A 1,153,433-nucleotide genomic window follows, 5' to 3' on the forward strand; every position below is an offset into this window, starting at 1 on the left:
CCCAAGCTCCTTAAAGAACTGAGTGTTTAAAATCTCTTCACTGCAGCAAGCTCAGCTGAAGCAATGCTGTTGATAAAGTCCTTGAGCAAAGGTATTTGAATTGAATTTTTATGCAAAGTGGGAGATGGACAGACAAAGACTTGAAAGGTGTTCAATATCTATCGAGTTTAGTCAGTCACGAAGTGCTATTACAAGTGCTAACATATCTAACAAAACTGATGAAAAATACCACAGAGACATCTTCTACATGCATAGTAACACAAATACATTAAATGGGTTAGTGACTAAAAATAGCATACACAGACACTCAAACGCACTGAGCATTTTTGTCTGAAATTATAAAAATGTGCCCAGAGGGGTAAAGATTTGAGTTATGTTTCAAAGCTTCCTTCATCTTCAGAAATAGTTCTTTTGCAGATTAGAAAGACGGTGAGGAAGATTTCTTTATGTAAAACAGCTGTAAGCAACCTCATTACAAATCAGGACAAGAAGTGGTAACACGTGCTACCTCAAACAAAGGTTACTAAAAGTTCATCAACTTGAAATGTTATCTCTGGTCTCGATTATCATTCTCGTGTCAGGAGCACAGAGTCAGGTAAAATCCTGACTCTACAAACCCGACTCCTGAGAAACTGCAATGGTTGCTCTGATTTTAGCTCTAGTGGGGGTTGGAGTCGGGGTCTAAAGCGAGTCAGGCCAGAATTAGTGAGGAGGCAGAGGCAGGCCAGACAAGTGTCGGGCATCTCGGTCATGAATAAGAAGCAAGGCAGGAAAGAGAGCCACTTATGAGGCAGTTACAGTTGATGGTGGCGCTGCTGTGGTTTAGAGGAGACATTGAGCAGTCAGGTGAGTGAAAACTGTAATAGTTGTCCAACCTGTTGCTGACACTTGAACAGGTGGGCTTTCCATAGGAAAAAATAGTCATTGCCTCTGCCTACCCACGTTGTAATGAATGAGCACACTAAACAACTTTAAGGATTGAGAAGAGTCACAGGACACAGTAGTCATTGATGAGGTATAGAACATGGTTAGCGTATGTAAGCACACAAATGTGTGTGAGATCATTCGAAACTGGATGCCTCACGAGCCTTTTCATTTTAAATTTTCCATGCCAGAATGTCTCATCAAGGAGAGGTTGGAGGAGGACTGGGAGGGGCTGTGCCCAGTTTCAGCAACCAAGACATCCAGACGCTGGTGGAGAAGGTAGTGGGATGGCAAGAAATATTATACCCAATTGACGGCCATAACCCACCCACAACCAAAAAGTGGTCATGGCAAGATATAGCAGCTGCTGTGAGTGCAACAGGGCACCTTAGAAGAATATGCAATGTAGAAAGAGGTTCCATGACCTGTTGCACTCCAACAAGGTGAGTTGTTTGGCACAAGCACATAGAGTTCCAAGTGACAGTTCACAGCTGAATGCTCCACCTAAGGTGGGAGACCTGATACATATATCTCTGTATGTAACATGGAGACTTATATATCCAAACCACTCCTGGAGATGCACACAGTATGGGTATGAATAAACACTGTGAGGCACTAACACATTCAAAACATTTCTCCCTGGCAGCATTATATATTAAGCTAGCATTACCTTGTGTTGTATTTACAGGCAAAGAGGACCCAAAATGCTAGAGAGATGGCCCAGACTGGGGACTGGGACCACAAGACTCCAGCGACTAGGAGTATTGAAGTGACAGCCACGGAGGTAGACAAGATACCTGCTGGCAGGCTGTCGGAGATGGAGGATCACCCGGAGCACTTGATAAAAGCAGTGGTAAAGGAACTTGGGAACTTGGTGGCAATGGTAGATCGGATGCTATTACTTCACTGAGCACAAGGGGATGTTGGCATGAGAGGCAGTGCAAGGATGGGGTTGCATGATAAGAGCAGTGTGAGCATGGTTAAAGGTAATGGCGCACATCAGAGCGAGCTTCCTCAATGAGAATGGCTAAATAATTCCTTTTGTATTTGGTGTCGATCCCAGCGCTGCTCGCTCAGAACCCAGGGCCACCTCGTCCCTCGGACATCACGAGGGGAAAGAGGTGTCCAAGGAGGCAGCGTCACGTCTTACTCGTCAGCATCCTGCCAACACAGATAACGACATATCGGAGGGATATAGAGTCAGTGGCACAGGATGAAGGGCACCACACAGGTCGCAGTAGAAGCTGTCAGAGTCAAAGACATCTGTGCACAGTCCCCTTCGGAGGAGAGAGGAAAGTCTCAATGATGCTGTAGTGGGCAGGAACGTGGAGTCTCAGGGGTCACCTTTTGTAGCACAGTATTTGGACAATCAGGTGCATGTGTGTGGACATCTGGCAGAGTTCCCCCAGGCAATGTGAGTTCATACACAGCAGATGGAGGAGTCCATTGTGGTGATGATCTCCGCATTGTCTGAGGGGCTTGAATGCATGTGCTCAAACCATGAAAGAATGGCCAATCCCATGGAGAGAGACACACAACATAACTTTGAGCAGATGCAAGCACAGCATCACTGCCTGCAAATGGTGCAAGTCCCTCTCAGTAGCCTGGATCAGTCCACTGAGAGTACGAGTGTTGACATCCACAAAATACATGAAGAGCTGCGTTCCTTTAACAGGACATGGGCACAACGGTGTTGGAATGAATGACTGCTGCACATCAGCAGCCAGCCCCACCTGAAGACCAACCTGCAGCTAGTGAGGAGGGTGAAGACACCGAGAGCATCACAGCACCCCCACCTTCTTCCAACTTCCCAGCCGCTCTGCCAGAGCCCTCATTTGTTCCACAGGCGCCAGTGGCAACAGATGCTCATACACAAATATGGATGCTGCAGTCTGAAGGAGGTACCTAACGGGTCCCTGCATGACAAGGCCAGCCACTACACTCCTCAATGCTATATAGAATGATAAGTGCGCAGCCTATCCCCACCTCTTCTAAGGCAACATGTGGGGCACTTCGTAGGAGCGTACACAAGCACAGGGTGCCGTCTTGCCTAGAGCACAAATGGATTCACCGTAGTATTACATACAGGAGAGAGACAAACTGAACTGCTTTATTCCTCCCCCCATCTGTCTATAAGCAGAGATGTTTTTGAATTATTTTTAAAGTAGGCTGTGGCATGTTTTCCCAAACCCTCAGTCTATGTGGTCCAATTTTATAGGTAACATACAGAAAATTCTCTTTGATTATTTCAGAAGGTTAATTTATTTCACATTGAAACCCAAGGGCATTGTTCACAACAATGCACACACACTCATACACACACAAATACACACATGCACGTACGCATACACAAGGGGAGGTGATGGTGTAGTGATATTGTCACTGGACTGGTAATCCAGCGATCCAAGATAATGTTCAAATCCCACCATGGTAGATGAATAAAAGCCTAATGATGACCATTAAACCATTGTCAATTGTCATAAAAACCCATTTGGTTCAATAATGTCCTTTAGGGAAGGAAATCTGCTGTCCTTACCTGGAATGACCTATGTGTGACTCTAGATCCACAATAATATGGTTGACTCTTAAAATGCCCTCTGAACAAGGGCAATAAATGCTAGTGATGGTCACATCCCGTGAATGAATAATGAAAAAAACACACACGGGGTGGGAATAGAAAAGAGGGAGCTTTTACAACTCTGGATAAAAACAGTAAAAGAAGCACAGAAATGAAAATCAATTCACTTGAAAGTCCAGAGGGTGGTTTCCTTTCTGGCAAATGAGTTCCTAGTTGGAGACAGCAACACAAAAATCCTTGAAACGAATGATGATGCAGCACGATGGGATTTCAGAGCCACTTAAAATCAAGCAGGCTTTGATGAGTTGAGATACGTGGGTGCGATTCTTTGGTCCATCCAGTGGCGGGTATCATCGCAGGCAGGATAGGAATATTTGGAGAGTGGCCGAAAGGGCCTTTTGGCCGCTCTTCAAATATTCCCGTCCCACCCATGACAACGCCTGCTGCTGGTGGCACTGGAAAATCCTGGCCACAGTGACCAGTGCTTGGTCAGCTGGGAATTCTGCTGTCAAGACTGTTTGATTAGTTGGTAATTCAGCAGACTGAGGGTTTCTCAGCTTCAAAGGAATATAGATATTTCAAAATGGTCACTCGAGTCATGTGACCTTTTTTCTCCAAAATGATTTCAGAAGGCTTGTGTATCTAGTGTCTGAGACTGGCTTTGGTTTCAGGACTGATAATGTTCCAGCCATTAGCTTATGAAAGAGTTGCCATCCATGTTGGGGTTTTTGGGTTAGGGTGTCATTGTCTGGACCCTCTGAATCCTCTAGAGCAATAAGCTTACCAAGATGCAAATGACATCCATTGTCCACTTTCGAAATGGATCTTGGCAGTTCCAAGTGCAAGATGGGTCTATTAGCACCTCTGCAGGAAGAACGAGTTTCGATCTGGGAGTCCCCAGGTTTCATGAGTATAATGTCTTTACAATTGGGCATAACATTCCGCCATGATGAGCGGAGGATCCTTTTGTTCTTGTAACTCCTGTTGGGAACTTCCAGATCAAAGGGCCAATCTTGTGGTCATGTGACTTGTAGCAGCCATCGTTGGGTTCAGCAGAAAGTCCATTTTAAAGGTAGCAATAAAGAATAAAGTCTGGTGTACACCGTTTGGATTTCTTTCATGATTTATTGACATTACAGTAGTTACGCTACCACTTTGTACATATCACTGTTACACACTTTGTAAGTACATAGCACTATAATCAAAAATGTCTCAGTCTGCTTTTGTACGCTAATAACCTGAATGAGAATGTGAACAGAATGAAAGTAGTTTTACCAGTGACACTGAAACCTGCATGTTGAGACCCATCTCACATTGATACCATCAAGAGGAAGGATGTCCGACATTGGAAGACTGTTTTCTTCTCCATTCTTTCAGATAAGCTAGTAATATACCAAAGCTCGCAGATTGAGATGACCCTTGCATCATTTCTTGCCCATCAATGATTAACTTTAAGGGAGGGTCAATGATCAGACTCAATGAGCAGATGAAGTTCATCAATTGCACTTCAAGCATAATTTCTGGGTCCAAGGCAGTCATCCACACATGATTGTTATGCAGTTAGCTCAGTGGATGTTCTGCAGCTCACGATGCTATGTATGCTCCGAGGATGAATATTTGTGCATACTCCCCACTACACTGGAAGCCTTTGTCATCCAGATGAGAGAGGCTATGGTTTGTGAGGGTGCCAAGGTTTGTGGCAGCATTGCATGTTGCATTGCGGTTGAAATGCTGAATCGCAAACTCCTGGAACTGGGCCCTGGAGCTGTATAGATAATGTGCAAGTTAATTCAAGGAGCTGATCTGCCAACAGCTGTGACCTCACCCTACACAATGTGCATTAGTTTCAGTACTGTTACCACATACAATCATATCTGAAGGTATTGGGTGTGAAGTCCTGCTTCCTACTGGCACTCTCTCCATGGTGGGCATGGTTTGAGTATGCACAGGTAGGTGTCTTTGCCACCTCCTTTACTGATAATCCAGATATGTGAAGGGTCCAGGTTAGGAAGGACTTCTCAGGTTGTGCTTGTGCAATATGTTGATACCAAGGGTTATATTGACGATGATTTCAGCCACATTTATGTCACTGACTATTTCTTTGATGTTGGCTTTCTCCCTTGTTGGAGATGGGCATTTCCCTGAGGAACTGTGGTGTCCATGTTAAAGGTTCATTATGTGGAAGCTGCTCACCAGGGACTAGCTGATGTTGATTGGGAGCTTTTAAGAGCCTAGGTAAAGCTATTATGGATTAGGAGGCTTCTGGCGATGACCCCCTCCGGCAAAGAATCAGCCATAGCTACTTGGCCAGCCCCTCAGCTGCTCTGCCATTGCTACCCTCTTCCTCCTCCTCTGTGTCAGATCCCTGAGAATGTCCAGGAGCCTCCTCGTCCTGCTCCTCCGATATTGTAACTATGTCACAGCGTCTTCTGCTTCCAGGTATTGGCCCCTCCACGGCACCATATTGTGCAGAATCCAGCACGCCACTACTGTTTGGGAGACCCTTGCAGGGGAATACTGAAGAGCTGTTCCTGAAGCACATATTGAGAATGCCAATAACCTGCTCTATTGTCTGGGTCACCACATGGCCTTTGTTATAGTTCCATTCAGGCTCAGTTTGTGGCTGTCTAAAGGGAGTTATTAGCCACTTCCTTAAGTGGTACCCCTAGTCCCCCAGAAGTCAACCACCGGCCTGTGGCCATGCTTGAGTGAGGGTGGCATTAAAGGACGTGCATGAACACCTTGCTGTGGTCACACACCACCCACACAAAAGGGACAGAGGATTTCCTGTTCACGAAGGTGTCAGGTTGATGAGTTGATGCCCTTATGGTGATGTGGGTAGCCAGACATCTGTACATATAGCCCCCTGAACCTGAGGTTCCAGATGCTGTTGGAAAATGTCACAAATGTCAGTGACCAATTCCCAGCTTAATTTTAGCTACATCTGCATTGGTTCACAGTCATATTCAGATCTGACCTACACTGTCAGTAGACCGTTACCTCAGGGTAATATGTGGCCATCCTCATCCTCCCTGGTGTGTGCAGTGCTGCCTTTATCCCCATGGCCCTAGTGCCCTGCCTGTGGCCACATGTTGGTCACATTCACTTGCCTCTATGGTACGAATGTGTGAAGGTGCCATCTCTATTATGCCTCTCCTTTGGCAAGATGCGCGCTGCTTCCATTTCTGGTGTACTCTCCTTCCTGCCAGCTGTACGCCCAAGTCACTATGGGCAAAACCTTTTGCCCTTCCAAGGCCATTGGTCCCACCCTCCGACTCCCTTGCGTGTGAGCCACACAACTACAATTGATTTTTTTTTTAACTTCAGTACCAGTTGTTGCAACTTTTTAATGCTATCCAAAAGGGGATCTGAGCTCTCCAAAAGGGTTCCCTACCTACCAAGGAACTCCAGTAAGTTTAGGCCCTCTCCTGAAAAGTGTAAATCCCACGAGTCCTGCTTCACCTTCCTTGCTGATGAAAATCACATCTGATTGAAGGCAGCTGTAGTTTTACATGTGCCACTGCCTCCATGACTACACATGTCCAAAGTACCACCCAACCCTCACCCCACCCACCCCTCCTCCTCCAAAATGGTGGGTGCAAGATTTGGGGATAGGACTGCCAAAATCAGGGCTCGGGGCTATTTTGGCTAAGCCAGAGACCCTCACCATCCAAGCAAAAATTCAAACCTCTGTTTCTTTCTCCACAGATGCCTGACCTATTAAGTATTTACAGTATTTTCTGTTTTTGTTTCAGATTTCCAGCATCTGCAGTAATTTGCTCTTGATTAAAGTTTTTGCACTTAGTTGCTTATGTCTAAGAAAAATCTCCACTCTCGTTCAAACAAACAGATTTTTGCCTTTGTATTTCACACCCAGGAAACTGTTTGATGGGCTTTTGGTGCAGAAATGGGGCTGACACTCACAGTCCAATTGATGGGAAGACTGGGGGACCTTGTCCAACTGGAAACTACTGTCCATCAGGTATTTTCACTCACAAGCACCCAGTATTTAAGCAGCTCAATTGTCTTTAAAGAATTTATAGATGAGGAATTCCAGCTCCCAGTAAGGCCACAACAATTTTAAAACAGTAGTCCACAGTTAATTCCCTTAACTTGAATTCTGGAAATAACAAACTCTTTATGAATATTGCACAAGTAGACACACCTGAATTTCTAGACTATGATCCCCAGCAACCCATATTTCTCAAATTTTAGTTCTACTCCCTGTCTGTTATTGAGGTCTTTCCCAATTCACTTCACCTCCAGCTTCAATCCTCTCTTCCCACCAAAGTCCATCCTGGTTGCATAAGTCCTGTGTTCTGCTTTGAGCAATGGTCTTGCTCCTTGCTGTTCCACGTGTTCATACACCGTTCTCTGCATCTGTGTCAGGACAATGTAGACTCCATCAGCGGCTCACATTGAAGCCCCAATGAAATGCCGCCTTCATCCCAATCTGTACAGCACATCCTGGTCTCGCACAAGTCACAAGCTCACTCTCAAGCTCTGTTCCTTCCCAGTCCCACAATCTCCTTGCTCCCTCCCAACTCTGCTCGGTCTTTGCCAGATCAAAGCTTCACAACTCTATCGCACCCTGAATGCACTCCCGCCCAGCTGATACCCTTGCTCTGGTCCCTCCTATCACTCTCACACAGGCATATTACAACAGCACCTCTCTTAAATTATCCCAGTGACAACTACCATTTTAATTGCGTGCTTTGAGTTTTGATGAGGGTAAAAGAAGCAAGTTAAGTGAACTAGTGATGTAGGACATATATGAGGCATAAAGAAAATGTGGAAAACACACAGAAGAGTGAAGAGACAGGAGACGAGATTTAGAAAGGTAAACAGTAAGAGTGACAAGTAGAGATAAAGAGGTGAGTGTGGAAATATATCAAATGGAACATAAACAAAAGTAGAAAACAGAGACAATGGGCGGAATTTTCCAGTCCTCCCCTGGCCCCTTCCATGGCAGGGGGAAGGTGGGGTGGGTGGGGAAGGTGGGGTTGGGTTGGGGTGGGGGGGTTACAATGCGGCAGGAGCTGAAAAATCAGTTTCCTGCCGGTGTAAAACGATGGTGGGATCTTGCGCTCCCAGCTGCCACAGCGGGTAGCAGTTCCAGCCAGAGGCCTGCATGAAACCCATTTGCATCCACGAATGGACGAATGCCTAACCGGAATCGCCCTCCCACCTCTTCACGATCGTCCGCGCCGCTAACAGGAAATTGCGCCAGTCCTGGACTAAAGTGGAGTGTACATGTTGGCACTCACCTGAAGGTGACCTGGGGCAGCTCATGGAGACCCAAATAGAAGATGGAGACCTCCAGCAATGGGACCCTGGAGCACCACGCGAAGCAGTGGGTGGGTGGAGCATCAACCATGTGGATCTTCTCTGCACAGCAGCTTCTGGGAGGGGGCTGTTCTTGGCAGTAATTTCTCCCAGGGTTTGGATCTTCAAGTTGCAGCTTCTTCCAGGAGGTGGATCTTCAAGCTGAAGGTAGACAACTGCAGGAGGTACTGGCGGGCAGTGATGTTCTGTGCTGGGGCAGCTGTGGAGGCCTAGAGGATTGGAGGAGGAGGTTGGAGTTGGTCGGGGAGAGAGAGAGATTTTATGGGGTTTGCGGAATGGGTGGGCTGGTATGGTGGGGGAGGGTGGGTAGGGCTGTGGTGGAATGCGGGCAGGGAGAGTTGTGCAGGTGTGAAGGAGCATCGGAGGTTGTGCAAGTGTGAGGGAGCATGGGGATGTAGAAGTGTGGAGGGGCATGGGGAGGAAGAGGGGAGAGGGGTTCAGAGGGAGGGGTCAGTGGAAGATTCCTAGGGGGAAAACTGAGTGTGCTGGTGATAGGATGGGATGGTGATGGTTAAAGGGGGCAGGGGGAGCTGTTAGGGTTGGAGGAATATGGTGCAGTGATGTCGAGTGAAGGGTTGTTGGAGGGGATGGAGATGGTGATGTGGATTCAGGGATTCGGCAGGATAAGGGGGTTGCATGTCTAACAGGGGTGGGCTGTTTGGGAAAGTAAGAGATTTGCATGGATCCTTACAGGATGGAGACGGCAAGCCAACCTCTCCATCTCCAATCAATCTATCCCACTCTATCCCACTGCTCGCTCCTCAAAGTCAGTCGGCCCCTTCCTGTCTTCTCCCTCTCTCTCTGAATATTGTTTAACTGCTGTGCAAAGAGAAAAAATGGGGTTGAGAGAAATCAAGTTTCATATAGCTTTCCCATGCTCCCAGCCTTACACTGGATTGTGTGCTATCTGACTGATGCACTGTAGGTTGTCCAGCAGGATTCTGGGTCAGCACCCTCCAGAGTGGTTAAAATTTGCAGATATATGGATAAGGCTCACAGAGGCATGCCATTAGCGATGCTTGCTGGTGCCCTGAATGCCAGAGACCCTTACCCCCACCCTCCTCCCAGACAGCATGTGAACTCTCTGTGTGGAAGGGTGAGGGACCCACAGTAGACTGCAGTGGGGCTGTGAGGCGTCACCTTATCATGGTGCCACTGAGGCCCATGTCCCCTGTACCATTCAGTGAGGTAAACGTGAGCAGTTGAGGGTTCACTTACCCTGACGAGGCAGATGAGGTCATTCATCCTCTTCCAGCACAGCAGGGCAGTCCTCCATTCATGTCTTGGGCACTGTCTGCCATGGAAGTTTCCTCCCATGCCGGGTTCATCTCCCTGCCCAGCATCCTGCTCCTATCTCCTGGACAGAGGATGTCCCTCCTGGCCTCCACTTGGTCAAGCAGGACACCCAGTGAGGTGTCACTGAGGCACCGAAGCTCCCTGTCCGCTTTGAGCCATCCCCTCCCCCAACATTGTGTAGGTTCCTGTCCAAATGCCTTTTAAATAAGGTGCCCAGATATAACGGCAGGTCATGAGCCTTCCATCCTGTCCTGCAGCGCAAAACATCAGGAAGCCTCCAACAGCAAAGTTATTTCGGCCGGGGTCGCGAGATACTGTGCAAATTCCCAGCAGCCTCTGTGGTGGACACACTCCTCGTCCCCACCCCCGGCACCACACCTCATCCTGGAAAGGAAAATTCCACCCGATGGTTATGGAGGGGGAATTCTCTCCTGCCCAGGGACAGACCGGTTGCTGTTCACGAACCATGCAGTAAGAGCTTGTGTTTCCAAACATGCACAATCTTCAGAATCTGTTGGTCCAGCCAGTAGTTCATGAAAGAGCCATTGATTTCTATTTAATGCATCTACAGGTTTAAAACGCATTTCAGAATAACAAATCTCACAAAATTGTATTCTGTACATCTGAAACACGATTTCTAGTTTGTGTACGATTTTATCCTTGGCAGGAACCCTTGCTCCAATCCCGTGCCCTGTTGGTACCTGGACAAACAACACAGGCAGTAAAACCCAAACGGGATGTCACCCGTGCCCCGGGGGATGGTATTGTAACAGGACTGGACTAAGGGCACCGTCAGGACCCTGTGCCCCTGGGTGAGTCATTATTTGGCCTGCAATGTAGCAGGATGGGTTTTTGAAACTATATTGCACTCTCCATCATATGTTGTAAACCAGTGCAGGCTGCTTATCTGCAGAGGAGGGACTGATGGCTTACACTATAAAGACCTCTGTGCTCTCAAATGATGCCTGTTTATCCAAAAGCAGTGCTGCATGTTTGGTTTGGATCTATGATAGACAGAGGGGCAAAGAAAAAACTAATTGAAAGCCGAATGGACATAACCTAAGTGGTACTAAATTTTAGGGCAGATTAAGAACTCAGGAGGAAAGATGGACATTTCACAGTGGTAGATGATACTCCAAGGTTGGGCACATTAGTGGGGCACAGGAGAGGAAGCTTTACCACATACCTAGGAGTGCTTGATATCAGTGCTGGGGTTAAATAATGATAAATGTTCTATTGATATGTTAGCCATGGCCCAGCTGGTAGCTCACTCATCCAGAAGGTTCTTGGTTCAAGTCCCCACGACATGACCATGAAAATCTAGGCTGACACTCCAGTGCAGTACTGAGGGAGTGCTGCACTGCTGTAGGTGCTAGTCTCTTGGATGAGATATTAAACCATGTCTGCCCTCTCTGGTGGACATAAAAGATCGCGTGCCACTATTTTGACCAAGAGCAGAGGATTATCCCCGGAGGCCTTCAGTCAAGATACTGGGTGGTCATGAAAAGCGCTATACCAATGTAAGTCTTTATTCATTCCTAAGGAATACACTGGGAGACAGTGATATAGCAGTAATGTCACTGGACTAGCAATCCAGAGGCCCAGGATAATGTCCTGGGGGCATAGGTTCAAACCCAGCCATGGCAGCTGGTGAAATTCAAATTCAATTACTAAATCTAGAATTGAAACCTAATCTCAGTGATGGTAACTATGGCAAAAAAAAACCTATTAGGGAAGGAAATCTGCCATCCTTACCTGGTCTAACCGACATATGACTTCAGACCCACAGCAATGTGGTTGGCTCTTAACTGCCCCCGAAATGGCCTAGAAAGCCATGCAGTTTAAGGGCAGTTCGAGATGGGCAACAAATGCTGATCTTAGCAGTGATGCATTAAAGAAAACATTTTTAAAAATTTATTTAATTAATGAAAAATTTATCCCCCCTCCGCGCTTTTTTGCTGCGAAGCTGGTCAGTGTGGAGTGTGCACTTTGCCACTTGAATGTGTGTACATCAATTCTTAAGGAAAGAAAGTAAAGCAAACTCACTAATCATGCCACTCTTCACAGAATCAACCCTTATGACTCATCCATGGAAGACTGGAACCAGCACATAGAGCGCCTCGGTTTTTAATTCATGGTGAATGAAATAACAATGGAGGAGAGGCAGAAAGCAATGCTTTTAAATGTCTGCAGGAGCAAGAAATATAATCTTACCTGTAGTCTGACAGCCCTGAATGCCCCCAGTTTTAAATCTTTTAACGAGCTGATAGGCCTCACGAAGGTACATTTTCAGCCAAAGCCATCGGTGATTATGCAAAGATTTAAGTTCAACTCCAGAGTAAGAGGCCCAGGTGAGTCAATTCAGCTTATATCACAAAATTAAAGTAGTTGACTGAGCACTGCAACTTCGGAAATACACTGAATGACATGTTGTGAGATCATTTGGTTTGGCTTGTGGCATACATGAAGATGCCATTTAGCACCATTTACTTGCAGAAGTAATTATTGATCTGAAGTGCACCATGGAAATAGCATGAGTAATGGAGAATGCTGAAAGGGACTCGCAGGCTTTGCAGAGTGTGCAACATAGTGCCATTCTGCATTTGGGGTGGGAACCTACCTCAGGCATGGCACAAAAACCAGAGAGACAGCTGCAAAGCGGGAAACGATCTCTACTGCTCGAGAAACAAAAAGGCTTACTGGAAGCATCTCACCAGTGATTCAGAAATTAATTTTTTACTGATGTGGGGATAACCATGTACTGGAAATCTTCAGATTTAAAGAGGCAAAATGCCACCACCGTCACAAAATGGGCAGGTTATAAAGCAATGCAGGGTGAAATTGAGATAGTCAAGCAGACAGCAGACCAAGATAATTGAAGTGCACAATACAACTGAACTAGAAGCTGCGGATACTGATATCTATTCCCTGTACAATGTCAAAGCAGTAAAAACTGAACCAATCACCGTCACCCTTCAAGCAAATGGGAAGCCTCTAGTCATGGAGGTTGACACAGGTGCATTGACCACAGTGGGTGGGAGACACACATTTAAAGACTGAAATGAAGGTACCCAGCCACTGAATCTGGAGCAAACCACGGCTCAACTGAAGACGTACACTGGAGAGGCAGTCCAGGTAAAAGGCATCGCCTCTGTCCCTTTACCCTACAGGCAACAGACAGCCCTGCTTCCAGTGATTATTGTAACAGGTGAAGGACCTAGTCTCTTGGGCTGCGATTGGTTAAAAGAAATTAAGTTCAACTGGTCAGAAATTTTTCAAGTTAGAACAGGAGGAATTTCTGAGCTGTTAAAAAATTACTTGAGCATAATTCATGATGAATTGGGAAAGGTAAAAGGCCCACAAGCAAAAATATATATAGATTTAGAGGCAACACCCCGTTTCTTTAAGGCCAGCCCTGTGCCTTACACCCTAAAGGAGAAGGTGGATGTAGAATTGTGCTGCTTAGAGGAGCTGGGCATCATCCAGCCAGTCCAACTTTCAGAATGGGCAGTGCCCATAGTCCCTGTGATGAAACCAAATAAAAACCATGCGCATTTGCGGAAACTACAAATTAACTGCGAACAAGGCTGCTAAATTAGATAAATACCCTATCCTGAGGATTGAAGATCTGTACACTAAGCTAGCTGGAAGAAAACCCTACACCAAACTGACATGAGCCATGCATAGCAACGGCTAGAGCTGGACAGCACATCCAGAGGGTATGTAACCATCAACACACACAAGGGCCTGTACCAATATACATGCCTACCCTTTGCTGTATCATCTGCCTGTGGGATTTTTCAAAGAACCATGGAAAGCTTATTGCAAGGACTTCCCTGAGTAGTACTGAACCTGGATGATGTCCTGATCACAAGATCAACGGAAGCCAAACTTTTGGCCAATCTAGAAGAGGTTTTAAGAAGATTTTTGGAAGCTGGTGTATGATTAAAGAAAGAGAAGTGTACTTTCCAAGCAACTAAAGTCATTTATTTGGGTCATCGAATGAATGCCCATGGGTTGCATCCAGTAGAGGAGAAAGTCAGATCAATCAAGGAAGCATCCTCTCCTGCCAATATCACTGAACTGAAGTATTTTTTGGTCATGATAAATTATTACGGTCACTTTCCTGCCAAATTTATCATCAGTGTTAGCTCCTCTACACTTATTATTGAAAAAGAACCACCAATGGTTATGGAATGCTCAGCAACAAGAAGCTTTCATAAAAGCCAAAAAACTATTACGCTCATCACGTCTACTAGTGCATTATCACCCATTAAAATAATGAATATTAACCTGTGATGCTTCTCCCTACAGTGTGGGAGTGGTGTTGTCACACAGGACGGAAGGTGGTTCTGAAAGGCCAATAGGCTATGAATCCAGAACCCTGTCTGCAGCTGAGAGCTTGAAAAACAAGGTTTATCCGTAATATTTGAAGTAAAGAAATTCCATCAATATTTACATGGTCAACATTTCACCATAGTGTCAGATCATAAGACACTAATGGGGTTATTTAGTAAAGATAAAGCAATTCCGCCAATAGCCTCTGCTAGAATTCAATGAAGAGCATTGATTTTGTTAGCATATGAGTACACCTTTATGCACCGTCCAGGTGTACATATTGCAAATGCAGAAGCCCTCAGTCATCTTCTGTTGCCAGATAGCGTTGTACAGGCTCCATTGCCATAAAAAGTTGTGCTTGTGTTGAATTTCTTGGCCTCTTCACCGGTCTGTGCAAAGCAAATACAGAATTGTACAAACAAGGATCCAGTTTTATCAAAAGCTCGAGACCAGGTGTTGAAGGATGGTCAAGTGGACCAGTCTCTGAAGAGATAAAACCATTCCATGCCCGAAAAACTGAGTTCAGTTATCAAGATGGAATTTTGTTGTGCTGGTTCCAGTCTTCCATGGATGAGTCATAAGGGTTGATTCTGTGAAGAGTGGCATGATTAGTGAGTTTGCTTTACTTTCTTTCCTTAAGAATTGATGTACACGCATTCAGGTGGCAAAGTGCAGTGTCGGAGCTATTTATCCTCGTTGCCAATTGTAATAGATTTGGTGAACCAGGCAGTCTCTTACTTGAGTCAGTTAACTTTATTTGCAGAGCTCTTGAAGAAGCTACATGAGTGAACCATGTCCAAGACTAGAAAGTTCCATCCCTAAGCTTACCTTACTTCGCAAGGAAGAGATCCACCTTTGATAGAGCTTCACAGTGGGCATTCAGGCATGTCGAAGATGAAGATGCTTGTGTGAATTTATGACTGGTAGCCAGGTATAGCCAGTGATATAGAAAAAAATGATCAAATATTGTCTGCAGTATCAGCAACAACAGAAATTTCCCATTTCAACTCCACTGCATCCGTGAGAGTGGCCTGTCAACCCAGGGTTAGACTACATTTGACTACGTAGGTCAATTTTTAGGTACCATGTTCTTATTGATCATCGATGCACATTCTAAGTAGATGAATGTGTATGAAGTTAGATCAATGACATTGAGTGTGCAGCTATTGAAAAACTGCGTCAACGCTTTAGTAAACGTGGCCTACCAGAAGTCATTGTTTTGGATAATGGTACTGTCTTCACTAGTACGGAGTTCCAGAGATTCATGAGCTTAAATGGAATTAAACATATTAAAACAGCACCGTATCATTCCTCATCCAAAGGATTAGCAGAAAGAGCATTGCAGACCTTCAAAACAGGAATGAAGAAGTTATCGAAGGAACGTTAGAAACGCAAATTTCACATTTTCTTCTCAACTGTCGCACCACTCCTCATTCAACTATGGGTTTAACACCATCTGAATTACTAATGAAACGCTGCCTTCATACAAGGTGAAGTCTGATGCTTCCAAACTTAGAGGGGAAGGTAGAGAAGAACCAGAGTAGTCAGAAAGGGAGCCATGATATTCATAACAAAGCTCAAAAATTTACCGTGGGTGAGATAGTTTTCGTGTGAAATCTTGGAAATGGACCTAGTTGAGTTCCTAGTATAATTGTCTCTGAAACTGGACCTTTGTCATACCAAGTGGAAGTGGAAGACCAGATTGTTCTAAGGAGTAGAGAGACACTCCAACAACCAGTTATTCCACCTGTGATTGATGTCAAATGCTTAATCCCTGATGTGACAGATCGACCTAGAATAGATCTACTTGATGTCTCAGTTGAATTGAATAATTTTGAGCTGCCATTGTCTAAGGATGTCCCTGATGCTGCAGTTCCTGTGGGAGAATCTCAAGTCATGGAGCTACATCTCTCTAACCGAATTAGAAAACTACCTCAGAGACTTAATCTATAATCACATGACCTATGATATACATATATGTTGTGGATCAAGATATTCTTGTAAATAAGAAACGTTTAAAAAAAAGGGGGGTAGAAATGTAGTGATTGTAGGTAAAACCTTTCCTACTGTTTTTGGGGTCACCTGATTGTACTGATGAATCAGCCCAAATGCAGGTAATCTTAGGGACAGAGCTTTCTAATGTGGTTCAAGCATGAAGCTTCTTCAAGAACTCTGTAAATAAAGTTAACTGTTTCAAGTGAGAAACCTGTCCGGTACACCAAGTTTATTACACTCACACTCTGTGATTTCTAAGCAGCTTTCTGTTTATCAGTAAACATCATTATTTTGGTTATTTTATATCCATAGTGAAATTTGTTTGCTTTAAGATCAAGTTGATAGTTTGAGTTGTTGCTAGAAAGTGCTAATTTGAATTTATAATTTTCCACAGAACTCCTTAATCATAGAGCATGTGGAGCACCCAAGACTGTGCTAACAATATCAGCAGCTAATTTATGAATTAATAACAGAGTAGAAGGTTCAGTCTCCTCTGTTCTGACATAAAAAAACCGTAAAGGTTTACAAGAAAGCAGGAAGCCACTCGATCCATTGTGACTAAAGCAATCCAACACCAATCCCATTATATACACATACTTGACATGCTTCAACATTTTTCCTTAATAGACCTAATGGTCTCTGCTTGAATCTTTCCCTGTGGGAAAGCATGCCACACTTCAAAATGCCTCCATGTAAATAAATCTCTCCTAACCTGTCTTCTCACTCTCTCAGTGGCATACCTTAAACTTTGTGATAATATCAACTGTGTGATGAGGGCAATAAAGAGGCATTTTACTGTTATTGTTTTATTGCTTTGAAACAAAGCAATGGATGAAACTAGTGCAGGAATCTTATTGAGCTTAGAAATCTGTAATAGTGGCTCTAAGTGGTGGTTCCATTGAAACAAGCTTGGAAAATGTGCTACAATTTTCCAGTAAGTCAGTTAATATCAATAGTTGGTTCTTACATTTGGGAGAGGTTAGCTTGTGTCAGGCCATTTCAGTGATGCTTTTGATATTAAACATAAGGGTGCCAGTGTGAGCTATTCCTCTTCCCTGCTTATTGTTAACAGGTATTTTTGTAACGGAGGAGCTTCTTCTCCCAGACCCACTGATGGGATTAGTGGAGGCCCGTGTAAAGCCGGCCATTTTTGCCCAGAGGGGACTGCTGACTCTATTCCCTGCAAGCCTGGAACCTACATAACAGTAACACATGCAAGTGAGTGTTTGGTCTGTCCAGCTGGCAGATATTGCATTACTGGATTGGAACCATCACAGTGCCCTTCAGGTAAGGAAGATACCACAGTTTTCTCATTTTCATGAAAAAGAGCACTAAATATAATTTACATTTATGAAAACTATCTTTAAAATCTGAATATCACTGCCATAAGTCTGGTTGATATGTCAGATCTTACCAATGCCTGTATTTGTACAATAGGTTTCTATTGTCCAGAGGGAACCAGCTACAATTGGCAACCATGCCCACCTGGAACCTACAGCCCTGAAGATGGTTTGGCACATCGCTCTGAATGCAGACCCTGTGATGGAGGAAATTACTGTGCATTTCACAATGCAGTAAAAGTCACAGGGGAATGTTGGGAGGGGTACTACTGCATGGAGGGATCTGTCTCCCCAGCACCTGAGTCCAGTCTAACGGGTAAGCTGAGAACCAGTAGACCCTCCTGTGACATTTCTCACAGTGAGGTACAGATATACTCTGTCCATTACCTTACTGTTCCCTTTCTGTCAAGGAGCATCCATGTGTGTACTTTCCTCCCTTTACAAGTTTCTTTCCTATTTCTGACACTTGTTTTTGCTTTTCTCTCTGTGTGCTGCTTTCAGCTTCTACCTCTTTATTCACATCCATGTTTTTATCCTTCTTTCTTCCCTCTTCAGCTTCTCTCTGTCTCTCTCCCTTTCAGTAATGCTCCTTTTCAGCTAGGATTTGTGAGAGTTCCTTTTTTGCATTTGAAGCTATTCACAATCAAGCCCAATTCATGTTTTACCGGATATCCATGCAGAACAGGAGTCACTGGTTGATGTTCAAGAAAGAAAATCTCGACTGACTTTATTTTGTTTTCCCAATTTAGAATCATTAAGATTGATTGTAGTGTTCCGCCCAGGGCCCTGGTTGAGATTCTCTATCTCACCACTTCATGCCTGGGACCTACTGGCACTTCAGACTGGAGGGTCTTTTTATCTAGTAAGAAATTGGGGCAGACAGGGACTGTTAGTTATTGCAAAGATACTGGGCGGAATCTTCTCTTGGCGCAAGCGTCTTGTCTGCCGGCTGAAAAGCCATCGAGAGACCCATGCTGATTCTTCTTCGGTAGGCCCAACAGATCTTGTGCCAATCAGATAATCAGATCTGGAGACACCAGCGAGCCCTCCTCCAGAATCAAGTCTCCAAGGGCGACAAGTCCCACCCATCAGGAGCTGCTGGCCAATCAGAGGCTGGCAGCTCCTGTGATCGACAGCGTCGTGAAGGAAGCCATGGTGGCTGTCGGAACAGCAGCCATCCCACCCGCCACAACCCCGGAGTCCCAGGACCCAGGGTGAAGGTAAGTAATGGAGGGTAGTGGGGGGTGTAGTTCTCAATGTAGAGGTCACTGGGAGAAGAGGGCAGGGGTGTTGGAAGCAAGAGTATGAGGGTGGTTCTCAGCAAGTAAATCCCCTGCCCAATGCCTATTCCCCCGATCAGGCACTGAGTGCCTTTGATCAAGGGGCCCTGCCCTGCCCCACCCCAACCCCCACATGACAGGCATCCCACACTCTTACCAGCAGTGACAAGAAGAGGCCCTTAAGTGGGCATTAATTGGTCACTTAAGGTTCTTAGTTGGCAGCGCGGCGGGAAGGTTAACCATGGGAGCTCTCGCCCAGAACTTAGTTCCAGACCAGGTGGGAGGGCAGTGGAATTTGGACACACCACCATCCTGCCTAACTAAAGGCCCTTTCCAGCTCCAAGCTTTGGAAGCAGCAGATTCTGCCCACTGTGTCTAACATAAAGAAACTGTATGAGAGACTGCAATAAAAAGTCATCCTGTTGTGATGGGGTGGTGTAAGTGTCAGCCCTCTTATCCTCATTACTAATTAATTTTAGTATTTATGGGGCATTATTGATTTAAAAAGTATATATTTTCCTGCTCCAATATCTAGATATTAGGGGACATATTTTGGAATTATTGTTCTTATAACTCAATGTATCATATTCCTTTTATTATCACAGGGAAAGCTGGTCCCTGTCCAGTGGGACATTATTGCCCCTTTGGGACATCTAGTCCCAGGCCGTGTCCAGTTGGAACTTTTAGCAATCGATCCAAACTAGTTTCACAGGTACAGTATTAAACAAAGACACAACTCCTAAATGTGAATTGGGCTGTACCTTTATTGGTATTAGGTAAAATAGGGCATGGAAACAGGCCATTCAGCTCAATAGGTCTGTGCTGGTGTTTATACAAGCCTCCTTCCATCTTATCTCACCCTATTAACAGATCCTACTTTCCCTTTCTCCTTTATGTACTTATCCAGCTTTCCCTTAAATAAGTCTTTGCCATTCATCTCAACTACACCATGTAGTCGCAGGTTCCACATTCTAACCACTCTCTGAGCTTTTTTTTATTCATTCATGAGATGCGGGTGTTGCTGGCTGGGCCAGCATTTATTGTCCGTCCCTAGTTGCCCTTCAGAAGGTGGTGCTGAGCTGCCTTCTTGAACCGCTGCAGCCCAGGTGGTGTATGTACACCCACAGTTCTGTTAGGGAGGGAGTTCCAGGATTCCAGCAACAGTGAAGAAATGGCGATATAGGTCCGGGTCATGATGGAGAGTGGCTTGTAGGGAAAGTTCCTGGTGGTGGTGTTCCCATGTGTCTGCTGCCCTCGTCCTTCAAGATGGTAGCAGTTGTGGGTTTGGAAGGTGCTGTCTAAGGACCTTGGTGAGTTCCTGCAGTGCATCTAATAAATGGTACACACTGCTGCCACTGTGCATCGGTGGTGGAGGGAATGAATATTTGTGGACAGGGTGTCAACAAGCAGGCTGCTTTGTCCTGGATGGTATCAAGCTTCTTAAGTTGTTGGAGCTGCACTCATCCTGGCAAGTGGGGAGTATTCCATCACACTCCTGACTTGTGACTTGTAGATGGTGAACAGGCTTTGGGGAGTCAAGAGGTATTACCACAGGATTTTGAGCTTCTGACCTGCTCTTGTAGCCATAGTATTTATATGGCTAGTCCAGTTCAGTTTCTGGTCAAGGGTAACCACCAGGATACTGACAGTGGGGGATTCAGCGATGATAAGGCTATTGAACATCAAGGGGTGATGGTTAGATTCTCTCTTGTTGGAGATGATCATTGCCTGGCACTTGTGTGGTGTGACCATCCTTGCCACTTGTCAGCCCAAGCCTGAATATTGTCCAGGTCTTGCTGCATTTGGAAATGGACTGCTTCGTATCCGAGGAATAGCAGATGGTGTGAGCATTGTGCAATCATCAGCGAACATTCCCACTTCTGACCTTATGATGGAAGGAAGGTCATTGATGAAGCAGCTGAAGATGGTTGGGCCTAGGACACTACCCTGAGGAACTTCTGCAGTGATGTCCTGGAGCTGAGATGATTGGCCTCCAACAATCACAACCATGTTCCTTTGTGTTAGGTATGACTCCAACCAGCAGAGAGATATCCCCCTGATTCCCATTGGCTCCAATTCTGCTAGGGCTCCTTGATGCTGCACTCAGTAAAATGCTGCCTTGATGTCAAGGGCAGTCACCCTCACCTCGGAGTTCAGCTCTTTTGTTTGAACCAAGGCTGTAATGAGGTCAGGAGCTGAGTGACCCTATTGGAACCTAAACTGAGCATCAGTGAGCAGGTTATTGCTAAGCAAGTGCCGCTTGGTAGCACTTTTGATGCCCCCCCCGCCCCCCGCATCACTTCGCTGATGATCAAGAGTAGACTGATGGGGTGGTAAATGGCCAGGTTGGATTTGTTCTGCTTTTTGTGTACAGGACATACCAATTTTCCACATTTCTGAGCAGATGCCAGTGTTGCAGTTCTATTGGAACAGCTTGCTGGAATACTGTCAGGGCCTTTGCAGTATCCAGTACCTTCAGCTGTTTCTTAAAGACTGACATCTGTGATAGTGGGGACCTCAGGAGGAGGCTGAGATGGATCATCCACTTGACACTTCTGACTGGAGACTGTAGCAAATGCTTCAGCTTTATCTTTTGCACTGATGTACTGGGCTCTTCCATCATTGAGGATGGGGATATTTGTGGGGCCGGTGAGATATTTAATTGACCACCACCATTCACGACTGGATATGGCAGGACTGCAGAGCGTAGCCCTGATCTGCTGGTTGTGGAATCACTTAGTTCTGTCTATCGCTTGCTCCTTCTGCTGTTTGACACGCAAATGGTCCTGTGTTCTAGCTTCACCAGGTTGATACCTCATTTTTAAGTATGCCTGGTGCTGCTCCTGGAATGTCCTCCTGCACTCTTCATTGAACCAGGATTGATTGCCTGGCTTTATGGTAATGGTAGAGTGGGGGATATGCTGGGCCATGAGGTTACAGATTGTGGTTGAGTGCAATTCTGCTGCTGCTGATGGCCCACAGCACATGGTGGATGTCCAGTCTTGAGTTGCTAGATCTGTTTGAAATCTATCCCAGTATGGTAATGCCACACAACACGATGGAGGGTGCCCTCAATGTGAAGATCGGACTTCATCTCCACAACAACTGTGCGATGGTCACTCCTACCGATACTGTTATGGACAGATGCTTCTGCGGCAGGCAGGTTGGTGAGAATGAGGTCAAGTATGTTTTCTCCCTCTTGTTGATTCCCCTACCACCTAGATCCAGTCTAGCAGCTATGTCCTATAGGACTCGGCCAGCTCGATCTGTAGTGATGCTATCCAGCCACTGTTGGGGCGAAATTCACCCAACTGGGACTAAGTCTTGTGGCGGGGACGGGGAGTGTTTCCCAATGTGGAAGCCAAAGGAAAATCCAATGGTATCTTCCAGCCCCAGCTTAATTAATTATGCACCCGGGGGTTTCACGCCCTTTTCCGTAGCGGGAAGGACTTGACAGCGCATCATATCCAGGCGCAATATTTAAAAGGCATCCACAGTGTCAAACCAAAAGCAGAGCTGTCTGCAAGGTCTTACGCCAGTCCAGCTCCAAAATTTAGTGTAGCCTCCCTGCGCGTCCTCCTGGACCATGTAGGAATGTACTCTGCCCGCCTGATGGGAGGAGGTGGCCAAGCGGGAATACCAACGCTGCATGGGCGCAGGTGGCCAACGCTATCAGTGCCCAGGGAGTGCACAGGAGGTCGGTAACACAGTGCCGGAAGAGGATGAACGTTATTTGCTCAACAGATGGTCGCATAAACCACAAAGATTCTAATATGTCAGGGTTCAAGGCCCAGTGGCAATGACATGTCCTGCCTCACAGACCCGCTTCAGCGCATCCACGCCTTGGTGGAGTGCCCACCGTGCCTCTCTTACCCTTCAGCAGACATGGAACACTGCATGGAAGGGGGATGGTGGTGGAAGGGGATGGGGGAAAAGGGGGGAAAGTGGCTTAGGTGCAGAGGAATCCAGCAATCTCTGTAAATCACCTGTCTGTCTGAGCCTTCCCCTTGCATATGGATTTGCTCAGCACTCTGGAGAGAGCTGGTCCACAACTCTTCTGCCCAATTCACACCAGTAATGAGGTGCCACAAAAGTTGGCAATCTTACGAAGGGAGGTATGATAAATGAACCAACTTTCACTGCTCCAATCCATGCAACATTCAACTCCTGTCAAATGTGCTGTTCTTTTTGAGCAGGAAGAGATCCGACACAACCAAAGACAACGTGAGAAGATGGGAGGGAAAAGCACATTTCTCAGGTCTCGCACAAAGTTCAAGGACAGGGTGTCTGAGCATGCAGGAGTGAAGCAGGACCAAGCCATTGGCAATGGGGAGCTTGGATTTGGACATTCACCTATTAAGGACTCAACCATTCAATGCAAACCTGAGGGTTGAATGTGCCTCACTTTTGGAGGCAGTTGATGTTGTCACTTGCTCTCTCCTCTCTCACAGATGCCTCCAGGAAGAGACCAAGGCATGAGGAGGAGGAGGAGGAGGTGGACTCCCTATCAGGGGTCAGCCCCAGCCCCAGCCCAGAGATGTGCCAGGAATGAGTGGAAGAGGAGAGCTCCACAGCTGTAGAGGCATCACAGCAGTCATTTTCACCCTCCACCAGCTCAGGAACACACGCCTCAGTGGGTATTAGTGCTAGTTTAGGAAGGGTCTCACAATCTGGTGGTCACCGCATGGACATGTGTCTGCAGCAGGAGGAGGCAGCTTCAGCTGAGCTGCCTGACCCTCAGAGGATTGCTGGGGAAGAGGCATCTATGAGGTCTGAGTCAGATGATGAGCCTCTGGAACCGGCCTTCCAATTCATGGTGGAGAGTCAGCAAGAGGTGGGGGAACATCATGCAGAGCTGTTGGAAGCCCTCAACAGAGTGGCATGCAAGACAGAGAAGTCCATCCACCTGCCCTATGATGAAGTGATGCCCGCATGTGCATGCATGGCAGTCTCCATGGGGAGGATGGCAGATGCCATGGAGGCACTTGTCATGCAGAATGGCCAGTTTCTGCCAGAGATGCAGCAGACTGCACTCCATCATGGTAGCCATGGGTAAATTCCTGCAGTGGCAACACGAGGGGACCTGGGCACCTCGATCTCCCTCCAGGTGCTTCTTCCCCTCAAGGAGTTAGGCTGGGGCCCTGGGTCAACCAAAGGGGTGAGGAGCGGCAGCTGGACACCCTGGGCCATCCATTCAGGAATCTCAGAACTTGTCCACTCCATCTGAATCCTATTTGCCTGTGACCCCTTCAACCTTGTCCTCCGTCACCGCAGAGGGAGTAGTTGGTCCACAGGACAGCCAGAGGAAACCAGGGCCCTCTGGCCTCGCCTCTCCAGAGGACGACCACCGAAGTTTTCAAAGGCAACAGGGCAAACAACTCCACGGGCTGTCTCCACCCCTGCTGCAGATTTCAGGGCAACACCTAGAACTGGCCGAGAAAAGTCATGAAATTTTCATCACAAGTGGTTGCACGCGTGTACACAAGATTGTCACCGATTAATCTGAAAATATTTTACTTTCACTGCATTATGTCTGCTGTTTTCTTTCAACATCGTTACATAGACTTTGTGAGGCCTCCTCCCCACCCCCTCCCCACTAGGAGTTCAGCTATACAGTCGGACCACCAGTGAATCTGGAGGGAGAAGTGCATCTGGCACCTTGTGCAAACGTTCTCCCGTGCAGAAGGAGCCTTCATCCATCAAACTCGTCTCAGTGTCCCGAGCGTTTTCACTGCTGCCTGTGAGGTTCCCTTTCATTGTCCATCTGAGCCGACCTGCATCTCCGCCTACACATTGATCCCACTCCCATGGATCACCTTGTGCCCATCCAACACGAGGCTCCTCTCAGTTTTGATTTGACCACCATGGCAGTCATGACATTCTTCATGAGATCCCCCATCTTCTCTTCCTCTCCCCCAAGTCAAACATTCCTTTCCCCATAACCGTCAGCCCCCATGGCGTAACCTTCGACTTCCCACCGTCACCTTCCTGCTTCAACCCTTCACATTCCGGAATGTCCAGATGAATGTGCACATTCCCTTCCTCCCGGAGAATTCCAACTCCATCCACATTAACTTCCTTCCCATCCCCCATCTCGTTGTGATTCCCTCGAGTCCCCACCAACAAACCATGCCGCCCCTTCTGCTGATACCGTCGAACTCTCTCCCCCCCACCCTACTGGCTCCCTCTGTCCCCTGTTGCCCAAACCATCCCATCCTACCGTGGCCACCCTCAGTTCACTCCCCAGGCGTCAGCTGTTGACTCCACTGACCCCTGCCAGTGAGCACATTCACCTGCACATTCCCCCCTTCACACTTGGGCATTCCCTCCTCAGTGCCCCCCCCCCACCCCCGCCCTTCGCCACTCATCCATGCCTGCCCATGCCAAAGTCACTGGAAGAATGCTGTAGTTCATGACGAAGTCACTGGAAGAATGCTGTAGTTCATGACGAATTCTCTGGAAGAATGCTGTAGTCCATGACAAAGTCCCAGCATGTTTTCCCACTGGCGTACGGAGAATTGGGCGTGGGGAGAGGGTGCGATTCCAGCCCAGACTTCATTTACACCCCATTAGCGGGATTCCCAATCTGCCACAGCAGGCAGCATCAGAAGGTCCCACTATCATTTCACACTGGCATTAAACTAATTTTTGGACCTCCTGCCGAATTCCCTCAAACCCCCCACTGGTGGAGACACGGGAGAATTTCGCCCTCAATGATCAACATTGAATTTCTCCACCCAGAGAAGAATGCGCCCTTGCCACCCACAGCGTTTCCTCCAAGCAGTGATCAGCATGGAGGAAAACTGATTCATCAGCTGAGGGGAGAAGATATGTGGTAATCAGCAGAGGGTTTCCTTGCCCATGTTTGACCTGAGGGCGCGAGACTTCATGAGGTCCGGAGTCGATATTGAGGACTCCAAGGACAATTCCCTCCCGACTCTATACCACTGTGCTGCCACTTCTGATGGTGGATGATGATGGCGGTGCCTGGAACATTGTAAGATATTACTCTGAGTATGACTACGTCAAGCCAATGCTTGAGCTCTCCCAAATTTGGCACAAGCCCCCAGGTGTTAGTAAGAAGGACTTTGCAGGGTGGACAGGAGAGAGTTTGCCATTGTCATTTCTGGTGCCTAAGCTGTTGCCAGGTGGTCCATCCAGTTTCATTCCTTTTAGACTTTGTAGCGGTTTCACTGAGTGGCTTGTCTGCCCATTTAAGAGTCAAACACATTACTGAGGGCCTGGAGTCACACGTAAGCCAGACCAGGTAAGGACGGCAAATTTCCTTCTCTGAAAGGCTTTAGTGAACCAGATGGGTTTTTACAACAATCGACAATGGTTTTCTGGTTATCGTTAGATTAGACTTTTAATTCCATTTTTTTTTAATTATTGGATTCAAATTCCACCGTCTGCCATGGTGGGATTCGAAACCCAGTCCCCGGAGCATTACCCTAGGTCCCTGGATTTCTAGTCCAGTGCCTCCCATGTAAAGAGGTTTCTCCTTACTGGATGTATTGGGAACCATCTTATGGATATGGCCCCTAGTTTTGGGCTCCCCCAAAAGTTGAAACCCCTTCTCTACCTCCACCCTATTGAAACCATTCATAATTTAAAATCAGGTCACCTCTCACATTTCTCTTTTCAAGAGTAAAAAGCAAACTAAATTTGAATAACAAAAATACCAGACAAAATTTAGACCTTGATAAAGGAACAATCATTGGAAACCAGTTCTGTGATGTTGATGTGAAAGTCTAAATTTGATATGGACAGGGTTTGAATTCTGAAAATATTGGATAAGTGATAAAATTCTGTATTTAAGGTGCAATTAATTTCCTCACTATACCTGGTACACCTCCTCTGTAGAACAACAATGAATGAATATCCAATTCCTTCCTTGTATGCAAAGGGTATTGAGCAACATGAGAAAGTTCCTTTCTTTTATTTTCCTCTCACTCAAAAATCTTTTTGAGTGACCTGAATTTAACCTACGTTTACACAACTTTTCTTAAATAATTTAAACAGCTAGTTGTGTGAGGAGAGATTTTAAAAAAAAACATGATTATTTTATTTTCCCCATCATGAAAATTTCATACTGAGGATGACAATTTACTGGGGAAGCACTTTTTCATTATAGGCAGGAAAATCAAAAGTATGTTGGTTGGGGTGTTTTAATATACCATATTGTCGCTTAACGTTAGTGTTCTTTTTCAGAGTGACTGCACCCCTTGTGTTTTTGGTCATTATTGTGGTTCAGAAGGTCTTGTGACACCTTCAGGTGAATGCTGGGAAGGTTTCTACTGCTTACAAGGAGCCAAGGTGCCAGAAAATCCAGTCAAGGATGACACTGGAGGCCCCTGTCCCCCAGGTAGTTACAATGCTTTGAATTTTGTCCATTAATGCCCTACTCAGAGCTCATAGAGCCAATCCCCCAAGCGCTCTGGTGTTAGGTCTTGTGGACATTCCTTTTTGCATGTTTTGGATTTGCAAGCTGTACTTGGAAATTATCAGCTCATTCCTATGTCTGGTAATGGAACCCTCAGGCCTGTATTTGTGCCATGATGGAGAGCCTCTTCATATCAGCGAAAATCCCACAAATGGCTGAAAATTCTAAGTCCTGCCCCCGAATCTGGCATTTCCCACCTTCTCAGGGACGGGACTGATTCACGGAGGTATCTGGCCATTTAACTCACCAGCTGCCTCCACTGAATTGGGATTTTGGAAGAAAGGGAGTGTGGAGTCTGGAGTGTGCAGATTAGAACAGGCAACGTCTGAACTTAGTGGATTCTTATGGATAGCAGGTTACCTCATTGAAGAGGTAAAGTACATCTTTGAACAGGATTCCAGGGCAACTTTGAGAGAGGTAAGTCTCACTTTGGGAGAGTTAAGGCACTCTTTGGGATTGTTAAAAGTGATTATGCACTTTTTACACAAACTCATTGGAACTGTCAAGCTGTAAAAGAAGTGTCCAGCTGTCCAGGAATGGCCTAACTGTCCAGGAGATGTCCAGCTGTCAAGGAGATGTCCAGCTGTCCAGGAACTCTCCAGCTGTCCAGGAGAAGTCCAGCTGTCAAATCTGTCAAAGCTATCCAGGAAGTGTCAGACCTGTCAAGTCTGTGTCAAAGCTATGCAGGAAGTATCAAAGCTGTCCAAAGGTATTAGATAAGTTAGCATGGAGGGGGTAAGGGCAAAGGGTGGTGGGAGCATGGGTTGCCATGAATTGGCTCACTAAATAATTATGGGGGTAATGGGTCTGGGTAGAGAGACATTAAATTGGCATGGGGTGAGAGGGGCCACAGGGTGTGAGTGGGAGGCATGGGTTGGCATAGGTTGGCATGGATTGGGCATTGTGAGGGTGAGGTCTGGAGGGGTTTTTTTGTTTTATTATTTTTTATTTATGAAAACACAGTGCTGGAGCACAGAGACAAGTCTTGTGTCCAGCTTGCCCCTGTGCCTGGCACCCAGTGGATTCATTGCAGGGTTGCCCACCCAGGGCCCTGTTTCAGCTCACCCACCCCCGGCAACTGACAATCCCACCTGCAGGTGACCGTTTTTAAATATCGGGTTCGTCAAGCTGGGAAGTCACCTGACTCTGTGTCCCCGATCTGGGAACAAAAATCTGGGCCTCAGCTTTCAATAAACGGTCAAGGTTTAAACACAGGGAACAGATATCCTACTTGGTTCTAAGGTAAACTTTTTATCAAATTAATAAGCACCAAGTTAAAAAAAAATCACATCATTTAAGGATTAACGTACTTGAAAAATATAAGCTTTGCCAACAGTCATTTGTTGATGTTTAATGTTTAACAAATTATTCCTACGTTTTGTCTCCTTTTGTTTATTCATGTGCCCTTATAATTTTTATTTTGTGGAGTTTTTTTTAGTGGTGATAGTGTGTTGGAAAGTTCGGCCGGTAGAATTTTCTGTTTCTTTCCCACCAATGCTATTCAGTTCCCTTCCCCTCTCTCAAAGACACTGATTGTCACTAGGGTGCAGTTCCACAGGCACCAGTCACCCTCTGGTACGTTGACCAAGCAAATATTCTTCATTTGTGAGCCTACAGCCAATGGGGTTTTCACAGCCAAGGCTGACACTGTCCTCAGTTACTGTCCAAACATGGGGACTTAGAGCCAGGGTCATAAATTAGCCAATTTGCCCCAACTCGGGCATCTGAGGCCAATTATAATGCCCCTATCACCACCCTGGCTGAGATCAGCTGTCTAAACACAATGAATCTGATCTTGCCTTAACTCTGGCTCAGCCTGACATCTGAGAAACATTAGAAGCATCTTTGTAACTGATATGCATTAAGTAGTGTGCCAGCTACATCATGCTCATGTGATGCTGGTTAGTGAGAATGTTACTGCATCCCCATATTAACCTATAGGAAGGAAGTGGGGTCCTATTAAATATGCAGATCAATTATGTCTTCAGGACCCGATCAATAATATTCACCAGAGACCTGAGTGGGTTTTTAATTTTAGACATGTGGGGTTGGTCAGTGTTGTTCCCCTGTCATTATACATGTCATAAGATAGCTCGAGCTGTGAATTGAATTAAACACACAATGGTTATTTTGATATTGGGTGATTATATCCACTGTAACACTCATTTCTTTTGGAACAAATGATCACAGCCACTGTGTATATACTTCACAGACCACAATTATTTGACCATGTGAAAAATGCTAGAGTAATTTTGTTTTTTGCCCTTACACAGTCACTGATTTTACATTGTTACTTATTGCAGGTCATTTCTGTCCAAATGGCACAGCTTTTCCACTGGGATGTCCTGCAGGAACATACAGTGCTCTCGAAGGGCAGGGTAGTTGCAGTCCATGTGTTGAAGGGTAACTTGCATTCAATTATTAATTTACTTTGTGACAAAATTCATTGTAACTGATGTATGGATTGGAACAGATTGGAAAGCTCTCTGCATTCTTAAAATTTATATTATAGTGCAGTACAGCCGTAAAAGGCCTTAAAAATTCAAAAATGCCTTAATAATTTACACCTTTATATTGTATAATTTAGAACTTGGTTACCATACATTCACTGGTCCTAGAACTGTGACACCTCGTGAATGAATGAATCCAAATAGGTGCAGGTGGCATCGCTGAAACAATACATCATCTTAATGATCACCAGTTGGGCAGTAAACCTACCATTCAGTTCAACAGAACAAAAATCCAGCAATCTGACATTTGGTGCTGCTGATATAACAATGGAGTAGTAAAGATGAAAGTTGTCCTCAATTAAGTAACTATCCTAAGAATACATGGGATAAAATATTAGTTTTATTAAAGGAAGTTACTATTTAACAATAAAATGATATGGACCCCGGACAATTTGTACAGCTTCACTGTGGAGTAAATCATTATCTTCGTTTGTGGAAGACTCCCTTGATTTTCAAAGCAAGGCAAGCACAAGTCATTAGTGCACTTTTCATCAAATGTACTTCACATGAGGCATAAAATATTATTTAAAATCTGAACAGAATATGCTGGAAATACTCAAGAGGTCAGACAGTATCTGTATAGAGAGAGAGAGAGACAGAGGCAGAGTAAAGGGGCTGGATTTTCCAGCAGGTGCAGAACTCTGACAGTAGGCTCATGTGGCCTTGCCCAGCCCACCCATGTCAGCAACCTTTCATGAGGCAGCTACTTAATTGACTACCCCTGCGCTTGCCATCCTATTAAGGCTGGCAGGCGGGCCCCAATTTTGCCAATCCAACCAGATGTTGAGCCAGCAGGCCCACCAGGAGGGTGAGAGTGAGGACACGATGACATGGAGGCTCCCTCTGCTGCCTGCACAGAATTAATAAAGAGGCCCGAAGCTGATGGGGACATTGGATTGGAGAGGACTGGGGCTTTGGCCTTTAATCCCCATCATTGGGGCACAGAGCCTCTGGCCTCAATTGAGTCAGTGGCCTCCGCACATGGTGAGGGGGAATTCTGCTCTACCATTGGTTAATTGTTGGCTCAAAATGGTCCCTGCGTGGGGCCTTAATCGCACTAAATGGCTAGCCACCTCCATGGAGCAGGCAGATTCATAGCCTGCACCTGGGAAAAGTCTCTCGGGAAAAGGGATGTTTTGAGAAACTGTCCCAGTGCAGCTCCCCCAATTTTTCCCAGTTCCCCCCCCCCCGCCCCACCCCCACCTCCTCCCCCACCACCGCCTCGAACCCCATCTCCACGGGACTGGGAAAATTCAGGCAAATGTTTCAGGCCTGTGATCATTTGTCAGAATCATTCACCATAAAAGATTATTTGCCAGCCTAACCCAAATTCTAGGCACCACCTTCTTCTGTAGCGCACGACCCACATGAGATAAAAACTGAAGAATATTTAACTAGATATATTTGGTATCGGATTCAATGGAAATTCTCTTTTGCTTTCTTACAGGCATTTCTGCCCTTCAAATGCTTCATCTTATGAAAGAAACATTTGTGTGCCTGGGCATTATTGTCCTCTAGGAACAGAATTTAAAGACAAATATCCCTGCCCCAAAGGGACATACAACAGACTGTTAGGGAGGACCAGTATTTTGGACTGTATACCGTGTGATGCAGGTAGAAAATTAAAATATTTGTGTTGGAACAGCTCACATATATCACAAGGGCAAAAATGCAATGCACAAGATAATCTGATGAGTGATGTCAACCTGCAAAACTCTCAAACTAAAAGTCTAAATGATTTTTTTTTTTGTATATTCCACCAATTCAAGATTCTTCATTATATTGTTCATTAATTGGCAACTCACACAGTTGACTTCACGTTTAACGAAACCATGTAGGCCCAACTAGATGGTGTTGCCATGGGATCCCCTTGCAAACATCTTTGTTGGGTTCCATGAGAAACATGTCTTCAATGGAATGACACCTAACTTCCTACCCCTCGCATATTCCAATCTGTGAATGATACATTTGCTATATTTAAATCGGAAGCTGTAATAATTTCCTTACGTGTCTTAATGGGATCCATCCTGCACTCAAATTCTTTTGAAGTGGAGCAATCAAATGAACTTCCTCCCCTTGACGTACTAGTTGAGAAATCTGCCAGGGGTTCTCCACCATGGTCTACCATTAGCCTACCTTCACTGGTCAGTATACGCATTGGGATTCTTGCAGTTCCACACACTGTAAGATTGGCCTTATCAGCAACCTCATAAATAGGGCCCCAGCAATGTGCTCACCATGCAAATTTGATGCTGAAATAGGGTGTATCAAAGGCATCCTATTGGATAATGGCTACCCTGATATGATCATTTTGCGCTGTATATTATGCAAACTCATAAACAGGCCTAGGACGGTCACTTTCGGCCCTGAAAAGTGCCCAGTCTACCTCAGATTACCCTGGAAGGAAAATGTATCTCAAATATTTGAGCACCAGGTGAAGCTAGCTATTTTGCGCTGCTCCTGTGCAGTAGCAACACGAATGTTATCCGCCACTAACAGGAATCTGCCACCAAGCCTAAAAGACATTCTGCCTATCATACAAATGAGTGATGTGGTATATGTGGTATATGAATTTCAGTGCCAATGTGATGCTAGGTATGTATGTCGTTTTTCCAAAGACTGGCGGATCGTATCAAATAGTATATCCCTTCCACTGTTCACAACGGGCAAGGTACAGACTGTAGTTGCTGTGCTTGCAAAACTCAAAACGCAGTGTCCAGCATTAGATGTGATTCTGCAATTGGACAACATTTGCTAGGTAATCCTCAGTGAGCTAAGAATCATGTTGACAACCAATTAAAGATTGTCAGTCAGGCTTGCAGTGTGGCGTATTTGTGTGTACTGGAAGCTACATCTATTAATACACAGGGCCCAGAAAGAACATATATACACATTATGCCTGTTTCAGCTAAACAAAATAAGTGACAGCCATTCGCTGGTTCATTCCTCAGGGCAATGCCTAGATCAATCAGAGTTAAGCTGCCTGATTTAAATTTCAAAGAATGCTTGGCAGTTAACTGTCAGTCACCATCAACTGGTGCATTCCCCATGGTAACGCTTCTATCAATCAGAGTCCACTTGCCAACCAATCAGCATTCTCTTATAAAGTATAAATTGTTGTTCCCTTTACATTTGGTATTCTTACAAATTGTCCTGATGAGAGCAAGATGAAAAGCTTTGACAAAAAATGTCTCTTTTTTCAGCAATATTCAAGTCCTGTACTACCAAATGACTATTTATTAAATAATCCTTAAAGATGGTTTAAGTTGTGGGGGGATTCATTGATATAATTTTTATTATAGTATAACAGTTAAGGTTTCTGATTCTGTCACAACACCTGGAAAAAGAAAAATCCTTGTCAAGTGAAACATCGATAATTTTTCTCACTGTTTCCCTCCTCGCCACCCACCCCATCCCCCTATATATAGTTCCTTACCACAAGCCTTAAAGACTGGGCAGAGTAATTATTCTACTTGCAGACAACCTTATCATTAGATTTAAAAAGAAATCAGATAATGGATCCGCTTCCACCCAAAATCTAGAACCATCTTCTCATAAATTGGTTAATATTGCTTACTCAAGTCAATCCTTATATATGTTGACTCTACAATTTGCACAGTACATAATTGAATATCTTCTGTTATTATTACTCATACATCGCTATCAGATCCTAGTACTCAGGCAGTGACTTCAAAATCAACATGAATATTGTGTCATTTTGATATTTTCACATTGGTTTGTGGTAGTAACCATCCTGTTATATTGGTTAGTTTACATTTATCCTTTAACTAATACCACCAAAAGAATTATCCTGTCATTTATCTTGTTGCTCTTTGAGAGATTCTGTGTGCAAATTGACTGCTGCGTTTTCCCCATTACAACAGTAACAGTATTTCAAATCATTTCATTCACAATGAAGCACTTTGGGACATATCCTGAGTTCATGATAGGTACAAAATAAATGCAAGATCTTTCTTATCTGTTTTTAACAATCAGTCCATTTTAACCTAGACTTAAACATTATCTTTAAAAATCTATTAACTTTCTAGAAAAATAGCTGATTATAACAGGATTACCACTTTCAAACCTATTCTTGTAGCATCGCTCAAGTCCTTTACAGCTTATTCCCAACTTCCAGACACCAACTTTGAATCTTCCCTCAGTGGCACTCTGGTCTCTATTATCCTTCATAAGGCTTCCAATAATCATTGCTACACTTCTGTGCAAAAACTTTTCACATTAAAGATAATTTGCATCCCCTGCTGTTAATATTTGAAACAGCTACGTACCTAAGAGTTATTATATTTTAATGATACTTTTTGTACCCATCAGGGTTCTGTGAAGTAAGAATTGCTCACTGAAAATGATGCCTGTGTGTCTGTGTGCCTGTGCGACTTTGTCAGTGTGTGTGTGTGTGTGTGTGTGTGTGTGTGTGTGTGTAGGTGGGGTGCATAAAGTGGAAGAGCCTCCAAAATTGCTGGAGATATGGGCAAACCCAATTCTTTATTTGAAATTTTGAGATTATCCCCAGCATCTTGTCAAAGTGAGATGTCCTCTCACAAAGGGCAGTTAATATTCTGTGAAATTAATATTCTTATTTCTTCCCATAGGACATTACTGTGAACGAGCAGGTCAAGAAAATGTCACAGGATTGTGTGCTGCTGGTTATTACTGCATGAGGGAAGCCACAACTCCCACACCAACTGATGGTATCTCTGGCAAAGTGTGTCCTCCAGGTTATTTCTGTGTCCGTGGAGCATCTTCTCCACAGCCATGTCCAGCTGGTTACTATAGCAATAGCACAAAGAACACCAGGGTGGAAGACTGCCTCCCTTGCCCACCAGGTATTTCTTCCTATTCCATCTCATTTCCCATTGTCTCAAATGGGTCAGTGAGTGCGAGCGTATCTTGGTGTGGCCAGCTGTCTTTGTCTATCTTGTAGCTCTCTTGTTTCCAGGAGCTCGTAATTCATTTTCTGTGGCCTTTCCTGTCATATGTTGTTAAATGTTTGATTAAAATTTATAAAATTACACAATTTTTTGCTCATTGGCAAATGCAGTGGAACACTGCAGTGTGAATAGTCAATACCTATTGGGAGTTTTGCTGTATGTTCAGCAGTATATCAGTATTATACAGCTGCTACTAGTGTACTGCTGTACAAATTAGTTGACCCTTATACTTTAGTCAGCTCTAGTAGCATTCCCGCCACTCGTCAGAAGGTTGTGGGTTCAAGACTCATTCCAGAGATTTAAGCACAAAATCTAAACCAACACACCAGTGCTGTACTAAGGGAGTGCTGCATTGTTAGAATTGACATCTTTCGGACTAGACATGAAACCAAGGCCACCTGGTCTGCGCTCTCAGTTAGATGTAAAAGATCACATGGCACTATTTGAAGAAGAGCAAGAGAGTTCTCCTGTTATCCTAACAAATACTTATTCCTCAAGTATATGATTTGGTTGTTTATTTCTGCCATTTTTCATGTCTTGCTTTGTGCAAATTGGCTGCAACGTTTTACATTACAAAATGGACTAGAATTCAAAACTACTTCATTGGTTGCGAAGCACTTTTAATGATCCAAAATTGTTAAAGGAGCTTTGTAAATGCAAGTCAGTCCTTTCCCCTTCCTCTTTTGATTGGGTCAACCCTCTGATCGGGCCTCGTGCCTAAAAATTGGGAGGAGATCAGGATGGGCTACAGGCTTGAGAGGGATTCCAGTATAACCATTTGTCAATCTTCCCTCTGACTTTTAGGTGTAAAACCCAGTCAGAGGTGCCTGTGCCTGGAGTTCCTCAGTCCCTTGGGCAATGCAAATCCAAAGAGGAAATCTTGAGTCTCTGAAGTCACTGGTACCACTAGAAGAAATCTTAAGGCAGTACCCATAATGCTAAGTCATTTTATCCTTATAGGGCAATTCCCAGCCACAATGTGCTTGCAAAGAGGAAATAGCAAAAAAAGTCATACTGTTACAATTGCAATATAATTAGGGGTGAAAACAAAGGCAACTCGAAGATATGAATTGAGGAAATATTCTTAACTATCAATGCTATTCCCTTCACAAGTCTTGAGAAATTTGTAGGATTGTAAGGCCTACCTAATGTATAGAGATCACTTTCAAGGAGATAAAAGCTCTCTAAAATTTCTCTCAAGCCCCAAATGAAAACTAGCAAAACTTCAGGTTGTCAAGCCAGCATTATGACCTACATTATTCAACCTGTCCATTTTAATTTATGTCTGATTTGCTGAGTCATTTATGTTGGCGGGGAGTGTGAGACTATGATTGAGGGTTTTGGCTGCATGCCAATGTTAAAAAGAGTTTAGACTCTAAAAAGAGTCTGGTTTGCAAAGATTTTCAGGTCCTTTTTGGAGAACACTTGATAGCCCCCTAATGGGAGTAAGCACATTGTAACAATTACATCCTGCTTCTGCCCCTTCACTGTAAATACCCTTGTACTACTTTGTTATTCCAGGAGTCTAGCAATGCAAACAGTGGTCCGGTTGTCTGAAACCAGACGTACAGTTTCTGGTCTCAGTCACTGTGGTATAAATACACACCGAGTTTCTTAACGGTGTGTTTAGTGATGGGGGGAAAGTGCAACTACCTACATTATGTGGGACCGAGTTGTGTTTGCCACCGAAGTGTCTGGTATTCTAGTTGGAAAAGAGGGTTTGCATGCCAGTTGCTTATTAGCTGACTGGTAATAGTGTGGAGTGGGGAGAGACCCGTTCATGTTTCTCAGTGGAATGGCTCTCTGCCCTGCTGCCAACTTGATTTTGAATTATCAATTCATTGGGAACAAAAAGGAAAATACTGATGTTCTGAGATGGTCCTTCTTTCTAGGCATGGTACTTAGTTAGTAGACAGACTATAGTCATAGTCTGGTATCTGTTTAACACTTGTTTATTAGTATTGCATCTAAACAGGTTACAGAGTAGGCATGTTACTCCTAGGCATGATTCCAATCTCTCATGATTGATTGACATCAGTGACACATCATCATCAAAGTCACATATTCACATACCCCATCCGTTAACCCTTTATATTACAAATGTCAGTTTTCATTTCGCAACAGACTGAATTGAACAGTTTCTCTTACTGTTTTCTTTCCTAGGATTGTCCTGTGACAGGCAAGGACTTGTTTCACCTTCCCAAGCTTGTGAAGCAGGGTTTTATTGTCCGCCTGGTCAGAACTCCAGCAGACCAGCTTCTTTCATCTGTCCTAAAGGAAACCAGTGTCCACAGGGGAGTGTAAAACCAAGACCATGTTCCCCAGGGACCTTTCAGGACCAGATTGGGCAGGTACAAAGTTCAGATTTATTGAAGTTTTGTCACTGGTTTGGATGGAAAAAGCGTAACATCAGTAGATCAAAAACATTGGCTTTGCACCAAACATCACAAAAGCAGGTTAACTGGTCATTATCACATTACTGTTTGAGGGATCTTACTGTGCACAAGTTGACTGCCACATTTCCTACATTCCAATAGTCATTAAACTTCAAATTTGACTGTTAGGCACTTTGGAACATCCTGTGATTGTGAAAGGTGGTATACAGATGCAAGTCTTTTCTCTCCTGCTAATAGTGAACACTGCCTATTTTTACATTGTAATTGTCAGATGTAATGAGCCTGCCTCCAAAGATTTCAATTTAACTCGAGCATCCAGTAACTATGTAACTTTGTTGTAAATTTATCTTCAAACTGTTAAAAACTGACTTATCTGCTTGCATTAAAGACCATTGAATATCTTTTAAAAAATATTTCATCATACCTTCAAACTTTTTCTGTCTTATCCTCACGCTGCATCATAGCTACACAGTGGCAATACTCCACCCCACCCAAGGTGCAGCCACAATCACTCATGAAAATTGTATTGCATAAGATGCTTTGAACACCTTCCTCCTGCCTGCTTTGGCCACAAGTTGAAGTCAGGCCCCCTGTTCACACTGTGCCCAATTTTCAAGTCAAGATTTCGATGAAGTGAATGGGTTTGGGTGAACCTCATTTAAAATGCTCCATTTACATATAGTGAGGTGCTGCACTGAATTTCATGATTTTGGCAAGATGAAAATCTCGGTGCAACGTTTACCTCCGTTTTGCCGCCATTGTTTGTGTTGCCAACATTTTGACCAGTCTTTTCCTTGAAGAGAGTTGCCCAGGTACTTGCCGAATGCAAAATAGACCATGATGTCAGGTGCTGTAGTATGGGGCGAGCACGCGCTCTATTTATTGGTATTTGACATTGGTCTGAAATAGTGGGTCCTTAAGGGAAAAACTGCAGCCCTTTCAGTAAAAAGGAAGGGTTATGGTTTAAAGCTGAATAATGCTCCTCTTGACCCCGCATATGATGCCAGCAATGCTCAAACTTCCACTCCTCTCCACCAGGGTCACCTCCCTCCTCTTTAACTCGTCTGCACTGGTTCAGTTGGAGTTGCCAGAATTTCAGGTCCTCTTTGCTGGTGAGTTGCTTGAATTAGGTGAGCAGCTCACCAGTAGAATGGTAATGAGGCCAAACCACACTGGCCATATTGGATGGTTGGGCCAGTGGGCAAGTTTGTCAATAGCACGGTGACACACCTTTAATTCCAAAGGAAACCACTTTCTTTTAAGCTTTTCTTTTTGTCGTCGGGAAATTTTGCACATTGTTTGACTGAAAACCTAAACCATTATTTTTCTCATTTTAGGCATCTTGTATCCCTTGTCCTGCTGGATTTTTCTGTCATTTAACACCCGACAGTGATTCTGATCTTTTACATGGAGTACAGACTCCCCTTCCATGCCCCAGGGGATACTATTGCCCAGAAGGTAATGTTCACGTTGCTTACTTTCTTGATTAAAAAGTTAACAGAATCACAGATGTCTAGCCCTTATGAAAGCAAGATAAGTCTTTCTGGGTAACAATTAAAATCTGAATTACTGTCATTGTGAAAAAGAGAAGGTTAAAAGGAAATCCGATCAAGATGTTTAAAATGATGTGGGGCTTTAATAAGGTAAATAGAAAAAGATTCTTTCCAGTGGTTGGTGAATCAGTAACAGGAGGGCATACAGTTAACCTAAAAAGAACAAACGGAGGGAATTTTGTCACACACAGGTTTGTCGGATGTGGAGTGCTCTATTAGAAACAGAGGAAGCGGCAGTATCCTTAGTAGTCTTTAAAAGCAAAACATTCAATTTCTAAAAAATATACATGGGACAAGAGTAGTCTAATGGGGCTAAGACTAAATGGCCTCCTCTGGTCAATAAAGTTCTGAGATACCCTCAGAAGCAGTAGAAAAAAACAATGGCCTCAAACTTGAACTGATCACACTTTTTTTTTACAAGCATGGTATGGGTGCCTGAGGTACTAATATAAAATAATGTTCATTTTCCTCATGTATCTTTTCCTGCTACTGAATGCTATTACCTTCAGTTCACAATCAAAAGCATGGTAAGGGTTAGGACTTGTCTGGTGAGAGGTTTCCATAGATTTGCTTATATCCTGTCAAACTGAAAACCGTGTAGAATTTCTGCATTATTGGCTGTAGTAACTTTGAAAGATCAGTAGAAGACCTTGGAAAACATGAATGGGAGATTGAGAATTGCCATGATATCCCACCTCAGTAGCTCCTCTCGTGAAGGGACTTTGCAAACAGTTGATTTCCAAGTCTTTCCTGGGGGGTGTTTCAAAGTACTCCAGCCCAAAATATTATTCCTAATTAATGAATTCTTTCACTATTATATTCAACCAGCTTGTAATGCAAGGCCTTAATCTTTTCCAAATAAATACAAATGTATCACTGGAAAAAGAGACGTGTCGAAGTTTTTCGTCTTACACTCATTAGGATGTTCGCAAGAATATCAAATATAAAAGGAGCAACAATTTATACTTCATGAGAAGAGAGTGATGATCGGTTGACATGTGGACTCTGATTGATAGAATCATCGCCTTGGAGAATGCACCAGTTAACTGATGACTGACAGTTAACTGCCAAGCTTTGTTTAAATTCAAACCAGGGCAGGTTAGCTCTGATTGGTCAAGGCATTGCCCTGGGGAATGAACCAGAACATGGCTTTGCCTCTTTTGTTCAGCTGAAACAGGTGCACATATTCTTTCTGTCTGTAAAGAACCTTGCTCTGTGTATTAATATTTGTAGCTTCTAGCACGTGTAAGTGCGTCACATTGCAAGCATGACTGCTATTCTTAAATTGGTTGTCAGCATAATTCTTAGAACACTCAGGACTGGTTAGCAAATGTTGTCCAATCGCAGAAGAACAGCTAATGTTGGACACTGTGTTCTGAGTTTTACAATCATGGGCTGATTGGATACAGTTAGTACCTTTCTTGTTGCAAACAGCCAAAGAGACATTCTGTTTGACACAATCTGCCTATCTTTGGGATGTAGACCTACATACCTAGCATCATACCTATCACATTACTCACTTATGTGATAGGCAGAACGTCTTTTTGGCTTGACAGCAGCATCCTGTTAATGGCGAACAACACTCATGTTACTAATGCATAGTAGCAGGATGAAACAGTTAACTTCACCTGTTGCTCAAATTTTTGAGATACATTACCCTTCCAGGGTAATCTTAGGTAGACTTGGCACTTTTCAGGACCGAAAGTGGTGGCCTTAGGCCCATTCATTAGTTTGCAAATGTGCCATTTATTTTGCTAAAAGTTTTATCATTTGGGTTGGAGAAACATAGCATCATGACCAACAGTTGCCAAACCACCTAACACAGGTAGAGTTCCTGCTTGCCCAATAGACAGTACATGCCCATATTTTATTGCATTAGAACTGATCTGAATGTATGTTATTAATTAGTGAATGTGCAAAATATCTTTCCCACAGTAGCAACACATCATAAAGGTTTGCCAAGGAAATTAATTGAAAAAAAGTCACTGACTCAGTTCTCTTATTTTCTATTTGAAGGTGGCAAATATTAGAGATGCAAATGTAGGATGTGTTCTGTGGTGTATAGGTGAACTTATGTTTCAAAGGATAGAAAAAAGTTTGTGGTTTCTATTGTGTTTTTATAATGGTATAATGGCACCAATCATTCACAAGAAATTGGGTAAACAGATGAACAGATATGCATGGGTATAAAGCATGAAGACACACCAGCAGCAGAGCTGTGTTTGTGTGCTCTGATCAAAATCAAAAGTGAAACAAAAACTGGATCACATGACAAACTTCCTTTCTAGTGATGTCATGCTGCAATCCCTTGAAGGCATATTGCAACAATTTTTAGGTGATGCACACACATGGGTAATACAAAACAAAAATTATTCAGCACAATTGTTAAATCAATTAGTGATCTGTGGGGCAGGGGGTTGGGGGGATGTTTTCTCTGTGTAAGGAAAACATAAACCTCATTTAGAGGAAACACGTCTGCAGTCACATTACGCAGAGGAAATCTGCCCCGCTGTAGTAAAGGCAGGTCAATATGGAATAGTCCAGGGAGAGAACCAAAAACATCAGTGCTCACAGTTAACTAAGAAATAGCATCCTATCAACAGTTGAAAATTCCAGAATAGAAACATAGAAAATAGGAGAAGGAGTAGTCCATTTAGCCCCTCGAGCCTGCTCCGCCATTCAATATGATAACGGCTAATCCTCTATCTCAACGCCATACTCCCGCGCTCTCCCCATACCCCTTGACAACTTTATTTATCTACTTATATATTTATTTATCTATTTCCTTTTTAAATATATGCAGTGACTTGGCCTCCACAGCCTTCTGTGGTAGAAAATTCCACAGGTTCACCACCCTCAGAGTGAAGAAATTTCTCCTCGTCACAGTCCTAAATGGACTACCCCATATCCTGACAATGGTACAGTTACTTGTTACTAACAACTCATCAGATCTTCTTGAATTCTAGGTACAAAGTCTGCTTCCCGTTTTCCATGTCCTGTTGGAACATATAGCAACCGAACTGGGATTTGTGCAGTCACCGACTGTCTTCCATGTCCACCTGGGATATACTGTGACAGAAGCAGTCTGACCAAGCCAACAGGAGATTGCTGGGAAGGGTAAGAAACAGCTGTTTTTAGTTTTGACTTTTTGCAGACCAGATATTTTCCCCGAAGTTTGGGAAGGAATATCTTATTGAAAGTGAAAAGCAGTGATTTATCTGCGGCTATCAAATATTCAGGCGGTTAACCTTTCTCTCTGTACCGAAATGATTAATGACTGGAAATTGCACAGACAGTTATATTTTATAATTTTGTTATTTTGTCAGAACCATATCCCTCACAACTGTTTTTTAATAGTTCCAATAGGCAGACTGTGGGGTGAACTTTATGCTGATCGGGCAGGCATTTGCCCAACCTGATCGGGCATGAAATAGCGTGAGATGAGGTTGGGTGAGCTGTTCCGATGTCATCCCATGCTCACGCGATATTTCGGTCAGCGGGCACACACAAAAGTCGGAAGCGTGCCCGTCGACATATAAGAGGCAACTAAGCCCCCTAACAGCACAATCGTCTGTCATTTTATGTAACACGTCCAACCTTATGGTTGGCAGACGGGCGAATCAGCCAGCCGGCCTTTACATTCTTCATCAAACCTCATCCAAGGGCAGGATGAGGTTTCTGTTACTAAATAAAATACAAATAGAAATCAGTGGACAGCATTTTTATAATCAGATAAAAGCAAAAAACTGCGGATGCTGGAAATCTGAAACAAAAACAAAAATAGCTGGAAAAACTCAGCAGTTCTGACAGCATCTACGGAGAGGGATACAGTTAACGTTTCGAGTTCACCAGTTCTGATGAAGAGTCATACAGACTCGAAAAGTTAACTGTGTTTCTCTCCACAGATGCTGTCAGACCTGCTGAGTTTTTCCAGCTATTTTTATTTTTATAACCAGTATGTTCAGGTGCCTGATTGTGATTCTTGGACTTTTTTTTTCCCTGATTTTAAGAAGCTTATTTCCTGGGTTTCGGGTCTTCAGTTCCCTGAGGCAGCTCCCGGCCTTCAGGGAGCTTTCTGTCAGCGCTTGCCCGCACCCGCGTTGACATCCCCCCCCCAGCCCCCACCCCGGCAGTGCTGAGTTTTTCAGTCCACGCTTCATGTTGGCTGACCATTAGTTAGCGTGAAATCGTGGTCAGCGGTCCGTTTTCCGGCTGCTCCCGGGCCCACCGATCGTGCCCGCCCGCCAAGCTGAAAATTCAGGGTGATGTTTCGTACAATCCAGAAGTTATATCTTTTCAGCAATCTACTTGCACCAAGTTATATAACCTGTATGATTAATCCTACTTGCAGTAATGTGTACGTTGGATTGAAATGTACTTTTCTGGAAAAGGTACAGAGAGAGAGTCTCTAATATATTTATTTACAAAAAAGCAGCAGGAATCCACAAAGTATTCGGTAGATACTAGAATACACAAATATAAAAATTAGGTAGTATTAGAGCTACTCTCCAGAATAAAATAAGTCTCTATATGTAAACAACAAGTTTCTGATTTGCTTCCAAAGTCCCTGTTAAACAAAGTTATTACACGTGTAGTGTTTGTTCTCTTTTTCAAGTATCTAATTCTGGTCAAGAGTATTTCACAACTCGATCAACATCATTTGGAAGTCCCAGTGTTTTCTCAGTCTCCTGTTTATCCACTCAATTGACTTGAGGCGAGGTTTTCATTCACACATAAATATATTTATTGTAAATAAAATGTGACAAGAATGAACCACCAAATAAACATTGATGCAAGTGTGAAACTCGATGATCCTTGCACAGCAGGAAGCAGGTCCCTGCACATTTTCCAATCCTACATTTTCCAAATAAATGAGTTTATTAGGTAAGAATTTTGAGAGATTCTCCTCTATCAATCAACTATTGAATACCTCTCTTTGAACTTTGTACCATACTGCTCCACTATATGGTCCTATCTTGCACCATTTGTGACCCTCCCTCAAAAAAAGGTTGGGCTTCCAGGATTGCATTCAACCTGAGCCTCCAGCACGAACCCTCTCAGAGATTGCAAGATTGGTAGCACTCAGGTTCACTTGAAACTGGCAGACATCACCTTGCTATGCTGGCAGAAATTTCAGCATCTTGGGGTTAAGGGGACCCCAGGACCCCACTGGAGACCCTAGTCAGTTCATACTTACTTATAAATGAGGGGAACTGATTTACTCTTTGGGAATCTATAGTGCTTGCCTGGCCTGGGGCACCACCCACCAATCCCATGGGACCCACTTTAATACGTCTAGAGGCCAATCTGTCCCAATCTCAGCACCAGGTGCCTTTTAGACTCTGGAAAAAAGAGCTCCCTACATTAGGAGTTTCCTCCAACTGAGATTACTGGCTCACATTCCTGACTGGGATTTTCCAACTACAGTCAGGTCCTTTTACTAAATTAAGAGAGGAATAAGTCGAACCAGTGAGTGAATTCAGCCCAATTATATTCATACATGTTTGTATGCCTACATTCAGAGATTGAAACGGAAAAGCATGATCACGTTGTTTGCTTTTACTTGCATTGGACTTGTACATATTGGACAGGATTTTGAGGGGTCTCCTGCCGGCAGGATCTCCCCTTCCCGCCGAAGTGAATAGACGTTTGAATGGCCGGACACATGCAGCGTGGCGGATCTCGCTGCTGGGTGGGCCGGAAAATTCCAGCCATTGAGCTATCGATTCATGACTTCTAGTAGTGTTTTTTAAAAGGAATTATTTTACATTTTTTTCTTAGTCATTGCTTTTGATAAAGCACATTTAATGAACGGCAGGGAACAAAATCAGCATTGACAGCAGCTTCAGAGCCACAGGAGAAAATAATTTGTTGTGATTAGGGGTTTGTGTAATGTGCTTCCCGGTAGGAGGTTTGAGATGAATCTCCTTTGACAGATCTGTTTTTTTGCACGTTGCATTTGCTTTGCTAGGATCACTTCAATCAGTGGCCGCATTTTTAAAACAAATGCAGTCAGTGATGCTGTAAGTATTCCAGTTCTCTAATGCTATATGTTTTGTTTCTTTTTCTGAATTCCAGATATTATTGCATTCAATATTCTTCATCTCCAAATCCAACTGATGAAATTACAGGTCACAAATGCCCTCGTGGCTCGTACTGTCCTAGGGGTACGAAGAGCATGTTGTCCTGTCCAGTGGGGCACTTTGGACCAGTGCAAGGTAATTAATACAACCAGAGTTATTTTCTCTTTCACAGACTCTGGAAAACAAGTGTCTTTTCTTCTTTTTTAGGTAGTGGGTCAGAAGCTGATTGTCTCCCATGTCCCCCGGGGCTATTCTGTAACACCTCTGGACTGGCGTTTCCTGCTGGGAAATGCAGTGCCGGCTACTATTGCACAGGGAAAGCAAGAAGAGCAACACCCATTGATCACGTCACAGGTAAACAGCAATACCCACTCACCATAGCTGAGCAAAGCAGAAACGCCCATTAATCACAGGTGCAATGATATGTTTTCAAACCCATCAATCAATCTCTCCACTGTGTTCACAAATCTGTGCCCCAACTCACGTATTGCACCATTTGATGTGAAGCCTGGGTGTGCTGGATATGTACCAGACATATTGGGCTGGATTTTCTCATGGGCTTTGGGACTCCAACATCGGGATCAAATGGGGCTCCCGAGCCTACATTTGCCGGGAGCCAGACCAGTGGAGCTATTTTCCCAAAGGCAGCATCCTAATTGGCTGCCAGGGGCTCCCAGTGCTGCTAGTCCAATCAGAGGACTGACAACTCTAGAGCCTCACCAAGGGTGATGGGCGCTGATGAGGTAGGTAAGAAACCTTGAGGGACCTCAAAATGGAGGCCCACCCTGAGAGGTATATATTCACACTATTGGTTCAGAAGGACCAAACATGCAGGCGACTCAGAGTGTGGGAAACCCCTTCTGGCATCTTTTGGGCCATGGTTGTGGACTTTGCTGGCGGCCCCAGTTTTGGGTGGACTGGAGCTCCTGGCTCCAATGCACAGCCCCACCCAGGCTGCTGTAGGGACACCGCTTCCATGTAGCTAGTGGTCTCACCATACAACAAGGGGCTGCTCCGGCATTGGTAAAATGCCGGTCACCTGGAAAAATTGCTCCTAACTGGAGCCTTAATTATTTAAATTAGCTGCCTGTCTCCAGTCAATATGCATCCCAGCCCGTCTTTTTGAAGCTTCCCCAGTGGCAGGATTGGATTCGTGGTAGCCGGGGGAGGGTTGCCAGAACATGGCTCACTGCTATTTACCTGGCGTAACCCCCCTACCTCTTCATGCCTCCAAGCTGGTCATCCCCAGGCCAGGAAAACAGCCTGTAGTCTTAGTCCTTAAAGCACTCGATATAATCTGATGGTTTGAGATCCAATAGCTGGATAAAAATGGAAACCACTATCTTGATATAATGGGGCTGGAAGAAACTCAGATTAAAGCATGGTCCTGATATTTATGTAGAGCCCAGCAATGCTAATTTTGTAGCGGTACTAATTATGTAGCAGCACTTGGCACCAGTGACATTAAGTGGAAAGAAGTCCCAGTTTTCAGCAGTGACTACTGTACCATCATAAATATATGGATGAAATCAACTGAAGAGCTGTTAGACTTGTGTCTCTCATGCGGCTGCTCCATGAAGAACCTGGCAAAATTATTCAGTAATATCTTGAAATCTTTGACTATATCACTGCATGGACATGCTGTTGCAGCTTTTCATCTTGTGCTCATTAGGACAGACACAAGAATGCCAAATTTCAAAGAGAACAATAATTTATACTGCATGAGAAAAGGGGCACTGATTATTCACTTGTGTAGTAGGCAGAGCGTCTTTTTGGCTTGATGGCAGCATCCTGTTAGTGGAAAATGTAACGTGGTATATGAATTTCAGTGCCAGTGTGATGCCAGGTACATAAACTGTACATCCCAATGACTGGTGGATCGTTACAAACTGCACGTCCCTTTGGCTATTCACAATAGGCAGAGTACTGACTTTACTCAACCAACCCATACTTAAAAAACTCAGAACATAATGTCTAACATTAGATCTGAGTGTGCTAAGAATTACACTAACAACCAATTTATGATTATCAGCCAGGCTCGCAATGTAGTTCTCTGCTTTCTAGAAGCTACATGTATTAATATGCAGGGACCTGTCCTCTGCAAACAAAAGGAATACATCCATTGCACCTTTTCTGAATAAACAAAAGCATGGGAGAACAATTGCCCCCTGGTACATTCATCATGGCAAAGTCTTGACCAATCGGAGCCCACTTGCTAACCAATCAGCACCCCTTTTCTCATGCAGTTTAAATTGGTGTTCCCTTCGAAATTTGGCATTCTTGTGTCTGTCCTGATGAGTGCAAGATGAAAAGCTTCAACAGCATGTCTCTTTTTCTCAGCAATACTCGACTTCATAGTCTCATCTCTTTCAAAGAAGACGAGCCCAATTTAGCCACCCTCAACTTTCCTCAATTCTTAAATCAATGAATAACTTTAAAACTCCTGTAATCCTCTTTGACATTGTGTGGCTGAACATAGTTTAAGTGGATACAAACCAGTTATCCATCCTTCATGATCTGGAGAACTGTGACGGGATTGGAGTCACTTTTCAACAATTTGCTCATTTGTAACTGTAACAATGAAACTTTTTTTTACTCTTCATTTGAAGTATGACAAAGGACCAGGAAGTAAAATATTAAAGGTAGATTTCCCTCCAAAACTGGAGCTTAGCAAGAGGGTGGAAGCCCTAATGACAAAATCAGGCACAATTCGCTCACAATTTCCAGCATTTAAATTGAATGGGTGGAAAATTGTTACCAACTCTTGCCTCTGCCCCAACAATCTCCAGCACTGAAGGGCAAAATCCTACCCCTTAATACTGCAAACAAAGTCTCCGTAATTAAAATACAAGCTATTTTTTATAGAATTATTTGTAGTGAAGATCATTTTGCTTCATTGTAACAATACCCTTAATTTCCTAATGAAAAGCAGATTTGAATAGATTAAAAAAGACAACATAAGCCGTTTCATGAATCAATTCAGCAAAGAATAACTTTTTTAAAAACTTTTTTTTGTGGTTAAGGCGACCATTGTCCAGTTGGTCATTTCTGCCCCCCTGGTAGTATTCAGCCATTGCCATGTCCTGCTGGGCAATACACAGACATCATACAGAGCTTCATATGCCATTCCTGTCCTCCTGGGCATTATTGTCCTCCAAAATCTTCCACCCCAAAGGTAAGAATCAAAGTATAATGTGCTTAAATTGTTGGGAAATTATGTATCTCCATTTAAGGGAGGAATGCATGTCTATTGTGAATGTACAATGATTAGTGTCTGTAATAGCAGAAGAAACAGCTTTCTGCATTTCTGAGGAAGATGTGAATAATATATGGATATGACATGAGGCGAATTTAAGCTATTACCCTACACTGCACTTTCACCTGGTCTTACAACATTCTTGTCAGTAATTATTTTTGTTCTCTATCTGTCTTCAGTTTTCAAACACTTTTCATCACCTGGTTAGGTCCATTTGACCCAACCGAACATCTGACTGAAAGGTCAGGCAACAATCTGCAGTAACATTTACATAGCATTGCTCCATAGTTGGCCACTGGGGAGATGTATGTTAACTGATGTCTGTTAAGAATATGAACATTTTTTGGAATGGGAAAAGGCCTTAAGCCAATAAGTCCATCATTTTTAGGAGTCCAAGCCCACTTTACCTGCCTTCTTAGATTATTTATTAATCCTTTCTCTTTGCAGAAGAACATTCAATTATGTCTTGAATCCATGCTTAATTTTTTTTCTTCAGTAGCATTTATAATTAAATTACCTTTTGGGTGAAAACATTCTGTCTGACTTTCCTACTTATTCCTAGCTTGCTAACTTTAACTTGAATACTATTGAAAAATAGATATTTTTTATCAAAGTTTTTCTCTTCCCACTTCTGCACTCTCTTCTCATACAGTTTAAATTGTTGTTCCTTTTACATTTGGTACTCTTGTAATTTGTCCTGATGAGTGCAAGATGAAAAACTTCAACAGAAAATATCCCTTTTTTCAGCAGTACAAGTTCTGTATTACCAAAGGACTATTAACTTTAACTTGTCAGCATGTCTCCCTTGAATATCAGCACCAACAATAGATCAGCTAGTCACTCAGCTCATTGCTCATTTCTATGTGAAATTTTACCTAGATAACGACTGTTAGCTTATTTGACAGTCACTGTGTGTGAAGTGTTTTGTAGAAAGGCGTTATATAAATGCAAGCAATTTTTCTCCTTGACTCCCTTAGTATTTGAATCCTTTACAATGTTAGACAATTTGCTTGCATCAATTTTATCAATTTACTTCATTATCTTGGCAAATTCAATGTTATCAGTTCCAGGTCTCCTCTTTTCCAAAGAAGACAAGCCTGCTTAACTTCTTAAAACTTTCCTCTTTTTTGTGTAAATTGCCAGAGTTTGAAGTATTTTTATTTCCAATCTTAGTTGAAGAAGTGTGAGATTACTTGCTTTAATTCATTAATTACCTCTTTACCCAAACTAGTGGTTTTCTGACATTTCTGGCAGTAGAAGTAGAAGAGGTTGAATAATATGAGGATGAATTTTGAATTTGTGCAGGAAAGTGGAGTTGAAACATATGATCAGCTATGATCATATTGAATGACAGAGCAGACTCGATGGGCCATGTAGTCTACTGCTGTTCCTAATTCTTGTGTTCTTGTATACCTAAGCAGGTGTATCAGATTTCTAAACACTAAAGATCTTTATTTCTCTGTGCCCTGATATAGATGTGTCCTGTGGGATTTTATTGTCCAGTTGGTTCAAGTGATGTACTGAAACCTTGCCCTCGCGGGACCTTTGGAGATCAGACAGGCCTGATAAACTCTTCAGATTGTAAACCTTGCTCCCCAGGTTACTATTGTGACCGACAAAATGCAACATCAGTAACAGGTACTTAAAACGAACCATTAATACCCTCCTCTTGTTGTAATGTGCCTTTAAGGGATTGTAGCATGACATCACTCAAAGGTAGCATGTCATGTGACCCAGGTTTAGTTTCAGTTTTGCTTTCAAGCAGAGCACAAGACATGCAACTCTGCTGCTGGTGTCTCCAAGCATTATACCCACGTGTATCTGTTCACATGCGCCTAGTCTCAATAAATGAACCCACAGTGTGTTTACACAATCCCTTATGAGAGGTTGGTGCCTTCTTTCATTGTTAAAACATGACACCCCTGCCCAAACCTGTGTATGTTTGGAATTAGTATGCCTTCAAAATTTAATAGTACAGAACTGGGGAGCACATTTGTTGGAAACATTCTCCTTTCCTATTCAAGAACTAGATTTAAGCATAATGGGATGAACGTCATTACATTTTGATAGTTTTTCCTTGTGTCTCTATATCTATGTTTCTTTGTCTCTTTTAATCTTTGCAAAATTAGTTTGGGGTATTTTCAAATCAGTGCCTGTTGAAATCATGTCAACTATACAACTGTACTCTCAATTTTGAATCAGCATCTGCCCTAAAATGACATTCTCCGGGGGATCAACTTGATGCTAATTCAGCAGTTGTTCCAGTTGATTTAACTCAACAAACACCATTCCTTTTAAACCAAGTAGATATTAATTGCAAGGTTAGCATATAAACAAACTGAACCACTTTATATATATCCAGAGATGCCCAGTTAGACCAACAGTCATTAGTTTTAGAGTAGAATTATGATGTATCAGGCATTATGGGATGTTAAGCTTTAAAGTATAGAACATGCCTTGGTTGTAAAGCCCTTAGCACTTCAGGAAATAGCCTTTTATTTGCACTGCTTTAATTCTGAAAAATTTGCATAATAAGGAATTGTGGAATTTGGTAAAATGTTACATTTCTCTTGCAGATCTCTGTGCTTCAGGATATTATTGTCGTTCTGGGTCTGATTCTAAGGAGCCGACAGGTGATCACAGAGGAGATGCTGGTGTATGCCATCCTGGGTACTACTGTCCACTCGGTAAGACATTCAACGGTTCGTAGGAACATAATTCCATCACTTTTCTCCACCACTTTCTCTTGTGTTTGTGGCCATACAGCAATTTTCACAAGCAAATCGAGCTCTTTATCAAGCGAAACCTGCATCTTTAATTTGTTGCTTTATACTGATTAATGTAAATAATTGATGAAATGGATGTAGTAAACTGCTATACTTTTAACTTGCTTCCATTTCTTGTTATATCAGTTTCTTTTGAACATCAACATTTGCCGGTAAAATGTTAACTGGGACTTTGGCCCATGTTTAAAATGCCATGAATGCTGCCCTGTTTCATTATCTGTGACTAAGCCCAGCTCTGGATATCCTACCAACAGTGAAGTTCAGTAACTTTTTTTAGAACAGGAGGCAGGATTATTTGATACAAAAGTGAAACACTGCGGATGCTGAAATTAAAACAAAAAAATGCTGCAAACTCTCGGCAGGTCTGGCAGCATCTTTCAGAGAAAATGGAGTTAATGTTTCAGATCGATGATGACCTTTCATCAGAAATCGTAGACCTGAAAAGTCAACTCTGTTTCTCTCTCCACAGATGCTGCTAGACCTGCTGAGTATTTCCAACATTTTCTGTTTTTATTTTGGGATTACTTGATACTAATATTTATTTTATTTGTATGAAAAGTGTGATTGAGAGTTTTTTCTGCAGGAACTGCAAATCCCATTGCATGTCCAGTGGGCACATTCAGCAATCTTCCACAGCTCCGGTCTCTGGATGAATGTCAGCCGTGTTTACAGGGTAAAGTATATTCATGATGCGTGGCTACAGCCAAATTCGTATTCTGGTAAATAACTTGCATGGTTGTTGCATCAAATTATCACACGCTATAATAAAAAATATTCACTGACAGGCCTGCAGTAAGTCAATGTCAGACTTTCCTGGTGTTATAAATGTGGCTCAGCCTTTCAGACCAGCCTTCAGAATGCTTTACATAACAGTAGCTTTTGAGGCTAACAGCATTGCATCTTTCTATATATTCATGCCACGTGTATTCAGTTTGCTGTCTCTTACTTTCTTTGTCTTGTTACGGCTTCCGTGTCAGAACACTTGGGGAGGGGGGGTGTGAGAACAATTGGGGGGGTGGGGGGCAGGGAAAAATTCTTCCAAATACAGATACATTTTGTATTGGTGCTGTCAGTGATTGAGTGCGGAGTGTTTTTTTGGGGTCAGGAGCAGCATTATGAGATGCAGAGTACAGATCCATCTATTTCACACAGCAATGCACCTTAACTCCAAACAGCTCTGTTCCTGATACCTGTCAGACTCAGGGTTCCAGTTTAATGTCCTTTAGGGGTAATTTTGTGTCACAATGAACCAATGTCTTGAAGAAACTGGGTTGATGCCACATAAACAGATTCTACATAGGACCCTTGGAGCTGGTAGTGTGAGAGCACTGTCACTGCATCATTTTCAGCCAGGTTAGAAAAGATGACAGGACAGTGCCACCACCCTGATGCCACTCATTACTCCATGAAACGTTGCATTCATCTTAATGGCTGCCTTATAGACGAGTGACAGAAAACAGCTTAATTCACATTAAGATGTTGTTTAAAAGCTAGAACTTTTATTTGAGACTACATATGGGCCACTCTGATTGGATTGAAAGTGTGTTATATATTGTATTTGTTTAGCTGACATAAACCCATCAAAGGTGAAAATGCATTTTTTTTTAATTGGGGTGAGGGGGAGTAATTTAATCTTCTGTTTCCAATTATAATAATGAGTACAGCATGATATACAGGTCGATTTTAATCTCACTTGCCCAGCAGACAGTTAAAATAAAACTACTTTCTTAGACTCACTCTGATCCTGATCCTTTCCAACTGTTTGTAATGTTAAACTGAAGAGTTTTGTGGGTGGATGAGCCCCACCCTCCAAAAGCAGCTGAGAGCTTTGTATATTTTATACAAGTCTATACAAGTTTATACAAGGTAACTAGGACCACAATGCAATTTTAACCAGGACCTAAGCGGGGAAGCCACTGTCACTGTGAGGTAAAAACAGGCTGCAGCTGGTCTGAAAACAGGAATAGGCCCATTAGTATGTGTAAAGATTTTCTATCTGGGACCTGAAGGATTCCCAACCTCGCCATTCCTTCTTGAAAGCCACTGCATGGACAACCAAAGGCCATCTCATCTTTGCCTGGTAGCAGCCATTTTGTGCCACCTTTATGGTTAGGCTGCTTCCTTGTTCAAACTGGTCTACCTTAAACAACAGGGTACACACACAAAACCTTTGTAACGTTGCAATGTCAGGTATTTATTAAGACCCCATGCTCATTGATTCTTCTATGAGTGCCCCCCATGCAGTTACACGTTAATCCAAATTTTTTTGTTTTGTCATTACATTTCATGCATATGATCAATAAATCAGCAGATACACATGCAAGCGACAGTATACTCAATAGTGGCTAATCAAAGATACCGACACACGGCTAAAATACATGTTATCCTTCTCAATCCCTTCCAGTTATTATATAACCATGGTTACATTGCCTTACTTAGCTCAGTATCATTTCTCATTAACATCAGTGATCAGGCATATTCCAGATCACTTCAGACATTACTGAGAACTTACTTTCAGACATTATATCATCCTCTTTACCTGTGAAGATGCCTGTGCCCTGCTTCTCATACATAATGGATGGCTTACAATCCTATATCCGGCAGAAAGCTGTTTTAACTCATTATACCGCTGGTCCTAATTTAATGTGAGGGCTGGTCCTACAGGCTGCCCAGGACATTGAGGTACTCGGGTAGTGTGGACTCTCATTCCCATATCCACGCCCAGAAAGAAATGAGCTGATGCAATTTAAATGTGGCCTAGTGATTGAAAACACCCCAGTGTTGCCTCTGTCAAGTGGAAATAACTTGCCGGAGTGGTTCCTGCTGAAAACAAACTCAACATTAAAATTCACCCCTTACCATTAAACGATTGGAATGCAGATTATAAATGACATGTATTTATTCTTGCAAATAGGCTATTACTGCAACCGAGTGGCCCTTACAACCCCTGTGGGGCTCTGTGAGGCTGGATTCTATTGTATGATGGGATCGAACTCATCCAGACCAGCACAGGTAAACTTGCACAAGTGATTATTTAGAAATGTGAACGTCAAAGCACAAGGATTAGGCTATTACTAAATGGAAATTTAACAAGTGATAGTGTTTAGATCTCCAATCGCACTAACAAGAGCAGTTAGATCATTAATAACATGAGTTGTACGACTATACAAAATGGAGCAGATGCCTATCCTCAAAGCAAAAGCTGCGAAACACACACCTAATATTCCAGCAGAGCTGGATTTTCATTTGCCCATGGGGGTGAGGTTGGGTGCGGGCGGGCTTTGAAAATGGCATTCCCAGATGGCATGTCCATCTTACGTCATCTCCAGAACGCCTTGCAATTTTCAACACGATGGAGAGGGGCAACCAGCAACCCGCTCATCTCCAATTAACTGCCTGTTAATCTCCCTGAGGAACTTGTTAACGGGCTAGGGAGGGATAGAAGGAATTGTTCAAGGGTTAAGTGAGTGGGCAAAGATCTGGCAAATGGAGTATAATGTGGGAAAATGTGAAATGGTCCATTTTGGCAGGAAGAATGAAAAAGAAGTATATTATCTAAATGGTGAGAGATTGCAGAGCTCTGAAATGCAGAGGAATCTGGGTGTCCTAGTGCATGAATCGCAAAAGATTAGTTTGCAAGTACAGGAAGTAAATAGGAAAGCTAATAGAATGTTATTGTTTATTGCAGGGGAATTGAATACAAAAGTAGGAAGGTTATATTCAGTTATACAGGGCATTGGTGAGACCACATCTGGAATACTTTGTACAGTATTGGTTTTATTTAAGGAAAAATGTAAACACATTGGAAACAGTTTAGAGAAGGTTTACTGGACTAATACCTGGAATAGGAGGAAAGGTTGGATAGTTATGCTTGTATCCACTGGAGTTTAGAAGAATAAGAGGCGACTTAATCGAAATATATAAAATCCTGTAGGGGTCTTGACAGGGTGGAGGTGGCGAGGATGTTTCCTTCTGTGGGAGAATCTGGAACTAGGGGTCACTGTTCAAAAATAAGAGGTTGCCCATTTAAGACGAGATGAGGAGAATTTTTTCCTCTTGAGGGTCATGAGTCTTTGGCACTCTCCTTCTGAAAAGATGGTGCAAGCAGAGTCTTTGAATATTTTAAAGACAGAAGTAGATAAATTCTTGATGAGCAAGGGGCTGACAGGTTATCCGGCATAGACGGGAATGTTGGGTTGAGGTTACAATCAGATCAGCCATGACCTTATTGAATAATGGAGCAGACTCGAGGTGCCGATTGGCCTATTCCTGTCCCTAATTCATATGTTCATATGTATGTACAGCTGAGGACAGGAAGAGTGAAAGAGCTGGGGCACATTAGTGCACAGCTGTCAGGAGAACAGTGGTATATATTGTTGCTGCTGATTTAAACTTTTAAGAAGAAAGGGAAATTCTAACTGAGGTGCTCAAGGGAGTTGCCAACACTTGAGCAGAGCAGATCAATAATTTTATGACTGACCTTTTGGACACTGGCCCTCTGCTCTCCTGTCTGTTCTTTCCTCTAAGGCGCTGGCAAGCCCAATCATGGCTGTTGTTTGCCTTGGAGATTCTTTCTCCAGAGCCAATTCCTACCTCCAATCAAACACTAATTGGGTGCTGGGCTCAACTCTAAAAATAGCATTGTGTCAGCAACATAGATGCAGCACCAAGTCGACACCCAGAAGTGATCTGGGCATCGGGTTTCCAAGCCCAGGTTGAAAATGAAACCCATAAGAGCAAAATTATTTCATTTAACCCTCAAGTCTCTTCCACCATTCAAGAAGTTTATGGCTGATCAGCTGTGGCTGAACTCCATATACTTGCCTTTTCCCCATATCCCTTAATACCTTTAATTAACAAAAATCTATCAATCTCAAATGAATTGCTATTTGCGAAAGTGAGCTCCAACTTCCATCATGTAGAATTGTTTCTTAACTTTGCTCCTGAAAGATTTGGATTTGATTTTTAGACTATGCCTCCCAGTCCTGGACTGCCACAGCCCAACCAACAGAAATAGTTTAATTTTCTCTCGACCCTATCAGCTCCCTTTACTATCTTGAAATCACCCTTCCTTAGAACCATAGAACACTACAGCACAGAAAAACAGGCCATTCGGCCCTTCTAGTCTGTGCCGAAATATTATTCCGCTATTTCCAGTGACCTGCACCCAGTCCATTACCCCCCAGACCTCTCCCATCCATGTATCTATCCAATTTATTCTTAGAACTTAAGAGTGAGCCCACATTTATCACATCAGATGGCAGCTCATTCCACACTCTCACCACTCTCTGAGTGAAGAAGTTCCCCCTAATGTTCCCCCTCAACCTTTCCACTTTCATCCTAAAGCCATGTCCTCTCGTATTTATTTCTCCTAATCTAAGTGGAAAGAGCCTACTCGCATTTACTCTGTCTATACCCCTCATAATTTTGTAAACTTCTATCAAATCTCCCCTCATCCTTCTGTGCTCCAAGGAATAAAGTCCTAACCTGTTTAATCTTTCCCTGTAACTCAACTCCTGAAGACCCGGCAACATCCTAGTAAATCTTCTCTGCACTCTCTCAATCTTACTGATATCCTTCCTGTAGTTAGGCGACCAGAACTGCACACAATACTCCAAAGTTGATGAAAGGGGGAGGAGTGGCATTACTAGTCAGGGAAAATATCACAGCTGTGCATAGACAGGACAGCCCGGAGGGCTCGTCTACAGAGGCCATATGGGTGGAGCTGAGGAATGGGAAAGGTGTGACCACACTAATAGGGTTGTATTATAGACCGCCCAATAGTCAAAGAGAATTGGAGGAGCAAATCTGTAGAGAGATAGCAGAGCGATGTAAGAAACAGAAAGTTGTGATAGTAGGAGATCTTAACTTTCCACATATTGACTGGGACTCCCATACTGTGAAAGGGCTGGATGGTTTGGAGTTTGTCAAATGTGTTCAGGAAAGTTTTCTAAATCAATATATAGAGGTACCAACGAGAGAGGATGCAATACTTGATCTCCTATTAGGGAACCAGACAGGTCAGGTGACAGAAGTATGTGTAGGCGAACATTTTGGGTCCAGTGACCACAATGTCATTAGTTTTAAGTTAACTATGGATAAGGATAAGTCTGGTCCTCGAGTTGAGATTCTAAATTGGAGAAAGGCCAATTTTATGGAAATGAGAAAGGATCTAGGAAGAGTGGATTGGGATAAGTTGTTTTCTGGCAAGGATGTGTTCAGTAAGCGGAAGGCATTCAAAGGTGAAATTTTGAGAGTGCAGAGTTTGCATGTTCCTGTCAGGATTAAAGGCAAAGTTAACAGGCATAGGGAACCTTGGTTTTCAAGGGATATTGGCGATCTGGTTAAGAAGAAGAGAGAGGTGTATAGCAGGTATAGGCAACAAGGAGCAAATGAGGTACTTGTAGAGTATAGAAAATGTAAGAAAATACTAAAGAAGGAAATCAGGAAGGCAAAAAGAAGACATGAGGTTGCTTTGGCAGATAATGTGAAGGTAAACCCGAAGGGTTTCTACAAGTATATTAAGAGTAAAAGGATAGTAAGGGACACAATTGGTCCCCTTGAAGATCAGAGTGGTCGTCTGTGTGGAGCCTCACGAGATGGGGGAGATCTTAAACAGTTTTTTTGCATCAGTATTTACTCCGGAAACTGGCATAGTGTATAAGGAAGGAAGGGAAACAAGCAATAGTGTCATGGAACATATAGAGATAAAGATATCATCTTTATCACGTCTGAAACAACGGAACCCCGGAACATTGAGCTGCCAGTCCTGCCCCTCCTGCAACCAAGTCTCACTAATAGCAATAATGTCGTAATCCAACGTGCCAATCCACCCCTAAGCTCATCTGCCTTTCCGACAATACTCCTTGCATTGAAATAGATGCACCTGAGAACATTTCTACCATGTACAAACCCTTGATTTCTGTCTAGACATGCATTCCTCACTTGACCTTTATCCTCCTCCACCTCAATATATCTGATGTAACACTCTGGTTCCCTTCCCCCTGCAAATCTAGTTTAAACCCCCCGGAGCAGCACTAGCAAACCTACCCGCAAGGATGTTAGTCCCCCTTTATTTATTAGGTTTGTTCCTTAACCTAATAAATTCCAGAGGACACAACCCTAGTTTGTGTAATCATCTCTCGTAATTTAACCCTAGTGAGTCCAGCTAACATTTTAGTAAGTCTACACTGCACTGCCTTCAAGGTCAATATTTTCTTCCTAACATGTAATGCCCAAAACTGAACATAGTATTCCAGGAGTGGTCTAATTAGTTTTTGTAGACCTAAAGCATGACTTCTACCCACTTGTATTCTAGTCCTTTAGCTATAAAGGCCAGTATTCTATGAGTCTTTCTGATTATTTCCTAAACCTGTCTATGGCATTTTATGGAACCATGTACATGAATTCCTAAGTCTCTTTGGATCTCCAAGTTTCCAATATTTTGCCATCTCTGATCTGTTCTTTTCAGACCCAATGTGAATGACATCACACTTGCCTACATTAAAATCCATGTTACCACAATTCTGCCTGATACTTAATCTATTAATATTTCTTTATAATTTTATGCCTCCATCTGAACTGCTTACAATGCTATCATGTGTCACCAGTAAACTTGGCTTTCTATCCCTTCAACTAAATTGTTAATAAATGCAGTAAATAGTCAAGGCATCAACTGGAGAGAATTTTTATATAAGAATTAATAATGAGAAAATTCAGTGATTAAAGAGCTTGGAGATGATTGATGCTGACACAGATCTTTTTAAAATCACGGTCATAATGACAGAAATAAGAGATAAAGGTAGAGAACATGACAATTGTCATGATGTAAATCAGTAATGAAAAGAATCAGCCTGGAGAAGAGACAAAGGGCAGAATTTTCCATTTGCCGGTCGGGTGGGCAGCCGAATGCCGCTGCCGAAACAGCCCGCGCCGCCATTTTCCGCGGGCAGGCGGGTTAGCGACTCCCGTGGAGAACGGGAAATAGTCACAGGGTCGGGCCGCCTCAGACAGCCGGTTCCTGTATAAAGAGTGGCCAGGCAGCCTGCTCGAGACAGTGCACCATGGCCACTCAGGGGGCGAGGGAAGGAGATCTGGTTCCAGAGGAGCATGAGCAGGAGGAGGGGGGCAGGCCGCAGGATAGGCCAGCTGGGGGCCACTGTACCCCCCCCAATTCTCTGATGCCTGCCTTGCTGTCCTCCTCCAAGAGGTATCCATCCATCGGCACCTGCTGTATGAGAGGATGGGAGGAGGAGGGCCCCCCATATCACCAGCCAGGCCTGGGAGGAGGTGGGTGATGCTGTCAGTGCCCATGATGCTGTGCAGCGCACTGGCACCCAGTGCTGAAAAAGATTCAATGATTTGCTGCGCTCTGGAAGGGTGAGTACCATGTTGGCCTTGGCCATTTGACCCAGCAGGTAGCCTTAGCCTTTGAGCACCCCCCCCCCCCCCCACACCATGTCTTGCTGTCGTTACTGCACTGGGCATTTGGTACATGCTGGGTGGGTAAATGGGTACTGCCCATGCTTACATCAGCCTTAGTGGTTGAGGAGAAGATGGGCTCTGCCTGCAGCACATGTTGGTGTTTGTGGCATTTGAACAGTCTGGGGGCAACCTGGAGCGGAGGCAGCTAGACACCTACCCAGAACTCCAACACATGTCTTATTGATGGTGATGAGATGGTGGAAGGGGAGCCTCAAGGTGTCGTGGCCAAGTGCCATCTGCTGGCCTCAGTGCCACACCTAGTTGTGCCTCCTTGTCATGGGCGCTAAGACCCGTGTGTTATTCAAAGTGATGGACGCCGAATGTGCCCAAAGTTGGGGGAGGGGGTTGGGAGCTGCCATACTATCTTCTGGGGACTGATCACCAGTAGTGTGGGCAGGAGCCGCTGGAGGCCTCAGATGGGCCACTGTGGTTGGGGTGCAGCGTGCGCCTGCAGAGTACATGAGCGATCAGCCCCAATAAATCCTCTTCTCTGTTTTGCAGGCAAAAAGTCACCACAATGCCCGGGAGTGCCAGAGGACTGGAGGTGGACACGCCCTCCTCCAGCACCTGACAACTTTTGAAGAGCTGGGGAGAAGGCAGGAGGCTGGGCCAGCAGGTGTCAGCGAGGCTGGGGTCCAGCGGGCAGGTATTTGAGGACCACAGTCCCATCCACTCTGTCTGCCCACCATCCAAAGCACTGATGGTTGCTGCAATCGTTAATGCAGCAACACTGCTCATTCACTGACTGAGACACTCTGACGTGTGGGTCATACACAAAGGTCCCTTGTCCCCTTGAGAATTCGTGTCTCCACCACCTTCCAAAGTCACCTTATTCCATTTGTAACCACTATCACCATGGCCTAACATACCATGGCATCGCTGCTGCACGGCCAAAGAATTTTTGTATCTTAGGGGTTTTGGGACCTCCACCACCCTTTCAGCCGGTGCGTCCCACATTACCCTGTCCACAGGCTCCTTAGCACCTCATCTGTGAACCTCATGACACTCAACTTAAATAAATGCCACCACGTTAGTCATCCCTGCGCCAAGGGGAAATGTTGCCTTCTGTCCACCCGTTCTATGCCCCTCATAACGGTATGAAGGTCAATAATGTGACCTGTCAATCTCCTGTGCTCCATGGCAAATGTCACAAGTGTTTGCAATGTTTCCTCATCACTCCAACTCTCCAGGCCAACATGCATCCAGGTCAGGAACCTCTGCACTCTCCCCACTCCAATGGTACATAACATGCCATGCAGCATTCCTGAGGCCATCTGACCAGCCTGTCTGCATGTGCAGTCAATGTTTGGGGCTCCTCTTGACTCTTTTTCATTCCAACAATGTTCGTCTCCTTAGGGTCTTGAAGGGTGAGCGACTTATGAGGCTGGGGGGGAAAGGAATGAACTGATCACCAGTAGTGTGGGCAGGAGCCGCTGGAGGCCTCAGATGGGCCACTGTGGTTGGGGTGCAGCGTGCGCCTGCAGAGTACATGAGCGATCAGCCCCAATAAATCCTCTTCTCTGTTTTGCAGGCAAAAAGTCACCACAGTGCCCGGGAGTGCCAGAGGACTGGAGGTGGACACGCCCTCCTCCAGCACCTGACAACTTTTGAAGAGCTGGGGAGAAGGCAGGAGGCTGGGCCAGCAGGTGTCAGCGAGGCTGGGGTCCAGCGGGCAGGTATTTGAGGACCACAGTCCCATCCACTCTGTCTGCCCACCATCCAAAGCACTGATGGTTGCTGCAATCGTTAATGCAGCAACACTGCTCATTCACTGACTGAGACACTCTGACGTGTGGGTCATACACAAAGGTCCCTTGTCCCCTTGTACGCTAGCTGATGCCCTGTCCTTGTTGTTAATTTCAGCATCACCACCAGATCGACATGCCCACAGACACCGCAGCACCCCCCCCCCCCACCCCACCCCCCCCCCACACCTGAGGCCCAACATGTGCAACTTGCGGCTCATCATTTCAGCCAGCCAGGCACCAGCGCAGACACACACACCTCGGCAGGGAAATTCACCATTGGCTAGCGTCCCGGGTCACAGTGGAGAGGGCAAATCACAATCGCTGGAGGAGATGGCAGGGACAGAGAGTGCCGATGGCGCCAGTAGCCGGAGGGCTGCAACGGACCAGGCACATGCTGAGTCTGGCAGTGATGATGGGCCTCTGGAGTTGTCACCAATGCAGCAGCTGCAGGACAAGCAGCAGGAAGCGCGTTTGCATCTGGCAGTGTTGCATGAGGATGTGCTTCAGTTGGTCTCTGTGGTGGAGGAATCCAGGCAGAGTACACGTGAAGGCATGAACCTCAGGACAGAGCTTCAGGCTTCCTCCACTGAGAGATTGGTGACTCTCATGGAGAGGGGGTTCAATCGGATGGAAATACTTCTGATTGGGTTACGCTCTGACCTGCAAGCCCTCACAGCGGTACTGGCCACAGGTGGTCATTCCCAATGTGGGAGATGTTCTGGGCACCAAGTGTTGGTGCCCATGCATCTGCGGTGAGCAAGGAGGTCCAATGTGACCTCACGTCGGCGCAGCAGCTGCCTGTCGTCATTGCGAGCTCCTCTCAGGGCGCTCCGGATGAGGGCAGCAGCTCCTCCGCCCCTCTGCCAGTTAACATTGCTTCCATTGAGGCTGCGACAACTGGGGAGGTGCCAGTTCTGGAACTGGGCGCTCCCTCCCAGGCAGGGCCAGCACAGGCTCCACAGGCCAGAGGATGCCCACTAAGGTCATCAAGGCTAACAGGACAGCAGAGTCAGCAGCTGTCTCACCAGCCACTCCCAGCGATGGGGCAGCATCTAGATGTAGCACCCGCAAACGAAAGCATAAGGCACAATAGGCACTCCACGGGTTTGTCACTGGTGATTTTGTGTTGGCCCTAGATTAGGGAAAAAATAGGTATGTACCTCAGAGCAACGTTTGTGTTTTATTTTGGACTGAATAAAGTCCACTTTTCTGACCATGGCTGAGGGTGTTTCCTTTGTGCTGCATTTATATGTTTCACAGACATCCCATGAGTGTTTGAGTGGACATTGATGTTTCTGTACTAAGCCTTTAGTTGCAGCTGATGAGGTGGGAGATGTAGCACCAAGTGCCACGTGTGGAAGCGCCAGGCAATGCTGCTCCTGCTGATCCATGTGTGTGGAGCCAGCTGAAGGTTCGTTGGATTAAAGTGTCCCGGGTGTCCCTGCCTTCTTGGTGTAGTAGCGGGTCGGCGTGCTGCCCCTCATCATCGCCCTGTGCTTCCTCACCCTCTGAGCCACTGCTGGATTCATCAGGTTGAGCCTCATCCAGTGCATCAAGGTCTTCATCGTCAACTGCATCCCCCCCTTTTCCAGCATAAGATTGTGGAGAGCGCAGCATGCAACCACTATCAGAGAGACACGATCTGGGGGGTACTGGAGTGCGCCCCCTGAGTGGTGCAGCATCGGAAGTGCATCTTGAGAAGACTGATGACTCTCTCCACCACAGCCCTTGTGGAGCCCTGGCTCCTATTGTACCGCTGCTCAGCTTCTGTTCTTGGATGGGGGAGAGGGGTCATGAGTCACCTTCTGAGAGGATAGCCCTTGTCACCCAGCAGCCACCCATCCAGCCGGGCTGGAGCACTGAAGAGCCCCGGCACCTGGGAGTGTCTGAGGATGTAGGTGTCGTGGGAGCTGCCTGGGTACCTTGCACAGACTTGTAGAATCAGCATCCTGTGATCACACACTATCTGCACGTTCATGGAGTGGAAGCCCTTCCTGTTGAAGAAGGCACCGGGCTCACCTGCTGGCGCCTTGATGGCCACATGTGTACAGTCTATAGCACCCTGGACACGGGGGAAGCCAGCAATGGCCGTGAAGCCTCTGGCTCACTGTGTCTGACTTGCCTGGTCCCAGCGGAAGTGGATGAAGGTCAATACCCGTCTGAACAGAGCATCTGTAACCTGCTTGACACAAGTGTGGACAGCTGATTGGGAGACACCACAAAGATCACCCACTGAGCTCTGGAAAGAGCCAGAGGCATAGAAGTGGAGGGCAACTGTGACCTTCAGAGCCACTGGCATGGGGTGTCCACCCACACAGTTAGGGGAGATCTCAGGCCCAATCATCTGACAGATATAGTTGACTGAATCCCTTGACAGATGGAGCCTCCTTCGGCACTGCACCTCAGACATACTGAGGTAGCTGCTTCGCCGCCTGTAAACCCTGGCAGCAGGATAGTGGCGTCTTCTGCGGCCCCTTCCACCTTGGCCCTGCACCCCTTGTGCCTGCGCCTGGTCTCCCAAAGGTGGCTCCCCTGGAGGCTGATTGTCTAGTCCTGGCCTCCTCCTTATTCTATCCCTCCCTTCCTCCTCAGAGGAGCTGCCTCCAGTGGAGAGGTCAGAACCCATATCCCCAGGCTAAATGGAGGCCTCTGGAAAGCTGCAGGCCTGAGAAAGATTCCTGTCTGCAGACTGGTTTCAAAGTACACAAAAAGCACTTGGAAATCGATGAGAACTGCTAACAACCAAACAGGCAACTTTAAAACACTTTCTGCAATTAAAACTTCGTGGGAAAAATGAACAACCCCTCTGAGTCCACATATCCTGACGTTGCATGAGTTTTCTTTAAAAATCGCCAACCCCCCTGCCCGTTGAGCCTGTGCACCAACCCGAAATTTGCACGGGCCCCTCAAAATCCTGGACAATTGGCAAGTTCAGGGCCTTAACGAGGCCTTTAGTTAATGGTGGGCGAGCGCCTCGCTGCTGAGCGCGCCTGCTGGCTGAAATATCGCGATGCCGCGCGCTGATGTTGGCACACACGACATTTTAAGCGCTGACCTATGGGCTCCGCCACCCGCACATCAGCCGGAAAATTCTGGCCAAGGTAGAAAATGAAGATGCAATGTGTTTAGTTATGCTTAAGGAAATACAGGCCTCTTTAAAATACAGGTTCATGTTGAGTCGAGTTAACCTTTCATAAATATTTACTGTGATTTTAAAAGGATGTAGTCAGTTTGTAGGCAATTTAAAAAGGTAATTTTTGTCCGCATCAGGAAGAGGGATGTAAGGTCTATGGAAAAATTATTTTTTCCATTTCAAATGCTCTGTGTCAGCATCAACCACTTTCAAACCCAGTGTACATGCTGAGGAAAGGACCCTCATCCTGCCCAGTCTACAAGTCCAATATTTTCTGTTTGTCACATCACTCGCCCTGTGGATTTTATGAATAAGTTTCTCAATTAATTTTCAATTGGTAATAATTTTGCATGTTGGCAATAGGTCCACTAGCCATTGAGATCAAGTTAGCTGAACTCAACTCACAAAGGACTCTTGCAGCCAACGAAAGAAGAATTTCACCTCATCAGCCTGAGTGAGATTCAAACCCAAAGTCCCACTGGTGAACTGTGTTGATTCAGTGCACCATCCAGTCTCCTTTAGAAGGGTTTTTTTTTAATGTCTTCTTAATTGTTTCTTAAGGCTTCCAACTAATTCAGTAAGAGGTCTTTGAAAATGAAGAACTGTATTCTGTTTGACTTACATCCAGCTAGTATGTTATAAGAATATATTTCATTTATTGGGGTTAACAAGGGATATGAGAAAACAATTTTAACAAAATCTGACAAAAGATTGAGCAAATGAACTGTTTCAAACTACAGACAGAGAATGAAGAAGATCAGTTCTGGGTACAAGAAAGATATAGGAATGAGAAGATTCAACTTATCTCACCAGCTTGTTACAGCCAAATTTTAAGTTGTAATGAGAATAAACTGAGTGTGTTTGATCTTGTAGCTTGGTGACTTGAGAACAATGTTTGGGAGGCTCCTTCAGTTAATTTTACAGAAATTACTTTTAAGAGCACCGTGAATCTGGTGTGCTGATCTTGAGACTCTATTTTCCTGTCAAGTGGGGGAGAATTGTATTCTTTGATCTCTGTAGCCATCTTTGTTGCCTACTTAATCCTCTCCTCTGTCCTTCTGTTAACTAGAATTGAACTCAGCTGGCCAAATATGAGCATTCGCATTACTGCCCTTGACTTAACCTCTTTAATAGCACTCCCAGCTTTCTGGCAGCAGTGGCAATTAATGTGTTACATTATGAAGATATTTTCAGTGATTACTGAGAATGCAGATTTTTCTTCTGCAGTGACATTTCTGTTAATGCTCTTCATTCACTGCTCTGTTTATCGTTATAGCACCTTATATACGTTGATTTTTAATCCTCCCCAACAACATCCCTCTCCACGGTGTACCTAACATTTCCATATGACTTGTTCTTAATCAACTTATGCCTTCTCTTTACAATATCCCTGCTGAAGTTAATATGTATTATTAACTTTCTTTCTGATTGAATCAGCAATAGGATTAAAGTATTGACAATGTTTACTTGCTATAATGCAATTAATGGTTTTATATATGTTTTCTCTTTGGTTAGTGTCATGACTTGACTGTAAACATGAAATTAGCATAATTTACATGTGTAAATATATTACAGATTAAATCTGTAATTCAGCAAAGACCATTTAATATGTTTAACAATTCCAGTTGCTTGTTCTATAGGTAACACATACTGGCGGTCCTTGTCCGCCAGGATATTACTGCATTGAAGGAAGCAGCAGACCACAGCCTTGTCCTGCAGGAACCCACAACCCTTCCTGGGTGCAAAAAGAATGCTTGATCTGTCCTCAAGGCCACTACTGTGAAGCTGAGACTATTAACTCTACAGTCTGTCCCTCAGGTAAAGGATCACTTTCTTAGCGTATTACCAGTTGCACAGTGACCTTGCACCTTCATGGTTGGTATCTGGTGGATTGGGTTTTAAAACCCAATAAGATATCCATATCAATCTGGAAACATAGAAAATTGCAAACAACGGGGAGGATCTTGACCTCGTGCAGTAGTAATAAAGATGAGTTACAGTGAACCAACAACTTACTCTGCCATTCACTTCCAACTTCTCTCTCACCTGTATCTCATATGTTTCTGGTTCTCTCCTCCATTCATATATTTTCTCTCCATCTCCTGAATTTCTTCTCTTCCTCCTCTATTTTATTTCTCCCACTAATTTTCTTTTTTCTCTTCCCCTTTCTCATATCTCTATTTTTACTCTTTTGTCCCATGTGTCATTCCAGCTGTGGATTCGAGCAGCCAACAGCATTGGGTCTCAGGCAAGTGAGAGTCAAGAGCGTGTGGCATTATCCCCACCTACTTTCCCACTAAAGCTCTCAATTCCAGCACCGCTGTATGTTGGGTGGGCAGAAGTTTGGACATGCTTGGGCTCAGCTGCCTTTGTGAACATTCTTTTAAAAGCTGTTTTGGGTTAAACCAAGTACTTCTAGCCCAGCTCTGACAGTAAGTTGCCTACTTGCACCCCATTAAGCCTGCCCCAAGCAAATAAATTAACAATAAATGTCAGTGGTTCACAAAAAATGTTAACAATTTGGATTAGAAATGAAAAGTACTTTGAGTTCTCATCAGATCTTTAAGTTGCAGAATAAACGTGTTCAACAGTTTTAGCAGATAATAAGCCATACTTAACCCGACCTACATCTGTCCAATCTATTTTTCTCAGAGTTCATTTGCCCTATTCATCACCAATGTCCTTCTGGTAGTCGAACACCCAAACCGTGCCCATCTGGACAGTATCAAGATGAGATTGGACAAACGCAATGCAAACCATGTCCATTAGGAAAGTAAGTTCTCAATAAATTAAATATATCATTTTTTACAGACATTCTTATATGTTTACAGTTTTCTGATAAGAGGTAAAACAAATTGATGGGTTTTAAAATGGATCTTGAATGCTGAGGTTGAGGTAGAGGGTTTTATTTCAGAGTTCCCAAGCATTGGGCCTGGGGAGTATACAAACAAGTTCAATGTCTGAGGGAGGTACAGTTAGGAGGATGATGGTGATTGTAACAGTCAAGGAGGTTACAGAAAGAGAAGGGTGAAACCATGGAGAGATTTAAACAATAGGATGGATATTTTAAATTTGAGGCATTAGTGAACCAGAAGCCATTGACCTGTGAACAGTACAAGCAGAAGGATATTGGAGGAGCTGCTTTAGGAAGTCTGGAGGATGATGGTTGGCTCAGACAACGTTGAGATGGCAAAGGCAACGAAGAGGGCATTAGTGGCAAGTGGGCTAAAGTGAAGAGAGGCAGTAATCAAGAAGCTATGGTGTACAAGTTTGGCTCAGTGTTGAAGAAGATACTGAGATTGTTGAGCTATTGAAGTTTGAGCAAAGAGCCAAGAAAGGTAATGGAAATTGAAAAAAACGTAGAGTTTTAGTGGGCGTTGGACAGAGTATTGTTAAGATGAAAAAAAGCTTGTTTATAACATTGATACATTGATTCCAGCTCAGTGGATCCCTGCTGAAGTTTTTATTAGATAAATATAAAATAATGTAGAAATATTGTATGCTATTTAATTTTTATTGTTTGATTGAAATGTGTATCTAAAAAAATCTTCAAATCTTTCAAAGTGTCTCTAGACAGGAAATCAATACAATATATCTTATTTTGTTTTGTTTCAGGTATTGTGACCCACTCCATGTAATTGAACAGAACAGTGAAAGTAAACCTGGCACAGTCCAGCCCATTGACTGTCCGGCCGGACATTACTGCATGAAAGGAATACTGTACCCATGTCCGAAGGGCACTTATAGTAATAAAACTGGCCGATACAGTGCTGAGCAGTGTGAGCCTTGTCCTAGTGGAAAATATTGTGCACTGAAAGGTATTGCTGTTTACTCCTTAATAATTATGAATGAAGTATATTGGCAGTGATATTGCCACCAAAATCCATGTGGTCAGTGGTGTAAATGCACTTTTGTGATTTAAACTAAGCTAAGTTTGTGCTGCCTTCCTAAGGCCTGAGTTTAAGGCCAGAATTCCCCCCCAACCCCCCACGGCAGATGCAGCAGGCCAAACCAAACTTCCATTCACTTTAGTGGGACCGGAAAATCCCACGCTTAAGTTTTGTATCTTTCTCAGCCAAAACAATTTGCTCGGTGCTCATCTCTAATCCTGCTGTATTCAACTTTTTCCAGGAATGAGTGCTTATTCTGGAACCTGTGACCCAGGTTGTGTGTGTTTGATGGGCGCCTCCTCTCCCTGTCCTTCAGATAACATCACTGGGTACAAGTGTCCACCTGGTCATTATTGCCCCCTAGGATCTGGCCGTGGAATTAAATGCCCAGCTGGAACATTTGGCCCTTGGGATGGTCTATATTCTGTGCTAGATTGCATTACCTGTACACCAGGATTCTACTGTGACACGGAAGGTATGTGAAAAAACATTCAAACCACGATCAACCCTGCCTGCCTCTGAGAAATTGATTGTTACCATGTATGATAACAATAGACAAAGGAATTTTCTACAGTCCCATTTTTTTGTTGAAAATGATAACTTTTAAATTGTTCTTATATTAATGCTCGGAATTTCCTGAATTACTGAACCCATAATCTTCTGATGTCGGGCGAATGTGCTCCCACTGAACCAAAGCTGAAATATAGGGCCTGGTTTTAACCTGGTGCAAGAGGATGGGTTTTGAATGAATTAAAGTCAAGCCCATTGTCATTCTTTACTCACAGACTCTTATCCGGGTGTAATTATTCTCATCATGGAAAATGAGGTTGAAATACACCCTGTATCCAACATGCAATGCTGCAGATAGTTGGAGATGTATATATCTCATCATTGATTTATGTATTCACAAGCAGTCATGACATGATATATTCAACTCGTTGTGTAGGCCAATTTCAAACTTTGCATAAAAACTGTGTAAAGCTCAAGTATGGTCCTTTGGATCATATTAACATTTTATTTCTGGGATCGCAATACCAGGACATCTCATCACTCCAGCACTCTGGGGTTCCAACTCTCATTCAATGTAGTTATTTTTGACTGATTTGTTGCTTCCTTAACCAGTTTCCTTGATCTACCAGCATAACAAACTGTTTTCATGAATCTGCTGCAGTTAATATTGTCGAAAATAGATAAATGAGTGCAGATAATTCAGTTTGTGACATAGTCAGATAATGTTCACTTGTTCAAAGCTAATGTTCAAAGAAATCCTGCTTGACCCTAAAGTTGTTACAATCCTATAATTGTAAAATAAATAATCTATGAACTTAAATACCTGTATCCAGCGTGGAAATGAAAAACGGATAATTGTACAGATTGAAAGTTGTGTAGGTTTAAAAAAAAAATTGTTTTCAATTAGTTCATGGAGCTGTACTGCAGGACTGTGCAACTTTGTTATTTTCTGTGTAATTCCTGTATAAATATGCAGTCATATTTGCGGGTGTAGAGAATTAACGCAAAAATTGTTGTAACCTTATCCCCGATCACTTCCTCAAAACGTGCTCCCCCTGCTGGCAGAATAGGATAATAGAATTTATCGGATAGTGTTTTTGAGATATTTCAGGGGCTAATGCCTATGTCATGGCTGTCTTGATCCTATAGCTGAGAGCCCTCTCTTTCTTCCCTCCCACAGGACTTGTTACTCCAACTGGACCTTGCTCCCCAGGATATTACTGCCGACTTGGTGCCACAATACCCAATCCTGTTGGAGCTGTAAAAGGTGATAAGTGTCCACCAGGCCACTTCTGTCCTTCTGGGGGCATCAGTCCCAAACCTTGTCCCCCGGGTACTTATCAACCTCTCCTTGGGATGTCTTCCAAAAACGAGTGCCTGTCTTGTACAGGAGGGAAATATTGTAAAGGTCAAGGACTGAGTGATGTGTCAGGTAAGGGTTTGTTCTGATACTTTAAGAATAAATTACAAGATTTTAATTTCATTGTGTTTCTAAATGACAGAATGTATCTGCATTTTTATTTATTGAAATGTAACATCTTTCCTATTGTAGGGCATTAGTGCAACATGACACATTCATCTGTATATCATGTGAATATTAATTCAGTAAAATGACATGGCGTTCAAGGTTTAACAAATAATTGTAAATTGATTGATGTGGTGGTGTAGCATGTTGGAAGGAAACATGATCACACTGTGATCTTCCACATGCTGTCATCTTGAAATTAGTCTGTTAAAATCTCAATACAGTGATACCCAGATTCATCCCAATGTAGGGAAAATGGATGGAATGGTCCAGGGAGACAAAGGGGAGGATTTTCCCTCGACGGGTAGACACGGCGGGCAAACCTGGGAGCGGCCGCACAACAGTCCACCCCCCGCGATCGGGCCCCGACCACGATTTCACACTGGCTGGCCAATCAACAGCCAGCCAGCATGAAACACACGCTGTTAACCTCAGCGCTGCCTGGGTGTGGGCAGGAGGACTGCGAGCGCTGAAGTGTGCAGCACGCACATGGGTGCGCTCAGCGAAAGCTGCCTGAAGGCACAGAGCTGCCTCAGGGAGCTGAAGATTTTTAACCTTGACATTAAAAAAATGAAGATTTCAAAAATAAGGAAAACATGTCCCTGCTGATGTGTCATGAGCAAGGACATATTAAAAATGAGTTTTAAAAATTTTTATTGTTTTTTTAATCACTGTTTGAAATCTCATCCCGCCCGTGAATGAGGTTTCACAAAAAATGCAAAGGCCACTTGGCCTATTCACCCTCCTGCCAACCCTAAGGGCAGGGAAAATTTCACTTTCAATTAATTGATTAAATGTCAAAATTGAAATATTACGCGAGGGGGCGAAGATGCCGGGGTTCTCGCCCGATGTCATCGCGCGTTAATTCACACTCGTGTGTATTGGGCGCGTGCCTGCACACCGAGCTAAAAATCTAAAAAGAGTCTCTTTTCTTTTAAAACTTGGGTTTGAATTAGAACCTTTCTTCACCTGAAAGACAAAAGTGTGATTATCACACAATCATCAGTGGCTGTTTTGAAGCTTTTGGAAATCACAAATTAAATAACTTCCAATAATTTTCAGTTCAGTTACCAATAAACGTAAGTACACAAGGATCAGGCACCAGCTCAGTAATCCTACAGTCAGAGGTCACCTATAAGGAGCAGAATACCTCCTCTTGTTGTGTTTCTGGAATATGTCATTGGAGTGAACGTGGATATTACATTTACAAGCACATGGAGTAATGAATTATGATTAGAAAAGTGCATTATTCTATTGCTTCTACATAGTGCCGATTTGAAAAATTTGCTACCTTCTCTCTGCCTCTGAACAAGAGGATTGCTAAACAAATTCTCGGAAAGTTGTAACAGCCTTTAGTCCATCTTGTATTCTCCTTTAAGGCAGAGTTTGCACAGGGGATTGACTTTAGTGTTAAAATCCAATCCATAGAGGGGAGTTCAGTTCAGATTGTTGCAAATAAGGCTGAGTAATAAAACACAGCATAATGTTAAAACAATTTTGTGGAGAAAGATCTTATTTTTCAATATATTTATCAACTAGACTAATCAGAAATATCAACCAAGAGGTTTGAAAGCAGAGTTAGAAGTGTCCATTTTCCAACAGAGTTTAAGAAAACAAGATGGAAGAAAAAGAAACCTTGTACAAGGCTGACCTAGTGGTGATTTTTGTGGTGATTCCATTTGTGTCATTCCAATTGAGCCAACCACACCTGATGGAAAAAAATCTTAGGATTTGTTACAGTTGAAGGAAGCCTCTCCATTTCTTCATTCTTTTGTTTCAGGAAACTGTTCTGCTGGGTTTTACTGCATTTCTGGTGCTAGCAGTGCCTCCCCTATGGATGGTATCACTGGTGGCCGCTGCCCACAGGGACATTATTGCCCAGCAGCCTCAAACCAGCCATTGGCATGTAAAAATGGTAAGTTATGCTTGATAATGTGGCTTCACAGCAGGCCAATGTCTCTTCAGGGATTATTGCAGCAGTGCAAGGAATTCTGATGCAATTCAGTGCAGTGATTCGCAAGCTGAATAGTTTTGTTCCAGTGTAATGGAGCTCAATCTTATCTCTGTCAGAAGAATTATGAAAGAGCTATAAATTTAGAATTAGGATTTGAAATATTTGTATATAAAACACAAGATTGATCTTTCAAAAGCCTGAAAACAATGTGGAATCCCTCATAAATCACGAAAGGAAGGATTGGGCAGTGCAGTAGGATAGTGCATTGACCTATAACCTTGAGGATCTAGGCTTAAATCCAGCCAGATAAGTAACTAGAGCAGTTTCTCTGTCAGCTGTATATCCCCTATGAATTTGAACAGCCCAAATCCAACACCCACTTGGCATGAGTTTGTGACTTAAACCTAGAGATGATTCAGCATTCACCATCTTATGAGGAAGACAATAAGATAACTGGTGTTAAAATCTCCAGGTAGAAATTCTTGCACTTTTTGAGGTGTGACATTGGCACAAAGCATATGAGTTTAGCAGTGTGAGGGTCTAAATTCTAACACAGCTAAATTCATAGGACTCCTTTTTAGGCAGCCCTCATGGACAAATAAAACAAGTGTTATGACCTTCAATATGGAAATTAGAAGCTTGATGACTGTTGAAGGACCTTGTTGGTAATGAGCGGTGAGATGTGAGCCTGCTCCACTCAGAAATCTTCAGGTCTCATGGTTGCCAAATCCATGTGAATTTTTAAAAGTTTTTTTTTTGGTTTTAAAACTCATTTTGTGTAGCAAGGAGGAGCAGGAGTGCTCACCTGACTCCCCAGGAGTAGCGATGGCTCGTTCCACCACTTGCATGAGGACTGCTGCTGGTGAGGCAAGCAGACCAATAGTAAAGCCTTCACCGTGGAAGCGCAAATGACACCTTAAACCCACACCAAATATGCTGATAAAGTCTGAAAACCAATTCTCAGACCTATTGATTTGGGCACAGGCTAATCAAGCAGTGTCATCAAAAAGGGGCCCTGACCAATTCCTAGGACCAAATACCTGTATGTGGAATGGGGATGGCTTTACTGAGGCTAGGGTAATGGAACATTGTTGGAAAGAGTTGACAGAGTTTTGCTCTACGTTTAACTTATTACCCAGACATGTTCTTTACTGAGTTGACGTTTCGAGTCCTCATGACCCTTCGACAGAACTTGAGTTCGAGTCCAAGAAAGAGTTGAAATATAAGCTTATATTTCAACTCTTTCTTGGACTCGAACTCAAGTTCTGTCAAAGGGTCATGAGGACTCGAAACGTCAACTCTTCTCTTCTCCGCCGATGCTGCCAGACCTGCTGAGTTTTTCCAGGTAATTCTGTTTTTGTTTTTGTTTTGGATTTCCAGCATCCGCAGTTTTTTTGTTTTTATCTCTATGTTCTTTACTGACATTGCTGAGCATTGACATCCAACATATAGAAGACTACTAATAAGCACATAAAAAAAATGTTTTCCAATATGTGTTTCAAAGTGATGGGTAAGTCAAGAATTTCATGGTGCCCATGTCCTTTATCCTTTGCGATGCTATGGGTGACCTGGCTCAACTTTTAAAACTCATAACTAATGCCCTGCTTGTTTTAGTTATTCCACCGCAGAGCTAAGTAATCTAATTAAGGAAGATATTCATCTATTCATTCCTAGGAACCTACATGCTATACAAGCAAGCTACTGCCTGTGACATCTGTCCATCGGGGCACTACTGTATTCATGGTGACACGATTCAGAAATGTCCTAAAGGTTATTACTGTCCAGCTCAAACTAGTCTCAACTGGAAGAAATGCCCCAAAGGTATATGTAACGTAACTGGATAGATTTCTTCTTTATTTATTCTTTCATGGGACCAGGGCGTCGTTGGCAAGGCTAGCATTTGTTGCCCATCCCTTATTGCCCTTGAACTGAGTGGCTTGCTAGGGCCATTTCAGAGGGCTGCTAAGAGTCAACCACACTGCTGTGGATCTGCAGTCACATGTAGGCCAGATTGGGAAAGGATGGCTGATTTCCTTCCCTAAAGGAGATTAGTGAACCAGACGGGTGTTTATGACAATTGGTGATAGATTACAAGATAATTGATAGTATTGTGAATGCCTGTTTTTTGATTTTGTGGGAGACGCATTAGCGTGACAGATCTCTCCTTTCCTTGTACATGTTAAATGGGGAAGATTACTGAGAATGAGAATAAAAAAGCTTATCTAAGTGACTGTGACATAGCAAGGAATACTGAGTTCCGTGTGTGCGTGTGTTTCAGTGTGTCAGTCCTTAATTAGATAGCTTTACCAGAAAACCTTTCCTTTCTGATTGGTGCGCACGTGTGAACTTGCCACTGGCCCTTCAGTACATAGACATAAAAGATGAACAATTCTTAGCTTTGAATAATCAGAATAGCATGCCCCTTTCAATGCTTTTCCAGGCTGCCTTATCCATTTTTGATATGATTTTAAAAGCCCTACTAACAGTTTGCCAATAAAATAATTTTATCAGTAGCAATTGTAGAAAGGAGATGAGCACTCAGGACAGAATGAAACTGATGTTGCTCAAAATAATAGTGAATATGTGTGTATTCACTCATTCTCTGGTAGTTTGCAGGCTACAGATCTAAACCTAGAACTAAGGGTTACTGTTTAAAAATAAGGGGTCACCCATTTAAAACAGAGATGAGGCGAAAGTTCTTCACTCAGAGGGTCGTGAGTCTTTGGAACTCTCTTCCTGAAAAGGTGGTGGAAGCAGAGTCTTTGAATATTTTTAAGGCAGTGGTGGATATATTCCTGGTAAGCGAGGGGGTGATAGGTTATTGGGGGTAGGTGGAATGCAGATTTCAGGTTACTATCAGATCAGCCATGTTCTTATTAAATGGCGGGGCAGGCTCGAAGGGCTGAATGGCCTACTCCTGCTCCTTGTTCGTATATATGTTTCGTATGAGGGTTACATTGGAGTCAAGTGGAGCAGAATTTCTCCTAGTAGTCCGGTGAGAAGATATGCTCAACTGAGCTCTGTTTTAGCCCACTTGGAAAAAGAGGTCATTTTATCCCTGGTCTTGTGAGATTCTCCTGTTATTACTTTTCAGGGGCAGTGCCCTATGTTCATATGATGCCAATCCTGTTCGAAATACTGATCCCAGTCAGAAATTTGCACTTTCTCTAATTACTAGAATGTCACTAAAACATGGAATTAAACATATCTAATGGAAATGGGGATAATATTTTTGTATGCATACAGGCAACATTGCAACAATTGTCAGTTACAGTAACTCAATATATTTTATTTTGTTTTTATAGGTACATATAGTTCGATTGTGGGACTGCAGGCTGTGTCTGAATGTACTCCATGTGATGCCGGTTACTTCTGCAGTGAAGCAGGAGTGGATCGGGTGACTGGACCCTGTGCACCTGGATATTACTGTGAGAGTGGAGTGGACACTCCCGCACCAGAGTCCAACAACACAGGCAAAGGAGGTGAGATTACAACTGGCACCATGAGATACTCAAGTTTCCTTTTGTCTGCACTTCCAAAGCAAATGGATGAGTCTTCATGTAAATCTGTGATTTATAAATATCAGAAGATATCAATTGTCAGTTTTGTAAGCAAACTTAAAAGTCAGAGAAAATAGGTTGTTATTCCTGCAATTGGTCATAAAAAAAGAGAAGACTGATTTTGATCCAAAACGAACTTGGACTGAATTTACCTTTTGAAATTTTGGAGGTCTTAACCTTGCAAGGTTAGCCATACAATTTGTGTTAGCTATGGCTGAATTGGTAGTGCTTTCACCTCTGAGTCAGAAGGTCATAGGTTCAAGTCCCGCTCTAGGGCTTGAGCATAAAAATCAAGGCTGATATTCCAATGCCATTCTGAGAAAGTGTTGTGCTGTTGGAGGTGCTATCTTTCAGGTGAGCTGTTAAACCGAAGCCCTGTTGGCCCCCTCACGTGGATGTAAAAGATCCCACAGCACATTTTCAAAGAGCGGAGTGCTCCGGGGTCCTAGCCAATATTTCTCCCTCAATAAACATCACAAAGTCAGATTATCTTTTTGTTGCCTGTGGGAACTTGCAGTGTGCAAATTGGCTGTCGCATTTCCTATATTACAACGGTGACTATACTTCAAAATACTTTATGGACCGTACATCCAGTAGTCATAAAAGGTACTATGTAAATGCAAACCTGTCGTCATAACTATAATTATTTCAACTCTAGTACTCCTTTATGTTGAAAACAAATGGCTTTATACTTGGGGCAAAATTTTGCCCTGTCAGGTGGGTCGGCAGGGGTGAGCGAGAGCAGTCGGGAAGCTGACCACCACTCACACTCCTGCAGTGATCACAATTTCATACCAGCAAGCCAATTAAGGCCTGCCCAGCATGAAACATGCGCTGTAGCACTCAGCGCTGCTTGTGTGGGGTGGGGGGGGACTTCAGTTGCCAGTTCACACATGCTCATAGGTGCACGCAGGAAAATCTCCCTGAGGCACAGAGCTGCCTCAGGGAGCTGAAGATATAAAAAATCAAAAATAAAGAAGGGAAAAATGTTAAAGAAAACATGTCCCCTCATGTGACTCTGTTATTAATGAAAATTCATCCAGCCCGTAGATGAGGTTTCCTAAAAAGTGCAAAGGCTGTTTGGCCTTTTTGCCTGCCTGCCAACTGTAAGTTGGACGGGCAGTGAAAAATTACATTTAACTGGCACTTTAATGACCGTAATAGGCCTGTTAATTGTCGGCGGGTGCGCTGCTGACTCCCGCGTGTGTCCACCGACCTAAATACTGCGTGAGTGGGTGATAACATCGGGACGCTCACCCGACATCATCCTGTGTCATTTTACACTCATTCGGGTCGGACGTGCGCCCACCTGGGGTAAAGATTAAGGCCTTGGAAACTTTTCGATAAGAATTGGGTTTTAATGCAGGATCTGCAAAAAGAGTCTAAATGAGTCCTACACAATTGCGACAGAGATGTTAATATAACAATTGTAATAATTATATATAGTCATTACAGGGGTGTGATCACAATTCTTTTCATATTCATCTTAGGGCCCTGTTTAGCAGGAACTTTCTGCCCATCTGGGAGCTCAAGGCCAATTGGATGTCCTGCTGGTAGCTATAGCAACAGAAGTCATCAGTCAGAGTGTGATCTTTGTAGACCTGGATTTTATTGCACACCATACTCCACCTCATTTCTCCTGACACCTTGCTGGTCAGGTAATTTCATAGTTTAATGGTTTTTAATGAGCAGCTAAGGTTATCATTACTGCTCGTCTACATGATGTTAAAATAAAAGCCTATAGCAAAATCTGTCCAAAGTAATTTGATTTTAGTGCATTTCTATAACCTGGTGCCTTTTCTACGGCTTGTTTCAGTTCATGGTGACAATGTCTGTTGACAGCATGAAAACTTTCAGTATTAGTATTAATTTGTTAACAGGTTGCAAATTTATCTGTTGACTGGATGATTTTAGGTTATTACTGCCCTAGTGGTACTATGGATCCTAACCAATACCCGTGCCCAGTTGGGACCTATAACAACAGAACAATGGCTCAGAGTGTCTTGGACTGCCTTTCTTGTCCAGGTTCGTGAAACAACTAATGTACTAAAGATAAAAATAAAAACTGCAGATGTTGGAAATCCAAAACAAAAACAGAATTACCTGGAAAAACTCAGCAGGTCTGGCAGCATCGGCGGAGAAGAAAAGAGTTGACGTTTCGAGTCCTCATGACCCTTCAGCAGAACTGGGTGAATCCAAGGAGAGGGGTGAAATATAAGCTGGTTTAAGGTGGTTGTGGTGGTGGTGGGGGGGGGTGGTTTGGGGCGGGGGAGAGAAGTGGAGGGGGGTGGTGTGGTTGTAGGGACAAGCAAGCAGTGATAGGAGCAGATAATCAAAAGATGTCACAGGCAAAAGAACACAGAGGTGTTGAAGTTGGTGATATTATCTAAACGAATGTGCTAATTAAGAATGGATGGTAGGGCACTCAAGATATAGCTCTAGTGGGGGTGGGGGGCATAAAAGATTTTAAAATAATGGAAATAGGTGGGAAAAGAAAAATCTATATAAATTATTGGAAAAAACAAAAGGAAGGGGGAATAAACAAAAAGGGGATGGGGATGGAGGAGGGAGGTCAGGATCTAAAGTTGTTGAATTCAATATTCTTGGAAAAATTTATTAATTTTGCTTCCAATCTCCACCTCTCCATCATTTTCATGTGGTCCATCTCTGACACTTCCCTTCCTTTCCTTGACCTCTCTGTCTCAATCTCTGGTGATAGACTGTCCACCAATATCCATTACAAGCCTACGGACTCCCACAGCTACCTTGACTACAGCTCCTCACACCCCGCTTCCTGTAAGGACTCCATCCCATTCTCTCAGTTCCTTCGCCTCTGTCGCATTTGTTCTGATGATGCTACCTTCAAAAACAGTTCCTCTGACATGTCCTCCTTCTTCCTTAACCGAGGTTTTCCACCTACGGTCGTTGACAGGGCCCTCAACCGTGTCCGGCCCATCTCCCGCACATCCACCCTCACGCCTTCTCCTCCCTCCCAGAAACATGATAAGGTCCCCCTTGTCCTCACTTATCACCCCACCAGCCTCCGCATTCAAAGGATCATCCTCCGCCATTTCAGCCAACTCCAGCATGATGCCACTACCAAACACATCTTCCCTTCACTCCCCCGGAGGCATTCCGTAGGGAGCGTTTCCTCCGGGACACCTTGGTCCACTCCTCCATCAACCCCTACTCCTCAACCCCCACCTATGGCACCTCCCCATGCCCTCGCAAAAGATGCAACACCTGCTCCTTCACTTCCTCTCTCCTCACCGTCCAAGGGCCCAAACACTCCTTTCAAGTGAAGCAGCATTTCACTTGCATTTCCCCCAACTTAGTCTACTGCATCCATTGCTCCCAATGCAGTCTCCTCTACATTGGAGAGACCAAACGTAAACTGGACGACCGCCTTGCAGAACACCTGCGGTCTGTCCTCAAGAGTGACCCAAACCTCCCTGTCGCTTGACATTTTAACACTCCACCCTGCTCTCTTGCCCACATGTCTGTCCTTGGCTTGCTGCATTATTCCAGTGAAGCCCAACGCAAACTGGAGGAACAGCACCTTATCTTCCGACTAGGCACTTTACAGCCTTCCAGACTGAATATGAATTCAACAACTTTAGATCCTGATCTCCCTCCTCCATCCCCACCCCCTTTCTGTTTCTTCCCCCTTCCTTTTGTTTTTATCCAATAATTTATATAGACTTTTCTTTTCCCACCTATTTCCATTATTTTAAAATCTTTTATGACCCCCCCAATCCCCACTAGAGCTATACCTTGAGTGCCCTACAATCCATTCTTAATTAGCACATTCGTTTAGAAATATATCACCAACTTCAACACCTCTGTGTTCTTTTGTTCTGTTGTCTGTGACATCTTTTGATGATCTGCTTCTATCACTGCTTGCTTGTCCCTACAACCACACCCCCCCCTCCACTTCTCTCCCCCCACCCAAACCCACCCCCCCACCACCTTAAACCAGCTTATATTTCACCCCTCTCCTTGGATTCACCCAGTTCTGCTGAAGGGTCATGAGGACTCGAAACGTCAACTCTTTTCTTCTCCGCCGATGGTGCCAGACCTGCTGAGTTTTTCCAGGTAATTCTGTTTTTGTAATGTACTAAAGAGTTTGATAGACACACAAAAGAAGGAGTTAGCCTATTTTAGGTTTGATAGGTAAATAATTCTGAGGATTTGTTTCTGCAATAAACTGATACAGTGTGTTATTGTGCCAAAAATATCTGAAATCACTTCATGCAAAATGAATCATTTTGAAGTAGGTAAAATACAGCAGCAACTTTCAACAAATGCCATGAGATGATTAATTGGGGTTGGAGGTGGGGAGGAAGTGGTAGTGGATGGTGCGGGGTTTAAGGATCTTGTACTTTTTAGTTGGGCTGGAGGAGACTTGTCTTCAGTTTTGGGTCTCTCACTGTGGGAAGGATATAAAAGCTGTGGAATCGATACAATGCACATTAACTTGGGATGTCATTCGGGATTAGTCACAGTACCGATGACAGAATTAAGAAGTTATGACATTTTTTAGTACAGCTGAGGATGTTGAGTTACCACCTCGAGGTTGTCATAATAGCGTCAGCTGACTTAGATTACGTTCATCACTCAAGTGAGTCAGTAATAATGTAGCCCAAATTTAGCATAATCACAAAAAGAACCAGAGAGGCATTCAGAAATGTTTTTAGCACAAAGGGTGATTAGAATGTTTTATTCATTGCCTAAAACATTATTGAAGAGAGTCAATAGGTGCATGCGAAGAGATTGAATAGGAGCAGACCAACTGGTCCACCTCATCATCCAGCAAGCCTGTCCACTATACAACAGGATATAGGCCCTCCCCACCCATCCAGTCTCATGTAATCTCCTAGGAGAAGTGAAAACCGAATAAGATGCCAGGCCAATTAGAGGAGATAAATCCTCCTGGACTGTTTGAGGGGACCAAATTACCCCTGTATATACCATAGAGCACCTATCTCTTGTACAATGCCATGTCTGCCCTAGCCTGAAATAGGTCCAGCTCTTACTCGAAAGGACTCGGTAAATTAGTGCTCACCACGTTCGGTCAGCAACCTATTCCATAAATCTGCTATTCTCTGAGAAAGGAAGAAGGACCAACATCCAATTAGATCTGCCCTTAACAACTTATAAGCATGTCCCCTGGTCCTCTCCAACTTAGCCAGTTGAAATAATTTGCCCACATAGACGCAATCTAATTCCTTTGTTATTTTGAATTTTGATTAAATTGCCTCTAAGTCTACACTTCCCTAGAAAACAGCTCATTAAGCCTAAGGTATGTTAAACTGAGCACCAATCTTGTGGGTTTCCTCTGCATCCTTTCCAAAGCCTCAGTAACTCCCGACATGTGATGAGATCAAAATTGAACGCAGTGTTCTAACTGGGCTGTAACCAAACTGTTGTATAAGGATAAAGTGGGATGTTTTATTTTGTGGTTAATCATCTGTTGAATACAATCGAATATCCTGTTTGCTTTGTAGTTGTGAATCTTTAGATTGTGAGGCACCATAAGGCCCAGGCCTTTATCTTATGCCATTAGCATCAATTATCTTTGTAGAGAATGTACCTATTTAGCATTAGATCTACCCATGTGTGTAACACTAGACTCTTCAAGTTAAATAATCTTTTAAAAGGGACTTGGATAATTGTGTGAGAATGAGGAATTGGGAGTGAGCAAGATGAAGGGATAAGTGTAGAAGACATATGGGAAAAGGCACCATTGCAAACCTTATGGGCCTGTTTCTATTTTGTGATACTATTTGACTTAAAGCAGTTGGTTATAAAACCAAAATGATTAATGTTATGGTTGTTGTTTTTTGGTGAATATCAGTTTGAACATTACCCATATTCTCGATGAGGCCAGAATACCAATCACTACATTTACTTTGTAATGATCAGAAGTTTGACCCAACACTGAGCTGTGAAGCTAATGTTGATTTTCATTTCTTTTGGACAGATTTTGAACCATAACCTTTAACTCCTGCTTAAATTCTGGATTTTATCATTATTAACTCCATTTTCTTTTTTAAATTCATCTTCCACAGCTGGTCAGTATTGTGACAGTAAAGGTCTAAATGCTCCTTCTGGCCCCTGCACCCCAGGGTTTTATTGTCCAGGTACTGTATGCAGCAACCAACTTCACCTTGGTGCCAACATATCGGATTATCTTGAGACCCATGCAAACAGCCTTGACCATTGCCAGAATTTTACAAGGAATGTTTGTCCTCCAGGTAGTGTCATTAATTCATGTTGATTATTACATTATATTGCATTATGAGAAAAATATAGCATTGAATATAGGTTTTGATTATATGAAAAGTAAAAAGGAAATCTCTGAGGCTCCAGATTTTATTTTATAAATGCTATTAATATTATCTTATTAAATGTTTTTCTCTTCCTTCTGCGTTGTACTATTGCAGGTATTGGGAACCTTTGTTCTTATCATGAGCCATTCATATATAAACAAAATCAGTCGCAGGCCACACACACACATAACACTCAATTTAATTTAGTTTCTTTTAGAGAGAATATAGAAACTTTCAACTCACCCGTTGATTTAATGTGCTGGCTGAATTTGAATATTATATTGTTAAGTATTATTATAGTAATTTAGCTGACGCTTTTATCTAAAACAAATTCATAATGATGATGATTAATACTGTTTTGAAGGTGCTACTGACCTTATAGGTCTATATTTTTCAAAATCTTGCTGCGGGCCAAATAAAATTGAGCAATGGGCCGCTTTCGGCCCACAGGCCGTAGATTCCCAACCCTGGACTGTTGTATGATTCTATGATTTTCAGCTGCCTACTCGGTCTTTCTGGTAGGTCTAGCACAGGAAATAATCCCGAGATTACTGTCTTAAATTTGATATCACGATAATGATATGTGATCCGATAAAGTGTCTGAATGCGGTGATTTGACCAGTAGTAAGCACAGCTACAAAGTTATATTGTTCAGCCCTCTCCAGTAACAGAAGCAATGACTTTGTACCGTAACTTAGTTTATGAGTTGCCAAAGAATTTATTCTTTTTGCCAAAACTTGTAGTATTGCATTGAAAGCTGGGGCTGGATTCCTACCACATCCCTCCTCTCTCTCTCTCTCCCCCCCCCTCGGCAACACACACACACAGTCAGGTATGTTTTTGGCATGGGGACACGCAAAATATCAGGGGTAGCTAGCCCACTACTTTCTTGCCACCCCAGAGCTGTCCCCCATAATACGGGAGGGGTATGGCCTACCATATGTAACTAAGTAATTAAGGGTCAATTGAGCTTGTTTATAAGCCAATTGACCTCACTATTACACTGCCACATCTGGTTGTGACATCTGTCACCCCATTGATTGCTAGGGTTGGCCTGGCTGGCTAGGTGGGTGTCTCCCTTCCCTCACAGCTCCATGTGCGACCCTCCTGAACCTCCGGCCGCAGAGGATGACCCCCTAGAAGAGGAACACCCTGCTGGTCTGGGGTATGTGACGTAGCTACACTTCCCTGCTAGGCTAATCCTCCAAGACCATTTGTAGGATGACATAGAGAAGTCAAGCTTGAAGACTTCAGATACATCCAAGTCAGGCATTGCACGTGGCAGTCTGCTGTTATCAGAAACAAAGATAATTGGCCTGGGCAGGCAGGACTGGCCAGCCTGTCCTTGCAAAAAAAATTTGTAAAGGACAGGAAGGAAGGGGGCTACTGTCCTCGGGGCGGGGGGCGGGGGGGGCGGGTGCAATGGGGGTGCCTTTTATGCATCGGGGGAATCTCACCAAAAATACTACTGTCCTTCCATCCTCCCCACCCGCACTGCAAAAACCACACCCCTCTTGCCCCACTGCCCCAAGGTGCCCAATCCCTCCCCACCCAATACCCCAGACTTACCTGAGTCTGGGATGCATTGGGGCATTCACCCTGGGCCTGCTCACCGATCCAGCAGCGCCCACTACTGAGCTTTGGCACTGCTGGCCATGCCAGGGCTTCAGCTGCCAGCCAATCAGATTGGCCAGCAGCTCATGAGGGTGGGACTTCCTCCCAGTGAGGGATCAAAGTCCCGTACTTTCCTTGTGGTTACCAGTTGCTGCAGGACCAACTTCTTTTTGATGTCCGGTTTCTGACTGACTTTTTAGTCAGGGGGTGGGGTGTCTATTGCCTCCATAAAGTCCAGCCACTGGTATCCATTGCATAAAATACAATTTCCATGATACAGTTATATTGTGAACACTAATGCTGATACTGAACTTTTTAAATTTAAGCACTAATTAATTGGCTTTAGATATTAAAATGTTTAAATCAGCACAATAATGGAAAGATCTCTTAATTAAAATGGAATCACTGTCAGAAAACCAGCAAAAGCCTTAGCTATGCAGATAATAGATTTGATTTTAAAGAATATAATGAACATTTCTTAAATTAGTAAACCTAGTTTATATAATGCACTGTAAATTCTTTACTAATCTGCAACCACCTGTGTAATAATTTTTTAACTATTATAGAACTGAAACTTTGACATTTTCAAAGAACTGACTGATACAGCATTTTAAAGCATTTATTTCATAAATACATCATAAGTTGGGATGAATCTAAAGGCTGTATTTTAAGTAATTGCTTTGCTAATGTTCATAAACCAGTTCTAGCTTATCATATTTCAGTCCAAAATTGAATTAAATCCCACTTTAAAGATTTCATTACAATAAATTACATGACGATATTAAATAAAACACCATGAATTCAAGGCAAAAATAAAAACATGCTCAGCCTTTATTCTTTTAAGCAAAATGAGGTAAATGTTGCACTCATCCAGTTGAAGAACATTAGCAATGGAGGACATCCTCCCTTATGATAATTGATGTCATCTTTTATTACCTGTAAGTGTTTTCGCTCTGCTCCAATAATGGAGACAAATTTCTGCTGTTTGATATTAATTGTCCTTTGAGTGTTTACAAAATAACGTTAAACAGCAAGCTGTGGGAATCTTTCCTCAATGTGCTTTAACTCAGCCTGTGAAGAACATCATTGCTTCCCATGGCACCTCCTGCATAACCTGTGTCTATGCCAGTTTCTGTTGCATTATGCATGAACACGTCCTTGTAAGTTCACAAACCAACATCCATTGGCAACTGGATCGACACCACCAAAGCTGATTTTGCATGCAACCATTACAGCTGTCAAAGAGAGCAGGATCAGAGTCTGCTGTATTTGAACTCAAACCCTAGAGGTGAAAGAGAAGGATGTAGTTGCATGATTTTGCACATTCCAATCACAGAGTCATGCGCATAAGGCATACAGATGAGAGGGTGACAGCATCCCAGTAAGTGGGATCATAAAATCATCCCTAGTGTATTAAACCATTGTATCACCCAGTCCCTTCCTTACTATTTTATTGATTCAAGAGCTACTTTCTATTTTGATTGATTAATGGACAGCCAGGTGACAAACTTCTTTCTCCCTCAGGGTTCTACTGTCCTGAAGGTTCTTCCCAGCCGGCCCCATGCGATCTTGGCCAATACTGTGAGCAGTCTGGTCTGTCAAGCCCAACTGGACCATGTGCTGCTGGGTTTCTGTGTGAGGGCAAGGCAACTGTCATCAACCCAAAACCCTGTCCTGCCGGACATTACTGCCCAGAGGGAACAAGGTATTCCAAACCCTGTCCCCCCGGAACCCTCTCAGGTGAGAGTGTTAGCTACATTAGTTTACAGTTCTGCTTTTATAAAAAGTTTTTATTATGTAGATTAAAAAGCTATAATTTTAATTTTTTTTATTATGAAGTACAAACCTATATCAAGGGAAGGACAGGGAAAGACCAGCTGAACCAGCATGGCCCTAGGCCCCTTCACCAATCAGTATATTTTCCCTGGGATTGGTTGGGGGGGGTGGCGGTGGTGGTGGGAATGCTCTTAGCCAACCATATTAGGAAGGAAAACAATCTCTGCGGAAATTCAACTTTTTAACTGCTGCTTAAAGGAATATTCTAAGCTTTCTCAAAGTAACATCTTTTAGGCTGCATTTATATCAATGTTTTCACATCAGTATGATAGATAGATCATTGCATTTACCAAACCTCATTCAGGGAACCATGTATCCCAGCCCACTCTTTAAAGACTCTTCAGTGCAAGTGGCAATCTGATTGAGTTGCTGATGCTGTCGTTTTGCTCCATAGTATTTCATGTTTCATTTATAAGGAGAAAAATAAATGATTTTGATTCTTTTAGAAGCTTTGAAAAATTTCAAATCTGTTCCAGGTGCTTGCTGATAAAATGCCAGTAGATGGCAGACTGGCAACATTTCTTTATTTCACATGTGCATTTGTTTTTTTTAAACTGGTGAATTCTCCAAATTTACAATACTCCTATCAGCATGAGTGAGAAAAACATCCTTATACAGGTATCTGAATCTCAGTTGAATTTTTTGTGAAGCCTTCGTGTAGGAAGAAACTCACTCTCACAGTCTAAGATAAAGGCAAAATATTGCGGATGCTTAAAATCTGAAACAATAACAGAAACAGAGCTCTGAAGAAGAGTTAAATGGACTTGAAATGTTAACTCTGTCTTTCTGACCCCAGCTGCTGTCAGACCTGCTGAGTTTTTCCAGCATTTTTTGGTTCACTCTCACACCACACCATCAGAGCAAGAATCCTACCTAGAACTGAAATAACTTACGAGAAACGCCAAGCTTTCTGATCAATAACTCCATATCCTTGACAGTGCAATTACTCCAAGAAGAGTTACTTGGTTCCGTTTTTCAGTAACAGATGCACACTAAGCCTGCGCAAAAACTTTTACACCAAGAATTACAATATGTAGTTATTATATAAGTAAATTATCCATCTTGTTGCCCACAATCAGGTAACGAATCTGCCCTTTTTCCTACATTTGGCAATGGAGTTGGGACAGAGAGACACACAAAAACTCATAGCTTCCTAAGGGGTGATAACTTGCAAATACATTTTGATAGTTTGAATGGGAAAGCTTGATGTAAGAATTACAGGGGTAAATATGGACATGGAAGCCTGGCCAAAAGCCATGAATTAAGGTTTATGGACAGGAAGTCTGCATCCCAATGATTTTTCATATAGATGTATAAAGTGCCTATAATAGAATATATAATTTATTATGAGGTGGAATGGATGTTTTGTGTTAATTGATTCTTTTTGTTATTTTTCTCACACAAAGTTCGTCCAGGAGGAGCTGCATTGACTGACTGCAGTCCTTGCCCATCTGGTCATTATTGTGAGGCTTATGGCCTCTCAGCTCCATCAGGTTTATGTTCTGCAGGATATTATTGCCCTGGAGGTCAGACTACATCTGAACCTTTAGATTACATATGTTTTCCAGGTCATTTCTGTCCTGAGGTCAGTATTATATTGTTTCCTGATTTTTTTTAACTTGTTGTGAAGTACTGTAAAATAACTTGGTGGAATACCATTGTAGTGTATAAATTACATGTTACTGATATGGTTTTGGCTTTTTACCCTACACTTTTTCCACTGGTCACAGCTAGACTATAGCTTCCATAAATAAGACAGAACCAGAGGCTCGATAGACACCTTTGGATTTGTGTACCTGGCTTTAATAATCAGCAACTACTTAGCATAAACCATTTAATGTAGGGATCCTCCAGACCATATTTTCCAATTACTTCCAAAGGTGTAGATAATGTGATGTCAGACCAATGTTTATGGGCTAAAACTATTGGTCAGCTTTATTTATAGAAGAAAACTATACAACCGTCAAGACAAAATAGGATAAAATGGTGCAATAAGAAAATAATGCAATGTATTAATTGTTTTATAACAGCACAATCATTCATTCTTACCAGTGGTTCTTAGTAACAGTCTTTGATGATGATTATGAAAGGAGGTTACTGTTTAAGCTGGCTTTTAAACTCTAGCATATGTTTGGTTGTGGATAGGCTAGAAATTTTGGCAAATGTTGGAGTAGAAACTGGTGTAAATTGCTGGATATGCCATGTCAGGTAATTCCAAGCCATTGTGTTACTGGAGAAAAGGGCCCTTATTTCTCCACTATTTTGAAATGGATCATAAAGATAGAATTATCCTGAATCTCATTAAAAATTTATCAAATCTCAAGTCTAATTAAAAGGAATGAATTTGGACACATGGAGAGATATTTTCTGACCATAATTTCCCAACTTATGTGCACATATTGGTTGAACCCAATTGAGGCATAGAGGTATCTTCACTCACTATTTCTGAAACCTAGCTCAGCATATAAACAGTGGAGACAGGAAACCTGGAAATTTCATTAACATAAATAAATTAGTCACCCAGTGTTGTGTGCTCATTGTCCCAGACTTAGTGCAAACTGAATAGTCATTAATAATTATGCTGTGTGAAATGATCTCCCAGGCCTTCTGGCTAAATGGAAATAGATGGAAGTTCATTTGAAGGCTCCACAAGCGTTGGTGTTAAGTGGTTTTCAGCTACTTTATTAGACTTTGGGGGTGGATCTTCGTCATGGAGTTGGGAGATTTTCCAACATTGTAATCCCGCCTTCTGCCCAACAGTACCAGACAACTCTACTTTCATGGCGGAGAGGTTGGGCTGGGCTAGTGTCGAGCCTGCTGCCTCCTCCACCAGCCCCGAAGTAGAAGTGGAGGCAGACCAATGCCAAGTTAGCCACATTAAAATGCCTGCCTCTTGCTTACTGAAACATCAGACCAGTTCTAGAGATGTATGTGAAGCCCCTAACCCTCATCCCCTGCTCCCCTAACTCTCCTCTCACACCCTCCACCCCCATAACCCCCTGCAACCCACTCAGCAAAAGGGACATTTCGCACAATTAAACCTGAATTTCACTATTGTGCATTGCAGAATAGCACATTATTCAGTGGATAATGTATTCTAATGCATCTGAAGACATCCATTTTCATAATGCCACTCATTGTCTTGACAGCTTGCCAGATGTGAGAAGTGACAACCTGACAAACATATTATTTAATGGTCACTTATCTTTTCAAAACAAAACTCTATGATCACTCACTGTATTAAAAACATATATAACTTATGATACAACATTTCCTTATGACATGTGAAGTTGGCAACATCTTTTGGACTGACCTTTCATATGGTTCCCGAATCCAAACTAGGGTTTCCCTATGGTTCATAGCACCTCTGAGCTGGTATGTAACGCACCACCTTCCAAAATATACCCCACTGCTTGGAAATTGCTGAAGTTCTGAAATGCCCACATCTGCAATGGAGCCAGCAATATTGGGACATCAGCGTGCAGACTCTCGATCTGCCCCTCAACCCACACCACTAACAATCGTCAGCGATGAGAATGGGGGCAGAAATCCCAGAATCGGATCCCGTACACCATTTTAAAATCCCGCCCGACAAAATTTGGCCCTGCAAAAATCCGGCCATTTGTGTATGTTTTACCATTCCTTAGTCTTGAGAGTACGTGAAAAAAAGCAGAGTACAACCTAAACTGAAATACCCACCAAGGTGCCACCAATCATGTTTGTAGGTGTAACCAGGCAAAGGTTATTGAGGAATTGTAGGTCAGGGTTTTCAGAGAGCCAGATGCAGAGTGGTATCAACTGCTACTTGGAGAATTGCAGCCAGTGGGACACAGCCAGTGACACTGCCGGTCGGCTGTAGCTGAAACATGCCTTAATTCTTTCAAGGATGCTGCCATACCCATCTGCAGGGATAGTGCTGTGGAGTGACAGGGAGGGCCTCCTCACAACCATGTCATGCAGCAGCTTTACTTCAGCAGCCATCATGCACTAGGGAGAGCGTGGCACTGTCAGGTGCCTGTGGATTGATGCCTACCTACTCTTAAATTTCCTTTAGTGACTGGTGCACCAGGAGGATAATCTTCCCCAATTGGTGCTATAATGGGATTCTTTGCCTTTCAATTTTATTAAATCTGCTCTCATACAGGGAAGGGAATTGATTTCGAGTTTTCTTTTCATAAGTATTTTCAATGCTTCTCGAAAATGTGGGTAAGGAGGATTAGAAAAATAAACGTAAGTATGTATTTAATAGCTGTGAGGAACATTAAAGCTACCGCACTGTAGATCTGTTCATAAAGACAAGTCCTGATTAGGCTAAAATATTACATCTCAATTCCCTCGAATAATGTTGCTTTCTGTATTCACAGGGGAGTGCCAGTCAATCCAGTTGTACACCAGGTCATTACCAGCCCAAATGGGCAAAGAAAACATGTGAGGTTTGTCCTCCAGGATCATACTGCCAAACTCTAGGTAAAAATTGAATAAAACGATGCTAATAGTGTATTTGTCATAGGGCTGATGTGATGAATGAGACTAATCTTCCCTCCCTAACAGCACTGTGGGTGTATATACACCACAGGGAATGCAGCGGTTCAAGAAGGCAGCTCAACACCACCACCTCAAGGGCAATTAGGGATGGGCAATAAATCCTGGCCCAGCCAGCAAAGCCCACATCCCTTGAATGAATTTTTTAAAAAATCACTAGCTACTCTCAGAAATGTCATTCCATTTTTTTTAAACTCCTTCTTTGTAGTTGATAATATTTTGGATTACCTGTATTCTTTTCTGTGTCCGTTTTTCCAAGGAACACTCAAACCTGCCATTTGCCCCTTGGGATCTTACTGTCCACCTGAATCTGCAAGCCAGCACTTCTGTCCTGAGGGTACCTATGGAAACCAAACTGGGTTACACAGAGCATCAGGCTGCCTGCCTTGTGATCCTGGAATGTATTGTCAGGGTTCAGGTATCCTCCAACCGCTTTGCACTTGTCAACAAATATATGGCAGAATTCATTGGGTGATCATGCATTCCTGTTGCAATGCACTAATGACCTGATACTTTGGGTGGGATTTAAACTCCCTCCACTTGGTGAATACTTGGCAGAAGGCCGCTAAAATTGCACAATTCTATTTTCTGCTCCATTGCCACCCTACAGCAGCTTTAATGCTGCTATTTTTGCCAGCAGCTGAGAAATCTGCCTCACTCATTGACATTTTTTCATCAGGTCATGCAGGATCCCAATGGCATTTTAACAGTGTACCAAACAGGGCATTCGCCCGCCTGGCAAATCTTGTAACAATTGCTTGCCAACACATACAGTCTGGACTCAGACACAGAAGTGGTTAGTTGGCTGTGGAACTGTGAACAATATAAAGTCCAAACCTTGAGGAGATGAGTTGGGGGGAGTCACCAAGTATTTATCTAGACTTTTTAAAAATTCTTCTTACAATATATGGCAGCCTTCCACCTCACAGGACAACGGTTTGATCCGTGGTGATGTGTGGCTGTACCCTTTATTCTTATTATTTTCTTACTGACTCCAAGCAGCATTGCATGTATCAAGCGAGTGAAACATGGTGAGGAGCAGTATGTCCCATTTTTGGAAACGAGGTATAAAATCCACGAGGGAGGAAAGCTGAACTGAAATAAGAAGTCAAAGCAATTTAAATTGACCCATTTCCAATTTACTATACATTCCCAGACTTATAGTTAAAGTTGAATATTGTCAGATTTTGCTGCTTGAAGACAATTTGCTTTTTATTTATTTTTACATCCTGGATTGAACATCAAGCACCTTCAGGCCAAGTTAGTAGCAACATTTGTACAGTGCACTAACAATTTGGCTTATGGTCTGAAATCTTAAGCCTAGTACCCAGATTAAACTGGACAGTATAGCAGGCTTGCATTTAGTTCCTGGTGTTGATGTTCTCTGTGATAATAGCTAATGTGAGAGGTACAGGGAGAAGAAATAGCAACAGCTAGTTCAGCATATGAAGGGACTGAAGCATTTGACCTGGTAAATAGGGCTCTGAACTTCCCTTTGTATCATTTGATATTTCACCCACTGACTGGACAAATTTTCTGCGGTATTGAGAAAGTTCTCCACTTGTCTTTGATTTACATTACCCTGCATACTAAAACTAATTGGTTGTTATCCAACAGCAGACAGATATTTAATGGTTTAAACTCAGCAATTGGTCTGCCAACTGGTGAAATGTGGAGGCCAAGTTGACCAAGTCTGACTTTGTTAGGCACTCCCAATCCCTGGACCTTAGCTCCACCCATGCTAAGTGGTCTTTGCCATCTCAAATTTTCCACAAGAAACAAAAATCTATGACAACCTGCAACTCCACTTCATTCTGCTTCTGATCTTGCTTTGCTAAGAAACTTTCAGGGTAAATTTGAACTTTTGGCTTCACATGGAGCTTTGTGTCATGAGTGCATTATTGCACATCACCCTCAATATGGCAGATGTTTAGTTTGTTTGTACCTAAAAGAATAAAACTGGAAAGGAAGGTTTTTGTTTGCCAGTTTTCTTTGTTTTTATTTAAGGGAACACAAAGCCAACCGGGCCATGCCATGCTGGGTATATGTGTCTCCTGGGTGCCGCTCTACCAACTCCAACTGATGGCATTACAGGAGCTAAATGCTTGCCAGGATTCTTCTGTACCAGTGGCAGTGTCACTGGGCATCCTTGTCCAAAAGGAACCTTCAGGTATTTTTGATCAGATGGTAGTTATTTAAGTGTAAAAAGTGTAGTTTTGTGATCAGCGCAAAATCAGAATGCCTGATAATGTTCCTCATGTATTCACTTCAAATCTCACACTGAGGGCCGATTCCCCAACTGAGTGCTCCAGGGGAAAAAATTTCCCATGTTGTGGGGGAAGTGCAGGAGCGGGCACGCCTCTGATCGGCACCCCCAATTGGGGGCATGCCGCCATTTTAAGTGGGTGGGCCAGTTAAGGCCTGCCCACCGTGACGTCCGCCAGGAAGAGCTATGCGCTCCCTGGGGGGGATTCCCTCAGCCGGGAGTGCACTTTTTCATGCATGCAGGCAAAAGAGCACACAAATCTCCCTGAGGCTAAGTGCTGCCTCAGGGAGATCAGCTCCGATTTAAAACATGCTTAAAAAATTTCCCTGCCATGCCCCCTCATGTGACACTGTCACATGAGTTGGGACATGTCCATAAGTTTAATTGAAACCTTTCTTAAAAATTTAAATACCCTCGTGAAACCTCATCCCGCCCGTGGATGAGGTTTGATGCTTTTTCCGAAGCCCGCCAGTGCTCCCGGCCTGCCTGACAACCTTAAGGTTGGACGGGCAGGTCCATTAACGACCTTAATTAGTTCTTCAATGGCCTCAATGGGCCGTTGACAGGTCGGCGGGTGCACAGCTAATTCATCTGCACCCCCGCCGACCTGAAAACACCACATCATTTCACACATCAGTGAGCCGGCCCCATCGCCACTTGCTGCTGGAAGATCCTGCCCCAGAGTCACAATAGCTAGAATCTTTCCACGCCTCTTCAACTTAGCCCCAACTTTAGAAGGATGTTTGATCGGTGTAACAACTTTTAAGAGGCTGTCAGAAATATGTCTAGCTATTGGTCAATCGGGGCTTTTCTTCTGTCAGGTAAAAGACAAATCATCAAGCATTGATGCAAATAGTAAAATGGGTAAACCATTCTACCCAGCTAGGTGTCTTCCACTTGGTGATGTTCTAGCTGTTGTTTGTAGGCAGTTGGTTTTGTATCAATGTTTTTAAAATTTCAGCATTTTAACATTTTACTCATAACATTCATCCAAAGCTCAACATAATTGATATCCTTGACATTGGTTTTGTGAACTGTCCAGAGGCAAAGTCTGATTTTTCATTCCCACAGTCCCCCCAAAAAAAGAGGATTGATGTTTTGAGATGAATTTTAATGCCTCAAAATGGGGTGTGTTTCAGTCAGATGTAAAAGTTTTTAAAATCTGAAACCTGTCTCCAACCTGCTCACTCCCCAGTTTAGAGAAGGCGGGCAAAGGTTGAGCAGATCAACCCACTATCTGGAAGCAATTTAAATATTTTGATGTGACAAGCAGACTCTGATATAACCTGCTTTGCACCTATGTTAAGCGCCTTTACAGCACTGCTTGTGGACCAGGAGCAGCAAAATTGTTTCCCCCCTCTCAACCCTCTCCCTCCACTATTCAAAGACACCCCCCTCCTCCCTTTCAGAATTGCGTATTGAACCTACCAGCTTTTGCGACCTGCTCTGGAGTCCTTCGTGCACAACTTGAAGCCAAGTTTGTCAGTTAGGCTGATTTTTGGGAGGGGAACCTGCCAAGACCAAAAAGCTGTGGAGTTAAAATTCCACAAAATGCAGGGAAACCAAAACTTCCTGGTTTCCATCAAAAATCTCACCCGCATAACCCATCCCTATTAAAATCCAAGCCTTTGACCTGTACCTCTAAAATTCATACTCCCTTATATGTATTTCCTTTGTAAATGTTTGGAATAATACCATTACTCTGGAGTTCCTGTCAACCTTTTAGAATATGCCATTTGATTTGTGCCTTTGACAGTGAGAAGCAAGGACTTTCTGAAGCTCGCCACTGTCAGACATGTACTCCTGGGCACTTCTGTGCGGAAATGGGACTTACCGCTGTCTCAGGACCATGTTGGGCAGGTAATAAATTAAATGTATTAAGTATCACCATGAGCCTTCATGATATCTGTTGGAATTCTCAGGACTGCCTATACATGACTGGTAAACTAGCTAAAAATAAAATCTTTCCGCCTACCATTTCTAATCGTTCTATTAGATTTCAACCAAACAAATAGCTCAGGAGTAATGTGGGTTTTGGTTCGATTGATACCATAAAGTACCTCAGCATTTTGCCAGAAGTTGTTATTCTATGTTTCCACTGAGTCCTGTTCATTTTGGACGTGACTGATTGCAAAAAAACTATTTCTCCCTCTTAAAGCCAAGTGCAAACCTAAGCAAGAATGGAAAATGTTCCCCAGCAGCCAATGCATTCACCCTATGAGCAGCAGTGCTCTCATAAAATGCCTCCATCTCTCTCACTCATGTACTTTTTTTAAAGTTAACCCATACCACATTTCAGTGGAGAACCCAAATGCTGAGCCTATTATCTATATAATTACATGTTTCGTTATCACTTTTGAATCATTACTTCCTTCTCTTTAGGATTTTACTGTCTTGAGGGATCTAAGACTCCCACTCCCATGGCATCTGCCTTTGGTGACATCTGTACCTCTGGCCACTTCTGCCCCAATGGTACAGCCCTCCCTGTCCCATGTCCATCTGGAACATTCCAATCCACATCAGGGGGAACAAGTGAGAAAGACTGCACACCATGTCCTTCAGGTTAGTGTGGATTGAGCAGTATTTAGTTATGACTGGTGTTTTAGCGCTTCTGGTAACATTGGAGCTGATATTTTAAGACCAGATTGTTTATTTTTAAATTTGTTTGAATTTATTCTCCACTGGGTCAAGTTGAATCATATCAATGTTTATATAAGAACTGTGATTCCTGTTTCTCAATGTACCAAAATAGCCTGAGATCCTGTATCAGGGATGTCATGTGATGAGCCTATCTGACTGTTTCTGTAGGTTTCTACTGTAAGGAACCAGGCAAGGACAGTGTCGAAGATTTTTGTGCAGCAGGATTTTACTGTTTGAAGGGAGCAAAGACTGCAACTCCTACTGATGGCCTTACAGGTGCCACACTTAATTATCATCCATTTTATTGACTTAAGTTGTATAAACAATGAATAAACGTTGGTGTCTCTTGAGCTAGTCTCACAAATAGTGAAATATAATATATACCAATATAATAATTCTTTATCAGCGTTATGCTATACTAATTTTGTCACTAGAATAAATGTCAAAGCATCAAATATGGATGTAAGGTGAGTAAATAGGATTGAGATACCAATCAGCCAGGACCTAATTTAATGGCAGAGCAGGCTCCTGTTCCTAGTTTCCTATCTCTACCCTACCTTACCTATACTTCCACTCAACCTTTGCCAACTCCAGATTCACTTTCTCCAAAAAAATTTCCCCTTGGGCTTCTGAAATCCACTCGACACAATCTGCAGTTCTGAAATCTCAACCGCTCATCTTTTCCTGAATTGACCCCCATCCTCACTGACCTCAGTTAGCATCCAAGAAGTCACCACCTTAATCCTGTCCTGAACTCAGTGCTCTTCAGCCAATCCCCCAATGTGCTTGTCAACTTCCAGTGGCATTGAGTTCCCACGCTACACTGAATTCAGAATTCTTAGCCATATTCGTCAATCTCTCCAGGTACCGACCTTTTATTTCTTCACTGGTGGGAGAACATTCAGCCATCTCATTCCTGTTCTCTAGAATTCCTTCCCTAACCCCCTCTCTCCTGGTATTTCTCTCCTGCCTCTAAAAGCCAATCTTTTTGTCCATCATTTTGGTCATTTCCCCAAACTCTTCTACACTGATCAAAGTCTGTTTTTCCTCTGTGAAGCACTTTTGGAAATTTGACATTTCAGAAAACTATATAAATATTACTTTTATATAAATGTTCTTTCAGTACATTCTGCCAAGGTGAATACTGACCTGAAAGCCTCCCTTTCAACTTCTTTTTTCAATTGAAAAGTACGTATAATAGTTTCATATGGAATCAGAATGTATTAAAATGATTGTAGCAGAAGCTGATCTATTCATTTTCACCTGTAGTATTCTTATCATATTCTTTCAGAGGGCTTTCAAACTCTGGGAAGTAGACGGAGGGGGTGTGATTTGACATTTTTTTTATATTGGAAATGCTGTAGCAACATTTAATTTTTAAAATGTGAAAAGGATGTGATATGATAGATATGAATAAACTATGTCCTCTGTTGGGGAACCCAGAATATGGGGACACAATCTTAAAGTTAGAGTTGGACCATTCAGGAGTTAAATCAGAAAGCACATTTTCACACAATGGGCAGTAAAAATCTGGAACTCCCTTTCCAAAACGCTTTGGGTGCTGGGGCTATTGGAACTTTCAAGACTGAGATTGATTGATTGATTTTCGTTAGGTCAGGGTATCGGGTGATATGAAGCAAAGGCAAGAAAATGGAGTTGAGACAGAGATCGAATCGAATTGAATGGCGGAACAGACACAAAGAGTAAAAAATTATCTGCTCCTTTTCCAACTAGTTACAGCCCATATAACAAGAACAGCTCGATAATTTGCACTCTTCCTCCTTCTTTGCTCCATTTTGTCCTAAGGAATGAATATGGAATGAAAATCTGAAATATAAAGTGCAGATGTTCAGAAAGCGTGCAGAAATGTAGCTCAATGAGTTATATGTAAGTCAGAATGGGGGCAGAATGCACAGTAAGGTAAAATAAAAAGGACAATCTTTCAGTCATGCTAAAAAGACAGTGCAATTATTAATGCTACATAATTTTTTCACCATTGAACAGTTGTTTTTCATTTTTGTGAATTCAGGTGACATTTGTCCTGTTGGTCATTATTGTCCAGTGGGTTCTGCTGCCCCCATATCATGTGAGAATGGGACGTTTGTGAACTATACAGGGGCTGAAGAATGTAATGTCTGCCCTGTAGGGCACCTGTGCACAAGTAGGTAAGATATAAAGTAATGGTTACCGGGATTATTTTGCCTCATCCAAAGATTGTTTACAGGTACTCTTTTCAAATCATGATGCTGCAACTTTCATCCGGGGAGTCACAAAGTGAAATCTTGGGCGGAATTTTACAGCAGCAGGATTTTACGTTCCCGCCAAAGTCAATGGAATCTAGAATGGCTCACTGCTTTTTAAGTTCTGCCCCCGCTGTGATAGAACTGTAAATTCCTGCCCAGAACTTAAACGAAGGAAGAAAAATAAGTATAAATGAAGAGTAAAAGATTCCAGAAAGTAAAAGGACCATTAAGAAAACATGAAAATCCGAAAGAGGCATGTGTGAGAAATAAGAAATGGGACTATAACTTGCTGTGTTATGCAAAAATAATTAGACATCAGAATACCTTATCACATTTACCAGGAGTTCAAACACACATCAACTGAGAGGCAAAAGTAAACCAGCAGATGTTTTTGACAGAAATGTACGTGCATTTATTCTTCAAAATTTACTTAAAGATCTGTTAATAGTTGAGTAAAAAGCATCACACTCAAAAAAAAGCTAAGATTTATAAATGCCTGTGAAATTTTTTTCAAAAGTACTGAATGTTGTTAACTGGTTCCCAACCCTGGATGGAGTGCCCCCATGTGAATTTAAATAGAATTTGAAATCCAAAAGAAGGTTTTAATGGCTTTTTTAGACATACCTGGCAGATTTCTGGTTGTGGATCGGGTAACATCCCGGGGTCAAATATTGATCCCGACCCCACACTGTGTCAGGAACAGTAACCTGGCATTGATTTTGACTGGATTGCCCAATTAGTGGTCAGAAGGTATGCTCGCCATCCAACTGCAAACGACAGGTGGGTTCCAATACTGGACGGCCAATCGGAGGGTACCCCCAGCGGCCACGGTGGAAGGGAGAAGGAGGGAGAGACGGCGCCTCACAATGCAGGCACTCTCTGAAGTGAAGGTAGAAATATTTAAATTTAGAAAAAGACACAGCACTCCCCGTCAGGAGGCCACCTTGTTTAGCTGCCTGTTTCATAGCTGCTATGTGGGGCCCGCCCGCCAACAAGAAAATTCCAATAGGCACAGGAGAGGAGCCTTAATTGACCCCTTAATTACCTCAGTTGGCCAGCAGCTGTTCTGTACCTGAGCCAAACTTATGCACCCACCTGCCTCAGCTCCCACCGCATCACCCTCCGAAAATCCTGCCCATCATCTTACTCTTCAGTACATCATTGCCTTTCTTTAAATTTTCAGTGCCTTATAAGAAAGTATAACGGCTTTCATTTTAGCTAGCTAGTATTTTGAAGCTACAAATTCTGTAGGTCAATTAGGTTCTAATGCTTACTGAAGATTACTGAAGGTTTGTGGGAGTAAAACTGGTCTTCAGCAATGGTGTGAAACAGACAATGCCGAATCAGCAGCAGTGCCCAATATTCATTTGCATGGAGTGTAAAATGAGCGACTGATTCACACTCTCATCACTAAAGACCAATTTCAGCATCTATCTCTTTAAGGTTAACAGTTGCTATGACGTGAATATGATATGTGCCAGGCAGGCCAAATCCATGAGGGAAATTTGGTTGCACTATCACAACAGTTTTGCCATTTGTATTTATTACGAAATGTGTGCTCTGAATTCAGAAGTAATAAGTCCACCAAGACCTTTAGAGATTTTAAAAATTAAATTAAAATATTTATTGACAAAATAAAAACAATTTCAAGCACATACGTAAGACTACAAATTACTTACTACAAAAATAACATCTAAAATTCCGGATTAACCTGATCCCCAGTTACACTTCCTTTAAGGCAATGGTCCAAAATAGATCTTATATTTAATACAAACGCAGTAAGTTAACACAATACTCTGGACAGTGGAATTCCAAATGGCTTTTCCCCAACTTAGTTTCGTTGGACTTATGTACAAATGCTTATTATAGTTATTAAGGTTATTTCACACACTCCTGTTTGGGTCTTACAAAGCCTCTGACACACAGCCTTTCATTCTCCTTTATATATGATCTTCTCTTTTTAATATGTAAATTCTATTGTCCCATAAGTCTTAAACTTTCATGTTGCCAATATGTATTGTCAGTATCCTTTGGGAAAAATAAACACATTCTTTAGCCTTGCTTATCTGTCTAGTTGTAAACAGACTAAGATCCCTTTGAAATCCAAATATTCCTTCATTTATCTAAAATGCAAATTCCCTTCATACCCTAAATGCTTAACCAGCATCCATGTTTACCCATTAGCATGTCAAGCACCGAGCTTCTTTTGATGATTTCAAACTTGCACTCTACTTGACTCCAAATGTAATTAAAACACACACAGACCCAACTGTACTTACCCCCATAAAATTACTTTACAATAAACCAGAAAAATATTATGAAAATTATTATACTTTCATCACACAGTCAACATTTCCAATCACCTTTATTCGCATCTCCTTTTCTACAGAGTGCGAGCTGAACCATGCCCTCAAGGTTCATACTGTCCAGAAGGTACTGGTACCTTCCCAAAGCCTTGTCCTGTTGGGACATTTGGAGCATTCTGGGGACTCGGGAAAAGGTCTGACTGCACTCCGTGCTTTGGTGAGAGAAATACGAAGTGGTTCTTGACTGTACTGATTTCCCTTCCATTTTCTTAATATTTTGGAGACCAAATAACAATCAATTGTAATCTTTCTCACTTGTATTTAGTACAGCTTTTAGATATTCACAAACTCAAAAATGCATGATATATTTATAAAGGAGGATTTTTGTGTGCATTTATTCACTTTATTTCTGTAGTTGTTTGTTCTATTTCAGAACTGTTGGTTAGATTATTGAATCTTCAGAGACCAAGTTAAAAAGCATTTCATGAAGTTTCAAACTATGTCAGCATGAAGATCTTGCTGACATGTGGGCCAACACTGCGGATTATGCTTCTTAACTTACAGATTTTAATCATTTCTTGAACGGGAAAGAGTTAAAATTACACGGTGAATACCATAGATTATATGGGGCAGAATTTTCTGGCTGGCAGGGCGGCCCACAGGCGGGCGGAGACCTGATCGCTGCCCGTGATTGGCTCTGTGCTGCCATTTTGCATGGGTGGACCAATTAAGCCCCGCCCAGCGTGAATCACGGTTCCCGAGGACAGCGGGAGTGGGTGGGAGGCGGCGGGACTGCAATGACCACCGGGTCCAATGGCGACCCGGGGGCCTGTCTTAAAAAGCTGCTGCAGCCTCTCAAAGGCCAGTGGAGGGGCTCCCCAGAGCGCTGCTGGTGAGCAGGCCGGGCAGGAGGGTAGGGCAGGTGGGGGCGGGAGGGGGTGCACTATGCACCTCGTTTTTCTGATGATTGCCTTGCTGCTCTCCTCGAGGAGGTGGCAGCGCAGTGGGAGGTCCTCGTACCCCAGGATGGGAGGAGGAGGCCCCCCCCCACATGACCAAATGTGCCTGGGAGGAGGTGGCAGAGGTGGTGAGCTCCTGTGACATGATGCGGTGCACCTGGATCTAGTGACGCAAGCGTTTCAATGACTTGTTGCGCTCTGGAAGGGTGAGGACAATGTTGGCATTGGTCACTTAACCCAGCAGATGGGCTCTCCACCATGGTGCCCCCACCCCCCCTCCCCCTCACCAAGTCTGAGTGCACTGACTGCGTTGAATCATTGACGGTATGTGTCCTTTGTTCAGTGGGCTGGCAGATATTGCCCACGCCGAGGTCACCCTCAGAGGGTGGTGATGAGATGTGTTCTGCCCCCGCAACATGTGGTACACCGGGACCCACATTACTGTTTTGGGGGCAGCCTGGAGGAGCTGCACCCAGGCGCAGAGCTGGAATCCCAGGACATGTCAAAGTCAGGGAGGTGACATGCCGGGAGGGGAGCTTCAAGGTGGCATGGCACCGATCGATCTGCTGTCCTCTGCGTTCCACGTGCCAGCATCTCCTTGCTATGGAAGGTTAGACCATGTGGTGCCTGCTGTGATGTGGGCAGCATTTGGCCAAGGGGGTGTGGGGGGTGTGGGGTTGGCCTAGAATCTTTGTGTGAGTGTTTGGCAGCAGCGGGGTGGGGAGACACTGGAGCCCTGCAATGTCCCACTCTGGTTAGGGTTGGCTGTCTGCAAAAAGAGTCCAGGTACAATTAGCACTAATCAATGCTCTTCTCTCCTTTTCAGGAGAAGAATGCATATGATGCCACCAAACGGGTGAGGACTAGCAGTGGCCTGGAACAGTTGGCAATTCTCAGCCTGTTCGATCAGGAGACCTTAGGTTTGGGGAGGCACCATGCGCCCAGGTCCAACAGTGTTGGTGAGGCTGGGGTACCACGGGCAGGTATGTTTGCCCAGCAGTTAGGTCACCATTGTTCTCCCAGCAGCCATGGCAGTGCTGAATGTTCAGCGATTGAAGTTTACAACATGGCTTGACTGTTGCTTATGGAAGGATAAGCGCATAATGATCCGGGGGGACAGGGATACGCATTGACATTGTCTCCACATTAACTGATCCAATGTCCTTGCTCTTCCTTTCAGCATCAGTGGAGCAGGGCCGGGAGGAAGAGCAGCAGAGACCCCCTCTCACACCTGAGGGCCCTGAAGTCTCGGATTCAACAGTGTCACACCATCTCTGTCAGGCAGGCACCAGCGCAGATACTAGTACCTCGGGAATTAGAACATCGGCTAGTGTCCCAGGGCACAGTGGTGAGGGCACTTCACAGTCGCTAGAGGAGCTGGCAGAGACAGAGAGTGCCCATGGTCGGAGGACTGCAGGGGACCAGGCACATGCTCAGTCGGTGCCTGATGATGTGCCTCTGGAGTGGTCCGCGACACAGCAAGCGCAGGAAATGCGGGAGCATCTGGGGGAGATACATGAGGCTGTGCTTGGCTTGGTGCCCATGATGGAGGAGTCTATGTGGGCTATCGCCGAAGCAATGAGCCTCATGTCCGAGCGCCATGCATCCTCCATGTAGAGAATGGTGACTCTCGTGGAGAGGCCCCTTCAGAAGACCAATCAGGGCTTCCTGGGGTTGCACTCGGACCTGCAAGCCCTCACATCGTCATTGACCTCAGCTGATTTCCCAGCTCGGTTCCCATCCATCACAGTGAGCAGGGAGGTCTGAAGTGACCTCATGTCGGTGCAGCAGCTGCCTGTCATCTCTGTGGGCTCCTTTCAGGATGCTCTGGATGAGGGCAGCAGCTCCTCCGCCCCTCTGCCGGTGACTGTTGCATCGGGTGAGGCTGCGACGACTGGGGAGGTGCAGCTGTGGAACTGGCAGCTCCCTCCCAGGCGGGGCCAGCACAGGCTCCACGGGCCAGAGGTCGACCGCCAAGGTCATCGAGGCCAATAAGACAGCAGAGTCAGCAGGCTGGCTCAGATACCACTCCCAGTGAGGGGTCAGCACCAAGACGTAGCACCTGGAAATGTAAACTTAAGGCACCTTAGGCACATCATGGGTTTCTCACTGGTGCTTTTGTGTCAGCCCACAGTGAGGTCTTTATGAGTTGGTGTGATTTTTAACACCTTTGTCATTTTGTTTTATTAAGTTCCCTTGGTTGCAATATTAAATTCAGACATATCACCATGGCTGAGGGTGCCCCTTTCCTTCTGCAGGTGGATGGTTTCCAATAATGTAATGAGTGTTTTGTGGGACATTCAGCTTTATTAACAAGTACCTTAGTTAATGTTCCTATCCAGGCAGATTTTGCACCCGGTATCAAGTATGGAACCTACAGCCGAGGCTCTGTGGTGAGCTAGCTGAAGGTTCATTGGATTAAAGCCTCCCGGGTGTCCCTGCCTCCCTGGAGTATGCCCGGGTCAGTGTCTACCCCCTCAGCTTTTCCCTGTGCGTGCTCATCCTCGGACTCACTGCTGGACTCATCGTGTGCAGCCGGAGCCACTGCGTCTACATCTTCATCGTCTACTGCATCCCCCTTTCCAGTGCAAGATTGTGGAGAGCGCAGCATGCAGCTGCTATCAGTGACACATGGTCTGGGGGCCACTGGAATGCACCCTCTGAGCGGTCCAGGCATCGGAAGCGCATCTTGAGAAGACCGATGACTCTCTCCACCACAGCCCTTGTGGTGCCGTGGCTCCTATTGTACCGCTGCTCAGCTTCTGTTCTTGGATGGTGGATTGGCGTCATGAGCCACCTTCTGAGGGGATAGCCCTTGTCACCCAGCAGCCATCCATCCAGCCGGGCTGGAGCACTGAAGAGCCCCGACACCTGGGAGTGTCTGAGGATGTAGGTGTCGTGGGAGCTGCCTGGGTACCTTGCACAGACTTGTAGAATCAGCATCCTGTGGTCACACACTATCTGCACATTCATGGAGTGGAAGCCCTTCCTGTTGACGAAGGCACCGGGCTCACCTGCTGGTGCCTTGATGGCCACATGTGTACAGTCTATAGCACCCTGGACACGGGGGAAGCCAGCAATGACTGCAAAGCCTCTGGCTCATTGTGTCTGGCTTGCCTGGTCCCAATGGTAATGGATGAAGGTCAATGCACTCCTAAACAGAGCGTCTGTAACCTGCTTGACACAAGTGTGGACAGCTGATTGGGAGACACCGCAAAGATCACCCACCAACCCCTGGAAGGAGCTGGAGGCATAGAGGTTGAGGGCAACTGTGACCTTCAGAGCCACTGGCATGGGGTGTCCACCCACACAGTTGGAGCTGATCTCAGGCCCAATCATCTGACAGATAATGTTGACTGTCTCCCTTGAGAGATGGAGCCTTCTTTGGCACTGCACCTCAGACATATTGAGGTAGCTGCTTCACCGCCTGTATACCCTGGCAGCAGGATAGTGGCATCTTCTGCGGCCCCTTCCACCTTGGACTACCTCTTGGCCCTGCACCCCTTGTGCCTCCCAAAGGTGGCTCCCCTAGAGGCTGAATTTGCACTCCTAGCCTCCTCCCCCTTCTAGCCCTCCCTTCCCCCTCAGAGGAGATGCGTCCAGTGGAGAGTTCAGCTCCCATTCCCAGGCTAAGGGAAGGCTTCCTGAAACCTGCAGGCCCAAAAAAGATTCCTCACTGCAGAGTGCTGACCTGAAGATTGTGAGTCCAGACCAAGTAGCTGGGATGTGTTTTGAAGTGTTGCAGATCATGCAGGCAAATATCAGTAACTTTGAAACATCAATATTTGACAGAGCAAACTCGCTGCTCCACTGAGCCCTCTTATCCCACCCGTGGATGAGTTTTATACAAATGTGTCCTACCCGCCTGCCCATTGCACCCGTGCGCCAACCTGAAGATTGCACGAGCGCCAAAAAAATCACTGTTGATTGGCGCCTTCAGGGCCTTAAGTGACCAGTCAATTAATGGCAGGCGCGCATCGGAGATCAACGCGCGCCCCCCCCCCCCCAACAAAATATCGCGATAGCGCGCGTTGACGTTGGGATGCTCACTCGACAGGCAGGGACCGCCCCCACACGCCAGCGGTAAAATTCTGCTCCCTAGTTTCCAGGAGGGTGCCCTGAAGAAAAGTGGTATTACCACACCCTGAATCTAGAGTATTTTGGTCCAGAGCCACATTACATCCCAGATGCAGCTTTTCAACTCCAGGTCCTTACACAGCGAGTTCCCAGTCTCAGAACACTGCTTTTTATAGAGGGAAAGAGCAAAGTTGTTTGTTTCTGCTAGCTCCAATATTAGAGCAACATCAATGGAAGCCTGGAAACAATTAATCGTCAACCATTTTTACTGTCAGATTGTGAATAGTGTCTAAATACCTAAACTTCGAGGAAACGACACATCTAAGATAGGAAATTAAAATTACTTTGTGCCATTCCCAATGTAGTTTGTTATTACGCAACAATAAAAACTCTCTTTGTTCATCCTCAGGTGGTTTCTACTGCAGTCGGCCAGGCCTCACAGAGGTTGAAGGTCCCTGTGACCCTGGTTTTTATTGTGAATCTGGAGTGAACTCACCTCGGCCTTCAATGCACCTGGGTCACACAGGGAGTGGTGGTGAATGTAGTTTAGGTGCTTATTGCCCCAGGAACTCTCCAGTGCCTATACCATGTCCACCTGGAACCTACAACTCAGAAATAGGTAGAGACCATTCTTGTGTGAAATGTGAAGCTAGGACTCTGTCTTTAAATTGTATTAATCTTGAAACACGACAATATGAATCACATCACACTAATATTCTACTTTAATAACTTGGTTGCTTGTACATTATGAATAGGTAAAATAATTTGAATTATACATATTCCTGCTTTTTCATAATTTTTAATAATTCAAGTCAGTCACTTTCTCTTACGCCTTGGAGAAATCCATGTTGTAGCATTTTGCACTTTCAATGAGTCTTCACTCCCAAGTTGAGCCTGCAACCAGAGTGTTGGACCATCGTATTCCTTCTTAAGTCTGAAATCAATGGTTCACACCAAGTTGTGTGGCCATTCAATAATGGAATGCATACTGAGGGCATCTGATTATGGATTGTAGCTGGCTACTTTAATCTGGCTTCAGCAGAGGAACTCTGCAGTGAAATCACAATGAGTCAAACTCAGATGACGCAAAATTCCCACTATGCTGAAGTCACCATTCCCACCAGCAGAATAGCAAATCCCATAGGATAATGCCCGTGATAAATTCCCAACTGGATAACTCCAGATTCACCAAACTTGTTTAAGCTTGTCATGTCACCTTGCTGCCGACAAATCGCTGCAGAGTTAGACCACACAAGAGCACAAAATCACAGAGCACTGGGCAAGCCATCGTTTGGCATTAAGATCTCCCTGAAAAACCTGAGAGTGTGACAAAACCTAGGAGGAAGTTAAACACGTTGTGATTGGAGATTGGGTTCAAACAGGCTACGACTGCACAAGACGAGGAAGACCAGGGTGAGGCCAAACAACCCAATGACGAGGCACTTTTCGATCACCTGCGGGAGGCCAGCATGGAAATTCCAGCAGAGACAACCATGGAAAGCTACACCGAGGTGGATGGTGCTGTACACAGCACGGCAGAAGCACAGATGGTGCTATACGTTCTTAACCGAGGAGGCCGATGACCCTGAACAGTCCTGCCTGCTCGCCCGAGCAGAGAAAGAGTATAGAGCTTTTCCAGAGCTAACTCCCAACCTCTTTGCTCTAGAACAAAGCTCTAGCCTTTTACAAGCCCAGGCCATTTTAAGGTGTGAACAAATTGAATGATGGCTTTTACACATTTACTGCTTCACTGTGTTTTCGTTTGGCATGTTAACCTGTTCTTTTTGAAATGGACCATGTTTGTAGGCACATCGGGTTACATAGAGATGCATTCATGTGGGAATGGGGCCTCCTTGACTATCGTGAAGCTCTGCTTAGCACAAATTCCCTGGCATTTTACTGTATTTGAAATACGGTGTGCAGTATTTATTAATGTTACTGTGAAAAATATTATTTCATTGGAGGAAATTTGAGAAGAATACTGAGAATTAACCTGTATTATGAGACTCAAGTTACAAAGGTAGGGCTGAAATGTGGGCAAGCAATGAAAATATTTTATTGACTTACGAACAAGAGAAACTAAACAGCAAATAAGCATGGAAGTTTCCTTTTCTGTGCATCAGAAGCTATTTCTGCATTCTTCTATCTAACTGCACATGCCTTTGAAAAATTTCAGGCCAGAGAGTCTGCCAGATATGCTTGGCTGGATATTTCTGTTTGGGTGGTACTTCCAACCCCTTCCCACTGAAATGCCCGTCAGGTCACTACTGTCCAGAACAAACCCGCTTTGGAGAAGAACATCCATGTCCCCCTGGGGCCTACACTAGTTCACCTGGTCAAGAAAGCTCTGCTGGCTGCTTAATTTGCCCTCCAGGTAAGTGTGAATGGTACAGTTGGGGAAGTATTCACTCTGATGCTTTTTCAGAAATGACCCCTGGGGCTGCATTTCCTGGTCGGCGAGCAGGGGTGGGGCCTGCTCACTGACGCGTAAAATGACACAGGGTTACATCAGGCGGGTGTCCCAGCACCACCCCACGTCATTTATGTTTTTAGTCGGCTGCACGCCCGCCGACCTGTCAACGGTCAGGAGCCCCCTGGAGGACTTCTGAAAAAACCTGAAACCTCATCCACAGGGTGGGATGGGGTTTCATGAGGGATTTTAAAATGTCACAATGTTTCAAAATAAAAGTTCTGAACATGTCCCAACTCATGTGACAATGTCACATATGGGAACATGGCACCGAAATGTTTTCTGCTGTTTAAAGCAATTTTCACATTTGAGCCGGTCTCTCTGAGGCAGCACTTACCTTCAGGGAGATCTGTGCACTTTATTGTGCACATACGTGAAAGAGCGCAATCCCTGCTCAGGGAATTACCCCCACCCCCCCCTCCACCGCCCGCATAGGGAGTATCTGGGTACAATGTGTGCATTTCTTTTTAAAACTCTAAATCATTCAAAACCACCCATTTTGCATTTTGTTTTAGAGTAAAGGAAATATTAAACTTGCAAGTTGCATGCAACTACCTGATAACCATAAAATTAACCCTGTTTAAAGGGTAAACAATTACCTATAAGGGCATCTAACATTAAAATTGTAAGTCATTATAAACACAGTTACTATATTTTTTGTATGATGTGTGAATCACTACAGTGCTTTCTGTGTTCAATTTATTTACTCTCATAAATAAGCTTATCAAATTCTTGTAAAATAATAAAGTTCATATTATATAAACACCTTCATATTAGTTAAAGAATGCTGTACTTCTTTATAGAATTGTGAAATACAATTTAGAACTTCAGAAGTCTTTTGACTAAGTAACGGGGCATCATTTAGTTTGTGTATTTTAACCCCTAATATAACTATAGCTAACCCTTGATGTGGGACCAGACACTAAGGGCTGAATTTTCATCCTGAGGCAGAGGCAGATTTGGAGGCAGGCATGCTGGTGCTGTGTACCATGTACCCCCAGCAGCTGGTGGCCAATTAAAGTACCAATTATGCCATGGGGATGGTGGACAGCACCCCCCCCGCCGCAGATATGGCTGGAGCCTGTAGCTGAAATGGGGCTGACAGGCCAGGGGGCCAGAGGCACATCCCGCAAAACAGCCCAGCTTGGAACTCTGGCCTGCGAGGGCCAGAACTGTGGCTGCCAGGTCATCCTGTGGAGAGACTCCCCTACCCAGCTGCTGTCACATCATATTTAGACACAGTTACTCAGCTTCAGAGGGACCTTCCAAGTTGAGGTGTCCTCTTGGTCCCCCACCTACCCAACAGCACCTGCCTATCCCAGCAGGACTGCCGGCCACCCAGAGCCTTGCATGCTCCTGGATATGAAGCTCACCTTAATTGGATAGGGCTCCCAAGCCTCTTACTTGACTTCCTCCTTTAATATATCCAACAGGGTCCCACCACAGCCACTTCCAGATTTCTGACCAGAATGCGGCCTGGCATTGGGATTGGGATCCTTGAGCTAAAATTCATACCCAAGAACCTCGGCACCCTGTGTCAGAACTGCTACCTTCCAGGTTCTGCCTGGTCAAATATGAGAAATAAGGGGGAGGAAAATCTCTTTTAATTATGTAAGTAATTGGGAAAAATATTTTTGGGGAGGAAGAAGTAAGGAAATGAATTATTTATATCTTTAGGCAAACATTAGAAATAATGGGAAGTATACAGCCAAAAATGAATATAATGTAATATATAATATAGGCTGAAATGAGGAGCTTCTAGAGAGCGAAGAGAGATAGTTACTTGCATTCATGCAACTTTCTAAAGTAACAGTTTAGTCATAATTAAGGATATCTCAGAGCTGTGCATATTTCAGTATCAGCACTACTGTGAAGGTTTGCAAGTTACATAAAATATAAAGTTTAAGATCACAAAAAATCTGGAAGTCTGAAATAAAACGGAAAATACTACAAATAGAAAAAGTTGTTTTAGCATCTCAGGTCAAGGCATTGATCAGATAAAAGGGGAAATACTGCAAGGAAAAATGAATGCATAATCAAAAGCAGCACACATCTGATACCGTTGACTATGTGGGAGTACACAACAGTGGCATTAGCAAAACATCCTCTCTCAAGTTTTATCTAATCAAAAATAGAATCAAATATTATTGAAATATGATCTGATGTTTTTTTTTTCCAACCATTGTAACTTTTTAGGCCAGTTTTGTGAGGGGAGTGGTTTGAGTATGCCCAGTGGGAACTGCTCTGAAGGCTGGTATTGTACAGGAGGTTCAATCACAAGCAAACCTCTGCCTCCAGGTATGTGGGTGCCAGAGATCACAAATTATCGTGGAATATTTACTTCTTGTTCAAAGTGAAAAGGGTTTGTAAATCTACAGATTGTTGCAAAATGAAATTTTCACAATAAGCAAGAAATACGTGTGAATTGACCCAAAATCAAATCATTGATGATTTTGGTTTTGTGCCCAGGTTCTCTTCATGACTTTAACCTGGACATCCTCATTACTTAGGTGTGTACTTTCTACAAACATAAGATTAATCTAACCCTCCTAAATTGATTATTTCCCTATAAACCTTCAGTGTCCTCCCATTCATCGGTAAAGTGATGGAAAGATTTAGCAATAGTGCATGGAGTGACATCTGCTTCCTGCTCACTGGTCTTGAATTCTACCAGGCCTTTTCTGTTCCCACCTCAACACAATCATAATCCAGATATGGCCGTAAGAGCTGAATGCTAGTTGGATAGTATTCGGCTGAGTATGATGCCAAGGAGACCTTACCAAACTAAAGTCAATGTGGGGGCAACAAGGAAAAAACCTCAGCGGTTAGAATCATATAGGCACAAAGAGAGATGGTGTGGCTATTGTTGAAAGTCAGTCACAACAGCCAGAAACACATGACAGCAGGAGTTCCTCAGAATGATCTTGGGTTTGACAATCTTCACAAGCACATTGATAATTTCCCTTAAGTTTTAAAATCAGGAGTGAGAAGTGTTCACTAGTCTTTGTTAATGCTTCCACAATGTCCAACTCCAATTAATTGTTCCTCCAATTATGAAGTAGCCCATGCCAGGTCATAGCATGACGTTACTAACATCCAGGTGTGCTGTCACATGGCAGATTACATTTATATGCAGAAAACAAATGACCATCTCAAACAAACAAAACTCAATCATCTCCCATTGAATTTCAATGGCACTGATATCATTGAATTCCCCCCAGCAACAACAACTTGGGGTGCACCATTGACCAGAAATTGAATTTATGTAGCCATGTCAACATCATCATTGCAAGAGCAGGGCTGAGGCTGGGTTTCTCCAACCTGTGGTTAAGCTCCTAATCCCAGAAAGATTCAAGCCAGGAGTGTGAGGGAATATTCCCCACTTGTTAAAAGGATGCAGCTGCAAAAATACATGAGTAGCTCAGCACTATCCATGACAAAGCAGTATGCTTAATTGGTGCCCCTGTCATTAGATTCAACTTCCATCACCCACTCCATCACTGCCACACTGCTGCAGAATGTATTTATATGTATATAAACGCTGCAGCAACTCATCAAAGTATTTCAATAACATCTCGCTTCCTTCCTACTTCTACCACCTAGGAAGAAGAAAGAAAGAACTTACATTTATGAAGCACCTTTTGTGATCTTAGCATATCCCAAAGGACAGCCAGTGGTGTACTTTTTAAAATGAAATCACCGTTTTAATATAGAAAACATGGCAGCCACTCTGTCTGACAGAAATGATCAGATCATCTGCTTTAGGTGTTTGTTGAAGGATGAGTGTTAACCAGGGAGAACTCCCCTGCTCTACTTTGAATAGTACCATTTTTTTTTTTGCATCTACCTGAAAGAGTAGATGGGATCTCAGTTTAACAGCCCATTTGAAAGACAGTGCCACACTTTTAACACTGCCGCACTCTAACAGTTCTGCACTTCCTCAGTACTGACTGAAGTGCCAACCTAGATTATGCAAAGTCTCTGGAATGGAGCTTGAATCCACGATCTTCTGATTCTGTTGCTTCAACGTTACCATTGAGCCCAGGCTGGCACCTACTGAAATCTCCATCAGCTCCGACATGCTAACGCGTAAAATAACGCGCGATGACATCAGGCATCCCGACGTCATTGTGCGTCATTTCAATATTTCGTTTGGCGGGCAAGCGCTAAAGGTGGCTGCATGCCCACCAAACTGTCAACGGCCTATTAAGGCCATTAAAAAAGCAATTAAAGTAGTTAACCACACTGCCCATCCAACCTTAATGTTGTCGGGCAGGCAAAGAGCCCAAGCGGCCTTTGCGTTTTTCAGGAAACCCCATCCATGGGCGGGATGAAGTTTCCTGAAGGTTTTATAAAATAATGAATTAAATTTTGCAAAATTCACAAACATGTCCCAGCTCATATGTCACATGATGGGACATGTTTAAATAATTTTTTACTTCGTTTATTCAAAAGTTTTATTATGAACTTAATCTCGCTGAGGCACAGAGCTGCCTCAGAGAGATTGCTGTGCTCTTTCTCCCTCCTCCCCCAGCCACGCATTACATGGACGGGCCTTAATTGGCCCAATTAAGTCCCGCCCACGTTAAATCGCGGCCACAGCCAATCGTGGGCAGCGATCAGCTCCCATTTGCCCCCACCCACTCCCACCCAACCCACCCGACGTAGGTAAGATTCAGCCCTATCCTCACTTGAATACATGTCTACATCCCTTCAACGTCATTGTACAAATATCCCGGAATTTCCAACGTAAAAGTATTGTGGGGACACTATAACTCCAAGGACCCGATCGGTTTAAGCAGAAAGCTAACCACCACAATCTCAGGGCAACTACAAAGGGGTGACAGTTATGGCTTTGCTAGCGTCATTTGCATTCTGAGGAATAAAATTTTTCATAAGAACTGAAAAGAATTTTGAAATACTTTCATAGTGTTTTTCAAAAGCCGCAGTTAAAAATTCACATTTTTGTTCTAAAATCATATCTCTTTCCAGGTGAATTTTCAAAGAGTTCCGAGTGTGCTGGTCCAGAAGATGTTTCCCCAGGAAATCGTTGTTCACCTGGGTTTTTCTGCCCAGAGGGATCATCTCTTTCTCAGACCTGTACAGCAGGATACTACTGCGATCAGTATGAGCTTGCCGAACCAACAGGTTTGATCTTCCTATGATTTGTTCCGAGGTGAAATTTCAGGGCAGACCATTTCATTACAGGTCATCTCCACACTTAGCAGTGGATGAGCATTTTACCTCAGTTAACGCTGGGAACCAGTAGAGTATTTGGTTTTCCTTTATGTTTAATAACGCTCCTTTCTCACAAACCATTCATTCACTGCTCCAAGGTAGGACATAAGCTTTCACACTTCTCCAAGTTGAGGTTTGGACCCTTGAGTTTCAGGTTAGTAAATTAGAATACAAAATTAACAGCAAATGAGAAAAGTTTGCAGGCAGAGCATCGCTAGATCACCATAGATATCACCTCATTGGTTACATAGCTGCCTAGACCATCAGGGAAATGGATGCCCATGACTCTTAGTCATTTAAGCCACTAGCACAGCAGGGTTATCGTTACATTTTAGTCAAGCTTTTCATGGGTCAAAATCCTGGAACTCCATCCATAAAAGCACTGTGGGTGTACCCATACCACATGGACTGCAGCAGTTCAAGAAGGCAGTTCACCACCACCTTCTCAAGGACAGCTAGGGATGGGCAATAAATGCTGATCCAGCCAGCGAAGCCCACATCCCATGAATGAATAAAAAATGTATCCCTCCAAGTCATGTTACTGAGGAATGTGTCTCAAGTTGAAAGACAGCATGGTAATTTTGACAAATTAAAACATAGCCAATTAAAATGTAGTCAGTCTTTTGATGGAATCTTTCTAAATTAAATTGAAATTGGGTATGTAACCCATCAAACACCTCCACCCTTGACACCTTTATATTTTTCCAGATGATCTTCCACTGCACTTTGTAATAGCCATCTCCATGGCCTCAAATTTGGATGTTCCTAGCAATTGTGCAGCTTGGCTGTCCACCGCCAGATGTAGCTTGTATAATTACTCCCTTTCGCAGCCACATGCACGCTTATCAAAGTCATCTTGGGGTGTAAGGACAACTCCAGACTCCTCTCCTCCAACACATCTCTGACCTCCCTGCAACACATGTTCCATCTCCACTTCAGATACTTAACATGAGGACTTCATTAGGCCCAACACTGAGGCCATCCACATAGGCTGGCTCTACAGAAAGAAAACATGGATTCTGTGGACCCAGGGGCCTTGTTCTATGCCATAATGACTCCATGACAGCATAGCTACTATTTCCTCTGCTGACCTATTTGTTCCCTGTCCCCTCAGCTCAGTGTTCTGTCTCCAAGAGAAAGAGAGAGAACGTGCTCAACAAACCCTCAGTCAGCCCATACACTGCACATTGTCACCCAACCCCCACTCTGCTTAACTCTCAAGGCACTCATAACTCTTCATGAAACCCCCTTGATTCCCTTTTTGCCCCACCCCCAGCTCCTTGCTAGCCAATTTCTCCATGCTCACTGATGTCACGGTGATTGTATCTTCTGCCAGACTTTCAAGCTCTCTTTAAACTGTTACTGTCACGTCCTCTCCTGACAAACCACCATCAACCTATATGTTCTCTTGGTGCAGTTGTATCTTCAAGACAGTCTCTCTTTCCAAAGCTTTGCAAAAGGTTATTGCTGAATAACAAGATCTGCCTATATGTGAAGCACTTTGTAAAAATGCAAGGTGGTATTTGAGGAACCAGAATTTAAAAATTGGATTTGGATTTTGGGTTAAAAAGCTATAGCCAATCTTTGAGGAAGTTTTGAGAATATTCTTAGAGTAGTCTCTTCCCAAATCTCTGCTGTCATTCCTATCATATTGAATGCAAGGAGGATTCCTAACACAACAATTGCCATCCAAACTATCATGATATTCCTTTATGGGGCTATTTAACTGTATTTCTATTGTTATTGGAATAACTCAGATTAATTCAAATATATAGCATATGGTGTCATTGCTCTGTTTGCCATGTTTGATGAAATGTTAAACTTGTTTATAAAGAACGGCTTACAATTTCATCACACTGAGAATCTTTACTGTCATGTGAAGTTAAATCATGATTATATTTTATGATGTTGTACATTTAGCAACAAAGTCAACGCATTTTTGATTTTTTTTTAATGACCAGTTGACTATTAAAGTTATCAAAGAGAATCTTGACAATTCACTGAGGCTGTATTTTTAGAAAACCCCTTCTGATCCAAAAGAATAAGCATTATTTGCTATTATTCATTGTATCCTAGGTCCTTGTGATGCAGGATATTATTGTCCTATTGGCAGTGCTGAGCGTGCCCCAGACCCTTTCAGGTGTATTGCTGGGCATTATTGCCCTGAGGGATCTCCATTCCCCAAGCCATGTCCCGAAGGAACATACTCCAGTACCCCCAGGAACAAGGCGCCCGAAAATTGCCTGCCTTGTACACCAGGTATAAAAACAATACTCATCTCTCGAGTTGTTTTATGTGCATTTAAAATGGATATCGTCTTCTTCAAAATGATTCACCAGCTTGCAACAATCTGTTTGTGCTAAACATACTTTATATACTTATACTCATACTTAAACATAATTTAACATTAACTCAGTTAACAATGGTTGCCGCAAGTATCTGCTGCCTCTGAAGCGAACATATTTACAGGGCTATGGAGAAAAGGTGGGAGAATGGGACTAGTTGTGTTGCTCTTGCAGGTGCTCTAGCTTGTCTTGCTCGAGCAATGACATGATAGGCTGAATGGCCTCCTTCTGTGCTGTAACCATTTTATGATTCTTTGATTCTGCTTAACATATCATTTGCTAAAGATTTTTGCTACTTGCATGAAATGGATACTGATGGTTGTCTTTTGTTAGGATTCTTCTGCGAAGGCATTGGGCTGCTTCACACGACAGGTCTCTGTTTATCTGGTTACTACTGCCCAGAAGGCCAGAGTTCTCCCACCCCAGCAAACTTTTTATGTCCTGCTGGGTCAAGGTGTCCAGCAGGAAGTCCCAGTCCCGAACCCTGTCCAAGAGGTAAAGTGCTTCTTTTAAAAACCTATTCAGTAATGTAGTAATTGTGAATTTTACAAATTTAATCTATTTTTGATTTCAATTTCTGCATTTGCTCTTCTCCCCTGAGTTATCATTACTATCCTTTCTACCCCTTTCTGCATCCTACTTTGTCTGGTCGATAGAGTTAGCTATGTCTTCAATCATGGCTTGATGGCAGACAGTGGCAGATTGTCTGTTTTCTCGCTCCCAAGATGAGGTATCCAGTGTGTGCCTTTTGGAGGTAACCAAACTCATCAATGCTAATTAATTAGATCCATGATGTCAAGCAATCTTTCCGTTTCATCAATGGAGTCATAAGGAAGATTTTCCTGATCCTATGCCCAATTGTATTGGAACATCTGGACATAGCGAATGCAGAACAATCCAATAGGGAGGAGTCCACATCTGTACAAAGGTCCACCAAAGGATGGAAAATCAAATGCATTTCCTAAAAGACAGATGCTCGTTCTGCCTGATTTTCCTCTTTGCTGCATCCAGGTGATCTAGTACAATTGGTTTAGGACTATTTGGCCCATTTTTCCTTTGCTAGCACCTACTGTGAACCAACTTTCTTTCACTTTCTTTCAGTACCCTGTCTTGAATACTTCTCCAAAATGGCTTAATTGGCTTAACTTCAAAGACGGCTGATGGAAATGCATTCAGTATGTTGAAATGCCTTTCCATGAAAATAATTCTTCTGACCCTCTCCCCACTTTAGGCTTCTAGTTTTATATCCTAAACTTAAGCCCCTTGTTACCAGCTCTCTACAAGTAAAGATAATCTTTCAGTATTTACCCTGGCCATAATTTTCCAGGCCTGTTGGCATCAGGTGTCATGGTGAGCGGGGGAGGACAATATAGTGAGATGGCCAAAAATCAGTTTCATGCCGTCGTGAAACCAGTTTGCTCCACCTATCAATGGCAGGCCGCATTTCCCGCTGCTGCACATCAGGAACCTAATTTTAATACTTTAACACCTCATTATAAGCCCTGCTCGCCACAATATGGCTAGCTGCACTTCACTCGGGACTTTGAGTTTTGTTTGCCTACCTCGCTTCGGTCAGCACTCACAGTCATCAGCGCCAGGCTTCACAGGCAGCACCACATCACTTTTTGGGGGCTCACGGGCAGGTCTCTACCTACCAGACCAGACATAAGTCAGGGGTGGCTTTTCAACAGCTGCAGGGCTCGGGCTTGCTGGGTGAAGGAGGAGAAATGACCCCAGGCAAAGGAAGAGGCTGCAGGAACAAGGCTGTACTGGGGAAGGAGAGTAACCCAGGGTGTGTGTGGGGGCACAAGTTGACCTGTGCAAGTGACCTCAAGATGGTGAGGGCTGAGGAGGCAGCCTCCAGAGGCGATCAGGCCAGATGGTGATCTGGGGATGTGTGTGAGAATGAGTGGTGATGTCCCTTGAGCTGGCAGTGAGTGAGATGCCAGTGAATGTCTGTTGGCCTTGTGAGTGGGTGAGTTTAGAGTGATGAGATGGTTGCCTTACCCTGGTGGCACGGATGAGATCATTCATCCGTTTTCTGCACAGGATGGCTGATCTCTTGTGTGCAGCATTGGCACTGACCATCTCTGCTACTGCTTCCTAAGACAGAGTGGTGAGACTGATGGGCCTCCTGCGGCCAGAGCAGGATAGAGGACATCGTGGCAGGCCTCTACAGCATCTAGAAGGTGTCCCAGGGATGTGTCACTGAATCAGGAGAGGCTGCACTCTTCTTTTGGACTCATGTCTGAGAGCAATCCTGGGCTACGAGCACTAAGAAATGCTCACGCGGCTGCAGTTTAAATATGGCACCCTGAATGAGGAAGCGGCGAGGTAATGGCGTGGTGGGCAAATCAGAGGCCGCCCACCAGCGAGAAGGCATGTTTCCTGTGGCTGCATAATTAATGAGGTGGGAAGGGGATGATACGGCTTGAAAATCCACCATTGCGGCTGGCAGATTAAATGAATTTTTTCCCGCCTGCAGTCTCACTCAGTGCAAATCAGGGACAATTCCGCCCCCTGTTTACACAGAACATGTGGTGAAGGTACTTCCGCAGTACTGTTTGGTGGGAAGTTCCAGGACTTTGATCCAGTGACAGTGGAGGAATGCCGATGTATGTCCAAGTTGGGATGCTATGTGATTTGGAGGGGATCTCGAGGTGGTGATGTTCTCCTGCGCCTGCTGCCCTTGCCTTTCTCGGTAGCAGTCGTAAGTCTCGGGTGTGCTGCCAGGATTATTTGGTCAGCTTAACTCCCAGGGTAGATATCCGAAACCGTGAGAATTAGCTGGGTTCCCTTTATCCCACATCAGCATTTTTGTTGAACAACACAACAGAGATTCTTTCTTAAGGGTTTTTTTTCCCTGGCTGGTAATACTAGCAACAATATTTGTGATCAATAGGTTTCTATCAAGCACTGAAAGGCCAGTCTGACTGCAATCCTTGTCCTGCCGGAAGCTATTGCTACACATCTGAGACGGAGAACAGGGGAGTGGAAGTCCCTCAGCGATGTCCAACCGGGCACTTCTGCCCACTGAGAACAGAATTTGCTACCCAGTACAAATGTCCTCGTGGAACTTTCAGCAACAAAGAAGGACGAACCTCAGCAGGTAACTGCTTATTTCTCTTCAGCTAACCAGTCACTCTGAAGAAATAATTGGTTGCAGAAAACTGAGGTCAGTCGAGCATCACACGCAGCCGGAAAGGCAACAAATAAATGAAGTGCTTGAATAAAGAAAGAAAAGTACATTACAATGTTACATCTGACCTAGATTAATCTTTGCCAATTTTCTCCTTTCCATTCTTGAGTTATGTTAAGCTGGAGTCAGGTTAAGTTGGATTTAGCAGAAGCTGGGTAAAGTCCATTGAGGTGATTCCCAAAGGCGTTTGGACGCGCAGCCTATGTCCATTCATCGTGACTGCATGCCTCCAGTTTCTCAGTGTGCTCCCTGTAAACACTGCTTCCCACCAGAGGTGCTGCATCTCACACTTGACACTATTATGTATGCATAGTTGTTTGCTGCTCCCTGCAGGCATTTTTAAAATTAGTCTGTCCTGTGGTCCTGAGTATTCAATCACTAAAATTAAACAAATGGGACAATCATGTGCCACATCTGTTCTTATTGCAGCCGTCTTTAACTGCACCCTCTCCTGTGTCTTGTGTGCAAAAGCACAATCTGGAATAAAAAATATTGTATTCAAAAGAATGCTTTCCTCTGATTCTAGCTGAGTGTGATCTTTGCCCACTGAGCCAGTTCTGTAACCAAGAAGGTCTGGTTGAACCCTCTGGTCCCTGTTTTCCTGGTTTTTATTGCCTCGGAGGAGCAATATACCCAAATCCAACCGATGGCATCACTGGTGATACTTGCCCCATGGGCAAATACTGTGAAGCAGGCTCCTTTGCAGGTAAGAAGCCTTCATGGTTTAGTCTTTTTTCCAAAATTTGTACAAATATACCTTAGAAATAAGCCACCGTTTTAATTTATATGTAAGTTGTGTACATAGTCTGGAAATTGTGTGTGCAACGACGAGTGAATAAATGTTCATGTTATTTTCTTCCATGAAGTAGGAAAGTGGAGATGAGCACTTTACCAAATAAATGTCTCCATATTGTGAAGCTCTTATGAGAAAGAGTGAATGAAGTTCTCCTGCCCAAAATGGTGTTGTCAAGCTGCTTAGTGTTAAAAGAAAGAGCAAGGACTTGTCAGCAGCATTTTACTGTGACAGGCAGCTAGTTGTCAGGGCTTGCTTTCCCATAAGGCATATCAACACGACTCCAAAATGGTTACACAAAGGATTAGCTCTTAACATAAGTATCTTGCCTTATGTTACTTCTATTTTAAAGGCACCAATGATGTTTACCTTTGGCAGCACATTTGATTCCTGTGTATCTCTTTTCACTTTGGTGCTCCATTCATCATTAGTCTGCACTACATGTAGAAGTGTCACTCATTTATGGGATAAGATGTAAAGACATTGAGAAGAAATGGCTACCCAGATCCATACAGTGAAATGCTAACCATATTATTCAATCTGTTTAAATATAAGATCATTATAGGATAAATATTACGAAGCCCTGATACAACACACAGTCTTAATCAAGAAAAGTGCTGCTTGGAGAATTGGGTAAATTGGGCCAGCACACCTGATTATTAGTGTTTCTGGGTTTTTCTATATTAATTCACGGGATGAGGGCTTTGCTGGCTGGGCCAGCATTTATTGCCCATCCCTTGTTGCCCTTGAGAAGGTGGTCGTGAGCTGCCTTCTTGAAACACCAGTCCATGTGGTGTACCCACAGTGCTGTTAGGAAATGAGTACCAGGATTTTGACCCAGCGACAGTGAAGGAACAGCAATATATTTCCAAGTCAGGATGCTGAGTGACTTGGAGGGGAACTTCCAGGTTGTGGTGTTCCCATCTATCTGCTGTCCTTGTCCATCTAGATGGTAGTGGTCATGGGTTTGGAAGGTGCTGTTGGAGGAACCTTGAAGAATTCCTGCAGTGTGTCTTGTGGATGTTACACATTGTTGCTGTTGCGCGTCGGTAGTGGAGGGAGCGAATAATTGTGGATGTGGTGCCAATCAAGCGAGCTGCTTTGTCCTGGATGGTGTCCAGCTTCTTGAGTGTTCTGGGAGTTGCACTCATCAAGGCAAGTGGGGAGTATTCCATCACACTCCTGACTTGTGCCTTGTAGATGGTGGACAGGCTTTGGGGAGTCAGGAGGTGAGTTACTCACAGCACAATTTCTAGCCTCTGACCTGCTTTTGTAGCCACAGTATTTATATGGCTAATCCAGTTCAGTTTCTGGTCACTGATAACCCCCTGGATGTTGATAGTGGCAATTCGACGATGGTAATGCCATAGAACATAAAGGGTCGATGGTTGGATTCTCTCTTATTGAGATGGTCATTGCCTGACACTTGCGTGGCACATATGTTACTTGCCACTTGTCAGCCCAAGCCTGGATATTGTTCAGAACTTGCTGCATTTGGACATGGGCTGCTTCAGCATCTGAGGAGTCGTGAATGGTGCTGAATATTGTACAATCATCAGTGAACATCTCCACTTCTGACCTTATGATGGAAGGAAGGTCATTGATGAAGCAGCTGAAGATGGTTGGGCTGAGGACACTACCCTGAGGAACTCCTGCGGTGATGTTCGGGAACTGAGATGATTGACCTCCTACAATCACAACCATCTTCCTTTGTACTAAGTAACCAGCAGAGTTTTCCCCATGACTCCTATTGACTCCAGTTTTGCTAGGGCTCCTTGATGCCACACTGGGTCAAATGTGGCCTTGATGTCAAGGGCAGTCACTCTCACCTCACCTGAGTTCAGCTCTTTTGTCCATGTTTGAACCAAGGCTGTAATGCGGTCAGGAGCTGAATGGCCCTGGCAAAACCCAAGTTGAGCGTCAGTGATCAAGTTATTGCTAAGCAAGTACCGCTTGATAGCACTGTTGATGGCCCCTTCCATTACTTCACTGATGATGGAGAGTAGATTGATGGGGCGGTAATTGACTGGGTTGGATTTGTCCTGCTTTTTCTGTACATAACTGGGCAATTTTCCACATAGCTGGGTAGATGCCAGTGTTGTGGCTGTACTGGAGCAGCTTGGCTAGGGGTGCATCAAGTTCTGGAGCACAAGATTTCATTACTATTGCCAGATTATTGTCAGGGCCCCTAGCCTTTGCACTAACCAATGCCTTCAGTCGTTTCTTGATATCACGTGGAGTGAATCGAATTGGCTGAAGACTGACATCTGTGATGTTGGGGACCACTGGAGGAGGCCGAGATGGATCATCCACATGGCACTTCTGGTTGATGATTGTTGCGAATGCTTCATCCTTATCTTTTGCACTGATATGTTGGGCTCCTCCACCATTGAGGATGGGGATATTTATGGAGCCTCCTACTCCAGTGAATTTTTTAATTGTCCATCACCATTCATGACTGGATGTGGCAGGACTGCAGAGCTTAGATCTGCTCTGTTGGTTGTGGGATCACTTAGCTCTGTCTATCACTTGCTGCTTATCATGTTTGGCATGCAAGTAATCCTGTGTTATAGCTTCATCAGTTTGAAATCTGATTTTTAGGTATGCCTAGTGCTGCTCCTGGCATGCCCTCCTGCACTCTTCATTGAACCAGGGTTGATCCCCTGGCTTGATGGTAATGGTAGAGTGGAAGATATGCCAGGCCATGAGGTTACAGATTGTGTTCAAGCACAATTCTGCTGCTGCTGATGGCCCACAGCACCTCATGGATGTCCAGTCTTGGGTTGCTAGATCCGTTCGAAATCTATTCCATTTAGCACGGTGGTAGTGCCACACAACACAATGGGGGCTATCCTCATTGTAAAGGCAGGACTTATCTCTACAACGTCTGTGTGGTGGTCACTCCTTCTGGTACTGTCATGGGTAGATGCATCTGCAGGAGGCAGGTTGGTGAGAATGAGGCCAAGTAGGTTTTTCCAGCTTGTTGGTTCCCTCACCACTGGAAGACCCTATCTAGGAGCTATATCATTTAGGACTTGGCCAGCTTGGTCAGTGATGCCATGAGACCTGTCATTGATGTTGAGGACTGCCAGGGTAACTCCATCCTGACTGTATACCACTGTGTCTGGAACATTATCTTTAAGCTATGATTCCATGAGGATGACTATGTCAGGCTGTTGCTTGACTAGCCTGTGAGACAGCTCTCCCAATTTCAGCACCAGCCCTCAGATGTTAGGAGGATTTTGCAGGGTTGACAGGGCATGCATCATATTCAATCACCATTCAAGATTTAGGTTGATGCCAGTTGGTCTATCCAGTTTCATTTTTTTTTTGTGACTTTGTCTAAGAGTCAACCAGATTGCTGTGGGTCTGGAGTCACATATAGGCCAAACCAGGACTTATTTCTTTCAACACCCAGATGGGCTTTTTTTACAACAATCATTGTTAGCTTTTTAATTCCAGATTTTTTTTTTATTGAATTCAAATTCCACATCTGTGGCAGGATTCGAACCTGGGTCCCCAGAGCATTACCCTGGGTGTCTGCATTACTAGTCCAGCAATAATACCCCTGCACCATTGCCTTCCCTGTTTTCCAGTCATTAAAATTTATTCCCAGAAAATTGGCAGCGCCACAGGTTAAAAATGGTCCTCCATGGTTAATTTTTTGATCCGTGCTCCCTTCAAGCAAAGTCTCGTGGTGGGAACGAAGGCTAGTAAAATTTAGCCCGATAAGTCTACAAAGGGATCTTTTAATCTGAATCTCCAATGTAATCGGTGACTTTACAATTTGTTTTATTATTTAAAAAAACAGGTGTTGATTGTCCAGTTGGTCGTTACAGCAACAAGACTGGATTAGTCTCTCCAGATGATTGTACCCTTTGTGACCCTGGGTTCTACTGTAGCCATCCTGCATTGACATCCCCTCAAGGTCCATGTGAAACTGGATATTACTGCAAACTAGGTAACGGAGCAGATGTTGTCATTTTTTTCTTTAAATGTGAACAAGGTTGGCAAGACCACATTTGCTGCCTACACCTAGTGGGCAATTGTATAACGGATTGGTTGCTGGGCAAAGTAAAACACATAGTGGAGAATTTTAACCCCCAAAATTAGATGGGTTTGGGTTGAAATGTTAAAAAATCTGATTTTTGACTCCTACCTGCCGACTTCTTCTACTTTTAACCAAAGCAGAACAGGGTGAGGGATTAGTTCGCTCCCAGGTGGTTGGTTGGCAAGTTAAATATTAAATATTACAATTTGATAAAGTCCTATATAAGGGGCTAGTGAGAAAAAATAAAGCACATAGGATTGAAGGTAATATATTGGCATGGATTGAGAATTGGTTAGCAGACAGGAAACAGAGAGTAGGAATAAATGAGTCTTTTTCGGAGGGGCAGGCAGTGACTAGTGGGCTCAGTGTTTGGGCCCCAGCTATTCCTAATACATATCAATGATTTGGATGAGGGAACCAAATGTAATATTTCCAAATTTGCTGACGATATGGAACTTGGTGGGAATATGAGTGATGAGGAGGATGTTAAAAGGCTTCAAGGTGATTTAGACAAGTGAGTGAGTGGACAAGTACATGGCAGATGCAGTATAATGTGGATAAGTGTGAAGTTATCCACTTCAGTAGGAAAACAGAATGGCAGAGTATTATTTAAATGGTGATAGATTGGGAAATGTTGATGTACAAAGGGACCTGGGTGCCCATGTACACCAATCACTGAAACATGCAGGTGCAGCAAACAGTTAAAGAAGACAAATGGCATGTTGGCCTTCATTGCAAGAGGACTTGAGTACAAGAGCAAGGATGACTTAACTGCAGGGCCTTGGGGAGACCACACCTGGAGTATTGTGTGCAGTTTTTGTCTCCTTACATAAGAAAGGATATATTTGCCATAGAGGGAGTGCAGCGAAGGCTCACCAGACTGATTTCCTGGGATGGCAAGATTGTCATATGAGGAGAGATTGGGATGACTTGGCCTGTGTTCACTGGAGTTTAGAAGACTGAGAGGGGATCTCATTGAAATGTATAAAATTCTGACAGGGATGGACAGACCGGATGCAGCTGTGATGTTTCCTCTGGCTGGGGGGTCTAGAACAAGGGGTCACAGTCTCAGGATATGGGGTAAGCCATTTAGGGCTGAGATGAGGAGAAAATTCTTCACCCAGAGGGTGGTGAACCTATAGAATTCTCTACCACAGAGGGCTGTGGAGACCAAGTTACTGAATGTATTTAAGAAGGAAATGGATAGATTTTGAGATTGTAAAGGTGTCAAGGGGTATGGGGAGAAAGCATATGGTGTTGAGATAGAGGATCAGCCAATGACCATATTGAATAGTAGAGCAGGTGTGAAGGGCCGAATGGCCTAGTCCCCCTCCTCCTATTTTCTGTGTCTCTGTAATGAGGCCGAATGCCTCATATTCAAAATTTAACCCTGACCAGCTGAGTTTTGCAAGCCTTGGGAAATCTGATGGCTGGAGGGAAGCGAGGAATGCTGGACCCGGGAGGTAAGTGCCTTTCCACTTAGCTGTTTGATCCAGTTTACCTGCTTCACCCATCCCTCACTCCCCTGTTATTGTAATATGCCTTTAAGGGACATTAGTATGTCATCACTAGCAGGGAAATTTTGTCATGTGATCCAGTCTTAGTTTCACTTTTGCTTTGAGCATACACACACACACATGCAGCTTTGATGTCTTCAAGGATAATTCCTATGGGCAGGATTTTGAGTTTGGTGCAAGAGTGGCCGGGAAAGGGACGCCACCCACAATTTGAGAAGGAGGCATCAGCCTTTACATGGGGTGTTAGTACTTATTTGGCAGCCTAGCTTAAGGAGCATTGGCTCAAGGCATCCCTGGTGTTCCTACCTCCCTGGAAGTTATGGAGGTCTGCCTCACACCCTCAACGTTCTCCTCACCGTGCCCCCCCCACTTCCCACTCACCACTGGATTCATCACCTGCAGCTCGTGCAGCTGTGTCAACATCCTTTTCCTCCAGTGGGCCCCACCTTGCCAGTGCCAGATTGTGGAGAGCGCAGCATGCAGCCACTATCAGTGACACCCGTTCTGGGGGGCAGGGTATTGTGGTGCTCTCCCTGAATTGTACAGGCATCAGAAGTGAATCTTCCAAAGACCTATGGTTCTTTCTATCACCGTCCTTGTGGAGCCATGGCTTCTGTTGTAACGCTGCTCTGCCTCTGCTCTTGGGTACCGAAGAGGCATCATAAGCCATATTTTCAAGGGGGGATAGCTCTTGTCACCCAGCAGCCATCCATCCAGTCGGGCTGGAGCACTGAAGAGCCCCAGCACCTGGGAGTGCCCCAGGATGGATGCATCATGGGAGCTGCCTGGTACCTTGCACAGGCTTGCAGAATCTGCATCCTGTGGTCACACACTATCTGCATGTTCATGGATTGGAATCCTTTCCTGTTAATGAAGGCATCCAGTGACCCGTTGGTGCTTTGATGGCCTCATGTGTACAATCAATTGCACTCTGGATGCCAGGGAACCCAGAAATCACTGCAAATCCTCTGGCTCGCTCTGCCTGGCTGGCCTCATCAGTACAGAAATGAATGAAAGTCAATACCCGCCTGAACAGAGCTTCTATCACCAGCCTGACGCAACTATGGAGAGTTGATTGGGAGACTCTGCACTGATCCCCCAGTGACTCCTGGAAAGAGCCGGATGCAAAAAGGTTGAGGACAACTGTGACCTGCAAAGCTGCTGCCACACCTCAGAGGTGACCTCAGGCCCAATCAGCTGACAGATGGAGGTCACGGTCTCCCTTGAGAGGCGGAGCCTCCTTCGGCATTGCACATCAGACATATAGAGGTAGCTGCATCACCACCTATAACCCTGACAGCAGGATAGTGGTGTTCTCTGCGGCCCCTAATGCCTTGGACTGCCAGCTGGCCCTGCACCCCTGTGTCTGCACCTCTCCTCTCACAGGTCACTCCCTTAGAAGCTTCATTGGGAGACCTGGCCTCCTCTCCCTTCTCTGCCACCAGGAGAGACCACAGTCCCCATTCCCAGGATAATCGAATGCTGTCTGATAATGGAAGGGTCCACACAGTCTGAATTCCCTGGTGTCCCTGGCACCTTGAAATGAAGCCTGGAAATGCTCCAAACTGAGATGAAGCTGCCAAATGCCAGTAAGTCACCAGCAGCAAACTATCCACCAAACTGCCCACTACTCACACTGACCCTTTTTATCCCGCCCATGGATGAGCTTTTTGAATTGGCGGCCGCCACCTGCCCGTTTTGCCCATACGACGAGCGTGAAATCGCACGGGCAAGGGAAAATCCGCATCAATTGACTTTTTAATTGCCTTAACTGGGGGTTAATTAACAGCGGGTGTGGCTCTGGCACCCACGGACTGAAATATCACGCAAGTGCACGATGATGTCGGGACGCTCGCCTGATGTCATCACGCGCTATTTTACACTCGAGCGGCCCAGCCGCACACCCACACGCCGAGTGAAAAATTCTGCCCTATGTATAACTGTTCTCTTGTGCCTGGACTTAATAAATGAACCTACAGCGTGTTTACCCAATCCCTTATGAGCGATTGGTGCCTATTATTTCATGATAATAACACAACGTCTGTGATCGGAGAACCCCTACCCTGCTGATCTCCCCCGCAACCTCTTGAGATTTTCCCCCTGAGACTCCCCTCCTCCTCCGACCAGGTACAGGCTGTTGCAGTTGGGCTCCCACTCAGAGGCCAGCCTGCTTCTCAATCTGGCTGGGAATTGGAAACGAAAAATGTTTAATCAGGTTTTGCAGCAGGACCTGAGAGGAAACCCATTCTTCCAGGTTTCCCAAACTCAAAGCAGCCCCTCTCCCTCCATCCCCCACACCCCCCTCCCAAACCCTCACCTCCCCAACCCGTGGTTTTCCCACCTTCAAGCTACTATCCAGCCAATATTGTGGAGTTATGGTTTAATCAGATCTGGGAGGAATTGCAGGTTCTCTTCTTGAAGGATAAATGACGCGATTTATTGCATTCGATAACTTGCCGTTATGAATTTTGGACTGACTATCTCTGTATTGCTAGTCCAATATTAGCACGTATCATGTTTTATTGATTTGGTCACTGGATTAATTCACTTTACAATACAAGATGTGTCCTTTCCAGGGATATTGTCAAGAATAGGATGATGCTATTGACTTTAAAAGAGTTAATTACAGCCAGAATTGGGCTTAAACACTCAGAACCAAAACAGAATTACCTGGAAAAACTCAGCAGGTCTGGCAGCATCGGCAGAGAAGAAAAGAGTTGACGTTTCGAGTCCTCATGACCCTTCAACAGAACTAGGTGAATCCAAGGAGAGGGGTGAAATATAAGCTGGTTTAAGGTGGGGGGGAGAGAAGTGGAGGGGGGGTGTGGTTGTAGGGACAAGCAAGCAGTGATAGGAGCAGATAATCAAAAGATGTCACAGACAAAAGAACAAAAGAACACAGAGGTGTTGAAGTTGGTGATATTATCTAAATGAATGTGCTAATTAAGAATGGATAGTAGGGCACTCTAGGTATAGCTATAGTGGGGGTGGGGGGGCATAAAAGATTTAAAAATAATGGGAATAAACGCAAACTGGAGGAACAGCACCTCATCTTCTGACTAGGCACTTTACAGCCTTCCGGACTGAATATTGAATTCAACAACTTTAGATCTTGAACTCCCTCCTCCATCCCCACCCCCTTTCTGTTTCTTCCCCCTTTCTTTTGTTTTTTTCCAATAATTTATATAGATTTTTCTTTTCCCACCTATTTTCATTATTTTTAAATCTTTTATGCCCCCCCACCCCCACTAGAGCTATACCTTGAGTGCCCTACCATCCATTCCTAATTAGCACATTCGTTTAGATAATATCACCAACTTCAACACCTCTGTGTTCTTTTGTTCTTTTGTCTGTGACATCTTTTGATGATCTGCTCCTATCACTGCTTGTTTGTCCCTACAACCACACCCCCCCTCCACTTCTCTCCCCTCTCCCCCGCCTCCCCCCCCCCCCGCCCCCCCCCGACCTTAAACCAGCTTATATTTCACCCCTTTCCTTGGATTCACCTAGTTCCGTCGAAAGATCATGAGGACTCGAAACGTTAACTCTTTTCTTCTCCGCCGCTGCTGCCACACCTGCTGAGTTTTTCCAGGTATTTTTGTTTTTGTTTTGGATTTCCAGCATCCACAGTTTTTTGTTTTTATCTTAAACACTCAGAGTTTGATTTGCTTTTAATCCATTTTGTTGCTTTAAATCTGTTTTGTGTATTCAGCAAATGTAAATTAGTAATTGGCACCAAGGGGAGCATATCACTGTTTGCTATTTAACATGAAAGTTTGTATATGTGTATAACTCTCTTTCTCTCTCTATCTGTACATACATCTTTCGTCACTTAGGATTTTATCATAAATTATAAATGCAGAAACCGTCTCTCCTTTTTAACATCCCACCTTTCAAATAGGTAATGTAAAATATTGGGCATAAAGTAGGAAGAAAATTATGCTGATGCTTAAATAATAGTCTCCAGTACGTCAAGATAGTCACCGGCATTTAATGATGTGTAATTCGTTCGATGGATGCTACAGTAGCCTGTAGAAAAGCTACTTAAAACATTTAAAGCTATTTTGGAATGTATTTGTGGCTGCAGCACCATGCTGAGAGCTGCAACATGCATCAAATAAATATCAATGATGCATTGTAAAATATAAATGAATAGGTTCTGGTTTATCTAACTGAGAATATCAACCCAACTGCAGCTTGCCTTTAATATGACCAGTCATTATTAATCCAGAATCTGAGAGACCGTTTGATGGCAGCAGGTTCTAGGATGCTCATCAACAACCTGACATCAACTGAGAGACTTCCGCTTGACTATTAGGCACAATGTAGCTTCTTTAGCGGAAGTGAGACAGTTGCAGGCTGATCTCTTCAATCTGGTGAGAACAATTGGAAGTATTAACAAATGTAGTGTCTAGAACCTGAACCCACACTGTACCGTTATTTTTTATTGGTGCATTATTGAGATCACTTGGTGGGAAAGCACTGGAACATATTGCATGTTTAATTATTCACTTTAGGGTTATTTGGTGATACCAAAAGTCATTAATTAATTACAAGATTACATTGCATTGTTTGATCTTCACAGGTGCTCAAACACCCAATCCAGATAATGGGATTGAAGGTGACCTTTGCCCTGCTGGTTATTACTGTGTGAGTGGAGCGATGAGGCCAGTGCCCTGTCCAGTTGGAACATACAATCCTTCAACAGGTATAAATAACTTATATACCTTAAGTCGAAATCATGTTCGACATTCCGATAAGTGAAATCTCAAAGAGTTTCCTCTGTGCACAATATTGAAAAAAAACATGTTTAGTTTCCCTTCCGCCTCCTGTTTACCATAGTGATATCATAGAAATAACTAAACTATAATTTCTCGTATTGTTGTTTTTGGTCTTGTATGTGTTGGTCGTGGATCTGGACGTACAGATAAGGCTGGAGGCAATGCTGTTAGCAAACTCAATCTCTTATTGAACATGCTCACTATTTACAAGGTAGTGTGTGCACAAGGCTCTACATAGAACTCTCTCTCTCTCTCTCTCCATGCTCTGTTATCATGTGATCTTATGTCACTAATGATGTAGAAGATATATTTACATATTTGACATTAACCCCTTATACTACATAATTAATCACCAGTGGTTTTCTCCAATTTCAAGTTACTTGTAGTTTTAGTTAAGTTCCAAACCAAGCTGATTCTGAGACCTGATAGCAACTGTTGAATTATAAACATAGAGATTTTTCCAGATGTCCATTTGGTGCCAGTGAAGAGAGGTAAATCAGGCAGATTGGGGCACATGCCTGTAAAGGAATGCACCTGATTTTCCTCCCCATTAATCAGAAGAATGGGCTGCAATCCTCCTGATTTTCCAGGCAAACAACTGGGACACCCAGGAAAATTCCCTCTATTGGATTCATCATCTTACATTGTCACACTGATTTATCCCTAACATGGGAATTTTCTTGTCCTTTTCTTAGGAACGGGTTCATTGGTTGGTTGCTTGCCATGTGATCCAGGACATTACTGTGCCAAGGTTGGCCTGACCCAACCCAGCGGCTTGTGTTTTGAAGGTTATTACTGCATCAGTCATGCCTCCCAGCCCAACCCACGTGGTAGGTATAAAAGTTTTAATGTTATAATATTTCTTTCAATTCAAAAACCCAAGGAACTTTCCAATGTTCCATCCTAGATAAATGAGACAAAGTTTACATTAATGGATCTGAGTGCTCTGGATGTGTTAGTGCTTGAACCCAAAGGTTGGGGTTTTCTATTAACATCTATGTTATTCAGAAAAGAGCAATTTATCCTAGTCAGTCAGATTGCAGTGTTTATCTCTGAAACCTTTCATTTAAATATTGAGCCTAAGCTTGTGCTCCAAGCCAAGTAATTCCAAAAACGGTATTGTGTGCCTTAACAAACTGCCCTTTGGACCTAAATCTATTTGATGATGACCTCTCCAAGGAGAACAGTTAAACATTCACTCCTTCCCCCATGAGCACACAGTGGCAGGAATGTGTACCATATACAAAATGCGCTAAAGCAACTTGCCAAGGCTCCTTCAACATCAACTCCCAAACCCGCAACATCTATCATCTAGAAAGACCAAGACAGCAGGTGCATGGGAATACCACCACCCGCAAGTTCCCCTCTTGAGTCACACACCATCCTGACTTGGAACCAAATCAACATTCCTTCACTGTGAAAATCCTGGAATTCCCTAGCACTGCGGGTGTGCCTACACTGGATGGACTACAATGATTCAAGGGGGCAGCTCACCATCCCCTTCTCAAAGTCAGTTAGGGGTGGGCAATAAATTCTGGCCTTGCCAGCGATGCTCATATCCCATGAAAGAATGTTTTAAAAATCAGCATCAGTCTGAATGCTTTAATTATATTTGTGCACACAGTGTTGTTAGATTAGGGGAATTCGACTGTTATCTGAAAAGGAAGAATGTGCAGTGTTACCGGGAGAAAGCAGGAGAATGGCACTAAGTGAACTGCTCATTCGGAGAGCCGGTGCAGACACAGTGGGTTGAATGGCCTCCTCCTGCACTGTAACAATTCTGTGATTCTGAGTAGTGTGCATCTTGTGGAAGGAGGTGCCAACAAGAAACAGACATGTGCTCACAGGATGGAGCAGTCACACACCATCTCCATTGAGGCGTGGGGATAATGCTCTGTCAGGTGATATCAAGGCGGAGGCAACACTGGCAGAACAATCCTAGTTGGCCACATGAAGTACATGCCTCAGGACAACTGACTGGGTAATCAGAATTTGGGGTAAAACGGTTACATCATAATCTTTTAGATTATTAGATCTCATAGTAGCATGATAGAACCATGCCAATTCTATTCTCCCAGATAAATAGCCCCCAATGAGATTGTACTAATTATAGTTTTGATAAACGTAGAATTGTAACTTTAATAACAATCTTATGTAAGCCTATGAGTTAGTAGCACGGGGAACCTCTAGGGAAGAGGTCTTCTTTAGTTATGGAGTTAGATGCACACATGTAGCTGCTGCTGCTGTCTTGTAAATAAAGTTCAATACTTCCACCAAGAAAAGTTGCCTGAAAAATCAACTCTGTAACAAACTGGTGACGAGGATAAATCCGATCTAGTGTTGTCTTTCGCCCAGCGACTGGTCTCAATGTATCGAAAGCCTTGCGTTCTTTCAAGCCAATGAAATCACAGGGGAGCAAATGAGGAGAGGGATTCTCCTGAGTATTTGTGGGAGCAAATCCTACAGTTTAATTCAAAGCTTGAAGGCCCTCAGTGCCCCTGATTCGAAGACGTTCAGTGAATTAGTAGACCTCATTAAGTGACATTTTCACAGAGTAGAGGCACGGGGAAGACCATTGCTACCTATGTGGTGAAATTAAAACAACTAACGGAATATCGTGGTTTCGGTGAAACCCTGAATGAAATGCTCAGGGATCGTTTGGTTTGTGGCTTGCAAGAGGAAGCTATTCAGCAAAGATTGCTGGCTGAAGTAGATTTTGATTTTAAGAAAGCGTTAGGAATCGCACTTGCGATGGAAAGCGCTGTAAGAGATTCACAAGCAATTCAAGGTGCACAAAATGGCACCGTTTCCTGCTGAAGGGTCATATGGACTCAAAACGTCAACTGTATCCCTCTCTGCAGATGCTGTCAGACCTGCTGAGTTTTTACAGGTATTTTAGTTTTTGTTCACCATTTTCCTAGTTGGGTGGGAGCGGCCAGCCGAAAGTGGTGTGAAAAGCTGGGACTCAGCCGTAAAGTGGGAAACAGCCCCCACTAACCGAAAATTTGGAGGAAACAGCTTAGCAGCAAATTCAAAAACTAATTTTTATCTATGTGAAAACAATCATACTGCTAACTATTGGCAATTTTAAAAGGTGGAGTGTTATTTTTGTCACAAAAGTGGGCATGTATTGAAACATTGTAAAGCAAGATTAAAACAGGCTTCCAGACAACAAACAAAGTCCAATGAAATATAAAGTGTGGAAGAGCCAGAAACAACCAATTCTGACATTTATTCTTTATTCAACAGAAAATTGGGAAGACAGAGCCAATTACTGTCACATTGCAAGTGAATAGTAAACCCTTAAAAATTGAAGTAGACACTGGTGCTTCTACCACTTTAAAGGAGAACACACTTACAGATATTTAAATAAAGGTGCTCAACAATTAAGTTTGGAACAAACTTCTGCCAATTGAGAAGGTACACATGCGAAGAAATCCAAGTAAAAGGTAGCACCAAAGTACCTGTTTATTATAGACACCATTGATGGTGGTAGAAAGTGAAGGACCAAGCCTTCTTGGCCGTGATTGATTGAAAGAGATTAAATTAAACTGGTCCAAAATCTTGCAGTTGCGAGCAGGAGGACTGCCAGAGCTGCTAAAAATATATGACACCGTCTTCAACAATGAACTGGGAGAAACTAAAGGCCTATAGGCCAAGATTTACGTGGACCCAGGAGCAACACTTTGCTTCTTGAAAGCAAGACTGGTGCCATACAAAGAAAGAAAAGAAAAGTACAGCACAGGAACAGGCCCTTCGGCCCTCCAAGCCTGCACCGATCATATTGCCTGTCAACTAAAACGTTTTGCACTTCTGGGGCCCGCATCCCTCTATTCCCATCCTATTCATGTATTTATCAAGCTGCCTCTTAAACCCTACTATCGTACCTGCTTCCACCACCTCCTTTGGCAGCAAATTCCAGACACTCACCACCCTCTGCGTAAAAAACTTGCCCCGCACATCTCCTCTATAGTTTTCTCCTCTCACCTTAAATCTATGTCCCCTAGTAATTGACTCTTCCACCCTGGGAAAAAGCTTCTGACTATCTACTCTGTCCATGTCACTCATAATTTTGTAAACTTCTATCAAGTCGCCCCTCAATCTCCGTCGCTCTAGTGAGAACAATCCGAGTTTCTCCAACCTCTCCTCATAGCTAATAACCTCCAGACCAGGCAGCATCCTGGTAAACCTCCTCTGCACCCTCTCCAACACCTCCATATCCTTCTGGTAATGTGGCGACCAGAATTGCACACAATATTCCAAGTGTGGCCTAACCAAAGTTCTATACAGCTGCAGCATGACTTCCCAGCTTTTATACTCAGTACCCCTGCCAATGAAGGCAAGCATGCCATATGCCTTCCTGACTACCTTATCCACCTGCGTTGCCACTTTCAGTGACCTGTGGACCTGTACACCCAGATCCCTCTGCCCGTCGATGAACTTAAGGCTTCTGCCATTTACTGTGTAACTCCTGCCTATATTAGACCTTCCAAAATGCATTACCTCGCATTTGTCTGGATTAAACTCCATCTGCCATTTCTCCGCCCAAGTCTCTAATAGATCTATATCCCATTGTATCCTTGACAATCCTCTTCACTATCTGCAACTCCTCCAACCTTGGTGTCGTCTGCAAACTTACTATTTAGCCCAGTTACATTTTCCTCCAAATCATTTACATATACTACAAACAGCAAAGGTCCCAGCACTGATCCCTGCGGAACTCCACTAGTCACAGCTCTCCATTCAGAAAAGCACCCTTCCACTGCTACCCTCTGTCTTCTATGACCAAGCCAATTCTGTATCCATCTTGCCAGCTCACCTCTGATCCTGTGTGACTTTACCTTCTGTACCAGTCTGCCATGAGGGACCTTGTCAAAGGCCTTACTGAAATCCATGTACTTAACATCCACTGCCCTTCCATCGTCAGTCATCTTTGTCACTTCCTCAAAAAACTCGATCAAGTCAGTGAGACACGACCTCCCCTTCTCAAAACCATGCTGCCTCTCACTAAAACGCCCATTTGCTTCCAAATGGTAGTAAATCCTGTCACGAAGAATCTTCTCCAATAATTTCCCTACCACTGACGTAAGACTCACTGGCCTGTAATTTCCTGGATTATCCCTGCTACCCTTCTTAAACAATGGAACAACATTGGCCATTCTCCAGTCCTCTGGGACCTCACCCGTAGCCAGTGAGGATACAAAGATTTCTGTCAAGGCCCCAGCAATCTCCTCCCTTGCATCACTCAGTACTCTGGGGTAGATCCCATCTGGCCCTGGGGAATTATCCACCTTAATATTCTTCAAGAAGTCTAACACCTCCTCTTTTTTGATCTCAACATGATCCAGGCTATCTACACACTCTTCCCTAGACAAATCGACCGCTAAGTCCTTCTCTTTAGTGAATACTGATAAGAAGTATTCATTCAGTATCTCTCCCATTTCTTCTGGCTCCACACACCTCTGTCCCTGAGTGGGCCTACCCTTTCCCTGGCTACCCTCTTGTCTTTTACATATGTATAAAAGGCCTTGGGATTTTCCTTAATCCTGGTTGCCAGTGACTTTTCATGACCCCTTTTAGCCCTCCTGACTTCTTACTTAAGTTTCTTCCTACTTTCCTTGTATTCTCCAGGGGCTTCATCTGTTCCCAGCCTTCTAGCCCTTACGAATGCTTCCCTTTTCTTTTTGACTAATCTCACAATGTCCTTCGTTATCCAAGGTTCCTGAAACTTGCCATATTTATCCTTCATCCTAGCAGGAACATACCATCCTGAATTCTTATCAACTGACGTTTGAAAGCCCCCCACATGTCAGTTGTTGATTTGCCCTCAAACATCCGCCTCCAGTCTAGATTCCTCAGTTCCTGCCTAATATTGTTATAATTAGCCTTCCCCCAATTAAGCACCTTAACCCGAGGATTCCTGTTATCCTTATCCACCAGTACCTTGAAACTTAATGAATTATGGTCACTTTTCCCGAAATGCTCCCCTACCGAAACTTTGACCACCTGGCCGGGTTCATTCCCTAATACCAGGTCCAGTATTGCCCCTTCCCTAGTTGGACCATCTACATATTGTCTCAGGAAGCCCTCCTGAATGCACCTTACAAATTCTGCACCATCTAAACCCTAGCACTAAGTGATTCCTAGTCAATATAGGGAAAGTTAAAATCACCCACCACAACACCCCTATTGCTTTTACATCTTTCCAAAATCTGCCTACATAACTGTTCCTCAATCTCCCATCGGCAGTTGGGAGGCCTATAGTAAACCCCCAACATTGTGACTGCACCCTTCCTATTCCGGAGCTCTACCCATATTGCCTCGCTGCATGAGCCCACCGAGGTGTCCTCCTGTCGTACAGCTGTGATATTCCCCTTAACCAGCAGTGCAACTCCCCCACCTCTTCTACATCCCTCTCTATCCTGCCTGAAACATCTAAATCCTGGAACGTTTATCTGCCAATCCTGTCCATCCTTCAACCAAGTCTCTGTAATAGCAATAACATCATAGTCCCAAGTACTAATCCAAGCTCTAAGCTCATCTGCCTTGCCTGTTATACTCCTCACATTGAAACAAATGCATTTCAGACCCCCAGTCCCACTGTGTTCAGTAATTTCTCCCTGCCTGCTCTTCCTCTTAGTCCTACTGGCCATATTCACTGGTTCCCAGTCATTTATTTCACCTGCTGAGCTATTCTTCTGGTTCCCATCCCCCTGCCATACTAGCTTAAACCCTCCTGAGTTACACTAACAAACCTCGCAGCCAGGATATTGGTGCCCCTCCAGTTTAGATGCAACCCGTCCTTCTTGTACAGGTCCCACCTGCCCCGGAAGAGATCCCACTGATCCAGATATCGGAAACTCTCCCTCCTACACCATCTGTTCAGCCATGTGTTCAGCTGCACTATCTTACTATTTCTAGCCTCACTGGCACCTGGCACATGAGATTACAACCCTAGAGGTCCTGTTTTTTAACTTTCCGCCTAACTCCCTGAACTCCCGCTGCAGGACCTGTCACTCTTCCTGCCTATGTCATTAGTACCAATGTGTACCACGACCTCTGACTGTTCTCCCTCCCACTTCAGAATGTTCCATACCCGATCAGAGACATCCTGGACCCTGGCACCAGGGAGGCAACATATTATCCTGGTGTCTCTTTCACGACCACAGAAGCGCCTATCTGAGCCCCTGACTATAGAGTTCCCTATGACAATTGCTCTTCTGTGCTTTGAACACCCCTGCTGAACAACAGAGACAGCCGTGGTGCCACTGCTCTGCTACTGCTATTGTTTTCCCCTGATAGGCCATCCCCCCCTACAGTATCCAGAACGGTATACCTGTTAGAGAGGGGGACAGCCACAGGGGATTTCTGCACTGACTGCCTGCCCCTTCTAGCGGTCACCCATCTAACTGTCTGTACCTTGGGTGTGACCATGTCTGTAAAACTCCTGTCAATGACGCTTTCCGCCACCTGAATGCTCCTAAGTGCATCCAACTGCTGCTGCAACGATCCATGTGGTCTGTGAGGAGCTGCAGTCGGGTACACTTCCTGCAGATGTAGCTGTCCAGGACACTTGTAGCATCACAGATTTCCCACATCCCACAGGTGAAGCACTTCACCCCAGCAATTGCCATTTCTAGAACTATTTAATAAATTAATTCAAATCTAATAACTGCTTCTTGACTCCTTATTAACTATACGTTCCCTAGGGCTAGATTTCTACTATAAATGCTAAATTCTAAAAACAGTAATCCTCTGATTCTGGTCTGGATGCCCTCTAATTATTAATTAAGTGATTAATTTATTTGGTTTAATTAGTTTAACAATGTTTTAGTTTCAAATTCAGTGGAGCTTCTCTACCAGCCAATCAGATCATAGCTTTACTGTGATACCACTTTTAATTTTTTTTTTAAAACACCCGAGGTCTGCGAATCCCTGAGGTCAGGTTTTTATACTCACCGCTCTGGAACTCCGCCCTCCAACTCTGCTCCCTGGAACTAGGCCATGAATCCCCGAGGTCAGGTTTTTATACTAACCTCTCTGGAACTCCACCCTCCGACTCTGCTCCTTGGAACTAGGATACGCCCTGAGAGGGAAGGTTGACGCTGAGTTGAACCGGCTAGAGAGGCTGGGTGTCATAAAAGCGGTTCAGCTCTGAGTGGGCAGCACCCATAGTCCCTGTCCTAAAACTGGATCAGACCATCGTGATCTATGGGGACTATAAACTAACAGTCAGCAAGTAGCCAAACTGGACAGGTACCCTATTTCCAAGACTGAAGACCTGTATGCCAAACTAGCAGGAGGGACAACGTATGCAAAGCTTGACATGAGTCACACATATCAGCAACTGGAACTGGATGATGCCTCCCGAGAATTTGTGACTATAAACGTCCACAAAGGGTTATGTCAATATACACGCCTGCCTTTTGGTGTTTCTTCGGCCTGTGCCATTTTTCAGTGGACAATGGAGAGCTTGTTACAAGTTGTGGTCTACCTGGATGATGTACTAATAACTGGATTCACGGAGACAGAACACTTGGCTAATCTAGAGGAAGCCCTGAAACGATTTTTAGAAACAGGAGCGCGCCTACAGAAGGAAAAATGCACTTTTCAGGCAAATGATGTCATTTATTTGGGCCAGCGGGTAGATGCCCAAGGGTTACACCCAGTTGAAGAGAAGGGTAAAGCAAGCAGAGAGGCACCTTGCACCTAAGAATGTCTCTGAATTTAAATCATTTTTAGGGATGGTAAATTATTATGGCCGATTCCTACCAAATTTATCAACGGTTCTAGCCCCTCTACACTCACTGCTAAAGAAAAACCAGCGTTAGTTTTGGAAGTCACCCCAAGGAGAAGCCTGAGGAAAGTAAAACAACTCTTGCAATCTTCAAATTTGTTAGTGCGCTACAACCCAACAAAGGAATTAGTTCTAACCTGCGATGTGTCTCCCTATGGAGTGGGAGCAGTACTATCTCACAACATGGACGATGGCACAGAGAGGCCAATAGGCTATGTATCCAGGACACTTACCACAGCTGACAAAGGATATTCTCAGATGAAAAAGAAGGTCTGTTGATTATTTCTGGTGTAAAGATATTCCACCAATATGTGCATGGGCGACACTTCACGATAGCATCAGACAACAAATCACTTTTGGGTTTGTTTTGTGAGGAAAGGCTATCCCTCCCATAGCTTCTGCGCAAATTCAAAGATGGGCCCTAATTTTGGCAGCATATGAATACACTTTTGTGCATAGACCAGGGATTCATATAGCCAGTGCCGATGTGTTAAGTTGCCTTCTTTTGCAAGAGAACAATGACTATGTCCCAATTTCCCAAGAGCTCATATTAGTGATGAATTTCCTGGATCCCTCACCAGGCAGCTAAGAAACTGGATGAATCGTGATCCAGTCCTGTCCCGAGTGAGAGACCAAGTGTTACATGGTTGGTCTCAGGAACCAGCCTCTGATGAATTGATCGCTCCCTCCGGGACACCCTGGTCCACTCCTCCATCACCCCCTACTCCTCAACCCCCTCCTATGGCACCACCCCATGCCCACGCAAAAGATGCAACACCTGCCCCTTCACTTCCTCTCTCCTCACCGTCCAAGGGCCCAAACACTCCTTTCAAGTGAAGCAGCATTTCACTTGCATTTCCCCCAACTTTGTCTACTGCATTCGTTGCTCCCAATGTGGTCTCCTCTACATTGGAGAGACCAAACGTAAACTGGGCGACCGCTTTGCAGAACACCTGCGGTCTGTCCGGAAGAATGACCTAAACCTCCCTGTCGCTTGCCATTTTAACACTCCACCCTGCTCTCTTGCCCACATGTCTGTCCTTGGCTTGCTGTATTGTTCCAGTGAAGCCCAACACAAACTGGAGGAACAACACCTCATCTTCCAACTAGGCACTTTACAGCCTTCCGGACTGAATATTGAATTCAACAACTTTAGGTCTTGAGCTCCTTCCTCCATCCCCACCTCCTTTCTGTTTCCCCCTTCCTTTTGTTTTTTCTTTCCAATAAATTATATAGATTTTTCTTTTCCCACCTATTTCCATTATTTTAAAATATTTTTAACTCTTTTATGCTCTCCCCACCCCCACTAGAGCTATACCTTGAGTGCCCTACCATCCATTCTTAATTAGCACATTCGTTTAGATAATATCACCAACTTTAACACCTATGTATTCTTTTGTTCTGTTGTTGGTGACATCTTTTGATAATCTGCTTCTATCACTGCTTGTTTGTCCCTACAACCACACCAACCCCCTCCACTTCTCTCTCTCTCTCTCTCTCTCTCCGCCCCCCCACACACCTTAAACCAGCTTATATTTCAACTCTTTCTTGGACTCGAACTCAAGTTCTGTCGAAGGGTCATGAGGACTCGAAACGTCAACTCTTTTCTTCTCCGCCGATGCTGCCAGACCTGCTGAGTTTTTCCAGGTAATTCTGTTTTTGTTTTGGATTTCCAGCATCCGCAGTTTTTTTGTTTTTATATCTGATGAATTGAAGCCATTCTTCAACCGAAGACATAAAATGAGCAGTCAGGATGATATTCTATCATTGTATGCACAAGTAGTAGTTCCTTCACAAGGAAGGGAGCCACTCTTAGTAGAGTTACACAGTGCCCATCTGGGAATCTCCAGAATGAAGACGATAGCATGAAGTTACCTTTGGTGGCCGGGAATGGACAGCGATTTTGAGAAGGTGGTTAAACACTGCATGCAGTGCCAACAGCTACAAAAGTTGCCGGTGGCAGCCCCATTACACCCATGGGAGTGACCTGGTAGACCCTGGATGAGATTGCACACAGATTACATTGGAACCATGTCTCTACTGATTATAGATGCTCATCCCAAGTGGTTAGTCATTTGAGGTTAAGTTGCTAACGTTAGGTGCAACTATAGAAAAACTACACCAGAGCTTTTCTATCCATTGATTGCCAGAAGTAATCATCTCAGATACCATCCATCATCTAACAGACTGGCGGAAAGAGCAGAACAAACTTTTAAGGCGGGAATGAAAAAGTCAACAGGTGAATTGTTGGAAACTAAACTTGCTCATTTCCTGTTTCACTACAGAACAGACCCCCACATGACGACAGGTGCAACACCTGCAGAATTACTGTTGAGGCGCTGTCTTCGAACAAGACTAAGCCTAATACTTCCCAATTTGGAGGGGAAGATGGAGAAAAGTCAAGGGAACCAAAAAGTGACTCATGATTTGCTTAGTTGTGAGCAACAATTCACTGTTGGAGAAGCAGCACATGTAAGGACTTTCAGTGGAGAAGCAGTACTTTCAGTTGGAGAAGCAGTACATGTAAGGACTTTCAGTGGAGAAGCAGTACTTTCAGTTGGAGAAGCAGTACATGTAAGGACTTTCAGTGGAGAAGCAGTACATGTAAGGACTTTCAGTGGAGAAGCAGTACATGTAAGGACTTTCAGTGGAGAAGCAGTACATGTAAGGACTTTCAGTGGAGAAGCAGTACATGTAAGGACTTTCAGTGGAGAAGCAGTACATGTAAGGACTTTCAGTGGAGAAGCAGTACTTTCAGTTGGAGAAGCAGTACATGTAAGGACTTTCAGTGGAGAAGCAGTACTTTCAGTGGAGAAGCAGTACATGTGAGGACTTTCAGTGGAGAAGCAGTACTTTCAGTTGGAGAAGCAGTACATGTAAGGACTTTCAGTGGAGAAGCAGTACTTTCAGTTGGAGAAGCAGTACATGTAAGGACTTTCAGTGGAGAAGCAGTACATGTAAGGACTTTCAGTGGAGAAGCAGTACATGTAAGGACTTTCAGTGGAGAAGCAGTACATGTAAGGACTTTCAGTGGAGAAGCAGTACTTTCAGTTGGAGAAGCAGTACATGTAAGGACTTTCAGTGGAGAAGCAGTACATGTAAGGACTTTCAGTGGAGAAGCAGTACTTTCAGTGGAGAAGCAGTACTTTCAGTTGGAGAAGCAGTACATGTAAGGACTTTCAGTGGAGAAGCAGTACTTTCAGTTGGAGAAGCAGTACATGTAAGGACTTTCAGTGGAGAAGCAGTACTTTCAGTGGAGAAGCAGTACATGTAAGGACTTTCAGTGGAGAAGCAGTACTTTCAGTTGGAGGAGCAGTACATGTAAGGACTTTCAGTGGAAAACCAAAGTGGTTACTTGGTAAATTAAGCTCTGTGACCGGACCATTGTCATACCATGTGGAAGTGGAGGGCCGGATCACCTATAAGCATGTGGATCATTTAAGAAGGGAGCTACCCCAACAAAATGATGTTCCACCTGTGACCATTGTTGAACCAGTGGTTCCTGTTGAAGTTGCTCAACCAAGGATAGTCAAGTTCAATGTCTCTGTCGGAGTGGACGACGCTCAACTTCCTGTGCCTAATGGGGTACCCGATGTTAATGCAGTTCCAGAGAATGTGGTTCCTGTCAAAGAATCTGAAGTTGTGGAGCTACAACATTCCACATGGATCAGGAAACCACCTGAAAGACTGAACTTGTAATTTCATGACCTGTGTAAATATTGGATTGTCATGAGATAAACATCTTTTTAAATATAATATGTACAGAAAAGTTAAAGGGGGTGGAATGTAGTAATTATAGTTTTGATAAATGTAGAACTGTAGCTTTAAGAATAATCCTATGTTGTAAGATTACATGATATGTGTAAACCTATGAGTTAGCAGCATGGGAAACCTCCAAGGGAGAATTCTTTAATCATAGAGTTAGATGTACACATGTAGCTGCTGCTACTGTCTTGTAAATAAAGTTCAATGTTTCCACCAAGAAAAGTTGCCTGAAAAATCAAGTCTATAACAGGGATAATGTACCTCTTTCTGTTTTCTTCTTTCGTAGGCTGCCCAATTCATGAATATCTTTTGTCAAGTGAGCAGAATGGGTTGCAAGAGCAGCATTTTTCTCCCCCCTGGATATCTACTTAGGAGTTGTGGCTCAGTCAATAGCTTTCCTGCCTCAGGATCAGAAGGTTTTTGGGTTCAAGTCCCACTTGAGACTTGAACACGATTATCCAAGTTGACAACACAGTACAAAATTGAGGGCGTGTTGCATTGTCAGAGGTGCTATCATTTGAATGAGATGTTAAACCGTCTGTCCTCTCACACAAAAAAATATGATTGCATTATTTCAAAAAAGACCAGGGGAATTCTCCCAGTTTCCTGGCCAATATTTGTGTGTAACCAACATCACTTTAAAATATTTCAGGTCATTATCACAGTTTTGTGTTTGGGATCTTGCTGTATGTGTGTATTAACTGTGATGTTTCCTACATTGCAACAGTAACTATACTTTGAAAGTACTTAAATGGTTGCAGATCACTTTGGGACATCCTGAGCTTCCGAAACGTGCTATATAAATGCAAGTCTTTGTTTTTTTTGGTCACTCTTGCTGAATTATCCCTAGCACCTCCCCTGATGGTGACAGTTATAAACCAATCAAAGCATGTGGAAAACTATAAAAGCACAGATATGAAGTTCTTATTTGTATTGTTAACAACTTTCTAATTTGTTTTTCAGATGGAGAAAGTGGCGATGTTTGCCCTGAGGGATTTTATTGTCAAGCAGGAGCCCATACCCCTGTCCCTTGCCCAGTTACAACATTCCTTACTCATAGTGGTGGGGCTGAGTGTGCTGTGTGTCCCGCTGGATTTTACTGCATCGCTGGCACCGGGATTAACCCATGTCCATTAGGATTCTATTGTCCAGAAAGTACGGGAGCAGCAATCCCAGCTTGCCCTGAAGGTGAGTAGATATAAGAAAATTGCTTCATGACATTGATTTAAAGTCTTTGTGATCAGTAGGACTTCAAATAAAGTGTGGAATTTAACTTGTTCACTTTTTTTAATTGATTTGTTCATGGGATGTGGGCATTTATTGCCCATCCCTAGTTGCTCTCAAGAAGGTGGTGGTGAGCTGCCTTCTTGAACCGCTGCAGTCCATGTGGTGTAGGTACAGCCACAGTGCTGTTAGGGAGAGGGTTCCAGGATTTTGACCAAGTGACAGTGAAGGAACGATGATATAGTTCCAAGTCAGGATGGTGTGTGACTCGGAGAGGAATCGGCAGGTCGTGGTGTCCCCATGCGTTTGCTGCCCTTGCCCTTCTGGGTGGTAGATGTTGCAGGTTTAGAATGTGATGTCAAATTGCCTTGGCGAGTTGCTGCAGCGCATTTCATATATTTTGTTATTCGTTCATGGGATGTGGGCATCGCTGGCTAGGCCATCCCTAATTGGTGGTGGTGAGCTGCCTTCTTGAACTGCTGCAGTCCAATTGTTGTAGGAACACCCCTCAGTGCTGTTAGGAAGGGAGTTCCAGGATTTTAATCCAACCACAGGGAAGGAACAATGATATAGTTCCAAGACAGGATGGTGTGAGGCCAAGATGGAACAATTGCTCGGCACTTCTGGCCGAAGATGTTTGCAAATGCTTCAGTCTTGTCTTTTGCACTGATGTGCTGGGTTCTCCCATCATTGAGGATGGGGATATTTGTGGATCCACCTCCTCCTGTTAATTGTTCAATTGTCCACCACCATTTACCACTCAGCTGAGGGCAGGTGATGCAGGTGGTAATCAGCAGGAGGTTCCCATGCCCATGTTTGACCTGATGCCATGACACTTCATTGGCTCCAGAGTCAGTGTTAAGGACTCCAGGGCAACTCCCTCCTGACTATATAGCACTGTGTTGCGCCTCTGGTGTGTCTGCCCAGATGACAGTATTGTCTGTAAGGTATGATTCGACGAGTCTGACTTTGTCAGACAGTTGCTTTACTAGCCTGTGAGACAGCTCTCCCAATTTTGAAACAAGCCTCCAGATGTTAGTAAGGAGGACTTTTCAGGTGCCTAAGTTGATGCCGGGTGGTCTATCTGGTTTCATTCTTTATAGACTTCATATTGGTTTGATACAACTGAGTGGCTTGCTAGGCCATTTCTGAGGGCATTTAAGAGTTAACCACACTGCTGTGGGTCTGGAGTCACATGTAGGCCAGACCAGGTAATGATGGCAGATTTCCTTCCCTGAAGGACGTTGATGAACCTGATAGCGAACAATAATTATGAAATATAATCTTAAAGTGAAAGAATGGAAATTAAACTCATTCAAAAAAAACCTTCATACATTTGGGTGTGGGTTTTCCTGCTGTCTGCCATCTTACTGAATGATGCTTTTAAATTCCCCCAACAATTTTAGCTGCTGTTGATGATGCCGAGCTTAAATCATTCTTTTCAAAGTTTGCTTGTACAGGCTGTATTGGCTTAATTCTAGTGAAGCCAATAAAGGGTAATTGTGTGGATTGGCAGATTTTCACCCAACCTGTTTTGAACATAGTATTAAGAAACAGCGTTAAAGGTAAATCATTAAACCATAGAATCAAGGGATATGAGGAAAGTGAGGGTAAGAGTTGATATTGAAGTTCACCCATGACCTTATTGAATGGTAGAGCAGTATAAATAGGCCATTTGCCCTACTCCTGCTCCTATTTCTTATGTTCTAAGACCGAATCTTGCAGAAGAAGTTTGGTTGGCTCAGTTTGTGCTGTCTCTTTGCAGGAGCTATCCATTTAGTCCCACTCCTCTGCTCTGTCTCTGTTACCTGGATTTTTTTTCCTCCTTCAAGTATTTATCCAAATCAATTTTTGAAAGCCACCAATGACAGGAATTTTGACTCCTTCAACTCTGTATTGCTTTGTTTTGAATTAAAATTCAGGAAGTATATAAGCAACCTAGAGGCATGTACTTTTTACCTCAGGCACATATGGAGGACGTCTGGGTCTAAAGGAAAAGAATGAATGCCTGCCATGTAAAGGAGGATTTTACTGCGCTCAAGATGGCCTTCCTTCACCACAGGGCGTGTGTGATCCTGGACATTATTGTATCTCAGGTAAGACAACCTGGCATTTCAATCAGTCCAGAGCCTGACAAACAGAACTGAAAGGAGAAAACCTCAAGAATAAATGTGTCTGAAATTTGTGATGGAAATTTTTTAAATAATTGAATAATTGTTGGACTTTATTAGAAACTTTACAACCTTTCAATGCAGAAAATAATAATACTGACATACTATTCCATATTTGCAATGTGAATTCTTGTTCAACATGTAAATCTTGTCCTCAACAGTGGAAAAGTAATTGAAGCAATACATTTCAATTCTTTGAATAAATCCACTTCTCTCATTAAAAATTTTCCCTGTTGAACAAATTGAATTTCTTAAATATACTAACACCAGAGCAAGTAATGTGGATGCTGAAAATCTGAAATAGAAACGAAAAGTGTTAGAAATGCTTAACTGACCTGGCAACATCTGTGGAGAGAGAAAATCCCCGCCCAAAGCCAATGGACTGTTGGCCACTCTCCAAATTTCCTGTCCCCGCCATCATCGCGGGAGGGACAGGAAAACCCGGCCTACGTTTCAGGTCTGATGAAAGGCCATTGCCCTGAAAGGTTAATTCTGTCTCACTCCCCACAGGTGCTGCCAGGGCTTGCTGAGTATTCCCGACATTTTCTGTTTTTATTTACCCGAGATTATACTGATGGCTTTTATAAATCCTGTTTTAGTGCCTTTTGAATAATTTCAGTATCGTTTTAAATTTTTTTTCCCTTCAGGACACTGTTTGCGAGAGGTCACAAACAATATTTGGCATCACAATAAAATGTTAGTAAATTTAGGTTGCTATATCTGCAAAACCGCCATACTGTACAATGCTCCTCATTCCAGAGAGATAAAAATAGTGCATTACCATCAATAATTTAAATTTATCAATTACGTATGGCGGTCACAAGGGACAAATGTTCTTAGTAATCTTTCAGAAATCATATTGATTTTTCTCTGACTAGGAAGGGAAAAGAACCTGTTATATCTCCATTTTTTTTTACTTGTTCATGGGATGTGGGTGTTGCTGGCTAGGCCAGCATTTATTGCCCATCCCTAATTGCCCTTGTTCAGAGGGCATTTAAGAGTCAACTGCATTGATGTGGGCCTGGAGTCACATGTAGGCCAGACCAGGTAAGAACGTTAGTGAACCAGGTGGGTTTTTACAACAATCGGCAATGATTTCATGGTCATTGTTAGACTTGTGATGCGCCCAATCTTCCTCTCTGCTTATGATTACTCAACCTGCCAATGCTGACACATGATTAATGTCCTCCACTTGGCCAAGATATTAGAGGTCTGAAATACCATGGGATCATATTTCAGTAGGGAGTAAAACAATGTAAAATTAGGAATGTTGTGAAGGTTTGTTGAAAGAAAATTCAAAATTTTGAGGTGGAAAAGCAGTAATATGAAAAAAAACACAAAATAAGCAAATCTGGATGCAGGATCATTCTGAAAACATTGAGAAGGATTTCGGTACTATCATATTTGCAGGAGTGAACATTCCTAATCCTGGTCCTACCCAGGACTTCTTGGGTTCCGGTGGCAAGTGCAGTGTTGGGCAACAGTGTCCCTCAGGATCAGTTCTACCACAATCATGTCCATCAGGAACCTATGCTGAAGAAGAGGGACTGGAGCACTGTAGAACCTGCCCTGCAGGTAAAATATGCCTGATTGATAACAGTTCATGGATGTTAACCAATGTAGAATTTCTGAAATAAATGGTAATGTTCATGAAAACATTTTCCTTATGGAGAGGCTGTATCTTCCTTTGTTGTCCCACTTTTTCTTTCCCTACAACTGATCCTGCTATAGCTTTGAAAGTAATGACACCTACAGCAATTTCTACATCTCTCTGTCGCACAAGTCTAATTCAAGTATTTACATTAGTTTCTAGAGCCCTTTGTGGACGGAACATTGATGTTTAATGTTATTTCCATTTTTGATGAGACTGTGCCTTCATGTTATACTGATTATTGTAACAAAAATAATCCATTAATATTTATTGCAACTTTCAGTTTTATGGTATTAAAGGAGCTTTCTATTGGTATAATGCCTAATCAGGCCATTCATCGTTTTGTTTCAAATCCTTTTAAATGCAGCTTCTCAATCTGCCATCATCATGATTTGGAGTTAAACATTTATTGCTTGAGTAGCAGTGCTTTAAATCATTGATTTTGGTGAGCAGGATTAGATACAAGAACAGATTTGGTAGGGAGCTGGTCCAACTGTCTAGTTATGCATGCAATCGTTTTAGATTTTATCACCAATTGCACAATTTAGACAAGGTAAATTCTTTAAGTAGGTGTTACAATATTCATGAAATCATAGAATGGTATCGCAGGGAAGATGGCCATTCAGCCCATCAAATGCATGTCGACCTGCATTGATTATGAATTGAAGGATAATTATAAGCTAAAAATGCAGGCTACAACTCAAAATGACAGCAGCCTCTTTTTAACAATGTTCACACTTCTTAACGTTTACCTTGTTATTTAACTGCTGTTGCAGGATATTACTGTCTGCTTGCTTCGGTGATTCCTGAGCTCTGTCTGCCGGGTTATTATTGTCCCCCTGGAACAGAGGAAGCCACTCAATATCCCTGTCCTCCAGGAACATACAATGGCCAGCCAGGTATTGTAATTATCGGCATTGTAAACACAGAGATAGCAAAGTGTTTCTCACATTTGTGAGCCTTCTGTGTGCAGTGTATGTTTTCATAGTAGGATTGGAGGATCTGGCAATATAGAAAAAGTGCATTTACTTTTAAATAATTTTTTTTATGAACTTGCTTTGAATTAATGAAGAAATTTTGATGAGTCAACTGGCCAAATGAGACAAAATGTTTTTGTATGTGCTTTTGGAGTTTTAATTTTGTACCGAGAGCACTGAGTTAACCCACAGCGCCATGAATACCACCACCTGGAAGTTCCCCTCCAAGCCGCTCACCATCCTAACTTGGAACGATGTCGCCATTCCTTCACTGTCACTGGGTTAAAATCCTGGAACTCCCTCCCTAACATCACGGTGAGTGTACCCACACCACAGGGACTGCAGCGATTCAAGAAGACACCACCTTCTCAAGGGAAATTAAGATGGGAAATAAATGCTGGCCTAGCCAGCGCTGCTCACATCCCATAAATGAATAAAAAAAACACCTCAGCACTAACCCTTGATCTTAATTTCTCTCTCTTCAGGTTGCAGAAGTCAGAGGGATTGTCTGGTCTGTCCTGCAGGACAGCACTGTAGTGCATCTGGTCTCATAGAACCTTCTGGGCTTTGTGCTGTGGGCTATTACTGCTCTGGGGGATCCACAACTGGCAAACCAACAGTGAATCATTTAACTTTTAATGCTTCCTTGAACTTCACCTCAGAGTAAGTACTGAAATCCAACTTTTAGACTCTGTGTTTAAAATACCATCTGATTTATTTTGTTTTATGTATACAGTGAGAATACAGTGGCTTGTTGGATCTAGGTTCTCCAATTTTAAGGTGCAGATAAATGCTGTTTTATATCTGGAGTAATTATACACAAACCTCTAACAGGATCTGAACTCAGCTGAATTTATCTGAACATAGACTGACCTATGGACACAATCTGAATGTTTTCTTGTAATCAGACAGAGAATTCATGGAAAGTTAGGTTCAGCTCTACTGAGACTCAACCTTATCACATACAAGCTCCATATTGTGTAAAAAGCTGATGCATGGTTGTTTTAAACGCTTTTCTTTCTTATCTCCCACTTCCATAAATCAAAGACTATTTACAATCAGAGTATCTAATTTCTATCTAGGCAGAATTCAATGATAAGTTTTGAAAGTCTGTTATTGATTTGATTTATCTGTTAACCAACATTTTCCTCTGGTATTACCTGGCAATCTTTTCAGATCAAGAAAAGAGAAAAACAACTAAAGGTAGCAGTATCTATCATATGTTTCCTTTTTTTAAAAATGCTCAATTTAATTCTGCTCCTTAGTATAACAGAAGTAATGCAGGAGAATCAGCCTTTGGATTGGTCATGTTAGTTTGAACTCTTTGTTTCTGACTGCTGAATCCTGCTTTTCCCTGTCTCTGTTACTTTAAGAACATAAGAGCATTAAAAAATCAGAGCATGAGTAGGACATATGACCCTTCGAGCTGGCTCTGCCATTCAATAAGATCATGAAAGATTTGATCTTGGACTCAACTCCACTTTCCTGCCTGCCCTCCATAATCATTGACTCTCCTGTTGTACAAGAATCTGTCTTTAAGAACATTTATTACTGGCTAGAAAAACAGAGGGGCCAGACAGATAGTCATTAGTCTGTAAGTCAGCTTTAGTCATCTAACTTTTTTATCTTAACAGTTTTAGATAGGTATAAAATTTCATAAACAGTTCATCTTGTTCATTATTTTAATGACCTTACTAGGTGCAAGTGGTGTCTGGAACAATATTATTTGATGGGTGGGCTTTGCCCAGCAGGTTATTACTGTCCAACTGGATCTGCTACTCCAGTACCATGTGATGGAGGGCAATACTGTTCAAATCCAGGACTTAACATGCCTTCAGGTATGCTAATTCTTAACATGTTACATGTAAATTACAGCAGAACCAGAAGGTGCCTGTCTAATTTCACAGCTTTTGCAACATCTGTAATTGTAAGAAAAAGTGATATATCTAAACAGAAAAGCTATCAGCTCTTCTAATATTCTTTAAGTTTCCCTTTAAGTCAAATGTAAATTAACTAGTTTTCTGTTTCTTTTTTTCTGCTTCTTCTCTATTACTTTCTTTGGTCTAGCTGTTGTAAGGAAGTTTTTTACTTTACTTAAATCACATCTTAATGTCCCCCTAGTGATTTGTGAATGAATGGCTCTCTTGCACTCTGGCTTGAGTTAACTGGTTTGTTGTAGAAAAGTTATGTTTCTGGAGTAAAGAGCAAAGGAGGGTTGTGTTACTTATGATTATTATTTTCTCCACTTGCCGCAGGTGAATGTTTTGCAGGATATTACTGCGATGCTGCCTCCACTCAGCCTGACCAACACATCTGCCCTGCTGGTTTCTACTGCCCAAATGGCACAGCCATTCCTGTGCCTTGTCTACCTGGTACCTACAGCAACAGCACTGGAAACAGAAAAGAATCAGACTGCCAGCCTTGTCTCAGCGGACAGTACTGTGATGGTAAAAGTGTCCAATGTTGCACTTAAACCGGGATCTCAGTAAAAGGTTGTGTGTAGGCATGGTTATGAGGCAGAATAATGTGAAAGAGCCATTAAAGATAAGATTACTTCAGTTGTTTGAGAAATTGTACAAATTTAAAATAAATTGGCATTGTAACCACTGTCCTTTCTAATTCCTTTAAGATTGCCGAAGGAACCATTGTTTGGGTGTATCTTGTTTGTTCCTCACATGGTACATTCCCAATTCCCACACAGCTCAGTGGAAATGTTGATTGAACACACTAGGAGGTGCTTTGCACCAATGTTAAAATCGCAGTATGAATGCACCCCAAATGATTCTGCCTAAGGGAGAAAATGTATTGATAAGCTTAGAATTTGCTTTGGCAATACTGGTGAATGAACCCTTAATGTGTTCATAATGGGGGAAGCGATGCCGTAGTGATGATGTCATTAGACTAGTGAGGCCCAAACTAATGCTCTGGGGACACAGGTTCAAACCCCACCACGGCAGCTGGTGACATTTAAATTCAATTAATAAATCCCAAGTTATAAGCTAGCTCTAGTAATGGTGACCATGAAACCATTCTCGGTTGTCATTAAAACCCATCTGGTTCACTAAGGCCCTTTAGGGAAGGAAATCTGCCTTCCTGAGCTAGTCTGGCCTACATATGACTGCAGACTCACAGCAATGTGGTGTCTCTTTACTGCCCTCTAAAATGGCCTAGCAAGTCACTCAGCTGCATCAAACTGCTACGGAGCTTGATAGGAATGAAACCGGTTGGACTGCCCAGCATCGACCTGGACATCAGAAACAAAGGGCAACCTTGCCCTTGTCGGGCAGGCTCAGCAGGGCCGGTCAGGAAGCTGACCACTGCCCGCGATCGAGGCCGGAAGGCGATTTCAGGTTGGCGGGCCAATTAAGGCCCACCCAGCAAGAAGTGCAAGCGGCAGTGCTCAGTGCTGCCTGTGCGGGAGGTGGGGGGGAGTGGGTGTGCGGGGCGAGGGCGAACTTCGCAAGCGTGTGCTTGACAACCTCCCCGAGGCACGGAGCTGCCTCAGGGAGATGAAGAACGTTAAAAAAAAAGAAATGAAAAATGTAATAAGCAATGTCCCCTCATGTGACCCTGTCACATGAGCAGGGACATGTTATTAATTAATTTTTGAATTTTCTATTTTATTTTTATTTGTTTTAGGCAACCTCACCCCGGCCATGGATGAGGTTTCCTAAAAAGTGCAAAGGCCGCTTGGCTTTTTCACCTGCCCCGCCCACCGTTAGGTTGGATCGGCAGCGAAAAATGTCACTCAACTGATACGTTAATGGGCTTAACAGACCTTTTAATTGTCGCCGACCGAAATATCGTACAACTGAGCATTGATGTCAGACGCTTGCCCGACGTCAACACGCGTCATTTTATGCTCGAGCGGGTCAGACACGCTCCCACCCACCGAGCTAAAAATTTTGCCCAAGAATGACAAACCGAGCCTTGTCGAACCTGAAAAGTTATCCTGACTAACATCTGCGGACTTGTGTCGAAATTGGGAGAGCTGACTCACAGACGAGAAAAGCAATAGCCTGACATAATCTTATTTTCCGAACCATACTTTACAAACAATGAACTGAATAATATTGGGGAGGGGGGAGGTCAGACGACTCATTGCAACTAACCCCCTCCCAACCCCCCAAGAAGCAATGTCTATGTGGAGCCAGCCCGGTCCGCAGCTATGAGGTGCTGAGGGTGGGCTTATCAAGGGCCACGTGGGGCTTCCTACCATCATTGGGAGGACATCCCACCCTGAGTTGGATTGGCCGTCAGCTCCATCAGTCCCAGCAATGCCAAGAACACATTAATGGCCACTACCAAGATTGCAAGAAGAGGAACAAGAAGGCCTATGGATCCCCGAAGTCAGTAACCCTGAAGACATGGGCAGGGAGGGGGGGTCGGCAGGTCAGGCAGCTTTTGGGGGGGTTTTGGGTTTAAGGCTGCAGGCGAGTCGGAAGAAAGGTAGGGGTTCGATGGGCCACCCCACACTGACGTGCAAAGGGGAGGCCCTGAAGATCAAACCCCATGCCCCCTTCCTTCCTGCCTTTTGATAAAGAGAGCAGGTGCGTCTCTTGCTCCAAGATTTTATGGAGAGAATTTTCTCCCTGTCAGGCGGCCAGTTGAGGGCAGCGGGCGCAGAGACGATCACCGCACACGTACAGCTATGCACCGCCATTTTACATGGACGGGCCAATTAAGACGCACACCCAGTAGTGCTCAGCACTAAAAAATATACTCAGCGCTACCTGTATGGACGGGGGAAGGGGAGAGAGTCAGGGCCTGTGCGGACAGGGTAAGGAGAGAGAGTCAGGGCCTGTGCGGACAGGGTAAGGAGAGAGAGTCAGGGCCTGTGCGGACAGGGTAAGGAGAGAGAGTCAGGACCTGTGCGGATGGGGGAAGGAGAGAGGGTCAGGGCCTGTGCGGACCGGGTAAGGAGAGAGAGTCAGGGCCTGTGCGGACAGGGTAAGGAGAGAGAGTCAGGGCCTGTGTGGGTGGAGGAAGGAGAGAGAGTCAGGGCCTGTGCGGACAGGGTAAGGAGAGAGAGTCAGGGCCTGTGCGGACAGGGTAAGGAGAGAGAGTCAGGGCCTGTGCGGACAGGGTAAGGAGAGAGAGTCAGGGCCTGTGTGGGTGGAGGAAGGAGAGAGAGTCAGGGCCTGTGCGGACAGGGTAAGGAGAGAGAGTCAGGGCCTGTGTGGGTGGAGGAAGGAGAGAGAGTCAGGGCCTGTGCGGACAGGGTAAGGAGAGAGAGTCAGGGCCTGTGCGGACAGGGTAAGGAGAGAGAGTCAGGGCCTGTGTGGGTGGAGGAAGGAGAGAGAGTCAGGGCCTGTGCGGACAGGGTAAGGAGAGAGAGTCAGGGCCTGTGTGGGTGGAGGAAGGAGAGAGAGTCAGGGCCTGTGCGGACAGGGTAAGGAGAGAGAGTCAGGGCCTGTGTGGGTGGAGGAAGGAGAGAGAGTCAGGGCCTGTGTGGGTGGAGGAAGGAGAGAGAGTCAGGGCCTGTGCGGACAGGGTAAGGAGAGAGAGTCAGGGCCTGTGCGGACAGGGTAAGGAGAGAGAGTCAGGGCCTGTGTGGGTGGAGGAAGGAGAGAGAGTCAGGGCCTGTGCAGACAGGGTAAGGAGAGAGAGTCAGGGCCTGTGTGGGTGGAGGAAGGAGAGAGAGTCAGGGCCTGTGCGGACAGGGTAAGGAGAGAGAGTCAGGGCCTGTGTGGGTGGAGGAAGGAGAGAGAGTCAGGGCCTGTGTGGGTGGAGGAAGGAGAGAGAGTCAGGGCCTGTGTGGGTGGAGGAAGGAGAGAGAGTCAGGGCCTGTGCGGACAGGGTAAGGAGAGAGAGTCAGGGCCTGTGTGGGTGGAGGAAGGAGAGAGAGTCAGGGCCTGTGTGGGTGGAGGAAGGAGAGAGAGTCAGGGCCTGTGCGGACAGGGTAAGGAGAGAGAGTCAGGGCCTGTGTGGGTGGAGGAAGGAGAGAGAGTCAGGGCCTGTGTGGGTGGAGGAAGGAGAGAGAGTCAGGGCCTGTGTGGATGGGGGAAGGAGAGAGAGTCAGGGCCTGTGTGGGTGGAGGAAGGAGAGAGAGTCAGGGCCTGTGCTCCTTCATGCATTAAGTTCAGTTTCAAAGTTTAAGTAAAGAAAGTTAAAAATGACTTACACATGTCCCCTCATGTGGCAGTGTCACATGAGCTGGGACACGTTATGAAATGTTTAAAAAATATTTATTATTTTAATAAACCCTTCAAGAAGCCTCATCCTGCCCTGGATGAGGTTTCATGAAACATGAGAAGGCCGCCTGGGGTCTTCGCCTGCCCCCCACCCCGCCCCCGCCCCCACCCCCACCAGCATTAACTTTGGGCAGGCAGTCCTGTCAAATTGGTTAAGTGGTTAATTAATGGCCTTAACAGGCCTTTGACAGGTCGGCGGGTGCGCAGCCAACTCTGGTGCACGCCCGCCAAACGAAAGATCAGAATGACACGTGGTGACATCAGGACACACGCCTGACATCACCGCGCATCGTTTTACGTGTCAGCGTGCGGGGCCTGTACTTGCACGCTGAACAAAAAATTCTGCCCTACGTGTACTACTGTTCGAGTGGCCATAAGACAATGGGAAATGCAGCCTGATAACTACCCTCCCCCTAAATGTCACTCTCCTCACAGGAACATATCTTCTTCACTTAGCATTTCCTCTCTAGTCAGCACATCTCCATTGCCACGTGACCAGGAACGCAGTGATGAGTGGGTGAAAGGTTCTTATATCTTCACACACAGCTGTGTATTAGTGCTGCAGTGCATCCCTCCATTATGGCATCAGTGCTATGTTTCTCATCATTTGCACATCTACTGGTAAGGCTATTATTTGTAATGTATGGTTTGTTTGAATAATATTTCTCTAAAATGGCATCACTTTCTTTTGCTAGGGCCCGGTAATGATGTTCCTGATGGTCCTTGCTCTGGAGGATTTTATTGCCCCCCAGGTCAAAGTTCAGCTCGCCCTGTATTGTTTGTCTGTCCACTCAGCTTCTATTGTCCTGGAGGAACTTCCACTCCGTTGTCATGCGAGGGAGGAACTTACCAAGCCAAGCAAGGCCAAGAATCATGTGACCTGTGCCCAGCTGGTTTCTTTTGTCAATTCACTAATGGTGAGGAAGTCAATATAATATTCTGCCCATTTTCTAATTTACATAACTGATTACATATATTTATATAAATTGCTTTGAAAAAGAAAATGGAGGATAGTTGTTCATCAAGGCTTGGTTTTGTTGTAATCTAAATGGCAGTGCGGTTATTTCTTTCCCATGCTCTTTGATTCATGTCCTTACAGTCATCCATGTGTCTACCTGAATCTAGCTTTATGACTTTGGAAAATGTCTCTGATTATGTATCCCCTTCACCTATACCACCACATGCATTCCTTGACTTGCTACGAGAATAGTAATGAGACACATTTAGGCAGGCAGGCATTAGGCAGGAGAATAAAAGGAAGACAGATTAGGGAGGAATCAAGTCCAATACCACCTGCTTTTAATGTTTCAACTGCTGCTCAGTGGCTGACTCTCACTGTCAGTACATGTCAACTGGTGGCATTGGCACTATGCATTTTTCATGCTTTCCAATTTGCCCATTGCATCCATTACCATGTATCCAGTCTGATTTTATACCTGCTGCAAGATCCAGTAGTAAGGGTCTGGAGTCATCTGATTGCAGTGTCTTCCTGTCGTGACTGCTGCTGTAGAGAGAAAGTTCACCAAGTAATTGATTGTACAGAGAGACTTATTCAAGGAGGATGCTGTGTCAAGCCCTTGTATTGAACTAAATCATTGGAACATATTTATAATTGTATCTTCTATGGCCTGTAATCCATGATCCTCATTCCATCAAGAAAATTAATGATAAAAACTAGAATTTTCTTCATGGTAATATGAAACCATTTGGCAAGATGAGCTCTTCAATGATCCCAGAAGGCTCATCCATTGCACTAAAAAGGAAAATTATACAGTTGATTGAATTATACAGTTAACATAGAGTATTTCAGAGCACCAAGCCATCTCTTTTCCTCCTGCTCTTAAATAACTATTATATTGCTGGATTTTCTTTGTCACATAAGGTTCAGGTGGGAAATTGCCTCAACTGTGCCCCCCAGGCTTCTTCTGTCCAGCTGGCACCTCTTTTGGCACAGAGCGTTCCTGTGCAAAGGGTACATTTGGTCCTCGGCTTGGTGCAGCTAATGAGTCAAGTTGTGTGCCCTGTTCACCAGGTAGGAAGCAATATTTAATATGACAGAAATAAAAAAATGATGAAAAGTACTGTATAAACTCTAAACCTTTGAGTTGTAATATACTTCAGGGTATACTGTAAAAAGGGTGTTGTATCCAATTTCACTGTTAGGGAGGGAGTAACCTTAAGCACAATATGTTCTTCTGAGACAACGGTAGGTAATTGCTTAAGCAACTTTTCAAAAATTAAAGATAATCTGCAGAATTTTCCCCTTGGCGATCTGGGGGAGGGGCCCGCTCACCGAGGGGTAAATGACATCGGGAGGAACCCCCAACGTCGTCGCGGCCCATTTAAATCTTCAGGAAGATGGGCGGACAGCTGATTGCGCTGTCCGCCCGCCGACCTGTCAATGGCTAATTAAGGCTATTGACAGGCTAATTAACCTTGTTAAAAACCTGCCCGTCCAAGTTTAAGGCTGGCGGGCAGGCCAGGAGCCCCAGCGGGCTCCAGATTATTCATGAAACTACATGAAACTAAGTGCGCGAAAGAGTGCACTTTGATACTTGGGGAATCCCCCCCCCCACCCCCGTACAGGAAGTGCATAGCGCTTCCTGTCGGGCAGGCTTCTGGGCAGGCCTTAATTGGTCCGCCCAGTCAAAATGGCGGCGGGCCCCGTTTCAGTGGCAGGGGTCAGCTGTCCGCCCGCCCTTCAAGGGCAAAATTCTGCCCCATAAAATTTTGGAAAACAGGGAAATCTAATGTTAACACTGCTGAGATTATATAAATGTATTGTTGTGAGCAAAATACAAAATAACATCAAGACATCTATTTATACAAAGTACAAGATTATAAAAGTTATATATTTTACTTAAAGTATTTTGCTTGACTTGGGGAAAGTCAAAACAATTATATTTTTGATTTAAATATATATATACTCTAGTTGTAGACAAACCAAATGAAAACTTCATACCAAATATGATAAATGTTTAATGTTGGACAATGTGATTTTTTTCCTTGCATAAATGCATCTTGGTTTATGTATATTTAATATCAACAACAACTTATATTTCTACAGCACCATTAGTGTAATAAAACATCATGTCACAGGGGCCATTTATATGAAAGCATTTTCTCAGAATGTAGACCATGCTGATAAAGGTGCCTTTAATGCCTGTTGTCAGTTGCCCTGAGAAAGTGTCGGTGATGGGCCAAGGGCATTTCAGAGTCAACCATATAGTGTTTGCTGGGGTAACCTAGGCAAGGCACCTTCTCTTCCCTGAAGAGCCAGTTAGCTTTCACAAGAAAACGGTAGCTTTCATTGTTATTTTTTATTAGATTAACTTAATTTGTCCTGGTGTAATTTGAAGTCACAGCTGAAGGTTGCTAGTCTAGTATCACAACCACAACAGTATTGTGGCCACGTAGTAAATAAAGTGAAGCTGATTTCAGTTCTTGACATTCTGACAACTGCTCCATTGCTGACGAGTTTTTTTTTAAAGCTCTTGTGTATCTCCCTCACAGGTATGCATTGTGCTTCCCATGGACTCTCTAGTCCTACAGGACCTTGTCATCCTGGCTACTACTGTACTGGAAGTGCCATCAGCCCAACTCCTATCCAGCATTTGGTACAATCTGCATCGACAAATTGGGATCAGATCTACTTAAAATTATAATTAAGCAGAATATTTTGGTCAATTACCTATAAATGCTGCATAAATTAATATTGCACTATAATATTTTACATTGCGCCTTCAGATCTTATATGGTTCCAGTAAGGAAATAATAACAATAGCAATATTTTACTATTTTTTAAGTTCAGAAGTTGATTTTCTTTCTTAGTTATTACTTAAGTTATAAAAAGGACTTTCTTTAGATTTTCTTTATTCAGTGACGATAGTATATGCTCAGGTATGCAGGAAGTGTAGTTTGAATTGAGCTATGGATGGCTTAGAAGATGGTTTGTGGCATGTCCAGCATAGGAACTAGGAGATGAAAAGCCATCTAACTGGCTTTCTTTCATCCTGATGGTCATATGATGCAGCAATAATGGAATTGTTGTCAAACTAATCAATCTCTGGCAATTAATCTACAATAGACCAGACATAAAGTGACAAAAGGCTGCCAGTGCTGAGGAGATGTGAGAACCATAAGTCCAAAGTCACCAGTCTTTTCAAGCTTGCTACACTTGTCATAAGTCATATCACATGTTACTCATTTACTGTATCCCAAAATATTATTTTCTGAAAGTAAACTATCTAATTTGAGCAAATCAGCACCTACTACTTTGACCATTTCTAGGGGGACAGTTCCATAGATTTAATACTCGCTCACTGAAGTAAAGACCTCGCTATTAGCTTGGGGGAGCAGTGGGCTGTTTAGAAGGTGGGAGGAATGGGTTTTCCTCAAATCCTGTTAAGTTTAACAGCAGAACCTGATTAACACTTTAGTTCCCTCCATCACTTCAATCATTCTGCTAGCTCTTTTCCGTATTCTCTCAGTAGTTTCAATATCCTTCCAACTCTGCAGTGAGCAGAATTACCCAAGGGTACTCTCAGTGCAGTTGCACCAATGATTTATAGAGTTGCAGGAGTACCCCACTACCTCAGCTTAACAGTAAATTGATAATACATCCCAGCACCTGATTTGCCTTATTCACTGCCAATAAGCAGTGTTGTGAGGGCTTCAATTTATTGTCAAACATTTTCAATACGCTTTATTTTCTTTCCTTTCGAGTAATTGTTCCTTCCTACATACTTTTTGTCTCATTTTACTTGTCTCAACTGGGAATTTTACCTGCCACCGTTCAATCCCCTCTGTAGCTAACACTGCTCCGCTTTGCCATATACCCTTTTTATTATTAGTTAGGTTTTAAGCATGTTCTGGGATTACTGCATCCTATTAAGCCATTAGAACAGGAATTTACGTGTTGGGTTTAGATACATAACCAACAGGTATGTGCTCCCATCAGTTGTATAGTCAGCACAAAAAAAGCAGCAAATAAATTATTCTGCTTCAACAATATGCAGCCTATATGTAGTTTCTGCATTAATAGGTCTCCATTAAAATATGTAAAGACAGGTAGATATTGCAGCATATGTTTCTCTGTATAGCATTCATCATGTTTTGAATTAAAGATTTTACAATGGATCTTGAATGGGTCCAATTATTGTTTTGTATATAACTTTTTTTTGAAGTAATGTTGTGGCTTGGTTTATTGAATATTAGCTGTTTGAGGCAGATGTTTACATAATGTGAGTTGCTGGATTAAATTGTATCTATTTACATTTTAAATATTCCTTGTTATAGGTTGAATTTAGTCATGCCACTTTTACTGGTAACGATATCTGCCCCATTGGTCACTACTGTCCGAAGGGAAGTGAGCATCCACTGCCTTGTCCCCTGGGATCATATTCTCATACCACAGGGCTGGCCAGTGAAGTCCAGTGTCAACGCTGTCCTCTTGGGTACTATTGCAGCCAATTAGGACTGACGAACTTGAGTCAAGCTCATCTTTGTGACCCTGGGTAAGTGTCAGCCTAGTTCAGCCCTACATTTAGGTGTGTAACGGTTAATCTGTTCTGTACTAACAAGTTCTTAAGCACCAAACTGTGATGCAGGGTATGATGTAGTCAAACCTGCAGCCACAAAACATTTTTGGCATCTGAATACCCCTATCAAACACGTCACTTTTTTCTCCCTCTTGATATAATTGGCTTATTAATTTGCATTCACTTTTAGTCGTTATTTTAATTTCAAGCAAAAGCACTTTTCAGAAAAACTTAACCACAACACCCATTATCACTGTGTAACCTACAAATTGATGGTGCCTTGGAAGACTTCAGCAGCAGTTAGATAGCCAGCAATTAGATATTGCTTTAGATGGCTTGAGCAGCAATTAGATAGGCAATAATGATACGACTGGACTGTGTCACAGTGACTGATCAATCCAATGATAAAGGAATGGGAAAAAGACTGCAGTCAGGTTAATCCGCTGCAGGATGTTGGTCCAGTTGGATGTGAGTGATTAGTGAGTCAAACAAAGCTACTCTGAAAAACTGGCTTGCATATAAAGTTACTAAAGCTAAAATGGTTTGTAGTTAATTGCTTACATGTCAAGTAATTTATTGCATGTGAAGTGCTTCAGAGAGATATAAGGCTAGAATTTTGTCTCAGTTAGTGATGCAAAACAGGTGATATCGAATAGGCTGTCTGTTCTGACTGCAGTGAAACTGAATATCCGGTGCCGTGTAATTGGTGATTTATCCAATATGGCCTGTTTTGTGCCACCAGCCGTGATGAATTTCTCGCCCTTAATCAAGTACTAAGAAAGCAGATTTGTCCATGAATCTAAAAGCTTTTCACCAGGAGAAGTCCTCTTTTTTTTAAAATATTTCTTATTCCACCGGCTCCCTGCAAGAAAGTACCATAACCTGTTTTTGTGAATAGCTTCTCCTAACAGGCCTTGATATTTTTGCATTTTATAGTATCTCTTGGAGGGAGGTCTTGTGGTGCAGTGGGTAGTCTCCCTACTTCTGGGTCAGAAGCTCCAAGTTTAAGTCCCACTTAAGGACTTGATGACGTGGCCAAAACAGGTAGATTACCAGCCTGTAAATTCTCCCAATCTGCCTGATGGCAGCAGTAAGAGTGGGAGAGTTTCCTGATCAGCCATTCTGCAGAAGGCAATAACAAACCACTGCAGTATTTTGCCAAGCATAATCATAGACTAATCCAATGGGAGTCCATTGTCACCAACTCCCTCTTAGGGGAGGAGGAGGTTGAGTTCCTCTTGCCACTGCTGGAATGTTTGTGTTCATACAGATGTCATACATGTATACACAACTGTAACTGTATCCTGAAAATGAATATTTGCTCTTTGTTTGTTCATCTGTGGATTTTTCACAGGTATGTTTGCCATGCTGGAAGTACCATGGCTCGTCCCTCAGATGGTATTCAGGGTTATGTGTGCCCCAGGGGTTTCCGCTGTCCTGCTGGTACGATCAGTCAGTTACCCTGTAAAGCTGGTACATACAATCCATCCCCTGGCGCTGGTATCTGTTTGCCCTGCCCAGCTGGTACCGTGTGTGGCAACAGCAGCACCGTGGAACCTGCTGCTTGCCCCAGGGGTAAGATTTTCTAATTAATCTCAAACAAGCTCACACCAGTCAGCTGACAAATGCTGCGTCAGCCCAAATGGAGTTTCGTTGAAAAAGTGCCAAACTTCTTGAAGGTCATCATGTTAGAGCTTACTACACCACTGTCAAGGAGCAGAGATTTTCTTAGTTGGCTTCAAACCTGTAATATTGGCATAGCTTCAAACTTGAAGCTGATTAAGATCCAATTGGTGAGCATAAAAGCTCCCTTCATTCAGAAGTGGACATCAAAACTTCCTCTACCAATGGGAGCGTGAAAATTCAACGTGGGTAGAATTCAATGGGAGGGATTTTCCGGTCCCGTCCACCACCAGGATCGTCCAGTCCCGCCGAAAGTCAATGAACTTTTGGCTGGGCCGCCAAATCTCCCGTGACGCGTCCCACCGTGACGGAGTTGGAAAATCCCAGCCAATGGTGGCAGGCGGTGCCCAATCAGACGGTCGGTATAGGCCCCGCCTGATTTTTCTTCTCTCACTGAAGCTGAATTTTACCTCCAAAGTGTGATATGTGCACTGGAATACCAGAGTGGTTTCACAGATATATACTCCTCTCTCCAGCACTAACCCCTAGACCTGCCCCCACCCACTTAACACTAGAGAAAAAAAAGGAAGGTTTTCTATTTATATAAATCCTTTCATGACCTCAAGACCTTCCAAAGCGTTTTACAGTAGATGAAATATTTTTGAAGTGTTCCATTGAAAGGTTCTGTTGAAAGGTCATAAACCTGAACTGTTAACTCTGTTTCCCGCTCCACAGATACTGCCAGACCTATGATTTTCCGGCATTTTCTGTTTGTATTTCAGATTTCCAGCGTCCGCAGTATTTTAATTTGTATTTTTGAAATGTAGACACTGTTATTATAACATAGCAGGGATAATTAATACACTCCTGAATCTCAGTGAAATATTATGGATCAATCAATCTCTCTGCCCTGGCTATTAACGGGTGGGTTTTATGAGGGGTGGGGGGAGAGGTATTGGACGGAGCTTTAAACGGGAAATTTGGAAACTGACTCTGCATGCTTTAGCTCCACACTGTACATCTTTTGGCCCTGACAGGTGCTCTGCCCAAAGGTCAGACAGACTTGCCTTCCATAACAGGCTGTAGGGCCAATTCCTAATCCCAGGGCATAGGTGAGGTCCAATTCTGAACCCCAGAGGTGATCAGATTCCTGACTCCCGATGGAGTAGTGTGAGTAGCCTGGGTGGTTGCAGGGAAGCTCTCCTCTTCCTCAACCCCAAGCATTGCTGTGAAAATGCTTACCTTCTCCCCGAAGCAGTCTCCGCCACGCTTCAGCTGCCTTGTTCTCCGAGGCTTGAGAAACCCAGCCTCCCACTATAAAACCTGCACCAACAGGTTAAATCAGAGGCTGCCAGCCTTATTAACATATTTAAATGAATCCACCTCCTGGGAGTGGTTTGGTTGCTGCCTCTTTTACCCACTTCCTTAAATCCCAGAAGCAGATGGATTGGGATCAGGGTTCAGAGTTTTAAAATTTTTATCATATAAACCTACCTGGTTTTATGCGCTAAAACTCCCTGCTCGGCTTCTCTCTTTCTCCATCTTTTCCTTCTCTCTGACTCTGTAGGATAAAATTAAACTTTAAAAATAGTATAGCTGCATCAACTATGTAGTCGATACATTTGTTTAACTTTTTCTCTGTGACCCTTGGCTTTGACAGGCTACTATTGTTTATCAAGGACAGCTTTTCCATTGCCTTGTCCAGAAGGAACATATAATACGTTGAATGGGGCCTCTTCTGCTGCTGTGTGTGTAAGCTGTCCAGCTGGGTTGTACTGCCAGGGCAAGGCAAACTCTGAACCGGATGGTAGGTATCAATGCCTGATAGAAACATATATTTACCAAGAAGTGCTGTGGTTTGTAAAGGGGCAAGAATAAAAATCAGGAGTAGTATTGGCTTGGTCCAGTGCAATAATATTAAACTTGTGAACACTTGTCACACTTTCAATTGGTTTCCTAGTCGTTTGTTGGACTCTGGTTGGGTTAATGTGCCACCTTCAGTCAATGAAGCATAAAGTCTCATCGGTCCTCATGAGCTGTGTGATCCTTCCAGTGGAGCTCAGTTTGAATATGTGCTAAAGATTTGAAGTGCTATAAATGTTTTTGTTGTAGGTCCATGTGCAGGAGGATATTACTGTCAAGGAGGTGCGAAAGGCCCCATACCACAGAGCGATCCAGCATTTCCAATGAGTGGTCTTTGTGCTGCAGGTTATTATTGTCCAATAGGCACTGAAGCACCAGTTGCATGCCCAAAGGGAACATTTAAGAATACAACTGGTGAGTGAAGAGAATTAACCTGATCATGGTTTGTTGTACAGACGTTTTCCAAAATTAGTTCCGCAGTCCTTCAGTTTGAAGACTAAACTAACCTGAGAGACTTTAAGATATCAAGTGATGTGCCTATTGGAGTAATTCTCTGACTTTCTGTTGGTGCCTTGTCAGAAATTCTATTTATGCATTGTACACAATGTTCTGACCATTTGCTCAGCAATTGGAAAGCGTCACTACATCATATGCAGCACCTGGATATTAGCTCCCAGCAGGTAAGGCTCCCTGTCAGCAACCTGACAACCCATGGTCTTTCCACTTCTCCAGAATTTGATGATTTCTCTCTTCTCCCCAACCCCACCCGTCCTTCTGACATTTTGAAAAGTGCTCAATTAGCCCCCTGGAAGAAGGAGGGCAAGAACCAAGGCGACGTTTCCATTCAGATATATTGGTTGTTGAGCGCACATTTGTGCACAATTCAATATAACCAGAGTTGTGCGAAAGAACATCGTAAGAAAATGAAAATTAATGTGACTTGTACAAATCTGTCCCAGCTGTGTAACTGTAATAGGCAATATGTCAAAGAAAATCACCACAGTACGTGTTGAGATGGATATTTTATCTTAAACCATATTAAAGGAAAACTCGTCCCAAATTTGCACAAAGTGCAGTAACAGGTGGGGAAAGGCTGTTTTAACCGTACTGTTCCATTCCCGGTGCGTCTGCCTCATTAATTATGCTTTCAGGGGGGACGTGCCAGATCTAAGGTGGGTGGGCTTGGATTTGCCTGCCATGTGGTGACCTCAGTGCTTCCTCACACCAGAGCACATGCTTTCGAACCAGGTGACAGGTGGCTCCGAAAGCAGAGAAGATGGCAGCCCCCAAATTTGCTGATGCCGCTCTGGGGCACCTGCTGGATGCAGTGGTAGGCCAGCGCAATGTCCTCTACCCCTGCTGTGGCCACAGGAGGCCCACCAGCATCGCCAATCCAGCCTGGGAGGCGATGGATGAGGTTTCGTGTTTGTTCAGAAGCCCGTCGGGGCTCCTGGACTGTCCGCCAGCCTTAAGGTTGGACGGGCAGGTCCTTTAATTGTTTTAATTATCCTGTCAATGGCCTCAATTGGCCATTGACAAGTCAGCGGGCAGACAGCTGATCTCACTGTCCCCCCCCCAATCTTCCTGAATATTTAAATGGGGCTGGATGACATCGGGGGTTCCCCAGATGTCATGCCACCTCATTTTGCACATCGGCGAGCGGGCTTTGCACATCGGCGAGCGGGCCCCACCCCCCCTGTTCGCCAACGGCAAAATTCAGCCCATTGCGAGCTATTAAAGGACCTATAATTCTTCATAAACTTAGAGTTTGGGGAAAGAGTGGGGAATGGGACAAATTGGATGCCTTTTTCAAAAAGTCAGCACAGACATGATGGGCCAAATAGCTGTCGTCTGTGTTGTAAGAAGGTAAGGAATGTTTGATGCCTTTCTAGGAGGCAGGGTGCCAACTTTGGCATTTTAAATAAGGGGCTAGCATAATAACTTCTGGTTATCATACATATTTCTCAATTAAAGACAATGACCGCTGAAAGACCCAAAAGGGTAAATTTTTTTTTAAATGTTTATTCATTCATGGGATGTGGGCATCGCTGGCTAGGCCAGCATTTATTGCCCATCCTTAATTGCCCTTGCTGTAACATCTATGTACAGAGTTTTATAATTCTGATATGCTGGTTAGGAGACAACATTAGGGGCTCAACTCTTCTTTCTGTAATGATATGAAGTCACGTTCTAGAGATATGGACAGAAATAAGAAGCTGAAAATAGCACTACTGTTTAAGATGTCACTGGACTAGAAATTTGGGATGTCATTATACAAAATGCATCCAAAATGGTGCTTAGAGACTTCCTGCAGCCACTTTTAGTATGAAACCAAGAGAGGAAAAGTACCAATAAGTGCATTGTAAATTATCCAGAAGGATATGGAGGCATTGGAGAGGGTGCAGAGGAGGTTTACCAGGATGCTGCCTGGTGGGAGGTTATTAGCTATGAAGAGACATTGGAGAAACTCAGATTGTTCTCACTAGAGCGACAGAGATTGAGGGGCGACTTGATAGAAGTTTACAAAATTATGAGTGGCATGGACAGAGTAGATAGTCAGAAGCTTTTTCCCAGGGTGGAAGAGTCAATTACTAGGGGACATAGATTTAAGGTGAGAGGAGAAAACTATAAAGGTGATGTGTGGGGCAAGTTTTTTACGCAGAGGGTAGTGAGTGTCTGGAATTCGCTGCCAGAGGAGGTGGTAGAAGCAGGTACGATAGTGGCGTTTAAGAGGCAGCTTGACAAATACATGAATAGGATGGGAATAGAGGGATGCGGGCCCCGAAATGTTTTAGTTTGACAGGCAATATGATTGGCGCAGGCGTGGAGGTCCAAAGGGCCTGTTCCTGTGCTGTACTTTTCTTTGTTTGTTCTTTGCAAATATTTCTTATAACATTGATAAATAATAGGTAGCACAATAAACTATACTTTGATCATATTCATTTCATATTTGTAGACCAATTGAAGAGAACATTTTTAACCTGGGAACATAAAGTTTCATAAAATTAAGCCCATCCTCCACTTCTATATATTAACAGACATTTCCTCAATTGTTCTGCACTTTTAAAATAAGTACATTCAGAGGATGTTCAATGTATAACTTTCTCTCTCTGGGATTGGAGTTTCAATTACCTTCTATCTGAAAAGGTTAAGAGAAAATAGGGCATCAACTGAGAAATGTGGACTGGTTTTGTTGTGCTGGTACTACACAACAATTCAAACTAACCTGATTATGTTTTGCTAATAGGAGGAGCTTCTTTGGAGTTCTGTGCACCATGTTATTCTGGCTATTACTGTGCGAATGAAGGTCTGAGCCATCCCAGTGGTCTATGCTTTGCTGGATTCTACTGTCCTGCCAATCCTAGTTCAGTCAGTCCCAATGCTTTCTCCTGCCCAAAGGTATGTGTTGGGATTTGAGTCAGCACAGATTGAAGTTGTTGCAGTTTCTGCCTGAATCTAGCAATCAGACTGATGATGGATATTAAACCCTATTGAAAATAATTGTAGTTCCTGAGTTCCATCAAGTAAAATTAATCATCAATTTCAATTTGCAGCATTATTCCTTAAACTCACTTTGCAGTGCATATGTGGACAGAGCAGTCAGATGAGAACCATGTTACATTAATCTGATTATGAATAGCTACATTGATGTATAATTCATAGCTGAAATTCTGAAGTATTTCAGAATATTTCTCCACACTTGTTATGCACTAACCTTAAGAATAGGTGGAAAAATGCAGTTTGAATTTGGTGATGCTTTAAAGTATACAATCAAAAATAATATACCTACAAGTATATTTCGTGGAATCACAGAAAATTACAGAACAGAAGGACTCCATTCGGCCCATCATGCTTGTGCTGAATCTTCATGCTTGGTCCCACATCCCCACTTTTTGCCTAGCGCAGTGCTGAGGGAGTACTGCAATGTTGGAGGTGCCATCTTTCAGATGAGACATTAAACTAAAACCCCATCTGCATACTTGGTTGGATGTAAAAGATACAAACATGCAAATTAGGATCAGGAGTGGGCCGTTCATCCCTTCGAACCTGCCCCATTTAATGAGATCATGGCTGATCATCACCTCAACTCCACCCTCCTGCCTACACCTGAAAACCTTTCACCCCCTTGCTTACCAAGAACCTGTCAACTTCTGCCATAAAATTATTCAAAGACCCTGCTTCCACCGCCTTTTGAGGAAGAGAGTTCCAAAGGCTCACAACCCTCTGAAAAAAAATTCTCCTCATCTCTATCCTAAATTGGCAACCCCTTATTTTTAAACAGTGGCCTCTAGTGCTAGATTCTCCTAGAAGAGGAACCATCCTCTCCACATAGATCCTGTCAAGACCCCTCAGGATCTTATATGTTTCAATCAAGTCGCCTCTTACTCTTCTAAACTCCAGCAGATACAAGCCGAGCCCGTCCAACCTTTCCTCATAAGACAACCTGCCCAATCCAGGTATTAGTTTAGTAAACCTTCTCTGAACTGCTTCCAATGTATTTACATGGTTCCTTAAATAAGGAGACCAATACTGTACACAGCACTCCAGATGCGGTCTCACCAATGCCCTGTATAACTGAAGCATAACCTCCCTACTTTTGTATTCAATTCCCCTCGTAATAAATGGTAACATTCTATTAGCTTTCCTAATTACTTGCTGTACCTGCGCGCTAGCCTTTTGCAATTCATGTACTAGGACACCCAGATCCCTCTGCATCCCAGAGCTCTGCAATCTCTCACCATTTAGATAATATGCTTCTTTTTATTTTTCCTACCAAAATGGAGAATTTCACAATTTCCTAGATTATACTCCACTGGTCAGGTATTTTCCCACTCACTTAAACCATCTATATCCCTTGGAAGCCTCCTCTTCAAATCTTATTATACTATCTATCTTTGTGTCATCAGCAAATTTAGCAAGCATATCTTTGGTCCAAGTCGCAAGTCGCTTATATAAATTGTAAAAGGTTGAGGTCCCAGTGCTGATCCCTGTGACACACCACTCATTACATATTGCCAACCAGAAAAGACCCATTTATGCCTACCCTCCGTTTCCTGTTAGCTAGCCAACCTTCTATCCATGCCAATATATTACCCCCTATGCCATGAGCTTTTATTTTTCGCAATAACATTTGATGTGGCACCTTAACGAATGCCTTCTGGAAATCTAAATAAAGTAAACCCCTTTATCCACAGCATACGATACTTCTACAAAGAACTGCAATAAATTGGTTAAACACGATTTCCCATTCACAAAACTATGTTGACTCTGCCTCATTACCCTGAATTTTCCCAAATACCCTGCTATAACATCTTTAATAATAGCCTCTATCATTTTCCCTATGACGGATGTTCAGCTAACTGGTCTGTAGTTTCCTGCTTTCTGTATTCCTCCCTTTTAAAATAAAGGAGTTACTTTCGCTGGTTTCCAATCTAATGGAACCTTCCCTGAATCTAGGGTGTTTTGGAAAATTAAAACCAATGCATCAATTATCTCACTGGCTACTTGTTTTAAGACCCTAGGATGAAGTCCATCAGGATCTGGAGACTTGTCAACCTGTCGTTCCAACAATTTGCTTAGTACCACTTCCCTGATGATTGTAATTTTCTCAGGTTCCTCCCAGCCTTCCATTTCCCAATTAACAGCTACAACCCATGGCATTATTTCAAAGAAGAGGAGGGGCGTTATCCCCTGTGTCCTAACCAATATTTATTCCTCAATCAACAACACAAAAAAATAGACTGTCTGGTCATTATAAAGCTGCCCTCCCTGAAACACGTGGTGGGTCAGGGATTGATTAGTCCATCCCGCTGTTCCTAAAAGAGTCAAAGGTCTGGGCACCGTACTTAGACACCACCCGAGAGCACACGTTCACTCTCTCCAGCCCAGCTGTCTCCAGGAGACCCACAGAGATGGCTGAAACCAGAAGCAGAAGACTACACCCCGTTTATGGGAGTTTGTAGTGTGCATAATTTCTGCCATGTTTTCTACTTTACAATAGTGACTACACTTCAAAAACTACTTCATTGGCTGTAAAGCACCATGAGATATCCAATGGTCATGAAAAGCACTATATAAATGCAAATCTTTCTTTTTTTAAATTCTGTAAGTTCCTCATCCTCCAGCATGTGTCCAACTCCCTTTTGAAATTATTTATGGTGTCAGCTTCCACCACCTTTTCAGGTAGACCTTTCCAAACTCTGAGAGAAAAAAAATTACCCCTCATCTCCCCTCTAGGTCGATTCCTAATGATTTTAAATTCTTGACCTTGACTTATCGACCCATTCACTGGGGGGAATAGTTATTCTCTATCTACTCTATCAAAATCTCTCACTATCTTGAAAAGCTCTGTTAGGCCACCTCTTAACCTTTTCTATTCCAAGGATAACAGTCCTAACTTTTCCAACCTCTCCTCATAACTAAAATCTGTCACCTCAGTAAACCTCCTCTGCATCCTTTCTCAAGCCTTTACATCTTTCCTGAAGTGTGGTGCCCAGAATTGTCCACAATACTCCAACTGAGATCTGGTCAGTGATTCATAAAGTTCGACATGATCTCTTTGTTTCTATATTCTATTCCGCTATTCCACTGTTAAGACCAACCACAATCCATATGCCTTTTTAACCATCATATCAGCATGGTATGTGGATACCAGGTCTCTTATCAACACTTCAAAATTCTGTCAAGTTGAACATTTTTACCGTTTGATATTTTCTGGTCTCTTTCCATTACTTTAAACCAAATGATGTTATCGTCATTGTTAGTTCGATGATCTGCTACCGTAACACATTCCACTTGCCCTACTTCATTTCCCAGAACCAGATCCAAAACTTCCTTGTTGGACTGGAGACATATTTAAGGAATTTTGTGGAAATCAGTGAAAGTTTTTCAAATATAACCCTTACAAATTTGAAATGTTTTATTTGTTGACGTAGACCAATGTGCATCATATTGAAGTTACAGCATCATTACCACAGCCAGTTCACTATAATTTAACACTGAAGTCATTTTATGGTGCCTATTTCCTTCTGCAAATGTTTATGTTGCTTTATTTATTTTGTGGTCTGTTTTATCATTGACATTGACAATGACCAATGAATGATTCTGGTTTAATGAGTTAAATTTGCAGAATGGTCAAGGTTAATTACCAGAAGACAGTATGACCAGTATATATTATGCATTTCCATACTTAGAATTGCACTCTTGGACTGGTATCCTTTTCCTATCTTGTATTTCCAAATCATGCACCTCTGTGCACCTTTGCAATCTCTGCAGAATACACAGCTGCTAAATTCTACCAAATATTGTTTGAGAGATGCTTATTGCAGTCATGCTACCGAATTGAACAATTGCTGATGAATGGTTAAGTGTGACTTTCTTTATTTTCTTTGTTCAGGGTCATTTTTGCCCTGAAGGTTCAGGATCTCCAATCCCATGCCCAGTGGGAAAATATCAACCAAGTGAGCGTTCTGATACATGTATCCCATGTCAGGCTGGGTTTTACTGTGAGGAAGCTGCGGCAGTCAAACAAATACTCTGTCCACCGCATTTTTACTGCCCGGAAGGTTAGTAATTCAATGATTTGTTGCAGGATAGATTTTTGTATCAGGTTTGCACTTCCACTGTGTATTTTGCTATGGTGCGTTTTACATTTATTATTATTAAGATAAAGTAACCCTCACTATGAATGCTGTCAGTAACTTGAAACGCACTGAGGTCATAGCCATTCTCTGTCTCCGCCATGGTTGTCAGACAATTTTTCAGTTTACATTTGGGATTCATGTTTCCATTCAATAATGAGCAGGCTCCATGTTCCAAAGCAGGTTATTAAAGTGAAACTGTGGAACATGATATCCCCAGATTGTGTCGGCATCACTTGGCAGGAAAGACAATTCCATTTTTAATATCCTGTGCTGAGGTCCTGATTCAATCTCCTTATTGCCAGCTCGCTGTAATTGTAACCCAGTTCCAAGGCAGAACAAAGTCAAAATCAGCCTTAAATAAAGAGTCAAGATTTGTTGAGTAGTTTTGTAGTAAATGCAGGCAGATTAAACTACATATTTCACAGAATTTTGGCTACGCTACTTAATTGAGTAGTTAATAGTTTTGGAGCACCGTGCTTGTAGACTGAGAGTATCACTCTTCTGAGTATGATTTAACTGAAACCATTTCAAGCAGTGCTGTAGAGTGAAGCCCATTTAATTTCACACTCACTGCAATCTAACTGTGTCTATTGTAGAACAAACTGTAAGGGCGGAATTTTCCATCTTTGAAGCTAAGTGTGGTGGCAGGCGGGTTCTGCGGCGCATTTCCCGCTGGTCGGAATGGTGGGAGATTGTGCCCAATTCCATCCTCGGAAGCTCATTAATTATGCACAGGCGAGTATCTCTCCGAATCACATGGCGGGTCAGGGACTGATTAGTCCGACCTGCTGTTGCTAAAAGAGTTGAAGGTCCAGGCACTGTAGATGCCACCTGAGCGCTCACATTCAGTCTCTCCAGCCTAGCTGTCTCCAGGAGGCCCACAGAGATGGCTCAGACCAGAAGAGGAAGACTACACCCCGCTTCTACCACAACACCATCCAGGCATTGATCAGAGCAGTAGGGCAGCATAAGGCCGTGCCTTATCCCAGCGATGGCTCCAAGAAGCATGGAAGAACATGATATCCCTGGATTGTGTTGGAAAGACAATTCCATTTTTAATATCCTGTGCCGAGGTCATGACTCAATCTCCTTATCGCCAGCTCGCTGTAATTGTGATCCAGTTCTACAGCAGAATGAAGCCAAATGCAAAATGTGACCACTGCACATGTAACACTGTCCAATGCTGGGAGAGGATTTTTTTTTATTAATTCATGGGGTGTGGGCATTGCTGTCCATGCCAGCATTTATTGCCCATCCCTAACTGCCTTCTAATCCTAAAACTTGGTACCCAGCATTGTAGGCAAAACCCCAGCTGGGGGCTAACAAGCGTCTTATACAAGTCCAACATAACTTCCTTGCTCTTGTGCTCTATGCCACTATCAATAAAGCCTAGGATACTGTATGCTTTATTAACTGGTCTCTCAATCTGTCCTGCCATCTTTAGTGACATATGTATGTAAACACGCAGGTCTCTCTGCTCCTACACCCCTTTATTTTAAATTTTCTCTCCATGTTCTTCTTACCAAGATGTATCACCTCACATTTCTTAGCATTGAACTTGGTCTGCCACCTGCATTTACATATATAAAAAAAACTATTAGAACACAGGCTTAGAGATTGCACGCCATCTGTTGCCTTCAAACCTGAACAAACAAAACTGACACCAATATCATCCAGGCTGTGTATGACCCAAAATTTCCTGCTACAACCAACATCTCAAACTGTATCCAACATATGTCCAAAGAAATAGCTGCCTAAATCTACATAACATCACAAAGAAACATGTTGATGTGCTCATGCTTCATGTGGACCTCACCCCTCCCCATCTTGAGGTTGTGTGCATGGTCGCCTTCAGAGGAGCACCCCCACCCCACAAACCTACTACCGCCCCCCACCCCCCGACCCTTCATTATATTTTCCCCAAAGACAAGCTACAGATGCCTCCCAAAATCATTACCATCCCATCTGCAGCCCAGTACAGAGCCAGACAAGCCAATGGACACGGACTGTGAAAACACCCTGCACACCAGGCTGTGCCTGATCCCAATTGAGCATGCCCTTGCCCCTCCCTGGAGTGGGGGTACAACGTATGTGCCAAGCTTCACCCTGTAGCATCGCCCACTGCACCACAGGGCCAGAATTTTCCCGTTGGCGCACGAGGTCTGCCCCCACATACCAACGTGTAAAATGACGCACGATGACATAGGGCGAAACCACCGTGCGCCATTGCGATATTTAGTGGGCGGGCGCGCGATGTTCTCCAATGCACGCCCGCCATTAATTATTCATGTGGTTAAGGCCCTTGAGGCAGCAATTGACTGAAATTTTTCGGGGCCTGTGCAATCTTCAGGTTGTCGCACGGGCGCAACAGGTAGACGGGTAGGAGACATTTGTATAAGCCTCATCCAGGGGCAGGATAAGAGGGGTGAGTGGGGTCGGGAATTTTACCTGTCTTATGTTTAATTGTGAAAGTTACTGATACTTACCTGAGTGAGCAGGAATATTTCAAAACTCATACCAGCTGCTTGGACAGGAGTAAAAGCCTTCAGGTCAAGACTCTGCAGTAAAGATCATTTTTGGGGCCTGCAGATTTCAGGAAGCCTTCCCTTATCCTGGGAACAGGAGTTGTGCTCTCCACTGGAGGCCAGGACTCCACGTTCAGCCTCCAAGGGAGCACATTTGGGAGGAGAGGCACAAACACAAGGGGCGCAGGGCCAACAGGAAGTCCAAGGTGGAAGGGGCCGCAGAAGACACCACTATCCTGCAGCCAGGGGATACAGGCGGCGAAGCAGCTACCTCAATATGTCTGAGGTGCAGTGCCAAAGGAGGCTCCATCTGTCAAGGGAGATAGTGACCTCCATCTGTCAGATGATTGGCCCTGAGATCTGCGCAAACGGTGTGGGTGGACACCCCATGCCTGTGGCGTTGAAGGTCACAGATGCCCTCAACTTCTATTCCTCCGGCCCTTTCCAGGGCTCGGTGGGCGATCTTTGTGGTTTCTCCCAATCAGCTGTCCACACTTGTTACAGACGCTCTGTTCAAACGGGCATTGACCTTCATCCACTTCCGCTGGAACGAGGTAAGCCAGACACAGTGAGCCAGAGGCTTCATGGCCATTGCTGGCTTCCCCCGTGTCCAGGGTGCTATAGACTGTACACATGTGGCCATCAAAGCGCCAGCAGGTGAGCCCGGTGCCTTTGTCAACAGGAAGGGCTTCCAGTCCATGAACGTGCAGATAGTGTGTGATCACAGGATGCTGATTCTACAAGTCTGTGCAAGGTACCCAGGCAGCTCCCACAACGCCTACATCCTCAGACACTCCCAGGTGCCGGGGCTCTTCAGTGCTCCAGCCCGGCTGGATGGATGGCTGCTGGGTGACAAGGGTTATCCCCTCAGAAGGTAGCTCATGACTCCTCTCCAACATCCAAGAACAGAGGCTGAGCAGCGGTACAATAGGAGCCATGGCACCACATCGGCCTTCTCAAGATGCGCCTCCGATGCCTGGACCATTCAGGGGGCTCACTCCAGTACCCCCCAGATCGTGTGTCACTGATAGTTGTTGCATGCTGCGCTCTCCACAGCCTGGGGCTGGAAGGGGGCGATGCTGTGGACAAGGAAGATGTAGACACAGTTGCTCTGGATACATACGATGAGTCCAGCAGTGAGTCCGAGGATGAGCACACACAGGAGAACGCTGAGGGGGTAGATGCTGACCTGGGCATACTCCAGAAAGGTAGGGACAACTGGGAGGCTTTAATCCAAAGAACCTCCAGCTAGCCCACCACAGAAGGACCTTCAACACACGCCAGGGCCGCAGGCTCCACACTTGATGCCTGAGTGCTAAATCAGCCTGGATAATAACATTATGAAGCTCAATGTCAAACAACTGATTCATAACATCATGGGTTCCTGTCTACCTGCAGAAGTAAGGAATCACCCTGAGGCTTGGCAACATGTCAAAATTTATTGAGATAACAAACATGACTTCAGAAACCAAAAAAAAGGTGTTGCACATCACACTAAATCTTTAGTGAATTACTATAAGCCAACATAAAATCACCAGTGAGAAACCCGTGGTGGGCCTAAGGTGTCTTAAATTTATGCTTATGGGTGCCAAGTCTAGGTGCTGTCCCCTCGCTGGCACTGGCATCTGAGCCAGCCTGCTCACTGCGCTGTCCTGTTGGCCTCGATGACCTTGGCGGACGTCCTCTGGCATGTGGAGCCTGTGCGGGCCCCGCCTGGTAGGAAGCGGCCAGTTCCACAGCTGGCACCTCCCCAGTCACCGCAGACTCATCGGATCCCACAGTCACAGGCAGAGGGGCGGAGGAACTGCTTTCTTCCTCTGGAGTGTCCTGAGAGGAGCCGACAGAGACGACAGGCAGCTGCTGCGCCAACATGAGGTTGTTTCAGATCTCCCTGCTCACCGTAGAAGGATTGGCACCATGCTGGGATACTTGGTGCCCAAACCATCTCCCACACTGGCACTGACCAGCTGAGGTCAATGCCGCTGTGAGGGCTTGCAGGTCCGAGCGCAACCCCAGGAGGACCTGACTGTTCTCCTGGAGGAGCCTCTCCATGAGAGTCGCCATTCTCTCCATGAAGGAAGCATGGCGCTCGGCCATGAGGCTCATTGCATCAGTGATGCTCCGCATTGAATCCTCCAGCACGGGCACCATGCCACGCATTGCCTCATGTATCTCCACCAGATCCTCCCACATATGCTGCTGCACTTTCAGTGTTTACTGCCTCACGGACAACTCCAGAGGCAAATCATCAGCCACCGACCCAGCAAGTACCTGGTCCCCAGCAGTCCTCTGACTGGTGGTGCCCTGGGCACTCTCTGTCTCTGCCCGCACCTCAAACGAGTGTGAAGTGCCCCCACCGCTGTGCCCCGGGACACTAGCCGAAGATCTAATTCCCACTGAGGTGGCAGTATCTGCGCTGGTGCCTGCCTGGCAGAGATGGTGTGACACAGGTGAGTCAATTGCCTCTGGGCTCTCAGGTGTGAGGTGGCCCCTCTGCCTCTTCCTCCCAGCCCTGCTCCAGTGATGCTGAAAGGAAGAACAAGGACATTTGATTAGCTACAGTGTAGACAATGTCAATGTGCATGCCGCTCCCCCAGATCATTATGCGCTCATCCTTCCATAATCAAGGGTCAACCCATGTTGCAAACTTCAATCACTGAGCATTCAGCAGTGCCATGGCTTTTGGGACACACATGGTGACCTGAGAGTTCGCCAAACATACCCCCTGTTGCACCCTCAGCCTCACCGCCATTGGCGGACCTGGGGAGCATGGCGCCTCTCCATATCCATGGCCTACGGCTCAAAAAGTGTCAGGATCACCAACTGGGCGTGGCCTCTGCCAGTCTGCATCCACTCTGCGGAATTGTGCACAGTCTTCTCCTGAAAAGGAGAGAAGAGCATTGATCAGTCGAGCTTGTACCTGGATTCCCATCACATCCCCGCCAACCCAGCCAGAGTGGGACATTGCAGGACTCCAATTCTCCCTTACCCCACAGCTGCTGTACACTCACACAAAGAAGCCAGGGCTGACCCCCCACCTTGCCCAAATGCTGCCTTCTTCACATGTGGCACCACAAGGTGTAACCTTGCTAAGCAAGGAGGCAGAAGTAGATGGATTGATGCCCCACCATCTGGAAGCTCCCCTCTCAGCATGTTCACACCCTGACTTTGACATGCTTCCCAGTTCCAGCACTCTGTCTAGGTGCAGACCCTTAAATTTCACCCCCATTCTATACTCTGGGTGTCAGTGTCACACATGCTGTGGGCGCAAAACCCATCCTAGCTCAACCCTCTCAGGGTGAACTAGGCACCAGCAATCTCTGCTGGCCCACCCAGCAAAGGATATATGCCATGAAGGATTCAATGCTGTTACTGTATTCAGAGTTGCTGGGGGTGGGGGGAGTGTGGGGGGGAATGGGGTGGAGGGGTTGGTTGGGGGGGGCGTGGGGGGGGGTGTTGTTGGGGGGAAAGGGTGATGGTTGCATAAAGTGACCCCAGCCAACATGGTACTCACCCTTCCCAAGCACAGGAGGTCGTTGAATATTTTTTGGCGCTGGACCCATGTGCATCGCACCTAATCATGGGATCTCACACGCTCAGCCACCTCCTCCCAGCCACATTTGTCAGGTGGGGAGGCCTCTGCCTGCTGTCCCTCGGAAGCAGGACCTCCTGCCGCACTACCACCTCCTCCAGCCAGGCACCTATCCGAGAAACGAGGGGCACACTGCCCAGGTGGCCTACCCTCTAGACTTGCATGCTGCACAGTAGCCCTCGGCTGTGTTCTTGTGCCGGCCATTCTGAGCAGCCTTGCAAAGGCTACCGGGCCTTCGTTTAAACAGGCCACCAGGTCTGTACGCACCCACTTCCGCTATCCTTGGGAGTCGAGAAATATGTTGGGTGGGCCTTAATTGGCCCAACTGCGAAAAATGGTGGCACGGACCCGATTGCAGGTGGCGATCAGGTCCATGCCCGCCCATACCCGCCCCCACTCCCACTCGGCCCGCCCGACGTGGGGAAAACTCTCCCCCAGGACTGTGTCTGCTCTCTCACTCCTGACTGTCAGCCCCAGGTTTGCCTCTACTCTCTGGGTGGAATCGTCCCAGATTTGCACTAAGTGCAGTAGCAGACATGTAAAACGAGGTTTTACCTGCTGGCCGCGATGGTGGGTTTTCATGCCATATTGCTCTTCCCATCACTCTCAACTCACACACTCACAAACCGATCACACATCCACAGGGCCCTCACTCACTGCCAGTTCAAGAGACACCACCATTCACTCTCTCGCATTCACCATCATTATCCTCATCCTGTCCATGGGACCAGTAACCCCCCCAACAATCTCTCTCTCCCCCTCCCCAATACTTATAATCTGGTCTGGCAGGCATCCTGCTTACACTTTCTCCATCTCTAGCACACAACAAGAGGGAGAGGTCGCAGACCGGTGGTGGAGTGCCTTAACTCAGTGTCCTCACAGACTTTGAAAACCGAGCCATCCAGCTGGCTGCCGAGGATCTGGACGGGTCCTGTGCTGACGGTGAGGTCAGCGATGCTCTACCAAGTGAGGATCCAGCAGTTCAACATCCATCAGATAACCATGCTGTGAGTGATGTGTCCTGTCTCACAGGCCACTGCCCTGCACCGATTATTTCTCCTCGTTTTCACAGGCACATCTGGGAAACAGCCAAAATAGTCCATGACCCAGGGCCTCCAAACAAGTCCCAAAGAAACCCGAAGAGCAATATGGAGGCACCCTCTCACACTCTCCACCAGCGCAGAGACACACACCTCAGTGAGACCTCGCTTTAGAATAACCTCGGGATCACAATCTGGTGAGCACATCGCACTGTCTGATCCACAGCAGGTGGAGGCAGGGATTTCCCAGGTTTCTGGCACTCGGAGGGCTGCTGGAGGCCAGAGCATTGCTGAGTCCGAATCACAAGATGAGCCTCTGGACTCGGTCATGTCACACTTGCTGGAGCTGCAAAGGCAAGCTGGGGAACATCAGGAAGGGATGTCCGCTGCACTCCTCAGGTTACAAGGTACGATGGAGGAGTCTGTCCACCTTCAGGCTGAAGTGATAGCGTTGGCATGCCAATGCACTGAGGTCAACACTGGTAGGATGGCTGCTGCCATGGAGACCTTGGTCCAGGACTTGGCTCCTGCACTGCTGCGCGGACTCAACTCCATCTCTGATGCCATAGTTGGCCTCCAACAGTGTGTACGCGAGAGGGTTTCCAGGCAGCTCGATCTCACTCCAGCTACCCCTGCCCATCAAGGAGTCAGCCTGGGGCCCCCGGTCAACCACAGGGAGGAGGACCAGCAGGTGCACACTCCGGGCCCTTCCATCCACGTGACCCCAAGAGTGTTCGACCTATCTGACCCCCCTTTTCCTGTGACCTCAGCAGCTCCAGTTCCACAGGCTGAGGAGGGTGCCGCTGTCACACAGCAGGACCCCAAAAGCAGGCCGGAGCCCTCCTAGTCTCAGCCCTCCAGATAGCACCTGCCAAAGTTATCACAGACAGGGGGTCACAGTCAGCAGGCTGCCTCCACCTCCACTGTGGATGACTGGGGAGCACCAAGACCTATGTCTTGTAGAGTTAGGAAAGTGAAGGAGGATTAGTTGCACAACCTGGGCATGGGTGTTAATCACTTATACACCCTGTTCACTATTGTCAATAAACTCCCAAGAATGTCTCCCTGCCTATGGCTCCTTGCTCTGATGAGCAGTGTTCTTGTCACTCAGATGTGAAACCTTTCTGCAGGTTTCTAGGCCCAGGGACTCTTCCCTGTGCTTTGTGCAGCCTTCAGATTAAAGTGATGGTCCGGCCTCACACTCCCTGGAAACATTACTGACGCCTGCACCTTGGCTGAACTTGTCATTGCTGCTGGAATGTAGTGAGCAGGCGCCACAGAGTTCCCTCATTCTCTCTGTGTAGCTCTCAGCACCTTTAAGGTGGGGCTGGCCTCTATCACTTCAGTATCTGTGACCACTGATGCTGTGCACCAGCTCCTGAAGGGCTCAGGTGCTGAAGGCGGACAAAAGATCAGATGCTTCTAAAGTTTCATGGCTGCATCTCTATGAGATGACCCTGATCACAGAGCGCAAGTGAGCTGCCCTCGGCCAGACAGGAGTTAGACATTCTCAGAGGCTATGTAAAGATTTATAGAGTTTCCTCACTGCATGTCATCATCATCATCCTGCAATCGAGTAACTATTAGGGCCTCCACTGCGTCTTCATGACAGCAGCATTATCACAGAAGGTACGTATGCTGCCATAAGCTGGACTGGAGTCAAACGTTCAAAGGTGCAATGTGAGGATCTATGGGGTCACCTCACTGCGTGTTGTCATCACCGTCCACAAAGATAGCAGCTATGAGGGCCTCCCAAGCGTGCCTGTCTCATCTAGCCAGTGCGAGGGCCTCATCACCGTCATTGTCGCCTCTGAGGACCTCCTCACCCTCATTCCTATTGCTATCCTCCTCATTTGAGGAGACCTCCAGCTCCACCATCTCCTCCTCAGCCAGCTTGTCTCCCCATTGCAGCGCCAGGTTGTAAAGGGCGCAGCAGACGATGACAATGCGTGACACCCTCTGCGGACAGTATTGCAGGGTGCAGGGCTCCACCAGACCGGTCCAGGCACCGGAGCCTCATCTTCAACATCCCGATGCTTTGCTCCACCAGGTTCGAGCTGCAGTATGAGCCTCATTATAGTGTCGCTCTGCTGCAGTCTCAGGTCACGACCGCTACAGGTAGTCCTCATCCCCAGGAGGAGTCAACCGTGCAGCCTCTGTGGACCCTGGAAGACTCCAGGATCTGCGAGTGATTGAGGATGTAGGCGTCGTGCACACTCCCTGGAAACCGTGTGCGCACCTGCAGGTTGTGTTTCTAGTGGTCGCATATCAGCTGCATATTCAGTGAACGGAACTCCTTGCAGTTGATGTAGTCCACCGTGTCTTGCATTGGAGATCTGAGCATCACGAGTGCGTTCGATTGCAGCCTGCACCTGTGGAAAACCTGAGATCTGGGCGAATCCAATCACTCTTGCATCCTGGCTGTTCTGGTCCCGGGAAAAATGCACAAAGTTGTGTGGCCCTCGCAAAGATGGCACCCGTGATCTCATGGATGCATTTGTGGGTGGAGGCTTGTGAAATTCCAGAGGTGGTCACCTGTGGAGCCCTAAAAGGAGCCACTGGCATAGAAATTGAGTGCCGCTGTCATTTTCACAGCCACTGACCGTGGATGCCCTTCATGTCCCCGTGGCACCAAATCCTGCAGAAGCTGGCAGATGTGACCGACAAGTCAACTGGACATCCGCAGTCTTCAGCGACACTGGTTCTCAGTCATCTGTAGGAATGAAAGGCAGTGTCTATGGACCCTGGGTGTCGCTAGGCGCCGGCCTGTGACATCTCGCTGTGGCTCTTGGACAGCGTGTGAGGGAGCTCCAGCTGCCTCTTCTTCCTGAGGTTGCTGCTCCTCCCTCTGTGCAGCCAGGAGCCTCAGTCGCTGCCTCCTCCATTGTCTTTGCTCTCTGTAGGCCAACAGGCACACAGCTAGTTCACCAGGTTCCATGACCCTGATGCACTCCTCCTGCAGCTTGAAAGAGGCAGTCACGTGGGTTAGCATGGGTGTACTAAGAACCTGTCCTGGTGAAGTGTGACAGCCCCTTAACGCTTCCCGGAGAGTGCTGGCCAGCACTTGGATGGCCAGAGATTAATGCACTGCACGGCTGCCCTGTTAGCTTGAACCATGGGGGAGATTTCAGCAAAGCCTTTGACAAGGTCCCACATGGGAGACTTATAAAGAAGGCAAAGGCACATGGGATACAGGGTAATTTGATAAGGTGGATTCAAAATTGGCTTGTAGGAGGCAGAGGGTGATGACAGAAGGATGCTTTAGTGACTGGAAGCCAGTGTCCAGTGGCGTACCATAGGGATCTGTGCTCGGTCCCCTATTATTTGTCATTTATATAAATGACATAGATGACTATGTGGGGGGGTAGGATTAGTAAGTTTGCGGATGACACAAAGATTGGCCGGGTGGTTAACAGTGAAGGTGAGTGTCTTGGGTTACAGGAAGATATAGACGGGACGGTCAAATGAGCAGATCAGTGGCAGATGGAATTTAATCCTGAAAAGTGTGAGGTGATACACTTTGGAAGGAGTAACTTGACGAGGAAGTATTCAATGAACAGCATGACACTAGGAAGTTCTGAGGAACAAAGGGACCTTGGCGTGTGTGTCCATAGATCTCTGAAGGCAGAGGGGCATGTTAGTGGGATGGTTAAAAAGGCATATGGGACACTTGCCTTTATCAATCGAGGCATAGATTACAAAGGTAGGGAGGTCATGTTGGAGTTGTATAGAACCTTGGTGAGGCCACAGCTGGAGCACTGTGTGCAGTTCTGGTCGCCACATCATAGGAAGGATGTGATTGCACTGGAGGGGGTGCAGAGGAGATTCACCAGGATGTGGCCTGGGATGAAACATTTGAGTTATGAAGAGAGGTTGGATAGACTTGGGTTGGAGCAGAGAAGACTGAGGGGCGACCTGATCGAGGTGTACAAGATTATGAGAGGCATGGACAGGGTGGATAGGGAGCAGCTGTTCCCCTTAGTTGAAGGGGCAGTCACAAAGGGGCATAAGTTCAAGGTGAGGGGCAGGAGGTTTAGGGGGGATGTGAAGAAAAACTTTTTTACCCAGAGTGTGGTGACGGTCTGGAATGCGCTGCCTGGGAGGGTGGTGGAGGCGTTGCCTCACATCCTTTAAAAAGTACCTGGATGAGCACTTAACACGTCATAACATTCAAGGCTATGGGCCAAGTGCTGGTAAATGGGATTAGGTAGGTTGGTCAGGTGTTTCTCATGTGTCAATGCAGACTCGATGGGCTGAAGGACCTCTTCTGCACTGTGATACTGTGAGACTGGTCCAAACCGGAATGCTGAGATTGCAAAGGGCTGTGAGCACCTCCAGCAGTGACTGCTCCATGGCCAGCTTTAGCGAGGAGATTGTACAATGTGAACAGTCATCCAGCTATTCTATGGAACACTAAATTGCTCATGAATTTGCAGTCTCTGCCAGTTAGGAGGAGCTCTGGAGCACTTGGTGGCACTTTAATGCTTCTGTGTTGCTTGAGTGGGCAAATAAGCTAGGAGCCCGACCCCAATCACATCAATGCGGCTGCGCCTGAACCGTCTCAGTTGCAGAGGAATCGTCATTTTATACAAGTTTCCCTAATGCATGGCCACTTCCCTTGCCACCCTGCCCCCCACCCTGAATGCTTGTGCGCTATATTCAGCAGCAAGGCTGCCCTTAACCCCAATTCCCCAATGCCCCTGAAGTTTGAAGCCCAACAGGTGACCTTGTCTAGTGTTGCACAACGTTACTGTATACTCACCTCATGAATTCCCCTCAAAGTGCAGCCCGCCAAGTGTATGCCTTTTATGTGCTGTTGTAAACCACGTTGGCGTGGGTGGACGATCCAGCTGCTGGGTGGGGGGAGGTGGGGGGGGGGATGATTCCAGCGGGCTGGCCTGGTAATGAAATGCTGATGTATTACAATGAGGTTCCCGACATCCGATGGTGGGAAACGTGGGTTGGTGTTGGCAGGCTGAGCAGACGATCGCAAACTGGTTTCCTGCCATAAAGCCGATCGCGCCATATTGTCTGCTCACGCCACCGATCACACCTTACACAAGGGGGCCCGGAAACTTCCTCCCTCACTCCGACTTGTTGGCTCCAGACTGAGGACTTTGACTTTCACTCGGCTCCCTATTGCCCTCATGACTGAACACTACACTGTCTCCCTTCCTACCCCCCCCCTCCACCCCCCACTTTGAGTCTTAGTGCAACTCATCCCTCTTGTGCCACACTAACACCCACACCCCTCCCCCCGTTACCTTTCCTGTTCCGGAGTCTGCTTGCATCCCCTCCTATTCAACCATGTGGTATCCCATCCACCCCTTGTATGTTAGCATTTCACTTTCCCTTTGTCGGACTCCAGCTTCCCACCAAGATAAAAGCAAAATACTGCAGATGCTGGAAATCTGAAATAAAATCTGGAAACGCTGGAAAAACTCAGCAGGTCTGGCAACCTGATCTTTGGAGAGAGAAACCGAGTTAACATTTTGAGTCTGTATGACTCTTCTTCAGGCTGAAAAAGATCCATATAGAGTCAAAACGTTCACCCTGTTTCTCTCTCCACAGATGCTGCCAGACCTGCTGAGTTTTTCCAGCATTTTCAATTTTTATCCCAGCCTCCCACTCCTCAGTCTCTCCTCTGTCTGCCATCATTCCCCCTCCCCCCTACACCCTTGTAACGCCCTGCAATCCCTTCACACCCCCCTGTGTTCCCCCTCCCCCTACCCCCTTCCAACACCTTCTTGCCACTTTGCCCCCCCCCCAGTATGTCTGTAATCCTGTCCCCACCCCAGTCATAATGCTGGTCTCTGTTTGAATGTGCAGTCCTGAATGAGCAATACTACACAGTGGTGTCCTTCAGGACTACAGAGGGCACCCATCAGGAGCAGGCCAACCCTACTACCCCAACAGTGTGGCACACCACTGGCATCGCAAGGAGACCGGCGCAGTGCTGTGGCTGTTAGACTTTGAATGTTGCACTCACCTCAAAGTCACGGGCGAAGTGAGGCCTGACCGCTGCACACCACTTTTTTTTTTCAAGCGTGATTCAGACCGGCGTGATTCCCCGCCGGCGTGACGCAAGATTGGGAGTCGCTGCATAATCCTGGGGAGAACCATACTTAAGGAGCAGTCATGTGATGGTAATGAATGCAAATGGCACTTATGTCACCAGTCAGCGGGATTCCCAAGCCATCGTTAAAGAGCAGTTGGGAGAATTGCAAACTGTTTTCATACTGGCAGGAATCTGATTTTTTGCCTCTCTCCAGATCCTCTGCTCCCACTTGCCGTGGTGGGATGGGAGAATTCCACCCTAAGAAACTACCTGGGAGTTTTAAAGTATAATTTTTTTAAAACTTTCTAATGTGCAAACCATTCTATTAGCTTTTCATTAATATTAAAAATGAACAAAACGGTACGTATTCAGAGCTCCATCTTCTCTGACTGTAGAACAGTCCTGGGCCAGCAGTATAACTCACCAAAGCAGGTACTGCAGTCAAATGGCTTGACAGAAGGAATCAAATTTAGTGCCTAGTTGCATAATATGTGCTTTGGCTCAGTGATAATGCTCTTGTGTTTGATTCAGGTAGTGGTGGATTTGAGTACCTAGCCTAAGATTGCTAGTGCATTAAAGTAATGTAAGAGTTCTTCATTGTCAGTGGTGCTGTCTTTTGGATGAGATTTTACACATCTGCCTTCTCCAGTGAATGTAAAAGATCCCTTGATATTAATTGAAGTAGACCAGGGGCAATTCTGTTGGTGTCCTGGCCAATGTTTATCCCTCAGCAATGCTTCCAAACACAGATTAACTGGTAATTACCTTACTCCTGTTGGTGGAGCTTTGCTCTGTATCAATTGACTTCAATTGCTGCACTTCAAAAGTAAGATGTTGGCTGCAAATTTGATTTTGTGATGTGCCAAATGTGACTGGTGCTATATAAATGCAAGTTCTTTATTTAAATATTAACAAAATAATTATTCATTGTTTTCATCAATCCAAACAATTTAGGAACCATTGTTCCCAGTTACCTCCTCCTAAGCTGTAATGTGATGAACAAGCTGAGAAAGGCAATTGTTTTATTTGTTGGCAGGTTGTATCTTCCTCTATATCTACTGCTTTCTTTATAAAAATTTTTTCAGGTACCCAGATTCCTTTCCGCTGTCTTAGTGGGACATTCACCCCAGGACAAACGTCAGGCTTGAAGGAGGAGAGGGAATGCTTATCATGTCCCACTGGCAGGTACTGCAGGTCAGTCAATCCAGTTTTTCTTGTTCAGACACAAGCTTATATCTGTTCTACTGCAATCTGTGCTGAAAGATAATTAAACATATCTTTAAGATGCAGGGGTCAAGTGTTTTGTGCGGTCAGTAGGTCGTATTAATATAACAGCAGTCAACACCTGTTCTTTCACTGACTCCTCCATTTCAAACCTCAAAAGCTTTCACACAAAGTGTCAACGGCAGATTCATGTCTCTAATGCATATTAATTTATAAGGGAAAGTGGAGAGTGCATCAAGGAAACTCAGTAAGGCTCTAGACAGATTGTTATCCTGGACCAGCATACAACTGATGACAGACTGGGATTCAAATAGTGATCCAATAGAGATCCAAATAGTGTCATGCGCACATTCTCTTAGGGCAAATTTTCTACCTCGGTGGGTGGGCACATGCCCGAAACACTCGAGCGTAAAATGACGCGCGTTGATGTTGAGCGGTCATCCCAACGTCAAGGCACAGTCGCATGATATTTCGGTCGGTGGGCACGCGCCAGAGTTGGCAGGGGCAGGTGAAAAGGTCAAGCAGTCTTTGCACTTATTAGGAAACCTCATCCACGGGCGGGGTGAGCTTTCCACAAGCAAATAAAAATAAAATGAACAATTTTTAAATTGAATTAATAACATGTCCCTCCTCATGTGACAGAGACACATGAGGGGACATGTTTTATAACATTTTTCATTTCTTTATTTTTTTTTAAGCTCTTCGTCTCCCTCAGGGAGATTATCAAGCGCGCTCTCACACGTATGTGTAAAGTTCATGCTCGCCTTCCTCCCCCCCCCAACCCGCAAAGGCAGCGCTGAGCACTGCCACTCGCATTTCACGCTGAGCGGGCCTTAATTGGGCTGCCAGTGTGAAATCGCCTACCGACCTCAATCACGGGCAGAGGTCAGCTTTCCAACCTCCCACTGAGCCCACCCGACAAGGGCAAAATTCTGTTCTTAGTGATTTTGTTGTAAAGTGGAAGAAAAGAGAATTCAGGTCAGTGGGCATTTGAAACAGAAAAGGCAGATGAGTAATAATTTTAGTGGGGGTCTTCACCAAGACTAAAAGATTAATCCTCTGATGAGAATGATTCTCTCAGGGCATTAACCTGTTTTTCTTTTCAGAGGCTAACTGACTTGCTCTACATTTCCTGCAGTTTCTGTTCATAGTTTAGATTTCCATTGTTTTATCTAAAACTTTATTGTAGAACTGTCCTTAAAAGAGATATCAATACATCCTCAAAGATTAATACTCCATGTTGTAGTTTTAATCTAGGTACTCTCAAAGTTATAAACTAAATATAATTACAATTACTATACAATCACATTACTAATATATTAGCTTATTCGCATTCCATAAAGAATTATATCCACTTGAGTTACATAATAAACCAAAGACTACGGGCAAAATTTTCTGCCTACCAGGCAGGCGGGCCTGACCCAACCTCCGGCGGGCGGGGAGCCAATCCCCATTGGAGAAGCGGGCCCCGCCTCCATTTTAAGTGGGCGGGCCAATTAAGGCCCGCCCAGTGTGACGTCCAGTGGGAAGCGCAGGGGGGAATTCCCCAAAAGTGAGAGTGTGCCCTTTCGCTCATGCACATGAAGGAGCACACATCGCCCTGAGGCTAAGTGCTGCCTCAGGGAGATCGCTGACATCTGCATAAACTTTAAAAATAGAAAAATAAAAAGTCCTTAACATGTCCCCCTCATGTGACAATGTCACACGAAATGGGACATGTTAATAACTTTCATTGTAGCTTTAATAAACTTTTTTAAACCCTACATGAAACCTCATCCCGTCAATGGATGAGGTCTCATGTTTTCCCTATTTGCCGCCGGGTTTCCTGGTCTGTCGCCAGCCTTAAGGTTGGACGGGCAGGTCCTTTAATTGTTTTAATTATCCTGTTAATGGCCTCAATTGGCCATCGACAGGTCAGCGGGCGGACGGCTGATCTCGCTGTGCCCCCACCTTCCTGAAGATTTAAATGGGGCGGGATGACATCGGGGGATCCCCCCCCCCCCCACCCCCCGATATAGTCCCGCGTCATTTTCACATCGGCAAGCGGGCCCCGCCCCCTTCTCACCAACGGAAATATTCAACCCTACATCACAAAATTACCATTGTGAACCCATTTGTAAATTCAACAGGATAAATGTCACTGCTGCATTGAGTGTCAGAAATTAGAAATTATCATTACAATTTTTAATTTCGAAATTTCCATAAGGTTCCTCTGTTTCAAACAGAGATCACCAGCGCATGCTGGGTAACAACATAAGAACAAAGATTACGAAAAGACATTCAATCCATTGACGCTCAACCTTGTAATATGTTAATTCTCCAGTTATAATATTGTGTTGTGCTTTGAGTAGCCCAAGGTTTTTATGTCTATTGCTTTGTATGGTAGGTTATTCTAAAGATTTATTATCTGATAGATGTTCTAATTAAATTATCGCTCAATTTCATTTCTGCCCTTTGGCCCTACCTTCTTGATGTGCCAGGAAGTAATTTTTTTTGAGCAGAGAATTACTGAACAGCAATTTTCCAGTAACCTTGCCCACAAAGATATTGACCACAATCTCAAACAATGTTCCAAACACTTGTTCCAAAAATATAACCATACAGCCTTTGTGCTTGTACATTTTGATACATTTAAATCTTGTCTCATGTATATTTAAACCTTGTGCCTCTTTGCAGTGGAGGAAAGATTCAGGGATTCTGTGCTGCTGGTTACTTCTGCTTTGCTGGCAGCTATACTTCTACCCCTCACAAAATTCTCCCCAATGCCACAAATGATGAATGTGAGTGGGGCCAGTCATGTGCTGGACTATGCCCTGCAGGTATGATTTTAAAATAACATTTAATTTATTAACAAGTCTCATTGTTGTTTCTCTGTAGTCCATATTTCCATTCAATGCTAAAAACAAGGTTTCTTCATTTCTTCATGCTACTTAGGGTCTACTTTGGAAATCTTAGCAGTTTTATTGTGAGTTCATGACATATTTCAGAATTTGTCTTTTATTTTAATGGAAAACAATTGAGAATTACCTATATTTAGATTGTTTAATGATAACAGTGAATTCCTGCCTCAAACTGATACAGTGAGGGTCACTTGTCTCAATCCCAGGCCCATTAAATCCTCATTCATATTCAGAATAGCAGGACGTATTTTCTTTAAACCCATAACCCATGGAGAGAAGGTATACTGCTTTACTGACAAGTGAATTCACTGACCAGAGAAGGAGTCAAGAAGTCCAACCATCCTTCAGATGGATCTATGGGGAAACTCGTCAGCTGTCAGTCAGTCAGCTTGATCTGGGGAAGAGCTTGACCCAGTGAGAGGAAACTCACTCATATCAAAACCAGAACTGTTCAGGACATTTTTTTCTTGTTCCCAAGGAGGGATCATTGATTAGTTAAATCGAGAAGATATTTTATGACATGACCAGAATCTTCTGTTTGGCGTGGGGGGTGGACGGCCCACACACCGATGTGTAAAATGATGCACAGTGAGGTCAGGCACGCGTCCCGATGTCACCGCGCGTTATTCCAATCTTCAGTTCGGCGGGTGCGCACCAGAGTCGTCTGCACACCTGCCGAACTGTCAAAGACCTGTTAGGGCCATTATTATCTAATTAAAGCAGTTGTCAGGGCTGCCCCTCCAACCTTAATGTTAGCGAGCAAGGGAAGAGCCCAGGCAGCGTTCGCATTTTTCATGGAACCTCATCCATGGTTTGATATGAGGTTTCATGAAGGATTTATAACTTTAATAAAAATTTTATAAAATTCATAACATGTCCCAACTCTTGTGACACTGTTACATGAGGGGACATGTCTGAATAATCTTTTTTATTCTTTTCTTTAATTTTTCGTAATCAAATTAATCTCCCTGAGTCAGCTCCGTGCCTCAGGGAGATTTCTGAGCTCTTTCACGTGAAAGAGCTCAGTCCCCGACTCCCCCCACCCCCTCCACCGCACAGGTTGTGCTGAGCGCTTCCAGATGTGCATCACGCTGGGTGGGCCTTAATTGGCCCGCCCATGTAAAATGGTGGCGCGCAGTCGATCGCGGGCAGCAATCGGCTCCGCAGCCACTCCCAAACGGCCCGCCCGACAGGGAGAAAATTCTCCCCCGTGTGTTATTCTATTCTATAACACAGGAGTATGCCACTTGAACCTGTTCCACCATTCAAAGACATCATGGCTGACCTGCTACCTGCCTTTGCCCCATATCCATATGCATTGGGGGAGCCGGCTGCCATGGAGGAGTCATGGACTCTAGTAAAATGCCGTGAGCAGCATGTAAGCCATTTTGCTGGTGCTTTCGCAGTTGTGCTGCTGAAGTTATGGTTTTTGATGGTGGTGGGGGTGGGGGGAGGGGTGCGGGGGCGGGGTGTTGGGGGGGAGCGGTGGGGGTGTTGGCGGGGATGGGGTGTGGGGTGGATGGGAGAATCCTTTCTGGAAATTCACCCTCTAGGATTTTTGCGGAAGCCTCTTGGGTGAATTGGGAATTGTGGGGCATGACAAAATCGATACGTTTCAATTCCCCTTAGAATGTGATCATCATAATTGCTCCTCCAGGTTTCTATTGTCCCGAAGGCGCTGAAGCAACCAAAGCCTGCTCTGCAAACACAGTTAGATTACTGCCCGGTGGTAGACAGCTAGAGGAATGCCAACCTTGCCCACCCGGGCACTGGTGTAAAGAAGGTACCTGTTGAATTTATTGGGCTAAAAATGACTTAACAATTATATTCAAGTGGAAATGATAGATTTTGTATGTTAAAATAATCAAATTGTTTAAGCCATTCTCTAGTACAATACCCTTTCAAATTCAATTTGAAATTCTGCTAACATTTGTAAACTTTACTAATGTTATTAATAGCCAATAATTTTATAGTATGTGTTTCAAGTCTCTTCCATGGCGTGTTATAGTAAATGTTTGCCAAAACTCAGGTGATCCTGTTCTTTATCATTGTCCTGCGGGGTATTTTTGCGATGGAGTTATCCAGGCGCCCTTTAAGTTCCCTGGTGGACCCCAGAAGTGCCCTGTCTACACGTATTCCAACGTCAGTGGAGCAGCCAGTCAGGCCGTGTGCCAGCCCTGCCCTCCAGGATACTACTGCAATGAGACAGGTACAATTCTGGTTCCTTCCCAAAAGCAGCACTATTTTCATGGAAACATCTAGCAGTACAGCAAATGAAGTTTAGCATCTGGAAAAAATTGTTTCCTGCGAAGTATAGTTAAAATGAACTTATTTTTCTATTGCTTTGACAAAAGGTCTCACATTTTTAACTTCAGAAGCAATGGAAAAAATGTAAGGACTAAAGTCTGTGAATGCTGTGAAACCCAACACCTACAGCTGTTTCTCAATGTCTCTCAGGAACCCCTGGCTAACATGCTTTGTCTCCTGGAACTGCTGGGGGTCGGGGAGAACTACTTGGGAAAAACAGTTTTAGATGTCAAATATGGGAACAGAACGCTGCACACCAGTGAACAGTGGAACTTGAGGTCTAGACTGTCCATGAATAGGGACTGTGTGTTCATTATTCATTTTTAAAAATTTCAGCTCTCAACCCATGATTTAAAGCTTTATTAGTTATTTAAAAGTTAAATATACAGACAAAATCCTTTATAACATTTAGCAGTTATGCAACATTCCAGAAGCATTTATTTCCATTCTAAGGCACTAAAACATCCACTTAAATCACCTTTAATTTTTTTACCAAAATATTTTCAGAAATATTTGACATTGTATTAATTTTTATTTATGATTTTCATTTATGATTTACCTTGATGACCTTGAGTATTTAAATAATTCTGCCTCTTATGTGGCAGTGAGAAATGATAGTGTATTGCAGTAATTACTGTGACTGTTACTAGGATTAACGACCTATGAAAATTACCTCTGCCCGTTGGGGTATTGGTGTCCTGGGAAAGGAGGTCCTGTGTTCTGTCCTGGTGGAACTATAGGAACCAAGACTGGTGCTGCCTTTCACAAAGACTGCCAACCATGCCCACCTGGTTATTACTGCCCTGATCCAAGAGAAACCAGTGAACCAAATATCAATGGAGTGTCTTGCCGAGCTGGATACCAGTGCCCTGGCGGTAAGAGTAAAATAAAATCCAAATGAAGTTCCTTGTATGCTTCTGGTGCAGGACCTCACCTCACCGAAACATTACATGTAGGAAACCCTCAGTCTTCCTTCCATTAATTTTAGTGAACAGATGTTCATGTATACAATTCTCCAATTTCTGATCCTGACTGGGAGAAGGCAAGATAAAGAATTTGCCCTACCATTTTGAAATATGAGCAAGTAGAATTCAAGGCCACGATTTGGGCACAAGATCTGCGGCCTTGTGCCAAATTCTCAATCGAACAAGGTGCAAAAAAGGAGTTTAATTCTGATATTTGCAAATGGCGAAAATCCTTTGAAACTTTGGTAACTAATGGCAACGGCTCACAAGCTCAAACAAAACACATGGGCAAATGGACTTTGATTTTACAAATCAAATTTTTAGGATCTGTATTTTCCTTTTCGAACATCACTTAAAAAGCAAGCATGCAACAAATCTGTTTTCTGCTGCTTTTATCGTGAAAACACAACTAGCTTCCATAAATTCAGTTATCTCAACTTAATATTAAATGCTTGACAAGGAACAATTTGATTGTATAGTGCCTAATTTCTTTTGGTACCTATGAAAGAAATTCTGGTACTTGCTTGTGTAATAAATCTCCTGTTCCATTTGTAGATATGCACATTGTCATGAGTGCTAGAATTTCATAAACACCATTAACTTCGTAGAGACCCAGGGAGTTCCATTAATTTTTGGATTCTGTTTAAAAAAAATCTCATCTCCTATCATCTTCTTAGTGAAGTAGCTGTCATTTGGCAGACTAGAGCACATAATTCAGGCTGACACTTAAGCGCAGTACTCTGAGATTGCCATATTCTTGGAGGTCTGTTTTTTAGATGGAGATGGTAAATCTTTTATATGTCTGTATCCCTCTCCCACAGACATAGAAGAACTAATAGCACTGTTTGAAGAAAAATAACAGACTTTTTCTCCAGTATCCTGGCCAATATTTATTCCCCGACCAATATTACCAATACTGATTTCTGGTCATTGTCGCAGTGTTGTTTGTGGGACCTTGCTGTGCACAAATTGGTGTCTGCTGTTTCCTACATTATAACAGTGACTGCATTTCAAAACTAGTTCATAGACTGTGAAGTACTTTGGGACATCTTGAAACTATAAAAGGCTCTATATGAATACTAGTTCTTTTTATTTACAGCTTAGATTTTTGAATTGTGGTTAAATCTTTGAGCAGGCGATTATAACTAGTGTGTTTCTTTGTTGCAGGCTCAGTAACTGAGACTCCGTGCAGGCCAGGTTCATACTGCAGCCCAATGACAGGGATTGCACCTATCTGCCCCGGTGGTTATTTCTGCCCACAAGGTTCCCCCACATACAACACCCCAGAGCAATTGTACGTATCAACCGGCAGCTTTATTTACAATTACATTGGACCAAATTTTCCTGTCAAAATAACAATGAGGTTAATGGTGTTCAATCTTAGTTATGCGTCAATGGTAAAGCAACTTCCGGCAATGCTCAGTTATAATTAAAAATCCAAAGGCCGCTGTAGGAATTAGTTTCACGGAAACAGTATCTTGCTGTCTGCTGCACAATTAGAATGCATTGAATGGAGTGTAGTTGCTCCATTTGCTCAGGAGCTACAAGCTAAACTCACCACAGAAAGTTAAGCCTTGCTCATTTCAATCTAAGTACCCTTTTAACAATGTGACAAATGTTAATTACTGCTAAACAATCTCTGACACGGACAATTAACTTTTATAAATGTGGAACCTCATTCCTTCAAGTTTGAATTGTTGGAGATTTTAAAACTGTCATTTTTATTCCTTTCTGCTTTTTCCTCTCCCTTAATCCCTGTATTTCTCTTTCTCTACCAGATGAATTCATTCACTCCACTTTACACTTCCACACAAAGGTCGGAATTTTATGGCCCTGTTGCGGTGGGGATGAGGCCATAAAATGCGGCGAACCATTCCAAACTCCATTGACCATGGCGGCTCTGTAAAATCCCGTTGTCATAAAATTCCGCACTTTCTCCATCCTTCTTTTAAAATGTGTTCTTGGGATATGGGCGTCTCTGGCAAGACCAGCATTTATTGCCCATCCCTAAATGCCTTTGCAAAGTGGTGGTGAGCTGCCTTCTTGAACCGCTGCAGTCCATGTGGTGTAGGGATTTGACACAACTGAGCTGCTTTCTACTCCATTTAGGAGTCAACCACATGGTCTGGCATCACACTTAGGCCAGACTGTTTAAGGATGACAGCTTTCTTCCTTTGAAGGGCATTGGTGAACCAGTTGGGCTTTTAAAACAATCAGACAGGTTGGGGAGCGCAAGGGTACCTTGGAGGCATTCAGGTCAGTAAAAAAATAGTTTCATAATCATTATTGATGAGAATAGCATTTAATTCCAGATTTATTAATTAATTGTACTTAAATTCTCCCAGCTGACTTGGTGGGATTTGAACTCATCTCCAAAGCATGAGTCGGGGCCTCTGGATTACCAGTCTATTAGCGTTACCACTGGTCTACTGTCCTGACAAATCTGATTGGTTTAGGCAACAAACAGTTTTTTCCTGTTCACTCTAGTCCCAGATACCCTGGACTGGGTTCCTCCACAGGCTACAGGAGCCTGACATCAGGACCAAATGGGAATCGCGAGTCTGCATTTGACATTAGCGAGAGCGGCATCACAATCTTCTCGAAGGCAGCCTTCTAATTGGCTGCCTTTGAGCTTGCTGTCTAATTAAGGATGGACAGTGTCCTCTCTATGCTGCCAGCCCAACCTGGAGCCCCAGCAGCCCCAGCAGGAGATGTGGGAGCTGCTGAGACAGGTCGGGGAGTGTGAGGGTACCTTGGAGGCGTTCAGATCCGTGAGAAAAATAAAATGCAGAGGGAGGAAGGCGGTAGGCTCCGCAGAGAAGAAGGGAACCCCCCCCACCACAACAACTGCTGTATGTGTGGACTTCCCTGCCCGTGGCCTCATCACTGGGGAACCATTGAGCTGGCGCCTAGTGTTGGGGTGGAGGGGGGTGTGGTGGCACGCTCTGCCCCTGACAAAATGCCAGCAAAGCTTCAAAATCACCCCAACTTGAGCCTCAACTCTGTAACTTGACATTCCACCTGTGCAGCAGGTAGCTGATTTGCTTTGCAAGTTGCCCCTGGAGAAAGTTCGGTGGCAGCATGAATGCTTCAGAGAGCTGGGCCAAATCGACTCCCCCTAAATTCCTGGTCCCCCTGTCAACATGAGGCTGGGAAACTTCAACCCTCTTTTTCCCTCACTGTAAGATTAGAAACTCACACCTTCAACAATTTACAGCCTAAAGTAGCATCAAGATTAGATAGGCAAATAAATGTCAGTAAGCAAGGTTAGCAGACAAAGAATATCCAACAGTCTCTCTATCGATATTTTTCTTAGTCTTGCTTCAGGGCTAAAATACATTCATAGAAATTAGCACAAAATTGCTTGTGCAATACAGTAAAGGCCTTCCAGTAGCTACTTTAGAGAAATGCATGTGGAATAGCATGGTGCAGAATGAAAATGAAGATTTAGTACAGTGAAATAAAAACAAAATCCTCTCAGTCCCAGGACATCACCGCAGGAGTTCCTCAGGATAGTATCCTTGGCCTAACCATCTTCAGCTGCTCATCAATGACCTTCTCTCCATCATAAGGTCAGATGTGTGGATGTTCACTGATGATGGCACAATGTTCAGTACCATTCACAACTCCTCAGATACTGAAGCAGTCCACGCCCATATGTAGCAAGACCTGAACAACATTCAGGCTTAGGCTGATAAGTGGCAAGTAACATTTGTGCCAAACAACTGCCAGGCAATGACCATCTCCAATAAGAGAGGATCCATCCATCTTGCCATGTCATTCAATGGCACTACCATCACTGAATCCGCCACTATAAACATCCTGGGGGTTACCATTGACCAGATACTGAACTGGACTAGCCATATAAATACTGTGGCTACAAGAGCAGGTCAGAGGCTAGAAATCTTGCGGCGAGTAACTCACCTCCTGACTCCCCAAAGCCTGTTCACCATCTACAAGGTACAAGTCAGGAGTGTAATGAAATACTCTCTAATTGCCTGGATGAGTGCAGCTCCAACAATGCTCAAGAAACTTGGCACCTTCCAGGACAAAGCAGCCCACTTGATTGGCATTCCATCTACCAGATTCAACATCCGGTTCCTCCACCACCGGTATACAGTGGCAACAGTGTGTACCATCTACTAGGTGCGCATTTAGAAATTCACCAAGAGTCCTTTGACCCTCCAAACCCATGACATCCAGCACCTAGAAGGACAAGGGCAGTAGATGCATGGAAACACCAACAGCTGCAAGTTCCCTTCCAAGCCACACACCATCCTGACTTGAAGCTACATCATTATTCCTTCACCGTCGCTGTGTTAAAATCCTGGAACACCCTCCCTAACAGCTCTTTGGGTTTACCTACACCACATGGGCTGCAGCAGTTCAAGAAGATGGCTCACCACCACCCTCTCAAGGGCAATTAGGAATGGACAATATAAATGCTGGCATAACCAGTGTTACCCATGTCCCAAGAAAGAATTTTTTTAAAAACTACAGACGCTGGAATTCTGAAATTAAAAGCAAAATGTGTTGGAAAAGCTCAGCAGGTCTGGCAGCGCCTGTGGAGAGAGAAACCGAGTTAACGTTCAGAATTGAATATGACTTTTCTTTGGAACTGAAGGGAGGTAGAAATGTTTAGATTTTGTACAACATTTGTACTGGATCTGATGGGTTAGCTGTATGAAGAAAGGCAACATTTCTCATTTGTGCCTTTACGTTCACCAGATGTGAATATGAAAGAAACACTCTCTCGTATTTTGGGGTGAAATATCCAGACACCTCTCTCTCAATTAATTACTTTTGGCTGTTATGTAGGCAAAGGTATTGCCCAGTTTTCACCTTTGCACACTGCTCATCTCATCAGAGATCAAAAATAATAATAAACATAAGAATATTGAACTGATATTTCAGGTACTAAAGCACCACATGCACCTGCCATTTTGATTTTCATCCATTAAGATCAAGGCAAACCCGGCCATATCTAAGAAAAGAAAGCAGGAAACTAAGCTCGTCAAAAGTTAGCGGCTGTTTGGGCTATGTGGGATTCTGCGATTAGATCCCACAAGCTGCCTTTCAAACTCTGGCTATAATGGATGTTTAGTTCTCCCACCTGATGTACAGGTGATGTGTTTGCCACAGTTACAGAGTTGGAGTGACATTTCTAATTTTATTTAGTTACACATTACTCTAATAAGAACGCCCAATTTAGGAGGATGCTTAAGAAGGGTTGCCCCTATGGTAAATTAACAACAAAATTCAACAAAAACTCTGTCAGACCCTATTTATAACTCTGACAAACCTGTGGTGAGGTAATTGCCTTCTTGTTGCAGGTGTATGTTCCCATACTTCTGTCCTGCAAATAGTTCTTCGCTGCTGCCTTGTCATGGAGGGTACATGCCTGTCAATGTGACAGGGTTAAGGGATCGTCTGGAGAAAGCTTGTCTAATCTGTGAGGCTGGAACCTATCGGAGCAGTTCTGCTGCTGAACTCTACTGTAGCCCTTGCCCAGCAGGCTTCCACTGCCCAGCGGGTAAGTCAGATCAGGGCCACTGTAGGTACTATAGCCCCTATTTTAACTCGGAGCAAATTTTGGGCAGGGGCATGGGAGAGGTCATTGGCAAACCTTACTGACTTGGCAATGCGAGGTCCACGTGATTTAACTCATCTGCAGACTCAAAATGACTGACAACTGGAAGCTGGCCGGTGAATGGGAGTGAAAGTTCAGCCAACAAGGTATCCCTCAAGGTTAGCCTGATGACAAGAAGGCGAGTTGTGGGACGATGTTGAGAGGATCATATGGTGAAGGGTGGGAGCCAGAGGCAGGAGAGGCCTAAACCTTCCTGCTGGGGCCTAGGATTCAATTCTGCTTCTCCTGGCCCTACAAGGATAGTAAAAAAAATCTTGCATCTTCAGGTACACCCCAGATCCTCTTGCCGCTATCTCACTTTTTTGGAAGGTGGGGGTGGGGGGCCATTAAACCACATCAGCTTCCCAATCAAGCCTCAAATAAAGTTGCATTCAGAGGCTGGGGATGTTAATCAGACCACAGTCTGCATTATAAAGAAGGAAAGATTATAAAGATGGTCCCTGATGCTTCAGGCAAGTGTCTTTTCTACCTGCCTGGAATAACCTGTTAAAACTGAAGGCAGATGATCAAGGCGTGCCATTGGTGAGTACTGGCTGATTTTTCACTACCCACATGCCTGATTTCTTTCCATTTTCAGGTTAACATTGCTTCTTAACACATTGAGATTTCCATACAATGTACTCTTAAAGTTGCTTATTTCAACTAATCTGATAGTTTAATTTGTTTAATCTTAAATTCCCACTTTGTTGTGTTATATTGCTTCATTCAAATTTGTAGATAATTCAACCTTTTGCATGAAAAACCTTGCGTTATCAGGAGTACGCTGTATGGTTGAGCTTATGATTTATCCCGGCTCCTTTATCTACCCTGCTTTTATTTTGTTTGGATTTTGATATCATTTCTGTGCAAAATATTGGACATTTTCTAAGAATTTTGGTTGTAGTAAAGAACTAATGTGTACCTTTCAGCGAATTCTGTGTGTAAGTGGGGATAACAGGAGTTAGTTTATTGAGTGTTCATGTTACTAAATTGAGGAGGATGTTTCCAGTAGCGGGTTATAAGGTTATTTTTTCCCTTCACCAAAATTAATTACCAAAATGTTCACCATTAATGGTTAGATTACAATTTAAAGTATGAAGTAGGCACATTATAATTTAATATAATCACAACTTTAGGAAGTAGTTCAAAATAATGACTTGTCTTTTGGATTGGAGATCTTCAATCCCTGGATTTTTGCTGACAGAGAATAAAAACAGAACATTTAGTGAGAGAGTTGTGAGGCTTTGGAATTCACTTCCAGGATTAGTGATTGAGGCAAAAACGGCATCAACAGGCGGAACTTTCCATGCCCGCTGGCGTCGGGCGTGTTTGGTGGACAATATGGCAAGAAGGCCAAAAATCGGTTTCACGATGTCATGAAACTAGTTTGTGATCATCCACTAAGCCCGTTGATGGTGGGGAACATGACCCACCATCAGACATCAGGAACCTCATTGTAATACATCAGCATATCATTATAAGGCCAGTCCACTGGAATCATCCCCCCCTCTGCTGGATCGTCCGTCCACATCAGCAGGAAAACACGCTGATGCAGAACAAGTCTCGACAAGTGAAATGTACAGAAGTCAGGATTTACTGCCAGGCTCGTGCTCATATTGCGGACATCCAAGGAGCAGAAGATGCTGGAGCCCAACAGCAATGGGACCCTGGAGGAACGTCCATGGCATGCTGGGTGGATTCTCATGGACATGGGGTGTCTGGGGAGGTTAGGAGTGGGGATCGAAGGTGTCATTGGGGAGGTGGGGAGTGGGGGAACAAAGGTGTCAGGGAGGTGAGGCGGTGGGGGGGTAAAGGTATTGAGGGAGGGAGGTTGGGAGAGCAGGAAACAAAGGTATGGAGGGTAGGAGATTGGGAGGAGCGGAAATGAAGGTGTCAAGGGGGAGGTTGGGAGGGGAAACGAAGATGTTGGGGAGGAGGTTGGGGGACTAGGGTTATGGGGGGAGGAGGGGATAACGGGGGAGAAGATGGCAACTGGGGAGGTGGGTGCAAGGGAAAGAGTTTGGGGGGGGAGGAAAGAGATTGAAGGAGGGAGTTCAGGGGGAGGAAGGGCTGCGGAGAGGGGATGGTGTCCTGGCAGAGGATGGAGCCTATGGGGCAGAAAGAGTGTGGAGAGGGGAGGGAGTAAGGATGGAGGAAGAAGTAAGGGTGGAGGAAGGAGTTGGGAAGGAGGAAGGACTGAGGGCAGGGGTAGTCCAGGAAGGATCCAGGGGGTGGTGGGGTGTGAAAGGACTAAGGGTTTGGGGGGAGCCCATGGGCGGGGTGAAGGACTGAGGGAGGGGGAGCCCGGGGGGTTGCTGGGGGAAAGGAGTTCCAGGGGGGGAAGGAGTCCGGGCGGTGGGGGTGTGGTGGGGGGATGTCCAGATGAACGTACAAGGGAGGACTCTGATGAGTCCATGACTGCCTCCTGGGGAACAAACTGAGTTGGGTGTTGTATGAGGTCATGGTGAGAATGACTGAGGGCAGAGTGAGACGGTAGGGTGGGAGGGTAAGGGTTTAACAGTATCGGTAGAAGGGATGGCAAGAGTGGTTGGAGGGAACTGGAGGCAGACACAGACCTGTGGGGATGATAAGGAGGAGGTCGGTGGGTTAATGTGGAAGGAGGTGGGATTTTCAGGAAGGAAAGGAACGTGCACGTTCACCGGGACCTGAAAGAAAGGATTGTAGCTTGTAGGTCATGGAGGGGAGGTGGAAGGTGATGCCAGGGGGCGACGACAGTGATGGGGGAAAGGAAATGGGTGACTGGAGAGGGGAAAGGATGGGGGAAGCGAAAGAAAAACTGTAGCACTACCATTGAAAGTGAAATAAGAGTCATGGTGGGCGAGATCAGGTGCTGCATGAGAGTGTTCTCAATGGGTGGGCAAAGATGCAGGTCAGCTCAGATGGTCAACTGAAAGAAAACTCCAGTGGGCAGCATTGAAAATGCTCAGGACATTGAGATGAGTCTGAGACTTGAAGGATCTGCGTGCGTGGGAGAGGCTTACACAAGGCTCCAAAGGGCCCTGCCACACACACACTTCTCCTTCCAGAATCATTCATGGGCCGGCTGGGTGCGGCTGAACTGCTAGTTGCAGGGGGAGAATGTTGTGTGAGGGCTCGCGAAGTCTGTCAATGAAGCTGAAAGACACCATTGCACATTATTCAGTGGAAATGGATATATTTCCAGATTATAAAGTGACAAAATGTGTTCACCCAAGCAGCCACTTGTGATCAGAATTTCTTAACTTTTGGACACATTAGACTTCTAGGTGCTGCCCTGACATCTGCAGCAGGGGTGGAGACAGCCTGTGCAGTGGTTGGCCCTGTTACTTCTGATGCCTTTGGCATGGGTCCTCTGGAGAGCTGAGGCCTTGAGGGCCTCAGCTTGCTTTGGCTGTCCTCCTGTGGGCCAGCTGCTTCCTTTGGGGTGACAGAGGATGAGGTGAGGGGCTCACAAGGAGGGAGAGGAGACGAGAAGACAGCCTCTGATCTTCCTGAGTGGATGACCCAAGGGGTGTCCAGCTGCCGCTCCTCCTCCTTTCGAGTGCCTGGGGGCCCTGGCCTGACTCCTTGAGGGGAAGGAGCACCTGGGAGGACGTTGAGGTGCCCCGTTTCCCCGTCGTGTTGCCACTGCAGGAACTCACCCATGGCTCCCGCTATGGAACGCAGCTATGCACGCATCTCCGCGTTCTTCTGGACCGAGATCTTCATGGCGTCCACCATCCTCCCCATGGAAACCTCCATACATGCACATGTGGGCACCACCTCATCAGAGAGCAGGCAGATGCACTCCTCTGACTCATCTGAGGGCTTCCAACAGCTCTGCGTTATGTCCCCTGCCTTCTGCTGACTCTCCTGGATGAGTTGGAAGGCCAAATCCAGAGGTTCATCACCTGACTTAGACCTCACAGATGCCTCTTCCCCAGCAGTCTTCCAAGTGCTGACGAGCTCAAGTTTATCTGCCTCCTCCTGCTGTGGACTTGTGTCTGTTCAGTGACCACCAGATTGTGAACCCAAGCCTGCTCTACATCTAGGTCTTACCAAGATGTGTGTCTCTGCGCTGGTGCAGTGTGTGGGTAAGCGCTGTGATGGGCCTTCCACGCTGCTTATTTGCAGCTTCTCAATGGAGGACGAGTCCTCCTGTCTGGAGGTAAGGACATGGATGAAGCTGAGGGATTGGCTGGCTGAGGGTATTGGTCACTTGGCAGAACTCCCTGTGAACCAGAGTAGAGATAATTAGTGCATGGTAGGAGAGAGAGCACTCACATTTAGAGAGGGGTGATGTGGTGCAGGATCCTCATGAGGGTGTTCGCTGTTGACCTCACTGTCACCGCAAGCACGGTCCACATCCCCACGATCAGCAATTCAGATGGCACACTCCTCAAAGTGAGTGAGGGGCCTAATGTGGGCCACTCCACTCCCGATCTGGGACCTCTCCCTGCTTTGTGAGCAGGCTTCTCCTGCATGAAAACAGATGGAGAGAGTGTGAGCAGGACACACGGCACTGGGTGGAATATTTGTGTGGTGAGCGGAAACATGGATGGGATGAGGCTCCAGAGGAAATGGGTCTTAGGCAGATATGAGGTTGTGTGTGAGAGTTAGTGGTGTTGTCCCTTGTGGTGTGATATCCCTGTGGCTGTGTGATGGGTTTGTGAGTGTGTGAGTTGAGAGTGATGAGAAGAGTGAGTTACCTTGGCAGAATGGAGGAGGTCATTCATCCTTTTTCAGCACTGAGTGGCTGTCCTCTTCTGCAGGGCATTGGCGCTGACCACCGGTGCCAGCACCTCCCAAGCTGGATTGGTGATGTTGCTGCCCGTCCTGAGGCCAAAGCAGGGGTAGAGGACATCACAGCGTCCAAAAGGCATCCCAGTGACACATCACTGAATCAGGCGGCTGCTGTCTTCTTGCCTTTCAGGGCCATATCTTCTTTGCAGCTGTAATGGTCTAGAAGCACAGAGGTGTGCGCACAGCTGCGCTTTAAATATGGCTCCCCACATGATGAGGTGATGGTGTGGCGGGCGAATGAGAGCCCACTGCCACTGAATGGTGTGTTTCCCGGGAATGTGTAATTGGCACAGCGGGATTGGGATGATACAGCGTGAGAAGCTGCCATTGCGGCCGGCGGGTAAAATGCCATTTTTCCTACCTGCTACCACAATTAGTGGGAATGATTACGCCCAACATTTGAGATCGTATTGGATGGGTAGTCGAAGGGAAATGAAATCAAAGCGAGTAAATCTGATTTGGACGATTTACTTGTGTGGCGGGTTAATGTAGCTAGGGGCTGGTTGGGCCAAATGGCTTGTTCCAGAGTTGTCCTGTAAAAGCCACAACCCCCAAACTAAGTACCTAGTGAATGCCTGTGTCCTGATATAATATACCTGGGGCTGGATTTTCAAAGCGAGGTCAGAAACCCAGCACCCAGATGAAATCTGGGTCCTGACCCCATGCCTCAACTGCATCGCTATTGCAGCACTATTTTAAAAATTCAAATGGTCTAATTGATCAGGAGGCAAGCTCGGTGCCCAGTTAGAGGGCAGACTGCAGTCATGCTGGTGCTGCTGCTGCCTTGCCAAAGAGAGCAGGCAACTCCTCAGAGGGCCAGCAGCATCAACAGTGATGAAAGAGGCCAGAAGGGGAAATGAAGTTACAGGACTCTCACTGGCATAAGAAGGTCTATTAAAAAAACAATTACAAGATAAAGACAAATAAACTTCATTCGGTCTCACAATGAACCCAACTACTGTGTACTAACATGCATCAAACTGCTCGGGCTCGCCAAAATAAAGTTTGAAACTTCAATTATGCACTAGACGGGCTCCTTAACAAGCGCCTTGAGGAGCTTAAGGGGCCATTAACTAGTGACAAGTGGGTTTCCTGTTCCCTCCCCACTGCTGGCCTTTTGAAAAGTGCGACCTGTCCCTCAAGCGTCAGGATCACAAGATGACCTCCGGGACTGTGAGTTTCAAATCCCAGCCACACTGGGTCCCTATCCCATGGCCCTTTGAAATTCCGGCCCTGGATTCATTAAACGTTACTGAATTTTCAACCTCTGAAACTGATAGCATAATGTATTCCTGATTTTCTTTCTTTGCTCTTTTGCTCTATTTCCTTTCGCACAGGTTCCGAAAACTACTTGTCACATCCTTGTCCAGTCGGCTACTACTGCTCCGGAATGACCAGGCTCCCAGCGCCCTGCCCTCCAGGGACTTATGGAAACACTAGCCATTCTAAGCATCAGAGCGGGTGCTACCCATGTCCTGAAAACATGTTTAACCATCTGTATGCACAGAGAGCTTGTTTTCCATGCGGAAGTACTTCATATTCAAGACTAGGTGAGCAACCAATGGGGCAATTAAAAAATAAAGACCAAAGATCCACTAATAATTAAGATAGAAGTTCAGCCATGATCACATTGAGTGGTGGAGCAGGCTCGAAGGGCTGAATGACCTACTCCTGCTCCTATTCTCTATGTTTCTTAATACAAAGGGAAGCACACATCTGATTCCCAGATTTGGTGCAAAGAGCACTTAAGAGTCATTTTTCCTAACCTTTGGCCCCAAGAAATTTTGGTCAAGTTGGAAGGTCTGGTAGATGATCCCTAACAAGCCTCTAGTCCTCAGCTCTTTCTATATTGTAGTCCTTTGATTTTATTTTAGTTTTGCTGCAGTCAGCAGTTCTCTGAGCCTGACTCTCTTGTACTTTCTACGTAAGCTGCTCTTCTTGCTCCAGCTCAAGAGTGGCCATCAAAAGTTAATAATTTGAATGTTCAGAGGACGGAGAAAAAAGAACTCCCGCTTGCTAAGCATTTTAAAGTGAGGGAAAATAGGTTTACAAAGTACCCGGGGGTGTATAAAGACTTAGTCAATAAACATGGTTGGATAACATGCTAGATTTGCTACCCAAGCTGTGTCAAAGCAAAACGTTATGAGACTGCCCCTCCAGGGAGTCTCAGTCCACTTCATTCCAGACACAATTAAGAATCTGACTCCAGATTTACACTGTCAATTCAGAATGGTGCCGAGCTTACAATGCTTCATGCAGATGCTAAACACATAATGTAAATACAGCCTTCCTGTTGTCACTGTTTTATCGGAGCGACCAATCACTGTCAGCCAGAGAGTTGTTAAATTAGGGAAAGGAAATACTTAAAAAGAATAAAAACACTTTTTCAGATGATTAAAGGGTCTGAAGTTTTGGCAATGCTTGGAAGTTATTTGTTTAATGATGCTTGTCTCCTCTAGGTTCCATGACGTGCAAATGCCGTGGTTTCAGTCGTGCTTTCCAAGAATCAGATGGATCATGTATCTGTAAGGCTGGACATGTTTATTACAATGAGGCAGATCAGAAAAGCTCAAATAGCAACAGTGACATGGACTGTTACCCAGAGGTGAGAGGACGTTCTTGAGGAGTGATTCCAGCAATTCTGAATTATGTAATTGGGAGTTTGAGTGACAATTTTGAGGCGAGTTGCCTTCTGTATGGGGAGCTTAACAGTCAACTACAGAGCCATGAATTGAAATTCTAGCATTGCCTATTAATTTAATTTTCTACTTTCACTCCGGCAGGTATTGCTACCGCATATTGTATATGTGGTTAGATTTTAGAGCTTGGCATTTCCAGTGTAGGGCATCACATGGCAAGAGTGCCTCAGGATTTCAAGCAGGGAGGCTTGATCAGTTGTAATGAGCAGAATATCACGTGCCTCAATTCCTGAAATGCACTCACATCAAAACATACAAAGCAGAAGACCACCATTCAGCTCATTGTGCCTGTGATAGATAGCTCTTTGATAGAGCTATCCAATCAGCCCCACTCCTCTGCTCTTTCCTCATAGGCCTGCCAATGTCTCCTTTTCAAGTAGTTATCCAATTCATTTCTGAAAGTTTCTATTTAATCTGCTTCCCGCTATATTTGAGGTATTGCAATCCAGATCATTCCAGATCCAGGCATTGAACAAGGATCACAGTGATCCTAACATAAAATCTACTCCATGAATTTTAAATTTTTGTTGTTTAGAAACAACTGATTACAAGCATCTATCCTTATTTTTAACCTTTAAGCTGCTTACAAGCTGTTCTCTGTCACTGTCTCTGTCAGTTTTGCATGTTGTGATGCTCAAATAAACATTAATGTTATATGATGAAGCTACTTGGATTTCAGAAACATTAATCCTTCATACTAAGCACCTAAAATATGTTTAAACATCAATAAAACCTGAGAACTTCTCCACACTGTCAGTTTTTAACTTTATTTCTAATAAATGTATTTTCTATATCCTTCCTTCCCGAAAAATAGCTTGGTCTAAAACATTATTCTTGCGCTGAACATATTCTGAACATTCATTTTTCAACAAAATTTTTCAAGCTAGAAATAAACTCCAGATACTTAATTTTCACACTGTTAGGTGGTACTTTGAAATGGAAAAATAGTTCAAAGCAACATAGGCAAACAAGAGATGATTCCAACTTCCACATGACAGCCCACGTGGACATGTAAACCTGACGAGCAATGAGATAAATAAGCTTTTCTCTCATTTTAAAGTCGTTTATTTCCAGTTTTCAGAACTTCTCAATCAATGTATCATTTGCGATCAAGACTATTGAAAGGAAACCTTATTCCATTTTAAACTCATGAGAACACCAGTCTTGATGTAATTGAGACTGTCACAGCCAGGATGCAGCAATTAATTAACGTTTGTGTAGAGATAACCACTTAACTTCTGGCCTTGATTCTTTTTCATTTCTTTCAGATTTACATATGGTGCATATTTAAGTTTTTGGCGTTTGTGTCTTGACTCCCTTTAGGTGGATCATCGTTGCAGTGTCGGCGAGGCAAGGCTGGCTTCCACAAGAGGATGCGTTCTTCCAGAGCATTATAACTGCACTCCAGCGTGTGGAAAATATGGGGGCAAGCTGGATGTGGAGCTGGGAATGTCAGTCACACAGAAATACCTTTCTAATACAGCACCTCAAGAGAATTACATTTGCAGTAAAAACGGGTGCTATCGCGTAATGTTTGCACGCGCTCATTGTCAGCCTTCTCCATTACGAATTCCTATGGCTGGGATTTTCCATGCTCACCAGCGTCGGGCATGTCCGATGGCGTGAGCAGACAATGTGGTGCAACCGGTTTCACATTGGCGTGAAAGCAGTTTGCGATTGTCCGCTCAGCCTGCTGCTGGCCGGCCACATTCTCCGCATCGCACGGCGGCAATGTCATTGTAATACATCAGCATACCATTTTAGGCCCGAATCGTTCCCCATCCCCCACTGGATCCTCCACCCGTGTTGGCAGGAAAACACAACAACACATACGTGACGTGCACCTGGTGAGCTGCACTTCGCTCGGGGCTTCAAGGATTTGTTTGCTTACCTTGCTTCAGTCAGCACTCGCAGTCATCAGCGCCAGGCTTCACAGACAGCACCACATCACTTTTAGGGGACCTAACAGGCAGGTCTCTACCTACCAGCTCAGCCGTATGTGGGTGGCTTTTCAATGGCTGCAGGTCCAGGGCTCGCTTGGGGAAGGGGGAGATGTGGCCTCAGGCAAGGGAAGAGGCTGCAGGATGAGGACTGTACTGGGGAAGGAGGGTAACCCAGGATGTGTGTGGGGCACACATTGATCTGTGCAGATGACCTCAAGATGGTGAGGGCTGAGGAGGCAGTCTCCAGAGGGGATGAGGCCAGCTGGACATATGATGTTATGTGTGTGAGAATGGGTGGTGATGTCCCTTGAGCTGGCAGTGAGTGAGATGCCAGTGAATTGTGATGGCCTTGTGAGCATGTGAGTTTAGAGTGATGAGATGGTTGCCATACCTTGGCTGCATGGATGAGATCATTCATCCTCTTTCTGCATTGGATGGCCAACCTCTTCTGTGTATCACTGGCACTGACCACCACTGCCATCACCTCTCAAGCTTGGTTGGTCATGTCACTGTCCATCCTGTGACCAAGCAGGGGTAGAGGATATCGTGGTGGGCCTCCACAGCGTCCAAAATGCGTTCCAGTGACGCTTTACTAAACCTGTGGCTGCAGTCTTTTTGCCTTTTGTGGATATCTTTCCTGCAATAGTCATGGGCTGGAAACACTGAGATGCGTGCGTGCAGCTGGACTTTAAATATGGCACCTGGCTTGATGAAGCAGCGAGGTTAAGGCGTGGTGGGTGAATGAGAGCCCGCCGGTGTGTTTCCTGGGTACGCATAACTAATGCGGCCGGTTTGGGACGATACAGTGTGAAAACCCACCATTGTGGCTGGCGGGTAAAACATCAACCGCACTTAGTGCAAATCTGGGACAATTCTGCCCTATATCCATATTCATTCTGGAAATTACAGTGTTGCTGAAAGGTACTGAGGGCTGACTGAAGGGTACAATTACAGGGTGACAGTGGCTTCATTATGAATGTGAACAGAAGAATTTATGCAAGCAATTTAAATGCAAGGACAGAATACATGACAGTAAAATGGGGATTCAAATTACATCAATCCTGGTCCATTAATACTCTGGTCTTTAATCTCACTTTACCTGAAGACTACACTTAGTCCGGATTGTCTGCGTATAATGTTGCAAGTGATTAACTAATTCCACAAGACGGTCACAGATTCATATGAAGGTCCTGCTAAATATAAACCTTATGAATAATTCTCTAGTGAACAATATAATGTGAATGGTATAAGATGAGAAGAACATAAGGAGTAGGAGCAGACCATTTGGCCCCTCAAGACAGCTCCACCATTCGTTACGATCGTGGCTGATCAGATTGTAGCCTTAGCTCCACTTCCCTGCCTGCCCCTCATAACCCTTGACTCCCTTGTTGATCAAAAATCTGCCTAACTCAGCCTTGGATATATTCAATGACCCAGCTTCCACGGCTGTCTGTGGAAGCAAATTCCAATTTAAATTTATCGACACTCTGAGGGAAGAAATTCCTTCTCATTTCCATCTTAAACGAGGGATCCCTTATTTTGAAACTGTGCCCCCAGTTCTAGATTCCCCCACGAGGGAAAACATCCTCTCAGCATCTGCCCTCTCAAGCCCCCTCAGAATCTTAAATATTTCAATAACAGTACCTCTAATTCTTCTAAACTCCTAATGAGAATAGGCCCAACATGCTCAACCTTTCCTCATAAGGACAACCCCTTCGGCCCAGGAATCAACCAAGTGAACCTTCTCCAATCCACTTCCAATGCAAGAATATCCTTCCTTAAGCAAGGAGACCTAAACTGCAGAGAATATTCTAGATGTAGTCTAACCAGTGTTCTGTACAGTTTTAGCAAGACTTGCCTAATTTTATACTCCATCTCCTTTGCAATAAAGGCCAATATTCCACTTGATTTCCTATTTACTTGCTGTACCTGCATGCTAACATTTTGATTTATGTATGAGATCCTGTAGCATTCTGCAATCTCTTAATTTCAAAATATTCTGCTTTTCTATCACTCTTGCCAAAGGATACAACCTCACATTTTCTCACATTAAACTCCATCTGCCAAAATTTTGCCCGCTAACTTAACCAATCTATATCACTTTTCAGACTCTTTGGGTGGAATCGTCCCAGATTTGCACTAAGTGTGGGAGTGGGTGGGAAAAACGACATTTTTTCCACCGGCCACTATGGTGGCTTTTCATGCCGTTTCGTCCCAAACCCGCTGCGTTAGTATTGCATTCCCAAGATACACACCATTCCAATGGTGGACGGGCTCCGATTCACTTGCCACGCTGTCACCTCACTGCTTCATCATGCCAGGCACCGCATTTAGAGTGCAGCCACACTCAGTGCTTCAGCCCAGGACTGCAGCAAAGAAGACATGGTCCAGAAAGGCAACAAGATTGCAGTTTGTGAACGCCTTATGGATGCCATAGAGGCCCCACTGTGATGCCCTCTGCCCCCGCTCTGGCTGCAGGAGGGGCAGCAACATTACTACTACAGCTTGGTAGGTGATGGTAATGATCAGTGCCAATGTCAGTGAAGAGGTTGGCCATCCAATACAGATAGAGGATGAATGATCTAATCCGTGCAGCCAGATTATTGCAACCATCTCATCACTCTAAACTCACACACTCAAGCCCATCACACATTCACTGGCATCTCACTCACTGCCAGCTCGAGGGACGTCACCACCCATTCTCACACACATACCCTCACATGTCCATCTGGCCTCATCTCCTCTGGAGACTGCCTCCTCAGCCCTCACCATCTTGAGGCCACTTGCACAGATCAACATGTGCCCCCACACACACCCTGGGATACCTTCCTTCCCCAGTATAGCTCTTGTCCTGCAGCCTCTTCCCTTGCCTGAGGCCACTTCTCCCCCTTCCCCAAGCAAGGCCTAGCCCTGCAGCCATTGAAAAGCCACCCACATACGGCTGATCTGGTAGGTAGAGCCCCCCTAAAAGTGGTGTGGTGCTGTCTGTGAAGCCTGGCGCTGATGACTGCGAGTGCTGACTGAAGCAAGGTAGGCAAACAAACCTTGAAGCCCCAAGTTAAGTGCAGCCCGCCAAGTGCACGCCTTATATATGCTGTTGTGAAACACATCAGCATATTTTCCTGCCAACGTGGGCGTATGATCCAGCAGGGGGGAACGATTCCAGTGGGCTGGCCTAATAGTGATTTGCAGATGTATTACGATGAGGCTCGCAATGGCAGGAAACACAGCCCTTCAATGGTGGGCTGAGCAGATGATCACAAACTGGTTTCACGCAGTGGTGAAACTGATCATGTCATATTGTCCACTCACGCCACCAAACATACCCGACACCAGCAGGCACGGAAAATCCCAGCCTCTCAACTTTCTTTCCTATATATTTTTGTATCATCAGCAAATTTGGCTACAATACCCTGGTACCTGCATCTAAATCGCTAGTGTAGATCGGAAATAGTTGAGGCTCCAGCATTGATCCCTGTGACACTCCACTAGTAAAAATGTTTGCCAAGTTTAAAATGACCAATTTATTCCAATTCTGTTTCCTGTTATTTAACTAATCCTCTATCCACGCTAATGTATCATCCCCAACACCACGAGCTACTATCATGTGGAATCTATCGAATGCCTTTTGGAAATTCAAACACACTACATATATTGGTTTACCTTTATCTACCCTGCTTGTTGCATTCTCAAACAACTACTAAACAAGATTTCCCTTTCATAAAACCATTTTTAATATGCCTGATTGTATTATGATTTTCTAAATTTCCTGCTACTTCCTTAATAATAGATTCTAGCATTTTCCCAATAGTATCCTGCTTTCTGTCATCTGTCGTTTTCCAATCTGCTGGGGCCTTTCCAGAATCTTGAACATTCTGAGGAGTTGGAAGATTACAAACAATGCATCCATTATCTTTGCCACTACTTATTTTAAGATTCTAGGATGTGGGCCATCAGGTTCAGATAACTTGTCAGCCTTTAATCCCATTAGGTTTCCTTGCACTTTTTCTCTAGTGATTGTGATTGTGTTAAGTTCCTCCCCTCCTTTTGCTTCTTGATTTTCTCCTATTCTTGGGATGCTTTGTGCCTTCTGCTGTGAAAACAGATGCAAAATACTTGTTTAAAGACTCTGCCATTTCTTTGTTTCCACATTATTAATTCCCCAATCTCATCCTCAAAGGGACCAACCTCCTTTTATATACTTGTAGAACCTTTTACTGTTTAACTTATATTAATGCTAGTATTCTCTCATACTCTGATTTTCCTCCTTTTTTTAAGTCATCCTTTGTTCGTTTCTAAAATTGCCCCTATCTTCTGGCCTACCACTAATCTTTGCAGTATTGTAAGCTTTTTCTTTCAATTTGATACCATTCTTAACTTCCTTAGTTATCCACAGATGGTGCATCCTTCTCATAGTCTTTCCTTCTCACTGGAATATATCCCTGTTGAGGGTTATGCATTATCTCCTTAAATGCTGATTGCAGCTTCTCCACTGTCTTACCGTTTGACCTATTTTCCCAGTCCACTTTAGTCAGCTGCATCTTCATACTCATGTGATTGCCATTAGTTGAGCTTAAGACACTGGTTTTGGACCTATATTTCTCAACCTCAAACTGAATGTGAAATTCTACCATGTTATGATCGCTCTTGCCTAGAAGATTCTTCACTATGAGGTCATTAATTAATCCTACCTCATTACACATTACCAGGTCTGATGAAGCCTGCTCCATTATTGCTTCCAGAACATATTATTCTAAGAAACTGTCCCAAAAAAACCCTATGAACTCATCCTTCAGGCTACTTTTGCCAATTTGATTCAGCAAATCACTATGAAGATTAAAATCACCCACAATTATTATGGTACCTTTCTTACAAATTCCCATTTTTTTCTTGATTTATACTCAATCCTACAACGTAGATTCTGTTTGAGGGCCTATAATCTACTCCCACCAGTGACTTCCTTCCTTTGCTATTTCTTATCTCAACCCAAAGTGATTGACATCTTGCTGTGTTATGCATTGGCAGATCCTATAGTTTGGCCTTTTCCAATGATCAAAAGTACTGGGATTGCACCATTTTTAAACATATCAGAACTCTGAGTGTGTGGATTTAAATATTTCTCCCTGTTCATTCGAACAATTTCAAACATTAAAAGAGAAACTCCCAGTAGTTGTATTTTAATCCCACACTGAGTGCACCTGGGTTGATCAGAACTCTTCAATCTGTGATAAATTCATAGCATGTAAGTGTACTCCTGCCGGAGTGGAGGGGGAGGGTTGGGGGGGAGTCTTCTGCATAGATGCTGGTGGCAGGAGCTTTGCCTGCTGGAAGGGAAAATCAGAAACTTGAGTGTTTGCATTTTTCAAATAATGATGGCAGGGGAGGTGCTCCACCTCCCCACCACCCCCACCACCCCCACCACCCCCGCCCCCCCCCCCAACCAAGTGGCTGTGTCATTCCTTACTTTGGAGGTGATGAGTGCAGTGAGGACCAGCAGATTGAGCAATTTGTCATTTTCGCCTGCATTATAACAAATCTGGATGAAGAGCAAGAAAGACTTGCATTTATCTAGTGCCTTTCATGACCTCAGGATGTAACAAGCAAATAAATACTTTTGAAGTGTAGTCACTGTTACAGTGTAGGAAACATAGTGGCAAGCTGCCATAAACAGCAGTGAAATAAATTACCTGAACATCTGCTTAGGTGTTAGTCAAGGGATAAGTGTTGGCCAAACACAGGGAAAATTCTCCAGCTCTTCTTGGAAATGCACTTAAGCTGAATTATAAGGGTATAAAGATAGAGTTGGCTAAGGTAGACTGGAAAAATATGTCAAAAGGTAAAATGGTCGAGAAGCTTTTGCTGGCATTTAAGAAGATTATTCATAACTCTCAACAAAGATATATTCCATCGAGAAAGAAGGACTCTACAAGAAGGATACTCCACCTGTGACTAACTAAGAAAGTTAAGCATGGTGTCAAATTGAAAGAAAAAGCTTACAATGCTGCAAAGATTAGAGGTAGGCCAGAAGATTGGGAAATATTTAGACACCAGCAAAGGATGACCAAAGAAATAGAGGGAAAAATTAGAGTATGAGAGAGCAAACAGTGCCTTAGTTTAACATTTCATACAAAAAATGGTACCTCCAACAGTGCAGCACTCACTCAATACTGCCTAGATTTTGTGCTCCACTCTCTGGACTAAGACAGATACCCACATGCAATTTGCAAATAGTAGCTGCTTGGGTAGGGTATTGGAGAGTGTTTAGCATCCATAAGATGCTAGTAGAGGAGAAGAGAACAGGAGAAAACTAGCAAAGAACGAAAATGACCATTTATCCTTGAACACTCTCATCCCACCCATTCACTTCCAAATTTTTTGTAACCTACGTTGAAGTGTTGGATTTATACTTTAATTGGCTCCAATGCCTGAGATTTCTCTTTTACTCCAGATGCCATTGTAATAAATATGTCTCTGCTGAAGAGCTCTGCAACAGAATCTGTATGGCTGGAATTCTGAATATCTCTGCGAGTACCCAACCTACTGGGGAGCTTGTGTTAACCATTCAGAATGGGCCAGCGGTGACCAGGGACCATAAAAATTGGGTGAGTCAGCAAGATGAAAATCTATTGTTCTCTTCCCCCTTCCTCCTAGTATCAGTTCCTCCATGTCACCATACTGCTCCTTCGGTAAGATGACAGGTAAGCAGTTTTTGAAAGACTTCAGTCACCAAATTGATGACTTCAACTAATTGACCTGTTATTGTTGTGGAAATGTACAGTAAGATCCCAGACAACAGCAGCATAAATCCAGTCGCATGCAACAGAAGATTAGATTTTTCTTTCCACCAGGCATTTAGGAATAGATTTCAGTCATGCATTCAATTAACTTATTTGTGATAAAATACCTTCCTACCTTCAAAAACAGTATAAGTCCCGTAATAATAATGATATGCAGTTTATATCTGTCCGGATTGTTTTGATTGGTCAGTTTAATGGTCAGGGCCCTGCTGCAGGGTGTCTCCCCCTAGTGGATGCAGCGAGCCATTTAAATCTTCATTCAGTTTGGTGGGACCGTAATATCCCACAGGAATCATAAAATTCTGGCCAAGGGGTGCATCTATTGGTAGATTTATATGGTGGGTGGAGCCTGGCTACACTCAGTACCCAAATCTTACAGTAAAGTTTTAAAGCATCTAATTAACCAAACTGTCAAGCCACGAAGGCAGAACAGAGTTTTGCAGAACCTGACCCAACATAAAACACTCCACGAGATGGGGAAGGAGGGAACAACATGGGAGGGAAACCAGAAGGAAAAACCAGTAAAAGTTGGAAATGAAGGGTACCAGTACAACTTCCCCAAAGTGGTCTTGAATATCTTAAATTGGAACTCCAATGTTACTGGCACCATATTACTGATATATTTAACTGGGATTTGACGATTTTTAACTGCTTTTTCCTTCTGTTGGGGTGTGGAGGTGGGAATGAGGAGGCCAGAATGGGGGGAGGGGGAAAATAGCATAGGAAGGGGGAATGCATGGGAGATATGGAATGGAGGGTGGAGATGGCAGAGGAAGGAGTGAGATTAGGTGTTGTCCCTGGGATGGGGATAAGATGAGCAGGATGAAAGGATTAGGATGGCTATAGCATGAGAAAGATTAAATGGCAAGGGATAGGGATTTAAAGAAGTCTTGCTGCAATAAAAATACTGATTGCATCGCAAATGTTTTCTGAGACTCTGCTAGTTGTATTTTTTTAAATGATTCAGTTATCATTCACTTAACTGACTGATTAGGTAACTTTTGATGTCTTTTACCTTCTTAGGTTGTTGCTGATGTGCTGGGCCCACAAGGACATATTTCATATAGTCCTAGAGTTCTGTTTATCGTATTTGAGCCTGATGGAATTTTTGGTTTGATTTTATCTGGGAAGAACGTGGTTGACACATTCCTAACAGGTCAGTGATCAAAGTGAGTCGAGCTCTGATTTGCTGCAGCAGGGACATTGGCAGCACCCGGTATTGGATGAGTGCAGTAATCAGAGAGACATGGAAAATATTAAGTTATACCACCATGGCACAGGCATGAATCTCTTAACAAGTATTTCTAACAGGCCATTTTGTATTGAGCATTTATGCAACAGGAGATACATATTAAATGATACACTGATGATATAATGAAATGTTTTCCTGCAGTTTAAAAAATTTTCACCATTTGCTGCTTGGGTGTTTAGAGTTATGGAGTTATTTACAGTATAGAAGAAGGCCATTCAACCTACCGAATCCATGCTGCCTCGCCACAGAGTAATCCAGTCAGTCCCACTCTCCTCCCTGATCTCCGTAGCCCTTCAAGTTTATTTCCTTTAAGTTCCCATCCAAGTTCCTTTGGAAGTCATTGACTGTTTCCACATCCACCACCCTCGTGGGCAGCGAGTTCCAGGTCATTATCACTCACTTCGTAAAAATGTTCTTCCTCACATTCCCCCTGTATCTCTTGCCCAAGAACTTAAATCTGTGTCTGCTAGCCCTTGTACCATCAGCTAATGGGGTGAACTTTTCCCTGTCTACCTTATCTAAGCCTGTCATTATCTTGTATACCTCTATCAAATCTCCCTTCAAGTTCTTTCTCAATCCCAGCCTTTCCAGCCTAACCTTGTAACTAAAACCACCCCCATGCCTGGAATTGTTCTGGTAAATCTCCTCTGCACCCTCTTAAGGACTTTCACACCAGCTATGAAGAGAGACTGGATAGGCCAGAGTTGTTTTTCTTAGAGCAGAGAAGGCTGACAGGGGACCTGATAGAGGTGTACAAAATTATGAGGGGCATAGATAGAGTAGGTAGGAAGAAACTTTTCCCCTTAGTGGAGGTGTCAATAACCAGGGAGCATAGATTTAGGGTAAGAGGTTTAGAGGGGGTTTGAGGAAAAAAATTTTCACCCAGAGGGTGGTTGGCATCTGGAACTCACTGCCTGAGGGGGTGGTAGAGGCAGGAACCCTCACGACATTTAAGAAGTACTTAGATGAGTTCTCGAAACACCATAGCATACAGGGCAACAGACCAAGTACTGGAAAATGAGATTAGAATAGATAGGTTATTGGTGGCTGGTATGGACACCATGGGCCAAAGGGCCTGTTTCTGTGCTGTATAACTCCATGCATCTATGACCATTTCTAAAGTGTGGTAACCAGTACTGGATGTAAAACGCTAGCAGGGACCTAACCAGAGCGTTAGAAAGGTATAAGATTTAAGGCAAGATTTTCAATCCTTTGTTTATAAGTGGGTAGCTCTGCATACATATTATACTTTTTAAAATTGCTTATGTACACATTCTCTGTCAACCGACTTCACTTTTTGTTGTTATGATTTTTGTCATGATACTTATGTCACTATTTTACATTGGAAATGGCTACGTAACCAGCTCTAATGGGAAATTCCTATCTGACAGGTCTCATTGATGCTGTAGTTGCAGGCTGAGGCCATTTGGCAAAAGTGCATGTCCAGCTGAATCCCGTCCACTGTCTGCTCCAACACACTACCAACAATCTCACAATGCAGTCATCCTCACTGGAACTTGGACTTAAAGTAGAGCAAATTAGTTTTTAAATGAATAAAATAGACCTTTTGATGCAGAAGGCTATTGAGATAGGAGTGTCTTAAGTAGGACACAAGACTTAGATTTTCAGATCAGCCCTATTTCATCATAAACTAAAATAAATGGGTTACTGCCTCAATTAAAGTAACATCATACAGAGAACCTGAGGCTGAAATTTTCCAGCACCACCACAACAACCCCCCCCCTCCAACCACAAAAACCCCCACCACCCTGGCGGTGCTGAGAAACCATTGAAATCTCCATTCACATCAGCGGAACCGGAAGATCCCGTTGGTGTGAGGGGTTGAGAAATTCCAACCTAAGCCAAAGGATCAGAAACAGAAGAACAGCCATGGTGGAGAAGGGTGATGTCATACATTACAAACTTGCTTTTCAGTTCAACCAAACCCAAGATGATGAAAGCTGTTGAGATAAGGCAATTTCAGAAAGTGTTGTTCCACCCAAATATCCATAATGGATGAATTATGACCTTTCCCAAAACTATAGTTTGTCTAGTTCACCCAACTAACTCAATAAAACAAACATTTAAGAAGACTTATAACCTTAAACAAATGAAATCTTATTATATTTTGTAGCTTTTGAGTGCATTTATAATCCTTTACCATTGTCAGGGTTCTACTATCGTAACCCCCTTGCAAGGTAAATTTATTCAGTCGAACTTGTCAAACTTAATCCTCAATGAGGAAATATTTTAAATCATTATAAGAGCTTAGTCAGCTCTACTAGCTAGATTTGGTCTTAAAAAAGTCCTCTCTACCAGGACAATTTAGACAAAACAAGATATTTCAGAATAAAAATAGGTATAGGTAGCAGAGATAACTCTTCTGACTTAACATTTGGACATAGAATTTTCCCATTGATGAATTCCAGAGAAATTAGGGTCCTGAGGTACTAAGTAAGTATACAACTTTTTGTAATGGTTACTTAATATATTATTATAAGCTTAAATCTTAGATTACATTATTAGTGATGATTGCAATATTGCAATGTGTAAAGTAAATAAAATAGACTAATCCATCTAAAATATAAATGCAAAATAAACTAACCCACTTAGAAGTAAATGCAAGATACAAATCCACCTAAAAACAAATGTAGAATATTCAAACAAATATCATACTGAATTCATACTCTCAAAGTATAAAGCACTGTTTCTGTTTTGCCTCAGCTAAGAGGAGATCTATACGATCCCTACTCTGTGTCAGCCATACAGACCTGATCTGATGTTTACCAGAGAGCCTAATTTGAAGAAAACCTTTTGCTTTAAGGATAACAGAACTATTGGTCTCTCAAGCTCTTGGGTTCTTTGCTTTAGAATTCTTGGATGTTTTTGTGTATGCAGGTGTCATCAGCATGTTGAAAATAGTCTCAAGGCCTTGTCTAGCAAATCCTCCTCAAGGTTTTCTGCTTTTCTATGTGTGTGATGTTAACTCCCTGTTATTGGCAAAAATTCAAATTTTTCATCAGCTGAGTTAAATCCTTAACACCATAATTTGGCAGGCAGCTTCACTGTATAAAGAATGAGAAATAGATGGCCATTAATTTGAGATACTTATTCATTTGCAAGGCTTTTTAATACTCAGAAGTCTGTTGAAGATTGTTCTTTCAGTTTATGATGCAGTATGAGAGGTTTGAATTGCTGCTGCACATCTGCCTCTTATTGTATAGCCAAGCCCCAATTTTAACATAACCCACCTAGCAGGAGCAGTTTCAGAGTGGAGCATAAGATCAGCGGGTTAGGTTAAAATCAGGGCTTCAGTATTAATCACTCTGATCAGCATTAATTCTCAAGTACTGTCTTCATTTTTCCCTACACAGAAACTGAATGGCCTGATATGTTTCGAAACCCACGATTCTTGGCAAAAACGGCAAGATATTTGCAAAGGACCATTTCCACTGTTATGAATGGCGAAATTTCCAAAGTTCCAAACCCCATTGTCTGTCTGAGGCCAAACGATTTAATCCTCTTCAAACTCAGCATCCATCAGAGCAGTGAGTATCAATCTCCTGTGATAAAAAGGCTTCTATTTAAAAGAACCAGACTTGATGTTATCCAACTACTGCTGCCTAATTTATCCCATTTTCTCTTCAACAACTTTTCAGCCTTGGTCAAGTCTCACCCTGGGATGATGACTTCTTCAGGTGCCATGTTTTGCAATGAAGGTGATTGTGGCTGTCCAACTTCCAAGGTCTTTTATAACAGCAGACAGCTTGCTGTTGTTCTCAAACCCTGCACCTGTTCTACTTCTTAAGCTGTGGGTGTATTTCCTCCTTTGTCTTCCTCTTGCTCTGCTGTCCTCAATTTTACCAGTCATTACCAGATGTTCTAGTTTCTATTTCCTAAGTATGTGCCCAAGGGATTGTAGTTGTCTCTTGGTGACCTTCTTGTGTTCCTACTGTAGTAGAAAGGCATTTGGTATAGCAAAGGTTAATGTGGGACTGCAGAACAGTACCACCCACAGTATGATGTAGAGAGTTACATGACATTAGACAGAAGACAGAGTTGTATGGAGAGACTTGGGTAGAAGTCAGCATGAAGTTAGCTCCGAGTCTGGGCTATACTTTGTACTTATGTATCTAGTTATGTGTTACCAGTAAACACGACTGTTCAACATTACAAACCTCTGAACCTCTACGTGTGACCTACTAACAAACCCTTATAATACCTCCTTTACACAAAACTTCCTCATTAGTTGTGTTTGTTGCCCAATTAATCCTCATCCACATCTCAGAAACCACGGGCTGAATGATACGGTCGTGAGTAGATGGCATGTTCCGCGCCCGGCAGTTGGCAGTGTTCCGACATCCAGGCCTGCCATTGGAACGCAGCCGATAATATGTTAATTGCCTCCAATTAACAGCAGGGATGGGTTATAGCCTTCATCCCGCCCAATGAGTGCTGGAGGGTGGGATGGCCAGCTCTCGGACGCTGCAGGCCGTGACCCAGAGCAAGGTCACAGCCAACACTTCAAAGGGCCCCCTGGTAGGGGAATATGTCAGGGGAATTGTACAGTTGTTACATGTTTCCATACATAGATGCCTGCGACATCAGAACGAGGGGAGAGGTGTACTAGAAGAGCCAAAACCAGCCCCTAGACTCAGTGAGGCCTCCCTTGGAGCCCTGCTGCATGCAGTTTCTGACCGACATGAGCAGATCATGCCACCCCTGACAAGAAGAGGAAGCTCAACCAGACCCCTGCTGCGTGGGAGGGGGTAGCCCAAGTGGTCAACAGTGTGGACGTAGTGAGAAGGACTTTAGACCCACTGCCACAAAATGCTCAGTGACCAAATAAGGTCAGCCAGGGTGAGTATGGCTTCAGTATGAGCAACCTTGTTCCAGCGTGCTACAGATCTTGTTAGCGAATGCAGGAGGTAAATGAGGTTTGCTGCTCCTCAAAGGTGGAATGATTGCACAAGGACACATCTGTCCTGGCCATGCCATTGTGCATTTCAAGCCACGGTCTAGTTATAGGGCGGGTGAATTGTAGGATCACAGTATGATACACGAGCAAAGGCTCCAGGCTGGTACCCACTGATCTGATAGTGGGTTGCAGGTATACCCTAGGATAGTTTGAAACTTCTGATGAATGCTCTGTGAAAATTCTCTTCAGGAGAAGCGAGCCCACAACACCCATGAGAGAGGCGGCGGCTGTGGGGATGCAGCGTCACATCCTCTCCCAGCACCCAGTGCCATCGCAGGTACTGGCAGGTCAGCAGGGAAGGTTGCGACAGAAAGAGGTCATGCGCACACAGTTGAGGGGACTTCACATTCGTATGTGCAGTTGCTGGAGAGTGTGGTGGAGCAAGCCTTGGGCAGCTAGAGCAGTGTCCGGGGTGATCCTGAGACTGAATCTGAGTCGGATGATGAGCCTCTGGAGTCATCGGTAAGGCAGCAGATGCTGGTTGTCCAGTGCAAGCTCCATGAAGATTTGGCGAATATACCAGAGAGATTGCGTGCTCTGGAACAGACTGTGGAGGTGTCCATCCAGGCTATGTGTGCTGCAGTCGCCCACTCTTTGGAATGCCAAGCTTCCTCCATGGAAAGACTGGCGACTGTCCTGTAGGAGCAAACCAAGTACATTATAGACACAATCGTCGATATGCGCTCCAACCTGTACACCATGGCCCTGGCTCTGAGGATCAGGGGCGCAAATCCAGGGGAACTGGGAGCTTGGTCGCTCACCCAAGTCCTGGAACCTCGCCAGTTGGAAGGGGGGCACCAGCCAGTCCTAGTGGTGGGGGGTGAGCAGCTGCCTCCATCTGGAAGTTCCTCTCATTGCACTTCTTATGGGGGCAGCAACCCTTCCGTCCACCAGCCATTGACACAGGCCTCAAGCATTGCCGTGGTGACTGAAGACGTGCATGCATGTCAGCAAGAGTCTCCTGGAGTGGCCAGCTACTCAAGGCCACAGCCGTACAGAGGATGCCCACTGAGGTCATCCAGGCCAAGGGAGGTGGCAGATCAGCTACCTCTCTGCAGCGCAGCCACAAGCAAGCGGGGAGCACTCCTAAACATGTTACTAAGCCACAAAGAGGGGCACATGAGTGAGCTTATCATTTACTGATGTTATTACTCCTTTGAAGTTTGCGAATAAATATACATCTCAGATTCCCTCATGCTGATGTTGTCATTATTTGCCGTGTGGCTGTGAATGGTATCTGGAGGTTGAGAGAAGCAATAAAAGGTTGGAGGGGTGCGGCAGGAGGAATCATGTTCTCATGTGGGGTGATGGACATGTGTGGATATAAGGGCGACAAGACTCTCTCATAGCACATGGGAAAAGGAGGGCCAAGATTTCCCCAAATCCTTTCTGTTCCGGTGAAAAGACGCACTATTGAAACCTTTGCCATATTAAGGCTTTCCTGGTGTCACTGCCATCATGGCCAGGACCATCAGCAGGAGCATTGCCATGATCCCTCAATCCTTCAGTGCCTTTGTCCTCAGAGGACTGGACCCCCATCTTGCGTGACTTCATCCTCCAAGGCATCTCCTCTTTGGATGTGAAAATACGGAATGCAAAGCAAACCACGACCATCAGGGACACACGTGATGGGGAGTGCTATAGTGCTCCTCCAGACCTGTGCAGGCATCAGAATCTCATTATCAGGAAACCGATGGTCTGCTCCACTATGGCCCTGGTACTGCCATGGCTCTCATTGTACCCCTTTTTCACCTCAGTTCTGGGCATCTCATAGGTGTCTTTAGCCATCTTTTTAATGGATAGTCATTGTCACCTATTAACCATCTCTCCAAAGAATCAGGGCCAGTGAAAGGTTCTGGAATCTGTGAGCTCTGAAGGATGTAGTCTTCATGACTGCTGCCCAGGTACTTGGCACACACCTGCTTGATCTGCCAATGATGGTCGCACACCAGCTGAACATTCAGTGAATGGAAACCCTTTCTGGTGATGAAGGTGCATGGCTGGTCCAGCAGGAGCCCTTATGGCAATGTGTGAGCAATCAATGGCTCCCTGCACCCTGGCAAAACCTGCAATTGCTGCAAACCCTTGGATTCTATCCATTTGATTCAAGGCATCCTGTGTGAAGGAGATGTAATCTCCCAGCCCTTCAGAACATTGCATCCGCAAAGACCTTTATGCAATGGTGTGCAGCAGGCTGTGCAATGATCTCCACAGGCTGCCTGGAATGAGTCTGTTGCGAGAAAGCTCAGTGTGACAGTGACCTTCAATGCAACAGGCATTAGTGGCCCCCAGTGCAGTTGAATGTGACCTATCCTGCAAGCATGTCACAAAGTGATGTTACCATGGCTGTTGAAAGCCTGAGTCTTCTCCTGTATTGAGTGTCGGTCAGTTGCAGGTAGCTAAATCTCTGCCTGTAGACTCTAGGGGCAGCATAAGATCATCTGCCCCTTTGCCGAGGATCTCTGGGTTCCTCCTGACCCTCGGGATGTGGCACTGCTCTGTCCCCTTCCTGCAATACCACAGCATCCTGAGCCTCCCTGTGTCCCCTGCTTCCTCTCATCCTCCTCCTCCTCCTCCTCCTAATCCTTCTCTCCAAAGAGGCCTCTGAATCAGAGGAGAGTCTCCAACTCAAACAATCGCCAAATGGTCAGTCTGCTCATACACATGAGCTCTCCCTGCAGTCACTGAAGTGTTAACTGCAAAGCTGAGGCTCTAGCCTTGGCTGCACTTATAAAAACCACCCAAACAAGCGTAGGCATGAAAAATTGGATTCCCCACATTCACCCTGAAGGCGTATTATTGCTTTCAGATTGTATTATTGTTGTTAATTGGGTGTTTAATGATCTTAATTACTTTCTCAATTGCCAATTAAATAACGCGGGCAGATTTCCGACTTTTTGCCCCACCTTATATTATTGCAAATCAACATGATGACATCGGAAAAGACACTTGAATTCATCTCACCCCACATTACACTTGGCACTGAGGGAAACAGCCCCAATCAGGGACCATATTATTAAGGCCCACATCTCTGTTGCCTTTATCTTCCATTGCCTTGCTTATTCCAACTATCACATCCATTATTCATATTGACCAGATGACTTACTCTCTGTTTAGGCTTCTCAGTTAAAATTAATTGTTCTTAACACACTTCATGATTTAGATTTTTCATGCAACTTCATTGTGTTAAAAATGCTACTGATTCAGAAAGAAGCAGTTTACCTGTACAATTTTTGAACTCAGATGCTCTGCTACCAAGATGTTGCTTCTCTCATCACCATTCCCTTTGGCCCTGCAAGACTAACTCTTCCTTCATTCAATCTCTCTTATACCGCCCCATCACAGACCTTCCTTTTGTCCTTTTCCCACTCACCCCTTATTCAAATTGGTCAAAATGATGTCTATGGCAGAATCAAGATGGCGAACCATTTAAGTATTGACATTAGTCAGCATTCATCTTTGCAGAAAGCAACATTTGGGGGTATTACTTGCCAAGAAGGCTTTAGTGGCTATGGAATTCCTAGGAAAGTATTTGTGAAATGGGTTAATACTTCTGTTTAAATAGTGGACGTAAAACTGTCAAGATAGCCATGTTGATCTTTTGTTTTGTGAACACATTTCTAGGCATGTGTTTTCCCTGAGTAACTGGTTCCCAATAACTCAATAGTCAGTTCTACACTAAGGGCAATTAGCATTTTTTCTTATTCTCTTTAACAGATCGCAGTTTGAGTCACTACCCTGTCTACCAGAAAGACCATCTTTTCAACACAAATTCGGACTGGGACTTTGGGCCCTTCAGGAATTTGGATCATTTCATTAGGGAAACGAATTTCAACATTTCCAGGTAACAACATTTCAAATCTGTGGATTCATATATTTGCCCTTGACTGGCAAATGGAGTATTAGCAGAATTTAATTTATGGTTGGTCAGCTGATGCTCTTCAGTTTTCATTCTGGTTGTTTGATTTGATCTGAATACTGCAGCTGCTTATTAATTCTAAAGTAGACAGAATCTGTGTTGTGATAATTAGACTTTTGACTAACGGGCATGTTTCAATCTGGTTGAACGTAAGGTGCATGAGCCACACATTCTGTCTTGCTCCATCACATACGTGCACATTCTCTCACACACGAACAGGCCTGAGTTTTACAGGGCACCTGTGGCCCCTGTTTACAAGCCGAAAAGTCCAAGAGCACCTCGGCTGTTTCCAGCAGCCCCAACCCCATTCTGAGGCAATCATGCAATTCGCTGCCTCCATCAGGATTCCTGTTTCTTTAAGGGATGAGATTCTGCCTCCAAGACAACCAACCATTCGGAAGGCTGGTAGTTCTTTTTTCCTAGCAGCGCCAATGGGTGTGGTGGCCACTGCTGGGACTGCACCCAACCCCAGATAAACATCCTGAATGCTGCCCCGGAACTGAAGTAAGTGGGGTCAGAGTCATTGGGGCCAGTCAGGTGGACCTTATAGGGAGAGGTAGTGGGCGTGGTTGGTAAGGGTGGGTGGAGAACAGTGATGCCAGAGGTGGCCACCTTGAGTCGCAAGGTCCCAGATTAGGAGGGCCTCCCCCTCCCCACACCACTCCCCCTAGCCCACCAAAAGGCTGCCAATGTATACCTGACAGTCTCCCCACATGGCAGAGGTAGAGCTGGGACTGGATGGCTTCACAAATGATATTTTGATTGAGGAAAGCACATTCAGAGGCCTTTGCTCATTCCTTTCCCCATCTGCAGCATCCTCATTGTGAAAGGGATGCAAAAGTCAGATTTGTTTTAATACTCTTTCCCAGCTGCCCATCCCCCACCCCTGTTTTCTCTCAAATGACACAGAATCCCCAATCATGATGACATCATCGCTTAGATGGTGACATCAGCTTGTGCATGATGTATCACCAAGTGCATGTTGCAAAGGTGTCTGGTATTGGTGGCCTCTCCAAGTGCCAGAGGCAGTAGGAAGAGGCCATTAACTGGCCCTTTATTGGCCACTTAAGGTCTTCAAATGGCCTCATGGTGGGAGTGTTGACTGCTACCTTCCCTGCCACTGGTAGATAAGTTGCTAGATAAATTGGCAGGAAGGTGACAGTCATACCAACCCTCGCCATTCCAGCCAGTTTTTCTGCACCCCCTGCCCATCTCCCAGTCTGCTCTCTGAGGCCCCAGTAAATCCCATATACTCTCTCTCCTCTCTTTCTCTCTCTCTCTTTTTCACACATACACACATGGCTGGATTTTCATTTTTGGTTTGGGAAATGCGGATTGGCATTCCTGACTTCAGAATGTTAGCCCTTACGTCCAGAATTTTGGCCTCCGAAAGTTATGTACAGATTGGAGATGGGGCTACTGCCTCCCGAGGTAGCAACTGGGCAGTTGGAAGGCCCATCTGGGACTCAACCCGGAACTGGTTGTTCGGCCCACTAGTCCTCAACCCCAAGCTGCCCCTATGCATCCTCCATGTCCACCGACCCTAGGTATAGAACTAATGAGCTATATAATAAGTTTGAAATGCTCATAAAATTTTAAAAATCAGCCATTCAAAATTCCCTTTTGAAAATATTGCTCCTGTTACTAGCTTATAAAGCTGTCAATCAAGCAAAGCCATTTATACTAACATTGAATAAAAGTTTTAATCCACTTAACATCCCCTAGGGCAGAATTATTCGCTCAGCGTGCAAGCGCGCACTTGACCTGCTCAAGCGTGAAATAGTGCGTGATGATGTTGGGCGACTTCATCGCACACTCGCGCGATATTTCGGTTGGCGGGTGTGCTGCTGACAGTCGCTTGTACTAACCAACAATTAAGAGGCCAGTTAAGGCCATTAACGTAGTAACCAAAGCTGCTTTTTCATTACCCATCCAATGTTATGGTTGGCAGGTGGGTGAATCAGCAAGGTGGCCTTTGCCTTTTTGAGGAAACCTTATCCAAGGGCAGGATGAGGTTTCTAATATTAATTTAATAGGATAAAAATGTTTGGATAGAATTTTCATCAGCCAGATGTTCAGGGGAATGTTTCTGATGTGTGGTCATTTTTTTTGGCATTTCAAAATCTTTATTCATAGCTTTTGAGTTCTTCAGCTCTCTGAGGCAGCTCTCTGCCTTCAGGGACCTTTCATTCCGCACTCCCCGGTGCCCACACTTACATCAGTGCCCACCCTCTTACCGCCCCCACCCCAGCAGCGCTGAGCATTTCAGCATGCCTTTCACGCTATCTGGCCGTTAATTGGCCAGCCAGCGTGAAATCGCAGGTGCAGCCCATTTCCTGTCTGCTCCTAGACCCGCCAACTGTGCCTGCATGCTGAACTCAAAATTCTGCCGCTAATCTTGTCCAGCTAAACAAACAGACATTGAAAGCCACTTCAAGGAAAGGTAAACTTATTACAACTTATAAAATTGTCAAAGTTAGCAGTCCCCTTTGCAGCTGTGTAAACTGTATCAACAAACCTAGGCGTCAATTTTGCCAGATAGCCTCATTATGAATGCCTGTCTGACTTCCAAGACTCACTAATGGCTTCAGCTCTGTCGGGGTTGTTTTATAGCTGGCTTTCCCCAAGGTTCATGAACTGACTTACCTGGTGTGGTTCCCACAGTCTTCATGAACTCACCAACCTCACTAAGAATAGTAACATAAGGGAAAGTTTTATTTGGAGCAGACATTTAAAAAGGAGACCCAACCTCACATTAAGTGCATTTGAGGTCACAACCAGCCATGTTTTCCAACCTGGGAAAAGGGCAGACAGCAGGAATGACCTGGTATTTTTCAATTTGCGGCCCTACACTCCTCCCATTTGGTCCTCCTGACGCAGGGTTGTTCAGCTTCGGGAGGTGTATATCTGGCCCACTTGCTCTCTCTCTCTCTCTCTCTCTCTCTCACACACATACTCTCCCACACACTCTTACAAACTCTTACCCTATCTTTATTCCTCACACAAGCTCTCTCTCTCTCCCCTACCTAAACACTATCCCTTATATCATACACCCTCCCTCTTACATTCTCCCTCGCACACTCTCCCTCACTCTCTTGTATACACTTAAAAAATGTTACATGTATGTAGTACCTTTAATGACCACAGGGCCAATGAAGTAGTAGGCATTGTTATAATGTAGAAAATAAATCAGCTAATTCACACACAGCAAGCTCCTGCAAAGAGTAATGTGATCGTGACCAAATAATGTAATTGTAATGTTGATTGAGGGATAATTATTGGCCAAGGTGCCGGGGGCTAACTCCTTGTTCTTCTTTGAAACAATGTCATGGGATCTTTTCGTTCATTTGAGAGGGCAGACAGGCCCTTAGTCTAACATCTCATTCAAAAATGCAGCAGTACAGTACTGCAATGAAGTGTCAGCCTAAATTTTTGTGTTCAAGTCCTGGAGTGGGACATGAACTCACAACCTTCTACCACTGATGTGACAGTGTTACCAACTGAGCCACAGCTGACACTTACAAGCACCCATATACAGATGTAGCAATTATCCAGATTGCTGCTCAAAATCTGGAAGAAACCAGAGAGAGAATCTACAGTGACTATAGGAACCTGCCGAGTGTTGTTGCTGTTTGTTGTTGAATGGGACAATATGTTGTACCGATTCCTTTTGTTTTAATTTAGGTTTGCTCATGCTTTCATGGAACCTGGAAAATATGTTTTTCATGATAATGCTGAACCTGATCGAGCCTTCATCGTGAGTGTCAGTAAGTTTAATACAGATTGTGACTCAGTAACTTTACTTATCCAACCGTCCTCTCCAATCCAACTGGTAAGACATGGAATTCTAAAACAGCAAAAACTCAATGTGGCGCCTGATTGGGCCCTCATTATAGGTAAATAAAGAATTTTGTTCTAGCATTATGACTGATATAAAAAGTGCATTAAAGTCTCTGATAGATGATCTCAGGCATAAATATAAGGATAAGAGTATCTGTGGCAAGGAAGAATGACACTATCTTTATGATTTTTAGTTATTTGCTGGTAAGTTTGTGAAATGAAAAAGAAACCTGGTGATAACTTGATGTGTTGACATTATCACTAGGAAATTTTTACCACAATTTCAATCCTAAAAATCCCATCTGAAATTGTTTAGTAAAAATCAGCTGTGTTCATTCACCCCACTGACCCAAATGATGCTCTGGCAGTGGAGTTCAAGTGCTCACCAGGAAAGCGAGAAATCCTCTTTACCACTAGTAGCCTTGAGTATTAGGTCAACGGTTCTCAAGCTTCTTCATCCACATACCGTTAGACAGCTTAAAAGACCCTGCAGACCACCTACTACTACCCCACCCTCTTTCACTTGCCACCACAAAACAATCTTCAGAATTAATGGGAACTAGCAGAAACTATAAATATTTTGTTGCTTTTTTGCCACTAAATGCAATAAATTTGTGCATCTTTTATTATATCTCATAAGTAAATTATTAATTTATGCCAGAAAAAAAGTATAACATTTTCATATCATAAACATACAAAGGAACATGTTTATTTAAAATATTCTAAAAAATGTTACAACATCGTCACAATAACCTTCTTCTGAGAAACTGATATTTACACCTATATCAATCAAACAAAATCAACAGTAACATAAATCTTGTGTATAAAACTATATTGCTGTTGCTTGCATTTATGCCAGCTTGTGCCGTGCACATGGGAGCTGCTCTGATCGTGTGAGGTCATGCACGTGGTGAGGAGAGGGTTCTGGTTTGTTCTCTCATATAGCCTCAGCAGTGACATTGCACATCAGTGACTTGCTTTTTGGACAAGTCCATGGACAATCTATAAAATCCTTGTGGAGCCTCAGTTGTCCATGGACCACACTTTGAGAACCACCATATTCAATGTTGTTCATTCTTATTGAGCTCCTCAAGTCCAGCAGACATCTCTCACACACCGGACATCGATCACACTTTGTCTCAGATACAAAGTAATCTATGCAAAACTAGTTTTTGACCTCAAGCTGAATTTGATTTCTTAATGAACTTGAGAAATTTACAAGCAAGCTACAAGTGTCTACATTTCCTGGCAGTACATGTGAGTACCAACTTTAAAGGGACTGGCCAGGTAGGAAGTTAACCGTTAAAACCATGCTCCAGATCATGAACAATGACACAGGATAGCTGCTGGGATTTGTGAAACCTTAGTCACACATGCACATTTTTGGGCTGAATTTGAAAAAGCGAGTCACCTGGTGGATGGCTGCTTCTGACCTTGGAAAACAAAAACTGTCATTTATACAGTTCCTTACACAACCTATCGAGAAACAGTTGGCTCTATTTGATCTCAAAATCTGTTTAGTATCAAGCTAAACTATTTAAGGCAAATAGACCTTGTGTTCTTAAAGGGACAGGGCACTGAGCCCAGGGCTACATTTAACACTGCAGTAATACATTGTGTTACATGGTATAATAATAATACACTACATCTTCTACCTTAGTGTGAGCAATGTCATGGGATATCTGCTCGGATTTTTTTAAAATATAATAACTGATGGTTCCTTCAGTTCTTCAAAATTTCTGCAATCAATTCAATAAAGCATTTATGTTTTTCCATACTAATTTGAAACTGGGAATGAGTTTGCTTGCTATTGTTTGCTTCAGGTACAATCTGTCTCCTTGCTCTGATTACTGCCCTGTTTACAGTGGCTGCTCTGTTAGTGAAGCCTATTCAGTCAGCATTAAACCCCATGCAAAAGTGGAAACCAAAATGGCGCAGTTTGGGGGAACCTTATATCCCACCTGGGTTTGTCATACTGAAGGACAGGTAAGGAAATAAATCACCTGTATTTAATATAAACAAAGAAATCTACTAGTTACCAATAATACCACATAATTCAGATATTGGAGATGAAGTCCATGAAGATCTCACACCTGTTCTTTGTAAAATGGTGCCATAGGGCTGAATTTTTAGACCTAGATGGGGATGGCACAGAGGTGGGTGGGTGGGTACAGAATATCCCCTTCCACAATGATGGCCTGGTGGCCATTTTTTTAATTTAAAGTTTAACAAGTTAGAGGGCACCTCCATTGTGGGACACTCTCTTGCTTACCCGAATAGGCAACCAGTTACTTCTTCAGTGCTGGAGGACCTCCTGTTGGTCCTCCTGCTTTGAGAGTCCAACTGCTCTTCTGAATTGTATGGCAAACCCTGATTTGGCCAATTTGAGGAAAATCACAGCCGGGGGGTGGGGGTGGGGGTGTGGGTGCATGGGGGGGGCTATTCCCCACAATACCCGGGTTTCTGACCCCCATTTGACAATGGCAGTGGCTTCCAAAGCCCACAGGGAAAATTCTGGCTCAGAGTTCCGATGCTACAAATGAAATTTTCCAACTTCTTTTGGATATTGAAAGGGTTCTCCCTACTATAACTAACTTTCAGATTTGTAAATGCCTTTGCTAAAAGATGGCGCTGTTATGCAGCATATTGTTCCAATTCATTGTGTCTTTGAGTGGCACAGTGGGACTGTTGCTTGCATCTCGCTCTCTGTTCTGCCACCAAGAGAGGCAACACCTCCTGAAAAGGGGAGGGAAAATCAACAGTTGAGTCACCATGTGTCTGGTCAGTTGCAGAAGGCATTGGCAGAGGCCTTAGAACTCTCCATCATCCAAACCATCTCATGGAGGAACCAGAAAGGAAATGACAAAAGTGAATTGCACATAGCTAGATGATGCTTTAATGTATAGTTTACAGGTGTGTTGTAGGCTGCGTGATCACATATTATTTCCTGTGACTAACGTTTTAGTTGCGGACGGTGAATAAGAATGCAATGCTTTTCCTTAGTTTGGATTTTTATGGAGCTCTTGGACATCGAGGTGCTGGAGAAGGAGCAGAAGCAGAAGACGAGTCGACCATAATAGCAGGTAATTAGACCTCTGCTCCTCCCCCGCCTCCCCCTGCTCCCTTGGTCTTGAGTCAGCACATTCTCTCTGATAAAAATACTTCCTATTCCAGACTTTGTAGAGTAATTGTTTCATTAATTTATGTGCCCTATAAATAAATCAACATTTTTCTTATTTATTTATAGAAACACTTTCATGAAAATGAAGTCCTCCCCATAACAGGGCCTAGGTTCAGCACTGGATTCAAGCTCCACCTCAGGGTTTGAGCACATTACCTAGGCTGACACTTTAGTGCAGTGCTGAGGGAATGCTGCATTGTCAGAGTGCCATAACTCGAATGACACAATAAACCAAAGATTCATCTGCCTGTTCAGGTTGTCACAAAAGAGTTTATGACACTTTTTTAAAAGAGAAGCATGGAGTCTTCTGATACCCAACGCTATTTGACCTTCAGTCAACACCTCCAAAATAGATAAATGGATCTTGGGTACAAACTGTCTACCATATTTGGCTACACTACAACAATAACTGCATTCCATTGGCTGTGAAGATTTATGGGGATCCTGAAAGACAGTTTATAAAATACATTTCTTTTCCTTATCTTCCTTCCTTGCATGCCCTAATTCATTGTTCTTATTAAATTCTTTGCCAACTTTACGAAATATCAGGATTTGAAGCCAGCCTCTCATTAGAGTGCTGTCTAGGGGTAGATGCTCATACAGAATAAAAGGAACACTGAATTATCTACTCAGATAAATATTCATTAATGTTCAAGATCATTTGCTCTTCTTTTATATACCACCAGGCAAAAGGCAAGCAGAGACCGAACTAGAGGATTTTAGTGTCCGCACCTTGTATGACAAACTGGAAGATCAGAATCTGCATCTTGCTTCTCAGCTGAATAAACACAAGAGTGATCTGCAGGCTTTTTATCTACACATCAGCCAACAGACCCAGGAGTTAAAGGTTTGAAATACAGAGGGCTATATTTCAGAGGGATCAAACTTCCAACTTGCATTTCAAAAATAGGGTGAAATACCATAAGATATTTATTTTCTAAAATGCAATCCTGCACCATAACAAAAAACAGCATTATTAAGAGTGCTCAATGTGAAGCCATTTCCTCATTACACAAATTTATAGTTAAATTATGTAGCTAATGTTGGCATCTTGGTAATGTATCCTGAAAATTGCAGCTCTCCACTGGCAGCATAGAATCTGGAATCAGCCCCATATTTCTCAAATCGGAACAAGGGTAGTTCTTTCAGTTCTCATGTCTGTTCCCATCAAATTAGACCATGGCTGATCTGCACCTCAACTCCATTTTCCCACCTTAGATCCATATTCTCATGATACACTCATCTAAGTAAAATCTTAAAGGTTTTAATTGACCCCCAGCTTTCAAAGCATTTTGGGCAGACAGTTTCAGGCTACCCTTTCTGTATAGAAGTGCTTCCTGATTTCACTCCTGAATGGCCATGATCAGCAATGTTTGATTTGAGTTTTTTTTTAGGAAATGTTGGAATGTTTAAATCCTTATGAATGCCAAAGCCAGGAAAGAAAATGGATAACGGTAGAGGAATTGGAACCTGTGAGCAGAACACAGGCTGAAGCTTCGGGTATAATGATGAGTGATAGAGTTGGCAGCAGCACCACCATTAACTTCCAAGAGAGGAGCCCAATAATACAGAGTAAGGAAGACTTCTGTTCCTCTTCCGTCCTGTGCAAAATACATTGGCCCAGATTTTCCTGGAAATTTGCACTGAAACATCAGTGCAAATGTGGCATAATGTCAACTTTCAGCATGAAAGATTGAAGGAATTCTCATGCAAGTGATTTACATTGTGCCCAAACTTCCTTGATCCTGTGTGCCAATTCTGAAAAGTTTTGTCAAAATCTGTGCAGCTGCATTGACGCAGGTTTTGAACAGTCTGTAAATTTATGCCTAAAATGTTGGGCACAGCGTGACCCAATGTCATATTCTTTGTTTTAATTTGCAGTTTTTAATTTTCTTTTTTAATTTCTCCTCACAGACCTGGGGGTTGTTTTTTTTTTCCTTTTGGGGGCTCAATTGTCTGAGTGTGCCAACTGGCCTCCCACTCCAGCACTAAAGAAGTGGCCACGATATTCTTGCCCCCTTTCTTTTGAATGTGGCAGGCGCGTTGTGGACTTCAAACAGGAGTCCTAATGCAGGTAGCCATGGCCAGGCCTCAGGAATGTCAGCTGACTGAAATGCACAAATAGATGCTGACGAGGAACACGCGGCTGAAAGGGGCCTGTGGTATTTTTGTGGAGCCTGGAGGTGAATTCTTTGTCTGGCCATTCCCAGTTTGGAACCCCAGTAAATCTGTCCGGGTCTTCGTGTCACAATCTTCGCCTCTGTGTCCCTTAAAATTGTGATCAGGGTTTTACCAACGTGATTGGGACCCCAAGTTACATGGGAACGAGGCCAATTCCTTGATTCATGCAATCGTATGGGCCAGCCAAGATTAAGCCTCTGTGAAAATTACTGTAAGCCCATCATTAGGGATAATGGAACCCATACAGCTACCAACTGCCGTTTTAGACCCTTACTGCCACGTTAATAACATATTTTCAAGTGAAAAGCAATTCCTACCATTCTTCCATTCAGCTTTTTGGTGGATTTTTATGTCATCAAAATGAGTTATATTAAAAATTGAAACGTTTCCAAGTTGCATTTCCTTGAGTAGGCTGTGTATAAGTCATGACTTGATGGTTCCAAAATTTAATTTTCAAACATATTGAGGATTTGAGAAAGGAATATCGCAAAAGTTCCACGTTTTCCTTGGGCTTTGATTGCTTACGCTGTTTTCTGTTTATTTTACAGCAGTTTTTAAATTCCAATTTTTGGCATAAGATGCTGATGGAAACTTCAGTGTTAATTTCAGTGCAACCTTGCCGATCGCTGAGAATCTAACCCAAATTACGTTTGATTTACCAGTTTCTTCCAAACCAGTTTTCTGCTATTATTGAGTAAATGAGCAGTTGACAAACACAGGACAAAAGGAGAGTTCTCATGCATGTTTTGCATTTGTTTAATTTGAGAGGTCTATTGTGTCCCTTATAAATTACTTCTAGTAGTTTGTGATCTACATCACATGACTTCTATAAGTAGGAACAATTTTTGTTTAATAATAAAACTGTACAGCTGCACAGTAAGCATCATTATCATGCAATGTTGCTCACACCTTAAGTTATATTTAACAGTTTTAATTTTACTTTTTTTCTATTTAGGAGACCAATCCAGCCAGCGCCTTGATGAACTTTTTAATAGTCTACATACCTTGGTTCATAAAATCAACTCTGGACACATCACCATCTCCAAAGAAATGATTGCAAAAGCACAAGCTCTGTATAGGTTTCCGGATGGATTGACTAAGCCAGCTCATGACAGTACAGAACTAGAGGTAAAAAGTTATATAAGGCGCACAGTTTTGTATTTGAACAAGAATAGTATCATCAATTTTATGGCTTATTATGTAGTATAATAGGAATCTATCTGCAGTCAGCAGCCAGCATCCAGCATCACAAGCAGGCTCCTTCAGTAAACTTCTCAGGGGTCTTCCACATATACTACTAATAAGGCAACATTTATGGTGGCAGTAGTTCATAAAACAAGCCACACTGGTTCATGGAGCACAAGAAGACAGCAAATTGGTGCATCATGATAAACATAAGTGTTGAACATTTTAAAGCTTGCAGTAGATGCTTCCTGACAATGTAAAAATAAATTATCCACATACAGAGTAATTATCAACTGTAATCCGCCCTTCAAGCTAGCCAGTTCAGAAGGCCAAACTACTCCAGTAATGTTAAGTCATAAAACGATTGCCTTTTATGCATGAGTAACTTATATTAACTACGCCACACAAAGCACATTACGCCCTCTTCGTTTCAATGTTTTTTCTATAGGAAATGAATCCTGTTGAAAAATTTGCCTTTAACAGTGCAGAAATATTGGGCAATATTGAGAAAAAAGGAACAATCTTATCTTCGGCGAAAGGTGAGTCTGAAATTATTGTTCACTGTCCTTACAGTGAGCATCAACTTCCAGCATCCACACGTACACAGTTAAACTTGAAAATCAGGAAGTTGCTGTCAGAGTTGCCCTGGCTGTCCAGAGGCTTTGAGATATTTGGTATTTCACCAAGAGACTCAGCATTTACTCTGGTTTGCTCCAATTATAGCAAGTTTTAAAATTGTCTTTAGAATCCCATAAATTTCATTCTGAAAGCTGACAGATTTTAAAATTTCCTTGCTCTTCACAGAAGTGTTTGGCCACTCCAAGGGCAGTCAGTGGCTACCTGGGTGATGCACTATGTGTGAGCCATGGGGGAAGCGGTGGCATACTGGACTAGTATTCCAGGGACCCAGGGTATTGCAGTGGGCACACAGGTTCGAATCCCACCATGGCAGATGGTGACATTTGAATTCAATAAAAATCTGGAATTAATAGTCTAATGATGACCACGAACCCATTGTCAATTGTTGTAAAAACCCATCTGGTTTTTGTTCTTTAGGGCAGGAAATCTGTTGTCTGTACCTGGTCTGGCCTACATGTGATTTCAGACCCACAGCAATGTGGTTAACTCTTAAATGCCCTCTGAACAAGGGCAATTAAATGCTGGCCTAGCCAGTGATCACCCACATCCCATGAACAAATAAAAACAATTGGTGATTATCTGACTATTGGGATCATCAGGCCACATGCAAGTGGCCACTGGGCACCTTGTCAAGTGCAGGAATCTTGATTTCTACTCCTTAAGCCTAGAGATCTGAGGATAAGTGTGCTGCACCTCCTGCCAGTCCAGCAGAGATTAGCTAATAATACAGACCAAAAATTAAAATTGTATCTTCAAATCTGAATGACTCATTTACTGAATCATTTACCAACTGAGCCATTGCAGAAGCTTTATGATATTTTTTGAATGAGTTTGCCTGTTTTATTGCTGACAGATTTTTTTTCAAATTTTATTTTCAGTATGTGGGTGGCATCAACAAGGATGTATTTATTGACCACCCATTGTGGGTGCGAGGCCATGCAGAGTTATTCAAATGAGCCATGAATTTCCCCAGTACTCTCCCTTCACAACTTCACCCAAAGTGCAGCAGAAACTCCACTCATGTGCATAAATTGTGTAACCACTGCACGTCTGGTGAAGGTGCATTAGCAGAGAGGGAGCAATTTCAAGGAAAGTCCTGGCCGTTATGTGGGACTGGAGTCATGTGTAGGAAGCCTGGGTAGTCTGCTCATTGGGGTTTGACAACAATCCAGCATCTTTTGGTGCCATTTTATCTGGTGCCATCCCACAAATTATCAGATTTACTGAATCCATATTTCACAAATTTCCATTGTAGAGATTTGAATATACAGTGTGTCTATGGTTGTGCTTTGAGTATCTAAAAGACACTCAACACTAAGTCGACTGTCGGTGAATTCAGTAGTAGTTCTTTATTAGTACAAGTGTGCACACAAGGGAAATGCTCTTTCAGAATGCTCTAAATAGGCAGTTCGAAGTTACACAGTTTCTGTTGGTTTTATATATATATCAGCTTTTGGGTAACTCATCGTTAACTCACAATGTTCTTATCCTGTATGTCTAATTGTTACATCCGTAATTACAAATGAGTTTAAACATAAACACAGAATGACCCGTTCATCACCTCTACAGTTCCAGAGGAATTTGTAAAACAATCACAGAATGACCTGACCTTTAGCATAAAATGATATTCCTAAACATGTACTTTGTTATCTATCCTGACATTTCACTGTGATGTTGAGCATTCTGCATATCTTGACACTGAGGTCAAGCTATCAGTTTTTTACAGTACAATCATAGACATTCATCAACTTCCTGGCTTGGCCAGAAGACCACATTCATTCTAGTTTCTTTTTAGCTACAAACAGTTCTAAAACTTATATCCACAACTTGACCAATCCCATGACGTATCCTGATGTGCCACTTCAATTGCTAGCCTAGTATCATAACCATGAGCATGTATCCCCAATGAACTCACGAGTATGATGAAACGCAAGGAGCAATGTGTAAGGAAGAAGTTAAGAGTTGACATGTGCATGTTAGAATGAGCTGCAACTGACGGGAATATATCATGTATTATTTTTCCCATCATTTGTGCTTTTAGCAATTTCTCTTTATTCCCTGTGAGGGGGTTTCCCAGTGCAAGCAGAACCCATCAGTAGCTTTCCCAAAATATTCAAATGGCCTTTGTCCTGAGATATTCGATACAACCAGAGGCATGAGCATTGAAGAGGTGTGAAGCTCTGAAATTGGAGCAGCCCAGGAGGAACATTGATCCTTTCATGTCAACTCATTTTCACCTTCATTCGAAATATCTTCTTTTGAAGCATCAATAACTTATATTTATATAGCGCTTTAATATAGTAAAACATCCCAAGGTACTCAATGACAACAAAATTGCAAAATATAAACTCAGCATTTATTTGAAAGAATCAGTGCTTTGCCTTCGCAACAAATTGGCCAATATATGTTTCACTTGGAATCTAAACCAGATCTGTACACTTTGTGAACTCTAATGACTATATATGATTTTGCTTTCAATCTAAACAATGTGTTTGGAAATGTTTAAGGAAATGTTAGGTAGATTTAGTGGATATCACAAATTGTAGTGGAGAGTGTATGTGCTCCATTACGCTCTACGTAGACTCTATTTATGCCCTTCAGTCAACTAGGACAACAAATTCCAAACACCATCATGGTAGAAGTAGAACACAAAACCCACCGTAGGGCATATTTTCAACCTCTTTGTAGTATGTTGTATTATTGATATGAGGAGAAAAACAACAGGGGGGGAGGAAATATATTTGCGTTATTATTCTTTAATTCCAGATTCTTCCCCTAATCCACACATTAATTGGTTGGTAGGGAAATAATTCACACACCATGCATTCTTTTCTTGAATGTTCTGTTCCTTGATTGAACCACCAGAGGGTGCAGCTAAACAATGAAAGGAAGACATGTTCAAGTGTAGATTGCAGGCAGTGTGCATTGTACGTTATGTCTGGGTGGGTTGCAAGTTAATCCATTGCTACTATATTTACAAATGTTCTCCTTTGGCAGAAGAGCTGTCAATGTCTGATTCATTCGTTGTGTCAGCCCCTGCTTGTCATGAAGATGTAACTGAGATTCTGCTTTCCTCTCCACTTCTGAAAAAACTGAAAAACCTTAAACAAGCATTACTAAAAAATCATGAAGACAAAACAGGTAGGCATGGGAGCTGGGAAGACACAAGCTAATCAATATTTTCTGCTCCTAAAGTACCAAATTGAGAATTAATACCAGCTATTCTGCATAAAGTAAAATTATTACTTACGAACTAGTTTAGTTTAATTGCACAAAAGCCTCACCCTGTCTAATTTGTTGGTGTTTAGGTTGTATCCAATTAGTGTCTGGCTCTAATTTCCTGGTAGGCCTCAACCAATGGACAGAAGCCTGACACAGGAGCCTGGATTTTTCTAAATAAAGCTGCCTGTTTTAGTGTGGTGTTGAGGCTATCTGGCAAGAAAAATAGGACAAAGAGCCTCTCCAAATCAGAAATGGCCGGCAAAATTTCCTTCCCTGATCCGGCCAGTAGATGCTCTCTCCACCCACCAAAATTAAGGGAAATGGGCAGGGGATAGTTTGGCCAAGTTGACCCCCCACCCCCCATGAGATTTTCCTGTGGTTATGCCTAATTTGCTTATTACATTTGAACTGGGCTGACTAAGCATAGAAGATAAAGAAGACATTAAGATTTTTCCAAATCAATCCAGGAGCAATTTTAGCATGGAACTGAATTCACAACTCCTGGATTACTAATCCAATATCATAACCCCTGAGTCAATGAGGCATTCTAGTCCTGCACCTAACTGTTTGATTTTTAATGCTCTCAGGGCAACTAGGGTTAGGAAATAACTACGGGTCTTAAGCAAGCATGGTGCGCGAATTTTGAGCGAGAGATGTAGAAATCCAACTGATCTTAACAGCTGGACCTTATTGTTGTGTTCTGTATGTTCAGTAGGTCTCACAAAGAGATTCTGAGTCTTGTATGGTTGAACATTAAGTGTTTATTGGTAACATATAACTATGTACATATATACAGGGTATAGACCAAGCTATAAGCTAACAACATTGTTGCTGCTACACAGATCTCTGTCTAGTCTACAACTGGGCCCGAAGTGTCCCGAGCTGGTTGCAGTTGAATCACTGCACAGAAAATTACTGGAGTCTCTCTGCCTGTTTGTTGCTTTATTAGCTGGACAGTTGGGGGTTGCTCTGTACCATAGCTTGCTTTCACCACGTAAAATGGATCGGAGCTGTTGGCAGATTTCAGATGGTCAGACTATTTGAATGGTCTTTTCTAGAGTCGGACTTCCTTGGCCTGTAGTATGTCCGAAAGGGCATTGTCAGCCACTCCAACAACTATTCTGTCCCTTTGAGTTCTGACTTAATGTCACCATTATCACAGTCTTCAGCCAATCTGTATAATTTGTTTATAAAAGAATCAACCTGTTCTCCAGACTGCTGGACATGTTTGTTGAATTTCACTGTCTCTAAAATGTTGTCACTTCTTGGTTAAAATACGTACCGAATGATTTTAGAACTTCATCAAATTTATCTGACAATTTATGTATTCCTTGCCTCAGTAATATCATCGACTATCAGACCTACTGAATAAAGTAGCGTATTCACTTGCTCAGCTTCTGTCTTTTTATCTAATCCCAAAGCTATCATATATTTTAAGAAGCTTTTCCCCCAAAGTTCCCAATTTCATGTTCGGTCCTGCATTTGGATCAGGCGACGTTGTACTGGTAATGTTGATTTGTTGACCATGGTTGCTTTAAAGTTCAGGTGAGTACAGCTTTAAATGCTGAACAACATTTTTAAGATGGTGCCACGTAATCGTTCCTGAAAGAGTCTCCTCGCGTTTGTCACATTTTGGTGGGCTCCCACAGCGACGGTGGTCCCGACACCTTTGCCTTTAGTTTTGTGCAGCAATTTAATCAACAAACTATTCTGGGCCTTCCCCACGACGTCAGAGGAATTTTGGACGTTTTACAATTGAATCCCGACTTTGGCTGAGGTTTTTAAACCTTCCACTTCTTTTTCTTACAGCAAGTTCGGCTGCCACATGGCTTGTCACCGATTCTGAACTCGAGATGGCCCCAGTGCTTTTGGAAACGAGCTACTCTGACTTTTTTTTTACAGCACTGAAGCTTTTTAAACTGGTCCTGGCTTAGAACTGAATTTTTTTTGCTCACCCCTGCTGGGTCCTTTGGCTCTACACTCTGTGGGCATTCACAGTGGACATCCATGAGATCTTCTGGAGTTCTCAGCTGCACAGAGGAGTTTTTTCATCTGCCTTTCTGCTTCCAATTCTGCAATGGAGCTTCTTTCAGGCGATTACCCTCCATGACTTCATTCAGGTGCTTTCAGTCAGACCAGAACGCTGCTCCTTTAATTTTCCAATTTTGAATTTCTGCTCCAACTTCCCTGAGTTTCTTGGTTTTTCCATTAGATGCCACCATGTTGTATGATGTATGTTCAGTAGGTCTCAAAGAGGTCTAAGTCTTGTCTGGTTGAACATTAACTGTTTATTAATACATAGCTACATACATATATACAGAGTATAGCCCAAGCTATGAGTTAACTCCATGCTTGCTTCTGCACAGGTCTCTGTTCAGTCAACAACTGACTCTAGTCTCAGATTATGTGTCTCTTTACATCAGACTGTGGGCAGCACTGTTTCCCAGTCCCACATTAACCTTTGCTATGCCAAATACCTTTATTATCATAATTTCCATCAGAGTCCCACCTAAACTAGGCCAAATGCATCACCACGCTGGGTGGGAACTGCAAATGCAACCAAAAGATGATCAGTAGGCCCTGATGTGCATAGTTGAACAAGACCCCACCAGCACAGGACAGTCCCCTCTCAGAACACAAAGTTAGCATCGAACTATAGATAGGAAGGCAGTGAGATCTGAGCCAGTCACCTGTTGCTCTTGTTATGACTGAGCCTCCCACCAGCTTTCAGTTAGTCTGAAAGGGGAGAGGGAGGGGAGGTAGTTAAAATCAGGGTCACTGTCTTTAAAAATAGTTGCTCTTTCTTTGGCCTGGAGTTGGAATAAAGCTGAACTTCACCTGATGGTAGAACTCATGTCCATCATTGGAAGGAATTTCTGCACTTGGAGGAAGAAGTAAGGGCCAGTCTCCTGGAACAAGGCTGATTGTGCAACAAGATTATCACCGTGGTCCAGCAAGCTTATCCAGTGAGTAGCTCAGCCATAAAGACCAGGAAGACCTTGAGTTCAATCTGCAGTCCAAGCTGAATTAACTAATCTTGGTTGGAGAATAGTAGCACAACCTTCTGGAATGGACAAAAAAAAATGAACTGACTGAAAGACGTGTGTCATTTTATTTGATTATCGAATCTATTTTCTCGCACAGAAATCATTTAAAATCCTTAATTGTGTTCATGAACATGTTTTTCTTTATAGAAATCTGTGATATTAATCAATTGGATCCCATTGCTTTGAGTGATCGAAGCCTCATTCCAGCTGACCTGGGTAACCTGTCCCCACACCACTTTGTGGTCTACAGATTTGGGTGTTACATCACCCGCCTGCTCTGCAATAGCTGTGGTCACTCTCCTCTTACCCTCCTACTGGCTGATAGCATTCCCATTGAAGTAAGGAACCGCTGCCAGAATAGTTCATACAGGAACAGTTTTTACTACGATGCCAACAACAGGATATTATACATCAGGTCAACCTGGCTTGACAATGCAGGAGGGTTTATCGTCAGCATTCTCCACACAATGGCACATATTAAAACTGGTGAGTGAAAAAGTATTGCGCATTTCAGGGTTTTGTTATTGTACCTATGTCAGTGTAGCTGGTCTCCAGCATCTTATGGGAAGAGCATTTGGAGTGTTATTCAAAGTATCTCATAGTTAATGTTCACACTGTAGCCTCAGGCTAACTGCTACATCATACATGTTCATACACCATGTCCTAGATTTTGCAGTCAGCGGCTGTGTTCGCCACTCACTTCACCAAAAGATTCACACTCATATAGCTGGGTGGCTGCAGCCAGGCCTGCCACAGAGTGAAATTGTCTCCAAATCACCCAACAATTCTTCCCCAAACCAACTAAGAAGCCAGAAAGATATTGATAAATGATCTTCAAACATGAATGACTTTTTAAAAGTCACTTCAATTTTGTTAAACATATCAGATAAATAAAAATCATTTAGGAAGCCTGATGTGCCATATGCTAAAGGGTTATATTAACAATTAACAAATAAAATTCAACCTCTGAAATGTTAGCGCTTACCTCTATTCTCATATGCTGCCGCCAGTGCCCTCTTGGTCAGAATTAGCCCTCCTGAGCGGGATCTGTGCCTGATAATACCAGCTCTAAACAAAACCACATAAAAGTCAGCATTAGTTGTGGATAATTAACCCAAATTGATGAACTATGAGTCCCTACCATTTTATAGAACACGTTGTCAAGGCTATCAGCAGAGAGCCCTTCCAGTGCACATTCTCATATGGCAGCTTCTGGTTTTTGGCACATGCATGGGTATGTGTGCACACCAGCAAATGTCTTTAACTTCACCACAATTGCAACTGCAAAATCCAGCCCTGCACAAACGCCAGTAGTGGGCAGTTAGCTACATACTATTTCCTAAAAAAAAAATAAACCGAGCAATATTTATAAAACTTTTTCTTTAAAGTAAAAATATATCTCTAGTAAAATCTCCCATTATTTGTCTGATTTGCATCAAACATTGGGAGAGATTCATTAATGAAGTCCCTTTGGACATTGACATTTCCGATGGGCCAGTGTGTTTAGAGTTAAATAAAGAGGAAAATTAATAGGGGTACTAACCATATTGATGAAATAAAGAAAGACAACAAAACCTGCAATGGAGAGAGTAAGAAGTTGGGAGGCTAGAGATCAGTGACTTGTCAAACAATGATCTTTTTCTTGTATCCTATCCAGGAATGTGGAAGAGTCTCTAGAAGGTATCCCTAGGTAAAGAAGTAAAATTCATGTCCTGAACAGATTTTTTTAAAGAGTTAAGAACTCTTAATAAGGAAAGCTGTGTTTGGCAAAAAAAGTGTAAACTAAGTTCCCTAGAGGTATCTTCAGCAATGGAAAGGGTGTAGGAGTCCCATTTGAGATCAGATTCAATAGTAGGGCCAACAATGTTGAATAGACATTAGACATCAACATTGAGTGACAAGAAGAAATAACGTATTTAAAAGATTGGAAGAAACAAGGTTTGCATTGGCTTTTGAAGCCCGAGTGATTTATCCCTTGCATTGTTAGAGGATAAGAGGTTGTGATGATGAAGAATGTGTAATCTGAAGGAAGCTGATCAAGAGCAGCACCCTCAATATCCAACAAATGGGTCAAGGATATGGCTCAATGGCAAAATGGAGGGAATGCAGTAAAATGGCAACAAGGAAGCAGAAACTAGTGCTCTTGGACTTGGCCACATGATCTAAGGCTTTAAAGTATAGTACTGTATGAAAGTAGACAGTGTGGAAAAAACTATCATATTCTGATCATTCACTGTGGTACAAGCTCATACCTGAGGTCTGGCAATCATGCTGCATGATTACAGGGTATGAACACTCAATGCACAGATATACTTTTGTCCACTATTTATAAATGTAGTTAACAGGCCCACTAACATCTCACAGCAGTCAACATGTCAAGCATTCTTGAATTATTACCATTGAATATAATTGCAAGCCCTATATTAACAGATTACAGTATGGACCGCTTTAAACTGGCATAACTGTGTTTTTGCATAACTGACAGAGATGCATTTGTTTCTTAAATTCTCTCTGTGTCTTCAGGAATCCAAGTAAATGATGGTCACCCCATCTTCATCGAAGAGTTTGAGCGTGCAGTTGCCACCTTAGGCACCACTCTATTCTTAATGTGTTGTGACACTACTGCTCATGAGACAGAAGAGCGCAAAGATACTGAAACATTGGTAACGAAACACTGAATGTCTAGCCTTTAGTAATATGGTTATTGGAATCCTGAAATTAAACAACAACAGGACAAGTATTTAAAGCACAGCACTACTGGTAGTTCCATTAAATGTCTGAAATGGTTATATTTCCTAGGGTAGGGTTTCTGCTGTAGGCACAATCAATAAACGGGGAACAAATTGTTCCATTTTCCAAAGAGAAGTTGTGGTTTAAGGTTCCGCCCCAAACTTTTTTGCATAATCACAAGTGTAAAATCTTCCTTGAACGAGCATAATCAGGTACCATAATGGAACATATTTGTTTTTTCTTTCTTTGCCTTAAAGATATTCAATATTGTTATGGAAAGGGAGGGATGTAGGATAATTTTCCCCACTTTATCCCTTCTAGGCTGACTGCAACAAGATGTATTTTTAAAGGAATGTTTTTATCCCTTGAGTGCTGTGACTTTAAAGAACAGACATGAACAGATTTTCTTGTAAGTTTAAATCAAAAGAAAGGATAAATATTCATTTCCATAACACCCAAAATGTAAACACAACAAATACCCACTTCTCAAATAAATGGATACACACACACACAAGCTCACACATACATAACAAGAAAATATAAATTGTAGAGTCGAGAGTTGTAGTTGCACTCGGATTAGTAGAAGAGTAAAACAGAATGAGATCACTTCTTTAGAGTCATTAAGACGGTGGTTGAAAATGTTGCAGGCCTGAAGGATTCTTTCCTGGTTCCTTGAAGACAAATTAAGGTTGGAGGTTTCTGGCTTTTCAGTTGAAATTATGGCTTGGCTGAGTCTCTGTACTAAATAAATATGCATGTGAAACAAATTGGCCCATCTTCATTGCCTGAGATGACTTTTTTCCCTTTTGCCGGGAAATATCTCTCCCTCTGAGATGCTGGTCCCAGACTGCCTTGCTAGACTGCCCTTGTGAACTAATAAGGTATCAGCTCTGTTTACAGCCAGTTTCAGTCATGTGATGACAGTATCAATGTATTCCATAGCCCACATAATGGGTTAAAGCCGATGTAATTTTCACACAATGGGGAGACATTCCGGCTATGATCATCCCCATTGAATGGCTTAATTTGAAATCCCATATTCATGGGGCTGGCAGATCTAGCAGCCTTTGTCATTTTATATCTCTTCCATTGAAATGTTGAGGTAATCAATTAGTACCTGGGAAGATCATTTGCATTTTAAGTAACTTCCTAGAGACATGTGGTCATGTCTGTCTCTGTCCATCCAGAAACCATAGAAGAAGTCACCAGACTTTCAGGAGTCCATTTTGTGAATGTGCAATGTCAATATTGCACGTTGATTTTTCTTTCTCTTCAATTTTAAAAGTAGTGCCCATTTCCCAATAAGCTTTACTGGCATAACCATGACAATATTTAAGAGTGGTAACCTGGAAAAGCCTTCTCATTACAGCTGGACATAGGTTTGTCACAAAAAAGTAGCTTTTTTGATCAATGTCTGGTTCATTATTTGAAAATGTCTTAAAAACTATACTGAACCATTTGCTGGTTTCATTGATGTAAACTAGTCAGTTCTTACTAAATTAAACTTTTTTAATATTTAAAAACTTCAAAAATATACCCTCACACCAAAAAAAACTTTAGCTTAATTAGAAGAACCATCTCGAATGGTTACACATGTTCATTAAACTAACATTAAAGGGTGTGGAAACTCAGAATGCAACGTGTTTAGAATTCTGCAATATTTTTCTCTGGTTTGGCTAACTTTGGACCAACTTCACTGAGTGGAAACTCTAGACCATAATGTCAATCCTGAGAGCCAAGTTCTAAGATACGATTCTTTTTCGGATCCGGAAACATTGGGGTAAACTTTGACTTTGTGTGATAGTATAAAATGGATGATATTTTTATGTCTTATTTCCAGTAAAGAAACCTGGAGAGATGCAACTTGGGATTCCTATTCGCTATCTCCCAATTTACACTGTCACACAGTCAAAATCTACCCCACCACATCACAACACAATACTTTGTAATTTTGCCTTAAGAAATTTATTGATCGGACTTAATTTTTTTAGTGAGCATGAGTATCCCTATTATACTTGACACTGTCACCAGTTTCAACCTGGGACAGTATCTTCTGTTAATGAGGTTTGTCACAAAAAAGTAGCATTTTTGATCCATGTCCGGTTCATTATCTGAAAATGTCTTAAAAACTATACTGAACCATTTGCTGGTTTCATTGGTGTAAACTAGTCAGTTCTTACTAAATTAAACTTTTTTAATATTTAAAAACTTCAAAAATATACCCTCACACCAAAAAAAACTTTAGCTTAATTAGAAGAACCATCTCGAACAGTTACACATGTTCATTAAACTAACATTAAAGGGTGTGGAAACTCAGAAGGGTGTCGAAAGAATGCAAAAATCCAAAAGTCATAATTTTCATAGTTCGCCCGTCTTATTTCAGCTAATTTAAATAAACACTGTGTGTTTGGCTGTTTGCTTATCTCTCATTTGTCTAACAAAAAATCTTCCCACCTACATCGTCCCACCTTAGAACAGACATTCTAATTTTCATGGTTTCAACAATGGAGCTCTTAACCTAGAAAGTCAAGAGTGACCTTTGGTGTTTTGGTATTAATTGGTCTTTTCCGCCAAGGTTGTTTGTGGAAATCTTGCTACCTCATTAGCTTTACCAGTTGCGTGAATTCTTATCTGATAGTTCAAAGATATCGCTTATATATTTTACAGCATAAGTTAAAGTCATCCTGTTGTGTATGTTAAAGTACAAGCATGTGTTTCTGCAATTTACTTTGTCCTTGCTGTTTGTAACTAGCATAAAGTAGCACAATTAAGCAAGTATAAAAGATAACTAATCGTTTTAGCATATCACAACTGACCATTATGCATCACAACATCTGCTATGCACTACAACAGTTTTCTGCAGTTTCCTTTTCCTACTCTCCATTTTAATAGGAACAGCAGTGATTTAGTGTACTCATGTTGGCTTCTCCTTCAGCTGAGAACTAAGTGAATTATGAAGTCAGTAATTGATAGAGGACTGATAGTAAAGAATGTCTAGACTACTCCTCTATAATTCATTTATTGCATTTCCACAAATCATTATATCTATCCTGCTCTCATCTCTGCTATGCAACCAATTCAGTTTCAAGCATCTCCAATTTAAATCCTGATATTTGTTGAACCTTATCTAATGGATCATACTCCTCTGCAATTAAAAACCTTCCTTTTCTTAAAATAAATCTATAATTTCTGGATTAACCATATTGATGATTAATTCCCATATTCTTTTCCATAAAACTTTGATGTCTTTTTTGTGTTAAGTAAGAAAAACTTTCATTCCAATAATTCCTTTTGAATTTTAACTTCTTAAGTTTTATTTTCTCTTCCTACTTCATTTGAGGAAGAGTAACGGATTTCAGGGCCCATCATCAGTATTTGAGTTCAAGCCTAAAATCATCGTATTTGCTCTTCTCCTTGACCTTTGTTGTTTATCTGCAGATTTAAGCATTCCTTTAGAATGGGACACAGTATTCCAAGTGATATCTTTGTGGGAAATCAGTAGTTCTTCACCTTATTTGTATTTGGGCTATTTGCATTATGTCAACCACACTCCCATTTCCATATTTTTCACTTGTTCTTTTCATTAGCGAGCCCTCCCAACTTTGTGCTACAAAGTACTGTGTATTGTCTTACCTTTTCCAACAGTTGAAGCTGTTTAACTCTTCGCAGCTAGGTACTCCATCGTTTCCATATCCTTATGCCTCCTCACAGTACATCACTTAACCTGATCTTCATTATTTATAAATCACTGTTTGGATGTTAACTGTGGTGCTGTTTCCATTTTACAGGACTCTGAAAACTGGAACCAAACTAAACATATTTCTTCTATTCAGTCAATGTTCAATGATCTTATCCATATCAAAGTGCCACCTGAAGCAAAGTTTATTGAGGAAATCTTAAATGAAAGGTAGATATCTTCCCACATGATGTTAAATTAAACCCACGTGATGCTCTTAGTTGCACTGAAGCACTGACTGATATTCAAAGACCATATGCTAATATCTTTAAATTCCCAAAGGCCACTTCCCCAAAAAGTCTTGAGCAATTTGGCTTCTCTTTTCAAATATTAACTTCACAAGTTTAGCTCACTGAACAAACACAGTCCAATACTTTGGAAGGACTCATTGATTTAACTGGGATGACCTGTCACTGCTGGCAAGCTCCAACCACAAGATATCAGTAATGGGGTGAAAATACTCCAGCTCCTGTCTATGTTGGCCTATGCAGGAATTTGTTAGTCAAATTATTGCAATATGGCTATGATAGGAAGAAACATTTGAGTAAAGTTGTATAACCCAGTGCATTCTGGGTGAGTGTTGAGCAGATAATGATTGCCAAGGTTTTGGCTGTTGTCACCATTTTTCATTCCTAACAGTGTACGAGGATCAGTTTATCATCACAGAAGGTGATTATGGGTATATAATCCAACACTGGTCCAGTGCTTAAATAATACTCAATCGCACATATATATATATTTTTATATTAAACAAGTTGTGTAGGTTTAACACCCGTATTTCTTTCCCTGCTGCACTTTGTTGACAACACACACGCATTAGTATGTGTAAATTAGATAAATAGAGCAAAATGTGTCCCGGCAGTATATTTGCAAGTATTATGCTCATCATTATGGAGTTGTATTCAGTGATTGTCACAGGAACTAGTGGAGACAAAACTGCCACCAATAAATTCAAGCAAATTTCCCTCGTACCTCATTGTTCTGGTTTGGTCAAAAATCCAGTTCTGTCTAACAGGAAATACTTCTACCTGAAAATTTGTTTTAAAAATTGCCGGGTATCATAACCAGGTTAAGAAATGCTATCCAAGGCAATTTTTGGTATCTGTGTAATATTGTAAATCTCCTAAAGGGCAGTTTTCCTGATCCTTGCTCCCCAGGGATTGTGGAAATTCCCCAGGGTCAAAGGCTAACTGAAAGTGCAATGGACCCGAGCTCTTTGTCTTCTGTTGCTCTGGGATTTCAGACTTTTGCCTCTGTTGGTGGGGGTGGGGAAAAGGTCAGTTGCTACATTTGGTACAAGTCTGCAGAAGATACTTGACACAGACATTTAAATAAAGGCACGCTTGCAACCTTCGTCTCCAGTTTCCCACTTCATATTCCTTTTGGACAGTTGGCTGGGCTCCCTAAGAAATATGGAGCTGCAGCCTGCTCCCAACGCTTGCTGACTGCAGGGCCTGTAAGATCCGAGGATGAGCTGAAGAATGGACGTAGGATTTCTTTTCATGACACTGTTCTGCCTGGCACTCAGTAGGTCTCTATCTCTGAGGTTCAAATCGCCTCATTTTCTGCTGGGGCCTCTAAGGGAAGCAATGCAAATAGTCCAGGCCAGGAGATCGCAGTGTTATTGGGTCTAAGGAGGAGCAGCAGCCTTCAGGTGCAGGGCTCCTTCTCCACCACCAGGTGGTGTGACACTGCAAAATCTGCTCGACATATTTTATGGTTGCAATTCAGACAGCTTTTATTGCCAAGAAATCATTTTTGTCATTATTGCTCTGGACCAATTTAAAAATTTAAATAAATTGACTGTTAATTGTATTCACTGGAAGCTGCCTTGGGTAAAGTGTCAAAAGTGTAAAAGAAAATTAGATAGAAAATGGAAATAAAATTAAATCTCCTGAATGTTAATGCTGTTAAAGAAATGGGAGAGGCAGTGCAGAATGAATCTGCTGCTTACGTTCTTTCAGCACAATGTTGAATGTATAGTTTGCTGGTATAGTTGATCAATCCTGGATGAGCACTTAGCATGTCATAACATAACATAACATTCAAGGCTATGGGTCAAGTGCTGGTAAATGGGATTAGGTAGGTAGGTCAGGTGTTTCTCACATATCGGTGCAGACTCGAATCCAATTTTCATGTTTGGGAACACTAAAATGAAATGTAGGAATTTTATCCACGGTGCCAACTGAAACTGCCAATTGCTTGTGGTGGACCAGCATGGGAAACCATTGGCTCTGAGTATAAATTTGACTAAAGAGTATCCTAACTGTAACCTTTCAAAATGAGCCAAAGTAGTAAATAACATTTCACTGAGATTTATTGAAGTTTGTAAAGAACATTGAATTGTATCAAGTAAGATTTCCACAAGTGATAGTGGAGTTTCTTGTCGAGGTATGACCAGCAATAGTACTTGTCTGACCTCAAGCACCAACGCTATATGAAATGTTGCCAATTACCTCAAAGTGCTTACCGTTCCCATCCATAAGCTCTGTAATTTCCTCCTTAAGATCTCTCCCCTTCTCTCTCTCTGTCCTTTTAAGAAATACATTAACACTTACACTTTCGACCAAACTTTTGACCACATGTTCTAATATCTCCTTATGTGGCTCTGCATCAGGTTTTGTCTGAAACTGCCCCTGTGATGCAGCTTGGGACATATCATTATGTTAAAGGTGCTGTATACATGCAAGTTGCTGTTGTGTCGCCCACCCTGTAAATTTGGATCAGAAGCTAAGACCTTTGGTCCAGCAGAAAAATAAAGCATCTTAAAATCTGGAGTTCCTATGACAAACCCCTCAGTGAAAAGGAAGTAGCTTTTTGAATCTAATTTCAACCTGCATAGCTTGCTTTTATTCACCTTCAGACCATTAATGCTGTTTTCTAATTTCCAGACTTAAGAAGTACACCTTCTTTAAACTGCACAGTGTGCTAAAACAAATCCTGAAGCCTACAGGAATGTACAGGAGATTTTCAGTACAAGAGGGAAGAAAGGTAGCCAATGACATGCCTTGTACTGAAGCAGGTAATTTACCGGAACATTGAAGTAGATTTCTGTACAACTTCAACCATTTTTTGACTATGATCAGGTCACCTTAGTTCTTATTTAACAGAGAAAAGATATTAATTCATTGGTTATAGAAGGTTACAGGAAGTACAGAATGAAACTAGAATTGGATCAAGAAACACATCTGCTAACACATTTTTTGATGTTGATGTGTGATTCTGGTCCTTTGAAATGATCATTTATGCCACCAACAAATTCTGCAGATTATTTATTTCACTTTTTCACCCTCATGCAATGATAGATAGTTGGTGTCAAGATCAAGCTGAAATAATGTCGGAGTTTGAAGCAGCTTTTTTCATTTCTAGTGAAGAATTTAGATTGACTAGTTATTAAAAATGAACAGGAAGTAAGTACTGAATATTAGAGTGACAGATTCTAGAGGATCTCTTCAGAAACTCAAACCATTGAGATTTTTTGACAGTTATTACATGACTTTAACTCTGAGTAGTTCAGAAGGCAAAGTTTTAGAAGAGGGAAAGACTAGTAATTCTGACCCGGGGTAATCTGTTTTGTTGTTTGAAGTACACTGCCAACAGATCATATTTCTGATTAATCTTAGAAAATTAACTTTCTTACACTAGATCCTGAAGCTAAAGATGAAGGTCTTGTGGAATCCAACATACAGGTACTCATCAGTATGGTGCAGATCATAAATACTACCTTACGTGTTCCACGTCCAATCATGCTTTCTGATGTGTGAGGTTACCTCTCTGCTCTAAAGTGATCTATCAGGTTTGGTGTGGTATATTGTTCAACGGCTGAACATCGGTTTGATGAAGTTCCTATCGAATTGCATTTCTTCCCACCATTATCTCATTATTATCCTGAAACAATGAAGCATTTCTCCAAAATTACTAGAGTAGAAAATTTGTTTTAATTGGCCATCTAGTAATGAAAGTGGAAGATAGATTGGAAGTGTGAATTGGAGCAGAGAGATGTTTAGATTTCACTCACAGACATATTATAGTTGTCTTCAATCAATATCATATGGAGTCATCAATGCGTGTCATGGTACGAGTAACTTTTGAAACATCCTGAAGCAGAGTTTGCTTATTTGGTGTCATATTGACATTTATTAGTGTTGTATATATATATATGAATTTACAGGCAGCATGAAAACCCCTCATTTAAGATTTGCATTGCTTACAAACAAAAGAAAAGTTAAAGTAGATTTTCAAAATAGCCACAAAAATAAAACAAAGCAGCGTTTTCCTTCTCTCCCCATGTTCTCGAGAATGTGGTGGAGGCAAGTTCAATGGCAACTTTCAATAGAAAATTAGATCATTATCTGAGCAGGAAAGATATACAGGGCTACGGGGAAAAAGTGGGGGAGTGGCACTAGGTGAATTGCTCCTGCTGAGAAATGATGGGCTGGATGGCCTCTTCTGTGTTGTAACCATTCTATAATTCCTTGGCCTCGCCCCTGCAGTGAGAATTTATCCCTGCCTCCTCAGCTCCCAACTACTCTTCTTTACACAAGCATGCATTTTCATTTCGAGCTGCGCTATTTTGTTTTCTTAAACCAAGATCATCGATGTTACCAAGGCGTAGAGTTTTGCCAAGTAGGTCAGCCTTTTATTTTCCAGTAGATGTGCATAAATACTTGACTCCAGGTCTAGATTGACTGGCTGTGCAATAGTATTGGGTTCCTCAGCAGGATTCCATATTCCCTCTGGCAACTTGCCTAAGGGAAAGGAAATTCAGCTAAAAATCCGGCTTATGTTCGCGGCCCAGTAACCTTTCTCGGAAAGTGGCCACTTTGGCACAGTGCCAGAGGGCTGCCAACACTGTTGGATTGTGCAGGAGTGTGATTCATCAGCCTCAGGACAGGAAACGGAAATTCATTTCACAGAAATTTACAGTTGATTTGGATCATTGCCCAACCGTGCAAAGCTAGAAAATTGTTTTCTTCCCACGCAAGGTACATCCCATTGCTTTTCTATGGGAAATATTTTAATGATATCAAAAACAAAAGTTAGGAGAATCTATCTGTTAGGAAACAGTATAGTGATGAAAGATCTTTGTAACTGTGACAGGGCAGGACAAACACCTTGCCAAGTGTTTCAGATTTTCTCAGTGTCCTGTATTGCATAGTACAAGTTCCACCAGCAAATTGTGACATGATGGCCGTTAGGTCAATTAATTGCTAAGCCATGCTTACAATCTTTCTTGTAGACAAGAATTGTAGAACTGGAAGATGAAGTGGATAAAATGAATGAAGAATTTTCTCTTAACACAAGCAGGATTGCAGAGTACAACCAACAGATAGAATGTTTGGAGAAGGAACTAAGGATCCAGGCTAACTTGGGACAGGTATGGATCTATTTGTGGAAAATGTTATTTTTTTTTTACTGCCTTAGTAGTCATTTTTGCTCTTTCCTGAAGCACCTGCACAGATTAGAACTGATCCAGCAGGGCACATATTGGAATAGGCATTGATAGCTGAGTAAAAAGTGAACAAAGCCCAATCGTTCTGATTGCTTATGACTGGAACACACACTCCATCACTTCTAAATTAGAAGTGTCAACTAAATAGTCAGTTGGACCATTTTATAGGATTACAATAACTGTGACTGTCTCAAAATACAGTACTAATATTTTAATTAAACTAATATTTCTACAAAACATTCTGCTCATGTTTCGTATCAATATTTGTCTGTGAAATAAACGGACCACATGCCATACTTTGGCTTTAAGAAAGAGAGATCTCTCATTTTTTTTCTCTTACTGAATATTGTTAAGACACAGCAGTTGGTAAAGGCTGAGATATTTAAAACCCCAGAGGGAAACATAACATATACTTTCAATTGGTATGTTTGAGATGCAACTCTGAATTCAGAAATGGAAGCCACCAAGCGCCAGAGGTGTTTTGTATAAATTAAACATTTATTAATTTTAATAAGAAATTAAACACACACATGTCTACAAATTATTACCATAATAACTATTAAACAAATCTGCAAATTAATCACTCCCAGGTAAATACCTTCACCAAGGCAACAATAACCCATTGACTTAAACAGACACCAGGCAAAGTACATTTTATCTTATAAATTCAAAATAAGATCCCTTTCAATTTGGTTCCTTCGCAGACACAATGATAAGGCTTACAGGCTGCTTAGATATTACATGCCTCTGACCTGCACACAAACTACTCTCGGGTTATACCTACCCTTTCCTCTGAATGTAAATTCTCATTGTATCACCAGGCCCTTTGAATTCCACCTCTTCTAACAATAAAACCCCTTTCATAGTATTAATCTTATTAGTAATATAAACGTATTGCTTGATGTCTCCTAGCTAGGTGCAAGATTTCACCCCCAGTTTTTGAATGATTTATTCAACAAAATCAAATGTCCCCTTTACCTTACTGTTTAACATCTCAAAACTACTATACATCAAAAGCACCCAGACTAGCTGGTTTTATTCCAATTAAGACACATACACTTACACCCACAGATACAGACCCTACTACAAGACCAATTTAAAATAATTTCCAATAACATTATATACATTAATATCTTCATGACAAAACTCATTGTGACAAGAAGAGCAAGCACTTGTGTAGCAATTTTAAGATGTTCCAAGGTGCTTCATTAATGGCATCAGTGAAAGGAAACTGGACACTGAGCCAAAGAGGTGACCACAAGTGTAATCAAAATTTCAAGGAAGATTTTAAAGAATGAGATGGGGATTGAGGAAATTCCAGAGTGAGGGGCCCCATGTGACTGAACTCACAATCACCAATAACCAGAAGAGAATGTATAAAAAGGAAGATTCAGAAGCCCTTCATGAGATGCATTTATCACCTCCTCAAAAACAGTTTGCCCTGTCAATGCAGGGATGCTTACACTGTTTCCTCATCTAGAATTCTTGTTCTGCTCGAAGGAATGTGGGGTCTATAGAGTTTTTATAAGTAACTTGGCTAATCCTGTCTGAAATCTCAGGTGTTTGTCTTGTTTGTGCCACCATCTTTTCATGGTTTCAGGAGTCTGGGGACAGATGTGAGTCGCCTCTTGAAGATTTCAGCAACCTGTGGGAAAAGCTCTCACAGACAAGAGATATGCTGTCAGTGCTGCATTTACAGAGACGTTGTGTGCTAAACAGGCTGACAGAACTGGAATCTGAATTAGCAGGACTTTACACAGCGCTGGAAAACAACTCATCCAGAACTTCAAACCCTGAGAATAGAAGCACGGTCAGGAAGTGAGGCATAAAGTCAAGGAAAATTAAACTGGAAAACTTGTAACATGAAGCCTAAATAACTATGATTGTTACAGTATTTGAGTAAGCAGAGGAAACACAATTCCTATTTGCTCTCCTAATTATTTATCGACACTGCTTGGAGCCTAATGCTTGGCTCACCTTCCCATCTAACTCAATCATCTACCAAGGTTAGACCCTGGCCTTTCTAATTGGCAATAACATTCAAGTGTTCAGGGCTTTGTAAGTCCTGTATTGTATGCCGGTTGAGTATTACACCATTTATAAAATAGCATGCATTGTGCACTCTAATGAGTGTTATACTAATTTATTTGATTTCTCCATTATGATTGGCAAAGTACTGCAGTGGTTTGCCATTGCCTTCTGCAGTATGGCTAACCAGGAAACTCTCCTGCTCTTTTACCACCTACCTTTGGGCATATTGGAAGGATTTACAGGCTGATAATCAACCTGTTTGGCCACATTATGCGCACACCTTCTGTGACCATCAAGTCCTGAAATAGGACTTGAACCCAGAGCTTCTGGCCCAGAGGTAGGGACACTATCATTGCCCCACAAGACTTCCACAACCTAACATCACCAGCTACTTTATAACGTCAATGTATAATCAGGGTAAATTCTGTGCTCTAGTAGGGAAGCCGCATTTGAAGGGGGCCCAGAATCACTGATGCTCCACACATGAATGAACAATTATCCCTTTAGTAATTTATCTATATATGGCCTAGAAGCAGAGGTTTTATCATTTCAACCACGTCAACCCACTTTTCCTTTCAGCTTTAGAATGCTACGCTTTCACTTATAATTATCCAGCAATGTCTGCTCAGTGACCAGTGGAACTATCCTACTCAAAGTTGCCTTACTTAAATTTTACTTCAAATTTTCAGAAATATGGCTAATGTTTAGTTTGTGTCCTCATATTTTAATTCCTTACAACAAGGTGCAAATAATAGATAACCTGACCTTGTTTATATGCTTCCTGCAGAAATGTGGTGAGTGTTAATGTATCACACTGGTCCATCACTTCTGATGATTATCACCAGGAGAATGAGAGATTACTGCTTTAGAAACAACTAAGCCTTTGTTGTAATATGCCTTTAAGGGAGAATGTTGTTTGTTCACTATTTCACCAGCCTCTTGTGATGCAGATTTCAGTACAGCACAAAGTTCTAGTTTTTCTGGAGGTATCTGAGAACACGCTTTCCCAGTTGTACAGTTTGTTTATTTTGGAATGAGCGTTACCTCTGTTTCTTCCTGATCTTATTTCCTTGAGCAACTGCCCAGCTAGAGCAAAAAGGGTAGCCAAGTAAACAAACCATCTAAGCCTCAGCCTGTGTCACTACAAACCAACAACTCGAAGATGCACACAAGCAGAGTGGGATCACACTCTGTTTTCTCTCTCTTTCTCATTCTCTCTCTCTTTCTGATTCTCCCTCCCTTTGGGAGAAAAACAGTTAAGACTTCAGAGCTTTGTGACATCACTACTGTGAGGAGCTAAGATTGAGACCCCAAAGTATGGGTATTTTATCCCTCCGCAGCTTTGCTTCTCCCTCCTCGCCACAGTATCCCTGATTCTACCCTCACTTTTCAGAGTTTCTACATCAAAGCATTTGCTCTACCAGCACTGACAGATCCTTCAACCATCATGTCCCTACTCTCCAGAATTATCTGCATGAAACCCTCCCACCTTGCTGTACCTCGGCCAAGCTTCCAAAAAAAGCCTCGTCAAAACCTCCTATTGCAATCATTTTCTCAGTTGCCTCCTCTAACTATCTCCTTCCATTTCATGTTCAGTATCTGCTATAAGGCGTGGGAGTTCAGAGCAGTTTGCCTCAAGTGAGGAAATAATTCAAAATGCTGTTACATAAATTAACTTAACCTTTCAAATAATCTTGTTTATGAACAACGTAGCAGAAGTTCAGTCAGCTAGAGTAGCTGGTTGCTGTATAGCATTGTGTAGTAATATGGACATTTAGAAGTGTTGGGATTTTACCTGAAAACCTTTGAGTTTGTTGATGAGTTGAATTTTAATGTGGGTAGTAGAATAGTTACGATATTCCTCATGGAAAGATATAGTAAATTTTATTTGAACAAATATTGGCAGTGTGTTTTATACATAACAAATACTATCACAACAGCAATCTAATCTCCCCACCCCACCATCATGTGCCTGTGTCACATTCTTTTCCGTCTTCTCTCCTGCCTGGAAGCAATGAGGCAGACAGCAAGATCACTAGGGTCCATTTTCCTGATTGTCTCCTCACTGCAATATGAAAGCAAAAGACACAAGGGTCAGTAATTGGCTGTAAGGACCACTCTTGGTCAAGTCATCACTTTCGGGTGCCTCTCAAGGCCCCTTAACTAATGCCAGGGGTTCTGACCACCAAATGGACGTCCAGTATTTAGTGCACATAATGGTTGACCAAAATCCCACCAAGCACTGCCCCACATGATTGAATGGTGGCAGCTTCGGCCACTCGACTACATCCTGAACTCTCATCTCAGGCGCAGGCGCAGGCATTGTCCTAACCTGCAACCCAAGGCTTCACAGTTTGCTGGACCTCATGGACCAAGAGGGTGACTTTTCAATGTCAACTTAAACATAATGCAAGGGATTAGGAGTGCACCCCTCCATCAGTGTTCCATGGTCACCTTTCCCAAAGGATCCTCAATGGTTCTGTAGCACCATAGCACTAATTTGATTTTGAAGTCTATGCGCGAGGGATTAAAAATGGAGGAGCAATCATTGACACTGTCAGAAATGAGTACTGCTTGAGTGCATACAATTGTTTGACTAGCCTGACTCCAAGCATGTCAATTTAGCTCAAGCTAGATACTCTCAGTTATGTAAGAGTGCTCTTTGACATGCTTTCCATTTGCCTGACAGTTTTCTACTTCCACACACCCCCCCCCCCCCACCCCCTCAGCATGCGTTCGTCTGCAACCTTCAGTCTGTGCTGCTGTGACTACCCCCTTGCACTGGCCACGAAGAAGCAACTGTGGAGACTTGCCTGTGTTGCCCCCCCGCCGAATCCGTGGAGTGGTTTTGTTTTGGAATCCTTGCAAGCAGTGCGCTAAGTTGTGTGCACTGACCTCCGTGTTCCCCTCAAATTTCAGGTCACCTTTTAAAGGAATTTGTAAAGCACACCGCTCTAAAGTCATACTGATGTGGGATTTAAATTTGATGTGGAGGAGGGAAGTGATTCCGGCGTGTGGCCACAGTAGTGGTATGGAAACGTATCTAAATTAAATTCCCGACATCCAATAGCGGGAAACATGGACAGCCATTGACGGAGGGAGGGGACAATTGCTTACTGGATTTACGTCGCTGGGAAACACACCTAGGGTCTTCTCGTGAGATTTTCCGATCTTTCCACCGAACATGCCCATCTCCAATCAGGTGCGGAAATTCCCGGTCATAATCTTCAACCCATAAAATTTGGAATGTTTGCCATTTTCAGGTACCTTCACTAATGGTTCTACATCATAACTTTGCTGGTCCAACAGTGAGGTATCAGGTCCCTAATAATCCAGCGGAAACAGATATTGGCTTCCAAATTTGGGCAGCGCTTATTTTTGGGAACCTCAGCCGCAGGATGCTAACCACCCCAGATTTTATTCCTTGGGCCTCATTGTCATGTAGAAGGTGCAGTGGTAAAGCGCACACTGACTCGTGCTAATGTGCGGGTAAGTGATTGGGTAAGCTCACAAGGGTCTGGACGAGGAAAGGCAGGCCTCTGAGTGACATCAGAATGGGAGGCGAGAAGGTCAGGAAAGACGGTCACAAGGGTCTGCAGTATTGTTGAATGATCCTCAATGTTGATGGGCCTGGAGGTCAGAGTCAGGACTGAAACTAAAGACCTCAAGATGGGGAGTGGCAGTGATTAAGGTGAGTACTAACCTTTTATCCTTTCTACGCTGCCTAGTGTTAGTTTTTCCCCAAGGCAATCAGCACTGTGCTTGTGCATTGGGCACAAGCTTAAAAGGGAGTAGAAGCAGCCATTGGGCCCCTTATCTGCATATGATAATTGCCTAACATGCTTCTAATGTGAGTAAAGGATGCCTCTTGTATGGCCCCTTACTAGAATGGTGTCCAGAATGACCCGCAGCAGAACTGTGCTCACGCACCTGCCATTTTGGACAGAAGATGGCACCCACTGTATCAAAATCCCAGGTCCTATGGAGCCAAATTTCTAACCCGTTGCAGTCGTTTCTTTTCTGGTCATCTAGAGGCACATATCCGAGTGCCCCCATCGATTAGCTGTGGTACATCGAGCTCTGTGGGGTCTATCATGCCTACTTGAAAGGGTAGACTGGGCCTGTATTTAAAAGGCAGTACCTCCAAAAATTTAGCATTCCCTTAGTACTATACTGAAATGCCAGCCTAGATTACATGTTCATATCCTGATGTGGAACTTGAACCCATAATCTTCTGATTTAGTGGTGCTACTAGTGAGTAAACCCAAGATAGAAAAAGTAGAAGCTAAGTAATTGGATAATAAATCATATTTATTTACTGAGTAATGAAATAAGATCAGGTTCTACCTAACCCAAGGAACGGGACAGTATGTTCCTTCATGCTAGTAATAAATTGTAAATGGCCTTTTAAAAAACCATTATGTTAAAAGCACTGAGGATTAGATTGGCAGGTTAAACCTCCTCAACAATGATCTTTTCTTCTTCTACATTACTTTTGGAAAGTATCCACTGCTTGTTAATAATTAATAATATACCATATTTATCATTGATTATATTTTGCTTCAATTGAATCATTTAAGTATTTGCTTGCTTCAGGATAGGAACACGTTGCAACATGCCCAGTCTTGCATTGCTTTTGGTACTTAAATGAATGTTGCAGTTATCATCCAATGGACTTTTATGTCGATGTGTCAGAATTGTGTTAGAGTTTTACTGTAGTAATTGTAACACATCATGTTTATTACCGTGTTATATGGAGGTAAGTATGAGAATCCTTTCAACAGTTAAAATAATTGCCTGACTCCCGGAATCAGTATCTTTAGTTTTAACTGCAGGATCCTATGTTTCTAAACCTGGGTTTTATGTGATAAAAGTTAACAGTCAGTATAAATTTGTGACTCTTTGGGCTGAAGGTTCAGCCAATTAAAAGTGAAACATCTTTTCCAACTACGATGCAGCTTCAGCCAGGAGCAGAAGTTAGAGGATTTACAGTAATAGAAATAGTTGTCATCGTCGTCAGCTGTCCCTCTTTTCGAGCATAACGTCCACTCAGGGTCGTGAGTTTCTGTCATGGGTCTTCATGTGACTGAACAGGTCAAGTCTCAAACTGCAGATCTTTGGGCATATAATATTAGGTAACAGATGAAATGAGCATAATGTAGGGTGGATAGAAAGAAACAATTTCCTCTGGTGATGGAATCCAGAACAAGAGAGCACAACCCTAAAATTTGGAGCTGGGTCGTTCAGGGGTGATGTCAGGAACTGAGGGCGGGCTGGTGGTGGTGGAGGGGGAGAATAGAAATCTAGTCACCCCCGATAAAAAAACTGCCAAGGCTAGATCAATCGAAAATTTCTGAGATTCATAGATTTTTGTTTGGAAAGCGTATGAAGGGATATGGAACCAAGGCAGGTAATGGAATTATGATACCGATCAACCATGATCAGGCTCTTAGGGCTGAATGGCCTGTTCCTTTTCCTAGAATCTGCAAAGGCTGGTATTTATACAGGCCAGGAAGATCCCAAGCTCCAGCCCATCCTCTGTGTTGAGCTAGTGGACCTCAGTATGAGTAGGAGATGGAGCTTTACAGTTGTCTGCAACAGCTCTTTGGGTCAGTCAGTTTCCATTCCCAAAACTAATCTTTCATCCTGTGTCCATGTCAATGTCCAGCTGTGTACATACCATTGGTTTGAGTATCCTAGCCTATCTGGCTTTAGATATGAGGAATGGATGGGCAGTTGGTCTAGATAATCAAGAAACTTAACTCCAGCATGAGTTAGAACAATCAGGAAATGTAGGGGAAGAAATTAGGGGAAAAATTAAACATTTAATAACAAATGAAATATTGATTAGGCAAGAGGTTAAATAATCCTGTGTGTATTCATTGGCACAGAGGAACATCTTCACAGAATCCTGTGGTTTTATAATAAAGTAACCATGTGTGTGTTCACTGCAGATAATGAATACGCTCTCTTCAATGCAAACTGTAAGACTCAGATTTTGCTGGACTGTATCAAAAAGAACTGTCACTATGAGACTGAAGGTAAGAGAATTGCCACTTTTCACATCCTTCATGTCACCAAAGAAAAACAGTCCCTATTTATAGGTAGGATGTGGCATTATTTGTAATGAATGCACTGCTTATATACTCACGTTGTCCTCTGACCCTCAACGCAACTCCAACATTGACACACACCCACTAAATGTCACGCAGCACACATACATTAATTTGAATATGAATTTTCAAGCTCTTCATAGTGAGTGGCACAATTTTAAAACATGTAAAAGTGGCCTGGGATCCATTTTGCATGGTTTCTGTACCAAATGTAAAAATAGACACAGTGATCAACAAACAATTGGTGAAGGTTTGTGTCAATAACTCTCCACATGGTGAACTCTTGATCTCAGTCATATATTCAAGGAGGGGCAGAGGACAAGTGTTTTTCCATGGGGAAATAAAATAAGGAGACTCAGAAGGAAAATCTGTCACTACCATCTTGTGTACCACCTAGAAGTGGTTTCATCAGAGGCCTAGAAGCAGAGTTTGTAAGTTTGGACCCACATTCTTTACCAGGGCTCACGGGGAAATCCAGAAGGTAGAAAAGGGGGGAAGAAATACTTTGGCTGTAAAGATCTAGTCAAAACAAGAAGTTCAAGTTGTCTAACCCTCCTGTTTAAATGTATTATTTTACCTGTTCTCAATGCAATCATGAAAGACTTTTTGAGTGAGGAAAAGACTGAAATGTAAAGATGGTGATAAGAACATTCAGTGCAGTTTGTAGCATGATTAGGGAAATGTGAAAATCCCTATGGAATGATTATTTATAATGTAGCTTTGGTGGAAGAGCTACGGAAACCCTGGGAAAATGGCATGAGTTTATTATAAACTTTCTTTTTCCAAAAGTATTGATGGATAACTCCAGGTGATGTTTCCATTTGTAAGGAAATCCAAAACCACTAGTCATCAATATATGATAGTCCCTAATAAACCCAAGCAGGAATTCAAGAGAAACAGCTTTATCCAAAGAATGGTTAGAATGTGTTAACAGTATCTGTGGACCTCGGATGCAGTACAGCTCCCAGTGGATGTGACCTGAGGGCCAAATTGATCGAGTGGGAAAGTGAAAGATCTTTTGTACCACAGGCTGAGTTGGAAAGACTGAGATTGCACACAGTGCTGCATTTTTGCGATGAATAATGTGTGCGCTTTTGGTTGTGTAAGATATATCTTCATTGTATTGACTATTTACAGTATCATCCGCCTGTAACTTCATGTTTAATTTACTTTGGTTCTAATTCATGTTAAAGTAAAAGTTACAAAAAGTTAAGTCTTGTTAGTAATTTCTTCATTTGTGGGTCATATGGTAAGTATGGCCACTTTGGTTTATGGTTTCCCCAGTGATTGTAACAATAAGGTGAGCTGAGGAGGCCAAATGGAACAGAAACAATGGTGCTCACCAGTTTAATTGAAGAGCCTGTTCATGTGCTGTTAATTCTACGTAATTAATCCATCCATTGGCTAATGAGTATCCTTACTGGCAGATCTGCTGTTGTGGTGTGTTAATAAGTCATGATGGGGTAACATTATTAGTAGAAATATTGCAGTTTTGAAGTCCAGGCTTTCAGCTAACTGATAAACTAACTGTTGGAGCCAGCCAATGAGAAAACACTTCCAAAACATGCTTCCACCTTCAAAAATGGAGTAAGGAGAGCAGAGAGTGAATAATTTTGTTAGGTAGCAAAAAAGATTCCCAGTATTTTTTGCACTGACACAGTTTTGATGTGTCTGCATTTAAGCTGAGGTTGATCTAGCGGACGACAGCGGACAAGTGAAGAATCTACCACAAAACCAACATTGCTACACCTCTGACATCCTGACTGAACGACAAGTTTATATTCTTCTTGGTGTGAGCAGTAAGTAAATTCCTCTAAAGAAAGAAATAAACCAGGTAACTACATAGAGACCAACCAGCCCATGAGGATAAGCTTCTCAAGGCCAGAATAAAGGGTAAAGTTAATGCTTTGAACGAAATTGATTCATTCATATCTGAAAATTTTATAGTGTTCTTTGAGGAAATAGTGTATTGGTGAAAGGAGCACTGTGGGTGTTTTATATATATGTGAATTTTCAAAAGCGTGAAAACAACAGTAAAGGTTGGGAAGTGGAGAGAGAAAACAAACTCATGTTACTTGCAACTGGTGTTAGAGTTTGGCAAGGCAAAGCTGAAAAATATTAAAGGACAAGTAGTGGAATTTCAGGTAACATTCATTCCTGGAAGGAGAAGCTAGAGGATTCTATGTTATTCTGTAATATAGTCCTGATGACTGGTAGAGTGACACATGGGAACCCCTGTAATCGCTGAGCTAGATCATTCTACCCTCCCAAAGGGGAGGAGGAAAGCAATGAGGTAAGAAAACAGCAGCAGTTAAATCTAAAAGGAAGGGTTGGTTTAAGAATCTGTTATTTTGCCTTCTGCCTTGGAAAAGTGTTTCTCACACTGAGTGTGCATTTCTGTATCTTCTAGAACCAGCCTGTGCCTCGACACCCATGTATATGCCATTACTGAACAACAATAATATTGTCAATTCCAAATTCCTAGGTAGGTCAATATTAACAGTTTCCATTCTTCATATGGGAATTAAGAAAACAATTCTGCACATCAATATGTAGAATGAGAATTAACACATCAAACATATCGTCGTAATACATTTTGAAGCTAGTGTGTAAAAACTGCCATGTAGTTACAATTAAAGGAGCTTGCCAGTTAGAAAAGCTACTCAAAAGCGGTGGTTTCTTATACAGGCAGCCTAATGCTCCACACATTAGGATATTTTTTCATACAACAGTGATCCTCAATGTGCAGAGTTCCTGGTATCTCTTCTGCTGTGGAGTAACCTTGAATGGAAGAAAAAAATGGATCACTAATAACCCCGGGGGGTGGGGTGGTGGGCTGGGTGGGGGGTGGTGGGGGGGTGAAGAGTAGTGGAGTTATCTCTCTGGCACCTCCTAGAATATATGGAGAGAATTTCACCCCCGCTTGCCAAGGCATAAAATGACGCAGGGTGACATCATTTAGATTTTCAATTCAGCAGGTCTGCAGCCCATTCGGCTGTGCACCCACCAAACTGTCAAAGGCCTGTTAAGGCCATTAATTAACTAATTAAGGCTATTGAGAAAGCTACCCGTCCAACCTTCAGGGTGTGGGCAGGCGAAGAGCCCAGGCAGCCTTCGCATTTTTCATGGAACCTCATCCCTGGGTGGGATGAGGTTTCATGAAGGGTTTATAAATTAAATAAAGTTTTTCATTAAATTTCATTGACATGTCCCAGCTCATGTGACACTGTAAAAAACAACACCCTTTGCTTCCTTTACCCTGAAGCTAAGCTCGGAGCCCGGTTAGACTCTCTCACTCAGTTCCCAGGAAAAGCAATGAAGTCGAACAAAAAGTCCCCATCACCATCTCCCTCTCGCTCATCCACTGCAGACGGTAAGAAAGCTTATTTACTGCGGTAGCTTCGGTTCAAACTGGACACAAACTAGTACAGCTATCCCCTGTTTAAAGCACCTTCTAATACTGCATTTTCATATTGGCATCATTGGTGAATTAGGGATGTTCCCCAGTGGCATCGCCGCCATTTTCATTCCAGCACCAGTTACTGAGCATGCTCAGTGTGTTTAAAATCAAACTGTCATTCGCCTCTCCCGCTAACCCTCACCCCATCCCCCACCCCAACCCCCTCTCCTCTCCTCCACCTCCACCCCTCTCCTCCACCCCTCTCGTCCTCTTCTCTCCTCCACCCCTCTCCACGCCTCTCCTCACCTCTCCTCCACCCCTCTCCTCCCTTTCCTCCTCCCCCCCACCCCTCTCCTCACCTCTCCTCCACCCCTCTCGTCCTCTTCTCTCCTCCACCCCTCTCCACGCCTCTCCTCCACCCCTCTCCTCCCTTTCCTCCTCCCCCCCCTCCACCCCTCTCCTCACCTCTCCTCCACCCCTCTCCCCCCTTTCCTCCTCCCCCTCTCCTCACCTCTCCTCCACCCCTCTCCCCCTTTCTTCCTCCCCCCCTCCACCCCTCTCCTTCCCCCCACCCCCCCCGGTTCACCACCTCCCTGTTCCCTCCTTTACATTCACAGCTCCTCTCGCAAGTCCAGGAGAGGGAAGCGAGATGTAAGTTGAAAGAGTTAGTGCAGTTAAGTTATTAAGAGCTCGTAAGATAATTTTTGGACAGGTTAGGTTACAAGGCAACTGATAGTTTTCTAATATAAAAATTACAGGTCAGGACTGTAACCTGCTCTTATTTTCTTACTGGAAGTGATTTTGTTTAGAGCGTTTCATTTAGCACTTTTTTAGAAACACATCAGGAGTGCTAAATGAGGAATAGCTGTATTGTTACCACTGACTCTGTTGTAGCCACGTTTCTTGGATAATTATGGGCTCTACCAAAAATAGTTTAATTGACCACATACCTCTGGCTGTTTGTGAACATTGTTTGGAAAAAATCTGCGTGTATTTGCCTAGATCGCAACAAAGGCTACTTGTCAAAAAAGGTAATTTATTGGCTCTTAAGTGCATTGGGGTGGGGTCTGAGAATATAAAAGATGCTAAACAAGCACTAGTTATTTCATAGTGCTATATATAGAAGCCAGTTTTTTTTTAAATTAAAAGGTATATCAATAACTCACCAACATTCCTGCTGGTTAAGTATAAAACAGCATTAGAAGAGACCTGTAACATTCTGTTCACCTTCCTAACTGGACAAATAGTGCAGATGACAGAAAACCAGAACCTGCATTTATGAAGCACTTTTCATGACTTCAGTATATCACAAACTGAAGTTTATTACTCTTGTAAAGTAAGAAACAGAGCAGCTAATTTTTGCACAGCAAGGTCCCACAAACAGCAATACATGTCTAGTTTTTAAAGTGATCATGGTTCAGAATAAATGTTAGCCAGTTCACTGGCAGAACTCCCTTGCTGCTCTTTGAATCATGCTTTGCTATCCTTTATATCCGCCTGACTGAGCCTCAATTTAGGGTCTTAACCTTATCCAAAGATATTTCCTTCAGTACTGCAACTGATGTGTGAGCCTCGATTACATGCTCAAGTTTCTACAGTGGAGTTTAAACACAAAACCGTCATATATGTAAGAGGTGGGAGTGCTGCCACTTAATTTCTTCCCCCATGCACTTTCACGCATCAAAATAGGTGAGTTAAGAATTATAACCAAGTTTATAGTGATTTGTATTAGTCCTTTTTTTTCTGCAGTTTTGTGTTAAACATGATGCCTGTTTCCTGTAATATTGTTCCCATATTTTGTTTGTCAGGTAAACAGAGTGCTTCACCCCACGGCAGACGTAAAAACACCCCAACACCTCGGTCTGGGAAACACACTCAAGACACTTAACCGTGATGTTGCATTCAATTATTTACCTTGATCAATATTTATTGAAACTATCATTTATAAACGGAACTATTTTCTGGTCACAAAATTTATGAAACTGTGGCTTTTCCAATTGTTCCACAAGACTAGTAATGGAAGCAATAAAGCAAGTGATTGTCATACCCACGTTAAACTTTTCTCCCACCCATCTTAGTGCAGGTATTATCAAAGTAAATGAGTTAATGCCATTAAAATAGCACTTCTATTTTAATAGTTTGTGTTTTATACAACATTGCCCACAGGCTTGTTTCTAACCCTCTTAGTTATTGTCCCTCTTCACCTCAGAGGTTTATTGTAGAGTGTTTTGTTATCATCATAATCCTACATGATACAAGTATAAAATTGTGAAGTAAAAGCACAACAGAATATATTAAAAGCTTTCATTTTCTATCGATTCAATAATTAGAAAGTTAATAAAGGTGCAAATTAGATGAAAGGCCACATACAATTATTTAATTAGAAATTCATTTGTGCAAACTGTAAAGGGCTGGGATATAATTATATGGATGTGGATTTTTTTTTTTACATTAGGCCTGAACCTGAGTTGCTTCTAAAGAACCCGGTGGAGTGAAGTAACCAGCTACTGTTTGGTGTGTTTAAACTGAAATATCTCCAAGTGTAAAATACCAAAATTACTCCTCTCCAACTTAGGTTACATAGAAGCAAAATATGTTGAAGAGAAAATTCTAATGCAGTTTTAACACATTTGTACAGCCAAGTCGTGAATGATCCTTCTTTCTGCATGCTTGTCTGTTTGCTGATGCTGGCTAGACCTCATCTTCTCCAGTCTTATAGACACATCTGAGATCTTCAGTCCGTTGGTGAAGGGGTTGCATATAGTTGGTTTTCAATAGTACATGTTTTTGTCCCACCAACCTGTAACAATCACATTATTCTATGAATACTTGAATTATTCAATAATTCTCTTCAGACTATCATGAATTAATAAATGTGCAATACATGTAACTAAATTACAAGATTTTGCTATTAACAGATAAAAGACATAATAGTTGTTCAGAGCGGTATGTGCACAATCACCATTTTGTATGATGTGAAATACATTCTGGCAAGAAATGAAAATTCCCCAATTGTAAAAGCCCCACAAAAAAAACTTGCAAATTCTGAAAAAAAGACAACTAGCGCAATTAACGAAATGAAGTAAAATATGTCCCAGGAAAGAATTAAAGTAAAACTTAAGACTGACAACGTGAAGGACATGCTTGAAAAACTCAGGCCCCAACATCCCCGATGAACCAATTTCAGCTTGTGGAAGTGGCAAACTCTGCACGAGGATACATCTGTAGTTATGGGGGACAATGTTCATGTCAGCATGCAGGGGGATGGCCCCGCTTGCCAATGCGTAAAATGACACGTGACATTGGACGTGCGTCCCAACGTCATCGTGCGTCATTCCGATCTTTTGTCCGGCACCTGCCGAACTGTCAAAGGCCTGTGAAGGCCATTAAAAAGCCCATTAAACTAATTATCAACGCTGCTCATCCAACCGTAAGTTTGGCGGGGGGCAAGCAAAGAGCCCAAGCGGCCTTCTTGTTTTTCAGGAAACCTCATCCACGGGTGGGATGAGGTTCCCTGAACGTTTAATAGAATCTAAATAACTTATTCACGTTTCATAAGCATGTGACACTGTCACATGAGGGGACATGGCTAAATAATTTTTTTATCTTTATTTAAATATTTCAATATGAACTTAATCTCCCTGAGGCAGCTTCACTGATGAAGAAAGAAATTGTTCAGGCAGGATTGCAAAGTGAGGATTTATATTCACGACAGCCCTCTGCAGCATTGCATGGCTCATTAGGGCCACTTCGAGAATCTACTGCAATTCCTTCCTTTTGAAATGATGCCCACTTCCTCGTACATTGTGTCATCCATGAGATAAAATGGACAACGTTCACAAAATCTCCCCTTACAAAAGTGAAGAAGAAATCATTCAAGAAAGAACTGTGAATTTGGGATCAAATGTCAATTTTTTTGATGCTTTTCTTGAAATACTTAACAGGTACATGGAGTTAGGTCAGTTCACAGATATCCAGCTGAAGATGGTGTGTAAATTGCAAAACCATGAATTTAGTGAAAGGTCACCGGTGCCGGGTATTTTCTACACGTTCATTTGTCAGCTGCAATGAAGTTAAAAATTTAGGACCAATTCATAAAGACTTACTTCCAGGGTACCTGCGAATGAAGAATTTACGGATTTCATCGTACACAAAAATTAAAATTGCAAAAGGTGCAACCACAAACCAGTACTGAACCCTGAAAAGGAAAAAATATTTGATATTAGAATTTATGCCGTGTAACTAAACATATTGAACTCTTTCTACAATAACGAATCACAAACAAAATCTCGTCTCCTGGGTCATGGTAAAGAGTATCTTTGACTTTTGTATAATGGTTTTATATAAATTTGTGCACCATTTGTGAATCTCTGTGTAGAAGTGCAGTCAGGCACTAAAGGTCAGGGTTTATATACAGAACTGCAGGAAACAATGTGACTGCAATTTAAAATTTTATGCAGCTACCAGCCAATTTTAATTTCTCTAGTTATGGAGCTAAGTAACCTCTTTGGTAACAATGGCCAGAATTTTCAGGTCAGCAAGTGGGGGCCGGGGCAATGTCAGCACATGTCATTCAGATCTTCAGTTCGGTGGGTGTGCACCGGAGTCAGCTGCTCGCCCGCCGAACTGTCAAAGGCCTGTTAAGAACATTTAAATATCAATTAAAGGAATTAACGGAGCTGCCCGTCCATCCTTAAGGTTGACGGACAGGTGAAGAGCCCAAGCGGCCTTCACATTTTTCATGAAACCTCATCCATGGGCAGGACGAGGTTTCATGAAGTGTTTATAAGTTGAATGAAAGTTTTTATTAAAGTCCATTGACATGTCCCAGCTCATGTGACACTGTCACACGAAGGGACATGCCTTAAACTTTGTTTTTTCTTTCTTAAAATTTTTGAAAATCAAACTCATCTCCCTGAGGCAGCTCTGTGCCTTGGAGATCTCTGTGCTCTTTCGCATGGATGCTCATGCATGAGAGGCCCTGACTCTCCCTCCTCCTCCCCCACCCGCACAAGGAGCGCTCAGTGTTTCCGGGTTGGCGTCATGCTAGTAGGCAGGCCTTAATTGGCCCACCCACATTAAGACTAATTAAATCAATTAAATGAGCTGCCCGTCCAACCTTAAGATTGGCGGGCAGGTGAAGAGCCCAGGCGGCCTTCGCATTTTTCATGGAACCTCATCCACAGGACGGATGAGGTCTCGTGAAGTGTTTATAAATTAACTAAATTTTTTCATTAAAGTTCATTGACATGTCCCAGCTCATGTGACACTGTCACATGAGGGGACATATCTTAAAATATTTTCAATTCTTTATTTAAATGTTTGACCCTTAAACAAATCTCCCTGAGGCACCTCTGTGCCTCGGAGATTTCTGTGCTCTATTACACGCGTGTGCAAAAGAGCACAGGCCCAGACTCAGGACATCTCCCCCCCGACCGTCCCGCACAGGGAGCGCTCAGCGCTTCCGGGCCAGCGTCACGCTTAATTGGCCCACCCATGTAAAATGGCGGCGCGCACTCGATCGGGGGGTGCCGATCGGGTTTGCGCTCACTCCCACCTGCCCCTGCATAACCCCCCACCATGGGAAAATTCAGCTCTATGTTGTTAATAAAGACTTGCTGTTAACATACTCCATGACTGGAAGCCGTGGTGTCCGACGCGGGATTCTTCACTCAGAATGCTAGAAAACGACATTAGTGTGAATTCCTCACCTAAGAGGGGTGAAGTGAAGGCTGCTTTGCATCCCTGGGCAATAACAAAACAGAAGAGCTATGCCAACCTGAGAGAGGAGGCCTAGCCAGAGCACTTTATTTCTAGAAAATATAAAGAAAAATTACTGGTTCAGAAACTTTAAAAAAAATCCCACTCCCCCCATTTAGCTTCCCAGTATTCCCATTCCCAGTACCACATCCCTTCTCCTTGTGTTCATGTTGTCATCCCTTTTGCATTGTCACCCAGATGCCATGAATGCCCTTCCATGATCAAACAGCTATGAGACAAATAAGTGTTGCAGGAAAAGTACCTCCCCATACATAGTTCAGAAGTAAATTCTGTACGAGTACTAGATAATTGTACCATCCTTTTCAGTGTTTGATCTGAAACTTGAGTTTCTTTTTCTCACTTTCCTGATACAAAATTTAAAGTTTAGCAATCAGGGTTTGCTTTCGCTCCAATCACTTCATAAAGTTAACAGTGTAAGCTATGAAAGTATCGCAGAAAATCAGGTGACCTACCCAAATATACCCTGTTGGAAAATGGAGTTCCGCCTGGTTTTACGAATGATTAAGTCAGCAAGCTGTTCTATGACAATTCCAACAAAGAAAGCCGTGTAGCAGGTCCACTCCATGTACAGTCTCTGTTGATAGGTCTGTAGATAAGAGATTTGAACATTTACTGGTGTGTCTTCAGCAGCAGCTTACCTGGAGGAAGCAGTTTCCCCAGACAGCCCTCTCCATGCTGACTTGGATGGCTATAGGCTAACAAGCTTTTAAAACAAGTAAAATGCTGGAAATACTCGGCACACCAGGCAGCATCTGTAAAGTGCGAAACAGAGTTTCAAGTCGACCTTTCATCGTGGATCAGAAACGATGGGTTGAAGGGATATGCGGATGCGTAAAATGCCAGAGTGAAAGGAACAAAGAGTTCCAGGAGGGTTAGAGGGCTGCAGAAGATCACAGAAACAGGGAAGCCATGAAAGGATTTAAATACAAGGACCCAGTTGCACTTTTTTTTTGTGCAATTCCCTGAAATCAGTGTAATTGGCTCAAAAGATTGTGGAATTTTAAGCACAACTTGAATTTCTGACATCCTTTGTGCTCATTTTTTAAAATGACATACTAGAAGCGGGCACAAAGCCCTGGGGCAGAATTTTGCCATCAGCGAGCAGGGGGCAGGGGGCAGGGCAGAACCCCCGATGTCATCCTGCCCCATTTAAATTTTCAGGAAGGTGGGGGCTCAGCAGAATCAGCTGTGGGCCCACCGACCTGTCAATGCCAAAATGAGGCCACGGACAGGATCATTTAAACAATGAAAGGACCTGCCGTCCAACCTTAAGGTTATCGGGTCGACCAGGAGCTCCGGCGGCAAATACAGAAAACATGAAACCTCATCCAGCGGCAGGACGAGGTTTCATGCAGGGTTTTAAAAAATATAATAAAGTTATAGTGTAAATTATGAACATGTCATGTAACATTGTCAAATGAGGGGGACATGTTAGGGAATCTTTTTCTATTTTTAATCTTTTTCAAAGTGCAAGCGATCTCCCTGAGGCTGCACTTAGTCTCAGGGAGATGTGCGCTCTTTCATGCGCATGCGCAACAGAGCGCACACTCGCTTTTGGGGAAATCCACACCCCTCCCCCCCACCCCCCCAGCCCACACAGGAAGCTCTTCCCGCCAGACGTTACACTGGGCGGCCTTAATTGGCCCACCCAGGTAAAATGGCGGCACGGCCCGCTTCTCCGGCGGGAATCAGCTCTCCACCCGCCGGAGATCGGGTCAGGCTCGCCCGCTCGACAGGCAGAAAATTCTGCCCCTGGTAAATTAAAATCACCGTTAGAGATTTCCGCAAATTAGGCTCGTTTGCAACCTCCAAGGAGGCTCTAAAAAATTAAGCTGGGACTCCTAGGTGCAAGGTGACTAAGAGGTACATTTTTAAAAAGTTTTGTACGAAATTTAAATAACCTTGGTAACTGAACACTTCCACAATCTGACTAGAAAATAGTTTTGTATATTTTTAAATACCATCTTCAGTGTTTAAAATCAGATACTGTCAGCTGGTGGATTGGCACTGTGATTTAAAATGCTTATTTTGCAATAAACCCATTTTCAATGTATTAGCAAAACTATACCAAGTGTTAAAAGTACCACCCTTAAATGTATCAAGGGTGTTTTAAAAAAAAGCTAAAAATTGTTTAAACTGTGAATTTTAAACACGCGCAATTGCACTGGTTCATAACAGATTTTGCATTTGCCAATATATAAATGAGGTTGAGCGGAAACTCAGGGTGGGGGTGTGTTAGACATAAAACAATTTTGAAAACGGGCATAATTTGTGCTGGGATCAGCAATTATGTTCAAAGTGGAAACTCTACTCCCAGGATTTCAAAGCTTTAAATTGGAAGCACTGGGACGCAGAAAACCAATGGCAAAAATAAGGATTGTGCGTGAGCGGGAACTTAATGTGGGAGAGGGTGCTTGCGGCAAAATTTTAGATAAGCGTACAGAGGATAATGGATGGGCAGTCAGCTGGAAGAGTTTAGAAATAACCACATCTCAAAATGACACAGACATGAAATGAATGTTTCGGGGGCAGATGGGCTGAGGTAGTGGTAGAGTGGAGCAGTGCTATAGAGGCGGAAGTAGACAGTCTTCATGATGGAGAGGATATAAGGGCAAAAATTCATCTTGGTTTAAATAGGATGCCAAAGTTACAGACTAGTTCAGCCGGAGACAGTGGCCAGATAAGGGATGAACTTTGTGTCAAGAACCAAAGACAATGGCTTTGATTTACCCAAAGGAGAAAATTGCAGCTCATCCAAGACTGGGTTGACTGTTCAAGTTAAGCTGTTCACTGCATAGGCAGTAGACAGGCCAGGAGAGCTAGATCCAAGTGTGATCGGTGTACATGAAGCTAATCTCAACACTATCAACAAAGATGGCTGTAAGTTATTATAAACATCTAAGTATGCATAAATTATCAGCTCTGCTGGTCTTCATAAGTGACTGCACTTCTCAAAACACTTGAGATGTCCTGAGGACATCAGCGTGTTATATAATTGCAAGTTCTCTGAAGATAACGGCTTCATAATGCCTCAAAGAGCAAAATTCATACCCATTCTTGTCCATAGCTGTCTTCAACGTCATTATTAGTGGCATCTTCCCAAGTTAAACGTATGCCAAGAACCCTTGAAGGAAGCCAACCTTGGTCTGCCAAGACAGTGAAGTAACAAAGAAATCCTCCAACTGACTGTGTCACACCTATGTATACAGGTAAAATCAGAGAATCAGTCAAGTTTCCACATAAAGCTATAAACTGAAGATGGGCATGCAAAAACAGATACCAAATAAGGAGGGCAAAAATATTCATGCAAAATGGCTTCAAAAATTTGTTTTCTTTCATTTAAAAAAAGTGTAACTTATCTAATTTTTATTAGATCCAGAAGCAGGATCCAGGATCAAAAATGTTGCTTTCATCAAAAACACTATTTCACTGCTCTTTGCAATTCTCTGTTTTTGAAAGCTGCTGCATTGGCCAGGTGAAGCTTCACAAGCCTGAAGAGATACATTTTCCAGTGAGGCTAGATTACATATTTGCACACTCAAATTGCTTGTGAAATTCAGTGAAGAGGCTATGTGGATATTTATTGCAGCTTCATAGTTACATGTTCAAAGACACAACTATTTGCCAATAATCTATGCTCTTCTAATGACCAGTTTCCTTGTTGATTACTATTGTTACACATTAGTCAGATATAGTGAAAATGTGAGAGAAATTACTTTTAGGATTCTTTTAGGGAATGGGCATAGGCCTTTCAGATAGATCATGGCTGAACAGGACCTCAACTCTGACTTTGATCCATACTCCTTGAAGCCTCTTCCCTAATAAAAATCTGTCAATCTCAGACTTGAAAATTGCAATTAACCCATCATCCATAGTATTTTGGTGGGAGAAAATTCCAGATTTCCACTACCCTATAAGTGAAAATGTGTTTCATCACTTCACTCTGAAATAGTCCAAGTCTATTGTGCCCCTTTGTTTTGGAATCCTCCACCCAAGGAAACAGAGTAGATAGAGAAAAGCTATCAAAAGCCTTGATTATTTTAAAGACCTGAATTCGATCATCCCTCAATCTTCTAAACGTTTAGGAATGCAAGCCAAATCCAAGCAATCACTCCTCCCTTTATGAGGAATACACCCTCCTGTCCAGTCTCGCCCTTGGAGTTTTTGCTTCATTTTCATCACCATTGGAGCTTGTGCCTGATGCAGACTAGTACACGGCACTTATTCCCAGGCCAACCACAGCTCCTGGAAACTCCTCATCCAATTTTACCAGCCCTCGATTGCTTGCCTCTGCTCAGTATCTTCCTCTGCAGCTACTTAAGATCCAGAAAACAGCCCTGGAGATCAAACCTGTCAATTTCCACTCTAGGGCACTGAACTCCATTGTTCATTGTCACCACTGCAGCTCTTCCATGTCTGAAAGAGACTCAGAGGCTTGAGTAGAGAAGCTTACAAATGAAAAAAAAATCCATTAAGATAGTTTCCTGCATAACTTTTAACAAATAGAATAAAACGGTTGAAAAGGGAAAGTAGCAAAAAAAAACCCTTTAAGTTAAGTTGTTGCTCAAAGACTGACAAATGTCAAAATATGTACTTTGAGAAAAATCCATTGAACCTAGAATGCCAAAATTGCAGACAATAGTTTGACTACCATTAAACATGCATTTCTAATATTATTTAACTGGGATTGACCATCCCAGTACTGAAGATAGTATTAAAACTCCACTCATGTACAGCAAATAGGGTAAACAAACAAGTAAATGCAACCAATTTGAAGGTTCTCTACTCACCAACTTGTAGATATGAATATGACGCAAGCTGCAAGTTCACCAGCCGATCTTTGTTGGGGTTTCGGGGTTGGACATCCATTATATCTCTTTCAGCTTTCTCATAGGCCAATGAAATCGATGGGATCTGATGATGAAGCAATAGGTTGATAAAAGCTTTACTGATAATTGTGACTCAAAAACCTCTGCATGTGCGCAGGAGCAGAGGGACCTGGGTGTATATGTGCATAAGTCATTAAAGGTGGCAGGACAGGTGGAGAGAACAGTTATTAAAGCATATAGTATCCTAGGCTTTATTAATAGGGGCATAGAGTACAAAAGCAAGGAAGTTATGCTGAACTTGTAAACGGCACTTGTTAGATCTCAGCTGGAGCAGTGCACACAGTTCTGGGCGCCATAATTTAGGAAGGATGTGAACGCATTGGAGAGAGTGTAGAAGAGGTTTACAAGAATGGTTTCAGGGATGAGAAACTTCAGTTATGAAGACAGATTGGAGAAGTTGGGACTGTTCTCCTTGGAGAAAAGAATGTTAAGAGGAGACTTGATGGAGGTGTTAAAAATCCTGAGGGTGCTGGACAAAGTAGATAGGAAGAAACTGTTCCCGTTCGTAACAGGATTGAGAACGAGAGAGCACAATTGAAAGTGATTTGCAGAAGAAGCAAATGTGATGTGAGAGAAAAAAAAATTCACACAGCGAGTGGTTTGGGTCTGGAATGCACTGCTTGGAAGTGTAGTGGAGGCAGGTTCAACTGAGGCATTCAAGGGGGCATTAGGTGATTATTTAAATAGGAACAATTTGCAGGGTTATAGGGAAAAGGCAGGAGAATGGCACTGAGTCATAAGGCTCATTCGGAGAGCGGGTGCAGACACAATGGGCTGAATGACCTCCCTCTGCACCGTAACAACTCTGATGTGTTATATGAATATCTGCATTCAAATACATAATAAAATAAAACAAAAGGACTTTGTACTTTGGTAAGGTTTCCTCCCATTCAAAGGGGGGAGACCTTTCTGACTCAACTTGTGCCCTGACATCTATACGTTTTTGGTACTGAGTTTCACTTAGCTCCTTACAGGGCCGCAGCAGTATATTTGCAGTGTTCTTTTCAATATTTAAATACTGGGCTGAATAGCAGCAGCAACTGTAGAAAAATAGTGGTGAGCAGCTCCTTAACCCAACCTCAATTTCCCTCCCCTCTTGCCCCGAATTGCTATTGGTCTTCCTTTTTTGTATTATTTGTTGTAAATGCTAACGGGGGCAAGGGCCAAACCCACATTCCCACCTACCTGATTAACATCGCTTCCTGGAAGGGTCTGGTGATAGCTCTGAGGTAGCAATGGCAATGACTCCATTGTCCCAAAGTGGAGGGAAAGAGCAAAGTAAAAGCCCTCTTTCCTTACAGTACAACTCCTATGCCTCTAATTTGGTGGGCTTCGGTTTCTGTGCAGGCCTGCAGCTCTCTTCACACATGGGGCTTTTCCGCTCTTTTAAAGTCCCTGGCCACATCCTATAATGCAGCTGTGATGAGTTTCATGATAGCAACACATGAGTTCCCTCCTCAACTTTCGTAGGCTGCCTATTGCAATATTACTTGAAGGGTAAAAACGCATCCATTATTTTGCAATGACCCAACATTCTTGTCAGACTGTCCTCTTATGTACGCTGACAATAATAAAATTAGTTATGTGACCTTGAATAATGTGATGTGTGAAAGGGAAAACGTAACTTGAAATTAAACTGTCCGCTATCTTTCAATCCATTAAGAATGAAGCAATCATTAACCAGCAATGAGAGTAAGGAAAGAGGGAGGAAAGAAGATAAGAAACTGGTATAACTGATTCTAAAGCATGAGTAATTACTTACAATATCTGTACCCAAGTCAATGAGGAGGATGGTAATAGTACCGATGGGGAGCGGTATACTGGCAACAACGTACACAAGGAATGGACACAATTCAGCCATGTTCTTGGTTAAGGTGTAGGCGATTGCCTTCTTCAGATTGTCAAAAATCAGACGGCCTTTTGAACACATTAAACTGATTTAGTAATCAGAAAACATCCACAGTCTCACACAAATTGACATATTACAATGATCTTTATGTATTCAGTTGCAAATCATAAAAACACCAACCTTAAGGGATGATTGAATGCACAATGTAGACATTGTTATTTTCCAGATTCCCAACTTAATTTCCACAAACCCTAACTAGAGCTGAATAATTGGCCTGGAAATATTTCAAGTGTGAAGACCAGTCAATTGGAGTTCCTCCTCCTTGTTGACATTCCTGCCCTTTTATCTCATGCAGCTGAATTCAAGTCATGTCCAGATTGATGAGATAAAAATCTCTTTCAATGACTTTATAAAGATGACTGAATGAAGTAACACAACTGAGTAAGATGGTTGCAAATGCTGCATCGTTTTTGGAAGGACTGTGCCCAAAGTATTTCTTACTCTCTCCCTTTCCACACCTGCTAGGTAGCAACATTTTCCACTTGTATTTGGATGCTGAATGGATAAGGGAAGAACATTGATTTCTGAATTACACATATTGGGCTGAATTTTATCTTGGTGGCAAGGGTGCCGACGATGGGCCAGAAAGCAGGGGCAACCCCACCTCAGCCATTTGGGGGACCCCCAGTTGCATTTAGGCCCATCATGTAGTTAATAAGCGTTTTTTAAAATTCATTAATGGGATGTGGGCGTTGCTGGCTAGGCCAGCATTCATTGCCCATCTCTAATTGCCCTTGAGGTGGTGGTGGTGAGCTGCCTTCTTGAGCTACTGCAGTCTATGCCATCGGAGCTCCTGTCCCTTTAAAAGGGACAAGAACCCACCCCCCAAGAGCTGCCGGACAATTGGAGGGCTGGCAGCTCCTCATCCCAGCAGTGCTACCTCACTGAGAGATGCAGCTATGGATGCTTTTGAACAAGGTGAGTGGGGTCGTGCATCGCCAGGGCTAGTCATAGAGTCACTGACAAGGGGGAGGTGGGTGTGCGGGAAATGTGCAACTGGTGAGGGCAGAGGGAATGTTACCACAGGGGGCAGTCTTTGCCATCAGGGTGCTACTTATTGGACCTGGGAGCTCCTGATTAGGAGGAGCCCCCACCACTGAGCAAACAGGGAGGCTGCCAGGGTTCAACAAGCGGTGTCCCCACATGCTAGCAGTGGCAGGAAGAGGCCCTTAAGTGGCACAATTGGCCTCTGGTCCAGTGGGAAAGCCATCTTCCACCTTGCCCACCACTAGCAGAATGTATGAATGGTGATGGGCACTCCCCTTCCCTACTTCCTTCACCGTATTTTGCGCCCGTCCTCCGAGCCCATCCCTAGAGAGGGCTGCTAAGATCCAGCACACTGTTTGTAACCTGTGTAAAAAATAATTTACTTTCCATCTCATCTTTATAGCGATATGTATTTTATGGCTCTTACCTTCTTCCACTCCAGTAACTATTGAGGCAAAGTTATCATCCAAAAGAATCATGTCTGCTGCATTTTTGGCTGCATCTGACCCCACAATCCCCATAGCTATTCCAATGTCTGCCTTCTTCAGAGCTGGTGAGTCATTGACACCATCTCCTGTAACTGCCACGATGGATCCCTGGTATACAAAGAGGAAGGAGAACCTGATGAGAACATCAAGTGCCCAAGAATCTTATGGTTGAAAAAATCCACAATGCTTTATATTCCCTAATCTTCTACAATAAATGTCAAACTTATTGTAACAGCAGTAGTTAGTCACTGTGGCCAATATTTGAGGTCAAATTGCAAAGGGAATAATCAAACCAAATATAGGTTGTAAAGACCGTTTCACCAGCTCATTTTGTCTTTGTAGGACGAATAACATTTCTGAGAACGGAAAAAAAGATTCTCCATAGTCCATTGCATTCAATCCATGAAGGGTCTGCAATGTACTGCAAGGGATGTTGCATGGGATAACAAGTGACTTTTTCATTCTAAGCTACTTATTGTATCCACATACAAGATGCTTAACTCCCAATGATGTAGAATGACCAGGATATGTTGCGATGCTTACTTATCTTCAGAATGTTATAACTATGTTTAGTTGCTAAACTGTGGGTATCACAAAGTTATGCCAACCAGACCACTTCCTTGTCTGGGGAAAATGTGCACAATCCAGATTTAAATTAGATCAGGTTTGTCTAAACTGTGACCTGGAGACCAGGTGCGGCCTCCAAATCCCTGGCAATACAGCAAAATCCAGACAATTGAGTCCTATTTGGGCTTTTTTTTCTTATTTGCACATTTTGCCCATTATAATTTTGTGGGCTTGGAGATATCAAAAAGGATGTTCTCAATGCTGTTGCCTTATTGGTGTCTAAGTCTCAAATCAGAACACAACAAACGGTTACTGTTCCAGAAGAGGACACATGATTGGACTTCCACCTGGGTAAAGATAGATGGTTTAAAAAATGCTGGAAATACTAAGCAGGTCTAGCAGTGTCTGTGGAGAGAGAAACTTTTAATGTTTCTAGTCCAATATGACCTTCCTTCAGAACTGAAGGGACATAGAAATGTCATGGGTTTTACACTGTCAAAAAGGGGGAAGGGTCAGGTGGAGCAAAAGGGAAGGACAGGGATGGGTTAGAGGGTAAGAGAGATTAAATACCAAAGATGTCATGGGACAAAAGGCAAAGGGAGTGTTAATGGCTGTGGTAAAGAAACAAAGCATAGGTCCAGAATAAGTGTTGATAGTAGGTTAAAGGTCAGTGCTGTCTGAAAGCAAAAACAAGATACAGACTGGCACTTGGCAAAAAGAAAAATGAAAATGGAGGACAGAGTTCATGGTCTGAAGTTGTTGAACTCAATGTTGAGTCCAGAAGGCTATAAAATGCCTAATCAGAAGATGATTGCTATTCCTCTAACTTGCATTGGGCTTCACTGGAACATTGTAGCAGGCCGAGGACAGAAATATGAGCATGAGAGCAAGATGGTGAATTGAAGTGGTAAGTGACCAGATGGTGGAGGTTATGCTTGCGGACTGAGTATTGGCGTTCTGCAAAGTGGTCACCCAGTCTGTGTTTGGTCTCCCTAATGCAAAGGAGCTGCATTGTGAGCAGCAAAGACACTTCTTTCAATTTAATGTATTGTAAGTAAATCACTGCTTCACCTAGAAGGTATGTTTGGTGCCTTGGACAGTAGGAGAGAGGAGGTAAAGGGGAAAGTGTTACACACCTCCTGTGATTGTAGGGGAAGGTGCCATGAGAAGGCGATAAGATGTTGGGGTAATAGAGACCAGGGTGTCATGGGTAGAATGGTCCCTTTGTAATGCTGACAGGGGAGGGGAGAAGATGATGTGTTTGTTGGTGGCATCATACTGGAAGTAGGGGAGGACAATCCTTTGAATAAGGATAGGGTGGAAAATGAGGACAAGGGAAAGCCTATCGTAGATCGGGAAAGGAAGGGGTGAGGACAGAAGTGTAGGAAATGGGTTGGACATGGTTGAGGGCCCTGTCAACAACCGCCAGTGGAAATCCTCAGCTGAGGATAAAGGAAGATTTTGGAAGCGCCATTGTGGAAGGTAGCATCATCAGAATAGATGCAACAGAGACAGAGAAACTGGGAGAATGAAGGGAGTCCTTACCGGATGCAGGTTAGGGTAGTTAAGGCAGCTGTGGGAGTTGGTGGGTTTATAATGAATAAAAGCAGACAATCTATCCCCATAAAAGAGATCAGAGAAGTCAAGGAACAGCTGGGAAGTGTCAGAGATGAATCCGTGTGAAGGTGAGAGAAGGATGGAAAATGGAAGCAAAATTGATGAATTTTCCAATTCCAGACAAGGAGGAAGCAGAACTGATATGATTATCCATGTACCAGAAAGAGAGGTTGGGAGGCTGCTTTAGTGGGACTGGAACAAGGAATGTTCCACATACCCCATAAAAAGATAGGTATAACTAGGGCCTGTATGGCTACTTTTTTTATTCGTTCATGGGATGTGGGCGTCGCTGGCTAGGCCAACATTTATTGTCCATCCCTAATTGCACTTGTTCAGAGGGCATTAATTTTTTTTTTTAAAAAGTCAACCACATTGCTGTTGGTCTGGAGTCACATGTAGGCCAGACCAGGTGAGGACAGCAGATTATTTCCTTCCTTAAAAGGACATTAGTGAACCAGATGGGTTTTTACGACAGTTGACAATGGTTTCGTGGTCATCATTGGACATTTAATTCCAGATATTTATTGAATTCAAATTCCACTATCTGCCTTGGTGGGATCTGAACCCAGGTCCCCAGAGCATTACCCAGGCCCCTGGATTACCAGTTAGGGTCAGGAAACTGGAAATTGTTGAAATGATGTAGGGTCTCAGAAAAATGACAAATATAGATGGGAAGAGGCTGGACAAAGGGAGAAAAAAAAGAGTCAAGATTGGAAGAAGTAAGTTCAGTGGAACAGGAACAGGATGAATCAATGGGTCAACTAGGACAATTCTGTTTGTGAATTTTGGGAAGGAGGTAGAAATGGACTGTAGAGGGTTGGGGGACTATAAGGTGGGAAGCTCCAGAGGAAAGATCTCCAGAGGAGATAGGATTAGTGACAGCCCTGGAAACAATGGCCAAAATTTTACGTCCCATGGACAGATGCGTGCCTGACCCACCTGGCCACGAAATAGTGAGAGATGACATCGGGCGCGCGTCCAGATGTCATCGCGCGTTTGCGTGATATCTCGCTCAGCAGGCATGCGCAGCAGTCAGAAGCGCACCTGCCAACAATTAAGTGGGCAACTAAACCCATTAAGGAGACAATTGAAAGTGACTTTTCATGGCCCATCCACCTTTATGGTTGGCAGTGGGGTTCAATCAGCCAGGCAGCCCTTACACTTTTGCTCAAGCCTCGATCCAGGGCAGGATAAAATCTCTGTGGGGAAATAAAATAAAAGCATATCCAGGGAATGGTTTTTTACTGAGGTCTGCTTTCAGGTGCTTGATTGTGCTGCATGGAGATATTTTGCAGCATATTTGTTGTTTCCTGATTCTGTGGAGGTCTGCAGCTCCCCGAGGCAGTTGTCACCCTTCAGGGAGCTCAGTGGAAGCGCTCACCAGCACCCGCGGTGACGTTGGCCCTGCTCTCTTCCTGGCCCCAATAGTAGTGCTGAGCCTCTCTCAGGCCGCGTTTCACACTGGCCGGGGTTAAATGGGCAGCCAACGCAAAATCACAGTCAGGGGCCCATTTCCTGTCCGCTCCCGAGTCTGCCGATCCCATGCATCCAAAAAGCGAAAAATTCAGGCTTGATGTTCGTTGGTGGAGTCATGTTCCAGTGGGAGGTAGGAAAAAGTGTATGAGAGTTGGTGCTCAGCCTCTGCAAAGTAGAGATCAGTGAACCAGACAACAACAGCACTAATCTTGTCAGCAGATTTGATCTGGAATCAACGGCTACAACCATTACCACTCCCTTTGCCTTTTGTTCCATGATATCTTTGGTAGTTAATCTCTCCCACCCTCTAACCCATCCATCACCTTCCCTTTTCTCCCATCTGACCTTCCCCCCTACTTCTTCAACAGCATAATACCCATCACATTTCTACCTCCCTTAATTCTGTTTCTCCAGAATCCGGTCTTTTGCTTTTATATAAAGGTAGATGGTTTAATGTCGTATCTGAGAAAACAGTACCTTCGACAATACTGCACTTCCTCAGTACCACACCGGAGTGTCAACCTAGATCATGTGCTCCATTCCCTGCATTGGGGCTAAAATCCACATCCTTCCAACGTAGAGGTGAGAGTGCTACTACTTGTCCAGACTAACTAATCAGATTAAGAGAAGAATGGTTACCTGTCTTTGGCAGGCCTCAACGATAATTAATTTCTGTTGAGGTGATGTCCTGGCAAATACAATTTCACTGTGACTCCTCAAAATGTCATCCAAGAATTCAGGGTCCATGTCTTGGAAATCTGAACCGTTTATCACAGCAGCTTTGGCATCCCTTCAGTATTCAAAACACAAAGAACATTTACACCAGTTATATTTTACTTTATTTAATAATTTGGCATATTTTCATATCACAAGATATGCAGTTATTATAAGGTGTGTCAATTATGGGCCTTCAAGTTCAAATTCTATATTAAAACGTCTGTTGCTCCTGCTGTCAGAACATTTCAAATCTGTGTGTGGATTTCATAAGAATAGCTTCTCTGCGCCAGAGACCTCCATCTCTCCAACATATCAAGAAATCTTTCCCACACTAGTCGGTTTTCCATGCCTGTATCAGGAATACAACAGAACTAAAACCTCATTTAAAAGCCCACACAGGGATTGTGAAGCATCTTTATACTGTTTACCCTGCCTGTGGAAGTCTCTCTCGGACAGTGGAAATTTAGACCTAATTCTATAATCCTGCACTGTGCTGATAGGGAGTACTGGGCAGAGAACTCAATCCATAATGCTCTGGACCTGTTTCTGACCTAGTGTGGTACCTGTCATTACCCCCCCAACCTCCCCACGACCCTGCATCCTTTCCCATCCCCACAATGAAAGCATGAGACCATGAAATTAGGCCTTCTGTTCCTTGTGTACAAAGTTTTGAGACACAGCAAAAATACTCCAGATGCTGGAAATCTGAAATTAAAAACAGAAAATGCTGGAAATGCTCAAGAGGTCAGGAAACACCTGTAGAGAGAGAAAAAAGAGTTAATGTTTCAGGTCGATGACCTTACATCAGAATTGAGTTAACCAATGCTGGCTCCATCAGGATTACTCAAGAATGCAATGAATAACTTGTGAGAAATGAGTGACCTGCCTGTTGATTGCCCAGTACAATTTCTGCAATAATTAAATTTCAATGGTAGTATTAAAGGAAGAATCTTTTGTGTAACACAGATTACCTCAATCTACCTTTTATTCACTTGGGTGATGGAGATATTAAGGCGCTTTGCAATGTCTTCCACTGTCTCACTACCAGCTGAGATAATGCCAGTACTCCTTGCTATAGCCATTGCCGTGATTGGGTGATCACCAGAGATCATAATGACCTATCGGGGGAGAAAAATAGGCATTTATTAATGCTAAAATGGGGGAGGGGAAATCAATAAAAATTCAAGGGTTTGCAATATATCATATACTGTTAATTTTGTGGTTTTATGGAATTTAATAAGTTTCGCAAAATTCTCAGGTTAAATACATAAAATCATTAAATTTTGATGTACCTTAATACAAGAAAAAGGGCCAATTTTATATCTTTTTATCTAACATCCTGTGTAACAGAAGCTACTAACCTATTGCCATTCTATGTTTAAAAGATGTGAAGGCAGCAGAGATAGAGCATGTAAATAACGCACGAGAATGGCTCCAAAGATGGAGTTACGGAGATTGATCAGAGAAGCTTAGACCGTTTCCCTTGGAGAAGAGAAAGTTGAGAGGAGATTTGATAGGGGTGTTCAAAAATCATGAGGTGTCTGGACAGAGTAGATAGGAAAAATCTTCCCACTGGTGGAAGGATCAGAAACAAAAGGGCACAGTTTTAAGTTAATTGGTAAAAGAAGCAATGGAGACACGAGGAGAAACTTTTTCACGCAGTGAGTGGTTAAGATCTGGAATGTGCTGCCCAAGTGTTGGAGGCAGCTTGAATTGAGGCATTCAAGAGGGAACTAGATTGTTATCTGAAAAGGAAGAATGTGCAGGGTTACAGGGAGATGGTAGGGGAGTGGCACCACGTGAATTGCTAATTTGGGAAGCTGGCACAGACAGGTCGAATGGTCTCCTTTGCTGCAACAATTCTGCAATTCTATGATTTCTTTAAGCCTTTTCTTCAAGTGTGTTTGTGTATATATCAGCACACGCACACATTTTATGAAATCCTCAATAAACCTTTACAGGAGATATTTGTTGGTCACTTTACGATCAATCCTCGTGCAAGATCCCCCAATTTGTCAACTTCCCGAATGGGACCCCAATTTTGTAATGCTCATGGGTGAGGAGGAATGAGCTAGCTCCTCTTGTGATTAATTTAAAAGCGATCCTTTCTTCCACCACCACCCCACCACCCCCTCCTCCCCCACCACCACATGCATACCTATTCTCAGTCCAAAGTATTTATTTTTTTAGAAAGAGCCAATTTAACCAGGCTTTCTTGAGTCAAAGAAAGAGTAACTTTATGTTTTTCTCAGGTTTTAGTAACTAATAATAAAATGCAGCACACGTACACACAGATCAGAAATGAGACGTTAAATACCAAATAAAAGTTTAAAGAATATATGAATCAGTCTTTGGCTTTTTCTTGAGGCGTAGATGGCGGTACATTGTGCTGTTAACTTGGGTGATTCCAGTAGAGCTGACTTTGACAGTTTTGCAATTAGTTTTGGAGACAGTTCTGTAGGGTAGCTGAAAAGGCTGTCCTATTTCCTTTTTGACTGTGGTTATGCTCAGCCTTGCCCCCAGCAACAGGGCAAGAGAGAGAGAGAAAAGCAAGAGAGAGACAGAGACTTCGCCTACAACTGCAGGGGTGACTAGTTGGTGGTCTTGTGTTATCAACCTCACAGCACACACTGCACTGCTCTGCAGCTAGCTTTTTAATCCATCTTTCCCTGTGTATTCCTGTAAGGGAAAAACAAAACCATATATTGTGCCCAGGGTCTGTTTCCATTCATCTCTGACCACTTTACACATTCTGAGATATGAATCAATAGGAGATGGATTTTGGATGACTACTGAGACGTGGTAATCAGTCTGTGTAACTACAGGAGGCTTAAGTTCAGTCTTTTGCATCTTTCCTATCTCCCTTTCAAGTGTCTCTGCTTGATGAAGGTCATGACCCCTTTTCAGGTGCGACAGGTCTGTCAGTATAATATACACAGGAATTTTCCAGAAAGTGGTCACTTCACATTATCAGCCATCTTTTGCTCAGAATCCTTGCTTGTATTTCTTTAAGAACACACACGTCTTCCTTAAAAAATTCAAATGCCCATAAATAATTCATGGCTGTAATTGGCTTTTCATGACAGTCACAAGAAACACATTCCTCCATTAAGCAATTCAGCACATTGGCATGTTTGCAGCAGACATCCTCATGGATGTTGATATACTCATTAATAGGTATCTGACTGCTTTTTAAAAATTCATTCATGGGATGTGGGTACCGCTGGCTAGGCCAGCATTTATTGGCCATCCTTAATTGAGCTGGAGGTGGTGGTGGTGAGTTGCCTCCTTGAACCGCTGTAGTCCATGGTACAGCCACAGTGCTGTTATGGAGGGAGTTCCAGGATCTTGGACCCAGCAACAATGAAAGAACGGCGATATATTTCCAAGTCAGGATGGTGTGTGGCTTGGAAAGAAACTTCCAGGTGGCGTTGGTCCCATGTATCTACTGCCCTTGTCCTTCTAAATGGTAGTGGTCATGGGTTTAGAAGGTGCTGTCTAAGGAGCCTTGGTGAGTTCCTGCAATTCATCTTGTAGATGGTACACGTTGCTGCCGCTGTGAGTCGGTGGTGGAGGGAATGAATATTTGTGGATGGGGTGCCAATCAAGCGGACTGCTTTGCCCTGGATGGTGTTGAGCTTCTTGAGTGTTGGAGCTGCACTCATCCAGGTAAGTGGAGAGCATTCCATCATACCTTGACTTGTGCCTTGTAGATGGTGGCCAGGCTTTAGGGAGTCAGGAGTTACCACAGGATTCCTAGCCGCTGACCTGCTCTCATAGCCAAAGTATTTATATTGCGAGTCCGGATCAGTTTCCGGTCTATGGTAACCAGGATGTTGATAAGGGGGAATTCAGCGATGGTAATGCCATTGAATGTCAAGGGGTGATGGTTAGATTCTCCCTTGTTGGAGATGGTCATTGCCTGGCACTTGTGTGGTACAAATGTTACTTGCCACATGTCAGCCAAAGCCTGGATATTGTCTAGGTCTTGTTGCATTTGGGCACGGAGTGCTTCAGTATCTGAGGAGTCACGAATAGTGCCAAACATGGTACAATCATCAGTGAACATCCCCATCTCTGACTTTATGATGGATGGTCATTGATGAAGCAGCTGAAGATGGTTGGGCCTAGGACACTACCCTGAGGAATTCCTACAGTGATATCCTGGAACTGAGATGATTGACCTCCAAGAACCACAATCATCTTCCTTTGTGCTAGGTATGACTCCACCCAATGGAGAGTTTTCCCCCGATTCCCATTGACTCCAGTTTTGCTGGGGTTCCCTGATGCCACTCAGTCAAATGCTGCCTTGATGTCAAGGACAGTCACTCTCACCTCATCTTTGGAGTTCAGCTCTTTTGTCCATGTTTGAACCAAGTCTGTAATGAGACCAGGAGCTGAGTGGCCCTGGCAGAAACCAAATTGAGCAGGTTATTGCTAAGCCAGCGCTACTTGATAGCACTATTGATGACCCTTTCCATTTCTTTACTGGTGATCGAGAGTGGACTGATGAATTGGTAATTGGCCAGGTTGGATTGGTCCTGCCTTTTGTGGACAGGACATACCTGAGCTGTAGTAGTACAGGAACAGCTTGGCTAGTGGGCACAGCAAGTTCTGGAGCACAAGTCTTAAGTACTATTGCCAGAATGTTGTCAGGGCCCATAGCTTTTGCAGTATCCAGTGCCTTCAGCCATTTCTTGATATCACTTGAATAGAATCAAATTGGCTGAAGACTGGCATCTGTGATGCTGGGGACCGCTGGAGGAGGCCGAGATGGATCATCCACTTAGCATTTCTGGCTGAAGATTGTTGCAAATGCTTCAGCCTTAGCTTTTGCACTGATATACTGGGCTCCCCCATCATTGAGGATAGGAATATTTGTGAAGCCTCCTCCTCCAGAGAATTGTTTAATTGCCCACCACCATTCACGACTGAATGTGGCAAGACTGCAGAGCTTAGATCTGATTAGTTGGTTGCAGAATTGCTTAGCTCTGTCTACCGCTTGCTGCTTATGCTGTTTGGCACGCAAATAGTCCTGTGCTGTAGCTTCACCAGATTGACAACTCATTTTTATGTATGCCTGGTGCTGCTCCTGGCATGCCCTCCTGCACTCTTCATTAAACCAAGTGTGGTATTGTAATACCATATACATGTTATCGTAACAGCCCTGCCTGATTCTGTGTAAATTCTATAACATAAAAGCATTTACAGAGAAGGCATGATATTTATATTGTACCAGGTTTAGGTTTTACAGTATTTTTATTCATCCAAATGCATGTTCACTGTTTTTACTGTTATTAAAATAACCATTTTAATTTTTCAACAAGATTGCTTTCTCAGTGCCCAACAAGATGTTGAAAATTCAAGTTAACGATAGTGATATATAAGGAATCTTTATTTTGTTTCAGCCAGCTTCATGTTCTGCTATGGCTGATTTATGACTTAATGGAGGGGAAAACCCTGTGGAGAATCTCCAGTGATGTGACATCCCAAAGCTCTTTGGGTTTCATTTTTCATAAACATGTCTCAAGTGGTGGTAACTACAGATATATTTTAAGAATACAATGCTCATTTCCTTTTTTTTGTTTTAAAGTTTCCACCGCTTTGACATCAATCCTTTCTCACTTTATGAAGGTAAAAGGATTACCTCTTTATTAATAACAAAAAAAACCATAAGCTTCTAATTCTGGCTGGCAAATGACTATGACAAACTTGGGATCTGCTCTTATTACAGAATCACGGAATCTAACTGTACAGAAGGAGATCATTCGGGTCATTGTACTGGTGTCAGCCCTTGACTGAGCTATCCAATTAATTCAAATCCCCTACTCTTTGCCGATAGCCCTATGAGCTATTCCCTGAAGAGCATATTCAATTTCCTTTTGAAAGGTATTACTGAATTTACTTCAATCGCTATCATGCTGTATATTCCAGGTATAACTCACTGGGTTAAAAATACTCTCATCTCCCCTCAATTCTTTTTGCTAGTCACCCTGTATCTTAAATCAATGTCCTCTGGATTTCGTTTCTGTGGAAACAGTTCCTCTTTGTTTGCTTTATCAAAACACCTCAATTTTGAACACCTGTATTAAAATCTCTGCAAATCTTCGAATGCTTTAATACTAAACGCAACATGCAGTAGGCCTTTACATTTTTATTCTGTAAATTAAGGATACCTGTATTTTGCAATATATTCAAATTATTTGCATAGTAGTGTTCGTAATTGTTCAACCCTTTAATTATTTTTCACTTTACTTTTCTTTTAATGATTGTGTCTATAGCTATGTTATGAATTATGATTACTTGGTTTTATTGGTATTGGCATCACAAGTTGGCATATGCCACCATGAAGATTTTTCAAGAAAACAATTATCTATGCTCCAAGGAGGACAGTCCTAGCTTCGGTAGTCTCTCCACCTTACATGGTCCCTCATCCCTGTTATCATCTCCTCTCCAATAGTTTGACATCCTTCCTAAAACATGCTGGCCAAGATTAGTCTAACCATTGATTTATAAGGATTTAGAATAATTTCCTTGCTTTTGTATTTTATGCCTCCATTTATAACACCAAGGCTTCTAAATGTTCTTTTGCCAGCTTAATATCAATAGTGCTACCCAGGCCATAATAATGAAACTCCATTGTTAAATGAATTGGATATTAGAATCTCATGTGCTGCCACATACATTTCTCCAATCTTCTGAAAGGCAGACTGAAAAACATTTTAGCGAGATGAGTTTGAATGTAACTCGACAAACTGATTTATTTTGCAACTGTAACTGGTTGGGTGGAGGAACATCAATAACAAATCTCACTGTAATTTGATGGCAACAAAGGAATGAATAAAACATGCCACACTACTCGTAGCAGAATAAATTTCACTTTTCTGGTCAGCCTTCACAAAACCCATCCTATCTCCCAATCCTGACAGGCTCTATCGTAAGGAGGTTAGCCTCCTCTTCCTCAATAAACCTTCTTAGACCTGAAGTACAGATCAAATGCTTCTGTCTATTGGTTCCTAGCTGGACAGGAAGTCATAAACATGGCGTCTAACCTTCTCAAAGCTCACGTTATCAATGATTAGCTAGTCTGATATTTAACAACAACTTATTTATATAGTGCCTTTAACGTAATAAAATGTCCTTTAAATTAGCTACTGCCTCTGCCTCCTGGTCAGACAACTTCATGCTATAAGAACATGAATTTAATTTAGCTTTTTTTTTAATATATTTATTCTTAGGATATGGCTAGGCCAGCATTTACTGCCCATCCCTAATTGCCTTTGAGCAAGCAGCAGTGAGCCACCTTGTTGAACTGCTGCACTCCATGTGTCGTAGGCATAGCCACAATGCTGTGAGGGAGGGTGTTCCAGGATCTTGACCCCAGCAACAGTGAAAGAATGGCAATATAGTTCAATGCAGGATGGAGTGTGACTAGCAGAGGAACATGTTGTGGGTGGTATTCCCATGCATCTGCCACTGTTGTTCTTCTAAGTGATAGATGTCACACGACTGGAAGGTATTGTTGAAGATGCCTTGGTGAGTTGCCGCAGTGCATTTTGTAGACGGTACATATTGCAGCTATGATGCACTGGTGGTGGAAGGAGCGAATGTTTAAGGTGGCAAATGGGTTGCAAATAAAGCAGGCTGCTTTGTCTTAGATGGAGGAGAGTTTCTTTATTGTTGTTGGAGCTGCACTCATCAAAGTAAGTGGAGAGTATTCTATCAGACTCCTAAGCTGCACCTCATAGATGATGGACAGGCTTTGAGGAGTCAGAAGGTGAGTTACTCGTCACATGATTTCTAGCCTCTGTCCTGCTCTTGTAGCCACAGTATTTATATGGCTGGTCTAGTTAAGTTTCTGGTCAGTGGTAATACCAAGGATGTTGATGATTGGAGCAGGGTGGGGGTGGGATGGTGTGGAATCTCACTCCTTAAGAAAATTAATGGTTGCAGATTTTTAAAATGAATATAAATTATATTGTTTTGTTTGTATTTTTCAATTTAAGCTTCTCCTTTAACTCTAGGTATACGGTCCATTCTCTTATTTTTTTTTCTGTACACTGATTTAAGTGTAATTATTTTGTTTGTTTTTTTAACTTCAGGCCTAGCGGTCTGAGAAATCTTCAATCTGACTTGTTATATGCTGTCCCCTCTACTCATGTCACAGATTCCCCATAGAAGGTAATGAATTCAAACTGATGCTGAAATTCTGTGCTTAAAAAGTCTGTGGGCTGCTGTATGCAAGGTGAATAGAGCAAAGTCCAGACCACTATAGATTAAATTAAAAAGCACTCTGGGCCAAATTGATGAAAATCCCTGTAAAAATGATGTATACTGATTGTTTATTTTAAAGATATGTATTCCTAGAAAATAAATATGAATGTTTCCATAATATTTGATGAATTATTACAAACATCATACATCCAAAACCATTTCCTGTGCATGAAGTAAGTTGTTCAACCATTGGTACTCTACGTTTCAAGCCACCTTCTTGCTTTCTGCTTCTCTATAACAGGGCACCAAAATCACTTATAATTCAAATACAAAATCCATTCTGAAAGCAAGCGGGTACTATTACCACCCCAAATACCTCATGTTGCCATGATTGGGAATTCTGGCACTAAAACCCACAGAACATTATATTTTATTATACTATTGGAACATTTAAAATATGAGCCAACTATTTTGGTTAATTGTCTTTTGTCTTGAAGCTATTAATGTATATATTTTTGAAAATGTTTTTCTTTTAAAATGGAGGTTTAGTCTGTGGATAGATCTTAATTGGATTAAAGCCAGCAAGTCTGGGTGCTTTGATGTGCTAGTTTTGATGTAAGAGAGATAGGGTGCATTTGCATTTTTTGAATAGAGTTTTCAAGAAGTGGGGTGAAAACTTGATGCCTTTCTAACGGCTACCAAGCAAAATGTTTATATTATTAATAAAAATGGTACAATGAATGGGGTTTCATTGTTAAAAGGTAAAGTTCAAAGAGGTTGTTGATACAATGAGAATTAACATTCAATGGGGCTGGTAGATATTACGTATCCAGCATTCACCAATTTAACCTTAGATGGAAAGTATGAAAAGCAAATTACATGTAATGGAAGACACATACTTTGATTCCTGCACTTCTGCATTTTAGAACAGCATCTGGCACACTCGAGCGGGGTGGATCAATTAGAGACAGGAGACCAACGAAGCATAAGTTGGAGATTGGGAAATTCCTGCTATCTGCGTCAAATATGTACAAATCTGGATATTTGTCTTTTGGCAAATATTGATGACAAAATCCTAAAAGAAGTAAAAGCTGTTAGTCAAAAACTAACAAAACGTAATTGACATTAAATTTCCATCAAAATCTAGATGGTCAACGGGAAAAGAAGCTAAGAAAAGAGGGAACATTGTGTTGATTTAAGGAAGATAATTGCAAAATATTTAGAATTACATAAAAAGAGATTTGTTGAGATTTAGCAGAAAAGTCAAGAATCATACTGAGAGCTGGCATGGTCACAACGGGCCAAATGGCCTCCTTCAGTGATGTAACTGTTTTATGGTCATAAGTTAAACTTAACACAGGAGAAATGTAAATTAACACTTACTTATGCTGAAAATAGAACCAGCCAACATTTTAGTCCCAACCTAATCTGCACTGGATCTGTTGCTAAAGAGATGGCCTAGGAAAATTAGGTGTCAGGTGGTCACTTGTATTTGATTCTGTTTAAAACTCACCAATAACTAGTCTGGTTGTAATAATACCACAGAAAAATAGCAGGGTTATTGTGAATCATGCAGTGATCATTATATCTATACAGGTATATAAGATTCAGGGAAGCACAATTTTGTTTCAGGAATAATTTTTCATACATAAGAGTCCTATGAATTATGAGAGAGAGAGAGAGAGATGGTCTTGTGGCGCAGTAGTAGCATCCCTACCTCTGGTTCAAAAACTCCGGGTTCAAGTCCTACTTCAGAACTTGATGGCCATGGAAAGTGCGTTCATAATGTGGCCAAGCAGGTTGATTATCAGCCTGTAAGCCCTTCCAATACAATACACCTGATGGTGGACAGTTACAGGAGAGTTTCCTGGTCAGCCATACTGTAGCAGGTAATGGAAAGCCACTGCAGTACTTTGCTAAGCATAATCATGGACCAATCCAATGGAAGCCCATGGTCACCAACACCTTCTTAGGGTATGAAGGCAGAGGAAAGAGGTCTTTACTGAAATCAATGTAAGTTGAGTTAATGAATTTTTTTAAAAAGCATAAATTATGGATCTTTGTACAATCTTCTGCAGCATTAGTGTAGGAACAAAAACTAAAATCAATAAATCAATCTCGAACTAGGCCCTGGATGAGTTGACTGTTCAAGGGTCAACGGCTGTGATTTTCTGATCCCAAAAGTCAATAGGTGTTTGTCTGGGTCACCAAATTTTCCGTCCTGCCCACAACTGGAAAATCCCAGCCATTGTTTTTAGATGGATTTATTAAGCTAATTATTATCTTCTTCAGTTGATGATAAATCCCTATAATTTGTTCAAATTAAATGCTCCAATAAGTAGTACATGGTGCAGTCCTCTTACCTAGAACTCTCTCCCCCAACCCTCCAAGTTCAAGATAAGCCGTCTGAATGACTTCTATCTCGCCATCATCCAGTGCAACCTCTCTACCCTGAGACATTATGGTGGAACAAGACTCCAAGATGCGCTCTGGTGCTCCCTTCATCACTAAGAGGAGACGTTTATCATATGGATTGTTGGTCCTATGAATAGACAGCTAAAAATAAAAATGCATTAGGTAAACATCAACTATATTGGCTTCATTTTGCTCGAAAGAGGAAAGATATAGGTGGAGTACTTTATGAACGTTAACATTTCTAGTTAAGAGTTTTTAAAAAAGGAGAAATTGGGCCTTGCTACTCTTGTTGCTTGGACACAGAGTAATAACCAAGAAACCGAATTTTCATTCTGCCACATGCCATGCCCAAAAGGCGTCCGAAAAATGTCTGACCCCAAATTGGGGTGGATGATTCTTCGAACATCCTTGGTGGCTGCCTAAATCAGCCATATGATTAAGAGGCTTAATACATGCTTTAGGATCCTCCTTGTAAATTAGACTGCACTGAGGTCCTGGGTCTTGTTCCACTTCAGCACTCGTAGCAGCTAAGGAGCAGCCACCAACAACGAAGTGAACTGTTTTCAGTTTAATATGGAGCCAGGAGGACAAACTGCCAGCCCATGGCAGACGGTCTCTTCCCATTGTCCTTCCCCGCCTTCTACCCAGGACCTGCCTGATGGCAGTTACTAGCAAAGAAAGCAGCCTTAAATTGATCTCCTCAAAAAATAATGAAATCAGGCCCAATGCCCAACTTAGGAGGAGTCACAATTTGTTATGTGATTGAAAATGGACCATAACCAATTTCTACTTCTGCATCTCTAGCCTTATTCGTGGAAATTACATTTCGTTATTACTGAAACCTGGAACCAACCGTCTCATTTTACAAATGCCACCCAGCTGCTTTTGAATATTCCAGTGTCTGATGCCTTGTGACCACAAAAGATACTTCTCAGCATGCCTGTAGCTGATGGTCTGTAGTAAGTTTGAGATTCAAAATGACAGAGATCCAGAAAGCTGCCTTTAAATAGATCAGATTGTACAGTTTGTTATCTAAAAAGGAAGCATGTGCAGGGTTATGTGGAGAAGGTGGCAAAATGACACTAGGTGAGTTGCTCATTCAGAGAGCCAGTGCTGAGACAATGGGCCAAATGGCCTCCCTCTGTACAGTGATTCTGAGCTATAAGATTGCAGAATTTGGGGCATAAGTGAATTATTCAGACAAGAAAAGCCAAAATTTCCATAAACTCCTCTGCTCAAACAAATCTCTGCTCATAAAACTTGCCTCATCTTCAAATCACAAATGTGAATAGCTTCCAGTTGTATTCATTCAGACTGTGTCTTTCATGGCCGGCAGGAAAGATAGTCATTCTTCTGCAACTTTTTGAGCTTTTTCTTTTAAGTTATCCTCAATGAAAATTACTTTATTATTTCCTTCTTTTAATGAATTTTCATGCAATCATTACATGCTTACAGGTTCTTAAACATGCTGTGCCTGATCTACACAAATGATGGTTAGAAATGATCATACATAGAAATGAAATATATGGAATGGGTTCAGTTTTCCTTAGAAAGTTTATGCTGATTTACACCCAGTTTTGATTTTTGGAGTACTCTAACGAAAACAGGGGCATACTTTGATGTAACTTGACATCGGCAACATAGGCAGGACATTGGGTGCATTTTTGGTTTTAAAGTCTGAGTTGAGCAGAGGGAACTCCAGTGCTCCTCATTGACTGTGGAGAATTCAGGCATTCATAGACTGTGAAGGACACTATATAAATGCAGAATCGTTTTTTTCAAATTGAACAACTAATGGGCTTAGAAAAGTAGATTAGAGACTGATCACACACCTCAATCCTATTACTGGGCTGTGAAATCGCTGTATTTATGAGTTATTCTGACAGAGACTTGGAAATGTACCAAAACTCATACTCTCCTGTGAAACTCGGAATTACCTGAAATTTGTTGGTTGAATTGAATGGTATCTCAAATATTTTGGTATTCTCCTCCCTGAATTCCATCACATTACCAAATACAGTTTCAGAGAACTTCAGAAGAGCACTTTCAGAGGCATCTCCAACCACTTCTCGCTGTAAGTGCCAAATATAAAATAACCTTGAGTGAAATAGCCCCTCTTCAGAGGAGAATCATTAATATTTATGGCAAAGGTATGGTAATTGATAACAATTCTACTGCAATAATTCACCATGGGCCTGGTTCTATTTACCACTGGCACACACTTGCATTGATAGTACTTAAGACTCTTACTTGAAGCTGTAAATTGCTAATTATTTGTAAAGTCACATTTAGTTGGAGGTGGGTGTGACAAATAACTTACTTAACATGATGTGCTGCTAAATCAGGAAAGATCAATAAAGTGCAAGTCTGAAGAAGTCCCGCTGAAACCTTACAGTTCGTTGGTCAGGCTGCACCATGAATACCAAGCCACAGGAATGAAGCATTAATATTTTGGCAATGGTGCAGAGCCATTGACCAACCAACTATAAGTGAAGACTGAAGAAACCGGGCTCTTTAATTTTGAACAGAGGCAGATGAGAAAGAACTTTATAAAAGTAAATAGGATATTAAACTGTCCATAGAAATGGTGAATTTGGAGTGAGTTACTTGAAGTTAACATGCAACAGAAGATGAACAAGAGGATAGACTAATATTGGTGAAAAATGAATTTGGGATCTATGACTGAAAACAAAAAAAATTCACAAGATGGTCAACATTTGGAACAATCTGCCAGATAGGGTAACAGAGTTGAAAGTCTGAGATGCAGTTGAATAATGTGATGAGATTGTACGTTTTGCTCCCCATATTGATTCAATAAAATAACGTGACCTCTATTTCCTGCACTCATTGTTATCTTGCCTCTATTCTTCCACTACATTTGACTTTCACACTGCTAGAGACATTTGACTATCCATGTATCAGTCCATGGAGAACAAGCTTTTCAGCTTTAATTCCATGTCTACACTCCAACTAAAATTAACAAAACAGAGGAAAATATACCCCAGTGAAGATTTTGAAGATCCTGTAACTTGGATTTTACATTTTAATAGAGGCTTAGTAAGCCTATTAAACAATGTATTAAGCATTGTATTAAACTTAGAAATAGCTTATTCAATCAATTAGTGAAAACACAAAATCAAATTTTCAATTTGGATGTCAAAAGTACAGGTCCTGTTGGTGATTAAATACTCTCCCTCCAATACCTTAGTGTCCACCAAGCACAAAGTTTCCAGATCATTAGAAATTATTTAAATGTTTCCATTGAATATCCAAGTTCCTTTACTTCACTCAGCTCCTAGCCTTTTAATTTCCTCCTCTCCGTGTTCCTGTGATCTTCCCACAACACCTGACATTTCCCTCTCACCACCAAGGTCCAATTATTCCTATAACTCCGGCAACACAATTTGATCCTATTGTCATAAATCTGATGGATTCTAAAACAAAAACATAACAAATAAAGAAAAATTATTAGAAATGAACACTAACTCTGTCGTACCTTCATAATTGGGATATCCTCCTGCCCCGGTGCAAATTCTGCTCGATTACAGAGTGCGATAATCTTGGCCAGAGCTGTCCACGTTTGTGAAGTTTGGTCAAAGCTCTGAACTATGAATGAACACAATACACTACTTGTACATCAGTGATTCTTTTTATTATATTTTCCTATACTCAAACTGCAACTATTCCAAGTCAGCAAGGAATTTTAACTGGAGATGTGCTCGTTATAAACATTCACCCCACGCACACAATACTAAGTTGCTCATCCTGAGAGACAACTTCAACAACAACTAAGAATAATAGCAGCTGCTTTTATGTCTGCGTTCAGCCAGCCAGAGTTTTAAGAACACTTATACTGACTTGCATTTATATAATGCCCGTCATGACATCAGGGCATTCCAAAGCCTTTCGACCATAAATAATACACAAGTCAAGATTTTGATAGAATGCTTCTCACTTACCCAGATGAGTACAGCTCCAACAATACTCAAGAGGCTCATCATTATCCAGGACAAAGCAGCCCATTTGATCAGCACTCTATCCACCGCCTTAAAACATTCACTCCCTCCAACACTGCTGCACCATGACAGCAGCATGTATCACCTTCAACATCCATAACAAAAACACACCAAAGCAATTCCAACATCTGCCAAATCTGCTACCTCTATTACCTAGAAAGACAAGGGTGGCAAGGGAATGGGAGAACCACCATCTCCAAGTACCCTTCCAATTAAGGCATGCATCATCCTAACTTGGGGAGATATCACTATTCCTTCCATTCCTCTGTCACTGGGTCGAAATCCTTGATATTTCTATTGAGCAGTATTGTGGATGTACCTACTCCAGAGACTGCAGTGATTCAATAAGTCAGGGGCCAGTAGGGATGGATATTAAATGCTGGCCTTCCAGAGATTTCCACATCCAATAATCAAACAAACAGACAAGCAAAATGTTTTACAGCCAATTTTGAAACAGTCACTGTTAGAATGTTGGTAACACAGTAGCCAATTTGAATGCAGAAAGTTCCCACAAGCTGTAATATGATAATGACCTCTTTGCTCAATCTTTTTGAGCAATATTGGTTGATGGATAAAAATTGGCTTCCTGTTGAACTCCCCTGTTCTTCTTTGTAATTGTGCTATGGAATGTTTTACTTCCACTGGAGAGAACAGGTCAGCCCTTGGTTTAACATTATCTAAAAGTCAGCACCTCCAACACTGCAGTACTTCCTCAGTATTCCAACTGGAGTGTCAACCTAGATATTTATGCTTAAGTCTCTGAAGTTGGACTTGGACCCACAACGGTTTGCCTCAGAGATGAGAGTGTTACTAAAGAAACAAGGTCAAGTTCTACATACACACTGACAATATATAAAACTTCAGAGATGTCCAACATCCAAAGAACAATTCTCTCAGATGCTCTATCCCAGCACTACCTCTCTTGACTCCTCCATTGCCTCTGCTGTCAAGCTGCTTGGCTGACATTCAGTCTTGGATGAATCAAGTTTCTTCCAATTAAACATTGGGAATACCAAAGCCATTGACTTCGGCCTCCACCACAACCTCTGTTCCCTGTCAACAGATTCAAGCTTCCTCCCTGGCCATTGTCTCATGCTTAACCTTATCATTCTATTTGACCAGAGCGTAGTTCCAATCCCAAATCCTCTCCAAAATTGATCTTAACATCACCCATCTCAGGCCAAATCCATCTGCTGCCAAAACCCTCATCCATGTCTTTGTTATTGGCTATTCCGATTTTTTTCCAAGGTGACCTCCAAAAACTCAAGTTCATCCAAATATCAGCCCATGTCCCAACTTGCACCAAATCCCATTCACCTGTCAATGACCTACATTGGATTACAGTCTACCAACGCCCCAATTTTAAAATTTTTATCTTTATTTTGAAGTATCAGCGCCTCAGCTATCTATGTAACCTCCTCCAGAGAACTCTGTATTCCTCCAACTCTGGCTTCTCGTACTTCCCCACTTTTTAGCCATCTAGTGCCGAAGTTCTGGAATTTCCTTCCAAACACTCTTCACCTCTCTCTCCTTCTTTAAGTCATTGATTAAAAACCAAGCACTGGGTCACCTGCCATAATGTCTCCTTCCTTGGCTTTACTGCCAATGTTTGTCTGCGTGCACTGCTTTGGGATGATTTAATAGGTTAAAGCCGCAATATAAATATAAGTTCTTGTCGTAACTTCTTAGTGTTTTTGAATAAATGTAGCCAAAGAAAAGGTCATGCAGTGCAGTGGTAGCATCCTGACCTCTGGACCAGAAGCTCCGGATTCAAGTCTCACTTCAGGACTTGATGGCCATGGAAGGTATATTCATAATGTGGCCAAACAAGTTGATTATCAGCCTGTAGATCCTTCCAATATGCCTGTCAGACCGTAAAAGCAGGAGAGTTTCCCGGTCAGCTATACTGCAGAAGGCAACAGCAGCCATTGCAGTACTTTGCCAAACATAATTATGGACCAACGCAATGCAAGTTCATGGTAGCCAATGCCAAGTTATGTACCTGGTACCATGGTACCTGAATGAGAAGGGACCAATGAAAAACTTCACATCAACTTCTAGGAATACATTTTGCCATGGTATCATGTGCATAGTTTTGAAAGATATAAAGCCTGGAAATTGCTGATGGTTTTACAATGAACAGATGTTCAATTTGTGGTTTAGACATCAGTACCTTTGGGAGGATAGAGCAGTGGATATTTAACCTCATGTTATACAACACTGATAAATTACTGTTTGAAGCTGGTGGCTGATCATCATTACAGGCACTGAAAACATGAGTTAGCCAAGTTGAGCTGATTATCACTGGCATCATTGGTGCTTAAATATAACTTGCAACATTTCACAAGGCCTGCACCTGTGGGGCTGTGCCTAACTCTTGTTTCACACCATATTGCAGCTGAGGCAGCAGGCCGCTTGGCTAAACTGACAGCTGAAAATCTGAGCTACAATGAAGAGAATTTTAATTGCACGAGATATTGGATCAGTGCCGCACTTGCACTATGATGAAGTGAGAACGGCCAGATGAGGGAAAGACTGCTCGTCATGTGAACAGGGAAAGTTATTGAATAAACTATTGGTGTTGGGGGAGTGGGACTGTTAATTTTAGTGAAACTGCTAAAGAAATTTGCAGTAAACCCCCTTGCCTGTGCTATGTTACAAGCTGTTAGCCAATTAAGATAAGTGCGTTGGAAAAACACATTGTGATAGTGTAGGCTGAAACGATGAGTGCGTTACCCAGTAAACGAAAACTGGTGCTCAGAGAAAATTAAATCCTCTTGATGTGGAAATTATTCAAAATTCAAGCAATTGTCCTAGTAAAAGTGGCAACACAGAGATCAAAGTGACTGTTTGAAGTCACCTTTGGGCAATTGTCTGACAAATATTTACTGAAAAGGATGATAATCTTCTCTGAGCTAAAAACAGTGTGCCAGATCAGAATCAGTGAAATTCGGACAACATAAACACGGATTCGAGCACATTCTTCAACAAAGAGTAGGAATAAACTGGTCTTTTTCTGAATGGCAGGTAGTGACTAGTGGGGTACCACAGGGATCGGTGCTGGGACCCCAGCTATTCATAATATATATTAACGATTTAGATGAGGGAACTAAATGTAATATCTCCAAATTTGCAGGTAACACAAAGCTGGGTGGGAGGCTGAGCTGTGAGGAGGATGCAGAAATGCTTCAGTGTGATTTAGACAAGCTGAGTGAGTAGGCAAATGATTGGTAGATGCAGTATAATGTGGATAAATGTGAGATATCCACTTTGGTAGCAAAAACAGGAAGGCAGATTATCTGAATGGCTATAAATTGAACGAGACCTGGATGTCTTTGTACACCAGTCACTGAAGGTAAGCATGCAGGTGCAGCAGGCGGTAAAGAAGGCAAATGGTATGTTGGCCTTCATAGCCAGAGGATTCGAGTACAGGAACAGGGATGTCTTGCTGCAATTATACAGGGCCTTGGTGAGACCACACCTGGAATATTGTGTGCAGTTTTGGTCTCCTTATCTGAGGAAGGATGTTCTTGCTATAGAGGGAGTGCAGCGAAGGTTTACTAGACTGATTCCTGGGATGGTGGGACTGACATATGAGGAGAGATTGAGTCGGTTACGATTATATTCGCTGGAGTTCAGAAGAATGAGGGGGGATCTCATATAAACCTATAAAATTCGAACAGGACTAGACAGGGTAGATGCAGGAAGGATGTTCCCGATGGTGGGGGAGTCCAGCACCAGGGGTCACAGTCTGAGGTTACGGGGTAGACCATTTAGGACTGAGATGAGGAGAAATTTATTCGCCCAGAGAGTGGTGAGCCTGTGGAATTCACTACCACAGAAAGTAGTAGAGGCCAAAACATTATATATCTTCAAGAAGGAGTTAGATGTAGCTCTTGGGGCAAAAGGCATTAAAGGATATGGGGAGAAAGTGGGAGCAGGCTATTGAGTTGGATGATCAGCCATGATCATAATGAATGGTGAAGCAGGCTCGAAGGGCCGAATGGCCTACTCCTGCTCCTAGTTTCTATGTTTCTATGTTTACCTGCCTGTTCTTCACTGGTATCTGCTATATGGTTTTGATTATCAAACCAAAGATGTGCTACAGTCATTCGATTCTGGGTAAGAGTCCCTGTCTTATCAGAGCAGATAACAGATGTGGATCCCAGAGTCTCAACAGCCTCCAGGTTCTTTACCAGGCAATTCTTCTTGGCCATTCTCTTGGCTGTCAGGGTGAGACTAACCTGCAAATAAAAGAGCACAGGCAAACTTACATTTTGTTTGCTATTACTGTGAGATAGTCAAATAATTCCGAACAACAACAATTCAAATAACTAAATAGCAAGGATATTAGATTTTTAGGGAGAGCATAAACACTGATGAAAAAAGTACCAGGAACCCAGAAATTATGCTTAGAGATATTTGATGCATTAATCTGAAATTTCTCGCTATGCTCTTTTGGCAGAACTATGAGCTGGAGACAAAGGCATTGTATTCCACAATTAGATTTTACAGCCCTAGCATTTCAGTTGCAAAATGTGTCAATTCAGCAAACATTAGTCATAAATGTGGCTCTTCACCCAATGCTCCATCTCCAAGTATCCTGGCAAACTAACCCATCTTAGGGAGCACTCTAAAGCTAAATGTTAGTTCATATTGTATTGAGAGTCATGTAGCAATTGAGGATGGATTGATCCCTTTGATAAAGGATAGCTATTGACTAGGACCAGGCCTGGACATCACCCCCCCCGAGGAATGTGGGTGGATGGTGTTTCCAGAAGCTATGGGCAGGCAGATACATTTGTCTGTCACATGGTAGTCGCCTTTTGACTGACCTCACAAACTCCGAAAGGGTCAGTGCTGGAGGCATCGTAACCACTGGGTAGATGCACAGCATTAATATTGCAGCTCCTACTTAAAGGAGTGCATGCTTCTTAATCAGGAATCTATAGATTATCTGCCTCAGCATAAAAATTTCAATTATGTTTGCCACTGCAAATTACTAACCCACAAACAAGTAACAGAAATGTGAATACTGAGGAAGTGTTTTGCTAGAGACCAAAAATCTGCCTATCTCAGCCTTATATATGTGTTCACCGACGGAGGGTGGAATTTTCCATGTCTGCTGGTTCGAGTGTGTTCAGTGGCATGAGTGGACAATAAGGCGCAATCGGTTGCACAATGGCATGAAACCAGTTTGAAATCATCCACTCAGCCCACCAATGGCGCGCCACGTTTTCCACCTTCGGACATCAGGAACCTCGTTGTAATAAATCAGCATATTATTTTCAGGCCAGGATGCCAGAATCATCTCTGTCTCCCCCCGCCCCCCACCCCCCCGATTGTCCACCCACATTGGTGGGAAAACACACCAGTGCAGTACACGTCTCGACAAGTGTGACGTGCAGAAGTCACACTTACCTGGCAGGGCCTTGCTCACATTTGAGACATTCAAGGAGTAGAGGATGCTGGAGCCAGACAGCAATGGCACAGGGGAGGAACGTCTTTGACATGCTGGGTGGATTCTCATGGACATGGCTCTGCTACAAAGCAGCTCATGGAAGTTGGAAAGTCATCGTTGATGCTCACAACGGATGATGGTCGAGAGGGTAGGAGAGGAAGGGCTGGGAGAGGAAGAGGTGTGGGGGTGGAAGGTGCAAGGGAAGGAGTAAGGATGTCTGAGACAGTCAGGAATGAGGAAGGAGTCAGGCTGGAGGAAGGAGTCAGGAGGTGGAGAAGGACTAGGGGTGGTGGAAGGAGTCCGGAAGGGGTAGGGACTAAGTGGGGGGGAGAGTCAGGGGGTAGGAGGACTGAGGAGGGGCAAGGGATGCAAAGGGTGCCGGGGGAGGTGGTGGGGTGGGGTGGAAATGTGCAAGAGAGGGGTTTGATAGGTCCATGTCTGCCTCCTGGGGAGTGAACTGAGGGTGGGTGTGGCATGAAGGAATGCTGAAAGTGACCGAGGGCAGAGTGAAGTGATAGGGTGGGAGGGTGAGGGTGAGGGTTCAATGATAGTGATAGAAGCAATGGTGAGGGTGGTTGGTGGGAACTTGGAGGTGGACACGGACCCTAGGGGTGGGAAAGTGGTGATCGGGGAGGTTAATATGGATGGAGGTGGGATTTTCAAGAAGGAAGGAAGGGAACATGCATGCTCACCTTGACATCCCTGAAGGAAAGGGGTTGTGGCTGGTAGGTCATGGAGGGGAGGTGGAAGGTGATGCCGGGGGATAGGGTGGGTCAACTGTGATGGGGGAAAAGGCGGAGGAGCTTATGAGAAAGTGAATTCAGGCCATGCTGTTAATCAAAAGTGAAATGAGAGCTGTGGTGGGTGAGATCTGGTGCTGCATGGAAGTATGATGCAGGTCAGCTCAGATGGACAACTGAAAGTGAACCCCAGCCGGCAGTATTAAAAATGCTCAGGAAGTTGAGGCGGGTCTGGTACGTTATGGATCCTTCTGCATGCGAGAGTCCTTGCACAAGGCTCCAAAAGGCCTGCCACACGCACTTTTCTCTCCAGAATCAATCATTGGCCAGCTGCTCCCTCTGCGGCAAGAGGACAAGGTTGAGGGGCTCACAGGCAAAGGGGACTTGGAGGAAGAGAACAGCCTCTGAGATTCCCAAGTGGATGATGCAAGGGTGTCCAGCTGCCGGTGGTCCTCCCTTTGAGACCCCGGGGGCCCCAACCTGACTCCTTGAGGGAAGGAGCACCTTGAGGGACATCGAACTCACCCGTGGCTCCTGCGATGGAGTGCAGGTCTGCACATATCTCTGCATTCTGTTGGACCAGGGTCTCCAGAGTGCACCATCCTCCCATGGAGACCTCCAAATGTGCACATGTGGGCACCACTTCCTCAGGTAGCAGGCAGACACACTCCTCCAACTTGCATGCCACTCTGTTGTGAGCTTCCAACAGCTCTGCATAATGTTCCCCCGCCTTCTCCTGACTCTCCAGGATGAGTTGGAAGGCCGAATCCAGATGTTCGTCATCTGACTCAGACCTCACAGATGCCTCCTCCCCAGCAGTCCTCCGAATGCCGGGGAGCTCAGTTGAACCTGCCTCCTCCTGCTGTGGGCATGTTTCTGCGCAATGACCACCAGATTGTGAACCCAAGCCTGCCCTAGATCTAGGTTCCACTGAAGTATGTGTGTCTCTGCGCTGGTGATGGATGTGGGTAAGCAACACTCACCAGTCAGCGCAATGGCCGCTCCTCAAAGTGAGTGAGGGGCCTAATATGGGCCACTCCACCCCTGGTCTGGGACCTCTCCCTGCTGTTGTGAGCAGGCTTCTCCTGCATGGGAACAGATGGAGAGTGTGAGAGCAGGACACATGGCACTACATGGAATGTTTGTGTGGTGAGCGGAGCCATGGACAGGATGAGGACACAAGCTCCAGAGGATATGAGCCTGATGGAGATATGAGGGTGTGTGAGAAAGTTAGAGGTGTTGCCCCTTGAGGTGTGAGATCCCTGTGGATATGTGTTGGGTTTGCAAGCCTGTGAGTTGAGACTGATGAGAAGAGTGAGTTACCCTTGTAGAATGGGTGAGACTATTCATCCTGTAGCGGCATTAGGTGGCTGTCCTCTTTTGCAGGGTATTGGCGCTGGCCACCGCCTGCCATGTTGGTTCGGTGATGCCACTGCCCATCCTGTAGCCAGAGTGGAGCTAGAGGACACCACGGCAGGCCTCCAGTGTCCAAAACGCATTCCAGCAGTCTTTTTGCCTTTCGTGGACATCTTACCTGCAGCAGTCGTGAGCTGGAAGAACAGATGTGCACGCACGGCTGGACTTTAAACACGGTGCCCGGCGTGATGAAGCAGCGAGGTGACGGTGTGATGGGCGAATGAGAGCCCACCTACCATCGAAATGGTGTGTTTCCCAGGAATGCGGCAGGTTCGGGAGGATGCAGCGTGAAAACCCGCCATTGCAGCTGGCCGTAAAATGTCATTTTACCCGCCCATTATTGCACTTAGTGAAAATCTGGGACGATTTACCCACAACCTTCTAGGGTAAAGAATTCCAAACATCCACAACCCTTTGAGTGAAGTAATTCCGCCTCATTTCAGTCCTAAATGATCAGCTCCTTACTCTGACACCGTGTCCCCATGTTTTACATTTCCTGACCAGTGGAAACAATCTTTCAGTGTCTACCCTAGCAAGTCCCTTCAGAATCTTGTCTGATTCAATCTTCTGAACTCTAGAGAATATGGATTCAATTTACTCAGCCTCTTATAGGAAAACTCCCTTGTCTCAGGGACTAAGTTAGTGAATCTTCACCGTACCACCTCCAATGCAAGTATGTCCTTTCTTAAAATGTGGAGACTAAAAATGCGCACAGTATTCCAGATGTGGTCTCACCAAGGCCCTGTACAATTGTAGCATGACTTCTTCATTCCTGTGCTTCAATCTGTTTGCAATAAAGCTAACATGCCATTTGCCTTCCTCATTGCTTGCTGTACCTGCATGCTAACTTCCTGTTCCTTGTACCAGCACAGCCAAATGTCTCTGAACATCAACAGTTACAAGTTTCACACCTGTCAAAAATGTTCTGCTTTTCGATTCTCATGACCAAAATAACTTCATACCTCCCCAACTTGCTATCTTGTTGTCCACTCACTTAACCTATTTCTCTTTGCAGCCTCTCTATGTCCTCCCCACAGCTTACCTTTCCACCTAGCTTTGCATCATCAGCAAACTTAGATAAATTACTTTCTGTTTCTTCATCTAAGTCATTAACACAGAATGTAAATAGCTGAGGCCCCAGCACTGATCCTTGCGACAACTTGAAAATGCCCCATTATTCCCCACTCTTTACCTCCTGTCTGTTAACCAAATCTCTATTCACGCTAATATATTATCCCTAACTCCATAAGCTCTTACACTGCCTATTAACTTTTTGTGTGGCATCTTATCAAATGCCTTTTGGAAATCCATGTATAATACACGTATCCCCTCTATCTACCGTACTAGTTACATCCTCAAAAAATTCTTAATAAATTTGTCAAACAGGATCTCTCTTTTGTAAAACCATGTTGACTTGTTCTATTCATAATACACTTTTCTAAGTACATTGCTAAGACTTCCCAACGATTGATGTTAGGCTAACCAACGTGTAGTTCCACATTTTCTCTTTCCTTTCGTTGCCAATTTCCAATCTGATCGGAACATTCCCAAAACAAAGTTATTGTAGAAAATTATAGCTAGTGCACCCCCTATCTTTTCAGCTATCTCTTTAGATCCCCGATTTGTTGGATTTTAGTCCCTTAAGTTTCTCCAGTTTTTCTCTTCTGATAGTAATTAATTTTATTTCATCACTACTTTTAACCATAGCTCACCCTCCATTTCCGGTATTTTATTATTATTTGTTCATGTGATGTGGGCATCACTGGCTCAGCCAGCATTTATTGCCCTAAAGCACATTAACGAACCAGATGGGCTTTTAATGACAATCAACAATAGTTTCATGGTCATCATTGGACTTTTAATTCCATATATTTATTGAATTCAAATTCCACCATCTGCCGTGGTGGGATTCAAACCTGGGTCCCCAGAGCATTACCCTGGGTCTCTGGATTACCAGTCCAGTGACAATACCACTATGCCATCGCCTTCCCCTATTTCTGGTATGCAACTTGCATCTTCTAATGTGGAGGTAGACATAAAGTATTTGTTCAATGCGTCTGCCATATTCTCATTCCGCATGATAATTTCTCTTGTCTCTACCTCCAAGAGACCAATGTTTAATTTAACTACTCTCTTCCTTTTTATGGGCTTATAAAAGCTCTTGCAAACTGTTCATATATTTCTGGCTAGTTTACTCTCTCATTCTATTTTTTCCATTCTTATCAGCTTTTTGGTGCCCTATACTGGTTTCTAAAACAGTGCTAATCCTCATAGTTGTTACTCTTCTTTGCAACATTATAAGCCTCTTTTTTTCAACAGATACTATCCTTAACTTCCTGAGTGAGCCACAGAGGCATGTTTCTTGCTGAGCTTTTGTTTTTCAATGGAATGTATTCCTGTTGAATATTTTGAATTGTTCCTTTAAACATTTCCCATTGTTCATTTACCACCATACCTTGACGTCTATTTATCTGATCAAATAGCCATTTCTCACCTCATATCTGTGTAATTGGCTTTGTTTAAGTTTAAGATTCCCGCTTGTGATTGGAGTATGTCATTTAGAAACTTAACATGGAATTTAATGGTATTATGATCACTATTTCCTTATGGATCTTTTACAATGATATTTACTCATTAACCCTGCCTCATTACACAATATTAGATCTAAGATAGCTTTATCACAAAATTGGTTCCACAACTTATTGCTCCAGGAAGCTCATCATGAAAACATTCTAGAAATTCATCTTATGGACCACACTTGCCAATTTGATTGTCCGTGCCTGTATGAATAATTATTAAATTGTCTTTCTGGATGAATGGTTTATTATCTACTAACAGAGTCTTTTTTTGTTATTGAATTCAAATGAATCACTATTTGGTTCAGTTAGCTTGCTGATGGACATATGGATGATTTCAACTTCTGACCACCCGTTCCTCACCTTAAAACAGGGAATCGACAGAGGAAAATCTGCTGGTCTGGTTCAATTTGTAGGCAGGGCTTTAAACGGGCACCCAAAAAAGACAGGGGAAGGCTATTTAAATATGCAAATCAGAGTCCGACACCAGCTGCAGGATCCCAACAGCAATTTTTATGTGCAAATGAGCAGACCATGCTCCATGCATGCTAGTCCCATTTTATATAGGACATCGAGTAGCCCAACCAGTGGTCTAAGGGGTCACTAGATGTCACTCAGGTAAGTTTCGACTTTGTTTCTTTTGAAGATTTTTTTTGGGTGGCAGAAGCAGCATTGCTTCTCCTGGTCCCACAAAATGTTCTGACCCACGGTTACCCATTTTCACCATTACCCTCCCCCACCATCGAATCTACTTTCCTCCTTCTCCAGGCCCTAATTGCTAGCTGGAGAGATTAATATCAAGCTGCTAGCTGGCTCTGTGCAGAAGCCAGCTAGCTAGATTTTTCTACTATTGGTTTTGTGCCCATTTTGAGCCCAAGTTAAAAGTCTGTCTTTCCTTCCCACCTCGCACCCCCACCTTCGCTCTCTCCGCACCCCTCCCCAACCCAGTCTGTGGTCATTTTCGCATCAAGCTTAACGGGAGACCAAGAGCAAGACCCTGGTGTGGTTGCTGTGAACTTACAGTGAGGGTGGCCAGAAGGCCTTCAGGAACATTAGCAACAATGATGCCAATCAGGAAGATGATGGAATCGAGCAGTTTGTACCCCAGAGTCAATGCCAGGATGAAAAACACCACTCCAACAGACACAGCCAATATGGTTACAATGCAGACAAAGTGTTCAATTTCAATGGCGATGGGAGTCTTCACATTATGTACTCCTGATGCAAGAGATGCAATCGCTCCAATCATAGTTTGATCTCCTGTGCTTATCACCATGCCAGTAGCTGTGCCTTTCAAAATAATAATAATAATAAAAAATTACAAATAGGTGCATTTGTGGCAAGATATGTTTGATTGCAATTTGGCCTCAATTTTAAACCATCCGCGCTCCTCCCAACCCCCATGACAGCTGGACAACAGTCAAGATGGTGAAATTAAAACATCAGGATTGGGAAACACCCCCCCAACCACCCCACTGCCTTAAACATGAAAGTGCAAAAATTAGACCATGGAAGAGGCTCCTCAAAATCTAGGCTGGAGAATAATTAACATAATAAAGCCCTGGACTGATGACATAATCGACGCTGCAGTAAATGAGGGGGAGACCTGATCTGTGAGATTCCCAGCAGCTGATCCAAGACAGGAGCTTACAGCTCTCCATGATAACTGGCTTGTTTATCACTCTTTGTAGGTCAGATGGAGTTGGAGCGCTCTCCCTCTAGAGTATCTTTGGCCTCTCCCGGCCCCAAACTCCAGCTAAACTCACTCACTCAATCCCAGCTCTCCCAATCGCCACATGGAGCTGATACTCCTTTCTCCGTGTCAGAGAACATCCCTAAGTGGCCCTGGGATTTGGCCTCCTGTCACCAAGTGATCTCCCTACCCTGTCAGCCAGGTTGTCAGTTTGGTTGGCTGCTGGGCAGGAGGCAGTCATGTAACATTTTAATGAGAGCCTGTCTTTATGGTCAGCATATTGTCCATGTCCCCTGCTTTGCCAGGTTCTTCAGCGGATTTTGGCTTCCTCTGCACACTCCCCATGTCTCCCTTAATATCAGGGTCATAGAATCATAAAAACTTGTGGCACAGAAGGAAACCATTCGGCGTTTGCCAGTGAAAATATATCTCTCACGATAATCATGAAACTACCCATATTGTTACAAAAAAGCCCATCTGGTTCACTAATGTCCTTCAGGGAGGGAAATCTGGGGGCCTTATCCAACCTGGTCTGCATGTGATTCCAGAGCTACAGAAATGTGGTTAATGCTTACCTGCCCTCTGGAATGGCCTAGCAAGTTACTCAGTTTCATCAAACTGCCACGAAACAAAATAAAACTGAATGGAACAGTCCTCATCGATCTAGGCACCGAAAATGACAAAGGCACTCCCTGCCCAGTCAACCCTGCAAAGTCCTAATCACTGGGATCTGGGAGCCTGAGCCAGACTGAATTCCATTTTTCTTCTTTCCTCCTTTAAGATGCTCCTTAAAACCTAACCATGGCTTTGGCCATCTGCCCTAACATTCCTTATGTGGCTGGGTGTCAAATTTGCTTTGTAACGCTCCTGTGGAGCATGTTGGAATGTTTTATTACATTAAAGACCCACACTGTCAATCTTGTATCATTTGAAAACTGCTTAATCACGGCCCCTACATTTCAATCTGAGCCAAAGAGTTTCTAATGATTAGATTTGCTCAATGGGAAGCAGTGGGTTATTTGGGGGTTAGAATCTGGCTGAAATCCAAAATGACCTGCTTATTCTTTGATGCTAAACATGTCTTCTCATTCCCTGGGAATGATTGGAGAATTTGTTTCACATTATTAAGAGGGAGATCTGCTCCAAGGAAGTCTTACAGGGCTCAAGTTATCAGAATTCATTCTTGGGCAGGAAAATAACTAATTTTAGAAAATTCGCAGCCCAAACCTTCCAAAAGCCTAAACCACAACAGTTACCATTTTCTACTAAATCAAGAACTTAGTAAAGATAAAATATAAATGTTTAACCATACAGTATAAATAAAATTTTGCACGTTTCCTTACAGCATATACACTTAAAGCAATTCCACCACCTATTATCATTTTGATTAGTCTTAGCTATGAGGTCTCCTTTCCCTGAACAGTCAACCTACATTCGCTGTACAGACTGGCATAAGGATTGTTATTGTCACTTGGATAAAGTAATCTAAATATCAGTGGAATCGTATCCCAGTGAAATTAATAAAATCATAAGAAATAAGGAGCTGAGTAGGCCATTTGGTTCACCTAGCCTGTTCTGCCACTTTCTTGCCTATCCCCTATAACACTTGACTCCCTTGTCAATCAAGTATGTCTGACTCAGCCTTGAATATATTGAATGGTCCAGCCTACACAACTCTTTGCAGAAGAGAATGCCAAAGACTAATGACCCTCACAGAGGAAATTCCTCCTCATCTCCATCTTAAATGGGATTTTTAAAATTGTGCCCCCTATTTCTAGATTCCCCCACAAAAGGAAGCACCCTCACAGTGTCTACCCTGTCAAGCCTCCTCAGGATCCTTTATGTTTCAATTAGATCACCTCTCAATATTCTAAACTCCAATGAGTGTGGGCCCAACCTACTCAACCTTTCCTCGTAAAACAACCCCTTCAGCCCAGTTATCCATCTGGTGAACCTTCTCTGAACCGCTTCCAATACAAGTATACCCTTCCTTAAAACGGTACACAGTATACCAGGTGCAGTATCACCAATGTCCTGTATGTTTGTAGCAAGGCTTCCCTACTTTTATACTCCATCCCCCTTGCAATAAAAGTGAGTATTCCATTTGCCTTAGTTACCTGCAATACCTACATGTTAACCTTTTGTGATTCATGTATAAGGACAACCAGGTCCCTCTGTACAGCAGCATTCTGCAGTGTCTCTTCATTTACATGATATTTTGTTTCTATTCTTCCTGCCAAAGCAGACAACCTCACATTTTTCCACATTATACTCCATCTGCCAAATGTTTGCCCATTCACCTAACCAACCTATATCACTTTGCAGACTCTTTGTAAAATCCTCACAACTTGCTTTCCTACCTACTTTGCTATCAGCAGCAAATTTGGCTACAATACAGTCGATCCTTTCAAGCAATTCATTAAAGTAGATTGTAAATAGTTGACCTCAACGCTGATCCCTGCGCCACCGCACAAGTTACAGTTTGCCAACCCGAAAGTGACCCATTTATCTGACTGTCTGTTTCCTGTTAGTTAGCCGACTCTCTATCCAGGCTAATATATCACCCCCAACACCATGAGCTTTTATCTTCTGTGGTAACCTTCTATGTAATTTCTTCAATAGCACAGGGGACAAGGGGTTAGTAAAAAATGTACTAAAGGACGAAATATGAAAATGTATTTACTTCTCGCAGTTACTTACCTTCAAGACAGGTGGTGGAGTAGAACCCAATATTCTTTGTTTCAAGTATGTTCTCATGTGTATATTCAGTGGAACGAGATTGTGCTTCAGACTCACCAGTCAGGCTGGAGTTATCCACCTGCCAAGATGCAACAGGTCAATTATATCTTGAACTGCATTAAAATTAGCAGTAAAATTACCTTGATTTTTTTTCAATAAAATGGATCTAGAATTATATTGATGAAAGGATGATGGTAGCAGATTCAAGGGGAAACTGTGGCATAATGGTAATGTCACTGGACTAGTAATCCAGAGACCCAGGTTAATGCCCTGGGCAGCTGGTGGAAATCAAAGTTAGGAGTTTAAAATTAGGGGCTGCCCTTTTAGGACAGAGATGAGGTGAATTTTTTTCTCTCAGAGGGTAGTGCAACTTTGGAACTCTGCCTTTGAAGGCAGAGGAGGCTGGGTCATTGAATATTTTTAAGGCAGAGATAGAAGGTTATCAGGGGTAGATGGAGATGTGGAATTCAAACACAAACAAACCAGCCATGATCTTACTGAATGGAGGAGTAGGCTCGAGGGGCCGAATGGCCTACTTCTGCACCTATTTCATGTGTTCATATGTAATATCATACTAGTCTCAGTAATGATGGCCATGACAACTAGAATCGATTCTGGTAAAAATCCATCTGGTCCACTAATGTCCTTTAGGGAAGGAAATCTACAATCCTTACCAGATGTGGCCTAAACTGACTCCAGACCCACAACAATGTGGCTGACTCTTAACTGCCCTCTGAAATGGCCTAGCAAGGCACTTAGTTCAAGGGCAATTAATGATAAATGCTGGCATTGCCAGTGACACCCACTTCGCTTAAAAGAATAAGGAAACTCTCAACATCCAAAAGGGTACTGGATCTCTATTTAGCAAATTTACAGAGCTATGGGGAGTGGGGTTAGAATAAGCAAAGGAATAAGACTAATTAGTAACTCTTTCCAGAGCTGACACAAGCTGAATCACTGCCTCCTATGCTGTATGATACTATCACACCAGAAAATGTCACTCCAAGTCTTATATCACATAAAGATATAAAAATGATATAAAGAAATTTTTGACTTGAAGTTTAGCCTTTTCCTTCCCTTCAAAGAATGATCTGCTGAACAGATTGAATCCATCTTGATTGTCACTGCTTAAGTGTCAGGGAAGGTGGAATAATTCCACATGGAAGGAAAGGGAAAAATAAGACTGAGTTCCTGGGCTGCTTGCAGACTCCAACTGATGACAGGACCGGCTGAGAGTAGATTGACTGCTTATCTTCTCAATCAGGGATTTGATTGGTAATATTGGGGAACCTGGAGAACATCTGAAAAATGTAAACCATTTCATGTTAAAGATAGCAATAGCCAGCAGGATGCCAGCATTTCTCAGTTGCCATCTGAAATGTAGGAGGTGTCTGTATTGAAATGGATTATTTTTAAAAGATAGTATTGTGGCTCTAGTTAAAAATAGAATTTTAAAAATTGTTTACAGTGACCTGTTAATCTATAATAATAGATGGTCTACCTTGCAGCCCTGGACAGAGAGGAGGCGGAGATCTGCCGGAATTCTGTCACCAGCTTTAATCTGCACAATGTCACCAACAACCAGTTTATCTGCTGTAATCAGTTGCTTCTCACCATCTCGAATAACAAGAGCTTGCTGGAATAGAACATTCAACATTGTGTCCAAGTTAATTCAACAAGAATTTATTCCAACTGTAACCACTTCTCACTTTTGTGCAGATTAACATTTTTGTGCCAATAAAGAGCGGGACTTTACCTGTGAGGGAGCAGAGTGGCTGTATAAGGAATGGAGCGGAGCTTACCTGTGAGGGAGGCGGTTCTCACCCAGACACAAAGCAGCGCTGGAATTCGAAAGGAGTGACATCAGGACAAGGGAGAGCGCTGATTGGTAAGTAGTGGGTAAATTGTCACCACCCCCCCCCCCCCCCAAATTTAAAGCAACATCACAGTAGGTAAGAGTCTCAGCATTTGTTTCTTTTAAAAGAAAAACTAAACAGTTCTCTACTCGGCTTAAATTTAAGGGCGGGAATTTTCACGTCAACTTGCAGGGACGGACCCGGCACACTGACAAATAAAATAAGTTGCGGTGATGTCAGCTGCGTGTCCCGACATCTCCATACGTCATTCAGATCTTTCATTCGGTGAGTGCGCGCCAGAGGCAGCTGCTCACCTGCCGACCTGTCAACGGCCTGTTAAGGGCATTAAAAAACAAACCAGAGTAATTATCATTGCTGTCCGTCCAACCTTAAAGTTGATGGGCAGGTGAAAAGCCCAAGCGGCCTTCACGTTTTTCAGGAAACCTCATCCATGGGCAGGATGAGGTTTCCTCAAGGTTTCATTGAATACGTTTTTTAAATGTTCACAATTCCTAAACATGCCCCAGCTCATGTGACACATATATAATTTTTATCTTTCTTTATTTAAAACTTTCAATATGAACTTAATCTCCCTGAGGCGGCTCTGTGCCTCAAGGAGATTTCTGCTCTCTTTCATGTACATGTGCGAAAGAGCGCAGGCCCCGCCTCTCCCTCCTCCCCCTGCCCGTGCTCACGGTAATTGGCCCGCCAACGTTAAATGGCGGCGCGCAGTCAATCGCGGGCGGTGATTGGCTTAAGGCCCCCTCCCGACCGGCCCACCCAACAGGCAGAAAATTCTGCCCAAGGAAATAGTCTTTAACTTAAAAACAAACAAGAAGTACGGCAAGGGAGCTTAGTCCTGTGTATTGTACGGCCTGCAGCATGTGGGAATTCTTAGACATTCCTTGCAGTCTGGATGACCACATGGGCAGGAAGTGCCACCAGCTTGTCCAGTTTGAGCAACGGGTTTCGGAGCTGGAGCATCAGCTGAAGACAGAGTGGTGCATCCGCAAGGCTGAGGGTTACGTGGATTGCATGTATTTAAGATGTGGTCCCTCCGCAGCTTAATGAAGTGCAGTCAGAGAGGGGATGGGTGACCACCAGTCAGAAGGAGGGAGGCAGATGCCAGAGTGCATCTCACTCAAGAACTGTTTTTCTGTGTTGGAAAACGATGAGGGTGAAGGTTCCTCTGGAGGGCGCAGCCAGAGCCAGTTTCACGGCACTGTGAGGGCTCAGCTGCACAAAGGGGGAGGAGTAAGAGTGGAAGAGCAATAATGGTCAGTGCAGACAGGTGCTTCTGCGGCCATAGACGTTTCTCCAGGATGGTGTGTTACCTCCCTGATGCCAGGGTCAAGGATGTCACAGAATGGCTGCAGGGCATTCTGACAGGGGAGGGCGAACAGTCAAGAGTTTGTGGTTCACATTGGTACCAACAAACTAAGTAGAAAGAGGGATGAGGTTCTGCAACAAAATTTGGGGAACTAGGTAGCAGATTAAAAAGTAGGACTTCAAAAGGTTGTAATCTCTGGATTATTCCCTGTGCCACGTGCTAGTGAGTACAGAAATGGGAGGTGAGAGAGGATGAATGCATGGCTGAAGAGATGGTGCAGGAGGGAGGGCTTTAGTTTCCTGGATCACTGGGTCTGTTTCTGACGAACGTGGGGCCTGGAACAAGACAAACATCCTTCCGGGGAGGTTTGCTAGTGCTGTTGGCGGGGGCGGGGTTTAAACTAATTTGGCAGGGGGATGGAATACAGAGTGGAAGTACAGTAGGGGATGATGCTTGGCCAAATATAGAAGAGAAACTAAATCAGCATGGAAGGCAGAGCAAATATAGAGCAGATGGCTCTGAAGAATCATACGGACTCAAAACACTAACTATTTTTTTCTCTCCACAGGTACTGTTGGATCTGCTGAGATTTTGCAGCATTTTCTGTTTTTGTGGCATAGATTTAAGGTAAGAGGCGGGAGGTTTAGAGGGGATTTGAGGAAAACTTTTTTCACCCAGAGGGTGGTTAGAATCTGGAACATGCTGCCCGAGGGGGTGGTAGAGGCAGGAACCATCTCAACATTTAAGGAGTATTTAGATGAGCACTTGAAACACCATAGCATACAGGGCTATGGGCCAAGCACTGGAGAACGGGATTAGTATAGATAATGCTTGACGGCCGGCATGGACACGATGGGCCGAAGGGCCTGTTTCTGTGCTGTATAACTCTGACTCTATAATTGAAAATGCCTTGTATTAAACATTGGTTGGCTGAGCAGAAATGGGAAGTACTGAAGTTCCCCTTCAAGTCACATACTATCCTTTTCAAAAAGTTATAACTAATTATTTGGGATGGGGGAGTTGTTGATATTTATTGTCCATTCTTGGTTGCCCTGGGAAGGTGTTGGTGAGCCTTCTTCTTAATCTTCTGGTAGTAGTTTTGATACAGCGGAATGGCTTAATCAGCCACTTCAGAGGTCAGTTAAGAGTTGATGTGGGACTGGAGTCACATACAGGCCAGACCAGGTTTCCTTCCCTAACAGGCACTAGTGAACTAGTTGGGTTTTTAAAATGATAGTCCAATAGCTTTGTGATCATTTTTACTGGGACCAGTTTTTAATTTCTCAAGGCTGGAATTTTAGGCTCCGCAAGAAGCTGGGTAAGAATAACACTGCCGGCCTACATGCCAGTTCCCTGGCCCCATCCCACCCGCCCACCCCAAGACCATTTTCCTGGACTCAAGAGGAGGCGCTACCTGCCAGCATTTGGTGGGTAGCCAGTTAAGGTAATTAATTACTTTAGTATGGAGGCCAGCTGGGATTTTCCATTAGCCTCCGGGTTCCCGTAGATGGTGGGTCCAGTTTAGCAGCCGTGCTGTGGTCTCCTAGTGTCAGGCCAAGGAGGCCTGCATTCCAGGCTAGTCTGGAAGCCCTGCTTGCACCCCTGGGTGCAGCAGCAGATGAAGAGGGGCTTCTCTTCTTCCCTCCACCACCACCCCCACAGCCCAACCCCGCACCTTTACCCCATCCCGCAGTCACAGTCATCCCACATCCCCAAAGCCATTTTTTATTTAAGGATTGTAAAGGTTGGGGAGAGGCTGCCTCTATTTTGAACTACCCCGCTGCCTTATTTACCTTCCCATTGCACCCTGCTGCTGCTTTCAGGCTGGTAGGCCCTCCATTTGGCACTCCTGCTCTGGGAGCTGCTGCCACCCTGAACAGTGAGCCCACCTTCTGGCCATCAATCTGGGGAAAATCACAGTTGAGTGACCCATGACTGTTTCGCACATGGTGTGGCTATCTGATTCCCGTTTCAGCCTGATGGCACAGCTCAAAAACCTGCAGGGAAAATCCGGCCCTCGAATTCTAATTCTCAAGCTGCCATAACAACCATCAATAACTGATTAATAAACTATATTACACACCTGGGGAACCATCTGATGGAAGCTTGCCATGATATTGGTGCTCTTTGCTTCCTGGTAGTAGGCAAAGCAGCCAGTGAGGATGACAACTCCAGCAAGTACAACACCTAAATATAACTGAGGAGCCAAAACTGTTACCAAACAGAATTCCAGTTTCATAAAAATAAAAGTTTGATTTTACTCAATTCTTTCACCCTTTAGCATGCTAGTAATTAAATTAATTAAATCAACCGTGATTTTCATTTTACGTCTGAATGTTTTGATATTCCTACTCTAGCTCCCACATACCCACATTCATCCACACAGCCAATTGGCCTCATCCATCCCATTTTCATTTTTCTGGAATTTGCTCCCTTCAGATCTCACTAAATGGAACTACAAATTCATTCCTTCTACCAAGACTCAATGCTCCAGCTGTATTCAGCTTCCTTGAATTGTGGTTCAGTTCTCTGTAACCTCAACTGTACGGGTGCATGAGGTGTCATGAATATGTAGATCTTCACTTATTCATGTTTTCCAACTGTGACAATACAGCACCTCTCAGTAAAGGCAAAAAGATCTGGTTCTGGTCAAGTTGACTTTTGGATGCTGCGATTTTAACTTTTAAGAACCTTGTGATATTATATGCATGATAATATTCAACTACATCAAGTCACAAAGTAAATTCAGTGCAAACCGAATTGCAGACCAATTTGGAAATGATCATAAATCCACCAGAATCCAAAAAGACAGTTTGACCCAGAGATTTGAGCACCATTTCTGGGCATTTAGTGGGCCAGGTTCATGTGCCTGCAGGGGTGGAATATGAGGCGGGGAGTGAAAAATCAGGAAGGAGGTTTGGCAGGGGTGGGGGGGGGTGGGGGGAGCGATTTTTCATTGCCTTGTCACAGCTGTGGCATTTTATCAGTGGCGGGTAAGGTGAAGGACAGCCCTCCTGCCCAGAGCCAATTGTGCTACTTAGGTAGCCAATTAAAGGCCTCTTGGAGGCGACATCCAGGTGAACCCTAGCAGATTCCCTGCTGGCTGAAATGGAGGGGATCTCCTAATCAGGTACTGTGGCCCACCAAGGGCCCCTTGGCGGGAATGGCTACCCCCACAGCAACACTCCTCTGCCCTCTTCAACCACCCCCATCTCAGCAAACCCATATTCCTTGCTGCGAGGCCAGAGTCCAGCAATGAGTCTCACCGCAGTTCTAGCAACGGCCACTGCTCCCAATGCTGCTGCTGGGGCTGAAGAGCTAACAGCCCTTCAACTGGGCTTGGAAGCAGGCTCTCATCCCTTAAAGGTGTCCTGACGGCAGCTCATGAATTGCTAGATTGGCACAGAATCCAGCCAGGACTCTCCCAAATGGCCAAGATGGAGCTGCCCCCAGCTTTCATCAGGTCACTGCCACCCTGACAAAGTTCAGTCCAGCGGTTGTAGGGGTTGATCTTTGTGATGAATGGTTAGGTCCAGGGCAGGCCTGATATTCAGCCCTGCGCCTCATTTCCATCGAGCCAGTAACAGGCAACTCATCTGTGAAGCAAGAGTGATAATTGAGCCACAGTAACTATAGTGTTCAATTGTTCGAGTGTCTATGCCTGGTGACTCTTCTCTGCACTGTATCAGATTAGTTAAGGCTGGGTGTGGTACTTAGAAAAATAAACAATACTGTAGGCATGCAGCTGTAAGCATGAGAGAGCAGACATTTTAAATAATTAGCCCCAGCATACATTGAACCTGGTGTGTCATCACCACATATACTTCAGAGGCATAATATACAACAGTAACATGAGCAGTCAGGTAAGTGATAAAGGGGAGTAACGAGGAACATATGAACAGGAACCATTCCAAGCGATCAAGGCTGATTTGTAGCCAATTTCATATACCCACCTCTACCCAATATCTGTTAATGCCTTTGCTAGATTTTTGTTAACTAATCTCATATTTAAAATTAACAATTGCAGTTTGTGGAAGAGAGTTCCAAACTTCCACCACTCTTTGTTTGTAGAAGTATTTCCTAATTTCACCCCTGAAACCTTTGGCTCTAGTTTTTAAAATAAGCCCTCTAGTCTTAGACTTCCCAACCATCAGGAATAGCTTCTCTCTATCTACTTTATCCTCTTAATACTTTGAAAACTTCAATCAGATCAACCAACTAAATTTCTCAATTCCAGGGAATGCAGCCCCAGTTGTGTAATCTCTCCTCACCATGTAACCCTTGGAGCCCAGGTATCATCCTGGTAAATCTATACTGCGCTCCCTCCAAGGCCAATATATCCTTCCTGAGAACAAAACAATGACCTGAATAGGGGTGTAGGCAGCAGCCAGGAGAGAGAGGGATGTAAGAGAGTGAGGGGAGCTGGCTGCTTCAAGACAAACCAATCTTGCAGTGGGGCCTCACGCACATTAGGCTCTTTATTTACAAAGGCTCTAACAACAGCTGTCTAAGGTGCGGGCAATGTATTTATCTATTTCTTGGTACTTACCAATACAAGAGGCAGTGCGCTTCCTGTTTGTAATATTGGAGCCTTTAGAAGAATATTTATCTCCAAAAACATAAGCGCTATGTGGTCAAGTTTCCAAGCCATTAACTTTTCAAATGAAATCAGTAGGAAACATTCAATTTTAAAAATCAACACTTCCCAATCTTACAGAGAAAGTCTTGGTAAGAAGTCATCACTTACATTGTCTTTGGCCGAATGATTGCCTTCTCCTAATTGAATGGCATAAGCAATCCAGCAAAGTACAGCTCCGACCCAAAGCAGAAGGGAGAATCCACCAATCATTTGCTTCAAGAACTTGACTATCTCAGGGGTCTGTTTGGGAGGTGTGAGTACATTGGGACCATGCCGAGCCAGGAGCTCTGCTGCTCTGACACTGGTCAAACCCTGTAACAAAACCACTAAAGAGCTACAAAAGTAATAGAACTTCATACCAAAATTGTTAGTAGTCAAAAGGATCTAAAAGGTCTATACCAGGGATAAACTAATCCATTCAATCTGACATGGCCCTTTAAGTATTTACAATTGATCAATAACACCCTTCAACTATCAATTGTTAATTCTTTCTATTGACAATTAATAAGAAATCCAATCCTTGAAAATCAGTTCTGAAGCCTAAATTTGAATAACATTGGTAGGAAGCCACGATTAAATAGTGTACACCATAGGAGCTCCTGAACTGTGACTCTACTGTGAATTTTCAATAACATTCCTTACAAACAGTGCCTGAAATAACCATTTGTAAAAGACAAATTAACCCCTGGTCTCCCAGAAGAAAAATTATTCAACCTTGATTCTGAGATAAACACCTAGATAAGGTTGTAACAATAACTTCATCTATTAAACTGTCTTGATGTCAATAAAACCAATTATTTAGAAAAGTAATTCAGTATCAGTGGATTCTTACCTCTTGTACCTTAAAGAGTTTAAAAAGCTACAGGTATCCAGGTAAACAAATCACTAAAAATAGGGCACAGATATTAAAAGGTAATCAGAAAGGCTAATGAAATGTTGGCTTTCATCTTGAGAGGAATGGAATTCAGAAGCTAGGAAGTGATGCTTGAGTTGTAAAGAGCCTTGGTCAGACCCCATCTGGATACTGCATTCAGCTTTAAACACCGTACCTCAGGCAGGATATACTGACTTTGGAGGGGGTATAGCAGAGATTCACAATAATACCAGGGCTTAATGTGATAAATTATAAGGACTGGTTGCATAAACTTGGCTTATATTCCCTTGAATTTCGAGGGGTTTTCTAATTGAGATGTTAACATTATAAAAATGATTTGATTCAGCAGCTACAAAAAAAAAAGCCATTTAATATTGAGGCAAAACCAGAACAAGGGTGCACAACCTTAAAATTAAAAGGTAGGCCATTCAGGAGTGAGATTAGGAAACACTTCAACACAAAGGTTAGTAGAAATCTGAAACTCTTGCCATACACCCGTGCCCCCCACCCCGCTCCTTGCCCGGCACAAGCTCCTCCCTCCCAGCTGTCATTGTGGGTCAATCGAAATTTTCAACACTGAATTCAAGAGAATTTTTAATACATAGGAGGTATCAGGAATATGGAGCAAAGTAAGGTAAATAGAATTAACGTGCAGATCAGTCACGATCTGAGTGAACAACTGAACAGGCTTAATGGGCAGATTGGTCTACAAATGTTTTTATACAATACCAAAATCTTTACAAATCTAACACACGGAAATATGAATTTAAGAGAACTGATTTGAAGAGAATAATTTTGTCCAAGACAGCTACACCATCCTGCAATGTTGGCTAAAACATTGACTCTTTAGGCTGCAATGTCAGAAAGTTGAGATTTCACACAACCCAAAATAAATCCTTCGCTTTTGCAGAAGGAAATCAGAAAATCAACAGCCCTACATTCAGTTCAAAGATTCTTAATTAAACATCTAATCATTTTTCTAGCCATGAATTCCATTGTTGCTTAAATCAAATTATTGGATAATTCATTTTTATTACACAAACATTTGAATTATCAAGATTGGACTGTAATAAAACATGCCATACTCTTACATAAACAAAAACAAAAAATGCTGGAAAAACTCAGCAGGTCTGACAGCATCTGTGGAGAGAAAGACAGAATTAATGTTTCGAGTCCGTTCAGAGGCTCTGAAGAAGAGTCATACAGACTCGAAACGTTAACTCTGTCTTTCTCTCCACAGATGCTGTTAGACCTGCTGAGTTTTACAAGCATTTTTTGTTTTTGTTTCAGATTTCCAGCATCTGCAGTATTTTGCCTTCATCTTAAGCCATACCCTTAGTTGCATCTCACATCTAATCAGCTGGTATTAAAGGCAGGGATTTTTTTTTTGTGAAAATGCCTTGTAGTGAAAACTAAAGATAGCATCGTGAAGCCAAGTGTACTCACTTTTACAAGGTTGGTTTCATATTTTTTTACCAATTCTTTAATGGAAAGTTTGTGATCTTGCTGAAAAGAGGGAACATGAAAATTATCAACAATCAAAGCATTTAAACAGGAGCTCACTTTATTTCATTTTACAATATTGAGCTGTTTACACTTTTTTGAACAATATTTCAGTTATAATTCAGCTTTCTAATACTTCGCTAATTTAACATATTTTACCTACAGCAGCAGGTATGTTACTGATCCCACTTATAATCATTGTCTAGTTGCATGTTGCCAACAAACGCAGTAGATTCATTGTAATAAGCAAAGCTATTATTCTCAAATAACAGAATATTGCTGATGATAGCCAAACCACACTTCTCCAGCCTTCTGATATTTCTGTGGTAGAAGTGACAAGCTTAGAAATGATCAGAAACTTCCAAAATCTGTAGAGTCAGAACCTAAAATCGACTATTCATCCTCTTTATTACTAATAATCCTAGTTCAGCAAAATCTCCACATTTACAAATCTGTTCAAATGAAGGATTCTGTTCTGCTCCAGATGTGTGGATAACATTATAAGAATCAGATTACACATCAAATCAAATCAACATAACAGTATTGAGATAAAATATACAATAAAAATTGTGTAATTTGTTAATCAGGGCCAGTATTCTTTTCCAATTGGTCTCAGATAATTTCTTTTCATATCTAAAAATATTCTTCCAGTGAGTAATTTGTAATTACATTACTTGTTTTAGTCTCCAAAATTTAATCTGAGTTTCTTTCTTTTCCATGTCAAAGTCACTGCGGTTATTCAAGAATACATTTCATTCAGTTAGCTCACTCGGAGACTAAAATCTCTGTCATTTCAGTGGTAGAGGAAGGGCAGTAGACTGACCCAAGATATTTGAAATATTGCAGAAGATCAGAAGGACAGAGACAGAATTTAGGTCTCATGGTACAGCCAGCGTAGTCCAGAGCTGAAAGCATTGTGCTGATATCTCACTGCAGCGCCTGGTACCCAATTGCCTTGGAATGTCCTTGGACCAAGGCCCCGCTCTGCCAAGACCGTGTGGTAGTCAGTGTGCAACAACACCCCACATTAAAAACAAATCATGTACTGGCATCTTCCACTCGTCAAAATCAAAATTAAGTTTGGGACCTGGAAGGTCAGGAACTTCATGGACAACCCCAACAGTGACAAACCTAAGCGTCGCACCGGCATCGTAGCTTGGGAACACAGACTCCTCAACATTGACATTGCTGCCCTAAGTGAAACACGACATGCTGGAGAAGGCCAACTGAAGGAACAAGACAGCCGGGCGGGTACATCTTTTTCTGGAAGGGCCTCCCAGAAGTGGAATGAAGCCTCTGTGGGGTGGGCTTCGCCATCAAAAATGAGTTTGTCTAATGCCTCAGTGAATCCTCCCTTAGGATAAGCAAATGCCTCATGACTGCCTGGTTCACCCAGGAACAAGGAATCAGCATTCTGTCATCAGTGCACATGCTCCTACACTGGAGGCAATAAATGAGACCATGGAAGTCTCAATTAATTCTCCCTGGAGAGTTCAATGCCAGAGTCAGGAAGAGTGCAAGTCTCTGGAAGCTCATGATAGGCAAGGAAGGAGTATGGAAAGCAAACTCCAATGGAGTCCTTCTCCTGACAAAATATCTAGAACATCACCTGGTCATAACCAACACCCTGTTCCGCCAGCGAGGTAAGCACAAGACCTCATGGCAACACCCACGGTGCAAACACCAGCACTTGCTCAACTGTGGCATAGTTCAGTTCAAGCAAGGGAGCACAGAGATGTCCACATCATCCGCGCCATAACAGGTACTGATGACTTCTGGGCCAATCACCATCTCCAGCCTGGCCCCCAAACAGCAGAGGTAACAGAAGCAATGCCACAAGAAGATGAACATCAATGGCCTCAAAGATCCCACAAAGGCAGCCCTTCTCAATCAGCGTCTCACTGTCAACCTCCAGCCACTAGGAACTACATAATGCCTACTCGACACTAAAGTCCACCATAACAAGCACCTGTAAAGTGATCCTTGGTCTCTATTGTCACTGGTTTGACGAGAACAACCAAGAAATCCAGGACCTATTGAGCATAAGCGCAAAGCTTTCATTAACTGGAAACTTCACTTATGGAGTATCTTTCTCAAATTTGGCTACCTTCAGAAATTTGTCACCATCATCCACTTACTCCATGATGACATACAAGCTGTGATCCTCACCGACAGAATAACTACAAACACTCAGAGTGAAAACTTGGATCAAACAAAGTCATGTCATTATACCAACTCCCTTCTCCGTTTTCCTCATTGCAATGCTGCACCTCCAGCAAATTAATCACAGGCATGGAAATAATCTGCAGAACAGTTAGGAAACTAATTAACCTATGAATCCTTCAATCCAAAACAAAAACCAATCCAACCTCAGTCACAGAGTTTCAGTATGCAGATGACAATTATGCATGTGCTCACTCAGAAACTGAGCTCCAGATCATTCTCAATTCCTTCTTTGAAGCATATGAGAAAATGGGCATTAGACTAAATATACAGAAATCTAAGGTCTGCTTCAACCAGCTTTCACATCAAAACACTTTCCCCAGTTGCCTAAGAGCAACAGCGAGATCCTGGAAAATAGAGACCATTTTCTGTTTCTTGGGAGCCTCCTCTTGACAAAGGCAGACATAGATGGCAAAATTCATCTCTGCCTCTAATGTGCAAGCTCAGCCTTTAGCCAACTGAGTATTGGAAAAGAGTACTTGAGGGCCTGGATCTCAAACTTCATGGTTTAGCGAGTAGCAGTGTTCCCCATGTTCTTATAGGCTTCAGAAACTTGGGTGACCTACAGCAGGCACCTCAAAGCACTTGAGCACCACCTGTGGTGCCTTCACAAGATCCACCAAATCCAGTAGCAAGAAAAGCAGTCTAACAACAGTGTCCTCTCCTAAGCCAACTTGCTCAGCATCAAGGCACTAATCACTCAAAATCAGATCCACTGGTCGGAACATGTCACCAGTGTGCGTGACACCAGACTCCTGAAGGAACTGCTCTCCTCAAAATTCATCACAGTAGGGCACTCCAAGCAGGACAACAGAAACTCTTTAGGGATGTCCTCAAAGGATCGCTGAAGAGGTCAAACACATTAATGGGAGACCCTGGCTTGTGACTGACCAAGATGGAGAAGGCTCATTCAGGAAGACACCAACACATGGAGAGATTTCGTTAGTAACATGCATAGATGAAATAGAGGCAAAGGGAACACACAAACCTCCAAAGAACCCATCTACCCAACCCTTCAAGCACCACCTGTCCCACATGTGGCAAAGATTGGAGATCATACATTGGATTTATCAGCCATCTCAGAACCCATCAAACCAGAGCGGAAACAAGTCATCCTCGATCCCGATAGAGTGGCGAAGATGAAATTATTCAGTTCAGTATGGTGATAATGATGACGTGAAAGGGGTTGAAAGAATATGGGAACAGAGTATGTAAATGTGATTCTTACTAGTTGTTCGTGCAGACAATAAATTATATCATAGACTGGTTGGGCAGAATGGTCTGCTTCCATCCTGTAAAATCCTCAGGTCATACAGAGTGGAATTTGGCTTCCATATTATAGGTCAATTAAGGGAGCTGCTGTGAAATGTTTTGAGATTAAAAATTGTTAAATAAAATGTCAAGAAATATTATAATAAGACCTTATTAAAGTTCACTGAGCTTATGCAGAAGTGAAATTTCTATACCCCCATTTTCCTATATCTAGAGTTAAAGAGAAAAAGGAGAAGTTCACAGTGAGAAAAATGAAACATAAAGCAGATTTTTCATTCAAGAACATGGGGATGGAGGTTATTTTTGGCACAATGAAAGGATAAATTTGATATACTTTAGAAAGAAATTAATATTAACTATTTATGTAGTGCTTCTTTCATACATGTTGAATGTGTTCACTGCCATGAGCTAATGCAATGTAGCTGTGTATTTGCCCTGAAAATAATTGCTCTCAAGCTGTGAGAGTACCACTGGTTGATGGCTGACAGTAAACTAACAACCTGCATGTATCTGTGTCTGTGACTAACCATGATGGGCCCGTATCAGTGTTGTGTCGCTATTTCTGTAATCATCATAAGCTTGTTGCTTTCAATGCTGGTGCTGATAGTAACTTGAGAAAGAATACAACATGGCAGACAGCCACCACTGACCTGTGAATATGGAACAGTGTCTCTAAAAGTAAAGGAAAATACAATTCAATCTGTATTTCAAGATATTATGGATGATGTTGAAAAGGTCACACTAGTGGAACACAGAGTAAAGTTAACCTGCAAAATGATTCCCAATTTTAATAAGGCTCAAACATCCTTCTCTACAACACATCAATTTCTGGAGCTTTACTTGCCTGTTGGATGTCCATTGGTTCTTGGTAGTTCATTATTTCCAGGATAAATTCTACAGGCAACAGTTTCACTTGTGTCTGGTCCATCCTGGATCATTGTCCAAACCTATGGACCAAAACAGGCCCACAGTGGAGTCTTCTATTTTTGGAATTATCCTCCTCAGAGCCACCATGACTTTACTTTGCTTTACAGCCCCATCAGCTGCTGTCAATTATAAGGTGCCAATTAATGTCATGTTCAATTGAGGTTGCTTAGCAGCCCATTGTTTACCTGTCCAGATGATGTGGCAAAATTGCAATGAATGGACTGATTAACAGTTCAGGAGGTCATAGACAGCTTATCTTAAATGCTTCCCTTTTTGCTCCTCATTTACCACTCTGAATGCTGCTATAGTGTTTAGAGTTGACTGATATGAAGGCAAGGAGCTACTGCAGTGTCCTGCAGGCCTTTTAGCTGATCCAGGTAATACAATATATCAGTGTATAGGTGGGCTCTTCTCGCTCTTCATTTTGGGGAGAGAAAGTTGAGGATTAAGATATGTTGTGCTGAATTTTCAATGCATTATTCTCTCAATGTTGTTCAGATCTCCTATCTATGGTAATAAGATAGGCTTAGTTTTCAAATTAGATACTAATGATTGTACTTTAAATGACCTGGTTATTAGAAGATGAATAACATTTTTAAATTTCCGGTTGCCTTCTCCCTTTTAAATCACATTGTTTCCAGGTGGGAGTGCTGTCCAGTGTGGGCCATTTATCTTTGTCCTTAGATGTATTCAGCCTTGAGTGAAAACAGAGAAAAGCCAATTCTAGAACTCTACACTTACACTCTCTCATTTGTATTACTGAAAATAAGCATTTTCTGAAATTATCAATTATCAGTTGGTAATGTTACAGTCAGTCAGAAAACTTGGGTATTATTGATTAGGGTCCATCAATTGAAAGTGAAAATATGTAATACTGAATAAGGTAGTATTCCCTAGCACAGTCTAAGCACAGTTCAAATGATCTATAAGACACTGTTTATAGTGTCATCAGATATGTACTCTAAACCAATACTTGCGGCACATTTGTACTCCAACTAACAATGACACAAAAGTTGTAATTAGGTCAAGGCCATGTTAAGAAGACATAAAGAAATCTGAACACTTTTACTCCATACAGAACTGTAAACTTCAGATTGTTTTTCAGTCAGTCCATATAGCCAGAGAGAAAGATTGATGAAAGATGATCCACCTGAATTGTTAACTTTATTTCTACACAGACACTGCCTGACATGCTGAGTTTTTTTTTCTAGCATTTTCTGTTTTCGTCTGAGAGAGAGAGAGAGAGAGACTATTGTGAGCATTTCCACACACTCAAGTAAAAATCTCTATCGCTAAGGTACTGCAATTGCAAAGCTACATAACACTGGATCCAGCATTCCTTTTTCCTGCATAATTATAAAGCACTATCAATTCTAGTGAGAAAACTGTTTAAAGAATGCAAGAATTATTGGAAATCTCCCTTTTGTAAGGCATCCTTTATGACAATTATATCACTAGGGTATTTAATAGGCTTTTAAAAATTTTACTTCAAATTCAATCTGGTTTCTCTTCAAATATTTCTATTCTCATCTTTTTCTGTTGTTACAGTTTTTTCAGGATAAAAAAAGGTGAGATACTTTAAAAACTCTTTAGGGAATGCTTGATACACCATTTTGCTGTATGTCTAATTGTTGGCTTAGCCAAGAACCTGACTTTAAAAGTGCTGGAACCACAGTCCTGTAGATAGGTTACCTTTCCATTCCCATCTTTGCATCAACAATCATCAATCTTTTTATTGAATTATCTTTTCTATGATACTTCAATCTATTAGAATTAATCACCAACTCCAATTTTTTTTTAAAAACTGACTCAATTTCTTCGATTATGGCTTCCCCTTTTATTGAATTAAATAAATCATTGTCCATATTTCCTGCACACTCCTGGCCAGGCCAATGGAAAATTACGTCGTGACAAAGAAAAAGGTCAAACAGGATGCATGAGGCTTTCAATGGCCTGTCAAAATGATGTGAAAAGTTGTCCTTCACATCTGCCACATGCATTGTAGAGAAGCCAGTCTCATTCCTGATTTATCACAAGGCCCAGAGCCACGATTAGCAACATCAAAACAATGTATAAGAATTATATACCAAAATAAACATGATCCAGGGGCATCTGAAGTACACTGTCTGAAAGGGCGGGGGTTTACTGGCAGCTGATGCCACAAGAACTTTCAAAGAGAACTAACTGAAGACGTACTTGAAAAGGGGGAGGGGGGAAGCGAAGGAGTCGATTAGCTCTTTCAAAGATCTGGCACAAGCACCATAAGTTCTATCAGCCTCTGAAGGAATCAGGAACTGGAGGCTGAACCCCAAATATAATTTTGTTTTTGTACCATCCACCTCCTTGATTGCAAGTATGAAGAGTCCAAACTGAATTCATCATCAGTTATTATTACACATAATAAATGTCCATAGCTACTAGATTGAAAAGTGATTTATTTTCCAGAAATAAAGTTAAATACGAAATTGCTCCGAATTCAACTCGAGGCATCGGTTTTTGCTGGAAACTGTTTGATTGGAGGGGCTGTTAAACTATAAAATCTTTCTCTGTGTAAAGTTAACCAGCCTTTCGCTGTCCGTTTTAGACTTACACGTCAGTCTGACAAAGCCTCCGATTGTCTACAAGTACAGCATCTTCACCTAGATTTTAAAATGCTTGCGCAAGGAGAGAGGCCAGTGCACCCTCCCTCCTGGAGCAGGGACAGTCACCAGCCCTTCCCTCTCTCTCTCTGACATGACAGCGGGACGCGGTCCCCTGACCCATTGTTACGCACTCGCTGCCTTCACCTCGGCTTCTGGACGGGCCAAACGATGACCTGTCTCGACAGCAAACAGGGTCCACCGACCTCATCATCCGCCCCCTCTGAGCTTCAGACTAAATCTCGCAAATTAAGGGGGGGAACTTTCCCGTCAGTGAAGATTTCCATCAACAGGATTCTGATGAAGGCACCTGATAGCGATCCGTTTTACTGGTCCGTGAACCCATCTGACCACTCTAACCATTCTCTGACCGTGGTGCCTTAATCCCTGCTTGCAATGTTGACTAGTATCCTCCGAGTCAGCTCCCATGAAGGGTCGACTGATGCTGCCTTTTGTTCTTGCTGTTGGTAGATTCCAAATACCTCATAGTTTTCCCTCTTTCCCCTTGTTTCAGCTGAGATGTTCAGATTGTAATGAAGTGCTTTGAAGTGAGTGCCTGTGGATATATTTAGGATTGCTTTGAAAGACGTGCTAGATAATCAAAAGCCCATTTACTGAAGATTTTAACAGTCTACCACATGTAAACCCATGTTCAGTCCAAATATCATTGTACAGTCTGTTCAATGTTGCCACTGCAAAGTGGATGTGATATTTTTCTCTAGGCAATTATGTTGATTTTTCTCCCCCTCCGCACCTGCAAGGTTTCAAATTACTGCTTTCTGATTAAGGAAAGGGTGGGGGGAAAAAAAATCAAACCAAAGACAATCATCCAACTACTATCTGAGCCCTCAGCAAACTCACATTGTACAGCAGTGAAGTACAAATGATTGAAATAACTCTCTCTTGAATGAATGTTGCTTGGTGCACACGTGTCCAGTGACTTGACATCATTGTTGTGCCACCTCTCATCAGTTCTAAAAACAGAATATGCTGGTAATACTCAACAGGTCTGGCAACATCTGTGGAGAAAGGGAAAGTTAGTGTTTCAGGTTAATAAATCCTGCTACATCTCTGATGAAAAGTTAAGGAAACACAGCGGCAGAGAAAGGTGGTGAGAGAACAACAGGGAAGGTCTGTGATGGGCAGGAGAGATTACCTGACAAAAGGAATGATGTTGCAAGACAAAAAGAGATGACCATGGGACAAGTAAAGGAACAAAAGCGTCAAGAGGAGGTGTGAATAATCTCAATTCCACAATCATAACCAACACCTGTTTCCAAAAAAATGGGAGTGGTGGTTATTGCTAAGCTCAGCAAGACTCAAAGTGCCTAATTGAGAGATGAAGTGCTGTTCCCTGAGCTTGCATTGTATTGGAAGAGTCACTTTGGAATGGTGAAACAAGAGGAGAGAGGAGGGTGAGTTTGCTAATGACTTCATGCTGGAGGTGGCAGAAATGGTGGAGGGGAATCCTCAAATGAATTTGGATGATGTGTACTCAAGGTAGCAGGAGTCGGCAGGCTCATAGTGGATATTGGTTGTTAGCCATCCCTGGAGAGCTGTTCTGCTCTGTCCCCTTCCTGTAAGAACGCAATTCCGTTCCCTCAGTCTCTCAATGTCTGTTGCATCTGTTCTGACGATGCTGCCTTTCATACGAGAGCTTCCTATATGTCTTCTCTTTCCCTCAACTGAGGATTCCCACTATCATGATTGACAGGGCCCTCAACTGTGACAACCCCATTTCCCTCATTTGTGTTCTAGCCCTTCCTCTCTCAGAACCACATTAGGGTTCCCTTTGTTATTACCTTCCAGCTCATTAGTCTCCAAATTAAACCGATCATCCCCTGCCATTTGTGTCACTTCTGACATGACAGCACCAGCAAACACACTTACTTTGGCCCCTTTCAGCATTCTGGAGAAATCAGTACATCAGTGACACCCTGGTCCACTTCATAATCACACCCAAAGTCCCCTACCCTTCCACATGCAGGAGATGCAAGACCCTGCCCTTTCAAATTTCCTTTCTTACCATTCTCCAGGGCATCAAATGTTTTTTCCAGGTGAATTAGAGATTTACTTATTTTATTCACTGCTTAAGATGCAGTCTCCTCTCTACATTGAGGAGACCAAGGCAGATTGGGCCATCACTTTGCAGGACCATTCAGACCGCAAGTGTGACCCCCCGAGCTTCCTGTTACCTCTGCCATTTTAAATCTCTGCCCTACTTTGATCTCTCTGACCTCAGCCTCCTACATTGTTCTAATTAAGCTCAATGTACACTCGCTTAACAGCACCTCATCTTTCAATTGGAAACTTAATAGCCTTCTAGACTGAACATTGAATTCAAAGATTTTATATCATAACCTCTGATCTTATTTTGTCAGGCAGCAGCTTGCAGACCTTCGCTTTTGCTCTCCCCATCCCCCTCCCTGCCTTGTACTTGCTTAAAAACTGTTATATTTCTAACTGTTTTCAGCCTTGATGAAAGATCATCAACCAAAACATTAACTGTGTCTCTCTCCACAGATGTTGCCAGACCTGCTGAGTATTTGCAGCATTTTCTGTTTTTACTTCAGATTTCTAGCATCCACGTGCTTTGCTTTTGTATCTGTTTTCAAATAACCTAAATGCCCCCTTGCTATGGTCCCTTTAAATAAAGTCCTGGATACAATAGCAACGTAACAAGATGTACATGAAGCAAAAATGAAACAACATTACCTTCAAGTGAACAACAGAATTTATCAACCATCTATTACAAAATTCAGCTGTGCTAAAAATGGAGCCTCCATGAAGTCTGTAATACAATATATGGGGCTCATATATCTGGAATCTCTCATCACTATTTCAGGATGTCTCCTGTTGACCATTTAAATAATATTGCAGAAATTGCCATCCTTTATCTACTTTTAATGCAGAGGAGCTGCATGAAACTTTAATACTTGTTGGAAATAATATACTCATCTTTGCTGTCCTGTAAATGAACAAGCTCCTGGCTCCAAGACTAAATGCTATTCAGAACTAAATAATTCTCCATCTAGTTTTACTTTCTGCTGTTTTACAGCTTCTGTTGTACATGCAGAAAGGAAAGTGGCAGCTTTGTGCTGTCGTGTATAGAAAACTGTTGAGTCTTCAATGGCAAAACCGGCCTTGCCAACACAGGACAATCTAAGAAGAATTTGTAGTTTAATAATTTACATATCAATTAGTCACATTTCAACTTAATCATATTACTTTATACCATCACAGTGGATAATTAGCAGTTGCACTACTTCCAAAACAGGAAACAAGTAAAACAAAATAAATTACCTTTTTTTCATACATTAATTGCTTATAATATAATTCAGGAAAGAACCTGAAAGGAGTTCTTGCACTTGTATAAGCTATATTAACATCGATGGAATTGCATTATTGAATGGGACACTTTAGTGATTTTATCATTTAAATTGTACATGTTCTAAATTAACACTCAAGTCTGCAGCTAGTTGTAAATGTATTTAAACTGAAGCATTTGTTTGTATAGCCTCTTGGTAAACTGTGCAAAATGGAACACTTGGCCAGATAATGCTTTAATTAGTGATTTTTGTTGAGGGATAAGTAGTGGCTAATACAGCAGGAGAATTTCCATGTTCTTTACAAATAGTGTCATGGGATTCTTTTACATCCATCCAAGAGGGCATGCAGGGACTCAGTTAAACATTTCATTCCAAAGATTCCACAGTACTACACTGAAATTTCAGTCTGGATGTTGCGCTCAAGTCTCTGGATTGGGGCTTGAACCCACAAACCTCTGACCCAGAGACAAGGGGGGTGTCATTAAGCTAAAGCTGCCAAGCTGTAAGCAAATAACAATCATATACAAGCATTTGTTGGTCTGTAGGAAACATAAAACCCATTTGTAGACCGGAAGAATAACAAATATCTTAAGACTGTTTATCAACAATGCAGTAATCTACCCCCGCCCTTCAGGTAACTGTTATGAACCTGCTATAAATCTCAGTCCTCCCATGAGGTTTGAAAGCTTTGATTAGATTATGCCAATCACTCCCGCTTATCCATTATTCTGTGGATGAATGACAATTCCAACAGCCACTGATATAAAAAAAAGTTTCCTGTTGAATAATCACCTCAGAGTCTGCTGCTTGCAGCTTGCTAAAATTATCTGGGAGTTTGGGGATGGTTCTGTGGCATAAAAATAAACCCTTGCTGAGAACAATGAGTTTCAGAAGTACATAATTATAGCTCAAGCACAAACATCCTGCTCTTGAATTATGAGTCATTCATATTTTGTGTAACATTCATTAATTAAAGTCACAAACAGAAGATAGCAGGTGGTGGGAAGTAACTGTTCACCTGCTATTTGTTAAAAACTTTACATTGGTTAGGAAGGGAATAAATAATTACCTAGAACCACCTTAATAGTATTCATGGTCAATTAATTTTGAATCAATGAAGAGGACACTGAGTAAAAAAAAGTTGTATTTATTGGCAAAGAGAAACTATGAGGACGCAATGGCATTAGCCATTTTATTAAGTTACATATAGGTGAAGGTGTGCCTTAGTTCAAGTCAAAGAAATAAATTAATATAATTATCAAATATTAAACAATTCTGCATGAACACAGCAACACTAAGATTTTCTAAACTTGCCAACTTATCCTATTTGAATCATTCTTCCCATCCTAGTGAACCACAATTATCTGCTGCTGTTTCTTGTAGCTACTCCTGCCAGAAGACCTGCTACAATGTTATGTCACATTCATCTGTCTTGCGCCATCCTCACAAGTCCATCGTAGCTCGTCTACAACCACTCTGTGACATTTGTCATCCAATTGCGCCTGTCAATCCCTCGTTCTGCTATTATTATCAAGTATTGATACATTTATATGTGCCATCTTACCTCTCAGGAGAAAGAGATTTGTGACAGTATCCAGATGAAAAACTGAGTCATGGAAATGGGATGGAATACAATCTTCACATCCCCTTGAGGAACTTTGATAATGCATGTTCACTCTCAGATAAACTCAAACGGGCATGACTAAAGGCTAAATTTAAGAGATCAACACAGCTAGATCCCATTTGGTTCAAGAGAACTAAACAGCCATGTCCAACAAATGGTACACACTTGAAAGGTTAATCTATATTTTTTTCCAGATGCTGATGAACTTGCTGTGCATTTCCAGCATTTTCTAATTTAATTTGATATTTACAGCATTTGTAGATTTCCTTCATTTCGATTCTACTGCCTTAATTAACTTTTCCTGTCATGGAACAGTGATGCAAGTTTTGTGTGACAAAGTTTCTCTCATGGTGCTTAACCAATTTCAAGGGAAATGCTGTACAGAGCCCAGAATCTTCCTTCAGATCTCTACAATGCAATCATACACTTCCCAATTATATCTTCATTTGGCATCTTTGACAGGTACCCAAAAGTCACCCCATCAACCATGCTGTATGAGGTGACTTAAAAAAGGGAATAGAAAAAGATCAGTTAAGTGAAATGAGAAGTGTTCTGTAAATGCATTCCATGTAAATATTCAACATATAACATTCAGCCATATAAGGGTGCACTTATAATCAATTTGTGAACTATCTCAACTCATCTGCTGCTGAAACCCACTTTTATGTCTTCATTACCTCTAGATTTGACTATTCTAATGCACTCCTGGCTGTCTTCCACATTCTATCCTCCATAAACTTGAGATGTGCAAAACTATGCTGCCCATGTCTTAACTAGCACCAAGTCCCAATCTCCTAAAGCCCAGTACTTGCTGACCTATATTGGCTCTTGGTCAAGCAATGCCTTAATTTGAAAATTCTCCTTCTGAGTTTCTAATCCCCTCATGGCCTCATTGCTCCCTATTTCTGTAATCTCTTCCAGCCCCACAAACCTCCAAGATATCTCCTCCACTCTTCTAATTCTAGGCTTTTGTGCATCCCCAATTCTAATCACTCCACCATTAGTGGCCATGCCTTCAGTTGCCTAGGCCCAAGCTCTGGAATACCCTACCTACACCTTCCCTCCTCTCTACCTTGCTGTTCTCCTTTAAGACACTACCGTTTTGGCCAAGCTTTTGGTTATCTGACTGAATATCTCCATAAGCGACTTAGTGTCATACTTGGTTTTCTAATGCTCCTGTGAAATGCCTTTAGGATGCTTTATGATGTTAAAGGAGCTGTACAAATATAATTTATTGTTGTTGTGATTAAGTTACTGATCTATTGACGTTCTTAAAATTTTCACTAATTTTACACTGGACATTTACAGTCAACAGACAAATTGTCCCATATGATTGCACAGCATTTGTATGTGGACCACAAAAAAGAAAGGCAAGTGTCTAGTGCATCACTGAGTTCTTCAATGCTTTTAAATGGGAAGGAAGATGAAGATTCTCAAAGCCCCAGTTCAGACTTCATCATCTGCTACCAACATGTACATTTGAAAGCTGTGAAGTGAGATCGTAACAGCTCATTCTCTTCTAATTCTCCAATTTTTACCATTTACAGTTTCACAAACATTCTGGGTTTTGCTCTTTTATTTGCTGTCTGCTAAGAGAAGAATTTCTTCTGATTATTTCTTCCAAAAGGCAGTTTGTACATCAGTTATGCTGCTGTATTTTAACTCCAATGGCTGCTGCTCTGTGTGAATGAGACGAAAATCTGGTGCAGCTGATGACCTGTCTCCCTGATCATGTGCCAGTTCTAGTTAAGTAAAGACATAACAAGCAGAGACACAAAAGCCAATAGCACTGAATGTACCCAGGGTTATGGCAGCCTTAAAGAAGGTACCTCTGCTTGCAATGGTTTCAGAGTTATTAAGAATGATGCTGTGCTGCATGACATTTTTTGTTCAGGTAATGACGAAAACTTTAAAAAACAAGAAACATTCCAGGTATACTTAAAGGATATAATGTATGATTTAACACATCTTGTTATTCAGCAACTTGTGCATGAGAAATGATGCAGCTTGTTAAATTGCCTCAATTAACTGGGATCACCAGTTCTAATTCCCAGAAGCACATGTATGAATTAGCTTCTACTAATGTTGTCCTTCGCATCTTTAAAATAGCCAAAACTCTCTTGAGGTTCAATATTTCGATGCACAAGGGATGGCAGAGATGCAATATACTGTGTGTCCAGAATCACTTAAGAAGCTTTTAATTCGCTGCTTGTTAGAATGTAGAATGAGAGGACACTGGCTCATAATTTAGCAAAAGTTCTCTTAAAAGAGGCAGCTTAAAGATTGAATCTAATTCTGCATGCAAAATAAAAAATGATTTAAAAAGTGAGTTCATTGTTAAATCAAATTACTGATCTCCTGGATTGATTTTATTGCTGATTTTGATTCTTGAAGGGTTATTGTTCCCATGGAAGTAAACATTTTGGTTTGGGTTTTTTCACTTGAGCACTTAAACCCAGCTGGCGTGTCAGTGCAGTGCTGAGCTGAGTGACAGCAGCTTGTTTCAGGCTCCATCTTTCAGACAACATGTTAACCTAAGGGCTTGTCTACTTCAGCTGGCTCAGTGGAAGCGAATGATGCCTTACACTTCGAAAAATAGGGAATTGTCCTGGTGCTGTAGCCAATACTTCCCTCACCTCCTACCAACAGCAAAAGCAGATTTGATTGGTCTTCCCACTAAATTTCTGATTGTAAGATCTTGCAATGCACAAAATGGCTGCCCAAGATAAGAGTGACGACATTTCGGGAGTAAGTAATTGGATATGAAGCACTTTGAGGCACTGGAGGAGGTGTCTGAAAACTGGATAAATGAAAGATTATCTTTCTTCCTATTCCTTTCAATTCCAAAGTAACCATTTCGCAGTTTTGTAATTATGATCCAACAAAGAGGTCATAGTGGAGGTGTTTATTTTAATTCTGCAGAATCCTAATTTTAAGGCAGCAATTCAATAACAACCTATCAATCAGTCAGTATCCTTGCAATACAGCTACCACAATAAACCAGTCAGCGCAGGCATTGAAAGCTTCTTGAACTGAACTATTACAACCAGCTGATGAGAAATAACAGCGACAGCTACATTAATCCTGGTAGTCCTTTTCTTTAAGCACCAGATCAGGACATTATGTTTATCTTCTGGGTGCATTTATACTACAACTGCAGCTTTGTATACGTGCAATGTAAATGAAGTCCGAATTTGGATTCAGGCCTCCCTGGAGAATTCAGACTTATTCTATATCATTTCAGTCAATTCAAACCTTCAGATCTCACTTATAGTCCAGGCTTAATGTCAGTGTGAAGCAGCTTAGGCCTTACACCAATGTTAAACCCTTAGGGCAAGATTTTCAGGGTCAAGAACGGAGGTGGATAGAGCACAAAAATACTGGTCATGGCCGGTGTGCTGGTTTCCTGATCCCATTCCCGGCGTCAGCCATTTTGGAATGGCCAAGGTGTGGGGTTTGGGGCCAGCAGGCTGCCCAACCCCCACAAGGCAGGTAGCTGATTAGGGTCATTAAGAACCTTATTAAAGGTAGTTAATAGAGGCCAACTAGGGATTTTCCTGTCAGTCTTCAGTTTCCTGATGCAGTTTTCCTGGGGTAGTTTTAAATAGTCCAGGAATTCGTGGTAAGGTTAATGAAAATAAATAACTGAATAAAATAATTAAGCAGTTTCATTAACAATCATTAAGGATGATGTAATGTGTCACAGCTGCAACATATGGGTGCTCCTGGTTGCCAGTGGAATCCAGGGCAAACAAATCTGTGATAAATGTTTGCAGCTCAAGGAGCTTCAGGTCAGAGCCATTAAGCTAGAGGCCGAGCTGCAAACATTGTGACACATCAGGGAGGGGGAACGTTACCTGGATGCTTTGTACCAGCAGGCACACCCCTTAGGATAAGCTCTTCTGATTTGGGTAACTAACAGGAAACAGAGTAGGTATAGGTGGGTCTTTTACTGGTTAGCAAGGTGTATGTAACGTGATATGACTCAATTTCTTACAGTTTATATAAATTACTTTGATAGAGGGACCAAAGGTATTGTTGCTAAATTTGCTTTTGACACAAATATACATCGGAAAGTAAGTTGTGAAGAGGACATATGGAGGCTGCAAGGGATATAGATAGGCTAAGTGAGTGGGCAATGATCTGGCAAATGGAGTATAATGTGGGGAAAAGTGAAATTATCCATTTTTGGCAGGAAAAATAAAAAATAAGCATCTTAAATGGTGAGAGATTGCAGACCTCTGAGATGCAGAGGAATCTGGGTGTCCTAGTGAATGAATCGCAAAAGGCAAGAATCCAAGTACAGCAAGGAATGAGGAAAGCTAATAGAATGTGAGGGGAATTGAATATAAAAGTAGGGAGGTTATGCTTCAGTTGTCCAGGGCATTGGTGAGACCACATCTGGAGTACTATGTACAGTATTGGTCACCTTATTCAAGGAAGGATGTAAATACATTAGAAGCAGTTCAGAGAGGGTTTACTAGACTAATACCTGGATTGGGCAGGTTGTCTTATGAGGAAAGGTTGGACGGGCTCGGCTTGTATCTGCTGGAGTTTAGAAGAGTAAGAGGCAACTTGATTGAAACATATAAGATCCTGAGGGGTCTTGACAGGGTGGATTTGAAGAGGATGTTTCCACTTGTGGGAGAATCTAGAACTAGGGGGTCACTGTTTGAAAATAAGGGGCTGCCCATTTAAGTTGGAGATGAGGAGAATATTTTTCTTTGGAACTTTGGAGTCTTTGGAACTCTCTTTCTCAAAAGGCAGTAGAAGCAGAGTCTTTGATTTGTTTAAGGTAGAGGTAGATAGATTCTTGATAAGCAAGATGGTGAAACATTATTAGGGTAAGCGAGAATGTGTAATTGAGGTTACAATCAGATCAGCATCATCTCATTGAACGGCAGAGCAGGCTCGAGGAGCTGAGTGGCCCACACCTGCTCCTAATTCGTATGTTCAACTGCCTGGAGGTGGGCACCCAGTGGTTGGCCTGAGTGCCAGCTCTCCAGATTGGCCTACAGACCCTCCCTGTCTTCCTGCCTGGGTGGGGTGCAGGCAAAGGCCGCCCTGTAGATGGGTTCCTGTTTCCTGCCCCCAAAATAAAATTGAGCCTGTGGAATGTGAATTCACAGTAACTAACCATCTCAGCTGCCTAGTACAATGAGCTTTTTGGTGCAATAGATTGTTTAAAAATGCTAGAGTTTTGCTGAGCATAAAATAGTCCATAACTGGAAGACTTTATAAGCCAACAGGAATGTTTTGTAATTTCTGATACTTTATCTGGAAATGAGACTGAAGAAAGAGAGAGAAGGATCTGTTGTGACATTCCTCTGCTGAGTTAGCTGATCTCAGTTAGAGATGCTTCTTTTTTTTGTTCCCTTCCTTTGTATGTACCATTACGCAACCCAAGGACAAGCAGGCAACCTGCTTCCAAAGATAAAAACAAAAAAACTGCGGATGCTGGAAATCCAAAACAAAAACAGACTTAACTGGAAAAACTCAGCAGGTCTGGCAGCATCGGCGGAGAAGAAAAGAGTTGACGTTTCGCGTCCTCATGACCCTGCTTCCAAATCTTTGTCAATGGCCCTTGAACGAGCGGTAAGAGCTGTGCATGAGAACCCTTCAATGACTCACTCTCTGGATATCTTTCCCTTCCTGTGCAGAATCATCTAGCCCCTTCTTCTGATGGCTCAGAGAGATGAAAATAAAATAAGCCTTTGGCATATGTGAAACCTCCTGATGGAATACAATGTGAATGTAATATCGAGTAGAACCAGTTCAGGAAATGGAATAAGCCAGAAGTGGTGGAATTGTCTGCTCATGAAAAATCTTGCCAGTTAGCAATAAATTCAGAACTCTTGTTCTGCAAGCAGCTAAACTGAGATTTCAAACTCCCATTCTAATTGTAGGTTATAGCAACTGTTACCTTCTTTCCTTCTTATACAGTCCCTCTTGATCAATTTGCCTCCTCTCTGGTTCAATAGTTTCAGAGATGGCTGATCAGTGCAATGCGTGATTCGCAGACTCTGTCACATGTGGGGCAAATGTGCTTGAAGGGTTGGGTAGACTGGTTGTTTGGAGATTTTTGCACTCCCCCCCCCCCCGCCCCCCCCACCCCCAACCCCAACATTCTCAAATGCAGTCCCTCAATGTGTTTGGTGCCTTCTTGAATGAGCCTTCTCCATTTTGGTCAGTCACAAGGCAGACTCTCCCAAGAGTTGACGGATGTGTTTGACCTCTTTAGAAGCACTTCCAATGTCCTCCCGAGAGACTCCTGCTGCAACTGAGTTCGGAGCAGAGCAGTTGCTTTGGGAGTCTGGTGTCAGGCATACACGTCACACCCAGTTGTGCTGGTTTTGAGTGATTGGCACCTCAATGCTGGGAAGGTTGACTTGGGAAGAGGATGCTGCTGTTGGACTGCCTTTCTTGCCACTAGGTTTGGATAATCCTGCGAAGGCACTGCTGGTGGTACTTGCACAGTGATTTGATTGTCCAACTCTTTGAAGCACCTAGGAATGTGGGGAACACTGCTGCACAGTAAACCAGGACTTTAGTCTTGGGTTTTGGATCCTGGTCCTCAAATATTCTTTCCCTCAGACAACCAAAGACAGAACTGGCACACTGGAGGCGATGAAGTATTTCATTATCTATATAAAAACAAAAAAACTGCGGATGCTGGAAATCCAAAACAAAACCAGGATTACCTGGAAAAACTCAGCAGGTCTGGCAGCATCGGCAGAGAAGAAAAGATTTGACGTTTCGAGTCCTCATGACCCTTCGACAGAACCAAACAGCATCGTCAGCTCTACCACATTAGTCTGAGTGCCACAATGAGAGGAAGTGCAGCTACTGTGACTTCAGTGACTAGCAGTAAACAAGAAAGGAACAGGTGCAAGGTAGTCGCTGTGCTTCCCCATTAGTTGTATGATGGAGTAACTACGTCAGGGAGCATTTGCAATTAAGAGCAGAACTTTGTGTTCACATCACTAGTACATTGCTTTCTCCTGTCAAGAGCTGCAAGAGTGACTTTCATGCTGACATCTAAGAGTTGTAAATGCAGAATGACTCAATATTTCTCTTGATATTTGTTGAGTTAATCCTCAACTAAATTAATCATGACAAGTATTGGCCACAGTTAACGTGAGGCTCAAAGGTTTAAAATCTTCAGTTTTACTCTTAACGTACTGTTATTTCACTGTTGATGGGATACTATTCAGATGCCATGACATGAATTCCATCCTTGTCTCATCATTTATTCATCCTGTGTGTGTTTCATCGTCTGCAATCCCTTGGTTGCTAAAACAAAAAGATTTCAAGTCCAACTAAAAAAAGTTCCCCTCAGTAAAACTTTCAGACTTCAATAAAAAATCGTACTTAACAGTATGAAAATAATTTGTCCACCTGGGTTTAGTTGGTTTAACTAGGTCAGTGAGCACTGTAAAGAAAATAGCCGAATGTTTTAGATTTATGATCTCTGTCAAATGAAAGTTGATCAAGTGGCTGTATTCAATCGACATTAACTACAAAACAGTTAGAGATCTCAGTCTGAAGTAAAAAAGTTACATTACCAAATGTAACCTCATTATAACTTTTATTTGCTCTTGAAAAGATCATATTTGTTGTTGATCCACAGTTGCCCTGAGAAATTTGTTGGTGGGCCTTCTCCTTGAACCACTGAAGTCCTTACAAATGATTGTGCTCCCTCAGTGGTCTTAAATAGGGACTTAAAAGATCCTGACCTAGAGACAATAAAGAATTGCTGACGTGTCCACGGTCAGAATGGTATGTGGAGGGAACCTTGGAAGTGATGGTGTTCCTAACATTATAGCTGCTCTTGTCATTCCTGGTGGCAAGGCACAAGTTAAGAAGATGCTATTGAAGTAACCTTGGTGAGTTGTTGCACTGCCACAGTGCATGAGTGGTGGAAAGATAAACATTGGGTCCAGTGGCAGGTGTACCGATTAAGTAAACTGCTCTGTCCTGGAAGGTGTTAAGGCTTGTAAGTTCTGTCGAAGGGTCATGAGGACTCGAAACGTCAACTCTTTTCTTCTCCGCCGATGCTGCCAGACCTGCTGAGTTTTTCCAGGTAATTCTGTTTTTGTTAAGGCTTGTGTGTTGCTTCAGCTACACACATCCAGGCAAGTGGTGAACATGATTTTAAACTCCTGACTTAAGCTTTGTAGATGGTAGAGAAACTAGGAAGGCTCAGATGAAGCTTCTACTTAATGATGACCCACAGGATATTGATGGTGGGGGACCTGATGATGGTAGTGCCATTTAGCTTTCAGCAAAGATGACTGGGCTTTCTTTTCTTTAACATGCTTATTATTTGGTAGTTAACAGCAGGTAACAGCTCAACCCAGGTTCTGCTGTAAGCTTCCATTGACTGCTTCATTATTGGAGGAGTTGCAAATGAAGCTGAACATTTGCTTAGTTGAATGCTGCCTGACTGTCAAGGGAAGCTGCTATCAACTCTCGTCTGACACTCAGCTATTGTGTCCATGTCTAGTTCAATACTGCAAGGAAGTCTCAAGTAGAGTGGTTCTGGTGGAACCTGAACTGAGTATTAGTAAGCAGGCTATTAGTGAGTAGGCATTGTTTGATGGCTACTTCCATCACTTAAATTGAGATGAAGGTAAAAGATCAATATTGGCTGGATTAGATCTGTTTTTTTTTCTAGACAGGATAACCTGGGCAATCTTCTCTGTTGTCGGATAGATGTTAGTGAGATAGCTGTGAAACAACTTGGCTAACAGAGTGATTAGATTAATTATTTGCATAATCTAAAGTCTATATGTGGTTATTAATTGTATAAAAATGGCAGAGTAATAAATCTGCTTGTTGAATCTTAGACGCTAGCAATCTACACCAAATCACACATTGTCCTGACATATTGCTACTTCTTCATAGTTGCTGGGTTAGTACCTTGGAAATCCACACCTAACACCACTGTGGGAGCATCAACATCCCAAATGTGCAGTAATTTATCAAGACCCACCAGCACCTTTTGAGGGCAACCATGGATAGGCAGTTAATGTGATTCTACCAGATTCTAACAACACATCCTAACGACAAATGAAAAAAAAAGCAATAGTCTAAGCATAATGAATACATATTTCACTCAAGAAAATTTTCTGATGCGCAGATTCTGCTTAGTTGTCAATTGGGGTTTCCTATAAATGTTTTAAGATTTCAGCCACAGAAAATTCCTACCATTTCTTGCAGCAATAATTCATGGGTTGATTATGACTTGTTGTCACTTCTGTACTCTATGTCCATATTTCCTCCTAATAGGCCAAAACTCAGACACATCTCTCAGATCGATCAGAGGGAAGGCACTAACATTAAGCTCATGCTGTGACAGGCTGAACGTAACATATTCTGATTCATTATAGAGGAGTCTACATAATAAATACGATGGTCTGGCATTAGATAGAACACACAAAAGTGGGAATTGTTTAATGTTGAGAATTTACTGTGCCTGTCAAATATTTTAACCAAAGGTGGCACCCAATCAAAACTTATGAGATCAGTTTCCTAAGACTAGGCTTTGTAGATGTGGAGATGCAAGGTGCAAAAAAAAAAGTAAAGCTTATCTCCTATGAAGGTGATTGAAACTGGTTTAAATTGTCTGGCTGAAATTATTCAAATGGAACAAAAACAAGAGCAAAGGTTTGCACCATCTCTCCTGTCCATTAAGAAAGAATAGCCTGGCTTCGTTTTGGATATGCAGGAATATATTGCCTATCAAATCAATGAGAATAAATGGAGCACCTCCAATTGCACAGTTGGCAAAGCCAGAATTTAGGTGAGCCACACGCGCTAGGTTCAACTCTGTGCAAAGTTAGCTGCTTTCATCCGAAAGGCAGTAGTGTTGTTACAATGAGCCTCAGTGTCTCTGAACTATGGAATGGGAAGTTAGTCAAGATTTCCAGCTTAAGTAGGTGTTACTTAAACCAGAAAGTGCACAAGTGGGAATGGGAAGTAAAGACAGGGTTAGGTTCATCTGACATGCACCCACTGTCCAATGCCCTGCAGACATTCACTGTCTAGACTTAATCACGAAAATTGCGCACTTAGGCAAGAGTTTGGAGCTAGCAATTGACTGTGGAGTCACAGCACGTCAGAAGATCAAAAGAAATAGAAGGCATAGGCCATATGCCCATCAGCCTGCTTTATAATTCAATAAAAACAAGGCTGGTTCCCAACAAAACTCCACTTTCTTGTTCGATGCTCTTATTTCTTGATTCCATTCAAGTTCAAAAATCTATTGATCTTGGCTTTGATTAGGAACTGACAGCATCAACAAACAGTGGGAGAAAAATAAAATTTAACAAAAAAGCTTTAAAAAGTGTAAGATTGTTATTTAGCATAATTATAGCCAATTTCACAAAAAGATAAATCAAATTACTAACCTCCATGGGTATATTTTATTTGAAGCTTTCACTAAGGCATTTTCTATTACATAATGCAATAATATCTAGTCATTACTGATGTCCTCCCATGTCAACAACTTTGCCAAGCATCACAGCTGTAAAATTAACGTCTGTGTCTACTTGACTGGTAAAATAGATTACAAGAGAGGATTGGAAAAAGGATTGCAGAGATCAATGAAACATGTTTTAAATACCATACTGAAGGTCTCTTGGAGGGCAAACCTTAATACCAATAGCACAACAAATATTACATTAATATCTCGGGTTCCTCAGGCACTATGGCATGTTGGTTTAGCTGCTGAGCTAACTGTATAAGTTTTCCTTGCAGTATGACATTTTACAAAGTTAGTTTTTAATTTGACTGCCATAGATTTGAATGAAGTGATAAATAATATCACTGTATAACAAATTACATTAATACCACATTTGTGTTTTTCAAAGAAACATACCATACGAAAACAATCCCCAGCACATAACATCCCATCAAAGCTACATTCAACTGGAGTGGTGAATTATATCCAAACCCTTTGTGTATCAATAAATCTGTTGAAATCTCTTTAATAATGAAGGTTAAAAACTAGAAACATGGAAGAATTTACAGTACAGGGGCCTGTTCAGCCCATCATGTCCTTGCCAGCCAAAAAAGAGCTATCCAACCTAATCACACCTTTGAGCTCTTGGTCTGTATCCTGTGGTTTACAACACCACAAATGCATATCAAAGTGTTTTTTTTAAGTGCAATGAGGATTTGTGTCTCTACCATCCTTTCAGGCAGTGAGTTCCAGCCTCCATTACACTTTGGGTGAAACAATTACTCCTCAGGGAGAATTTTCCCCCCATCCGGGGGTGGGGGGGTGGGGTTGGGGGGGGTGTGGGGGGTGCGTGGGATAGTCAGGGCATGCGCGCAAAAATGTGCAGAGATCTCTGAGGCACAGAGCTGCCTCGGGGAGATTAGTTTAAGTTCCCAAATGTTTCATAAAGAAAAGAAAAAATTTTAAGCCATCCCCTCATGTGACAGGCTCAGTGTCACATGAGCTGGAACATGTCAATGAACATTAATGAAAAAATGTATTTAATTTATAAACCCTTCATGAAACCTCATCCCACCCATGGATAAGGTTCCATGAAAAATGCAAAGGCTGCCTCGGCCTCTTCGCTTGCCTGCCAACCTTAAGGTTGGACGGGCAGCTCAATTTATTAATTTAATTGGTATTTAAATGGCCTTAATAGGCCTTTGACAGTTAAGCAGGCACGCAGCCAACTCAGCTGTGCACCCGCCGAACTGAAAATCGAAATGACATCGGGACACCCGCCTGACGATATCACCGCGCGTCATTTTATGCTTCAGTGAGCAGGCCCTGCCCCCGCCCGCTGAGTCAAAGATTCAGGCCCTCAACTTCTCTCCAATCCATCCACCAATTACTTTAAATCTACTCTCAGCTAGAAATGGGATGTTACGTATTCTGGTTTCCATAAGTTAGAAATAATATTTAGCAGGGTTGCCAACAGTGTTCCTGGAGATTTCATCACATGACTTGCCCCCACACTCCTGCCATTACTTGGCCAACTCAACCATCCATGTGATGCGCTGCTTTCCAACACCAACTGGAAAGCCAGAAGACTCATTACCCAATTGAATGATGCTTGACTGTCACCCAAATAGCCTTGCATTCCCCCCACCCCCTCCCTATTTTCAATATTTTTATATCTGATAAAGGGAAATGTTCAAAGAAAATGACAAAAAAATATAGTTTTCTCCAGGGTTGCACCTAGCAGTGATCATCAATTCCTGGAGACTCCAGCCCAATCCTGTAGAGTTGGCAAACCTCTTCAAAATGCTGCAGCTTCATCAAGTGTGTTTCTTGCAATTCTCCATGTGGCTGGTGAACTGATAGATGATACAATATACATGGCACACGACTGTGATGTGACAGTGAATGTGGCACCCCATATTCACGTAACAATTATAGTTCCTAGCTCTTTACAAATAATATAACAATATAACATAGTTCCTTCCTATCCATTCTAACTAAATCAAACAATGGTTTCCAGAACAAAGTAAAAAGTGGTCATGTCTGCTAACCTTAGTCCTATTGGGCCTCAGGTTATAGCCACTGCAATATAATTTCAAATTTCCAAGCAAGTGTCAACATGAATAAGGCAGGCAGTTGATAATTGGCAGTAAGGGCGGTGATTTCCATTAACAAACATCTGATACCATACTTGTGTTGTTTTGCTTGTCTCTATCCCTGGAGAGCTCCAGTGAATCTGGAATAGGGTGAGGTGGAGTATTCCTAACAAATAGCATATTGGCCTGGAATGGATTAAATATTATTGATAAATACAGCAGGAGTAATTAAAAAGACGAGCTGTACTGATAATCCACCACTGTTATTTAACCTTTTAATTCGCACACTTCAAAATAAAATGTGGTCTGGCTTAAAATAGGTGCTGAGGTAGGCATTCTCTTCCATTTCACACAGCATATACTATTGCTGAAGTCGGTGCTTGTTTCACTCTGCCTGCAAAAACCAGTTCAGACAGATCACACAGACCCGATTTTAACTGGCCACAGTGTGCTGCCGACGCATGCGTGTTCGTGTTGTTGCCCATTCTAGAAGGAAGGTGGAGTAAGCGTGGGAATATTAATAGAGAAAGCGAGACAGGCAGACGGCACAAAACAAACAGGAATCACGAGCAACCCGATCAACCCACAACTAACTGCCCCTTCAATCCATCAATACCCGTGGTGATCAGTTGCACGTCAGGTCGATACGTTTGCAAAACGAAAGACATTTTCTTTGTTCTCGCCTGACCATTATTTGAAGATGCAATCAACAAATAGATTGGACATTTGATGACATTCGACGAGTTGGTTTATTTCTGGGCTGTGCCAGTGTTGATCAATAAGAGAATTTGGGGCGCCCATTGTTACCCTGAATACTCGTCACTTGGCGCTGTCTGTGGTGCTGAAATCCCGAGTGAAACAAAGGCGACTCGGGAAACTCAACAACACAAAGGAATCAAACGTCGGTGGATGAAAACCTGTTGGAGACTGTCTTTAAATCACCACACGGAGCCATTGTATTGCAACCCTGTCGTCTGCTTTAACCGACATTGTTCTGTGCATCGGCAGGCGGAGAAGAGTTTCTGATAAGCAGCTACAAGTGGATTCCGTACAAGGTTTCAAATTCAGCTGCACTTGTGTCTGACTGTCCCTGACCATGAGTTCGTGGAACACGATTCTTTATTCTGTCCCACTGCTCATTATTTTGTTAGGTAAGTCAACATTTTTCTTAAATATAGATTTTCTTTATCTTACTATCCATTCATTGTATTTGATTTAACAAGACACATGGCCACAAATATCAAGCGTTATGAGATGGAAGAAATTGAACGATTTTTCAGTGAAGAACAATAGCGTTTAATCGCATCTTAACGGAAAACTAGATATACTATTTTTAAAAATATCTTTGAAATGGATAAGCCAATGCTTTATTTTCTTACTATAAGTATTGGCTTGCGTAATTAATCTAATATCATAGTATATGGGTTCGGATCCTCAACAATTAAACTTCCAAAGATGATGCTAAGTGCCTGCAATATCGATTTTTATTACTGTTTCCTATCATTTTTTTTAAAAAAAAGGAGTACTGTCGGCCTGATGGGAGGGGGAGAGCAGCGCTGAGATCAGCAGATCACCAGTTTCTAAAGCAGCCATTAACCCCACCTAATTACATTTAAATTTGCTTTTACATTTACCAGATTCATTTCGGTTTCTGTCTGGAAAGAAAGATCTCTATTTCTCCCCGACCTCATTATTATTTAATATTAGGTGCTGGATTCTGGTTGTGTGTCCAGGTCAACAAGTTGTATTATTTTAAATAACACTGCCCCAAAGACTCTTGACCAGTTCCAGAAAGTTCCAGAAAGGGGGAAGGGGGTCCTCATGGAAGAACTCAGAAAAATTATTCCACTAAAAATTTATCTCACCAGGAGCTGGAAACACCCACATCAAACACCCCATAATGTCTTCGCGGTCATTTATATTTTTGATAGATTGGCAAATCAGGTATAAAAGTTGTTACCTGTATGAACATATAACAAGATCCCATGTGTAATTTGTAGAAAGATGACCTGAACCTAAGGTCACATTGATAGATCCAGATTTGGGGGGATTCTGCGCTACTATCTATCTCCCCGCAGCACCTCTTCCCCCCCCCCCCCCACCCATTTTATTTCAGGGTGCAAGAGCTGGAGACTGCACTTTGATTACAGGAGTGGTTCGCCATTCTGCCAGTGCTGGGATTTGGTATTTCCCTTCTCCCCACCCTATTAGCACTCACTTCTCCTCCCCCCCCCAAAAAAAAACAAACAGAAGAACTTAAATCCAAAAGCAAACACAATGAGCATGTGTCAATTATTCGGAAACATTTTGGGGGGAAAAAAGGTAGTCAGGGTGTAACCCAGTAAAAATATTTGTTTCAAAAATACACATCAAATCAAACACCATGGGTAAAGAAGTAGTGCTCATTAAACCAACCTTCCCCCACCTCCTCCCCCCACCTCCCTTTCTAACTTAGGCTGAACGGACAAGAAGGGTTATAATTAAACTAAAGTTTAGTTAATTATCAGTTGTCTGATATAACATTATTTTATGCCCACTCAGTATACATGTGACTAAGTAAGAAGAAAACACCTAGAATGCTGTACACTTCAACATACAGACAACACAGACGATAAAAGCAAATTACCTCGAGTGCTGGAAATCAAACAAAAACAGAAAATGCTGGAAAAACTCAGCAGGTCTAACAGCATCTGTGGAGAGAAAGACAGAGTTAACGTTTCGAGTCCGTATGACTCTTCTTCAACACGGATGACCTCATTACTACTTAATTAAATTTCCCTTTGAATTTATGTTAGACACGTATAGATTTCTTGGTTTTGTTAACACTGGGACCGCCCAGTGATTCTATGGATTCTAAAGGTATCATAACACTCCCTCTGTCTGATCTGCCACCTGTTGCTTGACCACTCCTCCTTAACAAACAGTTTTTCATCTCTGTTTAATGCTTCTAAAATCTAATGCTCACCAAAGGATGTGTGGATTAAATTAGTGTTATATTTAAATTAGCAGACAGATTGGCAGGCATTCACAGTTGAGTCTGTGTCACTCTCCGAACCAGCATTTGAATTTTTAAGCTGCCTTTCTTTGAATAGGATGGTGTCCTGAGTATTCCAGTTCATTCCGGTTTTCCACTGCTGGTGGCTATTCAGAATCAGACAAGCAGCCTGACACCACCACATCACTGATAACGCTGCTCAGGGGATGTTCAAGAAGGTAGTGATCTCTGAATTCATTTTCGTGCTTCACAAAAGGTGAAAAATAGTTGCTAGGAAGTGAAAAAACATTGTCAGAATTTTAAAATAATTTGACTGACGAGGAAGATATTTTATTTATTCTATTGGGATATTCTGAACTGCAATTTTCTGAATTAAAAAAATAAACCCTCTGTTTCAGCTTTTGGTGTTCCTCAATTAATCTCAGAAGTGTTTCCAAATAAGGAGGTCAGCACATTGATATCTTCACAAGAGCACCCTATATCATTACCAAACTGGCTGAAATATAATACCGATTTTTGGCACTTTTCACTTGTGTTTTTCTTATTTGTTCATGGGATATGGGCATCGCTGGCTAGGCCATCAGTTTATTGACCATTCCTAATCGCCCTTGCTCAGAGGAAGATTCAACCACATCGCTGGTGTGGGTCTGGAGTCACGTGTAGGCCAGACCAGGTAAGGGCGTTAATTTCCTTCCCTAAAGGACATTAGTGAACCAGATGGGTTTTGACAACAATCAACAATGGTTTCATGGTCATCAACAGACTTTTAATTCCAGATTTTTATTCAATTCAAGTTCCACCATCTTCCATGGTGGGAATGGAGCCCAGGTTCCCAGAGCGTTACACAGATACCCATACCAGTCCAGTGGCAATACCACTACACCACCACCACCTTTCTTGCATATACACAACTGGAGTATAATGTAAGCTCAGTAGCCTCCAGGCCTGAATTTCTGCAAGTGAATCCGATTTTCAAAAGGGGTGAAGGATAAAATTGACTAAAGCTGAAAAACAGTTTATCCGACAACATACAGGGACTATGCCATATTCTGAGCAATCCCAACAATATAAATAATACCAACCTCTGTAAAGAGTATTCTGGAGGTAATGATGCAGCTTAACAAGGCAATATGGACCAAATAATGACTTTCATTTCCTAACCAGCAATGACTTAAGTTACTAACAGATCTACTTCTTGATACAGGAGAACTTACTGAATTTGGCACTTAATACAGATATCTTGGCTTAAGCCTACATCTTAGGCCTCAGTCACATTCTCCGAATGGTTCAGAAATCAGAGAGAGAAAGACAGAAGAAACCTGTTCAAAACATTGAAAATACACAATGTTCATCAGCAGCTGTGGAGAGAAAAAAATGGTTTGAGATTTGGAGGACTCTTTGTGAGATAAGTGAATAAAACGAAAAGGGGTGGAAGGATAAAGATGACTTTAGGATTTAACATCCAAACTATTTTCTTTCTGAAAGCTGATAAGAGGTGGAATTTGTTGGCCGATTTATGGAGTGAGGTAATTAAAATTCAAAAAAGAAAAAAAAATCCTCTTCCTAATGAACTACCAACATAAAGACAATGCAGAAAATTTGAGATTGCATATATTTATTAATAATAATTTTAGAGAATCCTGGTTCATATAAAAGCACCCAATTTTTGGGAATTCCATATATATGCATATTGCAATTAAAGTTTCACCAATTTGGCATGAAGTTTCATCTCTCATTAACACTTCCGTCTACAAAGATATTAATGATTCATATAGCAGACTGACAGATTCTTAGAACTGGTGCACTCTAAAGTAATGAGCTACAACTATTTTACTTTCTAGCATTTTCTTACATGATAGAGCTACAGAATGCCACTCTTAACTTCAGCAATTAACATTCTAGGAACTTGGGAACATTTGTCTCATATCTGGAAAATTATATTTACTGCATTTAACTAGACATTACACTATTTTAACAAACCTAATTTGTACCCAACTTGAGACATTTTGGATTTGGACTATAAGTTACTAAAGAATAGATGTGTTACAGTGTAATATCAATATATAAATTAAAATTATAATTAGAAGGCAAAATTAAAACAATCGTGTACCTACTTTATGTGTAAATATTCTTCGTTAAAAAATACACAATTGAAGGGGAACTTAGTGGGCTACAAATTGCCTTTTTACCTCTGAAACTTAGGTTAAAACAACACAAAATACTAGAACAAAAGTCTCTTTCTATTGGTTATCAAGGGTGCAATACAAATCACATTTGGATAGTCTTAAGCCCATTTCTACTGGATGCAATTCTACAATAAAGAAAGTAATTCAGTCTTAATCAGATGTACAATGTGGAGAATATCAAGTTTCTCCACATAGATAAACTTCAAACAAGCACAAAAAAAGTGTTTGTCATGATGTGGCAGATGATGTGTGCCAGGCCGACCAAATCCACAAGGGAAGGTTGCACTATCACAATGGTTTTGCACTTTGTACTTAGTACGAGAAGATGTGTCACTGAATTCAGGAGTAATGAGTCCACCAAGACCTTTAGAGATTTTTTTAAAAAATTAAAATATTTATAAACAAAATAAAATATTTCGAACACATATATAAGGCTACCATTACTTACTACTATATCAAATCCTAAAATTCCTAATTAACTCGACTCCCAGTTACACACCCTTCTTTAAGACAACAGTCCAAAATAGTTTTTTTGATTTAAAACATAACCAGCAAGTTAACACAATACCCAATTGACAGTGGAATTCCAATGGCTTTTCCCCAACTTTAGTTACTTTACATAGCAGACTTATGCTTAAAAGGCTGGTGGCTTCTTGAAGGCTGTTAAATTTTACATGGTCTTCTTTACATAGCCTTCATTCTCCTTTATATATTTTTGCTCTTTTTAATATGTAAATTCTGTTGTTCCATATGTCTTTGAAACTTTATCTTCCTCATAATATAAAAACTTTCATGTTGCCAATATTGTCATTAACCTTTGGGGAAAAATAAACGCACTCCTTAGCCTTGCTTCTCTGGATAGTTGTAAATAGGTTAACATCCCTTTGAACATCCCACTTCATTTATCTAAAAATGCAAATTCCCTTTACACCTTACATGCTAAACCAGCATCCATTTTACTCATTAGCATGTCAAGCACATTTGTACACCTAGCTTTTTTTGATAATTTCAAGCTTGCGAGCTACTTGACTCCAAATGTAATTTAAAACACGCAGACAAACCCAACTATAATTACACAGATAAATCTACTTCACAATAAACCAGAAAAATATTATGAAAATTATTTTACTTTTGTCACATGTCAATGTTAACATTTTGCTTTTTTGTTTTAAATTGCATTCAGTGGAACTTTTAGGTCCTATACAATAGCAACATAGTAAGTGGAATGCTTAACAAATTACTGCCAAAATGGCAGTTATGTACATTTTCATACATCAATTTTTCTGGATTTGAACACAGAAAAGGGGTAACTGCACTTTTGTCAATTACCTCATAGCCTCTTCCTTCTTTACAGGCTCGAGCTGATTCTATGATTTTACAGTACCCAAAGCAAATAGCAGAAATATCACAACAAAATTTCAAGGTCCTCATGGGCATTTATTTATAGATTCAGCACATAAATTAGTGCTGAATGTCTAAAACTGATTCATTTATTAAAAAGTTGAGTAAGCCAATTAGCAGCAAACTGACCTATTTTATGATTTAATTCAGCAACTTTAGCTTCCTGGTTAGAAAACAATAGCAGCAGCTTACCTCTTAGCAGAAATTATAGCATTTATAAAGATTGCCATTATGATTTCTCTACACTAACACACAGAGACAACATTGTTTCCATATGCCAACTTGGGATAACTTGACCATAACTGGAAGTTTCTTCCATTGTCTTGGAGTTAAATAGTAAAATAGAAGAGGATCAGTGTCAGCTTGGATAAAAAATTGGCTTAAGGACGAAAACAGTAAGTCGTGGTAAATGGTTGTTTTCAGAACAAAATATGGTACCAAACTTTGGCCAGGATTTTTCAGTCAGCATGCGGGGGCGGGCCCAACGCACCAGCGCATAAAATAATGTGCAAAGATGTCCAGCGTGCGTCCTGACATCATTGCACTGTATCGTGATGTTTTGTTCAACAGCCAGATTGGCTGTGTGCCTGCCAATAATTACAAGGCCTGTTAAGGCCATTAAGGAACTAATTAATTTCAAATTTACGCTAAAAGGCCAAACGGCCTTTACATTTTTTCGGAAACCTCATCCACAAGCGGGATGAGGTTTCCTAAAGCTTTAACAAATTGAATAAAAGATGTTTCTGAAATATAAAAACATGTCCCATCTCATGTGACACAGCCACATGAGGGGACATGTTTCATTAAATTTTTATTCCATCTATTTATTTGTTTCAAAAATGCTTCAATCTCCCTGAGGCAGCTCCATCCCTCAGGGAGATTGAAGCGCTCTTTCTTGCGCATGCAAAAGACTCTCCCTCCTCCCCCCACCCGCACAGTGCTACCACTGGCATATTATGCTGGATGGGCCTTAATTGGCCTACCCGCGTAAAATGGTGATGTGGAGCCGATCGCGGGCGCTGGTTGGCTCTGCGACTGCCCCTGCCCATTCCTGCCGAGCCCACCCGACGTGGGGAAAATTCAGGACTTAGGATTTGGGGCAAACGGTGAGCATAATACAAACTGATGGTCACAGGACATGGATGAGGAAAATGGGCAGACAAGCGGCAGATGAAATTTAATACTCAGCAATGTGAGGTGATGCATTTTGGTGGAAAGGGTAGGGCGAGGCAACATATACTTAATTTCACTGTTCTAAAAGTGTGCAGGGACAAAGTGACCTGGGGATCCATGCGCTTAGATCTTTGAACTTGGTTGGACATACTGGGCTGGATTTTCATTCTAGAGCTGGGTAGCTGGAGTCAAGAAATTTAATATCTCGCTGCGCCCACCTTGGAAGAGTGCCTGCAAAGTGGGAGTTTCATTCCTGGGTTCCGGTGGGTGGCAGGGGTGGGGTGCCGGTGCTAATTCAGAGGCAGATACAGGAGCTGCTGGGTGCAGAGGCAAGCTGTTTAAAAGTCTTGGTGCTCCAGGGCTTCATCTAAGTTACAATAAAAACAATAAAACAGAAAACAGCCCTCTAGCCTTCACCCCTCATGACCACTCACACACTACCTGTGCCAGTTATGCCCTCCACACACCCATGGTACCACACATCCTTTGTCCCTCCACTGACTCCCAACAACCCTCATACCCTCCTGTCAACATATGCCTCTGCAACCCAATGGAGACTCCTTATGCATTCTTGGCCGAGAGCCCAGACATTCATTAGTTTGTTGAAACAGCTATGACGAAAGGAAAACATTGTTAGATATACAGCTTTCCCATTTAGATCTATCTCTTAAATGCCCAATGTTTATTTACACAAGATAAAGAGGTGACAAGTGCAGGTAGTTTCTGCTATTGATACTTTAAAGGGCTGGTTGATTGACACTTTTATAGGGCTGTAGACAAGGAGATTTTTGTAAGAAAGTTATGAATGAATGACTTTTTCCACACATGACGTTGTACAGAATTAATGAACTCGATAGTAACAGAGTGTACACTGGGTAAATGGTCATTGAAAAGCTAAAGGTTGGCATGGAGGTTATGAGTGGATGAGTGGAGGGGCATAGGTTAGTACTGAGGATGAGTGGCCACTGGGGGTGGAAGTGCATAGGCTTGCATGGAGGGTAATAGAGGCCATGGGGTTAGGTGGAGGGGCATGGGTTGACATGGGGAATGGCTAAGACCTTTTGCATTTACCTTTCAAAATGTTCCCTCATCCAGACTACGGTTCACGATGCCTATGAGGGTCTGTGAACCGTGAATCATTGAAAACCGGGCCAAACTCCACAAAAACAGCTGGCAGCTAGGAGATGCCTATCCCTACAATGGAACCAGCCGCGTCAGGAGTGTAGGGTGCAGGCTCACACCAGCCCACTCCCTTATCCTGTGCTGATGAAAATTGAGAGAATTGGGAAAGGGGCCAGGAATCCTGGAATCAGGTCCCAGCTGCCATTTTAAAGGTCTATGGAGCCTCCCTGACTCTATGAAAATCCAGCCCATTTGGAGAGCAATTAGCAAAACATGGGTGATCTTGAACTACACATATAAAGGTATTGAGTGCAAAAGCAAAGAAGTTATGCTAAATCTTTATAAAGCTCTGGCTAGGCCACAACCAGAATATTGCATCCAATTCCGGGCATCACAATTTAGATAGGATATGAAGGCATTAGACATGGTGCAGAAAAGATTTTAGAGTAAGTTCCAGGGTTGAGAGTCTTCAGCTCCATGGATATATTGAAGAAGCCAGGGCTGTTCTCATCAGAGAGGAAGAAGTTGAGAGGAGATTTGATAGTGGTATTCAAAATCATGAGTGATCTGGAAAGAGCAGATAGGGAGAAACCCTTACCATGGGTGGAAGGGTCGATATCCAGAGGACACCAAATTAAAGTGATTGGCAAATGAACCAAAGGCGGCTTAAGGAAAAACATTTTTATGTTGTGAGTGTTTAGGATCTGGAATGGAGCGCCTTAGAGTGTGTTGGAGGCAGATTCTTATTGAAACAAAAAAGATGCTGACAGGACTTGACAGGGTGGATGCTGAAAGGTTGTTTCTCCTTGTGGAAGAGACTACAACCAGGGGATACAATTTAAAAATAGGGGGTCTCCCATTTAAGACAAAGATTAGAAGAAATTTTTCCTTTGACGGTAATGAACAGACAGTGGTGGAGAGAGGCTCATGAATATTGTTAAGGCAAAGGTAGATAGATTCTTGACTAACACAGGAGTCAAAGGTTATCAGACGTAGACAGAATGTAGAGTTGAGGTCATAATCAGATCAGCCATGATCTTATTGAATGACAGAGCAGGATCGAGGGGCCGAATGGCCTACTCCTGCTCCTAATTCGTGTGTTTGTATGTTCAATCATGGTTTTCTAAAGAAGATAGGATAATCGTCTGAATAGGAAAAAAGAGGCAGAGAAATGGAACTGAGCTGCTCTTGCAGTGAGCCAGCACAGACACGGTCTGCCAAATGGGCTCCTTGTGTGCTATAACTATTCTGTGACACTCTCAATAATTGTTATTTTCTTATTACTTCTGGTAACAATACGTGACTCTCTGTTAAATAGGTAGCAACATTTTCCTTAAATATGGGAGACCTTGTTCATCATTTGTGTTGGGCTTCAGAACTAATACTCCCAAGACCTCCTGCTGGTTATGAACTTATAATTAATTTTTTCTTGGGAAAATAATTTATTTCTTCCAACTTCTGCACTCATGCTGGGATACTGAGAAATTGGCATCAAAAATATGTTTATTATCACAATATTAATTACTGAATTATTAAATAAATACAAACATATTTTTGCACTGGTCCACATTTCTTTACACTCGTAGTCTCTCCATCTTTTCCTGATATTTTCATTTCTTCTATTCAAACTTCGATCTGACAGCTTCTTCTAATATTACAAATGGCCTTATTTTTCCTAATTTAGTTTACAATATTTACTATTCGCATTCTCTTGCACCTTCACAGGTCTGCACTTCTGAGTGATGAATCACAGGCAAAATATTGTGTCTGGCTGAAAGTTGACAATTATCATTTTTTCAGCCCTGCGAGTGTAAAGACATTTGACTTGTTTATATCATTGAATCAAACATATCAAGTCGAGCATTGTTTTTGTTCAACACAAATTTAGGTGCTTTCTGAATTGACTTACTTTGATGCCTATGAAAGTGGGCACTGTAAATCTAATTAATTTACCAGCCTTCTCCATGGTCATGCTTTCTACTGTAATATTGGGCGGGATTTTCCCAGAATTGCACTAAGTGCAGTAGCGGGCTTATAAAATGGTGGGTTTTCACATCCTATCGTCCCGAACCTGCCTCATTGTTTATTCACTCCTGTGAAACATGTGGTTTCCATGGCTAGTGGACTCTCATTCGCCCACGCGCCTTTACCCCACTATCGCATTGCGCCGGCCGCCATCTTTAAAAGGCAGCCATCAGCAAAGCACTCATAGCCACCAGCTCACCACTGCTGCCCGGGAGACATGGCCAGCAAAGGCAAAAAGACTTCAACGATGGGTCCCTCGAGCGACTGCTGGATGCCATAGGGGCCCACCAGGATGTGCTCTGTCCGCAGGATGGGCAGCAAAGTCACCACCCTGGCTTTGGAGGTGCTGGCAGCGGTGGCAGTGCGAACACCCTGCAGAGGAGGACAGCCACCCAGTGCGGCAAAAAGGATGAATGATCTCCTCCGTTCCACCAGTGCAAGTCACTCTTTTCATCACTCCCAACTCTCACACACTCAAACCCATTACATACCCACAGGGCCCTCACTCACTGCCAGTGCAAGGGACATCACCATTCACTCTTTCACACACACCCTCATTATCCTCATCCCATTCATAGGACCACTCACTTATCATCTGGCCTGGCAGCAGTCCTGATACACTCTCCCTGTCTCTATCCATGCAAGTCAAATTGGCTCACAACAGGAGGGAAAGATCGCAGACAAGTTGGGGGGATGCCGGAGATCAAAGTTCTGACAGAATTCAAAAACAGAGCAATCCAGCTGGCCAGCAATGACCAGGACTGATCCTGTGCTGATGCTGAGGTTGGTGCTGCTCTACCAAGTGAGGATCCAGCAGTGCAACATCAGACAACCATGCTGTGAGTGATGTGTCCTCTTTCACAGGCCACTGCCATGCACTAATTATCTCCCCTTGCTTCTGCAGGCACGTCCGCCAGGCAGACAACAGAGTCCATGGCCCAAGGCCTCCAATCAAGCCCCAAAGAAGCTTCTGAAGAGGAATCTGGAGGCACCCTCCCTGAAGTCCGGTCACAGCGCTCACCCACACCCGCAGAAACACACAGGAGCTAGCTTTAGAGTAGCCTCGGCATCACAATCTGGTGAGCACATCGCACTTTCTGATCCACAGCAGGAGGAGGCAGCAACTTCCCAGGTCCCTGGCACTCGGAAAACTGCTGGATGCCAGAACGTTGCTGAGTCCGAGTCAGATGATGAGCCTCTGGACTCGGTCATGTCACAGTTACTGGAGCTGCAAAGGCAAGTTCGGGAACATCATGAAGGGATGTCCACTGCATTCCTCAGATTGCAAGGCACGATGGAATAGTCTGTCCATCGTCAGGCTGGGGTGATAGCACCGGCATTGCAACGCGCCAAGGTCAACACTGGTAGGATGGCGGCTGCTGTGGAGACCTTGGTCCAGGACATCACTCCTGCACTGCTGCACGGACTTAACTCCATTGCTGATGCCATAGTTGGCCTCCAATAGGGTGTATGTGAGAGGGGTGCTGGACAGCTCGATCTCACTCCAGCTACCCCTTCCGTTCATGGAGTCAGCCAGGGGTCCTCAGGCACCCATAAGGAGGAGGATCAGTAGGTGCATGCTCCGGTGCCATCCACCCAGGAGACTCTGGGAGTGACCAGCCCATCCAAATCCCCTCTTCCTGCGACCTCCACAGTTCCAGCTTCACAGGCCAAGGAGGGTGCCGCTGCCATACAGCAGGATCCCAAAAGCAGGCCAGGGCTCATCAAGCGTCAGCCCTCCAGAGGATGCTTGCCAAAGTCTTCACAGGCAGGCGTCCCAGTCAGCAGGCTGAATCCACCTCTGCTGTGGATGTGGGAGCAACAAGACGTAGTGGCAGGGTTAGGAAAGTTAGGTAAAAATAGTTGCACAGCCTGGGCACAGGTGTCGATCACTTGTACAAACTGTTCAACTCCTAAGAATGTCTCCCTGCCTATGGCTCCTTGTTCCGATGAGCAGTGTTGTTGTCACTCAGATGTGAAATCTTTCTGCAGAAGACAAAGGCAGGTGACTCAGTCCAGGGCCTCTTCCCTATGCTCTGTGCAGCCTTCAGACCACAGTGATGGTCCAGTCTCACACTCCCTGGAGGCATTACTGATGCCTGCACCTCGACAGTGCTGGTCATTGTTGCTAGAATGTAGTGGGCAGGTGCCACCGAGTTCTCTCATTCTGTCTGTGTAGCTCTCAGCACCTTTAAGGTGGGGCTGGACCCCATCACATCAACATCTGCGACCAGTGATACTGTGCACTAGCTCCTGAAGGGCTGAGGTGCTGAAGGTGGACACAGCATCAGATGTGTCTAAAGTTTCATGACTACGTCTCTGAGATGGCCCTGATCATGGAGCGCAAGTGAGCTGCCCTCAGCCAGACAGGAGTCAGACATTCTCAGAGGCTGTGTGAAGATTTATGGAGTGTCCTCACTGCATGCTGTCATCATCCTCCTGCGATTGAGTAACTATTAGGGCCTCCACTGCATCTCTCTGACAGGAGCATTCTCAAAGAGTGTATTGGCGCTGCCATAAGCCAGACTGGAGTCAAACTTTCACAACTGCGATGATTGGATCTATGGGGACACCTCACTGCATGTCGTCATCATCCTCCACAAATCTGGCAGCTATGAGGGCCTCCCGAGTGCGCCTGCTTTATCTAGCCAGTGCGAGAGCCTCATCCCCATCATTATCACCACCGAGGACCCCCTCACCCCTCATCCCTGTCAGTGTGCGCCCCATCCGAGGAGACTTCCAGCTCCTCCAGCTCCTCCTCAGCCAGCTTGTCTCCCCGTTGCAGTGCCAGGTTGTAAAGGGCGCAGCAGATGACGACGATGTGTGACACCCTCTGCGGACAGTATTGCAGGGCTCCACCAAATCAGTTCAGGCACCAGAACCACATCTTCAACATCCCTACGGTCTGCTCCACCAAGCTGCGAGCTGCTGCTTGAGCCTCATTATGGCATCGCTCTGCTGCAGTCTGTGGCCCCCGCATGGGTGTCATCAGCCACGGCCTCTGCGAGTAGCCCTTGTCCCCAAGGAGCCAACCCTGCAGCCTTTGTGGACCCTGGAAGACTGCAGGGATCTGTGAGCAACTCAGGATGTAGGCATTGTGCACGCTCCCTGGAAACCGTGCACATGCCTACGGGATGCGTTCTTGTTGGTCGCACACCAGTTGCACGTTCAGTGAGTGGAAGCCCTTTGATTGATGAAGTCCACCGAGTATAGTGACGGAGATCTGAGCGCCACGTGAGTGCAGTCAATCACACTCTGCACCTGTGGGAACCCTGAGATCAGGGCTAATCCAATGGCCCTGGTATCCTGGCTGTCCCGGTCCCGGGCGAAATGCACAAAGTTGTTGCCATGGAGATGATGGCATCCATGACCTCATGGATGCATTTGTGGATGGTGGATTGTGAAATCCCACAGAAGCCACCTGTGGAGCCTTAAAAGGAGGCACTAGCATAGAAATTAAGCACCTTGGTCACTTTGACAGCCACTGGCAGTGGATGCCCTCCATGTCCCCTACGCGCCAAGTCTTGCAGTAAGTGGCAAATGTGAGCCACCAGATCCCTAGACATGCACAGTCGTCGGCGCCACTGGTTCTCAGTCATCTGCAGGAATGACAGGCAGTGTCTATAGACCCTGGGTGTCGCTAGGCATCGACCAGCCACGGCGCACTGTCACTCCTGGGCAGCGTGTGTGGGAGCCCCTGGTGCCCCTTCATGAGGTTGCTGCTCCTGCCTTTGCACAACCAGGAGCCTCAGTTGCACTCTCCTGAGTCTTCTATGTCTCTGTAGGCTATACAGCTAGGTCACCAGGACCCATGATCCTGACGCAGTCCTCCTGCAGCATGAAAGAGAGACGGACGTGGTTATCGTGGCTGTACTTAGCACCATTCATGTCTTTGTGTGACTGCCTCTTAATGCTTCCCGGAGAGCGCTGGTCACCCTTCAGACGGCCAGAGATGAGTGTGCTGCATGGCTGACCTGTCAACCTGCTACATGGGGGACACTGATCCAGACCAGGATGCTGAGATTGTAAAGGGGCTGTGAGCGCCTCCAGCAGTGACTGCTACATGTTGGCGAGGAGATTGTACAACGTGTGCAGTCTAACTGCTCCATGGTCCAATAAAGTGGTGGCGAACTCGAAGCCTGGGGTGGGGTTGGGGGTGGGGATAAGGCCGGGAGCATTTGGTGGCCCTTTGGTGCCTCCATGTTGCTTGTGTGGGCGGGCAGGCTAGGAGCCCGAACCCAATCATATCACTGTGGCTGCGCCTGATCTGTCTCAGTTGCAGAGGCCTGGTCAGTTTATACAGGGGTCCCTAATGTGTGGCCATTTCCCTCGCTTACCCTGACTCCCACCTCAACTCCCAGTGCGTGGGATGCAGCACCAGGGCAGCACTTGACACCCCCACTTCCCCCCTCCCCCACCGACAACAGTTGCCGCCAAAGTGAAGATCGCCAAGTGCACGTCCCGTGCGTATTGTTGTGAGACGTGGATGTTCGATACCACGGGGTTACAAGAGCCTGGCAGGATGGCCTTTTAATTATATGCTAACGTATTACAATTAGGTCCCCGCCGACCGATGGTGAGAAAGGCGGCCTGCCATTGGCAGGCTGAGCGGACGATCCTGATTGCCTTCACGCCGTCGTGAAGAAGGTCGCACCATACTTTTTGCACATACCACCTATCACGCCTGCCACCAGAGGCCTTGGAAAATTCTGCCCATTGTCCAGTACGTAGGGAAACACTGTAATACAGAGCCATGGACTCATCTCACTGTTTCCATCATGATCTCAGTCAAGCATTTTCAATGCATTGAAAATGGAGACCCATTTGACAGACAATGAGTGGATCAATGTGGTTGACACTCATGCACCTCTGAGCAACCTGTTAAAGGCCATTATTGCTTCAGAATGTCCATTGCACTAAGGGCTGGATAGCTCAAGTTGTGAAATTTCCTGATGTGCCAGACAGGTTGGTTTAAAGGTCCCTGTTAACCCCAATTTTTGCTCTGTGGAGGCAAAGATGGGATCAAGTCTGGTTCACTGGTCCCGGAAGCAAATTCTAGGTGGCCACAGGGGCGGGCGAGTGCCGATGCAGCTGGTTAGAAGGTTCTCTGGGACTTTGTTCCAGTAGTTTTGAAGCTATTGGGCCCTTTTCCCCTCACTCTTTCCACCGACTCAGCACCCCCCACCCCCCACCCAATTCCCAAGGTCCCTATTCCTGTCCCTCCTCATAACCCTCAAGGTCCCTCAACTGATGTTCCCTATGCCCCCTCATACCCCACACCATCTTCAAAACCACTCACCCAGTATCCACCATGGGCAGATAGCAAGAGCCACATGGAAATGAGAAAAAAAAGAATGTCCAGCAATCTAATCTAGCTCTCAGTCATACAAACTTGATTGTGAAAACAATTCCCTTTCATGAAACTCATTCAAAGCTTATAAAAACAAATTCCTATTCAGATCCCACATCAAAGACAGCTAAGATTTTAATGGCCTATTTAAACAGTCAAACTGTGAACTGAGAATCCCCTACTGAGATCATTTTTGCTTCTGTCACTCAGCAAAGCATTCATAATGACATTTAATAATAGTCCCTGGGAAATTTCAGCAATAACTCTATTGAAACAGCATGAACAGATGGTAATGTTTTGATTTCTAACCTGTACAAGATGTCCTGTCAATCAAATAAATCCAGGAGATTATTTTTTAAACTTTGACACCTTCAACCTCTTTTTTTCAAGTTTAAAGAGCAGGGGATTAAAAATCCATAAAACTGAAACAGACGTATCCACCCTTCAAGAGCATTAATGTCTAGTCCATCAAATTATGACTTCCTCGCTGTGGGGTAAGGCCCTTGGAACAGCCAAAATGGGGCCTGTTTGAATTCAGCACTCAGCTCATATGATCCTGTTGAGGTCAAGTTTCCCTCCTGTGTGAATCACACCTGCTCCCCCTCCCCCACCATGGATGAGTCAGAAAAAGGGAACAGACTTCTCCCTCTGGGTCCCGCCCCGCTATTTCTAAGGGTCCACAGCGTCGGGAAGACTCCGTGAAAATCCAGCCCTAACTGTAATGTGACACCAAATCCTCTTTGGACAGATAAATAATCTATCCTGCCTGAAGCCTTTTTTTTCCAGGTTTTGGTGAGACATGCGAGAACATATTTAACAAATGCTCTTTATTTTGTCTGTTAAACTGCAATTGTGCAAAATTTGCAAAGGTTTGTTTGAGGAATTTATGTGCTGCCCTGTTCACTTAAATCCCCTCAGCCCTGTGACTAACACTCACAGAAACAAAATCTACGTCCATCTCATAGAATCATGGGGCAGAATTCAGCCCTGGTCGGGAAGACAATCGCCGCCCACGATGGAGGCCGGAAAGTGATTTGACGCTGGCAGGCCAGATGAGGCCCACCCAGTGTGAGACGCTAGTGGCAGCGCTGTCCGTGGGTCAGAGTGGGGGGAGATGGGGGGGTAAAGGGTGAGCGCCAACTTTGCACACACACACGTGAGTGTGCGCTTGAGGAACTCCCCTGAGGCGTCAATTATAAGAGAGCACAGCTTTAAGGTGGTTGGTAGAAGGATTAGAGGGGGCATAAGGGAAAACTTTTTCACCCACAGGGGGTTGGGCACAGGGCTGCCTCAGGGAGATGAAGAGTTTTCTAAAAAAAAAAGAACAATTATAAAATGTTATAAAACATGTCCCCTGATGTGACTATCACACGAGCAGGGACATGTTATTAATTAAATTTTAAAATTTTAATTTCATTCTTATTTGCTTTTAGAAACCTCATCCCGCTGACGGATGAGGTTTCCTAAAAAGCGCAAAGGCCGCTCGGCCTTTTCGCCTGCCCACCAACCGTAAAGTCGGACAGGCAGCGAAAAATGTACCTTAATAGAGACTTTAATGGCCTTAACAGACCCTTTAATTGTCAGCGGGCATGCTGCCGATTCCTGTGCACGTGCCTGCCAATCAAAGTAGCACTCGACTGCATTTTGATGTCGGGACACACGCCCGGCATCAATTGTGCATCATTTTATGCTCGAATGGGTTGGGCATGTGCCCGCCGGCTGAGGTAAAAATTTTGCCCATAGAAAAGTTACGGCGCAGAAAGAGGCCATTCAGCCCATCATCTGTGCCGGCTGGAAAAAAGAGAACAAAAGAAACTAGCCACTCATTTTTAATCCCGCTTTCCAGCACCTGGTTCATAGCCTTGCAGGTTACAGAACTTCAAGGTGCAGAACCAGGTACCTTTTAAATAAGTTGAGCATTTCAGCCTCAACCACCAATTTAGGCAGTGAATTCCAGATGCCCACTACCCTCTGGGTGAAAAAGTTTTTCCTTATGCCCCCTCTAATCCTTCTATCAACCACCTTAAATTTATGCTCCCTTGTAATTGACGTCTCAGTTGGGGGAAACAGGTCTTCCTGTCTACTCTATCCAGGCCCCTCATAATTTTGTACATTAGGTAACCCCTGAGCTGCCTCTGTTCTAAGGGAAAACAACCCCTAGCCTGTGTGACCTTTCCTTGTAGCTGCATTTTCAAGCCCTGACAACATTCTTGTGAATCTCCTCTGTATTCTCCCCAGCGCAATTATGTCCTTCCTGTGATCTGGTGACCAGAACTGTACACAGAATTCCAGCTGTGGCCTAACCAGCATTTTATACAATCCCATCATTACATCCCTGCTTTATATATTTTTTTAATTCAATAAAAATCTGGAATTTAAAAAAAGTCTGATGATGAGCATGAAACCATTGCCGATTGTCACAGAAAATCCATCTGGTTCATTAATTTCCTTTAGAGAAGGAAATCTGCCTGGCCTACCCTACATGTGACTCCAGACCCACAGCAATGTGGTTGACTCTTAAATGTCCTCTGAACAAGTGCAATTAGGGACGGGCAATAAATGCTGGCTTAGGCAGCAATGCCCACATCCCATGAACAATTTTTTTAAAAAATTCAATACCTTGTCGAATAAAGGAAAGCATTTTGTATGCTTTCTTTACCAGCTTATCCACCTGTCCTGCCACCTTCAGGGATCCGTGGACATGCACTCCAAGGTCTCTCACTTCCTCAACCCCTCTCAATATCCTCCCGTTTATTGAGTATTTTGTTACTTTGTTTGCCCTCCTCGAATGCATTACCATGCATATGTAATCAAAATAAAGGAAGCAGTGTAACATGCCTTTGTGAGGCTATACATGGAATATTGTATTCAATCTGGACAATAAACTCAAGAGAAGGATTTTATGGAATCTTTCCATTTATGAAAGATAATGGACACATGGCAAACAATTCCATTTCACTTGGCATGTTTTCATGTGACACACTTTGCTGATGGCTGAAGATCCCAATCATTGAGAGGCAGCTTCTGCCCCAAATGCCGCACATGAAGCTACCGTGTCATTGTGGGTTGCTGATTTTGGTGTTAGCATCTCTTGCCAAGCTACTCTAGCCAATGGGCATTGTGGCGGTACACGCCAGCCCACAGGAGGTGCCACCAATTTCCACTGCTGTCAGCTAGTGGCTCTCAGGTGCAATAATTGATGTCTAGGACCTTCATGTCAATCCTTGAAGTGGAGGATTAGAGACAGTAATACAGGATTCTGGAAAGGATGACATGAACAATTGCAGGAAGGTTTTCGGGTATCCAGTTCTACAGAGAGGCTGAGGAAGTTAAATCTATTCTGATTAGAAGAAAGGAAGTAAAAGATCATGGAGTGGAAATAAGCCTTTTATGATCAGAGGGAATCTGAGCGCATCAGTGGGCAGACTGCAGAGAAACAAGTGATGAACTGTTGGGACCAACTTACAGTGATGTTTTACCTCACTTATGTATTTAACTCCAGTAGTGTTTAAACCACTGAAAGCCATGGAGATCTTTGATTTGTTATGCTAAAGTTAAAGGCAAATAGGATGAAAGTTCTTTGTTAATTTCTAGTGGGTTATAGAATGTTCTTTTGTCAAGTTTTAATTTAAAATATTTATCTATAGCAATTTTTAAATGAAGTACAAAAATGGCACAAAGAAGCAGTAGATCTGCATGCTGCACCTAAAGTGTAAAGAGAGTGTAGATTTCTACCCAGAGTTACCCACACACGACCTTGATTGGACTGTCTGGGACAGGTCTAGAATAGTCAAATCATTTTCTCATTAAGAGGGACAGGAAAGGGGACTATTACCCTCAGACCATTCACATGCTTTACATAGCCATGACTAAAAAGTGGTAATGGCAGAGATCCAGGTGTAGGAGTCAGTCTGCCCTTAACTCCAGAGAATAGGGTGTGGTGAGACCCAAGATAAGACAAATAAAATAAGAAAAATATGTTAAACAATGATTGGTTTCATAGATCTAGATATCTAGAAATTGCAGGGGACAATTTCAAAGTTTGTGGATGACACAAAACTTGAGAGAATTGTAAACTATGAGGAGGACTGTGTAGAACTTCAAAAGGACATTGACACATTGGTGGAGTGGGCAGGTAGGTGGCAGATGAAGTTCAATGCGGAGAAGTATGAGGTGATACACTTTGGTACGAAGAACATGGAGATACAGTATAAAATAAAGGATAAAAACAAAAAAACTGCGGATGCTGGAAATCCAAAACAAAAACAGAATTACCTGAAAAAACTCAGCAGGTCTGGCAGCATCGGCGGAGAAGAAAAGAGTTGACGTTTCGAGTCCTCATGACCCTTCGACAGAACTTGAGTTCGAGTCCAAGAAAGAGTTGAAATATAAGCTGGTTTAAGGTTGGTGGGGGGGGCAGAGAGAGAGAGAGAGAGAAGTGGAGGGGGGGTGTGGTTGTATGGACAAACAAGCAGTGATAGAAGCAGATCATCAAAAGATGTCAACAACAATAGAACAAAAGAACACATAGGTGTTAAAGTTGGTGATATTATCTAAATGAATGTGCTAATTAAGAATGGATGGTAGGGCACTCAAGGTATAGCTCTAGTGGGGGTGGGGAGAGCATAAAAGATTTTAAGATATTTAAAAATAATGGAAATAGGTGGGAAAAGAAAAATCTATATAATTTATTGGAAAAAAAAGGAAGGGGGAAACAGAAAGGGGGTGGGGATGGGGGAGGGAGCTCATGACCTAAAGTTGTTGAATTCAATATTGAGTCCGGAAGGCTGTAAAGTGCCTAGTCGGAAGATGAGGTGTTGTTCCTCCAGTTTGTGTTGGGCTTCACTGGAACAATGCAGCAAGCCAAGGACAGACATGTGGGCACGAGAGCAGGATGGAGTGTTAAAATAGCAAGCGACAGGGAGGTTTGGGTCATTCTTGTGGACAGACCGCAGGTGTTCTGCAAAGCGGTCGCCCAGTTTACGTTTGGTCTCTCCAATGTAGAGGAGACCACATTGGGAGCAACGAATGCAGTAGACTAAGTTGGGGGAAATGCAAGTGAAATGCTGCTTCACTTGAAAGTAGTGTTTGGGCCCTTGGACGGTGAGGAGAGAGGAAGTGAAGGGGCAGGTGTTGCATCTTTTGCGTGGGCATGGGGTGGTGCCATAGGAGGGGGTTGAGGAGTAGGGGGTGATGGAGGAGTGGACCGGGGTGTCCCGGAGGGAGCGATCCCTACGGAATGCCGATAGGGGGGGTGAAGGGAAGATGTGTTTGGTGGTGGCATCATGCTGGAGTTGGCGGAAATGGCGGAGGATGATCCTTTGAATGCGGAGGCTGGTGGGGTGATAAGTGAGGACAAGGGGGACCCTATCATGTTTCTGGGAGGGAGGGAGAAGGCGTGAGGGTGCCTTCTCCTCCCTCCCAGAAACATGATAGGGTCCCCCTTGTCCTCACTTATCACCCCACCAGCCTCCGCATTCAAAGGATCATCCTCCGCCATTTCCGCCAACTCCAGCATGATGCCACCACCAAACACATCTTCCCTTCACCCCCCCCACTATCGGCATTCCATAGGGATCGCTCCCTCCGGGACACCCTGGTCCACTCCTCCATCACCCCCTACTCCTCAACCCCCTCCTATGGCACCACCCCATGCCCACGCAAAAGATGCAACACCTGCCCCTTCACTTCCTCTCTCCTCACCGTCCAAGGGCCCAAACACTCTTTTCAAGTGAAGCAGCATTTCACTTGCATTTCCCCCAACTTAGTCTACTGCATTCGTTGCTCCCAATGTGGTCTCCTCTACACTGGAGAGACCAAACGTAATCTGGGCGACCGCTTTGCAGAACACCTGCGGTCTGTCCGCAAGAATGACCCAAACCTCCCTGTCGCTTGCCATTTTAACACTCCACCCTGCTCTCTTGCCCACATGTCTGTCCTTGGCTTGCTGCATTGTTCCAGTGAAGCCCAACGCAAACTGGAGGAACAACACCTCATCTTCCGACTAGGCACTTTACAGCCTTCCGGACTGAATATTGAATTCAACAACTTTAGGTCGTGAGCTCCCTCCCCCATCCCCACCCCCTTTCTGTTTCCCCCTTCCTTTTTTTTCCAATAAATTATATAGATTTTTCTTTTTCCACCTATTTCCATTATTTTTAAATATCTTAAAATCTTTTATGCTCTCCCCACCCCAACTAGAGCTATACCTTGAGTGCCCTACCATCCATTCTTAATTAGCACATTCGTTTAGATAATATCACCAACTTTAACACCTATGTGTTCTTTTGTTCTATTGTTGTTGACATCTTTTGATGATCTGCTTCTATCACTGCTTGTTTGTCCCTACAACCACACCCCCCTCCACTTCTCTCTCTCTCTCTCTCTCTCCGCCGCCCCCCCCCCACACACCTTAAACCAGCTTATATTTCAACTCTTTCTTGGACTTGAACTCAAGTTCTGTCGAAGGGTCATAAGGACTCGAAACGTCGACTCTTTTCTTCTCCGCCGATGCTGCCAGACCTGCTGAGTTTTTCCAGGTAATTCTGTTTTTGTATAAAATAAAGGATACTATTCTAAAGGGAGCAGAAAGAACTGGGTGTATATGTACATAAGTCATTAAAAGGTGGCAGAACAGGTAGACAGAGCTATTTCTAAAGCATACAGTCTTCTAGGCTTCACTAATACAGGTACAGAGTACAAGAGCAGGGAGGTTATGATGAACTTATATAAGACACTGGTTAGACCTCAGCTGGAGTATTGTGTACAGTTCTGGGCACCACACTATAGGAAGGATGTGAACACATTGGTGCGAGTGCAGAAGAGGCTCACGAGAATGGTTTCAGGAATGAAACACTTCAGTTACGATGAAAAATTGGAGAATTTGGGACTGTTTTCCTTGGAGAGGAGAAGGCTAAGAAGAGACTTGATAGAAGTTTTCAAAATCATGAAGGATCTGGACAGAGTAGATAGAGAGAAACTGTTCCCACTCGCAAATGGATTAAGGACCAGAGGGGCACAGTTTTAAAGTGTTTTACAAAAGAAGCAAAACTTTTTCACACAACGAGTAGTTAGGGTTTTGATTGCACTGCCTGGAGGTGTGGTGGAGGCAGGTTTAATTGAGGCGTTCAAGAGGGCATTGGATTATTATTTAAATAAAAACAATATGCAGGGTTATGGGGAAAAGGCAGAAGATTGGCACTAAGTTAAAATGCTCAGCGAGTCGATGTAGACACAATGGGCCGAACGGCTTTCTTCTACACCGTAACAATTCTGTGATTCTGTAGGGCAGTGGAAGCAAACACTCAGGAATAATTTAACTTTTTAATTTTATGCTTGGGGAGTTTAGGGTCTTTACAGGTGAGTGAACCAAAATGAATCAATAGACATTCCTTACGTGCGTCCATCTCATGTTCTTAAGCACGTTTCATAAAAAAATTCATTGGAATGAATAATGCATAAGATGTTCTTTACTTTTCATTGAGCTTAAGGTTGAGTAAAAATGCTGCCAACATTTTGAAAAAAAGACCCTGGAAAATGCTTCTGAAAAAATAAAAATGGTCAAATAAATACAGCAATGGAAACATAAATCAGTGTATAAATGCATCTCACCAGCTGAAGAGGGACGTAGAGGGATAACAGAAATCATGTACTGAAGCCACTTTAGGATGAAATGTTCAGCATTTTAAAGTAATTCAAGTTTTTTTGGGCATCTTTTGCGCATTTAGAATGGTCAGAAAAATTGATTTTTATTTAGATCTGTAGTTCATCAGTGTATCATATAAATGGAAAATAAAGAAATACATAGTCTAAATAAAGATGCCTTTGACCCACATAACAAAGAATAATCTAGTACATCTAAAGCTGGACGCTCTCCGAGGATCACTGGAATGAAAAGGTGTGAAGCATAGAGCCATAAACCAGTACAAAGGAAAGTGTATAGTTAGACACGGAGCAAGCAAGGTAATACTCCTATAGCAGGTTTTATAATGGAAGGGTGAAGTTAATCATTAAATATCCAATTACAATTTTGTTTCTCTGAGCTGATTATATTTCATTTTCTGCAACATGCATGAACCAAGTTAAAGTATGAATTGACATTTTGGTTGAGATTAAGACTAATCGCATCAGCTACTCGCCTTATTAATTTAAAAGAGACTGTAGCTCAGAGCTCAAAAAGATTGGCTGTAGTAATCCATCTTCTAACATTTACTTTCCAATTGAGCTAGAAGTCAGGCAACATCAAGTGCCAGAACTTTGAAAAAGGTTCCTGCCAAATGCTTCTGAAAAAATATTTGAATTAATACGACAAGGAAAAAATTGATATGGTCAGTGATTAACAATAAAGAAAGAAAGAAATTGCATCGCTATAGTGCCTTTCATGACCACAGGATGTTCAAAGTGTTCCTTAACCAATGAAGTACTTTTGAGGTGTAGTCACAGAGGTAGTGTAAGAAACATAGCAATCAAATTGTGCACAAGGTCCCGCCAACAGCAACATAATAATAATCAAATAATCTATTTTTATGTTGATTGAGGGTTAAGTATTGGACAGGACACTAGGGAGAACTCCCCTGGTCATTTTTAATTATAATACCATTGGCATCTTTATGTCCACCTGAGAGAGCAGATAGCCCTTGGATTAATATCTCATGTGAAAAGTGGTGCCGCAGACAGTGCAACCCTCCTTCAATACTACACCAAAGTGTCAGCCTGGATTTTCGTGCTCAAGTCTCTTGAATGGGACTTGAACCAACGACCTAATGACTTAGAGATGAGCGTGCAATCAACTGAGTTACAGCTGACACTCGAGCATTTACAATGCAAACCTTTGCGATGTTGAACATTGTACCTGCTACACCTAGCAAATAGAGCAAGTTCTTCGCATCCATTAAGTTGAATGATTCTCAACAAAAAATAGCCTCCTTTTCTTTTTAATTCTAAAAACAATCAATTTAGTAATACATTGGTGTGCAATTTGCTTTCCCGTTGTAGCTATGCAAATCTATAGAACAAAAATAATTCTGCCCAAATTAACCACCTTATAACACGAGACCATGAGGATTGATGGAGTGGAAAAAAGAAATGTTAGAATGGTGCATTGGGGTTACCCTATTAAGACTGATTTGAGGAACATCATTGTTGCAAAGTGAACAGAATTTTATCATGCATATAATTTATGCTATGTAGTCAGAGTTGCTCCGTTGCAGCTTATACTCAACACGGAAGGGATGCAATCTTGAGAAGAATTTAGACTGATTTGTGCTTCTGTCTCTTCCAGTCCGCGGCTGCTGGTTAGTCTGTGTTGAGGTTCCTTCAGACACTGAAGCTCTACATGGAACCAATATGAAACTCACTTGCATTTCCTGTATGAAGAGAGAAGAAGTGAACACAGACACCATGGTTGAATGGACCTACGTGAGCAATGATGGGAAGGAAATATCAGTACGTGTTTACTTTAAAATAAAAATACAGATGCAAATAGGTCATATGCTATAAAACAATTTGTAACAAAACTAACAAAGAGTTACAAAATCTGTTAAATGCATTGGTCAGTTCTCATAACTAAAGATTATACAATGGACCAATGAAAACATCTTGTTCACATAGCTTATCTTGAACTTTTTCATAAAAACAATTATACTAAACTCAATACATCAGCAAAAGCACAATACTGAGGGAACACCATTTACCACTGATTCTTTCCATATGGTAATTTAATGAGCCTTGATTTGCAATAAAGTCGATGTATTAGTGGGAACCACCAGAGATAGCTCATTGCCAGGACAGAGAGAATGATGGTTGTGTTACAACACAGTTGGACCAGCATTTCGTAACACATGATCCTGGAACCAATTCTAATTCACTAGGCCATTTTATTTGACCCACAATGCATCATTTTATATTTAACTAGGGCTGGGTGCTAGTGATTCTAACAGAACAGACAGACAAAACACAAACAGCTTTTACCCATTGATAGGTTCATTTCCAAATCTCTGCTCTGAAAGGCTGTTCAAGGCAGCACACTATATTGCCACTGCCAGCATCATCTGTTTCATCCTCAGTATATTGGAGGAGACAGTCATACTTCTGAAGCTGAAGTTACGTACTGTCAACATAAACAAAAATACATTGAGTACATTGTCTTTGGTGTACTTATAAGTGCACCAAGGATAACTAAAATACATATTATGTCCTGAGTTCATAATTAATTGCATTCTTAATTATACTTTATTTTAGCTCAAACTGATTGGATGAAAGTTGTAAAGACCCCCAACACGAAATAATTTTGTATGCTATCATTTCAATTCCAAAAAAAGCTGTCCTTAACAAATTAGCATTAAGTTGGTACTCTCATTGAAAGTGACCATTTCAGGAGGGGCTCTTCTTCTGTCAATGGGTAGGTTGAATGGAGATGAGATGATTACTCTGCACATAGATATGATCTCCGAGACCCAATACTAAAAGTGGAAAATATTCCATCTGCCAGCATTGGCAGCTTAAGCAGTAAAGAAAAGTCATAAACACAAAAAAAGCACACCCTTTTAAAACATCATGGCCTGGAAATTCAGCAGCATCCATTTTGAGGCCCCTCACCTATGGAGTGCTAACAGCTAACAAATGGGCAGGTTGAGGAGGCTGGGCCTAGGACGGTGATCGGGTTGAAGGTAAGGAAAGGATATTGCAGGGATCTGCAGTATTGTTGAGGGAGAGGCCTCAGGGTTCACTCAGTGGCTGTGGGGAACTAGGAGGTAGGGGCCTAGAGGTCAGAGTCAAGAGTGGGGGCAAAGATCTCAGGATTGACAGCAGTGATGATTATGGTAAGTACTTGCTTTTGTTTCATTCTCTGTTGCTTTACATTGGTTTTCCTGGAGACAATCGACACTGGTGTTAGCTGCCGCAGGTGAGAATCGAAGTTGCAAGAGGGAGCAGAAGCATACTAAGTCCCCTGTTTGCATATGTTAATGGCCTAACGTCTGCTACTGATGTGGGCAAAGCACATATCTTGATTGGCCTTTACCAAAATGGTGGCTGGTATGGCCTACACCTATTCTGTGGATGCCATTTTGGAAACATAAAAGCACCGGTAGCACTGAAAACTGGGTTGCTATGGAGCCAAATTTCTAGCCCCATTAGCCGACACTTTTGGTGGCTGAGTGAGTATAAATGAGTAACAGGGTGGCTTTGGGCTTTACAAATAAAGCAGGTGCCAGACTTAAATCACAGGTCCAAGCTGAATTATCTGGTATCAGCAGAAGTGGTGGTATAATTGTCATTAACACCTCTGGATTGGGGAAGAAATAAAGCAGCCAAGGTTCCTAATCCCAATCAGTATCCAGTGTCTCCTGATAGCTGCATCTATTTTCCCTATAAGGGAAGGAATAAGATCAAGAGCAAGTTAAAACGTGACATCCTCTTTGTCAAATAGCTCACTGAATTCAAAACGGAATAAACATTATTTGCCGACCAAATGGGAAAAGATCAATTATTGAAAATTAGAAACATCAATTAAATGCCAAGGAAATTAAAGTTGAAGGCCACAAGAGAAGAATAATGTAGGTCATAATTTACTATATTAAAATTGGTGCATTGGCTGTAATGTAAAATGATTAAGGCCCTTCTCAATGAGGTGGAATCCACCTTACACCTCATTGAGCAGGATTTACTCAAATAAAATTTCTTCAAGAATATCTTGAGTGCAGTGGGCATTCCAATTAGTATGTATTTCTACTCTATTTCACAGAATATATTTTTGATGAGTATCTACAGTATATTTCTGTACACAGTATGCACTAACTTAATACAATTTCACTCTATATAAATGTATATATTAATCGGGGTGTTGGGTTAGTGCTCGTCAAAGAAGAATACATATTGCTAGCAATATACCACTAGTGTCAGCATGGAACACTCCCCAGCCAATTGAGACATAGATTAAATGTTTAATCTTCATGTCTGCTGGATCAATTTAGAGTCAGTTAATGCAATGTTAAAGAGAGAGAAAATTTGCATCCCACAGTTAGCTTGATATGCAATTAGGTTTCAGAAGAAATTACAATCTTCTGATTGCAATATCCAGTCTCCCATGCAACATACTTTGTTACATGATTGAAAATATATCTTAACAACTTCTTGGCCTATATGTTACTTTATGCACATCTTTCAGAGTAGATTTTGCTAGTCTGTATTTCTCAGTTTTGATCTTTAGAAACATTTTAGGACTAGCTCTGTGAGTTCACGGATCGTTTATTTAACAAGTCCATACTTATGTCATGTCATGTCATGCAAGCCTTTTGGTTAAAGTTCTCCAGAGCTTTCCAGTGGTTCAGTGACTTAGGTGTGGGATTGAAACTGTTGGCAGGTTTATGCTTGGTTAGCTAATCTCATTGAGGTGCTGGAATTGATTTCAAGGGTCCTGGGCTAGGGTATGAAAATAATAAGGTAGATTTCCCCGGTCCTGATCACTAATGCTTAGTCCTTGGTGGAAGGAGTGTATGTGTGTGACTATTGAGTGGAAACAGGATCAGACTTGGCCATAACCCTGCTCCGTGGTCAAACAGTCTGCCTACATTCACCATCTTGGTTTATATGTGGTTAAGGCAACTGCATCTCAGCAAGAGTTGACGTCTTCAGGGTAAGAGGGGATAATACTGAGGGGAAGAAGACTCTGAAGTATAATAAAAGCAAAATACTACGGATGCTGGATATTTGAAGTAAAATCAGCAAAGTGCTGGAAAATCTCAGCAAATCTGGCAGCATTGTGCTGAGAGCCAGAGTTAACATTTCAAGTGCAATATGACTCTCTTCTTCAGAACTGAAGTGTGCCAAAGAGTTCTTTCTGTTTTTATTTAACTCTGAAGTATAAAGTTGGCGTTTTAGCAATTCATCTCCTGATGAAATCTGTGTCTTTGTGACAGATTTATGAGTACAACGGAGAGCCACGAGAGCTAAAAGGACCTTATCAGGGCAGAATTCTGTGGAATGGAAGTAAAGATCTGCAAGATGTATCCATAACCATAGTGAATGTTACACTTAACGACAGTGGTCTGTACCGGTGCACGATCAAACGGTATTTTAATTATGAGATGCACAGACCTTCTCTGACAGATGTGAAAGAGGTGCAGCTAACAGTGCATGAAGACGGTGAGGAGATTAAGTTCGGTGTGCTGAGAATTGCAGAATTTAATTCACAGCACTGGTGGTTAATAATGTTTAACCTTTAAAAGCTACCTGAATTTCAAGTAGCCCATAATGAGAAAAGGCACTTACGTGGTGCTGCTCTCTGCCTTACAGACTTAGAAAGTCCTAAGTTCAATGCCTGTCCTGTGCTGATCTCAGCTTGGGTAGCAATTAGTTGCTACAATTGGGTTCAGTATCTCCCGGACAAAAATAAATCAGTGTTGGTTTTTTTGTTTGCTATCCAGTGATTTCCATTTTGCCCATGGTGGAATAGGTTGCTGACACTCTGATGGTAGTTTTAGCCTTTTTTACCAGCCAAAAGCAAGGTTGGGAGAGAGATGTCCAGTAGAGCATGGGAAACCCAGACTTAACTTGAATCTAAATTTTTGAGAGGGATAGGAGGCTATGGGGAAATCAGAGATCAGGAGATGGGGTGGGTGGAGGTGGGGAGCAACTTGGATGCCTTGAAGGGAGAATCATAAGGGTGGAAGATGAGGTATCCAGTCGCTGGGGGGAGGGGAGAGTGATGGAGGGTTAGCCAGGCAGTTGTGCTTGACCCAGCTGGTTATTTCTTAAATTCATTCATGGGATGTGGGCATTGCTCACTAGGCCAGCATTTATTACCCATCCCTAATTGCCCTTGAGAAGGTAGTGAGCTGCCTTCTTGAACTGCTGCAGTTCAAGACACTTAAAGACACTTACATGCTGACCCAGCAGGTTTAGTCAGCAGGTTTTCTTTCCAAGGCATGGGAAACACAGCCAGACAGGGTTAAATTCGAACTGATGAATAAAAATGGGGGCTGACAACCTCATTATAATATTTAAATTGTCAACCCGCCTCCTGGGAACAGGTTAGCTACCTATTTCCTCATCCAATTTCTGTTAAACCAGGAGGTGGGCAGATTAGAGGTGGGTTGGGGACAGGCTACAGGCTTTTAGCATTTTAATTGTCTCCCCAAGCCCGACCCAAACTCCCATGCTTTCTAGGATTAAAACTTGCCCCACTATTTCGGCTCACACATAACCACTTTTACTAGAGATCGAAAGGTTACAATGCCCATTGAATGGTATTTTAGCAAGAACAGCAACCTCAGGGGAGGTTATGCACAGAAAGAAGATCCCTTAACTGAAAATTTGGTAACCAACACAGTTTTTTTCTGGTTAGAATACAAAAGGCTATGTGACACTAACGAATGTGCAACAGGGGAAAGAATATATTCCACCTGTCATTTGGCTATAGCAATAATATCATTCAATTAAGTGGATTAACTATTATTGTGAATACTTGTTTAACAGGAAATTACTTTGAAATTATTTGATCAAATTCTAACTACAGTGCACTGAAAATGATTTACTGTTAATTTCTGAATCGTTGAACTGTTCCAATATAATTTAATGGTGAAATATCATTGCCGAATATTCATTTTAACTTTTTGCATACCACTATCATCAAGACCACGTGACCTATACCAAGCAAACAATTTTGGAAACAGAGTAAAATTTTTTTAAATTCTTGTGTATTTAGAATTCTAAAAAAGTAAATTCTGTGCAAAAAGGGGACAGTTAGAAGGCAATCAGAATAGGATAACGTGAAGTCTTATAAAAGTCAGTAAGCTAAGATAATTAAGAATAAGAACAAATTGCAACAACCAAAGAAGCATTGTCTCAAAAGGAGCTTCTGCATAGGCAACTCAATGTATTAATACTCTAAAGGAAAAGGAGAATGTAGAAATTATATTATCCAAGAAATACTTGGATTCATTCACAAAATATATATTTGTTTGGATGGTCAGATTCCTTTCTTGAAACCAGAAGCTGTCAACATGCACGGTCATAAATAAATACAGGGCAAAGTACATCTCTATGATACAAAACTTGGACAGAAGTGAGAGAAAAAGGTAGGAAAAGCCATCTCTGATAAATTTAAGAGAGACTAGGTTCTATAATGGGCCAGATTCTACTGCCAAAATATCAGTAGAGCAACTGGAGTTGCCGTTATTTATGCATAAATAGTACAGCAACATCAGTTGAGGAGTACGGTTAACTAAAAATATCCAAAAGTTGCTGTCTCAGTTGCTCCATTAGCTTTGTAGAAGCAGCTCTTTGTTGTCTGTCTCACCATTGACATGCACTGAATATTGTGAAGTTGCTGTATTTGTGTGCTAGATAAGAACTAAAATGTGATGCATGTATTTAGGACTAATAATTCCAAGTGTAAACACCCTTTCAAGAGTTAATGGCTGCCAAACTATCTCTCTGACACCAAACATTAACTAATACAAATGTAGAGTCTCATTCCTTCAAGTTTTGAATTTTTTGGGAAAGTTTTAGAAGTGTCAAATTTTAAGCTATTTTTTTCTTACCTTTCCTTTCTGACCCTTTTTCCTCTTTTTCTTCATCTAATATTTTTCCCCCTCTCTTTCTGAACCTGATTTGAATTTATACCCTTTAACCTTCTTCTCAGTTCTTCCACTGTTTATTTTCCAATCTCTAAGTCCCATTTGTTAAGAGAATACCTTGTTACTTTCCTTGTTCACTCAGGTCTAGGATATCCTGCTTTTCTTGCCCTATCATTGTCAACTCACACCTTCAATAACTTTACTTCAATAATGTTTTACCCACAAATGGTGGAGTAGTTGTTGCCATTAGATTTCTAGCTACAGCATAATGTGGCTCATTATCTCACCTGATGGTTATTATGTAAATTCATAACATGTATGTAGGCAAGGAAAGTCCCATATTTAACCTTAAGCCTTTGCTAAGCAGCCATTTGTGGTCTCCAATTGCTCCAGCAGCCCTGTGACCAAGGGGGAGAAAAAAGAAAACAGCCAGAGATTTTTTGGCTGATCACCGTACAGACTGGAAAAAGCACATCAGGATTTGGTGGCTACAAGAGGTGCATTCAGCCTGTAAACTCTTCCAATATGCCTGATGATAGGCGGTAAGAGCGAGAGAGTTTCCTGTTCAGCCATACTGCAGAAGGCAATAGGAAACCACCGCAGTACTTTGCCAAGCATAATCATGGACCAATCCAATGAAGGTCAATGATCACCAACGCCTTCTTAGGGCATGGTACCTGAAGGAGGAGGAGATATTGGATGAGGATGTGATTGGGCAGATTAAATGGAAAGTATTGGGAATGGTGCCAGTAATTGTGCAATGATGCACTCCCACTTTCATGTATAGGGAAGGAAAGAGAAAAATTAGAACCGATTTGAAATTTGAAGCCAATTCTTTTGCAAATATTACATTCTGCAGGTGTGAAGAACTGATGGCCTACATAATAACCACATTCAAAAATTCCTCAAGTTCAAGTCCCTCTTAGCTGAAGCACCTCAAATAAATCCGAGGCATTAAGTGTCAAATAATTTGCTAGTGGCCAATGTGTTTTAGACATCAAGTTCCAACCTGATCACCCCAGTAATTGACACATCTCAGGCTAAAGAGGACATAAATTTAGCAATGAAATGTGTCTTGCACCCTATGTAGACTTCATCTAGAGTTCAATTACATTTCAGACTGTCAACTTGAATGGGATCTGTTCCCACCAGACAAAGTGGAAAAACAGACTTTCCAGAAAGTTGGAATATAGAGCTTTGGTTCTGAGGAATGTCTAGCCCAATAAAGGAGAGAGGATTTCAAGCAGAATAAGCTTAAAAGCTAACTCATTTCACTTCCATTTCTTTCTAGCCCTTGAAGATTTTACTTCATACATTTCAGAAATCATGATGTATCTTCTCCTTGTTTTCCTCACTTTATGGCTTGTTATAGAAATGATATATTGCTATAGGAAGATATTGAAATCAGAAGAAGCAGCACAAGAAAATGCGTAAGTTACCTCAGGGCACTGCATGTATATTATTTATGAGTTTATTGAGACACGGCTAAGAAAATTTAATGTTCTTTAATGTTGCAACTGCTATCCAATAGATGCACAGGTGGGAAGCTAAGGAGTGAATGACTTTTACCATCACTACCTCCAGCAGACCCACATATGGACCATGTTTCTGTAGACAGAGTAGAATCAGTCCAAATTTGTTCATTCTTATTCAATGGCAGCAGGATTCAGACACAATGAGCATTGTTTAAAATCAGATATTTCAGAACCAACTGTATTTCCAGCTAAATCAAGTCTCTTTAATGTTTTAGAATCTCACAGTTTTGAGGCTGTTTTCACAATTTCATTTGAAAAGAAGTGAATAGTTACAGTTTTCTTTTGTGTTAATTATGGGCTATATTTGTGTTGGACTCCCAGTGCTGTTTATGAATTTGACAATCATGGAAAAACATTATTTAGTCCCATGAAAGAAAGCAATGTCTTTCATAACCAATGTTTTAACTATTTTGTCTGTGAGGAGCTCATTAGGGAAGGAGAATGGGAATTGACATTGGTCGACTATTGAATCCATTTTTATTAAGGCATTGTCAGCAGCATAGGCTTCACAGTCAACGGCAGGGTATCAACCTACATTCAAAATACTCAAGTTCAAACAATTTAAGTGAGGCTGCTCTACTGACATTCACAACTTCACAGGCAGAATTCTCCCCCTGTCGGGGGGTGGGGGGGAGTTTAGGAGTGGGTGCGTTGAGGCGCGCATCAGTGCCCCTGATCAGGGGCGCGCCACCATTTTACATGGGTGGGCCGATTAAGGTCCGCCCAGCGTGACATCTGCAAGGAAAAAGCTCTATGTGCTTCCTGTGCGGGTGGAGGGGGATTCCCTGAGCCAACAGCACACTCATCTCCCTGAGGCTAAGTGCTGCCTCAGGGAGATTGGCTCCCCACTGTCACATGAGTGGGGACATGTCCATCACTTTCATTGACAATTTTATTAAAAATTTTAAAACCTACATGAAACCGCACCTCGCTCGTAGATGAAGTTTCATGCTTTTTCTTAAGCTCACCATGGCTCCCAGCCTGCCTGCCAACCTTAAGGTTGGACGGGCAAGTCCATTAATTACTTTAGCTACTTTGTCAATGGCCTCAATTGGCCATTGACAGGTTGGTGGGCGCAGAGCTGGTTCTGCTGAGCCCCACCTACCTGAAAATTGAAATGGGGCGGGATGATGTCGGGAGTTCCGCCTGACATCATCCCGCGTCATTTTACGCTTTGGCGAGTGGGCCCCGCCCCACCAGCTCACTGACTGGGAATTCCTGGCCCATTTTTTGAAATGTAATTATACCTTAAAAGAAATGGATCTCAGAACAAATCTCATGATTGTGGTGAGCATTCTGCATAAAAACCAGCAGCCCAGGACACACAGGCCTAGAAATTCAACTCCTTTTCATCAGAGACCAAACGGCTTCCTGTGCCTCCAATATAGCGGGCATGAAGTAGACATTCATATTGAGCCAGAGATGCGCCACCTGTCATAAATAGGTGCAATCAACCTAAAAAAAATTGCCATCCAGGAATCATAACTTTTTACATCTAAATAAGGAAAAGGAGCCCTATCTCTTATTGAAGTCCCCTCTTTAATATTAGGTTGCCCAGAACAAACATCCAATTGCACTTATTTCTGATTGACTGCCCTCCTCATTGATTTCAAGGGCTTAATATTGTTGTTGGAGCTTTTGATCCTGTTCACCAGCTGGATACTAATGAGGCCAGAGGTCCAATATCTCACGAATCTCGGACCGATCCATTCAGGCACAAGAATAGGATTCCTTAGGCGTGCTCTAATATCTAGGTTACAGGGTGTAGTTTGCTTGTTAAAGTCAGGTACTTAACGTCATTCTTTTAAATCATTTTATTTACATTTTGCTGTAGCTTGTTCAATACCAGAGTTGGTTATTTCCTTGTTACTGCTCAGTTTCATTATTTTTGGTTCCTTTGAAATCACACCATATAAGAGACGAGGAAGCATATTTCAAGGAGCTTACTGGGTAATAATGAAAATGGTCACGTCTGGTTTCCAATTCAATTATCATTACAGAACAGACTACCTGGCGATACCATCTGGAAACAAAGAGAATCACTCCACAGTTCCTGTGGAAGAGTAGGAATACATTCACTTCGGACAGCGGATAGCTTGGTAAGAACAACATGAGAGGCTGGAATATGGTTTTTATTGAAAGAAATGAAGAATTTAAGGCTCAAAAGTGAGAAACGTGGAGAATTGCCAGGTAACATACGAGATTTTATCATGGTTATGTTTAGGGGAACTCAAAAACCTGTTTAAATCTAAGTGCATTATTTACTTAGCCTGATGATCTGGTGATTATTTAATTTCTGCTGAAAGCTGATAAGGGATCCAGATACACAGCAGGAGCAGCTGTTTGCTGAAACAATCTACATTCAAAATAATCCCATTCACATATTTTACATGTTAAGCTTATTTTCACACAGCAGCACATTCATTTCAATTAAATGCAGGAAAAATAATCACAGTTTATTTTCCAACAGAGCTATACATACTTGCAACTAGTCGCTATTAAACGTTGTTCATGCTATGTTAGACAATTTTAAAGTCATGCCAGAGGTATACAGGTTTTAAAATAAGCATGTAGAATAAATGAGGGTTCCAATATTCCATTGAGCATTATGATTGCAGAGCTGTTGTAGATCTGAATGTCATCTGTAGAACGTAACTGGTTAAAGGTGATTAATATTAGATGGAAACTTCTGCTTCAGGGGCGAAAGAAGGAAATTCCAGAGCTTCTCTTGAAAGTTTTACAGGTCTCAGTATAGTCTAGGAAGAGAAGTGCAAATTGTCCCTGGCCTGTTAGAAGAAGTGAGTTTGAATATCCAGGTGCCCTTTTCTTGTTCCACATTTTGTTGTGTTCTCATTGAAACAAAATTGTTTGCAGCATCAAAGCATTCACGTGAAAGAAAATATAAATTTGGGAAGTGCCAACTGTGGAAAAAAAATGTACTGTTGTCTGTGAATAATTTAAAAAAAAATAACAGCACATGTAATAAATCTTTCCAGAATTGACAGCATCTCCCATTCACTGGACCTCATTCTGATCGGCATTCACCAGGTTTTCAATATCTGAACCATACTGACATTTTCCCCAACACCTTCAGTAACAGACCATTTTACATCAGAGAAAGGTAACTTCCACTAGGTGTATTCATGAAGTTTATAGAATATGAAAATACATCTTGGGATTTGAAAGTCAGACTTGGGCGCAGCAACTCTAATTTCACTATGGACACTTGTTCATATACGTAGTGTTCATTTTGTTTTCCAACCAAAGGTGAGAATCTGCTCCTGAGCATGTCTTGTACTGATTTAATGTGTATGAAAAACTATATGAGGGAGCTTGATTTTCATGTGCTAACCAGTGGAATGCTTAAGGGAGGTGAACAGTTACAATTTCACTGATGCAACAATATTTCCGGGATATATATACCATACATAAAATGTGAATCTGTTAATGCGAAGTTACCATATAATTTAATTGATCTTTTGTGCGTGTTTTCATGCCCACACAGATGGTGTTAATGCATCACTTCTGGGCACAATGTGTTACCAGTCATTTATTACCAATGTCGGGTGTAGTGGCACAATAACATCAATTACACCTGCGCCATCTAATTAAAAAATAGACAAAAACATTTCTAAGGTGCACTGTTTGTTTGTCTTTGCCTCGACCCTGGAGAATTTTCAACAGAGTTTTCTGTCGCCAGGTTATAATGGCAATATGAAGACTACATATATGCCCCATTAAGCTGCAGCTCCGGTTTGTAAAAATGGGCCAGTGTTTAGCAAAACTATCAAAAATCAATTATTTGAACATTTTATAGATAAATCAGGGTAAATTCATGAAATGGACTTTTCTGTGCTAGTTCAATGAATAGTTAAACAATCAATTGCAAAGAAAAATTTGCTTCCATAAGAACTAATGCTTAGTGCAAAATTCTCTGCTTTTATATTCAATTGGTGATCAAAAACTTATACCAAGTGCATTTCACTTATACCTAAAACAAAATTAAATCTAATATGAACACGGTGGAAAAGTTGCTTTCTTCAGTTCAGACTGATTATATCTTTAATGATGAGAATTCTCTAACCTTTAACTAAGAGAAAAATCAAACAAAATACAGTTTAGTGTGCTTGGAGTGAAAAGTGAGATAACAATATAGAGTACATCAAGCAGAAATAATCAGAAATCTTCATCTCATGGTTAAGCTAATCCTGTATTTTGGGAAATATTCTCTTAACTAATGGATGTGTTACAAACGTACAAAAATGTGGGCTGGAAAGACCTGCCCTCCATTCATGATGCCTGGATAAAACCTGATTGGACACTTCCTATACCTCCCACCCCATTTCATCCACTGGCAGCAGCCTTGTAATATTCTAGGTGAGGCAAAAAAAAAATTAGAAAAGAAACTAAAAGTCAAACAGGATTAGAAATCTGGAAAAATTCCTTTCCAACCCTCCTCAGGTGGTCAGAATCAGTCCAGGACACATCAACATGGTTATGTGAATTGTTAAATCACTTACCTTTAATCTGTTGAGATCTTTGTCTCAGTCAAGAACTGGTTAGCTTAATTTTTTAGCATTTGTGGTTCTTTGCATTTCTTCAGTTAATATGTTTCTAAGGAAACAGAAATATTTAATTGCATTAAATAATTGAGAGATGCATCATAAATGTAAATATTTTCACATCACAATGTTAAAGTTGAATAGAAATGCTGATCTACATTGGTTCCTGGTTAAGCAACACCTCATTTCCCATCCTAGTTTTCAAACCTTTCCATGACCACGCCCTCCTCATCTTCTTCAACCCTACAATCCTCTGAGATTCTTATAACCGTCAATTCCAACCTCTTCAGCATCCTCTGTTTTAAGCCTGGCAGCTCTGCTTTCAGTTGCAAAGGTCCTAACCTCTGAATTCCCTTCCTAAACATCTTTGCCTGTCTACCTCTCTCTCCTCCTTTAGAATGCTCCTTAAAACCTACCTCTTTGATCAGGTTTTGGTCATCTAATATTTAAGGAGACTTGTTATATTTGATAATGCTCCCGTGAAGCTTCTTGGGGCATTTCATTATGTCAAAGGTGCTATGTAAATCAAGTTGTTGTTGTTGTGAACCTCGTGGGCTATTTCAATGGAATTATGACACACTTTTCACAGTTTTTTTGCTGTGAAATATGAATAGAATGTAGAATTGGTATCATATCCAACTTAATTCGCTTCTCAAAGTCAATGAATGATTTTCCTTTGTTTAGGTTCTGCAATCCCCAAGAAGATCAGCCACTAGCATCACGATCGACTGAAATGTTGGAAAGCAGAGAAAAACAAGTTTATAGAATTCTTTGGTTTGGCCTCCATGCAGCATTCATTATTTTCCTCACAACTTACAAACCATAGGCAAGTTATCACCTGGGATCAGAAATTTTCATTTTGTAGTATGTTTTACAAAGAGTTCTTTATGTATCAATTGAACTTTTTAAGTTTGGAATCAGCCAACCTCCTAGTTTAATGTCTCAATTGTTTCGCCAAATGCAGTGTTTGGGCAGTTGATAGCATTCATGTAAATATGTTTGCAAATGGAGTATAGGTTCACTGAAAGTCCATTTGCTTTCCTGAGCTTGATTAGAATTTTCAGTTCACATCATTGACAAATAATTTTAATTTTCCATAACAGAATAAAACTCGAGTTATTTATATCATATGCTGCACCAAATTGCATGCATCTGGCCACATTTAAAGATAGGTTGTCTGCTTAAAGATCTGGAATATTTCAAATATCATTCTAGTGGTGAAAGAGCAAGGAGATTGCATTACTGGTGAACAATTTAAACCCAGCTCCACTTTTCTTTGACCTTCTTTGTAATTTTGAGGCCTATTAACAACCATTATTGTATAGCTATTAATACTACTTTTGTAGCAAAATGTTAAAAGGAGATAATTGCTGAAAAATTTTATAAGAATCAGTTGCTGTCAGTCGTTCTTATATGGTGTTCAGGCCCATTACTAATCAAGTGTTATTTGTGTGGATCATGTTTCAAATTGCACATGTAGAAGTCACATTGCCAGATGTGGTCATTGCATGGTTAGTTCTATTCTAATGGGCAGGAACATCCAATTGCTGCATTTCCTTAAATATATACATACATGTATAATTAATATCCAGGAGAGACACTGAAACCTGCTTACACAGCAACACTACAGTAAGCAATAGTGAAAACTGAAAATAAGGGGCACAAGAGTTTAGCTAATCCAGTTCATTCCATATTAAGTCACTTCTCCACACCAGTTTAGTAGACTGAGATCCCTTCATATTGTTGTGAATCAAGAAACTAGCTCTTATTGGTACAATTCAGCACACTCTAATGTTTTATCATTGCAACTCAGGCCTATATGCTCTGTGTCCTTGAATTCAGTATAAGGAGCTTTCAGCCTCCAATTTATCTATTATTTTGATTATATCAACTACTCAAGTTTCCCATTAATGCTTTTTCTAATATTGTTAGTAATAAACACCCTGAGGCTGTTCTCATAAAATGATAAGTACAGTGCCTAAAGAAAGTATCTTTCTTTACACCGTCTCAATGCACCAGCCTGCATTTGGAGATGTAGTCACTGAAGGTGCATGTAGTGTACAAAGTATGGTTCAAAATTCAAATTGTTTGCATATTCGTAGAAATTAAACACATTGTAACAAATTATATAGAACACTTAAGATTGAAGGAGCTGTTCATCTGGAATTACTTACAAAGTTATTTGGGAAGAGGACACGTTTTCATATCCCAAAACAATTTCAGAGACAATAGCAAGTGTACTGTCTGATTTTTGATAGTAACAGTTATATTTCAATTCCGCATAGATGGCAGTTTCCTGATTATACTTAAATCTAATAGAATTTTTTATAATCCCATTTTTAATGAATGCTGTAACTTCTAATAAAGATGATCATTAAACAACACAACTAACAGAAATTGCTGAGGAATGTCAGTCTTCATTTAAAATCTGCGTCAAACTCTGGTTTCGTAAAACCCCTGGCTGATGCTCCCCCACCATTCTTTACATGCCCCTTCAGCTGCAACAGTCACAGTTGAAAGGCCCAAAAAACATTAGTTTAACCTGAATGCTTTCCCTCTCCCTAATATCAAAAAAACAAGGGTAGATATATTTTACCAGTTGTATCATTTTTTTTCTGGATTTTAAAAATTATCCTCAAGCATGTTGACCAAAATCAGAAGAAGCTTATAAATCTCAGTAAAATACAATCATGATTTTGACAACCACTGGTAATATTATTTAGGATTTGATGGTCAACTATTAAACTCATAGGCTAACCTTACTCACAGTAAAGTCTCGCTAGTGATACTGTTAAAGATGGTATAGAAAGTCCTTGCATTTTTACAGTCCCTTTCACATTGTTAGGATGCCCCAAAGTGCTTCAGTCAGTGAATTATAGGTAAATGATGAAGGCTGCCCAAGATTGCTTAATCTGATCAAACCAAATATCTTTACTCAAAATGAAAGACTAATGTCAACAATTGGTGCCAATTATTGCAATTCAGAAGCATTGATTTTATTCAGCCATGCATTAACAAGAGTCGTAGACTTTTTCCCCAAATCGAGATTAAGCGGACTGACATAAAAATATTATGTTGAAATTCACTCACTTCAAAATAGCAATAGAATAAAGAATTCAGTAATCAAATGTGCCTCAAAAAGGATGCCTTGACCCTAACTCAATGTCTGCAGAGATCTTTTAAATTCCAAACTTCCTTTGTGCGATTGCTAGGTGCTCAAACATGCTGGAACAAAGAATGTTCAGATAACATTTAGTTTTCTCTTTCCCTTCTCATATCCCTGAACTTAACTGTGCAGTTGGAAGAGATACTTAAGGATAAATGACTGAGGATAAATGCATCTATATAACAAGAGAAAGCAGGAACAGTGGATAAATCAACCCAGTTTATTCCTATACATTTCCAACTATCTGATCTCAAAGTAATCCAGATGTTGACCTAAAGGGGATCTTGTGGTCTCAATGTCTGTCAAACAATACATAGGAGAGAAGAAAACTAAATTAAAATATTCAATTTAATTTTCAATATCATGTAGCTCATGATTGTTATTAGATTCTAGTAATGTGCATATTGTTTTCTATCAGTAGCAGTTTGAGATTTTCTTTCAGTTTTTATACTCACCTCTTCAGCTAGATACTGAAATTAAATTAAAATGAGACTAGGCTGAATTGCAAATTTATTGAGGCTTTTACAATGCAGAAAATCAGATTACATGTTCATTCTTTCCCCAAATCTAATGTTAAGATTTATTTCAATATTTTAGTTTTATACCTAGCTTTTACAGAGACTGTATTTTGCAATGTTAACATTAACAGCAGATAAGAAGGCAGAAAATATTTCTTTAAAATTCATTTACAGGATGTGGGCTTTGCTGGCTAGGCCAGCATTTATTGCCCATCCTTGAAAAGGTCCCCTATAGGTCTACACCCAGATTGCCCATCCCTAATTGCCAATAAATGGATTGGTTTAAACAAGTATTGTGACTTAGAATTATATGGGCAGATATTTTGCCCTCTTCGGGCAGGCTCAGTGGGGGAGGGGGGCTGTCAGGCACAGACTTCATCAGGGCCAGACTGTGATTTCATGCTGGCCCGCAAAACATGAAATGCGTGCTGCAGCGCTCAGCACTGCCTCATGTTGGGGGGAGGAGGACACGCAAAGCGAGCAGGGAACTTCACGCAGGCGCACATTGGAAAAGCTCCCTGAGGCACAGGGCTGCCTCAGGTAGATGAAGAGTTCTGAAAAACAAAGATAAAGAATTTTTAAACGTTTAAAAACATGTCCCCTCATATGACTATTGTCACATGAGCAAGTACACGTTATGAATGAGATGTAAAATTTTTTATTTTATTTGTGTTTGCTGTTGGAAACCTCATCCCACCCACGGATGAGGTTTCCTAAAAGTACAAAGGCCACTTGGTTGGACGGGAAGTGAAAAATTCAAGTTAATTAATACTTTAATGGCCTTAACAGACCTTCTAATTGTTGGCGGGCACGCTGCCAATTCCCACGCACACCCACCGATTGAACTATCACGCAATTGCGCATTGACTTCGGGACGCTCACCCGACATCATCGTGCGTCATTTCACACTCAGGCGGGTTGGGTGCACGCTCGCCAAGGTGAAAATTCTGCCCATATGTGTATTGGAAGGCATATTTTGTATCTGTGGAACTTGTACATTGTTGTAGATTATTAAGTTGGAGCTGGTGTTCAATTCTAGTCTTGACTCACAATAATAGCAAGGTTTCTCCTGGCAGAGTGTTGATCACATTTAGACACAAATACAATGAGGAGGGAAAGGAAAACAAACTAGGTATTCCTTTCCTAAGCTGCTGAAATGTGCACTGTGGTTGCTTTTGCTGATGGTGTGCTCCTCCCAGTATTTAGAGAGTTACCCATATGCTGGTAAATTCCAGTGTGCTAGTCAATGATAATAACATGGATCTGAAGGGGAGCGCGAACAATGGGAATTGAAAAATATAGCAGAAATTACAACAAGTAACATAACTTGTTTTAGAATTTAATTTTGTGGGAATCTTGGTATTAATTCAAACAATAAAAACATCCTAATTATTATTATAGTCAACCTTTGAAAGCTCATTGTATCTACTCTTGTGAGCTGACCTACAGCAAGAAATGATCTGATCACCATAGCCATTATCTAGCAGGATTCGTTTGATGTGCGCTATTTCAGCATCAAGCTTGCATGGTGAGCAAATGGCTCAGGCCCTTTTTACATTATTTGATGCTGAAACAGGGCGCATCAAAGGTATTCTGCAGGATAATGGCTACCCTGATCAGATCATTTTGCGCTGTGTATCACGCAAGCTCATGAATGGGACTTTTGGCCCTGAAAAGTGTCCACTGTACTTCAGATTACCCTGAAAGGGCAAGGTATCTCAAAAATTTGAGCAACAGGTGAAGCTAGCTGTTAAATGCTGCTACTATGTAGGGGGCAACACAAGTGGTATTCACCACTAACTGGATGTTGCTGTCAAGCCAAAAAGACTATCACACAAATGAGTAATGTGGTATATGAATTTCAGTGTCAGTATGATGCTAGGTATGTAGGCCGTACATCCAAAAGACTGGCAGATCGTATCAAACAGCACATCCCAGCTGCTGTTTGCAACGGGCAGAGTACAGACCATACCCAACCACCCGTGCTTGCAAAGTTCAAAACAGTGTCCAACATTAGATATGAATCCGCGATTGGACAATATTTGCTGAATAATCCTCAATGTGCTAAGAATTACGCTGACAACCAATTTAAGATTGTCAGTCGACACATTTGTGTATACTGGAAGCTACATATATTAACAGACAGGGCCCTGTTCTTTGCAGACAGGAAAAACATATTGCACCTGTTTCAGCTAAACAAAATAAGTGACAGCCATTCACTGATTCATTCCTCAGGACAATGCCTTGGCCAGTCAGGGTCAAGCTGCCTGGTTTAAATTTCAGACAATGCTTGGCAGTTAACTGTCAGTCACCATCAGTGGTGCATTCTCCATGGCAACGTCACTTTCCAACCAATCAGCACTCTCTTCACATACAGTATAAATTGTTGTCTTCCCCTTATATTGGTATTCTTGCAAGTGTACTGATGAGTGTAAGATGAAAATCTTACACGTCTCTTTTTTTTAGCAATACTCAAATTCTGTACTACCAAACAAAAGTTATTATTAGTAATCTCAATAAACAATAGAGGGAATGAGTCCATGGTGAAACTAGATGAGGATCTTTTCAAAGATTATGACCCAATTGTTTAGAAAGCAGTTGCACCAAAGGATGTATTGGGAGCTCTCCAATGAAGAAACTAGACTGAAGCGAGATGCATAGCTAGAACAATATCCCAGCTGTCCTCCACCTTGTTCAAGGCACAGATCTATGAGTATTTTCAAAGCCCATAATACTGAACAAGAAAGTTTCATCCATGGGTGGCAAGATTTCTAACTGACAGATGTTAGAATACCAGCCATTCTGCTTTAATTTATATAAAAGCACACAATACTGCAGATGCTAGGGGGATAGTGGTATTGTCACTGGACTGGTAATCCAGAGACCCAGGGTAATGTCTGGGGGCCCCGGGTTTGAATCCCACCACGGCAGATGGTGGAATTTGAATTTAATAAAATTCTGGAATTAAAAGTCTGATGATGACCATGAAACATTTGCCGATTGTCATAAAAACCCATCTGGTTCACTAATGTCCTTTAGGGAAGGAAACCTGCTGGTCTGGCCTACATGTGACTCCAGACCCACAGCAATATGGTTGATTCTCAAATGCCCTCTGAACAAGGGCAATTAGGGATGGGCAATAAATGCCAGTGCCCACAGCCCATGAACAATTTTTTAAAAAATGCTGGAAATCCAAAGTAAAAAGAGAGAATTCTGGAAAAACTCAGCAGGTCTGAAACAGCTGAGCTGAAGAAGAGTCATATAGACTCAAAACATTAACTCTGTTGCTCTCTACACAGATTCTACCAGGCCTGCTGAGTTTTTCCAGCATTCTCTGCTTTAATTTATAGGTGCTTCTGAGACATATCCTGTCACCAAGCTCACTGTGGGCCCATGTAGCTAATCCAGCTTGCCATTCATCTTTGGTAGCAAATTCAATAAAGAAACACAGTCTGTTGTATCTTGATTTGTGGAAGTCCCTGGAAAGCAAACTATTCTTTTGCCAATTGATGCCTCCCCTTGGAATTTGCACTTTACTCTTAGAAATTTATGACTGAGATCAGGTAGCCCTGAAATCTTAAATCTCTAGCAAAATAATGATTGGGTTGCAGGCAAAACAGATTATATCTGCTCTGTCTCAGCAATTGCCATTGCATTCTTACACTGTAGAATTTTCTAATCGAGAAGAACCAAACCCTAGGTAGTACGCCCCAATAAAAAAGCTATTTAAAAGCGGCCATGTCAAATTAAAGCATACTGAAATCCGAAGGATTAAGAGGATCAGCCCCATTCACAAAATGTACAGCATCATTGATGATGTCACCAGAAATCCACAAGCTATAACCAGATCACTCTCACTTTCCATCATTTACACAGAGGAGATTAAAACAATATTGTTATATTGGCTAAGTATTTCTTGAAGTCAACCATACAAAGAAAAATTGGGGAAAGCGTCTCACTTAATTCTCCCAACACTCACTCTGATGAACAAGACATTTAAGTTGGTATCGCTAACTTCATTTTCAGCTTATTTTGTTTAACAGGATGTAAATTGTTTTTAACTCTGAGGTGCAAACACTAACTTCTAGTCAATAAGCTGATAAACTGTTAATTAATTGAGGCTTTTCTGTCCCAGAAGTATTTACACTCAAATATCTAAACATTAAATGGAGGACTTCCAGTGTTGTTTTTCTTGAAGTTTCTATGAAGGTCAGATTTTTTTTTTCTGGACAATACTGAAAAGCCATAAAGAGATTTTTTTGAGGGGATAACAAGTTAAAAACAATCATTTTCTCTCCCACTGAGCCGAGCAAGTTGGAACCGAGCCCATTTTTTTATATTGTGTGTTATGTCTGCATGTGATTGTATTTACATGGGAGCTGGTAGCGTTGTGATTGTAGTTCACAAGACATGATATTGCACATCCCAAGAGTCACTGCTGGAATGTCTTTTCAAAACGGTTGTGTCAGCCAAAGGATGCGTACAAGACTATATCAAAAATACCTCTCTGGCGGATCACTTGAATATGATGCCATAATTCCCCAAAGTAAATGGCAAGGCTTCTCACTATGGATGAATACTTGAGGCAACTTAATTTCACCTGAAAATAAATGAGGCTTTAAAAAAAACTCCTGGTGAGTGCAGCAGTGAGCTAATTGATGCCAGTTCTATGGTCAGGTAATTTGTGTTCTGTGACATATGCTTATATTTCTATAATTTGATTAGTATATGATCCAAGTAACTACACTCTTATCTACCATGGCTGTGGATCTAAGGGCAGCTGGGGTAAATTTCCCTGGATCTTCCCCACAAGACCAAAGTTATAGTGCGGAGTGGAAGAAGCCCCAGAGAAAATTCTTGATAATGAGTTTCCACCACCTGACCCCATGTTAAATGGAGAGTCCACTTTGAGTGAAGATTGATTAAGAATCAAGAACCTTCAACTTGGATATTATAAGCCATGAAAGTGGAGTTTGAGCAGTTTATAATCATCATCAACGATGAAATTACTGTCTTGAAGTCACACCAAGACTTTATTTGGACATATGTGTGGTTGGTGGAGGCAATTTTATTCCATTTTCATCCCTGAAGGTTATATATTATGGCAGATATTTTGGAGTGAAATCAAAATAACCACAAAGATTAGGAGATTAATAAATATAACAATCACATACTCATTCTATTGCTGTATGATTCGAAATTGACTGTTTTCACTTGGAATTAATTTTCCCTAAATATTACTTAAAAGGATTTTTGCCATACTAGTCAATGGTTGTGCTAATTAAACTTAGTTGTGGTATATTTAACTGGGTCATATTTTGAGATGTAAACTGCTCCTTGTTGTTATAAGTTTTGATTCACTGTGTGCTTTGGTATATTGTAGACAAACCAAATGTTTTGTAATGTGTTATGAGAGTGAAGGTGTTTATTTAAAGCTGCAAACCTGGTCAAATGATTTTAATCTACAGAACAACAAAATTTGACAGGATTGTTTAGAAGTAGTACAAGTAGAAAATAGTTTGAGTTTTAGATTCAGGTTATTTACAAAAATGTTAACTTGTGAGGAAATGACTGATAAGCAATTGATTTAAGTCTCATAGTACTCGCCAGTCCATTCAGAGTAAATGTTGATGAAGTATAACATATGAACTGCTTTAGTAATAAAAACCTGACTTTATAAGGTTTTCAATTCCAGTTTTGTGTGTTTTAAGGTACTGATCCTGACCTTTTCAGGTTCCATTTTATGCGGTGTTCTGAGATACTACAATTTGTATAAAACACAAGCTGCCTGGCTTCTGAATGCTGTTATAAATGAGGTGGAGTTTACATTGTAAAATCCAGGTTTATTGCATCAATTCCAATCTAATTCAATCCACCTGGATTTTATCCTGCCTACAAATAGGGTTCTAAACATGGAGGGCTATTAATTCTTTCAAAGACCTTCCCATGAAAAGTTATCACCCATTTTCTGGAATACATTGTGTGTCACCCAAAGAAGACTTTGGGACTCCAACTACTAAAGAGTACTTAATTATGTCAACTATATCAAATCAAATTACAATACAAGAACAAATGTAATATTTGAAATGACTTGCTGCCTACTTTTTAATTCTTAATTTGCTATGGACTATCCAAATGTGATTGTTCTGAAATGATACTGAGAGTCTGTTTGCAGCAGCAGTGTGTACTGGTAAAAGTCTTACTGTTTCACTGTTCCATTCTCTGTCCCCACTGAAATCAAACTTGCGTTCAACTGCAACAATAATGGAGTGGCTTACAAGCGCACTAATGACACACAGGAACATTTTAAAATTAGCCTTTCACCATTCTGGGCTTTTGAAGATTGTGCCTGCAAGGAACTATTGCAGAGTAATAGATACAACCTGGGACCAATTCCTTTTCATTATTTTTAAAACTGAATTTTGATGCCTGTATAAGTCGATCAAACACCCATTGGGAAATGATGTCGTTAGTCATCATCTTGGGCACTTTTGAGCCAAATATGGTTGAAGAGAAATGATTAGAAGCAGACTTATATGATTCAGAATTATCCAGCTACTTAGAAGGGCTGGATGTTTTGTTGAGTAAAATATCCAATTTTTAAGAGAAAATTATTTAGCTGAAATGCAAGCATCTATGCGGACATTAATAAAAAAAATAACTGTCAAGGAGATTGGACTCTTTATTAAATATATAATACAATAGAAATGGTGGTTATCGATTCAAAAAATGCATATTTATAGTTTTTTTTTACATTTTGACACCAGCCGGCGATTAGATACTGACCATTGTCCTGACACAATGCTGCTTTTCAGATTCTCTGTATGGTAACAGTTAATACTGATCCACAAGATGTATTATGCAATGTATGTTTATATTGTGTTTTCCAGTGAAATAAATGTCTTTACAGCTTTAAACCATGATTGTGTTGTATAAAGGTCCCATCAAGGAGGGCTTGGTTAGTGTGTAATGTTTAACCAGTTGAAAGTCTGAAAGTCAAGTTGAATATACAACAGAAATCCACATGTAACACGCTCATGAGGACCTTTGTAAAATTAGTCGAGAAGGAGCAAGTGTTGGATTTGCTCGAATTCTTCCGCGGCTCCCAATAAGAAGCACTTTTTAAAATATGTTTTTTTAAAAAAACCTTCCTCTGGAGCCAAGAAAAGTGTGAATGTATCTTGACTCCACAATTACTGGGATTCCCCACTCTGTTCCAACTACTAATTCCACCTTTGACCCGATTTGTCTGTCAGTGGAGGAGTGAGACCACAAGATCGAATTTCCTCAAGACTCTGGAGGACTCAATGTCTGCCCAGCGTCAAGTCTGGGCCCAAAATCAACTCAGGCAGCTTTCTACCCCTAGGTCTGTAATGTATTTAAAATGTCTCTAACATTACATTCCACTGTACCTCTCTGAGCAGTATAGGCCTAGAGATCCTCAGCTTCCTAGAGGTTACGTAGGAAAGACAGCACAGAAACAGGCCACTCAGCCCTACCAGTCCATGCTGATTATGCTCCAGTTCAGTCTCCTCCCATCTTCTCATCAAAATCAACCATCATAACTATCTATTCCCTTCTCCCTCAAATGCTTGGCTGAAGCTGCCTATATGAAGAGGTTCAATCAGCTCTCAGTCCGTAGCTACCAGCATGAATCAGAGCCTACAACTCTCAGAATTTGGATTTATTTTGACAGCAATCTGGTCATCTACAGGTCATGTTAGAACTAGCTGTTTTAAGTCTCAGTTTTCCTTCTTGGCTAATCATGGCAAATTATTGTGGTTTGAGGACTAAAAATGCCAGAAAAATCATTTGTAGCAGCAGAGAAAGAACTTAAATGTATATAGTAAAAACTTGCATTTAAATAGCATCTTTCACGTGAGAAAAAAATGACATTTCGTAGAGTAATAAAATAAAGGAATGGACACTGAGCCAAAGGAAGAGATATTAGGAGAGATAACTGAAGCTTGGTCAAAGAAGTAAGTTTCAAAGAAGGTTATAAGAAGAAGGGAGGTGGGCAGAGAAATGGAAGGGTTTAGACGGCTGAAATTGCATGTCTCAATCAGCCTCTTGTTTGGTCAATTAAGGGAGGAATGTTTGTCCAAGGCACTCAGAGGCACCTGGTTTTTTCCTAATTGCGCTATGGGCCTGAATCCTCTGGTCGGCACGTGGGGACAGGCAATGCTCACCGGCGCATAAAATGATGCGTGGTGATGTTGGGTGCGTCCCAATGTCATTCCGATCTTCAGTTCGGCGGGCGCGCACTGGAGTCAGCTGCGCGTCTGCTGAACTGCCAAAGGCCTATTAAGGCCATTTAAATAGCAATTAAAATAATTAACAGGGCTGCTCGTCCAACCTTAAGGTTGATGGGTAGGCGAAGAGTCCAGGCGGCCTTCGCATTTTTTAATGGAACCTCATCCAAAGTCGGGATGAGGTTTCATGGAGGGTTTATAAATGCAATAACAAATTTTATTGAAATTCATTGACACTGTCACATGAGGGGACATGTCTGAATAATGTTTTTTTTTATTTACATTTTTCATTACCAACTCAAACTCCCTGAGGCAACTCTGTGCCTCAGGGAGAATTCTGTGCTCTTTCGCGCCCATGCACAAAAGGGCGCAGGCTCCGACTCTCCCTCCTCCCATCGCCCGCACAGGGAGTGCTGAGCGCTTCCAGGTGCACGTCACGCTGGGCAGGCCTTAATTGGCCCCGCCCACATAAAATAGCAGTGCACAGCTGGTTGCGGGTGATGGTCAGCTGATTTCCCACCCAGCCACTCCCGCTCAGCCCGCCTGATGGGGAGAAAATTCTCCCCATAGGGTCTTTTATGTCCAACTTACCAGGCAGAATGGATTTAAATGGTTTAAGTGAGTGGGCAAGAAGGTGACAGATGAATTATATTGTGGGAAAATGTGAAATTATATACTTTGGTAGGAAGAATGGAAAAGCAGATTTTTTCTTAAAAAAAAGGTAAGAGATGTATAAACGTTGATATTCAGACAGATTTTAACATGAATCACAGAATGTTAGCACACAGGCACAGCAAGAAATCAAGATGACAAATGGTATGCTAGCCTTTATTACAAGAGGGATGCAGTACTTGAGTAAGGATGTTTTACTATAATTATATAGAATTTTGGGAGACCACCTGGAGTATTGTGTCCTCTTTTGGTCTCCTTTCTTAAGGAAGGAAATACTTTGGAAGGAATGAGACAAAGGTTCCCTAGATTGATTCCTGGGATCAGAGGGCTGTTGTATGAGGAGAGCTGGAGTGGAGTGGGTCTATATTCTTTGGATTTAGAAGAATGAGAGGTGATCTTAGCATTTAAGATTCTTAGAGGGCTAGACTGGGTAGATGCCAAGAGGTTGTTTCCCTTGATTGGACGGTTTACAACTAAAGATCAAGGTCTCAGGATAAGGGTCAGCCCATTTAAGACTGAGATGAGGATAAATTTCTTCACCTAGGGTGCTGTGATTTTTTTTAAAAATCTCTCCGCTAGAGGGCTGTGTATGCTCAGCCGATGAGTATATTCCAGAGTTAATTGATAGATTTTTGGGCACTCAGGGCTGGCAAGTAAGTGGGGGAGGCTGTGGCATAGTGGTATTTTCACTGGACTGGTATTCCAGACATCCAGGGTAATGCTCTGGGGACCCGGGTTTGAATCCCACCATGGTAGATGGTGAAATTTGAATTCAATAAAAATCTGGAATTAAAAGTCTCATGATGACCATAAAACCATTTCCAATTGTTGAAAACACGCATCTGGTTCACTAACGTCCTTTAGGGAAGGAAATCTGCTGTCCTTACTTGGTCTGGCCTACATGTGACTCCAGACCCACAGCAATGTGGCTGACTCTTAAATACCCTCTGGAAAAAAGGGCAATAAATGCTGGCCTAGCCAGACGCCCACATCCATGAATGAATTTTTAAAAAATCAATTTGAGGGGTCATATAGCCAACTCCTGCTTCTATTTCTTACGTTATGGTCTTAATATCTCATCCAAGGGATTTTCTACCTCAAACACTGTAACAATATTGCATTGGAATGTCAGCTTATATTTATATATTGAAGTTCTGGATTGAGATTTGAATCAAGTCCTTGCTACTTGAGGGAAGAATTCTACCAACTGAGCTAAGCTGTCCATCTGACCTGAATTTGTTTTAAAGAATATAAGACACCAATATAACCCAAAACAAAAACTACTCACCATTTTCTGAAATAACTTTGCTGAACTAAACAACATGTTAACAAATGTTGATGGAGTTGTTTACTTAGAAAGGACACCATGCTCTGTGCGACAATACTTTTCCTGTTGCAATTTTGCCATTAGTTAATAGTTTTATTTTGTATTTTTCAGTACATGATTACAGTAGCTGTAGTTCGTTTTTTCATGTATATTCTAGAGAACTGAAAAGCACTACCAAAAAATGACTAAGTTACAATCCCTGGAATCATTGTATAATTATTCAAGTTTGGAGGGAAGTTTTGAACAAAAAAATCATAAATGTATACATGTTTATTCAAGTAAAATCTCTTCAATCAACATTATTTTATAAGGAGGAATAGATGCAAGATATTTTAATGTTTAAGTTTTATTATTTTTGGCCTTATTTTAAAAACCTGTACTCTAAGCAAATGAGGCAGACATGACATTTATTTCCTAAGACCAATAAAAAACATTTGGCTCACCGCAAATCTTAGAAATATGATGCCAAATACTTCAGTGGACACCTTTTCCTGACCTTTGACTCTCTGTAACTAACACCACAGATGATAGTTTAATCTAAAAGCCCATTGTCCCCTGCTCATTAGGTTTAAATATATTGCACACTCAGTATAATCAATCCATTCCAATATGAGGCTTACAGACAGCAGCACGTTATATCAAATCTACATCCTCCTTCAATGATTTGATTTGCTGAGTAAGATTGATAAAGAAGCAGCCCACAAAGATATTCATCATCTGATCAAATATGCTTAGACTGCAAGTTTAACCTATTGGATATTTAATATCATTTTTACTTTTCAAAATCTACTAAGATTCCAGGGGCCATGAATACAAGATGATCACGAATAAAGAGAAATAAGGAGAAATGTGTCTGCCAAAAATAGTAAGGATGTGTGAAGTGGTGGAAGTGATTGAGGCTAATAGCTTAGGTGCTTTCAAAAGGAAATTAGATGAGTACATGAGAGAAAAAGGAATTGAGAGATATGCTGAAAGGCTGAGATGAGGCAGATGGAATGGGAGGAGACTCATGTGCAGTGTTAACACCAGCACAGACTGGGGGGCAGAAGCACTCGTTTCTGTGTATATTCTTCTGTAACTCTATGCAGTTTATTACCTGAGAAAATGCTCTCTTGTATTTTTTTCAATTATTTAATCCATTCCAGGGGTTGTTTTGTATAATTCAATTCCAGATGCAAAGTGATTTCAGCAGGAAAATGTTCAGCAACAGGGATGAGAATTTATTATTGGAAATTTTGGGGAACCAGGAAGAAAAATAGGTCAGTAAAGAGGGAGGGAGGGAATGTTTGAGCAGATCCACAGCTGCAGAAGTATTATAGCAAATTGAAGGTCAAGGAATAAGCAGCTGGAAGTTTGAAAGTGCATTTATAAGTGTAAGCACACTGGGACCTTATTCTTGTAATTTACATGAGCAGACTTGTGTGATATAAAAGAAAAGAATCTATGCCAAACTGTTATATATTTAATATGTTTGCCTCCTAATATTACCTTGCCACTGAAGTATCATTATACTCCCATTCTTAACTAGATATTAGGTTGCACACAATAACAGTTGCAACTCCCTTATTTTGTGGGTGGCAGTTTAATCCAATTTAAATTTAACATCAGGAGGTGGTAGAGTTTTAATTTCATAATTAAAGCTAAATATTTCCAGAACATGCCTATAAGAAATACTAGGAAAGTAGAAATAAAAAGAGAAAATGCCAGGAAAACATTGCACACCCATTAATACCTGTAAAGAAAAACAAAGGGCGGAATTTTACAGCTCCTCCTGCCAGCGGGATCTTCCAGTCCCGCTGATGTCGATGGAGCTTTGAAATAGATCGCTGCATTTTCCAGCCCCGCTCCCGGCCACGATGGGACCATAAGATTCTGCCCATAGTATCAGGGGGCTAAGACCTCCCTCTATATTATTTTATAAAGGATATATATCATTATGGCTGATTTATAGAATTTAAAAAAGAAAGGACAAAGACTTTAAAATGACTGAAGCCATGGCTGGCCATGATTCAAACAAAAGGAACTTTCCATTCGAGAAGCTGCCACCTTGTTATTTCTGGAGAGGCACTAATAACCCTGTGAGCTGCAGAAGACCAACTTCCAAGGGAATTATACAAAGGCCATTTACATTTCTTAAGCTGGGCCTGGCCAATTGAGACTGCCAGTCTGCTGGAGCAAAGGACCATGAAATCTCTTTTGAAATTCTAAATAGTTGAAACATTAGCAATCTGAAGAATCCAGACCAAGGAATATACATTCTTTGTCAAAGCCAAAGTGGAGTCAGGAGTCACATGACTCCCTCTCCCAAGCTGGTGGAACCTGTAATATTGCCTTCTGGAGCTGCAACGGTCAGTCTGTCTTCTTCTATCAACCAAGCAGCAGTTCAGAAAAAGGGCTCTGTCCAGGTTGTATGCTGTTTCTACTGGAACTTCTGTACCAGCACCTACAAGGCTACTTCATCTGTATGTATCTATCCCATCATGGAAGTCATATCTACTGGAAAAGTGAATTATCCAGCACCAGTCTTCAACCTACCAACTTCTGTGAAAAAATACACCATTGGAGTTTGATTCTGGACTCTGGGCTCATGTGAAACTAATTATTTTCCCTGTGGTCTTTGCCTTATAAACCCTTTCTCTCTCTACCCCACCTTTATTGTATGAATGAAAAGGAGGCCATGTTGCTACCCTCCTCTCACGTTTGAGTGCGTGCAAATAAACCAACGCTTTTAGTTCATCCGATATCAGGTTTGCTGAGGGCGTTATTAATAGAGAATTGGATCACACCAAAATTGAAGGTTTGGGAAATACGCCACTACTTATAAAGGGGGAAATCAAACATCAAAAACACCTTTTTGTTTACAGATGGGCAGAGGGGAAATCAGGGTTATTTAGATTAAACCCCCTCCTGTCCATAATAATAGGTATACATTTCAGATTGTAATCATTAGGTTTTTTTTGTATTTGAAATATCTACAATTTAACAATCTAAAGCCAGGGTATTCTTTCAAGAGACTGCAATGGACTGGCAGTGGCTACACACAATACTTCCTCCAGACCATCAATTGTTTGATCCATAGCCATTGCATTGGCTGCTATGATCTATCATTAGACCAGGGATCAAACACTAGATTTCTAACAAATGAGGCTTAAAAAAACATTATCACAGAAGAAAAGTCACTCACCATTTTGGTGCTGCAGGTCGTTACAGATAACATCTATCGTTGACAACGTTGATGAGATTTGAATTGTCCCACAACGTAGACTTATTCTGCTAAATTGTTGTGAATTGCTTTTAATTCCTCTGTTTCGTTTCATATCTGTTGTAGAAAATCACTTACAGCAATGTCACAATAATAGAACAGTGAAAATGACGACAGATAGGAAATATGATCATTAATTACTCAGAACTTATAGTACAGTTACAGGCCTTTCGGCCCAGTGCTCCAAGCCTGTGTTTATGCTTCTTACGAGTCCCCTCCCACCCCTCCATCTATTAGTATAGCCTTCTACTTCTTTCTCCCTCATGTGCTTATCTAACTGCCTCTTAAATGCATCTGGCTATTAGCTTCAACTCTCTGCCATCGAATTCCATTTTCAAATTAACTCTCTGGATAAAGAAGTTCTCCTGAATTCCATCCGCCATGCACACATCACAATTTTTCCTCCAAAGTATATAGTGCTTTTTCTCCCCCAGACAGGCTAGGAGTAGGTCTCAAAACAACAAAAGCTTTCTTTTTATTCTTTCATGGGATATGGGTGTCGCTGGCAAGGCCAGCATCGGTTGCCCATACAGGATTGCTTTTGAACTGAGGACATTTAAGAGTCAACTACATTGCTGTGGGTCTGGAGTCACATGTAGGCCAGACCAGGTAAGGATGGCAGATTTCCTTCCCTAAAGGACATTATTGAACCAGACGGGTTTTTAACAACAATCAATGATGGTTGTCATGGTGACCATTAATGGGACTAGCTTTATATTCCAGATTTATTAACTAAATTTAAATCCCACCAGTTGTCATGGTGCAATTTAACCCATGTCCCCAGAGCATTAGCCTGAACCTCTGGATTTACTGATCCAGTGACATCATCACTACGCCACCACTTGCCCCCAGTCATTTTCCCACTTATCTTAAAAACAAGTCACTGGATAAAAATTTGGCTAAACAATGGCGACTATTAAGCACCACAGATTTCTCATCATATGAAGAGGCACGCTGAGAAGCCAACATATATTTTAAAAATTCCGTCACTCTTGACTGAAAATTCCATTAAAATAAATCATAGACCGACAGAATGAAACATCACATAGGAGGCAATTTGGCCCAATCTGCCTATGCCAGCTCTTGGAAAGTTATCGAATTAGTGCCACTCATCTGTCCTTTCCTCAGAGACTTGCAAATCTTTTCCCTTCAAGCACTGATCCAATTCTCTTTTGTAAATTATTATTGAATCTTCACGACCCTTTCAGAAAGTACTTTGCAGATCATGACAAAGTAACATAACGCTTTTTGTCACGAGCTGATAGGTAAACCATCTCAAATGTGTGGTATAACTATGTGTAAAACAAGGTATCAATAAACAGGCATTTGAAGATAACTCTTAGAAACATGGGAAAAATGACAGAAAGGAATTGTGACCTTTGAATTTCAAATGTCTCATGCTAATATTGACCTACCTTGTTCTGATAAAATGTCATTGACCTGAAACGTAAACTCATTTTTCCCTCAATACACATTACCTGACCAGCTGAGCAACACCAAACTTTTTTCATTGTGTTCATTTGAATGCATATACCTTTAAATCTTTTTGAGGGCTATCTTAAAGGGGACAACTTGTGAGTGGCCTGCATTTTACTTTGCGGGTTTCTGTGCAACTACACAGCTTATAGGGAACAATGCAACTGAGTATTTCTAGCATTTTATATTTTATTTCAGATTTCTAGCATCTGCAGCACTTTGCTCATCTATTTAGTCCTTGATTGTGCCATGGACAGTCCGGATCTGTATTTATGTCTGCAGCTCCCCATAATATACATTTCCAGATCATTTAGGAAAGATTACAAATAGAAGTGCTATGTTGAATGTGAAAGGAAAGATTGGAGACCCTGAAAAGCTACTTACAGGTCAACTTTGATACAAACTTCTGAGCATGTGGCCATCTTTCCTTAAATGGTCAAGTTAAATGGTAAAGTTATGCCACAATTGCTGGAATGATTTCTGACTTGCAGTAACTCACACCCAACCAGTTAAGAACGGAATCAAGTCCTGAACCTCACCAGTGTGATTTAAGAGCCAAAGGGAAGCATTGTCCTGGATGGCATATGACTTCAATGTGGTGGCAAGCTGGATTTTTTTTAAATGCTCAATTATAAAACGTTTGCACCATCTATACACCTCATAAATTGAAGCAGATTTTTCTCTTCAAATGTTTTGAAAGCACCAATGTTTCTACCCTGGCTTGCAAATCATTCAAAGTTTGGCATTCAGGAGCTGTTTACATGTATGTAACCATTTGAACCCAGAACTCTTCTGATAATGCAACATATGATTCAGCCTGCACAACTCAGGTGTTGATACTGCAAAGTGTTCTTTCCGGGTTCTGACCTGAAATAATACCACAGTAGCTGCAAAATGGTAAATGGATTGGAAAATCTAATGTAAGGAGAAGTGGAGATTCAGGATGCAGATCAATGGGCTGTAATTTATCCCAAACTGGGATTACCAGATAACACTCAGTCAGGAGTGAGTTATTGTTAGTGCTATGGCTGAGAGTATTCAATTACCATAGCACTTCATCATATTTTCTGTTTATATCATATAGTGAATCAAATACTCATTTTAAATCAGGCCTGAATTGGTACAAATTCAAAAGTGGTTCATGTAAAGTCAGTAACAATTATTTTCACTTACTAATTTCATGATGATAAATCTAATGAATGTAAAATAGTATTGAATGAGAATTATATTGTGTAGCATTTTTTCTAAAAAAAAATGACACCACTGCTTGTATTTATTAGCCAGTTAAAAACAACATTATTGTTAGCTCTTCCCTTAATAAGCAGGTACAGAAAAAGAAACGGAGGTAAACAGAAAGATTGAGAATGGGCCAAGTGTTTGGCCATGAAAATCCCATCATTCATTTTCTAAGCCCCTTATTTACAGGTAAGAAATAAAGACTCTAATGACCAAAAGTAATTTCAAACACTACCAAAGAAAAAGAGGAGACAAAAGTATTAGGCAATTTTTTTCAACACTTTTTATTCATACCTTGTGTCTACTTTACATTAACTTACATGTGGGTTGCCATAGTAACCTAAACTCTAGTAGGCAAGGTTATTAAAACTAAACCTGCGCACAGCGCAAAGTTTACAGTTAAGTTTCATATATGGAAATCAAAACAGTTCTAAAAAATGTACCTTATATTTGAATGCACATCGTGATACTTTATTACATAATGTCAGGCATAGTCAAGCCACACAATCCAATTTTACCTCAGTTCATCTGATGATGGTTGCATAGCCTACAGGCTAGCATTAGGCAGCATCAGATACACATGCATCTTATTTAAAAAAGAAATATCTGCCTGGAGTGGGCACCATGTTTATTTGAACTAAATTACATTATAGTACAGCATCAGCCAGTTAGTGGACACCCTGTTCAATAGGAAGATTCATTTCAAATGGGGAACTTTCTTCAGGCACCAGTTCTACGGAGATAGAATCCCATGCATTCTACAGAGTTTACTTAACTGAAACAATGGGATAAAGGAATCAATTAGCATTATCAGGGCATTTCCAGTAGAACTTCTATTGTATTCTTGTACACGTGAAAAGCTTTTGCACATTCTTCAATTGATAATATTGTAGAGTCGATAAAAACAACAATTAGCTTCCTTGGACTCCAACTGTTGCAGTAAATACTTAGATTTGTTCAGTTCCCCATGCACCTTGTCAGTTTAAGAATCCCATTGCAACGATCAATTGCGACTACTTGTGTGATTCTTTGCATTACTTAAAAAGAAACGAACAAGTGGAATGACCCACGTGAGGCAGACACTGTCCCTTTTAAACTATACTCTCATTATATTCATATTTTCAAACCCAGCAAACAGTCAAATGATCATCGTTCAATGTCTTGTAACACGACGGCAATCAGTTTAATAAAAAAATTCTTACCACAGTCCTGAAAATGTACAGCCCATAAAACTCCTCTGAATAGCAAGTTCCTTTAATGTATTTTGGATGATAATAAAGAAAATTCGACATTTTGATAGCAGTATGATTTGTTTATGAAAAGGTAACTGACTCTGCAAGACTTCATATGGGCTGTCTATTTCCTTCTGAAATAATACTATTTAATTTTGAGTTCAGGAAACGAAAATACAACAATACAGCTTTTACCTTAAGTAAAAAGAAATGGTGAGGAGGATGACTACTGTGCATTGACAGAACACATTGTAGATTGAACAATAGGTGCACAATAAAAACAACCTTCGCAATGTATGCAACAAGAATGGTGAAAAAACTAAGGTCCATAGCCTAGAAATTCGGGTGCACCCATATTTGGATACGGTGGGAGGGTTGGGGATGTGGGGGGTGGGAGTAGTGGTGGACAAGGTTAGATCCCTGCACCTGAATGTTCAGACCCAAGGTGCATCTGATTTTCTGTCTCAGGCCTCAGTAATATTGCGTGGTGAGCTCGTAACAAACAGCTCACCAGTGAAGCAACACTGATGATCAGGCTGCTGTCACAACAGGGTGGATGCTCAAGAAGAGGAGGTGATCATATTGGGAAGGAAGCAGTGGTCAGGGATGTATAGTGGGGTTGCAGAAGTGGTGGTGAGTGGCAGTATGGAAAGTAGCAGCGGGAATGAGGTGCGGGGATGGGTGGGGGAAAGCAATGGCTGATACTCTTTCAATGTTGAATACAGGGTCGGAGCAGCATTCCTAACTACCCCCAGTTCCACATTCAGGTAAGTATACTTTAAAACCTCAACTTGTTAATTGCGCTATAACAGGTGGTCCCTTTTAGACCGCCTGCAGTGCTGCATGTAAAATCAGTTTTATCTGAGTGTAGCTGGTGCCAGCACTGGCTGACTCAGGACAAAACAATATAAAAGCAGCCTACTGCAGATGCTGTAAAATCCAAAATAAAAACAGAAATTGCTGGAAATATTCAGCATGTCAGGCAGTGTATGTGGAGACAGAAAGAATGTTAATGTTTCAGGTCAATGATCTTTCATCAAATGAAAGGTCGCCAACTTGAAATGTTAAATTTCTCCCATCACAAATGTTGTCTGATCTGATATTTCCAGCATATTCAGTTTTTATTTCAGAATAAACCAATCTGCAGTGGGGGCCTCAAGCAAGGGTTAGGCCCCTTATGCATATGATTTTTGGTCTTTACTAAAATGGCCAGCAGCAAATTTCCAGCTCGTAATGAGTGTGCACTTTCTACCCGCTGTATTAAATTTAGGAGGCTGTGCGGCCGAATTTCTAGGTCCATATGTGTGAACTAATACACACAAAGGGCCATAAACAGCATAGCTCTTTCTGCTATCAGGAATGGTGCTTCATTTAGCTTGATCTGATTTTAGATTTCAGATTATGCTTAATTTGGGAATGATTGACAGACGTATATTCAATCATGTTTAACCATAAAACGCAAAAAACAAGAGACAAAAGGTGGACAAAGTGCACTCCCCAAGAACTTGAGTATAAATCTGAGTAAAAGAGGTAACGCATGTGTAAGTGGGCCCTGAACACTCATACACATTTTCTGTATATTTTGCAATAGAGGACACCGTTTCTACAAATGCATTTTAGCTCTAAGTAGTATCAATACATTGACATTTCAAAAGTGCCATATGAATACAAAATGATTAGAAATAACGGCTTTCAAAAAGTTTACCATAATTCAGTGGGTCAAATCTATTTTACCGTTGCTCTATACTTTTTGAATTCTATAGGTCACAAGTTATTTTCAGGCACAGGGGTCACTTTACTACCTTAATTGCATTATGATTATTACATCATGGTAAAACACAATGTGCTACCTTAAAAAAATGAATTTTGAAACATAACCAAATCATCCTTTACTCAAAGTATCACTTATTATACAGATTAAAGTAAGAAATAAAACAAACTGATAGCTGGTAAATTCCATCATGTAAATGAATACAAAACCTACCTTTACCAAATATCCAGTAGGATTTACTATTCCTTCCCCGATTTTGCTTTAGGTTTTGTCCTAAAACCTTGGGTGATCCAAAGAAAACATTTTACAATTTCTCAAGTAGGACAGCTGTGGGGTATTTCTGTAAGAACAACCCACCGAGAATGATACTGGCCCATGTACACTTTAAGAAAAACAATAACTCAGTTTTCATTCCTACTGCTTCAACAATGTCATGTGAGGAACTTAAATTTGATTCACGGATTATTACCCAGTGGTTGGTACAGCAATTAAAATTACAGAATTGTATTTTATACATTTTATCTCTTCCCTTCTGATAGATACAGGCACACACGCACTCACTCATTCATGGCTTGTAAATTTACTCTCAGGCCTGCATTACTATTTTCTTATCCTAACACTTTTCTCAAATCCTGCTCGACTGATTTTTGGTGTTACACATAATGTAAACTCTAAAAACAAAACTAGCCATATATCTTAGCCAGTTTAAAACCAAGACAGTTTCAACTCATAATATGCTGGCAATCCTATACAATACTGAGCACAGACACAAAAATAGTACAACGTCTGTAAGCAACTGAATAGCATCAAGATATCCAAAATTACTTTTCTGCAGTGCAAATCTATTTTTTTGACTATTTTTGAATTCTGTTCCATGAATTGAAAATACAAACTCAAATATTAAAGGCAACACAAAATGTAGCAATGAATTCAGAACTTTTAAAAAAAATAAGTTAATAATTTAGCACAAAAAAAGAAAAGTCTGTGCTCCTCAACATACTGTATGGAGTGATCGACATCACCAACCTATCAAATCTGATTAGTGACATTACTGCAAAGTATCTGCCACTTGATTCTGCCAGTCATGCTGAGTGTGGATGTGCTGCATGACAAAAAGCAAGGTGAATGTGGTACTTATGAGTGACCTGTTCACAGAATAATATGCCGTAATTCAGTTAGAAATAGATTTGTCATTATTTATCAAAACATCCAAAGTCAATATTAGGATTGGTCATTGCCTTTTTTCTATATTTCCCACAATTTAAGTGAATTGTAGGACATAAATTAGGCTGTGCTTATCCTTAAGACAAAATATTGTGGGCTTATTGATAAATTGCACTGAAATACTCTGTCAATAGGTGACAACAGTGCACTGGTATATACTGGGCATGTGTATGCATACTTACAATGCAAATAACTCACTGATCACACACATCTTGCTCTTTAATTGATTAAATATTGTTAAATAATTTCAGATTGACAACACAAACTTTGGAACTAATAGAAAGATTTGTTCTGTTTAGAAAGCATTTTTTTTAGAAAATGTCATATCAATCATACTAAAGCACCTTATATTAGATATCAAATCTTATTGTATCTGACTGCATTGAAATGGTACATATTGGCAGCTGTGTTATAAATCTAGTAATTGTCCACACAGGAACACCCTCAGGTAAGATGCGCTTATGGAGTTAGTTACTGGAGTCCAATTTCTTTAAAAACTCTAAAGCACATTGTTCTTCCTCCAGAATTCATTGCAAGTCTTTGAAACTTCAGTTTTCACTAGACTGATAAAATAGCACTAATACAGTCCACAGTTCTGGGAAAAACCAAGTTGCCACAAATTTCATGTTGAAAACCATCTGGTGACAAGTTCTTTTTGTTTCCGAGTCAGTCAGAATTCAACCCCCGCTCCCCAACTTTGTCCCAGCAAACTTTAAACATATTAGGTTCAGGGTGGCCCATTGAAATTAATGCTCACAATACTGGTTAATCTTTGAACAAAATGAAAAAGCCTAATTCAGCACTTGTCGACCATTGCACCGAACTTTCCAATTCTGTCAGCCCACAGACAAGCACGATAATATGTTATAAAAAGAGTTTAAATACCATTTTTTTTGGACTATAACAATAGAAGGTCATTTATTCTTTCCCACACAGTTCACAGGTGAGCATCCAATTCCAAGGTCCCATTTTTGAAGATTGTATCTTAATGGGCCATATTGTTTTCAGAATTCACTTTGAATTTGTTTTATTCTTGTACATGCTCTGGCAAAGTATCTACCGACATTTGTTTAAAGTGTCAGCATGCACAAGTTCAATGATGACAATGGGGCTTGGGTGAATTAAAGTGCTTGGCTGTCGCCGCTTCATTTTATCAGCTCTTTGCCGCTATTCCACCAAGCAGCATGTGTGTTCCTGCACCATGCTCTTGTTGTCACATGTAGTTCTGTTCTAATGAGCCAACCACATTGCATTTTGGTCACTAAACATTACATCCTTGTCTCTTGTGTGTGTTGTTTTAGCAAGAATACAGGGTGGTTTTTCTGTTCTCTAGTGAGACACTTCAAAAAAAATGGCAGGACACTCAAATTAAAAATCCCACTGAATCCAGTAAGATCCTGCCTGGTCTGTGGATCAAATCACACAGGGAACCTTAAGACAAATCCATAATTCTTTATTTTAATAAATTGTGGCTCATTGACTCCTATTGGGAAATTTAAATCTCATTAAATCAGTCAGGGTCAACAGTATATGCATATATAAAAAAAACTGTACTAATCTGTAGTTTTTCAATTTTCTACTATACAACTGTAGAAATAAAAACTGACATTCCACACTTCTGCAGCACAGCTAAATGTGACAATGCACATCTCAACTGCCTTGCACTTCCCTGCAACTGCCTCAGCACATTAATGGTGATGAAACTCTCTTCTGTAACTAACTGTTACCATTTCAACGAAGAACACGGAATGCTTCACAGTCAGGTTCCACACATGCACTCTGCGAGCATCAGGTGAGCAATCTGCATCTTTTAAACATGCTGTAAGGAGAGTTACAGAACAGAGACACGCTTTTGCCCTATATATTCTGGGACCTGCCTATGATAGATTGTTTAGTCTGTATTTACAATAATAAATATCTAAGTCAGTCACATCAGGATTCCAGTTACTTTTCTGTAGTTTTTTCAATTTTCTACTATACAACTGTAGAACTAAAAACTGAACAGACTGACATGCCACACTTCTGCAAGTCACTTGTAACTTAGAATGTCTTCAAGTTTTATCAATACAGATATTCACAGTTTCGTTACCCATTCACTCTGAGTCAGAATCAATACATTTGATTAATTTTGTTAATAATGTGTATAAGTGGTGTTTTCGCAGGTACAATGACCTGTAATAGTTTCAAGATCCTCACCCTGCTCCTAACTGTGTTTGATGAATATCTTACTTTAACACAGAGCACACGGGACTTCAATTACATCTCTTCCACAACAGACAGCCCACAGATAATATTACATGCTTTTGTTACATGTTAAAGCTTACAGTACAACATTCTAGGATTTACAACATGAGTGTGTAGGCAGATTAGCGGGGCTGTTGTCTTCCCAAGATGGTTCAGTGCTGTCAGAACGTAGTTCTGCCACAGTTTCTAACTGGTACAGGATCTTGATTTTGTCAATTTTGATTCCGCTGACTGGGGCAGCAGTCCTGGAGGTCCAACTCAGCCTGTGGTTCCAGTGTCTTCTTTTTATTATATATATATTTATATAATTTATATATATCTATATTGCACACTATTCCCTCTTCGGCCTTGGTAATGCCCATCAGTGAAACCGATCTCGCTTGTCTGTTTCAGAACTGTAATCACGCAAACCGATGCCTTTTTGTAGAGTTATTAACGAGTCTCTCATCTGTAGGATTAATTTATTAAAAAATAAATGAAATTCAAAAGTCTTTCTGACCATCTCAACTTTCAGCATCATATACAAACGAGGTCTGAATCCAGCCTGGCTGATGGCCAGTTTTTCAAGATGAAGCAGATTTCCAGATTCCATTTGTGCCAACATAATATACATTTTTTAACAGATGTAGTATATATTAAAGGGAAGTATCACTGCATATGGCTCCCTTTAGTCAATCAGAGAAAAAAATTGAAGGGCACAGTTTTCATGAAAAACTATATTCTAAACATTTTAGGGACAACAAACGTAATGATTTTTGGAACAAACATCTTGATATAATGCAACAAACGTACAGAGGTCATTCGGGCAATATTCTTTAAAGGTTAGTTCCACTACTTGGTGGTAGCTTAATAGTCATCACAGATTCTCCTACAGGCCTGGCATTTGGGTGGAAACTTGGGAAAAATCTGATTAGGAGGACATAACAATGTTAAAGTTTAATAACAGCCATGTATGCACTAATATTCCTCACGCTATCAGCCTAGTGAAAAACACTTTACAGGCTTTGCAATGGTTAATCTTCCTCACATCAGATTGAGATGAAATTTTGAACTGACAATCTCTGACAAGCAGGAAATTAGCAGACTGGGAATCATGGATCTCTTGTCAGCTTCAACAGTTATTTTTGTAAAGGCCAGATTGACATGGGTAAAGATTTCCAGGATTCACGGCTGCTTACTCTTCACACTGAGATGTGTGCAGTCGTATGGTTAAGCTGCACAATATGATCAAACCAGTTTTCATTCCTGTAAGGTCTTCAGATATAAAAACAAATCCCCCTAAATCTGGTGTATTTTGTATTCTGAACAAAGAGGATATTAGTGCTGGCAGGTGGAACACTTACTCATTTCAGTCACCTAAGTTGAATTTCCAATGGTTCTGTTGTGGGAACAGGTGGAAAGCTAGTAGAGGACATGCTCCACTACGTCCCTATCTTCCTGCCATTTGCCGGTGGCCTAGTCTGATTAAAATGTAGGCCCTGATGTTAGTAGCATGTACATGTAGGTCATGTACAATCTGCTGTGATGCAGGCTCAAGCTCTATCAAAGATACCCTAATAATGTATTTCAATGCTAATCTCAGAGAAGCACTCACTGCATCTTTGTGGCATTTTTCACTTGCTAGCTTCCTGTGGCCCTTCTGAGTGAGCCTGACAATTTACTGGTAAATCATGCCCAATGTGGAGGCAATTTTGTGAGTCACTGCCCACTGAGAAATGAATGAAGGCTCCTCAAACTCATTTTATATACGATTTTTTAAAACCTATTGCTAGGAGAGACTTTTATTTCAATATGGACTTGCTTTGAATCCAGAATCCTAAGGTGAAAAGCCAGTGATCAACAGACTAGGCCGCTCAGCCCTCTACAATGATTATATAAAATGATTAACTGGTATAGGGTTAATAATGCATGTCAAAAAATTCAAACATTTGTAGTCAACTCTTATCAACTTTAAAAAATGAGTACTGAGGGGGTGGAATATACTCCAAAATCAGTCTTTAAAATCCTAGTCAATCCTAGCTCGCTGATGGAACTACTGTAGTCCCAGCACAGAATTTAGCCCTTGTCAGGGGGGGCTCAGTTGGGAAGTCTACCACTGCCTGTGATCAGGGCCAATTAAGGCCCGACCAGCATGAAACATGAGCGGCAGCGCTCAGCGCTGCCTGTGTGAGCGCGAACTTCCAACATAGGTGCAAGTGCGCATTTGCAAATCTCCGAGGCACAGAACTCCCTCAGGGAGACGAAGCTCAGGGAGATGAAGGCTTTTCAGAAGAATAAATAAAAGCGCATAAAATGTTATAAAACGTGTCCCCTCATGCGACTCTGTTTATGAAGCCCAAGGTTCCATATGTGACTCTGTCACATGAGCAGGGACGTTATTAAAAATAAAATAAAAAATTTAAAATTTAATTATTTGCTTTTGGAAACCTCATCCCGCCCATGGATGAGGTTTCCTAAAAAGTGCAAAGGCCACCTGCGGACCATAAGGTTGGGCGGGCAGCGAAAAATTTATTTTAATTACTTCGTTAATGGCCTTAATAAGCCTTTTAATTGATGGCCGGCACACTGCCGACTCTGATGCGCGCAAGCCGACTGAAATATCTCGTGACTGCCCATTGACGTCGGGACGCTCACCCAACATCAATGCGCGTCATTCTACGCTTGTGCGCCCGCCTGCCGAGGTAGATGTTTTGCCCCCTATGTTTGCACTAGTCAATAAGAAGTAACAGTCACCTGATCTAGAAGCACTACTGATGATTTTAAAATCTCTCTCCATTTCTGTAGTTCAGTATCATGGTAACGCTGTTGTGACTCTAATAACTGGGCCCACTCCGCCTGTGACTGGGGAAGTTTGCTGTATGGAAGAAAAGAAGCAAGTTAAAGTCTTTGGGCTAAGTTGTGCTGGTACTTCCAGCCTAACCGGTGCAAAATGTCACAGAATTTCAAATGCAAATTACATCTTATGCAAATCAGATTGTGACCTTCTGTGCTTGAAGGAACATTGAACTGGAAGCCAGCCCTTCCAATAAAATTGACCACTCCCCAATCAAATTATTCTCTATAAGTTTCCATTAATTACATTCATTTATAAGTCCTCAAGAAGGCTTTCAAAGTTAAGTTTGTTTTAGGTGCAATAACACTAATAGTAAATTGTTCTGCATAGTTTCTGCAAAGTAATTTTACGTTATTTAAAATTAGGTTATTCATAAGTGGCAGACTAGATAATTCCTATTAAAAATGCTTACTTTTGTGATAAACGCATTTTCAGCTGCAAGTTCAACTACACCAACCCACAGTCTTAAATATATCAAGGAATCTTTTTTAATGCAAGGGGGAAAAAATTATCAATTCCATTTTAAGATGCTGCCTGATTGCTGTGGTTCATGGACAATTTTATGTTTGTGATTGTGTAAATAATTTTGAGCGAAAACTTGTGCCACAACTTTACTTTTAGAAGCTAGCCCAAATTTGAGCACAGCTTACGCTTGGATTGCCAACGGTGCCAAAAGCAGAAGCTCTACACCAATATTTTTAATCAAAAAATAGCATTAAAACATATACAATGAAGTGAAAAATAGGCCAACATGGCTAAGTTTAGTGCATCAATGAAGAGTGGGATGGAGAGATGGAGACAGATTTAACTATGTTTAATTCTTGACTATATTATCTATTATGCAATAGTCCAAAATATTCACTAGGATGTGAGTTTAACAAAAAAAGGATTACTGAGTCTTACACAATGAGTGAGTATTGGCTTGCTTCTTTCATAAATCAACAGTGCTCATTTTGTCCAGGCAGCAGCACTCAAGAAAAGCAGTCTGTTTCCTGATCAGAGCATTGAAACTACAGCAAAGCTTTTTTGTAATTATGGAACAACTGACCAATTCCATTGGTTCTACACAAATGGTCGTGTTTAAGTGATAATTATTCAAGAAAATATGTAGTAGTAGAAGCAGAAGTAGGCCATATGGCCCATCAAGCCTGCTTTACCATTCAATAAAAACATGGCTGGTTTGACCTCATCTCCACTTACCTGACTGTTCCCCATAACCCTTGACTCCCCTATAGTTTGAGAATCTATCTTCTGAACAGACTGAATCACTCAGCCTTCATTGTACTCTGGGGTAGAGAATTCCAAAGATCATGATCCTCTGAGAGAAGAAATTCTTCCTCTTCACCATCTTAAATGGGCAACACATTATTCTAAAGCGTGCCCAGTGTTCAAGATTTCCCTACGAAGGGAAATATCCTCTCAGCATCTACCCTGTCAAGCCCCCTCAGAATCTTACATGTTTCAATAAGATCTCCTCTCATTCTTCTAAACTCCAATGAGTATAGGCCCAACCTGCTCAATCTTTCCTCACAGGCAGCTCCTTCATCACAGGAATCAGCATAGTGAACCTTCTCTGAACTGTCTTCAATATAAGTGTACCCCTTCTTAAGTAAGGAGACCAAAATTGCATGCAGTGGTCTAGGTGTTGTCTCAACTGCATGGATGTAGCACGACTTCCATACTTTTATACTCTATCCCCTTTTGTATTAAAGGCCAACATTCCATTTACTTTCCTAATTACTTGTGGTGCTTGCATTCTTACATTTTGTGTTTCATGGACAAGGACATCCAGATCCCTCCGTAGTGCAGCAATCTGCAGTTTCTCTTCATTTAAGAAAGTATTTCCTTTTTTATTCCTCCTACCAAAGTACAAAACCTCACATTTTTGGCCACTCACTTAACCTATTTATATCCCTTTACAGGCTCTTTAAATTCTCATAACTTACTTTTCCACCTACCTTAGTATCATCAGCAAATTTGGCTACAATACACTCAGTCTTTTCATCCAAGTTATTAGATTGTAAATAGTTGAGGCCTTAGCACTGATCCCTGTGGCACCCAACTAGTTATTAATCCTGATGAATTGTTTTCTGTTAGTTAGCCAATCCTCTGACACCATGAGTTTATATCTTGTCTACTAAGCTTATATATGGCAGCTTATCAAATGTCTGTTGGAAATCCAAATATGCAATATACCCCTGTGCAGTCTACTATCATTAATTATGCATAATGACACAGTATTTCTGATTGCTTTGATTGACCGTTTGAGTATTTCAATAGTAATGTGTTATGCAGGAGATGCAATTAACTTCATGTAAGTAGTGTATTTCAAGCACTTTACATGCAAACTGCAGTTCCAAGTAAACTGGTACAGTACTATTTAAAAATGCAATGATTATTTACAATATCCGAGGTCCCAGTGTCCTGTTAATCATCTTGATTTTTTCTTATGACACCCTTTTTGACCTGAAAAGCTTTTCTAACGTAGTTCTGCCTGTATTTTAAAAAACATTGACTGCATGCATAATACTGTGTGCTCAAAACTGAAAAAACAAATAAGTGATTCCCATAACATTACTAACCATGATTTCATTTAGCGAGTGGTTGCTCTAATTGTGTGGATCTCTGAACTTGTGCTACAGCCCATATGATTTAGCCACAGGTTCATTATTTTACTAGTAGGGAATCATTTTGAATTCCAGTAGGAACATAAGAACAGGGGAAGAGGCCATTCAGTTATGTGAACCTGTTCAGCCATTTCTTTAGTTCATGGCTGACCTATACCCCAACTCCATTTGCTTGCCTTTGCTTCGTATCACATGATACCCTTACTTAACAAAAAAAACATTCATCCCACAAAGTAAACTTGCTAAGTTGGCTGCTTTACTGTTTCACTCTGATTTCACCAGTGACACTTCCAGTTGCTTCAAAATCATATCATGGGTGGTGAAAATGCAATGGTACTCCTTGCCTACACTACATTAAGAGAGGAACAGTAAAGTTATAGTCCAGCACCTGTTGAAGTCAATTATTTTGTTAAGTCTCACTTAGGTGGACTTTGCTGGGTGAAAAATGTCAGAGTAGAAAATACCTCTCCTGGAGCCTGATCCCATGCCAGGTAGTGAGACTCTGCGTTGTATATTCCAACATCCATAGCTTGTAAAATAACATCATATTCAGAAACACTAGTAGCACCAAGCTGTGGAGAAAACAACAGTTAACATAAGAACTAGGAACAGGAGTGGGTCAGGCAGCCCTTTGAGCCTGCTTCATCATTCAATACGATTGTGACTGATCTGCTACCTCAATTCTACCTTTCTGCACTATCCCCATATTCCTTAATTCATTTAACATCCAAATATCTATTGATCTCTGTCCTGAATATACTCAATGACTTAGCATCCACAGCTCTCTGGGTACAGAATCCCAAAGGTCCACAAACCTCTGAATGAGGAAATATCTTCACATCTCAGTCCTAAATGGCCAACCTCTTATTTTGAGACTATGACACCCAGTTCCAGAAACCTCAATCAGGGAGAATGTCCTTTCAACATCTAACCTATCAAGCTCTTTAAGAATTGTGTATGTTTCAATGAGATCACTTTCCGTTCTTCTAAATTCCAGAGAACGTAGTCCCAGATTATTCAATCTCCCCATATACAGTAATCCTCTTATACCAGAACTCTGTCTAGTGAATCTCCCTGCAAGGTAAGTATATCCTTCCTAAAGTGAGGAGACCAAAACTGTACACAGTACTCCAGGTGCAGTCTCACTAAGGTCCCATTCAATTCCAATAAGATTTCTTCAATCTTACGCTCCCTTTGTGATAAAGGCTAATGTACCATTTGCTTTCCTAATTGTTTGCCAAACCTGCAATGTCATCCTGAAGAATGAGACAAGGGAGATATGTATGGAAAAGGCAAAGCAGACAGACAAAGAACAATTCTCAGCATTACATGTGTGTATTTAAAGCCTCTGGTCCAAGGGCAGGCAAAAACATGAAATAAAAGTTATCTTTGAAAATCATTCCTTTAAGTGGTTTGATTGGTCTTGTGCAATTTCATAGAAGTGTCCATTATCTTACTTGGGTTATTTTAGTATTATGATGAATTAAACTTTAATCCTTGAATATTACATAAGGAATATTATGTGTCCCTCATCAATTCTCTCCTCTTCCCAAGCTGCTGACTCCTTACTGGGTTACAGTTTCATGGACATCCATTATCCCCTGTGACATGGTTCAAGAGCCTATTTACATAGGATTACATTACAATGAATATATGGCACAGAAACAGGCCATTCAACCCAACCATTCCATGCTGGTGTTTATGCTCAACTCCATCTTTTCTCATCTAAATCTACAATCATAACACTTCTTCCTCACATGCCTGTCTAGCTTCTCTTTTAATGCATCTATACTGCCACATGTTCATACAGTGTAGAGAGCCAGAATCAACCATCAGTACTACACATTTATTGTTTTTGGCTGTTTTATTTTTAAAAAAGACAAAATGTAAAAGTTAATTTTTTATTACAACAAAACTGGACAACGTCTGCTGCAGTTTGAGTTTCCCCAACGATATATTTGGAGTATAGATTTACAGCAGGCTGACCAACAACTTAATTTACTTTAAAACTCCTTTAACCTCTTCTTTAAACTGGATATTATCTTTTTTTAAACTATTAATTCTAGCAAGTTGTAAATACGCAGTTATCCAACCACTTAACCATTTGTCCCTTCTGGAGTGCAAGTATTTTATAGAAAAGAGAACTGAAGAAAATGCAGAAGAACTACAGCTGTACCTTAAACAGATCCTAAAGGGAGCAGTAAACAGAAGAGGAAAATAGTGATCAGAAAGGAAAACTTCTCAGGAGTTCGAACACTGTTAAGGTTTAAAGCAATTATTGAAGCTTGCTGTTTCAAATGGAAAGGTTCATCGATATCATTTACAAAGATTGCACCAATCAGCATGGCCAGGATTATAAATAGTGAACATAGTTTGAAAGCAACTCAAATCAAAGTGAATCCATTTTAAATAAGGAAACTTGAATAGAAACAAAGTTATGTACAGTAATTTCAGCTTCAGATGCTGTGTTCTGGCTTGCAAATAGTACAAAAAATGCCTTATAGCAGCTTCTAATCATCCTTAGACAGTGGAAAATACAACAGAACCTTTAGCCCATTTGAAATTTGGAGTAAATTTAACCCTTTGAGAAAATTAGTAACAATTCCTGCACTATTTAAGCATTTTCTCCAAAACAATACAACACTTGATGCTAAAGGTCAGTTCACAATCTCATATACCCACTGAAACCTACACTCACAGGGAGCATGAATTAGAGATAAGGCTATATCTTGCTACACCATTCTTTGACCAATGTTTCATGGTAGGTTAGCTACACACTCTGGAAGAAATTGCCCATTAAAATTATCCTTGCAGTTTTAAAGAGTACAATGGCCCAGAATTTGCTGGAGGAATAAGATTCCACAGTTCCAATTGTTCCTCCTCTGGGCCAGATAGGTTGAATGGCATTTTAGGATCATAAATCTATAGTCATTATAAGTGCCAGCCCCAACTTGCTGCAGCAATTTTAATTTAGCTTATTGCATAAACGGAGCAATTTCTTGAAACTCAGTGAGATTGAGGGGGTGCTCAGGTTTTCACAAAGGAACTAATTTAGTGATGGAAATCATCCAGCAACTTATGGTAATTAGCAATTCAGTGTATCTGTTCCTCACCACAAATTGCTGGCTCATTTACACATTAATAGTGGTGTGTATATTAAACTCACCTTTAGTTTTCTAGCAAATTCTGGGCCAATAATCATTTTTGCAATATTTATCACTTTTTCTCAACAGAATGTTATGGAAATCTTAAGTGATCTCTTTGACGCACTACAGTTGCATACTATAAGTTTGAATATGTTGCTTATAGACCTGAAGCTCCTCTTCATTCAATATCGAGCAGTTACATACGAACATACAAGTTAGGAGCAGGAGTAGGCCACTTGGCCTTGCAAGCCTGCTCCGCCAATCAATAAGATCATGGTTGTTCTGATTTTAACCTCGTATTCGTGCCCATCCCTGATAACCTTTCACCCCTTTGCTTATTATGAATCTATCTACCTCTGCCTTCAAGATATTCAAGGACTCTGCCTCAACCACCTTTTGAGGAAGAGGATTCCAAAGTTTCACGACCCTCAGAGAAAAAAAATCCTTATCTATCCTAAATGGGTGACACCTTATTTTGAAACCGTTCCTGCCACTGCTGTTAATCATGGGCCACCCAATTCTAAATGAGGAATTTTCTAATCTTAAAGATTAGATAACGTATCCTTGCCATAAATCACCCATGAAACGAGCTGACAATCTTCCAGTGAAAATAGAAACCACATAGAAACACATACCAAGAAAGTAGAATAAAGAGCTTTGGGTTGCTGCCCCGTCATACTATTAAGTAGGAAAAAAGGGACCTGGAAACTATCATACCTCTTCTCAGTTGCATAGCATTTCTGACGCTTTTGAAAGCATTTTTTGTGCAGATGCCTCCAAGAAGGAATAAAAACAATAACATTTTTCCACCCATGTAGAACAATTTAATTCTCAGCTTTTGCACTGAGCACACAAATGGAATCATATACTCACTGAAAATCCAATGATTTTTACCAATGAATAAACATTACATAGTAAATCACAAGTGTTTTGGAGTCAGCAAATTCCTGCTGCTCTGAGTCGGATATCCTGATTCACTTACCCACAGAATTTTATTAGACAGAATTGGACAATTCTGCATATTTCATTTTCACTGTCTTTCTGACAGACCTAACCATTTAGTTCCATTCCCATGCCCTTTCCCCAGGACCTTGGTTTCCCCCTTCTCTCAGTACTCAGGTACTTCCTTTTAAAAGTTATTATGGTTCTGCTTCTGGCATTGTTTCCAGGATAGCATTCCATCCCAGCAACCGTCTGCAGAAAAAAGTCATCCAATCCATCCATTCCTTAGTTGATGATACATTTATGTCTTTGGGTTACCTACTCACTGACCAACAGAAATAATTTATCCCCATTTATTAAAACCCTTCAGAATTTTGAACAATGGCTGTTTAAGAACCAAAAAACCCAAATTGTTAATCCAATGCCTTTTCTGGCAAAATAGCTGTGTGCTTGGATTGAACAGATGATTTTCCCATCACAACTCAAAGGAACTGTGCATGTGACATTTAGTTGTGCATATCTTTTGTACCATATGCATATTAACAGGAGACTGCAATAAAAGTTTAAATTTGAAATATAATCTTTTCATTTAACTATAAGTTCCACGGGCACGTTCACTAAACGATTTTAGGAGCTTGCAAATACCACTCTTGTGCCTTCCTAGATCTCAGATGCAACTAAAATGAAATTGTTAGAGAGAGCACCTTGTAAAGTCGTTACTCACACAAAGCTTATGATCAGCAATAACTTGGAAACACTATAAAGCTGAATTCCTCCTGGAATTTCTTCTGGGATGTGTTTTGTTTGTGTGGAACCTGTGGCAAAACAGAGTGCAGGGAGTTTTAAGTAAATGACAATGATGCTTGTATCAGACAATAATTGTGTCAGACAGCGTTTCAACATTAAGAACGGTTAACGTCTCCTTGTAACCTGATTAAATTTCCCCAAGCAATATAATAATTTAGTAGACAACCTGAGTGCAAGAATTAGGTACAAAAGCAGACGATTAAGACAATGGGCTAAAATCACCCTGGAAAATAATGGAGTATTAACAATCATTATTAATGTAAATCAGCCAACAGGTTTAGGGGATGAAGAGATGCATCATGAATTGTGAATCTCTAGGGCTTCCTGGTCAATTTATTTTGCTCCATCATTTGTTTCGTACAAACAGCATATCATCCTTAGCCTCCCTGTTATTTTTAAGAGCTTGCTGGGTTTGCACATTAAACTTTCTGCAGAAAGTTCGGCCTCATAATTACAATTGTAAGTACCCTTTTAATGCCATGGTAATTGTTAATGTCTCTCTAGTTTAGGATGACAGCAATTTAACCTGTTGAGTCACATTTCTATGTGCAATAATAAATGGTTGCTCAAAGATTCTGAAAATTTCAAATTTTAAAATAATCTTACTTTTCTTATCTGTCTATTATTCCTCTGTCCCTTAATGCAAGCTTTCTTCCCCTCTCTATTTCTTTCCTTGCGCCTGATTTAACTCTAATGTAACTGACCCTCCTTGTTTGGTTTTCTCGGTTTCTTTTCCGATCATTGATTAAGGAGGTAAACTGTTCCAGGAGATAATCTCATCCACTGCGGTTCCAGATGCTCCACTGTCCTCACTTGCAGCAAGTTACCATAAAAAAAAAAATCATTTGAAGGGTACAGGAAAAAAAATCTAACTGTAGCAAGATGCAGTCCAATTAGTTTTGATGAAATGAACGATATGCAGGTAATTTTTTTACATTCATTCATGGGATGTGGACATCACTGGCTTGGCCAGCATTTATTGCCAACCCTAATTGCACTTGAGAAGGTGGTGGTGTGCTGCCTTCTTGAACCACTGCAGTCCATGTGTTGTAGGAACACCCACATTACTGCTGGCGAGTTCCAGGATTTTGACCCAGCGGCAGTGAAGGATCTGCGATATAGTCTCAAGTCAAGATGGTGCATGACTTGGAGGGGAGCTTACAGATTGTGGTATTCCCATGCATCTGTTGCCCTTGTCCTTCTAGGAGGTAGAGGTCATGGGTTTGGCATGTGCTGTCGAAGCAGCCTTGGTGAGCTGCTGCAGTGCATCTTGTAGATGGTACACACTGCTGCCACTGTGCATCAGTAGTGGAGGGAGTAAATGTTTGAGGTGGTGGATGGGGTGCCAATCAAGTGGCCTGCTTTGTCCTGGATGGGGTTGAACTGCTTGAATGCTGTTGGAGTTGCACTAATCCAGGCAAATGGGGAGGAGTATTCCATCACACTCCTGACTTGTTCCTTGTAGATGGTGGACAGGCTTTGGGGAATCAGGAGGCGAGTTACTCTCCGCAGAATTCCCAGCCTCTGACCTGCTCTTGTAGCCACAGTATTTATATGGCTAGTCCAGTTTTGTTTCTGGTCAGTGGTAATCCCAGGATGTTGACAGTGGGGAATTCAGCGATGGGAATGCCACTGAATATCATGGGCGATGGTTAGATTCTCTCTTGTTGGAGACGGTCACTGCCTGGCACTGGTATGGCACGAGTGTTATTTCCCACTTATCAGTCCAAGCCTGAATACTGACCAGCTGCTACATACGGACACCATATGCTTCAGTATCAGAGGAGTCATGAACGGTGCTGAACGTTGTGCAATCATCTGTGAACATCCTTATGGTGGAAGATCATTGATGAAACAACTAAAAATCGTTGGGACTAGGACTGAGCACTTGTGCTCCAGAACTAGTCGTGTCCCTGAGAAACTCATGCAGTTATGTCCTGGGGCTGAGGTGATCGACCTCCAACAACCACAACCATCTTCTCTTGTCCTAGGTATGACTCCAACCAGTGGAGGGTTTTCCCACGATTCCCACTGATTTCAGATTTTCTAGGGCTCCTTGATGCCACACTCGGTCAAATGATGCCTTGATGTTAAGGGCAGTCAACCCCACCTCACCACGAGTTCAGCTCTTTTGTCCATGCTTGAACCAAGGCTGTAATGAGGTCAGGAGCTGAATGGCCCTGGTGGAATCCAAGCTGAGCAGTGAACAGGTTATTGCTGAGTAACTGCCGCTTGCAGCACTTGTGCTCCAGATCTAGTTGCTTCCCTAGCTAAGCTGTTCCAGTATAGCTACAACACTGTCATCTACCTGGCAAAATGGAAAATTGCACTGGTATGTCCTGTACACAAAGAGCAGGTCAAATCCAACCCAGCCAATTACTGCTCCATCAGTCTACTCTTGATCATCAGCAGAGTCTTCAATACTATTGCCATAATGTTGTCGGGGCCCATAGACTTCACCGCATCCAGTGCCTCTAACCATTTCTTGATTTGACATGTAATTTATCAAACTGGCTGAAGACTGACATCTGTGACACTGGGAACCTCAGGAGGAGGCTGAAATGGATCATCGACTTGGCACCTCTGGCTGAAGATGGCTGTAAATGCTTCAGCCTTGTCTTTTGCACTGATGTGCTGGGTTCCCCCATAGAAGATGGGGATACTTGTGGACCCTTCTTCTCCAGTTAGTTGTTTTAATTGTCCATCCCCATTCATGACTGGATATTGCAGAGCTTAGATCTAATCTATTGGTTCCAGGATTGCTTAGCTCTGTCTATCCTATGCTGCTTCTGCTGTTTGGCACGCAACTAGTCCTGTGTTGTAGCTTGACCAGGTTGACACCTCATTTTTTGGTGTACCTGGTACTAATCCTTGCATGCCCTCCTGCCCTCTTTATTGAACAGTTGGTGATCCCTGGCTTGATAGTAATGGAAGAATGGGGGATATGCTGGACCATGAGGTTACAGATTGTGCTTGCATACAATTCTGCTGCTGCTGATGGCCCACAGTGCCTCATGGATGCCCAGTTTTGAGTTACTAGATTGGCTTGAAATCTATCCCATTTAGCACCATGGTAATGCCATGCAACATGATGGAAGGTACCCTTAATATGAAGATGAGACTTAGTCTTCACAAGGATTGTGGGTGGTCACTCCTAACAATACTGTCACGGACAGATGCATCTGCGACTGACAAACAGGTGAGGTCGAGGTCAAGCAGGTTTCTTCCTCTTGTTGGTTCCCTCACCACCTGCCGAAGATGCAGTCTAGCAGCTATGCCCTCAGCCAGCTTGGTCAGTAGTGGTGCTACTGAGCCACTCTTGGTGATGGACATTGAAGTCCCCCACCCAGAGTACATTCTACATCTTTTCCACCCTCAGTGCTTCCTCTGAGTAGTGTTGCAGGAGTACTGATTCATCAGCTGAGGGTGAACAGTAGGCGATAACCAGAAGGAGGTTTCCTTGCCCATGTTTGATCTGATGCCACAAGACTTCATGGCGTCCAGAGATGATGTTGAGGACTCCCAAGGCAACTCAATCTGAAGTTTCACCACCTCAGGGATGGTGGTGGTGGTGATGGTGGTGTCTGGGACATTGTCTTAAAGGTGTGATTCCATGCATAATACTATGTCAGGGTCTTGCTTGACTCTTCTGTGGGACAGCTCTCCCAATTTTGGCAGAAGCCCCCAGATGTTAGCAAGGAGGACTTTGCAGGGTCGTGCAACTGTCATTTTCAGCTGGGTGGTCCTTCTGGCTTCCTTCCTTTTTTTGGTTGGTTTTATACAACTCAGTGGCTTGCTAGCTCATTTCAGAGGGCATTTAAGAATCAGCCACATTGCTGTGGGTCTGGAGTCACATGGAGTCACAGTCGCTAAGGGGAATTAGTGAACCAGATGGATTTTTACGACAATGGACGTGGTCAGTGTTGGACTAGTGTTTAATTCCGGGTTTATTAACTGAGCTTAAATTCCACCAGCTGCTGTGATGAGATTTGAACCCGTGTCCCCAGGGCATTGACCTGGGCCTCTGGATTACTCCAGTGATATTACCACTACACCACTGTCTCCCCGACAGTGGCAAAGAAATGTTTTTAATAAAAACATGGGGAATAGCTAGTGAGAATGAGCTACTTACAAAAATAAATCATGAACTGGTCATTGTTGCCTAACTCACCGGTAAGTTATTTTTGCCACATCACACGTCTGTGTCTATAATTCACATCCATCCCCAAGTACAAATAAAGCATATTTTTCTTTTAAATATAAAAATGTATGACAAAGAAACTAAAGGGCACTGAAGGAATGTTCTCGCCACTGCCGTTCTTTCATCATTTTCAATTTTACCTGCCACATGTTTAATCCTCTGGGCTACCTCTTCATCAGTTGGTGTAGTAACGGGACTGACTGTTTCATCGAGGTGTTGGCTTCGCATGTGCATGTGAGGTCGCTTTCTCCTTCGAATTGTGGATGATTTGTTGGGCTTTTCTTTTGGAGATTGCCTGTGCAGTTCAGCAGCATATTGTTTCTCTATTTTTGCAAGCTCAATATCTATGGATGTCAAAATGGGAATATTTCAAGTTGTAGTCAGCCAATCAAAACCGTGTCTTATCTGATTAAATATCGGACCTGAGGTTCTGCAAAGTGGCAATCAGCATCCGATTGCAACTCCGCTCCTTTCAAACTTTTCAATCTTTTTGAATCCGATTCGCCCGATGTTTCAACACAGGCAAGAACTGTGCAGGGCAGCATGCTCCAGAAGCCTTCAGCTGAGTGGTGCTGTCATAAAGCAGGTAAGTTTAAAGGTCCAGCCAGGTTTAAAGATCTTTGACAAGCCAGGGAGAAGATAAGCGGATAAATAAAGCATGTAGGATTTGTTTGGGGGGCGGGGGGGGGGGGTGACTATTGATTTAGGTCAGGCCTTGGCAGGGTGGGGGGAGGGGTGCTGGTTGTGTTCAGGGTCTTGTGGCGGGTGGGGGGGGCAGGGGGGCATGGTCTTGTCAGGCCTTGAAGGGGTGGGAAAGGGTTGGTTGGTCAGATTGGGTCGTGTTGGGCCTTGGCGGGGTTTTGGGGGTGAGAGTCACGTCTGGCAGATCGGGATGGGGGGGCAGGCGGAAGACAGGGGTTGGGGGGAGTGAGCGGTGAGGGTGAGACTTGGGTCTGGCAGGTCTGGCAATGGGGTGGTGGTGAGAGATGGGCTTTGGGTGGGGAGGGTGAGACACCATGGGGGGGGCGGGGGGGTTGCAGTGAAAGCGTCCTGTGGGGTGGGGGTAGTCAGGGGGTGGGGAGTCCCATGGGGAGGTGGGTGTGAGTCTGCGCAGTAATTACCCAGGTTAGAAGTGGTTTTAATTCTTCTAACTTTTTCTGGGTAACTATTGATGTAACACAGTCATAACCATCCAAAGTTTGCGATTTAAATTGCATTTTCAGATGGTCCCAGTGCAGGACAATCACCCATGAGAAGTTTGCGCTTCCCAGGCAATTGCCATGCAAACCTTGCCTGGGAACTTCTGGGGCTCAGGCTCCCCAGTGCCTCTTTGGGGTACCCCCAGATTCGACACCCTATCACTCTTAAGTTACGACCAGTTATGTTATGCAGAATTGAACCCATCTATTCACTATCTCCTGATTAACTCATCACCTGCCAATACACCCATTTTGTGTAGAAGTTCAAATATTAAGTTACAGTACATTAGATCAGAGGATGTCTTGCGTCAAAGTGGGTAGTGTTCCTGCCTCTGAGTCAGTAGCTCCAGGTGCAAGTCCCACTCCAGAACTTGATAGCCAAGGAAGGTCCTATGGCAAATGTTACCCAAACAGGCTGAGTATCAACCTTCAAATCCTTCCAACACATGCCAATGCAGGCAATAAGAGTGGGAGAATTTCCTGGTCAGAACACTGGAGCCTTTACTATCACTGTTCATAGATCCAGACTACAACGCACACGTAAAAGTGCATGCTCCCATAGCAACTCGGACTTCCTGGTCTGATTCTTACTGACTGCCATCTCAATACACCTTGACCTGGCCTATTGTGATCTCAGGAATTATCATGGTAAATTTAGTAAACAATTAGCATTTAACATAGTACTGCTCAAAAGAGTGTTAAAATTATTATTACAACCAGTGGGTCACACAATGTGTTTTGCAATCTCCAATTGTTCGAAGAAAAATAGATGCAGGCTGAAATTGTTCACACCTGCTCAGGATAAAGTTCTTTACCCAGAAACAAGGCCTGTTCCTAAGTCTATGCTGATCTTAATCTTGGCAGCTATAGCCTTAGCATTTTGCACTGAGGTTGAAACGTACTGAAGTTCCGACTCCTGGATCAATATCCAGTGACCAGGAAAGGGTATTGACTAAGCACAGGATCAAATTTTGGTTGTGATGGCCCATGGGTAAAATAATTTACCATCTCTCATTGTTGGGCTCATTGGCATGAAGAAATATGAATGACTGTAATGTTATTGGCAATTATTTTTAAAATGGAATTGTAATGCGGTCCGTGTCTATGTGTTTGACTGTGTGTGTCTTAATTGGATTAAAGCCAGTTAGTCCGGGTGCTTTGATTTATAGTGGCTTGAAATGTTAATTGGGTAAACAGTAAGGAAGTTAAAAGGTAAAGTATGCATTTGCATTTGTTGAATAAAGCATTCAAGAGTGGGAGTAAAATCTTGCACTTAGCTGGGAGGTGCCAAGCAGCGTGTTTATATAACTAATAAAATTAGTGGGATGAAAATGTTATTGTTAGGAGATGTAACATTAAAAGTCTACTGATACCATGGAAAATAACATTCAAAGGAAAAGCTAGGTATAAACAGAAAGGAGTTTGTGTGTGTAGGTCAGGGGCATTTAAGATCTAACCAGCCTGTAAGCCTATGACTGTGTCTGCAAAGGAAGCAAATTGCAAGGAACCTCATTTTGAATTTGTAAGGTCAAATGTGCTTTGCTTGGTGTCTGTTTAAAGTCTATGGGTTACTGTTGCCTTGGTGGAGATTTACCAGGGAGTGATTAATTTGGGGATTTGTTTAAAAATTATGCTAGTAATTTGTAGATATGTGTATTGTTTAATTTGTTAAATTAATAAATGTTTAATTTAGTTTTATATTAAAAAACCTCTTGAGGTTCGGTGGTTTTATTCCTGAATTCAGAGCTGCATCTCAAACATACCAACTGAATATATAGGTTATGACAGTTGTTCAAGTTTCCCTCTGGGATTTAAACAACTTAGCCTTTACCAACTGCTGTGTCATAACGCTCATACATGAAAAACAGTCACTTAGATGAGATGCCACATGTCTGTCAAAACCCATGATATTATACTTTAGCAATAAAAGAGGGGAGAAAATTAAATGGTTTCTCACCTAAATGTCTAAAATAGTCATCTAAACCACTCCAAAAATTCTTCTCAATGAATGATTTCACCAAACCCCATGGCTGTTTCCTATACTTCAGTTCTGTTGATATCCTGGGCATAAGAAGTTAAATTAATTGATTAAAGAGTACTTTCACAGTTCAGTTACCTTACAAAACTTTACTTCATTTACACATACAATCTCTAACACCATCTCAAACATATAATGAAAATTTACTTACCTGCTAAATTTACCAAAGATCAGTATGCTTGAATGGGATCTTACCCTCAGTGGGGTAAATAACTACTGGTGGTGCAGCCTTTTTCCTGGGCAATGAGATGCACAATTTTGGAGGCATTTTGGAGGCATTTTGGAGCCACAAAATCACCCTGAATACAAAATGACTGAGGTTCATCCAGTTCGAACACGCCAACATTTTTCCCTAACCTACTTAGGGAACAGGGGAGATGGTGATGTAGTGGTAATGTTGCTGGACATCCAGAGACCTAGGCTACTGTTCTGGGGACATGGGTTCAAATCCCACCTTGGTAGCTGGTGGAATTTAAATTTAATTAAACTGGAATTTAAAGCTAGTCTCAGTAACCGTGACTATGAAACATCGATTCTGGTAATCTGCCATCCTTACCTGGATGTGACTCCAGACCCATAGCAATGTGGCTGACTCTTAACTGCCCTCTGAAATGACCTTACCAAGGTCAGTTTCAAGGTAATTAGGGATGAGCAACAAATGCTGGTCTTGCCAGCGCCGCCCACACCCCATGAAAGAATAAAGAAAAAAAAACTTTGCACTCATCATCAAACAGCAAGGCACAACATTCACCTTGCAGTTGGACAAACAAATGCATCACTGTCACCATGTAAATTGTTCCTCCGTCAGGTTTGTTTTGAAAACCAAATTCAATTTAGGGTGGCTGAAGCATTGCCATGCATTGCTTGTTATTTAACATGTGCTTTAATGCAGGAGTGCAATAACATAGAACCAGTGGTCCACCTATGAATCGCATGGAGTTTCGGTTACCAGTCTAATCTCAAGTCCTACAGTCACTGGTGAGCAGATAAAATTCATATTTTATATGTTCAATTGAACAGACAGGGTGTTGTTCCCTTGTAAATACATTTTGCTTGTAAAATTTATTCAAAGTAGATGAGGTTCAATCTGGAATAATCTGACACAATGGCTTGCTTTGTTCTGCAAGTCACCATCAAGGTGAAAGAAATTTGTAGTCACATGATGAACAGACTAAAATTTTATTGGATAGACACTGTTGATACTCCAAGAAGCAATCACTTGGAACTGCATCCATTCGATAAACCTTTAAATGAATGCTTGGCAACTTTAGTTGATTTTTTTTCCCCTTCTCAACCATCAAAGGTATTAGGGGCAAAACTCAGGGAGTGTATGTCCAGAGCTTTCTAATGCCATCATAAGGAACATAGGTCCAGGAGTCAACCATTCAGCCCCTCAAGCCTGTTCAATTAGATCATTATCAAATTAAAAATACTTCCACACACAAAGACTGGTAGAAGTTTGAAACTCCCTTCTGCAAACAGCAATTGATGCAAGATCAATTCTTAGGGCATGAAGGGGTTTGGAGAAAAGGCGGGTTTGTGGTGTTAGGTTGCAGATAAGCCATAATTTCACTGAAAGACAGAACAGGCTCAAGGGCATAAGTAACCTACTCCTGTTCCTACTTCCAAAGGCTGATCAGTTTTTTTAACTCCATCCATCCGTCTTGGTTCCGTAACCCTTAATCCTCTTGCCTAACAAAAATCGATCAATCTCTTTTTGAATTTCTCAAACATCAACAGCAATTTTGAAGAGAGTGTCCCATATTTCCATTAACCTTTGTATGAAAAAGTAGCAGTACAAGTGGTGAAATTCTCCATTGGGGAGAAGACAAAGAATACCATACAAGGTTGTTAAGTGATATTGCATTTTTAAGCGTTATTAAGAATACAAGTAAAGGCTTTGTAATGTTTATTATTTTCTGTATGCAAGGAGGATTACATTCTAGGAAGTTGTGCAATCATCTGGGTTGACTTTGCTATTGGTTATTAGTAATTATTATTAAACCCTTTTGGTAGGTTATGATGTAAGAGTGTTTCTTCTATTGCTTTCCAAAATCTAGGAGACCAGCAGAGGGTTCATGATATTTCCAGTAAGATAAATAGGGGGGCAAGAGTTTCTGCTTGAACCCTGGGCTTGCTATGTTATAAAGGTGTATGAAGGTGCATGTTGGTTCTTAGAGAGAAATGGCTCATCCACGGGGTTGGTCTTTGACACTGAACATGAGATCATGTCAAATCATCAAAGCAACAACCTAAAAACATAACACTGCAGTGGTGAAGATCTATTCCAGCTCTATTCAGATTCCACTGATCTAAAATTATCTCCTTCATGTTAATTGATGCTCGAGAAGAAATGCAAAATGATGAAGAACCGCAGACGTTTTTGTGACACTTGCTACAATTAGAAGTCACCACTGGGTGAAAATCAATATGTTTCTGCACAAAAACAACTAAATCAGGAGTAACAGCTTCCATACCTCAGCCTGCTTTTGTTTTTTGCCACCCGTGTAAGGCTATATCTGTTGATTGTGTAGAAGTAATCATGATATGGAACGTCATGTGTAATCACCTCTGCATCGATCACATAACACTCACTCTCCTGGCTGGCTTTGTACAAAGTCTGTGAATGAAAAAAAACTTCAATATGCACAAATCTCATTAATTATATTGGAAGAATACTCTGGGGATACACTTAACAAATGATAATTGCTTACTTCAAGAGCAGTCATCCCCAGTTGATATTAAGCAATATTATTCCAACCTAATGAGTTATTCACAGAGATAAAAACAAAAAAACTGCGGATGCTGGAAATCCAAAACAAAAACAAAAACAGAATTACCTGGAAAAACTCAGCAGGGCTGGCAGCATCGGCGGAGAAGAAAAGAGTTGACGTTTCGAGTCCTCATGACCCTTCGACAGAACTTGAGTTCGAGTCCAAGAAAGAGTTGAAATATAAGCTGGTTTAAGGTGTGTGTGTGGGGGGCGGAGAGAGAGAGAGAGAAGTGGAGTGGGGGTGTGGTTGTAGGGACAAACAAGCAGTGATAGAAGCAGATCATCAAAAGATGTCAACAACAATAGAACAAAAGAACACATCGGTGTTAAAGTTAAAGTTGGTGATATTATCTAAACGAATGTGCTAATTAAGAATGGATGGCAGGGCACTCAAGGTATAGCTCTAGTGGGGGTGGGGAGAGCATAAAAGATTTAAAAAAAAAAATTTTTTTAAATAATGGAAATAGGTGGGAAAAGGAAAATCTATATAATTTATTGGAAAAAAAAGGAAGGGGGAAACAGAAAGGGGGTGGGGATGGGGGAGGGAGCTCATGACCTAAAGTTGTTGAATTCAATATTCAGTCCGGAAGGCTGTTAAGTGCCTAGTCGGAAGATGAGGTGTTGTTCCTCCAGTTTGCGTTGGGCTTCACTGGAACAATGCAGCAAGCCAAGGACATACATGTGGGCAAGAGAGCAGGGTGGAGTGTTAAAATGGCAAGCGACAGGGAGGTTTGGGTCATTCTTGCATACAGACCGCAGGTGTTCTGCAAAGCGGTCGCCCAGTTTATGTTTGGTCTCTCCAATGTAGAGGAGACCACATTGGGAGCAATGAATGCATTCAAGTGAAGCAGCATTTCACTTGCATTTCCCCCAACTTAGTCTACTGCATTCGTTGCTCCCAATGTGGTCTCCTCTACATTGGAGAGACCAAACGTAAACTGGGCGACTGCTTTGCAGAACACCTGCGGTCTGTCCGCAAGAATGACCCAAACCTCCCTGTCGCTTGCCATTTTAATACTCCACCCTGCTCTCTTGCCCACATGTCTGTCCTTGGCTTGCTGCATTGTTCCAGTGAAGCCCAACGCAAACTGGAGGAACAACACCTCATCTTCCGACTAGGCACTTTACAGCCTTCCAGACTGAATATTGAATTCAACAACTTTAGGTCGTGAGCTCCCTCCCCCATCCCCACCCCCTTTCTGTTTCCCCCTTCCCTTTTTTTCCAATAACTTATATAGATTTTCATTTTCCCAGCTTTTTCCATTATTTTTAAAAAATTTTTTTTAGATCTTTTATGCTCTCCCCACCCCCACTAGAGCTATACCTTGAGTGCCGTGCCATCCGTTCTTAATTAGCACATTCGTTTAGATAATATCACCAACTTTAACTTTAACACCTATGTGTTCTTTTGTTCTATTGTTGTTGACATCTTTTGATGATCTGCTTCTATCACTGCTTGTTTGTCCCTACAACCACACCCCCACTCCACTTCCCTCTCTCTCTCTCTCTCCGCCCCCCACACACACCTTAAACCAGCTTATATTTCAACTCTTTCTTGGACTCGAACTCAAGTTCTGTCGAAAGGTCATGAGGACTCGAAACGTCAACTCTTTTCTTCTCCGCCGATGCTGCCAGACCTGCTGAGTTTTTCCAGGTAATTCTGTTTTTGTTTTTGTAATGAGTTATTCAGTTTGGTGATGGTTGAAATTACTGGCTCTGAAGTAGCTGATAACAGCTAGGAAGTTGTTGTCTTACAGTGCTATAAAATGCTAATTTTAACAACTTGCTTGTCAACAGCAGTCTTTTTGAGCATTTTGGTTGGATAAAGTAGGCTGCAGTATACCATAACTAACTGTGTTCTCACAAAATTGGTGCTGGCAGTTGTTAGGAGTATAAATACCTGGAAAAACTGCACTGAGATAACAGGATTTGCTTGCTCCAACAACACTGGCTCAGGAATCAAAGATTAACTCTGCAAGGCTGTATTTAATGTTAACTTTGATGGGTAAGTCTCACCTGGGTCTCGGTGACTGTGGCAGTTTTTGGCGCAAGTGGGTTTGAGAGAGCAATAGTGTACAATATTACGCGGGTCTGATTGCCATTAACTTCTTTCTTCCAAGGATGACGAACCATGTCTAGAAGGAAAAAAAGATAAGTATTACTGGCCGTTCTTCATTGTTCCAGAGCCTTCATCTGGAATGCAGGATTTGTAGAAGTAGGTTTCATCATAGCTAACATGAGTGTTCAGTTTCATCATACACATAGGCCTGAACTTTTAACTTGGCAGGCGGGCACGATCAGTGGGCCTGGGATCGGCCTGGAAATGGATCGCTGACCACGATTTCACGCACGCTGGCCAATTAACAGCCAGCCGGCGTGACACGCTCGCTGAAAAGCTCAGCACTGTTGGGGTGGGGGCGGGAGGAGTGTGGGGGATGACATCAATGCAGGCATGGGTGAGCACTGAGACAAAGCTCCCTGAAGGCAGAGAGCTGCCTCAGGGAGCTGCAGACCCAAAAATGGTCCAATGACGTTTTAAAAAGCAGAAAAAAATGTCTGAGGATCACAGTCAGGCACCTGAAAATATACATGATAAAATTGCTGCCCACAGATTTTTATTTTTATTTTATTTCAAAATGGAAACCTCATCCCGCCCATGGATGAGGTTTCATGAAAAATGTAAAGGCCAAGTAACTGATTCACCCAACCACCAACTGTAAGATTGAATGGACGACATAAAACAGCAGGCAAGTGCGGTGTTAATGGGCTTAACTGCCATCTTAATTGTCGGTGGGGGCATTTCCGACTTTTGTATGCGCCCGCCAAGCTAAATATTGCGCAAGTGTGCAATGACATCGGGATTCTCGCCCAATGTTATCTCGTGCAATTTCATGCCCGATTGGGTTGGGTGCGTGCCTGCCCGATCAAGGAAAAATTCAGTCCATTGAATTTGAGAGTGTTTTTTAAACATCTCTGTCAATGAGATCATGGAAGCAGGTTGAAGGTAAAAAAAAAACTGTTATAGCAGTGTTAGATTAAGCAAAACAATTTTTTCTCTATTGAAATGTTTGTGAATGCATTATCAATCATGTTAAATATCATATAATCTAATTGCAATTCCTGTCCACAAATTCTCACTACTTGTCACACTTGTGTCAATTTTTCACTTTATAAATTCCAGCCTTGACACTTACATTGGAAACTTCCTACATGAATTTATCACACTGAGGGGCACTGTTTGGTTCGGGTTTGCCTCCAGCTCCTCAGCTTATATTGCATAAAGGGCCTCATGTTGCAACTAGCTCTACTTTTATGCTTCACAAAATGCTATAAATTTTGCATAGACAATGTCAAAAGGAAATTGGATGGGTGGCCACTTGAAGGAAATACACTTGCAGGGCTACAGCGATAGAGCAGGAAACTGGACTGACTGGATTGTCTGATAGAGAGCTGGCATGGACTCGATGGGCTAAATGGCCTCTATGTGTCATAAGGCTATGCCACTTTATTTTTTGAAAATAGATTTTTCAACTTTCAACTGACTGGAAATTTGGAAATTTTGCAATTTAAACTGAGACAGAGCCAATTGCTTAGAAATGCAAAGCCACATTCCCAAGTGAAGATGAGAAACAAACAAATCACTCTCAGAGTAGTGTGAAGAAAGAGACATTTCCTATAATCCAGTCACCCATCGAAACTTGGAACTGTCTTGGGAAGAGATATTAAAAATTAAATGTACTTAATATTGAAACAATGGTTGCCACAAACAGACACACCCAAAACCTCTTGGAAATACACAATGGGTGAAGTATTTAAGGCAAGGCTGCCCAACAACTTGAGAACGATTGCAAGTGACACAGGTGGTGTCATGAAAGTCTTCAGCAAAGGAAACAGAATGAAGGCTGCTCTCTCTCCTTCCTGACTTTTAGAATAAGTGTGTCACCCAATTGGAGAAGCCAACTCTACCAGAAACCTACCATGAAACCAAGATCTTGCAATAATTACAACATCTTCCACAGCTGATCACATCCAAGAAACCAGCTAATTTAAATCAGCCACAGCATTTAAAATCTACGTCTCAAGGACAAAGGACACTTAACCAAATATTCTTTTACCTTCTTTTTATTGGACTCTTATTTTTGATACCTTTGTGTGTGTGTGCACGCTCAAATGACTGCATGAGGACCAAATGCTTGATGTCACGTTATGATTATTTTTCTCTGATTTAGTGGGTATAAGTTTGTTCTCTTTTTGACTCAAGAAAACCTGGTTTGATTGGCTTCTTATTGCTCACAGTTTAAGTAGTTAAATAAATTTTGATTTGGAAAAGGCATATCTTCATGAGGAAGAAACTTAAACCTTTGTTGTGACCAACCAAGGGGATTGAATAGAGGGGAGCCATTTCACCCCTTCTCACCTGGTCACAGAGGTGAGGCGAGAGTGACTGCCCTTGACGTTAAGGCTGCATTTAACTGAGTGTGGCACCAAGCAAAACTGGAGTTAATGGGAATCAGGGGCAAAGCTCTCAGCTGGTTGGAGTCATACTTGGCACAAAGGAAGATGGTTGCGGCTGTTGGGAGGTCAGTCATCTCAGCTCTAGGATATCACTGCAGGAGTTCCACAGGATCGTGTCCTCGGCCCAACCATTTTCATCTGCTCCATCAATGACCTTCCTTCCATCATAAGGAGAGGAGTGGGGATATTCGCTGATGATTGCACAATGTTCAGCACCATTCGCAGCTCCTCAGATATTGAAGCAGTCCATGTGCAAATGCATCAACACGTGGACAATATCCAGGATTGGGCTGACAAGTGGCAAGTGACATTCGTGCCACACAAGGGCCAGGCAATGACCATCTCCAATAAAAGAAAATCTAACCATCGCCTCTTGACGTTCAATGGTATTTCTATCACTGAATCCCCCGCTATCAACATCCTGAGGGCTACCATTGACCAGAAACTGAACTGGACTAGCAATATAAATACTGCGACTACAAGAGGAGGTCAGAGGTTAAGAATTCTGCGATTAGTAACACACCTCCTGACTCCCCAAAGCCTGTCCACCATCTACAAGACACAAGACAGGAGTGCAATGGAATACTCCCCACTTGCCTGGAGTGCAGCTCCCACAACACTCAAGAAGCTTAACACCATCCAGGACAAAGCAGCCCACTTGATTGGCACCACATCCACAAACATTCACTCCCTCCACCACCAACGCACAGTAGCGGCAATGTGTACCATCTACAAGATGCACTCCAGGAATTAACCAAGGTTCCTTGGAAAGCACCTTCCAAACCCACAACCACAACCATCTAGTAGGACAAAGGCAGCAGATAGATGGGAACACCACCACCTGGATGTCCCTCTCCAAGTCAGTCACCATCCTGACTTGGAAACATATCGCCATTCTTTCACTGTCGCTGGGTCAAAATCCTGGAACTCCTTTCCCAACAGCACTGTGGGTGTACCTGCACCACATAGACTGCAGCAGTTCAAGAAGGCAGCTCACCACCACTTACTCACGGGCAACTAGGGATGGGCAATAAATGCTGGCCCAGCTAGCGAAGCCCACATCCGATGAATGAATAAAAGAAAAAGTATATGCCATAATAACTCTATGATATAACTATAAATTATCTAAAATAGAAGCACCATATAGAAATAAGAATGATTATAAGATGATTATAAAGTAAGAACTGAAGTAAGCTTGCAAGCTGTGGTCCATTGTTACCTGCCCTCTCAACCTACTTCACCTGAAAAGTGCCCTTGGTTTGAATCACCTTGTACAATGTCAAGGACAACTGACTAGTTTGTGTAAAAAAAGTGTATCACTATTCAAATTAAAATAAATATTTTAATCTTTGGGAAAAGAACTGTGTGCTATTTTTGTCACATCTAAAATGATATGACAATACGTTTTGATACAGTTATTGTCTCATCTGCTTGTAAACTACATAAGTTTTAATATATTTTTGTGATGTTCATGCCCTTTAAGAACTCTGTGTATAGATATGTTCCAGTAATGACTGATCATGTATTGTGAGGGGAATTGAATATAAAAGTAGGGAGGTTATGCTTCAGTTGTACAGGGCAATGGTGAGACCACATCTGGAGTACTGTGCACAGTATTGGCCTCCTTATTTAAGGAAGGATGTAAATGTGTCAGAAACAGTTCAGAGAAGGTTTACCAGACTAATACCAGGAATGGGCAGGTTGTCTTATGAGGAAAGGTTGGACAGGTTAGGCTCCACTGGAATTTAGAAGCAGAAGCGACCAGATTGAAACTTTTGAGGCCCTGAGGGATCTTGACAGGATGGATGTAGAGAGGGGGTTTCCTCCTATGGGAGAATCTAAAACTAGGGCCACTGTTTAAAAGTAAGGGTCATTCATTTAGGATAAAGATGAGGAGAATTTTTTTCTCTCAGAGAGTCGTGAGTCTTTGGAACTCTTTTTCTCAAAAGGCAGTAGAAAAAGAGACTTTGAAAATTTTTAAGGCAGAGCTAGATAGATTCTTGGTAAGCAAGGAAATGAAATGTTATCAGGGGTAGGTGGGAATGTGGAGTTGAGGTTACAATCAGATCAGCCATGATCTTGTTGAATGGCAGAGCAGATTTGAGGGGCCGAGTAGCTTTCTCCTGCTCCCAATTCGTACATTCAAATTGTCGTATTTGTGCCATCACTAAAACCACCTATTTCTACCTCCCAAATTCACGCCCATCTCAGCTCATCTGCTGCTGAAACCCTCATCCATGCCTTGTTACCTCTAGATTCAATTATTCCAATGCATTCCTGGCAAGTCTCCCACATTCTACCCTCTGTAAACTTGAGGTCATCAAAAAGTCTGCCACCTATGTCCTCACTTACAGCAAGTCCCACTCCCTTTTTAAGCTTGAGGTCACTGACTTACATTGGTTCCCAGTCAAGCAATGCCTTGAGTTTAAAATTCTCATCCTTGTTTTCAAATCCCTTCATGGCCTTGCTCCTCTCTATCTCTGCAATCACCTTCAGCCCCACAACCCTCTGAGACACCTGTGCTCCTCTTGCGCATTCCCAACTATAACTGATCCACCTCTGGTGGCTGTGCCTTCAGTTGCTTTGGCTCCAAGCTCTGGAATTTTTCCTTACACCTCCTTGCCTCTTTACCTTGCTTTCCCTCCTTTAAGACGCTCTTTAAATCCTACCTATTCAACCAAGCTATTGGTCATCTGACCTAATATCTCCTTCTGTAGAGTGGTGTCATACTTTGTTTATAATATTCCTCTGAACTGTCTTGGGACATTTCATTAATTAACAGTGCTATATAAATATAAGTTGTTGTTATTGGTTTGGGATGGTAACTTACTTTGGGACAGTAACTTGAATCTTTTCACCTTTAATTATATTTAGAATTTAAATAGTTTCAGCGTATACGTTTCATCTTCATTCTGAATAGGAATATTAAGGCTTGAGTAAAATAAAACATTTTTTCAGTTCTTCTGAGACAGAAGAACACCATTGTCCTGGAAACACTGAGCTCTCCACAGCTTTATTTACACAAGGTGTTATGAATTTACCAGTGAACCTCCGCTGCTCAAAGAAATCTCGTAGAAACTGGGAGTCAGTGAAGAGTAGATCATACAGCTTGTCCACATTGACATGAAAAACCTCATTAATGTATTGTCGGCCATTAAGATCTTCATAGAATGCTTGCACTTCTCCTGGTGCGAGGCAGGAAGAGATGTGAAAATAAAATTAGACATAAATTCATCCAACACTGCAAAAACAAAGCCAATACACAACTGGCAGAAGATGATAGTACCCACTTTGTAAGATGATGCAGATCATCATCTAATTTCCCTTCATTTAGTTTTGTATCTTGATTTACAGCCACCCATGCATAGTTATAATAGCTCACCAACTAAATAGTCAAATTGTGGACATGCTTCAGACAGCTTCAGACAATATGGTCTCCTGTTCTTATAATTCAGTCTAATCCCTTCCAGATGCATGCTTGCTTGCAATATTTCTTGCAGGGTCCTTCATCAATCAAGTTAACAAAAACTGCTCCTTATAGTTATTTAAGAAATGATTGGGTTATTTTCCAAATAGAAGCAATAATAAAGGTGACATACATGGGATGGGAGAATTCCAAATATATAACATTGGTATATACTCATGATTATCTTCTTTGAGAGAGATGAGGAAGTGACCACACTTCATTACTAGCAGTTGATTGTAGCTATCAGTAAACACCTGTGTTTTATCAGCTATTATTACAGGAGATACCTTCCTCTCTGGGTTGCATCTAATCCTGTAGCCCAAGTAAAAGAACAGTCTGTTTTAAATTTCATGCTAATAACCACCATTCTAACTTATCACTTTTGCTCTATGAACATTTGTGAAAGTCTTCTCCAACATGATAATTTGAAGTAATATTTTTTTTAATCACTGACATCTTGCTCCAGTTGCTTGCCAGTTAATGATCCACATCATGTGTCAACTTTGGGGCTGAATTTAAATCAAGTAGAATGGGCCATGCGCTACAAAATCAGATTTAAAATAAAAATAATATTGCACTGGTGATATTGCATCCCAATTTCTTCCCACTTATACCTCTATACCTGCATCTCACATAGGACTGTGGGAAATTTTAGAAATGAAAGCAGCATTACAAATGCAATAACTTAATCCATTAACAGCTTTTGTTACATGCAGAAAAAAGTCCATTTTATTTGGAAAAAATTAAAGGAAATTTCAACCCCTTTTAAAATTGGAAAATGTGTAGTCTCCTCCCCAAAGCAATCCTTTACTTTGCTTATTATTTCATACTTGTAAAATCATTGCATGTTTCTACAAGGATAAAAAAGAAAAGCCGCCTCAATAAAAACATACTTTGCTTTGCCAAAAATGAGAATCCATTGGTGCAGACTACACTCGATAAGGTTTGGGTTCAAAACACTTGAAGGGAAAGAAATTGCTAAGCAGTTAATTAGTAGGCACAGTGGGAGAATGCAGAAGAGGAAGTAAAAATGTTGTCTGTGGAAACTTGCTGTAAGTGAATGATTCTAGATTATGATTATGCTACGTATGCTTAACTCAAGGAATGAGGGGATTAAGTAATCAAGGTAAGGAAAGTCCTGCCATATTTTATAAAATGCTGTACAGTGATTCCATAAGCTACAGAATTCTGAGGTTTCTGTTTTGAGCATGATGAACAAGATACAAGACTAACCTAATTTGGGAAAGCAATTTTATAATGGCAGCCTATGAGACAGCACAAATTTTCCAATATCTTGAGAAAGGTTTGGGTTTATAACTATACTATACTATATGATCATTTATTTTAAATTGGGTTGAATTCCCTTTACGGGTAAGGAACCGGTGTTCTTTTTTATTATTCACAAGACACAAAAAGATTTATTAAGTACTCTTAAAAATCTAGAAAAAATGTATCTTTAAACTCAATGGTTCCATACCTGTTTTCAGTTTTTTAAAATCAGCTGTAGTTAGTCCCACTGAAATGAATGCAGACAGGAAAAATGAAAGTGAAAATAGGACAAAATTTTCTAATGTGTGCTGTGCTCAGACTAGTTATCATCATAGCTGTCAAACGTATTTTGCAAAAATAATTCTGATTCCATTTTTAAAGAGTGGTCGAGCAAGTATTAAAATTCTGTTTGTGTATACGTTTGAGGCAATTAAAATATACTGAAAATAAACTAAGCTGCTTCTAAATATATAGAAAATTAAAAGAAATAAAATCACATTTTTGAAAATGCACATTATGCTCTATTTTACATGCAGACTCTATTTTTTTTTAAGAAGAAACCTGGCTGCTCTTTCCTCTCCCTAGCTGAGATGGCTTGACCCTCATGCAGTTTTAAAAGCAGATCAAGCTGGATAAAATTATGTAAAACATGCCTTGGCTAATTTAAAATAATCCCCACAAAGTTCACAGTTTCAGCATGATGGTCGATCAATATCACATGATCAATATCGCCTGATCAATTTCATAGGCGTGGTAATTTCTAACAAATAACATCTCTGTCTAATCATGGTTCCCTTCCCACCCCCTCAACCCAATCTAGTTTTCAGACCTGAAGGGGCAGACAACCTCCAAAGACATGTTAAAAGTGACAGCAGGTACAGTCGGTTAATGACTTACCCTCGTCATGCGTTTCAGAGGAGTCACTAAGCTCTGTTGGAATGTCCTCATTATCGTTGAAGTCCAGGGAAGGAGAGTTTACAGGCAAACTGATTTCATTCTTGTCAATGGCCTGAAGGGCTTCAATTTCACCTTCTAGGTGACGGTCATCCTCCTCTGGTGGAATGCCATCAAACTATGACAGTAGAAATAAGAGAAATTCAACTTGCAATGTGAGTTTTGAAGATGTCTTTGAAATCCAACATGTCATTGCCCCGTTTATATTATGATTATGATTCCATTTTCCCCGTATTGTTACAATTGAAGTATTTATAACGTTATCCTGGTTTTAAATCCGTTGAAATTCAGGTTTGTTAATTCTTCCATTCTTGATGCTCACCTGAAATTGATCAATCATTTGAAAAAAAACGGTAAAAAGTAAAATTATTTCTTACATCAGCCAATATGTTCCTTGCAGCAAGAATCTTGTTGCATTAAATTGAGCTTTCTTTACCTTTTATGCCTATTTCAGTGAACTTGAGCCTAGAAATTGGATCCAAAGCAAAGCACAATCTGTATATAAAGCCACTGCACACACCTAATGAGGCTGGCGGCAAGATCATGGCAAATTGGCCCAATAGCCTCATTAATAGAGGAACATCAAGGGTCTAAATTGTATCTGTGGGAAGTGGGAAAGCTATTGGTGGGGTAGTGAGCAGTGGCCCACAGTCTAAGGTACATTAAGTATTTTTTTTAAACTTATCTTTTTGGCATCAGCCTTCAGTGATCTCTTTATGGGCTGCAGGTGCACGTGGGCCAAATAATCCTGTTTGGGTCAAGTTCAACCTTGTTCCAGAAATGCATCTACACATGCTTTCTCCCAGTAGAAACAGTTATGTGGCAATTAGGAACAAGAACCCTAGCTATTTTTTACCTTCCTGTAATCTAGCTCTTTGAGGCCAACTATAACAGTGCTTCTGTTGCCTCAGGTAAAATCAGCTAACTCAACGCAAGCAGGAGTCAAATTGGGACCTTTCTGATATATAAGGCTTAGAAACTTCATTTCTGAGCCATTGGGTTGTTAAACAGCCATTTTTATATTCTGCCTTGCCCTTATTTAATTGTTTTCAGGTCATTCACCAACAGGAAATCACCTATTGCTATTTGACTCTTTGACTGCTAGGTAGTGGTTCAGAGCGGTCCAGTGACTCTCCACATTGTTGTTTACAGAGACGGACTGGCCTCCACATTGCTTACCACAGCAGTGCAGTCAATACCAAAAATTTAATGGAGTGGAACTATACTATTATCTGACTGCTCTATAACACTGTTTGTTGGAAGGTCAAAAGTTAACATTATTTACATTATAGCTGTTGCTTCCAGATCAAGGGCATTATTCAACACAGATCTTTCAGGGCTAAATTGCAAAATTAGAAGTTCTACTGAGATTATGATGATTTACATATAAATTGAAAGGTCTTGTGGTGTGCTAGGTGGTAGCATCCCTGCCTCTAAGCCAGAAGTTCTGGGTCCAGCCCAGCACTTGATGGCCAAAGAAGGTGCGCGCAAAACGTGGGCAAACAGGTTGCACATCAACCAGCAAATCATTCCAACATATGCCAATAGCAAGCAGTAAGAGTGAGAGAGATTCCTGGTCAGCCATGTGATGAAGGAACGATGGAGCCTCCACCATCGCTATCCATGGCTCCAGATTATGACATGCTTGTAAAAATGAATTTTGTCACAGCAACTTGGACTCCGAGTGAACTGTAATACACCACCATCACGTATAAATTCCAAACAATCCCATGCAATGAAGTATTGCAAACTTCTCAGCTTTGATTCAATGCACATCCAGCTGTGTCTGATTCTCAGATTGATTCTGAGTTCTGTGCAAAATATAGGTTCTATATCCAAATCCTTACAGCTAATAAATAACTGCCATTGCCACTGAACAGGAGCAGATATTAAACTGCTGCTATTTAGAATAAGGCCTGATTTCGTGGGAATAGAAAAGATCTCCACCTTAATCAAAATGACGCTGATGCCTTGATTCCGGAAGTCCCGCCCACAAACCCTGCATCCACCATTTTTGCCAGGGTGCGAAAGTAAAAGGGTTGTAGTTTGCACAGGCTTGGTTCATGGAGACAGCTGCGCGTGGAAAAGTGCACCTGCTTTCAGTCAGATTCAATTTTCATCGCCCAGGTTTCTGAAATATGATTTGTGGGCTTTACACTTTTCGGGAGAAGGTCTAAACTTACTGGAGTTCTTTGGAGATTAGGGTATCCTTTTGAGAGATAAGGGACCCTTTTGGAAAGGTCCAGGGGCACCTTTGGGAGAGGCCATGTGATCTTTGGGTGAAATCAAGTGCCCTTTGGATTTGTAAAAAGGAGGCATGAATGCGTAAAAAAAGTGGATAAACTCATTGGAACTGTCAAGGCATTTAAATCTCCTTTAAATTAAAGAAGTACAGCTTCAAAACAAAAATCAGGGCACTATTTCACTATGTTTCTTAAATTTCCCTATTTCTCCTCACCACAAGTATTAACTCCTGCTGGAGTACAGTTCCAAAAGCGCCTCCTAGTACCTCAGCTTAGTTGTAATTATGGCCATTGACTGTTGACAGGCTATTTGAGACATCACAGCTGAATCTGTTTCCGACCTTACCAGACATCCCAGTGTGCATTTTCCAGCAAGAATCAGTAAATAGCAATTAGCAGTAAGAATCTGAATTGATTTCCCCTCCATTAGCCAGGGATAATTTGGTCATTTGCAATGCCCTACTGCCATCTTGGCTGAGATAATTTAACTCAGCATAATCTAGAAATACAAATAGGATCTTGAGGTCATTCCCCAATATGCTTGGAAGATGCAGCTAGAAGCATATGGAAGGTGAAGACATTGGGCAGAATTTTGCCCTTGGATGGCGGGCGGGCCCCACCGGCTCGGCGGCGGGCAGACAGCCGACCCCTGTCACCGAAACGGGGCCTGCCGCCATTTTGAGTGGGCGGGCTAATTAAGGCCCGTCAAGCGGCCTTCCCAACCGGAATCGCTATGTGCTTCCTGTGCAGGAGGGGGTGGGATTCGCCATCTGTCAAAGTGCGATATTTCACTCATGCGCGCAAAACAGCGCACTGCTCCCTGAGGCAAAGTCCTGTCTCAGGGAGATTAGTGACAGGTAAAAAAAAGTCAAAAAATAGAAAAATTTAAAAATTATTAACATGTCCCCCTCATATGTCAACGTCACACGAGGTGGGACATGTTAATAAAAGTGACGTAAACTTTATTAAACATTTTAAAAACGGACATGTAACCTCCTCCCACCAGTGGATGAGGTTTCATGTGTTACCAGAAGCCTGCTGGGGCTTCTGGCCTGCCCACCAGCCTTAAGGTTGGACGGGCAGGTCTTTAATTATCTTAATTAGGCTGTCAATGGCCTTAATTGGTCATTGACAGGTTGGCGGGCGGACAGCTGATTTCGCTGTGCCCCCGCCTTCCTAAAAATTTAAAGGGACCGGGATGACATCGGGGATGCCTCTCGACATCATCCCGCGTCATTTTCCCGTTGGTGAGGGGCCCCGCCCACAAATCGCCGATGGGAAAATTCAGGCCATTAAGTTGCTGAACATTAATATGCCATTTTCCATCTTCCGGGCAGTGGTTTATAACACCATTATCTCTTAGGCATGATACTTTCTTAAACTGATTTGTCTGAATTGAAATAATAATTGTAGTTTAGGCTATATTAATTCTTTTGAGGATTTGGAGATGCAGGGACAGAGGGTTAGTGTTTGACAAGCAAAAAAACTGCCATTCTTTCCTGGTCTGCCTCTATGGTTTTCTGTGTGTTAAATGTTTCAAGTAAGCCACTACAATAAGTCACATTAAATGTAAAGGAAATTAATATATGGGGAGGAGGCAGATTATTTTAAAGCACTGAAATATAGCACCTATAGTTCTCTTAAATGCCAGTATTTTCATTTAATTTTATTTCAAAAAGTTTTGCAGTATTTGAGAGGGTTTTTTTCATATTTTTAAATATACTGTGAATTGAAAATGTCCGAGTAATTTACATACTGAGGTAGGGGCCTCACTGCTCCCTGTGGAGGTTATTGTACTATTCGTGATTGATTTCTTTTGCATCTGTGGACTGGCATCCGTCTTTACTTCTATGCTGCTTTTAGATGTATTATCATTCACCTCTACTTCTTCCACTGGGATTTCTTCGCAGAACCTGCCAGAAATAGAATGCACACCATTACATATGACAATAAATACCGACATATATTTCACAACAGACAAAGAAGGCAGACACTGAAAAGCTCTGTTTTTGTCTGTGACATTTGTTAAGAGTCTCATCCGTTTAATTCTTCAGATGGAAGCAGAGGAAGAGGGACTAAATTTCTGATATTTTTCCATTTTAAATAAATGCATTTAACACCAGTTGAAAGAGCTATGCTGAGAGGTCTGCCTATTCTGCAGTTACTTCATAAGTATCATGTGTTATTTCTTTGGATGTAATCTTTAATTTTCTGAAATATATTTATTTTAATATTTATAAAATTACTATGTAACATTTGAGTTTTCAATTATAATTAATTCTGCAAATTCCTCAGAATTCCTTTTCTCCCAACTATTTCAACCAAGTCACTAATCAATCCTCAAACAGAATGGTTCCCATTTAGTTTAATTACCAGAGATCTGACTTGTCTGAGCTGGCGTATGATTCAGATGCTTATTCTCTGACAGATATTCCAAACAGCACTGTGGGGGTTCCTACAACGCATGGACTGCAGCGGTTCAAGAAGGCACCTCACCACTATCTTCTCAGGGGCATTAGGGATGAGTAATAAATGGTAGCCTAGCCAGCAATGGCCACATCCCATGAATGAATAAAAAAGGATACATGCTAGGATCTAAGATGAGAGAAGCTCTGCACTTTTATTGAGGCTTACATACAATTAAGAGGCACAGGCTTACAAAACATACTTAGGAAATAACTAAATTTAAACTTTAACAAAGTGTAAGCTTCTGCCAGAATCTCAAAATAGGAATTAATTCAATCCTATGTTCATTATGTAAGTAAAGGCATGTAAATATATACAAAATTGCTGTGGTATTTTTTTGATGCAAACTTATTTTTACTTCCGTGTGTGAGTATTGTTGTCAGACTACTGAGCCTGTGTATTTGTAACTTGTATAATTTGGACAGTTTTCACCTTTTTAGTACAGGAACAGTCCAATGAACAGTTCACTGGTAGGTACAGAAATATGTCTGGCATCGACCCTAAGCCACATTGATTTACATAATGTATCAGTTGCGTTCCAACTACTGTCAAATTATTTGCCTCAGCCAATGTCTGCTACATTTATTTATATTCTGAGGTCCAAGTTAGAAAAACATAGATTGTGATTAGATTTGATCATTGTAGATATATTGCTTCCTTTTAATGTAGTGTAGGATGTAACAGATATCATTCAGTACGTTCCAACTCAAGTGAAAGGAAAAATATAGGGCCACTTGTCCTGCTTAGACATAGTACAATTATTCAGCAGTCCCCACCCATTCCATGTTCTAACTGCCATGCTGATTTTACATCAAGGTGAACTAGCATAAGGAGATAGCATTTGTTTAATGGAAAGAAAAGATCTCACCCCATCGTATTGAAGTCATCATCTGGAGGAACATAATCTTCATCATCACTGGTTAGACCAAGCTCATTCCCATAACACTGATGAACAAAGTGCCACAGCTCTTTGGGACAAAGAGGCTGCAAACATATCAATACAGCAACATCAAATTGAATCTCAGTTCACAGCAGAAAATCATTGTTCTTAGTGCTACTGCCAATAGTTTACATGACAATTACACTGGCTGTATGAACCAGCACACCTGTTGTAATGTGTTAAATACATGGAAAACTTACCAATAAGATACACTTTTGTAAAAATGTATAGGTTAATTTCTCACTTACATGCTTATCATAAATCACTTAAATTTGCTGATGGGTATGGAATATGCTTGCGATACCAGCTTTACTAAATTGTAGGTAAAGTATCCCATAATAAATGTTTGGACAGGAAAAAGCGGTATTCCCCATGAAGGGAAGGGGGGGGGGGTGGGTGTTTAGAAATTCAACCCAAATACCCATAAGATGTTAAAAGCCTAAATACCCAGATCATGCCAATTTCTTTTCCATTGCAAGTTCCCATGTCCACTTTTGTAATGGGAAGAATTTTCCCCCGTTGGGGTTGGGGTGGGGGTGGGGGTGGAGTGCAGGAGTGGGCATGTACAGGTGCGCCTCCAATCGGTGCACCGAATCGGGGGTGTGCTGCCATTTTATGTGGGCAGGTCAATTAAGGCCCGCCCAGCGTGACGTCCACCAGGAAGCGCTATGCGTCCCTGTGCAGGCGGGGGGGCCTGATTCCCTCAGCCGAGAGTGCGCTCTTTCGTGCATGCACGCGGAAGGGAGCACTCATCTCCCTGAGGCTAAGTGCTGCCTCAGGGCGATCGGCTCCAAATATAAAAATGGTAAAGGTGCAAAATCAAAATTTCCCTGACATGTCCCCACATGTGACGCATGTCCATCACTTTAAATCAAATATTTATTACATTTTTAAAAACCCTCATGAAACCTCATCCCGCCTGTGGCCGCTAGGGCTCCCGGCCTGCCCACAACCCTAAGGTGGGACGGACAGGTCCATTAATGAGGTTAATGACTTTGTCAATGGCCTCAGTAGGCCGTTGACAGGTCGGTGGGTGCACAGCTGATTCGGATGAGTCCCCGCCAATCTGATAATTGAAATGACGCAGGGTGATGTCGAGAGTTCCGCCCAACATCATTTTAAGAGCCAGCGAGTGGGCCCCGCCTCCCAATCTCCGACCTAAAGATCCTGCCCAATGAAAACCTATCACATTGTAAATACTCCTTTCTTCTGCTCTAACTGGAAAATCCACAATGCAACAACCAGCAGGATGATCTAATTATATCGTGCTAAGTTTATCTGGACTGTCCCCACCATAAAGTCTTATGTTCATATTCATAATGGCTGTACAAAAATAAGGGCACAGAGTATAAATGTTAAAATGGGAACTGAAATTAGCCTCCACTTTCCAACCCTATTTCACATGAAGACAATGATGTGGGCTCAATTATAACTCTGTGTAAATGAATGGGCTTTGAGCGAGTTAAAATGTTGCCCTTTATCTTGACTCACCTTGTGCAACACAGTGGAAACTTGATTATGTTTTTAATTTTTTTTAAGCTGACATCCCTAAATTTTCCATCTTTTTCTTTTCTGGGGTCTTGGCATGTCATAACATTCAAGGCTATGGGCCAAGTGCTGGTAAATGGGATTTAGGTAGGTAGGTCAGGTGTTTCTCACGTGTTGGTGCAGACTTGATGGGCCAAAGGGCCTCTTCTGCACTGTGATTCTGTGATGGAGACAGATTCCTTGCAAATGTTGCACCAAGCAATAATTACAAATTTCATTTAACTGGCCTGGGAATGACTCTTTCTCTCTCTCTCTCTCTCGGTGATTGCTTCTGATATCTGACCTCAAAGTAATTAAGCAATAAAGGAAAATATGCAGAGTAGGAGAAATCAAGTTTGAATCACGCCTTTCCATGGGAAATCACCTTCCTAATCTAGCATGTCACACCATCCAATGTTATTTCTTCTATAGGGAATTTAATTCTCAGTAGTCTTCCATTATTACCTTTTCAAGCAGTGCATTTTGCCAGAGTCTGAACATCATCATGTAGGTTCTGTCCCGGGCTCCAAATGAAGTAAAAAAGTGCTACAAACAAATAATAAATATAAATCATTGGCCACAGAAAGTAAAGAACAAGCTTTCATCACATGAACCGACTGCCCTGGGAAGGTCAGCTAGTGCAATCATATACACTATGCAATCAACTGTGCACTCTCTGCACATTTACAACATAAGTCACAAATTTCAATCACTGTAGTGATGCGATAGCAAATCGCAGCAACTGAGGAGCAGTTAAGAGATGTGATGAAACAATAAAGTTTCTGAGTACAATTCCCAAGTATTAAAAAGCCATTAGTGAGTGAGGACTGTACAAACATAAGCAGCACAAGTGAAACGGACTTACTCGATCACCAAGTTAGGCCTGGTTCAGCTGTCACTTACTATCAGTAGGAAAACACGCAAGTAAACTGTGCCACTTATAAAAGTTAATAGGTAAATCTTATATCAGGCTTCAAAGTCCAATTTGTAAGAAGCTGGGATTCTCCGCCCAGCAGTGCAGTACTCACAGGAGTGGAATTTCAGTCCACTCTCTGACTGGATCCCCAACTCTGTTTGTTGATTGCAGATGGATACCATAGAGAGGGTGCTTACCTTGCCAAAAAAGGAAATTCTGCAGGTACTGCTGCTGCAGAGCCACACAAGTTAAAGGGGCAGAGGTGTCCCTGAGTTTGCAGGTGGTGTTCCACCGAAAACCTTGATTAACCATGTGACCTTTGGATATGAGGTCTGCCTCCCAAATCTTTCTGCCAGCTTCCCTGTGGCGACTCTGCGGACCAGTGGTAACATGTCGAGTGCCTGAGCCCTTCCCATGCCCTGCACCGCACTGCATCCCTCACACCGCCACCAGCACCACCGCCATTTAATATGGTTGGAGGGGAAGGAGTGGCCAGTGGCGATCCTAGCAGGCTGGGGGAAGGAAAGTGCCTTTCAAATGGTATGGCAGTGACAGGACTCACTGCCCAAACTTTCCTTCATTTTCTCCTGCTGCCCTGCATAACGTCAAGTGGGATATGAGAGTAAAATCCAGCTATTTTTAAGGATAATGATTGTAAATCATAGGGCGGAATCATCCTAGATTTGCACTAAGTGCGGTAGCGGGCAATAAAATAACATTTTACCCTCCGGCCATGATGGCGGGTTTCCATGCCGTATTGTCCTAACCCCGTTGCATTACTTATGCACTCCTGAGAAATACTGCGTTTCCATGGCAGATGGGCTCTCATTCACCCGCCACAGCATCACCTCGCTGCTTCATCATGCCAGGCACCATATTTAAAGGACAGTGGCACTCAGTGCTTCCAGCACTGCAACTAAGAAGACATGGCCATGAAAGGTAAGAAGACTGCAGTCCTCAGGTGCCTTTTGGACACCGTGAAGGCCCGCGGTGATGTCTTCTATCTCTGCTCTGGCCGGAGGGGTAGCTACATTACCACTCTGGCTTGGGAGGCGATGGCAGTCTTGATCAGTGCCAATGTTGCACAGAAGAGGTTGGCCATCCAATGCAGATAGAGGATGACTGACCTCATCTGTGCCGCTAGGGTATAGCAACCATCTCATCACTCTAAACTCTCACACTCAAACCCATCACAGATTCATTGGCATCTCACTCACTACCAGCTCAAGGGACAGCACCATCCATTCTCACACACATACCCTCACATCTCCATTTGGCCTCATCTCCTCTGGAGACTGCCTCCTCAGCACTGACCACCTTGAGACCACTTGAACAGATCAACATGTGCCCTCACATACACTGGGATACCCTCCTCCCCCAGTACAGCTCTCATCCTGCAGGCTCTTCCCTTGCCTGAGGTCACTTCTGCCCTTTCACCAAGAAAGATCTTGCCCTGCAGCCCTTGAAAAGCCATCCATATATGGCTGATCTGGTAGGTAGAAACCTACCCGTGAGCCCCCTTAAAAGTGATGTGGTGCTGTCTGTGAAGCCTGCCACTAATGACTGAGTGCTGAATGAAGCAAGGTAAACAAATAAACCTTGAAGTCCCAGGTGAAGTGCAGCCCACCAAGTGCACATCTTATATATGCTGTTGTGAAACATGTCGGTGTGGGCAGACAATCCTGCAGGGGTGGGGGCTGGCCTTATGATGATATGCTGATGTATTACAATGAGGTTCCCAACATCTGATGGCAGGGAAAGCGACCTGCCATCGGCAGGCTGAGTGCACGATCGCAAACTGGTTTAGTAACGTTGTGAAAACGAGTTTTGGCCTTCTCGCCATATTGTCCACTCACGCCACCGAACACACCCAACATTGGTGGGCACAGAAAATCCCAGCCACAATGATTTATACTTGGCCCAGCTGGGACATGAAAGGACATCATGTAATTTTTGTCCCTTTGCACATACCAACTAACTCATCTTTATTCAAAGTTGCTTAATTCAAATTATCTGAAAATGTAATTTTTTTAGCACTAAATTCCCATTTTGCTATTTACTTTGCTCAATTCAAATTTTTGGATAATCGTTTTTATCTTTGAATTATTAGTAGACTGTATGTAGTTTATGTTTCCATCTAATTTTTTTTACCACTGACCAGCAACATTCCTTGCAAAATGTTATTGTTCTGAGCAACCGATGCATTCAACGTGTGTCACCATTAATTTCTTTTTCATAGCCATGCATGCACAGTATCTAACCTGGAACCAGGCCTGCGCAATACTTCCAAGACGGCTGCTTGTCCACACACATATACAGCTTTGTGGGAACGTAGCTGACCAGCCAAAATGGTATCATATTTTCTTTTGGGCAAGGGCGATGTGATTTCACAGTTGCCATATCTGCTAGATCTTGAATGATGTGTTGCCTCTGCTTCAATGGCCATGCTTCTTATAACTCAACTGAAACCATCCTGATAAAGAGTGGTTTCACCAGCAAGTGTACATGAGTCAGAAGGGCAATTGTTACTCATGTTTTTTAGCATTGATGAAACAGCTTACAGCTTTCATAATAAATTTCTCTATGATGAAACGGATGGGCAAAGATCTGATTTAAACTGATTTCAGGTTGACTGAGGAAAATGTATCTCACTGGCTTTCCAGCAAACGAAATTTAATGCTTTCCCTGAAGCATTATGTTCAACTCTTTATATAGGTTGACTAGTTCAGAGATACCTTCTATGAAACACTGACTGTACCTCACCTTTTCAGTGTCAGTGCAAACTTGGACAGCATTGGGGATGAGGCGAGCTGTTTTCTCCTTTGTCATCGAGCAAACATCCTTGAGACGTACAGTGAGCTAGACCACACAAGAGATTATATATTAAAAGGTCGCCAACAAAATACATTCTGTTTTGAAATAGTCAGAGTATTGTTAGGAAATAGAGACAGTTTAAGTAAATTATATTTGTATTTGTGGGTGTTAGGAACAAGTTTTAGTTTTAAAGTTTAAGTATGATTTGTCTTCCTGTATTTGTGTGCTAAAAAAGGTCAAATTGAGTTTTAGTTTCACTTTAAATGGTGCAACCTGGGATTTAGTTTCATTTTTGAGGGGGACAGCAGGTCTAAAGCTGTTTGCATACCTGCATTTCTAATGAGTTTTACGACGCCTGAAGAGAAGTTGAAGCAGTAGAAAAAACTGTGCTGTTGCCTAGTAACAGGGGTCCAGAGAGGCAGGCCCTACATACACACACACACACAAAAACTAATGAAACAGCAGTTTTGAATTCAGTTTGAAGACAGCTGCAAGCAGAAGCAACCTAGAAGGGACAAGCTAAAGAAGAAAGTCCCCAAATCCAGGGGAATAGAACAGGAGAAAGTCATAAAAAACCTTCTACTCAAAGGACAGGACAGGAACCTGGAAAAAAAATCCTGTTAAGTGAAGAGTGAGGAGCAGAGGAAGGCTCCAAGCTTCAAACTTAAAGAGGCAAATGCTGCAGGGAACAGATTTAAAGTGGTATAAAGGCTTGTGAGAGGCCAGAAGATCCAAAGAGACAGCTGAAGGTCTGTAATTTTTTGCTATGGGCATGTGAAGCAGTGGTGTACTGTTGATGACTGAGTCAATGAGAGAGAGTATGTGGATGGCAGCTTGAATGCATGTGGTGACCCAGAGATGAGGAACATCAGAAGGAGAATTCGAAACAGGAGAAGATTCCAAAGCGAGTTCTTGGAGAGTTCAATGAGACTGGTTGGCTGGGCGGAGTTGAGGAGAGATCCATAGTATCTTTGTTGGGTGGTATCTGTCACTTGGTTTCAGAGTGCGGTGTGTCTGACCACAAGTCGCCAGTTGGTTTACATGGACTGTGTACTTACTGTGAACATTTTAGCATAAGAAAGTTTTTGTAACTTGTGCTATCCTTCCAAATCTGAATATATCTGTAAAGCTATAGTTGTGGGTGAAGGAGTATTGTAATATAGCTCGCCTTTTCTTGTTAAATAAATGTTTTATTCTTTTGTTAAAAGTTCATCAGCTGACTTCTGTTACTCTGTTCAGTAGCCACTCTCCATGTATCTAAACAAACAAATTAAAAGTTAGGATCTAACAAGCTAGGTTCCACTCTGGGATCAGGCTTGCCAGTGGTAACATCAGCTGGGATCATAACAGTGTCCTGTTTATGGAAATAAGCTTGTGTTTTCTTTTCAACTGGATGGAACCTGCACATCTTAAATGTACATTTGCCACTTGTTAATGTGCATTTGAAGGCACATTGCCAGAAACAGAAGCAGTTTTGTGTACATTTAGAATATCTTTAATGTAATGGGGGTGCGACATTTTCTGGAAATGACCAAGTTGGAAATGAACAATATATTCCTCCCAAAAAACTTTATAGTATCATTGCTACAGCAGAAAGCTTTTTGTTCTGTAGCAGATTTTCACCGTTGCATTTAGTTATGTTAAAGTTGGGTGAAGACAGATCAAGACAACAGCTGAACCTCTATCTTGTGCTCATTACAAGGCTGTCAAATTATTTCAGTGTCGAATCTGCCATCACCTTTAATTTAACAGCTAACACAATAGCTATTCACTATGGTTTAGCATCATTCCAAACACTGAAATCTGAGTTTGATGTTATTAAAAATACTCACCATCTATTTATTTTGTTTGTGTTTAATGAATTTGAAACATTTTCATTTAAACATATAAATTTTAAATATGTTTATTTAAACAGTGAGGGTTGATGACTGTATCTGGAATTTCGACTTGGATGAGTCATGAGTCTGAAGGTTCTGTGTTAACACACAATCAATATTAAAATATCATAATCTGGGAGTTTATGTTTCAATTGTAAAGAATGACTCAGCGCTGACTGCGTATATGAGTTCAACTCTCTTGCAATCAAGATCAGTAAACTTTCAGGGTTGCCCTCAGCATTCAGCAGTTAGCATAGCCATAATGTATTTGGAGGGTCAAATGGTGGTCTTGTGTCGTAATGAATTTGACAATTATATATTCAAAGAATGTACAAAAGAAAGCAAAAAAAGATACCGACTTCAATATTAGTAATAATTGTTTGATTTCTACAAGTCATCCTAATTGTTAGATTCCTTGGTGGCTGCATTGACTAAAGCAATTTTGATTGTTCGCTTCAATTTGAAAAAAAACAGATTTTGGTTATGTTTTAAAAAGGTCAACTGGCTGAACTGTAGATTGTTAAAGATCATTTAGATCGCCTGATGGTCAAAAACCACAGGGAGGTGAATATGGGTTTGCATGTGTAGGTTTCTGCAGAGTGAACACAAAGCTTGATTGAGTCACAAAAACTGAACAGGAGGTGGAAGTTCAACTGATTACCGGAGGAAAAAATCAGAGTCACTGTAAGCTGTACTAATGCACCTTGTTGTTGTTGGTTACAGTACAACAATCTCAAAGACCTGAGGGTGATTATCTTGTCCCGCTTGCTTGGAATGTCAAAACGGAAGAAAGTATTCAAGAAAAGGGGAACTTTAAAATGTTAAAGGATAATTAGAACCAGTCATAATTTTTCAGAAGGCGATTATGAGTTATTTTGAAGGACTAACCCTTATTTGTTTAACAAGTACGGTTTATATGAAATTTGGGCTTTAAATTATTTGCCACCACAAATAAGCGTGCCCTAAGCTTTCCAGGAATATTGCTAAGAAAAGAGACATTTTTGGTCAAAGCTTTTCGTTTTGCACTCGTCAGGAGTTTCAACAAAATCATCTCTTTTTTCAGCAATACTCAAGTTCTGTATAACTAAATGACTTTCCAGAAATGTTACCTTTGGAAGAGATTCTATTATGCTAACAATCTAATGTTTTAACTGCTTCTTTTGGTGGATTGGAAAGATCTCAATATCGTGCAGACTCTCTAAAATCAATTTACTGAACCAACACTACCACCCCTTGTGCTGCATGCATTTCAATTGTTATATCTAGTTCTTCATCAGGAAGGTCCAAAACTCGCTAAATGTGCAGAAAGGACTTGGTCAAAATGTTTAAAAATGAAGATGTTTGTTGTGATGCATTCCATTGGAAAATAATTTTATTTAAAATTATATGCGTGCATTAGTGAAACAATAAAGAATAGAACTACATCTAGAGACATAAGAACCTTCTTGAAGTAAGTTTTAAATAATGATTTTCTCATTCTTTCAAAACCTTGCAATTACAAGAAAGATGTCCACTCCTGGACATCTCCTATTGAGAAGATCTTATTCTTTAACAGCAGTGCACAAATGCCAATACAGGACAAATTGAATTTCTGAATAATGGGTTAAAATTACTTTCAACTTTTCAAAAATGCTTCTTATATATAATCTCTCCTTCGTAGCTCCTCAAACATTCTGACAAATCACTTGGCATCACCCATACTAATATGGTGACCTATACAATTAGTGTCCATTATCACCGTAGTGACCTTTGCATTTAGCATCCCACACCAACAAGATAGTTGTTTGTTTGGTTTCTTACCTCATTCTATTTCAATTGTAAAATTTCAATTTAATTTTAAGTTAAATTTCCATTTGGCAAAAATGATCTCTCCCATTAATTTAATATTTTAGGTAATGTAAACTTCATTATTTTTACTTATACTGAACAAAATTCAATTAGGAAATGAGTTTATACACTTTCCTGCGGTACTAACATAGCCCTATTAATGGGTTATATAAAAATAATCACCACTATAATACAACCTATCAGATCTGTTATTGCCTGTGCTATTGGATCTTGCAGCCTATATATATTTACGCTTATCACTGGCTAAAATGGGTAATTCTAGTTGACATGTTAACTCAAATTTTATAAGCAGTATAACCTCAGTTACCTACTAAATGAATTAAATTTTATTTGAAAAAAAAGTTACGTTAATGATTTTATAACATCTTACAATATTTTATTAGGCAATAATACTGTTCATCTGACTATTCCCATGACATTTTATAAGATTGCCCCAGGAACATTCAATTTGCCAGCAGATACAAATCATAATTCTAATGCTTTGTCTTTGTGGTGGTGCACATTGGCTTCTTAAAACCAAAGTAAAATAGTATCTGTATTAGTTCAGGACTACATACCAGTGTTTCCCATCTGAAGATGTTGCTATAGAAGCAGATCCAATTTTCTGAGAGGTAGAGTCGCCCTTGCAGGAGGATGTCCCTTTGCAAAGCACAAGAGTAATCTATCAGGTCAAAACAGAAATTAAATTACTATTATTAGTATGCATAAAACTGTCCACCAGAACCCTAGTGCCACCTTATATTTAATACTATCTAAAACAATGCGCACTCCTCAGGTCAACAACATCTCAATGCTAATGTTAGTCAACATCAGCATTGAAATGATATGGTAAACCAAGGAAGTTGAGCAGTTGAAACACGTGAACCTACAATTAAACTGAGGTGAATGAACTTGCTATAAAAATAGTTTTGGCCACCCACAAGAGTCAAACATCCAGCTGCCAGAAACTGTTCCATGTTTTAGAAACATTTTAGTCTATTGTTGAGGCTGCCTCTGCATTCAGTGGTAGATTTAATTAACATATATAAAATTATGAAGAGCCTAGTTAAAGTGGATAAAAAGAACATAGTTCCCTTAGAAGGGAGGTCAATTAACAGGGGACATAGATTTAAAGTAATTGGTGGAAGGCTTAGAGGAGAGTTGAGGAGCAATTTTTTCACTCAGAAGTTGATGGAACTCACTGCTTGAATGAGTAGTAGTGGCAGAAATCTCACTGTATTTAAATAAAAACACTAACGTTCACTTGAGGTACCATAGCCTACAGTGTATGTAGACCAAGAGCTGAAAGATGAGATTAGGCGGAACAACCTTTTTTGGCCAGCATGAACAGTATGGACAAATGGCCTTTTTTGCATAAATTTTACTATATTTCTATATCATATTTTGTTTCCATCCTTCTGTCTCCCATGGCAAATCAAGCCCATTTTGAAAAATGTATATAACTTTCAAAGTATTAAAAGTACACCAATTTCAAATAAAGTTAAAACGGTATATGATTTGTTTTGAAACTTAAACCCATCTGACAGAAAAAAGTTACAGAAATTACTAATGAGCAGCGAATGGCTCTTTTACTAACAGGCAGTCATGGTGATTTTTGCTCCACCCCAACACTAAAGTTGACAATTATACGTCAGGTATGAAAACTCAAACTGACTCTGAGATAAAGGGAGGTGAAACTCCTGCCTCCAGCGATCTCAACTCACTTCATCTTAGTGCTGGATTAGGTTCTGATTCTGGCTTCAGGTCATATTTATACGACAAATGCGATATTAGAGAAGGAGCACACCACAAATTTTGTCCTAAACTCCTTATAAAGTTATTTCAATTGAATATCAGTACTTAAAAAAAATTTCCACAAGGCCTTTAAACACGTCCAATTTCTTTTGTAAATTGCAGCAGCTATATAAACTTAAATCCAAATAGTAAGCTGAGCTGGAAATAATACAATAACATTGGAGTTCAGTGCTCTTGTTTTTTTCCCTGAAAAGGAAATCCGGTCTACCAATAATTCATTCTTTTCCCATCATCTAAATGTAACTTATTTAGTATGGAAATGTTTATCTAATGATAAATATTTAGTCTTTTCAAGCAGCCAGTCTTGTTTGAAGCATGCTTATACAACAGTGTGGTCAACATGAGCAGATGTCTTTTCTTTACCAACAATGAGTCGCTCTGTGTCTGGCAGCTGCTTAAAGAGCTTTCTGAAATCCTCATTCCGCTGTTTGTAGGTTGGACTCAAAACCTGAAATACATAAGCATGTTAAGAATTTTGACTCAAACTAATTGCTATATGCTAGAACTATCCTTTGTGGAGCATTTAACAACCCTTTCTTTCTGAAATAAGTGTGGAATTCCTTGCCATCTAAAAATACAACGTGGGGGGTCAGTTTAGTGTAATTTGACATGCAAGAAACCTATGTGATTAGGTAGTATGTATTTTTTTTAATTCATTCAGGGATGTGGGCTTTGCTGGCAAGGCTAGCATTTATTGTCCATTCCTAAGTGCCCTTAGACAACGATGATGAGTCACCTTCGTGCACTGCTGCAGTGTATGTGGTGAAGGGAGTTCCATAATTTTGGTCCAGCAAAGATGAGGGAATGGCGATATGCATGGTTTTGAGGGGAACTTGGAGGCAGTGGGGTTCCCCCCTGCACCTGTTGCCTTTGCCATTCTAAGTGGTAGAGATTGTAGGTTTGAGAGTTGCTGCAGGGCACTTTGTAGATGGCACACATTGCAATCATAATGTGCAGATAGTGGAGGGAATGAATATTTAAAGTGGTGGATGGGAGTTAAGCCAATGAGCTGCTTTGTCCTTTTGAGCTTCTTGAGTGTTTTTGAAACTACATTCATTCAGGCCAGTGGTGAGTTTTCCATTACACCCCTTACTTATGCCCTTGCAGATGATGGAAATACTTGGAAGAGTTAGGAGGTGGTCACTTGGTGAAAAATACACGGCCTCTGAGCTGCTCTTGTAGCCATAGTATTACTGTACTCGGTACAGTTTATGGTCAATGACCGCCAGGATGTTGATGATAGGGGATGATGAAGGTAATGCTGCTGAATGTCAAGGGGACATAGGTAGACTGTCCAGCACTTGTTTTACACATTGCCCAATATTACCCTTTAGTGACTTCAATGGAGACTGAAATGGGATGGGGTGTAAAACTAGTGTAAACAATCCTGTCAGTTTTCTGATGATTGAGTTAAGTTAAAAGTGTTCCTCCGATGCAGTTCCTCTAGGACTAGATTGTTGAACCCCTATGTCTCTGTAATCCACAGGAGCCATGGAGCCCCTGGGTGCATATCATAAATCTACACTCCTGTTAGTTTGCATATATTTCAAGTTGCTGTTGTTAACGGATCTTGGTGTTGTGTTTTATCCGTGAATGAAGCAAGAGCGTTTAAAATCTCAGTGTCTTCAAAACACAAACAGGACAAATCAGCAAATAAGAACTATAGAAATAGGACAGAGTTACCAAGGCTCATAATACATTTGGCATATAGTCTGGTCACTTTTGCTATAGGTGGTGGTTTTGGACACATAAATAAAAGAGCTTTTTCAGGGGCCCTTGATTAATGAGGAAGCATAAACAACGTCAATTACTTACAAGCACATTCAAATATGTTAACTAGTGTTATTGGAAAGATGGCCACTGACTAAAAAAAAGGTTAAAATAATCAAATTGTCACAAAACCACAAATATTTAGTTGTCTTAAATAGTGGCTTGCATGACTAATATATGTGTGCACCATGAAATTCTGATTACACAATACATTACAACATAAACATAATTCCATTAAACAACATTGAATACTCTCCATTTGCTAGGATGAGTGCAGTTCCAAAAACATTCAAGATGTTCAACACCATCTAGGGCAACAACAACTTACATTTATATAATACCTTCAATGTAGTGAAACATCCTAAGGCATTCGAAAAAAAAATATCAATAAAAACAATGAGCCATTGAAGGGAATAATAAAAAAAAAATCAAAAGGGTAAAGCAGCCAGTTTGACTGACATTCTAGTCACCACCTTGAACATTCACTCCCTCCAATAATGGCACACCGTGGCTGCACTACGTACCATCTACAAGATGCATTACAACAACTTGCCAAGGCTTCTTCAACAGTGACCTTTGCCACCAAGAAAGGCAAAGGCAGCTAGCACATGGAAACACCACCATCTCTAAGTTTCTCTCCAAGTCACATGCCATCCTGATTTGGAAATATATTGGCATTCCTCCATTGGTACTGGGCCACATTTAATAATAGCACTTTAGGTGTACCTTCACTACATGGTCTGCAGCAGTTAAAGAAGGTTGCTCATGTCATGAAAATGTAATAATTTTCATAATTTTATTGTGAGTTATTGTAAAGGTAGATTAATATTGGGGTTTGGGTTAGTTTTTGTATGTGTGTGAGAGTGAGAGAGAGAGAGAGAGAGGGATTTAATTGAATTAGAGACAGCTAATCTGGAGCTTTTGAATGATCAAAAGGGAAACTAGGTTTGAAATGCTAAATACTTAAACATGGCTGAAGTTTTAGAATGTCAGGTGTGAGGAACATTTGCATTTTTAGATAAACCAGAATAGTTTGAATTTTAAAAAGACGATGAGTTGTTACACCTAGCCATATGAAGCTAAGTCAAACAGTGTGTTTATCTTTCCCAAACGTTACTGATAATATGATTATTATGGAAGATTTATATTATGGAAAAAGTAAAGTTGCTAAGACATATTGGAACAATGGAATTTATATTAAAAGGGGAGAAGACATTCTAAGATCTAACACAGGTGTGAAAAGCCTCCAGTCTCTATGCATCAAGCTGCTGCCTACAGGAACCAAAGCTAAGAAAACTCACTGTGAATATCATTGTCCAGTGTATTGTGTGCTTTGCCTGTGTCTGCTGAAATCTATTTTGTTTTACTGTTACCTTAACAGACGTGCAACTGGGAGCTAAACTAATTAGGAGAGTTAGAGGTTATTATAGTGGTAATTTGTAGACCAACGTATGTGCATAAAATCTTTTTTTCTACTAATAAATGTTTAGCTTAGTTTTGTAAAAAAAAAATCCTCTAAATGTCAATGGATTTATTACTACTGAATTAAGGCAAGCATCTCGAAATAAAGTACAAATTGCAAAACAGTTGCGTCAGCTGTTTCAAGTTTCCCTCTGGAATTTGAGCAGCTCAGCATTTACCATCAGCTGTGCCATAACACTAACTATAAACTTTGCAAAGGGCAATTAGGGACGGACAATAAATGTTGGCCTTTCCAGTGATGCCCACATCTCATGAATGAATAAAAATGTATATAACCATTTTAAGATGGCAAAAAAACTTGATTGTAACTCAGTAAAAATGTGCATCAGGTACACGTACATTTAATCATATTTGGATTGCAGCGTACACAATAAGTGCAAAGGGCTTATTCAAATTTGAATATTTATAAATTACCTGCTGAACTTTCCATCCTTCAGTTTACATACTAGTCTCAGAAATCTTAGCTGACACTTTAAGACATGATTTGTCATGACAACATCCAAAATGCAGAAATATACAGAATACAAATACACAAAAATATACTACTGGCATAGACAACATTGGCACTATCTAGAATGATTGCAGGGCATCTCCAACATGATTCAAATCTTCCATTTAATTTATATCTATTTCAGCGCTCCAAAATACATGATAATTCTGTTAACTTCCCTTTAGTTTATGACAATTGGAGTGGTAATGAAGCGTGAGAAGGGAAGCACCTTTTTATTCCTCCTCTGTCCCCGTTCTAAAGTAAATTCTACATGTCAAGAAACTGACACGTGTTAACCAAAGCTTGTTCCCCCAGCTTTTGTCCTGACCAATACAGGCAAGCAATGTAAATGGGGCTATTTTAATCTAACTAGTTCATGTCTGGAGCACCATTAGACTGCAAGACTACAAGTACTGTCTCACAAGTTGCACATTTGGCTTATGCAAGAGTTGACACATCAGAATGTGTCTTAAACATGGAGATACATTTTAAGTATACGGAAATTATGAACTTCCAATGGCATCAAGCTGATATGCTGGCTAGGGTATCAAAAAACTTGAAGGTGCGGATTTATGCTGGGGCTCAGTACTACAGTAACCAGACATTCCAATATGATGCACACTGGTCATTCTACGTGCTAATTTTAACTGGGACGAACAGCAGACTGACCGCAAATTGAATCTTATCCTCAGATGGCAACCACAAACATATACTTTCCAGCACAAGTTACTGGATGGTGATCAGGAGCAGGAAAACTGCTTCATTTTCCTCCTCAGGAGAGATGTACTGTGGCCGATTGCAGCACCTTAATTATTCACCTATCTAAGATCAACTATTTTACCACAGGCCAGAGCACAAACCTGGGAGACCCTCAATTCTGGATCATCAAACACTACAAATAATGTTCACATTGTCATCAATAAGCACCTAGCTTAATAATATTGAGACAAGTAAAGTATGAACTGAAAAGACAGTAACAAAATGCTTTCTAATGAGTAACTCAGCAAGACAAGTCAAGATTAGAATGTGTCATTATTTTACAGCTGTTGTTTACTTTTGTTTTTTACGTATAAATGCCTACACATAACATACATATATTGGATTGGTTTAGAGTCTTGGAAGTACATGGTACAAGTACCTTATACATTTTAGGAGATTTGTTTTCACTTCCATTAAATCTTATTGCAATCGGAACAATACATGGCCGATACAGAGACTATGCTAATTAAGAACAAGTCAGGTAAGAGCAAACCCCTCTCAATCGTTTTTAATCCCTGTTAAATACAAGTGATTATACAGTCAGGAGCAATAATAAAAAAAAATGTTCAGAATCTAATAACCTAATTAAAGGCTGGTTAGCTCAGTTGGCCAGATGACTAACATGGTTCAGAATAACTCCAACAGCACGGGTTTGACTCTCGGTCCAGCTGAGGTAGACTTGGGACCTGCCTCCTTGCCGTGCCACCTGAGCACCTGGAAGGTAATGGCAAACCACCATTGACAAAAACTGCCAAGATAACGGCTTGGGATGAAGCATCAGCTGATAATAAGCCAAGGACCTGCCTTCCAGCAGAGCACCCATACATACTGTACATGCCAATTTGCTATCTAATGTAAGAATTTCTTTTGCTTCAAAGCTTGAAGAGCAGAAGTTACAAACACTTGATTTGGATGATATCATATAATCCCATGTTATGAACGTGTAGTTGTGATATTATAGATTTTTGTAAAATAAAAGCTAATCTTCCTTTTAAACCTTAAAGATGGCTGCCAAAGGTCACCTGACCCTTTTCAACTGCAATGTGGTCAAGCTTTAGAAGGCTCCATGTGGATTACAGGCAGACATTATCTAACATGTGAAGACATTTGAAATTTAATTCGCATTTCCATAAGGATAAACAGAAATTCAATGTGGCTTCCCTGAAGATGTGAATAACATTCTCTTATCTCCTCAAACCCAGGAGAATGGGAATCCATTCAAGTTAAGACCTGAGACATTTAAAAGGTTAATCTCAGCTAAAAAGACAATGGATGGGGCTATGCCCAATACCTATATGGAAGCATTATTCAGCAGTTTGGGATAGCAGCCAATTTAAATTTTGGAGCTGTATAAAGTCTGACTAAGAACAGCCATTTTGTGTGCAGAATCCCAGGAACAGCTCTGAGAAACAATATCAGAGCAGGTTCTTGGCCAAGGGAGGACAATGCAAAAGGCATTAAGAAATCAACTGCTGTTCTGCCGAAGAAGTCCAGACAATCTGCAAGTGCTAGTGAGGAATAGGAAACCGCGCTCTCCCAAATACCTGCTGACCTGCTGAGTCCACATAACTCTGACAAACCTCTGAATAGTCGACTGCAGAAGACACTGCAGCTACTAAACCAAACCTAAGATTCAACCCCTTCACTTCAGAAAGGAGGAATGTAAGCAATGGGCCCACAATGGTATCTCACAGAAACGGATTTGAAATCTCATCTTTAAGTACCTTTTTCTTTTATCTGCATTTTAATCTTGTAACCTTATTTTAGTTAATAACTTTATCACTTTTACCTAAGTGACTTTCAGCAGTAGTTTTTTTTTGTTATAAACTCACCTTTATCTTGTTTAAGACCAAAGCTTGTCTGCTGGGCTATTTTTAAATTGAACTACTTATAAATTGAAAAGGATGCTATATACATAGACACAAATTCTTAGCCCACAGACCACTTTGAGGAAACATGTTTTACGTGACTGTGACAATTTGGATATCAAGTCGGATTGCACCCATTGCAAAATGAGCCAAAGCCAAACTTGTACTAAAAGCCAGGATATAATCCACTGTGGAAAGGTCCAAATTTTGAACTGCAAAACAAGTGGAACTAGAAAGGAAATTAACAGAGTCCAAATTGTTTGAAACCAAACCAGAAGTTACAGCAACAAGCTTTGTTTTAAAGAAAACTACTAACAATATGTTTATATGACAACTTTTGATATACAAGAATTTATCAATCTGGAGCTGAATTGGCAAAAATTAGCATCTTTGGACATGGGCCAACTAAAAGCCATTGCTAAACAGGTAGGACCTTAAGATCCGCAGTAAGACAAAGACACAGGAATTCCTGAAAATGCTGGCTAAGCATTCTGAATTCAGTCCAGAGTCAGAACAGGCCGCAGAAACTGATTCAGAACCAGACCAGGTTATTTCGCCAAAATAGAGCTAGAGAAGCTGAAAATTAAGCTGAAATTTAAAATCCAGGCCAAAAGGCAGGAGCAGCAAGCTCAGAAAGTGAACAGTTACAGGGGTAAGCTCAGAAAGAAAAGGAAGACAGACTAGCCCGAGAAAAGGCCTTAGAACTTCAAGCCCAGAAGAAGGACAAGCCCATAAAGGGAAGAATGTAATTTCCAGCTAGAGGTTGGAAGTGGAGCTGCAAGTAAAAATCTCACTCTGCGTAATGATAGCTCAGGTCCCCTTCACTCTGGGGCCCTAAAATTCTCCAAATTTATTCCCAGATTCGAAGAGGAAGCTGTAGAATTCTTCTTAACCGCTTTCGAAAAGTAGATGATCAGCTACATTTACCCCAGGAAATGTGGACTCTGATGATCCAGGCTCAGTTAACAGGAAAAGCCCAAGAGATCTTCTCCACATTGGCTCCTCAAGTGACTGCTGATTATAAATAGACTAAGATTACAATCCTGAATGCTTATGAACCCATGTCAGAGGTATTTCATCAACAATTCTGAAATACAGAACGCCTTTTACATGGCCAGGACAACCAATTGGTTTCTGGTCACTTACAATCAGCGAATATGTTAGATATTTGAACACACTTCCAGTCATTTTTTTCCCACTGTCTTCCTTCTTTACCCCTCCATTTATGAAATTCCCTATGCAAATTTTATAATTTTCCTTTACTATTGAACATCAGCAACATGGAATCTTATAGCACAGCAGGCCACCATTCAGTCCATCATGCTAGCTCTCTGGAAGAGATATCCAATTAAACCCACTACTCTGCTCTTCTTCCCCCTGGCTTTTCCTTTTCAAGTGTAACATGTGGCTGCATGCTATGCAATAGGAAGAGGTTTATTTATTATTATATTATTATAAAATCAGCCTTGTGATGTTTGGTGCTCATCAAAGCAAGAGATATTAATATTGGATAATTAATAATTTCCTAATTTAGGTATCACACGATAGCATCAAGCACAGGTTACATGCAGAGTAAAGATCCTTCTGCAATAATATGCCTTGTATCAAATTTCAGAAGTAGCCCCATATTTGTAAAGTAACATCAATTCATGCCAAGTTTGCAGCACCTTTGACATCTGGGCCCTGTAGGTATTTGATTGAAAATTAATTCTGCATTGGGCCCTTGCAGACAGGAGGCTTTCATTTATCACTCTGGGTTAGATTTAAAAGCAGGCCCTTGACAGGAAATAACAGCCTAACCAATGGCACTAACCAGTTTCTTCGTGTATAAAATGCAAGTTGATGGCACGAAATCAGGCTAGTAACAGCATTCATTGACAGGAAGATAGCAGTCTATTAGAAAACATAGCCCATTTTATTGGGTTATTCTATCCCTAAATAAACTGCCGTAACCATAGGGAGCATGGAGTGATACGAAGGCTGAAACCTAGTTAATCTTTGACATAAAAGTATAAGATTGCTGATTTTTTTTGTCATCAAAACACTGGAGATTACATCTTTGAGCTTTCTTGAATTTGTTGTTGTTATACTGCATGCTGGATATTTCTGTTTGTCAGCAGGATTAACACTTACCAGATAGTGTGCCAGGCAGCTGTGGGAGTTAAGAACTTATGTGTAATTCATCCAGACAACATTTTGAAAAAAAAAGTTAAATGTATTGTGCTCCTTCTTCTGGTAGATAAAATTAAATGTCTACTTGCCATCTAAAAAAGATTATGACAGAGGTTGAGGTAATCTTTTGAGATTCTGTTGTTTCAGCCTGTTACAAGTTTTTGGGAACTTGACAGCTAAAAGTAGACATTCACATGATTAAGGGTGTCTATGTCATTATTTATACAGGCAGAACATAGAGCGGTGGAGTGAGTATGATAATGGTGTTTGTCTCTGGACTCAAGTAAGCCTCAACCTAACCCAGAATAACGCAAGTCTCAGTCTGCTGCCTGTAAGGGGACCACTAAAAATAAACCCACAATACAAATGTGCCCCATATTTAGCACAAATCAAAATCCCACTCATGTGGATGTAGAATGGGTTGTAGCAGTATAGAAATGTTAGGGTGATACAATGTTGGGTGCTTTACTGAGACTACGGTTAAAGAGACATAGAAAGTGCTCCATTCTTTAGCTTGAAGTACATATATTAATCTCAGTAATTATTTCTTTGCGGATTCAGGCATTGCACATTCAACATGCGCATTGAACTATCACTGCTGTAGATTATCTCCATAGGTTAACTCAACTTAAAATCAAATACTGTAAATTCTGGTGTATATGACATAATGTCAAGGATATTCCTTGATGCTCCAAGAGGCATGTAGCTTATATCAAAAAGACAGAAATAAACTATGGGTGAAAGTTACACATCCGACACATGCACCAGACTTAAACAGTATAATAAATGAAATAACTTCCCTTTTTTGATTAAATACAACTTGTGAAGTTCTAGTCAGGAATCAGTTCAAATAAGAACAATTGCCTTAAGGAAAAAGTCTACCTATGCTTAAGGAGAATTGAATTAGGATGGAGGTATGGATTTTATGAATAGCCCAGTAGAATAACAAATAGGACACTTGCATTGCAAACCTGTGGTTATGGATTGGAGTTCCAGGACCTACTGTCAGTCCAATCTGCCAGCTACATGTGCAATAGTTGTTTGGTCTCAAGAGGGCCACTAGGTGGGACGGTGGAAAAACATCGTCCAACTCACCCCGCAGCAAGCGCAACTCCTATCAACTGAACATGGAGAATCATCAGAAGATGTCGTCAAAGAGAAGCCTGTGTTCCTGTCCGCCTCGCCCTCCGGGATTAATGAGCATGCTTTGGGGTGAGTGGCCTTGGGGTGGGGAGGGAAGGGAAGAAAAATGGAGGGCAAAAAATACATTTGAATTGAATTATTACAAATGACTGATATAAACAACAAGACTGCAGAAGATAAAATCTTGAAGATCAATTTAAACAGGGACATTTACCATCAAAGCCAGTTTTAAAAAAAAACATTGTTTTTTCAGTCTGTAATATTTGGTATTTTCGTACACTGATTGTTGGTGGCATTATTAGGAGCACTAGTTTGGTCGAGTTTTTGGTGCATGAGCGGAAGGGAACTGAGGGTGGGTTAGCACAGTCTGAGTTAACCGGAGTTACTTTAACTTCTCAATTCAAATAATTCAGCCCCTTCACACATCTGGACACTGGAACTCCTCCCAGCCAAATGACCCAATGACATCATTAGTACCAACTGTTCAAGCAAAAAGTGCAAACAAAATTGACAGAAAACAAGCTCAAGCAATATTGAAGTGAAAGGGGGTTGAATATCTAGAGGGGGTATTCTTTACTTAAAATGCTCAACCGTTCAGTATTCAAAAAATACATATCCAGAAAAATTATCCATGGCTTTAAAAATAGAAAAAACTAATGAACAGAAATCTGCCAGTTTGTCTCGTGCTCACTCCTAGACCATCCCATAACATCAATGATAGATACTCCAATCACAGAGCTGTTCTAGAGCCACACCACTCTAGAAAAGTATTCAAGTGTTGTATATTGTTTTAAATGTAGACAAGGAAGTACTTCAAAATAAAAGTTCTCCCCAGGCTGTTTGTCCCCATTTGACATCAGTTCTGGTAACAGCATAATTTTAGAAGAGTACTAATGATGAGAACACCTCACTTGCAGATCATGTCATGTGTCTGTTACATTGTAAGACGTGTTTAGTAGCTGCAGCATTCCAAAGCTTATAGGGGAGACAAATTTCAAAATAAAAACAGAAAATGCTGGAAAAGCTCAGCAGGTCTGATAGCATCTGTGGAGAGAGAAACAGAGTTAACATTTCAAGTCCATATGACTTCTTCAGAGCCACAAATTTCAAAATGTGCTAGAAGTCAAGCTGTTGAAATGCAGAGAGTTGGTTAAATGCAGAGATATTAAAGTGTGAGGTTCATGAGATAGGAGCTGATCTCAGTAATTTTGACAACCTGGATGATGATGTTCTTAAGGTGGCTCATAAGGTGACAAACAGGATTGTGTGCTCTGCAGAGAGGGTGTCAGGGCGGCTCATTATCAATAGGAAAAGGCTTCAGAGCAAAGGTGATTGTATATGGGTCACTGGGAAGGTCCATTGACACCCCAATAGCTGGCTGAGTGTTATAGGGGAATAAAACGGAAATGATGCCTGGTAGCAACAAATGATCTGCATGCTGATAAAGGTAGCAGTTTGCATATTGTGTGTTACAGTTTCCTCATATTTTCCATGCATAACAAATAGATACAGGGTAACCTCCCTTATATTGCAGTGTATATTGCCTGTTAATATTTTACCTCACATGACTTGGTGGAATCTGGTACCTGGCACTATTTTATCAGGCTCTCCTCACATATGTAAACAAAACGAAGAATGCGGTCTCAAGCCATTTGAGTAATGCAGCCAAAAATCCTCAAATTTGCCAAATGGCAATTCACAGATTAAACATTCTTAAGAGCAGCAATAAACTTAACTCCTTGAACCCAACTTATATTTGGTTGCCAGGCAAATAGTCAAATCAGCCTGAAGAAAGGATATCCTGCATTATATCAGGTATTTCAGTATGACAGCCACTACCTGTAATCCAAAATTTCCTAACCAAATCAACAGTTGAATGACGGCAGACCCAGGTAAAAAGGATTGATATGTTCCAAATAAACTCCCTAGATGTAAAACGTGCCTCAAAATGTTACCCAGGTGTAAAATGAAAAGGGTCAGAAGCACATTTACAAAATAAAAGACGAGACGAGAGTTGGACTAAAACAAATACATGTTTATGGATTTATCTGATGAAGCACCAAAAGGAAAGTTAGAACTTGAGCAGGTAATGGTGATCCTGCACATGCCAGTTGCAAAACATTAAACTGCACCCACTTAAATCTTCAATCCAAGCCACAAAACTTTCTAAATAAATTTGAAACTGATGCACATAAGTTCACAAGTAACCAGCTTACTGCAGTCCCAGAAATGAAGAGGACACACATAATGTAAACTTTAAACATTGATAAAAGTTTCATCCCTCCCTTCGTATGTTTACAGTTGCAAATTTTCATCTTGTAAATCCTGTTTTCAGAGGAACCACCAACAGTAAATTATTGCAACTGCCTTCTGAGCAGCTCACACAGGTCATGTTTGCATAATTTGCAAATGATTATAATTGTCGACCTTTTGGAAGCATTTTTTTTTGATTGGTCTGGAAATTAAGGTACTGTTCACGAGGAACATTATCCATTGCTACACAGTCTGGTGAAGTGACTTCTGATGTGCTTTGTTTTCAATTATTGAAAATAATTCACAGTGCTCCATAACCATGAAATTTAAGTGATGCTACTTGACTCCCACATGAACATGACACGAAGTGAAGGTATTCCAAAATAGTTTAAGTGCATAGAAAACTGCAACATATTTGCTTGCCTTTTGTACACATGATTCCCAGAGGCACAAGAACATTTTTTTACATTAAAATCAGAAATTGCACTTTAAATTCTGTACAAACAGTTTTGTTGCACTATAATTGCTAATTCCAATCATTTCAGACTGCTATATATAAAACAAATTAATCTGAAACTAGTCTTCATTAAACCAAAACTCCCCTCCTAAGGTAAGCAGCAAATTAAGCCAGCAAGATAGATGAGGCACTCCAAAAGACCACCTTTTGCCATCGATTAATTTATGCAGCAGTTGCTTCAAATATAACATCAACATGTTAAAGTTGGCCTTGCTTGCAGACTGAGCCACTTCTCCACACCAGTTATAACAGCACATTGGAATATGCAACACAAATTTGCTCATAATCTGGGCTGACATTTCATTGCAGCACTGAGGGAGTTTTGCATTTTTGATGTGTCAGTTTTTTGGACGATGCAGTAAACTGGGGTCTTGGCTGCCCCCTCAGATAGACAGGCATACGTGATCCCATTTCACGACTTGAAGAAAAGCACAAGCTCCCCTAGTTTCTTGCCAAAACATAAGCCTCAACCAACACCATTAAAAAGTTATTTGGTCACTTATCTTGTTGCTGTTTGTGGGATCTTACTGTGCACAAACTGGCTATTGCGTTTCTCAACATTACAACATTTTCAAAGTACCTCAATGGCTGTAAGGCACGTTAGGATGCCCTGAAGGCATGAAAGGTGCTATATAAATACAACTCTCTTTCCTAGTTGCAAACGAATCACTATCTTGAAATAAATGAGCTGATCTGAATCAAAGCTATGAGGGCAGCATATCTAATGAAACTAGCAGGTTTTGATGAAAGAGACAAAATAGGATTACAAGATAGATTTTCGGTGACTGCATATACTTTGTTTCCCCATCACTTTCTTCACTCATTCGCTCCTCTGCTGCTCAAGGAAAATTGACCCACTTGCTTATTTACAACTAATTGTCCTCCAATGTGTCCTTTGGGTGAAATCGGAAATGCAGCAAAATGGGAGACTGTCCTGGTGACCCTCCACTATACAGCACCACAGATTTGTGCTCTAATGCACAAGCGTGTTGCAAATGGCTGTCCGAGACTTTACAAGAGAATTCTAATACGTTATAAGGGGCCATTGCATTCTACCTATTGCAAATGGATTGAAAAGATGTTATGCAATAAAACACCCACAGTGTAAAATAAGCAGCAAAGGGAATTTTTCAATGAAAGCAGCAATTTTGATTCATTTTTATGAATTTTTAATCTTGCAAAGGGTTTCACTTTCCTCTCCTTGTTAATATATTGAAGGAGTTAGTTTATTATATTTTGAAATGTGGCACTTAACTTTATGCAGTGAATCTTCTTTAATAAGGCACTTACTATTTCAGAAGTCACTCAAAATCATAAAATAATGACATATAACAATACAAATTGGATGTATAATCTACATACATTTTTAGAAAGCATTTGAAAAAGTTCCACAGGTGAAGCTTTCAGTGATTATTAGGGTTCATACAATGATTGGCAAACATTGGATTGAAACTTATCGAGGAGAGAGGTACCAAGAAGATAAAGGCTTTAATCTGTAGTTGGGGGTGGAAGGGAAGTCACAAGTGGCATTTGAAGGTCATAGTATTAGTCCTCTGTTTACATGATTCAGAAGTGAATTGGAGAGACAGACAGACATCTAGTAATATTATGGTAAATGTTTAATGCTACCAAGCCATGTGGCCAGGAGACTAATACAGGAAAGCTGTTAATATTTAAAAACATGCAAAAGGTGGGCCATGAATAACAAGAACAAGAATTAGGAGCAAGTGTAGGCTATTCGGCTCCTTGATTGAGTCTGCTCCACCATTCAATAAGATAGATCATGGCTTATCTGATTGTGGTCTCAACGCCACTTTCCTGTCTGTCCCTCATAACCCTCGACTCCTTTGCAGATCAAAAATCTATCTAACTCTTTGAATATATATTCCATGACCCTGCCTCTGCTGGTCTCTGGGGAAATGAATTCCACAGGCTAATAACCCTCAGAGAAAAAAAATTCTCCTCATCTCAGTCTTAAATGGGAGGCCCCTAATTTTTAAACTGTGTCCCCTGGTTCTTGACTCCCTGCAATGGGAAACATCCTTGTAGCATCCAACCTGTCAAGTCACCTCAGGATCTTATGTTTCAATCAGAACACCTCTCATAATTTCCAATAGTTATAAGACCTATCTGCTCAAACCTTCATCATAAGATAGTCCCTTCATCCCAGGAACCAGTCAAGTGGAACTTCTCTGAACTGATTCTAAAGCAATTATATCCAAGTAATGGGGGCCACAATGGTACACTAGACTCAAGATGTTGTCTCACCAACGCCCTGAACAACTGTAGCATATCTTCTCTACTTTTATATTCCATTCCCCTTGCAATAACTCCCAACATTCCATTTGCTTTCCTAATCACTTGGTGATTTTAATGTAGATTTAAGCATAATGTAAAGGATAAATTATACACATGCACACAATAATAACAAAGTGAATTCAGTTCCATTTCCAAAAACTTAAAGAGCATAATTATCAAGCAGAGTATTCAGCTAAGCAGCTATTATTGATAAGATTAATAGAGTTCCAGTCAGTTTTGATAAATTGAAATAGATCATTTAATTCTTTACCACCTTGGCAGTGATTTTTTTTTTAAAGTTGTGTTTCCCCCTTTCAAAAGCTCACTTCGATATTGGTCAGAGTTCAGAGGAGACAGGCAAGAATGCTTACAAAACAAAAACAGAATTACCTGGAAAAACTCAGCAGGTCTGACAGCATCGGCAGAGAAGAAAAGAGTTGACGTTTCGAGTCCTCATGACCCTTCGACAGAACTTGAGTTTGAGTCCAAGAAAGAGTTGAAATATAAGCTGGTTTAAGGTGTGTGTGTGGGGGGCGGAGAGAGAGAGAGGTAGGGGTGTGGTTGTAGGGACAAACAAGCAGTGATAGAAGCAGATCATCAAAAGATGTCAACGACAATAGTACAATAGAACACATAGGTGTTAAAGTTAAAGTTGGTGATATTATCAAGTCTGTCAGCTCTAAGTTGAAAGTAGAGATTCAGAGTTCAATTAATCTTCACTGGGGAGACATGGACAGCAGTCATTATCCAGGTTTTCAAAATGATTAAAAGATTAATGCCTTGTTTAACACAATGGTTAGAGAAAGGTGAAGTATTGAGCTCACTGCTATTTTCACCTGCATTAACCTATTGCTTTAAGTTCTTTCAAGGGGGTTGTTCATCAACTTGGATTTACACAATACTTTTGATATAGAGAAGTATCTCAAAAACATTCACTAAGGTGAAAAAAATGGTTTCAGGTCAAGGAAGGTAAAAGGAGGAGTGATTAAAATCTTGGTCAAAGATGCTGGTTTGAAGGGCAATTGTAAAGGAGGAGAAAGATATAGAGAGGTGGAAGTCCAAAATATGGCATCTACATGGTTGAAGGCACAACTCCCTGTTATTTTACATGCCACATCCTTGATTTATTCAGTCCTATTAAAGTGCTTGCTTCTCTTTTAGTTTCCAATCCTAACAAAGGTCTAGATTCAAAATGTTGTTTATTTCCAGTATTTTTGTTTTTAAGCTTGGGTTTTCAACACTTGCAGTTTCAAAAAAATACATATCTGAATTAATATATTCAATATTTCTTCAAATATCTTTGATCTTGGAGTGAAATTTCTCTGAGTTTTTGATGGGGCATTTCAGCTGTGGTCGTTTCACTCAGGAAATTAAATATGTTATTAAAATCCATAAAGGACAAATTATACATGGCCTGTGGAGTGTACAGACTTAGTGGTATTTTATTTTTCAATAATTTCTTATTCTTGCATTCTCTACACATCATAGTTTGATTTACTACAATCTAGTTCCAGTAATCACTAGTCAAGAACATGGTACGAAACTGGCCGTCTAAATCAAAGAGGCTACAAGGATGGTGGATGTAATGGAGCTCAAAAATAGATAAACATTTACTGGTAAAGTTTATTGGTAAAGATCACTTATGTGAGGCCAATGCCTTATTTCTGTCAGTGGAGGAAACCAATTATAGGTAACAGTCCAATTAATGGCATGATGAAACCTGGAACTATTCCCTTTTAACTAGTCAAAAATCCGTACAGCCACATAACGGATACAATACATAAGTGGAATTAACTGTTATCCAACTAAGTAAATATTGGGTATGTAAACATTTCTGTTGAATGGATATTTATCAGTCTCACACTGCCCACCCAGCATTGTATTACATAGTTTGGTTAATGTTATTATAAGTGAAAATAAACACATTATCTTTAACGAGTCTAGCATCCTACAAGTACTATAATTAAGTCATTCTCTGCCATTTTAAATTTGCAATAGAATTTCAGAGAAATTTATTGTAAATATCACAAGCAATTTTTCGCAGCCATAAAATCAGCTCTGCTCAGGATTGGGGCCTGAAGAGACAAAGGGTCAGTTCCCAACTTGTGCTCTTGGCAACATTACTGATATTAAGTATAGCCGAGTTCATATCCAAGGTCACTAACTGAGAATAAATTTCTTCCATGAGTAACACAGTTATATCGATCACAAATATTACAATATTATTAACTTTTGAAAAAGTGCAATATAACCAATATCCAAAACTTAGTAAGACATATTTGACTATTCTTAAATATATCCATAATTTCAATTGCTGTTAACAAAACATTATCACTACCTCACAGACAAATACAATAGGACCTCAAACCGTAAAGAGGTAAATCCCTAAGTGGAAATATTTTGATGCTTCATGAAGTTGCAACAAGTTCTGGCTGGTCAAGGGATTTGATTTATGATTCCGAACTACTTCAATCAAAGAAAATCTGTTAAGGATCCCACTTTTAAGAAAACACAGTGGTTTAAGTTTGCCCTTTCCCCCTTCTGGGCATAAAACTTCACCCATGACAATGGCATTCATTGGAAATTATGCTATTTTCTGTCCATTTTTATAAATGGGTGTTTGCTCCTTCAACAAAGCAATTTGAGCTTTAATATGTAACAAGCTACAAGTGTTACAGATATGAAAACACTAAATATCATTGGTTGAACTGTAAGAAGTTGGAAAATTGTTTTATTAATTATGCCTAAAATCAGTATCAGTGAGTGACATCAGCAGATACTGGTAGAGAGTAACAGCCTTGCCCATTTTCTATGATCTCCAGAGGTTAGTTTTCTGCGTCATTGCCTCCCACCCCCCACTTCTTGTCCTCTACCATCGTTGGCAAAGCTTTCAGCCTTCATGACCCTATTCTCTGGAACTCCCTTCCTAAACCCCTCAAGCTTCTCTACTTCTCTCTCTACCTTTAAAAGCTTTCCTAAAAACCTTTCTTTGGCCAAACTTCTGGTATACTCTCCTAACTCTCCCACTAAATCTCAATGTCCTTTCATTTATTGTGAAACAACCCTGGGATGTTTTTCTACATAAAATCATTGTCCCAGATTTTCCATTGTCACTGAAAGCAAACATGCAGGTGCAACAAGCAATTAGAAAGGTTAATGGTACATTAGCCTTAATTGCAAGATGATTTGAATACAGAAGTAGCGATATCTTGCTTCAATTATATAGAACCTTGGTTATAGTGCACCTGGAGTAGTGTGTGTAGTTTTGGTCCCCTTACCCATATTACTGCCATAGAGGGAGTATAACAAGAGTTCATCAGACTTGTTCCCAGGATGGCAGGATTGTCTTATGAAGAGGGATTGGGGAAACTGGGCCTGTATTCTCTAGAGTTTTGAAGAATGAGAGGTGATCTTATTGAAACTACAAAATACTTAAAGGAATAAACAGATGCAGGTAAGTGTTTCCGCTGGTTGGGGAGTCTAGAATCAGGGGATACAATTTCAAAATAGTGATAACTTAGGACCAAGTTGAGGAGAATTCTTTTTACTCAGAGGGTTGTGAATCTTTGGAATTCTCTACCCCAGAGGGTTGTGGAAGCTCAGTTATTGAGGATGTTTGAAGCAGAGATTGATAGATTTCTAAATACCAATGACAAAGGAAAATTGGGATCTTGTGCAAAAAGGGCACTGAGGTGGATGATCAGCCCAGGTTGCATTGAATGATGGAGCATGTTCGATGGGCTGAATAGCTTACTCCTGCTTCTATGTTCCTGGAACAGGACATCTCAATGCATTAGACATTTTCCTGCACCCTTCAGCTCCAAATCTTTTTGTCCTGTAATGAGCTGGAAGTGCGAGCTGATAACATGACAAAGGTAACAGGACATCTGGGACCTTAGTGAAGGATGCAACCAACAATTTACCTTCCAAACCACTGAGATTTAAGATTAAGAAACAGAGGAATGAGGAGGATGAATTAAAATAGTGTAGTGTCCTAGGCCAAACCATTTTCAGCTGTTTCATCAATGACTTTCCCTCCTTCATAAGGTCAGAAGTGGATGTTCACTGATGACTGCACAATGTTCAGCATTATTTGTGACTCCTCAAGTACTGAAGCAGTCTGTGTCCATATGCAGCGGAACCTGTACAGTATTCAGGCTTGGGCTGATAAGTGGGAAGACCTGGACAACATTCAGGATTGGGCTGATAAAGGGCCAAGTACCATTCATGCTGCACAAGTGCCAGGCAATGACCATCTCCAATAAAAGAGAATCCAACCATCTCCTCATGATATTCGATGGCATTACCATCACTGAATATCAACATCCTGGGGGTTATCATTGACCAGAAACTGAAGTGGACAAGCCATATAAATACTGTGGATGCAAAACAGGTCAGGCTCTGGGAATTCTGCAGAAAGTAACTCAGCTCCTGACTCCCCAAAGCCTGTCCACTCCCCACTTGCCTGGGTGACTGCAGCTCCAACAACACTCAAGAAGCTCAACACCATCCAGGACAAAGCCCCCTGCTTGACCGGCGCCCCATCTACTACCTTCAACATTCACTCCCTCCACTACTGACACACGGTGGCAGCAGTGTGTACCATCTACAAGATGCACTGCAGCAACTCACTAAGGCTCCTTTGACAGCACCTTCCAAAACCACGACCTCTACTTCCTAGAGGGACAAGGGCAGCAGATGCATGAGAACACTACCGCCTGCAAATTCCCCTCTAAGCCACACACCATCCTGGCTTGGAACTATATCGCTGTTCTTCCACTGTCGCTGGATCAAAATCCTCGAACTCCCCCCCTAACAGCACTGTGGGTGTACCTACACCACATGGACTGCAGCGGTTCAAGATGGCAACTCACCACCACCTTCTCACTGGCAATTAGAGATAGGCAACAAAAATGCTGGCCTAGCCAGTGGCACACACATTCCACGGAAGATTAGAAAATAATCAGTATAGGGTGAGAAATAAAGAGCAGGAAAGAAGGATTGGAATAAGAAAGAGAGAGAAAAAGAAAAAAGGAAAAAATTGAAAACTTCTAATTTAAAGGCAGAATAAAAACATGGATGCAGCGCAGGGTTTGAATTTAACCTAGGACTTTGCCAATCATTTGCCTTGGGTGGACGTGAAAGATCCTATGACAATACTGCAAAGAAGAGCAGGGGAGTTATTCCCAGGATTATACGGTCATAATCACACTGCTTTTGTGGGAGTCTGCTGTGTGCAAATTGGCTGCCACCTTTCCTTTATTACATCAATGACCACTCTTCAAAAAGTACTTCATCTGCTATAAAGCACTGAAATGTCCTGTGATCATGAAAAGCGCTATATAAATGCATATCTGTCTCTCTTTTATAGCTTCAATGAAAGATCTGTGGAAACCCTGCAGAAATTGCATAATCACAACTTCTCCAAGCTTTCTGCAAATGTTGCATTGAAGTTTCAGCAAACAATTGGGAAAGCCCCTGTGGAAATTCATTCTGTAGGGCCTTTAGACAGTAAATTACTGCTACTTAAGTTACAATAAGAACCTCTGACATGCAGTCACTGAGTTCAGTTTGTGAAAATTAGAATTTTTAAAGTAGGAAATGCTAGCTTTTCTGTGAACAAATAAAGCTGAAGAAAACAAATTTCAAAACATTAAAAGTATAAGGGTGCACTTGAATTTACTGTTGGCTGCCAAGTGCAGTTTGTCTCTGCGGCCTGAATGATTTTGTTTTACCTTGATACCATAAGCAGTCGCACAATATGACTCAGTTCCTAGTTTGAGAATTTGACATTTCACTTACTAGAAGGAACTCTTGGAGGAAAATTGCATTCACCAGAATGACTGCCCCCAATATTAAACACATGTCCTACCACTAAATGGACACACCAAAATTGTGATATACGTTAAACTATTTTTAAAACTGCAGAGTATATTAATATAGAGATAAACTATTCCCTATTGAAAGAGTTAACACATCTCCAAATTCTATTTATTTTAAACTGAATTCATTTTTATAACCTGTACCTAATACTGTTTACTTCAAATATACAGGTTCCTCATCTAATGAGAGATATTTTGAAAATTTACATGTCCCGCGGCAATAGTTTTACAAAGATCAGGTAGCATTTAACTCACTGCTGGGATTTCTTCTTCATCCATATCTGGGTCAATCCAAATATTAACATCGTCTGGCAAATAATTCATCCTCTCCAGATACCAAGCTGCAGTCTTCTCTTTAGGCTGGCATGGGATGTCCCAGCCAGGGTAAAGCTCACTTCCAATATTCATAATTCACAATGAGTTAAACTCAAGACTTCTAAATCTAGTTTAAACTTTCCCCTGCTTGACTGTATTTTGCAGCTTCTCCTGCGGTTGGATGTGTACTTTGTTCTCAATTTAATTATTTTTGCAGTAATGTTGGAAGATGAAATCAGCCTGACTCCCACATGCATCAAATTATGTATCTGACTGTCTTGATTTTATGTGTTTCCACTGTCCTATAGTGACTTAGCTCTCACACATTGGCAACTACAGATGTTTCCTGTCAACAAGAATGAAGAAAGGCTGTTCCAAGAAGTAAGTTAATGCAACTCCACACAATCTGTCAAGTGTCTCCCTCTGTGCTTTTAACTAAGCACCAGAACATCTTCAGCCCTTTCCAATATATAAGCAGTTCTGATCCCTTACTGTGGGAGGAGTTTGGTGTGGTTCCACAACCTGAGCAAACATTGGCAGTGCAGATGTGCCAAGTGGGCGATGACAATATTAACTATTAACCTGTTAGCAAACAATAAACTCTGGGACCTATTGGTACGTAAACAAGCTCTCCCCTCCTCCACAAGGAGATTTGCCCTGCAGAGTGACTCAGATTGTTTTAACTTCACAAAAAGACAGAATCTTGCTCTCTTGCAGTACAAATCATCAGGCAGCAGCCAGCATACATGTATGTTATAAGGGTGGACACCTTCATAAACACTGCACAATGATTCAATGAAAGGCCAGATGAAATTGAAACCAGATGAGGTATTTGTTACAAGGGAGGAAAGGCACCAAGTTCACAGGGTGAATGAACTTCAGGCTCTGTTTCTCAGTAATCCAGAACACACAGATGACAAACTGCTCGGCTGTGAAAGTTTTTCATTTACAGACTACGTTAGCCTCTTCATATACACTTCTTCTAGTTTCTCGATGAGTAAACATATAAGAGTGCACAATACCACTTTAACCAACTGCAGGCAACTTCAATAGTTTTGCCCAGATTACATCACATTTATTATGAATATTATACTGTTCAACTAACTTCTCAGTTATATACCCTCAAAGAAACAACATTATCACGTTGAAGTACAACATGTCAGCTCTGTCACTATTATTGATAAAATGAGTTGTTTGGTCCATTAGCAGGAGAACAAAAACAAAACCAAACTCATAAAGCTTTCAAGCACAGGGTCAGAGGTAAAAGAGTAAGTCTATAAAATTTAAACAAAGTCCATTATATAATTATTGTAAAAGAAGAAAGGAGGGTTTTTGAAATTGTAAACTGATCTTAGGTTTTAGGAAGTCACATTCAAATAGCAATCATTTCTTTGGGGAAGGTATCAACAAGTGTACATAGAATCATAATAGCGCAGAGGCTTCCTGCTCTCAATTCCCTTTTCTCAAGTTTCATTGTCAAATAATCTTCATTTACATGATTCCTCCATGAAGCTTTCTAAATGGTGTTCTTCAGTACATCCGCTCTACAGTTGCCTTGGTCCCATTTGGGGATAGGCTGCAAATTTTCCATATCAACATTTTATGGTCCTCTTGATTATGTCTGATAGCTGGAGAGATGTTTGAGAGTTCCAATTTCTAGACCATGGTTGAAATGGGCTTGCATTTGCTGTGTTCTGGTTTTACAGGTGTCCCTCAGACATTCCACTTTTAGCACTCAGTACGTCAGCGTTTGAAGACAGGAAGAGACAGCAAGGAAGTTACATTGTGCAGTTGCATCACTAAGTGTCACTATCAGAAGTCATTTTTCATCTTTTGCTACGAGTAATTCTTCATAGCACCCCTTTGTGATTTCTGTTCCATCACAAAACGTCTCTTGGGGAGCACAGAACAGGTGACCTGCTTCCAAGCTTCTACTGTACAAGTGAACATTGGAAAGTGCTTAAAAATGAGGAGTAGTAACACTCTCTTGGCCTTTTATTGGAAAGTAAGAGCCTTTTCCTGAAACCGCCCCAGCTGACAACATGGCTGAGACCAGGAATTGTGTGGATAAGGGTATAACACCAATCCATGGTAATTATACCAAATGACACCTATGCTTCTATAGACAGATTTTCAATAGACGAGGAAGTCAAGGGTTACGGTGGGGGCAGACAGGGGAATGAAGTTAAAACCCACAATCAGATCAACCATGATCTTATTGAATGGTGGAGGAGCGTCAATGGACCAAATGGCCTGCTCCTACTCTTAAAGTCCTATGTTCCAAATGAATTAATTCAGGAGTTAAACTTCCATAACTATCGAGCCACTAGGTCTTTCTTTGTTTCTCACTGTGTAGCCTTTTATGGATTTGATTCTAGTCAGTGACAGGAAATGTCTTGAATCCCAGCCTGAGATCACAAGAGACTTGATGTTTTGCAGGTGCCACACTATATTCTTAATCAGAAATCTTGTTTTCCAAGATGAGAAACAGTAATGGGGATCCTAAAAGGAGAAACAGGAGAGAAAGAATTTGGCAGTAGAAACTCCTATAATGTGGAAACAGACCAGAGTAAGTAAACACCTAATATAAGGCCAGAGCTGCCCTGAAATTTGAACTTGTAAACATGTTTCCAGTTATTGAACAGAATGAAGAAAATCATTTTAAAAAGTTTACAAAAGACCAAGTAAAGGCAATACAAAATGTGTCATGAACTTGTTTTATATATCTGGTATATTATCTGATTTAAATGGCTCTCTCAAACAATAACCCCTTTTCAAAAGTCTTTAATCAACATCAATAAAGAAGCAGTTATATAAAGAGACAATTGTGTTGCAAAATGAACATAACGTGATCCCATAAAAATGAGTTGTTTGAAGTTTAATGAAAAACAGAGTTTAAAAAAAGATTTTATGACAAGGAGGATCTGTGAGAAAAGAACCACAATTGACTGAAAATAAATATGTAGATATTAGAAAACTGGTGAGTTACTTAATTTTTAGTTTGCCAACACATCACAGCTCTTCCTTGTAATCAACAAATAGAAGCACTGCAACTCTAGGCAAGACATTCTCAAACTGGCATCACATTGCAGACTGCAGCAGTTCAAGAAGGCAGCTTACCATCATGTTCTCAAGGGCAATTATGGATGGGAAACAAATGCTGGCCTAGCCAGTGGTGACCACATCCCATCAATGGATAAAAACAATCCCACACCTTGCACCAAACCTGTGCAGGTCCTAAAGGCAGTCAAAGATGTGAAAACCAGCAGAAATTGTAAATTCTCATTTGTTGCATGTTATATCTTATATAATTCAAATTTGGATGGATCTGCAACATGTCATATTTTCAATATTGACCTGAAATAACACAATAACATAGAAAATAATCTGCTAAACAAGCATCTTATTTAGTAAATCCAACTATTTTGGAAGAACAGAAATAGCCAAGGTTTCCTGCTTTGAGCACTATCAACAAGTCGCGGCACAAATTGAGCTCAAAACTGCATTCATTTTCTGAATTCAACTTTTTAGGTTTCTGCTCAAAATCATTTTCATTCTGCTGAACATATCTTCCATGAACCAGTGCAATTGAACAGCACAAAAATAATTGCATTTAAAAAAATCCTTGATACATTTATGAGTATTGCTGGAAAGAGAGACATGCTGCCAAAGCTTTTCGTCTTGCACTCATTAAGACAAACGCAAGAATGTCAAATTTTTAGAAATCACAACAGAGAAGGAGTGCTCATTGGTTGGCAAGTTGACTCTGATTGGCTAAGGTATAGCCATGGAGAAAGCAACAGAGAACTGTAGGCTCCCATGCTTCCAGGTAAGTCAAAAAGGCATTTAAGAACAGAGTGGTAATCTGTAGTTTTATTAGTACTGTTGATAATGGGGTTATCACAAAAAATGCATTTTAACCAGAATGTTCAGTCCTAAGAGTAACCTAATTTTAAATAATTGAAGAGTGACATAAAAATAGAAGCACAAGTACACCATTCAGCCCCTCGAACTTGCTCTGCCATTCAGTAAGATCAGAGTTGATCTGAAGGGGAAGCTTCAAAAAGTGATGTCAGCACAAAGGTGAGAGCTGATTGGTGAGTAGTGGGTAAGTGTTTTTCTCCAGTTTAAAATAGATTAAGCTAAGGAAAGGTAAGAGTTCTAGTTTTTATTTAAAGTACATAAATAATTTAACTTTTTTTTACTGTATTTAACTTAAAGTAAGGGGGTTTTGCCAACCAGAGGCATGGCAGGGCAGCTCAGTCCCATTTAATGTACCGCCTGTAACACGTGGGAAGTCCTAGACGCTCCTTGCACTCTGACCGACCATGTGTACAGCAAGTGCCACCAGCTGCAGCTACTTGAGCTCCAAGTTTCAGAGCTTAAGTGGCAGCTGGAGGCACTGAGGTGCATCCACGAGGCTGAGAGTTTTGTGGATAGTACGTTTTTGAATGTGGCCACCCCACAGCTTACGGAAGTGCAGACAAGAGAGGGAATGGGTGACCAGTCAGAAGAAAGGTGTCAGGCAGGTAGTCAGGAAATCCCCAGGGTGCATATCGCTCGAGAACCATTTTCCTGTGTTGAAAACAGTGAGAGTGACGGTTCCTCTGGGGAGTGCAGCTGTGCTCATGGCACTGTGAGTGGCTCAGCTGCACAGGAGAGGAGGAAAAAGAGGGGAAGAGTAATAGTGGTAGGAGACTCAATAGTAAGGGGAACAGACAGGTGTTTCTGCGTCTGTAGATGTGACTCCAGGATGGTATGTTGCCTCCCTGGTGCCAGGGTCAAGGATGTCACTGAATGGCTGCAGGGCATTCTAAAGGGGGAAGGCAAACAGACAGAGATCGTGGTACATATTGGTATCAACGACATAGGTAGAAAGAAGGATGAGGTCCTGCAAGCAGAATTTAGGGAGCTAGGAAGCAGATTAAAAAACAGGACCTCAAAGGTAGTAATCTCTGGACTATTGCTGGTGCCACGCTAGTGAGTATAGAAATAGGAGGTTAGTCCAGATGAATGCATGGCTAGAGAGATGGCGTAGGAGGGAGGGCTTCAGATTTCTGGGACATTGGGGCCATTTCTGGGGTTGGTGGGGCCTGTACAAGGCAGACGGGTTACACCTGAACTGTAATGGGGCCAACATCCTTGCAGGGAGGTTTGCTAGTGCTGTTGCATAGGATTTAAACTAACTTGGCAGGAGGATGGGGTCTTGAGTGGAGGTTCAGCAGGGGGAGATGCACTGCCAAAATTAGAAGAGAGAACAAATGAGTCTGGAAGGCATAGAAATTATAGGCCCATTAAGGCACAAGGGAGTTTGGCAAGGTTAGATGGTATTTATTTTAATGCAAGGAGTCTGACAAATAAGGCAGATGAGTTGAGGGCACAAATTAACACATGGAAGTATGGCATCATTGCTGTCACAGAGACATGGTTGAGAGAGGGGCAGGATTGGCAGCTCAACATTCCAGGATATAGGGTCTTCAGGCGAGACAGGGAAGGAGGTAAAAGAGGAGGGTGTATCACAATATTGATCAAGGAATCAATTATAGCAGTAAGGAGGGATGACATCTTAGAAGGCTCCTCAAATGAAGCTATATGGGTAGAACAAAAAACAAAAAAGGAGCAATCACATTGCTGGGAGGATATTATAGGCCCTCAAACAGTCAGAGAGGAAACTGAAGATCAGATATGTAGGCAACATTCACAGAAGTGTAAAAATAATAGAGTAATAATAGTGGGGGATTTCAACTTCCCTATTAACTGGGTTAGTCATAGTGTGATAGGGTTAGAGGGAGCGGAATTCTTAAAATGCGTCCAGGAGAGCTTTTGAAGCCAGTTACGTTGAAGGTCCTACATGAGAGCGGGCAGTCCTGGATTTAATTTTAGGGAATGAAGTCGGGCAAGTGGTAGAGGTCTCAGTGGGGGAGCATTTTGCAGATGGTGGTCATAACTCCATTAGATTCGAGGTTGTTATGGCAAAGAACAAGGATGGGCCAGAAATCAGAGTTCTAAATTGGGGGAAGGCCGATTTTAATAGGGTCACATATGATTTGGCCAGAGTGGACTGGGAGCAGCTACCTTTAGGTAAATCTGTGTCAGAGCAGTGGGACTCATTCAAGAAGGAAATAGGAAGGCTACAGGGCCAACATATTCCAGTAAAGATAAAAGGTGAGACCGACAAATCCAGGAAACCCTGGATGTTGAGGGATATACAGAATTGGATAAAGAGAAAAAGAGGGGCTTATGGCAGATACCGAGGGCTCAAAACAGAGGAAGCCCTAGAGGAATATAGAATGTGTAGGGGGGGGAACTTAAAAAGGAAACTAGGAGAGCAAAAAGGCAGCATGAAAAAACATTGGCATGTGAAAATAAAGGAAAATCCAAAGCTATTTTACAAGTACATTAAGAGTAAGAGGATAACTAGGGAAAAAGTAGGGCCCATTAAGGACCATAGTGGTAACTTGTGTGTGGAGCCAGAAGACATGGGTAGGGTTCTAAATGAATACTTTGTGTTGGCGTTCACAAGTGAGAGGGACGACGTGGGTATGGAAATCAGGCAGAAGGACTGTGATATAATTGAATAAATTAGCATAGAAAGGGAGGAGGTTCTAAGTGGTCCGGCAGGCTTAAAAGTAGATAAATCTCGGCCCGGATGAAATGTATTCCAGGCTGTTGAGTGAGGCAAGGGTGCAGATAGCAGGGGCGTTGGCAATAATTTTCAATACCTCTCTGGCCACAGGAGAGGTGCCAGGGGATTGGAGGACAGCCAATGTGGTACCATTATTCAAGAAGGGAGGAAGGGATAAACCAAGGAACTACAGGCCAGTCAGTCTAACCTCAGTGGTGGGGAAACTATTGGAAGCAATTCTGCGGGACAGAGTTAATCTACACTTGGAGAGGCAGGGGTTAATCAAGAACAGTCAGCATTGTTTTGTTAAGGGGAGGTCATGTCTGACCAATTTGATTGAATTTTTCGAAAAGGTGACCAGGTGAGTAGAGAAGGGCAATGCATTTGACATAGTCTACTTGGACTTCAGCAAGGCTTTTGATAAGGTCCCGCATTGGAGACTGATAACGAAGTTAAGAGCCCATGGGACCCAAGGTAATTTGGCAAACTGGATCCAGAATTAGCTGAGTGGCAGGAAGCAGACAGCGATGGTCAAGGGGTGTTTTTGTGACTGGATGCCTGGGTCCAGTGGGGTTCCACAGGGATCAGTGTTAGGTCCCTTGCTGTTTGTGGTATATATAAACAATTTAAGCTTGAATATAGGAGGGTTGATCAGTAAGTTCGCGGATAACACGAAAATTGGTGATGCAGTAAATAGTGAGGAGGGTAGTCTTAGATTACAGGAGGATATAGATGGGCTGATCAGTGGCAAAAGGAATTTAATCTGGATAAGTGTGAGGTGATGCACTTGGGCAGGAGAAACAAGGTACGGGAATACACGATGAATGGTAGGACCCTGGGAAGTACCGAGGATCAGAGGGGCCTTAGTGTGCATGTCCACCGGTCCCTTAAGGTAGCGGGACAGGTGGATAAGGTGGTTAAGAAGGCATATGGGATTCATACCTTTATTAACCAAGGCATAGAGTATAAGAGCAGGGAGGTTATGCTGGAACTGTATAAAATGCTGGTTAGGCCACAAGTACAGTAGTGTGTGCAGTTCTGGAATCCACATTATAGGAAGGATGTGATTGCACTAGAGAGGGTGCAGAGGAGATTTCCCAGGATGTTGCCTGGGCTGAAGGTTTTAGTTATGAGGAGAGATTGGATAGACTGGGGTTATTTTCCTTGGAGCAGAGGAGATCAAGGGGAACATGATTGAGATGTATAAAATTATGAGGGGCATAGATAGGGTAGACAGGAAGGTATTATTCCCCCTGGTAAAGGGATCAATAACCAGGGGGCATAGATTTAAGGGGCAGGAGGTTTAGAGAGGATGTGAGGAAGAATTTTTTCACCCAGAGGGTGGTGGGAACCTGGAACTCACTGCCTGAAAGGGTGGTAGAGGCAGAAACCCTCATAACATTTAAGAAGTATTTGGATGTGCACTTGTGATGCCATGGCATACAAGGCTATGGCCTAGTGCTGGAAAATGGGATTAGAATAGTTAGGTACTTGTTTGACTGGCGCAGACTCGATGGGCTGAAGGGCCTTTTTCTATGCTGTAGATCTCTATGACTCTCTGATTGTAGCCTTAACTTCACTTGTCCCCCATAGCCCTTGTCAATAAAAATCCGTCTAACTCAGTCTTGAATATATTCAATGATCCAGCTTGCACTGCTTGATGGGGAAGAGACTACCAAAGGCTAACTGAGAGAGAAGAAATTCATCCTCATGTCTATCTTAAATTGGAGACCGTTTACTTTGAAACTGTGCCCCCAATTTTAAATTTTCCTATGAGGAGAAACTACAGAGAACTATTTAATAATTACATAAGAACATACATAAGAATTAGGAGCAGGAGTAGGCAATTCATCCCCTCGAGCCTGCCCCGCCATTCAATCCGATCATGGCTGATCTCATTTCGGCCTCAACTCCAATTTCCCGTCCTCTCCCCATAACCTTTCAACCCATTACTAATTAAAAACCTGTCTATCTCGTCCTTAAATTTATTCAGCCTCCCTGCATCCACTGCACTCTGAGCTCGTGAATTCCACAGATTCACGACCCTTTGAGAAAAGTAATTCCTCCTCATCTCTGATTTAAATCTACCACCCCTTAACCTAAAACTATGGCCTCTCATTCTAGAATGCCCCACAAGGGAAAACATCCGCTCCATGTCTACTTTGTTTATCCCCTTTAGCATTTTATTTACCTCAATTAGATCTCCTCTCATTCTTCTAAACTCTAACGAGTATAGGCCTAAACTGCTTAATCACTCCTCATAAGACAAGCCCCGCATCTTTGGAATCAATCTAATGAACCTCCTCCAGTGCAACTATATCCTTCCACAAATAAGGGGACCAAAACTGTTTACAATACTCCAGGTGCAGTCTCACCAATGCCTTGTACAGTTGCAACAACACTTCCCTATTTTTATACTCTATTCCTTTAGCAATAAATTCCAAAATTCCATACATATTAACCAACTCAAGTAAGTTAAAAATTTTTCAACACTCAAGCTTTTTAAAGGTGCTTGTTAGTGTCTTTGTGCCACAAAAAAGAGCTTAATTTTTTAAGAGTCCCTTTGATGGCTTGCAAATGGACACATTTCATTGAAACTTGCTGTGTTCATTAATTCAATCTGGGGCCATCACCAGTTTTGTGGGCAGAACTGTCTTCCAACATTGATCATGGCAACTTGATTTGCGCTGGGCATAATGTGTACTTAAACTTATTTTTTTTTGTATTTGTTTGGCTTTTTTTGGGCCAAAAAAAGTGCAGCTAGCAGTAAATCCAAGCCAATGTGCTTATGCCCGGAACTGGATCGTCAGTTAGGCGACAGCTTAGAATTACTGGTCTAAGTAGTCTTACATTTTCTACAGGAGCTATTTTCTAGTACCATTGGCAGGCATAATTTGTAATAAATATTTTGAGAAGCATTCCCAATTATCAAGGCAACAGGAGCTGGGCCCTGGTCTTCTGAATCAAGCACAAGTCATTTTCCCTTTGTGAATAGTTGTTTGCAAATTGACAAGGACAATTTGCCGCATCACCATCAGTGGTAAATTAACCTCCTGACTAAAAACACTTAACACTCCCCTAATTAGTCTCATCAACAAATATGGGCAGCAAGTATCTACCAATTTACACATCACTGAGCAGCAACCGTTCAGCAAAACTCAAGTCCAGCAGCTCTTTCAAATCCATATAAAAATAAAATCGACTGCCTCATCCTTTCACTTTTTGACTCTCTTCTCTCTTAGGTAGTCCCTCGGGATCAAGGGTGATTTGCCTTCTCTGCTGCCACTCTGCCACATCATTAAGGCATTTGGACTCGAACCGTGATGCAGCTTGACAGATAAATTGTAACCATTTGAATGGTTGTTGCAAGCTTCTCCCATTCATTAATCTCAATGCTACTGTGTTTCAAGAAGAGTTTCAAAGTGTCTTTGAAGCACTTTGAAGCATTTCTTTGTTCCTCCCTGGAACGAGGGCCAACTGAGAGTTGAGGAAACAGGACCTGGTGAGGGAGACACTTTTTGGCTATCTGGACGCACTGTCCAGTCCATTGTAGTTGATTTTACAGGAATTTTGCCTGAATGCTTGTGAAGTTGGCTTCAAGGAGGACACAAGCATTTGTTCAATGGTCCTTCCATTGAATCCAGAAGATGCGGCTAAAGCGTTGCTGTTGGGATTTCTCTTTAGCACTGCTATGTGTGGCTGATACAGAGTCCAGGTCTCACTGCAGTACAGGAGTACTGCTTCGTACACAAGGATTTTGTTGACTTCCGGAGTTGTTTGTTGTCAAACACGCTCTGCCGTAGATTGTAGAAGGCTGAGCTAGCGCAGCTGGTCCAGTGTTGTATCTCTTTATCAATGGTGGCCTTTTGAGAGAAGTAGATGCCAAAGTATGGGAATGCTCAATATTTTCCAGAGTCTTTCCTTCAACATATTTGGGAGGTAGAATATTTGACTGATCAAGTATGGGTAGTAAGAGCTTGTTTTGGCAACGTTCAAGGACAGGCTGAGTCACTTGTATGCAGAATTGAAGAGATCAAGAGTGACGTTCAAATCTGAGGTATAGTGGGCAACAACACTGCAGGCATCTGCAACCTGTAGATCATGTATATGTATACTGCTCAGTTTAGTTTTGGCACGGAGGCACTGAGGTTTAGGAGTTTTTCCATCTAGGCTGTAGTTAATATTCACACCAGAGAGCAGTTGATCTTTGATGAGGTAAATAGCCACTGTCAGGTAGATTGTAAACATTATGGGGGCAATCACAAAGCCTCCTTGACTCTGGTCTAGATTTTGAAGGCATTTATTTCAGATCTCTCACTTAAGACACTTCAAGGCCAGGGAGATAATCCATGCGTCCCAGTGCTTCTCCTGTTTCCGGGCCCCTTATCCCTATCCCCCCATTGCTTACCCCTCCCCCTCTATCAATCATGTTATATTTTCCCCTTGCAAGACCAACCAATCAATCCACCTAACAATCACAGAAAATTCGTAGTAAAATGATATTGCCCTTTGTTGGCATTTGGTCACAAACATCATCTGAGTTATATGCAGGATGGATCATTCATATTAAGAGCAGCAACGCTATCATGCAGTGTTAGTTTGTGCACACTCAAGTGGTGATCCAAAGTGACTATTAAACAAATCCAGAATAATATTTTGTCATGCAATATTGTTAATCTGACAGAAACAAATTCAGAAAGATAAGATTTGGCACAATCTTAAACTGAATTTCAAAAAATTGCTCAGCAGAAATAAAGCAATGTCATGGCAATAACTTAAGTTAAAAAAAATGGTGATTAATAAAAATGACCAGAGCGTGAGAGGGTCAGTGTATGTATGCCAGGCTCACTCCCAGTCTCAGGGTGTTCACTCACTCACCCTCATCCACCGTGAGAGGGTCAGTGTATGTAGGCCAGGCTCACCCCCAGTCTCAGGGTGTTCACTCACTCACCCTCATCCACCATGAGTGGGTGTGTGTATGGGTTGGTGCGTGGTGACGAGAGTAAGAAACCTGACACGGGGAATAAGGCAGACACACATACTCACTCGCTCCCACACACAAACATACTCACTCACTTGCTCCCGCACCCGCAAACTTTCACTCCCGCTCTCACTTCCTCCTGCAAACACACTCCCAAAATCTCTCATACATGCCAGTCAGCCTCTTTCCCACCCTACACATCCACCCCCCTCCTCCGACCTGGGCCTCCCAGTGTCTCATTCCCGGGCCACGCAGCCAGCCTCTTGCTCTCGTGCTCTCCCACCATTGGGCCCCAGTGCTTGCGTTTCCCCTCCCCAGGCCCTGGCACTCAGAAGAAAACCCCTTCTTCTGGTGTGCGCTTCTCCCCTAATCGCAGACTGTCTCCCAGGCTTGCTGCTGATAGGTGAGCAGAGGAGCAGCTGCTTACAGAATCTTCTACTCCAACTTACCTGTTTGACTGGCCTTTTGAAAACTGGCTCCAGGGACCGTGTAGAATGGCTTCAGGGGCCAGATGGGCCCATAGGCCATCAGTTGGACAAGCCTGCATTAGTTATATGTAACTAAGTGTAGATGATAACACTGATTTTGGTGGCTGCCTCATAAAAAGTTCTACACATTGCATCATATGTACACGGTGACAGTAAATACATATTTGGGGGGAAGATTCAATATTTGCAACCTAGATTGCAAGAAAACCTTTCAGGTTTTGTACAGTATACCTTGACTATCTGTTCCGTATAAAAAAGGAAGACCGTCTCTATGCTGCAGCTCACATTGTTTCATTGTTGGAGAGTTGTGGAGGGAAAGAGAAAGGAAGGGAGAGGAGGTGGAGAGGAGAGAGTTCCATTCACTTGCTGCTGCCGAAGCTCCCTCCTCCCTCCCTGGACACACTGACACAGCACTCACTCACCTCATTCAAGATAGTTCAGTATCACGAGTAGCGAATTCCAGTTCCCTAGGAATGGTTTGTGCTACAGATGCAGTTGACAGTTGGGTCTGGCTTTGCTCGTGGCTGAGTGACAGCTCCCCTGCACCTGCTCCATCCTCATTACCAGTGGAGATTTCCGCCTGTTCTTTCACTTTCTGTTTTCTCTTCTAGGCCTCCCAGAAGATGCCATCACAAATCATTCAGTGCAAAAGGCTCCCGCGTGGTGGACACTGGGAACGAGCAGGATAACTGTTCCCGCTTTCCAATCACTGGTTCGCTCTCTCACACCCTTCCTGCTCCTCCAATCATAGATTCTGTCTCTGGAGGAATGACGAGAACTGGAGGGAGGGAGGGTACCTGTGATTGGAGGAGATGGAGCAATGATAACTGGAGCACTGAAGGCACAGTCCTGTCTTGTTTCATTGGTTTCCCTAATAGATTGCATTCAACAGGTCTTAGCAACTTCAAGGGAAGATAACACGAGAGCTTCAAAAGAAAGCCCTCGGCAGTGTACACTCACAGCAGATCTGTTCATACACCATAACTTGCTCATTTCTTTCTCCTACATAAAACGACCTTTACAGACCAATGGGCAAATCAGAAGCAAGGTAAGAAGCAAGAAAATAAATAATGAGAATCTAATAAATACTTAGGAAAAGTAGCCAACCCTGAACTGCCAGTCAAGAGAACCTGCCAATAATAAAAGGAAAATAAAGATGAACCAATTGAATCACTCAAATATTACTCATTAACAATTTAAATTTCTAAAAGATCCAAAATAAGAATTTCAACAAAATAAAAATATTTAAAATACATATTTCAAAATAACATGGTTATAACAGCGTTTAATTCCTATTAGAGTCAAATTGCTACAGCTGAAAGCACAGCCTCCTCTGAGTCAGAAGGTTATGGATTTAAACCTCACTTCAGTATAACATTAAGGGAGTGCTGCATTATCATAAATGCCATATTTTAGATGAGATATTAAATAGAGACTCTGACTGTCTGCTCCTGTGGCCATAAATAATTCAACTACATAATTTCTAGTGTTCTGCATAATATTTCCTCCTCAACCAGCACTATCAAAAGCATACCTTCTGATCAATCATTCGTTTCCCATTTATGCAAATTAGAGGAAGCCCAGAGGGTTTCAGGATGTACTCTGGGTAGGGGTCTTCAACCTCCATCACCGAGAGAGACTCGGTAGCACCACCACTGACCAAGCTGACAAGAGTCCTAAAATGCACAGCTGCTAGACTGGGTCTGTGGCAGGTGGTGAGGGAACTAGCAAGGGGGAAAAACCTACTCGACCTCTTCCTCACCAACCTGCCTGTCACAGATGTATCGATCCATGACTGTATCGGTAGGATACCCGTCTTCACACTGAGGATACCCTCCATTGTGTTGTGTGGCACTACCACCATAATAAATGGGATAGATTTCAAAGAGATCTGGCAACTCAAAATTGGGCATCCATCGGGCACTGTAGGCCATCAGCAGCAGAATTGTCCATAACCTCATGGCCTGGCATATCCCCCACTCTACCAATACCATCAAACTGGGGAATCAACCCTGGTTCAACGAAGAGTGCAGGAGGGCATGCAAGGCCAGGCATTCCTAAAAATGCAGTGTCAACCTGGCGAAACTACAACACAGCACTCCTTGCATGCCAAACAGCAGAAGCAGCATGCGATAGGTGGAGCTAAGCGACCTCAGAACCAAAAGATCAGATCTAAGCGCTGCAGTCCTGCCACATCCAGTCATGAATGGTGGTTCACTGGAGAAGGCAGCTCCACAATGATGGAGGAGCCATGCACATCAATGTAAAATGACAAGGATGAAGCAATTGCAACCATCTTCAGCCAGAAATGCCAAGTAGATGATTCGTCTCAGCCTCCTCCTGAAGTCCCCAGCATTACAGATGCTAGTCTTCAGCTAATTCAATTAATTCCACGTGATATCAAGAAATGGCTGAAGACACAGGATGATGCAAAGACTATGGGCCCGGACAACATTGCAGCAATAGTACTGAAGACGTGTGCTCCAGAACTAGTTGCCAAGTTATTCCAGTACAGTTACAACACTGGTAGCTACCCAGCAATGTGCAAAATTGCCCAGTTATGACCTGCTGATAAAAGCAGGGCAAATCCAACCCAGCCAGTTACTGCCCCATCAGTCTACTCTCGATCATTGGCAAAGTGATGGAAGATTTGTCAACAGTGCTATCAAGCAGCACTTTACTTGGCAATAACCTGCTCACTGACATTAGGTTGGGTTCCACTGGGGTCACTCAGTCCCTGACCTCAATACAGCTTTGGTCCAAACATGGACAAAAGAGCTCAACTCCAGATGTGAAATGAGGTGAGAGTCACTGCCCTTGACAACAAGGCAACATTTGACCTAGTGTGGCATCAAGGAGCCCTAGTAAAACTGGAATCAATGGGAATAAGAGAAAAAATTCTCCACCTGTTACACAAAGGGAGATGGTTGTGATTGTTGGAGGTCAATCATCTCAGTCCCAGGACATCACTACAGGAGTTCCTCAAGATAGTGTCCTAGGCCCAGCTATCTTCAGCTGCTCATCAATGACCTTCCCTCCATCATAAGGTCAGATTTGGGGATGTTTGCTGACAATGTTCAGCACCATTTGCAGATCCTCAGATACTGATGCTGTCCATGCCCCTATGCAGCAGGACCGGGGCAACATTCAGGCTTCGGTTGATAAGTGGAAAGTAACATTCACACCACACGAGTGCTGAGCAATAACCATCTCCAACAATCCAACCACCGCCCCTTGACATTCAATTGCATTACCATTGCTGAATCCTTCAGTATCAACATCCTGGGAGTTACCATTGGCCAGAAACTGAGCTGGACCAGCCATATAAATACTGTGGCTACAGGAGCAGGTCAGAGACTCGGAATTCTGCAGTGAGTAACTCACCTCCTAACTCCCCAAAACCTGTCCATCATCAACAAGGCACATGTCAGTAGCATGATAGAATACTCTCCAGTGACCCAGATGAGTGCAGCTCCAACAACACTCAAAAAGCTCAACACCATCCACGACAATGCAGTCTGCTTGACTGGTATCCTATCCACTATTTTCAACATTCACTTCCTCCACTACCGATGCACATTGGCATTTGTGTACACCAACTATAAGATGCACTGCAGAAACTCACCAAGGCTCCTTAGACAGCACCTCTACAACCGAGAAGAACAAGGGCAGCACTTGCAGGGCCTCGCCACCACCAGCAAGGTCGCCTGCAAGCCACACATCATTCTGACTTGGGACTGTATCGCTGTTCCTTCACTGTCACTGGGTCAAAAATCCTGGAACTCCTTTCCTAACAGCACCGTGGGTGCACTTACACCACGTGGACTGCAGCAGTTTAAGAAGGCAGCTGACCACCACCTTCTGAAGGCCAATTAGGAATGAGCAATAAATTCTGGCCTAGCCGGCAATGCCCCGATCCTGTGAAAGAATCTTTAAAACAGTAATTGTCTGCCACTGGTTCACTTACCGAACAACAGCGACCACTTCAAAAGGTGATTCGCTGTTTATAAAGCATTTAGGCTTATCATGAGGACTTGGTTAAGTTCTATATCAATGCAAATTCTTTTTATTTTTGTTACTCTTCACCTGAATGCCAGTCTCATCCAAAGCTCTGGCCTTAATGTAGTATTTTTTTCCTAGAGCTGTAGCTCTGTTAGCTGAGAAGGCAGATTCAACAGTCTGTGCAGTACTGTTTATAATTGCCCAGGATGGATTAATAGCACTTAGTGAGCTCAACAGATGCTTCTCTTCAGTTCCTTCATATCTTTTTGGCTATTTTTCAAATTATTTAAAGAAAATCTGGCTGCATGGCTATTTTTCAAATTATTTAAAGAAAATCTGGCTGCAAATTACAAGAACTTTATTTGGTAATGTTTATATTAAGTTTATAACAAAGAAGAAACAGGCTGTTTGTCCGTGAGCAAGTGAAATTAATTATAGACATGACAGGCTTATATGGAGCAGTGGTAGAAGGAATGGTGATATAATTCCAAGTCAGGACAGTGAGTGCTTTTGAAGGGAGCTTGGTGGTGATGTTCCCATGTCCTGGAAGCCCTTGTTCTTCTAGGTGGTAGAGGTTGTGGGCTTAGAGGGTGCTGTCTAAGCAGCCTTGGCAAGTTGCTGCAGTGCATCTTGTGGGTGGTACACAATGCTGCCGATGGTGGAGGGAGTGAATGGTTAATGCACTCCTTGCTGATCTCCCACTTTCTACCCTCTGTAAACTAGAGCTCACCAAAATCTCTTCTGCTCGTGTCTTAACTCTCAGCACATGCCCTTCCCCTATCACCCAGTGCTCACTGACTTACATTGACTCCCTGTCAAGCAACGGTGAATTTTAAAATCACCATCTTTGTTTTCAAATCCCTCCATGGTTTTGCCCTCCCTTTCTCTGTCATCTCCTCCAATCCCATACCCTTCGAGATATCTGTGCTCTTCTAATTCTGCCCTCTGGTGCACTTCCAATTATAACTGCTGCGCTATTGGTGGCTGTGCCTTCAGTTGCCCAAGCCCCAAGCTCTGGAATTACACCTCCCACCCCTCTCTACCTTTCTATCTTCCTTTTCTCCGTTAAAACACTTCTTAAAACCTAACTCTTCAACCAAGCTTTTGGACACCTGACCTAATACCTCTTTATGTGGCTCGGTGTCATCCTTTATTTTATAATTCTCTTTTGAAGTACCTTGGGACGTTTCTTTACGTTAAAGGTGTGATATAAATATAAGTTGTTGTTAAGATGGCAAATGGGTTGCCAATCGAGCGGGCTGCTTTGTCCTGGATGGTGTCGAGCTTCTTGAGTGTTGTTCAAGCTGCACTCATCCAAGGAACTGGAGAATGTTCCATCATGGTCCTGTCTTGTGTCTTGTATGTGGTGGAAAGGTTTTGCCAAGTCAGATGTGAGTTACACTCCACACAATTCCCAGCCTCTGACCTGATCTTGTAGCCACAGTATTTGTATGGCTGGTCAGGTTAAGTTTCTGTTCAATGGTAGCCTGCAGGAGGTTGATGGTGGGGGATTCGGCAATAGTAATACTGTTGAATGTTCAAGGGGAGATGGTTAAATTCTCTCTTGTTGGAGATGGTCAATGTCTGGCACTTTAGTGACACGAATGTTACTTGCCACTCATCAGCCAAAGCCTGAATATTGTCCAGGTCTTGCTGTTCTTTTCCCAGCAGGTTATGTGGTGTGTGCACTCCTGTCACCATATTTAATTCATATTTCTATTACTTCTAGTCCTAATTTAATTCTAGTAAATACAAAAAGGAATCCTCCTTTATGTGTTGTATATTGTCACACACACTAGCCAACACTTCATCTAAAATGCTCAAAGGTTTCTTTGTTCATAGGTTTAGCACATTTCTATATTTCTACTCAAGAAGATATTTTTATTGAAAAGAGCATGTGGGTCTTACATTAGCTCTCAGCTGTTATATTCATTCAACTGTGAGAAATAAAATCTAATGCTGCAACTGGCACAGAAAATCTTAACACCAGGATCTCTTCTAGAGAAATCAACTACTTGTTTTATCATTGTGTTTATTTCTATCCAACACTTGGAAAATCTGTTTCTTCCCCCAATTAAAAAGAAGTGTCTTTTGCTTTAGGTCCCTTGAAATGCTGCAATGATGTTACAGTGCCTGGTCTCGCCTTCAGAAAATACTAGAAACATTCGCAGGTCTGTTAGCATCCAAGAAGAAAACAAACACGCTAATGTTTCAACTGTGGACTGAGATATTTTAACAGTTCTCAACCACCAAGTCCATAGAGGGATCCCTTGGAGTTTCAGGGCAGAGACCATTTCCATGGCAGTAACAGTCCTGTGTTTAGCGTGTTCGATATAGTCCCCAATGATATTTTCCAAGAAAACCTTCAGAACGGGTTTCCTCACGTTTAGTGCCCTCACAATGAGCAAGGTGGCAAATGGCAGGCTTAGTGATTCTCTGGACATTGTCTCGGAGAACCTTACAGCGCTGTTTAACACCACCTTTACCTCTACCAGACATTTCTGCCAGAGGCAAATGGTGCAGTGTAGGTTATGATGCTGGAATAGTAGTAGGGTGTTTACCACTACTGGAAGTTCACAGCTTTCTTAGCCCTGACCCAGTGAACACAGATGGAAACATTTTCTTTGGCACTTCGTATGCACAATTAATAAACAGTTTATTACAATCCCAAATGCCTGACTAGTTAGTTCAAATTCTAGATTCCAGAAACACTCTATACCAGCTGCACCTAGCAAAATGTTTTCAGCTTGTTTAAAATTCCTTATGGGGATTCCAATATAAGCAACATAGTAATGGCTGTCCTACTTGATCGTGCCAATTCTGCTCTGGATCCCTGGGATTTCATTAGTATACTCAGCTGTTACCCAATTTATCAGCACTCTGTTCCATACTCCAGGAATGAATTTGCATGTTTCAACACATCTGGTCATTAACTGGGCCAAATGCCAAATATGCGTCAGTAAACATCAACTCCTGTAAGTATAAAGGTTTCAATAAAAATTGTCAAAATACTTCCAAAGTCACTGGGTTTTATGATCAACAGTTAAACCTACAGCTTACATAAAAACTAAAGTCTAATACACTTAAACAGATTCACACAACAGTGCTAATGATCATGGAATTTTAAGTGGAAGTGAGTTACATATGTACAAACATACGAACAAACAAATTAGGAGTAGGCCCCTCAAGCCTGCTCTGCCATTTAATAAGGTCATGGCTGATCAGATTGTGGCCTTTACTTTCCAGTCTAGCCCCTTTACCTGTTGACTCCCTTTTCAGTCAATGATCTAACTCGGCCTTAAAAATATTCAATAATCCTCCCTCCACCACTCTCTGGGGGGAGGGGGGAGAATTCCACAGACTAAAGACCCTTGGGGGAAAAAAATTCTCCTCATCTTCTTCTTAAATGGGAAGCCCCTTATTTTTAATCTGTGCCCTTTAGTTCCAGTCTCTCCCACAAGGAGCAACATCCTTTCAGCATCCACCCTGTCAAGTTCCCTCAGGATCTTAAAAGTTTCAATAAGATCATTCTTATTAACTCCAATGGATACAGGCACAACCTATCCAACCTTTCCTCATAAAATAAACCCCTTCATCCCAGGAACTGTGGAGAGAGATTGTAGAACTCTGCAGTACAGAGGGTTCTCAGTGTACCGGCACATGAATCACAAAAAGTTAGTATGCAGGTACAGCAGGTGATTAGGATGGCAAATGGATGTTGCCATTTATTGCAAGGGGAATGGAATATAAAAGTAAGGAAGTTTTGCTACAGTTGTAGAAGGTATTGGTGAGAGCTCATCTAGAGTACTGTGTACAGTTTTGGTTTTCTTATTTAAGAAAGGATATAATTGCATTAGCAGTGCAGAACAGGTTCACTCAACTGATATGAACGTGTACAAACGCATGAATTAGGAGTAGAAGTAGGCCACTCTGCTGCTTGAGCCTGCTCCGGCATTCAATGAGATCATGACTGATCTGATTGTAACCACAACTCCATATTCCAACCTACCCACCCACAATAACCTTTCACCCCCTTGCTTGTCAAGAAACTATATAGTTCTGCCTTAAAGATATTCAAAACTCTATTTCCATCGTCTTTTGAGGAAGGAAGTTCCAAAAACTCATCACCCTCTGAAAGAAAATCTTCATCACAGTTGGTTCTGCCGAAGTCAAGTGTCCAGCACATTGTGGGCGTATTTAGGCTATTGCACACAAAGCAAGATGCTGCCTCCGTGTATTGTAATATTGTTTCCTAGGGACACCCTCATGTATTGTAAAAGTGTTTCCTTTGGATACCCTCAATCCCCATGACTGAGGCAGGTTATACCAAAGCAAATAATGGGAAATGGAAAAACTGACAGATTTTTAATGCAAAATTCAAGCAAAGTCCGCATTAATAATTTTGAAAGAATAAATTATGATTTTATGTTCAATATAAAACAAAAAGCTAATTTATTTATAGTTACCCTCTGTTTTGATTCCCAGATAGCCCCTTTATTAGAAACAACCCTTTAGTGATTTGCCAATGCTGGTACAGCAGGATTGTAAGAGAGACACAAGAGTGTTATTGGTCAGTTGACAGAAACAACTTGCATTTATATAGCACTTTTACTGTAGTAAAATGTCCCAAGGTGCTTCACAGGAGTGATATCAAGTAAAATTTGACATCTAAACATACAAATAGATTAGAACATGTGACCAAAATCTTAGATACAGAAAATAGGAGCAGGAGTAGGTCATTCGGCCTTCGAGCCTGCTCCACCACTCAATATGATCACGGCTGATCCTCTATTTCAATGCCAACTCCCACTCTCTCTCCCCATAACCCTTGACGCCTTTTGAGTCCAGAAATCTATTTCCTTCTTAAATATATTCAGTGACTTGGCCTCCAGAGCCTTCTGTGGTAGAGAATTCCACAGGATCACCACCCCGAGTGAAGAAATATCTCATCTCAGTCCTAAATGGCCTACCCCAAATCCTGAGATTGTGACCCCTTGTTCAAGACCCCCTAGCCAGAGCAAACATCATGCCTGCATTCTGTCTGTCCAGCCCTGTCAGAATTTTATACGTTTCAATGAGATCCCCTCTCATTCTTGGAAACTTCAGTGAATACAGGCCTAGTCGTCCCAATCTCTCCTCATAAAATAATCTTGCCATCCCAGGGATCAGTCTGGTGAACCTTTGCTGAGTTCCCTCTATGGCAAGTATATCCTTACTTAGATAAGGAGACCAAAACTGCACACAATACTCCAGGTGTGGTCAAAGTAGCATACCTTAACAAGCATCTTAAAGGAGGAGAGAGATGTAGAGAGATGGAGATGTTTGGGGAGGAAATTCCTGTGATTAAGGCCCAGGCAGCTGAAAGTATGGCCACCAATGGGGGAATGACTAAAACAGGGAATGCAGAAGAGGCCAGAATTGTTGAAACGCTGAAGTCTTAGAGGGTTGTAGGGCTGGAGAAGGTTACTGAGAAAGGGAGAAAATTGAAAACATGGATGAGAATTTAAAATTCAAGACTTCCTTCTCAAGTGGAATAATCTAGTTTCTCCTCTGCACAATTCCAATGACACAGAATCTAAGCCACCCCGTGCCATGTGCAGAATTGTTAGCAAGAACCCATGTGCTAACGCTTCATGAATTAGTGCATTTTAGTACCAACACAGCACGGCAATTAAATACTCAAAAGTTTATCAAAATTGTAGCGTATCAACTACAAACAAATGTACAACTTTTGACCACGTGTCACCATAATGCTATATATTAATGTATTGAATAAATTAATCACTGCAATGTGGTAGCACACTAGTAAAGTTGTAGATATATAAATAATTAGTTCAAGAGTTGTCAAACATGCATTAAAGATGGTGGGACTGATCTGTCTCCCAGTTCCCCTCTCATCTCCTAATTTATCAGTAGCATATTTACACTCTTATCTGTCAATACTTGGCATTCCTATGTATCAATTATTGATATTCCACAAGAAAAATGAGATTTGCTTTACAGAGATTTGAAGTTTTCCTCATCAGGCAGTCAGAGCAATTGGAGGCCAGGATTTTTTGCCTGCCAGGATTTTTTGCCTGCCATTTTACAACATTGATTGCTTCATTTCTCCCACTATTGCTTACAATCAAACTTAAATCTGATGATTTCAGAAAGCTGTTTACAAGTTCCTTTACTTAATGTTTGTAACCTAAAACATTATATAAACCAATTAACTGCAAAAATGCAGGTTTAAAAATAAATATTTATCTTAAAGAATCTTTTCTGCTGCTATGTTATGATAAAAACTTTTATTCTGTTCTAGAATGGGTATAGTTGCATTTTAAGATATGCTTTCACTGTCTTTATCTTTATCTGTACTTACCTAGCAAGGTTAGTGTAATATTGAGTTTTACCTAATTTAAATTGCACCTGCATTCCTATTTGTAGAATGCTACTACATTACAATACAATACATTACAATACCTATTAATGTTATACAAACCATTTGTGTTTGTTTAAAAACTAATTTCAAAATTACAGTCTAGTTTGTGTATATTGAAAGGTCAACACTTACAGGGAAATGTGAAGGATCATAATAAATAAGAGTACATTTGACAGCTAATGCCAGATGGAAGACAAGTCAGTTAGGTCCCACTGTAGAGTACAAAAATTCATCTACCCAGACCTGTCCCTGTAAACCACATTTTTGTGCAGTGTGGGATTTTTAAAATAAAAATAATAATGGCATGCAATTTCCTTTTAAAAGAAAATACCTTTCCTGGAACTTTCAACTTCCGAGCATACACCCTACCAACTAGAAAATAAAGTCTTTGCCTTCAGCACTCATAAATCCTTTTCAGATTTCAGTATTTTATTGGACTATCTTAGCTCTTCACAATCTGTTGGTCATCCTTAGTTACTTTCAATGTTGGCATAAACTGGAGAGAAGTCTCACTGCTGTGCTTTCTCATTAACAGGCAGGATAATGTGGTGTCACTGGTGCAAATGAGTTCTGATAGCTCTGATCAGAGAGAAGTAAAGCAATGAATTGTTTGAGAGAGGAACTAGATTGTTTGATTCGCATTTATACAAGTCTGAAATTTTGATTTTAAGATAAATAGTAAGTGTTCTCATGTTTAGGTTCACAAGCTGGAAACTTCTTCAAAAAGTGCCTTCCTGATCTCTTCAGGGGAGAGCACTGTATAATGTGCCTTCTGAGAGAGAAAGTGAAACACAGAGGAAATATCAAACAGAGCCACTCTCACGCCCATCCTAGTGATGGAGAAAATTAACAAGAGGATTGAGAGTACTATGTTTTCATCCTGCAGGGCAGGAGAATGGTGCTCACTCAAAGGAGGAAAAGAAAGAAAAAGGGAATAATAGATTATTTTTCTAGAAAATATACCTTCAGCATCTTCAGTTTAACCCTACCTAGAAGTAACTTCATAATTGTACAAAAATCCTGCCTGAAACTTGCTGTACAATCACATCTGCTCAGAACTTATTGGATAGTTAATCACTGATCAGTCAGTGCCATGGAAATTCATCATTGCAGTGTGCAACACCATTCCTGGACAGAGATGGGTCAGAACTTCAACACACGGCCTTTTATAATTGAATCAGCATCAAACAGATGGAATAGAAATCTGAAGTATCCTTTTTATTCATTTGCTACTTAAAAGGTCCAAAATATCAAAACCTGAAGCAGCAACCCTGAGAAACAATCAATTATTTTTTGCAGTCACTGAATACAATTTTCAAATTCTCATTTCTGATTCATTTCTCAGACAATGTTTCCAAAGCCTGGCAAGGTTAACACTCCAAAAATAAAGAAAATAGAGTGTGATGCACTGGCTTCCATGGCCTCTTGTACTACATGTTGCCATACCTAGAAGGGGACAATTCTAAGTACGGGGAAACAGAACTCTATTTAGCAACAGCTATTTCAGCAAAATAAAAGGTCGGATGTTAAAATAAAGATTACTTCATATAGTAGTATAAATATTATGTACTCTTCGGTAACACTGACCCAGAGCTTCTGTTCCCGGGGGTAGCGGTAGTGGTAGCGGGAATGGGGGGAGGTGGGGGGCGCAACTGGGACTTCACCCAGAACCCAGATGATGTGCTGGGTTCTGGGGTACCTCACCCCCTCACCTGGATGACCCCACTCAGTGACTGCACAGCAACTGCCCGGGAAGTTCAAACTTCTGATTGGCAATTACCCTGCACTGGGAACCATCCAATAATCCGATTTAAATCAGAGAACTCAAATGGTCCTGACTCTCTTAACAGAATAGTTATCCAGGAAGAATTAGGCTAACTATACTACTGACCCTCCGATGTGCGCCCCCCCCCCCCCCTCCACCAACCTCCTGAACCACCGACTACGTTCCCTAAACCCCGACTGGCAATCGATTTCCCCCCTCAACCCATGCTATCCCTCCTCCCAACCCATTCTACCACCAAGCCCCCCTATCCTACCCATTTACCTTATACACTTACCTCCTCCTTGGCTTCTTAAAGTGGCTGGGGCCTTCAAAATTATCTGCTTTAAGCAGCTAGTGCCGTAAAACAGGGGTGTGGCTTCACTTACCCCAACACTGCTGCCCTAGACTGAAGAGTCTCAGGAGCCAGTATGCTGCACATTTCACAGCAGCCCCAAGTCAGCAGGTCGGAGAGAAATGTGCAGCTCCTGACTCAGTGGAGTGGCAATCTGGTTATAGTTACCACTCCATGTAAGTTCTGGCCCACTTGTATGTCTGCTTTTTGAAAAGTGAACTTCTTTTGGACATTGTGCCCCATAAATTGCCAATGCTCTAGGGTGCCACTGGTATTATGTCACCACCAGTGCTCACTGATAATTTCTGCACTCTTTTCCCTGGGGTACAGTCCTCTCCCAAATCCCACTCACTTTCAAGTGTCTCTGTTATTAACATGCTGACTGCCCAACCATTACTGAGAATGACAGAGAAACAATTCCACCTTGCAGTGTTCTACTCTGTCACTTAAATACACTCTACCTGGTGGCCTAGCTGAGGAATAACAACCTTATCACAAAGGCAGCTTGCAGTTCTGATGAATGGGAACCTCAGCTACTGGGTATGAAGCACTTTTCGAGGCGCCCAGGGTGCTCACCGTTTCTTAATCCTAATGTCTCATCTCCCATCACTCAAACAAACTTCAAATCAGGAGTTTAATGTAGCCTGAGAATCAGACTTCTCCACAACATCTCTGATCAATTAACCAGAGATAGGCTAACAATAGTAACTTTGCTAATTTTTCATCCGGCTGCTAAAGTCTTCTCGTAGCCAGGCTGAAAGCACAATGAAAGCCTATAAGCATAACCCAGACTCAGAAAGGGAGCTAAACCTGCAGTGAAGAAGGTCCATTGTTCCCCATGGCTGCTATCAAGTATGTGCCACTCAATTTTTGTGGTACCCCCTCAACATATATAGATGCCAATCATCCACATTTCACACAGTCAGCATTATGGATTCTGCATCCACGAGCTTGATGTGGCTGGTTTGTTCCTGGCTATGCTTCTCACTGCTGCTCCTGAACTCCTGCTCATAGCTATCAGCAATGACCTGCAGGGAAGAGTGCAGGAGACTGCTTTCAGCAGTGTTCTATTGGCTGAAACAGCAGCACAGAAGCAACAGGTAGAGAAGAGAGGTAGGGAGGTGGTGGTGGTAGTGCCAGCATGAACTGAGATAGTGGGGAGGGGGAGGATAGCAGCTTGAAGTGACAAGAACAGAAGGAAGTGTGGCAGCTTCAAATGAGGACAGAAAGGGAGATGAGCGCGAGCACGACTGGGGGGTGGGGGAAGATGGAGAAGATTTCTGGGTCGATTTAATGGGTGCAATAGAGAAAAGTATAAGTGTGAATAAGACCTGATGTACAGTGTCACTGTGAGCTGGGGTCTGAACAGGGAGAACAAAAGGGGCCTTTGTGAATTGGGCAGAAAAGGGGAGAATGCATTCACATCATTGTAACAACTGTATGTACAATTTTGAAGCAAGTTGTCAGTTCAGTAACAGAGAGGAACAAAACATACAAGCAAAAGTATAAAATTTATCCACAGGAAATAAAAGAAAATCCTAGAAAAATTACCACAATCTTCCACTATATAAGGGATGGAATGTTGTGTCTACCAGTTTATATAAGTTATGACAAAAATGTAGTGCTGCCCACTGGATTTTGGTTATTAATTCTTATGAGTGTCTGACATCACAGGACATCAACAGAACAGAAGGCATTTTGGTTCATACAGGCCTTGGAAATGGTGAGAGGGAAGCAACGCTGCTGAGATCCATATCGCCAGCAAAAGTTCTATGCTGTGTAAAACTAATATCTGCTTTACTCTGAGGAAGTGATAACATTGTTGTCCCTTTCGCTCAAATCTGTTACCTGGCTGACACAGTGGTGCACAGAAGACTATCTTTCTTGGCACACATGGTTGGTGGTGACTTGGAAGGATCCAGTGATATTGAAATGTTATGGCATTAATTCCTTCACAGCTATGTGTAAAGTCATCCCTCTGGTGAAAGTGGTTTGGAAATTAGCTCGAGGAGATGCAAGTTAGTAACTGTCTCCTTCATGAAGTACAGGCTATGAGGGATGCTTTATCCTGATGCATTCCCAAGGAATTGATAAAGTCAATGGAAGAAGGCCATCAATAGATTGGAAAAGTCAATGCACAGGGACCATTGCAGGTCTACCTAGGACTGAACAGACAGCTCGTGGGATGGCAGCAAATGCCATTCTATAGAAACTCATCTTCCTTATTCAAATGAAAGCCCAAATGAATTATCACACTGAGCAATTTGCTGGTGTCAGCAAGAGTGTACTGGGGCAAGGACTGAAGAGAAACCATCTTGACTGGGAAATAACATGGCCACATATCAGCAGGAAGTAATGAACTTAAGTTCTGGCCTGACTCAGCAAAGCACCTTCCAAATTGTGTGGATGAACTCTCAGAGCACACTATCGCTGAGTTGGTCCCACAATATAACAGCTAGCAAGACAATAAATACAATAATAATCTAATCAATAAGTTCAGACATAGAATAATCCATTGCCAAAGTGGTAGCATTCACACTTTAAGGCCAGGATTTTACATCGGTCGGGTGGGCTCAGTGAGAACAGGCGGGGTCCATCGTGGAGCCGACTGCGATCGGCTCAGCGCAGCAATTTCACACAGGTGGGCCAATTAAGGCCCGCCCAGCGTGGATTGCCAATGGTAGTGCTGAGTGCTACCTGTGCGGGCTGGGGGAGGAGGAGTGTGGGGGGGGGGGGGGGAGTCCAGTGCTTGCGCACAGAAGTATACTTCAATCTCCATGAGACACAGAGCTGCCTCAGGGAGATTGAAGCACTTTTCAGAGAAATTATTGAAAACATTAAAATTTAATGAAAAAGTCCCATGAGACACATGAGATGGGACATGTTTTTATTTTTCAAAATAAGTTTTTATTCAATTTGTAGAAGCTTTAGGAAACCTCATCCCGCTCGTGGATGAGGTTCCCTAAAAACATGAAGGCTGCTTGGCCCTTTCGCCATTAGGTTGGACGGGCAGTGTAAATTTGGAGTTAATTAGTACATTAATTGCCTTAATAAGCCTTTTAATTATCAGCGGGCGACTCCATGTGAAGTTTAACAAGCCATTTTATTAAATAAATTAAAAAAGTTTCAAACAGGATGGCAATGTCACTACATTAACTGTTGAGAATCTATAGAGACTTCATGATTCAGTCTGAACAATGTACAAATTAAATTTGCTCTACTTCCATATATAATAAAGTCATATAAGAAAAATCTCTATTTGGTTGAAAAGGGACAGATCATTGCCTACTCAGTCTTTGATACCTGACAGCTGTGAAAGTAAAGGCGGACTGGGTTCAGTAGGTGATCTGACCATTTTAGCAAATGCTAAATTGCTGTTAAGTGGAGTGGTATAGAGCTAATGACCACAAAAATGCAACTGGTATAAAATCATCTACTGCTTTATGGTTAGTTAGAAACTATTTCTTTTGGTGGGAGAACTCAGCATAAGAGCGCTTATTGCTAATGCACTGCCATAACCTCCAGGGGTACAGGCCAAGTGCTGGAAAATGGAATTAGTATTGTCAGATCTTTGTTGGCCAGCGCAGACACGATGGGCCAAATGGCCTCTTTCTATGCTGTAAAAGTCTATGAGTCTATAAAATTAGAAATCAGCAATTTAGATATAGAATTAGTAAGTATTTCTTCATCCAAAGAGTAGTCAAAATTTGGAACTCAGTCCCCAACAGGATTAATTGATATTTTCAAAACTGAAATCTATTAAGGGAATCAAGGGATATATGTAACAAAGGGAGGTAAATGGAGTTGTAGTACAAAACAGCAATGATCTAACTAAATATTTGATCAAACTTGAAAGGCTGAATGACCTCCTCCTGTTCCTATATTACCACAAATTCAAAGAGAATCCTTTAAGTGCATACTTTGGTGCCACCTAGAGGTAGATGTTATTGTTACTGTTTGGCCAGAACTTCAACGCAAAATGGTTTAAATTAAAGCTAGGATTTTCCATTTCTGCACCGATTATCTTACAATTTTTTGACTACTAAAGCGAACAGTCAGGAAATCATGGACAGGAAAAAGCAAAAGCAGAAAACTTCAAGACCTATGCTTAAAATTTTAGAACTTCGCAGGGTCAAACAAATACAATTGTTTGAGGAAATTTATGGGACCTTAAATTCAAACTTCACACATAGTTCCCATGGCTTCATGACTTGCACAGATATAATCCATGGAGAAATGAAATTTGGACATCCAAACTTCACTATATGCTCTATAATGATTTGGAAAAAATAAACATTTTTTGCTATGAGGCTATCCCCTTTCATGGACTTCTACTATGTTAATCTTGTACTTTTTTTTAGGAGAAATTAATACAAACATATGAGTAGGTCACTCGGCCCCTCGAGCCTGCTCTGCCATTCAATAAGATCATGGCTGACCTGAATGTAACCTCAACCCCACATTCCTTTCTATCCCCCTTAGCCTTTCACCCTCTTGTTAATCAAGAATCTATCTCACTCTGCCTTAAAAGACTCTGCTTCCGCCAGAGGAAGAGAGTTCCAAAAACACTCAATCCTCAGAGAAAAAAAAATTCTCCTCATCTCTCTTAAATGAGCAACCTCTTATTTTTAAACAGTGACCTGTAGTTCTAGATTCTCCCACAAGAGGAAACATTCTCTCTACATCTACCCGGTCAAGACCCCTCAGGATCTTAAAGGTATCAATCAAATTGCCTCTTATTCTTCTAAATTCCAGGGGATACAGGCCTAACCATAAGACAGCCTGTCCAGCCCTGGTATTCGTCTAGTAAACCTTCTCTGAACTGATCTAATGCATTTACATTTCTTTTAAAATAAGCAGACCAGTACTGTACATAATACTCCAGATGTGGTCTCACCAATGCCCTGTACAACTGAAGCATAACCTCCCTACTTTTGTAATGAATTCCCCTCACAATAAATGATAACATTCTATTAGTTTTCCTAATAACCTGCTGTACCTGCATACTAACCTTTTGTGATTCATGCACCAGGACACCCAGTTCCCTCAATGTCAGAGCTCTGCAATGTCTTACTATTTAGATAATAAGCTTCTTTTTTATTCTTCCTGCCAAAATGAACAATTTCACATTTGCCCACATTATACTCTATTTGCCAGATCTTTGCCCACTCATTTAACCTACCATTGTCACTTTGTAGCCTCCTTACATCCTCTTCACAATTTACTTTCCTTCGTATCTTTGTGTCGTCAGCAACTTTAGCAACCATTCCTTTGGTCCCTTAATCCAAGTCATTTATATAAATTGTAAACAGTTGAGGTTTAGGAACTGATCCCTGTGGCATACCACTCGTCACATCCTGCCAACCTGAAAATGACCCATTTATGCCAACTCTCTGCTTCCTGTTAGCCAGCTAATCTTTTATCCATGCCAATATGTTATCCCCTGCACCATGAGTTTTTATTTTCTGCAATAGCCTTTGATGTGGCATTTTATCAAATACCTTCTGCAAATCTAAATACAGTACATCTACTAATTCCCCTTTATGCACATGCCTCCTTCAAAGAACTCCAATAAATTGGTTAAACATGATTTCCCTTTTACAAAACCATGTTGACTCTGCCTGACTGCCTTGAATTTTTCCAAGTGCTCTTTTATAATAACTTCTAACATTTGCCCTATGACAGATGTAGGTTCCAGCTTTCTGTCTCTCTCCCTTTTTGAATAAAGGAGTTACATTTGCTATTTTCCAATCTAATGGAACCTTCCTCGAATCTAGGGAACTTTGGAAAATTAAAGCCAAAGGATCAGCTATCTCACTAACCACTTCTTTCAACCCCTTAGGGTGACATTCAGTCAGGCCTGTGGATTCATCAGCCCGCAGCCCCAACAATTTGATCGCAGCCCTCGTGATTGTAATTTTCCCGAGCTCCTCCCTCCCTTCCATTCCTGATTTACAGCTATTTCTGGGATGCTACTTGTGTCCTCTATAGTGAAGACCAAAGCAAAATACCTGTTTAATTCATCTGCCATCTCCCTACTTTCCATTATTAAATCCCCAGATGCACTTTCTATAGGACCAATAAACACTTTGTTAACTCTTCTCTTATTTAAATAGCTATAGAAATTCTTATTATCCATCTTTGTATAACTAGCTAGCTTTCTCTCATACTCTAATTTTTCCCTCCTTATTAATCTTTTGTCATTCTTTGCTGTTCTTTATATTCTGTCTAATCTTCTGAGCTGCCACTGTCTTTGTGTAACTATATACTTTTTCTTTAAGTTCGATACGGTCTTTAACTTTTTTAATTAACCACAGATGGTGTGCTCTCCTTTGGAATTTTTGTTTTTGGAATGTATATTATTCTGTGTATTCTGAAATATCCCTTAAATGTCTGCCACTGAACCTCTATTGACCCATCCCTTAACTTCAATTGTCAGTTCACTTTAGCTAGCTCCACTTACATGCCCTCACAATCACCCTTATTTAAGTTTAAAATACTAGTTTCGGGTGCACTCATTTCTCCCTCAAAATGAATGAAAAATTCAATCATATTATACTCACTAGGGGTGATTTCACTATGAGGTTATCAATCAATCCTACCTCATTGCTAGTACCAGGTCTAACATAGCCTGCTCACTGGTGGCTCCAGAACGTGCTGTTCTAAGAAACTAACCCAAAAACTCATCATCTATGCTACCTTTGCCCATCTGATTTTTCCAGTCTATATGTAGATTAAAATCCCCCATTATTGCTGTACCTTTCTGGCAAGCTCTCATTATCACTTCTTTCACACTCTGTCCTACCATGTACTTACATTTAAGGGATATTTCAGAATACACAGAATAATACACCACTCCCACGAGACTTCTTGCCTTTATCATTCCTCATCTCATGTCTTCATCTTGGTTTCCTGAATTTAGTTCTCCCTCCCTAATGTGCTAATACCATCATTAATTAATAGAGCCACTCCTCTGCCTTTTCCTAACTTCTTGTTCTTCCCAAATGTCACATAATCTTCAATATTCAGCTCCCAATCTATGTCATGCTGCAGCCATGTCTCTGTAATGGCTATCAGATCCTACTTATTCAGCTATCAGATCATCTGTTTTGTTTCAAATGCTACATGTATTTAGATACAGAGCCTTTAGTTTTGTCCTTTTATTATTTTTGTAGCATCTAGCCTTATCTGCTGATTTACTCTTAGGATTGTACTCTCTGTCCCTTCCTGTCACAATCTCTTTAGCATTTCCCACACTAATACCTTTCTCTCTTGCCTCAACTCTACTCTTTGGTTTACCACATCTTCCCAAATTTGATCCTTTGCCCCCAGTATATAGTTTAAAACCCTCCCTACTTCCCTAGTTATGCGGAATGCAAGGACCAGCCCCAGCATGGTTCAGATATGGACCATCCCAATGGTATAGGTCCTATTTCCCCAATACTGGTGCCAGTGCTCCATGAACCGGAACGCACATCTCCCACGCCAGTCTTTGAGGCACACATTCATTTCTCTAATCTTATTTGTCCAATGTCAATTTGAACATGGCTCAGGTAATAATCCAGGAAAATCTGGTGAGAGATGTCAGTGCTGGGTAATGGGGCACACTTTCATTCTCAGTAGTTTAATGGTAGGACTGTGAGCTATGGGGGGGAGGTGGGGAGAGTTACACAGGTATCTGATTACTAAATGTTTGAGAAAAGGGGAATGATACATCTATCTGAATAATTGCACTCAAAAGAAAATGGTTGAAGTGCTTACTTTATACTCAATCAGTCTTACCATTCGTAAGAGCATCACAAAACAACAGTTACTGCTGTGACTCATGCACACTGCATTACAACCGGAATCAAATTCAGACCTAAAGCACAAACAAACATTAACACTCATTTCTCGCTTGCATGTGTTTGAACATCAAAAGCAAATCAGAAGCTGTGACTTGCTAGACAAGGCTCCCAAAAATAACATTTCACTGTCGAAAGCAATCCCCTAATATACCATCTTAATTTGGTTGCCATGTCATTGCAGCTGATAATTTACTGAACTCAGAATTATTGTACTAAATGTTATAATCTCATGGTCAACTTCTAATTTCAGTACAATGTCATGGAAATTATATCTGAAAAACCCCAACTCCGCAAAGAAAGAATGAGCTTGTAAACTGCAGAGTTATTATAAATTAAAATTGTGATTTGCATGTGCAATACATCAAGTTTTTTAAATGCAGGGTTAACATCATCTTTCATGAAAAATTGAGGAATTCCCGCTTAGGTGTTTTGTTGATGTCTTGAAATGATCCTATTTTGCAGCCCATTGCTGTGTACATCCAGAAGATGAGGTGCAAGTAGTGATGCAGTGCAGATTAAAACATTCAAATCATTTCTGATTCAACCAGTAGTGGAAATGCATAGGTTCAGTGCTGTTATAGGCGGGGACGAAAATGGTTTTAGTGGGCCTTGTAAGTTAGCCCAAATAACAGGGCAAGCTAACGGAATTCTGAATAGAATGATATATATTCTGTGATCTGTTATTACAGTAGCTCCTTCATAAATTCAAAGCAGATTAGGCACTTTTACTCAATCATTTTCACACTCAGAAGTTATGTTTTAATCATTGTCAAATGAATGCATATGCACATGGGCAATAAAATGAATAGGGGGGGAAATTCAGAGTAAAACTTCCCGGAGCACATGTAATTTCTCATTATTAAATCTTCTGGAATTATGAGATGTGCTGGATCAACTTACATTTCTCCATTACATGATATCTACACTTTTGCCCAAAGGATGTTTATTTAAACTGGCTTGACAAAGAAAAGAAATGAATTTAACATGAATGTATTTGTATTATAATGTCATCTAATGTTCTACAGAAACAGAATAACGCCACTGGACCAAAGAAAGTTGTATCAACTGTGACAGTCAAGGAAGGGTTGTTCGTCTCCATGCTATTTAAATCACAGTATAACCATAGGAGGCCAATCAGCGCATTGTGCTGAAAGAAGTGTTATCAGTCCTGCTTCCCTGCACTTTCCCCATGGCTCTGCGAAGTTTTCCCTTCAAATATTTATCCAAGTCCCCATTGGAAGTTACTACGAAATCTGCTTCCACCAATCCATCAGGCAATACACTTTGTTGCTTAAAAAATGTCATATTCCACCTCTCAACCTTAAATTTGACTCTTCTTGTTACTGTCCCTTCTGACACTGGCATGCAGGAGTACTGATATTAAAAGGAATAATCTTGTCACAAAATGTTTTTGGCAAACCTTCCTTTGGCAAAGAGGATACATCAGAAGGAGCCAGTGTTCCATCATCATGCTGTTATACACAAGTGACAGTGTTGTGTGTTTTTGATGAGATTTATCTAATTATTATGTGGCGGGCTTTGTAAACAAAGTATTGAAAGATATTAACATACTTCAACTCTGGTCTAGTTTGTAGCCACTGAGGGGGCAGGAATCAGAAGTCCTGGTGATCGGTGCAACAACTATATAAATACTTTCCAAAATGCAACACATACTTCTGCCAAGGACAACAGTCCTTTAAACATACATAATAAAGAGTTGAACGTCAAGTACTGATCAGTCCCTTAGAAGTTGTTATAACAATAATTTTGGTAACATCTGGTTAGCTCTAATCTTAAATTCTGCCTTTGTAACCCTAGATATGAAGTATACAGGAAAAACATTTGAAGCCATCATAGCTTGACATAAAATTACAGTAAACAGCTTTAAAAAATCCTCCATTTTGCATATATTGTTTAAAATGATTGAACAGTAGGTGGCTGTTAAAAATGTTGTATCATTTCTTATAAGTTAACAACAAAAGGTCTACATTGTTAAACATAGCTTTCCTAGAAATCTCACATGGTATTGTTAGGGCATGTGATGTGTTATGCTTAGAAACTGGCATTTTAACTGCTTCTAGGTTTTTATGACAAATTACAATAGATTGGACAAGAGATTCCATGACACGCAACAAATATAGAAACACAGAATTTGTTCCTGGATGTCATGTCACTTGGGTTATCTTTCATTAAGAAACAAGTCATGCAATCCGAATACTCTCCAAAGAATGTGATTGTTCTTTTCCATATTAAATACACTCAGATCTTACATTAATGTATATTTTGATAACAGAGTAAATACCCAGTGCAATTTAACACTAGCAATATTTACATAACATGCATAGGAAGAGAGATGCAACTATACTCAGCCTTATGGTGTTAAAAACTATATCCTATAATATCGTAGTGCAGAATAAAATGACATTAATAAAATCAATAATGCATTGATTAAGACACAAACAGTACTTTAAAACAAATATTATTCTATTTACTTCATGCATTCAAGAAAGCAAAGTCAGTAAACAATGCAATATGAGGTCAGCATTTCAGCATGCACCATTAGAACCCCTGATTAAAATGCATTCCATTAATTCATTATAAAAAACTTCTTCATTGACAGAAAGTAGCATTTGCTGCTAGTGGTGGTAAATATTAATAACTAATAGCTACCTCAGAGGCTGGACAATGGTGATATATAAAACACGACTGTTCCAGAGAAGACAAAAAGTAATCAGGGCAGGTCCTTAAACAATATCCAAATTTTCTGCTCACACCAGCTGATCTGTGCTGTGAAAGAAATTCAGTCAATCCCTTCAACTGAAGCCCAAGTGAGACCTGAGTCACAGAGACATATTAATGGACTACAAGGATATTCAACAGATGCACTGTTTCAGTGCAATTGCAGCCCAACTTGAAAATTGAGGCAGCAAGAAAATGGGAGATGTGTCAATCAGATTGATTGTCACCCTTTTGCATCAGCAATTCAGTTGAGGCATTTTTGGCAACTGACTCGTTTTTGTGCTTCATCCATCCCTGCAATGGTCAATACTGGGCCAATAATGGCCAGTACGTTCACCTATAGAGTCTTACTTCAGTACTTGATATTGTAAGAGGAATGGGAAAAAATGCTCTCAATCCCAGGGCTTTTGTTTTCAACATGTGGTTTTCCTTATGATAACAAAAGGCTATTACAGAATATGGCAGTCAACAGACCTGCATCTTGAAACAATACACAATCAAATGCACTTAAAGTTTCTTTGGCCAAATTCATTCAAAAATGTTGAGCTGCACATGGCTGAGAAAAGAAACTTCAATTTGAGAGTGGTCTTTTAATGACCTGCCAAGACAACTCATTAGATATAAATTATTCACTCATGCAGTGTGTTCAATTGATACTGAAGCTTGTTTATCATTTGAGAGTGCATGCAATATGAAAAAATAGTTGACTAAAATCACTTACAGCAGTCAAATGGGATCATTTGTGCTCTGACGGACGACTAACACAAAGAAAACATAGATATTAAACAGGAAGACTTACGTTGTACCAGCTCTGGCTTTTCTGTAAAAGAGCAAAGCAAAAAAGAACTGTAAATATCAAAAGTGAAGAACAAGGTATTCAAGGAAAAGGCAGGAAAAATTTATACACTACTGTGTCCCTATTTGATATAGTCTGACACAACAATTCCAACCTAACCCACCCACAGGGAAATTCACAGGTTTGGGTGCAATGCTAGTTTTATATCACACCCAATTTTACACTCCACTGAAGTCAGTGGAGATCAACATTGGGTGGGATGTAAAATCGCATTCCACCCAATCCCATGGATTTCCAGCCTGGCAAGTTAGGTTAAATTTACTCCTAAGTGTCAAAGCAAAAGAGGCCCATTAACCCTACAACATGTGCCAGAAACAGGGAAAATATTACTACAAGCATTAGGGTGAGCTCCACTAGGTACAAGTCTATGGTACTGTATGGTACAAACCAACATGCCTTCCAAGTTATGACTTTAAACAATGGAAGTTAATTAAATCTGCCATTTTTAAAATAATTTCGATTGTAGTGTTTGCATGGTTAAATTCCAGTGACGTGCTTACCCAGCAGGATTGCTGACACTACTTATATCTCATCATGCGATATTATTTGTGTAAAGAAAGCAGGTGCTTGCTGACCAAGCTTATGCTAATGAACATTCTACTTCCAAAAGACAGAGAGATAAATGGTCTTGTCAGTAACAGCTCTGCTGTGATCACAGGTCTCAAAGTGAAAAAAAATGCATAGTAGTGTATTTTAATAGTAAGAGCTTTAGCATTTATAATAGAAAGGCTTACTCATATGACGTAGATGTCACTTTTTCCATTTCAGCTACTGAAGTGGAAAAAATTGAGACTTCAAACTAACCTTAGAGAAGGACAAAAGGTGGCCTATAATCCACAAAGAAAAGCAGCTGGAAAAAGGATTTATTCTGCATAGGCCTACACAAGTATCCAATTTAAGACACCTGTGAAAAAGACAATTACTCTTCACACTTAAAATGAACAAGATATTTCCACTGCTTTTTGATTAAAATTGTACTTACATATGTTTAAAGTAGTTTTAAAATGCTAAGTACTTATCCCTGAAATTATCATTCTAAAGACTATCTTAACATACCAAAATTAAGGCATGTGTGCCTTAAAAATGTGGCAGCATGAAGAGAAGACATGGTGGTGGTAAGAGTTTCTGCTGCACCCAAAATGCGCTCAAATTGCACTGATTAGGCTTTGCAAGTTTCTGTTAAAATTCATTTGCATAATCATAAACTCAATCTTCAATCAACTGCTGTAATCAGGCAATAGTAGAAGGTAATTGTTTCTTTTCTTCATCACCAAAATTAAACAATTTCTATAAGGGTAGCTACATACGAACATACGAATTAGGACAGGGGTAGGCCACTCGGCCCCTCGAGCCTGCTCCACCATTCAAAACAGTAATGGCTGATCTGATTGTTGCCTCACACTCCTGCCTACCCCCAATAATCTTTCACCACCTTATTTATCAAGAATCTATCTAACTCTACCTTAAAAATATTCAAAGACACTACTTCCACCACCTTTTAAGGGAGAGAGTTCCAAAGACTCACGACCCTATAAGAAAAAAAACTCTCCTAATTTCTTAAATAAGCAACCTCTTATTTTTAAACCGTGATCCCTAGTTCTAGATTCTCCCACAAGAGGAAACATCCTCTCCACATTTACCCTGTCAAGACCCCAGAGGATCTTAAAGGTTTCAATTATGTCGCCTCTTACTCTTCTAAACTCCAGTGCATACAAGCCTAACCTGTCCAACCTTTCCTCATAAGATAATCTGCCCATTCCTGGTATTAGTCTGGTAAACCTTCCCTGAACTGCATCTAACACATTTACATCTTTCTGTAACTAAGGAGTCCAATGCTGTACACAGTACTCCAGATGTAGTCTCACCAGTGCCTGTATAATGGAAGCGCACCCTCCCTACATTTGTAATCAATTCCTTTCGCAATAAACGATAACATTCTATTAGCTTTCTTAATTACTTGTTGTACCTGCACACTAGCCTTTTGTGAGTCATGCACTAGAACACCCAGATCCCTCTGAACCTCAGCTTAGCGACAACTCACTATTTAGATAAAATGCGTCTTTTATATTCTTCCTACCAAAATGGACAATTTCACATTTGTCCACATTATACTCCATTTGTCTGATCTTTGCCCACTCACTTAACCTATGTCACTTTGTAGCCTCCTAATGTCCTCTTTATAACTTACTTTCCTATCTATCTTTGTGTTATCAGCAAATTTCTCTGCTTGTGACTAAACCAATATAAAGTCTCTGAAAATGACTTGAGCTATACTGAATCATTTATTAGTTCCATTGGTGCACTAAGTCAGTTTCTTCATAAATTAAATATTTTTGAAATGAAAACTCTTTCAATATACTCCTATTGGTGCTTTTCACTTAGAGTGAGCGCAATTTGATGAGGCTTCCTGAACCAGCACAATGGGCAGAATCTCTAAATTTTATCTTGGGGACAATTTTATGGTTGACCCCAGATTTGGATAAATAGAACTGAACCAGCATAAAAGATCATGGGAAACACAAGCTAACTACTTTTGTGCGTAACTCACTTGCGTTATAAATTCGAGTTTTTGCGCTGGTTTAGCCAATTCCACTGAGATTGCATTGGATTCTGGACACAAAACTAGTGGAAACTTCCTCTCCCCTAGTAATTTTAGATAGGGCTGTGTGGTATTAGAGTGAAGCAACAGTGATCTGCCTGAGTAAATGAGCAAGTGTGAAGAGAAGGGCTACAAAGCTGAAAATTGATGCAGTAGTTTGGTAGCAAGAGTACAATAATTGTTTAAATGAGTTTTAAAGAATACAGGATCTAGGAGATTGGTGGTGGCCTTGGGATTCTAACTGTGTATTGGCTACCTTGGAGAAAATCACAAATCACACTTGGATCAAATTTACCTTGGAGAACAATAACAGGCTATCTTCGTAAGGGGATATACAGTCTATAAAAACAAAAAACTGCGGATGCTGGAAATCCAAAACAAAAACAGAATTACCTGGAAAAACTCAGCAGGTCTGGCAGCATCAGCGGAGAATAAAAGAGTTGACGTTTCAAGTCCTCATGACCCTTCCACAGAACTGTTCTGTGGAAAGGTCGTGAGGACTCGAAACATCAATTCCTTTCTTCTCTGCCTATGCTGCCAGACCTGCTGAGTTTTTCCAGGTAATTCTGTTTTTGTTTTGATATACAGTCTATGTTGCCCAAGAGTGGGAGGAGGCTTTCGTGGAGTATTTACACAGACCAGTTGACCTGAATGGCTTTTGTGATGTAGGTACTTTGTAATAGTTTGGTGGGAGACAGAAACAGTAAATAGAGAATTGTTTGCAAATCTAGCTGGGCTGCATTGTTGTATTCATTTTTAACTTGTTTTAAAATGTTCATCATCTTTAATTTCATATGTTACTGTGTTATTTTATACATTCTTTTGAGTTAGGTGGGTAAATATGATAATTTAAATAAATGTTAAAGGCTGGAGAGTTCTTTTTCACAAAAGTAGGAACATGAATGCAAAATTAGTATCGGAGACCGTCCACCTGCGTAGAAAAGGAACATTGTCCAAAGGCTGGAAATATTTCATGGTTCTTGGTAGCAAAGGACACCAGCTACATTTGGATCTATACAAAAGCTTTGAGAATGTTCAAGATACTCTAGGAATCTTGCTTAAAAAATTGCAAAGCACAGAACAAAAACCTATTTTTCTCCCCACAGGAGTCACAAATTTACAAACATCTGCAATCAGCACATGCCTCTCAGGCCTATTTAGATCACTTCCCCTCTGATAGTACCCCAGCATTGTAAAAGGGACAGGACAAGGAAGTAGCAGAACATTAAAATTATGCTGCCGATCCCAGGCCTTTGGTCAATATCGTGACCTCTTGAATGAACACCATAAAAAATCTCTTTTGTTTTAAAAAGTTACAAAATATGCATTGCTTTTTAAAACTGAACTACTATGCATGAAAAAAGAGATGTAGGGCACAGTCCTTTCAAATTCGCCCTGAGCAGTAACAATAATGGGAGTCAGTTAAGAGGAAAGGTTTGAAAAACTCTTCAAACTTGATCGGAGGTGAATGAGAGGATACCTTATAAGACTTTATGACAACCTAAATGGAACGGAAAAAGAAAAGTCTGGAACATTACTCTAATCGGGTTCAGCACTGCAGGACAGGAGGAGATACATAATAATTGAAAAAGGTCAGAAATGATGCTAGGAAAAGTGAATGAGCTTCTGGATAGAGTACAGAAGGTTAAAAACTGAATCATTCAATAGAAAGTGAAATGCTATGATGGATGAAATTCTTAGTCAAATGCATCAAATGGGCTCCCTTATTCTTAATAAATTTAAAAAGGTTAGTATATTCGGAGGAAAGGTGGACCATCAAGTCAAATGTAACTATTTTAGATAGGGGATGGTGAATATTGGGAAGGATTGCAGTGGGAGGCAACTGAACATAAGATCAGTTAATTTAAGAGGGAACTGGTCAAATATTTAACAAAAAAAACCAAGAGTTGAAGCTAGAAAAATGCAATTTGCTGCAGTTGTTGATATTGTGTACTTAAGTAGCCTTTTCAGAGCATGTAATCTTCTAAATTCCTTGTAATGTTATGAATTTTTAAAAGAGAGGTACTCAAGGCAAGATGCTCACTTTAAATAGGCAACTAAGATAATTTATTACTGCTCAAAGTTTGAACCTGAAAAAATAATTCCAAATCACTTTCTGCAAAAGGTTTACAATTGTATCATGATTACGTACTGAAGTATCCTTGCTGTAAACAGTGTCCAACAATGTGAATATCAACTCATTGATATTTTTGAGAAGATAATTAATTTGCAATACTTGGTGCTGATTTTGTTATGTTCAACCCTGTAGTGCTGCTATGATTATGAAGGTGGAAGATTATTAAGGTGCTGAAGGGACACTTACAACCCAGGATATCATTTGTGAGATCCAAGAAGGAACTTGAATGCAGCCTGCGTTCTCATTTTATGATCACTTTCAAATGGGATGTGAGACATGTCCTTTCAACACAGAATAATAGAACATTACAGCCATTTTCTCCTTGCTGCATCAACACTCTGAAAATACAGCCCCATTTTCCTGTCCCTTACACAAACACTTATAAATGTTTCCTTTTTCAAATATTTATCCATTTTCCATTTGAAAGCTTTTGTGCAATAAGTGGTATATTGACATTATAGTGAATTGGCTGGATTGAGAGGAAACTTTAGCAGTCATCATTTCAAATGTCAATTATATATATTACATAAATAGGGGGCTCCCTTAGGCCAGCACTCAATGAAGTGGGTTATATTTCATTGAAAAATAAATTACTTAAGACCAGCAACTTCTTATGTCCTGTTGTTAAAGTGGAATAAGTCCTTTAACAACAGATCAAATCAACTGGTGTACTAAGATTCAGTACTTTACAATGGAGAACACTAGTGTCTATTAATTTGTGAGGGTATTTTCTCCACTCCTTTTCTGGCAAAGGACATCAAATAGAATCCAAGGTCCTACTTAGTGTGATATTTACTTAATTATAACTGAAATATTTGTATTGATAACATTATTATACAGGAATGACAACTGTCGAAGTTGCTCTGAGCCCCGTTTGATAAACTTAATGATGAATTGTTAATAATTCTGGTATCATTTCCATTAATACATTAAGAATTGATCAGCAAACATTACTTGGAAGTCCCATGCATGTCCAAACAATTTCATTAAGGAGTTAATATATGGTATACATGATCGAGTAGTTATGCTACACAGTGGACAGGCAACATGAGAGGAAATTAAATGAGGAAACATAAAAAGCTTCTCATTAAAAGGAACAAGAGCTAGTATCAGTGTACAACGGAGTTCCTAAGCAAGTGTTCCTCTGCACTTTCCTGGCTCATTCTCCCCAAGTTTCAAATTTGGTATTTTATGTTTTCCCCCACCACTCCTCTCCAGTGCCTTAAGGACAAACCTCTTTGCAATAGCTTGGATTCAAACTTATCCTTAGCCAGGGTGTCACAATTGAGATCATTACCGCCACCCCCACACCCCCCTCCTCACTTTCTTCTTTCCTAGTTACAATCTTCAGGCTTTTAAAACTCCAACTTGGCATTAGCTAATCAGGACTTCTTTGATAATTTGTCTGCTCTGCTATCGGCCTTGGTCGTGTGGTTAGGTTTCTCAACTTTAAAAAAGCTCTCAGAACATCTAAGCATCTTCTAATTGATAACTCCCATAAACACTGTGATCACCGGAGTATTTATTAACTGCATGAATTCACCCTGATCTCACTGTGTCAGGTTATGGTGACCATGCAATTTTCTCATAAACCACTTTGTAATGCACTTTGTTAGAGATCATCTTTCCTTGAAAAACAACTAACTCAAATAAGTCATAAGGCAGACCATACAGTTAATTCAAACTGAATTATTGTCCCCATATCAAATAATTTCTACAGATAAATACGAGCAAAGGATGTTGAGATCATGTCAGAGAGAAAATTCAGTCAATAAATTTCAATCTGTAAGAGATAGGTTACGGAAGTAATCATGTTGCAAGCTGTGGGGAATTGTGTCTGGATGACAGGTTCAAATTAATGGCAAGTCAGTGTCACTGCAAAATATAGCCTCAAAAGAACAGACATCGTTGCATCCTTCAATTAACCTGCATAATTCAACTTCACCAAGCGACCAGTAATGTGCAGCTATTAAAAAACCTAACTAAAGGTATTTTCATTGAAAAGATACTTCTTGCTTTTCAAAACCAATTCAAATTGTCGAACTGAAAAAAATGTTCATGCCTCTTGAGGTGCTACTTTATCATATTTCTCTTTGAATGATCTTTCAACTTAAGAACTTAATTCTATTATGTTTTCTAAACAGCTATAAGAGTAGTCTTTAAAGGAACAGTGTTCAGTGAGAGAAATCTTATTAAGTTGACAACAGACAATTGCTTGGAACATGTTACAAAGCTGTAACACACTTGAGTACAAGACAGAATCCCGAGTGGTTAATATGGTCATCTAATAAACCCTTCCTTTTCCTTCCCACATTGTCAGAATTTTGAAGAAGTTACCAAACCGATTTTCATTTTTTATGGTTCACACTTTTGAAGCTTCGTATTGAAATGTTTGTGCATTTCATTGGGGTGTTTTTGAATGCTATGTTACAACAGGATCAGAGGATGGGTAAAGCAGGTTTTACAAAGAAATATCCTGTTATATAAAACTTTGTTCTTGTCAGTCCAATTCTGTATTTATAAGGTTATCACAAAATGAGCAATTTTCTTGTGGATTATAACATATAAACAATCTCAGAATATGTATATTCACTTATCACTCACACAAAATTTTGAATAGAGTATGCAAATCTCCAAGCTACTTCAACATCATTAAAGGTATTTGCTCAATATGGCATCAAGATGGCAGACTGTAATCGTGGAAGCAGCTAACTATGCCATTTATCACATAAAAAAATTGCCATTGATCTTTTATTAACACAAATTTTTATTTTCAAGCATTCTGCAGCACAACAATTCTGATACGATATCTTTGATGTTTTAAAATTGCTATCTGAACTGTGTTTTTCTCACAATATTTATGCACAATGACACAGATGTTGTGGTCAGTAATTGCCACATATTACAATTATACACAGACTTTACACGGGGTTTTAAGAAACAGCTTATGATTATTCAAGTCCAAATCAATAGTGACCTTTAAAGGGGGTCTGGAAACCTGAGTGACTAGGGCAAGTACAGTGTGTGTCTCTTCAACCAATTAGATTGAAGAATCCTTACTGAGACACGCAGAGTCTAAATCAGGAAGCATAAATTAGGACATTTAATATAATGTAAAATTATATATAGAAAGCAAAATAAAGATAGGAAAGAAAATGCGGAATTAAGACTGAGAGAAAGAAAGAAAGAAAGAGTGAAGTTTTCATTTTAACATTTTTAGCAATAATTAAAATCTGAAGGAACAGAGCTCAGGGATCTAGTAACATCTGAAAAATGGGGTTGTCTTAAAAAGTAGTCAGTAGAAGTTAGTGGAAAGAGATCAAGCTATCAGGAGATAGATTCTCAAGGAATAGATTAGCTAAGGAAAGTTGATCGGGCAGAAGGTGAAAGATATTGGAAGTAAGAGTGGAGGTGTGGACAGGTGTAGTTTCAGCAGACAAGTCACCATGTGCTAACTCTTACTTTCTAAGACAATTTTGGAGTAATCTGAGGATTTGGCAGAAGAGAGCAATACACATTAGTGCTTCATACTGTTGATCTGGGAGATGTACTTGGGGCTAGTAAGAGTGAGAGATAGTGATTTGATATGAACATCAATAACAGAGGTAGGTGATTCAGAGAACACAGATATACAGTGGGCAAAAACATGATAGTAGGACATAGAAGGCCAGAGGAGAGGAAATTGGGAAGCTGAGAGTGAATTTATGAGTGAGCTCAGATCGAAATCAACATATTAAATTCATATTGGCCATAGGATTTGTACTCATCCTTATTCAACCATCAGAATGGCATCACTGTATGACTGTACACCTTCACATATGTCAGTTGTGTGTCATGATAGTAATATCACACACTTTACATTACAGTGCAAAATAATAAGTCTGCTCCCTGATTCCTCTACTTAATAAATGGCACAAGATAAGCTCCTATTTAAAACAGCTGATATATCTAATGCATGTTTATCCTACTACTTTTCTTAGTTTTCTGGTACCAGCTCATACGCTTGCCGAGTTCTTTGCTAATTGGTTTGCCTCGTTGTCGACAAGGTCACAAAATATACCATAGAATTGGAACAAAATTACATTTTCCTGCACAGTTCCTTACACATGGAAGTTTGGGACTTAGTGAAGTTTTCTTTGATTTTACTTTGGTTTCTTACAGTGATGTCACTGCAAGGTTAAGTGCCATGGGCAGAAATCCCCACATACTGAAGGGGAATTTTTCAGATACTCTGCTCTATTTTTCATGAATTTGTAGCTGTAGGGCTCTCTGTAGAATCCAGAATGCACTCACTTAATTCATGGAAGTGACAGGCAGTAAAGACTGATGCTGATCTTCCAGGCAACTTTTGTGATGCGTGTCTGCTACCAGGTATTGGTCAGGCTTGGATAATTTCACACTGAATAAACTTATCCTTAGAATTCTTTTTGGTTACTTGATATTTCTAAAGATTGAAATGTCACCAACATAGACATGAAAGGATAACTTTGTAAATCTGAATTACAGGAATCATTTGCTTAACCCAAGTATTTCCGGAGAAACAGGGATTGTAATACCTCATGGTGGCCTGTTGAGGGCTCTCCTTCCCTCTATTCTTAAAAATCACTAAACTAAAAACAGCATTATGTTCAGTGTCTCCCTTTAAACCCACTTTGATGGAACATTTTTAGTTTAATTCAGTTAAGATCAGGCTCCCACCCGGGTTCCTATTAACAATCAAGGGAAAAGATTCAACTCTGCTTTACAATGACTCAGATAGAACGAGGAGGGAAATCTCTTCGAGTTTAGATTCTATAACTACTGACTGGTCGACTCCGTCAACGCAAAGGTGGGTTATATTTTATGATCTACCTTGTAGCACCTCATGAAAGCAGAGCAACAATCTGTAGGCAAAATAAATGCTTCTGATCCTCTTATTCAAGGGTCATAAAATAGAGATTTTAATGGTTTCTTTGAGAGGGATTAACATTTGTCCATAGGCATTACAAATTCACACACACGACAAACAAATGCTTGGTATTTTACAGGTTTAACTCTCTACAGGTGGTAAATATTTTAAAAAGTTACCCTCAATGTGAAAAACAAATTTAGCACATAAAGGGGTTGAAATACATTTTTTTGACATGCCATGCTCATTTTCATTTGTCCTCTGATGATCAAAATCTTGAACAATGTAACTGAGAAATTCCATAAGGAAGGATATGCTAATTAGTGCATTAGAATTCAATTCTGCCACTGTTCATTAGTGTGTAACATTGCCAGAGAAACCAAATTTTGTCCTCAAATATAGTGACAATCATCATACACAGAAGGAGCAACAGTTGAGGCAGCATAATTCTACCTGTGCATGGGTAAATAACTGTGACCTTATGGAAACTAACCTATCCTAGTCAATGCACACACTGTTAATCTGTCAAACTTCTAGTTCTACAAGAAACCTGACTAGCAAATAAGGAACATCAGGAGAAGGCCTTTGACAGAATATCGCACACCTATATGGTGGATGTGCTCTCCAAAATGGGGTTTGGGGAGGGAATTCGCAATTGGATCCAACTGCTCTACACTAACATCAGTAGTGCAGTCTCAATCAATGGGTGGGAATCAGATAGCTTTCCTATTAAATCTGGAGTCAGGCAGGGCTGCCCTCTCTCGCCTGCTCTTTTCGTGTGTTGCATAGAACCCTTTGCTGAGTCCATCAGGAAGGATCCAGGCATAAGAGGAGTGACGATCCCAGGTAGTGGAGGCACTCAGATCAAAGTCTCCCTGTACATGGACGACGTCGCCGTCTTCTGCTCGGATCCGCTGTCGGTGCACAGACTTATCCACATCTACGACCGTTTCGAACTGGCCTCGGGAGCCAAGGTAAATCGTGGGAAGAGCGAGGCCATGTTCTTTGGAAACTGGGCTGACCGATCCTTTGTCCCCCTTCACTGTCAGGGCTGATGGCCTGAAGGTGCTGGGGATATGGTTCGGAGGGACCAGGGCCTGTGTTAGAAACTGGGAGGAGCGAGTGTCTATGGTGAAAAGGAAACTGGGCATGTGGGAGCGACGCTACCTCTCCATTGCGGTTAAGAACCTGGTCATCAGGTGTGAGGCACTCGCGCTGTTGCTGTACGTGGCGCAGGTCTGGCCCATTCCACACTCCTGTGTGGTGGCGATCACCCGAGCCATCTTCCGCTTTATCTGGAGGTCGAAAATGGATCGTGTCCGCAGGGACACGATGTACAAGCCTCTAGATAAAGGGGGAAAAAAGGTGCCCAACATCGCCCTCATACTGATGGCCACCTTTGTGTGCGGCTGCATCAAGCGGTGCGTAGACCCTCAGTACGCAAACACCAAATGTCACTACATGCTGAGGTTCTACCTGTCCCCAGTGTTGCGAAGGATGGGTCTGGCCACGCTGCCACGGAATGCTCTAAGTAGTTGGACTGTGCCGTACCACCTGTTCCTCATGGGAAAATTTATGCAGAGAAACACCTTCGACCACAAGTCCGTCAGGCAGTGGTCGGCACGTAACGTCTTAAAGGCCCTGAGGGAAAAGGAGAGGGTGGATCCTGTGGGATGGTTCCCTGAGCAGACTGACAAAGTCATTTGGCAGAATGCCTCATCACCAGAACTTTCCAACAAACACCAAAATGTAGCTTGGCTGGTGGTGAGAAAGGCCCTCCCTGTAAGATCCTTCCTACACGCCAGGAGTCTCACCCCCTCTGCACGTTGCCCTCGAGGTGGCTGTGGTGGGGAAGAGACCGTTGTTCACCTCCTTGTAGATTGTGTCTTTGCAAAGAAGGCCTGGAGAGAGATGCAGTGGTTGCTGTCGAGGTTCATCCCGAGCAGTTCTGTGACAGAGGACTCTCTGCTCTACGGGCTGTTCCCAGGGACACACACTGAGACAAACATCAACTGCAGCTGGAGGATCATCAACTCAGTGAAAGATGCTCTTTGGTCTGCCCGAAACTTGTTGGTTTTCCAGTGCAAAGAGTTGTCCCCGACCGAGTGTTGCAGATTGGCACTTTCCAAGGTCCAGGACTACGTGCTGAGGGACACAGTTAAGCTTGGGGCAGCCGCCACAAAGGCGCAATGGGGAAGGGTCGCTGCCTAAGACCTTTCTGCCACAGTGCACTGGGGGGCTGGGAACTGTAAAGAGCCCCTCAGGCTGTACAGATTAAAATGTATGTCTGCCAATGATTGAAATATTCATTGATTTTTCTGATACACCTTGTGTTTCATGTTGTAAAAGTTGAACCTGTTTGTATTTTTGTAATGGTGATTTGAAATGTTTCGAAATGTTTTTGAAGATTTATGAATAAAGTATATTTTCGCAAAAAAAAAGGAACAGGTTTTTGGAAGAACAACCTTAAGAGCTTGAATAAGTGCCCAAGGATATTTGATCCTACCCTCAAACAGCATAGTGATCTGCCATTAGGTGTCTCTGTTACTTACATCGAACTCTGGAATTCGCCAGTCCTAACAGGAGTATTTTCTTCTCAGGGAATTTCTTTCACAATGACTTGCATTTTGATAGTGCCTTTAACATAATGCTTCATGGAAGATTTATCAGGTAAAATTTGAAACCAACCACACAAAGGAATAAAAGCAAAAAACTGCAGACCCTGGAAATCCAAAACAAAAATAAAAATACCTGGAAAAACTCAGGTCTGACAGCATCTTTGGAGAGGAACACAGTTAACGTTTCGACAGTCAACAGAACTAAGGAAAAATAGCACAAAGGAATAGCAGGCCTGATGACCAAAAGCTTGGTCAAAGAGGTAAGAGACTTAAAAGAGCAGAGAGGTTTTCCAGCCCTACCTGTCACCGGGATCATTCAATCCTGCCAAAAGTCAACGGATTTTTGTCTGGGCCACCAAATCTCCCATTGCGGATCCTGCTATGATGGGGCTGGAAAATCCCAGCCATGGAGTGGAGGAGAGGTTTGGGGAGAGAATTCCTGAGCTTAGGGTAGCTTCTTTAAAAAAATTCATTCATGGGATGTGGGCATCACTGGCTAAGTCAGCATTTATTGCTCATCCCTAATTGGCCTTGAGAAGTTGGTGGTGAGCTGCCTTCTCGAACTGCTGCAGTCCATGTGCTGAAGGTACACCCACAGTGCTGTTAGTAAGGGAGTGCCAGGATTCTGATTCAGCGACAGTGAAAGAACAGCGATATATTTCCAAGTCAAGAGGGTGAGTGGCTTGGAGAACTTCCAGGTGGTGGTTTTCCCATTTGTCTGCAGCCCTTGTCCTTCTAGATGGTAGCTGGGTGTGGAAGGTGCTATCTAAGGAGGCTTGGTGAGTTTCAACAGTGCATCTTGTAGATCATACACACTGTTGTCACTGTGCGTCAGTGGTGGAGGGAGTCAATGTCTGTGGATGGGCTGCCAATTAAGCAGGCTGCTTTGTCCTGGATGGTGCCCAGCTTTTTGAGTGTTGTTGTAGCTGCAACATCTGGGCAAGTGCAGAATATTCCATCACACTCCTGACTTGTGCCTTGTAGATGGTGGAAAGGCTTTGGGGAGTCAGGAGGTGAGTTACTTGTCGCAGGATTCCTAGCGTCTGACCTGCTCTTGTAAGCCACAGCATTTATATTGCTAGTCCAGTTCAGTTTCTGGTCAACGGTAACCCCCAGGATTTTGTTGGTGGGGGATTCATCGATGGTAATGCCATTGAATGCCAAGGGGCGATGGTTAGATTCTCTTTTGTTGGAGATGGTCATTGCCTGGCACTTGTGTGGCACAATCTTTACTTGCCACTTGTCAGCTCAGCCTGGATATTGTCCAGGTCTTGCTGCATTTGGACATGGACTGCTTAAGTATCTGAGGAATCGGCAATGGTGTTGAACATGGTGCAATCAGCAGCAAACATCCCCACTTCTGATCTTATGATGGAAAGACGGTCATTGATGAAGCAGCTGAAGATGGTTGGGCCTAGGACACTATCCTGAGGAACTCACGCAGTGATGTCCTGGAGCTGAGATGATTGATCTCCAACAACCACAACCATCTTCCTTTGAGCTCAGTATGACTCCAAACAGTGGAGAGTTTTCCCCCTCTGATTCCCAATGACTTCAGTTTTGCTAGGGCTCTTTGATGCCACACTCCGTCAAATGCTGCCCTAATGTCAAGGGCAGTCACCCTCACCTCACCTCTGGAGTTCAGCTCTTTTGTCCATGTTTGATCCAAGGTTGTAATGGGGTCAGGAGCCAAATGGCCCTGGTGAAACCCAAACTGAGCATCATTGAGCAGGTTACTGCTGACCCCTCCCATCACTCCACTGGAGATAGAGTAGACTGTTGGGGCAGTTACTGGCTGGGTAGGATTTATCCTGCTTTTTGTGTACAGGGTATACCTCGGCAATTTTCCATGTTGCTGGGTAGAAGCAAGCATTGTCGCTGTACTGGAACAGCTTGGCTACGGGCATGGCAAGTTCTGCAGGACAAATCTTCAGTATTTGCTGGAATATTGTCAGGGGTCATAGCCTTTGCAGTATCTAGTGCCTTTGGCCATTTCTTGATATCATATGGAGTGAATTGAATTGGCTGAATTGGCATTTGTGATGCTGGGGACCTCCGGATGGATCATCTGCTCGGCATGGCTGAAGATATTTTGTTCCATTCATTCATGGAATGTGGGCATCACTGGCTAGGCCAGCATTTATTGCCCAGCCTATTTGCCCTTGTTCAGAAGGCATTTAAGAGTAGACCTCACTGTTGGTCACATAGGCCAGAACAGGTAAGGACAACAGATTTCCTTCCCTAAAGGATATTAGTGAACCAGATGAATTTTTACAATAATTGGCAATGGTTTAGTGGTCATCAGACTTTTAATTCCAGATTTTTATTGCAAATGCTTCAGCCTTATCTTTTGCACTGATGTGCTGGGCTCCCCCATCATTAAGGGTGGGGATATTTGAGGAGGGGAGCCTCCTCCTCCAATGAGCTGTTTAATGTCCACCACCATTCACGACTGGATGTGGCAGGACTGCACAGCTTGGATCCAATCGATTGGTTGTGGAATCATTTAGCTATTTCTGTCACTTGCTGCTTATGTTGTTTGGCATGCAAGTCGTTCTGTGCTGTAGCTTCACCAGGTTGACACCTCATTTTCAGGTATTCCTGGTGCTGCTCCTGGCATGCCCTTATGCTGATGGCATAGGTACCAATGGTAGAGCAATTAAAATCAGAAGAGGCTCGGAAAAGGGCACAGAAATCTTGGAGGGTTGTAGGGCTGGAGATGTTTACAGGCATAGGAAGGGACAAGGTCATGAGGGGAGTTGAAAGCGAGGATGAATTTTCAAATCGAGGCACTGTTGGATTTGGAGCCAATGTAAATCAACAAGCATAAGATGATGGGTGAATGGGAGCTGTTACGAATTGGGATATGGGCAGGAGAACTGGGAACAGTGAATGTGCATAAGAGCAATTATACTTTTTTCATTCATGCCTTTGTTCAGTGTCTATTTAATGCACATGCTCAGCCTTTTCAGATTAGTTTCCACAGGCTTAAGCATCACCAGAACCTCATTTCTTAACCCTTTTGCTGAACAAGTGAGAATTTAATTCGCTTCAGTACACTGTTAGTAATGACATCTCTATATAGGCTTAAGCCTCCAGTGAGTATCTGTGGTCCCTCCAAGGAGAGGGCTGGCATATCTGAGAAATGGAAGTTCGCTTTCCGCCATTGATGACATCAAATACACTCAGGAGACCTGGTCCTTACTCAGATGTAATGTGGTGTTCTACCCAGGTATCAGTGGCAAATTTAATTTTAAACAATGCACACTAATGGCACCATTTGGGAAGACTACATTGAGGTTATTGCAAGCCTGTAAGAATGAGGAAGCTAAATATATTAAGTAAAGGAAATGGCAAAAATCAATTCCCCAGATCAATGACTCTTTTATTTTGATGACAATAACTCATCTCCCATTGGGCAGTGACTCAGGAAGTTCCTTTCAGCCAATTTCCCCTGAGAAGAAAATCAACACTCATTGTTTTAACAACATCCTGAACAGTAAACTGACAAACAAAAGGAATTCAAAATTAATCGTAAATCTTTAGAATTGAATTTTTTTGAATGAAGGTTCTGATTGTGCATCCCGCCAGCACCATTTTCTGAAAAATGCTGCATGGAGTTATTTGATGCCAAAAATGAGAAATAGTTCCGTTTCTCAACACGGACATCCTTGGCTTTGATGAATGCAACTAACAATGGGCACTGACTTGAATACTGAGCCTGGTTATATGAAGCAGCATAATTACTACAGTACTTAGCAATGAACTAATTTCAATGGTATAAGTATAAATTTATATCCAAATGGGATCAGTGAACTTCCTCCCTACAAAATCAGCTGAAGATACTGCATCACTATTCAAAAGAATTGACAGAGAGAAAAGCATATTCATTGTAATCATAATTTATTGTTAGAATGTTGGTGGATAAATTCCATGTAGAAAATAGAGGATCCACGATGAAAAAATAATAAAAATGCAGATATTTCAATTCTGGTTCTGTACATCAGCATGTCAGATAAAATGTAAATATGAGCAAAAAAAATTAAAATACCCAAAATCGGAAACGTCTTAATACAATTGTGGGGTTGTAAAGTGGTTTGATTGATGATCCTCCTCTTCTCAAACCTGATTCGTACTCAGTGACAGGTTGACCAATCATATTTTTAGACTATGTAGGGGTATCAGGGATATTAATGTTGTTTTAAGTCCAGGGAAAGGGAGGTCAGATAATGATTTCAAGTGGCATCATTTTGCCATTGAGCTTCTGTCAAAATTTTGAAACAAGATTGATCTGCATTGGTCTGTTTTTTTGAGAAGAGATCTTATTTGCTGTATATCAATATCAAATCCTGAGTTACAGTTTCTCCTAAATCTGCAAAGGCCACCCTTGCCAAATTATGATTTCATTTGCTATAGGATCCTAAGGGATAGGTTAAATCAGTGTTAAATTAAACTCACTTATACGCATGTTTATCATCTCACCTAAATAAACGCTGAGCTATATTACCTCTCTTCGAGTGTTCACTTTCCATTCTACTGTACTCCCCAACCTCTCTTGCTGGACCACTGAACAGAAGCTACAGGAAGTGAGGCACATAATATTTTTAATGTGAGTTATGTCTGACTTAGAATCACCACATCTCTCAGTTATTTTGTTCAGCTTTTTACATATGAATAGAAATCATGTATTAATGGTTTATCCTTTGATAACTAGTGGCATTTCATGCTTAATGCCATGACTAATGATTTCTGCTTGAAAGATAAATGAAACTAAATGTCATCTTACTCAATACTGGAGGTCAAAAGTTAGATTTATTAAGCAACTCTAATGTCGCAGCAAATCGGTCGATGCTGTTTACTGTACAGAGGACGTGTATCTGCATTTCTGTAACTCCGTGCAGGGAATTTTTAATCGGAGCATAGCATTAGGTGACTTAATGCAAAGACGGGGAACTCCCCACAGGAAAAATTGCAAAACGGGGGCTTTCCCTAATAACTATAACAAGAATCATAATGCCAGAATCTGAAAAGATGAATGGTGGTTTGGACAGCATCTTACTCTGAAATTCAGAGGGAGATTTTTCTGAGATCACAGGATGTGGCTGTAATATGCTGAGTGTACACAAAACCCAAAGTTGCTTCATTCTTTTCCTGAAGCCCAGTGCTAATCTTAGACTAGCTGTGGAAACATGATATTTTGATATTTTATTAAGCAATCACAGAGTCCTTTGAAATCAGTATCTACGTAGGTAATTATAGGTGATCGAAGAGCTTTGCCCATCCCTCATCTCCCTCAGCCTTCCTTACCTGTCTACACACTTTTCAAACTCAACTTTGGCATCATTAAACCATTACATCTAGGTTCAACTATTCCACTGGGATCAGCTTCTCATCCTCCAACCTTCATATACTTCAGCCCATCCACAACTCTTCTACCTGTGGCCAATATCCAGGTAGTTGGTGACTTTTGTTAATCCTTTCTGATCTTGACCCTGTATCTACAACATGCTGAGGAACAGGCTGTCTCTCATGAATATTGTCATAGCTGATTCATTGTGGCATTACAAGTGCTATTGTGAACAATGCCACCAGAAATGGGATATTTTCTTCAAAACACAAATTCTAAACAAGTTATCATCTGAAGATGGAACTAATCATTCTGAGCTCCACAGTCTCACATACAAACATGAAATAAGAGTAGGCCCTTCGGCCCCTCAAGCCTGCTCGGTTATTCAATAAGATCATGGCTGATCTGTTTGTACTTCAAATTCCACATTCCCATCTACCTCCGATAACCTTTGATTCCCTTGCCTAACAAGATCCTAGCTACCTCTGCCTTAAAAATTTCCACCGCCTTCTGAAGCAGAGCATTCCAAAGTCAAACAACCCTCTGACAGAAAAAAATTCTCATCTTTGTCCTAAAAGGATAACCCCTAATTTTAAATCAGTGCCCCCTAGTTCTGGACTCAACCACAGATGAGACATCCTTCCTATGTCCACCTTGTCAAGGCCATTCAGGATCTTATATACTTCAATCAAGTCACCCCTCAATCTTCTAAACTCCACTGGAAACAAGCCCAGCCTGTCCAACCTATCCTCAGAAGACAATCTGCTCCTTCCAGGTATCAATCTAGTAAACCTCTTCTGAACCACTGCCCAACACATTCACATCCTTCTTTAAATAAGGAGACCAAAACTGCACAAACAATTCAAGATGTGGTCTCACCAATGCCGTGTATAACTGAAACATAACATCCTGACTTTTACGTGCAATTCCTCTCGTAATGAAGCATAGCCTTCCATTCACCTTGTAGATTAGGTGCTGTGTCTGCATACAACCTGTAGATGTACTGGACTTGGATTTCCAGAAGGCATTTGATAAAGTACCACATCAAAGGTTATTGCAGAAAACAAAGCTCACATGGTGTAGGGGGTAACATATTAGCTTAGATAGAAGACTGGCTGGCTGGCAGAAAACAGAGTATGCATAAATGGGTCTTTGTCTGATTGACAGGAGGTGATGAGTGGAGTCCGTGCTGGGGCCCCAACATTTTATAATTTACATCAATAACTTAGATAAGGAGAGCGAAGGAATGGTAGCTAAATTTGCAGATGACACAAAGATAGGTAGGAATAGGATGCTACATAAATTCAAATAGTTGTTCAATAATGTCATTATTTATGTTGTTTTCTTATGTAAATTTGTACAATGGGCTTTGGCTCTTCCATCAGGGCTTCTCAATTAAACAAGCTATCTGATTAAGTAGATATGTAAGAAAATATGCATTCCTCTTGATCACTCACAACAACATGCCAAAGATCAAACAATGCCCGAATGCACAACAACGCCGTTTTATATAAGAATGTGCCATAAAATAGCAGGATGGAAATTTGAGTGATTTAATCATTCCCAATCCCAAAAGAATTATGGTTCAGTTGTAAAATATAATCTTCATGAATCAAAGGATGGTGTAGCGGGAGGCAAGATAAAAAGAGTTTAATGATTTGGTATTTAACCTTTGCTGATCAGCTGCCATACCTTTTTCTATTCCTTCATGGGATGTAGAGAGTTGGTGATGAGCCACCTACAACTGGATGGCTCATTAGGCCCTTTTTAGAGGGCAGTTTGGAGTCAACCAAATTGCTGTGGGTCTGGAGTCACATTTAGACAAGACCAGCTAAGGATGGCTGATTGCACTCCCTAATGGACATGTGTGAACCAGGCGGGTTTTATGACAATCAACGATAGCTTCATGGTCACCAATATTGAGACTAACTTTCAATTCCAAACTAACTGATTTAATTGAATTGAATTGAATTGAATTGAATTGAAATTCCACAGGCTACTGTGGTGGGATTTGAACTGGAGAATCAACCTGGGCCTTTGGAGTACTAGCCCTGTGACATTACAACTACACCACCATCTCCCCACCATGTCATGGGGCTCCATGTAACATCATGTGACAGTTAAACAGGCTGTTTTATAAGTCTTTTTTAAAACTAAGCCATGTGGAAAGGTTGGTTTATTGAGAAATAAAATTTCTCTTACATAGCTATATTATAATAACTCCAGTATATATTACACAAGATTTAGTTCATGACAGACACAGTAAGCAATATATCCACAACAACAATTAGCAAATTTGATTAGTAACAAGTTGCTTCCCGCCCTTTTAATGCTTGTTGCAGATTTCATTCAAATTGTAATATACCAGCTTTTTGGTAATCTGTTGCAAAGACAGAATTCCTTCAGCACAGTAACCTGAGTGGATGGTAAATATGTAGTTGTCTCTATACATTGATTAAAATGTAATAAATGAGGGTAGAGCTTGTAAGGCTAAATGGCTAGAAATAGATGCAAGGGCGCAAACTGGACGCTACTAGCATATAAAAGGAATGAAATAATCACAAACAAAAACACTGGTGAAGAAAGCATTTCAGAGCTATCAGTTCAATTCTATTTAGACAAAAGGAGGGAAATGGGGAGAGCAAACTTGATTTGGCCTTACTTTTATCAGGTTTAGGCGGTCATACTGAGAAAAGAAACACAAATAGAAAACAAATAATCAAAAACGAGAAAACAAAGAATTAGAAATATTCATGCATTGGTTTCAACTAACAAAATAATACATTCAAAAAAATTTGGCTGTTCGAGTGAATTTTAATTTAAAATATTGTTAAATAAGTAAGAGTTCCAAAAATTATGATCATGCTCTTTTGTTATGCTACAGCTGAACTAAAACTCTATCACAAAGAGTAACAAGGTCAGGCTCACAAATAACAAAATTCATGTAGTCAACAGTGTGAGGGCTGATGGTTGACCAGTACTGTATCTACTTTTCGTTGGAGCGAAGAAAGAAAAACCAGCTGATGGTTATGAAACAACGCTATATCTATGCAACAGCAGAAATGTCAATTCAATTTTACCAATGATCCATCATACGGGGTGCTTAGGGGGACAACTTTCCCATTCTTCCTTTCTCAATTTCCAAATATACAGATAACCCCAGTTTGCAAATATTCCTGCTGGGGTATTTACAACACTTCTCTTCTCACAGACACATTCAAGACAAATTTTATTTGAAGCAAAAAATTGATTTAGATCAAAGTTACTTTTGAGTGATGTTTACTGTAATTTAATGAAAATGTTAGTTCTCTGAAGAGAGAGAAGACTAATTTAGAGAACGATGGGACCAGGAACAATTGCATCTAAATGGATATGACAGGAAAGTGTATTTATTTATAACAATGTGCAGAAGAAAATGTTAACAGAACAATATTAATCTGATAAACAAAAATTTGTCAAAAAATGCTGGATTTTTACAAGGAAACAATAGCGGAGGACAGATGGGAAACGTATTTTAATTTTTGTATATCTCTGTAATCCTCCTGCCTTCTGAGCTTCTCTAACGTGAAGATCTGCTGACCATAACACAGTCTTCTTTAATGATGCCCAAACTAGAAACCGTAGACACATGTCCATAGTCAATGACATTCCACTGCTGGTTGACAGAAAATACCCAGGGTGGGTCAAGATGGCTGTCACTTCCTTGGTTCTGCCTTTCTCTAGCAGCAAGTCCTCTCCAGCAGCATCTCCTCGCGCAGAAAAACAGGCAATGCCCTCACAACAAACCAGACCATCTATTGGGCAACTAAAAACTTATGGCAATAAGTACCAACAACAGCAGCTGGCTTGAGTGACATATACCTGCTGCATTCAATCTCATGACCATCTGATTTAAAGGAAGGTTGCACTTGGTCATGATCAGCACCATCCATTATTAATGCAGTTTTAATCAAAGCACCGAAATGTAAAACCATCAAATGTCAGGATTATTACATAAAACTACCTTATCTCTTTGTTTATTCCCTCCTTTTCTTCTGCTCACCACCTATGTTAGATACTTGTGAAGCAGGCTGCCCTGCTGTATCACACCCTTCCCAATCCAAGATAGTGCAAGCACTGCGACTCCTGCCAATACAGTGAACACATTTTTATTATGAGGTTATTGAAAGGTCTGGGTTCTATCTGTTCCTATAGACTAGGAAAGGAAATGAACATTCTGCACCTGCTGAATGCATCAGTTTGGCATTAAGCAGACTTGTTAGAATCCTACTTTTTTTAAGATCAGATAGAGTTGGAATATCTGCTTAATTTATATGGCGCCTTTTATGGGAGAAACCAAATAATGCCACAGTAATATACTGAATATGCCCATATATTGTACCTCAGAACCTGAACACTGTGACACAATGGAAGTCCCAAATCAGTAACTCTTATATGAGAAAGTGTTCAGGCCTTGGCAATGATGCCTTCAATATTTACTCTTATGATAGCACTGACACATGCTGGGGTACAATTCTATGGGTACCTGCTGCCTTGTGTTATCTCACTCAAATCTCTGTTCTTCATGCATGAGTCAAGACTGTATCAGCAAAATATCTAACCTTGAGGGGCAACATAGCCAAGCCCAATCCTTGTATCACCGGAACACTTTTCAGCACAGGTGGTTAATTAGGAATAGAGACCTGACCAAATTTTGCCCCCTCTACCAACCATCATACAATCAATTGTAGCGTTTCTGCCATGATCACAATTAAGATGAGCGCAAGAATTACAGAATTGTTATGGTGCAGATGGAGGCCATTTGGCCAATCGCGTCTGCACCCGCTCTCCGAATGAGCATTATGACTCAGTGCCATTCTCCTGCCTTTTCCCCGAAACCCTGCACGTTGTTTATATTTAAGTACAGTAAAGTCCCGCCATTTGAGAATTTCTGGTTCGCGTTTTCACTTACCCACACTTTGAACTTTGTATGCAGCATCACATGAGCAATGTTCGCTCATTCGCGGTTTCTTCCCCCCTCTCTCTTCTTTTCCAGGGAGACAACAGCCATAACGGAGCAGAGACCGGAAATGCTGCAACTGAAATGCAGCCTGAATGAAGGGATTAACACGGATATGTCTGAATCGTATTGCCATATGGCTGTGTTCATTTTGAAATCTTCACCGATGTATTGCTCAGAGGCTCCCCTGTCTGTCGGACATAGATACTGTACCACAATTTAGAGTAGAGTAACTGCCCAAATCAATGGTCCCCTCACATGGCTGGAAGCTATCTAACTCAGCTCCATGGAAAAGCATGTTCATTATTCGCGATTTCGCTGCTTGCAAGGTTTGGCAGGAATGTAACCCCTGCGAATGGCAGGACTTTACTGTAACCATCCAATGCCCTCTTGGATCCCTCGATTGAACCTGCCTCCACCACGCTTCAAGGCAGCGCATTCCAGGTTCGAACCGCTCACTGTGTGAAAAGGTTTATTTCTCACATTGCATTTACTTCTTTGGCAAATCACTTGAAATCTGTGCCCTCTTGTCCTTGATCCTTTTGTAAGTGGGAACAGTTTCTCCCTATCTACTCTGCCAAGCCCCATCATGAATTTGAATGCCTCTATCAAATCTCCTCTCCAAGGAGAATAGTCCCAACTTTTCAATCTATCTTCAAATTCTCAAGTTTCTCATCCCTGGAACCATTCTTGTAAACCTCTTCTGTACTCCCGCCAATGCATTCACATTCTTCTTAAAATGTGTGTACACAATACTCCAGCTGAGGTCTAATCAGTGTCCTATACATGTTCAGCATAACCTCCTTGCTCTTGAACTCTATGCCCCTATTAATAAAGCCGAGGATACGGTATGCTTTATTAACTGCTCTCTCCACCTGTCCTGCCACCTATAATGGCTTATATAGACCCAGGTCTCTCTGCTCCTGCATACCCTTTGGAGTTGTACCACTTATTATATAATGTCTGTCCATGTTTTTCCTACCAAAATGAATCACCTCACACTTCTCTGCATTGAACTTCAGCTGCCACCTATCTGCCCAGTCCCCCAACTTGTCTATGTCCTTATGAAGTTCTATACTGTCCTCCTCACAGTTTACAATCCTTCCAAGTTTTGTATCGTCTGCAAATTTTAAAATTATCCCCTGCACCCCAAGATCTAGATCATTAATATATATCGGGGAAAGCAAGGGTCCCAGTACCGACCCCTGGGGAACTCCATTACAAACCTTCCTCTAGCCAGAAAAATATCCATTAACCATTACTCGCTGTTCCCTATTACTCAGCCAATTTTGTATCCACGTTGCTACTGTCACCTTTATTCCATAAGCTATAGATTTACTCACAAGTCTGTTGTGCGGGAAACTCATAAGATCTTTAGTCTGAATGGCACAATGCTACAAAAGGCAGTGCAGTTCAAAGAATGGTCACACAGCACAGATGCAGGCCAGTCGACCTGTTGTGTTTGTGCCAGCTCTCTGCAAGAGCAACTTAGTTAGTCCCAATTCCCTGCCTTTTCTCCAAGCTCTGCAATTTTTTTTCTATTCTGATAATCATCCAATATGCATTTAAAAAATGAGACATCAGGACAGTAGCGTTATTGGTTTGTGGATGTGAAAGGAGTAGTTGAATAAAACATTTGAATGCCTTTAGCATTTGAATATTCCTGCAAATTCCTTCCACAAGTCTGTTGTGAGGGAAACTCGTAAGATCTTTAGTCTGAATGGCACAATACTAATGGAAGGAATTTGCAGGAATGTTCAAAATAATAGTGCATTGTACTCCTTAATTCAAAGTTGTTGAATTCAAATTCCCTAACAAGTCAAAATTAGCAAATTCAAATTTACTCTCTCTTGTGGTATTTTGCCACTTAATGCATTACTTTTAGGACAAAGATGATTTTGAATTACTAGTAGATTATATCTCATTAAGCAGATTGGGAAAATTCCATAAAAAGGATATCAGGTCAATTGCGGCAGTGTACAGAATAGTGTTTATTGCCATAAATGTGTTTATTTAGCAGCACGTCATGTTAACTGGAAATATAGTTTATCATCAGGTAATTCAATTTCTAAATATACAAATGGCTGTGAAAATGCAACAGTTTCAAGTTATAGTTTTTTCTGCGAAATAAACAGTGGTCACTTAAACACATACTAAGGAATGGAAATTTGGCCATCAGCATTTGGCAGCAATTAAGTACCTTGCATTAGGTAATGATTTTTTAAAACTTTCTAGAGGTAGAAATAATGGCCCAGCAAAATAACAGATTAGGGCCGATTTAAATTCCTGCGAGGGAGGTGGGGAAAAGTTGGCTCACAGGGCAGTGGCAGCAAGAACTTATTACTGAATCCAGTGGGAATGATACCCAGGGTTAAAAGGTTTAAATTGTACAAATAGGTTGCATTGACTAGGCTTGTAATCCATTGAATTCACAAGGTTAAGGGCTGAACGAATAGAGGTTTTTAAGGTGATTAAAGGAGTTGATACGATAGATAGAAAAATAATTTCCCACAGCTGGGGAGTTGAGAACAAGGGAGCAGAATCTTAAAATTAAAAGTCAAGCCATTCAAGGGTGTTGTCAGGATTCTATGCTTCACACAAGGAGCAGTGGAAATCTAGAACTCTTTCCCCAAAAGATTGAGGGGCTAGGTTAACTGAAAATTTAAAAACTGACTTGTTTTTAGGCAAGGGCAATGGAACCAAGGCAGGAAGATGGAGTTAAGATATAGATCAGCCATATTCTAACTGAATGACAGGAGATGCTTGGCATCTATAATTTAAAATTGCAATCAATAGAATCAAGAGGGGCAGCTAGCACATTATTTCCCTTTGCATTTTAATTTATCTGGTTTCTCAGGGGCAGGAAAGAGGTTAAAATTCTGCTACCTACTTCAATCCGGTCAACTACATGTAATCCCAATTTCCTTTCTGCTAGTGTTGCTTGGTAACACACAGAATGTATAACAAATGATTCAACATTTTGTTGCAAACTGTGTTATGCACAGTACTGAAAGTATTTACAGTATTTCTACTAAAATCAATGTTTGTAAAAATCCAGCTGTCAGCGTTTGCCAAGGCATCCAAAATCACCGCAAGAAAAGAGATGCAAAGCGTAATTAAAATACAGTCTTACAAAATATATACAACAATGGATAGTTTGAAGTGCGGTCATCTTACCTCAGGGTTTAGACAATATAGTTAACCACTTAAATGATGTCATCTGCAGGGATTAAGCGTAATATCTTGCCATACCAGATATCCATTACATGTCATTTCAATTTATGATCATATAGGAGAATGAAATGTTTGGATTAAAAGGAAAAGGAGAAAGTTCCCTTTCTAGTGTCAGGAATATTTCTTTGAGAAGTTTACATACAAACAGAATTAAGAGAAAGTTATTAATGACCCATGTACAGGTATTAATTATCAAATTTGTTTGGGCACTCAGTCACTCTAGTTCGCCTACTAAAAATAACAAGTTTTCAAATAATAAGTTTTCAAAGTTTCCTCGTATTGTCTAGCCATAGCTTCAAGAAATTGTCCACCAAAGTTGTAGTTCCTTGTATTTAACTGCCTATGTTGTTAATTTTTCAGGAAGTTGTCATGCTACTGCACAAAGTATTCTCAGGACTTTTATAGTGTGGCAGGTCAACTTCTAAAACGCCTGCTAGACCTTCCAGGTTGCTCTCCAAGGTGGTTGTGCTCTTTTAAAAATAAATTTAAAAATAACAAGACAAGCCAATGACACAAAACCCTGATTTGATTGTGAAAAATAACATTCTAAATAAAGGGTGTAAACAGATAAGAGTTGTATTCCTGCTGAATAATTGTACACAAGCAGAAGAATTCAAATATGAAACAGAAAATGTGGAGAAAAAAATGGTCAGCCAGCATCTGTAGACATGCACAATGTCATAACCTGACTTTTATCTTTACAGATGCCTAATTGACCATTTCGAGTTTTGTTTTACCAGCTTACTCTGTTTTAATTTAATTCAAATATCTCTTAATAAAACTGAAGTGTAAACCAACATTTTTTAAAAAAAGTAATTTGTTGTTCCAAAGTTTTGTTTCAAATTTTACTTTTGAAACTATTTTTTTACCTGGAGGAGAGGCACACTTGAAAATATCAGGATGAGCTAATGATGTTAAATATTTAAAGACACCAATTCTCTGGTCATTGTATATGATGACAAAGGTCAGCCTGCCCTTATTTAGGCCTGGGCCTACATATCTTAGAGTACATTGGTCCTTATAGTTCTGAGCACACAAAAGAAGAGATATGCTTTAGAATGAGCTTGGACCAAGAAAGCAGCCTGACTGGCATGAACTGCTCAGTCTGTTGGTGCATGATATGTAACAGTACAAAGAATGCAATCAGAAACCACAGTCTATTAAGGAAACAGAAAAGAAAATGCTTACTTTTGAAAGTCGCTTGTGAGACTAGTAGAGACAGAGCATGCACAGAAGAAAACAAAGAAATCACAACATAAAATTGGTTGAAATGTTAAGAAAAAAAACACTTAGAAATTGAACTTCAAAGCCAAGATGTTAGTGAGTTAAAAGGTCAAAAAACAGTATTGCTTCCATTAACTAACTGAGCCCATGGGAATCATTATTCTGAGCTATACTGGGTGCAGTACTTCATATTCACGTGAAACATGCATGCTTATAAAATTAATTGCTGAGATATTTATACTAAGATGGACATTCAGTCCAGCGACCTCATATTTGCCTAGTGTTACCGGTTAACTAAACACTATAGCTGGTCAGGTTCAAAATAGTTATTTTCCCTGCAGGCATGCAGGTGTAGGAATGCCTTTTTATACTGGATACAAATATGCAGGGGAATAGAAGCTCTACTGAAACTATTGTGTGTGGCTGTGGGTGCAAGCAGAGCAGATTTAATTTTGTTGCTGCCTCCTGGGACACTCCGGCCATTATGGATGTTTCCTAATTACAACAGTGACAACACTTCAAAAGTACTTCATTGGCTGTAAAGCACTTTGAGGGATCTGGTGGTTGTGAAAAGTGCTATTTGAATGCAAGTTTTTATTTTTTAAATTAAACATTAAAATAACAAATATTTGGAAGAGGAGTTCAAGTGCTAGCACACCACCACTTGGAAGTTCCCCCCCAAGTCACTCATCATCTTGATTTGGAAATATGTCGCCATTCCTTCACTGCCACTGGGTCAAAATCCTGGAACTCCTACCCTAACAGCACCGTGGGTGTACCTACAACAAATGATCTGCAGCAGTTCAAGAAGGCAGCTCAACACCACCTTCTCAAGGGCAATTAGGCATGGGCAATAAATGCTGACCTAGCCAGCAACACCCACATCCCATGAATGAATAAAAAAAATGATCACTGCTTAGCACCAAGAGCATTTGTGTCACTGCAGCTGAACAGATTCAGGGCCACAATGTTTAACATAAGTTAACAAAAGAAATAAGATTTCATGTGAGCAGATAGTAATTAACTAGTAAGCATACAATCCTAGGTCATAAGGTAATTACAGATATGATGCAGCCTGTGGAACATGCCTCTTTGGAACAAAGCCATTCAATATTCAGTGATAATTAACATTGTATATTCAAAAAAAGGGAAAAATTTCAGAATCCTCCTCACCCTTTCCATGAAGCCAGGGTGAGTTAGATAAATGATCTTTTGTTATTTGTTCTGAAATATGTGGAAACATATAAATACAAGTAAATCAAGTAGCACAGGAAATTCTTCATTTGCAAATTAAAAATTTTTCTACCATCAGCTCTTGAAGGTTTAAAGTTTAAGTGGATAATTTTAACCTAACTCACGAAGTGTGAAACCTATTGGATCAGCTAAATACTGGTTTTACATCCCGCCTAATATTATTTTGCAGTGATATTAATGGAGAGTAAAACTGGGCAGACTGTAAAACCTGCATTGTACTCAATCTGTCAGTTCCCAACAGGCGGGTTAGGTTAAAAATTGCCCCCAATTCCTTTAACTCAATCACATAAGGGAAGGTTCCAGGTTTAAACTCCAGTCCAAGCTGGGTTAGGCCATCTTAGTCAGGAAAGCATAACAGGAAAGAAACTTGGCGGCACCCCTGCCAAGATTCTCCTAATCACCAAACAATGATCCCTAGAAGTATGCCTATGCAAATGCTGAGTAAGCATAATATTGGACTTGATTATGACATCAAAAGAATCACTAAAATTTACACAGGCTGAAAAGACATTAGGTCAAGGCAAGGGCAAATGACTGCCTCCATAAAACCATAGCCTTTGAAGAAGTCAAATCTACAGGAGAGAAAGTGAAAGAAGAAAATTGGAGAGAATTTATTGCATTTATTTTGGGAAGTACTGAGGATATTGAAAGAATTTTTCAAAAAGCAAGCTGTTTCTTTATAGAATCATAGAATGGTTACAGCACAGAAAGAGACAATTTGGCCCATGCTGTCTGTGTCAGCTCTCTGGAAGAATAAACTCATCTAGTCCCACTCTCATGCCTTTTCCCTGTAGCCCTGCAAAATCTTTGGCTTCAGATAATTATCCAATTCTATTCTGAAGGACTCGACTGAATTTAGATACACAAACCTGCCTATATCCATAAAACTGAGCCATTTGACTCACAAATGAATCAAGCTAATTTGTACTTGAAAATTCTCCTCAATCTTGTTAATTGTGAAGTCATCACATGATCCATATCAGCTATTACCACAAAACTGACAGGGTCAGCTGGCACACAAATAGTAAGAGGGTGGTAAAAGGAATAGTAGTGCTGATTGGGGACCAAAAAGGGGATTTACACATGGAGGCAGGGACCATGGCTGGGGTGTTAGATGCAAAGTATTAATTTGTCTTTACCAAGGAAGCAGATGCTACCGAGGCCACAGTGACAGAGAAAGTAACTCTGTCATTAGTAGGGTTCAAAATTGATAAGGGGAAGTGTTGGTACCCTGCACTGGAAAGATACAGTGAATTAAAGTTGACAAGACACTGGGACTGGATGAGATGCATCCAAGGATATTGAAGGAAGTAAGACAGGAAACTGCAGGGGCAGCCGCCACAATCTTCCAGTCATCCCTGGACTCAGAGGAGGTGTCAGAGGACAGGAAAATTGCAAACATTACACCCTTGTTTAGAAAAGGTTGTAGGGTAAGCCCAGCAATTACAGACCAGTCAAATTTAACTTCAGTGGTGGGGAAGCTTCTTGAAACAATTATTCAGGATAGAATTAATAGTCATGGGAAAAATATGAATTGATTAGGAAGAGTCAACATGGATTGCTAAAGGGGAAATTGTGTTTAACTAGCTTGCTGGAATTTTTTTTTTTGAAGAGGTAACAGGGAGGGTTGATGAGGATAATGCTGTTTATGTGGCGTATATGGACTTTCAAAAGGCATTCAATATGGTGCCAAACAGACATGAGAAAAGTTATAGCTCATGGAGTAAAAGGGACAGTAGCAATGTGGATATACAATTGGCTGAGTAATAGGAAACAGGGGGTAATGGTCAATGGATTTTTTTGGGCTGGGGCAAGGTTTACAGTGGAGTTCCCCAGGTGTCAATATTGGGACTTTTGCTTTTCCTGATATATATTAATGATCTAGGTCTTGGTGTGCAGGGGACAATTTCAGAGTTTGCGGATGATACAAAACTTGGAAGCATTGTAAACTGTGAAGAGGAAAGTATAGAACTTCAAAAGGACATAGACAAGTTGGTGGAGAGGGCAGATAGGTAGCAAATGAAGTTTAATGTGGAGAAATGTGAGGTGATGCACTTTGGTAGGAAGAACATGGAGACACAATATAAAATAAGGGTACAATTCTTAAGGGGGTGCGGGGTCAGAGGGATCTGGGTGTATATGTGCATAGATCATTGAAGGTGGCAGGACAGATGAAGAGAGCAGTTAATAAAACATACACTATTCTGGGCTTTATTAATAGGGGCATAGGGTACAAGAACAGGGAGATTATGCTGAGCTTATATAAGATGCCAATGAGACCTCAGCTGGAGTGTTGTGTACCGTTCTGGGCACCACACTATCGCAATGATGTGAATGCACTGGAGAGAGTGCGGAAGAGGTTCACAAAAATGGTTCTAGGGATGAGATTGGAGAAGTTGGGACTGTTCTCCTTGGAGGGGAGACGGCCAAGAGGAGTTTTGATAGAGGTGTTCAAAATCATGGGTCTAGAGAGAGTAGATAGGGAGAAACTGTTCCCACTTGTAAAAGGATCGAGGATGAGGGGACACAGATTTAAACTGATTTGCAAAAGAAGCAAATTTGATGTGAGAAAAAACTTTTTTCACAAAGCGTGTGATTCAAGTCTGGAATGCACTACCTGGAAGTGTGGTGAAGACAGGTTCAATTGAGGCATTTAAGAGGGTATTAGATGATTATTTCAATAGAAACAACGTGGAAGGGTACAGGGAAAAGGCAGGAGAGCCGGGTCAAATGGTCTCCTTCTGCGCCGTAACATTCTGCAATTCTGTGATGCACAGAATTACAAACACCACATAAATCTTCACATCAGCTGTAAGGATCACCATTATACTACTCTATCATGTCTGTAGTTAGGCCTGAACCAGGATCCTGCATCAGCTTGGTTGTGCTATTGTTTCATAGGAGGAGTGTCAGTTCCTTAACCAGTGGTTATGGGCAGGATCACAACCAGACTATCTTCGTCTGACTTTACAAATGTGTTTTCAGTGTCGGAGGCCAGGCTTTATTTATTATACGTTAATGGGATGTGAGCGATGCTGGCAAGGTCAGCATTTCTTGCCCATCCCTAATTCCGAGGAGTCTATATGGTATAGTTACACACCCAAAATGCTGTTAGGAAGGGAGTTCCAGGTTCCAGCAACAGTGAAGGAATGGTGATAGTAGTTCCACGTCAGGATGCTGTATGACTTGGAGGGAACTTCCAGATGGTGGTATTTCCATGCATCTGCTGTCCTGGTTCTTCTAGGTGGTGGAGGTTGCAGGTTTGGAAGGTGCTGTTGAAGGAGGCTTGGTGAGTTACTGCAGTGCATCTTGTGGACAGTAAACACTGCTGCCACTATGCACTGGTAGAGGTGGGAGTGAACACTTGAGGTGGAAGACTGGGTTGCCGATCAAGTGGGCTGCTTTGTCCTGCATGGTGTCAAGTTTCTTAAATGTTGTTGGAGCTGCACTCATCCAGGCAAATGGAGGGTATTCAATCACATTTCTGACTTGTGCCTTGTGGATGGTGGACAGGATTTTGGGAGTCAGGAGGTGAGTTACTCATTGCAGAACTCCCAGCCTCTGACTTACTGTTGTAGCCACTATTTATATGGCTGGTCCAGTTAAGTTTCTGAGCAATGATAATCCCAAAATGTTGGTGATGTGGAATTCAACCATGGTAATATTGTTGAATATTGTCAGGGGGAGGTGGTTAAAATCTCCCTTCTTGGAGATGGTCAATGCCTGACACTTTTGTGGCATGAATGTTACTTGCCACTTATCAACCTAAGTATGAACGTTGTCCAAGTTTTGCTGCATGCAGCCCAGAGTGCTCCAGTATCTAAGAAATTGTGCAATCATCAACAAAAATCTCCGCTTCTGACCTTATAATGGAGGGAAGGTTATTGATGAAGCAGTTAAAGATGGTCGGGCCTGGGACACTACGCTGAGGAACACTTGCAATGGCGTCTGCAATTATCATCAAAAATTGGGACTCATTTCTCCTATTCCTAGTTTCATTGGGGCATCCTTACTGGAACCTAAACTAGATAAGCCACACGGATCTGGGATCGAAATTGGAACCTTGCTGATCTGCATAGCTTAGTTTCACACTGGACATGAGTTAAACTATCGTTAAAAAAGAGTAAAGCTCACCGGGGGGAAAAAAATGACACACTGCTGTCAAATTAAAACTTTTTTCCATGTAGCACTGATTCTGTGAACATCTGTTCCAAGTAAATGATTAGCAAACCAGGTTTCACTCTGCTATTCCAAAATGATGAAAGTAGTTAGTCATACATTTTTAAACATTTATGTGGTGCTATGCTCCGTTCTTAGCTCAGAAAGGATCAGCACTTTTACATTCAAACCTGAAGTCAATATTCATCCCACAAGCGTTGCAGTCCTCATCCCAGCACCACAGTCTAATTCATTGGAGACTACTGTATGGAACTACAATTAAATCTCCTTTTTTCCCCACTCTTTAATAGTTAATAACAAGTATTTAACTCATTTCTTTGCAAAACAGAACTGGTAAGCAGTCTCCACAATAAAATATGCAAATGGATAAACAAGGAAATGTCAGAAAGTAAAGCTCCAATATTAACTTAACCTGCTTGGCAAGAATTTGGTTGAGTCTGCTGCTCAATTTACATCTTGCTCCATTTTACAATACATTGCAATCATGTCCAGCAGAAATTGTTTTAATCCTTCTGACCAATCAATAGTTAACATTGATGCTCAAGTCAAGTTCGGTTGACAGTTACTGCATTAAAAGTTGCATACACAGAATTATTGAATGGCTTCAGCACAGAAGGAATTCATTTGGCCTTTCATGTCCGTGCCGGCTCTCTGCAAGAGCAACTCAGCTGGTAACGCTCTCCTGCCCTCTCCCTGCAAATTTTCTCTCTTAATGATCCAATTGTCTTTTGAAAGTCACAATTGAATCTGCTTTCACCACACTCCCTGGCAGTGAATTCAAGATCCTAACCACTTGCTGCATGAAAAGAAACTTTTCATGTTGCCTTTGGTTCTTTTGTCATTCACCTTAAACCTGTGTCCTCTGGTCCTTGACCCTTCCGCCATCTATTCTGAACAGACCCCTCATAATTATGAGCACCTCCATCAAATCTCCTTTGAATCTTCTCTTCTCAAGGAAAACTTCTAAATTTCATGTCATCAGTGCTGTATAACTGCTAGAATATGGAGTAAATACAAATTTCTTATGAGGAGACTTTCAGCATCTTAATCCTATTAGAGAAACTGTAGCGTACAATAACTCTTCTGCACTAGGTAAATGAAGATTCTTTTACATCAAAATTATGGATCAGCTAAAGTTAAACCATTAGGGAAAGCAGAACACAGAGACCTTTCTATAAGGAGGAAGAATAAATAAATCATCCTATTTCCTTCCAAATATCTCTAATTGCTCAGCTGATGATACCTAGCAGAGGCTTGGGAGCAGATTTCTTGCCTGACCACTCTCCCAGAGCACAGACACCCAAACAGGGAGAAAGGGACAAATACCTCAGAAAATAAAAAAAATAGAAATATGGCAGAGGCAAAAGGAAATCAAATCGACTGACTGTAGCTGCAAGTTGCCTCACAGCTGACAAGACATTCCAAAAGGATGAGTTTCAAAATTAGTGTGCAGGAAGCTGAGAACTTCAAATTGTTATGGCACAGCAGATGGTAAATGCTGAGGTGTTCAAATTCCAGAGGGAAATTTGAAACAGCTGTCACAACTATTTTACAATTTGTATTTATTTCAAGATACGTGCCTTGAATTCAGTAGTAATAAGACCAAGTCTTATAGGTATTTTATAAAACTAAATTAAACTTCATTAATAAAAAATTTTAAGCACATACATAGGTTCACAAATTACTACTATGATAACTCCTAGCTCCCCTAGTTATTCTAATCCCCTGTTACACCTCCTTTAAGGCAACAGTGAAACACACAGATTTTAAAAGACCCAGGCAAAGTAACACGATACCCTGGACAGTTGAATTCAAAGTGAGTTTTCTTCACTTCAGTTCTTGTAGGCAGCAACATGAAGCTTAGAGGCTGGGGGCTTTTCACACTTGTTAGAATGCCTTTTCTTACACACAACCCCATCACCTTTATACAGGTTTCTTCCTTTTTAATGTAAATCCCATTGTTCCAATATGTCTTTTCAGCTCTACTTTTCTAATAATAAAAATCTTTTAGAGTACCAATTTTATCAGTAAGCTTTGGGAAAAATGAACACACTGTTTGTCTTCTTCTGGCTAAGTGTAACATTTCACCACCTCTTTTGAAATTTAAGTTACTCCAGTTTATCTAAAAATGCAAATTTTCCTTTTACACCTCACATTCTAAAACTTCAACCATGTTTACTTATTTGGCATTTCAAACCTAGCTTTCCTTCTGACACATCAAAGCCTTCCAACCAGCTGTCTTTAATCCAATTAAGTCACAGACACACACTACTCTTACTTCACAAAAAATTCCAATAATATTATGAAAATTATTATATTTTCCTGACAAAATCATTACTTTTCTTCCTTATTTTTCATATATGTTTCCTTCTGCTTCACTACATCAGTTGTGCATTTTAGATTTGGGAGCAATTTTTGCTACGGTGGTTTATTGAGATTTTTAAATTATAACAAGATTGGATGCTGCAAATTTGGATAAGATTATCAAAATGATTTTGACAGTATGAATAGGGCAGATGATCATGAGTAAAAAAAATATTTCCATTCAATCGGCCTTTTGACTAAAGGATATCCCAAGGCACTTCAGAGCCAATGAAATACTTTAGAGACACTGTTGTAATGTAGGAAATGTGGCTCCCACAAATAGCATTGTGATAATGACCAGATATCTTGTTTTTGTAACATTGATCGAGGGATAAATATTGACCAGGACACTGGAAATAACTCTCTTGGCCATCTTCAAAATAGTGTCATGGGATATTCTCACCTGAGCAGCAGATAGGACATTGCTTTAATGTGTCACACAGCACCCTCAACAGTGCAGCATTCACTCGGTACTGCACTGGAGCATCAGTTTAGATTTTTGTGCTCAAATCTCTGGAGTGGGATTTGAACCCACAATCTTCCAACTCAGAGGCAAGAATGCTACAACTGAGCCATGGTTGACACCACAACAATAATAATTATATCGGCAAACAATCTGGTTAGAAATTATTGATTATTTTCTTCAGCTGGTTTGTCACCCTACGGAACAAGTTATCTGTGTAAGTTCTGAGAGAAAGGCATTGAGAATATGTAGATTAGTCACATTTACCTACTGATACACAGGTAGCTATGGTCTCCTGGAGCTGCCTTGGTTGTCTTATGGAGAAAGGATTTCCTCTATTTCATGGGGAGCCAAAATTGCAAACCTTTTTATTATATAAGTTATGGTTTCACACACCTACTACACAATTTGGAAAAAAAAAAGAACTACCAAATTAAATTATCAAGGAATATTAAAAGAAATAATAAAGTACTCTACGGGCACATAAGTATGAAGAGGAAAATCAGAACATGAATAGGGCCGCTAAGGGATGCAAACAATAAACTTAAAGATAACCACAGCAAAATGGCAAAAGTATTAAATAATTACTTGTCTCAGTGTTTACCAGAAAATCCAACATGGTGGTGTAGGATTGGAAGAGATCATCAAAAAATTTGTGAAGACACTTAAGAAAGAAGGTAGATAATTGAATAAACTAATCAAGCATAAAGAGAAAAAAAACCCTGCTCAGATGGACTGTATCCATGCATATTAGGGAATGGATAACAAAGACACTATTAGATATAAATCAAAATTATTTCAAAAAACAAATACCAGAGGACGAGCTAACAGCTAACGTTATTCCTATATCTAAAGAGTGTCCAAAGAACTATAGGCCAGTTAGCTTCAGTAGTGGGAAAGGTAATAAAATCTTTGCTCAAGGATATAATGGAAAAATATCTGGAATCCAAAAATAGCATAAAAAACCTCACATACTTATGTAGCCTCACCTTAAATGCTTCTATGCTATTTGCCTCAACTACTCCTTGTCGAAGCAAATTCCACATTTTACCACTGTTTGTATAGAGTTTTTCCTGAACTCCCTACGGGATTCATGGCCTCTAGTTATGCTCTTCTCCACAAGAGGAAACATTCTCTCTGGCCAGAATTTTCCATCCCTATTGGCATCAGGCGTCATGGTGGGTACAAGCAGATAATATGGCAGGAAGGCCAAAAATCGGTTTCACAAAGTCGTGAAACCAGTTCGCAATTATCTGCTCTGCCCATCAATGGCAGGCTGTGTTTCCTACCACCAGACATCAGGAATGCCATTTTAATACATCTGCATATCATTATAAGCCCTGTTTGTTGGAATCATCAGCCCACGCTGAATCATCTGGGCACGTCGACATGTTTTCACAACCATACATAAGCTGTGTAGACTTGGCGAGCTGCACTTCACTCGGGACTTCGAGGTTTGTTTGCCTACCTGGCTTCAGGCAGCACTCGTGGTGATCAGTGCCAAGTTTCGCAGGCAGCACCACATCATGTTTAGGGGTGTTCACGGGCAGCTCTCTACCGACCAGGGCTAAGGCCTGCCTGGGGAGGAGGGACAAGTGGCCACAGGCAAGGGAGAAGGCTGCAGAGTGAGGCTGTACTAGGGACGGATGTGTGTGTGTGTGCGCGCGCATGTGTGTGTGCGCGCGCGTGTGTGTGTGTGCGCGCGCATGTGTGTGTGTGCGCGCGCATGTGTGTGTGCGCGCGCATGTGTGTCCGCACGCGCATGTGTGTGCGCGTGCATGGGAACATGTTGATCTGTGCAAGTGTCCTCAAGATGGTGAGGGCTGAGGAGGCTTTTTCCAGAGATGAGGCCAGATGGAGGTGTGAGGGTATGTGTGAGAGAATGAGTGGTGATGTCCCTTAAGCTGGCAGTGAGTGAGATGAATATGTGATGGCCTTGTGAGTTTAGAGTGAAGAGATGGTTGCCTTACCCTGGTGGCATGGATGAGATCATTCATCTATTTTCTACACTCAATGGCTGAGCTCTTGTGTGCAGCATTGGCACTGACCACCTCTGCCAGTGCCTCCCAAGCCAGAGTGGTAAGTCTCAGGAGCCTCCTGCAGCCAGAGTAGGGGTAAAGGACATTGGTAGGGTAGGGGCCTCAATGGTTCCCAGGGATGTGGCACTGAAATCGGGGGGGGGGGGGTGCAGCTGGGGGCTGCACTCTTCTTGGCTTCTGAGGCCATGTCTTCCCTGGTGCCCTCCTGGCATTAAGAAGTGCCCACGAAGCTGCAGTTTAAATATGGCACCCTGCGTGAGGAAGCAGCGAGGTAACACCATGGTGGGCAAATCAGAGACTGCCTGCCACGGAGATGGCGTGTTTCCTGTGGCTGCATAACTAATAAGACGGGAATGCAGTGATACGGCGTGAAAAGCTGCCATTGCAGCTGGCGGATAAAACATCCTTTTCCTGTCCACTACCGCACTTAGTACAAATCTGGGACGATTCCAATCTCTGTATCCCTTCTATCAAAACCTATCATAATTTTAAAGACCTCTCTCAGGGCACCCTTCAGCCTTCTATTTTCAAGAGCTTGTTCATCCTTTCCTATTATGTATGTCATTGCAGTTCTGGTATCTTCTTTTGTGACCTCTGCCGTTGCTTCTATATCTTTTCTTTTATAATACGGTGACCAGAATTGCACTCTTGAGTGTGGCCTAACCAAGCTATGATAGAGGTTTAGCATAAAAACTTTCCTACTTTTCAATTCTATCCCTCCAGAAATAAAGCTCAGTACTTGGTTTCCTTTTTTATGGCCTTGCTAACCTGCTGTGCAACGTTTTGTGATTTGTACTCAGATCCCTTGTTCCTCTACCCCATCTAGGCTTGTACTTTTGAGTACGAAGTGGCATCTCTATTCTTTTTTACCAAAATGTACACTCTCACATTTATGTGTGTTGAATTTCAATTGTCAAATATTTGTCCATTCCAAGAGTTTTTTTAACAACCTCCTGTAATTTGCTACAGTCTTCTTCGTATGGACTATTCCCCCCTCCCCCCCAAATCAATTTGGTCCCAGCACAGTTTCTTGTGGAACACAACTGCTCACCCTCTGCCACTATGAATAGCTCCCCTTTATTCCCACCGTCTGCTTTCTGTCGTGAAGCCAGGTACCAACCCATTCTGCCTTTTGTGCCCCGACTCCACATTCTCTGGCCTTGTTCATTAGTCTACCATGAGCACATTATCAAAGGTCTTTTGAAAATCCAGGTAAGTTACATCCACTGCATTACCACTGCCTACTCTCTCTGTTACTTCCTCAAAAAATTCATTAAGGTTGGTTAAGCAAGATTTTCCTTTTTGAAATCCATGCTGACTATTCATTTTTATTTTTCTTTTCTAGATGTTTTTCTATTGTGCTTTGTTAGGGGTTTCATTTTTTTCCTACCACTGGTGTTAAACTTACTGGTCTATAATTCCCTAGCCATGTTTTATTTTCCTTCTCAAACATAGATATCATGTTAGCTGTCAGTCAATCCTCTAGCACCACATCTTCTTCCGAAAAATTATTAAATACATGTGGCAATGCCTCTGCTATCTCCTCCCTGGATTCATTTAAAATGTATGGATGCAATCCATCTGGACCAGGGGCTTTATCCTCTTTTGAGTTTGAATAATTTATTTAAAATATTCTCCTTTTTATTTTTAAAGCACATCTCTCATTACTTATTTCATAATCCAATGTCATATCCAGCTGTTCCATCTACCTGGTAAATAATTATTTAATATTTCTGCCATCTCTATCATTAAATGTGGGATTAACCTGTTGATCCTTTAATGGCCCTATTCATATCCCAGCCTTTCATTTTTATTGATATGCCTTCAAGAATATTTTACTATTTGCTTGATGTTCCTCGATAATTTAATTTGATGGTTCCTCTTTGCCTTTTTTTTGATGTCCCCATATCTCTTCAGTTCTCTCTAATATTGCACTTCTCTGCTGTTATGAACTTAATGCATTCCTTTTCATTATCTTTAATTGTTCCCTTATGTCTTTGTTCAACCATGAAGCCTCACTATTGTTTAATATGTTCTTTCCTTTTAGTGGAATATATTCCTCCTGCACTCTGTTGAACACTACTTTAAATCATTCCCACTGTTGTTCTACAGTGAAAAATTCTTGTTTGGAAGATAGTCTGTAAAATGTAGCTAGGTCAAAATTTTTAAGTTAAAAATTTCACTCAGGAAGTGAGGCCAGTGAATAATCTCATGTCAGAGGTTCACACACCAAAAAGTTTTGATAACTCCAGGTTGCTCATTGTATAAACGTGAAAAAATGTAATGTTTACCCAGATTGCGCTGTACTATGATATAGTTATGAGAGAATTTCCCACTGGGCTTACTCATTAATTTCAAAATTTTATCTGGGTTATTGACATAGAGCCCAGGAGGTTTTCTTAATGGAAGAAAAATGGAGAGCAATGCAACTTTCACAACTGGGTAACAAAGAATCTTGTATGCATATCTAATTAAGTTATTTGTGTTATACTGTACTGTTATTCCCTGAGAATGGAGAAATTTGTTTATGAAGTGAGGGTTTTTTGAAAAGTAAATATATAACTTGAACTGAGATACATTTGACACATTGTGCCTTCACTAAAACACATTAAAGTTCAATTTCTTTTTAAAAGTATAACATAATTTTCAAATTTGACTGTTTTGGTTGTACAGTTGGTTAAGCTTGACCTCCAACTCTCGTTTGTCCCTCCCAATGAGTCCAACCTGTGTTAGGGTATAGTTCCACAGATAACCAGCCTAAAATTCTTTGTGGGAGCCCAGCATTGAGTATCAGTAGGCTATTTAACCAAGAAATACATCACCACTGAATTCAACTATCCCTCACCTGACACTCATTCAAAGCCAGATAGTAGTCAGAACTGGATATTTTGGCTGGCTTTCCACTCCGTAGCCTAAGGGAACTGAAGTAAATTTTAACCCATGTTCTTTTGGCATGTCTAACATCAGTTAACTTAACATAAGCCAGAGATACAAGCCTGGGACTTGCCTCCTTTGCATGGTTCACACAGCCTTTACATAGACTCATAGAGCCCTAATCAAATGAACCATCAAATGAGCCCACATATCCAAGCCTTGGAGCCACAAGAATTTGGGCGTGATGAAAAATGGCAAACTCCATGGCTTACAGATCATTGTAAATTATCAGCTATATGAAAACTTATTTTGGACAACAACCAATATTAACAAAAGAAATGAGATTTCACACGAACACAAGTACAGCACCCATGGGAACTTCCTTGAACAAACTAAAGCTAGCTACTTTTAGACGTTGTAAAAATGTTGAAAATATTAAGTGACATTTTTAAATAGCCACAACCTAGAAAATACCTGAATACTTTAGCCTCATTTCTTCACAGTGTAAAAGTGTGCCTTTGCTAAGAATGATTATTGCAAAACTTTTAGCAGATTTCTATATTGCTCAATAATGGGCCTGCAGTACTGACAAAGATTCAGAATCTTTTTATTGATTGATTCCACACCCCCCCCCCACCCCGCCACAACCCCACCTCCAGCCCCCACTCCTCTCATTACTTATCTCTCTCATCTTACCACTAAACTCAACTCAACTCACCTTGGAGTTCTTGCTGCTTCGACCAGACTGGGAAGAGTAGCTCCGTTGGATACCTTGTTCGGGGGTGGAAGGCGATTTGTCTGAGGAATGGTCTGAGCCTTTCTCCACCATGTTCTCACCCTCTAGGTTCTGAGGGGTCGGGGATCTCGATCGTTTCCTCAGGATGGGTGAGCAGGCTGGGGTGCTCCGAGCAGAATTACTGGCAGTGCTGATGAGAAAAGGGAGAATCTGGTAAGAAAAGTATCAGAGTTGTAAGAGTATAACTTCTCAAAGACATTGTGCCAATACTTCTTTTCAGTTGTTAATCAGTTTAAAATTCCTTCCGTTCTGCATCCCAGGGGATTAACAAGTTTCTGACCTTTATTTTGCAAAAAGTAAACTTCATTTCCGCCTGCACATTCTGTATATGCAAGATCCTGCTTGCAGGAGGAATATATTTTGTAGTCTTTTCCAATAATACAAGCTGCCTGGGTAACTTCTCTCTATAATTCAGATAAACAAGTTAATCTGCCTCTGATACAGCACTAATTAGCAACCTTCCTATACTATATGTGTTAGAAAGTCACTACAGGGTGAAATTAATCCCTTTAATAATTTCAGCTGATGTTTTTTTTTAAAAAACTAACAAGAGAATAATTTCATCCATGCATAGAAGCTTCTTATAAACTATTGTGTATAAACTATCTTCTACAATTCTTACACAACTGTATTGAAAGATTGCACATCATTCCACTACAGTTCATATGAAATGTCTCTCTACGTTACATACAGCATCCCTCTATTATTTACAGTTGCTGTGTGATTTCCCTGATTCAGTTTGTAATAGCCCTATATTATGTACATTTAGGTAATATTCCTCTATATTATCAATCCCTATGTCACTGCCTAATATTAATACAGCAAAAATGCCCCTGTATCAGTGATCCATCCTGCCACAAGACACGATATATGTGAGAACTTGTCCCTGATCTGAGCAACAGAATGCATTTCAACCTATTGCCCTTTTAATCCTTGAGCTTTTTATCCCTTTTTCTCCTCTCCTGCAGATGATTCCTTGTTACAATCCCCGTAGAGACTGATTTAATGTTTAAAATAAAACTTCCAGTTAATAGCTGAAAAGAATGAGACAAGATTTCACATTAAAATCTTTACTGTAACAAATAACTATGCATTATTTTCTTTTTGTAAGCAACTTATAATTTAAACTACAGAAAGGAATGTTCCCCTTTTATTGTCATCACACACGGCACTCTCCACAGAGTTACAATCATTATAGCAAACAGTCCACAATTATTCTCAGCTTGCAATGGGTTTGCATTTCCCCGTTTTGCCAAGTAATAATTTTGAGTAATCACCTCCAGGCGCTTCCCTTAGTTTTTGGAGATTTTCTGAAACACCCTACCAGCAGTTAAAGCCTACCCTGATAATTCTTGCCTTCTAGCCAGGCCAGAATGAATCTCCCAGAATCCTTAGATGGCTGAGAGACGTGTCAATTCCACATCCGGCTGTGGTAGTTCACAAAACCAAACAACCTGTCCTCTCTGCTGACCACAGAACTGCTGTCTGTCTGTGATGTCATTGATTTATAGGGAAGCCTGTAACCTAAACTCAAAAATAGCCTCTTCTGCATTCTTTCCCATGGCAACATGAAACAGATTAGCCTTTCTCCAAGTAGAAATGCTGATTAGCTATTCTTGGCCCCAATTCTCTTTCATCTTGTAAGTAAATGGACAGTTTACAACACAACTGTTAACAATATATGTTCAACACTTTTTTTGGACTTTGGGAGACTCAGAGTCTACTCATTGTGAACTCAGAGTTCACTGCCATTGTCTCGAACCATGAACACATTATACCTTTGCCCCAGTAACTCAAACTGGCCCTTCCTTTGATCTTTAACGGCCCTGCGCTGTTGTCAAGCAGACTTCAGAACAGGTCACAGGACTCCCTCTGTTTTACCTTAAAAAAGACAGTTCCGAAACATTATTTTATAAGCCTCATAATTTTAACAGTACTGTTTCATGGATTAACCTTTTGGTATCTGACCCAGAGTTATTATTTCTATCTGATCCCTGAAACAGCATGCCACTGGCCCACTCAGTATTACACACTTCTCCTGGTCAGCATCATAGCTGCATACAAACCACACACAAGCATACACACTTCCAACACAGGTTGTTGGATGTTGAGTAATGATCAGAAAAGGAATCCCATGCCAGCTTTTTCCCCTCCCTGATGCGAATTCCAGCTTTCCTATTGCTGTGTGGCCAAGATCAACTCAATCTGCATGGACTGGGCAGCAAGCCTTTTTTTCCACTTACAGGATGTGGCTTCGCTGGCTGGACCAGCATTTATTGCCCATCCCTAGGTGCCCTTGAGAAGGTGGTGGTGAGCTGCCTTCTTGAACTGTTGCAGTCCACTTGGTGTAGGTACACCAACAGTGCTGTTAGGAAGGGAGTTCCAGGATTTTGACCCAGCAACAGTGAAGCAACGGCCATATATTTCCAAGTCAGGACGGGAGTTACTTGGAGAGGAACTTCCAGGTGCTGGTATTCCCACCTATCTGCTGCCCTTGTCCTTCTAGGTGGTAGTGGCTGTGGGTTTGAAAGGTGTTGTCTAAGGAGCCTTTGGTGAATTCCTGCAGTGCATCTTGCAGATGGCACACACTGCTGATACAATGCGTCGGTGGTGGAGAAAGTGAATGTTTGTGGATGTGGTGTCAATCAAGCCTGCTGTTTTGTCCTGGATGGTGTCCAGCTTCTTAAGTGCTGTGGGAGCTGCACTCATCCAGGCAAGTGGGGAGTCACACTCCTGACTTGTGCCTTGTAGATGGTGGACAGGCTTTGGGGTGTCGGGAGCGAGTTACTTGTTGCACGATTCCTAGCCTCCAACCTGCTCTTGTAGCTACAGTATTTATATGGCTAGTCCAGTTCAATTTCTGGTCAATGGTAATCCCCAGGATGTTGATAGTGGGGAATTCAGTGATGGTAATCCCATTAAATTGGATTCTCTGGTTGGATTCTCTCTTGTTGGAAATGGTCATTGCCTGATACATGAGTGGCACGAATGCTATTTGCCATTTAACAGCCCAAGCCTGGATATTGTCCATGTCTTGCTGCATTTGGACATGGGCTGCTTCAGTATCTGAGGAGTCACGAATGGTGCTGAACATTGTGCAATCATCAATGCACATCCCCACTTCTGACCTTGTGACGGAAGGAAGGTCATTGATGAAGCAGCTGAAGATGGTTGGGCCGAGGACACTACCCTGAGGAACTCCTGCAGTGATGCCTTAGAGCTGAGATGACTGACCTCCATCAACCACAACTATCTTCTTTTGTGTACGTATGACTCCAACCAGCGGAGAGTTTTCCCCGATTCCCATTGACTCCAGTTTTGCTAGGGTTCCTTGATGCCACACTCGGTCAAATGTCAAGGGTAGTCACACTCAACTCACCTCGGGAGTTTAGCTCTTTTGCCCATGTTTGAACCAAGGCTGCAATGAGGTCAGGAGCTGAGTTGGCCCTGGCAAAACCCAAACTGGACATCAGTGAGCAGGTCATTGCTAAGCAAGTGCCACTTGATAACACTGTTGATGACCCATTCCATTACTTTATTAATGATCGAGAGTGGACTGATGGGGTGGTAATTGGCCGGATTGAATTTGTCCCGGGACCTTCCTGCTTTGTATGGCTCAACGTCTAAATGGATAAACTTACTGCTTCACTGGTGAGTTATAAGAGCGGCCTTGTATTGTAATCCTGCTAGGCTCTTCATCCTGTCATGTGCCACTTCTTTAGGAGGCCAAGTGTTTGTAGCCAGGGTTGAACACTACAGGTATAGCAGGATTTATAGAAAATTAAGCATGCTTGCAACAAAGAGCTCTACATTATATCAGTTATCTAGTCATCGTGGAGTGTAGTATAAGCCGTATGACAGCCTCAGCAGTTCTGGGGTTACATAAATGATTTGAAATTTTTTCAATTAAAGACACTATTAAACTTTAGAATTATTCTTAAATCTGTAAACAGTGTGTTAAAAAGGATTCCAATCAGAAGTTTTGGGGAAACCGTATTAAACAGCACGAGTACAATATTTAGAAAGACCGCAGAGCATCCAGGTATCTTCACCGAGCAAATTTTCATCAATAAAAATTAATTACTTGCTAAGAAGTAAATTATTTAATCCTGCTTTAATAATAACTCAATAAACTGAAATCCAGAAGACTCTTCAAAGCAACTGTTTGACATAAAAAATGCTGTTTTGTCTCTAGTACCAGCATTGGCTTCACACCAAGGGCAAGAATTTAAACATTTGAGCCCTTAGCGTTAAGATGGAATAAAAATCAAGAATTGGAAAAGTACTCACTTGTTTAAATTTGCTGGAATCCTGGTTTTGACAGTAATTTTAAGCCTCTGTTGGTAGAGTTTGCTTTGCCTTACCAATATTTATATGTAAAAATGCATGTCATTGTGATGACAGAGGCAGGGTGACATTGTAACTGTTGCTGAGGTGGAGGAATGTCTGTGAGTGGGAAGAGCCGAAGGGAGGGGGGAAAAAGAATTCACAAAGCAGCTCGGGGGAGAATTATGGTTCTGAAAACAAGAACGAGAAAATAAACCCTGGAATCCATTTTAAATGTTATGTAGATGGGATTCTTTTTTAGTTACCAATAGAGGATAATACAACAAAAGGATTGTGTAAGAAGTGGCACAGTGGTGCATCCTCATGCCACTGAATGACAGAATGTTGGTAATTCTGTTTTTGTTTTGTGACAGAATGTTTATCTCAGCCTGAGTCTATATGTGGTGCTTTCTTGATCCTAGGCTGGCCATCAGGGAGAGGGACCACACAGAGGGAGGATGGGTAAAAATACTTTGCTTGGACAGAAGTCATGAGATCATAGATTTTATCAATTCACCCAACGAAACACAGTAATGGCAGGCTGATGGTGACAGGGGTTGGAAAGTAAGCAATCACTTCAGCCTATTAGCATAAATAGGGCATAATGTGCATAGAAAATCAAAGGAAGGAAATTAAAAATGGAACATACATTTTGGAGGATAACAGATTTTGAGGTGATTTTTAAAGCTTGAAGCTTTGCTCAGCAAAAAACTTGATCTATTGTTATTGAACAAGAAAGACTGCCTCTTCTATTTGCCAATGAAAAAATTGCAGTCAGTTACTGTTTGTGATATCATTAGTAGCTTCATCATTAATACAACATTAAAGAAAGCTAACTCCCCTTCACAAGTTATTTTACACCATGTACACAAATATTTTTATTAAAAGGTCTGATTTTGTACAGAGGTGATGAACTCTCATTTGCAAGGTAATGAAGCAAGGAAATATTTATTTACATTCCTAGCCCTGTTCTTATCCATGGACAGATTTATGCAGCTTTGTGCAGAATGAGAAATTTTGATTCTGTAAAAGCCTTTGGTGAAAGAACTAGAAATCCTGAATTTAAGTAAGTACTATAGCAATAAAGGTACTAATTTGACCACAAGTGTTTTACAGGTTTCTGCTGGTACTGAAATAATACCAAGTCTAGTTCAAGCAGAAGGTGTATAGCAACAAGTTCAGCAGTTTAGTGTCTTTAATACCATAGTAAATTCGACTCAAAAGCAGGCCTAATAATAGTACGTTGCACTATAAACAGATTTCTCCTCTTTTATTTTGATGGGAGCAAGTTCCTCTTCAGAATAAGCAGTGGTGCTTTTCTCAGATCACAATTAGATCGATAATGTATTGAAATATTTGTTTTGAAAAGCAGTGGGGTTGATCCACCAACTTGTGTGTAACTATGAAAACTGTCAACAAGCCACAAAAACAGTGATCTGCAGTGAGAAGCAGCCTGGCCAAATCACAATGCATCAGTCTTTCCCATGCTATTTGTCTGCCCTTTTTACTGCCTTAAGGTTAACAACGTATTCTGATCCATCTCAATGGCATTTCACACAAATCCTAATGTCACACCGCTGTGAAGATTGATCAGCTGGATAAGATACCATTTTAGCACAATCTGGTACTCTGTTAATGCTTTAGTTTATGGAATTACATTGTTTTTCAGAAAGCTATGTAGAAATTCTTGTGGTGCTTAACATTTTCCAGGTTTAAGAAATGGTTACTGAGTTACAAATATGTCTCATACATATTATACAAAGAATATAGTGCAGATGCAGTTAGCTGAATATATCAGAAGTATAGAGGACACTGAACTTCCAATGACGCATTACGATGGTGTTACATTATGTTGTTTTAAGGGAAATGGAACACTGAATGCTAGTTAGATGTTAAACTGAAAAAAAGAAAATTATTCCATTGGTTCTTTGTTAACATTAGTTTAAAAGTTCGCAACACTTCTGAAGAATCATCATATTGGAATCGAAATGTTAACTCTGTTTCACTCTCCACAGATGCTGCCAGAGCTGCTGAGTTTTTCCAGCACTCTTAGTTTTTATTTGGATAATTATGCGTTATGTAGGTTTTCTGTCCCCAATCTCACATTCTGTTCTCCCCAAACATATACAATTCAAAAACTTTACAGTGATGGACATGACAGGGAATGGGGATGTCACAGGAGTGTGTTGATTCCTACCTACGTTTGGGGTTATAATCCATCCCTGTGCTAGATCATTTGCATGCACTTGACCTGACATGACAATGCTGAAATTTTTGCCAAAACGCAAAAATTCATTCCAAGAACTGACAACCTGCATCACAATAAACAACAACAGAAAAGAAAATCACCCACAGTTGGAAAAGGTTTGTGTTACTTAGAAGGCATTTTCTCAAACTTAATGAATCACCATGATGTTTCACATATCACAACTGAAACACGTTTGCCTTGGCTCAGTTATGCTGAACATGTAGTATGAAGAGCATACTGTCTAAATTGTACCTAAATATAGCTTTATTCATTATCTTGTTTTCAGCTGCCTATTGTCCCATTATGAAATTTTAGAATGCAGAAGTGTGACCCTGGAGCTTTGACAATCCTTTCATTGTTCCAAGGTTAATGACGTTCTTACCAGAACGAATGGAAGCAAGCAAACATAAAATTACTGGATCCAACTGCAGTGAATAACTTGAACAGCACAGTCTGTTAATATACGTACCAAAATCTTATGTGCAAAACCTTCCTGACAAAATTAACAAGTCTGGTTAATGCCTACAGTCACACAATCTTCTGGAACTTAATGTCTTGTTAAATAATAAGCAACTACTAATCGTTTGAACATGCATTCAAATGTGCCCAGGAGGTCACATTAGCTGCACAGAAACACTGGGCAGAAGTCATCCACTTACCAAAAGTATCATTGCAACATCCAGAATACAAAAACTTACTAAGTGAAATTATTTGACAAAGGTTGGGGAATTCCCTCTTTAAGGCATGAAGGGAGAGATATTCAAGGCTCAGCCATTCATTTTGCAACTGAGAAATGGAGGCAAGAAATTGAAAACGCCTCATTGGTAGTGGGGGCAGTGGCGTGAGGGAAGAACCACTGCTGCTCCATTCATTCCTAAGGGCTGCATCATACTAATCAGGCAGGCCTGCAAATGGATGGCCAACTGCCTGCCCACTTACATTATTTTGATAAGTGAAGGAGTTGTTTGGGTTTCAAAGGGATGGCAGGATTTACAACTAACAAGATGAATAGGGCAAGGTTATGATGTTTATTTTTCCCAAAAGGTACTATGTTGGCAACATGGAAGATTTTTATATTATGGGAAAAGTACATTTCCAAACACATAGAACAATGGAATTTACAGATTAAAGAGAGAGAAACATACATAAAGGAGGAAGGAAGGTGATGCTATCAGGCTCATGTGAGAACTAAAAGGTGAGTGTAAAATAGCCTCGGGGAAGCCTCCAGCCACTTTTGCAGAAGTTTGCTGTATCCAGTAACAATGGTTGGAGAAAAGCCTTTGGAATTCCGCTGTTGAGTGGGTGCTGTGGTAAATTTTCTGGCTTTCTTTTTAAATTTAAAATCTATTTTGGACTGTTGCCTTAAAGGGGGTGTGCAGTTGGGAGTCAGTTTAATTAGGAATTTGGGGATTCGTTATAATATTAAGTAACCATAATCTTATGTATGTGCTTAAAATATTTTTTGTTAATAAATGTTTTAATTTAGTTTTTAAAATCTCTAAAGCTGTTATTAGACTCATTACTTCTGAATTGAATGTCCAAATCTTCTCATAATAAATACAAGTTGCAAAATCATTGTGATAGTATGGCCAAGTTTTCCTTGTGGATTTGGTCAGCCTGGCACACATCATCTGTCACATCATAACAAATGAGCGACCCCTTATTGTTAAAAAGTGACCCCTAATTCTAGATTGTCCCACCAGAGGAAACATCTTCTCCAAATCCACCCTATCAAGACCCCTCAGGATCATAAATGTTTCGATCAAGCTGCCTCTTACTCTTTTAAACAGTGGATACAAGCCTAACCTATCCAACTTTTCCTCGTAAGACACCCTGCCTATTCCTGATATGAGTCCAGCAAAACTTCTCTGGACTGCTCTAACGCACTTACATCTTTCCTTAAATAAGGAGATCAGTACAAAGTACTCCAGCTGTGTACACACACACTCACTTCTACACATGCACTCAACAGTCAGCCTCTTCCTTCCCCACCTGACCCTAACCCCCCCATCCCTCCCCAGCCCCACCCCACAACCTGGGGCTCCGCTTTGCAGTGACTCACTCTTGGATCTCGCAGCTAGCCTCTCCCTCCCTGTGGCCCCAAAACCTGCAGCCAACCCCCCCCATTCACCCCCACCCCCCGGGCTCCGGACCTCGCAGCCAGCCTCTCCACCCCAGGGCCCTGGATCTCGCAGTTAGCCTCTCCACTCGAGGGCCCCGGACAGCGCAGCCAGCCTCTCCACCCCGGAGCCCGGGACCTCGCAGCCAACCTCTCCACCCCAGGGCCCAGGGCCTCTGCTCCACCACGCTCCACTCTCCAGGCCCTGATTGGAGGTGCCGGAGCAGGACTACTACACCACTGGTCGGGGAGCCGCCACTGAGTCGCAGTCTTGCAATGAAGAACACTGCCTACACCATAAGCTTTTATTTTCCACAATAACTTTTGATGTGATACTTTATCAAATGCTTTCTGGAAATCAAAGTACAATACATCCACCAGTTCCCCTTTATCCACAGCACATGTGACTCCTTCAAAGAACTCCAATAAGTTGGTTAAACATGATCGCCCTTTCACAAAACCATGTTAACTCTGCCTGATTGCCCTGGATTTTTCTAAGAGCTATATAACATCTTTAATAATATCTTCTAACAATTTCCCTATGTCAGATGTTAGATGAACTGCTTTCTGTCTCTCTCCCTTTTTGAATAAAAGAGCTACATTTACTATTTTCCAATTTAATGGAACCTTCCCCGAAACCAAGGAATTTTGGAAAATTAAAACTAATGCATCAACTATCTCACTAGCCACTTCTTTCAAGGCCTTAGGGTGAAGTCCATCAGGACCCAGGGATTTGTCAGCCCGCAGCCCTAGCAATTTACTCAAAACCACTTCCCTGGTGATTATAATTTTGAGTTCTTCCCTCTTTTCCATTTCCTGATTTACAGCTATTTCTGTGATGTTATGTCCGCTATAGTGAAGACCAATGCAAAATAACTATTTAATTCATCCAGCATCTCTACTTTACATTATCAATTCCACAGACGCAGACGCACTTTCTATAGGACCAACGCTCACTTTGTTAATTCTCTTCTTATTTAAACATCTATAGAAACTCTTACTAGCCGTCTGTATATTGCTAGCTATCTTTCTCTTGTTCTCTCATTTTACTCTCTTGGTTATTTTTTGTCTGTCTTTGCTGTTCTTTATATTATCTCTAATTTTCTGACCTGCCACCCGTCTTTGCGCAATTATATGCTTTTTTAAGTTTAATACTGTCTTCGGCCGGGATTTTCCATACCTGCCGGCACCAGGCGTGTCCGGTGGCATGAGTGGACAATATGGCGTGACTGGTTTCACGACAACACGAAACCAGTTCACATTCACTCAGCCCACTCTGCCATCGGACATCAGGAACCTCAGTGTAATACAGCATATCATTATTAGACCAGCCCGCTGGAATCATTCCCCTCCAATAGATCATATGCCCACGTCAGCAGGAAAACATGCGGACATGTTTTACAACAGTAAGTGACATGCATCTGGCGGGCTGCACATCGCTCGGGGCTTCAAGGTTTGTTTGCCTATCCTGCTTCAGTCAGCACTTGCAGTCATCAGCACCAGGCTTCACAGACAGCATCACATCACTTTTAGGGGGGCTCACGGCAGGTCCCTACCATCAGGTCAGCCATATATGGTGGCTTTTCAATGGCTGTTGGGTTAGGGCCTTACTTGGCGAAGGGGGAGAAGTGGCCTCAGGCAAGGGAAGAGCATGCAGGATGAGAGCTGTACTGGGGAAGTGGGGTATCCCAGGGTGTGTGTGGGGGCACATGTTGATCTGTGTAAGTGGCCTCAAGTTGGTGAGAGCTGAGGAGGCAGTCTCCAGAGGAGATGAGGCCAGATGGACATGTGAAGGTGTGTGTGTGAGAATGGATGCTCACATCCCTTGAGCTGGCAGTGAGTGAGGTGCTAGTGAATGTGTGATGAGCTTGAGTGTGAGTTTAGAATGATGAGATGGTTGCCATACCATGACGGCAGGGATGAGATCATTCTTCCTCTATCTGCATTGGGTGGGCAACCTTTTCTCTACCGCACTGGCACTCATCACCACTGCCTTCACCTACCAAGTCACAGTGGTAACATTGCTGCCCCACCTGCAGCCAGAGGTGGGGTAGGGGACATCACGGTGGGTCTCAATGGCGCCCAAAGGGCACTCGAGGGCTGCAGTCTTCTTGTCTTTCGGGGACCATGTCTTAGTGCTTCAAGCCCAGGAATGCAGCAAACGAGTGCAGCTGCACTTTAAATGTGGTGTCTGGCGTGATGAAACAGCAAGGTAACGGCGGGGTAGGTGAATTGGAGCCCGCCTGCCATGGAAACGGTGTCTTTCCCGGGAATCCAAATAATTTGGCAGGTTTAGGACAATATGGCATGAAAACCAGCCATCTCTGCCAGCAGGTAAAATGTCATTTTACCTGCCCGCTAACACAGTGCAAAACTGGAGTGATTCCACCCTTTAACTTTTTTTTAGTTAACCACGGATGGTGGGGCCTCTGCTTGGAATTTTTCTCTCTCATTGGAATGCATCTGTTCTGTATATTCCAAAATATCCCTTTAAATGTCTGCCACTGAACCTCGATTGACCAATCCTTTAATCTTACTTGCCAGTTCACTTTAGCTAGCTCTGCTTTCATGCCTTATAATTATCCTTATTTAAGTTTAAAATGCTAGTCTTAGATGCATTCGTCTCTCCCTCAAAATGAATGTAACATTATGATTGCTGCTACCTAGGGGTGCCTTCACTATGAGGTTATCAATTAATCCTATCGCGTCGCGCAATACTAGATCTAGTATAGCCTGTTCTCTGGTGCTGCTCTAAGAAACTATTCCGAAAACATTCTATGAACTCCCCATCTACACTACCTTTTCCCATCTGATTTTTCCAGTCTATATGTACATTAAAATCCCCCATGATTTTTTTTTATTCATCCATGGGATGTGAGTGTCGCTGGGTAGGCCAGCATTTATTACCCATCCCTAATTTCCCTTGTTCAGAGGGCATTTAAGAGTCAACCACATTGCTGTGGGTATGCAGTCACATATAGGCCAGACCAGGTAAGGACAGCAGATTTCTTTCACTAAAGAACATTAGTGAACCAGGTGGGTTTTTATGACAAATCAACAATGGTAGGGTCTGAACCCAGGTCCCGAGAGCATAAGGGTCTCTGGATTACCAGTACAGTGACAATACCACAATGCCACTGCCTCCCAGGTGCTAATTATCACTGTACCTTTCTAACAAGCTTCCATTAGAACTTCTTTTATACGCTGTCCTTTTTAAAAATTCATTCACGGGATGTGGGCTTCGCTGGCTGGGCCAGTATTTATTGCCCATCCCGAGTTGCCCTTGAAGAAGTGGCGGTGAGCTGCCTTCTTGAACAGTGCATGTGGTCTAGGTACACCCAAAGTGCTGTTAGGAAGGGGGTTCCACAATTTTGACCCAATGGCAGTGAAGAAATTGCGATATATTTCCAAGTCAGGATGATGAGTGACTTGGAGGGGAACTTCCAGGTGGTGGTGCTCCCATCTATCAGCTGCCCTTGTCCTTCCAGATGGTAGTGGTCATGGGTTTGGAAGGTGCTGTCTAAGCAGCCTTGGTGAATTCTAGTTGTGCATCTTGAAGATGGTACATACCGCTGCTACTGTGCGTTAATGGTGGAGGGAGTGAATTTTTGTGGATGTGGTGCTAATCAAGTTGGCTGCTTTGTCCTGGATGATGTCATGCTTCTGATGTGTTATGGGAACTGCAAGTGGGGAGTATTCCATTACACTCCTGACTTGTGCATTGTAGATGGTGGACAGGCTTTGAGGAGTCAGGAGGTGAGTTACTCATCGCAGGATTCCTAGTCTCTGACCTTCTGTTGTAGCCACAGTACTTATATGGGGAGTCCAGTTCAGTTTCTGGTCAATGGTAACCCCCAGGGTGTTGATAGTGGGGGATTCAGTGACAGTAATGCCACTGAACATCAAGGGGCGATGGTTAGATTCTTTTTGGAGCTGGACATTGCCTGGCACTTGTGTGGCACAAATGTTATTTGCCACTTGTCAGCCCAAGCCTAGATATTGTCCAGGTCTTTCTACATTTGCAAATGGACTGCTTCAGTATCTGATGAGTCGTGAATGGTGCTGAACATTCTACATTTACCAGCAAACATCCCCACTTCTGACCTTATGGTGGAAGGGGGAATCACGATGAAGCAGCTGAAGATGGTTGGGCCGAGGACACTAACCTGAGGAACTCTTGCAGTGATGTGCTGAAGCTGAGATGACTGACCTCCAACAACCACAAGCTTCTTCCTTTGTGCTAGTTATGAATACAACCAGCGGAGAGTTTTCCTCAATTCCCACTGACTCCAGTTTTGTTCGGGATCCTCGATGCCACACTTGGTCAAATGCTGCCTTGATGTCAAGGGCAAACACTCTCACATCACCTCTTGAGTTCAGCTCTTTTGCTCATGTTTGAACCAAGGCTATAATGAGGTCAGGAGCTGAGTGGCCCTGGCGGAAGCCAAACCGGGCATCAGTGAGCAGGTTATTGCTAAGCAGGTGCGGTTTGATGGCACTGTTGATGACCTCTTCCATGACTTTACTGATGATCGAGAGTAGACTGATGAGGTAGTAATTGGCTGGGTTGGATTTGTCCTGCATTTTGTGTACAGGACATACCTGGACAATTTTCCACGTAGCCGGGTAGATGCCAGTGTTGTAGCTGCACTGGAACAGCTTGGGCTAGGGCCATGGCAAGTCTTCAGTACTATTGCCGGAATACTGTCAGGGCCTATAGCCTTTGCACTACCCAATGCCTTCAGCTGTTTCTCAATATCACGTGGAGTGAATTGAATTGGATGAAGACGGCATCCGTGATGCTGGGGACATCCGGAGGAGGGTGGGATAGATCATCCACTCAGCGCTTCTGGCTGAAGATTGTAGCAGATGCTTCAGCCTTATCTTTTGCATTGATGTGCTGGCCTCCCCCATCATTGAGGTCAGGGATATTTGTGGAGCCTTCACCTCCAGCAAGTTGTTGAATTGTCTACCACCATTTACAACATGATGTGGCAAAACTGCAAAGTTTAGATCTGATCGTTGGTTGTGGGATCGCTTAGCTGCCTGTCATTTGCTGCTTATGTTGTTTGGCATGCAGTAGTCCTGTGTTATAGCTTCACCAGGTTGACACCTCACTTTTTTTAGGTATGCCTGGTGCTGAATCTGGCCTACCCCCTGCACTCTTCATTGAACCAGGCTTGACGGTAATGCTGGAGTGGGGGATATGCCAGGCCATGAGGTTACAGATTGTGTTCAAGTACAATTCTGCTGCTGCTGGCCCACAATGCCTCAATGCCCAGTCTTGAGTTGCTAGATATATTTGAAATCTATCCCATTTAGCGTGGTGGTAGTGCCACACAACACGATAGAAGATATTCTCACTATGAAGGCGGGACTTCATTTCCACAATGACTGCGTGGTGGTCACTCCTACCAAGGCTAACATGGGTAGATACATCTGTGGCAGGCAGGTTGGTGAGGATGAAGTCAAGTGTTTTTTTCCCTCTTGTTGGTTCCCTCACCACCTGCCGCAGACCTAGTCTAGCAGCTATGTCTTTTAGGACTCGGCCAGCTCAGTCAGTTGTGGTACTACCGTGCCACTCTTGGTGATATACATTGAAGTTTCACCACCCCCCCCCCACCCCACCAAGTACATTCTGTGCCCTTGCCACCCTCTGTGCTTCCTCCAAGTGGTGTTCAAAATGGAGGAGCACTGATTCATCAGCTGAGGAGGCAGGGGTGGAGCGGTACGTGGTAATTAGCAGGTTTCCTTGCCCATGTTTGACCTGATGACATGAGGCTCCATGGGGTCCAGAGTCGATGCTGAGAACTCCCAGGACAACTCCCTCCTGACTGTATATTAATTTGCCGCCATCTCTGCTGGGTCTGTCCTGCCGGTGGGACAGGACATATCCAGGATGGTGATGGTGGTGCCTGGAACATTATCTGTAAGATATGATTCTATGAGGATGACGATATCAGGCTGTTGCTTGACTAGTCTGTGAGACAGCTCTCCTAATTTTGGCACTAGCCCCCAGATGTTAGTAAGGAGGACTTTGCAGGGTTGACAGGGCTGAGTTTGTCGTTGTCTTTTCCATTGTCTAGGTCGATGCCAGGTGGTCCGTCCGGTTTCATTCCTTTAAGTGACTTTGTAATGGTTTGATACAGCTGAGTGGCTTGCTAGGCCATTTCAGAGGGCATTTAAGAGCCAACCACATTGCTACCGTGTAGTTACAATTAGTGGACCTGCACATCACACCCACAAGTGACTTCTTGCCTTTATCATTTCTCATCTCAACCCAAGCCACATCTCCATCCTGGTTTCCTGAACTTAGGTCATCCCTCCCTAATGTGCTAATACCATAATTAATTAACAGAATTAACCACCACCTTTTCCTAACTTTCTGTCCTTCCTAAATGTTACATACTCTTCAATATTCAGGTCCCAATACCCATCCTGTAGCCAAATCTCTGTAATGGCTATCAGATCATACTTATTTATTTCTATTTGTGCTGTCAGTTCATCTATTTTGTTTTGAATGTTATGTGCATTAAGATACAGAGCCTTTAGTTTTTTTCCTTTTATTATTTTTGTAGTATCTAGCCTTATTTGCTCATTTACTCTTAGATTTGTACTCTCTGTCCCTTCCTGGTGTGGTCTGTTTATCACTTCCCCATATTAATACCTTTCTCTTTTGCCTTGTCTCTATTCTTTGGTTTATGACATCTTCCGAAATTTGATCCCTTGATCCCTTGCCCCCACTATTCAGCTTAAAACCTCTCTGCTTTTCTAGTTATGTGGCTTGCAACACCAGCCCCAGCACAGTTCAGGTGTAGATTGTCCAAATGGTGTAGATCCCACTTTCCCCAGTACTGTTGCCAATGCCCCACAAACCAGAACCCATTTCTCCCACGCCAGTCTTTGAGCCACGCATTAATTTCTCTCATCTTATTTGTGCGATGCCAATTTGCACGTGTATTACAATAAATTTCACAGAGTTCAGGTCATTATCTACCATCCAGGTATAAGGGTCAGAATGAAACAAGATCTATGCTCCAAGTTATAATTATGGTGACAGATTCCAAAGCATGCTCTTGACGGATCCTATGGCTAAGAAATTCTCTCAGTAGGAGAAAGTTCACTTTCTAGCCAAAGCTATTTCATTAGTATTACATCACATCACCAGTTCTTATCTATTCATGAGAAATGTGCAGATTTCTATGGCAGCTGCAAAAGTATAAAAATACACCAATGTCAAATCAATGATCCTTGGATTTTGATTAATTGTTCCAGCTGACCAATTGGAATGGATCTGTAGAGTGCAATAGTGAGGTAACATTGAGCTCCTATAATATGGCCCCCCCCATAATACCAAAAGACAATTACAGTCACCCACCACTTTCAATAACATAACAGATAAGCACATATTTCTATTGATGCATAAACATAAATATATATATTTTATACACACATTTACATGGAGAGAAAAGGATTAAGAAATTAGGAACTGCTATTCCATTCAAAGATTTATGTACAACATGAATTAAACACCATTTGGTTATAGTGTAATATAATAGATTTGCCAAAGGAAACTGGGAGGCTCTTTTCATTAGCTCAAGGAAGCCTAAAGGGAGATCTGATGGAGGTGTTCAAAACTATGAGGGGTTTTGATGAGGTAAACAAGGAGGAAAAAAATTCTACTTGACGGTAACTAAATTTAAGATAATCAGCAAAGGAACAAACAAACGGATTAGAAAACCTTTATTTGAAGACAGAAGGCTGTTAGGATACGAAAGGATCACCAGAAACAGCCACTGAAGCAAAATCTATACCAGTTTTCAAAAAGGAAGTGAACAATTATTTGGAAAAGAGCATTTTAAAGGAGAGAGAAATAAAGAGAATGGGATGAATATTTCAGAGAGCAAGCACAGAAGGGCCAAATAGTATCCTTTTAGGCTGTAAAATTCTATGATTCAAAATAACACTGACTTTGATTCATAAATGATTCATATTAAAGGCGAGGGTGGCCAAATCACAATGTCAGTGAGATTTAATTCAAGGGGCAGCTATTGAAAGAAGCAGGTAACATACTTTAAGATAAGAACATGAGTCCAATCAAAGTCCCACTTGATAGACACTTTACAGCAAGACTCATTGCTTAATGATCAGGAGAGGGAACCCCAGATGATTTCTCCTGTTCAGCTTTTGGTACTGAAGCCACCTGCAAGAATCAAATATTCATTGTGAATTAGGAATTGGGAATAAGACTTTCTGGTCTGTATGGCTTATTGCTACAGTGTTAGTGTCTACAAGGCCATTGGGAGAACTCCCAAAATGCTTTTGTTATACAGGATGTTACAAAATGAACTTTATTTGTGCTCCCATGTATCTGTTTCTTCTCACTGTATAACTGTGCAGCAATAATAGTAATCTCATGGGTATTAGGAAACTAATACCCTGATACATTATTCAAAAGGCACATAGCTGCTAATTCAGTTGAGTTACATAATCTGGTGATGCCTTATCCTAGTTAGGAAAACAGGTGAAATAAAAGATTAGATTTGAATGTAATGTCCTATTGTATAAATCAAAAATGGAAGAAATCGGTATCCTAATAAAGTTACTAAGAATCCATTACAAAGTACAGGCAAAAAAAATTGCAATTTAGGCTCGAAGGAGGAACTACTTGCATTTGAGATGTGGAAAATTGTTGCATGTCACAAAATTAGTTAGTCGGTTACTATCTGCATACTTAGACCAGTATTGCAATGAAGACATCAGTCTGGCTCTTTTGTCTCTCTACAAAAAAAAATTTGCATTTGCACGCATTACCTGCCTGTGCCACTTGACCTCCAGTCAGCCTTAAGCCTTGTAAACTCTATTAGCCACATTTGTAATAGAAACTGCCTGGTATATCTGTCACATTGTAATTATACCCTCCTGCCAGTGGAGGCACTGCAAGGCCAGCACAAAGGGAAGCTGCATTTACAGCAAAAGATTTATATGTCAGTTTGTAATTGAAATATGACTTTAAATTGGGAACTGAATATGTCTGCATGATCTTGGTCTAATTTTCTCTTGGCTACTTATTTTGTTTTGCCTGAAAATTACACAATCTCAATATTTAACACCATAGGAGAGAAGGTAATATTATTTTCATAAAGGTATTGATAACAAGTTCAGGAACATGGTTTTCCCATCTTCTTATGGCTCTTTTATTAAAAAGGCATTCTTATGATAAGACCAATTATTACTCATTCTTACTGTGGAACTTATTTGAGATGACATCCATACTCATGGATGTTGTGTCACCATTGGATGAATAATCAAATGGTAACTAATAGTATATTTTACAATGAAATCTGTCTAAGCCAGGTAGAGTGATGGGCTTTTCAATGACAGTTCTGACAGTATGTTAATGATTCAGACTCAAACTTTAGTTGCAATGAGCTGAAGTCAGTCGAAGGACAGCAATTGCAGACTTTTTTTTAAACCTGCGATATTAACATAACCATCAAACATATAAACTTAAAAAGTCTTCTGTGCTGCAGTCTAAGGTTATCAGTCCCCACAACACCACACCTTACTCGGTGTTCTAAAATTGGATAGAATTGTCAGAAAGACATAATAATTTTCATAATGTTAGTGGGATTAAGTGTAAAGTAATAGTGGGGTGTGTGTGTGTGTGTGTGTGTCTTAACTGAATTAAAGGCAGCTGGTCTGAAGGCTTTGAAATGTTAACTGGGCAAACATGGGGGAAATTTTAGAATGTAAGAGGTAAAGAGAACATTTGCATCTTAAATAAACCAGACTAGCTTGAATTCAAAGGAGGGGTGAAACTTTTCACCTAGTCAGGAGAAGTTAAGAAACAGTGTGTTTATTTTTCCCAAAGATAACTGGTAAAATTGGTACTATGAGAGATTTTTATTATTATACAGGTAAAACCCAAAGACAGTGAAACAATGGGAATTTGCATTCAAAGGGGAAAATATGTATAAAGGAGAGAAAGCTTTGTGTAAGAGTAGGCATTCTGAGCTCTAACAGGTGTGAAAAGCCTCAAACTGCTGACTACAAAGAACTGAAGTTAAGAAAACTCACTTTGAATTGGACTTTTTCAGGGTATTGTGTGTTTCTTTGCCTGGATCTTTTAAAATGTGTATGTCTTACTGTTGCCTTAACAAAAGTGTAACTAGGGGTTTAGATTAATTAGGAGATTTAGAAGTCATCATAGTAGCAATTTGTAGATCTATGCATGTATTTAAAATCATTTCTTCCATTAATAAAGGTTTAATTTAGTTCTGCAAGAAACCTGTAAGATTTGGTGGTCTTATTACTACTGAATTCAAGGCACGCAACTCAAAATACATACAGATTGCAAAACAGTTGTGGCAGTTGTTTCAAGTTTCCCTTTGGGATTTGAGCAGCTCAGCATTTACCACCGGCTGTGCCATGACAGAATACTTTAATACTTCTTCACTCTTAGGAGGCTTGTTGCAACATTCTGTGCAAGCCTTTTGGGCAGTGTGGGCAAATGTAAGCCCCATCACCCAATCAACAAGCTAACTGCATTTACTAGTGCTTCTTTTCATTATAAATGATGGCATGTCTTTTCTGACAATCTTATTGCCATTTATGCCTTTGAAGCAATCTTGCTCTCTGATTCTGTCCAGTTTCCCTACAGATTCCATTTCATAATGTTCTCATTCTTTGGGTAAGCAAGGTAAGAATAAAGAATTGCTTTGCCTGTTTCTAAGTAAGCAATCGACTAATTTATGATGTTCTGAGGGCACTGTTTATATTTGCTCATTTTTTAATCAGTATGTGAAGCGTTAGAGTTCTAGTGAGCCTGGAATACTAAAGCAGGTTTTCGCACCTTGTGAGTGATTATACCATATGCAGTTATAGCTGCCAAAACGCCCACAGCTGCAGTGTCAATGGTCCTGAAATTACTGGGAAAACCGATGATTACTAGTGTACAAAAATACCACTACAAATTGTCGTGAAGAACAGAGATACACTATCAGTTTCGATTCAACACAAATTGCTGCATGAGCTTTTTTTTCCTTTATTCTTTCATGGAACGTGGGCATCGCTGGCAAGGCCAGCGTTTATTGCCCATCCCCAATTGCCTTTGAACTGAGTGGCTTGCTTGGCAATTTCACAGGGCAGATAAGTCAACCACACTGCTGTGTGTCTGTAGGCCAGACCAGGGAAGGACAGCAGATTTCCTTCCCTAAAGGACATTGTGGATTTTTACAACAAGCGATAATGATTTCTGGACTAGCTTTATGTTAAAGATTTATTAATTGAATTCAAAATCTAACAGATGCCATGGTGGGATGTGAACCGCTGTTCCCAGAGCAGACTGGGCCTCTAGATTACTAATCCAGTGACATTACCACCTCGCCCGAGTTGCTCCACCGCTAGCCTCGTCAAAAGTCAAAGAAAATACCATCTCGCTGTGAGTGTCCCCATTGTGTTTCATCAAATTGTTCAATTTTCACCATTAATACAAAAGAATCTTGATGCAGTCATTTAGGGCTGGTAATTCTGGTCATAAGGGTTTTGTTAATGAAGTGAGTGAAAGCTATGACATTCTACTCAATCTTGGAGGCTCAGAAAGTGAACAATGACACTATGAATTATCACTCAGGAACCTGTAATCTGTTCTGTGTAGTTTTTTTAAAATTTCTTTTTTCCTTTCTGGTTCTTTTTTTCTCTCTTAACCATTCTTCTTCTGTATCGAATTTTAATCTAATTTACCCTATTTGCTTCTCCATCATTTGCTCTGTTTCTCTATCCTTAAATTTCATTGGTTAGGGAGCTAGACTATTGAACCTGAAGTTTTGGAGATCGTAGGTGCCATGCTAACTTTGGTGCACCATTGTCAATTAGAATTTTCATCAATTGGTGGTACAAAAATAATTAGAGCTAAAAAGTGAGGAAAAACATCCAATTCAGGGCTCTCGCTACAAGATGCCCTGCTTCAGCTAATGCTGAACCATTGTGTTTACTTGAAATGCATAACCCTATTTTCTAAGACAAAAACATTGTAGATATAATCATGAACAACCAGCTAATGAAGGGTTGACCGGAATTTCCAGTTTTTGAACAGTTAATTGAATGATATAAAATGGCTCAACATCAATTTTTAAAAATGCAATAAATGATCACTCATATTCATACATGAGTGAAAGATGTGGAAAATGGAAATATTACTGAATACAGTTCTCAGATTGGCAAATATAGAGGGTGCTTTACTTTGCATCTAACATCACCATACCTGACACAAGAATATTTCAGAACCTGAAATGAAAGGGGTTCCATTTCCCAGCACTGATATCCTTCATCTTGATGAGTACAAAATTCTAAACCATAGCTGTACAAAGATAACAGTAATCACTATTATTCAAGATATTCTAATAGTTTGTCATTTAACCCTGAAATATTCCTAGCCTTCAATAGCTTATTTTAGAGGACTATTGCAACTCAAAGGAAAAGCATAACTACCACAAAAAACTGTCAGGTCAACCCCATTGTATTTTAGTCTCTTAGAGCAGTAAATGGCTGGTGGAGGCGAGTTTTAAGTCCAGCATGGCAAATGATATATTATATATAAATACCAATACTGAATAGTCATGAATGGAAAATTGAGCACCAAATTATTCTACTTTTGGCATTTGGTACATGAGTATTCTTAATTAAATCGAAATCAGGGTCCCAACATTCCCCTCCTCTCCCTATTATATTTAATCCTGTTAGCAGAATTGCCTTAACTATAATTTCTTGTTGAAGGACAAGTCATATTCTGCTTAACTTTATGACTACTTCCACATTCTACCAAGTATAATACATTAAAAAATAATGGATTTATAAAACTATTTCTTCCACAGATGATAGTATGAAAATTGTGCAACATAAACATTTAACTATGATGTGTTTTTTCCTGGATAAAAAAATAATTCAGAAGGAATTGCTTCCAAATATTATTTATAATTGAAGGAAAGACTTGCATTTGATGTGTGCCCATCAAACATTAAAAGGTCACACATATAAACAGGACAACACACTTCAAAACCTCACAAATGTAAAACGTATATTAAAATTATCTAATGGCTCAAACATATTGATTTTAAAAAGTCAAGACTAACTGAACAATTGAAATAGCCTGAAATATTACTGAACAGGAAAATTACCAAACTAGAATGGGTAACAAACAACTAGCAAAGCAGAGAAGGGGAGATCAATAACATTGCTCAAAATAGTTTTTGAAAATGCTTTCAGCTGTCACTTTAAATTTGCAGTATCCTGAGGATATAGCAGCAAAATGAAATTTCTAACTTAATGAACACATTACAATTTTAACAATTCGAAACTAAATTTACCATCACGTTCTTAGAGTAGGCCATAGGTTATAGAGCACTCTATCTAGACTTTACAGCCTGAGAACAGCATTCTGTGGCATCCGCATGGGCTTTTTTTGAGGTCTACAGTTCTGCTTCATTTCTGGAGTTTGCAAAATTTTCCCTGCTGATATAAAGACTCAGCTAGGTATCAGACTTCAATAGTCAGAAAGCATCAGAATCACTCTGTGCACAACTTTCCAAATGGACCATTGTGCCTCTCCCTCTGGTGGTCTCCCAGAATGCATCTTAAACTGCCATTTTCTGCTCAAACTGATTTGCTATCAAAAAGAAGAACAGCAATCTTGCCTGCCAGTGCTCTGAAATTTGCCCATTTACACAGGGTGGGTTCCAGAGCACTGCCAGCAAGAGGGAAACTATGTACTCAAGCAATCGTGTACCATCACCACTCCTGTTCTCTGGCTGTCAGCCTTCAATTGTGTCTGGGAAAGGTCATGCAGGTCAGCAATGAACAATCAACAGTGCTGGACTGATGTGTAGGCTGAGTAATAAACAGATAGCTGGCAGTGACTGTCAAGACCATTCACTATTCTGACAGGCCACCTCAAGAGGAATTACTTCATACACTTTATTGCTTTAGCTTTAGTGCAAAACCCCACACTACACTGAATTTAATAATATAAATGAAATTTATTAGGAAGGTTTGTTTAAAAATGTTTTCACAAGGTAAACAAATATCCTGCAATAAATTTATGCAATAAAATAAATATATGGATGGGTTTACTTAAAATGCTGCTAAATAATGTTTGAGGAAGTATCCAAGGATTAAGTAACAGATTAACACATGAAGCGAAAAACTGTAACACACATATAGAACGTGCCCTGATATCTCTGCAATGACCCATACTAATATGCTGAATTGAGGGCGTTATTTTGTCTCTCGGGATTAAATATTGTGCCACACACTGAGGAGACATATGGACGATGTTCTCCATCACACGCTGCATTGACTCGGACTCCAGTGCTTAACGCCAGGCAGACCCTGCACTTGCTCTGTGACGCATTCAGAATTGAATTTTTTTTTTTGAGTGGCCAGGTATTTTAATTTCCTTGAAAACATGGAGGCAGCATTGTGAATAAATCAACTCAGCAGAAACAAAAAAAAAAGCATGACGTAACTAGGCCTCAGGATTATAACGATTCTCTTTCCCCAACCCCCTCCTATTCTAAAGAGCTTTGAATTAAATCACTTGAATAGGCATGCCTAGGAAAAGCAAGTATTACTGCCCAGACATCAACAATGAATTTTAACAATTCCATTTTTTGCGTGTCATAAAAATACACAAATAACAGAAATTTTCTCAGGATCTTTTCTTTCTCAACTAGACAGTAGATAAATATATAGAAACATATTGTCCAAACAGCAGAACTAACCTGGAAGCCATTAAGGACTGCACCACACTGACAAGCACCTAGAGCTTCATTCATACATTCAGGGTCTGTGAGGAGGTGGGAGGATACTCACCTCCACTACCATCACAAGACCAGAATTAAAGGAGTCAAATCTTGTTTTGAAAAGAAAATTCGGCACTGTAAACAGCCAGTCAGGTTCCCTTCGATCATTGCTATATTGTGGCTGCTTTTCCTGTCTTGCTCCTCACACACAAAAAAAAACCACACCGATTCAGCTGTTTTACAAAACACTGCTGCTTGGTGCAGTCTGTCAGTTGTTGAATTATTCATGCTCCTCATGAATGGAGGTGACATCATTTGCCTCAGGTCAATTTACACCCCTTCCCTGGCTTGGTTTGACTGCATGTCCAGATCAGTGCTAGCTCAGCCAATCTGTCTCGTGAACTACATTATTTCAAGACCTCCCTGCCTTGTTTTAACCATCACAAATCCAAGTAATTAGATGTTACCATAACCCGGCTCCTGGAGTTTCCGATGTTTTCCAACACCTCAGATTTTGATAATACTCGCTTGCGATGTTATTAATATTATATCAATGTTATATGTTGTAACCATACTTCAGAAGTCTATATACGGTGTAATATTATAATGGGAGCTGGTTAGCTCAGTTGGCTAGACAGCTAGAAAGTGGATCAGATTAACGCCAACAGCACGGAAATCGATCCCCATTCTGACTGAAGTAGGTTCAAGGCCTGGTTCCTTGCCCTGCTTGGTAGTAAAAAGTCACGGCACTTAGCTGTGGTTTGACAAATAATCAGCAAGGACCTGCCTTCGGGCACAGCACTCAACTAACAAGTAGTATTATAATCCCTGCTTTTTATTCAATAAAGTATATTCAGTTATGTGAAGTATTCACATATCAAAATAAAATAAAATGTTTAAAAATCCGAACATTGCCACCGAGTGTTAGCCAAGGCTCCACTGGCAACAGTCTCATCTCTGAATCACAAGGTTCTGGTGAAAAGTCCACTCTGGGGTTTAAGCACAAAAAATCTATGCTAACATTTCAATGCAGGTGTACTATCTGCACTGTTAAACCGAGGCCTTATTTGCCTGCTTGGGTGGATACAAAAGATCACAAGGATAGACAAGCTATCCCTGGTGTGCTGGTCAATATTTATCCGTCATCAATATAACAAAATTATCTGGTCATTATCACATTGTTGTTTGTGGGAGTTTGCTGTGCACAAATTGGCTGCCATGCTTCTTACATTACAACAGTGATTATACTTCAAAAGAATTTTATTGTCTATAAAGCACTTTGAGACAGCTTATAGACATAAAAAGTATAAATGCAAGTCTTTCTTTTGCATAAAAGCCACATAATAAAACAGCAACGTGAAATCCATTGCAAAGTGAGTGGCCAGAAGTAGCAATTTGAGTTATAGACTTGAAGGGCAATGCACAGTAGTGCATCTTTTTTAAAAAACTTGTGCATACTGCAAGGATAAAGGTAGTCTAGGAAGACACTCAAACTGCTGCATATCATTCATAAACTACTTCAGTGATGCTGTAGTTATGCGACAATTGACTGTGCTCCTGTCACACCGGCACTCTTGGTCATCTGTATCATGTATCTTAATCTGAATACTTATGTGGCAACAGGTAACCACTAGTCTGAAGACACCTCTAAGTTTATTATTTTAGTATTTCAAATTTTCATGTTATCAAAGCTATTTAATCCTCCAACAAAGCTAAATGGGCACTTATCTACAGGGAGCAAACACACAGGTTTGTCAAATCAACTCCTAAATTGTACTCTGTCCTGTGGTTAGCATATAAAGCTTCCTACATCCAAATGTGATAAGAATCCTTGAAATGTATCTAAAATAATATGTCATGTTTATGCACCAATACACTGTCCCAAAGTTCCACACCTTGCAATATGTCATCATTCTAGGGAGACATTAAGCAAATGACCAATTCTTTCTTTATGGGGAGGGTGCTAAAGTCAACTGGAGGAGATGCCCTTTGCTCCTCTGTTGCAACTCCTCATGGCTGGTTATGCTGTTCACATGGTCACAGTTCTAGGAGCCATACAACAGACAGATATTATCAGAAGCACAAACATAGTGGTTGTAGAAAATTGAAATTGGCTCACCAATTAAAAGTTTATATTTATAAGGCACTTTTATAATGTCTAAAAAGATTCACATACAATTATTATTTTAAAAGTCAGTCACTTACTACGAAGGCAAATAGGACAGCCATTTGCCTTTATAACACGGCCATCTTCTGTAGTAGGATCTCACAAACACCAATTAGCTCAACAGCCATCTGTTATTAGTAATGCTTCAGGAAGACCACTGGCCAGCACACAAGGACACTCGTGCTTCAGGATCTTCAATATCCACTCGATCCACGAGAACAAGCAGACGTGGGGCATGATTTTCCATACCAGCCCACCACCAATCTTTCGGTCCCTCTGCAAGTCAATGGACATCTGCCTGGGGCGCCGCCTTGCCCGTGGCAGGTCCTGCCTGCGGCGGGTCTGGAAAATCCCGGTCTCACTTTAATGGCTCATGCAAAGAAACCTCACTGAACCGTCAGCCTGGATGCTTGCTAAAATCCTTGAGCAGGATTTGGAACCCACTACCTGTTGGCTTAGAGATGAATGTCTTACCAAATGAGCTGAATGACACATTTCAGTAAATGTGACTATACTAAACAGAATCACTAAATCCAGAAATTGAGCTTTTGAAAGCAAAGTCTATAATTTCCTGTTTGGCCACTTTTTCAGCTGTTGAGGGACTTGGATACCTCAGTACTGCATATCACAAGGGAATTAGTGACATCCTATTTCAACTCTTTCTTGGACTCGAACTCAAGTTCTGTCGAAGGGTCATGAGGACTCGAAACGTCAACTCTTTTCTTCTCCGCCGATGCTGCCAGACCTGCTGAGTTTTTCCAGGTAATTCTGTTTTTGTTTTGTGATCTGAGGCAGTCATTGTGCACTTGTATATGTAAAATCTACATTATTTAGAGAGTCACACAATAGTCCAGACACTTGACTCTGTCTGTAGCTCAACAGCAGTCCATATCTGTAATTGAACTCAGGACTTTTGTCATATCACAAATGCCACGTATTTCATGGAGCAATTGACATTCCCACAGGAACCTGTTTTGTCTTAAAAACAAAAAAACTGCGGATGCTGGAAATCCAAAACAAAAACAAAAACAGAATTACCTGGTTATTGTTTTTGTTTTGGATTTCCAGCATCCGCAGTTTTTTTGTTTTTATCTCTGAGTTTAATTGACTGCCACTGCTCTTTAAGAAGTGCCTACCTCCTTGAAGAAGTTCTGTTCCTCTATGCGACAAGATTTCCGTATCTCTCTTATGCCCTGCTCACCTTCCTTGCTTTCCATTTCCCTCCTGGTGTTTGACAAGGTGTTTACTAAAACCTGCTTTCACAGCCATATCTCCTTTCTCAGTGACTGTCTCCATCTCCGACTTACCCCACGTGGATTTCAACTGAAATTCCACCCCTCATGTTTCGAACCCACCCAGGATTACAGGTATCTCCGGGACATAAAACGTTTCTCGGACTGCTGTTCCCGTCACATTCTGAAATCCACACTCAGTGCCATGCGCCGCCATATGAACACACTCGACCTCTCCCTCCAGCAGCACGCTGTACCCTTTTTCAAAGCTGCGCGTGACCCCAGTTTCATTTTATCCTTCGGCTCATCCGACGCCTCAACAAGAAACTTTTTCTCTTTCTCTCAAGTGCTAAGGAACGCAAGCTCCAGCAACTCATCGACACCAACAGCCATCTAGGACCCTCCACCCCTGCCTGTTCCTCCGTCCCCACCCTTTCTTCCAGTCCCAGCCCCAGCCGTGTATTCACTATACCCCCTGACCTTCCCCTCTCCGATGCTGAACGTTCAGTGCTCAGCAAAGGACTTAGTTTCATACCCTTACGCCCTCACCTCAATGAATTTCGGGCTCGGCATGATGCTGAACTCTTCTTCCGCCGTCTTCGTCTCCGGGCTCACTTCTTTGGGCAGGAGTCCTCTCCCAGTTCAACGGATCCTTTTACCCATCTCCAATATTCTCCCTCCACCTGGACCCCTCCCTCTGGATTCTTACCTTCTCTTGATCTTTTCATTGAAAACTGTCGGCGCGACATTAGTCGTCTCAATTTCTCTGCTCCTCTCACCCATTCTAAGCTGTCTCTCTCTGAACTTACTGCACTCCATTCTCTCAGGTCCAACCCTGACATTGTCATCAAACCCGCTGACAAGGGTGGTGCTGTTGTTGTCTGGCGCACTGACCTCTACCTCGCGGAGGCTGAGCGTCAACTCGCAGACACTTCCTCCTACCTCTCCCTGGACCATGACCCCACCACTGAGCATCAAGCCATTGTTTCCAGGATAGTCACTGACCTCATCTCCTCTGGGGATCTCCCTCCCACAGCTTCCAACCTGATAGTCGCCCAACCTCGGTCGGCCCGCTTCTATCTCCTACCCAAAATCCACAAACAGAACTGCCCCGGTAGACCAATCGTCTCAGCTTGCTCCTGCCCCACAGAACTCATTTCTCATTATCTTGACTCCCTTCTCTCTCCCCTTGTCCAGTCCCTTCCCACCTACATCCGTGATTCCTCTGACACCTTACGTCACATCAACAATTTCCAGTTCCCTGGCCCCAACCGCTTCCTCTTCACCATGGACGTCCAATCCCTCTACACCTCCATCCCCCACCAGGATGGTCTGAGGGCCCTTAGCTTCTTCCTCGAACAGAGGCCCGAACAATCCCCATCCACCACTACTCTCCTCCGTCTGGCTGAACTTGTTCTCACGCTGAACAATTTCTCCTTCAACTCGTCTCACTTCTTCCAAATAAAAGGTGTGGCTATGGGTACCCGCATGGGCCCCAGCTATGCCTGTTTCTTTATGGGGTATGTGGAACATTCCTTGTTCCAGTCCTACTCCGGCCCCCTTCCACAACTCTTTCTCCGGTACATCGATGATTACTTCGGTGCCGCTTCATGCTCTCGTTGGGACTTGGAAAAATTTATTAATTTTGCTTCCAATCTCCACCCCTCCATCATTTTCACGTGGTCCATCTCTGACACTTCCCTTCCTTGACCTCTCTGTCTCAATCTCTGGTGATAGACTGGCCACCAATATCCATTACAAACCCACCGACTCCCACAGCTATCTCGACTACAGCTCCTCACACCCTGCTTCCTGTAAGGACTCCATCCCATTCTCTCAGTTCCTTCGCCTCCGTCGCATCTGTTCCGATGATGCTACCTTCAAAAACAGTTCCTCTGACATGTCCTCCTTCTTCCTTAACCAAGGTTTTCCACCCATGGTCGTTGACAGGGCCCTCAACCGTGTCCGGCCCATCTCCCGCGCATCCGCCCTCACGCCTTCTCCTCCCTCCCAGAAACATGATAGGGTCTCCCTTGTCCTCACTTATCACCCCACCAGCCTCCACATTCAAAGGATCATCCTCCGCCATTTCTGCCAACTCCAGCATGATGCCACCACCAAACACATCTTCCCTTCACCCCCCCTATCGGCATTCCGTAGGGATCGCTCCCTCCGGGACACCCTGGTCCACTCCTTCATCACCCCCTACTCCTCAACCCCCTCCTATGGCACCACCCCATGCCCACGCAAAAGATGCAATACCTGCCCCTTCACTTCCTCTCTCCTCACCGTCCAAGGACCCAAACACTCCTTTCAAGTGAAGCAGCATTTCACTTGCATTTCCCCCAACTTAGTCTACTGCATTCCTCTACATTGGAGAGACCAAACGTAAACTGGGCAACCACTTTGCAGAACACCTGCGGTATGTCTGCAAGAATGACCCAAACCTCCCTGTCGCTTGCCATTTTAACACTCCACCCTGCTCTCTTGCCCACATGTCTGTCCTTGGCTTGCTGCATTGTTCCAGCGAAGCCCAACGCAAACTGGAGGAACAACACCTCATCTTCTGACTAGGCACTTTACAGCCATCCGGACCGAATATTGAATTCAACAACTTTAGGTCATGAGCTCCCTCCCCCATCCCCACCCCCTTTCTGTTTCCCCCTTCCTGTTCTCTTTTTATTCCAATAAATTATATAGATTTTCCTTTTCCCACCTATTTCCATTATAAAAAAAGAAAAAGAAAAAAAAGGAAAGAGAAAAAAAAAATTATTTATTTTATTTTTTTTTTTACATCTTTTATGCTCTCCCCACCCCCACTAGCTATACCTTGAGTGCCCTACCATCCATTCTTAATTAGCACATTCGTTTAGATAATATCACCAACTTTAACTTTAACACCTATGTGTTCTTTTGTATTATTGTTGTTGACAGCTTTTGATGATCTGCTTCTATCACTGCTTGTTTGTCCCTACAACCACACCCCCACTCCACCTCTCTCTCTCTCTCCACCCCCCACACACACACCTTAAACCAGCTTATATTTCAACTCTTTCTTGGACTCGAACTCAAGTTCTGTCGAAGGGTCATGAGGACTCGAACCGTCAACTCTTTTCTTCTCCACCTGTTTTGTCTTCTCCGCTACACATTGCTACTTAATACCCCACATTGTCTCTTTCAGAGAATTATTTTTTCCCTATGGGAGGTGTCAGATAATGGATTTTGTCAAATTTATTAACAATATTCCTTGTTGCCATCTCTTTGCACCGACTTGAGCAACTATATGAAAGGCTTTTTCTACACATATTGATAAGTTAATTAAATGGCAGTGTTGCTTTTGGATGGAGCAATGTATTGCATTTTTAAAAAAATGATGCATGCTTGCCTTCAAAGCCTGATAATAATCGGTTTCCAAAGTGGTTCCATTTCCTCACTCAGGCATAAGGCATCTTTGACCATACCAATTTTATGACAAGTAGGATCTATATTTATGGTGAAGTTATATCCCATTCACAAAGCTGACCTTTTCTCATAAAGAAGCAACTTCATTGTACAATACTGCTGCCATGTTCGGAATTTGCTCAATAGCTCCAGTATTGATGACAATGCTTTCAATCAATTCAGCTGTGTATATGGGATCAACTTGGCACATTAGCAGCCTCAGCCTTCATCACAGAGTTACTTCCACTGAGTGGTTCTGCGATATAGATGGGGTAAGAATGGATGGGAAACTTGCTTTGTATTCCCTCCAGTTAGTAATAAGAATCAGCAGCATGCTCTCTGGTATTGCACTACTGTCTGTCATGGAATACTGACAAGATCAATTTTGTACTTAGCATCAGAGGTCAGAATTATGATCCCAAAATAACTATGATTAGGAAAAATATGAAAATACTGCAAATAGTGAGTATTATTAGACAATGTGATAGAATTTTAAAAACCATAAAATATGTAAATCAAATTTCCTTTTCTGGATCAAGTGCAACCTCAGATTTGGTAGAAAACAATATATAATGTGACAGACAGAATTTGTTTCTTAATGTCCATGTTCAATGTGTTTTACATATGTATTTGTATGTGAGATATTTGTATTTTCTTACCCTCATAGTGAGTGTCCCAATTTACATAATTCAAGCAGCAAACTTTGAGAGTTTTGAAAATAAAGAAGGTTATTTATTACACTCTTGCTCCGGAGGTTTAAAAACTCAATGTCTCACTTGCTCAACTCATCCACATTAGCACTCACACAAAAATTAGATACAGTTGAAGAAGAAATAATACAATTACGAAATATAATTGTCTCAATCTCTCTTTCATGGCAGGCCTGTAGTTTCTTAGATGAGTTGATGCTTTTAGTTGAGGTGAAGGTCTCGTAAGCAGGAGGTTGGGTTCTCAGATGAACTTCAGGTGGAAAAGATTGGGACGAGTCCTTCACCAACTTTCAAGCTTTTGCTGTTTATTACCTTGGCTGCTTAGTTGACTGCAGCTGGTTTGATGGCTTTGTAATAGTCTCTGTCTCTGTCTCTGCAGAGCTGATTCTTGCTGTTTTAAAAACAGGCAACAAACACAGCTGACTCACTATGTTACCTGTTAGAAGTTCAAAGTCCTTTTCCAAATAAATTGGGTGGTCAGGTCCATAAGCATCCTGTGCTTCTCACTTGACACTGCAAATTATCCGGTCTGGCTTTGGATGAAGGACCATCATAATACAATGGGAGGCTGATGGGGACCCAAACATATTTGTCTAACACACACTGAGTTTCTGTGTGTCTTTTGTTCATAGTGAACCAGAGAGACAAGTAGGCTGGAATGCTATAGTCCTTTTGTTGATGTTCCATCCTTAAACAAATGTATGTGTGAATTTTTGGATGGCTGTGAATTAGGTACTTACTGGAGTTTCAGGACTGTCTAGATTGATACTACACCCACAGTACTGTTTGGGGGGGGGGGGTGGAGTTCCAGGATTTTGACCCAGCTACAGTGAAAGAACAGCGATATAGTTCTAAGACAGGATGGCATGGGTTTGAGGGGGGGAACTTGCAAGTGGTGGTGTTCTCATGCATCTTCTGCCCTTGTCCTACTAGGTGGTAGATGTCACAGATTGCAAGGTAGCTGTCAAAGCTTGGTGATTTGTGGATGGTATAGACTACTGCCACTGTGCGTCGGTGTTGGGGGGGGAGCTGGATGTTGAATGGTGCCAATCAAGCAGCCTGCATTGTCCTGGATGGTATCAAGCTTCCTGAGTGTTGTGGAGCTGCACTCATCCAGGCAATTGGAGGGTATTCTATCACACTACCGACTTGTGCCTTGTAGATGGTGGACAGGCTTTGGGGAGTCAGGAGGTGAGCTACTCTCAACAGAATTCCCAGCCTCTGACCTACTTTTATAGCTGCAGTGTTTATATAGCTGATCCAAGTTCACTTTCTGGTCAATGGTAACCGCCAGGGTATTGATAGTGGGAGATTCAACAATGGTAAAGCCATTGCATGTCAAGGGGAGATGGTTGGATTCTCTCTTGTTGGAGATGGTCATTGCCTGGCAATTGTGTGGTGCAAACGTTACTTGCCAATACTTCAACCCAAGCCCGAATGTTATCCAGATCTTGCTGCCTAAGCGTATCTGAGTCGTCACAAATGATGCTGAACATTGTGCAATCATCAGCAAACGTACCCAATTCTGACCTTACGATGGCGGGAAGGTCATTGATGAAGCAGTGAAGATGGTTGGGCCTGAGGAACACCTGCAGGGGTGTCTTGGGTCTGAGAAGATTGACCTCCAACAACTGCAAACATCTTCCTTTGTGTTAGATATGACTCCAGCCAGTGGAGAGTTTCCCCCTGATTCCCATGAACTCCAGTTTTGCTAGGGTTCCTTGATACCACACTCTGTCAAATGCTGCCTTGATGTCAAGGGCAATCACTATGACCTCAAGTTCAACTCTTTTGTCCATGTTTGGACTAAGGCTGCAATGAGGTCAGGAGCTGAGTGGCCCTGATGGAACCCAAACTGCATCAGCAAGCAGGTTACTGCTGACTAAGTGCTGCTTTTAGCATTGTTGATGACAATTGTCATGTACATTAATGCTAAAGAATCTATGCATTAACAACTGTATAATTATTGATTATAATTCAGCTCACACACTGGTAGCTTCAGTGAATAGTTGATTCCTGCAATGTCATTTCTGCTCTTAGCTTACATAAACATATAGACAGCAGGGAGAAAAACTCCATCAGCATTAAATAACCAGAATGTGTACAACCATTTTAAGGGGTCATTGTCAATCACTTTTTAAACTTTTCTTTTGCAAACTAATATCAAAGAAAAGGGGGTGGATTTGACTAATAAATAGGGGCAATACCTGAAATTACCACCTCAAGTTTCTCTATTTTAATCAATAATACAATGGTTCTTACCCTTTTGAAATTTCCTCAATGTCTCTGGTACTCCAAATATGTTGTTCTGCAAATTCTTCCTCCTCCTTGTGCCATAACTGTGTTGAAATAAGATTAATTGCCCCATCTCCAAATCATTCCTCACCAGAACCTCAAGATATAGTGTCAGGGAAACAAAATAACTTTCATAATGTTATTGTAAGGTAGGAATAGTGTGTGCCTGTGCATGTGCACGTGCATGTGGGACTTGACTGAATTAATGACAGCTGGACTGAAGGCTTGATATATCAGAAGAAAAGCTAGGTTTGAAATGTTAAATAGGAAAACATGGCTGAAGTTTTGGAATGTGAGATGTAAAGAAGAAATTTACAGAGTAATTTGAATTTCAAAAGAGGTAGTGACATGTCACACTTAGCCAGAAGAAGCCAAACAGTATGTTTATTTTCCCAAAGCTTACTAATAAAATTGGTACTATGAAATATTTTTATTATTAGAAAAGTAGAGTTGAAAAAACATATTGGGACAATGGGATTTACATTAAAAAGGGAGAAACCTGTATAAAAGGAGATGAGGTTATGTGCAAGAGGAAGGCATTCTAAGATCTAACAAGTGTGAAAAGCTTCCAACCTTAAGCCTCAAGTCGCTGCCTGCAAGAACTGAAGTGAAGAAAACTCACTTTGAGTTCGACTGTTCGGGGCATCATGTTACTTTGCCTGGGTCTTTTAGAATCTGTGTTTTACTGTTGCCTTAACGGTGGTGTAACTGGGAGTTAGATTAACTAGGTGAGCTAGGAGTTATCATAGGAGTACTCTGTAAACCTATGTATGTGCTTAAAATCATTTTGTTTATTATAAAGGTTTAATTTAGTTTCGTAAGAAACCAATTAGACTCGGTCTTATTCCTCCAGACTTCAGGGCATGCATCTTGAAATAAATACAAATTGTAAAATTGATGTGGCAGTTGTTTCAAGTTTCCCTCTAGGATTTGAACAGCTCAGCATTTACCATCCACTGTACCATAACAATAGGAATTCCTTACTGGCCTCAATTCTTCCATTCTTCTGCCAATCAACAAGCTTTTAAAGCTTTTGTATCACCTCAGCACTGTTTATTGACTTGTCTACTCTCCTACTCCTGATGATATCCTACACTATGGGTCTTGGTCCTTCAACTAATTTTGAAAATTTTGAAAAACAAATGCATGGAGTTAATGCGTTTGGGGAAAGAGAGGTACTAATTACTAAAGGGATTTCAACACCTAGAATCATTTAAAATCTTGGGGGTATTTGGGAAACATAAATTTTTCCTATGGAAAATGTGGTTATAGTACTATTCAGTGCAAAAGTTGCCATGAAGTTCTGCTAGGGATCACAAGCTTTTGTATTCAAACCAACAGAACCCAGCTTCTCCTGACAATTTTGAGGTTGATTACACAGGATAGTTCTCGAGGGAAACCGATATTGTTCAATAGTTCCTCAGTTCCTGTCACTATTTTGGAACGTATTTTCATGGATGCTATTCCTTTTTCATTAACCTGACATAATCCAACAACCGAGTGAAATTGGTTAGGAAGTGCTCGCTTATGGTCATTGATACTGAAAACCCAGGGACTTGCGAAATAGTTACTGCTAACTTTTCACTCCTTGTTAAGAAGGTAGGTGCCTCCACATCAGGAAGTTTTCCAGGAGTGTATTCAGGGAGCAGCCCTATCCTGAAAAGTCCACTGCAGAGCTGCCATCTAGACAATGATGATGTTATATGTGTTACTGCAAAAACCAAGCATTTTAAAGACAAAGATAAAAATGCTAAATTTGTTACGGCAGGCACTATCATTGTACTTTCCACTTCATTTTGTATAAATGTGACAAGTAAAATCTCAAGACACATCATGATAGCAACACTGCCATTTTAATAAAATTGAATAACTTGCTTATGAAAAAGACAAAAGAAACCAAAGAAATAGTCATGGCTACTCTGTGGAATGATCCTTACGGAAGTAAGGACCCTGGAGAGCTCACAGTACTTTTGTGCACGACACAAAAACTTCCTTGTTTTATCATCTTCAGACATACTAGCAGCAACATTACAATGTGGGGCAGTGGTGAGGGGCTCTCTCTTGTGCACTGTGCTTTTTTATAAATAACAATTTTTCAAATTGGGGCTTTATTCATATTGAATGAAACTGCTTCATGTGTTCTGGACAAAATTGGGAAATTGTGTTTGAAATTTCACCAGTTAGGCTATTCTTCAAGTTTCCAATAAAATTCATTTGCATCAGAAATGTAATATTTTCCATAAGCCATTGCAACTCAGTAGCGTAACAGAAGATAATCATGAATGTCTTTTTCTTTCTATTAATAGCATTCATTGATGTATTTGAGAGTTGCAGCCTGGCAGTTTTTTTTAAATACAACTAAAGATATTTTTTTTCACCATTTTCTTTTACTAAGGCCAGAATTTTACCTTCGGCGTGCGGGTGTGTGCCCGACATGCCCAAACGTAATATGACGCATGATGACATCGGGCATGAATCCCAACGCTATCGCGCACTCAGGTGACATTTCATTCGGTTGGCGGGCAGGCAAAAAAGGCCAAGCGGCCTTTACATTTTTTAGGAAAAGTCATCCACGAGCAGTATGAAGTTTCCTAAAGCTAATACAAATTAAACAAAAACTTTATTTTGAAAATAAAAACATGTCCCACCTGAGAGACATGTTTCATTAAAGTTTTTATGTCTTTATTTATTTATTTATTTTTTTTTACAAAGTGCTTCAGTCTGCGAGGCAGCTCTGTGCCTCAGGGAGATCGAAGCACTCTTTCCCGCGCATGCCCAAAATGCATGCCAGACCCGCTCTCCTTCCTGCCTCCGTCTATACAGGTAGCACTTAGCGCTCAGGTAGTGTGAAATCGCAGTGCGGAGCTGAGGGCAGGCAGCGGTCAGCTTCCCGACTGTTCCCACCAGCCTGCCCAACAAGTGAAAAATTCAGGTCTATGACTATTTAATCTTGCACCTGAGAGTAGCTAGATTTAAAAATCACGGGAAATAAAGGAAAACTATACTGAAACATTTACTAGCTTCATTAGTGTGCCCTGGTCAGTTTCCTAGTAAACTAAATATTCTTGAGATGAAAATTTTTTTAAAACATACCTAATAGTGCCTGCACATATAAGAAAATGAACAAAATTTGTGGAGCCTTCCCAACCAGTGCAGTTTACAGAATTTTTGCAATATTAACTTGGGGACATGGCCAGTTTTGAGAGTGGAGCCTAATTTCACAGAATCACAGGTCACAGAATCACACAGTGCAGAATAGGCCCTTCAGCTCATCCAGTCTGCACCGACTCGTAAGAAACACCTGACCTACCTACCTAATCCCATTTATCAGCACTTGGACCATAGCCTTGAATGTTATGACGTGCCAAGTGCTCATCCAGGTACTTTGTAAAAGGATGAGGCAACCCGCCTCCCACTACCCTCCCAGGCAGTGCATTTCAGACCGTCACCACCCTCTGGGTAAAAAAGTTTTTCCTCACATCCCCCCTAAACTTCCTGCCCCTCACCTTGAACTTGTGTTCCCTTATGACTGACCCTTCAACTAAGGGGAACAGCTGCTCCTTATCCACCCTGTCCATGCCCCTCATAATCATGTACACCTTGATCAGGTCACCCCTCAGTCTTCTCTGCTCCAAAGAAAACAACCCAAGTCTATCCAACCTCTCTTCATAACTTAAATGTTCCATCCCAGGCAACATCCTGGTGAATCTCCTCTGCACCCCCTCCAGTGCAATCACATCCTTCCTATAATGTGACGACCAGAACTGCACACAGTACTTCAGCTGTGACCTCACCAAGGTTCTATACAACTCCAACATGACCTCCCTACCTTTGTAATCTATGCCTCAATTGATAAAGGCAAGTGTCCCATATGCCTTTTTCACCACCCACTAACATGCCCCTCCACCTTCAGAGATCTATGGACACAAACGCCAAGGTCCTTTTGTTCTTCAGAACTTCCTAGTGTCATGCCGTTCATTGAATGCTTCCTTGTCAAGTTACTCCTTCGAAAGTGTATCACCTCACACTTTTCAGGGTTAAATTCCATCTGCCACTTATCTGCCCATTTGATCATCCCATCTATATCTTCCTGTAACCCAAGACACTCACCTTCACTGTTAACCACCCGGCCAATCTTTGTGTCATCCGCAAACTTACTAATCCTACCCCCCACATAGTCATCTATGTAGTTTATATAAATGACGAATAATAGGGGACCCAGCACAGATCCCTGTGGTACGCCACTGAACACGGACTTCCAGTCACTAAGGCAGCCATCTGTCACCACCCTCTGTCTCCTACAACTAAGACAATTTTGAATCCACCTTATCAAATTACCCTATATCTTATGTGCATTTGCCTTCTTTATAAGTCTCCCACGTGGGACCTTGTCAAAGACTTTGCTGAAATCCATATAAACTACATCAACTGCATTACCCTCATCTACACACCTGGTCACCTCCTCAAAACATTCAATCAAATGAGTTAGGCATGACCTCCCTCTGACAAAGCCATGCTGACTATCCTTGATCAAACCTTGCATCTCCAAGTGGAGATAGATTCTCTCCTTCAGAATTTTCTCCAATAGTTTCCCTACCACTGACATGAGGCTCATTGGTCTGTCGTTCCCTGGCTTATCTCTACAACCCTTCTTAAATAGCGGAACCACATTAGCTGTTCTCCAGTCCTCTGACACCTCCCCCGTGGCCAGAGAGGAATTAAAAATTTGGGTCAGAGCACCTGTGATCTCCTCCCTTGCCTCCCTCAGCAGTTTGGGACACAAATCATCCGGACCTGGAGATTTGTCCATTTTTAAGCTTGCCAACACCTCCAATACCTTGTCACTCTCTATGTCAATTTGCTCAAGAACCTCGCAGTCTCTCTCCCCAAGTTCCATACCTTCATCCTCATTCTCTTGGGTGAAGACGGATGTGAAGTATTCATTCAACACTCTACCAATGTCCTCTGGCTCCACCTATAGGTTTCCCCCTTGGTCCCTACTCGTTCCCTGGTTATCCTCTTCCCATTGATATACTTAAAGAATATCTTGGGATTTTCTCTACTTTCACCAGCCAAAGCTTTCTCATATCCCCTCTTTGCTCTCCTAATTGCTTTCTTAAGCTCCACCTTGCACTTTCTGTACTCCACTAATGCCTCTGCTGATTTGCTCCCCTTGTACCTGCTAAAAGCCTCTCTTTTCCTTCTCATCGTATCCTGAATATCCCTGGTCATCCATGGTTCTCTGGGCTTGTTACTCCTTCCTATCACTCTAGAGGGAACATGTTGAGCCTGTACCCTCCCCATTTCCTTTTTGAACTCCCTCCCGCTGCTCTTCTGTAGATTTCCCCACAAGTAGCTGTTTCCAGTCTACCTTGGCCAGATCCTGCCTTATTTTACTAAAATCCGCTCTTCCCCAATCCAAAACATTTTTTTGCAACTTGTCTATTTCTTTGTCCATAACAAGCTTAAATTGTAACAAGCTTAAATTTGAGCAAATTAACTCTTGAACCAACATAAAAGATTACAGGAAACATGAACTTTGGGTGTAACTCACCTGTGCTTTAAATTTCCTAATCTTTTGTGTTGGTTCAGCCAATTCCAGTTGGATTGCGCTGGAATCTATAATCAAAATTGGTGGGAACATCTCCCTGATGTCTTTAACAACATTATGGCCAAATCAGATTAATGATCATTGCTCTGTAGCTGATAGTCTCATTGTTAAATGGATGTTCGGTATGTAAATAACATAACATTAAAGTGGTTAGACAAACCAACACTCATCACTATACTATTAGATACTTTGCACAAGCATAGCGTTCACATGAATTCCAGCCTCTCCAAGTGCATTCACTAAGAAGGGGGCAATTTTCACAGCTCTGCTTCTATCTTGAGTCACAGAACAAAACTGATGACAGAGCAACCACCATCTCTCCCCCACAAACCCCACCACACAATACGATGCCATCATCAGGAAATGCTTAACTCACCTCTTGATATGCTTATACTCTTTCTCATGACACCAGGAATATTTGCAAATACAGCTCAGAACTGTAGTTATGATGTGAAAATATACACAACATTTCTTTGACAAAACACAAATTTGTCTTTGTATATTTTTGACTTAGTGGTAGTGATTTTAAATCCAGCTTAATATGCAAGGCATTTAAAAGCCAGCCGCCAGAATCATTTGCCAAACTTCACTTGATACAAATGCCGCAAGTTCCATAGTTATCTGCAAATTTGAGGGAGAAGCCAAATTTTCAAACAGGTGTATGATTTATTTAGTTACATGCGTAACAACCAGTCATTTCAGAATGCTATTCTAATGCAGGAGGTCCTGGTAATTGCTTTCAGAGATACTTTAAAAAACTTTCATCAGGTTCTGCTATTGGAAGAAATATAATGAAAGGAACACTATGTATAATAAAAGTATTCCACAAAAAAATTATTTATAGTTAGGTTATGATCTTATATCAAGGAGTTAGACAAAAGTATTTCTAAATCATTTAGTTATTCACCTGTTTATCTTTGGGATGCAAAATTTCTTTACTTAAATTTAAAATAGGGTCTGAACTTGTGGTGCTGTACGGTTCACTGAAAACGGGAGATTTTCCATGGGACATGGGATAATTTTAGCATTTAAATCATTAATGAAAAGTTGTGCTGTTCATTATCCTGCAGCACGTTGCCAAAAAGTTACCTAGATATCATGGCAGTTGGAGATGGTCACAAGGGTTAATGGAGTAGGAATGCAATTATGATAGTGATCTATAGATGCAGCTAGTCAAAACAAGCACAATCTATTTTGTGGATTGTACCTCATACGCTTGCTGTGGTGACATTTTTACATACAGAACTCCAGACAGGGTACAATCACTACCTTAGACAAAAATGCCATCTTTCCCCCCAACTCAAATCTGTATGTTATCCATGAAGATTTCCAATATAGGTACTTCATTTGGCACTGGGAGGATGGTTTCAATAATCTTTCCACAAGAAGTCCCAACTCCATCTTCTGATGATTGTATTATATGATTTTTCCATTCAACAGATTTCCTTGCTTACGTTGTGTCTTTAACTTTAGTTTCAAAGAAGGCATTGCATTTTTTTTCTTCCGGGTTTATATAAGTCATTCTAAGAACTGGGAATGATGGAATGTGAAACCACACCACCAAAGTGATAGGAGTTTTAATCTGAGTTTTAAACCAACATTTCCCTTACTTCCGAACAGAGCTGAAAATGGAAAGGGAATTAGAAGTGTAGTTAATGAATACAAATAGTTTCACAGAAAACTTGGAAACCTGTTACTATTAACAAAGTTCAGTCTATGGTATTGAGGCGTACAAGTGGTTTTGATTAAATAGTCTGAACTACAATTCTATACAGTCTGCTTTTAATGCAAAGTAGTTTTTGCACCAATTGAATTATTTGCAAATTCACATTGCCTAATTTAATTAAAACTGCAACAATGGCCTTCTAGTGCTAAAGCAAACTTTGCATTAACCAATAATTTGAATTAACAGGATTAGACTGCAGTACAACTGGACCCATAACTAGTTAAAGAATAACTAATGGCCACACCAAGCTCTGCTATCAGCGGGACTGAAAGAAGTTCATTTTGGCATCACTCTCTATCTGATACTTCGACTTGTCTGGTATGTACAATATGGTGAAATGTAAGACAGATGTTGTCCTGAATGAAGAATAAAACCTTAAGCATCTGACTCATTTGGTTCTCTCAATTACGTGGCCCTCTTTTGTTCTGAGTATTAAATATTCACATGCTCCTCCCACTGGTGAATCAGCTCAGTTCATGAGATCTATCAATTCCACCATAATTTTTATGCTGAGTTTACAAGTGAAAACAATAGCTTCTCCTGTGAATCCAGTGCAGAAAGCCACTGCAGTTGTTTACTAAGCTGACCACTGATCTAAAACAAGTGAATTATTTTCACTAAACAAACCAGAATCCATTCAAGTGTATTCGTATGTTGAAGCAAGTAAGTTCCTGGAAATGAATAACTTCCATTAAAGAGAATAATTTGTTTCCTGGAGGGCAAATGGGTTTGGAAAACAATAATCTTTACACTTTTGCGAAAGTAATGATAGGATGCTATGTTATGTAAGGTGAAAATAAACAAAAAAATCAAATGTGTGTCTCCGGATCCGAGATGGGTTATGGTAACTGCTTCTAATTCATTTAGCCCTGAAGTGTAAAAGTCCTTAGCAGTTTTCAAAATATGTAATGAGGCATTGCACAATACCTAAAATATTACATTATTAAGCAGGGAATGATATATAACATAATATATATATGAACTTACATCAATTCTAGCATTATAAAGATGACTTAGTGCATTATATTTAATTTGGGCAGTAAAGCACATCATTCTGCCAGCTTGGGGACTAGTCATGAAATTTGACACAAGGCTAAAAGGCCAACTTGATCCATGGTGCACATTACTATCCATCTAACAAGATAGGGCATACATTGGGCTGGATTTTACTGCCACTGGATTTGAAAGCAGGGTGGTTGCATATATAATCCAGTGTGCGGCCTGCCCACTGCCTACTTGCCTTCTCCAACCTGTCTGAAATTTTAAGGTGGGGGGTAGGCATCAGGTGGCCCACCCAAGGCCCTTATGGCCAATTAATATCCACTTAAGGGCCTCGTCCCGCTTTCGCTGGTATTTTCCTGCTGCAGGAGAGGCCCATGTCATATGGGAAGCCCAGTAGCTTTATTTGCACGGACTAGTGTTGAGCAAAAGGTGACAGCTCCTTTTGAAGCCATCGGAGGCAACTCACCCCAAGGTATTTTTTCCCCTCTTTAAACCTCCCTCCTGCTCTCTTGGAATCCACTTTCCCAAACTTCCTACTTGCCCCTCTCGTCAAGACCCCTGACTTACCTGTCAGTCCAGGCTCCTCAACAGTGGGGGATTCTTGCAGTCACCGCTTTCAACTGGCCAGCACCCCTCTAGGGCAGGACTTCCTCCTGCGACAGAGGGAAAAGTCTCGCCCTAAACTAATTAAGACTTCTCCCTCTGTTAAGTTGCTGCTGGGCAGCCATTGAGATGATCAGCGGGCTCCCCCTGATGTTTTAGTCAGAAGGCAGGAACCATGGCACTCTGTAAAATTCAGCCCATTATTGCTGCTCAAATTGCAGGCATCATCATTTTTATTACTCAGCCAGTTTAACAAATGTGACTCAGTTGAATGTTACACCAACTTCAGGTGAGTTTAATTTTTTAGCCAAACTTATAACTGCAGCTTGTATCATAGATGACATGAGCTTAGTCTTTTGTCTGGCTTTCTACCGTCAAGTAGAATTGTGTTATTGCTGGATAACTTGTCGAAACGATCATGCTTCATGAAAAAGTTCAGATAGTGAGTGTTGGCAGAAACTGGACATTGGCTGAATATATCCCACTCAACATCTGTCCATATCCACTATCAGGAGCAGTAACCCTTTAACTCTCTCTCGGCAAGAGACAGGAAATTCAACTCCACTTACCCAGCTGAGAAGACTATGGCCCAGGGTTTGAAGCTGAAAACATCATATAGAAACTGAAATGCATTGAAACACCAATGGGTTGGATTTCATTGGGAGCTGACTTTAAGTCCATGATCTTTCAATGATGAGTTTCCAATCTCAGATCTCCATTATTACGAAACTTTGTAAGTCAGTGCGGTACCATGCAGTGCAAGTACCAGTCATCTATAAGAGACAGGGTTGAATTGCTAAATGTGCTTGCAGCTCTTAGTTAATTTTCTCCTTTCTTTGGTTTCCCAAACCACTAACTTTGGAATGGGATTTGAGAAATCCACTTTCATGCCTTTGTCAATGTGTGCTTAAATCGGAATGCATAAGGATAACATGGGGATGATACACATATTGATTGTGTCCGGCTATTGGGAAAGTCCTGTATCACACAGCACCTCCTTCCGTAATAATGGAGATCTGAGCTTGGAAACTCATCATTGAAAGATCATGGACTTAAAGTCAGCTCCCAATGAAATCCAACCCATTGGTTTTCAATGCATTTCAATGCATTCTATACGAAACTGAAAATCAGTAGGTTACATCATTCACCTGGTATTTTTGGCCTACATGAAGTAATTTGACTGCTTTAAATACACAGTTCCTCCAAATTCATTCCCCCAGGAAGGACAGCATTAATAAGTAGGCAATTCCCTTAATGAGTTTTAACAATGATATATGCAGATTTGAAATTGATGCTTTCATCCTATTAATCCAGTTTTTCATATCCATTTCTCAAATCAATCCAAGTGCATGAAGATAACCAGTCACTTCACTCTGAAATGATTAAATTAATTGTAGCCTGAGAAATACTGTATAGGGTGTTTGCACGGAGAAGTGAAATTAGTATACATAATGTCACTTCTGTTACAGTTTTACAGCAAATCAAGCCTGTGTAACTAAACATATTTCACTGATGGCGGATGAAGTGTCTACACCACCTCTGGGTCTCACTCTTCCTAATAAATTGTTGGTAGCGTTGGTAACATGAAGTTTTAAAATTTAAAGGGAACAACACAATAATGATCAGGGAGGGTGGTGCAAGGGGAGAAGTGGATTGGAAAATCTTCCTGTTCAAGAAGAGAGGGAGACAAAAAGCAGGAAACTATAGACCAGTCAATCTAACATCTGTCATTGAGAAAATGCTAGAATCCATTATTAAGGAAGAAATAGCAGGACATTTAGAAAAGCTTAATACTATCAAACCAGAGTCAACATGGTGTTGTGAAAGGGAAATTATGTTTGACAAATTTGCTAGAGTTCTTTGAAGATATAATAAGCAGAGTTGATAAACGGGGACCGGTAGATGTTGTGTATTTGGATTTCCAGACAGCATTCGATAAAGGTGCCACATAAAAGGTTATTGCACAACATAGGAGCTCATGCTATTGGGGGTAATGTATTAGCATGGACTGAGGATTAGTTAACACACAGAAGACAAGAGAGTCGGGATTAATGGGTCTTTTTCAGGTTGGAAAGAGGTAACTAGTGGAGTGCCACAAGCATCAGTCCTGAGGCCTCAATTATTTACTATCTATATTAATAACTTGGAGGAGGAGGCAGAGTGTAATGTATCCAAATTTATTAACGATACAAAAATAGGTGGGAGGGCATGTTGTGATGAGGACATAAGGAATCTACAAGGGGATATAGACAGGTTGAGTGAGTGGGCAAAAACTTGGCAGATGGAGTTTAATGTTGGAAAGTGTGACGTCATGCACTTTGGTAGGAAGAATCAAAAGGCAGACTATTATTTAAATGGAGAGAGACTCCAAAAAAGTGCAGTACAGAGGGATTTGGGTGTTCTTGTGCATGAAACACAATAGCTAGCATGCAGGTGCCGCAAGTAATAAAAGAAGGCAAATGGAATTTTGGCCTGTATTGCTAGGGGGTTGGAGTTTAAAAATAGGAAAGTCTTGTTACAACTGTGCAGCGTGTTGGTGAGGCGGCATCTGGAGTACTGTGTGCAGTTTTGGTCCCCGTATTTAAGAAAGGATATACTGGCATTGGAGGCAGTCCAAAAGAAAAATTCACTAGACTTATTCCTGGGATGAAGGGGTTGACTTATCAAAAATGGTTAAATGGGTTAGGCCTTTATTCATTAGAGTTGAGAAGAATGAGGGGTGATCTTATTGAAACGTACAAGATTCTGAGGGGGCTTGACAGGGTAGCTGTTGAGATGATGTTTCCACTAGCAGGTGATTCTCGAACTAGGGGACATAGTGACAGAATAAGGGGGCACTCATTTAAAACTGAGTTGCGAAGGAATTTCTTCTCGGAGGGTAGCGAATGTCTGGAATTCTCTACCCCAGAGAGTTGTGGAGGCTAGATCACTGAAAGTATTTAGAGAGGTAGTAGAAAGAAATTTGAAATATCGAGGAGTTGAGGGTTATGAGAAGCTGCTATAACAGAGGAGTTGAGGCCTGGGGCAGATCAGTCATGATTTTATTGAATGGCGGGGCAGGCTTGAGGGGCCAAATGGCATACTCCTGCTCCTATTTCTTACGTTCTTGTGGAGGGACGGAGATAAAAGAGAAAAAGAGTTTGTTTAATTCAAATTACTCTGCTCAGAAACAGAGCCGACACCTATACTGCACCTATGACTTGGATTTGAAAACCAAGATCAATATCCCAGACCAAGAAAGAAGCTGATCCACACTGAACTCAATGACAGCCAGCCATACACTGACCTATCAGATACTTCATCCGAGTGGGTTTATCCTACTCAGGAGAGTCAACATGGTAGCTCTCCGCTCTTTCAGAGCAGCTCCTCTCAATATTCCTTTCAAATTTTCTTGGAAGGGTACTTTTGATTAAAAGTAACTTTCTTTTTAGAGTTTGTGGATAGAATTGAATTATCCATTTCATTATTTGCCATTAGTTTAAAAGCAGGCAGCAGGTTATATAAGGTTAAATTATACTTAATATGACAAAGTATGCGCTCTATTCATCTGATAACTCTGGAGACCTCTGAACAATCCAGTTAATATGCACTTGCTTTAAATTCAACTTTGTAAAATAGCAACAGGGATAAAGGGTGCTTAAGAGAATTACTGAGATTGGAATTTCACATGATGGAAATAGGGTGTCCATTTACCAGATATTTGTCCTTGTAATTGTGCCATTGTTATGCAATTTTGCAGCACCCTGGAGTAGTAAACATAATATACATAAACCTGATTCACTTAAGAACACCAGATTGCCACCATGGAGCAGCTTCATGATTTATTACAGAAGGATTTCTGACACAAATTGTCAATATGATTCTGCACTATGGTACTGTACATGAAGGATAGAGCTTATGATGAGAGGATTTCACTCAATGCAAAGAACAATGGCTGATTTATGGTGCATTAAAATTGGGTACGGTTATTTTGGTCTGCAATCTACAGAAATGAAACCAAAACCTAAAATGCATCTGAAAATCATTCCTAATCATCCCATTGCAGGTTTAAACCTGCATGAGTTCTGCTGAGGCCTTTCAAGGACATTAAATGAACAATTCCTAATCTATCACTTTTTGCAGCTAGCTTCAGAATAAAACACTAGGCATCTCATTCAGTCCAAAGTACAAATATCCTGATTTGCTGATAACATTCAAACATGTGTGCAATACTCATAATAATGCGCAGCACTAAACACAATCGGCTGTTTGAGGCATTATGTGATCACTTCCATATAAAGTTTAAGTTTTGGTTCAGTTTTTTCTTTTTAAGACTGACTTGCTGAGGGAATAGTATGGTACAAAACTGACAACTACTGGAGTTTACAGAAATTCTGATCATTGGGATATGGTGGGCCTGAAATTCCTGGGGTTTGATAAGACACAAATCAAATTTACAAGACTGATCCTCCATTTGCTCTCTAACATCATGGGAACACATGAGGGGAGTTCCCAGGTTCTCAAAGAAATTGTTCATTTAATGTCCTTGAAAGGCCTCAGCAGAACTCTTGCAGGTTTAAACCTGCAATGGGCCCCTTCTCAGGGTCCCAAATCATTACTACAACAAAATAATTCATCCACTGCAGGCCTCGTGAGGGCTTAAGTATCACTGCTTGTGCGCCCTTGCAAATGACACAATCCCTGGAATTTGGTAAAGGGATCTCTAGCCTTGTACAAGAACAGACAAGGGTTCTACTCAATATTACGATAAAAACAAAAAACTGCGGATGCTGGAAATCCAAAACAAAAACAGAACTACCTGGAAAAACTCAGCAGGTCTGGCAACTCAAGCTGCATTTACCAGCAGAGCAGAGCTCCAGGAATTTCCAGATGCTATATTTAAGGTTGCTGACCCCCGTGCTTCCTTCCATTTTCTACATTATGGAAAATTCACAACAACTCTAGCATGTAAATCAATGAATTTGCCTGGGCTATATCCTATCAAAGAGGATATGTGCAAGTTATATGTTTTTAAGATACTTATTTTTGTAGAAAATAGCTAGCACTGCATCACCTCTTGTAAAGAAGCTCGAGTGAAGGACTGAAGTCAATGGTGGGGGACAGTAACAAACTTGAGAACACTACAACCATGTTCTGTACACAGGTGAGGTAGCCATCAGTTGAGATATGAGATTGAATACAGTACTAAAACTGCAAAATTACAAGAAAGAAATGTGATATTTGACCTTCTGATATTTATATTTTATAAATGGAAAAGTTCTGCACATACGAAACAGTTAATTTTTGCATTGAAAATATTGGGTGATTCAGTGGGTTGTATATAAAATTGCCTAAATAAATGCACAGTTGATGCTAGACTTGCGTACTCTTGTTATATTCATTGAGAGATTTTTATTTAGTTTTTTTGCACGGAACATTTTGAAAACAAAGGTCCTCTGCTTTTCATTACTACTGTATGTAGATTTCCTCTCTGATGTTTTGTAAACTAACCTGCTCATACTTTCCAGAGGCAAGCCACTATGTGCGAGTTGCATAAGCACCAGTTGCAACACAGTTGTGAATCAGCTAGTTATAGTCTCTCATAAATCAGACTGACCAACACGAGAGCCGAAAACTTATGAATGAAATTCAAGCAGCTCTGCATGACTGCCAAACAAATAGCCAAAGACAAATCTCTTGGAAAGTAGTGGCCACAAATATATCTATCTAGATTATACAGAAAATTAAGTGCTTAGATATGCAACTTGTGCCCATTTGATCTTCATAGTACTTGGGACTTACAGGCATGGAAATGTGCAGTAAAAGTACATTGGCTGATGTGTAAGCCATTGGAAGGTGTAAGAGCAATCAGTCCAGAAGTAGGACCATGTTTAACTAATTAAAATAGTTTCATTAATAATGTCACTTTTGCAATCATAAAACTTCGCAATCGTGTGTTTGAATGTATTTTTGGACACAATGCAAGAAGTTTCAAAAGACCTTTCTCTGACCTAGTCTACTGCAGGCATCTTGCACTGAAATGCTACTGTTCCACACAGTGTTGTTGTGTATATATCATTCAAATCAGTCTGTTTTTCAACTCGCAAGTAGGCCCATTCAATTCATTTCTGGCACAATTTTCTAATTTACATCTATTGTGTACAGAAAACTGAATAATTTTCCAATTCAAATCTATTTCTTTCACACAAACAGTGAAGGGTTTTCTTTTTTAATACACAATTCATTTCTATAAATTGCATGTATAGTTTGAATAAATTTAAGACATTTTAAATGAGACACATTTTGAAAAAAAAGACAGGATCAGCATTGCCTGGGTCTGTTGATCCTAGAAACTGCTGCAGCAAAAAAAAAATATTCTCAACTTTGTTCCCAAGCTGTGAAAAATAATAAAACACACATCAATCTAGAAAAGACCACAGATGAAGGAGTACATGAACAGTTCTCTGGACTATTATCCATTACAATCTTGAGTTGGGTTTACAATGGCTTTTTATGTGAAGTACTCCCATTGCCAAAAAATTGTGATAGCCCTTGTACTAAAAGCAATGAAGTCATGTGTTTAAACTCTTCAGTGAGCTAAATGTGTCAGCATCTTAACTAGGGCACAGGGAAAGCTGAATATCTTTAAGCTCCTAAATCTGGATTAGTATAATGTGTTAACCCTAGGAAAACTTCTGTGCATACAGTCAAAAATACTTCAATTTCAGTTTAATACTGAATGATAATCCAGTTATTAATTTTGTAAAATCTGAAATTTTGCATAGATTCCAAGTATTTGGTAACTAAGACACATAGAACTGGAGTTTTTCTTTCCAATTTGTGTTACTATTGATTACAGTGGGTAACAATATATTAGAGTATTGTTTCTATGTTGCAGTCAATTCTCAGATCCATAAGTTGTAGAACAACTTTGAATATGCTGCACACCAGTGAATAACAATTAGTTGCACTACCCTTTCTTATCTATCTTTTAAAAAGTCTTATAGATACATAATAAAACGAGATGCTCAATATGGACTTTATACCATTTTGAACTGACCATTAACAAAGAAAACAGGAGAAGTAGTAGGTGTAACTCAGAGATAAGCAAATAAAACTCTCAGCTCAAAGACTGCACAGTGAAGCTCCAGGATACCTCGTCATGCAGTGCACATCTGGAACCATCCTCTAAACTACCCATTTTAACTGTAGCAGAGGGAAGGCGCAAGGGTTGGCCAGTCGCTTTCCCCAGAGAAAGGAAAGCAAATCAGAACAAGAGTCATCCTTGAACTTTACTTGTACATTGCATGGTAGCCACTGCAGAGCTGCACCAGGAGCAGATCCCATGCTGTCCGCTCAATTGCTAATGGTGCAAGAATACCGTAAAAGGGAAGAAAAATAAGAGAAATGAAGGTGAAAAAAAAGCTTTCAGCAGTGAAATTACAGAAATTGCCCATACTTTACAGTATATAGTCAGAATCAGTAATGTGGCCCAAATAATAAATTGCTTAGAGCTTGAGCTGCTTGTGAACTTAGGCCAACACAAAAAGTAAAATAGGACTGTCAGACTGGAAGACCGATATGGGTTTCGGTCATAGTTTTGTTGGATGCATAATATAACAGCAGAACACCAGGGATATCTCCCAGGTATTCCGGGTGTTTTGGCTTGTACAATATCTGTAGATAACATTAATTATTTAACTACTTTTTACAATCATACATGTAAAATTCAAATTTGACTGTCCTAGTCAGATAGTCTAAAAGTTGCAAATCTAATCAAGATATAGGCAAGATATTTTGGCTAATTTCTAGAAGTCAGCGTATGTTTGAATATCCAAACATATCAATAGCATCACATGAACTACAAGAACTTGCAGTTTAACAAATGTGTTCTTGTCATCAAAGGATCATATATCACCTCGCTTAGCTGCATATTTTGGGTCCATTGATGATGTAGTTATATTATTTTAGTTAGGGATGAACCTGCTATAATCACCAGCCATTTTATTAGTTGTTAGGCAGCCCCAATGAGCAATGGTGCCCCCCGCCACCACCCACTATGGTGAGTTAGGTACAATACTTCAGCCTGCTGAACTTACACTTGTTGGCTTGACAATTAAACTAGCTTTCTTTAAACTATATTAGCATGCCAGTGAAGCAGTTAAGGTGCTCAACCCATGGCAGTATGTATTTCTACTTGTAAAGTCCAGCTTGTCAGGGTTGAATCCACTCGCTGCTAAAATTTAGCAGAAACATTTCTCATCTCAAAGGATATGAGCGTAAACTAGCACAATTTTGACAATGTGACAAATTTAAAGCGTAAGTGGACTCCACCTTTTAATAGTACCTGTCAGTTCTGGTCAAGAGTTGTCAGCCTTTTTTTGGCCCCTAGCTTCTCAATGATCTTGTCCAGTGTGAGATGCAAGGAATGCCTCTTTTTGTTTTTTGCTGGGCAATAATGAACTGCATAGACTTCTCTTTCTTAGGAACCAAAGTTTCTAATGTTAACTTCGAATTGAACATCTATATGTTCCTGGCTTTGCACTCCCTCATGGCAGCAACAATGAGTAAGAATGTTGGTACACTGGACATGCAGCACAAGCTATTGTACATTACCTGACCTGCTTGAGAATGGTCACTGAAGTCTAAGCAAAGGTCTTTATATTTCTCTGTATGACAGGGGTACCTGAACCACGGATCATGATGCCAGGGAGGAGTCGTGAGCTCCAAGAAAGATATGGCATTGATTGGAGTGTCCTGGGACTGACTCCATGAAGGTTTGATATGCACATGCAGGTTTTTATTTCAGTGATTGGAATAACGCATCCGAAGAAAATTTTCACCGAGGTCCGCAAAATGATTGCAGCTATCCAGCAGCTGCCCCACCCCACCCCCTGCTCTGCCAGTTCTCCATCTCCCTCCTGCTCTGACAGTGCTCCACCCTAACCCACACCATTCTGACTCTGGGGTCACAACAATTTAGAAACATTAAAATGGGGTCATAGTGGAAAAATGTTTGGGAAACACTGGTGTATGGGTTAACTGGACTGCAAGGTTAATCATGTTTATAATGGCATCTTTCTGCAATGGGTATAACATATAGAATCACCTCGGGGCAAGGTAAGATTGCAGTATGCTCATGTTGTATAGCTGGAACTTGCATGCCTGATTAGGGACCTACACTGCATAATTTGCATTGTTACCTTTCCACATCACCAAGCATGGATGAATCTGCCCAGTAAACTTACAATTTGTTTTCTCTTATTCTTAACAAAGCTAGTATCCCCTGGTGCATATGGTATTTCCAATACCTCTAATTGTACCAGATGTTCTGCCACTCTTGCACACATGCAGGAGTGATCTCAAGTATTCAGTTGACCAAATGAGTTATGAATATTTTTAAGGCAGAGGTAGTTAGATTCTTAATAAGCAAGGGTGTAAAAGGTTATCGAGGGTAGGTGGGGATGTGGAATTGAGGTTACATTCAGATCAGCCATGATCTTATTGAATAGCAGGGCAGGCTTGAGGGGCCAAGTGGCCTACTCCTGCTCCTAATTCGTACATATCTCTCAACTTCAGCAAATCCTACTTCACCTCTTCCACTGATGCCCACTTTTTTAAAATTGTGTTGTTGCAAAGCTGAGAAGAGCCTTGCTCTGCTTCCTAGCCCTCCCCGTCACCCTTCAATACCAACTGCTTGACAATCAAATACATACGCCAGAGAATTGGTTAACATAAGAATGCACTGATATACAAACATATGCCTATTTGGCTGTTTTACTCCTCATGATAGATCAGAAAAATCTTTTCAAATGTGTGGTGATAAAAAGTTGATACGTGAATCAAATGACACAATATACCAATACTATCAGTAAATCCTCAAGGTATGTCATTTCGAACAGATGTACAGGCAGTATATTCCCAGTGGGTGTATTTGCTAAACCAGTTCTTGGAACAACCAGGGCTGATACCTCAGATTTAGAAATACCATAACTGGCCTACGTGCACTGCACCAGACTAGGTACCTTAATTCTTAGTAAATAACAGCATCATTGTGCACTCCACTTTTATATAAAAACAGTAAATTGACAAGCAAAACACGTGATATTCCTGACCATAATCCTTAAATAGGTTCATGGTGTTGGATTGATGATAATTAGTAGAGCTTTATCCAGTGTTTGGATCAGTTTCACAAAAGCATAAACTCATTGCACCATCAAAGTTAAATGATTCATATGACAGAATGCCAATCTCACAAGGGGCATTCTGTATTAGAAAGACATTTAGAAACATTGGCATTGTGAAGCATCACCATACATCCTACACAGCCTGGCAATTTAATGGAAGTAGTTTGGGAACAAATCCAACAACAAATGAATCATTCATTAGACTGGACATGAGTGCTTCTTCTGAAGTAACCTGGCGCCAAGCATTACTGCATAACTTCTTCCCAGAAAAATGCGAGACAGCTGACAGGCATGCTTTCCAGTTCAATGCAGACCAATTGATTGCAAATCCAGCTTGAAATAAAAGTGACAAGGGAAGCCAAACATGAGGGGTAGTTGCATTTGTTCACTTCTGCTTTAGCTTTGTGGTGGCAGTTGCTCTTAGACTTCTGCAATTCCACATCGACCTCAAAATACTGTGTAGCTCTGCTTTAATTCCTACAATTTTAAGTTCATTTAAAAATTACCAATGTGAAGCCAGTCAACCTGCTGCAATGTGAATTTTTTATCAGCTTCATAAAGAATTCATTAAAAAGTTGCTTTTAATTCAGCCTTTGCACTGTTCCTTCACCTCTGGGACATGATTTCAATGCAGTGTGGACTAATGGAATGAAGCCCTTCTCTCTACGTCTATCGTTGGGATGCCACATCAACTGATGCAGTTTCAATTTGGTTCTGGGGGGGAGCGGGTCATGGAGGCAGAAGAAGGAACATATGTACATGGCACAAAATCTGCCCACAATTAAAGACAACTTTACAATCTGACTTAGAGAAATCACAGGACTATTGTGGTCAAAAATAGGAGATGTAGCGGCAGGTCAGAGGGTGATTTACTGCTACGTTTGATTTAGGAAAGATTAGGTGCTAAAAACAGAAAAGAATGTCCATTTCCTGATAGCTGACTCAATGACAGATACAGCATGAACCACCAAAATGTACACCAGCTAATAGACACCTTGCAGGCCAGTTCAGCTACACACTCTATTTATCAGGGGCTAAAGTGATTTTATGATTTTGCATTTCAACATATTATGGATCCTGTTTATTGCTATTAGTTGCCTGCTAACACAAAATAATCAAGTTATTTGACGACTGTGGTACTTATTGTTTCACAGTAGAAAAGGCCCAACAGCACTGACCACTGCACAACGGGGCTTCTGATCTCCTTTACACTCGTGGTGTTCTAATATCATTCCATTTGTATGGAATAGGGGAAAGCTTCAAGTCCAAGAGTTTGAAATGGAGACACTTCAGCTTCTTCTAAATTTTAACTAACCACAATTATTTGTTTTGTAATCTTTAAAATACTCCTTTTCCCATTTTTAAAAATCTTTCATACACTACAGTGTATGTGTTCTCTCCAATGCTTCTTTGCAACAGAGTTCTATAAGTCCACTAGGTCATTTACTTGAAGATCGATTTCCAGCACTGTCGAGACCGAGTGCTGACCATCCTGAGCTACAAAGTAAAGACAACAATATTTTGGTGAAATCATGTGAGTTGCTGCAGTTATCTGCTTTAGATAGTATAACAGCAACCTCTGTAAAGGTTGGCCCATGTATTGAGTACAGCACAAGTAGATTGCACTCTAACTTCTCCTGCTGGCATCTGCCCTTAAAGAGATTAAGATAAAAGATAATATTGTCATAAACAATTCACTTATCTCTTTTTAGTGATACATTTATCTAAGGTTTTTTTCACATAGGTTGTAGACATCCAGTTTGGCAAATATCCTAGGCTCCACTTAAGTGAAAAGTTGAAGCTGTGTAGTTTCGTATACATAGTGCTGTAATTAATGAGGATTCGGAGATTACTCTGAGGGACAGGTTATTCAAGCTTCAAAAGCTTTGAATTTATAATCTTTACGCAGTCTCATGAAAGGTGCCAAGTTGTATATAGCCTGTGACTTACATCAACACAAGTTTATTAAAATTATTTTAAAGCTAGCTCTATTTCTACTTGCAGAAAACAATTTTATAAGCTGCCACTAATTGTGGCATTAACACTGCAAATATATGGAATAACTATTAATCAGGGGCAGGGGGAGGAGGAGGAAAGCTATCATGAGGGGACCTGACAAACTGCAGAGAAAAAACAGCCCAAACAGGGTAGAGGTACCTGAGAGAGTAAAGCAGCAAAGTAGAAGAACAAATTCAATTAGACTTAGTAATAGTTAGACAGCTAGCAATAGTTAATCAGTGATTTCAGAAATGAAGGATAAACAAACTTACCTTGCCTGCACTAACTTCGAGAATGTAAGTTTCTTTTAGAAATTTCTTAGAATAGAAACCATACCATTCACTTCAAAATATTTTGTGTTTTCCATATAACATTACCAAATATCTGGTAAGATTCCCATTTTTAACACTCGTGAAGATACTGGCTACAGCAGAATTCCACACATGACACAACAACAAATCAATTCAGGTCATCTGTAGTCTTCTGCAGTGCATTATCATGAAGGCTACAGCTGCAGCACAAGAAGTACTTCCATCCAAACTGTTTGATGACCCTTATATTCAGGGCCACTATTTTCACAGGATCTGAATAACATTTTATCAAAAGGGGCGGTACGTAAAAAAGAAACCTATCACTTAGATTGGTTAAACTGGTGTCCATGGTTATACTTTAAATGTAAAAACACATATAGAAAGTTATTATTTTCCAAAAGATGAAAAAAGACATGTATGTTTGAAGGATTTAGCACACAATTTTGGCCCTAATTGTGGATTACCACAGCTGAAACTTGCCTGGAGGTGCTGTGCCAGAAACCTGAAAGTTTGCTTTAATTATCAATTGAGTGCTATTTGCATGCAGTAGTACATTTGGTGGGGTCCCTTAACATCCACTTTCACTAAAGATGGTTTGGCCGGTACATAACAGCACATTGCAGGATGTCACAGGGATCGAGGGAGAGGCCATTGCAAGTCCTGGGATGCGGCACTGGAGATCCTGGTGGAAGAAATCCAATGACGGAGGGAATACCCTAAACGTACAGGAGGTGGATAAAGAATGCCACCTCATCCTTGTGTCCCTCTCTTCTGCAACAGCTGGTACTTTGCCTGGTCCAGACAAAGTACAATCCCTAGCAAGGTGCATATAATCAAACATTCCCTTTCTCCTGGTGACTTCTAAGATGGAGCAGTACAGCATTTACTCTTCTTAGATGAAGCCCTTGAGAGTTTCTGGAATAAATGTTGCTCAAGTATTGACTGAATCTTGACAAAGAGTCCCAGAAAGTCTCCCAGTGTGTTACAGAGGTACTTCACAGCAGCAATGACCGTGAAATGGCAAGTATCCCTTTAAGTTGTGAGTTTCCCTTTTGACATCAATGCTGTATTTACCCCCAAAAGCTGATCACTGTTAAATAAAACGCTAGCCACAAAATGCCAACCAGCCATTTGATGAGCGCCAGCAGGCATTTTACTATTTAACCAGGCAGTCATTTCTAGCATTGGCTTCAACTCCTTTACCATACTGGTACCTTGCATTGACGGCAGGCTACAAAAGCATTTCAGCTTATGACTTCACCTTGGCTGCCTCAACGGCTATTTGGCACCTGAAGTATTGGGTGAAAATCACCCCCATAGATTTTAGTTAAGGCCTAAAATCAATATTTTTATAACTCTTACCCATTTTTTTTTAGCTGTTACTTCCTTTGCTTACTACCTCTAACTTGTCAGCTTAGTTCACTTTAACCATTTTAGGGTACTTTCACTTAACGACTATAGTGTTGCTGTAAAGGAGTGCAGCATCACACTGATGTAGCAGTTATCATGTATGTACAGACTAAATCTAGCACCATGGGCTAACCTGACTGAACCTAATGAGAAGACTCACGTTAGGCAGTGTGACTCTGCTTTGTTTCAAGATGAGGTCAGGCATCAGCACCTTCAAGTTTAGTGTTGGTGCAAAGTAGTTTGAGTTGGAACTGTTGCTAAGCTTGTGGAGTTAGAAGGCACCTTGGTTGCGTGAATTCTCCAACTCACGAACAGATGAACAGCCAAAAGGGAGAGTTTTTGTTTTCTACTATATAAAACGCACTGCATGGTAACATGGATATATTGCTATTGCAATGCATCATGGTACGCATGGCTGCTGACTGGTTTACTGCTCTGCAGATGTTGATCTAATTAATTTCTACAGAATGTTCTAGCCAGTCGCATGTGGATACACATGGGCACCTTCAGGTACCTTCCAAACTGCTGCCCAGTGCCAACTCGCTTCCAACTTGGCAGCACAAATTGTTCTTGTTTCCCATAACAACATGATTTGTAATTCACCCCAAATATTTATTGACTCAAAAATAATCTTCCCACATACAGGGCATTAAGAGCTGGTCCTCTGAAGTAAGTGCAAAAACGCTTAATTTTATCACTCTGCTAAATGGAAAGCACTGGTACTGCAGAATCCTGAAATGAGGTCCAGTTATTTTTCATTATTGTAACGTTATTTAATTTGGAATAAATATTGACACTATCGCTAAACCATTGACATGAAAACATCACATCCATAGTTGTTCAAGTGCTATAGACATCGCTGATTTCTACACTTAGCTGTGCAGAGAACTTCAATGCAGCACTGTCAATCTACAGCCTGACTGCATCAAATTACACTCCATTTGTTATATCAATGGTTCAACTAAACTCAGCCTTCTTATTAATTACTAGACAGCAATTTGGAAGGTACTGAAAGGCTTCCATGTGTATCCACGTAACCAGTTAACATTCTGCTCACAGGGTTTCTCACCATCTCTTCTGAAGTTATTCACTAGTTGCCACTTTTGCCAGGTTTTTGCCAAAAATATGCAAAGTAATCTTGTAATCCTATTCCAAGCCAAACAGGCCCCTTTCCTGACATGAGAAATAGGAGCTGCAGCATAGAAACAGATGATCATAGAGAAGAGAAAGGAAGAACTTAGGAAAATATTTAATTGTGCAACATTTGAGCTATCGGTTTTGCCGTAACAACAAATATTAAAGATTGGGGTCAGTAACTGCGTTGTCACAGACATTGCAATATGATTTTGTAACTGACATATGCATGCTGTAGTACGATACTCTATGAAACAGCATAAAGGAAAATACATATATTGCAGTATTGAAAGAAATGGATATAATGTGCATTACTAAAATCTAATCACATACTTAGCCAACCATAAAACAAAACAAACTCTTAAGCACCAATGTGCTAACAATAATGCACTTATAACTAATGAGAGAGAGAACAATTTAATTAAATAAAAGCAAAATGCCGTGGATGCTGGAAATCCAAAATTAAAACAAAAACACTGGAAAAACTCAGCAGGTCTGTGGAGAGAGAAACAGAGTTAACATTTCGAGTCCATATAACTCTTCTTCAGAGCTAAAGAGAAGTAGAAATGTGATGGATTTTCTACTGTTTAAGAGGTGGTGGAGCAGGTGGAGCAAAATAGAAGGTCAGGGATAGGTGGGAGTTTAGGAGAAATTTAACAAATATATCATGGACACAGGACAAAGCGGGTGTTAATTGTGGTGTTAAAGACTAAAGAAGGTGATGATAGTGGCATAAAGGCAAGATAGCAACATGTGTTGATAGCAGAACATAAAAACAATTGAAAGATGGCCTTGTGTGTATGTGTATGGGGGGGGGCGCAGTTGAGGAAAAAGGATAGAAAAATAAATTATAAAAAATTATTTAATAAATAAATAAATAACTAACATTAAAAATTGGATAAAAATGGAGGAGAGAGTGCATGGTTTGAAGTTGCTGAACTCAATATTGAGTCCAGAAAGCTATAAAGTGCCTAACTGGAAGACGAGATGCTATTCCTCCATTTAAGAAAAAAATGTATTATTTAACATATTTTTAAAATTTATTTTTATTTTTCCCCCAACCCCCGTCCACCCCTGCCACGCACTCTCTCAGGCCATCTGTCACTTGTTTTTATGTTTTGCTTTCTCAGTGCGCTGACCCTTGTTCTGCTATGAACACATTCTGTTATCTTACCTTTGAACCACTATCAGCACCTTCTTTAGTCTTTAACACTACCATTAACACTCCCTTTGTCCTGTGTCCATATCATCTTCATCAAATTTTTCCTTTGCTCCCACCTATTCCTGATTTTCTATTTTGCTCTACCCCCTCTTAAACAGTTTAAAATCCATCACATTTCTACTTCTCTTTAGTTCTGAAGAAGAGTCATACAGACTCAAAATGTTAACTCTGTCTTTCTCTCCACAGATGCTGTCAGACCTGCTGAGATTTTCCAGCATTTTCTGTTTTAATGAACAATTTAATTAGTTTGTTAGAAAAGATTCACAAAAATGTGCCTGATATCCTAATTATACTTAAACTCAGTTTGGAGTCACAGTCTATGTTTGCAGCAGTTTTTTCATACTTCATGTTAGCACGAGTTAATGTATCCCAAGTTCTCATTATCTATCAAGATCCTTGTTTAGAGTACATCTGGTTCCATTGTTTTATCATGTCAGCACAGAAATTCTGGAGCGTGTCTGATCCCCCAGGCCAAGCAAATAATCTCATGCAAATCTCAGAGAAGTACTTAGCTCATCCAATGCTTGTTACTTCACATACATTCTGTCAGTTTTTATGTTCCTGTAACCATTGAAGACCACAGTCTGAATATGTGTATTTAAACATGTATTAAAATCATAGATTTGTTTAAGTACACAAATTCTTAATGTTGATTCTTGAATACAGTATAATGGAACCGTAAACCCTTTTAGAGCTTTTGGGCCTGTTATTTGGGGGTGCCAAGTGCAAGTTCAAACTGTCTGGTCTGGCAAGGCTGAATAATAGATTTTCCAATAAGGCAAGAGCAAATTACACACCAACTTTAGTAAGAAAGAAAAGTAATGCCTCCATAGGAATTTTTTCATCTTAATCTTTCATCATTTTGCTGCAAATTGTCTGCTTGGTCAGATCCTTAGTGGCTTATTCTCCTCTCGACCATCAGCTAGTTTCTCTCCCTTTCCTTACAGATAAATTTCCTCCACTAAGTTCAGGTAACTATTCTTGGTAACCAAAAAGTTAATTTGTTATTTTTAAAACAACTGCATACTTTTGAGGAAGCAGCAAATCAGTTTAAAATTTCCTGCCTGCTAATATTTCACAGGCCATTTCATGTTTGATTGCAGTTCAGAATTTTTACACATCCTGTAACTATCAGAATCAGGTAAATGTGGCTTATCCTTTAATGGGAAGTGGGACTAAGTTGAAAGTTTTCCTGGTGATTCCCTACCACTATGTTATTCTGACTCTCAGCACCCTGTCTGACCCACACTTTTCATTTAATTATGGATCACTAAGGTGGTGAGCATTCAAATTTCCTCATCATATAAAATTGTGGTCCTCCCCAAATGTAATAGCTCAGTGCTAACCAAACAAAGGCCAAAACTTGCAGGCACAGTCAAGCTTCAATGCCAGAGAAGGGAAAAAAAATCTAAAAGAATGGAGACTCTCACTTGACAAAGACATATGAACAAAGAGCAAGAAAAGGCCATTCAGCCCCTCAAGCCTGCTCTGCCATTTAATAAGATCATAGCTGATCCAATAGTAACCCGAAATCTGGACCACACCTACCGCTGATAACCTATCACCCCCTTGCTTACCAAGAATCTATCCACCTCTGCCTTAAAAATGTTCAAAGACTCTGCTTCCACCACCTTTTCAGGAAGAGAATTCCAAAGACTCACGACCCTCTGAGTGAAGAAATTTCACCTCATCTCTGTCTTAAATGGGTGACCCTGTATTTTTAAACTGTGACCCTCTTTCTAGATTCTCCCACAAGAGGAAACATCGTCTCCACACCCACCCTGTCAAGACCCCTCAGGATCTTAAAGGTTTCAATCAAATTATTCTTCTGAACTCCAGCGGATACAAGCTTTGCCTGTTCAACATTTTCTCATAAGACAACCCACCCATTCCTGGCATTAGTCTGGTAAACCTTCTCTGAACTGCTTCCAACGTATTTACACCCTTTCTTAAATAAGGTGACCAATACTGTAGACAGTACTCCAAATGTGGTCTCATTAGTGCCTTGTACAACTGAAGCATAACCTCCCTACTTTTGTATTCAATTCCCCTCACAGTAAATGATAACATTCTATTAGCTTTCCTGATTACTTGCTGTACTTGCATACGAGCCTTTTGCGATTCATCTATTAGGATGCCCAGATCTCTCTGCAACTCAGCGCTCTGCAATCTCTCAATATTTAGATATTATGCTTCTCTTTTAGTCTTCCTTCCAAAATGGACAATTTCACATTTTCCCACATTAAAATCCATCTGCCAGATCTTTGCCCACTCACTTAACATATCTAAATCTATTTGTAGCCTCCTTATGTCCTCTTCACAACTTACTTTCTGACCTATTTTTGTGTCATCAGCAAATTTGACAACCATCCCTTCCCCCAAGTCATTTATATAAGTTGTAAACAGTTGAGGTCCCAGCACTGATCCCTGTGGCATGCCACTTGTTACATCTTGCTAACCTGGAAAAGATCCATTTCTGCCTTCCTGTTAGCCAGCCAATCTTCTATCCATGCCAATATGTTAACTCCTATACCATGAGCTTTTATTTTCCATAATAACCTTTGATGCAATCATAGATATGGCATATATAACAGTACTAGGACAGGATATTTGTCATATGCAAGGTAAAAAGAAAGTGACATAACACTGCAGATTTTAGTTTTAACTAACAGGTCTCAAGTGGCATTGTTCATAGACTCCAATGTTAACAAAATCCACATCAATTGGTGAAGCCAAAACTAAGACAAAGAGCCTTTCCTTGTTCAGAGAGTTTATTGACTTTGTTCAGTGTCACACATTCCTCACCTACACATTGTGTCCCAGCTATCCCCAATTTATAAGTATCGGCGGAGAAGAAAAGAGTTGACGTTTCGAGTCCTCATGACCCTTCAACAGAACTAGGTAGAAATAGGAAAGGGGTGAAATATAAGCTGGTTCTGTCGAAGGGTCATGAGGACTCGAAACGTCAACTCTTTTTTTCTCCGCCGATGCTGCCAGACCTGCTGAGTTTTTCCAGGTAATTCTGCTTTTGTTTTGGATTTCCAGCATCCGCAGTTTTTTGTCTTTATCTCAATTTATAAGTGTTCAACTAACCATTACCTGTTTCACTTAACTACGTAATTGTTAAGACATTGACATACAATACACAGTGGCACTTAATAGAAGTGTGCATGACATGTATGACTGCGAATATATTATACGCCAAAATCCTATATTATGGCAAACGGGGAGTCAAGACTAATTGTACTCTTCAAATGAAGCAGGTTTGGAGGCCAAGTGATCCCTGTATTGAGCGTACGAATATAAATCAATCCCCATTATGAAGTCATATGTTTCACCCTTATTCTCATGTTTCCATTGTAAAATCCTATGGCAAAGATAAATTACATTGTATGGTTCAAGGGATGAAGGGCTTCAGTTACGTGGATAGACTGGAGAAGCTGGGACAGTTCCCCTTGGAGAAGAGGAAGTTGAGAGGAGGTGGGAAATCAAACTGCTCCTGTTGGTGGAAGGTTCAAGAAACAGAGGATGTTCAAAGTCTGTTTTAAGCCGATTGGCAAAGAATCAATGGTGACATGAGGGGAAAACTTTACACAGCAAGTGTTTAGGATCTGGAATGCACTACCTGAGAATGTGGTGGAGGCAGATTAAATTGTAACTTTCAGAAGGGAATTAGATCAGTGCCTGAAGAGAGAAAATTCACAGGGCTATGGAGTAAGGATGGGGAAGTGGGGCTAACTGAATTACCCTGCAAAAAGGTTGCAGGCAAGATGAGCCGAATGGCCTCCTGCTGTGCTGCAACCATTCTATGATTAAATATGGACAGAGGAGTTACAATGGAAATGCTGAATAACAGTGTGTGCAGGTGCAAGACTTTTAAAGTATATTGTATATGGATATATTTCATTACCTGATAAAACTAAAAGCCTGTAATACTGTCTGAACTTTTCTTTATTTACTGATGCACATACCTTTACATGCAGTGCATGTAAGGATCTGAAAGATTATACCAGCTGTGGCTCAAGTGCAAAATCTTACATCCATGTTACAGCCTCACATTCAATTATGAATATGCTATTTGATATTGCTCCAGCTCTGTGAAATCTATACATTTCCTTTCATTTAATGACCTTCAACAAGATGTCATACAAAAATTGTAATGTATATAGCATCTCATGTTATCACAGCATCCCAAATTGTTTTATAATCAATGAATTAGGTGTGGACTTGACTCCATCAATACCAGTACTGATTCAGTCAGAAATTTGAGAGCTCAGGTCTCATTCTAAATTCGACTGCCTTTTGGATGACATGGTAATTTGAGGTTTCATCTATCTGCTCCAGAGGGCATTAAAGATCCAGTGGCAAGTTTTCACTGAAAAAACAGGTAGCCCTCCCAGAACTCTGCCAATATTCCTCCCTCAATGAGCACCATGAAAAAGAGATTAGCTAATCATCCATTCTTTGTTTTCTGTAGGACCTTGCTGTGCACAGACTACAAACTGACTACTGTGATAACATACAACAGGCTTCACTCCAAAAGTAATTCACTGGTGTAAAGTGCTCAGAATTTGTACAGTAATGTTTATATATCTTTGTATCTGTATTGAATAGGTATTATGAGAGATAGTGGTTCTTTGTTGCTTTTCTCTGTTGAGCCATCACTGCTTTCTTGTCGGCAAACAGGCAACCAACCAGCATATACCAAGGACCCACAAACAACAAATTAATTGTGTGACGAATTACATTGTTTTGGTGACATTGATTAGGGAACTAATGTTGGCCAAGGCATTAGGATAACTCCCTGCTCTTCCTCAAATCTTTAACTGCAACTTGAACTACCAGAACATGGCAAATGTGGCCTTGTATTAATGTCATATCCAAAAGAAGGCATCTCTGAGAACGTAGCTCTTCCTCAGAACTATGATAGGGAACTGACAAAGTATTTAGAAGCACATTTGTGATAGCATGGTAAACCATTAGTTATAACTCCCATTACACACTGGATCAATTACTGATCCCAGTCTTGACTTTGAGGTGAAACACCAAGATGAACAGAAGGTCATATCACTTCAGATCATTCTCACATACCTACTACCAACAGACCAAGAGAGTTACAGACAACAGCCTGTCTTGTTGCCTAAGGATGAATGTGTGCTGTAGAATATCTGACAAGGAAGAAAAATTGATTTTAAATCTATATTTCCCAACATTTTAAAAAGGGCAGAGCTGCTAGAAGATACTTCTGATTGATAGTTTAAAAGCTAAATACCAAAACTTGTATGATGATTTAAAATTCATACAAACTACAACACAATTAATAGATTTCAAAACTTATATATACATGCACTAAATCAAAGGTGTTTAAACTATAGCAATGAGAGTCAAATGGCCCAAAAGCCCCAAAAATCAGGCCTGTGAACACCAGGCAATTCAGGTCTACTTCTGTTTATATTTCTCCCTTGGTGGTTTGTCCCTTTTATATTTTCAGGGCCTGGAAGTTTGAAATGAGCTGTTCATAATGCTGTTACAAAGTTGGTGGATAAATTCTGAATCAGAACATAAAGATATGTTAGTGTCTACAGCTGGAGACATAGGTGAACTCCAAGGTTCTACGGTACACCTATGCAAGCCACAAAGTGACAGCTAAGACACAGCGACAATTAACTATAATCATAAAGATAAAAATTAAAAATAAAGCTCAGTTCTTTGTGGTTATTAGGTGAAAAAAAATTTAACATTCAATTCAATAAGTTAAATAAGACCTTTGCAGTTAGCTATAAAGTATAGAATTATACATAATATGATCTTGCATTAGACAACAGGTAACTGGTAAATAATACAACAAATGCAAAGTAACTAAATAACTTACAGAAAGAATTTTAAAGCCAAAATTCAAGGATTAATTGAAATAAGTTGGACTTTGTAAATTTAACAATTTTGTATAAGAGTGGTAGGAGATATGGTTCATTGATGCTTAATACAAGGGAGTGCATGTGTTTGTCTTGCCATTGTCATAGTTCAAGAGCAGACCATTCTCCTCCAAATAGGGCTTAAAATTTCTTAGATCACAAAGGCTACCCTTTCAAATAGATCCCAGAAAAAAGGTGATTCCAAAAGTACTGCTGGCAGAAATAGATCGTCTTTCAGCTGAAGGTGGAATGGGAGAAATCAAAAGTAACAGGGCAAAAAAAATGTATAGATGGCCAGATGAATAAAAGGCAACAGTTCCATCAGCAAAGAAAACAGCTCCATTGAAAACAAAGGCAGGGAAGGTCATCACCTACTGCAATAAACAATTGGAGAGTTGGGTGGAACACTACCTTGAGTTGTACTTTGTCATCGTGGAAGCACGAGACACCACAAAAGCCTGCCTGTCCTAGTAGAGCTGGATATCAAATTCACAATGGAGGAGTTTAACAAAACTATTGCCTTGCTTGTCATAGGCAAAGCTCCAGGTCCTGATGCTATATCTACTGAACTCATGAAACATGGGAAACCAACACTCCCGCAGCATCCGCACAAACTTTTCTGACTCTGGAGAGAGAGTGGGCAGTGTTCCAGGAAGTACGTGAAGCAAAGACTATGACCCTATCCAAGGACAAGAGGGGCCACATGGATCACAACAACTATCAATGCATCTCCCTGCTGAGCATGGTGGGAAAAGCATTTGCCTCTCTTGCCCTTGTCAGATACAGATCCTAGCTGAATACATCCATCCCGAATCCCAGTGTGGTTTCAGAACTGGAAGATCTACAATGGACATGATCTTCTCAGTCCGGCAGCTGCAAGAAAACTGAACAAAAGAGACCATTGTACATTGCCCTCATTGATCTCACCAAGGTATTCGACCACGTGAACGGAGGTGCTGGAGAAAATTTGCTGCCTGCCTCACCCGAGATCCAAATCTGGAATTAAAAAGTCTAATGATGACCATGAAACCATTGTTGTAAAAACCCATCTGGTTCACTAATGTCCTTTAGGGAAGGAAATCTGCTGGCCATACCTGGTCTGGCCTACATGTGACTCCAGACCCATAGCAACGTGGTTTATGCTGAAATGGCTTAGCAAGCCACTCGGTTGTACCAAACCGCTACAAAGTCTCAAAATAGGAATGAAACTGGACGGACCACCCGGCATTGACCTAGGTACCGGAAATGATAACGGCAAACTCAGCTCTGTCAACCCTACAAAGTCCTCCTTTCTAACATCTGGGGGCTAATGCCAAAATTGGGAGAGCTGTCTCACAGACTAGTCAAGCAACAGCCTGACATAATCAGCCTCATGGAATCATATCTTACAGATAATGTCCCAGACATGACCATCACCATCCCTGAGTATGTCCTGTTCCACTGACAGGACAGATCCAGCAGAGGTGACAACACAGTGGTGTAGTTGGGAGGGAGTTGCCCTGGGAGTCCCCAACATCAATTCTGGACCCCATGAAGTCTCATGGCATCAGGTCAAACATGGGCAAGGAAACCTACTAATTACCATGTACCATCCTCCCACAGCTGATGAATCAGTGCTCCTCCATGTTGACCATCACTTGAAGTAAGGACCAAGGGTGCAGAATGTATTCTGGGTGGGGGACTTCAACGTCCATCACCAAGAGCGGCTCAGTAGCACCACTACTGACTGAGCTGGCTGAGTCCTAAAGGACATAGCTGCTAGACTGGGTCTGCAGCAGGTGGTGAGGGAACCAACAAGAGTTAAAAACATATTTGACCTCATCCTCACCAACCTGCCTGTCGCAGATGCATCTGTCCATGACTGTATCAGTAGGAGTGACCGCTGCACAGCCGTGGTAGAGACGAAATCCCGCCTTCATGTTGAGGATACCCTCCATCGTGTTGTGTTGCATTACCAATGCACTAAATGGTATATATTTCAAACAGATCTCGCAGCTCAAGACTGGGCATCCATGAGGCAATGTAGGCCATCAGCAGCAACAGAATTGTACTCGAACACAATCTGTAGCCTGGCATATCCCCCACTCTACCATTACCATCAAGCCAGGGAATCAACCATGGTTCAATGAAGAATGCAGGAGGGAATGTCAGGAGCAGCACCAGGCATACCTGAAAATCAGGTGTCAACCTAGTGAAGCTATAACACAGGACTACTTGCGTGCTAAACTGCATAAGCAGCAAGTGATAGACGGAGCTAAGCAATCGCACACCCAACAGATCAGATTTAAGCTCTGTAGTCCTGCCATATCCAGTCGTGAATGATGGTGGACAATTAAACAAATCACTGGAGGAGGTGGCTCCACAAATAACACAAACCTGAATGATGGGGGAGCCCAGAACATCAGTGCAAAAGAAAAGGCTGAAGCATATGTTACAATCTTCAGCCAGGATTGCTGAATGGATGATCTATCTCAACCTCCTCCGGAGGTCCCCAGCATCACAGATGCTAGTCTTCAGCCAATTCGATTCACTCCACGCGATATCAAGAAACGGCTGAAAACACTGGAAGGGCTAAGGACTCTAACAATATTCCGGCAGTAGTACTGAAGGCTTGTGCTCCAGAACTTGCTGCGCCCCAAGCCAGGCTGTTCCAGCACAGCTACAACACTGGCATCTAGCCGGCTATGTGGAAAATTGCCCAGATATGTCCTGTACACAAAAAGCAGGATGATTCCAACCCAGGCAATTACCACCCCATCAGTCTCCTCTCGAATATCAGTAAAGTAATGGAGGGCGTCATCAACTGTGCTTTTATGTGGCTCTTGCTTAGTAATAACCTGCTCATTGACGCCCAGTTAGGATTCCGCCAGGGCCACTCAGCTCCTGATCTCATTACAGCCTTGGTTCAAACATGGACAAAAGAGCTGAACTCCCGAGGTGAGGTGACTGCCCTTGACATGAAGGCCGTATTCGATCCAGTGTGGCATCAAGGAGCCCTAGCAAACTGGAGTCAATGGGAATCAGGGGTAAAACCCCCTAGGTTGGAGTCTTACCTAGCACAAAGGAAGATGGTGTAGTTGTTGCAGATCAGTCATCTCAGTTCCAGGACATCACTGCAGGAGTTCCTCAGGGTAGTGTCCTAGGCACAACCATCTCCAGCTGCTTCATCAATGGCCTTCCTTCCATCATAAGATAGGAGGTGGGAATGCTCTCTGATGAATGCACAATGTTTAGCACCATTCATGACTCCTCAGATACTGAATCAGTCCATGTCCAAAAGCAGCAAGACATGGACAATATCCAGGCTTGGGCTGACAAGTGGCAAATAGCATTCGCACCACTCATTTATCAGGAAATGACCATTTCCAACAAGAGAGAATCCAACCATCACTCCCTGAAGTTCAATGGCATTACCATCACTGAGTCCCGCACTATCAGCATCCTGGGGATTACCATTGACCAGAAACTCAAGCGGACTAGCCATATAAATACTGTGGCTACAACAGCGGGTCAGAGGCTAAGAATCCTGAGACAAGTAACGCACCTCCTGACTCGCCAAAGCCTGTCCAACATCTACAAGACACAAGTCAAGAGGGTGATGGAATATCCGCCACTTGCCTGGATGAGTGCAGCTCCCACCCATCAAGAAGCTTGACATTGTCCAGGACAAAGTAGCCCGATTGATTGGTACCACACCTACAAACATTCACATCCTCTGCCACCAATAGCAGCAGTGTGTAACACTTATAAGATGCACTGCAGGAATTCACCAAGGCTCCTTAGACAGCACCTTCCACACCTATGGTCACTACCATCTAGAATGATAAGGGAAGCAGATAGATGGGAACACCACCTAGAAGTTCCCCTCCATGACACTCACCATCCTGACTTGGAAATACATTGCTGTGCCTTCACTGTCGCTGAGTCAAAATCCTGGAACTCTCTTCCTAACAGCACTGTGATAACACCACATGGACTTCAAGGCAACAGCTCACCATCACCTTCTCAAAGGCAACTAGGGATGGGCAATAAATGCTGGCCCAGCCAGCTCTTGTAGCCACAGTATTTATATGGCTGGCTGGTTCAGTTTAGTTTCTGGTCAATGCTAAACTCCAGGATGTTGATAGTGGGGGATTCAGTGATGGTAATGCCATTGAATGTCAAGGGGTGATGGTTAGATTCTTTCTTGTTGGAGATGGTCATTGCCTGGCACTTGTATGGCACAAATGTTACTTGCCACTTGTCAGCCTAAGCCTGGATATTATCAAGGTCTTATTGCATTTCAGAGTCAGAGGCATACAGCACAGAAAAAGGCCCTTTGGCCCAGCGAGTATGCGCCAGTCAAACAAGTACCTAACTATCTAATCCCATTTTCCAGCACTAGGCCCATAGTCTTGTATGCCATAGCATCGCAGATGCACAAGCAAATGCTTCTTAAATGTTATAAGGGTTTCTGCCTCTATCATCCTTTCAGGCTGTGAGCTCCAGGTTCCCACCAACCTCTGGGTGAAAAAATTCTTCCTCACACTTCTTCTAAACCTTTTGCTCCCTATTTTAAATCTGTGCCCCCTGGTTATTGATCCCTCCACCAAGGGGAATAGTTCCTTCCTGTCTACCCTATCTATGCTCCTCATAATTTTACACAGTGGAAAGCAATTTAACAAAAGTCTCTTCCAGGTTTGGCCATTTAATCAAAATTCTAATGCTTTATGTTATAAATGTTTGGAAAATTAAATATCCAGTGAAGAATGCAGAATTGGGCATAGAGTAGTTTAGCCTAAGTGAATTATGCAGCCCCTCTACATGAAAAAGAAACATTTTTTAACCAGTGTACATGGACTGCTTCAGTATCTGAGGAGTTGTGAACGGTGCTGAACATTGTGCAATCATCAGTGAGCATCCCCACCTCCTACCTTATGATGGAAAGAAGGTCATTGATGAAGCTGCTGAAGATGGTTGGGCCATGAACATTGCTCTGAGGAACTCCTGCAGTGATCTCCTGGAGCTGAGATGACTGATCTCCATTAACCATCTTCCTTTGTGCTAGGTATAACTCCAACCAGTGGAGAGTTTTCCCCGATTCCCATTGACTCCAGACTTGTTAGGGTTCCAAATCTCAGTCAAATGCAGCTTTGCTGTCAAGGGCGGTCACTCTCATCTCACCTCAGGAGTTCAACTCTTTGGTCCATGTTTGAACCAAGGTTGTAATGAGGTCAGGAGCTGAGTGGTCCTAGCGGAAGCCAAACTGGGAGTCAGTGAGCAGGTTATTGCTGAGCAAGTGCCGCTGGATAGCGCTGTTGATGACACCTTCCATTACTTTTACTGATAATCAAGAGTACACTGGTAATTGGCTGGATTGGATTTGTCCTGTTTTTGTGTGTACAGGACATATCTGGGCAATATTCCACATAGCAGGTAGATGCCAGTGTTGTTGTTATACTGGAACAGTTTGGCTAGGGGCATGGCAAGTTCTGGAGCACAAGTCTTCAGTACTATTGCTGGAATATTGTCAGGGCCCATAGCCATTGCAGTATTCAGTGCCTTCAGCCGTTTCTTGATATCACGTGGAGTGAATTGAATTGGCTGAAGACTGGCATCTGTGATGCTGGGGCATTCCGGGGGAGGAGGCAGAGATGGATCATCCAATTGGCACTTCTGGCTGAAGATTGTTGCTAATGCTTCAGCCTTATCTTTTGCACTGACATGCAGGGCTCCTCCATCATTGAGTATGGAGATATTTGTGAAGCCTCCTCCTCCAGCGAGTTGTTTAAATGTCCACCAACATTCATGACAAGCGCCGCAATCACCACCAACTGCCACTTGATGCTGAAATCAACACACACATCACAAATGCTGTAACTGTAATGTCCAAGCTGAGTAGGAGGTTGTGGAACAACTGCAACCTCACTGAGGATAAGCTACAAGTGTACCATCCACAGCAGACTCCTCTAAAGTGGTGAGGCATGGACAACATATGATAGGCAGGAACAAAAACTGAATAGATTCCACTTTTGCTGCCCAGATGTGCCCGCATCATCTCTTGGCAGGACAAGGTCACCAACTCAGAGGTCCTGGAGCATGCTAATTCCATCAGCATACACCCACTCCTAAACGAACAATGTTTACACTGGCTCAGCCACATTCGTCAGTTGGATGACAGCCGTATACCCAAAGATTGTCTATCAAGTGAACTAGCCACTCAGTCACAACCTCCTGAGTGTCCATACCTCTGTTACAAGGGCGCCTGCAAGCTAGATATGAAGTTGGCAGGCATTGACACTGACAACTGGGAGACAGTCGCCAATGGTCACGGCCTCTGGAAGCTGACTGGAAGGGCATTGGAAGAGGTGAGCAGAAACAAAAAGCTCAGCTGGCCAAGAAGAGTACCCAGAGAAACAGAGACCAACAAATTGCGCACTTTCTCAGCCCAATGTCTTTCTCTGCAGCAAATGCGGCAGAGACTGCCACGCCAGTGTGGGGCACCTGAGCCATATCAGGTGATGCTTAACAGAGAACTGATCACCATGGCACAAACCATCATCTTATGAGTTGGAAGGCAGCCACCAAGATATTTCCAGTTACAATCAGATTTAGCCTGGTGAAATGTTACAAACCCATAACCAAGAAATCCAAATGGTCTAAACCATTAAATGTGTTCAAAATGCTGATAGTGCGGGACTCAGTGATGGTAATGCCATTGAACATCAAGGAGTGATGGTTGGATTCTCTCTTGTTGGAAATGGTCATTTCCTGATAAATGAGTGGTGCGAATGCTATTTGCCACTTGTCAGCCCAAGCCTGGATATTGTCCATGTCTTGCTGCTTTTGGACATGGACTGATTCAGTATCTGAGGAGTCATGAATGGTGCTAAACATTGTGCATTCATCAGAGAGCATTCCCACCTCCTATCTTATGATGGAAGGAAGGCCATTGATGAAGCAGCTGGAGATGGTTGTGCCTAGGACACTACCCTGAGGAACTCCTGCAGTGATGTCCTGGAACTGAGATGACTGATCTGCAACAACTACACCATCTTCCTTTGTGCTAGGTAAGACTCCAACCTAGGGGGTTTTACCCCTGATTCCCATTGACTCCAGTTTGCTAGGGCTCCTTGATGCCACACTGGATCGAATACGGCCTTCATGTCAAGGCATTAAATACTTGAAGTAGAACAGTCAGGACAAACTACTTACTAAAGCAACTCATTTGGGTCCTGCCTGAAACATGAAATGGAATAGAATATTGGGCCTAAGTTTGCTGGAAACTTGCACCATTGCAATGACTGCACACACCATTGCTATTTCCAAGAAAGTATGGCTTGATGTAGGAGCTTGCTTTATGCCAAATGTCCCAAAGTTAATCACATCTCAAGGTCACTGTTCAATAAGGATATCTGTTGATATTGGAGGTTAGCTGGAACACTGAAGCTGTAGAAAACTAATGAATAGACTAACTGGTAATCACATTAACTATTTGGGATGATCTAAGGCACATCATGTTCCTTTGCAATGTCAGGCAGCTAACATCAGATTAAATTGTTAAGCACTCAATTTGATGGAAAAACACCTCACCTCAATATACATTCTGAGTACCATTTAAATATGACTGCATCAAAAAGAAAATATACTTTAAGATTAAAAAAAAAAAATTCTGGAAATACTCAGCAGGTTGGCAGCATCTGTGAAGAGAGAAACAGGGTTAACTTTTCGGGTCATGACCTGAACTCAAAAGGATAAGATGTCTGGAGGGTCTTTTGGACATGTGACAATGGGTAAAGAGAGATATGCAAGAAAAAGTAGTGCAATTAGAGTTCATGGGACAGTCGGAAGTCCAACATCTACCGAAACCAAATTTGATCACGTTGGCTCTGTAGGAAACCAGGTTATATGAGTTTGCTGTGTAACCACTAACAGTTATTAGGCAATAAACTTGCATTTGTTCAATACGCTCAAGCCTGAAACAGAGGGAATCATTTATTTGACTTGATTTCCTTACACAAGAAACTTAGGCCATTAGTTTCATAACACCCAAATTTACTGATACTTTTACTTTGCCCTGTCCCTCATCGAAACAGTTGAACAGCTAGTTATCATAGGTCCACTCCCAATGGCTAGATGGAAATTGCTGGATTAAGGCAACCGAGTTGGACACTGTCAGTTAGATTATCATAAAATGTTGCTGATGGGCAGAGTATACAAGAATCAGAACAGGAACATGTTTAAAAGAGGAAATGTTACTTCTAGGCTTTAATATAGAATTACTGTTTGAATTCGAAATTTGCTTGATCAGAGAGATAAAAGCAGGGCCCACATTTTTGAAGGTTTAATATGATGCAAATGTGATTGTTATTTATACTTATTTCTGACATTACTAAATATTATAATCAAAAAACACTTAGGGCAATCATTGAAAGACTGAAACTGCCTCTTGGCATGACTGGACTGCTTCTGAAATTGTTCTATGGTGTCAATCACTGGTGAAGTGCTGCAATCTTAAAATCCTCAGCTGCCAACCATAGCCTCATGACAGTGCAAGAGTTACAAAAGAACTGTTTGCTCTTGGGGCAATATTTATTTAATATTTATCCTTTTGAATAATTTTCTGCCAGATATAAATAAATTAGGTTGAAATTCCCACAGAAATCAACAATCAAGATGATTCTTAATTGTCCATTGGCCATACTGCTCCTGATCCATTGTGTTTCCTATGGCGTATTTGAATTACTCTTCCAGCAATTTGTGGAGTAAATGCAACGCTGAAGAATTAGGGAAGGCAACAGTCCAATATACGGCATTCATCACCAGTGTTGCAATGGTTGAGAACTGGCCATTAAATTTGATGGAGCAGAAAATACATTTTATGAATTGGGCTGACTCCCTAAGGCCTGTCCACTAACTGCGAAGCACAATTCAGGAGTGTGATGGAATAATCTCCACTTGCCTGGATGAGTGCAGCTCCAACAACACTCAAAAAGCTTGACACAATCCAGGACAAAGCAGCCCACTTGATTGGCAACCCATCCACCACTGACACACAGTGGCAGCAATGTGCACCATCGACAAGATGCACTGCAGCAACTCACCAGGGCTATATCGACAGCTCCTTCCAAAACTGTGACCTCTACAACTTCGAAGGACAGGGCAGCAGATGCATGGGAACACCACCACCTGCAAGCTCTCCTCCAAGCCACAAAACCTTCCTGACTTGGAAATATATCGTCGTTCCTTCACTGTTGCTAGGTCAAAATAATGGAACTCCCTCCCTAACAGCACCGTGCGTGTACCTACACCACATGGACTGCAGCAGCTCACCACCACCTTGAGGGCAATTAAGGAAAGGCAACAAATACAGACCGAACCTGTGATGCTCACACTCCATGAAATAAAAAAAATTACAAAAAAAAATGCATCAATGAATCTATCACAGCCAACACCAATCCTGCCGCCCCCCCCCCCTCCCCCCTCCCCCCCACCCCCCCACCCCCACCCCGCCTGATGTGAACACAGGCACATTGTCAACAAAGTTCACAACTTTTTTTCTCTGATTTGGGGGAGGGGTGTTTTGTGTGTGTGTGTGTGTGTGTGTGTGTGTGTGTGTGTGTGTGTGTGTGTGTGGGGGGGGGGGGTGTTGTTGGGGGACCTGAACTATTTGTATTACTCCTGCAGCTCCCCCAGCTGAAGTCAGATAACGGAGTCGAGAACAATAGCTGAGCCTAGGACCTTTTTGTTCTGTATGGCTTAACTGATCACTGGCAAAATCTATACTGATTTCTGCTGAATAGCAAACCCAAGTCATGCTGTCTGCAGCCAGATCAGATAAAAAAAAACAGGTTCCAGGCTTCTCTTATGTTTTAGGTCACATTAAAGGAATAGCTCAGCCACACAGGAAAAGGAGGTAGCAGTTGGATTTCAGGTCTATTCAGAGCTGTTCTCAGCTGAGGCGACGTGCTAAAGTTGAAAACTTTAAAGTTGGATTTCCAGCATCCGCAGTTTTTTTGTTTTTATCTCTGTGCTAAAGTTGACCTTGATGTAACAATGCTGGAGTGGGGAAGGCAAAACAAAAAGTCATGATTTTTGATCCTGATTGCTACCCAGTTATCTTACTTGGCTATGTTACCTTCCTTAGTTGGGTTGGCCTGTGGCATTCACTGTCTAGATTAACACAAAAAGTAATTTGAGCAAGGTGATGAAGGACTGCAAGGCCTATGGAATTATACCCCAGCATGAGTCATTCCCTTTGCAATAAGAGGGGAGCGAACAATAAAATTAATTCATCTCTCTCACCCCATCTTGACAATATTCCTGTGTATAACTTCTAAAATGTTTAGACAGATTCAATTAACCAACTAACCAGCAAAGCAAGAGCCACACTGCTTGATGTGGAGAAAATGTTCTAAATGTGTAGCAGTGATGAGTTGAATATGCAACAACACAATATTTTTCCACTCGAAATCATATATTATTTAAGACTATACATTTATATATAGATCACTAATGACAGTTAGATAAAAGGATCAAATATGCATTATCTTCTCAAATGGGCAAACTCGCAGTGAGGAAGCACAAGATCTTTATGTGAAGACCATCACTTTTCAATCAGTCCTCTCAATTTCTCATGGGAATCACTGACTGTGGAAAAGCATTTGGATCAAACACACATTCAGGTCTCTGTATACAGTGATCGGGTGGCTGCACACCAGTGCATACTTTGACAGTGGTATTTGGCCAGCTTCCTAGTGCCTACTCATTACACCTGTTGTGAAGTCCAGAGGTCTTGCCAACAAATGACTAATACTCTATTATCACATTGCTGCTACACAGCAATTTCACCTAAAAATACAGTCTTGAATGAGAAAAAAATAGAAACATTTAATAAACACAGTAACTTTCCCACTGTTTAGATGTGTAGGAATTCAGACATATGGGCGTCAATTTTAAATACTCCTTTTTAATTCATTTATGGGATGTGAAGCTTCGCTGGCTAGGCCAGCATTTATTGCCCAGCGCTAACTGCCCTTGTGAAGGTGGTGCTGAGCTGCTTTCTTGAACTGCTGCAGTCCCTGTGGTGCAGGTACACCCACAGTGCTGTCAGGGAGGGAGTTCTAGGATTTTGACCCAGCGACGGTGAAGAAACAGCGATATACTTCCAAGTCAGGATGATGAGTGCCTTGGAGGGGCACTTCCAGATGGTGGTGTTCCCGTGTATCTGCTGCCCTTGTCCTTCTAGATGGTAGTGTTGTCAGGAGTGTGATAGAGGACTCTCCACTTGCCTGGATGAGTGCAGTCCAACAACACTCACGAAGTTTGACACCATTCCGCTTGATTGGCACCCCTTTCACAAACATTCACTCCCTCCACCACCAATGCACAGTGTCAGCAGTGATCCTGCTAAACAAGAGATGGGCATCAAGCTGGTCGAGTGTCCATGTTACACTCCACATGATTTTCCTTTCTAGTGACATTAATGGAAGAGTAAAGACCATAAATCTTTAGTTAGAGTTTCAACTACCAGATATGTATGAAACCTACAGCTTCAATCAACATGTGATAGATTTTGGCAGCTGTTCCTGACATGATCAACTTAAGGAAAAGTGAATGGACCTGGAATACAGCTCACAACATAGTAGTGGCATAGTACAAAGCCCAGATTTGACCCTAAGGGAAGAATGCCTCTTGAAGTTGAAACTCAAAGATACAGGTAACATGGAACAACTGGTGGTAAGAAACAAGTATAAATCACAAAATTAATTATATTAATAAAGGCCGTGTTTAACAAGGACTTTTAAAATCAGAAAAAAATTATTCGTATATGGTCATCAATCCCAAATGGTTTTCCATTCATTTAAAATATAATTTGCTTCCTTTTAAATTCCATCTTTGCCCCTTATGCCAATACGGTTATTCCTAAGAGGAATGTCCCAGAGGAGACAAACAGGATATAGAATCATAGAAAGATTATGGCACAGAAAAAGGCCACTTAGCCCATCATGTCTGCACTGGGATCCATAGGTTCCAACATTAATGGACCGGGTAAGAATAAATTAGCAGGAGGCATATCCAGATAATGTGGAATAAAGACCATTATGTGATGCTTTCCTTTTAGCAGCCTGGCTGTCAACTCATCAAAGCAGTAATCTTACTGATGTTTCTCCTTGCTGAACAAGGGATGCAGAGGCCAGATATAGCACCTCAATTTATTATCAAATAAATCAGTAACCTGAATCCTTCCTGGTTTATATGGCTCAGTACTAAGGCAGTCTATGAATTTACCCATTAAATTATCTTGCGACATAAATATAAAATTTTTCAGGTGACTTCAAACAGTAATTATGCTAGTGTTTGGCCGGTTGATCTAAGGCTCTCATTTAATCCTTACAACAATATCTTGAAACTGAATGAGCTCCTTATAAGCAATACAATGCTGAATCTAAAAAAAAAGTACATTTTGAAAGTCAATGTGTGATCTACCCTGATGTATAAGACGGAGAAATGTAGATGGAAATGGAAGTAAGAGTAAAGTGAAAAATCTTTACTTAAAATAAAGAAAAAACCCAAAAGAAAAAACATTATTTTAATATTAGTGTCTGATGTTTCACTGATTCAACTAAATATCATGTAATTTATAAGTACCTGGAAGGAGCTAGTCTAACAATTAAGAACAATTAAATAACATGCATTTATGTAGCACCTTTCAAGACCTCAGGATCCTTTAAAATTTATTGTTGAAGTACAGTCACTATAGTGATGTGGGGAACTGTGCAATTTGTGCATTGAACTTTTCTATAAGCAGAAATGAGATAAATGACCAGAAAATTTGTTTTAGTAACACTGGTTGGGGGATAAATAATGGCTCCAACACTGGTAAAATGCCACTGCTCTTCTTCCAAAAGGGCAATGGGCTCTCTCGCGTAGACATGAGTAGTTCTCCCTCAGTACTAAATTGAAAAGTGTTATCCAAGATTGTGCGCTAAATTCTCTTGTGATGGGACTTGAAGCTACCACTAAGGGCGGAAAACAAAAATTACAGGAGGCCGAGATCCAGTAGATATGCACCCTTAGTATTATGAGATATATATTTTTAAAAATTCAGAGTGCTTCATAATAATACATAATATTCTTAGACATGGTACTGGGTTGCAAAATGTCCAAAGGATGTCTAACAAAACAAGAATCTCACAAAATAATTCATATAAACAATACTTTTCTTCTTCAGTCTGTACTATTAAAAATTTTAATCAGTGTTCTGATTGGGCTTTAATTAGGGAAAGGCAGATATCCTGAAAAGACAGTAAGCTGTTATTACTGTCACAGTTGTGTTATTGCATCAATGCTTCAATATCACCTGTTATGGAATTATGAAATAAAATGCATCAAAGTCTACTGACATTACAAACACATCAGATGTTAACTGTTCTTCCCTTATTAACCACTATGTCAAGAACCATTATAGACAATCCACTTTCAGGACTCTGCCAAGACACTCTTCAAATAAATCTGGTTTCAGTAATGCTGACCGTGACAACTATCATCAATTATTCTAAAAACCCATTTGGTTCATTAATGTCCTCTAGAGAGGGAAATCTGCCATCCTTACCTGGTCTGGCCTATAAATGACTCCGGGCTGATAGCAGTATGGTTGACTCTTAACTGCCCTCTGCAATGGCCTGGCAAGCCATTCAGTTCAAGGGCAATTAGGGATGGACAACAAATGCTGGGATTCTCAGTGAGGCTCACATCCCATGAAAGAATAAAGAAAAAACAAAGCTGCTGAGTTGGAAAGACTTAATTTTCACCTCACCTCATTGTAACTCTGGTCACCAGCTCCCCTTGAATTATGCATTATGACCAAGGTCAGAAACTTTGTCTATGGGGCATATAGCCAGAATTCAAATTTTAATATTCTTTGCAGTGAATTTTCTTCATGCCAATTTCAAGATGTTACCTAATATTTCTGGTTCCTTCACTTATCCTTGGCTTTACAGAAATTAGACAACCAAGGCATACGAGGAGTAGGTCATTCAGCCCCTCCAGCCTGTTCTGTCAATCTGTTGGATAATGGAAATTTATAGCTCAACACCATTCACCCATATCCCTTGATACCCTTAATTAACAAAAATCTAGCCATCTCAGTCTTGAAAATGTTAATATTTAAAATCACGTCCCATGAAATTGTTTCAAAGGAACAATTCAAAATCAAGTTAAATACAAAATTGCTCATGATAAGCACCATTAATATTTCCAGACTTCTGTCACTGATTTCACAATTAGTTCATTGATCCAATTTTCCCCATCTTCCTTTGGGGCACCATCTCAGCACCCATTATAGCATAGTGAACGTGTGGGTGTGAACCCACATTCCACAACTTTGAGGTGCAGTCAGATACATCTGGAAGACCAACATCAAAAAATTGAGTCCCATTTTGGATATTTTGAGTAGTCCAAATCCAAACAGCCATACATCCTACCATGTCCTGCTTTCTGGTGGACAACCACACAGAGAACAACATTCACTGTACCAAAATCAAAAATGAAATAAGATTACAATATTTTGAGAATCAATTTGTGCACCATATCCTGCAGAGCTTATTTTGAAGAGATGCAGTTCCTTGGAAAATGTTCTTCAAGTGGAACTCTAAGGTTTGATAAGCAGCTGAACAGAGGAGAACAATGAGTTAAATAAAAGGAAATAAATGCATATTCATTTCAAATGAAATAACTTTCTTTGAAATGAGACGACCAGGCATTTGTGGATAGATATGACAGTTGGAATATCCCTCACAGTGTAATGGGATTAAAAATACTATTGATAAACAGGTTCTTTTACTCAGATTTTTACCTTAGCATCAACTCCATACTATATTATGACCGCAAGGGCAAAACCTATAGCAACTGATAAGAGTCAGACAGATTCAATGAAATTGATTGATTACTACTATTATTCCTCCAGATTCACTAAACTAATCCACTTGTTGACGGCACTTCTACAGAAATTCCTGACTTCATTTTTATTTTGTGATATAGGAGAAGAGGTAAATTTTAGCCATTAATAGCGAGGATGTCATTATTAAGGAATGCAACATATTTTCACTTTCTGTACCCATTTTTAGGTCAGGTACAATGAAGGTACAAGGCTAAGTTGTTCTGCAATTACTCCAACAAAGGGTCTTAGTTCTGTAATTCTACTGCGGCAGCATATATCTGGTTACATATAGTTACAGCTCTTGAAAACCATTCTAGAAATAACACAAGTCAACAATTAATCTTTACCTTGGGCAACTCTGATTTATTGGCCAGGCTAATGGAAATGTCTTGCCCAGATCAGGCTTTTCCAGGGATTGAAAATATGAGCAGGATTAACTGCCAGAGAGGGAGCGAGATGCTGCAGCATAAAAGAGTTTGTTCATTCTTTCAAAGTGCACATCAGCAAATGCATTTGGCGACAATGGCCTCTCTTAATAAAGTTTTTCCATACTTCAGAATTTGATTAATAGATCAGAAAAGGATCAAAATTTGTTCATTTACGATTCATTTCAGGGTGTAATTTGGAGCCAACATGAAATTGAGATAATCTGGGTAGGTTAATAACTGAGTTAAACGTTGTATGGTTTTTGCATTTAAATAACTTTGAATGCTTAATTAGAGTGAGGGGATTCTCAGCCTTTATTATGTTATTTTGAGTTTTTAATAGCAGTCTTAACAGGGGTACTGTTAGTTAGGCTGTTATGTGACTCACTTTTTGTGATTTAGGTATAGTGCTTGGGTATCAAATTAATCCAATCGTTGAGCTCCCTGACCTCCAATTTCAGTCCAAGTTCACTCAGGAGGTGCAAATCTATCATTTGGAATGGGTTGCAAAGTATAGAAAACTGGCAGCACATCTGCGCATTGGGAAATCAGATCTCTTATGCTGAAAACAGCAGCTTGTGGTTCTGTGTCACCATGTAACTTTCTTGGATCTTTTGAGCTTTGAAAAGTTGGCACCATCATCCTGCTGCACCTATGACATTTTCATTTTCCAAATGATGACCTTTGAACTGTGAACTAAAGCTCTAAAAGACCTCAACTGAAACTGCATTACCAGAAAAAATGACTATTTCATTATTTCCCTTTTCAGCAGCCATTTAAAGAATGAGGAATTTTCCTATCTGATTACTCTAGGCTGGAACTGAACTCCAGTTTCAGAGGAGAAAGGCAGTATTTAACCAAATGAAATATATCCAATGCCTCTCTACCTGTATCCATAGCATGCAAGCGCTTTTTTAATTAAGTGGCACTTATACAATATATTCTCTCCAAGCTCCTAAACTAAGGACAGCTGTATGTGTTAAAAATTGCATTTTAAGTAATTTTCCTTTAAATCACTAGCTGCAGTCAAATTTAGTGCCTGCGCTGTCAAAACCTGTCCACATCCCTTCATGCTGACTGTTATAATCTAATCTATTACAGCTTGAAAAATCAGTAGCTTGGGTTGCCTCATCGCACGAGTGTGTGTGTGTGTGAAGGGGAGGGAAGTGGACATGAACAAATCAAGACAATTTGATTAAAAACACAATTATCTTTTGTGAAGAGAGAACAAACTGACCAAGGTTATATTTTACCAGGAAAACAAAAATAATTATGCAGCTTCCAGCTTGAGAAGTACAGTGTATCAAATCAGTACTGGACAATTAACGTTTCTTAGCAAATATGGATGCAAATCTCTTTGCACTGCTAATAAAGTGCAAGACTTTACAAATGTACGTACCAGTCCTGCAAATGACAAGTCTATGTAGCAGCTTGTATTTAGTTATTAATACAGTTGAAAAATTAAAAGGAGGCAATAATACAAGATGCAGTATCTTCCAGCACAGCAATACTGCAATCAAATATTACCACAGCTGCCATTTCTAGATAGAGATTAATGTTCAGTAGTTAAAATCAATTTAAAGTCTCCAAAAATCTGCAGATTCAATGCATGGAAACAATGGAATAAAACAGCTCCCTTGGTAGACTCAGTTGGAACATTAGGCATATAACTGAGCTAAATGGACCAGACAGTCTAAGTGTGATTTCAAGTCTCTGCTGCTTTCTTTCAGTTGCCTGGGACCTACATTTTGGAATTCTCTCCTTAAATGCTTCTGCCCCTTCATCTTTTACATTTCCTTTAAAAACCTTCCTAAAATCCACCTCCTCCATCAAGCTTTCCGTCATCACAAATCATCTCTTGCTTTCTGGCTTGGCATCCAACTTCCTTAGCTTACCTGTAACACCAAATAAATTTTAAACATGTTACCCATATACAAGCTATTGATCTGATTTGATCATTCATAGGGCACTACAATTGTTTGCAATGTCCTCAGCTAGGGAGAAAAAAAAAGGCAGGATTCCTGATCACTGACCAGTGAACCCTTCTGGAAAGTGCATCTATTTGGATAGGGTCAGGCTTAGGTGTGTGTGATGCTTTTCTGCCTCAAATGTCTTACCCACACTTGCCAACTAGGGCAGTTTCCCAAACTGTCATCTATGGACCCCTGGGAGTCCAGAGCGATTGGAAAAACAACAAGAAGCAAAATTAAATTAGAAATACCAGAATTTGGTCTAATTTGGATTTTTGCTAACTTGGTTAATTAAATGGCTATGATAAGAAATAGAACATTTTTCTATTTTGTGTCAACCTGGCCATAGAGTCAAGCAGTTGAATGCGGAGGGATTCAAATTCAAATCCTAAGGTGGCCCACAAGTTTAAACTTGAGTTTTGCTGAAAAAATACGTTTTGTCAAAGTTTTTTGTCTTTTACGCATCAGGACAATCGCAGGAATACCAATGCCAGGGGAAGCAACAACTTTATATTGTATGAGAAGAGTGTACGGATTGGTTGGCAAGTGGACTCTGATTGGTAGAAACGCTGCCATGAGGAATGCATCAGTTAATGGTGAATGCCAAGCATTGTTTGAAATTTAAACTAGTCAGAAACTGTCAGTAATATTGTTGTATGTTTGGTAATGTCAAATTATGTTTGATGTACATTATCAAGGGTACCCTCCAATGTTGGAAATGTTTTCAATAATACCATTTGTGTTATCTTAGACTGCAGAAAAGTCTATATTCTCACACCTTTCCAAGGCAAAGTAGATCTGAACAGTTCATCAGCAAATGCAATGAAAATATAAGGGTGAAAAAGAAATATCAGTCCCTGAAAAACTCTCCTAGACCTGATGTGCAACACCTTCCACGAGAGGAAGTAATTATGCCGAAAGATGATCTTAAGAAGTGCATGCAAAGCTATTAAACAAGAACTTAGAAGAAAGGACCTCGACCTGAAATGTTAACTGTCTTTGTCTCTCCAAAGATGCTGCCAGACCTGCTGAGTATTCTCAGTATTTTCTTTTTTCAATTAAATCCTGGCATTTATTTGAGCAATGTTCAGTCACTCCTGATATGCTTGAAATGACAATTACATTTCCACCAATGTAAAATCATGAAGCAGGTGAAAACTGTTGATATGATGCAACAGTAGCACTGATTGAGGTAATGCAACTGTTTATGCCTTCATGATCTGAACTTTAGATATACTTATATTCAGTCATTTTTGCTGAGTAAATTCAATCTAACCAGTAGCAAAATGCAAGTAATTTTATTAAAATTGTACAGGGCTTTTTTTGCACAATTTCAATCCAAATGAACAAATAACTTGTACAGGTACAGATTAAAATTAGGCTGCAGATGGTGCATTTTCGCTATGCAGCAAAACACAGTAAAAAATTGCAATTGAAATTGCTTACAAGAGAGAAAATTGTGCCCCATGAGGTAGGAATCACCAAAAGCTTGTAATAGCCCAAATCTTTTATTGAAGAATAACGCTGCTGTGCAGAATTTTCAACAACAGATTTCCTTTGAAGTGAAGGACCAAGTTTAAAGAAAAACTAGTGTATGCCCTTACTTTAACATACCAATATACTGTGACCTGACCAAAATCATTTAAATTCCTTCAGAAATAAAATAAAGTGTGCTTATAATGTACCTCTTATATTAATCCATTCTTTGCATTACTCTCAAAAGGCAGACATCTGAGAATTATTCTCTCCCCTCTTGCCTTCTCTCTAGTTAAGAGGTCTAGAACAAGCAGCCATTGACAAGAGATTTAGATCAGAGAGCAGGAGGAGCTTTTTTTTGATATACACAGAAAATTGCAAGGCTGTAGAATTCAGTTCCAGGATTATGCAAGTGAGGCAGAAGCTCCATCAAGATTCAAGATTAAATTGTATAGGTAGATTGGATAGCCCAAGAATATCAAAATAATGCCACTCCCAAATTCTGTAATCTGGCCCATGATGGTCAATTTAGATATATCTATGCTGATATTTCTTATCTGTTGGGATGTCTTGTTTGAATTTAGTGACCTGGTGGTTCAGAAAGGGCTGATTGTATTTAAGCTGATATTTCTTATCTGTTGGGATGTCTTGTTTGAATTTAGTAACCTGGTGGTTCAGAAAGGGCTGATTCTAGTGGTATTGGCAAAAAGCTCAGACCTATTACTATCAGCAACTTGAGCTATGCAAATTAATGTGAGCATGTGGGTATGGATTAAACCTTTTTATGTGGCCCTTAACCTAACATAACAGATGAAGGGTAAAAAACCTAAACACTCCTGATATAACCAGATTTACACAGCTTTAGTGCGGATTGCAATTTTCTGTCAGTTGCGAAATGATCTCTCCAAAAAGGAGCTTAAACGTTATAATGGATTGGAACAAGGCCTTGCATAATTTTCCAGCTGCTCAGAAGAGGATTGGGATAGGCAGACCTTTCAATCAGCTTCAGTGGGCCTAAGCAAAGCACTATGAATAATACAAAAATTATATAATTTTTAATAGATACGGAAAATGCTGGAAAAACTCAACAGGTCTGACAGCATCTGTGGAGAGAGAACCAGAGTTAACATTCTGAGTCCACAATGCAGATGCTGTCAGACCTGCCAAGTTTTTCCAGCATTTTCTGTTTATATTTTGCATTTCCAGCATCTGCAGTACTTTGCGTTTATCTTAGTATACAATTTTTATCCTTTATTAATCTTGCAATTTTAAAATTTGTTTTTAGTACTGGCTTGTGCCATGAATTGCTGTTTATAATTATACGCAGTTTATTTTCACCTATAACTGACCAAATTGTTACTAAACAGATCCATGGCTCTTGGCACACCTACCTTACTGGCCAGGGGATATTAACTTGCAAACAGAGTCATCACAAGTCTGTACCATTTGCTCTCAGGGCTTCTGTGCCAAGATGTCACTATCTGTGGGAATCATGTTTTCCTTCTACGAACTTCTTCCTCTACCTCTTGGAACAGGATCATTTTCAGGATGAGGAAATCCATTAATTATATTCGATAGGTCGCTGGTTCATAGTTTAGCATGACTGGCACCTCCATCTCCTATCTCTGCTTGACAGAGTTGCCCAACTGCTCTTTTTAAAGGAGATGATGGGCATGAGTCCATCATGCAGTCCATCACATTTGTCAGCAAGCAATTATGCATCATGTACTGAGGTAAAGATATAATGATTTTATGCGCAAAGCCCTTTGTTGGTGTGTATGTGCCAAAGGCAGGACTTGGGAGAGGGGGGTGCACAAGGTGCAAAATACCAGGAAGGCTCAGGCGTCAAGCAATTATTTTCCATGCCATATGATTCTGAGGTGTACTTTTATGATTCCATCTGATTGACCAGCTGCCTCTGGCCAGTTGATATGACATGGGATGGGTCTACCCTGTTAAGATCCAGTCTGCCACAGTATGATGGGTCACACTGCTTAGTCCCAAGACCTGGTATGATATCAGCAGCTTTTTGTTTCAGTCCCATGGCAAGAGCTGCCTCTGGCCGGTTGATACGACATGGGGTGGGTCTACTCTGTTAAGATCCAGTCTGCCACAGTATGATGGGTCACACTGCTTAGTCCCAAGACCTGGTATGATATCGGCAGCCTGTTGTTTCATTCCCATGGCAAAAGTACAAAGAATGTGAATAGGCTGGGAAAAAGTATGGCCATTCACCAAGTTATGATTATAAACTGGAAATGTTTACACAACCGTCCATGACCAGAAAGGCAGCTACAGCCTTGACTTTACTCCCAGTTATTTTTAAGTGAAGTGCAAGGTTTTTTTTTAAAATGAAATCTTTTAGCAACTGCTCCACTGGTCTTGTTAACTTTAGGGGAGATTTTCCATACAGCTTCATAACACTACTGTTAGGAAGATTTCCAGACCGGGTTTCCAGTACACTTATTGGAGCTGAGTCCACAGCAGCAGAGACCAGATGAGGTGAGAGATACTGTGAAACCTTGGTTAATTGGATAACACAGCAGCATTACAGAAAAGGTATGGTGTGCAGTGATAGAATGGGGACGTTTTGGTTTGTACATTTAAACAAAATAAGAGGGGGTGCTTTGCAACATGGACCAGATCTGGTTTATAAGTTGCCTGCTCATGGGAGACAAGTTAAAGCACTGTTTAAGAGAGTAATACTTAAGTATTTATTATATAATTTTAATGTTCCTCTGTGCTATGTCAACACTCCTATAGATTGTTTTGTATAATATCTTACAGTTACTAAATTTCCTGCAAAAATTACATAGCTCGCACATCTTCCACAACAACATAAGCCGGAGTGGAGAATTTATTTTTACATAGACAGGAATGTTACACGCTGCAATGCAAAACATATTATTCTTCATAGTCTTAAACCCCACTCTCAAACCTCCTCAGAATCTCGACTGTGCTACTGAAAAGACAGCTTCAGTTTTTCAAGTCTTTCTTTATAATTTGTATTACCTAGAACCTAGAAAGTCTATGCTGTACCCGTTCTCTCACTTCAACAGATTTCCTGAAGCCCAAAACTCCACGCAATACTCAAACTGTGGCCCTGTGAAGATTTTTGTAGACTCACCATTAGATTTTAATTTGTACAATCTACACCTCTTACCACCAAGACTAGGCTTCATCTGTTTGAGATGCTGCTTTTAATAGCTTGGGAACTGAATCCCCAAAATCCCACCACTCTTCCACATGACCCAGACTTTCTCCTTGCCAAGTGTTCAACTGTTAACTGAAATGCACCAGCTGACATTGAATTCCACTGCCACTATTTTAGCCTATTCCTTCGTCTAATCAGTATCCCCTGTATCCTTTGATCCTCTGAATTATTTACTATTAACAAATTTGGCCAGCAATGTACAGCACAATCATTAATGTACATGGCTAATAGAGGTGGCAGCAGAACAGAACCCTATGGTACATCACCACAATTTACAACCATTCTGAGAAACTGCCCTTAACTCCTCTATTGTCTATTTTGCCCTTCTAACCTGTTATTAGCCCAATTCACTATCCTCCCACTAATTTCCTTTGCCTTGATCTTCCCCAACAGTCTCATTGAGTGGTATAATGTCAAAGGCAACTATTACACTTCCTACATCCAATATAATTGTCAGCTCTGTGGAGAACTATCAGTTTTGTTAAGCTTGATCTTCCTTTCTAAGGTCGACATTGGCTGCTACAGGTTATCCTTTACCTTATTAACTTTATCTTTAATCAAAGATTACCCAGGTTAGCTCCACTCCCCTGTTGAAAATGGGCACTATGTTAAACTCTCAAACCTCTGGCACATGTCAACTCTCAACAGATCCCCAAGGGTGGGGGAGGGTGCAGCCAATAGGCATGAAGCATCTCAGAGCAGGAAGAGCCTTAAAACAATAACCAAGTGAGTCTTAAATAGAAGGGGAGTGAAGAGTGTTGGGGAGCATTGAGGGTTTTGAGTTGAGGGATAAGGTTCTCACCTGAAGCTGTAACACATTTAAAATGCTGAGGTTCAGGCTGGAAGGTTGGCCGCGTGCCCAGGCCGTTGACACCCAGCTGAGATTCATATTTAATTTTGATGAAATTCTGCTGATGGTGCTTGCCATGGGGCTGCTACGTTTCCCTTCTATTTGCAAAATTTTTACACCCTGTTGACCCTGGATTGCCAGGGAGGAGGGATGAGGGAGATCGTGCAGTGGGGAGAGGGTGGGTTCGCCTGGCATCCCCAGGTTCAGATGGGGAGAGGCTTCCCCAGGATTCCCAGACGGTTCTGAAGCACGCGGCACTCCTGTTCTACTATTTTTCTGCATTCCTGCAGCTGAGGAAAATGCAGAGCCCCGTGTCCCGTTCATTGCTCATCAACATGAGACATCAGGATGACAAACACAATAAGTTCCAGGTACATCACTTCTATGTTTTGGTTGGGATGAGACTCTCTTTAAAAATATTTCTTGATGCCGTTGTGGCATTTAAAGAGATTGGCCTCCTGAAAAAAAGTGATGTGCAAACATCTTTTTCTGGATTGACTAAAGGGACCCAGAAACAGGAGAAGCACCAGGGCCTGTGTTTCTCTCCTGGACCCTGGCCAAGGGTACAGCTTGCAGTCTGAACGTGATCCCTTCTGGGCATACACAATAAACAAAAAAACAGAGCTGTTAGGTTATGTGAGGGCTTGGCGTGGGCTAAGAGTAAATGAGAAGCAGCCTGATAGCATACATGCCACAAAGCATTGCCTGTCAGCCATCTACTGGATAGATGCTACAGCTGGATAGTGTTATCTGTCGAGCCTTCTAAAAGCATGCCATTTTATTTTGCTTATGTTCAAAGGCCTGTGGGCAATTTAAACAGTATGGAGCCTAGCCACCAGCTGCTGCCAGTAATGCTGCCCTGGAATGACAAACAGAGCAACCCTCCTTTCTCCAATGTCATAGTGTAACACCTCTCTTTCAGCAGCATCTAACAAAAGGTTCTATATCATTCTGTCGCTTAACTACTGGCCACTTAATTGCCTCAAGCAGCTTTTGTATTCATTGAAGTATATTTTTAAAATATTTATAGCCTTTATAAAGGTTGTAGCATTTCCATCCCCTTTTAAGGCTGATATCACATCCTATTTCCCAACCACCATTTGACATTTTGTTAGCTTCCTAGCCAGGCCTAAAATGAGTGTTAATTTTCATTACTTAAAGAGGACCTGGAAAATTTTGGAATCTGAATCCAGAAGCAAGCCAATCAGCATCATAACCCGTTTAGTAAAGCTAAGTAAACACTGGAAAAGTCAATTCCTGATGGTAATTTGTTGAGAAGTAATCAGATCAGAGGAAGTAATCTCAGGTTGCTTCTAGTAATTTCTGCTTACTTCTTATACAAAACTGAATACGTTAAGAGTAACAGTTTATCACAAGAAATCAAAGACCCTTGACTAAGTACACTACTCAAACAGGTCAGACATAATAAAAACTTCATAATGCTCACACTTCAAGGATCTGACTGGGGCAGATTAGTGCCATATCTGCAATTACTCTGTCACCAATGCTTGAAATTTCTTTCTGTCGATGAAATACAGAGCCAAACTGAAATTCAACATCAGCTGATGAGCAAATTAAACTAACACAAATGAGGGGCTATAACTTCTAGTTCAGTTCTCAACATATCCTTCCGCTTCCATGTACTAAGGTCTACCAAAATACTTGCCGAACGCGTACATCAATTTACAGATAAAAGCAACCAGAAGTGAGCATCTAGTCTGAGTACATTTTGGCATTCTCATTTCACAGGAACAGGAATAGGTAATACGTCCCTTTGAGCCTGTTCAATTAGATCATGGCTGAACTGTATCTTAACATTTGCTAGTCTGATTCTGTACTCACAACAGTCCAGGTGCCATTGAGGATAAGGAGATCGTGATTTTAGTTTGAAATCTGATCAGAGGAAATAATCTCAGCTGTTTGTACTTCCCCACCAGTTGGCTGTCATTGTTTCACAGATGTACAACAAATGCGCATATGCTTGCACTTGCAAGGCTATAAGTAGTATACAAACACACAAGTAGTGAAAACTACAATAGGATGTTGAAGTTTGTCTATCTTTCCACTAATTCAAAGGCTTTTCATTGTAAAACAGAATATATTTAAAGACTTCCTATCTTCTGCCATTAAACCAGCCTGTTTATAGTACAAGGGTGCTTAACAGCAATCGGGAGGGGGGTAGAGAAAGAGAGAGGCAAGGTAATATGGCTACTCATCGTCATTGGCTGCCCCTCAATTTGAGGATGACGTTTACTCATGGTCGCAAGTTTTTGCCATGGATCCCATGTGACTGAATTGACCCACAAATCATTGGACACATGGGCAAGATGCCCTAACAGGCATTGGAATCCAGAGTGCAGGATTTGCTTCATTTTCTTTCCTTCTCTGCCGTCACTCTGCCTCATCATTAAAACATTATGACTCAAAGTGTGATACAACCTGACGGGCAAGTTGCCATCTGAACAATTGGTACCAAGTTCCTCCCGGTCATTAATGTCAATGCTGCCACACTTCAAGGAGAGCTTTGGAGTGTCTTTGAAGTTTTTACTTTGCCCACGCCTAGAATGTTGACCATTTGAGTGTTGAGAAAATAAGATCTTGCAGGGGAGACAGTTTTCGGCCAGACACAACGTCCAGTCTAGTGAACTTGATTTTGCAGGAGTTTTGCCTGAATGCTTGTGAAGCTGGTCCAAGGACACTACCATTTGTTCAATGGTCCTCGTCTTGAATCCTTAGGATGCAGCGAAGGCATTACTAATAGGAATTTCTCTAGCATGCTTGTGTGTCACTGATACACAGTCCAAGTGTCACTGCAGCACAGAAGCGTGGCGATGACAACTGCTCTATACATTAAGATTTTTGATGACTTGCGGAGCTCTTTGTTGTCAAACTCGCACTTCTGTAGTTTGTAGAAGGCTGAGCTGGCATAGCTGATAGTGTTGGGCCTCATCGTCAATATGGCCTTTTGAGAGAGGTAGCTGCCAAGGTCTGGGAAGTGCTCAACATATTCCAGAGTTTCTCCTCCAACATATTTGGGAGGTGGAATATTTGGCTGACCAGATATAGTTGATATGTGTTGTCAAAGCAAAATTCATAAGGATAGGCCAAGTCTCTTACATGCAGTATTGGAGAGTGAGAGTGACTTGCAAATCTAGCGCAGAGTGGGCAACGACACTGCAGTCATTTGCAAACTGTAGATCATGTATACCTATGGTGGTCAGTTTAATTTTGGCACGGAGGCAACTCAAGTTAAAGGGTTTTCCATCTAGACGGTATTTACTATTGACATCAGAGGGGAGTTGATCTTTGACAAGGTGAATAGCAGATAGTATGGGGGTTATCACACAGCCTTGCTTGACTTTGGGCCAGATTCCTAAAGTTGTCTATTTCAGATCTCCCATTAAAGACAGTTGCAGTCATATCAGTATGAAAAATTTGCAGGATTACAATGAGGTTTCTTGGACATCCAAATCTTTGGAGCATAATCTACACAGCCACGTGATTGACTCAGTCAAATGCTTTGGTCACAGTGATGAATGCAATGAAGAGTTTCTAGCTTTGTTCTTGACATTTTTCTTGGATTTGTCTGACAAACAAGAGCTTCCTCTGAAAGATCTAAAGCCACACTCTATCTCTCTGGAGTGAGTGATACAGACATCACTTAGATCTTTGATCCAAAAAATGTCATAATCCAGGAGGAGTTAATGATTTGATCTAGGATGCCACAATGTGGTTTTGTATTTGTTCTTCTGACAGAAGATGGTATTTGTTATAATGAGGCCATGCTGAGCACACTTTGTCAGCAGAAGGACACCATTTGCATTGGCTTTTCCCACCCCATTTTTTTTCCAATGGTTCAGTTCCAAGCATCGGAGACAAGACTAACGCAGGCTTAAAGTCCCCCAGAAGAATTATTTATTTTCCCCTTCTTTTGGACTTCAGCACTGAACTTTTTGTTAACATCTTCTGAGTCAAGAATTGAGGCATAAGCGCCGATGATGGTGGTGTACTGGTTACAGCTGAACTGTAGGTGACGTGTCACAAGTCTTTCATTTCTGCAATTTGGGAGCTCTGGCAACGTATTCAAGATTCTACTCTGGATGTCAAAACCAACTCCGTGGGCACGAGGGTTGCTGCCAATCTTTCCTTTAGTAGAAGGTGTATCCCTCTGCTTGTTCCTCAGCTGCCCCTCCCCAGGGAAGCAGATCTCGCCGAGGGTGGCAATATAAATTTGGAGTCCTGATGGCTCACTTGATATAATTGCAGTTCTTCTTTCTGGAAAGTCACTCCTGAGATTATCCATGAGTGTTCATAAAGATGGTGATCCCGCAGGATGTGCTTCCCCAATCAGGAGAAAGTCAGACTACCTATTTTTAGAGCACCTTCTTCTATATGCCTCCCCAGCTGGGGTGAGTAGAAGGTCTCCTGAAGAGGGCAGTGCAGTCACAGATGCTGCTGCCCAAAGACACCTCTGTTCCAATGCAGGTGTCCAATGACCTTCACACACCTGTTGCCTGCATTCAGGTTCTTGACAAAAGGCTCCCAGGTTCACAACCCTGTCCCATCACCTGTCCTCCACAGAACTTGGCAAGTGAATCCTGATTGAAACCTGAGCATTACTTTTTTTAAACATGGGAACCTTTGGGTGCAGTCATTGTCCATGTGATCTTGACAGGTGGATGATCAGATTTAGGTGACGTGCCAAATTGCAATGACCAGGGACACTTTGCCATTACAGCCTTCTCCATTTCTGCAGCCAGTCAGACACATGGTCTTCCTTGGACAGAATGTAGCCATATGTTTCCTTTTGTACAGATAGTGAAGTGGTTTTGCCACAATTCACCTGTGTAGAACAAATGTAACATAAAGCAACCCAAAATTCTTACACTTACAAAATTCAGCAACAGCTTATAAACAAACCAATTTCAGAAAAGTTTGAAGGATTTGTTTTCCTCTGCTCCAATAAAGATCAAGGGAATGCAATACAGTAAGCAAGCTAAATTGCTCCATTGTCTGGGTAACTTCAGGTACTAAAGTAGACAGTGGCTATGATATTTGCCACATCTTTTACTGTCATTGGCAACAAAAAGGTAGGACCTCCAATACCTGGAAACCACCTCGAGTGGTTTTCTTAGAAATCAAAAACAACAACGTCACATTTAAGATAAAAGCAAAATACTGTGGATGCTGGAAATCTGAAATAAAAACAAAATGCTGGAAAAACTCAGGTCTGGCAGCATCTATGGAGAGAGAAAGAGTTTACGTTTTAAGTCCGTATGATTCCTCTTCATAGCTAACGTCGTTCAACAACCGCCAGTGTGAGCAACGTTGTTGATAAATGAGGAGCAAACCGTTGTTTTCCATTTGAAAAGGGAGATCTTTCCAACTTTATGGCATGGGAACAGCACAGGAGGCAGCTATCATTTTCATGTTTCACTGTCTGAAATATCAGTCATCAGGTTATCCACTGTCTAAACATCACAAAGATATGCATTCTAAATCCATGCCTGTTCTTTAAGGAGATTGGATTTCACAAAACTATTATAGAAGGCATTTGTAACTTTATATTTTATTGTAATGTTGGATCTGTCAGGTTAAGTGAGTCTTTAACATATCTACAGGGGCGACAGAGAGATGCAGGGGTGTCTGGTAGTACAAGAGAAATCCAGCAAGGCCGGGGACATCCAAGCTTAATAGCAGAATCACATTATAAATTTTTCTTCCCATTTCGTGCCAGCAGCTTGCCAAATTAGGTAAGAAAACCAGTGTCAGGAAAATAATTTTCATAAAGTTATTGGAATTTATTGTAAATGGGAATAATGTGTATGTGTGACTTAATTGACAGCTAGCCTGAAGGCTTTGATGCATCAGAAGAGAAGCTAGGTTTGAAATGTTAAATAGGTAAACATAACTGAAGTTTTAGGATGTGAGGTGTAAAGGGAAAATTTGGATTTTTAGATAAACCAGAGTAATTTGAATTTCAAAAGAGGTGGTGAAATATTACAAATAGTCAGAAGAAGCCAGTGTGTTAATTTTTCCCAGAGCTTACTGATAAAATTGATACGATGAAAGATTTTTATTATTAGAAAAGTAGAGTTGAAAAGACATATTGGGACAATGGGATTAACATTAAAAAGGGAGAAACCTGTATAAAGGAGATGATGTTGTGCGTAAGAGGAAGGAATTCTAAGAACTAACAACTGAAAAGCCTCCAACCTCCAAGCCTCAAGTTGCTGTCTACACAAACTGAAGTGAAGAAAACTCACTTTGAATTCAACTGTTCAGGGTATCATGTTACTTTGCCCATGTCTTTTAAAATCGTGTGTGTTTTACTGTTGCCTTAACTGGGGTGTAACTGGGAGTTAGATTAACTAGGGGAGATGGGAGTTATCATAATAGTAATTTGTAAACCTATGTATGTGTTTAAAATCATTTTTTTATTTATAAAGGTTCAATTTAATTTTGTAAGAAACTTATAAGACTCAGTGGTCTTATTACTACTGAATTCAAGGCACGCAACTCAAAGTAAATACAATTTGTAATATAGTTGTGACAGCTGTTTCAATTTTCCCTCTGGGGTTTGAACAGCTCAGCATTTACCATCTGCTGTGCCATAACAACCAGTAGCAGAAGAATGTAGCTGGGAAACCATGGGGAAAGTCCCTCGCAATCATGTGGTTGCAGATTGGAGCTTGGGTTGGGGGCAGGTCACCAACTGTAGCAGGGATTGGAAAGGCCACAATTGGCAGAGGGGAGGTTGAAGGCTTCCTTGAGGGGGGGTCTGGAGCTGCCAGCTTCTCCCTCCATCTTGCTGTCAGGTTTCCTGAGCCCTGGGAAACCTGTGCAGCGAATGTTAAATTTAAATCAGGTGCCCAGCTCTTTGGGAGCTTATATGAAAATTTTAATGAAGTATTTCATCTCTCCAAAACAGGGTATTTACATACCTTGCAGCCTGCTACTGTAGAAGTGGCAGCCAGCGTATATGCCTCTCCCTCCCCCCTACAGTTAACATCAAGGCCATTATTTCCCACTCAAAAGCTTATTATGTCACTGTTGATTGAATTTACAATTACCAACAAACTATTGCATTCTCAACTGTGTTATTATAATACACGGAAGAAATTAAGCAGACATCGAACTTCCATTTTCCACAAAAACATTCTACTGCAGCTTTGCTTAAAAATGGAACCGATTGCCATACTGGGAAAACTGACTCCATCAACCATTCAATAAAATACAAAATTTATCTCTTCAAATAAAAATTAGTTTCAACTTTATTTTATGGCTGACACCAAAAGGTCTTCTATCACAAGTTTGATTGAAACTGGTGTTCCAAAGGACTCCAGTTGGTATGTCTGTACATTGTTTACTTTAATGACTTGTCAAAACTTTGTACTCATTCTCAAGTCTGTTTCTACATCTTTGACAGCAGTAAATTATATTCATTAATCTGTAAAAAAATACTAAAAATATCCTAAATGGAAAATGTTAAATTTCCCAGTGACTCAGTGAAAATCATCTGACCTTTACATCAAGACGAAAGTAGATCATTACTGAACAGATGCAATGGCTCCTTTGCCTAGCTGATATATTCCTTGGGAATATTAATGATATTTTGTTGGAAATGAACTCAAACCAAATAGTGAAAAGATGTTTTCCTTGAAGGCACAAACATTCCGATGTATCAGCTTGCTTTACATGGAGGGCAGCTGGGACCAGGTTTAAATTCTACAGCTCTGCAGACCTGGTGAAGGGATAGTGCAAACAACAAACATCTAAACAGATGACAAAGGACCATGATAGAAAATAAAATGCATGAAGACTGGGTTATCAGGGAGCGTAAATCAGGGGAATGGTAGGGAATCGTTTATTGAGGAACTTGGGAAATTTCCCGATATTCAGCCTGTCCTTAAACAACGAGAAGAAAGATTTATCATAGTCTCACAAGGAACAAGACCCTCAACTACAGGGACCCAACCATCACAAGGTAAAAACAACAACAATTACATGATCAAATGTCACGTGGTCATAGCTCCAGGAGTGCGTCCAAATTTGGGAACCCTATTACTAAATGAAACCGGCAATCATGAAACATACAGCACACTTATGCTGGGCTAAATGAATGCAGTGGCACGGTTTGAAAAATTTGGTCCCAAGATGATTTTACGGGGGGAGGGAAACTCCAGTCGCCAGCATGCATTTACATTCATCAAACTAGGGGCGGCAGTAGACGTGACTGTATAACCGTAAATGTAAAATTCAATAACGGGAAAGTATAATTTATCCGTGCTGTCAGTTTCATTCAAGTCACTTCCGTGCAATACACACAGTTTCTAATTGGGCAACACTTTAACAGATTGTCACACTTCAGAGCGAGATCTGATAGGCTACAACATGTAGTCATTCCATCTGTACAAATGCAAAGTTTTATCATGTTCTACACCTAGTCTTAATTCTGTAAAGTCTATTGCAACAAATACATTCATAAAACTGCCTGACTGTAAACAGTTACGCGCCTGACAAAACATTCAGAACCGGCAACAAAGTAAAACTATATTTTGCCCTTAATAACTAAGTTTTTTAGCTGGTCGATTAAAAGGATATGCACTGATAATCGCCGATAATATTTTTTGCAGTTTTAATGAAAACAATGGGAAGCTAATTACCATTAGTTATTTCCCACTTTACTCTGTAGCTCTCCCAGAAAAAAAACTGGGCCGATTTAATCCTCTCGGTATGTGCTCTTGTGCGGCTTGACTGAGCCGCGGATGCTGCCGCTTCCACTTACCAGGCAAGCTTGAAGCCTTTCATCAGTGCAGCACACAGTATCCAACATCCATTGCCTCTTCTCCCCAGTCACCGGGATGAACACGCCACAACATGCTCGCATGCAACAGCGGGGGCTCATTCACAGATGCAGCAGAGCTTCCCAATCTGTGCTGTGAAGAGAGAAGTGCCTCACCCTCACTTGACACTTCACTACTGGCAAACAGTTCCACGCGGACCAACGCTCACACCAGTCTTGCAGCTCCAAACTCTACTCCTAACATTCCACACCGAGCACGGATGACTGAAGCAGGCTGACAAGGGCTGGTCGATGCAGTAACGATAGACCCATGTTATCACAGTTTGCCCACCTTCCTCTTCTGAGAATGCCTGCTAATGAGTAAAGGATTAAATGCGCACCTAGCGCAGCCATCCAAAGCACACGTCACTGGAAATCGCTGGTGGCAGCTGTGAGTGTAATCTCTTAATCAATGCAGAAATGCTGCATGGAAGGGATCAGATGCGTTTCCCAGCCCCCACCTTGAGATCGTGATTCACTACAGATTTTAACTCTCTTACCAAATTTGCACGGGAACTTGAACACAGAAACTACTGCGCTATCAAGTCTCAATAGTAAACGCAGATTAGGAAAGAAAAATCCATTCAATTTTATGTCATTACCACTCTTTTCATTGGAATCTTGTCCATGTAAGCACATTTTGACTTTTAACGGAATATATCCAACAAAACTGAAATACAGCCCCCACTGCAAGAACGTATTTGGAATGCAATTTCCGTATCCACTGCAGATTTCTCCGCAATACACGTGTAAAAGAAATGATAAGAAACAGTAAGAATTTTGCGAATTTCGTCAATGACAGGGAGTGAGAGTCATTTCTGCTTCATACCTCAAAAGTACGAACAAAGGGTGACACTTCCTCTCAGGGATGGGGTGTACAATCTCTCTGGGGGGGGGGGGGGGGGGGGAACAGTTTAAAAAAAACACAAACGATACCAGTTTTTCAGTTCAATAATTGAACAAATGTCAGGCTTCAGTTTGTTCGAAACTGCGTTGGCTTTATTTTCAAGTTTATGCCATTAAATAATCCACATTTAGGGCAGCGATCAGGAGATTTTTGTTCTCTGAGAGTTGAGAGTCTTTGGAACTCTTTCTCAAAAGGTGCTGGAAGCAGAGTTTTTGAATAGTTTTAAGGCAGAGCTAGATAGATTCTTCATAAGCAAGATGGTGAAAGGTTATCAGAGATAGGTGGAGTTGAGGTTACAAACAGATCAGCCATGATTTGGTTGAATGGCAGAGCAGGCTGGAAGAGCCTTGTGGCCTCTTCCTGCTCCTAATTCAAACATACGTACGTTTGTTTAAATTACACCATTATGGATAATCCGAATGAACAACAGATAAAACAGCACAGAAATGTAATTAGTGAATTATGCTAGTTGTGTACTTTCAAGTAGCTTTGTTTTGACTGGTCTTTGAGAATGATCAAAACCGCTCATCCCCTTACAACAACATATTTATATAGCACCTGTAGTGCAATAAAACATCCTAAGGCACTTCACAGGACTATTATGAAACAATTTATGACACCAAACCACGGAAGGAGCTATTTGGGAATGTCAGTTTTAAAAATCAATAATTTTGGAACCCAATATTCCAACATCACAGGGAACTCCACTAAGTGAAAGTTCACATCCTTAATCTTTCATGAGCCAAGTTTCCAATTTTAGTACATATTGCTGTGGGAAGTGATAACAGGAAGCTATGCATTTCCCAAAGAGATAGTCATGTTTGGTCTTAAGTGTAACATTATGACTAATTCAGAACAGCATGGAGTGTAGTTAAAGGTGATATTTCAGCTAGCTCAGTTTGCCACTGATGTCATTGGCACATAGTGCAAGAAAACCAGGAAATGGGATTTCGTTCAAACAAAATAATAAATAGCTGGTTGAAAAATATCAACAAGTGCTTATATTATTTCTTAAAACAGTAACACTGCATTTGTTGGGCAAAGTTTATTCAAAGGGTGAGGGTTAACACATTTCGTAGCTACTTTGCAACTATATAATTCAAATAGCATAGGGATGGTAGTATAGTGGTAATGTGACTGGACTGGGCTGGAAATCCAGAGCTACCATGGTAGCTGGAGGAATTTAAATCAACTAATAAACTGAAAATTAGTCTCAGTAATGGTGACCATGAAACCATTATTGATTGTCGTAAAAACCCTTCAGGTTCTCGAACATCCTTTAGGGAAGGAATTCTGCCATCCTTACTTGATCTGACTTGCATATGACTCCAGACCCACATCAATGTGGTTAACTCTCAACTGCCCTCTGTATTGGCTGAGTAAGTAAATTAATTCAAGGGATGGGCAACAAATATCAGCCTTGTGCCATTGATACCCACATCCCATGAAAGAATAAATTTATAAAAAATTAACACACCTGAAGTAGAACAAGCAAATAATGAACATGGTGACAGGGTAGATAGTACAATTAACCGTTCATTATTTAACATCCTACAGTGCAGGAGGCCATCCAACTCATCGTACTTCTGCTGGCCCTTTGAAAGCTGTTCAATTAGTCTCACTGTCCCTCCTCTTTCCCTATAGCTCTGCAAATTTTTGCTTTCCATGAATTTATTCAATTTCCTTTTGAAAGTTACTATTAAATCTGCTTGCACCACCCTTTCAGATAGTGTACAGCAATTTGTTTCATAAAATACTACTCATCTACCCTTTGGTTCTTTTGCAAATAATTTAAATCAGTGCCCTCTGAATACCGATCCTATCAGTTCTATCTAATCAACTTCCAGCTGTAACCAAGGCAACTGGTGTAGAAAGAACTTCAGTCTAACTATTGAACAAAAATATAAAAACAAAAAAACTGCGGATGCTGGAAATCCAAAACAAAAACAGAATTACCTGGAAAAACTCAGCAGGTCTGGCAGCATCGGCGGAGAAGAAAAGAGTTGACGTTTCGAGTCCTCATGACCCTTCGACAGAACTTGAGTTCGAGTCCAAGAAAGAGTTGAAATATAAGCTGGTTTAAGTGGGGGGGGGGGGGGGGGGGGGGGGGGAGAGAGAGAGAGAGAGAGAGAGAGAGAGAGAGAGAGAGAGAGAGAAGTGGAGGGGGTTGGCGTGGTTGTAGGGACAAACAAGCAGTGATAGAAGCAGATCATCAAAAGATGTCAACAACAACAGAACAAAAGAACACATAGGTGTTAAAGTTGGTGATATTATCTAAACGAATGTGCTAATTAAGAATGGATGGTAGGGCACTCAAGGTATAGCTCTAGTGGGGGTGGGGAGAGCATAAAAGATTTAAAAATATTTAAAAATAATGGAAATAGGTGGGAAAAGGAAAATCTATATAATTTATTGGAAAAAAACAAAAGGAAGGGGGGAAACAGAAAGGGGGAGGAGGGAGCTCAAGACCTAAAGTTGTTGAATTCAATATTCACCCACCCACCCACATACACCTTAAACCGGCTTATATTTCAACTCTTTCTTGGACTCGAACTCAAGTTCTGTCGAAGGGTCATGAGGACTCGAAACGTCAACTCTTTTCTTCTCCGCCGATGCTGCCAGACCTGCTGAGTTTTTCCAGGTAATTCTGTTTTTGTTTTTAACTATTGAACAACACAGATCAAACTACAGATATGGTAGGCTAGCATAGTAGTTATATTACTGGACTAGTAATCCAGAGATACAAGTTCAAATCCAATATGGCAACTGGGAAATTTGAATTCAATGAATGAATAATGGAATAAAAAAGTTACTATCAGTAATAGTGGCCATGAAGCTACCAAATTATCATAAAAACCCATCATAAAAACCATTCACTAATCTGCTACTCTAACACACAGCATTGTGTTGATTCTTAATTGTCCCCTGAAATGACCAAACCAACCAATTAGGGGCAATAAATGCTGATCTTGTCAGCAGTGTTTACATCCTGTAAAGAACAGAAAAAAATGAAGAATAATATTCTGCTCTTCTCATCGAATTCCCCTGCTTATATCTTAAGTTTCTTGATACTTTGCTGAATTTATGCACCTTTATTTGAAAATGGAAAATGAAAAATATTGATAAATGCTCTTCTGAAATAGGAAAAGGTATGGGAGAAAAAGCAGGGTATTGGCACTAAGTGAATAATACATTCATGATAGCTTGCACTGTTTTCTATATAAACAGTACATGACAATAAAACTGGTTTCTAAAAGTAGAATGAAGAGCTTAATCTTCCAACACTGAAATCACTAAAAAATTCACCTAAATATATGTCACACGCCTATATAGAAAAATTTGTTTGCAGTATACATATCACACGCACAAAAGTATTACACCCATCAAGTGTATTTTATCGTTGTTGAAATATATGCACAGTATAGAAATTTTAAATAAAACTATAAATCTGCTTGACAAAAACAGAAATACCTGGAAAATCTCAGCAGGTCTGGCAGCAGTTGCTGCCCCACCACCCCCTTAAACCAGATTATATTTCACCCCTTTCCTATTTTTAATTAGTTCTGTTGAAGGGTCATGAGGACTTGAAATGTCAACTGTGCTCTTCTCCACCGATGCTGCCAGACCTGCTGAGTTTTTCCAGGTATTTCTGTTTCTGTTTTTGTTTTGGATTTCCAGCATCCGCAGTTCTTTGCTTTTATAAACCTGCTTGCTTCTGCTGAGCTTGATAACTGGCCCCTTTGTAAATTAAGCAATGGCAATTCACAAGTGGCTGCCAATAACTCCAGGATGTGCCAAGTGTAAATGTGCAGGTATTTCAGATTGCTGCCCTGTTCTAATTATGATTAGTGGCCTTAAAGACACAGCTGCACTTTAACAACATCCAGATTTGCTGAAGTCCCCCAAACGCTCATTATCCAAGAGCTACCAAGATATAAATATTTTCCTATTTATAATGCAGATGGTGTGTTGCGTGGTATAACTTTTCTACTGCTCTCAAATTACTGTGAAGAACACTACAAGAGATTTGTTAATATAGATTAATATGACAATGTTTGTGTTTTTACAATGGAGTTCAATCTCAGTGATGTGGCGATTTATGTAGTTATTCTGCACTTTGCACCTTGGTTTCTGAAAATCAGAGCCACGACACTGAGGTAAAGGTGAGTGGAATAAATAAACTTAACATTCATTTAAAGAATCTGAACATCAGATCAATGAAACTAGGAGACTGTGTAAACTTCCTTTGCTCCAAATGATACACTTGCAACAAAACAAACTACCACAAATGTGGTACACCGCAACTTCAAATAGGTCAACTGAAGAGAACTTGAAGGCTCTACTACCAGAGCTGTTTCAGCAATGAATGCTGAAAAAAGGTCCTGTACGGCACCTGACTGGGTTAATATGTTTATTGGATATGCTGAGCCACGATAGGTCTAATCCGTTCATTATCTGACATTGTATTTTCTCAAATATCTGTTAAGGATTGCTGCTTAATGTTTTTTTCTGCTGTTTCCTGTGTTTTCTGGTTAATCAATATGCCAATTGCAAGTTTTCAACAATGCGTTAGATCAGGAGATTTTTAAATCAGGACTCAGCAGGTGGTAAAGAAGGCATTTGGTATGTTGACCTTCGTAGCGAGAGGATTTGAGTGCAGGAGCAGGGATGTCTTGCTGCAATTATACAGAGCCTTGGTGAGATCACACCTGGAATATAGAGTGCAGTTTTGGTCTCCTTATCTGTGGAACGATGTTCTTGCTATAGAGGGAGTGCTGCGAAGGTTTACCAGACTGATTCAAGGGATGGTGGGACTGACATATGAGGAGAGATTGAGTCGGTTAGAGTTATATTCGTTGGAGTTTAGAAGAATGAGTGGGGGGGGGATCTCATAGAAACCTATAAAATTCTAACAGGACTGGACAGGACTAGATGCAGGAAGGATATTCCCGATGGTGGGGGTTCCAGAACCAGGGGTCACAGTCTAAGGATACGGGGTGGACCATTTAGGGCTGAGATGAGGAGAAGTTTCTTCACCCAGAGAGTGGTGAGCCTGTGGAATTCGCTACCACAGAAAGTAATTGAGGCCAAAACATTGTATGTTTTCAAGAAGGAGTTAGAAATAGCTCTTGAGGCGAAAGGGATCAAAGGGTATGGGAGAAAGCGGGAGCAGGCTATTGAGTTGGATAATCAACCATGATCATAATGAACGGCGGAACAGACTCGAAGGGCCAATTGGCCTACTCCTGCTCCTGGTTTCTATGTTTCTATGACTCGTGGGATAACTTTCTCTGGTGCCTCCAAATGAAATCTGCTGACAAAAATTGTAATCCCATGACCTATCCATTTCCAAGAGCACTTTGTTCTACCCTCAAAACATTTCCCACCTCTAGATTTGATTTCTCTTATCCCATTTGCTAAGAATTCCAACTAATCAAACAGTTGTATATGTTGTATTAAGGCCTGCACACCCATTACCCCCAGCTTAATTGGCCTGAACTCAAATCACATAGTAACACTAGGAAGCACAATATGTTTCAGTGGGGCATCAAAGTGGAGAGATAACTAAAACATTTATTGAAAATTGACAGAAAGATTGTAACATATAACCAAGATCAAAATGTTCTGAATGCCGCTCATTTTTCCCATCTAATCCATCTGGGATAAAACAGCTCGGCCTGATTTTGTCCTCTTATATCATCCACACACACAGAATGGCCCCTGAATGCCAATTAGGAACAGAAAGCCAGAAACTTCAGGTAAATTTTTAGTTCATTAGCTCATGGCACAGAGGTCTATTTATATTGCCCCTGTAAACACCCGATCGACTAACTTGGCACAAACCAAGCCTTTAACCTGGAAACTTCTTGGTCAGTGTGCTTTGACACCAAGTGGAATACTGGCGCCCACTGAACCATTGGAAGGGCCAAAAATTGCATTTATAATTCTCACTGATTCAGCAAACTAATGCCTGGCCAGCATGCTGCAATTGTTTAGAGAAAGTGTAAAAGTCACTGGTTATGTCAGTCAAGAAACCTCTCATCATGTAGTTAGATAGATTACCACATACATGTTAGGAGTGAAAAAGCATCAATATTCAGCCTATTTTTTTTTAATTCATTCATGGGATGAGTGTGCCACTGGAAAGGCCACATCATTGCTCATTCCTAATTGTCCTAGAGAAGATTATTTTTAAAGACACCCAGTCTTCAAGAAAATATGTTTGGCAAAATGCCTTCCTGTTCAGAGAGGAAGATGATTTAGAAAAGCTGTGACCATTTTCACCATGAAAAGATCATGTGCAAATTATAGCACTGATTTCCCCAAATCTTTTCACAGCCCATAAAAAACTAATACATATGAACATTAAAAAAAAAATCAGTATTCAAGCAGGTATTGTCCTGCAATTGTCCAACAGTTAAGAGGGTCTTGCAAGCTGTGGACGAGAGCGGGGACTGCAGGGAAGATGAGCGAACTAACCACGGCAGTGTGGTGCAGGGAGACATTCAAGTGGGGGGTGGAAATAGAAACATAGTAGTGGTAGGGACAGTATAATTAGGGAGATAGATACTGTTCTCTGCAGCTGTTGAGTGAGAGTCCCAAAGGCTGTGTTGTCTGCCCGGAGCCAGGGTGAAGGATACCTCCTCAGTGCTGGAGAGGAACTTGGAATGGGAGGAGAGGGATCCAGTTGTCGTCGTCCACGTTGGTACCAATGACATCGATAGGACTAGAAAGGAGGCTCTGCTGAAAGAATTTGAACAATTAGGAGCTAAATTAAAAAGCAGAACCTCCAAGGTAGTAATCTTGGGATTACTATCTGACCCACATGCAAACTGGCATAGGGTAAATAAAGTCAAGGAGTTAAATGCGTGGCTCAAAGATTGGTGTGGAAGGAATGGGTTTCAGTTCATGGAGCACTGGCACCAGCACTGGGGTAGAAGGGAGCTATTCCGGTGGGACAGGCTTCACTGGGACTGTGCTGGGACTAGTGTCCTGGTGAATTTAATAACTAGGGCTTTGGAAAGGGCTTTAAACTAAATAGAGGAGGGGGAGGGCTCTGGAAAGGGGATACATAGGCTTACAAAGCAAAAGGATATAGCAGTATTGCAGGGCAGCTATTTAGGTAATGATACCCAGAGTGTGACAGGAAGTGACAGAGTGTACAAACATAAAAAATAGCAGCAAATAGGGTCAAAGCAGGAAAAATGGTAAAAAGGCAAAATTAATGACTCTTTACTTAACTGCACATAGTATTTGGAACAAAATAAATGAATTAACGGCACAAATAGAGGTTAATGGGTATGATCCTATAGCCATTAAGGAGACATGGTTATTAGGAGATCAAAGCTGGGAAATATTCAGGGCAATGTGACTTTTTGAAAGGACAGGAAGGAAGGAAAGGGTGGTGGGGTAGCTTTGTTAGTACGAGATGGAATAAGAACGATAGCAAGAAATAATCTTGGATTGAAAGATGTGGAATCCATATGGGAGATAAGAAATAACAAGGGGAAGATGACACTGGTGGGAGTAGTCTATAAGTCCCCTAACAGTAGCTATACTGTAGGACAGAGAATAAATCAGGAGATAATGAGGGCATGTAAAAATTAACATTACATTAACTTAGGGTGACGTTAATCTTCATGTAGTTTGGGAAAATCAAATTCGCAGAGGTAGCCACGAGTAAGAATTCACTGAGTGTATTTGGGACAGTTTCCTAGAACAATATGTTGTGGATCCAACAAGGGATCAGGCTAATTTGGATCTGGTAATGTGTAATGAGGCAAGTTTAATAAATTATCTCAGAGTAAAAGGAAACAGTGACCATAACATAATAGAATTTAGCATTCAGTTTGAGAGTGAGAAATCTGGGTCAGAAACAACTGTAGTAAACTTAAATAAGTGTCATTAAATAAGGGTATAGTTGGCTGCAGTGTACTGGGAAAGGAGTTTAGCAGAAAAGACGATGATGAACGATGGCAAATGTTTAAGAAAATAGTTGATGGCTCATAACAAAGATATATCCCAGTGAGGAAGAAGGATTCTAGGAAGGGGATAAACCAACCATGGTTAATCAAAGAAGTTAAGGATCATATCAAAGTGAAAGAATAAACATAAAATGTAGCAAAGATTAGTGGTAAGCCAGAGGATTGGAAAAAGTTTAAAAATTAAAAGATGACCAAAAAAAAGGAGAAAATAAACTTTGAGGGTAAACTAGCAAGTAATATAAAAATGGACAGTAAGAGTTTATTTAAATATATAAAAAGGAAGAGAGAGGCCTAAGTGAACATTGGCCTCTTAGAGAAGGAGGCTGGAGAAATAATAATGGGGAATCAGGAAATGGCAGAGGAGTTGAATAAATACTTTGCATCAGTCTTCACAGTAGAAGACACTAATATCATTCCAAAAATATGAAATAATCAAGGGGCAAAGGAGGAGAGGAAATAAATATAATGACTATCACTAGAGAAAAAGTACAGAGATACTAATGAGGCTAAAGGCTGGTAAGTCCCCTGGACCTGATGGGTTGCATCCTAGAATATTAAAGGAAGTAGCTACAGAGATAGTGGATGCACTGGTAATAAGCTTCCAAGAATCCTTCGATTCTTGAAAAAGCCCCAGAGGATTGGAAAACTGCCAATGTAACACCCTTTTCAAAAAGGGAAAAAACAGGCCAGTTTGCTTACCATCCGTCATTGGGAAAATGTTAGTCTATTATAAAGGATGTAATAGCAGAGCATTTAGAAATGCATAATATAATCAAGCAGAGTCAGCATAGCTTCATGAAGGGGAAATCGTGCCTGACAAATTTATTAGAATTCTTTGAGGAGGTAAAGAACATGATAGATAAAGTGGAACCATTAGATGTGATATATTTGGATTTCCAAAAGGCGGTCGATAAGGTACCGCAGATAAGGCTACTTAATAAGGTAAGGGCCCATGGTGTTTGGGGTAGTATATTAACAAGGGTAGAGGATTAGCTAACTAATACAAGGCACAGAGTTGGGATAAGGGGGGCATTTTCAGGATGGAAACCTGTAACTAGTGGAGTGCCACAGGGATCAGTGCTGGGACCCCAATTATTTACAATATATATGACTTGGATGAGGGAAGTGAATGTATTATTGCCAAGTTTGTGAATGAAACAAAAATAGGTGGGAAGGCAAGTGGTGAGGATGACATGAAGAGTCTACAGACAATTATAGACAGGTTAAGTGAGTGGGCAAAAACTAGGTAGATGGAATATAATGTGGGAAAATGTGAAGTTATGCACTTTGCAGGAAGAATCGAGGAGCTGAATATTATTTAAATGGAGAAAGACTTTAGAAGTAAAAACAAAAAACTGGGGATGCTGGAAATCCAAAACAAAAACAGAATTACCTGGAAAAACTCAGCAGGTCTGGCAGCATCTGCGGAGAAGAAAAGAGTTGACGTTTCAAGTCCGCATGACCCTTTGACAGAACTTGAGTGAGTCCAAGAAAGGGGTGAAATATAAGGTGGTTTAAGGTGTGTGTGTGTGTGTGTGTGTGTGTGTGTGTGTGTGTGTGTGTTTGGGGGGGGGGGGGGTGGAAGAGAGAGAAAGAGAGAGAGAGAGAAGTGGAGGGGGTTGGTGTGGTTGTAGGGACAAACAAGCAGTGATAGAAGCAGATCATCAAAAGATGTCACAAACAACAGAACAAAAGAACACATAGGTGTTAAAGTTGGTGACATTATCTAAACGAATGTGCTAATTAAGAATGGATGGTAGGGCACTCAAGGTATAGCTCTAGTGGGGATGGGAGGAGCATAAAAGATTTAAAAATATTTTAAAATAATGGAAATAGGTGGGGAAAGAAAAATCTATATAATTTATTGGAAAAAACAAAAGGAAGGGGGAAACAGAAAGGGGGTGGGGATGGAAGAGGGAGCTCAAGACCTAAAGTTGTTGAATTCAATATTCAGTCCGGAAGGCTGTAAAGTGCCTAGTCGGAAGATGAGCTGTTGTTCCTCCAGTTTGCGTTGGGCTTCACTGGAACAATGCAGCACGCCAAGGACAGACATGTGGGCAAGAGAGCAGGGTGGAGTGTTAAAATGGCAAGCAACAGGGAGGTTTGGGTCATTCTTGCTGAATTCCACAAGAATGACCCAAACCTCCCTGTCGCTTGCCATTTTAACACTCCACCCTGCTCTCTTGCCCACATGTCTGTCCTTGGCTTGCTGCATTGTTCTAGTGAAGCCCAACGCAAACTGGAGGAACAACACCTCATCTTCCGACTAGGCACTTTACAGCCTTCCGGACTGAATATTGAATTCAACAACTTTAGGTCTTGAGCTCCCTCCTGCATCCCCACCCCCTTTCTGTTTCCCCCTTCATTTTGTTTTACCCAATAAATTATATAGATTTTTCTTTTCCCACCTATTTCCATTATTTTAAAATATTTTTAAATCTTTTATGCTCCCCCCACCCCCACTAGAGCTATACCTTGTGTGTCCTACCATCCATGCTTAATTAGCACATTCGTTTAGATAATATCACCAACTTTAACACCTATGTGTTCTTTTGTTCTGTTGTTTGTGACATCTTTTGATGATCTGCTTCTATCACTGCTTGTTTGTCCCCACAACCACACCAACCCCCTCCAATTCTCTCTTTCTCTTCTCTCTTTCTCTCTCCCCCACACCACCGCCACCCCACCCCCCACCCCACACCCCCAAACACACACACACACACACACCTTAAACCAGCTTATATTTCACCCCTTTCTTGGACTCACTCAAGTTCTGTCGAAGGGTCATGAGGACTCGAAACATCAACTCTTTTCTTCTCCGCCGATGCTGCCAGACCTGCTGAGTTTTTCCCGGTAAGACTTTAGAAAGCTGCAAAACAGAGAAATTTGGGGGTCCTTGTGCATGAATCACAAAAAGCTAGCATACAAGTTCAGCAGGTAATAGGGAACATTGGTCTTTATTTCAAAGGAAATAGAGTATAAAAATAGGAAAGTCTTGCTAAAACTATACAAGGCACTAGTGAGACCACACCCAGAAAACTGTGAACAGTTTTGGTCCCCTTATCTAAGGAAAGATATACTGGCATTGGAGGCAGTCCAGAGAAGGTTCACTGGGTTGATACCGGGTATGGAGGGATTTTCTCATGAGAAGAAGTTGAGTAGGTTGGGCCTGTACTCACTGGAGTTTAGTAGATTGAGAGCTGGCCTTCCTGGAACATACAAGGTAGTTAGGGTAATTAGGGTAGATGCTGAGAGGTTATTTCCCCTTGTGGGAGCGTCTAGGACCAGAGGGCATAATCTCAGAGTAAGGGGTCAGCCATTTAAAACAGAGATGAGGAGGAATTTCTTCTCTGAGGGTAGTGAATCTATGGAATTCTTTACCACAGAGGGCTATAGAAGCTAGGTCTTTAAGTATACTCAAGGCAGAGATAGACAGATTTTTAATCAGTAAAGGAATCAAGGGTTATGGGGAAAAGGCAGAAAAGTGGAGTTGAGGATTTTCAGATCAGCCATGATCTCACTGAATGGTGGAACTGACTTGATGGGCCAAAAGGCCTACTTCGGCTCTGACTTCTAATGATCTTATGGTGTTGAGATCATTCTAAAAAAGTAAAAACTTCAGAAAAATTATTAACCAGGATTAATCAGGCTTTTGTTTTTACAAACTAGGCTGGAGAGGAGGCGGAGGATAGCTCAGATAATGGATAAGAAAATCACAAATGCCAAGTATTACTCTCTCCACTTCACAGGTTACACTTCCTACACGGGTTTCGCTTTCCCACCAGGTTCTATCTGCATTTAAAAAAAAACTAGTTGCACTGGAAAGAAGCTCTACTTGGATTTGTATCGAGTCACATTCCCACCTGCATACTAGCAATAAAGGACGAGTAATGGAATATGTAGAGCTCAGCTGGGTAATGCTGTAGGTTTAAATTACATTCTGTCATTTGGCTGTATGGTATTGTTCTTCACGCTGACATCCAGACATAAAACATCAAAAATTCGCAACAGCTGACACTAAGTACTGTTATTAAGACACAAACACGCACTTGATTTTCTCAAAGATTATTACAGTAATTAAAATGGAAATAGGACTTATGTTTTCCTTAATTTGATCTTTGTGGGTAATTGATGCTTTTTAGCTCTTGAGGGTCAAATGAGATTTCTACATTATATGGCTGTGATCTGCTATTTATTATACAATGATCAAGAACTTAAAAAACCTTTAATGCTCAGTTCAGTAAATTTATCTAAACTTCACAAAGTATTTTAAAACATTTGACATAGATTGGTTGGTGTTCTAGCCAAAGTACTACGCTGGATTGCTTAGAACAAACACTTACCTCAGGGCCATCATTCTTGAATCAATGTTGAAAGCTGTGTAGTTGGCACAATTTTGGAAGCTGTAACACCTTAAAATCCTGAACTCTGAGACCTTGACGCACTCGATATTATGGGAACCTCCTCCTCCTTCAGGTACCATGCCCTAGCCTAAGAGGGCGTTGATGACCATGGACTTCCCTTTGATTGGTCCATGATTATGCTTGGCAAAGTACTGCAGCATTTTGCTGTTGCCTTCTGCAGCATGGCTTGCCAGGAAACTCTCCCGCTCTTTACTGCCTGCCATCAGAGTATTGAAAGAATTTACAGGCTGATAATCAACCTGTTTGGCTTCATAATGCACACACCTTCCATGGTCATCAAGTCCTGAAATGGGACTTGAACCCGGAGCTATAGGGACGCTACCATTGCAACACAAGACCTTCATTAAGGAAACAAAACATCTTAATCTGAAGTACTGAATGCATAAAATTTACAGCACAGAAACGGATCTTTCAGCCCAACCAACAGTCCATCCAGGGTTGTTTTTGCTTTCCCACTTTATAATCCATCTGTCAATTTTTTGCCTACTCACTTAATGTATCTATATCCCCTTGAAGTCTCTTTGCTTCCTCCTCACTCATCTTGGAGGAAAAAATATTGTCAAATCTGGCTACAATACACTCGGTCCATATGAGAGTGAGTTCTACATTCTCACCACTGAGTAAAGACAGTTCCCCGAATTCCTTCTTGGATTTATTAGTGAGCATCCTATATTCATGGGCCCTAATTTTGGCCTTCCCCACAAATGGAAACATTACTACATTTACCTTTTCCTAATTTTAGCCCTCTATCAGGTCACCGCACAGTCTTCCCTTTTCTAGAGAAAAGTGCTTTAGCTTACTCAGCCCTTTCTGATAGACATATTAAGAATCAGACAAAATTCAGTAATCTTCAAATGAAATCATTTGAATTAAGAAATAAAGGTAATACTGCAACTGCCATGGATACGCAGTGTGCACATGCCTCAGGGCACAATTTAAATTTCTACATTGTGCTGCAAATACTGTTATATAGTGTCATTCAGCAATGAGCCTTGTGGCAACTTTTCTCACATGACAGTGAATAGTAAATGGCAATCTGACATGGTGGGGGCTGGGGGGGGGGGCATGTACTCAAAGCCACCTTGTACTCATTCAACATAATTTCTAACACTGGACAGCATCAAGAATATCAATCCTGCCTCTTAATCCCCTTCCTAATCTAGGGCATCAAGACCAACTGAAGTAGGACAAGAATTGAACTTCTGTCTGAAATGCATGATATTAAAACAGCAGTGTGGTCATCCTGGGCAATAAGGCAAGTTGCAACTTAATAAACCAAATGTGCCCATATAATACCAGGTCTTTCTGGACTGGTGTGTGAAGTTAGCAGCTGTGATTATGTTCATAAATCCCTCAATTTGAAAAGTAGCTGGGGTGGAGGATGGAAGGATATTAGAATTGTAATTTCCTAACCCAATAGGATCCTGCAGCTTGCCTTTGTATCCTGACAGTCTGAAAAATTAGTTTATCATCTGTTCGGTACAATGAGACACCATGTGTTCCTGAAATACAAGACACCAGACTATCCAGGAAAAGCTAATGAGACAAATTCATTTCAGAGCATAATCTGAATGTTGTGAACCTTACCCAAGTCTAGTAGCAAAATGCTTGTACAACCGTGTTGGAAAAATATAAGTTAGGAAATCATAAAAATCCCGACATTCCAGAGTTAAGGGGAAAGGGTAATAAGTAACTTCAGACTGTTGGTTAACAACTCTAATAATAATATTTCAGACTATTGCAGAGAGGAATGTAATTCACCAACAAACATCTGACTTTTAAACTGGGCAATAGACAACAAAAACACTCTTTAAAATCCACTGACATTTAGCAATCTGACTGGAGATAAATTTGAAATACAAAATCTGTACAGACTGGTGCCTGCATCAAGCAGAAGCAATAGTCCTGGATTTACAACAAAACTAGTATTTATATACCTTTAAAGCAATAGATGTCCCAAGGTACTTCACACAGGTGTTAAACAAAATATGACACTGCCACACAAGGAGCTACAATGGAAATGACCAAAAGTTTGGCCATAGAGGAAGATTTTATGGAGTGTCTTCAAGAAGGCAAGCAAGGTAAAGGGGGTGAAGAGGTTTATGGAGGGAATTCCAGAGCTTAGGGCCTAGGCAGCTGAAGGCACAGCTGCCAATGGTGCAGCAATTAAAATTGGGGACACTCAAGAGGCCAGAATTAGAGGAACACAGATATCTTGGAGGGTTGTAGGGTTAGAAGAGTTTACAGAGATAGGAAGAAACCAGGTCATGGAGGGATTTGAAAACAAGGAAGAGAATTTTAAAATCAAAGCATTGTTTAAGCAGAAGCCAGTAAAGGTCTGTAAGCACACTGGTAACAAATTGAATATGGTTCTAGTTAGGACACAGGCAGCAGAGTTTTGGGTGACCTCACATTTATGGAGGATGGCATGTGGGAGAATAGTCAAGACTGAAGATGACAAAGATATTGAAGAGGGTTTCAGCAGAAGAGCTAAGGCAGGCAATTACGGATGTGGAAATAGGCTGTCTCAGTGATGGTGTGGATATGTGGTTGAAAGCTCATCTTAGGGTAAAATATTTCTGTAAACCTCCTTTGGTCCCACAATCTTCTTAAGATGTCTGTGCTCTTCCAATCGTGGCGTCTTGAGAATCTCTGATTTTAATTGCTCCACCATTGATTGCTGTGCCTTAAGTTGCCTAGGCTTTAACCTTTGGAATTATCTCCAAACCTCTCCATCTCTCTGTCTCCCTTTAAAATGCTCCTTAAAACCTATTGGCTTGACCAACCTTTTGGCCAGCTTCCCTTATATCTATGTTATCTGGCTTAGTGTCAAATTTTGTTTCATAATACTCGAGTCATTTTTGACGTTAGAGGTGCGAGATAAATATAAGTTGTTGTACATATATGTATCATAAAATTTTACACCTGCCGACACTTTCTATCATTTTTTTAAAAGTTAAATTCCTAGCTCCATACTTGTAATGGAAACTGTCTACCATATTGACGGTAATTATATGTTCCTGCCATTAGACGCACAGCAGCGCCATCAGTGACAGGAGAGTATAATTGTGGCATGTTGAGCTTCAAGGGCAGTCCCAGTTTCAAAAAAGTAGATAGTAACTTTAATAGAAATATTAACACAAACACAGATTGCATGAATATCAGAAGGCAATGCAGTCACAGCTATGTGTCCTGGTTCAATTATATTCCCCTCCTTTCAACAGCACTTCAACTAAAAAGACCATAGGAGAACAACCGGCTATATATTGAAAGTGTTGCATCTAAGCAAGAAAAGAGAAAATGCATTTTAGTCAGACTGGGAATTATTGGCACAGATTTACAAATGCTTGATTTTCATCACTTGAATTGGGTCATGTCTATCAAGTGTCTTGGATTGATAGACATGGGATAAATAGTAGGTAAATACCGACCTCACTGCAGCAGAAATCAATTATAAATAACCAGCTCATGAACTAGCATAATCCTGAACATACTGTGTTGCTGTTAAACTAAAGGTGGGGTAGAAAAAAGAATGGAATATTCTGCCTTTGGCTCTGAACTTCATCAGTGTTTTAACAGAAAAGGCACATCTATATTTAAAGTCTCTCAACTGGCTTAAATTCAGGTGTTTTACAAAATAAGTCGACCTGCCCTACATTAGGTCACAATTTTGGAAAACAGGTCAGGGTTCAATGATAGAAAAAACTAGAGATCATGAGAATCCAGTTTACAAATGGGGAAACAGAAAAGATGGACTTTTGAGAGAATTATGATGTAGGTTTCAGACAAGTATAACACTTCTATTACCTTAGTTTTCAGAAATATTCTTTTGAATATCTCAACATTATATTTTACTTTTAAAAAATATATTGGGGGGAATTATCTGCTTCTAAGCAGGAAAAACAGAACATATTACTTATATGCGATGAATTAAAATCTGTAGCATGTAATTCCTGTTAATAGGAAGCGTACAAGCAAACGCATTGTAAAGCCTTGAAGGTGGATTTTAATTGGCCACTTATAGCAAAGTTAGATTATGCAATTTCAAAATTTCGAGCCTTAGGAATGCATTTAGTAGATGGAAAACTAGAATGTTTGGGTGCAATTTCTTCCAAAACAAAAAGTGGCAGTTCAGGCAGATTACTTACCTTGTAAACCTTTAATTGCTTCTTGATAGTTTAATATAAACTACTCTGATAGATAAATAGATAAATGTGGCAGGGACTTGCCACACAATATGATAATAAAAGGCACACACAGGGAAAAACACAATCCTTATAGCTGGGTTGGGGAGTAAAAATCAACTAGCACAATGTTGTCAGCCCTGGGTTCTATAGTACATGAGAATAGGAATCAACAAACATCACTGATCATCTACAAAACCATGACCACATTGTATGTGTGTGCTAAGCAGGTCCAATCAAGCTAGGCTTTACTTTACAACCGATGCAAATTCTCAAATGAAAATGAACAATTTTCTAATTACTCTGTCTTCACAGAGTTTATCCTTTGCTCAAAGCCTTTTTTCAGTGGGACCAAGACTAAGAAATTGGTGTATAAAGAATTGTGATCAAGAACTAACACTGGAGTTAGTTGCTATGTCAGGTACACCAGTTAATTACTAGACTCACTGCAAAAAGTCTTGAAAAAGTTGCTTTACAAAACATATACATGGGTATATAAGGTCTACAACATTTTGAATACAAAGGACTATTCACTTTTTGGGAAGAGAATTTTTAACAGCTGTCAACGAACAAATATTTTTCACCATTCAGAAATTTGAAATCAACTTGAATTAAAGCATCAGAAAATAAAATATCCTTTGTCATAACATGTGTTTTCCCATAAACTTGTTCCATTACAGATACTGGACAACTTCATAATCTTCAATACTACAAATTTATCATAAATTCTCAACTTTAAAAAGTGAGTGGTATTTGCCAAAACACATAATTGACAACTATCAAACATCCAAAACCAACTGGCAATTCATATTAGTATATAGAGAAAGTATAATGTCAAAACTATATAAAGTAGTGACAAAATCCAAAATATTAATGAGGTAAAAGATGAGGGCAGCAATATCATTGTAATATTATCATCTCAAAGTCACCCAGCTTTTCTCTAAAAGTAATCAGCCTCTTATCGACCTCATAATACAGCAATTAGGTTCTGAATCCTTAAAAGGAACAGATCAGTTTACACACAACTGTTCCTCAATGGCCAAGTAATTTATTGCTTGCTGTTCTCCTTGTATAGTCTAAAATTCTGATGTTCAACATTTTTGATAGATATATATTTTTATTACATCAGGATGTGTTGAAAAGTTGTTGAATATGACATAAAACAAATACTATAAGGGGTGGCATGAGTCAACAAGTTCCGCTACGCAGTAGTTGCTTAAGGAAAGTTGGTGAAGCTTTGACTGGGTTCCTATCTTGATAAAACAAGTCTCCCATAATATGTGAGATAGAAACAGAAAATAACACCAGTTCTTTTTTGGGATGCATGCAAAAAAAATCAGTTATGTATTTAACAATACCCAAATTCAGTACAAATCCATATCAGATTTTCAAACTTAAATAAGAAAGGGTTTGGATGAAATGAGGCTACATTGCAAACTGACCCAATTCCAAATGAAGTTCAAAACACATCCAACTTAATACATGAAAATCTGCTTTATCAAAGCAGTACTTCTCAACAACTCTAAATACATAGCTGAATATCAGTAATGTATTTGCATGAAGTATAATTGCTCCTTTGATCTGCTATTTATACCTCCAATTGCCTGGAACAGTACAAAAACATCAATCCATCATTGCGGAATACAATTCAATTACTCAACTAAATTTTTTGGATTCTATTTAGGAACAACAAAAGAATTTGCACTGTATCACAACTTCAGAATGTCCCAAAGCTAATGGAGTACTTCTGAAGTGTAATCACATTTATAATGTGGCAGCAAGCATCCACAAACAGCAATAATATAAAATATGTTTTAATGATGTTTGCTGAAGGTTAAATGTTGACTAGGAGTAACACTGGGGTAATTCTTCAGCTCATGTTTGAATATTGCCATGAAGACAGCACCTTTGACAGTGCAGCACACCCTTAGTACTGTACTGAAGTGTCATCTCAAATTATGGGCAACCATTTCAAGTAAATCTGTTAGATTACATTTTAGTCTGAATAATTATTAACTTTGGAACCACCTTTGATTTTGTTTGCTCTATCATCCCTTTACTTACTGTATTCAAGGTCCACACACCATTCTTCATGAATCTAGCTGCAAGGAGGTATGTAACGGCAGTCCAGATGACTTACTTCTGATTTGGTTTTCCTTGGTTCTTGTGCATAAATCCATGACCTCTGCTTGCCATCTCCCTCTGACTGAATCTGAAAACAGCACCCGCCATAACTTTGACTTACTGGGCACCAGTGACGGAGCACTATATATTCCCATTTATGGATCTGGGTTCAAATCTCAGTCACTAGCATGGTGATTGACCACTGCCAAGTGAACTGGTGCATGGCAAAAATAAATCCCTGAATTCCTCTCAATTAATGTGTTGGGTCATCAGAGGCGCTTCATTATTGTAGAACATTCACTCTGAAATGGGAGGAAAATTAACATGGGAATTCTCATATGGAAAAGTACAAAAGCAGCTGGCAACAGGGTTAAAAGTAAGACAAAATTTAAATAATCATGTTTTGCATTATTATTTACGTTGCACTTTTCCCAACAATTTAACAGCCTTCTTTGAAATTGTTCAGACCATTCAATTTTTCTTTATCTTTCTGTTTCTCTCTCTCCAGGGTGAATTCCCTTTGCATAATGGAACTTTTATCAGTGTTTTCCAGTAATTGAATGATTAAGCAAGGCCTGGCTTCCTGATTACTGACACCATTCAATGCAATTGCCCCAGGAACTGTTACCATGGTGACTAATGGGCTCTCGATTCAAGGCAGGAATATTCAAACATGTATTCTTAAAAATGCTCCTTGCCCATTTTCTCTAAATGAAGGTTATATTTGATTCTCAAATTACTCAATTTTCTTCTGATTTTAAAGAAACATCAAAACACTCAGGAACCTTCTCAGTTAAATTCAAAATGACCTAACTGAAAGCACCAGCCATCAAGAGCTTTAGACAGGCAAGTTTCTAATAATAAAAAATGGAGTAGGAAGATACACAACAATGACAGCCTCAATCTGCATCAGTTTTTTTTTCTTTATACTCTACTCTTTAGTTACACATAAATCACAAGATCAGAAATCAGCAGTGTGGCAAGAGACAATTAGGGCAGGGAGCAAAGGGTGAGGTGGGTGGGGTTGCCAGTCCTTCATGAATGTCCTAGTTTCCATAATACTGCTGTGAACAGCTCCTGCGTTGTCAGAGGTGCTTTCTCTCAGATGAGACATGAAACAAAGTTCTATTCACCAAGCAATGTAAAAGATCACATGGCACTGTTTGAAGATGAGCAAGGAATTCTCCTGGTATCTTGGCCAACATTTATCCTTAATCTACACTAACAAAACATATTAACTGGCCATCGACATTACTGCTAGTGGAACCTTCCTGTATAAAAATGACTGCCTCATTCACTTACTTAAAAATTACAACGTTTTAAGGGTAATTCATGGGCAGCTGTAGTGTTTTGAAATATTCTGAGGACATGGAAGCTACCTATTTCTTAGCAAATCAATCTACTTATGTTGACAATGAGAGATAGAGAAAAGCCACCCTCTGCAAAAAACTGCAACTTGCTGAATAGATCACTCCAGAGTTGCCAGTGCATAAATGTGATGATTCTATGGAGCAGACCGGTTTTGTCAAGAAATGGTTAAGCTTTATTACAGAAACATTTTCAGTGCTTACATGCTTCACCAGATCTCTCATCAGAGAAAGCCCCACTCTGCAGATTGCCTGCGCTAAGAGCTCACTGGTCAGAGTTCCCACAATACATCACATGACCTGTGATTGACAGAAGGGAGTGACAACGCATCCAGTTACTACATTTCTTCCCTCTTTAGTTTTTTACAATTACTCTTTACAGAAAAATATTTAAACAATCCCCAACAGACATATACACAATCTCAGGTGATTATAAATCAAGTCTCTGAGGTGCTCTTCTTCTACAGCTAGAGCGACGTAGCCCTACCACTGGAGGTTCCTGATCAGGATCTGGAGCTGCACTGTGAGACATGTCATCGGAACAAGACAGTTCAGGACTTGGAACTCTTCTGAAACATCTAAATTGTCTGTTCCAGGTTGATCACATTCCTCAGAAGTTGATGGTTCAACGTTAATCACAGTTGATCAGTTAATTGTTGGAATGTCTCTTTGGTACAGATATGATCCACGTGCTTACAAGATGATTCTATCTCCCACAGTACTTGGAAAGATAATGGACCAGTCTCTGAAGCCCAGAACTCCCGGAGCCCAGCAGGGTCTGCAGAAATTTTGCACGCAAACTGTGTCACCTACACTGAATGTGCAAGCTTTACTGTGTACGTAATGGTAAATTTTTGATTACTCTGGTTCTGCGCTACCTTCCCCTCTAAATTTGGAAACACCAAGTGTAAATGTGTATGCAGACGGCGTCTCATTAATAACTCCGACAGTGTTAAACCCATCATCAAATGTGGTGTTGCACAATAACTGAAGAGAAACCAGGAAAGTCAAGATTATAGAGTGCCTTAAGATAACTTTTTCATACCAGACTTAAAAGTTTGTACTGCCCTCTCAGCTAGACTATTCGACGAGGGATGCCATAGGGCTGTTTTGATATGTCAAATTCCATTCAGATTCATAAATTTCTGAAACTTGGTGCTGGTAAAGGCTGTACCATTATCAGAAACAACAATTTCAGGTAGGCTATGAATGCTGAAACAGTTACATGGCTTCTCGAGTTGCGTTGGTGATTTAAATTTGTACACATCCACCCATTTTGAATGTGCATCTACAATTAACACGAACATGGTAGAATGGACCTACATAATCGATATATAATCAAACCCAGGGTCAACCAGGCCACTCACATGGAACAGTGACAGTGGAGACAGTTGACCATGCTTTCAATGTCACTGTCAATGCCTGGCCACCATACATAGCTTCGTGCAAGCATTTTCATCTTTGATATGCCTGGATGCACACTGTGAAGCTCTGTCAAGAGTGGCGCTCTACCTTGTGATGGTACGACAACACCTGAACCCTACAACACAATTCTGTCTTGACAGTTTAATTCCGTGTTTCTGACATGGAATGGTCTTAATTCTTCAGATACAGGTGAGCTTGGCCATCCTCGCAAAACAAAGTCTCTGACTTTCGACAATATTGGATCTCTGTTTGTCCAATTTTTAATTTGATTTGCACACATAGGTGAAGAATCTAAAAAATTCTGTAATTGTACTAATTCTTGCGGAACGAGAGTATTTACAATACTATCTGCTAACGGGAGATGACTGAGTGCATCTGCATTTACAATGTGTAGGCCAGGATGGTACATAAAAGTATACTCATATACAGATAATGTCAGAACCCAGCTTTGTATTCTTGCTGATGCTATTGGCGGAATGGCCTTATCCTCGCTGAATAACTCCGTTAATGGTTTATAGTCCAACACAATGGTAAAATGTCATCCATGTTGGTAATTGTGAAACTTTTAGCACCAAATACTACTGATAATCCTTTTCCTAACTGGGAATATCCCTTCTCGGCTTGGGAAAGGGTTCTCGAGACATAGCCAACACTTACTTCAGAATACAAAATCAGTAGGGTAGAACTTACATTAAGACAAAATCTTCATAAAGTGGACTTTCCTTATCTAAAGCTTGTTATCACTCACAAAATCTCCATCAGTTAATTGAGTCTACAGCATGGTCTATTTGATTAGCAGCTCATGCACATTTTCTTGACGCTACTGCAAATGCATAATGCAATCCTTAAGAAGCATTTTTTTCCAAATCATACTGATTTCCAACTCAAGATGTTGTGTGGAATCAGGCAGACAAGACATGTGCTTGATTAAAAACAAAAACAGAATTACCTGGAAAAACTCAGCAGGTCTGGCAGCATCAGTGGAGAAGAAAAGAGTTGACGTTTCGAGTTCTCGTGACCCTTCAACAGAACTAGGTGAATCCAAGGAAGGGGTGAAATATAAGCTGATTTAAGGTGTGTGTGTGTGGGGAGGATGGGGGGGGGGGGGGGGGGGGGGTGATGTTGGGTGGGGGAAGAGAAGTGGAGGGGGGTGGTGTGGTTGTAGGGACAAGCAAGCAGTGATAGAAGCAGATCATCAAAAGATGTCACAGACAATAGAACAAAAGAACACATAGGTGTTGAAGTTGGTGATATTATCTAAACGAATGTGCTAATTAAGAATGGATAGTAGGGCACTCAAGGTATAGCTCTAGTGGGGGTGGGGGGAGCATAAAAGATTTAAAAATATTTAAAAATACAGGAAATAGGTGGGAAAAGAAAAATCTATATAATTTATTGGGTAAAACAAAAGGAAGGGGGAAGATACAGAAAGGGGGTGGGGTTGGAGGAGGGAGTTCAAGACCTAAAGTTGTTGAATTCAGTATTCAGTCCGGAAGGCTGTAAAGTCCCTAGTCGGAAGATGAGGTGTTGTTCCTCCAGTTTGCGTTGGGCTTCACTGGAACAATGCAGCAAGCCAAGGACAGACATGTGGGCAAGAGAGCAGGGTGGAGTGTTGGAAATGGCAAGCGACAGGGAGGTTTGGGTCATTCTTGCGGACAGACCGCAGGTGTTCTGCAAAGCGGTCGTCCAGTTTACGTTTGGTCTCTCCAATGTAGAGGAGACCACATTGGGAGCAACGAATACAGTAGACTAAGTTGGGGGAAATGCAAGTGAAATGCTGCTTCACTTGAAAGGAGTGTTTGGGCCCTTGGACGGTGAGGAGAGAGGAAGTGAAGGGGCAGGTGTTGCATCTTTCGCGTGGGCATGGGGTGGTGCCATAGTTGGGGGTTGAGGAGTAGGGGGTGATGGAGGAGTGGACCAGGAGGGAATGATCCCTACGGAATGCCAACGGGGGCGGGGGGTGAAGGGAAGATGTGTTTGGTGGTGGCATCATGCTGGAGTTGGCGGAAATGGCAGAGGATGATCCTTTGAATGCGGAGGCTAGTGGGGTGATAAGTGAGGACAAGGGGGACCCTATCATGTTTCTGGGAGGGAGAAGGCGTGAGGGCGGATGCGCGGGAGATGGGCTGAACATGGTTGAGGGCCCTGTCAACGACCGTGGGTGGAAAACCTCGGTTAAGGAAGAAGGAGGACATGTCAGAGGAACTGTTTTTGAAGGTAGCATCATCGGAACAGATGCGACAGATGTGCTTGATTAAGTTCAGTGATATTTTTAAAAATTAAATAATTAGACAATTTGTATTTACACTGAGCCTTTAATGTAGTAAAACATCCCAAAGTGCTTCATTGGAGTGTTATCAAACAAAGTTTGACATTGAGCCACGTAAGGAGATTAACAGGGCAGATGACCAAAAGCTTGCTCAAAGGGGTAGGTTTTAAGCAGCACCTTAAAAGGTGAGTAGGGAAAAGAGGGGTTTATGGCTAACGGTGCAGCAGTAGAAATTGGGGATGTTCAAGAAGCTAGAATTGGAAGCATGCAGATATCTCAGAGGGTGCAGACAGACAACGTTGTTTGCAAGAATGTTTGGAATGCTCAAGGTGGTCGATCGTTCACGCAATGCCAGTGAACCTAGGGTGAAGATGTCAGTCTTCAGATATCCCATGTTTTCCAACTTCACAGTTTCACCCTCAAAAACAAAATAGAGCATCCTTTGCACGTGCACTCTACGCAGTTAAGGGACCGAGAGAAAGTAGCTCACCTTCATCTCTGTTCAAATCCCCCCTCCCCTTTGTCCCACAGCCCCTCACCAGGAAGGACACTTAGATGCAGGAAGGAGGAGTATTCCTCCGTGCCCTTCTTTCTGCACAACTGGTGAGGCTGGGGAGAGAAGGACTCATTTAGAAAGTGTGCAGAGGCTCAGTCCTTCAGCAAGTCAAGATAAGAGCAATAAACGGAGCATTTCACAAACTCAAAACACAGAGTGCTGGCAATAATCAGCAGTTCTGGCAGCCTCGGCAGAGGGAGAAAGAGTTAACGCTGAAGTTGAATATGACTCTTCTTCAGAATGTTTCTCAATGCTGGCTGACATAGTTCCCAGTTTCTTTCTGGCGGGGTGAAGCAGGAGTTGGATGGGAGGGGAGGAAAAAAACGGGATATATCCTCTGCAGATGAGCAGCTTCATAAAGTTCGTCTGCAGCATGTGAAAGATGTGGCGATTATGCCTTGTGCCAGGATTTAGAGACTGCAGAGAAAGAGGGAACGCCCCCGGGCACAGTTTTAAAGTGTTTTGCAAGAAAAGCAAAAACAAAGTGGGAAAAAAATCTTATTCACACAGTGAGTAGTTAGGGTTTTGGAATGCACTGCCTGTAAGTGCGGCAGGTACTATCGAGGCACATTGCCAGGGTTAGAAAAGTGTAGCTACGAGGAGAGATTGGATAGGTTGGGGTTATTTTCCTTGGAACAAAGAAGGCTGAGAGGTAACTTGTTTGAGGTGTACAAAATTATGAGGGGAATAGATAGAGTGGACAGGATAAAATTGTTTCCCTTGATGAAGAATTCTAGAACCATTCAAGATAAGTGGCAGAAGGTGTAGGGGGGACATGAGGAAGAACTTTTTTACGCAGGGGGTAGTGGGTGTCTGGAATTCGCTGCCCAAGTTGTTGGTAGAGGAAGAAACTTTAAACTCTTTTAAAAAGTACCTGGATCAGCACCTAAAGTGCTGTAAGCTGCAGGGCTATGGGCCGGGTGCAGCAAGGTGGGATTAGAAAGGGCACCTGGGTGTCCTCGGGCTGGCATGGACAAGATGGGCCGAATGGCCTCCTTCTGTGCTGTAACTTTTCTATGGTTCTATGGTTGTAGGGCTGGAGGTGGTGATAGAGATAAGGAGGGGTGAGGCGATTAAACAACTTGTTAACAAGAATAAGAATTTTAAAATTGAGTCATTGTTTAACAGGAAGCCAATGTAGGAAAATGAGCACAGAGATGCTAGGTGAATGGGACTTGATGCGATTTATTATGATACAGGGAGCAGAATTTTGGATGACCTCAAGTTCATGGAGAGTAGACAGTGGGTGGTCAGTTATGAGGGCATAGGAATAGTGAAGTGTAGAGTTAACAAAGATAGGGGTAAAGGTTTCAGCACCAGAGGAGGTGAGGCAGGGACAAAGTCAGACACTGGAGGAGGATGGCATTGCCAACAATTTGAACTGCTGCAGGTCAAGAAGGACAAGGAGAGACAGTTTACTTTTGTCGCAGTCACATAGGATATCATTTGTATCATTGATAAGAACTGTTCCAGCACCATGACAGTTGCGGAAACCTGATTGGAGGGGTTCAAGCATGAAGTTTGGAAAAGCTGGGTATGGATTTGGGAGGTGATAGCATGGACTATGGAAAGGAAAGGGTGGTTGGAGTTCCAGCTGACCGGTCAAGGAATGTTTTTTGAGGGGTGATGTGATTACATCTTATTTGAAGGGGGACAGTACTTGAGGGGCAGGAAAAATTCTCTATTCATTACTTGTAGAAGAATTACAGAACTGTACTAATGAATAATAGGAAAACAGTGATCTTCTTTAAAATGACAAACAGAAATTCTTTTCCCAATATGTGAAATCTGAATTAAGCCTTTGCAGGTTTGGGGCGGGGGGGAGGCACCAAAGAAAGCAGGAGGGTAAAGACAATGAAGAGTTGCTTATCATTCACAACAATGCTGCTTGCTGGTTATTTTCAGAGATTCACCTCTGCCCCTTACCTGCATTTTGCCTATGTACAAACATAATCAACATCTTGTTTTCTTTGTTATTTAGCTCACTCTTAATTGTTTGTGTTAGTTTACAAACACTATGCACAACAGAGTTCCAAAGTATAAAAACACAAAGTAAACAGCAAAAAAGAAATCTATATGTTGCACCCTAATTTGGAACTGAATTTAGCACCCTGTCACAGAACCATGTGCCACACATTTTGTTCCAAATTCAACCTCTAAGGAGTTGAGATGTTTGGCCAGGATCAGACCCAGTTTTAAATACCAGCATACATTGTACATCCGCATTACCTCATGTTTGGCCTAATTTATCAGACTCCGGAAGCTATTATGGGTTTAAATAAAATATTACAGTTGATTTTACTCTCTGAGGAATTCAATCTTGCATTTACATCATAGTAGTATCTCCATTAATTCAAGTTGTACAATCATGCAAAATGAATGGTTGTATTGTGCATATCTAAAATGCGAGATCAATGTTTTTCCAATTGCACGGGCTACAATGGCAAATTTCAAATGTAGTAATTCACGTGAAAATAATGAACTTGTAGCTCAGCTTTTCCAGTCACCAAAATTCATCTAATGTTCAATGACGATAGACACCAGCTCCATGGTTAAGGTTAGAGAGAAGAGCGGGAACTGATGTTAGACTGTGTTTCAAGATTCATATCTTCAAATTACACCACTTATAATGTTAAAAGTAGCTGTGTATTTTCTAGCATGCAGAGTTTTGAATTACATCTTTACGGATATATGACTGTGTAACTACGTCTATCTGTTTATGGGATCAATGCCCAACACTTGTTCTGTTTGAATGAGGTCTTCTAATGAACAGAGATATGATTTTTTTTTTGTAGCTTTTGTAGCAATTCCATTTGTACATTTAGATGATCGTTACAAATATTACGTCTTTACTATGTTCAACAGACAATTAAAACTAAAATAGAACAGCTACAGTAGTTGATATCTAGTATGCTCTCCCCAGTTTTAGCACCTGCAAACTTGAGGTCATTCAAAACTCTGCAGGTTATTTCCTAATTTGCACCAACTTCCACTCACCCCTGTGCTCTACACGGGCTCCTCATGAAGTAACGCTTCAATTTTAAAATTCTCATCCATCCCTTGTAATCAAATCCCTCCCTAACTCTATGGGCAGAATTTTCTGCCTACCAGGCGGGCGGGCCTGACCCAACCCAATTTCCAGTGGGCGGAAAGCCGATCCCTGCCAGAGAAGTGGGCGGGCCAATAAAAGCCCACCCAGCGGGAAGCGCAATGTGCTTACCTTGTAGGCAGGGGAGGATTCCCCAAATGCAAGAGTGTGCTGTTTCACGCATGCGCACAAAAGAGCGCACATCTCCCTGAGGCTAAGTGCTGCCTCAGGGAAATCGCTGAAGGTTGTACAAAGTTTAAAAATAGAAAAATAAAAAAATCCTTAACATGTCCTCCTCATGTGACAATGTCACAAAAGATGGGACATATTAATAAATTTCACTAAAACATTACTGAAGTTTTTTAAACCCTACATGAAACCTCATCCCGCCAGTGGATGAGGTTTCGTGTTTTTCAGAAGCCCGTCGGGGCTCCTGGCCTGCCTGCCAGCCTTAAGGTTGGATGGGCAGGGCCTTTAATTATTTTAATTATCCTGTCAATGGCCTCAATTAGCCATTGACAGGTCAGCAGGCACACAGCTGATTTCGCTGTGCCCCCACCTTCCTGAAAATTTAAATGGGGTGGGATGACGTCGGGGGTTTCCCCCAACATCACCCCGCGTCATTTTGCACGTTGGCGAGTGGGCCCTGCCCCCAGCTCGCCGACAGCAAAATTCAGCCCAATGATCTTCTTTAGTCTTACAATCTCGAGTCTCTGCACTCTGCAAATGCTGGCCTCCTGCACATCTTGATTTTAATCACTCCAGTTGGTGACTGAGCTTTCAGCTGACTAGGCCTAAGCTCTGGCAATTTCTCTGCCTCTCTCTCCATATTTCCTTTAAGCCGCTTCTTAAAACCAATCTTATTTTTTTAATCAACATCTCTTTATATGGTTTGGTGTCAAATACTTGTTCAATTAAATATTTGTTCTGTAATGGGCCAGATCTTCCGATGTCAACAATGGCAAATGTTGCTTTTAGGACCTAATGGAAGTCATGATGAGCACACAAATACTGCAATAGCTCAGGAAATTTAAATTTCCAATGGGCTAATTTGCACTTTCCCAGACACTATGGATATTTCTGACAATGAAATCAGTGTTGGAGGCTTGGGCTAGATATGCATTACTTAGTTGATACTTAGCCTAGAATTGTTAATTGTTACACTGTTTAATCTCTGATATAACACAGTGATTAACAGCATAACTCAATCTATCACCCAAGCAACCCCAATCGCACCCCAACTACCCACCTCCCCGAATCCCCCCCACCTCACCTGACCGACATGACTGCCCACCTCACTGGATATTCTCAACCAGACTACTCACCACCCACAACCCCAACTACTCTGATCCAACTACCCACCCCCCCGATTCCACCGACCTGACTGCCTAGAGCCTGAATCAATTGTCCAACATCCCTGACTCCCCACCAAATTGATTACCCAACCCCTGGAAAATTACCCAGATATGTCCTGTGCAGAAAAAGCAGGAAGAATCCAACCCGGCCAATTATCTCCCCATCATTCTACTCTTGATCATCAGCAAAGGGATGGAAGGTGCTGTCGACAGTGCTATCAAGTGGCACTTACTCAAAGGTAACCTGCTCACTGATACTCAGTTGGGGTTCCACCAGGGCCACTCAGCTCCTGGCCTCAGTCCAGCCTTGGTCTAAACATGGACAAAAGAGCTGAACTCGAGGTGAGCTGAGAATGACTGCTCTTGACATGAAGGCAGCATTTGTTCGAGTATTGCATTAAGGGCCCCTAGCAAAACTGAAGTCAATGGGAATCAGGGAGAAAACTCTCCACTGGCTGGAGTCATACCTAGCACAAAGGAAGATGGTTGTGGTTGCTGTAGGTCAATCATCTCAGTGCCAGGACACATCACTGCAGGAGTTCCTCAGGGTAGTGTACTAGGCCCAACCATCTTCAGCTGCTTCATCAATGACCTTCCTTCCATCATAAGGTCAGAAGTCGAGATGCTCACAGATGATTGCACAACATTCAGTACCATTCACAATTCCTCAGATACCGATGCTGTCCCTGTCCATATGCGGCAAGACTTGGAGAACATTCAGACTTGGACTGACAAGTGGAAGATTACATTCGTGCCATATAAGTGCCAGGCAATGCTCAGCTCCAACAAGGGAAAATCCAACCATCAGCCCATGATATTCAATGGCATTATCATCACTGAATCTGCCACTATCAACATTCTAGGGGTTATCATATTCCACAAACTGAACTGGACTAGCCATATAAATACTGTGGCTTGCCTGGATGGGAGCAGCTCCAACACCATGAAACTTGACACAGGACAAAGCAGCCCACTTGACTGGCACCCCATCCACCACCTTCAACTCTCATTCCCTCCACTATCGATGCACAGTGTTTACAAGATGCACTGCAGCAACTCACCAAGTTAACAGCACCAACTTATACTCACCACCACCTTCTCAAGGGCATGCCCATATTCCATGAAAGAATAAAAAAATACAATTGCTGTTATAGCCTATTCTATTATAAAGATGATTCCATTTATATACTTATCATTCAGCGTTCTAGATATGCAACCAACAATTTAATGATCCTAGAAAATTCAAATTAAATATTAAAATTAACTTTGTTTTAGGCACTTATTGAAAATATGAACAGGTGAGCTTGCTACCACATTGAATGCAACACTTCACCAAGATAGCTGCGATGGAATCAGTGTAACATTATGACATACAAATGGCCAGTATTTAATTAATATCGATCCCTTGACATTTATGGGAGTTGGGGTTCGGACAGTGTTTGAAAACTAAAATAAAAGAAGAAATTTTTGGAGCCATGTAGAACATTTGTCACAACTCAAAAAAGAGAAAGGAAAGAAAAGGACTTGCATTATATAGTGTTTCTCAACTTCTGGGCACCCCAGAGCACTTTACAGTCATTAAGTTCTTTTGAAACAAAAGTAAAATACTGTGGATGCTGAAATTTGAAATAAAACAAAACAGAAAATACTGAAAATACTCAGCAGGTCAAGCTGCATCTGTAGAGAGAGAAATAGAGTTAATGTTTCCGGTCAATGACCTCTCATTTGAACAAAGTTCTTTTGAGATGTAGTCACTGTTATAATCTGGGGAAATGCAGCAGCCAGTTTGTGCCTAGCGAGGTCCCACAAACAACAATGAGATAATTGACTAGATAATCTGTTTTCATTTTAGTGATGGAAGTTGAAGGATAGCTACTGCCAGGAAACCAAACAGTTCCCTGAGTGTCAGAATAGTTATATGCTTAAGTCTCTGGAGCGAGACTTGAATCTGCAACCTTTTTGTCTCAGAGGTGCAAGAACAACCACATGGCTGCCACAGGCAGTAGGGAGACAGGTCAATGCTCTGTGTAGAGCAACCAACCCCAGAGCTCTATGTCTTTGGTCTGTAGTCTGACTTACCATCTCAACCACCTCCCTCATTTTGTTCAGTTCCAATAAGGGGGTGTATCTTCCAATTTGTAGCTCTAACAAAAGGTCTAATCCCAAAACGTAAATTAGTCCTTCCTCTTTTCAAATGATGATGGATTTGCTGTGTATTTCCAGAATTTTCTTTTTCTTTACCCCACAGACTATAGCAGTTGAAGAAAGAGGTCTAAAACCATCTGCTCAAGGCAGTAATGGCCAACATCCTGAGAATGAATTACTTAAGCAGCACAAAACAAAAAAAGAACACGATATCTAGCCCCAAATGGGCGCCAATGCTAGCTCTAACATGAACTGTAATTCTGCTGGAGCCCAACACATTTATTGTTCAGTCCTTGACATTTTTCATCTGGCTGAGGTTCAACCTTTCACTGTAGCGAGTAGAGCTCAGACTTTGATTCATATCTCAAAGCTACAGATGACTATTATTGGTGCTATCAATCGGCACTACTGTCACTGCTCATTTGATTTACAATGCAAGGGGAAGAAAAATTTCAAAGAGATCAACGTCAGCCCACAATTAAGAGCTGCCTGCTGCTCTGAAAGAGAAACAAAGAAAGGACTTGCATTTGTATAGAGTCTTACCCACATTATCAGGATGTCTCTAAGTGTTTTACAATCAATAAATTACTTTTAAAATGCAATCATTATTTTTAAACATGCAAATATAACAGCTAAATTGCACACAACAATTTCCACAAAGAATATATGAATGAATGACTAGATAATGTGTTCTTGTGCGTACTGGCTCAGTGATGAAGATTAGCCAGATCACTGAGTGAACTTCTCTGCTTTATTTCAATAACGTCAACCAAAACAGACAGACCCTCAGTTAATGTCTAATCTGAAAGATGAATATCTGAAAATAAACCATCCCCTCAATGCTGCACAAAAAATGTCAACATAAATTATATGCTCAAGTCAACATTGGGGTTTAAACTGACAATGTTGACTCAAATGAGTGTGCTACAAGCTGGCTAGTGCTTAGGGTTAGTGACTTTTACTCAGTGCCAGAATTGGTTGTGTAACATCAGGGCCTGAATTTTACACTCCCTCACTGGCAAGATTTCAGGCAGGGGTTCGGGGTGGGCAGGGGAGGGAAGCATGAAATTGGAAGAACGGGATTCTCTCTGGGTTCCCGCCTACCCCAACTACACAGTGATTTTATGATGGGGTGGGCAAGGCCTCAGATGGGAAGCCCACCGTTGCACCCCCACCCCCAGGCCTTCCCTACCCTCGCCGTCCTGGGATCCTTTAAACTTACCTAGTTCTCCAGTGCCCAGGCTTAGTCTCAGGCGTCCTCATGCACTTCCTCTTTTGTCCACTGCAGCTCCTGCAATTTAGGGACTGGAGAGCTGTCAGCCAATCAGATTGGATGGCAGCTCCCGAGTGAAATGGGGCACTCACAATCGGTGGCGATGTGTTCACTGCTGACTCTTTGGATGGTGGGAAGCGAGACCCCACCATCTAAAAAACTGAGGCCCAGGCCTTCGTAATGTGATATTATTTTACAGAGTAAGGAAAAATGAATGCAATACAATAGGACACAGTCATTTAAAGTGGAAATTATTCACTTCCTATTGGGTGATTGTGTCAAAATCCAATTCCAGAGTTAGAACTTTAACAACCATCCAGTTAAAGTAATAAATTAACAAGTAAAGTTCAACAACAAAAATGTTATTAGCAGTGGATTCCAATGGTTATAACTTGATTCAAAGCCTTTGAAGTATAGGATTCTACTTCAAAATCCAAGCTGTAAAGGAGTAGTCCAAATTTCCCACTCAAAAGGCAAATCTCCAACTTGACCAGTCTCAATTCAATCTAAATTATACTCAGTTACACCTCTAGTTGTACATCTCCACATACTGCAATCTGATCATAATATTTCATACAAGATTATAAGACTTTTTAAACATTGGAGTTCTGCTATTAATTCAAGTAATGGTGACATAGTCTCATAAAAATGAAACCCAACACTTTACAATGTTTTGTGTCTGACATGGCTTTTGTTGTGGATGGGTTTGTTTCTCTAGAAATGAGTGTCTTGTGTGAAAAACCCTTTGGAAAATTCAATAAGAACATACAAACAAGGAGCAGGAGTGGGCCTTCAGCCCCTCGAGTTTGCTCCACCACTTAATAAGATCATGACTGATCTGATAGTAACCTGAAATCTGCATCCCACCTATCCCCGATAACCTATCAACCCCTTGCTTACCAAGAATCTATCCATCTCTGCCTTAAAAATATTCAAAGACTCTGCTTCCACCACCATTTCAGGAAGAGAGTTTCAAAGACTCACAACCCGCTAAATAAAACAATTTCACCTCATCTTTGTTTTAAAGGGAGACCCCTTATTTTCAAACAGTGACCCCCAGTTCTAGATTCTCCCACAAGAGGAGACATGCGCTCCACATCCATCCTGTCAAGACCCCTCAGGACCTTATATGTTTCAATCAAGTCGCATCTTACTCTTCTAAATTCCAGCGGATACAAGCCTAAATAAAAACAAAAAAACTGCGGATGCTGGAAATCCAGAACAAAAACAGAATTACCTGGAAAAACTCAGCAGGTCTGGCAGCATCGGCGGAGAAGAAAAGAGTTGACGTTTCGAGTCCTCATGACCCTTCGACAGAAATTGAGTTCGAGTCCAAACAAGAGTTGAAATATAAGCTGGTTTAAGGTGTGTGTGTGGGGGGCGGAGAGATAGAGAGAGAGAGAGAGGTGGAGGGGGGGTGGTGTGGTTGCAGGGACAAACAAGCAGTGATAGAAGCAGATCATCAAAAGATGTCAACGACAATAGTACAATAGAACACATAGGTGTTAAAGTTAAAGTTGGTGATATTATCTAAACGAATGTGCTAATTAAGAATGGATGGTAGGGCACTCAAGGTATAGCTCTAGTGGGGGTTTTTTTTATAATGGAAATAGGTGGGAAAAGGAAAATCTTTATAATTTATTGGAAAAAAAGGAAGGGGGAAACAGAAAGGGGGTGGGGATGGGGGAGGGAGCTCACGACCTAAAGTTGTTGAATTCAATATTCAGTCCGGAAGGCTGTAAAGTCCCTAGTCGGAAGATGAGGTGTTGTTCCTCCAGTTTGCGTTGGGCTTCACTGGAACAATGCAGCAAGCCAAGGACAGACATGTGGGCAAGAGAGCAGGGTGGAGTGTTAAAATGGCAAGCGACAGGGAGGTTTGGGTCATTCTTGCGGACAGACCGCAGGTGTTCTGCAAAGCGGTCGTCCAGTTTACGTTTGGTCTCTCCAATGTAGAGGAGACCACATTGGGAGCAACGAATGCAGTAGACTAAGTTGGGGGAAATGCAAGTGAAATGCTGCTTCACTTGAAAGGAGTGTTTGGGTCCTTGGACGGTGAGGAGAGAGGAAGTGAAGGGGCAGGTGTTGCATCTTTTGCGTGGGCATGGGGTGGTGCCATAGGAGGGGGTTGAGGAGTAGGGGGTGATGGAGGAGTGGAACAGGGTGTCCCGGAGGGAGCGATCCCTACGGAATGCCGATAAGGGGGGTGAAGGGAAGATGTGTTTGGTGGTGGCATCATGCTGGAGTTGGCGGAAATGGCAGAGGATGATCCTTTGAATGCGGAGGCTGGTGGGGTGATAAGTGAGGACAAGGGAGACCCTATCATGTTTCTGGGAGGGAGGAGAAGGCGTGAGGGCAGAGGCGCGGGAGATGGGCTGGACATGGTTGAGGGCCCTGTCAACGACCGTGGGTGGAAAACCTCGGTTAAGGAAGAAGGAGGACATGTCAGAGGAACTGTTTTTGAATGTAGCATCATCGGAACAGATGCGACGGAGGCGAAGGAACTGAGAGAATGGGATGGAGTCCTTACAGGAAGCGGGGTGTGAGGAGCTGTAGTCGAGATAGCTGTGGGAGTCGGTGGGTTTGTAATGGATATTGGTGGACAGTCTATCACCAGAGATTGAGACAGAGAGGTCAAGGAAGGGAAGGGAAGTGTCAGAGATGGACCACGTGAAAATGATGGAGGGGTGGAGATTGGAAGCAAAATTAATAAATTTTTCCAAGTCCCGACAAGAGCATGAAGCAGCACCGAAGTAATCATCGATGTACCGGAGAAAGAGTTGTGGAAGGGGGCCGGAGTAGGACTGCAACAAGGAATGTTCCACATACCCCATAAAGAGACAGGCATAGCTGGGGCCCATGCGGGTACCCATAGCCACACCTTTTATTTGGAGGAAGTGAGAGGAGTTGAAGGAGAAATTGTTCAGCGTGAGAACAAGTGCAGCCAGACGGAGGAGAGTAGTGGTGGATGGGGATTGTTCGGGCCTCTGTTCGAGGAAGAAGCTAAGGGCCCTCAGACCATCCTGGTGGGGGATGGAGGTGTAGAGGGATTGGACGTCCATGGTGAAGAGGAAGCGGTTGGGGCCAGGGAACTGGAAATTGTTGATGCGGATACAAGCCTAGTCTATCCAACCTTTCCTCATAAAACAATCCACACATTCCAAGTATTAGTCTGGTAAACCTTCTCTAAACTGCTTCCAACGCATTTACATCCTTCCTTAAATAAGGTGACCAATACTGTACACAGTACTCTAGATGTGGTCTCACTCGTGCCCTGTACAACTGAAGCATAACCTCCCTACTTTTGTATTCAATTCCTCTCGCAATAAATTATAACATTCTATTAGCTTTCCTAATTACTTGCATACTAGCCTTTTGTGATTTATGCATGAGGGCACCTAGATCATTCTGCACCTCAGAGCTCTGCAATCTCTTACCATTTGATAATATGCTTCTCTTTTATTCTTCCTGCCAAAATGGACAAATTCACCTTTTCCCACATTAAATTCCATCTGCCAGATCTTTGCCCACTCACTTAACTTATGTATATCTGTTTGCAGCCTCCTTATGTCCTCTTCACAATTACTTTCCTAGCTATCTTTGTGTCATCAGCAAATTTGGCAACCATCCCTCATCACAGTTGAGGTCCCAGCGCTGATCCCTGTGCACGCCACTCGTTACATCTTGTCAACCTGAAAAAGACCTATTTATGCTTACTCTCTGCTTCCTGTTAGTCAGCCAATCTTCTATCCATGTCAATATATTACCCACTATATTATGAGCTTTTATTTGCCCAATAACCTTTGGTGTGGCATTTTATCAAATGCCTTATGGAAATCTAAGTACAGTACATCACCAGTTCCACCTTATCCACAGCATGTCACTTCCTCAAAGAATTCCATTTACTATTTAAATCATGGTCATGATGCAGGAAAAACCTTCTCATTCTGATAACTCATAGTAGACGGACAGATCACCTTTAGATAAAATAATCTCATGCTGTATGATGATGATTGAATGCTAACAGGTCTCAATACATAAACGATAATATAAAAATATTGCTATGACAGGAATTTCTCACAGGCATAATGATTAAGAGAACAAATTATTTCCAAAAAGTTTGCCAGCTCTGGGGATACTTGCGCTTCAATCAGTTCATTTTCATCTCATTATTATTTAGAAGACAAACCATGCCTGTTGAAATCAAAGTTTTCTTGGCAACAGCAACAAAAATAGTACAAAATTACTTTGAATAAGTGAGTATGACAATGCACTTATAAAATGAATTTCCAGATGGCATCCTTTTGTTCAACAGCTTATTTCTAGTTTGCCAAATGTCCAGACATTTCTCTAGCATTAAAAAGCTGAAAAGTGTTCTGTCCTCTGGGTAAGAAAGTCAGTGATAGATTACATTCTATTTTGTTCTCAGCAAATATAAGGAAAACACAAGTTAATACTTCTCAAAAGTGGGATTCATTCAAAGTCACTTCTTGCAGTTCAGGCATTTCAGAAAATAACTGTGTCCATAAATTCATGGGTTGGATTTTAATTTGCTTTTCCCAGTCCCAGCATTGGGAGAAACAAGTCAGCCTTCAGGAGCCCGATCCAATTAAGAATGATGGGTGGGACCCTGAGGGTCAATAGGAGGCCTTCCAGGACTGAAGGGTCATCGGTCCCCACTGTCTAAGCTGGGAACTCTTGATGCAGACATAGCAGTGCCAGCTGAAGAAATTTTACAAATTTTTAAATTCTAAGAAGCCACAGATGTCAAGCCATCATCCCATCATCATGTTTTGGCTCCAACTGGGGGGGGGGCTGCAAATGCCGACTGGAAAATTCCAATCAGTGTGTGGAAAGTGGCCTTACTAGATCCTTTAATTGGCCCAATTGACTACTGACCACCGGCAAGTGGGTAGCTATTACCTTCCCCCCGATCCTACATTCATAAAAATTTCCCAGAGGCAGGACCATGGCAATGGCCTGGTATGTTGGCTAGTTGTGGGAAATTGCAGGCCTATCCACCTCTCATCCTGCCTCCATAACCAAATGAAAATTTGGGCCCAATAGTCTAAATGCTGTTCTTGCAATTGAGGAAAATATTATAAATCCTATGTAAAGAGTAAAAAACACCAAAATTAAATGGAACAAAAACATTTTAAGTATTCCCTAAATGAACCATGAATGCAGTCCAAAATTATAAATTCAGTGGAATCCCAGGTTTCATATTTCATATTCATATTCATATCAAGTTTACATATTAGCACCAAGATGTTGATGGGGCAATAATGCTGACTCAGCATGCTGCTGCTTTCTAATCAGGATAACCAGGCATGAAATCTACAGTTCTGCCCAAACCCACTCCAGTACAAAATTGATAGAAATTAATTTACAACAAAACACATTTTATGGCATTTGGCATCAGCATGATGTCTGATCAAGTGGTCAGATAAATGAAAATCAACTGGGAAGGAGATTAGGTAGAATTAATTAGTGGCAGACCCAAGAAAACAGTTGAAAAGTTTTTGGCAGGCTTTTGAAAGCACTTAAGATGAAGGTGAAGGGATGTTAGGGGGAATTCTGATAGACAGGTGCAAGGCAGCTAAAAGAGCAGCTGGCAGGCAATACTGGTGTGGAGAGGTGGGGAAAGATGATTAAGGCAATATTAGAGAAGCGAAGGATGTGAGCAGGGACATGAGATTGAAGGTAGTCACTGAGTTTAAGTGGAGAAAGTATCTGAATGGATTTAGTGGTATGGATCTGGAAATTGATTCATGGACCTTGAAATGGCTTAATGGTGGGACAGGGAATTAAAGCAACCTCATGAGGACTAGGGTGGGTCTTTAAGTGGCTAAGAATGAGCGGCAACATTGTGGACAAACCTCGCTAGAGAAAAAAAGTCTTTCATTCTGATAAGCTCCTCCCCAACGTGACATGTTATTTTAGTAGTGCTCCATTTCCAACACCATCAGTGCCCCTGATTTGTTTGAACTGGGCTGATAACACTGATAAATTGCTTACCACCAGTCAGGAACATGTATTCAAGTGAGTCTAACCTAATTATCATTCATCGAAGTGTCATACTGAACCTTTTTTCACTGGAAGCAAACACATTGGACTTAGATATTTTTCAAACTGGTCTTTCGCGGAATGTCAGCTTCACTTCTAATACTATGCAACCTTATGGTGTGATTAATGAACTAATTCCAACTGTACTGAATACAAGGGTGCCTTTTGTAGCCTGGGATTGTAATCAGTTCCTCATTAGGATAAACAGATTACTTCTGGACTGGATTCAAATGTGGACCATAGAGGTGAAAAGGACAATCTTTCAACTTGTCCGCATCAGCCTGTACTTTATGTTAATATGTTTAGATATGTCCTAATTTATCCTTCTACAACAATAGATTTACATTAAAAATAATATTCAACAAATTTTACAAAAACAGTTACCTTTTTAAATATTCATGCTGCTTTTCCAAGTGGAAAAAATGTTCATTTATGCCCTAGCAAACGAAGTATATCATTTTACCATTGTTTGTATGAAAATTGTACATATAACAATCTGCCATTTGTCTTGAATTGCAGGTTTTGAAGCTAACATTTTAATCTTCCAATGCGAAATCCACAATTGGATAAGTAAACTGGTAGGGGTATAAGATAAACCCATCTAAAATCAAGCACTGTTCCATGCCTACAAAGCCAGAAGCACTATGAGGAAGGCCAAAAGGAAATAGATGAATTGGATTGAATGAATGAATTGGATTCCAGTATCCACCTAACCTGATCAGAATTTGGAAACATAAACAGCACTCGAAGATATTCCAAAAGCCAACACTAATTTATCTTATCACTGCTTTCTATGAGGTAACATTTGTTGCATACCTCAACTAGTGCACAATTCCACTAATCAGATAATAAATTGAAATCTTAATGCATTTAGTCATTTGGTATAGTATAGAACTTGAGTACTGCTGAAAAAAAAGTCACATGCTTTTTATCTTGCACTCCATCAGGACAGTTGTACAATATAACACAAGTTATCTGTTGAAACTCAATATTTATAGCAATAAGCAATTTAAATTTTGAATGTTTGCCCCCTCTGACAATGTTCAGTCCACCATGCTACACAATTTCCAGTTGAAGGTGTAGGCATGTGAGCAAACTGTAGATCTCTGCCAATGCTGTTCTTGAAACGCATAGCGAACTGGATTGGTAAAGACAACAGCTATGATTTAAATACATTCACAGGTCCTGGATAGAATTGTCACCTTACCTTTGTTGCTTCCAAATCAGCTTTTTCCATTTCTTCTGCGTCGTTTATCAATGGTCAGTGGAGTAGGGGAGGGTCAGAAGCAAATGTCATATGGGAAAAGAAGGAGCATATTTAATGAAGGGAAACGCTTTTACAGCAGGGTTCTACTTGCAAAAAAAAAAACTACACATACTGGACAATGAAAAAGAATGGTCCAAGTCTGCAGCGTGCATTTTTACAAATGGATATTAGCTCAATTTTTGTCATTCCCTTGTGTTGATAATTCATGACAAAAAAAAAAATTATATTACATACCACAAAATCATCACCATTGCCTGCAATACTGCATTTGTCACAAGGTCAATTGTAGGAAAAGATCATATCCTCATGACATTCATAGCAATTGCCAATATGTTTTAAAACATTGATGCCCACAGAATAAAACTATTGAATTATTTTGGACATGACTGAATTTACTTTATTCATCAGAAGGCATCAGAATTTTAAATATATGTGCTTCTCACTCAGTGGGTGTAATATTCCATAATGCATATTGGGCATCTCCTGTAGCCAACTCCAATAATTTTTCCAAAAAAACACTAAAAATAGCATTGAATATCTTTTTGATGCTGCTCTGTGAATTTCACCATCAGTTTAGCACACAAAAAAGAAAGAACCTGAATCAGCAAAATCTTAAAAACAACAAAAGAAACAATGGACATATTTCATGGTGCCCCCCACCGGGGCAGCAGGGAAGGAGGGCCATCACCGCCACCAAGCCCACCAAAATGAACCATTAACTCAGAAACAATGGAAGCTTGTAATGAGACCAAAAACAGAGATAAAAGAGGCCCCAGCACCATATATGCATGTATGTATCGCCAATATGCTTGGTAGGTTAGCGGGAATATGGGAGAAAATGTGATCAGAAAAACTCTGCTGCAAGTTACTGTTTGAGGAGTATAAGCTGTGGGCTGGAACCATTTCCTGGGTAGAACATTCAACAGCAAGCTTCTGAAGTCTGAAATTGCAGAAGAAGCATGGAACAGTAACGTCACTGTTTCGACCCAAGGAACACAGGGGAAATATAATACTAAACCATTACTTGTAAACTATTGCTCAAATACTGCCGTGTTCAGTCTTACTCATATCAAATAAAAACCACTGGCACCAATAGGGCATCAGCTTCGGAAAAAATTAAAGAGCCCAAAAAAGGCAAAAATACATTAATCACTAGATGGTTCATCAGTCTTTGGCATAGACAAAATTCTTTAATTGTGAATGGTAACAACTTTAATATCATATATTTCACAATTTACATAGTCCAACCTAAATGGTTGAGCCACATTCTTGTGGACAAATCATCAAAAGCAGAACTTCTATTTTGGGTCAAAACATTTCTGTATCTGGGAAAGCCAAAGTCACTGTCTTTGGCTTGCTATAAACTCTGTTCCTTCAACACTAATTCCATCCCACTTCCTCACCATTGTTTCAGGCTAAACCAGATTGTTTACAGCCCCAGAATCTTATTTGACCCAGAGCTAAGCTTAACAACATATCTTATCACAAAGATCATCTATTTCAACTCCATATTATCCTGTCTCTACCTCTTCCTCAGCTTATCTGCACTTGCAACGCTCATCTATGCCTTTGTTGTGAAACCATGCTTTATGTCAAAAAATGATTTTTGTATTCACTGGCTGGAAACCCCTAATTGAAATTTTAAACCAAGACTATAAGAACATTCCAGGGACTTGAGATCACAGTAAAAGAAGGCTGAACATTTTTGCATCACTGTATCTTCAATATTCCAAGGCCATTAAGTGGAGCCAAACTGGAAGCCTCACCAGGCCATCTCTTATCCCATTAACAAAACATCCATGCAATCACCTGGACACTCAACTGTGTAGAGATAAATCATTCACCATAACCACATGGACAATGGGACCCTGGCCGACAGAGGAATTCCCAGACATGATTTAATCAAGTTACAACTGGAATAAATTAGCAAGGCCATATTTGGGTCACTGGGAAGTTGGAGAGAGAGGGTCATGCGACAAGCCAGCTCTTAGTGTGTTTAAGCACCTGTTTTCTCTGCAGAACAGGACAAGTAACTGTTATGCTGAAGAAGCAAGACCCTGAGTCTCTTTTACTTTCTCTCTCTCTCCATCCAACTTGCAAGTTTGAATCCTGTCTGGTGATATTGACTATCCAGGCACCGTAGACAGAGATTTTTAACATCCCAGCAGCTGCTTTTTTCTGAAGAACAGATAAATTGTCCATCTACATTTTTAAACTGCATTGATGTTGAACCCAGAAGGACCATCCCATTGCACCCAAAGCTAAACAAGTCACCAACCTCCAAGAGCTGTATACACTTTCAGTTTAACAGACACTAAAGTGCTTAATCTATCCTCCCACTCTGTAATCTATTTTTGTATAAGTATGTGGACATTTATAGTCACAGCACGTGAACAGTTCACCCATTACCCTTGTGTTTGCACAACAGCATTGATTTCCGCATCCAATAATGCCTCCATCTTAAAACTCTCATCTTCATGCTCAATACCTTGCACAGCCCTACAATCCCCCAAGAACTTTACGTTCTTCTAACACTGCATTTATGTGCATCTCCCACTCCCTTCACCCCACCATTGGCAGCTGTGCCTTCCACCTTCTGGGCCTTCATGTCTGGAATTTATTGTTAGTGAGAGGATAAGCAACATTGCTTGCAGTACTTTAATTGAATATCTATCACTTCACATTGCAAGAACTGTGATATTATCAGTGCAATCATTGGTCAATAATCTATTTTACATTCTAGTTAGATTGCAAACAACCAACCGTCAAAATCTCATTATTCAAAATTTATCTTCTTCATACTTCACGGTTACTGTGAATTGACAGAAACATCTAAATGGTAAAATCACATTTCACTTGTAAAGCTAACAATGTAAAGGTAACAGTAAAACTGAAGGAAAAGTACTGAACTTGCCTGAATAGCAAAAGAAGCCTAGGTGACATGCGGGAAAAAAATGCAGTGAGCTATACACTGCCTGAAAGGCTGGTGGAAGCAGATTCAATAATATCTTTCAAAGGAAATCGCATATATATTTGAAGCGGAAACATTTACAGGGCTTTGAGGAAAAAGCAGCGGAGTGGAAAGGATTGGGTTGTTCTTTCAAAGAGCTGGCACAGGCATGATGAGTTGAATGGCCTCCTTCTGTGCTGTATGGCTTTAACACAGCTCACTACTTTTGCCATGATCAACATAACTCTTCTTCTGTGTAAAAAAAAAATTGCAATATCGATAGATAACCCAATTTTTGATCGCTAGCACTTGCGGCAGCTGTAGAATATATTTTATGTCAACGACTCATAAAATCTGTCATGTCCCGTCCGCATATACTGTTGCTTGGATTTAATGCATTACTGTAATTAAATCTTCCTTAGGATGTTATTCAGTGACTGGCCTCCAGGAGGTGTAAAAGATAACTCACTGACTTTCACCTGTGCTGAAATGCCTTGCCTCCACCACTCAATGCTTCCTGATATCCCAAGCAAGATCAAGAGTTTACTATACAATCACAAAACTTATATCTTATTATTGTGTACACAAGCACACTGTGTCACCACAATAGCCTAAAGTGCTCCACAAACACAATTTCTAGTTTCAAAAAATATTTATTTTAACCGTATTTTGACCGTAATCTACGGAGTTGAAAGAGACGGGGGTGTTGAAGGGGTCTGCCTGCAGGGCTCTGCCCATGGGTCACTGCAGCCTGTGGATCACTGCCTGTGGGTCACTGCCCGTGGGGCTCTGCAGCCTGTGGGTCACTGCCTGTGGGGCCCTGCCTGTGGGGCCCTGCCTGTGGGGTCCTGCCTGTGGAGCCTTGCCTGTGGAGCCTTGCCTGTGGGTCCCTGTCTGTGTGTCGCTGCCTGTGGGGCCCTGCCTGTGGGGCCCTGCCTGTGGGGCCCTGCCTGTGCGTCACTGCCTGTGGGGCACTGCCTGTGGGGCCCGGCCTGTGGGGCCCTGCCTGTGGGGCCCTGCCTGTGGGTCGCTGCCTGTGGGTCACTGCCTGTGGGGCCCTGCCTGTGGGGCCCTGCCTGTGGGTCACTGCCTGCGGGGCACTGCCTGTGGGTCACTGTCTGTGGGGCCCTGTCTGTGGGGCCCTGCCTGTGGGTCACTGTCTGTGGGGCCCTGCCTGTGGGTCACTGCCTGTGGGGCGCTGCCTGTGGGTCACTGTCTGTGGGGCCCTGTCTGTGGGGCCCTGCCTGTGGATCACTGTCTGTGGGGCCCTGCCTGTGGGTCACTGCCTGTGGGGCGCTGCCTGTGGGTCACTGCCTGTGGGGCCCTGTCTGTGGGGCTCTGTCTGCGGGTCACTGCCTGTGGGGCTCTGTCTGTGGGTCACTGCCTGTGGGGCTCTGTCTGTGGGTCACTGTCTGTGGGTTACTGCCTGTGGTTCACTGCCTGTGGGGCACTGCCTGTGGGGCACTGTCTGTGGGGCTCTGCCTGTGGGTCGCTGTCTGTGGGTCGCTGTCTGTGGGTCGCTGTCTGTGGGTCGCTGTCTGTGGGTCACTGCCTGTGGGGCCCTGCCTGTGGGTCATTGTCTGTGGGGACCTGCCTGTGGGGACCTGCCTGTGAGTCACTGCCTGTGAGTCACTGTCTGTGGATCACTGCCTGTGGGGCTTTGTCTGTAGGGCCCTGCCTGTGGGTCTCTGCCTGTGGGTCACTGCCTGTGGGGCCCTGTCTGTGGGGCCCTGTCTGTGGGTCACTGCCTGTGGGTCACTGCCTGTGGGGCCCTGTCTGTGGGGCCCTGTCTGTGGGGCCCTGTCTGTGGGGCCCTGCCTGTGGGGCTCTGTCTGTGGGGCCCTGTCTGTGGGTCATTGCCTGTGGGGCCCTGCCTGTGGGGCCCTGCCTGTGGGGCTCTGCAGCCTGTGGGGCTCTGCAGCCTGTGGGTCACTGCTTGTGGGGATCTGCCTGTGGGGCCCTGCCTGTGGGTCACTGTCTGTGGGGCCCTGCCTGTGGGTCACTGTCTGTGGGGCCCTGCCTGTGGGTCACTGCCTGTGGGTCACTGCCTGTGGGTCACTGTCTGTGGGGCCCTGCCTGTGGGTCACTGTCTGTGGGGCCCTGCCTGTGGGTCACTGTCTGTGGGGCCCTGCCTGTGGGGCCCTGACTGTGGGTCACTGCCTGTGGGGCACTGTCTGTGGGGCCCTGTCTGTGGGGCCCTGCCTGTGGGTCACTGCCTGTGGGTCACTGCCTGTGGGGCCCTGCCTGTGGGTCACTGCCTGTGGGTCACTGCCTGTGGGGCCCTGTCTGTGGGGCCATGCCTGTGGGGCCATGCCTGTGGGGCCATGCCTGTGGGGCCATGCCTGTGGGGCCCTGTCTGTGGGGCCCTGTCTGTGGGGCCCTGTCTGTGGGGCCCTGCCTGTGGGGCTCTGTCTGTGGGGCCCTGTCTGTGGGACCCTGTCTGTGGGTCATTGCCTGTGGGGCCCTGTCTGTGGGGCTCTGTCTGTTGGACACTGCCTGTGGGGCCCTGCCTGTGGGTCACTGCCTGTGGGGCCCTGTCTGTGGGGCCCTGTCTGTGGGGCCCTGTCTGTGGGGCCCTGCCTGTGGGGCTCTGTCTGTGGGGCTCTGTCTGTGGGGCTCTGTCTGTGGGTCACTGCCTGTGGGGCCCTGTGTGTGGGTCACTGCCTGTGGGTCACTGCCTGTGAGTCACTGTCTGTGGATCACTGCCTGTGGGGCTTTGTCTGTGGGGCCCTGCCTGTGGGTCTCTGCCTGTGGGTCACTGTATGTGGGGCTCTGCCTGTGGGTCACTGCCTGTGGGGCCCTGCCTGTGGGGCTCTGTCTGTGGGTCACTGCCTGTGGGTCACTGCCTGTGGGTCACTGCCTGTGGGGCCCTGTCTGTGGGTCACTGCTGGTGGGGCTCTGCCTGTGGGGCACTGCCTGTGGGGCACTGCCTGTGGGTCACTGCCTGTGGGGCTCTGTCTGTGGGGCTTTGTCTGTGGGTCATTGCCTGTGGGTCACTGCCTGTGGGTCACTGCCTGTGGGTCACTGTCTGTGGGGCTCTGTCTGTGGGGCTCTGTCTGTGGGTCACTGCCTGTGGGTCACTGTCTGTGGGGCTCTGTCTGTGGGTCACTTCCTGTGGGTCACTTCCTGTGGGTCACTGCCTGTGGGTCACTGCCTGTGGGGCCCTGTCTGTGGGGCCCTGCCTGTGGGGCCCTGTCTGTGGGTCACTGTCTGTGGGGCTCTGTCTGTGGGGCCCTGTCTGTGGGTCACTGCCTGTGGGTCACTGTCTGTGGGGCTCTGTCTGTGGGGCCCTGTCTGTGGGGCTCTGTCTGTGGGTCACTGGCTGTGGGTCACTGGCTGTGGGGCTCTGGCTGTGGGGCCCTGGCTGTGGGGCCCTGGCTGTGGGGCCCTGGCTGTGGGGCCCTGGCTGTGGGTCACTGGCTGTGGGGCTCTGTCTGTGGGGCCCTGTCTGTGGGTCACTGTCTGTGGGGCTCTGTCTGTGGGTCACTGTCTGTGGGGCCTTGTCTGTGGGTCACTGTCTGTGGGGCCCTGTCTGTGGGTCACTGTCTGTGGGTCACTGTCTGTGGGTCACTGTCTGTGGGGCTCTGTCTGTGGGGCTCTGTCTGTGGGGACCTGTCTGTGGGTCACTGTCTGTGGGGCTCTGTCTGTGGGGCCCTGCCTGTGGGGCCCTGCCTGTGGGTCACTGTCTGTGGGGCCCTGCCTGTGGGGCCCTGTCTGTGGGGCTCTGTCTGTTGGACACTGCCTGTGGGGCCCTGCCTGTGGGTCACTGCCTGTGGGGCTCTGTCTGTGGGTCACTGTCTGTGGGTCACTGTCTGTGGTTCACTGCCTGTGGGACCCTGCCTGAGGGACCCTGCCTGTGGGATCCTGCCTGTGGGCCGCTGCCTGTGGGGCCCTGTCTGTGGGGCCCTGTCTGTGGGTCACTGCCTGTGGGGCCCTGTCTGTGGGTCACTGTCTGGGGGTCACTGCCTGTGGATCACTGTCTGGGGGTCACTGTCTGGGGGTCACAGTCTGTGGGGCTCTGTCTGTGGGTCACTGCCTGTGGGGCCCTGTCTGTGGGTCACTGCCTGTGGGGCCCTGTCTGTGGGGCCCTGCCTGTGGGGCTCTGTCTGTGGGGCCCTGCCTGTGGGGCCCTGCCTGTGAGTCACTGCCTGTGGGTCACTGCCTGTGGGGCCCTCTCTGCGGGTCACTGCCTGTGGGTCACTGCCTGTGGGTCACTGCCTGTGGGGCCCTGTCTGTGGGGCTCTGTCTGTGGGGCTATGTCTGTTGGTCACTGCCTGTGGGGCCCTGCCTGTGGGGCCCTGTCTGTGGGGCTCTGTCTGTTGGTCACTGCCTGTGGGGCCCTGCCTGTGGGGCCCTGCCTGTGGGGCCCTGTCTGTGGGGCCCTGTCTGAGGGGCCCTGCCTGTGGGGCTCTGTCTGTGGGGCCCTGCCTGTGGGGCTCTGCCTGTGGGGCTCTGCCTGTGGGGCCCTGCCTGTGGGTCACTGTCTGTGGGGCCCTGCCTGTGGGGCCCTGTCTGTGGGGCTCTGTCTGTTGGTCACTGCCTGTGGGGCCCTGCCTGTGGGTCACTGCCTGTGGGGCTCTCTCTGTGGGTCACTGTCTGTGGGTCACTGCCTGTGGTTCACTGCCTGTGGTTCACTGCCTGTGGGGCACTGCCTGTGGGACCCTGCCTGTGGGGCCCTGCCTGTGGGGCCCTGCCTGTGGGTCACTGCCTGTGGGTCATTGCCTGTGGGTCACTGCCTGTGTGTCACTGTCTGTGGATCACTGCCTGTGGGGCTTTGTCTGTGGGGCCCTGCCTGTGGGTCTCTGCCTGTGGGGCTCTGCCTGTGGTTCACTGCCTGTGGGGCCCTGCCTGTGGGGCTCTGTCTGTGGGTCACTGCCGGTGGGTCACTGTCTGTGGGGCCCTGTCTGTGGGTCACTGTCTGTGGGGCCCTGCCTGTGGGTTACTGTCTGTGAGGCCCTGTCTGTGGGTCACTGTCTGTGAGGCCCTGTCTGTGGGTCACTGTCTGTGAGGCCCTGTCTGTGGGTCACTGTCTGTGAGGCCCTGTCTGTGGGTCACTGTCTGTGAGGCCCTGTCTGTGGGTCACTGCCTGTGGGGCCCTGCCTGTGGGGCCCTGCCTGTGGGGCCCTGCCTTTTAGGCCCTGCCTGTGGGTCACTGCCTGTGAGTCACTGCCTGTGGGGCTTCGTCTGTGGGGCCCTGCCTGTGGGTCACTGCCTTTGGGTCACTGCCTGTGAGTCACTGTCTGTCGGTCACTGCCTGTGGGGCCCTGTCTGTGGGTCACTGCCTGTGGGTCACTGTATGTGGGGCTCTGTCTGTGGGTCACTGCCTGTGGGGCCCTGCCTGTGGGTCACTGCCTGTGGGTCACTGCCTGTGGGGCTCTGTCTGTGGGTCACTGCCTGTGGGGCTCTGTCTGTGGGTCACTGCCTGTGGGGCACTGCCTGTGGGGCACTGCCTGTGGGACCCTGCCTGTGGGTCGCTGCCTGTGGGTCACTGCCTGTGGGGCCCAGCCTGTGGGTCACTGCCTGTGGGTCACTGCCTGTGGGTCATTGCCTGTGGGTCACTGCCTGTGGGTCACTGCCTGTGAGTCACTGTCTGTGGATCACTGCCTGTGGGGCTTTGTCTGTGGGGCCCTGCCTGTGGGTCTCTGCCTGTGGGTCACTGTATGTGGGGCTCTGCCTGTGGGTCTCTGTCTGTGGGTCACTGCCAGTGGGTCACTGCCGGTGGGTCACTGTCTGTGGGGCCCTGTCTGTGGGTCACTGTCTGTGGGGCCCTGCCTGTGGGTTACTGTCTGTGGATCACTGCCTGTGGATCACTGCCTGTGGGGCCCTGTCTGTGGGTCACTGCCTGTGGGGCCCTGTCTGGGGGTCACTGTCTGGGGGTCACTGCCTGGGGGTCACTGTCTGGGGGTCACTGTCTGGGGGTCACTGTCTGTGGGGCTCTGTCTGTGGGGTTCTGTCTGTGGGGTTCTGTCTGTGGGGCTCTGTCTGTGGGTCATGTCTGTGGGTCACTGCCTGTGGGTCCCTGCCTGTGGGTCACTGGCTGTGGGGCTCTGTCTGTGGGGCCTTGTCTGTGGGTCACTGTCTGTGGGGCCCTGTCTGTGGGTCACTGTCTGTGGGTCACTGTCTGTGGGGCTCTGTCTGTGGGGCTCTGTCTGTGGGGCTCTGTCTGTGGGGCCCTGTCTGTGGGTCACTGTCTGTGGGGCCCTGCCTGTGGGTCACTGTCTGTGGGGCCCTGCCTGTGGGGCCCTGTCTGTGGGGCTCTGTCTGTTGGACACTGCCTGTGGGGCTCTGCCTGTGGGTCACTGCCTGTGGGGCTCTGTCTGTGGGTCACTGTCTGTGGGTCACTGTCTGTGGGTCACTGTCTGTGGGTCACTGTCTGTGGTTCACTGCCTGTGGGACCCTGCCTGAGGGACCCTGCCTGTGGGACCCTGCCTGTGGGCCGCTGCCTGTGGGTCACTGCCTGTGGGGCCCTGTCTGTGGGGCCCTGTCTGTGGGTCACTGCCTGTGGGGCCCTGTCTGGGGGTCACTGTCTGGGGGTCACTGCCTGTGGATCACTGTCTGGGGGTCACTGTCTGGGGGTCACAGTCTGTGGGGCTCTGTCTGTGGGGCTCTGTCTGTGGGTCACTGCCTGTGGGGCCCTGTCAGTGGGTCACTGCCTGTGGGGCCCTGTCTGTGGGTCACTGCCTGTGGGGCCCTGTCTGTGGGGCCCTGCCTGTGGGGCTCTGTCTGTGGGGCCCTGCCTGTGGGGCCCTGCCTGTGAGTCACTGCCTGTGGGTCACTGCCTGTGGGGCCCTGTCTGCGGGTCACTGCCTGTGGGTCACTGCCTGTGGGGCCCTGTCTGTGGGGCCCTGTCTGTGGGGCTCTGTCTGTGGGGCTATGTCTGTTGGTCACTGCCTGTGGGGCCCTGCCTGTGGGGCCCTGTCTGTGGGGCTCTGTCTGTTGGTCACTGCCTGTGGGGCCCTGCCTGTGGGGCCCTGCCTGTGGGGCCCTGCCTGTGGGGCCCTGCCTGTGGGTCACTGTCTGTGGGGCCCTGTCTGTGGGGCCCTGCCTGTGGGGCTCTGTCTTTGGGGCCCTGCCTGTGGGGCTCTGCCTGTGGGGCTCTGCCTGTGGGGCCCTGCCTGTGGGGCCCTGCCTGTGGGGCCCTGTCTGTGGGGCTCTGTCTGTTGGTCACTGCCTGTGGCGCCCTGCCTGTGGGTCACTGTCTGTGGGTCACTGCCTGTGGTTCACTGCCTGTGGTTCACTGTCTGTGGGGCACTGCCTGTGGGACCCTGCCTGTGGGGCCCTGCCTGTGGGGCCCTGCCTGTGGGTCACTGCCTGTGGGTCATTGCCTGTGGGTCACTGCCTGTGGGTCACTGCCTGTGGGTCACTGTCTGTGGATCACTGCCTGTGGGGCTTTGTCTGTGGGGCCCTGCCTGTGGGTCTCTGCCTGTGGGGCTCTGCCTGTGGTTCACTGCCTGTGGGGCCCTGCCTGTGGGGCTCTGTCTGTGGGTCACTGCCGGTGGGTCACTGTCTGTGGGGCCCTGTCTGTGGGTCACTGTCTGTGGGGCCCTGTCTGTGGATCACTGCCTGTGGATCACTGCCTGTGGATCACTGCCTGTGGGGCCCTGTCTGTGGGTCACTGTCTGTGAGGCCCTGTCTGTGGGTCACTGTCTGTGAGGCCCTGTCTGTGGGTCACTGTCTGTGAGGCCCTGTCTGTGGGTCACTGCCTGTGGGGCCCTGCCTGTGGGTCACTGCCTGTGGGGCCCTGCCTGTGGGGCCCTGCCTTTTAGGCCCTGCCTGTGGGTCACTGCCTGTGAGTCACTGTCTGTGGGGCTTCGTCTGTGGGGCCCTGCCTGTGGGTCACTGCCTGTGGGTCACTGCCTTTGGGTCACTGCCTGTGAGTCACTGTCTGTCGGTCACTGCCTGTGGGGCCCTGTCTGTGGGTCACTGCCTGTGGGTCACTGTCTGTGGGGCTCTGCCTGTGGGTCACTGCCTGTGGGGCCCTGCCTGTGGGGCCCTGCCTGTGGGTCACTGCCTGTGGGTCACTGCCTGTGGGGCTCTGTCTGTGGGTCACTGCCTGTGGGGCACTGCCTGTGGGACCCTGCCTGTGGGACCCTGCCTGTGGGTCGCTGCCTGTGGGTCACTGCCTGTGGGGCCCAGCCTGTGGGTCACTGCCTGTGGGTCACTGCCTGTGGGTCACTGCCTGTGGGTCACTGCCTGTGGGTCACTGCCTGTGAGTCACTGTCTGTGGATCACTGCCTGTGGGGCTTTGTCTGTGGGGCCCTGCCTGTGGGTCTCTGCCTGTGGGTCACTGTATGTGGGGCTCTGCCTGTGGGTCTCTGTCTGTGGGTCACTGCCGGTGGGTCACTGTCTGTGGGGCCCTGTCTGTGGGTCACTGTCTGTGGGGCCCTGCCTGTGGGTCACTGTCTGTGGATCACTGCCTGTGGATCACTGCCTGTGGGGCCCTGTCTGTGGGTCACTGCCTGTGGGGCCCTGTCTGGGGGTCACTGTCTGGGGGTCACTGCCTGGGGGTCACTGCCTGGGGGTCACTGTCTGGGGGTCACTGTCTGGGGGTCACTGTCTGGGGGTCACTGCCTGTGGGGCTCTGTCTGTGGGGATCTGTCTGTGGGGCTCTGTCTGTGGGTCACTGTCTGTGGGTCACTGCCTGTGGGTCACTGCCTGTGGGTCACTGCCTGTGGGTCACTGCCTGTGGGGCTCTGGCTGTGGGGCTCTGGCTGTGGGGCTCTGGCTGTGGGGCTCTGTCTGTGGGGCTATGTCTGTGGGGCTTTGTCTGTGGGTCACTGTCTGTGGGTCACTGCCTGTGGGTCACTGCCTGTGGGTCACTGTCTGTGGGGCTCTGTCTGTGGGGCTCTGTCTGTGGGTCACTGCCTGTGGGTCACTGCCTGTGGGTCACTGTCTGTGGGTCACTGCCTGTGGGGCCCTGTCTGTGGGGCACTGTCTGTGGGGCCCTGCCTGTGGGTCTGTGCCTGTGGGGCCCTGTCTGTGGGTCACTGCCTGTGGGGCTCTGTCTGTGGGGCTCTGTCTGTGGGGCCCTGTCTGTGGGTCACTGCCTGTGGGGCTCTGCCTGTGGGTCACTGTCTGTGGGGCCCTGTCTGTGGGGCTCTGTCTGTGGGTCCATGCCTGTGGGGCCCTGTCTGTGGGGCCCTGTCTGTGGGTCACTGGCTGTGGGGCTCTGTCTGTGGGGCCCTGTCTGTGGGGCCCTGTCTGTGGGTCACTGGCTGTGGGTCACTGGCTGTGGGTCACTGGCTGTGGGGCTCTTTCTGTGGGGCCCTGTCTGTGGGTCACTGTCTGTGGGTCACTGTCTGTGGGGCTCTGTCTGTGGGTCACTGTCTGTGGGGCTCTGTCTGTGGGGCTCTGTCTGTGGGTCACTGTCTGTGGGGCTCTGCCTGTGGGGCTCTGTCTGTGGGGCTCTGTCTGTGGGTCACTGTCTGTGGGTCACTGTCTGTGGGTCACTGTCTGTGGGGCTCTGTCTGTGGGGCTCTGTCTGTGGGTCACTGTCTGTGGGTCACTGTCTGTGGGGCTCTGTCTGTGGGGCTCTGTCTGTGGGTCACTGTCTGTGGGGCTCTGTCTGTGGGGCCCTGTCTGTGGGGCTCTGTCTGTAGGTCACTGTCTGTGGGTCACTGTCTGTGGGTCACTGTCTGTGGGACTCTGTCTGTGGGTCACTGTCTGTGGGGCTCTGTCTGTGGGGCTCTGTCTGTGGGTCACTGTCTGTGAGTCACTGTCTGTGGGGCTCTGCCTGTGGGGCTCTGTCTGTGGGGCTCTGTCTGTGGGTCACTGTCTGTGGGTCACTGTCTGTGGGGCTCTGTCTGTGGGTCACTGTCTGTGGGGCTCTGTCTGTGGGGCTCTGTCTGTGGGTCACTGTCTGTGGGTCACTGTCTGTGGGTCACTGTCTGTGGGTCACTGTCTGTGGGGCTCTGTCTGTGGGTCACTGTCTGTGGGTCACTGTCTGTGGGTCACTGTCTGTGGGGCTCTGTCTGTGGGGCTCTGTCTGTGGGTCACTGTCTGTGGGGCCCTGTCTGTGGGTCACTGTCTGTGGGGCTCTGTCTGTGGGGCCCTGTCTGTGGGGCTCTGTCTGTGGGTCACTGTCTGTGGGTCACTGTCTGTGGGTCACTGTCTGTGGGGCTCTGTCTGTAGGGCTCTGTCTGTAGGGCTCTGTCTGTAGGGCTCTGTCTGTGGGTCACTGTCTGTGGGTCACTGTCTGTGGGGCTCTGCCTGTGGGGCTCTGTCTGTGGGTCACTGTCTGTGGGTCACTGTCTGTGGGGCTCTGCCTGTGGGTCACTGTCTGTGGGTCACTGTCTGTGGGGCTCTGTCTGTGGGTCACTGTCTGTGGGGCTCTGTCTGTGGGGCTCTGTCTGTGGGGCTCTGTCTGTGGGTCACTGTCTGTGGGGCTCTGTCTGTGGGGCCCTGTCTGTGGGGCTCTGTCTGTGGGTCACTGTCTGTGGGGCCCTGTCTGTGGGTCACTGCCTGTGGGGCCCTGTCTGTGGGTCACTGTCTGTGGGGCCCTGTCTGTGGGGCTCTGTCTGTGGGGCCCTGTCTGTGGGGCCCTGTCTGTGGGGCTTTGTCTGTGGGGCCCTGTCTGTGGGTCACTGTGGGGCTCTGTCTGTGGGTCACTGTCTGTGGGGCTCTGTCTGTGGGGCCCTGTCTGTGGGGCTCTGTCTGTGGGGCCCTGTCTGTGGGTCACTGTCTGTGGGGCTCTGTCTGTGGGGCTCTGTCTGTGGGGCTCTGTCTGTGGGTCACTGTCTGTGGGGCCCTGTCTGTGGGGCCCTGTCTGTGGGTCACTGTCTGTGGGTCACTGTCTGTGGGGCTCTGTCTGTGGGGCCCTGTCTGTGGGTCACTGTCTGTGGGTCACTGTCTGTGGGTCACTGTCTGTGGGGCCCTGTCTGTGGGTCACTGTCTGTGGGGCCCTGTCTGTGGGTCACTGTCTGTGGGTCACTGTCTGTGGGTCACTGTCTGTGGGTCACTGTCTGTGGGGCCCTGTCTGTGGGTCACTGTCTGTGGGGCCCTGTCTGTGGGTCACTGTCTGTGGGTCACTGTCTGTGGGGCCCTGTCTGTGGGTCACTGTCTGTGGGGCCCTGTCTGTGGGTCACTGTCTGTGGGTCACTGTCTGTGGGTCACTGTCTGTGGGTCACTGTCTGTGGGGCCCTGTCTGTGGGTCACTGTCTGTGGGGCCCTGTCTGTGGGGCCCTGTCTGTGGGGCCCTGTCTGTGGGGCCCTGTCTGTGGGTCACTGTCTGTGGGTCACTGTCTGTGGGGCCCTGTCTGTGGGTCACTGTCTGTGGGTCACTGTCTGTGGGTCACTGTCTGTGGGTCACTGTCTGTGGGGCCCTGTCTGTGGGTCACTGTCTGTGGGTCACTGTCTGTGGGTCACTGTCTGTGGGTCACTGTCTGTGGGGCCCTGTCTGTGGGTCACTGTCTGTGGGTCACTGTCTGTGGGGCCCTGTCTGTGGGGCCCTGTCTGTGGGGCCCTGTCTGTGGGTCACTGTCTGTGGGTCACTGTCTGTGGGTCACTGCCTGTGGGGCTCTGTCTGTGGGTCACTGCCTGTGGGGCACTGCCTGTGGGGCACTGCCTGTGGGACCCTGCCTGTGGGTCGCTGCCTGTGGGTCACTGCCTGTGGGGCCCAGCCTGTGGGTCACTGCCTGTGGGTCACTGCCTGTGGGTCATTGCCTGTGGGTCACAGCCTGTGGGTCACTGCCTGTGAGTCACTGTCTGTGGATCACTGCCTGTGGGGCTTTGTCTGTGGGGCCCTGCCTGTGGGTCTCTGCCTGTGGGTCACTGTATGTGGGGCTCTGCCTGTGGGTCTCTGTCTGTGGGTCACTGCCAGTGGGTCACTGCCGGTGGGTCACTGTCTGTGGGGCCCTGTCTGTGGGTCACTGTCTGTGGGGCCCTGCCTGTGGGTTACTGTCTGTGGATCACTGCCTGTGGATCACTGCCTGTGGGGCCCTGTCTGTGGGTCACTGCCTGTGGGGCCCTGTCTGGGGGTCACTGTCTGGGGGTCACTGCCTGGGGGTCACTGTCTGGGGGTCACTGTCTGGGGGTCACTGTCTGTGGGGCTCTGTCTGTGGGGTTCTGTCTGTGGGGTTCTGTCTGTGGGGCTCTGTCTGTGGGTCATGTCTGTGGGTCACTGCCTGTGGGTCCCTGCCTGTGGGTCACTGGCTGTGGGGCTCTGTCTGTGGGGCCTTGTCTGTGGGTCACTGTCTGTGGGGCCCTGTCTGTGGGTCACTGTCTGTGGGTCACTGTCTGTGGGGCTCTGTCTGTGGGGCTCTGTCTGTGGGGCTCTGTCTGTGGGGCCCTGTCTGTGGGTCACTGTCTGTGGGGCCCTGCCTGTGGGTCACTGTCTGTGGGGCCCTGCCTGTGGGGCCCTGTCTGTGGGGCTCTGTCTGTTGGACACTGCCTGTGGGGCTCTGCCTGTGGGTCACTGCCTGTGGGGCTCTGTCTGTGGGTCACTGTCTGTGGGTCACTGTCTGTGGGTCACTGTCTGTGGTTCACTGTCTGTGGTTCACTGCCTGTGGGACCCTGCCTGAGGGACCCTGCCTGTGGGACCCTGCCTGTGGGCCGCTGCCTGTGGGTCACTGCCTGTGGGGCCCTGTCTGTGGGGCCCTGTCTGTGGGTCACTGCCTGTGGGGCCCTGTCTGGGGGTCACTGTCTGGGGGTCACTGCCTGTGGATCACTGTCTGGGGGTCACTGTCTGGGGGTCACAGTCTGTGGGGCTCTGTCTGTGGGGCTCTGTCTGTGGGTCACTGCCTGTGGGGCCCTGTCAGTGGGTCACTGCCTGTGGGGCCCTGTCTGTGGGTCACTGCCTGTGGGGCCCTGTCTGTGGGGCCCTGCCTGTGGGGCTCTGTCTGTGGGGCCCTGCCTGTGGGGCCCTGCCTGTGAGTCACTGCCTGTGGGTCACTGCCTGTGGGACCCTGTCTGCGGGTCACTGCCTGTGGGTCACTGCCTGTGGGGCCCTGTCTGTGGGGCCCTGTCTGTGGGGCTCTGTCTGTGGGGCTATGTCTGTTGGTCACTGCCTGTGGGGCCCTGCCTGTGGGGCCCTGTCTGTGGGGCTCTGTCTGTTGGTCACTGCCTGTGGGGCCCTGCCTGTGGGGCCCTGCCTGTGGGGCCCTGCCTGTGGGGCCCTGCCTGTGGGTCACTGTCTGTGGGGCCCTGTCTGTGGGGCCCTGCCTGTGGGGCTCTGTCTTTGGGGCCCTGCCTGTGGGGCTCTGCCTGTGGGGCTCTGCCTGTGGGGCCCTGCCTGTGGGGCCCTGCCTGTGGGGCCCTGTCTGTGGGGCTCTGTCTGTTGGTCACTGCCTGTGGCGCCCTGCCTGTGGGTCACTGTCTGTGGGTCACTGCCTGTGGTTCACTGCCTGTGGTTCACTGTCTGTGGGGCACTGCCTGTGGGACCCTGCCTGTGGGGCCCTGCCTGTGGGGCCCTGCCTGTGGGTCACTGCCTGTGGGTCATTGCCTGTGGGTCACTGCCTGTGGGTCACTGCCTGTGGGTCACTGTCTGTGGATCACTGCCTGTGGGGCTTTGTCTGTGGGGCCCTGCCTGTGGGTCTCTGCCTGTGGGGCTCTGCCTGTGGTTCACTGCCTGTGGGGCCCTGCCTGTGGGGCTCTGTCTGTGGGTCACTGCCGGTGGGTCACTGTCTGTGGGGCCCTGTCTGTGGGTCACTGTCTGTGGGGCCCTGTCTGTGGATCACTGCCTGTGGATCACTGCCTGTGGATCACTGCCTGTGGGGCCCTGTCTGTGGGTCACTGTCTGTGAGGCCCTGTCTGTGGGTCACTGTCTGTGAGGCCCTGTCTGTGGGTCACTGTCTGTGAGGCCCTGTCTGTGGGTCACTGCCTGTGGGGCCCTGCCTGTGGGGCCCTGCCTGTGGGGCCCTGCCTGTGGGTCACTGCCTGTGGGGCCCTGCCTGTGGGGCCCTGCCTTTTAGGCCCTGCCTGTGGGTCACTGCCTGTGAGTCACTGTCTGTGGGGCTTCGTCTGTGGGGCCCTGCCTGTGGGTCACTGCCTTTGGGTCACTGCCTGTGAGTCACTGTCTGTCGGTCACTGCCTGTGGGGCCCTGTCTGTGGGTCACTGCCTGTGGGTCACTGTCTGTGGGGCTCTGCCTGTGGGTCACTGCCTGTGGGGCCCTGCCTGTGGGGCCCTGCCTGTGGGTCACTGCCTGTGGGTCACTGCCTGTGGGGCTCTGTCTGTGGGTCACTGCCTGTGGGGCACTGCCTGTGGGACCCTGCCTGTGGGACCCTGCCTGTGGGTCGCTGCCTGTGGGTCACTGCCTGTGGGGCCCAGCCTGTGGGTCACTGCCTGTGGGTCACTGCCTGTGGGTCATTGCCTGTGGGTCACTGCCTGTGGGTCACTGCCTGTGAGTCACTGTCTGTGGATCACTGCCTGTGGGGCTTTGTCTGTGGGGCCCTGCCTGTGGGTCTCTGCCTGTGGGTCACTGTATGTGGGGCTCTGCCTGTGGGTCTCTGTCTGTGGGTCACTGCCGGTGGGTCACTGTCTGTGGGGCCCTGTCTGTGGGTCACTGTCTGTGGGGCCCTGACTGTGGGTCACTGTCTGTGGATCACTGCCTGTGGATCACTGCCTGTGGGGCCCTGTCTGTGGGTCACTGCCTGTGGGGCCCTGTCTGGGGGTCACTGTCTGGGGGTCACTGCCTGGGGGTCACTGCCTGGGGGTCACTGTCTGGGGGTCACTGTCTGGGGGTCACTGTCTGGGGGTCACTGCCTGTGGGGCTCTGTCTGTGGGGATCTGTCTGTGGGGCTCTGTCTGTGGGTCACTGTCTGTGGGTCACTGCCTGTGGGTCACTGCCTGTGGGTCACTGCCTGTGGGGCTCTGGCTGTGGGGCTCTGGCTGTGGGGCTCTGGCTGTGGGGCTCTGTCTGTGGGGCTATGTCTGTGGGGCTTTGTCTGTGGGTCACTGTCTGTGGGTCACTGCCTGTGGGTCACTGCCTGTGGGTCACTGTCTGTGGGGCTCTGTCTGTGGGGCTCTGTCTGTGGGTCACTGCCTGTGGGTCACTGCCTGTGGGTCACTGTCTGTGGGTCACTGCCTGTGGGGCCCTGTCTGTGGGGCACTGTCTGTGGGGCCCTGCCTGTGGGTCAGTGCCTGTGGGGCCCTGTCTGTGGGTCACTGCCTGTGGGGCTCTGTCTGTGGGGCTCTGTCTGTGGGGCCCTGTCTGTGGGTCACTGCCTGTGGGGCTCTGCCTGTGGGTCACTGTCTGTGGGGCCCTGTCTGTGGGGCTCTGTCTGTGGGTCCATGCCTGTGGGGCCCTGTCTGTGGGGCCCTGTCTGTGGGTCACTGGCTGTGGGGCTCTGTCTGTGGGGCCCTGTCTGTGGGGCCCTGTCTGTGGGTCACTGGCTGTGGGTCACTGGCTGTGGGTCACTGGCTGTGGGGCTCTTTCTGTGGGGCCCTGTCTGTGGGTCACTGTCTGTGGGTCACTGTCTGTGGGGCTCTGTCTGTGGGTCACTGTCTGTGGGGCTCTGTCTGTGGGGCTCTGTCTGTGGGTCACTGTCTGTGGGGCTCTGCCTGTGGGGCTCTGTCTGTGGGGCTCTGTCTGTGGGTCACTGTCTGTGGGTCACTGTCTGTGGGTCACTGTCTGTGGGTCACTGTCTGTGGGGCTCTGTCTGTGGGGCTCTGTCTGTGGGTCACTGTCTGTGGGTCACTGTCTGTGGGGCTCTGTCTGTGGGGCTCTGTCTGTGGGTCACTGTCTGTGGGGCTCTGTCTGTGGGGCCCTGTCTGTGGGGCTCTGTCTGTAGGTCACTGTCTGTGGGTCACTGTCTGTGGGTCACTGTCTGTGGGACTCTGTCTGTGGGTCACTGTCTGTGGGGCTCTGTCTGTGGGGCTCTGTCTGTGGGTCACTGTCTGTGAGTCACTGTCTGTGGGGCTCTGCCTGTGGGGCTCTGTCTGTGGGGCTCTGTCTGTGGGTCACTGTCTGTGGGTCACTGTCTGTGGGGCTCTGTCTGTGGGTCACTGTCTGTGGGGCTCTGTCTGTGGGGCTCTGTCTGTGGGTCACTGTCTGTGGGTCACTGTCTGTGGGTCACTGTCTGTGGGTCACTGTCTGTGGGGCTCTGTCTGTGGGTCACTGTCTGTGGGTCACTGTCTGTGGGTCACTGTCTGTGGGGCTCTGTCTGTGGGGCTCTGTCTGTGGGTCACTGTCTGTGGGGCCCTGTCTGTGGGTCACTGTCTGTGGGGCTCTGTCTGTGGGGCCCTGTCTGTGGGGCTCTGTCTGTGGGTCACTGTCTGTGGGTCACTGTCTGTGGGTCACTGTCTGTGGGGCTCTGTCTGTAGGGCTCTGTCTGTAGGGCTCTGTCTGTAGGGCTCTGTCTGTGGGTCACTGTCTGTGGGTCACTGTCTGTGGGGCTCTGCCTGTGGGGCTCTGTCTGTGGGTCACTGTCTGTGGGTCACTGTCTGTGGGGCTCTGCCTGTGGGTCACTGTCTGTGGGTCACTGTCTGTGGGGCTCTGTCTGTGGGTCACTGTCTGTGGGGCTCTGTCTGTGGGGCTCTGTCTGTGGGGCTCTGTCTGTGGGTCACTGTCTGTGGGGCTCTGTCTGTGGGGCCCTGTCTGTGGGGCTCTGTCTGTGGGTCACTGTCTGTGGGGCCCTGTCTGTGGGTCACTGCCTGTGGGGCCCTGTCTGTGGGTCACTGTCTGTGGGGCCCTGTCTGTGGGGCTCTGTCTGTGGGGCCCTGTCTGTGGGGCCCTGTCTGTGGGGCTTTGTCTGTGGGGCCCTGTCTGTGGGTCACTGTGGGGCTCTGTCTGTGGGTCACTGTCTGTGGGGCTCTGTCTGTGGGGCCCTGTCTGTGGGGCTCTGTCTGTGGGGCCCTGTCTGTGGGTCACTGTCTGTGGGGCTCTGTCTGTGGGGCTCTGTCTGTGGGGCTCTGTCTGTGGGGCTCTGTCTGTGGGGCTCTGTCTGTGGGTCACTGTCTGTGGGGCCCTGTCTGTGGGGCCCTGTCTGTGGGTCACTGTCTGTGGGTCACTGTCTGTGGGGCTCTGTCTGTGGGGCCCTGTCTGTGGGTCACTGTCTGTGGGTCACTGTCTGTGGGTCACTGTCTGTGGGGCCCTGTCTGTGGGTCACTGTCTGTGGGGCCCTGTCTGTGGGTCACTGTCTGTGGGTCACTGTCTGTGGGTCACTGTCTGTGGGTCACTGTCTGTGGGGCCCTGTCTGTGGGTCACTGTCTGTGGGGCCCTGTCTGTGGGTCACTGTCTGTGGGTCACTGTCTGTGGGGCCCTGTCTGTGGGTCACTGTCTGTGGGGCCCTGTCTGTGGGTCACTGTCTGTGGGTCACTGTCTGTGGGTCACTGTCTGTGGGTCACTGTCTGTGGGGCCCTGTCTGTGGGTCACTGTCTGTGGGGCCCTGTCTGTGGGGCCCTGTCTGTGGGGCCCTGTCTGTGGGGCCCTGTCTGTGGGTCACTGTCTGTGGGTCACTGTCTGTGGGTCACTGTCTGTGGGTCACTGTCTGTGGGGCCCTGTCTGTGGGTCACTGTCTGTGGGTCACTGTCTGTGGGTCACTGTCTGTGGGTCACTGTCTGTGGGGCCCTGTCTGTGGGTCACTGTCTGTGGGTCACTGTCTGTGGGGCCCTGTCTGTGGGGCCCTGTCTGTGGGGCCCTGTCTGTGGGTCACTGTCTGTGGGTCACTGTCTGTGGGTCACTGTCTGTGGGGCCCTGTCTGTGGGGCCCTGTCTGTGGGTCACTGTCTGTGGTTCACTGTCTGTGGGTCACTGTCCGTGGGTCACTGTCCGTGGGGCCCTGTCTGTGGGGCCCTGCCTGTGGGGCCCTGTCTGTGGGTCACTGCCTGTGGGTCACTGTCTGTGGGGCCCTGTCTGTGGGGCCCTGTCTGTGGGGCCCTGTCTGTGGGGCCCTGCCTGTGGGGCCCTGTCTGTGGGTCACTGCCTGTGGGTCACTGTCTGTGGGGCCCTGTCTGTGGGGCCCTGTCTGTGGGGCCCTGTCTGTGGGGCCCTGTCTGTGGGTCACTGTCTGTGGGGCCCTGTCTGTGGGGCCCTGTCTGTGGGTCACTGCCTGTGGGGCCCTGTCTGTGGGGCTCTGTCTGTGGGTCACTGCCTGTGGGTCACTGCTTGTGGGGCTCTGTCTGTGGGGCCCTGTCTGTGGGGCCCTGTCTGTGGGTCACTGCCTGTGGGGCTCTGTCTGTGGGGCCCTGTCTGTGGGTCACTGTCTGTGGGTCACTGTCTGTGGGGCCCTGTCTGTGGGGCCCTGTCTGTGGGTCACTGTCTGTGGGTCACTGTCTGTGGGGCCCTGTCTGTGGGTCACTGTCTGTGGGTCACTGTCTGTGGGGCCCTGTCTGTGGGTCACTGTCTGTGGGTCACTGTCTGTGGGTCACTGTCTGTGGGGCCCTGTCTGTGGGTCACTGTCTGTGGGTCACTGTCTGTGGGGCCCTGTCTGTGGGTCACTGTCTGTGGGTCACTGTCTGTGGGGCACTGTCTGGGGGTCACTGTCTGTGGGTCACTGTCTGTGGGTCACTGTCTGTGGGTCACTGTCTGTGGGGCCCTGTCTGTGGGTCACTGTCTGTGGGGCCCTGTCTGTGGGGCCCTGTCTGTGGGGCCCTGTCTGTGGGTCACTGTCTGTGGGTCACTGTCTGTGGGTCACTGTCTGTGGGGCTCTGTCTGTGGGGCCCTGTCTGTGGGTCACTGTCTGTGGGTCACTGTCCGTGGGTCACTGTCTGTGGGGCCCTGTCTGTGGGGCCCTGCCTGTGGGGCCCTGTCTGTGGGTCACTGCCTGTGGGTCACTGTCTGTGGGGCCCTGTCTGTGGGGCCCTGTCTGTGGGGCCCTGTCTGTGGGGCCCTGTCTGTGGGGCCCTGTCTGTGGGGCCCTGTCTGTGGGGCCCTGTCTGTGGGTCACTGCCTGTGGGGCCCTGTCTGTGGGGCTCTGTCTGTGGGTCACTGCCTGTGGGTCACTGCCTGTGGGGCTCTGCCTGTGGGGCCCTGTCTGTGGGGCCCTGTCTGTGGGTCACTGTCTGTGGGGCTCTGTCTGTGGGGCCCTGTCTGTGGGGCCCTGTCTGTGGGTCACTGTCTGTGGGTCACTGTCTGTGGGGCCCTGTCTGTGGGTCACTGTCTGTGGGGCCCTGTCTGTGGGGCCCTGTCTGTGGGTCACTGTCTGTGGGGCCCTGTCTGTGGGTCACTGTCTGTGGGGCCCTGTCTGTGGGGCCCTGTCTGTGGGTCACTGTCTGTGGGGCCCTGTCTGTGGGTCACTGTCTGTGGGTCACTGTCTGTGGGGCCCTGTCTGTGGGGCCCTGCCTGTGGGTCACTGTCTGTGGGTCACTGTCTGTGGGGCTCTGTCTGTGGGGCACTGCCTGTGGGTTACTGCCTGTGGGTTACTGCCTGTGGGTCACTGTCTGTGGGTCACTGTCTGTGGGGCTCTGTCTGTGGGGCTCTGTCTGTGGGTCACTGCCTGTGGGTCACTGCCTGTGGAGCTCTGTCTGTGGGGCCCTGTCTGTGGGGCCCTGTCTGTGGGTCACTGCCTGTGGGGCTCTGTCTGTGGGGCCCTGTCTGTGGGTCACTGTCTGTGGGTCACTGTCTGTGGGGCCCTGTCTGTGGGGCCCTGTCTGTGGGGCCCTGTCTGTGGGTCACTGTCTGTGGGGCCCTGTCTGTGGGTCACTGTCTGTGGGTCACTGTCTGTGGGGCCCTGTCTGTGGGTCACTGTCTGTGGGTCACTGTCTGTGGGTCACTGTCTGTGGGGCCCTGTCTGTGGGGCCCTGTCTGTGGGTCACTGTCTGTGGGTCACTGTCTGTGGGGCCCTGTCTGTGGGTCACTGTCTGTGGGTCACTGTCTGTGGGGCCCTGTCTGGGGGTCACTGTCTGTGGGTCACTGTCTGTGGGTCACTGTCTGTGGGGCCCTGTCTGTGGGTCACTGTCTGTGGGGCCCTGTCTGTGGGGCCCTGTCTGTGGGGCCCTGTCTGTGGGGCCCTGTCTGTGGGTCACTGTCTGTGGGTCACTGTCTGTGGGTCACTGTCTGTGGGTCACTGTCTGTGGGGCTCTGTCTGTGGGGCCCTGTCTGTGGGTCACTGTCTGTGGGTCACTGTCCGTGGGTCACTGTCTGTGGGACCCTGCCTGTGGGGCCCTGTCTGTGGGTCACTGCCTGTGGGTCACTGTCTGTGGGGCCCTGTCTGTGGGGCCCTGTCTGTGGGGCCCTGTCTGTGGGGCCCTGCCTGTGGGGCCCTGTCTGTGGGTCACTGCCTGTGGGTCACTGTCTGTGGGGCCCTGTCTGTGGGGCCCTGTCTGTGGGGCCCTGTCTGTGGGGCCCTGTCTGTGGGGCCCTGTCTGTGGGGCCCTGTCTGTGGGGCCCTGTCTGTGGGTCACTGCCTGTGGGGCCCTGTCTGTGGGGCTCTGTCTGTGGGTCACTGCCTGTGGGTCACTGCCTGTGGGGCTCTGCCTGTGGGGCCCTGTCTGTGGGGCCCTGTCTGTGGGTCACTGTCTGTGGGGCTCTGTCTGTGGGGCCCTGTCTGTGGGGCCCTGTCTGTGGGTCACTGTCTGTGGGTCACTGTCTGTGGGGCCCTGTCTGTGGGTCACTGTCTGTGGGGCCCTGTCTGTGGGGCCCTGTCTGTGGGTCACTGTCTGTGGGTCACTGTCTGTGGGGCCCTGTCTGTGGGGCCCTGTCTGTGGGGCCCTGTCTGTGGGGCCCTGTCTGTGGGTCACTGTCTGTGGGGCCCTGTCTGTGGGTCACTGTCTGTGGGTCACTGTCTGTGGGGCCCTGTCTGTGGGGCCCTGCCTGTGGGTCACTGTCTGTGGGTCACTGTCTGTGGGGCTCTGTCTGTGGGGCACTGCCTGTGGGTTACTGCCTGTGGGTTACTGCCTGTGGGTCACTGTCTGTGGGTCACTGTCTGTGGGGCTCTGTCTGTGGGGCTCTGTCTGTGGGTCACTGCCTGTGGGTTACTGCCTGTGGGTCACTGTCTGTGGGTCACTGTCTGTGGGTCACTGTCTGTGGGTCACTGTCTGTGGGGCTCTGTCTGTGGGGCACTGCCTGTGGGTTACTGCCTGTGGGTTACTGCCTGTGGGTCACTGTCTGTGGGGCCCTGTCTGTGGGTCACTGTCTGTGGGTCACTGTCTGTGGGGCCCTGTCTGTGGGTCACTGTCTGTGGGGCCCTGTCTGTGGGTCACTGTCTGTGGGTCACTGTCTGTGGGGCCCTGTCTGTGGGTCACTGTCTGTGGGGCCCTGTCTGTGGGGCCCTGTCTGTGGGTCACTGTCTGTGGGGCCCTGTCTGTGGGTCACTGTCTGTGGGTCACTGTCTGTGGGGCCCTGTCTGTGGGGCCCTGCCTGTGGGTCACTGTCTGTGGGTCACTGTCTGTGGGGCTCTGTCTGTGGGGCACTGCCTGTGGGTTACTGCCTGTGGGTTACTGCCTGTGGGTCACTGTCTGTGGGTCACTGTCTGTGGGGCTCTGTCTGTGGGGCTCTGTCTGTGGGTCACTGCCTGTGGGTCACTGCCTGTGGGTCACTGCCTGTGGGGCCCTGTCTGTGGGGCCCTGTCTGTGGGTCACTGCCTGTGGGGCTCTGTCTGTGGGGCCCTGTCTGTGGGTCACTGTCTGTGGGTCACTGTCTGTGGGGCCCTGTCTGTGGGGCCCTGTCTGTGGGGCCCTGTCTGTGGGTCACTGTCTGTGGGGCCCTGTCTGTGGGTCACTGTCTGTGGGTCACTGTCTGTGGGGCCCTGTCTGTGGGTCACTGTCTGTGGGTCACTGTCTGTGGGTCACTGTCTGTGGGGCCCTGTCTGTGGGGCCCTGTCTGTGGGTCACTGTCTGTGGGTCACTGTCTGTGGGTCACTGTCTGTGGGTCACTGTCTGTGGGGCCCTGTCTGGGGGTCACTGTCTGTGGGTCACTGTCTGTGGGTCACTGTCTGTGGGTCACTGTCTGTGGGGCCCTGTCTGTGGGTCACTGTCTGTGGGGCCCTGTCTGTGGGGCCCTGTCTGTGGGGCCCTGTCTGTGGGGCCCTGTCTGTGGGTCACTGTCTGTGGGTCACTGTCTGTGGGTCACTGTCTGTGGGTCACTGTCTGTGGGGCTCTGTCTGTGGGGCCCTGTCTGTGGGTCACTGTCTGTGGGTCACTGTCCGTGGGTCACTGTCTGTGGGGCCCTGTCTGTGGGGCCCTGCCTGTGGGGCCCTGTCTGTGGGTCACTGCCTGTGGGTCACTGTCTGTGGGGCCCTGTCTGTGGGGCACTGTCTGTGGGGCCCTGTCTGTGGGGCCCTGTCTGTGGGGCCCTGCCTGTGGGGCCCTGTCTGTGGGTCACTGCCTGTGGGTCACTGTCTGTGGGGCCCTGTCTGTGGGGCCCTGTCTGTGGGGCCCTGTCTGTGGGGCCCTGTCTGTGGGGCCCTGTCTGTGGGGCCCTGTCTGTGGGTCACTGCCTTTGGGGCCCTGTCTGTGGGGCTCTGTCTGTGGGTCACTGCCTGTGGGTCACTGCCTGTGGGGCTCTGCCTGTGGGGCCCTGTCTGTGGGGCCCTGTCTGTGGGTCACTGTCTGTGGGGCTCTGTCTGTGGGGCCCTGTCTGTGGGGCCCTGTCTGTGGGTCACTGTCTGTGGGTCACTGTCTGTGGGGCCCTGTCTGTGGGTCACTGTCTGTGGGGCCCTGTCTGTGGGGCCCTGTCTGTGGGTCACTGTCTGTGGGTCACTGTCTGTGGGGCCCTGTCTGTGGGGCCCTGTCTGTGGGGCCCTGTCTGTGGGTCACTGTCTGTGGGGCCCTGTCTGTGGGTCACTGTCTGTGGGTCACTGTCTGTGGGGCCCTGTCTGTGGGGCCCTGCCTGTGGGTCACTGTCTGTGGGTCACTGTCTGTGGGGCTCTGTCTGTGGGGCACTGCCTGTGGGTTACTGCCTGTGGGTTACTGCCTGTGGGTCACTGTCTGTGGGTCACTTTCTGTGGGGCTCTGTCTGTGGGGCTCTGTCTGTGGGTCACTGCCTGTGGGTTACTGCCTGTGGGTCACTGTCTGTGGGTCACTGTCTGTGGGTCACTGTCTGTGGGGCTCTGTCTGTGGGGCTCTGTCTGTGGGTCACTGTCTGTGGGTCACTGTCTGTGGGTCACTGTCTGTGGGTCACTGTCTGTGGGGCTCTGTCTGTGGGGCACTGCCTGTGGGTTACTGCCTGTGGGTTACTGCCTGTGGGTCACTGTCTGTGGGGCTCTGTCTGTGGGTCACTGTCTGTGGGGCTCTGTCTGTGGGGCCCTGTCTGTGGGGCTCTGTCTGTGGGGCCCTGTCTGTGGGTCACTGTCTGTGGGGCCCTGTCTGTGGGTCACTGTCTGTGGGGCCCTGTCTGTGGGTCACTGTCTGTGGGGCTCTGTCTGTGGGGCCCTGTCTGTGGGGCCCTGTCTGTGGGTCACTGTCTGTGGGTCACTGTCTGTGGGTCACTGTCTGTGGGGCTCTGTCTGTGGGGCCCTGTCTGTGGGTCACTGTCTGTGGGTCACTGTCTGTGGGGCTCTGTCTGTGGGGCCCTGTCTGTGGGTCACTGTCTGTGGGTCACTGTCTGTGGGTCACTGTCTGTGGGTCACTGTCTGTGGGGCCCTGTCTGTGGGGCTCTGTCTGTGGGTCACTGTCTGTGGGGCCCTGTCTGTGGGTCACTGTCTGTGGGGCCCTGTCTGTGGGTCACTGTCTGTGGGGCCCTGTCTGTGGGTCACTGTCTGTGGGGCCCTGTCTGTGGGTCACTGTCTGTGGGTCACTGTCTGTGGGTCACTGTCTGTGGGGCCCTGTCTGTGGGTCACTGTCTGTGGGGCCCTGTCTGTGGGTCACTGTCTGTGGGGCTCTGTCTGTGGGTCACTGCCTGTGGGTCACTGTCTGTGGGTCACTGTCTGTGGGTCACTGTCTGTGGGTCACTGTCTGTGGGGCCCTGTCTGTGGGGCTCTGTCTGTGGGTCACTGTCTGTGGGGCCCTGTCTGTGGGGCCCTGTCTGTGGGTCACTGTCTGTGGGTCACTGTCTGTGGGTCACTGTCTGTGGGGCCCTGTCTGTGGGGCTCTGTCTGTGGGTCACTGCCTGTGGGTCACTGTCTGTGGGTCACTGTCTGTGGGTCACTGTCTGTGGGGCCCTGTCTGTGGGGCTCTGTCTGTGGGTCACTGTCTGTGGGGCCCTGTCTGTGGGGCCCTGTCTGTGGGTCACTGTCTGTGGGGCCCTGTCTGTGGGTCACTGTCTGTGGGTCACTGTCTGTGGGTCACTGTCTGTGGGGCTCTGTCTGTGGGTCACTGTCTGTGGGGCCCTGTCTGTGGGTCACTGTCTGTGGGTCACTGTCTGTGGGGCCCTGTCTGTGGGGCCCTGTCTGTGGGTCACTGTCTGTGGGGCTCTGTCTGTGGGTCACTGTCTGTGGGGCCCTGTCTGTGGGTCACTGTCTGTGGGTCACTGTCTGTGGGGCCCTGTCTGTGGGGCCCTGTCTGTGGGGCCCTGTCTGTGGGGCCCTGTCTGTGGGTCACTGTCTGTGGGTCACTGTCTGTGGGGCCCTGTCTGTGGGGCCCTGTCTGTGGGTCACTGTCTGTGGGGCCCTGTCTGTGGGTCACTGTCTGTGGGTCACTGTCTGTGGGGCCCTGTCTGTGGGTCACTGTCTGTGGGGCCCTGTCTGTGGGTCACTGTCTGTGGGTCACTGTCTGTGGGGCCCTGTCTGTGGGGCCCTGTCTGTGGGTCACTGTCTGTGGGTCACTGTCTGTGGGTCACTGTCTGTGGGGCCCTGTCTGTGGGGCCCTGTCTGTGGGGCCCTGTCTGTGGGGCCCTGTCTGTGGGTCACTGTCTGTGGGTCACTGTCTGTGGGGCCCTGTCTGTGGGGCCCTGTCTGTGGGGCCCTGTCTGTGGGTCACTGTCTGTGGGGCTCTGTCTGTGGAGCCCTGTCTGTGGGGCCCTGTCTGTGGGTCACTGTCTGTGGGGCCCTGTCTGTGGGTCACTGTTTGTGGGGCTCTGTCTGTGGGGCTCTGTCTGTGGAGCCCTGTCTGTGGGGCCCTGTCTGTGGGTCACTGTCTGTGGGGCCCTGTCTGTGGGTCACTGTCTGTGGGGCTCTGTCTGTGGGTCACTGTCTGTGGGGCTCTGTCTGTGGGTCACTGTCTGTGGGTCACTGTCTGTGGGGCTCTGTCTGTGGGTCACTGTCTGTGGGTCACTGTCTGTGGGTCACTGCCTGTGGGGCCCTGCCTGTGGGTCACTGTCTGTGGGTCACTGTCTGTGGGTCACTGTCTGTGGGGCCCTGTCTGTGGGGCCCTGTCTGTGGGTCACTGTCTGTGGGTCACTGTCTGTGGGTCACTGTCTGTGGGGCCCTGTCTGTGGGGCCCTGTCTGTGGGTCACTGTCTGTGGGTCACTGTCTGTGGGTCACTGTCTGTGGGGCCCTGTCTGTGGGGCCCTGTCTGTGGGGCCCTGTCTGTGGGGCCCTGTCTGTGGGTCACTGTCTGTGGGGCTCTGTCTGTGGGTCACTGTCTGTGGGTCACTGTCTGTGGGGCCCTGTCTGTGGGTCACTGTCTGTGGGTCACTGTCTGTGGGTCACTGTCTGTGGGGCCCTGTCTGTGGGGCCCTGTCTGTGGGGCCCTGTCTGTGGGGCTCTGTCTGTGGGTCACTGTCTGTGGGGCCCTGTCTGTGGGTCACTGTCTGTGGGGCCCTGTCTGTGGGTCACTGCCTGTGGGGCCCTGTCTGTCTGTCTTACTTGATCTGCAATGTTTTGGCTGATATTTAAGGCATTTTTCACGTTTTAGTTTTTGTGTCGGATTTTTTTTTCAGGTATTAAGTCAGCTTGCATAGCTTTCTGAATTGACACGTTTGCAGTAGGTTACCTCATAACTTGGAAACAAATCCAGAGCTGGGATCAATAAAATAAAAACTAAGTCCAGATGCCGACCTGCCCCTTGCAGGAAACGTTGCGCATGCGCGCACACATCGTCACCCGGCCCATGCGCAGTTGTTCATTTCGGTGAGCTGGTGCCAGTTAGGGGTTTGCGCTTGCGTGAAGTGACGTCACTGCCTGCAGCCTGGGAAGCCGCTGTCCCTGATTCCCTGCATGTCTCTTCTCCCTTACCAAGGAAAACTTTTATTTTGTCCAAACACGGCTGCTTTCTTCTCCGTGTTTCAGTTGATTGACTGAAAACATCTTTTCCTTGAGCCTTTTGTCATTCCCCTATAAGAACCCCAAGTTGTTGGGAAAATGAAAAGGTTTTCAAACTCCACTAACCTTTAACTTCTCCAGCTTTAACTTAAAATAAGGCAGTTTTATTGTACACAGCTTGATGGTGTGTATTTGAGTGAATAGTTCCTCCCCTTCCACATATCGGTGCCATCAGCAAACTCAACCATAACATTTTTTTTGAAACTATAGTAATGCATTAGTCAAGAGCATTGATTTGTATTGAAATAATCCCACACACATTATTCTCCTTTAACAATCTTTTTTCTGTTGACCTTACAGAATAGTTTTAGTGAAGCATTGAGAGTGCCACCACTGACAAGAGTTACTTGAGTTACTGTGCACAAAGTTTCTTTGACAACAGTGTCTGCTCAGTACAACATTTGAGCAACTGTAGAGACAGAAAATATGCACCCATTCACTTTACATTATTAGATATTTTTGTTTGCAAAGTGTACAATCTGCTTGTCTCCAACTACCAATCTACTCAGCTTTTTTGCTTGATATAGTACCTTTTACTTAGAAAGATGTCATCTTGCATCACAATAACAACACAGATGGATGTCAAGCCTTAAAAGTGGTGCCATATATTGTGGTCAGTGCAACGTAAATCTGATGTGTAGCATACACTTGGAGCGGATTGGTTTGCATGGATAGTGGGGCCATACAGCTGCATAATTGTACCACATTATTGATCTGACCCACTTTTGACCCCTTCATAAAAGGCACTTTTATGAATATGAAAATGGGTCTTCCTGGTAGCTCATTCCAACAGTTTCACGCTTTGCTTGCAGATTGCTGTGTAATACCAGTGCTTGAGGAATCTGATAGTGCTAGCTTGAGTCTCTCAATATATATGAGAAACATTTCAGTGCAAGAGAGTTCAAATACAATGCACATTTGAAACTCAAGCACCTTAAACTAATAACTATCTCTATGGATGTTAAATAACTTCCTCACACTTGAAATCTACTCACCTTCTTGAACCAGAAATGAACTTATCAATCTTAACCAGTTTCGAAATCCTCCAGATCTATGCACTTGTTTGAGAAAATAACACAAAAGTGTTATTTTTATGTCGGTTTTTAAAATTCAATTCTCACTCATCTCAAGTATAAAGTCTAATTGGGTACACACAGATAATCCCTTTGCATATTTGTGAAATGTTCTAATGCATGGCCTTTAAATATTCTTACTAAAATCAACATAAATGGGCCAGAGGCAAATTACAGGACCATGGTAAAAGGTGACATGACTGTTGTACACTGTCTGGAGATTGAATCATTAGTGTCACCAATGTGAGAATTGTGCATCTGTTGTTAACAGTACTGGAAAGCAATAGATTTATAACACTGGGGTCTTTGTGGAAGGCTCATACTTAAAAAATATATGGAGGACATAATTTGTTAAAATAAATATAAAAAAGTTAGGTAAACACAACTGAATTTCAAATAATCATCCAGTGAATCAAATAGCTACCCTCTGGGGAAATTTTCATCTGGACTAACATCCAGAACTACTATCAAGGAAGACAAGTTCTAAAGGAAGCAAAAAAAAAGGACAGTCAGCAAATGACTTATTAATTAAGATTCAAATTGTTATAATGAACTTAAAATCTAAATTTGGAGTAGTCATTAATTAAGCAAAAATTGTAACTGTGGTGCGTTTAAGGGATTTTGTGCATTATATTTTTCATATAAGCAAATTTTGCATGATTTAGAGTTTGTTTATATTCTTGGATTTTATAATTGAGGCCAACTGCCTGGATTTTGACTTATGTTTCCTGCAAAACTGTTCCCATCTGGGATCACATTTCATGACATAATTTGGAGGAAAAATTGGTTGCTTTTTAACAGTTACAAAAAGGCGGCAGCTAAAAGTCAAGAAAGTCTAAGCGGTTTGTTGTGCAGAAATATGGGTGAAATCTCGAGCTCGGATTGAAAAGACCAAATTCGTGAGAATTAAAATTAGGTGATTTACATGTCTTTCTAATCCTGTTATCTAACCAGCCTGTCCTTCTCTATCTACATCACCTGGATGAGCAAAAGGGTGGCGAGGGTTGTGGTGCGGAAGCCAGGAAGAACTGAAGGTCCAGTTACCCTTTTGCCTGTGTGCAGATTACTAAAGAAATCATGTTGTGGACTCAGGCTGTTTATTATAACAAACTGGATCTGTGAGGAGTCATATCTATGCTGCATTTAACACTGTGATGAACCCTGTAGAGTCTGTAATGTTTTAAAAGGCATTTTAACTTCCAGTTAATAGCTGAAAGGATGGCATGACAAGAATTCATGTTTTAAAACTTTTACTGTAACAAATCACTAAAAATACTATTAACTGAACATTTTCTTTGTAGACAACTTACACTTTAAACCCAAGAATGGAATACTTATTTTTAACCCAACCAAAAAAAAAGAATTTACAAATATACTTTACACTGTCTTTTATGTAGACATTCAATTTTCCCAGAATCAAAGCAAAGTGATTCTTAGCTACCAGGAATGTATTCCTTTTTTTCTCTTTTCTCAGCCTGGTAACTTTCAATCTTAGATCTGTCTTTCACAGTGAAGTTTTCTTTTCCTAGAGACTCTTCCTCTAGCCCAAGCTCGGCAACTCTCCCAGTCTCATTTTAATCCCCACGAATTTGGTCTTTTTAATCTCAGTATGAGCTTCCACCTGCATTCCTGTGTTGCAAACCATAGAGACTTTTTTTGGCTTCTAATTGCTCTCTTTCTACTGGATCCAGGCAGACTCCAAAGACTGTCTGTGATATTCAGTGATATTCAGGAAAGTCCGTAATCTGATCTTTACAATGGTTTCCGCTGCATAATTCGTCATAGCAACATGGGCATTGTATGTAGATAGAAAGGCTCGCAATTAATTAGCTAACCTTGAGAACCCAACTCTTGGAAGTAAATAGATAGTTCAAAGCTGTTTACAACTCAACATTTTCAATACTTTTCTGGGACTTTGGAGGGACACTGTCTCTACTGCTAACACACAGGCTGCTGTCATTATTTCAGAGCATAAATACTTTAAACGTCCTTCCCAATAACACTTTGATCTCTAACAATCAAACCACCCAGGCTTAGTGTCATGCAGACTTCAGAACATGTAACATGGTCAATTTCATTGTACCTTAAATTTAAAGGCACATTAACAATCTTGTAAACCTCATAATTGTAACACTAAAGATATAATTAATCACAGCAGAGAGAGCTTCATCTAGTCATGTGCATGTAGAGCTTATATCAGCAAAAGGGATTTTTTAGATTAAAAAATCATTTTTTCCCCTCACTAATACAAAATAATGGTGGAAAGCCATTCAAATTAGCACTGCTACAACTATGTGACTGCTTAATTCTCTTGTACAATGCTCATATTTTTAAAGCATCCTGTATATCTATTTCAGCTTGACTATTTTATAATTTTTTTTCAGTTTTTCAAAATGGACAATTGCTGGGCTGATAAAATGGCTACAGCTGATCACCTGCTCCTAGTTCTGGAAGATCCTAAGCTGTTCCAATGGACAAAGGCTACCTCATCAACTTGCTGGAAAGTGAATTATATTGTATAAACATCCCAGACAAGCCAACACAAAGGATTTGTAGACAATAAGTCTGCACCTGACAGCTGTGGACAAAGGTAGAGGTATTTGCAACTCCTAATCTCCAATGCTGTGCCAATGGCATCACCTTTACCTGCTCCAAAACTCAATGGGTTTCAACTAGGCACCTCGTTAGCCGAATAGCTCGACCTGAAACTACCCTGTCACATGACCAAAACTTGAGCTGTTTGAATTCCTTTAAGTACACAGCTTTTGCATTTCATCTTCAGTCACTACTTGACCCCAGAAGAGGATGACGACTCCAGGCAAGCAGCCCGCTTCTGTCTACCACTTTATTATCTAACAGATAGCTGCAGAAAGAGCTCTGTCCAGGTGAATTGCCTGGCCCTTGTCTATAATGTGAACTACTGGAACTTCTTTATCTGTGCCTAATCTTCTGTATCTATGTGCCTTCTCCCATCATGGAAGTCCTCACTTTTGGAAAGTTGAATCGTTCTGCAACAGTTCGGCCTGCTAACCTCTGAAGGAATATGCCATTGGACCTTTGATTCTGGACTGCAGACCCACGTGAAACCATAACTCATTTTTTTTTTATTGTGGTCTTGCTCTGTATCCCTTTCTTTCCCTTATCCCTCTTTTATTGTATGAGTGCAAAAAGGGGCAGATGTTGCAAAACCCCTTTCCTGTGTTTTGTGTGTGTGAGAAGAATAAACCAACTCTCTTATTTTACTTTATCTCAAGTTTTCTGCGGGGTTATTAATAGAGGATTGGATAACTCCAAAACTGAAGGGTTGGGGAAAATACACCATCACTTATAAAGGGAGAAATCAAAAATCAAAAACACCTTTCTGTTTACAGACTGGAACTGAGGGGAGAAATCAGGGCTGTTCAGATGAATCCCTTCTGGTCCGTAACTGAAATTATGTGAATAATTTGAATTAAGATATGCGATGGGATCAAAGATTTGGTGAGGGGTATTTGCATTTTCAAACAAATGAATACACTGTCATTCCCCAAAAGGGTACTATTTTAAAAAGCTAAAATTATTTAACTGTTATGTAATAGACTTCGATTGGCTAATCTGGTCAATTGTGCTTTTGTACATTACAACAGATGCAGTGGTGTTCCTATCGCTATTGTCAGAGTACCACATGTTACCTCCTAATAAACAGGCTGCAGGAAGGTGCAACTGACAATTGCAATCAATCACTTAGAAAATGATGACAAAAAAAACTTGATTTGTAACTTGTGCGCATGAAATATTGTCCATTTGTATCTGGCAGATTGTTAATAGTAGATTAATTAGACTTTACTAAAAATCTATAATCTTGGCTCTCCAATGTCTTAATGGTTAAATGTAATGCATTTATGCTAACTCATACAACTGCCCCAAATTTGTTTCCCTGTCTGTTCTCAGATGGCTGATCTCAACAGGGACAGCAGCAGAATTCTAAACAGTGCCCCCAACCCCTCCCCTCCCCGCCCTCCCGATGGGCTAGTTATTAAATGATGGCATAAGTATCCACAAATGCCAGAAGCCACTTCTCTGAAATAGTCAGTGTTTAAATGTAGTGAGTGGCACAAACTACTCAGCTACAGAAAGCATCACAGTTAACACATGCCCTCATCTGACAGCCATGCATGTGCACTGAGATTGCACTCTGGTGCACTCTCACCATGAGTTTATTGGGAAATGTTCAGGAGAAGAATGTCTACATGATTTCCCAACCCCCCCCCACCATTTCCCCATCCACTTAGCACAGAGATCCTGACGATGATTGTGGCAACCTGACTGCTACCTCAGCGAGATATGCTAACTCAGCATAGGCTTGAGTTTGATCCCGGAATCTTCATAGTTGTTCACTTATAACAACTACAATTGTCATGTTTTTCTCCTCAGAAGGTGGAGTTGTACAGAGTACACTATTCATTTCTGTTTAACTTTGGCTTCACTAGACTACTCCTGTCAGCCAAAGATCAGCTGCTTTCTGAATTGGTGAGCACCTGGTGGCGGTAATGGGTTAACTCTCGACATAACGGGCACATTCTCGACATGGAACTGAATTAATAATAAATTCCTATAAATAAAGTCAGGCTAGTACTGATAAGCAGTTAGGATAAACAACAGTTTCTGTGATAAAAACTATGGTACACAAGTTGCAATCAATGAACCATTTCTAGCTATTTCTAACAAAAAGCAATGCTCTTAAAATATTAATGTGGCCCTAATGAAATTAAGCCATCCTGATCAGTATTTATCACAATTAAAGTTTGCAATTACACCTTACCAATTCAACCGTCATACTAATCAAAGACAGCAAAGGAGAACAATATAGTCCTGGCTTTGAAAACAGAAGTGGCCATTTTTTCTGAGCAAGTCTTTTTTTTAAGATCAAAAACTCTACAAATATAATTGTATTAGTGAATCATTTCAAGTGTAAATTCAGTCAAGTTGATCATTTTTTTGATCAATTTAAGTTTCCTCTCTTCCCCATTTACATTACAATTTATAAATAACCCTGTCTGTTACATTTATAGAGACAAGATCTGAATGACTTCAAATAAAATCTAAAAAACAGATAAAAATAAAATAGATTTTATACGTCGTTTTCCTCAAAAGTTTTAAAAAATTAAAAACACAAAGAAATATGAATAACTTGATAAAAGTGAGCTTATTTACCTAATTATAAATCATTATAAAGGGCGCAGTATGGTTTTTACTTTGATTATAGAATAGGCCGTACCATAGTCATGCTAACCCTTTGACAAATATCATGATTAATACTGCACATTTTACATTTAGGTATGGCTTCTTTCTAAATCATTAAATAGCATTGCCACTTAATAACAGTTCATTTTCTAAAACATTATCATATACAATTGCATGTAAACCAGGTATCAATAGCATGCTAAACAGAGATTCATAAGTGCCGGTTACAGAGCACAATGTCGCAGTTAATCCAGGGCAGGGCTACGGTGGCTGTAAGAATACCTGACCTTGTGTCGGTGCATTGTACTGGAAGTGACTGCTGAGTGACCATGCTGCACCCCTGTTCATCGGCATCGCTAGAAAAAATGGATATTCTGAAGCCATCAGATTATGTAACAGCTTATCCTCTGGAAAGTGTTAGTCCCACTGCCACATTCTATAGCACAGCAATTTCAAAAGTATTCAGTGTGATGCAGCATTGCTGCTCATTGGATGCTCCTGGTGCCACCTACAACAGATGGAAGGCTTAATGCAGTTTTGAAACATCCAACTCTCACTGCTGAATAGCTGAAAGGTCTTGAAGTTGCAACTATAGAAAAGATACAAGGATCCTGATCAGATGTTTACTGTACATTCTGAATGATCAAATTGAGGCAAAGCATTACCCTCAGGAGAAAGACAATAAAAAGCTTCCAGCAGTTATAAGTGGGCACTAAGTGCTCTCTAACTCATGGAGATCAGTGACAGCATTACTGTCTCCAAGTAAATACAAGTCCAATTAATTTGTCAATCAACAACAGAAAAAAAGCATCCATCTCATACAGTTGCATGCAATAGCTTGCCTTTGCATTCCTAACTCCCCCTGATGTGAGAGTCAGAAAACCTACCAATTAAAATATCCAGAATTTCTACAAACTCCAGTTTTAAATGCTTAAAGTTTAAAATGATGGCACTTCACAAAAAAAATTAACTATTCCAATTAGATATTTAGGATACTTTAATTTGATACTTTCATTAACCCATCAACGTATTCCAATTTCATGACCTTATTTCAATTCCTAACACCTTGCATACAATTGTCTTCAACAGTTTAAAAGTAAATCCAGTGTCACTCAATAATGCTTCAGCGAGCAATCAAAGCAGATCCATCCCCTCAGTGACACAAACATCCAGCACAATTCCTGGCTTTTAGGAAAGCACAAACACAGAAGCTCACACTGAGATTGCTGACTCTCACAGAATCCTATTTTTCAGCTGAGCTGTGTGTCAGCAGATTTTCTGCTCTGATTCAGCCCGAAATAATATTTAAACAAAAAAGGAATCAGAAGCTGCCTGGTCACATCTTGGTCAGACCGTTTTTGTGTCAACCAGGAAATTTTTTGATGGCATTAAACTCCTACAGGAAGGATTTGTCTTTAAAAAAAATTACAATCTCTTCTCTATTTTGAATATCCTTGCTGGAAATTAGCAACTGCTTATCAATGTTTCCAAACATATATACATAAAACCTAATTGTTTCTAAGGCATTTAAGAGCTTAAATCTATAACAATTAATCTTTATTTTAATTCAAAGTAACCTAAGACGCTTTACAGAAGGGCATAAGGAAATGGAAGCTAAGCCACAAGAGATGAGAAGTGTGACCAAACATTTAGCTGAAAAGATCGATTTTGAGAAGGTTTTTGAAGGTGAAGTGGTAAGTAGAGAGGTTTATGGAAGGAGTCCTAGAAATCGGAACCGAAGGACCTAAGCATTATGCCAGCAATGACAGATTGAAATGGTCTGGAATCAAAGAAACAGTTATAGGAGCTATAGGGCTGGAGTAGCAAGCAGAAGTAGGGTTGCTTGATGGCTCAAAAAGAACTATTAACGCATTGGAAAACGGGGAGGTAGTAAAGGTTAGATGGGCATTCATGCGTTCACATATTTAATCCCTTTATAATATTGGATCTTGGTAGACTACATTTAATTTCATAGCTTTGATAAGCCACAGTTACATTCAATCCTCTAATTAAATCGATAAGGAGGAAATGTATTGAGACTATTGCAGTCAGTCAGGCCATTAGTTTCATGGTCTGGAAGATAAGGCATGAACATAGACTATTGGTGCTTGTCATGAGACTGAAGCCAGAGTTAAGGAGGACTCAAGAACAATCTGTGACTGCACGTACTGTCAACATGATTAGTAGGTTTGAGGAAAGGGGCAGAGCATTGAAGTATGAGAGGAAACACGATTCGTCTCTCTCTGCTTCAACTTCCTGTTTTTGGAACTATAAGCGCTTGGAAGCACTCTCAAGTGTAGAAGATTCAACAGTGAGCAATGGGTGAACGATAGGGGGAACATGGAACAGCAATCACAACTTCTATGCAAGTGACTGTCAATTGTAACTTGTACACTGCTGCTCAAGTACTGTAATGTATTAAATATTGCCTATATCAAATAACTTACTAATAAGGCATCAGCTTTAGATAATTGGGAAGAGTCAAAAGGAGCTATAAGACTTCTCCAGTCCATGTATACCACTTCACTAGAGACATTAATTTCAGTATTATTTGACAAAGAAGTAATCGAGTACAAATAAACTTTTGTATCTTTTAGTATTCCAAATTTATCTACCTGTGAAAATTGGAAACTTTTGAAAATATGTTCTGTAATGTGGTGTTCCTGACCTCAACTAATTAAATATAAATGATATTTTATGTACATCAGAGGATCCTGCAGCTGGTCTGCCCTTCTCTATGTTTTTTTAATTCAAGGATACCCAGATTTCAAACTTCCATTTGAAAATATATCTACATATCCTTGACTGGGTAAACTGAAAACAGTCGCATTTTTCTATTAGGAGCATGAGCACCATGCACAGAATCTGTCAGATTAAAAAAAGCCACAAAGGTTTTCAAAAACCCCAAAGCTATAAATAATCATGATGAGCATTCCAGTTGTTTATCCACTGGATTTGGAGATGTTGGGAACACTAAAACACTTAGTAATCACTTAACACAACAAAATGTTTTGCCATTGCCAAGTCCAAATCTTGTAGCAGTTCAATATGTTTAAATGTTAGTGCAACTGGCTGCATGAGAAAGGTGACTAAAACAAAATAATTTCCTCAAAACAATTTGAAAAATAAATCTTCCACATGCTCCACAGAATTCTGAAACATCCTCAAAGACATCGCATTGAAACTCCTAATTGGGCTTTTAATTATTTATAAACATATGTTGTAAGATATTGTAGTACATCTGTGAAGGCTTTGAATATGTATTACGAGATCAATACGGAAGTTGAAATAGCACTTATATCACATTTCAATCCTTTAATACAGTGGTTCCCAAACTGTGGGGCCATAAGACAAGATTTTGGGGTTGTGAACTCCGAGACACCAATGGCTGCCGTAGAGCTCAGACTGACCAGGTCGTTGTTGACATCTGCAGCCTCTCAGAACAAAACCTCCTTTCCAGTGGACCTGGTAGGTGTGCATAACCAGTGGCAATCAATTGTGGCCATGACCTGTTACTAGATGGTCACCCTTGTCTCACCCCCTCCACCTGTCACCTCCTCCCCTCTTCCGCTGGGTCTCTGCCTCTCCCTGAGGTTATGTGCTCTCTTCTGCTGCAAGGAGATAAAGCTATGAGTGTTAGCAATGGCTTGTGTTTGTAACAAAGAAAAACAGCATTTGTGGAGGATGAGTTTAAGGATGCGAGAGAGCAACAGGATGAGGATGTGCAACAGTTGGCTGCTCAGATAGGGTTGCAAGGTGCATGGAAATGAGTGCATGAAATGAGTGTAGCTGCAAGGAATGTTGTCCTGTTAATTGCTGTACAGGAGAATGCTGGGCAAATCAGAATGTAGGATTTGGCACCTGAAATTGCTCTGTCATTCACCTTTCCAACATTCCTGATGTCCTGGACCTTCTTGGTGCACTGACTCAAGGTTGGAGGGACTGTATTCCTGATGCTGATATCCTTGATCACTGCCTGCTTGGACAGTCCTGTCCTTAGGAAAGATCACCTCAATGCAGTCCGTTAGATTCCACAACAGATCCCCTACGAATGAGGCACCTAGGGAACAGACTTCCCAAGGCTCTTCTCCATTCCTGTGGTTGCAGCATCCTCAAAGATCCATGTCCAGGTGACCCATTCTAACCCTCTGTCAGATCCAGCTCGTAATCCCACCTGCACACTTTGATTGGCCAGGAAACCGAGAGGTGGGGGTACCAATACCGTGGCCCAATTAAAGCCCACTGAGGAGTTCAATGGGTTCCCGACCCACCACTAATGTTCCTGGTGTTTCAGCAGAGACTATGGTGAGAAGGCTCCACCCATATTTAATAAACGCACTTGCAATAGAAGGTTTGTAAGTCAGTTCTACAAGTCTATATGTAAATATCAAATAGTCTGAGAGATGGATCTTAAATCAATCAGTATTTGCAGATGGCATTGTGGTGTGCAATTACGGCCATTGTATAGCAAGTGTACCTGCTTCATGTCATATATGGGAGGTTTTGTTCAGAAGTCCCGTTTATACCTCAGGGCAGGTGTGCCATTTGTTCCATTACTACTCAGTTTATCCACCCCAATTATTTATATGATGCCATACCAAGGATTCAGGTTAGCATCTGGACAAGGGCAAACTGATGACAGAAATCTTGTCTGGTCAAGGTTCTAGTGGTTGATAGGGTTTTCATAATTTTGGGCTACTATTTCTAAAGTTGATGCATTTGTATTTGAATAATTTTCCTTTTGTTAGTGTTTTCTAGCCAAGTTTTGTTATACCATCACTACTATGAATATTATATCACACTTTTAACATAGTAAACTGTCCCAAGGCATTTCACAGGAACGCTATCAGATACATTTGACACCAAGCCACATAAGGAGGCATCAAGGCACATGACCAGAAGCTTTGTCAAAGAGGTAGTTTTTAAGAAGCATCTTAAAGGAGGTAGAGAGATAGACAGCCTTAGGGAGTGAATACCAGAGCTTAGCTCCTGAGCAGCCAAAGGTATGCTTAGCAATGATGGAGTGATTAAAATCAGGAATGCTCAAGAGGCCAGAATTGGAGAAATGCAAATAACTGGAAGATTTTAGGGCTGGAGGAGGCTACAGAAATAAGAAGGTGTGAGGCCATGGATGGATTTGAAAACAAGAGTAATATTTTTTAAATCAAGGTATTTCTTAACCAGGAGCCCATGTAGGTCAACATTCACAGGAGTGATGTGTGAACAAGACTTAGTATAAGTTAAGACATGAGCAGAAGAGTTTTGGATGAGCTCAAATTTACAGAGAATAGAAATTGGGAGGCCAGCCAGGAGCAATACCATAGTCAAGTCTAGAAGTAACAAAGGCTTGGATGAGGACTTCAGCAGCAGCTGAGCTAAGGCATGGGTGGATTTGTAGGATGTCAGAGGTGGAAATAGGTAATCTTAATAATGGCATGGATATATGGTGGGTAGCTAATCTCACAGTCAAATATGCTATCACAGGTCAAATATGCTACCACAGTTGCAAACTTTAAAATTCAGCCTTGGACAGTTGCAGGCACAGAGATGGAGTTAGTGTCTAGGTCAGGGAATGAGGTTTATGACAGTGACCGAAGTCAATGGCTTTGGAGGAAATTTTTGTTCACCCAAAAATTGACCAGGTAGTCTGACAATTTAGACAGTGGAGGGTATTAAGAGGTACAGCTAGATTACATCATCAAGAAGCACTATGTAGGTGAGAAATATGAGGGGGTCCTACGATAGCTTATTTGGGGACACCAGAGGAAGCAGTGAAGGAGTGGGAAGAAAAGTTATTGTAGGTAGTTCTCTGGCTTGGACTGGGTAAGGATGGAGCCAGGTGAGTGAAGACCCTTCCAGTTGGACAACAGTAGAGAAACATTGAAAGAGGTTGGTATGGTCAACCATTTCAAAGGGTACATGTGGAGAATGAAGAGGAGGGTTAGCTTACAATGGTCACAGTCACATGGGAAGTCATTTGTGGCTTTGATGAGAACCATTTCAGTACTGTAGCAGGGATGGAAACCTGATTGAAGGGATTCAAACACGGTATTATAGGAAAGATAGACATGAATTTGGGAAGTGACAACATGTTCAAGGACTCTGAAGAGGAAAGGAAAGTTAGAGATGGGGCAGTAGTTTGCAAGGACAAGGAGGTCAAGGGTTGTTTTCTTTTTCAGGCGAGAGGAGTGATAAAGGCAGATTTGTACAGCTGTCATCCCATCAAAAACTGCCCCTCCAAAGCTGAATGGTCTAATTGCAACAATTATTTATTTCATTATAATGTTCACCTTACACAATAATGTATTTTCTGACTCTGCCCTGCTCTACCATCTCTTATAATCTAATGTCAGATTGAATAGCACCATTGCTTGTGTGTGTTTCTTATAACATATAATATTGTGTTCAGGATCAGGTTTTCGCTTCAATTGCAACCTTTATGGGTTTTCCAACTTATTCTTGGCCACCAATAGCAACTACATGTGCTCCTATACATGCTTCCCCCTTTCATAATAAAGTTCCTGGTTCAATTCCATTCCCCCTCCTGATCTAGTGATTTACAACAAATGTTTAGAACTAATTTCCTTCCCCACGTGCCTCTCACCCCTATCCATTGGGTCTCCATTTTTGTTATAATGAAGGTCTAAGGCTGGGTTTTTCCAGCCCCGTCACGGGTGGGACCCGCCGGGAGTGAGGCGGTGCCTCAGCCATAAGTCCATTGACCTGTGGCGGGACTGGAAGATCCCGGCGGCAAGCGGGTGCAGAAAATCCCACCCTAAAAGGTAACATCCATCGTAGTTTATCTTTTCTATCAATACAGGACCTAGAAAACTCCCAGGGTCTCTCTGGTGAGTCTATCCTGCAGCAATGGCTCACAATTGAATTTAGACTTCAGAGAACACAGAGACAATCATATAGTGTAAGATTAGTGTCATACACAGGCATACTTAACACATACAAGACTGAGTAGGGGCCATGAACCCTTTTCTCAAAATGATAATTGGGAAGCTATCATGGTTCATTTTCTGAATGTGCCGAGTTCAATATTCACAACTTTTCACTGGCTTATAATGAATAATCACTTGGCTACTGTTTGTTAGAACAGCATAGATGGAGATTTATTCTGAATCTCGCTTGTTCTGTATCTGACGTAGAATTGGAAGAGCAGATGAATTAATGAATTGTGTGGTGTCTTTATAAATTTTCTTAAATCTGATTTGATTGCTATCTCACACAGAAGGAGTGTTTGGGTTCCTTTACAGTGATATCGGAGGAGGAGAAGAAAGGCCTTTTGTGTTTGAAGGGAAGGTACCAGGAAAAGAATTGTAGGGGGTGAGAGTGAAACAGAGTGGCACTGAGGAAACGGAAAGTGAAGAGAGAAAAAGGGAGGGGAAATGTGGCAGAAATGGCAGAAGATAATTTCTCAAATGCAGAGGCTGGTGATGTAGCTAAGAGGGATGTAAAATGGGGAATGGGAAGTGGGACAGTTCTACCTGAGGTAAAAAGGGGATTTTCATAAGCTCTCGTGCGGAATGTGGCAATATCAGAGCAGATATAGCAGGGACAATGAAACTGGAGAAAGGAATGGAATCTTTACAGCTTTACAGGCAGTGGGCTAGGAGAAACACGATTAAGGTACTGGTAAGTGGCTTGTTAGCGAAAATCCTATCTTGGAAATAGACAGAAGTTGTATAGCAACACCAGTGTGCCATGATGAACCCCACAGAAATTGTAACACACTAAGTTACGACCAAGGGAAAAATGTTTCAACCCACCTGTCAACAAAGGTGCAAGAATATAATAATCCAAAAGATATCCTACAACATTAACTATTAACCCATTGAGTTTAGCAGTTCACTTTCAGCTTTCAAAATAACACCTTTTCTCCATGTTTAACAGCTGTGAAAAATATGCCTGTGAAACATTAATGAACTGTAAGGTTGCGGGTGGAAACTTTTAAATCACAGACTTTAAGCATTAAACTCTGAAGGGTATCAGTTCACAATGAATCGGCCTGACAAAATAGCACATTACTAAAAGACAATATTAGTGGAGATCAATAGAACTATCTTTAAACAAGACACTATTTCCTGTTCTAACCCTGCATTAGCATCTCTTTATTATCTGGAAATGAGCCATGGGGTGGAGAAAGACAAAAGTTCTGATGTAAATTAAGGCACTGTAATTACTGGTCTCCATGGCAAGCTGAAAAGCAATTTAGCTTTTGGGGTTAAGAGTCTAGGCAGGCGATTACTTGGATCTATTTCACCATCCAGAAAAACTTTCTATAATTAAAACATGTCTATGTGATTTTGATGTTTAAATTACTCTGTGTATAAAGTCTTCATTTGGATTTCTGTGGAATAAACACAATTTTCCATAAAGCATTAGACTGGATTTATTGATCAATTTAGTTGAATAATTTAATCCAAATTATATTTTTAATAGTCCTTGAAGATGTAATATATAGCATCGACTGCTAGTACATGGCATTAAATCTCTGCAGCTAAACCAAAATGAGTCTGCATTATCTCTATTTACGCCACCACCACAAAACTTCTTATTCTAATGAAGAATGCAACTGATTTTAAATAAGGGTCTCAATTTCTACTGGTTAAGCAATAAAGTCACGTGCACATGGAGAACACATCCAAAATATGTTTAAACTGAGAAATTGTGTTGTACTGAGACCATAACCATGGTCTTATTGAATGGCAGAGTAGGCTCGAGGGGCCAAATGTCCTACTCCTACTCCTATAATCCTATGTTCCTATAGAAGGTACAGAACAGATATTCAAACAGTAAGGATTCTGTACACTGGAACAGTGGTGGGGCAGCAGGATTAGGGGCAGAAACTGGTCCCGCCAGAGACCCTAGGGAACAGAGCATGAAAATCAGTAAGTACTGGGATGAGGGAGTGCAGAGTTATGCCAGGCAAGGGACTGAGATGCAAAGCTGTAGGTAGTGTGGCCCAATGACTGTTGCATGGCCTGTGGGAGCACTTCAGAATTTTTTAAAAAATTGCTTTCTTCACTTTTTATGGTCTCTTATTTCTCCATCTTAATCTCATCTTTCTTTCCTTCTCTTTATTTTGCTTTCTGTACTTGATTTGATATTGAATTAACTATTCTGACAATTCTTGATTCAGACTCTGCACTGTTGATTAATGAGCTGTTTACAGTTTATATCAATGACTCAGATGAAGGGACCTAATGTATGGTTGATAAATTTGCTGATGACACCAAGGTAGCTGGGAAAGTGGGTTGTGAGGAGGGCATAAGAAGTCTGCAAAGAGACATAGATGGGTTAAGCAAATGGGCAAAAATTTGTTAGATGGAGTACAATGTGGGAAAATGTGAACTTGTCCATTTTGGCAGGAAGAATAGAAAAGTGGCATATTATTTAAATGGAAAGACACTGCAGAACTTTGAGGTACAGAGGCATGTGTGTGTCCTGGTATATGAATCAGGAAAAGTTAGTATGCAGGTACAGCAAGTAATTAGGAAGGCAAATGGAATGTTGTTGTTTATTGCAAGGGTAATGGAATATAAAAGTAGTAATGTTTTGCTACAGTTGTACAGGGTGCTAGCGAGACCCCGAATGTACTGTATACAGTTTTGGTTTTAAGAAAGAACATAAATGCATTAGAACCAGTTCAGAGAAGGTTCAATTGACTGATACCTGGGATGGGGGAGTTATCTTAACAGTAAAAGTTAGACAGGGTGGGCTTGTATCCATTGGAGTTTAGAAGATTGTGAGCTGATCTTATTGAAGCATATAAGAACCCTGGGGGACTTGACAGGGTGGATGCTGAAAGAATGTTTCCTCTTGTGGAAGAGACTAGAACTAGGGGACACAGTTAAAATTAAGGGGTCTCTCATTTGAAATGGAGATGAGAAGAAATGTTTTCTCTCAGAGGGTCATGAATCTTTGGAACTCTCTCCCCAGAGAGTGGTGGAGGCAGGGTCAATTAATATTTTTAAGGCAGAGATAGATACATTCTTGACCAGCAAGGGAGTCAAAGGTTATCGGGGTAGGTGGAATGTGGAGTTGAGGCCACAGTCAGATCAGCCATGATCATACTGAATGGCGCACCTGGCTCGAGGGGCCAAATGGCTTACTCCTGCTCCTAATTTATATGTTTCTTCACTCTGATTGGTTAAGGAGATGCAGAATTGTTAGCCCTGTTTATACAGATCTCCTGTAGGGATTATGCACTCTTTAGCTCTCTAATTGACAGTAAGTTCTAGTGAAAAATCCCACAGAAAGGTTCTGGACAAGTGTAAGTGTAACATAAGGCTGGCACCATTCATTCGCCACCGATGGCTAAATCTGGCCCATGATTTTTCCCATGGCAGATAACCTGACCCTTCTGTCAATGCAACCTTTAAACTGGCCATTAAGGTGTTCACAGGTCATTAAACATAATTCCTTTCCTCACAAAAGGCTCTAGATTCTACTCAGTATTTATGCAAATAATTCATCACTCTAAAGAGGGAGAACTACCCATATTTCACTACCAATGGCAAACATATGGCTTTTTTGAAGTAAACTGTCATGACAAGATTTTGTAGCAATATAAACTTTTCACAGTCCCAGCAAATCTCCTGTCCAATTGCTCACAATAGATCAGTACAGATTATAGAGCATTAGACAATGTTGAGCATAAAATATTCTTCTATGTAGCTGCAGCCATTTGCTGTTATAGAAACTTAGAAAATAGGAGCAGGAGTAGGTCATTTGGCTCTTCAAGCCTGCTTGTCCATTCAATATGATCATGGCTGATCATCTATCTCAATGCCGTACTCCTGCTCTCTCCCTATACCCCTTGACGCCTTTAGAGTCCAGGAATCCATCTATTTCCTTCTTAGATATATTCAGTGACTTAGCCTCCACAACTTTGTGGTAGAGAATTCCATAGGTTCACTACCCTCTAAGTGAAGAAGTTTTTCCTCATCTCATCCTAAATAGTCTATCCCATATCCTGAGACTATGACCTCTTCTTCTAGACACCGCCCCCTCCACAGCCCAAGGAAATATCATTCCTGCATCCAGTCTGTCCATCCCTGTCAGAATTTTATATGTTTCATTGAGATCTCCTCTCATTCTTCTACACTCCAGTAAATACAGGCACAGTCAGCCCAATCTCTCTTCATATAACAATCCTGCCACCCCAGGAATCACTCTAGTGAACACTCACTGCACTCCCTCCATGGCAAGTATATCCTTTCTTAGGTAAGAAGACCAAAACTGCACACAATACTCCAGGTGTGGTCTCAGCAAGGCGCTGTACAGCTGCAGTAGGACATCCTTGCTTCTGTATTCAAGTCCTCCAACAATGAAGGCCAACATACCTTTTGCCTTCTTAAATGCTTGCTGCACCTGCATGCTTGCTTTCAGTGATTAGTGTAAAAGGACACCCAGGTCCCTTTATGCATCAACATTTCCCAGTCTATCACTATTTAAATAATACTCTGCCATTCTGTTTTCCTACTGAAGTGGATAACTTCACACTTATCCACATTATGCTGCATTTGCCATGTATTTTCCCTCTCACTCAACTGTCTAAAGAACCTTGAAGCCTCTTAACACCCTCCTCATCGCTCACATTCCCACCAAGTTTTGTGTCATCAGCAAACTTGGAAATATTACATTTGGCTCCCTCATCCAAATCATTGATATATATTGTGAATAGTTGGGGCCTTGCGGTACCCCACTAGTCACTGCTGTCATTCCAAAAAAAGACCCATTTATTCCTCACCACCACCTTCTCAAGAACAATTCGAAATGAACAATAAACGCTGGTCTTTCCAGCAACACCCACATGCCATTAACAAATGAGAAAAAGCACACTCTAATTGGTATGCACTCTTGTGGTCAATTTGATGCTAATTGATCTTAAACAGATCCTGACACCCTGAGTGGTAAGAAGTAATCAGCAGGAATGAATTACCTTCTTTCACTTTTTAGTCAAATGTGTGACATCTGATTGATCTGTTATATATAATGGTATTGCTTAGAGCAAGTCTTCTAAGGACAAGACTATTGTATCTCAATATACTACAATATATTATTCTGCTGAAATGAAGTTTTGCTCCATCCAACGTCGAAACAGAAATTTGAATGACATTCGTTGTGTGAACATATGAAAATGTGCACTAGATGTACCATTTTTATTACATAACAGATTTCCTATGGCATTGGTCAAGCAATTCAAGTATGTGCCATATGATTTGATTTAAGTCACATAGTGCAAAATGTATTTTCTGTGACGGAATAAGTCAAATCGCTTTTTTAGATGGTACTGTTTGTGAAAGTGTCATCAATTTTTTATTATCATGTTCCTTTACATCAATACTCGGTTTAATCTTTTTAAAAGCCCAGACTATGCTACAAGATTATAGGCAACTGGGTTGAAATTTATCAGCAATGGAAACTGTGGGGTCTAGCAGAAGTGAGGGATATCCTGGGCTGTGGAAAGAGGCTAGTGGAGAAAAATCAGTTGAGTCTCAGAATTTGATCTTCAAAATCTCAAGACACCACACCATAAGAAAGGCAAATTTCTTTTTCCAGACACAATAAATCAGTGGCTCTGAAAATTTCAACATAGGCAAGCTCTGCGATTCAATTATGGAATTTACTACGTGTTCTAATGCTTATTTACATCTTACTGAAAATTCAATCTGGTTTAGGTACAAGTGGTAATCTTCTATTTTATACACTTCTCTCATCCTCATACTGAATCTATTTTTGCATTAAATAATAACACATTTATGTTTTGTTAGTTATCCATACATTGCATGAGTTATAAACTAAGATCATCATTAGTGATGTTACTATTCACTTATTTTTGTGAAGGCTATTCTCCAAAGTAGTGCAGGTTCCGTAACTGGCTTAACCTTTGCAGCATTTTAATTATTTCTACTGATTTACACAGAAAGTGAATCACTCACTCGTTGGGTGAGATATCTGCCAAATTCAAGAGAATTAAGTAGCTAATGCTGAGCCAACACTTGGATCTTGTGAGGTAAATCTTTGAAACATCAATGATTCAACAAACATGGAAATAGATAACAATTTACACTACACATGGCTTCAAGGTGTTAAATTGCACATATTGACTGAGATTCACAGCCATAAATATCACTAGTCGACAAGCTAGTAACATCATAAGCAATCTATCTCAGAGACAGGTGTATGAAAGCAACTGCTGTGATCAAAAGTACTATGGAGTCTTACTAATGGCTGCAGAATAGTTTTGGTTTGGCTTTACTAAAATCTTTGAAACCTTCTTCCCTGCACATGCTAACAAACCACATGGACTACAATCAATTTGCAAATGCAAATTTGACTAACCAATAACCATTACCAATCAAGAACATCGTTAATACACTTGTCCCATTGTTAAAATAATACTGAAACAACCTACTACTCCTTGAAAAAAGAACATACGAATTAGGAGCAGGATTGGCCACTCAGCCCCTCGAGCCTGCTCCATCGTTCAATGAGATCATGGTTGATCTGAATGTAATCTCCTGCCTATCCCCAATAAACCTTGTTTATCAAGAATCTATCTACCTCTGTCTTAAAAATATTCAAAGACTGCTTCCTTCCACCGACTTTTGAGGAAGGGAGTTCCAAAGACTCACTACCCTCAGAGAGAAAAACACTTCTCCTCATCTCTGACCTAAATGGGCGACCCCTTATTTTTAAATAGTGACCTCTAGTTCTAGATTGTCCCACAAGAGGAAACATCCTCTCCACTTTCACCCTGTCAAGATCCCTCAGGATCTTAAAGGTTTCAATCAAGTCGCCTTTTACTTTTCTAAACTCCAGTGGATACAAGCCTAGTCTGTCCAACCTTTCCCATTCCAGGTATTAGTCTAGTAATCAAAACAAAAAACTGCGGATGCTGGAAATCCAAATCGAAAACAGAATTACCTGGAAAAACTCAGCAGGTCTGGCAGCATCGGCAGAGAATAAAAGAGTTGACGTTCTGTTGAAGGGTCATGAGGACTTGAAACGTCAACTCTTTTCTTCTCCACCGATGCTGCCAGACCTGCTAAGTTTTTCCAGGTAATTCTGTTTTTGTATTAGTCTAGTAAACCTTTTCTGAACTGCTTCTAGCACATTTACATACTTCCTTAAATAAGGAGACCAATACTGTACATAGTACTCCTGATGTGCTCTCACCAGTGTCCTGTACAACTGAAGCATAACCTCTACTTTTATATTCAATTCCCCTCACAATAAACGTTAAACAGGGTAAGGACAGAAATTAATTTTCATTGTTTCTAATTTCTTAATTGGAAGACAAGAGGTCAAAAGAAAAGATGTCCTATCTTTTAATTATTCAGACATTGTTGGTACAAATGTGTAAATTAATATTGTTTTCAGGAAGGAAAATCAAGATCATAATATAGGAAAGTACAAAGTACCAAGATTTCTGAATTATAATTGGGTTACTGAGAAACTATAAAGAAATAATCTACAGCAGCAAAACAAACAAGCGTAATTATGTAGCACATCTTAAGACTGTTGTTGCAGTATGTAATGTAGTTACAGGATTTTCATGTCCTTCATGTAGGAAATGGGGTCTTAGCCTCAATCACTAGCTACATAGATTGATGGCATTGAGATATAGCAAGGACAACGTGTTATATTCAAATAATTTGACATGGTAAAACAAATGCAAGAAATTTGCAAGAATATTGTCCATAAACAACAGAAGTTTTGTCTGCAGAGAAACGCGTTTAAATTAACAGTATTAATTATGTTTCAGAAAGCAACAAAACATTTGAATTTCATGTGCATTTATATTAGAAGGAGCATTTTATCAACAACATGCAACATGCTACTTAGGCAAACTCTCAAATAGCACTTTGCTTATTAAATCATGGGTCAACGGTGAATTAACGACTATGGATTGTTTACAAATGGTGCCAATAATCACTTTGTTTGCATACATGAAAATCAAAACCATGTTGCTACTGTCTATATTAAATCTTGAATTCACAAATCAGTCTAAGCTTAGCTGCCAGTTTTTTTTCCTTTTTAATTGAAGAGATTATCAAAAAATTGATTTACTTTTCTGACAGGCTTACTGCATAAGAGATTGAAATAAACGCAAGTAATAAACTTTAATGCAAGGGTAAGTACTCAATATTTAACTTCAGCTTCTGCCGGTATTCTCTATGTTGCCCAAACACAAATTTTAAAGCAATGTAAATAGACTTATCTCATTGCTGATAATTACACCAAGAAGGACTTGCTGCACTTCAATAGGTTTCAGTCTGTTCAGCCTATCTACTCTGTAATTATATATTTTTTTTGATTTAGCAAGATGACAAATAATACTCAGGGAATGAATGGTGTGAGTGCTTTTGGTTCAGGTATAACATCGGCCAACGTAAACTAATGAATCCTCTGCTCTGCCCACAATCTCAACTTCGATTAAGCACCACCCACAACACTGGTATTAGCATTTCCATTTCCTACAACAGCCATATGGTTTCTCTGGAATGAAGTTACTATTGTTTGCCAAATTACAGCTAGACATGGGTGTGGACATGCATCCATTAGAAACTTGTTGGAGATCATCTCCAGTCTTGCAACCAGCAGATAGGGATTAGCTCAGTTCAGAAAAGATTCAAGGTCAAATGACAAAAGACCAAATACAACACTCAGTTGCTGAAACCTGCTCCTTTAAAATTCAGAAGCAGCAGATAACTATCATTACCAAGGGGACCAAAAGACCAGATTTACACTGGGTCACCATTACGGATACTTACTATTGCATAAACCTTCACCTTTAACTGCATGCTTGCGTTAGCTCGATTAATAGATTCCAACAATATATCTTGTCTTAGTAATGTTATGCTTCAATTTAATATATAGCTCAGCAAACCTCCAATGTTACACACTGAACTGAACTTCATATTTATGCAGCTTCCAATGCCATTTTTCACTGTAAGGTAAAGTGACCACTTACCCAAACCTGTCAGTAGTACTGTCTGACCTGAAACAGAAATAACAAAATATTAAACAAAAAACATAGTTCAAAATAAATATTTTCATCATTCAGCTCATTTTTCTTCTTGAGTTTTGTGTTAATACTTCATGCTACCTAGTTATTTAGCAATAATTACTCAAATGCTTGGTAACATTAAGCTGGTCAGAGTTTCATTTAAATTGCACGAATTAAAAGATTAATTTTAAATACAATTCAGCACCCCTGGTCAACCAGCAGCAACAAAGCATGCTGCTTCAGATTCTTAGGGCAGGATCTTTGGGTCGGTGAGCGGGGATGGGCCCCACTCACCGCATGTGACTTTGGGCGTGTGTCCCAATGTCACCGCGTGTCATTCAGATCTTCAGTTCGGCGGGTGTGCAGCAGAATCGGCTGCGCACCTACTGAACTGTTAAAGGCCATTTAAAAACTAATTAAATTAATTACCTGAGTTGCCCGTCCAACCTTTAGGTTGTGGGTAGGCAAAGAGCCCAGGCAGCCTTTGCATTTATCATGAAATCTCATCCACTGATGGGATGAGGTTTCATGAAGGTTTTTAAGGTTTAATAAAAATTTTTAATAAAATTCATTGACATGTCCCAGCTCATGTGACACTGTTGCATGAGGGGACGTGTCTTAAAATTTTTTTTTTCCTTTATTAAAATTTTCCAAAATCAAACTAATCTCCCTGAGGCAGCTCTGTGCCTCAGGGAGATTTCTGTGCTCTTTCGTGCGCATGTGTGAAAGAGCGCACACCCCGTCTCAGCCTACTCTCCCCATCTGCACAGAGAGCGCACAGCGTTTCCGGGTGTGCGTCATGCTGGGGAGGCCTTAATTGGCCCACCTACGCAAAATGGCGGCGCGCAGCCGGTTGTGGGCGGCGATTGGTTATGCGCCTGCCCACAACCACTCCCACCCATCACCCCCCCCCCCACCCACCCCCCTGACGGGGAGAAAATTCTGCCGTCAGGGATGCAAGAAACTGTTCTACATTTGGAAGCTACCAAAAATCAAATACCATGATGATTTGTCTATTTTCAATAATATTTGAATGGCTCATGTGGCAAAACATAGAACAAGGGTATATTTGAAAGTAATAAACAAATTTTGTACTCATACCAATTTTGTAATTGGGGCCAAGGAGGTATTTTTCATATCTCCACGTATACAATGGCAACTCACATTGATATATGTGACTATGGCTTCCATTCTAGAGTATGAACAGCATTGACAAGTAGCTGTACTAGCATAAGATTCTTTTTTTCTTGTATAGTCTATCCTCTTGCCTCGTAATGGAATTACTACCTGATTAAAAGGAGTGATGTCTACTCACCTAAAGTTAGAAATTAAATGTCAATTTAGAAATGTACAATTCAATTGTTCAAAACAATTTGCATTCTTGCATTACAGGAAATTAGTAAACAGCAAAGACAAGAGAATGCGAGGTCCTGGCTATGAATAGACCTGATTTTTGGTTAATACAGTTGACCCCATGTAAGTTAACACCTACACCAAGTACAACTTTATTCCAACCACAGAATTCCAGTTTATCAAAATCATTTCCTAGTTTAGATCAAATTTTTAATCTAAAACAATTGTTCATCTAAAACAAGTGAATACGCGAACAAGGAAGTCACAAACAGTGGGAGAATTTTCATCCTAAGATATCCTAGTTGTTTCCCAGTACTCAATGCCCATTTAGCACAATCAACACTCAACTTATAATAGCTAAGAATAGACGTTTGTTTATTTTAAGAATGTATATAGTATTGCAAAAAAGTATTGAAGCTACTTTGCAGGAAAAGCAAATGAATGATTTCCATCCAAAAACTAGAAATGGTTTTTCAGATAGAAAAGGGCCAGAGAACAAATGTCTGTAACAAAAACAGAATTACCTGGAAAAACTCAGCAGGTCTGGCAGCATCGGCAGAGAAGAAAAGAGTTGACGTTTCAAGTCCTCATGACCCTTCGACAGAACTAAGTAGAAATAGGAAAGGGGTGAAATATAAGCTGGTTTAAGGTGTGTGTGTGTGTGGCGGGGGGGGGGGGGGGGGGGGGGTGGTTTGGGTAGGAGGTAGAAGCGGGCCGTCCAAGGTTGGGCGACTATCAGGTTGGAAGCTGTGGGAGGAAGATCCCCAGAGGAGATGAGGTCAGTGACAGTCCTGGAAACAATGGCTTGACGTTCAGTGGTGGGATCATGGTCCAGGGAGAGGTAGGAGGAAGTGTCTGCAAGTTGATGCTCAGCCTCCGCGGTGTAGAGGTCAGCAACCCCCACCCCCCCCACCCCACCCCGCCCCGCCCCCCCACCCGCCACCCCCCCCGCCCCTGCCCACCCCCCTCCCCCCCCCCCCCCCCCCCCCACACACACACACACACACCTTAAACCAGCTTATATTCCACCCCTTTCCTATCTCTACCTAGTTCTGTCGAAGGGTCATGAGGACTCGAAACGTCAACTCTTTTCTTCTCCGCCGATGCTGCCAGACCTGCTGAGTTTTTCCAGGTAATTCTGTTTTTGTTTTGGATTTCCAGCATCCGCAGTTTTTTGTTTTTATTTTTTAACAGATGTCTGTAGTTTTTTTTAAGCACGACGAAAGAGAAGCGCTGTACCAAACAATGAGGAATAAGGAATTAACTGATGGTTTACTGTTGATAACTATAGTCTATTGACTGCGTGCTATTTACTCCTCATTCCCTATAATGACAGTCAAAGATCTGCTAAAACGGCCAAAATTTAACAGATGGCAGGGCTCCCTACCCCACCACCCAAAGAATTGGCGGGGAACACATCCCCACCAATGCTCGTTGTCCTTAAATCATTCTACCTTCCTCGGATGTGAGATTGTCTGGATGTGAGAATTCTACCCTTTCACTTAGATGTAATACAGCCTATAGTCCATGCAGCACCACCTGGTGCAGTGGCCACTGCTGGGACTACAAGCAGTCCCTAGGGTCTAAGTCCCAGAGTCCAGGACCAGGTAAATGTGGAGGGGTCTCACCGCAGGGAGGGGAGGTGAGGTGAGGCCGCAAGAGAATGTTGGGAAGGGAGTCAGAGGTCTTGATGGCGAGGCTGGACGGAAGGGAGTACCCTTGGAGTCTGACGTTGAGGGAGTGTCCAATGTGGAAAGGGGGTCCCGAAGGAAGCACCTCCCCCCCCACCTTTGCCCGAGGTCTGAGCTGGGCCTCTGAGCATTTTCAAGAAAATGTAATAATGTCTACAATGTTATTGAAAATTATTTTAAAATCGAGTTCTAGGGGTGTTTGTGTAACTTAATTGGATTAAAGCCAGCTGGCCTAGAGGCTTTGATTTATAGAAGAGAAGTAGGTTTGAAATGTTAATTAGGTAAACATAGGGAAGTTAGAAGGTGAAGTGTAATGGGGAAAATTTGCATTTTTAAATAAACCATTCAAAAGAATGGGTGAAATATTACACCTAGCTATAAGTCAAACAATGCATTTATTTTTTCCAAGAAGCTTACTAATAAAATTGGTGCTATGAAAGTGTATTACTGTTGGAAGAGGTAAAGTTCAAAAAGCTTAGTGATATAATGATTTGCATTCAAAAAGGAAAATATGCATAAAGGGAGAGAAGGCTGTTGGTAAAAGGAGAGGAATTCCACCATCTAAAGCCTCCAGCCTGTAAGCCATAATCCGCTGCCTACAAGGACCCAGAGCTGAAAAAAACTCATTGTGAACTCATTGTGAATACGACTGTCCAGATTGTGCTTTGCCAGGGGTCTGTTTAAATCTGTCTTTTATTGTTGCCTTAACAAAGCTGTAACTGGAAGTCAGATTAATTAGGGGATTTTTAGAATAATTATAGTAGTAATTTGTAGACATATGTATGTGCTTACAATCTTTTAATTAATAAACATTTAATTTAGTTTTATAAAAAGACCACTGAGTCTCAAGAGGTTATTATAACTGAATTCAAAGCCTGCATCTCAAAACATACAAATTGCAAAAATTGGTTATGACAGTTGTTTCAAGTTTCCCTCTTGGATTTGAACAGCTCAGCATTTACCATCAGCTGTGTCATAATAGCATCACCGCCCTGCCAGGCTAAAAATTGAGGCCGGGCAGCAAGTGGCCATTAGTCTGCCCCATCATGAAACTGAGGACATATCAGGTGAACGTGAGGGAAGTAAGAAGGCAGTCCAGGTAATTGAACAGCCCCACTCCCTCCTGGCATGCAAACCCACCAGCAGGGGACCTTTAAATTCTGCCCAAGGTGTTAGTCATTGAGAAGGAACTATCTACAAAGGTGAAACTACCAATCCAGGTTTTACATTAGAGAAAAACCTGGGTTTAATTTTGGAGATAATTCTATAACTGCTTTTCCTCTCCAGTACAGCAAAGAGAAGTTTACAATGTCTGTCGCTCCAACTTTCTGTGGCCCAAGCCAGATACACTCCAAAGAGCAGGGCAGAAAATGAGCAACTATAATGCTGTGTTCTTGTGTAATGGAATCTATTTGATACTAATTGCATTGATAATTGTGAGTGGACCCGAAAAAGGGCAAGTAGGTGCATAATGGAGCAGAATCCCAGCAGGCTATGTCGCTCAGTTGCAATGTTCAACAACCTGTGTATCCTTGTCTCACCAAATTGCTTGAATTTTCCCCAAATGCCCCAGTACTATATCCACACTTTGAATGCTAAATCCAGTTACAAGTGCCCTACTATGTTTTACTTAAGACAACAGAATATTTTACAAATCCACCACTTTTCTGGGAAGTATTTGTTTATTAATGTTCGCCATTGTTCTTATTAGATTGAATAACTGAACTGATGCAATTTTTAAAAATGGCTTTTTTGATTTAAAATTCATATAAATTCCCATTAAAAATTCTCTGATGAAGGTAATTAAAAACTTGTCAAACATGTAAGAAAGGTGCCAGTGATAGATGCTGTGCTTTGGCAGTCAGCATTTTTTGCAAAAATGGGATCCTAATGAAAATGCTATTTTATCACAAAGAAATCAAAAAGATTCTCAAAAAACTCTTAAAGTTATTGGTTCAAGTTTTAAAAATTTTTCAGAATTTAAAAGAATATTTGAACGTACATTTATATATCAGATTAACTATTGTTCGCATTGATATTTTATAGGTATGCATCAAGTGTGTTGGCCAGGCTAAATGCACTTTGGTAGCATCATGCATAGGACGATAAATAAGATGTTAGCAGGGACCTTTGGTCAAGGGGTCAGGCTGAGCTACTTCACCTGCCACTGAAGAGTAAATCATATTGTGCTGCAGTGACAGTGCTCCGGCTGTGCTGCACAGGGCTCCAGGTTGGCTTGCGTTTCCTCAGATCCAGAACAAAGGTTGTATTTTTAAGATAAAAGGAAAGAAACTTTGAAGCTCCAAACTGAGTTAAGAGTTAAACGTACTTGAGCCAGGATGCGGAACCACAAAGAGCTAACAGGACAAGATGATTTTCAGGGAAATTAAAACATGATTTGGGGAAGGCGGCACACGTTAAAGGTACAGGCATTGTATAAATTAGATTGTTTCATTCTTGTGCCTTAATTCAGAACAATGCGTCTTCTCAAAATGTTTGTGGCGTAGAAACAGGAGTTGAAAGAATTGCATGTTATGACATAGATTCCCTCACATTTTTCCCCATGTCCCAGATGCTTCATTTCTGGAAGCTGATGTCTCACACTGAGGTATAGTTTCAAGGACATCAACAGTCTGGACACTATTCCGCCAAGCATTTTCATGCATGACTCTGGTTATATAAGACAGAAAAATTTGAAACCATTTATTATGTCTTTCTTTTAAATGAGAAACAAAAACTCTTTTTGGAACCAATGGGTTAAACAAACAGTTGACTCGTGATGTTAGTACTCTGGTGTAATTCAGTAGGGACTTTGGAGATTAACTGTCCTGCTCAAAAGAACAGGTGTTTTTGTTAATAGGGGAAATTGATATTCAGTTAAATTCTGATAACTAATGCACTTCTGATCTCGACTTTGGAAATGCTCATATACCATCTGAATTTTTAGTCACGTGGGCTTGAATTTTGCGCTCATTAGACACACATGATCGGTGGGCCTGGAAACAGATGCGAGATGTGCTTCTGCCCATGATCAGCCCCTGATCATGATCTTATGCTAGCTGGCCACTTAACGGCCAGCCAGCATGAAACACATCCAGAGAAAGGCTCAGCACTGCTGTTGGGAGCAGGACGAGGTTAGGTGCCGATGTCACTGTGGGTGTGGGTGAGCGCTTTGAGAGAGCTCCCTAAAAGCAGACAGCGCCTCAGGGAACTGCAGACCTGCAAGTAACAAAATAAAGCCCAAAAATGCTGCAAAAAATGTTCATGCAGCACAATCAAGCACCTGAAAACAGACCTCATAAAAAAAGTCCCCAGATATTTCTTTTTATTTCAAATCCTAATGGAGATTTCATCCCACCCTTGAATGAGGTTTCATAAAAAATGTAAAACTCGCCTGGCCGACTGGCCCGTCCTCCAACCGTAAAGTTAGACAGGCCGTGAGGGATGTTAATGGTCTATAATGCCCACTTAATTGTCGGCAGGTGCTCTTCCAACTTTTGCATGTGCCCACTGAGTGAAATATCGCGTGAGTGCGCGATGACATCGGGACGCTCGCCTAATATCATCTTGTGTGATTGACACCCCGTTTGCGTCGAGTGCAAACCCACCCGCAGGAAGCAAAATTCTGGCCATTGTGTTTCAGATACTCTGGCATTTTTTTTTGCGAATGTGAAAACCTAGCCTCTAGGAATATCACAGTGAGAAGGTAATGATGTTGGGAATATTCCAGGGAGAAAGTAATGGGGAATATGCATACCTTTCACAATGTTCCTAACATTGCAGAGATAGACAATTGCAGGAGTGAAAACTAGTTTCTATTCCCAATATTTACTGTAGAATGCACCATGGTTGTCAGCATTTCTCCAGTACCTCCTCCGAGTGCACATTCTTATTATACAAGTTCAAACAATTAATGCCAACACATTATCCAACTGTGTGTGATGGGTCATTATAGCCCAGTTCTATCTTTCCAAAAACACAAATATACCATTTTTGGTAATAATCTTTTCACACAAATCAGGAGGAGGAACCCTGATTGATTTTCCACCACCCACTCCCAACCCAGTGCTATTGAGGCCAGCTGTCATCCTACTAAAATAATTTTTCAAACTCAGATCTGACTAGAGGCAGAACTAGACTGTGGCTCAGGTTATACTGGTCTGTCTATTCAATAACCATTGGATGGCTTTAAACAAGCTATAGTAAAAATAAGCTTTCCGACTCAGCACCTGACCACTTAACCATTAGAGCATAAAGCTTGTTTTAAATCTATTTTGCTTTTTCCTCACTCACAGTTCTCATGACAAGTTGAACCTGATGTGTTTCTCACTTGTCGGTGCAGACTCGATGGGCTGAAGGGCCTCTTCTGCACTGTGATAATAAGAACATAAGAAATAGGAACAGGAGTAGACCAATTGGCACATCGAGCCTGCTTCGCCATTCATTAAGATCATGGCTAATCTTCTACTTGATTCCCTGAGACATCAAAAATATGTCCATCTCATCTTTGAATATATTCAACAATAGAGCGTCCAGAGCCTTGGAATAGACAATTCCAAAGCTTCGCAACCCCTTGAATAAGAAATTTCTCTTCATCTGAGTCTGAAATGATCAGCCCTTTATCCTGAGATGGTTCCCCTGTGTTCTGGATTCCTCAGCCTAGGGAAATAACTGTTCAGTTTCTACCCTATCCATACCCTTCAGAATCTTGCATGTTTCAATGAAATCACCTCTCATTCTTCTAAATTCCAGACAGTCTAGGCCCAATTTACTCAGCCTCTCATCATAGGACAACATCCCAAGAACCAATCTACTGAATTTTCACTGCACCGCCTCCAATAATGGTACATTGTTCCTCAAATATGGAGACCAAAACTGCACATAGTACTCCAGGTGTGGTCTTACCAAAGCCCTGTACAATTGTAGCAAGACAGCCTAATCCCCGACAATGTTCACCCCTGCCCTCACCCCACAACAATACTCAGTCCCCTCACTCCCAACAATGCTCAGCTACCTCCTCCCCTCAACACCCCGTCATGGCTCACCCTCCCCTCTCACCCTGAACAATGATCACTCCCCCTTCCCATGCACCCCCGACAATGCTGACTCTCCTAACATTGGCTGGACAGGAGCCAGGGATTCCAAAAGGCAAGCCAGGAAGGGGTGAACATTGCCACGAAAGGGAATGTGAACATGGTCATGGGGAGAGTGGTGAACGCTTTAGGGAGGGGTAGTGAAGATTGTCAGGAGGGACCGAGCACTGTCGAGGGGGTGTGAGCATTTTTGGGAGGGGCTTAGCCTTGTTGGGAGGGGGCGAGCATTGTCAGAGGTTGGTGAGGGGCAGGGGAGGTGGGGTAGCAAGCATTGTCTCGGGTGTCGTGGTGCTGGAGTGCTTTAACAGGCCAATTGATTTACTTCAAGCTGTGCTCCTGAACAGGCCATGCACTCCCTCGGAAAAGTAAATCTGGGTAAAAACCAGGGTAAGTATAGCACAAGCAGCCCAAATCTCTGGGGTTCTGGCAATCTGATCCCACTGTCACAGGGAATTGTGCAGCAATCCAGGCAGGGTAAAAACTGCAATCAGAAGTGTAAACTTTCAGTGTAAGTACCACGCATGTGCACATGTGGGGGCTTTCTCAGGGTCTCAAGGCACATCAGCAACTTCAGTTGAGTCGTTCACTGTACTGGAAGATTTAGGGCATTATTCCTCAACTTCTAAATTAAATTACCTTATTGAAACTGGCATTTTTCTACATAACTGCATTGAAATTTACAACAATGTCAGCCAGTAAAAAATACACATTTTCAATTATGGTTTATTAACCTGGAATTATCTCCTTGTGCTCTGTAAGTTAATAAGACAATGCCAGATGGTAGTTTAGTATTCTGGTCATGCACCTTTATAGAAGGAATAGAGGAACTCAAAGCCTGACTGGGATTCTTAAGAAAGTGCTCTTCCATCTTTATACCCCCATAAACCCCACCCTGAGTTAATATATGAAGTTTCCAAAGAAGACAGAAACTACTCATTCCTGACAAGAGTCAGAAATAACTTTTCAAAGTCTTCATAACAGCGGATTGTTATGAAATTGGCATGGAAACTAATGATCCTGATAAGCATCCAAGTAATGTTTAACCAACTAACAAGTTGTTGAATATAGAATGAATAAACAAAATGTTCCAAGATACAATGGCACTCTCATTTAGATGTTTAATCCAAACATCATATGAATGTTCATTCAGCTGTGAAATTAAACACTCAATATCCATACAGATACATTAGTTCATTAATCTCAGGCCTTAATTCAACATATCTCTTTTGGACTATCAACAGGCAATCAAAGAAGTTCCAACATCATTGACATTACTGCTACTTCTAACAAAATCTATACCATCCCCATTCCAACTAAAGCATCAATAAGTGGCTGAAGATGGGATATATTGATTAGGGGAAACAGTGCTTTCTTTTGGTTAGCTCAGTTGGCTGGATGGCTGGTTTGTGATGCAGAGTGATGTCAACAGAACAGGTTCAATTCCCGTACCGGATGAGATCATCCATGAAGGCCGCAACTTCTCAACCTCGCCCCTTGCCTGAGGTACGGTGACCCTCAGGTTAAACTTGCCACCAGTCGTCTCTCTCTCTAATGAGAGAGTAGCCTATGATCCTCTGCGATTACGGCGACCTTCATTTCAAATTCTAAAGGAGGCAAAAGCCATATGTGCAACAACAGAAGGAAATAAAAAAGGAAATACATGTCCTTCATGTTGATGTGGAAGGAAGCATTCTTGTACAAACGGCTTCTCTTTAGCACTTGACACAGTTGTCCACATGCACACAGATATACAGGCCTTCAAGCTTCTGCTGGGTGGATTGCATGCTGTTGGAATTTGGCTTTGCAGGGCTTCAGTCTATGCAGCAGGTTACTACAACTAACAAATGGCTTCTTGAAATAAGAACTAGAAATACTCAGCAGGTCAGGTAATAATGGAAGGTCATCTCAACCTGAAACATTAGCTCTGTTTTTCTCCACAGATGCTGTGTAACCTGCAGAGTATCTCCAGCAATTTTTATTTTTATCTGTATCTTTCGTGTTAGGGATTCTTGAAAGCTCTTTTAGTTAGTTAAACATCAGTTTAGCTGACAGTTGGAATGGCTTGCCCTGAGTGCTGTATGTGGAATTAGCCATTTTGAAATGTCATCCAGGCAACCTGACTTAATTACTGGACCACCTGGAGCATCTGCAAGCTATTGTTTGATTTGGCCTGGAGCACCTTAAGCAAGATGCGAGCTCTCTGGTCGGCAAAGTGCATTTAATAGTGCCAATTCTAAACAACTTTTGAAGTGAGAAGAGAAGCTATTCTTTTTATCTGTAATTAGCAGGCACAAGAATGAATCAAGACACTACGGTCACTCCATTGCCTCCCCCCACACCCCCTTAGTTCTTTGATTCTACACGTGGTATTGGAGGTGCTTTCTTGAAACACCAAAGTTCACTCTCCCCCCCAAAAAAATCACCAAATCTGTGTCCAGTTTTCACTTGATACTATATGCCCAAACCTAATCAAAATAAAGACTTAGTCCATACTAGATGCACTTGTCAATGCAAGCAGTTTATCCAAAGTCATCATGTCAGCATTGTTCCCTTTGGCTTTCTGCTGATTGATTTGGATTTCAAATCTGACAGAACAGTACAGATTATTTGTCAGAATTATTAAGGAAAATAACTGCCTTTGGAATGCTTCTGTTGCTATTAAGATGTGAGGAATGTGACTAATTACTAAAAGGAGCATTCCTGTCAAAGAAACCATATCCTATAAATGGTAAAGGCATATACGACAACACACATAAAACACTTCAACCTATAGCTTTCATTTACCTATTTTATTTCCAATCCTTTTTTCCTAAGCCTCTTGTAAGCAACAAACTTTGCTATATTCAAGTTTGAATTACTTGGTAATTACTTGGTTACTTGGTAACATTGGATTATGAAAACACAACAAGAAGTAACCCAGAACTAAAACAAAAATACCTGGAAAAGCTCAGCAGGTCTGACAGCATCTGCGGAGAGGGATACAGTTGATGTTTCGAGTCCGTATGACTCTTCATCAGAACTAAGTTATAGAAATGAGATGAAATATAAGCTGGGAGAGGGGGGTGGGTGGGACAGGTGGAACTCGATAGGAAACCAGTGATAGGTGGAGGCCAAGAAGAGACTGCCAAAGATGTCATGGACAAAAGGACAAAGGGGTGTTGACAGTGGTGATATTATCTAAAGGATGTGCTAATGGGGACATTAAGGGTCTTAGTTCTGATGAAGGGTCATATGGACTCGAAACGTCAACCGTACCCCTCTCCACAGATGCTGTCAGACCTGCTGAGTTTTTCCAGGTATTTTTGTTTTTGTTCTAGATTTCCAGCATCCGCAATATTTTGCTTTTATCTTAAGAAGTAACCAAGGCCTATTACAATACAAGAATAAAAATAGGAGTTACCTTCACTTTGTCACAGAAATCAAGGTAACGCATTTGTAGATGACGGAAAAATCAATAATTTTACAACAAAACTTCAATGGTTCCATGGCTTGCACAAGGCAAACATATTGATCATCTTACTGATACTGAAAGACAGATTTTCACAGGTATATTTGTAAAATATGATCTACTTAACCACCATAAAAATTAGCTTAAATACAATTAAGTTAGTTTTCCGCTCCCCAAAAGCTTTCATTCTCTGTTCTTTACATCATTTTTATTTGCTGCACATGCCAAAGCAGATCTGCAATTTTACTTACTTGTCTATTTTGCTTTCCTTGCTGCCCTAAAATTCCTTTTTCTCAGATGTTTGCATGATTAGGAAGGGAATATTTTTATTCACCATCGGTTCTCACAGTGGATATGTAGTTCTTCTGTTCTTGCGCAAAGTAAAAATTGGATTATCCCATCCCAAAAGCTTAAAGCAGTAAAATAACTGGGGAATAGTAGCAGTCTTGTACTATATATTTTAACAGTTGTCATTAATCTTAGGCCAGGTTGTTCCAGTGGTTGAAAATAAAACAGGGGCCAAGATATTATGGCCCCGCCGTGATGTGTCTCCCCCCGGCAGATGCAGCGAGCCAATTAAATCTCCATTCAGTTTGGCGGGACCATAATATCCCACCAGGCGGGAGGGGCTGTAAAATCCTGGCCAGCGTCTGTAAATAATTATATAAATGACATTCGTACATAGTATTCTTTGTTCATTGATAATTAGGTGAGGTAGCTTCCATAAACAAAGGATTCAGATAGTTTTTCCAATTTGAACAAGATAGATTATTAACTTTTAAAAAGAATCTTGGGCCAAGCAGGTTTATCTTTTAAAACAGCCTATTAAGTTTTAAATAAAACTGCTAATCTAACACAAATTTGAACAAATGCTTGTATGTAACTTGAATGGTCTTAGGCTGTCCCTCAGACACCTGTCATAAATCAACCAACTACACAGGTAATTACATCGAGTTAAATCAGCCCATTGTGCGTCATGGTAGAATTGAGTAAGCCAAAAATCTTCCATTTTAGTTACAAAGACTACACAACTAAAAAATTGCCACCAATGCACACTGCAACCATTTTATTTATAGCCATTTGCAAAAGTGTAAGTTATACAAGGCAAATGGAACTAAAAGTGTTACCATATTTCATCCTGACAGGAAAATCTAAAGCTAATATTGACAAACGGACTCTGATTTTGCACATATTCTGCACTGAGACAGAAGGGATTAAAAAAAGGAATTAAATGCGTGCCTTGATTTGGAAATGGTTTCATAATGTAGGTTGGATCTAAATGAGAGGGTGAAAGGTAACTTCAGAAAATTGCCCACCTTGAATGACAGTTACTATTTCAGTATTAATCATGGATTGAGAATGCACAGTGGGTTATTCTTTCCTGAGTACATTAAATTTCCAAGATTGATGAAAACATGTTGCTTACCAAATCTAGTAGGCTATATATTAAATCACATTCTACTGGTCTGATATAGCATTACCTATACAACAACAGTAAAACAATTGCAACCAATGGTGTACTAGCTGTAGCTCAGTTGGTAGTCCTCGTGCCTCCGAGCCTGAAGGTTATGGATTCAAATCCCACTCCAGGACTTAAGCGCAAAAATCTAGACTGACCCTCTAGTGTAGTACTGAAGGAGTTCAGAGGTGCCAATTGCCTGCCTTCTCAGGTGGACGTAAAAGATCCCATGGCGCTATTTTAAGGAAATGGAGTTATCCTCAATGTCCTGGACAATATTTAATCCCTCAATCAATATTACATAAACAGATGATTTGATCATCACATTGCTCTTTGTGCGAGTTTGCTATGTGCAAATCAGCTGCCTCGTTTCTTACACTATAACAGTGACTACACTTCAAAAAAAGAGTACTACGTTGGTTGTAAAGCACTTTGAGACATCCAGTGAATATACTATATAAACGCAAGTCTTTCTTTTTTTTAGTAAAAAGGAATAGCGATCTACCTTGCATCCAAAGAATACTTTTCAAAGAAATTCTGCTTCTATTTTTAACAATTCAACTGAGTTATTCTTAACACATATTTTTGAAACAATGCATTAGCGCAAGTGAAAAACAAGGAAGAATTAAAAATAGTGACAGAGTGATAGAGACTGACAGCGCAACGTAGCTGAATTAACACCTACTGATGAAGCTGACGCACCCTAAGAAGCTATATTTAGGTTTGTATTTCAGCTGATTAACTCCTTCAAGCCAGTTTTCTTCTGCATTTGACTTTTGATTATGGGCAGCACTGGCAAGACCACATTTATTGCCAATTTCTGGCTGCCCTGAGAAGGTGCTCTTGGGGTCATTTCTTGAATCGCTGCAGTCAGTGTGGAGATGGTACACTGGCAGTGATGTTAATTAAGGAATTCCTGCAGAGTATCCCAACAACAATAAAGGTGTAAAACAAAAACAGAACTGTCGAAGGGTCATGAGGACTCGAAACGTCAACTCTTTTCTTCTCCGCCGATGCTGCCACACCTGCTGAGTTTTTCCAGGTAATTCTGTTTTTGTTTTGGATTTCCAGCATCCGCAGTTTTTTGTTTTTAACAATAAAGGTGTGGTGATATATATCTATGATCTGAATGTTGGAGCTGCTGTGCTCCTTCAACATTGCTGTTCCTGTCTTCTCCATAAGATAAGTGTCCCAGTGCTGGAAGGTGCTATTGAAGTAAGTTTAGTGAGTTGCTGGAGGACGTAGTTGTAGATCATACTTACAATAGCCCACAGACTGGTAGATATTGAGACTGGCGGCAATGTCACCCATCAAATGAACTGCTGAATCCTGGATGGTGTTTTGTTTAAAAAAAAAGTGCCTATAGTAATACCTACTTTCAGATTCTGGCATCATACTTTTCTAATAGACAAAAGGACATTTGATCATGAAATGCTGTATAAGGCCAAATATGATTCGGCTGGAGCAAAAGTGAACTCCATTGTACTTGTTTCTCAGGCACAAAATGGGAGCATGAAGGTAAAATTCGTGGGGCTATGTACCTGGAACATGTCCAATGCCAAATTGGCTCAAGCGATATTTAACCATCCCTAATGTCCACATTAGCCGTGTGCATTAGACCCCTTATATGTGCTAATGAGTGACATGACACCTGTAATGTCTCTGTCCAATGCCAAGCCTAGACAATCAAAGTAATGCTACAACTACAGCAATGGGCTAATCAGACCTGAAGAAACACTTAATTACTGGATTAAGATGGTGTAAAAATATCACAATGGTCAATAACATTTTTAAAATATTAGTCTGTAGGGTTGTATACATCAAATGACATGTTAAATTTGCCAGTTGATAGCTACAAAAGAGCATCAACTGACTGGTACAGCAAACAACTGATGGTTCACGATTTTACCTTCCAGTATGTCATAGATAAGACAGATTTTTTTTCTCTCTCACATTACTTTATCAATAGCTGATCTAATAAAATGTCAGTAGGTGTATTTTGTATGTTGGCTTATAAGGAGCTAAATATGACTATGCATTAATGTACAGTGTTATATAGTCTAGTTAAAACAATTACAAAGATAACCAACTTATACCAAGTCTCTATATTCACATATACCCTCTTCTTTGTGGAATATTAAATATTTTTGAAGGAAGCCTTATCAAAATACAACAACACAATTAAACTCTAACTGCACAATGAAATATCAATGACACCAAAATAAATCAGCCTAATATATACAACCCTCAATCATCTCATCTCCACTTTAATTAAATACTGTGTCTGACTAATGAATAAATAGTCATGTGCATCAAAAATATATTGAATAAAATATTTTTAATGATCTTTTTAAATAAAGATATATATCTCTTTCATCTGGTTTCTGGCCTAAAGGCCCATTTCCATTCCAATCGTACAAGGGGGATAACTTGCTTCAGATAGTGCCATTCTTTAACAGAGATGTAGCATTCCATTCACAAAAAGCCTTGAAGGACATCTCCCCAAGAGAGCGGTCGGCATAATATTTTCTTCCAGGCCGCTTGGCACGAGTACCTCAGGAGTCTGAACTCACCATTCAGCACTCAAACTCATGCATAGTAATGGAAAAACGGGCAAAACCATGAGACCTGAACAGAAATAAATAGAACAAAGGTGGGTATATTTTACACTCATTTTTAGGAAATAATTTAGGAATCTTGGCTGGAGTACGTTCTTCATTAAAAGGCAAGGATGAAAAGGAAGGTATAACTTTTTCACCATGCTCTCCCATTCCCTGCAGCAGACTTTGTCCGTTCAATTTATTGTCAATGTAACTAAACTGCCTTTTTGCTGAGAAACTGCTCATTGCAGAGTGCAGTCATTAAAGGAAAACAATACAATCTAAAACTTACTTGGATCTTTTAAATTGCAGTCGTTTTTTGAGAGAGGAAATGCGAAAGTGGTAGCCCTGTTTTACAGCTGATGCACAGGAAATTGGCTCCGACATCTCATTCTCTATTTGAACCATCATTAATCAACCTGTCTAACAGCTGGACGCAGCCAAGTCGCTCCAAAATATACATTTTCAGTGTCGCTATAAATACAACAGGATACTGTATAAAAATCAATTCTTCTGAAATAGTAGAGATTTCCCTCACAGTTTTAACGTGGTGCAATTTCCTGCAGATTACATGGATGCTCTGGCTTGGAAAAAGCACAGGTGCTTTTTCAGGTATTTGTTTTCTGCTTCTGTGCTGTAGAATATCAGGCTCCATTAGTGACGGCAGGACTTGCAGAAGCATACTCCTTCAATCATTTGAATCATACTCGAGCATGAGACTAAATTATTTTTCTGCCTCAATTATCCACAATTACTCAACATTCAAAACTGGATGTAGATAACCAGGGAACCTGACCTTGGTGCAGCAGCAGAAAGCCATTTGTTCTTGCAGAATCAAACTAAGGTGACTGCCTTTGAGCGTAGCTTCCTGTTGGCCCAATTGTGGATAAGCATTTTTTTTGTACTGCATTTTTAGTAACAGGCAGTGAGCAATGTTCTTTGAAAGACTCATAAGCTTAGTCAAACCATCACACACACAGCCCCAAGAATGAAACGTTCCTCTCAACAATTATCCTTTCTTTTCTATCAATTAAAGTGAGGCAGATACTTTCTTATAGGTATTCAAATGAATTCCATGGGTGACATTCAGGATTAGTTAAATAAATTCTTCCAATTAACATTAACTACCTGATAAAGGCAAGGCATTTCAACACAGAGATAATGTAAAAATAAACTTTGATTTTGGAAACACCTCAAATCCAAAGCTACAATAATCAGTTATTTAATTTTTGGAAAGGCAAAGGCAAAGTATTTTACTTTCACAACTAGACTCAGCTAGACTCTAAAACAAAAACAGAATTACCTGGAAAAACTCAGCAGGTCTGGCAGCATCGGCAGAGAAGAAAAGAGTTGACGTTTCGAGTCCTCATGACCCTTCGACAGAACTTGAGTTAAGAACTCAAGTTCTGTCGAAGGGTCATGAGGACTTGAAACGTCAACTCTTTTCTTCTCCGCCGATGCTGCCAGACCTGCTGAGTTTTTCCAGGTAATTCTGTTTTTGTTTTGGATTTCCAGCATCCGCAGTTTTTTTTGTTTTTATCAGCTAGACTCTACCCTCTGAAGTCAAACAGATGTGACATTCACTCATTTGATATGGAAAGCAAAATCTCACATCTGGAGCCAGCACAGCATATAAAAAAATCTGTCCCAATTCTGAGATCCAGGTTCAGTCGGCGGTTTTAGGTGAGTGAAGTTGTATTGTTCAAGGTCTTGCTTTGAGAAACCAAAATTGACCAAGAAAGCCCAAACAAAAACTTAAAATGCTGGAAAAACTAAGCAGGTCTGGCGGCATCAGTGGAGATAGAAACAGAGTTAACGTTTTGAGTCCATATGACTCTTCTGTCAATGCAGTATCTGAGGAGGTGACAGAAGTGAGAAGTTTCACTGTGGGAGGAAATGATGGGGTCAGATATAATGAGCAATATTTTCTTATCCCTGCTAAACTTGCTAGCAAAGATTCACCAGTACCTTTAAGTGTTTCTAGTAGTTCTATAATCAGGGCCAAAGGAAAGGAATTTGGATTTTTTTTTAATATTCTTTAAAAGTCTTGGGTAGTAACATTAACAGTTAGAATAATAGGTAGAGGTCTACAATATTCTTTGGCATTATTATGGACCTCTGCAGCATTATTATTGACTGGACTCCTTCACAAGATGGAACATAAGCATTGTACCTTGAAAAAATATTTACATTTTTTTGTCATCAGAAGTATAATCGGAGATTAAGAAAGAAGGACATTGCATCTCTGTAGCACTGGACAACCACTGGACTACATCCAAAGTAAGAAACAAATCTCCCAGCAGCAAAGCTCACAAACAATATCCAGAAAAATAAATTGATACCCATTAGCACAAGAGTATCAACAATCATGACCATGGAGCAATCAATTGCACAGCACTGAAGTCAAAGCCAAAAGTCTTTAACACACTTTGTAAATTTGCAGCTAACGGGGATGACAGCATAAGGAACATGAGGGAAGATACAGGCATGTGAATTACACCAAGAGCATAACAAAAGTCTGATGTAAGTCTTACTTATAGTTGGTACAAATTAAATCAAATCAAAATCAAAGACACTAATAATGATCTTAGCACTGTGGGTTACACTTCACTTCATAAAATATAATCAATATTGTCATGACAGCGGATCACAGCCCCAATTACTTAAGGGCATATTGAACTTTTTGAGGAAGCCATGTTTTTAAAAAAAGGACATATAAGCAAAAACTGGTTGAAACTGTAAAGTAACCAGTTTCTGGAAAATTCCTATGTGGATTATACTTGACCAACTAATCCAGACAGCCCATGGAACGTCGTACCTAAAAAAGTGTCAAGGCCTACTTCAGACAGAGACACTTGAAGGGCAAAGATGCAATACAAAAGACATTTTAAAGGAATTTTAATCTCCTGTGGTTGCGGAGACAACAGAGGCTGATTAACATCTCAGCAGAAACCATCTCCTATTGAGTTATATATTAGAATGTGGAAATGATCGGAGTTGAAGGAAAACAGATTCTGGGTGAAAGGCATGTTTGTTTTTCCATTCCAGGAATACCCAAGAAAAAGGGTTAAAAAGCTAGCTGCAAACCTGATCAGTGTGTTCTAGTTTAGGTGTGCTAGTGTGTGATGTGAAAGTCACAGCAGAATAACAGCAACTAGGTATCCCTGCGGCTTGCAGGTAAAGGTCTCTCATCTCTCTCTCTCTCTGTTCGTTGCTAGAGGCAAGTCACAAGTCAGCAAACTCACAGTCAAGAAGGTAATAGGACAGCTCCTTCAGCTAACCTGCAGAACCCAGTGTCTCCAAACCAACTGTTCAATTGCCAAAGCCAGCACTACCAGAATCACCATAAGACATAGGAGCAGAAATTAGGCCATTCAGCCCATCGAGTCTGCTCCGCCATTCAATCATGGCTGATAAGTTTCTCAACCCCATTCTCCCGCCTTCTCCCGGTAACCTTTGATCCCCTTACTAATCAAGAACCTATCTATCTTGGTCTTAAATACACTCAATGACCTGGCCTCCACGGCCTTCTGTGGCAATGGATTCCATAGATTCACCACTCTCTGGCTGAAGAAGTTTCTCCTCATCTCTGTTCTGAAAGGTCTTCTCTTTACTCTGAGGCTGTGCCCTCGGATCCTAGTCTCTCCTACTAATGGAAACACCTTCCCACATCCACTCTATCCAGGCCTTTCAGTATTCTGTAAATTTCAATCAGATCCCCCCTCATCCTTCTGAACTCCATCGAGTATAGACCCAGAGCCCTCAAACATTCCTCATATGTTAAGCCTCATTTCTGGGATCACCCAACGTAATGGCTGCAACGTTATCTACTCCTCACAGACAAGCCGAAGGGTTATTCGCATATCTTTTTTAACTTTATTTTTGGACTTAATCTCTCATTTCTGATCTGTGTGTGTGTGTGTTGCATTTTTATAATTTTTTCTTGGGTTTTTAGTAACTAATAAACTCACTCTTTCTTTGACTCAAGAAAGCCTGGTTAAATTGGCTCCTTCTAAAGCATAAATACATTTGGACTGGGAAAAGGTATCCATGAGGGAAGGGATCTTTTTTTAAATTAAACCTTGTTGTGACCAGTTGAGGGGATTGAATAAAGGAGGGGAGCCAGCTCATTTCTCCTCAAACGGGAGCATAACAAAATTGGGGCCTCATTCGGGAAGTTAATAACTTGGGGCATCTTGTCCGGGATCATGACAAATTAGTCAGCCTCGCCCAGGGACCAATCGTAACAATATATCATGTCTATAGCAGGCAACAAAACACCATATCCTGCATTTAGCTCCATTTTTCTTTCATCTTTTTAATCCTAAAAACTATAGTCAAAAGCCTAATTAGCGAAATAGAACATCTTTTCAAAATTTTCAGCCTAACATCATTTCCATAAAGTAGCTGCTGTGTGTGTTTTGAATTAATAAGGCAATGATTAGCCAACTATGTTGTGTCAATTGGTCATGGCACAATAAGGGAATTCTGTACTCTCAAAGCACTTGAAGCATGAAAAAACAAGGGAACGATGGGAATATGCTTTCACTGGGGAAAACAATATGCGGCTCAATGACACACTGCTCGAACACTTCATTCCAGGAGATTTTCCAAAGACAAAAAGGGCACTGCAGTGTTTTGTTTTTAACTTCGTGATACAAATACCATAAAGTCAGTAGGAATGTTAGGTTTTCTAGTTGTAATTTTCAATAGCATAATTTGAATTGCCATTAAATTTAATAGATACTATTATTCTCTATATTAGGCCTTTGTTTCTATTTTGAGCAGAAGAGTGGGAGAAACATCTGACGCAAAAAAGCTGTTAGCAGCTTTATATCCACAAATAACAGCTGGATCGAGTTTGTGTGCCTATCTTCCAAATGGTAATTCTGAAGACAGAGCATAGTTGGTGGAAAGTTGTGGAAGTTCTGTATCGCATATCATTTTCTGGTTGAGGGTGATCTTTGAGATGTGCCACTGCTGCCCCACGTGCATCCACCAGTCCTTACCTCACTTGCCTTTGGGCCACCACAGTGCAGCAGCAGCCAGATCTTCAAATAACATTCACCAGCAACTCTGTGCAGCTGTTGGTTCCGTGGAAATGAGAAAAAAGGCTGAATATCAAGGAGGCTTCAGGTCTTGCCGTTCCAGCATTCTGTGCCCTCCGCATGAGCCAGCCAACCGAATTTTGAGGCCATCAATCTACCATGAGGTCCAATACCGACTGATTTGTTACATTTCTGATAGTATTTTCATAAAATTGTTCACTTAGCAGTCTCGTTTCTTTTTTTTAAGAATTCTGAAACAATTTTCCCAAAAAATACAACACTTACATTCCTACTCTCTATTTTGTTAAATACAAAATGCATTTTCAAGTGAACAATTCCACGGCACTGAGGAACAGAATGAGTTTTCAGGGGTCCTGGTCAACATTTATCCCTCAACCATCACCAAAAAGAGATTAACTTCTCATTCACAAAACCTGTTTGTGGAATCCTGCTGTGCACAGTTGTGTAATATTTATCTGCATCACACAGTACCTATAATTTTAACAGTATTTAATTTCCTAAGGAATGCTTTGATGTGTCTTGAGGTCATGAAAAGCACCGTTTAATACAAGATTTTTCTTATTTAACAGTATTAACTCAGGATCCTGAATGAAAAAGAAGAAAAATACTTCACAGAATTGTTACGGCACAGGTAGTGATTTGGTCCGTTAGGTCACTTAAAAATAATCCCTCAGGATACAAAAGAAGAGCTTACCTCATCATCCCTCCTGCATTAAAAGCATATTTTAGCTACAGTATATAATTAATGGCTTTTGTGATTTTCCATATCCTATACTTGCAAGCTCTTCCCTCTGGGCAAGTTTCTCAAACAGACTTTTTTTAATTCTTTCATGGGATGTGGGTGTCACGGGCTAGGCCAGTATTTATTATCCATCACTAATTACTCTTGAGAAGGTGGTGGTGAGCTGCCTTCATGAACTGCTGCAGGCCATGTGGTGTAGGTACATCCACAGTACTGTTAGGAAGGGAATTCCAGGATTTTGACCCAATAGCAGTGAAGGTAAGGCAATATAGTTCCAAGTCAGGATGGTGTGTGGCTTAGAGGGGAACTTGCAGGTGGTGGTGTTCCCATGCATCTTGTCCTTATAGGTGGCAGAGGTAACGGGTTTGGAAGATGCTGTCGAAGGAACCTTGGTGAGTTGCTGCAGTGCATCTGATAGATGGGAGACACTGCTGCCACTGTACATCAGTAGTGGAGGGAGTGAATGTTGAAGGTGGTGGATGGGGTGCAATTCAAGTAGATTGTTTTGTCTTGGATGATGTCAAGCTTCTTGAGTGTTGTTAGAGCCACACTCATCCAGGCAAGTAGAAAGTGTTCCATCACACTCTGCTTTGCAGATGGTGGACAGGCTTTGGGAAGTCACAAGGTGAGTTACTCACTGCAGAATTCCCTGCTCCTGTAATCACAGTTTTTATATGGCTGGTCCAGTTCAGTTTCTGGTCAATGGTAACCCCCCAGGATACTGATGCTGGGGGATTCAGTGATGGTAATGCCATCGAATGTCAAGGAGAGATGGTTGGATTTTCTCTAGCTAGAGATGGTTATTGCCTGGCACTTGTGTGGCATGAATGTTACTTGCTACTTATCAGCCCAAGCCTGAATATTGTCCAAGCCTTGCTGCATATGAGCACAGACTGTTTCTGTATCTGAGGAGTTGTGAATAGTGCCCAATCATCAACGAACATCCCCACTTCTGACCTTATGGTGGAGGGAAGGTCATTGATGAAGCAGCTGAAGATGCTTGTGCCTAGGACACTACCCTAAGGAACTCCTGCAGTGATGTCCTGGCGCTGAGATAATTGACCTCCAACAGCTACAACCATTTTTCTTTGTGCTAGGTTGGGTCTAACAGGTGGAGAGTTTTCCCCCTGATTTCCAATGAGTCTAGTTTTGCTAGGGCTCCTTGATGCCACACTCAGTAAAATGCTGCCCTGATGTAGCAAATGATGTGTGCCAGGCAGATCAAATCCAAGAGGGAAACTTGATCACGCGGTCACAACTGTTTCACAATTTGTATTTTATTTTGAGATACATGACTTGAATTAAGAAATAATACTACCTCAACTTTAGAGAGTTTTAGAAAACTAAATTAAACATTTATTAACAAAAGAAAAGATTTCAAGCACATACATATGTCTACAAATTGCTATGATAATAACTCCCAAAACCCCAAACAATCTGGCTTCCACTTACACCTCCATTAAGGCAACAGTAATAAGAAATATATTTTAAAACAGACCCAGGCAAAGCAACATAATACCCTGAACAGTAGCATTCAAAATGAGTTCTCTCATCTTTGGTAACTGTAGACAGCAACTTAGTGCACAGAGGCTGGAAGCTTTTCAAACTTGTGTTAGATCTTAGAATGCCTTATCCTCTTACACATTGCCTCGTCTCACTTATACTTGTTTCTCCCTTTTTAATCTAAACTCCATTGTTGCAATATGTCTTTGCAACTTTACTTTTCTCATAATATAAACCTTTCATCGTACTAACTTTATCACTGAACTTTGGGAAAAATCCTGTTTGGCTTGGCTTCTTCTGGCCGGGTGTAACATCTTAGCATCTCTTTGAAATTCAAACTACTCAAATTTATCTAAAAATGCAAATTTTCCTTACAACTCACATTCTAAAACTTCAGCCATGTTTACATATTTAGCATTTCAAACCTAGCTTCTTGTTGATGACTCAAAGACCTCCAGACAAGTTGTCTCCAATTCAATTACATCCCACACACACATACACAGGGAAACTAATCCAAATCTCACTATTAACCTACTTTTACAATAAATCACAGTGACATTATGAAAATTATTATATTTCCCTGACAAGCAGTCACTCTCACCTTACCTCTTGAGTTCAGCTCTTTTGTCCATGTTTGGGCCAAGACAATATGAGGTCAGAAACTGAGCCCCTGGCTGAACCCCAGCTGAGCATCAGTAAGCAGGTTACTTTTGAGTAAGTGCTGCTTGATAGCACTGTCAACCACACCTTCCAGCACTTTGCTGATGGTAAAGGGCAGACTGCTGAGGTGTAATTGGCCAGATTGGAATTGTCCTGCTTTTTGTAGACAGGACATACCTGGACAATTTTCCACATTGCTGGGTAGGTATCAGTGTTGTAGCTGTAGTGGCACAGCATGGCTAGGCAAATGGCTAGTTCTGGAGCACAAGTCCCCAGTACTATTGCCAGAATGTTGTCAGGGATATTGGCCTTTGCAGTATCCAATGCCTTCAGCCTGTAGTATAAAGGGTCTGGCACACATAGGGTTAATGTGGAACTACTGGGTACAGGACCACCTACACAGTGATGTAAGAGAACACATGACCCACACCGAGGGGTCACTCTAATGTTGGACAGAGCCGGCTGCACAAGCAAGCATGAGACAGCTCCCAGCTTGAACCCTTTACTGGATATGAAGTTAATAAATAACTACTTAAGGCCATGAGGATTTCATTATGTTCTACTGCACGATATCCAAACCCTTACAACATGGCAGCAGTGAATGAAATAACACAAAACCTCGCAAAAAATGCAGAACAAAACTAAGAACTGCAGGACTAAAGAAAAATTTGAAAGCACATTCTGACCTGAAGAAAAGTTTGAGAACCAGATGCACAGATGAAAATCGCCAGGGAAAAGCTCCAAAGAAAACCTTGGAAGTTGAAGGCAGAAATTTAAAATTCCTCACCGTAGCAGAAGACTCAAGTGCAGAATCGGCCGACCTAACAGCAGCGAGCTAAAATTTTTAAACATCAGGATAAAGCAAGTCCTGAGAAACTTTTAAATAGTTCAGTGGTCAGAAATTGCTATTGAAAAACTCGGTCAGAAAAAACAAACTCCTGAATCTGAGCTCAATCTGAGGTCTAAGCTCGCTCCGAAAAGGAAATAAAAAACTTAATTAATTAATTTGGAAGAATCACAACTAAAGAATCAGCCTTATAGAACAGCAAAGACCAGGATTCAACACTTTTGTGACCCTAAATCGGAGCACTGAAATGGAGAAGTCTACAGCTGATTGATCCAAGTGGCCACTGCTTAAAATTTTTTCAAGGCTGAGCAGAGTGCCATTACAGCTGGAGCCCGCCAAAACCAGCAAGCACGGAAAAAGCTCTTTGTATTCAAATAAACAGCAGTGCCATCTTGAATTTCAGGAATTTTTTAAAGTTGAACCTACACTTGAAAATTTTTAACCATGGATCAAAAATCCAACTTACCAGATCAGTTTGATTCAGCCAAGGGCCAAACCTAACAGAAAGTTGGGCATCCTGGAGAACAGAAATTTTAAATTACCGTGATACATCAGCTCTAAGTGGAAAGTCAGAAAAAAATCCAGATGAATACCTTTTCATTGGATTGGTGAACTTGCTGATGAAGCAATCCTAATGCAAAGCATTGATAAATCCCCACGAGCTTCAATGAAATATTAAAAGTTTTTGACAAATACCTTAATCTTCAAATTGTGGAGTGCGCAGAGCTTAAGTCACCAAAAACCTCCAGTAAGGTGCAGAAAAAGGTATAAGACAATACTCCAGTAAATCACATGAGGGTGTCAGAGAAGCAGGAAACTTTCTGGAAATCTCAAAAATGTATCCTTTTGGAAATCCTGATACATTACCTGAACTGCAACAGTAGGTGACAGTGTGAAGCAAGCAGCTGGCTGTGAATGAAGGAAAGCAGTCTGATAAAACCCAAAATAAACAAACCCTGCAAAAGGAAAATGAAATAAGGTTGGACAATGTTTGTATCAGAACTGAATTGGAAGATTTGAAAGTCAAGATTCCAGCTGAGTATATACCCTTGAAAACCCATGAGACACTAAAGTTGCCAGTGAATCAAACTGTTCAAGATGTGAACAAACAAATTTTGAGGTGTCACAGAGTCATAAGAAAGAGACTATAGAAAATGGTTGGATATTTGAAATGTCCAAGGAGATATATGAAGAGATGAAAATCAAGAACCTAGCATGGCAAGAAAAAGTAGAAGTCCTCACAAAAGAGCGAGAGAAGTTTCAAACATTAGCAGAAGCATAATTACTGAATGCAAGATTGAACGATAGCACAGAGGAATTATACTTTGCCAAGGAAAAACTGATCAACGCAGAGAATCAACTTTTATGCACGAAAGATAAGTAAAAACGTGCATTTGATAAGGAAAAACAAGAAGACCATAAGACATAGGAGCAGAAGTAGGCCAATTGGTCCATCAAGTCTGCTCCACCATTCAATGAGATCACGGCTGATCTGATAATGAACTAATTACAAGAACTAGAGCGAATGAGAAAATTCGGGGTGATGCTCACAGGAAGTAGAACACTTGAAAGAGGGCTTGAAATGCTTAAATGATGAAACTGTAGAAACAAATTCAACAAAAATGGACCTTCAGTTAAAACCTGATGAATCTCAAGCATCAGAAGTCTCTAGTAAGCATCGTGCAAAATACTGGGAACAGAAGAAGGAATTGCTGATGAATTAGAACAGTTGCTTGAAAGCAGAATTAACAAACAAAACTAATGCATTTGTTGAGCTTTGGTCGAATCTGAGTAACAGGAAGGATGGGATGCACAGTATGGAAAAGCAAATCCAGACTTTCAAAGCAGAAAAGGTGAATTCTGCGGAACAGACTGAAGATCTAAAGAATGAAATGAAAGTCAGTGACCATGTAAAAAACATTCCTAAAAGAACTAAATGCCCAGGCGAAGTTGTTAAATGTATATAAGCATTCCACAGATAACTCTGAAACAAAAACAACTGAACTTATCAGAGTTGTTGCTGAGCTGAATGAAAAGGTCATAAGCTCAAAAAAACAACTTGAAAAGAAGAAACTAGTCAAAAAGTTGGCTAAAATTGTGAAACAATTGGGAATGAATATTCCATTGTTGGAATGTGGACTTCAATATTTGTCACAGAGAGGCACACGACGAAAGAAGAGGAAAAATGTTATGAAGACAAGCACTGCATTCATCCATCCTGGAAAAAATGGGATAAATGAACAACTGCTTATCATCACAGCTGCTGAATCGACAAAGAGCAGCTCAATACCAAGAAATGGAAATAGAGGATGAAAAGATACCCAAATGTCAGAAGGACCTCTAAATCAACCTGCAACAACAGAGCCTACCACTCCTTCAATAGTAATGCGAATGAGATATGGAAAGGTTATAAGGCCTCCAAACTACCTGAATCTATTAACTCAGAGACTTAAAGGGTGGGAGGGGAGATGAGTTGGTAATAATGATGTAAATACATTGGGTAAGCTAAAATAACTTTAAATACATTGGATAAAGACTTGGGGGAGGTGTAGTATAGGGGTCTGGCACATACAAGGTTATTGTGGGGCTGAGTACAGTACAACCCACACAGTGATGTAAGAGAAAAAATGGCCTGCATTTACGGGCCAATCGGGTGTTGGACAGAGCCGAGTGTGGAAGCAAACATGGAGACAGCTCCCAGCTTGAACCCTTTCTTGTAAATATGTAAATTATTCTTGCAGTTAATAAATACATGCTGTTTTAGCTACTTAAGAATACGAGGACTTCATTAAGACCTGCTGAATGTTGTCCAACTCCCTACAACACAGCCGTTCCTTGATATCACTTGGAGTGAATTGAATTGGTTGAAGATGGCATGTGATGCTGGGGACCTCAGAAGGAGGCTGAGATGGATCATCCACTCAGCATTTCTGGCTGAAGATTGTTCCAAATGCTTCAGCCTTGTCTTTTGCACTGGTGTGCTTGGCTTCCCCCATCACTGAGGAGGGGGTTATTTGTGGAATCGCCTCATCCAGTTAGTTGTTTAAGGGTCCCCCACCATTCATGATTAATAGAGAAAGAACAGTGGATCTACCACGAAATCTACTTTACATGTACTTTGCATTCTCTGGAGAAAAGAATACAACACAACGCATATTTTATGAAATATCAGTACCAGCTCTCCAAAGGAGCAATTCACCTATTGCCATTCCCCGGCCTTCTCACCATAGCCCCACACATTCTTCCTTTTCAGATAATAATCTAATTATCTCGAGTTCCTCAGTTGAACCTTCCCCCACCACACTCTCAGGCAGTGCATTCCAGATCCCAACCACTCATTTCATGAAAAAAATTCTTTCTTTTGCTAATTTTCTTTAATCTGTGTCTTGATCCTGCTACCATCGGGAACAGCTTTTTTCCTATCTACTCTGTCCAGACCCATCACAATTTTGAATAAAAACAGAATTACCTGGAAAAACTCAGCAGGTCTGGCAGCATGGGCGGAGAAGAAAAGAGTTGACGTTTCGAGTCCTCATGACCCTTCGACAGAACTTGCGTTCGAGTCCAAGAAAGAGTTGAAATATAAGCTGGTTTAAGGTGTGTGTGTGGGGGGCGGAGAGATAGAGAGACAAAGAGGTGGAGGGGGGGGGGGGTGTGGTTGTAGGGACAAACAAGCAGTGATAGAAGCAGATCATCAAAAGATGTCAACGACAATAGTACAATAGAACACATAGGTGTTAAAATTAAAGTTGGTGATATTATCTAAACGAATGTGCTAATTAAGAATGGATGGTAGGGCACTCAAGGTATAGCTCTAGTGGGGGTTTTTTTTTATATAATGGAAATAGGTGGGAAAAGGAAAATCTTTATAATTTATTGGAAAAAAAAGGGAAGGGGGAAACAGAAAGGGGGTGGGGATGGGGGAAGGAGCTTACGACCTAAAGTTGTTGAATTCAATATTCAGTCCGGAAGGCTGTAAAGTCCCTAGTCGGAAGATGAGGTGTTGTTCCTCCAGTTTACGTTGGGCTTCACTGGAACAATGCAGCAAGCCAAGGACAGACATGTGGGCAAGAGAGCAGGGTGGAGTGTTGAAATGGCAAGCGACAGGGAGGTTTGGGTCATTCTTGCGGACAGACCGCAGGTGTTCTGCAAAGCGGTCGCCCAGTTTACGTTTGGTCTCTCCAATGTAGAGAAGACCACATTGGGAGCAACAAACGCAGTAGACTAAGTTGGGGGAAATGCAAGTGAAATGCTGCTTCACTTGAAAGGAGTGTTTGGGTCCTTGGACGGTGAGGAGAGAGGAAGTGAAGGGGCAGGTGTTGCATCTTTTGCGTGGGCGTGGGGTGGTGCCATAGGAGGGGGTTGAGGAGTAGGGGGTGATGGAGGAGTGGACCAGGGTGTCCCGGAGGGAGCGATCCCTACGGAATGCCGATAAGGGGGGGTGAAGGGAAGATGTGTTTGGTGGTGGCATCATGCTGGAGTTGGCGGAAATGGCGGAGGATGATCCTTTGAATGCGGAGGCTGGTGGGGTGATAAGTGAGGACAAGGGGGACCCTATCATGTTTCTGGGAGGGAGGAGAAGGCGTGAGGGCGGATGCGCGGGAGATGGGCCGGACACGGTTGAGGGCCCTGTCAACGACTGTGGGTGGAAAACCTCGGTTAAGGAAGAAGGAGGACATGTCAGAGGAACTGTTTTTGAATGTAGCATCATCGGAACAGATGCGACGGAGGCGAAGGAACTGAGAGAATGGGATGGAGTCCTTACAGGAAGCGGGGTGTGAGGAGCTGTAGTCGAGATAGCTGTGGGAGTCGGTGGGTTTGTAATGGATATTGGTGGACAGTCTATCACCAGAGATTGAGACAGAGAGGTCAAGGAAGGGAAGGGAAGTGTCAGAGATGGACCACGTGAAAATGATGGAGGGGTGGAGATTGGAAGCAAAATTAATAAATTTTTCCAAGACCTGACGAGAGCATGAAGCGGCACCGAAGTAATCATCGATGTACCGGAGAAAGAGTTGTGGAAGGGGGCCGGAGTAGGACTGCAACAAGGAATGTTCCACATACCCCATAAAGAGACAGGCATAGCTGGGGCCCATGCGGGTACCCATAGCCACACCTTTTATTTGGAGGAAGTGAGAGGAGTTGAAGGAGAAATTGTTCAGTGTGAGAACAAGTTCAGCCAGACGGAGGAGAGTAGTGGTGGATGGGGATTGTTCGGGCCTCTGTTCGAGGAAGAAGCTAAGGGCCCTCAGACCATCCTGGTGGGGGATGGAGGTGTAGAGGGATTGGACGTCCATGGTGAAGAGGAAGCGGTAGGGGCCAGGGAACTGGAAATTGTTGATGTGACGTAAGGTGTCAGAGGAATCAAGGATGTAGGTGGGAAGGGACTGGACAAGGGGAGAGAGAAGGGAGTCAAGATAACGAGAAATGAGTTCTGTGGGGCAGGAACAAGCTGAGACGATCGGTCTACCGGGGCAGTTCTGTTTGTGGATTTTGGGTAGGAGATAGAAGCGGGCCGACCGAGGTTGGGAGACTATCAGGTTGGAAGCTGTGGGAGGGAGATCCCCAGAGGAGATGAGGTCAGTGACAGTCCTGGAAACAATGGCTTGATGTTCAGTGGTGGGGTCATGGTCCAGGGAGAGGTAGGAGGAAGTGTCTGCGAGTTGACGCTCAGCCTCCGCGAGGTAGAGGTCAGTGCGCCAGACAACAACAGCACCACCCTTGTCAGCGGGTTTGATGACAATGTCAGGGTTGGACCTGAGAGAATGGAGTGCAGTAAGTTCAGAGAGAGACAGGTTAGAATGGGTGAGAGGAGCAGAGAAATTGAGACGACTAATGTCGCGCCGACAGTTCTCAATGAAAAGATCAAGAGAAGGTAAGAATCCAGAGGGAGGGGTCCAGGTGGAGGGAGAATATTGGAGATGGGTAAAAGGATCCGTTGAACTGGGAGAGGACTCCTGCCCAAAGAAGTGAGCCCGGAGACGAAGACGGCGGAAGAAGAGTTCAGCATCATGCCGAGCCCGAAATTCATTGAGGTGAGGGCGTAAGGGTATGAAACTAAGTCCTTTGCTGAGCACTGAACGTTCAGCATCGGAGAGGGGAAGGTCAGGGGGTATAGTGAGTACACGGCTGGGGTTGGGACTGGAAGAAAGGGTGGGGACGGAGGAACAGGCAGGTGTGGAGGGTCCTAGATGGGTGTTGGTGTCAATGAGTTGTTGCAGCTTGCGTTCCTTAGCACTTGAGAGAAAGAGAAAAAGTTTCTTGTTGAGGCATCGGATGAGCCGAAGAATAAAATGAAACTGGGGGCACGCGCAGCTTTGAAAAAGGGTACGGCGGTGCTGCTGGAGGGAGAGGTCGAGTGTGTTCATATGACGGCGCATGGCACTGAGTGTGGATTTCAGAATGTGACGGGAACAGCAGTCCGAGAAACGTTTTATGTCCCGGATATACCTGTAATCCTGGGTGGGTTCGAAACATGAGGGGTGGAATTTCAGTTGAAATCCACGTGGGGTAAGTCGGAGACGGAGACAGTCACTGAGAAAGGAGATATGGCTGTGAAAGCGGGTTTTAGTAAACACCTTGTCAAACACTAGGAGGGAAATGGAAAGCAAGGAAGGTGAGCAAGACAACAGAGAGATACGGAAATCTTGTCGCAGAGAGGAACAGAACTTCTTCAAGGAGGTAGGCATTTCTTGAAGAGCAGTGGCAGTCAATTAAACACAGAGATAAAAACAAAAAAACTGCGGATGCTGGAAATCCAAAACAAAAACAGAATTACCTGGAAAAACTCAGCAGGTCTGGCAGCATCGGCGGAGAAGAAAAGAGTTGACGTTTCGAGTCCTCATGACCCTTCGACAGAACTTGCGTTCGAGTCCAAGAAAGAGTTGAAATATAAGCTGGTTTAAGGTGTGTGTGTGGGGGGCGGAGAGATAGAGAGACAAAGAGGTGGAGGGGGGGGGGGGTGTGGTTGTAGCGACAAACAAGCAGTGATAGAAGCAGATCATCAAAAGATGTCAACGACAATAGTACAATAGAACACATAGGTGTTAAAATTAAAGTTGGTGATATTATCTAAACGAATGTGCTAATTAAGAATGGATGGTAGGGCACTCAAGGTATAGCTCTAGTGGGGGTTTTTTTTTATATAATGGAAATAGGTGGGAAAAGGAAAATCTTTATAATTTATTGGAAAAAAAAGGGAAGGGGGAAACAGAAAGGGGGTGGGGATGGGGGAGGGAGCTTACGACCTAAAGTTGTTGAATTCAATATTCAGTCCGGAAGGCTGTAAAGTCCCTAGTCGGAAGATGAGGTGTTGTTCCTCCAGTTTGCGTTGGGCTTCACTGGAACAATGCAGCAAGCCAAGGACAGACGTGGGCAAGAGAGCAGGGTGGAGTGTTGAAATTTTGAATACCTCTATCAAATCTCATTTCAACCTTCTCTTCTCCAAGGGAAAAACAGTCCCAAAATCTATCTATACAACTGAAATTTGTCATTCCTAGAACAATTCTCGTGAATCTTTTTTCAGAACTGGGCGCAAAACTCCAGTTTAGGCTGAACCAGTATTTTATACAAATTTAACATAACTTCCTTACTTTTGCACTCTATGCTTCTGTTGGTAAAGCCTAGGATATTGCATGCTGTATTAACTGCTCTCAGCTTGTCCTTCAACTTCAATGAATTATGCACATATACCCCAGGCCCCTCCACTTCTCCACACACTTTAGAGTTGTGCCCTTTATTTGGTCTCTCCGTGTCCTTCCTGCCAAAATGAATCACTTCACACTTCTCTGCATTGAATCTCATTATATTTATAAAGTTCCATTTGAACACAGGACACCCCAAAGCACTTTACAACCAACAAAGTACTTTGAAGTGTAGTCACTCTTGTAGGAAATGAAGCAGCCAATTTGCACACAAGCAGCAGTGTGTTAATGACCAGATAATTGTTTTTTTTGTGATGTTGATTGAAGGATAAATATTGGCCAGGACACCAAGACTAACTCCCTGGTCTTCTTTGAAATTGTGCCATAGGATATTTTACATCCACTTGAGGGGGCATGCAGGACCTCAAGTTTACCATCTCATCCAAAAGTAACACTCCCTCATCACTGCACTGAGCTTAGATTTTTGTGTTCAAACCCTGGACATGTATCCATAACCTTCTGGCTGAAGGGGTTAGAGTGCTACCAAGAGAAAAAAACAAAAAAACTGCGGATGCTGGAAATCCAAAACAAAAACAGAATTAGCTGGAAAAACTCAGCAGGTCTGGCAGCATCGGCGGAGAAGAAAAGAGTTGACGTTTCGAGTCCTCATGACCCTTCGACAGAACTTGAGTTCGAGTCCAGGAAAGAGCTGAAATATAAGCTGGTTTAAGGTGTGTGTGTGGGGGGCGGAGTGATAGAGAGACAGAGAGGTGGAGGGGGTTGGTGTGGTTGTAGCGACAAACAAGCAGTGATAGAAGCAGATCATCAAAAGATGTCAACAACAATAGTACAATAGAACACATAGGTGTTAAAGTTAAAGTTGGTGATATTATCTAAACGAATGTGCTAATTAAGAATGGATGGTAGGGCACTCAAGGTATAGCTCTAGTGGGTTTTTTTTTATATAATGGAAATAGGTGGGAAAAGGAAAATCTTTATAATTTATTGGGAAAAAAAAAGAAGGGGGAAACAGAAAGGGGGTGGGGATGGGGGAGGGGACTCACGACCTAAAGTTGTTGAATTCAATATTCAGTCCGGAAGGCTGTAAAGTCCCTAGTCGGAAGATGAGGTGTTGTTCCTCCAGTTTGCGTTGGGCTTCACTGGAACAATGCAGCAAGCCAAGGACAGACATGTGGGCAAGAGAGCAGGGTGGAGTGTTAAAATGGCAAGCGACAGGGAGGTTTGGGTCATTCTTGCGGACAGACCGCAGGTGTTCTGCAAAGCGGTCGCCCAGTTTACGTTTGGTCTCTCCAATGTAGAGGAGACCACATTGGGAGCAACGAATGCAGTAGACTAAGTTGGGGGAAATGCAAGTGAAATGCTGCTTCACTTGAAAGGAGTGTTTGGGTCCTTGGACGGTGAGGAGAGAGGAAGTGAAGGGGCAGGTGTTGCATCTTTTGCGTGGGCAAGGGGTTGTGCCATAGGAGGGGGTTGAGGAGTAGGGGGTGATGGAGGAGTGGACCAGGGTGTCCCGGAGGGAGCGATCCCTACGGAATGCCGATAAGGGGGGTGAAGGGAAGATGTGTTTGGTAGTGGCATCATGCTGGAGTTGGCGGAAATGGCGGAGGATGATCCTTTGAATGCGGAGGCTGGTGGGGTGATAAGTGAGGACAAGGGGGACCCTATCATGTTTCTGGGAGGGAGGAGAAGGAGTGAGGGCGGATGCGCGGGAGATGGGCCGGACACGGTTGAGGGCCCTGTCAACGACCGTGGGTGGAAAACCTCGGTTAAGGAAGAAGGAGGACATGTCAGAGGAACTGTTTTTGAATGTAGCATCATCGGAACAGATGCGACGGAGGCGAAGGAACTGAGAGAATGGGATGGAGTCCTTACAGGAAGTGGGGTGTGAGGAGCTGTAGTCGAGATAGCTGTGGGTGTCGGTGGGTTTGTAATGGATATTGATGGACAGTCTATCACCAGAGATTGAGACAGAGAGGTCAAGGAAGGGAAGGGAAGTGTCAGAGATGGACCACGTGAAAATGATGGAGGGGTGGAGATTGGAAGCAAAATTAATAAATTTTTCCAAGTCCTGACGAGAGCATGAAGCAGCACCGAAATAATCATCGATGTACCGGAGAAAGAGTTGTGGAAGGGGGCCGGAGTAGGACTGCAACAAGGAATGTTCCACATACCCCATAAAGAGACAGGCATAGCTGGGGCCCATGCGGGTACCCATAGCCACACCTTTTATTTGGAGGAAGTGAGAGGAGTTGAAGGAGAAATTGTTCAGCGTGAGAACAAGTTCAGCCAGACGGAGGAGAGTAGTGGTGGATGGGGATTGTTCAGGCCTCTGTTCGAGGAAGAAGCTAAGGGCCCTCAGACCATCCTGGTGGGGGATGGAGGTGTAGAGGGATTGGACGTCCATGGTGAAGAGGAAGCGGTAGGGGCCAGGGAACTGGAAATTGTTGATGTGACGTAAGGTGTCAGAGGAATCACGGATGTAGGTGGGAAGGGACTGGACAAGGGGAGAGAGAAGGGAGTCAAGATAACGAGAAATGAGTTCTGTGGGGCAGGAGCAAGCTGAGACGATCAGTCTACCGGGGCAGTTCTGTTTGTGGATTTTGGGTAGGAGATAGAAGCGGGCCGTCCGAGGTTGGGCAACTATCAGGTTGGAAGCTGTGGGAGGGAGATCCCCAGAGGAGATGAGGTCAGTGACAGTCCTGGAAACAATGGCTCGGCATGATACTGAACTCTTCTTCCGCCGTCTTCGTCTCCGGGCTCACTTCTTTGGGCAGGAGTCCTCTCCCAGTTCAACGGATCCTTTTACCCATCTTCAATATTCTCCCTCCACCTGGACCCCTCCCTCTGGATTCTTACCTTCTCTCGATCTTTTCATTGAGAACTGTCGGCGCGACATTAGTCGTCTCAATTTCTCTGCTCCTCTCACCCATTCTAACCTGTCTCTCTCTGAACTTACTGCACTCCATTCTCTCAGGTCCAACCCTGACATTGTCATCAAACCCGCTGACAAGGGTGGTGCTGTTGTTGTCTGGCGCACTGACCTCTACCACGCGGAGGCTGAGCGTCAACTCGCAGACACTTCCTCCTACCTCTCCCTGGACCATGACCCCACCACTGAACATCAAGCCATTGTTTCCAGGACTGTCACTGACCTCATCTCCTCTGGGGATCTCCCTCCCACAGCTTCCAACCTGATAGTTGCCCAACCTCGGACGGCCCGCTTCTATCTCCTACCCAAAATCCACAAACAGAACTGCCCCGGTAGACCGATCGTCTCAGCTTGCTCCTGCCCCACAGAACTCATTTCTCGTTATCTTGACTCCCTTCTCTCTCCCCTTGTCCAGTCCCTTCCCACCTACATCCGTGATTCCTCTGACACCTTACGTCACATCAACAATTTCCAGTTCCCTGGCCCCTACCGCTTCCTCTTCACCATGGACGTCCAATCCCTCTACACCTCCATCCCCCACCAGGATGGTCTGAGGGCCCTTAGCTTCTTCCTCGAACAGAGGCCCGAACAATCCCCATCCACCACTACTCTCCTCCGTCTGGCTGAACTTGTTCTCACGCTGAACAATTTCTCCTTCAACTCCTCTCACTTCCTCCAAATAAAAGGTGTGGCTATGGGTACCCGCATGGGCCCCAGCTATGCCTGTCTCTTTATGGGGTATGTGGAACATTCCTTGTTGCAGTCCTACTCCGGCCCCCTTCCACAACTCTTTCTCCGGTACATCGATGATTATTTCGGTGCTGCTTCATGCTCTCGTCAGGACTTGGAAAAATTTATTAATTTTGCTTCCAATCTCCACCCCTCCATCATTTTCACGTGGTCCATCTCTGACACTTCCCTTCCCTTCCTTGACCTCTCTGTCTCAATCTCTGGTGATAGACTGTCCACCAATATCCATTACAAACCCACCGACACCCACAGCTATCTCGACTACAGCTCCTCACACCCCACTTCCTGTAAGGACTCCATCCCATTCTCTCAGTTCCTTCGCCTCCGTCGCATCTGTTCCGATGATGCTACATTCAAAAACAGTTCCTCTGACATGTCCTCCTTCTTCCTTAACCGAGGTTTTCCACCCACGGTCGTTGACAGGGCCCTCAACCGTGTCCGGCCCATCTCCCGCGCATCCGCCCTCACTCCTTCTCCTCCCTCCCAGAAACATGATAGGGTCCCCCTTGTCCTCACTTATCACCCCACCAGCCTCCGCATTCAAAGGATCATCCTCCGCCATTTCCGCCAACTCCAGCATGATGCCACTACCAAACACATCTTCCCTTCATCCCCCTTATCGGCATTCCGTAGGGATCGCTCCCTCCGGGACACCCTGGTCCACTCCTCCATCACCCCCTACTCCTCAACCCCCTCCTATGGCACAACCCCTTGCCCACGCAAAAGATGCAACACCTGCCCCTTCACTTCCTCTCTCCTCACCGTCCAAGGACCCAAACACTCCTTTCAAGTGAAGCAGCATTTCACTTGCATTTCCCCCAACTTAGTCTACTGCATTCGTTGCTCCCAATGTGGTCTCCTCTACATTGGAGAGACCAAACGTAAACTGGGCGACCGCTTTGCAGAACACCTGCGGTCTGTCCGCAAGAATGACCCAAACCTCCCTGTCGCTTGCCATTTTAACACTCCACCCTGCTCTCTTGCCCACATGTCTGTCCTTGGCTTGCTGCATTGTTCCAGTGAAGCCCAACGCAAACTGGAGGAACAACACCTCATCTTCCGACTAGGGACTTTACAGCCTTCCGGACTGAATATTGAATTCAACAACTTTAGGTCGTGAGTCCCCTCCCCCATCCCCACCCCCTTTCTGTTTCCCCCTTCTTTTTTTTTCCCAATAAATTATAAAGATTTTCCTTTTCCCACCTATTTCCATTATATAAAAAAAAACCCACTAGAGCTATACCTTGAGTGCCCTACCATCCATTCTTAATTAGCACATTCGTTTAGATAATATCACCAACTTTAACTTTAACACCTATGTGTTCTATTGTACTATTGTTGTTGACATCTTTTGATGATCTGCTTCTATCACTGCTTGTTTGTCGCTACAACCACACCAACCCCCTCCACCTCTCTGTCTCTCTATCTCTCCGCCCCCCACACACACACCTTAAACCAGCTTATATTTCAGCTCTTTCCTGGACTCGAACTCAAGTTCTGTCGAAGGGTCATGAGGACTCGAAACGTCAACTCTTTTCTTCTCCGCCGATGCTGCCAGACCTGCTGAGTTTTTCCAGCTAATTCTGTTTTTGTTTTAAAGTGCTACCAACTGAGCTACAGCTAATACGCAAAAAGGGATGGTTGTATAAAAAATAGAAGTCCTGCCATAGGCTCAGTATTAGTAATTTTAACATTTTTAAAAATTATTCCTCAAAATACAAAGGAATAATTTCCCTCCTTGTCCCTCCTGCACAAAAAGTATATTTTAGATAAAGTATACAATTAATGGCTTTTGTAATCTCCCACACCCTATACTTGCAAGCTCTTCCCTTTGGGTATGATTCTCAAACAGAATAATAGAGCAAGAACTGTATCTAAATAATGAATCTAGCTTATGCACACATTTGCTTTGAATTCTCTGGAGAAAGGAATACTACAACACAATGCAAATGTATGGAATGTTAGTGCTGTAGCTGCCGAGCAATATGCAGAACACAATTAGCTGCTGGTACTGTGCTAGTAATAAACTATGAACAAAGCTCATACTAAAGAGGATATATAAACATAACGGAGGCCCCTCAATGAATTACAAGTTAATAATCCAATCAAAGTGTTCAATGGCATCATAGCTAAAACATACATTTGTATGTTATTTCTCACAGCAGTCAATAAATGTTCAGCCATTAAAATAGAAACTTTAGTCCTCAAGGATGGGTGTCATCGTACATAAATTAAGTGTAATATGCACCATGATTTTTTAAAAAAAAATTAGAGATTGTTTACAAATTCCACAAAATATACAACATAGAAATGAGGGATACAAAAGAAAGCTTCTTCTTCGTAAGGGGACCACTTCATGTGTGGCTTCAGATGATGGGGAATAAAACAGGAAAATGCTTCAGAATACTTTACAATGCCAATAATAAAGAAATGGACACCAGCCGGGAGGAAGATCAGGTTGATTGAATTTAAGGATTGTATCAAAACAGCAGGTATAGAAAAAAGATTTGAGTAGCTTCTTGAAAAGCAGTAAGGGATAAAATATTGGGATTTGCCAGATGGTTACAAAAAAAAGGGATTTAGGAATGGAGAATGAGAGGGTATGATGGCAGAAAGAATGGCCACCATTATTTCTGAACCTTTGTACTTCACCAATAAACAGGGCAATGTCAATGAAGTAAAAGGGTGTGATCAGGGAAGTAGGGTTAAGGTATGTCATTGAAAAACGAGTGGAGGCAAGTTATGGAGGCATTCAAAGCAAAAGAGAAGGATTTTGAGATTAATAAGAGACACAGAAAATCAAAGCAGAGGAAAGGGACATAATGTACAGGAAGCTAGACATTGGCCAAGACAGAAATGGAAAAATTGAGCATGGAATAGTCTTGGCAGCGGCGGGGGGGGGGAGGTAAGGCAGAATACAGGTGATGGTTCAAGGGTAGAAGGCAATGGTTTAGGTAACTGTATAGCTGTGTAGTAGGAAATTGAACTCCAGCTATAAAGTCAAGATTTTCCATCATCAGGCTTATTCTGAAATAGTAATAAAGAAAATTGATGGAATTGAGAGAAGAAACAAAAAGTTGAAAAGAAACAAAGAGGATACATTTAATTTTGCCTACACTGACTTCGGTAAAGTTTTGACTCATCAAAAATGTTGGACTGGTGGTAGGAGAATCAAGTAAGAACATTGGAATCAAAAGGAGAGAGAAAGAAAGTATGTAACAAACAACATGATTTCACAGTTGCTTTAAATGGTATTTGAACACGTCAATGCCAACACCAAATTATTTGTGCTATTCTCTTGATTTTGGGATATATCATTAGAAAAAATATTGGTTTTGTAACATTGGACACGAAAGTAGATTTGATTCATCGCCAACATTACCTTTTCTTATACGTGAAGTGACACAGAGAATAGAAACTATATATTTCAGGACTAAAATTGTAGAATTCTGCTGCTTGTGCAATTTTGAACATGGTTTGCAGAATTTGGATTAAATTACCATAACCAACGCTCGCATCTAGCGAGACTGCACGCCAGCAATTATGATACAGTACAGCACAGGAGAGTGTGAGAATCAATATCAATTGACAAGAATTATTGGTCATGATAATTGGCCAATTCCTGTTTCTGTTTTGAGGTAAGATTTTCTATTCTAAAGAGTTGAAAATACATTGTTAAAGTAAACTGATTTAAGGAAATGAGATAATGACAACTTTATGTTTGTATTATCTACTCCTCTTATGAATGACTATTAAGAAGGTGGTCTTAGTTTGTAATGAACAGGTAACCATGTCTTAAGTATTTAATCCTTGAATGAATCACTTTTATTACAGATATTGGATAAGGACAGCATCTGATTGAGCCTCAAATTTACCCAAAATTAACTCTCCGATAATGTAGTTTTTTTATTATTATTGCCACACAGAATAAGATTCATATTTTCTTGAACAAGCCTGGAAAGTCCCCAATTTCTAACTAGCAGTCAAAGGAAGATACTTAATTCAGTTTTATGACCAAGACTTCCAGTACAATCAGTTCCTCAATCCTGTCAAAAGAAAACATTTAATGCAATCTGTATCAAAGCAGAGCGAATGATAAAAAAAAACTGCATCCAGAATGCTCCTGAAAAGGTGACGTTCAGGAAATTAAAAACCTGTCTTGCTAATACTACTTTCCTGGCCACAACACAGAGACCACAAAAAACTAAACAGTCATCAAACAAAAAAGTTCAGAACAAAGCCCGTTCATGTGCTAGGAGTCATAACCGCATGGTATATGCTGTTGGTGTTAAAAACGTTAAAATAATTATTAGATATACATCCATTATTTACAGGAAATGCTCTCTAAATTCTCCACTTAAGTGCAATTTCTACACGGAATGTATATTTGTCTGATCAAATGGGCCTTTTTTTAAAAATTGCCAGATCAGCAATAGGTTCATCATGCACTGCAACCAGTGAATCTGATTTCAGAGTCACTATTTCAGATTGTCATAAAAAGCTGACATTTTCTCCCAAGCCTAACTAAATCAGTTTGGAATTTTGATACTATTAGGAAGATGGTCTTGGTTACCTGTTCATTACAAACTATGTCTTAAGTATTTAATCCTTGAATGAATCACTTTTATTACAGCTATTGGATAAGGACAGCATCTGATTGAGCATCAAATTCACCCAATATTAACTCTCTGATAACGTAGTTTATTTGTTGTGATATTGCCACACAGAATAAGATTCAAATTTTCTTGGACAAGCCTGGAAAGTCTCCAATGATAGAATCATACAGCACAGAAGGAGGCCATTTGGCCCATCATGATTAAGCCAGCTTTTTGAAAGAGCTATCCAATTAGTCCAATTACCCTACTCTTCCTCATAGTCCAGAACGGGTTTTGTTCTGAACTCTTTCTAGTTGATGACTGTCTAATTTATCATGGTGCTCCACATTTATCAAATAATCATGGTTTCTGTGTTTCTGCCAGTAAAATAAATATCCAATTCCCTACTGAAAGTTACCATTGAAATGACTTCCAACATCTTTTCAGGCAGTGCATTTCTGATTTATATCACTTCATTAAATTTAATTTAATCTCGCCTTCACCTTTTTTCGAGTTACTAATAACATCAAAATCTTCTCTGGATAGTAACTGTTTAATAATTACTTCTTGTCACTGGAATGAATTAAAATTTTATGATGAAAACTTTGCAATGTTGCAGTACCCAATTCCAGCCACTGAGCAAGGTACACAAACTATATCACTGTCTACTGGTCACTACTTAGTGGCTGAAACTGGGACTGTTAATTAATGACAGCTAATTTCTGTGATTATCATAATTGTTTTGGTGTGTTTTTAATCCCACAATAATTATGACAATTATGTCTATACAGTGCATCAGAATTACTTTTAAAAACAATTCAACAGAAACCACATCGAAAAATTAAAATTCACAATGAATGTGATTCCACTTGCTTTTTGCAAACTCACTATCATTGGTTCTGTAATATACTAACTATGTATTTAGGTGTTGTTGTTGTTCATGCAGAAAAGGCAGGCAATCTGCAGGAGGGGTCACGAGTGCAAGAGTGAAGCTGTTAACTAGCATAGAGGGTACTAGGAAGATATGAATCAGGTTTCAGAGGACAGGCATACACACATGGAAGATGATTTGCTGGATGAGGGATCTTGAGCCATGTCCCTAAGTTGGATTTCTTGCCTCACCCTTCGTTCAAAAATAATTTTTGCTACAAATTTCTAGAAATGCAAACTGATAATGGTATGGCGAAGGCAATGGATCACCTGGGACTTTAATGAATGAAACAATTTCTTCAAATTCACAAGGAGCTCCGGTCATTGTATGGCTGGCTAATGGCAAATCAAAACAAATCATCCAGTAATTTGTGGCCATTCGCCATTCACGGGCTATCACTTCCTCACCATAAATTGCTGCTTTCTTTACACACTAATAATGGGGACACAGACAGGCAGACAGAGACAGGCAACACACCAAATACATCGATACACAAACGAGTTAATAATAAGGAAAATAGGAAAACTCGGAGAGATCCCTGGAGACAACAATATAATGTGAGCAAACCAAAAATATGGGAGTGGTGTTATCCTAAAATTGTGTGCAGATAGCAAATATTGAGGTTAAAATTTACCCGATCTGTTAGCAAGCAGGTGATTATGTGAAGCTCAGAGAAAGACAGGGAAATCAGAAATACAGAAGGAAGTACCAAAAGTTATAGTTCCATTAGATGACCAAGTCCAAATCAGGAACATCAAGTGGGTGGGAATCCACTATGGTATATTGTAAACTTCATTTTTTTTATCAGTTTCCTCAAGTTTTCTTTTGCAAACTCACACAAATAGTTTTTTTGCCTCAGCATTTACCAGGAAGGCTAATAAAGTGGAAAATATATTCGGAGGAGGAGATATAAATATATTTAAGATAGAAAGGGGAGATTTGAGGATAAAACCCCTGCATTGTACCTGCACATATTTAAAGTAGTTAAGGAAGAGATAGCAGAGGTATACACACACACACTGGAGTCAGCTAATGAACTTTTAACAAAAGCATAAAACATTTATTAAACAAGAAAAGATGAATTATACTACAATATTCCTTCACCCACAACCATACCTTTACGAATATATACAAATTTGTAAGGATAATACAAGTTACAAAAGCTATTTTATACTCTAATGTCCACAGTAAGTACACAGTCCATGTAAACCATTAGGCAACTGGTGGTCAGACACCCCACACTCTGAAACCAAGTGACAGATGTCACATCAAACAGATACAATGGATCTGTCCTCAGCTTCCCCTAGACGTTTGTCAGACTGAGCCAACTGGTCTCACTAAGTCAGTCTTTCACATAAGGGTTTCCAATCTTCACTTTCCAAGGACTCGCCTTGGAATCATCTCCCAAACTGACGCTTTCTCTCAGACGACTTCCGCAAGGGTTCACCTCCAGGATTTCAAACATTCCTTCCGATGTTCCTCTCTCCTGGGTCACCACATGCATTCAAGCATTCTTCCACACACTCTCTCACCGACTCAGCTGTCAACAGTACACCACTGCTTCACAGCCCCATAGCAAAGAGTTACAAACCTTCAGCCATCTCTTTGGACCTTGTGGCTTCTCACAAGCCTTTATATTGTTTTGACTCTGCTTCCTGCAACTTGAAGCTTTTAACTTAAAGCTTGGAGCCTTTCTCTGCCCCTCACTCTTAACTTCATTTAACTGTACCTTTTCCAGGTTCCTGGCCTTCCTTTGACTAGAAAGTCTTCTTGCAACTTTATCCTGTTCCATCCCTGGATTTTGGGGTCTTTTCTTTAGGTTGGGACTGGTTATCTGTCCTATCTGCTGCATTCTCTCCTGGCAGCTACTTCCAAAACTAATTGAACTCAAACAACTTCCAAATCAAACTGCTGTTTCTAGTTTCTTCTATGTGTCTTTGAGAGGGATCTGCATCTCTGGACCCCTGTTGCTAGGCAACAGTCCAGTTTCTCTACTCTTGTTTGTTTAATTTAGCTGCAATAGTCCTAAAACTCTCATTAGAAATGCAGGCACCTTTTAAAGTGAAACCAAAACTCAATTTGACCTTTTCTTAACACGGATACAGAAAACAAATCAAACTTAAGCATTAAAGCTAAAACCCATTCTTAACACCCACAAGTACAAACATACATATATATAAATTCATTACAAAAGGAAATGGTACCAGAGGGCTGAAAGTTAGCTAAAGTAATTCCTATATTTAAAATGGAGATGGGACAAGTCCAGGGAACTACTCACTTAACGACATTAGTAGGAAAGATAATGGGATGTTTAGTCAAAGATGTAATTGAATAATCTCTAGAAACAAAACTTCAATAAAGAATAGACATGAGGCAAAATTAATCACAATTTTTAACTTAACAGTGCTAGCCGAAACATGTGACAATACAATTATACTTATGTCTTCGTTTTTATGCAATGAAATAAATATAGATCAAGACTTTGTTGAGTCATAAAATAGCATGAGGGAACATTGGTACACTAGGTTGGTGATGCAGTTAAACTGAGTACACAACTAAGGTAACAATTCTGCAAGATCAAGCATGTGCCAAGGAATCTCACAAACTTGCATTTTGAGCTGTGTGGAACTTTAAGGGCCCATTCAAACAGTAAACTAAAGAGGTTACGGAATAATGCGGATGCTGGAAATCTGAAATAGCAACAGAAAATGCTGGAAATACTCAGCAGGTCAGGCAGAATCAATGGAGAGTGAAACAGAACTCTGTTTGCTAGGTCAGAGGGCTTTTAAGAGTCAACCAAATTGCTGTGGGTTTAGAGTCTCATGTAGGCCAGTCCAGACCAGCAGATTTCTTACCCTAAAGGATATTTGTGAACCAGATGGGCTTTAATGACAATGGTCATGGTCATTCATGGTCATCATTAGACTTTTAATTCCAGATTTTTATTGAATTCAAATTTCACCATCTGCAGTGGTGGGATTTGAACCCAGATCCCCAGAGCATTATCCTGGGCCTCTGAATGACGAGTCCTGTGACAATATCACTGCAACACCACCTGACCAGCATATTCTCTCTATCATAAAGTCGCTTTGCTCCATTCCCATAACATAGCCTGCCACATCCTCTTTCTCAGTCAATCTGCTACTGAAACCCTCATTCACAACTTAGCTATCTCCAGATTCAGCTTTGTGCTCATGACTGGATCCCATCCTTCAACCAATGTAATTTTAAGGTCATCCAAAACTCTGCTGCATGTATCCTTCTATTCATCAATTAATATCCCAACTGACCTAAATTAGCTCTTGATCCCAAAACCTTACATTTAAAATAGAGACCCAAATTTTTAAATCCCTTCATAGCCCTGCCTTTCCCTACCTATGAAATCACTTCCAGATATACAACCCACCTCCAGAGTTCTCTGTTTCTCTCACTCTGGCCTCGTTCTCAATCTATCTCCTTTCACCCCACTATAGTCAACCAAGTCTTCAGTCATCCAGGCGCCACATTATGGACTTCCAATCTTAAATCCCTTCAGTTACCTATCCTCCTTGAAGGCCATTCTTAAAACCCAAATCCTTGATCAAATCTTTGGGCATCCCTCTTTTTAAGGAAGTAAGGGATTTGAATTTAGAGAGTGCCTTTCATATCTGAAGATGTCCCAAAGCAGTACCTTCGAAGTGTAGTTACTGTTATAATGTATGGGACCAGGCTCTCAATACCCACACAGTACAATCTCAGAAACAGCAATGAAATAGATGGCCAGGTCATTTGTTTTGTGACATCAGTAAGCCTCCCCTGTACTCAAGATATTTTACATCATCCTGAAAGGGCAGACAGGCCCTTATTTAACATTTCATCTAAATATGGCTCCTCAAACAGAGTAGCACTTACGCAGTACTGAAGCGTTTTATTAGGTTATGTACTGAAATCTCCAGTGCAGGGTTTGAATGCAGAACCGAGGCAAAAATGCTTAATTGAGCCAAAGTTGGCACCCAACACCTCCTTCTTTGGCTCACTATACATCTTTTGATTATACATCTAAAATGTAATTTGGGGTGTTTTTCCATGTTAAAATTCATTACATAGATGCAAGTTGTTGATGATTGTATTCCTCTCCTGCTGAACAACAGTTCAGGTCTCTCCAAGATTCCTTTTGTACATTCTGCGCTCTCTTTTGATCTGGAGACTACGGGTGGAAATGTGTTTGTTGGGTTTTGTTCAAGGGTATGCACATAGTTTTATTTTGGCAGGAAGTCAGAATCCATAAACAAATGGAAATTTTGATCCCTGCAATAATTTATTAAATGTTCTTGAGAATAATTTGATTTAGACAGGAATTCTACTCCTAATATCTATGGATAGGGCTTGCTATTTTCTAATCAGAATTATTCATACATTGGCTGTCCCTGCTTAACACCAGATATTACGACTAAAATTCATAAAAGGGAAGGAAAGTCCAGAGGGAATATTCTTAATCGGTAAACACAACCACATTTTATACAAGTCTCTGGGGCATTTTAATTGACTTTAAAAAATGTTTATTTTGTTTCTTAGTTAGGATCTTCCTCTCTAAAAGGCTGCTTATTGGTATCACTGATGGACAGAGTACCTTTGCAAAGGGGAGGCAGAAGCTTCCTACTGGCTCAAGGGGTACAGGACTCTCTTGAAATTTCAGTGCCGCTGATTGATATTAAGCCACATAGGGGAGCTTCTCTATGATGTTGTGGGCCTGCCTGGCAGCAAAGAGGCTCAACTTGAGGGTCCCCATGCCAGTCAGAGCATTGAGATTTTTTAAAATATCAAAATTCCTCCGAGGTTGGAATTTTCTTCTTTAAAATGAAGAAATCTTGGAGGCAAATTGCTTCCTCTGGATTCTTCTACCCCCTTGTGGAAATGGTAGCTTGCACATCTATCCCAGGTAATCAGCAGTAGGCAAAATAAAGACTTGCATTTTTAATGTGTCTTTCATCACTTCAGGACATTCCAAAGTGCTTCGCAATTAAGTAGTTTTACTATTGTAATGTAGGAAATGCAGCAGCCAATTTCACATAGCAAGTTCTCACAGACACCAATGTGATCTTGTCCAGATATCTGTTTTTGTGATTCTAAAAGCACGATTGAAATTAAAATCAACTGGAAAAACCCACAGAAAAACAGTTTCAAGGTTCTGCTTACAGATTTTCACAATCACTGACAAACAAGTGCCTCAGCTTTTACAGTTTGTGTAAAAACAAAATTACCAAAAGCTTGAGCCCTTGAAATATGAATAAGTTTTGCCAGCTATTTTTTTGGAATACTTTTAAAGGAGCACTGACATTGGTGAAGGATCTTGTAAGAAGATCATGATCAAAAAACTAAAGGAACTTGCCAACACGCTGTGCAGCTTGACAATTCCTCCTGTCCACTATACCATGAATTTTTATGGTGTGCTTTTAACAAAATCTTAAAGCTAACAAAATATTTAGAGTTAAATATAAATAACAATACAACAGCTTAGTGCAATGCTCTGTACATATGCACTGTTAGCAACTTAAAATCCAATTTATGATGCAATGGCGTCCCTTTAAAAAGACTTAAGACAGTTAAACTGCAGACACAATCAATATTGCTTTGAGAAGGGAACTGATTAAGTGCTTTGTGACTGGAGACGCCTTGATGTTATTGGCATGCACTGAACACATCACATGCAAATGTGGGGGAGACAGTGGCGTAGTAGTAATGTAACTGGATTAATAATCCAGAGGCCCAGACTAATGTTCTGAGGCCACAGATGCATATCCCACCATGGCAGCTGGAATTCAATTAATAAGAAAAAATTCTTGAATTGAAAGCTAGTTTCAGTAATGGTGACTATGAAACTATCATCGATAGGTAAAAACCCATCTGGTTCACTAATGTCTTTTAGGGAAAGAAATCCGCCATCCTTACCTCGTCTGACCTACATGTGACTCCAGATTCTCAGCAATGTGGTTGACTCTTAAATGCTCTCTGAAATGGCCTAACAAACCATGCTGTTCTAAGGCAATTGGGGAAGGGCAACAAATGCTGGCCCTCTCAGTACCACCCACATCCCATGGAAGAATAAAGAAAAAAAAAGGGAGAACATTGCAACTTTGTCTAATCAGAACTTATTACTTTCAAGGTGCTCAGTAAACTCTTGTCAATGCTGTTCTACAACTGAAATGGTGCGCCACATCGAAATGGCAAACATTTTAAACGCAGGCTGTTGGTTTAAACAGAAATTCTTGGTATAGAAAACAAATTATAAGAAAGTACAATATAATTTGTGTTTTATTTCAAAGGGCTATCAAGTGATTATCCATGTCATTGTGTCTTGTGAATCAGGAGACAAATGACAGTGTTCAGATATGCATTGTTCTATTTATTGCATCTGTGAAATTTTTCACAACCATGAGTGGCTGTAATACAAGTTTAAAAACAGTAAGATTACCTTCAGTACAATACCCTGCATTCATTAAATTTCATTTGTCTTGCATGCAACAATCATAATTGGCTGAGCATTCACTTGGAGAAATATTATTGGGCTTTTACTTTAGGAACTCATGTCAATCATCTGATCTTGCCCTGCTGTACGAATGTTGCACACACAGCCTAGTTCTTTTTAATAGAGGCAATCTATGGTGTGGGCTTTGATTACATTATGAAGCAATCAATTCATTAAACTGAAACAGTAAAAGTGCAAACGACCAATCAGAAATAGTATTAGTGTGGGAAGCAGGGTATGAATGAAGCACATAGAGATTAAGCTATGGGGTAAGAATCCAGTGCACCCATTCCTACTATGCATCAGGAACACATGCTGCAAAAGTGCACATTCCCAACTTTTGATTTAACTTCCATGGAAAGGAAAGTCAGGTGCAAAGTATAACAGGCACTCAATCTGCTACCACCTATCTTTTGCCACCGCTGAAAATTAGCTACCAAATGTAATTTTATGTCAGTGTCAATTTGATTTGCACAGGAATCCATATACAAACTTGGAGGACAGTGACTGAAAGAATACAATAGCCTCTTGAAAACTGAAATTCTAGGGTAGATGTTAAGTCTTTGCCTGGGGCAAAGTTATCTCAAACAATATTATGATGTATGTTCACAATATGCAAAGCACTTGATGGCACACAAGGACATGGAAAATGTACTGCAAGTCAATTTTAATAAGAAGTTCATGTGAAATCCAAGATTCTGAATATCAAATAAAGATAATACGTCTACTATGAGAGTTTGAAACAATATATCACTGTGACTGTTCAGTAAAAACTTTAATGCTGATTATGAAGATTCAAAAGAAAGAGAGACATCAATTTACTACAACACTGAAGTCTACAATTATGCTGACATCTCAGCAGTCAGAATAGGGATCTGCGCAACCTATCTCTACCTCTGAAGCTGCAGCAGTTGCATCATGTGCTAGGAAGGGGAAGAGTAAAAATTTATAGTTGCCCAATGGTGTGCACACGGATTCATTATACAATATTAGAATATTAAGTTCCTGTTATCTATTTCAGCTATATAAATACATTCATTTCTATAATTTTCCACTCGTTCCAATTTCGATTTCTGCCTGATGAGGTCTTTTTAATTTGTGATTAACGGTATTTGAGACAAGAATTGATGCTAAGCAACAGGATCTGAGAAAGCGATATTTGCAGGAATGCCTTGTGTTTGAGGAAGGGGTGGAAGTGGCTTTTTCACTAAGGTTGCCAACTTTAATTAAATATGTTCCTGCAGGTTTCATCACATGATTTGCTCCCATGCTTCAGCCATTCATTGGCCAACACATACATCCGTGTGTCGTACTGCCTTATTATGCCAATTGGAAAGCAAAAAGACTCAATATCCAACTGAATGACGCTTGACTGTCAGCCAAACCACCTTCCCCTGCCCTCTACCCCCCCCCTCCCCAATTTTCAATATTTTATATCTGGTAAAGAGAAATGTTCAAAGAAAATGACAAAAAAATCTTTTTTAATGCCCAGGTGATTTTTCTCCAGGATTGCACAAAGCTGTGTCCTAGGATACTCCAGGCCAATCCTGAAGGGTTGACAACAGCTGTCAGTCTGGTGGGCTGATGAAATCTAAGTGAACTTTGCAATAAGGGGACTTCCTGGGCAGCAATATGCATAGCTGCTGATGCCTTGGTCATGTCATGTTCCACCTTCTCCTACTTGAAATTACCTGACAAAGCTCTATGCCTTGTTCTTTCTGCAGGGCAAAGCCTTGCTGCTATATGTTGTGCAGAGTGCAGCACATCATGACCATTCAGGAGACTCTGGCTGATGCATATTGTAGGATGCCACCAAATCCAAAGCACACCTTCAGCATGCAGGGTGTCTTGGTCAATGAGACATCTGGTATTTCTCCTGGGATCCATTGGTTGGGGTCCTCACCAGTGTCATGAGCCACCTTTTAAGTGGGTATCCCTTGACTTCAAGCAGTCAGCCGATGAGAACGTTTCACAGTGGTTGACTGGGAATCTTGAACACGCCTGCATAATGGTGGTTATGTACCAGCTGCACACTGATGGAGTGGAAGCCCTTGCAGTGGATGAATTTGACAGGTGATCTGTGAGTGTTTTAGTTGCCACATGCATGTAGTTGGTGACGCCTTCCACCTTTGAGACACCAGGAAGAGGTGCAAATAGAAGTGCCCACTCACTGATCGGCACCATTGGTGGCAAAGCTGACAATTTGCTGCCTAGCAAACAAACCATCAGTATTTTCTTTTATTCATTTGTATGCTGCCAACTGTGAGATCCTGAAAATGTCTTCAGTAGAGCACTCGGGGTGGGGGGGGCGGCGGCAAGAGGCAAAGAAGTTGAGGATGGTGGTGACTTTGACATGCACTGGCAAACCATGGCTACCAGGTTCATGGAGTTATACCTAGCAAAAAGAGAGATTGTTTAACTCTAATTAGAAAAAGCACTGAGGATGGCACGGATACAGAATTTACTCTGCTGGGGGACTTCAACGTCCATCACAAAGTATGGCTACTGACCGAGCTGGTTGGGTACTGCAGAACACAGATGCTAGACTGAGTCTGCAGTATGTGATGAGGGAACCAACCTACTTGATCTCGTCCTCACCAACCTACCCGTTGCAGATGCATCTGTCCATCACAGTATTGGTAAGAGTGACCACCACTTTGTCCTTGTGGACACAAAGTCTTGTCTGCGCATTGAGGATACCCTCCATTGTGTTGTGTGACACCACAACCATTCTAAAAGGGATGGACTTGGAACAGATCTAGCAACTCAAAACTGGGCTTCCATGAGGTGCAACATAATTGTATTTAACCACAATCTAGAACGTCTTGCCCAGTATAGCCCTCACTCTACCATTATCATCAAGCTGGGGGATCAACACTGACCCAATAACGAGTGCAGAAGGACATGCCAGGAGTAGCACCAGGCACACCTAAAAATGAGGTGTCAACCTGGTAAGGCTAAAGAGGGCTACTTGCATGCCAAACAGCGGAATCAGCATGCGATAAGACAGAGCTAAGCAATCCCATAACCAATGGATCTGATCTAAGCCCTACAGTCTTGCCACATCCAGTCATGAATGGTGGCAGACAACAAACCAGAGGAGGAGGCTGCACAAATGTCCCCATCCTCAATAATGGGGGAGCCCCACACATCAGTGCAAAAGACAGGGCTGAAGCCTTTGCAACCACCTTCAGCCAGAATTACTGAGTGGATGATCCATTTCAGCCTCCTCCTGAGGTCCCCAGCATCACAAATGACAGTATTCAGCCCATTTGATTCACTCCACTTGATAACGAGAAAGGGGTGAAGGAACTGGACACTCAAAGTCTTTGGTTGCTGACAACATTCTGGTAATAGTACTGAAGAATAGCCGGATCCCTAGAAAAGATGATCCAGTACAACTCACTGGCTTATGCCCAGCAATATGTAAAGTTGCCCAAATATGTCTTGTGCACAAAAAGCAGGACAAATCCAATCCAGCAAATTACTGCCCCATCAGTCTATTCTTGATTATCAGCAAAGTGATGGAATGGGTCATTGACAGTGCTATCAAGTGCCACTTACTCAGCAATAATCTGCTCTGGCACTCAATTTGGGTTATGTCAGGGCCACTCAGCTTTTGACCTCATTACAGCCTTGGTCCAAATATGGACAAAAGAGCTGAACTCAAGAGGTGAGGTGAGAGTGACTGCTGGTGACATCAAAGCAGCATTTGACTGAGTATGGCATCAAGGGGCCCTGGTAAAACTGAAGTCAATGATAATCGGGGGAATATTCTCCACTGGTTGGAGTGACACCTAGCACAAAGGAAGATGGCTGTGGTTGTTGAAGGTTAATTATCTCAGTCCCAGGAGATTACTATAAGAATTCCTCAAGAAAGTGTCCTTGGCCCAACTATCTTCAGCTGCTTCTTCAATGACCTTATCTCCATCAAAAGGTCAGAAGTGGGGATGATTGGTGATGATTATACAATGGTCGGCACCATTCGTGACTCCTTAGATACTGAAGCAGCTGTGTCCATATGCAGCAAGACCTGAATAATATTCAGGCATGGGTTGATAAGTGGCAAGTAACATTCATGCACACAAGTGCCAGGCAATGACCATCTCCAACAAGTGAGAATCTAACCAGCTCTCCACTTGAATTCAATTGCATTACCATCACTAAAGCCCCAGTATCAACATCCTGGGGGTGCCACTGACCAGAAACTGAACTGGGTCAGCTATGTATGTACTGTGGCTTCATGAGCAGGTCAGAGGCTGGGAATCCTGCAGCGAGTAATTCACTTCCTGACCCACTCCTCCAACAACTCTCAAGAAGCTCGACATCATCCAGGACAAAGTAGCCCACTTGACTGGCACCCCATCCACCACCGATGCATAGTGGTAGCAGTGTGTACCATCTAGGTGCACTGCAACAACTCACAAAGGCTCCTTCGACAGCACCTTCCAAACCTGTGGCCTCTGCCACTGGGGAGAAAGACAGCCGATGCATGGGAACACCACACCTCCAAGTTTCCCGCCAAGCCACACGCCATCCTGACCTGGAAACCTATTGCCGTTCCTTTGGTGTCGCCAGGTCAAAATCCTGGACCTCCCTTCCTAACAGCACTGCGGGCATTCCTACAACAGATGGACCGCAGCAGTTCAAGAAGGCAGCTCACCAGCACCTGCACAAGAGGAATTAGGGCTGAGCAATAAATGCTGGCCTAGCCAGCAACATCCACATACTGTAAAAGAATAAAAATTCAAAAACGTTCACCACCACCCCACCCAAGACTCTATGCTTCCTGAGCCATTGCTGTTTAGACATGTCAAGGGAGCTTAATTTCCATTTTTACACTCGGTGTTGCAGCTATGACTTCCTGCAAGCTACATCTTTCAGCTTACCCCTTCTCCCTGTGGAGTGATAGATTTGAGAGGTGCAAGATTTTGCTGCCCTTGCTGATGCTGTCCCTGTTGCTAGTTCTTTTGATTGATATCTGATGCCCAAATTGAAACAGCATAAGTGGCACCCATGCTGATTCGATAGAAACGCGCTCCAAATCTGTGTAAGTAATCTCTCAGAACAGGTACTGTATATAAAGCGTTTTACACAATCATGCAAGAAAACAGTTGTGAGATTTCAATATGTATTGCATCTTTCCCGGTTGCATCTTTGGCCCCTCAACTATCGTTGTATTCTCACCTTGCTCACTGGTGAGTTCCAGGAAGCCTGGTAATCAATGGACCACAGTTAGTCAGCTTCAGAATCCATAAGTTCATTGCCTAAATAAATTGTTCTTCTGTAACACCCAGAACCTGAGACCCAAAATCTTCTATTCTTGGTGCTGGTAATGGAAGTTTGTAATGTGAGAAGGGAATTCTGGTGTTACAATGTACAGGCCAGACACTAAAATTCCATTCACCAACCAGTCAGGGACAAGGTTCTCTCTATCTGTGTTAGCTGAAAAGCAATGCAACTTAGCAGTCTTCAAATAGTAGGAGTGTATTTATCTTCCTCATCCAATCTTCCCCTTTTCTTCATGTATCCGATATATTTGTTGCTTTGTTTTTATTACAATTCTAATTTCTTGACCATACAAAAGCTACGGATTATTCCTTCTTGAATGTGTTTTGCCTCAATGTTTTGCTTTAAGGAAAAAGTGTTTTGCCTTAAGAGTGAAAATTCAAATCAGGTGAACTTTTAAAAACTCAAATTGTCCAACAAAGAGTGGCTTATAAATCCATGCTATAGCCCTGAGTACAGATAAATCACCAAAGGGATGCTGCAACACTCATTTCTCAGGAACGTACCATTTCAGAACACTAAGGTTCTTGAAGAAAATGAAGTCCTTACTTAGAATGACTCAAATATTTCCCTTGACATTCAAAAAGGATGGCTGAATATAAAGGGATATTGTAGACACTAAGGTATGTACTATTCAAACACTGCCATCAAGTGGTAACAATGAGTGATTGAATCAAGTTCTGCTTTATAAAGAAGCGATTTCTCTGAGATATAGACAATATGCAGCTATCACTGACTGATGACAGTGAGTTCACGCGAGTCTCAGTGTGATCAAATTTAATCGTTTTTCTTGAACTGGCACTTACCTTTCCTCTCGTATGTATGGAGTCAGGAACCGAGAAGAATCATCTTCATGGCTGCTTTGTTGACTGCTCTGCTGGCTACTAAAGATTGAAAAATAATTATTATTAGAGTAGAGATACTAAGGGTAACAGTACTTCAAAGTTTAATATCATTAAGGTTTTGATAGTCAAGCTTGCTTTTATTCTCAGTATTTAGCATGACTGTTGATTGCCTTTCCCACCACTAACATATTTAACCTCCCCTTCTCCAGCAAAATAATCAATCAGCAATTTTCCTTCCTTATCTTCCTGACCAAACTTAGAGTCGTCAAGAATGCTAAAAGCATTCATTGAATTGACATCAGAAATGGAGATTACTTGTACGCATCATCCACACCCTAAAATGAAATAACAGTATTGTTAACTCATTCATAATTATATACTTTCAGAAATGAATCATGAATCCCTCATACCTGGTAATACTAAAGTCTAATTTGATGGATATCTGTACACCCTTGTTTTAATATAATCATCTGTTTACTAATGGATTTATCAAACTGATTGCTAGTTTATATTGGTACAGACTTCCTGGTGACTGAACAAACTGATTGTGAACAACCTGACTGTGAACACCAAAAGCAGCAAGTTGGACAGCAGCTTCTAGTGGTTGTACATGCACAGTTGAACATGAAAATCTGGAAGTTACTGTCCGGGTTGTCTTGCTCCTCCAAAAGCTTCACTTTAGCAGTGTCTAACCAAGAGACTCAGCATTCAAATATATGGAACAACGAGAATTTGCAGCACTGAAAATTAGCTTTTATAAGAGTGGAATCTCAATTCATCACATTATAATTATTCTTGGAAAATTATTTTTCTTTGCTATCTTTTATTTTGTTCTTAAGCCTATCTTTCTTTTATTCTCTATTCACTTCTTGTACAAGCTTTTACATTGAGTTAACTATTTTAACTGACATTCCCTGGTTTAGACTCTGTATGCCTCAGAAAGGATTGTTCAATGAAATTGGTTAAGGAGATACATTGTTCCCTGCCCAGTTTATACAGATGCCCTGTAGAGCGTGTCCACTGTTTTTGCTCTCTGATAACCACATGCAAAAACTGACAGAAAGTCTGTGGACAAATGCAACAAGTAGCATCCTTCATTTGCTGCTGATCACAAAATCCAGGTCGTATGTACTTATTGTTTCAATGGCGTGTATACAAAAAGAACTAATATACAGGAAATTAGGAATCAAAATATAGCACTACCTATATGTAATTGCTTAGCAAGTTTCTATAGCATCAGACTACAATTTGCACAATCTAAACCACTATCCAACTTGATGTGGCCAATTAGAGGCATGATTACATCTAACATAAGAGTGTTTTAATTTTAGGTAGATTTGATGCTAAAAGTCTATTGTCATTAGAGTAACCATACAGCCTGTGAATTCATGCTTATTGCATGGTCTCTTTTCTGTAAACTCCATAAGGCATTTCTGGTGTGAAGAAAGTCACTATGAAGTTTTCCACTAGATGTCAGCATTGGCCATAAACAAGTTTCCCATGCATTATAAAATTTTCCCTTTCTGATTTAAATAAAAGTACATTTGATTTTGTATGATATTTGTATAGTAATTGTTGGAAATGACATTGGGTAAAAATTTATTTTGGAGCAAGTTTACTTCTACCCCAGAAACACTTTTTCCATTCCCCATATACACTCTGCATATTAAGTGCATTCAGTAATCATAACTTAAAAACCATATTCTCCTCTGGACAGAATTCCAGCTGTGTGGCTAAAGAGCAACATCCTGTTGTAGTAATAACTGATTGTGGTAGTTCCTCATAATGGTCAAAATCAACCACAATCATTTGTTGTGACTATTGTAATCATTTATAGTAATTGGTACGTTTTGGTTGTGTTCAACAAGTTGTTGACAATTCCAAATTATTTAAAGAAAATTGCTTCAGTTGTAACATTACTAATCTGCACCATCTAGACCATGAATGAATAATGATATTTCTAATGGGCCACTAATTGTGTTTAACTGGATATAACTGTCAACAATCTTGAGGATGCCTCATTGACTACACTGTAGTGTTGCATTATGCTCATCAGCACTTTCTACAGCTGAGCATGGCTCCACTCAATGTTGATTCTGGGTTGAGAACAATAAATCTATCAAAATAAGACTGTTAAGAAACAAATACTAAAAATGCTAGAAGCACTACATAGCTCAGGCAGCAATTCTGTGGAAGAGAGCAGAACAGCTAACAGCAGGGCTGCAATGTTAACTGAGTGGTTTGTGAACCAAGTTGAAACTGAAGAATTTGGTGAGAGTCCAAATTTGGTGCAGAAGGGGAATGGAGGTGCTCCTTTATGTCTTTCACACTTGTAGTAGTTTGCACAAACTTGAAGTAGTATTTAAAATTTTATTCAGTGTTTTGGAATTTAGTGCAAGTTAGAGTTAAAAAAAAACAAAAAAAAAACAGGCTAAAGGGTAATTGCCTGTAAAAATTAAATATAAACTAAGATAAATAACTAAGATGCTCAAACTGGATTTCAAAACATGTTAGATTTCCCAGTTGCATTTATTTGGCTAGGGTAAACAACTCCCAGATTCAGTGACATCACAGGGCAGCAGGTTAATGATTGGTTGGCGAGTAGTACTTTTTATTTGCTTTCATGTGGGTAACAGTGAGTATTTTTTAAAAAGAAAAGCAGTCTATCTAAACGGGGGCCGGTTAACTCAATTGGTTGGACTGTGATGGCTCAGTAATGCCAACCCCATACCGGCTAAGATAGTTCTTGGGATCTGCCTCTTCTCCTTGCCTCATTGTGCTAACAGGTATTCTGTGTAGGTATGCTACCGCGAGGCAATCAGAAACATATCATGCAGGGAACAAACAGGTTGCACAAAAGCAACGTTCCCTTTAATACGCATCCATCCATGGCCAAGCATCAATCTTAAAGAGACAGCACAATGCAACATTATCGGCCACATACTGCACGATATGTTTCTGATTGCCTCGCGGTAGCATACCTACACAGAATACCTGTTAGCACAATGAGGCAAGGAGAAGAGGCAGATCCCAAGAACTACCTTAGCCAGTATGGGGTTGGCATTACTGAGCCACCACAGTCTAACCAACTGAGTTAACCGGCCCCCACATACTGCAAGGGAAGTTAGAGGGAACATTACTAGAGATAGCAGGGTAGTGTGTGGGAGTGCTGGTTAGGGAGCTTGTACCAGATCCTGTATCTTCAAGAAATGTCTCTGCTTTGAGTCATTCTGGCTCAGCACTTTAGCGTAAGTTACAGAAACTCCAAAACGTAAGGAGGGTGAGGAAGTTTTGGAGTTTCTTGATAGTTTTATCCTATACAAAAACACATCCCAGAGGAAATCACAGGTTCAGCAGGTTCAGGAAGCAGAGGGTGTGACTGACAGGAACAAGTAGTAGGGGCTCAGAGAAGTTGAGAAGGCAGTCACACAGACATTGGTCCTGCGTACTTGTGAGGACAAGGAGAAAGGTAATCAGAATGCAGAACAAGGCACCATGACTGTCAAAGACAGCCAAGAGCAGAATAAAAATGTGGTAGTGAAAGGGAATTCTATAATTAGGGGGCTAGAAGGTGTCCTCTGCAGCCATGAATGACAGCCCTGAATGGTATATTGTCTACCCAGCGTCAAGGGACTTGGAATGGGAGGGGGAGAATCCAGTTGTTTTGAGCCATGTTAGTGTAAACGACACAAGGAGCGAGTTAGGAGCAAAAGTAAAGAGCAGGATCTTGAGGATGGTAATCTCTGCATTATTGTTCAAGGCACGTGCAAATTGGTAGACAGCCAGACAGATCAGAAGAATTAACGCATGGCTAAAGGGCTGGTGTGAGAAAGAGGGGTTCCTTTTCATGGGGCATTGGCACCAATACTGGGATAGGAAGGAGTTGCATCAATGGAATCGGCTCCACCTGAAATGAACTGGGACCAGTGCCCTCGCAGAAAGAGTAAACAGGGAGATGGTAAAAGCTTTAAAGTTGTGGATCCCTCCTCCTGTCTTACAAGAAATGAAACAAACCTAATTATAAACAATAGGAAAGCAGAGCACAGGACGGATTAAACTAAGGGAGGGCAGTGAATAAGTAGTTGTAAAAGAGGAGTTTAAAAAGATGGTTCAAAATAAACTAAGAGGAGCTACTATTAAATGAGTTCAACAGTCTGTACAGCAATGCACAGTGTTTATAATAAAGCAGGGGAACCAGAGGCAATAATAAGTTGCGAGAAACCACATATGGCCATGATTATGGCTACAGAAAAATCTGGATTGGGAATTAAACATTTCAGGTTATCACGCATTAGAAAAATAGAGAGAGAGAGAGAAAAAAAGAGATGGAATAGTTGTATTGATTAGAGATAAGGTAATGGGAGTAGAAAAAAGTGGCACAGTCATCAGTAAGACAGAAATAGAATCCCAATAGATAGAAATAAAAGATAATAAAGGCAGATTCACATTAATAGACATAGTTTACCATCCACATAATAGTGGACGGCGGGGGGGGGGGGGCAAGGAAGATATGCAAAAAATTAGGAAAATTAATTTTCAAAAAAGAACAATCATCACAGGATTTTAACTACTCCAAAATTATTGGCCATAAGAGACAGCTAACAGGGATAAGGAAACAGAATTCCTACAATGGATACAGGACTCCTCTCTAGCTAGTATGTATGCAGCCCAAAAAGGGAGTATTCACTACTGGATCTTGTAGAGAGAAAATGAATCAGAGCAGGTAAGAGAAGTAGAGGAACATCTAGGCAATAATGACTCTAATATCGTACATTTTAAGACAATAATTGAGAAGGACATAAGCATGACAAAAACCAGAGTATTATATTGGAAAAAAGCCAATTTTGAGGGGCTTAAAATTGAACTTGTCCTCATCCTTCTCAGGTCCCTTAACCTCTTTTAACACTATACTGATAACCTTGCTGATGTTGTTTCATGCTCTCATCTCAATCTAGAGGATTTCAATAACTTAATTTAAAATGTTCACCTCTCCTAAATTTTGTGGCCTGTCTCTTTACCTCCCTTCCCTTCCCTTCTCAAACTTCTCCCTACCACTGGGGATGCTCACTGACATCTATGATAAAACCAATAACTCCCATCAGTACTTGGATTTTATTTCTTCCCACCCACTTCCTGAAAGGACTCTGTTCTCTTCTGCCAATTTCTCCGTCTATATCACATTTCTGTGATGATGCCAAATTCTATAACAGGGCTTCTGAAATATGTTCCTTTCTCTTGGCTGGGAATTTCCCATTACCTTGGTAATAGGACCCTCAAGCAGGTTCACCCAATTTTCCATGCCTCTGCTCTCCCTTCATCCTCAACACCATGATTCCCCTTGTTCTCATCTTCCACCCTACAAGCTTCCATATTTGACAATTCTTAACAGGGTGCAGGAGGAGAGGGCCTTGGTGTACATGTGGATAAATCATTGGAGGTGACAGGACAAGTGGACAGAGCAGTTAATAAAGCATACAGTATCCTAGGCTTTAGTAATAGAGGCATAGAGTACAAGAGCAGGGAGATTATGCTGAGCATATATATGGCACTAGTTGGAACTCAGCTGGAGTATTGTGCATAGTTCTGGGTGCCACACTATAGAAAGGATGTGAATGCATTGGAGAGAGTGTAGAAGAGGTTTACAAGAATGGTTCCAGCGATGAGAAACTTCAGTTATGAAGTTAGATTTGAGAGGTTGGGACTGTTCTCCTTGGAGAGGAGAAGGCCAAGGAGATTTGATAGGTGTTCAAAATCATGAGGGGGTTGGATAGAGTAGATAGGGAGAAACTGCTCCCGCTTATAAAAGCATTGAGAACAGGAGGGCACAGATTTAAACTCATTTGTAAAACAAGCAAATGTGATGTGAGAAAAAAACTTTTTCACACAGCGAGTGGTTCAGGTCTGGAATGCACTGTCTGGTAGCGGGGTGGAGGCAGGTTCAATCTAGCATTCAAGAGGGCATTGGATGGTTATTTGAATAGAAACAATGTGCAAGGGTATGGGGAAAGGGCAGGAGATGTCACAAAGTCATAATGCTCATTTGGAGAGCTGGTGCAGACATGATGGGCCGAATGGCCTCCTTCTGCGCTGTAACATTCTGTGATTCTGTGAAAAGTGGCTGTATTTCAAAAGATGCAGTTTTTTAGTTGTGATTCATTATTGGCTATCAATTTCTTTTCCAGAGCTCTGGGAAGCACTTCATTCTTCTTAGTAGCTGCAAAAGCCGGCCACTGTGTGCAGGATACTCATCCTCCAGGAAGCAGAGGCACAAATTGAGCTAAGCAGATGCAAAGATAAACTACAATAATACACTTTTCTAACACAGCAGCACTGCATAAGCTGTTAAGAAATTGCAGTAGGCCAAGATCCCTTGAGCCTGCTCCACCATTCAGTAAGATCATGGTTGATCTGATTGTGGCCTTAACTACACTTTTCTGTCTGCCCCCCATAACCTTCGACTCCCTTATAGATCAAAAATCGATCTAACTCAGCCTTAAATATATTCAATGATCCAGCCTCCATTGCTCTCCGGGGTAGAGAATTCCGAAGATTAAGAATGCTCTGAGAGAAAAAAATTCTTTCATCTCCATCTTAAATGGGAAACCCCTTATTTTTAAACTGTGCCCCCCAGTTCTAAGTTCCACTGGGGATGGGGGTTTGGGGGGGCATGGGGATATCCTCTCAGCATCTACCCTGTCAAGTCCCCTCAAGATCTTATATGTTTCAATGAGATAACCCCTCATTCCTCTATACTCCAGTGGATATAGGCCTGAACTGTCTATATTTTCTCATAAAACAACCCCTTCATCCAGGAAACAACCTAATGAATCTTCTCTAAACTGCTTCCAATGCAAGTATATCCCTCTTAAAGGAGACTAAGACAGTGCACAGTGCTCATCAACATGCTGTACAGTTGTAGCAAGACTTCCCGACTTTTATGCTCCATCCACCTTGCAATAAAGGCCAACATTCCATTTGCTTTCTTAATCACTGGTTGTACCCGCATGCTAACTTTTTGTGACTCAAATACAAGGACACCCAAATCTCTCCGTATCAAAGCGTTCTACAGTCTCACCACCATTTATATAATATTCTGTTTTCCTATTCTTTCTGGCAAAGTGGACAACCTCTCATTTTCCCACATTGTACACCATCTGACAAATTTTTGCTCACTCATTTAGCTTATCTATATCTCTTTGTAGACCTTTTCTATCCTCCTCCCAACTTGCTTTCCTACCTATCTTTGTCTCACAAGCAAACTTGGCTACACTGCAGTCAATCCTTTCATCAAGTCATTAATATACATCTTAAATAATTAACTGAGGCTCCAGCATGGATCTGTGTGGCACTCTACTGGTTAAAGCTTACCATCCTGAAAATAACCCAGTTATCCCAACCGTCTGATTCCTGTTAGTTAGCCAATCCCCTATCCATGCTAATATATCACCCGCAACACCACGTGCTGTTGTGTATTAACCTTTCACTTGGCACCTTACTGAATGTCTTTTGGGAATCCAAAAACACACCTACTGGTTCCCATTTATCCACCCTGCTACATCCTCAAAGAACTCTAATAAATTTGCCAAGCATCATTTCCCTTACACAAAACAGTGTTAACCCTGCCTAAATAAAAACAAAAAAATGCGGATGCTGGAAATCCCAAACAAAAACAGAATTACCTGGAAAAACTCAGCAGGTCTGGCAGCATCGGCGGAGAAGAAGAGTTGACGTTTCGAGTCCTCACAACCCTTCAGCAGAACACTTCTGCTGAAGGGTCATGAGGACTCGAAATGTCAACTCTTTTCTTCTCCGCCGATGCTGCCAGACCTGCTGAGATTTTCCAGGTAATTCTGTTTTTGTTAACCCTGTCTTATTGTATTGATTTTCTAAAAGTTCTGCTACCATCTCCGCAATGATGAATTATACTATTTGCGCAATGACAGATGTTAGGCTAACTGCATGGTCTATAGTTTTATGCTTTCTGTCTCCCTCCTTTTGGAAGTGTTACATGTGCAGTTTTCAAATCCACTAGGATCTTTCCAGAATCTAGGGGAGATCAGTAATTCACATAAACTATTGATCAAGTACAGAATATTACTTTGGTACAGTACAGCAGGAATTTCCTGCCAAAAGGAATTGTGAAGACAAAACCACTGAAGATGCTTGAAATAAGCCAGGATGCTTTACTTATAGTTACTAGTGAAACGAGCTTTAATAGATTGGATGGACATTTTTCTTCATCAATTTGTCTCATTTTTATAGCTTTACCGATGGATTGATTTCGTAGATGGGTGAAAGCAAAATTTTTTTGATATAGAATTTCTCTATCGAGAATAAGTTAAGTGTAAAGATCCAAATAGAAACTTTAGGTAAGAGTCAGTTTCAAATTTCTGGGTCTGTATTTGTTGTGTTTTTTATATTACCAGATTGTGGACGATTATCAATTTAGTACATGTGACCATATACCCAAATGCCAACAAATTCCAAATTGAGTTTGCCTGAAGAGATTTGAAAATACATTAACTTTGACAACATTGCGATGAAGTTAGAAACCCCTGCAAAAAATCCAATGGCCATTTTGACAAAGCTGATTCTGTAGACCAACTGCATTATAGGAGATGCACCCAGAACATCATAAAATTTAGACAAAGCAGTGCACTGAAATAGGCTATACTGTTGGAATCATATCTCAAGACTGAAGTTTCCTTTCGCAAAATGGAAGGATTTGGCATGGTCTGGACATGTAGACGCTAACCTGGGATTTTTTTTTTAAAAAGGTCATGAGTTCACCTTGGAACAGTCAACAACAGGCCTCTTCCAAGAAATCACCTGACCTAATTGGTACTTGAGGAGGAGCTGTTTGTTTGTGTTGAACTGCAAAGCACTTTAATTAATGAAAAGCTGGGAGGCAAAAAGGCAATCACATGGGAGAGAGGAAAAAAAACTTAAGTTGTGAACCTGCTTGTTTTGAAGTCAGTCTTATTGGAGGGAAAACTGAGAAAAGAAGGCTACCTTGACTGTGTCCCTCTCTCTATCTTGCCTAAAATTGTGTGTAGCTATCAAACTGTAGCCAGAGAACCCTTATCTGAGTGTAACTAGTCCACATTTGGACCTGCAGAGCTGAGACCAGTAGTGAGAACTTCCAGGCATCCACTGGGTCCAGCGGCCTGTCTGCACAAGAGAACTCCAGGTCGACAGCATTGAGACCCTGCAGACTTTATCCTTTATTTTATAACGCCCACCCTCCAAAACCCATCTCTGCAGAGAGACTGTTTGTCCTTTGTTTGTTTGTGTGTGTGTGTTTATATCTGTGTATGTGCTGGGGGAATTGCTTAGGAAGAGATAGATAGTTATACTTCCTGATTACAACCATGTGTTAACCAGTACTTGCAACTTGTTAAAAGAAATTTTGTTTTAAAATCTGAGTTTTTGAAAGAAGCTGGTCAGTCTATTTTCTTCTGGGTACTAGAGGTATAGGTACACAATTTGCCATTTCGGTAAGAAAGTTAAACATTTAAATTAATAGTACGGCCTGTGGAGTACTGGGGCTGGATAATTTGCGCACTCTTCCCACCCCAGTTGTAACAATACTAGTTACATAATAATATATACCAATAGGAAGGACACGTGTATTGGACCACTGTGTTTCCACCATTCCAAGTTAATTTGCAGTTATTCTGCTGAAGAATTCAATGCAAATAATTGTAGTATACTAATAATGCTGCTTACTCAGATATCAATGCTGTTGTTTAGCCCAGTTAACTACATAGAGTCAATGCGATCTTATTAAATGCGCCCTCTATTTGTTTCAACTGTTCTGTAACTGTGATGTTCTGGGAGATTAAAACTTGTAATTAAATTTGTTCACTGTTTGCTACTTGCAGACAAGCTATCTCAATTTCATGAAAAACAGGACAGCCTGATTGGGACAGCTACTGCTTAAAATAACGCAGGAAGTAAATGTAGATATTGGTACATGGTTGCAATTAACTTAAATGACTTGTAAGCTTTTAGTGACCCATAAACTAGGTCCAAAAATCTTTCAGTGACACCAACACAATAGAAGCATTTCCTCTTCATAGAGACACAGGAGAAAAGCAAGACAAGAATCTAACAACTTCACAGATTACAATCAACCTCACAAGATGATCAGACAGTTGGATGTCCATTGAAACATTTAAACTATTTTGCTTAGTAAAAATTTCTGTAGGTTTACTATCTACAGTGGAATGCATATCATAGTCCAACACTTCCAGATGTCATACAACATGCCTTGCTTGTTCATCTTGTTGCACCCAGCAAATCTGCCTATTCCTTTCTCACCAATGTATACATTTGAAATATATGTTTGCTATTTTTGTCATACCAAGAAATAAAGAGGTGTCACTGTAGTTGGTGCTATCACATAATGTGAAATCTATCTACTGTAGAACAAATAACGAGGCATTGAGCATCACTGGTGCGAAAAGAGCAGCAGATCGATAAGCAAAACAATATATTTGAGAAAGGTTCTTTATTTGGAGGAAACCTGAACCATGCATTATTTCATTCTGATGACATAATGAAGGAAAGCACATTTCAACCTATTTTACATTGTTTCACTGTATGTTTGTAAAATAAAAAACAGGACTACATGTTGCTAAAGAACAGCCTCCTACGGCCAACTAATTTTAGCTACTTAATCAATGACACTCTCTCCATCATAAAGTCAGAAATGGGACCGATGATTGCAGTGTTCAGTTCCACTCCCAATTCTTAGATAACTAAGCTGTCTATGTCTGCATCCAGGCCTGAATTGATAAGTCGCAAGTAACATTCATGGCACATAAGTGCCAGGGAAATAACCATCGTTAATATAAGATAACCGACCACCATCTTTCAACAGTGACGTTCCCACCACCAAATTCTCCATTAACATCCTAGGTGTCAGCACTAACCAAAAACTCAAAAGAACTTGCTACATAAATACCATGACTGCTAGAGTATGTCAGGGAATCTGTATTCTGTGGCAACTCTCTCAACTCCTGACTCCCAAACTCTCCCCACTATTTCGAGGGCTCAACTTAGGACATGATGGAATACTCTATGGCACAGCTTTCAAAAGTGTGCAGGAACACAGGGAACTGGCCTGGTGTCTCTTTAAATCTATTCGTTTTACTGGTTGCCTTAACAGGGGTATAACTGAGAGTCAGATTAATTAGGGGAGTTTTATAGTTACTATAGCAGTAATTTTGTAGACATATCTGTGTGTTTACAATCTTTCTTGCATTTATAAATGTTTAATTTAGTTTTATAAAAACCCTCTTGAGACTCGGTGGTTCTATTACTAATGAATTCAAAGCCTGCATCTTGAAACATACAAATCGCAAAAATGGGTTATGACAGTTGCTCAAGCTTCCCTCTGGGATTTGAACAACTTAGCCTTTACCATCGGCTGTGTCAGAATAATTTAAAGGGGCATCAGGGGCACCATGATCTTATTGAATGGCGGAGCAGGCTCAAGGGGCTGAATGGTCTACTCCTGTTCCTATTTCTTATGTTCCTATTTCTTATGGAGGTTCAGGTGCATAAGTCATGAAGGTGACAGGATAAATTAAGAGAGTAATTAGCAAAGTATAGGGAAACTTGAGCCTCATATATAGAGATATTGAATACAATAGCAGGGACATTATGGTCAACCTTTATAAAGCTCTCATTAGGCCTCAAATAATGTATTGCATCCAGTTCTGGTCACCACACTTTAGGAAGGATATAAAGGTGTTTGAAAGGGTGCAGGAAATATTTACCAGAATGGTTCAAGGGATGGGGATTAGCTACAAGGTTAGGTTGGAGAAGCTGCAGCTGTTCTCCTTAGAGCAGAGAAAGTCAAGGGGGAATTTGATGGAGGTGTACAAGATTATGACAGTTTTAGATAAGGTAAACAAAGAAAAACTGTTCCCATTAGCTTATGGTACAGAGACTAAGGGGACTCATATTTAAAGTGTTGGGCAAGAGATACAAGGGATGTGAGGAAAAACATTTTTACGCAACGAGTGGCAAGGATCTGGAACTTGCTGCCTACAAGACTAGTGAAAGCAGAAATAATCAATAATTTCTAAAGGAAATTAGACTGGCACTAATTTGCAGGGCTACAGGGATAGAGTGTTGGAATGGGACTGGACTTCTCACCAGAGAGTTGGCATGGAGTTGATGAGCTGAATGGCATTCTTCCTGCCATTATGACTCTATGACTCTCCCCTTATTTGGATAGAATCAGCTACAACAATGCTCAAGAACCATGACACCATCGAGGACAAAGCAGAATGTTTGAACAGTACCACATACATGAACTTAAACATCCATCCCTAATATCTACAGGATGCACTACAGCAAGGCACCTTTGAAGCACCTCCCAAACACACAAAACTCCACCACCGCCTCGAAGGACGAGCTCAGCAGGTGCATGGGAACACCATCAACTCCAAGTTTTCCTCAATTCACAAACTTTCCTGATGTGGGAATGTATTGGCATTCCTGGAACTCCCTATGCAGCGTCCACATGACACTAACTGTGGTCGTTCAAGAAGTAAGTTCAACGTCACCTTCAGGAGTGACTAGGGATGGTTAACAAAAGGCCATTCTTGCCAATGATGCCTACATCCCAAGAAAAATTTAAAAGAATGAAAAGTTTGTGATCAAGCAGTGAAAAAGCCCATCGTTTTCATATTCCATATCTGAAGGAAATATAAATAATTTACAACTGCCGTTCTTGTGGTGCAATTATCAAATTGGGTATTTTAAAAAAAACTAATTATTACTGATTAAGTAAAGATCAGTTTAATTTTGTGGTAGTCTGAATGACATAAGCGCACATGAGACTTTGTCTCTGACCAAAATATTCCCATGTAGCTTCAAGCATCCTATGTGCAACCAAAAGATAATTGTGGCACCATCTACTAAATATTTCATAGCTGGTCAATGTTAAAAGTTAAGATAAGTTGAAAAAAAACACAGCCTTCTAAACTTAGATGCACACCGACTGCTTTTCAAGCTGGAATGTTCACATCCACTGAGGGAGTACTGACCTTGAACAGCGTTTTGGAAAAATGCCCCTACAAATAGAAAATATTATGCCTAATTTCTGCAAGGTCTGAGAGTCATGTTATTGCCAGGCATTCACCAAGAAAGTAGAGGCGTTTTTTCTTAATTAAAGATAGATAAAGTCCTGGATGATAAAGAATAGTCAAAGAAGTGAATTCAAGATGCTTTCAGAAAAACAATAAATAATCTACATGATAAGAAAAAATTGTTGTGAACTGGCCCCAGAACATTGTTGGGCAAACACTTAAATGCACACAGTTCGGGTTCAGATATCATTTTTCAGTTCTCTTATTTTCAAAAGGAATGCAGAGGTGGATGCCAGCAAACCAACAAAGGGTCTGATAAAAATCCAGAGTTTGTAAATTACTGAAATATTACAGCTGGATTTTTATATGTCTGCAACACGAAGCCTTTGTTGAGTTGGGAAGAGATTCAGTATTAATGCAAAGCCCTTTTTAAAAAAAAACAAGGAAAAACTTTATAGAGAAGAAGTTCCAACAGTTCCAAAATTAATATCAGCTCATGTAAAAATAAAAGCACCATCTTTGAATGCTTTCTGCATAAATATTATTGATACACTCTCTTTTAGTCAGTTTTGTAAGCTAGCATTGCAAACAAATCAAAAATTTAAATCTATTTAATCACGTCTGTAATTGTATAGTGTGTATTATATTGTACCACTGCTTATATTATGTTATATTGTAAACCAAGGTTCTATATCGCCATCGCACTAGCCCTTTAGCCAAATAACACCACTTCTACTTTTTTTTATTATTCATTCACGGGATGTAGGCTTTCCTGGCTGGGGCAGCATTTATTGCCAATCCAGAGTTGCTCGAGAAGCTGATAGTGAGCTGCCTTCTTGAACCGCTGCAGTCCATGTGGTGTAAGTACATCCATAGCGGTGTTAGGAAGGGAATTCCACATTTTGACCCAGCGATAGTGAAGGAACGGCGATATATTTCCAAGTCAGGCTGGTGAGTGACAGGTGGTGGTGTTCCCATCTATCTGCTGCCCTTGTCCTTCCTGATTGTGGTAGTCGTGGATTTGGAAGGTACTGTCTCAGGAACCTTCAGCAGTGCATCTTGTAGATGATACACACTGCTGCTACTGTGCACTGGGGGTGGATGGAGTGAATGTTTGAGGATGTGGTGCCAATCAAGCAGGCTGCTTTGTGCTGTCAAGCTTCTCGAGCATTGTGGGAGTTGCATTCATCAAGGCAAGTGGGGAGTATTCCACCTCACTCCTGGCTTGTGCCTTGTAGATGGTGGACAGGCTTTAGGCAATCACGAGGTGAATTACTCATTGCAGGATTCCTAGCCTCTGACCTGCTCTTGTAGGCACAGTATTTATATGGCAAGTCCAGTTCAGTTTTTGGTCAATGGTAACCCCCAGGATGTTGATAGTTGGGGATTCAGTGATGCGACTGAACGTCAAGGGCAATGGTTAGATTCTCTCTTGTTGGAGATGGAATTGCCTGACACTTGTTTGGCGCGAATGTTACTTGCCACTTGTCAGCCCAAGCCTGGATATTGTCCAGGTCTTGCTGCATTTGGTCATGGACTGCTTCAGTGCCTGAGGAGTCACAAATGTTGCTGAACATTGTGGAATTATCAGCGAACATCCCCTCTTCTGACCTTATGATGAAAGGAAGGTCATTGATAAAGCAGCTGAAGATGGTTGGGCCGAGGACACTACCTGAGGAACTTCTGCAGTGATGACCTGGAGCTGAGATGACTGACCTCCAGTAACCACAAGCACCTTGTTTTGTGCTAGGTATGACTCCAACCAGTGGAGAGTTTTCCCCCCAATTCCTATTGACTCCAATTTTGCTCGGGCTCCTTGATGCCACACTCGGTCAAATGCTGTCTTTATGTCAAGGGCAGTCACTCTCACCTGGGGAGTTCAGCTCTTTTGTCCATGCTTGAACCAATGCTGTAATGAGGTCAGGAGTTGAGTGGCCATGGCGGAATCCAAACTAAGTGTCAGTGAGCAGGTTATTGCTAAGCAAGTGCCGCTTGATAGCGCTGTTGATGACCCCTTCCATTACTTTACTGATGAGTGAGAGTAGACTGATGGGGCGTTAAATGGCCGGGTTTGATTTGTCCTGCTTTGTGTACAGGACATACTTGGGCAATTTTCCACATAGCCGGGTAGATGCCAGTGTTGTAGCTGTCCTGGAACAACTTGGCTAGAGCCACGGCAAGTTCTGGAGCACAAGTCTTCAGTACTATTGCTTGAATATTGTCAGGGCCCATAGCTTTTACAGTATCCAGTGCCTTCAGCCATAGCTTGATATCATGCGGAATGAACTGAATTGGCTAGACACTGACATCTTGATGCTGGGGTCCTCCGGAGGATGCTGAGATGGATCATCCACTTGGCACTTCTGGCTGAAGATTGTAGCAAATGCTTCAGCCTATCTTTTGCACTGATTTGCGGGGCTCCCCAATGATTGAGGATGGGGATATTTGTGGAACCTCCTCCTCCAGTGAGCTGTTCAATTGTCCACCACCGTTCATGACTGTACGTGGCAGGACTGTAAAACTTAGATCTGATCCATTGGTTGTGGGATCGTTTAGCTCTGTCTATCACTTGCTGCTAATACAGTTTAGCACACAAGTAGTTCTGTGTTATAGCTTCACCAGCTTGACACCTCATTTTTAAGTGTGCCTGTTGCTGCTACTGGCATGCCCTCCTGCACTCTTCATTGAACCAGGATTAATCCATTGGCTTGACGGTAATGGTAGAGTGGGGGATTTGCTGGACCATGAGTTTACAGATTATTTTTGAGTACAATTCTGCTGCTGCTGATGGCCCACAGTGCCTCATGGATGCCCAGTATTGAGTTGCTAGATCTGTTCAAAATCTATCCCATTTAGCATGGTGGTAGTGCCACACAACGCGATGGAGGGTATCCTCAATGTGAGCGGGGGGCTTTGTCTCCAGAATGATTGTGCAGTGGTCACTCTTACCGATACTGGACAGAGGCGCCTACGGCAGACAGGTTGGCGAGGATGAGGTCAAGTATGTTTTTCCTTCTTGTTGGTTCTCTCACCACCTGCCGCAGACCCAGTCTAGCAGCTATATCCTTTAGGACCTGGCTAGCTTGGTCAACAGTGGTGCTACGACATTGAAGTCCCGACACAGAGCACATTCTGCGCCCTTGCTACCCTGTGCTTTCTCCAAGTGGTGTTCAACATGGAAGAGCATTGATCCATCAGCTGAGGTGGGCAGTAAGTGGTAATGAGCAGGAGGTTTCCTCGCCTATGTTTGACCTGATGCCATGAGACTTCATGGGGTCCAGAGTCAATGTTGAGGGCAACTCCCTGCCGAGTGGGTGGGTGCTGCTCCATCCTGTTGGGTGTTTCCTGCCCGTGAGACAGGACATAACCAAGGATGGTGCTGGTGGTGTCTGGGACATGTGTGAAAGGTCTGATTCCATGAGGATGTCAGGTTGTTGCTTGACTGGTTTGTGAGACAGCTCTCCCAGATGTTAGTAAGGAGGACTTTGCAGGGTCAACAGGGCTGAGTGTGCCATTGTCATTTCCAGTGCCTAGGTCGATGCAGGGTGGTCTGTTCAGTTTCATTCCTTTTTTGCGACTTTGTAACAGTTTGATACTATTCAACCACTACAACTGAGTGGCTTGCTAGGCCATTTCAGAGGGCATTTAAGAGTCAACCATATTGCTGTGGGTCTGGACTCAGGTAAAGATGACAGATTTCCTTCCCTAAAGGGCCCATTACAACAATTGACAATTTCATCATCATCATAAGACTTTTAATTCCAGATTTTTATTGAATAAATTCCACCATCGGCCATGGTGGGATTTGAACCCAGTTCTCTGTCGAAGGGTCATGAGGACTCGAAACGTCAACTCTTTTCTTCTCCGCCGATGCTGCCAGACCTGCTGAGTTTTTCCAGGTAATTCTGGTTTTGTTCTCTGATTACTAGTTCAGTGACAATACCAGTACACCATCGCTTCCCCCTATTACATTTAGTAAGCCCATCGCATAAACTTCAACTTAACAAAAGTAAACCAGACACGGAGATGCATTCACACAGTTACTAAAGTATCAATGCAAAGTGGTTTTATTTCATACCACCACTGCAGTTGAAGTGTACAAGCTGCTAAGTCAGGTGGCAGACATGATTGAAGGGGGTCTCACCCTGTATTAGAGCTGGTTTGGACATTGACACCTGATTTAAACTCCAAGTTCAGTGCCAGGGAGAAGCGGCTTTAGCTTTGCACAAACACAAAACATCTGGAGTACGAATACAGCATTAGAAACATGGATCTGAAAGTTAATGTAACATAGCAATTCAAACTGCATGTTCTGACAGCATTAGTAAACCATTCTGGATATCATCAGGACCACCTCATTAAGTTACTAACTGCCAAACCTGTCAAACTGCCATTACCCTGCAGACACTCAACATTCGAGATCATTTATTTAAAGAGGGTTACCACAATGTTCTGAATCTCATGAATGTGACAATATTGTGAACAAAATTAGCAGAGATACTCTAAGCAAACTAGATTGAAAACATTAAAACATTTAACTTGCAGCAGTAAAATCAGTACTTAAGAGAACCAATTGATATCTGTCTGTGAGTGAATTTCACAGGCACCTACATTAAAAGAGCATCAGGTTGATCTGACAGTGTAACCATGTGTACTGCATTTTCCAGTTTTTTTTTACATTATTCAGTATCGATGAAGAGGTGGGACATGATCCATGTGGAGAATAAACACTAGCATGAATGCTTGGGCTAAATGGCCTGTTCCTGTGCTAAATATTCTTTGTAATTCTGTGTAATTTAAGAAATTTCTGCTATAATTTTGTACTGAATTGCATTCATGAAATTATAACCATTCTCAAGATTATCCAGATTCAAAATTTTCCAACAAACTAACATTAAGGTACAAAACAGAGTAAACATATCAGAATCACAGTCTAGATGTTATGTTGGGCTGATACTGTCCCTTTCATTTCTCGGATGTGGTTTTGAATCCAGTTAGACTACCAGGATGAAGTTTTCTTCCTTACTGCTCTTTTCCTACATTGCTCAATGATGACACAAACTTGGAGTGGTGCAAACTGGTCAACTATTTAACTTTGACCTGCAATTTTACTCAGGCCACGATGGCAGCATAAGAAACAGAAAAAAATCACGCTCAAGCAATGGACAGTGTTCTTCGGATACTGCACTTGAGTAATTGCCATGGAAGAATGGTCTGTTCTGAGGTGCTGTAAATGGAAATGTATACTTGTCAAATAAATTTTGTAACATTTGCAGTCATCAAACTGATGGGTAGTGCTGCCAAGCTTGCCCATTGAGGAGCTGCATTCATTCATGGGACATAGATAACTTTAAGTTGCTTGAAGGTTGTGAAATTCATGTAGATGTGTGCATGGCCAATAACAGTAATCCTGAAGGGCTAATTTTCTAAAATGTAGAAATAAGCCATCCCTTCTAAAATAATAACACACCACAGTGAAGGTATTGAACAAAAACATAATTCTTAGAATGTTACAAAGACCCTTATGCAAGGAAAGTAGTTCCTTTATCAAGGGTTATTACTCATTTTAGAATAATGTATTCTTTATATGTTAAGCGGAAAACTGCATTCAGTTCTGAGCTTTAAAGAAAAACTTCAATTCAATACACAGGATATGCCTCCGGCATCCAGTTCCTGGCAAAGATTCAATTTTGTCATGTCAGCAGCATAATAAAGTTGCTACTAAAATCTATTTACAAGCAGTTCTTAAGAGCTTTGTAGAGATTGTAAATAGTATTTTCCTACTGGATGTTTATGTCAAAAGGTTACCCATTGTTGGCTGAAACACAGGAACTTGGAGCTCTAGGTTTATTATCTGCCCTCTCAGGAGAGTGCAGCATGTGCAGTAACAGCAATCTATTTTTCATTTCTAATTTTTCATTTCTGCCGACAGACCTGACGTGTTTTACCAGCATTTTCTGCTTTTATTTTATATTTTTCCAGCATATTTGTTAAATAAAACTCTATTATTGACACTTCTGCTTTCGTAAATATTTCTGCAACTAACATGACATTTGGACATCAACTGGGAACAAAATTTAAAAGCTCACTGGCAAATAATGTCTTCAATCATGAAATAGAAAACATCCACATTCCATGACAATCTGAAAAAAACCTGTCTACGTGAAATGGTACGTCATTGAGGCAAAGATAATTGGACAACCAGCATGCTTTGAAACGGAACTTGACTGGATTGATTTCATCAGCCATCACTGCTCTCTTGTCAGTTGAATCCAGATGTAAAAGGCAACTGAAATATCTGGTTCTCCACTTTCTAGCTATACTACACTCGCCGTAATGAAAAGAAAATCAATTGATGTGCCTTAACTTCATTTAGAAAGCACTGACAAAATATCATCTAACTTCGATTTAAAGAGCATAACCTTCATAAAAAGCTTTTATTTTTCTAGTTTTTCATTTCTCTTTAGCTCTGAAGAAGAGTCATATGGACTCAAAATGTTAACTCTGTCTCTCTCTCTCTACAGGTGCCGACAGACCTGATGAATTTTACCAGCATTTTCTTTTATTTATATATTGAAAAATATAAAATAAAAAAGAACTCTATTACTGACACTTCTGCTTTTGCAAATATTTCTGTAATTAACACATGACATTTGGACATCATGTGTTCATGGGGGGAGGGGAAATGGGTGTGTGTGGGGCTGGTAGTGCGGTGATGACAGAGAAGAGCCAAACATGCCCTGCGTTATTTTTATCTCAATGGCATTAAGGTCTGGAGTGTAGGAGTGTGTCAATGTTTTCTGGAGTCCCTCAGGAGTGTGCCATTATATGGAGAGCTTCCAGAACTGCATCAAAATTGGGCATAACGTTGGGAAGTGCAGCAAGAAGTCGGAAGTGTATCAATATTTACAGGGGTTTCTGGGAGTGCAACAAAATTTGGAGGGGATGCTCATGACTGCATCAATATTTGTCAGAGGCACTGGGCGTTTGCTAATATTTGCAGACTCTAGTATAATGTTTATTACTACTTTCTCAAACTTTGCTTCGCATCTCTATATCTGTTTTGTCTTACTGCTGTTTTATTTTATGTTTTCTCTTTCCCACTCTGCTCATCCAATTTTTGTTTGGAATCACCAAATTCCTACCGCCTTAGACTCTGACATATTCAACAATAAATGTCCTGGAGCAAAGAGCCATTGAGATTTGGTGGAAAAATACAAGGGGTACATCTTCTCAGGGAACTTCAGCAACGACTTGTACAGTTAAGCGGAAGCGGCCAATCTATATATTACTCATTCAAGTTGTCAGTGCTTTTATCACTTTTTCAACCCAGATGTCTCATAAGCTATTGGCATTCCTAAAGAGATGAAAAATTGCTGCATAGATTTTTGACTACCTATTGGTATTAAAAAGAACTTCACAGCACCTCCTGATGAACCCTCACATCTTAAAGAACTTGTTGAGATTGAATTAATTGCTTATGGAGATTAGGTTAACCATAATTAGCAAAATTCAGAGAGAATTTTGTCTCACTACAATACAAAGTTAATATTATATAAATTTAATGTCAAATTCATGTTGCTACTGGTAGAAACTTAGCACAAAATTCAATGTAGAGGCCAGTAAATTCAAAACTAGTACATCTAGCCTCCAGTGAGACATAAGTAAGTGGTCCAATGCTGGAGAAGTCCTGAACTAGCTTCAGTAACTGATATGGCATTCCTAAAGTCTATGCAAATCATGCCTGATGTGTATCATGACACCTCAAATTAATAATATTGAATCAACACAGGCCTTTAAGACTACATCAGTAAATAGAGTTCAGCTGGTGAGGCTGGCGCATGCACTGGGAATCAAGTTTCCTTTGAGACTTGAAGCATCTCCATGTATGGCATTGTTGTGAAACTTCTACTAGTAGATGCAAGGACGACAGCTTTGCATAATGATGTTTCGCATGTATCATGCCCAGGTATTGAAGATATTACAGACTTAAAACTATAGTTTAAAAAATTGACATCTAAAGCTGTTTAAGGTGGCAGTAGCATATAACTTGACTTGGCAGTAGGTAGAAAGGACCATGGACAACAAAGACAACGAAACTCAACGGGTGTTAGGCGAATATGAAATGGATCTCATCGACCTTTCACTATTTTGTGATGGTTCTTCATCCCAACACCTTGGCTGTTTTTTTTATTTGTTCATGGGATGTGGGCATCACTGGCTCGGCCAGCAATGTTCAGAGGGCATTTAAGAGTCACATGTGGGCCAGACCAGGTAAGGATGTCAGATATCCTTCCCCAAAGGACATTAGTGAACCAGATAAGCTTTTATGACAATCGGCAATGGTTTCACCGTCATCATTAGACTTCTTAATTCCAGATTTTTATTGGATTCAAATTCCACCATCTGCCATGGTAGGATTTGAACCCGAGTCCCCAGAGTGTTACCCCGGGTTTCCAGATTACCAGTCTAGTGACAATGCCACTAAGCCAATGCCTTCCACTGTCTGAAACTCTGACGATGTTAAAAGCCACATGGGTAAGTTAGCCATGTCTGTTACCTGCTTTTAAAATATAGCAGCAGAAGCGGTTCTGAAACAAATACCATCAGAAACACGATCTAACCAACTGCAAGACAACTATGCAGCCAAGGTGACATACAGTTATACAAGTAGTCATTTGGTAGTACAGAACTTGAGTACTGCCAATAAAAGAGACATGTCAAAGCTCTTCGTCTCACACTTATCAGGACACTTCACAAGAATACCAATATAAGGGGAAAACAACAATTTATACTGTACGTGAAGAAAGTGCTGATTGGTTTACAAGTGGAATCTAACTGGTAGTGGTGTAGAGGTAAAGCTTCAACATTTCTCTTTTTTCAACAATATACAGCTATACTTGGAAAGTGAGAAAAGGATTCTCTCCCCAACTTGTTCCACTTCAAGTTCACCTGAGAACCATCTTCCTGACAATTCGACTCCAAGAAGCCTCACATCTTTCTGAGAGTCCTCTGTTTTTACAAAACCTCCAATCCAGCTAAAGCATCAATTTAGCTAAGAAACTACAGGCCTGCCATGAAGGAGACTGAAATTATTCCAAATTGTAATCGTATTTTCTTCTGCATCTGTATCTAATCTTTGTGTGTGTGAGATAGTGTGTGTAAGATGTCACATTTAAACCTCCAGGGCAAGTGTGTGGTAATTGTTAACTATATTGTTAGGATATACAGGTGAAAGGCATTGTTTAATTAAATACTTTCAGAACACAAATAGGGGACACCCTCTCGGCCTCACAGCTCGCCCATACGTAACCACGGTTCATTCCTTTTGTTACAATTCCCCTTTAAGGGTCTGTCAATTTAACTGGTTTATTTGTTTATTTTGTTTTATTAGTTTCAAAAATAGCATATAAATAGGGGACAGCTGGGACACTGGATGCGTGTGAAGGGAGCTATGAGACTGAACAAAGTCAATAAACTATCAATAAAGGAAATCTCTGTGTCTTGGTTTCTACTTCACTAATCAACTTGGATCTTGTTAACAGTATAAATAATTTTTTTTTTAATTCACAAAAGCTTGCTGCTGGAACCATTTAATTTGAACAAAACTCTCTGAGCGTAAGAAAGCACACTAATCTCACGCATTAAAACACTTTGATCCTGGACAACAATAAAACCAATCAACTCTATCCACGACACCTGTATCAGCCTCGTTAAACAGCAACAGATCATTCCTCATTTTTATGCTTGTATCACTGTTGTGCCAGATGGATTTGAATTCAACCCAGGAAAAATACTAAAATTAACTTAACTTTTCTTCTTAATATTAAAATAAATTAATTCAGGAGCTCATCCTTCTATTGAAATGTACTGGCCAGTTCAATGATAAAACACAGACTGATTGATCTATAGATCAAGCCACAACTGTCAAGATGCACAAGAGGGGTTCCAATTAATGAGAATGAAACATCCAATATTTTCCTCTTGCCATGGAAACAACTCCCTATTTTCATGTTCCATCTACTGAATCAATCCAGATAGCTTTTTATAAAATCAATTTTATATGTGTGTGTATGTATATAATCCTGCTGTAACTAATATCTATTTCAATAACACAAAGCGATCTATTCAAGTGTTCAACTGGAACTTCTTGCAACAGAGAGACAGGAACCGATATGATGAGGTCTAACAGCGTATGCGGAGAGAGAAACAAAGTTAACATTTCAAGTCCGTATGACTCTTTTTTAGAGCTCATATGATGAGTTTGTTAATAATGCTGTGTGGAGGAAACTAACAGAAACAAAAGTAATTATTTGAAGTAGGCATTGGTGATGTGTTCACTACAATCATGAGACCACATATGGAATGTTTAAACTGTACCCTTATGGGATAAACAGCTGATGAATAATGACATGCTTTAGTTCCTCAATATTTTTAAGGTCAACATTCTTTATAGCTCCCAACAGACGATGTATGATTCCCCATATGTCCATAAGACCATAAGACATAGGTGTAGAAATTAGGCCATTCGGCCGATCGAGTCTGCTCCGCCATTCAATCATGGCTGATAAGTTTCTCAACCCCATTCTCCCGCCTTCTCCCCGTAACCTTTGATCCCCTCACCGATCAAGAACCTATCTATCTCGGTCTTAAATACACTCAATGACCTGACCTCCACAGCCTTCTGTAGCAATGAATTCCATAGATTCACCACTCTCTGGCTAAAGAAGTTTCTCCTCATCTCTGTTCTAAAAGGTCTTCCCCTTACGCTGAGGCTGTGCCCTCGGGTCCTAGTCTCTCCTACTAATGGAAACATCTTCCCCAAATCCACTCTATCCAGGCCTTTCAGTATTCTGTAAATTTCAATCAGATCCCCCCTCATCCTTCTAAACTCCATCAAATATCGACCCAGAGTCCTCAAACGTTCCTCATATGTTAAGCCTTTCATTCCTGGGACCGTTCTCGTAAACCTCCTCTGGACCCTCTCTAGGGCCAGCACATCTTTCCTGAGATACGGGGCCCAAAATTGCTCACAATATTCTAAATGTGCTCTGACCAGAGCCTTATAAAGCCTCAGCAGCACATGCCTGCTTTTATTTTCTAGTCCTCTCGAAATAAATGCCAGCATTGCATTTGCCTTCCTAACTACTGCGTCAACCTGCAAGTTAATCTTAAGAGAATCCTGGACTAGGACTCCCAAGTCCCTTTGCACTCCAGATTTCTGAATTCTCTCCCCATTTAGAAAATAGTCTATGCCTCTATTCTTCCTACTAAAGTGCATGACCTCACACTTCCCCACGTTATATTCCATCTGCCACTTTTTTGCCCATTCTCCTAACCTGTCCAAATCATTCTGTAGCCTCCCCACCTCCTAAATACTACCTGCCCCTCCACCTATCTTTGTATCATCTGCAAACTTCGCCAGGATGCCCTCAGTTCCTTCATCTAGATCATTACTGTATAAAGTGAAAAGTTGTGGTCCCAACACTGACCCCTGCGGAACTCCACTAGTCACCGGCCGCCATCCTGAGAAGGACCCTCTTATCCCCACTTTCTGCCTCCTGCCAGACAGCCAATCTTCTATCCATGTTAGTACTTTGCCTCTAACACCATGGGCTCTTATCTTAATGTCATGACCATTTTATTACAATTTGTAAAGTAAAGATAGTCAATTGTTATAAGCACCCATTATTTTACATGTCACTAAACACAGTCATTAACACAGGCACAGAGATTTTACTAATGCTAATGTTTTGAGTAGACTTTTGATGGGGAATAGGAAATTGAGTGGGAAGTGAGGAAAGGCAAAGGCAGAGTTAGTGTTAGAGCTGCAAGCTAATAAACAAAAATAATGCCAAGATATCAGAACTCTATCCTTTGATCAGAATTATATTTGGGACTGGGGATTATTTAAAAGATTTAATTGGGAATTGATTCATGACCAAGAAGTCCAGAGCTTGAGTTTCAAGATATCATCTTACTCAGGCTTGCTTTCTCTAGGTGGATGTGTTCACCAGATTTAGCTTCATTACCTCATTTCTACCCGACATTCATTCTCATTGGAAACGAAACCAGATATCTTCCAAACTTCAACTTGGACCACAACTGCAGCCTGTGATAAAGCATCAGTTAGAACAATTGTGGAAAGAGTGCTCCTGCCCACCCATATTTCCAAATGGAGTAGTATAGGCAATGTTGGAATGTCTGAAAATGGAGGAGGAAAATTGAAGCGGTACACTGTCTTATTGTCACGGAAGTCACTGAATGCAGGCCAAACCCCTCCCAACTAACAGGAGGATGCAGCAACATTGGCAGGGATCTGAAAGTAGAGTTCTGCCTCATGAACTTATAAATAAAACGTAAGTAAGGAGAGGAAATCTGTGCTTTTAATATGGAACATCATCATCCTATTTGTGCATATTTTTTTATCACTGCCTGAGTTTACCATCTCTTGATTCTGCCCCCTTATATATTTCATTCTCCAGTGTCATTTCAACACTTCCCAGGATTCTGTGTGATAGGTTCATTTAGACCACCCTCTAATCCCCTTGATTATATGTTGGCAAACAAAACATATAGATTGCATTTTACTCTTGTCATAAAAGCTCTGATTTACATTTCATTCTGCATTTACCCCCAAAGCTTTTCTACCATTTTCTAGCCTTTATATTTCATTCCCTTTTTTAATTTACCATGCCCTTGCAAAATTGTTCTTTTAAATTAATTTCCTTACGAAGGTTTCAAATGTTATTGACAATGTACTTCAAACGATTTTTCTTTTTATGCAAATTAACATCTGTCTCACTTTGTTTCCTTACTATCCAATTACCCACTGGTAAAAATACATTAATATAAATCAGAGACATTTGGAATAAAATTTTGGGACTTGGGAGGCCTAGAAAACTACCTTTATTGTGCTGCCTGGCTCTGCACAAGGGGAGAAAGAAATAAAAGGAAGAGAACTTGCATTCATTATACACCCTTAGGACATCCCAAGATGCTCTACAACCAATTAAATACTTCCTTAAAGAAAGTACCACTGTATATAGTGTGCCACATAAACAACGGGCAGTTGAGTTATAACAGTAATTCTATCACAACATTGATTGACATTGTTTCAGATTCATTTTCACCATCCATTAGAGTACTAGAACTGATTTGTAACACACTGCCAATCTATATTCAAGTTTCATAAAAGCATAAAATGTTTTTCTTAATAATCTCTGTAAACCAATATTGATTATACTACATATTTCATTAAAGAAATTGCTACATTTTTCAAAGGTTTTGTGAATTTTACATACTTAGCTTGAACCCGAATCATCACTTTTGAGACAACAGAATCAACATTTTCAAATGTATAAGGGCATTAGTCATGGTTGCAATTTATGTTAAAAGGATTCCACTCCAGCTAAATATAGCTAGGAAACATGTCTCTGGTCTTATACCTCTCTCCCGTGGCCCCCTTCCACCCCCAACGCCCTCCTCTCATGCAGCACTCAAAAGTTCTAAATAACATGGAGAATTAATATTTAAGAGCAGAAAATATGTAGGTAACCTAGGCAACCTAAGACAAAATAGCAGATTTGACTTGGCTAAAAAGCAGCACTACAGGTTTTTACTGTTGAAAAAGTGTGACACTAGCAGTTTCATTACCTGAATTCAGTAACACCAAACATAGCTTACGCAGGTTTCCTATAGTTTGGTAGTTCACAGCACTATGAGATGGTACTATAATACCTGAAAGGTTAACCAGAATAGTTTAAGTATTAAGCCTGTAAGGCACTATTCATTAACTCTTAAATCCAGAAGTTGCATTCACTGAGGTCCTACAATCATCTTAACCACATATGACCTTCAGAGCTCTGAAGAGTCACACGGACTCGAAATGTTTACTCTGTTCTTCTCTCCAAAGGTGCTGTGAGACCTGCTAACTTTTTCCAGTATTTTCTGTTTTTAATGAACCATAAATTTCAACTTTGTGATGTAATCCATTTCCCCATCACTCCCAAAAGTAATCATTGTATTTAACAAAACATATAATTTTTTTTAAAAAGGGAGTGTCATGGTGCTGGGAGTCTTGTCGATAAGGTTAGTTTCTGAACTAAAATTCAAGTGTGGAAACCTCAATGTTCGCTTCAACCATTACATCAAATAAGAAGTGCATTTACAGAAATGGGTTTGCCACCATCACATTCAAGTATTCTAGATACTTATTCTACAGTCACTCAGTTCCCATTCTGCATCCTGGGAATTGTCTACAACAACAATCACTTTCTGGTGCAGACCCACCATACCACACTCAGGTCATCAGAATGTACCATCATAAAGGGAAGCTGTTCCCACTGAATGAAAATAAGCAGGTTGTCAGTCATGTTACCCTCAAACACCTCTGGTTAGATCAGTATTGTGACCTTCTCTCAGGTCTGTCATGCCCTCTGAGTCATGTATTGACAATTTGGCCTAGGGTCAAAATCCACAGATAGAATTAAAAGTAACATTTTCTGCCTTATATACGTGACTAAAACACATGCAAAAAAAAAAACATCCTGACATCAATGATTTACCTTTTTGAAAGCCTCTCAATTTTCTTGAAATTAGCTGCAATAATAAGTAATTTGCTTTAGCACCATCAGAAAATAGATAAATGAAATATGAGGAAACTTGAATCTGTCTCAAAGTAATTACTAGAAATTCAATGTGTTTACAAATGCTGTTACATGTCCCATTGTGACTCTTTGAAAGACATTGGTACAAGATATCCTCTTTTCCATCTTGCTGTAAATAACCTCCTGAGTGAAGGCAGAGAGACAATCACCCATCTGTAACACAGTCCACTCCCTTTCCTATCTATTAATTTAAAGGAAGGAAGAAAATTGCGTAATCTGTATTACAAGTATATGATCGTCTCCATGCAATTTTTCTCTGTGTTTCAGCCATGTATTTATTTACACCAAGCACAAAAGGGAAAAAAAAGCACTCCAAAAATGTTCGTGAAAGTAAAAAAAACAAAAAACTGCAGATGCTGGAAATCCAAAACGAAAACAGAAACAGAAATACCTGGAAACACCCAACAGGTCTGGCAGCATCGGCGGAGAAGAGCACAGTTGACGTTTCAAGTCCTCATGACCCTTCAACAGAACTAAGTAAAAATAGGAAAGGGGTGAAATCTAAGCTGATTTAAGGGGTAAGGGGGCGGGGTTTGTTGGGACAAGCAGCCAGTATAGGTGGAGATAACCAAAAGCTGTCACAGACAAAAGAACAAAGAGGTGTTGAAGGTGGTGATATTATCTAAAGGAATGTGCTAATTAAGAGTAGAAGACAGGACAGATAAGGTACAGATAGCTCCAGTTGGGTTGGGGGAATACTGAAAGATAGAAATAAACAATGTTTTGAAATACATTTAAAAATAATGGAAATAGGTGGGAAAAGAAAAATCTATATAAATTATTGGAAACAAACAAAAAGGAGGGGGAAGAAATGGGAAGGGGGTGGGGATGGAGGAGAGAGTTCAAGATCTAAAATTGTTGAACTCAATATTCAGTCCAGAAGGCTGTAAAGTGCCTAGTTGGAAGATGAGGTGCTGTTCCTCCAGTTTGCGTTGAGCTTCACTGGAACATTGCAGCAGACCAAGGACAGACATGTGGGCAAGAGAGCAGGGTGGAGTGTTGAAATGCAAGCGACAGGGAAGGCTGGGTCATGCTTGTGGACAGACTGAAGGTGTTCTGCAAAGCGGTCACCCAGTCTGCGTTTGGTTTCTCCAATGTAGAGGAAACCGCATTGGGAGCGACGAATGCAGTAGACTAAGATAAGGGAAGTGCAAGTGAAATGCTGCTTCACTTGAAAGGAATGTTTGGGCCCTTGGACGGTGAGGAGAGAGGGAGTGAAGGGGCAGGTGTTGCATCTTCTGCGATTGCATGGGGAGTTGCCATGGGAGGGGTTTGAGGAGTAGGGGGTGATGGAGGAGTGGACCAGGGTGTCATGGAGGGAACGATCCCTACGGAATGCCGGCGGGGGGGGTGAAGGGAAGATGTGTTTGGTGGTGGCATCATGCTGGAGTTAGCGGAAATGGCGGAGGGTGATCCTTTGAATGCGGAGGCTGGTGGGGTGATAAGTGAGGACAAGGGGGACTCTATCATGTTTCTGGGAGAGAGAAGAAGGCGTGAGGGCAGATGCGCATGAGGACTCGAAACGTCAACTGTGCTCTTCTCTGCCGATGCTGCCAGACCTGCTGAGTTTTTCCAGGTATTTCTGTTTCTGTTTTTGGTCGTGAAAGTGTCTGGGCCACACATGCATTGCTTATTTGCGAATGTAACAGTTTACACAGATCACAAGAGTATAATTTCTCCTCTTCACTAATATTGACAAATGAGTTGGCATGAGTACAAAGTGTTTTTCTATAGTTTATACACATGATAACCTTAGCAAAATTACTGAGCTTCAGGATTTCTACCCATAAATTTTAAAGATATTCAAAACGTAGTATAGTTCCCTGACTGCAGAGTTAGAAAAACAGTGAATAAAGGCCATATAGACCAGAAGATGCCAGGATTTACAATCTGTGGCGCATTAGCTGAGCTCAGTAATAGTGGCAGAGCTGCTACGATTGATTTTAGTCCTCTCAGGAAAGAAAAAAATTCACAGTATTGTGTCTTATTGTTGTCCTGAAGATCTTGTTAGGAAACATGCCTTTGAGGACATCAAGTGAGGCAGGATTCAACCCAGCCATGATGCATGCCATACAATCCACCCCCAACATCACATTGCCTGCGAATATTCAGTGTCTAACCTCACATATCACAAATAAACACTCTGGCAAAGGGCTGGTGGATGCCCTAAGGAAAGAGAATTGGAGGAGGAGAGTTTTTTTAAAAAAAGGATGGGGGAACGTTCAGAGACTTCGAAGAATGTATAATATTGCAATTAAAATGGCTTGTAATGGACTAACATTTAATTCTCTGTTGTAATAGATGCAAAACTTGTCTTTGAGTAAGCTGGTATCCAAGCAATCAACTGAAAAGGCATGTATGATCAAAAATGCATGAGAAGTTCTACGTGGTTACACAAGGCTGCCTTGCCTACTCCATTGTCATGGCAATGGACTTCGGAAGTACTGTGGTAACATGAGACAAACAAATCTTTTTGGAGGAGTTCCTTGTAGAGATTTTTTGGATTGCCAACCTAGTAAAAGTATGCTATAATGTGGAAAATCTTTCTCCTCATCTGACCCAAAACAATTCAGTTATGCTAATCAGCAACTAAAAGGCCAAAATCCATGCATTGTAGAGGGACATGGGCTGCAATCATCAACTTAAGATAGGATAAGTCATTCTATTTTAGAGAGGGCATTTGATCCAGTACTAGACCACTTTACCAACTGCAGACTATTGGCCTCAGCCATCCTGGGGGCTAGGGAAGGAAAATTGACTAGTATTCCAGGGCCTGATTAGTCAACAGCAAATGCTAGAAAGTATGCCTTTGCAGGCACCACATATCTGAAATCATATCAAGGGAATTTCCACATTCACCCAAATCACTCAATATCCATGCGAGCCAAGGTCCATTTGGGTTTCAGGCCTTTTTAAATAAGCCAAAGAGCCGCAGGCATCAGACACCCCAGCACAGCCAGTTGCGGAGATCAGGAAGTCAGTGGTTTAAGTAGCCAGCCAGCAGGTTAAGTCCACAAGGAAAGCCTTGAACTTCCCTGTTACAGGTAAGAAGCATTTGTGAGTGCATTCTTGCTTCTCCTGGGCCCATTAGACAAACTGAAATTATCTTAGGCTTTTTCCTACAGTGACTACAATTCAAAAAAATATTAATTGGCTGTAAATCTCTTTGGAACGTTCTAGGTCCTAAAAGACACCAAATAAATGGAAGGTTCTTTTTAAACTATACATACAAGATCTTGTGCTCAAGTCTGGAGTGGGACTTGAACCCACTGCATTCTGATTTGGAGGAAAGATGCATTTTTAAATTTGAAAGCCAGAAATGATATACAGGTCTGTTTATCATTTCAGTTTTGTACCCTTTCAGGAGTTGAAAATTTGCTTCTGAAAATCAGCTATAAAATAAATATAGGTTCAATTTATGTGATGATTTGACCGAACAGGCAGGTTTCATCCAGAAACAGTTAAACTTTATTATAGGGATTTTCAGGTGATTTCAACTCGACCAGGCACTCGTCAAGAAGCTCCCACCCCCCACATTTGCCCACGCTAAAAGCTCACTGGTCTGAGCCCCCACAGTACATCACGTGGCCCCCCTAGAACACGTGATGTAAGGGAGGGACTATACCCCTAGTTACCACATTTCCTCCCCCTTTAGCTTTTTTACAATTTCTATTTACAGGAAAACATATGAACAATCCAACAAACAGATATACAATTTCAGGTGATTATAGATCAAGTCTCTGAGGAGTTGCTCTTATACGGCAAGAGTGGCATAGCTTTACCACCGGAGGTTCCTGAACGGCATCGACAAGGTATAGAACTGCAGTATAAGGCACATCATTGGAACATGGCAGTTCATGATTTGACAACTCTTCAGAGACATTTGGCATGGCTATTCTAGGTCGATCAGATACCTCAGGAATTGACGCTTCGATGTTAATCACAGGTGGATCAGTTGATTGTTGGAATGTCTCTCTGGCACGAATATGATCTACGTGCTTTCGGAGTATTCTATCTCCCACTTGTACTTGGTAAGATAGTGAACCAGTCTCTGAAACAATGGTTCCAGGAGCCCAACAGGGTCCTGTACAGAAATTCTATACATATAGTGTGTCACCTACACTGAAAGTGCAAGCTTTACAGCGTATGTCATGGTTAAACTTCTGATTACTCTTGTTCTGTGCCACCTTCCCATCTATGTTTGGAAACACAGATGTAAACATGTACACAGATAGCGTTTAATTAATAGCTCCAATGGTGTTGAACCCATAGTCAAAAGTGGAGTTGTACAATAACTGAAAAGAAACCGCGAAAGTTGAGATTCCAGACTGCCTTCCGATAGCTTTTTTATGCCAGACTTAAAAGCTTGTACTGCCCTCTCAGCTAGGTCATTCAATGTGGGATGGTAAGAGGCTGTTTTAATAAGTCAAATTCCATTCAGATCCATAAATTTCTGAAACTGAGCGCGTGCTGGCAAAAGCGGTGCCATTAACTAAAACAACAATTTCAAGTGATTTCATGCCATGTATGCTGAAATTGTGATGTAGCTTCTCGATAGTTGCATTTGACATTGGCAGCTTGAATTCATGTACACCCATCCATTTGGAATATGCATCTACAATTAACAAGAACATGGCACCCAAGAACAGTCCTACATAATCGATATGTAATCGAACCCAGGGTCAACCAGGCCACTCCCACAGATGCAGGGGAGCTGGAACAGGCAACTTCTGTTATTGCTGACAGTGGAGACTGCATCAATGCCCAGCCACCATACGTAGCTTCGCGCAAGCATTTTCATTTTTGATATGCCCGGATGGCTGCTATGGAGTTTTGTCAAGAGCGGTTCTCCGCCTTGCCCTGGGGCCACCATTCTTGACCTCCACAACAAAATCCAGCCTGAGCAGCTCAAATCTGTCTGTCTGACATTGAATGGTCTCAATTCTTCAGATATAGGTAAGTTTGGAAAAGGCTTTAAGACAAAGTCTCTGACTTTCGATAATGTTGGATCTCTGTTCATCCAATTTCTAATTTCACACACACAGGCGAAGAATCTAAGAAATTCAATAATAGCACTAATTCCTGCAGAACAGGAATATGCACAATACTGTCTGGGAATGGGAGATGACTGAGTGCATCTGCATTTGCAATGTGTAGGCCAGGACAGTACATAAAAGTATACTTGTATGCAGCTAATGTCAGAGCCCATGATGCTGATGCTATTAGTGGGGTGGCTTTGTCCTCACTGAATAAACCCCTTAATGGCTTTTGATCTGACACAATGGTGAAATGGTGACCATCTAGGTACTGGTGGAATTTTTTCACCCTGCATACCACCGATAAACCTTCCTTTGCTAGCTGGGAATAACCCTTCTCCACTATGGAGAGGATTGCCAAGACATAGCCAATAGGCTTTTCATGCCCATTTTCCATTTTATGGAATAACACAGCTCCCACCCATAGGGAGAAGCATCACATGTTAATACCAGCTCTTTCGGCAAGTTGTAGTGTACCAATAGACATGATGAATGCAACAATTCCTTTGCTTTCACAAAGGCTTTTTCCTGTTGTGAAAGCAAAGACCACTGGTGGATCTTTTGTTTAGTAAAAAGTGTAATGTTGCCAACACAGTTGATAGGTTTGGTAAGAAGTGGGTATAGTAGTTGACCATGCCCAAGAAAGACTTGAGTTCTGTTACATTGGATGATTTATTGCCTGAGCTTTAGCGTTTACTGGATGCAGTCCCATGGCATCCATCCTATGGACTAGGTGCCTGAAATGTTCACTCTTCCTTCTTTAACTGTACACCAGCTCCCATGAACCTCCTTAGCACCTCCTCCAGGTTGGTCAAGTGTTCTGTCTCGGTTAACCCCCGCGATGAGGACAGCATCTAGATACACAATTACTTGTGGGAGTCCTCGCAAAAGGCTCTCCATTGTGCTCTAGAAGATAGCGCACACTGATGAGACCCTGAAGAGTAGATGGGTGTACTGATAGAGACCCTGTGTGTGTTAATAGTTACATACTCCCTCAGTGTGCTATTCAGCTCTAGTTGCTGGTGGCTCGTGTCCAGTTTTATATAGGACTTGCCTCCAACCAGTTTGGCATATAAGTCATCTATTCTTGGAATTGGGTATTTGTTTAGTTTGATTGCCTTATTTATGGTCAATTTATAATCTCCACAGATAGGTATGGTGCGATCAGGCTTAACCACTGAAAGTATAGGCGCAGCCCCTTCCAAGAACTAAACAGGTTGGATAATGCCCAGCTTTTCTAACCAGCAAAGCTCCACATCAACCTTTCTTTCAATGTATAAGGCATAGGTCTTGCTTTAAAGAAGTAAGGTGTTGCCTGTGGCCTGCGTGCCTTTTAACTTCCCAAGCTCATCCTGAAAACCATGTTGTATTTTCTTAGAAGTTCTGGAACTCCATCTGATTTTAGGTGAAATATCTCAGACCAATTGAGTTTGATCTTCTGTAGCCAGTCTTGGCCTAAAATACTGGGTCCTTCTCCTTTCACAGTTATTACTGGCAGTTGGGCTGTCTGTTGCTTGTAAGAGACTGAGACTGTGGGGATGCCCTTTACCTGAATGAATTCTCCCATGTCTGGTCTTAATTTAGCAGTTGTCCGCTCCGAGTTTATTGGCTCTCTTCCTTCATTAAGGTACCTGAAAGTGTACCGCCGTGATGGAGGCACTCGTGCCCACTTTCATTTTCAGTGGCTTCTTTTTAACTTGAAATGTTACAGTAATAGGCTCAGTCTTCACAGCAGTCACATTATATAAAGAGTAAACATCAGGAGCAGCAACTTCAGCTGTTGTTGTACCTGTTACTTCTATCATGTTTGTTTGCTGTTTTGCAGACTGCTTCAACTTTGTCCAGTATTGGGTAACCACATGACCTTTCTTATGACAGTAATGGCATTCTGCCTCTTTGAATTTACAGATCCATGGTCACCTGCACATCTATAGCCACTTTGTCTTGAAATCGCTGCTGAACCGTTTCTGCTAGGCTTCTTAATGTTTTTCACAGCAGACATTGAATCACGCTTCGATTCTGCAGGTTTGTCTTTTGCACCATGCTCAACGGCAGTTCCCACCCCATTTTCAATGTGTTGCAAAGCCCACAAGTCTCTTGCAGCACTTTCCGTGGCAAGGGAGACTACTAGGGCACGTTTAAAGTCATTGTCAACCTCAGGGCTGTCATGAAGAGATATTGTGTATAATGTTATTGGAATTTTTTTTAAAAATAGATTGCTAGTGGGGGTCTGTATCTAGGTTTGTGTGTGTCTTAATTGGATTAAAGCCAGCTAGTCTGGGTGCTTTGATGCATAGTAGTTTTGAGTTGTTAATTGGGTGAATGGTAACGTAAAGAGTTAATTTGCATTTGTTGAATAAAACATTCAAGACTGTTGGTAAAATCTTGCACCTAGCTAGAAGAAGCCAAACAATGTGTTTATTTTTTCAGCTAATTGATAAAATTGGTGCTATGAAATGGGTTTTATTGTTACAATAGCTGAAGTTCAAAAGACCTAGTGATATAATGGAAAATTAACATTCAAAGAGGAATCTAGGTATATAAAGAAAGGAGTTTGTGTGTGTAAAGGAGAGGCATTTAAGACCTAACCAACCCGTATGCCTCCAATCAACTTGCAAAGGAACCTCATTTGGAATTTGTAAGATCAAATGTGCTTTGCCTGGTGTCTATTTAAAGTCTATGGGTTACTGTTGCCTTAGTGGAGATTTACCCGGGGGGGTGATTAATGTGGAGATTTGTTAAAAAGTTATTATAGGAGTAATTTGTAGCCATGTGCAAGTGTTTAATTTGTTGTTAAATTAATAAATGTTCAATTTAGTGTTATATAAAAACTACAAGACTTGATGGTCTTATTCCTACTTAATTCAAAGTCTACATCTCAAAATTACAAATTGCAAAAATGGATTATGACAGATGTTTCAAGTTTCCCTCTGGGATTTGAACTCAGCCTTTACCATCAGGTGTGTCACAATAGTGTGTAAACGGCATTGTATTGTGTCATCCTTAACTCCACAAACTAATCAGTCCCACAACATAGCTTTTAATGGGTCTCCCCCCGACGTTGCAGTGTTCTATTAACAGCTTGAGATTCGCAACATGGGTCGCGATGGACTCCCCCGGGGCCCTAACTCTTGAATTAACTTTAAAATGCTTCATTATTACGGATGGCTTCAGCTGGAAGTGTTATTTCACGAGGTCCACTAATTCATTATAGGACTTTGAACTGGACGGACTCGGGCTGGCAGTTTACGAATGAGGTTGTATGTTTTACTGCGACATGTACTTAAGAGAATCGCCTTCTGCTTTTCTTCCACGTTAATCTCGTTTGCTACTAAGTAAAATCCAAGGTGCTCTACATACCGGCTCCAGTCTTCATATGGATCAATTCTGATGAAGAGTGGTATTACTGGTGAGTAGCTTTTTAAAAAAATTCTAGGGCAAGGTGCAGAGTCAGAGCTGATTTTACCCTCGTCACCAATTGTGATGACTCGACGGAGCAGACAGGTTTTGTCAAGAGACAGTTAAACTTTTTTTGCAGAGAGGCTTTCAGGTGCTTTCATGCTCAACCAGGCGCTCGTGAGGAAGCTCCCCCCCCCAGGATTGCCTGCGCTAAAAACTGACTGGTTGGAGCCCCCACAGTATATCATGTGACCCCCGATTGATAGTAGGGAGGGACTATACCCCCAGTTACCACAATTGGTGGGTCTAAATTTAAAATTACTTAAATTCTATCTACAGAACCTAAAACACTCAATACATGAAAACGGAAACCATTTATTTTCATAAGTAAAATATTAACATAGGCACGGATTAATCAAGGACAGTCAACATAGTTAGGGGAGGTCATGTCTAACCAATTTGATTGAATTTTTCGAAGAGGTGACCAGGCATGTAGATGAGGGCAATGCATTTGATGTAGTCTGCTTGGGCTTCAGCAAAGCTTTTGATAAGATCCCGCATGGGAGACTGATAACAAAGGGATCCAAGGCAATTTGGCAAATTGGATCCAGAATTGGCTGAGTGGCAGGAAGCAGAGAGTGATGGTCGAGGGGTGTTTTTGTGACTCGATGCTTGTGTCCAGTGGGGTTTCACAGGGATTGGTGTTGGGTCCCTCGCTGTTTGTGGTATATATAAACAATTTAGAATTGAATGTAGGAGGGTTGAGCAGTAAGTCTGTGGATGACATGAAAATTGGTGGGGTGGTAAACAGCGAGAAGGATAGCCTTAGATTACAGGAGGATATAGACGGCTCGGTCAGATGGGCTGATCACTGGTAAATGGAATTTAATCTGGACAAATGTGAGGCGATGCACTTGGGCAGGACAAGCAAGGTACGGGAATACACAATGAATGGTAGGACCCTGGGAAGAACCGAGGATCAGAGGGACCTTGGTGTGCATGTCCACCAGTCCCTTAAGGTAGCGGGACAGGTGGATAAAGTAGTTAAGAAGGCATATGGGATACTTACCTTTATTAGTCAAGGCATAGAATATAAGAGCAGGGAGGTTATGCTGGAACTGTATAAAACGCTGGTTAGGCCACAGCTAGAGTATTGCGTGCAGTTCTGGAATCCGTATTAGAGGAAGGATGTGATTGTACTAGAGAGAGTGCAGAGGAGATTTACCAGGATGTTGCCAGGGCTGGAGAGTTTTAGTTATGAGGAAAGATTGGATAGACTGGGGTTATTTTCCTTGGAGCAGAGGAGATCAAGGGGGGACATGACTGAGGTGTATAAAATTATGAGGGGCATAGATAGGGTAGACAGGAAGGAACCTTTCCCCTTGGTGGAGGGATCAATAACCAAGGGGCATAGATTTAAGGTGAGGGGCAGGAGGTTTAGAGGGAGTGTAATGAAGAATTTTTTTTACCAAAATGGAGGTGGGAACCTGGAACTCACTGACTGAAAGGGTGGTAGAGGCAGAAACCCTCATAACATTTAAGAACTATTTGGATGTGCGCTTGCAATGCCTTGGCATACAAGGCTATGGGCCTAGTGCTGGAAAATAGGATTAGAATAGTTAGGTTTGGCCGGCGCAGACTCAATGGGCCTTTTTCTGTGCTCTAGGCCTCTAAGGCTCTATGACTATGACATATTTAATAGCTCCTATATCTCATTAAATAAATTCTAGAAATCTAAAAAATTGTATTTATGCAATATTTGGACACTGATTCCATCAGATAATAGATGTAAAAAGATGGATTTTAGTTCTGTGGAGCTTTGATGTTTTAATTATGTCTATGGCTGTGCGCATTGGACGTGGTTTTTTAATTTAGGCATTGTTGACCTTAAAAGATCATCAATCCATTTTAAGCAAAGAGCCTAGCCGTTCACCTTTCTCACCAGTGAAAAGGATGTCTTGTTGCCTGTGTGTTGCTAAAGCAAGAAACACTGCAAGTCGCAGAAACCAGCACATAAATTGTCTGCTACCAAAATCAGGTCACATGTTTTGGGCTTTCAGAGTGCATTATGTTTTCATGCTTACAAAATCTTCTGGACACGAGCATCCTTGCTGAAATTTAAATACAACATACATCACTACACGAAAATTGATTAGAGCAAGCATGAATCAATTTTCTGCGGCTGAGATTTAACGAGGGGTATTGTGCCAAAAGTGCTGAGTGAGGGCTGGGGCGAGGCCCACTCAAGGATTCAGACAGGGATACAGATATGAACACAAAAGATAGGAATCCAAAAACTGGCATCCTCCCCTTACTCTGCTAAGCTTCTACCAGCATTTCTGGTCAATCTGGAAAGAGGCCTGTAATTCATAGCCTCTCCTGACCCCATGAACCTTGCTGGGGTCAGCTGAAGAAGTTGGAGGCAGGTGAATCTCAGTACTTATGTCAGCATTTATTCCACTCATTGAATTTTAGGGCTAATCTACAGACAAACAATTATCCCCTTGCTGATCTAAGAATATATCTAAATAGAATTAGCCAGACCTCAAATTGCATCCATTTACGCCATCTGCATCAACAAGCTGCTGGGCGGGGTCACCATAGCCCAGGGTGGGGTCCTGCCCAACAACCAGGCTGTGCTGCTGCCCAAGAAAACCGGCCACCCCAACAAGGTTTACGCCTGAAGGGGAGACACCGGGAACAGATCAAATCCACAAAACACACACCATCTGCATTGGATATAGTTCCACTTACACGTTGTGTTAATTGCATAATGTCCCTGCCTTTGTAAAAATGAACATCCTTATAATTACTGTGAGCAATGACATGCAGCACTCACCATTATTAAAGAAAAACAAATATGCCTAAGCAATTCCAAGCTGCAATTATCCTGGGTTTCTGACTGTGGCTTATTTATCATGGTTTATGAAGCCATTTCTGCAGCAATGATACTATATCTGTTAAAATATAATCCTTTTACAATGTTGTTGTTATTTTGTCACAGGGAACATCACAGCTGAGGCCAAGCTCATTTAAAACTGGAAATGAGATTTTTAGCATAATATAAAGAATTACATTTACAAACAAACAGTTGCTTAGACAACATTTCTTAGATTTTAAATACCTCCAATATTTTCTACCTGGAGTATTTGTCTCAGAAGCCAAAATCTGGAACGCTAGGAGTCACCAGAGTCATCACTGTCAGCTCAAGCACATAGTAACTGGCTGCAGCTACCACAATTTTTTTCTATGCTGGAGAACTTACATTCACATAGCGCCATTAACATAATGAAACATCTCAAGGTACTTCACAGGAGCAATATAAAACAAAATATGATGCCAACCCACATGAGGAGATTTAGGTCAGATGACCAAAAGCTTGGTCAAAGAGGTAGGCTTTAAGAAGTGTCTTAAAAGGAGGAAAGCGAGGTAGAGAGGCAGAGAGGTGCAGGGAGAGCATTATAAAGCTGGGGGCTTGCAGCAAAGCAAACCCAGGAGACACAAGAGGATAGAATTAAAAGAAGAGGGCAGAATGAGTTCACAGAGATGGGGAAAGTCAAGGCCTTGGGTGAGTTTGAACACAGGTAAGAAATTTAAACTTGAGGCGTTGTTATTCCAGGAGCTGTTGTAGATCAGTGAACACAATGAAAACTGAAAGAGGAGCCTTAGTGCAAGTTAAGGTCTCTGCCATAAATGAGCTCAAATTTATGGGGGGGTGGGGTGAAGATGAGACACTGGCAATTAAAGTATCGAATAGTTGAGTCTGAAAGTAACAAATGCATGGATGAAGGTTTCAACAACAGATGGGCTGAGGCAAGGGTGGACATGGACAAGGGCAGAGGGCAGTCTTGGTGAAGAAGAGAATATACGGTGACAAGTTCAGCTTAGGTTGAAATAAAATGCATAAATGAGAACACAGCTTGATTCCACATCAATGACCAGGAAGAGAGATGGAATTGGTGGCTAGGGAATAGAGTTTGTATCAGAGAACTAAAATATTGCTTTGGTATTCCCTATATTTAATTGAACAAAAGCCCTGCGCATTTAATACTGGATGCTAGACAAGCAGCATGACAAATCAGAAGCAGTAAATGTTTCAGAGAGGTGGTGGCAAGGTAGAGCTGGGTGTCATCAGCCGCCATTTGGACTGAATTTTAAGCTAAACAGAAGAGGCGGGTGGGGTGGGATGAGGATTTTAAAGTCTCAAAAATCCATTTCCTGACCCAAGCCTGCCCATCTCCAGCTTTATCTGAGGTGAGAATGTGGGCAGGCAACCAACCCAATCCAAGTAGGGGTTAGAACTTTAAGTACCTAAGTATGATAATGCAGCTGCAAGTGTCATTATTATTTCAGCTTTTCAACTTCAACTGTGTAGATCAGGTTTCCGGAACCCAGCAGCTCCATCTAGGTGAAGACTTTGTGGAGCCAAATGCCTTCACATTTATCTCTTGGATCCAGATGCGTGACCTCCCCAGGCCTCGGATACCAACCTGGGATTGGAAGCTTGTTCCATCGAAGCCTATTCCATCGAGCCCTGCTCTTTACACCAACGATCAACATCCTTTCAATTAGGTAAGCCTCTAAGCAGGAACCAATTAGTGACATCAGTGGCACACCCCAAGTGAAATCACCACAGTCTATGAGGGAAATCAAGAATTGGGGATTCACTGAGGCTTTCTGACCAACTCATTCCCTGCAGGTCAAGTCTGTAAAAGTTCTGCCTTTGAATTTGATGTGTATTCAAATTAAGTCACTGGGGACGGTGTGTAGGTCAGAAATAGAAGGGGGGCAAGGGCAGATCCTTGGAGTCGCTAGAGATGGGGAAGAAAAGTGATTGTAACTCTTTTGAGTACAAACCTGTTTCCATCTGTTTCAGATGAAGTTACATTGTTTCATAGTTTTGCCATTATGAGATTTGAACTCTTAATCTTGAGGTTACAAACCCAGTATCATAACCACTTGGCTATTTAAGCCAAGCTAGAAAAAAGTGATTGTAACTCTTTTGAGTACAAACCTGTTTCTATCTGTTTCAGATGAAGTTACATTGTTTCATAGTTTACCAGTGTGAGATTTGAACTCTTGATCTTGGGTTTACAAACCCAGTATCATAACCACTTGGCTATTTAAGCCAAGCTAGAAAAAAGTGATTGTAGCTGGTTCTCTGGCTACGACTGATAAATGACGATCCCCACGAGAGGGCAGTTCAATTACAGAATGCTTGTAGCACAGGTGGAGGCTATTTAGTCTATCATGGCTGTGCTACCTCTCTGCAAGAGCAACTCAGTTAGTCCCACTCCCACATCCTTTCCCCATAGTCTTCCAGATTCTCTCTCTTCAGTTAATTATCCAATTTCCCTCTGAGAGCCAAGATTTAATCTGCCTCCACCACACTCTCAATCATGCATTTCAGTCCTAACCACTAGCTGAATAAGATTTTCTCCATGTCGTTGTTGATTCTTCTGTTAACCAGCTTAAATCCATGTCCTCTGAACCTTCCAACATTGGGATCAGTGTATCCCTATCCACTGTGTCTAGACCCCCTCATAATTTTGAGCACTTCTTTCACACCTCCTTTCCACCTTCTCTAAGGGGAACTGTCCTGGTTTCTCCAATCTATCCAAGTAACTTAAGTCCTTCATTTCTGGAACCATTCTCATCAATTTTTTTGTATCTTTCCTTAAGAACAGTGTTCCGAATTGGACACATTGGCCTGGACTTTCATCCTCGAAGCAGGGAGCAGGAATCGGGAAAATTCCCAGCTCTGCCCACCCGCCACAGGAGAAAGCACCCGCAAAGGCGAGAGCTTCATTGCTGGCCAGTCAGGTGCGGGCTGGAGTTAAGCCAGCCGAGCCAGGAAAAGGTTTGGAGACAGCCACAGTGGCTGCCAGGTTCAAAGGTGAGCTGTTAAAGGCCCACCTTGGTGCAGTGAACTTCATTCCGGTTAAAATAAGAATACAAAAGGTCCCCTAGGCATCATACCCCCTCGCCACTCCACACACTCCCCATACCACCTCATGTTCCCCAACCACATCCATGGCCCTCCACAACAAGCCTCACCCCTCCACATTCCATGTCAAGCTCTGTGCCCTCCACCCATCCCCCCCCATGGTCACCCATTGCCCTGACACCGTTCTGCTCCCACCCACCTCCATGCCCTGCAGATAAAGTTCCACCCCTCCACCCATCCCATTCAGCTAGGTAACAGAGAGCACTGGGAGGCGGATGGTGTGGTCAGCCACGTGAAAGACTACAGATAGGTAGAAAAAGACGAGGAGGAACATTTCATACGGTTACAATATAGGATATGATGTGATTTTAAGATCTGTTTCAATGCTGTGGCTAGGATGGAAACCTATTTGGAGATTCAACCATGGAGTTGTGACAAAGATGGGCACAAATTTGGGAGGCAGCAACCCATTCAAGGGCTTTGGAGAGGAAAGAGGGGTTGGAGATGGAAGAGGTAGTTTACAAGGATAGAAGGGTCAAGAGTGGGTTTCTTGGGGAAATGGGGTGATGATGGCAGATTTGAAAGAGTGGGAGATACCACCACTGGTGAGGGAACCTTTAACATCATTTGGCAAGGGAGACCAGAAAATAAGTTATATGTCAGTAATTTAATGGAATACAAGGATTCGTTTTAGATTTGATTCTAAAGTAAGACTTCCTCCCTGGAACCATGCAGATAAGGCGTTGCAGTGATGTAGAGGTATTGTCAGTGAACTAGTAATCCAGAGACCCAGGGTAAAGCTCTGGGTACCCCGATTCAAATCCCGCCACGTCAGATGGTGGAATTTGAATTCAATAAAAATCTGGAATTAAAAAGTGAAATGTTTGTTGAATTTTGTAAACCATCTGGTTCACTAATATCCTTTGGGGAAGGAAATTTGCCTTCTTTACTTGGTCTAGCCTACAGGTGACCCCAGTCCCATGTCCTCTCCAAGCCATTCCATTGTATCAAACCACTAAAACATCAGTAAAAAAGAAAGAAATCGGACGAACCACCCGGCATTTGCCTAGGCACCAGAAATAATAATGGCAAACTCAGATCTGTCGACCCTTCAAATTCCTCCTCACCAACATCTGGGGGCTTGTGTCAAAATTGGGTGAGCTGTCCCACAGACTAGTCAAGCAACAGTCTGACATAGGCCAGGATTTTCTGGTCCTGTTGTGGCCACTGTGGGAGATATGGCCAAAGGTCCATGGGTCCGGTGAGTCCAGGTGATCCCGGAGGGAGGCGGGCCAGAAAATTCCGCCCATAGCCATATTCAAAGAATCATAACCGACAGGTAATGTCCCAGACACTACCATCACCATTCCTGGGTGTGTCCTGTCCCGCCGGCAGGACAGGCCCAGCAGAGGTGGCGGCACAGTGATATAGTCGGGAGGGTGTTGCCCTGGGAGTCCTCAACATCAACTCTGGACCACAGGGAGTCTCATGGCATCAGGTCAAGCATGAACAAGGAAACCTCCTGCTGATTATCACATACTGCCACCAACCCCATCCACCACCCCAACCCACCCCACCCCCTCAGCTGATGAATCAGTACTCCTCCATGTTGAACACCAGTTTGACGAAGCACTGAGCGTGGCAAGGCCACAGAATGTACTTTGAGTGAGGAACTTCAATGCCCATCACCAAGAGTGACTCTACAGACCAAGCAGGCTGAGTCCTAGAGGACATAGCTGCTAAGCTGGGTCTGTGGCAGGTGGTGAGGGAACCAACAAGAGGCAAAAATATATTGACCTCATCCTCACCAACCTGCCTGCCGTAAATGCATCTGGGCAACCATGAGATGCTGTGGGCCAACAGCAGCAGCAGAATTGTACTCAACCACAATCTGTGACCTCATGGCCTGGTATATCCCTCAATCTACCATTAAATGAGGTATCAACCTGATGAAGCTACAACATAGGTCTACGTGCATGCCAAACAGCAGAAGTAGCAAGCAATAGACGGAGCTAAGCAATTCCATAACCAACAGATCAGATCTAAGCTCTGCAATCCTGCCAGATCAAGATATGAACGTTGGTGGACAGTTAAACAACTCACTGGAGGGCGAGGCGAGAAATGCTGAGTGGATGATCCATCTCAGCCTCTTCTGGAGGTCCTCCAGCATCACAGATGCCAATCTTCAGCCAATTCTATTCACTCCATGTTATATCAAGAAACGACTGAAGCCACTGGAAACCACAAAGGCTATGGGCCCTGATAATATTCTGGCAGTAGCATTCCAGAACTTCCAAGCCCCTAGCCAAGCTGTTCCAGTACAGCTACAACACTGGCATCTACCCAGCAATGTGGAAAATTGCCCAGGCATGTTCTATACACAAAGAGCAGGATAAGTCCGACCCAGCCAATTATTGCTTCATCAGTCTACTCTCGATAATCAGTAAAGTGATGGAAGGGGTCATCAACAGTGCTATCAAGTGGCACTTGCTCAGCAATAACCTGCTCACTGAGGCTCCATTTGGATTCCACCAGGGCTACTCAACTCCTGACCCCATTACAGCCTTGGTTCAAACATGGACAAAAGAGCTGAACTCCTGAGGTGAGGTGAAAGTGACTGCACTTGACATCAAGGTAGCAATTGACTGAGTGTGGCATCAAGGGGCCCTAGCAAAACTGGAGTCAACAGGAATCGGGGGTCAACTCTCCACTGACTGGAATCATACCTAGCACAAAGAAAGATGTTTGTGGTTGTTGGAGGTCAATCATCTCAGTTCCAGGATGTCACTGCAGGACTTCCTCAAGGTAGTGTCCTGGGCCCAACCATTTTCTGCTGTTTCATTAATGACTTTCCTACCATCATAAGGTCAGAGGTGGGGAAGTTCGCTGATGATTGCACAATGTTCAGTACCATTCGCAACTCCTCGGGCTCTGAAGAAATGCATGTGCAAATGGCAAGTAACATTCGTGCCAGGAAATCGCCATTTCCAACCAGAGAGAATCCAACTGTCATCCCATGACATTCAATGGCCTTACCATCACTGAATCCCCCACTATCAACATCCTGGAGGGATTATCATTGGCCAGAAACTGAACTGGACTAGCCCTATAAATAATGTGGCTACAACAACAGGTCAGAGGCTAGGAATCCTGTGGCGAGTAACTCACCTCCTGACTCTGCAAAGCCTGTCCACCATCTACAAGGCACAAGTCAAGAGTGTGATAGAATATTCCCCACTTGCAGCTCCAGCAACACCGAAGAAGTTTGACACCATCCAGGACAAAGCAGCTCACTTGATTGGCATCCCATCCACAAACATTCACTACTCCACCACCTGCAGAGTGGCAGCACTGTGTACCATCTACAAGGTACACTGCAGGAACTCACCAAGGCTCTTCAGGCAGCAGCTTCCAAACCCATGACCGCTACCATCCAGAAAGACAAGGGCAGCAGACACATGGGAACACCATCAGCTGGAAGTTCCCCTCCAAGCCATTCACCATCTCAAATTGGAAATATATCACCATTCCCTCACTGGATCAAAATCCTGGAACTCCCTTCCTAACACTGGGTGTAGCTACATCACAGACTGCAGTGGTTCAAGAAGGCAGCTCACCACCACCTTCTCAAGGAATAAAAAAAATAAGATTATTAATTGACAACATTGTGTTCAACTAAATTTAACAGATGAAGTGATGTTGCTTCTCTCTCCCAAACACTCAACTTCTGTTTTGTGTGATTCTATGATGATGTTTCCCTATTTGAGTTATTATAATTGTCTGAAATTCAATTCCAGATAAAACTCATTCACAGATGAGGGGAATGACCTGTATTTCATTTTCTGCTGTGGAAAATCTTTCACATGGTTTACACCAAAGGATTTGCACAAAAAAAATTGCACAAAACCTTCTTTACACTGAATGATGGGATGTGCTAGTTGCTGGTAATAACTACATTGATAAACATGCAAGATTGCAACTTCTTCATATCCTGGCCAGTAAATAGAGTTCATGAGTGTTTTTCATTTTACATTGGTCATTATAATCTGGATTATATATTCATAAAAACCTTTTGCCTTTTTTTATTGCGGTATCATGGTTTTTCATATCTGGTAACAGCTATTCTAGTAAGTGATGGTACTGATTTATAGCTTGATCAATTTTAATGTATTTCAGAGTCCTAATTTGGGGCAGGGCTCACAATAGAGGAAACAGAACAAGACTTTGTGAATTTGAATAGTAGTTTTTGACAGTTGATTGATGACTTATGTACAAACGGAGGGGGGTTAATTTATACAGCCCTGATTTCTCCACTCACTACCCGTCCGTAAACAGAAAAGTGTTTTTGACTTTTGATTTCCCCGTTTATAAGTGTATTTTCCCCAACATTTCCATTGTGGAGTGATCCAATCCTCTATTAATAATCGCACAGCAAACTTGAGATAAGATAAAATAAGAGGGGTAGTTTTTTCCCCCCCACACACACAAAACACAGGAGGGGATTTTGCAACATCTGCCCCTTTTGCATTCATACAATAGAAGAGAGATAAGGGAAGGAAAGGGGTTCAGGGCAAAGACCAAGATAAAAATAAGAATTATGGTTTCACATGAATCCAGAGTCCAGAATCAATGTCCAAGGAAGGTTCCTTTAGGTGGCTTTGTCTGGCAGAATTCCGAGGAACTCGGTTGTAGGGCGAGTCCATTGAAGATGCAGCGATGACCTGGGTATCAGGTCACTCTGAAGGCAAAATACAGGGTTCTTTCTGGAGATTGGATTCAGACAGATGGAGGTCAAAGGCAGGCCTCTAGCCTGGAGTCCGGTTTTCTCTTCTGAGGTTAAACCACAACTGAAGGCAAAATTCAAAAGCTGTAAAATTAAAGGAATTCAAATAGCTCAAGTCTCGGTCATGTGACAGGGTGGTTTCAGGTCAAGCTATTCGGTTAACCTTGTTACAACCCATTGTGTTTTGAGCATGTAACTTTAAAACCATTATCACAGTGTGGGAGAGAAGAATCCCAATAGCTCTGTCTTTGTCCAGCCCTGGCTGGGGCAGATGCCTCGTTTACTAGCCCTTTGAGTTGGCTTGGCTGGAATATTTATACAATGCAAGAAGCATTACAGTTTCTGTGCTGAGCTTTCGCCACAATTCTCTCAATAATCGGCATAATTGCCACTAAAGATTGCAGAATTTTACATACAAATTGCATTCAATGCAACTCAAGTTTCCATGACCTTTTGTGCTATTTTTAAAAGCAATGCGCTGCAAGCAGCCTCAAAACAAAAAAAACTGATTTCTGCCATTGTGCTCATCTGCAGGCCTTTGTGGAGGTTGCAAAAATTAACCTGGATCTTTTGGATACTAACAGGTGCATTTTGAATGATTCCCTTTTTTCAGTTTACTAAGGAACTGACTACTGTAACCCAATACAGCTAGAAAATAGATTTGCATACTTTCTAAAAGTCATTTTATGTCATTTAAAATCGCATTACTCCAGGTGGTGGATTCACATTGTTGAAAATTACTATTTTTTGTGCTAAACCCATTTTTATCTGTACTAAATCAAATTTTACTAAGTTACGGTCCTTAAATTTATAAAGGAACATATTTTAAAGCAATTTTAAAAGTTACATTATTAACCACCAATTGTGCTGGTTCATGGCAGATTTTGGATTTGGCTAGACACAAACATGGAAGAAAAAATACTTTACAAAATGGCTGCTATTTTGGGTGCAAATTGGGCCAGAATTGCTAATTAATAAATGGAAATTCTATCCCCCAAGTGTCGTGTACAAAAAATAATTTCCTCTTGTACTCCATTCACCAATCCATCAAGCAGGAGACCACACAAGACTTCTATACTACTGAGACTGTTGGGGCAAGTGCAAGGAGATGCTTTGTTACCATGAAGCAAGATTCAGGTCTTGATTTATTATTTAGTTTCCCTTCTGGGATGCACCTTACTCTGATGGCCAGAACTGATTAAGAATTGAAATTAAAACAATGGTGTCAAATGTATAACCCATGGACTAAATGGATCAAACTAGCAATCCACACAATTTATTCACCTCCCTTCAACTTAGTGAATGATTCAGAAATTCTGACCAGCAGATCCAAACTGAATTGTCCTGCACACTTAAAGCATATGTTCCTGCATTAGGGTCAAATACAGCTTAGTATTTATAAAGTTGCAAAATTAATTTTAGATATTTGCCAACCTATAACTAAGGAGAAGCAGTAGATGTAATGAAGTGAAAAGCAATCCAATGTGGAGGTACAAAATAAATTCTGAAGGCAAGTGGCAAAATGTTCGAGCAGTTGACAGCTATTTAATGGCTGGCAAGATGGACAGGCAACTGTGTGGTATACAGAAATGGAAAGTAATTAATTTTCACTATGGAGTACTGGCAGTTTTCAAATGATTGAGTCCATAAGGAAGAAACTAAGCCTCTGCTTATTTTGGCTAATTTGCTTGTTAATTAATTAAGAAAACCACAAATATTGTTACAGAAAATTCATAAGCGGTATGCCAATTACCAAATATATTTAATTGCCACCTAGGTCTAGCCTCTTCCTCCCTCTCCCCGATCTAGATTGCTTTCAACTATTGTTGCTTATTAAATTGAGACGGCGTCAAGGTGCAAAGCGGTCATTGACACCTAGAGGGAGTATTGAATCTCTAACTTACAAAATATTCAATAGGTATTTTGTTTTCTTTGTATCAGCACTAATTAAGTTACCAACATAAAAATGCAATATTGCTCCTTGTTACACCAACATTATGTGCGATAAGCCAGAGCATTCTATTTTAAAAAAAACAAAAAATCGAGGTAGGTGTCTAGTTATGATATTTGTGATATACCCAGTACTAGCATTCTGTAGTGAGATAAACTTTACAGCATTTTGCGCCAAAGTACCAGCAAAGCCATTCTTTTCATGCAATGGGAGAGGAAATGCTTACCTCATCACAAAATAGTGCTACTCAGCTGTAAGCTATAAATCTTGAATTGTAGAATGATTTACCTTCTCAGTCACCATCTTATATTTACCAGTTCTAATATGGTGCACAAAATATGAGGGCAGCTAAGGAGCACCACTTTTGTTGCAAAGTAATCAATTGCTAAAAACAATGCTGAGCTGTAATCAAGTGCAGACAATCTTATAAAAATCTACATAACAAAAATAATCAGTGCCATGCTGCATTGTAATCAATTTCCTTTGTGATGCCCATTTGAGGTATTTATAAAATCACAATAATAAACTAGATTAGGCAGAATATAAAAAATGAATTACATTTTTATTCCATTAATATTTCAAAATATCTGTTTACTGCACACAGTATGTGTATTTGGAACAGTATATTTAGAACAGTGCCAGCCAAGAAAAATCTAATTAAAGGCAAAAACTAAATGGTGCTGTTTATTGGCACAACCTTTTCATCTCTCAGACTCTAGAACAGCCAGATGGGAGTAAAGAATCCTCTCCATTGACTGTACAGCTTCATATGCAATTAGTCATTCATAACTCAGTCAATTTAGGATATGATTCAACAGCCCTCAAACGTCCATCACCTGGCCCAAATAAGCAATGCATTCACAGCCTCAGGTACAGATCTGCGGACTTGAGATGGAGTGTCTACATTACTTTTCAAAGTTTCACTTATTAAATTAGGCAATGAAGGTAGATTGCCAAACAAAGCTGGATTGTAGAGGTTAAGAAGGTACCAAGCTCAATCCACAACTTTGTGCAGCTTCCTGATGTAAACCACAGACAGAAGTATTACAACTGGTCTCAGTGCCTTGAGCAGAAGGGCCAGAAAAACAGCAGAAGTTCAGTGAGCAGAGGGACCAGAACAAGGAGTCTTATTCGAAAAAGTTATAAAGATAAGCCCAGCAAATACAGGTCAGTCAGTTTAACTTCAGTCATGGGGAAACTTCTAGAAACAATAATTCTTTCTTTTTAGTCATTCACAGGATGTGGGCTTCGCTGGCTGGGCCAGCATTTATTGCCCATCCCTAGTTGCTCGAGAAAGTGGTGGTGAGCTGCTTTCTTGATCCGCTGCAGTCCATGTGGTGTAGATACACCCACAGTGCTGTTAGGGAGGGAGTTCTAGGATTTTGACCCAGCTATAGTGAAGGAACGGTGATATATTTCCAAGTCAGGATGGTGACTTGGATGGTGACAAAATTAATAGTCACATGGACATATGTGGGTTAATTAAAGAAAGCCAACATGGATTTCTTAAGGGAAAGTCCTGTTTAACTATTTTTTTTTGAAGAGGGTTGATGAGGGCAATTCTGTTGATGTGGTATACATGGACTTCCAAAGGCATTAGATACAGTGCCTCACAACAGGCTTGCAAGCAAAGTTATAGCTCATAGAATAAAAAGGGCAGTAGCAGCTGGTGCAGATACAATGTGCCAAATGGCCTCTTTTTGTGCTGTAACAATTCTGTGATGAAAATAGATATGGTCCAGTACCTCATCACAATTCACTAATAGTAGCAGGGATTACTTCTATGATTCCCTAAAGTTGATTATCGTTGTAGAAATTATTGCCTTGGATCAAACATTAAGGATGTCTACATAGACAAACTGTCCTACAGGATACAAAATTGACTGAATGATAGGAAACAGAGAAGAGTGGTACATGGATGTTTTTCAAGCTGGAGGAGTTCCTCGGGGGTCAGTTTTAGGGCCCTTAATTTTCCTGATGCATATTGATGACCTGGACCTTGGTATAAAAGGCACAGTTTCAAAGTTTGCATTTGATATAAAACTTGGAAGCATTGTAAACTGTGCTGGGGATAGTGTAGAACTTCAAAAGGACATAGATGAGTTGGTAGAATGAACGGGCAGATGGAAGATGCAGAGAAGTTCAATGCAGAGAAACTTGAAGTGATTCATTTTGGTAGGAAGAGCATGAAGAGAAAAAATAAAATAAAAAGGATAATTCTAAAGGGGGTGCAGGAGCAGAGAAACAAGGATGTATATGTGCATAAGTCATTGAAGGTGGCCAGTCAGGTTGACAGCGTCATTAATAAAGCACATCCTAGACTTTTATTAATAGGGCATAAAATATAAGAGCAAGGAGAGTATGTTGAACTTATATAAGAGACACTGGTTTCGCCTTAGCTGGAATATTGCATCCAGTTCTGGGTGCTGCACTTTAGGAAGGACGTGAAAGCATTGAAGGGAGTGCAGATGAGATTCCTGGGAATGGTCCCAGGGATGAGAAACTTGAGTTATGAAGAGAGATTGGAGAAATTGGGACTCTTTTCCTTGGAGAAAAGTAAGCTGAGAGGAGGTCTGATAGAGAAATTCAAGATCATAAGGAGTCTGGACCAGGTAGATGGTGAGAAACTGTTCCCACTCACAAAAAGATTAGAATGAGAGGAATCAGATTTAAAGTAATTGGTAAAGGAAGCAAAAGTGACACGAGGAAAAACTTTTTCACACAGTGAGTCGTTGGGGTCTTGAATGCACTGCCTGAGAGTGTGGAGGAGGCAGGTTTAATTAAAGCATTCAAAAGGGAATTAGACTGTTAACTGACAAGGAAGAATGTGCAAGGCTTTGGGGAAAAGGCAGGAGAATTGCACTAATTGAATTGCTCATTTAGAAAACTGGTGCAGATACAATGTGCCAAATGGCCTCTTTCTGTGCTGTGATTTTGTGAAGAAAATAGATATGGTCCAGTACCTCATCACAATTTACTAATAGTACCAGGGATTACTTCTATGATCCTCTAAAGTTGATTATCATTGTAGCAATTATTGTCTTGGATCAAACATTAAGAATGTCTACATAGGCAAAGTGCCAATGCAGCCAGCACCCACAGGACCACACCCGGCATAAATCTGTGTCTTCAGGACAGAAAGCAAATAAAATTAGCAAATTGGAAAACAAAACTAGGGTTGAGTATAAGTGGGATAACGAAAACCGAGAGAGAATTTTCTTGGGATCCTGTCAACACCAAGAGCAAGCTTTATGTTTTACTTTGTTGTCCCCACACTGAGCTGAGACACTGCTGTTGGAGCATCTCCAAGCTCTTTAAAATATCTTTTATTTTACCCATTAAGCAGCTGGGGTTGCTGATGGGAGGAAAGCTAGAGCGAGGTCTAAATGTTCAGACCGTCTGACTATTTTCAGTCTCAAGCCCCAGACAAGGCTCAAAAAATGAACACGTTATTTCATAAATGAATATCAAAGACAAAAGAAAAAGAATAGAGATAAGGGAAGCAAATAACAGGGAACAGATTTGAGCACCAGTCAATTCCTGATCCTCTCTTGCAGCCTATTTTACTCTTAACAGGCCTACCTGGTTTATAATCCTTATCAATATGCACATTAGCAAACTTTCATTGGCCCACTCTGGAATGTACTGTTCACCTTTCTACAACTCTCATATTTCCTTTAAAACTCATTTTAGTTTCCTCAACTCACTGTTCTGTAATGAGGGCAAGTCAAAATCAGTAACATGACTACAGTACTCAGGCAGCAAATCACATTACATGTGATATATGTCACAGTGCAACAAATCACTTATCTTGTGTATAACTTTTCTAGAAAGCTTCTGACAGCTTTAAAGCTGACTATTCTAAAGTCCTGCACAATCACAGTTATTTTTATCATACTGTCTTCATCACAGTACCAAAATGATTATTAGAATCAAAGTGCTTTCCTACTCTTATATAAAGCCATTTCAACCCAATTAAGCATGATATAAGTACAGGTGCTATTACAATAAGAACAAGATGGACACAACAACAGGAGTCAAGGCCCTTTGAGTCCGTTCTGTCACTCTTATTAGATTATGGCTGATCTGTTTTGACCTATATTCCTTGATACTTTTACCCGATAGAGGTCAAGCAACCTCATGATCATTTCAAACGATCCAGCATTCACAGCTTTTTTTGGGGGGCAGGGAGTGGTGAGAAAGAATTCCAGATTTCAACTACCTTTCGTGTGAAGAGGTGCTTCATTATTTCACTCCTGAATGGACTAGCTCTAGTTTTAAGACTCCTCCAGAGGGTCCTTTTTATTATTTTAAATACTTCAATTAAACCACCTTTCAAACTTCTCTACAAGCCAAATGTCCTCAGAGCATGACCCTTTAAACCTTGGTATTATTTTGGTAAATCTGCCCTCTGCCTCCTCCAAGGTCAATATATCTTTCCTGAAATATGGTGTCCAAAACTGAACATAGTACTCCAGATGGGGTCTGACCAAGGCTCTGTAAAACTGAAGCATCACTTCTGCACTTTGTATTCCAGTGCCCTTAACATAACAGCCAGCATTCTTTTACTGTGCACAGTTATGATATTACAATTATTTAGAAAAAATATTTTGTAAACCTTGGACTGAGCTTAAAAACTGTTTCCAAAATGGATCCTGAGAGTCACATGGCTTTCCACCTGTGGATTCAGATTGGAACTCCTTCAGCTAGACAAAGAGGAGACATCCTCAGGCACGTACATTTAAAATTCAATGAGTATTCCAAAAGAGTAAACAGAAACACATTGACTTGATGGCTCTTCCTCAAAATGCAAAGATACTAACTGATAAGCCGCAACAAGGTGTGAACAACCTTGACACTTTTGGTCACTACAGGGGGTAAGGAAACTTTGGATAACTAATGAAATTACCACTTGCCTTACATGGGAAGTGACTGGGCATTCTTGTACAGATAATTTAACGATGGTCATCTTGGTTTACCTGCAAGACGCATTGAAAAGGGCAGGAAGATGGGAAGTCCATCTTGCAGAACCATCTTAAAACAGCTTCAACCCAGGGACAGACAGAGAAAGGCATCCAAAGACAGTTAGTTCTCATGCCCACATGTCCTTCCTTGGCCTGCTGCATTGTTCTAGTGAAGCTCAACGCAAACTGGAAGAACAGCACCTCATCTTCCGACTAGGCACTTCACAGTCTTCCGGACTGAATATCGAGTTCAACAATTTCAACAGATCATGAACTCTCTCCTCCATCCCCACCCCCTTTCCGATTCCCCTCTTTTTTCTCCCCAATAATTTATTTAGATTTTTCTTTTCCCACCTATTTTCATTATTTTTAAATGTATTTCCATCCATTGTTTTATCTCTACCTTTTAGCCTACTTCGATCCCTTCCCTTCACCCCACCGCCACTAGGGCTAGCTTGCTTGTCCTGCTTTCTATCCTTAATTAGCACATTCCTTGACAATATCACTACCTTCAACACCTCTTTGTCCTCTCGTCTATGACATATTTTGGTAATCTCCACCTATCACTGGCCCTCTATCCAGCGCTATCCCCACCCCAAACCAGCTTATATTTCACCTCTTTTCTAATTTTACTTAGTTCTGTTGAAGAATCATATGGACTCGAAACATTAACTGTGTTCCCCTCCGCAAATGCTGCCAGACCTGAGTTTTTCAAGGTATTTTTGTTTTCGTTTTGGATTTCCAGCATCCGCAGTTTTTTGCTTTTATCAAAGACAGTTAGTGGTCAGCTGTAATTTACTGCGCAGTTTTGAAAGTGTCGCTCCTGCAGAACCAGGGAAGAAAGGAAACTTTTCTCCTCCCTGTAATCCTGATTCTACTTACTAAGTTCACCTGTTAAAGCAACCTCTGGCGATTCAACAGTGGAAGATATCATAGCTGCAAAGTCAACTCTACAACCTCAAGATCTTCACTTTAGATAATGCAAACATCTCAACTTTAAAACATATGAGGCCTGCACCAAATATGGGCTAAACTTGATTCATGTTTAGAAGTATTGTTTGATCTTCATTTGTAACTAATACTTGTGTGTGTGTGTAATTTTACTTTTCTTCGGTAACTTCCAGAGCAATAGTGTGAAATAAATTAACCTAAAAAGGCTTTACTGCTGGCTTATTTTTTTCAATGAATTACTCCTTCCAAGGGTGAAATATGCACACTCACATATAAATACATTACTCATGGCCAACTTTGGGGAAACACCTTTAAAGCGTCTGTGACGATTCCATTAGCCTTTTGGTCACTTTTTGCACTTATGAGTAGTAGTACACTATCAGGTTAATAACTACTTTTGGTAGCCTGCTACATGCAAAATCTCATTTACATCTCCATTTCTCACTTCACATGGTAGATGAATATTAATTTTCAGAGGAGCCAGACTTTAAATCGTTGAAAAGTAACAACAAACCCATGCGCTGAATTAAGCTTAATATTCGCTGTTCAGGCAACGGCATTACAATTCTGAAAGAATAACGCTACTGCTAAAGTTAAAGAACTGCTTAACAGGTCAAATGTTAACTTTTTCTCACTCTACAATTCATCTTCATTAAACATTTTTAGCGCAAATGACCTGTTTCTTATAGAAATTCTAACCGTCCTCACTTGCACTTGTGTCAAAGCCAGAGACCAAATCAGATGAGTAAGGAGTCAACAGAAAATGTTACACAGCATCCTGCAACACGTAAATTGATCAGTTATTTAGACAATAAAGGAAACATGACTCAGCTCTGTAACCAATTTCCAAAAAAAAACTAGCCTTGTTCCTAAAATTAACTTCTACCTTAAATTCACTTGGATGAAGGTTATTTTGATACGTTTTGTACTTAACATCTTGATTAGTCAGCCCCCAAAACACATGATAAAACGTTTAATAATTCCACTAAATGCTTCCACACAGAGAGTGCAATCCAGATACTTACCATACATGAACGCTTGTTATCTTAACCAAACTGTTTACATGGAAAATGGTGTCTAGTCAACAGTCTTATGATGTAAGACTATTTTCAAGGTACAAAACAGACTCACAGACAGCACTACATTTTTTCTAAGAATTGTTACTTCTATAAATTATACAGGTCCGAAAGCACCAAATTAAGAGGCTATCAAGTTCCACATATAATATGATTTATGATAGTCTTGGTTCTTCAAAGAACTTTGCATACAGGCTTGACTCCCTCCAATGTCATCGATCAATGCTAATTATGTAGTAACTTGTGACCTTTTAGTTTTAATTTTCTTTTACATGCTTCCATTTTCTCATTCCCACCACCTTTCTAAATATATATTATCCCTCTCAGTAGTAAGGCTAACATAATTTATTCTGGAACAACTGCAAGATCATTAGTAGATAAGTATGAGCAATACAAGTAAAGATTATTCCACTGGCCAGATATTTTCACTCTCCAGTAGGCCTATTAAAGATTGCTAAAATCTTTGTGATTTTTGTAACCAGTACCAAGCAGTAAAGTTCAAGGTCATTTCAGGAAAAAAAAACTCATCACAATTTACTTAGAGCGAGATATGCGCTCTTCACTAAATTACTGTAAACTCCTGTGGTTGGATATTTACTTACAAACATGCAAATGGCTGATGGGAAGATTTAGATAACTATATTGTATCAAAAATGGAAACATACAGGCCACACTTCATGAGTCATATGTAATTTCTCTGTAAAGGCAAGTAAATGATAAACAGCACTCAGCTGGAAAAACTCAGCAGGTCTGGCAGCATCGGCGGAGAAGAAGAGTTGACGTTTCGAGTCCTCATGACCCTTCGACAGAACTTGAGTTCGAGAACAAGAAGGAGTTGAAATATAAGCTGGTTTAAGGTGCGTGGGGGGGGGGGGGGGGGGGGGGGGGGGGGGGGGGGGGGGGGGGGAGAGAGAGAGAGAGAGAAGTGGAGTGGGGGTGTGGTTGTGGGGACAAACAAGCAGTGATAGAAAAAGATCATCAAAAGATGTCAACAACAATAGAACAAAAGAACACATAGGTGTTAAAGTTGGTGATATTATCTAAACGAATGTGCTAATTAAGAATGGATGGTAGGGCACTCAAGATATAGCTCTAGTGGGGGTGGGGAGAGCATAAAAGATTTAAAAATATTTAAAAATAATGGAAATAGGTGGGAAAAGAAAAATCTATATAATTTATTGGGAAAAAAAAGGAAGGGGGAAACAGAAAGGGGGTGCGGTTGGGGGAGGGAGCTCAAGACCTAAAGTTGTTGAATTCAATATTCAGTCTGGAAGGCTGTAAAGTGCCTAGTCGGAAGATGAGGTGTTGTTCCTCCAGTTTGCGTTGGGCTTCACTGGAACAATGCAGCAAGCCAAGGACAGACAGGTGGGCAAGAGAGCAGGGTGGAGTGTTAAAATGGCAAGCGACAGGGAGGTTTGGGTCATTCTTGCGGACAGACCGCAGGTGTTCTGCAAAGCGGTCGCCCAGTTTACGTTTGGTCTCTCCAATGTAGAGGAGACCACATTGGGAGCAACAAATGCAGTAGACTAATTTGGGGGAAATGCAAGTGAAATGCTGCTTCACTTGAAAGGAGTGTTTGGGCCCTTGGACTGTGAGGAGAGAGGAAGTGAAGGGGCAGGTGTTGCATCTTTTGCGTGGGCATGGGGTGGTGCCACAGGAGGGGGTCGAGGAGTAGGGGGTGATGGAGGAGTGGACCAGGGTGTCCCGGAGGGAGCGATCCCTACGGAATGCCGATGGGGGGGGTGAAGGGAAGATGTGTTTGGTGATGGCATCATGCTGGAGTTGGCAGAAATGGCGGAGGATGATCCTTTGAATGCGGAGGCTGGTGGGGTGATAAGTGAGGACAAGGGGGACCCTATCATGTTTCTGGGAGGGAGGAGAAGGCGTGAGGGCGGATGCGCGGGAGATGGGCCGGACACGGTTGAGGGCCCTGTCAACGACCGTGGGTGGAAAACCTCGGTTAAGGAAGAAGGAGGACGTGTCACCTCTTCTGGGGATCTCCCTCCCACAGCTTCCAACCTGATAGTCGCCCAACCTCGGACGGCCCGCTTCTATCGCCTACCCAAAATCCACAAACAGAACTGCCCTGGTAGACCAATCGTCTCAGCTTGCTCCTGCCCCACAGAACTCATTTCTCGTTATCTTGACTCCCTTCTCTCTCCCCTTGTCCAGTCCCTTCCCACCTACATCTGTGATTCCTCTGACACCTTACGTCACATCAACAATTTCCAGTTCCCTGGCCCCAACCGCTTCCTCTTCACCATGGACGTCCAATCCCTCTACACCTCCATCCCTCACCAGGATGGTCTGAGGGCCCTTAGATTCTTCCTCGAACAGAGGCCCGAACAATCCCCATCCACCACTACTCTCCTCCGTCTGGCTGAACTTGTTCTCACGCTGAACAATTTCTCCTTCAACTCCTCTCACATCCTCCAAATAAAAGGTGTGGCTATGGGTACCCGCATGGGCCCCAGCTATGCCTGTCTCTTTATAGGGTATATGGAACATTCCTTGTTCCAGTCCTACTCTGGCCCCCTTCCACAACTCTTTCTCCGGTACATCGATGATTACTTTGGTGCTGCTTCATGCTCTCGACGGGACTTGGAAAAATTTATTAATTTTGCTTCCAATCTCCACCCCTCCATCATTTTCACGTGGTCCATCTCTGACACTTCCCTTCCCTTCCTTGACCTCTCTGTCTCAATCTCTGGTGATACTGTCCACCAATATCCATTACAAACCCACCGACTCCCACAGCTACCTCGACTACAGCTCCTCACAACCCGTTTCCTGTAAGGACTCCATCCCATTCTCTCAGTTCCTTCGCCTCCGTTGCATCTGTTCCGATGATGCTACCTTCAAAAACAGTTCCTCTGACATGTCCTCTTTCTTCCTTAACCGAAGTTTTCCACCCACGGTCGTTGACAGGGCCCTCAACCGTGTCCGGCCCATCTCCCGTGCATCCGCCCTCACGCCTTCTCCTCCCTCCCAGAAACATGATAGGGTCCCCCTTGTCCTCACTTATCACCCCACCAGCCTCCGCATTCAAAGGATCATCCTCCGCCATTTCTGCCAACTCCAGCATGATGCCATCACCAAACACATCTTCCCTTCACCCCCCGCTATCGGCATTCCGTAGGGATCGCTCCCTCCGGGACACCCTGGTCCACTCCTCCATCACCCCCTACTCCTCAACCCCCTCCTATGGCACCACCCAATGCCCACGCAAAAGATGCAACACCTGCCCCTTCACTTCCTCTCTCCTCACCGTCCAAGGGCCCAAACACTCCTTTCAAGTGAAGCAGCATTTCACTTGCATTTCCCCCAATTTAGTCTACTGCATTCGTTGCTCCCAATGTGGTCTCCTCTACATTGGAGAGACCAAACGTAAACTGGGCGACCGCTTTGCAGAATACCTGCGGTCTGTCCGCAAGAATGACCCAAACCTCCCTGTCGCTTGCCATTTTAACACTCCACCCTGCTCTCTTGCCCACATGTCTGTCCTTGGCTTGCTGCATTGTTCCAGTGAAGCCCAACGCAAACTGGAGGAACAACACCTCATCTTCCGACTAGGCACTTTACAGCCTTCCAGACTGAATATTGAATTCAACAACTTTAGGTCTTGAGCTCCCTCCCCCATCCCCACCCCCTTTCTGTTTCCCCCTTCCTTTTTTTTTCCCAATCAATTATATAGATTTTTCTTTTCCCACCTATTTCCATTATTTTTAAATCTTTTATGCTCTCCCCACCCCCACTAGAGCTATATCTTGAGTGTCCTACCATCCATTCTTAATTAGCACATTCGTTTAGATAATATCACCAACTTTAACACCTATGTGTTCTTTTGTTCTATTGTTGTTGACATCTTTTGATGATCTGCTTCTATCACTGCTTGTTTGTCCCTACAACCACACCAACCCCCTCCACTTCTCTCTCTCTCTCTCCGCACCTCCCCACACACCTTAAACCAGCTTATATTTCAACTCTTTCTTGTACTCGAACTCAAGTTCTGTCGAAGGGTCATGAGTACTCGAAACGTCAACTCTTTTCTTCTCCGTCGATGCTGCCAGACCTGCTGAGTTTTTCCAGGTAATCCTGTTTTTGTTTTGGATTTCTAGCATCCGCAGTTTTTTTGTTTTTAACAGCACTCATCTTATGGTCTAGTTCTTCTTTTTAAACTTAAAACCTAGTTAGCTGTCACTAAGAAAGCAGATAGTCATCTAGTTGCTACATGTTCTAAGAAATGACAAGGTTTTTTTGGTGTTAACATTTTTATGACAGATTTCTACTTTTCAGCACTTCACATTAGCTGTTCATTTCTCAGTTCTATGTTCAATATCTACCTGGTCTCACTTGCTTCACCTTTCTCACGAACTTTCAACCATTTCTTCAACAGGAAACGTTTGCGGCGTGGAGAAGCACTTGGCGTGGAACAATTTGACCAAGGAGTATCCTCATCACTTGATGGAGTGATTTCAATAGAAGGAAGCTGTAGGTACTCTTTGGTTATCGGACCACAGTAAATATTGTTCACCATTTGTTCTTTTTCACTCTGAACATTCTTCCAACGTTTCATTTTGAAACGCTTCCTTCGAAGTGTTGGAGTTGAGGATCTTGACCAAGCCACAGTGCCATTGCCTGAAGATGAAATCTGTACAGCTGGAAGCTGCAGCATATCTGTCATTTCTATAGTTCGTGCAAGATTCCTTTACTGTGCTGTAAAACGAAGTTGTAAAACAGTCTTATACAAGAAAAACGAACGCTCACCAAGTCACACACCAGGAAATGGTAGCTGTCACTGTGAATTCACGCACATCTTAAGATTACATCCAGTACCTGTTCACTGTACTTGTTTTTGTTGTTCCTTTAAATTAAGTGATGTTGTGTGCAGTCAAATACTTCATACAAATTGAATTAAAATTTTGAAAAGTGTCGTCTTATCTAGCTGTTCATCAAATTGAAATATTATAGCTGGAACTTCTTCAGTGTCCTTTAGCCCTCCAGAGCAGGTTAACTGACAGCAGAAAGCTATTCGCAGGCTGGACGCCTATTGATAAAAATGTTTTGAGGGCAGGTATTATAAACATAAGTTAAAAACCAATCAAAATCCACAGAAGGATTTGAACAGCAGCAGGGTGAAGAGGAGACCGGTGCTCATCAGGGAAGTTGTATTATTAAATAATGCAGAAGATAAACACGCATAGGTAATTGTAGCATGTAATTATAGTCTCGGCCACATGGGACTAGCTTACATTATTAACTGGCTGTAACGAGCAGGACCGCAAGTTGTCAAACCTTCGACAGATGAATGGCCAAACTCCTAATCCCACATCTACATGGTAATGCCATTCTTCTTCCACATCATGGTATCAATTAACTTTCACAGTTTAGCAAAATATATTTTTCGATGTAAGCAGAATGAGAGTGAAGATTAGTGAGTCAATAACCAGGATGCACACACAAGTTCAACCAGCAATGCTCCCCTAAAAAGAATAAAGATTTGTTTTATCTATTGTAAATATTCACATAAATGATAAGCAACTAATTATGCATTGTTTGCTGATAATATTATAGATTATACAACATTTTATATTCATACTATAAATGTACAGTTTGAAGAGACAGTACTATTATTTGCTGACATACCAGTGTTGTGATTCAAATCTACCAAAAAAATGAACTTTCTGAGGTGCGGGTGGGTTGGAACACTACAATGGCTTTTAAAGTACTCACTTAAAAACGCTCCTTGAATGAGATGCTTTTATTTTAAAGTAGCTGAATAAAATATATAGATGAGTTTTATTAAAAGAAGTTTGATTTATTTTCAAATCACATTTCCATTCTAAATCTTACTCAAGGCAAGAGCATATGCAAGATATTACAAGTAAAGTAGGGTGCAAGAGCTTTCTATCAGAGATAACTCTCAAAACAAGTGTTGTCGTAGAGGAAACTACAATAAAGTAAGAGGTTAGAATAATCCACAGTATGCTGAAAGCAAATCTATATATTCAATGTAGGTAGATGGATAAGCACATAATGAGACAAAATAAGTTTTTTTTTAAAGAATAATTCGGTTTGGCACTTAAGTATGTTTGAGTTTTCTGAGCTACACTGAATATCAAGTACTGTACCTCCTAGTGTCCAAAAAAGCATGTTGTTACACCCTAAAATTCTCAAAATGACATTTAATCATAGACATCAATGAACTGAATCCAAATTTCAAACCTCCATGTTAATTTTCAGGGCCCGGAGCAATGTTGAATTAAAACAATTCCAATTCTTGCAGTGCAACAGTCAAATGGACAATACACAATCTAGAAAATTGGGCCTCAAGTATAGCTTTGTACAGAAAGATAGAATATCATTTATGGGTAAAGGCTAAATCTGATCATTACAGCTGGAATTGTTTTAAAAAGGGACAATACACTACTAAGCCCATTTATTTAAATCACTTTTCCTACACTAAGGGCTAAACACCAGCATTTGTGTATATGACAGATGTTCAAACTTCGAAGCGTATACACGTGCAAATGGCTGACGTCACTTTCAGACATTTCTACAAATTCTGCAACATTTCATCTCAAAGCAATAAGTCAAAACTGATTTACTTAAAGGGGCATAAAGATAATTCAAAGAACATGGAAGGTTAGGTCAATTTGTGAAGGGTTCTGCTAAGTACGGATTGTCAACTATTTGCTAGGGAACTACTACCAACCCCAGAAAAAGGCTATTGGAGTAGATGCGAACATGATATATAAAAAGCGCATTCAGAAGCAGATTATAAAGCAAATGGAAAGAAGGCAATTTTGTAAACTTTTGTCTGATTACACTCCTGTGAAGCACCTTGGAGCACTTTTCTAAGTTAAAGGCATTGAATAAAGACAATTGTTGTTGACATATCTGTCCTTTGAATCATTTGATTATACATAATTAGTCTACAGTTTTTAAAATAAGATATCAAAGATGCTGTTGTAATAAATGTCAAGCTGTTCTATTCCGTGTTTAAACCAATAATCTTTGTGCAATGAGCTATGAGGGCAATAGTGCAAATTACTAAATGGACACAACTGCCACATGTAATTACCACCGCTAATCTTATATCCTCAAAACAAATTAGGGAAAGTTTGCTCAGTGTTTTGATAAAAGTGGCCCATTAGCTTGGTTACAAATAAAATTAAGATGAAGCTGTCCTTCAAAATGTGTTTGTTCCAACCTGCAATTTCCAAAAGGCTTTAGCAAGTAATGCACTAACCACAGCTGAAATTTCTCTGACAAGCAAAATGTAATAACTTACAGATGAATCACATTAATGATAACGCTCAGACTAACATCAACTAAGATCCAGAGATGATTAATTAGCCTTTTTTGTACAGCATATCCTGTTATTAAAGACTTAACCTTCTAAAAGTTATTCCTTACATGAAGAATTTACAATCTCAGTCGAGCCAGCAAAAGCAAGGTGGCAGTCAGGATGAGAAATTGGAAGATAATCTAATCTCACTCACTTCCAGATGTCAATGTCTTATAAATCACACTGTTAAGGTTTGTCAATGTCAATTACATTGTTAAGGGAAACAGGTGATGGATATTTCAACACATATAAATAGGGGATAACTGGGATACTGGGTGGAGTTGAGGAGTATTGACACTGAACAAAGTCAATAAACTCTCTCAGCAAGGAAAGGCTCTATGTCTTAGTTTTGACTTCACCATCTGGCGTGGATCCTATTAACACCAGATATCCAAGATTCAAATGTATTGGCAGAGGTATGGCCATGGAGAAAGAATACTTTAAAATAGGTGGAGAATGAATAAAATAAAAACATGAGCCAAAGTTAGCAGTAAGTGCAAACGCAAACAGAGACTGAAAAATTTACAACATATAACATTATCCCCCATCTTTGGTCAGTTTGAGTCATTTAATCTGCTATTTATACAACTGAGCAACATGTTATCTACTAGCTGCAAGGACAATAACCTCCTATAAGCTTACAGCAAAGAAGTACTGGAGACCCTCCAAGTACAACTTGCCTCCCCCAGTTTTCACACTCTTTGTTGGGACATACGACAGCTACCTCTTGGCTGACTGTTAGAGCTGGAATGCAGAAGGCTCACTGCCATGGTGATGAGTCTGCTCCAGTCAGTGTGGGTCAATATGGCACTTGAGCACAGCTGGGCTGTGGTCTAAGGATTTTCGGTTTTCACCAGCTAGCAAAGCCTGGAAAGAAAAACCTGAAAATCCAAAGGATATGAACCATCAATAGGGTAGTAACTCTGCATCATCAAAAGGGAGCAGAACCAAGACTTGGGGTCTGTTACTCTATATCAAGTCAGCCCATGGCCTTGGCCTTTGTTTCATGTCGCATAGGCGAGGTGGAGTTTTAACAAAATTTTAAAAAGCAAAACATGTAGGAGCATGGCGAAGGTGCAGGTGAACAATGTGGTGGCGCCGGGCAACCCACTGCCATTTTCAGTTTGTGGTCATCTTTGAACGCATCACAGATCTGCCCAAAGAATTGGAATGTAAAATTGTTTACATCGTCTTAACTTTGACTTTTGGTTAACCTAAATCTTGGACTCAGTGCTTTACCTGTTTTTGCAGGCTGATAAGGCAATCCTCCTCTTATCAGAAATGCAGATGCAATTGAAATAATTTATTTTTTTATTTCAATTTTATTTCAATAATCCACACTTAACCAAGGTCCAGAATATGTCAAGGTTGTATATTATTCTAAATAATGAACACTAAAGACGAGAACTGCATGAAAATCCTCCAGTGAAATAGGTATTAAGCTATAGCTATTAAGGAATCTTAATGTATGTTTAATGCCATCTTCTTCTTCCACATCCAAATTCCTCAACAGGATCATTTTTTCACTTTCACCATACTGCCAGCCTCTCTCTCTTCCCCTTCACCACTAAAAACATAAATTACATTTTTAACACTTCAGCAGGGTTTCTCCAAAGTTTTACTTCCTTATTTATCATATCCATCAGCTACAAGTCATTCGGAATGTTTTGCTTGCTTCCACATCACAATCTGGCCTGACCGAACGCCATGAGCAACGAGTCCCCCATCTCATCTTCACTTTCAAATCATTCTGTGGCCCCATGTCCCTTTGTTCTGCCAACACTGACCCACTTTCTGTTTCATAAGATGCTGTTCTTTGAGCTGCATTAAGCCACATTCTGGAATTTCCTCCCTTTGCTTCCCTGCTTTGCCAGCTCCCTCCTGTTGACTATTATCATGTCAGGCCAAGGAAAGCATGTTGCTGAAAACTATCGGAAGGAAGGTCAGAGATGAAGAATGGTATAGAAAGGTTTAACGATGTTCAAAATAGAGACAATATGCTTCAGTGCACAGTTGGAGGTAAAATGCACACATGTGTATATTGAGGAACAGCCTATAATACCTGGATAAATTAAATGGAAAAGCTCTACACGTCCAGGAAATCCTTTGTAGCCAAACATGAGAAGTGAAAAGAAGAGGCCAGAGCAAAATTGGTGGGCAGGATCAAGACCTGCTTGAAAGTGAGGACCAAGACCAGTGTGGTGAACAGGGTTTAGTGTGGTAAAGATTTGTCTCTCAACATAGTTCTTTTTAAAAATAACTTTAGTCTTTTTATTTGCCTTTTGGAAGAAACATAAACCAAGGTCTCATGTGCCCTCTCAGATGACTGTAAAAGATCCCATCGCACTATTTTGAAGGTCAGAGGAGTCCACCCAAGGGTCCTATCCAATATTTATTCCTCAACTAATATCATTAATACAGATTATCTAGTCATTATCAAATTACTCTTCGTGGGGCACAAGAACTCAAGAAATAGGAGTAGTGGGCCACACAGCCCATCAAGCCTGTTCCGCCATTCAATACAATCATGGCTGATTTTGGGCTTCAACTCCATTTTGGGACCTTTTGTTGTGCAAATTGGCTACTGCATTTCCTATATCACAACTGTAACTACGAAAAGTATTTCATTGGAAGTGCTTTGGGATGTTCTAAGGTCCTGTAAGTGCTTTGCAAGAGCAAATTGTTTATTTATTCCACTCTCTTTTCTTTCTTACTCTCCTCCCCTTCTCAGGATCCTTAAAATTGTTGCTCCTTGCCTTCTTCATTAAACCTTCCTCTCATGTTAAACACCCTTTAAGCTGTGTTTCTCTTTTTCTTCTTGCATATAAAAAATGAGCTGATGCTGAGGAGGACTGTAATGTCAAGAAACCCAAGAGGCTGCAAATATACACTTCAAGGCAACTGAAGATATAGGACATCAATGGGTTAAAGCTTTTGCTTTCAGCAAATACACATGTAACCTCTGGATCTAATACTAAATATAAAGTTCAAAGGCATTCATACCAAAGCAGATTCCCTGACTTGCTGAACTGGACTGGCAGACTGAGTCAATACTGCTCCCCCCACCTCCCCCAACATTACAAATATTACACCCTTGTTTAGAAAAGGGTGTAAAGATATTCCCAACAGTTAGCCAGTAAGTTTAACCTCAGTGGTGGGAAAGTTTTTAGAAACAATAATCTGGGGTAAAATTAACAGTCACTTGGACAAATGTGGATTTATTAATGGAAGCCTGCATAAATTTGTGAACGGCAAATCATGTTTAATTAATTTGAATGAGTTTTTGATGAAGTAAGAGATAGCTGATGAGACCAATGTGGTGCACACGGACTTCCAAAAGGCATTTTATAAATTGCCACATAACAGGCTTTTCAGCAAAGTTATAGCTCATGGAATAAAAGGGACAGCAGCAGCATGGATACAAAGTTGGCTGATTGATGGGAAAGAGAGTAGTCGTTTGGTACTAGGACCTGTGCTTTTCCTGTTCTATGTTAATGAATTAGACTTGGATGTACAGAGCACATTTCAAACTTTGCAGATGACACAAAACTTGGAAGTACTGTGAACTGTGAGGAGGATAGTGATAGACTTCAAGAGGACATAGGCTGGCGGAATAGGCAGACATATGGCAGATTAAATTTAATGCAGAGAAGTGTGAAATGATACATTTTGGAAGGAAGAACAAGGAAAGGCGATATAAAAGATAAAATTCCAAAGGGAATGCAGGAGCAGAGGGACCTGGGGTATATGTGCACAAATTTTTCAAGGTGATAGAGCAAATTGAGAAAGTGGTCAATAAGGCTTACAGGATCCTGCACTTTATAAATAGAGGCATAGAGTACAAAAGGAAAGTAGTTTTGGTGAACCCTTAACTGGAGGATTGTGTCTAATTCTTGGCACCGCACTTTAGGAAGGATGCGAAGGCATCAGAGACGGTGTAGAAAAGATTGACAAAAATGGTTCAGGGGTGAAGGACTTTGGTTATGTGGATAGATCGGAGAAACTGGGGCTGTTCTCCTTAGAGGAGAAGATTGAGAAGAGATTGGATAGAGATATTCTGGATGAGGTGTCTGGACAGAGCAGATAGGGAGAAATTGTTCCCTTTAACTCGGTGTCCTCTGGCTCTTGACTTTTCTGTCAAACTGAATGGTAAAAGAATCAAAGGCAACACGAGGAAAAGTATTCTTATGCAGTGAGTGGTTAGGATCTGAAATGCACTACCTGAGAATGTGGTGCAGGCAGATACAATCGGACTTTCAAAAGGGTTAAGCGCCTGAATAAAAAAAAAATTCAGGGCTATGGAGAAAGGGAAGGGGAATAGGACTGGCTGAGGTGCCCTTTCAGAGAACCAACACAGACGCAACAAAGCAAATTGCCTCCTTTTGTGCTGCAACCCATTATATGATTCTATGATTTTGTGTGTGAAAGCGGCAGCAATCCTCCAAATTACAAACTGCAAAATCTACACACAAGGACATCATCAGAAAATTAAGCAGAACTTAACAATGGTTTACACTGATTACAATAAGTAAGCACTAAAGCCATCAGAAATATTAGAAGGCACTAACTCACACATAGAGGTTTGCAATAGTAGTGTTATTCTCATGAGCATCACCCAAGTACTGTATCCCCTTAGTATTACTCCTGATGTGTACACACTAAAGTCTGCTCCATTTTGTTCTGGTGAAAGCTGAAAGAAAACACAGTAACTATGCAAATTCCAATTTGCATAATAGATGAAGGTTCTGAAAATAAGTTACTTAACTTACAATAGGCCTTTAATCAGAACCACTATTGCAATTTACTCGATACTGTCACTATACTTTTGACTGTTTTGCCCTGAAAGGTTGTTGTCTGCTGGTTGCTGAGCCTCACAGCTGAACATGTTTGCTTCCAATCTGCTCCCTTGGTGACAATTCTGCTGCGTGAGCATGTGTCAAAACAACAAACCTCAACCACTTCCTCACCTGATCCTATTCTCCCATCTGCTCCAGCTACAATAGCCCAAGTGGTTATGGTACTGGGTTTGTAACCCCAAGATCAAGAGTTCAAATCTCACAATGGCAAACTATGAAACAATGTAATTTTGGCGTTTGGCTCCATATCTCAGTGGTTAGAGCACTGGTCTTGTAAACCAGGGGTCACGAGTTCAACTCTCGCTGTAGCCTATGGTGTAGCTGGTAAAACCAAGTTCCATAGAAAAGTGGGCGATGGTTTGGACAATGCTGCAAAACAATTTGGCTTGGCCTAAATGGCCAAGTGGTTATGGTACTGGGCTTATAACCCCAAGATCAAGAGTTCAAATCTCACAACGGCAAACTATGAAACAATGTAACTTCATCTGAATAAACAGATGGAAACGGGTTTGTACTCGAAAGAGTGACGTTGGGAGTTCCACCCGACACCATCCCACCTCATTTAGGCCTAAATGGCCAAGTGGTTATGGTACTGGGTTTGTAACCCCAAGATCAAGAGTTCACATCTCACAATGGCAAACTATGAAACAATGTAACTTCATCTGAAACAGATGGAAACAGGTTTACTCAAAAAGAGTATCAAGAGTTCAAATCTCACAATGGCAAACTATGAAACAATGTAACTTCATCTGAAACAGATGGAAACAGGTTTACTCAAAAGAGTATCAAAAGTTCAAATCTCACAATGGCAAACTATGAAAGATGGAAACGGGTTTGTACTCGAAAGAGTTACAAACCATGTACAAATCTCCCCTCTTCCCAACTTAGGTTTTGTTAAAACAATCCTTGAATGTTAAAGTTTGACTGAGTGGATTTGTGCCATGAATGGCTGATAGCTGATGGATCTTATTTGTGTCATTTTACACTCTGGGAAATCATATTCAGTTGTTTTAATTATTCTGAGCAAAAAGATTGGAACCTTACATGGTTGATTGTGACCAGAGATTAGCAAGTTGGTGGGTCTGCAAAAAAAAAACTTCTAAAATACCATTCATGGTTGGAACAAAGTTTTAACCATAGGTTACAGATGTTGGAAATAATATAATTGAAGATTTTAAAAATTAATAGCCTAAATCTGATAGCAACCTGTTAGGACAGCAAACTTGATATTAGATACAGCTTTTAAACAGTATAGTCTGTGTGCTAATTCCCAACACAGGGTACTGAGGCCAACTGCAGTAACCAACTGACATCCAGGCCAACATCAAATTATGAATTAAATCTGAGAGTTTCTCGTCAGCATGATTCAGTTATACATTGTTTTACCCACTGAGCTAATGGCAGAGCTCATAAGAACAACCTATTTTTATGTCTCAGTCACCAGCTTCTAAAGCTCGTTGAATTCAACATAAAAAAACCTTTCACTGTTGAAAATCTATTTGATCATGGGACACTAAAAACGAAATCAAAATTAGTGCCTTCAGGGGTTCTCACTGTACATCTTCAATCAAGCAATTCAGTGAAACTAAAAGCCAAGATCAGTGTGCCCTTCTGCATCAGAAACTACTTATACATCACAAAACATAAAATGGAATGATTCCGCATATTATTTTAAGAATGATAGATGGTTTCTTGATGAAAGGAAATTCATTCAACTATGATTACACCCTGCAAGTAGAAGGCTGCCATTATTTTCAACACCTGATCATACTGCAGTTTTGAAACCAGAATGGCTGTGAAGAGAACTGAGATCCAGTTCCAAAAGTGAACTACAACAAGCCTAAGTTCACTCCCAAGCTGCTTGGCACTAGAACTTCACTTTCAACAGCTCTTGGCTCCTACACAACTGTAAATCTGTTTGCATTCCAGATTCCAAATGCCAGAAATTTGTTATATAATATAATATATTGTGAATTAATTGCTGCCCAAGGCATTTTGGTTTGGTGTCCTTATGTGTTCTATTTGGCTTTTTTTAAAAAAAAACCACAACCAGCAAGCTGATAAAAAATATGAATTCTATTTCTGGCACCGCAATTTCAAAGTGTCAAATATCAAGACATGAGCTTAATGGATCAATTTGAGATTGACAACTTTGTAACAGCTTTGGGCAGGAGAAGAGCATTGTCCAATAATTCACCCATCTACATGCCATACCAGAAAACCATGGCATCATTTTGTGTTCAACAGTGCCCAATAAGCTTCATATGTGCTCATTTGTGAGAAGCACTGCAAGGGGAGAGGTTGTGAAAAGGGGGAGAAATGGGGCTGCAGATGGGGAGAGGGGGCTGCAAAAGGGGGAGAGGGAGATTGCAAAGGGGGAGAGGGAGTCGGCAAAGGAGGAGGGGGAGTCTGAAAAGGAGCAAATAGATAAAGACTAACCTGGACCCAGTTAATTTTTTCAATGATCTCTGTGGATTTTTTAAAAAATTCATTTATGGAATGTGGGCGTCGCTGGCTAGGCCAGCATTTATTGCTCAAGCCTAATTGTCCTTGAGAAGGTGGCGGTGAGCTGCCTTTTTGAACCCCTGCATTGTTATGCATGCCAAAATTCTGTTTACTTTTCTTGAAAAAAAAGAACTTGTGAATATTGTGCTGATGGTTTTCATGACCAGTCCACTAAAATGCCAAGATTTCTGTCCTGCTCGGATATCTTAAACGTAAACCCATTTAGCACAAAATTCATATTAACTTCTACTGTACTGTATCTCAATCTTACATTTCACTGTATTAAGCTGGATCGGTAATTTCTCCAACCACTGATTGAGCTCATCCAAATCTTTTTGAATTGGTACTCACTGCTAGTCATCATTTGCCATTACATACAATTTGATATTATCTTCGAATTTGGGTATAATTCCTTCCTCTACATCCTTTTTAAAAATTATAAATGATTGTGGCCACAACACAGCATCTTGTGACATTCCACTGGTAACTGGCTGCCAACTCATGATTACTCATTGTTCTGTACCAAATAGCCATTTGCCAATCTAGTTTAACACACTTCCATCTATCCCACGTACTTGGACTTCATGTGGTAACTTAACTTGTCAGACAGTGTCAAATGCCTTCGGGAAGTCCACTGTCTCCATCATGTAGTAGGTCTGTGGTTAAAGAAATCCAATAAGTTAGTGAAGAACAACACCCCACTCCAAAATTCATGCTGACCGCAGAATGAAAGATGTCCTCACATTTTTGCCTGATGTTATTGCTCATAGTACTTACAAACATTTTTTCAATAGTGAAAAAAGGCTTACAGGCCTATAACTTGATGATTCATCTTTCAACCACTTTTTGAAAATGAGATTTCCAATTGTTATTTTCTCACTCTGTCAAACATTATTCCTATCTGGGCAGGAGTGATATTTCATATTATTTATGAATTGCATCCCCACTCATGTCTATATGATCTAAGGCACATGCAAGTCGGGAAACTTGTGCAAAAACTAGAGAGATAGTGAATGTTCCATAATGCATTTTCAATGCAAATGCGATAAACCTGAAGCCAATCCTTTGAACTTAGGTTGAAAAAATTCACACACAACACTAACTTGCTATGGTTAGTAAAGACATTACTACACTCTTCGTTCTTCACCAACAATATGAATGTCATCTCGTCTTTGATAGAACACTGCAAAAATGTATTGGTACATGCAGAGCACTTGTATCTTCCAATCTCACAGTACCCAAATATACAGCCCTGTTGCTGTCTGCTCTCGCTGCCCTACATTGGTTTCAAACCAGTTGTAGTTCAGTATATAACGGCATAAGGGTCTCAGCCAGTTTTAACTTCTGTTCCCCTGTTTTACCACACAGCCTCATTGATAAACAGGGAGTTTGCTCAGCACGTACTGTACAAACAGAGTTATCTAAATGAGAATAACCTTTTATAACAACAGTTATAGTTACAGAGAAGAACAACAGTTGCCCTCTTGGTCTTCTGTCAGGTATTGGAGTGCTTGTGGACTCAGTGCAAGCGTTCGATTGACACATTTGGCAGCAGCAAAAATCCATCAGTAAAACATTAACTAGTTTAGTAATAAGCTCTCCAGAGCTAATATGCAATTTTTGAATTATTTTATTAGCATTTTTTCCCAGTTTCAAGTGTGGTTCACACATGTTCGGAGAATTAAAATCTTTTAGTTACAGAATTGTTACTTTGTTAATTTTGAATTAATTTGGAAAATATTAAAATGAGATGCAATTGTTTCTCCTAAGTTCAACAAGTGAATTTAGTAAACATTAAGCACTGTATATTTTTAAAAAGCCCTTTAAATTCTGTGAATTATTCTTCCAGTTTCCAAAGCTTAAGATAATTACAAGACCATGGAATTTTAACTGAAATAAAATACTCTGATTTTTCAGCATTAATTTACTTGGGATCTAAGCAAGTAAAAGGAGCAAAGGCTTACTATGAGGCTGGTCTGAGGTCCTGAGCTGTAAATACATTTAGATTTTCTTTTTAAAAAGAAAAATCAAATCATAACACAAGCTTTATCCCACAAAGAGATTAAATACTTACCTGGCAGGGGAGAGACCTTCATTGCGTTTCTGCCAGGGAAAAAGCAATGGCTATAACCAGTCAAACCCCTTACCATGGGGAACCTAACACCATCGGAGTCATGGTAAAGGGCAGCGAGCAAGGAACAGGAATGGATAGGACCTTCTTCACCAAGAGGATCCTATTCAAGCTGTGTGGTTTCGAGGCTGCGGAAATCTACTGCCTACAGGATTTCCCCAGTGCTGGTTTCTTTGATGTGACCTTCTAGCACGTGGCAGCTTGTGTCAAACTCCTGAAGGTGTTTGAGGAAAAGAAAGACCTGCCAGAAATGAAGATCCTGATGGCGGAGCCGCTCTTTGTTCTACCGTTGCATCGTGAACGGGTTGCGACTGTGCATCTGTACAACCCCTACATCCCTGTCGCTGACGTGCTCACCTTCCTTACCACCTTCGATAAGGTTGGGAGCTGCACTGAAGTTAAAGATAATTTGGGGATCTGGACATGTAAACGCCAGGTTAAGGTAACGCTCAAGACCGACGGTAAGGGAGCCGTTTTCCATCCCCCTTCCAGATTCGCTATCGGGGGAAGCCGTGGGTACCTTGTCTACGCTGGGCAACCCAAACTTTGTCGCTCATGCGGCAAGTCTGGTCATGTGGCGGCCAACTGCAGCGCCGTCCTCTGCGAGAACTGCAAAAAGGAAGGGCACCAGACAAAAGATTGTAAACAGGCTAAGTGCTGCAACCTGTGTGGCGAGGTAAATCACCTCTACAAGACCTGCCCCAAATGTTGCCATACTTATGCACAGGCAGCTAAAGCCAACGAGGGGGAAGCAGAAGGAATGCCTCGTGTCACTCCAACCACCATGGCCCCCAGGGAGATCAACGGGACAAAGGAGGACACAGAGAGAGACAAGGTGGAGGAAAAGATTGGGGCAACAGACAGCCAATTGACAGCACTGCCCCCTGATCCTCCCACTCCTCAGGAGAGCGAATCAAAGGAGGAGGAGGAGGCAGCAGTGGGAAAGCAGCAGGGGGAGTGACAGCTGGTGAAGAGAGCCAAAAGGAAGAATGGGCTAAAAAGAAACCAAGCCATTTCCCAGATAAGAGTCAAGAGGTGTCTCCTATCCGACACGGATAACAAGAGCAGCAGCTCTTCAGACGAAGAAGTGCCAGGGCGGCGCCAACAGAAGAAGTGGCAAAACGCTAGGGAGTTGGAGGATGAGACACCCAAGCTCCAGAACATTGGAGACAATGAGGAGACCAGCGCACCCCAACTTGGCCCACAACCCGAAGAGGCCAGTGCACCACAACCCCAGGAATCTGGGAGCAGTGAGGCGCTCAGCGCACCCCAGCTCCGGGAAGCCGGGAGCAGCAACGCCCCAGAGGGGGAGAGGATTGGAGAAGCTTCTCAAACAGAGGACATTTCAAACCCCGCTCTCTGCACGGACCCCCAGATGCCACCCGAGCAGAACATCTCCAATGGGGAGGTTCAGGACGCTTTCCTCAGCCCATCACAAGTGAAGCAATTTGAGCACACCACGGGCATGAAGGAACTCTCAGAGACAACAGGTTTGGTAAGCAACTAACTGCTTTAAAATGGGTGTAAAGTTGGTATCCATAAATGTGCGTAGCATTAAATCTACTACACGATGTGTTGCGACCTTGGACTATCTTGCCAAGGTCAAAGCTGACCTGTTGTTTCTGCAGGAGTGTGCGATACCGCACCTCAGCTCCTATAGGCAATGGTCACGATGGTGGTCCCATGGGCCATCGATCTGGTCGGGAGGAAACGACTCTCGTTCCTCCGGCCTGGGGATTCTGCTGCAGGGAGGCAGCTTCACCGTCTCCCAGGTTAAGGAGGTGGTGGGCGGGCGCCTCCTCGTAGCAGACGTAATGTACAAGAATGCTCCACTCCGTTTAATTAACGTCTACGCCCCGTCACAAGGGGCTGAGCGGCTGGAGGTTTTTCAGCAGCTCCCACTGCTGCTGGCGACCTCCAGACCTGTCATTCTGGGCGGTGACTTCAACTGCATCATCGATGCGGCTGGACGATCCGGCAGGGCCGACAGCAGATTGGACACTACGTCCAGATCCCTGATGGAAACAGTAAAGGATGCCAAGCTGCACGACGTCTTCAGCAACCCTGCAGATGGAGCGCAGCGTAGATACACCTGGTCGCGGCCTGACGGGTCCGTCTGTTCCAGGATAGATTTCCTGTTTGTGTCCCGTGCATTCACAGTCAGATCCACCGATGTCAAGCCGGTGTTCTTCTCTGACCACTGCCTCCTACTGGCTGACTGTCACTTAGAGAAGGACCAGAGGGCTGGCAGGGGGGTATGGAAGCTAAACGTGCAATTGCTGACCCCAGAGAACATTGAGGAGCTCAAGAGGGATTACAAAGGTTGGAGAACCATGAAACCCCACTTTGAGTCACTGACACACTGGTGGGAAGCGATCAAGGGAAACATCAAGAGGTTTTTCGTCCTCAAAGGCACCCAGAAAGCTAGAAAGGAACAGAGGGAAATGTCCCGACTCCAGAAAAACATGCAGAACCTGCTCTGGCTGCGGTCGATGGGGGTCGATATCAAGGAGGAACTCCAAGAGGTGAAGAGCCAGCAAGCCTCGCTCTTTGCCTCGGAGGCCTCCAAGATCATCTTCCGTTCCAGAGTCCGCTCCGTGAAGCAGGATGAGACGTGCTCACGTTTCTTCTTCCAAAAGGTACACAGAGAGAGCTCTGTGATCAGCAGCCTGAAGGAAGAAGACGGCTCAGTAAAGTCATTGCAATCTGACATTTTGAGGATTAGCAAATCCTTCTATGCCGGATTATATGACGTGAAGTCCACAGACAGCACGGCCTCCCAGTCCTTCCTGTCCTCTATCACGGAGGTCTTAGATGACAGTACACGGGAGAGTCTGGACAAAGCGCTAACTCCTGACGAACTGACTGAGGCCCTTGAGTCCTTCGAGAAGAGTAAAACTCCCGGAAGTGACGGCTTGCCGGCAGAGTTGTATTTGGTTCTGTGGGACTGGATCGGCCCAGACCTGCTAGAAGTGTACGAGAGTATGCTCCTGGCTGGCAGTATGTCAGAATCCATGAGGAAAGGCATTATCACCCTCATCTACAAGCACAAGGGGGAAAGGGAGGAAATTAGAAATTGGCGACCCATTTCACTGTTGAATGTGGACTATAAAATTCTGTCCAAGGTCATCGCCAATCGGGTCAAATCCGCTCTGGAACTGGTGATTCACCCTGACCAAACCTGCACTGTGCCGGGCAGGAAGATCTCTGACAGCCTCGTGCTGCTCAGGGATACGATTGCCTATGTACAGGACAGGGGTGTGGATACCTGCCTCATCAGCCTGGATCAGGAGAAGGCCTTTGACAGAATATCGCACACTTATATGGTGGATGTGCTCTCCAAAATGGGGTTTGGGGAGGGAATTCGCAATTGGATCCAACTGCTCTACACTAACATCAGTAGTGCAGTCTCAATCAATGGGTGGGAATCAGATAGCTTTCCTATGAAATCTGGAGTCAGGCAGGGCTGCCTTCTCTCGCCTGTTCTTTTCGTGTGTTGCATAGAACCCTTTGCTGAGTCCATCAGGAAGGATCCGGGCATAAGAGGAGTGACGATCCCAGGTAGTGGAGGCACTCAGATCAAAGTCTCCCTGTACATGGACGATGTCGCCACCTTCTGCTCAGATCCGCTGTCAGTGCACAGTCTTATCCACATCTGCAACCGTTTCGAACTGGCTTCGGGAGCCAAGGTAAGTCGTGGGAAGAGTGAGGCCATGTTCTTTGGGAACTGGGCTGACCGATCCTTTGTCCCCTTCACTGTCAGGACTGATGGCCTGAAGGTGCTGGGGATATGGTTCGGAGGGACCAGGGCACGCGTTAGAAACTGGAAGGAGCGAGTGTCTATGGTGAAAAGGAAACTGGGCTTCTGGGAGCGACGCTCCCTCTCCATTTCGGTTAAGAACCTGGTCATCAGGTGTGAGGCACTCTCGCTGTTGCTGTACGTGGCGCAGGTCTGGCCCATTCCACACTCCTGTGTGGTGGCGATCACCCGACCCATCTTCCGCTTTATCTGGAGGTCGAAAATGGATCGTGTCCGCAGGGACACGATGTACAAGCCTCTAGATAAAGGGGGAGAAAACATGCCCAACATCGCCCTCATACTGATGGCCACCTTTGTGTGCGGCTGCATCAAGCGGTGCGTAGACCCTCAGTACGCAAACACCAAATGTCACTACATGCTGAGGTTCTACCTGTCCCCGGTGTTGCGAAGGATGGGTCTGGCCACGCTGCCGCGGAATGCTCTAAGTAGTTGGACTGTGCCGTACCACCTGTCCCTCGTGGGAAAATGTATGCAGAGAAACACCTTCGACCACAAGTCCGTCAGGCAGTGGTCGGCACGTAACGTCTTAAAGGCCCTGAGGGAAAAGGAGAGGGTGGATCCTGTGGGATGGTTCCCTGAGCAGACTGACAAAGTCATTTGGCAGAATGCCTCATCACCAGAACTTTCCAACAAACACCAAAATGTAGCTTGGCTGGTGGTGAGAAAGGCCCTCCCTGTAAGATCCTTCCTACACGCCAGGAGTCTCACACCCTCTGCACGTTGCCCTCGAGGTGGCTGTGGTGGGGAAGAGACCGTTGTTCACCTCCTTGTAGATTGTGTCCCCGACCGAGTGTTGCAGATTGGCACTTTCCAAGGTCCAGAACTACGTGCTGAGGGACACAGTTAAGCTTGGGGCGGCCGCCGCAAAGGCGCAATGGGGAAGGGTCGCTGCCTAAGACCTTTCTGCCACAGTGCACTGGGGGGCTGGGAACTGTAAAGAGCCCCTCAGGCTGTACAGATTAAAATGTATGTCTGCCAATGATTGAAATATTCATTGATTTTTCTGATACACCTTGTGTTTCAAGTCGTAAAAGTTGAACCTGCTTATATTTTTGTAATGGTGATTTGAAATGTTTCGAAATGTTTATGAAGATTTATGAATAGAGTATATTTTTGCAAAAAAAAGAGATTAAAGCAATAAACATCACAGAATTTAAACTTCTCAGGTCTTTCACTAAAGTCCCACAAGAACTCCTGCAGAACACAGGTAGAAACTCCCAGAAAAGTGGAAACCCAGCTGCACAAGGTTGCTGCCATTTCCAGGGATCTTGTATACATCTTATATGCGGTGTGAACAAACCACTGAGGTTGCAAATGACAAGATCTTCAGGCCCAGTAACTCTAATCTATTACATGGCAACAGGCAACAAAGGGGCAAAACCACAAATAAACTCTATACATTGGGATTTCCCAATCCGTTAGTTCTACTGGGTCCTGCTATACTAGTGGAAGCCAGTATGAGTCAAGGTGTATGGTGTTCAACAGAGCAAGTACAATTTTCATGAGCATGAGGTCCACCCCACTCCCTTTCCACAATGGTATGTTGGAAATGCACTTGAGGTGGCGCAAGCACCCATCTGTCCCATTGCAATAAGGTAGGTGCCTTTCCACTTAATTCTAACTGGAAGGCACAGATAACAAGACCTCAAAAAGCATTGAGATTGCAAACTACAGATTTTCTACTCCCTTATAAAAGCCCGTTTATTTCAATTACCAGTTTTTGTCCAACAATGCATGTAACGTCACTCTTGATCTGAACACTCTTGATCAGATGGAGTGTATAAAAAAAGACTAAACTATCCTATCAATGTTCTTCAACTCCAACTTGTTTCTGCAGTTTGAGTTTGATAATCTGTGGTGAACGATGTGCTATTTTGAGTTATGGGCTCTTCACCGTTAGGAAATGGATTAAGATTATGCAATGTGTTTTCGGCTTTACTTCATACAAACATATGAATTAGGAGCAGGAGTAGGCCATTCGGGCCCTTGATCATGGCTGATCTGATTGTAACCTCAACTCCACATTCCCATCTACCCCTGAGAAAACCTTCACCCCCTTGCTTGTCAAGAATCTATCCAGTTCTGCCTTAAAGATGTTCAAACACCCTGCTTCCACTGCCTTTTGAGGAAGAGGGTTCCAACGACTCACAATCCTCTAAGAGAAAAAAATTCTCCTAATCTCTGTCCTAAATGGGCGACCCCTTATTTTTAAACAGTGACCCCCTAGTACTGGAATCTCCCACAGGAGGTAAGATCCTCTCCACATCCACCCTGTCAAGTCCCCTCGGGATCTTATATGTTTCAATCAAGTCACCTTTTACTCTTCTAAACTCCAGTGGATACAAGCCTTGCCTGTTAGGTTTGCATTAAGAGTCTGAAGGTGAAAGGCCATCATATAGTTCAGTGGCCAATAACGTTCTTTTTAAAAACTTGAATATACATGTCTTTCACCATGCTCCTTTATTCTTTCCTGTAATTTTGACAGCTTTTCTCCACAGTCAGTTGAATCATTCATCAGTCAGCTGAGATGCAAACGTGTTGATAGCCTTGCAAAACAATACTGGTGACTCAACGAACAGCAACATTTAGCAGATGACAAAGATAGTTCAATATTGATAAGCATCAATAATGACTATCCTTATTTTAAACGTTAGATAACTCATTTGAAAGATACATGAGGAACACATGTCAGTTTACAAACTGACAGTGAAACTGATCTGCATGATATAAAAGTCCCAGTTAAGGAGTTTTCACATAGTGATAAAGGGAGTAAACCATTAAATATTAAGGGAAGCGTATCAAACAAACAGCAGTTTTATATTGAAAAATTAACTGCACTGGATTAATATTTTAGTACGCTTGCATGACCAAAAAATAATTATAAAGCTATTAAATCTAGCTAAATATGCAAGGTATTTTTCATTTCACTACAGTAACATTTGGATTATGAATGAGTGTCAAATCTAAGTTTCACAGGAGATATAAAGGTGTTGACAAGTTTTGGATAGTCTCAGTTAGCTATATTAATTGATTTGTCAACATGAACATCTTTGGGGTCATACCAAGGGCGATGGAATTAGCTCTTTCAAAGAGCTGGCACAGGCATAGAAGCGTAAAAACTAGGAGCAGGAGTAGGCCATTCGGCCCTTCGAGCCTGCTCCGCCATTCATTATGATCATGGCTGATCATACAACTCAATAGCCTGCTCCCAATTTCTCCCCATACCCTCTGATCCCTTTCGCCCCAAGAGCTACATATAACACCTTCTTGAAAACTACAATGTTTTGGTCTCAACTACTTTTTGTTGTAACGAATTCCACAGGCTCACCACTCTCTGGGTGAAGAAATTTCTCCTCATCTCAGTGCTAAATGGTCTACCCCATATCCTCAGACTGTGACCCCTGGTTCTGGACTCCCCACCATCGGGAACATCCTTCCTGAATCTACCCTGTCTAGTCCAGTTCGAATTTTATTGATTTCTATGAGATCCCCCTCATTCTTCTGAACTCTAGCGAATATAATCCCTAATCGACTCAATCTCTCCTCATATGTCAGTCCCGCCATCCCAGGAATCAGTCTGGTAAATCTTCGCTCCACTCCCTCTATAGCAAGTACATCCTTCCGCAGATAAGGAGACCAAAACTGCACACAATATTCCAGGTGTGGACTCACCAAGGCCCTGTACAATTACAACAAGACATCCCTGTTCCTGTACTCGAATCCTCTGGCTATGAAGGCTAACATACCATTTGCCTTCTTTACCGCCTGCTGCACCTGCATGCTTACCTTCAGTGACTGGTGTACAAGGACACCCAGGTCTCGTTGCACATTCCCCTCTCTCAATCTATAGCCATTCAGATAATAATCAGCCTTCCTGTTTTTGCTAACAAAGTGGATAACCTCATATTTATCCACATTATACTGCATCTGCCATGCATTTGCCCACTCACTTAGCTTGTCCAAATCACACTGAAGCATCCATGCATCCTCCTCACAGCTCACCTTCCCACCCAGCTTTGTGTCATCTGCAAATTTGAAGATATTACATTTAGTTCCCTCATCTAAATCATTAATATATATTGTAAATAACGGGTCCCAGCACCAATCCCTGCGGCACCCCACTAGTCACTGCCTGCCGTTCAGAAAAAGACCCGTTTATTCCTACTCTTTGTTTCCTGTCTGCCAACCAGTTTTCTATTCATCTCAATACACTATCCCCAATCCCATGAGCTTTAATTTTACACGCCAATCTCTTATGTGGGTCTTTGTTGAAAGCCTTCTGAAAGTCCAAATAAACCACATCCACTGGCTCCCCCTCATCAACTCTACTAGTTACATCCTCGAAAAATTCCAGTAGATTTGTCAAGCATGATTTTCCTTTCATAATATCCATGCATAGTAGCTCAAATGGCCTCTCTGGAGCTTTAAGATACGATTGTTGTAAAGAATATAAATTATATTTTGCTGGCAACTCAGAAATAAACATTCTACCTTCGTACACTGTCAACTAGCTGTTGAAACACAAAAATTGTAGACACCATCACCGGTTGGACATTTTCATGTCAACCAGGTAAGCTTTATTCTCATTCCCAAATAATATATGCTGTCACAATGCTGTCATCAAATTAACTGGCACCACTAGGGTCTCACTTAACTTTTTGAAATGAAAAATGCTTCAAGTAAACCACACATATTTATTATTATGAGAAGTTACTAGTTCCCTCTGCTTGCCTCCCTCTTTAAGCTTGCTACTACCAAGGCAGTAATGATGGAATTTCAAAAGTAGACTATATCATTCCCTTCTAAGCTTTTCAGACTCCCATCTCTCCTGTTGAGTGGATTAAAAAACATGTTTTATTATAAATTGTCTCAAAGAAAAAATATTGTTAATGTGTTACCTTTTTTCCTGCCTAACTACGAAAAGTAGATTATCAACTGAAATTTATTTTCTTTGTATTTCTGTACAGTAGCATAATGGGTACATTACTGAATGAATAATCCATAGGCTTGGACTAATGATCCAGAGGCATAAGTTCAAATCTCACTGTGACAGCTGGGGAATTTAACTTTGGTTCATCTTCAGCTGTTTCGTCAATGACATTTTCTCCATCATAGGTTCAGAAGTGAGGATGTTCGTTGATGATGGCACAGTTTGAATAATAAGAAAAACAGCTTGTGTCTATATGGCACCTTTCATGCAACAAAATGTCCCAAGGCGCCTCATCGAGGCATTATTTTAAAAAATGACACCAAGACACAAATTAGGACAGGTCTTGAAAAGTTTGGTCAATGAGGTGGATTTTAAGGAGTAAGGAAGAAAGTGAGGTAGAGAGGTGAATAGGCTTAGAGATGGAATTCTAGAGCTTCCAGCTGAGGCAGGTGAAGGCACAGCCAACATTCCATTTACAACTCTTCAGGTAATGAAGCAGTCCATGCCCATATGTAGCAAGACCTGGACAACATTCAGGCTTGAGCTGAAAAATACCAAGTAACATTCATATCACACAAATGGCAGGAAATGGTCATCGACAACAAGGGAATGTCTGACCACTTCCCCTTCACACTCAACAGCATTACCATCACTGAATCCCCATCAAAATTCTGGGGTCACCACTGACGAGAAAACTTAACTGGGCCAGTCACATAAGCACTATGGCTTCAAGAGCAAAGGCTGGGAATTCTATGACAAGTAACTCACTTCCTGTCTCCCCAAAGCCTGTCCATCATCTACAAGGTACACGCCAGGAATGTAATGGAATACTCTCCATTTGCCTGGATAAGTGCAGCTCCAACAACACTCAAGATGCTTGACACCATCTAGGACAAAGTAGTCTGCTTGAGTGGCACTCCATCCACCACTTTAAATATTCACTCCCTCCACCACAAGCGCTACGCGGCTGCAGTGTGCACCATCTATAAGATACACTGCAGCAACTTGTCAAAGCAACCTTGACAGCACTTCCAAAAGGAATAGCTTCTAGCACCTAGAAGAGCAAGGACAGCAGTTGCATGGGAACATCATCTCCAAGTTCCTCACCATCCTGACTTAGAAAAATACTGCCATTCCTTCATCATTGCTGGGTTAAAATTGTGCAATTCTCTCCCCAACAGCACTGAGAGTACCTACACTTCAAGGGCTCAAGAATATGGATCACAACCACCTGCTCAATGGCAATTAAGCAGGACAAGAAACCTTCCTTAACTTAGACAATTTAAAGGAAACCTGTTTATAAAACTTGACATTCATAACACCTCCCTGTGACCTGGAGACTAACAGTCTATCCACCATCAGCACGGCTGCTTTGATCATTGTTTACAGGCGTGAGTACCTTGCACCTTCTTCCCAGTAAGGCAACCTGGATTACCCTTTAGCTTTTAACAACCCAGTCACCCCAAACTTGTTGTCAGGTAGAATTCTGAACAGGTCACATGACTCCCTTCAATCTTCCATTTTACCCTAAATTAAGGAGACAGTCCCAAAACATAATCTAACAAACATCATATTTGCATCACAACTCAGACACCAACTTCCAGATATCTGCATTTAACTGTACATTTATGGGTGCCAGAATTTGCTGTCTGATTTACTCTTTCAAAACCGTAGGCTGAGTGTGTAATCAGGTAAAATGTTAATATTTAATTTTCAACAACATTGCCCACATTTGGCGTGCATTTAGCACAATTACATGCTTCTGCCTAAATGCTGCAATTTCCCTGGGGCTATACTGACTCCACCACTAATTACTGTGTTGACAATCTGAAGTTTCTCCATTTTACCTTCACAAGACAGAAACTTTGCCAACATTCATTGCATAATGAAGCATGCTACTGAGAAGAGAGAAAGGGAAAATTAGGGAAAGAAGGGATATTGACAGCAAGACGGGGAAAGGGGAAAAGAACTGTTTGCTGTTGCTTGAGACATGTACCTTTTTGGTGGTGCCTTAAATCAACTGATTTAATTTTACAGCCAATTCCCATTCTCAATGCTTTGAGACTACCTGGGTTATTTCTGCTTTGTGACTGGCTGAAGCCACTTGTTCTAATAGTTACTTCAACAATAACAGAACAAAATCAGCTACATAAAACAGCCTCATTAGCAGCAGTGGGAGAGGAACTAAAGACAAATATAAAACAAAAACAGAATTACCTAGAAAAACTCAGCAGGTCTGGCAGCATCGGCGGAGAAGAAAAGAGTTGACGTTTCGAGTCCTCATGACCCTTCGACAGAACTCAGTTCTGTCGAAGGGTCATGAGGACTCGAAACGTCAACTCTTTTCTTCTCCGCCGATGCTGCCAGACCTGCTGAGTTTTTCCAGGTAATTCTGTTTTTGTTTTGGATTTCCAGCATCCGCAGTTTTTTGCTCTTGTTTTTATATTATTAAAGACAAATGTAACTTGCTTTTAACTGTTTTTGATTTTAATGCAAAGCAACTTATCTAGTATTCATTGAGCATACTTGCTGATTCACGTTTGAAAAGCTTGACACCTAGGAATTTCCCAGTGTTGGCAATTCTATTTTCTCATTAAGGAATGGATGAATGAAACTTTCTGAAGACGAATTTATTTCCACAAACTCATCAAAAGAATAACCATTTTAAAGGAGTATATTTTCACAAAGAATTCTCAGCGAGATTCAAAAATCGCTATAGATATAAAAAATAGCACAAAAAGAAAATATTACTTTGTGCATGTTCTAAAATAAGTTTAAGAAAACTGATGGTATCAGAGAAGAATAAATAAAAAATTTACAAGGTTTTGCTCACTGTCATGTATTGTTGCTATCAGAAATATATACTCCAACATAAAACCCCTAGTTCAGTAACCAAAATTTAAATGTTTCTATGCACGTGCAAACCAAAGAATGTAAGACGCTAACAGCGAGAATGATCGGCAGCCCTAATATAATTTGGAAGATTGGTGGACAACAATCAACCAGATCAGAAATCATGAAAAGCTAATTAATAGACTAACTACACATTAACAGTGAGTACCAAGGTATTGGTGACTGATTCACATACTTTCACCAAAGATCTACATTAGCTTTAAATAAATTGTACTTATAACATATCTTCTGTTGTTTGCACTGAAATCTTTAGGACATTTAAGACAAATTAATTTCATGTTTTGGTGATTTTTTTATGTACACACAAATTTGGTATAGTTCAGGAAGAATTTTAGTAAAATAAAACAGAAGTTTAGGAGACAGATTAGTCACATGATCCAGAGCTTATACAGCATCTTAAAATTGCAAAAGCAATGTTCCATTGCCTTATAAAACTTTTATTTGAGGTTAGATCACATTACTATACTGAAATTGGGGAGAAAGAGATCCTACTATGTTAGGGCAGAACATGGGGAAAGGAGGAGTTACATGACACATAGCAGTGATTGTTAAGTCTGTTGGATGTGGGAGCTGCTTTCAGCATTCACTTTATAAAACTGTAATGACTTGATGTACTGGACAGGTTTCTACTTGAAACAGAAAACTTTATTATAGAAAACTTTTCAGAAGCTACATGCTTGAATCAGGTCCTCGACTAGAAAGCCACACCCATCCCGGTTTACCAGCACTTAGGGCTCATTCATCGGAATCTATAAGAATAATTACGTGACCCCTGATAGGCAGTAGGAAAACGCTATACCTTCAATCACTACATTTCCTCTCCCTTTAATTTTTTTACATTTCTTGTTTACAAAGAACATTTTAATCCACAATACATACATATACAGGTCAGGTGATTACGGTTCGGAGATAGTTTCTTTATTCAGTTAGATCGACATAGCTCTACCACTTTAGGTTGTCCAACTGGGTCGACATTATCAGTAACTCCAGCATCAGGTACATCAGTAGAAAGTGGCAGTTCTTGGGTTTGGCAACTCTACAGAGGCATTGGGTATGTTTATTCTAGGTTGATCCGTCAACTCAGGGATTAAGGGTTCAACGTTAATCACAAGTGGAACAGCAGATTGTAGGAATATACTCCTAAAATGGTCCTCATGTTTTCGAAAAATTCAGTCTTCCACTTCCACCTGGAAGGACAGGGGACCAGTTTCTTGTACCAGGAAACTAACAAGGTTCACTTCCAAAATTCCACACGAAAACCGTATCCCCCTACAGTAAACCTTTGAGCTTTGCTATGAATATTGAGATTCATTTTTTGATTACACTGATTCTTCTCTACCTTCCCCTCTAAGTTTGGAAACACCAGACTTAACTTTGTATGTAGGCGGCGGCATTAATAATTCAGAAGGTGTTGAACCCATAGTTGAATGAGGCGTCGTACAATAATTGAAAAGAAAGTGGAAAAGTCAAGTTTCTAGGGTACCTTTGGATAACCTCTTCAGTCCGGATTTGAAAGGTTGGACAGCTCTTTCAGCTAACCCATTTGATGAGGGATGATGTGGTGCTGTTTTAGTATGTCTGATTTCATTTTAACTCATCAATCTCTGAAACTCTGTACTGGTAAAGACTGTACCGTTATCAAAAGCGAAGTCTCCTGGTAAGCTATGTATACTAAAACATTGATGCAACTTTTCAATAGTCGCACTCAATGTCAGTGATCTGACTTCAAACATATCAATCCACTTAGAATGCGCATCTATGATCAATAAAAACATGGTACCAAGGAATGGGCCGACATAATCAATATGTCGTCCAACCCAGGGTCGACCAGGCCACTCCCATGGATGCACTGGAGCTGAAACAGGCAACTTCTGTTGTTGCTGACACTGGGAACAATGCTTGACCATGCTTTCAATGTCACTGTCTATGCCTGGCCAACAGACATAGTTTCGCGCAAGCATTTTCATCTTTGACATGCCTGGGTGCACACTGTGAAGCTCTGTCAAGAGTAGTTCTCTTCCTTGCAAAGAGACGACAACACTTGATCCCTACAAGATTCCATCTTGACAACTGTTTTTCGAGCATGGAATGATCTCATTTCTTCAGACACTGGTGAATTCAACCACCCTTGCGATACTAGGTCTCGGACTTTCGACAATATCGGATCCCTGTTCGTCCAATTCCTTATTTGCTTCACACATACACAGGTGAAGAGTCCAAGAAATTCAGTACAAGCACAACTTCTCGTGGCACTGGAGCATGTACAATGCGATCTAGCAACAGGAGACGACTGAGTGTGTCTGTATTTGCAATATGTAAGCCAGAATGGTGCATAAAGGTTTCCTCATATGCAGATGATATCAAAGCCCAACGTCGAATTCTTGCTGAGGCTATTGGTGGAATGGCTTTATTCTCACTGGATAAACCCATTAATGGTTCGTGGTCTGACACAAAGGTGAAATGTCGTCCATGTAGGTACTGGTGGAATTTCTTCATTCCAAATATTATTGATAAACCTTCCTTTTCTAGTTGAGAATAACCTCTTTGGCTGCAGGGAGGGACTGGAGACATAGCTGATTGGCCTTTCAGAACCATCTTCCATTCTGTGTGACAATGCAGCTCCCATACCATAAGGAGACACATCGCAGGTTAATATTAATTCTTTTGATAGGTCATAATGTACCAGTAGACATGGTGAATGTAATAGCTTCTTAATTTTCACAAAGACTTCTTCTTGTTGCGAATTCCATGGTGAACGATGATTTTTTTTAACAAGAAGTGTGATGGTGCTAACATTGTTGACAAGTTTGACAAAAAATGGCTATAATAGTTGATCATGCCCAAAAAAGACTTCAGTTCAGTTACACTGAACTAGAGAGAGCCTCTTTGATTGCCCAAACTTTCTCTTCTACCGGATGCAAACCCATGGCATCCACCCAGTGACCCAGGTAAGTACTTATGGCACTTGGAATGTACATTTTTCTTTCTTTAATCGTGTGCTGGCTTCCAAGAATCTTCTTAATACCACTTCCAGGTTGGCCAAGTGTTCAGTTTCAGTTGATCCTGTGATCAGAACATCACCTAGGTATTCCGCTACTCGGGGAAGTCCTTGCAAAAGACTCTCCATTGCCCTTTGGAAAATTGCATATGTAGATGATACTCCAAAGGGTTGGCATGTATATTGATACAGGCCCTTGATGGTGGTTACATACCCTCTAGACACACTATCCAGCTCTAGCTGTTGGAATGCATTGCTCATGTCCAATTTGGTATAGGATTTGCCTCCAGCTAGCTTTGCATACAAATCGTCTATCCTCAGGGCAGGTTATTTATCTAGTTTAGCTGCCTTGTGCACGGTCAACTTTTATTCCCTACAAATGTGTATAGTTTGGTCAGGTCTCACCACTGAGACTATGGGCACTGCCCATTCTGAAAATTGGATTGGTTGGATGATGCCTAGCTTTTGTAACCAGCAAAGTTCTGCATTCACTTTCTCCTTTAGAGTATAATGCACAGGTCTGGCCTTAAAGAAATGGGGTGTCACCTGAGAATCTACAAGTATTTTTGCTTGTAAACATTTTAACTTTCCTAATTTATCATGAAATACACTGTCGTATTTCCTTAGCAGCTCAGGAACTCCTTCCGTTCTCAAGTGAAATATTTCAGGCCAGTTGAGCTTAATTTTTTGTGACCAGTCTCGTCCCATAAGACTAGGTCCTTCGCCTGTCACTATGATCACTGGAAGCTGGGCTGCCTGTTGCCTATAGGACACAGGTACTATGGCAATACCCTTTACCTGTATGGATTTTCCAGTGTATGTCTTCAATTGAGCTGTGGTTCACTCCAGATTCAGTGGCTGGGTGCCCCTTCATTTAGGTACTTAAATGTGTGCTTTCCCACCACTGTGGTTGAGGCCCTCGTATCTACCTCAATTATTAGTGGCTTCCCATCCACTTGAATTGTGACGGTTATAGGTTAAGTTTTTACTACTTTGACATTGTATAGGGAATAGATAACAGTATCAGCAACTTCAGGTTCTGTTATATTATCCACTTCAATCGTTTTGGTCTGTTGCTTTATGCGCTGTTTTGATTTCACCCTGCATTGCTTTATTGCGTGATCTTTTTTATGGCAGCAATGGCATTCTGCCACCTTGAATCTGCAGGTGCCCAGTACATGGTTACCCCCACATTTATAACAGATTAACTTTGGAGTCACTGCTGAAATACTTCCACTAGGCCTTTCTGCTTCTCTAGCAGCAGAGACTGCTCCCCACTTCCCTGTCTCTGGTTTTCGCACCATGCCTGGCAGTAGGTTCCTGCCTTACCTGAAGAACGGTTCCACGTTGCACGTTCTGTAAAGCTTGTGAGTCTCTCACAGCACTTTCAATGGCTAGCACTATTTCCATGGCGCGCTTCAAATCGCTGTTGACTTCTGCAAGTAAACGGCGCTGAATGGTGTAGTCATGAACTCCGCAAACTAATCGGTCCCGCAGCATATCACTGAGTGTAGCTCCAAAGTGGCAGTGCTCAGTCAACTGCTTTAACTTCGCTATATAGATTGCGAAGGACTCTCCCAGGGCCCTTACACTGGAGTTAAACTTAAACCTCTGCATTACTACGGATGGCTTCGGCTGAAAATGCGTCTTCACGAGGTCTACCAATTCGTTAAAAGATTTAGAATCAGGTGTGTTCGGGGCCATCAGACTGTGGATGAGATTGTATGTCTTGTTACTACATACACTCAAAATAGGCATCTCCTCCACGGTAATTCCGCCCATCACGAAATAAAAACCAAGGTGCTCTACATACGGGCTCCAGTCTTCCACAGTCTTGTCATAAGAGTCGATTCTGCTGAAGGGCGGCATGACTGGTGAGTATACTTCTCTTTTTTCCTTAAGAACTGATATGCTCACATTCACAAGGCAAAGTACAGCGTCAGAGCTATTTTACCTTCATCACCAAATGTAATGGCTTGATGTATCGGACAGGTTTCTACTTGAAACAGGTAACTTTATTACAATCAGCTTTGCAGGAGCTACATTCTTGAACTAGGTCCTCGACCAGAAAGCCACATCCAACCCCCCCACCCCCCCAACCCCCGACCCTCCAAACCCACTCTGGATTACCCGCATTTAGGGCTCATCTCATTCATCAGACTCTACAAGAACAATCACGTGGCCCCTGATAGGCAGTAGGAAAAGGCTTTATCTTCAATCACTATAAAAACTATATTCTTTGACTGACCATGAGTAATGATACAGGAGAACAGGAGATCCCTGGCATGTCATAAAATAGTTAACATTAGCTAATGGAAACTAATATCCAGAGAAACTAATGCCTCAGTGACCATTTGGCTTGATGATTCCATACACTTGAAAGCAACTTTGTACTAATAAGAACACTGCATTGTCCGGACATATTCTGCATTATCAGCCTATCAGGCCACTGTATAGGCTAATCTATCACTGTAGAACGAGGTGCGCTTGCAGAATGAACTTTTTAAGATAAAGGCACAAGAACAAACAATAGGTCTTTTTTGTTTGTCATTCTTTAGTGAAAACTGAAGATAAACATCATTGCAACCAAGCATGGAACAAATAAAACAGGCCTTGGTAGCTCAAATCTATTCGCTGCCACTGTTGTTTGAATAGAAAAACATGCCAACCTATTTCACCTCAGATTCAGGGGTGTGGAGAGGTGAATGCAAACTCTGATGCTCCTGCTCCCTCACTTGCCCACCCTTAGACCAATCTTAAGTACTAAAATCTCTGTTAAGTTCTCTTGGGTAAAGAAATGAACTACAACATCAGCAACATTATCAACCAGAAAATATCTGCAAAAGAAAACACAAACTCCATGGTGTTAGGATTATTTTAAAAGAATTGTAGAAGACCATTCCTCTCAATCCCGTGGGGTACTATTTACTGTCTGATAAATGTGTTTGCAGGCATGGTTTTATCCACTATTTATTTAACTCAATCCATTCTGTCCTCAGATATTAGGAATGCCATGGAGGTTCTGTTATAACATAATGCTGCTTCAGATATAAATGAGACCCATTTTCCAGGCTTATCATAAGCAATATAGTGCATTAATTTTATAATAATGATAGTGAAGCCTGAAGCCTTTCATCTTTGATGATCGATGAAAAAAATCAAAGCTCGGAACTTCCTTTGGCTCCTAGTCTAATTTGTGCATCTATATTTGTATGATATCCTTTACCAAACCATTTGCTATACCCAAAGTAATCAACATAGCAGCTTCCAAATTACTTAACAGCTGCATCAAGACTGAAATGATCAATTCAAAAATTAATTTAAGGACTATCCAGAGGCAGGAAGGTCTTCCACCTCACCAGCCCAAAAGAGAGCCATTTTAAATGCCATATTTTCACACAAGAATTGCTATCCCACCCCGCACTTCCCTACCTTCTGTGTCCACCCCTGTCCTCAAGTCACTTACACCAGCACATTCAAACTCCTCGCTATATAGTCCTTCACATTTCTGCCACTGGCATTGTGCATAATCATATCCTTACATTCATCTTTGATGCCCTTGTTCCCATTAAAACCATTACACACTCTCAGCCTGGTCCTTCCCTCAGTACAGGCCTCAGCTCTGCTTCCTTGAGTCCAAGGGACACAAACTTAAATGTTTATGGTGGACAACAGGTTTAGCCATTCACCCCCAACTCTGGCTGGATTACGTTAAAGCTCAATCAAGTCCTCCTCTCCTCTGCTAAAACTGCTCACGATTCCAGAATCATCCTGGGATGCAAAGATAAGTTGCAACTTCTCTTCTCCATAACAAAATGTCTTCTTAAACCCCTTTCCTCTGCCCCTCCACCTTCACCTCCAAAAAGTGTGAGCAGTTCTTGAACTTCTTTATCACTAAGATTGAGACCATACTTTCAGCTGCCTCTACCACATCCCACCCTCAACAAAAGCTTACCAAGCAAAACCTTCTCTCAGGGTTCCCCTTGATCTAAACTCACATCTTTCTCTCATTTCTCAGTTATATCCCCAATGCCCTCTCAAAGCTCATCTTGTTCATAAGGCTTACCTCCTGCTCCATTGGCCCTATTCCCTTACAAACTACTAGCCACTAAGCTTCTCTTCCTGCCCCATGCTAGCTTTTACTATTAATCGTTCCTCAACCCCAACTACTGCCACCCCACATTCAAATCTGTTATCACCAAAGATCATCTAATTTTGTTTTCTTATTCCGGGGTGATTCATTTAAATGCATTGGCAAATTATATATTTTTTGTGTAGCTCTGCACGTGCTGTAATTTAAAGGGGTCGGTTTTTGCATAGCCTGCATGCAAATTTGTTATCTTACAGATAATGTCCCAGACTCCACCACCACAATTCCTGGGTACGTCAGGACAGACCCAGCAGAGGTGACAGCACAGTGGTATACAGTCGGGAAGGAGTTGCCCTGAGAGTCCTCAACATCGACTCCTGACCCCATGAAGTCTCATGGCATCAGGTCAAACGTGGTCAAGGAAACCTCCTGCTGATTACCACGTACAGCCCTACCTCAGCTGATGAATCAGTGCTCCTCCATGTTGAACACAACTTGGAGGAAACACTGGGGGTGTCAATGGTGAAGAATGTAATCTAGGTGGGGGACTTCAATGTCCATCACCAAAAGTGTCTCAGTGGCACCACTACTGATCGAGCTGGCTGAGTTCTAAACGATATAGCTGCTAGACTGGGTCTGCGGCAGGTGAGGGAACCAACAAGAGGGAAAAACATACTTGACTTCACCCTCACCAACCCGCCTGCCGCAGATACATCTGTCCATGACAGTATAGGTAGGAGTGACCATCGCACAGTCATTGTGGAGACGAAGTCCCGTCTTCACATTGAGGATACCCTCCATTGTGTTGTGTGCCATGACCACCATGCTAAATGGGATAGATTTCAAAGAGATCTAGAAACTCAAGACTGGGTATCCATGAGGCACTGTGGACCATCAGCAGCAGCAGAATTGTACTCGAACAAAATCTGTTGCCTCATGGCCCGGTATATCCCCCATACAACCATTACCATTAAGCCAGGGGATCAACCCTGGTTCAATGAAGAGTGCAGGAAGGTATGCCAGGAGCAGCACCAGGCATACCTAAAAATGAGGTGTCAACCTGGTGAAGCTATAACACAGGACTACTTGCGTGCCAAACAGCATAAGCAGCAAATGATAAACAGAGCTTAGCGATCCCACAACCAACGGATCAGATCTAAGCTCTGCAGTCCTGCCACATCCAGTTGTGAATGGTGGGGACAATTAAACAACTCACTGGAGGAGGAGGCTCTACAAATATCCTCATCCTCAATGATGTAGGAGCCCAGCACAGCAGTGCAAAAGATAAGGCTGAAGCAATTGCTACAATCTTCAGCCAGAAGTGCCTGATGATCCATCTCGGCCTCTTCTGGAGATCTCCAACATCACAGATTCCAGTCTTCAACCAATTCGATTCACTCCACGTGATATCAAGAAACAGCTGAAGGCATTAGATACTGCAAAGGCTATGGGTCCTGACAATATTCCGGCAATAGTACTGAAGACTGGTGCTCCAGAACTTGCCGCACCCCTAGCCAAGCTGTTCCAGTACAGCTACAACACTGGCATCTACTGGCTGTGTGGAAAATTGCCCAGGTATGTCCTGTACACAAAAAGCAGGATAAATCAAACCTGCCCCATCAGCCTATTCTCGATCATCAGTAAAGTAATGGAAGGGGTCATCAACAGTGCTGTCAAGCGGCACTTGCTTAGCAATAATCTGCTCACTGATGCCCTGTTTGGGTTCCGCCAGGGCCACTCAGCTCCTGACCTCATTACAGCCTTGGATCAAACATGAACGAAAGAACTGAATTCCTAAGGTGAGATGAGAGTGACTGCCCTTGACATAAAGGCAGCGTTTGACCGAGTGTGGCATCAAGGGGCACTAGCAAAACTTGAGTCAACGGGAATTGGGGAAAACTCTCTGCTGGTTGGAGTCATACCTAGCACAAAGGAAGATGGTTGTGGTTGTTGGTGGTCAGTCATCTCAGCTCCAGGGCATTACTGCAGGAGTTCCTCAGGGTAGTGTCCTATGCCCAACCATTTCAGCTGCTTCATCAATGACCTTCCGTCCATCATAAAGTCAGAAGTGGGGATGTTAGCTGATGATAGCACAATGTTCAGCACCATTCGTGACTCCTCAGATGCTGAAGCAGTCCATGTCCAAATGCAGCAAGACCTGGACAATATTCAGGCTTGGGCTGACAAGTGGCAAGTAATATTCATGCCACACAAGTATCTGGCTATGACCATTTCCAACAATAGATAATCCAACCATCGCCCCTTGATATTCAATGGCATTACCGTCATTGAATCCCCCACTATCAACATCCTGGGGGTTATCAGAAACTGAACTGGACTAGCCATATAAATACTGTAGCTACAGGAGAAGGTCAGAGGTTAGGAATCGTGCGATGAGTAACTCACCTCCTGACTCCCAAAGCCTGTCCACCATCTAAAGCACAAGTCAGGAATGTGTTGGAATACTCCCCACTTGCCTGGATGAGTGCAGCTCCAACAATACTCAAGAAGCTGGACACCATCCAGGACGAAGCAGCCCGCTTGATTGGCACCACATCCACAAACATTCACTCCCTCCAGCACTGACGCACAGTAGCAGCAGTGTGTACCATCTACAAGATGCACTGCAGGAATTCACCAAGGCTCCTTATACAGCACCTTCTAAACCCACGATTACTACCACCTAGAAGGACAAGCACAGCAGATAGATGGGAGCACCACCACCAGGAGGTTCCTCTCCAAGTCACTCACCATCTTGACTTGGAAATACAAGCTACAGCAGTTCAAGAAGGTAGCTCACCACCACCTTCTCAAGGGTAACTAGATATGGGCAATAAGTGCTGACCCAGTCAGCAAAGCCCACATCCTGTGAATGAATTTTTAAAAAGCTGCACAACTTGAAGAGAACATTGATCATTTCCCCCTCAAAAATATAAGCTTGGACTCCTCTATCCTTGTGAACCATAGCCTCTTTCTCCAATCTCCCTTTCCTCTCCAATGTCCTTACACATGTTGCCTCCTCCCAAATGTTCATCTTTCTTGCAACTCCATGTTTGAACTCCTCCAATCAGATTTCTGTCCACCACATGCTGAAAAATATATAAATCCTTATGGCTAATTTCTAGAAATTTAAAAACTGGATGAAGGCCCTTTTTAAAATGGCTGAAGCTATGTTTGTCTGTGACCCTTGAATAACAGGAGCTAATATGGCAGTTTTGCACTCTATCTCTGAAGAGACCCTAACAACCCCCTGTGGGCTACAGAGACAAATTACAAAGGCAACTACATTTCATAAGCCGGGCCTGGTCAACTGGAGTCTACTGGTCTGCTAGAGCAAAGAGTCCTGCAACATTCCTTTTGATGCTTAATAACTGAGACATGTAACAATCTCACCAATCCAGACGAGGAATGCACTTTCTTTGTCAAAGGTGGTGTGGAGAGATGGATGTCATGTGACATGAGCCTTAAGCTGCTGGAACCAGTTATATTGCCTCGCAATACTGAAAACTCAGTCTGCCATTTTACCATATACAAGGAGCAGCATAGAAAAGGGGCTCCATCTACACTGTTTCTACTGGAACTGTTGTATCATTGCCTGCAAGACTGATTCTTTTTTGCATGCCTATCTTGACATGTGAAGTCAACTCCACTGGAAAAGTGAATTAAAAGGCATTGGTTTTCAACCTGCCAACCTCCGTGAAGGAATAATTCACTGGACTTCGGACACACGTGAAACAATAATATTTCTGTCTGTGGTCTTTATCCTGTAAATATTTATTTCTCTATGCCCCTCTTTTATTGTATGAATGAAAAGGAAACAACATTGCTACCCTCCTCCCGCATTTGAATGTGTGCAAATAAAACGAATCCTTTGAGTTCATCCCATCTCAACTTTGTTGTGGGGTTATTAATAGAAAATTGGATCATGCCAAAACTGAGGGGTTGGGAAATACGCCATCGCTTATAAAGGGAGAAGCAAATCAAAACACCTTTCTGTTTACGACGGATGGCAATAGGAGAAATCAGGGCCGTTTAAATTAAACCCCTTCCTATCTGGAACACGAGCCACCAACTCCAAATCCTCCCACCATACCACTGTCTGAGGCTGAAACAGACTGTTCACAACCTTGACACGCGACTTGGCCCAGAGGTGAGCTTACAACGCCATATCTGCACCATCACCAAGACCATCCACTTCCACCTCTGAAAAATCCCGGACTCCATCCCCTCCTCAGCTGCGGAACTCCCATCCAAGTCACTAGTACTTCTCAACTTGACAAATCCAATGTTTTCTTGGTCAGCCTTCACTGTAGCTGCCATAAACTGGAGTTCGTTCAGGTGCCCACATCCTAACTCACACCAAGTCCCATCACTTATGTGTTTGCTGACCTATACTGACTTCCATCTGGCAATACCTTGATTTTAAAACTCTCATCCTTGCTTTCAAATCCATCCTAGCCACTCCTTACCTCCTCCATTCAGCAGATCAGCCATGATCTCATAGAACAGCACAGCACTGGCTTGAGGGTCTAACTGGCTTACTCTTGTTCTTATGTTGCTAAACCACAAAGATCTCTGTGCTTCTCCAAATCTGGCCTCATGTACATCCCAATTTCAATCAGTCTACCATTGTTGGCTGGGCCTTCAGCTGCCTAGGCCCTAAGCATTGGAAATACCTCCCTAAACCTCCCCATCTCTCTATCCTCCTTTACGACATTCTTTAAACCTAGTGCTTTGACCAAACCTTTGGTTACCTACCCTAATATGTCATTATGTGATTCGGTGTCAAATTTTGTTTGATAACACTCCTTTAAAAGGCCGTGAAAGATTTAACTACATTAAATGAGTCAAGTACTGGTAAGTGCACATTGTTAGTGTTGTTGCTGCAAAGCAAAGGAATGGCATCTTCATGATTACAGGTTGTGATCCCCTCAGTGAGGCTTCTCCCAAAAGAGATAGCAAGATTACTGAACATTAATTGCTGCTGAATTGTTTCCCAAGTTATAAAATGCAAACTACCTCCTGTTTTTAATATAGACCTTTTTATATAAAAATATAAAACACAGCAGATTAAGTAAATCTGAAATAAAAAAACTAAATACGTTGGAAACAGTCAGGCAGCACCTTTGGTGAGAAGAAAGTGGAATTAACATTTCTTTGTCCGTTCTTTGTTAGAACAAACTCTGAAAAAAAATCACTATTCATGATTTTAAAAATTCTTTCATTGGATGTATGTGTCGCAGGCAAGGCCAACATTTGTTGCTCATCCCTATGGCCCTTGAAATGATTGGCTTGTTAGGCCATTTCAGAGTGCAGTTAAGAGTCAACCACATTGCTGTGGATCTGGAGTCACATGTAGGCCAGACCAGGTAAGGATGGCAGATTTTCTTCCACAATCAATGATATTTTCATGGTCACTATTACTGAAACTAGCTTTTATATTCCAGATTTATTAACTAAATTTAAATTCCACCAGCTGCCATGATGGGATTTGAACCCATGTTCCCAGAGTATTAGACTGGGCCTCTGGATTACTAATTCAGTGACATTACCTCTATGCAACCATCTCCTCCTAACTGCCCTGCCTGTACTACTCCCATTGCAGCTTCCCAATGGGGTGTTATAGTCCTCACACAAGAACCGTGTAGTGAAATGTGCAGTGGATTTGTGAAATATGTATGAGAAGGTACTCTCATAGTGTGTGTTGTTGAATACCTAAATACCGGTTACAGTGATATCATCAAGTATCTATCTGAATGTATCCTATATGAGAAATAGCTTTATAAAATATATACATGAACATACACCCATGCCATACAATGTGACAGCAAAGATTGAAGCCATTCAGTCCATTGTTGCTACATACATACAAATTAGGAGCAGGAGTACGCCAAGTGGCTTCCCGAGCCTGCTCTGCCATTTGAAAAGATCATGGATGATCTGATTGTAGCTTCTACTTTCAACTCTACTTTCCTGTCTACCCCTTATAAGCTTTGACTCCCTTGTCAATCAAGAAACAATCTTAGCCTTAAAAATATTCAATGACCCTGACTCCACTGCTCTCCAGGGAAGAAAATTCCACAGACTAATGACCCTCAGAGAAAAAAATGTTTCCTCATCTCAGAGATTCAGTCTTAAATGGGAGATCTCTTATTTTTAAACTGTGCCCCCTATATCTAGTCTCAACCACAAGGATGAGACCAGATCGATCCTTTAACCTAATTTTCAATTTCTTTTTAGCCAACTCTATCTTCATACTCGTATAATTGCCTTTATTTAAATTCAAACACTAGTCTTAGACACACACTTTTCACCCCCAAACTGACTGCTACCTAGAGGCTCCTGTACTATGAAGTCACTAATTAATCCTGTCTGGTTACATATTACCAGGTGTAGAACATGCTGCGCTAAGAAAATGCCCTGAAACTCATCATCCAGGCTACCTTTGACAATCTGATTCATCCAATCTATATGTAGATTAAAATCACCTATGATTATTGTTGAACCTTTCTTACAATCCCCCATTATTTCTTCCTGTATGCACCGTCCTACAGTGTATGGAGACCTATAAACTACGACGAGAAGTGACTTATCTTTACTATTGCTTACCTCTACCCAAACTGATTCTACATCTTGATCTTTAGAACTAAGGTCATCTTTCACTATTGTACTAATGTCATCCTTAATTAAGAGCTGCCCCATACCTTTTGCTAGCTTCCTGTCTTCCTAAAATGTAAAGTAACCTTGGATATTCAGGTCCCAGCCTTGGTCACCATGCAGCCAGATCTCTGTAATGACTAACTATCAGGCCATACATATTTGTCTATTTGAGCTGACAGTTCATCTGTTTTGTTACAAATGCTATGCGAATTCAGATACAGAACCTTTCGTTCTGTCTTTTGACAATTTTTGACAATTGGCCTTATCTGTTGGCACACTCTCAAGTTTGTTCTTTCCTGCCACACTCTGGTTATCATTATCCATGTCACTACCCTGCATTATTGCCTTGTCCTTTCCCACTAATTTACCACAATTCCGCTCACTTGAACCCTCCCTTTCTAGTGCCTCAATTATATGACTCGCCAGAACACCAGTCCTAGCATGGTTCAGGTGAAAATTGTCCCAGTAGTACAGCTCCCACTTCCAGGGTGCCAATGCCCCATGAATCGAAACCCATTTCTCCCACACCAATCTCTAACCTCCAATTTGCTTGTGGCTCAGGCAGTAATCGAAAGATTATTACATATGTGGTTCTGCTTTTCAATTTAGCCCCTAGCTACTCATAATCCATAAGCAGAGCCTCTCTCCTAGTCCTATCTATGTTGTTGGTATCCATGTGGCTGATGACTACCAGATCCTCTCCCGCCCACTACAAGTTCCTTTCCAGCCCTGGGTAGGTGTCTTGAACCCTGGCATTGGGCAGGCAATGCAGCCTTCTGGACTCATGCTCTTGGCTGCGGAGAACTGCGTCTAACCCCCTGACTATACTGTCCCCTAATGCCAATACACTCCTATTTACTTCAACCATTTGAATGGTTCCCTGCACCACGGTCAATTTGCTCATTTACCCTGCAGCCCCCACTCATAAAAGCTGCAAGAACCTTGAATCCTTTGGATAATTAGAAGGGCTGAGACTTCTCCACTCCTACCTTCTCGATCCCCATACCTTCCTCACTCGCAGTCACACTCTCCTGTCCCTGACCATGGACCAAACCAGAAGTACATAGGCAAAGGGTACGACTGCCTCCTGAAATAAATTGCTGGGTAACATTTCCCCTCCCTGATGCATCTCCATGTCCAAAGCTTCGAGCTCAGCTCATTAACGCTGAGCCAAAGTTCCTTAAGCCACACACTTGCTGCAGAAATGTTTGCCTTGGATCACACTGGTGCCCATGAGCCAGCTGCAACACCTCGCCTGCCCAACCATCCTTATTGTGTTTTAGGTCGTCAAACGACCATTTTCTAAATGAAAAACAATGTTTAATTAATGCTTTTAGACCTGCATATGTTTATATTCTTATTATTTCAATTGAAGTCCCCCACCCAGTGTACATTCTGTGCTTCTACCAAGTGCTGTTTAACAAGGAGGAGCACTGAGGGAGGGTGGTATGTGATAATCAGCAGGAGATTTCCTTGCCGATGTTTGACCTGATGTCATGAGACTTCATGGGATCTGGAGATGATGTTGAGGACTCCCAGGGCAGCTCCCTCTCAATTGTATACCACTGTGCTGCCACCTCTGCTGGGTCTGTCCTGCTGGTGGGACAGGACATACTCAGGGACGGTGATAGTGGTGTCAGGGACATTATCTGTCAGATATGATTCCGTGAGGGTGACTATGTCAGGCTGTTGCTTGACTAGTCTGTGAGACAGCTCTCCCAATATTGGCACTAATCCCCAGATGTTAGTAAGGACGGCTTTATAGGGTCGACAGGGTTGAGTTTGCCGTTGTAGTTTCCGGTGCCTAGGTTGATGCTGGGTTGTCCATCTGGTTTCATTCCTTTTTTGAGACTTTGTAGCTAGGCTATTTCAGGGGGCATTCCTGCAGATCTGAAGTCACATGTAGGCCAGGCAAGGATGGCAGATTTCCTTCCCTAAAGGGCATTAGTAAACCAGATGGTTTTTTTAACAACATTTGATCATCATCATTAGACTTTTAATTCCACATTTTTTAAACTGATTTCAAATTCTACCATCTGCCGTGGCGGGATTCGATCCTTGGTCTCTGGATTACTATTCCAGTGACAATACCACTATGCTATCGCATCCCCCTTTTCACCCCTCATGCCTGGGTAATAGGAAGGAAAATAATCCATCAAAAGAGCCCTCCGAATCAGAGGAGAATTCTCCTCATGCAAAGTATCCAAAGTATCCTGCCCACTCAAATGAGCAGTCTCTGCAGTCAACAGAGTTTGAATTGCAAAGCTGAGACACTGGTCTCAAGCTGCAAGATTAAAACCTGCCAAAATAAGCTTGTCTTTAAAAAATGGCTTCCCCACCTCTCGTAAATCTCACCTTGAAGGTGTAATATTGCCTTCTGATCGTATCATTGCTGCAGTGAGATGGGTAATTAATTGGCTGAATTGCCTTTTAAATTGATATTTAAATAACGCAGGTGGGTTCCCAACTTTCTGACCCGCCCGTGTGCTGTATTATTGGAAACTAGCATGATGTTGTTGTAATCAGCGCCCAACATCATCACGGTCAAAAATATGCTCTGCAAAGCAGGAGACGGCCTGATCTTGGAGCCTAAAATTAAGTCCTTTCTTTCTGAACACAGACGCTGTAATGCTGTCTCACAGGCTCACTGCTTAAACTTGCTCCCTCTCAGTCTCACTGTTTATGCTCTTGCTGCTATCTCACTGCTCCCTCAGGTGCCCTCTTTCAATTCCCACTGCTGTCTCACTACTCTCTTTCACCTCTCTCCTAATATTCACTCAGTTCTGTTGAAGGGTCATGAGGACTCGAAACGTCAACTCTTTTCTTCTCCACCGATGCTGCCAGATCTGCTGAGTTTTTCCAGGTAATTCTGTTTCTGTTTTCCCTTCCAGACCTGTTGTTTAAACATTCGTCCCTGTCTCACTGCTCTCTTTTAGGCTCACTGTTTAAGCTCTTGCCAGTATCTCACTGCTCCCTCTCAGACTCACTCTTTCATCTCTCGATGCAATCTCACTGCTCCCTTTCAGGCTCGCTGCTTAACCTCTCACCACTATCACGCTGCTCCCACTCAGCTGGCCAACTCTCCCCAATGTCTCATGCTCCTCTTCAGGCTCGCTGCTTAACCTCTCACCACTATCACGCTGCTCCCACTCAGCTCGCCAACTCTCCCCAATGTCTCATGCTCCTCTTCAGGCTCGCTGCTTAACCTCTCACCACTATCACGCTGCTCCCACTCAGCTCGCCAACTCTCCCCAATGTCTCATGCTGCTCTTCAGGCTCGCTGCTTAACCTCTCACCACTATCACGCTGCTCCCACTCAGCTCGCCAACTCTCCCCAATGTCTCATGCTCCTCTTCAGGCTCGGTGTTTAACCTCTCACCACTATCACGCTGCTCCCACTCAGCTCGCCAACTCTCCCCAATGTCTCATGCTGCTCTTCAGGCTCGCTGCTTAACCTCTCACCACTATCACGCTGCTCCCACTCAGCTCGCCAACTCTCCCCAATGTCTCATGCTCCTCTTCAGGCTCGGGGTTTAACCTCTCACCACTATCACGCTGCTCCCACTCAGCTCGCCAACTCTCCCCAATGTCTCATGCTGCTCTTCAGGCTCGCTGCTTAACCTCTCACCACTATCACGCTGCTCCCACTCAGCTCGCCAACTCTCCCCAATGTCTCATGCTCCTCTTCAGGCTCGCTGCTTAACCTCTCACCACTATCACGCTGCTCCCACTCAGCTGGCCAACTCTCCCCAATGTCTCATGCTCCTCTTCAGGCTCGCTGCTTAACCTCTCACCACTATCACGCTGCTCCCACTCAGCTCGCCAACTCTCCCCAATGTCTCATGCTCCTCTTCAGGCTCGGTGTTTAACCTCTCACCACTATCACGCTGCTCCCACTCAGCTCGCCAACTCTCCCCAATGTCTCATGCTCCTCTTCAGGCTCGCTGCTTAACCTCTCACCACTATCACGCTGCTCCCACTCAGCTGGCCAACTCTCCCCAATGTCTCATGCTCCTCTTCAGGCTCGCTGCTTAACCTCTCACCACTATCACGCTGCTCCCACTCAGCTGGCCAACTCTCCCCAATGTCTCATGCTCCTCTTCAGGCTCGCTGCTTAACCTCTCACCACTATCACGCTGCTCCCACTCAGCTGGCCAACTCTCCCCAATGTCTCATGCTCCTCTTCAGGCTCGCTGCTTAACCTCCCACCACTATCACGCTGCTCCCACTCAGCTCGCCAACTCTCCCCAATGTCTCATGCTCCTCTTCAGGCTCGCTGCTTAACCTCCCACCACTATCACGCTGCTCCCACTCAGCTCGCCAACTCTCCCCAATGTCTCATGCTCCTCTTCAGGCTCGCTGCTTAACCTCTCACCACTATCACGCTGCTCCCACTCAGCTCGCCAACTCTCCCCAATGTCTCATGCTCCTCTTCAGGCTCGCTGCTTAACCTCTCACCACTATCACGCTGCTCCCACTCAGCTGGCCAACTCTCCCCAATGTCTCATGCTCCTCTTCAGGCTCGCTGCTTAACCTCTCACCACTATCACGCTGCTCCCACTCAGCTCGCCAACTCTCCCCAATGTCTCATGCTGCTCTTCAGGCTCGCTGCTTAACCTCTCACCACTATCAAGCTGCTCCCACTCAGCTCGCCAACTCTCCCCAATGTCTCATGCTCCTCTTCAGGCTCGCTGCTGAACCTCTCACCACTATCACGCTGCTCCCACTCAGCTCGCCAACTCTCCCCAATGTCTCATGCTCCTCTTCAGGCTCGCTGCTTAACCTCTCACCACTATCACGCTGCTCCCACTCAGCTCGCCAACTCTCCCCAATGTCTCATGCTCCTCTTCAGGCTCGGTGTTTAACCTCTCACCACTATCACGCTGCTCCCACTCAGCTCGCCAACTCTCCCCAATGTCTCATGCTGCTCTTCAGGCTCGCTGCTTAACCTCTCACCACTATCACGCTGCTCCCACTCAGCTGGCCAACTCTCCCCAATGTCTCATGCTGCTCTTCAGGCTCGCTGCTTAACCTCTCACCACTATCACGCTGCTCCCACTCAGCTGGCCAACTCTCCCCAATGTCTCATGCTCCTCTTCAGGCTCGCTGCTTAACCTCTCACCACTATCACGCTGCTCCCACTCAGCTCGCCAACTCTCCCCAATGTCTCATGCTCCTCTTCAGGCTCGCTGCTTAACCTCTCACCACTATCACGCTGCTCCCACTCAGCTCGCCAACTCTCCCCAATGTCTCATGCTCCTCTTCAGGCTCGCTGCTTAACCTCTCACCACTATCACGCTGCTCCCACTCAGCTCGCCAACTCTCCCCAATGTCTCATGCTCCTCTTCAGGCTCGCTGCTTAACCTCTCACCACTATCACGCTGCTCCCACTCAGCTCGCCAACTCTCCCCAATGTCTCATGCTCCTCTTCAGGCTCGCTGTTTAAACTCTCACCACTATCACGCTGCTCCCACTCAGCTCGCCAACTCTCCCCAATGTCTCATGCTCCTCTTCAGGCTCGCTGTTTAAACTCTCGCTGCTATTTCTCATTGTTGTATGTAAAGATGTATACTTGTATGTATAAATAGATACATAAGCTGCAAACATATTTCCTTGAAAGCCTTTTAAAAAGGGTATTCATATTAAGTTAACGTATAATTTTAGCTCAGTGTTAATCCAGGAAGAACCCATCAATAGGAGAAAAATATTTTATAAATGGACTTTATTTTGCTATTGTGCAGGAGATTTTGGAACTTCGTGAGGTCTTTTAGTTCACATATTACGGCACTGTACTTTCAGCTGCTACTTTTATCTCTTAACACTTTGTTTTAGATATTTATCCAGATATTTACCACAATGGCATGAAGTTTTCAGTTAGCCTGCCTGCTGGTCCTTGCATAAGTGACCACACAACTTCCCATCTGTGCATAGCATGCAACTAAACCTGTAAAAAAAAAATGAGATTCATAGAATGGTTAAAAAAGAGGCCATTCAGTCCATCACGTTTGTGGAGCAACCCAGTTACTTCCAATCCCTGGTCCCCTCCCAATAACCCTGTAATTTTTCTTTTCTTCAGGTGCTTATCCAATTCCCTTCTGAAAGCCATAATTTAATCTGCCCCACCACACACTCAGGAATTTATGCTGCATAAAAGATTTTCTTTTATGTCGCTGTTGATTACTTTGCCAATCATCTTGAACATTATGAAAATAGAAACCGTTTAGTTCTGTCGAAGGGTCATGAGGACTCGAAACGTCAACTCTTTTTTTCTCCGCCGATGCTGCCAGACCTGCTGAGTTTTTCCAGGTAATTCTGTTTTTGTTTATCCCTACCTACTCTGTCTAGACCTCTCATGATTTTGAACGCTCATTTCACTTCTCCCCTCAAGCTTCCCTTCTCTAAGGGGAACAATCCCAGCTTCTCCAATCTATCCATGTAACTGAAATCATTCATCTCTGGAACCATTCTCATAAATCCTTTTTTAAACTTTCTCTAAAGCACAGAATTGGATACATTATATCCATAGGTGTACTGGAAATCACTGTGATATTAGGGGAAGAGATTGTGTTGTAGATGTTCAGCATATTCACCCCAGTCCATGAGTCAACTTACAAGAGTTCGGGGTCTCCTTATTTCACCTGCTAGTTTGGTTGGTAAAAGGGTTCACCATGAAGTCTAATCATGGAAATTTACTCAAACGGTTTGATTATTTTACCTGAGGTCTTAAATTGACTTCCAGTAGATCAGCTAAAGCTATTATAAGTTTTATTATCAAAAATCAGGATACTGAAGATGCTGGAAATATGAAATAAAAACAAAAAGTGCTAGAAATACTTAGTACATCAGGCAGCATCTGTGGAGAAAGAACAGTTTACGTTTCAGTTCAATGACCTTTCATCAGAAACTGTTAAGAATGGAACACAATAGACTTTGCTATACTACTAGGGAAAAATAGATTTCTCCTGATAATCAATTCTATTATTTTATACAGAATTGAAGAATAATAGCCACGTAGTTGCCTGTGTCAGTTTTGTTATCCTTTTTGAATATGGACACCACATTAGCCTGTTTTCAATCAACTGGTAACACTGCCCATTGACTTCCTTATAATAATTGGCAGTGCCTTATAAATCTTCTTGCCAGTCTCAGTATTGTGGGATAAATGCCATCAAACTCTGGAGTTTTATTTGTTTTAAGCCCTTCTACTTGCCTAATACTTCCATCACATTTACATAGAAGTTCTGGCTTATACCTAGTACTCTTCTGGAGAGGGCATGTTGTGTTCCATTCCAGAAAGCCAGCTGGTAAAGGATAGAACTTCAGCCAATCTTTACACACTTTTATATTACAGGGGTAGATAATACCTCCTAACCAACAACCATAGTTTTAAAACAAAAACAGAATTACCTGGAAAAATTCAGCAGGTCTGGCAGCATCGGCGGAGAAGAAAAGAGTTGACGTTTCAAGTCCTCATGACCCTTCAACAGAACTGACACTAGTTTTATTTTTTATATGTCAACAAATACAATAGAGATATAAACAATAACCAAATAAATTACTCTTCAACCAACACAAATCAACCTGACCCCTTTAAATAACAACTATTTTACAAGTTTAAACAATGACAATCTACAACAAAGGATGCAGAAACCATAATCAGTGCTGTGTGGAAGGGACTCTACTGAAGCTAGAGTTAAAAGCCAGGACAAAATAGGTCAAAGATCAGCATTACCACCAAACTGTGACTTAATGCAAGTCTTTTAATGATCAGTCAAGATGAATTGTTCTTGCCAAATCTTGAAATCAAAAGCTGCATGGCAGTTCTATATGCTAATCTATTCAGTTGTAATGGTGAAGAGCAAGATAAGGCATTAAGCCTATGGTGCCACTTTTAACTATTTTCTAGCCTCACCTGGGCCACCAGATTTGAAAGAATCACAAGAAGAAAGGGAAAATCAGAAGATGAATCACCCTTAATCACTCCAGTGTGCCTCCTACAAATGATTAAGGCTTTTGCAGAAATCTAGAGGCATTTGCCTACAACCCACTCAAATGGAGGAGGAAAGCATTCCAGAAGGGGATAAGCAACAGAAAGAAGCTAAAATATAAATTTAAAAGCTGAAGTAGAATATTATTTCCAAGTAAAAATTAGCAAGGTACAATGGATAACAATTGCACTGCTATAATTGCAACTGAAGTGAGACAAAGGAAGATGAAGCCATCAGTTTAAGCAGGGGAGTAAAGAGAGGAAGAGATACCTTTTTGCGGGGATGGAGAGAAATAATCTAATTTATACATATGGTTATAATATGAGTTTTAATATATGCATAAAATAATAAATTCTCAAATAACTGTTATTTTCAATAAAATTAAGCAACTATTCTTCATTTTAAGATTTAAAAATGTCCCTGGATTTACCACATCCCTTTAACCTTTTGTACTTTTTTCAATCTCATTTTGAATATTAGCATAGTTCTGCTTCAATTATCAACTCAGGCTTTTCTTTCTCTCCCCACAATCACAACTTTTGAGCTCCCAATTATAGTACTCCTTCAATTCTGAATGCTGCTGTGAACAGTCACAGGAACTCCTACTCTCACAGGAGTTTCTGGCGGAGTGGGCAACACTTAAAATTTAAGGAGAAGCTCAAGAATATCCGCCATTTTATCTCTAAATGCAGATTTGAAGATGCTGATGTTTGTGTTAAATGTGGACAGTTAACATACATGCAATTGGAGGGGGTAGAAAATCCATTTGAACAATGGTGGTGAGAGTGGGAGGCACAATTTATGTCAAAGTTTAACAATACATTATGAAATAGTACATCATCCAAACTGTCCTGATTAAGACTAATAAAAATTCTTTCGTAACAGGTTTATTAATATATTAATATGCTTAAAGGGTATTTTAGAAAAAGTATTAAAACTTAATTGGATTTGCATTAGGAATACTCTTCTTCCTCAAACAGTACTGTCAGCTAATAACTGATTAGTATATGACAATATGTATATGCAAGGGGTAGTTGGTTCAAGGAATTGCTCTTTTTTTTATTATTTATTCACAGATGTGGCGATACTGGCAAAGTCAACATTTATTGCCCATCCCTAATTTCCCTTGAGAAGGTGGTAGTGAGCCGCCTTCTGGAACTACTGCAGCCCACGTGGTGCATGTACACCCAAAGTGTTTTCAGGTGGGATTATCACTCGGCTCTGTTCAAGTTAACCACTGAGAGTTCTCATTGTTCAGTTTATGTGACCAGAGAGGAGGCAGGAAAATGGTGCACTATTTGCATCACAACAATGGGTCCAAGTAACACCGTAAAGCATTTCAGAGAGATTTACATCATTGTTTTGTGTATTCATTTAAAAAAATGGCTGACACCGTCATTTTTTTCATGTTAGGATTGCCCCTTTAATCAACTGAAATCCTTTCACAGACTAAATCACTTAGTATAATCTTAGTATACTTTCTAAATCTTAGTATACTTTTTCAGTGATTAAGTAGAGTTTGCTGAACCACTCAAAAATACAAGATAAAAGATGGCAAAAAAACTAATTTTATTAAAAATGTTCCATCCTTTTATTTACAGTTACCCCATTCTTGAGCCCATAACCACATTTGCAGTTTCTTTCAGCTGGAAAGGTGGATTGGAGAACCATAGTTATATATTTTCATTTTCACAATTTGATTCTGAAGTGTAATCAGTAAAAGTCATTTCCATCAGACTACCTCCACTTCTCCGTGCCAGATGTTGCCCATTACCACAGAGCTCAGAAAATCTAAGGTCCTATCTACTTCACTACTAGCTTTGGCTTTAAACAATTAGGTTTTAAGAAACTAGTGCATATCCCTATATTTTAAATATACTATCTTCTTGTCCTCAGTTTCTAGCTAGATTGTCCACTATTGGTATCTAGCTAGGCTGTCCACCATTGGTATCTATTACAATTTCCTGCATGACACACCACAAAAAATCAGTTTCCATTAATTAAATTGACATAGAATTTGCACCTTTTATACATGCCATTTCTGGGATGATGTAACACAGGTGTAACAATAATCCCACATCCACAATATATCACAATGGAAACCATGCGATTTGCCTGATTTATTCAGAGAGATTAACTACCACTCTTCTGATAGCTCAGGCTAAAACGCTTTTTGCATTAGGTTGCAAAAAGGCAAACCGCAAAATGATTTGATAATTGTGCTCCAGGACAACCTACTTTCTCTCCCCTCAGATTTACTTACAAGTAAGGCATCATATAGAAGAACAAAAGAAGAGCAAAGTTACTGATGCCGCAAATGCTTGAGAAATAAGAAATATAGAATCCGTTCACACGCATTACAATGCCCCTTATGTTTCTTACATGATTAAAGACATGATAGTGCTATTTGATGAATAGTCTTTTGCAGAATTTAACACAGTGCTCAAAACAATTCCTTTGCCAGCCCATAGAGATAATCAAGATTTTGAATGGTAGATAATGAGACATGTCCGTACTATATACCCCATACCGAAATGCCCCCTGAAAGTAGCTGGGTACTCAGCTCAAAGACACAATAACAAAACATTTTGCATTCCATTCCAATGATAAAGTGCTGAATATCAGTTGTTAACAAAGACATCATGTTTTAAAACATTTTAATTTAAACCTCTCCTGTTGATTGCTGCACTGAATTGGAGTATTGAGCCTACTAAGATTTTGTGTCTATTTTAGCTTCATCCTTAACTAATTGTACACCATTTACATGGTGTGTGCATCACCTATTTTTCCTTCCTTTATGCAATACTTTTCACTGCTATGCATTAAATTTCATGTCATGTTCCAACTAGGTGCATATTTTGTATAACTAATTCTGTCATTTCTCAGCACTCTCTTCTGAAAATCCTGGAACTCCCTCCCTAACAGCACTGTGGGTGTACCTACACCAGATAGACTGCAGCGGTTCAAGAAGGCAGCCCACCACCGCCTCCTTAAGGGCAATTAGGGATGGGCAGCGACACCCACATCCCATGAATGAATTTTAAAAAAAGATTCCACTCCCCTTCCTGGTTTGGCATTACCTCCTAGTTTTATCAATTTGCACCAAGTTTCTGAGTCCATGTTATTGATGTAAATGAGAGAGTAATGCTCACAACAATGATCTTTAGCACACCTCAATAAAGTATCTCTTGCCACCCATAAAAAATTCCTCCAATAAATATCCCTTATTTTGAGACAGTGGTGTAGTGGCAACATCACTGGACTAGTAATCCAGAGGCCCAGTCTAATACTCCAGGCACATGGGTCAAATCCCACCATGCCAGCTGGTGGAATTTAAATTCAATTAATAAAATCTGGAATTGCAAACTAGCCTCAGTGAGCGTGACCATGAAACTATCCTCAATTATGGTAAAAACCCACCTAGTTCACTAATGTCCTTTAGGAAAGAAATCTGTCATCCTTACCTGGTCTGGCTTATGTGTGACTCCAGTCCCACAGCAATGTGGCTGATTCTGAAATGGTCTAGCAAGTCACTTAGTTCAAGGGCAATGAGGGGTAAGCAATAAATGCTGGCTTTGCCAGCAACATCCACATCCCATGAAAGAATAAATAAAAAAGAAAAATTCTCCACTGTCCATATTTTTCCTGAAGATCACATCTAAGTGTGACTAATAGCCTTCCAAGCAGAGCTTTGCCAAATAGCATTTTAGAGTCTAGGTATAACACAGAATATTAATTAATTCATTTCAATTAATTAATCTCTCACTTGAATTATTTGATGCGTAGTAAATGGATGCAGAACAGTGAAGTGATACTTTGAACAATGCTATTTAGATTGGCCTGTAACTTCTCCGCTCTCCAGCTTCAGATTTGGAGGGTACCCCAAAGATATGCTGGGGAATCCCTCTGATAAGTTCCCAGGTAAGGGTTTGCATGGCAATTGCCCAGAAGTGCGAACTTCCTCAGGACAATTGTGCTGCACTGGGAACCATCCGAAAATGCAATTTAAATCACAAACTTCGGATGGTTCCGTCGAGGTTATACTAATAGCTACCCAGAAAACGTTAGAAGAATTAAAACCTCTTCTAACTTCTGGGTGACTATTGTAAAGGCCTAGGCCGACCCCACGGGATTCTCCCACACCCCCAATCCCCCACCTCCTCCCCTCAACGGGAGACCCCCAACCTCCCCTGACCTTGGACCCCCCCCACCCCCCAAACACAGAAACCTCCCGGCCTCTGCCCACCACTCCCGGACCTCCACTCGCCCCTGAACCTCGTAACCACCAGACCACCCCCCCACCCCTCCCAATGACCCACCCCGCACCCCCCTCCCCCCGTGACGGCCGACACCCCCACCCACCCCCTCACCCTGCGACGGCCGACCCCTCACCCACCCCCCTCCCAATGTCCAACCCTCCCAGTCCCCCTGAATGTCTGAACACCCCACCCCATGAATATCCAGCCCACTGCACCACCCCACTCCGATGTCTGACCCCCCCCTCCCCCCATTCCCACCCGACCTCCAAACACCCCCACCCCCAAATCTTTTTCACTTACCTTAAGTACTTACCTTCTCCCTGGCCTGACAATTTCAATGGGACCTTTAAACTGACCTGCTTTACGGCAGCCAGTGCCTTAAAAATGACGGCAAGTCCTTCAATTTGACGGTGCTGGACTCCAACACTGGGCTTCGGAGACAGGTGCACTGCCTGGAACTCATCCTGCCTGAGTTGGAAGGTTGAGCGAGATAGGCATGGAAGGAATTTGGTATAGGTAAGTGGGCATGGAGTGGCAATCCGACGCTGATTGCCACTCCGAAGAAGTTACAGCCCTAAACGTTATCCTAAATGTTATCCCCAATTGCAGGGACTTAAAACATAAGCTTTTACATTATTTCAGGGAAATAATAAAAGCAGAAGTAGGATTACTTGGTATTACTCCACAGTTCTTTCAACACACACTGTAACTGTATTTGTTAAGTCATGCTATACATTTTAGACATTCTTCCTTTTTCACTTACATTCACACCATAGAAATTTGAGACAAAGGGATTTAAGATAACATATATTTAATTTAAATTGAAGAATTGCTCCACTTTTTCAAATTTGTTTGCTGCAATAAGTGGCAAAAAACTTAGCTTGGCTAAGTCCAAGATTTCAAAATCACAAGTAATAGAAAAAATATAGCACTTTCCAGATCAAAAAGCAAAGTACAAGCTGCATATCTGAATTTGAGCACATATTTAAGCTGACACTGTGGTACCGTACTGTGAGAATGGTACATTGTAAGTGGCACAATTCTACAAATGAAATATTAAACAAAGGTTTTCTCCTTATAATCAAATCAATATTCAATATCATACTGTATTATTCAAAGTAAAGCATTCACCAGGATTCATCTGTTGACTGATAGCACAAGCAAAAAATAGCAACACTGGTCTGTGTGATGGGAAGAGAAAGAAGGAGAGGGGAAACTTAAAATCACATAAGCTTACAGCACAGTAGGATGCCATTCAGCCCGCCATGCATGTGCCAGCATTTTGAATGGGTTGTCCAATTAGTTGCTCTTCCCTACAGCCCTGCAAATCTTTCCTCTTCTAACATATATCCAATTCTATTTTGAATTGGAGAAAAGGGGGGAGGGAGGGAAGAGGGACATGTCAGAGCTGAAATTTATGCACCTTTTAAACTGATCATTGAAATGAGCTTTAATTATTTAAATTGTGTAGCCTTTAAAAGGAGCCATATCATCACCATAGCTGAAATGGTTTATCTTGAAATAACCAACCATGTCATACTTGATTCAAACATTATAATACGCAAATGCATGATTTAGTATGAGCAGCACTATAGTAAATTTTCATACAAAAAAATTGAATGAAATGCATGATAGAGCTGACATTTTTAGTACACGTCTCCAGTTCTTTAGCTGAACAAGATGTATCTGATGTAACTTGGTTGGGTCCTTCTTGCTAAAAGAACCAAGTACACAATTACGTATAAAAGATGCTAAGGCAATAACAAACAGGTTAAATCAGAGCATTATTTCAAGTTAAACTCAAGCTGCAGGACAAGGATACATAAGTAGAAAAGGATCAAGGTTGACTTAGCAACCACTACACACAAAGAGTGACTAAGACTTTTAATCTACTGAGTAGAGTAGCGGAGGCAAAAACTATTCAAGGAGACAGTTGGATATTGTGATAATAAAGCCCTAAGTTTGGAGAGAAGGAGGAGCTAAGTGAGATCATTTTAAGGTAACTTTTTATGTTAATTATCCCTGTGAAATAGACATCACAAAAACACATACAGGAACAGGGATAATTAACATAAATATTGTATCTTAAAATGATCCATCAAGTCAAATTTCACTCACAAGCTTTAGAATTTATGGGCTCAATTTAATGGCCATGGTTCACCAGCTGGAAAGACGGTGGCAACCCTAGCAAGGCCATTTCCGGGAACCCTGATGGAACTAACTCCCAATCAGGCATTTTCCTACCTGCCATTGAGGTTCACGGGTCTTTAGAGATGAGGATCCCACCTTTGAGTTGTTGGTCAATCAAAGGGCCAATAGCTCCTCAGTCCTAAGAGCGCCACCAGGAGTGGTGGCCACTGCTAGGACTGTAGGAGGCCCAGGACCATCAGCAGCACTGGAGGAGAGGTAAGTGGGGCAGGCTCATCAGAAACAGTCAGGCATATCCTATGAGGGGGTAGTGTTGATTGGGAGTAGGTGGGGGGGGGGGGGGGGGGGGGGGGGGGGGGGGGGGGGGGAGGTGTGGCAGTGTGAGGAGGGCAGCTTTCAGTGGAAGCAGCTCCTGCCACCAGCAGGGCTCTCTGTGGGACTACAGGGTGCCCAATCAGCAGGACACCTCACACCGAGTTCGTAGGTGCAATATCAACCTTTACCTTCTCCAGCCCTGATTTGATCAAGGGGAGTCAGGAAGGCAGCGGGCTCTCCACCCTGAATTCTACCAGCGGTATGGGAACCACGCCACACGGAGAGGCCTCGAGGTATACCCTGGCAGCCTGTCTGAAGGGTGTTGAGGCAGGGGTCCTCCACAGAGGGCCCAATGGCAGCAAGGGCAAAGCTGTATGGTGATGCAATTCCTGTGCTGGCCGCGCCTAATTTGGCCCCTTTAAATTACCAAACGAGGCCAGGCAAAAAAAATGTAAAGGTACTGCACACTAAAGCAAATTACCCGCTCGCTCCACACACACAAAAATTAGATGGAACATTGTTTAGAATATGCAAATCTTTAGTCAGACAGATGTTTGTAAATTGTGCATTATTAAAATACATCACAACAAACACAGATCGATAAGAAGGTTCGGCAATCTAAAGTTAATACTAGTTCCACATAGCCTCAGGGGTATAAACAATGAAACTGATTTCTGCTTTGAGGAATCTGCTATTAATTACTTGCAAAATAGAAGTGTCAGCTTTGAAGTGAGAACTGGTAACAAACAAACTAGAAACAAAAACAAAAATAGAATTACCTGGAAAAACTCAGCAGGTCTGGCAGCATCAGCAGAGAAGAACAGTTGACGTTTCGAGTCTTCATGACCCTTCAACAGAACTGATTGAACATTAGGAAAAGGGTGAAATATAAGCTGGTTTAAGGTGGGGGGTGGGGGAGGGGGCGTGGTGGTGGGGGGAGAGAAGTGGAGGGGGGGGTGGTTGTAGGGACAAGCAAGCAGTGACAGGAGCAGATAATCAAAAGATGTCACAGAGAAAGGAACAAAGAAGTGTTGAAGGTGGTGATATTATCTAAACAAATGTGCTAATTAAGAATGAATGGCAGGACACTCAAGGTACAGCTCTACTGGGGGTGGGATGGAAAGAGTAGCATACAAGATTTAAAAATAATTTTGTTTTTAAACTAGAAACAAAGTGGGATCCTCATCTCCAAACTGCTCATTACTACAAGTTACAATCCCCTTTCATTTGACAATGTGTGGCTTTAAATCACCACCACTTGGTACATTCATAACATCCCACAGGTACATTTTCTTGTAACCATATAATTTCTTGTAAACATATATGGTAGTTTTCACATTCGTTCCATCATTTTGCAAACATCTCTACAGTGTAGCAGTTTATAAGTAATGTTTATGTTGTTTTAATGGAAACTTCACTATGTGTACCATAGCTTGCTTCTAATGAGGCCTCTGCTAAGCCTGAGCCAAACAAAAATAAAACTCTAAATGCTTCAGTCAGAATGAGCATATGTAATAACAGAACTTGACAGCTTGATCTGGAACAGGATACAGAGGCCAGAAAGCATACATTAAGACCAGATGCGAAATACGATATGCTGTCATAAATCAAGAAATTGATGAAACCACAGATAAATTATGTGTCAGCACTCATCCACAAGTGGATGATACATCATATCCTGGTAGTTTCCTCAAAAATTACATTTGTACCCAATTCATGTTTAATGAGACAGAGTTGATAAGATAAGTACTACAAGCAACTTATTTTAAAGCAGGTCTTTATCCCCCAAGTACAGAACTTTGACACACTGACTCATCTATTTCTAGGCACTGAAAAGTTCAAACTGTTGGTATATGAATTTCTCTTTTCTAGAATTCCAGTTTTATTTTGCTTATTGTCATACTCATAGATTTCTACATTTGTTATTTCCTCAGGTTCATCGTCATTACACTCATAAGTGGACCTCACATTCCAATGATCCAGAGTGCCCCATTTGCTGCCTACTATCTGGGTAATAAATGGCAAAACCCAGGCATTGTAGGAAAATCTTTCTCAGTACTCCAGCTATGGAAATGTATCATACACTCCCATATAATATTTCTCTCTTCAAGGACAGACTCACATCTCCATCAGGCTCATATCCTCCGGAGCTCGCATCCTCATCCTGTCCATGGCTCCGCTCACCATACAGACATTCCACGTAATGCCATGCATCCTGCTCACACTCTGTTTTCATGCAGGAGAAGCTGGCTCACAACAGCAGGGAGATGTCCAGACTGGGGCTGGAGTGGCCCACATTAGGCCCCTTGCTCACTTTGAGGGGCGTGCCATCACACTGACTGGTGAGGATGTGCGCCATGACTGCAGTGACAGTCAGGTTGATGGTGAACATGCACACGAGGATCTTGTACCACTGTGAGTGCTCTCTCTCTCTCTCCTGGCTGCCATGCATTAATTATCTCTACTTTGGTTCACAGGGAGCTTTGCCAAGCAACCATCACCCTCAGCCAGCCAGTCCTCAGCTCCATCCAGCCAAGAGGACACCCCCTCCATTGAAGAATTGGAAATGAGCTGCCTGGAAGACCCATCACAGCGCTTATCTACACCCTCCACCAGCAAGGAGGCACACACCTAGGTGGGACTTAAGATTTAGAACAGGCTCAGGTTCACAATCTGGTGGTCATCTAAGGGAAATGTGTCCGCAGCAGGAGGAAGCAGGTTCAGCCAAGCTTCCCAGCGTTCGGAGGACTGCTGGAGAAGAGGCACCTGTGAGGTCTGAGCCAACACATCATGAAGAGTGAACAGAAGGCTGTTGGAAGCCCTCAACAGAGTGGCATGCAAGTCAGGGGAGTGCACCCGCCTGCTCTCTGATGAAATGGTGCCCACATGTACATATGGAGGTCTCCATGGAAAGGTTGGGAAGGCAATGCCATGGAGACCCTGGTCTAGCAGGATGTGGAGATGCACGCAGACATCCAATCCATCGCGGGTGACACGGCTGAGTGCCTGCAGTGGCACTGCAAGAGGGAAATACAGCATCTCGACATCCCTCCAGGTGTTCCTTCACCTCAAGGAGTCAGGCTGGGGCCCTCGGCACCTGAAGGGAGGGGGAATGGCAGCTCCCTGGCTCATCCACTCAAAATTCTCAGAGGTTGTCCTCTACCTCCAAGTCCCCTTTGCCTGTGAGCCCCTCAACTTCGTCCTCTGTCACTGCAGAGGGAGCAGCTGGCCCACGGGAGGACAGCCAAAGCAAGCTGGGGCCCTCAAGGCCTCGGCTCTCCAGAGGACGCACACTGAAGTCATGAGAGGCAACAAGGCCAACCATTACACAGGCTGTAGCACAATGTAGGTGTAGAAATCAAGGAGGGGGATTGTGATATATTTGAACAAACTAGCACTGAAAGGGAGGAGGTATTAGCGGTTTTAGCAGGCTTAAAAGTGGATAAATCCCCAGGCCCAGGTGAGATGAATTCCAGGCTGCTATGTGAGGCAATGGAGGAGATTGTAGGGGCTCTGAGACTAATTTTCAAATCCTCTCTGGCCACAGGGGAGGTGCCAGGGGATTGGAGGACAGCGAATGTGGTACCATTATTCAAGAAGGGTAGTAGGGATAAACCAGGTAATTACAAGCCAGTGAGTCTAACATCAGTGGTAGGGAAACTATTGGAAAACATTCTGAGGGACAGGATTAATCTCCACTTGGAGAGGCAGGGATTGATCAGGGGTAGTCAGCATGGCTTTGTCAGGGGGAGATTATGTCTAACAAATTCGATTGAGTTTTTCAAAGAGGTGACTAGTTGTGTAGATGAGGGTAGTGCAGTTGATGTAGTCTACATGGACTTAGTAAGGGTTTTCACAAGGTCCCACATGGGAGAATGGTCAAGGTGGTAAGAACCCATGGGATCCAAGGCAATTTGGCAAATTGGACCCAAAATTGGCTTAAAGGAAGGAGGCAGAGGGCGATGGTCGAAGGTTGCTTTTGCAATTGGAAGTCTGTGGTGAGTGGTGTACTGCAGGGATTGATGCTGGGACCCTTGCTGTTTGTAGCGTACTTTAATGATTTAGACGTGAATGTAAGAGGTATGATCAGTAACTTCACAGATGACATGAAAATTGGTGGTGTCATAAATAGTGAGGAGGAAAGCCTTAGATTACTGGACAATGTAGATTGGCTGGTACGATGGGAAAACAGTGACAAATGGAATTTAAACCTGAGAAGTTTGAGGTGATGCATTTTGGGAGGACTAACACGGCAAGGGAATGCACAATGAATGGTAGGCTCCTAAGAAGTACAGAGGAACCTTGATGTACATGTCCATAGATCCCTGAAGGCAGCAGCACAGGTAGATAAGGTGGTTAAGAAGGCATGTGGAATACTTGCCTCTATTAGCCAACACATGGAATATAAGAGCAAGGAGGTAACGTTAGAGCTGTATAAAACACTAGCTAGGCCACAGCTGGAGTACTGTGTGCAGTTCTGGTCGCCACACTATAGGAAGGATGTGATTGCACTGGAAAGGGCACAGAGGAGATTTACCAGGATGTTGTCTGGGCTGGAGCATTTCAGCTATGAAGAGAGGCTGGATAGGCTCAGGTTGTTTTCCTTAGGGCAGAGAAGGCTGAGGGGGTACCTGATAGAGGTGTACAAAATTATGAGGGGCATAGATAGGATAGATGGGAAGAAACTTTTCCCCTTAGCGGAGGTGTCAATAACCAGGGGACATAAATTAAAAGTAAGGGGCAAGAAGGGATTTGAGTAAAACTTTTTTCACCCAGTCGATGGTTGGAACCTGGAACACACTGCCTGGGAGGGTGGTAGAGGCAGGAACCCTCACAACATTTAAGAAGCATTTAGATGAGTACTTGAAACGCCATAGCATATAACACTACAGGCCAAGTGCCGGAAAATTGGATTAGAAGAGATTGATGGCTGGCACAGACATGATGGGCCAAAGGGCCTGTTTCTGTGCTGTATAACTCTATTTCCTGCTGCAGATGTCAAGGCAGCACCTGGAAGAAGTGGTAGGCCTAGAAAAGTTAAGGGATTCTGATCACAAATGGTTCCATGGGTGAACACATTTTGTCACTTTATAATGTGAAAATGTATTCATTTTCACTGAATAATGTGTAATGTTGTCTTTCAGCTTCATTTACAGGCTTTGCGAGTACTCCCACTGCATACCCTTACCACTAGCAGTTCAGCTGCACACAGTTGGACCAAAGTGATTCTGGGGGGAGGAATGCATGTGGCAGGGCCTTTCAGAGCCTTGTGCAATCACTCTCCTTCACACGTGAAGCTTTCATCCATCACACTCATTCTCACTCTCAAGCATTTTCAATGCTGCCTGCCGGGGCTCTCATTCAGTTGTTCATCTGAGCTGACCTGCAGCTCCGCCCATCCACTGATTGCACTCCCATTCAGCACACATGTCCATCCAACATGAAGCTCTGTTCAATTTTGATTTTGACAAATATGGTAATCATTAAGTTTCTGATCAGCTCCCCCGTTCTTTCCCCTCTCCCAGTCACCCATGTCCTCTCTCCATCACAATTGACCCCCTGGCATCACCTTCCACCTCCCCACCATCACTTACCAACCAGAACCCTTATCTTTCCAGGATGTCCAGTTGAACATACATGTTCCCTACCTTCCTGAGAATCCCACTCTCATCCACATGACCTTCCGAACCACCTCCTTCCAACTCCCAGGGTCCGTGTCTACTTCCTTGTCCCCACCAACCACCCCTGACGTCTCTTCTGCTGCTAGCGATGCACCCTCACCCTCCCACCTCACTCTGCCCCCCTCATACTCACCATTCCCTCCTACCACGCCCACACTCTGTCTCCAGGGGAGCAAACTGTCATTGACTCCATAGACCCCTCCCTTGTATGTTCACCTGGACATACCCCCTTCCTTACTCCCTCCTCCTCCCAGACTCCTTCCACTCTCCGGACTGCTTCTCCTCTCTGGACTACTTCCCTTACACTTTCCTCCCCACTTGCCATAATCTCCCCCATTACACCCTCCTTCACCCATACTCCCCCCTCCCCTGACCCAACCCCCTCTCCCCCAACCTCACCCCCCTTTCCCCCAACCTCACCCCCCTTCCCCCAACCTCACCCCACCGATACCTTCATTCTTTTCACCATCAACCTCAACCCCCAGTATTCCTTCCTCTCCAATCACACTGAGACCTTTCTCTCCCACTCATAAGCTGGACCTTCCTCTCCCCACCCCTCACCGATCATCCATAGCAGCCCATAGCCAAAGCCATGATGTTCCAAAGCAGACCTGAGACATCAACGGAGACCTTCCCACCTTCCATGAGCTGCTTTGCAGCAGAGCCAAGTCTAAGAGAATCCACCCAGCATGGGATGTATGTGTTCCTCCAGGGTCTGGTGGCTATATGGCTCCAGCAACTTCTGCTCCTTGGATGTCTGATCTGAGCAAGGTCCCGACTTCTGCTTAGCAAACTTGTCCAGACATGTTCTGGGTTGGCGTGCTTTCCCGCCGACACAATGGTAAATCTGGCTTGGGGGGACGATTCAGGTTGGGCCTTATTTTGCATTCCATTAGCGGAATGCGAAGTGGGTTCATGCTGGCCTCCAGTGGGATTTGTGTTCCAGCATGACGGACACCAGCAGATGATCATGCTTGTGCTTTCATGCTGACATAAAACTGATTTTTGGCCTTCTCACTATACTGCTTCCCACCACCCATGAATGAACGAAGCAAATGGTGCCAGAAAATTCCTGCCATAGACTTTAAATTATTGATCCACTTCTTACCCTGTGAAATAATGGGCCATAACTTCCTCAGAGCAGCAATCAGCCACAGTTTGCCACTCCATGCCCAATTACTTGCTCTAACTTTCTTTAGTGCTTGTCTCGCCCGACCTTCTGATTCATGCTAGGCAAGGTCCAGGCAACGCAGCTGTCTCCAAGGCTGGCGTCGCAGTCCAGCTCTGTTGCATTGAAGAAGGACACACCCCTTTTTTAGGGCACTAGTTGTCATAAACCAGGTAAGTTTATAAGATTTGTTGGTGGGGGGGGAAAGGAGGCACGAATCAGAAGTTGGGGGGCGGGGGGGGGGGTGGTGGTTGGATATCAGGGAGGACGTGGGGGTCACGGCATTGGAAGGGGGAACCAACATCAGGGGCAGGGAGGGTCAGGTCAGACATCAGGGGAAGGGCTGTCAATATTGGAGGGGGATGGCGGGTGTCAGGCATCAGGGGGGTGGTGTTGGACATCGGGGAGGGATGGGGAGGTCAGACATCAGGGGGCTGATGTTAGAGGCCGGGAGGGAGGTTGAGTCAGGAAGGGAAGTCAGGTCAGGAGTGGGGAGTCGGGAGGGCCTGCTGGGATGGATGGGGGCATGTCTGGTCAGGTCAGGTGGGGGAATCTCATGGGGAGTCAGAGGGTAGGGAATATCATGTGGGGGTGTAGATGGCGGAGTGGGGGAACACCCCTGGGGGTTTGTGGGGGTGGGGGGGTGGGTGTCCCATGCTGGGGCTGGTCTGTGTCTTTACAATAGTTACCCAGAAGTTAGGAGAGGTTTTAATTTTTCTAACTTTTTCTGAGTGAATCACATTTTCAGATGGTTCCCAGAGTAAGGCAATTGTCCAAAGGAAGTCTGCACTTCTTGCCAATTGCAGTGCAAACCCTGACCTTTGAAGTTCTGAGAGGGGTTCCTCAGCGCATCTTTAGGGTACCCCCCAAATCTGGTGCTGGGGAGCTCAGAAGTTACTGCCCAATGTTTGAAACCCACCTCAGTATACTGCTGGTTGGCCCCAGAGTTCAGTAATACCAAATTCTCAGCCTGTGTCGACAGAACTCAACTACTACCTGAAGAAACTATTCACGCTGTCCATTTATCCATAATATAAGAACTCTAGCCTGAGCTGTACGACGAAGAATACTACAATCAATTACCCTGCTGCCTTTCCACAAATCTCAGTCAAACTGTCATTTAAAAGCATAATCCCAGCCCAATTCCTTGTTCTCTATTAAATTGCATGGGGCCACATTTTTCCTGAAATAAAATCAATATATGCCCATATTCCTTATAATTGCATCAGATCAAACTGCTATTAATCAACATACAAAATAGAATCTCATAAAAATAAGTAGTAACCTGCTGTGGTGGGTTGACAATTGGCTAAGTGCCCATAGGAAGAAACTATTGTCAATGAATTTGGATCTGTTATCGGTGGAGCCCCACAGGGTTCAGTGTTAGAACCTTTGCTTACGAATATTTTCACAAATGACTTTGGTGTTGCAGCTGAGAGAATAATCCACAAGTTTGTAGGTGGTACCACATTACGTGCAAGTCTTAGAACTGTAGAGGATGCTCAACTATTACAAGCAGATTTAAATGTGTTGGGGGAATGAGCCTGTATTTGACAACTAATGTTTAACTTTAAAAAGTCTCGTGTTCACATCGGTCTACTTACACCAACAGTGAACAGAATTAAAGGCATTGTTGAAAAACAAATCTGGACATTTTAATGGATTACAATCCAAAGGATTATGACTAATCTATCAAGCTATAGCTAAAGCAAACAGGGTTCTGAGTTGTATTCACAAGATAATTCACTGCAAAACATTTTGCCTTTTATTCTGAGATCTTACAATAACCAAACTTCTCATATGGTGGTTACTGAGGTTTTGGAAAGGATCCAAAGGAGGATCACAAGATTACTTTCCAGTTTAATACACCTTGGAAACCCAGACATGCTTAAAGAACTGGTCTTTATACTTTAGAGTAGCACAGACTCATGAGCAATTTGATTGAGGTTTATGAAATAACAAAGGGACTAGACTACATTCATATGGATTAATTATTTCAAATGGATAGGCCAGGGAGAACCAAGGGGCTTGCTTAAATTTTATGTAAGGTGATGCTAGCTTTGCATGGTAGATGAGGACAACTGTGTAATATATTTACAAAAGCAAAATACTAGAAATCTTAAATGGGAACAGAGAATGCTGGAAATACCCAGCGAGTCAGGCAACATCTATGGAGAGAAGTGAGTTAACGTTTCAGATCCATGATCCTTCATCAGAATGGTCATCAACATGAAATGTTAACTGGTTCGCTCCACAGATGCTGCCTGGCCTGCTGAATATTTCCAACATTTTCTATTTTTAATGCATAACATATTTCCCCAAGTGTTCATTCACTTCAAAAGTGCAAGTCATTTTGCCAATATTTACTTAATTCTTTATCAAGATACCAATGAATGCAACAGTTATTTCACACATTTCACTTATCTGTCAACAATTAAGTTCATGCAGTTTCACATCTGTTCTATCTGTCATAAATAAAATTAAACCACTGTGATTGTTTTAATCTTACTTATCATGAAAAGGTCAAAAGTACTCAACTGCAAAAATCTAGCCCCAGGGTTGATTAACAACAGTCTACTAAAAATTTCACCCTCTTGATCTGCGTATGAGCAACTTCAAAAAAACAAGCTTCTACTTCAATTAATATGGACAATTTCTGTCAGGATTCCCTTTTAAAACTAATCATGGCAAGTTTAAGCTACTTCCCTCAAAATTACAGTTATATTTACAAAGCTTGTGTTTGCAGCATGAAAAAAAAATCAAAGAATATTCCCAAAAATGACTAGATTAGCTGAATTTCTCATTGCTCTCAGAATATTGTATACCATCAGTTAGCTTTATTTAATTTACATCACCAAAACTAGTCAGTATGGAGTTAGTTTATAGAAGACACTATATTCAGAAGCAAACATGAAATACGTTCTGCTATTTTTAAAAGTCACACTTCTACATATTTGATAACCTCCTGTACTGATTTATTTCAAGGAATTGGTTTAACCATATGACTAAGAATTGTTTTGAATCTTTTAATGTTGGAAATGCATAATCATGACAGGTTTTTTTCCTGCAGTTGAATGAAAGGAACAATTTAGTTTATTTTATTAGGTTTGCTCATATGCTGTTATTTTTCAAGCACTCACCACTAATGAACAAACAGTAATACTTTGTACATGGTGAGGCAAGGCCTAAGTTTCTGGACATAAAATATTACTAGCTTTCACTCAGTCAGCAGGCAATAATACAGTAGTCAAATTGCATCTGGTTAATTCCTATCAACATGTTTTATAAGGTATTCCCATAATTAGTGTTCCCTCTAAGCTGTGCATTTGCACAGCTGTGCTTTGCAACTTTCTGACAAGGGTCATGTACACAATTATTACAGTGGCACACATCCTGGTGGTTAAATGAGGTTTGCTCGTGTGCTAGAGAGGCAGTAGAGAACTGGGAGGCTCCCCGATAATAGGTAATTAACAGACAAGAGCCAAGACTGATATGATTGATGAGGTGGAATTAACAGCTGAAATTCACTTGTGTCAGTTCCTGGAGCCGAATCTGTTCGCCGACACTCCCACTTGCCGCCTCTCTCCTGACCACTGCGTTCCTCCCCAATCCTCCCGCTCACTGCCTTGCTCACTGCTTCCCTCCTTGAGGCTCCCACTCGTAGACCCTCTTGCTACCTCCCTCTTGCTACCCCTTTCACGAGGCCTCCCCCACAGCGAGGGTTTGGAAGAGGGAAGCGGTGAGCAAGAGGGAGCCAGCAAGCGGGAGAGACAACAAGCAGGAGGTACTTTAAAAAAGTTTGTATGTTATTAAGAGTTGTTAAGTTACTAAAAGGTTGTTTGGCCCAGTTAATGTCATTGATCTAGTCATTCTGCTGCAGCTCGTTTTGTAAAATTATTAAAGGAAGATTGATCCCAAAGGCATTAGACACATTAAAAACACTAGGACATTTCTAGCTAGTTTGTGGAAAGTTTTGGATTCCTAGCCCAGATCTCCAATATGATAATGCAAAGGTTTTTGAGATGTCTTCTCATGGGTCGTCTTAAACAGTGCATGGTAGGAAATAGAGATAGTTTAAGTAAGTTATATTTGTACATGTGGGTGTTAGGAATGAGTTTTAGCTTTAATGTTTAAGTTTGATTTGTATTTCTGTATTTGCATATTAAGAAAGGTCAAATTGAATTTTAGTTTCACTTAAAAAGGTGCCTGCGTTTCTAATGAGAGTTTTATGATGGTTGCAGCCAAGTTAAACAAACAGTAGAGAAACTGGGCTGTTGCCTAACAACAGGGGCCCAGAGCAGCAGGTCCCTCCCCTTCAACAGACACAAAAGAAACTAGAAACAGCAGTTTGACTTGGAAACTGTTTAAGTTCAGTTGGTTTTGAAAGTAGCTGCCAGAGAGAGACTGGAGCAAAGGGAGCAGCTAGCCAGTTCCAAGCCAAAGAAAAGGCCCCAAAATCCAGGGGAGTGGAGCAGGAGAAAGTCCCAAGCAGACCTTCTAGTCAAAAGAAGGACAGGAACCTGGAAAAGGTTCTGTTAAGTGAAGTTAAGAATGAGGGGCAAAGAGAAAAGCTCCAAGCTTCAGATTTAAAGAGAAAAAAGCTGTAGAAAGCAGATTTAAAGTGAGAACAGCTTACAAGAGGCAAGAAGGTCCAAAGAGACAACTGAAGGTCTGTAACTCTTTGCTATGGGCATGTGAAGCAGTGACATACTGTTGACAGCTGAGTCGGCGAGAGGGAGTGCATTGAAGATAGCATGAATGCATGTGGTGATTTAGGGAGACGAAGATTGGAAGGAGAGTTTGAAACCCTGGAGGTGAGGCCTTACAGAAGGCGTCTGAGAGAAAGCATCACTTTGGGAGAAAATTCAAAGATGAGTTCGTGGAAAGTGGAGATTAGAAACCCTCATGTGAAAGACGGAGTTTGTGAGACCAGTTGGGTCACGGTGCGACAAGCATCTAGGGGGAGTTGAGGAGAGATCCACAGCATCTGTCTGGGGTGGCATCTGTCACTTTGTTTTAGAGTGTGATGTGTCTGGCCACTAATTGGTTTTCATGGACTGTGTACTTACTGTGAACACTGGAGTATAAGGTGGCTTTTGTAACTTGTGTTATCCTTACAAATCTGTATATATCTGTAAACGTATAGTTGTGGGTGAAAGAGTATTGTAATATAGATAATCGTTTGTTGTTTAATAAATGTTTTATGCTTTTGTTATAAGTTCACTAGCTGACTCCAGCGACTCTGTTCAGTACCTCCTCTCCACGTATCTAAACAAACAAATAAAAGTTAGGATCTATCAAGCTGGGTTCCACCCTGGGATCAGTCTTGTCCAGTGGTAACCTCAGCTGCGGATCATAACAATACTATTACCTCTCCCCAAATAATTTGTGTGTTCATTGTGAGAGACAGTTTACTTTAAAAATGGTGAACCAAATGCTACTTCACAATTCATAGAGTTTTGAATCTATGGAAAAAATACCACCACTTCCCCAAAAATTACCGCAACAGTCACTTTTCCTCCTGGGATTCTATTCTTTCTTCACCACAGCACACTCTTCCCCAGTTCCCAGGTGTAATTTTCCCCTTCAATATTCACTTAATTCTAAAATAAAAACAGAATTACCTGGAAAAACTCAGCAGGTCTGGCAGCATCGGCGGAGAAGAAAAGAGCTGACGCTTCGAGTCCTCATGACCCTTCGACAGAACTTGAGTGAATCCCACTCAGGTTCTGTCGAAGGGTCATGAGGACTCGAAGCGTCAGCTCTTTTCTTCTCCGCCGATGCTGCCAGACCTGCTGAGTTTTTCCAGGTAATTCTGTTTTTGTTTAAGATTTCCAGCATCCCCAGTTTTTTTGTTTTTTTCACTTAATTCTAGCTCCCTAGCCATTACCCTCCAGTTTACAAGAGCTACCTCTCTCTAAATTCAGAGACACTTTACTCTGCCTGATTATTTTTGTTTGTATGAAGAAATGACTGAATTATTTTCCATACTATTCATAGCAGTTGTAAGTAAAGAAAAGACTCAATAATCTGAAAAATTAAAAGTTGTCTTTCCCACATTTTCTATCAATTCAAACGGTTAGCTCTTTCACTTTGAGCTGGTCAAACTGAAACAAAAATTCCTCATCTTGTCTTGAGCCATCGCTACCAATTCAACCCTTCTTCTGTCAAATGACTAAAATATAAGTTAAAATATAAAAAAACCTAATAAATGCTTCTCTTATGTATGGTAATGTAGTGGTTATGATACAGTACTGAACTTAAAACTTATAGGTCACAAGTTCAAATGCCATCATGGTAAATTTCAGATTGAATTCAGTAAATCTGGTCATTTGTGGACTGACAATTTACTGTGTCATTGGCTGAGGGTGGTATTCGTTCTTCTTTTTTCATACCTATGGTAACTTTTAAAAAATATTGTATATCTTTTTTTGTTTCTAATGGTGGCGCACATCTGTGCATGACCTTGATAATGGTGCACATAAAAAAATTTATCCCACATGTGGATGGGAAAAAACAGAAGGAACACAGATTTGACAATGAAAAGATAAGTACATACACAGTGCCTTTGCATCACAAACAGCTTCACAGAGATGAAAATAGCCAGACAGTGGTGACAAAATAAATTAGAGTTGGTGATCAAAGGGTAGAAGGTACATGAAGGAAATGACAAGAAATATATGGAAAATGGGAAGAAACAAACAGGGAATTTACCCTTCAATCTAAAATTTAATGGAAATGTGCTTCCTCCTATTTTTAGTATATGATGACAAACCCAAATAACTAATTGTTTCAAGAATCCATTCTGTGGAATATTTTGAAATGTCTTCAGGCTTTATCCATCATGAGCTAAGCAATGACAAACAAATTAAGAAAACATTTAATAGGCCTTTTTTCAAAGTTAAGTTAGTAATCTTGATGTTAATCGTTATCAGGCTTGGAATTGCTTATAGATCTGTACCATATTTGCATGCTTAATAGTTGAGCCACACCAGTAACTATTTTCTGACTGTTGTACGCACTAACTTCAACCGTCTTTAGATGAAATTCTGCCTACCATACGCACCCAAAGCTATCCCCTTGTCTCCCCCATCAACATTCTCAACCTAGCTCTACTCAGCCTTTCCGTCTCTTTTCAGAAATCTCTAATGATTTCCTGTTTTATCCTCACACTATTTAATTCTCCTAGACTCTCTCCCAATTCCTCTTTTAATATCATCCACGTCTTACTGCCTCTTTCCCATCACACCCAAGTTCAACTTTGCTTCCATCTCTGATTTCATACTGTTCTTTTGACACAAGGATCTACCTTTACCATTTTACTTCACTTTCAAGAACATAATAAGAGCTGTTGTCAAGTTAAATATTTGCTTCTCCCATAATAGTCCTGTGTTAAAATTCCCTTTTGTCTATCACCTTCACAATATATTTCAGACTACAGCAGAATATAATTTCCATTCCATTACAAAACCTCAAACACAAAAGCCACACAATAGGTAATACAAATCTATTAAAGTGGTCACAAATGTTTACCACAAAATATGACATCAACTGCTTGTTTCTATGTCCAGCGGCTTAGAATACAAAAAAAGTAATGCTCAATTTGCCCAAGATCTTAGGAAGGCTGCAACTGGAGTATTGTGTGCAAACATTTGCACATTTCATTGAGAAAGCCAATAAACTGTCAAAATGACCTTGAACTGGCCAACTGAATTCCTGGGATGGATAAGGGAATACTGATCTCACTAATACAATTCAATGATGCTACATACTATAAGAGCAAAGGTCAACTAAGTTTAATCATTGTATGAAAAAGTTGTTACTACTACCCAGGGGACTGCCCGGGGTCCCACAGCATATACAGAATTCAAGTCTCACTTTGTTTCTTTTCAATTTTGTCAGCGTGGGACCTTTTGTCAGGTATCATGATGGACGTCAGCAACCAGCAGAGGCTCCTGCACTTCATGCATAATTACATTGCCAATGAAGGATTTGATGATAATTACATCCTGACAGCTAGTTTGGAATACAAAGAATGAATTTCAAATGTAGAATGAAGAAGCAATAGCAAACATTAAGTTATTTTTTACATCAATTTTTAATATAAATGGAAAAATCAGACATGAAAGTTAATGGTAATACATAAAAGAGTATTTCAAAGCATCAGCGAAGAGGAAACTAAGATAATTTACACAGTGATCCTCATGTTCTCAGGAAGCCCCAAGTGCTTCACAGCACGTTGTACTGTTAAAACACTGTCAGTATTGTTATGTAAGCAAACAGGGCAGTCAACTTGTGCACAGCAATGTCGCACAAACAGCAAAAAGATCAGTTAGTCGTTTTGGGTAGTTTTGATTGATGAATAAATGTGACTTAGTCAGCAGGAGAATCTACTCTTCTTTGTAGATATGCTGTGGGATCTTTTACATGGACCCAAACAAATAATCTCAGTTTAACTTCTCATCCAAAAGGTGACAATTCCTGACAATTCAATACTGCACTACAGCATCGCTTAAACTTAAGTGCTCAAAAAAGTCTGAAAGGAATGAAACCGGATGGACCGCCCTGCATTGACCTAGGCACCAGAAACGACAATGGCAAACTCAGTCCCGTCGACCCTGCAAAGTCCTCCATACGGACATCTGGGGGCTCATGTCAAAATTGGGAGAGCTGTCTCGTAGAGTAGTCAAGCAACAACCTGACATAGTCATACTCTCTGCCAAACCTGACAGCCAATAGCCCAGACACCACCTTCACCATCCCTGGGGATGTCCTGTCCCACCGGCAGGACACATCAAGCAGAAGTGGCTGCACAGTGGTATACAGTGGGGGGGAGTCGCCCTGGGAGTCCTCAACATTGACTCTGGACCACATGAAGTCTCATGGCATCAGGTTAACAGGAAAACTTCTGCTGATTACCACGTACTATTTCCCCTCTGCTGATGAATCAGTACTCCTCCATGTTGAATGCCATTTGGAGGAAGCACTGAGGGTGGCAAGGGTGCAGAATGTACTCTGGGTGGGGGATTTCAATTCCAACACCAAAGGTGGCTCGGTAACACCCCTACAGACTGAGCTAGCCAAGTCCTAAAGGACATAGTTGCTGGACTGGGTCTGCAGCAGGTGGTGCAGGAACCAACAAGAGGGAAAAACACACCTTGGCCTCATCCTCATCAACCTGACTGCTGCAGAATTAACTGTATGTGACATTATCAGTAGGACTGACCAACACACAGACCCCTTGTGTAGACGAAGTTCCATCTCCACATTGAGGATATTCTCCATCGTGTTGCATGTCACCACCACCTTGTTAAATTGGATAGATTTCAAACAAATCTAGCAACTCAAGACTGGGCAGCCATGAGGCGCTGTGAGCCATCAGCAGCAGCGGAATTGTACTCAAACACAATCTGTAACCTCATGGTCTGGCATATCCCTCACTCTACCATTACCACCAAGCCAGTGGATCAATCCTGGTTCAATGAAGAGTACAGAAGGGCATGCCAGGAGCAGCACCCAGCATATCTAAAAACAATATGTCAACTTGGTGAAGCTACAACACAGGACTACTTGTATGCTAAACACCATAAGCAGAAAACGATAGAAAAGCTATGCAATTCCATAACCAACGGATCAGATCTAAGCTCTGCAGTCCTGTCCCATCCAGTCATGAATGGCAGTGGACTATTGAACAATTCACTGGATGTGGAGGCTCCATAAATATCCCCATCCTCAATGATGGAGCAGCTCAACACATAAGTGCAAAAGATAAGGCTGAAGCATTTGCAACGATATTCAGCCAGATGTGCCAAATGGATGATCCATCTCAGCCTCCTCAGAGGTCCCCAGCATCAAGATGTCAGTGTTCAGCCAATTCAATTCACTCCACTCCATGCGATATCAAGAAACAATGAAGGCACTGGATAATGTAAAGGCAATGGGCCTTGACAGCAGTACTGCTCCAGAACTTGCTGTGCCCATGGCCAAGCTGTTCCAGGGTAGCTACAACACTGGCATCTACCCTGCATTGTGAAAATTTTCCCGAGTACGTCCTGTACATAAAAAGCAGGACAAATCCAAACCGGCCAATTACCGCCCCATCAGTCTGCTCTCAATCATCGGTAAAGTGATGGAAGGGGTCATCACAGTGCAATCAAGCGATACTTGCTTAGCAATAACCTGCTCAATGACATTCGGTTTGGGCTCCGCCAGGGCCACTCAGCTCCTAACATCATTGTCTTGGTTCAGCATGGACAAAAGAGCTGAACTCCTGAGGTGAGATGACAGTGACCACCCTTGACATCGAGGCAGCATTTGAACCTGTGTGGCATTAAGGAACCCTAAAAAAACTGGTGTTAATGGGAATCAGGGGTACACTTTTCACTGAATCACAGAACCACGTAATTTTAACATCACAGGAGGCCACTTGGCCCACCGGCTCTCCAAATGAGTGTTATGACCTAGTGTTAGTACCTGCTGAGTACTGCTTCGAGTCATAACTATCATAAAGGAAGTCGGTTGTGGTTGTTGCAGGAGTTCCTCAGGGTAGTGTCCTAGGCCCAACCATCTTCAGCTGCTTCATCAACAGCCTTATTTCCATCATAAGGTCAGAAATGGGGGTGTATGCTGATGATGGAACAATATTCAGCACCATTCGTGACTCCTCAGATACTGAAGATACATGTCTCAGATACATGTCCAAATGCAGTAAGACCTGGACAATATCCAGGCTTGGGCTGATAAGTGGAAAGTAACATTCGCGCCATACAAGTGCCCAGACAATGACAATCTCCAACCAAAGAGAAACTAACCATCGCCTGATGATATTCAATGGCATTACCATTGCTGAATCAATATCCTGGGGTTTACCCACTGACCAGAAAATGAACTGGACTAGCCATATAAATACTATGGCTACATGAGCAGGCCAGAAGCAAGGTATCCTGTGGCGAGTAATTCACCTCCTGACTCCCCAAAGCTTGTCCACCATCTACAAGACACAAGTCAGGAGTATGATGGAATACTCTCCACTTGCCTGGATGAGTGCAGCTCTAACAATACTCAAAAAGCTCAACACCATCCAGGGCAAAGCAGCTCGATTGTTTGGCACCCCAGCCACCCACAGTCACTCCCTTCACCACCAATGCACTGTGGCAACAGTGTGTACCAACTACAAGATGCACTGCAGCAACTCACCAAGACTCCTTAGACAGTACTTTCCAAAGCCACAGCTACTACCTTCTAGAAGGACAAGGACAGCAGACACATGGGAACACCATCACCTGGAAGTTCCCCTCCAAGCCACTCACAATCCTGGCTTGGAAATATATCACTTTTCCTTCATTGTCGCTGGGTCAAAATTCTGGAATCCGTCCCTAACAGAACTGTGGGTGTGCCTCTCACACATGGACTGCAGTGATTCACCAAGGCAGCTCACCTTCTCAGGGCAATTAGGGATGGGCAATAAAATGCTGGCCTAGCCAGCGATGCGCACATCCCATGAATAAATTTTCAAAACGGTCTTGGAATGGTGCTTCAGCCCACAGTCTTCTGTGGTACCAGAGTCAAGTTAACATGCTCAGAAAAGAAAGATTCTGAAGAAAAACAAAAAGTCAAGTGAGAGTTTGGCTGAGGATGATGAATGCATGCTACATGTGCAAATAAAAGATAAAAGTCCTGAGTTTATGAGAGTACTTTTACAGTGCTATTATTTCAATGTTATTTCATCAGCACGACAGTCTCTTTTTGTTTCTCTTTTACAACTGATCCTCCCCAATCTCTCATATATTTCTACAAAGTAAATGTTGCATTTGCTGAAACCACTGGATTGTGAGCTGCCATTGTATTTACTTTTTTATTTGGGCTTACTGAATGGAATTGTGCTCGGGCTCACAGGACATCCCAGGATTCCGTTTTAATAAAATGCAGCATCAGTTCAAACTTTCCCTGGCCATTCCGGAGATGATTTAAATCAGGAGGTTTATGGAACACCCAGCACAATACCCAGAATTGCTTTAGCTTTTTTTAAAAAAACTTCAGGAAATGGATTCATGTTGCACATAATGTCACAGAGAAATTCCTACCTTTTTATAAGGTAGAGAGGTGCCAATGAAAAATGGCAACTAAATTTATTATGGTTTTATTTAGTCATCATTATCTCATCTGAAATAATTAGCTTGTCTGAGGTAAAACTGCTCTGCCCTATAATCAAACTGTTTTGAGTTCAATCATAAGCTTTAAGGACACAGACAATTTAAGACATTGACGGCATAAAATTAGGTAGTAGTGTAAAATGGGGCATGGTGAATCAGCAGGCAACTTTACATCACAATGGATTATCTTACCATTCATTTCACTAAAACAGAAAAATCAGGCAGCAAGTAAAACAAGTTGCTTATTCGCTGCTGCCCATTTTGCGCCAATGTGGAGTCTAATTTCACCCTCTGAATCTCTGCACTCTCATAGCAATTTTGTTTACAAACTGTGACAGAATTTAAAATACAGTGATATATTTTTGATTGCTCACTCAGTGCATGATTGAGAAGTATAGAAAATTACATCACGTGCTTCAGATCACTGGAGAAAGGGAACATTGGTAATGTTATGTATAAAAAAAACACCTTGTAGCCAGGGTAGGATGTCACTTCTATTTTGTGTACAATTGAATTTTTAAATTCAAATTATCTGCTAATTCAACTTTGAGCACTAAATCCCTTGTGCTATTTACAATGACTAATTCAAAGTATTGGGTATATTTTTGAATACAAAATGTGACCTTGAATTATGAGGACTAGACAGTATCTCAACTCTTATATTCCCAAGCCAAGAGCAGGAAGAAATCAAGGCAGATGAAAGCAAATAGGTTTCAATGGATCCTTATAATTGTTCCAAATAGAGCAGCAAAATGGAATTAATTCTACATTGTTTATAAAAGTACTGAATTTATTTAAATGTTTCTCATAAACTGAAGGAAAGCAGATCTTTACATTCTAACTTTACTTGGTTTCCATATAATCTTTATTTCTGCCATATGAGGTTTCTTTCTAGATGGCACGCATTCTTACCACGAACCCAGTGAGATTGCTTCATATGACATGTACTAGCCTTATACCAAGTATTCCTTGAAAGGGTGCATTGAGACTGGTTGCAATTTTTTTACCTTATACTATACCTGCAGCAACTGTACAAATGCAACCTCAATGTGGATTCAAGAGGCTTCCCATAGCAAAAGGAAATGAAACTGCATTGAAAAGAGATTATAATCTTACTTTGAGTTCTGATGAAAAGTCATTGACCTGAAACACTAACTTAGTTTCCCTCTACAGTTGCTTCCTGACCCGCTTAGCATTTCCAGCGATTTTTGTTTTTTTATGGTAGCCTCACTTTGGTTTGCTTTGAAATCAGTTTAAACCATCACACAAAAATTGCACACCATTACTTGGGATGCAATGTAAAGCTTAAACTCCTTGGGATGAACATTAGTCTTTACAGTATTAATGGGTCACATGAGTCAATACGAATCAATATATGAAAATCTTCATATCCAGTCAACATATGATAGAATGCAAGTGTTATGGACAGAATTTGTGTGGTCCCTTCCTGTCCATAAGCAGAATGATTGTATATCCAGCAACTCACCAAAGCTCTTATGACAGCACCTTCCAAACCTGCAACCTCTACCAGCTAGAAGAACAAGGGAAGCAAATGCATGGAAACACAACTACCTGCAAGTTCCCCTCCATGCCAAACACCATCCTGACTTGGAACCATATTGCTGTGCCTTCACTGTCGTTGGGTCAAAATTCTCCCTTCCTAACAGCACTGTGGATGTACCTACAACACGTGGACTGCAGCGGTTTGAGGTGGCTCACCAGCACCTTCTCAAGGGCAATTAGGGACAGGGAATAAATGATGGCCTAGCCAGAGATGCCCACATCCTGTGAATGAATAAATTTTAAAAAGCAAGGTGTGTGCAGTTTCTTACAAGAGTGATTTTTTCCTAATTTAAAATAAATTTGAGCGCAGGCTTTTGGGTGATTTTAAAAAATAAGGAAGGCTATTTATTATCATACACTTGCCCCGGATGTTTGAAATGCAAAGTTTCAATCACTTGTTTCACTCACACGATCACACACGCAAAGATTAGATACAGATGAAGTAAAAGCCATAATTATAAAAATGCAGGTCTGATATCTTCTTAGTTGAATTGATACTATAGTTGTGGTGAAGGTCTTTTAGAAACAAAGCATTCTCATGGAACTGTGAAGCCTCCTGTAGACAAATAGCCAGGAGATTGGTTAATTGGCCACAAAATTGATTACTGCTGACAGTTTAAATGCCCATAGTCACATTGCAGCCACTTTAACAGGTTTTGTGGCAACTTTCACAAAGTATGATTTTACAGTCCGTAATATCCAATATCCTCATGTTTGTACTAAGCATGACATAAACTACCTTAATAAAACAGTACAGTCCAAGGGAGATACTTATGCAGACACACTGATTACAAATTCAGGATCTGATCTTACATATTCTTTCAGGGACACTGATGCTTATCACTCCCGTAAGTGATTTGAACATCTTGCACCAAAGGGGGAGAATAGTGAAAATGGGGGTGTAACAATAGCACACCCTTGTGATCTGAATTAGATGTCTTATGCACATCCTTCCTCAGATATACCTTCTCAATCCTTAAATAGGTGAACTGAGAAAATGGTTGACAAAATAAGGCCTCAAATAAATCATTAAGCTGCTTTATTTCACAAAGAGTGACAGTTAATTTAATCAATAAAATCTGCCTGGGTTATGCATAATAATACTTCTCCACATTGCAGTGGATCACCAAGCTCAATTTAAGCAAGATAACTTCGAATTTTTAAAAATTCATTCATGGGATGTGGTCATTGCTGGCTAGGCTGGTATTTATTGCCCATCCCTAATTGCCCTTGAGAAGATGGTGGTGAGCTCCTTTCTTGAACCATTACTGTAGGAACAATCATAGGGTTGTTAGGAAGAGAGTTCCAGGATTTTGACCCAGCAAAAGTGAAGGAACGGCATTAATTTTCCAAGTTAGGATGCTGTGACGCTTGGAGGGAACTTTCTGGAGGTGGTGTTCCCATGTGCCTGCTGCCCATGTCCTTCTTGGTGGTAGAAGTCACAGGTTTGGAAGGTGCTGTCAAAGGATCCTTGGTGATTTAGTGCAGTGCACCTTATAGATGGTACAAACTGCTGCCACTGTGCGTCAGTGGTGGAGTGATGTTGAAAATGGTGGATGGGGTGCCAATCAAGCAGGTTGCTTTGTCCTGGATGGGTCCAGCTTTTTGAGTGTTATTGGAGCTGCACTCAGGCAAGTGGAGAATATTCCATCACACCCTTGACTTGCGCCTTGTGGACAGATTGTGGACAGACTTTGAGCACTCAGGTGGTGAGTTACCCTCTCCAGAATTTCCAACCTATGACCTGCTCTTGTAGCCACAGTATTTAGGCTGGTCCAGTTCAGTTTCTAGTCAACCATAATGCCTGGAAGGGGATAATGGAGGATTCAGCAATGGTAGTGCCATGGAATGTCAAGGGGAAATGGTTAGATTCTCTCTTGTTGGAGATGGTCTTTGCCTGGCACTTGTGTGGCACAAATGTTACACAGTGCCACTTATAAGCCCAAGTCTGGATATTGTCCAGGTCTTGCTACATTTGGACTTGAGCTGCTTCAGTACCTGAGGAGTTACGAATGGTGCTGAACATTGTGCAATCATCAACGAACATCCTCACTTCTGACCTTATGATGGTGGGAAGGTCATTGATGAAACAGCTGAAGATGGTTGTACCTAGGACATTACCCTGAGGAACTCCTGCAGCTGATGTCCCAGGACTGAGATGGCTAACCTCCAACAACCACAACTTTCATCCTTTGTGTTAGGTATGACTCCAATTTTGGAGAATTTTTCCAGTTCCCAATGACTCCAGTTTTGCTCCTGCTCCTCGATGCCACACTCGGTCAAATGCTGCCATGATATCAAGGGCAATAGCTCTCACCCCATCTCTTGAGTTCAGCTCTTTTGTCCATGTTTGAACCAAGGCTGTAATGAGCTCAGGAGCTGAGTGTCCCTGGTGGAACTGGGGCACTACTAATTACCCCTCTGCAACCTAATCGTCTGAGTTTAGTGAAAGCTTCCCTCAACAGTTTCCTGTCAGCAGCTTGTCTTTGTCAGTTTTAAACTCTTGGTCACCACACAAACCCTGCTGTCCATCCAGGAGCAGGGAGCTCCAAACATAATTTTGGGGTGTTTATCAAATACCAATACAGGCTAACAAACTACTTATTGTTTACAGTCAATCATATCAACACTATCTTTAATATTCTGTGAACATAGTTCCACTAAAAATGTAACTCAGTGGAAAAGTGGTCAGAAATTCCAATTTGTGACTGTCCCCAGTGATTAAATCTAGGCTCTGAGTGACACTGACTGTGATGTACCCATGGTAAAATAACCTGCCAAAGCTCATGGTCAAGGCTCAACATAAATAATGGTCATGCGGATGAGGTATCAAAGGACAGTCAGGTCTTTTGCAGCCCTACCTAACAAAAGAAGGAAGCTGGCTTTGTTGGCCAATAGCTTGTCTGAATCCAATGTTGGACAAACTACAACTTCCTTCGATTTAACATTTGGAAAATTAAGCCAACATCTTTGCTTCTTGCCACAACTTATCACCGCCAATTACAGCCCCCGCCCTTCCCAGTGACTCAGGCTAAACCAGACAGTTCGCAATCCCGCCATCATATTCAACCGCGAGCATCGTTTCCACACAAAGACAGCCTACTTTCATCTCCTACTTCTATTGCTGTATCAGGCCATCTAGTACAGAAACTTTCATCCATGCCTTTGTCACCTCCAAACTACTATTTTGAGGTCTCCTAGGTGACCTTTCATCCTCCAATCTCTGTAAACGCTTCCTAAGTTCAACCAAAACTGTCCATTTTTTACAGCAATCAGGTCCCAATTGCTTATTATACCAACTCCTGGCTTCCTACTTCATAACACCAACAATTTTTGTATTTGAATCAATTCATGGCATTGCCCCTCCCTCATTTAGCCCCCATGTTCTAAAATTCTGTTCCTAAACAGCTCTCTCTCCTCCTATTAAGTCCTCCAAAAAACCCAGCTTTCCAAATAAGTTTCTGATCACCCCCTCCCAATACCTCCTCCTTTAGCATTGTGCATATTTTTGTCTTATTAACCTTTGTGAAGCTTCTTAGACTGTATTTGTGTTAAAGGTGCTACATAAATACAATTTATTATTTGACAATGGTAGCATGGTGCTCAAACTTTCACTAAAGCAGGAAAAATATTTATGTTAAGAATCAGCCATATATGAAGAGACCACTTCAAAATGGCTGCTTCAAAGATACAGTTACTCAAGCTGCTGCAAGTGGAAGGAGATTTATATGAATGAAATAGAGAGAGTAGTCAAAATTACAGAAGACTGAGAGATCAAAATGGAATACAAAACCGTCAGACCATCTAAAGACCTACAAACTACGTTTGCATAAGTAGAACAGAAGGGCAGGGGGAAAGAGTGTGTGTCAACCATGTTATGTTAGGATCGAGAAGGGAAATCTGATGGAAGAAGAAAATGTTGACCCTAGATCATGGGAAATAGCTGGTGCAATTTGGTCCACATCATGACCTTGAGACAGAAATTATTTATTATTTCTCTAGGGAAACAGACCTCTTACTGTGTGGAGCCAAAGCCCTATCCTAAGAGCGGGTAGTAAAAAAAAGCAGAATAAAGGTTCTGCGAATACAGTTTCAGCCAGTTTCCTAAAACTTACCCATGTCAGATTCAAACAGCAGTCTTGTAATGATTTGAAACCATTCAGTATTTATATAATGGATGCATCTCCCACCACAATAAAAGACCTGAAATTATCCAATCAGAGATTGAATTCACATGACCCATGAATTAAATTCCAAAATTAGAAACAAATCAGGACTGAATTCTAAACAGGCTAAGTGCACAAGGAAGAATGAGTAAAAACCATTCAACACTTCAAAACTATATTTTTCACAACTTATGTACTATTTATCTCATACCAAACCCAATTTATCTAACTTCTTCAAGGGTCATTTTGTAAAGTGTTTCCCTTGTACTAAAGGTAATTGAGCAAAATGCTGAAGACTCTAGTCTAAAATGACAGGCTGAAGCATTCTAATGGGGAATAAAATTGTGCTTCAATACTTTGATGAAGAAAACATTCTGAATGAGTTTATCTTCTATCCACACAAAACTGTACTACACATTTATTTTGCCCAAGTCTCAATTGTGGGGGAGGAGGCATCTTCCATGAAAAAAGAATAACTTCAGTAGGGTTTTCCTGTAGTTAGCACGCATTTACCAGGCTCCATCTAATCTCTTGCATCTAGTGTGATATTTATGGAAATCAACACTTCTTACAAAAGTACTACACACCTTCCCTGCCTATTTCAGCAAAGGAGAATGAAAGATAGTATCCCATAACGGGTTGGGGGATTGGTGAGGTGGGGGAGTGCGGGGGGGAATTGAAGAGCAAGGGAAGTGGGGGGCAGGGGATGCATAAAATTCTGGCCATAATATTGGAGAGGGTAAGATGCGCAGCTAGAGCCAACCTCAGAACAGGGAGCATGGCTCTGCCTTCTCCCCCAGTACATCAAAAAATATTTGCAATTTCTGAGATTGCCTTTAAAATGCTGATTCAGCAGAGAATTCAAGCCAGACACAACAGTTATAATAACATAAAGTCTTCCTCAAAGTTCAGTTGATTCAGCCACTGTTCTCATCACTTAGATAGGATTGTTTGCTGATCACCACACAGAAGAACAAAGGATTGGATGGGCTACTGGAGAGTTCCGCAGCTTCATACCCTGGTCTTTATCGCTTGTGTAGCAACCAACCTTTTTATGTTACTTTTTTAGTTTAAATTTCACACCATTATGACTACCTAATAAGGAAAATAAGATGCCAGGAACAAAATTGGAGACTCTCTTTAGGCTTCCTAATACACTCATCAAATCAACTTCCTTTTCCACCCACACACAAATCTGATGGGGCAAGTGTCTAGTGGTATAAATTTTTCTAAAAACAAAAAAACTGCGGATGCTGGAAATCCAAAACAAAAACAGAATTACCTGGAAAAACTCAGCAGGTCTGGCAGCATCGGCGGAGAAGAAAAGAGTTGACGTTTCGAGTCCTCATGACCCTTCGACAGAACTTGAGTTCGAGTCCAGGAAAGAGCTGAAATATAAGCTGGTTTAAGGTGTGTGTGTGGGGGGCGGAGAGATAGAGAGACAGAGAGGTGGAGGGGGTTGGTGTGGTTGTAGCGACAAACAAGCAGTGATAGAAGCAGAATATCAAAAGATGTCAACAACAATAGTACAATAGAACACATAGGTGTTAAAGATAAAGTTGGTGATATTATCTAAACGAATGTGCTAATTAAGAATGGATGGTAGGGCACTCAAGGTATAGCTCTAGTGGGTTTTTTTTTTTATTTTATATAATGGAAATAGGTGGGAAAAGGAAAATCTTTATAATTTATTGGAAAAAAAAAAGAGAAGGGGGAAACAGAAAGGGGGTGAGGATGGGGGAGGGGACTCATGACCTAAAGTTGTTGAATTCAATATTCAGTCCGGAAGGCTGTAAAGTCCCTAGTCGGAAGATGAGGTGTTGTTCCTCCAGTTTGCGTTGGGCTTCACTGGAACAATGCAGCAAGCCAAGGACAGACATGTGGGCAAGAGAGCAGGGTGGAGTGTTAAAATGGCAAGCGACAGGGAGGTTTGGGTCATTCTTGCGGACAGACCGCAGGTGTTCTGCAAAGCGGTCGCCCAGTTTACGTTTGGTCTCTCCAATGTAGAGGAGACCACATTGGGAGCAACGAATGCAGTAGATAAGTTGGGGGAAATGCAAGTGAAATGCTGCTTCACTTGAAAGGAGTGTTTGGGTCCTTGGACGGTGAGGAGAGAGGAAGTGAAGGGGCAGGTGTTGCATCTTTTGCGTGGGCAAGGGGTTGTGCCATAGGAGGGGGTTGAGGAGTAGGGGGTGATGGAGGAGTGGACCAGGGTGTCCCGGAGGGAGCGATCCCTACGGAATGCCGATAAGGGGGGTGAAGGGAAGATGTGTTTGGTAGTGGCATCATGCTGGAGTTGGCGGAAATGGCGGAGGATGATCCTTTGAATGCGGAGGCTGGTGGGGTGATAAGTGAGGACAAGGGGGACCCTATCATGTTTCTGGGAGGGAGGAGAAGGAGTGAGGGCGGATGCGCGGGAGATGGGCCGGACACGGTTGAGGGCCCTGTCAACGACCGTGGGTGGAAAACCTCGGTTAAGGAAGAAGGAGGACATGTCAGAGGAACTGTTTTTGAATGTAGCATCATCGGAACAGATGCGACGGAGGCGAAGGAACTGAGAGAATGGGATGGAGTCCTTACAGGAAGTGGGGTGTGAGGAGCTGTAGTCGAGATAGCTGTGGGTGTCGGTGGGTTTGTAATGGATATTGGTGGACAGTCTATCACCAGAGATTGAGACAGAGAGGTCAAGGAAGGGAAGGGAAGTGTCAGAGATGGACCACGTGAAAATGATGGAGGGGTGGAGATTGGAAGCAAAATTAATAAATTTTTCCAAGTCCTGACGAGAGCATGAAGCAGCACCGAAATAATCATCGATGTACCGGAGAAAGAGTTGTGGAAGGGGGCCGGAGTAGGACTGCAACAAGGAATGTTCCACATACCCCATAAAGAGACAGGCATAGCTGGGGCCCATGCGGGTACCCATAGCCACACCTTTTATTTGGAGGAAGTGAGAGGAGTTGAAGGAGAAATTGTTCAGCGTGAGAACAAGTTCAGCCAGACGGAGGAGAGTAGTGGTGGATGGGGATTGTTCGGGCCTCTGTTCGAGGAAGAAGCTAAGGGCCCTCAGACCATCCTGGTGGGGGATGGAGGTGTAGAGGGATTGGACGTCCATGGTGAAGAGGAAGCGGTAGGGGCCAGGGAACTGGAAATTGTTGATGTGACGTAAGGTGTCAGAGGAATCACGGATGTAGGTGGGAAGGGACTGGACAAGGGGAGAGAGAAGGGAGTCAAGATAACGAGAAATGAGTTCTGTGGGGCAGGAGCAAGCTGAGACGATCGGTAGAGCTATACCTTGAGTGCCCTACCATCCATTCTTAATTAGCACATTCGTTTAGATAATATCACCAACTTTATCTTTAACACCTATGTGTTCTATTGTACTATTGTTGTTGACATCTTTTGATATTCTGCTTCTATCACTGCTTGTTTGTCGCTACAACCACACCAACCCCCTCCACCTCTCTGTCTCTCTATCTCTCCGCCCCCCACACACACACCTTAAACCAGCTTATATTTCAGCTCTTTCCTGGACTCGAACTCAAGTTCTGTCGAAGGGTCATGAGGACTCGAAACGTCAACTCTTTTCTTCTCCGCCGATGCTGCCAGACCTGCTGAGTTTTTCCAGGTAATTCTGTTTTTGTTTTAAATTTTTCTAAACTTAGCCTTTACTGTGCAAGCACATGGTGCTTCCTACAAGTAGCACACAATAACTCAGCTCCAGCGATATTAGCAATGATCCTGAACAATTCTGATCAGAGATTATTTGTAGGCTAATTATATCAGAAAACCAATAAACTTTGCACGTTTAATAATAACGGCTGGATAATATTATCTAATAACCACCAGTCTTCACAAACAACTTTTGCCTCATTTCATTTTATTGTGTTTCTTCAGAGGCCTGCCCCTGAACTTGAAATCCCTCACTAGCAATCTGGAAGGTCATTTCATTTGTTTGTCTAGACCGAAAACAGTTAATTTGCTCAGAACTATTACATGCTACATTCAGAGCTGTAAATGTTTTCTAAGCTATAAGTAAATGTAAGCATTTTGAAGAGTCTCTATTCACAGTACTGTTAAAAAAGCAGGCAAGACACTGTCTACTTTTAGCAGTTTATTTTGCTACAGAAAATAATAAAGGAAAACCATAGGCTCAATGTGAAGCAAACAGCGGACCAGAAAGGATGTGGTCTATTAAGAAGGCAGTGTATACATGGTTTTGTTTCAATGACAATAAAGCTTAAAATAACTCAGCTTTGTTTTATTATTATTTAATTTGTGAAATTGCTACTAGACCCAGTTTCAAAAGTAATACTGCAGCATAATTTTCAACTCAGTCTTCTGCACGTTGGGGGTTCTGTGAAGCAGTAATGTTTAGTGTGGTCCCTTGACACTAAACACTCCGTTGACTTGCTTTACCATTTCTTTTAAATTTACTTCACCACATAAGAATGTAAGACTTTATAAGACGGCTATGTTTTAACTGCCTCTTTTAACTTAAAGTAAGGCAGAATGCCCTGGAATGGGGAATGGTAATAATGTTGAAATCTGCCCAGAGATGGGCCACATAATTTGATTACCATTGGGACAGGGGTCCAGGTTGAAATTCATAGAAACTCAAGTGCCAGTTTTCACATCTTGACGCAAAAGGGCAGCTGATTTTGCTGGATACAGACACTCAGTCTGTCAGACAGGGAAACCTGGAGAGGGAGACCAAAAATAGCGGCTGCTGTGCCTTGCAGAGGAAGATTACTTCTTTGTTTATTTTTATTTTTCTGTTTCCCCAAAAATGAATTGACAGTAAGTTACTTCAGAATTAGAGTACTTAGTTCTTCCATGAACTCTATTTTTCAGCTTATCTATTTTTAAACTATTTTTCATGCAGTTAGTTTCATTATACATGGGCGTTACTTTGTCAGTTTAGCGTTCTCTCTGAAAAAATACATCACAACCTCAACCCCTTACAACTGAAGCTTGAAGCTCACCATCAGAAAAAGCTGTAAAACACACGCATGTGTTTCATCCCACAAAATACCCTCCTCCTCCCATCTACTAGGCCTACAAAAAAAGGGTTAAGTATTGAGGACCAGTTGCACGCAGTAGGCTTGTATTCACCTGTGTATTGAAGAATAAGGAGTGGTCTAATTGAGGTGCTTAAGATGATTCAAGGAGTTGATGGTTAGATAGGTAGAAGCTATTGCTTTTTGTGAGGGTGTCCAAAAAAGATGCCAGAACCCTAAAATTAGAACCAAGTCTTTCAGGGTGCACTTCTTCACTCAAAAGATATAGGAAATCTGGACACTGCCACAAAACTATCATGTTTTTCATAATAGTATTGTGGGATTATGCACAGAAGACATATGTATGTGTGTGTGTGTGTGTGTGTGTGTGTGTGTGGTTGATTTAATTAAATTAGATAAAAGCAAAAAACTGCGGACGCTGGAAATCGAAAACAAAAACAAAAATATCTGGGAAAACTCAGCAGGTCCGGCAGCATCCGTGGAAGGGAGCACAGTTAACCTTTCGAGTCCGCGTGACTCTTCAACAGAACTCTTAAATTAGAGGTGGGTAGACTGCAAGGTTGAAATTATCAAAAGAGTTAAATGTAAAAGAGCATTTGAAATGCTAATGAGTGAGCTAGGATAAAGTTAGCAAATAGGGTGTGAATGAAATTTTCATTTTAAGATAAGTGGAGAGATATTTGGTTTTCAAAGCGACATGACAAGCTTTTTACAACTGGCAAGATAAATAGGGCAAGGTTATTATGTCGATTTTTCCCAAAAGTGCTGGCCACAATGATAACATAGAAGATTTTATGTTCCCCCAAAGACATGGGGGAACAATGTGATTTACAAATCAAAGAAGGAAAAATATATTTAAAGAAGGATGGAAGGCTATGTGGTATGTGGCCATGTGAGATCTGAAAGGTACACTGTGAGAAACAGACTTGGGGAACAGCCTCTAGCCACTTTCAGAAGTCTGCTGTTCCAGTAACCAAAGTTGTGTTAAAAGCCTTTGGAATTCCACTGTCAAGTGGGTGCTTGCGGTAACCTTGCTGGATTGTCTCTATAACTTTAAAAGCTATTTTGAACTGTTGCCTTAAAGGGGATGTATGGTTGGGACTCTAGTTAATTAAAAATTTTGGGAATTGTTATAATGTTAAGCAACTGTGTAACAGCAATCTTGTGTATGGGTTTTCTTTTGTTAATAAATGTTTTAATTTAATTTTTAAAATCTCTAAAGGTGTTTGTGGACTCATTACTTCTGAATTCACTGCACAAACCTTCTTGTAATAAATACAAATTGCAAAACCGTTGTGATAGCGTGGCCAAGTTTCCCTTGTGGATTTGGTCAGTCTGGCAAATACCACCTGCTGTATTATAACAACACTCATCCTCAAAAAGCTGTTGAGGTTAGGTAAAAAGAAAAATTTAAAATTGGGATAGATACATTTTTGTTAGGTAAGGATATTAGAAGGTATGGAACAAAGGCAGGTAAATGGAGTTGAAGTATAAATTTCCACGATTTAACTGAATGGCCAAACAAACTCAAGGGGCTGATGTTTCTAAACAATCATAAGTAGTACACTGGGTTTAAACTCCTAGAACACAGCATAGTAAATACATTAAACAAATAAATTGATTACCAATACTAATATTTTTATTTTAAAAACTAAATCTGTAATTACGTAGAATGATTATAAAAAAGAATCTACCATGATCACAATATTTGAGTTAGGCTTGCCTACAAAATATGGGAGCAAAATGTTTGCTCAATTTGTTGACTCACGACGTGTATAAATAGTTTATTGTACATGCATTCTGAACAGTAAAGGATGAATTACAACAAAATCCTTCTATATTTTGTCTGCCAGAAAACACCATGAAACAACTTATACAATTCACACCACACTCGCAGTTTAAAAATTATCAGCTCCACAGCATCAGCAGCAACTGACAAAACTGCTCCAACTAAGGCAAGTAAGTGCAGTGATCGGCAACCCAGGGTTTAGGGCAAAAAGTCATGCACCTCCAACAAGTACATTAGTATTAAATCTCAACTTTTATTTCAGATTGGGAACACAAGTCTTTCATGCCTGGATAGCTCATGAGTTATCCTGGCATTTTCACTAGTGAAACAGAAGTTGAGAAATCATTACACAATCACCACTTTCTTTTCATTACAAAAGCCCGAAAAGTCTGAGCTGTCCTATCGATGAATGTAATGTCTGTGCCGTTTGCTCAGATCCTTCAAAAGTTCATACAATTTGGTAAAGTACTCCAATTAAACAATCATCATCAGGAATCAATATTAACATTTCTCTAGTAGGTGTTATATTAATTGTTAACTATTCTGATATTATAGCAAAACAGTCAAAGATGTTACTATGATGGTTTCTTAGCAACATGCAGTGACTAGCTATTTGCTCGGGAACAGTGTGACCTACTGGGGAACTGAATAATAAATGACGCATGACATCATTGCTTTTCCAGCATAAAGGCAGTATTGTAGCTTAGCCCTTGACCAGATTGTTATGTGTGTACAAGTTTCATTTTCTAGTATATAAAAATACAGGTCCTTTATTTGACTTGCAGTAGTTAAAATGGCACCATTTCCAAGAAAATGCCTAACCTTCTATCATTAATTTACAAAACAGATGATGTGCACCACAGTTCATGGCAAAATACATCACTTTCAGGTGACATCATACAATATTTCTCTGGATTTTTCACCCTTCCCAAATTAAAAGTTAGCAAAACACTTTTTTATGAAAAGAATTCCTCCTTAAATAGGAACAATGTGTAACTAGCTAATAATCACAGCAACATTACATGGTTATTACATTAAAAAACATATATTACATTAAACATGTGAGAAGTTGGGAGTGTTCTGGTATCATAACAGCAAGAACTCTACTGTTTGCAACAAGTACAGACATTCAAAAATCCTGCAATATGACAATGGGAGAAAGTGAATTGAACAACTCTGATAGTATGAGGAGTCTGTATTTGTCCCAGTTACCATGTTAAGAACAAGCAGCGAAAGAAGATGCATCATGCAGCTGTTATTTATGTTTTCTACAGAAAACTAATTCTGAAACGTTATATCTAGTGTGCGTGTAAGTGATATGGAATTCACACAAATATTGTATAAATAAAATGGTTCCAACATGATAACACAGAGTTCCTCAGCTTCCTTTATTCATTCTCGGAACATGGGGATCACTGGCCAGGCCAGTATTTATTGCCCGCCCCTAAGTACCCTTGAGAAAGTGGTGGTGAGCTGCCTTCTTGAACCACTGCAGTCCATGTGGTATGGGTACACCCACAGTACTATTAGGAAAGGAGTTCCAGGATTTTGACCCAGCGACAGTGAAAGAACAGTGATATATTTCCAAGTCAGGACAGTGAGTGGCTTGGAGGGGAACTTCAAGGTGGTTGTGTTCCCATGTGTCTGCTGGCCCTGTCCTTCTAGGTGATAGTGGTTGTGAGTTTAGAAGATGCTGTCTAAGGAGGCGTGGTGGAACCCTGCAGTGTATCTTGTAGAAGGTACATACTGCTGCCACCATGCATCGGTGGTGGAGGAGTGAATATTTGTGGGTGGGGTGCCAATTAAGTGGGCTGCTTTGTCCTGGATGGTGTCAAGTTTCTTGAGTGTTATTGGAGCTGCACTCATTCAGGCAAGTGGAAAGTATTCCATCATACTCCTAACTTGTGCCTTATAGATGGTGGACAGGCACAGGGGATTCAGGAAGGGTGTTACTCACCACAGGATTCCTAGCCTCTGACCTGTTCTTGTAGTCATGGTATTTATATGGTTAGTCCAGTTAACACAACTTCCTCAGTTGCACTAAGTTGAAGAAAAAGGTCACACTGCAACAAAACCAGGGGAAATGAGATGCTGAATGAAAGGCAGATAATTGGTGCATAATCTGGGGAGGTAGTGGTATTGTTGCTGGACTCATATTCTAGAGACCCAGGGTAATGCCCCGCGAATCTGGGTTTGAATCCCAGAATTTACTGAATTCAATAAAAATCTGGAATTAAAATCTGATGGTGACCAAAAAACCATTACCAATTGTCAGAAAAAACCCATCTGGTTCACTCATGTCCTTTAAGGACGGAAATCTGCTGCCCTTACCTGGTCTGACTACACATGACTCCAGACCCACAGCAATGTGGTTGACTCTTAAGTTCCATCTGAATAAGGGCAGTTAGGAATGGGTAATAAATCTTGGCCTAGCCAGCGACACTCACATCCCATGAACGAATAAAAAAAACAATCATTCAGACTCCCCCACCCCCCCACGGGGTATGTATTATTTAATTACAGGGCAAAAAATTTAAAATTGCCTTATTTCTGAATTTGCCTGTACTGTGATATACAGTGCACATCTCATTCAGATGCATGTCTAAAATTGGTATGGAAGGCAGGAAAGAAATAAACATGCTAATTGACCAATAATACAGACCATTTGACTAGAAATTACATTTATAAAAAGAGCGACTACTTGAATAACGCACAGAAAGGGTAATCAAAAAGGTCAATTCACCAAGTTCTGGTAATAGCCAGCATAAATGATACTTGCAGGGATCTTCCAGTAAGTAGTAATTCCTACAATAATCCCAATTGCTCATGCCTGACTAATGCAGCTCTCATTCTATTACAAAGTTTTTACAGCAATGAAACAGGCTATCTGACCCAACAGGACCATTCCAATGTTTATGCTCCAAACAAGCCTTCTCCCACGCCTAACCTTATTAACAGACCTTTTTAATTCATTTGTCCCTCATGCTCATCAAGCTTCCGAAGAGGAATGCATCTACGTAAGTTATTTGCCCCAACTGTTCCCTGCTTTTCTCACATTCTCACCACTTTCTGGTTAAGAAATTTCCCCCAAATTTCCTGTTGGATTTATCAGCAATGATCATGTAATTATGGCCTCTAGGTCTCGTCCTTCCACACCTGAGAACACATTCTCTATGTCTGCCCTATCAAACACAATCTGGGGTAGTCTTGAATCTAGTACCTAATTTTTCCATTCCTTACTGCTTACATTTCTCCACACAAGTTAAAATCAATGTAGTAATGCTGATCAGAATGCAGCTAAAATTATAAGTGTGTGTCTCAAGTCCAACTCAACCTCAGTTTATGGACTGTCTCCCAGGCTGCCTTGACAACAGCAAGGAAGACACGACCCACCTGAAAATGACATGCTCAAAATCAGTTTCAAAATACTCCCAAATCTCAGATCTCATATAAGAATGCTATCTATAGCTATTAAAAGCCCCAAAAATATTTCCAGAATAGTTTTCTTCCAGTTTCTATCCATTTTTCTCTCAAAGGAGTATTTAGTTCACATATGAAAGCAGACAAAGGTGAAAGTACCATTCCATGGTCAGGCATCTGGTATCAGCTCAGCAACTGCCTTCAACACCACAACCCAATCATAATCTTATATCCAGCACACTGCATCACCATAATCATTCATCTTTTAAAATAGTTTTCTTAACTGCCTTCTCTAAACCCCCAAAAGCTATCAGCAATTTTTTTAAAAGTTCATTTCCAGGTTTATGCCAATTCTGTAGTTGTAGGAATCACCAGGAATGTACGGACAGGAGTAGATCATTCAGCCCCTTGTTATGATCAGGTGAGAAATCCAGAATAAGATAATATAATAACATATGAGGTCAGCCATTCAAGAGTGAAATCAGGAAACTTTTTTTTTTATACACAAACCATTATAGAAATCTGGGATATTCTCTCTCAAAAGTCTGTGAATGCTGGTTCAGTTGAAATCTTCAAGACTGAGAATATTTTTATTAGATATGGATGTCACAGGGCTTGGAACAAAGCAGGATACATGCATTAGAGATGCAGATCAGCCATGATCTGACTGAATGGTGGAGCAGACTCCAGGGTGTTATAAAACCCTATTTTATAACAAAAATGACTTTATTTACGGTAGAATTTCTTCCTATCCCTTGACTGGCTGCAACAATTTTTTAAAGAATTTGCTTGCCAATTCAGTGAGTGTTTAACTGTTTAAGAGCTATGACTTTAAAATACACACACAGACAGGTTTCTTGAATGCTTTTAAAAGAAAATAGTATTTATTCTGCTTAAAAGCCGATCTAAATAAAATAATGAAAATGCTCCAACTCACAGACGCATTCAAGAGTTCACACACATGCACAAAAGTAAGTTCCAAACTGGGAGGATAGTTTAAATAATTTAAGAATGCAAAAAAAAAAGGTCAATCATATACAGATCCTGTAAACTGATGACTTGTATGGTTTTAGACTGGGCTCAACGGTCTTTCCGGAGTCTGCATCAAGATGATTTAAGATGTTGACAGACTATTTGTCTTTTCATCTGGAGTCAGAGCTGCTGGGTTAATATTTAAGACACTGCCTGCAGCATGTGGCTGATCAAAAAATAAGCAGGGCACAAGCTTCCAGGATGTCTCATGAAAGAGAGTACCAACTCAGGGTCTTTATGGTCTCACTCTGACTGTCCTGGAAAGAAGCAGTTTCTTATAACACACAGAATGTTAGCTTGCTCATCACATGATCTCTCACAAACAGGCCAGTTACCCAAACATGGTCATAGCAAGCTGATTCCAGGTCCATTGTTTAAAAATGATTAGATTATGGCGGGTGGAGCTCCCTCCCCAGCCAGGGTCCATTGTCCAAAGTAATTGGGTCTAATGGCTTGGTCCACATTCAGGTTATGTCTGGATGTCGTGTGAATGGTTCAGGAGATGGGGTTATTCACACTGGTCTAAGTGGATTGTCTCTGGTGGGCTACTTCTAGACATTCCAGTGCCTTGTTGATGGCTTTGTAATTTGTAGGGTACAGCTATGCAATTGTTTAGCCATCTTAGGAGCTGCTGTTTAAGTCCTTTAAAATGCTGCTGTTATCTGGTGGTTTCAGCCCACTCAATAAATAAAGTCAATTTTGATATAAAATATGATTTTATAACACCCTAGAGTCTGCTCCACCATTCAGTCAGATCATGGCTGATCTGCATCTCTAATGCATGTATCCCGCTTTGTTCCAAGCGCTGTGACATCCATACTTAATAAAAGTATTCTCAGTCTTGAAGATTTCAACTGAACCAGCATTCACAGACTTTTCAGAGAGAATATCCCAGATTTCCATAATGGTTTGTGTAAAAAAAATGTTTCCTGATTTCACTCTTGAATGGCTGACCTCATATGTTATTATATTATCTTGTTCTGGATTTCCCCAACAGAGGTAATATTTTGCCTGTATCTAGCCTCTGAAATTCTGTTATCAGGTTAAAGGCTTCAATTAGAATACTCCTTAACCTTTAAAACCCATGGAAAAACAAGCCAAATTTGTGCAACCTTTCCTCTCAATTCAAACCTTTTGCATATCATCCTCAACATAAATCATCCTATTGTATTTGTGGTGGGAAAAGAAAGGTTCTGGATTGTATCCGGCACATTATCTTTAAGTCATAGGTATTATATTTTGCTACAGCTGTACAGGGCATTGGTGGGACCATATCTGGTATACTGTGCACAGTTTTGGTCTCCTTACTTAAGGAAGGATATATTGCATTAGCAATTCAGAGAAGGTTTACTCAGCTGATTCCTGGGGTGAAGGGATTACCTTATGAGGAAATCTTGGACAGCGTGAGCCTGTACCCGTGGAGGTTTAGAAGAATGAGAGGTAACCCTATTGAAAGATGTAAGATCTTGAGGGAACTTGACAGGATGGATGCTGGAGGGTATTTCCCCTAGTGGGAGAAACTAGGGCTATGGGACACAGTTTAAAAATGAGGCATTTTCCATTTATGATGGAAATGAAGAGATATTTTTTTTTCTCAGACAGTCATTAGTCTGTAAATTTTTTTTCCCTAGAGAGCAGTGGAGTAAGGATTATTGAATATTTTTAAGGCCGAGTTAGATAGATTATTGATTGACAAGGATATAGGGGGTAGAGTTGAGGCCACAATCACATCAGCCACAAACTTCTCAAATGGCAGAGCAGGCTCAAAAGTTTGAATGGCCTACTCCTGCTCCTAATTGGTATGTTTATATTCTGGTGAATTTGCACTGTAACCTTTCAAGGCTTTCCTCAGGTGTTCTTCTCGAAACTGAATACTGGTTCCACACCATTGAAACATCACTTCTTTGAGATAAAAGTCAACATATCATTAGCCTTTTTGATTAATTTTTATACCTTTGTAATAGATTATAGTGATTTGTGTACATGATCACTGAAATTGTTCCTCCACAGCTCCCTGTCTCTCACCACTGAGAATACATTCCAATTTTCAGGTCCAAATCAATTAACTCTCAGTTTTCCACATTGAACTCTGTCTGCCAAAGTTTTGCCCACTCATTTAGTCTGTCCATGTCCCTTTGCAATTCTGTGCTCCCATCCATACAATTTACTGTGCCTCCGAACTTAGTGTCATCTAAAACCATGACATACAACTCCCTGTTCCTTCATCCTGTCATAACATATATGATTAAAAAGCTGAGGCCCCAGTATAAAGCCTTGGAAAACACCACTTGACACACCCTCTAATTGATCAGAGAATTAACCTTTTATCAAGACACAGCCTACCTCCCAACCAATTACTTACTCAAGTCATAAGGTTACCTTCAATCCATGTTTAAGTGATTAAAAGTAAACCTTAACAAAATGTTAGAAATATTCAGCAGATCAGACAGCATCCGTAGAAAAATAAATGTTTCTATCTCAACTGATGCTGCCTGATTTGCTAAGTATTTTCATAATTTTCTTTCTTCATTTCAGATTTCCAGCATCTGTGGCACTTTGTCTTTGTAAAATTAAACCAAGTTGATTTCCTTATTCTGTTTTCCCCCTCTGTACCTGGAAAGTTGATGGTTCCTGCTCAGCACCTCTATGAACTGACATGAGAACTCAGTTAATGAAAGAATATCAGACACAAATCCTTGTCTTGCAACAACAGAACTCCCACACTTGCGACCATAATGTCATTGTTGTGTTAGTACATATTTGCAATACAAATAAGGAGCTGCCATATAACAGTAGCTTGTCCCCTACAAATAATATTTTAAATATTGATGCTTTTATCAAAATTCATTCGTTCATGAATGGCTAGCATATATTGCCTATCCCTAGTTGCCCTTGAGAAAGTGGTGGTGAGCTGCCTTCTTGAACTGCTGCAGTCCATGTGTTGTAGGAACAGTGCTGCTAGGAAGTGAGTTCCACGATTTTGACTGAGTGGCAAGGAAGGAACAGCAACATAGTTCCAAGTCACAATGGCGTTTTGCTTGGAGGGGAACTTGCAGGTAGTGATGTTCCCATGTGTCTGCTGCCCTGTCCTTCGAGGTGGTAGAGGTTGCAGGTTTGGAAGGTTCTGTCGAAGGAGCCTTGCAGAGTTGCTGCAGTGCATCTTGTAGATGGTACACACTGCTGCCTCTGTGCATCAGTAGTGAAGGGAATGAATGTTGAAGATGATGGATATGGTACCCATCAAGCAGGCTGCTTTGTCCTGAATGGTATTGAGCTTCTTGAATGTTGTTGGAGCTGCATTCATCCAGGCAAGTGGACATTATTCCATCACACTCCTGACTTGTGCCTTGTAGATGGTGGACATCTACATGGCTTTGTGGAGTCAGGTGGTGAGTTACTCACCGCAGAATTCCCAGCCTCTGACCCGCTCTTGTAGTCACAGTATTTATATGGCTAGTCCAGTTTAGTTTCTAGTCAATGGTAACCCCCAGAATGTTGATAGTGGGGGATTCAGTGATGGTAATGTCATTGAATGTCACGAGGAGATGTTAGATTCTCTCTTGTTGGAGATGGTCATTGCCTGGCACTTGTGTGGCATGAAGGTACTTGTCACTTAAAAGCCCAGGCCTTGGACAAGAACTGCTTCAGTACCTGAGGAGTCACGAGTGGTGCTGAACAGTGTGCAATCATCAGTGAGCATCCCCACTTTTGAACTTAATGATGGAAGGTCATTGATGAACCAACTGAAGGTATTGGGCTAGGACAGTACCCTGAGGAACTCCTGCAGTGATGTCCTGGGGCTGATCTGATTGACCTCCAACAATCACAGCCGTTTTCCTTTATGCTAGGTGTGACGCTAACCGGTTGAGAGCTTTCCCCCGATTCCCATTGACTTCAGTTTTTCTAGGTTCCTTGATGCCACATTTGGTCAAATATGGCCTTGATGTCAAGGGCAGTCACTCTCACTCATTTTTCTATATTTGGGCCAAGGCTGTAACGAGGTCAGGAGCTCAGTGGCCTTGGCGAAACACAAACTGAGTGTCAGTGAGCAGGTTATTGTTGTGTAAGTGCCGATTGATAGCACTGTCAACAACACCTTCTATCACATTGCTGATAATTAAGAGCTGATAGGGTGGTAATTGTTCAGGTTGGATTTGTTCTGCTTTTTTTTGGGTAGGGCATACCTGGGCAATTTTTCACATTGCCAGGTAGAAATTAGTGTTTTAGCTGTACTGGATCAGTGCGCTTGGAATGCAGCTAGTTCTGGTGCACAAGACCTCAGTATGATTGTCAGAACATTGTCAGGACCCATAGACTTTTCAGTATCCAGTGCCTTCATCTGTTCTTGATATCACGTGAAGTGAATCGAATTGGCTGACTGACATCTGTGATGTTGGGGACCTCAGCAGGGGATTGAGTTAGATAATCCACCTGGCACATCTGGCTGATAGTGGCTGCAAATACTTCAGCTTTGTCTTTTGTGCTTATGTGTTGAGACTAGCTTTTAATTCCTGATTTATTAATTGAATTTAAATCCCATCATGACCCATGGCCCCAGAGTATTCGTCTGGGCCTCTGGATTGCTTGTCCAGTGATGTTACCACTACACCACTGCCTTCCCATACTAAGAGAAGTGTGACTGCTTATTCCCATTTACCAGTAACATATATTGTTTCTCAGGCTCACAATGACATCTCTGTTACATTATCATACACAGAAATATGGAGGTGGCCAAGAATAGTCCTGGCAATTTTCAAAACCAATCCAAATTTAAAAAAAAAATCAAAATTTGAAGCAGCGATATTTTTAAAATTCATAAAATAAAATCAGTAGCTCCCCCAAAGGCTCTTGAGAGTTCAAACAGTGAGTAGTTGGTCTATCCAGTAATCGCTGTTGGAGGTGTATCTGTGTGGATATTGAATGATGAGTGAATTGGATTTGGCTGTGAAGCTTTCCATTGGCAAATCATTTGTCCAAATCAATGTCAAGGCTATTTAAAATTGATCATAGGGCAGTGTGCTGGACAGTTAACAGCACTCCACATCTACTGGATAAGAAGTCAATGCCTTCAGGACAGGGAAATAAAAAAAAGTCTTTTAAAATAAATATAGTGCTCAAATTTTTTGAAGAATTTGCTTCTTATTCCCAATTTCTGCCTCCTTTTCTAAATATACCAACTCACATTGAGAAATATTTCCACAACAAGGCGAGTAATTTTTACATGAAAGTCAAAATAGGGTTTTAGTCAGATATGTGACATGGGGAGCATCATAGCAAAGTCCATTTTTGTCCTCAATAGATAGCTATCCACCACCTTTTCAACGGCAATTAGCGATGGGCAACAAATGGTGAACTTGCTAATGATTTTCACATCCCAAAAATGAACATACGAACAAGGAGCAGGAGTAGGCCATTCAGCCCCTCGAGCCTGCTTCGCCATTTAATAAGATCATGGCTGATCTGATAGTGACCTCAAATCTGCATCCCGCCTTCCCCTGATAAACTATCACCCCTTGTTTACCAAGAATTTATCCACCTCTGCCTTAAAAACATTCAGGAAGAGAGTTCCAAAGACTCACTGCCTTCTGAGTGAAAGAATTTCACCTCATCTCTGTTTTAAATGGGAAACCGTTATTTTTAAACAGTGACCCCTGATTCTAGATTCTCCCACAAGAGGGAACATCATCTCCATATCCACCCTGTCAAGACCCCTCAGGATCTTATATGTTTCACTCAAATCGCCTCTTACTCTTCTAAACTCCAGTGGATACAAGCCTAGTCTGTCCAACCTTTCCTCATAAGACAATCTGCCCATTCCTGATATTAGTCTGGTAAACTGTCTCTGAACTGCTTCCAACACATTTACATCTTTCTTTAAGTAAGGTGACCAATACTGTACAAAGTACTCCAGATGGTCTCACTAGGGCTCTGTATAACTGAAGGATAACCTCCTTATTTTTGTATTCAATTCCTCTCGCAATAAATGATAACATTCTATTAGCTTTCCTAATTACTTGCAGTACCTTCTGCGATTCATGCACTGAGATACCCAGATCCCTCTGCATCTCAGAGCTCTGCAATCTCTCACTACTTAGATAATACGCTTCTTTTATTCTTCCTGCAAAAATGGACAATTTCACATTTTCCCACATTATACTCCATTTGCCAGATCTTTGCCCACTCAATTAACCTATCTATATCTTTTTGTAGCCTCCTTATGTCCTCTTCACAGCTTACTTTCCTACCTATCTTTGTCATCAGCAAATTTGGCAACCATCCCACACATCCCTTCATCCAAGTAATTTATATAAATTGTAAACAGTTGCGGCCCCAGCACTGATCCCTGTGGCACACCACTCGTTACATCTTGCCAACCTGAAGAAGAGCCATTTATACCTACTCTCTGCTTCCTGTTAGCTGGCCAATCTTGTATCCATGCCAATATGTTACCCACTGTGCTATGAGCTAATGAATTTTTAAAACGTCCATGAAAGCCCACAACTAGCTCCTCCTCCCTCAATAAAGTCTCAACTGCCAACTAGACTGAGTCCAGTTAACTTTGGGATTAGACTCATGAACTTTCAAGTTTATTTCACTTACTTGCAAAACAATACAAGGGCTGCACAGTACTTTATCCACTGACCAGCCTGGAAGAACATGTTACATTCAAGATTTCCACAGTGCCTTAAACTTAACAAATACATTTTAAATAGGTACCAAGGTGAGGACAATAGCTTTTGATCTGGGACCTTGATTCTCATTCAAAATCAAACTGATGGGCTGAGGGTCCTATTTATAATGAGTTGGAAAACTGGCCTACAGTGCAAAAATAACTGGCGCTATCCTGGTAATTGGACATGTCACATTAGTTTGGTACAGGGAATAGAAAAACAATACACTCACATAGTAAGGGGGTAGTCTCCATGGATTGGAACCAGGGCACATTCCAGATGCACAGAATGAAGCTTTATTTTGTATCTAACTGTGCTACACTTGCACTGCGAGTGCTTTATGCTAATAAGGGGGTGGGGGGTTAACATGCAAAGTTTATTTCACTTACCTGCAAAACTCCATCATCTCCAGTGCTCATAGACCCTGAAATGTTAAATCAGATGAGATTCTAGACAATTATTTATTTATCTCCTTATTGTAGAAGCTTTATGATAATATTTCTCCCATGATTAGACTATCGAGAGAAATTTTGCACCATGTGTCAAAATAATATTGTTGCTTTGGTCTCCAAAGGATTTAAGGGAGGTCAAAGACAAGACCTCTCCAATGTTCATTATTGTTTTTTGCTGGATTTCTGAAATTGCTCAGACTAAACAATCCTGTTAGTATTTGGCTTATGTACTTTGTGCAGAATTCTTTACCTGAAAATAGTGTCTTACTCCAAGAAACTTTGTTCATTTTGGCAGGAAGGATAAAAAAAGAGGATTATCTAAATGGTGAGAGATTGAGGAGCTCTGAGATTCAGAGGGATCTGGGCGCCCTAGTGCATGAATCACAAAAGGTTAATATGCAGGTAATTAGGAAAGCTAATAGAATGTTATCATTTATTGTGAGGGAAATTGCTTACAAAAGTAGGGAGATTATGCTTCAGTTGCACAGGGCATTGGTGAGGCCACATCTAGAGTATTGTGTACAATACTGGTCACCTTAAAGAAATAAGTAAATGCATTAGAAGCTGATCAGAGGAGGTTTACTAGACTAATACCTGGAATGGGTGGGTTGTATTATGAGAAAGGGTTGGACAGGCTGGGCTTGTATCCACTGGAATTTAAAAGAGTAAGAGGCGACTGAATTGAAACATATAAGGTCCTGAGGGGTCTTGACAGGGTGGATGCGGAGAGGATGTTTCCTCTTGCGGGAGAATCTGGAACTAGAGGTCACTGTTTTAAAATAAGGGGTCACTCATTTAAGACAAAATGAGAATTTTTTTCTCTCAGAGTGTTGAGTGCTTTTGGAACTCTTCCTCAAAAGGCAGTGGAAGCAGAGTCGTTGAATATTTTTAAGGTAAAGTTAGATAGATTCTTGATTAACAAGGGGATGAAAGGTTATTGGGGGTAGGTAGGAATGTGGGGTTGAAGTTACTATCTGATTAGCCATGATCTTATTGAATGGCAGAGCAGGCTCAAGGGGAAAAGTGGCCTACTCCTGCTCCTAATTCATATGTTCATATGTTTGGTAACTGTTTTGTTTCAAGTGACAGCTCTAATTATGGAGAAAGGTTGCTAAGAGCTCTACACAGTTCATCTGTACTTTTGTATTTGTATTTCCATAGTATATGCTTCGTATCTGTTTCGGTATGAACAAATTGCACTAATTGATTTAGCCTGTATGATCAAGTTAATGTGTGGTGTTTTCCACCATACAATAAACTACAACAACAACAACCCAATTTACACTCTTTATAAATTTATCATAGATCATGGCTAATTAGTTAAAATAAGGTTAGACGAAGTAGGCTTGTGTGAGGCAGGAACACCGGCAAAGGCCTGTTGGATTAAATGTTCCGTTTCAGTGCTAGGAATTTTATATAACTATCTCTATAACTGTATCTCTGCAAGAAAAGAAAGCTGAAGCTCAGATTTCAGATAATAAAAGGCAAGAAGACATCAAGCCACTTGAGTGAGAAAATCCAAATGCCAACAGGAACTCTCCCCTGGAGTATGTCCTTATGTTCCATTTTACTAATGTTTTTCAGACTCTGGGGTATCTATTGCCTCCTCTCTGCTGCATTGGCCTAAATAAAACAATAGTAAATAAAGCAGCCTACCGCTACAGCATCACACAATAGTGATCAACAATGTAAACAGGGATCACTAGTCTATTTGACATCATCAAAACAATCTTGAATAATTTTCACTGATACATTTCTCAAGTAGACTATTATTTGTACAACATATCATCATTGGAATAAGTCTTAACAAATGGAAATAAAAATGGCCATCAGGAGCACTTTTTTTTAGAAGGAAAGCCTAGGAAGGTCAGCTGAAGGCTACAGATATTAAGTTAGAAGAGTTATAAGTAGTTATAAAACTTGATAAAATTTGCCATGAGTTGGGAACTGCCTAGTAAACACCACCAATTCTCCTCTAAACCTTGGATTTGAGTGTAGCCGGGAGGGGGGGCGGGGGGGCTTCCTCTCTAGTGATCATTGCACAAAACTATTATCTGATGTGAATGTCATTGGCATTAAATTGCAGTCTAACTCTGACTCAGGGGCGGTGAGAATGAATGGTGAGAGAATTTAAAATGGCACATCGCTGCACCAAGATAGTTTCCTTTAGTTGGCTGAATCTTATACTTGGGTGGTATAGCAATAATTCATCCAGCATTAATCCTACACTATATAGAATTTGGGACTACTTGAGTTTGAACAGATGCAAAAAGTGTAAAATGTTGCTTTCCTCAACTAACATCCCTCAACTTGATGAAAACAAAATAGCCTTTTTAATTAAAATGTAAAATTCCCAGAAGGGTTGAAAGATTTATTTTTACAAACAGGGATAAAAAGTACGTGCTATCTTTCTCAACATTACTAGCTACTAATGACATTTGGCTCAAAGGATAGTGGTTTCATGCAAAAGATGCAACTGCACAGTCATTTTCCTCAGTGACAGTTTACTGATTTCTATGCGTGACATTTATTGTATTGCATATTTATGTATGAACAATATACATACAATAAAAACATACAGGAATTTATAATGCATAACAGATAGGCATTGAAGAAATTCTGGGAGCAGAAAAGTTCACAAGCCTATTTCTTTTGATTGATCTCAATCCCAGTTAACCACTTTCTCACTATAACTGGCAATACGTGCTCCCATCAGAAATCCATCTAGTTACTTCTTGAATTTATTTATAAAGATCTTCCCTGATACTTTACTCCACAATTAAAGAAAAACTACTTCCTAACTTTTTTTCTTACTCCTGAATGTGCAGGTTTTGATTTTTTGTCCTTTACTGTTTAAACCCCTCACCATGTGAACAATTTTTCTGGGTTATCCGTTTCCACTTTTAACATTTTCTATTCTTATTGTAAAGAGAGTACCTCAAGATGTGACTCTTACAATGAGAGTATTTTTACCTCAGTTATGTTGAGCAATCTTTGAAAATTTACAGTAATTGACATACAATGGTTACAACTTAGACTTTGCATAACTAAAACTGAATACTTAGTAGTGACAAGAGATGCATAGAGGAAATAAAATCTCAGCATTGACTTGAATGACTATTTTAATTAAGAGGTTCCAATAACCCCATTAAGCATGAAAGTGAAGTTTGAATAGTTATATCAGGGCCTAGTGAACAAGCATTTGTCTGAAATTTACTATCACACTTCTTTTAAAAGCTTTATAATAACATATAATCAAAAGTTTCAAGGTGGTAAAAATGCAAGAGCCAAAAGTATATGGCATCATAATATGCCAGTGCTGTGCCAGTGTCTGTGCAATTTCCACTTCCTCTACAAAGTAAATACACAAGGAACTGTATTGGAAATACTACATATTATAATATATAACAGCTGTCATATTAAATCTGAGTATTAATACCTACGTGAAAGTTTAGCACTATTCAGGGCAATGATGGCAACTATACCAAAATGTAACATTGCTGAGCTCCTGTATTGTTATTGTGAAGTAACAAAAAAGTTCCCTGAACTCTAAAATTAGCTTAACAGTACCAATGAAAGTTCTCCCACAGGTTTGTTGAGTGCCTCCCCGCAAACTAAATCTATTTCGGTGATTCCATGCAACTATTACTTCCAGATGGTACTCTGACAAATGTAGCCTTTAAAAAATAGTTTAACTTAAGCTCAGTGTCTGCCGCTTCACAGCACTGGAACGTAGAACGTCAGGGAGCTCCTGCAATGAGGTCGGGATGGATATCCGATCTTGGAAAAAAGAAGGTACTCCGAATGGCTCTTTAATTCCCTGAATAACTGTTCTTCCTACATGTTGCAGTAACTTTCCGTGAACACACACTGTATCAGCCTGGAGCTTGTCACTCGACAATGTACTCAAAACTCCAGCAACTTCTCTACTCTACATCCTTCACTTACCTTAACTTTAAACACAAAATGAAGAATATAAAGCCTTGCTTTGACTCCGTAATGTTTTAGAACCGAGACACCAGTTTCCTCTGCTTTCGAGATGTCTTTTTCTCACCGCTTTAGATTTCCTGTCAAATACAGCATTTACCGGCTTCGGGGGTAGGGGTGAAAGTAGAGCCTATAACTGACTAAACGCAAGTTGCTTAACTTTCTCAATCATAAAATACTTTAATCTTATGTTTGAGCTGGTAATGGAGTAATTTATTAAATACACACAAACAGTAAGTTCCACTGATATATTTGTGAAAGTTAAAATCTGTAACCCAGATAATTCCCCCACCCCACAAGATAGTAGTTGCCTCCATTCACCGGCTCGGCCAGGAGAGTTAGAATGTGAGGGCGAGATTACAATTGACAGTTGCATTTACCAATCACTAGCTAAAATCTAGGATCAGTCGCATCCGTACACCAATCATTCTCGGCCCGGGGCAGAGCCTAAACTGTTCCATTGGATACAGTAGTCTGTGTCAAACTACAGCAGACCACTGAAACCAGCCTATCAGCAACCAGGGTAAACAGTATGTAACTAGAATAAAAAGTCCCACTACATTTACAGGCAAGAAGTTTTATTGTAATCTATTTATGTTTTATTTTAAGGCAGAAAGAGGATATCACAGACCACTTTTGTGGCCTTGCTGAATACTGCCATTTAATGTATATATCTGACTCGCAAGATAAGAAAATGCCAGTTTTAGATACTTCTAAATTATTTCATTAGAAACAATGGCAAGATGTGATTTAAAACATATATGTGCAAGGAACCCAACTGTGATGAAAGGAAATATAAAAATACATTTCATTTTTCAAAAATACACTGCTTTTTTATGCAAAGGATGCTGTTACAATGGTAAATATTGTGATTCTCATCAGATTGTTATACAAATTGTAAACTTACCATCTACTTTTTTTTTAAGCATTATCCCAAATGCACCGACTCCTGCCTGATTTCACCATAGCATCAGGTTGGTGTCTAAATTTTGGCAATTGTACACCTGATCAGTGTATGCCTTATGAAGCTGCATAATTGTAATAATGTTGAGTTAAGGCACCATGGTGAAAGTATGTGTTCTACTGACTGCCCTCTTGTTATATTTGTAACCCATGTTTCCTGACAGGACTTTTTGTGTAAACAGGTTTTTAGAGCTGTTAAATGTCACCGCATCTGGTTAACGCATAGACTACACAATCTTTTGAAGCGAAACCAATGGACTTTCTGATAAAGAAAGGACTGGAAGAATATTGGGCCAGAATTTACTGTAGTGGGGTTTCTCTTGATGTGCCCTGTGAATTGTTTTTTTTTCTCTCCTCACCCTCCAGCTTTTAAGGCTTTTGTGTTGCAAATTGCTGGAAGTGAAAGTTACTACTGGCATACTGATGTCAACAGGGCATCTGGGACCTTGGTGGACAACAGGACCAATCCTTCCAACTAATGAAATTTAAGGTTAGATACATAACAGAGGAATAATGGAGAAGGAATAGGGTGGATTGGAGTAAAATTAGTTACCGAAGGAGGGAAAGATCGAATGGATTAAGAGAGAGACACAAAAAGGAAAAGTAAGAAAAATGAATCTTACAAACCTTCAGGAACAATTTACTACCTACAGGAGGGAGACTTATTGTTTCAATTGTCCCCTCTCAGTCCTCCAAGATTAGATGGCATTGCAGAAACAAATCTCATTATTAAAAGAGCTCTTGCCGTATTAAATGTCACCCCTAATTTGCTGCAGTGACTTAAACTTGCTTTAACAGCACAAATTCAGCATTTTCATGAAACTCATGGTGAGGTTGATGGTTCCATGATTACTGTGAGATAATTGAAAAAAATGATAGAATGAGCAAGTAAAGAACATGTGTGTGGGTGAGAGGCTTTACAGGAATATAAATTCATGCTCGTGTTCATCAATTACAAATTCACTTTCACATATTTTTCTAAATATAAAATGAAAGCAGAATTGCTCATGTCTTGTTACTCACATAAATAAGCAATTTTTATTTTCCTTTGATATGATAAAAATTCACTAACTCAATATTTAAAATGCAGAGCAGCAGCTTCCTTAGCCAACACTTCACTTTTTAAAAATGTGGTCATGATAGAAATGCACAGCAGCTTTCATTCATAGGAATATTGATTTTACAGATCTAAAGTTAATGTGTTTGGCATTAGAATTCCTTGAACATTGTCACACTGCTTGTTAGATTCTGTTTAAAATATACCAGGAAACTAACTACAGTAGCTGGAACATATAAAAGTGATGGACAGGAAAAGACAAGCCAGTCCATTGAGCTTGTCCTATACAGTCACCGCTTTTTGCCAGCGACCATGTTGGCTATGGAAAAGAACAAAGAACCCTGAGATAGGCAAAAAAAAAACCTAGGCCAACTCAGGATTTTTTTAAAAGCTGCCAAATTTCTTTGTGGTCTGACAACAAGAGAACCGTTTTTCAATTAGGGGATTAATTATTATAGTTTTTTTGAAAAACTGATTAAACAGAAGAAGAGTAATCAGTAACTGGAAAGCAGATTGACAAAAAAGAACTTTAAATGCACAGAATTTCAGACTTCCATTAACTTCAGGTAGCAGAAGCATTGCAGTGTCGTGATCTGGTGACAATAAACTGCCAACAATATTGCCACAGCAATAGCTGCTATTGTCAGTGAATGGAAGAGATCCACTTGGTTACTGCTTTTCCCATGCTCATGAAACTATTTTCTAAAATAATCAATTAGTACTTGAAGGTAAATATAGGAGGAATCTATTAAGTGGAAATTCCCTTTAAGAGTGTCACAAGGCTAAGATTATGGAAACTTTATTCATGATATTCAGCAACATATTCAGCAGATAAAAACAGAGATAAAAACCTTGAGGACTCGAAACGTCAACTCTTTTCTTCTCCGCCGATGCTGCCAGACCTGCTGAGTTTTTCCAGGTAATTCTGTTTTTGTTTTTAACATATTCAGCAGTATGTTTCCAGACCAGCAAGGAAGCAGACACTGCTAGATTTGTTCCTTGGGAATAAGGTGGGCCAAGTGAATCAAGTGTCAGACAGAGAACTTTTAAGGGACAGTGATCATTATATTATTAGGTTTAGGTTGGCTATGGAAAAGGACAAAGAACAATTCAGTCAGAATAATTGACTGGAGAAAAGCCAACTTCAATGGGGAAAGAATGGATCTGGGCCAGATAAATTAGAATCAAAGTTTGTCAGGAAAAATGGTAACTGAACAATGGGCTATCTTTAAAGAGGAGATAATTTAGCACATTCAAGGCATATTCCCACGAAGGAGAAAGGTAGGACAAATAAATTCAGGATTTCCTAGATGATAAAAGAAAAAGTGATTAAGATGAAGAAAAAAACGTGTGCATATGACAGATGTCAGGTGACTAATACAACCAAGAACCAGGTTGAATATAGAAGGCTCAGAAGGTAAGTGAAAAAGTCAGAGAAGCAAAGAGCGATTTAAGTTTTGCTGACAAAAAGAGACATGTTGAAGCTTTTAGTCTTGCATTTAACAGGCCACTTCACAAGAATACCAATATAAGGGGAAAACAATAATTAAACTGTATGAGAAGAGAGCGCTGATTGGTTAACATGTGGACTCTGATTGGTAGAGGTGTTGCCATGGAGAATGCACTAACTGATGGTGGCTGACCCTTAAATGCCAAGCATTGTTTGAAATTTAAACCAGGCAGCTTGAACCTGATTGGTCAAGGCATTGCCCAAAGGAATGAGTCAGTGAATGGTTGTCACTTATTTAGTTTAGCTGAAAAAGGCACAAGGTGTGTACATGTTCTTCCTGTCTACAAAGAACAGGGCCCTGTATTAATATATACAGCTTCCAGTACATGCACATGTGCCACACTACGAGCCTGACTGACAATCTTAAATTGGTTGTCAGCATAATTCTTAGCACACTGAGGATTATTCAGCAAGTATTGTCCAAACATGGAATTACATCTAATGTTGGAAGCTATTTTGAACCAGCACGGGCTGGTTGGGTATGGTCTGCACCTTGCCCGTTGAGAACAGTGGCTGTGACATGCTGTTTGATACGATCCGCCATTCTTTGGGACATACAGCCTACATACCTAGCGTCACTCTTGCACTGAAATTCATGTACCATATTATTTATCTGTGTGATAGGCAGAACACCTTTTTGGCTTGATGGCAGCATCCTGTTAGTGGCGAATACCACTCATGTTGCTACTGTGTAGTAGCAGCGTGAAACAACTAGCTTCACCTGTTGCTCAAATTTTTGAAATACCTTGTCCTTCCAGGGTCATCTCAGCTAGACTGGGCATTTTCAGGGCTGGACAGCCTTAGGCCTGTTCATGAGTTTGCATGATTTACAGCATGAAATGGTCTGATCAGGGTATCCACAGGATGCCTTTAATAGGTCCTATTTCAGCATCAAGCTTGCATGATGAGCAAATGGCCCTATGTACAAAGTTGCCGATAAGACCAATCTTGTAGCATTTGGAACTGTAAAAATCCTAATGCATATATTGACCAGTGAAGGTAGGCTTGCAGTAGAAATGGTAGAGAACCCCGGCAGATTTTTTAACGAGAACGTCAAGGAAGGGGAGTTCATTTGACTGCTCCATTTCAAAGGTCAATTTATGCGCAGAATGAAGTCCATTAAAACATGTGAGGAAATTATTACATGCAGCTGCAGATTTAAAGAGAGATTATGAGAAGCGATCAGCAGTTAATTGGGTGCAGGAAAAATGGTACACAGGAATGTTTTAGCATACATGGGCCCCATAATGGTAACACAAGGCAGTCTTCTATCCCCTTCTCAAGGAAAAAGAGCTTAGATCTTAACATTGCAAGTAATATAAGTAATATCAAAACTTGTAATGATTACAAGTGTTTATTATCTGAAAAATGTTGGATATGGTTAATATGCAGAGGAAGGATGAAGCTAAGTTCAGCCTGTAACATTTTACTGTTTGCCATGTGTGGTGATTAGACAAAAAATAAATGCAATCTTAAACTGGATTCACTGCATCATAAAGTTATTGCTACAAGATGAAGCCATTGCTAAGAACGAGACAATATGTTTATTTATATAATATATAATGTAAAAACAGAAAATGCTGGAAAACTCATAAGGTCTGTCAGCATCTGTGGAAAGAGAAACAAGAGTTAACATTTCAAATCCGTATGACTTCTTCTTATAGCTCTGAAGAAGAAAATCATCCAGACTCAAAACGTTAACTCTTTCTCTCTCCACAGATGTTGCCAGACCTGCTGAGCTTTTCCAGGATTTTCTGTTTTTATTTCAGATTTCCAGCATCCGCAGTATTTTGCTTTTATCAATATGTTTACTTAACTACCTTTGTATCATAAAGGTTGTAGAGTTGCTTGCCAATGTTAAAGATGTTGGAATTAACTACAATCAACTAATCTGGTTAATGGGACTTAATTTAAAAAAATGCACAATGTTTTGCATCAAAATTCCACTAAACTGACTTTCTAGTCTTTCTGTAATCAGTGTCATAAAGTTGTGTTTCAAAAGCTTTGGTATGTTTTAACGGCTTATTTATAAAAGGCGAGAATAAACTGGTGTTTATTCCCAATCTTACTAACGCAGTAGGGCCTGCTCTGTAATCTAGCTTTGAAACATATACAAAACTATGCCATTGGTATGATTGAGCTAGTAGCTATCCTGCCAAGACTTAGTTTGGTTTTGATAGCTAATGTTAGCAGTCCTAGTACTAATATCAGCCTGTGTTCCGGAAGTTATGCATGGAGGTAAAATTCAGTAACGGTACCTGCAAATACAGGTTCAAACTCAATTGCACATTGTCTATGCAAATGCACACTATTTAGTACAGGCTCAATGCCTAAGATATCATCCTGATTCAGTACTGGTACTCAGCATGTAAAATTGGCTCAATACACACCTGATACAATTCTGGTTCTTCAGACTGGTCAATCAATATAACCTTAAAAATTAAAATTGAGGTGAAATTGGAGGTATTGTGACGCATCCCTGCCTCTGAGCCAGAAGCTCTGAGTTCCAGTCCCATTCTAGGACTTGATGGCCACAGAATGTGTGGGAAGGGCAGGAGAGCTTCCTGTTCAACCATGTTTGATGTGGAGTAGCCCCCCTCAAGCTATAAACCCTCTGGCTTCAGGATAGTGACTTGTTCAAGGAAGAACAACTTACCCAAAAAATAAACGTAACACATGCTTTGTCTACCTCGTGGCTTCTAAATCCAAGTCTAAGAGGTGAAATTGAACATGGGTATGGACACAAAACAGGCAACAAGCCAGAAATTTAGTGCTTGAAGTCAGTGCAACTGAATACAGGTCAGGGTATATAACAGGTGGCAAATGCGATACCACCTGTTTTGCATATCTGCCTATGTTCAATTTCAATACCATGCTCTACTTTTGAATACGTAGGATTATTATCCTGTAGGATGGTTTAGAAGGAAGCTGCTGACTTTTTGGATAATGAATTAGCATTATGTAGGTGGTCTTAAGGTACATTTGCACTGTTAAGGTTCTTCCTCCCTACAATGCATATGTATGTTTCATACACACAAAACATTGTGAATGACAGATTTTACATCAGAAAGAACAAACCTACTCCTACCTAAATAGTGGGGAAATTCAGGGAAATCTAATCTGGAACAGAATAAATGAAGTCTATGTATGGTTCTGGTGGAAAATGGAGAAATAACTGATTGCTTATGCTTATCAAGTTTAAGAATATAACATTTCCATTTCACAAAAATCTACAGCACAGAAACAGGCCATTCGGCCCAGCAGATTCACGCCAGCAATTATGTTCTATGCGCATCTCCTCACGTTTTATCTATCAGTATAACCGTCTATTCCCCTATATATTTATTTAGCCTCCTGTTAAATGTATCTATACTGTTTGCCTCAACCACTTCCTGTGGTAGCAAATTGCACATTCTCATCACTCTTAGTTACCATCCTGTATTGACCCTCTGCTTGTCTCTAAACCATCACTCTGTTTGTCCAACATCTAGTACTGGATGAGCAGAGATTACCTCTAACTAAATAGTGGAAAGACAGAAGTATCTTCAGTCCCCATCACAAACTCCTTGCCACACATTCCATCCCTCTCTTTAGCAACTGTCTTAAACTGAACCAGACTGTTCGCAATCTTGATGTTATACTTGGCCCCTCAATGAGACTCCTACTACATATTGGTACCATCACTACAACCACCTGTTTTCACCTATATAACAATGCCTGACACCGTCCTTGCCTCAGTTTATTTGCTGCTGAAACACTTGGTCCATGCCTTGTTACCTCTAGGCCTATTCCAATGCACGCCTGATCATGGGAGAATTGTATCTGCAAACTTGAGGTCATTCAAAACTCTGCTGCCCTGCCTTAACTTGCACGACGTCCCACTCACCCACATCCTTTGTGCTTAATTAACTACAGTGGCTCCCAGTCAAGCAACATCTCAATTTTAAAATTTTTATCCTTGTTTTCAAATCCCTTCATGGCTTTTCCCCTAACTACTGTCTCTATAATCTCCTCCAGCCCTATAACCCTCCCCCCTAAACACACACCCAAAACCGCGCCCACCAGATCTCTGTGCTCCACCAACCGGGGCCTATTAAGCACCCCCAATTTTAATTGCTCTACCATTGGCAATAATGTCTTCAGATGCCCAGGCTCTTAGCTCTGCAACTTGCTCCCTAAACCTCTCTGCCTTACCTTTCTTTCCTCCTTTAAGATGCTCCTTAAAACTACCTCTTTGACCAGCTTTTTAGGCATCTGGCCTAATATCTTCAAAAAATGGCTCAGAGTCAAATTTTGTTTGATAACACTCTGTAAAGCGCCATGGGACATGGCTATGGCTATATAAATGGAAGTTATTGTTGTTGGCCTCTAGTTTTGCTCTTCCCAACAAGTGGAAAAACTTGCTCTGTGTTTACTAAGGTCTATCAAAACCTTTCATAACTTCAAAGAGCTCTATATGGTCCAGTGCCTTTATATCATTTTAATGATGCAGGAACTGAATGGTACACACTATCTGCACCTAGTGTTTTAATCAAACATTTCAAGTTCAGGTACAACACAGGTTAAAAATTTATGATAGAAAATAGTGCAGTCTCAGAAAAGCAGCCCTATTACGCCAATGTGATATTTCCATTTCCCAAATCAGCTATCGTTATGGTCTTTACAAGTGAGGCTAGCAACTTAGACAACATTGCCTGCAATTCCACACGAGGATCTGGGAGTTCATAATGTCATTCAAAATATTACAGATATGCAGAAAGAGAGATTCCCAAAACACAGGCAGAATTTTTAGGCCCCAACAGGGGAAAGTACAGAGGTGGACAGGTGCTGACTGGCGCCTTTTACCCAGAAACAGGATGGGGGCAGGGGACCCACAGGGATACCCGCCCGCAAGCAGAGGGTAGCCAATTAAGTGTCTTCAAATGCCTTTTGCCAGAGATCAACTGGAATTTTCCAGTCAGCCTCCGGTCTGGGACTAGTTCCAAAGGACAGTCATATTGGACTCGAAACGTTAACTCTGTTTCTCTCTCCATAGATTCAAGAAGGCAACTCGCCACCACCTTTTCAAGGGCAATTAGGGATGGGCAATAAATGCTGGCTGAGCCAGCGACACCCCACGAATGAACAATAAAAAAAGACACTCCCAGGCCTGCTGTGTTTTTCCAGCATTTTTTGCTTCTATTTCCAATCTCCAGCATCCAGAGTATTTTGTTTTTATCTTAGTGTTTAATTCACTGCCACTTCTCTTCCAGGAATTTCTATCTAGAAGAAGTTCTGCTCGTCTCTCCAATGGAATTTCTGTTTGCCTCTTTCACCTTTTCACCTTCATTGCTTTCCATTTCCCTCCTTGTATTTGAGAAGGTGTCTACCAAAACTTGCTTTCATAGCCACGTATCCTTCCTCAGTGACTGTCTCCGAATTTGACTTACCCCACGTGGATTCCAACTGAAGTTCCTTCCTTCTTGAGTGGATTTGAAAGATGAAGGAAGGAATTTCAAGATGTACAACATTCCTTGGATGGCTGTTCCCGCCAGATCCCAAGATTCTCACACAGTGCCACGCGCCGCCACATTTACAAACTCAACCGAGTTCCGAAGAAGTCATACTGGACTTGAAAAGTTAACTCTGTTTCTTTCTCCACAGATGCTGTCAGACCTGCTGAGTTTTCCAGCAACTTGTGTTTTAAATAATGCAGGGGACTAGGCCAGCTGCCCGGAGGTACCCTCCCAGGGTAGACCAAGGACAGCCAGTCCTCCAGGCAGGCTTTGAGGCCATCCCTGCTTGTCTGGTCACAATGATGGCCAGGATGCTAAAAACACTTTTAAATTTAAACATTTATAAGAGTTGGAGAGATTCACATCCTTTCTGCCTTACCTGAAACATAAGTTTTTTTTTAAATTCTTTCATAGGGTGTGGGAACCATTGCAGTCTGTGTGTTTTTGGAACGTGCACAGGGCTATTAGGAAGGGAGTTCCAGGGCTTTGACTAAGTAACAGTGAAGGAATGGCGAAATAGTTCCAAGTCAGGATGGTGTATGGCATGGAGGGGAGCTTGCAGATGGTGGTGTTGCCATGTATCTGCTACCATTGTCCTTCATGGTGGCGGAAGTTGTGGGGTTGGAAGGAGCTGTCGAAGGAGCCTTGCAGAGTTGCTGCAATGCCTCTTATCGAGATTTTTGAGTGTTGTTGGAGCTGCACTCATCCAGGAAAGTGAAGAGTATTCCATCACACTCCTGACTTGTGCCTTATTGATGGTGGACAGGCTTTGGGGAATCAGGAGGTGAGTTACTTGCCGCAGAATTCCCAGCCTCTGACCTGCTCTTGCAGCCACAGTATTTATATGACTGGTCTAGTTCAGTTTCTGGTCAATGGTAATCCCCAGGGATGTTGACGATGCGGGATTCAGCGATGGTAATGCCACAGAATGTCACGGGAATATGCTTGGATTCTCTCTTGTTGGAGACGGTCATTGCCTGACACTTGTGTGGTGTGAATGTAACTAGCCCAAGCCTGAATGTTGTCCATGTTTTGCTGCATATGGGCACAGTGTGCTTTACTATCTGATGAGTCATGAATAGTGTGAACATTGTGCAATCATCAACGAATATCCCCACTTCTGATTTTAAGATAGAAGGAAAGTCATTGATGAAGTAGCACAAGATGTCTGGGCCTAGGACACTACCCTGAAGAACTCCTGCAGCGATGTTGTGGGACTGAGATGATTGACCTCCAACAACCACAACCATCTTCCTTTTTGCTTGATATGACTCCAACCAGTGGAGAGTTTTCTCCCAGATTCCTGCTAATTTCAATTTTGCTAGGGCTCTTTGATGTAACACTCAGTCAAATGCTGCATTGATGTCAGACAGTCACTCTCACCTCACCTCCTGAGTTTAGCTTTTTTGTCCTTGTTTGGAGCAAGCCTGTAAGGAGGTCAGGAGCTGAGTGGCCCTGAATGTCAATGAGCAGGTTGTTTTTGAGTAAGTGCCGCTTGATAGCACTGTTGATGACCCCTTCCATCACTTTGCTGATGATTGAAAGTAGACTGATGGGGTGGTAATTAGGGTTGATTTGTCCTGCTTTTTGTGGACAGGACACACCTGAGCAATTTTCCACATTGTCAGGTAGATGCTAGTGTTGTAACTGTATTAAAACAGCTTGGCTAGGGGCACAGCTAGTTCTGGAGCACAAGTCTTCAGCACTTTTGCTGGAATATTGTCAGAGCCCATAGTCTTTGCAGTACAGTGCTTTCAGCCATTGCTTCTTATCACCTGGAGTGAATCGAATTGGCTGAAGACTGGCATCTGTAATGCAGGGGACCTCTGGAGGAGGCCAAGATAGATCAACTCGGTACTTCTGGCTGAAGATGGTTGCAAATGTTTCACCCTTGTCCTTTGCACTGATGTGTTGGGCCCTCCCTTCATTGAGGATGGGGATATCTGTGGAGCCTCCTTCTCACCCTGCTCCTCACCCACACCCCCGTTAGTTGTTAAATTGCCAACCACCATTCATGAGTGGATATGGCAGGACTGCAGGATTTAGATCTAATCTGTTGGTTATGGGATTGTTTAGCTTGGTTTGTTGTATGCTCCTTACGTTGTCTGGCATACAAGTAGTCTTCTGTGTGGCTTCACCAAGCTGACACCTCGTTGTTAGGAGTGCCTGGTGCTGCTCCTGGCATACCCTCCTGCACTATTCATTGAATCAGAGTTGATCCCCTGGCTTGGTGGTAATGGTGAGTGTGGGATATGCCACGCCATGAGGTTACAGATTGTGTTCGAGTACAATTCTGCTGCTGCTGATGGTTCGCAGTGTCTCATGGACGCCCAGTTTTGAGTTGCTGGATCTGTTTGAAATCGATCCCATTTAGTAAGGTGGTAGTGCCACACAACGCAATGGAGGATATCCTCAATGTGAAGACGGGACTTTGTCTCCACAAGGACTGTGCGGTGGTCACTCCTATCAATACTGTCATGGACAGATGCATCTGCAACAGGTAGATTGGTGAGGAAGAGGTCAAGTGGGTTTTTCCTCTTGTTGGCTCCCTCACCACCTGCTGCAGACCCAATCTAGCAGCTATGATCTATAGAAATAAGCCAGCTTGCCTGAATCAGCAGCGGCGCTACTGATAAAAGCAAAATACTGCAGATGCTGGAAATCTGAATTAAAAACAGAAAATGCTGGAAAAACTCAGCAGGTCTGGCAGCACTTGTGGAGACAGAAACAGAATTAACGTTTTAAGTCCGTATGACTTCTTCAGAGTGGTGCTACCAAGCCAGATTGGTGGTGGACGTTGATGACCCCACCCAGAGTATATTCTGTGCCCTTGCCACCCTCAGTTCATCTTTCAACTCATGTTCAACAGGGAGGAGTATTGATTCATCAGCTGAGGGGTGGGGGTGCAGGAGGAAAGGCGGTAAGTTCCAAATCCATCAGGATTTTAATAGTTTAATGCACCAAAGAAATATTCACACTGCTTAAGCATTAATTTCTTGAGCTGGTGATTTTAATTAATTTATTTTTAACAAAAGCACAATGTGCTTTGAGTGGGCACGAAACTATAGATTAAACACATAGTTCCTAAACACTGAAGTCTCTGTAATACTTTAAATGAAAACCTGACAACATGTAACATGACATTAATGTAATTCCTGGTTTTAAAGTATCACAAGTCTTTCCTTAAACTAGACTTGTGATTGCAACATTTATCCAAACACAATTTCATCTTGCACCTATCTTAATTACTACAAGCACAAGGTGAAAGCTATCGCAATGCTGGCATTTATCAGTGGAGAATGGCATGCAAACTACAGGCTTCTAAAAATAGTAATGACCAAGACACTTTTGGGAACAGACAGAAAACTACTACAGAGTATTACAATAGATGTAAGATAAACTTTAAATTTACTCACCCATAAATGGTACATTTTTCAGTTAAAAAAAATCAATTTAGTATAAGCATTGAAGCAAGTTAGAAATCTTAGGTCCAGGAATTCATCCGTGCCATCTGTGGGTGCATGGGTTGCAGGGTCAGGGAGTGGGGGGAGCTGCAAGGAACAATCCCCAAACTTGAATACTGTATCCCTAAGAGCACCCAGGATTACAAGGTTATGCCCGAGCCTCATTTCCGAGCTGCAAACAGCAACATCACCGTGATGCATGATTGAAGACGAAGCCACAAACAAGGGAAACAGGTGTACATCACTGACATGCTGTCGAGAGCAGCATGCCCCATGAAGGAAGTTAAGAATGCTACAGCAGAATGTGAAATCTTCCTGATTCAACGTGAAGCACTAGCTCGACATGCTCTGGAAGTCATTGACCCAACAGAGGTATTGTTCTGACAGACAAGCACCTTGCTCAAATCCCAACAAGATGCAACTCTCCAAGTGCTGCAAGAAGTAGTGATGAAATGATGACCAGCGAGCATCAAGGACACACTTGTGGTCACAACAGCTTATTGGGCATACTGAGATGAATTGACAGACCAAGATGGCATCTTGTACAAAGGAAATACAATCATCATCCCTAAGGAGATGAGAGGAGAGATGCTGAAGCACATGCATGCAAGCCATTAAGGAATTGAATAGAGTCTGAGAAAGGCAAGAGAAGTGCTCTACTAACCAAACATCAGCAATGGAATTAAAAACCAGATCAACCAGTGCAGTGCTTGTAACGAGTACCAAGTTAAACAAGCTAGAGACATGTTGATGACGCATGACATCCCAGGCAGACCATGGATGAAGCTGGGAGTAGACCTCTTCACTATAGCAGGAATGGATTATCTTGTCACTGTAGACTACTATTCTGACTACTGGGAGGTGGAACAGCTAACTTCAACGATGTCAGGAGACAGCAGAATGCCTGAAAGCACGTCTCAGTCATTACAGCATCCAGACATTATGGTGAGTGACAATGGCCCTCGGTTCACGAGTGAAGAATTCAACCACTTCCCAAAGGATTGGAAAATTCAACACCACACATCTCTGAAGTGTCCCCAGTCAAATGGAAAGGCTGAGGTGGCAGTGAACATTTCAAAGGAATCATCATCAGGCAAATCTAGCCCAAATGTATACAAGGCAATCCTTCAGTGGAGAAACGTACCGACTGAAGGCATGGAAAGTAGTCCAGCCCAAAAAGACTACTGTCACGTCGCACCCAAACTACTCTTCCAATAGCAAAAAAGCTACACTCACAGCTGTGAATGAAAAATCAAGATGACATGCCAGAAAGCCAAATTTCATTTTGAGAAGACTGCCAACCACAGCTAAGCATTGGAGAGCCAGTCAGGGTACAAACCTTCAATGCTCTCAACAGGAGTCAGCCCGTGTGGAAACTGGGGGCATATATAAAGAAGTTGTCACCTCAGTCATACAGAATGGAAGTGAACGACCAAATATACGAACAACTGGAGAAGCTTTCCTTCACTGTAGGTGGCTGGTTAGGAAGATGGGATCACAATCTCAGCAGCTGCACAGAGTTCAGGGCAACCAGCACTCCCAGAGGTCCACTGGTACCCAACAAAAGAAATGGAACAACAGCAACAAGGGCCACTGCAACACCAAGTGCCATAGGAATGACACTTCCCGGAGAAGGAATGCCAACCTGACGAAAAGCTAATGGTGATATGCATGTGTACCATTAAGAGACCTGCATGATGTAATGACTATGAATGCAAAGCAGGCGCAGAGATTGACTGGAATAGCAACAATTACACATGATAGTGCATGTAAATTTGTCCCTTGTTCGTAAGGAAAAGGGGGATTATTATGTCTTTGTTGAGAAAAGGAGGATGTTTGTATCCTATCTGGCTTGCTGTAGTCATGTGATCTCTGCTATAGGGACACCCTGAAGGCAGCCATCTTACAGTTCAGTTCAATAAAGACACCACACTAGAAAGACTGTAATCTTTGAGCTCGTACAATGACTGTGTACTTCCTACTCATCATATTGGTGGATGAAAAACAGGCAAAGCGCAGCCAAAATTCTAGGTCACTGCAGTTCAGCATAAAGAAAGATAGCAATTCACCACTCATACTTGCTCCTGTACTCTGAAGTAACTATCCATTTAATCCCATTCTCTTGAACTTTCCCCTTCTCATAGAGGTCTACAGCACAGAAAAAGGCCCTTCGGCCCATCGAGTCTGCACCGGTCAAACAAGTACCTAACTATTCTAATCCCATTTTCCAGCACTAGGCCCATAGCCTTGTATGCCATGGCATCGTAAGCGCACATCCAAATACTTCTTAAATGTTATGAGGGTTTCTGCCTCTACCACCCTTTGAGGCAGTGAGCTCCAGATTCCCACCAACCTCTGGGTGAAAAAATTCTTCCTCACATCCTCTAAACCTCCTGCTCCTCACCTTAAATCTATGCCCCCTGGTTATTGATCCTTCCACCAAGGGGAAAAGTTCCTTCCTGTCTACCCTATCTATGCCCCTCAATTTTATACACCTCAGTGATGTCCCCCCTCAATCTCCTCTGCTCCAGGGAAAATAACCCCAGTCTATCCAATCTCTCCTCATAAGTAAAACCTCCAGCCCAGGCAAGATCCTGGTAAATCTCCTCTGCATTCTCTCTAGTGCAATCACATCCTTCTTATAATGCAGATTCCAGAACTGCATGCAATACTCTGTGGCCTAACCAGCATTTTATATGGTTCCAGCATAACCTCCCTGTTCTTATATTCTATGCCTTGGCTAAGAAAGGCAAGAACCCCATATGCCTTCTTCACCACCTTATCTGCCTGTCCAGCCACCTCCAAGGACCTGTGGACATGCACACCAAGGCCTCTCTGATCCTTGTTACTTCCCAGGTTCCTACCATTCACTGTGTATTCCCCTGCCTTATTTGTCCTGCCCAAGTGCATCACCTCACACTTATCCGGATTGAATTCCATTTACCACTGATCAGCCCATCTGACCAGCCCTTCTATATCTTCCTGTAATCTAAGGCTATCCTCCTCACTATTTACCACACCACCAATTTTCGTCTCATCCACGAACTTACTGATCAACCTCCTACATTCAAGTCTAAATCGTTTATACAAAGCACAAGCAGCAAGGGACCCAAGACCGATCCCTGTGGAACCCCAACAGACACAGGTATCCAGTCACAAAAACATCCCTCGATCATCACTCTCTGCTTCCTGCCGCTCAGCCAATTCTGGATCCAATTTGCCTAATTGCCTTGTATCCCACGGTCTCTTACCTTCGTTATCAGTCTCCCATGCGGGATCTTATCAAAAGCCTTGCTGAAGTCCTTGGCCTCATCTACACACCTGGTCACCTCTTCGAAAAATTCAATCAAATTGGTCAGACATGACCTCCCTCCCCTTAACAAAACCATGCTGACTGTCCTTGATTAATCCCTGCCCCTTCAATTCTGTCCCTCAGAATTGCTTCCAATAGTTTCCCCACCACCGAGGTTAGACTGACTGGCCTGTAGTTCCCTGGTTTATCCCTTCCTCCCTTCTTGAATAACGGTACCACATCGGCTTTGATACCTTCTAAATATTTTTTTTTCAAATGTTGTATTTACACATTCCCCTTTTAAAAACTATTATGGAGTTTGCTTCTGGTAAGACATTCCATGTCCTAACAACTCCCTTCATATAAAAAAAATCCCTTAATTTTTCTGTGATCTTAAATTTATAGTCATAGAACCGAATCTTCATCTGGGCTCAGGAAAATCCAACCTGTACATTTTCGCAGCTCACAAACTGCACACAGTGCAGGGGAGTGTCATTTTGTCTCTCACCCTGGGGGTGGGTTCATGGTTCAGTTTGCAAGCTGCGAGCCAATGCAGGCAGAGTCTGGGCGGAGAAGTGGGCCAGTTAATAGCCAAGTGCAATTCCCTCACAGTGAGTTGTTTGCCCCCACAGCCCTGGGAATCTCAATCCCCAGGTGAAACTCCAATATATCTACCATGTTTAGAACCATATTTTTAAAATGGAGGCAATATCTTTATCTTAATAAAATGTAGCAATATGTAAATCAAATTTACCAATCTTTGGATCCAGATAACTGTTATAACATAGATGCAGAAGAACTGGCATAAATAAACTGAAGTTATGGTCTGACTTAAAGAGAATGCTCGTTAATTGATTTAATCTCTTAAGGATCAAAATCTGGTTGTACTTGTTCAAAGAATGAATTCAGAAGATATGCAGAAATTCAGAAGCTCTTTCACATTCTCATCAACAGGTTTGAGAAACTAACATATCACACCATTGTGAAATATTGTGATGCAAAATCTTCAGATATTACTCTGATCATGCCACAAACTGAACTCTCTTACTCTTACTGAAAGCAGATGCAAACTCTGCCACAAAGGGGAATTGGTAAAAACATCCAAAAATGCAAGGTACTTGAAGTGCTTTGTTACTCCTTAACAATTTAGAAAACAAGTGCACACACACATCTATCTGCTTCTGATCACCAGCTTCCTGTGTTAAACTATAAGGTACCTTTATGCTTTTTCTACACCAATGGACAATACATCCGGGACTTAACACACCCGACTGTCAGGTTTTTTATATAGCAATTCTTTTTAACTAAAATGTCCTTTTACAAAAAAAAGCATAAACGTTAAACACAAACATCAAAGTACTAATCAAGGACAAAGAAATTATAGCATGGAAATTGGAAACAACATTTTTCTTTCATCAAAATTAGATTCTTAGATGGTCCATAAAGTTTGGACCAAAAGCTCCCCTGCACTACCTAACCAAGGAACTCCATTGTGGGGAATGCCTCAACAACACCCAACAAGAATACATAGCATCAACGTGAACAAACAAGACCTAATCTGAGTAATCAAGTCCTCATGTTTGCCAGCATCACTCCTTACTGGCCAAGTCATCTTCTGTGATTTAAATGCCTTCTAACATCTTCTTTCCTCATTTAAAAAAAAGTAATCAGGATTTGTATTTTTATAAGAGATCTCAGCTCAAAACATGTAATTTGTATTTTCCACAAAAGTCTGGTTTCTCCTCCATGCAAAGCTGTGAAAAGAAATAAAACTTGAAAATAACGAGGACATCAGCTAACTTAGTGTTTCACTATAAAAATAAGAACGAGTGTCAGCAACAGGAAAACACAATCATAAGGCTTTAAATGGTTCAAGTTACTGGAAAGGTCAGCAGGTCAGCCTGAGGTGGTGGTGGAGGCAAGAATCCTCACAACATAAGTAGTATTTAGATGAGCACTTGAAATACCATAGCATACAGGGCCATGGGCCAAGTGTTGGAAAATGGGATTAGAATAGATAGGTGCTTGATGGCTGGCACGGACATGATGGGCCAAAGGGCCTGTTTCTGTGCTGTATAACTATGTGGAAAGTCTGGTCTGACAGAATGAAGACTAAGATGGCATTAAAACTGATTATGAATTTGTATGGGCATTGCAATTGTTCATCTGAAGTGGGACATTGTGCAATTTTATTCAAAACTACATTATTTTCCAAATTTTTTTAAAAAAACTTTAACAGTTTGCTTCTCCAATTGCTGCAGATAATCTCACTGCTGGAAGAAAAATGTTTCTGCTCTGCAAATTGTAAAATTTGCTGACCATGGCATTATTCCAGTCAGGACTCCAAGAAGCAAATTTAAATTGTGCCCTCTCCTTCCAGATACTTCCTTCCCCACCTCAGTCAGTCAATGATGCATTTTTAAGGACCCTAAAGGGTCCTTATTGAGCAGTAGAAAAATAGACATGAAATTTTTACATTCAAACACTGCATTTTTGTTAATTGTTTCTAAAATTAAATTTGATAATTGAGTTTGGCCACTTCATACTGTGGACCAGAGTTCATGATTTGGTAAGAATTCCTGCCTACAGAATGCATCGGCAAAATTCCCTTCCATTACTAAGGATGGGGAGGACACATAAGATGATGTATACTGATTTTCATTCTCAAACACATTCACCTAGGTTGTGCAGAGGCTCAAAACCCTGACGTAAGTATTGCTAAGATTCCTCTGTAATGTAGGGTTACAATACAGCTAGAAAAATGATCATGCCTTAGAAAATATTAAGAAATTCCAAACCTGGAGAAGTGACATTTAATACACAGAATAAGAATAGCAATTGCAAAGTGAGCTCCATTTGCTGAAGGTAGCTTTTTGCTAGGAGATCACAAGAACATTATGGCTTGCTATAGCAGTCTAAAATATACCAACCAACCACAAATACCATTATGGGACAGACTGGGAAAATGGGAAAAACTGTAGAAACAATGTGTTTGGGGAAACAAATTAATAAGGATTCCATTGTTAGTCTGAACCAAAAGCAACTCTTAAAACAAACATTCTGCTCACGTTCCCACCAGCAAATGATATGCACTGAACACCAGATCAAGGTCTCTGGATAAAATATTATTGTAATCAGCTCGTGAGACGCAAAAGAAATGAAACAGAAAATAACATTCTGTATATTTTTGAAATCTTGCGTTTTAATAAAAGAAAATAAATGAATTTAAATTAAAAGGTAAATGTGGGCATTTAAAATTTCAGCTAGTTGCAATGCACAATACCCCTTCACCTCAATTAACCACTGCCCCTGCGTGCACCCAATCCTCAAACAACCCCACACCATAATCTACTTTTTAACCTATGTTAGTCAAAATAGAGTCTGTAAAATAACCTTCCTTGTAAGTGACAAAGATAAATGTAATAGAATTTCATCTACTCAACTGAGTATTGCCATTTCATATCTCCAAGCTAATCAGGGAGCTGATCACTGGCTGACATCTATAGGCTCAGTCAACCATGTTGTACCTGTTGTGAATGCAAGGTTTTATATCATAATTATTTTGTTTTTCTTTATTCTTTTATGGGACATGGGCATTGCTGGCAAAGCCAACATTTGTTGCCCATCTCTAAGTGTCCTTGAACTAAGTGGCTTGCGAGGCCATTTCAAAGGGCCGTTAAGAGTTATCCACATTGCTTTGGGTCTGGAGTCACATGTAGGCCAGACCAGGTAAGGTTGGCATATTTCCTTCCCTAAAGGACATTGACTAGTTTTACATTCCAGATTTATTAACTGAATTCAATGGAATTCCACCAGATGCCATGGTGGGATTTGAACCCATATCCCCAGAGCATTAACCAAGGCCTCTGGATTAATAGTCCAGTGACATTACCACCATCTCCCCTTTTGGGACTGCCTCTTTAGTTCAAGATAAAAATGGAGGAACGAAGGAGGTCAAGATCTGCTTCCAATTCTGCCTGACAACAATCCTGGGTGGCTTGGTTATCATGGAGACCAAAGGCCCAGGTTGATACTTGCTGAGAGCAAGGTGCAAAACATTCACACCTGAAAACAAAGGCAAGAGCAGCTGGGCTAATGGTGGACATACTTTCAATTTCAAAGTTTTGAATTAAAAAAAGGTCTCACAGAGAGACAAAAGACTTGTGGCCTTGTTTGCCGGAATAATGAGCTAAGACACTAGGAACATCAAAGGTCTACAAAACTCTTGCTGCAATGTAATAAATTAATGAAGAGAAGGAAAAACACAGAGGATTTAGGTCAAGAGCACATAGCTGAGAAAGATGATTTGATGAACATGATGCACTAAATATTTATTTCCAATAGATTCTGTCTTGTGCAATGTATTAATTAGCGTACTCATGATTCCCCTGTTGAGTTACCGATTGCAACCATACTGCCATAGTGGAATATCAGACATGGGTCGGCCAATTCTCCAGAAGAAAGGAAATTTTAAAAATGTAGCCACTCTTGTCACTCTCTCACAATTCTCAGCTACCAGTTCCCACAGTTGCTTTAGTGGAGTCCTGCAGCAGGATGCCAATTCATCCTGTGTCAGCATGGCACGTCATGCAGTGCAGAAGAACAAATAGAAAAAGATAGAAGTGAAAATATATGTGCCATTAAAAAAATACTTCACAGTATAAGAATTTAAAAATGACTCTTGTCACAGGTGGGAGAACCTCCCATTGAAACCATGTTTTCCTGCACTTAGCTTCTCTTTTAGATTCAAATGAATTTGAGAAATACAAATTTCAGCACGTCGCAATTAATGTGGCAGAATGATTTATTGACAAAAGGGGATGATTCCTCTTCACATCAATGACTGCTATGTCTCAAAAAGCTAAAAAAATAAATTCACTCTGAAATTTACAATGCAAGTGAAGCGCTGGAAGAAGATTTGACTTAAGAGATGGATATTGGTGATGTCTTCAGACTGCAGCCCGAAATTTTCAATATCATGGCTTCCATAAAATCCAAAAACCATTTTATCACAAATAATGGTTCCCTTCAACTAAAACTGGAAGCATGTAATAGTAGCACATATTTCATTTGATGGGATGTTGCTTAGTAAGTTTTTGGGTAAGCACATTTCCTGGAATAATCAGAACAATCTGCTCTCAAAGCACTTCACACTGTAGCACACTGGTTTCCATGTGCCTGAATTAGCAAAATATAATGCTTGCACTTTTACATCTTTAGACTGCTTGCTAACATAACTGCATCACCAATTTGTATATTTGTGTCAGTCTGGCAATTGGTCTTGCAAAACATATTATAGAATGGCATATTTCTTTAGGGGTTTACTAAGCAATGCTCCAGGTTTCTAGTGGTCAGTGGAGCAGAATAAAAGAAGAAGTTACTTGCATTGATATTGTATCTTTTGCATCCTCAGCCGGTGAAGTGCTTTTGAATTATTGTCATTGTTGTAATACAATGAAAGACATCTGCCCGCCTCCCACCCCCCTCCCCCTCCCATACAAATTCAGTGGAATCTGGACATTAGTTGGAGTCATTAAAGGCAGCTTTCTGATCAGAGAACTCAAGCTACATTTACAGTAGTTTTTTGATGCCCACAATCAAGAATAGTTTTGTATTTCAGATCATATATTGATTCTGCCTTTTTTTCAAAACCTTTTCTCAGGTGGAATCTATTTCCAGTTATCAGTCAACATAAATTACATACAACAGGCACATTTTGGACAGAAGCTATGAAGCTGAAGCCAGCCTAGTTTCCTGCAATCAATAATGGCTAAACAAAAACAAACAAATATGCTTCCCACCTTGTGATAAATGAAATCACACTATGTTGAGTGATCCATTTCTCCGAATTAGAGATTTTAATATCCTAGTAACACTTCACCACTTGTTTGCCATCCAGTTGTCTGTAGTAGGATGGGTATTGCAGGGTATAAATAAATTTAACAAATAAATTCTAGCAGCCCCTCAGCCACTACAATAATCTGCATTATGCTATGCGCCAAATTTATATGCTAATCAAAGAGGGGAGAAGAGGAACGTGACACTTGCAGATCTCAAAATTTTATTTGCATCATTGATTGCATGTGGTGTAACTACAATCCTGCAGTGCTGCTAGGCCTGGAAACTCACGCTCCTCACTGTATCCCACACAGCCCAGAATCCCTGAAGCATTTCAACAGCGCCACTCAGAAGCCAGACAGAGAGGAAAACTTAATTTCATGAATCTGAATTGAATAGCGCTTTTTTAAAATGACACATTTACAGCAAAGAGAGGCCCATGACCCAAACAATCCCTCCCTTCCGCATACAGGAAACCTAATGGTCAGCAACCTAATAAAATAACAAAATTAGGAGGAAACTAACATTTCCAAAAAAAGCAAACAGACTTTGTGATGTTTTCTGTGTATTTTTCTATCTGCTCTCAGAAACTATGTATCATTTCCCCCACTTGTTCATTCGAAAACTGTTACAATTAATTTTGAAATTCATTTGTATAACTACTAATAAAATACCTTATAGATAATGTGCTAAAACCACCTTTTTCAGCTGCCTCACTTGCAGTACAATTTATAAATCTGACTAGCTCAGGACTAATAAAAACTGAAAAAGGAAACTGGTTTGCTTTTTAAATGTTTTTCAATTTTCTATTTGTAAACAGAAAAATGAACACCTTTTCCCTGAGACTCACTTACCTGAAAATATCTGCCTGACTGGGCCTGTGGCAGGTGGTGAGGGAACCAACAAGAGGGAAAAACCTATTTGACCATGCCCTCACAAATCTACCCGTCACAGATGCAGCTGCCCATAAGAGTGACCACTGCACAGTTCTTCTGAAGACAAAGTCTTCACACTAAGGATATCATCCAATTGTTGTGTGGCACTAAACGTGTGCTAAATGGGATAGCTTCACAACAGATCTAGCAGCTCAAATCTGGGCATCGATGAGGTACTGTAGACTATCAGCTGCAGCGGAAGTGTATTCAACTACAACGGTAACCTCATGGTCTGACATATCCCTCACTCTACCTTTACCATCAAGTCAAGGGATCAATCCTGGTTCAATGAAGAGTGCAGGAGAGCATACAAGCAGAAGCACCAGGCATACCTAAAAATGAGGTGCTGACCTGGTGAAGCTACAACACAGGACTATACACATGCTAAACAGTGGAAGCAGCATGCAACAGACAGAGCTAAGCGATCCCACAACCAGTGGATCAGATCAAAGCTCTGAAGTCCTGCCACATCTGGTTGTGAATGGTGGTGGACGATGAAACAACTAGCTGGAAGAGGAGGCTGCATAAATATCCCCACCATCAATGATGGGGAAGCCCAGCACATCAGTGAAAAAGACAAGGCTGAAACATTTGCAACCATCTTCAACCAGAAGTGCAGACTGGATGATCAATCTCAGCCTGCTCCTGATGTTCCCAACTTCACAGATGCCAGTCTTCAGCCAATTCGATTCATTCCACATGATAAGATTTAAGGAACTGGCTACAGCTTAGGCTATGGCCTATGGCAACATCCAGGAGTGGTACAGAAGACTTGTGCTCTAGAACGACCCGCGTTCCTAGACAAGCTGTTCTAGTGTAGCTATGTCACTGATATCTACCCAACAATGTGGAAAATCACCCAAGCATCTCCTGTCCACAAAAAGCAGGACAAATCCAATCCAGCTCATTTACTTCCCCCTCAGTCTATTCTTGATCATCAGCAAAGTAATGGAAATTGATATTGCTGTCAAGTGGCACTTACACAGCAATAACTTGTTTACTGATGCTCAGTTTGGGTTCTGCTAGGACTACTCAGCTCCTGACCTCATTTCAGTCTTCATCCAAAATGGACAAAAGAGCTGAACACCAAAGGTGAGGTGAGAATGACTGTCCTTGGCATCAAGGCAGCATTTAACCAAATGTGGCATAAAGAAGCATTTGCAAAATTGAAGTCAATGAGAATCAGCAGGAAATCTCTCCACAGATTGGAGTCATACCTAGCACAAAGGAAGATGGCTGTGGTTGGTGGAGCTCAATCATCTCAGCCCCGGGTGCTGCAGGCATTCCTTAGGGTAGTGTCCTCGGCCCAACCATATTCAGCTATTTCATCAATCTTCCACCATAAGGTCAGAATTGAGCATGTTTTGATGATTGCATAGTTCATGATTCTTCAGATAGTGAAGCAGTCCATCCATGTAAAGCAAAACCTGGACAACATTCAGGCTTGCGCTGATAAGTGTCAAGTAATGTTTGCGCCACACAAGGGCAAAGCAATGACCACCTCCAACAAGAGAGAAATCTAATCATCTGCCCTTAACATTAAACGGTATCACCAACATTCAATCCCTCAGTAGCAACATTCTGGGGTGGGGTTACCATTAACCAGAAACTGAACTGGACTAGCCATATAATGTGGCTACAAGAGCAGGTCAGGAGCTTGGAAATCTGTGGTGAGTAACTCACCTTCTGACTCTTCAAAGTCCACCACCTACAAGGCACGTCAGGAATCTGACTCTCCACTTGCCTGGATGAGTACACCTCTAACAACACTTATGAAGCACGGCGCCATACAGGACAAAGCAATCCATTTAATCTGTACCTGACCATCACCTTAAATATTTACTTCCTCCACCACCAATGCACTGTGGTCGTAGAAGGACAGGACAGCAGATGCATGGAAATGCTACAACCTGCAAGTTCCCTTCTAAGCCATACACCAGCTTAGAATTATATTGTTATTTTTTTCACTGTCACTGGGCCATAAACCTGGAACTCCTTTCCTAACACCACTATGGGTGTACCTAGAGTGGATGGAAAATAGCTCACCACCACCTTCTCAAGGGCAATTATGGATGAGCAACAAATGCTGGCCTTACAAGTAACCTCTCTCATCCCATGAAAGAATAAAAAAAACACTGCCTGGTAGGGATAGAGAAACCTACAACAGCATAGAGAACCCTCAATCATGCAGGATGACCCCATTTTTTATGATGTTAAAGTATACCATCATTCATCGTATTATATAAATTACAAATGCTGGAAATTGGAAATAAAAATGTCATCAATCATGGCAGACAAGGGGAGGGAAGGCAGTGGTGCAACACACTAAAACGTCAACAAGCTGTGAATGGAGTGCTGAATCTTAGAGTACGGAACATTTACACTGATGTCCACCTCCATGGAAAGAGCAGCACCTACATAGAGAATCAAACACAGCAGGCCACTGAGTGCACGCTGACCCAAACCAATGCCCTGCACACACTGACTGCTATTTTACATTGGATGGAACAGAGCCATGCTTTGGTAGCTCAATACCGCATTGATATGTTGTAAATAACTGTGGCCCCAGCATTGATTCCTGTGGCACTCCACTAGTTACAGGTTGCCATCTGAAAATCCCCACTTATCCCAAATCTCTGACTTCTATTAGTTAGCCAGTCCTCTACCCATGCTAATATACTATCCCAAACACCATGGGCTCTTATCTTATTAAGTAGTCTTAAGTGCAGTGCCTTATCAAATACCTTTTGGAAATACAAACATATTATACCTATTGGTTCCCCTTTACCTATATTGTTTGTTACCTCCTCAAAGAAGTCTAATAAATTTGTCAGGTATGACTTCCCCTTCATGAAGCCACATTGACTGGACTTGATTATATTATGCATTTCTAAATTCTCTGCTATTACATCTTTTATAATAGATTCTAACATTTTTCCAAATGACAGATGTTAAGCTAACTGGCCTATAGTTACCTGTATTTTTGACTTCATCCCATTTTGAATAAGGGAATTACATTGGCAGTTTGTCAATATTCTGGGACTTTTCCAGAACCTAAGGACCAGTGTACCCACTATTTGTGTAGCTACTTCCTTTAATATCCTAGGATGCAACCCATCAGGTCCAGGGGATTTATTACCTTTTAGCCCCATTAGTTTCCTTAGTACTTTTCCTCTAGTGATATTTATTGTATTTATTTCCTCCCCCCTTTTTGCCCCTTGAATATTTAGTATTTTTGGAATGCTATTCGTGTCTTCTACCGTGAAGCCTGGTGCAAAGCATTTACTCAACTCCTCTGCCATTTCCTGGTTCCACATAATTATTTCCCAGCCTCATTATCTGAGGGGCTGATGTTCACTTTGGCCTCTCTCTTCCTTTTTATATAGTTAAACAAGGTCTTACTGTCTGCTTTTATATTACTTGCTAGTTTACCCTCGAGGTTGATTTTCTCCCTCTTCATTTTTTTGGTCATCTTTTGTTTGGGTTTTTAAAACTTTCCCAATCCTCTGGCTTACCACTAATCTTTGCCACATTGTATGTTTTTTCTTTCACTTTAATATTATCCTTAACTTCCTTGGTTAACCATGGTTGGTTTATCCCCTTCCTAGAATCATTCTTACTCACAGGGATATATCTTTGTTGTGAGTCATGAACTGTTTCTTAAATATCAGCCATTGTTCATCACTGTCTTTTCTGCTAAACTCCTTTGCCAGTCCACTCCAGCCAACTCTGCCCTCATTCCTTTGTAACGACCCTTACTTAAGTTTAGCACAGTTGTTTCTGACCCAAGTTTCTCACTCTCAAACTGAATGTTAAATTCTACCATGTTATGGTCACTGTTTCCTATGGGATCTTATACTCTGAGATCATTTATTAAACCTGTCTCATTACACGTTATCAGATCTAAAATAGCCTGATCCCTGGTTGGATCCACAACATATTGTTCTAGGAAACTGTCCCAAATACACTCCATGAATACTTGCTTGTCGTTACCCCTGCCAATTTGATTTTCCCAATCTACATGAAAATTAAATTCACCCATGATTAATGTACTGCCATTTTTACATGCCCTCATTATCTCCTGATTTATTCTCTGTCCTACAGTATAGCTACTGTTAGGGGACTTATAGACTACTCCCACCAGTGTCATCTTCCCCTTGTTATTTCTTATCTCCCATATGGATTCCACATCTTTCAATCCAAGATTATTTCTTGCTATCGTTCTTATTCCATCTCGTACTAACAAAGCTACCCCACCACCCTTTCCTTCCTGCCTGTCCTTTCAAAAAGTCACATACCCCTGAATATTTAGTTCCCAGATTTTATCTCCTTGTAACTACATCTCCATAATGGCTAGAAGATTATACCCATTAACCTCTATTTGTGCCATTAATTCATTTATTTTTGTTCCGAATACTATGTGCATTTAAGTAAAGAGCCGTTAATTTTGTCTTTTTACCATATTTCCCCTCTTTGACTCTGTTTGCTGCTGTTTTTGATGTTTATACACTCTGTCCCTTCCTGTTACACTCTGGGTGTCAATCCCTAAATATCTGCCCTGCAATGTTGCCATATCCTTTTGCCTTGTTAGCCTAGGTACTCCCTCTCAAGAACCGCACCCCCCCCCACCCCCCCCAATTTCGTTTAAAGACCTCTCTACAGCCCTAGTTATTCAATTCGTCAGGACACTGAAACCAGCACAGTCCCAGTGAAACCTGTCCCACCAGAACAGCTCCCTTCTACCCCAGTACAGATGCCAATTGCCCATGAACTGAAACCCATTCCTTCCACACCAAGCTTTGAGCCACATATTTAATTCCTTGACTTTATTTACCCTATGCCCATGGCTCAGATAGTAATCCCAAGATTATTACCTTGGAAGTTTTGCTCTTTAATTTAGATCCTAACTGTTCAAATTCTTTCAGCAGAACCTCCTTTCTAGTCCTATCAATGTTATTGGTACCAACGTGGATGACGACAACTGAATCCCTCCCCTCCTACTCCAAGTTCCTCTCCAGCCCTGAGATGTCCTTAATCCTGGCACCGGGCAGGCAACACAGCCTTCAGGACTCACACTCTAAGCTGCAGAGAATAGTATCTATCCTCCTAATTATACTGTTCCCTACCATTATTACGTTCCTATTTCGTCCCCCCACTTAAATGGTTCTCTGTACCATGGTGCAGTGGTCAGTTCACTCATCCTCCCTGCAGTCCCCGCTCTCATCCACACAGCTTGCAAGAACCTTGTAACTGTTGGACAGTTGCAGGTGCTAAGGCTCCTCGAACGCTACCTGCTGGGTCCCCATACCTGCTTCACCTGCAGTCACACCCTCCTGATACTGATCACAGACTAAACTGGAATTACCTAATCTGAGGGATGTGACCGCCTCCTGGAGCAAAGTGTCCAGGTAGCTTTCCCCCTCCCTGATGTGGTGCAATGTTTGCAGCTAGGACTCCAGCTCCTTAACTCGGATCCAAAGTTCCTCGAGCTGCAAACACTTACTACAGATGTGTTTGTTCTGGATCACCTTGGTATCCAGCAGGTCCCAGATGCTGCAGCAGCAACACATCACCTGTCCTGCCATCACTATTGTATTTTATTTAATTAATTAATTACTCTAGTATCCCCACTCTTTATGCTTTGCTGCAATTTTTCACACACCAGTATCGATATAAACTTAACAAGCTATTTTTAAGAAAAAGAGACAAAAAAACCTAAATACAAACTAAAGGCCTTACTTTTACTTTAAAGACTAGAATTCCTCAACATTCCGACTCACCAAACAGCTACTCTCCACGCTCCTTAGTGGTCTCTCGCCTCTCTCTCTCCATGCTGCTTAATGGTCTCTTACACTTCTTGCACTCTCTCGTTGTTAATGGCCCCACTGCTCCTCTCAATCTCTGTGTTAATGGCCACATTGCTCCTCTCGGTCTCTCAGTGTTAATGGCTCCATTGCTCCTCTAGCACTCTCTCACTGTTAAAGGCCACACTACTTCTCTCGCTCTCTCACTCTTAATGGCAGAATGAATGAATCATGGCAGCTTCCTAGATATCTAACGCAGACATTGAGGATCACCTTCTGGTGATCAGAAACTAACTAGACATTGAATGAGTAGAATCCCTTGCAATTAATGAAAATTCCTGGCTAAACTGAAAACACAATGATATGTCATATGCATGCAATCAATACTCCCAGCACCTGTGGGAAGCCAGCCACTACAGGGAAGCAAATGGACCTCTGTGTTTGATTAGTGCCATCATGACAAAGTGCACGTAGGTAACAGCCTTAGAAAACAAGGCATCAGTGACATTGGAGATGCACAAATGGGTATGTTACGGACAGGAGTGGGTTTAATTTAAACAGGCCTGATTTCTCCTTTCTCCACATGTCCACAAACAGAAAACTGTTTTGATCTTGATTTCCCCCTTTATAAGCAACCCCTCAGATTTACTGTGATCCAATCTCTATCAATCACCCGATAGCAAACTCATGATACATTAAACTCAGAGGGGTATTTGATTTGCACACACATAAAACACAGGAGGAGGGGCACAACATAGCCCCCTGTACATTCATACAATAAAAGAGAGATAAAGAAAGAAAGATTTACAGGGAAAAGACCACAGAGAAAACAATATTGTTTCACATGTGTCCAGAGCCAAAAGTCCAATGGTGTATTCCTTCAGAGGTTAGCAGGTTGAAAACTGATGCTGAATAATTCACTTTTCTAGTAGAGGTGACTTCCATGATGAGATAGGTATGCAGAGGTGAAAGTCTTGTAGGCGATGGTACAACAAGTTTAGTAGTTCCAGTAGAAACTGTAGGTGGGGCCAGGCATTCAAACCTGGACAGAGTCCCTTTTTTATGCTGCTGCTACTGTACATGGAAAGATGGCAGACTGAGCTTTGCAGTAAAGCAAGACAGTATAACTGGTTCTCCCAGTTAGGGGTTCATGTCATATGACTCTCATCTCTCCATACTACCTTTGACAAAGGACACAAATTCCTCATCTGGGTCCTCGAGGTTGTTAAATATCCCAGTCATTAAGAATTGAAGGAAAGGTTGCAGGGCTCATTGTCCTAGCAGACTCTGGTTGGCCAGCCTGGGTTCTGAAATGCAGATAGCCTTTGTATAGTTCCCTTTGAATTGGGTCTCTGCAGCCCTCAGGGGGGTCGATAAGGTTTCTTCAGAGATAACAAAGTGCAAATTCCTTCGATACTGCCAAATAGCTGTTATTATTCAATGGGCCATAGACAGACATAGCTTCAGCCATTTTAAAAAAGTCATTGTCCAGTTTTAAAATTTTAGAAATTAGCCATGAGGGGGTATAGTGATAAAGATAGAGTATGAGGTCTTAGCCCTGTTACAGGTAGCAGATTGGGAGATCCTTGAGATGGTACCAGCAGATCACTAAAGAAGGCAGAGGTAAAGAATTTCAGGGCTGTGGTGACCTTGACCGTAACGCATGCCCATTTGGCCTTCCTGGGAGAAGTCCTCTTCCAGGATGCTGCAGCTGTCAGCAATGACTTGACAAAAAATTGAATTTCCTGAGGCAATGCTGTTCTGTCAGGCTGAGGAAACATTGTCTATAGGTCTTGTACTGAGGGTATCACCTTTTGCGAGCTGGTGCTCTTTGTCGATCCTCTCCATCATGTACAGCAGCATGTGGTTGCAGAGAAGAAAGATGCTGTTGGTGCTATTGTTACTGCTGCAGTGGTCTTATTATTGCTATTGCTCCTGGTGTTGTTGGTGTTGCTAGTGTGGTGTACCTGACATTTCTCATCAGGGGTCCAGGTTACTGCTTCATATGTTGCTCCCATGTTGCAATGAAGGCTAACATCAAAGAAGTAGAGATGAAGGTGAAAATCAGTTGAAAAGGCTTCCAAAAACTCAAAACTGACCCTCAAAAACAGCGAATTAAGTCTCTTAGAACTAATCCTGAAAGCATAAGCCTTTCACCATGGCTGACCACAAGCTTTGCGATTTCACTCTGAAGGTTTCTCCAGCTTGTCAATTTCATTAAGCAATTATTCCCTGCTGTAGTCCCATCTCGTTGACCCTGGCAAATAGCAGACTGCTCGGTAAACCAATGTGCTGGCTGTGAAAGCCAGAATGCTGGATTAAATTCAAGTTAATTGCCTGCTTGCATATTGTAAGACTTGCCCAACAGCTTCACAGCAAAAATCACTCAGATCAAACCCAGAAGTGGATGGTTTCATGCTGGTCCCAATGCCACTTTTCCCGGATTTAACCCCCACTTCTGCATCTAAGCCACTTCCCCCTGGCAGTTAAAATTCTTCTGGGATTTCTTGAAACTTGAAAACACAAAAGGGCCATTTGTCTGACATTATACTAGGCCCTGGCAGATCATCAATTGCTATTCTAAATCCTTTTGTCTTCAAGAAAACTGCTAAGTAGTCAGCGCATGAGGCAAATACTGGGGCTTGAATGAAATCCACCACAGTTTGGTAGGGTGCAGTTCACACTCATAAATTCCTAGTTTCAACAGTGATGATGTTTGGGATAGGATTGCAAAAAGAAATGGGCGTTTATTAACAAAGAGGTTAGGAAAATCAGAAGGAGAACCATCAATAGTGAAAGTTGATCAAGTGTATCACAGGTAGATGCCTGAGAACAGGTCAGCATGGGCTGTGTTTTAGGGTCATTAACAAAAATAAAACAATAAAATTTGATCAAACTTGTACTTTAAATAACAAATAAGAATAATCACACACCTTAAACCAATCATGCATCTCCAGGGTTGAGTTAGTGTCTAAATATATTAAATGAAAACATAGGTTTAAAGAGTCTAAAACTGACTTAAAACCAGGCATCATTGAATCCAAGGTATATTTAACTTCTAAAAATAATTATAATTAGCCCAGTAAGATTGCCACCATGTCGGAGAACTCAGCTGATCTTTCTTAAAATTTCAGAAGTAATTTGGCTGTGGATTTTAAAATGAATGATTAGGAATATTAAGTATATTTTGAAGGAGATGAAATTACATATGTACATAGGTGTGATTTCAACAGTTATTAATTACATATAAGAGGCAAGCCATTACAAATTGATCACTTTGAGTGACAGCAAAACCGAGTAAATGTAGAGATCCAATGAATTCCAACTTGATATTTGTAACCATTTCAAGGTGATTATTTCACAGCAATTTTTTCAGTTTAATTTAATCTGAAAAACAATCTCCAAGTGTTGATGATCATTCTATCCATCGCTGGAAAATCCTGTGGCGATACCAAAAAGAGGCATTCAGCCCCTCATTTATACATGTACGGAGTCCAACACCAGTTGTAGATGACCACTAGAGACACTTGAAAAATTTCCCAACCCAATGTATAGTTGCACTGTTCTCAGACATACTTTGGGCAATGCACATTGATCCTCAAAATTATTTTAATTACAAAAGGCAACGAGACCCAGTAATGTAATCATTAAAATTTACTTTTAATTCGTGAAGTACTTCTATTCAGTGCATTTTTTAATTAAAACATTTCATGTAGTTGGAATTTCATTCATTTTACAAAGCAAATTTACCTATAGAATTAAAAATCTACAGGAATATAAATTTATAAAAGAGGAAGAAAAGCACCTCTCCACTCCTAATACATGTGACAATAGATGTCAAATACATGGTTTAAGTAGGATGCTGGTCGCATAATAGATTGGTGTGCATGCCCTGAATTCTACCTAGACTGTTTTTTCCACCTTTATAGGAATGATGGCCCAGAAATTGATTTGTGATGGTCTGCTGGCATGAACTGAACACACAGTTTGATCCTTGCATGGGATGTTAAGACATAGGCCATTCAATATTGGGTCTCAGGTTCAAATTCTCATTTACTTACAACTATCCACTGGACACCACCAGGCTGCTTGATGATGAATTTACATTGGATTTCAGGTCTCTGCTTTGCATTGTCCAGACATTCTGCTCTGGTGGTTGAAGAGAACACCATCAGCAGAGGCCACAGCTTTTTTTTCTAATTCTTTCAAAGGATTTGGGCGTCACTCATAGGGCTAGCAATTGTTGCCCATCCCTAATTGCCCTTGATTTAAGTGGCTTGCTAGGTGCAGGGGGCACCAGCAACCTCCGCAAAGCAGATGCTTGGCTGAGCCTTCTCCTTGCACATGGATTGGTTCAGCGCTCTGGAGGGAGCTGGCCCCCAACCCTTCTTGGTGACAACTTGCAGTGCAGTATTGCCATACCACACTAGAGTGGGGTATCAAACAGTGGAATGTGAATTGAATGTCAAAATGTAATGTACAAATGGACGCAACATACAGCTCCTCTCTAACATCTTTTCTGCTGTCTTTGAGCAGGACAAGATAGGCACAACTCAGAATGGGAAAAGGCAGGAGGTGGGCACCCATATCTGATGCATCTCACGGAGTTCAAGGAGAGGGCAGCTCAGCTGGCAAACGTGGAGTGGAACTGGGCAGTTGGCGATGGGGAGCTTGGGCTAGGGCATCCACCCAGTAAGGATCCATCCATGGTATAAAAACCTGAGGGCCAAATGTGCCTCCATGTTGAAAGCAATTCATGCTGTCACTTGCTTTCTCCCTTCTCACTTTCAGGTGCCACCAGGAAGAGGCCAAGATCCAAGGATGAGGACTCCCTGTCAGGCCTCAGCAGAAGCCCTAGCCCAAAGAGGAGCCAGGAGAGAGAGTAAGAGGAGAAATGTGCACCTGCAGAGGCATTGCAACAGACCAGCAACTTCCACCAGCCCAGGGACACACGCCTTAGTTCTAGCTTAGGAAGGGTCTCAGAATCTGTTGGTCACCACACAGACACATGCGTGCAGCAGAAGAAGGCAACGTCAGCCGAGCTCACTGGCACTCGGAGGACTGCTGGGGAAGAAGCATCTGTGAGGTCCGAGTCCAATGACGGGCCTCTGGAATCGGCCTTCCAACTAATGGTGGAGAGTCAGCAAGAGGCTGAGAAACATCAGGCAAAGGTGTTGGAGCACCTAAACAGAGTAACATGCGACTTGGAGGAGTCCGTCCATCTGCTCTCTGATGAAGTGGTGCCAACATGTCAACAGCAAGGTCTCCATGGAGATTCTAGTCCAGCAGATCCTGGCGGAGATGCTGCACTCCACCGCGGTAGCCATGGGGGAACTGTTCAGTTGGCACCCAATTAATGTTGGGGCACCTCAACCTCCCTTCAGGTGCCCCCTCCCCTCAAGGAGTCAGGCAAGGGCTTTTGGACACCCAGAGGCAGGAGGAGCAGCAGCTGGACATCCTTGAGTCATCCATTCAGGAAGGTCAGAGGCTGTCCAGGCCTTCCAAATCCCCTTTGCCTAAGACCCCTTCAGCCTCATCCACTGTGAACACAGAGGGTGCAGCTGGCCCACAGGAGGACAGCCAAAGGAAGCCCGGGCCCACGAGGCCTTGGCTCTCCAGAGGACAGCCGCCAAAGTCATCAAGTCAATAGGGCCAACTAGTCAGTAGGCCGCCATCACCCCTGATGCGGATGTCAGGGGAGCACCTAGGAGTATTAAATAAAAAATAAAAACACTATAATCACAACTGGTTGCACAGGTGAACAAGTCGTTGTCATAATTCTAACTTCTAAATATATTCACTTCAACTGCTATGTGTCTGCTGTCTCTTTTCAGCATGGTTCTTAAGGCTTAGCGAAGGCTCCTCCACCCCCACCCCAACCCCCTCTCCTGTGCAAATCATTTGCAAGCACTCTAGCACATGCTGAGCCTTTATCGGTCAAACTCATATCCCAAGTCCCTAGCATGGCGGCTGAGGTTCCCTTTCAGTTGTCCAATTGAGGTGACCTGCATCTCTGCCCACCCACTAAACCAATTCCCATGCAGCATTTCAGCAAATCCAACACAAAGCTATGCTCACTTGCAATTTGATTAGCCTGGTAGTTGTAAGATTTTTTCTTCACTCTGACAGTTTCCCCTCACTCAATCACCCATGCCCTTTTCCCCCAACACTCCATCGTCACCCAACAGTGCCTCTCACTGCCTTCTATTCTGCAGCTCAAGGATCCAATCCCATAGCTAAGTCCCTGGAAGAAGGTCAGAAACTTGAGTGAAGTCCCTGGAAGGTCTGAAACCTAAGCGAGGTTACCGCAATGAAACTCCCACCTTCTGTAAGCTGCTTCACAGAGGAGCCACATGGACGAAGCTCCATCCACTCTATGCAGCAGATGGTGCTCCAGGGTCCAGTAGCTGGAGGCCTCCATACTGTCGTCGGATGTCCAGGAGCTGACCAAGGCCCTTAGGTAAGTCCTGACTTTGGCATGCCACATTGGTACAGACATGTTCTGGAATGGTGTGTTTTCCTGCTGGTTTGGCAGAGAATCAGGCAAGGGGAGAAGATTATGTTTGGGCCTCCAGCAGGAATCACAATCTGTCGTGGTGGGCATTGTCGAAAGATCCTGCTGTCATTTCATGCCGGGGTGAAACTGATTTTTGGACCTCTCGCTGAATTCTCTCTGCCTCACCCCCCTACCGCCTGCCATTGATCCCACCGACGGGGGCATGGGAGAATTCCGCCCATTGTTTGTTTTGATATCCCAATTGGCACATGTGCAAAAGTGTTCAAGTAATGCACAAAAACAACTCCATAATACAAAAGACAATGGAGCAAGCATACTATCTCCAATTAAGCTCCTCCAGACTTATATCTTTACCCCCCACCCCACCATTACCCCTCACAACCCTTGGGCTTCTGGATCTCAATTTTCTGTGCACTTCACCCCTTTCTTTGCCCCACAATTGTGGCAGAGCCTTCAAGCACTTTGGCCCCACTCACTGAAGGTTCCTGTGGGTCTGGAATCACATGTAGGCCAGACCAGGTAAGGTAGATTTCCTTCCCACAAGAACATAAGTCGACAATGGTTTCATGGTCATCATTAGACATTTAATTCCAGATTTTTATTGAATTCAAATTTCACCATCTGCCAAGCATTACCCTGGGTCTCTGGATTACTAGGCCAGCGACAATATCACAATGCTTCCGCCTCCCCTACATAGGGCATATGGCACAGAAACAGGTCATTTGGCTCAATCTGTCCACTAAATGCCTTCAATTTTGTACTTCTCTCTCATATTTCAAAAACATTATCTAAATTAATCTTGTTACAGATAGAGAAGAGAGAGAGAGACTGAAACCCCCAAATCCCTTTCCTGTTAATGTGTGGTCAATTTAAGTCACCAGCAGCAGGCTTTCATGGATATAAACAAGGAGCATTATTTATTCATACACACACATAAACCTTGGCAAGGTGTATTGCTACATCAATCACACAACAAATCCCCAGGAAAGATATAATTAAAGACAGTAGTGCACTTCTACAAATATTAAAAATAAACAGAATAGTTAGCAGTTCATTTATCTTTGAGTCCAGTCAAGCAGGGAGCTTTTCCCACTCTGGAATTGGAGTTTAGGTAAAATGGTTGCAGTCAAACCTGGATTAACTTCAGGGTCAAAAACAGCTTGCAAGAGACAAGACGGTCCAAAGGGACGGTTGAAGGGCTGTATGTCTTTGCTATGGGCATGTGAAGCAGTGTGCACTGTTGATGGCTGAGTCAGTGAGAGAGAGTGCGTGGAAGACAGTTTGAATGCATGTGGTGACCCAGGGGAGAGGAATATCAGAAGGAGTTCGCAACCCCGGAGGTGAACTGAAGGCGTCTGAGAGAAAGTGTTGGTTTGGGAGAAGATTCCAAAGCGAGTCCTTGGAGAGTGGAGATTGGAAACCCTTGTGTTAAAGACAGAGTTCAGCGAGACTAAATGGCTCACAGAGTGCCAAGCATCTGGGGGGAGGTAAGGAAAGATCCACAGCATCTGGCTGTGGTGGTTACTGTCACTTGGTTTCAGAGTGTGGTGTATCTGACCACAGGGTGCCTATTGGTTTACATGGACTGTGTACTTACTGTGAACATTAGAGTATAAGGTAGCTTTTGTAACTTGTGTTATCCTTACAAATCTGTATATATCTGTAACAGTATAGTTGTGGGTGAATGGGGTACTGTAATATAGTTCATCTTTTCTTGTTTAGTAAATGTTTTATTCTTTTGTTAGAAGTTCATCAGCTGACTCCTGTGACTCTGTTCAGTAGCTACTCTCCACATATCTAAACAAACAAATAAAAGTTAGGATCTATCAAACTGGGTTCCACTCTGGGATCAGGCTTGTCCAAGGGTAACCTCAGCTAGGGATCATAACATGAGCAAGGCACTGAAGCTAAATACAACACATATCACTTAACATATACTTTCATTTAACAACCAACAAAACTCACCATAAAATTAAAAAACAGGAAATTGTAGAGATAGAGAGTAAGTCAAATCAGCTGAAAAGACAGGCTCCCGACCCAAAACAGAGTTTTTTTTAACATGATGAGAGGTTTGCTGTGAATTCCAGTATTTTTTTTTTCGTTTCAGATTTCCATTTGGCCCGGGTTCTTTTATTAACTCAGAGCACTCAACAATGCAAGAAATCAATGGCAAATACCTGTGAAGAAAATGTCATCCACTGAATTCCAGTACAGCTCACGAAAGTATAAGATAATGAGCTCCAATATTTTGAAGTTCTCACGTGCTTACAACTCTAAATAAAAATTAAACTCCCTGTGCCATGGTATATATAACACTACTAGTCAACGTTATCCCATAGCATCATTTCTGAACAAATTCCATGTGAATTATTCCCTGAACAAAACATGCAGGTCAATGAAAGAGAGCTACTCACAATCATCATTCACGGAATAATTATACTTTGAAGTTTTGCGAATGTAGTGGTGAAGTGAAAGTACCGTAAATTTAAGTCTAATGGTGTAATTTTAAAATTGACAATGCATTTTTATGCACAAAACCATTTAGATTATAAAAAAATTCAAGGTTAATGCATTATCCATGTTTTCTTAGTGACTTATTTCAAAACTTCCCATCTCAGGATGCAATGGACATGCTTTCGTGAATACATTGGAATAGAGTCCAATTTGTATAGTATTAATATTAATATCATATTTCAACTCTTTCTTGGACTCGAACTCAAGTTCTGTCGAAGGGTCATGAGGACTCGAAACGTTAACTCTTTTCTTCTCCGCCGATGCTGCCAGACCTGCTGAGTTTTTCCAGGTAATTCTGTTTTTGTTTTGGATTTCCAGCATCCGCAGTTTTTTTGTTTTTACCTCCTGAAAGATTGTCCATTTTGGATATTGCACATAGAATTCATTGTGTTAATGTACAGGTGGTTATAATGAGTTTCACGTGACTTGCAGTGCCAGTTAAGAGTAATCTGTCAACTTTGATCCACTAACCTACAGTAAATTGTTACAGTTCTAAATATGCTTCTTTTCCTAACCAGGGTATAATACTAACCTATGGTGCCTCCCAGAGGCTACCAAATGCAACATCATACCAAGGCCAAATTACAATAGCTGCCTAAAAATATCACCCATTTATATTCAATGCAATCTCCACCAGTCTCCTGATTAAATCTTATGTATTTCCAGACAAAAAAAAATCAATACTCCTGATCAAAAACATCCTCTCCCATGGGTTAATTCCTTTATCTTTTCCCAGAAAACTTTAACTAATATTAATGTGACTTTGAGTTAACAATGACAAGCTTCATTTATAGAAAATAATCTACTCTGACTATTCCTGTGATCATTTGACAAGGTTAATATTAAAAGGGGAAAAAAATTCAACAATGTGCATTTTTATCTGGATAAAATGTCAAATTTGGCACCAATTATTGATTACAATTAATCCAATTATTTTAAATAAGCACGTTGGCTGGTGCTCCTAATAAGATTAATATAGTTTATAGCTTTAGTTATCCTCAATAAAAAAAATCATGAAAGTTCAGATAGCGCAGAATGCTTCTGAATAGGAGTAAATAAAGTTGGGTATCAGAACAATAATAATTAAAACTTCTTTCAGGAATTCAAAAACCACGTCGGCTGTCTGACTTTCTGGCAGCATCTATGGTTTGCGCCATAATAGTCAATTCTGTGATAAACATAGCCTGGTGTGGCTAAGGAGCCCCACTCTGGCATGGCAATGGATTGAGTAAGTGTACAAAGCACTGGCCTTTGTTTTCACTGAGCCCTCTTCTCAGCCAGCTGAACTTTTTGTTTCTGCTTACCTCTTCTAATACCCTTCCAAACAGTCAGCCTCCAGAGGTCACAGCATCGGTGACTGTCTCCCAGCTGTGTCTGCCATTTTCATATCTTTCTTGTAGTGGAGGTATGGACACCCAGGAGGTCATGCCACTGGCAAGGTCACCATACAGAAGGTCTCTGGGTATACAGCATCACCATTTAACAAATATGGCAGAGCCAGCACAGTCATCGTAATTAGCAATGAGTGTAGGCTGATGGAATTAGCACTCCAGGACCTCTGAGTTGGTGACCGTGTCCTGCCAAGAGATGCCGAAGTTATATCTAAGAAGGCAAAGGTGGAAACTGGTCAGCCTTTTTTTCTCCTTAGCATATGTTGTTCAAGCTATAGAGGAATACGATGAGGACGCATGCTTAATAGACTCTCAGTTTAGTGTTCTCAGTCAGGTTGCTATTGTTCCACACTATCTGACTTTTGATTCCATATTTCAATAACCATGAATTCTGAATGATACCTGGCCCATAGATCTGTGAGTTCTCAGTTGATCATAATAATTAAAGAAAGCTAAACTAGTAACAATGATAATAAAATCTGAAATTAACTCAACGTCTTATCCACTTTCCGTTTGCCCTCCATATCATCCCAACACCCAACAATAGCATTTATTTCCTAAAACTACGCAGCTTTGATTAAAACCTAAAGGAAGTGTTTACACACAGATTGTCTAGTATAAGGGTGTCATGAAGCTATTAATGTATATATTATTGGAAAATATTTTTCCTTTAAAATAGAGGTTTAGTCTGTGGGTGTGTCTTAATTGGATTAAAGCCAGCTAGTCTGGATGTTTTGATGTGTACTCGTTTTGAGATGTAAGACAGGTAGAGTGTATTTTTTGAATAGTGCATTCAAAAAGGCGAGTGAAATCTGGCACCTAGCTAGAAAAGACCAAGCAATATGTTTATATTACTAATAAAATTGGTACAACGAAAGGGGTTTTATTGTAAGAAGAATCTGGTGATGCAATGAAAATTTACATTCAATGAGCTGTGTTAGGTATAAGGATAGCAGTTTTGGGTGTGCAGAGCAGAGACAATGTAAGATCAAAGCAGCTGTAAGCCTCCAACTGACTCCACAGGAACCAAAGTGAAAGGAACCTCATTTTGAATTTGTAAGGAGAAAAATGCTTTGCCGGGGGTCTGCTTAAAAATCTATGGGTTGCTGTTGCCTTAATGGAGATTAGTTTGGGAATTTGTTAAAAGTTATGATAGCAGTAATTTGTAGCCATGTCTATATATTTAACTTGTTTAAATTAATAAAATGTTTCATTTAATTTAATATAAACCTCTTGAGAACTGGTGGCCCGATTCCTGAATTTAGAGTTGCATCTCAAACATACCATTTAATAATATAGGTTATAACAGTTGTTTAAAGTTTCCCTCTGGGATTTTTAAATAACTCAGCTTTACCGAAAGGCTGTCTCATAAGGGTCTGGCACATATAGGGTTACTGTGGGACTCAGTAGAGTGATATGAGCGCACATTACCCACGCAGGGTCAGTCTAGTGTTAGGCAGGGCAGTGTGTACCAGTAGGCATGGAGACAGCTCCTAGCATGTATCCTTTACTGTATGTTAGTAAATAATTCTCAGTCAATAAATGCTTACAGCTAACCTACGTATGCCTACAAAGACTTCTTCAGATCTACCAAGCTGTAACCAACAAGATTAAGCTTGTGCTTTTGCTCAAATATTATCCATAATAATTAATCTGAAATTCAATGTCTATGTCACTGTTTGCTATTTTTAGATATGATATAAAACACAAGTAGTATGGTGCACATGAAAAGACTCAATGCCTTCTTTTGAAATAACGGGGTTTTCCAAGGGATTTTCTGTAGGTGTTTGATGCAGCTGCCAGGGAAACTGTGAAAAATTGCTGCTTACACCATTTCTCCTGGAATTCCACCAATCTTCCACTGAATTTATGATGGTGGAACCCACAGAAATTCTCCTTCCTTTCATGCTACTAACGAGACTGGCTGCAAAAATGTTACAAATTCATTACAGAAACATGGGATATTTATGCCACAGAAGGAACCCATTCAGCTCATTGTGTCTGTAGTGGCTAAACAAAAGAGTAATCCAGCCTAATGCCACCTTCCTGGTCTTGGTCCATTGCACTTTGGATGAAGGCATATTCCTAAACTATTCAGTAAATTTTACCCAGAAAATACAAGAAACATGTTTCACAAGAAAATGTGGTATATCCTTGACAAACACTTGGATCAATGATACAGATTCTAAAATCACATGCATGATTGCAAATACATTGCAATCTTCCAATGATGGCATTACCAATGAGGGCCAGAATTTTTCCATCCTACCCACGGTAGGTCTCGTGGCGGGCAGAAGCGGGGAATCCAGTAAGGACCAAAAAAAAACAGATTTCCATCTGCATGAAAACAATTTGCAATTCTCCCAATGGTGGGTCGGGTGTCCCACTGATGAGTGATGTGAATTCCATTTGCGTTCAATACCATCTCATGAATATTCATTAGTATGCTTTTCACTGGAATTACTTGGTGCCTTCCAACTTTGCATCACGCCAGTGGGAAATCACGCCAGTTTGAAGCATGTTTGGTAAGGGCAGCATGCAGTGGTCAGATCTCACTTCGTTCACGACTTCAAGGAGAGTGCAACATTCATAGCCTACCGGCCACAGCACTGCCCTGGTTTTGTTGTGATGCCAGTGGAACACCACACTGCTCGGGGTGTAAGGTTGTTCTGCTCCTGGTGGGATCCTCCACAGTCCTTAAGGATACCAACGTGCAGCGGTACTCAGGCAGGGCCAGTATTACAACTGGGGAGGCGGGGTGGGGGAAGAGGTTGGGGTGGGTGAGGGGGTAGGTGTAACAGACACAGAGTGCAGACACATAGTGCAAAGGGGCAAGAGGGCATTGCAAAGGGTAGAGGGGGGTGATGGCAGACAGAGGGGAGACCCGGGGGGGAGAAGCTGGATCCTGACAAGGGAGACTGAAAATCTGACAAAGGGGTGGATGGGATACCACAAGTACAAATGGGAGGGGGTGCAAGTAGGCTCCAGAATAGAAAAGGGCGCAGGGGCGGTCGTGCAGGGTGGGGGTAATGTGTTAGTGTGGTACAAGAGGGATAGGTAGCACTAAGACTCATGAAGGAACGGGGGGGGACGCGGTGATGGGAAGGGAGGCAATGTAGTTTCAGTCACGTGGGCAACGGGGAACTCGTTGAAAGTCAAAGGGCCAGCAAGCAGCAAGACGGAGTCAGAGAGTAGAGGCACTCCTTGGGCTCACAGTCAGGAGTGAGAGAGTACAGACTGCACTTGGCTCTGTGGACCTCACAATGTCAGGTACCCAGGAAGTTCCCATGACTCATACATCTTGGGTCACTCGCAGATGCCTCAGATATTTGAAGGGCCTGACTGCTTGGAGATAATGGATATCACTGAATCGCTGGCTCATTACACCCATGCGTCGTCCTCAGTGCTTCAGAGGAGAGGTAAAACACAGCTCCACATGGTCCAGAATCGAGCAGACCATTGGCATTCTGAAGATACGCTTCCAATACTTGGACTGTTCAGGTAGAGTTCTGCAGTACACACTCCAGATAGGGTCCCCCGCATCATTATTGTGTGTTGCGCCCTTCACAACCTGGCTTTGCAAATGGGTGATCCCTTGCCAGAGGAAGAAATGGAAGAGGATGACAGCTCCTTGGAGGATGAAGAACAGGGGAGCCAGTAACGTGGAAATGGTGATGAGTGTCAATGTCTACAGTACTATGCCATCTAGGAAGCACAACATGGAGGACGTGCCCGTGCCACTTCAATTGCCACCAGATTCCAGGAGGAATAAAGTGAAGGCAACAGGAAATGGCCACATTTCTCCTATCCCTTAGTGCCATTCCATTGCATTGAAAGGGATGTCACCCAGTCACATCGAGAGCAAGTTCAACATCCAGACTTGTACCTTCCAGACTCATGACTGATCAGGACATAATCTCTAAGAAGGTCAGCTGTGCACCCTTTATGCACTTGCTCTAGGAAGTGAAAGTCGGCACAACAGCTATGGCAACTTACTTGATGCAGTCATCGCAACACTAATGAAAAACTACAGCAGCCAGTGAGATGAGGACATGGTTGGGGATATCATCCTCCTGTCCAGGTCTTGGCCTTTGGCACTACCACTGAAGAGGCACAACTGCAACTAATCCTTCAAGACTGCTGATCCGTGAGGCTATCAGTGGTGATATATCCCCCCGGCTAATAGTTGTGCGAAATCCCTGAAGAGAGTAGCCCTTTGAGTACATAATGAGAGTTTGATATTGGGGAGAGTTGAAGGTTAACTTACCATGGCGCAGCAGGTTAAATTATTCATCACCTTCCTTCACTAGATGGCATTGCGGGTGCAATGGCCAACTATGCTGACCTGCTCTGCTATGACCTCCCAGGCAGGAGAAATGAGGCTGCTGTGCTTCTTGGAGTCGCCGCTGTGATAAAGCACATCCCTATGGGGCCCTACTCCTCTGATCAATGCCTGGAGGGCATTGTGGTAGAAGCGGGGTGTAGTCTTTTCTTCTGGTTTGCAGCCGCCTTCTTCTAGTTGCTGGACATCCCTAAAGGTCTCTTGGAGACAGGGGGCCGGAGAGAGTGAGATGTGTGTGCTTGGGTGGCATTTAAATATGGCGGCTGGACCTTCAACCCTGTTAGGTAACAACGGGGTTGTTGAATCAGTTCCTGACCCGTCAGGTGATTTGCGAGGTATTCACCTTTGCATAATTAACGAGCTTCCAAGCGTGGAATAGGGCCTGGATACCTGCTATTCCAAACAGCGGATAACATGCCGCGGAACACGCCCACCACCGCACTTAGTTTCAGAAACAGAAAATTGTGCCTGAGGACCCCTAGCCATTAAGGCAGAATACATAGTAGCTCATGTACAGAATATGGGCCATTACCTATACATTTTAAATGAATGCTGTGCTTGCTGCTTCACTGGAAGTCACTGGGGTGAGAAGGGGGAGGTGAAGAGAGTGACTTCATATGTTAATAGGTTGCTATCTGTTTCGCGTTCCCAATGTTTTCAAATATTTATTTGAGGAGCTTAAAGTAATTGATATCAACAGAGGAAAAAGCATTAGAGAAATTTAAGAACCTGGTAGCCTACATCCTATGGTTCTAAAAGAAGTAGCTATAGAAGCAGTGAGTGCATTTGTCACAATTTTCCAAATTCCCTACATTCTGGAATGGTTCCAGCATTTTGAAAGGTAGCAAATGTAAAACTATTCAAGAGAAGAGAGAGAGAAAAAACGGCCAGCTGGCTTGACATCACTTGTCATGAAAATGCTGAAATCTATTATTAAGGAAGTCTTAACAATGCATTTAGAAAATCATAGTATGATCAGATGGAGTCAAAATGGCTTAACAAAAGGGAAATTATGTTTGCCAAATTTATTAGAGTTTTTTGAGGGTGTAATTGGCAGGGTAAATGAAGAGGAAGCAGTAGGTCTGGTATACTTGAATTTCCAAATAGCACTTGAGAAGGTGCCATACAAAAGTTTCCAAGATAAGGACTCATTGAGTTGGGGGTAAGATGTGAGCATGGATGGTGGATATGAGCAGGGTGTAGAGATAAATGAGACATTTTCAAGTTGGCAGGCTGTAACCAGTGGATTGCTGCAAGAATCAGAAAAGTGGCGTACCACATTTTGGTAGGAAGAATGAGGAGAGACAATACAAGCTAAAAGATACAATTTCACTGAGGGTACAAGACACAATACCTGGGGAAGCATTGTGCAAAAACTTTGGAGGTGGTGGAAAGATTAGCAAAACAGCTCATAATGCATTTCAATCCTGAGCTTTTTTTAAAAAAATTCATTCATGAGCGTACCCAAACTAACTATCCTTCAAAAAGTCAATTAGGATGGACAATAAATGCCAGTTTACCAATGACACTCACGTCTCATAAGCAAATATCAAATAAAGGGGCATTGAGTGCAAAAGCAGGAAGATATCTTGAGCCACTGAAGTATTGCACTTAATTTTAGGCACCACACTTCAGGAAGGACATGAATGATTTTGGAGAAGGTACAAAAGTGATTTACCGGAATGGTTCCAGAAATAAGAAATTAGTTATGTGGTTGGACTGGAGAAGCCGTGTCATGCTACCTAGAGGATAGAAGGTTAAGAGAAGATTTGATAGAGGTGTTTAAAATCAAGAAGGGTTTGATAGAGCAAATAAAAACAAAAAATGCTGGAAATACTCAGCAGGTCAGGTACATCTGTGGAGAGAGAAACAGAGTTAACCTTTCGGGTCAATGACTTTCCATCAAAATCAAATAAAGACAAAAGTTTTCCAATAGCTGAAGGGTCAATAACCAGACAGCACAGATTTAAGGCATTTGGCAATAATATCAGGGGTGACATGAGGAAAACTCATTTATGCAACATGTGGCTAGGATTTGGAATGTACTGCCTGGTTGAGTGGATACAGATTCAACAAAAGGGAAATGCATAAAAAATTGAAGGAGAAAAAAATTCAGATAGGAAAGAGCAGGTGTGTGGGACTATCTGGCCTGCTCTTTGAAAAAGCCAGCACAAATTTGATGCACCTAATGCCCCCTGTGTGCTGTATTATTCTATGATTCTGATTTGATCTCCTTGTGTAATAATGGGACCCCAGGGTATAACAATGAAAGCCCCTTACAACATGACCAGGACATGTATGTCTTCTGCAGATGTATTTCTTAAACTTCTCTGAAGCCAGACCAAGTTCACACTGGTTAAGGTGAGCCTTGGTTTAAATCATTAAGTAGTTTTACTTCACAGTAAGGTGAAAGTACAGATTAACTATTATGATCAGATTCATTCGGCTCAATCAGTACAACCTATATTTGTGTTATGATGTGTGATGAATATTTAGTTCACGGGTCATGTTAATATTTTAGAGGTAATGTTTAGTTCTGGGAAGATTAAAGTTTAACTGTAGAAATTGGGATAAATGCAACTAAAGCAGCTTGGAGTTTATTGCACTTAAAGGTTTGGGGCCATGTTGACTTAAGGGGTGAACAGCTAGAAAGGTAAAATCATAAAAGAGCAGGTGGGCTTATTTAGCTGAAGTGCTGGAAACATGGTGACTATTCTTCTTGCAAAGAAGCGCAATACAGAGAGATGTTTTGTTTTGGGAGTCAGAACTAAATTAGTTTAAAAGCATTCAGTGAACCCTGAAAGGCTACAGCATCATGGAGAAGAGTGGGACTTAAGGCTGTCTGATTTCAATTTATCTGAGTGCTCAGTAGCAGGGGAGAGGCTATACTAAAAGGGTGCTGCTGTTAGCAGGCTCCAGGCAGTTAGGGCTCGAAGAAGCTGATGGTTGCAAATTGGACCTTGTGTAGTTCACAGCTCACAGAGGAGCACTGGGAGCTGTTGGCAGGTTCCAGGCAATTAGGGCTCAGCAAAATCTGCGATAAGCAAGGTCTCAGCTTGGGGAGCTGGGATGGTAGCAGAAGTCGCTGTTCCTGTGCTGGAGAGGGTCAGAGTTCTGAAGAATCCCTGGGAACCATTTATAGCTCGGCATAGCCTGAAGACTGGAGTTTGGAGAAAACCAGGGGCAACGACAGCTTAATGAAGCTATTGGTTTGCAAAAGAGTTGGAATTGTACCAGTAATTAAAGGTGGGAGTGCAGCTTTGTGAAATGCAATGTCAGGAGAAGCAACTGAACTTCTAGGGCAGACATTAAGGCACTCCGAGTTGGAGCATCACAAAGTGGTGATGGGCATTTCTCTTAACCTTCCCTAATTAAGATGCTTACTGAAATATGCAAATGTGTAGAAGTAGAAGTTATTTTAGTGAACAACACTATGGTTCAATAGTTTGATAGGAAGCTCATTAACAGGCCTTATGAACAGCTTTAAACATTAATAAATGGAGATAGGACAGGTACAAATAAATGAAACTTCTACAAGATAGCTTTGAATGCAGAGATGGAATATTTCTGGGAAAGATAGCTTGACTTGAGATAAGAAAAAGATGATGTAAAGGCCTGGTTGATCAAAATGAAAGGTATATGAAAAAAGGCTCAAGAAGTTAATGCCAAGGAAAAAACATTAAAGACAGGCATTTACTCATGATATAGCTAAAGAACTCGACATTTTATAGGGTATTTCAAAATAGATTTAATCTTTATAGTAGCATAAGGCCTGTCAATAAGCTATCCAGGTCCACCCTTGAAAAGGGTATAATAAAGCGAGAGACTTTGGGAGGCCTCAGTACAGGCGATGGAAGAAACTCCAAAGGCAGATCCATGCTCATACTCTTGGGTAGTTTGGAGAGTTGTGAAGATGTGAGGCACCGAGAAAAGGAACAATAAGCATGCAGACATCCAGCTAGATATGGATCAGTACTCACTACTTGGAACAGTGGTATGTTTTTGTTATATAACTAGTGTGCTATATCACATCTTAAACTCTGAGTAAACACAACATACCCACCATATTGGTTGCAATCAATCCTGATTGACAGATTAAAATTGGTCTGACCATACTTTTCCACATCAGTGGGTCGTCGTACTTGACTTAAACAACAGACAGTCAAACTATTCTTCTGCATTTTCTAATCCCGCCACTTTACTGAAGTCCCCTCAAACACAGGCCCAGCAACTAAATCAAAAGACAACTATGGAATATATTTTCCACTTTTGCAATGAGATATTGAACTTCTCATTTTTCATTTATTGTAGTGGCAGTGAATTAAAAATACTAATTACATAGAATTTACAGCACAGAAACAGGCCTTTCAACACAACTGGTCTGTGTCAGTGCTCCACACAAGCCCCCTCCCATCTTACTTAATCTATTCCTATCCACATACCCTTCTATTCCTTTCTCCCTTGTTTTATATTATAGTTATGTTGCAAACGCCGCACTTTCACTTGCTTTAATTACACTCAGTGAATTTACCCAGTAGCAGAACTGTTAAAGGAAATAAAACATCTGTTGACACAATTCCATTTTAAATATGCAGGTATTATCTGCTAACTCTGGTACATATTATTCACCTTAATAACTGCAATGACAGGGAATAAAGATTTTTGGGTCATTTCAGTTTTCTGATAGAGTTCGTTGGATGGAATTTCATCAGTTTAACAGATAGAAACATATTCAATTGGGACTGATGCACAATACTGTTAATTTTGCACCTATCAAGTGGTTTAGCAGCCACTTAGCTAGTTACATAAGAGCCTAATAGCCAAGGACGTTAAACTAACTCCAGAGAATAGGGCACTGGAAAATTAAGCAAAGTCCATACAGCCCAATTCACTTGTGTGTCCATCTCTAGCTTTTAACAAATTGAATTTATCATTTTAAGTATTTGCTTCATTGTATGCAATTAAACTCTTGAGTTTTACATTGGAATGGATATTTAAGGTGGTAGATGGACTGCCAATCAAACAGATTGCTTTGTCTTGAATAGTTTTGAGCTCCTTGTGCATAATTGCAAATGCACACATCCAGGCAAAGGGTGAGGGTGGGGGGAGTGGTGGTATTCCATTATACCTCTGTGTATTGTTGATGACAGGGAATTGGGTGGTGTCCCCCTAACTCAGCCTCGGACCTGCTCTGACAGACTGCAGCATTGAATGTATTCATTTTTAAAATCCATTTTCCCCAACCCCCACCACCCCTCCACAGCACCAGCTGCCACTGGTTTCTATTTAGTGCTTTCACAGAGCACTGACCCTCATTCTGCCATTAACGCATTCTGCTCTTACCTTTATGCCACTATCAGCACCTTCTTTAGTCTTTGCCACTTCTGTTAACACTCCCTTTGTCTTGTGTCCATGACATCTTTGTCAATCTCTCCTTTGTTCCCACCTACCACTGACCTTCTATCTTGCTCCACCTGCTCCATCCCCTCTTAAACAGAATAAATCCATCACATTTCTACTTCTCTTTAGTTCTGAAGAAGAGTCATACAGACTCGAAACTTTAACTCTGTTTCTCTCTCCACAGATGCTGCCAGGCCTGTTGATTCTTTCCAGCATTTTTAGTTTTTATTTCAGATCTCCAGCATCCGCAGTTATTTTGCTCTCAGCATGATTGCGGCTGGTCCACTTAAGTTTCTGATCAATGCTGACCCTGGGAAATTGATGATGGGACATTCAGTAGTTGTAATGTCGTTCAACGTCAAAGATACGGGGGTCAGACTCTCTTATTGGAGATGGTCATTGCTTGCCATGTGTATGGTGTGCATTTGACTTGCTACTTACCAGCACTAGCCTGGATGTTGCCCCAGTCTTGTTGCATGTGGCATTTCGTAGCAGTATCAAACAGCTCTTATATATTTAGTATTGCATCCCAATAATGCCTTAAATTTTCAGAGGCACTTCTCAACTGCTTCTGTGAGATCAGTGCTGAAGTGACAAGATGTTTAAATTTATTAAGTGTCCCTAAATCCATTTAATTTGAACTGATGTATAGACAAGGGTGGCTATTTGGACCAGGATTGAGTATTTATTTTATTTTTTCATGGAGGTGGGCAACAGTGGCTATGCCAGCATTTATTGCCCATCCTTAACTGCCCATAAGAAGGTGCTGGTGAGCTGCCTTCTTGAACCGCTGCAGTCCCTGTGTTGTAGGAATGCCCACAGTGCTCTTAGGAAGGGACTTTCAAGATGTGGACTCAGCGACAGTGAAGGAATGGCGATATATTTTCAAGTCAGTATGGTGTGGCTTGGAGGGTAACATGCATGTGGTGGTGTTCCCATGCATCTGCTGCCTTTGTCCTTCAGGTCATGGGTTTGAAAGGCCCTATTGCAGGAACGCTGATGAATTGCTACATGTATGCTCCTCATTTTTATATAGGAAGTCAGGGTAAACAGCCAAAACTTCCGATATGATTTCTAAGAGCTCTAAAGCATGAAGCTGGTATGCTATGCAAAAAAAGGAGAGAGTTAACTACACAATGGGCAGATAAACTAGTTAACTAAAAACAATTGGGTTCTTGGTTTATGCCAGGAATTGTTTCCACTAAGTTTTAAGAAGTAGTACAGACCAACTACTAATCTTGCGTATTATTCGAAAGAATGAGGATTGTTACTAACAATGATTTATATGATAACAGCTCAACCCTTCAATCTTTTCTCATGCTCTAGGGTTTTACATAATACTTGTATCTTTGCATATAAAATATAAAACAGACCAGAGCAGTAATACAAATAACTTATGTCTCTTTCCTAACTCAATTTTCTCCATTCCTTTCTGGAAATCCAGGAAAACAGCTGTTGTGAATTTGTTTTTATTCCCTCAGCAGCTGTCCTTCATGGAAGCTAAGATCACATTCTACTAAACAATGGTTCTCATTCTAGCCTCCAAATAAATCTGAATCAAAAAAGATTGGAGACTGGATATATAAATCCGTGAGCTGCCAAGAGTCTCAAATGCCCCACTATCCAGCCAACCAGCATTACTGCGTAAAAGAAACACCTGTAGAGCAGTGCCCAAAATGAACAATGTTTATTATCTAAAATTGTGCAACATAATAGCATATAAAGGGTTATATAGATGGGTAAAAATTCTTATGTTAGCTTGCTGTAACACTTATTTCACAATATGATAAAAATATACAATACTGAAATTACTGAAGTGTAATAAAAATAACAAAAATATTCAGTTGATTGTGGAATAATTGATTACTCACTCTCCTATTGGAAAAAACAACTGTATTTCAGAGATTGATTTCTGGGTGGGTTAAAAAAGTCAAAGAAATATTCAGTCCTTTTAAACACTGGATTTGATTTTCCTCTAATGGTGTAAATCATGTATAGATGTTAAGAACTGGAATAAATCCAATCTTGGGAACATGCCGATCAGCTCATTGTATAATTAGCAGATCTAGTTGTAGATTTGGCAGGTATATGGAGCACAGCATTGGTGGGGGAAGAAAAACTCAGTAACTGAAACATAAGGATGTTCAGTGTTCAAATAGGGTGACAAACATTCTGAAATCCTTTAGAAAGGCTTGAAATGGATCTCAATCCATTAGCACACTTTGACAAGGCTGAAGGGGAAAATATTAGGAAGTGATCAACTAAGTTTGGGGATAGGAAACTGAATCCCATGTAGATTCACAAGTCTGCAGACAGGCATTGGAGCAGCAGCCTTCAATCCTATGTTTGGTAGTTGAAGTCAATATGATGCTCCATCAAATGGTTGTAAAGGAGGTTGCCCTTTGTGCTTCCCCTTCCCCATAAAGTCTGTACTGTAGCTTGTTTGGAATGAGGTGGGGATCGGCTTGAGGCTGTGCGGGTGGCCCATACAGTTCTAAGCTGTGACAACCCTTTTGCACGTTAGTATCAAGTGTTCTAATTCCAGATAGCACAGCCCTGCACCTGGCTCTCTGAAGACCTAGAGCATCTGAAAACAATGCAGGTAGTTGCAAAAAATGCCTGAAAAAGTGACTTGCAATATCTTGGTGAGTGCGCCCAGACAGACTTTGCTGACCGATGATCACTCTAGTATGGCTTCTTTCATGCTCCTTAAGAATAATCCAGCATAGCTGTTTGGGCGTTCACCATACTTGTGCCATCAGGTTTGTTGTAATATCCTACTTTCAAAGGCACAGTCTGCATGCGCTAATTTTCTACCAGTGTGAGATTATTACTTTTCTCTGCAGACAAGTGTGTACAGACACAAGCAGGTGGATATACACCTCCTCCCCTTAAAAAAAAAATCATTTAACATTAAGGCTCATGAAAATCTAAGTTCAGCAGGGAAAGGAATACTGAAAACACAAAAATTACCTAAAAACTTGTGAATCAATCTTTCTCATGGTCTTCTTACTTACTTTTGTGCACTGTTCAGCGTTAAATAAAGCTGGTCATGCATGGCCTTTGGAAATGGCATGAGCTCAGTATAAAGGTCAGAAAAAGACATAAAAGGTGTTTTCACAGTGATGCCACCTCATTTCAATATTATAATGAACTGCTCCTCCCTTGACCCAAACGCCCAGGAAAGTGCAGCGTGACTGAAAGGGTATGAGACCTTGCTTAACACATCGCACCCCTTTTTTTCTACGCAGTAATACCTTGTGAACTGGTGCAAAGGCCCCATTAGCCTTTCTTTCCATTCTTCTCCAAAGATGGCTCATGTATTTTATTCCTCTCCAAAGAATGGAGCAAAATGCCAGACCACTAACACTGACATTATTTACATTCAGAAATGTTCTTCCGTTGGACAAGCAGACAAGTTCATTTTCACTGTGTTCATTACAATGCCCTAGACTGATTCGTAAAGTGAGCAATTTTAGCAAACTAAAATGTGGTTTTCAGCTTCTAAAAAGATAGCGGAGGAAATTCTACTTAGCTTAACAAAACTTGTTCATTTTTTCCCATCAGTGTATCTAAATGGACAAAGGAAAATCTGAGCTGAAGAGTCATATACCTTTCAATAATTCTGTTACATATATTCGGGACCTTTCCAGAAAATGGGTAGAAATTAGTGTTTGACATTAGCATTAAATGGACTGTAGGTGCATCAGCCACTAGCTATAGGCCCACTTGATATTCAGTTCCAGTGAAGGCAATGGAACTGAATTATCAGGTGGGGACTGTAACTGGTGGCCAAAATAAGGGTGCCTGTTGTGCGTTATCACCCAAGACAGATTTCTACCTCACAATGTGCAGATTCATAAGTTATGTTGGGTTACTTCTTGTCATCAAAAGAAATTGGAATTATATATTGATAGAGCAAAGCATATTTAAATTAACTATAAGCTGCTTTACTGTAATTAGAATGTGCCAAACATCTGACAGCCCTGCATGTTTGTTGGTCAGATATAATTCTTTAATTTTAGCAAATATTACTGTTTGATTTTTTTTAATTACAGTTTTATAGTCGGTTTGTTTTTGTGAGGAAATTCTAACAAGGTGGCACATTTGCTCTTAACATGAATATTTGAACTGATTGCCATTCATTTTAAAACTATGCATATGCAAATACGGGCCCTAACGTCCATTTGAGGTAAAAACAGGAAACGCTGGAATTACTCAGCAGGTCTGCCAGTATCTGTGGAGAAAGAAACTGAGTTAGCACTCCAGGTTGTGACCTTTCATCAAACTACTCCTAGGAATCATCTGCAACAAAGAAAGTAAGTAATTCACCTAAATGTGAAGCTGGGTGGAGTAGAAGTGCCCCCCACAACCCCTACCGGCCCACATTTAAAGAGCACGGCAGTAATACAACATGATTTTTACTTTTTAGTTTAACAAAATTTATGGTTTACAAACAACCTACAGAACTCTTTGTATATCTGCTTAAATATCTTGATGTTACTTAAAAGACACATTTACATCAATGCTGTTTTTCATTCTCAAAAGTATTCATTAATACTGATCTGTTGCTCACCTTGAATCATAGTCATCCTGCCAAACTTCCTGATAAGAGCTTTCAGGGAAACCAGGGGACAAAGTAGGTAGAAGCAATTTATCTGACACTATCCATTTATAGAAAGGTTTCCATGGCAGCCAAGGTGATGGGGCTTCAGATAGTGCTTTTACAAAAACAGTTATTCATCATTCCTTAACTGACAGTTAACAGATAAGAAATGATCCACAGTTACAGTACTTCAGCACTGTGTTTTGTAGGTGGAACTTTCAGGACAGCTATAGAAAACTAAAATGTAGCAGGGAAAGAAAGCAGTAAAAATGAATATATCCCATTTAAAACAGAAAATCACATAACAGTTGTTCTTATTTTCACCAGTATATAATCAAAGAAAAAAAGTCTGAAATTTAGGAGGTGAGTAATCAACAGGAATTTCAAAATTTACTTCCATCAGTAACCTGAAGATAGCAAATTCAGTTACAAAAATAGTTACTTATGCTTTAAGTATCTGGCAGAATAGCCAAAAAGTCACATGAGGATCCTAGCTGAAAGAGTGGCTTTGGTACATGAAAATTATTGCCTATCAATGTGCTGAAATTTTGCCAAATTGGACATTCTTTCCTCCCCAATGTTAGATCCTGGTCACCAGTTTGCTGGGACTTACGGATCTGGGTGGCACGCTTGTTTTGGGATGGCCGAGTTGGTACAATAGACAGAGTTAATCAGCAGACAGGTGGAACACATTCTGTTTATTTACAAAGATGCTCAGCAGCTACACTTGTGTGCTTTCAACTCAAACCGTTTCCATACTTCTGTTCTAACTCAGACTGACTACAGAGGTAGCCTATGCTGCTCCTCCATTGGTTCCATAAGATCATGTGATCTTCCTTTATAACATACTTCTTAAAGGTATACTACACGTTATGTAAAATCATAATTACCACACCCAACTTTTTTTTCAACCCCTGTTAACCTTTGCCCTTCTAAGGCTTGAGCTGCAGCGTTTCCACTGCAATTTGGAGTACAAAGCTTTGATATGGAACTGGCAAATAAAAGTACTGAAGAAAGAAATTAGGTCTAGAGGTTGATTTAATCTACCAGCCATACTGTTCACAACTGTCCACTTACACTCACCCAATATATGGCTGGAACAGAAGAGCAACTCATTTAGTTGAATTAAGGTACAAAATATGGTCTATTCATTCCTCTATAATAAGTGTCAATAAAATCCTTTTAATGTTCTAACTCATTAAATATGAGGACATTTATTATGTAACATATCCAATGAAATATGCAATTGTGTTTACAACTTAAAATTGTGTTTAAAAAGAGCTATGGACGCAATTTAAAGCAAATCAATCACATCACTAAACCAGCTTAACTGGTTATTTATCTCTTTGCTATTGTGGGATGTTTCTGTGCAAAGCTTAACTGTGGCCGTTCTCTATATTAGATAGTAACAATAGTTGAAAAGTATTTCATTGGCTGTGGGGAACTTTGGAAGACCGTGAAATGGGCCACATGAATGGAAAATCAGGACTGGATTTAATGTGCAAGATTTCAATATTCACCTTCCTAACTCAGCAACTTATCAGCTTCAAGCAATTAATGTTCTTATTGCAGCTGTATTTGCAAGCATTTAATGGAAGCAAAAAGAATGGATATTGTACACATTTCTTTCTGCAAAATCAGTTTTCACATATACTAGCCACAGTTGTACCCTAATGAATTTTTATCGATTACATAATTTTTAAACCACAAAGGGAAGCAATTCTATTATTTGTCACATGTTATTGTAATCATATATTAACAATTTTACATTACTGTGTTTTAACTAACCACACTTGGCTGGGAAGACAATACATATAACTATATAAAATATAAAATGCTAAAAATAATTTTCATCTGTGTCTGATGATTCAGTGAAGATAGTTTTAATGCATTCTTGAGAGAGATATTAAAAGGCTACAGATGAACTTATTATTGTTCTCTGCATGAGATTTGTCACGAGACTATGCCCCTTTATTTTTCAACTTTCAATTGACTGGAAATTTTGCAATTTGAAATGAGGCAGCACAAACTACTTAAAAATGCAAGGCCACGTTCCAAGCTGGAGGAGAAAGAACAAACAAGTCACCCTCAGGGTAGTGTGAAGAGAGGGGCATTTCATATAATCCAAAGATCTACTGAAACTCATCACTGTCTAAGGAAGAGATGTTAAAATTCAAACTGCTGGGTATTGAAACAATGGCTGCCATAGACAGACCCACCCAACATCCCTTGGAAACACATAATGCGTGCATGCTAGGCTGCAACCACTGCAGGAGGACACAGGGAGTATCAGGAAAGCTTTCAACAGAGGAAACAGGTTGAAAAGCTGCACTCTCTCCCTCCCTCTCTTTTGGAAAAAGTGTGTGTCACCTGGTTCAAGAAGTCGACTATCAGAAATTTACCAGAAAACCAAGATCTTGCGTTATGGCACAGTGGATGGCAAATGCCGAGCTGCTCCAATCCCAGAGGAAAACTTGAAACAGCTGCCACAACTGTTTTGCAATTTGTACTTTATTTCAAGATGTATGCCTTGAATGCAATAGTAATGAGCCCATCAAGACTTAGAAGCTTTTTACAAAGCTAAATTAAACGTTAATTAATAGAAGAAAAGATCTTATGGACATTTATGTTTACAAAATACAACTATAATAATTCCTAAATATCCTAATCAATCTAGCTCCCAGTTACACCTCCGTTAAGGCAACAGTAAATCAAAAATAGATTTTAACAGACCCAGGCAAAGCACACAATACCCTGGACAGTGATATTCAAAGTGAAGTTTCTTAGCTCCAGTTCCTGTAGATAGCAGCTTGATGCATAGAGGCTGGAGGCTTTTTACACTTGTGTTAGATCTTAGAATTCCTTCTCCCTCACACATAACCTCACCTCCTTTAAACATGTTTCTTGCTTTTTAATGTAAATTCCATTGTTCCAACGTGTCTTTAAAATTTTACTTTTTCCATAATATAAATCTTCCAAAGTACTCATATAATCAGTAACATTTGGGGAAAATAAACACACTGTTTGACTTAGCTTCATATGGCTAGGTGTAACATCATCTCTTTAAAATTCAAACTATTCTGGTTTATCTAAAAATGCAGATGTTCCTCACACCTCACATTCTAAAACTTCAGTAATGTTTAATTATTTAGCATTTCAAACCTAGCTTCCCTTTTGATCACTCAAAAGCTCCAGTCTAGGTGTTTCTAATTCAATTAAGTCCCCCTCACAAATACACACACACACAGAGAAACTAATCCAAATCCCACTATTAACCTACCTTTACAATAAATCACAATATTTTGAAAATTATTACATTTTCATGATATTCGTAATAATTGCAACATCTTCTACATCTGGCTGTATCCAAGAAACCAGCTAACCTAAATTGCCACAATGTTAAAATCTACACCTCAAGAAAAATCAAAGGACACTTAGCCATATATCCTTTTAACTACTTTTTATTGGAGACTGTAACTTGCCTTATTTCAGATAGCTTTGTGTGTGAGACGTTGAGTTTTCAATATTTTATTCTCATGTTTAGTGGTTATAAATTTGCTCTTACTTTAACTCAAGAAAACCTTGTTTGATTGGGTCCTTATTACCCCCTGCATAAGTAGTTAAATACATTTGGAGTCAGAAAAGGCATATCCTCTTGAAATAGAAAATTAAACATTTGTTGTAGCCAAATGAGGTGGTCACCTGGTCATAACAAGTTACAATAAAAAAGAATGTCAGCTTTTCCTATCACATTAAAGTTTTGCTTCCCATGTCTCAAACTTGCATGTTTGCTTTTTAAGTTGTGACAAATAGATATAACAATCAAATTGCTGATAGTCATTCCTTGTTACACCTCTACCCCTCAATCCAACTTATCTGAACAATCATACTCGTCTATTCTGATTTACTTCTATGTGACTGCTGCCTCTGCTCCAATACTAAAACTGCTCTTTCATCCACAGTATCTCTGCTGTTTGTAAGTCCCTCCATAAAGCAGTTTATCTTATTATTTCCCTTCCTGTTCCTTAAAAACCCATATGTTTGAGTGTGTCTGCAGAACCCATCAGGACCAGAGCAAAGGTAGAGATGGGGAATCATGCAAGATAATTCTGTGACTTTCCTAATTGAGAAACCTAGTTAATGCGCTAGTATAAAAACAAAGTGCTGAAAAAACTCAACGGGTCTTGCAGCGCCTGTGGAGAGAGAAGAGTTAACACTTAAAAGTCCAATATGACTCTTTTTTGGAACTGAAGAAAGGCAAGAAGGTGATGGATGTTATCTGATGGGCTAGTAATCTTCTTGTGATGGGCTAATAATTTTGTATTCTCCATGAATGTTGATTGAGCTGCTCTGTGTTGCCAGATTTCTCTGCTTTCATTTTTCAGTTACATTGCATGTTGGTCAATTCATGTATGGCTTCACTTTGAAGGGCTCTCCCTTTCAAGAAGGAAATCACACTTCATAAGACATCAACAGTTTACAACTGAACGTGTGTAAGTTTATTTGGCTGGTCTTTTTTCAAGCTCCATTCAGAGGTCTGACCAGCCATTCACCAGAGAAAACTCTTCTGTTTTCCTGCCAGTCTGTTACTGTTTATTGTTGAATTGATGGACGAGTATCCCAAGATGACCTTTAAATAGATCCAATAAATGGCCAGCCAATTCAACAACATAGTGATTAAGAAGCTTTGTTCAATTTTCTGTGCTCTCTGGTGTGTCTTGCAAATAATCATCGACATATGTGAGAAATGGCAGCAGTTCTTGCACAGCATAGTAGCTTTTCATCTGAACTGCTTTACAACCAGTACAGCCTGAATCAACAAGCTCGAGGATGGAAGGAAATTGACCTTTGGCCCTTGTCAGCATGCTTGGCTTGAGCCACAAAAACTGGTCCTGTCTCCACATTACTTCAATTCTAGACACCAGCCTCAATTTGCAATCTGCTCCCAATATTCAGCACCATTCGGGACCCCTCAGGTACTGAAGAAGTTCGTGCCAATATGCAGCAAGACCTGGATAACATTGATGTTAGGGCTGGTAAGTGGCCAAGTAGCCTCCGTGCCACATAAGTGCCAGGCAATGACCATCTCCAACAAGAGAGAATCCAAACCAACTCCCCTTGAAATTCAATGCAAACATATGAACAAGGAGCAGGTATAGGCCATTCAGCTCCTGGAGCCTGCTCCGCCATTTAATATCATAGCTGATCTGATAGTAACCTGAAATCTGCATCCCACCTACTCCCCGATAACCTATCAACCCCTTGCTTACCAATAATCTATCCATCTCTGCCTTAAAAATTTTCAAAGATGCTGCTTCCACCACCTTTTCGGGAAGAAAGCTCCAAAGGCTCACGACCCTCCGAGTGAAACAATTTCATCACATCTATGTTTTAAATGGAAGGCCCCTTATTTTTAAACAGTTCTAGAGTATTCCATCCAGGAAATATCCTGGCCACATCCACCCTGTGAAGACTCCTCAGGATCTTATATGGTTCAATCAAATCACCTCTTGCTCTTCTGAACTCCAGTGGATACAAGCCTAGTCTGTCCAACCTTTCCTCATAAGACAACCCAACCATTCCAGGAATTAGTCTGGTAAACCTTCTCCGAACTTCCAACGCATTTACATCCTTCCTTAAATAGAGTAACCAATGCTGTACACAGTACTCCGAATATGGTCTCAGTAGTACCCTGTATAACTGAAGCGTAACCTCCCTACTTTTGTATTCAATTCCTTTCGCAATAAATGACAACATTCTATTAGCTTTCCTGATTACTTGCATTCTAGCCTTTTGTGATTCCTGCACTAAGACACCCAGATCCCTCTGTACCTCAGAGCTTTGCAACCTCTCATCATTTAAGATAATATGCTTCTCTTTTATTCTTCCTACCAAAATGGTCGATTTCACATTTTCCCACATTATATTCCATTTGCCAGATCTTTGCCACTCACTTAACCTATCTATATATTTTTGTAGCCTCCTTATGCCCTCTTTACAACTTACTTTCAGACCTATCTTTGTATCATCAGAAATTTTGGCAACCATCCCTTCAATCCCTTCTTCCTAGTAATTTTTGTAAATTGTAAACAGTTGAGGTCCCAGCACTGATCCCTGTGGCACACCACTTGTTCCATCTTGCCAACCTGAGAAAGGCTCGTTTATACCTACTCTCTGTTTCCAGCCAATGTTCTATCCATGCCAATATGTTACCCCCTATACCATGAGCTTTTATTTTCCTCAATAACCTTTGATATGCACTTTATCAAATGCCTTCTGGAAATCCAAATGCAGTATATCCACTGCTTCCTCTTTACCCACAGTACGTTACTTCCCCAAAGAACTCCCACAAGTTGGTTAAATACGATTTCCCTTTCACAAAACCATGTTGACTCTGCCTGATTACCTTGAGCTTATTCAAGTACCCCGCTATAGCTTATTTAATAATAGCTGCTAGCATTTTCCCCACAATAGATGTTAAGCTAACTGGCCTGTAGTTTCTCGCTTTCTGTCTCTCTCCCTTTTTGAATAATGGAGTTACATTTGCTATCTTGCAATCTAATGGGACCTTCCCTGAATCTAGGGAGTTTTGGAAAATTAAAGCTAATGCATCAATCATCTCACTAGACACTTCTTTTAACTCCCTAGGCTTTTGTCAGCCCCCAGCTTCAACAATTTACTCAGTATCACTTCTCTGGTGACTGTTTTTTCCTGACTTCCTTCCCCACTTCCATTTCCTGGTTTATAGCTGCTTAAGGGATGTTACTTTTTTCCTTTACAGTGAAAACTAATGCAAAATGCCTGTCAAATTCATCTGAAATCTCCTTGATTTTTCCATCATCAATTCTCCAGACTCACTTTCTATAGGACCAAGGCTCACTTTGTTAACTTTTCTTTTTTAAATATTTATAAAAAGTCTTACTATATGTTTTTATATTTCTAGCTAGCTTCCTTGCATACTCTAATTTTTCCCTCCATATTTACCTTTTAGTCATTCTTTGCTCTGCCTTATATTCTGTCCAACCATTTGGCCTGCCACATATCGTTGCACAATTATACGCTTTTTCTTTAAGTGTGACACTATCTTTAACCCTACTAGTTAACCACAGATGGTGTGTCCATCCCTTGGGCTTTTCTTACTCGTTGTAATGTATCTATTCTGTGCACTCTGAAATATCCCCTCAAATATTAGCCACTGCATCTCTATTGACCTATCCCTTAACCTAATTTGCCAATACACTTTGGTCAGCTTAGCTTTTGTGCCCTCATAATTTCCCTTATTTAAGTTTAAAAACTTAGTCACTCAAACTGAATGTAAAATTCAATCATATTATGGTCACTGCTACCTAGGGGCAGCTTCACTATGAGATCATTACACAATACCAGGCCCAGTATAGCCTACTCTCTTGTTGGCTCCAGAACATGCTGTTCTAAGAAACTATCCCAAAAACATTCAATGTACTACTCATCTAGGCTACCTTTCCCTATCTGACTTTTCCAGTCTGTATGTAAATTAAAATCTCCCATAATTATCGCCGTGCCTTTCGGACAAGCTCCAATTATTTCTTCCTTTACGCTTAACCCTACCATGTGGTTACTGTTAGGGGGCCTGTATACAACTCCCACAAATGACTTCTTGCCTTTACCATTTCTCATCTCTACCCAAACCGTTCCTGCATCCTGGTTTCCTGAACTTAGGTCATCCCTCTCTATACCATTGCTGAATCCCCCAATAGCAACATCCTGGGAGTTACCATTAATCAGAAACTGAACTGGACTAGCCATATAAATACTATAGCTACAAGAACAGCTCAGAGGCAGGAATTCTGCAGAGAGTAACTCACCTCCTGATTCCCCAAAGCCTGTCTACCACCTTCAAGGCACAGATCAGGAGTGTGATGGAATACTCACCACTGGCCTGGATGAGTGCAGCTCCAGCAACACCCAAGAAGCTCGACACCATCCAGGTCAAAGCAGTCTGCTTGATTGGCACCCTATCCACCACCTTTAGCACCAATAGACAGTGGCAGCAGTGGATGCCATCTACAAGATCTTCTGCAGCAACTCACCAAGCTCTTTCAACAGCACCTTCCAAATCCATGACCTCTACTACCTAGAAGGACAAGATCAGCAGATGCATGGAAACACCACCACCTGCAAGTACCACCACCTGCAAGTTCCCCTCCAAGCCACACACCGCCCTGACTTAAAATTATATCACCATTCTTCGCTGTCGCTGGGTCAAAATTCTGAAACTCCCTCCCTAACAGCGTTGTGGGTGTACCTACACCACATTGACTGCAGCAGTTCAAGAAGGCAGCTCACTACCACCTTCTCGATGGCAATTAGGAATGGGCAATAAAAATGCTTTGTGCCCATGTCCCGTGAAAGAATAAAAAAGGCTCTGTTACATTCTGGGAGGAGGACTTGGAGTGGGCTATGGGGGAGGTGTAGTGATTGTGACTCTGATGGAGTTGTGGGAACATTTCTGCTCTTCTGGCCTCAAAGGAACATTTTTAAAAAAAAAAATGTTTACACTATTTATCTTTAATCACTGAGGCCACTGAAGGTTCCTGAGCCTCAGCTTATCATCTGTTAATTTCTGGGTGGGGTCCTTCAATGGGGGTTAGGGCCCAGATTTACATATTTAAGGGGCCTTACTCCTGCCTTAAGCACCCTTCCTGCAATTCCAGAAATGCTCCCCTTGATTGTAGCAGTGAGACCAATGTCTGCACGAGTTGAGCACAAAGCATCCCACTTTTAAATCAGTATGCTTTGCTTCCATCTAATGCCCGAGAAATAGCCTTAAAACAGACTAATTTCCATGTGAACAGATGATCCTCAGTTCTATCATCTGTCTTTACCACCCCACTACCTTGTCTTGTCAGACTTTTTGTTGGACATCTAGCCTTAGACAAACTGCAATTTTCTCCAGTTAACCATTAGGAAGACTGAAGCCACTGTCATCAGTTCCCACCAATAACACTATTTTCAGAATTTTCCAAAGAATTTTTTGTTGCTGTTACATTGCTTCTGGCTTCTTTCAAAACAGTTCCACAGATGGTCTAGCAGGGCTGCTTTTGGGGCTAGAGAATGAGGGGCAGCAACCAAGAGGACTGGAGAAAGCAGGAGCAGCTGGGAGGAGAGAAGCACCGTGTGCAAGAGGCCATAATGACAGGACGTCTGGTGATTTATGTGCAAACAATTCCTCACACAGCCTCCATCAGATTGAATAATAAAGTAAAACCGAGCAGGGGCTTAAGTGTCCTGGACACTTGTCTCAGCTGTTGACCAACGCTTGTGTTAGCAGATACTTCCTGGCATTTGTCCCAAATTTTGTCCTTCACGATCCTGAATCTGTGACTTATTATCCTGCTAACCTGCTTTATCTCCCTTTCTCCAAGTGATGCAAGCAATACTACAAAAATATTTTCAAAAATACATTAACACATTGTTTGCTCATTTTTTTCCACCAATGACTCACCTTCCTTGCTGCTTCTCTTTGTTTACCTTCTCTGCAATTTTCCATTTTCTAGTCCTTTTGATGCTTTATACACACTTCCACAGTTCTCCTTCTCCTCTTCTGCTGTTTCTTTCCAAGATTATTCCTTTTCCATTCTTATACTTCATCTTAGCAAGATTAAATAACTTGAGTATAGTCTACAATAGATTGTATAAGATGAGGTTTAATAGCCCAAATAGCCTATGCTTACTCCATGAGCTGGATTTTATGCTCCCTCAGCAGGTTTGAAGGTGGGAGAGAGGGCACATAAAATACAGCACGTGGCCTGACCACTGCCTACCCATCTGCCCCTGCCCTCACTGCAATTATACCAGTGGTGTATCACCTTGATGTGGGAAATTAATGCCCATTCAAGGGTAACTTCCTGCTGCCACTGGCATCTCACCAAAGGTGGGAGAGGCGTATGCCAAGCAGCCAGATTGACAGGTTCCCCTGCACAAGCTGATGGTAGGAAAGGGGAGGGTCTCTCTTTAACTGGCCCCTGGGCTTATGGGAAGGCTCCCCCAAGGTTGTCTAGTCCCCATGTCCTCTCAAACTCCGCCCCACCCTCACCAACCCCCAAACACTTGTAAAGTCCTGATCCATCGCAGCTTGCTACCTCATCGCCTAAGTGCAGAATCGCAAGTGGTCATTGCTCCCATTGGCACTACTGGTACATCGAGACCTGCCAACCTATGATTTGTCAGGAGTTCTCCGAAGCGGGACTTCCTGTCCCTGAGGGCCATAAATTCTACCTATAAACAGTCAATTTGTTTTAAATGGCTGTGGGGCAGCTGGTTCTCCCCTGGACAGGCTGCCCTACTCAGTTGTTTTAGCTGGGGTGGGGGTGGGGAGGCGGGGTGCAGGGAGATACCGATCATGGTGGCCCAGAAAATCCGGATTCATGTTTTTTATACTATATCGTACAAATAGTGGTATTTTTTATTCACAAAGCAAACAATTGTGTGGTAAACTATAAACGGTACTACTTACTGTCAAAACAAGTAGAGTGCCTAGAGTTATTTCTAAAAGAGAGGTTTTAAGTGTCCATTACTACATAGAATTAGTTAGAATTTACAACACAGAATCAGGCCATCCAGCCCAACAGGTCTATCCTGGTGATTAAACTTCACATGCTCCGTCCACCAGACTTTATCTACTTCCATCAGCATATCCTTCTATTTCTTTCTCCCTCATTATCTTATCTAGCCTCCCTTTAAATGTATTGATGCTGTTCACCTCAACTATTCCATGTGGCAGCAAATTCCACATTTTGAATACTAAGTGAAGAAATTTGTCCTTTTTACTTAATGGAATTAATGGAATTTTATATATATGCAGCACATAACTTTTGTCCTTAGCATGAATAACTAACCAGAATTCCTCCTGACTGCAGCTGAGGATCCCTTCAAATAATTCTGGTACAACCTCCTTTGCAATTTGCCATCAAGAATTTGTTGGCAGATTTTTGACTGAACAAATACACAGTTCCAGAAGTTCAATTTGGCAGAAGGGTCCTTAAAAGTACTTCATTGGCTGCTATGCACTTTGAGATGTTCGGTGGTCATGAAAGGCACAGTATAAATGGAAGTCTTTCTTTTTCCAAATATTTCTAGGTCCTTGCTGCTTTCAGCTGGAGAAGCTAGATGATTAAAAATCATGCGAGTCAATGTGGCATCGAACATACATTCAACACAGTTTGAGTGTAGCAGAAAATAACACAAACTATATCAATCTAACTGCTTTTACATCAGGACCACAGCTGACAATGAGTTGAATTTCTAAGCGAAAGAATCACCGGTGAGGCAAAAATTCATATTTAACACTGCCTCCCCATCCTCACAAGTGGAGAAGCTCAACTCTGCCTTCCATCATCATCAGCAATCCCTCATGTCAAGGATGCTTCTTCCTTGCAGATGGTGTTGGCTGTGTTGGTTTGCAGATGGCTTGTGCGCCCGACCTTAGCCTTGTAGGCTCTCTCACAAGATGGCTGACTCTTAAAAGTGGCCTCTGAAATGGCCTAGTAAACTATTTAGTTATATCAAACTGCTACAAACTCTAAGAAACGAACAAAACCAGATGGACCACCCGGCAATGATCTAGGCACCAGAAACGACAACGGCAAACTCAGCCCTGTCAACTCTGCAAAGTCCTCCTTACTAACATATGGGAGCTAGTGCCAAAATTGGGAGAGTTGCTTCACAGACTAGTCAAGCAACAGCCTGACATAGTCATCCTCATGGAATCATATCTTACAGATAATGTCCCAGACACCACCATCACCATCCCTGGGTATGTCCTGTCCCACCAGCAGGAGATACCCAGCAGAGGTGGCGGCACAGTGGTATACAGGCGGGAGAGAGTTGCCCTGCGAGTCCTCAACATCAACTCTGGACACCATGAAGTCTCATGGCATCAGGTCAAACATAGGCAAGGAAATCTCTTGATTACCACGTACCGCCCTCTCTCAGTTGATGAATTAGTGCTCCTCTGTGTTGGACCACTTGGAGGAAGCACTGAGGGTAACAAGGGCACAGAATGTGCTCTCGGTGGGGGACTTCAATGTCGTGGCACCACTACTAACCGAGCTGGCCTGGTTCTAAAGAACATAACTGCTAGACTGGGTCTGCGGCAGGTGGTGAGGGAAACATACTTGGTATCATCCTCACCAACCTGCCTGCTGCTGATGTATCTGTCCATGACAGAATTGGTAGGAGTGACCATGGCACAGTCAATGTGGAGACAAAGTCCCACCCTCACATTGAGGGTACCCTCCAACATGTGTGGCACTACCGCTGTGCTAAATGGAACAGATTTTGAACAGATTTAGCGACTCAACTGGGCATTCATGAGGCACTGTGAGCCATCGGCAGCAGCAGGATTGTACTCAAACACAATATGTAACCTCATGGCCCAGCATATCCCCCACTCCACCATCACCATCAAGCCAGGGGGATCAACTCTGGTTCAATGAAGAACGCAGGAGGGCATGCCACGGGCAGCACCAGACACACCTAAAAATGAGGTGTCAACCTGGTGAGGCTATAACACAGGACCTACTTGCGTGCCAAACAGCATGAGCAGCTAGTGATAGGCAGAACTAAGTGATCCCACAACCAACAGATTAAACAACTCACAGGAGGAGGCAGCTCCACAAATATCTCCATCCTCAATCATGGGGGAGCCTAGCACAGCAGTGCAAAAGATAACGAAGCAATTGCTTCAGCCTGAAGTGCCGAGTGGATGATCCATTTCGGCTTCCTCCGGAGGTCCCCAGCAACACAGATGCCAGTCTTCAGCCAATTTGGTTCACTCCACGTGATATCAAGAAATGGCTGCAGGCACTGGATACTGCAAAGACTATGGGCCTTGACAATATTCCAGAAATAGTACTGGAGATTTGTGCTCCAGGATTTGCCGCGCCTCTAGCCAACCTGTTATAGTACAACTACAACACTGGCATCTGCCAGGCTATGTGGAAAATTGCCCAGGTATGTTCTGTATATAAAAAGCAAGACAAATTCAACCCGGCCAATTAATGCACCATCAGTCTAATCTCGATCATCAGTAAAGTAATGGGAGGGGTCATCAACAGTGCTATCAAGCGGTACTTGCTTAGCAATAACCTGCTCACCAGTTAGGGTTCTGCCAAGGCCACTCAGCTCCTGACCTCATTAAAGCCTTGGTCCAAACATGGACAAAAGGGCTGAACTCCTGGGACGAGCTGAGAGTGACTGCCCTTGACACCAAGGCTGCATTTGACCAAATGTGGCATCAAGGCATGCTAGCAAAACTGGAGTCAATGGAAATCAGGGGGAAAACTCCCCAATGGTTGGAGTCATACCTAGCACAAAGGAAGATGGTCGTGGTTGTTGGGTATCAGTCATCTCAGCTGCAGGACATCACTGCAGGAGTTCCTCAGGGTCATGTCCTCGGCCCAAACATCTTCAGCTGTTTCATCAATGACCTTGCTTCCATCATAAGGTCAGAAGTGGGGATGTTCGTTGATGATTGCACAATGCTCAGCAACTCAGATACTGAAGTAGTCCATGTTCAAATGCAGCAAGACCTGGACATATCCAGGCTTGGGCTGACAAGTGGCAAGTAACATTCACGCCATACAAGTACCAGGCAATGACCATCTCCAACATCGGCCCTTGACGTTCAATGGCATTACTGTCACTGAATCCCCCACTATCAACATCCTGGGAGTTACCATTGATCAGAAATTGAAGTGGACTAGCCATATAAATACTGTAGCTAAAGAGCAGGTCAGCGGCTAGGAATCCTGCGATGAGTAACTCACCTCCTGACTCCCCAGTGCCTGTCCACCATCTACAAGGCACAAGTCTGGAGTGTGAAGCAATACTCTTCACCTGGCCTGGATGAGAAGTTTGACACCGTCCAGGACAAAGCAGCCTGCTTAATTAGCACATCCACAAACCTTCACTCCCTCCACCACTGATGCACAGTGGCAGTACAGTGTACCATCGACAAGATGCAATGCAGGAATTCACCAAAACTCCTTAGACAGCAACTTCTAAACCCACAACCACTATCATCTAGAAGGATAAGGGCAGCAGATAGATGGGAACACCAACACTTGGAAGGTCCCCTCCAAGTCACTCACCATGGTGACTTGGAAATATATCATTGTTCCTTCACTGTCGCTGGGTCAAAATCCTGGAACTCCCTCCCTAACAGCACTGTGGGTGTACCTACATCATATGGACTGCAGCGGTTCAAGAAGGCAGCTCACCACCACCTTCTCAAGGGCAATTAGAGATGGACAATAAATGCTGCCCTAGCCAGTGACATCCCATGAATGAATAAAAAAAGTAATCAAAAGTAATAGTGTTTCCATGCTTTTTGTATGCATTTCTATTGTAGTTGATAGGATCGTTTTATTTTACATGATTGAAATGTTATTTAGTAGTTGTTATTTACTTTGTTAAAAGTACAGATATTGTAATGACATTAATAACCATGCCAACATACAATTTTATATGGTCTAACAGCACCCTTGGAGAGAAAGACAGAGTTAACGTTTCAAGTCCGTATGACTTCTTCTTTGGAGTTCTGAAGAATTCATACAGACTCAAAACAGGAACTCTTTCTTTTTCTCCACAGATGCTGTTAGACCTACTGAGTTTTTCCAGTATTTTCTGTTTTCGTTTCGGATTTCCAGCATCCGCAGCATTTTGCTTTTATACAATTTTATATGGTTATTTAATCAAACGATTTCTTAACTCATTTCTCTTTCCAATGCCTAACTTTCTCCTCTCTGATGATTGTTAATTCATACAACGTGATGCCTTTTCATCAAGCTGCATTCATTCCCCATTTTCTATCATTTTATCAGGTCCAATCTCCGTCTTTCATAAATCTAAACTTTATTATTTAAACTTATGAAGTAATTTTTCAAAAATGCTACAATTACAAATTTATCCAATTATCTATTCAGAACAGTACACTTATACAAAATAACACTAGCAGATGTGTTGAATGTTGCGAACCACATACCAATGTTGGAAAAGATCTTTTGTGTGGGTTTATGATGAATAATAAAACATTAGTAGGATTTCAAGAGTCACAACACTGCTCTGTCAAATTAAACAAAACAAAAGATATAATGTGTGTCTATTGGCCACTCATGCTTTAAGTATGATTTCTGTTCCTGATGTGGGAGTTTTAAAATATTGGAAATGAATAAATAAGATTATATAAATAGTTGTTTGGTAGTATAGAACTTGACTATTACTGGGAAAAAAAGAGACATGCTGTTGAAATTTTTTGTCTTGCACTCATCAGGACAGTTCACAAGAATACCAAGAGGAATGGGAACGACAATTTATACTTCATGAGAAGAGAGTGCTGATTGGTTGGCAAGTGATTGCTAGAGGCGTTGCTGTGAAGAATGCACCAGGGAACAGTTAATTGCAAAGCTTCTGTTCAAATTCAAACCAGGCAGGTCAATTCTGATTAGGTCAATGTATTGGGGAGCTCTGATTGAGTAGTTCCACAAAGTGCTCTTTCTAGCAGGTTTGATGCTGTCCATTTCTTTCAGGAGAGTCTTACCATCTTTGGATATTACCGTTTGTTTGTTCAGGGTCCATAGGTCTCCTTCTCATCCTTCCAGTCTTTCAAATAACCCGCTGGATTGTGTGCCATGTGTTCGATGTACTGCAGGTTACCTACAAAGATTCTCGTTCTGAAGAAGGGTCATATGGACTTGAAACATCAACTCTGTTTCTCTCTCCACAGATGCTGTCAGACCTGCTGAGATTTTCCCATAATTTTCTGATTCTGTTTCAGATTTCCAGCATCTGCAGTAATTCGCTTTTATGTCTTGAGCAGTGTTCGCTGGTACCCTCAACATTTAACCCCTTTCCACGCCAGACAGGATTTGAGTTGTCTCTGTAGAAGGGTCAGCAATCCACAGTGGCTTCTCCACCTGCAGATTAGATGGACTGCAGTAGGGCTGAGAGGCAACACCTTACAATTTTGAGTAGCTCTTTTACGCATGGGCCGCATGGATGATGCCCTTGCCACCGAAACCCATGTTCCCTGTACCAGTGAGGTGTATGTGAGCAGTTGAGGGTTCACTTACCCTGGCAGAGCGGATGAGGTCATTCATCCTTTTGCAGTATTGTAGGGCAGTGACTTCCCTGGAAAAATCCTCCCATGCTGGGTTGGTGTGATGGCTCAGACTGCTCCTTCCATCCTCTGGATAGAGGATGGTCCTCCTGGCCTCTGATGCACTGAGAAGGGCTTCCAAAAATGCATCACTGAATCTGGGGGCCAGAGGTCCCTGCGATCGGCAGGCCATCTCCTCCTTCAATGGTGGGTAAATTGATGTCTGGGAGCTTTTTAAATATGGTGCCTGGATATGATGTTGCAGCATGCGCCATCCAGCCTGCCTCACAATGAAAAATGTCAGGAAACTCCCAGCTGCATAATTAGTGAGGCCGGCATCACGCAGTACAGTGCAAATTCCCACTGGCCTCTGTGGCAGGCAACACTCCTGGTTCCTGCCCCGGCACAGGACTTAGTCCCGGAGCGGAAATTTCCACCCTATAACTTTCAAAGCGAAATGGAATTGATGAGCTTCTTCAGAACACACTGCTTCAGTACGCAGACTCTCATTTTACTATGCCAGTCTGGTAATTCCTATTAAAGATCTTCTGCTGCATTGTCTCAGTAAGAGATACAAGAGAGATAAAGACAGAGCTTGCGTTTGTGGGCTGAATCTTCCCAGCCCATTGCTGACACTTGAGGCAAACCAACTGGCAAAATGACAGGAGCAGACATCAGGAGTGTAGCCAATATCTTCACACTGCCATGCCATATTGCCAGAAGTGTGAAAGTTGGAACATTGGCCGCAAGCTAGGGGGCCCATTGTGTCACTTAAGTAGTCAATTAAGGGCCACTTTCTGCAAAGTCTGGAACGTGGTCGACTTGCGATGCAGCTCTCCACCGTCAGGAGTAGCGGCTATCATCAGAGAGCCGCTGCTCAGGACTCTGCCCTTTTCAGTGGCTGGCGGAGAGGAGGGTGGTGGCTGCCGGGATGACCAGGATCAGGGAAGTGCTACACTTGTCAAGATTGGCAAAAGAAAAGAAATATCAGTGACAAGACAATGTAAAGAACATATCTTCTTATTTCTGTTGGACTGTGGATTAAAATTACAATAGCTGCAGTTTGAAAGACATGTCTACTGAAACAGTGTGAGGGATATATACAATGTTGCTGTCCTGAAACAGATTGTGCCATGAAAAACAGGAAGGATGGTGCCAAGGAGGAGTTCGATCTAATGGGGAACTGCTGGCAACATTTTAATTGGCTCCTGACCAAGTGACCAGGGTTTGCGTGACAGCAATGCAGCAGAATAACTCCTAGCCTAAAATGAACAAGACCTAAAACCTCTGTCTCCCCTGTGAGTAGGATTCAAGTAATTCTGCAATAATAGCTAGCTGGCTTTTTTCTCTTATATATCTATAACCTGCTCCCTCTCCGAAAACCCCTGTCAAGAGGAAAAGGGGAAAATCACCATTAGAGACATTGAAAAGCACTCAACCAGTGAACTAAAGACTGAAAGTGCTGGAAGACTACCTCATGTCATCAACAAAGAACTGAAAGCAACTTGGAAGACATCGATCAAAATCAACCCATCGAACCCTGTATTCCAGAATTGGTGCTAGTGAATTGTTCTATCCCACCCTTAAAATCCATGTGTTTGCGTCTTATGTATCTGGTATGTGTGTATAGGGAATCAAGAAGGGGTAGAGCTTAGGTTATAGAGTTAGAAAATAGCAGTTCATATTTCTTTCTTTCGCCACTGGTTAAAGATAATTTGTTCAATGAACAGTTATTTACTTATTAAGTTTACAAATCTGATACTTGTATTCTGTTAACCTAAATTAAACAATTAGGTGGGTTGGTAATTTTTTTTTACATTTGTCGCAGCTCAGGGAGCAGTGGGCTTGATATTGCAGCTCACTATCCCCAGTGACCGTGACAACAATGATTCATAGTTAAAAACAGAAAATGCTGGCAGTGAACATGCATTATCTGAAAATTAAGCTCTGACAAAGGGTTGCATATTAAACGTTGATTATCCTTTCTATCTAGTTATTCAGCATTTTCTTTGTTACAGATTTCCAGCATTCAATGTATTTGTTTATCCATAATAAAAGACCTGTTTTAGCACAGTCTGTTCAGATCAGTGGAATGATCTGTGCAACTTATCTCCACCAATCCTGCTTCTTTCTCACGGGTTGGGATCACCTACATCCACCTGAGGAGACAGATGGGACCCTGGTTTAATGTCTCATCCGACAGTGCAGTGCTCCCTCAGTACAGCACTGGAGCGCCAGCCTTGATTTTTTGTGCTCAGACACCGGAATGGGACTTGAGCCTTGTGCTTCAGGGGCGGGAATGTTACCAGCTGAGTCATAGCTACATGAGTGCCAGTGACTGTTCCTACAGGTCCTCAGCCTGCAGCCTCCTGTGCCCAAGATTCCACTTACACCTGCTAGCCAGCTACTGCATTGAGCTAAAAACCAGTGTCAAAAGGGGGATAAAATAAGAAGGAAATGGAAGGGATTAAACTAACATTGTGTAACGAAGATCACTAGAGTCTTCAATGAACTTTGTTGGAAATAGTACTGTTTTAAACCAAGGTCTTATTACCTTTATGTTTGCCTAGTAAAATATTACAATTTGAATAAAGAACTAGTATTAAAAGCATTAACTAGTACCTGGCACAATCTGTGTCATGCACCAAACCTTAACTTCATTTGTCGCTCTGCCCTTTTTATTCTGAAAGAATCTTTGCTTTCCTTTAGGATAAAGCAAATAAGGATCTAGACTGAGAAACTCAGCTTCAAGTATTAAAGATAAAGACATGTTTGATATGTAATAAAATTATCTTGGGAATTTAATATTAAACTTTGATGAGTACTGTCAGATCTCAGCTGGGCTGTGAGCTGGATCTTGACACCTCTCGGAGAATGTTTTGACAGTTTCTCACCCTGCTGGAAAATGATGGCGTGCCTTCTGCATAAACGCACAACCATAGGAAGCTATGGTGGGAGTCACGATTCATACACCCACTCTCCTGTTCAATGAAACAAATGTAACTGTAAAGTGGAGGAGAAAATTGCATTAAAAATATTTATTAGGGCTAACATTGGTCTCAAAAGCAATATAGAAACCATCTCTGAGCAACTTACAGCAATTTTAAACAGGTTGTGGCGAAATTAGATAGGGAAGAGGAAAATATATTTTTTGAAAGTGTGATATTTCCTAACTAGCATCTCTGACCAACTCCTCAAATACACAAATAATTGCAACTTCTTAAAAAGTGTGAACTCAAAAAATTCTTTGTTTGAAAAGACTGAAACATCAGAAATGCCAGTCAAATAGAAACAAATGCTAGAAATCCAAAACAAAAAAAAACGAAAGGAACTAGAAACATAAAACAGATCAGTCAGCATCTGTCAACAAATCAGGCTTGTACACTTCTAAGATATGAACTTGAAATGCCAACTGTCTATACTCTCCATTACAACAGCTTGCATTTCTGTAGTGCCTCCAACGTAGTAAAATGTCCTAAAGCACTTCAGAGGAATGTTACCAAACATGATTTGACACTGAGCCACATAAGGAGATATTAGGACAGGTGACCAAAAGCTTGTTCAATTCAATGGCAAATAATCATGCTGGTGAAGCCTATTCCTGCTGCTACTGTTCAATAGCACATCTTCAGTGCAGTCTGACAAGGCACCCTCTAGACATAGAGCAGCGGTTACAATTGTGGAAATTTTAAACCCCAAAAATGGGTGGGTTTGGGCTGGGTGGGAATTTAAAATATCAGAACTTTCAGACTTGAATGCAACCCACTTCTAGTTTTAATGGAGGTGAGATCAAGCAGACAACCAATTGATTGTTCCATCCTCAGGAGGCAGTTTGGCCATTAAAAAAAAACTCTACATTACAACAATGACTACATTCCAAAGCACTTAATTGGCTGTGAACACTTTGAGATGTCCAGTGGTGACATAAAGCACTAAAGGGGAGGAGGAAATGGGTCAGAGACAAGAGCAGGGGATTGGATCTCGGTGGCACCCCCCATTCCCAATGCCAGGTCCCTCAATCAGACACTGAAAACCTTTGCATGACAGACCCCTGGGAGCCTGCAAGCAACCATGCAAGGGTTAGCTTTTGGTGTTACCTGCAAGGTGAGCCCCCCCCCCATCTGCTTCTGGGTTTATACCAATGACAGCAGAATGAGGCCCTTAAGTGGACAATTAATGCAATTAGCAGCAGAATGGGAAGGCCTTCCTCAGGCCTTGGACTTTATAGGGGTAGAGGTTGGAGGGTACCTTCCCACCTGATTAAATGCCCCCATCACCAAACTCGCCACGGGAGGAGGGCATTAAATTCTGTCTGTTGTGTGAAAAGGCTTCTATTGTTATAAAATTAAAATGCTAAACATTAAAAGAAATAATTCATAATTCACAAACTTTCACTTTAAGAATGAAAATTCCATGGGAAAAGTGGTCCAAGCATGGCTTAAAAGAGAATTTAAAGGTAGTCCGAAGTTAAAGGAAGAGGCTCATAATGTTGCACAAAGTGGTCAGACTGAAGATTGGGAGGATTTTCAAATTCAAAGGATGACCAAGAAATTGATAAAGAAAGAGAAAATTGAGTGTCAATGTAAACCAGCAAAAGACATAGAAATAGATTGTAAAAGCTTTGAAAAATATGTAGAGAGGAAGAGCTTAGCAAAAATAACTATGGATCCCTTACAGACATAACAAGAGAAATTATAATAGGGAATAAAGAAATAGCAAAGCCATTAAATGCATACTTTGTACCTGGCTTCACAGTAGAAAACACAACAAAAAATTCAAATAATGGAAACTAAGGGCCAGGTGGAAATGAGGAACTCTGGGATATCATTACTAGCAAAAATGGAGGAAATAAAGTCAACAAATCCTCTGGACCTGATGGCCTACATCCTAGGGCTTTAAAAGAACTGGCTATAGAGATGGTGTATGCATTAGTTTTAATCTTCAAAGAATTGCCTAGGTACTAGAACAATTTCATGGATTGGAAGGTAGCAAATGCATCCCTACCATGACAGAAGGGAGGGAAAGAGAAAACGGAATTATAGGGCATTTAGCCTGTAGCCTAATAGTAGGGAAAATGCCAGAATTATTAGGGACACGGTAACAGGGCAATTAGAAAATCATAATATAATTGGGCAGAGTCAACACAGATTTATGGAAGGGAAATTGTGTTTGACAAATCTGTTAAGAGTTTTTAGCAGGGTAGATAAGGGGGAACCAGAAGATATATTGCATTTAGGTTTTCAAAAAGCAATAAGGTGGCACACAAAATTAGGCCTTATGGGATTGGAGGTAATACATTTGCATGGGTTGAGGTTTAGCTAACAGACAGAAGATGGAGAATAGGAATAGACAGATCTTTTTGATTTGGCAGGCTGAAACCAGTGGAGCACTGCAAGAATCAGGTGCTTCTACCTCAGTTATTTACAATCCAAGTCAATGACAGATGAGGGGACTGAGAATAGTGTATCCAAATTGGGCTGACGATACAAAGCTAAGTGAGATAGTAAGCTGTATGAAGGATACAAAAAAACTGCGAAGGGATATAAATAGGTGGGGTCAAATTTTAACAGGCACACACGCAATGATGGAGCCATTAGCTGCATTTGTAATTAAAGTGGGCTTTGCCGTAGCTTTTTAACACAGCAATGTCATTAGCATCCCGCTTCTGGGTCCTGACCAGAGAGGATGACCACATTTGACAAAGGGAAGGTTTCTAGTTAACTGGACCCCAGCAGAGATTTAAATGGATGAACTGTACATTTATTCCTGATGCTTCAGCAACCAGAGGAATGAAAAGGACACCTGGTAAGTTTTATCTCCAGGATCTGACTCTTACCTCAAAATCCTGCTGCAGAATCGGAGGGAGAGAAGTGAGGTGATGTTTTCCAAAGACTGGAAGAAGAGGCCAGCCTCTCAAAAAAGTCAGCTTGGATGGAAGTGCTGAGGAAATGAGCAGCAAGGGTGACCCCTGGAACCAGTTTCCAAAGAGATTCATGGACCTCAGGAAGGGAGGAAAGGTCAATGGCATTTCACATTTGGGTCCAACCCCCACACTCTGCCTTCCCTAACATTTTCCTACACAAGGCTCCTCAGACCAATACGCCTTACAGCTCCACTCATTCCTTTCTCTTCAGACACCTCCTCACATCTCCATCAGAACAGCCAATAGCAACACTCACCCTCATCTTTGTGCCTCACTGTCACCTTCCACAAGTGTTGTCCTTCTGTCCTCTCCCAGCTCTCTGCTTTCTCTCTATGCAGAAGAGAGGGAAGGGTTCCAGGGAGAGACAGAGAACTAAGCTGGGTCGGGGGAAGGGTCTCCAGAGATAAGGAATTTGATGTTCACTGGCAAAGGGTGTATTCATGGTTCACTGGGAAGGAGGTATTTTTCCAGGAGGCTGCAGATATCAGCAACAACATGCTGTGATGCATGAGCCTTCTAAGGCATTGGTGCGCACACATTGAGAGAGTTGATCCATTGCCTGTAGAGTCTTTTTTGGGGGGGTCTCAACTTAACGGAGATAAATCTCTGTGTCCATCTCCATGATCACATGAAACGGCATGTGGTTAGGAGAGGGCAACTTCTGCTGGTGCTGTCCTTCTGTTCCCATATCAGAAGTCCAAAATGAGCTGTGCTACACAAGCTGCTCCAATGCCACAGTGATGGCTGACAACAGGGAAGTACAGATCAAGGTGAATTAAGCTCAAGGCAGGTGAAATTACTTTCAAGTTGAAAATTACCTGTCAAGCTAGTAAAGCAGGCTCAGAAGAATCGCTGTGAGCACCACTCTCACGTAGCAGGGCTGCAGCCATTCAGTTTCACTTTTTGAATGCTTCCAAGCCTAATAGTTTCACTGAACAAGCGCTGCCCATTGTGCTCTGGTCTGGTTGACCCTGGTGAGTTTCATACAGCTCGGGAAACTTGTGCATTGGTTCTTGAACTCAGGATTTAGCCCAGAATTTTGGCTTTATCGAGGATTTAAATAATTTAATTACGTAGACGACAGCTCTATGAGGGTTTCCTGCTTGCCTGCAAACCCACCCAGGTTAAACCTAAAGTGGGCAGGATCATGTTGGCTTTATGACCTAACGCCATTTTTCAGAGCTTCAAAACCCCACCTGCACTCAAATCTGCACTCTCTTGGCAATTAAAATTCTGCCTGTTAAGTGAGTGGGTAAGAATGGGACAGATGGATATAATGTGGAAAAATGTAAAGTTATCAAGTTTGGTGGGGAAAATTTAATAACTTTTATTTTAAAACAGATGAGAGTCAGGAAATGTGCACAAATCACAAAGTTAATATACAGTTACAGCAACCAATTAGGAAAGCAAATGTTATGTTTACCTTCATTGCAAAGGCTATTGAGGACAACAGTAAAGTTGTCTTGCTGCAATTATATAGGGCCTTGGTGAGATCACACCTGGCGAGTACAGTGTACAGTTTTGGTCTCTTTACTCAAGGAGAAACATGCTTGCCTTAGAGGAAGTGCAACAAGAATTCCTTAAACTAAGGCCTGGGATGAAGGGATTGTCCAATGTGGAGAGATTGAGTATACTAGCCTTATATTCCCTAGAATTTAGAAGAATGAGACAAGGATAAAGCAATGCAGAGAACTGTGGATGCTCAGGCGTTGAATATATTGAAGTAAGAGATCAATAGATTTTTAGATACTAAGGAAATTGAGGGAAATGGAGAGGATGTAGCTGAATGGCAGAGCAGGTTGAAAGAGAAAAATGACCTACCCCTGCTTCTATTTCTTATATTCTTCTGTTCTTAATGAAAGTTGATCTCATAGAAGCATACAAAATTCTTAACGGGCTTGACACAGATGCTGGGAGGATGCTTCCTCTGGTTGGAGAGTCTAGAACTAAGAGTGAGAGTTTCAGCCATTTAGGACCGAGGAGAAATTTCTTCATTCAAAGTGCCATGAATCTTTGAAATTCTGTATTCCGGAGATCCGTGGATGCTTAATACTTAAAAGAAGATACTAATGGAGTCAAAGGATATGGAGATAATGCAGGATTTGTGGTGCAAGATCAGCTATGATTTTATTGAATGGTGGTGCAGGTTCGAAAGGCTCCTAATTCTTATGTTTTTATGTATCTACTGCACATCTCAACCTCAAATGAGCAATTCGAAAATATGTACATAAAATAGAGCAAAAACTCTCTGGAAAATTTGTAACAAAGAAAGAGGTAATGGAACTATCAAAAGGAAGTGGTCACTTCCACTACCAGCTGAGAAAGTTTATGGTTTTTAACTGGCAGTTAGTCATTTTTAGGTGTAAATGTCGGGCAATTAATCTCTTTTAGTAAATCAATAATGGTAAAGGGGACCTAGCCATTGGCTGTGGGAAATCTCAGGAAGACATAGTAGATACAAGACACTGAGCAGGGATGAACACTCATCCTCGTTTCTGTAGTAGCACTCTCATCTATGAAGCAGAAAGTCATGGGTTCAAATCTCACACCAGATATCTGGGCACGTCCTCTCAGCTAAGACTTCACTGCGGGAGTGCTGGGCTATCAGAAACATTTTTCGAATAAGATATTCACTAAGATCTGGCCGTCTCATTTGGACTTAAAAGATCTCATGGCACTATTCAAAGAGAAGCAGAGAATTGTGCTCATGTTCTGGCTAACATTTATTCCTCAAACACTGGCGTTTGTGGGATCTTGAAAATTGTTTGTCCCATTTCCACATACTGCAACTGTGCACTTCAAAATACATCACTGGTATGAAACACTATGGGATAACGGGATATCCTGAGGTTTGAAAGGTGCAATGTAAATTCAAGTTACACCTCTCCCGATTTTTCAATTCAAATGTAGTCAAAGAAAATGAATATTGAGAGAGATGTGGAACAGGTGCTGATTTGTTATTGCCCACTTTACACTATTGCCTAAAGTCAAATCTACCCCACAGAGCGTAGCCTTAAGCTTGATCCCACAAGGGACACTTTTAGCATGAGCTACCATGGCCCAATTGCTTTCACTTCCTCTGACCAAGGGAAAGCAAAATTGTCTAGTCTCCCATTTAGGGAACTTTAAAGGGGAAGGGCAAAAAACAAGATAAAATATTAAATAAATTGATGACTTCCAGTATTCATTTAGCAGTAGACATTGGGATTGTTATAGTTAGAAAGCACAAAGCAGAAATTGCTCTCTAAATAACTGACTTTTACTTAGTGGTTAAAATATTATCTTTGACAAGAAGGCATTTTGAAATTGTAACAGATTAGTGCTTCAATGCTTAGCAGCCATTTTAAAGTGGCATTGTTGGACATTTGGGCAGTAGTCACCTGTCAATGATGCTGCATGGTGTAACGGGAGTTTCTCAAAAAGGAAACAGGAGAAAATATCTTTACTTAAAGGGAGTCTCATTAAATTTCAATTCACTTGGAATAATAATCAAAATTAAATGCTTTGTGTGTTTTACTCAATATGTACTTTGCAATCTACAGGAGCAGAAATAATATAGGTTATAGGTGATAAGCATGACTGAATGATGGATGTTAATGTGAGCTGATAATAATCTTTGATGTACGTAGGCCTTGCTTACAATTAGTAAAACTAGTTTAGTAATCCGAAGCTGCCTCTGATAATAATGCTTAAAACATCCTCAACAATATTTGCAGTTATATAAAGAGAAAAGAACACCATCACAAAGGTCGTGCAGCAAGAACATAAATAAATGAAGGTATATGTAGCATAACAAATCGAGCTTTGATGTCTTGAGAATTATTAATCACTTGCAAGTAGCTCCCCAGGCACTAGATGAGGTGACAGAAAGGCCATGATTTGAATGAAAACTCTTCCATCAATTTAAATTCATGCGTAATTTTATTCTCTGCTGATAGTTATTCCAACAATATGATAATCAACAATAAATTTAAACAAAATTGGTATGATGGTGATAAACTACTTTTCCTCACTTTTTTATAAGAAATCATCACAATTCTACCAATTTAACATGGCAGTTAAAACTATGTGGTTAATTTTTCTAGCACCCAAGGAATGTTTATTCTCCAGGCATTAATAATAGGAAATGTGGGCAAAGACACATGATACTGGGTCTCTGCCCCCTTTATGTGGGCCCAGGGTTTCCTCAAGAGGCTGGATGTAGAGTGCCTGCACTCTGACCATGGATTACTTGACCATAAAAATAAGACAGGCAAGAGCTTAATTTTTTTCACTTTTGCCACCAAGTTACCATTTGGATGAGACTTCCAATTGGAAGAGCAGTGAGGACACCTTCTGCTCTTTAAAAGGATTCTGGCTACAATCAACTGGAGGCCTTCTCGTTGCTGATTTGCACAGCAGAAGGCATAACTGCAGCAGTTTGCCAAAGCAACAGTAGGCTTTCGTAAAGATTATACAAATCAGATTGATAAAGGTGGCCTATATGATGCGTTCATAGGTTTTCTTAGAGCATCAGAGAGCAGGCTATTCTAGATCAGGTAATGTGGAATGAGACAGGATTAATTAATGACCTCATAGTCAACGCACCCCCCCACCCCCCACTCCCCACCCCACCCACCCCGCCATAGCAGTGATCATAACATGAATGAATTTCACATTCATTTTGAGGGAGAGGGAAGTATAACTAAGACTAGCAATTTAAACTTGAATAAGGGCAATAACGAGGGCATGAAGTTTGAGCTGGCTAAAGTGAACTGGGAAATTAAGTTAAGAGTTAGACATGCAGTTGCAGACATTTAAGGAGATATTTCAGAATACTCAGAAAAGATATATTCCAGTGAGAAAGAAAGACTCTAAGGGACGGACACACCATCCGTTGCAAACTAAGGGAATTAAAGATAGTACCAAAGGAAAGAAAAAGTACATAATTCTGCAAAGATGAGTGGCAGATCAGAAGAATGGACAGAACATAAAGAACATCATGGATAGTTTAACAAAACTCACTTTCACAGCCATATTTCTTTCCTCAGTAACTGTCTCCATCTCCAACTTACCCACGTGTTTTCCAACTGAAGTTCCATCCCTCATGTTTCGAATGCATCCAGGTTTATAGGTATCTCCGGGACATACAACGTTCCTCACATTGCAGTTGTGAATGTTTGACTCCAGTCTGGCTTATTGTAGTGCCAATACCCTCCGAGAATGCTCCTGTCTTGGAGATGCAGTGGAGGCCCTAATAGTGGCTCGGTCGCAGGAGAATAATGACAACATGCAGTGGGGACGCTCCACAGATCTTCACATAGCCTCTGAGAATGTCTGACTCCTAAGTCTGGCCAAGGGCTTGTGCTCCACGATCAGGGCCATCTCAGAGACATAGTCATGAAACTTTAGACGCATCTGATGCTGTGTCCGCCTTCAGCACCTCAGCCCTTCAGGAGCTGGTGCACAGCATCATCGGTCGCAGATGCTGGTGTGATGGGGGCCAGCCCCACCTTAAAGGTGCCAAGAGCAAACAGAGAGAATGAGAGAACGCTGTGGCGCCTGCCCACTACATTCTGGCAGCAATGACCCGCACCATCAAGGTGCAGGCATCAGTAATGTTTCCAGGGAATGTGAAGCTGGACCATCATTGTGGTCTGAAGGCTGCACAGAGCACAGGGAAGGGGCCCTGGACTGAGACACCTGACTTTAATACTGTGCAGAAAGATTTCACATCTGAGTGACAAGAACACTGCTCATCAGAACAAGGAGCCAGAGGCAGGGTGACATTCTTAGGAGTTTATTGACAGTAATGAACAGTATGTAGAAGTGTTCAAAGCCCATGGCCAGGCTGTGCAACTACTTTTACCAAACTTTCCTAACCCTGCTGCTATGTCTTGGTACTCCCTGGACATCCACAGCAGAGGTGAATGCAGCCTGCTGACTGTGAAACCCTGTCTGTTTTGACTTTGACGGGCTTCCTCTGGAGGGCTGAGACCTGGAGGGCCCCGGCCTGTTTCTGGGGTCCTGCTGTGTGGCAGTGGCACCCTCTTCGGCCTGTGAAGCTGGATCTGCGGATGTCAGAGGAACATAGCATTCAGATGGGCCGATCACTCCCATAGTCACCTGGGTTGATGTCCCCGGAGTGTGCACCTGCTAATCCTCCTCCCTATGGGTGTCCGAGGGCCCCTGGCTGACACGGAAGGGGTAACTGGAGTGAACGGAAGAGGTAACTGGAGTGATATCGAACTGCCCAGCGCCCCTCTTGCATACACACTGTTGGAGGCCAACTATGGCATCAGTGATGGAGTTAAGCCTGTGCAGCAATGCAGGTGTAATGTCCTGGACCAACGTCTCCATGGCAGCCACCATCCTGCCAGTGTTGACCTCAGTGTGTTGCAATGCTGGCACTATCATCTCAGCCTGAAGATGGACCGACTCCTCTGCCATGCCTTGCAATCTGAGGAGTGCAGCAGACATCTCCAGCTTGCCTTTGCAGCTCCAGCAACTGTGAAATGACCGAATCCAGAGGCTCGTCATCTCACCTGGGAAGCCCCTGTCTCCGTCTGCTGTGGATCAGACAGTGCAATGTGCTCACCAGATTGTGATCCCGAGGCTACTCCAAATCTAGGCCCCACCGAGGTGTGTGTCTCTGTGCTGGTGAAGGGTGTGGGTGAGTGCTGTGACGCAACTTCAGGGACAGTGCCTTCAGAATCTTCTTCAGAGGTTTTTTTCAGAGCTTGATTGGAGGCCCTGGGTCATGGACTTTGTCGACTGTTTGACAGATGTGCCTGTGAAAGCAAGGGGAGATAATTAGTGCATGGCAGTGGCCTGTGAAAGAGGACACATCACTCACAGCATGGTTATCTGATGTTGCATTGCTGGATCTTCACTTGGTAGAGCAGCACCGACCTCACCGTCAGCACAGCAATGGTCCTGGTCATCACCGGCCAGCTGGATGGCTCCATTTTAGAATTCTGTCAGAGCTTTGATTCCTGGCATCCCTCCACCTGTCTGCAACCTTTCCCTCCTGTTGTGAGCCAGTTTGTTCTGCATGTATAGAGATGGGGAGAGTGTATCAGGACTCCTGCTGGGCCAGTTTATAAGTATGCCTGCCCTGTGTGGGTGGTGAGTGGTCCAATAGACGGGATGAGGATAATACGGTGTGTGTGACAGAGTAAATGGTGATGTCTCTTGCGCTGGCAGTAAGTGAGTGCTATATGGATATATAATGAGTTTGAGAGTGAGAGAGCTGGGAGTGATGAAAAGAGTGACTTACCCTGGTGGAACGGAGGTCATCCATCATTTTGCAGCACTGGGTGGCTGTCCTCCTCTGCAGGGGGTTTGCGCTGACCACCGTTGCCACCGCCTCCCAAGCCAGATTGGTGACATTGCTACCCGTCCTGCAGCCAGAGCAGGGGTAGAGCAAATCCTGTTGGGCCTCCCCAGCATCCAGCAGTTATTCGAGGGGCCCGTCATTGAAGTGGGGGACTGCAGTCTTTATTTGCTGGCCATGTCTCCCGGACAGCGGTGGTGAACTGGTGGTGATGAGTGCTTTGCTGGCTGCTGCCTTTTAAAAATGGCGGCCAGCATGATGCAACAGCGGGGTGATGACGAGTGGGCGAATGAGAACCCACCTGCCATGGAAATGGCGTGTTTCCCGGGAATGCATAAATAACGAGGCAGGCTCCAGAAGGTATGGCGTGAAAACCCGCCATTTTCATCCATGGGTAGGACTCCATTTTACCCGCCCACTATCACACTTAGTGCAATTCTGGGAAAATTCTACCCCATATCAAGAATTTCCAGTTCCTTGGCCCAAACCACTTCCTCTTCACCATGCACATCGAATCCCTCGACACCGCTACCAGGACAGGCAGAGGGCTCTCTGCTTCTTCCTTGAACAAAGGCCCGAATAATCCCCATCCACCATCACCTCCTCCATCTGGCTGAACTTGTTCTCTCCCTTTTATTTGGAGGAACTGAGACATGGGTACCTGCATCGGCCTCAGTTATGCCTGTCTCTTTATGGGGTATGTGGAATGTTCCTTGTTCCAGTACTACTCAGACACCCTCCCACAACTCTCTTTTTTGGTACATCGATGACTGTATCAGCCTGGAAAAATTGATCAATTTTGCTTCAGATGTCCACTCCCTCTATCACCTTCACATGGTCCATCTGCGACACTTACCTTCCTTTCCTTGACCTCTCTGTCTCCATTTCTGGTGTTCACCAATATTCATTACAAGTCCACCGACTCCCACAGCTACAGCTCCCCACACCCTGTTTCCTGTAAGGACTCCATCCCATTCTCTCAGTTCCTTTGCCTCTGTTATGATGCCACCTTCCAAAATAGCGCTTCTGACATTTCTTCCTTAACCGAGGTTTCCCCCCTGCCTGTGGTTGACATGGCCCTCAACTCTGTTTGATCCGTCTCCTGCGCCTCTGCCCTCACACTTTCCTCTCCCTCCCAGAAGTATGAAAGGGCCCCCCTTATCCTCATTTTTCACCTCATCAGCCTCTGCATTCAAAGGATCATCCTCTACCATTTCCACCAACTCCAGCATGATGCCACCATCAAACACATCTTCCCCTCAACTCCCCTGTCAGCGTTCCATAGGGACCATTCAGTCCAGGACACCCTGGCCCACTCCTCCATCACCCCCAACACCTCACCCCCTTCCCATGGCACCTTCCCATGCAATCACAGAAGGTGCAACACCTGACCTTTTACCTCTCCTCTCCTGACCATCCAAGAACCCAAACATTCCTTTCAGGTGAAGCAGCGCTTCATTTGTACCTCCTTCAATTTGGTCTACTGCATTCACTGCTCCCAATGCGGTCTCTACATTGGGGAGACCAAATGCATACTGGGTGACCACTTTACAGAACACTTTCGGTCTGTCCATAAGCATTACCCAGGCCTTCCTGTCGTTTCCCATTTCAATGCATCATCCTGCTCTCATAGCCACATGTCCATCCTTGACTTGCTGCAATGTTCCAGTGAAGCCCAACACAAACTGGAGGAACAGCACCTCAGCTTCTGATTAGGCAATTTATAGCTTTCTGGACTTAACACTGAGTTCAACAACTTCGGACCATGAACTCTCTCCTCTGCCTTCACCCTTTTTTAAATCCCTTTTGTAAATGTATTTTAGTTTAATTATTTTTATTCGTTTATTCATTGATCTATCCCCCTTTTTATCCCTTTTCCCCAACCACCGTCCCTCTGCCCACCCCACCCCCAAAAGGATCATCTGTCACTTGTTCTATGTTGTTCTTTCAGAGTGCTGACATTTGTTCTACTATTCAAACATTCTGCTTTCTCACCTTTATGCCCCTACAGCACCTTCTTCAGCCCTTACCATTAACACTACTTTTGTCTTGTGTCCACGACATCTTTGTCAATCCCTCCTTGGATCCCACCTTCGAACCAGCTTTACCTGTTCCACCCCCTTTAACAGTATAAATTCCATCACTTTCAACTTCTCTTTAGCTCTGAAGAAGTCATATGGACTTGAAATGTTAACTTTGTTTCTCTCTCCACAGATGCTGTCAGACCTGCTGAGTTTTTCCAGCATTTTCTATTTTCATTTCAGATTTTAAACATCCACAGTATTTTGCTTTTATATCAGCATGGACAGAGGATTGGTTAACAAAATGGATCATTTTCAGTTGGCAAGATGTGATGACTGGAGTGCCACAAGGACCAGTGCTGGGGCCTCAACTATTTACAATTGATATCAATGACTTGGATGAAGGAGCTAAATTTGCTGATGACAGAAAGATAGCTAGGAAACTAAGCTGTAAAGAGGACATGGTGTCTGCAAAGGGACATAGACAGTTTAAGTGAGTGGACAGAAATTTGGCACATGGAGTATAATGTGGGAAAACGTGAAATTGTCCACTTTGGCAGGAAGAACAGAAAAGAACTATATTATTTAAATGCAGAGGGATTGCAGAGGTCTGCCATAAGAGGGATCTGGATGTCCTCATACATGAATCACAAGAAGTTATTATGCAGGAACAGAAAGTGACTGGGAAAGCTAATGGAATGTTGTTATTTATTGAAAAGGACATGGAATATGTCACAACAACAGGAAGCTGTGACTGAGTGATATCTACCTACAATTTTACCATAGAATTAATGAACTGTTATTTTTAAAAATACAAGAGACACTGATCAAACAATGGCTGCCACAAGTCACCTGATTTCTGATACTCTAAGTTGAACACTTCTCTGGAAAATTTCTATATGATTTGAACTGCAGACTTGTTGCGTGGCATTTCACACCTGGGGAGTGTCAAGGTCTACTTCAAGCAAGAACTCTCTTGAAAGGAAGGCATCAAAAATGTAAAGAGCTGGACTTTGATCAGCTTTAGCTCTATCAAGACAACGAGAATGACTAACCAGTCAGGTACTCATGAGGCTTTCAAAACCCTGTGGAGGACAATATAATCCCATCTCCTGTTGATTTCTATCTTGAAATGCATCAGAAGTTTTGGAGATTAAAAGATTAAAAATGGGATTACTTGGTCTGCAACAATGATGGCAAGACATGCCAATCAAATTCCTTTCTGGGAATATGCAGACAGGAGTTTTAAAAACTGGTTCTGCCAAGCAGAGTCAGAAGAAGGAAGAGGAGGAAAAAAGGAACTTGACAGTCATCTAAAAACTGCTGTAAGAGAGCAACAAAGATCAATCAATCTCTCTCTCTCTCCTAAACTAAAAGAGTGTCTTCAACAAAGCGCAGACCTGAACCAAGTCAACTTCAGGATTCTATTGGAAACCAACTAACTTCAAACAGCCACAACATTCAACAATTCACACCTCAAAGACAAGCAAAGGACTTAATCGTACATTCTTTTAACTTCTATTGGACTCTAACATTCTTACTTCTGATATCTGCGTGCATGTCTCGTTGCATCATTATTTTCTTCTCACGTTTAGTAGCTAAAAACTTACTCTTCCTTTGACCATAGAAAACCTAGTTTGATTGGCTCCTTATTAACAAATAAAGACAATTGGATTGGAAAAGTAATTTGCGGGGAAGATAAATTTTTTTAAATGTTTGTTGTCGCAACTGAGGGGGCAGAATAGAAGGGGAGCTATCTCATTCCTCACCTGGTTGTAACAAATATAAAAGTAGGAATGTTTTGCTACAGTTGTACAGGACATTGGTGAGACCACATCTAGAGCACTGCAGTTTTGATCTCCTTATTTAAGGATATAAATGTGTTACAAGCAGTTCAGAAAAGATTCATTCGATTGATAAATGAGATGAGGCATTTATCTTACGAGGAAAGGTTAGTCAGACTGGGCCTGTATCCATCGGAGTTTAGAAGATTGAAAGGTAATCTTATTGAAACATAAGATCCTGAAAGGGCTTTACAGGGTTGATGCTCTAAGGATGCTTTCCCCTTGTGGGAGAGACTAGAACTAGGGGAAACAGTTTCAAAATAAGATGTCTCGCATTTAAAATAGAGATGGAAGAATTTTTTTCCCTCAGAGGGTCATGAATCTTTGGAACTCACTTCCCAGAGTCATTGATTATTTTTAAGGCAGAAGTAGACAGCTTCTTGACTAGCTAGGAAGTCAAAGGTTAGCAAGGGTAGATGGAATGTAGAGTGGAGGTCACAATCAGATCAGCCGTGATCTTATTGAGTGACGGAGCAGGCTTGAGGGGCAGAATGGCCTACTCCTGCCCCTAATTTGTATGTTTGTAACCAACAAATTTACTTCTGGAGTACAATCACTGTTATGTAGGCAATACAGCAGCCAATTTGTGTACAGTAACGTACCACAAATAGCAAACAAGTGACAAACAACCAATTAATCTCTCTGTTGTTTCCCTATCTGGGACAACCTGCCCAAAATGCTGAAAAGGAAATTATGGGCACAAACCTCTGACCTAGGTGCTGTTGTTTGAATTCCCCATTCGACCTGACAGGCAATGGAGTCATTTTTATTATTTTTACTTTGCAATAAGTGAATTAATTTCATGTAAATTTAGATAAAGCCATCTTTAAGCAAGTATTTAAAGATGATTTCAATGTAGTTAATGCATCTCAAGTAATAATCCTGTATTTAGAGTAGTTCATTTTCCATCCTATTCACTTAAAGCTTAAATTTATTTGAAACAAAATGGTTGATTAAACACTTTCACTTTCAATAACTGCTACATTTCACATTAAAATACTTTGTGACATGTATAATTATTTGTGCAGACCGTATCTAGTTAATTTAAAAAGGCATGTGCAATTAACACAATCACAAAAGCACTCTATTAACTTATATACATAGTCAAAAGTAGCTTTAATTAAAGACGTTTCTTAATTGCAGTTAAAATTGACTGAAGAGATTGAAACAGTTGATCCAATGGTGTCAGGTTGGTGAATTATTCATGTAGTTCTCACTTTTACAAGTAGTTTTATCCTGTAAAATAGCCAAAACAGCTACTGACAAAACAATCTGTGCTGCACCAAATTGCATAGTAAACCCTTTACTCATGTTTTGCACCATACTCAGTACAGTTGCATGTTTAATTAAAAGAATTAATCTTTATTTGACATGTAAAATCATTAGTTTATGAAAGGTGGTGCCTTTTTAAGACTCCAGCCTGAAAAAAAACAGACTTTGGTTTATATTTGTTGTGTTATGGATCATTTGCTAACTGAGATTTTGGCTGGCAATCTGATAATACAGCATGGAATATGACTTGCTCATCATTGTAAGTGAAATCTGCCAAATTTGGAACTTTCATTGCTCAGTATACTCTAAGGCTCTTTTACCACAAAATTATAGTCATTCAGAGTGTTCATCACTAGAACTAATTAGAGAAGAGTAACAATTGTAAAAGATGCTTTGGCTTACAATCGGGATGATCAAAACCAATTAACTCGAGATCAATTACCAGCATAATCCAAAAAGTAAGCTAACTACACATACCAGCACACTGCTTTTATCAGGTCCAAAGTGTTAATTATTTTGTGGTCTTGGCAGGTAAATTAATTATGTAAGTCCACTTGGAAATAACAGATTACGTAGTTATTATGGAAACTGTCACTCAAATGCATTCACCTGAACAACTGCATGTTTGTGTACATTTTTATTCCTTTTGGTACAGGGGGTTAGAAATTGACTAAGACTGTGCTATTTTGGAATAAAAGAGGGAAAAGCATATTAATTTAGCAGTGGGTCTGCTGGGGAAGTGTTGGCTCCACTGCTGAAATTCAGGAGCCCTTGTTAAGGCATCCGGCCAATAAGCCTCTTAGATATGTAAATTAAGAGCCTAACATTTGTGGAAAGGTCCTACAAAAGGTATGTTAAAGTTTATTTTTCTTTCAAAAAATGCTTGTTGGGGAGAATTGTTTTGCATAAGGAAATGATTATTCAGAATATTTACCATCTTGAACTCATCTTCAGTTTCAAGTTTGTCTGCATACTTTAATGGTCACACCCCCAATCTGACAATTCTCATGCCATTGCAGTTAGATGATTCAAAGCAGTACAGTCCTCCCAAATATGTCCCCTAGATTACTTTATTTCCAATGAACTGAATCCTTGGGCAGAATACTACAGGGATGGATCGCTTCTGCCACCACCCCCGGAAGCAAATTTGTTAGCATGGAGCCGACCCACTCCACTCCATCCCACCATGCAGCCATGATGTGCTGCAGACAGGCTGAACTGGGGAGCTGGAGCTGTGTAGGACCCCTTCACTGGGGAGGATTGGCTGGCAGCTCCATCAGTCCCAACAGCACCAAGACTCCCTAGACTGCAAGCAGGTCCAAGGTGGCGGCCCATGGATTCCAGAGCCAGGTAAGTCTGGGGTCTTGGGCAGGGAGGGTTTGGGCATTTTAGGGAGGGGGTGGGTGTTGGGAGTGGTGTGTCTTATGGTGCACATGAGTAGTAAGAATGGGGGAGTACTATTTTAGGGGGCCGCCACCCAATCTGAAAAGAGCACCCCTACCAAAGAAAGAATACCCCCTATCTTCCCACCCTTTGAAAATGATTTTTTGAAAAGCGACCTGCCCACTCCCACCCGGCTGCCCACGCCAACTGTATTATGGCGTGGCCAGTGTATTATCAGGGTCAACTAGCTTGTAAACAAGCTCAGTTGGTGCTGGATTATTTATCTAAATATGATGGACGAGTTGTTAATTTTGGTGCCTACCCACCCCTCTGGCCCCCACCACCACCAGTATTATGGGCTAAGCTCAAGGAGTTAGCTTGAAGGCGGTGGAATAGGCATCCACCCAATTTTACATGCCCCCTGGGGACAAGTAAAATCCAACCCCTTATCGACACTCAACAAGACAAAGTTCAGAATATCAGCGATTTTTCAAATTCTGCGACTCCTTTTTTTTCCTGATTGGACATATGTAAATAAAAACAGTGGTTGAAAATTGAAAATAAGAGAGTCTTGCACTGGAAATTAAACAAACGTGCTGTTGCAGTTATTAATTGACACCTGCAGATTTGTCAGCTCTGAAGTTCAAATTATGTGTTGGTGAAAGGATCCCACCCAGATTTTTCAATCCTGTAAGCATTAAATGAACCAAAGCCTCAACAACTATGTAAAGTTGACATATAAATGGGTAACTAACTGAGTTCACCCACAAGATCCGTAGGCTGAAAATGAAATAAATATATGGTCATGCTGCAGGAATCAACTGGTTCATCGACTCTTGCACCTTGTACTGGCCATGTGGTGCTCCCAACATATTTTGTGAAGTGTGATGAAGGTACAATAATTTGCACATTTTTCTGGTTTATTGTGAAGTAGGTTTATGGGAGTTAGTATAGTTGGGTCTGTGTAATTTAATTACATTTTGAGTCAAGCAAGCTGCGAGCTTGAAATCATCAAAAGAAACTAGGTGCTTGACATGCTAATCAGTAAACATGGATGCTGGCTTAGCATATAAGGTGTGAAGGGAATTTGCATTTTTAGATAATTGAAAAGATCTGGATTTCAAAGAGATCTTAATTTGTTTATGACTAGCTAGAGAAGCAAGGCTAAAGGAGTGTGTTTATTTTTCCCAAAGATTACTGACAATATTGGCAACATGAATGTTTTTATATTATGAGGAAGATCCAAGATTTGGATTTCAAAGGGATCTTAATCTGTTTACAACTAGCCAGGGAAGCAAGGCTAAGGAGTGTGTTTATTTTTCCCAAAGATTATTGACAATATTGCCAACATGAAAGTTTTTATATTATGAGGAAGATACAGTTTCAAAGACATATGGAACAATAGAATTTACATATTAAAAAGAGAGAAACATATATAAAGGAGAATGAAAGGGTATGTGTCAGAAGGCCAGGGAAGATCCAACAGGAGTTTGTGAAATAACCTCAATGAAGCCTCCAGCTATGTGTGCATGAATCTGCTATGTAACAAAACTGAAGTTAGGGAAAAGCCGTTTGGAATTCCACTGTTAAGTGGGTATTGTGTTCACTTGCTGGTTTTATTTTAAATCTAAAATCTATTTTGGACTGTTGCCTTAAAATGAGTGGGTAACTGGGAGTCAAATTAATTAGGAATTTTAGGATTTATAAATAATTGTACTCTTTTGTATGTGCTTGAAATCTTTTATTTTGTTAATAAATATTTTCATTTAACTTTTAAAATCTCTAAAGGTCTTGGTGGAGTTATTACTCTTGAATTCAGTGCACACATCTTCTCGTAATAAATACAAATTGCAAACTGTTGTGATAGCATGACTAAGTTTCCCCTGTGGATTTGGTCCGCCTGGCACACATAATCTACCACGTCATAACAGAAGTTACATATAAATAAATAAATAATTTATGCCCTGCTAGCCAAAATATATAATGCTTGGTCGTGGGCAGTTAGCAATGAAAATCTAGAAGTTTAATTTGTTTCTTGTGTCAAAGACATAAATATTAATTTTTTTCCTACATGGTACACACTATCTTAATTCAAGCCTTAGTGCATGCTGTTTCTTTCCTTGCTCTATTTTCAAGCGATGTTTTCTACATTTTTGCTTCCCTGTTCCTCACCCCAACCACCGTCCTCTCCCCACCACCATCCAAGTCCCTTGTTTTTCCACTCTATTCCTTTACACCTGGTCATGCATTCATTTTTCCCTTCCCTGTCTCTGTTTTTTTAAAGGCATAGTCAATTTCGTTTTTAAGACACTTCCTCCATTTTTTTTTCAAAAGAACAATTCCCTAGTTTTTTAAATGTCAATTCCAAAAGGTTTTTTTTTTAGGTCAATTTTTCCACTACCTTTTACTGAATATTTTTCCCCTAATATTGTTTTCATTTTTAACTCATATTTGTCAGCCTTTTTTCTCCAGGCACCCAAACAATTTCTTAGTATCTCACTCCACACACCCAATCCTTGCTATCTCATTCTCCTCAAATACTGACTACTCCTTAACAACTCATTAACCTATTTTTCTTCATTATTATATCCTAGGTGCCAATTAACTTCCAAAAAATCCATAATATTGACACCCCTGAAATTCCTCACTTCTCCAACCGCCTTATTTACCTCCATATGCTCCTAAGTCCTTACAAACCAAATAACAAGTAATATTTCATTTTCCATTACCAATGCCAGAACTGATTAAATTCCCTAAAAAAGTGCATATACTCTCACTTTCTATGAACAATGCCAACTGATCCAATTCCTTATAAAGATGCATATCTTCTCACTCCTCATGAGCTAATGACATGCTAATGCACAGATGCAAAAAGCCTATAGAAAAGCCTTACACCTACAGCTACACTATTTTAATGTTTTAAATCCCACTTTTATTTGCTACTCTTATGAACTAATATCAAACAGACAAGCCTCAGAAGCACTGAACATCAAAGATACATTAGCACTCAATAATTCTTCTAATATCCTGACCAACATTTATCCCTCAGCCAACTACATCAAACATTGGTAAGACAGATACTGGTGGGCACCCAAGCTAAAGAAAATTTGTTCATAAGGCATAAGGACTTCATTTATTATTTCTCATTCTGCTTATATGAAAAGGGGATAATCTGGTTTTGTTGCACTTCGTATTGTCAAGGCAAGGATATTTTTTTAATTGGTTTCTACAAACAGCATCAAGTACTCCTACTGCTGGGAATGTAGAGCAATTAAAAGTGCAAAGTAGAACTGGAGATTTGCCACAGGATTAATGAAAAGGGGTATTTAAGTAAATACCTGCATTTATTAATTGATTGAGGAAAACCTATTTCTATATAACATTGATAAGAATAATTATCTATTTAGCTGGCTTCCTGATGTCTCAGCCAATGCTAGGTTGTTCTCAGGAATACGTATGTGCTTGAAAAAAAATCTACATCTTTGAAACCCAAAAGCTGACTAACCTAATATGGCAAAAATATCAATACTGGTGATCAGAGAAATGCTTTGGAAGATATTATGGATCCGTATTTAAATACCTCATCCAGCAAAGGCAATGAACACACTTACTATTCAAAGTGTTCTGTATTAAACTGCGGTTTGTATTAATTTTATTAAGTTGTTTCCCCTGATGAAAACAAAGCAAAATATATGTTCATCACAAATGTAAGGAAGAAATTGAGAAAAGATCCTGGAGTACTTACTATAAATGGCAGTAATTCATCTCTCTGGGTTCTGCGTATGAGAAAAATGCTTCCTAAAAATGGATAAGCACTGTTCTTATCCTCAACTCATTGAATTCATAGCTGGAATGTGTTTGAACAAACTCAAAAAGAATTCAAATTTCAAAAGTACACTATGTTAAATGGCTAAATAGTGGGTGAAGTTAATTCAGAATTCCTGTTGGTATTTCAGTAAGGCCCAAAATGTTTTCAATTACTTATTAAGCACAATCAAGCTTTATTGCAAAAGTATAATAATAGAAAGCTAATAACTGTAAATACTCTAGCTCTGAAAGCAGAACAGATTCAACACCCTAGGCCACTGAGTGGGAGAATACAGTTTTAGATCCTAGCCAAGCTGCCTAACAAAGTGACAAATAAAGGCATCACAGTGAAGGAAGGAATAATGTTTTATAGGGGTAGGAAGATCACTTTTGGGAGTTCTTGTGAATTTCTTGTTGTCTACCTATAGTGTGGTACAGGCCTAGAGACACATCACTTCTTTATTTGGGATCAATGCTGATTTCGGGTGATGAGAGGTGGTGTCACTCTTAAAAATTAATAAGGGGAAAGGATAGAAATTATTAAAATACATGGAGTACAGGAGTATTCTCAATGTATATTGTAGTGTCACACAGTTAGCACAATTATTAGATAAACTCATTAATTCAGCCCCTTAAATGAATTAATAATAACGAATCACAAAAATGGTATGTCATCTGTCATGCAGAATAACTCATTCAAGCAAGGTCTTTTTAATAATGTACTGTATTTAAGACTGTATCAATTCACACACAATTTGCACAATAATAAAATCAAATAATGAGCATTATTTACTGATCACTTAAAGTCTATAACTACTGATATTTAACTATTTTTCTTGAATGCTTTTCTAAGAACTTTTCCACCAGCATCTAATATGCTGAATTGTAAACATTCACTTTGGGAAAAAATTCCTGATGAGAAAATTGAGTGCATCATTTTGAATTCAGCTGGTTCCAAAAGAACAACTCCCAAGTACAGGAGACACAGATAGATACAGTACTTCAGAATATAGTCAGGAGATTATTTTTTTCCTTGAATTTGTACTTTTATTTAAATACATCTTTGATCCTATAAGTATGTCAAACCACTATGCAACTGCAAATGTCTCCAAACCTGATCATAAATAACACAATATGGGTACAAAATGCAAAGACATAGACATTCAATTTCAGATAACCACCTTGAAGCTCCATGTAACTTCAGAAGTCAAGCTTTCATTGGATGTTTCAAACTACATTACTTTTTTCTTAATCCCATCCTAAATAAAAATGATTTTTATTTTATTCTTGTACTGAAGTTTAAATTTATAAATATATTTTCTTATTTTAAAATATATTTTCTCCTCCTCCCAGTACTGTTGGAACTAATGAGTAGGTGGAAAAGTTGGCATCCTCTTGTCTGCCAATTATACTTAAGTCTACCAGTGTTGGGCATATAGGCAGTTTGAATCACATATTTTTATAGAAAAGTGCAAAGCCTCCAATCAAGCCCTGGCCTTAATGATAGTGCCATAATTGGGAACTGAATATTATGAGGATAAGGAAGTTCAATGCCCTATCCTGTGAAGCACATCAATTCTTATTCTGTTTAAAATCACACACGTAATTATAAATGCTATCATGCCTGAAGACATTGGGCTGCTATGCAGTAACTAGATGCTCTAATGAAGCTCAATTAGAATGATGGTACTGAATTGTTTTCTTCTTTGTGAAAATGACTATGTTGCCTCAGATGATCTCTTACCATCAATTGGACACATCTGCAAGATCCCATAACAAGCCATTAAGTAAATGACAATTTAACCTATTTTGACATAGTTGGCCGAAGGATAAATGTTGGTCAGGCTCTTCGATGAATGCCACTGTTCTTTTTTCAATAGTACATTGGGTTCCTTTAGATTTACTTCAATAGGCAGAAAGTAAATTAAGCTCCCGTGACAATGCAGCACTACTTCAGTACTGAAGTGCCAAAGTACTACAAAGGTTCTCTGCACATTGGCTGGATTCAAACTAATAGCTCTAACATACTTGTCTATTTATACAGCACATTACAAAAATTCCCTCATTCAATAGAATAGTAATAGCAATTTATGATTTTCAAAAATTGTCTTTAGCCCCATCAAACAATGTGTGTGTGTATACATATATATAGGATGGCCATAAGAATACCAAATAACATAAACTAACATACTGATTAAAACTTATTTAACTGAAATTGCAACACTGAAATAGTTGATAACATAAGTATCTTTTCACTAAAGAGATTACTCAATATTTTAACTAATTTATTCATCACTAATTGTTTACATAAATGTCATTGCATAATTATTTTAAAAAATAAAACAGATCAATTAACCCAAAGACATTACACTGTAGTTCAGAGACTGTTTTTCAAGAATAGTGTCAGCAAAGATCTCAGTACTGTGGTAAAGTTATCTTGAGCTGATGCTGCTGTACAAATTCTCAGATGATAAAACTTCAAAATATTTCTCCATTTCAACTCTTTTTTTAGACCTGGCACTGTTCAGGCAGTGTGCACCCCAAACAAGAATAGAACATAGGAACTGCTGGACAAAGAAAAAACAATCTCCATTTAGTTCACCTTCTAGCATGTCAGCAGTATTGTATATGATATAACAAAAATGGAACTGTTAACTAATTATCAGTTAATCTACAACGGGCCCGGAAAAAACTTGAAGAAAACCACAGTGGTGGAGAGATTCAAGAACTATAGGACCAAAGTCACCTGTTCCTCCCAAGCATACTACACTTATACCATTCCATGTCACAAATTACTCAAACTGTATCCCAAAATATTATTTTATGAAATAATTCTAATGTGCAGTTGAATGAAATAATACCAACTGCTTCCATGAATAAAATAGGCACAACAATGCCCAATTTCTACCTCATGAACTCCAATATAATTTGAATGTACTTCTTCCACTCATAATTTATTTTCCAAAATTTCTTTTACATGATGCAAGGCAATTGTAATAATTATTTTAGAATGATTCCTATGATTCCATGGCTTATTGTGATTATGAAGTTCTGTTTAATATGAACTTACTAGAATGCTGTAATTGAATAATGTCACAATGAAGTGACCTGTGCATGAGTGTTAAATCTGTACTTTCACCAGCTCACCAAACATATACTGAACTGTTTAAAAAGGACTTTTTTTTTTTAAAAGGCAACAAAAAGACACTGACTAAAGATGGCTGCCAAAAGTCACCTGACGTCTGGTGTTGCTAGTTAACCAGCTTCTGGCAAGTTCCAATGTGGATATACAATTTAAACTTTGTGAACTGAGACAAAGCAAGCTGATTTAAAATGCAAGGCCACATTCCAAAGTGAACCCTTGGGAAGTTAGCGGGAGGGGATGGCGTGAAGAGAGAGACAATTCCTATAATTCAGTCACCCATCGAAACTCATAACTGTCTAAGGGAGAGCATTAAAATGCAAAATGCTGGATATTGAAACAATGGCTGCCACACACAGAGCCACCCCAAAACCCCTTGAAAATACACAATGGATGAAGTATTTCAAGGCCTGGCTGCAGCCAGTGCAGGGAGGTTACAAGGTTTTCAGCAGAGGAAACAGGCTAAAAGCTGGGCTCTCTCTCTCTCCTTCTCTCTTTTGAAATAAGAATGTCACCCAGTTTGAGAAACCAATTCTACCAGAAACCTACCAGTGAATAAAGATCTCATGATAATCTCAACATAGAAACTTAGAAACTAGGAGCAGGAGGAAGCCATTCGGCCTGTCAAGCCTGCTCCGCCATTCATCATGATCATGGCTGATCATCCAACTCAATAGCCTGCTCCTGCTTTCTCCTCATATCCTTTGATCCCTTTTGCCCCAAGAGCTACATCTAAGTCCTTCTTGAAAACATACAATGTTTTGGCCTCAACTGCTTTCTGTGGTAGCAAATTCCACAGGCTCACCACTCTCTGGTTGAAGAAACTTCTCCTCGTCTCAGTCCTAAATGGTCTATCCCATATCCTCAGACTGTGACCTCTGGCTCTGGACTCCCCCACCATCAGGAACATGCATCTACCCTAGTCCTGTTAGAATTTTACAGGTTTCTATGAGATCCTCCCTCATTCTTCTGAATTCCAGCGATTATAATCCTAACCGACTCAATCTCTCCTCATATGTCAGTCCCGCCATCCCAGAAATCAGTCTGGTAAACCTTCACTGCACTCCCTCTATAGCAAGAACATCCTCCCTCAGATAACAAGACCAAAACTGCACACAATATTCCAGGTGTGGTCTCACCAAGGCCCTGTATAATTGCAGCAAGACATCCCTGCTCCTGTACACGAATCCTCTGGCTATGAAGGCCAACATACCATTTGCATTCTTTACCGTCTTCTGCACCTGCATGCTTACCAGGTCTCGTTGCACATTCCCCTCTCTCAATTTATAGCCATTCAGATAATAATCTGTCTTGCTGTTTTTGCTGCCAAAGTGGATAACCTCACATTTATCCACATTACACTGCATCTGCCATGCATTTGACCACTCACTCAGCTTGTCCAAATCACATCTTCTACATCTGACTACATCCAAGAAACCAACTAACCTAAATTGGCCACAACGTTTAAAATCTATGCCTCAAGGACAAAGAACACTTAACTGTATATTCTTTTACCTTTTTTTGGACTCTAACTTCTCTTATGTGTGTGTGTGTGTGTGTGTGTGTGTGTGTGTGTGTGTGTGTGAGAGAGCGCATGTCTGAATGACTGCATGAGGGCTGAATGCATGACGTCATGTTTTTATTATTTTTTTCTTCGGTTTAGTGTTTAATAAATTTGCTTGCTCTATAACTCAGAAAACTGTGTTTGATTTGCTCTCTATTGCTCACGGCTTTAATAGTTAAATGCATTCTGATTTGGAAAAGTCGTATTCCTGGTGAAAAAGAAACTTAAACATTTGTGCTGACCAACCAGGGAGGCCGAATAGAGGGCAACCAGTAAAGTTAGGATAGCAAATTGTGACTTATTTCTGAGATTATGATGTATATTCTTCACATTTATAAACATTACAGTCCCTGGCTCTGATTTATAGAAGTAACCAAATTAATATCTATTCAGCAAGCTGCCAAAATTCAGCATCAGACATCTACAAATGAGCAAAGAGACATTGAAGGGTGGCACACTACCCTCAAAGTACTAAATCGCCTGCACTACTTTGCTGCAGGTATTCTTCAACTGTTGCTAACATCAACCCTTTTTCTCATTATCAAGCCCCTATTTTAAGCTTACATTCTACAGCCTCCACCTGTGGCAGAAATCTATGAAACTGTTTATACCTATGTAAGAAAAAAATTAATTTTGCTTGAAGCTTTCTAATTTTAAAGTGTTTTCCTCATCTCACAATAACGTGTTCAGTTGAAATAATTTAAATTCTTCAACTTTATCAACTACCTTAAATGAGCAGTGCTTTCTTGAGTAAATATTTGGCATGCCTGCTATTCTTTTGTTTCTAAACACAAGCCACAATTATACTCATTACACTGAAAAGCACCAACAATGCTGATGCATGTTACTGTTTAAAGAATGGCACATTTTGGCTCCTCCTTTCCCAAACAATAAAGGGACTATTTATTACATCATCATGGAGATAGTGCCACATTGAAATTAAACCTTTTATTGTTATGGATTCTTTTTTCCTGTATTCATAGAGAAACAAACTCCAAACATTTTACTTTTATTTTCAAAGCAACTCTAGTAAGTTACTGCAGGTCATTCCTTGTGATGAAGAAGATAGAAGTTATGACACTTCTGTGGAAGTGTAATGGGAAATCAAAGTTCCCTGTGGTATACCTCCAAGCATCCATTTATGCTGAATAGAGTTTGGTATAAAATAACATGAAATACACAGCAAACACAGCATGAACCAATACCCATGTTTCCATGGCAGGCAACGAAGAATATCTGATGCCCCAAGAATGCTGACACTTACCCTATATTTTTCCATGCAAAATACTACCCTCAGTTCAGTCATACCACATAGTCCATCACACCCAATGATTCTACAGCCATATCGTATGCCTCTTGCACATCACTAGATATATTACTAGCAACATTTACATACTTACAAACAGATATTCCACCAGATGCACACGAAAAACATGTGGCATGACAGGCACACAGAAATATCTGACAGGAAACCCAGTGAAATTTTCAAAGCAGAGAATCAAAACCAAAACAACTTCTAATACTTACAAATAAAATATTCCTATCACATCAATCCAAATGGAACAGAGCTGATTATTCATTGTGCTGAAGATCTCCCTTAAGCGCAATCCACGCTACCCAGCAAAAATAGCACAAAATTCATTTTTAAAGGAGGGTACGCAATATTTATCTGCGCTTAGAAAATATAAACACAATGGCGGCATTTTCCCATCCTGGGTGCGGCAGGTTTTGTGGCGAGTGGGAGCAGAGAATGTAGTAGGAGCCAAAAAATGGGAAGCCTGCTGGCGTAAAAATAGTTTGCAATTCTTCCGATGATGGCTTAGTGGCTGGATGGGTATCCCACTGACTAGTGGCATGAACGCCATTTGCATTCATTACCATCTCATGAATGCTCATTAAATTAGCTTCTTGCCACCTTCTATTCTTGCGTCACACCAGCGAGAAATCACATCAGTCTGGATCTCGTTTGAAAAATGGTGGCATGCACTGGTCGAACCTCACTTCACTCGCAGCTTCAAGATGAATGTAACATTCATAGCCTACCTGCCACAGCGCTGCAATAGGGGGCACGAAAGCTTTGCAAGAGGTTGTGGGGTTGGGTGGGGGGGGGGGGGGTGGACACAGGTAGGCAAAGAGGCAGGAATGCTTTGCAAGGAGCTAGGGGGAAGGAGGCATAATGGAAGGCAGAGGAACAGAAAGGATTTGCAGGGAGATGAAAAAGAAGGGGGAAATGACAGCAGGCAGAAGGGAGACTGAGGGGTGGAGAACTGGAGTCTGACAAGGGAAACTGAAATGCTGATAAATAAGGGGGTAAATGGGATACCACATGTATGAATGGGGGTGGGAAAATGCACACAAACTCTAGAATAGGAAAGGGAGAGTGTTAGTGTGGCACAAGAGGGATGGGTCACATGGAGACTCATAAGGGGGGTTGGTTGGGAAAGGAGACAGTGTAGTCTTCAGTATGAGGGTAATGGGGGACTCTATGAAAGTCAAAGTCCATTGTCTGGGGCTTGCAGTCAGGAGTCAGCGAGTAGAGACACCCCTGGAGTTCTAAGGACCTCACAATCAAGAGTTAGAGGTTTGAGACAGTCAAGGGATGCAGGGCTATTCATGGCGAGCACAGTGTATCCACTCCAGGGAGGGAGAAAGCTTAATTGTGCTCAACTGGAATAATGCACAGCTTGATGAGCAGGGCTTTTCACAGTCACTGTCCATGGGCTGTATTGGGCTGCAGATGGAATGGTAATGGTTATAGGAGGCATCTGCAGCCTCTCTTTGAGGAAAACATAATAAAGGCAGGGTATGTGAAGCTTTCTTGAGGTAGGTGATTGTGCACACAGCCTCTAGATGGGGAGAGTAGAGGCCCATATGGGGAGCGGGCACATGGGTAGTGATGGAATCAGTGGGGGAAGGTAGGAATGTTGACCATTAACAACAATGGGATCCAGTATTACTGCGGGAGGCTAGAGAATAATAGGAGGGACAGTGAGAGAGGGAACGTCAAAGCTGGTCTTGAAGTAATAGCGCAGAACCACCATCTTGTGCTACTGAAGTTATGCCACACAGTTATAAATTGAAAGTAGTAGTGAATCTGAGCAGGAGGGGTCTGAAGCAGTGTGGGAGGAGCACATTCTGGACTAAGGTGGCCCTTTCTTGGGACATGCTCTAACTTCTTGGTAACACAAAAGTAAGCTGGAGTCTGAGCTGAGAGAAAGCACCTCTTTGAGGAGATAGCCATTGGAACCCATGCTTTTCTCAGCGCCGTCATAGGGCGTATATGGTTTAACACCACAGTCACTGCATTTCAACATTAACACAAAGAAAAGTGAAATTTTGGAATGCAGAAACCGTTAAGGCAGCACAGGTGTAACATATATGGCATCCCATCAGTGCTTTCCAGAATTGGCATTCATAATGGACCAAAGGGCATCCAGTCATTAATCATGACCAACTTATTGTTAATTGGTATGTCAGATCATAGATTGGAGTACTGAGCAAGATCAGGTTGGGCATGTTATTCAAACCTTCTCCAACCTCTGTGAGATTAAGATGTTAAGTCTCAGGATGGCATCTTGGTCACCCTGATGCATCTGTTAGCACCTCAGTTACAAGGCTACATCAGCAACAAGCCTACCAGCCAGAAACCACTGTAGACCATTGCAGTTGCTAATGGTTACAGGTTCTGAGCTTCACTATATTCACCCATTAATCAGTTCAATCTTTCATCTCAGACAGAAGGATAAAACAATTGTGGATCCAGGGTTCAATGCTGCCTTTTTGAGGGTTTTGATTCAATGGAGGAGGAAAAGGAGGGAGAGGCAACACCAAGTGCAGCTTCAGAAGGAGGCACTGCCTGAGGTCCAGGGTCAAGGAGAGCCAAGCAAGAACATGAGGATCAGGAGGATAGACCCAAACAACGGAGATGACTCGCCAGACCTAAGGTATGCCTCGGAAGACTCTACTATTTACAGATGAGTGGGAGACAAAGCCATGCATGTCTTTGCTTGTTCCGAGCTCTGGTGGATCACATCTGTCACATTCTTCGTGAAGACCTAATGCCCCATGGAGTGGGTGGGATTAGTGACAATTGTGTCTGATCAACGGTAGTATGGTCACATTTCTCCTGGCCCTGAATGCCATTCCATTTCATTGAAAGAGTTCCAACCTGTGACATTGAGGGCTAGTTCAGCACACGCACACATACTTCTAGCCTCATGATTCACCAGGCCATGATCCTCAAGGTCAGCTGTGTCCCCTATATGCGCTTGCTTTGGGAAGTGAAAGTCCACTCAATAGCAAGGAGGCAGCGAAAACTCATTTGAAGCAGACATCACCACATTATTGGGAAACTACAGCAGCCCATGAGATGAGGACATGGTTGGGTATTTCCTCCTCCCATCCATGTCTCGTCCTCTGGCACTACCTCTGATGAGGCACAACTGTTGCTAATCCCTCAAGATTACTGATCAGCCCTCACACAATGGTGTTTCACCAGGAAGAGGGTTACAAGTTCTTCAATCACACACTTCCAATAAAGGCTCTAACACATCCCCCTGACATCGCACAAGGGTAAGGACACGATCTTCAGTGAGGTTGACATTGCATGAACGTGAAACTCACTGAATGGGAGGATGGCTAAACCATGAAATAAGTGGATTCAAATGTACATAATCACAAAATCTTCATTTGACCAAGCCATTCACATAAACATCTTATGTATTGACAAAAGTGCAATATTTTTACAGTGGTAGCACATCCGTGACCCAAAAGCGATTTTAATATTTCTTAACTTTGCTCATCCTTCCACTATGCCTCGGTGCAGCCCTGACATCCACAACAGAGATTGAGGCAGGCTGCTGTTTGCTACATCCTGACGTCTGTGATGACCTTCGTGGACGTCCTCTGGTGGCCCAAGGGCTGGAGGGCCCCGGCCTAATAAGGGTCTCCTGCTCAGGAGCAGCTGGAGTGGGTGAGGCACAGGCAGAGGGGACTCCGAGCGGCTTGACACCCTTGGAATGTCCTAAGTGGAGGCCTGGGGTGTTCAGCAGACACTCATTCCCCCTGTGGGTGCCTGAGGGCCGTGCCCTGACTCCTTGATGAGAAGGTGCACCTGGAAGGAGGTCAAGGTGCCTCATCCCCCTCTCGCCTACACAGTGATGGTACCCACTAGGGTGTGTGGCCATGGAATCCAGGGCCGAGCACAAATCCGGAAAAATCTGCTGGACCAAAGTCTCCATGGTGGTCGCCAACCTTCCCATGGTGACCACAAGGATCCCGTATGTGGGGCAATGACATCAGACAGAACACGGACGGTTCTGGTCTGCTAAGTGACTGCTGAATCTCTGCCTGATGTTGTTGCGTCTCCAGCACTGAGCTGGCGGCCTCTCGCAGAGGCTCATCATCTAACTTTGACTGAGTGGGTAGCTGGTCTCCGGCAGCCCTCCAAGTGCCAGGGACGTGCGCTGTCCTTGCCTCCAACTGCTGCGAGGACGTTTAAGTGAGGTGTTCTCCAGTAAGTGAGTGTGAGCCTAATCTAGAACTATGCCGCATCAAGGTGTGTGTCTCTGCGCTGGTGAAGGGTGTAGGTGAGTGCTGTGACAGTTCTGCTCAGTTTCCTCTTCAGACATGTCTCGGGGCTGGAACTTACACTGGCCTTGTCTTGTAGGCCTTGATCTACTGGTGCCTATAAGAGAGAGAAGAGTTTTAGCTCCTGAGCATGTGGGTCACACGATTGCATGTCACGCACTGTGATTCTCAGGATGCAATGAAGCCACAGAGGTGTGATCCACACTAGGTTGCTGAGACAATCCGGTCTTCCATCCCCCCACGATCGTCCTCGAATTCCATGAGGTTGACAATGTCGGCTGTCCCTCTCCTGGTCTGCTACCTTTCCCACCTATTGTGGGCAAGCTTGCCCTGGGTGAAAACAAAATAAAGACATATGATGAAAAGGGATGGAGCAATGGTTGGGAAAGATGCATGCCCCCTGTGTGTGGTGAGCTCTCCCCAGAAGAGGCTGTGGTTGGAGTGTAAGTAGCATGATAGATGGGGTGGTGGTGATGTGTAGGTTTCCGTGAGATAATCAGCGGTGATATGTATCTTCTGCTAACAGTTACATGAAATCCCTGAAGAGAATAGCCCTTTGATTATTGATGCCATGAGAGCCTGATATTGGAGGAAGTTGAGGGATGACTTACCCTGGCAGAGTGGATGAGATCATTCATCCTTTTCCTACACTGGATGGCGTTTCGGGTGCGGCAGCCACGCTGACATCCTTTATGATGGCATCCCAGGCCAGGGAGGTGAGCCGAGTACACTTTCTGGACTTGTCCCTGGGATAGAGCACACCCCTATGCACCCTCACTCCTCTTATCGAAGCCTGGAGGGTGTTGTGGCTGAAGCGGGGTGCAGCCTTCTTCTTTTGATTCACCGGCATCTCTAACAGTCTCCTGAAGACAGGTGGGCTGGAGAGAGTGGGATATGTGTGCTCGGCTGGCATTTAAACATGGTGCCTGGTCCTTTGACCCCACCTAGTGACGGCGGGGGGGACCAATCAGCTCCCAACCCGCCAGGTGTTTCGGAAAGATACTCATCTGTGCATAATTAATGAACTTGCAACGCCGAATCAGGCACGATTTCCCACCATTCCGAAAAGTGGGATACGTGCCTCAAAACTGGCCCACTATCAAGCTTAGTTTCAAAAACAGAAAATTCCGCCCAATAAGCGTGGAGAACAGGCCATGAATTAACAATCTGATGACAATTTGGATGCATCTATAAGTAATATAAACAGTTTCTATCTACAACAAGCTAAAAGAGAAACAGATTGAGATAAATCTGTTTAAATAGTCTACAAGTAGACCTTTAAATTCTAGGGGAGTTGAGAGGTGTGATGAGGAAAACACAATTCTAAACATCTTCAGAGTGTAATCCTCAAGATCCTCTCTTCTGGCGAATAGCAGATAATTAGCATAAAGAAACCCAGCTCACTACTGAAGTGGATCTAGAAAAATACCAACTGGGATTTTCCATGTAGCCTTGATAGATCTCAACATCTCAACATGATCAAGCATTTGTGTTTTCTACCAACTGCTTAAACAATGTGGATCAAATTACAGTAGCAGGCAACTCGTTTAGAGAAAAAAAAACTTGTGTATTCTCGAAGACTGAAACAAAAGATGTCGACACTAATCTTGGCCTGCTGCTATACAATCACATCAACAGCATTCCCATGATGCTGTCATTCTTATTCTCTGGAAATATAATGAGAAATCAAAGTTTCCTGTGGTGTAGCTTCAGATATCCATTTAAGCTAAATAGATTTTGAAAGAACATGAAATCTGCTATATAGGTACAAAACAGAAACAAAAATGCTATTTGCAACGCACCCAACCAAAAGAAAACCAATGAGTCATGAAAGGAACAGATGAGCAGTCCATATAATAATTCATTTTCAAAACCTCCAAAACCAGTCAATATTACTGCAATCCACAAAGCTCACAGACAAACTATGCATTACTGCATACCACTTACTATTCTATGCTTAATACATATCAGCAATGTAATGTATTAAACAATATATCAGCACACACCAAATATAGAAAAAATCTAAAATACAAGACTTTAAAAATTACATTAAAGGGCAGTAATGGCATGGCTTCATACTGCATCACTTTGCTCATAACGTTGTTGCAGTTAGGCAAAAAATAATCAAAGTGCTGCAATTGACGCTAAATGTGCAAAAGAGCTCCAAAAATAGGCACACCATTGCAGTGATTGTTGTTGTTATGCTTAGTTCATTGTTAGTGCTGTTCAGCTAAATGGAAGGAGCAAAATGCGCGATAGATAAAGGGGAGCCTTGGATTTCCAGAATAAAAGCGCATGGTGTAGGGGGTAACATATTAGCATGGATAGAAGATTGGCTGGGTGGCAGAAAGCAGAGAGTATGCATAAATGGGTCTTCTTTGGATTGGCAGGATGTGACAAGTGGAGTCCCACAGGAGTCTGCTAGGGCCTCAACTTTTTATGATAGGACAGAGTGTTTGGAAAGGGCTAGGAATCTAACTTCAAGCTCGTCAGATAAAGAGACGACAATGAGAAAGGGGACGGGAAATACAGTACTGAAGGTGCTGTATCTGAATGCACGCAGTATACAAAATAAGGTAAATGAGTTTGTGGCGCAGATTGAAATTGCAGGTATGATATAGTGGGCATCGCGGAGACATGGCTGCAAGAGGATCAGGACTGGGAACTAAATATCCAAGGGTATACATCCTATCGAAAAGATAGGCAGGTTGGCAGAGGGGGTGGAGTTGCTTTGTTAGTAAGAAATTAAATTAAATCGATAGCAAGAAACAACTTAGGGTCAGATGATGTAGAATCTGTGTGGGTACAGTTGAGGAACCGCAAAGGTAAAAAAACCATAATGGGAGTTATGTACAGGCCTCTGAACAGTAGTCAGGATGTGGGGCACAAGATGCACCAGGAGATAGAAAAGGCATGTAAGAAAGACAAGATTACAGTGATCATGGGGAATTTCAATATGCAGGTAGACTGGGAAAATAGTGGATCCCAAGAAAAGGAATTTGTGGAATGTCTACGAGATGGCTTTTTGGACCAGCTTGTGGTGGAGCCCACTAGGGAACAGGCAATTCTAGATTTGGTGATGTGTAATGAGGCAGATTTGATAAGGGAGCTTAAGGTGAAGGAACCCTTAGGAAGAAGTGACCATAATATGATAGAATTTACCCTGCAATTTGAGAGGAAAAAGCTGGAATCAGATGTAACGGTATTACAGTTGAATAAAGACAACTACAGAGGCATGAGGGAGGAGCTGGCCAGAATTGACTGGGAGATGAGCCAAGCAGGAAAGACAGTGGAACAGCAATGGCAGGAGTTTCTGGGAGTAATTTGGGAGACACAGCAAAAATTCATCCCTAGGAAGAAGAAGCATACTAAAGGGAGGATGAGGCAACAATGACTGACAAGGGAAATCAGGGACAGCATAAAAGCTAAAGAGAAAGCATACAATGCGGCGAAGAGCAGTGGGAAACCAGAGAATTGAGAAGCCTACAAAGACCAACAGAGGACAACTAAAAAAAGAAATAAGGAGGGAGAAGATTAAATATGAGGGTAAACTAGCCAGTAATATCAAAGAAGATTGCAAGAGTGTTTTTTTAGATATATAAAGGGTAAGAGAGAAGCAAAAGTGGACATTGGGCCACTGGAAAATGATGCTGGAGAAATAGTAATGAGTAACAAAGAAATGGCGGAGGAACTGAATAGGTATTTTGCGTCAGTCTTCACGGTGGAAGACATGAGTGACATCCCCAAAGTTCAAGAGAGTCGGGGGGCAGAGGAGTATGGTGGCCATTACCAAGGAGAAGGTGCTAGGAAAACTGAAAGATCTGAAGGTGGATAAATCACCTGGACCAGATGCATTACACTCCAGAGTTCTGAAGGAGATAGCTGACGAGATAGTGGAGGCGTTAGTGGTGATCTTTCAGAAATCACTCGGGTCAGGGAGGGTCCCAGAGGACTGGAAAATCACTAATGTAACCCCCCTGTTTAAGAAGGGAGTGAGGCAAAAGACGGGAAATTACAGACTGATTAGCCTGACCTCGGTCATTGGTAAGATTTTAGAGTCCATTATTAAGGATGAGATTTCAGAATACTTGGAAGTGCATGGTAAAATAGGGTAAAGTCAGCATGGTTTCATCAAGGGGAGGTCATGCCTGATAAATCTGTTAGAATTCTTTGAGAAGGTAACGAGTAGGTTAGACAAAGGAGAGCCAATGGATGTTATCTACTTGGACCTCCAGAAGGCCTTTGACAAGGTGCTGCACAGGAGGCTGCTCAGTAAGATAAGAGCCCATGGTGTTAGAGGCAAGGTACTAGCATGGATAGAAGATTGGCTGTCTGGCAGGAGGCAGAGAGTGGGGATAAGGGGGTCCTTCTCAGGATGGCGGCCGGTGACTAGTGGAGTTCCGCAGGGGTCAGTGTTGGGACCACAACTTTTCACTTTACACATTAATCATCTAGATGAAGGAACTGAGGGCATCCTGGTGAAGTTTGCAGATGATACAAAGATAGGTGGAGGGACAGGTAGCATTGAGGAGGCGGGGAGGCTGCAGAAGGATTTGGACAGGTTAAGAGAATGGGCAAAGAAGTGGCAGATGGAATACAACATGGGGAAGTGTGAGGTCATGCACTTTAGTAGGAAGAATAGTGGCATAGACTATTTTCTAAATGGGGAGAGAATTCAGAAATCTGGATTGCAAAGGGACTTGGGAGTCCTAGTCCAGGATTCTCTTAAGGTTAACTTGCAGGTTGAGTTGGTAGTTGGGAAGGCAAATGCAATGTTGGCATTTATTTCGAGAGGACTAGAATATAAAAGCAGGGATGTGCTGCTGAGGCTTTATAGGGCTCTGGTCAGACCATATTTAGAATATCGTGAGCAATTTTGGGCCCCGTATCTCAGGAAGGATGTTCTGGCCCTGGAGAGGGTCCAGAGGAGGTTCACGAGAACGATCCCAGGAATGAAAGGCTTAACATATGAGGAACGTTTGAGGACTCCGGGTCTATACTCGATGGAGTTTAGAAGGGTGAGGGGGGATCTGATTGAAATTTACAGCGTATTGAAAGGCCTGGATAGAATGGATGTGGGGAAGATGTTTCCATTAGTAGGAGAGACTAGAACCCGAGGGCACAGGCTCAGAGTAAGGGGAAGGCCTTTTAGAACAGAGATGAGGAGAAACTTCTTTAGCCAGAGAATGGTGAATCTATGGAATTCATTGCCACCGAAGGCTGTGGAGGCCAGATCATTGAGTGTATTTAAGACCGAGATAGATAGGTTCTTGATTGGTAAGGGGATCAAAAGGTTACGGGGAGAATGAGGTCGAGAAACTTATCAGCCATGATTGAATGGCGGAGCAGACTCGATCGGCCGAATGGCCTAATTTCTGCTTCTATGTCTTATGATTTACGTCAGTGACTTAGATGAGGGAAGTAAAAGGCATGGTAGCTAAATTTGGAGATAACACAAAGATAGGTAGGGAAGTATGCTGTGAAGAGGACACGAGGAGGTTGCAGATGGATATAGATAGGTCGAGTGAATGGGCAAACTTCTGGCAAATGGAGTATAATGTGAAGTTGTTCACTTTGGCAGGAAGAACAAAAAAACAGGGTATTATTTAAATGGAGAACAGCTGCATAATTCTGAGATGCAGAGTGATCTAGGTGCTCTCATGCATGAGTCACAAAAAGTTAGTATGCAGGTACAGCAAGTAATTAAAAGGGCTAATGGAATGCTATCCTTTATTACAAGAGGGATTGAACATAAAAGTAAGGATATTATGCTTCAGTTATACAGGGGATTGGTGAGACCTCGAATAGTGTGTGCAGTTTTGGTCTCCTTATTTAAGGAAGGATGTAAATGCATTGGAGGTGGTTAAGAGGTTTACTAGATTGATACCTGGAATGAGTAGGCAGTCTTGTGAGGAAAGGTTGGACAGACAGGGCTTGTTTCCACTGGAGTTTAGAAGAGTGAAGGGTGATTTGAATGAAGTATACAAGATCCTGAAGAGCCTTGACAAGGTGGACATTGAAAGGATGTTTCCTCTTGTGGTGAGTCCAGAACTAGGGTGCACTGTTTTAAAATTAGGGGTCATCCTTTTAAGACAGAGATAAGGAGAAATCTTTTTCCCTCAGAGGGTTGTGCACCTTTGGAACTCTCTGCCTCAGAATGCGGTAGAGGTGGGGTCATTGAATATTTTTAAGGCAAAGGTAGATAGATCCTTGTTAGGCAAGGAAATCAAAGGTTATTGGGGGTAGATGGGAATGTGGAAATTGAAATACAAGTAGATCAGCCATAATCTCATTGAACGGTGGAGCAGGCTCGAGGGGCGGAATGGTCTACTCTTGTTCCTATTTCTTATGCTCTTCTTAAATGCTGAAGTGCATATAAGTGAGGAATGGCTCTCTGAATTTTACATACGTGCACTCTGTTTTATCAATGCATTATGTTACAGATTAACAAGATTTGCATCTGCGATCCTGCAAACGAGTTCCCAGTTTCAACTAGGCAAAACAAGCAGATGCCAGGCATTTCTTTGCAGTGAAGGAGGAGGAAATAGGGCATAACTCAGTCAAGTTGCTCATGTGCGATCCTAACAGTCAGTTACAAAACAATACTGCAAAGGCCCAATACCAAAGCACCCACCCAAACTTTTGGAATGTTGCAGGAGCATTTAAAAGAGAGAAAAGGTTTAAATGGGAAAACTATTATTTTCTAAGTTTCATCAATATATAAATTAACACAAATCCTCTATAAACAACTTAACAACTTCAAACTGCTATAGAAATTAAATTTAATTCTAAAAGATAATGCATTTCACACTGCAATACTTCAGTTATAGATTATAGCTAATTCTTCTTGCAATAAAAGTTTTATATCAATTCAAATGTTAACATTTTATTGACTGCAATTTACTGTTTTAAATATTTCTCTTAAGAAAGGAGCAGTGATCTAAATGGGTGGCTAAAATTATTTTGCTGAAATATATATGCTTGTATTAGCAACAGGATACATATATAGTATTTTAAAGATATATTGTCACTTATTGAATAGAATATACTAAATGCATTTGTCACTGACAGTAAACTTAGTGCCAATTACTGTAGTTCACTGAGCATGCTTGGCTATACTACATTTTTAAATACTTATAGTAATAGATTTACAAAGCATGACACTTCTACAGAATATCTCCCTTTGAATGTTTTATTTTGGTTTGTAAATATATGCACAAAGGATTATTAAATTTTTTGAATGTAATACAATGAGATAGTTCTTGTAACAAAACAAAGGAGATAAATGGCAAACTGAAGCCAGTTTGGCTATTCTACAAGACTAAACAAGACTAAATGCTGATCTAACTTAGGCTTCAGGCTGTAAACTCTTTGTCATATACAGTATAATGATTGGTGGTGAGTGATTGGAACCACAGTCTGAAGGTGGTTTAAAAACAGGAATGATTAATGGTTGATTGGGCAGTGGGAAATGGAGGTGGTGTGTCAAACTTATTAAAGCACAAGGGGTATTTTTCATGAGGCTTTAAAATATTTAAAATTTGTTAGCTTAATTAACCATGTCCACAGTGTAAAAGAGTGTAATGTTAACCAGGTTTTTTCATCACAATTGATGCTGAAATTGGAAAAAAAAAAGGCTCTTATATCTACATACAACTGGCAATCAAGTCAGCCTGTCGGCAAGCACCCATAAGAATGCATCTTGGTTTACAGGTATTATGTTAAGTAAGAACAAAGCCTAGGATGTACTTTGGAAATGGTCCTGTCACCGACATATTACTATAGTCTCTGCTCCTACTTCCAAGCCAGTAGCTGTTTATCCTCTTCCCCTACTAAATTTATAATTCACTCCCTTTTTTACAATAATTGTTAGAAAGTTAAGTGTCATTACAGCATATGGAGCAATTAGACAGGATACAACCAGCCATGATACAGCAGGACAAAAACTTGAAACAATAAATATGAGGTGATCACTGATAAATTAATAAAATTCAGATGAAACTAATTAGAATGAAGAACCTGCAACCACGTGGAGTGGTTGAGATAAATAACATAATGCATTTAAGGGAAAGCTAGAAAGTAAATTAAGGAAAAAGGAATAGAAGGGTATGTTGAAAGAGTGACATGAGCAAGGTACCGGCACAGGCTTACTTGACCAAATGACTTGTGTGTGCGTGCTGTAAATTCTATGTAATGCTATGTAAAGCATAGAATGAGAAACCACACCTTAGATTCCGAAAATATTCTGCCCTCCTGTCTTTGCCAAACAAGAGATGATTTTGTTGTCCGCCTGGAACTTCTCTCTTACACATGCAGCATTCCATATTGCACATCATACACATTTGCTTCTGCATTCTCACTTGGGAACAACCTGAAATTATTCTTCAAATGTAACATGTTGTAAATCACCAAGTGTGCAGAATGTGTTCCTTCTATAATTCAGAACGGATTCCATTCATGCCAAGGCAGATAGGGTCTTGCAAGAAGCAATATGTCTTCAGACTAACAGCCTTAGAAGTTATGGAAGCCCTGGAGGATTTGTAGAGATGTTGGCCTGGATTTTTATTCTTGAGGTGGGTAGCGGGAGTCAGGAAAATTCCTGGCTAGGCCCACCTGGTTCGAAAAAAGTCCCAAGGATGGGATTTTCATTTTGGGCTGTCGGGTGTGGGCTGCAGTTGGGCCAGCCAACACTGGAAAGAGTTCAGAGGAAGCCAGTATCAAAGGCATACCTTGGTGCAATGGAACTTTGTCCCAGTTAAAAGAAAAATAGAACGGTCCTCCAACCCTCATGCTTCACACCCTCTCACCCCCCACACACACACTCTATGTCCCACCCATGCCACCTCATGCCCTCCACCCCCCTCTAGGGCCCCTCATGCCAAGCTATGGCCCCCAAACAATTTGCCTATGCACCCCTCATTCCCAAGCTATGGCACTTCCACCCACTAAATACCGTATAGAAGCAATGAACCCCAACATGACAGTAGGGTGTGTTAAAAAAAGCTTTACGATAACAGCCATTAATTCATAAAAATAACTTTTACTGTAGCCCAATAAAAATCTCAATCACCCTGACCCTTTAGATCTTCAACAGCAGAAATAGAAGCACCCCAAACATCTTCATCTTGTATAAACATTGTAAAATTGACAGAAGAGATCAGAGAGCCAAAGCTGTCAATCAAGCAATGTTCTCTCCCGGGCTCAGGTATTTCAACAAGCAAATGGATTTCTGGGCTCTCAACCAAGCCTCAATATGCATTCTTGACTGAAAGCCCAGACATCTATTAGAGTACTAAAACATCTGAGCCCCAGATAAAACAATGCTTGATTGACAGCTCTGGCTTTCTGAGCTCTTCTGCCAATTTCACAATATTTATTTACACAAGATAGAGAGGTTTCAAGTGCTTGTACTTTCTGCTATTGAAACTTTAAAGGATCTGGATGATTGACATTTTTATTGGGCTGTAGTAAAAATTACTTTTATGAATGAATGATTTTTAAGTAATTTTTTTACACATCCTATTGTCACTATAGGTTCATTGCTTCTATACAGTGTACAGTGGGTGAATGGATATGCAAGTGGCTTAGTTTGGCGGATGGGAAACTGGCATGAGGGACCAAAAGTGTGGGACATAGCCTGGCATAGCGAGCATTGCTTGGCATAGGAGCATGTGGAGGAGCTTTTGAACTTACCTTTCAAATGCAAATATGCAAACGTCTGAGGTTCTGTGAACCACAACTCTCTGATATTCTGGCCCGATTCCATGAAAATTGTGAAGGGCATGCCTACCCCTGCAATGGAGCGGGCCAGGTCAAGAGGGCACATTCTGGTTTTTGATCTGAGCCAGTTTACACCCTTAAAAGGTACTCTCGAAAATTGGAATCCATCAGAATGGGATTGGGAATCCTGGAATCAGGACCAGCCCGCCATTTTCAAAGAACTCCTGCGTCATCCCAACTTGGTGAAAATCCAAGCCATTGAATTTAAAAGATAGTAAACATTCCACATAATGACTAAATATGCTACCTAAATTGATTCTACCATATCTAGATCCTTGAGCAAATGGATGATTATTTTTTAATTTGTTTTTATTGTCTTATTCGTCATTTTTTTTAAAATCTTCTGAATCTTGATTTGTGACTTACATTGTTTTAAAAAATCACAGTTGTTATTTGGCAAATATAATTTTCTTTCATTTGCACTTCTATGTGCAAAAACAGGACATTTTTTAATGTTATTTAATGTTAGGAACACAATTTTAAATAATATTCATCCTATCCAGTGAAGCTAGTCTTGCTAAGCAGCAACTTAATTGTGGTTTGAGACAGATAAGAAACATTTTATTTTATTGGTTAATTCTATCTTGTGGTAAAAATCGGTTAAAAAAATCCAAAATTCCAGGTCAGTCAGCTGACCATTCTTAGTATTCTGATGGCTGTGCAAAAGTGGCTACAGTCAAAATAGAAGATAAAAGCTAATTGGACCAATGAAATATACATGTCAGGGATTGGATGATTGCATGAGTGCTTCACACCAACCTATTTTGGCATACCTTTACCATAAACTACTGGCTTAGGGGCTACTGATATGGAGGTGTGTTGATGTCGTTATGGCACAGCTGATGGTAAATGCTGAGTTGTTCAAATCCCAAAGGGAAACTTGAAACAGTTACCACAACTTGTTTTGCAAGTTGTATAAATTTTGAAATATGTGCCCTGAATTCAGCAGCAATAAGACCACCAAGTCTTATAGGTTTTTACAATTTTTACAATTAGGTTGTTAATAGAATAAATGACTTCAAATATACATAGGTCTACAAATTGTGATGATAATTTCTAAATCCCCGAATCAATCTAACTCCTAGTTACAATTTTGTTTAGGCAACAGTAAGACACACAGAATTTAAAAAAGACCCAGGCAAAGCAACATGATATCCTGAACAAGTCAACTTCCAAGTGAGTTTTCTTAACTTCAGTGCTTTGAAGACAGCAACTTGAGGCCCTGATGTTGAAGACTTTTTCACACACTTGTAAGGTCTTGAAAATGCTTTCCCCTACACACAGCCCTTGCTCCTTCTTTACAAATATCTTCCTCTTTGAATGCAAATACCCATTATTTCACTATGTCTTTGGACATAATCTCCCTGATAATAAAGCCCTCTCATAGCACTAAGTTTTACCAGTAATCTTTGGGAAAATAAACACACTGTTTCTAAACTTCAACTGGCTGGGTAACACATTTCATCCCTCCTTTGAAAACAATGTAGTCTGGTTTATTTCAAAATGCAAATGCTCCCATAACACCCATGTTTCTAAACGTCCCCATGTTTATCTAATTAATATTTCAAATCTAACCTCTCTTCTTAGATAAAAGCAGCCCGGCTAGCTGCTTCTAATTCAATTAAATCTCACACACACATCCCACTAATACTCTATTTTACAATAAATTCCAATAACATTGAGAATTGTTATATCTTCTTGACAATGTCAAATAGTAAAATTCAAATTCATCTGCCCATCTTGCATTTGGAACTTTTTTCAAAGGCAGTTTGAACTGTTAAAACAAAGACACTGACTTAAGATGGCTGCCACAGGTCACCTGACACATCTGCAACTGCAAGTTGGTCAAGTTTCTGGATGTTTCCAATGTAGATTACAATTAGGACATGCCCATGAATTCCTGCAAAATTTCATATCTGCTGATGTCAACGATTACTTCAAAGATGGACTGAAATTTAAAATGACTGTCACTAGTTGCATCACTATAAAAGCCACATTCCATTCCATCAGGCAGATACAATAATCACATTGGGGTGTTGATATGTTCTTCTTAGTTCATCACAGGGAAGAATGGAACATTCAGGAGTGATGGCGTGGACATTAAAAAAACTTAATCACCTAGGCAGAATAGCCAAGGCCTGTCCAAACATGAGCTGATCATTTATCTTCTGTGGAAGACTCAAATCATTTTAGAGAGCAAGAGGTCATGTGATCAAGATCACCATTTTGAAATGCCTTTTATTACAACAACCTGGTACCTTTAGGCTTAGTCTAGAGAAGAAATGCCCGAAGGTAGCAACAAAGCTGCATGCCTCTCTCTCTCTTTCAACTAAAGTGAACTCTGTTGGCCTAAATCATATTGTGAACAACGGACGGAAATTCTGATGAAGCCTTCAAAATTCCAAAGCAGCATTTCCAAGAAAAAAAAAACAAGGAATACCGTTTAAAGAACTGCCTTAGCCAAGAACAACAGTGGAGTACTCATAATCAATGAACTCTGTTTACTTGCCTTTTATCATTGAATCTTAATTTGGCCAAAAGTTAACCTCCTCTACTTTATAACTTACAATTTTGCATGCTTTTGCATGTGCGTGTGTGTGTGTGTGTGTGTGTGTGTGTGTGTGTATATACGTGTACGTATTTGTGTTGTGACAGGGCGTGTGTTTATCTTTTTAAATATTTTTATATCTTTACGCAATGGGTTTTTAAGCACAATAAAAGCTAACCCCTTTGGTGTTTAAACTTAAAAATGCCTGTCAGACTGAGTTATTTGCAATCAGCAAGTCAACTGTTAAGTACATACATTGAATTGGCACAATCATCCTTACAAATTTCAAAAATCCATGTTACAATCAACCAAGGAGTGGGGGGAAAAAAATCTTGGGGGTGGGGTATGTTTGTACCTGCTCACCTGGTCGTAACATGACAATATGCTACAATACAACAAACACTGCAAAAGAGCCTTCCATCCATTCAGAAACTCTATTTCCTAAATTCTGGTTTCATTTTTCTGTTGGACCTGCAACATAAAGTTTTCTGAAAATGGTTCCAAATCTAATGGAGGTCAGATTCAAATATTTGTTACCATACAGAGCAGATTCACGAATTTTGAATCTGGAAAGCAGCCAAACAAATATTTGAAATTCATAATATTAATATCATGCAGTCAATGTTAAAAGATAGCAGCCACTATAGCTAAGATGCAAGCTAATGGGCAGCATCCAAAGTAGATTTAAGAGCTACATTTAAAAAATGATAATTAAGTTCAATATCAATAGCAGAAAATGAAAATGGTTAAATATAATTTGTATATTTATGTAAAGATTTTACATTATTAATATTTCTTTTTGTGATTTAAAAGGCTAGCTCTGGAAGAGAGAAAACTCTAAGAGGCACTTCAGAAATCTGAACCTTCCCACTATAAACAGCGCAACAAAAAAACACTTGAATAATCTTTAAATCAATGTCACAGTAGTAAGCTAAGATTATATAGGCATCAAAATTACATTTCACCATTCATTCAACTACTACTTAAGAATCATTACTTGCATCAAATTCATTCCTGGTTCATAGCAGACGTGTAATTACATAATCTAAAACAAAATCAAGAACTCCACCAAAATGTCCATTGCTCATTATAATAGCAAGTCTCTAAGTGTGTTCAATTAATCTAACATTCTGGCCTGTTTCTTTTAGGAGATCCACTCAAACCTTTATGAAAAGGTTGGAAATTAATTTGCATAGATCAGTTTGTATTTATAACTAGACCAATAAAAATCTAAAGGTATGTAAGCTATTGAAAGGTACATTACAGGCCACATAGAAGGGAAGTGCTTAAACCTAAGTTTGACCATTCCATATAATATAACCTTTTTTCTGATACTGCACTAGAACATTTGCTACAATCATAGGTGTCACAGCTACGATCTGGATTGCATGCAATCCAAGTTTATAATTATTAGGATAAACTGTACAAATTTGATTAAAGTTTCCATTCTCAGTGAGATTCCTGTTTTATGTTTTCTCTGATCTGGTTAAATTTTGACCACAACAATGTGCAGGAGCATTATCAGACACTATATGACATTGAACCACATAAGGAGATCATCAAGGTTTCATCAAAGGTGGGATGGGTGGAGCATGGAGAAGGTCCTGGCTCATGAATTATCCATGGATATATCACAATACATTTGAAAATATTCCTGAGATGACCCCCCCCCCCCAAGAAATTCTTGTGCCAATCACTGAACAGGCTCCCTAGGTGTTTAAGCAATGTTTGAAATGCAATGCATGTTGTCTATTTTTAAATTATGGCAAAATTGATGGCTGGATCTTGACTTGTGATTTTTGTCACACGTCCCCAGGCTAGGTGATACTTACATTGCCTGTCCATCTTTGTTTAAAACAATGCACTAGGAGGAAAATTGAAAATATTTCATCATTAGCTTCCTTCTGGAGATCCCGTCTCTTTAGTTCTGTAAAGCAAAATAATCTTAAAGGGAAAAACTGCTGTTTTTAAACAGAGTTAAGCGATTTCACAGCAGCAGCAGACATTACAGGTTTGGAGACACTTGGCATAACAGAATGGTTCTTCACCACACGAAACTGTGTTTTAAGGACAGGGAGAACTCAGAGCCGAAATTTTGATCAAAGGTTCTTAGGAAACCAAAGACTTAAGTAGGAAATTAAGCCCTGCGCATAATTCCCCAACTACGTTGCACATCGCCATTGGCATCCCTCGTGAGAAGGGAGAGTAATCATCCATTTTCACATCAAACATATTCCAAATAAACCAACTGATTTCATCCAGTTATTCTGTTATCCTTTCATTCATTTTTATATTTTTAAAATGTACTTTATGTAAAAGTTTGAGGAAAAGGGAAATAGAGCGTTAAAATAATATACGAATGGTGTAAATGCAATGAGAAAATGAAAAAAAGGAAAACGCTGTACAGTTCCGATAACTGGGTCTGCTGAAACAGTGAATCATTTCGACTAATTGAGCAAAAACTCACTTAAACGTCGTAATCCTTTAACCAAGTCCATGTGCAGAGAAGAAGAATACGGACAAGCTGCTTTCTCCTCGGCAGAGTATGTTCGGTTTGTACGGAAGATGTGAGCACTTCGCAGTCTCCGGCGCTCGGGATTTAAGACTGAGTGAGAATGGGGTATTTGCGATCCAAGTGCCTCCCACTGCCAACCTTCCGCGCCTCTATGGCAGCGCGCACACATACACCCACACAGCTCGGGAGACAAGGCATGCAGAACACCACCCAGTAACACTCAACACCAACCTCTCACTACATTCTCACTGCTGGCGAAATCCAAAGAGGTGGATACACGATCGGATCACTGCGAGCACACAGGTAAACTCGAAGAAAGGGGCTGAACGTATTCCGTTGTCGCTATATACATTGGTAGACAGAAAATTCGGAAATTATAGTGGGATAGATACATATTCACACACACAATAAAACCAAAAACTTGGCAGCATTTTTCCTCAATCCTTTTGATATTCAACGTCAGCGCTTATAAGGTGAAACTTTGCATGTAAACTTGTAATGCATTTATTATAACTGCCTGCCACTGGCAGGAGGATGTCATTTCGCAACAAATTTATTTTAGCAGTTTCAATTATAAAATTTGGCCCTCATCTTGCGTTAAGAATAATGGTGAAGCTACAGCCCTCATCATTATTATGGAATAAATTGGACATCAACTTCTGGACTTCAAACATGTGCAATTAAATGTAGAAATTAGGAAGTTACTTTCGAATTTATGCCGGCTTCTTCACAAGCTGCTCCACATCAGAACTTCGAGGATCAGACTCGACACTGAAATCTATGTAAGGAGATGAAGTTGGTGTACTAACCCATTAGTTACTGGTAAATGTGCCAGAAAAAAGTTAGAGCTGGTGCATTCAGATGTAAATGAATTTTTAATGCTGTGTTTTTTTCCCCTGAAGATTGAATTTGACAAGTGTGGAGTCTCACTCCTTGAGGATTTGATTGTTGGAGATTTTAAAAATGTTTTTTACTTTTTATTTCTGATTCTTTTATCCCTTTCTCAATCCATTTCACTCACTTTATTTTGTTTACCATACAGCTTTACAATGAATTAAATATTCTAATTTATATTTTCTTGGTTTAGATTCTGAGCGCCAGATTTTAACTGACTCAAAAACCAGTCATACAGAATTAAAATTTGGCCCTGCCTGTCTGTGAGGACCCTTCAATCTAATTAGTTGAAGAACCCCTCTGTTGCTCTCAAGCTCATACATTCTATAAATCTTCTGTAGAGGGTGCTGTGGTGGATCAGATGCCCACAGACAGCAAGCTGCGACCAAAAGCCCACAAAAAATCTGTGAGCAGCAGTAAGCATAATGAAAGGAGTTTCCTCCACTGCTAACTGTAAAATCCAGGCCAATAGAATATATGTGTCAGATTTTCCTATCAAAATAAGGGCAAGGCTAATGGCAATTGCCATTATTTATGCACCAATGTTGCAGCAACTTGAGAGGGGCAGATATGTTTTTAATTCATTTACGGAATGTGGGCAGCACTGGCTGGGCCAGCATTTATTGCCAACCCTAATTGCCCTTGAGAAGGTGGTGGTGAGCTGCCTTCTTGAACCACTGCAGTTCCTGTGGTGTAGGTACACCCATAGTGCAGTTTGGGAGCGAGTTCTAGGATTTTGACCCAGCGACAGTGAAGGAACAGCTACATATTTACATGTCAGGATTGTGAACGGCCTGGAGGGAAGCTTCCAGATAGTGGTATTCCCTTGTCCTTCGAGATGGTAGCTGTTGCAGATTTGGAAGGTGCTGTCTAAGGCAGCTTGGTGAGTTCCTGCAGTGCATCTTGCAGATGGTACACACTGCTGCCACTATTCAGTGATAGAGGGAGTGCATGTTTGTGAAAGGGGTGCCAATCAACCGAGCTGCTTTGTCCTGGATGGTGTCAAACTTTTTGAGTGTTGTTGGAGTTGCACTCATGCAGGCAAATGCAAAGTATTCCATCACATTCCTGACTTGTGCCTTGTCGATGGTGGGTAAGCTCTGGGGAGTCAGGAGGTGAGTTACTCGTCACAGGATTCCTAGCCTCTAACCTGCTTTTATAGCCACAGTATTTATTTGGCTAGGCCAGTTCAGTTTCTGGTCAATGGTAACCCCAGGATGCTGATAGTGGGGGATTCAGTGATGGTAATGCCATTGAATGTCAAGGGGCTATGGTTAGATTCTCTCTTGTTGGAGATAGGTCATTGCCTGGCATTTGTGTGGCACGAATGTTACTTCCCACTTGTCAGCCCAAGCCTGGATATTGTCCAGGTCTTGCTACATTTGGACATAGACTGCTTCAGTATCTGAGGAGTCGCGAATGGTGCTGAACACTGTGCAACCATCAGCAAACATCCTCACTTCTGACCTTATGATGGAAGGAAGGTCATTGATAAAGCAGCTGAAGATGGTTGGGGTGAGAACACTATCCTGAAGAACTCCTGCAGTGATGTCCTGGAAATGAGATGATTGTCCTCCAACAACCACAACCATCTTCCTTTGTTCTAGGTATGACTCCAACCGACAGAGAGCTTCCCCCCACCCAATTCCCATTGACTCCAGTTTCGCTCGGGCTCCTTGATGCCACACTCAGTCAAATGCTGCCTTGATGTCAAGGGCAGTCACTCTCACCTCAACTCTGGAGTTCAGCTCTTTTGTCCATGTTTGAACCAAGTCTGTGATGAGGTCAGAAGCTGAGTGACCCCGGTGGAACCCAAACTGGGCATCAGTGAGCAGGTTACCGCTAAGCAAGTGACGCTTGATAGCAATTTTGATGACCCTTTCCATCACTTTACTGATGATCGAGAGTAAACTGATGGTGTGGTAATTGGATGGGTTGGATTTGTCCTGCTTTTTTGCGTAAAGGACATACGTGGGCAATTTTCCACATTACTGGGTGGATGCCAGTGTTGAGGCTGTACAGGAACAGCTTTGACTAGGAGCACGCCCAGTTCTGAAGCACAAGTCTTCAGTGCTATTGCAGGAATATTGTTAGGCATATAGTCTTTGCAGTATCCAGTGCCTTCAGCCGTTTCTTGACATCACATGCAGTGAATCGAATTGGCTGAAGACTGGCATCTATGATGCGAGGGACCGTTGGAGGAGGCCAAGATAGATCATCCACTTGGCATTTTCTGGCTGAAGACTGTTGCAAATGCTTCAGCCTTATCTTTTGCACTGCTGTGCTGGGCTCCTCCATCATTGAGGATGGGGATATTTGTGGAGCCTTTTCCTCCAGTGAGTTGTTTAATTGCCCCACCACCATTCATGGTTGGATGTAGCAGGACTGCAGAGCTTAGATCTGATCCGTTGGTTCTATAATCGCTTACCTTTGTCTATCACTTGCTGCTTATGCTGTTTGGCACTCAAGTCGTCCTGTGTTGGAGCTTTACCAGGTTGACACTGTATTTTCAAGAATGTGTAATAAACTTGGGATGCAGGACTGGTTTCTTGTAGGAAACAGTGGACTTTATTTACAGACTCCAGGTGAGGCTACTTGTTCCAAGATCAAAGCTAAAAAGCTCTGCCCCTAAGATTCCCTGCCCTTAGGGATGATTCTTTTGTACAGTCACATGACCCCCATAACAGTAAGAAATGGTTTAACTTACAATTACTACATTCCTCCCCTGATATTTTGTCTTACCTTCTTGTTTACAAAAACATCTTAACCCATATTATATATAATTACATACAATTCATTCCCTTATAAATTTAGTCTTTGAGGAGGTTTTCGGATTCGGGTAGAGTGATGATACTCTACATCTGGAGGTTCTTCCACTGGATGAACTTGAACAGGAACTGCAGGTTCAGGGACATCCTTCAACAATGGCAGTTCAGAATTATTCACTTCAACAGAGATCTCAGGTATGTCTATTCTCTGTCAATCTGGCACCCCAGGGATCAAAGTCTCTACTTCAATTTCAGGTGGATGAACTGGTTGTTAGAGAGTTTCTTGACTTTTGAAATGATCCACGTGTTTCCTAACAATCCGATTTTCCACTCCAACTTGATAAAATAAAGGTCCTGCTTCAGAGGTTATTATACCAGGGATCCATCTTGGTTCGGTTGCAAAATTTTGTACAAAAACTGTCCCTTCCACAATAAACTCTCGACCTTTATTGTGAACGTCATGATTCGCTTTGACTATCCTGGTTTCTTTCCACCTTTCTCTCTAAATTAATTAATACTAGACTCAATCTTGTAGGAAGTTGGCACTTCATTAACAATTCTGAAGGTGTTAAACCAGTGGTCGCATGAGTTGTGCAATAGCTGAACAGAAATCTTGAAATTCATGTTTCCAACGTTTCCTCTGATAGTTTGTTCATGCCTGCTGTAACGGTTTGAGCTGCTCTTTCTGCTAAGTTGGACAAGGGATGATTCAGTGCTGTTCTGACTTGTTTAATCCCATTTAGGTTCACAAATCTTTGGAATTCAGTGCTAGTGAAAGCATGGTCATTTTCTTTCACAATAACTTCAGGTAAACCATGAGCACTGAAACTGTCGCAGTTTTTCAATGGTTGCAGACAAAGTAGGTGATCTCACTTCAAACACATCCATCCATTTGGAATGTGCATCAGTAATCACAAGAAACATGGTACTAGAAATGGACCTACATGGTCTATATGTACGGCGGGATTTTCCGCACCCACCCACCGCCGTGATCTTCTGGTCCCACCGCAAGTCAATGGGCTTCTGGCTGGGGCGCCGCCTTTCCCACAACAAGTCCCGGCCGTAATCCAACCCAGGGTCGGCCGGGCCACTACCATGGATGCAGCGGAGCTAAAACAGGCAACTTCTGCTGCTGCTGACATTGAAGACAGTGTTTCACCATTTTTTCCACATCACTGTCTATACCTCGCCAACAGATGTAACTGTGTACGAGCATCTTCATTTTCGATACACCAGGATGCGCACTATGAAGTTCTTCCAATAACAGTTCTCTTCCTTGCAAAGAGATACAGTACTTGTTCTCCATAACAAAATACCATCTTGACAACTCAGATCTACAGGCAAAGAACGGTTTTAATTCTACAGAGACTTGTTCATTTGACCATCCTTGCAATACCTGTTCACGGACTCCCGATCTGTCCAATTCTTTATCTATTTCGTGCAGACTGATGAGGAACCCAGAAAATTCAAAACAAGTACCATGAGGTACTGGAACATGTGTAATACTATTGGGCAAAGGGAGACAACCGAGGGCATCTGCATTTGCTATATGCACACCTGGACGGTGCATAAACATGTACTCATATGCTGACAAAATTAAAGCTCATCTTTGAATACTAGCAGAGGCTATCAGTGGGATTACCTTATCTTCACTAAACAACCCTAACAGTGGTTTGTATTTGCCACCAGGATGAAGTGTTGACCGTGCAAACATTGATGGAACTTCTTTACTCCAAATATGATAGATAAGCCTTCCTTTTCAATTTCAGAGTAACCTTTCTCAGCTGCATAAAGGGTTCTGGCTACATATCCTATTGGTCTTTCAAATCCATCCTCCATCTTGTGTGACAATACTGCTCCCACTTCATAGGGAGATGCATCACAAGTATCAATTCCTTAGACGGGTTATGGTGCACTAGCAGACACACCTAGGGCAGAATTCTCCGATCGGCGAGCGGAGGCAGGGCCCGTTTGCCGACGCATAAAATGACACATGGTGACATTGGGCGCGTGTCCCGATGTCACCACGCATCATTTAGATTTTCAGTTTGTTCCGCACCCGCCGAGCTGTCAAAGACCTGTTAAAGCCATTTAAATAGTAATTATTTTAATTAACTGAGCTGCCTGTCCAACCTTAAAGTTGGTGGGCAGGCAAAGAGCCCAGGCGGCCTTCCCATTTTTCATGAAACCTCATCCATGGGCGGGATCAGGTTTCGTTAAGTGTTTTAAAAGTCAATAAAAATTTAAAATAATTCTTTCACATGTCCCAGCTCATGTGATAGTGTCACATGAGGGGACATGTTTTAAAAGTTTTTATTTCCCTTCATTTAAATTTACACATGTCAAACCGTGTCTCAGGAAGATCTGTACATTCTTTCGTGCGCATGCGCAAAATGCACAGATAAACCCAGTTGTTGAAAATTTGGCAGCCAAGTTGCGTTGTGTTGCTCCACTGAAAGCATCATGAAAATAGCATCTCATTGCCTGCCACAGCACTGAAATGCATTGAATGGAGTGAATTTGGTACATTTGCATGGTAGGTATGAACTAAATTGCCACAAAAAATTCAGTCTTGTTCATTCCCATCTACGTACCCTTTAAATTACTTGAATTACTAACAAACAATCTTTCTGGTGCTGAAAATTAACTATTACAAATGGTTGTTGAAGATTTAAGAAATGTAAAATGTTAAACATTTACCTGGATGTGGGTGATTTTATAGTATTGTCACTATTCGGGGCAAGATGTCCCTCTGCTCTTTTGTAGAGGCAGGTGTATGCAAACAGTATATTCATACACTTTACTTGGGATCCATTTTATATTGTCATTAATTCAGATTGGATTGGTTTTATTATCGTTTGCATTTCTTTGTGTAAATTTAGAATATAAAAGAAGGATTATGAGAAAAAAAATCCCATAATGGGCTGGACAAGTAACTTACAAATGATCAAACCAAGCACCATAAATGGAATAGAAAGTACTTACCCAGTTCTTCAGAATATTTTCTGTTTATATCATACTTTAAAATGCATTTAAGCATGAGCCTTGCATGAAACTAAGTAACTTCATGGATTGTGCATTGACTCCAGTAATATCTTTGTGACTGAGTAAATTTAAATTTAGCTGTCAGCTTGACGCTGTCTGAGCACATTACTTTATTACTGTGTAATACAAGCCTAGAATATTAATGTAAACAGTCTCAATTTTTTTTTACAGTCTGGTCACTTGATCATGGGAAATGCTGATATATGAAAAATAAAATGTATATTTAATACACAAAATAAATGTAACACATTGATAATGATCACAAATACTTAAATATTTCTCTGATTGACAAACATTCTCAGGAGAAAATGGCATTTAAATAATAGTGTTAGATTAGCACAATTTAGCATCAGCATATCCAACAATGCTTGGTGACTTTTTTCCTTGGTTATTTAGGGTTGTTGCATGAAAGGATGCACTTTTCTATCAGCACTATACAGATTTGCCAAGAGCAGTTTGTCGTGTCAAACAAAATGCAAATGATTGCATACATAAATTAAAATCATTATTCTTAACAGCAGTTCCTATGCAATGTAGTAGGTCCAGCAGAGGAAGAAGAAAAGTGAAAGGGGGAGAAAGAATTGGTGAAGCAAAGAAGAGATGAAGGAGAAGGAGGGAAGGGGTAAGAAGAAGCATAATCAAAAGCCAAATGAATAAAAGTGCATCGTAGAACCTAAATAACATAAAAGAAAACAAACAAAATTAGAGATTCAGAACTGAGTCAAGAAATCGCAAGATAATGGACAATAGACAACACTTTCACCTTCTTGCACTTAAGAGGAGAAAAAATGTTTTTTTTTATTTGGTTCTTCATTACTCTTCTAATCTTATTAATGAGCTCCAACCTCAATGCAATATCATTTAACAAAGATGAAAGATCATCACTTATTCTGACAAATCATAGAATAATTGAACGAAACAGAGAGAAATAGAACAGTAGATGAAATTTTATTTCAGTTCCTGCCCTCACATTGTGGGCAAGTGGTCATGACTCCCAGCAGTTAATGTGGTTGGGAATGGGAATACGAGTTGCAAGGATAATTACAGGCACTGATGTTGAAAGTCTTCCTGGCAGTCTGAACCAAAATCATAAGAAATGTTACATAGGCTGTATGTGTCACCTAAAACTGACTTTGGATAATGAAAAGATTGTAAACAGTTGCAATTACAGCGATTTTTAAAAAAAAGAATAAGAGACTATATGGGTTTTTTTGGAGAGAAATTTCAACTAATACCAAAGATAAACAAGGCATATATTGAATAAAGAATGCTTCTGCGTTTAATTCTCGATCCACTGCTGAGAATTTTAGCTTTGTTTAGGTTAGTACATTTCATTGGTCTCTAATTAATTTTTTGAATAGTTTCTCACTTCTGTTCAAAAGTAATGACTTATTCTGACAAATTAGTCCAAAACTGGGGGGCCAAAAATATGAGACAGTTACTATTAAATCAAACAGAGAATTCAGGAGGAACTTCCTCACCAAAGAATGGCTAGAACGCGGAACTCACTATCTCAAGGAACAGTTGAGCCAAATACCGTAGCATCGGTGCATTTAAGAGGAAGCTAGAGATACCATGCCTATGACTCTGGGCTTTTGTGCATTTTTCCCTTCACCCCAGATTTGGAGTTAATTTTTAGCCTCCTCGATCCCACTCTAGAATTCCTTTCCTAAACTTATCCACCTCTCCAACTCACTCATCTCCTTCAAAACCTTATTAAAATTCATCTGATTAGCAAAGCTCTTGGGCACTCTTTCTGAATTTTGTCTGCTGGTTCAGCATCCATTTCCTTATGCCCAGAGTTTTTACCCCATGCAGAAACACAAATTTATGCACAGCATACTGTTAATTTTCTTGCTTCATGAATGACAAGTGCAATTTGAGGTTGGATGCCTGCACGTCAGCAGCTATGGTAGTGTCCGAGAAGCAAGAGACATTAAGAGTTTCACAATTTGCTGAATGTGACAATCAGTGAAATGTAAAGTTGGAAGTAAAGAATTATTCTGGAGTTAGAATTAAAAGAATAGATCTTTTTTCTGCCTTATTAGTCTGTGGTCCATCATAGACAGAAGAAAATGGCCTACATTTTATCTTTTTTTTGCATTGACCCTAGCAATTCTTGACTCGGTCAATGAAGGCACAGCCTTTATTTTTATAACTCTACCTTTTTGTAATCTTTTCATTCATTTATTCATGGGATGTGGGCTTTGCTGACTGGACCAGCATTTACTGTCCATCCCGAGTCTCCCTTGAGAAGGTGGTGGTGATCTGCCTTCTTGAGCCGCTATAGTCCATGTGGTGTAGGTACACCTACAGTGCTGTTAGGAATGGAGTTCCAGGGTTTTGACCAAGCGACAGTAAAGGAATGGCATATTCCAAGTTAGCATGGTGAGTGACTTGGGCAGGGGAGGGGGGAACTTCCAGGTGGTGGTGTTCCCATCTATTAGCTGCCCTTGTCCTTCTAGATGGTAGTGGTCATGGGTTTGGAAGGTGCTGATCAAGTCAAGGAGCCTTGGTGAATTCCTGCTGTGTATCTTGTAGATGGTACACACTGCTGATACTGTGCGTCGGTGGTGGAGGGAGTGAATGTTTGTGGATGTGGTGCCAATCAACTGGGCTGCTTTGACTTGGACAGTGTCAAACTTCTTAAAGTGTTGAGGGAGCTGCACTCATCCAGGTAAGTGGGGAATATTCCTTTCCATTCCAGACTTGTGCCTTGTAGATGGTGCACAGGCTTTGGAGAGTAAGGAGGTGAATTGCTTCAAGATTCCTAGCTTCTGACCTGCCCTTGCAGTCACAGTATTTATATGGCTAGTCTAGTTCAGTTTCTGATCAATGGTAATGCAGGATATTGATAGCATGGGGATTCAGTGATGGTAATGCCATTGAATGTCAAGGAGCGATGTTTAGATTCTCTCTTGGAAATGGTCATTGCCTGGCACTTGTGTAGTGTGAATGTTACTTGCCACTTGTCAGCCAAAACCTGGATATTGTCCAGGTCTTACTGAAGCAGTCCATGTCCAAATGCAGCATCTGAGGAGTCAGGAATGGTGAACATTGTGCAATCGTCAACGAACATCCCCACTTCTGACCTTATGATGGAAGGAAGGTGGTGGTGATAAAGCAGCTGAAGATGGTCGGTCTGAGGACACTATGCTGTGGAACTGCTGCAGTGATGTCCTAGAGCTGAGATGACAACCATCACAACCATCTTCCTTTGTGCTGGGTATGACTCCACTCCAAGTGGACCATTGACTCCAGTTTTGCTTGGGCACCTTGATGCCATACTCGGTTAAATGCTGCCTTGATGTCAAGGGCAGTCACTCTCATCTCATCTCTGGAGTTCAGCTCTTTTGTTCACGTTTGAACAAAGTCTGTGATGAGGTCAGAAGCTGAGTGACCCTGGTGGAACCTAAACTGCGCATCAGTGAGCAGTTTAGTACTAAGCAAGTGCCACTTGCTAGCATTGTTGATGACCTCTTCATTACTTTGCTGATGATCTACAGTAGTCTGATGGGGCAGTAATTGGCAAGATTGTTTTTGACCTGCTTTTTGTGTACAGGACATAGCAGGGCAACTTTCAACAATGTCAGGTAGATGCCAGTGTTGTCGATGTACTGGAACAGCTTGGCTAGGGGCGCAGCAAGTTCTGGAGCACAAGTCGTCAGTACTATTGCCGGAATGTTGTCAAGACCCATAGCCTTTACACTATTCAGTGCCTTCAACCATTTTTTGATATCACATGGAGTGAATTGAATTGCTGAAGGGGGATGCTGGGCACCTCCGGAGCAGGCCAAGATGGAACATCCACTCGGCACTTTTGGCTGAAGATTGTAGCAAATGCTTCAGCCTTATCTTTTGCACTGATGTGCTAGGCACCCCCATTATTGAGCGTGGGGATATTTGTGGAGCCTTTCCTCCAGTGAGTTGTTTAATTGTCTCCCACCATTCACGACTGGATGTGGCTGGACTGCAGAATTTCAATCTGATCAGTTGGTTGTGATATCGATTAGCTCTGTCACTTGTTGCTTATGCTGTTTGGCACGCAAGCAGTTGTGTGCTATAGCCTCACCATGTTGACACCTCATTTTCATGGCTGGGGCTGCTCCTGGCATGCCCTCCTGCACTCTTCATTAAACCAGGGTTGACCCCCTGGCTTGATGGTAATGGTAGAGTGGGTGATATGCCAGGCCATGTAGTTATAGATTGTGTTCGAGTACAATTCTGCTGCTGATGGCCCACAGCGACTCATGGATGCCCAGTCTTGAGTTGCTGAATCTGGTCGAAATCTATCCCATTTAGCATGGTGATAGTGACACACAACATGATGGAGGATATCCTCAATGTGAAGGCGGGACCTCGCCTCCACAATGACTGTCTGGTGGTCACTCTTATCGATATGGTCATGGACAGATTCATCTGTGGCAGGCAGTTTGGTGAGGATGAGGCCAAATATGTTTTCCCCTCTTGTTGGTCCCCTCACCACCTGCTGCAAACCCAGTCTAACAGCTATGTCCTTTAGGACACGGCCAGCTCAGACAGTAGTGGTACTACCGAGCATTCTGGGTGACAGTCATCGAAGCCCCCCATCCGGAGTACATACTGCGCCCCTGCCACCCTCAGTGCTTCCTTGAAGGAAGCACTGATTTATCAGCTGAGGAACGGTGGTATGTGGTAATCAGCAGGAGGTTTCCTTGCCCCTTCTTTGACCTGATGCCATGAGACTTCATGGGGTAGTCCAGAGTCGATGCTGAGGACTCCCAGGGGAACTCATTCCCTACTGTATACCACTGTGCTGCCGTACGTCCTGCCAGTGGGACAGGACATACCCAGGGTTAGTGGTAGTGGTGTCTGGGACATTATCTGTAAGATATGCTTCCGTGAGGATGACTAAGTCAGGCTTTTGCTTAACTAGTCTGCGAGGCAGCTCTTCCAATTTTGGAACTAGCCCCCAGATGTTAGTAAGGAGGACTTTGCGGGGTTGACAGGGCTGAGTTTGCCGCTGTCATTTCTGGTGCCTAGGTCGATGCCATGTGGTCTGTCCAGTTTCCATTCCTTCTTTGAGACTTTGTAGTGATTTGACACAACTAAGTGGCTTGCTGGGCCATTTCAGAGGGTATTTAAGAGTCAACCACATTGTAGGCCAGAACAGGGTAAGTACGGCATGAGTGAGCCAGATGGGTTTTTACAATAATTGACTATGGTTTCATGGTCATCGTTAGATTTTTAATTCCAGATTTTTATTCAATTCAATTGCACCATCTGCCATGGTGGGATTCAAACACGGGTCCCTGGAGCATTACCTGAATTACCTTGATTACTAGTCCAGCAGCAATACCACTAGGCCATCACTTCCCCTCTAAGCTTTTCTCTTTCCAATGTGGCATAAAACACCTTTACTACCACTGCCAGTTAATACATGGAATCTTTATATGGTCTGTGCTAGATAGCTAAGTTATCAGCTGTCAGATATATTGGAATATATAATACTTTGCCTTTTGCATCCAGCCTAAATGATCATTACTGAGCACTAAGCTACTCAAATGTCCTTATTAGAGACAAGTAAAAGATACAATGACCTGATATCATACACAAAAGCAAAAAAGGAGAATACTATGCAAGATCTGAGCTAAATAGAACAAACTGTTCGGACAGGAACAACACAGCAAAAATATAACAAAAAAAACCAAATGTTTCTTAGTAATTTCAGACATGGTGACTCAGATATAGAACTTGATATTTTTTGAAAGATATTTTTATTATAGATAAGTCCTAATAACACAGCTGCAGTTACATAATAATATGCACATTTATGCATCTCAGGCTACTTGGCTCTTTGTGCTTGTGCTGAATTGCAAGAACAATATTTGGACTTCAGAAATCATGGAGCATTCTCATTTCTTAGCATATCATCTTTTGTCAACATGTGGTATGTATCAGAAAAAAATCCAAATAAAAGCAACTGAACTGCAGTGTGTGGCACTACTTTTGGAAGGACAAATTTTCCAATATTGGTGTTAGCAAATTTCATGAATATCAGGCACCAAGTTATCCCAACCCTGAAGTTCTTTCTGTAATGAATTATTTCCATGTTTGGTACCACATACATGTGTAAACTTATGTTCTCCAATATGAATAGTAACAAGGTTAAAGCGTATACTTCATATTCAAGAAATCTCAAAATAGTCAGTTGCTCCAAATGACGCAATTATTCACACTAAGAAATACCAAGTATTTCTATTTTAATAATGCTTGCTTAAAGTGGGGCCCTTCTAAATGCCAAGATATCTCACCAGGCCTACCATATAAATTGTTGTTGACATTCCTGCACAGGAACTTCATGCAAAAATACAATTGTTTCAGGAGATCTGGACTGTATATTTTGAAATTAAATCAAACTTCAAGGAGTGGGTTTAGAATGAATTGTTCTTCATGAAATCAGTGTGGAAAGGGATACTGAACAAGCCTCTACCTGTACCACCCACCCTTAAACCAGCTTATATTTCACCTCTTTTCTATTTTTCCTTAGTTTTGTTGAAGTCATACGGACTCAAAACATTAGCCGTGTTCCTCTCCGCAGATGCTGTCAGACCTGCTGAGTTTTTCCAGATATTTTTATTTTTGGTAAGCCATCAGATCTTCTTGATTTGAAGCGTCATCGTGCATTTTTTCCCACCTTTACCAATATAGCAGGCAGTTCACTCTCAGTGCATAGTAACATGCACACCATACCTGCCATATTGAGTCCCTCAGCACCCATTGTGCACCTAAAAAATTTCAAGACAAACAAAAAGGTATCTACAAAGTTAATTCAGGTCGTTCAAATTGTCTTGAGGTGTCTTAAATATCACAAATGGTCTTCTTTAACAAAAGAATTCTCCATTGTGACAGTAAATCAATTACCAAAACTGCAGGAGTGAGGCCAGACCAGATCATTAGTTCTTTGTCAGAGGACTATGATCTCAAAAGCAACTGGGTCATAGTATTCGGGATTTCCTTATCAAAATGTTTCTCATCATGACTGGGGATTCCTCCTGCAGGCAGATATAAATGAAAAAAATATAGTGTTAGATTATTCTCAATGTTCTTCACCGTTTTATTTGTCAAAATGGAACTGGTGGCACAATTACTTTTTAAATAAGGTAAATTTTAACTTTGTACAAACTCCATGAAAACTAATTACCAGCGTAAATCTTAAGTGAATCATTGTTCAAAAATAGCATTTACCAGATGGTCTCTCTAACCTCAAGTCTCATGCATTCAAGCTGAAATTCCCTTTTGGTTAGTTGGTTGTGGGCTCAAATCAATAGATATATGAAAATAACCAACTCAAACATCACTCAGAAGATTTCTATTCCCACAAATAATGGCTTTCTGAACTCACGATTCTATGTGAACTAACTTTTTAAATATCTATTTCTAGAATATATAACAGTCAAAGAATTCTAATTAAATTGGTAGTTTGATTTGATTTTGTTTAAAATAAACATATAAATAAAAGATATATTCTTATTTGGTAAATTATGCATGGTAAATACTCATGCCTCAGAAGGTTGTGGGTTCAACTCCCACTTCAGAGACATGAATGCAAAATCTACACTGGCATTTCTTTGCTGTGAGACTAATGTAAACAGAATACTTATGATATAAACAGATGCCAGTATCATCAGTAACAATATTCAATAAAGACTGACAGCATACACTAAATGGACAACTACCTACAGAATCTGTGCTCAAAATACAATAATTTTTCAATTTGACTGAAGATATCTGAACTGTAGTGAAATAAGTTTTTTTTCTTCTGGAATGATCTGTCCAATCTTTCGGAAAAACATAAGTACCTTGATCAATGATTTTTCCCCTCATTCCGCTTGACCTCAGTTTAGTACGTCAATACAAAGCAACCTAAATGTGTTAGCAGGATGGAAAAATAGAAGCAAAATTGAGTTCTGGTAAAATCTTTGGGGATATTTTTTGACTTCACCACAGATGTGGTAATCTGGATTGACCTCCCACCAACCTCAACCATTAAAGAATCCAACCAATTTTTATTCTGTTGATTTAACAGAATGGAAATCAGACAGGTTTGTTAACAGGAAGGCAATTCGCACTTCAGCTGATTACTGCCTTTGCAACCAAGACAAATATTTATCCCAGAGATAAAAACAAAAAACTGCAGATGCTGGAAATCCAAAACAAAAACAGAAATACCTGGAAAAACTCAGCAGGTCTGGCAGCATCGGCGGAGAAGAGCAAAATTGACGTTTCGAGTCCTCATGACCCTTCAACAGAACTGTTGAAACGTCAACTTTGCTCTTCTCCGCCGATGCTGCCAGACCTGCTGAGTTTTTCCAGGTATTTCTGCAAATATTTATCCCATTATGTTCATTTCACACACTCACTTCAATAATACCCTGACGATGGCATAGTGGCACTGCCACTAGACTCGTAATCCATTGGCCCAGCCTAATGGCTGGGGTCATGAGCTCAAATCCCACTATGGAAGCTGGTGGAATTTGAATTCAATCAATAAATCTGACCTCAGTGATGGTGACCACTGACAACTATCATCAATTGTAAAAAGACATCTGGTTCACTAATGTCATCCTTACCTGGTCTGGCCTACATGTGACTCTAGATCAACAAGAATGTGGTTAATTCAACCACCATCTGAAATGGCCTAGCAAGCCACTTAGTTTAAGGGCGAATAGAGATGGGCAACAAATGCTGGTTTTGCCAGCAATGCCCACTTCCCATGAGAAAAAAAAACTGAAGTATATGGCATTACTATAATTATAACCACAATTATAATAACAAATCTACAGCATCAAAATATATATGTGCAAGCAAAATAAGCGTAATATAAAATTTTGAAGCCAGATTTGTTTTCACCATTTGCAAGTTACCAAAATCACTGTTGGCCATTTTGGTTCACATAAATGAGTTACAGGAACCTTCAGTTTCTGAGGCATCAATAAAAGGTTGAGACTAAATTAAAGCGATATTACCTCCTAGTTAATTTAGATTGTAATAATGGATTGCCACTCTGTTGTCTACGTATAAATAATATGCTGCTGGCCCACCTCAACTAGATGAATAAAATATTCTGTTTCTCCTTTAAGATATTTTCCTTACCTTTCCATATATATTCTTGTCAATTTTCCATCTGATTTATATTCTTCTGTGCCATCTGCAGTGCTTTGTTCTCATTTTTAATCTTGATGACGAGGGGAGACAATGCAGTTAATATTAGACCTTTCTTTAACATTCCTGGCATTGTACAGCAAGCTTACTAAGCACAGCTGTGAGAATTCAGAAAAAAAATTAAAGCCATTTATATCATTGTGCTGATTATTGCCACAATGCCTCAGTGACATGACGTTGTACCATTTATGAACTGTGAAGTTATGTCACAAGGAAATTAAACTGAGATTACACCTTGTGCTTCACACTAAGCAATCAACGAGAATGGCAATATGCTCAATCAGCAAGCATCCATCAAGTTAGATATTTTCTGTGAGAGTCATTGGCCAAAAAACTCAGCTCCTTGGCACTTATTTGGTAGCTACTGATGTTGTTTCAGTTTCAAAATGGCATCCATGGCACGTGTGCTATTGTGGGTGCACCGTGCTGACTGTCATCTTGGGTAGAGTGTTAGCATGGGCAAAAGAAGCATGAACTGGATCATGCAGATGTAGGCAGATCATGACATAAATCACATGTAATATTCATTTGATGCCACGCCCTCTCAAACATTTACAGATGAGCATGTACTGAGTAGCAGAAAGGTTCTGTCTCTCCCCCCCTCCACCGCCGTTGAGGATTTCAGAGCTGTCCTGACTGCATGCACAACACCTTGTAGCCATCATGTGTCAACTTGAGATGTACACCAAATCCATACCCTCAGTGTACAGCTGGCGTGTAACTAAGAGCAGTCCTGCAATATGCGGCAGAGTGAGTGTCAAAATTTGTCATGGCTTGTTGCGTGCTGCACAACTTCACCAGCATGAAGACACAACACTTTCAGCCAGTACAATTGCCATCTGAAGAGAAGGAGCAAGAGGAAAAGGAGGAAGGTAGTAGGCAACCAACACATCCCCCTTTTTGTCATGTTGGACTTATTAGACTGTGGTATCAGTAAACACAACCCTAATTTCTGTTCACCTTCCCTCTGTTACTGATCAGCACACCATTCTCTTGACAACAATGCTAAAATAAAAACCACCACAAAACAAACATTTCAAACCAAATTATAAATCAAACCATACAAAACTGCATATAAAAGTCAACAAATCACCCTTGTACATTCTCTTAGTGCCTTTGCCTGACCTAGTGCTCTGAGACAGTGCTATCCCAGTGGCTGCAGCATGGCTGATAGACAGTTGCTGATTTTCAGTGGGGGAGACTGCAGGTGGCCTTGCAGGGCGATATCAATCAGCTTTTGCCCTAGAAGGCATGCATTTGGACTGCATCAGACTGGCATGGTCATAGGGCTGGCTGACTGAATGGCAAATTCAAGGTCATTGGGAAAGTGGCAGTAGTGGGAGAATGAATGTTGTCATTCTGAGATGGGAAAGCAGGTTTGTGCTCAACAATTCCACAGCCACAGACCCGGTGCAGCACCTCAGCAATCCCAGCAATGTGTTGGTTAACAAATTGCTGAACTGCTGTGACATCTTAACCATTCACTCCCTCCACCACTGGCACACAGTGGCAGCAATGTGTTCCATCTACAAGATACACTGCAGCAACTTGCCAAACATTCTTCAACAGTACCTTCCAATCCACAACCTCTAACATCTAGAAGGATAAGGGCAGCGGGTGCATGCAAACACCACAAGCTGCAAATACCCATCCAAATCATACAACATCCTGACTTGGAACTATATCAGCATTCCTTCATTGTCACTGGGTCAAAATCCTGGAACTTCCTCCCTTAAGTACGACCCACAGTGCACCAAACCGCATGGGCTGCAGCAGTTCAAGAAGGCAGCATACTGGCACCTTCTCAAGCACAATTAGGGATGGGCAATACATGTTTGCCACACCAGTGATGCCCACATCCCAAGAATGAATTTAAAAACATCCTGCAAGTCCTTTTGGATAATGATATTCACAGTTATGATGGCAGCAGTCTGAGCCTATGTGACAGCAAGGTGAGATTGCACAAATTCAATCTGAGATTCCACTGCAGCACTCAGACATTGCACGGCTTCCTCTTGTACTGCAATGGAAGCTGAGAGATCAACCATTAGATTCTGCACCATGGATGCATCTCATGGCGTTGACCACAACTTACATGGAGATAATGGGCTCCAAAACTGACACATGCCCTGTGCCAATTTGGTGCCAGACTCCTTTATATTCTTTGATGTTGACTGTGCATTGACAGGATTGCCAAAGTATTTTAGTGTGCATACCCATCAGTCTTCTTTTGAAAACCACCCACCAAACTACTCCTTTGAGTTTTCTATATCAGAATGCTTGTGCAATCTCGTCTTCTGGTAAGCTGACACCTGTGCTGCCTTTGCCCTGCCCTGGCTGTAGTCCACTTATCCCAGATACCTCACCATATACAGGTCCCCATCCCTAAGCTATCCTCTAAAGTATACAGTGTCAGTGTGTGAGCTGGTAGCTACAAGTGTGGGAACAAGTAACAGTGTTTCTTCTTCACTGCTGTCTTCCTGTTCTTCCACCTTTGCTTAGCCAGACTGCAGCTCTTGGCTATCTGAAAAGAGAAAGATACAAAGGTACTACTGTGTTTAGAGGAGGGGGTGGAAAGCAAGAATCACAGTGCAGAAGAGGCCCTTCGGCCCATCGAGTCTACACCGACATGTGAGAAGCACCTGACCTACCTACCTAATCCCATTTACCAGCACTTGGACCATAGCCTTGAATGTTATGACATGCCAAGTGCCCATCCAGGTACTTTTTAAAGGATGTGACGCAACCCGCCTCCACCACCCTCCCAGGCAGTGCATTCCAGACCCTCACAACCCTCTGGGTGAAAAAGTTTTTCCTCATATCCCCCCTAAACCTCCTGCCCCTCACCTTGAACTTATGTGCACTTGTGACTGACCCTTCAACTAAGGGGAACAGCTGCTCCCTACCCACCCTGTCCATGCCCCTCATAATCTTGTACACCTCGATCAGGTCGCCCCTAAGTCTTCTCTGCTCCAACGAAAACAACCTAAGTCCATCCAACCTCTCTTCATAACTTAAATATTTCATCCCAGGCAACAGCCTGGTGAATCTCCTCTGCACCCCCTCCAGTGCAATCACATCCTTCCTATAATGTGACGACCAGAACTGCACATAGTGCTCCAGCTGCGGCCTCACCAAGGTTCCATACAACTCCAACATGATCTCCCTACTTTTGTAATTTATGCCTTGATTGATAAAGGCAAGTGTCCCATATGCCTTTTGCACCACTAACATGCCCCTCCGCCTTCAGAGATCTACGGACACACACGCCAAGGTTATATAAGAGAGAAGGTCCCTTTGTTCCTCAGAACTTCCTAGTGTCGTGCCATTCATTGAATACTTCCTCGTCAAGTTACTCCTTCCAAAGTGTATCACCTCACACTTTTCAGGATTAAATTCCACCTGCCACTTAGCTGCCCATTTGACCATCCCATCTATATCTTCCTGTAGCCCAAGACACTCAACCTCTGTTAACCACATGGACAAACTTTGTGTCACCTGCAAATTTACTAATCCTACCCCTTACAAAGTCATTTATGTTATTTATATAAATGACAAATAATAGGAGACCCAGCACAGATCCCTGTGGTATGCCACTGTACACTGGCTTCCAGTCATTGAGGCATCCTTCTCTCATCACCCTGTGTCTCCTACAACTAAGCCAAGAAGTTCATACTTATACCATTTACTTGCTTGTAAATTGGAAGAGATATGGGGTAAAAGGAAACAGGATGTGAGGAGGAGGATTAGGTATGAACATACAGTCACCTTCAATGGTTGTAGCCACACCACCAAGGCTTCAGTCATGGCTGCTCCAATGACAATGACTATCATTTTCTACATTAGCATAAGGGCAAGCAACAGTACCTGTCGCTGCCAGTAAGGTGCTGTTGCCTGCAGTTATTTGTCACCTTATCTTGCAAGAGAAAGGGAAGCGTGTCAGTGAATGTGGTACAACGTGGAAACGCAGGATCATAAAATTATAGAAACTATGAGCACAGAAGAAGGTTTATGTGGCCCATCATGTCTATTCTAGGCTCTCCTCAGGAGCAACTCGGCTAATCTCACTTCCTGGCCCTTCCCCCGTAGCCCTGCAAATTTCTTCTTTTCAAGGTTTACCAAATTCCTGTTTGAAAACCTCAAAATCAATTAATTGCTTTTAAAGTGCTATCACTGATATTATCCAGACAAATACAGTAAGCAAGATCTCACAAACAGCAAATGAATAAATGACCAAAATCTGTTTCTGGTGGGGTGTGAGGGATGAAGATTTGCTTCATTCAGGTAAATTCTCTGATCTTTTCAAATACAGCCATAGCATCTTTTTTTATTCACAGAAGATGATGGAACAAATATAGGGCCCGATCTTAACTCTATGCTGGTGGGCAATTTGAAAGTCATTGGAAATTTGGTACTTCCAGCAATGTAGCAGTAATGCACTGATGTCACTCGAGAGTGTGTGCTTAAGTCCTGAAGTGAACAGAAAGTCAGATTTATTTAATTTTATAGAAACTTTTCAGTCACAATTCCAGCTTTAAATGCTTTCAATACTGTAAGTAAGTGGTTGAAAGATTATTGGATTCTGATTGATAGGTTATTGAATCTCACACTAAGCAGTTACTGGATTTTGAGCTAAAGTAGTGAACTTAAGTTACCACACATAATTCAGCCCTGCACCACAAATAATAAATCTAAATTAATGATTAACCTTTTCAGGAATAGATAGAAATATTTTGAGACCAGGCATAATCTAATAAGCAAATGGTTTCAGACCACTGGATAGAATGATAAATGATCAAAACATTTGGATAAACTTGATATTCATGGAGTCTGAGAATAAAATCTGATTTGTTTTGGTGAATTTTTGTGCTCATCGAAGTGATAATTGACAGTTCTGGAAAAAGAAAGGTTTTTATATTTAACACTCATACTAGCATCAAGCACACTTATGTCAGATAACAACTGAGCTTTAATGCAGGTTTCCATTAACCCACTTCCAAAGGAACCCTTCAGGAAACACACCATCCTTAATGTCAAGTGGAGCGAACCAGATTGGCTCAGCATTGGTATTCACGATGGCAAAGACCTTAGGTAGAGGAAGAGTAGGATCATCCCCTTTGTAGTTTTGGCTTAAATCTCTTGCAAACATTTCAGCATTGTCTCGTTCACTCACATACTGGACTCCACTCATTGTTACATGGACAGGAAACCCATGTTCAATGATTGGACAATACTGCTAAGAATAAAAGGCTAAAATATTAAATTAGAATGGGTTCTTTTTTCAGAACTTACTACGAAGAATAGAACTGCTCAGATGTCCTATAGGTGTTGTTAACAAATGAAAAATGCAATTTTCTGAAATGCTGCAAATAAAATGTTTGAAAAATTCATTCCCCAATGCTGTCTCTTTACCAGGAATTGGCCCCTTTAAGATCAAGAGGCTAACTCTTTACTCCATCCTTGTGAAGTAAACAAGGGCAGGCCTGTGCCAGGGTCAGAGTTTGGAGTGGGGCAAGGTGGAGCGCCTCTCGGGCTCGGGGCAGGATTGCAACGGTGGCACGGGGACTGTGGCTGAGTCGGGGCTGGAGCCAGTGGACCAGAGCCCAGATAGGTACAGGCTAGGGGTTCATCAGTCGTGTAGGAATCTCACACCAAGCTCATTGGCTGCAGGGGAATTTCACACACTCCAATGAAGATCAACAATTGTGGTTTTTTGAGGCATCTCAAAATAAAAATACATGAACATAAAGGTGTCCAGTCTGGACAGAGGCCAAAGCAGTTGAAAACCGGGCTAATAACCACCCTAAGCCATGGCAAGTTGCTGTAGTACATCTTGTAGATAGTATACGCTGCAGTAGAAATCAGTGCTCTCCATTGTTATTTAGTAAATCAACTTCTGGCATCTGCACATGTGGAGTTGAATGTGAAATCCGGAAGCTGCTGTTTGATTCACCTGGTTCTCCACAAGTATTGCAAATAGATTTGACATTAAAATACACAAAAGGCAAGAAATTGTGGTACTTACCCACTAAACACACCAGAAAATATTAGGACTGATGCATTCAGGTGTCAGTGAATTTTTTACAGCTTGAGAAGTCTTAATTACTGCCAATCTACCTCTCTCACCCTGAAAATTTAATTTTATAAGTGTGGAATCTCATTCATTCAGAATTTAGTCATTGTTGGAGATTTAAAATAATTAAAAATCAAAACACAAACTTTTCCCGTATCTTTCATTTTCCTCTTTCTCAAAAGAAGGCAGTATAGCGGTAATGTTATTGGACTAGTAATACAGAGGGCTAGACTAATACTCCAAGGGAAGAGTTCAAATTTCATCATGACAGCTAGGGAAATTTAAATTCAATTAATTGAACTGGAATAAAATGCTAGTCTCATGAAAACTACCACTAAAAACCCATGTGATTCACTAATGTCTTTTGGGGAGGAAATCCAGTATAGTCCACATGAAATTGCAGACCCACAGCAGTGTGGTTGACTCTTAACTGCTCTCTGAAATGGGCTAGCAAGCCACTCAGCTGTAGGTGGCTCATTAGTTAGGCATGTGACAATAAATGCTGGCTGTGCCAGCAGCTCTCATATCCCAAGAATGAATGTTAAAAAATCCCATCTATCTTTCCTGGTTCAGACTTGGATTTCTCAGTGAAAATTAATCAATTTGGTTCAAGAGCCTCGCTGTTGCTTGCTCAGCTCACACATGCCACAGATCCCTCCTGGAGGGTACTGCACTGGGCCAGATGTCTAACAACAGATATTGCTACTCAAAAACTCAAAAAAATAACCCACGTGCAACTGGAGGTACTGTATACTGAACGGTGAGCAGCATTTCTTTGCTGCCATCCTCAAAATCCGGGCCAATGAATGTATAGGCCCAGATTTTCCTGTCAAAGCAATAATGTCTCAGTAAAGATTCTCCATCTGATTGGTTAAGGAAACACTCTGTTGCTTACCCTGCTCAAACTTGCTACAAATCCTCAACAAAAGGGTCTGTGTTGACTAGTAACTATGTTTTTACTCAAAAGCACACAAGTCTATGAGCAGCTGTAATGAATGACAAATGCCACTCCTTTGTCAATGACTGCAAAATCCAGGCCATTATCTTTGATTTTATACAGATGTATTTTTCCTGTAGGTATAATGGGACATAACTACTTTTAAATGAATATCTTTAGAAAACATCTGCATGGTACATTACAATTAACCTTAAGCTCTGCTAGTTACATTTTCCCTGCTTAGGAATTCAAGTTTCTGTTGCTCAAAATGCAAAATTAACATACAATTAATGATACCAAGACAAGAAATACAAGAGCATATCTAAAACAGTGACAAATTGCACTTTCACAATTGGAATTCAGTTAGATCATTAGGTCCAAAGGGAATCACTAAATTGACTTACAATATCATTGTTCACATTCATATATGATTGATAATGCTTAACATTTCAAAGAAACTGACTGAATAGCCACTCTTAAATTTATTTTCCTAGAGTCAAAATGTAAGTTTAATATATATATTGTGAAATATTAATGTATATAATATTGCTGGATGTTATTTTAAATAGGACTTGTAGTAGGATCTGTGTCTGTGGATGCATATATGTGTGTCTTGGATTAAAGCTCAGCTAGTCTGGATGCTTTGATGTATAGCAGTTTTGAGATTTTAAAAGTTTAAGGTAGAGGGTACATTTGTATTTTGTTGAATAAACCATTCAAAGACTGGGGGTGAAATCTTACACCTAGCTCAGAGACACCAAGCAATATATTTATATTACTAATAAAATTGGTGCTTTGAAAGGGGTTTTATTGTTAGAAGAGGTGGAGTTCAAAGGGCTTAGTGATACAATGAGAATTTGCATTCAAAGGGAAGGCTAGGTATAGACAGAAGTCAGAGGCATGTAATATCCAAGCAGCCTGTAAACCTTACCACTGTGCCTGTGAAGGAACACATTGAAAGGAACCTCAGTTTGAATTCGCAAGATAAAAAAATGCCTTGCCTGGTGTCTGTTTAAGTCAATGGGTTATTGTTGTCTTGGGTAAGATTACCTGGGAGTGATTAATTTGGAGATTTGTTTAATAGTTATAATGGTAGTAATTTGTAGACATGTGTACATGTTTAATACTTTGTTAAATTAATAAATGTTTAATTTAATTTATATAAAAGAAACCTCTCGAGGCCTGTTGGTTTTATTCCTGAATTCCGAGCTGTATCTCAAACATACCAATTGAAAATATAGGTTATGACAGTTGTTTAAAGGTTCCCTCTGGGATTTTAAATAACTTCGCCTTTACCAACTGCTGTGTCATAATATATATATTAAAACATTTTAGCAAACTTCAATACAGTAAAGGTTACTGATTTGGAAGAAAGATTTCAAAAATTCATTTAGCAGCTGTCAAGAAAGATTTACTGATGCCACAGCAAAATCTCTTTAATAACTCACTGAAGTAAAGTCACATTCATGTTTTGGGCAGCAAAATTAGTGGAAGATTAAGGGAATGTTTCAAGTAATATTTTAGGAAAGATATTAAAAACAATGTATCATGGTATCACAGAACATTTTGTGAATATATTTGTTCAAGGGCATTCACAGAATGAATTAATAAGTCAACTTTCCAATTGTAGTTATAGCCATCAGAATTTTTTGAAGACATTTAAAACTCCACATGGAAATAAATAGGCTGACATTCAAAAAGGAATAATATGCACCATATGAGTAATATGGATCCAAATTGCACACAATTCATAAAAGGGGTAGCAATGTCCACATACAGGAATTGAGAGATTCGGGTGAATTCTGTACAAAGAAAGGAGGAAAGATAGTCATAATGGCATAAAAAAGAGGCCATTTAACCCATCAAGTTCATGCCTGCTCTCCATTGGAGCAATCCAGTCAGACCCATTTCCCTGCTCTATAGCCATAGCCTGCAAGTTTGTTTCCCTCAAGTACTTTCCTTTGTCAATTGTCTCTGCTTCCGTCAACCTTGTAGGCAGCAAGTTCCAGGACTCGCAATGTAAAAAACGTCTTCCGCATACCCCATATCTCCTGCCGATAACCTTAAATATATGTCTCTTAGTTCTTGTGTCAGCTAATAGGGAGAGGCTTGATTTGTCTGCCGGTGTTCTTTAATTATCTGAAGCTCGTAACAGTTGCACCTATCCAAAATGTTCTACTTGCTAATATGGTTGAATGGCATCTGATATGGCTTCTTTCGGTGTTTTAAGAGTGGGAACAATAAGCTGACAAGAATGTTCATCAAGTGCACCAGACAAATGCTCAAATGCGTCACCTTAGCTCCTCGTCAAGTGTCATGAAGAGATATTAATGTATAGAATGTTATTGGAACTTATTTTTTAAATAGAGGTTTAATCTGTGTATGTGTTAATTGGATTAAAGCCAGCTAGTCTGGGTGCTTTGATTTATAGTAGTTATAAGATGTAAACAGTAAGGTAAAGGGTGCATTGCATTTTGTTGAATAAACCATTCAAAGACTGAGGGTGAAATCTTGCACCTAGCTAGGAGAAATCAAGCAAGTTTGTATTACTAATAAAATTGAAACTATGAAAGGGGTTCAAAGGGCCTGATGATACAATGAGAATTTACATTAAAAGAGAGAAGCTGGGTGTAACATAAAGGAGTTTGTGTGTGCAGGTCAGAGGCATGTAAGATCTAAGCTTTATGCCTACCACTGTGTCTGCAAAGGAATCAAATTGAAAAGAATCTCATTTTGAATTCATAAGGTGAAAAATGCTTTGCCTGGTGTCTGTTTCAGTCTATTGCTTATTAGTGCCTTAGTGGAGATTAGTTTGTGAACTTGTTAAAAAGTTACGATAGTAATTTGTAGCCATATACATGTGTTTAATTTGTTGTAAATTTATAAATTTGATATAAAAACCTCTCGAGAGGGTGGTCTTATTCCCGAATTTAGAGCTGCAACTCAAAACATGCCAATTGAAAATCCCTCTGGGATTTTAAATAACTCACCCTTGACAAACTGCTATGTCAGAACATAAATGAATTGTCCAAGTTTTACTATCATTCAATGCTTAGGTGCTAACTATGCTAAATTTGGCTTGCCAAACAGCTTTATGTTAGCCAGTTCTGATTATATTGGTATTTACATTTCAAACCTGTCATGAAGCTATTAATGTATATAATATTATAGGAAAATATTCTTCTTTTAAAATAGAGGTTTAGTCTGTGGGTGTGTCTTGATTGGATTAAAGCCAGCTAGTCTGGGTGCTTTGAAGTGTTTTTGAGATGTAAGAGAGGTAGAGTGCATTTGAATTTTTTTGAATAGAGCATTCAAGAAGGTGAGTAAAATCTGGCACCTAGCTAGCAGAGACCAAGCGATCTGTTTATATTACTAACAAAAGTGGTACTATGAAAGGAGTTTTATTGATAGAAGAGACTGGTGATACAATGAGAATTTACATTCAATGAGCTGTGCTAGGCATAACTTCAGCAGTTGTGTGTGTGTAGGGCAGAAGCAATGTAAGATCAAAGTAGCTGTAAGCCTACAACTGTCTCCACAGAAACCAAAGTGAAAGGAACCTCGTTTTGAATTCATAAGGTGAAAATGCTTTGCCTGTTGCCTTAATGGAGAGTAGTTTGGGACCTTGTTAAAAGTTATGATAGCAGTCCTTTGTAGCCATGTATATATTTAACTTGTGTAAATTAATAAAATGTTTCATTTAGTTTAATATAAAACCTCTCGAGAACTGGTGGTCTGATTCCTGACTTTAGAGTTGCATCTCAAACATAACCACTCAAAAATATAGGTTATGACAGTTGTTTAAAGTTTCCCGCTGGGATTTTTAAATAATTCAGCTTTACCGAAAGGCTGTCTCATAACAAACCTCCCACCAGGATACACATAAATTACAGAGTGAAATAATTTTACACTTTCTTGCCATAAATCAAAGTGTTATGATCCCAAACCACATTCCCAAATTTTGTTACGATCCTGGATGAGACTCTCACATTTTGTTAGGATCAGTTAGGGACCATTAACTTTTGTTTTAAAGTAGACAAAATTAAAATCATGTTACTTACTAAGAGGATAAAGCCACAAGATTCCACAGTTTCAAACAAACAGAAGAACTTTTACTATGCAAAAGTCAGCAAAGCAAACAGTCAACACTATTTATTTTATACTCTACCTCATATTGGCTCTGGATGTTAAACATGAACTAACAGGCAAATTGTGGTCCTACACACCATAAATGACATGTTAAAATGGCAGACACAACCAAGACAGGTACCCTGAATTTTATCAGCAACCCGTCAAGATGTCATAAGCCATTTCAGCTCCTCTCTCTTGAAGATCTATCCACTGGTTTCTGTCAAAGGCCACCCCAATAACTGCACCAACAAATGCTCGTCTCCCAGTTGCTCAGTCTCTTCTCCCATGACTGCATCCCACTGGATTCATAAGGCTGTACCCCAACATCTGCTTACTGGCAAAGTTGCAGCTCTCCAATTACTCTGACCAGAACCCCACTGCTCACAGTCTTGCCTTTGTCCCAAATGCCAACTTCATGGAGCTAACAGCTGCTGTTTACTTGAGCTTCACTGTGCTGATAACTGCCCTAGACTTCTCTTAACCCCAACCTCCCCAGCAACACAAAGCTAACAATCTTCCTCTGCTACCTCCAGCTCTACATTCATCTGTGCAACCACAGGCCACTGTCCCTTCTGCCCCTTGAACTGATCTGTGACCTTTTAAATCTTAACATGGTCAGCCCCTGTTCTTAGGCAGATTCTGAAGTATCATATCTTGGTAGATTCTATACTTTAACTGTTACAATATCCAGTCAACCAAAGGTCACCCACAGATAGTAACTTACGACAGACAAAAATCCAAAAATATTAGATTCCCTCACAAAAATGAGACAATAATGTCATAAAGCAACAATTGCTTAATAGCCTAACAATCATAGTTGACAAACTTTAAACAGTTAACATACAAATTATTAACAAATATTCTGCATTAACTGCTTACCGATTATAAATTTACAGTTGAAATTAGAGATCAACGTAAATTGGTGAAGATAATTTAGGATCGAACTTTTTAGCTAGCTGACAAGTTAACATTAGATAATAACCCTATTGGATAGGTTATAATCTATATGCTTGTTGTTTTGGAAAAATTCCTAACTACCACAATCTCATCTATATAAGCTGGTGTGGATAAACTGGTTGTCTATGTTCCCTTAGGAGAATAGTTAGCCTTCTAACACAGTGTGGTGAATCTCTATTTGCATAGGTTTCTACTTATTCCTTCTGCATCATCTCTCTGGGGTAAGTTCACCTTCTGTGCTAGTAGCAGTATCTGCGCTAGTTGATCTGAAGGTAACTTTTATACCTACCTAATAAACTTACATTGGCCCCCATTTGACTATAGCCATGCAATTCTAACTCTGGATGCACGAAAGATGCCAGCAGCTTATCCACATAATGTTAATGAAGCTGCCTCTGACTCTGGAGTTTCAGCCCAAAGACAGGCCAAGCAAATTTCTACCCATGGTGTTCTCCATCTATTGAGTTAGGAATGAATGAACCCTACCAAAATTTAATTCTGTAACAAATTTAGACAATTTACAATCTTGTTTATTGTGCCAAATTGATGAATCACCCACTTCCTTTTTAAATGACTCACCTACCATTTGTCACTAGGAACAATGTTATAAACCAGATAGCAATGCCAAGTTAGAACAAAAAGAGCCGCAGGCTGGGTGTTTGCGGGGTTTAGGACCAACTGAGCTATTTATAACAATATTGTTATGTGCACATATTACATAAGGAGTAGGGCAGGGGAGAGAGAGAGATGTGGGGAAAAAAAGTCAAAATAATGCAACATATTTTACAGGAACGATAGTAAGCGAGATAATGATGAAATAGAAATAAAAGCAAGTAGAATGAGACATAGTAGGCTGAGGAATTATAAAGATGTCAGTGGATTGAAAAACCAATCTTGCAACGGCACTATGATTTCTAAGACAAGTTTTTTTTCCCCCCACCCTATGAGTTCTTCCATTTACACCATGCATTCTGTCAGACTTCCCATGTGGGCAGGTAATGCGGACTGGTAATGCCCAGATCCTAAGCCTGAGTCTCAGTGTTCAACAATCTTTGCCAAGCTAGAAAAATTCCCCAGGGGTGAGTAGCTTATTGAGTGCTGGCACCTGGCCAACTAGATTCAAATGAGGCCTAACAATAAAAACACCCACTAGGCAGATGGTGTAATCGCTCCATCCAATGTCTACCCACTCTATTTATTAATATAAATCCTTATTTCTTTAAAATTTGATCCAATCTCCCTCCAGTAAGTTAGCTGAGCTAGAGGAAAGGCCTCTTAATATCTTTATCAGATAACTGTAATAAGCAATGCTGATATGAAAGGTATACTGACATGTTCCCCTATTTACAAAAATGGAATTTAAACTGATAGGCTTTTAAAGACATGAAGTTGGAGATAAATCTATTAAAAGGGTCTAACCTCAGATAGCATAAATAAGTAAATTAATTACACCATGTAGAACTTTGGTATCAGTCCTGGAAAATCAGAAAAGCTACTTAATTTTTTTTTCAATTGGAATTTAATTATGGTGGGGTTAAATTAAAACTGATAAGGAATAACTGAAATTTGTTTGATGCTTTGGTACCAAATTGGCTAACAGAAAGAATAGTACAATATTCACTGACAGGCACTTGAGTTACTTCACATGGATGATTGATTTTAGAATGAATTATATCGTCAAATTAAAGGCTGCTTATTGCATTTTTATTCAACCCTTTTATGTGGTTTTACTTAGCTTGAATTAAATTATAACTATTACTTTTCTAACTCACTCTATTGGGCATTCAGAATTTTTTTTCTGGCTTCAGGGAAACTCAGAAGTGGCAATTTAGCTAATGCTCTAATGAAAATGAAACTAATATTTATTAGCCCAAATTTTTCAACAGAAATAACAGAGGCTAACAACATGCACCATTTTTAAACAATAAATTGGACAGCAATTCCTATCTTCTGCACACACAAATTAAATGTGGAAATCCGTTAAGTTGAGGACCAAATTACTCTGGGCTGAGCTGTAACAATCCTTGCTGATCGACTGGGTTTGTGAAGTTATGATAATTACACAAAAAACACAAGGAAAAAAAATCTTCCGGGCCCCACCTGCCACCACCATCATCCCCTCCCCGGCCAAAAGCAGGAATGAAGGCAGGAGGGCCCTGAAAATACCGGCATCGGGCGGCAAGCAAGGCAACACAGGATCTGTTGAAGAAGACAAAGCTACTTGGAGATGACCAAGACCCAGTGCTGCAGGAAACAGCAACTCTCCCAAGCAGATGGTCACAGACAAGTGTGCCTTGATCACTGAAGACTTTGCACCTCACAGCACTGGTCACCATATCCTGCCAGTGGCCTTCAAAGTCTCTGTGGCCTTGAACCTCTCCACTTCTGGCTCATTCCAAGCAACAGCTGGGGACCTTAGTGTCATCAAAAAAGACTGTACATGACAGCCAGGGCTACACAGCACATTCAACAGTCATTACCTCAAAGGAACAGAGGTCACTTGGTTTCGCCTCAATCACTGGATTCCCTCAGATGCAGGGCATCATCGATATCGTCCATGTGGCTATCAAGGCTCCAGCTTGGGCCAGTAAGATCAATTCCCTTGCATGGGTCCTAGAAACAAGGGATATCCCTCAAAGAGAGGGCTTCTGTCCCCTCTGTGTGAGCACGAGACAGAGACAGAAACACAGAGAGGATACAACCAATGCCACCTACTCACTAGGACAATCATTGAGCACGCTTTCCAGCCTCTGAAGATGAGATTCTGGTGCCTGGACCAGTCGGTTGGTGCCCTTCAATAATCTACTGCAAAGGTCTCATCATCTGCTGCACTCTCCATAACATGGCCCTCCAGAGAGGTGTGGTCTTTAAGGAAGGTGAAGACCTGGATGGAGACAGCTCATTGGAGAAGGAGCAGGAGGTAAGAGGGGAAAAGGAAGAGAAGGCAGTGAGAGATGACACCAAACAAAAAAGTGCCCCTGCTATATGACAAGGTGCTTCCTCCTGCCAACCTATGGGAAGAGGACCACCCCACTCTCTGTCACTGCCTCCAGCATTAGATCCTGGTGAGCATTGAATAAATGAGAGACTCCCTGTTTTTCGCAATGTTCTCAACCGCCCTAGATCCTCTGGAGAAGACACCGTGCTAGAAATGATCTCTAAATAGTGAAAGCTGCCGTTCAAAAGCTTACGTAAAGTTTTGTAGTCAGTTGTCAGTGTGATGAACTGCAAGCATCGTTCCTTTGCTGCTGACTGCCAAATCCAGTCAATATGTTCCTGTGACTATGTTTTGTTTATGATATGTAACAGGTTATCACCTAAGGCCTGTTGCAGAATGCTTTACAGTAATTTCTCACTTAACATTATAGTAGCATTCCTGAAAGTGTGACTTTAAGCGAAACAACATAAGCGAAATCAGATTTTTCCATTACAATGAAAGTAAAAACTGTAGTTGGGTTCTTATGGACATTTCTCGTCAGGAAAAAAAAAATTAATATATTACAAGTTGAAATACTATACATTCTGAAAATGAAATAACTTTTAAAATAAAATAAAATTATAAATATAAAAGCAAGTAAATGAAAATAAGATTACATTCATCAGCTGCCTGGTTCTGGAGTGGATGGGCTCCATCTAGCAGCAGAAGGTGGCATTGATGCTGGAGCAGTTCAAGGAGTTCCCAGTGATGGTGGCAGACACCAGGAACTTCAACATCAAGACCAGGTAGGTGGAGGGGAGCAGAGGGAAAAGGAGCAGATGAAAGATGAAAGCTGCCGAGCCCAGAGCACTGGACAGTTTTTCTGGCAGTGAGTTGGGAATGGAACGTTGGATCCCTCCAGGTCAATAGCAGGTGAAAGAACTCTTAAACTGTGGAGGGCAATAGCAGTGTCCACTGGCTGCACCTTGGCCAATGGATAGCAGGGAGAGTGGAGTACTGAAAACCGCACAACTGAGGTTACCATCTGTGGGTGCATTGTGAGCATGTGGAATGTGCAGGTCATGGAATTGGATCTCTCTGGCAAGCGACATTGTAGCAAACATCAAAACATTAAAAGGATATAAGTTTCCTAATTATCAGCAAGATTATAGCAAAACAATGTTAATCGAGTCAACATTAAGTGAGGAGCTACAGTATACACTTAAGGATTAATGTGACATATATACAGTAATGATGATGGCAGCATCAAACTGGGACACATAAATAACCATTTCCGAATTGCCCTGGTCCTTGTCAATGACATTGTAATTGACAGTAACAAATCTTAATATTGTTAAGGGAAGCTGATGGTAGCTATTTGAACACATAAATAGGGGACGGCTGGGACACTGGGTGGAGGTGAGGTATGGCGACACTGAACAATAAATCTCTGAGTAAGGAAAGGCTCTGTGTTTTAGTTTTTACTTCACCAACCAGCATGGATTCTGTTTATGGTCCTCACTACTGAAGGACATTGATACTGATTAGGAATCAACCTAGCTCACTACTAGATCCTGATGTCCCAAACGAGTAGGATGGTTCTAGTAGGACTCAGAGGAAAACTAATCTGTGCTTTGTGCTGGTCAGCTATGTAGTTTTAGCAAGTACATCTCCAGCAGTCTCCCTTCACATGCTTGGGAATTGCTAAGCCCTGCATTTGCCATTCTGTCTCCAAGTTCTTTTAGTAAGTGGTATGTGTCTCTTCAGAGAGGACTTTGCAAGCTACATTAGCAAACAGAAGCTCGACAACTGTGGGTTCTCAATAACTTATTTTGGACACCCTTATGCTGTTTCTACATGGCTATCATGAGGGTTTTTGTACTTTCACTTTTCAAAGCAGGTGTTTCTTGCACCTGGCTGAAATTCTAAAGTAAACTAAATTAGCCAGATCACCAATATTGCAAAGAAGATGATTTGTCTTTTTCCCAGCATCATCCTGAACACCAGCATAAACAATTTTACATTGGGACGCTAACAGGTGTGTGAAACGTACATTTTGACAACCATTGTAAGAAAGACCCAATGATGCCAACATAAAAGTAGCTTCTAAGATGATGATAGACACCTATGAATGTTAGGCATGCCTTAACAAATAAAATACGTATTCCTATGATATCAAAATGGGTTTGTAAAGTTCTGCATCTGACAACTACAAAAGACATATTGTTTATATGGAATAGGTATGCTATGTGAACAAACATATAAAAATGACAAGCAGAAAAAGATCATTAAACCTGCTGCACACAGTCGTGATATCTAAAGCATCACTCCCTACTCAAAAGGAGCCATACAGTCATCTGGACGAAGCTAGAAAAAAATCCAAGGTTGAAAAATCCCAATTGGAATTGGGTAACTGAAGCTAACCCAGTACACTACATTGATTATGGATTTATTAATCGATATTTCACCTACCTTCAATAAGACAAAAACTCCTTGCCAGCCAGGAACTGATCCAGCTCACTTTTAAAAATATAGTCCCCACCATTGATAGCAAGTTTGGGTAAACGTAAAGGTCAGTATTACACTATTGCAGTAATCAACAAGAATGTTGTAAATCAACGCTGAATGAACTGAACAAGAGAACACACATTGCAATAAGCTTTATTTAAACTGCAACACAAAAACAGAATTACCTGGAAAAACTCAGCAGGTCTGGCAGCATCGGCGGCGAAGAAAAGATTTGACGTTTCGAGTCCTCATGACCCTTCGACAGGGTTCTGTCGAAGGGTCATGAGGACTCGAAACGTCAACTCTTTTCTTCTCCGCTGATGCTGCCAGACCTGCTGAGTTTTTCCAGGTAATTCTGTTTTTGTTTTGGATTTCCAGCATCCGCAGTTTTTTGTTTTTATTTAAACTACATTCAGTGCACAGTGCAAGCTGTAACCCCATACCACTTAGATGGGATTAATAGGGTTTGAGTACACAAAGGGTAATTGAAACTTAATGAAGTGTTATTTACTTATGTTTGTTCTTGCATTCAGTGCACCATAACAAAGTGCGAACTAGTGAATAAGCAACAGCTGTTCATGCCTGAAATAAACAGAGCAGTTAAGATGTTATAACCGACAATTCTGAAATCAGTTCTGTCGAAGGGTCACGAGGACTCGAAACGTCAACTCTTTTCTTCTCCGCCGATGCTGCCAGACCTGCTGAGTTTTTCCAGGTAATTCTGTTTTAATTTTGAAATTAACTTTAATGCAAATGGCTATCGCATTTTCACAGGATCTTTACAGTGCAGAAGGAGGCCATTCGGCCCATTGAGTCTGCACTGGTTTGCTGAAAGAGCAATCTACCTAATCCCACTCCCCTGCCTTATTCATGTAACCTTGCACATTCTCTCTTTTCAGATAAAAATCCAATTCCTTTTTGAATACCTCAATCAATTTGCCTCCACCACCCTTCAGGACATTTGATCCAGACTGCAACCACCCTGAGTGGAAAAAACATTTCCTTACATAACTCCTTTTGCCTATTATTTTGAACCTGTGCATTCTAGTTCTTGATATACTCTCGAGGGGAAACAGTTTCTTACTATTTATCCTGTCCATACCCCTCAGGATCTTGAATACCTCTATCAAGTTGCCTCTCAGCCTTCTTTTCTCCAAGGAAAACACACCCAATCTCTCCAATCTATCATCATAGCTACAGTTGTTTATCCATGGAATCATTCTTGTGAATCTTCTCTGTACTCACTCCAATGCCTTCACATCCTTCCTCAAGTATAGCACCCAGAAGTGGATGCAGTACTACAGATGAGTCCTAAGTAGTGTCTTATACGAGTTTAACATGACTTCGTTGCTCTTGTACTCAATGCCCCTATTAATAAAACCTAAGATATCATATACTTCGTTAACTGCTCTCTCAACACTGTCACCTAAAATGACTAATGTACATATACACCGAGGTCCCTTTGTTCCTGCACCTCCTTTAGAATTTCTCTCTTTATTTTGTCGCTCCACATTCTTCCTGCCAAAATGAGTCACCTCACACTTCTCTGCATTGAACCTCATCTGCCATTTGTCTGCCCAATCCACCAATTTGTCTATGTATTTTAACCCAATACCAGCAACTTCCCATTTTAAACGTGAATTCATGCCTTTGTTACCTCTAGGTTAGACTATTAGAATACACTCCTGGCTGGTCTCCCACATTCTATCCTTAGTAAATTTGAGATCATCCCAACACCCTAACTTGCAGCAAGTCCTATTCTCCTATCACGCCTGTGCTCACTGACCTACATAGGACTGCGATCAAGCAACATCTTGATTTTAAAATTCTCATGCTTCTTTTCAAATCCCACCATCAGCCTCGCCCCCTCTCCTGATCTCCTCCAGCTCCACAACCCTACCAGATATCTGCAATCCTTTAATTCTTGTCTCTTGCGCATCCCCAATTTTAATTACTCCAGCTTTCCACCGTTAGTGGCCATGCCTTCACTTGCGTAGGCCTCAGGAATACCCTTCCTACAACTCTCTGATTCTGTACCTCACTTTCCTCCTTTAAGGCACTCCTCAAAACCCACCCCTTTGCCCAAGCTTTTGGTTATCTGACCTAATATCTCAAGTGACTCAATGTCATACTTGGTTTTAAAATGCTCCCATGAAGAGAAACAAGAATCAAGGAGGAAAAGAAGCTTTGTATATCGATGTCAAACTACATTCAAAACTTTCATGTAAAAATATACTGTACCAAAGCAATGGTCCGGGGAAACTATGACCTAAAAGTTGAGGCCAACTAAAAAAAAAGACCAATTTATTCAGATATAAAAGCATCTTAATGACAGAAGTTTGTTACAGATATCTCACCTTACAAGACACAATTCAAAAATCAAGATTTACAGATAATCCATTCAGTTAAAAGTCAGTCAATCAGGTACAGTCATTGCAAATTAATTTTGATAAAGTAATATGAAAAAAATCCAAGCTTAAACAGGAAAAAAAATGTTGTTGGTTAGTTTCCAAATATATCAAATCCACTTATTCCCTTATGGCATGCACATATTCTACACGGATCTCCTTGACTGATGTCACCTCAGACTTTTTCCTTCATTAATATTTAAAGGAAATGGGCAGCACAAATACTCTAGGAATGAATCATTATAGTTACCAGGTATTTAATTTATTTATAAAGATACTTCCTCATTCAAAAAGACCAACAAAGAAGAATCTCCAAAATAGCACAATACGCTGAATTTTACAACATTACTAGTTGCTAAATGTGAGAATATAGCTCCCAGTTACCACTCTTAGCTGTGCTATCATTGAGAAGCACTGAAGTCCGTAACTTCTCCACAGAAAGGTGGAGAAAATGATTCTGGACAATTCATGTTCCTCATTATAGTTAGTATTAGCAGAAGCCTCTGTGTACAGCAATTTGTCTAACCTCTTGGTCTGCAATGAGCAGCAAAAACAGCAAACTCCTTTCAAAACAGAGTGCAATAGTATTCAATTGCCACAAGATGTCAGCAAATACACAACTTATACAGTTGCATATTAAAACTATGCAGCATACGGAATTGAGGATTGTATTTTTTAATCGTTAAATATTCTGACAAATAATTTGGTTAAGGAATTGTGATGGGAAGGCAGTGCTGTAGTGGTTTCGCCACTGGACTGGTAATCCAGAAACCTAGGGTAATCCGGGTTTGAATCCCATCACAGCAGATTGTGAAATGTGAATTCAATAAAAATCTGGAATTAAAGTCTAATGGTGACCATGAAACCATTGTCGATTGTTGCCAAAACCCATTTGGTTCACTAATGGGAAGGAAATCTGCCATCCTCACCTGGTCTGGCCTACATGTGTCTCCAGATCCGCGGTAATACTGCTGATTCTTGAATGCCCTCTGAAATGGCCAAGTAAGCCACTCAGTTTTAGGTATCCCTGTGCTGCTCCTGGCATGCTCTCCTGCATTCTTCATTGAACCAGGATTGATCCCCTGGCTTAGTGGCAATGGTATGTGGGGGATATGCCGGGTCACGCATTACAGATTGTGGCTGAGTATAATTCTGCTGCTGCTGCTGATGGCCCACACTGCCTCATGGATGCCCAGTCTTGAGTTGCGAGATCTGTTCGAAATGTATCCCATTTAGCACGGTGGTAGTGCCACACAACATGGACGGTATCCTCAATGTGAAGATGGGATTTTGTCTCCACAAGGACTGTGCGCTGGTCGCTGCTATCAATACCGTCATGGACAGATGCATCTGCGGCAGGCAGGTTGGTGAGGATGAGGCCAAGTAGGTTTTTCCCTTTTATTGGTTCCCTCACCAACTGCTGCAGACCCAGTTTAGCAGCTATGTCCTTCAGGGCTAAGTCTGTGGTGATGCGACCACTACTATCACCATTCTTGGTAACGAACATTGAAGCTTCCCACCCAGAGTACAGTCAATAAAATGGAACAAAACCGGATGGACCAAGTGGAAATGACAACGGCAAACTCAGCCCTGTCGACCCTGCAAGGTCCCCCTTACTAACATATGGGGGCTTGTGCCAAAATTGGGAAATCTGTCTCATAGACTAGTCAAGCAGCAGTCCAACATAGTCTTACTCACAGAATCATACCTTACAGACAATATCCCAGACATCGCCATCAAGAAGAGCTGGAGGCACAGTGGTATACAGTTAGGTCATGGCATCAGGTCAAACATGGGCAAGGAAACCTCATTCTGATTACCACCTACCAACTAAGCTCATGAATCAGTACTCCATGTTTAACACCACTTGGAGGAAGCACAGAGGGTGGCAAGGACACAGTGTACTCTGGGTGGGGAGCTTCAATGTTCATCACCAAGAATGGAGCCAATGGTGGTAGCACCACCACAAACCTAGCCCTAAAGGACACAGCTGCTACACTGGTTCTGCAGGTGAAGAGGGAACCAACAAAAGGGAAAAACATACTTGGTCTCATCCTCACCAACCTGCCTGCCCTAGGTGCAACTGTCCATGACAGTATTGGTCGAAGCGACCACCACCATACAGTCCTTGTGGAGACGGAATCCCATCTTCACATTGAGGAAACCGTCCATCATGTGTGGCACTACCATCATGCTAAATGGGATAGATTTTGAACAGATCTAGCAACTCAAGACTGGACTTCCATGAGGCAGTGTGGGCCTTCAGCAGTAGCAGGATTGAACTCAACCACAATCTGTAATCTCATGGCCCAGCATATCCCCCACATACCATTGCCACCAAGCCAGGGGATCAACCCTGGTTCAATGAAGAGTGCCGGACGGCACGCCAGGAACAACACAGGACTACTTGTGTGCCAAAGAGCATAAGCAGCAAGTGACAGACAGAGATAAGTGATTCCACAAACAATGGATCAGATCAAAGTTCTGCAGTCCTGTCACATCCAGTCATGAATGGTGGTGAACAACTCGCTGGAGGAGGCAAGTGCCCAGCACATCAGTGCAAAAGATAAGGCTGAAGCATTCACAACAATCTTCAGCCAAAAGTGCCGGGTGGATGATCTATCTCGGCCTCCTCCAGAGGGCCCCAGCATCACAATGCCAGTCTTCAGCCAATTCGATTCACTCCACGTGATATCAAGAAACTGCAGAAGGCAATGCATATTGCAAAGGCTACGGACTCTGACAATATTCCGGCAATAGTACTGAAGACTTGTGCTCCAGAACTTGCCATGCCACTAGCCAGGCTGGTCCAGTACAGCTATAACACTGAATCTACCTGGCAATGTGGAAAATTGCACAGGTATGTTTTGAACACTAAAAGCAGGACAAATCCAACCTAGGCTAATTACCACTCCATCAATCTACTCTCGGTCATCGGTAAAGTGATGGAAGGGGTCATCAACATTACACCAAGCATCACTTACTTAGCAATAAATTGATGCTCAGTTTGAGTTCCACTATGGTCGCTCAGCTTTTGACCTCATTACAGGCTTGATTCAAACATGGACAAAAGATCTGAACTCCAGAGGTGAGGTGAGAGTGATTGCCCTTGACATCAAGGCCGCATTTGATTGTGTGTGGCATCAAGGAGTCCTAGCAAAACTGGAGTCCAGGGGAATCAGGGGGAAAACTCACCACTGGTTGGAGTCATACCTTGCACAAAGGGAGGTGCTTGTGGGTGTTGGAGGTCAATCATCTCTGCTCCAGGGCATCACTGCAGGAGTTCCTCAGGGTAGTGTCCTCTGCCCAATTGTCTTCAACTGCTTCATCAATGACCTTCCTTCCATCATAAGGTCAGAAGTGGGGATACTCGCTGATGATTGCACAATGTTCAGCACCATTTGCAACTCCTCAGATACTGAAGCAGTCTATGCCCAAATGTAGCAAGGCCTGGACAACATCCAGGCTTGGGGTGACAAGTAGCAAGTAACATTCATGCCACACAAGTGCCAGGCAATGACCATCTCTAACAAGAGAGAATCTAATCATCACCCCTTGACATTCAAAGGCATTACCATCGCTGAATCCCCCACTATCAACGTCCTGGGGGGTTACCATTGACCAGAAACTGAACTGGACTAGCCATATAAATATTGTGGCTACAACAGCAGATCAGGGGCTAGGAATCCTGTGGCGAGTAACTCACCTCCTGATTCCCCAAAACCTGTCCACCATCTACAAGGTATAAGTCAGGAGTGTGATGGAATACTCTCCGCTTGTGTGGATGAGTGCAGCTCCAACACCACTCAATGTGCTTGACACCATCCAGGCCAAAGCAGCCTGCTTGATTGGCACCCCATCCACAAACATTCACTCCCTCCATCACTAACAAACAGTGGCAGCAGTATATACGATCTACAAGATGCACTGCTCCTTGGGCAGCAACTTCAAAATCCATGACTGTTACGATCTAGAAGGACAAAGGTAACAGGGAGATGGGAACACCACCATCTGGAAGTTCCCCTCCAAGCCATTCCCATCCTGTCTTGGAGATATACTGCCGTTCCTTCACTGTCACTGGGTCAAAATATGGAATTCCCTGCCTAACAGCACTCTGGGTGTGCCTGCACCACAGGGACTGCAACGGTTCAAGGCAGCAGCTTACCATCACCTTCTCAAGGGCAATGAGGGATGGGCAATAAATAATGGCCTAGCCAACAAAGCTCTCATCCCATAAAATTAATAATAAAAGAAATCCAAGTGCAGATATTTCAGTATTTCCACTGTACTATGTATCCAAAAAATAATTTTGCACCAAAAAATGCTAGATTTTCAAAACAATAATCATTGAAGGACCACAAACAGAAAACGTATGATTTTTGCATGACAGCAACAAGAAGGTCTCTTGTCTTTTATAATAAATTCCATGTTGCATTCGCCCAATTGAAAATTAAAGCCATACATTTACCATGTATTTAATATTTAGTCATGAAATAGTTATTAAAAATCAAGAGGAAAGGGTGGAAATGGCAATAGATTCCCGTCAGAAATATTGAACACTAGTCATTTAAGTTCATAGTTACCAGAGTCAGTGGAGATAGAGGATGGCTGAAGTCTTCATGCTTGTAGCAAAACAACTGAATTCCTTCCCACCCCGGCCTCAGCTGTACCCTGGTCATTTTTAACCCTTTGGCTCTACTTCAGCCTTTCCAGTGACTCTTGTTGTTAAGCTCTTTTCCTTAGTTCAATGCCACTCATTGATGCACTTTCTGCATCATGGTTAGCAGCTTAATTTGCATTAATACATCAACCTTTTTAATAGATTCATTTGCTTCTCATTGAGATTTGTGTCCAAAATAAATCTTGGCTTTAAAATATACTTGAATATTTTAAAGGCACATGAAAAACTTAATTGTGTATTGTTATGTTATGGCAGGTGGTAATTGCTGGGCTGACCAAATCACAAAAGGAAACTTGGCCACGCTATCACAACGATTTGCAATTTGCATTTTTATTACGAGAAGGTACATGCACTGAATTCAGAAGTAAAGGGTCCACTACAACTTTTGGAGATTTTAAATATTAAATTAAAACATTAACGAGAGAAAAGTAAACTTAAACACACAAGATTACAGTTATACAGTCTTACAACGTTTCCCAAAAGATTTCTACTTAGCTAGACTCCCAAATTAACACCCTTCTCCCAAGCAACAGTCCAAATAGATTTTTACTCTATAAAACATCCAGTCATTTTGCCGCAAGGCATCCACTGTTACTATTAGGGAGTTATTTTACAGCTTCTCCCTCCTTCTCACTCAACAATGGAAATCCAAGGTTTTTAACAAAACCTTGCTTTCTGGAACAAGCAAGCACTTCTCTGGGGTGGCTACAGGCTGCTTTTTCACAAGTCTGTCTCCGCAGCTTTCAAGATCTCACAATGCCACTCCCCAGCTTTCAATCTTTTCTTAAATATATTTTCTCCATTTTGATCTTTAAAACCCATTGTTTTAAACTTTCTTTGGAAGTTACCTTTCCCAAAATATAAAAATCTTTCATGCTGTCATTATTAAAAAGCCACTGTAAATGACTACTGCTAATATAGAGTTAGTATTCTCTAGAAGCATTTATTTCAAATGAAACAAAAACCATAAACAAAGACCCATAATGAGACATGAATATTCTATTACAGCTCTATGCTGATAGTATGGAAAATTTTTCAAAACTGCATTTTATTCTGAACAAAAAATGGAAGTATTAAGCTCCACGTATATATTACTAATATTTTTAAATCTTGTACCGTGTCCCCATTTGTATTCTATTTCGACACAGTTCACTATCCTAATAAGTACAATCTTCTACTGGTTAATATTCCATGGTACTGTTATCTTTAAATCAGTGAATATGCTATTTTATAATGATGGATGCATTATTAACCTTCTGTTATTCTGTTTAGTATATTTAATATAGCTTGTCCCTTGAAGACCACCAAGTCTAATTGCTGCAAATTATTAGACCATTTGCAGTTTAATTGCTGTTGATGAAACGAGTCTGCAGTTTTCCAAGGTCCTAAAAATTTATGTCTCTAGCAAAACTTGCAAAAAATATCCTTCTGACAAAAATTAACCTTTAGTTGCTCACAGCATGAAATGACTGCCTTCCTTTTTTTAAAAAAATCTTTGAAGTGTGTTGTTTGAAATATGATGGATTCTCTTCAGAGTTGTTGACAATGCTTGAGCCCCCTAGAACAATCCGGGTACCTGAAACACATGTTCAATGTGTCTGTGCTCTATTATGATTCTAGTAGCTGCGTTGACCTCATTATACAGATGCCCAGCTTGTGCCCTGACTGATGACACACAGGTATCATCGGTTGTGGCCGCAAAGGATATTCCTGATCTCCCTGGAGCCATCTGAGACTTACCTTTCAAAATGGAATAGTGCAAGCGTGCTGCATTGCTTTAAAATTAATAAATCACTGCAATTTCAAAGGATGTGGACATTCACTTCCAAGATGTGACAGTGTTGAGGTTTCCTAATTTTACCATAATTAACAGTAAAAGTTGCAAAGATCGTCAGAAGCCAGAAGGAGCAAATTAAAAATCTACAACCGTCATCTCCTTGAAACTAGAAAAAAATTATTCAGTATACTAACTGAAGAACTGAGCGGAAAAAACACATGAGGTAGAAATTCTAATTAGGGTGGAAAAACGGTGGAGCAATCCTGATGAGAGTGGCACAATCTTGGGCCTAACATGAGTGTTGTCACTGTTCTCAACTATCCTAGCTGCACTAGAAGGGTCTGGCACATATAGGGTTAATATGGAATGAAGTACAGTACCGTGTGCAGAGTGATGCAAAGAGCACATGACCCGCGCCCAGGGTCAGTCTACTGTTGTAGAGAGCCATGTATGCACCAGCAAGCATGGAGATAGCTCCTAGCTTGTCCCTTTTACTGTATATTTGTAAATAGTTGAATTAATAAAGACTTACAGTTAACCTATGTATGACTATGAAGACTTCTTCAGACCTCCCGAATTGTAACCAACACCCTGCAACGCTGGCAATGGATCTTTCAGTTTGTCAAACTAAATTGTAGAACTACACTCTTAACTAATGTTAATACAGATCAGGTCAGGTGATCTGCATTTACTAATTTTGTAAGGACAGTAGCGCAATACTGGAGTCTAGACTTTCCCAGAAGCATTTGTGCAGCAATTTTACTTCATTGTTTGGAAAGTAGAGATAGTTATAATCAGCTTATGTTGGAGCAGGTGACACAAAGTTATGATTTTCGAGCAAGAACATTGCAGAGCATTTGCTATGCAATCCATATTAGTTGAGAAAAGTTCCAGTACTTTAAGTAACATTACATTCTAAATGTTAACCTAATTATTTATGATGCTACATAATGTTATACAATTCCAGCATTTTCTTTTTTTTAAATCAATGAGAAATTATTATGCAGAAGTGTACTTGAATTGTTGATTGTATCAACACTATATATATGTGGCAGCATGACTAAACATTTATGTTGCAAAGTTAAGTTTTAATAAATGTGATCAGGAAAAACAGATCTCCCCATTTTGAAATTTGATGTGCTGACAAGTGTTTTGGTTATTATATTTTATTAAGGAAATTCTGACTTTGGTTCCTGAAGTTTAAACTGCTACAAGAGTACTTTGAAGAAGAATTGATGTTCACTAAAATTTTTAATACATTAAAAACATATAAATGCTTTGACACAGATATCAAATTAAGGTACCCCATATATTTTATTTGCAAAAAAAAAATCAATCCTGATTTGTTGAGCACAGAGTTCTAGTAAAGTTCACTTACAAATACGTAACATATCAGTTCAATGCATTAGCTGAGCCAATGACACCTGGAAAGCAGTTGATGAGAGATGATGATGGAAGTTGGAAATGCAGTGCAGCATCACTAGCTGTGGTAATGGAAACTATCTATCCCATTAGGATATTCAGTTACTGCACTTCGTGCCAAGTATAAGAACGTGGGTGGGCAGGTGCAGAACTGCTAGATAGAACATGGCAGCAATATTTCATCATCTTGTTGATCAATGAATAGGTATAGGAAAACTGACACCTGTAGACAGCGTATTACAGAAATAATTCTGTTCAAGAGCTGATTCATAATTATCCCCAATATTGTAGCTACAACTTCTAATTTGGCTAGATACAAATTGTATTTATTTAGTGCCTTTAATGTAGTAAACTATGTCAAGACACTTCACAGGATCATTATTAAGCAAAATTTAAAACCAAGCCACAAAAGGAGATACCAAGCAAGTGACCAAAAAGTTGGTCACAGAGGTAGGGTTAAGGAGTGCCTTAAAGGAGAAAAAAAGAGTTAGAGACATGGAGAGGTAACGGGAGGGAATTCCAGAGCTTAGGGCCTCAACAGTTGAAGGCATAGGTGCCAATGTAGAACTATCAAAGGCAGAGGTGCTCAAGAGGCCAGAATTGGAGAAGTGCAGATATCTCAGAGGGTTGGAGCTTAAAAATAGGGCAGGGCAAAGTCATGGAGGGATTTGAAAACAAGAATGAGAACTTTAAAATCAAGACGTTGCTTGACCAGTAGGCAATGTCAGTCAGTGAGCGCAGGAGTGATGGATGAATTGGACTTGGTACAAGTTACTATATGTGCAGCAGAGTTTTGGATGGCCTGAAGTTTACAAAGGTCACAAGATGGGAAGCCAGCCAGGAGTGCATTGGAATAGTCGAGTCTAGAGGTAACAAAAGCATCAGTGAGGATTTCAGTAGCTGATGAGCTGAGGCAGGAGCAGATTTGGGCATTGTGTCAGGGGCTAAGAGGCAGTCTTAGTTATGGTGCAAAAGTGTGATTGGAAGCTCTTCTCAGGGTGAAATACAACACAAGGTTGTAAACAGAGTGGATTAGTTTCAGACTGCTGCCAGGGAGAAGGATGCAGTCAGTAGTTAGGAAAAGGAGTTTGGACTGGAAAGCTAAAACAGTGTCTTCAGCTTGCCCAATATTTAGTTGGAGGATATTTCTGCTTAGGAATCAGGAGAGATGGTGGTGAGGTAGAGTTGGGTGTCTTCAGCATACATTTGAAAACTAACACTGTGCTTTTGGATGATGCACCCAAGGAGCAGCATGTAAATAAGAAATAGGAAGGGGGCCGAGAATAGATCCTTGGGTGATACCAGAGGTATTGCGAGAGTGGGACAAGAAGCAATTGCGCGTGACACTCTGGTTGAAATTAAATAACTAAGAATGAAACCAGTTGAAATCAGTCCCACCCAGCTGGATGAGAGTGAGGAAGCTATGGAGGAGGGTGATGAGGTTAACCATGTCAAAGCCTACAGACATGTCAAGAAGAATAAGGGGAGGATAGCTTACCTTCGTCACAGTCATTTCAGTACTGCTGCAGAGTCAGAAACCTGATTGAAGGGATTCAAACATGGAGTTCCAGGCAAAATGGGCACCAATTTGGGAAGCAACAGCACATACAAAGACCTTGGGGATGAAAAGGAGGTTGAAGGTAAGGCTGTAGTTTTCAAGGATGGTGGGATCATGGGTTGGTTTTTTGAGAAGCTGGATAATGATGGCAGATTCAAAGGAAAGGGGGACACCCGAATCGAGAGAACTGCTAACAACGTCAACTAACATGCGGATCGGGAGGGGGAAGTTGGGTGGTCAGCAGTTCAGTGGAAATAGGGTCAAGGGAGCAGGAGGTGGGTCTCATAGATAAGGTGAGGAGCTCGGGGAGGGTATTGAAGGAAGATAGGAGAGAGTTAAAGATGCAAGCTCGGGGCTTAGCAGCAGAGAAGTTTAGAGTAAGTTTGACCTGATTTGCTGGGCCAGTGGAAGGAAGGAACAAGGCAGAGACAGCTCATCAGGTTTTCTTGAACTTAGTAACAAAGAAGTCCATGTGCTCCTCATATTTGTTGTTGGAGGTGAAGGTGGAGAAGGCAAGGAAGAGGAGTTTGAGAAGACAGTTTGCTGCAGAGAAAAGCTGGGGGTTATTTTTGCATTCAAGAAACAGAGTAGTGGTGAACGGTTGGTTGCTTTCCAGGCTGGAGGAAGGTATGGGATGGGGGTCCCAGGGTCAGTACTAAGACCGCTGCTTTTCTTGATATATATTAAAGATCCAGACTTGGGTAAACAGTGCATAATTTTAAAATTTGCATATGGCAAAAAACCTGGAAGTATTGAGAGGAAAATAGTGATAGATTTCAAGAGGACACAGATAGGCTAGTGGAATGGACAGACATGTAGATGAAATTTAAAGCAGAGAAGTGAGACATGGTACATTTCGGTAGGAAAAATGAGAAGCAATATAAAATAAAGAGCATCATTTCTAAAGCGGATGAAGGAATAGAGGGACCCAAAGAATATGTGCACAAATTGAAGGTAGCAGGGCAGGTTGAGAAAGTGATTAAAAAGACTGACAGGACTCTGTGTTTTATAAATAGAGGCATAAAGTACAATAGCAAAGAAGTTATGGTGAATCTTTATAAAACACTGATGATGCCTCAAGTGGACTATGGTGACTAATTCTGAGCATCACAGTATAGAAAGGATGTGAAAGCATTAGAGAGGGTGCAGAAAATATTTACAAGAATAGAGAGCTTCAGAGAAGCTAAGGTTGTTCTTCTTCGAGAAGAGAATACTGTGAGGAGATGTGATAGAAGTGTTCAAAATCATATGTCTATCAGAATAGTTAGAAACTATTCCCATTGGCAGGAGGGTCAAGAATCAAAGGATACTGATTTAAGGTGCAAAAACAAAAAATGCTGGAGAAACTCAGCAGGTCTTACAGCATCTGTGGAGAGAAGGACAGAGATAACATTTTGAGTCCGCATGACTCTTCTACAGATCTAAAAGGAGGTAGAAATGTGTGAAATATAGGCTGCTTAAGGAGGGTGGAACCGGGGAAGCTGGATAGAAGGCCAAATGATAGGTGGAGGCAAAGGAGAGATGGCAAAAGATGTCATAAACAAAAGGTCAAAGGGTTGTTAATGGTGGTGATACTTGCTAAAGGAAGTGCTAATGGTGACATTAAGAAAGCAAAATGTGATAATGGCCGGCCCAGGTTAGGCCCTAAATTGGGTGGGGTAGGAGGAGGGGACGGTGGTGGGAGGAAAGATCGAAAATAGGCTAAAAGCTGGGGATAAAACAATGAATGAAAATGGAAGTAAATTTTAAAAATAATAATGAAAATAAGTGGAAAAAATTAATAAAAATTAAATTAAAATGAATATGGAAAAAAGGGGGATGAAAAAGGAGGGTGTGGATGGAGGAGGAGATAATTCATGGTCTGAAGTTGTTGAACTCAACGTTAAGTCCGGAAGGCGTAAAGTGCCTAATCGGAAGATGAAGTGCGGTTCCTCCAGTTTGTGTTGAGCTTCACTGGAACATTGCAGCAGGCCAAGGACGGATATGCGGGCATGAGAGCAGCGTGGGGTGTTGAAATGGCAAGCAACAGGAGGGTCTAGGTCACGCTTGCGAACAGACCAAAGGTGTTCCGCAAAGCGGTCACCCAGTCTGCGTTTGATTTCTCCAATGTAGAGGAGACTGCATTGGGAGCAGCAAATGCAGTAGACCAAATTGAAGGAAGTACAAGTGAAGGTTTAAGGTGTTTGGCAAAAGCACCAACAGCAACATTAAGAAAACCATTTTTATGCAGAGTGGTTAAGATCTGTAAAGCTCTACCTGACACTGTGGTGGAGGCAGATTCAATAAGTGCCTGGAGAGAAATAAATTGCACGACTACACGGAAAGGATGGTGGAGTAGGACTAGCTGAGTGACCATTGCAAGAGAACTTACACAGATCTAATGGGCTGAATGATCTCCTTCCATGATTCTATTTTATGATTCTATGATCAAAAAACCACTCATCTCAGAAAATTTATATACGCTCTCTGCTGCCTTCAGACACTTTCTAAACTAGGGCATCCAGAAACTAGGCACAATATTCTAATTATGATCAGTACAGGTTTAGTAATACTTCTTGGCATTTGTACTCTATGCCTCTACTTATAAACTTAATGTCATGACCACATAAAAGGCTTTTCCTCAAAAATAGTCTGAGAGTTAAGAATGCATGTGTGCGTGCATGCATGCGCATATGTAGCACCCTTTTAATTAATGCGTGGTTGAACTTGAAAATAACCCAGCAGGTAAGCAGTGGTCTTAAACAAGATATAAGGTTAGTTTATTACAATAACTACTGCTGAAAGTTACCTAGGTAAAAGTGATAATGTTATTAACTAAAATACAGATACAAAGATTAAAGCAGATAAAGATAAAAAGGTACTTAAAGATGAGATTTCAAATCAGTCTGAGATGTCATTGCAGGCCTATTGCTTGAGTTTTTTCTTTATGAAGTGAAGGGCTGAAGTATGAGATTCGGTTTAGCAGCTGCAATGGCTTCTGCAGTCAACTAGTTGGTGCTTGCCTTTTTCAGGTGGACTCAGCAGATCAGCAGGTTTTTGGGACAGAGAGGAGGTTTCATATTCCTCAAGAACTCTGCAGTTATGGCACTTGTAGATTTGTCTGGACTCTTCAGTAGAGCAGTTGATTTCTTAATACCTTCCTCTTTGTCCTTCCTTGGCCAAGAACCATCTCTGATGCAGTTTCTCACAGCTTTTTCTGGCACAGAAAATGGTTGTTCTCAAACAGACTTGATACAGCTCCAAAACTTAAAATGATTGCTATGTTAATTTCAATGGAGCATTGGTTCACCAGTCCCAGAAGCTAATTATGTTAAGGTCCTTTGAAGTCCTTTCCTGTCTCCTGTTCCCTCAGAAGTAAAAGGGTTTTTCACACTTTTTAAAATTCAATAGACATTCCTGGAGGGGTCTTTCCATTTTTTAATGAATGTTTTTCAGCCAGCCCTAGAGTTATGAGCTTGACAAGGTTTGAATAAACATTGGAAAGTGCCATGTTGTCTGGCCATACTTCCATTTTCAAAAAATACTTTTAAACACAATGTAAAGATTTGAAAACAGAAAGATGCCTTTAAAACAGCAGTCCTCAAAATCTATATTATAATTACATGATTGTGACATTAACTTCCAATATGCTTTTGCTACAAATTGTTGATCTTGCTTTTGCACTTTTGAAAATTTCTCTTTCTGAATCTCTAAGTCTCTGTGCTCTTCTACTCCTTTTAGAGTTTTACCATTTAGTGTGCATTTCCTCTCCATATTTTTCCTTACAAAATATAACAGCTTATCTTTCATCTGGCATCTATTTGTCCAATCTATAAACCTGCCGAGGTCATTTATGGATCTTCATAACCTCTATCTTTATGTTGTCTACAAATGTTGATATTGTGCATATTTCCTGAGAAGAGTGATGGCCCTAAATCTGATGCTAAAGGATCACCAAAGTTTACAACCCCCCAGGCCAATAAAAAAAATCCATTAACCACTATATTTTTATTCAATTTCTCCTCCATGTTGCCATAAGCCTTTAATCTCAAGTGCCCTAATGTTATCAACAAACCTCTTACACGGCGCATTATTAAATATCTTTTAAGATCAATGCATTTCCTTTATCAGTTATTATTTCCTCAGAAGAAATCAGTTAAATTTTGCAGATACAACTTCACCTTTACAAATCCACGCTGGCTGCCCTTTCTAAATGAGTGTTAATTTATCACTTTTTTTGAGCTCTGAGAATCTATCCATTACCGTTCTGATGAAAAGTCACAGACCTGAAACGTTAATTCGGTTTCTCTCTGCGCAGATGCTGCTAGACCTGCTAAGTATTTCCAGCACTTTGTTTTTACTTCAGATTTCCAGCATCCACAGTGCTTTATTTTTTTATCCACTACTGATGTTCAGTCAACTAGTCTATAGTTACCTGATTTATCCTTTACTTCCTTCTCAACATTAGTTGGATATCAGGCACAAGTTTTTGGCATAGGAATTGTTTCCTATGCCCAGTTTGCATTGACAGGGCAGAAAATATGAATTTCTACCACAATGTGGTACAAATGACCAAAAATAGGTATTTTGCATTCTCATGCACATTAAGCAATAATGACTTGCAGCATAGATTGATCTGCTCCACTGAAAAGGATACGGAAGCACAAGCCAAGTAAATCAAAGGAAATGTCACTCTTATAAACATTCTTGAAGGTGACAAGATTTTATTATAGGAAAGAATCTGAAGCTGAAATTGTACCACCTTTTAAAATATTTTTGGGGCTTACAATGAGTCATTAGAAAAATATCTAGAGATCCAATAGTAGTGACCTACTTAACCAGATAAAATGTATGAAGCCTGCAGACAATGTATTATCAAGCAACTCAAACAGTTTTTTTTAGGTTAAACAAATCTGGAGGCAAAATGCAGCAAATTTTGTGCAGGTTATTCCAATTGAGAACAAACCTGAATAGAGGCAAGTTTCAGAAGAACACAAGAGATATGAGCAAGAATATATAATATGGCCTGTTGAGTTTGCCCCACCATTCAATATAATCATGACTGATCTTAGGCTTCAGCTTCACTTTCCCATCCACTCCCCATATCCCTTGATGCCCTGAGACCAAAGATTTGTCATTGCCTGGCACTTGTGTTGTGTGAATGTTACTTGCCGCTCGTCAGCCCAAGCCTGGATATTGTTCAGACCTTGCTGCATTTGGACATGAACTGCTTCAGTATCTGAGGAGTCACAAATGGTGAATATTGTGCAATCATCAACAAACATCCTCACTTCTGACCTTATGATGGAAGGAAGGTTGAAGATGGTTGGGTTGAGGACACTACCCTGAGGAACTCCTGCAGTGATGTCCTGGAACTGAAATGATTGGCCCGCAACAACCACAACCATCTTTCTTTGTGCTAGGTCTGGCTCCAAGCAACAAAGTGTTTCCCCTACCCTGCCCCCATTCCCAATGACTCCAGTTTTGCTGGGGTACCTTGATGCCACACTTGGTCAAATGCTGCCTTGATGTTAAGGGCCATCACTGTCAACTTACCTCTTGAGTTCAGCTCTTTTGTCTATGTTTGAACCATGCAAATAACATATGTAGAAAGACAGTGATCAAAATTTACTAAAAAAAAATCTAATTTTTTAATTATGTTGTTCAATAACCTGATTTAAAATGTTATGGTATTATTCCTCTGGTTGATAATTTTATCAGAAGAGTGGCTCTAATGCAAAGTATGATTTTGTTTTGTATTCATGGTGACTGCATGAAGCATAAAACATTTATTTTTCTTCTGAAATGTTTCCTTTATTTTGCTTATAACCTGAATTTTTATGTTATATTTATTGCAACTGGATTTTAAAGCATCAGTTAAGGGAAAATCATGGTTAACTAACTTGTAGTTTTTTTGAAGGGGTAACAGGGAAAGTTGATAAGGGCAACACTGTTGATTTGGTGTATATGGATTTTCAAAAGGTATTTGATACAGATTTGTGAACAAAATTCTAGCTCATGGAATAAAAGAGAAAGTGGACACTTGGGTAAGAAATTGGCTGAGTGACAGGAAACAGTAGTGATATATGGTTGTTTTTCAGATTGGAGGAAGGTTTGTAGTGGAGTTCCCCAGGATTCATTACTGGGACCCTTGCTTTTCCTGATATATATTAATGACCTAGGCTGTTCAGGACATGATTTCAAAATTTACAGATGATAAAAAGACTGAAAACATCAACTGTGAAGGGGGTATTCAAGATCTTGAGTAGTATGAACAGGATAAATAGTGAGAAACTGTTCCCACAAAAGAGATCATTAAGAGCTAGAAGGCACAGATTAAAAATAGTTGACAAAAGGAGTAGTAATGATGTGAGGAAAATTTTTTTCACCCAGAGTCCTGAGCAAACTTCCTGAGAGGGAGATAGAGGCAGGTTCGATCGAGCTATTCAAAAGGGGAATTGGATTGCTATCTGAAAAGAGAATGTGAAAGATTATGGGGACAAGGCAGGAGAATAGGTAGAATGCTCTTTCAGAGAGACAGTGCAGACTCGATGGGCCAAATGACCACCTTCTGCACTGTAAAGATTCTGTGTGATTTTGATTCAGTTTGTATACCCAGTAAGAAATTATTACAGTATTAAAACAATTGCAAATACTTCAAACTAGATTTTAACAAACGGCCTAGAACTTAGCTATTGAATAGCTTTCTTCATACCTTCTCCCTCATTTATTTTTTTTTAAAAAAAGGTTTTCCTTCTAAAATATTAACAGACGCTGGAATATTTGATACTATCCACTTTCATAGGCATCAAACATTGCCGAGAGGATAAGTTGTGAAAGCAGCAGCAAATAGCACTGCCTTGAAAAAGTGTAGAACAATAAATCCTCGCTGAGCTGAATATCGAATTCAAATTTTCTTTTTTTCCCTGCACCAGTAGGCTTACTGAGATCATGCATGTAACAGTAATTGCTCAACTGATACTGCACTCTGCTAATTTTTACTCAACACCATTCATTCGTATTGAGTAGCAGTTAAAACATAGGAGTGGAACAAATGCCAGGTGGTTGTCTTCATGGGCATAATTAATTCTATTTGTTTGAGTGGAAAGATGTAGGAGGGAGAGGACTGATTATTTACAACCTTCACAGTGCCTCCCTGGTCATCCATTGAATTGCATCTACTGCTTCAAGGCAAACTACTATACTTAGATATGACTACAGATCACTTGACAGAACTCAAAGTGACCTTATGTTCCTGAGTTGGCCCTCTGGCCGCCTCATTCCTGCTCCTCAGCTGCCACTTGCACTTCCTTCTGCTTGTGTGCTTAACCTGTGCTCTTTTCTCAAAGTCGAAACCTTAATCCCCAGAGTGGATATTCTTGTGCTAATACTTGCGATAAGTGGAGCCATTATGTGCTGTGAGGTGGTAGGTTAAGCATCCTCTGATTTTACAGCTGGCACTCTTTGGGGACACTTGTTGAAATGCACCAGAAATAAGCATAACAATGATATCAACAACATATCACTTGGCATTCATTGGCATGTTATGTTACATGTTACAATGTCGTGGTGCAAACTACATTGGGGTCCTTGATGAAGTACCCAGATGTGTTAAACATTAAGCAGATAAAACTAAACAGCAACAATAGGTAGGGGTTTGGAATCGCAAAATACATTCCTACATGATCCTCTCTATTTGGCTCCACCAATTCAAGGCCAACTATTTGCAGGGCAATTTCTCAAAGTGGGTTAGGGCTTCAGAATGGGCAGTGGGACCACATCATGTGCTTGCCTCAGCCTTCTGGACGACTTTTTCCTGCAGGTTGATATAGTAGTGAAATTTGAAGAGCTCTCACCACTATACAAACAGCCAGCTTGCCCCCCAAAACCTGTAATTATGAGCATGTAGCTCAATGAATATTATTGATTGAAACATGGCCAGAAATCTACATTAATCATGTGCACGTACGCCTAACCCGAACGCACGCAAAACTGCGCAAAATGACATCGGGCGCGTGTCCAAACATCAACCTGCACGTGAGCAATATGGAGGTTGGTGGGCGTGCGGAATCGGAGCCACGTCCACAGAAAGTTAAAGAGCCAATTAAGGCCATCAAAAACCCTATTGTCCACGATTTTACATTGCCCATGTGATTTTGTGCTCGTTGCACGGGCAAAATGGGCAGGCGGGAACCCGTTTTTAACTAAACCTCATTCAAGGGCAGAATGAAATGTCCGGGGTGAAGTATAATAAAAAAAAATGCTACCTGGGAACTAATGTTTTGAGTTCTGCTGACAGGCGCTCAAATGTACTGCTTAGACACAGTTTGCTGCATTTTTTTCTTTTCATTTAATTTGTAAGGTCTGCAGCTCCGAGATAGCTCCGCAGCAGCTGTCTGCCTTCAGGAAGTTTGCTAGAGGCGCCCACCTACACCCTCACTTTTGTCGGTGCCCGCCCTCTTCCCATCCGCTGCACTGAGGCTTTCTCAGCGGCGCTTCACACTGGCTGACCATTAATTGGACAGCCAGCATGAAATTGCGTCCAGGGGCCGATCACGGGCCAAGGCACATTTCGCGTCCACTTCTGGGCCTGCTGACTTGGTGCACATACCAAGTGTGAAATTTAGGCTATCATTTCTGATAAATGAGCCACAGCACTGGAAGGTTTTCTTGTAAGCTGGAAGGTGTTGGATGTATAAATGCACACAAGCTCATGATTCTGAGAGATTGAAGAGTTCACAAATGACAATCATATATCCAAAGTAAGGAACTGTTCATTGAATTGAAAGTTTGTGTTTCAGCAATTGTCTTTATCCTGAACAGTTCCTCATAGACATCTTCACAAAATGCGGAACGTGTTTTTTCTGTCATTTGTGTCAATGACTTCCTCACATGTGGACCAGCATTCACTTATTCTGCCATCATTTCCCAAGTCACCCAAACAGCAGACTTCTGAGGAATTTACTCATCTGAGCCTAAAGGATTACATCATAATTTTTCTTTGTTGAACTTTTTTAGTATCACAATAATTCTCTCTATAATGGATGCACGTATTCCCTATAGCAACCTCAGCCATCTGTTTTATTACAGTCCATATAATTTTCCTGCTACAAACTTTCAGTGCTAAATCAGTGTCAGCTCTTTTAAAGGCACAGTAGTAGCATTTTAAATATGTTACTGCGTCGGATCTCCTATCTGGAGCTTGATGTTTTCAGAAGGCGGTCTAATTGGATCAGGCGCTAAATAATTATTTAAATGAGCAGAAATCACAAACTCTTGCAGAGGATTGATGCTTTCTCCTATAATATGATTTTGAGCAATTCCAGCCTGTGCCTCTGCACCCTTTTGCAAAATTGGCTCCAAGATTGGAATTTTATATGTAGGTGGTGGCCCTGCTCCCCCACTGAAAAATTGGAGGCAAGCCTGTCTCCGCTTGACAGGTCTCCCCTATTTTATGTCAGGCCATTAATTGTGTTATGGACAGCAGGGGGTTTAATTTAAACAGTTCTGATTTCTCCTCTTACCACCTGTCTGTAAACCGAAAAGTGTTTTGATTTTGATTTCCCCCTTTATAACGGTGATATATTTTCCAACCCATCAGTTTTGACGTGATCCCATTTTTATTAATTACCCTATCTCAAGTTTGCTGTGGGGTTAACTCAGAGGGTCAGTCCATTCATGCACACAAAACGCGGGAGAGGGGTGTCGCCACATTGTCCCCTGTGCATTCATACAATAAAAAGGCAGATATGAAAAGAAAGATTTACAGAACAAAAGCTACAAAGCAAAGAAATTTTGATTCTAGACTCGGGACTCAAGTGAAACAAAGTCCAGTGGGGGTATTACTTCAGAGGTCAGCAGGTTGGAAACTGATGCTAGATAATTCTCTATTCCAGTAGAGTTGGCTTCCACAATGAGATAGGCATGCAGAATTGAGTTAGTCTTATAGGCGATGGTATAGGTGGTCAAAAGTCCCAGTAGAAACAGTGTTGATGGGGGCCAGCATTCAGACCTGGAGAGAACCCTTTTTGTAGCTTCTTAGATGGAAGAGTGCCTTGCAGACCAGCAAGACAATATAACTGGTGTTCTCAGCTGGGGTGGGGGGGAATTCATGTCACATGACTCCCACCTCTCCACTTTGGTATTGGTTTTGATAAAGGATGAATATTCCTTTGTCAGGGTTCCTGAGGTTGTAAATGTTCCAACGATTAAGAATTTGAATCCACTCTATAGGCTGGTGTCCATGCACATATTGTGCACTGGAAATGCACTGCTGACATTGTGGTAAAGGCAGAGAAAAAGGCACCCAAGGTCCACAACTGAAACAGGTGTTCAACCTTTGCATATGATATAGGGAACCTAATGTCTGTTTGAGGCCCCTTTCGCAAAAACATGGCATTTATGTTCAGCTATCCTTGGGGAAACCATCAGAATCCGCTAACAAAAAGATAAACTGATTTGAGAATAAACGCTTCAATGTGGAGCAGGGAAATGTAGCCTTGGTCTTCTTAACGTCACTGTAGTGCCATTGCTCCCGCTTGGCCCCTCTTAATTGCCCTTACCCTTCCTGATAACCTGTCTCGCAATTACTCCCTTCCCTCACAATCACCACCCTCTTCCCTGTCGATTCCCCCTTTCCGAATCACTTCACCCCACCTTCCTCTTCATTTTCTCCCATACTGATCGATCGCTTCCCCCCCAAATTACAATTGCCTTCCCCTAGGACCTGCCTGGCGGCCACTGGCAGCTATACACGACAAAATCCAGTGTCAATACAGTAGCAAGTTGCTTAGCAGCTCAGAGTGCATCTGAAGCTTAAATTTATCTCATTTAAGAGGCTTGAGATTGGGTGTGCCTTGGGTCTAACCATTTCAGGACATGGATTATTGCCTACCCCCAGTTCATGTCCGCTTCTCATTTTCTGAGCCATCATTTGAATAGAACTATCCCTCAAAGTCAGTCAAAATTATTTCGTCCTACACTGTCCGTAGCTAAGCTATAAAGTACAAGATTAAATCAAATTAAACAAAATTTAAATTAATTTTATGGCTTTAACTGATACTAGATCGGGAGAAGGAAAGGGAAAATCACAGTTCCTGACAACATGGGCCTACGACTACGTAGCATAGCCCTTTCTAGTAGCATGGTGCATTATAAAACAGCCACAACGTGTCCTTTCATTTATTTTGCCATGTTTAATTGAAAGATATTCATTTGTGATTTTCTTTGTATTTTCCTAATTTAACACTCCATTAATTTCATAACTATGTTTTTCAGAATATTTACTAGTGTAGTGTAAATCTAGTTCCTTATGTATCAAAATCCAGATACCTTTCTGTTCAAGGTGGTGCTTGGAGCTTTGGATCTGTACATCCATGCAAACCCTAATTAGCACTGGAAATCTCATATGGATATTATTCTCCCAAATGCTGTTCAGAAAGTCAATTGGTTGCTATATTGAAAGGGTCTCCACAGCAACCATGAAACCACAAAGCACAATGGAACAGTGGCTATATCGTAATATTAAGACTCTTAACCATTAATGTCCTTTCTGTGAAAGGAAATCTACCAAATAACCATTTTAAAACTTAAATACCATTTATTTTCCCTGATAGAAAAGCAAATTCTACAACCAAGCATTCAGAAAACTAAGATACATAAATTGGAAACCATTTTTCAGTTCTATATTTAGGGCTACAATTTTTAAACTTAAGACAATTCTGATTAGAGATACAAGATATGAAAATGCTAAAAACTGTAACTAAAAAGAAAGGCTTGCATTTGTATAGTGCCTTTCACAGCCCAGGAAATCCCAAAGCACCTTACAGTCAATTAAGTACTGTTATGATCCCAGTTGAGGTTACCCCTGGACAAGCCTGATCCCAGAGTAGAACTCATCTTGATAGATCCTAACTTCTATTTGTTTGTTTAGATATCTGGAGAGTTACGACTGAACAGAAATCACAGGAGTCAGCTGATTAACTTTTAACAAAAGAATAAAACATTTATTCAACAAGAAAAGATGAACTATGTTACAATACTCCTTCACCCACAACTATACCTTTACAAATATTACACTGATTTGTAACGATAACGCAAGTTACAAAAGCTATCGTGTACTTTAATGTTCACAGTAAATACACAGTCCATGTAAACCTATGGCGACCTGTGGTCAGACACACCACACTCATAAACCAAGTGACAGATGCCACGGATCTCTCCTCAACTCCCCCCAGATGCTTGCCACACAGTGACCCAACTGGTCTCACTGAACTTTGTCTTTCACATGAGGGCTTCCAGTCTCCATTCTCCAAGGACTCACTTTGGAATCTTCTCCCAAACTGAAGCGTTCTCTAAGGCGCCTTCCGCAAGTGTTCACCTCCAGGGTTTCGAACTCTTCTTCTGATGTTCCTCTCCCGAGTCACCACATGTATTCAAACTGCCTTCCACAGTCTCTCATCGACTCAGCTGTCAACAGTACCGCTACTTCACATGCCCATAGCAAAGTGTTACAGGCCTTCAGCCATCTCTTTGGATCTTCTTGCATCTTGCAAGATGTTCTCTCTTTAAATCTGCTCTCTGCAGCTTTTGTCTCTTTAAACCTGAAATTTAGAGCCTTTTTCTCTGCCCCTCACTTTTAACTTCACTGACCTTTTCTAGGTTCCTGTCCTTCCTTTGACTAGAAGGTCTGCTTTGGACTTTCCCCTCTTCTACTCCCCTTGATTTTGGGGTTTTTCTTTAGCTTGGGACTGGCTATCTGTCCCCTTTCTAGGTGGCTTCTGTTTGGCAGCTGTCTTCTAAACCAGCTGAACTCCAAAAACTTCCAAAACAAACTGCTGTATTTCTTCTTGTGTGCGTGTGTCTGTGGGAGGGTCCTGCCTCTTTGGCGCCCTATTGCTAGGCAACAGTCCAATTCTGTTCTGTCGAAGGGTCATGAGGACTCGAAACGTCAACTCTTTTATTCTCCGCCGATGCTGCCAGACCTGCTGAGTTTTTCCAGGTAATTCTGTTTTTGTTTTGTCCAATTCTTCTATCCTTATATGTTTACATTCTCTTTAGGAGTCGTAAAAAACCTCATTAGAAATGAGCATTTCACTTTTAAAGTGAAACTAAAATTCAATTTGACTTTTCTTAACAGGTAAAAGAATATAAATCAAACTTAAACTTTAAAACCAAAACTCATTCCTAACATCCACAAGTACAAATATAACTTACTTAAACTATCTCTGTTTCCTAACAGTACTCATGAACTTTAGTCACTGCTGTGATGTAGGAAATGTGGCAGCTAATTTGCTTTACAACTATGGAAAGCACTTACAAATGACCACAGTGAGAACTGGGCTTTTTTGTTTAAATTAAAACGTAACAGGCTTTTCTTTCTGGCAACCATTCTGCTATCCTTACCATGGGCAGGTTAAGATCACCTAGCTAATCACGAGGCTTTCCTATATCTGTATGTCTCCATAGCGCATCAGGACAGCTTATACAATCAACTTAAAAACATCTAAGGCTCACATTAATATATTGTCACTTTCTTTCACAATCAACTGCACAAATTAATCAAATCAACTACGCTGCAGAGAATGCATCCATCACTCTACGACATTCTTAAATTGGCTATTACAAAAATGAGGATCTATACTTATACAAAGTAATCTAATAGTAAGCAGGAACATGATAGTTTCCACAGCTGGGCTGTATTTTATTTCAAAGAGCTTCCCATGGTTTCATAACATCCCCTCATATTAAATTAGTCAATTCATTTTTATCAGTGTTTACATAAAGAAATCCTGATGGTAGATTCTTTGCATGTGTACTCAGCAGTACTGTTAAAAGTACTACAGAATAGTTGTGCCAGCAGTCATAAGTCCCTTTATTCTTTTATTCGCGGGATATAGGCGTTGTTGGTTAGGCCACCATTTATTTCTTATCCTTGTTCAGAGGACATTTAAGAGTCAATCATATTGCTGTGGGTCTTGAGTCACACGTAGGCCAGATAAGGACAGCAAACTTCCTTCCCTAAAAGGACATTGGTGAACCAGATCATCATTAGATTGAATTCAAAATTCACCATCTACCATGGTAGGATTCAAACCCTGGGTGTCTGGAATACTAGTCCAGTGACAATGCCACTACCTCCCTTTATTAGCATTGTTCCAACATTCAATCAAGCGAAGCCTTAAAAAAGCATCCTTTGCTACAATCATGGGGGCTTTACATTGTCCACAATTTAAATCTTCCAACTGTATGAAAGTATTCCACAACAAATTTTTGTACTTATTTTTAAGGAAGTTTGATACATTGGTGACATATAACAACATGGACTAAGTTTACAAGAATTAAATAAATGTATAAATATATCCATTTACAAACGTTATTGGTTGCAAAGAATTACTTTTCTCAAAGGGTCGTGAATCTGTGGAATTCACTAGCTCAGAGTGCAGTGGATGCCGGGACGCTAAATCATTTTAAGGACGAGATAGACAGATTTTTAATTAGTAATGGGTTGAAAGGTTATGGAGAGAGTGAGGGAAATTGGAGTTGAGGCCAAAACGAGATCAGCCATGATCGTAATGAATGGCGGGGCAGGCTGGAGGGACTGAATTGCCGAATCCTGCTCCTAGTTCTTATGTTCTTATATTGAAAGTGTTGTGGGATGTCCCTCGGTCCTGAAATGTGCTTGGTAAAGGTAAGTTTTTCTTTCTTTTTTTCAACAAATTGGTTAAAATAACTCATCTCCTGACTCCCCAAAGCCTGTTGTTCCAGATCTATGACCTCTATCACCCAGAAGAACATGGGCAACAGATGCATGAGAATACCACCACCTCCAAGTTCCCCTCCAAGCCACACACCATCTTGACTTGCAACTTCACTGCCATCTGATCAAGATCCTGGAACTCCCTTCCTAGCAGCACTCTGAGTGTACTTGTACCAAATAGATTGCAGTGGTTCAAGAAGGCAGTGCACCACCACCTTCTCAAGCACAAGCAGGGATGGGCAATAAATGTTGACCTAGCCAGCGATGCCCACATCACATGAAGGAATAAAAAAAATAACATTCACCTCAGTCAGAGATTCTGGATGCCAGGATTTGAGCACATAATCTAGCTCAGCTAACATTTCCAAATATTGTACTGAGATATTGATGCATTGCTGGAGGTGTCATCTTTTAGTTAAAAAATTAGACAAAGGTCTTGTCTGTCTGGTCAATTGTATATCACATGGGATTATTTGAAGATGTGCAGGAAATTCCTTGTGTCTTGTCCAACATTTATCCCTCAAACAAGTCCCCAAAGCACTAACATAAAAGGAAAATACTGCGGACGCTGGAAATCTAAAATAAAAACAAAACTACCTGGAAAAACTCAGCAGGTCTGACAGCATCTGCGGAGAAGAATACAGTAGGTGTTTCAATTCTGTATGACTCTTCATCAGAACCAAGGAAATGGAGGAATGAGGTGAAATATAAGCTGGTAGAGGGGGGTGGGACAGGTAGAGCTGGATAGGGGACCAGAGATAGGTGGAGGTAAAGAAGAGATGTCATGGACAAAAGGACAAAGGGATATTGACGGTGGTGATATTATCTAAGGAAAGTGCTAATAGAGACATTAAGGGTAGCAAGCAGGAGCTAGTGGCAGATGGCCCTAGTGGGGAAGAGGTGGGGAGGAAGAGATCAAAATGGGCTAAAAGGTGGAGAAAAAACAATAGATCGAAATAAATTTAAAAATAGGTTGGAAAAGAAAGATTTTTTTAAATTATAAATTAATGGAAAAAGGGGGATTGTAAAGGGGGTGGGGATGGAGGAGAAAGTTCATGATCTGAAATTGTTGAACTCAATATTAAGTCCGGAAGGCTGTAAAGTGCCTACTCAGAATATGAGGTGCTGTTCCTCCAGTTTGCGTTGAACTTCACTGGAACATTGCAGCAGGCCAAGGAAGGACATGTGGGCATGAGAGCAGAGTGGTGTGTTGAAATGGCAAATGACAGGGAGGTCTGGGTCATGCTTAAGTCCCCAAAGCACACTGGCCCACATTTTCATTCTTGAGATAGGGAGGAGGGGTGGGGGTCAGGATAATTCTCAGCTCGGCCTGTCCAGCTCAGAAGAAAGTGCCCAAAAAGGTAGGATCTGCATTGCCAGGGGCTGGGGTGGATGTGGGCTGGAATCAGGGCAGCTGACCCAGAAAAGAGACCAGAGGCAGCCAAGGATGCCGAGGCATGCTGTTTAAAGGGCCCCACCTCAGTGCTGTGGGACTTTGTCCCAGCTCAAGTAAAAACAAAGGCCCTCCAGCCCTGACCCCTCACCACCCACACACTCCTGATGTCTCAACCATTGGCCTTTTCTGTTACTGATACTTTAAAAGATCTGGATGATTGACATTTTCATTGCCTTATAGCGAAATGACTTTTTACCATAACAGAAAGTTATGAATGAAATACTTTTTTTTAAACAAAAAGCTTTTTTTAAAAAAAAACATTCTACAATCATGTCAGGGTTCATTGGTTCAATATAGTGTTTGGTGGGTCAATGGGCATGGAAGTGCCATAGTATGACATTGTTGAGGGACCATGGAGTGGGGTGGGTGGGGGAGTGGAGACAGTTAGAGGGGCATAGTTTGGCATGGGGAAGAGAGCCATAGGGGTTGGTTCGAGGTGCATAACTTGCCAATGGTGGTGAGGGACCATGGGAATGGGTAGAGGGGCATAGCTGGTGTAAGGGACATGAAGGACCGTACGGGGTGGGTGGACGGGCATATCTTGGCATGGGAGCTTGAGAAGGACATTTTGAACTTATCATTTAAAAGGTCCCCTCATGCAGACGAGGGTTTAACAACTTCTCTCAGGGGCCATGAACCACGGCTCTTTAAAAACTTGGCAAGGAGTAAGACATGCCTAACTCCACAATGGAGCAGGCCAGGTTGGGAATGCTGGATGTAGGCATTTGACAGGAGCCAGCCCACACCCTTAAAAGGCACTCCTAAAAATCAGATAGCCCCAGAATGGGGTTGGGAATACCAGAATCGGGACACACCTGCCATTTTTAAAGAGCTCCCGAGTCATCCTGACTCAGTGAAAATTCAGCCCACTATCTCGTTGTTTATGCTTTGCTGTGTGCATCTTATCTACTGTATTGATTTAATATAAATTAGCCAATTACAACTGCTCATTACAAATTCACCTTGACTAAGCTTAGCAGGAGACAAACAAACAGATATAAGGCTGTATCATTACAGTTCCAATTTTCTGGTGCATCTTGCTGCCAGCAAGACTGTGTACTTAGTGGAGCCTCATAAAATTACCCTAGTCCCAATAACTTTTTAATAGAACCATTCTTAATATTTATCACAAGCAGCAATTCTCTACATCTTTCTCAGGTACTGAAAAATTGGTAGAGCTGTCCCACAAACTAGTCAAGCAACAGCCTGATATAGTCATACTCATGGAACCATAACTTACAACCAATGTCCCAGACACCACCATCACCATCCCTGGGTATGTCTGGGGAGTTGCCCTGGGAGTCCTCAACATCGACTCTGGACCCTATGAAATCTCATGGCCTCAGGTCAAATACGTGTAAGGAAACCTCCTGCTGGTTACCACCCACTGTCCCCTCAACTAATATATCAATACTCCTCCATGTTCAACACCACTTGGAGGAAGCACTTGAGAGTTGCAAGGGCACAGAATGTACTCTGGATGGGAACTTCAATGTCCATCACCAAGAGTGGCTTGGTAGCAACACTACTGACCAAGCTGGCCAAGTCCTAAAGGACATGGCTGCTGGACTGGTTCTGCAGGTGATGAGGAAAATCCCTACTTGACCTTGTCTTCACCAATCTACCTGTCACAGATGCATCTATCCATGATAGTATTGCTAGGAGTGACCACTGCACAGTCTTTGTGGAAACAAAATCCAGTCTTCACATTGAGGATACCCATTGTGTTGTGTGGCACTACCACGGTGCTAAATGGGATGGATTTCGATCAGATCTAGCAACTCAAAACTGGGCATCCATGAGGCGCTGTGGGCCATCAGCAGCAGCAGAATTGTACTCAACCACAATCTGTAACCTCATGGCCCAGCAGATCCCCCACTCGAACATTACCATCGAGCAAGGAGATCAACCCTGATTCAATAAAAAAAAAGTGGAGGGCATGCCAGGAACAGCATCAGGCATACCTAAAAATGAGGCACCAACTTGGTGGAGCTATGACACAGGGGGGAAAATTTTCTCCCCATCAGGGGGTTGTGCGGGGGCGCTTTAAGGCCTGCCCAGCGTAACATGGGTCTGGAAGCACTGAGCGCTCCCTGTGTGGGGACTGCCTGAGTTGGAGCTGCATGCGTGCAGAAATCTGTCACATGAGCTGGGACATGTCCTTTAATTTTATTAAAAGTTTTTCAAACACTTTAAAAATGTTCATGAAACCTCATCTCACCTGTGGATAACGTTCCATGAAAAATGCGAAGGACGCCTGGGCTCTTTGCCTGCCTGCTAACCTTAAGGTTGGACAGGCAGCTCAACTAATTGCCTTATTGGCTTTTCAAATGGCCGTAATAGGCTTTTGACAGTTTGGCGGGCGTGGAGCAAACTGAAAATCTAAATGATGCGCGGTGACATCGGGATGCACGCCCGATGTCACCGCGCATCATTTTACACCTTGGTAAGTGGGCCCCGCCCCCACTCACTGAGCCAAAGATTCTACCCATGCCAAAACAGCAGAGCAGTATGCATTGGACAGAGCTAAGCAATTCCACAACCAACTGATCAGATCTAAGCTCTGCAGTCCTGGCACATTCAGTCGTGAATGGTGGTGGACAATTCAACAACTAACTGTAGGAGAAGATGCCACAAATTTACTCATCCTCAAATGATGGGAGAGCTCAGCAGATCAGTGCAAAACATAAGGCTGAAGCATTTGCAGCCATCTTCAGCCAGAAGTGCCAGGTGGATGATCATTCTCGGCCTCCTACTGAGCTCCCCAGCATCACAGATGCCAGTCTTCAGGCAATCCAATTCACTCCATGTGATATCAAGAAACGGCTGAAGGCAATTGATACTGCAAAGGCTGTGGGCTCTGACAACATTCCGGCAACAGTACTGAAGACTTGTGTTCCATAAATAGCTGCGCTCCTAGCCAAGCTGTTCCAGTGTAGCTACAACACTGGCATCTATCCAGCAATGTGGAAAGTTGCTCAGGTACTCCCTGTCCACAAAAAGCAGGACAAATCCAACCTGGCCAGTTACTGCCACATTAGTCCACACTCGATCATAAGCAAAGTAATGAAAAGTGTTGTCAACAGTGCTATTAGGCAGCACTTAGTCAGCAATAACATGCTCACTAATGCTCAGTTTGGGTTCTGCCAGGGCCACTCAGCTTCTTACCTCATTACAGCCTTCATCCAAATGTGGGCAACAGAGCTGAACTCCCGAGGTGAGGTGAGCATGACTGCCCTTGACACCAAGGCACCGTTTGACCGAGTGTGGCATCAAGGAACTCCACCAAAACTAATCAATTGGAATCAGGGAGAATTCTCTCTACTGGTTGAAGACACACCTAGCACAAAGGAAGATAGTTGTGGTTGTTGGAGGTCAATCATCTGCCCCATGACATCACTGCAGGAGGTCCCTCAGGGTAGCATGCTATAGGGTCCAAACATCTTCAGCTGCTTCATTAATGACCTTCTTTCCATCATAAATTCAGAGGTGGGGTTGTTCATGCATGACTGCACAATGTTCAGCACCATTCGTGACTCCTTAGATACTGAAGCAGTCTGTGTACATATGCAGCAAGACCTGGACAATCTTCCGGCTTGGCTGACAAGTGGCAAGTAACATTTGCACCACACAAGTGCCAGCTCCAACAAGAGAGAATCTACCCATCTCCTCTTGACATTCAATGGCATTATCGTCAATTAATTCCCTAGTGTCAACATCCTGGGATGACCATTGACCAGAAACTGAACCGGACCAGAAGAAGTTGTAATGTTTTCCTTCTGTTAATAACCCTTATATTTCTTATGTACTGGAAGTTGGAGGTTTATAAATATGATAATTGGAGTAAGAGCCAGAGTGACTGCAAGAATCTAAAACCAGGAGGAACTTCAATGACAGCTTTACATAAAGCAATAATAGGAATGGTTTTGAATTGAGTTGTTGGGGATATATGCAGGTTATAAAAAGGTGTAAAGATAGGGTAAGTTAATTTTTAATAAGTTTAAGATTTAGGGTAAAGAAACAAATTTAATCAATTCTGGAAGAAAGCATTTCTGGAGATACTGGTTGAGACAATAGATAGGTCAAAGGGAAGGAACGCATTTAAGGTAATACTGAAGTCTAGGTGGGGGTAGCTGTTTAGATCTCCCTGATGACAGCATGAATAAGACCAGACCGGGAGATGCCGTCAGCCTCAGCGGACACCCCAAGGGAAAAAAAAAGACATTATGGTAAAAATTACTGGAATTCTATAGATTTTGAAATCTATAAGGATAGTTGCTAAACAGAAAAGAGGACGGTTAGCTCTGAGGGTAATTAAATTAAGATCTTGTGGAACTGTTTTAAAGTATTGTTTACTATGTGAAGTTATTCTTATGTTGAATTGTAATTGTGTTTTTATTTGCTTTATTCTTTTAGTAAATGTTTAGTCTACTATAAAATCATCACAAGTAGTCAGAGACTTCATTTCCTGCTTTCAGAACCTCTCTTCAGACTATACAAATTACAAAAACCATTTTGCCAGCTGTTTCAAGTTTCCCTCTGGGATTTGGGCAGTTCAGTATCTACCATCAGCTGTGCTACAACACTTACCAAAACCTGCCCACCATCTACAAGGCAAAAGTCAGGAGTGTGATAGAAAACTTTCCACTTGCCTGAATGAGTTTAGCTCCAACAAGAAGCTTGACGCTATTTAGGACAAAATAACCCACTTGACTGGCACCCGATCCACCACCTTCAATAGTCACTCCCTCCACCACTGATGCATATGGCAGCAGTGTGTACCATCTACAAGACGCACAGCAGCAACTGATCAAGGCTCCTTCGACAGCACTTCCAAACCCACCACCTCGAAGGACAAGGGCAGCTTATGCATGGGAACACCATCACCTGCAAGTTCCCCTCCAAGTCACACACTATCGTGACTTGGGACTATATCAGCGTTCCTTCACTATCACCAAGTCAAAATCCTGGAACTCCCTTTCTAATAGCACTGTGGGTATTCCTATAGCACATGGATTGCAGAGGTTCAAGAAGGCAGCTCACCCACCACCCTCTCAAGGGCAGTTAGGGATGGGCAATAAATGCTGGCCTAGCCAGTGACATCCACATCCCCAGAATGAATTAAAACAAGTTAAAGTATTAACTTGAACCATCCTCTCCAAACTCTGATATGACATACTTTCACATTTCTGCTAATCACTTATTCTCAAGTACAAAATTTACCCTTCTTAAATTATTAATTTAATTGTTATTTCCCTTTACATTGTGAAAGATTTGCAGTCATTCTCCACTTTCTACTCATCCCTTTGAAGTTTCTTCTAAACTTTCTATGGTACTCACTTTAATATATTCGCCCCCCCCCCCACCCCCCATTTTAATCATGATCCTTTTTAAAAACTTTATTTTGCTCTCACCTCTCCACCATCGATGGCACCCTTGCTTTGGTGCAGCCCCATTACCTCTAGTTGAAATGCGTCGGATATTTAAATATCTCCAACTGCTGTTCAGCTGTTTGGCCTTTCATTTTTTTTTCAATGAATAAATCTGGCCTCGCTACCCTTTCAGCCCACTTAAATAATTTAATTTTGAATCCAACATCTTTATCTTGAATCCTTTTTCCTTACCTATTTTCAGTGTGAACCCAAATTAGTTCATAGCGTTGGTGTCATGTTTTCTCTGAACTATAGGTCACTTATTATCCTGGTTTGTTACCCAGAACCAGATTTATTATTACATTTTCCTGGGGATGCAATGTACTAATTAAGGAAATAATCCTGGGGTCCTAAGAATTCTCCCAATTTGACACAAAATTGTGGCTTACTCTGGTTATCCTAGGGTAATTAAAATCCTCCATTACTGCAACCCAATTAATACTGCTAACCTCACGAAGTTGTCTACTCACTCAGCATTTCTTCCCCACTATTCATTAGTCGATAATTCATTTCCAATATGGTAACATATCCTTTATTTGTTAACTAAAGCTTCTATCTGAGCATCACATGGCTATAATCTGTGTCTTTATTTAATGAGACCACCCATGCTTATTTTTTCATCTTTACCCCTCCTGAATATTTTAACTGGGAACATTGTCCTAACTTTAACTAAGTTTATGTCAGGTCACAACATCATGTTATTTATTCTAATTAGTGTTTCTAGTTGCCTAAAAATTGGTGCTTTACAGTACCTTTTTGTCCTTTTGTTCCATCCTTCGCTATCCTTTTCCTCTAAGTCACATCATATCTTCCTTCTTAAGGACACTATTTTAGACTGTTTTGTTTCTTAACTGTACTAATTACCCCAATGTGCAGTATGTTTTCCCTTTCTCATCTGACAAACTACTTAAAGCCCATAATACTATATCTTCTAAAGGAACATACTAATACGAATTGCCAGAAAAGAACATATATGTATGTTCCTCATCAGGCACCCATGCAATAAGCATGCCTCTGTGTTTGTAACTTGAAAATATCAGGAAATGTCAGCTAACTTTCAAAAAATAGTGTGCCCTTTAAACAGATTGTATTAAAAAGCATATTCGGGCAGAATTTTGGTGCCGATATGGAGATGGGAACTGAAGCAGGCAGGTGCAGAATTTTTGCCGCAGTCCCAACTGCCAGTCATTTTCCTGGAAGCCAGATTGGGCGCAGAAGGGCTATCTGCCCAAAAGTGACATGAAGCTTGTTAACTCAATTGAAAGGCCATTTAAGGCCATTGATTAGAGGCCAACTGGAAATTTCCCTGGGCATTGGGAACACAGCAGCTGCCTGGAGATGGACATCCAGCAGCATACTGAGGAGGTCAGCACTGCAGGAATACTTTAAAGCACCAGCCTCCGCCATCTACAATGCCCCCCACCCCCACTACCCCACCACCAGTGCACTATTATACCCACCTGGTTACAGTTGAGACCCTAGGCCACCGTCCACAATGGCGGTCTGGCTGCTGTGGCCATTTTTAATTTCAAATATTTTAAAAGTGCAGAGATGGCTTCCCAAGATGAAAGCACCCTCTTTCGCCCTTACCTGCAATGGCAGGCTGCAGCTGCTTCAGTGCTGGAAGATCTCCTATTGGGCATCCAGGCTTGTCAGCCTTAATTGTATGCAGGACATACCCTCTGGCCATTAATTGGCTAATTCTGCAAAAATTGCAATTGGGTCACTGCTCCCAACCCACTTTGGGTCAGGGCCCCCATCTGCTCCTACCTTAGTGTCAGTGCTTGTGTGGCTCACCAGGCCATATGAGGGTGGTAAAGATTCCAAAGCTTGCACTTACATAATTCATACTAAGGTTGCATTCTGCTGAGGAAATGATTGCTTATTTTCTTCCTGAGAAATGCTTAATCTCAATATATATATATATATATATATATTGCTGAAAAAATAATTTTTTGTCAAGGCTATTCATCTTGCACTAATCAGGAGAATTCGCAAGAATATACCAATGTAAAGGGAAACAACATTTATACTGCATGAGAAGAGAGTACTGATTGGTTGGCAAGTGGACTCTGATTGGTAGAGGCATTGCCATGGAGAATGCACCAGTTGCAATGCCTTGACCAGAGTCTACTTGCCAACCAATCAGCACTCTCTTCTCATACAGTATAAATATGCTGTTTCCCCTGAATTTTCTTGCAAATTCTCTCCAGTGCAAGACAAAAGCTTTGAGAAAAAAAAGTCTCTTTTCAGTAATATATGTAAGTAATCAAAGGGATGGACCTGATTGTTTTGTTTATTTAATCCCTTAGGAACTGTTTTCAGACCTTTTGCTTTGTACCCAACTGTTTAATGCTTCATTATTCTATGGCTTCAAAAAATTAAGTAAAAAATAAACTTGCTACTGAATCTGTTTATACCATCCTGTCAGGCAACACATTCCAACTTGTAACAACTCACTGCGTAAACAACTGCAATTATTTGTGGGGCTTTTGGCGGCAGGCACATATTATTCGCTCCTGATATCAAAGAAATTCATAATACAAAACATACGAACAGAAGTAGGCTATTTAGCCCCTCGAGCCTGATCCACCGTTAAATGAGGCTGATCTAGGACCCAATTCCATACACCTTCCTTTGCCCCATATTGCTTAAAAACTTTGGATAATAAAAATCTATCAACCTCAGATTTTAAATTTACAATCAATCTAGCATCAATTATTGTTTGCGAAGGAGAGTTCTAAACTTCTACTACCCTTCTTGAAAACATACTGAAAGGTACTTTATGAGGCAAATGCTTTTCTTTAAAATAAGAAAGCCTGCATCAGCATTGCAGACAATCATCACTGAAGCTCATCTTTGGCAACTTCCTTCATGTTTTGTGGTTGCACATTAAAAATTGTGCATTGTTATTTTTGTTTCGTCTATTCTTACCTGTCTCCAGTGGTATGTTGTGTGCAAGCAATCATAAAATACTAAAAAACATTTTTTTAAAAATATAATTGTCTAAGAATAAGCATCATTAAACAGTATAGACAGTTGATTCTGCAAATTACAAACTGTTACATACAATCAAATGAATTAGGAACATGGGGTTGGCCATTTGGCCCCTGGCCAAGCCTGCTCCGTCATTAAATAAGATCATGGCTGATCTGATCGTAGCCCCAACTCCACATTACCGCCTACCCCCAACCACCTTTTATCCCCTTGTTTATCAAGAAGCTATCTGCCAATTAAAGACCTTATTAGGTTTTTTTTTAAAAACGTGTCATGCCTAGTAGCATATTCCTGACTTTCAAAATAGGGACTTTATTCATTCTTTGAAATTGATTTTTCCTTTAAAAAGTGGGCAATATGCTGCAAATACAGCCACCAAATGTCAGGTAACCTTTTGCAGTTTATTCGGACAAGGATTAGCTCATGTCTGAACATGTTCCTGGAAAGTAATTGAAATGAAAAACATCCGTGGGTGGAAGACCCTCTTTTGAAAAGACATTCAAAATGCAAAACCACTTGTGAACTTACACCTATTATCTGGATATTTATCGAAACTCAAATTCAATGGTCATCCACAGACTCAGTAACTGCGAGCTTGAAACTTAAAAGAGGTGTGGAGAAACCAGTTTATCACAAGCAGGTGTGAACAACCAGCACACATTCCCACCATTGTGTAGCAATGGCTTCTAACTTCTAATCATTTGAGTGGACAACAGAAGTATTGATCATGTGGTCACATGATCAAAACTGACTTCAGATAACAAATCTTGTTATTCCAAGAACCAGTCAGAGACAAGTCAGTCTGGAGACCAATAGGACACAAGAAGGACCATCCTCCCACAAAAAAGGATCCCTGCCTAATGCATCCAGTCAACTTAGGCAGTGACAGAGAAACTAATTTGTCTTCACCTGCAAAGATTCACCTCTATAGAAACTCGGCCACAACTCTGTCTGGAAACCCAGAGATATCCAACTTTCATTCATCTCCAAAGAACAAGAGAGAACTCATCAGCTTCCACCACGTGCATCTTAATAGAGTGATTTAAACATGAAATTTGCTTCTTGTGATTCCATTAACAATCTACTGCATATTTCATCTCCAGAGCTCATCTTTACTTGTGTTGTATGTTTGATGGAATGAGTGTTTTTGTTGGTGTCGTGTGAATAAATGTTCATCTTAACTTCTGATTTTAAACCAACTAGAAAGCCTTACTTGTGTTAAAAGTCACAACACTCAAAAAGTTTAAAGCACTCCCTCTACAATACACATCTTGTTATGGACACTCTCTCCCTAACAAACATAACAATGAACAAATGCATATTTTGTCAAAATAATGTGAATCCACTTAACCAATGCACCTTGCACTATTCTTCACAACTGAAGTGAAAAACAAAATAGATTTAGAAAAGATAGATTTCTTCAAAATATTAGCCATCAAATAGGATTAACGTACTTCCAAATGTACTCATGCCGAAATAAATGTAGGCTTTTTCCCAACACCTTGTGTTGAGAACGGCTAGATGATAGTTTGGCATGGAGGGTATGAGGGCCATGGTGGGGTGAATGTAAGGCATAAGTTGGCATATAGGGTAGAGGGCACCATAGGTGGCATGGGTTGGCGTGGATGGGGCATAGGAAAATGTAGGAGGTGAGGAGACGTGAGGATTGAGGGCTGCAGGGCAGTTTCTTCGTGTTTTGTTTTTTCAAAGTTGTGACAAAGGCCTGCTTCAGTGCTGTGGAACATTCTGCCTAGCCAGTCTCCACACCTGGCAGCCTCTGTGCTGCCTCTGCACTGTTTTTGAGAACGGCTAGATGATAGTTTGATTAAGCAGACGATAACTTCTATGAGCTGAAACCTTATTCTTTTCCTTGCTGCCATACTGTTCATGTAGCCTGAATTTAGTAATTAACCACAACGGGACTAAATTACTTATTGAATTTCAGGTTATGTCCACTACACCTCTGGCCAAATTAAACTTTAACTATATTGATCAAAATGCCAAAACACTGATCCAAATGGAGAATGGCAGGTAACCCCAAAAACAGTGCAGAGGCAGCACGGAGGCTGCCAGGTGCGGAGACTGGCTAGGCAGAATGTTCCACAGCACTGAAGCAGGCCTTTGTCACAGCTTTGAAAAAACAAAACACAAAAAAATTGCCCTGCAGCCCTCAATCCTCACATCTCCTCACCTCCTACATTTTCCTATGTCCCATCCACGCCAACCCATGCCACCCATGGTGCCCTGTACCCTCCATGCCAACTTATGCCCTACATTCACCCCATCAAGGCCCTCATACCCTCCATGCCAACTTATATCCCACCACCAAATCCGCATGGTCCCGCTTACCCTCCATGCCAATCTATGCCCCTGCCATGTCCATGGCCCTATATACCCCTTACACCAATCTATGCCTCTCCACCCAATTCCCCCATGGCCCCATACCCTCCATGCCAACCTATGCCTCCCCACCTACCCCCATGGCCCCTTATAGTTCCTAAGCCAAATTAGTTCCAACCCATGCCCCAACCCACCACCCCTTTGCCTTTACAGCCTGGACAGGTCTCAGGACCCATGTTGAAATTAAATAAATTTAAGTGTTAATTGATGAATTCATTGAAAAAACACTCTCATTGATAAAAGCCCATTGACCACATTTAACTCCCTTCAAATACTTAATCTCTTATAACAGCAAACATCTGTATTGACAGTCCCACTTTTGAGAATTTATAAGCACTTGGAGCTGTCAATCAAACTGCGAACTGACAGGTGCCCAATGTGATAATGATAGCTTGTGAAATCAGTCATGCAGCACTAATTGAATAATGATAACCTCCAGGCCTATGTCAACAGCAAGCACTGATTCTTTTTTAAACACTGCAGACAGTTTTTTCCCCCCCCAAATATGTAAAGGACAGGAGATTTAAATGAATTGACAGTTCCCTTTGACAGTCTACCATTATATTATGCACATCCATATCTACTTCTAACAATCCCAAAGGGTACTTGACCTCTCCAAAAGGCATCTTACAGAATCACAGAATGTTATGGTGCATGAGGAGGCCATTCGGCCCATCATGCATGCACCAGCTCTCCAAATGAGCATTATGGCTTTCTGACACTCTCCTGCTCTTTCCCTGTACCCTTGCAAATTGTTTCTATTTAAAAATCATTTAATTCCCTCTTGAATGCCTCAAATGAATCTGCCTCACCACACTTCTAGACAGTGCATTCCAGACCCGGACCACTCACTGTGTGAGAAAGTTTCTCTCACATCACATTAGCTTCTTTTGCAAATCATTTTAAATCTGTACCCTCTTGTTCTCGATCCTTTTACAAGTGGGAACAGTTTCTCCCTCTGTACTCTATCCAGCTCCCTCATGATTTTGAACACCTCCAACAAATCTCCTCTTAGCCTTCTCCTCTTCAAGGAGGTCAGACCCAAGCTCTCAAAACTACCTTCATAACAAAATTTTCTCATCCCTGGAACCATTCTTGTAAACCTCTTCTGCACTCTCTCCAATGCGTTCACATCCTTTCTATAGTGTGGCTCAGAACTATACACAGTACTCCAGCTGAGGTCCAATTGGTGTCTTATATATGCTCAGCATAATCTCCCTGCTCTTGTACTCTATGCTCCTATTAATATAGCCTATGATTCTGTATGCTTTATTAACTGCTCTCTCCACCTATCCTGCCACCGTCAATGATTTATGCACATGTACACCCAGGCCCCTCTGCTCCTGTACCCCCTTAAGAATTGCACCCTTTTTAAAAAAATATTGTCTCTCCATGTTCTTCCAACCAAAATGCATCATCCCACACTTCTCCGCATTGAACATTATCTGCCACTATCTGCCCACTCCACTAACTTGTCTATGTCCTTTTGAAATTCTATACTGACCTCCTCACAGTTTATAATGCTCCCCAAGCTTCGTATCATCTGCAAATTTTGAAATTGTCCCCTGCACACCAAGATCTAGATCATTAATATATATCAGGAAAAGCAAGGGTCCTAATATTGACCCCTGGGGAACTCCACTACAAACCTTCTTCCGGCCCGAAAAATATCCATTGACCAGTACCCTCTGTTTCCTATTGCTCAGTCAATTTTGTATCCATGTTGCTATTGCCTTTTATTCCGTGAGCTACATCTATTCTCAAAAGTTTGTTCTGTGGTACTGTATCGAATGGCTTTTGAAAGTCCATGTACACCACATCAACAGCATTACCCTCATCAACTCTCTCTGTTACCTCTTCAAAAAACTCCACCAAGTTAGTTAAATACAATTTCCCCTTTTGAAATCTACACTGGCTCTTCCTAATCAATCCACATTTTTCCACGTGACTATTAATTCTATCCTGGATAATTGTTTGAAGAAGCTTCCCCACCACCAAAGTTAAACTGACTGGTCTGTAATTGCCAGGCTTACCCTTACAACCTTTTATGAACAAGGGCATAATGTTTGCAATTCTCCAGTCCTCTGGCACCTCCACCAAGTCTAAGGAAGACTGAAAGGTTATGGTCAGTGTCCCTGCAATTTCCTGTCTTATTTCCTTCATTGTTCTTGGATGCATCTCATCTGGTCTCAGTGCCTTGTCAACTTTAAGTACCAACAGTTTATTCAACACTTCCTCCTAGTCAATTTTGAACCTTTCTAGTGACAGAGTTTCCTCCCCTGTCACCGTGGCCTCGGTAGCATCTGCTTCCTTGGTAAAGGCAGATGCAACGTTTCATTTAACACCTCAGCCAAGCCCTGTCTCCGTGTATAAATCCCCTCTTTGGTCCCTAATTGGCCCTACTCCTCCTTTTACCACCCTCTTACTACTTCAATAGAAAACTTTGGGAATCGACTTTATGTTGGCTGTCAGTCTTTCCTCATAACCCATCTTTGCTTCGCTTATTTGCTTTTTCACTTCTCTCAACCTTTTGTATTCAGCTTGGTTCTCAATTGTATTTCCTACCTGACATCTGTCATAAGCACACTTTTTCTTCTTTATCTTAATTTCTATCTCCTTTTTCATCCAGGGAGCTCTGAATTTGTTTGCCCTACCGTTCCTTTTGAGGGAAGATACATTGACTATGCCCAAACCATTTCTTCTTTAAAGGTAGCCCATTGTTCAGCTACAGTTTTTCCTGCTAATCTTTCCTAAAGATGTCCTGGGACCATATCTAAAAGCGTACCCAATCTCACCAAATAAAATTTGGACTTTCTTTTACCAGGTCTATAATGCACAAGCCGTGTTTTTGACTGTTCACTAGTCAAAATCAGAACTGCCTGAAGGCAGGAGTACTTTAACAGGCAGTTGCCTCCATGAACCATAGATGTGAAGAGTTGTGACCCACCCCGTTCCCTTCCACCCACCAGCACCACCACAGCGCTCAGCCACCCCCCCACCACTCCCACCATGAATATGGTGGGGGTGGGGTTCAGGGACAGGACTTCCAGATCCAGACCTCCATGGTGTAGGGTGGATTCAGGGGAGGGACTCCTGGATCTGGCCTCTGTAGCCATTTTCACTAAGCCTCTTCATTTTAGCAAAAATTAGGCCACAGTCTCCTATGTGAATATATCAGCCACCCACTTACTGATTCTTATGTACACCAAATGTTAATCAGTTAATGCCTAAGCCACTTATGAATATAAAAAATTAGGAGCAGGATTAGGCCATTCAGACCCTCAAGCCTGCTCCACCATTTGATAAGATCACAGCTGATCTGACTGTCACCCAAAATCTACTTTCCTGTTTACCCACTAAACCCTTTGACTCCTCTGTCAATCAAGATAATTAACATTGAAAGACTTCTATGTTTCACACACTTAGTTTTTTGTTATAGATTTCTTCAAGGATTGTAAAACAATAAATTTTTAAAATTTGATCATGGGATGCTGGCAATACTGGCAAGACCAGCATTCATTGACGATCCCTAATTGTCCCCAAGAAAGTGGTAGTGAGTTGCCTTCTTTAACCACTGCAGTGTTTGTGGTGGAGGAATTCCCATAGTGCTATTAGGTAGAGAATTTCAGGATTCTGACCCAGCAACAAAGAAGGAACGATAATATATTTCTAAGTCAGGATAAGGGGGAGGCGGTGGCATAGTGGCACTGTCACTGCAATAGTAATCCAGAGACTCAGGCTAATGCACTGGGGACACGGGTTCAAATCAATAAAATCAGGAAATAAGAGCTAGTCTTAGTAATGGTGACCATGAAACCATTGTTGATGTCATAAAAACCCACTAATGTCTCTTAGGGAGGGAAATCTGCTGTTATTTCCTGGTCTCATCTACACGTGACTCCAGATCCACAGCAATCTGGTTTACTCGTAAATGGCCTCGCAAGCCACTCAGTTGTATCAAACTGCTATGAAGTCCAAGGGAATGAAACTAGACAGACCGCTGGGCATCAACCTAGGCGCCAGAAATGACAAGAGCAAACCCAGCACTATCGGCCCTGCAAAAGCTTTCTTACTAACATCTGGGGGCTTATGCCAAAATTGGGGGAGCTATCCTACAGACTAGTCAAGCAACAGCCTGAAGTAGTCACATTCACTGGTACCTTGTAGACAATGTCCCAGGCACCACCATAACCTTCCCTAGGTATGTCCTTTCCCACCAGAGGTGTGCCACAATTGTATGCAGTTGCCCTGGGAGTCCTCAACACTGACTCTGGACACCATGAAGTCTCATGGCATCAGGTCAAACAAGGGCAAGGAAACCTCCTTCTGACTACCACCTACTGCTCCCTCCCACCACTCCCACTCTCTCCGCTGACAAATCAGTGCTCCTCTGTGTTGAATACCAAGTGGGAGAAGCACTGAGTATGGCATGCGCACAGAATGTACTCTGGGTGGGGAACTTCAATGTCCGACTATAATTTAAAGGGATATTTCAGAATACACGGAATAGATACATGCCAACGAGAAAAACAAAATTCCAAGGTTAAGTAATTAAGTTTGATACTATCTTTAATTTTAGGAAAAAGCATTTAATTGCGCAAAGATGGGTGGCAGGTCAGAAGATTGGGCAGAATATAAAAAACTGCAAAGAATGACTAAAAGATTAATAAGGAGGGAAAAATTAGAGTAGGAAAGAAAGTTAGCCAGAAATATAAAGACAGTTAGTAAATGTTTCTATAGATATTTAAAAAAAGAACAGTTAACAGAGTGAGCGTTAGTCCTATAGAAAGTGAGTCTAGGCAATTAATAATGGAAAATAAGGAGATGTCAGATGAATTGAACAGATATTTTACGTTGATCGGCACTATAGAGAATACAAGTAAAATCCCAGAAATTGGTGTAAATCAAGAAATGGAAGGGAGGGAGAAACAAGAAAATTACCATAATCAGGAAAATGGTACAAATTGTTGCAGCTTCGGCTGACAAGTCCCCGGGTCCTGATGGGTTTTATCCTAGGGTCTTAAAAAAGTCGCTAGTTAGCTGACGCATTTGCTCTGATTTTCCAAAATTCTCTAGATTCAGGGAAGGTTCCATTAGATTGGAAAATAGCAAATATAACTCCTTTATTCAAAAAGGTGGGGAGACAGAAAGCAGGAAACTACAGAGAGCTAGCTTAACATCTGTCATAGGGAAAATGTTGGAAGCTATTATTAAAGATGTCATAGCAGGGCACTTAGATAAATTCAAAGTAATCAGGCAGATTCAACATGTTTTGAGAGAGGGAAATCATGTTTAACCAATTTATTGCAGTTCTTTGAAGAAGTAAGATGTGCTGTGGATAAAGGGGAACCAGTCGATGTACTGTACCTAGATTTCCAGGAAGCATTTGATAAGGTGCCATATCAAAGGTTACTGTGGAAAATAAGAGCTCATGGTGTAGGGGGTAACATAATGGCATGGATTGAAGA

At 42.0% G+C, this 1,153,433-nt stretch overlaps 5 protein-coding genes, 1 long non-coding RNA gene and 1 other non-coding gene across 9 annotated transcripts; 5 read left to right on the top strand and 2 right to left on the bottom strand.

The window, feature by feature from the left end:
* The first annotated feature begins 27,341 nt into the window (after positions 1 to 27,341).
* Positions 27,342 to 31,627, top strand: LOC121269695. Its single transcript, XR_005941395.1, has 3 exons — positions 27,342 to 27,462; positions 29,844 to 29,943; positions 31,498 to 31,627. It is a non-coding gene; the product is annotated as an uncharacterized LOC121269695 (long non-coding RNA).
* Positions 31,628 to 70,194: 38,567 nt separating this feature from the next.
* LOC121269492 (sushi, von Willebrand factor type A, EGF and pentraxin domain-containing protein 1-like) lies at positions 70,195 to 87,783 on the top strand. The gene is made up of 9 exons (XM_041174090.1): positions 70,195 to 70,270; positions 72,144 to 72,278; positions 73,992 to 74,138; positions 75,623 to 75,799; positions 77,368 to 77,535; positions 77,792 to 77,902; positions 81,949 to 82,134; positions 85,348 to 85,528; positions 87,690 to 87,783. The coding sequence occupies exons 1-9, from the start codon at positions 70,195 to 70,197 to the stop codon at positions 87,781 to 87,783; spliced, it is 1,275 nt and encodes a 424-aa protein (XP_041030024.1).
* A 171,339-nt stretch (positions 87,784 to 259,122) lies between these two features.
* On the top strand, positions 259,123 to 265,789 carry LOC121269493 (uncharacterized protein CXorf65 homolog). The gene is made up of 6 exons (XM_041174091.1): positions 259,123 to 259,147; positions 260,343 to 260,429; positions 262,184 to 262,300; positions 262,912 to 262,986; positions 263,767 to 263,874; positions 265,710 to 265,789. Exons 1-6 carry the CDS (start codon positions 259,123 to 259,125, stop codon positions 265,787 to 265,789), a joined length of 492 nt encoding a protein of 163 aa, XP_041030025.1.
* Positions 265,790 to 266,640: 851 nt separating this feature from the next.
* Positions 266,641 to 328,091, bottom strand: LOC121269494 (potassium-transporting ATPase alpha chain 2-like). Its single transcript, XM_041174092.1, has 22 exons — positions 328,008 to 328,091; positions 321,748 to 321,807; positions 319,536 to 319,739; positions 316,872 to 316,985; positions 313,104 to 313,238; positions 311,564 to 311,681; positions 308,192 to 308,460; positions 301,023 to 301,221; positions 296,458 to 296,567; positions 294,899 to 295,033; positions 292,910 to 293,102; positions 291,446 to 291,621; positions 283,314 to 283,450; positions 282,255 to 282,405; positions 277,895 to 278,063; positions 276,334 to 276,488; positions 274,473 to 274,596; positions 272,734 to 272,879; positions 270,135 to 270,268; positions 269,613 to 269,714; positions 268,008 to 268,099; positions 266,641 to 266,701 (listed from the first exon to the last, which is right to left on the bottom strand). The coding sequence occupies exons 1-22, from the start codon at positions 328,089 to 328,091 to the stop codon at positions 266,673 to 266,675; spliced, it is 3,036 nt and encodes a 1,011-aa protein (XP_041030026.1). The 3' UTR covers positions 266,641 to 266,672.
* An 18,838-nt stretch (positions 328,092 to 346,929) lies between these two features.
* On the top strand, positions 346,930 to 386,703 carry scn3b (sodium channel, voltage-gated, type III, beta). Of its 2 annotated transcripts, none has more exons than XM_041174635.1 (6): positions 346,930 to 347,530; positions 371,912 to 372,075; positions 375,549 to 375,774; positions 379,501 to 379,639; positions 381,745 to 381,843; positions 384,991 to 386,703. In XM_041174635.1, exons 1-5 carry the CDS (start codon positions 347,476 to 347,478, stop codon positions 381,809 to 381,811), a joined length of 651 nt encoding a protein of 216 aa, XP_041030569.1. In that variant the 5' UTR covers positions 346,930 to 347,475; the 3' UTR covers positions 381,812 to 381,843; positions 384,991 to 386,703. The 2 variants fall into 2 exon arrangements, with proteins under 2 accessions (XP_041030569.1, XP_041030570.1); XM_041174636.1 differs by having other exon boundaries at positions 379,582 to 379,639.
* Positions 386,704 to 404,483: 17,780 nt separating this feature from the next.
* On the bottom strand, positions 404,484 to 858,619 carry gramd1ba (GRAM domain containing 1Ba). Of its 2 annotated transcripts, XM_041174426.1 has the most exons (22): positions 857,975 to 858,619; positions 797,711 to 797,788; positions 743,741 to 743,767; positions 555,847 to 556,054; positions 514,853 to 514,873; positions 458,245 to 458,329; positions 456,645 to 456,748; positions 452,312 to 452,407; positions 449,098 to 449,178; positions 447,034 to 447,149; positions 445,456 to 445,612; positions 441,400 to 441,574; positions 440,711 to 440,749; positions 438,809 to 438,952; positions 433,269 to 433,387; positions 430,957 to 431,099; positions 428,399 to 428,502; positions 425,383 to 425,586; positions 420,959 to 421,049; positions 416,611 to 416,718; positions 413,420 to 413,540; positions 404,484 to 411,134 (listed from the first exon to the last, which is right to left on the bottom strand). In XM_041174426.1, the coding sequence occupies exons 1-22, from the start codon at positions 858,313 to 858,315 to the stop codon at positions 411,048 to 411,050; spliced, it is 2,649 nt and encodes an 882-aa protein (XP_041030360.1). In that variant the 5' UTR covers positions 858,316 to 858,619; the 3' UTR covers positions 404,484 to 411,047. The 2 variants fall into 2 exon arrangements, with proteins under 2 accessions (XP_041030360.1, XP_041030361.1); XM_041174427.1 differs by lacking the exon at positions 440,711 to 440,749.
* A 7,458-nt stretch (positions 858,620 to 866,077) lies between these two features.
* On the top strand, positions 866,078 to 866,150 carry trnat-ugu. The gene has a single exon. It is a non-coding gene; the product is annotated as a tRNA-Thr (tRNA).
* Positions 866,151 to 1,153,433: the final 287,283 nt, after the last annotated feature.

This window comes from Carcharodon carcharias, chromosome 25 (assembly GCF_017639515.1).
Source record: "Carcharodon carcharias isolate sCarCar2 chromosome 25, sCarCar2.pri, whole genome shotgun sequence".
NCBI lineage: Eukaryota > Metazoa > Chordata > Chondrichthyes > Lamniformes > Lamnidae > Carcharodon > Carcharodon carcharias.

What these genes read in the sequence shown, in the direction of transcription:
- LOC121269492 (XM_041174090.1), top strand. Translation starts at nt 70,195, where the DNA reads ATGTCTTCCAAAAACGAGTGCCTGTCTTGTACAGGAGGGAAATATTGT. An exon ending in CAACAACACAGGCAAAGGAG is followed by an intron (nt 75,800 to 77,367) that starts GTGAGATTACAA and finishes TATTCATCTTAG; the next exon opens with GGCCCTGTTTAGCAGGAACT. An exon ending in AAGGAATGTTTGTCCTCCAG is followed by an intron (nt 82,135 to 85,347) that starts GTAGTGTCATTA and finishes TTTCTCCCTCAG; the next exon opens with GGTTCTACTGTCCTGAAGGT.
- LOC121269493 (XM_041174091.1), top strand. Translation starts at nt 259,123, where the DNA reads ATGTTTATTACCGTGTTATATGGAG. An exon ending in TATTACCGTGTTATATGGAG is followed by an intron (nt 259,148 to 260,342) that starts GTAAGTATGAGA and finishes TGTTCACTGCAG; the next exon opens with ATAATGAATACGCTCTCTTC. An exon ending in TGTCAATTCCAAATTCCTAG is followed by an intron (nt 262,987 to 263,766) that starts GTAGGTCAATAT and finishes TTTACCCTGAAG; the next exon opens with CTAAGCTCGGAGCCCGGTTA.
- LOC121269494 (XM_041174092.1), bottom strand. Translation starts at nt 328,091, where the DNA reads ATGGACAATGATTTATTTAATTCAATAAAAGGGGAAGCCATAATCGAA. An exon ending in AGTTACTGGAGTGGAAGAAG is followed by an intron (nt 276,489 to 277,894) that starts GTAAGAGCCATA and finishes TGTGTTCAAAAG; the next exon opens with GCCGTCTGATTTTTGACAAT. An exon ending in ACAGCTATGGACAAGAATGG is followed by an intron (nt 270,269 to 272,733) that starts GTATGAATTTTG and finishes TCTTATCTACAG; the next exon opens with ACCTATCAACAGAGACTGTA.
- scn3b (XM_041174635.1), top strand. Translation starts at nt 347,476, where the DNA reads ATGAGTTCGTGGAACACGATTCTTTATTCTGTCCCACTGCTCATTATT. An exon ending in GCTAACAGTGCATGAAGACG is followed by an intron (nt 375,775 to 379,500) that starts GTGAGGAGATTA and finishes ATTTCTTTCTAG; the next exon opens with CCCTTGAAGATTTTACTTCA. An exon ending in GAAGCAGCACAAGAAAATGC is followed by an intron (nt 379,640 to 381,744) that starts GTAAGTTACCTC and finishes TTATCATTACAG; the next exon opens with AACAGACTACCTGGCGATAC.
- gramd1ba (XM_041174426.1), bottom strand. Translation starts at nt 858,315, where the DNA reads ATGACAGATATGCTGCAGCTTCCAGCTGTACAGATTTCATCTTCAGGC. An exon ending in GGTGAAGCAAGTGAGACCAG is followed by an intron (nt 797,789 to 857,974) that starts GTAGATATTGAA and finishes TTCAATCTTTAG; the next exon opens with TAGCCAGCAGAGCAGTCAAC. An exon ending in TTTTAAAAAACTGAAAACAG is followed by an intron (nt 438,953 to 440,710) that starts GTATGGAACCAT and finishes GCCTCGCACCAG; the next exon opens with GAGAAGTGCAAGCATTCTAT.